Raw genomic sequence first — 1,120,978 nt, 5'->3', positions numbered from 1 at the left:
ATTAGTGGTTAAGGCGGCAGAGTCGAACACCTGTTTCTGGGTCCAAGTAAGCCGAAGTTATCGCCATGCGCTGACGCAACCAAAACAGGATCCACCTCCCAACAAAAAAGTTCCACGGCCACTATTTCGAAACTCGTGCGCACCTAAATAGAGAAAGGCATCTATGCGCTTGTACATCATTTGTAGAGCCGCTAGTCGCAACCCACGGGGTACGGGGTGAATGCCCTTAATGTCCTCCGTCCTCCTCGACGGCTCTTCCCTCCCGTTCTCGCACGCGAGAGTCCCTCTTCTTTCTACTTTGAAAAGAGGGCACGTATTTCGCAGTTGTTTTGTAATATGAGCCTTAACGCCGTACGATAAAATCTAAATCAGAATGTATCTTTGATTCGGTGTACAGTTAAGGGTGTGTGCGCACGCGCATTACGTTTGTATTCAAATGAGGACAGTGCGTTCCGCGCCGGAGAGCACTATGATTGTACTTTTTTAGTCCGTGAGCCGTAATCAGCTATAAGGAAATGGGCATCCTTAGGGGTGGCGCTCGGAGCACCATGCTACTTCTCTATTGAGGACACGATCTCGTTAATGTGAGACAATTACTCGCTCTGGAACAAAGGCAATTTATATAATAAACGAGTCTGGACGCGACAAAATAGTGAAAAGAAAATAAGAACATCAAGGAAAAACGCAGCAACGTTTATGTCAATTCGTTTCTACCACAGTTTAAATCTACGTGGGTTTAAGAATCCACTCTTTATAAATGTTTGTTCATTAAGCACATTGCGATTATCGACTGATATCCGTGGTGCAGTAACGCCTCCGACTACTCAACCGAGGGTCATAGCTTGAAATCCCCCACATTGAGAAAACCTTCGTGTGACGAAAAATTTTTGTGCTCTTGGTGTTTAATATCTAAACATGTTTTTATTTATTTATTTTATTTATTTATTACACTTCATGTAAAATTTACATTGGCGGACTTAATGCCTATGGCATTCCCTACCAGTCAACCAAAGGTAGTGCAGAGTGAATAGTGGTAGGTGCAATAGATAATATGTTCATAAGTCTCTGGTTCCCATAGCACAAGGAATCGTAATTTGGGGCCAGACGTTAACAAATTTTTGGCTAACATGTCAGTGCAAGGTTAAATTATGAAATAGACTTTGTAGCGTCCATGGTGAGTATAACGTACTTCAATCTTGCCATAAGTGCTATTTTTCCTTAAAAAAATATTTAAATATACATAAATACGTATGTTTTTAAATTTATTTGAAAAGCCTAAATCAGGTCTCTATACTTTCAAAAATGGCGTATTTTGTTATATAGCTTGGTGTTTCAATTAATCATTTAAAGAAATCCTAAAACGGTCGTCCTAATTATTTGTAATACGTACATACATTAGAATCAATTTATTCATTTTCATATCTAACTTGTAAAAATACACATCTTTAATGCTGAGAAATAAGAAATCATATTGAATAATTCTCAAGATCGTTGCAAACGCGCTATGTCATCCGTACGTACACTAGGTAATCATTTGTCTAGTTGTGGGCGGCGCGACCTTCACTCGTCCTGCCAACCGGATGATTTTCCTACTCACATTGTGTTTTATTTGTATGATACTACTAATGAAGTTAATTATAAATTTGTTTCCTCAATGATCAGTCAGAAAACAAGTATTCTATTTGCAAAGTTACTGGTGTTAGGTTGAGCCGGAGGATTAGGAGTCTGCACGGGCACATACTATGAAGAGAAGAGCAGCCGTATACAAGAATTGAGACCTTGATATCATATACCAAGGTGGATAACGACATCCAAGTTGTAATGTCTATGGGCTCAGAAATAATATAAGTCACAGAAAAATGTTTTCTGTTGTAGCAAAAAAATCAGATGAAGTTGTGCGATCTAATAAAAATGGTTAACGATTTTAGGGACATTGGCACCACGAGTATAGTCACTATGTTACAGAATGCAACAAATAAAATATTATCTCGTTGAAAGACATTTTATAGTATTTCGAAAATACCCAAGGGGAAAGTTCATTGCAGGATTTAAAAGGTTGAAGGAAATTGGTCAATACACTTAGGTACTTCAACGGCGAGTTATACAATGTAAAAAACAGATAGCATCTGCGTAAGCTCCTGGAACCATCCCAAATAGTGTTCGCGTTCCTTACGAGTATAAACCATAACTAGGCCAAAAAGATCGAACAATTATAAAAAGTTTTTGTAGCAAAAATCAAGGTAATTCAGAACGTCTAAAATTTGTCTTAACGCTATTTAATTTATTTTATTAACCCTAATTCGATAGCAGAGTACTAAACATTGACAATGACAATCTAAGCGTATTTAGCAAGTCTTAGATCTACAGCAAACATTTATCGAATTAAAATTTAATACAGAATAAGAGACATAGATTTCACATGTAAGTGATATATATTTTTTAGTACCAGTTCAAATAACCCTAGGTCTAAACACAAAATATAACTTCATCAAGGTCAGATGGTAGGTAAAATACGACCTGACGCCATCTTTCTGATTGAAAAATGTGCCAGGTAAATTAGAAGCCCCTGACAAATAATCTAATAAACGTCAGCACTATTTATGTTATTCATCCAAGTGGACCACACTTGATATTCTCAGAATTGTTAAGCATAAGTACCTACCTACTCAAATAACAGTTGATTTATTTATAAAGATTTGAGAAACAATACACAGAAGTAAAGTAGTGAGAGACAAGTGTTTGTACCACTATCGTGTGTTTCTACCGTGGTGGTGCTTTCTGGCTTGAGAACAGGGTGTTAAATAGTCATAATCTAAAGAAATAGAGCTCCAATCTCATGTTTCCAATAATTCCACTAACCTCCTATTTTTTTATTGCTTAGATAGCTCGTGCCCACCTAGTGTTAAGTGGTTTACGGAGCCTATAGACATTAACAATGTAAATGCCGTCACCCACCTTAACACATGAGTTCCAAGTGGTCGTTTTATAGTATAGGTAACTGCTGCCCGACTCTTCAAACCGAAACGGATTACTGCTTTGTGGCAAACATATCGAACTACCTTTCAATTATGGGTTAACAATATACTAGAAACCGCCAGCTAGCGAGCGCAGTACGCTGGTATTATCCTCAGACATGCGGCTGCCTATTCCCATGTGAACCTCTTAATCGTCTTTTACGAAATCCACAGGAAGGAATGGAGTGGTGGTATTCTGGGCCCGATCGATACCTCAGAGGAGCCGAATATTTGAGACAATAATTATTTAATTGTTCATCAAACTTACGTAGCAGATTATGTCATTGCTTTTACATTTTATAGAATCCATAAACACATTTAAACATGTGCTTAAATTCAATCTGCGCTAACGCTTTGCACTATAGAGAACATGAGTGAATTTTTGTGTTAAGCAAAAACATAAACTTATATAGTGAGGGGCTTTAACAACGCCTCAGAGTTATTTGGCTTTGATGACCAGATTTAAATACTAATAGGCTTTCCAAAAGAATATACGACTGAACATCAAACGGCTTATGAAAAAATGAATGACCTGAATGAGATCCACTGGTATGGGGTGTAAATAGCTACACCATGTGTGCGGTTGGAAAATGGTTCAAATTATATGTGTATAGAACGCGATCCGAAACCGGTAGGGACATTTTAGCGGCTCGGTGAAGATGGCTAAACACATCCTGAATCACAATACAACACTCATGACTCACCTTATGTTTTCCAAGTCCTTGTCCTCTCCAGCGGTCCTTAATAGTTTCTCACTGGCGAACGGGAGGCGAGCACTTCACAATATTGAAGAAAGTTCTGATACCATGCGATAGTGGTGGTAAGTATGGTGAGTTTAAGTATACGAACGGGCCGTCCCTGGATTTCAAATTCAAAATTAAGTTCTTTAGCGATCCATTTTTGATATTCGTACGCCTTCAAGCACAAGTCATTGGATCTCAATGAGGCGGTGTCACAATCATGTAAAAACTAAATTCAAAACTGTCTTGTAGATAAGAAGGCGTTCATCCACACTATTTGCTACGCATTCCTTCCAGAAGTCACCTCATAAGATCTAGATGATTGAGCCGCGATAGCTTAACGATAAAATCAAATTAAAACGATTTTTATTTGACATCTGATAAATTTGGTTAATACCGATCATCAACTAGTGCGAGAACGTCCGTCAACAAAGTGGACGGATGATTTGACAAGGTTGCAGGCACACGGATAAAAATCTATGTGTGAAACCTATGTTCAGTAGTAAACGTCTTCCGGTTAATTTGATACAGATAATGGTAATGACCGTTGATTCCATTAGTAAACTGTTATTAATTAACACTTTGAAACACGGTGGATTCCACTTCCGATATCGCATATAATGTGACAGCAGCACATCATTCTTAAAAATGCGAGAAACATCATCCTTGGAACGAACTTCCACATCGCATTTCGCAGGCTGGTTCCGACCAGCAGGGTATCCCGGAACACCAGCGGCAGAGGCCGGGCGGCCCAACCGGCATCATTGGACATAGACGATCGCCTCGCCGTCCTCGGGGTGCCGGGGTGCCGTATGGTGGTAGTGCTTACCGTGACCGGGGTCTGTTAAGTAATTAGCGGTGGCCACGATAAGACAATTAAAAGTTGAATTATTAAAGACGCGCCGTCTTATTCATTTGAATGCCTCGTCGCAGAAGAGTGATTGGTACCTGTATTTAAATATACTCAATTATTATATTATATACGTAATAGTAGCGAGCCTTTTATTATGAATCAGAAGGTTTATTAACCGTTAGAAACAGACAACTCTTTATTTATTTGTAGAACTAGTTTATCTAGTTTTAGATTCATTCCAAAACAGCTCCTGTATGATATCTGTCTGACTCCGAAATTTATAAAAAAACAAGATTTTTTTTCTTTTCATTAATACATCGGGCATATTTTTATCAAATTTTACATACGGTATCAGAAATTTAACGTGTAATATGTCGGTAACTGTGACTCAAATAAAATCGTATTCAAAAATACTTGCTAAAATAATTTTGCATAGAGAAACAAAATGTGTAGTTGTCATCATAAATTTGTTATAACATATAACTACTTTACTTAATTACTACTAAATTTTATGTATAGCATAGCACCATCCACGTATCCACGTTTAATATGAATACAAATTATAACGTATAATACGATTACAAAAAAAAAGGATATCAAAAACGAAATGAACCTAACGAAACGAAGCACAAAAGTTTTCGGTAATGTTATCTAATGTATCATTATTACTAGAAGATGTTGTGAACGTTACGAATCACACATCCCATCAAACGGACATTCCACTATTCAGCAGTCAAATGTCAAGAGAATGTTTGTCGAGGAATGGAAAGTGGACGCGTAAGATCTTACCAAACAAAAAGGCGTACACTGCTAATCATAAAATTTTAAAATTAAAAATGTATTTTTATTGCAAATATCGCAGAACGAGCTCCTAGCCTATTTATTGATTCCGCTGTAGAATAGTAAAAAAACCTCTAAACAAAATTAAATTATCGCCGCACAAAACTAGATTATTAAATGAGCACTTCAAGTAATTTATGTACAAACTTCGTCCCACGTAGATCGCTATGAAAGCTTCGCAAAAACTCATATTAATATACGTAACATAAATATTTACAGCAACTTAACATCTTAAAGAAATCAATAATTAGAGGTTTTTCAACAAAAATCATAAAGCTTTAAGAATAGGTATACCGTTGCTCCACAACATTTTCAATAGTTATAGTCTTTCAAACAATCACTACACTTCCATGAATCAAACATAGAAGAAACACGCGTGTTTTGCTACAAGCTTGTATTTGGAAAGTTATTTGGAAATAGCGAAAACAAGATTTCAATTTTAAAACGATATTTCATAATTCAAGCTAATTTTACTGATGAATTTCACGTTTATTCTTTTCATTTTATTATTTCCGAAAAATCAAGGAAGACTAAGGTGCTTCTTAGCCGATATTTGGAAATAGTTAGAAAACTACTCTCTTCTTTTTTTTAGATTAAATCGTAACTCATCAATCACCCGTGATACACCGTATTCATTTTTATTTAAAATTAACACAACAATAACTCATTTACTGCCAATCCAAATACGTCCTTGCGAGAAACGGTTAGAATACGGAAAATCATCTCACAGAAAACATAATCTTTAATCAAGCACTTTTATTAATAATTTTAAAATCTTCACGTTTATCGTCACTTCATTCACAAATCGAGCTGCAAATTCCATTATCCGCAGCTTAGACAGGCTTTCGAAGACATCTAACTTGTGCTAACTTTGCCAACGTGACCTTACTTAAATTAATTTTCTTTGAACACCATTGCTATAAAATAGATACATTATAGTTAACAATCTATATATTAATACGTGAAGCAAAAACTTTGTATCCCTTTTTACGAAAATTGCGCAGACGGAGGAGTATGAAATTTTCCACACTTATAGAGAATATGCACAATGTTAATTTTTTTTTAAAATAATGCATAAAAGATACATTAAATCAATAAAGAAAACATTACACACACTACATACCATGTATTTGACGCACACACGCATGCATACTATTTATTGTCAAACTTTTGTTCTTGACGTCTGTGGTCAAATTGAGATTAAATATTGTTTATAGTGTAGTCTTGGCGAAATTTGTGATTATAGAAGTATAAAATACAATCATAATAGTGTACAAACTTACAATTTCAATTAATTATAGTCGAATTTCGACTACTGCGGGACCTCTAGTCAGATTAAATTACAAAATGTCTTGAAAGAAATAACGTTTAGGTTTAAGTAACCCTTCATAATAGGTAGCTCAATTTGATTCTCTTCAACTGGTTAAATCTTAGTTTTCTTGACTACGCCAAGTCGATAAGCTCCATCCACTGATGTTGGACTGTTGACAGAGAGCAAGCCGCACCGTGAGTGCAACCCAGTTAGAATCTCCAGATTTAAAGCCTTCCACTGCAGGTAGGATGTCGCGTGAGCCCGCACAGCTTCGTAGTACCACTCTGCCTCTTTCTGCCGCAGAGCAGTAATGCATTTTGAATTGAAATGTTTGCAATATAAAACTCAGAATTACAACTCTTGTCCCAAAGTGGGTGGCGGTATTTACGTTGCTGATATCTATGGGCTCTCCACTCAACACTAGGTGTACTGTCGACTTTATTAATTTTTTTATGTTATTCTTTAATTGTAAAAATCGTTCGTTAGCATTTTTTTTTTTTTTTTTATCCATAGATGGTTGGACGAGCTCACACCCCACCTGCTGTTAAGTGGTTACCGCAGTCCATAGACATCTACAACGTAAATGCACCACCCACCTTGAGATATAAGTTCAAAGGTCTCAGTATAGTTACAACGGCTGCCCCACCCTTCAAGCCGAATCGCATTACTTTTTCACGGCAGAAATAGGCAGAGTGGTGGTACCTACCCGTGTGGACTCACAAGAAGTACTAATACCAGTAATAATAATAAGTACCATACAGGTACAATAAGTACCACCAGTAATAATAATAAGTTCTGCCGTGAACCAGTAATGCGTTCCAGTTTGAAGGGTGGGGCGGCCGTTGTGCTGTAAAAATTGAGACCTAAGAACTTATTACCTCAAGGTAGGTGGCGGCATTTATGTTGTAGATGTATATGGGATCCGGTAATCACTAACTACTTACGAGATTTGAATACCGGCATAGTCGCATCACTCAACATCATTATGTACCTATACCGGGCTTCTTATCCTTCGGCCTCGATGACATCTGACCCGCGACACACTGTAGTTCGAAAATGAATACTAATCAGTGTTCTACTTAAATACACATGATTGATGATGGTGATTGATGTGATTTAAAATTTGATTATTACTACTGAATGCATATTTTTTATTCTAAGTAAATATTAAACCTCAATGAAGTATGTACATAATTATTTAGTATAGTATAATAATTTACATAATTATTAATCACAGATTCAATCAATACTCATCATAATAATAAGCCTTAAGTTTCTAATAATAATCATTGTATAACTGTTTAATTGGCAGGAAATCTCTGTGAAACGAACAAAAAAGCGAACTTGTTCTTGATTTCAAAGTTCTGTAACGTTTTAAACTGAATTTATTTACTAAGATTAGATTTGTCTACTAATGACTTTGCATCCCAGCTCGCTGTGTCGGACACGACAGCGCAGTCGCAATAAAATATTACTTTTTATGCTCCTTCGAACAACACGTTTGGAAGAGACCATTGCGTAAGACACACACTCGTATGTGATGTACCTCTGGGATTTGTTCACTCTAATGAAATCTAATGATATTGAAATTCTTTTGAATATGAAACTAGCTAATATTATTACAATAATTTTGCGTGAAAAATATTGTAACATATAAATACTAATATAAATTACTTTAACTTAATAATTTACTAGTGGAATCTGGCCATGATCTACTGTTTTTTTTATTGCCCGTGTAGGCAGACGAGCGTACGGCCCACCTGATAATACTTCAATATCCTTAAATATATGAAAAAGAAATATCTGTTGACATACGCGCGCGCCACCTGTCTGATGTCAATGTGTCAATTAAACTAAGTCGGAAACATTAAATGAAGTGCCAACAATAAATTTACCAAGTATCACAACACTAGGGTAAAATGTAATAGGCAGTCAAAGTGAACAAACATGCAGATTCATTCATTATAATGTATTTAAAAATGCGTCGTAGCGATATTTATTTCTGATGAGCTTACGGCTCACATGGGTAGTAAGTGGTTACCGGAACTCACAGACATAACAACCTTGAAACGTACGTTCGCAACTGTATTGTAAAACGGCCCCTTATGGACCTTTGGCTTAATAAGCTTAATAATAATCAAAGGTCCCTCCTGGCTGAATTCCTTGCTTGCTTTGCTTGCCTTGACAAAAAATACGTTCGTTTTCACTCAAGATATTGTGAGGATTCTAAGGATACCCCGACCCAAATAAGTTTAGGCATTAAAAAAATATGGTAGAATTAATGCATAAGCCCTGAAAACGTTACACTCTTTTTTGGGCGATCATTTAGAAAATTACAGTTACTTATTACAATTTTAAGCCCGTTCAACCACAAGTAAACTTTATTGACAGAGTCAATGGACGGTGTCTAGCATCAACAGTCATTATTTGCCTTGATTACTTTCAGACGACTCAAAACTGCTTTCGTTGAACGTGGAACAAAATATTCAGGACAAGAGCACAATGTTTTTTTTTCCCTCATAGCTCGAGACTAACGCAATTTATTTTCACGGGCCGTAATTTGTTATTAAACTAACCAGACTCGCCCAGATGTAAAAGCAGTGATTAAATATTAATCGCCTACGGTAGCACAAGTGAATCGATTCGGTTTTTTTTCATTTGCTACCTTACGTTACTATAGACGATGGTCTTATTGACCCCGATTCTCTCTACTGTCTACGTAGTTTCCATTCGCAATACTAAAAAGTTGTGAACAGAGCAGCCATGGGCGGGACGGAGACATCGGCTGCCAATATCCAGCCTAGACAGACATGTCACCTGCGTTGGAAAAGCGTCTTTATCTACTGTAAACAAACAAATCGCGCGGGGATCGGTAGCTCCACTAAAACGGTGAAATTTTAATGATACATTGTTGATCGCAGACAGGAGAACGGTTTGCGTTATTAAAGAAGTTCTTGCGCTAGAACGCGTTGCGCAGTCAAGCACCGTTATCCTATTTCCTCCATCCTTTATAATCGACGAATCGTATTCAAACGCAACAGAGGCAAACTTTATAGTGTAGTGTAAAAGTAGCACGGTTCAGCTATGTGATGTACCGTCCAGTTCGCTTACGCAATCCATCTAGTAGGTTAACTGGCTTTTTTTACGACACTACCCACAGGAATCAGACATATCACTTATCTTCAGTCCATTGTATCACGTAGGCCGCTTAATTCATTAAACAATTAAGCATAAATAAAAATGAAAATTTCAGCGCGTCGATGATTGTTGAGTTTTGTTAATTAAATATAATATTTTAGTCCTCTCACGATACTTTTTAATTGTATATAAGTATACAAAAACTTTTATCAAATGCCAACAGCCGATTCTTTTACAGTGTACAAAAATCATGATTTTAATATCACAACAATACAATTTAATGTAACTTGTGGCTGTGAAACAGCTTCTTCAATGGTAATTAATACATAGATATTAAAAAATACATTCAAGTTTTGTATAAATCATGTGAATAAAAATTAGGTTACATTACATTATGATATCTTAGTTTAAAAAAAACTACTAAAGAAATAAAATAGAGAAAATTCTAATTTACTGCAGTTTTTCAAAAGTGTGTTAATTGAGTTAAATTGTTTTAATCTGAAATTTTTACCTATTCATTGTAATATTTTAATTTGTCATCCATTTTATTCTATTTTTTCTACTATTGTACTGCCTTTTACCTATACTTGAGGTGACAATTATCGTGTGCCTTATTGTTAATTCACCGATGCTCTCAATTAGTAATGTCAAGTTTTTTTGGTACAACTTATTAAAATATATAATAATAATATGTTGCTGCTTAAGCTGAAATTTTCACACATAGAAATTAAAATCCATTGCATCTTTCATAGCTTCTTGAAGAAAACCTGATAAAAAACCTTAAATAGGAAATGTATATTTTTAAATAATTGTACATTAGTAATTAAGTAGTTGTCTTTTTATCGCATGATCATTGTATTTTTATTTTATTTTTTCGAAGTCAACTTATCATATCAAACAGCACGGTTCAACTGATTACTTGAGATTAATACGATCAAGTATAAGTAGTAGCCTAGATTCAGGTGTGGTCACAAAATTAATGTTTTTCAAACGGTTTCGCATATTTGTAATAAATAATAATAAATAATAATAAAAATATCCACAAGATGGTCGTAACGGTGACCACGAAAGCCGAAGTTTAGAGCCCTTCAGAAAGTGTGTCGACAGAGCTTTCCTCTCCGCCCCGCGCTTCTGAGATGACAAACCGGAAAACATTATGCATACACCTTATAGAATTCATACTTAGAATAAAGCTCTTCATTGAATACAAAATACAAGACTAGAGAAGTTAAAATTCTTCAACAAAATTATGAACCTACATACTACTACTACTACTACTATCCGTCCCTGTTCCCGTTATCTGGGGTCGGGTCTCCTCACTCTTTGGCGCCAGGCTGATCTGTCCTGGGTTTTCGGTTTTGGCAATTGGGCTTTCCTAAGGTCTCTTTCGATGTTTGACCATCAAGTCGATGGCGGGCGGCCTCTACCTTTCTTTTGTTCTGGCAAACTTGATACGATTTTCACTAGAACCTACATATTCCCAAAAAAATAATATTAAGTAGAACTAATGTTCCAAGCAATTTAATCTCTGATCGTTGTATTTGCAACCTCATTTTCATGGTCTTAGTCAATCGAACACACAATATTTTTATTATCTAATATTTAAGTATACTCCAACCTAAATGTGTATTCATTGAATACCAAAATAATAAGTGAGACTCCATTATTTATTGACGTCACAGTTTAAAAGTAAAGACAATTCGTTTCCATAAGCAAATCTGTAATGAAACAGTAATCAATCAACGAAAGACAGTAATCAGAATTAATGTTTATTCTTAATGTTCAGTTACCAAAAGAATAGTAATAGTCACCGACACTGTCAATATCACTCAATTTACCAATGTCGTCTTTAAATGTTAAGGAACGAAGAAAATGCACTGGAAAGTATGAATTAGAAATGATTCCCACAGTGCGACGTATCTGTATATGGATAATGTACCTACCACACGAGTAGAACTCATGCAATCACTTTTATAAAAAGTCTCTTGTGATCATTTGCAAGAAAAAAGTAATTATCTATGTCTATGCTTTTGCTAGTATAATCCTTTGAATTGCTTTCAGATAAATGAAAATTCGACCTTTTTGGTATGTAGGTATACGAATAGATTAAACACTTCACCTAAGAAAGAAGTAAACAAAAAGCCGTTAGGCAAAAAAAAAAAAACACAAAATATCTACAATATTTCTTTATGACATCGACTATCTAATGTTCTATAGTAATTTTATTACTTTGAACAACTGATCGAGTCCGACCGGTCTTATACATTGACTCCTAACGCGTCATATCAATGTGATAATAGACGCTTTCCTTGTCCTCAGTGTAGGTTATTGGTTAACAAATATGGGAAAAGTATTATCATTAAACATCATAATAGTAATAATATTTGTTTTAACATAGATTCAGACATAAACAAAATCTTATAGTTTACTACTAATCTGACAGATGTGGAAATTTGAAAAAAATAATAAATAAAAACAATCAATTACTAACTAACCTTACTACTTGATACAGGTAAGAAAATTGGTCAAACGCCGTGATGAAAACGGACACGTGAATGTGATCCTATATGTTAATATTTAATTCGATGACCTTCACGCTTTTGGAGTTTAGTGACTTTTCTGGAGGGCAGTGTTCTTTGTGGAGGGGGGAGGTTGCGCAACGCATTACAATAACGCGACGCGACATTACGCGCTGCGCCCGCGCGTGGTCATGCGCCGGACATTTCTGGGAATGCTGATATATGTATTATGTCGGTAACTTACCGGGGTTGCTAATTGAAATATCGCGCACGATCTCAAGTTTTGTTATTTTTACGAATGAACTATTATTATTTATGCTATTTACAGCATGAGGTGCTCGTAGACAGAAATAATATATATCTTGCTTGGAAGCCACGTGTGATATGTGCAAATGCATGTGTCTTGAAAATTTATCAAAATTTTCTTTTGAACACTTTATAGGATATATAGCATAATTCAAGATATAACTAAATGTCGGTTGTACATAGACAAACACTATTTAAATGGAACATGCTTGTTACACTATAAAAACAAACTTGATTTTTCAATTCAAATAAAAAATAGCCAAGGAATAATTTCGCCCTGTCTTTCCGCATTGCTATTATTGTTCATATTCAAACCACTTCGAAAAGAGTCACCGGTGGGAGGTAGCGACTTTGTTAAAATGCTTGAGCGATGGCGACAATTTACGATCGATGCGATAGGCTGATAAGAGCTTAATGGTTAAATTATAACATACATTTTAAATCATTCAAACTTGAATTGTTCACTCTCAGCGTCATCAAAGTTTTGCTGGTTTATTATGGAAACCGGAAACATACATACGGGATAAAGATAAGGACATCCAAATGCCGAATGCTAAATATCTCTAGCAACGATAATGATTGACTCCGAACGGATATCGAAGCTAGAACCCACGGCTCATTACTCCGAATGTGCTTGCACTAGAGTCACTAGACCAACGAATCATAGTTATTCAGTATGTAAGCACAATAAATAGATGCCAACCGACGGAAAGGATATAATCGAAAGAAGGAATAGGAAGAAGAAATCTTGGTTAATGTATGTATAAACAAAGACATCGGACAGGTACGTAGAGATCCGGGAGTGACGGGACGGATAGATTCACTGACCCCACACGCACACATTTTATCAATGCGTGGTCTTTGACCGCCATCTACATGTGAGGGTGTTAGACAAAGCGTTAGATTCGGGTATGTACTATGTATATTCAACTAAAATCATTTTGCTGGCGGAAAGAGACAGGCGTATTCCGTAGCATCGTTCGGCTCTGTGACTCGACTAAGTACTCATTTTAAATGTCCACGCGGCTTTTTTGTTGCAAAGTAAAGTTAGCTCAGCGTGACATACTGTTTTTAGACTCCTTTCCATATGGAGTCTCTCGAAACTACTATAAATAGGAATTCCCACGCGTAAAGATGCATTTATTATAGCATCGTTCGCTTGTTTTATTTATCTTAACGACGACCCGTTTTACGTAATAGGACCGTTAATTTTAAATTAATGAACTTACAAAGAAATACATATTTTAGAAAAAGCTTGTACTCATACATAATTGAAATGAATTATGTGCTCGTTCACGTACTTGAGCTTTTAATCGTATTTATACCTCTATACTGCTTACCTAACAGCGGTAACGTACATATATTATTTATGAGCTGTTTTAAAAGTAATTCGAACGCGATAAAACAAAAAAAATGCTAAATAATATAGTCGAGAACTAGTTTGACGTGTTGTAGACAGCCTGTCCTAAAACTCTAGTGGTATCTATATTTATCCGGTCGCTAGGTACAAAAAAGTTTATTATAATATCTTCGTAGAGAAGCAGTCCAGTCGTCCACGCAAGGATGCGCGGGCGACGCGCGTTTCTTTTTAGAAAGTGGCACGTGTCGGGGTTGTTCACCCTGTGCGATCCGGGTCAGACACGGCGCCCTCGTCCCGCACCGCTCCCCCGCTAGGTACCTCGCTCATACCGCTCCACACTAGTCCTTGATAAGGGACACATCATTGACACCATAATCTACGCCAACGGCAACTGGGTCAACGGATAAGGCACTCCTTGACGCGCCTACGGCTTGCAGGATCCGATGCTGATACGCTGCGCTATCGGACTGCGAAATTTTTAAGTAGAACATTGCGGCGTCGGCGATAATTTACGACTCTAAGCGGAACGATGACGTTTCACACATCACAAATAAATTATTGTAATTTATTACATACGTAGCTGAGAATAATTGCTAAGCGATGAAAAGTCAGTGCAATCTAACGCACCTTATGAATTTCACCCACCAGAGTTAGATGAAATAACTAATAAAAAAAAACAGCAAATTTCTCTGAAAATAATTACTCGGTTTTAATTAGAAGAAAACATTAAGGAAATAATGATATGCACATTAAATTATAACTGACATAATTAATGCAAAACAATAAAATATACAACGATTAAATAATGTGATGTAGGTGGGCGTAATTACTAATGTCTCTCTTATTTTACGACATATTCCGTTGCCATCGAACAACTGCTACAAATTAAAAACAACTTATACAAAAATGAAGAATAAATAGTTTTTTTTTTTTAATCACCGATCTTTTTATGATTGTATTAGCATTTGTGATGTTCTCCGTTAGTGCAGCAGAATTCTTTGCCGGCAGAAAAGCTAGTGGGAATCCAGTCGCCGCCACAGTTTTTCACAAACAAGAAGGCCTTTTCCCTATTGACATCGCGTTCTACAGCTCCGCAGATAACTGGACCCGCTTTGGGAAGATACTTCAAAATCTGTTGATGTTAACGACATCTGTGAGTCAATTTACGAAGCTACTTCTGAATTACACAATAAATAGGTAATGCTTCCATTCATGCAACACAGATTCACATTAAAATACAATGTAGCTGGCTGTCCGTGTGCTAATCCGGTACAATATAGTACAACAACGCCCGGCTTATTTCCAACTGGAAAGTATTCATAATATTGATGAATTATATAGAATATTTTATATTATTGAAGCGTTCTATGTACCGGCCTAATCAAAAATCAATTGGTATTCGAACAACTTTAACACAAAATTAAGACTACCTAGTTTTTTTTATAACGCAGACGGGACAACCAGCTCATAACCGGAGCATACAAACATTAGTACGTGAAAGCCGCTACCCACCTTATGCTGTGATGTTTAAATCTAAAGCTTAAATCTCAATTAGGTATACAGAATTGCCGCTCCATTCCAACTGGAATGTATTACTGCTTTGTTTACAGAAATAGGCATGGTGGAGGTGGCTCACAAGACGCCGTACCAACAATAATTAAATTTGTCCATGCTATTTCTTCATCTTTGAAGCATTCGCGGTCAATATGTTGTAAGTACATATTTCTTTAGAAAAATTGGTACCTGCCTACGAGATTTAAGCACCGGCATTTAGGAATCTCTCAATAAGAGTGCACCTGGCGTCTTAATCTATAAGACGCAACAACTTCATATTTTTAAATTATCGATTTAATACTTTAAATGTATGAATTCTCTAAATATTTTAAGAACGTGTATAGGTACTTCTATACTATTGAAAACTTCATAATATGTCGTAGAAGAAAAAGCGATCATTTATACCGATATTTGTAGGTGTTTCAAGTTAATTAGAAATCAGTGACACTTAGTTGAAGGAATCGAGAAATACGTTTTGCGAGTTCAAGGGTTCGAATTTTAGAATACTTTTAGAACTTACTACATCAAGGCACGTACTGATACAATGCTTGAAGCCACCCGAGCCACAGGGTAGACTGGGTGAATCAGTATCATAAGTGACGACAGGCTCTCCTTGAGGTGGGCCCCGAGGTCTACCGCGTCGACCTTCTTTGACGCCCACTTGCTGGGACATGAACACCCCACACTGACACGGCTCGACCTGTGAAAATCAAATAAGTATCTCAGAAAGTAATAAACAAAATAATTTTTTTACGAAACGGCCGTAATACCTAAAATACTTGGGTAAACTATCACTTCAATCTGATTTTCTACAGTTGCGTTTTGAAGGCTTTGCGTAAGTGTATAGTTACATGACGGTGCCTATTTCGCATCAAGGCCACATGCTCATAAATCGTGATGATTAAAAAAGGAAAACATAAAAATTTCATGTAACGAATAGAACATACATCATCGTACTCTTCGTCGAATTCTTCGGTGGATTTCTCTTCTTCTATGTCATGTCTCTTGAGTTTCCTTCTAGCTTCAGTCATCACCAAACACAAACACGCAGCCAGAATTACCAGACCCTTGCCACTTTGCATTTTTTCGAGACACTTAAATGTTTTTTTTTTACGTAAAATTTAAAGTCTGTAAATAAATGTAATAATGAGTAAAAATTCAAAGTTCTTCTTTTACAACTAGGATATATTTGTTTTCAATTTTTTTTTATTAAATAGGAAATAGGAAATATAAGAGAAAACATTATTATGGGAAAACATTGTGGTGCAAAAAGTATATAAATCCATAGCACACTGTGTGATATATCTTGTGAATACTCTTGTGCTTCATAATACAATAGTGTAAGATTGCTGTAATTATTAAGCAATTTACATAATTATTGCACTCATTGATCCCCAACTACGTAGTAGCTGATGTGATTAATTTGCGTACAAAAAATAATGAGGATTGAAAATGCTATCTAATAATTTCTAGACTATGAATAGAGAAACACGGTTACACACTTTATTTATATACATAAATTTACAAAATTAAGTCTATAATTTCATTACTATTACTCGTAATACTAGTAAAATGTTAAAATTTGAAATCACTAACATATGTGGCTAATTTTTGTGTAGGTATTTAGTTTTGTGTTTTTGGGATGGACGGTTTCACCTTCACCTGACATGATTGAATTTAATATTGTTATTCGCTTTGTCCAATCCTCAATCGTTCGTCATGTATAGTTTTTATATGCTATTAAGCTATCTTAATATAGGAAAAAAAAATCAGAATCCCCACAGAGCAGGATGAGAGCAACAACAAAAAACTACTCACAAATTTCTCAAGAATAAATCAACCTTGGTTACGGGCTTCTCACATCACAATATAACCTTTTCGGTTTTCTATAAAATGTGACCGTACAAAATGGTTTTCTTTTTATATGAAATAGAATCGTGATACATTCGATTAAAGTTGTTCATAAATAGACACTGTCAGCGATTTTCTGTAAGAACATCCAAACGTGCCCCGATTGTGCGAAATTAATTTATTATTGAATAATGAAGAATGCGATCTACGTGACGATAATATTAAGAGTATCATTTAATTAATATTAATCGTTACAATTTAATTTAAGCCTAATAGTTGTGTTTTCGTCAAAATAATTTGAACTAGCAATTAGGTACCCTCAAAAGTTGTTGACTTTAACATATTTAAAAATCAAACATACTCGTAAATTTTCTGGTGAATTTAAAATATGAATACTTATCAAATAATGTACCTTCAATTAATAGTTTTTGTATAGCTAAAATCGCCGTATTTTTGCATCATAGCGATTACACATTTCGTATTGGGCGCTAAGGGTTTCGTAATGACTTAATTTCGATATAATGGAGAAAGATTACTGGTGGTAGGACGTCTTGTGAGTCCTGACGGGTAGATGCCACCACCCTGCTTATTTCTGTCGTGAAGCAATAATGCGTTTCGATTCGAAGGGAGGAGCCGCCGTTATTTTTTTCCCTTACCTATGCTAATAGGCTTGAGAGGCTATTTCAACTTCACCTTTACGTGTAGGTGAGCTCACGGGGCCAAAACCGGAAGTGTTGCTAACACTGGCCCTGGCAAGAGCAGTGCTTCGCAGAATCTACCACCGGATCAGACACGCGACCCGCTGAGAAGATCTGGCGAGAAACTCAGTGGGCTGTGTCTATGGGCTAATTTACTCGACGAGCCCTTCGTCGCAAGCGACGGGTTCGGCGAGGACGGTGACCGATGCTTGAGGTACCTAAAAGCACCGTTAATGGATCCGGAGGATCCATAATGACGTGCTTAGGGCGACGTCGACTGTTTACCGTTCGGTCCACAGGATCGGGTATGGTAACCGTTGTAATGTAAAAACTGAGACATATCTCAAGGTGGGTGGCGGAATTTACGTACTAAATGTCCGTTTACGTTCTAAATGTCATGTCTACGGGCTCCAGTAATAACTTAACACCAGGTCAACCGTGAGCTCATCAACCAATCTAAGCAATAAAAAAATGAATGTGGCCAAAAGGTTTAATTCCACAGACGCAGTAAGTGATGACTGAAAATTCTCTCGGGCTTTAGATGCCCTCATATAGATTTCGAAGCAGGCAGCGGGCACTGAAATCATCAAGTTTCGGTAATGTATTCGAAATACGGCGAGAATTTCAAGGTATATGCATGGGATCCTCAAGGCATTTCGGTACTAGCTAGCACTTACATAAGAGGAACATGGCAGATGACGCAACCTCTCGATTTTGCATAGAAAAGATAGAAACTAAACATTACATACCTACTTTATGATAATGACTGCCTAACAAAGACAAGAATTAACATCTTAGGCTATGATTACTCGGACTATTCTCTATACCCTTTATTATTTTTGCAGGATTCTTGACATCTTGGTAACAGTCTTAATTATGTCTCGGGCTCGCAAAAAACGAAGAAAACACTGCGCAAAATTCCCAAGGGATCCCAATTGATTTCGCGGACACTAATAACTAAGATAAAAATAGATTTCTGCGCCATTTCCAAAAAATAAACCTTAGTTTATGGTCGAATTTCAAAAACATGCTACAGGAAAATCAACGGATCTTATAAGAAGTCTACTCGGCTCTTGATAAGACGATACGATTCTCACAACCTATCTATATTAATATAATTCTAACCTATGAACTTATATTTCACTTAATCTTATCTCTTAACCTCTTTGCTAACCCGCAAAATTATAATTTGCGTAATTACTGGTGGTAGGACCTCTTGTGAGTCCACGCGGGTAGGTACCACCGCCCTGCCTATTTCTGCCGTGAAGCAGTAACGCGTTTCGGTTTGAAGGGTGGGGCAGCCGTTGTAACTATACTGAGATGAGCTCGTCCACCCATCTAAGCAATAAAAACAAAAAAAAATCTTAGAACTTATATCTCAAGGTGGGTGGCGCATTTACGTTATAGATGTCCATGGGCTCCAGTAACCACTTAACACCAGGTGGGCTGTGAGCTCATCCCCCCATCAAAGCAATAAAAAAAAAACCTCCGATACGAGTGAACATCAAGAAGTCGGTCGTATATTTGTGAACTAAATAAAATAGCACGAGCACATGTCGTACAAAATCATAGCAAACGAAGAATCCTTTGTGGGGTAATGACAATAAAACACATACAAAGAGACAGTAAAGTTTAATAATAAAAACCTACGCTTATTATTGGGACTGTTATTGTACATCGAAAAGATACATCAAAACAAAACAATCACAATCTCAAATACTTTCTCGTAAGAGAACATAACAATGAAATATAACAAAACAATTTAACAAGCAACAAACTAGCAAATGTGACAACCATTTCTTTAGAAAATAATTTAGTTTCACTAAATTTTATCTTATTTTAGGTTCTACTGAGAGTCCACGCGGTTAGCAACCACCGCCCAGCATATATCTGCCGCCACGCAGTCACGTGTTCTAATTTGAAGGGATGAGACAAACGTTATATAATTGAGACAGTTGATCTTGTGTCATGGAGAGTGGCTGCATTCAGATTAGAATGACTATGGCTTCTATGGTAACCACAAAAATTAGAGGACATTCCAAGTACAGTCAAAATCTGTTATAACGACATCGAAGGGACTGCTCATATTCAGTCGTAAAAACCGATAGTCGTAACAACCGGTGATGTTTAATGTGTATCGCGCAAGTACAAACAAATCGATAGGGAATTATTGGAAAAATATATTTACATAATACGCGATTTTTCTTCAATATTAATTTGTTTTCTTTTTCTTTGCGACATTTTGAAAGTTTCACGAATAACTCCACAAAGTTTTGGTGCGTCTTGTGTATAGATAAGTAACAAACTAACTGAAGAGATATGAAGAAGCGGGCTTTGACTACCGCATGCACGTGTTTTGTTTCTAAGAATTAGAAAAGACCCTACACTAAACTAAATCCTATTGTTTTCTTTCCTGATTTTAAAAGCCATCGAAGACAAATGTGGATGCCTATTCAAATTGTTTACAATACAGCTTAGCCGGTCGTTCTAACAGATCTAATTCTCCGAAATATTAGTTAAATGTGGTCGTTTTATGAGGTATGTCGTTATTACCAATGTCGTAGAAAGCAATATTTTTAATAAGGCGGTCATATGGCATTCAGCCGGGACCTTTGTTCTTGGTTATTATAACCGGCATGTTGTATTAAACGATGTCGCAGTAAACGGTTTTGACTGTATTACTTTTTTTTGTATACCGTCTAACAGATCACCCCACGGCACCTGAAGTTGTAGTCTTAATCATATATGAATAGATACCGGTTTTTTTTTTCCGGGCCAGCTACCGAACCTTCTACAAGGTCCCCGCGCCTAGGGGGCACGCAGGGTGTTTGGGACTTGTTGACGATTTGCAAATGTTGGGAGCAGACCGCGGGCCCAAGGATTTTTTAGGGCCCTTCCACACTAATTGACTCCCCTGCACTCTTACACCCGACGTCCGATCTCAGTCTGGGGTCAGAACTCGGTCAGAGTAGACGGGTTCCAGCGGTCAACATTACAACCAGACTCGCGACGCCACCCCTAGGGCGCCTGACCGACGGGTCGTCGAGGCGATAGTCGACGACCAACGACGCCGGTCTCCGCAGTACTGCAAATATGAATACCAGCTACCTCAGCCCTTTAAGCGGAATTTTACACAACTGTACAGAGCTAGGCCTACACCTAATCAGCAATGACAAATACATTTTGAGAATTTCTATCCCAGAAACCGTAAACACTTTAGATACTAAATACATAGAAAATATCCAGGATCGACCACTGCATAACCGCATAACTGTCCTAGAAATGTTTCAACTATTAAGCTACGAACTATTTGCCTTTTCCATATACTACCTATATCTTATCTATCAAATAATATTTTTAAGCTAAGACATTTACCACCAGTTTATATGAAACCATTGGCTAGTGACAATTTAACATTTCTAATAGGCAAGCCGTGAGCGCTATGTCTCAGACACAATAATGGGACCAATTGAGATTCAGACATAATTCCTCTGGGTAATAAGTAGAACAGATTCATCTAAAACTTATTAACTCATTTGTACTTAAAACTAGAAAATTATTTAACGAAAAAATTTATTTTATATTATTTTATCAAGGCGTATCATTCACAATAAAACAGTGGAATTTTAAGAGAATGAAAACCCACAATTAAAAATTTGAATCAAAATAGACAATTAATCAGTCTTCAAAATTTTTTTAAACAAATATTGTTCAATATTTTATCACTGGACAGTAAATTGGACAGAATTTAATATTACACACAATTAGTTAATAAGAAAAACATTAAAAGTACCATAGATCTATTTATAAACTAATTGTACTTTGTAATACTTTATGGACTTTAATAATTGGCACATGTGATGGATCTATCACGCAATCCCTTAGAAGGTACATAATGTGACACTGCAGTAATAACATTACCATTTTATACACAATAAATACTTCAATATTCTAAATCTTATCAATATAATGTATTTTACGAATAAAAAATTTAAGAGTCTTTAGCTAAAATTAATTTAGCTTCGCCTTCAAATACAACTTTCTTTTCTTCTTCCACAATACAAAAAAATTTCACTTTGAGTATTTTTCTGACATCAACAAGTTCGACGCTTATCGTAAGTTTTTCTCCAACAAAACATTTGTTTGGGAATTTCATTGTTTGCGATACAAGTACTGTGCCGGGTCCTGGTAAATGTGTACCAATGAGTCCGGCCACTAAGCCATTCAGTAATGCTCCATGTACAATTGGCCTTACGTTTCCGCTGTTCTGATGGAGATAATTATGATCCCCAGTCAAATTTGAAAATGCATCCAAATCTTTCTGTGTTAATGTTTTTTGAATTCTAATTTTATCACCAGCTTTAAAAGCTGTGTTGCTGAAGGATGTGGTATGAATCTTGCATATTTTTTGATAATTTTTATTGTTCACAATAATATAGGGGAATCTATTCGAGAGCATCTTGTTCATTATGAAGTTCGTTTATGTAACTATTCAGGTGGTCTTACACACATTTTGTAGAAAAACTGTAGCTAAATTGACGATCCTCAAATCCTGCGTAGTTTTCAAATTTGACATCATATTTATAACGTCTTGATCAGTTATTTCAGTTTTTGTTTTCTCATTGTACATATATATCAATGTCGTTATTGTATCAGCTACAGTGTCTGTATCACTTGACTTCAATAATCGAAACAAAGGTTTTAATCCCAAGTGAGTTAAAATATAGTCTGCATTCAGTGGATCTGAAAAGTGATAATTCTTACATAAACATGTGAAATGTGAAATAGCAATATGATTTTATATAGTGTCAAATTTTTAAAGATGATTCTAGCGTTTTTCTAAATTTGGGATTTTACATTGCTTAGATGGGTGGACGAGCTCACAGCCCACCTGAAGTTAAGTGGTTGCCGGAGCTCATAGACATCTACAACGTAAATGCCACCACCCACCTTGTAATGAGTTCTAAGGTCTCAGTATAGTTACAATGGCTGCCTCACCCTTCAAACCGAAACGCATTACTGCTTCACGGCTGAAATAGGCAAGGTGGTAGTACCTACCCGTGCGGACTCACAATAGGTACCAGTAATTACGCAAATTATAATTTTGTGGGTTTCATTTTTATTAAGCGATGTTATTTCTTCACTGTGGAAGTCAATCGTCAACATTTGTTAAGTACGTATTTCATTAGAAAATTTGGTACCCGCCAGATACCCGCCAGATACCCGCCGGATTCGAACACCAATGCATCGCAAGATACGCATGCACCAAACGGAGTATCCTTTAGACCACAACGACTTCAAAATGTTTGATTCAAAATGACTGATAAATCTTTAGTATTACTAATTTCTTTTTTAGCAATAATTTATTTCGGGTCTATTGCTATTCTATTGCTAGTCTATTCCTGCGGGATCTTCCCGGGGATTGGATCCCGTCCTATTGTCAGGACGGGTACCGGCGACGGCGAGCCTGCGGCGCGCATTGTGCGGTACCGTAGGTTTCGTGGAGTCGGAGTAGTGGAGCTCGATGGGGTTTAGTCGGTAGTCGGGTCTATTGCTATTTTATTAATGCATTTGCTATTTTATTCTTTCTTAATGAAAATATTATTGAGAATCAGAATCAAATTTTTTTTACTTTTTAATTACTACTTTCCTTACTCTTCTAATTATTATCTTGAATACTGTCAGTAGTGTGGTGGCAGCATGTGTTGGTACTACTGTCAGATATAACATTAATAAACCATTTCAGTCTAATGGGCTTAAGACTTTCCAATATAATAAAGAGAGTTCCAATTTAATGGTATGTAGGGACAGTTACACAATATTGAGGGGAAAATGGCTATTTGGTATAAGCAGCATTGCACTTAAAACATTTACAAGAAAACGGTGCAAGCTCACTACATATTATTGGGCACTTTCAATTTTAATTTACTTTAAAATGCACTAAATCACATCTTATCAACACTCACAAATATTCAAATAGTTCAAGTATTTAATTAAATTTAAATAGAGCTACTTTGATAATCTTAAATAAATTATTGTACATAATAATATAAAGAATACTTTTATTGAACAGGTTCTTTCTTATAAGAGTTTTCATAAAAAAATTGACAGTTTAATTGAACTTATAATAATTTGAGAAAACTATTCATCTATTGTTATCAACAGCTTACCTAAACACAAATTGCAGACACCCGCAATGGCATACCTTATTAATCTACCAATAGTTTCATTCTTCAGCACATACAAGAATATATCTAGTACTCCAACGTCTCTAATGTATGAGTAGTTCACAGGATCATATGCAAAATTTGCCAAATTGGCTAAAACTTGCAACTTTGCTTCTGTAAGGAAAAATAACATTAACAAATTGCAGTGCCATGGAGAGAGCCGTGGAGAGACAGAGATAGAGAGAGATAGATTACTTTACTACACACCAAAACACAATCATCATTGTGTCACACAATCATCTCTTCTAAACAACCTTTTTTATCTAGAGAAATTGTGAAAAAGATCCAACAGGTATGTTATTAATTATTCAGAAACAGAGCAAACCTTCATGCACATTACTTAATAATGAAGAAAAAAAACTAATGTATGATACAATAAATATAAATATAAAATATAAATATTAAAATCACTATAATCATATCCCATAAGTCACATACACAATTTAATTTTATTAAAACGAAAAATACCATTATCCAAACGCAATAGGGCTAGCTGTACTGTGAGTACTCTTTAGCATTAAGGTCGCCCTTGTTTATGCAATAGTTTTCTAACTATCTAAGATTTTTAAAAGTAAAAACTTTAATGGCAATTGTGAAAGTTCATACGTAAATCGCATTAAAATTAATTAAATAGATATTGCATGTATATTTTATTACCATAGGAACTTGAGTGTAAATATTCGTCGACTAATAATGACAAATATGCCTCGCGATCAGTACCATCTTTTGGGGTACGTTTTTGTAAGTGTGCTCTTGAACTGAACATTAAATTATAGTAACTTAAAAGGCTATAGAAAAAATCCTACTTTGACTGGACCACTTTCATTAAAGTAAATACACATTCCTTATTTTTCCTTTGATTCAATAATTCAATTGACACGCCATGACAGTTTTCTCTGTTGTTTTTGACATTTGACAGGTGGCACAATGACATGCGGAAGGGAACATTTTATCTACCATGACATGGGGTAAATTGGGATCCTGGGGTAAATTGGGACAAACCTGCGGAAGATTCTCAAAGTACCTGTAGCACGGAATCTACCTAATTTTGTTTATGTTAATATTTGTCAATGTATAGAAGAAAAACCAAGTTAACTATAGAAGTACTAAATATGAGTTAAGTTGGTCCCAAAAATTCGTCAAATTAAATTGAAAATAGTGGTTGAAAAGTGCGTTTTAAAACAGCTTAAAGAACTTTTAAAAAAAGTAATATTATCGTTGTTTTTTCAATAAGATCACAGTTTATATAAGTTTTTAATACACCTGGAAATACCACAACAAACGGTAAGTTGCAATATTCTTATTTTAAATACAATATTTCGACAAAATAAAAAATGTATATTTTTTCTTTCCTTTTTGGGGAAAATTGGGACGTTTGTAGGGTAATTTGGAACGAGACTGGAAAAATTAGGGACGAGAAAACACAAAATTGGAACGCCAAAAGACAAAATAGGGATGGCTTGTTAGGGTTGTCACTGATATCTTATAATAGATTTTTTAGCCTATACTATCACTTAATTGCGTGATGTAAAGAAGGTTAATATGTTTATCAGTTAGTTTATGTAAGTATTATAGGTAAAAGAAAAGTATATATATAATTACTTTTTTTTCGCGACATTTACCTTGTAACATCTGCCCGGTCGTATGTTCTTTATAGCAATAAAAAAAAAAAAAAGTTAAAAGAACTCAAACGAATCAAAACTTTTGTTATTTCATAATCTATTCACGCGTCGAATCATGATTTTGTTAACATTCACAACGCACACACAAATAAAAACAGGCCTCAGATTTTAAATGTAACATTAATTAAAAATCCGAGATATCCAATTATGAGTGAGTGAATTAATTGAGTTTAGTTATTTCGCTTAGAAAGAATTTCTTTTATTTTTGTTATTATTGGCAGTAATCAGATAAAGCCGGTTTTTTATCTTATTCACCTGATATCTTACTCTTGCTCAAAGATTATTTTGAAAATGTTGATTAAATAAAATTGTATTATTGCATTTCCAGTCCTTTTGTTTTCTATTTTTTATTCTATTTTATGATTTTGTTTCAGAGTTGTGATTTTTAAGGAAATTAAATAATAATTTTCTAAAATATAACATGCACATACTTTTTTTGATCATTGTATTGTTGATTATCATTCACGTCACATCGCTTCAGAATAGAAACCAGCTTAATTTACACTATGTTGTGTATTGTGCTTAAATTATGGATTGTATTCATCATTTCGGTCCATATAAATAATTATATGGCACCTACCTATATATCGCAGTACTGCGAGTTGACAACCCTTACAAATATCCCAATTTAACCCTTAACCGTGTCAATTTACCCCGGACGCTGGGTAAATTGGGACGGCCATTATTTGACCGATTATTTCTTTAAAATGAATAATTAAAATAATGTAACGGTTTTTATCACCTAGGTACGTTCAAGACTCAACTTATTTCTTTGGTTGAGCAGTGACTATTTAATTAGAACTATTTTAAAATTCAATCTGAAGGTCGATTTTGTCCCTATTTACCCCATTGTTCGGATGACATGGGGTAAATTGGGATCCTGGGGTAAATTGGGACAAACCTGCGGAAGATTCTCAAAGTACTTGTAGCACGGAATCTACCTAATTTTCTTTAAGGTAATATTTATCAATGTATAGAAGAAAAACCAAGTTAACTATGGAAGTACTAAACATGAGTTAAGTTGGTCCCAAAAATTCGTCAAATTAAAGTTAAAATAGTGGTTGAAAAGTGCGTTTTAAAACAGCTTAAAGAACTTTTATAAAAAGTGATATTATCGTTGTTTTTTCAATAAGATCACAGTTTATATAAGTTTTTAATACACCTGGAAATACCACAACAAACGGTAAGTTGCAATATTCTTATTTTAAATACAATATTTCGACAAAATAAAAAATGTATATTTTTTCCTTTCTTTTTGGGGAAAATTGGGACGTTTGTAGGGTAATTTGGAACGAGACTGGAAAAATTAGGGACGAGAAAACACAAAATTGGAACGCCAAAAGACAAAATAGGGATGGCTTGTTAGGGTTGTCACTGATATCTTATAATAGATTTTTTAGCCTATACTATCACTTAATTGCGTGATGTAAAGAAGGTTAATGTGTTTATCAGTTAGTTTATGTAAGTATTATAGGTAAAAGAAAAGTATATATATAATTACTTTTTTTCGCGACATTTACCTTGTAATATCTGCCCGGTCGTATGTTCTTTATAGCAATAAAAAAAATTCAAAGTTAAAAGAACTCAAACGAATCAAAACTTTTGTTATTTCAGAATCTATTCACGCGTCGAATCATGATTTTGTTAACATTCACAACGAACACACACAAATAAAAACAGGCCTCAGATTTTAAATGTAACATTAATTAAAAATCCGAGATATCCAATTATGAGTGAGTGAATTAATTGAGTTTAGTTATTTAGCTTAGAAAGAATTTCTTTTATTTTTGTTATTATTGGCAGTAATCAGATAAAGCTGTTTTTTTATCTTATTCACCTGATATCTTACTCTTGCTCAAAGATCATTTTGAAAATGTTGATTAAATAAAATTGTATTAATGCATTTCCAGTCCTTTTATTTTCTATTTTTTATTCTATTTTATGATTTTGTTTCAGAGTTGTGATTTTTAAGGAAATTAAATAATAATTTTCTAAAATATAACATGCACATACTTTTTTTTATCATTGTATTGTTGATTATCATTCACGTCACATCGCTTCGGAATAGAAACCAGCTTAATTTACACTATGTTGTGTATTGTGCTTAAATTATGGATTGTATTCATCATTTCGGTCCATATAAATAATTATATGGCACCTACCTATATATCGCAGTACTGCGAGTTGACAACCCTTACAAATATCCCAATTTAACCCTTAACCGTGTCAATTTACCCCGGACGCTGGGTAAATTGGGACGGCCATTATTTTACCGATTATTTCTTTAAAATGAATAATTAAAATAATGTAACGGTTTTTATCACCTAGGTACGTTCAAGACTCAACTTATTTCTTTGGTTGAGCAGTGACTATTTAATTGGAACTATTTTAAAATTCAATCTGAAGGTCGATTTTGTCCCTATTTACCCCATTGTACGGTATCTATCTCTTAGGTTTATGGCGTTTAAGGGAACATTTTACTGTCATTTACTTTAAAATATGCACCGTATTCAATCTAGTGGTCTACTACGTAGGTAGTTGCCGTTTTCAAATTACAGCACAAGAGCGCATTATGCGACATAATGCTCAACTAAGCTTCAGCATAATTCGGCATTTAGTCGCATTATGCTCTGTAATTGGAAAACTACCTGTTGGCCAGTGTGGTTCAACAAAAAAACCTTCGCTCCTCACGTTTTTACAAAAAGGCAAATTATGTTTAAAAAAAAATTATAGCCTACACCTACTGTTGTTAACCTCGAGGGGTTATGCTGGCTTCACCTGTTCTGTGGCTTCACCGGACATGGAGGCGAGCTCACGAGACTCATTCTTAGATACCTGCTATCAAATGCTTTAGCAAGAGCAGTTCTTCTCTGAATCTACTACCGGATTGCAGTCAAAACCCATAAGTAATTTAAATCGCGACTCACTAAGATTTGGCAAGAAACTCGGCGGGCTGTATCTGGTAGTTTTTCAATTACAGCACATTATGCGGCATAATGCTCAACGTTGAATGTTCCAACTACAGCAACGCTTCGCACAATCGAGCACTCTCAAAAGTACTGCCTGTCATCAGATATTTTATTAATGGCTCAAATAACTCATCTGTTTCATTATCATATATATTTTCAGTAAATATATCACTTGATAATGAAATAATTGATTGATTTAAACTCAGAGCACTCGATAACTCATCGTCATCACTATCATCTGGATAAGATGATTCAATTATATAATTTTTTTAGAACTCATTTAAAAAAAATACTCAAAACGTAAATCAAATGTTAATGAAATAATCAAAATCCAAATTACTTAAAATAACCGTAAATTGTTTTCAACCAATTATTATTGCCTACCACATTATTTATACATCAATGAGGTTGCTAACTCCATGAATATTTTTTTTTCAACACTGAACTTAGCGCACTCTCCTGATGCATTTGATCACGCGTAATTCACGTTCCAATTAAGCTTCAGCATAATTCGGCATTATGTGCCACTGAGTCGCAATAAGCTCTGTAATTGGAAAACTACCTCTGTGGATTAATTTTCATGATGAACCCTGCGACGTGTTCGCCGGGAGCGGTGGCTATTGCTTGGGACCCCTAAAAACACCGATAACAGATAGAGAGGATCCGAAATAACGTGTTTTTATATATATTTTATTGCATAGATGGGTGGACGAGCTCACAGCCCATCTGTTAAGTGGTTACTGGAGCCCATAGACATCTACAGCGTAAATGCGCCACCCACCTTGAGATAGGAGTTCTAAGGTCTCAGTATATTTACCAATAGCTAGGACAGCTGCCCCATCCTTCAAATCAAACGGAAACGCATTACCGCTTCACGGCAGAAATAGGCAGGGCGGTGATACCTACACGTGTAGACTCATAAGATGTCTTACCACCATTAGCTACGCAAATTACGGGTTTGCTTTTTATTACACGATGTTATTCCTTCATCTTGGAGGTCAATCGTGATATATTCGGAGGTCATCGCTAGATACGAATGCACCAGACGTCTTTCCTATAAGCCACGATAACTCAACTCCACGTGCTAACCAGTTAAATGTCATTTATGATTTGACATTGACAAGTTAAAATCAAAGACAGCAAAAAAATCCCAAACATGTCAAAAATTTAAACCCAATCAGAGCATTGCCGATAAATCTGTATTATTTTATAAGTTAATTTAGAATAGGAAACTAGTAAAAATGACTAACCCGCATGTCGCAGGTAATAATTATCGTTTAGTATTATTTTCAATAGTTATGCTCGAAATAAAAAATAATAACCTTTTTTAGGTCTAACCAATAAAAGTATATTCTTGCTTGAGTTTAAAGAGCCATATTGTGAGAAAACCTTAAGAGATGAATCAACAACAAATGTACGAGGCATTATATGTAGCCCTAAAGGGTCTTACTTGGCCTATAGAACGGATAGAAAGTAAGTAAATTTAATTTCTAAAGGGAGCTCAATTTATTGACAAGTATTAACAAAAAATATTTAAATTTTGTGAATTTACTATTCATTATACACTAGATTGGAAGCTTGTTTTTTTTTTCTTGAATATAGTTTAAATATGATCTTAGTGTTTACTCAAATCTACTTCAAAATACTGTGGAAGATAACTCTGAGACTTACAAATTAATATTCGCCAATATCAGTAACAAATATTATATTATACACAGATACCAAACAGTACAGTTAACAAATGTCTATGAAAAATTGGATCATAAAGCTTGTTCCCCAGTTAACTAGTTACTTCTTGTGTTAGAAGCATACATGATACCTGGGCCTAGCTATAAGAAGGCTCTAAGTTCCATATCAGACAGTAACATAAATATATAATAAATGCTTTATTAGCACATTACATTTATGGTTGAACTATTTAATAGTATCATACAATATTCTTATTATAGATCTGAGATAGTCAGATGCTCAGACTGGTCTACGACAGCATCAATTGATGGAAACGTTAAGGAGATGTTTTTCTCTCCATTGGACAACTTTTTTATGGTTTGGGAAATGTATGCCATCACTAAAGATAATCCTGAGGTAAATAATGACTTTTTTCCTTAAAATTTAATAATTTTGGTATATTTTATTCTTAAAACAGTCATATATTATTTTTAGTTAAGAATTGATTGAATAGCTCTTCATTGTCAACTATAATTTAACTGGAAATATATTTATTAGTAGATTAAGAATTTAACAGTGGTAAAAAATATTACAAAATAAGAACTTTTAATCTGAGATCAGATAAATTAATTAACCATCATTTAAATGTTTTTTTTATTTGTAACGAAATGCTGAGATACCATTTATTCAATAAATATATAAAATAGTGATATATTTTATTGTTTTAAGTAGTTAAAAGGAATATAAAAAATAATTGTATAAACAGCGCATGTAACTTGATTAAAAAACTATTTAAAGTGCTAGAAATAAAATGCTCAAGATTAGATTAAGAAAGTAACAAAAATTAGGGAAACACCCTTAACTAATTTAAAATAATTCAAAAGTTGTGATGTAACTCTTAATATGTTAATTTGACAGGGTAAACCAAACCTCAGAGTATTCAAAACAGATAATGGTAAATTAGTTGGATCATTTGTACAGAAAAATCAAATAGGATGGTGAGTCAACTTTTTTATTTCTACATACTTCATCCAAAAAAATTTACTTTAAAATTTAAAGAATAGCTGTAAGGAAAAACATGTAATAAAAGCAATAAATTTGGTTCAAGCTATCAGCTCTTCTTCTATAAAATTAATAAAATGCACTATGATTCGTTACCAATCAAAATGGAACCAAACCATGGCTAAAGCCCAGCAGCAATTTTAAATATATTTTTTACTATTATTTCTTACACATTTACGGCTCATCTGCCATTAAGTAGTTTCTGGAGCCAGTTAGACATCAAAACAAGATTGTCCCCTGCCGCCATGGTCTCAATTGTATATCCCTAAAAACTGAAGTGCATAAATGATTCACGGTAGAAATTTAGTGACGGTGTGTATCTACGTGGGCGGTGTATCTATGTAGGTATCGTAAGTAATTCTGCTATTTGAAGCACGCTACTAATTTCTATGAGTATTAATTCTGTGAGGATTAATTTATTTAATGAGGTGCGAATTTTGTGAGGATAAATTCCGTCAGTGATATTGACATGAAACTCTTATTAGCATAATAATGGAAAATTTTAAAGTACAATTTTTAATTAAAATTTTGCTTTTGTACTAGTAAAATGTCTATAAAATCAATCAGTTTCGAAATAACGCAATCCAAAATTGTATATAATTTTTTTTTTTCATATAAATTCAGTATAGGACAATTAGATTTACATTGATAAACAAAATATACTTATGAACTTATGTTTGAATATGATTATTGCTTTAAATATTGAGATAACTCGTTGTTTTTAATTAATTCTGTGATGTATAAGATGCTTATGTTCTTAATAGGGAGCCAAAATGGTCTACGGATGAGAAGTTATTTGCCATTCAATTAAATAATAAAATCCAGATATATGAAGATGGGAACTTAGAACGCTATGTCCATCAATACAGTGCAGAAAAATTAAAGGCGTTCAGTCTCTCGCCGAGTCCTTCTCCGAATTATTACATTGCTGTATTTACATTAGGTAAATCAATTACCAAATTAGTTTAATTCAAGCTCCAAATAATTTGATTTCATATAACAATTGACAAAGAAAAAAAAATTGTAACAGAACAATTCATATAAAACTTATTTTGTCGAAGTATATCTGATAATATCAGTGTGCTCAGTGCGAGTTTTTTAACGTTCTCGATAGCGTAAAAGTTAGCTCATATTTGTATGGAGTGGGATCGTTTACGTATGTTTGCCGCTAGGGGCGCTGTTCCAACTGCATACAAAATTGGCTTAACTTTTACGCTATCGAGAACGTTAAGAAACACGCACTAAACACTCTGAAGCACATAAGTAACTTTTCAAACTCGATTCCAGGTAAACAAGGGCAGCCATCATTTTGGCGTGTATTTAAATACCCTCAATTTGATGTTAGTCAAGCTGTTGTCACCCGGTCATCCTTCCAAGCTGATAAGGCTGTGTTCCACTGGAACAGACGCGGTACAAATGTGTTTGCTATGACACAGACAGATGTGAGTTGAAAATAAAAATTAATTCGCGGGAAGGCTAACCACGGTGAGCTTGAATGAATTTTCGGCCCCAGCAGCCATCTGTTCTACAAGCACTGAATTGCCCACTTCAATCTTGCAATCCTTCAGGCTATGTCAGTTACCTATGGACCGCTGACCTGCTAAAGGTCGCGGGAATCCGCTGAGTGCAGGAAATCCGCAGTCTACACAGGATCGGTTATTGTATTCAATGTTGGGCCTATGGTATGCCAGCAATGGACGTCTGTGGGATGAAAAAAAAAAAGCATTCACACTATTTTCATTCATATTTACCCCTTCATTTCCACTTTTAAAAATACTCAATTCGTATGTAATTCAATTGATTATTTTATAGATTAAATTTGATTTGATTGATTTGAAAACATCCTTCGGCAGGTTGACAAAACGGGCGGTTCGTACTACGGAAAACAAACGCTATCGCATGGCGACGTCAAAGGGAACTCTGGAATCGTATCGTTCAGTAAGTGTCTCGCTGTATTCAACTAAATGCTAGGTCTTGTTAAGCTAGATAAGTACGATACGATAAACAGGCCTTATGCGACCGCGACGGGGCAACACAAAGCCAATGTCGCCCGAAACATGTCTTGTCGGATCCCCCGGATTTACTCTCAGTGCTATTAGGCCTCTCGACTACGACGAAGAGTCCGACGAGAAAATTAACTCATAGACACATCCCACTGAGTATCACGCCGGATCTTCTCAATCGTTCGCGATTCCGATGCGATGGTAGTTTCTGCGAAGCACTGCTCTTGCTAGGGTTAGTGATAGTGATTCTTTCAAATTGAGCCCGTGAGCTCACCTACACGTCCGGGCGTAGCTGGAATAGCCTCTAAAAAAGTGTGGCACTCGGGGACTGCCGCGGTAAAGTTATTGCATAGCATTTTTATAATAATAATTTAATATTAAAACAATAATAAAATAAGACCACGCCATATTTATAAACATAAACAAAAGCAAAACATTAAGTGTTCCCTTCACACTCATAAGCTAGACCGCGTGAGGGAGAGATGGGCAGACTTTTCATGATGTGCATGCAGTGCGATGTCACGCCGCGCGCTTATTCACAAACACTACACAAGCGCAACGTGTGAATGTGTTGAATGGGAGTTACATGGTAGGCGGAGTGGGGGGTGTTAGGTTTTATTTTCGTTACGGAGTTTCTTGATTCGGTCGCCGCGCTCAAAGCCCGCGATAAAAGCTATGCAATAGCATAAAAACGATATACAGGCTATTTTCTTTATCAGAGCCGAACTCATCCAACTTTTAACTTAGTAGATGGCGCTGTGTGTAAAAAACCTCCTGCCTGCCTCCTTCCGAACTTGTACATCAAGACGGGTGGCGGAATACCCGTTTTGATAGCCATGGATTTCCCGTAACGTATTTTTTTGTAACATTCTGTTTGGAATTAGGTAAGGAAGGTCCCATCCACGCGATTAGTTGGAACCCGGGCAACTGGAACGAGTGGATAGCGGTGTACGGTCACGCCCCGGCCAAAGCGACGGTCTTCAATGCGAAATGCGAACCTCTTTTCGAGTTTGGCACCGGAGCTTGGAACTCGATTTACTTCTCCCCCGAAGGAACTCATATCCTTTTTAATATTTCAAAATTAGTGATTCATAGTCAAATGTAGCAAGGAAAAATCATCTGCACCATATATCACAGGCATTTTGGTTAAACAGTACTTGTACTATGTAATTCTAATTATGAAAAACGTTTTGATTCAAATAATTACAATAAAAAGTTTCAATGAAAATTGACTTGAAGAAAATTTTGCTTTGAAAAAAAATGTGATTTTTGCTGCTACGCTATACAGAAAATAAAGTTTTGCTTTGAAATGTCCATGAAAATGAAGTGCACACGTACTTACGTACGTAACTATGTTACTCAATACAATAAATTGTATTGCAATTAAGTAAATTCTGGCCATATATGCCGTAGAATTGACGATCGCTGGAGTAGACGGGTTCTAGAGTGGAGACCGCTGAGCGGAAAATGTAACGTGGGACGCCCCTGGCTATATGCCATGACCCCTGAACAGTGGCCGGCAGGAGGTGGATGATAAGAGCCGAAGACCGGGCTCAGTGGTGTGGATTAGGAGAAACCTATGTCCAGCAGTGAATGAGTGGACTGATGATGATGATGATGATGAAATAAATTCCGTAATTCTTTCGAACATGTCCTTTTGGGAGGCTTTGGGAACATAGCGACCGGCCACATCGAGGTGTGGGACATGCGCGGGTACAAAAAGGCGGGCACTTGTTCCGCTCCAGATACAACTTTCCTGCAATGGGACCCGAGGGGTGAAACCTTCCTGACTGCTACTACTTACCCTAGGCTCACTGTTAGCAATGGGTGAGTTTAGCTTACTAGAATTTCCAATTTTATATTTTTGAAGTGAAACTTCTTTGCGCGCATGAGGGTATTTTTTTTACGGATAAAACGCAATAATCATAATATTAGTGACTCGAAAATGTGGGACGTTTTTGTCCAAGAAGAGGGAGAGAGCGATCGAGACAGAATGAGAGAGAGTGAGAGAAGGCGAACGTAGTATGAACCACAGCCATGGAGCGAGAGAGAAAGGGAGATCGTGAAAAAATACACGCTATTGTTTGATGTATTCGTTTATTAGTTAAATACATATCAGAACTTTAAATGGCAATTCTATTGCGTAATTTCTTGTACTACAAACTTGTAAACGCATATATTTTTTAATTATTTACATTATCATTAATATATGTACAGCGTGTAAACAGCGAGTTAAATTTATAAATAAACATTTTGTGATAAATTTGTAAATCGTCCTATACTAAGCATTTGTTCAGAGTAAGTAATATATAATATTTGTTATCTTTTTGTTAATTTACAATTTTTTATGTTAATTAGTTTGAAGGTTAGGAAATTTCAATATTTACAAATAACATATGGCATTTTAATTTCTCACTCGTCATTTGAGAATTTAATGTACTATTTTTCATTAAAAAATAAAATAAAAACCTTTCATAAATTCTCTTTACATAAATATAAAATGGATTTAAAAATTAGTTTGCCGAAGAAGTTGCAGTTCTAACATGTGTACTTTGTATGCGCACACATTTTTTATTCCTTAGATGGCTAGACGAGCTCACAGCCTATCTGGTTTTAAGTGGTTACCGGAGCCCACAGACAACAATATATAGAGAGACATAAGTCCTAAATTCTCAATTTTTACATTATAACAGCTGTAAACCTGTAAACCGAAACGCATTACCTACTTACTGCTTTACGGCGGTAGTAAGCAGTGTGTTGGTACCTACCCGTGTGGACCCGTGCAGATTTTTTTATTATAATACATACTAATACGTACTACATACTAAGTACTGTTTCTTACCTACTAACAACACTAACTGACTACTAGTACTAATTGCCCTTCTGATACTATTATTTCTACTACTATTACTAACCTACTAACAACAACCTATTTTTGTGTAATTCTATATAGAGTTTTTGAGTTCACAACGAATATATAGATATATACAATATACAACGAATATATAATTTAGTATTGGTTGTGTTTTATGTAATTTAAAATCTATAATGGTCCGATATGGACTGTTTAGGAGGCAATTGTTCGAAGCTTAGAACATGAATGGGTGATCGGCAATATTTTTTAAATCCGTTTATTGTTTTCAGATATAAAATATGGCATTACACGGGCGTATTGATGCACAAGCGTTCGTGTAGCGAGAAGGAGAATCTTCTGGCAATATGCTGGCAGCCTGGATCATATCCCAAAACGGATCTATCGAAGAGCGCTCCTAAGGCTATCGAGGACTCAACGCCGAAGCCAATGGGCGCCTATCGCCCCCCAGGAGCTCGGAGCAGACCTTCAAACTTTACGCTACACGAACACGAGAAACCTCATAAACCTGGAGAGAGTCCTGCTGGTAAATATATTATGCTCTTGGTGCTAGCACGTGTAACAAAAGCCTGACTGCATATCGTATATCCATGTTACGGCAATTTCTTCTATCCCTCTCTAACACGAACATTAGAAGAGCATGGACAATCCTTCAAATCCCGTTTTTGCAATATCTATATACATATAAATACGTGAAGCAAAGATTTTGTACCCCTTTTTACGAAAATTGCGCGGACGGAGGAGTATGAAATTTCTCACACTTATAAAGAATATAGAGAAGAGTGTGCAGAATGTTCATATTTTTTTAAATTATGCATAAAAATACATTAAATCAATAAATAAAGACATTAGACACTACCATGTAGTTGACACACGCGCATGCATACTATTTGTTTATTGTCAAACTTTTCTTGTTGCTTATAGTCTGTGGTCAAATTGAGAATAGATTAAATATTTTTTGTCTTTATTTATATTAAAATTTGTCCAAAGTGTAGTCTTGGCGAAATCTGTGGTTATAGAAGTATAATAGTCTTTGACAATAGAATCATAATAGTGTAAAGACTTCTACTTTCAATTAATTATAGCCGAATTTCGACTACTGCGGGACCACTAGTGTATGTAATTACTAAAATCGGTTAAGACTCGAGGTGTGCTAAGATAGTTAGATTTGTATCTACTATCATACGTCATTTCCGCACTCACACCCTTCTCTTGCGTGTCCTTTATTCGCATAGCTGTTTATTTATTTATTGCTTCGATTGGGGGACTAGCTCACGGCCCACCTGATGTTAAGTGGTTACCGGAGTCTATAGACATATACAACGTAAGCGACCCACCTTGAGACATGAGTTCTAAGTTTCAGTTTTTACAGTATAACGGCTGCTCCGCCTTTCATACCCAAAACGTATTACTGCTTCACGGCAGAAATAGACAGAATGGTGATACCTACCCGTGCAGACTCAAAAGACGTCCTGCCACCAGTAATAACGCAAATTATAATTTTGTGGGTTTCATTACACGATATTATTCCTTCGCCGTGGAAGTCAATCGTGAACATTTGTTAAGTACGTATTTCATTGGAAAAATTGGTACCTGCCGGTGGGATTCGGACACCGGTACATTGCTAGATACGAATACACCAGACGTCTTATCCTTTAGGCCACGACGACACCCAAGGCCAGGTGGATGTAAACTATTTCATCTATAGATGTAAATAAAAAAAAGAAAAAAAGAAGATAAAATAGCCATACTCCTAAGAAAAACCGTCGAAACAAACTCAACTGTCATTTTTTTTCCTTATTACTTTTTTTTTAAATATACAATAATAAACTTTATTTCACTTTAAACCACGCAATATGGAGCGAACACTTCATCCATATAACATGATGTCTGTGAATTAATAATCGACGCTTGAGAGGCAAACGTGACTATAGTAGAATTATTTTGTCCGTGCAGTTTGGGTCATAAAACATAGCTCAGCCCGGCTAGGGCGGTGATCATGTTGCGCGGGCGCAACGCCATTATCGATAAAAACAAATGAGTCATCGAAGGCAGGTTCACGGCGGCGGCGTGGTATACGAAGGGTGGTGAGACATTGTTATGTTATGAGTCATTTGTACTTACCTGCAAATTATAGTACATTACTATGTCGAAGAGAAATGTGTTTTTATGCATTCGTTCTCTGAATTTCTTTAGTGACACAATGGTTACTCCTTTGTTTTGTATCAAAACGGCAGAATTTATTCAAAATAATATTTGCACGTGTTGTTATCAACAATGTGTTAAAAATTTTCACTGAAATAAGAATAGATCCCGAAAAGTTACAAAGTGTTAATTTCTGCCGTTCTCGTTAACCTGCTGCGGCGATATGTGGTGTAAGTGTTCGATTAATGATTTTTTCTTTGATTTTTATCACTAACCCACAAAATGACAAATTAAATACACTATCGATAACGCTTATCGACAACAATAATGCGCATCACTATGCCCGTCCATAAGGCTCGTGAGTGGAAGAGAGAGCGAAATACTCGCTTCACTGCTCCGATTTTTTATGACCCAAACTGCACGGACAAAATAATTCTACTATAAGCGACTATAACTGCTTAGTACATAAATGATAGGCAATAACCGTATTCGATGCGTAAAAAATATATATATATATTTCTACGTCTATTAAAATAATTTCAATCCTACAGCGAGATTCGTTAAAATAGAATTCATTTTTCAGGTATTTCAACTTTAAATTAGTCTACTGTAAAGTTCACGCATTGTCGCTTAGTCACGTTTGCCTTTCAAGCGTCGATTATTTTTAATTTGTTCATTAATTAATAATGTAATAAAAACAGTTGGACCGTCAAAGCAAGCGATCAAGCAGAAAGAGAAACGTGAAGCTCGAAAAGCTCGTAAAGCTGAAGAAAAGGGGAAAGGCGACGTGTCCCCGGAAGATGGGTCCTCGCCGGTCCCCCCCACCACTACACGGCAACCCTTCGTCTCGACGGGCGATCCCGAAAAGGATAAGAAAATCAAGAACATCAACAAGGTATGAACTAACATCACTACATAGTATAAAACAAAGTCGCTTTCTCTGTCCCTATATCTCTATGTATGCTTAAATCTTTAAAACTACGCAACGGATTTTGATGCGGTTTTTTTTAATAGATAGAGTGATCGAAGAGGAAGGTTTATATGTATAATAACATCCATTAAATAGTGGAGAAATACTGTAATTTTTGACGTTTCTAACATGATGTCGTAAATAATCAATAATAAAATTTGTATTTCTCTGTCTCATGTTGTATTTGTTATTTTAGTTATGTGTTATTTGTTCTACACACACTCATCACTTTTTATTATTATTCTCATTATCCTCTCGCAGGTCTGCTGGAAGAGATTTCTTAATAGAAATAAGCAGTGCCTTTGTACATAATTTTCCTATTACTCTGTACTATGTCTTGTTTTCTGTGTGTACATAAATAAATAAATAAATAAAAAAAAATCATGTTTCCGAAGCGAAGCGAAGGCGGATCGCTAGTGTTATGTAGTTTAATATCTGGTCGTATAGACGGACTTATAAAACATGGATAACTCATTGTGAATGTAGACAATAGAAGTTTTTAATGTATATCAAAATACATACCGTGAGCATTTTGGTATACCTACACTTCACGTTAAGTTAAAATAATATGTCTATCGTTTAGAAAACAAGATGGAAACCTACCTTGTGTTAAGTGGTAATCAATGACCAAGAGTACTTCAACTTCAACATTAAGATCGTTACCAACGCTGACTATGTCACGATGATCCCAGAGGTGGCTTAAATTAATAAACAATATCAGTAAATTTTATTTTATGACGAAGTAAAAAAGCGTTTCGAGTTTTTTTTTTCTTTCTTTTTGGCTTTTGTTACTTAGATTTAAATACAACTTTGCCAACGTCGGGTAGTGGGGGTATCAATAAAATTATGCTAAGACATTATCTTTACAGGCATGAACTGATAATAAAGTTACCTATTTAGTTTTACAATTTTTGCATTGAACAGCTAGTAGGAACTACAATTTTATATTATTAGCGTCTATGAAAGTTCTAAGCGAGTAGACTACCTTTTTAGCGGAGAAAGTTAATAGGAAGTTCATGTTGATGGTGAGGGGGACTATGTTTAATGGTCCAAATACTTTTGGCCAGTTCACTACCACAACCATGACTTGATTCGAGTACGCCAGACGTCTTATCTTTTAGACCAGAAGGACCTAATCTCATAAATATACGGCTAAAACCACACTTCCGAAACATTACCATAGACTGAAAATGTGTATTTTTTTTTCCAGAAATTAAACGACATAGACAAATTGAAACAGCAAAAAGCCGCCGGGAAGCCGCTAGAGTTGAACCAACTCGCCAAGATCGACAACGAACAAGCATTACTGCAAGAATTGTCTCAGCTGAAGTTATGATAAAAATGAATACCTTTGTTTAACATTTTTGTTACATTGCTTTCATTAAGATAGGTGAAGTTAAAAAATTAAATATTAATATAAGCTGTAAAGTCCAAATTTGTTTGAAAAGTTACCTTTTAAAAAAATACCCTTTTTTATTTTAATTGACGGGTTCGATTTGCGGTTCCGACAGATTTAAAAAATCTCTCGATGCCGTTTGCTATTTTTATTGGTGTTTTTAGCGAAAATTTCATTGACTACAAAAAATATAGATGTACCAATGGGACACCCTGTATAATACTTAACTTACTACGCATATCTCTCAATAATAATAGTACCGGACCGAACGGCGGTCTCCAAGCAAATATACTGCCTAAGTGAATGGTCTTAAGCAAATAAAGTCATGTTCCATCCAGTCAGCGCACAGGGTGAAACGCCTCGGCGGTTCAGAGACCGGTTAAGGCATCGACCGACAAGAAAACGGACCGTCAAGAATAAAAAAAGGACCAAAAAACATGGTTTCGGGCCGCTGCTCAATATAGATAATAAAATAAAGCGCGTACATACGCATATTGTACGACTGTGACGATCCGGCAAAATTCTCCATCTGTCATAAACGCGAATGCGTCTTAAAAGAGGATGAACCGTCTGAATTCCGGCAATTTAAACACAGTACCAATGACCGCACCGGTAAAGACATGCTTAAAAGCAAATAATAGAAATAAAAAACAATAGTATTGTAACCCTATAATAGGGTTGACACATTAAAACATTTTTATAAGTTCTTTCATAAAAATCTATATACTAAAATGAATGTTAATTAAAGATGAAATGTTACGATGTTATGAATAATAAAGATGTATATCGCCTATACAAATGCAACTTTGGTTTTTTTTCTTGTTATTTTTTTCCTCAATAAAAGACAAGCCTGCCGGTACAGCCGGTTTTATGCACTTAAGGATCTCGTTGCATTTTTCGAGGTCGCCCTTAAGTAAAACCAGTTCGTAGTTGTTTTAAATGCAAACCTCACTTGAAATATAAACTGAAACAATTAAATTTAACAGTTTTTGTGATATTTCACTGAATACAGCACGAATATTTACAAATATCCAATAGCGTGTGTTGGGGTCAAAAATTCATGTAGTTGACCTTTTGAAATATTAATGTAAAATAACAAATTTCTGGCGCTTAGGAAGAAAAAAAAACAAATGGCGTTTCTTTATATGCAAAAACAAATCGAGTATCTTTAATTTTTATTGTTTAACATTTTAGTTATTGTATTGAGATATTCAAGCCGCAGATTATTCGAAAAGAAATATAAAATAAATTTTAGCAGTAATACAATCAGACTAATGAAATAAATAAATAAATCATGCATTTAATAATTACACAATTTCCCGACACCAATATTCGGACTGCCAGTCTGCCGTATAGAAACGCCATTCCGATAAAATACTTTTCTTTTGCATTAGGAAAAGTTAAAAATCGCGCTTCATATAACTTCTTAATTTGATGTTTTGAATACGTTAAAGTTTTCGAACGAATCCTTTTATTATTTAGAATTACGAATACCGAACCATTGTACCGAACACAAGACGTCTTACACCATCCGTGTACATAAATTCTGTATTTTGATCCGCGAAATTTGAACGCTTATACTATAAGTTTTCAGTTTAAAAAAAAAATCGTTCTGAATCTTAAATATTAAGTATTAAATATCTATGATACTAAATAACAAGCGTCAGTGCGATACTGTATTAACGACCATGATTATTAAATTGTTTTCTAGAACGATAACAAAATCAAATATTACACGAATAAACAATATTTTACTGTCAGCCAATGGTTTATCCTCTGTCATATTTTTTGTGTGTTTAACTTTGTCACACGGCTGTCGGAGCATGCAGCTAAGTATTCTAAGTATTATTCTAAAATATTTATATTTCAGTCAAATCTAGTTTCGCGTCTTTGTTTGCTAAACACACGTTCAATAACGAATTTACCTCATTATGTACACGATAAAGACAAAAAAATTTTCAAAATTTTTAAAAAGGGCTTTTATTACTTATTTTAAGTTATAACAGTTTTAAAATTTATTAAATTTCAATCTGCCAATATTAATCGTATCACAACAGCTTTGCTAGGCGAGGTCTCAACTTACAAGGAAAGCGGAGCCGTACGTGCAATTACTGATTACCTCATAGTTGCATTATAACTAAACCGCAACATACATTTTGAAAATTGTCAAGATCTGTCAGATAAGGAAAAAAGGGAATGAATTAACTGAATTAACGGCCGTCTGGTGTAGTGGTAAGTGACATGGTCACTACACAAGGAGGTCGCGGGTTCGAATCCCGCCAAGGGAAGATATTTGTATGATAAATATAAAATGTCTTTTCCAGGGTTATGGATGTATATTAAATATACGTTGGTGTACAATACAAATCTTACATTTATTTCCGTTATCTGGTACCTCTAATACAAGTTCTATACGAACTTAACACGGGACCAGTTAACGTGGCGTGATTGTTAGTAAATTATATTTATTTATATTTATTTATTTATTATTTATCATTGTAAACGAAATTAACTAATCATAGAATATACTATAAATGGATTCAAATGATTTTCTTATCGTTAAAAGACAAATTACTCGAGCTTCCCCCTCCCTCAAAATACACTCATCGCCTCTGAAAATATACAAGTGACTCCTGTGCCCGGAAACTTTTATTTACACTCGATAAGATATCGATAATTGATATGCGACGGTGGGTTTAAACTTACTGTATAGTTATTAAAACAGTCTGGTGCAGTGCACTCGCGCCAACACGACGCCGCAGATAGCTCTTATTTCTTTGCGATCGAAACGAATTACGATTCAAGAAAAATGGATTTAGGGAGTGATGATTCCGATGAGATGAAGCTTCTGGGCGAAGATCAGAGGACTAAAAGTGAAAGTTCAGATAGTGACAGTAGGCAAGGATCACTAGACACACTAGTTTTTGATAGTAGAATTAATAAAACATCAACGCATGCTGGAGATTTGGCGGAGACATGGGGCGGAGGAAGGTCCCCACCAAACTCGGGGCGATTGCGACGAACACAATCATGGTCGGGAGACCCGAACGATGATGTCAGCTCGGAAATCCGAATATTGAGAGAAAGGTAGGTACTCACATACACCAAACTGAAATAAGTACATAGGTATTATGAATTAGATATCGCGTATTGTACGTAGTAATCCATGTTGTAATCAACAACATGTGTAATTGATAACAAACACATAACAGTATTCATTTAGCGTCAGCTACGCCTACCATATTTTACAGATGGACACATGCGAATCGATTAAGCAAACGTTAATGTTCTGGAAGTAATAGTATAATATAGTATAATAATAATAATGAATGCAACTAGAAAAACGCACTCGTTTTTTAAATACAACATAAAAATATATAGTAATTTATTTCCGACAAAGAGAATGAACATTAAAAGCCCATGGGTTGTGCTCATTTACACACACTAGTACGAAGAAAAGGGCCAGAAATGAAATTCTGAACCAAATTACAATTGCAATAAAAGAAATGAAAAGTTTTCTTATTTTGAATTTGCCATGAATATGAAATCACATAATGCGTTGAATAATTGAGAATTATAGATAATTCTGGTAGTACGGTATCCGTACGGGTAGATTAGCCGTGCGGGTTAACAAGTAGTAAGTAGTAGCAGTATTATCTTCCAACGTAAAGGGTAGCCGGCGGTAGCCGTTGTACTATAGAACTAGGAACTCAAGTCTCCTAGCGGAGCTTACGTTGTTGCTGCCTATGGGCTCCAGTTGCCACTTAACATAAGGTGAGCAATAAGCTCGTTCATCTGACTAAGCAAAAAAAGACCTAGCTAAGACGTTTTACCCTGTAGATTATACCTACCTATTTGACATAAGAAGTCATAGTGAATAAATAATAATATTATTTATTCGAACAAAAAGGATCATTACCTATACTGTAATAATGAAAATCAATATGATAACAAATTTAATTCTTAGCTACAGTCACATGCTTGGCGACCATGACTACTGCCCCATTACCTTTTCCCTCTATCTAATCGTTGATAGCCTAAGAGGCTATTCCAACTTCGTTCAGACCTGTATGTGAGCTCACGGGCTCAACCTGAAAGAAATGCTAACACTGACCCTAGCAAGAATTGCGCTTCGCCGAATCTACTACCTGATCGGAATCGCGACCCACTGAGAAGATCTAGCGAGAAACTCAGTAGGTTGTATCTATCAGCTAGGTCGCGCTACTCGTGACTGTTTTAAAGCAGTGTATTTAGAACGTTTTCGAAAAGTAATACGGGCTCTTGATAATACTAAACAAAATCATTCTCAAAGCCATATCATGAATATTGGCACGCAACGTAACAAAAACCAAAAAGAGGCTTAAGATTTGTAGTCCAAAGGGAAGATATCTGTCGGTGGCCTCGCTTATTTCTGCTTAATTTAATTAATAGTGTTGAGTTTGATATGGTGCCCGTGAACATGACGCGATATTAATGTATGTAGCACATGAAGTCGAAGTCGCAATATTGTAACAGCTGCCCCGCCCTTCAAACCTGAACACGTGACGGCTTCCCGACAGAACTACACAACGTGGTAGCACCCACCAGTGCGACATTACAAGACGCTCTATGTTTACACCATGTATTTTTGTTGTGTTATGTATATATAATGTTTACAACACCTATAGTCTTAAGGTTGGGCCGTTGAAAGTGGAGGGCTTAGTTCGATTTTTTAGATAGACTGATAAATGAGTTCATCTGGTGTTCAGTTAACATCAGAGCCCATAGACGTGACAATTTTAATGCCGCTCACGTTGAGAACTGAGGTCTATTAAGCTAATCACAGTTTTTACGTTTGCGAGTTTTGTTTTTAGTACACGTTAGTATTCCTTGCCGCGGAAAGCATTTGTGAACATTAATTGTATACGTACTTCAATACGAAAACCGGTATCTGCCTACCGGACTTGAACACTACCTCATAGTCTCATCGCTCGATACTAATACACCAGGCGTCTTATCTTTAAGAAAATATGAAAAATATGCTTTATAATATATATTTTTTATTGCTTTGACGGGTGGACGAGCTCACAGCCCACCTGGCGTTAAGTGGTTACTGGAGCCCATAGACATCTACAACGTAAACGGGCCACCCACCTTGAGATATAAGTTCTAAGGTCTCAGTATAGTTACAACGGCTACCCTAACCTTCAAACCGAAACGCATTATTGCTTCACGGCAGAAATAGGCAGGGCGGTGGTACCTATCCGCGCAGACTCACAAGAGGTCCTACCACCATGGAATTATTTTGGTTGGCGACTATAGGCAGAGCTTGTTTCAACAGATTGGTGCGCACACAAAGAAAGCTACATCCAGGCGCATTCCGGCTGCTGAGCGGCCGACAGCGTTTAACCTTGGCTTCACTCGCGATTGTAGATTTCATGAGCTTTTGTTCCATGAGCGTTATGGCTCCATTCTTCCCGAGAGAAGCGTCATCTAAAGGACTGTCAGATACTACATGCGGAATGGTGTTCAGTTTCTATGCTGTCATCATGTTTTTAACGTCGCCTTTATTCGGGAAATTCGTAAGTATTTAAATTTGATCACTCACGATCAGATAGGTAATTGTATTAAACGTATTACTATATATTATTCTACTTCTAATTTTACCCATCAAACCAAGCCGCTTTTCGCTATTATATATATATATAGTATCGCATGATATGAAGAGAAAAAAAACTAATCTTTGTGATTACTGAAACGCCGCAAGTTGGTGGTACTATACAAGCAACATTTTAAATCAATCTATGTTCTTTATACCTATCTATTCGCTGCTAAACTAAAGAGCTAATTCAGCTACGCTATGGTTGATAAACTCAATCTGATAAACTACGCTCATACAACTAACTACAAAGAAAACTCAAAACATTCATCTATAAGAACCTCAAGCCGTTAACTGACGAACACAATTTCACAATTATTTGAAAACTTGGAACCGTAGACATCCGATGATTTACCTCTGACATTCAGGGCTATTTCGGATTGGCCATGATCGGCAATCAATGGTCATTAAAATTGATCCTTGTTATTCTACGTAAACATGTATCCTATTGAATAAAAAATTGTAGTATTTCACAAATCATTTATACGTTATTTTCGTATTCATTAAACAAAAAGATAACTACAAATTGATAGGTACTGAAAATTTTATAATCACACATGCTTAAAAATTTTCAAGGCTTTAACATACTTAGTGTACGTAAACTGAACAAAGAAAGTGAACCAAACAAGTAAATCGAGTCCTTGAATTTGCAAGTCACCCTTTCAATTATTTCGGAGTTTCATATTATGAATATTGTGACCTCTGGATACAACTTTCAAGAAGCCATATAAAATAAAGTCAGCAAAACTTGTTGTAGGAAAATATTGATCGTTAAAACAATTATTGCAAATGCGTAAATATAGAAAATAAACGATGATGTCATTTTCAATGCTAATGCAACATGTACTTCCGCTGATCTATACTTTATACACACGGAATAGATAACGACATTAATAAATTCTAACAAAACATTTACGTGATGTATGTATGTACATCAGTGTCTACTTCGATTCAAATTTTTTTATTTTTTTTTTATTGCTTATATGTGTGGACGAGCTCACAGCCCACCTGATGTTAAGTGGTTACTGGAGCCCATAGTCATCTACAACGTAAATGCGCCACACACCTTGAGATATAGTTCTAAGGTCTCAGTATAGTCACAACGGCTGCCCCACCCTTCAAACCGAAACGCATTACTGCTTCACGGCAGAAATAGGCGGGGCGGTGTTACCTACCCGTGCGGACTCACAAGAGGTTCCTACCACCAGTAATTACGCAAATTATAATTTTGCGGGTTTCATTTTTATTACACGATGTTATTCCTTCACCGTGGAAGTCAATCGTGAACATTTGTTGAGTACGTATTTCATTAGAAAAATTGGTACCCGCCTGCGGGATTCGAACACCGGTGCATCGCTTCAACACGAATGCACCGGACGTCTTATCCGTTAGGCCACGACGTCTTCAATGTTGTTCTATGTTGTGCTGTCAAGAAACCGTCCATACATGATCATATTACAAAAGTAACGAGACAAAACTGTGAAAAAATACCTTAGTTTTTACGTAAAACTATTTTCATTATCTAAGCTTGGCACAAATACTTATTATTGTTGTATTTGTGATGAGTTAATCCTATGTGAAACAGGTCGCCCTTATGTCTCTGCTTTGTCGTCTATATATACATATCTTACATATTCTACATCATCACATCTATATATACACAAACAGTTATGACACTGAAAAATATCAACTTACACACGAATTAAACATAATTTGGCTATTAATTAAAAAAAATGTTACACAAGATTTTAATTTATTAAGCGTAAAGTTCAAACTGTCAAGAATTTGTTAAGTCACAAACTCACAATGCAATTTCCAAGCGATGATAACAGATAAACAAGATACAATAATTATCGTAAACCAATGAAACTTCATCGAAAAAAGGAAATATTTTTTGCAATAATTATGAACAATCCCTACATATTATAAGCTATACATGCCCTCCGTTATATTTGTAATCAGAAAACAGGTTATAACATTTTATCTCAATATGATTCACAGCTACCGGCCGTGGGCGCGAAATTTATGTTTACCGCTGGGATGTTAGTGGCTGGAGTGTGTAATGTATTATTTGGGTAAGTTAAAATATAAACGTTTTATTATAATACATAGCCGTCAAGAAAATTGTAATTTTATATCTATAATATAAGAATGAATTAAACAATACCGAAAAATAGTATTACGCTAACTGCGATGGCCGTAATTTGTTGTGTTTATTCCGAGCTTAAAGTTAGTTACAACAATAATGTTGAATTGAATCTCGCAAAAATAATAATTCTAATAATAAAAATTGTCCCGCATTGGATTTTAAATCCAAGCAAACCAATTGTACATAAATGTAATTGAGTTTTTTTTAAATGTAATGAAAATTAGCGCTCTGATTTGCTCAATAAGGAAAGCTGTAAAGGTCGAGCTTCCTTTGCATAGTGGATGGAGTTAATGCTCGTTAAATAAAATTACGACTTTAAAATCATAGAACTATTTAGTTATGATCCATTTCAAACATTGTTAATCTGAAGGGTAAATAGGCAATATCGAAGGCATTCAGATGTACAGGGTGAAAATATTAAGCCTAAACATTTTTCAGCACATTCTTGACAATGAAAAAATATCCGAAGGAAAAATTTTTTTTATTTCAGAACGTTGGAACTAATAGAAGATAAGACAACATTCACAGCCCTCTGTTTCTTAATAAGAGGGTTGGAGGCGCTGGGAGCTAGTGCGTATTCTACGGCCAGCTACGTGTTCGTCGTTAACGCTTTTCCCGACAACATCGGTTCAGTGCTTGGCATTTTAGAGACCTTTGTAGGACTCGGAATGTCAGTGGGACCGGCGATAGGCGGTTTATTGTACTCGGTATGAATTTAACCATTTTTTCTTGTAATAGCTCATAAAATGTATTTGGTTGCCAATAGACAGAAAGGCATTTTCTGGAACAAAAAAAAGCATGTTTGTCGTTTTCAATATATCAGAGTTTATCAGTCTCTGGTTTCATAGCACATGGAATTCTAATTTGGGGCAGAAAACCATGTGTCATTTATCGCCGATTATTCAATTATTTACAAATAGTAAGGGTAACGGTTTCATTTAAGATTGTATGCCCCAATCATGTGATAGTGAAAAAAAAAATAGAATCAGCATGTAAATGTACAAAAACTTCAATGTTTCAGGTAGATCGGGGGCTTTGGACTACCATTTTATACTCTTGGGATTGCGATGGTGCTGACAGTACCTATAAACTTCTTCTTGCTTACTGAATGTGAAGGTACTCATTTATTCTTATATATATAATATTAATTATCTTTTAGCATAGTTTTTCAACTGACACCTAGTACAACAACACATCAACTTAATCCAAGTTAATGTATATCATCATTCACATAATTAACTAATTGTTATTGACTCTTCGGGCAAGATATTTGTCATTGTTCAACTAACGAAATGCGGCGCCGCTACAGTAGCTATAACAAATATATACTTTATATACATATAACGATAGTCTGATTTAACGTAAATAATGTAAGTATATTTCAAAAGGGGGGTCAAATATGTCATCTTTCCAGCTTCCGTTATCGCGGCGATAAAAAAAGCTTATCTACCAATTTTGAAGATAATGATAAACTTTCAAAAAGTTCTAAATAAAGTAAAATCTGTTGTCTGGAAATACGTACTTAACAAATATTCACGATTGACTTTCACGGTGAAGGAATATAACATCGTGTAATAAAAATGAAATCCGCAAAATTATGATTTGCGTAATTACTGTAGTAGGACTTCTTGTGAGTCCGCGCGGGTGGGTACCGTTTCGGTTTGAAGGGTGGGGCAGCCGTTGTAACTATACTTAGTGTTGAGACCTTAGAACTTATATTTCAAGGTGGGTGGCGAATTTACGTTGTGGATGTCTATGGGCTCCAGTAACCACTTAACACAAGGTGGGTTGTGAGCTCGTCCACCCATCTAAGCAATAAAAATAAAAACATCGAGGAAGTGACAACAGGGGCACGGTAAATAATCGGCCAAAAATGGTGCAACTACTCACCGCATACAAAGTCAGTCAATCATCTCTGACGACATCTGTTACTTTAAATTTGTGATTTAAAAGGTACGCATTTTTTTTCAGAGTATGTATCCGGTTCAAAAACAGCTTCAATGATTAAATTATTGAAGATTCCGTCAATCATTGTTACTGGGCTTGTAATCGTAATAATGTCCAATACATGGGCGTTCTTGGATCCAACGTTGGAACCTCATATGCGACAGTTCGGGCTATCCACACAACAAATCGGATTGATTTTCTTACTATTCTCAAGCTTGTATGGCATCTTCAGTCCCATATGGGGATGGGTAGCAGATCGGTAAGCTGTTTATTTTATTAACATTGATTATTCTTGCCTTTATAATGATGACAGTAAAAAAGTTTTTTTTTTTCTTTGTCCAGAGTACATAATCACTGGTGCATGATGGTTTGGGGCCTGTTCCTGTCCACAGTTGGCTTGTTGTTATTGGGCCCATGTCCTTTCATCCCCGCATTACCACGGTAAGTCCCACAATCGTTTATTTATTTAACGGGTTTCCAAAAATGGACCAATAAAGACTTAATGTTCGTAACTATCCTGTTTTATAAATGACGTTCCATTGTCTTTAGTGATTATCTAAAGTCAAGCCCTTGATTGATCTTAGATTGGACTTTGGTCTGATCGATACCGAACGGATCTCAAGATCACTCCCTTAGTCAATCTGAAAAAAATCTTGAAAATTTTACCGAAATCGGTCCAACCGTTTAAGGAGCCTATAAGGAATATACGGATGTACATACATACAAGGCTTACAGCTTCATCTCGTAATTTAAGCCGCCATCGTCCAAAATATCTTTTTTTTTATTGCCTATGTAGGCAGAGGAGCATACAGCCCACCTGATGGTGAGTGGTTAGCGTCGCTCATGGACTTCAGTAATGCCAAGAGCAGAGCCAATCCGCTTCCTATAGTTTAATACTCTCACAAGCCTCGTTTGAAGAAGAACTTGTAAACATGTCTTATCGGGTCCGCTCTCGGTGCTCCTAAGTTGAGTCCATGAGCTCATCTACCCGTCCGCGATTAGTTGGAATAGCCCCGTAGACAACCAAAAAGAGAAAAATACAAGCACTTATTTGAAGCTTTCAAGATACTGTGCTTATTAAATTCATTTTAGTAATTTTTTAAGAGAAAATGATGTCGAACTTAATCACTTAACCAATCGTAAAGTTTTTAGACTTGTAAGTATTTGAAATAATTTGAAAAAGGGGTCTCTTGCCCAAAAGAGTTTGGGAATCTTTAGTATAGTATGAATACCTATCCGTACTATGATTGACTTGATATGATTTACTTTACTTTACTAATCGAAAATTTCATTTATTACAAAAGTTTTATTCTAATGCTTTTTTTTCAGTGTCCTTTGGTTAGACCTGGTTGCGCTTTCGATACTAGGAATATCTGTGGCCCTTACATTGTTGCCCACATTTCAAGGAGTGTTGACAAGTTCCATGTAAGTACATAATTGTGCATAATTGTGGATTATTCATTTAGCGATACTGCATTAAACGTGTTGACATCCGAGCTTACGGTTAACTTGTTTGCATGTGTTCATTATCGCTGATGTGAGCTGCGTAGTAATAATCAAGACTCGTTTGAAGAATGATCTCTTATACCGTCTAGCATTGCATATTAACAGTTTTTCAATATTTCAAGTTTTTATTTTATTTTATTTTTTATTGCCTTTGTAGGCAGACGAGCACACGGCCCACCTGATGGTGAGTGGTTACCGTCGCCCATGGACTTCAGCAATGCCAAGGGCAGAGCCAAGCCGCTGCCTACCGCTTAATACTCTCCACAAGCCTCGTTTGAAGAAGGACATATCATAGCGCTCGGGAAACACCGTGGAGGGGAGCTCATTCCATAGCCGGATGGTACGTGGCAAAAAAGATCTCTGGAAACGCACTGTGGATGACCGCAGTGGCTCCAGGTAGTATGGATGAACTCTACTCCGGTGGCGGGCGGTGCGATGGTACAAACGAGACGTTTGTATCATCTCGAACAATTCCTCAATTCAAGTGACGATAATAACTTCTTTTTTTGTACCCATTCTCTGGTAGCATAAGGGGCTATTCTAGCTACGCGCGAATGGGAAAACCTCTTAAATTATGATATCGTAGTATTGAATTATTATAAATTAACAAGATTGATAGTTTTTCTGTGACACAAACTTATCCTTTTCATTGCCTAGATGGCTGAACTAGTTCTAGCCCATCTATTATTTAGAGGCTGATGGAGCCCAAAAGCATCACTACGCGAACCTTGAAACATGAAATCTAAGTCTGAATTGTATTGTATAACAGTGGGCCCACCCTTAAAATCGGAACGCATTACTGCTTCCGGGCAGAAATAGACTGGATGGCGGTATCTACCCGAGAGGGCTCACAAAACAGCTTACTGCAAATTTACTACAATTTACTACAAATTTCTGAATTCAGATAGTTTCGTTTACTATACCTGGTTCGCTGGTCTTTGTATTTATATTCATGGAGCACTGGAGTCTTAACCGCTACCGGAGGACTTCAGTAATCAAGAAATACTGTAATATAATCAAAACGATAGTATTGTGTGGAGGTGATACCAAGGTCCTGCTTTTCTGCATTTTTGGAGGTGGCTTACAGCATTCATTTTTCGTGATCTATAATATACCTAAGATCTAACTTCGGCAGGCATCATGAAATCGACTGACCCTCTATCGTGTCATGTATATCATTAAATTAACCAATTATTATAATATAGTTATGAAGGAGGATGCCCCGAAGCACTCACCACGTACAGTGCAGTGGCGGGGGTCTGGTCTTGTTGTTATTCTCTGGGCGAAGTCTTTGGTCCGGCTCTTGGTGGAGCTCTCACGCAACGGTACGGGTTCCCGCTGTGCGCTACGCTCTGCGCCTCTGCGTGTTTCACTATGGTATTTTTATTTTTTACACCTTATACCAATGAAATGGTCCGTAAATAAAATAAAAAAATTGGTTTCAGTTACCTGTATCCAGTGTCCTTACAGTTACAGGATACCTACATGACACGAACTTGTCCGATATTGACATATTTTATTTATCACTTGCAAAATATTGAAATTTATATTCACAAAATATTGAAATGTAAAGTACTCCGAGGTCCGACTCGTAGTAGTAATATTTTTCTTGTTTTATTTTATTATTTTCTTTGTAAAATTTAGGTAAAAATTTTCATTTAATTTTGTTCACAATCTACTCATGTCCTATGTATTATTGGATCTTTGATATGCTATGCGGATGTATTGTACGATTAGTTTCCCAAATAAAAAAATTGTGGCTTGATTCCATGTCTTAAAATGGAATTCACGTTGTGAATCCTTTGGGTTCCAGGAGCCACTTTACACCAGATAGGCATTGAGCCGCTTATTCATACACACACTGAAAACAGGAATTGAAATAAATTTTCCGGTTCCAAAAAATACGAATTTTTTGTTACGGCCATATAATATGTAATTTCTAAACGTCTTAAGAGCAATTTGTTTTCTACTCAGTTGTATATGCTCTGTATTTATTATCGTGGACTCGTTAGTTTACCTGTAATGCATGAAGTATTGCTATTTAAAAAAATACAAATCCAACAGGGCGTTATAACGTTAACATTTTTCTCACTGCGCGAATCGTCTAAATGGGTGCAGCCAGGAAGTGTATCTGATTCGATTCCGTACACCGACACCACGTGGGGCAGCAGTAACTTCTGCAGAACACGCAGCGCGCCTGAGAACGGCCTCACCGAAAACTCTCCGTTAATACACTGCGCCTGTCCGCACAAAAAGGGCGAGTACAAATAAATACAAAAAAACAATAAAGTTTAAGTCAATACATTATCATTATAATTAACAAACATTTCCTCAAATTTTCCTGAATGGTTTATGCTACCAAATCCACAGAAAGTGGTTCGACAAAAAAGTGTTTTTTTATTATTGCTTAGATGGGTGGACGATCTCACAGCCCACCTGGTGTTAAGTGGTTACTGGAGCCCATGGACATCTACAACGTAAATGCGCCACCCACCTTGAGATATAAGTTCTAAGATCTCAGTATAGTGACAACGGCTGCCCCACCCTTCAAACCGAAACGCATTACTGCTTCACGGCAGAAATAGGCAGGGCGGTGGTACCCACCCGCGCGGACTCACAAGAGGTCCTACCACCAGTAGTAAGTACATCCAAGTACCTACATAATCAAACTAATGATTTTACAAAATTTCAAAAGGTTTATCGAAAGACGTATTTGGTATGTTGGATTATCAAAATTTTGAATTAACAATTTTTTGACCATTAAGAAAAAATCCTCGAACGCGAAAAACTTTCTTAACATTCGCACGTAACTTTTTTCCTTTACTTTCAAGCGCTGACTATTTGGTAATAGGGTCCACCCCATAAACGTTGCAACAAAAATACGGCTACACACCTTGAGACACGAAGTTAAACTGGCAATTGTAATAACTGTTGTCCTACTCCTCAGGACGGGAGCGTGTGATTGCGGTAATACTTAGAGTAGTATCAAGATATGTCTTACCATCAGTTCTTAGTTAAGGACAGAATGAATGAAAAACAATTAAAATATTTCCGTTATGAATAATTAACACAATAGCAGTAACAGCATCACGAAGAAACTAGGGCTATCTTCTGATCATTTATTAACCTTATAGGCCGTTAATATAGTAAAAAAATCTAGCCTTGTTAGAACGACTTTATTTTATTCTTTTAGGACCCTCCTACGGAACGACATCTTTAAAACACGTTTGCCTAGTTCACAACAAGAGTAAGAAGAGCGGGTACGCGACCGTTACTGGAGCCGTTGGATACTTCCTCAAATTTCAATACTTGACAAATGTGTGTGCCAAAATAAAACAATCCACAAATAAGCGAAAACATTCGGAAATAAACGAAAATCAACTATACCAGAACTATCTCGGTAACACCGAAACCAACACGGACAATGAAAAAAGCCTAAATATTAATAATAATCTAATGCAAAAACAAGAGAACGGTAGCTACTGTACGTATCTTGATGAGGCAATATTTGGCAGTCCAGTGGTTATGTACAACGTCAATATAGATCACTTGAAAGTCAAGAAAAATAACAAAGGTCTAATCTCAAATTTGATGACATGTGCTGATGAAAAAAAATCATCGAACGAAATATTAAAGCATAATATCGAGAAAGTACATTTTTACGAACAAAACCCAGAGTGCTCTTCGTTAGAAAAAGAATTTGTAAGTAAATATATATTAATGCTCTTTGCTATTATAATTAATATATAAGGTATATTTGATTTTAATTCAATTATTTCAGGATGTCTGTGATTGTAAAGGCGACGTCTCGTACTTCAGAGGAACGGTAACAGTTTCGTCAACCGGCGCGTGTGAAGTTTAAATCGTATTAAAATAGAATGTAATGTAATCGCACAAACAATAATTTAATTAAACTGATCTTACGATTTTTAATTGACAAAATTTTAAAATAGATCCACTGAAATAAAAAAAAAATAACACAAAATATTTTATTCGTAATCGAACGAAACTTTGGGGTGGCAAACATGACGTTTCACCCCTCTACCCTTCCCATTTCTGAAACATCGCAACTGAGATAAATCGTCCTCTCCCTGTTTATGAGTCCCTGGTAGCAACGACCTCCACTGACGGTTTCGTGACATTTCCAATGAACTATTAATTTATTGTAAAATGAACGTTATTTTTACACGTGCAAAATATACATTCAAGTTTTTGTAAGTACAGATACTGCAGTCGATGAATAAAAATGTTACTCAGAATTCGCCTGCATGTGGAGTTTATAAGAAAGTTGACTAAGTACGTTATAGATTATAAAAATATCAATCATCCTAAGTGAACACTATAAACCAAACTTAAAATGTTGGTATGCGAATAGTTTTGAAATTGTCACAAAAGCATACATGTCTAAAAAAAACATCTACGTGCTTTTATCACACTACATATAAAAACCGATCAGTCAACAATTTTAGTAATCTGTAAATGTTGTGAAGGGGACCAGTAGCCCCCTTCATATAGACTAGGGGGTGGAACGAAGGGTACCCTCCGATAAAAAGAGATATAACCTCCTCTTGTATCTCTTTCTCTCTTTGTACTAACTTCCTACAATTTATCAGCTCCTAGTATTTTATCCGCTGTTATGAAGTAACAGTTTCAGACACAATTTTACGCACAAACGCTTTTTTTTACAAAATATTCATTTAAATTACTGGGTTTTATAAATCACTGTCAGAGAACATTATGGCAATATCACAATCATTTCATTAAATAAAAAAAAATACTCCAAAAATCATTTTTTATTTCATAAGTTCAGCATTAGAACATAGATTATTGTCATTTACAATCTTCGGGCAACAATCTAATAATTTCATGCGGATTTGAATATATCATGTTATTATCATCATCGAAAGTCAAACCAAAAACGTTCCTAATATGAGCAACTACCTCTAACTTGTATTTTTCTTTGTCAGCAATATAAATCGCATTCTGTCCACAAAAAAATGCAACGCCGTCGTGATTGACCTCCAATGCCCTGAAAATTTTGGGTCCCTCGTACAAAATACGTTCTGACGTGCCGTTTTTTATTTCATACAATCCGTCCCTCGTAGTTATAAAAATATCATCATCGCCATCGACGGCGAATTGAAATATTTTTTCTTGAATGTGCTCTATGATTTCTATAATGTCACCAACCTTCTTGTGAAGGCGGAGCGACGGATACACAATAAAATAAAGATGTTTATAAAAAAACATATCCCAAATATCGTGATATTTGATAATATGCTTGATTTCGCCAGGTTCCTTGAAATTATGAACATACACTCCATCGCTACCTCCAAAGTATATTAATTCATGTTTCCTATCCACCGTTGTTGCGAATCCGTTTGTAGTTTTGTTTATCGCTTCCGGCATCATTTGACCATGTCTCACGTAGGCGATTTCGAACGTATCTTTCTTGTCGTCTCCGATGTTTTGGCTGAAGAAAACTGTGTTATTGTAATACGACAGCTGGTAGGGACGGTTTACACCATTCGATAAAACTTCTTTCCTGTGAAATTTTCCGTGTAAATAAACACCATCACAAGACACATCTTCTTTTTTTTTATGCGCTTCTTTGCCGTAAACAGTGATGAGCACACTGAACAATACTATAACAATTTTCATTGTTATTCGTTAAAGGTTCGAAAGGCATAGAGCTGTATTTTAAAATGACTGCTAGAAAATAATTATGTTAATGGTTTTGTTGAATAGTATCAAATTACCTGATAATGTAATAAATACATAATGCTATGAAAGATTGGGTGTCATTTCTGTGGGCGTAGCTTTTAATTTTATTGTAATATTCAATGTAGATATTTGAAATAGAACGGCAAATTTAGTTTAAATTAATTTGCCGACGCGGTAAGTAGTTACCTAATGTAATATTTTTAACAAAGAAAAATGAATTTATGTATCTCCCTCTGTAAAGTATAATAATAAACGCGATATTAAACCGTAAAAATTGATTTATGACGCATACTAAACTAAACTAACATACTATAACTTTAATTCAGTTTCGATACACATAATAAAAACATCAGTAAAGTACAAGAGAACACGTTTATTGAGTTAAGTATATCAGACACAAAAATCTCGAAAACTATTTCGTACTACGTATGTCCTTCTCATGCTCTCCCGACCCCGGGGTGAGACTGATCCACCCACTGAGGTAAGATATGACGTCAACGTTTACGAGGCCACCGAACTGAGACGCGATAACGACCTAATTTCAACCTTCTGCTGTCGGAATTAAGGTAAAAAATTATATTTTTATTTTCAATTCCAATAGACATCACAAGCTTAAATTGGATCGTTTTGAAACCAGTAACAATCAGCTACATTTTTACGAGCCTTGGACTTGTACGGCTTCTAGTTTAAAGCTCAGCCGAAATCGCTAAGTAATCGCACACGAGTAACTTTAACGTTTCGCCTAATTTCAGATATTCATAATTTTAGATTCGACTAGCCGTACTCGCCCGCTTCGCTGGGCATTTAAAATGAACATTATTATTTATTATCATTATCATTAGAGAGTCCAACACTCGTATAAATATTAGCCTATCCATTAAGTACATGTATTTTCTACATGGATACCAAGTTTCAAGTCAATCGGATGCATGGTTCAGTAGTTATAACGGAACATCCGTAAGAACCACTGTAGATTTATATATTAGTATAGATTAAGTGGCTTTTACGACGCAATATTAAGAATTTAAATGGATTTAACGTTTAGCTCCTTAAGCAGATGCTTTTTCGGGACCATTCTCATTAATTGTACAGCCTTTTTAGTGCCAGTCCACTGAATGATATTTTAACTCCATGCAGTTATTCTTTTCCCACCTCAGGTTTATATGCTAATTTATATAAGTCTCCAAACATTTGTTCAATACCTAAGACGACCCGCCGAATGTGTTATAGTTACTGAAGTTCATTTACATCATAACGTAAATACATACAACCTTGAGATATAATTAGATAGAATTATCGGTTGTATTAGAATACAGCTATCCCATTCTTCAAACCGGAACATGATTGTTCTAGAGCAGATTTAAGAAGAAAGGTATTACCAAGACTTACCGTCTGGCGGCACCCTTAAGCTATACTATGTGATGTAAACCTAACATTTACTGGTGGTAGGACCTCTTGTGAGTCCGCGCGGGTAGGTACCACCACCCTGCCAATTTCTGCCGTGAAGTAGTAATGCGTTTCGGTTTGAAGGGTGGGGTAGCCGTTGTAACTTATACTTGAGACCTTAGAACTTATATCTTAAGGTGGGTGGCGCATTTACGTTGTAGATGCCTATGGGCTCCAGTAACCCCTTAACACCAAGTGGGCTGTGAGCTCGTCCACCCACCTCAGCATTAAATAAATAAATAAATAAAAAATTGTTTTACATCGACTTATAAAACATACATTACATCATATTTTAATGATACATTGCGTGGCAAATATAACCTTGTTTCTAATATGAAAATTGTGAAGTCGTGCACTTCTATATTGACTTAATAATAAAGTGGTTTTACCTCGATGACACAAAAGTGACATTCTATAACACGAAAATATAAAATCTAAATAGACCTTCTAATCCTAGCATACATATAAAAATACACAATGTTATTAAAAAAGTATTGGCTGCACACCACTATTTTAACACCTAAATAGGTCACCTGCATAGTTTATTTTCAAATTATAGATTGAACTGAGGGGTGTCTACACTCAAGCATAAATATTATTTCACCGTTGTCAAACCAATATCAGTTATTAGCACTTTTTAGAGACTTCGTCATTTTGTTTATTAATTATTGTTAGTTTATTAAGTAAATAACTCTATGAGACTCTTTTTACACTGTGCGATCCATATACTACTCATCCTGTAGCAACAGTTACGATGACTATATACATACTTACTGGTACTATATACTTACTGGTGGTAGGACCTCTTGTGAGTCCGCAGGGGTGGGCACTGGGCATGCGAGAGACACTTAAAGAAGACTTCCAAACCAGGTAGTTTACAGGAGAACTAATTTATGGACAACCTCTTGGACTCTCGGACCGCCCTGCCTATTTCTGCCGTGAAGCAGTGATGCGTTTCGGTTTGAAGGGTGGGGCAGCCGTTGTAACTATACTTGAGACCTTAGAACTTATATCTCAAGGTGGGTGGCGCATTTACGTTGTGGATGTCTACGGGCTCCAGTAACCACTTAACACCAGGTGGGCTGTGAGCTCGTCCACCGATCTAAGCTGTAAAAAAAACATATATGACTATAACAACATTTTCTATGCGTATGCGACTATAGTAGAAAAATCAATTCTGAATAAGATTTGGATTTTTTTTATTCTTCTTGCAGGCATCGAACATACGGTCCTCCTGATCGCTCATGGACGTCAGCACTGCCAGAGGCACAGTCAAGACGTTGCCAAGTCCATCCTTAATGCAATAAACGCAAAAGATCTACAATTTATATGCAAAATTTAAGTATCTCGGACGTATGATTAGATCTCGTGACGAGTGAATGATATTCCGCTTTAGTAGAAATATACTAAGAAGATCTGATAACGTCGATTTCCAGAAAATAACGATCAGTGTAATGATGAACACTACTTTCGCGTGTGCCATAAAATTGTGTATAATCTATGATATAGCCTAATAAATCGAAAGTCTTCATAATTGTCGCCTGATTGAATCAAGGCCGTATCACAGTTTGAGCAATTGAAGTTGCTCCAGTTTAACATAATCTCTTGGTAATAAATTAGCCATAAGTGACGTTTGTACCTCAAATTTCTGGAGACTATACTTGTAGCGGACGGTTTCTTATTTAGATAATTATACTTTCTTTGTATTTGTGAGGAGGAAGAAATAAAATAAAATTATGATGCAACTTTCATGGCTGACAGTTTATTCTTAATGACTTTTGAAACAAAATTAAAAATTATAAAAATATAAATGACAGCTGTTGCTTTGCAATTACACGTTTTAGTACGGTTCCGAACAATGTTCATCGCTTATTTATTAAATGGTCTTAAAGATTAATTTGCTGCGCGGTAGATAAATAACGGCAAATACACCGTTTTTAATACTAGGTACGTCAGCGCAAATACAATATAAATTCATGCAAACTAGCTAGTTTCATATCTTTTCTAAATTATTGACTTTGAATTCAACGAGCACATAGCCTATCTAATGATAGCTACCATCCCTCATGGAAATAAGCAATGCCACTGACAAAGCGAAACCTCTACAGACCGTTGATGCCTCTGCTCTAAAAATTTTCTAATCCACTTTTTTTCATTTTTGGTTAGTTATAATTTTATTCTAAGTAAACTCCTAAAACTGACAGAAATAAAAATACCCACAATATATCAAAATAAAATTTTATTCATAATTACTTATATAATACTTAATCTTGATTATATTCTTAGAAGTGTGCTTTTAACTTCTAAACTTTCATATCTTTGGTATTATATGCATCTATCTTTGCAAAGATTGAAATATTAATTACAGTTTGTAAGTTTTGTTATTGCTATAATAACAATACTGAGGTGTAATGTTCATATTTTTCAGTCAATATCTTTGTATTTAACGCTTAATCACTAAAACAGATCCGCTAATATGTGTACTTATTATATAGTAATTTCAATTTATTAAATGCATTTTCGTGATATGATAAAATCATAAAATGTGATTTAAAAAAATTAAACACAAATTGACTCACTCAAGCTTTTCTAAATGTTTGTTATAAACCACAAAATAAAACTAAACCACTAGTTCTTCAACAAACACCTTTAATTCCGCAATAATAATTATGAAATGTGACTTTTACATTTCGGAATAAATGTTATATGCGGGAAATTAATTTTTTATAGAGAAAAACCTTTCAGTTTTAAGGACGGACCATATTTCAAAATTAAGACATAATTTAATATTAACGATTATATATACGAACGGTATTATAATAATAACGATATTAGTTAATAAATACCACATGATACTTATAACCTTTAGACGCCTACAGAATATATTAGATAATTTTAAATAGCTTTGTTATTTTTCATCCCGATCTTACCAGGCGTGAAAAAAATACCATAACAGTGGTAAGGGCTAGACTAAAAAAAGGTTTCTCTGCACCGCCGCACACCATTCTCCTCGATGCAACCGAGAGCTTCTTGTTCTGAAGCAAACTGTGTACCGATTCTATTTCCCATCTCGGCATTCGTCCAGGCTCACGGGAGAATAAAGCTGAAAATAGTTGAGCCGTTCGTCCGTTTGCTGGCTCTTGACAGAAGTTTAACACCAAGTGATCGTTAACTGCTTTTAGAACTTGCACTGTTCCGCTAAACTGTTGATAGTTCGGACGGATTGCCAACGTACCTAAAACATACATGTGTAATTAATTTGTGGAATTAATGATATTTTTGTAAGTTAAGTTAAAAGTTAGATAATTTTTTTATTGCTTCGACGGGTAAACAATCTCACAGACCACCTAGTCTGAAGTGATTACCGGATCTTACAAACATCAAACATGTAAATGCCGCCACCCACTTTTAGACTAGAGCTCTAAGTCACAATTCTATAGTAAAATGACTGCTCTTCAAACTGAAACTTATCATTGCTTTGTGGCAGAAATAGGCAGTGTCGTGGCACTTACTCGTGCGGGCTCAAAAGACACCCTACCACTACTTCATAGAGAGAAAACACAGGTATACCTAATTATCAAAATAAGGATAGGGGCCAAGTATATATTTCCATGTAATGCCAAAAACAACACAAGAACTTTAAATTTTAATTATTCAGACAATAAATTATAAATCCTAACCTTGTTTTATTGTACTATATGGACAAGTGGGTCTAATGTTAAGTGATTACCAGAGCCATTAGGCATTACTAGATGAATCCCAGCTGTCAACTTGAGGCTGGATGAGTCTCCATTATAGTATATTAAGAGCTATACAAATGACATTAAGATTATTTTGTCAACAACTTCGTGGCTGAAATAGGCTATATAGTGATCTCTAGTTCGTAAGACTTGACCAGAGTATTTCAACTCTGAGGTAAACGCATTGCTTAATTCGAAAGTATCGGAGATCCTACCCAGTTGAAAAAATATTCGTAATTAGTTATGGATTTTTAATGAGCGCGACATTAGTCATTCTGCCACCGGTCTGAAATAATCTTTATAATTGCTTACCATTTTGTTCGTTAAGGACTTGCCAATATCCAGCGGAGTCATTTCGGAAGTACAATGAATATTCCACGGTCTGACCTGCTTCGTCCCACAATAGTCTAAGACTTCTGTATTGCTGTCTAAATTTAGCGTTAATTTGCTGCACGTGGAACAACTGGTTCTCTGTTGATGGCTAAAATAAATTAAAATTTTCAATATTACCCTTATTGATATAGATTTCGAATACCCGAACAAGTCAACTAGAGTCGTTTCATCAGTTTTTTTTTTAATTATTATTAGTAATTTTTTTTATTGCTTAGATCGGTGGACGAGCTCACGGCCCACCTGGTGTTGAGTGGTTACCGGAGCCCATAGACATCTACAACGTAAATGCCGCCACCCACCTTAATTTTATCTTCTATTTCAAAAGGCTTGTTTTGCGATCAATTCAGTGAAATGAATGAATAATTTAATTTACTGGTTAGTATTAAAGATCCACAAGTTCATTATTACGTTCCGGGGCCACTTAGCCTGACCTCATGAGTCACTCACGTGGGAGGAGGAGCCGGTGAAGGAGGATTGTGACACAGGTCGTATGGTCAAAAGGTGCTTTAGATACAAAAAAAACGACCCTAATTACTTCTGTACATTGGGTCATCCATTCTGAAGTGGGTGAAGCAAATTCCGACTCCGTTAATTGGCATTATTGTAGTTATGACTAATACAGAGTAATCCTAATTTATTGACCCAGTTTGAATGATGTAAGGTTACATGCAGGACTAGTGTCCTTATGCTAGACTTAATTTGGTTGGTTGAATTAATTTAACAACACTTATAAATTCATAAGTTTTTATCTTTTCCAATATTTCATTTTGATTTCACTCTTAACTGTCAGCAACATATATTCAAAACTTCCGACTCAAAGAATAAAATTACAATTGATGTGTTTTCTTATTACTGTTGATAGTAAGCGAATCTTAATCAAATCCTACGTGATATTAAACAGTCATTTGAACGAATAGACGTAATAAAATACATGCTCAACCCAAACTGAGACATAAAGTGGTCAAGTCTCAAATATATTATACAACTAATAATCTAAAATTCAAACTGGTACGCTCTTCTGCTTCGCGACAAAAATACCTCTATATATGTACCTATCAATACGGACTCAACATTCCTTCTAGGATTCCTTCTACAAGTACGCAAATTTACAATTTTTTCCGGTTTAGATTCACAAATGGCATCCCGTGACAAAAAAATACGAGATTACGAATCGAACATTTCAAAAAAAACAAAATGCTTTTACCAGTATTTATTATATAATATTTTTGTTCTTCTAGAAACTAAGAAATACGATTACTTAGTACGCGATTTCGTCTAGACCTTGTTTTGGCTGGTTAAAAAATATCATTTCCAGCATAACAAGAACTTCGAATTTTATTTTGACATTCAAATTGTTGGCCAGGATGTACCGCGCTCATTGCGGCCGGAGTCCGGAACCCTCTCGATTCACAGGCCCTATATACAAGGGATATCCCCACGAGAATCAGATGACTAATGTCGAGTCTTTTATCGGTGTGCAGTTCATTACGAAATAATTATTAATGGTCACACGATAAGATAGCAATTCATTTGCAATTTTTGTGTTTAGTTAATTGCAATTGTGGTTATTATTTAAATTGAAGATTATTTTTTCCAAACGACTTTAATAATGAAAATTAGTAATTAGTAATAATATCTTAAATAAATATGTAGTAAGTTGAATCAACAAAATTGAACAAAATATCAGAAAACAAGGTCAATTAAATATTATCATTTCATAATATTCATTCATTATTTCATTAAATTTCTTAAAGGATTTAAGATTTTCAAAATCATGTTGGCCAATACAAAGTTATTATAGTGTTGCGTCTATTTCCTATTTATAAGAATGCAATGCAAGGACACAATAGTTCAGCCGTCGTGAATAGAATCCACGTGAAGAGATGAATGAATAATATTTGCTCAATTGAGAACTTGCACATCTGTCTCACACAATTTTTATGAATGACTTAAATATGATTTAATGAATTTCTTATCAAGAAAAAATATGGATAAAACACGAAGTAGCTTGTTAAAGTAATGAATAAAAGTATATTGAGTTTTAATCAAAATATTGAAAACTTACGCTAAATAAATAGGTACTTAATTTAAAAATATGACATCGTTAACCAATATTCTATTGAAAAAATGCCTACCCCAAACGTAGATCTTGGGAACTCTTCAGCCTCCCATATTGTTATAACGGGACAACTATTGTACTTATTAACACCCTCTTTGATCAAATGCTTGTAAAGTTCGACCGCTTTCCATACTCCTGTCACTCGTCTTATATCCAATTTGTCGTATTCGTGTACACGTTCACATAAAACTGTACTGTTAGATTGTGTTTGATTTCGCTCATCGATTCCCGACACTGCAGAAACCGTGAAAAACAACCACAGAAACCTCCAAATGTATCCTTGAAATGCCATTTGATCGTGTGATTTTTCCACGATTTTTACACAAAATTAATTCATTTTAAATAATGTAATATTCGAATTATTATCATCTGAGTTTGGCGAGATGCGCGGGCGCGTAAATATTGCGCTTTTTCAAGAGATCGACTCCGACTGACAAGTGAACAAGCGTGCGGGCGGCTGATTCACGCGACTTGACCCCGCACTAATAAACAAACGTTTGATACAATAACTCCGATACCTACTATGCCAATTTTTGTTTTCTAAACTACATTCTTAAGCCGACCTTTACAATACATTTATTACGAATAATGATAGCAAAATTCTGATGTTGAAATATCTTATATTATAAATATGTATTGAACTTTTTAATTAGCTAAAAAGCTCGAATCTCACTTGACGTCAAGCAGTACATGACTAGTTATAACCGGCGCTCACCTAAGATTTATGTTTCTATATAAAGGCTACAGTAATGCATATTTGCTTCATGGCAACATGGTGGTAAAACATATCACGAGTGCTATTACTATTTCCCAATCTTCTATCCGTAGTAATATCCGAGCGTATTGTCAGTCCGGATGAGTTGGAGAGTCGTCAGTCAATAAAACGAGTATTCTTCAGAAGCAAACTTAGTTTTGTGGTGAAAGTACAATGTACATGGCAATATGAAAGTACCTATGTATGTATGTAAGTGTAGTATTAATTATTAGCTTTGCTTCGCTCTCTAAATAAACAAAATTGTGGTACCTAACCTATCACGCTTACCACCAGTAAGTACGTAAGTTAAAACCATAAACTCAATTCAGAAAAAATTAGGATTTAATAGCACCATTCAATCAAAAATACACTAAAATAAAATAAAATTGACTTACGCGATCCAACGGCTCTGAAATGTGAATTACCACACATGTTCTGTAGCGATCTACTCTCGCATCTCCAGCCAAGTGCTGTATGATTTCTACTCCGTACCACATGCCCATCAATCTGTCCACCCATATACCAGTCTGTGGTGATCTATTTACACAATAATCTCTCATGTTGTTCATGAACGGGACCTCGTATGAACTAAAGCTCTGACCGTAGCCAGCGTACCGGTCAGTGCTATAACCTGGTGGGTAGAAAAGGTTGGACTTCATCGTATTGTAACTGCCATATCCTGGCGTAGAGTATCCGGGACTGTAGTTTGGGTATCTTGTAGCTTCAGGAAAATTGGCAACATCACTGCCATATGTGTTTGACTTGTACGGTATTTGAAATGGATTTGATATCGTTGAATACGATGAATATCCTGGATAGGGAGTGCTTGAGTACTGATCTCCGTAGCGTTGGTAGCTTGCACTATTTACTATTCCCCAAAATAAACTCAAAGTCACAAGTAAATCGAACATGTTCACTTTATTTCAGTTACTCAGTCAGCGGGCGCAGTCGCGTGTTTGTTAGTTTGCGGTCTACAAAATATGACTGCTCTCGTCTTACTATAAGAGTGGGAAGTAAACTTATTAAGTCCAATTAAATGATCCCAGTATCCGACAGACACAAGCAGGCACATCAAAATGTTAACTGATCTAATTAAAATACGTGTGACATTTGCCCTTTCAATTACATCACATTGATAATAAACTAAAACAATACTTAAAATAATTTAACAATTACGATTCGACAATCAATTTAATGTTTTATTATGTCAACAAAGCAATAATAATAAAGAAGTATCCGTATTCTGTTTTAACTAAAACCGTGAAGCGAGCTCGGTTAGAATTTCAGCAAAATGCTGTGCTATTTCGTGGACTATATAGACATATCCACCCACGTCTTGCTCTTTTAGATTTACCAGCTGTACAATGTAAATTAAAAAGCCATGGCCACAAGTTAAATATTTACATTTTTTTGTGCCATAACGATATGAGCTCTGGAAATCTGAATTGTAGACATTTTATGAAGGTTTTTTGTATCGGTTTCTGACTTTATCCAATAGGTGGGTTAAGTTTGTCAAGTACGGGTGACGTGGACTCCTAGCTGCAGCTCTTATAATCGGTTTGTTGAGGAATATGCGGTTAGCGTTATCATGATGTAATAATAACGAATATCGGTTAGTTTTCAACATCAGTGTTCAAGCTTATCGTTTCGTCAATGTTACCTATTTTCGAAAATTACTCTAATGTTGCAAGCTCCCTATTTAACTCGAACACTGAATTGAATAACTACTGAAATTCGAAAAATTTGAAGTACAATAAGACAAAAGATGCTTGCTTCTACGTCGTGAATTTGAAACGGATTCAAGAGTCGAAATGTGAGAAAATTGAAAGAAAAATTTAAAAGTCAATATACCATTTACATTCTCCGGGAATATGTGTTGGCTGATCTTCTGTCACCGGTAGCAAATATTGTGTCAACACCAATTACTAACAATATAGTATAGGAAGTACTAAATATAAGTATTAATAATAATATTAGACAAAAACAAGTTTAAATATTTAAAAGTTAATCATCCCTAATGGTCAGTTACTGCGAACGAATACAAATATCAATAAAGTTTCATAATAATATGATGTTGGTCTATGCTTCGTTTTAATTCAAATTCGTGTATATTTTAATACAGTGGGTATTAAAATATACACGAAATCGATATCGGTAATATGTTAAGCGTCGGTTGGGAGTAAGAATTTTGCTCTTAAATTTAAACTGTTACAGAATAATACCCTACTATACATACTTATTCTACTTCTATATACATCTGTACTTACCTATAATTTCTTGTAGGTATAAATTACGATGATGATTGAGAGATTTATTATCGAAGTGCAGTTTTTGTACTTCTGCACAACAATCTACACTTATTTTTTTGAATTAGCATTAGTTAGATAAGACCATAATTATCGATTTGAATATAATGTGTGATTTTCCAAATTAATTAGATGCTGTAAATTGTATCTTTAAGAAGCTCTCGATTAAACGTAACAATATTGTTTGTGACGGATGCGAGACGTGAACTGTGATCTTTGGCTGCAGAGATGAGTCGGGTCACCGTTCTAAGCAGGAACTACCCTCATTAACAATTATGGTAATTATGTTCCATTACGGACATAAAATTGTCTATAAAGTATTCTTAAGTAATGATTCACACAGGCACATATGAATACAAACAAAACAATTTTGTGACGATACATCTGTGGCGGCCATGAACCCAAGTCACATAGTCATAAAAATAAATTTAAAAAACTTAAATGATGTAGTAAAAGCGGTTTTGCTAAAAAAAAGTCATCGCTGACAGACATCTACTGGGAGCGAGATGGTGAAGTCCTAACATAGTATACTGTTCTGCCTTTGGCGCCACTGAGCATGCGAGCGACACTTAAAGAAGACTTCCAAACCAGGTAGTTTACAGAAGAACTAATTTATGGACAAACTCTTGGACTCTCGGACCGCCCTGCCGTGAAGCAGTAATGCGCTTCGGTTTGAAGGGTAGGGCAGCCGTTGTAACTATACTGAGACCTTAGAACTTATATCTCAAGGTGGGTGGCGCATTTACGTTGTAGATGTCTATGGGCTTCAGTAACCACTTAACACCAAGTGGGATGTGAGCTCATCCACCCATCTAAGCAATAAAAAATAAATAAAAAATCTCTCGAGAAAATTCATAATCCTATCATGAGTAACATCTACAGTAGAGTTTTCAGATTTTGAGCCAGAATTGAAGAAGCATGTGGCTAGTTTAAAACCGTACCAGCTTCTCATCTGGGCATAAATAAGAGTAATCAGACAAACGCAATCAATCAAAATGAGATTGAGATGTAAATGAAGTCTCGACCGTGCGAAGCGACATAGATTATTCTATGAAATTCTAAAAATTCGTTCACCATGCCAAATAACCAATCCAACTTAAATCGATGATCTGGTGGTAAATTTAGCACTGCCTCTGTTAGTACTAGTGCTAACTAGTACTCTCAGGTTGAGCTCCGTGTGTTCACCTACCAAACCATGGATAGTTGAAATAGCCCCAACGATTACTAAGGGAAAAGTTATATTGTTTGTGCATCTTAGTAAGCGGATGGTGTTTTTCTTAATGAACGCCATCGGCACTATCATCGGCGCCAACATTATACCTATAAATAAATAGAAAAAATATACAAAATGCATTTTAAATAAACACATCAACCATTAAGGAAACTAAAACTAAAATAAATACACAATTTTAAACATTTAACATTATAATTTGGTTATATATGAATTTGAATTGTATAATTTATTGTCTTTGCTTGAATTCTTATTAAATATTTCATTCTAAATTTGTCAACAAGAACGAATTAAAATAATTAATTTAATTAAAATGCTTTAAACACAATGCCTTATCAATAAAATTATGTAACACAAGAAAACAAAATATAATGAACTGCCTAGAACACGGCCAGCACAAATAGTTGAATAACGGTACATATTTGGTAGATCAAAGCTAAAGAACTGTCTCTGATAGTCATACCACTCCCACCTATTCATTTTTGATGGTGATCTCCTCAAGATAAGCGTGAAAATACCACCGTCACCTATTTCCGAACAATGATTGATGATCAATAAATGCTGAGATGCTTTTAGGATTCTTATTACTTGCGGATGTCTCGGAAGCACGTTTGGATCCCAAATATCTGTGGAATAAATAAATTTGAATAATGTTTTTTTTTTATTAAGTTCAGCTTAGCTTAGCCTAGCATTTCTTGATAAGAGTTTTTCCTGTAATTAATTAAATTAAAAGCGCAACTCAACACAATTATTTTTAATAGATTTTTGGCAAATGAGATCATTGCCCACATGATTTTTAGCTGTTACCGGAGTCCATCAGCATCATAATGTGAATTGCGCTACCGATCTTGAAACATAGGCCAGGCATATATAATACATTTTATAACGTCAGTTCAATACCACAAATCCATCAATGCTTGGCGGTAGTTAGAGAACAGAATGGTTTGTCTTACCATCACTAAAAAGTCAACTTGCTTGTAACTCGTTCGTTATATTGTCAAAATGATTCAACTTTAAGGTTACAATTGGCAAAAAATGATAACCATGTATTCACACTATTATCATTAAGTATAAAACATTTAAAATATTGAACTTGATTTCTGTCTCTTAGAAATCTCTGATAAGAAATATATCATTAAAAAGAACAAAAACAAATAAGATGAGTAAGAAAATAATAAACAGTAAATTACATGATGTACATACACTGCGATGTAAAATAAATAGTATTGTATGAATATGTGAACTTGCCCATTCCTCTAGCTCGCATTTCTCTTTCAAGCTGTCTTCTATCCTCAGCAACCCATAAACCAGGTTCGTCAGTCGAATATTCATACGTCTGCTCCATACTTTGACCATCTTCATCCCAAATAATTCGCAGACGTCTCTCACTGTACATGTCTCTCCGAACGCTTCTCTTGATTTTAACATCAACCCAAGATCCGGACATTGAATTATCTGACCACGGATTACTCTTGTACGACCGCCAATTGTAATCGGAATAGTTAGGCCGGATAATCTGAAAGTAACGTATCATTTTAATTTCAATGAAATCCTGTGTCGAACAAATAAATAACATAATATTATATAAGACTAGCTGTACCCGTCCGCTTCGCTGGGCATTTAAAATTAACATTATTATTTCTCACCCCCCCCCCAAAGATTCTCATCATTAACGCCCCCGCAACTGATGGAGGGAGTCCAACTCTCATATAAATACTTAGTCTGGCCATAAATACTGTTACAAATGAAAACAATTTTTTTTTATGGCAAATAACATTTATTAATTTTACAGTGTGTTAGTTTAATACATTAATATAAAACAATTTAAAGTATAAAAAGCTTATTCGAAGTGATCCCCATTGGCTGCAATACAGTCCTTTAAACGTTGAGGCCATTTATCAATAGAAGCACGCACTCTTTCCATGGGAAATTTTTATGACATCCCTTTGCGTACCGCTTCAGGAGTTGTTTCGATTTAAAAAATGACAGATTCCAAATTCAAATGTAATATTTTGTTTACTTTTAATTGTAACAGTATTTATGGCCAGACTAAGTATCGGCCTGTCCATTAAGTACATGTATTTTCTACATGAATACCAAGTTTCAAGTCAATCGGATGCATGGTTCAGTATTTATAACGGAACATCCGTAAAAACCACTGTAGATTTATATATTAGTATAGAGATAGATGATTTCATAAACATTGATATGATTTATTGTGAGGCTCCACCAATTAGTGCCAAAGTTATGTGACAAAGCGAGCAGGGATGCTGTCTGATTTGACGCATTAAGTATAATGCCGATATTGGAAAGCAACTATCATTGAGCTCATACCACAAGGCGAGCGGTATTCACATTGTGATAGCTATGGGCTCTGATAACTGCATAAAGTCAAATGGGCTAGATGGAACACCAGCGGCATCACCTGGGCGGTCTTACCGCGGAGACCGGCGTCGTTAGTGTCGACTATCGCCTCGACGACCCGTCGGTCGGGCGTCCTAGGGGTGGCACCGCAAGTCTGGTTGTAGTGTTGACCGCGGGAACCCCTTTACTCTGACCAGGTTCTGACCCCGGGCGGAGATTGGACGTCGGTTGTTAGGGTGCAGGGGAGTCGTTTAGTGCAGTAGGGCCCTAAAAATATCCTTGGGCCCGTGGTTCGCAGTCATGGACCAGTCCATGGACGTACTCCGCGCGCCCTCCAGGGGCGGTCATCTCAAAGAAGGTTCGGCCACCGGCCCGAAAAAAATTAATAAAAAAAAGAAGACCTTAACCCACCCACACCAACAATAATAAAAACTACTATCAATAGTGTAAGTCTTGTATTCCTAAAAACCCCATATTTTCATGCTCCGTTTGTTACAAACTGGGAAAAATAAAAATTAGCACATTGCTCTTGAACATCTGTGATAATTAGCGTATTTAAGTACTCACGGACCAATCCAACCAGTCTTCGCGGGGCTCCGTGGTCACGTCAGTAATGTACAAAGTGACGCAACCAATTTCGTTAGGTTTATTAGTCATGTCAGGTGTGTGCTGCGCGTACCCCGCTCCGTACCACATACCGAAGACATCGTCCATCTTGAAATGGTGCGACCAGCGAATACTATCGCCGCAGAACCCTTGAACTCTCAGCGTTGAGACAAGTATTACAATGGTCGTCAGAAACATGATTCCACACAGAGCAGTGTAAAGATTATGGGGCAAAGTGCTGGTCGCGCCCTATTCTCGTTAATTAGCAAATTGGTACAGGTGATCTCGCCAAGTGTCACAGTCGCTACTGCGCATAGTATGATTCATGTAAATTAAAACATTAGTCATCTTATTCTCGATAGAAAAACATATAGGTAGATCTTTATTAAAACTCGACAAGTTATTATCATTAGTATAAGAAATACCTGAGATTACATATTTGAATTAATAAAACCATTGGCGGCTTTATCGCTTTGAGATCGTAGTCTATACAAGTTTTATTTCAATGTACGGTACTGCATACTGTATTTATTTGATACTTGACATTATAGATTCAGTTGTATTATTATATATAATGACTATCCTACGTCTTAACGGTAGGGAGTGACTTAGCTCTGCCCCTGGCATTACTCGCACCATGGGCGACGGTAACTACCCACCATCAGGTGGCTCGTCTGCCTACAAGAAGAATAAAAATTAAAAAATGACGCGCATGACTGTTTCGAGACGCTCCATCTATGAGTGTGTCTCTCCGTGCGACCTTATAATATGTCGTACCAGCTTTCGGCCTATTTCTGCCGCGAAGTAATAATCCAGTTTGATTTGAAGAGTTAGAGCACTGCTGTGCTGCGATTGACTTCGATTGCACATTGGCAAACAGCTTCTGGTGTCTATTGGCTATGACCGTTTAACATAAAATAGGTCAAGAGCTACTATAACATAGTATATAAAAAAAATATCCCAAACTTCACTACAATCTATATCAATGTCCTTGATGGATGAGCAATTTCGCAAGCCACTTGGTGTTAAGTACTTACTGGAGCCCATAGAAGTCACAATGTAAATTCCACCGACCATGAGAGATGCAGTCGAGGTCACAATATTATTTTATAACAGCTATCCCTGACTGTCTGAGACGGATTACTTCTTCGCGGCAGAAATAGACAAGATTGTTGCACCTACTGATTGATGTGCGCTCAGAATACGCCCTAACAGTAATTAGACAAATTTTTTTATTTTGTGAGGTTCATCTTCTTTGTTACACGATCCACAATAACTTCAAACTAGTTTGTGAACGTGTCTTAGGTACTTTTCAGTGCAGTCCAGGATTCTCCGATATTTTGGACACATATCGCGACGGCCAGCAGAGTCTATCGAGAAACTTGTTGTTCAGGGTAGGGTATAAGGCGATAAAAGACCTCGTGGATGAAGCCCCATCCGCTGGACTGATCTAGTGAAAAATCTTACCAAAACTCCACTCAAGGAGTGCGTGCGCCAAGCCTAAGTTCGCGAATTATATAGAACAGCTGTCAAGACTATAATAAACAAGGATTGACCACGACTGCTCTGTCAAGAGTGACCCACTATAATGATGATGATGTTAGGTACGTAGGATACTGCAAAAATTAATCCAAATGCCTGCGGAAATTCGAACATCGGCATACCGGCAAGGTCCCATCAGGCGATGTATATGTCCTCGCAGTATCGTCGGGCGTTTTATCATTTAGCCCACAACGACTTTGAGTTTTTCTCAAAAAATTTATCAATAAATAACTTACACGCCACATGCCACTGTACATTGATGGTACTATGCCATAAACCTTCGAATAGCAATATCGACTCCAAGTTTCAAACAATAATATAAATTATAAAACGCAAATCACTTATATTTTATAACGATTGAAATCAAATGTAAAATATAAAGTTTTATTGTTAATATTTTCGAGTTAACTATTACAGTTCATCACCCACATTTACTGAAATTTATTTTAGTAACTTATTATAAAAAATAATTGAGTTAATGGGCGTTTCAAAACCTTTCATAATTCGATCAAGAAAACTATACAATAAATAAGCGAAAACATCATACACGTTTTAAGTGAAATTAACTCTTCTCAAGAAAAGCACCAAAAAAAAAATCTTATAAAAGGCGTATTTTCAAAATATTAATGAAAGCTAATGCAAAAACTAAACTAGATAATATTATCGTAGAAGATGAATTCTCGCAGACTCTCTTCAACGCCGAAGTTGACAAATGCTTCATTGTGAAAACGTTGTGTATGCTTGCAAGATCTTCACGAGTCAGCTGGTTTTCATTTCGGGAAAGCACCACACTGAAGAGCTGGGAGCTAGGCAGGCGCATGCAGAAGTTCAACACCAAATGATTATTGGCCACTTTCAGTACTTGAATAACGCCCCCGAAGAATCGATACATATCTTCAACGGCTATAATTGAAAAACATAATAAAATTTTTATTGATTAACGCGATGCGTTTTAATATTTGTATTTTAAAAGCTCTGCTTCCTTAGAATAAAAATGATATTTGAAAAAATATTTGACAATATTTAATTGAAATTCTAATTCTATGTACTTTTTCTCTGTGTGCCTACTTTATCACGACAATTTATTAATAAATATTTAACGTAATTACTTAGAAATTTTAAACCTGTCCCACAGTCTTGACTACGATTACAAAGGGTATCTTAATTGTTTGTAACAACCTTTATGTAACAAAATTGTGTAAAATGGCATTTTCTTCGGTTTTCTCGAGTCGGAGACACAATTAAAACTACTTTTACGGATTAATCTCGCATTTTTTTTATTTTCATTATATTAATTTTGAGGTTTCAAAACTGTACACTTTTCGTAGTCACGGACGATTGTCAATTATTGAGCCATGGATGGATACGGATCATGAAAAATGACGATTGATAAAAAGTGAGATTATGCCGTAAAAGGTTTAATTATATAACAAAAATAGACTCATCGTAGTACATTATTAGTGTATATAAATCAAATATTAGTGTTTTTTTTAAAAAGACAATAAACAAAATTTAAGAAAGCGCTGTTTAGCCACTGAATTGTCAATATAACTATCTTTAAAACTACTTACTGCCTTGGGGTACATCCGTTTGCCAGAAACCTTTGTGTGAAGTATTGACTTTGATGTGATAGTCATCACGCCACAGACCTTCGTGCCATTCCAAAACGAACTGTCGAATCCGATATTGCTCAGGCATACCTAAGTTGTACTGCCGGTTCATGTACGGAGTATTTATCAGATTGGGATACGGCGTCGGTGGAGTAGGCTGGAATTAGACGAAGAGGAATTTAATTGACAAAATAAAAACAAAGAGAATCGATTGCTATAATTAGTTTTTGTTTCATTAGAAACGCATGTTTTAGTATTTAATTATTATTTATTTATTTAGTATTTAGTAGTATTAGTCATTTCAAAAGTAAGCAAATTAAATCATTTTAAATCTCCAATACGACTCACTAAATTCCGATTAATCAATCCACTCATAACATAGTCCTCAAATTTTCTTATATGTAAAATTGGACAATTAGGATTGTATTCGGTTTTCGTTTCATTATCCGTGTGATAAATATACTCGTGTATGTACCACATCCCTAACAGAGATTCTTCGTCAAAATCATGAGTCGGACTTAAATTTTGACAGAAATCTGAATTCCCAGCGAATGTCAATGGCAATAGCAGAATATTTAAAAAAACTACAACGTTCGTCATTTGTATGTTAGCTTCTTGGTAATTAATACGAAACTGCATAAATTCAAGCTAGTTATTATCACAATACAACGGAAGATCTTGTGGAGTGACCGTTTTCTCCGGTGTAAAACGATTAACCTGTTAATTGACATCATGAACCCCGGTTTCCTGTTTTGAAATTGCTGATAAGGATGAGTCATGACTCACGTATCAACAAGGACTCTTTAATATTTCGTTCAAAGATGTTCGAAAATATAAATGAAATTGCCATTATTATTTTTTGTAACTGGCATAAATAGGCAAACAAGTTCATACTTCAAAAATTTTTATTTCTCAATTGCTTTTAGTAAGGGCTTATTAAATTTTCAACCTGAAGCCAACGGCTGTTTCAGGATATAAATTAAAAAGCCTACTAACTAGTTAGTATATAGATGTAAAATCACATAAAACACTTTGAAAAGTGGGAAAACTGTTATCCAATACATTAGAAGCTTCGACCTCATATCGCTAGGCAAATGACGAAATTCACATTGTATTGACGAAATTCATGTTTACTTTGAGGTCAGATTATCTACTGAACATCAGATAGTCTACCCATCTAATGTAATGAAAAATAATGAATTTAAATTTATTAAATACATTTTCGGTCGTATATTCCCGGTCATCCTTGTGTTCATTCGTGTATATCATGCATTTAATTTTATCGTAAGAAAACTAACAAAAAAAAGCTATAAGCATTATGAAAAATAAACAAACCTCTATGTATAACTCCTTGATGTCGATGTAAAAACATTGCTGAGTATGCTCTATTTTATATTCTCCTTTTGTATGTGGTATCTTTTCGACACCATACCAAACACCAGTAATTTGCTCAAAATTTATATCACCATAATACGGAGACAAATCATCACAATATTTATGGTTTTCGAAATAATATCCATTGTCACCGTAACCATAACTATAGCTTTCAGCAAGACCGAAACCGTACAAAAATAGGAAAAAAGCAAATGTCATTTTCGGCTCAAAGATAACCCGGATAAACGTGGATAAACGATTCGGAAAACTAGAACCGGAGGTACCAGGGCACTATGCGCTAAAGGAGATGTTGAACAGGTTACAACTGCGACTAGAGTGAATGCGATACGACCATCAATAAGCGAGTTCCAAATGAACCACGCTCTGGTAATTTAGTACTTATGCTAGAATCTTCCTTAATAAACTTCCTTAAATACTTCCTTAATAAACTTCATAAAAAACATTGACAGTCTCGTCCTAGTTTTAAAATTTACTTACAAAGTATGAAATTAGTTTTAAAACTACTTTAATTTTAAAACTAATTTTAAAATCGGTAGCGGTAAAATTAGTTTTAAAACGAATTTTACACTTTGTTTATTTAAATTAAATTATATTTTTAAAAAGTGTACATCAGCATTACGTGATTTTCTTTTTATTTTCAATTTGATTGCGTGTCAAGTTAATCTTCACATTCTTCTTGAAATGTCCAGTTTTCCATGAACAGCTTTTCTTGGCATGCTTAGATATCCGGAGCACAGAATTGCGAGGAAGTAAAACTACAAAATCAATACGATTGAATGACGTCATACAGCGTGGGCTATTGATTACGACGCGAGTCGGGGTAACGCGTCAGTATTTTATTGATCCACGGCTCAGTTACTAGTGTTGTTCACAAGTAAACACTTTTGATGTGAGCTTAATAATCCGAAAATAAACTTATTTCAGTAGCAACATTTAGTATTAGTCTAACTCTATGTTATTTTCTCATGAAAATAAAACTTACAAGACATATATTTTTTTATCAACTTATTGATTATTTTTATCAACTGTTCTTATACAGTGTCTGTATATTTCGGCTGTGAAAAAAGAAATTTATGTATTGATAACGAAACGATTAGCTAATAAACATTGTAACTTAAAAATCTTACAATTCGGATACAAATATATAAAATTAAAATCAAACAAGGCAAATTTTTTTAAATAAACTTGCAAAACGTTCTCTGAAAAATATCAGAGGTACATTACTACCAAAGTGGGTTTTCCGCTGTAGGTGGGAAGTTCGCATCACTCCTGCTATTAAGCTATTAGTGAAACCTATAATCATGACAATTTAAATGGTATCGCCCCCGAGATGCGGCTGATGAGCTTGTATTCGATTATATTTATCACGGTTTGCGACCGACCGAACGTCAGCGTAAAGGAAGGTGTCCCAAAGCCAAAATGGTTATGAAATAACTGAACTGAATAATATGAATTTATACTGCAACTAGTTTGTGTAGGCATTTAATATTAGTCTCTCTGATTTCATCTTTTATAAAAAAGTAATGTGTCTACCACAATAAATACATTCTAGACAACCCTTGGTCGATTGATAGAGAATGTCTTAAGCATTAGGTTCGCCACTGTATACTTTATGTATAAAAAATATTATTTCAACAAAGAATATACATTTACAAAGTTAAGCATTGATAAAAAACACTTTCCAAGTTAAACCACGTCAGGATTGTAATTGTAATACGTTTTCACAAACGACTTACTCGATGAAGAAATAAAGTTTTAAATCGAAAAGAAGGAAAGGTCAACTTTCATAATAAACCGTAAGCTTGTGCACACGTCAATGCAATAGAAACATAAAAGTAACAAATAATTAAAATGTTATGGAAGAGCTAAAAAGTTTTTATTTTTCTGTAGATATATGCATAAGTCTAAGAAGGTCCGGAGATGACAAGAATAAATTATACATAGCCCTTAGAGAATATGTTCGTATATAATGTACTCCCGTAACCTCCGGAATTTCTTGGCCGAGACCAAATAACGATAACACTATGTTTCCAATATACTCGTATTTCATGAAGATATTTTTCTGTTCGAAATCCTTTGGGAAATGAATATTAAGATCTCATTGACGGCGCGGTAGTCGGACTTAACGTAAAGTTTTATAAAAAGCTTCAATAGTTCTTCTAATCTGGATTATAGCTTGCTTATGTTCTGATTTCCCCATTAAAAAACAATATTTATAAAATACTAACAGTTTCCAATACAATAAGTACAGTTCAAATTACGATCGAATTTAACACGATAAAAAAATATACTTCAGTAATTGTAAAAAGTACGTCAATAAATCGATTACGTTAAATGTAAAGCGATAATGTTAATTTTATTTTATTGTAATAAACATTACCCAATATTTGAGATGTTAAAAATCAGTAGTAGTGACGTAGAGGGAAAACTCGTAGAGCACATTACGTAGCGTCGTACGCTTTTTATACGACCGTCCGTAGCTTTCATACGTAACATCACCGCCTACGAAACCTTCCAGCGGTTTTCCTCTGTGACGTAACATTGTACTACGAATGTACCAGGCTGTCATAAACTATAGGAGTTGTCAAGAAAAATCAGGAAGCGCTCACCCCGTGTATGCTAGTTTAACTTAATAGGACAACAGGATAGCGAATAGGTATAAATAGTTGGTCCATAACTATTTTGGGGAGTGACGAAGAAAGTGAACTAGTCTTGTGAACGAATGCAACGCCATATACATATTATATTATATTGATTTTTTATTACACAGAATATAGTTGTTAAATAATAAAATCAATAGGATTTGAACGTAAGAAGACTGATTTTTGATCGTTCGAAACAGGAAATAACGAAATCATTTTAACAAAACCACCAAGTTATTCTAGATTTTTTCAAGAAATTTTGTTTGTTTCATTATTTTTTCCCCAGCTTTTCACCGGTAGTCTCATAGCAAATTGTTAATGAAAATGAATTGGCAATACCAGATCTAGAATCTAAACGCCGCATTGGTAACTAAGGCTGTTGTTGCCTTAATTGATACTGGCCAAATCTAGAAACATGTGCCTTAAGCATTACGAGTGTAAAAATATTTGGTAACCAGTCAAGAGATGTCGGTATATGGAACAGAATTCGAGACTCCTAAGACGGGGACGTAACGGTGACCGTAATGATCGGTTTATCGTCATGAACGTGCTTAGAAAATAGATTTTAAGATTTCTCACATAAGAACGAATTTATAAGGAGTTTTAGAGGTAGAGTCAATAAATAAACTGTGAGAAGAATAGTAAAACTGGGCGCAATAAATTCACACATGTCTGCCCGCCTTTTTGGCATACGTCATCGAGTAGCTTAATTTAATTGCTTGCAGTCACGAAAACTGATTTAACGAAGCTTGGAGACAAGTTTTAGACCCTTGTTTTTTTTTTTTTTTGCTGAAGCAGTAATGCGTTTCGGTTCGAAGGGTGTTCGGTTAGAACATATCTCGAGGTGGGTGGCGCATTTACGTTGTAGATGTCTATGGGCTCCAGTAACCACTTAACATCAGGTGGCCTGTGAGCTCGTCCATCCAGTTAAGCAATAAAAAAAAAACCCTTGATACACAGCGTAATACTTTCTTATTGACTAGCAAATTCCTTTGTTCATCTATATGCAAAACAAAATTTTAGCGCAGAAAATTAATATGTGAACCTTAGCAATACTGCCTTTAGTTGAAATACTCCTCAACGCTACTGAAAGTATTATTTTTTTACAGACAAACTCGGGCTAGGCGCCTGCCTATCTTAGCAGTTTGCTAAGACGCCAAAAATTATTATTTATTGGAACTGTAATTTTCTTGATCAAAATATGTAAACTTTGTCCATCCATATGCAAAACAAAATTGTAGCGCAGAAAATATGTCAACCTTAGCAATACTGACTTTAATTGAAATACTCCTCAACGCTACTGAAAGTATTCTTTTTTTACAGACACACTCGGGTTAAGCGCCTATCTTTGCTGTTTGCTAAGACACCAAATATTATTATTTTTTGGAACTGTAATTTTCTTGATCAAAATATGTAAACATTAATAGTTATAGTGTCTCAAGCAATCACTGTAACTAATTTCAAGCGTAATACGACTCTGCTTAAAAAAAAAATTACAACACAAACAAAATTACAAAAATGACACATTCAAAATACCGAAATAGGTACATCAAAATTTTGCGCTCAATAACATCCACTGCTTTATTAAGTCCTGGTACCAAGGGTCACGAAACGACGGTGCAGTTTTAGAATACGGGGTCGTGATTTAACTCTGCCCAAAATTTTACCTAAAATATACGCTATATGGAATATTTGTTTAGTAAATACACAATTTAATAATAAAGATCTGTGGGATGACGTTAATGACTCGACAGTCAACCTCATCTCTTAGTAGTCTGAGGTCAGTTATCTTATGATTGTTGAAATAGCAAAATTTAATAAAAAATAAAAACATGTGTTACCATTGGAAAACGCTTTTTAAAGTGTAGTTTTAATTTTGTTATATATTTCAATATACTAAAGAAACCAAATATACATTTTTAAATCATCATTCAATTATATGATTCGTTATTGTGCCAACACTGCAGGGTCCTTGATCAGACAAACATATCGATGAAAATACGCAGATTCACGTGACCTTCACCCGTAAGAGTCGGCTATCGCAAGCAAGTACTGTGTCCGCGCCAGAGGTCGATTCCACCAGGTTAACATACCTTGTAAGAAGTCTGTTTTATCTCACAATAAACGGAGCTCTCGCGAAACCCCACATGCTATCAATTTTATTGGAAAGATTCTTGTTATTTTAATTCTTGTATTTAAGTTAATCATGAAGATAGGAAATGAACTTTCAAATTACGTTTTATTTGTTGCTGAGATCGGTGAACGTGCACACGTACCAGATGGTGTTAAGTGTTTCCCGGAGCTCAATGTGAATGCACCATAAGCACCTTTATTGATGAAATCGAAGTCTCCATTTTATAAGAAAACATTCCAGCCTATAAACCGACATATCTTACAGATTCACGGCGGAAATGTGTGAGATGGGGGTGCTCGTGCGGACCTACAATACCACCGGTAATTATATACGCGTAATATAGTTTTTGACAGTTCGATTTGATTTATTACACGTTGCTATTTCTTCATCTTAGAAGTCAAAGCTGAACATATATAAATAACTTAATAAAACTGTACTTGTCTTCAGGATTTCAACCCCGACTATGCGGTCGATACAGTTCGTCTTGTCCTTTGGGAATAAAGTCTTACGAGTACATAGACACTTCTAAATAACAATTCCGTTTATTTAGTTTAGATACGCAACTTTTTGAGTATTTTTATCATTTTTGGTCGTTTTTGGTCACGTAGTTTATAATTTGCAAGTTTTTTTTCTTCTTTAGTAGTTTTTTTTAAAAACTTTCTTATTTGGTCATGAAGTAGGCGGTGATTTTGGGGGTTTTACTATTAGGTAGTTCCGTACAATCTATCTAGCTACTATTGTATTAATATTTAGTAGAGATATCTATCTATATTTTAACTAAAGAGTTACATATATAGTTTAGTGTTACTAAGGGTCTGCGGAGGGACTTCGGTTCCCTCTGTATTTTGTACCGTATGTTCCATGGGGAGTGCTCTGAGGAATTGTTCGAGATGATACCGGCATCTCGTTTTTACCATCGCACCGCCCGCCACCGGAGTAGAGTTCATCCATACTACCTGGAGCCACTGCGGTCATCCACAGTGCGTTTCCAGAGGTCTTTTTTGCCACGTACCATCCGGCTATGGAATGAGCTCCCCTCCACGGTGTTTCCCGAGCGCTATGACATGTCCTTCTTCAAACGAGGCTTGTGGAGAGTATTAAGCGGTAGGCAGCGGCTTGGCTCTGCCCCTGGCATTGCTGAAGTCCATGGGCGACGGTAACCACTCACCATCAGGTGGGCCGTATGCTCGTCTGCCTACAAGGGCAATAAAAAAAAAAAAAAAAAAAAAAAACATACTTTAGTATTTGATCGGAATTTCGTACGGTTTTTTTAGTAGAATTGTTCAGAGATGTGAAAAAAATCGAAAACCCATTTCGGTATGGATTAAAAGGACAGTGCAAACATTTATGTGTACCTATTTGACATTCTTTATGTAATTGTACTATAATTTTGGTAGTTACTTATTTCATTTTGTATTAAGTTTCTAGAATTATTATATAAAGATCACATGTTTACACAAGACACTGTTAGTCTGGATAATATTTTCAAAATTACTTTTGATTCTTTGTAGTCGCATTCAGCTTAATTCAGCACGTTTTTAAGGCCGCTTTTGTCGCGATTTGTTTTCAGTCCAAATTAAGAATTCAAGAGGTAAATTTTGTAAAGAATTATTAATAGCGTCTTTGTTTGTACGAAAATAGACCTTACGCGCATCACGTGGGCTATTTACTAGGGCTTCATAAAGGCTAGCGCCTTATAGAGCAAGAATTTAATAAAATATTTGATATTTTATGTCTAGAAGCGACTACTACTTTTATTTTTGGATTTGGGATTAACTGAAACACTATTCAAATACTTTTCGACAAAAAGAAAAGCGGTCCGCCCTAGACTTCCCATAGCTGCTTGTTAGGGCGGCAACAATTTTCCACGACCGCCCTGCCTACTAGATAAACATGACTCACGAAGAGGTATTTTGAAACTAAGTTCTGAAACCTACATACGTCACAGACTAGAAAGAGAAAGCTATCAAAGAGCATCCCACGCATGCGCACTATCAGGAGAAATTCATAACAAGCCACTAGCCAGTACCTACAGGACGGCACACACGTTGCGTTAGTTACTTGATAGTTCTAATTCATATACTTTTTACATGAAATGAACTGAAACATAAAAATAAAGCAACATAAAAAATTGGTCTCGTAATGGCATGATTTGACAGTATTCTTTAATTTTTTGTGATTCAATTTATGGAGTTCCACAACAACAACAGTTGCGTGACAATATACTTCTTCGGTAGGCAACGGCTTGGCTCTGCCCCTGGCATTGCTGAAGTCCATCGGCGACAATAACCACTCACCATCAGGTGGGCCGTATGCTCGTCTGCCTGCAAAGGCATTAAGAAAAAAAGGTTGTAGGTATATTTGGTTCATATAAATTATTTTTATTTTCCCATTTTCGTAACGAAGCTTGTAGTGTCCTAATTTTCGATTAACTCCACTTTCTATTGATCCACTTATCATCAGTGGATTGTCAGTGGCCAGCCTTTCAGTGGAAAATCGACCATAATCATAGATTTATCAAGATTCATGTTACTTTATCGATTATATTTTCTCTAGGGAACAATCTGATTAAACTTTTATTTAATATCATTGAAACTCCTCAGTAATTAAACGAACAAAAAATTAAAGTCGGTTGTCACGGGGAAAAAATATTGTTGTTAAATTTTGTTTTTTTGTATCTCTAATATAAATTTTTATTCTGACCTTGTAAACAGCAGAAGGTGTTCTATGTATTTCATATATTTTTAAGCTTTCGTTTTATTGAATACTGTTTCTAATTAACGGTTAACAGATAACGGGTAACTTTAATGCCAAATATCGATAATATTTTTTGATCTGCCCTAGTAATTATTTAGTAATAATTCGCTTATCAATAGGCGGGTATTCGATTTTATGGTTTTTTTATTGCTATCGAAGGTAGACGAACCAACGGCCCACCACCAGGTAATTAGTTACCGTCGCTCATTATCAACTAACCCTCCGGCTACAAGCCGAGACACTGTTGGTTTCTTTTAAGCCTCGTACGAAGAAAAGCGTCATAATACTCGTACAACACCGTGGCGATATCAATCTAGATTCGTATGGTGGACTGCAATAATGCCTTAAAACCTACTGTTGATAAACGCAGTGTTTCGAAATGATTGGTGCTGTTTCCTGATAGTTATGAAATTTTGTAATCGCCATTCTTCTACATAAGGAGTTCTTCTCGGTAGGCAACGACTTACCTAAAGCATCCATGGGCGGTGGTAACCAGTGCCGATTATTACTAATCGATGATGATAAAAAAAACCTAGGTCTATAGATCTGAAATACGATTCGGTTGCCTTCGCATGCCGATCTAGGCCGTTATTTACCATTATTGTGATCTGAACTGTGATCTTCAATGCTAGTAAGACCTTAACCGCACGAAAATGTTTTATATCTCTGACGCAAGTTCGTGCTTTCATATTTCACTTTACGTAACGTTTCGGGAGTCGACTCGGGCGACATTTAACAAAGGCCGTTTTTAGGGAGCGGAGTGCGGGGAATGGGTAGCGAGCGTACGGCGTCGCGGGTCATGACGCGTCGAGTGACGTCACCGCGAGGGTGGAAGGTGCGACAGCCGCCAGCACAAGGGTACTCACCCCCCAGTGAAAGTCGGCTCGACGGCGTCAGTACAACCTTACCAGTCGACGCGAGTCGACGCGTTAGCTCTCCCTATTAAGTTATCGCCGATCACATTATACCTACAGGACGTCTAAATAACTTAGAAAAAGGTTTTTTTGTAAATAAATTAAGTTTAATTGCATATATATAAAGTCTTGATTGAGTGTAACGAGATTTCCAAAGTTTTGTGCATTAATATCCACTTTCGTACTACATTGTTTTGAATATCAAGACAACTCACTTGAAGGTACCTACTTCAATTCTTATAATTTGTTCTGTATGTACGTTCTGTTCAAATCATGCCGAGATTTTATTACTCAGCTTTTAAATTCGTAAAATATTTCATTTTACCTGGTCAGTCAGAAACTATGTAGCAAAATATGTACGGGTTTTTTATAAAGCTAATCAAATCAGGTCCACGATCCTATAAATAAGCCGACGTAACCTAGGTCGAACGACCGTGAAACGCGTCCTATGACTATGTCTATATCCGGATTTGGTTCCCGGCACAATCAAATTCTAATCGGTTTAAAACGTGATTGAATCCTTACAACCTTTAAGGAACAAATTTTGAGGCCTACGCAACGTGTTGGACTAAACTTTTTATTTACATTCTAATTTCAGCGACGATGCACGAAGGCCGCTAAAAATAACTGGGGTTTGCGTGCTCGAGTCTTGTTCGCTGCGGCCGGCCCGCTTTCTTACTCCCTACACTATTTCTGTCTTATAGGAAAGCAATAAGATATTTTACATGAAAAGGAACATCACTAGAATCCGAATGAGTAGACAATGAAAAAAGTGCGTAAGAAAAAGTCTGTAGTCGCGACGCGACAGTGACTTATGGTGTTTAGTGCTTGTAAATTTTGTGCCTGAAACCAGGAAGCATCATATCTACATAAGGTAACGTATAATTAAATAATGCGCGTTCATAACTATAATTTTGATGAAAGTCTAAGACGACACTAAAATGTTCGAGAAGTTATTGTATTATTTCAAGAAGTTTTCGTTGATCTGGCTGCCGAGAATCTGTCAATGGAGAACATTCAGGGAAATCTACTGGGACAGAAAAGTATATTTTTATCATATAATTGCTATTTCTATAACGTAAAGCGGTAATATAAATCTCGTTTTAATAAACAAGGAACATATAGAGAATTCAATTTAATTCTCAAATCTCTACAAAGCATTATTCTAGATAATAGTATTTACATAATTTTAGCGATAACCGAACGTAAACAAACAATATCATTGGCAATTCAGAGGTACTTATCTATAATGATGTGACGATGAGCGCAGCGAGGCATTAATTGGTAATGAGTTGATAACTCTTGTTATGGTTACCAAAAATACCAGGATTCTTAGAGTAACTACTAGATATCTCTAATAAAAAAAGGAATAGGTACCTAACTCATTTCGTTCACCGTTGAGTAAGGCTTTTTTACACATAACAACTTAACAATTTGTTATAATCTAGATTTGATATTTCTGTACAATGCGCAAAAAAATAAAACAAAGTATATGTACCTACTTTTTGCATACTCAAGCATATTTTCAAGCAAATACCTACATGTTCTTTTTTTATTTTTTCACTGCGAATAACAGGCTTCAAATATAATCTAGTTGAATACAGCTATAATAGCACTGTTCACGTTGGTATCAGTCTGAGGTATTTCATCAAAACACTGACTACTAAGTACCTAGTTAAGGATTCTAAGTAACTGACTACTTAGTACCTAGTTAAGGCCTTTCCGCCCGAACCGTCTCTTCCAATAAACGTTTCTAAATACATAAGCTTGCATCGAGACAAGTGCGCAATCCTTTGAAACGTAAAAAAAATAATGTGATCATAAAGAGTCATATGTTCTAGTGAACGTGATGCGTGCGATGTGATTTGAGTTTTTCTGAAATACATAATGTAAGATACCATGAGCAGAAAAAAATGACGGTTTTGAACATATAATAATTGACATTTTCAGCAATTGCTCCTGTTGCATAATGACCAAATTCAACTCAGTTGCTGGATTGTCAAAGTTCGAAACATAAATTGCACGTGCAATACCACGTGCCAGTTAGCCCTACCTGTCACTAAAACGCCTTGGACGCTTATTCATACGACCAACTATTCAATCCAGTAACTTCCGAATTCTACTTTGTAAAATCTTACTTTAGTTGAACAATTGGAGGGATAAAAAATATTACTGCATTTTAAGTTTTAAAATAATTTCAATACTTTCCAATCGTTGTTTATTGAATTATCAACAGTTGATGGAAGTAGTCCTCGCCACCCAGGTTAACCTGTTCAGGGACATTGGCACATAAGTGTACGTTTTTTTTAAATTATTTATTTAATTAAGTCTACGCTAAATTGCCACAACGTGAACATATTTTTTTGAATGTATGTATATTCACTATGTTTTTTTTTAACCTATGCATTGTTTTCAATTCAAAATAAACAAATCGCAATAAAGAATAAACTAATTTCATGTTTTTTGTACTTTAAACGATTCGTCCCTGAAGAAGTGAAACGTACATTTTGATAAGATCGTTTCTATAAGCACCGGTCACCGTCTTCGTCGAACTCTTCGATTACAACGAAGAGTTCCACAAACTAACCCATAGACACAACTGACCGAGTTTCTCGCCGGATTTTCTCAGTATGTCGCGATACCGATCCGGTGGTAGATTCAACGAAGCACTACTTTTGCTAGAGCTAGTCTTAGCAAACTCTCTACAGTTAAGCCTGTGAGCTCACCTACACCTTCTTTCCCATTATTGTATCTTTACCTAGACGACAGGTACCCGCTAGAATCACGTACAATTCGGTATATACAATGTCATACTAGCAATAGCGGACCCAAGCAGCCGGTGGACAAAATTAACTAAGCCATTAAGAGATTTGTTAAGATATTTACAATAACGTAAAATCCAAATGACTAACATGTTATAAAGAATAAAATCATTCAAAGGGTATCTTAGTTGAAGTCGAAGATGCTTTATTTTGCCCCTACCTAGGTATATCTTGCGTAGTCATCAAATTGACCTATAAATCTAAACGTTTTTAATATTTATTTAAATAACGATTGGAGCCGGGAGCGGAGACCCATATCCAGAAATGTTATGAAACATTTACCCCAGAGTTCAAACTATTTAGAAACCGATTATCATCAAAATCGGTTATTGGTTTGAGCGTGAAACGTAAAACAGTTACTTTTGTACATAATATTATTTATTTTACGTAATTTTTAATACTTTACAATATAAAAGTAAATTTTAGTGAAACAAACCCCATTTTATATTCTGAATCAAATTAGTACCAGTCTATTGATGAAAATTACATGAAAATCCACTCCGTAATTTCGAAGAAGTGCGCTAACAAACAGCAGAGAACATAATTCTGAATTTGGTATAAATTCTACCTATAATGTATTTTTATTAATTTTCTCACGGTACTGACAAACCTGTATGTACTATTTTATTTTATGTATTGGTAATAAGGGTTTATTGAAAAAATGAATATAAGTAAACCATGATTATAAAGGAAAAATAATTTTAATTTAAAAAACAATCCTCTTTACCAACCAGAAAACAATGAACTTATATTTAATCAAAATAATTATTTATTTAAGTAACATTGGTAACTAAGTAAGTACATTGTTTGTTCATTTTCAATAATCAGACTAATGCAGAGCTTTTGGTGGGAATGAAGGGTGAGGTTGTGTTTTTCGACTGAATGGTGTATAAGAAAACAAATTGTGCATTATCAGATTCTTCCCAAAAATCTACATAAAACTCAGAGTAAATCCCTGCATTTTACATTACAAGTAGGCAGTAGACAAGATGTTCAATAAAAATTAATTAGCCTATTTAAGAAATTTCATGACAATATTTCATATCAATACAAAACACAAATGTAAAAATCATTGGACCTCATTAAGCACTGTATAACTTCTGTTTTGTTTTTTCGTAATTTACAATTTCAGACAGACGTGGCTTGAAAAGAATTTTTAAAAACATCAAAAATTGTAAAATGGAATAAAGAATGTAAGAAAGAACTATGACTTTAGATGAATATGAGATATGCATGCCCATGATAATCAAACTCCATAAACTACCTTAAGCATCATGAATTATTCACTATCTTTTAACATAGTCCCTCTATCTTTCTCTAATGCAATTAGAGAGAGAGATAGAGGGACTCTAATTGCATTAGAGAAAGATAGAGGGACTTGCCAGACCAGCAGTCTTAATATAAGATTACTACGAAGTTATTTTCAAGCATTACTGCTTTGACTAAAACCGTGACTAAATCCTAATTTCTACTATAAGTACATCAGTTATAAATTCTACAACAGAAGACTGTCTACTTGAAGCTATACTTTTATATTACTTAGATTTAAATCAACAATATAAATCAATATATTTGGTTCCATCTTATTCTTCTTTGGCTTGGTATAAACTCGTGTTTGTTTTCAATATCATCTTTAACGAAGAAAGAAAAATTCTGTTGAATTTGGGTTTTTTGTGCGCTAGATTTCATTGAAATAAATATCACATAATTTCAGAAATTGTTACATTATGAATAAAAGTATAATGGAAAAAGACATCCACAGTATGTATTTAAATATTTAAAATTGTATAATATGTGCATATTGAACTAGTATAATTGTAAAACATTTATAAAAATTTAGCACCACTTTAATAACTTATAAGCTAATAAGACTATTTATTTAAAAATTGGATCTAAATATTTTGTGACTTTTGGCCATATTTCATCTGATGTGCGCCCTTCAAATTCTTTTAGGATACCCTTTTGCTTGTAAAACTCAATAACAGGTCTGGTTATATTTTCGTATATTTCTAGCCTCTTCTTTACGGCTTCGGGTTTATCATCAGGTCGCTGTACTAGAGGTTCTCCTGTCACATCATCCTTACCTTCTTGTTTAGGTGTGTTGAACCCAATGTTGTACACCCGTCCTGAAGGTAAATGCACCCATCTACTTTTCACCCGATCTATAATCACATCAAATGGCACTACAAGATTAAGTACCACATCCACAGGCTGAACTTTCCATAGAGCATTAGCTTGTTCTACTGTTCTCGGAAATCCATCTAAGAGCCATGGTTTGTTGTTGACTTCCTTCAATTCCTTTATCATGAATTTAATCATTAAATCATCAGGTACAAGTTTTCCTTCGTCAAGGTATGCTTTAACCTCTTTGCCCAGTTCTGTTTGTTTTGCTATGTGGTCCCTGAGCTTATCTCCACTAGACACATGCTCAATATTGTATTTTTTCACTATACGAGACGATATAGTTCCTTTTCCGGATGCTGGAGCGCCTAAAATCAATGCTTTCAGTAGCTTAGATTTCACAGACATTTTAAATGTGTACTTTGCACTCTGAACAGAGTATCGCTCGACTCACTGCGCGAAGACTTTTTGTCATGCAATAGCGCGCCGATTAAAATACGACCTTGTTTATTGATGTCACCGTTCGTATTGATTTATACAATATTTAAACATCATGTTCGAGTTATCTGTATGAAACACTTGAAAATATTCATTATAAGATAAGAAATAGAATGACATTATCATATGAAATTCGGAGTTATCTCAAGATAGTTGATATCTTAATAAATTTATGCCAAATTTAGTAAGACTGAATAACATTAATATCCAGTGGTATGAATTTCCGATATTTTACGAACGATCGAAACCTAAAGTACTTTTAGGTAAATAAAAAGAAAATTGTTTTTTTTTTGGTACAATTTTTCCTTATTAGGAAAGGCAAGGGGATCTAAGCTCATACAGCCTTGTCTGTTCTATATAATTTCTGAAATAAATTTTCAAAAAGTCGAAACCAGGTCTTATATGATTTATATTATATCCTGAAATAAAAATTTCATTAAGACCGAAGCCAAGTCCTTTATAATTTCTTCCTGAAATAAGAAACAGTATAAACGCTCAAAGCAATCGAGAATGATTTTTGCGTCCATTACACAGGCAAATGTAATATGCCCATACAGCCATAGATAATCCACGAGACTTGTAAAAGAAGCTTTTTCAATATTGAGTGAACTTAATGAAAATAAAATAAATAAACTGAACTAATCGATCAAATAATCAATGTTTGAAACTTCAACGAATTTTTTAAATCCCCATTTGCTCATCCAGCGTTTTTGAGTCGTTTACACACGATCTACCAAACTGGTCTTTGCGTAATTTTATTCTGTACTATTCACCCAAGGGTACAACCTTCATGCGGGACATTACTCCTAAAAGGAAAGGTGGCGGCGGCGGTTAAGGACTGACAGTGGTCAAAATTAAAACCAGATTCGTAGACAAACAGAGAAGTGTTTCTTCTTATTAAACCTTTTCTGTCTCCAACTTGTTTTGTTCTCCTTAATGTTGTAATTCCTCCATAAATACCTTTCTGTTGACGATAGTCTACAAATAAGCTCGATCCTCAGCAGCACAGAAGTTATATTAGACTTTTTTCTTGGTTTTTACAAGTTCTTTTTTTTAAGTTTTTGTAGTAGTCATAAGCTTTCAAATTTTGAGCTCGAACTTTAAAACCATTTCGATTACCTAGGAGGCTCCGTGGACGATTACAATGACGGATTTGTGAATGCTGTCCATACCATCCGTTCCAAGTTTTTTAGAACCTGTCGTACAAACAGAACCAAAAAACTCTCAGACCCTGCTCTCAATCTCATGGAAGAACGTCGCGGGAATATTATGCAGTCTTCAGAAGATTCGTGAAGATATCGTCAACCGCCAATCTCAACAGACAGATCTCAAAGTCTCTTAAATCCGATCTACGCCGTTTTAATTAGAGGCTATAGAGCTCTTAGGGGAAGCCTATGTCCAGTAGTGGATGTCGGTGGGGTGATAGAATAGAATAGAATAGCAAACTTTATGTTCATTTTATTCGATAACAAGATCAAGTTGTTATTCTATTGAATTATTACCTAAGACAAAGAAGCACGAACTTAACTTAAATGACAATTTATATCTTGTTAACTTGTACACGCGAACTTTTAGCATGGGATTTTTAAATCATGAAACTAATCAAATTGTCTAGAATGGCGCTTGTAATGCTGCCTTGCGACCTACCCTGGTGGACGTCTGTTCAACGACATCTCAAACATCTTCTGGTAGCTTCTTCGCCAACTAAGCTAACAGCAAGCATGTTGAAAATACACGACATGTGCAAGTAAGTTGCTATATTTCTTAATTTTTTTAACATTCCTGAATTTATTAAACGATAGGAATTACTAACAATTATGACAACTGACATTTCCCATCACTTGAAAGATTCTATACATACATCTACGTATTGATTAGTTCCAGCTATGGAGGGTAGAGGTAAGGAAAACCGTCTCTGTGTGTAGTGTCCGTTAAAATCTGCTAAATAAGGGTGGCATTACAGTAGCAACCGGGTAAATTTAAAAAAGGCGCTGAAAGTTATAATAATAAGATTGAGAAATAAAAAAGGACGAAAGAACTCCATAGTTCCATCATAATTTCATGCATAATGAATAACACCATGCTGAGACCAGCCATTGCATTTTTCGCTTACGGTTATCGTAAGGAATCCACTTTTCATCACATATCACAATTCGATCCAATATTCCTTCATTTCTGTATCGATTCAACAAGTCAACACGCGTTTCTTTCTGCAGATCGGTCAAATCATGAGGCACCCATTTTTCATATTTTTTTATTTTATTGATTTGACGCAAATGAGTCAATATTGTTGGTAAGGTAACGTTAAACCATGCCGCTAATTCCTGGGTAGTTTAGCTCGGATCGGCTTCCACCATTTCTTTCAATTCATTGTTATTCACATGTGTGGGCGGGCGGTCTTCCACGTGGTTCGTTCTTCAAATCAAAATTTCCATCACGAAAGCGTTTAAACCAAAATGGCACTGTGCGTTCATTAGCAGTGCTTTTTCCAAACGCAACATTGATATTTTCTGCAACGTTAGTTCCCCGTCGGAACTCGTATTCAAAAGTCACTCGAATTTTCGAAGAATCCATTTTTCTTATTTAAGCTGAATAAAAAAAAACAGCTGAAAGTCGATAATCGAATGTTGCACATTTTTTAAAAGAAGAAACTCATAGGGAACTTTTGAAAAAAAAATTCACTAAAAAATCTCAAACCATGAAGATTCTATGTCAATTCGAAGTACCTATTACAATAAAACGGCAATTTCATACCCCTATTATTTTTGATTGCATGCTTAATCAATCAATACATAATTTAAAAAAATCAATATTCTGTAAACAATATACTTTATGACTGTTGAGCATGGGCGCGTGGAGCGTTTCATAAACGTTTAGAATGCTTGAAATATTTTTATGTATGAGTATTGTAAGTTTGTTTAATTCAAATCTGGCAAGCTAAATGAGGACTACGTTTTTTTAACCTAGTGTGTAATTTTTTAATGCTGGTTCAGTTTGGCAGTACATTTGTATGACAGGCATGAATTAAACCGACATCCAGTATTAGATTCTTATAGAGGAACAGCTGTTCAATAGCACAGACACGAAATTTCGTGCAAATATTTTATTATGCTAGTATTGTATGCGATTTGTCACGACGTGAGTTAGAAACTAGTGAACTCCTCAATTATCGATTCAATGGTTCAATTATAATGATAACCCGTTTAATTCTGAAATGTCGCCGTGACATGCTTACTGCCCTCAGAATTGGAACCCGACTTATGAAGAAGTAATTCAAGGTCAATGATCAATTTCGGTGAACAGAAAAGCCATTTTAGATTTTACCTTTTTTTAATCAACCCGCTGCTTATTTCTGCCGAAGTAGTCCTATATTTCGGTTCGAAAGATGGGACATCTGTTACATTACATACAATTAAGACGTACCTAATATTATATAGATGGATGTCGTCAGCCAACATATTGTGGTGCATGAGCTCTAGGAGCATCAAATGTGCCGATCTGCCTAATGGCAAAAAATAGCAATTCGATCTATAAAAAGTTAATTTCAAACATCGATTTATTACAGTATCGGGATAGATCCGGACGATGATATCAAGGATCCAGATCTAATGAAAGGCTTAGAGCAATTCCTCGAAGAGGAGATGAACGAAGAAGAACGGTCGCATTTCTTAGACAATACTGTTAGGATTATGGTGAATAGGGCACTGCACCTTAAAAGATGGCGCCCGCCAAAGGGACTGATGTTTAGCTTACAACAACAAAGTAAGTATAGAACTATAAACTAATAATATGACCTTAGTTTAGGTACAAATCATTCAAGCGTTTTAGTTAGAGTTTTATGTTTCTAAGTTTACCTGATAATTGACTATTTTAGCGTCATTACGATGGATGTAACTGCTAAATATACTATGTTATACAAAAAAATTAAATTCCTTTGAAGGATTACCCTTTTCTAGCAGAAAATAAGGATCACTGCCTCCGGTACTGTACATGCAAATATCAGCTTAAAATATTGAAGAAATCTATTCCTGAAATACTAGTGCTAATGATTGTACACATGATTACATAAAAACGTGACCATAAATGATGATCAAAAAAATGTACTTTTTTTAAATTAAATTAATGAAACATTTATGTGGCTTCGCTGTGCGCCTGGCCTTGCGCGATGTCCTTGAGCCATGGTAATCAGACGATCAATTGGAGTTTAATTATTAATTAAGATTGTTTGTTCGATTAAATTGAAACTTTGTTTTTACATAGTATCTTAAGAGTATGTTTTCGTATTATAATAACTTATAAACTAGTATAAGTCTTAAATAAATTTAAACTAGAGGTGTTGATTTTTCTCCAGGTGACGTTACAGAACTAGATTATAACTTTGTATCGTCGCTAATCGCTCATGCCTTATTCTCCACGTTTCCGAAGAGAACGCTCAAGACTCATCCCACATTACAAGACTTTAATTTTACACATTTTTTTAAGAATTTACACAGGTAAGACTTTTTAATACCTATGTGTTAATATTGTCCAAAATCCTTTGCGCATCTATAACCACTACAAAAATTGTAAAGTTTTATTAGAAGAACAGTGTACTGATTTCGGATATTTCAAAATTTAAACCTCCAAAAAAAAATTTGTTTCTTATGGAAATTTCAAATTAATAATCTAATTATTGAATCGCATTTCATAGTTTATATATATATTTGTTTTATATGTAATAACATTTTATGAATAGTTGACAATATCTGTTTTTAGAAAATCGCAACGGAACAAGTTAAAAAGTTTATTACATTACTTCGAGTGGTTGGACAAACACAATAATGAAGGGTCCATAAAAATTAGTCGGCAGGTATGTAGAGATTATAATGTATTTACTATTGTTAGGCATTAAAAATAATAATGACCCGACATTTAACGTGGCTACCTAGTACATATCCAATTAAATACATATTTATAATGCAACATCTGCAATTTGGTGCACTTATTTGTGTTCTGAAATTAAATTAGAGAAAATAATGGACAGGAAGAGCGTCACGTATTTAATTTACTATCTCGAAACGAAAAGATCAGTCCTTAAACATTACACTTCAGGAACAGTACATAGCCGATCAGTAGTAGCATATTGATGAATGACGGTGAGCAGCGGCTTGGCTCTGCCCCTGGCATTGCTGAAGTCCATGGGCGACGGTAACCACTCACCATCAGGTGGGCCGTATGCTCGTCTGCCTACAAGAGCAATAAAAAAATTAATAATAGATTTTTGGACTACACGCAATGTAACACTATTGAAAATCAACTGACGCCCGAGGTCAAAGTTGTTTTCATTCCATTGCAGTTTCACGAAACATTAACTTATTAAAACGACTACTGTCTAAATCTAGATTTCTTTTTCCGTTCATCGATATTACACCCTACATTTGTGAGTGAAGTTGTTCTGAAATAAATTTATATTAGGGAGCCAACAGACCGTTTCGGCTTCCGGAACAATCAACTACCCTAACCCAATGAAAAATATTTTTGGTTTGTTAATTCAGCATAACTAATATTATAATAAATATGTTGCAATGTGATGCTAAATAGCTTACAGACAGGGAAGCGAGACTAATATGTACGTATGACGTAATAAAGGTAAACAAAATTTGAACTAGCCAAAATCACAACTTTTTTATATTAAACATAAAAAAAAAGTTTTTTCTTCGTACAAAAGTGAAGGTAGAATTTTCTTCCTGTTTTGGCTACCAAAGTGAAGACATGCACCCTATGTTGTCACCCGTTAGAGCTCACATTTCCTTGCACCATAAATATATTTATGAACTGATCGTTCACAGGTAATGACATCGAAACAATGGTTGACCATAGAAGACTGGTTAGAATGCACGTTGCCGCTGTGCAAGCTGCTGGTTAGGCACGAGGGACGACCAGAAAGATGTGAGAACGAAGACGCCATTAGAGTGTGCTTCGCTACAAGCAGGATCGGGGGCAACATACTAATCGACGGAGAATCTCAGGTGATTGAAACTATACTTATTACTTATCACTACATAGTATAAAACAAAGTCGCTTTCTCTGTCCCTATATCTTTATGTATGCTTAAATCTTTAAAACTACGCAACGGATTTTGATTCGGTTTTTAATAGATAGAGTGATTGAAGAGGAAGGTTTATATTATTATATATAATAACATCCATTAAATATAGGATAAATCAATAATAAATTACAGTTTCCGAAGCGACGCGAGGGCGGGTCGCTAATAATATTATAAAGCTGAAGAGTTTGTTTTTGACCGCGCTAATCTCAGGAACTACTGGTCCGATTTAAAAACTCTTTCAGTGTTAGATAGCTCATTTATCGAGGAAGGCTTTAAGCTATATAACATCACGCTAAGACCAATAAAAGCGGAGCACCAACAAATAATGTTTCAAAACCGGGGTATTTTTACCTTTTGAGAGCTTCCGCTGCGTGTGCTGCAGAAACGGTTAAAGTTTCGCTAAAATAATGTATGACAGAATTGTTAACCTTTAAAAGATCTAAAAAAAGTCCGCGACAGCATATGCCTATATGTAAAGGTTGGCTCACTATAACGTTTTTTATGCTAACCAAATTTGTTCTAAAATAATGCATTATTTGTGAACTATTCCACGCGCACGAAGTCGCGGGCAAAAGCTAGTCATCGATAAAGGTCTCTTTACATTCACGTTTGCCCAATGCTTTTTAGATCACATTCTTACTTCTTCTTCTGAATCGTTTCACTCTTGACAGAGTGGTGACAGATCGTCATGTAGCATAGGAGGTAGCAGACTTCACGCGTCTCAGGATGCCTCGACATCTCTCAGTGCTCGAGGCCATCCTACTAACTGTAGTACTGTAGTTTTAATTTGGTCGGTACACCGCATTGGCTTACTCCCACAGGGTCACATACCGTCCCCGTTTCCCTATACGACAAAGCGTTTCATGCATCTTTTCATAATAAATCACATCCTATACCTTTAAATTTAATACTTGTCTATTAATAATCCTTAATCAACGTAAAAATTAAATTGCACAATAAAAACTTATATGCACTTAAGCTTATCTCACACATAAGTTTTCTTTCATCGTTATAGTTAGCCGGAAAAGAATATTACTATGCCTATTTCTGCTATGAAGCAATCGTGCGTTCAAGTTTGAGAATCAGAACTTTAAGGCGAGTAGCGGTATGCGCGTTGTGATTACTAACAAAGACTCCAGGCACCATTTAATACCAGAAAAGCCAAGAATTTTTCTGGCTATCTTCACAAAAAATAACCAGAGGATTTTATTTAACGAAATAATTTAATTAAGTTCTCGTTATTTCTTATAATCAATCTCCAAAAAATTTTTACAGGAATCACTGTCGATGTTCATGATGCCAGAGCTATTGTCCACTATGCTATCAGTAGAATCTCTCGAAGATAATGAAGTTATTAAAGTGGAGGGAGCGAGAATGTTCAGCAGGATATACGATAGAAAACAAAAGGCTACGCTAGAACTACTCGAAGAACCTAAAAAAGTAAATTTGCAACATTTATCTAAAGACTACAACTCTATTACAGTGCCGTGACTTGAGTTATTTACAGGCTATCTCCAATATTGTTAAAAAACAAACAAAAAAATGCTCACCAATAGATAATTAGTTATGACCAATACTACGATAACCGATCTAGATATAATGATCTTAGATAATTGGTTATAACTAATTGAGTGCCAATACATCATTGGTTTTTTATTTATCGCTGGCCTGGCCCACCTGGTATTAAGTGGTTACCGGAGCCCATAGACATCTATAACGTAAATACCGCCTCCCCCATTGAAACAAGAGTTCTGACGTCTCCGTTTTTACAGTACCACGGTTGTCCCATCCTTCAAACCGAAGCGCATTACTTTTTCGCGGTAAACATAGCCAGGGTGGTGGTACCTACCTGTGCAAACTCACAAGACGTCCTACCACCAGTAATTACACAATGGTTGTTGATAAAGCAAATGATCTATTTGTGATAGACGAACAAAGAACGATTATCATGGTTATTATTGGCGAGATGCAGCCATGCCTTTTAGTTTGAGGACCGACATACCCAACAACTGGGATTTCTAATCGAGCAATAATATAAAAACTGTACTGTTTGTCACCTCTGAAACAAAAACGCAACGTGTTCTGACAGGTAACGGTGTGTCTGATGGATGCAGAAGACTACAGCAGTCTCCCGTTAGGTCAGTGGGAAGAGGACAATGTACTACGTGAACTAAACAAGAGTCTGCTTGCGTTCCAGCAAACACCGATGAAAAGTAAAGATACCATTCGTCACGAGAGACGCTTGTCGCCTATAGGTCTGTCGTTTTCGCGCATACAACTTATATAAATACATTTCAATTTTAATTATTAATTTCGATCAAAATCTAAATCACTTATAATCCCATCAGACAATACACATCAAAATATTGCAGATAGTGCCAAATATAATAAAAAAATTCTAAAATAATAATAAGAATCTAATCGTGGATTTAAATAATTAAAAAATTATAGTTGCAAAAGACTAAAAATACGCTTTTATAAAAAATCCAACTAAAAAATAGAAAATAAATTTTAAGAAATTTGAATTAAAAATAGTGTAAAAAAAATGATTTTATTGTAAAAAAAGCGTTTTTTAGTTAGATTTTCCATAAAAGCGTATTTTTTTATTTTTTTTTAAACTATTACATATTTATTTTTCATTTTATAATTAAATTTCAATTTTTACAATTTTTTTTTTATTTTGAATTCTCATCGGTCTTTAATAAGTATGCTAAATTTCGAGTTAATCCGACGTTTTGAAGGGAGGCAAAATCATGTTCAAGGATTCCATTACATACTAACATACCTACATACGTCTGAAGCTAATAAAAGCGTATTAAAAAGGACTAATTGAACATTTACAGGCGAATCCTTTAGCCACACGCCGCCAGAAGTGGAAGCCACGGTGGTCATCAAACAGGCTTCGTCCTGCAGCACCATCAACACCAACAGCAGGAGCCCGTCGCCGCAGAACTACTGCGCAGCGACCCTCAACCTCAACGACCCCAGTACGTATACAAACTTTTACCATAAACAAACATCCCTGTGACCTTCAGACCATCGAACATTATTCATATATTTACACAATTACTAGCTGACCCGGCAAACGTTGTTTTGCCATATATAAGATTTCTAAGGGATTTCCGGTGTAGAAAAAAAAATCACTTATTGTAAGTGTGTAAGGATTAACAAATAAAAAATAAGGGTTGATCGTAGAGGGGTAAAAATTTAGGGTTGTATGTATTTTTGTATGCTGTATCATAAAAAAAAAAACATTTTTTTTTAAATGAAAAATTTTTTTTACGGTGGACCACCCTTAATATTTATGGGGGATGAAAAATAGATGTTGTCCGATTCTCTACCCTGGCCGATATGCACACTAAGGTTCACGAAAATCGGTTGCGCTGTTTCGGAGGAGTTCAATCGCGCACACCGTGACACGAGAATTTTATATATAAGATGTGTACCAACAAAGTAATTGAGGGAATCCATACAGAGTCCCTTCTTTATTTCGTCGTAAAATCGTGTTTTATGTAATTAACACCACAGTTGAAACAATAGGAGTTTTATTGTTGTAGTGGCATAAGCAATTAGCAAGGGTCGCTGTTACAACTGCATACAAATTTGAGTTAACTTTTACGCTATCGAAAACGTTAAGAAACTCGCACTAAGTACAGTGATCGTCGATAGGTGTGGAACTGTCTAAGCGTAAGTGCTGGCTCTCCCCGGACGGTGGGATGTTGAACAATCGCCGTGGACGATTCATAGTGCTCGGCTCGTCTGGGGAATGTTTGCCAGTGACCAGAAGCACGGGCAACGACCAAGACACGCAGGAGGACAGCTTGTATTCGAGCTGCAACTCCAGCGAAGACGAGTATCACAGTGCCAATGATAGTTTTGATTACGGTAAGAGTTGTGCTGTTTTATAACCATTAAAACACCGCCCTCCGCCGACGCGAGAATTAGCTTCCACAACCAAAGCTCGTTTGCTTGGGTGTATGATGCGGTAATAGTAAATTGCACCCGGTACTTAATAAGTCCCTACTATTTTTTTTATTGCCCTTGTAGGCAGACTAGCATACGACCCACCTGATGGTGAATAGTTACCGTCGCTCATGGACGTCAGCAACGCCAGGGGCAGAGCCAAGCGGCTGCATACCGTTAAGTACTCTATTGTCTTATGAAACTGATTATTTGACACCGCATTCCTATGATGGCTTCAATAATTACTAATAAATGATGTTTATAAATCACACTAGGTATTTCATATAAAGCATCCGCTTTAGCAAGGTTGGATATCTTGTTTTAAACTGACTCCAAAATAATCAGTGTGAAAAGTGATTTTATTTCGTCCAATGCACCCTTAGGAATGTGGAATGTACCGTTAATACCTTTAGTAAAATGTTTAAAATAAAATAAAAATAATAAAAAATGCCTGACATGTGATGTATGGGATCCACAATAGAGTCCGGAATATTAAAATCGATAATACAAACGTAGGGCTCCATAGCGCCAGTCATTGATAAATAAAATAGCGAACGGTTAGTGTGGTATGGACATGTGATGCGTAGAGAGGAGATGCATGTGACTAGGAGATGTATGGAAATGGTAGTACAAGGTAGAGGGGGAAGAGGTCGACCAAAGAAGACATGGATGGAGTGTGTGAATGACGATATGAGAAAGAGAGAAAGAGAGGAGTGAATGTTTAGATGACGGCTGATAGAAGACAATGAAATAGAAAAAATCGCTGTGCCGACCCTACCTAGTGGTATACAAAGAAGAAGAGAAGTACCTAGAACTCCATAGTATCCAGTATTTTTATATTTTTTTATAAACAGGTAGTGAAGACGAAGGCAGAGGAGAGAGCGCCCACCCAAATTCATTCCAGTATAACAAAGAATTATCAACCGAAGAGAAGAGGATTTCGTTTGCGGATAAACTCAAGGAGGCTTTGCGGAGAGAAGCTGAGGACTCTTGTACTAGTAGCAACACCGGGGACTGGTCCACGGACAGCTCTAGCTATGCTGTCGGCATTAGCATCTCGGGAGCTGGAATTAATGATAACGAAATAAGGTTAGATAATGATAAGTAATAATAAGGTGGGCCGACGACCTATTGAGGTTCGCGGGGATCCGCTGGATGCAGGCAGCGCAGGACCGGTCTTTGTGGCGAGGCTTGGGGGAGGCCTATGTGCAGCAATGGACGTCCATGGGCTGATAGAATAAAATAGAAAATGATAAGTAGAATTTATGACATAATATGACATAACCTAATACGATATTATGAATGTCATTTAATTTTCTTGTTGAATTTAAAAGCAACTTTCTAGTGATTCCAAAAAAGACCCTCAGAATAACTAGCGAACAATACTTAACCATCAATATGCCTTTTCAAAAAATACTCTTTGACTGTTTTCTAAAATTCTCAAGATGTTACAAGAATGGAGGAATTGTGTATTCCACGTTATTCAAATGAACATAATAAAAATATCTCCTGTCTTTGAGAGTATTTATTATAATCAGAATTACTAATTTAGAATAAAGCGCGGCGGCTCAGGGGGCTTCGTGCTGACGGACAAGGAAACGACAGTCAACGGCGACTTGTCTCCGAGACGAAGACCTCTCGGGAGGAAGGACACGGGAAACAGTTCTAAGTACAGTTTCAGCACCGAATACACGTGAGTTACCTCCGATACTACGACCGATATTAGGACAAGCCCACTGAGTTTCTCGCCGGATCTTCTCAGTGAGTCGCGTTTCCGATCCGGTGGTAGATTCTGCGAAGCGCTGGTCTTGCTAGGGCCAGTTTTTATTTTATTTATTGCTTAGATGGGTGGACGAGCTCACAGACTACCTGGTGTTAACTGTTTACTGGAGACCATAGACATCTACAACGAAAATGCGCCACCCACCTTGAGATATAAGTTCTAAGGTCTCAGTATAGGTACAATGGCTACCACACCCTTCAAACCGAAACGTATTACGGCAGAAATAGGCAGGGTGGTGGTCCTAGCCGTGCGGACTCACAGAGGTCTTACCACCAGTAATTACGCCAATTATAATTTTACGAGTTTGATTTTTATTACGCGATGTTACTCCTTCACCGTGGAAGTCAATCGTAAACATTTGTTAAGTACGTATTTCATTAGAAAAATTGGTACCCGCCTGTGGGATTCGAACTCCGGCGCATCGCTAGATACGAATGCACCGGACGTCTTATCCTTTAGGCCACGACGACTTCTAATCTTCTTCGATCTTAAATCCGTTTTAGGTAAACGAAGTTTGTGTAAATTATACAATTCCTTACCATTATAGATCAGAATTGGAGGAGGTTTACGAGCAGTTCAACCAATGGCTGAACGATCCCATAATGGACGCGGGCTCTGGAGAACACAAAGCACGAGAATTGGACTCTCGCGACTTGGCTGTCATAAGGTACTTAATAAGTATTTTGGTAGCGCACCCCGACCTACCATAAAAATTCCAAAACAGGAATTACTTCACTAATTAGTAATTTAACTCTCCCCGCATACCGTATTCTGAATTTTCAATTAAGAGAGTCCCAATAAGTCAAATCGGAGATCATACAACGGAGAAGTTTTTGTTTTTTTATGATTGAGGGTTTACTGGTGGCCCGGAGGCCCGGAAGCCTTCCCAGTTTCACAAGGACAGGTGGGCGAGCAAGGGCTCAGCCAGAAGGGGCGGGATTTGTTAACAGCTACCCTAGTCCCTACAAGAGAGACATAACAAATCAAGAGTAGCTACTTCGCGAATGACTCTACTACCGAATCGGATTCCGGAGATTTTATGCATTGGAATGCAAGCCTTTGTCTGTTCCTAGTCTTCACATAGTGTAAAAACGAAATTCTGGGATCGTCTGTCATCTATAATAATATATAAATCTGCAGTGGTTTTTACGGATGTTCCGTTATAACTACTGAACCATGAATTCGATTGACTTGAAACTTGGTATCCATGTAGAAAATATATGTACTTAATGGATGGGCTAATATTTATATGAGTGTTGGACTCCCTAATAATAATGAAAATAAATAATAATGTTAATTTTAAATGCCCAGCGAAGCGGCCGAGTACGGCTAGTTTTATATAAATTTACATTTTCCAGATTCGCTGGCTCTCTCTTGAAGCGTACTCTAAGTGAGTCGATGGCGAGCGGTGCAGGCGGCGTCGGGACGGAAGGTGCAGCGGAGGCTGCGGAGCTTTACGGACGTGACGTCAGAGACAAGACTCCCCGGCGGCTTGCCCTAGCCGCCAGGTCACTCTCACTCGAACTGGCTCGACACAGACACAGACTCGCTGCTCAGCTGGTTAGTATCGACTAAAACTATCTGATTGGACTATAAACTTAGAAAAAATCTATCTACTCTGGATAAAACATCAACGGATTTCGTAAAAAAACAATTGAGAATTAATCTGACCAATGCTCAAAATTTTTCTACATGACAGCCGGATGAGTATATGTATTTTTAACGAAAGAAATTTATCACGACGGTTGAAGCAAGTCAAAAACGGTTTGTGAACAAAAAGTTGTTTTTGTAGAATCTAGATAGAGATTTGACCTTTTGGCTCTGATGTCGAGATTTGTGCCTGCCGCTTTCCGTTGCTGTTTCAGGTTTATAGAACTTTTTAACCCACCATTCATCGTACCATATGTTTTGACAGAAACGTAAAGTAAAAGAATCTATACCCGAGGAGATAATTGAGAGCACGAGACGTTTATCCGAAGAGAATTGTAAGGACTCTGACGGATCTGGGTCCGCTAGCACAGAGACTAGCTCCACGCAGATATCCAATCCCAACGTTAGAAGGAAAAAGTTAAACTGGGTCATAAATATGATCGTAGACACTATAGAAGAGACTGTAGAATGTGAACCGGTCACAGTAAAGCTTAAGAAACCAAAGGTCAGACGTCTGTCTGTAGCTAATCTCAACATAATCACGCTCGACTAGTATGCACTAACAATATATGCGAGTAAAGTCTTCGCTTTCTGTCGAAACATACAATTTGCATGACCTACTGTAGTTTTACTGCAACTTTTCCCTGCTCACAAACTATTAAAGGCCGAAATTATATTCACACTAAAGATTAGAACCTATGTGAACCATACTTATTGAATTGGGAATTTTCCCAAAAAAAGTATTTTAATCTTTAGTTCTCTTTTTTCTTGGCAAAATTCCTTATCTAACAAGGGAAGAGATCTATCCAATAATTTATAGAATTTAACAACAACTAGTACCTTAATCGCATTTTACATATAATAAGGATTTGATTTTTTTTTACCATTTAATAAGTGTAGTTAAATGCACAAACGAGATTAAACAGCTAAAGTTAAGCGGGTACTGGATCCCGTAGACAACGCAACGTGGTGCGCTCTGAGACAAGCTGGAAGTTTTAAGTACATCACTACATCGAATGTCCTACCCTTAAACCTAAATACATGAATGCTTCTGTAAAATGTATGTTCTGCTTGCGAGTACGCAATATACCCCACGAAAAGTACTTAGCTATCAAACTAATTAAAAATATAGATAAAGATGTTGCTGCTGTGAATTAATGATAGATTTAGCTGCAATAGCTCGAGGGAGCCAAGGTCAAATTCCCATAACTTCCAATTAATATCAGACTATTGTGATCTTTGATTATTGATTTAAAACTATTAACACAATCTTTCTTTCGGTCACCCGCTATAACACCTACTTCTTCAAACAAAGTTTGAAAAGAATCGTCGACGGTAAGTAGCGGCCATTGCTGATGTTCATCAAATACAGTAGCCATTTAAGAACTGGAGAGCGTTGGTAACGTCTATGTTCTTTCATAATATCTACAACTCTGTGATTGCTGGTAAAAACTAAAAATGTTATATCAACATATTTCACGTGGATTATTGCAGTACGTAAAGTGAAATTAATTTTAGACAAACGTGATTAATATCAAAAAATCACCGGTTCTCCTTTAAATTTCGGGAAGAGATTTTACTTTAAGCATTTTCTGGGAAAGACCACATAAATAGACGATCAACTTTTCAAAATTCTAAAGCATGTTTTTACCCTACGAAACATGCAGTCTCCAATGGAATGATTGAGTTCGGGCGGGTTTGTACAGTTAAGCCAATTGGCCCACAAGATCGTGTCGGGAAGTTCGTCTCGGCCCGTGGCGACCGGCAACTGGGGCTGCGGTCACCGGCAGCGCGGACACCCACAGCTCAAGCTGTTGCTGCAGTGGCTCGCCGCCAGCGTCGCCGGTCTCCCCGCTCTCATATACTACACCTTCGGAAACGAGAAACTCTATAAGGTAACGTGCTTTAGATAGACACATGCTCTTTCATTTTTCCACCCCTCCTGACTGAGCCTTTGCTCGCCCACCTGTCCTGGTGAAACTGGAAAGGCCTCCGGGCCACCAGTTATCCTTCAATCATAAAAAAAACACATGGTCTGTTAGAGATACATTTTATTCAATGTATTCTTGCCTCTATTCCACTTTGACGTCCAAAATAATTCATGTTGTACTTTAAATTTTCTTAATGATAATACGATCTGCCATCTGTCTGATGTAAGCCGTCCTAGGAAATCATATGCATTTCTTCTTAGCATATCAGAGTCAGAATCCTACTTCTAATAGGAACAGATGATTCGGAACAGAAGGCAAAATAGAAGTAACTTGAGATAGCCGTTTCCCAGAGAAATAGTTTAGTTATGTCTGTATAAAATGAGGAGCTACATTTTACACAAACATACATAGGTAACTATGCAATTAATTAAAGATGTCGTAGAGGGGCAGTCGTTATCGGAACTCATTGGCGTCGCATGTATCCTAATATTCCGAGAAGTTGAAGTTTCAATTGTATTTTAAAACGATTGTTTCACCATTCAAACCAAAATACAACAGTTTCGTAGCATACATATAAAGAACGATGATGGACCCCTGCGAACTCAGAATAGACTAACAACCATAATTACACAAATTTACAGGATTGAATGTATTATATTTAGATTACTGGTACATTGTGAGTTTGCACGGGTAGCTACCGTCACCGTGCTCATTTCGACCGCGAAGCATTGATATCTTCCGATTTGATGGGCAACCTTCATACTATATCACAGGGACCTAGACCACATGTCTCCAGTTTCACATTCCATCACATCCAATACTAAATATACCGTGACTTCACTCACCCATCTATACAATAATATAATATTATATAATTGAGTCGTCTATTATCAAAGGCGGCAATCTGTACATTTGGACAAATTTTTTTTATTGATATGTCAATACAGATTTATTTGAATATAATCGTCTCCTTCAAAGAATACGGTTCAAAACCTGCATTAAATAAAGGTTAATAGTTAACCTGTTATTTATCTAAGATGTCGTTCCGAAGAGTTTTGTGACTGCCAATGGAATACAAAGTCAATAATTCGTTTTTCTGATTTACCAATCATTGTCCAAAAGTCAGATTGCCGCCTTTGATAATAGTCGACTCATATATCCAGCGCTAATAAACGCTTTGGAGCGTATCTATAGGTAGGTTTTCAAAAATAGCATAAGAGTTTCACTAAGACATTTTTATTGTTGTTTAGTGAGAAATCAGTTGCTATTATATAACGAGACTGATTACAGATAAATGCATTTCTCTATATTAATTTAATGATTTTCTAACACTTAGCTGGATACCGTAGTTAGAGTTCTGGTGGACAGAAAGTGGACAGTCGGCCAGTTGACTCGAGCCGTGCTCAAGTTCGCGCGTCTGATCATACACGAGCCTCACGTCATTCCCGACAAGCACTCACTCTTCGACGAACTCATCGGAATCGAGAAGATACCGGACGACACGTAGTCGACCCTATCACAGTGACAATAAGGTTCATAATTATCTACCACGGTTCGAATTAACGATTCGAATCATTTTCTATTTTATTACAAAGACAAAAAATATGTTGTAGGCACGAAAATAATACGTTTAGCTTTCATTTAGTTACACCACGATGCATTTATTTGTATTTTAATATCTAATAACAAAATAATGTGGTTGAACTGTGTCTTATTTTACATGTCTGTTGACTTTTAGATACTTTTTACGACATAGTCACGAAAGCAATACTAGTTCGACTCTATATAAATACAAACTTTGAAATGTATTTTTATACAAAAACTATCAAATTATAACCATGTATGAAGGTTTCTAATATAAGTTTTACTACAGAGCTGTTAGTAGCTTGATATCACTATTTGATTATGTTAGCATCTATTAGTTTACATCCCAGATTTATAAATGTTAATTTTAAAACGACACATTCACAAATATGCAGCTGTAGCAAATACTTACAACGCGGTTTTGTTACTTATCATAATAATTATTATCCCTCTTATAATCATTTTCATCGTAGTTGTAAGAGAATATTATACATATTATAATGCGTTTGGTTTGTAACATCACACATCAATAAATATTAATATCAATAAAGTCTACATTCGACAAAGTCTTCCATCGCATGAATCTCGATGTGTCCAAAGTTTAATTTTACCAAACATGTGGGTGGGAAATAAATCAATTGCGTCGAATTTTATTTGTTTTAATTGTTAACCTACAAACTATTCTAAAATGTGATTAATTATAATTCGAAAAAGCTAGACACGTGAGGCTCATAATGAATACGACCACTGAAAAACCTTATCTCACTTGAAATCTCTAAGCTTTAAAACATACCTTGATAAGTACATGTCCGAAAGCTACTTATTTTGTAAAAAAATGATGACAACAACCTTAATACGTTAAAGGCCAGTCCAGAAACAGATACGGCAGTCATCACAACTTTGACTTCCGGCCTTCGGATACGGCTCGAAGGACCATTGCTAGAGATCTCATGTTTCAAGATGTGTGGAAGTTATTCACGTTGAGTATGCAAAGGTAACCTATACGCATCTCAACAACTCTTTGAATCAATGTAGAACAAACATAATTGACACTAACAACGTTTTGGCTTTTTATATTTTTAGGACAACCCGTAAACAATACATAACACAAATACTAGAATTTGGTGTATTTGTAAACTATCGTTTCATTTAGCTGTACTGACATTATGGAGCGAAAATAATGCTAATGAAACGTTTTAAAAATGTGATATTTTTTTAATGAGGATCGATTTTTTTTCAGTCTCATCATCAAAGGTCTCGTTAGTACTATCGTCTGTCTTCGTTTTCGGAAGCGGCTTCCTAACACCCAGTATATAGATAACAGACAGGCAGACAAAGAGCAAACAAAACTGTTCACCACGTGAATGTTTGCCCGATGTGGAGATCGAACCCATGACCCTCGACGCTACCTACAGCCACAGGCTCTAAGTACTGCACCACCGAGTCGGTCAAATAAGCTACCTTTCATCACATAGTTGACCATTTGTATGAAGTGTAGTCCCCGCAAGGGAAGCTGTGGGTTAACAGCTCACAAATAAATAAAATTAAAACGAATTTATTACTTATACATTTAATTATTTAAAAAAAGGTAATTATATGACAATTTACGTTTATTCTTTCTTAAGGTCAAGGCTTACAAGCATACACTGAATATTGTTTTTCATGTTTTTAGAATTAAATTTTAAAGTATATAATTTAAGGACTCAAATTGCTCGGCTAGTGAATGGAATTTCGGATAAGGACGTCTAAGGGCTGTAAGGGACAATAAGGAAAAAAAATAACATACAAATACTTTCCTTGGCTCCTTTTACATGTGGAAGTTATATCAAAGTACTTTTAAATCAGAAGAAAAATAAATTATTTATTACTTGGTATAGAATTAGTGGAAAAAAATATTTCAAACTAGAATTATGATTTTATAACAAACATATTTCTTTCATACAGGTAAATTTAGAAACAAAGTTAAAAAAGTCTATTCTTGAAGGAGTTTATGCTGCCATTTTAACTCTTCAGAAAGTTTACTAGACTGTGATATTTCATTTTGAAAAATATAAGTTAATTTGTTTGGTAACCAGTCAGTCTTCCACATAATTCTATACCCATATTTCTAGATGTTTTCACTTTTGTGAGTTTTTTGAAACACAAATTCGTATGTGCAGTTCATAATTATTACGGTCCTCAAGCAAAATATTCACAATATTTGCAGTTACAAAACCAATTGTACAATATATTTTGCAGACGGTACCCGTTATTAACGTCATTCGTTACATTTCTTTTATATTATTAACGTCCACCCTAAAAGAAGAGTCCTCGCATGCGCCTTCCCATGCCCTGTCTGTCGTAGAGCACGTTGAATCTATTCACAAGCTGATTGATAGCGTTGCAGCCCTTCGTGATCGTCCCTAAGTATGTCATTAGGGCTACATCGTTGCATTGCTGTAAAAAAAACAGATATACACTTTTAAATTTTTACAAAAGCCTAATTTATTTAATCCAAACTACTGTTACGGTTTAATCTCGTTTTTTTTTATTGTCATTATACTTATTTCGGACGTTCACAATACTTTACACTTTTCGTGGTCACGAATGACTGATACGACTTAATACTTTAATCCTACTAACACGATGGACACGTATTCCAAAGAAACAGCTATTACTAATATTCACCACTCTTAAAATCGATGGAAAACTTAAAATGGCCTCGCCAATTAACTAACTCTGTGCTTAGTGCTTGTTTTTTATTTCTCGATCGCGTAAAAATGATCTTAAATTTGTATGGAGTAAGAACAGCGCCCCTAGTGGCAAACAAAGGGAACGTGTTCTGAGTTAAAAAACTCTCACTAAGCACACTGATGTCCGAACGAATCCTTACTTACCAACGCGACTATACCGGTGTTAAAATACCACAGGAAGGTACAAATTTTTCTAAGGAAACTGCGGTATGAGTAAGAGCTATGCTGTAAGAGTCGTTCGTGCACACATACACTGCACACAAATACTGTATACTACTCTCATTATCTATTAAGTGACAAATCGTCGGTAATATATAATCTTACTCACATTATAGAAATGTGTCCGGAACTGCTGTGAAGTCAACAGAGGTAATCTGTTGGCGAGAGCACGCGCCTCCCTTAGTAAAGCCGGTCGAGGCTGAAGTTTACCATCCCTTATAGCGCGTACTGTCGCAAGTACGGCCCGTACACGAGAAACTAACATTTTTATAGCTGATCTTTGTGCAGTCAGATGTTCGGCAACTAAAGGTAGAAAATGCATTAATTTATTACAATATCTACAGAAAATGTAATTGTTTTCATAATTCGTATTAATTTGCCAAGTGCTGGATTCAACTTATTCTATCAGAGTCTTAACAGTTTCAGAAAGTAGCATGTTTGATTGACTGCTTTTGATTTACAATTGAAAACTTACCTAAACTATTGAGAGCAGCTTCTCCAGATGAAACTCTGGCAACATGATCTACTCCAATTCTCTCAGCCTCTTCAGCGGCTAATGTATATGTTAAAGGTGCTAGTAGCATTGTGGCGCGACCATTAACCACATCAATTACTGATTCATACAAAACTACCGGTAATTGCTGTATAGAAAATATGTTTAAAGTTATTAAGTTTGTAGCTAAATGTTTGCTTAAGATTTATTATATTGTTATAGACTAATATGTTACAGAATTAAGAGCTCCTAAAGTCAAGAAGATTTAATGGAAGGGGATATGTACAATGAGCAAATTATTTAAGAATCACAGTGCCCATGATGACCAATTGACAATAATTTATCAAGCTTTTTAGCTTATTTGATAGCAGTAACATCATCAAACTATTTTTGTAAAAAAATATATCGATCATTGGCACCAAATTTTAATTGTTAAGTAAGACTAGCAGTATAAATAAGATTACACTTTGTTTTGTCTCTTCCATTCGCGTTCTGAACAGACTGTCAATATAAGAAGAGCCATAATGCTTTTCTCTTAAACACACATCTTATAACAAGGTTGTACATATATTTCACACCAAGTCTTTAAAAACTTACATCACCATTTCTGCCTGCCGGATTCAACATCAACATCACAGGACACTCATTAATGTCACAGATCTGTCTGTGAACTGCGATGTCACGTTCTGAGGGAGCATCTCCAGTTGTATACCATCCGAGGAAATCCATGTCAGAAAACACTTGTTTGACTGGAATCATTGAATTAATTTACTGAAGGAAGAAAATAAATTAAATATTGAGAGGTGTGTTTAGTTTATCAAGTGCCCATAATGGGTAAGATAGTTGTTTCCTTGTACCAAGAGATGAAACTCAGCTGTGATTACAATCTTGAGCCACCATGAAACAATTATTTATAGCATAGGTGGGTAATTTCCTGATATACCTCTCTAGGCCTAAGTAATCAAACAGCACCCGGTGGTACCTAAGCTTAGCTACCTATCTATGTTAATAGCAATAATACCTTTTGATAAATAATAAATAGGAGTTCCCTACAACTCAACCCACAAGGTGATCTATCTATTGAAATATCTCAGAAATCATTTCACTTCCATAAAAAATAAAACAATGTTTATAACATAGTTGTTCTACTTTATTTTGAGTAGATTTGTAAAATACTATATTTAATTATTTTATACTTTTTGTTAAATTAATTTCTATACTTACATTGTTCCTCTTTCATATTATAATAATCTCTATCTATAATAATGTCTCCATCAATCATACTGAACACTAATTCAAATGAATTCATTACTTCAATGTTGCGACCTTTTTGCTTCCCAATTAAAGCTCCAACAACTAAAAACCAAATTATTTTATTTAACTTATTATTTTCCTAAGTTATTAAGAATATTACATAAAAATGTTAATTAATAATAAATTTATCAATCAATAATAAGATTATGACTTTTTTCTTTTATCAATCAATAATAAGATTATGACTTTTTTCTAATTTTATTGTTGATTTGCAACAATTATTTCAATCTTCTTCTTCTTAGTCTGACATTCTTGTGAGTGGTCATGGTTAGGCTGACAATGTATATACAAAAGTATTTGTTAGGTTGCCCATGTTCCTGAGGATTGCCTTCCTGGCTATGCGCAGCAGGTAAGTAAATATTATAAAATGTTACAATTTTGTATTACTGCAGTTATAATATATATTGTATTCTTAAAAAAAGAGTGCAAGAGTGCATTTTAGTGACTAACGTGCGAAGAGAAATGATCAAGCATTTTTTCATATTTATAATACTTAGTCCTATAAATTACCTGTTTGAGGAAAGCCTTCCTGTGCCTTAAGTCGTGTCCAATGTTCTGAAACATTCATAATAACTAAAGGATGGAGAGAGACGGTCACCGAACCGGCTGTAGCAGTCGTAACTACTACACTCTTATTGCTGCCTGGTGTTGTAGGCGCCGGGGATGTTGGGTTAGGCACTTCAATCGGCGGACCTGAAGATGCACTCTCTACTTCCACTTCCATTTCGAAATCAATTCGATCAGCACTTGACATTTTAACTCTGGGATAAGAGAACTCAATGAACTGAAACTAGAGGACTATATAATGAGAAATAAATATCTGTATTGTCTCGATTATCGCAATCAATTTGTCGGTATTTGCAATTTAATATTTATGATTTGACAATAATATTTTCCTCTCTACACTTTGGTGATAATTATTTGTCGCGGTACGGTAATTTTTAATGCATTTCATGGCAGCATTGAACTGTCGTGCTATAAACAAAAGATGAGTTTTTCAAAGATTTTTTTTTTATTTTTGGTCATGCACAGTATACTCGTTCTATTCTATGATAAAATATCTATTCTCTGATGTTTGTCACAGTCCAAATTACTACATTTTAATGGAAGGTGTATCTCTGAGAGTCACTTTTTAACGGGAAAACGAGCGAGTTCGTGTTTCTTCTTTCTAAAATGAAATAGATCGCCGGACTGTCTTTTATCCAAAAAACATCTCCAAAACTAACGGTATTGACTTATCTTACTAACATTCCCTATCCTAGGGAATAGTAGCAGCTATTCTCATGCATATTCAGAGTTATTTTATGAACTTTCAACATTCTACTATTAAACTAAAAAAAATGGAAGATTTTGCAACGAACATAAAACTAATATTGAGCGACTAAAGATTTTCCTGGTTTTTCCCCAATCACCTCTCAATCCCTAATCACCCCACTTTACGGTTTTACATCAAGTAGGTAGGTATCATAAGTACTGATCTGTGTACCATAAAGTGTAACCCATAGATTAAGCACTTATGTGTAACCTAATGGACATTGGATAATAATGTGCATGTTTGGGTTCGGGGGCACATATTGGAGGCACTTTATTATCGTAGCAGATGATAGCTAGCACATTGATGGGAAGATATTATTCGAATATACAAAACGAAGACAAAGTTACTTCGAAAGTTTAATTCAACGTCAAAGATAACTATTTAATTGTAAATGTAACACAACAAAATCTAAATTCCCAACTAATTAACCATATTACATCAGTGCAACATCACAATCAAGTTTGAAGAATAGATTTGTGCTCTAAAGGTCAGCTGCTATTTCTTCTAATTTTATAATGGTATCTACCGCCGCTAAAACATTTGGCAGCATAATCAGAGATGTGTCACCGATTTACTATAGAATCCTCTCCAAATTTCCTCAAAACTTCACATTTTGCTTCGCATATGGCTCTGCTGTGAAACCACAAGTCGGAAATCAGAATAAACATAACATGATCGACCTCATATACTGCGTCGATAACTCTTATAGATGGCACGGATCTAACATTGAACAAAATCCATCGCATTATTCAGCACTTCGATTTCTAGGCAAAGGATTTGTTGCAAGATTCCAGGAGAATTGGGGGGCGAAAGTATATTTCAACACCCTTGTTGAATTAAAAGAAGAAAATGTGACAATCAAGTATGGTGTTGTTTCTCAAAAGGACTTAGTTGGTGATCTACTCGACTGGACTGACTTATACCTTGCGGGCCGTCTACACAAACCAGTAGAGATCATTAAACAAACCAACAGTTCTCAATTGCAAAGTGCTTTACAATCCAATCTACGCTCTGCAGTTCACACAGCGCTACTTATTCTACCAGAAACATTTTCTGAATATGACTTCTATTTTGCCATTTCTAATTTGAGTTATGCTGGAGATTTTAGAATGACATTTGGGGAGAACAAAAACAAAGTGAGAAACATTGTCCAGCCCCAGTTAGTAAATTTTCGTGAACTGTACAGACCTATCTTGCAACAATTCCATACATATGTAGACTTTCCCTCGGGTGATGCTCAGTGCCATCAAGATTTACATCCAGAAACAAAATTACATCACCTCATGCAGCTACCAATGGTGCCACAACAAAGAATAGTCAAGTTCTGGAACCATGGTGGTCCTCAACAAGATATGGAGGATGTGTTACGTGCTGTAGCATATGATATTGATTGTCCTGTGATATTAAGGCAGATTTTAAAGGACTTAGTTTGGCAATCAAGCGTACGACAATCATTAAAAGGCATTTTAACAGCTGGTTTCTTAAAGTCTTTACGCTACAGTGTAAAAAAAATTGCCAAAATGTTTTAAGGCTACTGTGTTCTATTACATAGATAGTTTATATGTATATATAAATATATATATTAATAATAAAATCAGTTGTTAAGTAATTTATTTCTTTCAATCTCCTTTTAAATTCCTTTGTTTGCTTTTAGGTGTGAAAATGATTTCTGATGAGTCCAGCAGTGATTCAGAAACAGGTAGATTTAAATGTCAAAAACCAAAGGATGAACAATCTCATCAAAGGGAAGATCGATACCGACCTACTGAAAGAAATAGGAATATAGAAAACAGATTTAACAGAGAATATGTTAAAAGAAGAGAGGAAGTTAGTCGATTTGATAGGAAAATACGAGACAAAGATAGACATCGAAGTACACGAATTTCACCTAAGAGAAGACATTCTAAAGAGAGAAGCCCTCCACGAAGGCGGTTAGATGACCCCCATCCTAAGGAAGAGAGGAGCCCCTACAGATCTCGTGAAAGATATAGACATGACAGAATCTCCAGACCTGATTCTAAGCCCAGAGATCATAGAAGTAGTAGTAAAGACAGGAAGAGAAGCTCTAGATCAAGATCACATAAATTAAATGAACGAAAGAGAGATTTGAAAGATGAAATTAGGCAAGCCATCACCCCTAAACCCAATAAACTGGAAAAGCAATCGAGAGAAAGCCTATCCTTGTCTCCTAATATTAAAGGAAAACGTTCTGAAGTCTATAAAGCTCCACCTACATCTCTGAAAAGAAAAAGTGATAGTCCAATTATAGTTGAAGACAATGATAGTGACAAATCAACTGAAGTTCAACCTGGATCCTACTATAGTATGATACCAGCTATAATTAAAGACAAAACAGAAGAGTCCAGTGAAATAGACTCCTCTGATGACGAGAAACTGAGAGCCAAACTCTTAAATTTAGAAAAGAAGCTGCATAAAACAAAAAAAAGAAAACACAAAAAGAGACATTCAAAAAAAAATTCAAAATCGCCAGAGCGAGAATTAGATAATCCAACATTGGCAGAAGTTACAAGCACCACAGATATCCAAAATAAAATACAGACTGAAGAACACACACACCTTGAGGAAGTTGCCATTGAGGTGACTTCTACTCAGAAAAGTACTAAAAAAGAGAGCAGTGAAGAAGGAGAAATATTTAGTGAAGATTCTCAAGAAATAGTGGACATTGATCCAATGGATTTAAGACACAAATTGCTTTCACTCAAAAGTACAACACAGAAAATGGATGTGTGCGGACCAGCTCTCCCACCACATTTGCAAGATCGGTACAGTAGTAAAAAATCTTCAGAAAAAGAAAAAACAGGAATCCAGACGTCTACTAACATGGGTAATGCCCTTACATCTAAATATATTGCATAACTTCAAACATCTGATTTACACTCTGTTTAAAACAATTTACAATTTTTATTTGGAAAGTTCCAATCTGTCTAGTTACTATAAGGTTGAAAATCTTGTAACATATTATATTGTTTACAGGTCCTTCCATTCCTGACGACATGCGTAAAGTATTAGCTACAAGAGAAGTCATCAAATATGAAAGTTCCGATGAGGATTCCTGTGTTGGTCCTTTGCCAGTTGGTTCAGAACAGAAATATTCTGACGCCCACAAACGTCTGGAGGAGCGTGCTTTAGATATGAAACTTAAACAGATAGAAGGCCATTCGGTAACTAAAAAAGTTAAACACCGTGAACAATGGATGTTGGAACTTCCTGAAGCCAAGGCTAAATATTTAGGATTAGAAGCACGAAGCTTTAGAGCGAAACAAGGACCAGACATGACTGATAGGTGAGTGTAGTTAACAATTAAGATAAACAAAAGTCAAATAAAATGATTTAGAAACTCAACCAAATATTTTTTTAAATTATTGACATCATGATTTGTTGAATTAAGCAGAAAAATTCGCACATTAATCACAAGGATTATCATTAGGATACTGAAATTTATAGATATATATTATGTAAATAGGTATTCTTTTTTTTATAGCTTAGATGAGTGGACGGGCTCACAGCCCACCTGGTGTGAAGTGGTTACTGGAGCCCATAGACTTCTACAACGTAAATGCGCCACCCACCTTGAGATATAAGTTCTAAGGTCTCAAGTATAGTTACGACAGCTGCACTACCCTTCAATCCGAAACGCATTACTGCTTCACGGCAGATATAGGCGGGGTGGTGGTACCTACCCGCGCGGACTCACAAGAGGTCCTACCACCAGTAATTCTACCGCCAACAATTTCGCCCCCGATAACTTAGCCTTATATCGCGCTGGTATTATCTTTTCTCAACAATGAGGTGGCAACAATGTACATATGGTGAGTGTAACTTCAATGTCGTAACTATTGCTATGTGTACCAAAAAATTTAACCTGAACTGTCAACATAATTTCAACTCCAATCAGATAAAAACAGATTTTTTTTTTGTCATACTTCAAAGTCGTACGATTTTTATGAGTTGGATTTTATCATTCTTCTAGGTCAAGTTGGACAGATAACCCCGAGGATAAAGCTAGAAAAGCAGCGGGTCAAGTTAAAGAAGAAGATGCAGCGTCTGCGTTGCAACGCGAGGCTAAGTCCCGACAAATAGAAACCAGGGACAAAGAACAGGAAGATGCTGTGAAGTAAGCAAAAATCTAAATAAACTACAGACAGTTTAGCGGTAGGCAGCGGCTTGGCTCTGCTCCTGGCATCGTTGAAGTCCATGGGCGACGGTAACCACTCACCATCAGGTGGGCCGTGTGCTCGTCTGCTTACAAGGGCAATAAAAAAAAGAAAAAAAGACAAAAAAAAAAAATTGTCTTATGGATATCAGAAAACAACAAACGCACATATGCGAAGAACCTAAACTTTTAACATACGCAATTTTTTTGTTTTAATTAAAATTTCACTTACAATTTATGAAATTTAAGGAAAAAGTTCATACTCGGGTGTATGGCTCTGACCAATTTGTTTGATGATGCTATTTATTTTAATATAAATAATTGATTGACATGCCTCGTATGTTGCTCGTAGGGAAGACCGCTTTAAATTTGTAACCAAGGAATATAATATAATGAGTAATCAGAGTAAAAATACATAAAGAATCATGTAAAACCCTTCATTATTTCGTCCATTATAATATTCCAATTGAAGTCTCGTAGTAATTGTAGTTGGTAAGTGAAAAGTACTACAACAAAAAAAAACCCCATATGCAAAAACCGTAATTATCTATCTGCCAATGAAAGTGCCGTTAGATTTGGTTGCGCTATTTAGGACATTATCACTGACAAAAGCTAAAAAAAATAGCGTTGAATTTGAATTAAGTAACCGTATTTACGGAAGTCACGGAAACCTTTATTCTGAAGTCACAGATTCCTAATTTAATGGTGATAGAGCGTCTTTGTGGGTATACCTGTACTGTAAACCTCAGACTTAAACTTCGCGTATTAAGTTAGTTAAGTGGCGGTATTTATGTTGTTGATGTCTATGGGCTTCGATATCCACTCAACACTAGTTGGGCCGTGTGCTCGAAGCAATAAACTTGAAAAAAAACCCAGCTATTACTACAGAATAATTGATTTTTTTGTAAGGAAACTCATTTCACAAAAAAAGAAACAATTAAATGTAATACATCGTATATCGTATGCAGAAAAACCTAGTTTTTGGCACGCACTGTAACATAATTAAAAAACGTTTGACGTGCGGGTCATCGTTCTCTTGGGAAAGTGGCGGCTTCTAATTGTCTAGTTTAGTCTAGTCTAGTTGTCTTTGGTTTGCAAATCACGTTTGGTTTCACGAAATTGAAACTTAGAAAACTAAGAGTATTTTTATGCTTAGTTTTTCGTAAATTAGTTTTGCTTTGAACTAATATTATGTTTCCCTTTTTGGTTTTAGGAACGTAATAATATTTGCGAAATCATATGTAGTTTTCGCAATATTCAAATGTCACACGAGAACCCTCTCATCGTGGCCGCCGGTAACTACATTCCCGGTCCTGCGGACAGAATGGAAAGCAGTCGACGTCGCCCAAAACACGTCATCTCGGATCCTCCCGATCCACTAACGGTGCTTCTAGGTACTTCAAACACCGGTCACCGTTCTCGTCGAACCCGTCGCTTGCGACGAAGGGCTCGACGAGTAAATTAACTCTCAGACACAGCCAGTGGGCTGTGTCTGAGAGTTAATTTACGATCCGGCGAGAAACTCAGTGGAGTTTCTCGCCGGATCTTCTCAGTGGGTCGCGTTTCCGATCCGGTGGTAGATTCTGCGAAGCACGGCTCTTGCTAGGGTTCGTGTTAGCAACGTCATCAGGTTTGAGCCCCGTGAGCTCACCTACAAAAGTTAGGGTTACGCTGACATAGCCTCTCAAGGCTCTCAGCTTAGGTAGGAAAAAAAAAAAAAAAACAAATGTCGACGAATAACTACTTCCCTAGTTATCCGTGACCACGAAACGGTAAAGCATTAGATACGTAAGAAATAAAAGTAATTCATCTCGAAATTAAAACTTAAAATTAGTTTAAGTTATGTCTATGGCTTGCGACAACCCTTATCTTCACTTCACATTATGTATAATATCCGTAAAAACAAAAGTATTGCATTATAGCGTATTTCACTATTGATTTATGTTACCGTAGTGTTAAATTCTATGTTTTATTTTTGTTCACAGAAAACATAAAAAGAAACACAAAAGGGAGGAAAGCTTACTAGAGCTACACCAGAAGAAGCTGAAGAAAAAGAAAAAGGTAAGTAGCAGAGAGCTGTATATGTAGACAGTTATATATGTTCGCCCGTTTATTTGGAATTGAGATCGATTTCGAAGCCATTAATAAGAATGAAATGTTAAATGATAAGAATAATGAAGAAGGCTTAGATATAATGGATCATAATGAAGGCTTATTAAGGCTAGATTTCATAGGTAGGTTTAAAAGGCCTTATATTAGTTTTATCGTTCTATATTGGAATATGGTATCGTCGCTTGAAGTCTCAAGTATAAAATATGTCGTCGCTTCAACTTACCACATCCGTCAACTTTATCTCTCTGACAGATCGTATGTTATTAATAAATCATTTTTTATACAATACTAGCTAACGCGGCAGACTTCGTAGTGCCTCAATCGATAAATAAAAGACCAAACTTTTTGCTTAAAATAAACTTAAAACAAACAAAATGAATCCGTCCGACGGGGGACACATCAAAGGAAAAACAGAATTGTTATTTTTATTTAATTCCGAGCATATTCATATTTATCTACCTTTTAAACCTTCTCTGGACTTCCACAAATAATTCAAGACCAAAATTAGCCAAATCGGTCCAGCCGTTCTCGAGTTCTAGCGAGACTAACGAACAGCAATTCATTTTTATATATATAGATATTAATTAATAAACAGATTGATACCAGAGCAAACATTCATTTTCATTACGGTCGTATTTCCGCGCTCTCTAAACTGTCCACCACTCGAACGAATCGTGGTTTCAATACATTTGTCCGATACTGACGTCATTTCCGTATACCTTGTAAAATATAGTACGAAACCAATGTAACTATTGTAAGATATATATAAGTTTCTTTTTTTTAATCGATTTGAAGGAAATAAGTAATAAGTTTTTTAATTGTCGGTACCAATTATTCGTAAAGTTAAATTATGAATGCTAGTTATATAAACTATCGGACGCACAAACTGCATCAAAGTTCATGAACTTGAATGGTTATTTCCAGTAAACAAATTCAAACTTAAGGAAATTATACTGCGCTGTTTGAAAGTTAACGAATCAGTGTATTATATTTGTACCTAGTCAGGTCATAAATTCTGTCACATTTTTAATGTAAAATAATTGAAACAAGTTTATTCATTATGTAACCATTCATATACCAAAATGAACTTAACAAAACATAAATTCTTATGACACTAAAGTTTATTCAAAATGACCTCCGTGATTTTGAATACAGGCCTTCAATCTGCGCGGCCAGTCGTCTATCGCAGCACGAACGAGGTCCATGTCAATATCGGCGGCTGCCCTAATCAAGGATGTCTTGAGTGACTCCAAATTGGGATGAGGCTTTGAGCACGCCTTTTCCTCCAAGTGTTGCCATATCTTGTAATCTAACGGATTCAAATCTGGACTGGAGGAGGGCCAGTCTTCGTGCCGGATGAAGTCGATTTCACGCGCCGCCAGCCAGTCTTGTGTGCTCTTCGCTCTATGAGCTGGCGCCGAATCTTGTTGGAATACGCAGTGCCTGTTATTGAACATGGTATGAGAAACAGGTTCCACAAGGTTCGTCAGGACTGTATTTTGATACACAACTGCATTCGTTTTTACACCTTTCTCACAAAAATGAACCTCTGTTAAGTCCCAATAAGAAACTCCCAACCATACCATGAGCGAGGATGGAAAATGACCTCGTTGGACACGCGGAATACGGTTGCTCGCTTCTTCACTACTGTGTGCGTACACCTTATCATTTTGTTTGTTGTAGCTCTCTTCTACGGTAAAAATTTTTTCATCCGAAAAAAGAATTTCCCGATATTTTTTTCCCGCGTACCGCTTCAACAAAGCGCGGCATCTCTTCAGTCTCAGGTCCATTAGACGAGCATTCAAACGATGTCCTGTTTTTCTTCGATGTGCCCGAAGCCCTAAGTCTTCATTTAACACCCTTTTCACCGTGGTTCTGCTTAACCCCATCTGAAGGGCCAACAGTTTCTGCTTACGTTTGGGATTTCTTTGAATTCGCGCTTTCAGAGCTTTTATCACTGCTGGAGTCCTAACAGACCGAGGGCGACCACTTCTTGACCTGTCATCTACACTAGAGTCTTCATTGTATCGTTTGATGGTACGATAAACGAATCTTTTGGTTATATTCAAATTTTTCAGTATGTTAAAAATTTGAATTGGTGCGTAACCGCAACGATGCAACGCAATAACTGCAACACGGTCTTCTTTAAGCGTCCACACCATATTTAAAAATGAGTAAAATTCTAAAAGTATACATTTTTATTTTCATGAACAATTCGAAATTCGAATTCAATAAACTTTTTTGTGGCCAACATTCTAAAAGAAAAGTTTTTACTGTGTGACAATACTTATGACCTGACTAGGTATATACCTAGGTATATAGGTATATACCTAGTCAGGTTACATAATGAATAATCTTGTTTCAATTATTTTACATTAAACATGTGACAGAATTTATGACCTGACTAGGTATGTATTATATTAAATTTGTTTTAAAAAGTTTTCATATTTATTTCAAAGTCGTCCTGTACTTTAATGCAGCAGTTTAAGTTTCCTAAAGTGTAGTTAGGTTTTTTTATTGCTTAGATGGGTGGACGAGCTCACAGCCCACCTAGTGTTAAGTGGTTACTGGAGCCCATAGACATCTACAAGGTAAATGCGCAACACATCTTGAGACATAAGTTCTAAGGTATCAAGTATAGTTACAACGGCTGCCCCACCCTTCAAACCGAAACGCATTACTGCTTCACGGTAGAAATAGGCAGTAATCTGCGTAAACTTGTCCGGTATTCGTTGTTTGTTGTAATTTAACATAATAATATGTGGATCGACTACTGTTTGTTTTCGAAATAAATACATTATTGAGAAATATTGGAGTGTTACTACTGTCGTAATATCATATCTTATCTTATACCTTTAAACGAGCAATGCTTGTATATATATAATCTGAATCTCGGAAACGGCTCCAACGATTTTCATAAAATTTAGTATACAGGGGATTTCGGGGGCGATAAATCGATCTAGCTACGATTTATTTTCAGAAAATGTTGTTTTATTCGTGTTTTCAATAATCAACTCTTCCCGACATCTATTGGCGAATAATAATACTATTTTTCTTAATTGAGGGCCAACTAACCGCTTTAAAGACACAGCAAGATGGCGTTATCAAAAAAAATACGAGCAAAACTCGGTCATCATCTAGTTTTTTTTTATTTCTAGAAAGAGGAAAAAGAGGATGACAAGAAAGAGCGCCGGCCGTTCAGTCGCGACGTCGACTTGCAGGTGAACCGATTCGATGAAGCACAAAAGCGTTCGATCATCAAGAAAGCTCAAGACTTGAACAATAGATTTTCGAAGGGCGAAGCTAAATACTTATAACGATCGAATGTTTTCAGCCGGCCAGAGTTGCGAGTTATGTGTTTAATAACTTGAATTTTTAGCTCCGACGCGGGTGACAATTACGTTATGCAGTTTCATCCAATTATGTACGTAATATTTTAAGCGAGTTCCTAGGAACACATTGAATTGTTTTTTTTTAAAGATAAAACTAAATAATAAAAACTTTTTTTTTGTCTATTTAGTGTTTTAAGCGTTTTACCACTAGATATTGTGTGGTAGAATAAATATTTGTGAACGTTTGGTCACCGTCTCGAAATATCTACGCGCGCAAAATAATATGCAATAGTATATACAACGAAGTCTTTACACAATCAAATATTTCGTGTAATGAAATGTAATTCGGATAACGTCTATGTGAATAAAAAAGTAATCATTTGATATACATTTTATTGAAGTAATGTTCGAAATTAGTAACAGTGTAATAAATGCAAATACAGTTCGTTTTATTTATAATTTTTATAGACTTTCATTTATTCGTAAAAATAACTCTGTTAATAAATTATATGGTAGTCTTTGCTTCCGGTTGCACTGTTGATTTTAGTGTTACCACCGACGAACAAACTTTCACTTGGGAATTTTCGCAGCAAAGTGGGGCTTCGGCAGTCATGTTTGCGTAACTCCATGGTTTGTCGCACGTTTTGTAAAAAGCTGAAAGCTGTAACAATGAAATGGAAAATAACTTATGACTAGGTATATAGTGAGCCCGCATTGTACGTGCGAATATTGACCTCGCGTCCCCAGCTGGATCCGCATGATAATGATCATATCTATAGGCTCCCATAACCACTTAATGCCAAAAGATTGTGGCTCCTGCGCAAAGCATGTGTTTAGAACAATAAAAATATTTAATCTTTTCTCAGACCTTTAGAATAATAATCCCCGATAGCGTCTAACAATTTTTTATTTTTTTTATTGCTTAGATGGGTGCACGAGCTCACAGCCCACCTGGTGTTAAGTGGTTACCGGAGCCCATAGACATCTACAACGTAAATGCGCCACCCACCTTGAGATACAAGTTCTAAGGTCTCGGTATAGTTACAATGGCTGCCCAACCCTTCATTTTTAGTCTTATCACACAGAAGACGGCTTCCTAACCCCAAAACGTGAACGTGAAGGACGTAACATGCTCATTTTCATAGGCCTAAGTACGTAAGTACGTTTTAGGTTTGTTAATATTTTGTGAATTTAGCAATGCAAAAGGAAGACAATGGCGGGTGAAACGCCAGACAAGAGCGTTGAACCCACGCGCCATCTGATTATCATGTTACATTGCGTGTAGTTCAAGAAGCATTATTTTTAAACATTAAAATACGATTTTATTTATTAAGTTATTCACAGCGAAAATTATCAAATCCGACTGATTTATGCAAGAAATTAATCCAAAGGTCATGTAACCGAAATTTTACGTAATGCTCTAGATTGAAAATCGAAACGTTCAAAATATATAATATAAAGATAGGAACGCGACTATCATGCTATGGACTACATCTATTGCACGACGGGTTGGCCGTATTCTCATTTGCCCATTTATGTCAATACAAAAATGGTACAAAATTTAAAGGCATCGATGACGTCTGTATATTTAAATTTATTCATGTAATTTTATCACTTAAAATTATTGGGTAGGAACTATAGATTTCTAACCTTAAGTTCGTTGACATCTTTAAGCCTGCTGCAGAGAATTTCAGGGCCTTTTGCTTTCGTAGCTGTTGCTAATGCATTGCAGAGTATCTTGCATGTATTGTCTCCTTCTTGATCACATTTGACGACCAGACTTGGTGTTTGAGAAAGTAGGGGCAGACTTCCAGGATCTGGCGTCACAGTCGGAAATCCTCCGCAAGAGCAGTTGCCTTTCCGGTCTTCGAATGGGGCGATACTAAAAAAGTCAGTTATTTAGTATTGTATGTTTGCTCGTTGTCTATGTTAGTGTACTTATAAGTTTCTTGGGCAGTGACGAAATCAATAAATCGCAACCACAGCCATTCCGTTGCCAATGTAGGATCACAGTGCGGGAGTTGGAATAAGAATTAGTAACTTAATTATTCAAATAGCACTACCTAACTGGTACAACTTCAGCTAGTAGAAAATAATTAATCCCGACCAACATGAGAATGCAAATGTCGCAAAAATATACCCTCAAGGAGCCCATCTTATGTTCGTTTTCAATGTTGAATGAATAGGTACTGACTCTGCATGCAGCTGTCCCTGTGTCTCGTTATATAGCTTACGGATATTATTTTATTTAAGTTACCTAAATGATCACATTGTTCAATATCAATGTAGTAGGGCAACAAAGTTAGCTTTTACTTTTGGGATATTTCGTTTATTATATTCAATGCCTAAATATTTAGCCAATCAGAGATGGCATTCCCATAAAATGAAATGGATTGATTTTTTTTTTATTGCTTAGACGTGTGGACGAGCTCACAGCCCACCTGGTGTTAATTGGTTACTGAAGCCCATAGACATCTACAACGTAAATGCGCCACACACCTTGAGATATGAGTTCTAAGGTCTCAGTATAGTCACAACGGCTGCCCCACCCTTCAAACCGAAACGCATTACTGCTTCACGGCAGAAATAGGCAGGGCGGTGGTACCTACCCGCGCGGACTCACAAGAGGTCCTACCACCAGTAAAAAGAATGAATGGTCGTATTTAAGCTCGTGTGTTAAGCAATCGCAGTAAAATGATTAATCTAACTTAAATATGACTAACTTATGTCCGAAGGCACGACAACGGTTAAGTTGACGACATTGTAACGTCGGTTATAATGTTTACAATGTCCCGTTAAAAACCACGAAACAACCATTTATCTTCAGGCCATGACATTATATGTATGTCGAATTAAATATTGACGCAAGACTTTGTATTTCTCTATAAAGATAGCACCAGCCACTACCATCTGCTCTACACGCCTTACCTAGAAATAACATGAGACATTTTAACTCTGGAGTAATTTCACCTCGCACCACATCGGGTGCTATTGAGTATATCTGATTCTGTCAGCCCATACAGATGCGCGGTAGAAAATACAGTATAAGTTTATACTTATACCTATATTTTATATGCTCAATAAATATAATATTAATAATTAAAATAAATCTACGTTTGATAAATTGATTAATTTTAATTACTTAGTGCTTAAATTTTATGAAATCACAAATATGATTCGAGTTTACAGCTCTGCTATTCTCATATAGTGGAAGTCGTACATGCATGTGTGCATCACTTGTACGCTAGGAGTGGGTAATATCGGTTTTGCCGCGTATCGAATCGTATCTATATATCGAGGATCAATATCGGATATTGAATCTATATATTTTCTGAATCTATATATTGATGGATGCTAGTAGATTTTCTCGATTCATGATATTTGAGATTTGAAACGTTACGCTGATATAATATCGTAGTAGATATAGATTTAAGTCAACGTTATACGGTTGGTTTTCTGATATCAATTTATAATATGATCTTAAAGTAATAAAAAGAACATGAAAATAAAAATATCAAAAAAAAATTCCTTCATGCTTTTACCAGGCTTAGGACTGGCTACATTATTTTCAGTTTTTAGTATTTTGTGTCTTAATTTAAAATTACAAAATATACCAAAAGAGTGTAGATTTCAAAAGTTTAATACAAACACAAGAAATAAACTCAATTATTTGGATTCAACTAAAAATAGAAAAATGTGTACTTTAAAAATCAAACACAAAAAACTTTTAAGTATTTATAAACACTTGTCCAAAAATTCTAGTTCAAGGTCAAAGCGCGTGAAATTAAATTCAACGATGCAAATAGGCTATACTGCATTCAAGTTAGGGTCGAAAGTTGAAACTTCTTTCCTAAATTGTATCCTGCTGATACGCTAAGAATAATCTACAGACTTATGGACTTAAATATAAGGTTTACAATTGTATGGATAATGCCTGTTTCTGTTTCATTCATCACATGATATCCCTATCGTGCGCTCACTCACTCTGGCCGATTCGATACGAACCAAACGAATATTGCTGATATTAACGAATCGGTACGATATGCCGATGCGCATATCGAGCAATATCGTGTATCGGCTGATATCGAAATATAGATTTCGATTCACGAATCGGTACGATATGCCACGATGCCGATGCGCATCACATCGAGCAATATCGTGTATCGGCTGATATCGATATATAGATTTCGTGCGGGGCGATATCGGATTCAACGATATTGCTGCGATATATAGATATTGAATCTATATACGATTTATATCACCCACTCCTGTTGTACGCTAGGTACAAAATCAAGGACTTAGATTAACAAGAATCGACCTACGACGGCATAGTTTCTTCGCACCAAGCACGCATAATAAGACTTACTTAAGTTTCATACTGGTAAACGGAATCGTAAAAAAAATTGCGAAGTCGAGATAATAGATGGACACACTACTGTATTTAATGTTTTGCTATAAAACACGGTCATGTTATGACTGATCGCTTACACAAAGCGTTGTTACTCGATAGTCGATTGAATTTGCGGGAAGTTGCAATATTTTGAAACCTGCAGCAAGCGGAAATTGAAATGGCTTAGGACTAAAGACATAATATTAAGTGTATCTTATGTTTGAAATATTTAAAGGTATACTTAATGTGACGATACGTCCCGCTTTGGGCAGGATTGTCCCGCTTTCAGGCTGTCCGTCCCGCTGTCCCCAACGAGAACAAAAATGTCCCGCTTTCATTTATCTGTTGTGCATATGTTTATTAGAAAATTACCGAATACTTACTGATCCCAACTCCTTATTGTATTGCAAAATACATACGAAAGTAACTCTAATTTTGCTGTAGAAAAGTAGTTTTTTGTTGCGAAATTATTTATAAATATTATTTTAAGGGCAACTTGGTGTAAGAATTAAGATGTCAGTAATGGTAAGATACCATAATAAATTATTTCAATTAATTTTTTAAACCATAAATTTTATTTTGCTCTTAAATATTACATCTTACCCCGACGTACCCTATAATATATGTTATTAGATTTATTTATATACGAAATTCCGTAGGCGTCCCGCTTTGACACGAAAAAAAGTGGTCCCGTTAGGTACCTATAGGTACTACAAGATATCGAAGGACTAGCTGCGGTTATATTTATCTTCTTTTTATTGTGTATTTTAACCATGGAGCTTGTTTTTGACAGCCCAGATTAATAATAAATATAAACAACTATATTCGATTTCAGATAAAATAAATAAGCAGATTTTAGCGAATTGCCATTATTATTGAAGATTTGTTTATATAGTGGAATTAATGAATAAACAGAATTCGCAGTTACTGTGACGCAAGGCTTGAATTAAATCCTCTGGTGTTATTGCTTAGAAAGGTGGACGAGATTAAACCCCTTGAACCGAAATGCTTATTTCTGCTTCACGGCAAAAATAAGCGAGGTGGTGGTACCTACTCGTGCTTATTGTCTCAAAGTATGTGGTGATATTTATATTTTTTGTTATCATCAATTAACATTATCAATCAACAACAGATGAAACTGTCTGCGGCATGCTGAGGTTTCTAAAAATGGTTCAGGAAAGAGAGCTGTCATGTATTCCGGGAACTGTGTACTTAGTGCGAGTTTTTTAACGTTCTCGATAACGTAAAAGTTAACCCAATTTTGTATGCAGTTTGAACAGCGCCCCTAGCGTCAAACATAGGCATTTTTTTTTCTTCCTACCTATGCTGATAGCCTTGAGAGGCTATTTCAGCTTCACCCTAACGTTTGTATGTGAGCTCGCGGGGCTCAAACCGGAGAGTTGCTAACACTGACCCTAGCAAGAGCAGTGCTTCGCAGAATCTACCACCGGATCGGAAACGCGACCCACTGAGAAGATCCGCCATATCCGGCGAGAAACTCAGTGGGCTGTGTCTATGGGTTAATTTACTCGTCGAGCCCTTCGTCGCAAGCGCCAGATTCGGCAAGGACGGTGACCGAAAAGTTAATCGTTGAAGTGGGCATCAGAAATGTAGATCCTATCTATATTATATGCAGTCAGCGTCTAAACGCTACTTCGCGACGCAAAACCATCAGCCCATTATTGTGGCATTTGTGGCCACGGTTAGCTGCAACCCTGAGAGTGTTCCGGCAATAGCTAGCCACTGTCAACGGCTTAGTCACGTCTTGTTAGATCCACCTAATCTTCTTAGTACTGCTTTACGGTATTAGTGCTAACGATAAGCAAAACACCCATCGAATTCGTCTTGACACTAGCCCATAGTTCGCTGAGTTTCTCTGAGCACTCTTCTCATCGAGTCGCCATTCCGGTCCGGAGGTAGATGGGAACACGAAATAGTTGCTTTGGAAATTGTAGGTACTAGCTCTCTGAGCAGCGAAAGCGTTTTACTTATTATTTGTAGATAAATACTTCGAAATTAACCTACCTATTCGCTGGTAACTTAAGGCATAGATAATAAACAGGCCTAAGGGGCTATCCCAGCTTCTCGCGTATGGGTAGGTGACCAATCCATATATATATTTGAAGTCGTCGTGGCCTAAAGGATAAGACGTCCGGTGCATTCGTATGTTGCGATGCACCGGTGTTCGAATCCCGCAGGCGGGTACCAATTTTTCTAATGAAATACGTACTCAACAAATGTTCACGATTGACTTCCACGGTGAAGGAATAACATCGTGTAATAAAAATCAAACCCGCAAAAATTATAATTTGCGTAATCACTGGTGGTAGGACCTCTTGGGAGTCCGCACGGGTAGGTACCACCACTCCGCCTATTTCCGCAGTGAAGCAGTAATCCGTTTCGGTTCGAAGGGTGGGGGTAGCCGTTGTAACTATACTGAGACCTTAGAACTTATATCTCGAGGTGGGTGGCGCATTTACGTTGTAGATGTCTATGGGCTCCAGTAACCACTTAACACCAGGTGAACTGTGAGCTCGTCCATCCATCAATGCAATAAAATATATATATATATATATATATATATATATATATATATATATATATTATTTTTTATTGCTTAGATGGATGGGCACCTGGTGTTAAGTGGTTATTGGAGCCCATAGACATTTACAACGCAAATGCGCCACCCACCTTGAGATATAAGTTCTAACGTCTCAGTATAGTTACAACGGCTGCCCCACCATTCAAGCCGAAAAGTATTACTGCTTCACGGCAGAAATAGGCATATAATTGACTAATCAAGGTTGATATATTATTTTGTGATTATAAGTCCTCCAGCATTTGAAACTAATGGCGACCTTCACAAGCTATGCATATTTGTAGATAGGATTGTAAGGTTTATGATTATTTATATTAATATGATTATATAGAGTGTAAGGTTTCTGATTATTTATATGATTATATAGAGTCCTGTACATATTAAGAATTATTATTAAATATGAGGTTTATATTGCAAACCATTAAAATATTGTTAAGTTATAAATTCAACAGTTGACAAATGTCGTCAATAGATGTCACAGGCTAACAAAATTACATCGCGGTAGCGTTGTGTGTAAAAATTTGTATAAGAAGTCCAAAGTAATTATGAATAAATCAAGAACCAAACGCATCAATGTAAAATTGGCAGATTAAAGCAAAGTGTGAACAAAGTTAGCCTGTTTAATTTATATGTCTGACACCCAAAAGGTCAGAAGCGGGATAAATAAGGCTCTAGAAAACTAACCTTACTACGCCCACGGATCGGTAAAACGTAAGTTATTATTAATTATTTACATCTGATTCAGTGATATTGAAAATTCTGATGGTTGTGATTTTTTTTTTTTTATATGAATTTTCTTTGTCTTGTTCCTCTTCATAATACAAACCCGCACTGAGTCATTTTTTATTATTGCCTTGTAACCGATCAGTGCAAGCGCACTGAACAATCGACCACGTAATGATCACATGTGCGTTGGGTTGAATAAACCAATGACGAAGAACCAATGAAGAAATCAATGACGATTATAACTTTGACTTAATATAAGTAATTAAACTTAAAACAACAAATTCATTCTACCCACCTGCCGTTTTATTTACATGGTGACGAAAAAGTTAAGGGTTTTATAGGCTCTATTAGAATCTAACGACACTCGTTATTGCATTGGTTTAAATGTTTACATAAATATATTAGAGTGCGTCAGGTCTTTGGAAATACATGATTTTCGATGAATGCACATGCATAATAAAGTTTATTTTCTTTTCTGTTCCCCGTTCCACGAGGAGTCCTCTTCTAGCTTTTCGGAATGTACCCGATATTATGCCATTTAAATTACCCTATTCTACTTTTTGCAATTATTAAACCCGGTTAAAGCAGTTTATAATTATCATCATTCTAAGCTCCACAATGTGAGTTTCAGTTACGCTCATCATCTGTGACGTGGAGGACGACACTAGCCGAGGAGAAGGGTCTGGTGCTCGGCTAGTAAGAGGAAGTGGCTTAATGATAAAAGGAGCCCATGTGCTTAGTCGAGGGGAAGGACTAACACATAGGGAATGACCAAGGAGCATCCGAGGCTGAGGATGTAGGTCACATGTGCTTAGTCGAGGGGAAGGGCTAACACATGGGAGTGACCAAGGAGCATCCAAGGCTGAGGGTGTAGGTCAACAGGGAAGGATTGGGAGGATGAGCTCGCGGATAGAGCAAGGAGCATCCGAGGTTAGGATGTAGGGTCCATGTGCTTAGTCGAGGGGAAGGACTAACACATGGGAGTGACCAAGGAGCATCCGAGGTTAAGGATGTAGGTCAACAGGAAAGGATTAGGAGGATGTGCTCGAGGATAGAGCATGGAGCATCCGAGGTTGAGGATGTAGGGCGACAGGAAAGAATTAGAAGGAGGAGCTCGAGCATAGAGCAATATGTAACATTTGATAAAATGGACAAGGACACGATGATTCGAAGAGAACGGTTGCGTGGAAAGCGATCGAGTGAACGACGATCGCGTAAGCAGCGGTCGAGCAGGCAACAATCAAGCGGCTCTGATGACAGGGACGAATACGAAAGAAGGAGATGGAAAACAAGGACAAGGACAGGACAGAGGAGACGGCATGTGTCTTCCTCTTCAGGATCTGATATGGGGTCACCGCAGCTTCCGCGCAAGGTTGAGCGTGGTAAGGAGGACGACGGTTCAGATACAAAGGTATTAGTAGATAAATTCTTGAATATTCTTGACAAAATAAAAGGTTCAGATAAGCCCAAACTTACGTTCAACACAAATGTTATCCCCGAATTTGACCCAATGGCAAAGGAACAAACTATCCTTACTTGGCTGACGAAAGTGGAAGAATGAGCTCACATATATGGGTGGGAAGACAGGGAAATTATCCACTATTCCTTGCCCAAGCTTTCTGGTGTCGCTAAAACTTGGTATCAGGGCTTATCTAGCCTATTATTTTACATGGACTGAGTGGAAACAAAAACTTATAGAATCTTTTCCCCAAAGCGAGAACTATGCTGAGTTATTGCATAAAATGTTAGCAAAAACAGTTAGATACGGTGAGTCGTTTGAACATTACTATCATGCGAAAATGAACTTGTTAAATAGTTGCAAAATTTATGGCAAGGAAGTGGTAGACTGTTTGCTGTACGGGGTTGAAGATCGTGCCGTTAAAGTGGGTGCTCAAGCCGCTCAATTTAAGCAACCTGAGCAAGTGCTCAAATACTTTAGAACCGTGAAGGTAGGCAAAGTTCGTGACTCCATTAACGATGCCAACCTGAAAAAAACAAATCAATCTGGCACGAGCAGGGCGGGCCCTAGTAATAACGGAATCCGTTGCTTCAATTGCAACGAAATAGGTCACCCTAGCTTTAAATGTACAAAACTTATCGCGAAGTGTACGACCTGCGGGAGGATTGGTCATTAGGCGATTAACTGTTTAAAAAAATAAAACTCCGATTAATAAAGACGATAGTCAGGCCTTAGATAAAAATAATGAACAAAAACAAGTATCTAATGTAACTGGCGATGATAGTGCTATTGATAAATATATACTGGATATAAAGATTAACAACTCAGGGGTCAAGTGTCATGTAGATTTAGGGAGTCAATGCTCGTTAATTAGACAGAGTACCGCTAAGGAGTTGAACCTGAATATCGATGTGAGGGAAGGTATGCCGGTATTAAGAGGAATAGGAGGAAACCTGACTTGCCCTTTAGGTGTAGCTACCGTGAGTGTAGAAGTTCAAGGGTTAAAAAAAACTATTGAAATATATGTAGTAGAAGATTATGTACTAAGTTACTCTGCATTACTTGGACATTCCTTTACAGAGAAGCCTGATATTATAATGACTAAAACGCCGACTAAGATCGTATTTGAAAGACTCGCGTGTACTAAAATAAGACTCATAGTGGAAGATGACACGGAAATAGATGGTAACGTTGTACGTCCCATAATTGTTAATGCTGATGGGCAGGGAAACGGTAGCATCTACGTCCATGGCTCGTTAAGGGGTGCTGAAGGAAAAGAGTACTATCTTTTTCCCGGTACGTACGAGATAAAAGACAGCCGCACAGCGCTTTTAATTTATAATGCCTCGTCAAACAAGGTTTGTATAAAGAAGGACACTCTCTTAACACGAGCACTGCGTAATACGCATCCAACACCTTTTTTCCAATCTTGTAGCGTTCTTACCGATAGGGGACTGGATGAAGAGATCAGTTGCAATCCTGAGCTAACAAAACAGCAGCCCGAAGAACTACAAAAGTTATTATTTCAGCATAGCGATTGCTTCTCAAGTGGGCTCAAGGACCTTGGGTTTACCAACATCACTGAGATGGTTATCGACCTTAACGACACGGAACCAGTCGTGTATCGCCCATGCCGTATGTCACATACTGAGCGACAATTAGTAAGAGACATGGTTAAGGAGATGGTAGATAATGGTAGAGCTAGGGAGTCATCTTCATCATATGCCAGTCCTATAGTCCTGGTACAAAAAAAAGAATAGTGAGAAACGATTGTATGTGGACTATCGAGCTCTAAACAGAAAGCCCAAAAAGGAACACTACCCCCTACCAAGAGTCGAGGATCAGTTGGACCTATTATCCGGTAACACCCTATTTACGTCATTGGACCTTGCTTCCGGGTACTATCAAACACCAGTCGCCGAGGCCTCCCGTAGTAAAACTGCCTTTGTAACACTTGATGGGCAGTATGAATACAACCGCATGCCTTTCGGACTAGTTAATGCACCATCTGTGTTCCAAAGGACAATCCATAAAATATTAAAGGAGGCCCAAATTAAATATGCTGTTCTCTACATGGATGACATACTGATACCATCCAAGGATTTTAGGGAAGGCATCCAAAGACTAGGCGAAGTTCTCACACTGAAATTAAGTAAGTGCTATTTCTTTTTGAATGTCATAGACTTTCTAGGGTTTGAAGTGAGTGCTAATGGTATCCGCCCAGGTAGTAAAGAAAAAACTGAAGCCGTCTCAAAATTCCCAACACCTACCAATCAGCACGAATTGCGTCAATTTCTGGGTATGTCTGGGTTCTTCAGACGGTTTATACAGGGATATGTTACGATAACTGCACCGTTAACGGATTTACTGAAGAAAGACGCTAACTGGGGTTGGCCGAACAGGATCAGGCGTTCACAGGCACTAAAAGCGCTCTGGTGGAGTGACCGGTGCTAGCTCTATACGATCCTAAGTCCGAAACCGAGCTACATACGGACGCTTGCAAAGAAGGCCTAGCGGGTATTTTACTGCAGCGTAACTGTAATGGTGCATTGCAACCAGTTTCCTACTTCAGCAGGAAAACTACCGCTGACGAACGCAAGTTTCATTCGTACGAGCTCGAAACTTTGGCGGTCATTGCATCTCTCAATCAGTTTAGGGTTTATTTAGTGGGAATACCATTTAAAATCTTGACCGATTGCAATGCACTCAGGTCCACTCTAACTAAGCGTGACTTGATACCTCGCATAGCTAGGTGGTGGGTCCAACTTCAGAAGTACGACTGTACAATCGAGTACCGGCCTGGTGTTAGCATGGCACACGCGAATGCCCTAAGCAGAAACCCAGTCAATTCTTCTTCAGGTAACACATGTACTAGATGTTTTACAAATACAGCAAATCGAACAGGACTGGATTACGACGGTACAAACTGCAGATGACGAGATAAATAAAATCAAAAGGATTCTTTCTGACCCTTCATCGGCGGAGGTAGCGGACATACACAAAAACTACAGACTGAAGAATGTCCATGTTTACCGCGTGGTAGGTGACGAAATAAAATGGCTGGTACCCAAAAGTGTACGCTGGCAAATTTTAAAAATGAACCACGATGACGTTGGCCATTGTGGTTTTGAAAGAACCCTACAGCGCATCCGAGGCCATTATTGGTTCGCGAAAATGCGGCGTCTCGTCCGGAAGTATGTTACCTCCTGCCTTGAGTGCGCGTACCACAAAGCTCCAGGTGATAAACGAGAAGGAGAACTCCACCCAATCGAAAAGATAAAGGTACGAGTTTCACCAGTAAGGCGTTTCAAGATTTTACGACCTCTTACGGGATCAAACATATTGTAAATGCCGTTGCAACGCCTCGAGCAAACGGGCAAGTAGAAAGGTTTAATAGAACGATTTTAGATGCTCTATCGACAGCCAATCACGGCGGCGACGACAAGTCGTGGGACAACCACATCACTGATATACAGGTTGGTATGAACACAGCTCGACATAAAACTACCCAAAAGAGCCCCTCTGAGCTACTATTTGGATTTAACATAATTAATAGAACGGAAAGCATACTTAGTACGGTAATCAATGACACCCTAAATAGGACTCCCATTGAGGAATTGGCGGAAGTCAGACAACAGGCTAGTAAAAAAAAAAAAAAACAGCAACAAGTTAAAGATGCAGTCAATTTTAATAAGCATAGGAAACCAGCGAGGCAGTACCAAGAAGGGGATTTAGTACGCTTAGCAAGGCAGGCTCCGCACGATGGAAAATCTCAAAAGCTCTCTGTTAAGTACCAAGGCCCTTATCGTATACTAAAGGTTCTTCCCAATGATAGGTTCGTGGTAGAAGATATACCAATGACTCGCAAAAAAGGTAGAAGGTATGAAGCAGTTGTATCTATTGATAAGATTCAGCCTTGGATGTCGTTCTGTAGAGAATTAGAATCTGATGAATCTAGTTATAGTGTTGATGACAGTGATTACATACTTGATTACTCAGTTTATGTTTGACATTTAGTTACTTAAGAAAGAAATTGTTATTTTAATTATTATTTTGATAGAACTTAAAACCATGGAAACGATTTAGCGATAGATATGTGTATGTACTTAGTATTTATAGCAAAAAAAATGTTTAAAAAAAATGTTACACGTCATATATAAACCTAGTGTATAATTAATTGCATTTATTATTATTATTTTTTTTGTAACATATATATTTTGTTTTTTTTTCTTGATCTCAAAGCGAAGGGTCTCGCTTTAGGTAGGATGGCCGAGCTGTAAGGTTTATGATTATTTATATTAATATGATTATATAGAGTGTAAGGTTTCTGATTATTTATATGATTATATAGAGTCCTGTACATATTAAGAATTATTATTAAATATGAGGTTTATATTGCAAACCATTAAAATATTGTTAAGTTATAAATTCAACAGTTGACAAATGTCGTCAATAGATGTCACAGGCTAACAAAATTACATCGCGGTAGCGTTGTGTGTAAAAATTTGTATAAGAAGTCCAAAGTAATTATGAATAAATCAAGAACCAAACGCATCAATGTAAAATTGGCAGATTAAAGCAAAGTGTGAACAAAGTTAGCCTGTTTAATTTATATGTCTGACACCCAAAAGGATGCAGAAAGAGAAAAATGAAACTATATAACGTAATTCTTCATTCCAGAATTAATCAGACGAATATTATTTATAATAAAAAGTGAGTTAAAGATTTATTCTGAGGTAAATAACAACAATTACAGTATTGAAAAATAAGAATTTATTACATTAATATCTCCTAAAAAGACAGTACCAACAGTCTTAATTTTTAAAGATGCATTCCTATTATTTATTTTACATAATTAATCATGCTTACAAGAATAGCACAATTTTTAGTATAATAAACAATAATAGTTAAAATTGGTAAAAATATTTTTTATTTTATCATAATATTTCATTAATTGTTAATGGAACTTTATGGTTATTGTTAGAATTCCACAGGTGTCTATTATTATAGTACCACCAACGTACCATCAGTAACAAGAAATCAATGTTTTTCAAACCATTAACTACTCCCCAGTGTTATGTCAAATGTCATATATCTGCAGGTAATAGTGGAGCATGACCCCTAGTTTATATATAAATATTAATATTTATTTGTTTGTTCGTATTTTATGTGCCCGCGTCTATTGAATTCAGCCACTGCATAAAGTGCTCAATGTACAATTTCACCAATCATACTTTGACTATACATGACATAATTATTCCCTGAATTGCTAATAAGTTTTAACCTGAAATGTGTAACCAATAGTAATTTATACATATATATCTATTTAAAGGATCCACCTCATTTTCAATGTTCAAAATTGTTAATGTTGACAAATGTTGTAAAATGTGAACAAATGCAACACAGTTAATGAATGAAGTATCAATGCTCAAAAACATGCAGACAGATAAGACTAAATTCATTAGAATTGCCTTTTTTCTTTAGCTTTTGTCATCTTACTTATCTTTGTCAGTTTACTTATATGAACAATGTTATTGGGCAGCATAGCAATACAATGACATTATTTAAACATTAAACTTGAAATAAAGGAATAATTTACTTTTGTGTCTAAAGGCTACAATAGGATACAATAGTCTTAAATCACATAACAACCAATAAAGAGAGTATCTTTGGCTTGTGATGGAAAATTAAATAACTTAGTTCTTGTTCTTTTAATTTATGCTCTAAAGTGTGCTCTACACTGTATTTGTTTATGGTTGAAAAAATTCATAAAAATCACTTGAAATATAAGTGACCTCATCAAAAATAGTAATTTCTTTTCCTAGGGAATTAAAAACAAATTTTTCATGTCTACAATTAAAAATTATATATCCATTATACAAATCCATACTACAAAATATGTCTTGCTATCTCTGGGGAGCTGGCTTTGGTTTGGGCATCTTGGACAATAGCCCTTGTATTTCTTTTTTTTCATCATAACTTTTCCACATCTCATAAAGGTTAATGATAGCTCTCACAATTTCTTGGATCTGTAAATTTGAATTTTTAAATGAGTAGTTTCAGAAGTTTTGTAATACAACCACACAATAACCATATTTTTTTTAATTTTAATATATATTCAAGTATATTTCTCACTTTATCCATGTCAACATTTAGCTCAGCAAACCAAGGTTTGAGATTGTCTTTACCAAGCATCACACATGCTATTTGTAAGGCACCAATTGCAATCTGTAATTCAAAATATAATGGCAATGAAAAGTTTTATGAATAAAAAATGAAATGTGACTATTTGCATTACATAAATCATACCTGATAGGGTGGGTACAACAAACTAACATCTGTTCTCAAGGAATCGTTTACTATTCTCCAAGCGTATGTCAGAAGTTGATCATCTTGTCCTATGTCTTGGACAAAAAGTAGTAATGGTCTATATGGTTGGTATACAATTAAACAACAATCTAAATTTTCTAGTAAATAAAATTCACACTCCAGAATGTGATTTGTCCTGTACGGGAACTCTTGTTGTCCATAAGCATAACTAAACTTATTTTTTATAACTGTCTGGCAGGTTGTTATTAATCTGGAATTGGATATAACACCAAATTCTTCAACTTTAGATGCAAGAAATACGCATGTTGGTGCCAAAAGAAGTGGATCAATACACTTCAAAGAGTTCCTTGCATAAAATCTTTTAAAGTAAACTGTTGCAGTTGCGATTACTTGCTGACGAAGTTTAAGTTGTTCGCCTAAAACTTGAATTATACTAGCAAAAAAATTAAATACTTTTTGGTATTCTTCTTCTGATAAAATATTCAAATCAAACTGGCGATCGCGCCTTAGCTCTTGCTTATCGAGTATCCATTGTTGATGATGTGAGCTTTGCCAAAAATTTCCAGCCATTTCTTCAAAGGCAAAACACAATAATTATTAAAATTTGGTAAATTTTGATTTATCAAAAAAACATACTTTTTTTACAAATTTAACATTTTTCCATCCATTCCTATTCTATGAAACTTTTGAAACTGTGTATTTTAGTAATATGTATGCATAACCAGGGGGGTGCAACTCCCATACAAAGGAAAAGAACATTCAACTAGCGTCATCTTTAGGAACCGGCGAGGTCATTTTTGAAACGTTTTGGCCTTAATGATCTAATAAACTCACTAGATGGCAGGTACGAGTTCTGACTCAATAAAAAAGGTTAGCGTACTTTGAAGCAGTGCTTCCACTTTTAGGGAATTCTCCCTTTTTTAGGGAAAAATAGCTGATATTTTGGATGATAAAGACAATTTAAAAAATACCAGGATTTAGGATAGTTCGGGGTAAAAAGCAAAGCCTATACTAGTAACTGTTGTGAATTTTAAAATAAACGATAATTAAAGTAAAACAATGAACATTTTATTTTATGGAGAGAGAATGACATTAAGTCGAGTTGACAAGTAAAAGAATAAAACAGAGTTGTGTATAAAAACTATAAAGAAGGTTTGATTCAACAGTAACCCTCTAGTAAAGTAAATTATAGATTAAGCCACTGCTTTTTTCTTAGGGATTCCCCAGAATCCCAATAAGTATAATCCGCCAAACTTTTATTTACCTATTTTCGTTGATGTCACCAGAACTTACTTGTATTGTAATATACAGGTACTTCATGTACCATGAAAGATTATCATGGTAATTTCATTTACGAAAACCTTGTAATTGTCATTTCACTTTTGCTAGCAGTTCCTTCTTCAAAGACTGAGGTGGAAAGATAATTCAGTGTTCTCAAATGTAAAAACTGACAAAAGAAACAGGCTTTCTAATGAAACCCTGAACGGCTTGCTTCATAGAAAGTTCCCAACTTTGCCAGCAAACAATTGCTCAATTTTAGAACCGAACAGTGTTAGGTTGCGTGCAGCAAAAGAATATAAAAGCAATGCGTCGACTTCCTTGAAAATTCTAATCCTATATATCTATGATCTTCTGGGGGCGTTTATATTATATATACCTACATTAAATAATATGCTGTGGTTTATTTTCTGTATTTTATTTATACTTTCTATATAAAGGATTTATGAAAGTTGTCTAGGAAATTTTAGGGATAAATTCAAAAGAAACTAGGGTAAAATGTGTTTAAAAAAACGTAAGTGGAAACACTGCTTTGAAGTTTTCAAAATTCCAGGGCCGTAAAACAATCTCAAAAAAAAAAAAAAACGTTTTCAAAATGTCGTAACGATTTAATTTTTTAAATCGTTTTTTTTTTGTCTTGGTGTGAGTTATTTTACGTTGTAGTATTAATTTAGAGCATCTTTTAGCTTTATGAGAATATTAGACGATTAGACATTGAGAAACTCTGTTTTGAATTCTCTTTAGACATAACTTGGTTCCAATACTTTTTTCTTCGTTAGCGTTTCGTAAGCCTGTGTAACTATTTTCGTTTCTTACAGAAAGTTTATTATTAAAAATCAGCATGCCTCGAAGATCGAAAATGAAATGCTATTTCGGATGCCTTGATAACGGTGAGTTTACACTATTTTCCCGGTATATTATTTGCTAACAGAATTATTATTCATAATATAATTAAATGAATTAGCACCAACTAATGGTCCTTCCTATTTCTGCTGCCTAGCTATCATATATGTTAAGTTTGATCAAAACAGTCGGTGTTAAGTCTCGTACTATCACACACACACCTCAGATAATAAAATTGTCTCGAGTGGGTGGAAGTATTTATGTTTTGCAACTCAGCGTATTATATGCTTATTGTCAAGTGGGCCCGAACTAGTTTTTTGGAATGGAATAAACAGGAAAGCATGACTGATTGATAGTCATGCTTTCCTGTTTAAATAAAATACAGCACAATTGATCTCACATCCAAAGTTAAATGATGGCATTCACATTTTGTTTCCTGGTGTTTGATAACCAAGTTACACCAAGTGGCCTGTGACCACGTTCATCCTTCTACCCAATATAAAATAATGTTTTTATTTTTGTAGACAAAGGTTTGATAATGACAAAATTTTATGGAAAAATTATAAGGAGCACTAAAATGTCTGAAACATGAAAAGATTGATGCACTATATTTGAACCAGAACGTGTTATGTAATATATTAATTTGTAAGTATGATTACATTAACACTAAATTTTTCATGGTCGTATTTTTTCAATATTTGTTACATACTTAAGATACTTTGTTTCTCCGTTTCAGAAGAGAAACTGATTCAGCAAGGAATGTGAACTCACAAGGGATCTTAATTTTTTTTAAATATGTTTATAATTTATAAATTAATAATTGAAATAGTTCATAAGAACTAAATTGATGCCAATTTTGTTTTAAAATAGGTTGTTTAGTTCTTATAGTTATACTATTACGTTTTGAATAGTTGTAATTAGTAAGTTAGTAATATATGAAAATACTGATATAAATTTTTGTAAATGAGCTTTTGTAAATTCTACGAGAAGATGATTTTAATTAATGATCAAAAGTCAACGATCTTCAAAAGCATTATTTGCAATTATTTAGATTAACTGTGGAATATATTTGCTAAGTTGTGTTTTCTGTATGAGCAGATATAAATGAAAATGCCCAAACATGATTATGTTTCTTACATTTTCATTATGTGAAATCAATATGCTTGTGACTGAGTATATTAATAATTTATTAAAACTTAAGTGATAGACAGCAACCCCTATGGCACTGCTGAAGTTTATAAGCACTGGTGACCACTTATCATGAGCCGGGTTGTGTGCTCGTCTGCTGTTGAGTGCAATAAAAATTTTCGAGACCCTTTCTATTATTTAGATGTAATATTAATGTACATTTAATTTGGATTAAAAGATAAATTTACATTTTATGTTTGCATGTGTATGTTTATAATTCATTTGCATGTAACGAACATCAGTTTCTTTTGTAACAAAATGCAAACTAATGGTTTGTAATGAATGTAATTAACTTTAAGATGATTTTCTTTCAATCTGCTGTTTGTTTCATCTAGTATTACCAAAGCTAAAGCATCAGAAACGTCAGAATAGAAATAATTTAGATAAAGAATAAAAGTATAACTATTGTAATCATGTCTAAGATTACTATAAGTGTCATTAAGTACAAACTATCAATATTTAAGAGTACTTTAAATCATCATTACATTTTTTAAACATTTTTTGTTTTTTTTTTGTTTTTCAAATCATGTAACAAAACGTTTGTGCAGAACAAAATGTCACATGTTATGAACATGATTGTGGGTTAATCGTTTCTTAAATTTCTAAATGTTTATAAGAATGCTAAGAATAATTTAGTATTCACTTTAGTGTGTGTATTATCTCTACAATGCTAGTTTAAATGACAATTATTGTATGACGAAGCATAGGTAGTATTTATAGATGTAATATTTTCATACAAGGTCATGATCTGTCACGATCAACTTTAAGCAAGAACTGCTATCATTAAGAAACAAATTTATTAAATTTAATTCAAATTGTCTACTATGTTTATAATGGAAAGCTGACATGTTTATATTTCGCACAAATGACTTAATTGACATTGAATGATTTGATTATCTAGACTTAATTAACTTTTAGATAACTTTCGATTTAATGTTAATAAGTACGCTAGTAGGATTAATCTAGAGGAGTTATTGTTATTCGAAGTTTTGTACGTTCATACAATCTTTTAACCGAAAATTGTTTGTAATATAGGGAAATTAAATAGCTTACAGAGAATTACAGCTTTTTATTTTAAAAAACTGTTTTCTCTCTGTATGAAAAGATCTTATCGATTAGAATGCTGAACACAATCGAACATTCCTTAATATCTCATAAGTACTACCGGGAATTCTAGCGATTCTAAACGATAAGATTTTTTCATAAAGAGAGTTGGTAAAAATATTAAAATTACTAAAAAAGCCACCTGGTGGGGGGTAGGGAGACTAATAATCGACCGTAGCGACGCCTGCTGGACCGGGCTTTAACTAAAGCAAAAATAAAAATGAGAGTTGCGCATCTATCTCTAATATATTAAGTGTATAATCTATGTGCATAACTGATAAATTCAAGTAATTATTAAAAACACTGTACATGTTTTGACAATTTTGACACTGTTCATGCTTTTTTTACGATTTTATTTCCCGGTTTTCATACAGAAGTGACAAGAGGCTCACTGAATTTGGCCCCCTTTTTTTTGATTTTCGGATTTTTTTTATTTTTAATTATTTGTTCGTCGTTTGTTCGTTAATATTCGAATGTAAAAATTGTGTGTTCGTCTTTTATTTATTTATAATTAATTAAACCAATGATCACCCTTAAGTTGCAATTTTATACGCGGGAGGAAATGTCCTACTTTTCTCCCTTGGTGCACAATGTACTTTAATGTCAAATTTGATTCGACTGAGTACTTCGAATATTTTGTATGGGTTAACCATAGGTAATTTTTTCTTCAAAAAATTCAAGGCATGTAATAACATGGCTGTGTCTATGGTATATTAATTGATATATAAAATTTTATATCAATTATTTATCAGTACTTTTAATCTAGACTAATGTTACTACTATGCTCAATTAATAAAATATTTAATATTGATTAATTATAAAACTGTTGTTTATTTTTAAACTTTTTAATAATAAAAGAAATACATTAAAATGTTATTATTATTTAAATAATATTTATTTTTGTTGATCGTTTGAATAATGATAATAATAATTCTATTTCAAAATTAAAATAAATATATTTAAATCCTAAATTGTTATTAAAAATTGACAAATAAAATTATTATTAATATTATTTAAATTTTAAATAAAAGAAATAAAAATTTATGTACACGTATATTTCATTTAAATATTGGCGCTTACTTGACGTACTATAGCGCCACATTACGATCATAAGGAACACAGCTTACACAGCGCCGTAACTTGGCTACTTCAGTAAAAAAAAATCTGGCTACCCTGTTCATGGTCCGGGCATATACAGTGTGCTTCTTTAAAATACGCACATATCAAAATGAGGGAATCTATGCTTAATTTTATCGAGCAAAAAATATTTAAAAATGCTAAAAAAAAAATTTTTATTTTTTGTTTTTTCTTAAATTTTTGTTCACTACTGTGACTCCGGTGTAAACAAAACGCTGTAACTTTTGAACTAAATGATCTATCGCGGTCAAACAAATTCCATAATGATTCGAAGTATTTAAGCGTCCTCATGAAATGAAAAAGTAGGAGAAAATCTCCCCTCCATTGAAAATAAACACGTTTTTTTAGCATAAATCTGTTATTTTTTCATAAATTTTTACAACAATCCCAAAATTTCTCAAACAGACGGGCCCTTTACCTACTTTTTTATTACTTAAAGTTATTTTACATCGTATCAGCTACCCATTAGTAAAAATTTCATGTTTATACTCAAATATAACATTTTCTATTAAGTGTTAAAAGATGGCAATCCGAATGTGCTATTTATTGTTTTCCTAAGGATGGTTTATTTGGTATGATAGTTAGTACAAAAGAGTTCAATTAAAACCATTTATTATTTTACACAAAATTTAATGCATGTGATTCTCAAAATGTCCATCAAAGAGGTGGTTGTAGGCACAAAGCCGCGCGAATTAAAATTTGTTGTGTCGCTCTCCTCATTATTTCAAGATTATTGCGAATATCATTCCCACAATTATTATAAGTCATGCAAATCTGCCTTATTGTTGATAGGGGTACTGTAGATATGTTGCTTCATGGTCCCCCAAGGAAGTAATCATGGGGCGTCAAATCGGGTGAACGCGCAGGCGCAGGCAGATAGAATCAGCGACTGTATCTTTGAAGTGTTAGGGGATCTATGAAACCGTAAGTTCATGAATCAATAAACTTAGAAATCTTTCACCGATCAAAGTTCTCGGCAATATAACTGGTCCAATCAACTTGTCATCGAGAAGACCAGCCCAAACATTTACTTGAAAAGTCAATGAACGTTTTAATTTCGGGTTTTCACCTGCATGGCACTATTTGTGTAAATTTCGACAGTTAGTAATACCGTCTCTGGTGAATGTAGCTTCATCCATCCATAGTATAGTTTTTAAAAAATTTGGGTTTTAGTTGGATCCAAGTGGACATCACAGACCTTGGCCAGCAGTCTACGTCTTCATGTAGATGTTATAGTGATGGGAGGTGATTTCATCAATCAATTCAGCAATCCTTCTTTCTTTGAAATGAGCCACGCTGATTTTTGGGATATTCCGTAACGAAAGCCAATCTTCTAGTACTTGTGGATGAATCAGCAAACAAATCACTAATTACTGCTTTTTCAAAAGTCACATCAATAACTACTTGAGGCGGCTCGCGACGTTCTCTACTTGATCCAAGTTCAGTGATCGACAACCTTCTGTGAACTTCCTGGAGGTTGCGGGCAGATGGCACACTTAATAGAAAATGTTATGTTTGAGTTATAAGCATGATTTTTTTACTAATGGGTAGCTAATACGATATAGAATAACTTTAAGTGATAAAAAAGTAGGTAAAGGGGGCGTCTTTTTGGGAAATTTTAGGATTGTTGTAAAAATTTATGAAAAATAACAGATTTATGCTAAAAAAAACGTGTTTATTTTCAATTGAGGGGAGGTTTTCTCTCACTTTTTGATTTCATGAGGACGCCTAAATACTTCCAATCATTATGAAATTTTTTACCCGCGATAGATCATTTAGTTCAAAAGTTAGACCGTTTTGTTTACACCGGAGTCACAGTAGTGAACAAATATTTTAAAAAATCCATAAAAAAATAAAAAACAAGAATTTTGCATATTTTAAATATTTTTCCGTCGGTAAAATTAAGCATAGATTCCCTCATTTCGATATGTGCACATTATAAAGAATCACACTGTATTAAGTGTATAATCTATGGTCCGGGGCCCGGGCCACAGATTAATTTAATTGTTTGGTCCGGCCGGGCGCCGACCTCATCTTAAAATAGAAAAAATAAAATTTCAGAACAGGGCTTTAATATTATAACACTATTTTTCTTAATTACAAATAGAAGAGTGATAACGGCTCAGCATGGGAAATAGTAAGACAAAATTGAAAGAAATGTTTAAAAAAATCTTCACTTGGTGCTACTTCAAGAATTTGCTACTAAATCCATCGCAACTTTTATTGGTGTCGTTACTGATAATAGTGACCGAACTAGTGCTTAATATATTGATCGTGGAAAAGGTGCCGTACACTGAAATAGATTGGAAAGCTTATATGCAAGAATGTGAAGGATTTTTAAATGGTACTCTAGATTATAGCAAGCTTCGTGGTGACACTGGCCCGCTCGTGTACCCAGCAGGCTTTGTGTATATTTACTCTTTTCTTTATTTAATCACAAATCAAGGAGAAAATATAAAACTTGCTCAATATATATTTATAGGTATTTACTTATTACAATTAACTTTAGTTTTCAGAATTTATTTAAAAGCCAAAAAAGTGCCTCCATATGTTCTAATTTTAGTTATATTAACATCTTATAGAATACATTCTATTTATGTGCTGAGACTTTTTAATGATCCAATTGCAGTACTGTTGTTATATGTATCATTGAATTTCTTTTTAGAATCCAAATGGTTTTTAGGAAGCTTATTCTACAGCCTGGGTGTTTCTGTTAAAATGAATATACTTTTGTATGCTCCTGCATTGTTTTTCTTTTATTTAGTTAATTTAGGCTTAAAGCTAACTTTAGTTCAACTTTTGATCTGTGGTTCTGTGCAAGTTTTATTAGGTTTACCTTTTTTAATCAGCAATCCTGTTTCATATATAAAAGGTAGTTTTGACATTGGACGTGTCTTTAATCATACTTGGACAGTGAACTACAGATTTCTAGATAGTGAAATATTTGAAAATAAATTTTTTCATTTGTCTTTGTTATTAATACATGTTTTATTATTGGTTGTGTTTATACCTATGTGTGTAAAATATTTTCAAAGCTATTGTCGTCTTCGTTATGTTCAAAAACAAGTACAACCTCAGATAGATGCGAAAAATCATGAAAAGAAAAAGAAATTGAAAATGGAAACAAAACTAAAAACAGGAAAGAAAATAAATGAAAAGGAGGTAATCACAAAAGAACAAGAAGAATTCTTAACGTCATTTGAAGCAATGTTAAAAAAATCTTCAAGAAAATCTGTAAAGCAACCAGTTAGCAAACCAACAGAAACAAGTGATTACAGTATAGACTTTGATATTTTAACTCAGTTGTTTATCCTTCCAATGTTTATTGTAAATTTTATTGGTGTTGTGTGTGCAAGAAGCCTACATTATCAGTTCTATTCATGGTATTTTCACAGTTTGCCATATATTCTTTGGTCCAATAATTTTTCAACTATTTTCAGATTCCTACTACTGGCTTTAGTTGAAATGTGTTGGAATACATATCCAAGTACAATATTCTCAAGTGTTACACTACACATTTGCCATGTGGCTATATTGTATGGTGTTTATAAAAAAATGTCAAATGAACTGAAAACTGTAGCAAAACTAGATTAAATTTGGTTTATTTCATCTAGATACACATACATAATGTATTCTACACTGTTATTAAATAAATTTCATTAAAGCTTTTTAATTTTTACTTCTTAGAGGTTGTAATAAAAGAGTATCGTAAGCCGTTTTGAGATTGTTTATTATGAATACAACTAATCAAAGGAAAAAATCTAATCTTAATATTTATTTTTAGAGAGTGAGGCGCATAAATTTCCTCTGATATCACAAAACCATAATCACTCGGATCTTATGCCTCTGAACCAAGCACACCCAATCAGTTGTAGCAGTATACCCACTATTATATTCTTACTACCTTAGTATATATTCAATACTAATAATGAAGCTAGTTACAATTTTATTGTTAGTTGCACTGCCTTGCTAAACAATAATTATTGTAACAAGGAAAGCAACTAAATGCAAAAATATGTTAGGCCTTACGACAAAACATGGGAACAAAATTTACAATAGTTTTTGAACAAAGATCTAGCTGTAATTTTTTTTATAAGTTAAATACCTACAGTCTACAATGTTAAATTTTTAAACATGTGCTTGTCCGGGTATTATCTTCGGACCTTTCAGTTGTTAAATTTTGAATATTACTATTCAGTCAGAAACCCAGTCATGTTAAAGTCGGTAAGAAGAATAATAAGAATATTGATATACAAATCTATGCATATATTAAAATGATTTTCAGTGACCTCTATAGACAGGCTAATTGAAAGTATAAAATTAAAATTATACAGATTGTCAGATAGATGATTATTTTATTTGAGAAAAAAAGATGTTACTAATACATTGTAAAACGTAGGACCTATTTTATTATGTCATACATAAATAGCACATCGGCAGTCTTCCATGACTGGGATTATAACACTAATAAATTAAATAATTTGGCAACTAAACTACACAAAGCCAAAGTTTTTAGTTTTGATAGCTAAAAGTAGTTTATGTTTGAGAACATGTCTCGAAGAATACAATGGTATGTACAACCGCGAAATGCATGTGTTAGCAGTGGGGAGATGCGCATCGTCAGCTGGTCGTATAGTAACTGATGGCATTGGTTGGAAACCTTCTTCAGAAGCAGGCAAGGCTGGCGATCCAGTCCAAAAATATACCTAAAATAGAATAAATCCAAATTAGATACGAAAAACTTTCGAACAATCAAAAATTAAAATACTTGTCTAAATTACTATTTTACTAGCATTCCATGGTACAACAACCCTAGGTATTAATGATACCGCTTCGCAGCGCGCTTAATTTTTTTTATTTTTATTGCTTAGATGTGTGGACGAGCTCACAGCCCACCTGGTGTTACGTGGTTACTGGAGCCCATAGACATCTACAGCGTAAATGCGCCACACACCTTGAGATATAAGTTCTAAGGTCTCAGTATAGTTACAACGGCTGCCCCACCCTTCAAACCGAAACGCATTACTGCTTCACGGCAGAAATAGGCGGGGCGGTGGTACCTACCCGTGCGGACTCACAAGAAGTCTTACCACCAGTAATTACGCAAATTATAATTTTGCGGGTTTGATTTTATTACACGATGTTATTCCTTCACCGTGGAAGTCAATCCTGAACATTTGTTAAGTAAGTATTTCATTAGAAAAATTGGTACCCGCTTGCGGGATTCGAACACCGGTGCATCGCTAGATACGAATGCACCGGACGCCTTATCCTTTAGGCCACGACGACTTCAAAGTATTGCGTATTGTTGCCGACACCAACTTTGGAATATAGGTCTTTGACATAACCAGACAATAAACCCATTGTTTAGTTCATGAACATTTTCTCTAAAGCTAAACGCGTGTCGGCGCTCCATCCGAATCTCCCGAGACGTCATTATGCGTATTAAAAACATATTTACATAATACAATATAATTACTTGAACGCGATTTTTAGAGCTCCCTTACACAAATCAATTAAATGTGCATTTGTGTTCTATTATTACACGAAAAATAACTTTCGTAATTAATAACAAACAACGCATTAAAATCAGTTTGAAACTATTTTGAATTAATTTATTATTTAAAACACGTAGGTGGTGTTAAAAAAATATGAAAATATTACTTACTAAATCTTGTCTTTCTAAATGTGTCATTTTATCAACTATAGCCCATAGCCAACGTTTAAAACGAGCCAGCCGCTCTGGCTGTTCGCCACTCTCATCATTGAAACTAGTGTAAGAAACTAGAGCTGCTACATTTATATCTCCAACTCCATTCAGCAGTAGACGTAAATCCTCCGCCGTCAAACCTTCTAGCGCAGATTCTGGTAACACGTCAAGAACCCCAACTCGCATTGCCTATATAAAACAGAAATATGTTGAGTATTGAATAACATGACAATGTGAAACCACACAAGTTAATTGTATATTACTTACTTCAAGAGCCTTTTCTTGAGAAATCAACATTCTATGTTGGGAATATTTGCGTACATAATCATAAACATTGTGCGCAGTTACTTCAAGTTCTCGTCCGCCCGGTATGAGTTCTACACAGCCACCACCTTCCTCTTCGCACATTTCCAAACTATAAAGCAAGTTGTAATAAATTAAACCAATAATTATTATTTTTTAATTTCTCTTACAGAATCGTTCATAAAAGCTACTTACCTAAAGTTGAGATCTAGAGCTGCGAAAAGTGACTGAGAATCCCCAGTTTCAGCATCGACTACAAGTTGTCGCAGGCTCTCATATACGATTGGATCGAAGAATGCCAAATCGTGGAATCGAATTGGCCGCCCGAGGATGTATTTTAAAACATGCCGATTTAAGAACATGGGGCACAGCTCATTTTGCAAGAGACAAAGTCCAATGATTCTAAAATGAAAAAAAAAAACATTAAGCATTTATGTAAAGAAACAACTGTCTCGTATTACTTTCTTAATGTTATTATTTATTACCTTCCAACATTTCTAAAAGCATTTATTCTTTCTGGTGCGGCGCGTCCTTGTCTAGGTGAGTAGTACCCCCGTTTCCCGGGAGAGTAGAACAGAGGGGCGGCGTCGTCAGTGATTGGAGCAGCTCCGTTTGCGCTGGACCCGCTACCAGATCCGCCGCCTCGTTCGGATAGTGAGAATACATCTAGATCTGTTTATATACATTTGAAAAGGAAGATGACCAACCGTAAATACAAGCTACAGTACAAATTTTTGTATAAAGAGGCACATTTTGACCTACTGTTGAGCAGCTGCCCTCACAGATCTGCTTAAAGCTGATGGGAGTATACATAACAAAAAAGAGGCAGATAACATGCAATTGGGATATGATTCATTCTGCTCAAGTCCATACAATGTGTGGATACGGCATAATCTGTTATTAGATTACCACTACATTTCACCTGTAATTTGATTTACTTTGCGGCTAGACGACAAACATTCATTAAAATTTATTTTCGTACCTAATATTGCCTCTGAAGGGTGCATTACGATGAGATCCATGGCTTCGCGTACTTTCTGTCGCAAAGCATCTTCGCTGGCCAGCAGTACCAGAAGTTGCGCAGGTGTCAATTCTAACAGCATACCTGTTATTTTTCCAGCAAATGTTGGGTGTAGAGAGTGTACCTGAAAGAAAGAAATACTATAAATAAACGAAAAATATGTTTGTCAACCCCCTTAATTATTTTATTTTTAGTAGCTATAAATGTGCTATGGAAACAGTTTATTTCTCACCTTTCTATAAACCATGAAATGAATCTAAGCTTTGACTGGTGGTAGGACCTCTTTTGAGTCCGCACGGGCAAATACCACGGCCCCGCCTATTTCTGCCGTGAAGCAGTACCTAATGCGTTTCGGTTTGAAGGGTGGGGCAGCCGTTGTAACTATACTTGAGACCTTAGAACTCATATCTCAAGGCGGGTGGCGCATTTACATTGTAGATGTCTATGGGCTCCAGTAACCAAGGTGAGCTCTGAGCTCGTCCACCCATATAAGCAATAAAAAAAAATGAACTAAAAAATTCGAAATTAAACCAGCAGACGAGTCCTGGTTTTTATGTTAAGCTGTGGTGATCACTTAATACATGGTGGGTCGTGAAATTATCTATGCTAAAAAAATTGTTTACCCTTGGATATAGGCGTTCTCCCAATTGAGCCTGGTGATGTGTAAGATGTTCATTGTGTCCTCCAGATCTTTCTCCACTGTATCCAGCTCCTTCGGTTCCGGGAGCAGCCTAAAAAGGAATTATAGCTTAAAAAGAGAACATTAACCCTAGATTACTGTTGTGTTTTCTGCACTGCAGTGCTTGAATTAGTTATTGATTATCATAATCAACAAAATTCAAGAGACAGTTTGTCAACCTGCCAATTGTGAAAAAGCCTGTAATTTTATGTTACTGGTCGAATTTATCATTTATAAGGATTAGCCACTACATTATACTTGATATTTATTGGCACGTAATTAATAATGTGTATCTTCTAGGTGGAGGTTACATCAATGATAGCTTGATTTTTTTTATCTCACCTAGTTTTATGTACATAATATGACATAAACAAAGTTTTTCTATGAAACTACTAATTAAGACTTAGATTTTTTTAACATTTTTAATGTGATCAACATGGTTGTACTATAGTCATGTCACGCTTGACATACCCGTTGTGGGACACCTGTATATGGTATTCTTTAAATGGTTTTTTTTTCATATCTCAAATGTTATTATCCTTATGATGATAGAGAAGTTTTAAAATGATCTACATGGTTGGTACTATATTCACGTCACGCTCGACATAGCGGTTGTGGGACACCCTTTATAGGGTATTCTTTAAAAATGTTTTTTTTTTTCATATTTCAAATCCTATCCTTATGATGATAGAGAAGTTGTATAATGTTGTAACATACCTGGGGAGAGTATGGTCGTGCATCAACACTGAGCACACGTCGCGGCTCCCGGGAGGCCGCAGGGCGCGGCGCGGGACGGCCGGCCGCACGACGCGTTGCTTCCTTTGAACGCGCACGTCCTGCACCGCTCCTGTATACATACACAAAATAGCGAATTTTCACAATTATAATAGTACTAAGTAATTAATCTAATAAGTAATCCATTTCGTCGGAAGCTCATCTATGAAAATATACGTGTCATATTGGGAAGACGAAACGACGGTTCATCTAGTACCTCGTGGATACTGAAACCCACAAACTTCTTATTCCAAGGTATGGGCTAGTATCATCACTTCTACCACGAAACAATGAATTACAGTTGGAAGAGCGAAACTGCCGTTATAGAATTGAGACTTCGACCTCATGTCTCAATGTTGATGGCATTCACGCTGTGATATCATTGGTCTCAAAATTTGTCGAAATTCCTCTTTGCTTTTACGAAGAATACTTCCCATGAAATAATAATATACATACATTCAGTCAAAAAAGTATCGGGAGTAAGATAGGAACTATTTGGCACTGTTTTCCATTTTGGAATTGGGAATTCTTGTCGGAAGGTCAAACGGTAAATATTCCTTGCAGAATACTATTTGGGCATTATGCGGCGTTTAAGAATACTACGAAAACGGTCAGGTTGGTTGAAAGAAAATTCTTGGATTTTGCACCACTTTTATGCGCCTTCGCACAAGGCCATCATTGTGAACGAATTTTTGACCAAAAGCTCATAAATATCATTAGGAACCATCTTAAAAAACTCACTTTCTCTCCCAACTTTCTACACTCAAATTACAACTTCATGGCAACAGTTTTTATTCAGTGGAATACATAAAGGTGAATTCTCGGCGAAAACTAAAGTCAATTCCGGAACAAGCGTTTAAAAATGTTTTCATGGTTGGTTTATTCGTTGGTGTAAGTTTATAGTTTCTGAACATTTTGTGTACTATGTATTTATCTTTTCCCGGAAACTTTCTTGAAAGAGTAATATGTACATATATGACTGACTCCTTGTCACAGTAGTTAGCGCCCCCGGCTGCAGGCTTAGAGGGAAGGTTCGATTCCCGCATTGGGCAATTATACGTGTACGAGTATGTATATATTAGACAGGCAATCCTAATGTGGGTTCAGACGAGCGTGCATGATTTATCCCCAATTGTTTATCTATAAATACATACATACATACTATTATATCTATGACATATTGTAAAATTAATGTATAATCCATTGTGACAACATTTCAGGAGTGTGTAGATATTAAAGTGTTGTTTATATGTAATGCTTTTTCACAATACCCAAGAAGAAGCAATTTATAGGAATTAGTCCTAGCAAGTTTAAAAAATATATTATAATTTATGATAATGATAGGTTGGAAATCAGCTTTTAATCACAACTCACCGTGCGCCGCTGCTGCTCCCAGTGCCACCAGCGGCGTTGCCAGAAGGCCCAGATGTTCCATTAGTACTGCTATTTGTGCTATTGTTGCCAGTTGCGGATTCAAGGGGAGGCAGTTTTTCATTTGCAAGTAAAGCCTAAAAAACAATAATTGATTTAATTTTAGTGTACTTTATATGATTATAATGAGATCATTTGGGTGTTGTTCTTTTATGACTAATCCAATAGTGACTGAAACTATAGTCTTGTGAATTTTAGCTTATAAATAGACAAGAGTGAATAACTTATAAACAAGATGTCGTCAGTGTGGGTAGTAAAAATTCTATACTACTTTGCTTTGTGGGAAACTTCAATGTTTTTGTTTGAACCTACTTACTAGCTGACTCAAATTATTCCTTCAAAACACATTTTTCACATTGTTTGTTAATTTTAATAAATAAACCACCAATCAACAACCCTATTAAGAATAATCATATTATGTATAGTTAAAGTTTCATTTTGTATCGATATAATGGGTACCTCTGCTACACTAGTGTAGAAGGATCTTGCGACGCCGCTTCCTTCACCGGGTTCATCTCGGAACGTAACCTTGACGCGATTTACAGCCAGTGGAGGTTGTGCGCTATGTGCTCGTCTATTCTGTCCGGCAAACGCACCATTCAGCTCCGCGAACGTTTGTTGTAAGAGTTTTGAACGGTCACGTTCCATCTGTGAAAAAAAAAAAAGCGGTATTTTAGGAAATAATTTAACTGGTTCTTTTTTGACGAGGGTAGATCTAAAACTCGAACTCACACCCGGTCATCGAACCTATTTCTAACTAACTCCTACGGACGATAATCGTCGTCGTTGTGCAAGTGTTATACCGGCTTAGTGAACACAAGTAATTTAGAAGATTTCTGTTACTTATTATAGCAACTTATTATTGTTAAAGAGTGAATAGACAATAAAACATATCTTTTAAGCTATTTTTATAAAATATTACATACCTTGTGCAGAGTCAAGTCTTTCTGCTGTGAATTTCTAAGCTTTTCCATATCATGTCTAAACTTCACCTCCTTTACTCTGAACCCGCCTAGTTCAGCTACAACGGATCCAGGTTCCAAACCAACGTCTTCGGTAAAAACTCGACCAAATAAATCGAGAGACAGCCTCCAACGGCCAAGCAAAAGATCGTGGGAAACTGATGCACCCAGAGAGGGACACGCTCGTCTAAAAATTAATAAACAATTTTGTATTTCATCTGTTCTTGGTTGTGGAAAAATAACGGTTTTTATTGATTTCTTGCCTTTTAACATCTGACACACATTTGATAAACTTTTACAGCATGATTAAGGTCCATGAATAGTGACAAAGTATATCAATATTTACTTTTATAAGTTTTATGATTAATCACGAATATGGGACTTTTTACTCACGGTTGATTTTGAGCATTGAGTGTTGGTAATACAGGTTGCAGAGGCAATCCCGTAGTTTCTACCGTGACATGCGCCGATATCTCTTGAGATTCCAGTGGATCTGCAGCACTCAGTAATTCCCCCTATAAAAAAATTAGTATTGAAAACTTGATTGTTACCCAAATTTGACCCATTTTTTTATTTTAATTTAATAAAAGATAATTTGGGGATGAGAACAATTTCAAGGACAGTGAATGAAAAGGTTACTAATGGCTTATAATTTTTGTAAGAAAAAGTCCCCCAAATAAGTGGAGTGACTTACAGCACGTACAATAACGGTCTTGCCAGGGCTTCGCGAAGTTGAGGCTCGCGGTTCGGTGGTTGTGCCTGTGGAGGTACTTGGCCCTAAATTTACAAAAGAAAATATTACTGATTTTATAGTGTTTATATTTAATTTCAAGTATATATTATACTGTTAACGTATATATTATACTAAAACACAGGAATTCTATAAAAAATTACCAGGAGTGGGTGAAGTGGCAACAGTTCGTTGATGTGGAGCTTCCATCATCGAGCAGGCAGTATCGACTAGGGCATGAAACTCTGAAGGCTGCACGACAGGCTCTTGCATAGAATTGCTCCCAGGAATAGTAGTAGAGTGTGGATGTCTGTGGATATATTATTTTACTATAAATAATTGTTTCTCCAGAACACCTTTGTTATTATTTTTATTTATTCAGGAAAATATACATTCTAAAGCTGAAGAAATTATCAGATTTAATTATATTGATGTGATATGGTACGATGCAACAACATTGTGATTTGCATCAATATGATGAAAATAGATCGACAGTGTCGCCATGCTCAAAATTCATTTCGTCGAAATTGAAACTAATAATGCATAACTTTAAAAAAATCATAAAGATTTTACCTGTGGTGTTTCTTCCTCGGTATCTGTCTTCCTTCGTTAGAGTCGGAATCCGACATATATTCACCATCGGTATCTACATCCATTTTCGTTGCTGGGTCCTTATTGGCGCAAGATAAATCCTAAAAAAAATTACTAGTTTTTCATTGTACATAGAAAAAATAATTATACACTGACATAATATTTATGAATAATGTTAACAGCATATTTACTTCCCCATTGTAAAACTCAGGAAGTTTAATATTTTCATTCAAATTGTTAGATTAATCGATAGTGATATTTGATGTAATAACACGTAGAAAACAAATCGAGGGGTGAAAGGCTATTTAGCGATAAAAGTTTTAGCGATATTTTTGCAACTTTATAGTGGAGCTACTTGAAAGCTTAAAAGGACAATGCCCAAAAGTGGGCCAACTTCATGTCTAAACTATTTGTACTTGAAAAATTATGCCTTATTTTTTCACGTTGTCTAGTTTATGTATCAACATTTCTTTTACCCTGACATTGTTTTACAAAAAAATTAATTACTTATTTGATAACATCCCAAAACTGAGTGCCATAGTTTTTAAATTCGCCAATAGGCAAAGGGCTTAGCCCATACAGCCTTATAGTTAACCTATATGCTGCCAAACGAAAGAGTTGTCTGTGACTTGAACAACAAATAAAAAAAAAATAGCTAATGGTTATAATTCACAGACTTTTTATTTTATTTTTGTTCAATTCAATATTTATATATTGTAATAATAATTATTACTTAAAACCATGAATTATATATATAATATTTTTAGATATTAATGATTCCATTAGTAAAAATCTCAATGGCCTACCATTACTCTATTCTTATTATATATGATCAGAGTTTTGGCTGCAACCCGAGTGAAGCGTCACTTGAAGTTTTATTTTAATGTTTTTTTAATAGTTTATTGCGATGTATAATATACAAATTGGGTATTGTTTTGTGTAAAAAACGTTAATAATCGTTGTTCACGATTATTGAGGCATTGAAATAAAACTGTGGCTAACATAGCAAGGTAACATAGCATAAAAGGTCTGCGGAAATTCACGCTCACTCAATGTGCTGTTCATCGAGTTGACGTCAAAACTCCCAAAAAGCAATAAAAAGAGATCTACGACAGACTAGGCTGTATAGGCTACGCTCTTTGCCTAATTATTGGCGAATTTAAAAACAACAACAACAATATCGTTGCCGGCTTCCGGATTTTCATTTCATTTTATTATTATTATGAGGATATAATAATAATAAAATGTACGTAAGGGCTTATTTCTAGCAACATTAACCACAATTAACTTATTTAATACTGTAAATAATGATGAGAGTGATTATTGATTTCGAAGAAAACAATGAACAACTTAATTTTAGCTGCAGAAAAAAACAGATTTCTCTTAAACCTGGGTGAGAATATTAAAATCGTTTTCTGATTATGAAAAGATATTTCTTTGTCTATCAAATTAAGTTAAAACCATCATCACACGACAAATCTTCATTCATTCATATTTCAATACGCCGAAGACAAGTCATTATAGTGAAGATACCTATGTAAAACGGATAAATAGTTATATAGATAAGTGTTTTTCTGTATCGTGCTGTAAGATGGTTCTAACCTGTGGTTCATCCCTAGTGATTGTGTGCGTGTGCGCAGGAGGGGCAGAGGCGGGGCGCGCGGGCGGCGACCAGCCGCGGTCACTACCTCGAGTTGACAATCCCAAACGGCGTGGAACTACTGTTAGAAAATTTTCATTATATCAGATTTATTTAATGATCATTAGTATAATAATGAGGAATTAAGTATACAAAAAACTGTAAACCCAAACGAGAAATGTGATTAGGGTATTTAAGCATTCTTAATTAAATTCATAAGTTAGGGCTGAGAATTTTCTTGCATTATTACGAAATTATTGCAACTTGTTCCAGAACTGCAGTATTTAAAGTACCCCAAATAGTTCATTGCATTACATTCTTAAAATAGTATCTCGTTTAAGTCGTCGTGGCCTAAAGGATAAGTCGTCCGGTGCATTTGTGTGTAGCGATGCGCCGGTTTTCGAATCCCGCAGGCGGGTACCAATTTTTCTAATGAAATACGTACTTATCAAATGTTCACGAATGACTTCCACGGTGAAGAAATAGCATCGTGTAACAAAATTCAAACCCGCTAAATTATAATTAAATAAATTATAATAAGCCATCCTGCGTATTTCTGCCGTGAAGCAGTACTTAATCCGTTTCGGTTTGAAGGGTGGGGCAGCCGTTGTAGTATACTGAGACCTTAGAACTCATATCTCAAGGTGGGTGGCGGCATTTATGTTGTAAATGTCTATGGGCTCCGGTAACCACTTAACACCAGGTGGGTTGTGAGTTCGTCTACCCATCTATGCAATAAAAAAATTTAAATCGGATACTATTTAACATAGACATTCGTCATTCAGTACTATAACATTAGTGAATCTGTATTGGTCAACATTATCGTTTTCGTGAAAATTAGTGAAACGATCTTGTTTAGTTTATATTACAGTTCATTCGTACCGACGTGGCTCTCACCTTCGAGTGGATTGTTGATCCCCGGTGGCGCGTCACCGGCGGGCGGCACGGTTACCGGCTGCCGCGGCTTACCAAACAGTTCTTCACGACGAGCGTTAGGTTGAAGCAACTGAGGCTGATCGGCCAGAGGCAAAGCTTCTTGCATGCTCACTGAAATATAAAATCGTTGTTATATTTACCTTAATTTAAAAATATACATACTTCAGTTGCAAATCATCAGAATAACTTCAAAGATTATTTGACAAAGATGTAAGATGTCCACTAGTTTTTAGTACAAAAAACATAGTTTCAACTGAATAAATAATGCTACAAGTCTGAAAATACATTTTTGGTCAACGACCACTGTGCCTCTGATACTCTTTTTTTTTCTACCTAAGCTGATGATCTCGAGAGACCATTTCAGCGTAGCCTTAACTAGTAGGTGAGCTCACGGGGCTCAAACCTGACGTCATTGCTAATACTAACCCTAGCAAGAGTATTGCTTCGCAGAATCTACCACTGGATCGGAAATGCGACCCACTGAGAAAATCCGGCGAGAAACTCAGTGGGCTGTGTCTGTGGGTTAATTTACTTGCTGAGCCCTTCGTTGCAAGCGATGGGTTCGATGAGCACGATGACCGGTGCTTGGGTACTTAAAAGTACCTGATACTAATGTTCTCCACTGACAGGCAGTGATTAATTATTATGTAGAAGACTGTCTATGTCTTTGTCAACAATAAAATGTATACAATACTTTGAATCAACTGCTAATGAAAGTATTTTCAGAGTTATTGCACATTCGTTCTATAGAAATGAACTGTTTACTGTTAAAAGGATCAGGTGGGGGACATCCAAGGCAAAGTGTTGAGTCTGATCTCTGGAAGAAGGCATGTCCGCGGCCACGCGCCCCATCGCCCTCGCCATCAGATTCGGCAGTAGCTCCATTACCGACCACCATCTCCTCATCGCCTTCTTCATTTTCATTTTCATCCTAAAAATAATTATGTAAGTAAAAGCAAACAAGATTAATGTTATGTTCGCCGAGGGTCATAATAAAGTCACTCGCCCAACCTACGCATATACTCATTTATTACATTTACAAAAAATGCGGACACTGGTGGCGCCGGACCACCATGAACAAGGTTTTAATAAGCTAGTGTATAGCTAGTGTATTCTGTCCAGCGCGATTATCAGTAAAATTAGTTGAACCTAAATTAACATTGGCATTGTAAATACAATTCATCAAATTTTAAAGTCTTCAGGGTCAAATAAAAAATGTATGTGCATTACTTTCCAGTGTCTATTATTGCCGTACCTATTGACATTCAATATGCTACTCCACCATGTTTACTTTTTTCATTATTATAAAACTATTGAAAGGAAAAAATATCTGTTCAAAATAATGCAGTGAGGAAAGAGTATTTCAAACGCGCACTAAAGATGCGCTACAGCGTGTATTGCCGTCAATATTAAAGTGCACTTTACAAATCGTATGCACAGACTAGCTTTGTGTGAAAAACACTCGAGTATCCACTCTCAATCCCAACAAAAAGTGTATGTGTAGGCACACGAGTTAACGTCATATAATAAAAATAAATAAATAAATTACCGGCGTCCACAAATGATAATGGTGATGGGGCTGAGGTTGGGCAGCACGCATGTAGTAGACCAATGCATCAAGGACATAGGCGACGTGTTTAAGAGCTGCTACATCTAATACAGGCAGTTGTTCGGCATGTTCCGCGCTGTGTGCTCTCAGCAGAGATAGGCAATAGGCAAGGAACTCTCGACGAGCGCTGCCTGCTTCAACACCTAGGATAAAAAAATATACATAAATAATTTGTATAACTTCTTTTAAAAAGTTTACGAGCACTCAAATAATCCAGTACATCCTCCATCCAACGAGTATGAGATACATAATTAAGATATTTTAATCACACATCAATGATATTAATGATGCATCAATACAATATTAAATGCAACAACTACCAAGTAAAGAAGCTAAAATCACTCCACTTTTCATTATTGCAAATATTTAATTACCTTGTTCACGATCTCTGGTCCTCGGTCCTTCAGAGAAACCAATAATACGAGTAGCAAGGGATGCTAGGGATGTAGTCGTCCGTCGCGTTGTGGTTGTATTCGAACGTCCAGTGTCGCCGCTTGAACTGCCCGCATTGTTAGAAGTTAAGGATGCGCCGAATCTACAGACATTCATTTATTTGAACATACTGTGTAGTAGTACCAACTTTAAATTATATAAAACGACATTAGTAGAAATATGAAGAAAAGCCGGCGTTATATGGTTACCGAAACCCTCGTAGACACGCCATCGTGAATGAAATAGAACACGTGGTGGAAAATAAAAATAGAATTGTGGAACAAACCATGCACTTAGAACAAATATTACCAAGATAACACAAGATAGAGCAGCTCACACCTACAAACTCGAGAAAGCAGTTGATGAAATTGGCGTGCTTCAGGGAAGTTGTAATAAAATTCTTAAATAGGCTACATATAGAAGGACATGCTTTTATTAAGTCATAGCAATACTCAGATTGAGTAGAGCTTAGATAGAGCCAGCAGATAGTCAAGGAAGCCTTCTCAGGTGACAACCAAAGTCCTAGTAAATCTGCAAAGTGTTCAACTACATGCAGTTGTAAAGGCCCTTACTGGCAAAGCCGTTTTAATAAACATTATGAATTATAAATAATACTGATAATCTTCTTTTTAGATGATATATTACCGGAGTTGTGCTTCAGTGGCATCCATAACAGTAACAAGCCAATCCCAGGTGGGCTTCAATTGTCTCTCAAGATAACATTGTAGGCGCAGTCCTTCTCTGTACGCCAGTGGAACCACGCGGGGTAATGGTAAAGTAACGCGCTCGTATTCCCAAAGCAAGGCGGCGATTTGACGGATCACTATACCTAGTGAACATAAAAATTTATTTATTACTAGCTGTTTAAAATTATTATTATTATTTCTCACCCCCACAAGATTCTCATCATTAACGCCACCACAACTGCTGTAGGGAGTCCAACACTCATATAAATATTAGCCTTTCCATTAAGTACATGTATTTTCTATGTGGATACCAAGTTTCAAGTCAATCGGATGCATGGTTCAGTAATTATAACGGAACATCCGTAAAAACCACTGTAGATTTATATATTAGTATAGATATAGATAACATCATAGTACACACTATTTAACAAATGTTTAGTTTGTGTGGTATGAGTTCCTACTCAGACAGATAAACATACCGAAAGCTCTGGCGAGGCATGAAGCAGTAGTGGATGTTGAGTGAGGGTCATGTGCACCCGCGGCAGCGGCGGTGGAACGACGCAGAGACACCGGATCAATAAACACTAGCGACGAGTTGCCCGTCAGACGTACGCTTCCCGTGCTGCCGCTCGTTCCTCGGGTAGGTTCTCGTGAACTGTAAAACATTTTTTTGCAAGTTGAAGATCATTTTTGCCACGATAATAATAGCTTATTTACAATTCATTTATTACATTTAAAGGACAATGACCATATATGTATGGAATTCCGTCTTAAGTTGTTGCACAATAAATCTTTATTTGTTATAGACTACGCTTACTAACTATATATTATCGAATAAAAGTGTTCGCTTCCCCATAATTAACCGGGTTTTCAAGTAATTAGGCCAAAATGGACATAGCCTATAAATAATGTTAAGCGCACAAACAAAACATATTAATCATAGTTTTCACACACCGAGTTCTCCTCATTATCAGAGGCTCAAGCATCAACATGATTACAAAATTAATAAACAAAACATATAAACGTCCTGGCGTAATAAAACACTTTTTACACACAAAAACGTATGGGCGCTTGCTGTGGGTCGCGGCCGCCGGTTCGTCTATCGACAATATCATTTAAAAATGAGAAAACTATTTCGATGTTATTTTGATTTTGCAACATGCAACTTTGCTAGACGACTTTTGGTCATTCTCCTTTGTACTTCCGCAGCCTACACTTTTAACTAAAACACGGAACACAAAACAGTTTTAAAAAAATACAAGAGGAGAATGATGTACCGAAATTACGCAATTTATAATATAGATATGTTTTATTGTTGCAGTTAAATCATATTCAAGAAAATTTTATATTACCACACTTATTTTCAAGTGGGTTTAATTCAAAGTATTTACTGTTGTGTAAATAAAATACATGACAGTTCTTGATGAATCAGATCAGATTCGTTCAGATCGTGTAATAAAAACCAAACCCGCAAAATTATAATTTGCGTAATTACTGGTGGTAGGACCTGAAGCAGTAATGCGTTTCGGTTTGAAGTGTGGGGCAGCCGTTGTAACTATACTGAGACCTACCCATTTACGTTGTAGATGTCCAGGGCTCCAGTAACCACTTAACACCAGGTAGGGTGTGAGCTCGTCCACACATCTAAGCAATAAAAAAAACAAAAAATGAATGACTGACCGTATGGCCCATTGCATGGAGTGCGAGGTGAGGTTAGGTCTGGCGGGCGGGGCGGCGTGTCTCTCGAGCGGCTCGCCGTTATGTAGCGGCGGGTCGGGTTCGCCATCCTGCTCGTCGGTCTCACCGGCCTCAGAGTCTTCATCTTCGGGCTGGGTCGAGTCACCGCTCTCTTCCTCTGGATACAGTAACAGCGATGCTATTCCTGTTACCGTCGACCCCATCATTATCTTAATAATATCGTTAGCCTCCTATTTTTAAAACTATCTTTTAAACTTAAGGAACCGAAATAATCGGCTATTATGTTAGCAATAATATCTAGGCACTTAAATATTTTATAGTAACATGAATCATGTACATTATACTCAAAACTCTTCAACAAAAAACCTTTTGTAGGTCATAGATACCAAATATTTCGATTTGTAAAAAGCTTTGAAGAAAATAAAAAACAGCTAATGGCATAATTATAAATACCCGCATCAGAGCCCTGTGTAGCTCCCGTCTGAACACTGCGCTGAGCTGACTCAGCATTGTCTTGATCATCAGAATCGCTTTCTGTTTCGACTTCAGCAAGAAGGTCTAGTTCACTCTCACTTTCGCCACCTTCAGCACGTTCAGTCCCATTTTCAACTACAACTTGTTGCTCTTGACCCCTGTTAAACCACCAAATTGATGATCTATATAAAATAATTGTTTCTATTATTTGAATGTTTTTAGAAATACAATCTTGAGTTGATGAATTCAATTCTAAAATAGCAATTTTCCTTTTAATTAAGCAAGTTACTTAATGAAACAATAATTCATTTTTAATTAATCCAGCAAATTCATCAATAACGTAATGTATCAACCTGAACCCAGTAATTATCCATTTACTAGTATTAATTATCAATAATTATCCATTTGCTCGATTTGTATTTCTCTTTCTTTTAGTAACTCAAAATTAGAATAAGATGGTCTCTAGAATTGGCAAAAATTCAATTAATTTATTTACCTCTCGCCCATTGCATCATCATGATGCTGCACATCATTTTGCTGGGCAGGCGCAGGAGCATTGGGTTCGTCAGTTTCAGACGCATCGTCATCTCCGCCAAGTGCCTCTCCCGCAACGTCATCCGCGTATTCGGTAGCTACCGGTGTCGAAGAACGATCTGGTGCTAATGAGGAATTTCCCATGGAAGCACCACCGGATGCTGCATTACGACCACCAGCAGCATTTGATTCCCTTTACCCCAAAAGTTTATTAATATTCGACCATTTCGTGGCCGGAAAGTCAAGACGCCTGGTGTAATTATATCTAGCGATGCAAATATGCCGCTGTTCAAATCTGGCAGGCAGGTACCAAATTCTAAGTACATATTAAACAAATGTTCACGAAGTACTTCCAGGATGAAGCATAACATTGTGATTGTGAACCAATATGGATAAGTATCATCAGTCTGCCAAATTTTACTGTGAAGCACTGCTGTATTATTTCATCGCGGAACGAGACTTTTGAGACTTGGATCCTAGCATCTTAAGCCTTTGAGCGCGAACCGTTGATAGATCGACTCTCTATTAATGATTATCTTTATATCATTAATAGAGTCGATATATTATATTATATATTCCGTCAGAATATCGACTATTGCGCAGTTTCATTGTTGGTGTTAAGTCGATACCTACCTACGACGATACTAACCTATTACGTTTTTATTAAGTTAATAACATTATTAATAAATAGCCATTTAATATTATTTTACCATGAATTTAGCATTGTTTTTTTTTAAGTTAGAGATTTTTATAAGATACTAGCTGACCCGGCAAACTTCGTAGTGCCTCAATCGGTAAATAAAATACCTAAACTTTTGTATAATATAAACTTAAAACACACAAAAGGAATCCGCCCGACAGGGAACATCAAACGAAAAACAAAATTGTTATTTTTATTTAATTCCGAGCATTTTCATACTTTTTCAACTTTTAAACCTTCTCTGGATTTTCACGAATAATTCAAGACCAAAATTAGCGAAATCGGTCCAGCCGTTCTCGAGTTTTAGCGAGACTAACGAACAGCAATTCATTTTTATTTAAATAGATTTCTCAAAAATCCTTAATAATGTCTTCAAAATATGTGAATATAAGCTCAGCACTAAAAGGGTGAATATGCGCAGCGGTATTCAGATTGTGGTCTTTATGTATTCTGGTATTCACTTTTCAGACGGTCTGTGAATTCGTTTACCTAAATCAAAGTCTATGCAATAAAAAAATGAGCACATTGTACATATTAATTGTATTCTAAAGTTGACACTATTATCATAAAATACCTTCGGGTGTGTGGAAGACGCGAGTGTCCGGTCGACAGTGGTTCCACTCCGAACAAGTCTTCGCTCCCATTCACAAGATCAACATATGTAGTTGCCAGAGGGAAGGGTGCTGTAGGACGAACAACACCAAGTCGAACTGGGGCAAGTAAAGCATCAGCGGCTTCTACTAGTTCTTCAACAGAGAGAGCAACTAATGCAGCAAAGACGCGACGGCAACGGACTAGTGAAGATGTTATCGAAAGTGGTCTGAAATTTTTGAATTTTATTTAAAATATCTATACACAGCAATCTAAATATCTCACTAATGTGTAATATGATTAGACAGTTCGCTTACCCTTTCTTTTTGGCAGCACCGGGTGCCATTTCAACACTAAATATAACAAAAATTCTGGCAACTGAGCGTACAAATCGTCGTGCAACTTCGCGAGCACGTTCAGCTCGTCCTGGGATCGAATCATTTTGTTGCTCACGAATCAATGTATGCAATAGCGTATCCAACATCTAAAATATAATAATATTTGTTCGTGAATTTTAATTAATGAGACGTCTTTAAAACAACAATATCTGCTTTTAATTTTATTTCTAAAAACACTTTAATATTACTAAATGTTAAATGTATTCTTTAAATATCGCTTTTACAATATAATAATATTAATTGTCTGATAAAGAGCATGAAGAAAAGCTCGTAGGTTAACATATGATAAAATCATCATCATCAGCCTGTATCTCTCCACTGCTGGATGTAGGCCTCTCCGCCTCTTGTGGCGGACTATGGGAGAGGCCTATAATAAAATATTTTAATTTATTCTATTGTTCAATACAGTAAGATTAAGGAGTATATTACATATTATTAAAGTTTTTATTGCAATTAACCGTAAATAAAGTAAACTGACCTCGTTACTTGTACATTTAACTATGAGAGCATGGGTAAACTTGTCGAGCAGTGTGGTGCCGGACTGGTGCGGCGTGGGGGTGCCGGGCCGACTCTCCTCGCCCGGGGCACCGCTTGCGCCGCACATCACGGCCGCCTCTACAGCTGGCCAATCCGCTGGACATACACGAACGCATTCAATTCAGTGTGAATTCAAAGTAATGAGTTATTAAAATGTGATATTCGTGACAGATTTGATGTTACAACAAATAAGAGTATATTGTGTTATGCAATGCTTTTGTAGGCTAGTCTTAGTTTCAAAAAAATTTGTCACGGTAGTTGTGATTCATGAATTATATTCATCTCTTACCGAGCAAATGCAATAAAGCTCTTCGTGAAAACCGTGGGGGTTCAAGATCATGATCCGGTGCATCTACTTCAGCATCAGAGCCAGGCTGTTTGCGGGGACCCCGACCTCGTCCTCCACCAGCGCGGAACTGGCGTTGTTCAACAGCCTGACGACCTACTGTCTGAACTAGAAACAGCAGGATCGATTCACCCCTGTATGAATAAGAAATAATTTTATATATAAAAAAAAATGAGATTAAAGAATAAATTTCAACAGAAAAGTTATTTATTCATAGTAATATTCATATGACTACTATATCGACCACAATATTTACCTTGAGTTAAAATGAGTCGCAAGTTGTGTATCACGGGCGAGGCGAGTCAACAGTTCGCATCTAGCCGCCCAGTTGCCACCAACGAGTGCTTTGCACCGGCATTTCTCCCAGCAGTCACAATAAGCGGTAGGTGACGTACGTTTTAGCTTACAATCATGTCCTTTGTGGCAAACCTACAATGAAATAATATCAAGTATTGTTAAATTAGATCCAAATCTACATAGACCGACTAGACAAAGACCTAAATTGAGTTCAATGCTTGTGCTAAGAAACGCAAATACCTAAAATAAGAGGTATTAAAAAAAAAGGTATCCTACTTTAAAACATATACAATACGAAAAGGAGAAACAAATGCAGATGGCCTTATTTTCAAAATTGGTCAAAAGTCGAAACCGACGTTTTGTACATGAAAATATGTTGGCCATCCCAAAACAGCAAAATATGTTTATTCAATTTTGCAATTTTAGACAAAAAAAATGCAACAGACTCAAGCTAGGATTATATCTGAGGTTTTCCCTGCAAACACCTACGAGACAAGATAAAATACACCTAGTCCATTAATAAAGTTTAAAGTGAGACATTAGACCTGTCTCAAGTTGGGTGGCAACGTTTATGTTGTAGATGTCTATGAGCTCCGAGGTAACCATTTAATATCAGGTGTGCCGTGAGTTCGTTCACCCATCTAAGTAGTAAAAAATAAAAATAAATATTGTAACAAAATGCAACTGCGATCGGAATATATATATCACATAACAAAGGGACACTTACCAATAGTAAAAATATAATATTTAAATTCAATGAAAATATGTAAATGGTAGCAGTAAAATTTATCTGGTGTCAATAGAAATAATTAGTCTAGCTAGGATATCCGGTGACTATTATCAAGGAAGAAACTAGGAAGTGTTTAACACTGTCTAAATATTTGTATTCTATGCCATTGTATTTTCTCTTAATTTCTATAAGTACATGTATAGGCAACTTACCTTGGCACATTCAGTACAGCAGCATAGAGATCCGGTGAGTCCACAAGTCTTGCATTCAAATATGTCCTAAAAACATTAGATTTATGAAATTTTAGGACTGTTAATTTTCAATTACATTATTTTACTGTTAGACCAGTGTCGATAATTTTTAAAACCAAAAAAAATAATAGTAGGATGAAACCCATTACAAAAGGAGGGGAATATTATAAAAATGAAAGGAAAAATAATTTACGGGCGATCTGAGGTCGGGAAGGGGTTTGGGGGGGGGGAGGGTAGGTTTAGGGTAAAAAACGGTTTTTCTCGATTTCCGGCAAAACTAAAAGTCCAATGGAAAAAAGCCAAACGGCAAAGTTGTAGGTAATAAAAAGATCTAACACTTTTGTATTTACACTTTTTTCACATAACCTCAAAATTTAAGTGAAAAATTAAAAAAACCAAGTTTTTGGTTTTTTATTTTTATCTTTTTCAAAAAAAAATCTTTTTGCACGAAATTTGCTGAAAACTTACCTTTTTATGTCCCAAATACGCTGTAATTTATTTGATTAGAAATATTTATTTTTTCACCTTATTTTGAATTAATATCGAAAAAGGACCCTAATTTTCAATCGAAAATTCACCCGTCAAAATATCAGCTTTTTTCAAAAAATTGGTATGTTTTCTGTTCGTTGAAATCTCTTTTTTCCGATGGTGAAAAAAAAAAAAATGTTACTATAGTAAATCTTCTCAGAAAATGCAAAAAATCGAAAAAAAAACTCGAATTCGATTTTTTTTTTATTATTATATACAAATTTTTATTTCAAAATTTACACTTTAATTACTCGAAAAACATAAGATTACATGTTATATTGATAGAAAAAAATTGCAAATCAAAATATAATACTATAATTAACAAACAAATAAGTTAATAAAATTCATATTTAATAAGACATCTACAATATTTGGAGAAAGTTGTCGAATCTTCTTTAAATTATATGCGTAGATGCCTATTTATAACTATTTTTAGATAACTTATATACCTGAGTGACCTACGAAAAATTTTAGCACATCAAAAGGTATTTGAAATATATGAAATATACATGAAAGTCAGCCAAAAGTTAGTTATTAAAAAATAATAATCTCCTTAATTTTGCACAAACAAATTTAGTAACTCCCAGGAAAAAAAAAAATTTAAATACATAAACAATATATTAAAAATCTATAAAAAATATATAAATACAGTCAAAACCGTTTACTGCGACATCGTTTATTACAACATGCCGGTTATAATAACCAAGAACAAAGGTCCCGGCTGAATGCCATATGACCGCCTTATTAAAAATATTGCTTTCTACGACATTGGTAATAACGACATACCTGATAAAACGACCACATTTAACTAATATTTCGGAGAATTAGATCTGTTAGAACGACCGGCTACGCTGTATTGTAAACAATTTGAATAGGTATCCACATTTGTCTTCAATGGCTTTTAAAATCAGGAAAGAAAACAATAGGATTTAGTTTAGTGTAGGGTCTTTTCTAATTCTTAGAAACAAAACACGTGCATGCGGTAGTCAAAGCCCACTTCTTCATATCTCTTCAGTTAGTTTGTTACCTGTCTATACACAAGACGCACCAAAACTTTGTGGAGTTATTCGTGAAACTTTCAAAATCTCGCAAAGAAAAGAAAACAAATTAATATTGAAGAAAAATCGCGTATTATGTAAATATATTTTTCCAATAATTCCCTATCGATTTGTTTGTACTTGACGATACACATTAAACATCACCGGTTGTTACGACTATCGGTTTTTACGACTGAATATGAGCAGTCCCTTCGATGTCGTTATAACAGATTTTGACTGTATATATAAATATATATCGTAAATATATTTTAAATAACTAACTTTTGGCTGATTTTCATGTATATTTCATATATTTCAAATACCTTTTGATGTGCTAAAATTTTTCGTAAGTCACTCAGGTATATAAGTTATCTAAAAATAGTTATAAATAGGCATCTACGCATATAATTTAAAGAAGATTCGACAACTTTCTCCAAATATTGTAGATGTCTTATTAAATATGAATTTTATTATCTTATTTGTTTGTTAATTATAGTATTATATTTTGATTTGCAATTTTTTTCTATCAATATAACATGTAATCTTATGTTTTTCGAGTAATTAAAGTGTAAATTTTAAAATAATTAAAAAAATATATTCGAATTCGAGTTTTTTTTCGATTTTTTGCATTTTCTGAGAAGATTTACTATAGTAACATTTTTTTTTTTTTCACCATCGGAAAAAAGAGATTTCAACGAACAGAAAACACCAATTTTTTGAAAAAAGCTGATATTTTGACGGGTGAATTTTCGATTGAAAATGAGGGTCCTTTTTCGATATTAATTCAAAATAAGGTGAAAAAATAAATATTTCTAATCAAATAAATTACAGCGTATTTGGGACATAAAAAGGTAAGTTTTCAGCAAATTTCGTGCAAAAAGATTTTTTTTGAAAAAGATAAAAATAAAAAACCAAAAACTTGGTTTTTTTAATTTTTCACTTAAATTTTGAGGTTATGTGAAAAAAGTGTAAATACAAAAGTGTTAGATCTTGTTATTACCTACAACTTTGCCGTTTGACTTTTTTCCATTGGACTTTTAGTTTTGCCGGAAATCGAGAAAAACCGTTTTTTACCCTAAACCTACCCCCCCCCCAACCCCTTCCCGACCTCAGATCGCCCGTAAATTATTTTTCCTTTCATTTTTATAATATTCCCCTCCTTTTGTAATGGGTTTCATCCTACTATTATTTTCTTTCACTATTCATTATTTTTAAAGGCTTCTACCCTGGTCTATGTCAATATTATTATATTTACCTGATTAATATGTTCTTGGCCTGTCCAAGTAAAACTACAGGTGTCATTACAGCAAAGAACAAGTAAGGGTGAGTGATCCGGATGTGCATTTGGTGGAAATATGGCTTCTGAGCGCTGTGCCTCGTCTGCGTCGGAGCACGCGCGTACCGCATCGAGCAACACAAGAGCGGCGCGGTAAGCGCGCTCGGCCACAGCTGCCATTAACGGAGTTTGTCCCATTCCATCTCTGTTTAAAGTAACACACAGTTTAATTTTCAAGTTTATTTTATTAATATCACTTTAATGTTACTGTTAAGGAACTAAAACAGTTCTCAATGAAAATGGTTGCTGTACTTACCTTGCGATAAGCAACTGCAAGAGATAGGGCTTGAGCGCAGCACTCTCACAGAGTGCACGTAAGGCAGTAAGAGCATTGCCACGACGTTCGGCGGGATCCGAGCTTACTGCACCACCGGAACTATTACCACTGCCCGATATTTTTCTAAAACATAGTTAAAAAATCTCTAATTTAAAAGAACACAACGCCATTGTACTGTATTTTAAGTATGTAAATTTTTTACCCATTATTAGTTAGTCCCATCAAACTGTCTTCATCACCGGACGCCTCAAAAGTCTCAGGTGGCCATGATATAGCAGGTACTGCTTCTTCCGCATTTGCTGCAGCTCCAGTAGTGCCACTTGCGAGATTTGGCATTGAATTTTCGACTGATTTTCCCAAAAAAGAGTAACAATTTAAGAACATTGTATGTTTACGTGAGTTTTATATTATCTATATGTGAAAAGGCGAAAAAACAGAACCGATTTTTTTTTTAAACTAGCTGACCCGGCAGACTTCGTAGTGCCTCAATCGATAAATAAAAGACCTAAACTTTTGTATAAAATAAACTTAAAAAAAAAAAACCAAAGGAATCCGTCCGACAGGGACATATCAAAGGAAAAACAAAATTGTTTGTTTTTATATAATTCCAGCATTTTCATATTTTTTCACCTTTTAAACCTTCTCTGGACTCCCACGAATAATTCAAGACCAAAATTTGCCAAATCGGTCCAGCCGTTCTCGAGTTTTAGTGAGACTAACGAACAGCAATTCATTTTTATATATATAGACTAGCTGATCCGGCAGACTTCGTAGTGCCTCAATCGATAAATAACAGACCTAAATTTTTGTATAAAATAAACTTAAAACAAACAAAAAGAAATCCGTCCGACGGGGGGGACATCAAAGGGAAAACAAAATTGTTATTTATATTTAATTCCGAGCATTTTCATATTTATATACCTTTTAAACCTTCTCTGGAATTCCGCAAATAATTGAAGACCAAAATTAGCCAAATCGGTCCAGCCGCTCTTAGCGAGACTAACGAACAGCAATTCATTTTTATATATACATACATATTATACATATAGACATGTTGCTTAAAATATTATTATACTTTTAACTTAAGTACTGTAATTTTTTCGTAAAGTAAGTTTTTCCAGATGTTAAAATTAATTATAACAAACATAAAGGAGAAAAAATTACTACATAAAATAAATTAAAATTTTGAAGTGTCAGTGAAGTTTACATTTCAATCTATCTTCCGTAGAGCTTCTTGCGCCCGTACACCTAGTTATGACCATCCTACCTATTTCTGACACAAAGCAATTAACGTATTCTGGTTTGAAAACCGTTGAGGTCTAAAAGTGGCTGGCGGCAGTCACGTTATTTTATATATATGATCCTTTATTTTAATGTTTTATAACATGTTTGAACTAAGACAAGTTACATTTAGCTACTAACCAATATCAGGCTCCTTATTTGAGGTAGGAGCACACATATGTATGCAGGCATGAAGAATGTTTCTATTGCCATCACACCGTTCTTGGAGAATTGATACGATTTGTTGTTCTGTTAACAGTTAAAAAAGACAGCATATAATTTTTGTAATTTATAACTTAACAATATTGGTTAAATTACGAATGTTTCAACATACTATTATTTTCATTTTCAAGTTGATGTAGCAACTGTCGGACGCCATCCAAGTCGCAACGGAGAACGCGTGGCATCATCAGCTGGGGCTCGGGTACTATTATTATCAGGGCAACCTGTCAAAATAAAAGTTTTTATAAAACAATTTTATTCACATAAATAACATATTTATTAGCTACATTTCATTATGATGTCAAAATAATGTGTACTTTCTTTTCATTGTTATTTTACCAAAGTCAACTAGGCAATAGAATTAAAACTAGATGTATTTTTTTATTGCCCTTGTAGGCAGACGAGCGTATGGCCCACCTGATGGTGAGTGGTTACCGTCGCCCATGGACTTCAGCAATACCAGGGGCAGAGCCAAGCCGTTGCCTACCGAGCCAAGCCGCTACCTACCTATGGTTCCTAGATGGTATATAAATCTTATACGTATGTCTCACCTGTGACTTGAGTGCTGCTTGATGGTGGTGTGGAGCGTGTGGATGGAGTGGGAGCGCGTGTGCAGCCAGAGCACGGGCCGGCGCCAGGTTCAGCGGGGGCGGCTCGCGCACCATGCCCACGCAGTCACGTGCCAGTGGGTACATCGCACTGTTCCCGTCCACCAACATCACCACAGGCTCGCTTCCCTGTATAGTAAAGCTGTTGTAGCACATAGATCTGTACTTAAATTTTTAGCGTTTTATACCGTAGTCTCGACCTCCGTTATGCACTTCAATGAAGATAATTATTTATAGCATCCTTACCTCAGCAGCAGTGGTGAGCTGGATGGCTTGACCACCTGAATGGCCGAGTAGAGCATTGTTGTCCGTGGGGAAGACACTATCAGTGAGTGCACGTGTGGTTCCCACGGCGTACACGGCATAAGCAAGCGTGCCGCCAGGTCGTCGCACTACTGCGTGCACACCGCGGTTATCAACCTGTTTTGAACCAACGTAATTAATATTAGTTCTCAGTCTAAATTAATAAAATTATTTTTATATAATAAACCCAGAAAAGTTAAAACTCACAGCAATTGTCAAAACTTGCACTTCGGGAGGCAATGCAATCTTTCTGGGAGAACGCTGTACACAGTCAGGTCCCCGTGGACCAGTAGCTCCTCCTGTCCCACTTTTGACCGCGACGAGATCATCTTTCTTCACAAGACGACAGTCTTGTAGCAGCGTGGTCCAGTCATCTCCAGAAGATGGTACCACTTCTTTCCCATCTTTTCCGATTGTTGGGAATCGTACGGCAGCATAAGCGCCGTCGACTTTTAGTACACGGCCTAGTGGTACACTTTTAACATCTTCTAGAAAAACTACTTCCTTGAGAGGCCATTCTTCTTCATCGCGTTTAGATCCATCATTAGAAGATCCCTCCTCACCACGCACTGTTACTCTTTTAGCACGTTCTGTTAAAGAAATTATATAAATTAACCAAACGAAAGAAACGCTTTACCTTCGAATAATAACACATCACTCTCAGGCCAAACACCTCGCCAACAAAAATTGAAGAAATACCTACCATGTGATAAGCAGACAACTCTACTGTCACATACAAGAGCTCACCAGTTACCATGAAAAATACCATACCACCAATATATCTATAGGCCCTCGACGTTTACATGCCATATTACAGGCAGTTTCTTAGACAGTATACTAATTGATATTACTCAGGAGCAGCACTATGATATCTTGTACTTACTATGTGAAGTGCTAGTGTCACTGCATGTGGATGATGCGGGACTAGGTGGTGGTGGCATATCAAGTCTATCAGCCATGTCTTTGTTGCTATCTTTGTTGCCATCCTTGTTGTTACCACTGGACGACGAAGCTTTTACCGATGAAACAGTGAGCGGAGACTGATTCTAAAAAAGTTTTAACATCAAATATTAAATTGTTAGGTTTGTTTAACATTTGATATGCATATTATTATACAGTGTACAAAAAAAATAGATGTCAAGATCTCAACTGTTTATATTTTATAAAATGGGTGAACTTAAACTCATACACGAATTTCCTTCCAATAACTAGTGGTTGACTTATAAGAATAATCCTGTTAATGAGTCGTAATAATGTTTAAGATTAAAATATGAAAAGGATTACCGATCACTTTATTTTGTTTTGTTTTTGTTCTATGTAGGCTACTTTTTTTCTATTGAGTGCAAGTTATGATCAATTATTGTACTATTTTATTTATATTATATTTACCTGTAAATCCCTTTTGTCCTTGTCCGATATAGAGCGATCTGGTTGAGGTGCTGGCAACAATTTGAAGCGACACATATCTGATAGGTTCCATGCTGCATTTTGTAGAATACCGACTTTAGGCACTCCCGTAGACATGTTAAAACCTATTATTGTAATTTGCATTAATTTTCGTAGGGCATAAATTATTTTTGCAACTATTATTTTAATTACTTTTTTCGTTGAGTAAAATGGACAGCTCCGGCTTATCTGATGTTAAATGATTTTCGGTGTCTAATTAGCCGCCACGACATGAATGACGGTTCCAATCTTGAAACACAACATTGAAATATCAATTGAATTTACCATACCTTAGATTAGCATTAGATGGTACCAACCCATGTGTGTTCATTGCATGCCCCACCACCAAAACTTGTGGATAAAGGGGTGAAGAAGAGCTGGATAATAAGTAACGAACTTTACTTCAAAATATGGTATTTCTGGTGTTAGTACCAACATCACATAAAACATCTTCTGGTTAATAGCTGCATATAAAAAATGAAATATACTTATAATATAAGGTAAGTTCCTCTAGTGTCAGTTCTTTCTTCTATTTCGAACTCAATCGTAAACTATAATATTATTTTGTACATATGAAAAACCCTAAGTTATATTATGGTTCTATAATGATCTTACCAATAGCACCAGGTTGGTACATAGGCGCATTTTTCATAGTGACACTCTGTCCTGCTTGTAGGTCCTGTGGTGTAGTGGAAAAATGGCCTCGCTGTTGTTTGCGAGATCTTGCGCGATGCTTCTCCCATAGACGCGCTCTTTGTCCCAATGGCAAAACTCCCCTATAAAAACAGATCATGATTACAAACATTGAAATTTTACAGATCCATGTAAACTTTTCTGAGATTTAATTTATAAAAATATAAGATAATCTCACCACCAATAAAGAGCTCCCGAATCTAGCTTCGCAACTGTGTACAAAGAGCATACGTGCAAGGATACAGGTTTGTCAGATCCAAATTCCATAAATGGTTGTAAGGGGTGTTCCAACCGAGACGCACCAGGAGCGTGAGCTATAAATATAAGACGTTTTTAATAAGTTTTCTATATTAATACAAGTATAATGTATATATTTTTTTAACATTATGCAATAATTACCTATAGATTCATCAAGGAATGTAGCGATGCGTCCAGTATCAGTAAGCACAGATACGCGTATGCCAGCCGCGCTAACGTTGACAATACGTTCACTCGATGTCAATCCCAGCCAGTTGGATCGCGGATGAAAGGCACAATTGGTACCCTATTAAGTGAATAATTTATTTTAGTTTTAATTAAGTTTTTCTTTAATACAAATTACACTGAAATGTGATTTACAATTTAAAAATACCTCATTGCGTTGGTATGGGTGCGCATCGGCCCAGCGCCACTGGTAAAGCTGCCCATTGGTTGAAATTGCAACCAGTTCACTATACGTTGCAGCAATTCGCGTAAATCTCACATTACTATCCCAGTATTCTAGTTCTTCAGAAACCCAAAGAGGCGAAGCTGCCAAACCGGACTCTTTTTTTTTACTTTCAGCTAAAAGAAAAATTGCAATTAATCTTATTAATGATAGGCAAATAGTTGTATTTTCCTATAAATACCGCCTCAGGCCTCAAGATTAATCCCTCTTTTTATTTTATTGGTAGTATGCCGGTACCTACTCAATATAGGCTTCCATTACGCAGAATTATCATTTTATAACGCGATGTTATTTTTTGTGTACAAGTACAAGGTTCATTTAAATTTACAACACTTGTCTGTAGGATTTGAGCCACAGCAAAGGCACATTACTCGATACCGAGGTGTTATATCCATTACGCAATGCATTCTAATGATAAAGCATTACGGTAAATGGGCTTTTTTATAATAATTTTCAGAGATATATAACAGAATTTGTAATGGGAAGTAACAACAAATAAAACAACATACTTCCGTCTTTATCCCAAGATGACGTATCTCTAAGGGCTGATTCCAGCCATCGACGTGGTCCAAAGTACTGACGCTCACGCCAACGAAACTCTGAAGTTCGCTCTTGGGCTGAGCTGCTGCTCTCACGGCTGGCGCCACTGCGGCCACCGCTGCCACCACCACCGCCGCCTCCACTGCGACTATACAACATTGTATAATTAAGTTTCCGTTTAAAAAATTTACTAAGAACAATCTCTATACAAAGCAGCTACTGATAAAAACAACCTATTTTATTAAATAGATGTTTTATATATAAATGCATGCTTTTAAATTAGCCTTTGACATATACATAAGTCCTATCACGAAACACAAGAGGAAGGCAGCGTAAGCTTTCGAGCGTGCTAGATTGGAATCAGGACTATTCAACTACGGGTAGGGATGTGTTTGGCAAAGGAGCATAGCTTGACAGGTTATACCTTCTGATAGCCGCGTACCCGAAGATGTCCTCGGAGAACATTGCGTCAGCATCAATGATGACGGAGTGGTCCTGTTGCGCTGCATGGAATCCTCCGTCGAGCAGTGAAATGAGATCCTCAGGAACGTAACCGTCGCCACCTTCACCTCCCTCTGGCTCCTCGCCCTCTTCATCGTCGCGCGACAGTAGGTTGTTCACCGCAAGATTCACGTCCAGGTTTGTGCGCTATTTTTGTTCAATCATTTTGGACACATACATAACGGACAAACGTTCAAAACAATAAGTTATAACCCATAAATATAAAGACTATCATAGAATCAGTCTGTACGTCATATTTTTACTGATTATCCATGGACGTCACGACGGAAGTCGCAACATTTTAAAACATGAGGTCGTAGGCTCAATTGCACTGGAATAATTGCTATCTTGTTCTAAAATAACGAGAGCATATTTTTCATTGTACAAATAGCCCTTATTTATTTTTATTCCAATTCTTTATTCCAAGTTTCTCTTCTCTCTACCTAGTTATCAATTTTAGAGCTTGGGTTTCAGTCCCCTAGTTTTCCTATATCTGCTCCTCAACATGATTATAGCTATATTAAATTTCAATGTTCTCTCTAGTATTGCAATTTATCTTTTGGATCAGAAAAAATTGGCATTCGTAGGAGGGAGATATATATATATATACCAACAAAACCCTCTATCGCTTTAAAACTCGTATCCGAACACGTGAATGAAGTAGAACTCAACCTATAGGGTGAGGATTCTTATTTTTTATATTTTTCATTGAATTTGATTGATACAATACTGTGATGTCGTCCTGACAACATTATCACTAAATTTGCTTATTAGGAGTGTTATGGAATATCATCTAAGTTCACTCCTAAACCAGCACTCACTAATGAATCAAAATTGTCTACGTTTTCATTATTTAACTACTCGATTCAGTCTTCTTTCCTTCTCGTCTATCGTTGTGGAGAAATGATTTACCTCAAATATTGCTCATGCTATCGAACACATTGAACACTTAATGACTTGTTTAGCTTTCCTTAATGGTTTGTAACAGGTTTCTGGGACTAATTAAGGAGTACCCCTTTTTTGTACAGGAGACAATCACCGGATCCTCACCCGTCCGGCGGGTGGGGTATGTGGGAGCTGAAAATCATCGAAAACTCCTGCCGCTCAAAGCCGGCGCCCGATCCCGAACCGGGCCGGAGAAGTCCAGTCGGGGGCATTGAGCCGGCAGGACAGAATCGACGCAGAACATATTATATCCCACCCGCCGTCCCCGCGCTACACCTTCTCCCGGAGCGGTCGAGAGAACGCGCCCTACCATTACCCGGTTTCCTATTACGGGCCAGCGTGCCGAGCACACCTCACGCCTGGGTCCCTCCCCGAACAAAGTGGGTGGAGCTTGAAGGTCTTAGGGAGCCGGATCACGATGGGACCCCGGTCCCGATCCCCTGCTCGGCGGCGGCGGGTTTCTGCGTAGTGAGGAGGGCTTTGCCTCACTCGCCCCGCCACCTCCTTCCGCGAGATGGTGCACTCACAGAAGTCGAGCATAGTCTTCCAGGATTCGTCGCCGTCAAGCATCGACGCCACTACGACAGGCAGCAAAATCCTATCTTTGGACCTGGACACGGCCCTCCACCTCCCAAGCGTAGCAGACAGCGAGCGTATGCTCCGCCGTGTCCAGTTCATACCCACAATGGTGGAACCTCGTCGTCGGCTCAGCTCCTAACCGGTGCAGGTAATAGGGCTTAAAGTATGAAATTATCCTTCTATTGTAATAGGTACTTCGAATTACCCTAGAACTTTCATGGTTTGAGATTTTTGAGTGAAACTATTGTGAAACCTATTAAGTTCTTCTTTTAAAAAAAGGTGAACATTCGATTGTCGACTTTGTTGTTTTTTTTAATCAGCTTGGACCAGAAAGATGGATACTTCGAAAATTCGAGTGATTTCTGAATACGAGTTCCGATGCGGAAATAACGTCGCAGAAACAGCTCGCAATATCAATGTTGCGTTTGGAGAGGGGACTGCTAATGAACGCACCGTGCGATGTTGGTTTAAACGCTTTCGTGATGGAAATTTTGATTTGAAGAACGAACCACGTGGAAGACCGCCCACACATGTGAATAACAATGAATTGAAAGAGATGGCGGAAGTCGATCCGAGCTAAACTACCCAAGAATTAGCGGCACGGTTTAACGTTACCTTACCAACAATATTGGCTCATTTGCGTCAAATCAATAAAATAAAAAAATATGAAAAATGGGTGCCCCATGATTTGAATGATCTGCAGAAAGAAACGCGTGTTGAAACTTGTGTTGCCTTGTTGAATCGATACAGAAATGAAGGATTATTGAATCGAACTGTGACATGTGATGAAAAGTGGATTCTTTACGATAACCGTAAGCGAAAAATGCAATGGCTGACCCCAGGCCAAACGCCGCAACAGTGTCCAAAGCTTACCAATAAAAAAGTAATGTAACTGTTTGGTGATCTCAGCATGGTGTTATTCACTACAGTTTTCTCCGATCTCGTCAAATAATGTCTAAAACGGCAGATGTCTACTGTGCAACTATGTCGAACAATGATAGCAAAACTTGCAGTGACAGCCCCAACTCATAAATCGATCTTCACCATTATTGCTCCATGATATCGCGAGACCTAATACAGCACGAGAAACCGTTTTAACTCTAGAGAAACTGCAATTAGAAACCATTCGTCACTCTACGTATTCGCTAGACCTTGCTCCAACGGACACCATTTTTTTCGTAATTTGGACAATTTTCTACATGATAAAAAGTTTTCTTCCCAAGGGGCAGTACAAAATGCTTTCACACAGTTTGTAGAATCTAGATATCCAGAGTTCTATCGCAACAGCATAAATGACCTTCCTATTAGATTGCAGCAATGTATAGATAATAATGGTAGATAATTTAATTAAATAAATATGTTAAATGAAAAAAAAATAGAATTTCAATTTCTCAGTACAAATCGGCAATTTTATATTTTAATCCCCAATATTCGTGAGGAAAGAAGTCCCCTAGCTTCCTTGATGCAAGTTTTCTAAATTCGAAAGTTTGCACGACTTTCCCAGGCTGGTTACACAGTACAGATCTAATGCATTTGAGACCACCGGTTGGTGAAATATTATTTATGACTCTAGTGATTGATTGTGTCCATAGAGTACATACTAAGGACGCCTATCATATCATAATAGTCGTCGTTGTGGGCATCCTACGGACCTACGCGATGCAATAGACAGTAGTAGTTAGAGAGGTTACCAAACAAGTTCAGTCTTGCTGATCGACTCATGCAGGTCTTCAAACTTTGTTTTGTGTTTCATTAAGGTAAATAGTTATAAATTCATTAGTATGATTCAATTTAAGCCTGGATTTTTTTTACTAATACTGTAAACACTGTCGCTTGACATTTCAAATTTATGTAGAGATTATTAGGTTGAAGATTCACTCTCCTACAAATTCTTAATCTAATACATAATTGAGTTTTCAGTTTAGACCCTCAATTTCACCTCTTGGTTACTACCAAAAGCTCCAACAAATTTAATAAAAAAATACTTTAAGATACCCTGCAATTTGTTTGGTGTTCAAACATCATATGATAATTTACTATTTCAAAAGCACGTACTTGTAGCTCCCTGATGATGAGGCTTCTACTTTTGCCTTGGAGTACAACTTGAGCCTGTGTGACAAGATCTTCAGGTACAAAAGGAGCAGGCATAGAAACAACTCGCCCTGAACCTGAAGCTCCAATTATAACACCAGTGGCACGACTTGTAGACCCTGCCCAAATATTAAATAGATTACTCAAATTATATACATATTTTCAGTACCTGTTTAAAAAAAAGCTAAAACTTGATGAACAGAAAGAGCCTGCACAATAATGGTTTAAGCATAGGTTCGGCATTCTTTATTATTTTATAACTAAGGAAAACAATAGACAAATTACCTTGAGAACTAGGAGCAGCACGAATAGAATTTCTCATAATTCGAGCTCGAGTGCGTGGCTGTTGGCGAGATCCACAACTACCACTGCTGCCTCCTTGCTTTCCACCACTCGTTCCACCTCCACCACTTCCGCCACCGCCATTTCCTCCATTCTTGCTAGCATCTGATTTACTCAGGTCCAATCTATCAGGGATGATTGAGAAAGCAGCTCTACATATGGTTCCATCTTCCAACAAACATGCAATATGGGCAGGCCCAGCAGCAACAGCCCGTACACCTCTCAGTGAACTGAGAGCTGAAGAACCTGCACCTGTTCCGTATCGGTTCCAACGTTCTGCTACTTCTCTAATTCTGTAAGACAAAAATACAAATTTTGTATATTTTTTTAAATCTTCTGAAAGGAATTTGGTAAAAATACTTAGATAGATAAAAATACGAAAACATTTCATATATTGAGTAACATTTATTGTCCATTTCATCATTTAAATAAAAGTCAATCAGTAAATACATTTATAAATTAGTAAAAGAGTAGTGAAAAGCAGAGACAAGGTAATTTTGATTTAATTTTTCATCCTACAGTACTTTTTTTTAGATGGTTGGACAATCTCAAAGCCCTCCTCGTGTTAAGTGGTAACCGGAGCCCATTGACATGTACAACGAATGCCGCTACCCGGATTGTTATAAGAGTTCTAAGGCCTCAGTATAGTTAGGGTGGTGGTACATACCTGTGTGGACTGACAATACCTACCACTAGTGAGACTACTTATAAATACTTTTCAGTTATTATATGAAATAAGTTATTATGAATATAAGTTATTATATGAATACTGGTGGTAGGACTTCTTGTGAGGACGGGTAGGTACCACCACCCTGCCTATTTCTGTAATACATTTACAAATTGTGGTTACCATTTTGTCAAATTTAAATAAATTTGAATTTAATATGAAATCAATAATGTTCTCTCTGCAACCAAAGAATAGATTTCAATTATATGAGATTGCACATTGAACTATATCAAGTTATGATTTTTTTCTTTGTTATTATTGAGGGAAACATATATAATAGACTAGAATATTACCTTACATTACCTTGATCCCTAATGGTATAAAATATCTTTAATACTGGAACTCACCAGCAATAGAACCCAGACTCCAAGATATAGTACTCACTAAGTAGAGAACCAGTGAATCAAATAGGTAAAAATATTTTGAAATCTGACAATATAGCTATTTGATTATGTGTACTCTCTAAGCACATTTTCTGAATATTTAATCAAGTATTTGTAAAAATGAAGTTTCTATGGTAATTATAGGTGTATTATTCTAGAATTATGTTCTTTGTGTAATAATTTTAGTACTAAATTTAACAAACTAGTGGAACATTATATAGACATCCCTTATTTAATTTATAGTTAGCAATAGGTTTTCTTTGTATTCTTGTTGTATTCAGTTGTTGGACTGATTTTTTTTTTTGGATTAACAAGCTACAAACTTCACAGTCACATAATTTTACTACAACCCATATAATTCACATTTTTATCCACTTTGAAACATGAGGTCATAGTCTCCATTTACTGTATAGTCTGTCCCACCCCTCACACTGCAAGATATTATTGCTTTACGGCAGAAATAAGCAGGATGTTGTTAACTAAACAGTGCAGGTCACAATACATCCTACCACCCGTAAAATCTAGTTGACTATTTTAGTGTGCTGCCCATTATCTAATGAATTCATTAGTAACACAAACACCATGAGAAGAATGTGATGGTGCCATTCTAGGTGTACACACTTGACCATATAAATTTGAATTAAAATTAAACAACCATCAGATTGTTGAACAGATAAACCAAGATTGTTGAATCAACATGCCATAAAGTTAGTTGCGCGGGTCAGGTCTAAATTCTATAAAATGTAACTATATTTTATTAAGCTATCCTTTTCTGCCTTCATGATGTTCTCGTCATGAGGAATGGTGACATTAACCAACACTGCTCAACACAGAAGACCCTGTCTATTATCACAGTATTGAGCTTATTGGTGACAATAGACCTGTATGTGATAATAGATTGATCCCAGTTGGGTGCAATTATTTATTATTAGATATTGTTGTAGTCATCCGTTTAATAACTTAACACAAAAGATGCATTTTCTCAGAACTGATTTTTTTCATATAGAATCTATTTAAGAGGGTAAAGAAAGCAAAAAGAAATGTACTAATTGGGTGTGTAAGTATCAAGTAAACTACATGTATATTTCGAAACTTCTTAGTTATATTTGAGATATACTTTATGATTTAAAGAATAATAGTCCTGTAAATCGAATTCAGTGCATTTTATATCTAAACATTTATCTCTTGTAGTTTAAAAATCTCATCATGAGCATGACCTACCTACTTTTGTATAAATAGGTAGCATCAATTTATTGATTGTGTCTTCATAACTGAAATATCTATAGAAACTTATAATTGGGATCATGAACTAATAATTATGATACTGTAAAACTGGACACGAGAAAACGGATTTTATTGCAATCGTACATCTGAAAATTATATTTGCCATGCCCATGAAAAAACTGCAATACATAATGTCACCGACACACAAAAGTATTTATTACATATATACCTAGTATGTACATCTATATTATATTTTATAGTGAAATTGAAAAATTTAAGGTGAGTACACCGTGCTCATTAACGTGAGACATTAAAATGTTCTTTGTGAATTGAAGTCATGGAATGTCGGATTTCACAACGTGAACGAAATGGAGTCTAGCAAAACGATAAAATATGTTTACCTGTCTATCAACTGATCCTCCGTCCCAGGCAAAGGATGAACTACAAAATGCATTGCAGACATTTTCACGATTCTATCCCGTGGAAACTAGATTTCAAAGCACACTTTAACATTTGTTAAAATTCACCACAGTTATGCACGAACAAAAGAACACCATCTACAATTTTCCATCAACCACCATATTTCTCGTGGTTTCTCTTGTAATCGCTTCTCGTACTCAAATACATGTGAGTCGGTACATGACGAAAAAAGAAGGAAAATATCAACATGGCTACCAAATTTTTCCTTAATGTTGGTAAGAGTTCGCTAACTACAAAAAAAATAATCGACTAAAATCTTGGGGGACCGGTTACATCGTAAAAAAAAGAAAATGATAAATGAAACTATTGTATTAAGTTAAATAACCATTTAACACATAGTATAGCTACTTCTTTTAAGTATATCAAGCAAAACGGTTAAAAAATCTCTAAAGGAGGTTCTAATTCAAACAAAATCTTCATACAGAAATTATCCATGAACTAGATAAGTTAAATATTGATGTCACAAAGAAAATAGTTGCGTTGTAGTCCTAAAAGGCAACTAAAAGCATTACCTACTTGTTTTTATTTAAAAAGGCATTATTCTCTTTAAAGTACACTTTAAAAACTGAGTTTAAAAAGTAGTACATACAAGTAAGTTATGCACTATTTAAGTAAGTTTTTAATTCTTCAATTTTGTTTTATTATATTGATTTTATAGATGTCTCATCAAGAGTGCATTTTTTAATCTTGTGAATTTTTATTTCGTGCAAGTAGCAATGATTAGCATTGCATAGCATAGATTTGATAGCTGAGAATGTTTCGATTATATAACATTTGAAGCATGTATGAAGCACCTTGTTAAAAACATTTTCTCGGATGATTTACAAGGGAATTAAATTGTCCCTTCGTAATAAGGTGACTGTCTACAAAACTTGCATACATCCAGTCATGACCTATGCAAGTGTGTGTTCGCTCCCGCAGCCCGCACTAATTTAAAACCCCTGCAAGTCATTCAAACCCGTTTTTGCAAAATAGCCCTCTGAGCACCGTGGTTCGTGAAGAACGTGGATCTTCACGATAATGTGGAGTTGGACTCCATCAGTAATTATTTACAGTCGGCATCAGTGCGCCATTTTGAGAAAGCGGCGTGACACGAAAACTCTCTTGTCGTGGCCGCCGGTAACATGTAGTTATAGTACCCGATCCTGAAAACCATTGTTAACCAAACCTGCTACATGTTTTTAGTATAACTACAAATGATAAACAGTCCACGTCGCCCAAAACACGTCATTCCGGATCCTCCCGATCCACTATCGGTACTTTTAGGTACCACAACGACGAAGAGTAAATTAACCCACAGACACAGCCCACTGAATTTCTCGCTTGATCTTCTCAGTGAGTCGCGTTTCCGATCCGGTTGTAGATTCTGCGAAGCACTGCTCTTGCTGGGGCTAGTTTTGGCAACGTCCTCAGGTCAGAGCTCCGTGAGCTCACCTACTCGCCCGGTTACGCTGGCATAAGCCCCTAGGCTATCAGTTTAAGTCGAAAAAAATAACGAAAAATCTTTAAAAAAAAATTGGAAAAGTTACAATGAGATCGCTCGCATACTTCGCGGAATTCGTTACATGAAAATAATAAGTTTTTGTTGTTAAATAGACGCCATAGATTTCGATGACATTTAGTTTTAGTAGGACGGCGCCATATACCACGCCCATAGATGATACATTTTAATTATATGCCACGGATGAAACAATCGATTTATTACCGCAACGATTTCTAGGTCAATTCATATCACGAAATTATCACGTCAACTGGCCACAAAATCACACGATTTTCCGTCATGATATTTTTTATTTAGAGTTATGTGAAGTCTCAGTTTTATTTAAGTATATCAATTTGTGGGTCCCATGGTATAAATATCTTAGTTTGGGTCCAGAGAATCGTGTGCGTGCCGCGGATTATGCTAGTAAACAAAAAAATCAACAATCAAGATCCAACACGTCATGTATAAAATATAATATTTGTGAAAAATCACCGAAAATTTTGTGAAAAACTCGCCACCGATTCCTTCCGAACTCTGGAAAGTGTGTTAACTGTAACCATTACTGAAACTAACGAAATTATCCAACAAACTTGTTTGTGGGACCAACTGGACAACACAAAAAGTACCAGTCTCATCTGTAAAATCTTAAGTAAATTATACAAACAATGTTACAGCTGCACGCTTTACCTCCAAATGTAAAATCATTTACACCGATAAGATAGTGGAAAAAGTCAGAAAGTACCCCATGGTCGAAATACAAATACGTAGAATTATAAAGATTCCAGAAAAATACACATACATATGTATTTATAACATATCATCATTATCAGTTCACAGACTGTTGGTTTTAGGCTTTTCCCAAGGTTCACCGCAATCATCGTTCCTACGTAGTCTGCATCCAACAGATTCCCACGATCTTTAGCAGATCGTCAGCCCACCTAATGGGAAACCTACCTGCACTGTGTTTTCCGTTGTTTAACCCAAGAAATCATTAAAGTCCCCGAATATTCAAAAAAACAGAAACTGAGTAAGGAGACAAATGATAGTTCCTCAAAAAAATTCTCTGACTTACTCTAAAACCGCATCTAAAGAAGCTTGGTCCAAAAAATTCAATGATAAAGAATAGCCTTTCGAAGCACCTTATCGAATTTCCGGTGAAAATAAGCATTTCAACCCAGTGGTTCAAGTCAGTTACATAAGTGTATTTATCTATGGTTCAAGTGATTAAAATGACGTTTTTCAGCGGGTTTTTTTTTGTTTCCTACCTATACTATACTACCTAGTCAGGTCAAAAATTCTGTCACATGTTGAATGTAAAATAATTGAAACAAGTTTATTCATTATGTAACCATTCATATACCAAAATGAACTTAACAAAACATAGATTCTTATGACACTAAAGTTTATTCAAAATGACCTCCGTGATTTTGAATACAGGCCTTCAATCTGCGCGGCTAGTCGTCTATCGCAGCACGAACGAGGTCCATGTCAATATCGGCGGCTGCCTTAATCAAGGATGTCTTGAGTGACTCCAAATTGGGATGAGGCTTTGAGCACGCCTTTTCCTCCAAGTGTTGCCATATCTTGTAATCTAACGGATTCAAATCTGGACTGGAGGAGGGCCAGTCTTCGTGCCGGATGAAGTCGATTTCACGCGCCGCCAGCCAGTCTTGTGTGCTCTTCGCTCTATGAGCTGGCGCCGAATCTTGTTGGAATACCCAGTGCCTGTTATTGAACATGGTATGAGAAACAGGTTCCACAAGGTTCGTCAGGACTGTATTTTGATACACAACTGCATTCGTTTTTACACCTTTCTCACAAAAATGTACCTCTGTTAAGCCCCAATAAGAAACTCCCAACCATACCATGAGCGAGGATGGAAAATGACCTCGTTGGACACGCGGAATACGGTTGCTGGCTTCTTCACTACTGTGTGCGTACACCTTATCATTTTGTTTGTTGTAGCTCTCTTCTACGGTAAAAATTTTTTCATCCGAAAAAAGAATTTCCCGATATTTTTTTCCCGCGTACCGCTTCAACAAAGCGCGGCATCTCTTCAGTCTCAGGTCAATTAGACGAACATTCAAACGATGTCCTGTTTTTCTTCGATATGCCCGAAGCCCTAAGTCTTCATTTAACACCCTTTTCACCGTGGTTCTGCTTAACCCCATCTGAAGGGCCAACAGTTTCTGCTTACGTTTGGGATTTCTTTGAATTCGCGCCTTCACAGCTTTTATCACTGCTGGAGTCCTAACAGACCGAGGGCGACCACTTCTTGAACTATCATCTACACTAGAGTCTTCATTGTATCGTTTGACGGTACGATAAACGAATCTTTTGGTTATATTCAAATTTTTCAGTATGTTAAAAATTTGAATTGGCGCGTAACCGCAACGATGCGATACAACGCAATAACTGCAACACGGTCTTCTTTAAGCGTCCACTCTGATGTAAACTTCTTAGTTGAAATTATTAGCCATAAGTTGACGTCATTGTCAATCTATTTTATTCGTTATTTGTCAATGTACCTAATGTAATCAAAGCAAATTTTACTGTTAATTTTAGCTTATTAAAACCTTATATTCAGTAAAGGTTTTCTCTTATTTCAATTTAATAAGCTAAATAAATAAAAAATGGATAGGTATCTCCGCCCTGAAAGGTTTGATATCGACCCGTCAGATAGCTCTAGTACGAGAGCTTGGATACATTGGCGTAAAACCTTCGAAAACTTCATTTTCGTGCAGAAGCCGGCCGTTTCAGAAACAGATGCACAGTAGGTTCGTCCGCCAGAAAAATGGGACAACATAAAGTTTCAACTTTTGGTAAACCATATATCACCAAATATCTACACATATATAAGCGAAGCTACGAACTACGAAGAAGCGATCACTATACTGCAAAAACTGTATGTAAAACCAAAAAATCTGATTTTTGCTAGACACATGTTAGCAACAAGGAAACAACGTCCAGAAGAAAGTATTGACACATATTTACAAGCTTTGAAACTACTTTCTAAAGATTGTGATTTTGTGGCTGTTGATGCAGAAACAAACAAAAACGATAGCGTACGTGATGCTTTCATATCCGGTATATCATCGCATAAAATCAGACAAAGGCTTTTAGAAAACTTAACTTTAACACTTGATCAAGCTTACAACCAAGCACTCTCTCTAGAAACTGCAGAGATCAACTCTCAAAACTTCAATACTGTCTCTTTAAATGCTGTTCCTCCAAAAGAACCAACATTAGTCTCTTCGAAATCGAAAACTCTGCACAACGAGACCTGCTCTTCTGTTAATACTCCTCGACGACAAAAATGTTTCTTTTGTGGGGGTCAAATACATCCTCGTAAGAACTGCCCTGCATTTGAAAAGACTTGTCAGCTCTGCAACAAGAAGGGGCACTTTGCCACTGTTTGTAGAAGCTCTTCTAAATCTACAAATTCTGTGGTAGTAGGTACTGAAGATCTTTCCGCTTGTATCACAGCAGCGTCACCTTCTTCATTACGTAAAGCTACTGTACCCGCTTATATTCGGGGAATAAGAGCAGAAGCACTTCTCGACACCGGCAGCTCCATCAGTTTTATAAATGACAACTTTGCAAGACTATGCGGGTTAAAAAGAAAATCCTGTAATCAGACTATTTCTATGGCCTCTCTTAATTATACTTCACAAGTAGAAGGTTAAACTTGGCAAACCTTGAAAATCGGAAATCATAGATATGATAATGTGAATCTTCTTATCGTGAAAAATCTTTGTGCTGATATAATTATCGGCCATGACGTCCTCGAAGAACATTCATCGCTAGAGTTCTCTTTCGGTGGGCCAAAACATCCACTTCAAGTATGTAACGTAGCTGAAGCATCAGTACCAGCTGTACCGCTTTTTGCGAATGTATCTCCCAACTGCAAACCTATTGCTATAAAGTCTCGAAGGCACAACAAAGAGGATAGTAAATTTATTAAAGAAGAAATCAGAAATCTTATAGCAGAGGGCGTGATTGAAGAAAGTAAATCACCGTGGAGGGCCCAAGTACTAATAACAAAAAGCGAAACTCATAAAAAACGCCTTGTAATTGATTACTCTCAGACAATTAATCGTTACACAGAACTCGACGCGTATCCTTTACCAAACATTGAGGACTTAGTTTCGAAAGTGGCAAAGAATATATTTTTCAGCCTAATAGACCTAAAAAACGCGTACCATCAAGTACCTATACTACCCGAAGAAAGGAAATTTACCGCTTTTGAAGCACTGGGAAATTTGTACCAGTTCAGGCGTATTCCTTTTGGAGTAACAAATGGTGTTTCGAGCTTCCAACGAACAATCGATTGGATTATAAGAAAAGAGAAGCTTCAAAACACATATGCGTATCTTGATGATATAACTATTTCTGGCCGTACTCTTGAAGAACACGATCATAACTTAGAAAGTTTTATGAATGCCGCAAAGAAATACGGTTTAACACTGAGTATACAAAAATGCAAATTTTCTCAAAAGTCAATTAATATTCTAGGCTATAATATTCAAAACCACATAATTAAACCTGACAATGAGCGACTCAAGCCACTGATTAATTTACCTCCACCAAGCGATTTACCGACCTTAAGAAGGACACTCGGCATGTTCGCACATTATTCTAAGTGGATTCCAAAATTTTCTGAACGGATCCACTCACTTGCTAATACGACGATTTTTCCACTCACAAGCGAGCAAATTAAATGTTTCGAAGGCTTGAAAAATGATATCGCAAAGTCTTCTATACATGCAATTGATGAAAATATACCTTTTACAGTGGAAACTGACGCTTCCGATCATTCCATTGCAGCAGTACTTACGCAAAATTCTAGACCAGTGGCGTTTTTCTCAAGAACTTTGAATTCAAGCGAACAAAACCATTCCGCCATTGAAAAAGAAGCGTACGCCATTGTGGAATCATTGAAGAAATGGAGACATTTCCTTATTGGTAGACACTTTAAGTTGGTAACTGACCAACGCTCGGTTTCTTTTATGTTTAATATGAAACATTCAAGTAAGATAAAGAATGAAAAGATTCAAAGATGGCGACTGGAACTTGCTGCTTTCAAATACGATATTATATACAGACCAGGGAAAGAGAACTATGCTGCTGATGCACTATCCCGAGTTTGTGCCACTGTAGAAACACGTACTGCAAAACTTTTCTCGCTGCATGAGGCTCTTTGTCATCCAGGGGTAACAAGAATGTTTCACTGGGTTCGCTCTAAAAACCTTCCCTATTCTATTGAAGAAGTCAGAACAATGACAAAATCTTGTCGAACCTGCTCTGAAATAAAACCTAGATTCTTCCGAAATACCTTTGATGACCAGAGGAAACTTGTTAAAGCGACGGCTGCTTTTGAACGCCTTAGCATAGATTTTAAAGGACCAGTTCCAACAAATAATAATAACAAATTCATACTTACCGTGATTGACGAATTTTCACGTTTTCCGTTTGCATTCCCATGCTCAGATGTAAGCTCGAAAACAGTGATTAAACATCTTAACAACTTGTTTATGATATTTGGCATGCCTTCTTATGTTCATTCAGATCGCGGAACAGCATTTCTTTCTGCTGAAGTACAGGAATTTTTACATGTTCGAGGTATTGCCACTAGTAGAACTACAGCTTATAACCCTCAAGGTAACGGTCAAGTAGAAAAATTTAATTCTACTCTTTGGAGAACGATTCTTTTGGCGCTGAAGACGAAGAATCTTTCGGTAGAAAATTGGGAACAAGTATTACCACAAGCCTTACATTCAATCCGATCATTACTTTGTACAACCATAAATTGCACTCCACATGAAAGAATGTTTAGACACCCTCGAAGATCTACAAACGGCACTTCTGTTCCATCGTGGCTTACAAATTCTGGACAAGTCTTGATGAAGAAATTTAATCGTACAAATAAATATCAGCCATTAGTAGAAGAGGTCGAATTGATACACAGCAATCCTGACTTTTCATACATTCGGCTTCCAGATGGCCGAGAAACAACAGTGTCGAATCGTCATCTAGCACCATTGGGTTCAGAAAGGGTAGATCTGCGAATAGATAATGAACACACTATTGATTATCATAACGTCGCAGAACCACTTCCGGAAACAGAAGACCAAAACTTGGAGATTCCTTCATCTAATGAAACGGGACCTGTGGTACTTGATAATAACAGAGAGCTAGAGACAGAATTACCATCATCACCACCGCCGGAGCCAACACTTCGTAGATCTGGTCGCGTCCATAAAACGCCAGGATTTTTAAAAGATTATGTTTTAAAATAGTGCGGGAGAATGATGTAAACTTCTTAGTTGAAATTATTAGCCATAAGTTGACGTCATTGTCAATCTATTTTATTCGTTATTTGTCAATGTACCTAATGTAATCAAAGCAAATTTTACTGTTAATTTTAGCTTATTAAAACCTTATATTCAGTAAAAGTTTTCTCTTATTTCACACTCCATATTTAAAAATGAGTAAAATTCTAAAAGTATACATTTTTATTTTCATGAACAATTCGAAATTCGAATTCAATAAACTTTTTTGTGACCAGCATTCTAAAAGAAAAGTTTTTACTGTGTGACAATACTTATGACCTGACTAGGTATATAGCTATACCTATACTATACTATATAGCCTGGAGAGGCTATTCCAGCGTAACCTTAACTAGTAGGTGAGCTCACGGGGCTCAAACCTGACACCTGACGACGTTGCTAACACGAACCCTAGCAAGAGCCGTGCTTCGCAGAATCTACCACCGGATCGGAAACGTGACCCACTGAGAAGATCCGGCGAGAAACTCAGTGGGCTGTGTCTGAGGGTTAATTTACTCGTCGAGCCCTTCGTCGCAAGCGACGGGTTCCACGAGAACGGTGACCGGTGCTTGAAGTACCTAAGAGCACCGTTAGTGGATCGGGAGGATCCGAGATGACGTGTTTTGGGCGACGTCGACTGCTTTCCATTCTTTCCGCAGGATCGGGAATGTAGTTACCGGCGGCCACGATGAGAGGGTTCTCGTGTCGTGCCACTTTATCGAAGTGGCGCATCGACGCCGACTGTAGGTACTTACTGATGGACTCTAAGTCCAGGTCGTCATGGAGGTCGCCGTTCCTGACGAACCACGGGGCTCCGACGGCTATCCTGCAAAAACGGGATTGAATAATTTGGAATGATTTTATGTGAGTGTGGGCCGCGTGAGCGAACACTACACTTGCATAGGTCATGACGGGGCGTAAGCAAGTTTTGTAGAATGTCACCTTATTTCTAAGGGACATTTTACTTCGCCTACATATCATCGGGTAGAGTCGTCCTAGTATGAAGGCGGCACGGTCGCGTACCGCCTTTATATGGGGGCGGAATGTCATCCTTCTGTCGAGGGTGACGCCTAAATATTTGACCTTCGGGGCCCATGGTATGGGCTGGTCACACATCGTGATTGGGCGAATGGCGGAGGTGGAGGTGTCGACGCGCCTAGACGGGAGAGGATGCTCAACGTGGTGTTCGGAGGGCGACCCCTTTTGAAGAGCACCGCTGTGCTTTTCGTGGGGTTAATGTCGATGCGCCACTTCCGGAACCACTGTCCCATGGTGGTAGCTGCGGTCTGAAGTCGCCGATGAAGCAACGCCTTCTTCCTACACGAGTAGACGTGACGGGGGCGGGAGCGCGTTCCCTCGACTTAATATCGGAACGAACGGTTCGACAAGTAGTCTCGTATGATGAGCACGAGTCTGTCTGGCACTCCCATGTTATACAGTTTGTATATCAAATGTTTTCAGCGGAATTTTATATAAAGACAATGAACTTCTATTCTCCCTTGTCTCTATTTAAAAGCTATATTAAAACAGAGACAGATAATCGAATCAATGCTTATATTCTGAACGTATTCTGAACACAAAATGGATTTCTAATGTCAAAAACTTCAAAACATTTGTCGTATAAAAAATGGCGGCCAAGTCAAAGAAGCGGCTGTCTAAAATTGATAATAAATTGTTAAAATTAGATAAATTAGAATTAAAAGATCTGATTTGCTCCATTTGTCAATCAATATTAGTAGAACCAGTGACATTACCTTGTTTTCATGATTTTTGTCATCGTTGTTTCAATGGAAGTGTTGAAAATAATGCCTTGTGCTGTCCTCTCTGTCGATTAAGAATTGGATCCTGGCTCAGGACGGCCACAAAGCGAAAAACTTTAGTAAATCTTGAGTTGTGGAGCTTCATTCAAAATAAATTTCCTCAAGAAATAGATATTAAATCAAGAGGCGATGACATCGTTCTTCCAGAAGGTGAGTACGTCTTGAAATACTGTTTACTTTTCCAGAAAGATAAAGTTGAACTCAAATTACTCTTTCAGGAATTGAACAAATGCAAAGTAATATTTATATTTCTATATTTTTTATTATTATTATGTACTGGTGAATAATTTATGGTTTGAAACACAGACCATTTATTTCATTTCTACCATATCATGTTATTTTTTCATAGAAAAACCTGTAACCAGGCTAAGTTTGCCTGGTGAAATCAGATTAGAATATGAAGAGGAACTTCAGCGCCTTAAAGCAGAGAGAGAACGGCTTGAAGAAAAACACATTGAGGAAACTGAGTTACTGATTAAGTATGTTTTTTATTTATTTAACACTAGCTAAATATGGCAATGTTTCATTGTGACTATTGCGAAATATGATTGTTAAAATTACTCAATGTACTAGTATAAAATTGTATTATGTTAGAAGTCTAGTTGCCACCAACAACAAAGTACCTACTAAATTGGATTAACTAAATGCAAACACCTAGAATATGAACAAAAAACAGAGTAATTATGTTTTATATTATATGCATTTTAAAAAAAATTAAAAGCTTATATGCTTAATATATGCTTAACAAAAATTTATCAAAAATAAATTAACCTTTCAGAAAAATTCAACAAGAAGAAGAAGAAGCACATAAGAAATATATTGAAAATCTAAAACAAGATGAAGTTTTGGCCTTGAAAATCCAGAAAGAGCACATGGATAATGCAGCTTCATCTACAAATGCACACACAAGGCAAAATCAAAGAGAGGCAATGAAATTCAAACTGAAAACAGCAAAAATTGATGGTTACCTATCTAAAATGAAAACTACCATCATTAAAGAGTAAATATCCTCAAGTCTTATGTGATTTGAACCAATTTTAAAGACATATTGCAAGTAACATTTACTGTAAATGAAAATGAAATTTATTGTCCTTAGTGAAAATTAATTTTGCCAAAACAGTACATTTGAAGCTTAGCTTGGATATATTTTTTTTTTTTATATTATATTCAGTGATATGTTTCAAAATTGATTAAAGTTTTCTGAATTTCTATTTCCATTTTAGACCTGCAACAACAGCCAGTAGTTCATGCAATAATTTAACACCAGCAACGACCAGTGAAAAAAAAGTAACATCCAGGTCACCGGAATTAATTTCTTCTTATGGTAAATTAATCAAAGATTTCATAGACAAGAAAGTGTGGAACAAAGAAAATGGAGAGAAACATAAGGATAAAGTCAGTGAGAAAGCATTAGGTGATACAGTAAAACCAAAGTTTAAAAATTCTTTGCTTGTATCTTTACCTCTGCCTTGCACTGGAATTCGTCAAAAGGTCAATGCTTCTGAAAATCACAGGAGTAAAGAGACTGGAAGTGTGGATTCAATGCAACAAGAATTATGTTATTTCAAACCGATTGAAGGAACTAAACCAACTAGGTAAAAATAAAAAATATTACAAATTTGATTAAGGTTAAACTGTCTCAAAAAATCTATTTTGTAGCTGTAACAAATCCAAATCAATTATATTAAGCTATATAAAATTTATTATTTACCTGTTAATAGTAATAAACCCAAAAACCCTTAAGAATATCTATGGTTCTGCAGTAAATGATGGCAACATTAAAAACTCTAAAATAATTTGAGACAAAAGCCAAAAAATTAAGAGCTGATTATTACAATGGCTCATGTGGGTGAATGAACTAAAAAGCTTACCTACTGTTCAGTGGTTACCATAGATCATAAATATTACAATGCAATGCCACTTATGCAAACCGCCATCTACCTTGAGACATGGACTCGAAATTGTTATTTTATTGACTCAAATAATCATATCTTGCATTCAGAATCAGGCAGGTCATTAGTATTGAGTTCTTTAGCAATAAATGTTTTATCTCAATATCAAACCCCAACCCCTTTTTTCTAGCCTATGTTTGATTTGATCCTATTGCTACCAAACCTTGCAAGATCGTCCACTGGCCAACCTGAAGTTTTCCTGTAAATTTCAACAAAGTTGATCAAATTATTTCGGAGTCTATAGGGACATACAAATAAATATATGTATCGACTTTTATATATATATATATATATATATTTGTAATGTCTAGCGGCTCGCTCCGGCTCCGCTAGGATCTTTAACAAAAAATTTCAACGATATTTGTTTTTGTTTCATTATTTTTTACAAAAGAACACTTATTGCGGCATAACTATAATAGTTACACATATGCTGTCGCGACACTTTTTGTAAATAATAATGTGTTCTACAAAGTCGTAGTACATTATTCTATCATGAATAGTTTTCGTAGGGAACGCAATGTAAAGAATATTTTAGGTAATTTTTTACACCTTCCTATTGCATCGAAAATATTATTATTGTTCAGTTACTTAGAATTAATTCGTTTCTATCATACTGATATATTAATAACAAGCGGCCTGCTCCGGCTCCGCTCAGGTCTTTGACAAAAATTTCAACGATATTTGACGCTGTTTTATTTTTTTAAATAAAAGAACACTTATTGCGGCATAACTATAGTAGTTAGAGATATGCTGTTGCGATACTTTTTGTAAATAATAATATGTTCTACAAAGTCGTAGTACATTATTTAATTCTATCATCAATAGTTTTAGCAGGGCCCGCGATGTAAAGAATATTTTAGGTAATTTTATTACACATTGGGTTACATTATTGGAGTTTTAGTAAAGATCCCTAATTTTTTTCAAAAAAGATTATAGCCTATGTCACTCGGGAATAGTGTAGCTTCCAAACAGTGAAAGAATTTTTCAAATCGGTTCAGTAGTTTCGGAGCCTATTCAATACAAACAAACAAACAAATCTTTCCTCTTTATAATATTAGTATAGATATGGAGTACTTCAGAATGAATAAACAATAAAAGACTAAATTCTGTTTTTTGTGATTTTTTTTTTATTGCCCTTGTAGGCAAACGAGCATACGGCCCACCTGATGGTGAGTGGTTACCGTCGTCCATGGGCTTCAGCAGTGCCAGGGGCAGAAACAAGCCACTGCCTACCGCTTAATACTCGATATAATAAGATATAATACGATATAACAAGAAAACAATATTTAAAGCCCTTAATCTTTAAAATTAATATTAAAAATTAAACAGTAAACAGTATTGATAAACTACAAAACTGAGCACTCTTTACTCCATGACACTGAATGGATACTGAAGAAAATCATGTTTAAAAACTAAACAGTTTTAAATAATAAAGGTTTTTCTTTACATATATATTAAATTTCAGTGGGAGAAAAGGATTTCCACTGCGGATACCGTGCCGACGAATCGACAAAGAAATCGCGCCATTGAAGGAAAATGCCCCTACTCGTGCACAATACCTGGAAGGACTGTGCCGACTCCGAAACGTTTCACTATCAAAAAATTTACCATCTGCTTTTGTTATTACCCTAAACTTATTAGCTGTAAAAAAGGTAAAAAAATAATTATAGTTCATGAAAATGCCTATTCTGGGCTTAAGCTAGAATAGTTTACAACCTTAAGAACATCATCTTAAGTTTAATTTTATTAAAACCCTAAGCTAGTCCAATTGAAGTAAATAATAGAAATGTTTGTTTATATAAAAAAATAAAAATAAAATTCACTTTACTTAAAAATGGAAATATAAAGAAACAGTTCATTATATTCTGACATAAAATTTATAAGTATTCAAAATATTGCTCATATCTGGTTATTAATTACTGAGTACCCAATTAAGATTTTGTGAGACTTGCAGTGATCTAATTATGAGCTTGACGATGCTTTTTGACTATAAATCTTACACGATAATTTAGTCGTGATGAATGAAGTAACAACAATCCACCCTTGTTACAAAAAACATATTAATAATAGAATATATCCAGTACCATGACAATGTATTTATTTTGAAATTTGTTTAGGGCAATATTGTGAAACGTGAAACTGCAAGACAAGAAACAACAACAAGATTGAAAGAGAAGAGGACAACATGCCGAAATACAACTGAACCGGTACTAAGAAGATATCCTAGTCGTAATAAAAATAATATACATATTGACGGTATTTCTAAATTTAATAACGAGACAAATCTGCGACGAACTAGATCAATGGGAAGTATAAATGACGAAGAAACCGTGTCAACGCCCAAGAAAGCAAAAATTAACCAGAGGAAGGTGTGCTCAGAACGAAAACCACATTTGAGAAGTGATTCGAAAAAGATTAATTGTGGTAACTTGTCCAGCACTTCTCCTTGTGACTCAAAGCCTATTAATAATAATAAAATCAATTTAGTTGTTAAAAATTTGTCTAGTCCTCTACAAAACTGTGATGTTAAGCATATTTTGCAAGAACAATTGAGGATCGAGGAAATAATTGAACAAGAGAAGAGTGATTTTGAACTTGCCTGTAAGATAGAAGCAGAATGGAACGGAAGGAGACAGCCGCGGCGAGCTGCCATCAAGCGACAAGTTTCGATTAACTATGCGCTGAGGCCAGCAAAAAAATTAAAAGTGTAAATAAACATACATTTCTTTATGTGTATAGAAAATTTCAGTGTTCTGTTTATCTTTTATACTTTTGTATGTAATCAGCCCACCTCGTTAATTTTAAGTAAATTTACTCAGTTATAACGATTTTTTTATATGAATGTTGAAATTATTTAATTTAAGAATAATAAACATTTCGTAAAACGAACCTTCTCAAGCCAACCAACCGTGCACAGTATACAGCTTGGATCAGCCATTCCCAGTGCATAAATACTAAAACCCTGTTATCAAAATAATCATCTATATTTTTATATTTGGGTATTTATAAGTAGTAGTAATGTAGCGACTTTGTGTACTACTTTGGTTAATAAGAATGTACTACTCGTCACTATCTTATTAACATAGTGTAAATGGCTGAAAGCTCACTCACAGCTTAACCTAGGCTTAGCCGATTATATATTTAGATCCATTTGAATATGATATAGAAAACAGCCGAAATTCTTGAGTATTATCTATATATTATTATTTCTATTCTATTAGGTCTATTATTTTTTAACTAGACACTAGTGGCATCATAATGATAAATACAAATGCAGTTCATTTATACGTAACTTTGACATGCTTATATAGGTCAAAACTCAAAGAATATCACACAAGTGAACACTGAACAGTTAAATTTAAATTTGTTAATGAAATGATACCTTATAATGACAAAGAGGCGGGTAAAAGGAACCGTTTTAGAAATCAAAATTATTTGTAGGGGTCGTTTCTGACATGTCATTACTGGTTTCATTTTAAACACACTGTAATCCTGTTAAAAATCAGCAGAGGTCAGATGTGCGAACTTTGTAACCGGGCGGTTTAGAGATTAGTCTGCTTCTCCGCATTACATTGTTGGTACATGAAAACTTAGCAGTACTATAAGAATGCTTAGTTTCGCAGATGAACATTGTTTCACCGTTTATGCTGAGGTAGTATATTAGTACCGTTTATATTTTGGAAACCGTACCGTTCCAACCTACTTATAAAATAAATGTAAAAAAACATTACCAATATTTGTTACTTGCAATTCTCAATATATTTTTTCCTGTTATATCGATACTTCAAAGAATAAGTGGGGTTTATTCCAAGGATTAATTCTCATCAAAAACTGCGCTCACTTTGCTTGGAATTAAATATTCCAGTTATTGAAGGCTGAATAATTCGGAATTTATTGTTAAAGCTAGTGATGGCTGATACGAAGGATTCAAATTTTGTGTATACTTTTGTTAATTTCAAAGTACACTTACTTGATTTCAATAAATGTGTGTACACGATATACAAGTAAAAATATTAAATTTGTAATTGTGACTGAAATTTTGTTGTTAGGATGTTATTCTTTTTCTTAGAGACCTCATTAAAAAGGGAATTCATAACTTTGTGTATTACATTTAAGTACCTATGTGTATGTGCTCACCTAAAGGACATGCAACGATTTGTAAATTTTTTAGAACAAAAATTTTAAGGTACTGGCCAACGAAAAAAATCATATTACGTCTGAACTCTTCAATCCTGCACATTTTACAAACTTGTATACAATAATAATAATTAAATTATATTCTTTAAGTGAGCTATAATCTATCTTTCTAATAACTGAATTGACCTAATAATTTTATTATCTGTTATTACATCTTATGTGGGTAAGATAATTAAAACGGTTCTTAATGGTCCTGTTACGTGAATTATTGATGTATACTGGATGTTTTGATAGCTTGTCAAACTTTCTCAAAATACAATTGAAAAGGCAATTTAATGATCCCAAACCAGATAATCTTGGTTCAGACTTACGTCGTGTGTAATATTGAATATGATGTCGTCAGTGTGTTTAGTACGAGTTTTTTAACGTTCTCGATAGCGTAAAAGTTAGCTCATATTTGTATGGAATGGGATTGTTGCGTATGTTATCAGCTAGAGGCGCTGTTCCAACTGCATAAAAAATTGGGTTAACTTTTACGCTATCGAGAACGTTAAGAAACTCGCACGAAGCAGACAGAATATATAAACTATGCCTGTCTTTAGTACTTCGAATATTGATTATTTATTTTCGTTGGCTGGGCGTCTAATTTTTGGACTACCTACGTTTGGTAAAAGTTTAGTTATGGAACTTTAAAAAAATGTTACATTGAGTATGTACGAAATTCATGGAAGCGTAAGGCTCTAAACTAATAATTTTTTTTGGTGGGTGTAAATTTCTGGCCGCAAACCAAATATCTTGATGGTTTGTCATGTGGTGAGTTTCTTCGACTTGCCATGGATCTCATGATTTGTGATTGTATTGTGATTATAAGATTTTGAAGTGTATAGTTGTACGTATGTATTTAATGATGTGGTGCTGTTCGTTTCAATTACCATAACAGAAAGCTTCCACATTTAAAAATAAAACAAATAATTTAATTGTCATTTTATTGAAATCTCAAAATTCCTGGAAATTCTATTAGCTTTAATCTCATGAGGGCTCGTAGGTATATTTGGAACGTCGATAGCAAACCTCTTTCAATGGTAAGACATCCCAGTGATTAGTCTTATCAGATTTGAGAGTATAGTAGAATTTCCAACACATCCATTTGAAGTCACCTGTAAAAAATGACATTTATATTACTGTTTCATTACAATTACATATTACAATTTCAAAACGGCAGAGGCGGTCAAATGGATTTAAAATTCGTCAAAAATCGATACCTGTCTTACCTGAGCGCTCAGCGCGTCTACCACTTTGAGCTTAGTGAGTCCCCACCTCATGCATGGTAGGTATAGAGGTCTCAATGTACAAAAAATTCAGGTCTGGTCAAATAATGAGCAGATAATGAGAAACTTTAAGATGAATCCTAACCCACATTTCGTCAGTTTTAGTTATTTTATATTTCAATTCAATTGCAAGCTGGAGTATAGAAGTACGAGTGCTTGGCGATAGAAATAGACAGGATTGTGGTTCCAAGATATATTTGACTAGAGTTACGAAAATATATCTTACCTTACATCACATAGATCAATCACCAGTACGTTTTAACCATGTTTACCGTTGTAGGGTTTGAGAGAGAAATCCACTTATTAGCTGTGGCAATCGCTTAACGCCTGGCTGTAAGCATATTTGCTCTTTAACCATGATAAAGGTGTAATTGTTTGGTACAGGTTCACAAAACAGCATGTAATAAAAATGAATGTTGTGTAGGAATATAAATGTTGAGGTTAATAGTAAATCTGGAAAGATTATAAATGAAAAAAGTTCTGAACTGACAAACACATTTACAATAAACGAAATGTCTTATTAAATTATATTCCACATTAAGCCTTTAGGCTTGAATACAGAATCTTGAAGTGGTTTATACCAGTTTATAAGCATTTTTACTTTAGAAATAAATACTTTACACTATAGAAAAGGTAAAACTTGCAAAATTTACTGATCTATCTTCTATTGATTGGTCTATCTTCTGATAGAACTGATATACTGATATATCTTTGTCTATATATCTTCAGTGTAAATAAAATATAGTTGCACCAATTTTTTTTCCCTGTCTATGCTGGTAGCCTTCAGAAGCTATTTCAGCTTCGCCCTAACATGTAGGTGAGTTCACGGGACTTAAACCGGAGTGGTGCCAACACTAGCCCTAGCAAGAGCAGTGCTATGCAGAATCTACCACTGGATCGGAAACGCGACCCACTGAGAAAAGCCGGCGAGAAACTTCGTGGGCTGTATCTGTGGGTTAATTCGCTCGTCGAGCCCTTCGTCCCAAGCGACGGGTTCGACGAGGACGGTGACTGGTGCTTGTGGTACCTAAAAGCACCGTTAATGGATTAAGAGGATCTGTAATGACGTGTTTTGGGCGACGTCGACTGTTTACCATTCGGTCTACAGGATCGGGTATATAATTTCCAGCGGCTACGACATGAGAGTTCTCATGTCGTGCCGCCTTCTCAAAGTGAGCACCAAAGTCAATGTTGACATGAGGAATTATTTAAGAAGATCACATATTTTTTTAAGACCAATACAAACAGAACGACACAGACTTCATTGTACTCATTGCACCTCACTTTCACCATCACTAGCATTATTTTTCTAAACTCCACAGCAACAATATGTTTTTTAATTTTTTTTATTGCCCTTGTAGGCAGACGAGCACACGGCCCACCTGATGGTGAGTGGTTACCGTCGCCCATGGACTTCAGCAATGCCAGGGGCAGAGCCAAGTCGCTGCCTACCGCTTAATACTCTGTATTTATGACATGGCCAATGTCAGTGATGGCAACCACCAAGGCATTAAAGGTCATCTGCGACTGATCATGTAATTATCTTTTGCATGTAAACAGGGGAAAATAGAAAAATCTTTATTTTTGTTACATGCAACAGGCAACAAAATGGGAAAGTCACAAAGAGAGCAAACCCAATAAATTACATCTGAAAATTTGTGTTATTTCATTAATATACATACATACAAATAATACTATCTTGCACCCAAACTTCTATGTCAAATAGTACATACAAGTGAAATTAACATAGCAATGATGAATATGACACTATAAATCATTGACAAAAGAAGTAAGAAGGTACATTATGAAGTCATTTGATTTGATTTGATGCTCACTTTTTCTTCTAAACCAGTTTTAAACTAGAAAATTGACAAATTAGAATACATATATTTCAATTAATTACTAGAATTTATGGAATATATTCTTAAATCTGAGGTTGAAGTCTACGAGGTCAGTTATATTATATAACAATGATTAATGAAATCTAAATTTAGAATTCAAGATCACTTTTGTCAATCAGTTCCTGTGCAAAATACATACATGCTTCTTCTTGATTGTAAAGTGAACATATGGCAGATGTTTATTTTATTATCAATATTACCTAATATAAATATAAATATTACGACAATACTTCACCAAACTTTACTTCAAGCAAAACTTCCCTTGTTGCTCTCTTAACTGTACAGAAAAACAAAATTATAAAATTGTACTCATTTAAACTTTAAGCCTTATTACTTCACTTACCACAGTCGCTTTCATGATTATGTTCAGTGCTAGATTTACTAAAAGTACACCATAATAGCCATTCAGTTTAACAAACAGCCTTGTCATTATTCAATGCTCCTGTAATTCTGCATACTTGGACTAGCTTATTAAAACAAACATTGTATGTTCACCTCATATCCATAATAAATTAAACCACAAAACACTTACTTTTCAGACAGCCCATACTATCAAATAAAGTGCATAATTTACAGATGTCACTTTCGTCACCAATATTCGGACACAATAGCAGTAAATCTTCTGTCATACACTTATACATAAAACATTCGACATGTTCTTCAATATAAGCATGAGTAAAACATCCATCTCTTATTTTCACACTTGCTTTATTTACTAAATGCTTTCAACACATACTCATCACAGACTACACACCTTAATCAAGTCAACTTATAGCTAATACATAATGTATTTTTTGTTATTAATATTTTAAGATTTTTTTAATCCATTCTATTGATGACATTTTTAGTACTTTAGAACCTAAATTTATAACAAACCAACACATACATCTCTGTCTACAATTGTACTCAAGCTCACCTCATGTTTGTGGCTTATTGTTGTTCCATCCATTCCCTGACCCAGAACTCCCATTACCATTATTATTCCAGTTTCCTGGGCCTGACCAGCCAGTACTTTGATTCCAATTGCCATTTTTTCCACCTCCTCCACCTCCGTTCCAACCTTGTTGACTTCCTCCTTGGTTCCCTTGATTCCATGAAGGAGGAGGGCCATTTGATCCCCAATTTTGGTTACTATTCCAATTTTTGCCTGAATTGCCATGAGAGGGCCCTTGCCAGTTAGGTCCAGTATTTCCAGGACCTCCTAAAAATCCACTCCACCCTGCTTGGTTTAATGCTGCAGCAACTAAACTTATTGGTAAATTGAAGTTTGGTGGTGGCCCACCATTTGGATTTATGCCTAAATTTTGCATATTTAATGTATCAATGTTACTATTCCCACCATTGTTGCTTGGAGGTCCTGAAGATCCAGATTGTGACCGATTTACTTCCCAATTGTTATGACTGTATGAGTCTTCCTTCCAGTTGCTGTTAGATTTTGTTTTGACTTTTGGAGCAGCACTAGACACAGAAACAGAGGCACCTTTTATTACATGATCCTCTCCACAAAGACTCTGAGCTACCTCTGGGTCCAAAAACGTGACAAAACCAAATGCACGAAATGGACGAGGCACAAAAACATCAGTAACTTCACCAAACTTTGAAAAATAGTCACGAAGATCTTCAGCTGTTATATCTTCTGTACATCTACCAACAAATACTTTACATGGCATTTGGGGCACTACTCCTTCCTTGGAATTAGGAATTCGGACATCTACCCAACGGCCGTCTATGTTATGTCTTTGAGCAAGTGCTCTCATTTGTGAGGCATAAGTAGCAAAACGGATGAAACCAAATCCTTTAAAACAGCCACTTTTATCTTTTTTTAGTTGAACCATTACGACTTCTCCAAATTGTTCAAAATATTGTTTAATAGATTCTTCTGTTGACTTCCACGGTAATCCCAAGCAAATTAAGTCTGAACAAGTTAACTTTTTTTCCAAACGTTTAGTTTTGGCAGCCGAATTATCTGTCGAGACGTCCTCCATTTTACGTTTATTTTCTTTCGGAAAAACGCAAACGTATAAGTTTTTACCCCAGCCTACTTCACTTGGGGGATGTAATTTCCCGTCGCTTAGACGAATACCTCGAACTGATTTAGAATCTGGATGTCGATATTTTAATCCGCAAGTACCGGGAAATTGAGCTACAAGCGTAGATAGTAAAAGAGTTCCGTCTACTTCACAAGGTATCTCCACAGCATTATTTTCGTCTTCATCTTCACTGACTTTTACGTATTCGAATAAATCTTCATTATATCCACTTTTGCTGCCCATTATTTCCACTTTAAAATCACCACGCTTAGAATTAGTACCGATTTAAGATACAATATTACAAAAATATTAATGTGGTAGCAACTATGAGCCTCACTAAAGCGTATTATACAGTGCTGCCAACTTTAGTTTAACGAATCCACAAATTGTTGTAACGAAGCCCACCAGACTCCACTAAACCCGATTCTGGGCCTAATCGTTACACGAATGGGATATGTACCAAAAAATTCGTCTATTTTGCTTGATTAACCTATTGAAATCTTAGCTTCATTGGCAATGGCCAATTGTAGAAAATAAGTAGAATTCTATTTTTTGTTTTAAACAATCTTTGTAAGCCTCTGCAACACTTATTTCAATATACGTAACTAGCTCCACAAACGTGGGAATTAGAATTAGAGCATCCCTAAAATAGGATCGATTTAAAGGAAATCGATTGTGTTAAAAATAAATAATACTCCTTTGTTTTAGGATAAATGACTGTTTTTATAGGTATTTTAATCAATTTAAATAGAGTATGGCCATCGAATTGTGACACAACTACTTACAAGGGCGGCAATTCAAAATATCTACAACTGACAACATTAAGTATAGCATGAAAGGGTAGTTTTGCATTTTTATATGAATGTGACTATGCCATAGGAAAACATAAATGTATAAAATCGTGCTATGTTATCTTTAATGTTGCCAATTGAAGACATTTTGAATTGCCGCTATTTAGTTGTACCACGATTCGCTGACCAGACTATGAACTTAAATCTCATTGAATAACGTAACGTAAAGCACCAAAATCTACCAACGAAAGTAATTAAAAGAAATAAATAACTGTGCCATTTAGTTGTGACACGAAATCATGTCGGCAACTGCGGCAATTCAAAATATTTTCAACTGGCAATCTTAAATATAACATAAAAAAACCGATGTGGTATTTTTGAGTTTTTCTATGGTGTAGTTACATTAATATAAAAATACAAAACTATCCTTTCATGTTATATTTAATGCTGCCAGTTAACGATATTATTATTTTGAATTACCGCCATTGTAGTTGTGCCACAATTCTCTAAGTATATAAATAATCGATTTGGTGTAATCGACTATACCACGGATTCCTTTATTTAAAGGGGAATGTCAATGTCAACGTCACAATTATCTTGGCACAGGCCCATAGACTTATATAGTAGGGACACGACATATTGTTCTATACGTACAATTGCTTATATAAATAGCACCCATTTTGAAGGCACACACATAAACATATATCTATCTCGTTCTTACTTAGCACTTTAACTCGCAGGAAAACAATATAACAGTATTTCAGTGCGTACATAAAATGAAACATGAATATACGTAAATATCTCCGTCTCCGTCTAATGAGGCTGAAAATCCGCCATGTTGAGCGCAGCAAATGTCATTGTCACGTCAGTTCGGCCGTCTGTTTTGGGTTGTACATTATTTATTGACTTTGATATCGATTTAATATGATTGCTTATATAAAATTTCATATTTTATCATGCTTAAAACATACAAAAATAATAATTAAAACGTATTTTATAGGATCTCAAGAAAGTCGATGCCCCAAAACTGTTATCTATATATATATATTTAAATTCATTATGGAGCCCTCATCCGAAAAATCGGACACCATTTTTCGGTCGGAATCTATTGATCATGACACTAATTATAAATACCTCTTTAAAATATGTCAGCAAAACATATTTAGACATTCTTTTTAGATATTTCGGGAAAAAGGCTACCGACAAAATCTCTTCGGAACTATTTAAATAAAATAGTTTTATTCCGCAGTGAGTAAAACACTATTGTAAATTCGTTAAATATTTAAGTGATTTTAGAGAGGAAGTCACAAGGAATCGCGTTTGTAATTATTGAATAAATGTTCTGTAGGTGTTTTTTTTTCACGCGGTCCCTTGATAAGTTTACAATTTGAATCACTCTCAAGTGAAAGTGATTCAAATGGTGCGGCGCACCTTCCTTGAGGTGCGCTGCGGTAGTGTGTTACGGACTTTAGAGTCAGCAAAACAATTAAAATAGATTGTATTAGTCTTAAGAAAAACACGTACTCAAAATACGATAACATTTAGCATGCTAGAAATGGGCAGATGGCACTGTACTACGCCATATCTTTATGTTTTGCGACAAACGACAACTTTATAAAATCAGTGTAACAACTTTCAAAAATCATCATATCGTTTACTTGGCAAATTCGAAGGACGAACTTGTCTTAGATTTCACACATCTAAATCATATCATATTTGTACATAACAATATACCTACTTACTTCCCATTAAAGTATAAATTCTACAAATAAATAATACTCAACAATATTTAAAATAAAATGAGCCAAGAACGTTTATCGATAAAACCTGATAACATTGAAATCTTTTGTACAGCACTAAAACCACCATGTTTTGTGGTCAGATGACGTCACAGTGGCACGAATTTTTTGTTGTCGTTACATTTCCATAGGTTTCCTACTTCAGTGCACAGGCCATGCACAGGCAGGTTTTTAATTCGTATTGTCATTCGCATAGATTAAACGCCTTTCGTGTTTCTGCGCAAGTGAATGTGTTTTTCCATATTTCTCGAGATTTATTATTATAGCATAATATAATGAGCATAACATGGTATCCTGGTTGGGTACGGCATCAGGGTAGTCAGTTGCCTCCTGCACAATTTTTAGATACCATACTGTTATATTATGATAATCGTAACGAAGATGATGATAAAAACCATTTATTACAGTTATGTATTTTTATTTTAACATATTACATCAAATTCCCTAATAGATACAATATTATCAAAAGCCGGTAGTGATTTAAGTGGGCCTTAGTTCAGTTGAAGTTTTCAGTAAGATCAACCAAATAAATCTGATGTTTCGACCTACGCTTGTTATATGCCTACCTAAAGCCTTATCGTGATAAGCTTCAAGTGCACTGCACATATGAGCTCGTAGGAAACAGCCTTTATAATATCGTTTTTTATTAAAATAACTCGAACAATAAACATAACTTAAACTGTAAACATTGTCTGATTTTACCAATTTGGCCATTGCTGGGAGACCCTAAAATTGGGCTCATGAAACCTTCTTAGGTATTGTAATTTATGCCCAAATTCTAGCACTGTAACGCCAGGTCCAAGTTTGTATGGATTTTGGGTTTCTCCTTTGTGTTTAGTGTAAAAGTGAAATAAACAAAAGGCAACAAAATTTCATAGTGAAGTATTAAACAAACATGAGTCATTCATCAGTTCATCAGACAGTTCTTATTCAATTAGTAGTAGTTTATTTAAAAATTAAAACACAGCTAAATTGCTTTTTTTATGAGTATCTTTATTTTAATTTGGCGACATTGAAGTGTGTTTTCAGCTCCAACCATTTTGTGTAAATGCGGGCAACTGCCGACTCTATATATAACCATCTAGTATGACAAAATTGTACAATTTGTAATAGATCATGATCGTCATTGATAAGTGCTGCCTCGACGAAGAATGGCTGAATCAGTCATATCTTTCTTTAACATTGAATCCGAGATTTCTGAATTAATATGTAAATCGGATCATCTAATGGTTCAATTTCGTAACTCATCACTGAGTGACAACGAAAGCCGCTAGAAAAAACTAATAGCCTCTAAAGTTAAAATTTGTCCACTAAAAGATGTCTAAGCCACCAGATCTAGTGGAAATTCTACTGAGCTGGCAGCACTGTCATAACACATCTCTATGCCTCATAGTAGTGATGCAACCGGTATTAGAAATTCACTAAAACGGTTTTTTCGAAAACCGATACGTTCTGGTTTTTTAATAGAAAACTGATTAAGTTCGAGCAGCATAAAAACGTCATTTGACCTGTGACACAGCCGTAGATAATCATTAATAGGTACACTTAATATTTAAAACACACAGTTCTTTTTTTTTCCTACCCAAGCTTAGAGCCTTGAGAGGCTATGTCAGCGTAACCGGCGAGTAGGTGAGCTCACGGGGCTCAAACCTGACGTTGTTGCTAGCACGAACCCTAGCAAGAGCCGTGCCGGATCGGAAACGCAACCCACTGAGAAGATCCGGCGAGAAACTCAGTGGGCTGTGTCTGTGGGTTAATTTACTCGCCAAGCCCTTCATCGCGACGGATTCGACGAGAACGATGACCGATAGACATAGCGGAAAGGTTATGCGGGATGATACTACACGCTATTACTTTATTTTTTAGTATCCATTTCTAGTTTTAAGCCGTTTAAGAAAATCAATATTCAATGAAATCCCGTGAAATTTTGTTTGGCAAGCATAGAAAAAAAAGAGACCGGTTATTTATTTTAACAACGTTGAACGGAGAGTTTAGATGCTATCATAGCTTCTTTAATAACCATACTACGCTTAAACATGGCAATTGTTTCTGGAATTGGAAAAAATAAAACGTACATAAGTTACACGCAATTTCTGGAAAATGAATGCACATTGATACCGTTTGACAAAACAGCTAAAAAGTACAATTAAGTCAGTGTCAGCAACTGCTACATCATCCGAGCGTATGTATGTACTCCATACGTATTGTCGTTACTCAGAAGCAGGTTACAGAGTTACAGGCACATAGAAGCAGGTTACAGGTATTGCAGTAGGGTATCAATTCGTATTTTGTAAAGCAAAATTATGAATTGACCCAATCCCAATGGGTACTTAGGCATTCATTGATTTTAAATATTTGTGATTTTTTCTCCAATTAATTCTGGTTTTTATAATTTTGTTGCGAATTGTGTGAATTGGCATTTTAGAATTTTTCATGGTATTTTTTTAAAATTTATATTATTGATTAAATGGGTGGACGAGCTCACAGCCCACCTGGTGTTAAGTGGTTACTGGGGCCCATAGAAATACACAACGCAAATACGCCTTGCGTTGTGGATGTCTATGGGCCATTGCCATCTTAAGATATAAGTTCTAGGGTCTCGAGTATAGTTACAACGGCTGCCCCACCCTTCAAACCGAAACACATTAACTGCTTCATGGCAGAAATAGGCAGGGCGGTGGTACCCACCCACGCGGACTCACAAGAGGTCCTACCACCAGTAATTACGCAAATTATAATTTTGCGGGTTTCATTTTTATTACAAGACTAGCTGACCCGGCAGACTTCGTAGTGCCTCAATCGATAAATAAAAGACCTAAACTTTTGTATAAAATAAACTTAAAACAAACAAAAGGAATCCGTCCGACGGGGGACACATCAAAGGAAAAACAAATTTTTTATTTTTATTTAATTCCGAGTATTTTCATATTTATTTACTTTTTAAGCCTTCTCTGGACTTCCACAAAAAATTCGAGACCAAAATTAGCCAAATCGGTCCAACCAATTCTCGAGTTTTAGCGAGACTAACGAACAGCAATTCAGTTTTATATAATTATATGGATGTTATTCCTTCACCGTGGAAGTCAATCATGAACAATTCTTAAGTACCTACGTATTTCATTAGAAAAATTGGTACCCGCCTGAATTTCGAACACCGGTGCATCACTCAACACGAATGCACCGGACGTCTTATCCGTTAGGCCACGACGAATTCGATATATATTTATTCCATATCTTAATTGTTTTTACTATACGATCAATTAAGTTATTTGTTGGATTGCCTTTATATTTTTATTTGATTTTCTCCAGATTTTATTTTTAGATTTTTAATAGTCATTGGGTTTAATTGTCTTTTGTGAATCCGTAAGGGTGGATAACACCACTCTGACTATTTCTGCTGTGAAATAGTGCTGTGAAGCGGCATTTACGTTGTGGATGTTTATGGACTCCGGTAACAACATAACATCAGGTAGACCATGAGCTCGTCCGTAATTCTTTCAAATTTAAAATATAATATTAAAGCGATATCACAAAACACCGATTCCAGAATAGAATCGGACAGATAGCCTGGATTTCTTTGAACCTTTAAAATGGGACAGATCTCTGCCATCTACGATTAGACTTGGTTCAATTAAACCCATTGAAGACACAAGTTTGCGCGTTCATTGCGAAGAAGGACCAATTTGTCATGGTGCGGCAATTCCAAGGAGTATTATTGCAACCTTCCAAGAGTATTGGGATACTTGGAGTCTAGATTTCGAGGGATGTCCAATTTCGGAGTCGTTTGGAGGGCAAAACCAAGTTGGCGCCCAAAATGCTGGGAGTCCTCAACAGAGCGAAGCGGTACTTCACGCCGGGACAAATGCTTTTGCTTTACAAAGTACAAGTGCGGCCTCGCGTGGAGTACTGCTCCCGCCTCTGGGCCGGGGCTCCCAAATACCAGCTACTTCCGTTGGCATTGTCGATAATCCCATTTTCACCGATCGCTTAGAACCTCTGAGCCTACTACGGAGGAACGGTTCTCTCTGTATTTTGTACCGTATGTTCCAAGGGGAATGCTCTGAGGAATTGTTTGAGATGTTTTTACCATCGCACCACTTTCGCGCTCTTCCAAAGATATTTTTTGCCACGTACCATCTATCCGGCTTTGGAATGAGCCCCCCTCTACGGTGTTTTTCGTGTGCTATGACATGTCTTTCTTCAAACGAGGCTTGTGGAGAGCAACACCGCGAGAAGAAATTCTAAAAAATGTTAATTTGACGCTATGAGAATTGAAAAAGTGTCATTTTCAGTTGAAACAAAAATAAATATGGTAATATTTTTTTTATTGCCCTTGTAGGCAGACGAGCATACGGCCCACCTGATGGTGAGTGGTTACCGTCACCCATGAACTTCAGCAATGCCAGGGGCAGAGCCAAGCCGCTGCCTACCGCTTAATATTCTCCACAAGCCTCGTTTGAAAAAGGACATGTCATAGCGCTCGGGAAACACCGTGGAGTCACCGTCAACAGTCACCGTCTACAACGACCGTGATGCTCCGCCCATCCAAAAAGCTAGAAACAACATATAATAACAAACTTTTACATTTATTAAATTAGTAGGAAGGAAGCAGCTTTTTTATTCATTATACATAGGAAATACACAAATTAACAATATAATAACGAAGACGGGCTATGTAACTCAAACAATTAAATCACTTTGTTTCAGCAATCAAAACATTTCTTTTGAATGTTGCGACATCGTCACAAATAATTTCGCGAGGGAACTTTTGGTAATTAGTATCCTAAACAGGAAAAAATGATAGCATGGACATAAAATCAGGTATCGCAAGTATTCGAGTCAACTAGATTTCGTCCTCTCACCACCTGTTTACCTTGAAACTTGACATTTACCGATTGCTAAATTTAAATGTTGAATGCATTAAAATTTTGTTCGTTTAGGCGTTCGTTTATATTTATTTTACGTATATCCGCATTTAAATTTTGCTCAGCTCCTCTAATTTATTTAAGGACTTTGTAAATCTTGATGCCATCCGCGTTGTCGAGGATAGGCAGGGCTGGCGCAGGATAGTCCAGGAGAAAATTATTAAGGGAGTTCACGACCCTCAGTATTGAGGATTATCTATGTCAGGAGAAGTATAAATCTCAATAGAGATGATTCTCTGTAATCGTCCTGTAAATTTTCTAAACGCATCAATTAGTACCTACTTGACTTTGTGTATTTAGACTAAGCGCTTTTAACCTAAAAATGTAGGCAAGTTTTGCACTTTAAATTATCGGTTTGAATATTGCTATTTCTATCCTACTGATACAAAGATAAATATCATGTAATAATCAAACAACATATTAGATAAAATTTTGTTACCTAAATAATACTGAATTTTTAATACAAAAAAGAGGCATCTGCGCTTAGGACCTTCCACTGATGTGATGCGCACTTGAGATAAGGGGTTCCGTAGACAAGTTTAATGTTACTGTTTTTGTACTTTACTTCGAAATAGTACGACGGGAAATATGCTGTACTACCATAAAGGTCATAAAACATATCAGGTTCATTTTGCTCATAGAATTTACTTTTCTTTTAGGTACCTATTTACTTTCTAAATTTTATTCTAAACTAGCGACCTGCCCTCGCTTCGCGGGAACTGTAATTTATTATTGGTTTTATTGAATATTCTTTTATACAAATCTGGTCCTGGCGGTAACAAACACAATAAAAAAAGGAACGTAACAAACAAACAAATCTAATCTTTCCTCTTCTTACATTAATGACTAACTATTTTGGTGATGATGGCTTACAGATAAAATGTCACGGGCTTTTTTATACTATTTGAGGTAAACATTTCCTACATTCTATAAGTGTAACTGCAACGGTTTTTGCCGCGCACGCCAAAATGTAATATATAGCTCGCAGATGGCAGATTAGTTTTCCTTCTTACTTGACACTGATATATATATTTTGAATAATTCTTACTTTAATTTTATATTATAAATTATAGTCTATGTGTTATTCTGATGTGTAAGCTTAGTGTCATATTTATTTATATCGAATCCACAGCCTAAAAATAAGTTTGTAGCTTTTAGTTCAAAAAATTACGATACTTCCATACAACTTTTCATCCCGCCCCTTCAACCCTTTACAACCCTTTTTTCGGATTAAAAAGTAGCTTGAGTTCTTTCTCAGGCTCTAGACTATCTATGTACCAAATTTCATTTAAATTGGTTCTGTAGTTTTGACCTGAACGCGCGACAGTTAGGTACTTTCAATTTTATAATATTAGTATTAATTTAACCCACGTCGCTAGTAGGTATCTGACTATTGTAGCTATGTTATATGGTTATGACTAAAAGAAACCATCTAATTTTAGCTTTATGCAGTATTTAATTATCAAAAATAAATTTTTTGCAGCCGTGTTCACAAAAAATTACAAAAAATAATCCTTATATGACCTTTTTATCTTTTCTAACTAAGAAGAAGATATTATTGGACATAATAGGTCATGTCAGGTTTCTATTAGTATTTTCATAGAATTTAGTGATATAAATTATCAGGAGGCGACTACAGAGCGCTTTGGTTACAATCGCGTCGCGTCTAAAGGTCGTTAATTCACTAAAATGTCAAAATATGAACTTTAAATCTTCGCACCAAGAGGTCGATCATCAAGCAACTTGGAAATTTACATCACTACATTACATAATCGTTGCCTACATACGGTGTTATGTCAAACACAAAAATCAATTTAAAAATGAAGACAAATTTTTATACACACGTGCATAACATTAAACTAATAAAGTACACTCTCAAATAAGTATTCGAATCCAAAAAAGGGTTCTTTTAAACTTTTTATTTTTTTATTCATGTACTTCTAATTTTTATATTTCTACAATAATTACGTATACATTTTACAAATCAACGGATTTTACGTAATAGCCCAGCGTTTTAACCTGGGATTATGTGACCCTCTATTAGTTCAATACGTCATCAAGTAAGAGGAATAAATGAAACTTCAAGGCTGGAAAAAATCCGTAATACGTGATCGAAACTTCTTTCCCCCAGAACAAAGAAACCGGATATCTAACCGCATAATTTAACAAAAATATTTCGATACCTACATAATGCCCTTTTTTTTTTGGTCAGGAGGAATTCGCCGGACTTCCGCCCTCCACCGGGGATGGTGGGCGGAGCATGTCGGAGTCGAACCGACTAAAACCTCCTTTTGCTCAACACCCAACGTTCAAACCTCGCATGAGACACAACTCATGAAAAGGCAAAGGGGGGAAAGTGAAGCGTTTAGTGCGGAGCACATCTCTCCCATCACCCTCCCCCTCGGGACGCCGGACCGGCGGTCGTCGGCGCCACAACCACCAGCCCTCTCGGTTAGTTAACCCTAACTTGTTGTTACAAGCTAGCTGCTGCTGTTACGGTTGCTGTTTAGAACCTTAAAAATAGCTTGAATTTTAAATCATGATTATTGATCTAGTGAGCTGTGCTATGTCACTACACTAGGTTTTCTAGATTCCATTACCGGTCATAGTCAGCTATTTTTATTAAAGATGTTTGATATTTGGTATTTGATTGTAATTTTGTTCATCTCGTATATTTCTCTAATATCCGCCAAACTGCATAAAGCTTTAACCTGGGGTCAGAGACAATAGAAAAAAAAACAAATATTGTCCTGTCCAACTGTCTGTTTATTCCCCTGAAGCCTCTTAATAATTATTTGGAATGTATGCAGTTACCTTATATAATTTTTTTTTTATTGCCTTTGTAGGCAGACGATCATACGGCCCACCTGATGGTAAGTGGTCACCGTCGCTCATGGACGTCAGCAATGCCAGGGGCAGAGCCAAGCCGCTGCCTAAAAATTTGCCTATATTGGGTACTGCAGAATAAATCTTATCTTATCTTATATATATATATATATATATATAAAAATGAAATGCTGTTCGTAAGACTCGCTAAAACTCGAGAACCGCCGGACCGATTTTGCTAATTTTGGTCTTGAATTATTTGTGGAAGTCCAGAGAAGGTTTAAAATGTAGATAAATATGAAATTGCTCGGAATTAAATAAAAATAACAATTTTGTTTTTCCTTTTTTTTGTTTTAAGTTATTTTATACAAAAGTTTAGGTTTTTTATTTATCAATTGAGGCACTACGAAGTCTGCCGGGTCAGCTAGTAAGCAATAAAAGTCTTAATTGCGTTTTCTTTTATATGTATAATAAGAACATTTCGTCGTTGTAAAGCTTCGATCAATAATACTACAAGATTCCCGATTAGCGCTTCAAAAACGGCCCGAAAAATAAAAAGTTGTAAAGTTGAAATCTCATATTATGTGTATAAATCTTTTTCACATAGGATACTTTGATCTACAATAAAATGCAAACCGACGCTTAGGATTTTTTAAGATTGACGCGTAATAAAGTGAAATTTTGAATTAAGCTCATGGGAGTTTTTGCGGAGTAGATAGGTATTCAAAATAACTTTAATAATTTTGCATACATCATTTTGGCCCAAAATGTGACATAGAAGATTTTAAATTTGCAACGACGATTTAAAGCCCTTAATCTCTTTTAAAAATAACATTAAAAATAAAACAATTACTTCACTCCATGACACTGAAGAGAAATCCTTTTTATAAACTAAAGAGTTTTAAATAAGGTTTTTCTTTACATAAATATTGAGACTTGGTTCTTCATTTTCCATGATAGGTGGTGTCGATCACGTTTATGTCTATGGACTCTGAGCGCATTCATTTCTCTAATGGAGTAGAAAATCAATGAATTCTATTGAATAAAGATATATTTTTATTGCTTAGATGGGTGGACGAGCATCACCCTTCAGACCGAAACACATTACTGCTTTTGCAGAAATAGGCAGGGTGGTGGTACCCACCCGTACGGACTCATAAGACGTCCTACCATCAGTAAACAAAATTACAGTACCTACAGATTTACAGTACATGTCTGTCTCAAATTGAATTACAATAATAAACAATAATTGAATATTATGAAAGGTATTAGTTATTAGTATTTCTGACATAAAAAATGAAAACAGAATGCAATTTGAAGGGATCAAATCAGTGGACGCGAGTCATCAGAGATGGTGTCTCACAAGTCAGTCTCATGTGACGCGAGGGTGGACGCGTTTTAGATCGCGTGCACCCCCGCGTCTGAATATAATAATATAAACTTTATAAATTAAAACGATTTTGATTGCAGAACTTGGAAGAACATAGCTAATCGAGAGTTTTTTTGTTGAGTAGTCGTCTTCACGCTTTCTAGAAGACAATCCAAAAGTTTATAGGTAATCAAAATTATAAATTATAATTCGAAACTTAAACAAGGATAAGCACGGGTGGGTGGGTCTCTTGACATTGCATAGTCGAATACGTAGTCGCCTAGTTTTTTAATAGTAGCCCTTTGGAATGCGTTTATTTCAATTTGTTGTTCGTTAATCAGATATTGCGGTAGTGCAATTGTCTGCAGACTGCAAGGCGCGTTTGCCTTGAAAAAGCTTCCTGTCGGTGGCGCCCTCGTCGGTGAAGGGGACACGCTAGTCTTTGTTTGTAACCAACACAAAGTTGCAAAACAAGTTTTTTGTGATTGCGGTAGTTTGAAGAATTTCTCAATTATAAAAACCGGTCATGCCTAATGCATAATAAGTGTAAGCATCAATAAATATTATTTTAAAATATGTTATCTGTGCCTAAAGTACATAGATGGTATAAGAGGACATTCTCGAACCCTGATCGGCACCGAATTACCAGCTCACGTCCCCAAAAAACAATTTAGTAAGTTAGGCGCAAATATTAATTAATATCATGAATCATCAAATTAATACTATATGATTATTTCTTTTCATTATTATTTCTTAATTTAAAAGAATGCACCTGACGAACATACTGGGCTTTTTCGTGACCTTTGACCAAACCTATCGATCGATATCTAGTCCTATTCGTCAGTTTTTTTTTGTTATCTGATTACTAGGTGCATAGAACGCTAAATATTATGTATTTTATGATGTGATAATTAATATTCGTAGCGTCTAATCCTAAAGGATTAACTCGGATCAAGCGGTGCCTATGAGCTTCGATAATACTTACCGCTAATTGGGCCGTAGGTTCGTTCACCACCAATTTATATGCCATTAAAAAATAGGTACCAAATACCTTTTTTTTATTTAATGTAGCATGACCATAACACATACATAACACAGCCATCTATGAAGGAAGAAAAAATAAGATCGCAATGTTTTCTATTTTACTTGTTTAATTCTCGAAAGACATAAACAGTATTAGACTTTCTATATCAAAAGTATAAAAGCATTTATTATTCTAGGTGCGTCATTCGGACTGTGGACGGTGGAATTTCGCCGTGACTGCGGTCAGGTGGAGGCCACTGACACTTGCGTACTTTTTTTTACAGTAAACCTGTGTGCATTGCACCGCTCTCCTTGTTAAAACAAATCCAAACAATTTGGAATTTAACTTTAAAAAAATTCCATATAAAGTCCTTTATCGCCTTGCACATTTTTATTATTTTCAAAGGCAGTATTATAAATCAGCGCAGTATTAAATATATTGAGCCTACGATACTGCTCAGCTGTTTTGATAATTAAAAAGATTCATTATTATTTTTTAATTTGTACATCACTCCCATAGACCCATAGAGCCCATTGACACCTACGACGTAAATGCCGCCACTCGCCTCGAGTTATGAGTTCTTAGATCTCAGTTTTTACAGTACAACGGCTGGCCCGCCCTTCAAACCGAAATGTTTTACGGCAGAAATAGGCAAGGTAGTGGTACCTACTCGTGCGGATTCACAAAATGTACTACCACCAGTAATTGCGCAAATTATATTATTGCGGGTTTAATTTTTTATTATACGATGCTATTCCTTCACCGTGGAAGTCAATCGTGAACAATTGTCAAGTACGTATTTCATTAGAAAAATTGGTACTTGCCTGCGGGATTCGAACACCGATGCATCGCTTGATACGATTGCACCGGACGTCTAGGCCACGATTACTTAAAAAAAACTATTTAAATTTTGTAACATTTTTTCCTACCTATTCTAGTGACTTCGAGGGGTCATACTAGACTCACTGAGCGAGTAAGTTAGCTCACCGGGCTCTTACCTGTGGACGTTGATAACACTAGCTCTAGCAAAAGCAGTGCTTCGCAGAATCTACCAGTAATACCACTGTCCCGTCTATTTATACTTTTTCTTCTCAAAGTCATTTAAGCGTTCCTGTTTGGACGATAGGACGGCTGTTGAGACAATGGATTCGAAACTTTATCTTTTGCTTGAGAACCTACACGACGCAATCACGGCGTGATCGTTGTCTGAAACCGCTTTTCTCTTCTTTGATGTTTGAATTTTCATTTAATCTTCCGTGATTCGAAAAGTGGAAATGCTTATAGATAACTATCAACAGGTTAGTTTAAAACAAAACAATTTGGCAATGCAGTGATTTTAAGATAGCGTATCAGGATTTAAAATTTAGATAATGAAGACTATTATTGATATAACTAAATACTTGATCCGCCGATATGTGAAAAGATAAGTTGATATTTTGATAGAAAATTACATCTAAGTAGGTACTTCATCCACCTTGATACGTAAAAAAATAAACTGATATTTTGATAGTTACCAATTTTTTGTTTGGTTTCATTATGAAATAAACCAATGTCACACGTGAATTCGAGAAATTCGAGAAACATTTTGTATTTGTTGTTTATTCTTTTATTTTATTGACGGTCATATTAAATAAATATATATCATATATATCATACCATGGTCAATGTAAAATAAAATGTACTTTTTTTCGTATTACTAACACTTCTTATGGAATTTAATTCTGAAATAACAATTTATTATTATTATTATTATTATTAACCATCAATTGGGCTTGAAAAGCCACATTAAAAATATGATTGCAAAAACGCGTTAATATGTAATACAACTAATTGTGTCTAAAATTTAAATTGTCTTATTTACATAATAGGGAAACTGGTAACTTATTAGGTAGGTACATCTATGGTTTGTTAGTTTTTTTATTTTTATTGCTTAGGTGGGTGACGAGCTCACAGCCCACCTGGTGTTAAGTGGTTACTGGAGCCCATAGACATCTACAACGTAAATGCGCCACACACCTTGAGATATAAGTTCTAAGGTCTCAGTATAGTTAAAACGGTTGCCCCAACCTTCAAATCGAAACGAATGACTGCTTCACGGCAGAAATAGGCAGGGTGGTGGTACCTACCCGTGCGGACTCACAAGAGGTCCCACCACCAAAAGTTAGTCTTTAGTCAGTTAAGTAAAGTCTTGAGTAATAATACTTGATGGGTATTGAAACCTCTGACTTTTTTGGGTTTCGCATGGTAAAAAACGTATTTTTGAACCCGTTTATGGTCTGCCCGTGTCGTATGTCACAATAATTTTTCATACATATCATTTTCATGATACTACTGGCTTTGTTTAATATTTTTCATAAGTATAGTATTGTATATTTTTCAAAGTAATTTATCAATTATGAGAGAATGTATTGAAATATGTTGTTGTAAGTATATTTTTTATGGCATAGACTAGTGATGACATCACAATGTGAAACGGCCACCCGCCTTGTGATGGTTCAAATCTCAATTATATACATACACTGATAACTCAATTATATATAGTACAACGACTGTCCCAATCTTTCAAACTGGAACGAACTACTGTTTCGCGGTAAATACACTGTGATTATTTATAATGTGCACATATCGAAATGAGGGAATCTATGGTTAATTTTATCGAGGGAAAAATATTTGAAAAATGCTAAATATATTTTTTTTATTTCTTACAGAATTTTTAAAATTTTTGTTTATTACCTACTGTGACTCCGGTGTAAACAAAATGGTGTAACTTTTGAACTAAATCATGTATCGCGTTTAAACAAATTGCATAACGATTGGAAGTAATTAGGCGTCCTCATAAAATGTAAAAGTGGGAAAAACCTCCCCTCAATTGAAAATAAACATGTTTTTTTTAGCATAAATCTGTTATTTTTGCATAAATTTTTAGAACGATCCTAAAATTTCTCAAAAAGACGCCCCCTTTTTTATGACTTAAAGTTATTCTACATCGACCCATTAGAAAAATGTTATGTTTATAACTCAAACATAACATTTTCTATCAAGTGTTAAAAGATGGCACTCCGAATGTGCGATTTATTGTTTTCTTAAGGACAGTTCAATTAAAACCATTTATTATGTTATAAAAAATTGAATGCATGAGGTTCTCAAAATGTCCACCTCTTTGTTGTAGGCACAAAGCCGCGCGGATTAAAATTTGTTGTGTCGCTCTCCTTATCATTTCAGGATTATTGCGAATATCATTCGCACAGTTCATTATGGGGTCATGCAACAAACTGTACGGGCTTACAATACGTCCTTTTTTCTTCCCACACGGGCGCCCCTTATAGGGCCATTGACCGTACCACACCTGTATAGAGACGGCGCGTCACTTGGTCAGGCCCCCCGACGTTGGGCAGAAGCCGGCTTAACGCGCCGGCCATCCGCAACTAACGAGGGACCAGGATCTGAAAGTGAGCACGGAAGGTCCAACGACTATCCAGAATGAGGCCGAGGTACTTCAATTGCATCCCGACCCCAATACGAACGCCTCCAACCACGATATGGGCATCGACAGGTGGCACTCTCAGAGGCCTGTGGAACCACATGGCCTGGGATTTACTGAGTGCCACGTCGAGACCCAATCTCCTGATTTTGCCGACGATATGCGCCACCCCAGCGGTAGCAAGACGGGCAGACTCAGCAAAACTGCCTCCCCGGGCCACGACCAACGTGTCGTCTGCGTAACAGATTACGCTCAGGCCCGGGAGAAGGGCAACTCTCAGCACCCAGTCACACCCGATATTCCACAAAAGAGGGCCGAGCACCGACCCCTGTGGAACGCCGCGCACGACTGGGAATCGGTGCACGATCCCACCATGTCCGGTACACGTGACCGATCTGTCCTCTAAGTAGGAACCCACCAGCCGGCGAAGGTAGGAGGGCACTCCGTGTCTTTCCAACGCCTCCCCTATCACGGACCAGGGCAGGGTGTTAAATGCATTGGCGATATCGAGCGACACCGCTAAGCCCACCCTGCCCCTGGAGACGGCCTTCTCCGAGAGGGCCCGCACGCGAAGATCGCGTCTACGGTTGAGCGGCCCTCTCGGAAGCCATACTGCTCCGCCGTACAATACGTCCTACCACAAGTACACGATATTTATCCTTCATGGTAGAAATAATTCGTGAATATATGTAAAGTACATATTATATATCAGGTACCGGCCCGCAAATTCAAAAAACAACTGCTTGATTACAAAAAAAAATTATAAAATGTACTCTTGCTTTAATATTTATTTCTAATAAGTCATGAAGCTCTCCTTGAATCTAATAAATTGAAAGGTTTGGTTATAGAGCAAGGTTCTCTATTGGAGAATGCTACTTTCAACGAAAAGCTTTACTGTTTTAAAACAAAAAAACTTATATACTTCGTCAAAGAAGACATTTCTTTTGGGTTAAGATACAGTACGTAGCACTGGTTGAACAAACTGTACGAATTAATTTCTAAAATGCCATTAAAACTAAACATTCCCAGACTCACGCTATTTTCTACACTTTAATAATCCTTAAAAACCTCAGTTACTTTTATAACAAAATGTTTACAAATGACGTGCTTAGATTTATGCAGCTTTACTTTTCGGTATGAGCCCACTGAGCTACTCGCCGGATCTTCTCAGTTGGTCGCGTTTCCGATCCGGTGGTAGATTCTGCGAAGCACGGTTCTTGCTAGGGTTCGTGTTAGCAACATCGTCAGGTTTGAGCCCCGTGAGCTCACCAACTATGCCGGTGACGCTGACATGGTATCTCTAGACCAACAGCTTAGGAAAAAAAAATTGGTATGTAGAATGGCACTTAAGATAAGTTGTGGTCCTGAGTGTTAGGAGTCCGCTCAAATTCATTTGGTCGAAAAACATTATGTTTGTATTTTGAACTACATATAAAACATCGAAGCGCAAATATTTGGCGGCCTTTACCCTTGAGACTGTGGTACAGTCGTCTCTAAATCATTATTGTTTAACAATGCGTTTCATTCATTCGAATACAGTAGTAAAACATAAGTTTACGATCGCTATATTTTTGTGTTATCGTATTCCGTGTACACTACACCCTAAATGCCTTGTATAGGAAACATGGTTGTTGTAGTTTCTTTACATAACAATAAATTATTTCACAAAGCCTTTGTTAGTGAGGTCGACTGTCCATATTATGTTATTGTCCGAAATGTTATGTGAGTTCTTAAAGTTGCCGTTGTATTTCTACGATGTATGTAGGTTTTGCTCGTATTTACATATTTGTATTCGGTGATACCTCTTCTAGCATGCATAAAACCCAGCTAGCGTACAATTTACCATTATCAAGAGCTATATTTTTATGAAATTTGTGAAGGTCATTCTATTTTTATAGAGCAAATAATCTATCGTGTTGGTTTTGATTGATAAGACGGCTGTAAGTATTTTTATTTGTTTTATGTGATTTAACACAAACCGATTTGTGGGCGCATTTAACAAAAGCGCAGTCTTGGCTGAACCTACCTTTATAAGTTAACTATTTTTCTCTGCGTTTACCTATTTAAAATTCAATTTCATATTTATGTACCTATTATTTATTAAAATTATTTCAAGCCGACTTTAGTGTTACCTACTGCGTATAATTTTTATTAAAGTAGGTGCGTTATTTAACGTAATTATTTAATCAAGTGTTTCAGTGATAAATGTTCTTTCAACTATTCCGTATGATACCATTATTAGTATTATATTACAATCAACTGGACTATACTGATATGAAAACACACAGACAGCTGACAGTAAAATAAACATTTGATATGTTATTTGATATGTCAAACCTATTAAAATCCCCAATCACTCAGTTTGGACGAAACCGTCCAAATCTTAGATTTGACATAACTCAAACAAGACAGGCAGAGATAGGAGCCAGAGATCTTCTTGGTGAGATGCGATGACATTCGTTTGGTGTAGAGCGCATCTCTCTTCCTTACCGCAGGACGCCGGACCGGCGGTTATCGGGCTATCCGGAGCCCGCCTAAATGGCATTACATAAGAAAAACTACCTGCAAAACCTTTATTCTGTTACAGTGATAATATTATGGCCACTAAAATTTCAAACAATATAGGTACGTATATATTGAGTAAAAAATAGGTATTACATAATAAACATATTAATATAAAATTTAATTTAGTAAATTGCCAATAACGAACCTAAATGTGTATGGGAATTGTCCTCCATATGTTATTCTTAATAAAATTAACGATTATACTTAAGTACTTCTTGAAGCAAGTACAAGTAATGTACCTATAATACAAAATGAAAAAATCAGGAGCACTAACTACCGCATTCATTTCTTTTGAATAACTCTCAACTTCGAGAACGACTATAATAATTATACCCATACACGCGCATCACAAGATAGACATACATACACATGAAATTTTCACTCCACTACTATTCGCAAATTCTCTTTCAATTTCTCTACAGGGAACAAGTAGAGATAAAGAATTAATTTATAATTAATGAAGTTAGAGGATTTAGTTCTTTTCATTATATTTTATATCTAATCTTAAGAATAACTTATAGGCAATATTTTAATAGGCACAATTTCACAACACTATCTCGCTGTTAATTTTTGAAAGTTACGATTTCGCAAGGACAATGTCAACTTGTGGGATTGTGGTAGGCATTGCTTAACTCTGTTTTCAATAGCTCAATATAGTGTATCTATGAAAGAACAGTCAGTGTGATCGTGTATAGTTAAAAAGCGAGGCGAGGGTTCAGCGTTGATGTGTGGCGTCGGCCGTCAAGTGGGTCGCGTTGTGAAACAGTGAGAGGCGTGCGAGTTGAACAATCTGCGCAACAATTGCAGGCTCCTACAACTTATGTCTACATTACCTAAGCAAAATACCTATTTCAACTTTCATAAATAATGTCCAATAAAAAATACCTTGACAAGACCTCCAAACAAGAAGTACACCAGTTACGTGCATTTGTACTTTTTTTCCTAATTTTTATAGTACCTATACCTACATACTTAAGATCATAATTTATTTCATGGAGCCTCATCTTCATCTCTTAGTGATACATTTGGCGATTTGTCTGGAGTCGTGCTATATTATCACAAAACAAGAGACCAAAACAAAAAAGTCAAGCCTTCACAGTTTATGATGTCCTTTGCCAAGAGGCACCCTTTTTAAACGCTTTTAATACTGTAATTTGGTTGTTGGTGAGAATTAACAAATTGAAATATTTATTACGTTTACGTTTTAATTAATTAGACGCTTAACTTAACAGGTTGAAGTCTGAGCTGAAGGAGGGCTATTGGTCATGCTTGATGAAGTTGATTGATGCTGGCCGATGACTTGATGCTGAATATTATCGTAAACCAACACTGGATATTCCGCAGTATCAATTTACGACCATAGTTAGGGAAAGAGGTTACATGAGTCGTCTATTATCAAAGGTGGCAATCTGTGCATTTGGACAAAAAAAATTACTGATATTTCAATACAGATTGATTTGAATATAATCGTCTCCTTCAAAGAATACGGTTCAAAACCTGCATTAAATAAAGGTTAATACTTAACCTGTTATTTATCTAAGATGTCGTTCAGAAGAGTTTTGTAACTGCCAATGGAATACAAAGTCAATAATTCGTTTTTCTGATTTACCAATAATTGTCCAAAAGTCACATTGCCGGCTTTGATAATAGTCGACTCACATGTCGTTTTAAAGCACAGTATTTTAATATTCAAGATGAATTTAGACATATTTTACACAGAACAATATCTCTGTACCTACCTCTCGTATAGGATTCGATATGATACTCCAAGCCAAATTATAAAGTCGTCGAAAGAACTAAAACTAGTAATTCATAAATAAAATATTGCCTCGTTAAACAAGCGAGAATATATTTAATGGAAAGGGGTAGGTATCTACCGCTTTTAGACCTCACCAAGGATAAGGGAGCTCCCGCCGCTATATTCTGAACATATGCTTACTGTCAAACAAGCATGCGCGTTCGAAAAATGATTCATGTTGTATTAATGATTTTAACACTGTCTATTCCATATTTTGTCTTTTGACTGCCGCACTTTATTGTACTTAGGTAATGTTGAAGATTTATTTGTGTATGGGGTTACAGTAGATGCTTGTGCAATCGAACATACGTACTGAAGCGAATTTATGTCTATTAACACTAGTGAGAGTTGTCTATTCGGGAGTTGTGGATTGCAAAACAATCATCGTCAGGTTTGAGCCCCGCAAGCTCACCTACTTGTTAGGGTTACGCTAAAATGCCCTTTTTTTTTTATTGCCTAGATGTGTGGACGAGCTCACAGCCCACCTGGTGTTAAGTGGTTACTGGAACCCATAGAGATCTACAATGTTGAGAGTAGACACCACAAGTCGTCGTGGCCTAAAGGATAAGACGTCCGGTGCATTCGTATCTAGCGATGCGATGGTGTCCGAATCCCGCTGGCAAGTACCAAATGCTTCTAATGAAATACGTACTTAACAAATGTTCACGATTGACTTCCACGGTGAAGGAATAGCATCGTGTAATAAAAATCAAATCCACAGAATTATAATTTGCGTAATTACTGGTGGTAGGATGTCTTGTGAGTCCGTACGGGTAGAAACCACCACCCCGGCTATTTCTGCTGTGAAGCAGTAATACGTTTCGGTTTGAAGGGTGTGGCAGCCGTTGTACCTAACTATACTGAAACCTTAGAACTTATATCTCAAGGTAGGTGGCGGCGTTTACGTTGTACATGTCTGTGGGCTCCGGTTACCACTTCACATCAGGTGGGCCGTGAGCTCGTCCACCTACCAAAGCAATAAAAATAAAAACTTGAACTTAAGCTGATACTAACCCCTCCTAGAAATCAAAAAAATAAAATTACATCCTCGGAAAACGCAAATCTAAATGTAACTTTTCGAAGGACTACCAATGTCCATCAGATTTTGGGGATTTTAAAGCTGTGGTATTATGTAAGTAGGTACTGTTTGGAATACAAAATATTTGCATAAGATTCAAATAAGTCCTTTGTGGTAACCGAACCAGTTTTATCTGGCCAAAGGTCACACGGTCAACCAGATTTTTTTTATTAACGCGCGATTATTACATTTATATTATTTATATTTACCTATCAGGATATACCGATAATGTGCACGAGTTTGACAATCATATCTCTGCATTAACCGCCTGGTTGGTCATCGTGGATGTGAGCTTACACTTAGGATTCGTTTGTAGTTCCTATCGTTATGAACCCTTCTAACTCTACATGCACTGAGATTGGACAAAGGCAAAGCATAGACAATCGTGTGAAGAGTGAACCAAATTATTAAATTACTTTAGTTAAGTGGATATTTAACTAAAATGCTGGGTACATCAGAGGAAATTTAAAGTAGTGCCGATGCCGGAAAATCAATAGTAATAGGCTACCATGGTGTGAGGCAGGATGATTTTACTGGTGGTAGGACCTCTTTTGAGTCCGCACGGGCAGGTACCACCACCCCGCCTATTTCTGCCGTGAAGCAGTAATGAATTTCGGTTCGAAGGGTGGGGTAGCCGTTGTAACTATACTAAGCGTTGTAGATGTCTATGAGCTCCAGTAACCACTCAACACCAGGTGGGCTGTGAGCTCGTCCACCCATCTAAGCAATAAAAAATAAATAAATAAAAGACATAAATAAGTAGCGTTAAAGTGGACGTGGAATAGATACAGGGTTTAAATATGCGACTAGAAGCACCGTTAGTGGATCGGGAGGATCCGAGATGACGTGTTTTGGGCGACGTCGGCTGCTTTCCATTCTGTCCGCAGGATCGGGAATGTAGTTACCGGCGGCCACGATGAGAGGGTTCTCGTGTCGTGCCGCTTTATCGAAATGAAGTTAATGCAGTCAACTTAACCCGACTTTGACCTCTTAAGTCAAGATGGGAGTTGGCATACCGGGAGCGCAATCTTCATAGATTAAAGCGGTATTCAATTTACCTAGACTATGCCTACAGCACCGGAAATCACCACGCATAAATGCCATCATCCTTGAGAAGTGGCGTCGACTTAGTCGAGTCGTCGTCGAGTAGGGTATGGTAGATTAGGAAAACGCGATTTTAATAGAAGCTTTGTATTATATTTTAAAATGTATAGAATATGAAAAAATAACATATAATATTAAGGTCTAATGCAACACTTCTGTTTTACAGATCCTTTTAAATTGCGTCATCTAATATATTGTAACATATTCATTAACATATGCATATAACATCTTTAACATATTTTAATGTACTGCGTAGAGTATTCCAACAAATGATTTAGTGTCTGAATTATCACAATCTTTTCCAATTTTTTTTTATTTCGACAGGTTCTTTTTTTTTCACCAACTTGTGATATATTGCACCATTTTAGTCTGCTTGCAAATTTAGTCATAATAATATGTGTTCACCGTGTATCTTGTAAACATGTTTCCGTAAGGAATACGTACGTTATAAAATAAACTTATTTGAACGCAAATTCTGGAATAGTGGATATTGATATTAACGCAAATTCTGGAATAGTGGATATTGTTGAAGCATTTTTTAGTTTTGGTACTCAAATTTGCAGACAGATTTATAGGTCCCAACCTAATCTTCACAAACAAAAATTTTGACTAGTGATTAGCTCAAGCTAGCTTAGATTTAGAATATTGGCTCATTATATTAACAATCCAATCGTCTTGGATTTTTAAGTAGGTATATCAATGTTTAAATCTCTTAAATCATATATGTAGTTCTTAAAATTAAAGTACAAATTATTAAAAAAGCACAGCATTGAAATGTAAAAACTTATATTTATACGACTTGTGCAAATTAAAGTACAAATTATTAAAAAAGCACAGCATTGAAATGTAAAAACTTATATTTGTGCAAAGCACGAAATAAAATTCGCAAAAACAGTATGTATAATAACAATAGGGTTGAGGAAAGATCCAACAATTTAATCAATATTTTGACATAGGATTTAATTAGCTGTTCACAAACTTTAATAGGTTATTTAAAAAAAAAAAAAACTTATAAAAAATATGGTCTTGGTTTTTTAAGTTTAGATGGGTGGATGCTTTTACGACCCACCTGGTGTTATGTGATCCCCGAGCCCATAGACATCAGCGACGTAAATACCGCCACCCACCTTGAGACATGAGTTCGAATTTTTTACAGTACAAAGGCTGCCCCACCCTTCAAATCGATACGCATTACTCTGCTTCAGGGCAGAAATAGGCAGGGTGATACCTGCCCACGCCGGTTCACAAGATTCCTTAAAACCAATAATAAAACTTTGATTAAACCCAAACTTAAGATAGGTACGTTACATTTACGTTAAAAGAAAATTGCGAGATTTCGAAATTTAAAAATAAAATTTGTAATTTTTTTCTCAACAGCCTGTAACAACGATAATCGGTAACACTAAGATCCAACGCTAAAATCTAAATCGTTTTGCTAATTAAATTTAGCCCTTATCTTTAACCTAACAATAAGCTGCACTGGACACTTCAATGGCTGATCGCTCGGTAAAAGTTTAAATTTTATTTACTCCATGATGAAATTTTACAGCTAAGATTATTCAATATTCTATATATGAGTCGACTATTATCAAAGCCGGCAATGTGACTTTTGGACAATTATTGGTAAATCAGAAAAACGAATTATTGACTTTGTATTCCATTGGCAGTCACAAAACTCTTCTGAACGACATCTTAGATAAATAACAGGTTAAGTATTAACCTTTATTTAATGCAGGTTTTGAACCGTATTCTTTGAAGGAGACGATTATATTCAAATCAATCTGTATTGACATATCAATAACATTTTTTTGTCCAAATGCACAGATTGCCACCTTTGATAATAGACGACTCATATGTGACATTTTATTGTTTTGTGAATCATGAATTCATGACTCTTTGGTTTTTCTATTACACATTTACACAAAAATTACTACCTTAACGCATGAACTTGATTATTCAAAATAATTGGCGGCGCTATGTACAAAATTATTCAGATTTTAAACAGACATCACGATATTAGACTTGAATAAAAATTTCTTTAATGACCCAGCCTGTCGTTGCCCAATGTGATAACGCAATATGCAGTTATACTACTTTGAAATTAAGTTATATTTAATGTTCTGCCGCTTGAATTTACATACTGAGCATACGAATTAATATTCATATTAAAGAGCATTAATTTTAAGTATTAAGTAATAAAATTCCACAATAATTATTTACACAACAAACACTTCAATTTTTTATAAAAATCTAAAAATATATAATCTTTCAAATTTCAATCAGTTATATTTATCGAATCTCTTTACATACTGTGATGTCAGGTAATTTTTTTTTCATGTAACTAATCTGCTTTTAGATTACATTAATAAAAGTGATTTCTGCGAAGATTTCATTTTTAAGTTATTGCCATAAACAAGCTGATATAGATAAACGTTTTCCGCAAATTACTTATCAGATCGGTCGGTGATTTTAAACAAGGTTATTTTTTTAATTTGTGTTCAATTACGATATCGACGTAGGTATCAACGATAACAGAAAGTACTAATGAACTAGGCCCTATTAATTCTGATTTCTTAAGGTTGTTACTAATATATTTATTCGATTACTTAAATAATTAATAGGTATTTGAAGAACATTTTATTGTTAATATATGATTTAACTTAGTACTTTGTCATTATAAGGTTAACAGTAAAATTTAAGAAAAATATAGACTGCACCAAATAAAATTGCTAAATTAATTCCCGTTTTTGAAATTACTCTAATATTTGTTTCATTCTTTATTTATGTTTGAACACTAAGTGAATGGGCGGGGCCGCATAACATCACAAAAATAAAGGGAATATGGCCTTGATAGCAACAAATTTGCGTTGAATTCACAATTCACGGAATGTTAAAGAAGAAGTATAAAAATTATCATTAGGAATGTTTCTTTAAAGGTTAAGAAATAAATGTAGTTTGGGACTCATTCCTGAAAATACACTAAATGGTTCCCTAAAGTTAAAAGTAATAGGAAAGGTACTAAAACGTTTAATCAAAAGTTAACAGTTCTGCTTATTGCATTTCTGAATGAAAATTAATAAACTAAGACTGAATTGTTTGAATTTTGAATATTTAACTCAATATTGAAAACATGTGTGTACAAACCATGTACCTTTTCATACAAATTATCATTGAAAGTTTGGTATTTTCAAATTTTAAGTTTATACTAATGAGTATAACTTTGATTATCATCAGTCCACAGTTATCCACTGCTGGACATAGGCCTTTCTCAATGTACACCACTGAGTATAAGTTTATCTACAAAGATATAATAACCTTATTCCACTGTAACGGATTTTGCGAGATTGCGCGGGCAGTCAACATTGCAATCACGCAAAACAGCAATGTGGTAGGCCAGAAGCTGCATAGGAATAACTGTTAGGACACCTTGTAAACAATCAACTGTTTTAGGCACTTGGAGACTTTGTGATGCGAGTGCCATTGTTTCTGTGTCACCCTCCTCACAGACTACTATTGGACGACCTTGACGTGCTGTTACTTGTTGTAGAGCATTCATGCATTTTATGTAAACTGGGTCACGCATCACTATCATCATAACAGGCATTGAATCATCTATGAGTGCTAGAGGCCCATGTTTCAATTCACCTGCCATAATTCCTTCGCTGTGCATGTAGGTTAGTTCTTTAACTTTGAGTGCACCTTCTAGGCATGTAGCAAAGTTGTAACCTCGGCCCATTATTAAGAGTGATCTTTGTCGGTAAAGATCTTGTGCCAAAGCTTTGACTTCTTCATCTAAGGCAAGAACCTGGCGAATTTTTGAATCCAACTCATGTAAACCTTCTATAATGTCAGCACGTCTTTTTTGTAGTGAAATTCTATCTTCACTGATCACTAAAGCAAACATGACCAATGAAACAAACTGAGAAGTGTATGCCTTAGTAGAAGCAACACCAATCTCAGGACCAGCATTGATATGAACACCACAATGTGATTCACGGCATATTGAACTTCCAACAGTATTTGTTATTCCAACAATAAGGGCACCATGGCGTTTACAGTATCGGAGAGCCATAAGTGTGTCTGCAGTTTCACCAGACTGAGAGATAAAGAAACATACATCATCTCTGAAAACAGGGGTGTTTCTATCTAGAAAATCAGAAGCTAACTCCACCATAACTGGTAGCTCCGTTAATTCTTCCAAAAGCTGTCGGGTAGCTACAGCACTGTGGTAACTTGTACCACATCCTATTAACATAAGTCTTCGACAGCGCTTAATTTCAGGAATATAATCTTTAATACCTCCTAAAGTAACAGTACCATTTGCAAAGTTTAATCTGCCCCTCATTGTATTTACAATGGACTCTGGCTGTTCAAATATTTCTTTTTGCATGAAATATTCATAATTTCCCTTCATAATCTGTTGAAGTTCCAACTTCAAAGTAAAAATTTCTCTTTCATGGGGATCATTGCTGCTACCGGACATTCGGTGAATACTAAGGACACCATCCTTGATATGAGCGACATCATCATCTTCAAAGTAAAGTACTCTATTTGTATGTTCAATAACAGCAGATGCATCAGAAGCAAAGAAATATTCAACATCTCTTTCTTCCTCTGGCTCAAAGTGAGCATGACTATTGACTCTAGGAACAGGAGGCACTACACCTCTAGTAGCTTTATTGTTGGTGTACATAATTGGAACATGGTTACTGGACAACCTACGAGGTGTCTTAATTCCAACAAGCAAGGGACTTCCACGGCGGGTCGCAACACACTCATTAGGAAAGTAGCGTGACTTAAAACATAAAGCAAAAGCTCCTTCAAGTTGTTGAATTACCTGTTCAACTAATTCTTGGAAGCTGCTTTCTTTGTGCTGATTATAAATATGATGAATCAGCTTAGCAATTGCTTCAGTATCTGTTTGTGATTCAAATATGTAGCCTTTGTTCTCAAGAAAAGTCTTGACTTCCTTGTAGTTTGTAATGATACCGTTATGAATAACAACAAAAGCATTGTCCTCGCCAGACCGTTGTGGATGAGAATTAACAGCACTTGGTTCCCCATGAGTTGCCCAACGAGTGTGAGCTATTCCACAATGAGAGTCCACACATTCTTCAACTGATAGTTCAATACTACGTTCCTGCAGCAATTCTTCTAATGCGGCTACCTTACCGCTTCGCTTAACAACAGCTATGTCTTTCTGATCCGCGGAATCCACAGCTACACCGGCTGAATCATAACCGCGGTATTCTAAACGTTTAAGTCCATTGACAAGTAGTTCTAAAATTTCACGCCGGGTCTTAGGTGTTAAATGGTTAATGTACGCAAATATTCCACACATCGTAAATAAAACTGAGGGATCCGAGTGAACGTGACCACTGAGCGCGACAGACTGCAACTACACAAATACAGAACTAATATTGAAGGCCTACGCGTATTGCTCCTACCACTAAAATTTACTTTCACTTACGGCCATTCACACGTCATCGCGTTTCGTTATCAAGCCTGTTTAACGTAAAATTAAATATCAGCGGTAAAACCGAACCACTTCCAAAATCCAGAGATGAATTGATAAACGTCAAATGTGTTTCACTGTCAAATCAACTCAAATCAACTGACAACAGCCAGTTGTCAACTATCATTTTTTTAAGGGATTTTATGACCTGGTAACTAAGACCTTTAGGTCAAGTCTTAATTTAATTTAAATGAGAACTTTTTTATATGAAAAATGATATTATGAAATGAAATGAAGTTGATTATTATGAAATATGGCATAAAATGAAATGAAAACGAATTAAATGAAATGAGATGAGATGATATGGGATGAAGTATAGTAGTATTTACTGAGACTTTTTGGAAGATCCCGAGAAGTTACGTTCAGCGGCTTTGTTTCATTTTCCTACATTTGTGCACTTTCACAGATACTAAATAGTTAATAAACCACCGTTATTACACATTTAAACCTGAAGAAACACTAATTAGACAAAATAAAAGAAATCACACAACACCACTCCTGGCGTTCCCGCAAAAAAGTCCCCAACCATCATTCTACCTAACTAGACACAGATAATTAACTATGTAGGTACATAAAGAATCTATTTTTCAGTTATTTCGCGTAGAAGTAAATCACAAACTATGTTGCGGCCCATAAATAATACACCTAATATACAAGGGCGGATCCAGCTTTGGCGCCAGGAGGGTGTCACATAATCGTGGGCAAGTTAAGAACTTATAATTTAATTTTGATAACAATAGATAATAAATAAATCATGATGTTCTTCAATTAGTCCAAGTTAGTTCAAGTCCTGGAACTAGCTCTGGGGGGGGGTCATGACCCCCATGACCCCCCCTGGATCCGCCGTTGCTATCACCTGCACCACGAATGCAATATATGAAGTCATAAATTGAAGTAAATATAAAATATTTTGTCAGAAGTTAATAAAGTTAAGAAATAAAAATTTCTATTTATATGTATTAACAATAATATGCTTTTATCTTATTATGGTACCTACTTAGTAAAATTTAAACAATAATAATATATTACCTGAAACAGATTAGATCTATTGTGGCACTTCCACTGCTGTCAACCCAGACTACTGTGAAGATTTTTTTCACTAATGTCGAGATGAGCATTTAATTTCATGTTAAACGTGTAAAATATATACTCTTATAGTAATATGATGATCTGTTATCATGTTTATTAATAGAGCCCATATACTTCAGTGGGTAAACCATAACACGAAGTAGCAGGTAGTGCTACTTTTATAGCCTGGTTTGACGTGGTCATGTGTACAGTACATTAAGTAGGTAATTTTTATGGCATTTTTTTTACTATTGGTTTTATTTACTTAATTGTTCACACAAATGCGCTAATCGATTCACACTTTGTCGGGCGCACGCAATATACGCGCCAACCATTTAGTTAGTGCAGAACTGTTTAGTATAGCTTTCATTCTTCTAATACATTTTTCATAAATTCGTTTAATTAGAAAATATTTAATGACGAATGTCTCTACGTAGCTATCAAATTAGTTTACTCTGTGGCTTAGATATTGATGCGGTGCAGCTTCTACCAGCCGATAACACGAACAATTGTGGAAGAGAAACAAGAGGCACTACAACTATAGTAGGTAGCTTAATTGTTAGTGTACATTGTAATTATATAATAATAAATACACAAATAATTGTCCACCAGCGCTAAGACAACTACAATACACTATAATAATAATTATTTTCTTTCAATACCGAACAAAGCTTAATGACTCACATTTAGATAATTGTTCAAGGACCGGGAACTCTAAATATATCCCCAATTATAGGAAATTAGCTGAAAATATGGACACCCAAGTTTCACACTGAATTATATGTATCGTTATGTATTACACCAAAATAAAGTTATAAAAAAATCTGTTTTTTTTAATGCCTGTTGATTATCTGTAAAATATGCGCCCTCGGTGATTTTCAAAGTTAGTATGCACCCTTAAGGACAAACAGGTTGCCGACCCCTGGTCTAGAGAGACCATATCAGCGTAGCCTTAACTAGTAGGTGTCGGTAGCACGAACCCTAGCAAGAGCCGTGCTTCTCAGAATCTACCGCCGGATCGGAAACGCGACCCACTGAGAAGATCCGGTGAGAAACTCAGTGGGCTGTGTCTGTGGGTTAATTTATTCGCCGAGTCCTTCGTTGCAAGCGACGGGTTCGACGAGAACAATGACCAGTGCTTGGGGTACCTGGGGAATCCATTTACGGATAACCGATCGAGGGGGGTAACGGACCGGGTTATGTCGGACTCCGGCGCCTCCTGAGAGGAATAAAGGGAGAAGAGAAGGGCCGAGGTCCTTCACCTACCCCAATTTCTCACAGGAGACTATGCCTTGAAAAAGGCGCGCGAAGCACTTGCCCCGCAGAACGACTGCCGACTAAACCCCATCGAGCTCCACCACACTGACTACACGAAGCTTACGGTACCGCGGTGCGCGCCGAAAGTCTCGCCTTAGCCGGTAGTGCTTGGGGTACCTACCTAAAAGCACCGTTAATGGATCGGCAGGATCCGAAATAACGTGTTTTTTTGGCGACGTCGACTGCTTACCATTTGATCCGCAGGATCGGCTATGTAGTTTCCGGCGGCCATGATGTGAGGATTCTCGTGTCGTGCTTTTTTTATCGAAGTGGTAGTAGTGTACCTACGTCACGATAGAGGTCTTTTATTTTTTAATATACAGAGTAATTTTTATTAACAGCCTGGTAATCGAAGAAATAATAAACGAAGAACTGCATTATTATTGAAGTACCACATCTACACAAGGCAGACATTTTGTGTATTATTTGCCAGAAGATCTTTGAATCCAGAAGAGATGAGATCAGAAGCCGGAAGATAATTGAAAATTCACAACCTTAACAATTAATATTATTTTCTAATGTGGTCAACTAAGAGTCTACCCCCTCCGCTTTGAAAACTGTCTTCATTAAATTTATTATAGGCAGCAGGTACATACCAATAGGGCTTACTTTTGATCGGGATTTAAACCTAGGCATTAAGCAAACTACACCTTAACAAACTCACGAAATATAGAGGGTTCGTGGAATAAACATCAGGACACAGTACCAGTAGCTTCTTTATTGGTTTATCAGGATTAAAGTGTAAATTATTGGAATAATTACAAAGTTACATGTACAACGAGATATCTCAAATATAATTACGTAGGTATTAAAATTCACAACAAAAAAATGGACTGATTCACATTGAATATTTAAACCTTTAAACAAAAATTTTACAGAGAAAATCCTATTATTAGGAACCAAAATTGTTTACCATCTTACAAACATTTTTCAAAACTCTAATTCAAAACGTTTTTAACGCTTTACTCTTTCTGCTAACTACAAATAGTTGATTTACAACCAACTCCTTTATAATACAAGATGTCAACGCACTTTAACCTCATTCTAGCGTAATTAACTTACCGAAAATGTATCGTTCAATCTTGAAACGGATGTTAGTTCAATTACCATGTTAAAATGTTTGAAAAATATGAAGATGCTTTGTTAAACTGCTTTCCAAAATAATTGTCATTGTAGTAAATGAACTGTAAATTTAATCACGAACAAAATTTGTTATCAACTTCAAATCTATCTATGTGTAGAAACGGTTTAAAAATTCAACAACCACTCCATTGCCTTTCCTCCTAAACTCTTTACGATGAAAAAATAAAACGTGACGAGCTTCAAGATACGGGAACTCAAACTTGGCGAATATCTTAAGACTAAAGTAATCACAAACACATAAACTTAAAGCGTAAGAGTAACTTAATTGAACTAAATTAAAAAGTATCATACTACGATAAATGCATAAGTATATGACGAGCGTGTCACCAGTGAAGAAGCTCCGATGTAGAGGAGATACTACTACGGGGAATTGCGCACGATTAGGGGGCAGCGATGTCGAGGGGCTCGGCGGGGTCACCTGTTGCGCCATATAACCAGCCTCAGGGGGCTGTTCGTGGTACGGCGCCCTGTGCCCAATAACGTTCTCTAGTGTGCGCAGAAAACGTTCCCGACATAGTCGCAGGGGAAACACGATGACAAAAGGGAAATTGAAGAAGGAAAACGTTGCAGCTCCGCAGACGATGGTTACTGGCTGCAAGATATTTTTTAATGTGCCCCATAGTTATTTTTTCTTCTGGGCCTTCTCGGCGGCTTTGGTAATTTTACCAGTAGTCACTTCTTTGAATGTCACACTCTAGAAAAAAAAGTTTTAAAGTGAACACTGGTAATTTAAGGCCTGTGCACACCACGTTTTTTAAACGCGCTGTCGACGCGCGTTTGTAGCGATACAGATGCGATACGTCCGCAAGTCAAACGCAGCCTGTAGACCTTTTCACACCTGTATACATTCAAATACGCTCTTGTATCGTTACAAACGACAACAAATCACTCTGTACGATAAAAGCGCGCAGTCGACGCGCGTCGACGGCTCGTTTAAAAAGCGTGGTGTGCACAGGCCCTTAGAGGTTAAGTGTTAAGTGAAATGTGAATAGGTATACCTTGATGACACCCACGGCGACAGTCTGACGCATGTCGCGCACAGCAAACCGACCGAGCGGAGGGAACTCCTGGAAGGATTCGACACACAGGGGCTTTGTTGGCACCAGAGTCACGATGGCTGCGTCTCCAGACTTGATCGACTTTGGATCCACTTCGGTTGTTTTTCCTGATTAAAGTAAATTAAACTAGCATTGATTCTGCGTAAACAGCTGCAAATTCGTATTGATATCTCGTATTTAAATAGGTTCTGGTTTATTCGCCAAAACTCTGATATCAATTTGTATATAGGTTGATAGTAAAAGCTGTGAATTGTTTAATTTAGTACCGGTACGGCGGTCGCACTTCTCCTTGATCTCGGCGAACTTGCAGGCGATATGAGCGGTGTGACAATCAAGCACCGGAGTATACCCGTTGCTGATTTGTCCCGGGTGGTTGAGCACAATCACCTAATAGAAATTAATTTTGCCTTTTAAAACAAAAATCTATGTTAAAAAACGCTAATCTAGTTACTGCTCGTTGGGCTTAATTTTTTTGGCTTTTGTTACTTATATTAAAGTACAATGTTGCCAACGTCAGGTAGTGAAGGTTTTATATATCCCTGAAAGGTCGTAATTATGAAAGAAATGTTGCCAAGCTCAATTCAAAGAATGGCTGAATAACGTAGGCTTCCTTTAATTATAAAAATGCAATTTTCAAAGCTACCTTTTATTTTATATACACAATTATAATAATAATATAATTTCTCTTTTCAATTTAAATCTGTCTCGCTGTCCCTCCTACCTGAGCAGTGAAGTCGGAAGCGCCTTTGGGTGGTGCGTTCTTAGAATCGCCAGCAACGTAGCCGCGACGCAGTTCTTTCACCGATACGTTCTGTTAAAAAGTGTTAGTATAGTTCTTTAGTGAAAATTCTCAAATAAAATTATTCGTATCTTTAATAGTGTACCTTGACGTTGAAGCCGACGTTATCGCCGGGCATCGCCTCTTGCAGTGCCTCGTGGTGCATCTCAACAGACTTAACTTCGGTGGTAATAGCTGCCGGAGCAAATACCACAACCATACCTGTTTAAGAGATACAAAATGCAATTATCCGTGTCTTGTTTGTATCCAATTCAGAGATGGGGACCAACATACCAGGCTTGAGAATTCCTGTCTCCACTCGTCCAACTGGCACCGTTCCGATTCCTCCTATCTTGTACACGTCCTGAAGAGGCAAGCGAAGGGGCTTCTCAGTCGGCCGTGACGGAGGCTGTATCGCATCGAGCGCCTACGAAAAAGTATAAATATACTCAAATAAAGAAAGAAATGTATACATTATTTGGTGATTTGAAATGAAAACGAACCTCGATGAGACATTTTCCCTCGACTTTGCCGTCCTTGCGATCGATGGTCCACCCCTTGAACCAAGGCATCTTATCAGAAGGCTCCAGCATATTGTCACCGTGCCAGCCAGATATCGGTACGAACGCCACAGTAGCGGGATTGTAACCTTAAAGAGGATACTCAATCAAGTAAAAATTGGTGTAACAACAAATTTCATACAAGTATATTTTTTACCAATTTTCTTAATGTAAGAAGACACTTCTTTCTTAATCTCTTCATAGCGAGCCTCATGGTAAGGCGGTTCGGTAGAGTCCATTTTATTCACGCCGACAATAAGTTGTTTTACGCCAAGAGTGAAAGCAAGCAGGGCGTGTTCGCGAGTCTGTCCATTCTTACTGATACCGGCTTCGAACTCGCCAGTTCCGGCTGCCACGATCAGTACTGCGCAATCAGCCTGAATATAGTAATAATAATAAATTCAACATCCTTGTTAACGACCTTTCATTTAGCTAGAAGATATGCAGAGAAAATCAACAAACCTGGGAAGTACCCGTGATCATGTTCTTAATGAAATCTCTATGACCGGGAGCATCAATAATGGTGACGTAGTATTTGCTGGTTTCAAACTTCCAGAGAGCTATGTCAATGGTGATACCGCGTTCGCGTTCCGCCTTTAGCTTGTCCAATACCTATAGAGAAATAAAATTAAGATAAAAACAGAATCTGATACTTTAATGTACTTGTCTAAAATAGACTACCCCGGTAACCGTACTCGTAGAACTCGACAAAGAGTTCGACGTGCGACCTAACCCATCCATCAGCCCGCTGAGTTTCTCGCCGGATCTTCTAGTAGTAGTAGATTCATTCGCGAAGCAACTGCTTTTGAGCTGTTAGGTCTCCTTCGGAGGCGCTTGGGCAGCTGTTAGCAAATCCCACCCCTCCTGGCCGAGCCTTTGCTCGCCCACCTGTCCTGGTGAAATTGGAAAGGCCTCCGGGCCATCAGTTAATCTTCAATTATAAAAAAAAGACTGCGAAAAAAATTGCTTACCCAAGCATACTTGAAGGAGCCCTTGCCCATCTCTTGAGCTTCTTTCTCAAACTTCTCGATTGTACGTTTATCAATGCCGCCGCACTTGTAGATGAGATGGCCGGTAGTAGTGGACTTTCCAGAGTCCACATGGCCGATGACGACGATGTTGATATGAGTCTTCTCTTTACCCATCTTTGTGGATCAAGGTTGCGCAATATGTGTGAACCGTTTAAACCTACGACCGTATTGAACGAGTTTTAATAATTATTTTAGACAATGTCTATAAAAATGCACAGAGGCTGTTAAAACAAACAAAAAAAATAATTGTAGGTACTTATCAGGTAAGGTGGTTTTACTCAAATAATGAAACACCCGTTTTCAAATTATTTATTACAAAATTTTAATATTACATTTTGATGAAATCATTTTACCTATTATTTCAAATGACCAGAAATACAAAGACCAGACCAGAAAGTGTTTCTAGATATTTGTATAAGAGCGCCATTACGTAAAAGCAAATTTTTCAAGTGGCGCAAATAATCTCTGTATTCTCTCAATATTTGCTAAAAACTTTCTTAAAATAAAGAGTGATTAATTGATGGTTCTTGCTGATGGCAGCAGATACTGTGACGTATTTTGTGATCTTTTAATATTTAAATAGTAGTTATGTACCTTGTTAGGCACTAGGCCTTACCCTATGTCCTTAATTCAAAATGGAGGCGTTTTATTAGCACAATATTGCACTGGTGATGCACCGAATAAATCAAGTTCACGACTGAATTTCACAGACGCAGCTCTCTAGCCTGTAGGGAGGAGGAGTTCTGTACCGAGCCTGCGCGTAAACCGTCCGGGACATCGATACAGCGGACCTATCTTTCCAAATATAGACGATTCCTTACATTTGACCTGTCGCGCAATTACGCCAAACCTACTTGACTCAATACATTTTCGACCTTTGTTCGCTGGTTAAATCACCTCCATGTCATTGCGATAAGAACATATTTATATGTAGATACACATCTAAACACCGAACGAGGTTTCTTCTCTTGAAAACATGGAACCCACGAAAAATGTTACACAATTTTATTCATATCTATTCATAAAATTCTATTTGGTAATCAGAATATAACTCAAGAATATTAGGTATATTCGAGTCGACAATACTTACTCTAGATTTCATCTCATTTGATGTAAAGATAATGCACTAGTCCTAAAATAAGTATAGAACATAACTCAGAGTTGTTTGTGAGCAGCGATTTAAATATAGGAATCAACAGTAAATTCATAGACAAACTATAAGTCGTGCAATGTGTGATGTATGGGTCGTGTATCCACGTGCTTGTAATGAGAATTGAGCAAGAGTCCAATATTACTGTAAAATGCCGAAAGGAGATTTAATTACGTATGAGTACGCAATTTTGTATGATAAAACCCAGTTACAATTATCATTGGTCCGTACGAAAGTCAAGATTTTTCCGCTTAAAGTTTAATTTAACTGTTACAAAGAGCAGTACTTAGTTGCAATCTACAAATAGAAATTACTATCTTAAAAAATTCGCGTAAAACTGATTTAATATTCAAAATATTCCTTCTCAACTAAAAAAATAGGTATTTCGTTTATTAAATATTATGTACTCAAATACAAAATCAAACTTGGTGTAAATAAAACACCGGTGTGCCAACCATTTTTTTCAAACATTTTCTAATAAACGGTTACTTACTTTAAAAAAAATATTAATTACAAACTACAATTAGCGGGCTTATAGCAAAAAAAACTACTAAAAACATAATAAATAAATAAAGCTCACCTGTGTAGCCTCAGTCAGCAGCCAGATTTTCTCAGGTCCCCGGGCATGCGCGTTATTCAGTTAGTGGTAAAATAGAATCAATAAAATCAAGAAAGCTACTTATTGAACGTTTTAGCATAATTTTTCAGATAAATTAAATGTTTTGCAGTTAGCTATAAATAGCTCTGTCTTTTTTATGTAAAGCGAAATATAATGTAAACGGTTGATTTAAAAAAAATGTATAATAAGGAATGAAATTGTTTACGACAACGGAAATAATAGATTTACTTTTAAACTGTCCATAGTTTTTAAGCAAAATAGCCAGTGTTTAAGTTTAAGATTGCCAAAGGATTAACGTATAGGCTTAAAGTTTAATTTGGGAGGTTTATAGTCCGTTTTTTTAAAGAATTTTAAAGAAAAAAAGAAAGAAAGAAAGAAAGAAAGAAAATTTTTAAAGAACTTTCGTCTTATCTGAGGACGGACGAAAGGGGCTCAATTTTCTTCGATTCAGAAACACTCAGTGGGTTCCTCAAGTATAGATTTATAGATCAATCAATGCGTATTTTAACTATAACTAATACAATCTTTAAAAAATTTTTTTTTTTTACTGCTTAGGTTGTGGACGAGCTCACAGCCCACCTGGTGTTAAGTGGTTACTGGAGCCCATAGACATCTACAACGTAAATGCGCCACCCACCTTGAGATATAAGTTCTAAGGTCTCAGTATAGTTACAACGGTTGCCCCACCCTTCAAACCGAAACGCATTACTGCTTCACGGCAGAAATAGGCAGGGCGGTGGTACCTACCCGTGCGGACTCACAAAAGGTCCTACCACCAGTATTCTAAATAGGCAAAGTCTTGTAAACATTTCTTTGATTTTATTAAACTAGTTAAAAATAAATCTTTAATGTAAAATACTAATTTATCTGTAATTATTTTTATTAATTTTAATTTAATTAATAGGCTTTTTATGAATAGTAATAAAAAGAGGGTCCACCATACATCATAAACTAAAGTTCAAAATAAAAAATTAATTCTTCTTAGTCGACCACTCTTGTCAGAGTGATCGTGGTTACGTTGACGATGTATATGCACAAGCACCCCTTAGGTCGCCCGTGCTCCCGAGGACCAATGCGTTTTCAGGTGTACGGTTTCGGTACGGAGGCCGAACGTATTAAGCGGGCCGGGTCGGGACGCGATACACCGCCAGCCGGTTGCTCTTTTATCACATTTATACTCCTTGGCAGCGTGGTAGTACTGGTAGCGCGCCGCGCGGCCTCGAACCCCTCAGGTCGCCCCGTGACCTTCACCGGGGGAAGCCGCCACCTACAGGGGCCGGGATATGCGAGCGTAATCTCTTCCCTGGCCCCCGGTTGCTTGGAAGGCCTAAAAGTACCTTTTTTTCTACATTTTCTGGTTACCTCGAGGGGTAATGTCAGCGTAACCGGACGAGTCACAGAGCTCGAACCTGGTGAATTTGCTAACAGTAGCCCTTGCAAGAGTAGTGCTTCGGATCGAAAACGCAACCCATTGAGAAGATCCGGTGAGAAACTCAGTGGGCCGTGTCTAAGGTTTAATTTGCTTGCCGAACCCTTCATCGCAAGCGACGGGTTCGACGAGAAAGGTGACCAGTAAAAGCACCGAAAGTGGGTCGAGACGATCCGAAATGACATGTTTAGGACAAAGGCGCTGTGCGTTGCCTCATCGTCGGGGTGAAGTATGTAATTTGATAGAGGTGCAACGTAACAGTTTCTTAGGTGAATATAATAGTGTATACCGTGTATTTTGTAATTACCCATCGTGTAATAAAAATGAAACCCACAAAATTATAATTTGCGTAATTACTGGTGGTAGGGCCTCTTGTGAGGCCGCGCGGGTGGGTACCACCACTCTGCCTATTTCTGCCGTGAACCAGTAATGCGTTTCGGTTTGAAGGGTGGGGCAGCCGTTGTAACTATACTGACCTTAGAACTCATATCTCAAGGTGGGTGGCGCATTTACGTTATAGATGTCTATGGGCTCCAGTAACCACTTAACACCAGGTGAGCTGTGAGCTCGTCCACCCATTAAAGCAATAAAAGAAAAAAAATACTCCGGAAGGTCCGTACGGGTGGGTACCATGCTCAACTCCCATTTTAAGGCGAAGTATTCGCACGTTCTGATGCGATGGATAGCCGTTTTACACACAATCAAGACTTCCATCGCATGTATAAGGTGCGGTCGCGGCTGCATTCAGGCTGGGATGTCTATAAGCTTCAATAACCCCCAATACCAAGTAGGATGTACGTTTATCCATTCGTGTAGTAAAATTACAAAAAAAAAATGTGTACAAAGAAAAAAGAGCTGCCAGTGTCTATAGCAACTAAGAAAGTACAAAATTTTCAGGAGCAGTCAGACGTCTTCCCAAGCAGGGCAATAAAATCAAATCATTTCAAAATTTATTTGAATATAATTCTTTGTATTTAAACAATATAAAAATATACAGGAATAACAATAAACTGCAAAGCTACAAAAGTTTTATATAGACTTGACAAAGAAAAGTTATATTAACACAGAAATTGAAACTAAGTAACTAACGGTATTATTATCTGAATATGATTTTTAATAAAACATTAGCATAAAAATTTACAATCTGCTAATTTTATTTACATAATCTAAATATTTCACTACATACTGCAGTAAGCTGAATGCGTTACATACATTCGCATTAATTTCAATCAATCAACTGTAACATGTCATGGTATATAAATTATTTTATTAGTGATAATCATAAATTTAAACTAATTTTACGATTTAATCTCGCGTTTAGTTTTTGTGGTCATCGGACAAGTAATCGTCAGACATTAAACCGTAAAGTAGTTTTGAATGAAAATACAATAATAAAGAAATATAATTCGTGTTATAATATTTTTATCATACGTTTGGGTGTATCTTAATTCCATCATAATCTCTATTGAAAATGCAATAAATAAATTTACATTTAGAAAATAATAATAGTACATATCTGACTTCTTTGTTATGTTTCTTTCAAATTCCAACCCGGTGATGGCACAGTTACCCTTGTGATTAGGCGAATAATTGTGGAATGTATGGTAATTGAAAATGAAATTAACATATTTTTTTAAACTTAAAAAAAAGAAAATGTAAGCTTCTATTTAAAACACTTCCCTTATATTCCGAATTGAAGTTTATACAACATAACATATTTTTTCAAAGCAGCCACACTGATTGACCGCTGTTATTTTAAAACTAGAATAATACAAAATTATATTAGTAGATATATTTTATTAAATATTTACTCCTATGTTATTATTAAAACGCTGAATTAAGCCGCTTGACAAGGCGAAACATACGTTTCGATCACAGATGTCACTAGTGCACGAAGTTACCGGTGTATTTACCGATTCATTTCCCTCCAGGCCACGGCAAGTAGCTTCCCCATCCTTTACTCGAGTTTGGATCTAAACCTAGAGAAGAAGATAAACAAAAATATGTATATGTTTACACAATAAAAACCACATTGGCATTTCATTCATTTTTACTATAGATTTTTTTATTGCCTTTGCAGGCAGACTAGCATACTGCCCATCCGATGATGAGTGGTTACCGTCACCCATGGACTCCAGCAATGCCAGGGGCAGAGCCAAGCCGCTGCCTACCATAACTTAACTTCCATAATAACGTGATTTTTTCTATTCTTTTAATTATATATAGTACATTCTCCTCTTCCAGCGTGTTTGCCACCCTCGCCTTTTACACGCGGGAGGAAATGTCCAACTTTTCTCCCTTGGTGCACATACTATTTTTTCTCCTACCAGGCCGAAAGTTCGTGGAGTGCCGATTTTCTTCCCTGTACAGCGGGAACTTTCGGCGTAGGTAGGAAAAAAAATGTAACTTTAGTTTGAACGAAGCATGTTTGATTTGTTACCGTAAATGCATTGTCATTTCCCTAATTTTTATATAGTTTCATTACTGTAATTGGTTACTGAGTATAACCTTGAGACATAAGGTCCTAGTCTAAATTCTATATATTGTGTGTTTTAGGCAGGTGTTTTGCAACAGGGCAATATGGTATCAATCGAGCGATGCGACACTTTTAATTCGCTTTAATACTAATAATAATATTATTACTGATGTAGTGCATAGTCAAATTGAATTGTAAATTACGGTAGAATCAAACAAACGCTCAACACTTTGTTTTCTCAAATATTCACAGTCAATGAATGGCATGCAAAGCAGTCAATGAACATCCACTAATATTTTAATATATACATACCTTTTGCAATCGCTTGAATTTTTTGAGTTTCGTCTGGCGTCAAGGTCAAAATCTTCTGAAGAACTGGGACAAGTCGAATACGCTCGTCACCGGATGGAAGGGTTAGGAACTGAAAGGAAAAATATTATATAATTGACCGCTGCAATGTACTACAGACTTTTTATATTAAAAGATAAGTCATTTTGTACGATTGTATATAATATTTAGTTTGACTTGCAGTAGAAAGGCAAATAACAGAATTTTCTAATGAATAGTGCAGGTGACGTGAAACAAACTGAAAACAAGTCACCAATTTTGCCGAACTCTATTCTGATACACTGTTGTCTTGTCTAAAATATTATTATTTTAATAAAATATACTACAATTTAAACGGATTCTTTACGCGGGCAACAACTGTAATGGATGCGTACTTCCTCCAAGGTAAGTGAAAAACACTAATATTAGAAAGAGACCTACTTAGGAGTAAAATGTACCACAGATGACTGAAAACATCAGCATTGTATTTTTTTATTGGTTACACGAGTGGAGCTCACTGCCCACCTTATTTAAGTGGTTACTGGAGCCCATAGACATGTACAACGTAAATGCGCCACCCACCTTGAGATATAAGTTCTAAGGTCTCAGTATAGTTACAACGGCTGGCCTTTCCTTCAAACCGAAACGCATTACTGCTTCACGACAGAAATAGGCAGGGCGGTGGTACCTAGAACAGGTCCTACCACCAGTTTTATTGTGTTACTTCAAAAGGCCACCATAGCTGCCTTTGCAAATATGCAATCCTCTCACTAGCTGTTGGAGTAACTCTGCGTGACTGCAGACTGATTAAAATACAAAAAATATTCAAGAATCGAATTCACACTGGAGCGATTTGATATTGATACACAGAAATCGACCATTCATTTTACGCTTTATATTAATTCTGCGTAATTTTTCAGGCGTATTTTTTTTTTATATAATCACTGTTATCATTACAATTTAGAAGCATTAATTTGTAAATAGCAATAATATTAACTTACAACGATAACAACAACAATGTTCACAGAGGTGAAAGCCTTGTTTACTGTTGGCGTTTGGTTAGAATTATTTTTAGTTTTCTAACCATATTTGTACTATAGTTAACACAATATTTAAACGACGACGCATAGCACCAAAGTTGTGATCATGTAAAGTGAAAACATCGGAATTATCATAAGAGAAAGAATATGATAAAAGCGAGATTAAGTCGCCGTTTTAATTATGTCAAAGAAATTACTGTATTTTAGATTAGTTAAGTAACCGTTACCTTGAGAGTGACGTTCTTCATGTACTCGGTGTTATGTGCATTTTGCGTGGTCCCTCTCACCCGACGCAACTCTGCCTTAAGGAGTTCGCTGAGCTGAGCCATACGCGCGCATTCTCGCTCAGACTCCGATAGCAGCACCGTGACGTGCTTCACTCTGCACAAAAATAAACCTCGACTATAAAATTCCAATCTTAAGGGATAGCGTAAGCTATCATCGACGCAGACTTATCAAAAACTAGTCAAACTTGATCCTCTATTCTATTGCTTAGATGGGCGGACGATCTCACAGCCCACCTGGTGTTAAGTGGTTACTGGAGCCCATAGACATCTACAACGTTAATGCGCCACCCACCTTGAGATATAAGTTCTAAGGTCTCAGTATAGTTACAACGGCTGCCCCACCCTTCAAACCGAAACGCATTACTGCTTCACGGTAGAAATAGGCGGGGCGGTAGTACCTACCCGCGCGGACTCACAAGAGGTCCTACCACCAGTAAAATCTTAAGGGTAGCGTGATCTATAATCGACGCAAACTTATCAAAAACTAGTCAAGCTTGGCCTTCTATTCTGGCCGATCTTTGATCCGATAGCTACCAAACTCGACAGAAACAGCCGTTGGGCCAAACTGAACATTACATTGAAATCGATCCAGCCGTTTCGGAGTCTATATTATAGGACATACATTACACACGTCGACTTTTATATAAATCGATATAATCTACAATGTAGCTTCTTTGGGCGCGCTCAAACTAAAATTTAAAGGTTTCAGAGAGTTCTGTCATAAAAAAATATTGTTCATCACTATGAATAAAATCTATAACTTTCATCTATATATATAAAAATGAATTGCTGTTCGTTAGTCTCGCTAAAACTCGAGAACGGCTGAACCGATTTGGCTAATTTTGGTATTGAATTATTTGTGGAAGTCCAGAGAAGGTTTAAAAGGTAGATAAATATGAAAATGCTCGGAATTAAATAAAAATAACAATTTTGTTTTTCCTATGATGTGTCCCCCGTCGGACGGATTCCTTTTGTTTGTTTTAAGTTTATTTTATACAAAAGTTTAGGTATTTTATTTATCGATTGAGGCACTACGAAATCTGCCGGGTCAGCTAGTTTAATAATATATTATAACACGCAGAAGACATGCAAGTATTTTTTTAAATTTCGCACTCAAGTTTAGTGCATACTGTGACATAGTTTGGCTGTTACCTTTGTTGTTGAGCTTGTAAACGCCTTTTTAGATCGGCCACCTCCTGTTCTGGGGTGAAGCCTAATGAAGACGTGTCGAGCGCTTCATCATCGGGCACTCCTTCCTCGAGCAGTCGCTCCAGAGGGACCGGGGAGCGACCACTGCCCCCGCCCGTGAACGGTTTAGATGGTGGAGGAGACGGCGCTGACTCTGAACCCTAACATAGGAAATTAAATTAAATTAACAAAAGGAAATTACATATCGACGCTTGAAAGACAAAATTAAATGTGACTAAGCGACAATGCGTGAATATGCTGTGAAGCAATCCTCTTTCTACGAAGCCGAATTAGAAGAAGAAATAGTCTTATCGTATTCCTCAAACAGCAATAATAATTATGGAATACGATAGGAAAATACTAAAGGCAGGTACCGCACTTGCACTAGTCACAATATGCTCTACGACCAATACTCAAGAATAAGAATTAGGAGAAAATTAAAAGATTAGATTGAAGATTGTATAGTTCTAAAAACGTACGAAGTTTTATCCTGCATTAATCGAGCATAATTTAATTTAAAAAAAAGTAATACAGTCCAGCGCTACGCGCTAATATAAACAAATATAATGTACTTATTATTTATTAATATTTTCAATGCTCATAATTATTACGGTTTTCAATCGGAAAATTTTATTGTTCATACACTTCAAACACCACGCTTGAACATTTCGTCGCATTGGGCCTGTATCGGTCCCTAGAATAAATACAACACTGACCATAGCAAAGCATTAATTGCCCTTACCATTATATAAATTAAATCCACAAAGTAATGCATGAATTTAATTTCAACTCTCAATTTCGCTATGTTGACGTTACCTTGTCACAGTTAAAAAATACAACTAGACTTAATGCGTTTTTAAAACAATCGATGTAAATTATCTAATCTAAATCTTTATTACATTTTTCAATTACTCGGACAATGGAGAAAAACTTTGCTTTTAAGACCTTGTTTACGAACATTAAAAGTGTTTTAAATACTTTTGACGCAGACAGACAATTGAGGTACCTGATTATTATACAAGCCGTCGTATCGTAACCGTATCGATGGGACTGGGTCGGTGTTCAAATCTACTAATAAACTACTAGGATTCGTCAATACAATTTCTACTATAATGAATAGTGAGGATAATGTTTTTCGGGCGTATGTTGTAATTCTATGACACGTTCTACAATCTAAAACCTTTGATGGTATTCAACATAAGAGGTGTCATGGAAATGATATAGAGTATTACGTATTTCAATATATGTACGAAAAATAATAGATAATATTTTTGTATTCTATAATTTAGAAGATTGAACTATTTCCTTTTATTTTCAATCAAATTAGTAAATTTTAATCAAATAAAAAATTCGACTGTTTGACTAAGAAACGACTCACAAACTGTCCGTAACAGGTTTTGCAAGCGGTACAAGCAATAAAAGGTTTTTATGTGTAATTGAAACTTTTCTTTTTAAATACCACCTTATCCAGGCCTGCAGTACCCTTACTTTTTAGTTAGTATTTTTAAAGTAGTCACATCTATATAAAAATGAATTGCTGTTAGTTAGTCTCGCTAAAACTCGAGAACGGCTAGACCGATTTGGCTAATTTTGGTCTTGAATTATTTTTCGAAGTCCAGAGAAGGTTTAAAAGGTAGATAAATATGAAAATTCTCGGAATTAAATAAAAATAACAATTTTGTTTTTCCTTTGATGTGTTCCCAGTCGGACGGATTAATTTTGTTTGTTTTCAGTTTATTTTATACAAAAGTTTAGGTCTTTTATTTATCGATTGAGGCACTACGAAGTCTGCCAGGTTAGCTAGTATACATATAAAATAACGACTGGATTATAGGAGTGGGTAATATCGGTTTTGCCGCGTATCGAATCGTATCTATATATCGAGGATCAATATCGGATATTGAATCTATATATTGATGGATGCTAGTAGATTTTCTCGATTCATGATATTTGAGATTTGAAACGATACGCTGATATAATATCGTAGTAGATATAGATTTAAGTCAACGTTATACGGTTGGTTTTCTGATATCAATTTATAATATGATCTTAAAGTAATAAAAAGAACATGAAAATAAAAATATCAAAAAAACTTTCCTTCATGCTTTTACCAGGCTTAGGACTGGCTACATTATTTTCAGTTTTTAGTATTTTGTGTCTTAATTTAAAATTACAAAATATACCAAAAGAGTGTAGATTTCAAAAGTTTAATACAAACACAAGAAATAAACTCAATTATTTGGATTCAACTAAAAATAGAAAAATGTGTACTTTAAAAATCAAACACAAAAAACTTTTAAGTATTAATAAACACTTGTCCAAAAATGGGATGTAATGGGGCAAATTAACACCACACTGTCTCAAATGCCAACCCTACCTGCACGTGGTGCATCCTGCTGATTGACGAACAGGGCTCTGGTGACCGATAGATGGCGGAATAACCATCAACGAAAACCACTCGGTGCGGAAATCTCCTGGCCGGTAACGGGCAGCAGCATTACCGGTGCAAGGCACCGAGCACTGCGATCGCCAACCCGCCTGCCAAGCGTGGCGATTACGGCATAACCCCCCCTTATGGCAGCTACAAATAAAAAACGGCCCCCAGTTCCCGGCAGCTTTACTATCCCTGGCTACGGTAGCAGTCATGGTAACGGTAAGGCAGGGGGTGCGAAGAATCCCCGGGCTACGGACAGCTACCACCAAATGACCCTGGCGACTCTCAATACCCGGACCCTGCGGCTTGACGAACATATTGAGGAACTGGAAGCGGAATTAGGAAGGATACGATGGCACGTACTAGGGTTGTGCGAAGTCCGAAGACAGGGGGAGGACGTCATAACTCTGGACTCAGGCCACCTATTCTACTTCCGGGAAGGAGACCAACCTGGACAAGGTGGAGTTGGCTTTCTCGTCAATAAAATCCTCACGGACAACATTGTAGAGGTATCCAGTGTGTCGACACGGGTAGCGAACCTCATAATTAAGCTCACCGAAAGGTACTCTCTTAAGGTGGTGCAAGTATACGCACCGACTTCGTCATACTCGGATGACGATGTGGAGATTGTGTACGACGATATCACCAGGGCTCTGCACGATACCACAAAAGCCCACTTCAATGTTGTCATGGGAGATTTTAACGCTAAAGTGGGAGTACAGACTTGCGACGAATCGGTGCTAGGATCCTTCGGTTATGGATGTAGGAACCACAGGGGGCAAATGCTAGTCAACTTCCTTCAGCGTGAGAGGCTCTTTCTAATGAACTCGTTCTTTAAAAAGAAGCCACAAAGGAAGTGGACTTGGCTAAGCCCCGACGCTGTGACGAAAAACGAGATAGACTTTATTATGACGGACAAGAAGCATATATTTAGGGATGTCTCTGTGATCAGCAGGTTCAATACCGGTAGTGATCACCGACTTGTCAGAGGCACACTGAATATGGACTTCAAGTTAGAACGCACTCGTCTAATAAAGTCTACGCTTCGACCCAGCCTACATCACATGGCTGTAGATCCGGAGCAATTCCAGCTAGATCTCCATAACCGATTCGCTGCCTTGGAAACCACCACAGACGTAGACGAGGCCTTAGATGGCGTGGTGAGGACACTGAGACAGGAGGGACAGAGACTGTGTCTAAAGGGTCGTACAGGCAGAACATCAAAGTTATCATCCGAGACTCTCCGGCTAATGGAAGAAAGGCGAGAAAACACACAGGCCACACAATCAGAGAAGGTGGCTCTTAATAAGAAAATCAGGACGCTGGTACGACGCGATCTCCGACGGTACAATACTCAGCGGATCAATGACGCAATCGAGCAAAACCGAGGAGCCAAGGTGTTCGTGCAGCCTCTTGGTAAAAGCCACCTTACAAAACTGACCAAAAAGGATGGCCAAATTCTCGCCTCCAAACCGGAGATTCTCAAGGAACTTGAGGACTTCTACGGAGGCCTCTATACTTCCAAAGCAACTAAGCCTGTCTCCGACCCAGCAGATGTCCGAGCCACACTGTCCCGCCACTACACCGACGAGCTGCCACAGATTAGTGTAGACGAGATCGGGATGGCTCTTGAAAATCTTAAAAACGGAAAGGCCCCGGGGGAGGATGGTGTTACTTCTGAGCTCTTGAAAGCAGGAGGTCTTCCTGTTATTAGGGAGCTCCAGAAGCTCTTCAACACTGTCCTCTTTACCGGTAAAACTCCAAGGGCGTGGAGCAGGAGCATAGTTGTCCTTTTCTTTAAGAAAGGAGATAAAACACTTTTAAAGAATTATCGCCCCATCTCGCTCCTGAGCCACGTCTACAAATTGTTTTCAAGAGTCATAACGAATCGTCTCGCTCAGAGACTTGACGACTTCCAGCCTCCGGAACAGGCAGGATTCCGAAGAGGATTTGGTACCGTGGACCACATTCACACAGTTCGGCAGATTATACAGAAGACTGAAGAGTATAATCTGCCACTATGTCTGGCGTTTGTGGACTACGAGAAAGCCTTTGACTCGATCGAGACCTGGGCTGTTCTGGAATCTTTGCAGCGGTGTCAAGCTGACTGGCGATACATCGATGCACTAAGATGCCTGTACGATGCCGCTACAATGACCGTCCAAGTACAGAAAGACCAGACGAGACCAATCCAGTTGCGCAGAGGTGTAAGACAGGGGGATATTATATCCCCGAAACTGTTTACAAACGCACTGGAGGACGTTTTCAAGACTCTGGACTGGAACGGACGCGGCATTAACATAAACGGCGAGTACATCTCACATCTTCGCTTTGCCGATGATATCGTCATCATGGCGGAATCGCTGCAGGACTTACAAGAGATGGTGCACAGCCTTAATGCTGCATCCCAACGGGTTGGCCTCGGAATGAACTTGGATAAAACCAAGGTAATGTTTAACGGAAACGTCATTCCGAGACCAATCGATGTTGGCGGTACACCTCTCGAAGTTGTTCAAGAGTATGTCTACCTGGGACAGACCCTACAACTAGGTAGAAACAACTTTGAGAAGGAAGTGACCAGAAGGATTCAGTTGGGCTGGGCAGCGTTCGGGAAGCTTCGTCAGGTCTTTTCGTCGCCCATACCACAATGTCTGAAGACAAAGGTCTATAATCAGTGCGTCCTACCCGTGCTTACCTACGGAGCCGAAACGTGGACACTGACTGTGCGACTAGTCCACCAATTAAAAGTTACTCAGCGAGCTATGGAGCGAGCTATGCTCGGTTTGTCATTGCGAGACCGAATACGCAATGAGGTCATTCGGGCAAAAACCAAAGTGATCGATATAGCTCGCAGAGTTAGTAAGCTGAAGTGGCAGTGGGCTGGTCACATATGTCGCAGAACCGATAACCGTTGGGGTAGACGTGTTCTGGAGTGGAGACCGCGAACCGGCAAACGTAGTGTGGGACGCCCTCCTGCTAGATGGAGCGACGACCTGCGCAAGGCAGCTGGCAGTAACTGGATGCGTAGAACCGAAGATCGGGTTCAGTGGCGAGCTTTGGGGGAGGCCTATGTCCAGCAGTGGACTGCCGCAGGCTGATGATGATGTCCAAAAATTCTAGTTCAAGGTCAAAGCGCGTGAAATTAAATTCAACGATGCAAATAGGCTATACTGCATTCAAGTTAGGGTCGAAAGTTGAAACTTCTTTCCTTAATTGTATCCTGCTGATACGCTAAGAATAATCTACAGACATATGGACTTAAATATAAGGTTTACAATTGTATGGATAATGCCTGTTTCTCTTTCATTCATCACATGATATCCCTATCGTGCGCTCACTCACTCTGGCCGATTCGATACGAACCAAACGAATATTGCTGATATTAATGAATCGGTACGATATGCCGATGCGCATCACATCGAGCAATATCGTGTATCGGCTGATATCGAAATATAGATTTCGATTCACGAATCGGTACGATATGGCGATGCGCATCACATCGAGCAATATCGTGTATCGGCTGATATCGATATATAGATTTCGTGCGGGGCGATATCGGATTCAACGATATTGCTGTGATATATAGATATTGAATCTATATACGATTTATATCACCCACTCCTACTGGATTATAACATATCAAAACTCAACTCAACCCACTTTGTTGATGAAAAGTCGTATCATAATATCAAATTAAAAGTATTTCCATTTTTGTTTTTCAACTGTATCATACCTCTCCTTCTTCTCTAGGTATCATGGACACATTAATCTCCAGGTCTGTTTCGCTGCCATCATCTTTATGAATAACTGGCAGCATATATTGACTGGATGATTCAATAGGAGCACTGGGCCTGTTAATTTTCGTGTTCTCCTGGGCCAAAGCCAACTGTTTCTTGAGATTTTCCGTCTCGTTTCTAAGCTTTGTCTCCAATTCAATTATTTGTGTCTTATAACATTGGGTTAGAGTTGAAACCTGAAAATGAAATAACAGCAATTTGCAGATTTTGCACTTTTTTAAATGGTGTTTTGACAATTCATGCTTGGAACACCATTGTTTGGTTCAATTATATTATCAAAGTGTTCTATTTATAAATATGTAAAATGAATTTGCTTGATAAAACCGTATGTTTTTTTTAAATATAAAAGTACTCTGTTCTCCGCTGTATCTCGGATGCTTTGGCCACATGATGACCACATATCGGCAAACGTCTTCGGGTTTAATCTATTTGAGATGTCCGATGTGTGTTGAATAATCGGAAATAGCACAAAATTCTATTTCAACATTATTGTTTTTATATAAACCTGTGGGTGTGTGTTAATAATGAAATTATTGGTAAACCTGTTGAACAAGCACATCAAAATAAAAATCATTACTTATATAATACTAGCGGTGGTCCGGTGGCCGAAATTCGACCATAATTAATTTAAATCTATGTTTGATTAATTACGTTTCTATTGTCAAAATCTATGCTTCCATAATCACAGATTTCGCGATGGTTACAATAAATAATTATTAAAGACAAACAATATTAATCTATTCTCAATTAGACCACAGACTTTAACAATAAACAAAAAAGTATAATAATTTAAATAATGTTTGTCAATTATATGGTGGTGCCTTTAATGTTTTTTTTATTGATTTAGTGTGTATTTTTTATTATTTAGTGTATTTTTCATGCGTAATTTAAAAAAATATTAGCATTCTGCTCTCCTTCTTTAGATAAACTGTAAGTGAGTCGTCTATTATCAAAGCCGGCAATCTGACTTTTGGACAATGATTGGTAAATCAGAAAAACTAATTATTGACTTTGTATTCCATTGGCAGTCACAAAACTCTTCGGAACGACATCTTAGATAAATAACACGTTAACTATTAACCTTTATTTAATGCAGGTTTTGAACCGTATTCTTTGAAGGAGACGATTATATTCAAATCAATCTGTATTGACATATCAATAATTTTTTTTTGTCCAAATGCACAGATTGCCACCTTTGATAATAGACGACTCAAGTATGGGCAATTTCATACTCCTCCGTCCGCACGATTTTCGTAAAAAGGGGTACAAAATTTTTGCTTCACTTACTATTAATATATAGATGACAGACTCGATTGCTATCTCCTTCTATTTGATGTACCGACCTGTAGTTTATGTTGCGTTCTTTCAGAATCTAGTTGGTGGCCTAGCCGCGTGAGGTCGCCCTGCAGTCTCGCGGTGCGTTGCTGCGCTCGGCTCGCTTCGTTAGATGCTTCAGCGGCACGTCTCCGCGCGCTCTCCGCCTCGCTTGTTTGTAATTCACACTCCTCCCTGTGTTTTTTTTTATTGCTTAGATGGGTGGACGAGCTCACAGCCCACCTGGTTTTAAGTGGTGACTGGAGCCCCATAGATATCAACAACGTAAATGCCGCCACCCACCTTGAGATATGAGTTCTAAGGTCTCAGTATAGTTACAACGGCTGCCCCACCCTTCAAACCGAAACGCATTACTGCTTCAAGGCAGAAATACGAGGGGTGGTAATACCTACCTATGCGGACTCACAAGAGGTCTTACAACCAGTAATAAAATTTTAAGTATATAAGATTATTCAGGTTTCCTACTGACTCTTGTCAAATTATGTAAATCAGTAATAGACGAAAAACAAAAAGTTGATTGATGACTATAGGTAAATATAATCTATAATTATTATTGTAAGATCCAGTAAAATGAGTACACTCACTGTGCAGTTTTTAGTTTAGCTGTAAGAGTCTCGATCTGCGCTCTTAGCGCTGCTGTTTCTTCCTTCAGTTGTTCTTCTTGACTGTGGTCCACGGTCTGATTCTGTCGTAATACCGCCTGAGCCCGCACCTAGATAAATCAAAGTTTGTTACGCTTTGGTTTCCGATGTTGTTATTGTATAATACAATATATATTTTATTACCTTATAGCTTGTATATTCAGTTTTCAAATCAGCCAATTCAATATTTAAAATTCTTAAATTTTCGTTTAGCTCGGCACATTTGAATTCCAACTTTTTCACCTTATTACTTAGTTCCACTTTTTCATCTCCTAGAGCAATTATAATCTTTTCTTTTTCACTTAGAATTAAAGTCGTTTCAAGATCACATTCTTCATTTTTATGCTTCTCATCTTCAAGATTTTGTTCTAGCTTTATTATGATGTTGTTCTTTATCTGAATCACATCATCTTTCTGTTTGAGACCTTCAATGGCTTGCTGAAGTTCCTCTTTCAGGAGCCTGTTTTGGGTTTCTTCTGTATTTATTTGATCCTCTAGTAGTTTGATTTGTGTTTTCATCGCGGTAATAGTTCCCTCGTGGGTATCTATTGTCGATTCCATCTATATAAATAAATTTGTTAAAATATTTTCGTATTTTCCAGAACTTATCCAAACTATATGTGTTATTAAAAATTACCCAAAATATCTTCTCAATATTTATTAACTAAGCTGGTGAATTATGTGATATGTTATTATGCTGACGTCTTATCGACCGTATTGACATGTACTTACATGGCCAATACAACCATCACAACGATAACTTACCTGAATCATCTTTTTCCTATTTTCCTCCATCTTCGACGTAAGTTCTTTCATTGACCTTTCGTAGTCTTCCATTTCAAGACTTAGGACATTTTTCTTCTTAACATCTCGTTTAGCCTTTTCTAAATTCTCCTTGGTCACCTTATGAGCTTCAATTTCCGAAGCCAACTGTTGACTTATAGCGTGTAGTTCAGCTGTCAATAATTACCATGAAATTGACTTTAAATTAAACATATTTCTATGGTTTTATTTGTTTAGATTGATCCAACTAATATTGTTTGGTGGCAAAATACAAGGAAAAACAAAAAAAAATCAGTATTTATTTTTATATTACTCTTTTATACAACATATAACATTTTACTATCAGATACGCAGTATGCTTGTCTGCCTATAGTGGCAACAAAAAAGCCTAATTAAATTTTAGCCGCACGGGTGAGTATGACCTGCTGCCTATTTCTATCAGATCAGACGTATAAAAATACTATTAAGGCATTCACATAATATTTCAAAATGGGCTTCACCCATTCGGCTGGCGATGTCTATCGATTCTATCCTAAAGCTAGTTTCCCATCTCATACAATAAATAACGAACTTCGGTTGAAAGTTGATATTAAGTTCTTTAGTCTAAATCATTTTCAAATAACTGTTTTTAGGAAGGGAATATGTCACTAGCTATTGATTTAAGTAACAATAATAATAATATTACGAGTATGACATTACCACACTCGTTTTTGAGTTTGCATGTGCCAATCTTAAATATCTTTCGGTTATTTCGATACACAACATCAATTGGATGGCTGTTTGAAGAATACGCCTAAGCTACCTACCATCTATGTTTATTTTATACCTTTTTTTTCTCAAAAGAGAGGCGGACAGACGACGTAACCAAAATTATAAGTGTATTTTTTTGGAATTTCACTAATACGTTTAAATTAATAGCATTGGTACAAAACCTGGCAAAAAATATGAAACTTTCAAGTTATTTCTAATTGTGTATCCAAATTAAATATTAAACTAACAAATTAGTTCCTATGTAATGATTCGCGAAATTTCTTACGATTTTTTACCTTTTATCTTCTCGATTTCAGCATTGTTCTTCTCAGCTACATTAATAGCAGAAGTTAATGACTCTACTTTTTCCTGTAACATAGGTACTTCTAATTTTCCATTTTTATGTACTTCCGCGGAATTTTCGTTTATTAATTTTTCAAGTCTGACTTTATCTTCTTCTGTTTTTTGTAGTTGAGTTACAGTTTCAGTCAGTTTTTTCTTAAGTTTTAATGCAAATAGCCTCAGTTTCGTATACCTGTAAATGACATCAATGTTATAATATTCGTCCTGTACTCACTCGTCACTACATATAAAGTGAATATTAAAATATTCTCACTTTTCCTCAAAAGTTTCATCTAAATCTCTCATTCTCGCAGTTTCATCTGCTTTTGACATGGTAGAAGTGGACATGTTATCTTCGTTTGGAACCTCTGATGAATTTAGTGACTGATGTTTGAGTTTCTCAATTTCATCTTTTAAAGATATTATTATAATATCTTTTTCTTCCAACATTTTAATAGCACTATCTCTTTCAGCAGTTAATGTATCGGTAAATTCATTTGTTTTCGTAGAAGATTTTTCAGCTGTTTTTATTTGGTTTTCTAATTTTTCAATTTTTTTAGTTAGTTCAGTGTTGTTGTTAGTTGAAATTTCTCTTTCTTTTTCCAAACTCTCGATCAACCTTTCCATTTCAATAATGGCTTTTTGCAATTTTGATATAGATTCACCGCGTTCTTTTAAAACTTGATTTATTTCTTTCATTTCATTCAATAATTCAGTATTTTCAGTTTTATAGCTTTGCAACTTTGATTTAGCTTCTTCATATTCAGCAAACAGAGAATCATATTCTTTGATTTTAATTCGAGATTCTTTTAGTTCCACTAAAAGCGCTGAATTCTCTTGTTTATATAAAGACAATTTTGTTTCTAATTTTACAATGTCGGCCTGTAATGATACATTCAAATCAGAAAAATTTTCAGTATCGTCGCTTGGTTGCTCTAATGACAGTTTTAAAGTATCTACTTCTTCTTTCAGTAGGCTGTTTAAATCTTGCAAGTCATCAAACTCTTTTTTCAATCTACTATATTGTTCCTGCACTGTCATCAAATCGCACTTTAATAAATTTACTTGACTTTCTTTTTCAGCTGCAAAGTTTTTCTCGAGTTGCAGTTTTTGCTGTGATAAAGTATCTAACTTCGAATTGATAGTCTTATTTTCAAAAGACATTTTGGTTACTTGGTCACTTAAAACTTTATTTTTGTGTTCCAATTCTATAATACTATCTTTAGCATTTAGTTTTTCTTTAACTAAAATATCCTTTTCGCTTTCTAAAGCCTTGAGTTGGAGTAATAAGTTTTCATGGTCTTGATTGGTTTGCATTGTGCTTTGAATTGACTGAGACAAATCGTATTTTGCATTTTCAAAACTTTCTTCAAGTTCGATATTTCTGCATTTTATTTCACTTAACTGTTGTTTAATTTCGTCTAATTCTTTTGTTAATAATTTTTCGGCATTTATATGTGCCGGAAGTTCCGTATTAATAAGGTGCTCATAATTACCCTGCACTTCTGATAAATCTTTCACTAATTTACGATTTTGATGTGATATTTTCTCAAACTCTTGTTTTAGTGTCATATTTTCAATTTTTAAAGTCTCATTTAGTGAGTTAGTTTTACTCAATTGTGATTCATCAATTTCACCTTTGCTTAATACATCAAGTTGCGACTCCACTTGCTGTAATTTATCTCTTAAAATAGTATTTTCTGACTTAAGGTGATTAATTTGAATGTCCAATTCTTTTGATGCTTTTATTATATCTTCTTGCCACTTAGGGATATTTTCAGAATATTCTTTCACTGTTTTGGCCAAAATAAATCTTGTATTTTTAAGTTGATTTATACAAACTGCACATTTAAGAATCTTTTCTTTGTAACTCTTTAATTTAATATTCAATTTTTCTTTTTTAGCTTTCTCATTTTCATATAGTTCAGTGAATTCTTGTACCTTATTTTCATAATCGACAATCTTTGTTTGTTTTTCTGATTCAAGTTTTTTTTCTAAACTTATAATTTTCAATTGAAGCTCTTCTATTTGTTTGCAATTTTCTGAATCTAAAAGTTATTTTTATCATCACAAAATTATAATACGCCCTGAGTTAATGTTTATTACCCTGAATTACTGTTATTATTGTAAGTGTTAAAATTATAATACCCCTAAAATAGGTAGTGTGCACGTCCGACAGTAACTACTTAACATCAGATGGACCAAAGCAATTGTAATTTTGTTTAACATGTTAACCTCAGTCTTGTATCTTTTTTATTAATGACATTGGGTGCCAAAAAAGCACCTTTGATGGACAGTGATAGTAATCACTAGCCATATACTTTTGCCCTATATACTACTGTCAATATACTTTTATTGCCCTTGTAGGCATACGGCCCACTTGAAGGTGAGATTACAGTCGCCCATGAACGTCAGCAATGCCAGGGGTAGAGCCAAGCCGCAAACATTAGTATGCCCTTTGGATAACTTTTTTTGCCATGATGAACAAAAATTTTCTTTACCTTTCTGTACATTTTCTTCTAAAATCTTTAATTGTTCCTGCTGCTGAAGACCTATATTGTTCACCTCCACAGTTTTAGCTTCAATTTCAGAGAGTTGATTAATCAGCTGTTCATTTTCTTCTAAAAGTCTAGTATTCTGTCTTCGCAATGAAATTATTTCACAATCCAGATCTGATAATTTTTGAGATATCATGCATATTTTATTGTCCTTCACAATCAAATCAGCTTTGTACTGCTTTATTTCTTCATTATATTGATTGACTTTTTTATTTAGTTCTTTTACTTTTGTATGAGCTGAATCCACTTCAGTTATGAAGTTTAGTTTTTGTTCTGTCAAAGAATCAACAAGCTCTTGAAGAGTTTTTAAATTTTCTTTGTTATTTTTTTCACTATTTTCCAATTTCTCAACTTTATTTTTGTTAGTTTCTAATTCAGCTTGTAATTCTATAAAATTTTCAATATTACATTTTAATAATCACAATAATTTATAATACAATAACAATTATGTTGCTGATAAGGAAGTGGCTGATGAATGGACATCACCCAAGGCTTGCTTAAAAAAATATGGTCACCACAACACCACTAGGCCACCAGTGCATTATATTTTTTTAAACATTTATCTATTTTAGAATGCTACCGACAGGTTGTGACTGCCACATTCCACCAACATTCCCTACAGTCTGTAATGTAACTTATGGAGTCATCTTACCTGGTAGACTCTCTTGTAAAAAAACTAAGATGAGATTAGCATCCGATTTAAAAACCTACATTAGCTTCTATGTAGAAACTTAATATTATAGATATTACCCATTAGTTCCCGATATACAAAGTCATTCCAAGGCCAAGCTTAAAACATTACCGAGTAGGCATTGGTTCATCATAAATGATAAAAGATTTTATATAAAATGACAGAACCATCTCAAAGTCAATATCTAAGTAAAGTAATATGTGTAAACGTGTATGGTAAAATTATGTATTTAGTTGTGTATTAGGTATAATTATTAAATTTATATATTTAACATTAATTTCTTACAATTTTCAATGAATTTATTTAAATTTATGTATTTCTGTATTTATAAGTCAGTAGTAGTAGTAGTGTTATTGGTAGAACTCGTAGAAGTAGTAGTGGCAGTAATCATTACTTGTATTTATACATTAGTTAATGTATAATATGTTATATATATGCTTATTTAACCCATTAACACTGTGCGTGTTAGTATGATCACTGTTAAAATATACATATGTTTATTAATGACAAGTAAAAATTAATTTATTCAACATTACTCATTATTTTCATTTTAGTTCACTATCAAAAAGACTTTATGATTTAATGATTTTAGTTCTATTTTATGTAGTTGTTGTTGTGATTTTTATACATACTGTTTGTTCAATGTGTTCATATGAACACCCTAAGCGCTCAGAGTAAATATATACATTTCTCATTGAACAAACATTGAGTTCATTTATTTTTAGGGACAATTAAAAGATGTGATAGACCTCTTGATAATGCCAAAAGAGCTTGCTAAAGCAATTTGTATAGAAGCGCTAGAATGTGCTCAATTTTTAATGAAGATTTCAGAAAAGATCACTGTGATCAGACAACATTAGTGAATGTCAACTTTTATTGGGTTTTAAGATATATCAGGAGAAAAATCTGAATAGCATAATTTTCCAGAAGATTAACAAGAAGCATTAACATACAAACTGTATTTTGATAATCTATTTACTAGTATCTCAATGCTTATTATACATTTATGTGAGCCTGCTTATAATGGCACTGGTATGTTCAGAGAAAGCAGAGTACTATTAAAAGATCACTTGTCTCAGGCAAAAAAAAGAAGAAAGAGGTATTTCAAACAGCAAACTTGTTCAAAGGAAAGTATTGTTATTATAGCATAATGGCTGGATAATGCTATAGTAATGAGAAAGCGCATCTTGCTACAATAGATAACATAAAATTATAAGCATACCTCAACTTTCTCATTTTTACTTTAATTACATTCAGAGGAACATCTATTTCAAAGTTTAATAATTAAAAAAAGCAGCATTAATGGGTTAATAAACATGGTATGTTGTACAAACAAACAAACATGTTGTATAGAATTACAGAGAACAGCTGTCAAGGCTTTAATAAACAAAGATTCCACGTGACCGTGACTACTCTGCCAAGAGTAAGTCTATGACGATGATTGTATAGAATCTAATTTTTCTTTAATTTATCAACTTTAATTAACTGGAGAGAATACCTTAAGTCCACCAATGCACATTAATATATATGAAGTGTAATAAATAAATAATGCACACAAAAAACACCTGAACATCTATATTTGATAGTAGTCGAAGAACACCCTTCTGCATAAAGAAATTGTATCAGTAACCATTTAAACAAACTTAATTCCAATCAGAGCCTCAATGTACACAATTATGGAAAAAACTTTAAAAGTGCATTAATTGGATTTAGTTACTATTGCATTTAACATACTTTTTATTATTTAACATATTTATCTAGCAGTACTCACCTGATTTAGCTTGCTTAGCTTTCTGAGCTATTACAAGTAAACCCTTGCATTTATGGATCAAATCTTCTCTGCTTAATTCATCAAAAGGACTCTTTTTTGGTGGTCCATCTTGACTCTTGAATTAAAATAATAAAGGCTTTTAGGTAAATAGTCTAGGTATTTAACATTCATGTTGATTACAAAATATATTCCTGAAAAGCACTAAGTAAAGGAAATTCACTGCTCTGAAAACACATCTGTCTCAAGGAGGCTAAGAATATTCAATGACAGGTACCCAAAGAAAGTAATCGTTTCTAAAGGATTTGGGTTATAAAGGCCCACCACTCTTTTATTATTAAAAACATATCAACTATAAGGATGTTGTAATGCGATTAAAACATTATACATTTAAATCACATGATTACAATTAAATTATTTAATTGAAACTTATATTACGAAATACAATTAAGGAACAAGGATAACATTTTATTCTGTATCATAAATTAATCAATTGTTACGCTCTTTTTTTCTTCTAAATTGCAAAATTCTGCATTAAGCTGTTTTAAAAATGTTTTTTCTAACCGGATGGTTCTGAATCGCTTCCATCATGAAATTGATTTTCTAGTTAGGAGCAAAACCTATTTGTTCATCTCAATCGGGAGTTTATATTTGAAAATATTAAATAGGTAGGTACTCCATTCAACAATATTATTTGACTACACGTATTATTATTTACTCCATAAGGCCCTCATAAGGGTATAATCTATGTTTACTCCGAAGAATTAATTGACAACCAGCAGTCTTTTAGCATAAGTTATCTATGACATGACCACTAGTGTTGCTTTTAATTCAAGGTATTCTCCGTATAATGAAACAATGTTTTCAAGACATAGCATAAAATATAATAATGATAGATGGTAAAAATGACAATGTGTTCGAAGTATATTTCAAATAATGGAATATGGAAAAGAAGGTTACAACATTCCTCCCCATCTACATCTCGTTGATCAGACGGCGGGGTGCCTGTATACTAGAGGTGGCTAATATAACCATTAACCAATAAATTTACCGGTAAAAAAAATTAACACTTCTATTCGATAAATAAAATTACCCAAAACGGTTAAAAATACCGTTTAACAAACACACTGCGTGTAGTGGCATAGGCAATTATTGGAAATTATATTTATGCAAGTTTCAACTTTATTTCAACACGTAAGATTCATTTTCGCCTTGCAGATGTTTTCAACTTATCATGTAAAAAATATTGAATTTTATGATTTCATTGTATGCTCTATACCCCTCAAAATAAAGCACAATATTTAAGTTGGTGTATTTTACAGTTAATGATAATTTTTTTCGTTAAAAAATTGAAATGAAACGATATTTTTACCGAACGCGAAGATGACGCGATTGGTTGATTTTTTAAACGTAATATTTTGTTTGATACTTGACATTTTGGCGGCTCAGTGCATCTTTTCTATTATTTTGGTAAAGTTGTGTTTTTGTATTTTAAGAGATTTGTACTTTGTGTTTGTGTGTTTTGACTTTGTTTTTGTGTGTTTGAGACTTTGCTTACTTTGTTGTTGTGGATTTTTAAAGTGTATATCTAATTTAAAATGCCGAAACGCAATGCAGAAATATGGGATCATTTCGAAAAGTGCTTGGGAGCGGAAAAAATTGCAATGTGTAATTATTGTAAGAAAAATCAATTCAAAAATATTGAACCAGCGCACCGCCGTGGTGGAAAATTTGTAAAGAGTTTTTCCCACTAATCATTTCGTACTAATTAGTTAAGCTAGTTAGCCCTAAGCCTGTAGCTTCTAAAGTTCACTGAATCGAAAATAAATGTAAGAAACTCTACCATTCAAGTTTAACATTAGCAAAATTAGTATTTCAACGAAAAGATTTACCGGTATTTTCAACCAATAAAAATATCGGTAATTTTTTTTATCAATTACCAGTTAACAGATAAATAAATTCAACCATTAACGCCATCTCTACTGTATACGTCGATTACTTCGACGCGGAGCAAATGGCACAGGAGTGGAGACCGGAGCAGGTGAGGAGTATAACTTCGAATGCTGTGAAGGTGAATTTGGAGAAATTTGTACATTTGTAGGTGACTGCGGTGTAGGTAATGGTACTGCTGCTGAATTCTTGTTTTTAGTTAGCCTTTCGTTAATTGTTGTTTCCATTCCAATGTCTGGAGAAGCAGTCGCCGGCAGCATAGAAGAATGCGCCCTTTCATTCCTCGGGGTTTCTGAGGTGGAGGACTCGCGTGGCCTGATATGATCAGCGTGTCTTCGTTTTTCTAGTCCTCCTGGTGTTGAAACAATATATGAATATTTATGTTTTCGGGATGTAATTACCGCTGGTTCCCATATTTTATCATTGCGTGTTTTTATATATACTTGGTCACTTGGTCGGTAACTCGGTGATGTGGTACGAATGTTTTCTTTTACTTGTAAATACTGCATTAATCTTCTTTTGTCTGGCCGAATGTTGGAAAGTATGCAATTCAATTGTCGTCCAAACATCATCTCAGCTGGAGATTTACCAGTGGACGAGTGCGGAGTGTTTCTGTATGTAAACAAAAATTCTAATAGTCGGCGCTCGAGATTTGTGTTGTCTACCGATGCCATTCTATTTTTGAATGTTCTGACTAAACGTTCTGCCAGTCCATTTGTCCGAGGATGATATGGAGATGATGTGACATGTAAAATAGATTGTTTTGTGCAATATTCTTTAAATTCATAAGATGTAAATTGAGGTCCATTATCGGATATAATCATTTTTGGTAAGCCAAATGTACAAAATATGTTATCTAATGTAAGACAAAGTGATCTGGTGTTGATGTGTTTCATCGGTCGTATTTCCACCCATTTGGAGAGAGCGTCGCACAATACCAACCAATACGATCCTTCGAACGGTCCAGCAAAGTCGATATGGATTCTCTCCCATACTTCTTCTGGTATGGACCAGGAAAATACAGGAAGTTCAGGATTACAAGGGCGGTTCTGTTGGCATCTGGTACATTTCTTGACAAATAATTCTATGTCTTCGTCAAGGTTAGGCCACCAAACATAGTAACGTGAAAGTGCTTTCATAGCAGAAATGCCAGGATGTCCTCGATGAAGGTATGTAAGAATGGCTTTTCGTAGTGCTGTAGGTATAACGATGCGTCCTTGCCTCATGAGTATCTTATTCTCAACAGATAATTCAGTCCGGTTTCTGTAGAATGGTTTCATTTCTGGATTGTATTCTGATTCTCTCCAGCCGGTTTTTAAATTTTGACAAACTTTTGTGAGTATATGATCCTTTGAAGTTGTTTTCATAAGTAACTGTTCTGATAGGTTAAGGTCAGTCATTCGAGTGCTCAAAAGACGTAGATCTATTTTATGTACAAGCCCTTCTGTCTCGGAAGGTTCAGTTTCAGGGTTTGGTAATCTGGAAAGGCAATCAGCTAATGTGTTATTTTCACCTTTCCTGTAGTAAATGTCATATTGATAACTTCCCACTACTAGGGCCCATCTTACCAATCGGTTATTGGCTAGTTTAGGAAGGTTGCGGTGTGCACCCATAATATGTATAAGAGGCTTATGGTCCGTAACTAGATTAAATTTCGTTCCTCTCAAGTACTGATCAAATTTTTTTATACCAAATACTATTGCTAAAGCTTCACGATCAATAACGGAATATTTCATTTCCGCTGGTCGTAATTTCCTTGAAGCAAAAGCAATTGGTTGTTCTATGTTCGAGTCCTTGTGGAATAATACTGCACCCAATCCCTTTTCGGAAGCGTCACATGCTAAATAAAGGGGACGTTTCTCGTCAAATGCAATTAATGGTTGTGAAGAAGCTATGCATTTCTTTGTATCTTCAAATATTCGGTTTTCATGATCAGTCCAACGCCATCTATTTTTTTCACTAGTTAGATCGTGAAGATCCGAACAAATCCCGTGAAGATGTGGTACAAACCGTTCGTAAAAGTTAACTAGTCCTAAAAATGATCGTAGTTCTTTTGCATTACACGGTGCTGGGGCCTTAGTTATGGCATCAATTTTAGATTTGGTTGGGTGGATGCCATGTTTATCTATTATGTGACCTAGGTATTCAATCTGATTCTGTAAGAAATTACATTTCTTTAAGTTAACTTTTAGGCCAGCGTTTTGTAAGCGATCGAATACAATAGATAAAGTTTGTAAATGTTCTGAAAGATCTTTCCCTGCTATAGCTATGTCGTCAAAATATACAGCTACATTGGTGATATCGCCAAGCAATTGATCCAGAAAATGTTGAAAAATTGAAGGAGCAGTCGATATTCCAAAAGGCATTCTATTGTATTGGAAATACCCTTTATGGGTTGACAACGTCAAGTACTTTTTCGAATCTGGTGCTATTTCAAATTGTAAGTATGCGTCTTTAAGGTCTATTTTTGAAAATAATTTACCGTTTGCGAGATTTTGGCGTAGTTGATCGAAAATTGGAACTGGGTGTAGATGTTTAATAAGTACTGGATTAAGTGTAGTTCTGTAGTCTCCACATATCCTAACTTCCCCTGTAGATTTCAAAATGTTAACTGTGGGTGTAGCCCATTCAATAGGTGTAACATTAGGATCTACTTTTTCCACAATCCCTTCTGAGATCAGACGATCTAACTCCCTTTCTATATTCTTTTTCATGCTGAATTTTATAGGCCGTGCAGGAAGGTGGATCGGTTCAGCTTCTGGTTTGACATGTATGTTTACGTAATAATTGTTAACTTTTCCTAGTTTTCCATCAAAGAGTTGTACATGTTTATCCAATATTTGTTTAAGAGTCATAGGTGTTGATGTTTTGATGGAGTATACTGGTTTTGGAAATTCCATTTCAAAAACTTCACTCCAATGTAAACCAAATAACATTGGTTTGGCATTTTTCATTACGACCACAGGTAGAAGTTTTTGCAGTCCGTCGACTTCGACTGTCACTTTCGTAATTCCCTTTGTTTTTAAGTTTGTGTTGCCGTAGGCCTTGAGTTTCGGGGCGGGTTGTAAAGATGGTGATCCTAATTTTTTCCACAATGTCGTGTTTATTATTGAATACGCAGAGCCGGGGTCCCAATCCATAGTGCAAGGTATGTCATTGATCCGTACATCGATTTGTTTGCATTCTCTCTTACGTGTACCCAAGACGCTGCAGATAACTTCATCATCGCTTTCTTCTTTGTTATTACTGATAGATGATGATGATGATGTTGAGGACTTATGAGGTCTTGTTATTTTTTTAATTGATTTTCGGCTCCCTTCTGAATAGCTGATGTATGCCCGTCCAGACTTAATGCAACAACTCTCAAAGTGTGCTTTCGTGTTACATTCTTTACAAATATGGTCCTTGGCTGAACACTGTGTTAGGCTGTGCCGTTCTTTCTTTCCACAGCGTAAACAATGCATTGGATTTAATTTTCGTGTTGTATTTTGATGTAATGGTACGGTTTTGGTTTTGCTCCTATTTATTTTTTTAATACTTGTTCGTGGTGTGTCTTGTTCTGCCTGTTCTCTTGATTGAGAGATTGTAAAAATTTGTTGGAAGGTTACTTCTCGTGGTATTCCGTCTACCGTTTGAACTAAATCAGGCCATTTTTGTTTCAAGTCGGTTTCTAAATCTGGATGATTCAATCCAGTGGCAAAGCGGTCACGTAATTGTCGTTCCAGGAAGTCATTAGTGTAGCCACAATCCCGACTAAGACCTTTTAATCTGTTTGCATAGTGTTCCATCGTTTCATTTTGTTCTCTAGTGCAATTCCAAAATTCTGTTAAGGCTCTATACCTCGTCGTTTTTATGCGATAGAGGTCTAATAATTTGTTACAAATTTCGCTGTATGTAGCTATATCGAAATCAGGCGTTAAAGCTACTTTTAATTCGTGGAATATCTCTGGTGTTAGTAAATTCAGAAGCAAATCTTTCTGTAAGTCGCTGTTATCGATATCAAGAATTTTGCATTTGTTTTCGAAAAAATCAATGTAATCGTCAATTCTGAATGTATCTGGGTTGTATTTATCCATATTGAAATTTTTGATTATACTTATCTTGTTATCCGTATCATGTTTTGTAAAAGAGTCGTTCGTCACGCTCTTGGCTGTTGTATTGCAAGCTGCTGGTACCAACAATTTCAAGATTTGTAAAATCTGCTCTTGCTGATTTTGTTGTGCATGTAAAAATAATGCGAATTGTTCATCGTTCATCTTAATTTCTTTTAACTCGTCGCCAATATAATGAAACAATGTTTTCAAGACATAGCATAAAATATAATAATGATAGATGGTAAAAATGACAATGTGTTCGAAGTATATTTCAAATAATGGAATATGGAAAAGAAGGTTACAACACTCCGCAATCCCTTATTCCACAAATTCCGATTTTGTTGTTTTCATTGGCTACCTATCGAATTCACAACTTTCTATTTTGTTGCACTACGTTAATAAACCTTTTAGCACAAAGTCCAAAAAAGTTTTGTGAAGTTTTAATAATTTAAATGTTGTGTTTCTTCTTATTTAGACGTCTTAAACTGGTGACTTATTAACCATTTTGCATCAGTGAAAAAGAGCAAGTGTCACGAAATGAAACAAAGACGATGGATGAAGCTTCTTAGCCTTAAAAGTCTAGGCTCAATAAATTATTACCATTTCACTGAAATATTTTTTCATTTAATCTAATCATTGAACACTACTTACACATTTTACTTAGTCAGCTACTGGGTTGCTAAAGTTTTTAAATAATTATAATCTGGGTTAATTCCTGAATTGTATTGAATTATTACCATCTATGCCAATGGCACAGTAACTCATTTCGTTATGTAGTAAAAAAGTAAAAATAAGTATAAAAAAATAGAAATTTCAAGAAACTGACATAGACGAGGCGCGACTGGTAGTAGGATGTCTTGTGAGTCTGCACGGGTAGGTATCACTGCCCTGCCTGTTTTTGCCGTGAAGCAGTAATGCGTTTCTGTTGGAAGAGTGGGGCAGCTGTTGTACTGTACAACACTGAAACTTAGAACTCATGTCTCATTGTGGATGGCAGCCTTTACGGTATTGAAGTCTATAGACATCGATAACCACTTAACACCAGATAGGCCGTGAGTTCGTCGACCCCTCTAAACAATAAAAAATATCGTATTATATACTGTAACATTTTGCGTTGTTACAATTGCGATTCGTGAACGTCTCAGGCTCAGCTGTTGTGCATCGCAAGCCATTGAGATATTTTGATAAATAAAAATATGAGAATAATAATTGAAGCAGCTCTCTTGAGCTTCTTACTGAAGCTTGATATTTGGTTTGTGGTATTATTGCAAATGAGTGTGATCTGTGGCGGTAATGGCGGCTCTAGTCATCGTCAGTGATATCTTTGGATGTGTCTGAATTTAAAAAATAGTTCTCTCATAGGTGATAAGTCATACAAAGTGTTGTAAGATTTAGAAATGTTATATATTCATTCTACGAAACTCCATAAAACATTTAATATTTAAAAAAACGGGTAAGTACGCATTTCATTCAAGCAAATTGTACAGCGTTTTGTCGCAGTCTCAAACCCTACGACCAGGGCGCGTCCATGAGTAATATGCCGATTTCCTTTTTGTTTTTGGTTAAAATTTCATCCATTCTTTGCACTTATCTTTTGCGTTCGTTTATTAAGCGAACATAATCTTGTGAGTCATTCTAAAACTGTCATTGTAAGCAAATAATTCGCACGTAGTACCCAAACGAAACACCCTTAAATATTTTTAACTAGTTTGTTTGTTGGCAGCCAGGCCTAGATTCGATATGTCGAGTGACGAAGATAAACCGCCTGCACCACCGGTGCGTCTAACAAGTAATCGTGCCACTGATAGAGTAGACTCTGTAGCTTCAGTCGACATGAGACCTCTTCCGAAAGGTAACACTGAACCCTTTTTCAACTAATAATCCAAATTTAAAACCAAACTAATCATTGTTTTATAAGTTACGATAAATGATAATCTAATAATATTGTCGACGACCGTCTGGTGTAGTGGTAAGTGACATGGTCACTACACAAGGGGGTCGCGGGTTCGAATCCCGCCAAGGGAAGATATTTGTATGATAAATATAAATGTATTTTCCAGGGTTATGGATGTATATTAAATATATGTATGTGTATAATAAAAATCTTACATTTATTTCCGTTATCTGGTACCTATAACACAAGTTCTTTACGAGCTTATCACGGAACCAGTTAACGTGGCGTGATTGTTAGTAAATATTTATTATTTATTTATTATATATTATTGTAATGTATGTGCAGTGTAGTGCAGACATTAAAAGATATTCAAATCACCAATTGTTTTAATTTCAATATAATTGATTTCAATTACAGAGCCTGATGATGGTAGTGATAGGAAAAAGAAAACACTAAAAGCAAAAATAAAAGGATCAAAGAGTACAGCACACAATGATAATAAACCAAATATTAGTTATCCAACAAACTTTGAACACACCGTTCATGTTGGTTTTGATGCTGTTACGGGGGAATTCACTGTAAGTATATCAACTTATAAAAGTCATCACATAAAAATCATCCAATCATTTTTAAAATTTATTTTACTGCAAATTCAAAGTAAAATTTATATTTTAATGAATCCAGAAGTTAGTAGATTTTGTTATCATATGTTGAGTAACTTTTGTATTACAACTGGAAAACTAATGCACTTTAGCACAACTAATCATTGGCTCACAAACTTGTCAAAGTGAAAAAGCTGCAACATAGACTAAGTTATAAAATATTGCCTACACAATTTGCCTAATAGCTTCAATGCTTTGCTTTAAGAGTGGCTTACAGAGCAAAATCAAAAGTAGATAAGAGCCATGCAGATTTGCAATATTAAATTGTATCCATAATTTGCAAAAAAATCCTAAGCATGTTAAAATATAAAACTATATTGAGTAGACATGGTAATACTAATTTAGATAAATGAATTGTGATTATGAAATTAGTTATTGAAAATGTTGATTGAACAACAGTGCCATAAAAATATGAATATATCTATGAACACAATGTAAATGAAGCTCCATAAGTTACCGCTTTTGTTTCAAGCTGCCTATAACAGTAAGTAATAGCTTATATATGTTTTGTATTAGTACTTCTTTATAACATTAACATGTATTGTCATTGGACTATTTAAATAAACTTTGACTTTGTTATTTCCAGTTAAGTAAAATGTTTTTCAATCAAATTATTTGCTAACACTGCTAATTTCTGCTTCACGCTTAATATACTTTGAAAATCCAAAATTTGATACACTGTTCTTCAAAACTTTAATTGCTTGTTCACATTATATTTATAATATAGTACATTTTTTTGTGATTTTTAGTGTTTGAAATCCATGAAAGGGTTTAGGCCGTAGGCATACACACATACATATAGAGAAGTAAAAGGCTATTTGGTTTAAGCAAAATTTTTCTGAATATGCAATTTTGTCTTTGTAATTAAAGGTGCGTCTTATTTAGTATTACCATCAACACTTTGAATGGTTTTGAATAAACTTCAATTAAGTTTACTCCATTGAAATAGCTGAGGTAGTTCTTTTGTAAAGATAATTGATAATTGTTTTAAACTTTTAATGGCTTTCCTGTAAAGTTGCAAAATGACACTTAAACCAAATAATCAGCTTTCACCCCTAGATATACTTGAAAAATGTAACCCTCCATAAACAATCACTCACTTTGGACACCTTAACTTTGGTTTTTGTAGTTGTATATACATAATACTAAATTAAATTAGTTACATATGATTACAAAAAATGCAATTGTTACAATCCAAAATGCCAACTACAATATACTATTACTACGCAAATTGTACCATTTATGTACTTTCAAAGCATGCATTAATTCTCATTTTAAATGTTGACCTTCTAAACTTTCAAGATGAACCTTTTTAATCATGAAAATAATTAATTTTATCAAAATAGTTTCTTGAATTATCATATGGTTTATTAAAGGGTATGCCAGAGGCATGGGCGCGACTTCTGATGGCTGCAAACATTAGTAAACAAGAACAGAAGAACAATCCACAGGCCGTATTAGATGTACTGAAATGGTATGATGCGTCTGCAACTCAACCTCCTCCTTCGAAGTATATGACTTCAGCTCAGATGCACACTACGCATTCAGGTAAATAATTTCATCAAATAATAAATTTATTTATTATTGGAGGGCATTCTTTAATATTTACTGCCAGTTTTCATTTCGAGTTTTCTCTAATAGACTGTTTGTTCAAAGCATTCCAAAATTTTAATTGTATTACTCTTCTTATTCTTATTACTCATAAAAATTTCTAAGATAATTTTTTAAAACAAAAAAAATGTATATGTTGTTTACAGTTGTGGCTATATAATTAAGAATGTTTTGAAGTTCCAGATTTTTTTATCTAAATCATAAAATATTATGTATAGTTACTTGTTCTTTCCTTGAAGTACCTAGTTATGTTATTAAATCGCCACATGAATAGAGCAAACAGGATTAGGGATATAGAAAAAAAATGTATATTTTGTTTTTGTAAATTCAATTTATTCTCTATAGTAACAAATTCCAATATTAATGAAGCTGGACAAACAGTCAAGAAAGGTTTATTGAATTTCTCTAAAGTTGTTTTTAGTATGCTTTTATTAAATCATATTAATATGAAATGCATCAAGAAAACTTTACAGCATTAAATAGAGTCAAAATCATACAAATATGTAGCGATCACAAAGCATTGTCTAGTTAAATTTGAATAAAAAAATTAACTATTCAACCTTCTTAATTATCTGATCAGTCAGTAAGTAGTAATACTAAGTTTAGATCTAACAGATAAAGTTAATCTATTTATTTTTTAACCACCATGTGTTATAACAAATGTATTGTGGAAACATTTGTGATATATAGCGAAATACAAACTAATACGTGCAATTAGTTTACTTGATAGTTTAAAAATCTTCCCTTCAAATAAGCGTTCTTAGTTCTATGAGCACCACTGTATATGTATATCCAGTTGAATAATTCAATCGCTTACAAGCATTGACTTGTAAGTGCGTAATTTAGAATGCAAAATCGTATGAACTGCAGGTTTTTTTTATTATTTGATCGGTTCAGTGACATAAGCTTTAGATAAATTTTACATTCACTTAAATGGCCAAGAAAAAACGCCACATACTGTTGGCAAACCTATTTTTTAATAATTATTATAGATAAAAACAACAAATCTTTATCATTTAAACCAATATATTATGAAATTAAATATTTTATAATTAAATATAATATTTTAAAATTAAAGTAAAATAAAAGACCTGAAACACTGCCTCAACGTTTATCAGTCGAGAGCCAACTTTATCTTACATTATAATAGTTTCTCTGGCCATTTATCAGAAGATACGGGAATGCGACCCCGGCCTTCTCGAGCTACTGCTACTACTTCCTCAACATCAGTCTGTAGTAGTAGTAAGTATTCTTATCTTATTTACCGGTCTAAGTAACCTCTTTATACTTATCTTGCGTAATGCGATAAGGGCGTTGACATAAACTCCTAATTGTTGTCAACCTGACTATTTCTGCTGTAAAGGAAGCACCATTCCTTAAGTCTTAAGGCATAGGTTATACTCATATCTCTAGAGATGGGTTGCATTATACAGATTTTCTGCTGTTACTTTACACCAGGCGAATTCATTTGATCAACAGTGCTAATAAAAAACAAATATTAAATGACTGTAAAATCCTGTTTCTCATTACTTTCACCAGAAGCCGTTTAATGGCTGTTTGGAATTATGTATGTGAACAAACGTAATTTGACGGAAATCCAAGCTTATTCGTTTAAAACATACTTATTAATATATTTAACATTTATGTACCCTAGAAATCATTTGCTTTAGATTGATTTTGTGGCGATTATAGGCAGTTGGCATTAGGCACACTAAAATATGTGACCAAGCTTTTATGATGAATAATAATTTGTGAAACTACATATAAAGCAATTTGCGAAAAATGTATACAATCATAAAAGATTCAGTGAAAATGCTTGCTGGATTTTCACTAAATTTTTGTAATATAAATTTATCTCATCTAGGACGAAAATATGGGAATTTCAATTGAGTATAATTGACTCTAAAATTATTTTAAGGTTCCTCAGTATCAAGAGTGTCATCGAGTAGTCCATCTTCATCTACACCTACCGACACAGAGCATCCAGAACCTCCCCCACCACCACCGTCACGACCAGACCGCACTAAAAGTATTGTAAGTATAATAATGTACATCCATATTTATTTAAATCATGAACAATGATTTATTCTTGGGGAAAATGTACATGGAAAGTTAGAAATTAATTGATACTGGATAGTCCCTAGTCTATGGTTATTTTGGCCAATCCTACAAACATGAATCCACATAGTAACAACAGTCAAATGGCAATAGGTATTTTTTTTACTACAGTTTTCAAAATTAAGTTACATAGTGGCATAATAAATTATATTTTGATATTATAGATATTATATTATAAATATTATATTTTGATTGTATGATTTTGATATATGATTTTGATATATGTTAAAGTATCAATTATAATGCGAACGAAAAAAATCTAATTTATAGTACACAAAGCCAATAGAGGAAGAAGAAGTTCCACCACCGCGACCGGCTCCGGCGCCAGCGGCTGTGACTACTCCCTCGTCACCACCGCCACATATACCGCATTCTGCCGTGACCACGCACTCTGTTAGTGTCTTGAAATATTTGCACTGTATACAAAAAGTGTCGGAAGTATTAGAAATATTTAGTATATTTTGAATACACACTATAATTAGTTTTTAAATAAGAATTAATTGATATGTTTCATATAAATGTCATTCTTTGACCTGCAGTGTCAAATTACTTAAACCTCTTATTATTTATGATTAAGGTATGTCGCGCGGAAGGCGGCGTCGTGTCATTAGATCGAAATAAAAATCTACCGGCCGGCGTACCCGTGGCGCCACCACCCGCGCAGACCAACACCGAGACTGGGTATGTTAGAAATTTGGTAATTCTGGTAATAATTTATTTCTTTCACAAACAAAACGTAACGGAACCGTTTCGGAAAACAAGAGAACAGTGATAATATTTAAAAAAATCACCATTAAACACTAATTTATAATGTATAGTATGTATATGTATAATATATATATATGTATGTATATTTGTGTATATGTATTGATTTCAAGTTTGAATTTATTGCCTATATATTATTTGTATGTGATTGTCTGTTTAATTTATTTTTTAATGCACCATTATTTTGCTGCTACTTTTGGTTAAGTGGCAGAGAATACCTTAGGCATTGAGTTCGCCAATAAATACATAAACTGTAATAAATAAATAAATAATTTTCTGATCATATTTGATAAATATTAAATGGATATGTTACAATACTACTAAAGAGTTATGCCAAAAAGCATGATCGGAATATAGAAGCAAGAACCAAAAGCTTTCATTTCTGAACGGAACTTTTAAAGGCATGTATGAAAATATATTGGGTTTCCCAACGTTAAGAATAAAACATGGCTACACAACGTTTCGTGTCTTTAGATGAAGCATGATCGATAAAATTGGTGCAACTATTCCTTTGTCACACCGTATTTAAAAATACTATAAATTTTGTGGTTGACTATAAAACTACTACCACCTTTTACATCAAAATTTGAAACAAAATATATAACAGAACATCTAGTATACTGACTAGTATTGCCTGCAATGGAAATTTGTTGAATTTGTTTCAAAAATTCATGTGCGTATGCTTACTGGACGGTTGCTTTTTAGTATTCTAATGATTCGAGACCCCTGTTAATTGGACCACGAGGTCCAGATTATATGACCGATCAGAATCGTTTTATTTACTGAAGAAATTGGTATTTGGAGAGGAAATCACAATTTTGGCCTGCTAATAATAATAATTGTGAATCATTAAAGTATAGTTTACTTTACCTAATTTATAATAACAGTATCATACACACATGATTTTATTTGTGCACACCTGTGGCACAGTACCTTTTGAATTACTTATTAATTATAAAGATTTGTAATACTCCATTTCAAAACGATGTTTCTTTACTGCTACAGGACAATGATCCTGAGGTATGTTATTTGATCAAATATGAGTTGAAAGTTTTTCATTACCATACAAAACTGAAGAAATTCACTGTAAAAGTCGTTAGAATGTGCGATGGTTGTGCGTTAATATTATTTAATAGAAATACATAAAGAATTTTTTACCTTAGACGAGCGACAGGACAGCAGCAAAGGAAAAAGAAAATGACTGATGAAGAAATCTTAGAAAAATTAAGAACAATTGTTAGCGTCGGCGATCCTAACAGAAAATACACCAAAATGGAAAAAATTGGTCAAGGGTAAGGCGTAAATTTAATTATTATAATTGGGGCTATTTTTATGTTTGATATGTAAATAAAAACTCAAATGTATTAACAAATGTAAATTTATATTTAGTTAATTAAATAGATTGCATATTTATTTGACTAATTTGAACATTATTGTACAGAGCATCAGGCACGGTTTATACAGCGATAGAAACATCTACGGGAATGGAAGTGGCCATAAAACAGATGAATCTGAGTCAACAACCAAAGAAGGAACTCATCATAAACGAGATCCTTGTGATGCGGGAGAATAAACACAACAATGTTGTCAATTATCTCGACAGCTACCTTGTCAATGAGGTAAGGGCTTTAATGGTTTCTGTTAATAATATATGTACCTTCTGTTAAACACGTCATCCCTCCAATCCACTCTCAGTACTTTTGGACAGTATTGGTAGCAGTATCCAAACCACAGGGCACCGTAGTCGTCGAAGATTTCGATGTGACACCTAGCCTATAGCATCAACCTACTAAGTTTCTCCTTGTATTTTCTCAGAGGGTTCTGATTCCGATCCGTTAGTCGAATCATTGGCGCAAAAGAAAAAATTCAAAGTGAATCTAAAATATGAACTAAATTAATTCAGGAAAAGAAAAAATACGGGCTTACTCATTTTTCCTTATCTTCTTTTAATATGTTAAAAAATATTGTAAATTCGAAATAAGAGAAGAACGTAAATTCTAATGATTATTGGACATATTACAACATTGGCTAATACATTGCAGGAGTTATGGGTTGTAATGGAGTATTTAGCAGGTGGTTCACTGACCGACGTGGTGACCGAGACGTGCATGGACGAAGGTCAGATAGCCGCCGTCTGTCGAGAAGTACTACAGGCGTTACACTTTCTTCACACCAACCACGTCATACACAGAGATATTAAGTCTGATAACATATTGTTGGGTCTCGATGGACAAGTCAAGCTCAGTAAGTAGCATTTTGATGTTGAAATTTTTACAAAACCTGAATAAATGCAAACTGTTTTTTTTTTTTTTTAAATCTGGTCCTTTTTTTAAAAAGTCTTCCTGGTGTTAATTAATTATTGGAATCTATTGACATCACACGACGTGACTGCCGCCTTTGCTTATTTAGTCAATTTCAGTAATATTTCATTATTGTCTAACCCTTGAAACTGGAACGCAAGACTTTACGGCGAAACGGGTAGCATGTGGGCATGTATCTGAGTAGGCTCATTACGCCCTGCCATCTGCAATAAATTTTATATAATATAGAAAATAAGTGATGATATTCTTAATTCAGATTGTGTTTTACAGCTGATTTTGGTTTCTGTGCTCAAATATCGCCCGAACAAAATAAACGAACGACAATGGTTGGTACGCCGTACTGGATGGCGCCTGAAGTCGTGACGAGAAAGCAATATGGACCTAAGGTAGCTTTATTTTGTATCTATTTAATTATAACTCATATTGATCATGGCGAAACTCGACAGAAAAGCTTTATTTTGTACGACTTTTCATCTAGCGCTAGCACTAGTCAAGCTGTAAGTCATTGGTCAACTAATATTTCATATTATATCAAATATCAATATGAATTCGGTATCAATTGAACTCTGTTGTTATTGGTACATATTTATTTGATATATTGAGTGCCTGTTTTTTTATTTTTAAGTCTGAATTGGCCAAATTTCAATTGAAAGAATTTATTGGTGAAGTTTTAATATAAATGTTAAAACTATTTATATTTAAGCAATAAAATTAAATCTCTAAGTAATCCAAAAATGGCAACGGAATTATTATGTATTTAGTTTTGTAATCGTTCATAATTCATGCCATTTATGGCAAGATAAGTTTTTCTAGTATTCTTTTCAAATGAAATTGTATGAATCGATAAAAAATGTGAAATGAAAAAAAATACAAAACTATTCGAAAATAATTTATCAAAACTTAATTGTGATGTTCAGTAAGCTTTATAATTACATGAAAACATTCATAAGGGTAAATCAATAAATATACGAAATATATCAATAAAGATATTTTTTATTGCCTGCCTAAGCTCACAGCCCACCTGTTGTAAAGTTGTTACAGGAGCCTTTACTTCACAACGTGAATGACGTTTTCCACTTTGAGAGATGAGATTAATTGTTTTTAACCATGCTTTAAACCGGAACAAATGACTGCTTCGGACCAGGGTTGTGATAGCCTTTCTAGGCATATAATACGACTTAACACCAGTCAAATTATGCTCTTTTACTATATAGTTACTATATTTTTTAAACTGAACAATTAACAAGATATATTCATAGTGCACTCAGGTACTATACTTGAAACATTAGAACTTATATCTCAAGGTGGGTGGCGCATTTACATTGTAGATGTCTATGGGCTCAAGTGACCACTTAACACCAGGTGGGCTGTGAGCTCCTCCACCCATCAAAGCAATAAAAAAAAGTTCAAGATTTTAATTTGATTTATTGAAATATGTTAACGTTTGCAGGTAGATGTATGGTCATTGGGCATAATGGCAATCGAAATGATTGAAGGTGAACCACCTTACTTGAATGAGAATCCACTACGAGCATTGTATCTTATAGCCACAAATGGTAAACCCGATATTAAAGACAAAGATAAACTTAGTACAGTATTTCAAGACTTTTTGGATCAGTGCCTGGAGGTAGACGTCGAAAGGCGAGCTACTGCCTTAGATTTACTGAAGGTATTACGAAAATAATTTCCATAAATAAATTTCAAAATGCTTTTTACTAATAAAATATTTTGCTATCGTTATTAATTTGTTGAATAATAAAAATAACGAATATTTGCAGCATCCATTTTTGAAAATGGCTCGCCCTCTAGCTTCTTTAACACCTCTGATAATGGCAGCAAAAGAAGCAGCTAAGGGACATTAACACAGGCTGGCGGCACCTGCCCGCCTACCTCGCTCCTAGCGGACCCCAGGCCACCCGGAGCCACCGCGGTGCCCCCCCGCTACAGTGGCTCCCCCAGCGACGGACGCTTCATTCTAGACTATGCTATATAGTGATCATATTTTTACAAGAAATTAAATAAAAAGAGTCCACTAACAATAAATTGTGTAGTGTTTCCTAGTTTTAGGCTGGTCTAGCAGTCAACGTCCCCTTTTTTTAACATGTTTCGCTGCCTGTCTTGCTGTTGAAGTGTGATGTAGATTATAGACTAATAGAAATTTAAAAATGACATGTATTCTACTGCAAACAAAGACTGGCAGTCGTAAGTAATTTGTAAAATAATTATAAAGCGTAGAGTACGGTAGTTTTATTAATAATAATGAAGACTCAGCTTCACTGTGATGATAGTGGATAAAGTAAGACAGACATCAAGAAACATGTTAATTTTGTAAGGTTGAATCGGCACTCTACATACGGATCTCAAGCTTGTATGTAGTAAATACTAAGTGATTTTTATTTTTTTACATGTGAGGACCATAATATTCAAATTCAACAAATGAAAATTAATCGAAAATTATCTTAAGCATGTTCTTTAGGAAAGATCCTGGAACACGCGCTGAGTATACGATGTGTGATTATGTCGGACACATCGTAAAATTCGCCAATATCTACTTACACGGTAATTTTTAAAACAGTTTAACATTAATGGGATAAGTTTTAAGGAGCGAAACTCCTTTCTAGTGACAAAACCAGTAACATTTACTGCATTAAAGTTATTTCTTTTATCTCAGTCCTTATGTGTATTGTATCAGTTATTAATTCACGAAAGGTTTTAACAGTAAAATATGCTATTAAATTTAATAGGTAGGTATACCATAGGTATACATTTACCAGGTAACGTTTTTATTCTGAACAAGTATTACTTATTGTACTTTTATAACAGAACTGTTATATTGAAATGTATATTCAAATATGAAATGTTTTGTACTACTACGAGTTTTGCTTTTATTTGTGACTATTAATTCTAAATAAGTTAAAATATCATATATTTATTTATTCAAACGCTTTTAGCTCTAAATGTTAGATCTATATTATTTGAGATTAATATTTGTCATTCTCAAAATGACAAGTTCAAGCTATACTGAAAATATAAATAAGACATTAAAATATTTTGACAATAACTTACGGTAAAATAGGAGAATGGGTCAACAACATAATGAGTTCAACAACAACAAATTCCAAAATGCAATTATTACTAATTCTTAGTGTTCTTGTAACTTGACTGACAGATGATATTAAAAATAAAATTGGGATCTAATTAATATTTTTTATTCAACTAAATGTTCAATCTTTTTAATATTGATTTGATAATTTCAGTTTTTACTATAAATTATCTGAATGTGAAAATGGTTCCAAGCGATGTTAAAACTTCTGTTTGTTTAAAGTTTTTGGGTCTATTTACTTGTATATTATTTTACTATTAATCATGAATATAAAGCATTTACTTAGTATTAAGTTTATAAAGATTTTTAGTCTAACAAAAAAAGAAAACTGAAATCTTTTAATAAGTATTTTATTATGAGATATAAAGATATGAAATCAAGTTTCTTGGCCCACACAGCATACTGAACAGAACGGGCAAAAGGTACCTCACCATGTTGTTTCAGTTATAACATCAATATCAAAACCAAAGAGGAACCTTTAGATAGGTAGCAATTTGAAACAGTCTGAAATGTGAGCAATGGATTATTATTATTTTAAAATTCTGTTTACTGTTCGAATATTTATACCATTTATGACAATGGTGTTGAGGCTAGCTATTGTTTATGGTACATTATTATTACATTCATTAAAGTATTTTTACATTTAGTATTGTGAATCGCCTCTCTGCTTTTTGTTAGGTTGTGCCAATAGACGCTGTTATACTTTTTTTTGTCATAACAGTATGGGAAATAGTTTGATGGTTGTTATGTGTTATGGATTGTGAATAAATTTAACGAATAACTGTTATGATAATTTGGTTGGTTAAGTGAGTTTTGGCGCTCGCGTCTTGTAAAGTGTACAGTCACAACGTAGATTCGACTAGATTATTCATTGACAATATAATGTGACCAATTTATGCTAAATAGAACGATTGCAGTCCAGGTTGGTGCTTCTAAATTCTTTATTTTAATTTCGTATATTTTATTTACATTTAATATATTGTATATATTTGAGCCAAAATGTAAACAACGGCCTAATTATTTGTGTATGCTGCTGCACCAACCATAAATTTGTGCAATAATGTAGAAATGTAAAAAATATATAGCCAAATCTTCAAGAGAGCTTGATCAAAGTTATTCAGTGTGTATATCTATCTACTCTTAAGAAATGTATTAACTGAATTGTGATGATAAAAATGAATTTGAGTATGCATTAGAAAGTTGTAAAGAACTAGTACTTGTAATTATTAAGTTAAGATGAAATGTATTAATAATGTAATAGTAAGCAGAACTGGACATTTAATGCGATTAATTTAGATCATTTTTCATGAATACGACAGTTGTATAACACCAGTGCCATGTATGAGCGACTCGTGATTATATCACTAATATACTGTAATAAAACTCACCATAATTAATTATTGGTTTGATTTCAAACGTGTTGTGCATCACTAGGATTTTTAAATCGATTTATAGTATTTTTTTTTTTATTTTAAGTAAATATAAATATTTACTAACAATCACGCCACGTTAACTGGTCCCATGCTAAGTTCGTAAAGAACTTGTGTTATAGTAACCGGCAAACTTCTTGAGCAAATGACCTTGACTGCGCAGAACCGAATTTTAGATCACTTTGGTGGTGAGGGTGAGGCGCGACGGCAGGGGAAATCGTATCGAGCGCGTTATTGGTAGATCAGTCGAACCTTGCGTCCCGCACCGCGCCCTCGTTCCGCTTGCTCCCAAAAGTACGCTTGCGTACAGTGAAAAGTCTATCGTTATTAATCGTTAAGTTATTTGTTATAATTGTTTGTTGACTTTGTTGCCATTGCTATTTGTTGAGTGTTTGTTGATTTTTTATAAAAAATACACTATGCCGCGACAAACTGGTGTAGTATTCAAAAGAAAGGGTAGAAAAATTGTGTACGACGTATATTGCTTCATTATAAAACAGGGGAAGAATGATATGGAAAAAGTAAAACAGACTTCGGAAGCAACAAAAACATCCGTGAGTACTGTTAGGTGCATTATTAACGAAGCTAAAGGCTCTGGCTTGCTCGCCGTGTTTCGGACTCCGGGTAAGAAAAGATCAGGGAAGAAGAAAGTTACCGGAATGGATAGTTTCGTTCAATCTGTAATAAAAAGATGTAATCATAATAACTACATAACAAGCAGCGAAACTCCGTACCGTAGAAAGGCTTCGAAGAATTTAAAGAAGATATAAATTTTAATGGCTCGGAATGAAGCTTACGACGAATTATGAAAGAGCTAGGCTTCAGATGGAAAAAAAGAACAGAAAATAATCGGAAGCTGGTAAATGAAAAAAGTAACATTCGATTACTACGAATCGAATATCTTCAAAAAATAATTAATTATAGACAAAAAAGAAGACCGAATCGACCGAGTTGTAAACTACACCGATGAGCCCTATGTCGACTCATCACGATGATAGCGACTCGGGTGATGAAAACAGTGATGATGATGATGGTCAAGATTATGATAACGAAAAAAAAATTACAAATACCAGCTTCGCTTTAACTGAACCAAGACCTGGCAACAGCTCTAGTTTTGACTTAATAGAAGGAATATCTATTTTACCCCAAGATTAAATTATTACAATTATTAACCTATATGTTTTGTTGATGTTCTAATAAATATATAAATAAATACATATGTTGATTTTAATAATTTAATAGCATTATGACGCAGAGTAAGTAATGTTTTTGCACGTGAGTGTACCATGCGCAAACTTACCCCCACTACGTCAACAAATGCTCAAGAAGTTTGCCGGCTATTATACAGATGTGTAAGATTTTTATTATACACATACATAAATATTTTAATATACATCCATAACCTTGGAAAAGACATTTTATATTTATCATACAAATATCTTCCCTTGGCGGGATTCGAACCCGCGACCCCCTTGTGTAGTGACCATGTCACGTACCACTACACCAGACGGCCGTTAATTACATTACAAGTATTATACAGTATTGTATATTCGTTAGTCACTGAATTCTGCCATTACCTACCAATGCGTAATTAGTTATCTTCCCTAGTCCCTTATGCCCTGTAAAAATAAATCGTGCCTTGCCTCCAAACAAGGTACCTAAACGACTGTATTTAGAGTAGAGGCTTTTATTTTTGTTGAGCATTGTATATGAGGAAAGTTGGATGCAGAACATCAATCTGAACAAATCTGAAAGGACACTTGTGTTAGATTAATGAAACAGCCCTAAACAATGATGTTATAGTAAAAACTTTTAGTAAAAACTCTTTTTACTATAACATCATTGGCCCTAAATATGTTTTTACTTGATCAGGGTCGCAAATGATTAATAAAATGTGCTCCAGCACAGCAGATTTATTTCTAAAATCATAAATGTATGTGCCCATAGCATACTTATAGGACAGACGACTGCAAATTAAAAAAAATAATAACTTCGTTGTAAATTCAGTTAAATGTATATAATTAATATTTATTCTTGTGACTAATAAAGGTTAGTTATATACCACTAGTATACCACCTCCATAGTGTTGAGTCCGCTTGACCCACGTTTAAGCACCTTATTGTGATGTCAAATCTCATAAATAGACATAAACCCAATTTTTTATTTTATAATTAGGGTTTGCTGTACAGTCATTACTTGTTGTATATATTTTTTTTTATTGCTTAGATAGATGTACGAGCTCACAGCCCACCTGGTATGAAGTGGTTACTGGAGCCCATAGACAACTACAACGTAAATGCGCCACCCACCACCTGTAACTATACTGAGATCTTAGAACTTATATCTCAAGGTGGGTTATAAAAAGTTACAACGGCTGCCCCACCCTTCAAACCGAAAAGCATTACTGCTTCACGGAAGAAACAGGCAAGGTGGTGGTACCTACCTGTGCGGCCTCACAAGAGGTCCTATCCACCAGTAATAATACTTATAGTGTCGTGGTGATATTTGACATTATTTTAATGGTCATCAAGGCAATTAAGAAAATATATAGGTCTCGCTAGGTTCTGTTACGGTCAAATGTATTATTATACACGTAGGTACAAGACATGGAACACTGCACAATTATCCTATCTAATTTGGAGAAAACCACACAGAAACCTTTTGATCTAATAACATTATAATAGTACCTGTTGAGAGGGAAAAAAACAATGAAACTATGTATAGTAAAATATTTATTTTATAAAAGTATTTTTATTCGGATGATGAATCATAATCTGATACCGACGGCGTAATGGTCGATTCTCCGATTGTAGGAACTACTTCGCTCGACGTGTTTCCACTTCAGGACATTTTTGATTGTTAAAAAAATTTGTATAACCTCTTTTTTGTTCTATTGTTTTTTGTTGTGGATTCATCTGGTTGCGGCTAATCAGGAAACTATTGATATCTTACATGAAATGCTCATTGTCGATTATGATTTAGCGATTAAATGTATCCATTTAGCAAGTTTTTCTTTTCATTATCCGACCGAGTGCCTGTAGTTCACATTACTAACGCATTTTTTTTGTTTAGACAAGAAAAAGCTTTTTTTAATAATCAGGATATTTACGAACAATCCATAACCTTTATAATCAGCGGTACAAATATATTAAAAATAACGTAGCACAATATCTAATTACAACTTATGGAGATTTGACCTATGCTAAGTTATAAAAAGTAAGCAACAAAAAATAAAAATTTGTTACATGAAGATAAATAAAAATAACGTTATACATACATATTCACTTATAATAGTTTTAAAGGTAAATAGCCAAAAGCTATTTAAAAGTTAATATAATATGTACTTATGTACATTTATTTAACAACAAAAAACACAACGTTTTATAATGTTCACTCATTTTAGTTGCGTAATCAATTTTATAAATATTAATTCAAAACTAAAGTTGATACATTCTATTTTCGTAGTAAATATAAATAAAAAATATATCGTTGAAAGGTTACACAATGTATATCGTATTGATTGTTTTCATATTTTTTTCGAGTAGGCAGTTTGGTAGAGCATCAAATTGATTGCAAGAAACATAAAATTAAGGATTATGAATCGCCAAACAACATGAAATTTAATTAAATTGTAAATAAAATATTATATTTCAAAAAAAGGAACATAATAAACATAACTTGTACATCAGTTAAATAGGTTATTAAAATACCTTAATAGACTATCTAGTATTGCAATCAATCCGCGTTTCCCAGCCAGAAATTGTAACAAAGGTTTACATTGTTGATGTAGAGCAGAGGGTGTAAGCGTTAAAATCGTATAACCAGATTAATTTTAGCTCACAAACATGTTAAGTTTTATTGGCGTTTGATATTCAAATTTCAGCTGACAACTACAGCGTGACAAGGTATGTAAACAACTTTTTAAGAAATGACTGTAATGACCCGATGGTTATGTATGTTGAAAACAGTCTGCAAGTGTGCGATTTAATGGGCTGTATAACATTCCGCGCCAAATTTTCGATTTTGTAGTATACAAAAATTAATAATATTGCTAACTATTCTTTTCAATGGTGAAGGATAATGATGCTTTCATTATCCTTCAGATTGTGGCGAAGGCCACAAAAACAATCTCGAAGTATCCTTACCATTGAAGATGCTCCTATGCAACAGAAAGTGGTCGTTTTCTTCGAATTGTCCGAGTCGAGAGTAAGATACAAATTGCAACAACAGCAATGTGCAACTAGGTTCGCTACTTAGGATGATATATTATAAAACAATATATAAAAATCTGCTTAGTTTGAGTTTGAAGTATTTAAATATGATTTGTGAAAATGATCACGGAAATCTTGATTAACTCTTGAAGTGCTGCTTATTTACGAAGTAAAGTGTGATTGATTAAGTTATATTATTTTTCTTTTAACATGTATTAAAAGGTATTTCTGTTTAAGTGCATTTCTAATGTTAATAAAATAACCTGTGATATAGCATATGAATTAATTAATGACCAATTTTACACCACTCTGCCCTACTATTCTCGCGATGCTCTGGCTAAATACTAGTACAAATGTGTATAACAAAAAGAAAATAAATGTATGTAATGTACAAACAATGCTGTAAAGAACCATTTGTATTCCCTTGAAATCTTCGCAATCAGACATTGATCGCAACAGTCCGAATATTCGTTCGTATATCTGTTAATGTAACCACAGCATATTATTATTACTTATTAGCCTACCTACCTACTATGTAATTGGTTAAGTTTTCACAACAAACATGACACTTGTTCATAAAATAATTAATATTATAAGGTATATGTAACATTTTAGTCATTATCATTCTTAGATTCAAATATATTAATCTTTCCTTTCTTCAGCGGGTATGAAGTCCAAAGATGCTGAATTTATACAAAAACGTTTTCGGGTGGGTGCTGGCCCGTCATCAAACACGTGGCCCAGATGAGCGGCGCACTTGGAACAACGCACCTCGGTTCGCACCAAACCTGGTCGTGTTAAAACCAGTAATATATTTCCGCCAACTTTTATTTAACAAATCATGTCCATTACCCAGATACCATTTATATATATATTGATAAATATAGGTATGATACATTATGTATAAGCACGTCCATATAGTATTTTCACGGATTTCGTGTGGTAGGCATGTGTTTTGTAGGCGAGCGATGTTGTAGAGTTCGCAGGATCGTTGTCCAGCCGGCAGCCATCCAGAAGGGGCAGGCAGGACGGGACAAAACAGGGCGATACAGGTATGAAGGATAAATGCATATTATTTGTCATGCACAATCCACGACAGTTACATTTTGGTTAAAGCATAAATAAAAAATTGAATGACCCCAATGAATGATGTTACAGTTAACCAATGATCATACATCAAAATGTAAGGTACATTAAGAACCGTCAAGAAAAAGCATGACGAGTTAGTTTCATTGACCCAGAGACATATTATGTGTAAAAATGTTTTGGGTGTTGGTGAACAAAAAATTGTGTTAATGTAAGTTAAAAACATTTAGATTATTCAACATGGAAACCGACTTACGTTTAAGTTGGATACGGGATATTTCGAAAAGTTGTCAAGGATACGAAAAATACGGAAAACAGATAAAAATATATTAGCACCATTAAATATTTTTAAAACCACCAGTTTAACATACACAGTCTATAGATAAAGATAGATAAAGTAAAACCAAAATGAATAACTTTATTTGAAATCGTATTCAAAAATGTATCTCTCTAAATACAGGACTGACTAAATTATTAAATTTAACATGATACCATTTTTTAATTTACTACACTGGCGCTTATGGTACATCTGGTATTAAGTAGCTACCAGGCCCAGCAGACTTCACAATGTGAAAACCACCCATATTGTAGTCTCAATTGAATATGGCAACATCATATCCTTTAAACTGGATGATTTATGTACTGTTCACAGTAAAAACAGGCAGTAGAACGATATATGGGGGCTCATACAAGGGAACACAAGTTTAATGATTTTGGGGGTATAAATAAATATTCTTAAATACCATTAGTTCTTTTTTTGTGAAGTCTTTATAAATATATTCTAAATATCTATTTCCTTAAAAAAATTGAGGCCTGCTGAAGTTGGATTCTGACATAGTCAAATTGTTCGACATGAGGACATAAAGCACTAACCTCTTAAATATTAATATGAGTTTAACAGATTTTGCACACAAACTAGGTATTACCATTAGTACCACAGTAAAATAAATAGATATGTTATTAAATATGAATTTTTTAGCAAAACAAAATCAATACGTTTTGTTACTTGCATATAGTACGCACCAACAATGATGAATGAAAGAATATTTGTTTTGTTATTGTAGTTTGCATGATTCTTACTTTGAAAAAACTTTAATTATGTATGATATTCCAATTTTAATTCTTTAACATTATATCTTAAAATATTGTTAAAATTCAGGGCAAGGATTATAATGAATGCATTTTAGATAAAACAGTTCATTAGGTTATGAGTATGTGTAGTATAGTAATGGTGATTTTTAAGGAAGGCATAATAGTTGATTACAGTGAAAATGTGATATGCTTAGTTATTGTGAACATTGTAGGGAGATGGTGATCATTAACCTTACCACAAATGCATACAACAACAAATTTTGATCATTTAATACTATTTGGGTGTCTATGGGTGTAGGGTTTCATTGTTCATAAATTTTCAATAGTTCAATTGTTGATATACTGTAGATATGTATGTATTGTAGACAAAATATGAATTGTGAATATGAAAATATGAAAGTACATGTGCTCAGGTATTTAATTGTCATTTTGTTTTCATGAATAGTTACATACTGTACTTAAGTACATATTTTTTACAAATATGTTTTTTATTTATTACCATATTAATTGTAAAGTGCTTAGTGATTAATAATTGATAAAAAAAGATGATTGACCAATTACACATGAAATTTCTTTCTTTTGTATGAATGTCTTTTTAGAAGCTATGAGAATTACAGCATGAAAGCTCAAGGTTAATGGACCATCAATTTAAACATGCTTTTTAATGTGAAAATACTATATATGACATACCTGCACTAGTATCACGGTGAAGTGTCACTTTTTCTTTAGCAAGAACATCATTGAATGCAGGCCAGCCACATCCAGAATCAAATTTTGTTTTCGAGCTGAAGAGGTCTTGTCTACATACTATACATACATACATTCCTTCATCATAACATTTATTATAGCAACCTGAAAATTACAGTATTTATTTAGGAAGTGTTTTAAATCATATTTTATCAATTAATTTTGATGAAACTACAGATATCTATTATGAATTTTGTATATGTAACTTTGTACCTTTCTGCATTAATAAAACTGAATTCATATAAGCAAATTCTACCTGTAAACGGCCTCTCGGTCCCCGCTTCCTGCGTAACATGATACTGCAGTGGTGTTAAACGTTTTTTCAAAGACTCTTTATCTTCCATGGCTCTCCACACTAATGCTACAAATATAACACGAATTCAATGAAGCTGGCATATGATAAAAATAGATAATGGACAAGGTTCTCTCTCCTTAAGCCAGTCATACCTGTTGTAAACGGATGTTTCAACTGCGCCGATTTATTAGCACTGGCGTTGACTACTTTTCTGAGTACAGTAATTGATCTCAGTAAAATACGCATAACTCACATAATATGTAGATTGCGCACCTAAATATTTTTTCTAGTAGATTAGATAAAACATTAACCGATAGAATTTAAGGTCATAGAGTAATACTATTTATCTTTATTTTAAAGTAAATTGCAAGAAGTAGGTAGGTAGGTACATACAGTATGATGTTATTTATCGTGTTGTGCTGAGGTGACACTTGACAATCTTGACAGACAGCTATCTACAAATACCAGACCCTATATGTCACACTGAGCAGTTTGAGAATTAATTCTCGACCTATCTGGTGTTAGGTCTTTGACTCTATAGTAACTACGTAGATTACGGTTTTGGCGAGTTTGCTTTTTATTACACTACTTGCTGACCCGGCAGACTTCGTAGTGCCTCAATCGATAAATATAAGACCTAAACTTTTGTATAAAATAAACATAAAACAAACAAAAGGAATCCCGGTCTGTTGGACGGATTAATTTGAGGGGATTGGGTTCTGTAGGTTGATGAGGGGCTATTTAATAACAAACTGCTTCATTATAATTATATTGCAGATACTTTGAACACTATAACTTTATTACAATATTTTATTTTTATGAAACTCTTAGATGCTGCTCTGACCGTATCTAGATGAGAAGTCCTTTGTCTTTTCTAACGAGAAGACAATTATTTGTTTTTTTTTTTTTCCTTTATGGCAATAGTTTTAACTTTATGCCAGTTTCAAGTGAAAGGTAGGGAAACTACACGCGACAAAGTCGTCAAAAGGAAACAAAAGGATAAGCTAGTTAAAAACAAGATATGGAAATAAATTAATAAAAATAAATTAAATATATTAAATCTTAATATTATTATTGATTATGAAAGAGGATAATACATTATAATACAATAAAGGATAAAGCAAAAGGCAGGAGATTTTAGTCGGAAACGGAACCTGTAGTAATTGTAAGGAATTCATAAAGGAGGTGCGGTCATATTGGGAACAAGAAAAGAAAATATGGTCGAGATCACCAATATCTTCTCCACACTCACAAATATTGCTATCAACAATACGAAGCCTTGCTAAATGATGAGGTGTACATACATGTCCTAAACGCATTCTGGAAATGATAGAAGTGACAATTTTAGAACTTTTAGCTTTAAAGAACCATGGTTTACTGGAGATCGAGGGTTGAATTTCAGCATAAAGTTTGCCTTTGAATTTGCTGCTTCTCAACCAAACATCATTCCATGACTCCCAAAGATAGGTTTTGGGAAGAGCAGTCAAATCATGACAATAATTAATGTATGGGACTAAGTCTCCATCCTTTATAGCTTCTTTGGCAAGCTGATCGGCTTTCTCGTTCCCTTTAATCCCACAGTGACTTGGAATCCATGCAAAGATAATGTTGTGATTTCTTTGAGAACATATCAAAAGCTTATCACGTATTTCGCAAATAATAGGATAACAAGGTTTCATTTGGAATGGAAATTTTTCAATAGTTCGTAGTGCACTTTTTGAGTCTGAAAATATGATTGTTCTTTTAGATTTTAATAAAATAACCAGTTCTACAGCTTTTAAAAGAGCAAAACACTCTCCAGTAAAAACAGAGGATTCAGGAGGAAGTTTAATCTTTTGTATTATTTTATGTTGCCAATGAACTAGACCGACTCCAACACAATCATCATTAGAGATTTTAGAGGCATCTGTAAAAATATAATCCCATCCACTCCAATTTTGTTCCTCAACGCTACTCATGAAACGAATATTTGTCTCCAGAATATCTTGTTTACCGACACCTATATCATATCTTATATCCGGAGCTAGAATTAAAGAATTGAATTGTGTCATAAATATGGATAATGATGGAGATCGATGAATGTGGCTGTGTATTGTTAAAAATTTACGAAAGCTTTTTATTAGACATGGTAATGATTTGTGACGCCAATAACGGGATGTCTGAATAATATTGTTCAATTCATGCAGTTTTCCATGAAGAGTATGGTCAGAAAACTGCATAGATTTGAACAAGTATCGATCGCTTAGAAATTGCCTTCTTAATTTTAAAGGAGGATCGCAGCATTCTACTTGTAATGCATTGGTTGGGCAAGATTTCATCACTCCTGTCACAATTCTCAAAGCTTTTGACTGAATGACATCAAGTTTTTTACTCCCCAAGACACTTCCACCATCTAATAGAAATGTGCCATAATCTAGAACAGATCTTACAAGAGCGTTATACACAAGTTTCATAGAAAACGGATGAGCACCCCACCATACACCTGAGAGGCATTTCATGATATTAAGTAACTGTGCACATTTCATATTAATATGTTCATAATGGGCAAGTCCAGACAATTTTGAATCTAATATAACTCCTAAAAATTTAATTTTTGTTTGATATGGCAGAGATTGACCATTGAAGGTCACATTTATGACAGGAGTTGTACGTTTTTTAGAAAATACGACTATTGAACTTTTGGATACGGATACATTTAAGTCATTTTTAACTAACCACACATTTAAACTATTAAGTGAATTAGACATGAAATTGCAAGCGATATCTATAGATTTATTTACGGAATAAAAAAGCAAATCATCTGCATATTGTAGCACATTTATGTGGGAATATAAAGATGATTCTAAATCATATGTATAAATGTTATATAAAAGTGGGCTAAGTACTGAACCTTGGGGAAGGCCTTTAAAAACTGTACGCTTTAACTCAGTAGTATTACCGTCTTTCTGAACGATTAATGATATGTATCTGCAGGATAGTAAATTGATGATAAAATGTATTAATAATGTAGGAACCTGTAGCTCTAATAATTTGCGTTGTAAAATAGAAATGTTCACATTATCATAAGCGGCAGCGATGTCTAAAAAGGCAGCTACAATATCTTCATCGCGCGAAAAAGCTAAGCGAATATCTGTGGTTAATATAGCTAAATTGTCTATTGTAGATTTTGACTTCCGGAAACCGTATTGACTATTGGATATGAAATTATTGTTTTCAATAAACCATTCCAAACGATTCTTCACAAGATGTTCAGCAACCTTAGTTAAAACAGAGGACAGCGCAATAGGCCTATATGAGGCAACATCATTGGTAGGTTTGTTAGGTTTTTTAATCGCTATAACTTCTTGAGACTTCCATGTTTCAGGAATATTACCTGTGACCATGACTGAATTTATTAAATTTAAAAAATACATTAAAGCACTATTACCAAGATGAGATAAAAATGAGTACATAATACCATCCTGACCTGGAGATGAATCTTTAACATGTGAAAGCACACCTTTTAATTCATGTAGTGAAAAAGGAGAGATTAAAGAGGAAGAGTCATCTGTCAAAGATGATTCTAAAGGAAAGTAGATCGATTCAGCAACTGATGGAGGAGCTAATCTGTCTAAAAAGGCATTTGTTAAAGAAGGGGGAAGTGAAGATGATGATAAAGATTCTTTGAAAGCAGACCGAAATCGTTTAATACTGCGCCAAACTTCTGTAGGGCAGGTAGAAGGAGATAAAGAAGTACAAAATGTTTTCCAGCCTTCCTGCTTTTTATCTCTGAGGAATTTACGTGTAATACAAATAACTTCATTGAGAATATCTAGGTTTTCATTGGACATGTCCTCAGCATAGACTCTCTCAGCTACCTTTCTTTTACTTACAGCATCCATACATTCTCTATCCCACCATGGAGGATATGGAATCTTATTGGATGGATTTCGTTTAACAGAAAAAATCTGATCAGCAGATTCTATTAAACATGTAGCCAGAGCTCTAGAAGAATTGGTCTCACCACCGCTAACTAATTCAGGCAAATCTTTTATTTTAGATTCGACAAGGTTCTTAAATGCAGACCAATCAGCATTATTTAATTTATATTTCACACGAGGTTCTCGTTTTTGATAAGGAGGGCGTCTAATAGGAGAGGATATGATAATCGGGAAATGATCACTGCCAAAAGTAGATGATGAGGTGTACCAAGAATGAGAAGAAGCAAGATCTGGGGTACAAATTGATAAGTCAACTGCACTAGGCTTCTCATTAGGCTTTGTGCGTCTGGTTGGTGAGCCAGTATTAAGTAAACACAAGTTTTGTAAATCTAATATTTCTACTAAATGTACACCATTGGTGTCAGTGGTGCCACAACCAAACATTTGGTGATGACAGTTAAAGTCACCTAATAGTAGGAATGGATCACTAAGTGAAGAGAGTAAATTATTAATGCTATTGAGAATAATAAAAGAGGAACGAGCGAGATAAATGGAAACTATAGAAATATTATCAATTTTGATGCGGACAATATTAATCGCATCATTAGAAATTAATGAAGAAAATGATATTCTAGAAAAATCAATTGAGTTCCTGACGAGTAATGCTACACCACCATAGCCATCGTTTCTATCATCACGTAAGCAGGTATATCCAGGGACCTTAAATAGGTATCCTGGCTTTAACCACGTCTCGGATAATGCGACAACAACAGGAGAATGTTTATTTAACAAATATATTAAATCATGTTTCTTTGGAACAATACTCCTACAATTCCATTGAATTATTTTGCAATCCATTATTTTTATTAACATTAATTGATTTTATTTTTTCAATAATAGAGGCAACGTGGGACGGTTTTAGTAAGTTTGAGTTTATTAAAGTACTTAATAAAGCTAGTATCATTTCTAAGACATCAGACTTTTCTTCCTCTTTACTTTTATCTACCAGAGCACAGCCATTTTTAGGCTCTGAAACCTGGAAATCTTTTAATAAATTTTTATGAGCAACACGATCATAACCATATTGATGCTTAGGAGGAGACCGAGGTTTTAAAAATACTATCTTTTTATATGATGAATTAGTAAAATTGTTATGAGATGCAGACATCGGTGTGGGAACATATGCAGGTTTCGGTACTTCTGGAATTGTTGAACTTAGTGCATTTGCGTATGAAGGCTTAACAGAAGGAAAACATTTACTAGCTTCTGCGTAAGACATGCAGCTCTGAGCCATTTTAAGTTTGATTTCTGTCTGTCTCACAAACTCTGGACATGACTTGTCTATCGCTGAATGAGACCCTTCAACTTTACACATTACGCAGAATAGAGGATCTTCATCTGACCTGTCACATGAGACACCTGCATGTTGACCTCCACAGTTATAACATATTGGAGTCTTAGAACGACATTGTACTTTGGTATGACCATAACGACAGCATTTATAGCATTGTATTGTAGGAAAAATATATATCTCTACTGGAAGAGCATTATAGCACATAAAAATCCGTTTTGGTAAAACTTGCCCATCAAACGTTATTACAACGGATTCAGAGGGTTTCCAAGAAACCGAGTCATTAATTTTCACCTTGCGATTCAAACGTCTTATTTTAAGTATTTTGCCGCAGCCTAAAGGAACGGATACATTTCGTTGAACTTCCTCTACACTCCAATCTACAGGGACCCCACGAACTAGCCCCATCCTTGTTACGTTGAAAGTCGGAATGAAGGCTTTTAACTTTTTCGTTTCCAAAAGATTGCAGTTAAGAAAGTTATTGGCGTCTTTGTAATCGGAAAAGCCAACTACGCACCTATTTCTTCCTATACGTTTTACACTACCGGGAATAATATTTTCAAATTTGTTCTGCTTTAAAAAATTGCCAAAAGTTATAGGATGGAGAACGGTCCCGTCATCAGGTGAACTTTGTATACGTTGAACGTGTATCAAATAAGGGGAAACATCAGTAAGAACATATTCAGTCCGGCCGATCCAACGGGAGTCTGTATTGGTTACTGTAGTTTTCGTGTTATTTGAATTTCCCGCGTTAGAGTCTTGAGAGATATTTGAATTTCCCGCGTTAGAGTCTTGAGAGATATTTGAATTTTCCGTATAAGATGTTGATGGTTGAGAGGACGTTTTATGTGAATTATTATTATTTTGCGAGTGTGAAGATGACGTCGATTGAGATATAGGTTTAGAACTTTTAGAAGTAATCTTTTTTATTAAAATTGACTCATCTTCCATATTGCATAAACTTTCGCACTGACAGTAATCACCGCTAGAACCACCTTTCTTATTTCTCCTTTTCGTACACTGCCGACAAAGGCGTAGATAACGTGTTCGTTTACGACTTCCTTCACCTGTCTGAGATGATAACGAACAATCCGTATCCATTTTATCAAATTCATCTTGTGAAACAACAGTTACATATGATCCCACGGGGAGATTCAGGCCAACATAGCCATCATCCCCCCGATCGAGATCGGGGGGCTCGTTCATACAATATTTACAAAAATTATAAAAACTTACCAACTATACGATGACACTATACACAAATATGATACAAAGATTAAATATATTACTAAAACTTACACTACCAGCTTATCCTCCGCGTTTTAACTATAAAATTAAATTAAATTTTCACCACCGTGAAAAATACGTCTACCATAAACGAAGTTTCCCGCGCTTTTTCCAATTATTTGTTTTAAACATTTAAAATAATTCCAATATTCGAAATCTGTAATGTTAATGTGTCAAGTGTTGCCGGCCATTATTTTCATATTCAAACTCCAATACAGTCCAACGGGGGACATATCAAGGGAACAACAAAATTGTTATTTTTATTTAATTCCGAGCGTTTTCATATTTATCTACCTTTTAAACATTCTCTGGACTTCAACAAATAATTCAGGACCAAAATTAGCCAAAACGGTCCAGCCGTTCTCGAGTTTTAGCGAGACTAACGAACAGCAATTCATTTTTATATATACTTAGTCTGGCCATAAATACTGTTACAATTAAAAATAAAAAAAAATCTATTGCAAATAACATTTATTACTTTTACAGTGTGTTAGTTTAATACATAAATATAAAACAATTTAAAGTATAAAAAGCTTATTCGAAGTGGTCTCCATTGGCTGCAATACAGTCCTTTAAACGTTGAGGCCAGTTATCAATAGAAGCACGCGCTCTTTCCATGGGAATTTTTTTCTAAAATTCTCTAAAATTGACCATAAATCATAATCCAGCGGATTAAGATCGGGACTAGACGACGGCCATTCTTCAGCTCTGATGAAGTCCGAAACGTTCATTTCCAACCAAGACTGCGTAGACCGAGCTTTATGACCTGGCGCCAAGTCTTCCTGGAAGGACCATTCTTGATTATTGAACATGGTGTTGTTAAGGGGCTTCACTACCTTCTCAAGAATGGTATCTTGATACACTTGTGCCGATGTTTTGATACCTTTTTTACAAAAGTATGGCTCAGCCACTCCTTCATAGCTAATACCCCACCAAACCCTCACTGAAATCGGATAGTGCCCACGTTGCACTCTGTCGACTAATTGGGAAGCTTCCTTAGAGCTTTGAGCATAAATACGGTCAGTTTGTTTGTTAAAATGTTGCACAATTGTAAAAATTTTCTCATCCGTAAACAACAATTTTCTATGACCTCCCTTTGCGTACCGCTTCAGTAGTTGTTTCGATTTTACCACCCTATTCTCTTTTAAATTATCAGTTAAGAAATGACCAGTACGTCTCTTATAGGCTGAAAATCCTAAGTCATCTTTTAAAATACGCGACATGGTTCTAGGTGCTATCTTCATCTCCCGAGATAAAATCTTTTGCTTTCGGACAGGATTTCTTCGAATTCTTTCCCTTACTGCTTTGACCACCTTTTTCGTACGAACACTACGTGGACGGCCAGATCTTTTTCTGTCACAAACAGAGGAGGTCTCATTGCACCTATTATTAGCCCGGTACACAAACATTTTACTAATACCAAGCGTATGGAGAGTTTTAAAAATTGCATTTGTCTCCATACCTACTTTGTGTAATGCAATCACAGCGATTCGGTTCTCTTTATCACCCCACTCCATTTTAATATCGCAAAATATTGTACAATGTATTGGCGCCAAAATGAGAAAACTCAATGAGCAATCATATAAAAATGACAGATTCCTAATTCAAATGTAATATTTTGTTTATTTTTAATTGTAACAGTATTTATGGCCAGACTAAGTATGTATTGATGTAATTATCGTGGAACAACTTCCGAAATAGCTTCCCTCATCGCGGAAGTAATTCGTGAACATCTATCAAGTACGTATTTCATTAGATTTGAAGGCCGATATAGTCCTATCCAATATATATACGGAGCTTATAATGAGAATCGCCCTCGAAAACTGGTCGGATGGAATGACTATCGGAAGTCGGAAGATTTCAAATCTTCGTTATGCAGACGACATCACTTTAGTCGCGTCAGGTGTTAGCCAGATGGAAGAGCTACTCGGTAGAGTGGAACGCGTTAGTCTTGATTTCGGACTTAAAATTAACCGCAACAAAACAAGTGTCATGATTGTCGACCGTGCTAATAATAACTCGCCAGAGGTCACAAAAATTGCGAACTGCGATGTCGTACAGTCATACATTTACTTAGGTGCACTGATATCGAACACTGGCGGGTGCGTTGATGAAGTCAAGCGGCGTATGGCTGTTTCAAGGTCAGCCATGGACAGGCTGAAGAAAATATGGGGGAATCGAAATATCACTAAAGCCACTAAAATCAGACTTGTAAGAGCGCTGGTCTTCCCCATTTTTCTTTATGCTGCTGAGACCTGGACATTGAGAGAAAGTGAGAAAAAGAGGATAGATGCTCTCGAAATGTAGTGCTGGAGAAGAATGTTGCAAATATCGTGGACAGAGTTCAGAACGAATCAATCAATTGTACAGGAACTCGGCATCAAGCAGCGACTATCCTCCAACGTTCAGGGTCGCATTCTCACTTTCTTCGGGCATGTGTCGCGGCGAGGTGACGACTCAGTTGAGCGCCTTGTGGTGCAGGGCATGATAGAGGGTACAAGACCGCGCGGCAGATCACCGTTACGATGGACCGACCAAATAAAGGCAGCTCTAAACGGTCCCGTTAACGAGTGCACAAGAAGGGCCGCGGTACGCGAGGAATGGCGACGTCTGGTGAAGCGCACCACCAACCGAAGTGATGACCACGACCACTCTGCCAAGAGTGCATATGACTGAGAAGAATAGTCCTATCGCTTAAAGAAAGTACACCCAGCGTAGCCATGACGACTTAATAACTTAAATAACATGCGAATACATACAAAGCTGTAATAGAGGTAGGTACATTAAAAATAAAAAAAGGATAAAAGCCGAATAAATACTTCTTAATTTGAAGACCGAAACCTTTATGTCGACAACTGATGTCGTGTCTAGGACCGAAGACCTCTCATTTTGGAGGCTAAGACCCCCTTCTGGTCGCTGCACTAAATATCCGATAGCCGTCAAAGCACCGTGATTCTTAAGTAATGTGGATCTCCATGATGACCTGGAGCTTGACCCAATCAGTAAGTATATAAAGTCGGCATCAATGCCCCACTCAGAAGAGGCGGCACGACTCGAAAACCCTCTTGTCGTGGCCGCCGGAAATTACGTACCCCATCCTGTGGACCGAACGGTAAACCGTCGACGTCGCCCTAAACACGTCATTGCCGATCCTCCCGAGCCATTAACGCTGCTTTTAGGTACCTCAAGCACATGGTCGCCGTCCTCGCCGAACCCGATGCTTGCGACGAAGGGCTCGGCGAGTAAATTAACCCATAGACACAGCCCACTGAGTTTCTCGCCGGTCTTCTCAGTGGATCGCGTTTCTGATCCGGTGGTAGATTCTTCGAAGCACCACTCTTGCTAGGGCTAGTGTTAGCAACACCTCCGAGCTCTACACGCTAGGGTAACGCTGATATAGCCTCTCAAGGCTACCAGCATAGGTAGGAAAAAGAATGCTAAGATTATGCTATTATTGTTAGTTTATTTTCAATAGAATAATCTTTGGTTTCTGTCTTATTCATGCTTCGAATTTCAAGGCTTCCAAATATTACACGGAGAAATCATTCACTACAGTATAAACGTTCAAAAGTATTGTTTTCATAGAATTTTTAGTGACCTCATAAAAACTTTTTAATTTATCACATTTTTTTATTTCGTTTTACAGCCTTTAAAATGTTTGATTAAGGATAACAACTCCAAGCAAGAAAAAATACATAGAAAAGTTGCACTTTCGACACTGAAATTGGCACTTAGAAGTGCAACTTTAAATTGCACTTCAAAAGTGATAATTCAGCAGTAGTTTGTAGTGTGTAATGCAATTAAATTCCTTCATTGACACTGTGATTGAAACCAATGGTTTTGGATGTCGCTTGATATTTCTGTCAACAAAAATATTTAAGTTAACTTTTAAAATAACTAGAATACAGGACGGACCTACTTTTAAGCTTAATTGTTTAAACACTCACATGTAATGACGATTTACTCTTTTGCAATTGCATGAGTATAAAAACAGTGTCGTCTTGTTCAGAATCTCCAGACTCTTCTGGATGCATGTCGTTTAGGGTACATTCGTTACAGTTTTTACAATCATCAAGAAAATTTCTTGCCTGTTTTAGGTAATATATTTGAAAATTTACAACCTGTACACAACTGAAATACTTTTATTTTATTGCACTAGATGAGTGGATTAGCTAATGAACACTTTTTTAAATGGTAAGTTGCATAGAAATCGCACATGTAATCGCATGAGTTATCTTCATACTAAGTTGTTTGTAAAACAGCTATCTTTGCCCTTCAACTCATTATGCTTAGTGCGAGTTTTTTAACGTTCTCCATAGCGTACAAGTTACCTGAAATTTGTATGCAGCTGGAGGGGCCCTGTTCCAGCTGCATACAAAATTGACAAGCACACTGAACAAAACTATTGCTTCACGGCAGAATTGGGTATTAGGGGTATACCAACATGGAACAAGCCGTACCACTAATGCCTATACTTAGGTACCTTTTTGTTTTTTTTAAGTGAGATAAACCTTCTTTAAGTTTACAATAATACCTTATGTTAAACTAGAGTGTTATAGTTTAGTAGCTATTACTTTAATACAATTTAAGCTTCAACGTAATAATGTTTCGAGTTGACAACAACATTTGGACTCATACTTATCTCATTCGCGTTTCGTTAACAAAAATGGTATTCTAAGAAATTGAAAATTGAGCATAACCTGCGTGTAATGATTTATATTTTTATTATTATTATTGTCATTCTGGTTAGTGTGTTCGGCATCGTCCTCTGTCTGTGGGATACACTTTTGTATGATCTGTCTTAAAATGTCACACACCACGATGCAAGGAATTGTTATGAAAAATATCAGATTCAATGTAAACTCCATAGATCTGTAATAAACAAATATTTCGTTTGGTTACACATAATTAGATAAATTAAGCCTCATTGTGATAATTTTCTTCTACTTTTTTTATTTAATTTAGGGACGTCCATGGCCAAGGGAAACCTTTGGATTTATGATATTAAGCATAAACCATGCTTGAAATATAAGGTGACGTTTGTGACTTTTAAATTAATATAATTAATGCAATATTTTGGTACATAAGCTGGTAGCTGAAGTCGTCGTGGCCTAAAGGATAAGACGTCCGGTGCATTCGTGTTGAGCGATGAATTGGTGTTCGAATCTCAGGCGGGTACCAATTTTTCTAATGAAATACGTATTCAACAAATGTTCATGATTGACTTCCACGGTGAAGGAATAATATCGTGTAATAAAAATCAAACCTGCATAATAATAATTTGCGTAATTACTGGTGGTAGGACCTCTTGTGAGTCCGTGCGGTTAGGTACCAACACCCTGCCTATTTCTACCGTGAAGCAGTAATGCGTTTCGGTTTAAAGGGTAGGGCAGCCGTCGTAACTACATAATATACTGAGACCTTAGAACTTATATCTCAAGGTGGGTGGCGCATTTTTATTGCTAAGGTTGGCTGTGAGTCGTCCACCCAACTAAACAATAAAAAAAAAATGGTAGTGTCAAACACACCCATGCGGCCTTACGATACATCGTACCATCTGTAGTTAGGTAGGTACCTACTCTTTTGTTCGGAACCTATTTTTTTTAAATGTAATTCTAATGTTAGCACTGGCCCCTAATATATTTAATTTGCATTGATATATAAAAACAAAATATGGTTTTTTAATATATCAATGTTAATTTGAGAAATTCGTACCCACGCGGCCACGCCACGATCGAGGGTTGCGATGCCACCGCGCCGGTTCGACGTCTTACTCACTTATGTAGGTACTTATACATTCAAACTATTTAAATTTCCATCGCAGTGACTACACGCGCAATCTAATGCGAACAATCTCAATCTAAATAAACTTGGCGAATAACGAATATTTACTATTTAAAACTTGAATATGCTATGGTTAATTTTTACGTTTCAAGTCTACTAAGGAAGAGTTTTTGGGAATTTCAGCCCTGAGTGTATAAGGGATTTTTTTTGTATATTTGCTCTATGCTTTGTATATGCGTTCCTGAGTCTTTCATCCGAATTAGTTGAATTTCGGCATATTTTTTCATGCAATTAGCGATAGTCACAGCGGAGCATATATTTTTGTTCAGGTATTTACTGAATTATTATTTAATAATTACCGACTTTCAGCATAAACTGTTCTCTTTTTTGTGTCCGGATGAATTGGCCAGCCGTCAGCGTCATACTGGACATAACGAGAACGAAGAGAAGTCTCATAGTAATGTTTTAAGCGGCGTGGACTTTTCAAAATTCTGTCTAAGCCCCAACTTCTAATACATGGAAAAAATAAACCCAGAAAACCTTTGGCCAGTCCTGTGAATTAACATTAGATTGAAAACAATTTACTGTATTAAAACCAGATAAAAAATATTCTATATATATATAAAAATGAATTGCTGTTCGTTAGTCTCGCTAAAACTCGAGAACGGCTAGACCGATTTGGCTAATTTTGGTTTTGAATTATTTGTGGAAGTCCAGAGAAAGTTTAAAAGGTAGATAAATATGAAAATGCTAAGAATTAAATAAAAATAACAATTTTGTTTTTCCTTTGATGTGTCCCCCGTAGGACGGATTCCTTTTGTTTGTTTTAAGTTTATCCTATACAAGTTTAGGTCTTTTATTTATCGATTGAGGCACTACGAAGTCTGCCGGGTCAGCTAGTACGGAATAAAAAATTCTATGAACATGAAATGCTCAAGACACGAACCCAGCAAGAGAAGTGTTATTAAAACACCAAGAAATGTAACTATGAAATTAACAGCTTCATTGTCGTTATAGCAGAAAGAACGAGGTCTTCGAGATAACGCTATATCTTTTCTTGACAAGCCTGCAGCCGCTTGTCGTGGTTCTCGCATCTTTTTACAGTTTAATTTTGCATCATCAGCTGCATTACATGGAAATAAAGTTATTTCTTTATTATTATTCGCAAACATATTAGATTCATGAAGACAAACATCTCATTTTTTATTATATTTAAATACGATAACACAGTGCTCGTGGCTTTGCACTTAGTGCCCATCATGTAAGGTTGTAAGAGATCGGAATTTAAATTGTACTAGGTACTTAAGACATAATGTTTTTAATTTTTCTGATTATTTTAAATTCAATAATTCATATTATGAAATATATATTTTTTGGCAAGCATAATACCGGAGTTTTGCTCAGAATTAACTAAACAATAAATCAATCCCTTTCATTAACTAAATAAATTAGCTCTATGAAGAGTCCGAGTTCTCCGCGAATCTCGCCAATCTGTGAAACTTAACTTGGCAAACTTATAGACACATATTGTATATACCTACAAGCTGCTAAACGACCGTTCCCAAAGCCAGCTCAAACTAAAAGCGGAAGGTGAAGAAAAACAATGTCCATTTACTAAAATGTTCATAAATCCTTGTCATTTCAGTAAATATAGGTAGGTACTTGAATCCTATATTAAACTCAAAGGATCCAGACAACCGTCAGCGTTCGTTCGAGATAACCAACTTTTAATCGTGTTAAAATAATTACAATACAGAAAATTTTGATTGTAATTTTAAAGCGATTAAAGGTCTGGAATAATTTTTAAAACTTGCGTTCGATTCGGTTCCTCTATACTCTGAATAGGAACATTAATAGCATAGTTAAGCTTAATAATAAAGCACTAATTAGCCTACTTAATTTTAAAAAAAACTTGACGTAAATCTCGAAAAAAATAATTTATGAGGAAACCTTACCCAAGCAAACACACTCACAAAACCAAATGCAGAAGCAACGATCCCCTCTCTTGATTACGACACGTCTAGCAGCGATTGGGATATCTTCATGATTAACCAAATCCACTAAAATGGTAAAACCATCTGACGTTTTTGTTGATTTCAACAAGAAATTTATCAAAATATTAAATTTCTTACCTGAACAAGTGGACCTATCGACGTCTTGCAAATCAGGAAGTTCTAGTTTCATAAGCCTTGTTAATCTGGGTGGTATTAAAATTGAATCGGGTTGTGTCAGGTTTTTTATATCAAACAGTTGTGTGTCGCACTCGCGAAGTACCACTCTAAAATTTATCAATTTATATGAAAATAGTAATGTAATTTGACAGTTTATATGTTAAATATGAAGATGGGAATGTGGAGCTTCATTTAGATAATAGATTCATGTCAGGAAGGCTGTATACTAACTCGTACGAGCTATATGCTCTAACACCAATAGATAGAAATTACGAGAATAATTAGTTAGGACAATAATGTGTTGGATAATAAACAAGAATAATGGAATTATGATATATAGGTCTTACAAGTCAATATACAACCTTCCTGACATGAGTCTATTAGCGTTGAGGTTTGAATAATAGCAAATTCGTTATTTTAAAATTCATAATTTTACCAGCCGCTGATCTTACTCAGACGAGATTTGAAAAGAGTCTAAAGCGTTAGGCAACGGTTCAACTATGCCCCTTGCACTACTGTTGACCATGAGCATCAGTGACCACCTACAATCAGGTGAGCCGTGTGCACTTGAAATATTAAATTAATTAAAAAAATTGTAATACTTTGATCTAATGTCAAAGTAAAGGTGGCATTCTCGTTGTAATATCTATTGTCTCAGTTAATAATAATAACTAGGGAAAACACACACACGGTAATCTAGCCCCAAACTAGGACTCCCTGTACTATGGGAACCAGAGACTAATATACATACATACATACATTTAAATGTATAAATTTATACTAAATATTTAGGAAAAGAGCAACGTAACCGATGAAGTGATCCAGTTAGGGGCGTTAAACCACTGTACGACGGATCGGTCATTTAACAGCTTAACAACAAATGGACCGTGAGGTAACAGCCCTCCTAAATTATTATGTAAAAACAGAAACACCAACCTAAATTTCGATGAAGTAAGACCTGTGTTTGTAATCTGAAAAAATAATGTCGGTCGAACGATTCCGGAAGCGTCCGAGATTGCTGCGGTGATTCGTCCAAATTGCCTTTAAATAAAGTAAACTACTTTAATATTGAATATTCCTACGGTATATGTAAGTGTCCACAAACACAGAGTAAAGGGTGTATGCATCACTCCCATTTCTTATTTTATTTCTAGTCATGTAGTCTACTTTAACGCGTGTGACGGCCGTCTTACTAAAATAACTTGGATTTTGGCTTACAAAGTGAATAGCTGCATTCAAGTCGTAGTTTATAGAATTTTCAGCTCCCGCTTAACATCAGATTTTATAATAATAGTAAAAAAGTCATAGTCACATGTTCAGCAGTAGACGACAGACGTCTTGAAGCAGCAGAGGTATGTGTCACCACACTGCCCATAGTCATAGTTTTCGGTTCGCATAGTGGGGCACCCGTTGTATAATGCTATTAAGACTTAGATTTACTAGTACGGTATTTACGGTAGCTGAAGTCGTCGTGGCCTAAAGGATAAGACGTCCGGTGCATTCGTGTTGAGCGATGAATTGGTGTTCGAATCTCAGGCGGCTACCAATTTTTCTAATGAAATACGTATTCAACAAATGTTCATGATTGACTTCCACGGTGAAGGAATAATATCGTGTAATAAAAATCAAACCTGCATAATTATAATTTGCGTAATTACTGGTGGTAGAACCTCTTGTGAGTCCGCACAGTTAGGTACCACCGCCCTGCCTATTTCTGCAGTGAAGCAGTAATGCGTTTCGGTTTGAAGGGTAGGGCAGCCGTTGTAACTATACTGAGATCTTAGAACTTATATCTCAAGGTGGGTGGCGCATTTACGTTGTAAATGTCTATGGGCTCCAGTAACCACTTAACACCAGGTGGGCTGTGAGCTCGTCCAGCCATCAAAGCAATAAAAAAAGGTACGATATTTAGATCTTGAGCACCCTGATAGAGAGCAAGCAAGCCTGTTCGTCACTCGAATGTTTGCACGTTGTGGGAGTCGAACCCACCACTATCGGCCCAGTGCCGTTGAGTTAGTCGATCTATGATTTCAGGTTACTAATACCGGGTGGCCCGGGCTATCATCTGCCCATATAGATCACCAAAAAATGTTCGGTAAGACAACATACCCAACGAGTACTACTTGGTTTTCATCTGCTTTTGCCTCAATGTCAATTTCAGTTTCATATGACTTTCGAAACGGCAAAGTCAGGTACTCATTAGGTCCTTGTGTAACAATGTTAAGTTGATTTTTATCAATAGCGATTAAAGCTTTTTTAGGTCGAATTAAAACTTTACGAATTGGCTTCATGGGTTGTACCTAATAGTAATAAAAATGAGAAATTATGTTACGACTAGTGGAAAGTGTTCGGAAAGCGTCTTGGGAAATAGAGAGTACTATGCTTAGTGCGAGTTTTTTAACGTTCTCGCTGACGTAAAACTACTCAAATTTGTATGGAGTTGGAAAGTTTGCCTCCGTTTGCCGTATACAAATTGGGTTAACTTTTACGTTATCGAGAACGTTAAAAAACTCGCACTAAGCACAGGAGTGAGAGAAAACCACACTCCCTGATATCCACGATGGTTTTGACCCACTCAACCCCAGTTGACCCATCAATCATGGGGTTACGGATATTACGTAGACTGCTTGTTGTATACCCCCGTGAATAGATCGTCAACCCGACCCCTCCAAAAATATAATTCAGAGCAACTGATGAACGCGGCACGCCCATTGCGCATATAATAAAGTAATGTGTTTATCATGTTACTTTGCATTATTTATAAAAAAAATATCTTGAATTTTAAACTCCTTGACATTAGACTGCCCCCGATATTCTTTTTTTTTTTCGTTTTTAACCTTACTGAACTTGCACTTTTTTTTTACCTATTCTACTAATCTTAAAGGGGTCATACTAGGCTCACCGAGCGAGTAGGTGAGCTCACGGGGCTCTAACCTGACGAATTTACTAACACTAGTACTGCAAAAGCAGTGCTTCGCAGAACCGATCACCGGATCGGAAACGAGACCCAATGAGAAGATTCTGCGAGAAACTCTGTGGACTGTGATTTAAGGCACTTACCTACCTGCACAGAGTGAGCCTACAAACTTATTGCAAATACAATTTACTTTGTGTCATCGATTATTAACCGTGAAAATTCATCGTGTTGTTGACTACCCACCTGCAGTTTTGTGGAAGATAAAGTAGAAGCATTTCGAAAGGGAAACGAATTATTATCACGTTTCATAAATCGAGCACTGTTTTCCCAATAAAATATGTCATCCATCGATACTATTATATAAGTTCTATGAGTACCTACAATAAATCATTAGTCTTATACTAAATAAATCATTAGTTTAATCACGATTCTATAAATTGTATTTTTATTTTAACAATTATCATGAAACATAAAAGAGGTCGGATACACATGACACGGTAAAAGTAGGGACAAAGTGTAACGGGAATCTGTGGGCACTAGTAATTAACCTCAATTCTAGTTCTGAAATCTAGTCTGCTGGTGTGGCAAATTGCTATTAACTATTTATTATTTAACTGCTATTTAACTGTATTTTACTACGAAGCTGGATTCTGGTTTGCATTGTGGAACAGATGTCATCACTCAATACTTTTGATCACTCATTACTTACTCCACTGAGACCGTTTGATAGATCAAAACCCTTCGAAAATCGTTTCTTTCCGATCGAGACTTTTTTGTGTTATCAAAATCAATAGAGTCACTAATAGCAATCGGCATATTTAATTTTTACTTATGTTTACTATTACAGCACGCCGGACCAACCTATCCATTCTGAAGGAGCTCGGTATTACCACAAGGTTGTGCGCTATCTGCCGTATCTGCTTCCAACATATTCTCACATAATTCGGTCATATCGCTCGTAGAGCATAGCGCATCGAGTAGTCAACATTTCAAACTAGAAATGACCTACAGCAATGAAGAGACCGACTCAGAAGAATATGTTTACTATTCACTATAAATTAATCAACTACATACCTTTCATAATTTCCATACGCATGGGAATCAATATACATAAATTCTCCATTGAAAATGTAAACTCAGTTCGGTTTATGAAGTCTATTGGTTTAAATTTAGCCGCGGCATCTTGTCCAATCCATTCTGGAGTCACAGAGCTAAGACTATGATTAAATTATTTAATTTAATGAGTATTTTCGAAGCTACAGTTAGTAGAAATTAATGTGATTAATGTTCATGATACCGCTGTACGGTTATGTCGAAAGGTTGGAATTAATTCACAATGTAATTGTGTCATTCAATATTTGTAATTGGAGTACAAAATAGATCACAAGCTGTATTTATAGAAAACCTCACAGTTGAATCAATAGGAACATTAAGGAACATTCCTACATTAAGGAATTTAAAATTTAAAAAAACAAGCTTTAACGGTAAACCAAAATAATCATTTAATATATTGAATATGTAAAATAAGATTAAATCTTGAAGTAATAAATTATTCTATTACTGTCATCAGTGCTGGGTACGTGTGCAATTTTCAAGATATCCAGACGTCTTACAACCGTGAAAATAACGTTAATAGATTCCGTAGCATACACAGCTAGATTATGTGTCAAAACATAATGCTTTTGACAGCCTCATTTGTCGAGTACCGTCGACTCCTGTTTACTGAACCAAGGGCTACACTAACCTGACATGATGGCCTTTGGTAATGTCATTCCATACAGGTTTTCCTTCGGGCGTATTCCTTTTCTCGAATAGCTGCAAATTTACTTTTTTCCATATTTCAGGATTTCCGATTGCGTATAGTGTAAAATCATGAACATTAATATTATTTAGATAATCTTTAAGATGAAAATGATCGTCATCCAATAAGTATTCGTGATTAAAAAATCTTTCACCGGATGATTTATTCTGAAAATTCAGTTTTATATATGTGGCTTTACTTTATGTTGGCTAAATATTGAACTGTTGTAATGTTATTTGTAATGAAATTTACATTAATTAAATATAAATAAATATAATCTAAGAAGACATCCGTACTATTTTACTTTGTCCTAGATTAAAAGGTATATTGTAAGAACTTGTTTTTTCCCGAATTTTCTTTGTTGCTTCATTGCTACTATATTTATTCCGTGGTGAAATTTTATCAAAAACATCGTCCTTTCTAATTATTTGTTCTTTAAGTTTAGCTGAAGGTACATATTTAGTTTGATTATCGTAAGTTTCGAATTCAACAACTATGTTACTCTCACCACTTCGCTTGTGTACTGTTTTTATATTATTATCATTTATAGCGTTATTGCGTATGTTGTTATCGATTTTTCTCTTTACTGTAAAAAAAACAGAACATTGTTTTAACAGTAAGTACATTCTATTTGCCTAAGACTGAATTTTTATGTTCAACAGTCTTACAGTATTCCAAGATATTTAAATCTTCCGCTATCACTGGAGAAAAAACCTCAGAGTATCTTCGCAAACGATGCTATTAAAAAATTATAGTTTATTCCGGTTACTTCAAAAGTAGTTCGAATAAAATATATATACAAGAAATAACTTACTACTTCTCTAATGTTGACATTTTGTGACATCACTACTGTTACATTCTGTAAGTGAACATCGAGAATTACGAGTATAATGATTTTTATAATATTTTTATTTCTATTAACTTGTACATATTTAAATGAGCAACCACCTCCAATTTTCGTAACTTGTAAGCTTGTAATGGAACTTCACGTTGAACACGTAAAACGTACGGGTTGAGTAATCGTAGATAAGTTCCGCTTGAAGAATCCGAAATTTGTACTACCGGAACATATTCATCGACAGAATAATTAGGCTATAAATTTAAAATTTAAAAAATAATTTTACGAAACTCGAATAATTCTCGGGGGTAAATACTATCCAGAAATGTAATGTCTACAATGTTTATAATGGCATGAAGGATAAGACACCCGGCTTAATAGATACTTGTTTGGCCGGTGTTCAATCCTGCAAGCAAGTAGGTACCTACCAATTTTACTGAGGAAATACGAACTTAGTAACAAACGACATGATAAAAAAGCCCAAATTTATAAATTCACCTAATTACTCACCAGTAATTAATTGGTACCTACTTATCTTTTAAATTATCACCGTAGATCGTATTGTAAGCCCGCACGGCGAGTCTTTTAATCGCGGATGCAGTCCGGTTTGAAGAGTGAGACAGCTTCAGTTTCATGGACATGGTGTAGGGCATTCACGTTATGATGTCTGTGCGCTCCCGTAACCATGAGCTAGTGCACTCATCCATAAAAAAACATTTGAATTCAACGAATAGGTTCAAAACATTCAAAATTATTATTACTTGAGTAATCATAGCGCCGCGGCGGCCGGGCGGCCGTCGCAGTTACGAATGTAACTGTAACAACATTTCTTACGGATTTCGAAGGTATGATATTTTCTCATACTTTACACCTTTGATCTGTATAGTTTAGTGTCCATGAGCAGTTTGAATAAAGCGAGATCCCAAAATAACCGAGAATCTCAAAAAAATATTCCTATTTGTCATGGCACAACACCGGCTTAGAACTTACTTCGCAATCATGTAATTTAACAGAGACTCCTATTTTCTTTTCGCATTCTTGTAATACATTGTATTTAAAAAGTTCATCATATTGAAATTTTGTTCTTTCTGAATGTACATTTTCTATCTGTAAAATATATTTCATTAAAGAAGTTTTCTTCCCTAATGTCATGTCAATCCCACTTGACTTCCATGAAGTAAGTAGCTAAACATAATGTACACCACTCACATTTGGCTTACAGTTTATTAATACAGCCTTTATTTCCACGTCTGCATTAGTGCATTCGTCCTTGCAATCAACGTAAAAATTCTGCACACTATTTAACAGTAAAAATAGAACCATTTCTGAAATAGATTATAGTTAAGTAATAAGATATGTATACTACAATCATGGTTGGAGAACTGTTATTATTTTGGATAGATATAGGAAGTGTGAGAATTGTTTTAATTAATGTTCTCAAAGTAATCGATCAAGAACGTTTCGTAAGAAATATTAATATTCTTTGCGAAAGACAATTCAACAGATCCAAGAAAAAATATAGGGTTACTAACAAAGCTGAACGAAGACAGTTCGACATTTATTCACACTTCATTAAAATTGCGGTGATTAAAATAATACATTAGAAATAACTATGATTTTCATTATCATTTGTATTTATTATCACTTCATAAGCCTTATAAGCCTTCATAAGCCACAGAGCCCGCACTAACATAAGTTTGTCTTAAGCGGAAATGGCTTCCTAACACTGTTTTGTGTTTTGCTGTAGTGTTTTCGAGTAAAATTTGTGTGGTATTATTATTTCAAGCAATAAATACCTTGAATCATAATAGACTACTTGTAATTAGCAGTGTAGCGGTGGTTGAAATTTTACCATTCAATGACTCCATCAAGTAGTGTATTATCTATACAATGACAACTGACCAGACATATCAAAGTGAACCCGAAAAGAGTTATCAATTTTATAGCTTTTTTGGTGGCTTTATGGGTAATTTGTGTAATTTTTTCAAATTATTATAAAGCGAAAATATCGACAAAATATAAAAATAAAAAGATCTTTTACGTAATAGAGCGTAACGGATGTTGCTAACTTAACCCTCTTTTCGTGGCCGCCGGTAACTACATACAGTTTACATAGGTACTTTACATAAGTACCCGATCTTGCGGACCAAACGGTAAACAGTCGCCGTTGCCCAAAACACTTTACTTTGGATTCTCCTGATCCACTATCGGTTCTTTTAGGCATTCCAAGCAGCGTTCACTGTTCTCGTCGAATACGACGAAGGGTTCGCCATTAAAATTAATCCACAGAGACAGCCCACTGAGTTTCTCAACGGATCGCAATTCCGACCCGGTAGGTTCAACAAACCATTTCCCTTGCTAGAGTCAGCAAATTTACCAGGCTGAGCCCCGTAAACTCGCCTACACGTTCGGTGAAGCTAGTATAACCCCTCGAGGTTATTAACATAGGTAGGTAGGCAAGAAAAAGTTACCGATGAAGTCATAATATTCTTAGGTAGGTTTCAGTAGGATTTTTAAAATGTTTTATATTAAAAAATTACTGAATTGATCACATATTAGAAGTTATTTCGTTTTACAGGGTGTTACATAATGTAATTTTATTCGGTTTTGTCCGGAATCTATCTTCAGTGTATATATAACGTGTTACAAAATACCCCGTAAAAATATAATTAATTATCAAAGCCAAAAATCGTGCCAACCCTAGTAATCTGTCATATCAGGGAACCAGATTATTCATCAAAACGGCCTACGTACCTATTTTCCCTAATAATTGTCTACTTTAATAGTTTTTATATTTTTAATTTGTTGTTTCTTAATTTGTGTGTTGCATAGGTACCTCAATACAAGGATGTGATTATACTCAAGTACTGGCTTAAAGAAATGTAAAGTTGGAAAAAAAATATTGTCAACTTCAAATCTTCTAATCGATATCCTACAGCTGTTTCTGTTATTTTTTGCAAAATAACAATGCTTTCTAACTCGGAGTTTACGATATGATGCGTAGGCCATGAATATCGCAATTTAAATAGTGCTCGCGAAATGTATTGGCAACGATTTAACGTTTTTACAAACAGAATTCGAAGAGGCGATTGATGACTTTCCTGTGGCTGGCTGGGATTACTTTGAGGACCAAAAGAAACATGGTGTTTCAGCATGATGGAGCTCCGGCACATTTTGCTCGCAACGTACGAGAACATCTTAACGTTTGCTTTCCGCGAGAATGGATCGGCCGCGGGGGACCGGTGCTATGGCCTGCTCGTTCTCCGGGCCTCACACCCTTGGACTTCTTTTTGTGGGATTATGTGAAGGATAGAGCGTCTTTCTTCGGTTGCCCAACGGTTGCCGAGATGAAACAGCGTGTTAGATCGGTTTTCGCATCAATAACACCGACGATGGTGCGAAATGCCACACAAGCCCTATCCCGACGAGCGACGTTGTGTATTGCGGAAGGCGGAGCACACTTTAAGCCGTTTCTGTAAATTATTATGAAAAAGTAAGTGTTCGTTTGGATTGTTTCGTTAGGTTAGGTCTTTTCAAATTTTTATCATTCCGAGAATTAAGTAGAAATGAAAGTACATACATTCTGCGTTGTTTCCTCTTTAATGTTACTGAAATAGTGTTTGCACATCAGTGAAAATCATATTTTTTTACTTTTTTAGGGTGTTATACAGCATTACTACGATTCTTAAATATTGTGAATGGACTCGTTATAAGAACCCATTTAACCTTCTTTCGGCTTTACGGGTAGTTTTGTAACACCCAGTATATAGGAGAATAAGTGTATACATGGCGAACAAATAATTACCTCTATCATATTGAAACTAGTGTGTATTATACTGAGTAGGCTTATCTTGGAAAATAAATAATTCTTAGAAACAAATCATGCACGGTCACCTATTGTAGGTGTAGTACGGTACACTGAAATGTTACGTTTATTAGGCCTTTTGCCCTATGCCATTTTATTGTAAAGTGACCAGAGAAAAAGAAGTAACGCCCAAAAGAAAAGAAAAAAAAACCAGTTATTTGTGTTTTCAACTTTTTTATTTTCCAATTTACGCTTCGATCATCAATAGTAACGAATAATGTCTTTTTTTTTGCAAGAATGCTAGTTTACGACATAGCGGACCGTTACTATGCCTCCCCTCGTACGCCCTTCAGACCAACCGCCTGCTTACGATGACGATGACAAGGCAGAGCTGCTGACCGATGCACTGCAAGAGCAGTGCACCACCAGCATTCAATACGCGGACCCCGAACACACCGAGTTAGTCGACAGGGAGGTCGAGCGCAGAGCTTCCCTGCCGTCCTCGGACGCGTTACCCCCCATTACCAGTATCGAAATTAAAGAAGCGATCCACAACCTTCACCCTAAGAAGGCACCCGGCTCCGAAGGCATCCGCAACCGCGCCCTAAAAATCTTACCAGTCCAACTGATAGCAAAGTTGGCTACCATTTTAAATGCCGCTATGACGCACTGCATCTTTACCGTGGTGTAGAAAGAAGCGGACGTTATCGGTATACATAGGCCGGGCAAACCAAAAAACGAAACCGCTAGTTGCCGTCCTTTAGTCTCCTCACAGCGATAGGCAACATTTACGAACGACTCCTTCGGAAACGCCTCTGGGATTTCGTTACCGCGAATAACATATTAATATACGAGCAGTTTGGATTCGCGCTAAACACTCGTGCATACAACAAGTGCACCGCCTCACGGAGCCCTCTTCTTCGATATCTAGAAGGCGTTCGACAAAGACTGGCCCAACGGTTTGATTTCAAACTACAAAATGGTAGTGCCAGACAGACTCGTGCTCATCATACAAGACTTCTTGTCGAACCCTTCGTTTCGATATCGAGTAGAGGGAACTCGCTCTCGCACCATCATCTGACGGCCAGAGTCTCGCAAGGCTCCGCGCTCTCCCCGTTATTATTTAGTTTATATGTCAATGGTAATATGATGTATATCAATGATAGTATGACCCGCTCTCCGGAGACCCATCTAGCGCTCTTCGCCGATGACACGGCTATCTACTACTCGTGTAGGAAGAAGTGGCGCATTGGCATCAACCCCACGAAAAGCACAGCGGTGCTCTTCAAAAGGGGTCGCCTTCCGAACACCACTTCGAGCATCCCACTCCCTAATAGGCGCGTTAACACCTCTGCCGTTAGCCCCATCACTCTCTTTGGCCAGCCCATACCGTGGGCCTCGAAGGTCAAATACCTAGGCGTCACCCTCGACAGAGGGATGACATTCCGTCCCCATATCAAAACGGTACGCGACCGTGCCGCCTTCATATTAGGACGTCTCTACCCTATGCTTTGCAAGGGAAGCAAACTGTCCCTCCGAAAAGAGAACTCTCTACAAAACTTGCATACGCCCCGTCATAACGTATGCAAGCGTAGTGTTCGCTCACGCGGCCCGCACTATCTTGAAACCCCTTCAGGTTATTCAATCCCGATTTTGCAGGATAGCCGTCGAAGCACCATGGTTCCTGAAGAACGTGGATCTCCATGATGGCCTGGAACTTGACTCGGTCAGTAAGTATATACAGTTAGCATCATTGCGCCACTTTGAAAAGGAGGCACAACATGAGAACCCTCTCGTCGTGGCCACTGGAAACTACATACCCAATCCTGTAGACCGAATGGTAAACAGTCTACGTCGCCCAAAACACGTCATTACGGATCTTCCCAAACCATTAACGGTGCTTTTGGGTACCACAAGCACCGGTCACCGTTCTCGTCGAACCCGTCGCTTGCGACGAAGGGCTCGACGAGCGAATTAACCCATAGACACAGCCTACTGAGTTTCTCGCCAGATCTTCTCAGTGGGTCGCGTTTCCGATCCTGTGGTAGATTCTGCGAAGCACCACTCTTACTAGGATCAGTGTTAGCATCACTCCGGTTCGAGCCCCGGGAGCTTACCTACTTGTTAAGGTTACGCTGAAATAGCCTCTCAAGACTATCAGCTTAGGTAGGAAAAAAAAAGATACAGCAGGAAAACCCTTTGCACCACTTTTTCCAAAATAAGTCATTGTTTAGTAGCTACTCATCATTATAGTGCGTTCAGATCTGTCTACTACAGAATAAAATAACAGACAATTTCCTATTTCAACATCTTTATTACGTTATAAGTAAGTTCTTCACATTCCACAATACATTCCACATCAGATTCCAAAATGAGAACAAGATTATTTTTTTCGTCCTATATGCATTTATTTACTGTTTAATGTCATAATTTGAAATTCAATCCTTTTCTCATTTCTATAATATCAATTATTTTATAATCCACGTAATACAGGGAAACACGACGATATTTGATTTATTTAACAACATACATTTTTATACTTCAATAATGTCAATTTTACTCGGAGTTATGTCCTCTTCTGTAGTCTTTTTATTTGACTGAATCATTGAACTGTGAAGTTACTATGAAACTTATAGGTTTACAGCTCTACATATTAACTTAATACAAGAAAGGAATACAAGAAGACCTAACCAACTAGGAACGACATAAAATACAAAAATAATTTACTACTTTTTTATCTTTTTAATAAATAAGTAACAAGTGTTGGTTAGATCTCCTTGTGATAAGTTATAACACATATTTATTACAAGATAATTATAAATGTATTGAAAACAAAATGATTTAGTAAATAGTAAGACAAAATATTTTAAGTACTATACTTACTATGAAATATCTCACAGACAGCGTGCTATTGATTTTTGTAAAATCACACTAAACATTATAATTATATGCATTAGTGATAGTTTCATAAGTGGTAGTGGTGGTGGTGGTGGTGGTGGTAATGTACCATATATTAAAAAAACTCGCATTTTACTTGTTGTTTTTAAATTAAAAATTACATTAATAAAATATGTGAAAATATTGATGATAACTTTGTTCAAATACCAAGGTGGCACAAAACCTACTTCTTAAACACAAATTATAAAACTATATTAAAATACTTTGAAATATTCCTACGATTCTGGATCTGATCTGTACAGCGATGCACCTTTACATAAAGTCTGAAATAAATAAAAAACCATTACACATGTGAAACTTATATATTTTATAGAGAGACATGAAATGTACAACTGTTGTATGCGAACTTTTTTTTACGTTTTCTTACCTCACAACTTTCATGGAACTGTGCTGCGACTTCACTATCGGGGAAGTTAACTGTTACAGACTTTTCAACGGGATCATTGCTCGTAAAGTCCGTTCCTGACCATTTGCACGTAGTATCACTAGAAATCTAAATGGAATATGGAGAATTAATTTAAAATGTTTTAAAGGTAATGAGTTTTAAATACATCACTTATCGTGATTTAATTATAACAAAGTGAACATATTATTTAAAAGTATTTTAAGTAACGCAAATAATAACATAATTTTAGTGGAAATTATGTTATTATTATATATTAAATTTAGTTTTCCGATTTCGAACAATTTAAACTATTATTATTAGCAAGCAAACTACTGAAACAGCCATCTCACGACACCACTATGGTGTCGCCGAAAGCAGTGTTAATAGCGATATTATAACCTGTAGCGCAAAACATGTTGGTAAAATATATTTTTTAAAGCACTGCCAGCAACACCGCTTGCTACGAAATAACGAAAAATTATATATAATTATTAAAAATACGTACCTCAAATTCAGTATCTGTGCTTATAAGCATATCGGCAAGGATTTCTCCAGTTCCACTGTCAGTGATCAGAATTTTAGGTGAGCAAACATCCTGATCAAATATCACGATGATGCGAGCGTTCTCACATGTCGTTTCTGAACTGCCTTGCTTGATAACTGCTTCTCCATCACACGAATAATATTCACCAGATTCTTCCTCTTCCTACATATTGAATTAAAATTGAAATCATCGATAAATGGACATTTAATGTTTATTGTGTGTATGTAAATAAATAAAACGGTAGTTTTAAATTCTTGTATTTTTAATTTCTGGTCTCCGCTTGGGAATAAATCTTTTGTTAGAGTGTATTTATTATACACGGTCGGAATAAAAACCTTGTTTTTGCTGTGCATCTTGGGTTTTATTTGGAACAGTAGGTGTGGTCGCCATTATTTCAAATTTTTTTGTTTTGCGCCCGACCCCAGATGTTAAGTGTTTCCAAAATGCAGGCAAGGTGGAAGGGTGCTCATAGCCACTTTGAGATAAAAGGTCTAATCTGAGCTGTATTATGATGATACAGGTATTAAAATAATGTGATGACGGTTACATTGGATGTTTGACATTCAAATTTCAGGCAAGCATCGAGGTCTTTCACCCTTGATAAACAAACTTCTACTTCAATTAATTTTCTTTCTACAAATTTATATGCAGTTTTGTACTTTGCTTTGGTTTTCTATAATATATTACAATTTCCAGATCAATAATTAAAGAAAAATTATTTTAAAATAGGTCTCATCTGCCTTATAGCATAAAAATAGTAATTTAAAAGTTCAAATTATAAAATTGTGAACCTCGACTTCAAAAAATTCCGACAATGCAACATGAAATCATCAAATATATTCGCATTAATTAAAATGAATAACCAACTCATTTAAGCCCTTCAATTTTTACCCATCGCTGAATATAAGACATCATAGGTGGCATTTTTTTCATGGTTATATTAAATATAATATAAAAAAAATCAAAATATTCAAAAGTCGCATCCATTTTGAATGTTAGGATACGCTAATTTTAACACTTACATCTTCATTGTATTCATGGTCGTATTCATTGTGCTCATAGTCGGGATCATACTCATCATAATTATCTTCGCCATTATCGTCGTCATATTCTTCATCAACGTCATATTCCTTTGATTGGCGCATTTCTTGGAACTGTACTTGTTGAAAATTTTCTTTGGACGGTGATGGTCTGACTTGGAACACAGCTTCTGGTTTCGGGTCCACGACTTCGTCTCTCTGAGTTTGCTGTTCCACTTTTGCCGTCATCGCGTAGTCTGCTCGTGCACTGTCTTGCAAATGTTTCGGCAACCGCATGGGATTGGTGAAACTGGCCTCATTTGTTTCTTGAGATTTTTTCACTTCAATAGGCTTAGCAGCTGTTTCATCTTGCAGCTTCTGTAATAAGAAAATTACCATTTAGACATAGTTTATGCAAACTAGAACCTGTAAAACATAGTGTCACTGTCTGAGTAATTATATTTTTGTTTCAAAAGTGTTTTAGGAATAAAAGTATTGAAAATATTTGATAATATAACTTTGCAGTATTAAGCATAGCATTGAATACAATATACGAAACAAAAATATTTGAAATTGTGTTTTGTTAGATCGCTCAGAAAATCCTGTCAGTAGGAACTTCCCAAGGGGTTCATAATAATAAAAATAATTTACAATATCTTATATTATGCTATAAAAATAGCCTCGTTTATATTACTTGTGAATTTCATTTTTATAGTTAAAAAATAGTATTTTTTTTCAGTTTGAAACATAGCATTCTGCCAACCTTTAGATCATTTATTTTAAATGAATATAAATATCTTACACTGACCTGTATACATTGGGCGACCTTATTGCCGAACTCATTGAACAGTTCGATCGATTTAAAACGGACAGCTAGGGTCTCCTGCTGACCAGATGGGTCTTCTGCATAATTTATCCCAGCCCAAATCCATGCTCGATCAGAATTTTTCATTGGGTGTAATTCCAAATCCGCAAATAACAGCATATTCAATACAGCTTTATGAACCTGGCAATTTTTTTTAAATCGTAGCAAGCGTGAAGGTATTGAAACCTTACTTAAACGAGATTAAGAATTTATTGGTATCTTCTTCTTCTTCTTATCAGCCCACAGACGTCCACTGCCGGACATAGGCCTCCCCCAAGCCTCGCCACAAAGACCGTATCTGCGCTGCCTGCATCCAGCGGATCCCCGCGAACCTCGAATGGGTCGTCGGTTCATCTTGTGGGAGGCCTACCCACGCTAACTCTTCAAGTACACACACGGTCGCCACCCAAGAACTTTCTGGCCCCAACGTCCCTCCGTTCTACGAGCAATGTGCCCTGCCCACTGATACTTCAATGTCTGTTATGGTATGGCCATTAATAAAATTTACTAAATATCTAGATTATCGTCCAGGTGTAAAACAATAATAAATATATAATTAATTATACATTTGGCTCTTATTTTGGAGACTCCTCTTATGTGTATGTGCTTTGGAAATGAAACTATACTCACTTGCATATTAAATAAATCTGGTAAGTAATTAATCCGTTTTTTTCCTTGTTGAACAATGTGTTTGGATGATTAAAATTAATTACCTGTTCTCTTCTTAATAAAAATCTGTACGTTTTTCTTTCTGGATGATACAGAATTTTTATTTCGCCTACACCACGTTCCTTCCATTCTTGAGATTCATTATAACGGAATAATTTGCATCTTTCGCCAAACAATTTTTCCTAAAATTTCACAACTCATTTAGGATTAAGTTTATAGTGTTATTTTATTGAGCACTTCTGACATTTACCTGGTTATACCCAGGGGGTAAAGTTACAGTTTCTTCTCCTTACAGTGGGAGGAAAAGTTAGACAATCTTCCCTGTACAGCGGGAGGAAAACCGAACTTTTGGCGTAGGTAGGAGAAAAAAGTAGTTATTTAAATACTATCCCCCAACTCAGTGCCAGTATTTCAAAGGGTTACAAACTCAAATCAAATTAATCATTGAATACAGGTTGTGTAGACAAAACATATTGAAAGTTCATTAATGAAATGATTTGTGAAAAATTTAGTAACTTGTAAAATCATAAGCAGAACAGTACTTACCTCATCCTCTTCACCAGTAGTGATCACAATTTTTTCAGGTAAAGGTACAATAGGTTCATAATATGGGTCATATTCTTCATCACCTGCAGCTCCACTTTTTTCGGTTACTGCATTGCTTTCAGTTTTAGAATTATCTCCCTCTATTCTCTGTCCACCAGCAAACAGTTGCTGACCTGCACCCTCCCATTGAAAATCGGCCTTTTCTGCAATGGAATTTGATGTTTTTTACCTTTGTAATTACACATGATGTGATTTTAATATATTGCTTGGGGCTTAATATATTGTTTTACAAATATCAGCATTTGCTCTAATTTAATATTTAAAAACTTTTCAAACTTTCCATTTATTTAAATTGTATAATACGAATACAGTATGAATATCTTATCCGAATGTAGTCGACCACATTTTATTCCCCAACTATTTGCTGGTAGCCTAAGAGGCTGTTTCAGCTACGCCCGGACAGAGCCATCAACTGATTGTTATTCCGCCTGTCGTACCTAACCTTCAACTCCTAACGCGTGCTTTGCTGCCGAAAAAGACATCTTGCATTGTGGACTCACCATACGCTCTTCACAATTTAAAACACATAATTATTGTACAAGATTTTGATTCATAGAGCTAACTTAAACATGAACTTTTAGTACCTACTTATTGCCATTACATACGTCATACTGGGTCCTTTTTTTTGCTAAGTTTGCTTTTACTAAACTTAAACACTGAGATTGACTGTTTACAGCTGTTAATTGATTTAATATTATTATTTTTTATTAATATGGCGATCCTTAATAAATCAGTAATAAGCACTTACTCTGAAAATTATCACCACTACCCGTAGACAAAGCAGCAAATGATAGTTTATTATCAATTCTGAAGGGTCCTTCACTATTTATCTCTTCTTTTTTGGCTACATTGGATTTTTCTGAGATGTCTTCATTTGTTTTTTTCTGATTAGAATTAATAGTTGCATTATTCCCACACTGCAAGTCATTATTTACGAACACATTCTTTTTTTCTTCAGTCTGTGGTTGTGTACTAAAAAGACTGGGTTTCGATTGATTACTAGCTATTGATCCTGGGCCAAAAATTTTACTTTGTGCTACATTACTAAATAAAAAGTCTTTCTGGGCTCCACCAAATATTGATTTCACATCATCTTTTGGATTTTTAGGTGAGTTATCACTTGAATATGAAAAAATTGATTTATTACTAGAAGTACCAGCAGCAGCACTACCAAATAGAAATTTGGATTGATCAAACATAGGTTTGTTTTGACCACTAGTAAAAATGGAGCTTTTTTCTGGAGCTTTTTGTTCATTTGAGGGAACATTAGTAAGTTTTGGGGGAGCAAGTATAACACCTTTAGACTTTGAATTTATCTCTGTTGCTTCAACCTCCTCAACAGTTGATGTTGAATAAACTGAGGGTTTCTGTATTGAATCATTTTCTTTGCTAATTAAAAGATCAGATTTTTTTATTGTTGATGTAGGTGTATCGGATTTTAATGAGCCAATTGATCCTAGAGGAGTACGGAAAATTGAGGTATCGTAAGTCTTTTCAAAATTAGATGGAGTGCCATACAATGAATTAGTAGGACTTTGAAATGAAGATGGAGTCGTTTTACTAGGAGTCGATAGAAGAGCTGCCATAGTCATATGTTCTAGTGGATTTGTTGAGTTGCTAATATTCACTGGAGAATCAGTTTTTTTTACAAACTCATTTTCTTTGCAACCCCGGCATCCTTGACATGGATCTTTACATTTGTAATTGTAAAAGTTTTCCGGAAGTAATAGATCCTTTGCTTTCTGCTTTTCTTCCACAGTGGCAACTGTTTCACTCACAAAAATAACATCATCCTCATCAATATTTTGTTCACTCTTTCCAGAAATACTTTCTGAATTACATTTATCATCTTTTTTCATTATTTCAATAGATTTACCATCCCTGGCTTTATCAACTGCGTCTTTGAACTCAGTAGCAGTTTCTTTATTTGCAAATCGAAGGCAAAATTGTTGTAAGCTTAACTCTCCCTCACTATAATCATTAGCAGCAAACAACCACGTTTTTTCATCTTTGGGAGTAAATGTAATTTCAGGCGCTAATGCATAATTTAAACATATTTTTAGAACTTGCTCCCGTCGCATTACAACTCTAAAATAAAAGAATAAATTAAATGATGATTATGATTATGGTCTATTTGAATATGTCTCTAATAAAACACCAGTTAAGTTATTACTTACCTTAACTTGCCTGTATCTTTGTGTTTCAAAATTTTTACAACTCCGATTCCTCTCTCTTTCCATTCGCCAGCCATAAATCTATATAGTTTGGCTCTGTGGCCATAAAGTTCAGTTTCATTTTCCTCCCCAGTTACAACTTGAACCTGTCAAAGCAATTTTTTTCAAATACAACATGTATATATTTACAACATTTTCTATTCAATCTTTATTTTTAACTCTCAATACGAATAAGACACTTGGACTATACTATATATTATATGACTACTACTTATTTATCTTATTTTGATGGAACTAGTCAAGGAAAATGTAAGATTAGAATTTTGTACAGTAATTTGTGATTAAAAATAAAAGCTAAAAATAACTACTGTTTCTATCCCTAATTTATATCATATGCTTACGTTGATGCACTTCAACTAGAAATTTCATGTTGAATTGTATTACAATGTTCTTGTGGTACTGAAATCTACTATCATTTGGTGTATGGGTTACAGTTATCAGATGCTGGTTTACAGTTATCCTTTGTCTGCTAATCCACATCAAGTTTTTTTATTTTTTTATTTCTTAATTGGGTGGACGAGCTCACAGCCCACATGGTGTTAAGTGGTTACTGGAGCCCATAGACATCTACAACGTAAATGCCCTACCCACCTTGAGATATCAGTTCTAAGGTCTTCGCCGCCCTTCAAACCGAAACGTATCACCGCTTCACGGCAGAAATAGGCAGGGTGGTGGTACCTACCCACGCGAACTCACAAGAGGTCCTACCACCAGTAATTACGCAAATTATAATTTTGCGGGTTTGATTTTTATTACACGATGTTATTCCTTCACCGTGGAAGTCAATCGTGAACATTTGTTGAGTACGTATTTCATTAGAAAAACTAGCACCCGCCTGGGATTCGAACACCCGTGCATCGCTCAATACGAATGCACCGGTCGTCCTTATCCTTTAAGCTACGACGACTTCAAATTTTATGAATTTTTTTTGTAAAATTAAAATATGACTTACCTCATCAGGCAAGGGAATAACAGGTGTAAATTGTATCTGGGACGACTCCTCTTCTGACACACACTCATCATTTCCATCACTGTCCTCACCAGGACTTTTTGGATTTTTCAATGGACTCTTGGATTTTACTGGAGTTTTTGGTTTAAAAACGAAATTGAATGTTCCACTTTCATTAGAACCAAACGTAAGATCTTTTGATTTAGATAATACAGCTGTGTTACTCTCATTTTCATGTTCTATTTTTAAATTTATGTTCAAAGGTTTTTCAGCAGCTACTGAAGTCTTAGGTGAATCAAACATTGTACTCATTGGTTTTTTAATTTCAAGTGAATTTTGGGGCTTTACAGTCAAATTTGATGGAATACCAAATTTAAATGTGTGTGTACCAGTACCATCAAATATAGATGTGGAAGTGGGTGCATCAACTTCTGAATTAGTTTCCTCGTTTGATTCATGTGATGCTGGTGCAATACCAAATTTAAATTTCGGAATAGAAGCTTTTGAATCAGTTGATATTTGAATATTTGTATTTTGAAACTGTATTGTTTTATTTTCTAAGGTTTTAGCATTTTGACCAGGTATTCCATAAGAATATTGCAATGGTTGTACTTCTGGTTCTGGTTTATTATTTGTTTCTGAAGGATCTTTAAGTGTTTTACAGGCAATGCAATTTTTTACTCCAATTTCATTGCGAATTAAACACATCGGGCACTCCCATGTTCCTGGATGCTTTTTGAATTTGTCTCCAAAACCTAATTCTTTATTATTCACAACAAGTTGTGGTTTCTGTTGTTCACAACAAGCACATTTGTCAAAACTTTCCAAGTTATTGGTATAACATGTTTCACAATACCAAGACCCTGGTTTTGACTTAAATTTATCTCCAAATCCAGTTTGATTGTTCTGTGTGGCTGCATTGTTTCCTTCCTTGGAAGTTTTTGATTCATCTTCCATATTTTTCTGTGCCATGTTTACAGTATCAATAAATTTTCCGCATTGCTCTGGAGTTTTAAAACGCAAACAAAATGTTTGTGTTACCAGTTCTCCTTCTGAAAAGTCCTTAGCGCACCAAGTAACAGCTTTCTCCATATTCTGCATTTTTTGGAATATCATAAATTTTGTTACTGAATGATTGCAACATACTTTCAAAGTTTGTTCTCGTCTCATTAATAATCGTACTTTTTGGGTATTTTCTTTGTGTATAAGTAACTTCATGTTACCTAGTCCTCGCTCTTTCCATTCTTTGTCTGAAGCATCGAAACGTAGGAGTTTAGCACGGTTCTCAAACAACACATTTTCGTCTTCTTCTCCAGTTTTTTGATCAATCAATGTAGGTAAAGGTACAACTGGTTTAAATTCTGCAGTGGGTTCAAAGTCCTCTACTGTGTCAGATATGTTTAATTTTTTAGCAGCGTCTTGTGGAGGTGTAGTATTTTTACTAAATATATTCGTATTCACAGTTGACAAATTGGAAAATGGTGAACTTGACATAGATTTCAAAGAAAAGTCAGTAAATGGGTTGGATTTACCTACAGTTGTTTCAGTTGGTTTAGAACAGACTTCTTTTTCATCCTTAATTGGTTTTATGTTTGGTGTACTACTAAAAGTGAATCCTCCAAGCACAGATTTACCAGGAGTAGATTTAGGATGGTCTTCAGATTTGGAAGAAACGTCACTAGGGGTAGATGCCTTGGTAGTATTTTTTAAATCATGTTTGTCAGTGTGGATTTCAACAGTCTTTGAATTAGCTGCTTCTAAGCGTGCTTTTTCAAAATTTCTATAAAATTCCTGTGCTATATCAGAAGTCTTGAAACGTATGCAAAACATTTCAAGTACCACTGCTTCATCTGCAAAATCGTTGGCGACCCAAAAATAGGCCTTTGTTTCATTTTTCATTGGTGAAATTTCCATTTCAGAAGTAATTACATGATTAGCACAAATCTTGTGAACTTGTTCACGTCTCATCAAAACTCTTACTTTTCCAGTAATTTTATGTTTTAATAATTTAATTTCGCCGAGGCCCCTTTCTTTCCATTGCATGTCTACAAACCTAAACAATTTAGCCCTTGAAGAAAAAATTGTAAATTCATCTTCTTCTCCGGTTTTCACTTTTATTTCGGCAGGTAATGGTACTATCGGCTTGAAGTCTGGACATGGATCATAGCTTTCAATAGATGTATTGCTACGTTCTGATATTGTTCTCGATTTATTAAGACTAGCATTTGGTGAAGGATCAATACTGGCATTATTAATTTCAGTTTTAGCAGCATCCTTTATCAATGATATATCACCCATCTTGTTGAGTACAGGAATTGACTGCGTTGTTTTAAAAATGGATGATTGACTCCAATTTGTCGATGAACTCACAGTTATTCCTGAATTTGGAATACTAAAAACGGATGGTGACACTGTTTTTGTTTCATCCACAGATGGCATAGGAATTTGATAATTATGAGGGGAGCTTTTTATATGTTTAGGAGGAATAGTGACACTCAGTATAGGAGGTGGTGCTGTAGTACATGTAGGTAATGGATCAGAAGATGTTATCACAACATTGACAGGTAACGATTTAGCTGTCTCTTTGGATGTTTTATTTACCAATTTAGATGTGATGGATATTGAAGATTGTGTTGAAATAATCGGAACTGTTGATTTAGCTGTTGTTGTAACAGTAGTTATTGGTGTAGCTGGTACAACTGGGATAGTCGGAGCTGAAGGCACTGGGACAGTCGGAACTGGGGGTACTGGTACAGCTGGTGGAACAAGTTGTGCAATATCTAAAAACATTTGTTCTGGTGTTGGATATACACCTGGATATTGCGCCATTTGGGACCTGGCATGTTCAAATATAGGAGCAGTTCCAGGTGTTGACGTTTGAGCTATTTGGGCGTAGTGATTGTATAAGTTATAAAAATTTTGTCCATATAAATGGTATGGATTAGGTGGTGCTGGAAAAGGTGGAACAAGTCTCTGATTATATGAAGCCATAGCTTGAGCAGGACTATAAGGTAGTTGTGTAGCATAGCCTGGTGTGTTCTCATTATTTCTGCATTCTTTATCTGTATTGTATAAATCACTCTCATCACTTGCTTCTGCTGGTTTTTTTAACTTGTTTACTTCTATTTTTAATTCAGCAATTTGCTTTTTTAGTTCACCGACATCTTTGCATTCATTTCTACACTGGTCTATTTGATCCTTTACATGATCTACTGAAATTTTTAGAAGTTTTATTTGATCCGTAGTTATTTGGACATTAGAGTGAATAGTGTTAGTTATTTGATTTCCTAAGTTGCGATTCTCATCAAACCATATTCTTGTTTGTTGCATAAAATCATTAATTGTAGCATCTCTCTTGTTTAAGTTTCTGATTTCTGTCTCTATTCTTTCTAAAAATTGATGATCAATTCTTGAAGTGTCCATGAATTGAGAATCAACCGCTGTTCGATAATTTGTCATATTTGAGTTGTTTAGGTTAGGTTTAGGTTTAGGCGTAGAACTCAGATTACGAGTATGTTGTGCGGTAGCTCGGACTGGCAAAAGGTCAACAGATGAATCAGAGTCATCCTTAAAATTGTCATTTATTGATACATCAGGATCTGCTCTGTTTAAGTAAGTTTTAATGTTTTCTATCAAATCCTGGATGTTGACATACAAAGGGTGGTTTCTGTCAGGTTCAATTTGTCTAAGCCTGTCCAAGGCTTTGTAACAATAATGCTTAGCTTTTTTCATCATTACAAAAAAGCTTGAATTAGTATTAACTGAAAAATCTTTAGAATTATCATTTTCTAAAACAGCAATTTTAGTATATGTTTGACCAAGAAGGTAGTAAGCTTCTGGAGATTTTAAAGATGAAGCAATGTCAATAACTTTGTCATATTCATTTTCATCAAAATGATGAGATGCAACATATAATTTGCTCTCTTCTATTAAAGAATTCAATTCTTTAGAGTTATGTTCCTTGTTGATATAGGCAAACATTCTCTTTTCTGGTATTTTTACAAAAATTTTGTTAATCAACTTTTCAAGCAGAGGAATTGAAGAAGAGTAGTATAATGCTGCACGGAATTTCCAATGATTCTTCTCTTCGAAATTTGAAATAGATTTAGCTTTGTTATTAAATAATTGTCCCAGTAAACAAAGAAGATGTGGATCAAGACCATGGTTATCAACACATCTAACAACCTCTATACCTTGACTCAATGTGGCTCTAATATCTGTAAGCTCAGTACCTAATTCACTTTGACAAAATTTATAAGCACAATCCCACCATTTCATTTGCGAAAGTGTACAGAGGCAATCTGTAATATGAGCAGGTAAAACATTTGGTTTGTCAGTGGAAACATAAGACATCCTGGTAAGTTTTTGTTGATGGGCAGTTAACGTAGCACAGTATAGAAATGCATAAATATCTAGATTATTTAAAGTTTCGGGCCCACAGCTACTCATTGTTACAGTTGATAAATTAAAAAGAGTGCATCGAAATTGAGTGTAATCTTTATAGTTCAGAAGTGTCCACACATAATGGTGTAGTGAATTTCCAAATACTTTTTGAGCATCATCATCATATGCTTCAACTTCAATTTTGCGAGGTAGTCTTAAAACTGGAGGTTTATAAGCGTCTGATGCAAAATATGAAGATTTAATTAGTTCCAATTGACTTCTTTTATTAAAAATTTTTTCATAGATTGTTTCCCTCCAAGTTGTTCCAACAAGTGTATGTGATATTTGATCTAATTTTTGATTCTTATCTTGAATATTTGACAAAAGATAATGACCTGCTTGAGAGCACCTGTATGTTCCTTCAGAAAACCACCGTCTAACTGCATTTGACTGTTTTTCTGGGGCATGTTTAACCCAGTTTACTTTTGGATCAAGTGGTAATGTTTGCCATGCTATTAACATCAATGGTGCAGCATATTTTACAGCATCTCTCCAATTCAACTGGTCTTTCTTTGCCCTCTTCAGTAACAGTGTAGCAGCATGTAAGCTAAATTGTCCTTTATGATGTTGAAGCAAACTTGCATGAAAATCTCCATGGCCAGGACTAGGACCTGTTTTTGCAACTATTTCAATTGACTGATCATAGGCTTGTAGAAACTCTTGTGACTCTACTAAGCTTTTTGATGTACCACTTGGTGTTTCAGTTAAACTTAAGACACACAAACGTTCTCTAACAGTTAAAAGCAATAACTGGTACAGCCATTCATTATGGTTAATTCCACTATTTACCACAAGATTGGCTAAAATTTCATACCAAGCATAATTACTCATGAAAAAATTTTCACCAAACTCAATATTGCAACTGTGTTCAAAAGCTTCTTTTAATTTATTTGTGCTAATATAATGTTTTATTAAACGTGCATGAAGTTGTGCATCTTTTGGTCTTATTGCCAATTCTGTGGTTATTAATTTGACTAGTGCTTCAGGATTTGGATTTTGCAAGGATAGAAGTCTTTCACGGAGTCGAAAAGTAACAGGGTGTCTAGGGAATATTGCTTCTGCTTTTTCACACCAGTATTTTGCACGTCCAGGTTCTATTTCCACATCATAATCAGCTAGAAGTTCACAAACTGAAACAAGTATTTTTATATTTCATTTAAATGGTGTTAAAACATCAATTATGATCTTCCTGACCATTATTTATAATTTAGACAAGTCAATCAATTATAACAGAGGGAATACAGATGATTATACAGATGGAAAAGCTATGCTGACTGCCACTATTTTTTTGGTGGATTAATTAATTTATCTTAGTTTTTTTTTTATTGCATTAAAGTGGCTGGTTATACTAGACCTTCAGCCACTTGTAGTTTATTGTTTTGTATAATATTCAAAACAGATCTGACGTGAAGCAGTGCACGTAAGGTAAACAATGGCAAGGTTTTATTACTTGTAATGGTCAGGTCAATTCACACTGAATGAAAATAATCACAACACACATATTTTATACATCAGGTGATATGAAATAGGCATCATACAATCTGAAACCTATATGTGGACCTATGTATTACTTATGACGACGCTTGTAACTGAAAGTAAGTATTGTACTTTTTGACGAAGCATGTTGCTGATAACTCTATTTCTGTAATCTGACGAAGCGTGTTGCGGATAATAAAATGTACTTTTAGGTTAGGAATATTATTCTTTTTTTTATAATAAATTAGAAAAGTTGATCTGAAACTGTATTTAGTCATGTGTGAGTACTTGCCTAATCATGATCAATCAATCAAGCCTAATAAAGAATGAACAAGCTCATGACCCACTTGGTGTTAAGTGGTTACTAGAGCTTCTAGACATGAGAGGCCAGATCTTAAGACTTGTGGTCTATATCTCATTTGTATAGCAAAACCTAATTTTAGTTGATTTTATAAGTTAGTGTGTTCCTGCATTGTGGAAGTCATTCAAGAATTTTATCTTTTCGGGTATAACAACTTCAAACTATACAATAGCTACAAATGAATACATACCTATTAACAACATACAAAATATTATATTATGTAGTTTATTATATACATGATAATAATAGAGTATTCTTTATTGCAAAACAATATAAAATCAAAAGAAAAACAAAAAATCAAACAATGTATTGTACTTATGCTTATGCAGTCTTATTACTAAATATGACCTCTTCCAAGCTGACAAGAATCATCTAAGGAAATAAATTAATCATAGTACTACCACCAACACACTTACTGATAGAAAAAAAGAATATAACTAAGAATATAATTTTCACATAAATATAAATAAATATATATAAGAATACTGCACATAAAAATGGCTTAATAGAAGATTTTGGTTTTAATATTAACAAACCTAGTAAAGTAGCTATATGATAAATTGTAAATTAAATATTATTTTAGTAAGACTTACTGTCTAGAATAGTGCTTGTCTGGGCTGGGTCAATGTCCAGGGAAGTTTTGTATTGTTCTAAAGCCTTTTCTTTTTGTCCTATCTTCTGCAAAGCTTGTCCGAGAAGTTTATAAGCCGCTGCATTGTTATCTTTTTGAGTAAGATATTGCTCAACATATTTTTGGCAATTCGCAAAATCGCCAACTTCAAAATACAACCGAGCGATGGAATAAGCACGACTTTTAAACTGAAAATAACCAAATATCGATGGTAAAAACTTTGTCAATAAGCGTAATACTTGATTTGAACACCAACTACCAACCTCTCTCGAAGATATTTTGTTCAGCAAATTTTCGACGTGCTTATCAACGTCTTTTTTATTTCTATACATTTTAACGATTTTTCCGTCTAACCGATAGTAGTCACTTATTTACAAAACTAGACCTTTTGAAAATAATATTACAACTTGAAGCGCATGAGGCTGCAAATGCCCGTAATCGAACGCGAAGCTATGGTTGGTTATATTGATTACCTTTATTCTCTTTGAAATGGTTGGCAAAATGAATAATAACGAATAGAAATTGGAATGCCGTCAAAAGTCAATATGTCGTCAGTTATAGAGCAAAAAATTGCTAGATCTAAAAATGAGCTCAAAATGTACCACAAATTTAAAAATGTTTGTTTCATAACTGTTCATTTTCTGGAATACTTTTCTGTGGCATGCATTACTGAACAATTTTATAAAGCAATGCTTAAAAATGTAAAAAAATATGGTTTCTATTTGTTGTCATAAAATTTACTTGGCTTAATAAAAAAATCATAAATTACGCAATCCTTAGCTCATGCACTCAACTTGATCCCATAGACATTATAATCTACACCCATCTTATGGCATGAGACCGTAGTTTTAATTTTGGGTGTGACATGTCCATAGTATTGGCATAAAATAGCTTCATCCAGTTTTTTCACACTCAAGACAAATAATAGAGCATGGGCAGCATAAGCAGCATTTCATGCCAATTGATTAAGTTTCCTTCGTTTTTTATTATTCGTAAACTGTAAATACCTACTTAAAACGGCGATTCCTAAAAATCTTATTACTTGACGCTGGCTAATGCACAAACGTGCCGGATCCAAAAACTAAGAAGAAGAATATGTTGTACCAAAAAAATCTATGGTAGAATGTCTACTTGTATCCAAATAGTAAATAAATTAGGGTACACAGGTACATACCTACCTACTTATCTACATTAATTAACTTTACCTTATCACAACAGGAAAATATCAGAAAAAAGCAGGAATAAAAAATTAAAGATTAACCCAAAGAATACAGTGATACAAGGGGTCTATCGTAATCGTAACCAATTTGGTGATAAATCATTGTTTAATGCTGTAGTCAACGTATCTTAAAGGTATTCATATGCTCCCTTTGATTGAATTGAGAACTTTAACAACTTTCATAAACCACAACCTTATTTTTTTATAGATTTAATTTCTATCATGGGCGACTCAGAATTGGCTTATGGATCTTCGTTAACGTTGGATTCCATGAAAGTGATAGCAGAGAGTGTTGGTATCGCCACTCTTGGCGATGACGCTGCTAAGGAACTCGCTGATGATGTTACATATCGCTTGAAAGTGATTGTTCAAGATGCCATGAAGTTCATGCATCACTCAAAGAGACAAAAACTTTCCATTACAGATATAGATCATGCCCTGAAGATAAAAAACAATGAGGTATTTTAATATCTGCAGTTAAAGCAATATTTAAATATGGCTTTAAGTGTTCCATGGTCTCCTATGATAAATTAACAATATTTTTTTTTAATTCATTATATTATTTCATTCATTTTAGTGTCAATATGGATTTATTCAGCCTGATTCGCTGCCATTTAGGTTCGCATCTGGAGGAGGTAGAGAACTCCATTTCATTGAAGAAAAAGAGATAGATCTTTCGGAGATCCTATCAGCACCACCCCCAAAGGTTCCATTGGATGTATCTGTTCGTGCACATTGGCTAAGTGTGGATGGGGTTCAACCAACAGTACCTGAAAATCCACCACCGCTTTCAAAAGAAGCTCAGAAACTTGAATCTGTTGATCCAATAAGTAAACTGAGTAAACCAAGCAATAAAGATTCTGCAGGTTAGATAACTATAACAGTTGTTTTGATAGGAATATCACAGGGTTTAATTAATTTTACTTATGGTAGAAAAGATACAAAACTGGAAGAATATAATTGGTAGGGCTTAATATGGATTCTGATTGAATTATCTGAATTAAAGTACACAAGTAACAAGTTATTTAGTATTTTCAAGAGATTATTGCAAATGATATTTTGACACAAATATATGTATAGGAATAAACATTGGAATCATAACCTCATTTTTTTACCACTGCTACAATTTAAAAAAAAAGCGATTCTATGCGGGTGTGAAAGATAATATTTTTTTATAAATATAAATATTACAGGTAAACCTATATGTGGCAAAGCAGCAAGATTGAAAGCATCAGAATCTGTGCATGTTAAACAGCTTGCTACCCATGAATTGAGTGTTGAACAGCAGCTCTATTATAAAGAAATCACAGAAGCCTGTGTTGGCAGTGATGAAACAAGACGTGCTGTAAGTAACTACCCTGATAGAAAGAAAAAAAAAAAAACAATGAACACCATATAATTTTTTCTTCCATTTAATATTGAATCTTAAAAAGTTGCATATCTTCTCATTAAATACATTACATAATTATATTTATAGTAGATATATTGAAAGAAACTATTTCACAATATTATTATGGAAAACCATATCCATATTGCTTAGATGGGTAGACGAGCTCACAGCCCACCTGGTGTTAAGTGGTTACTGGAGCCCATAGACATCCACAACGTAAATGCGCCACACACCTTGAGATATAGTTCTAAGGTCTCAGTATAGTCACAACGGCTGCCCCACCCTTCAAACCGAAACGCATTACTGCTTCACGGCAGAAATTTTTTACTATATGAAAACAATTTCTGGTAAATGTCTATGGGCTCCAGTAACCACTTAACACCAGGTGGGCGTGAGCTCGTCCACACATCTAAGCAAAAGATGTCTATATTTAAATTTCCATTGCTGTTCAAGTGTAGTCTAAACAAGACCTAACTCACTAAATATATAACTGGTGGCAAAGATCACCAACCATACTTTTTACAAAGTATAGAATTTTCTAATAGGTTTAGATATCCTATATGTATGTTATTCTATTTGTGAAAGATCTGAAATAATTGAAAAAAAATAATTTTGTATTCTGCTTTACAAATTTCTTCATCTTGCAGGAAGCGCTCCAGTCCTTAGCTTGTGACCCAGGACTACACGAGATGTTGCCCAGAATGTGTACTTTTATATCTGAAGGTGTGAAGGTTAATGTCGTACAAAACAATCTGGCTCTTCTCATTTACCTGATGCGAATGGTTAAGGCACTACTTGATAACCAGTCACTATATTTGGAAAAATATGTGAGTAGTTATTCCTATTAATAACAAAATTATGGAGAACCTTCGTCACATTATCAAATGTTGAAACTGTGAATTGAGTCTCAAGATAAAAATCATTAAATTTCAAATTCAATAAATGTGTACTTACATTATTTATTCACTTTGATCATGCAAGTTTGTATATTCCACAATGTGAATGACATCCATGTTGGGATTTTCCACTTTTTATTGCAGTGTCTTTACTTCAATTAATGAATATAAAAGTAGAATGTATATCTTCATTATGTTTAGTCAACGAGAAGAATGTATATCAAAGGGTGAAAGGCAATTTGGTTTAAGCAGCATTTTTGCAACATTACAGAGGAGAACCATTTAAAGCTTAAAATTTGGAAAAAATATCATAAAAAAAACTTCTTGAGCTATTTGAATGGAGTAAAGCTAATTAATTGAAGTTCATTAAAACCGAACATAATACAAGATTACAACAATACACCGAATTACAAAGATAAATGTCACGAATACACCGAATTACAAAGATAAAATTAAATGTGTCGCGTATTAAACGAAATGTCGCTTAAACGACGAATAAAACGATACTGCTTAATAAAAATAAGGCGGTGCATGCCCACTAATACGTCTTGACACTCGTTTCGCAGTTGCACATCATAAAATTGGAGGTTTAGATTTTATGATCATAGAGGAGACCAATATTATTCCTGCACTGTAGGATTCATTCGTAAACACGTCTTAGATGCGTATTTTCTAGACAAAATGTTATCTGTCCAATCTAGACCATGGCATAAGAGTCCATAGGCCATTCTCTCTACGGCCACGCTTCAATATTTGATACTCATACATGTCTATAGGTAATTGCAGATTTAATAAGTAAATTGTATTGTTTGGGCAGTTACACGAGTTGATTCCGTCCGTGTCGACATGCATAGTATCACGACAGCTGTGCCTTCGTCCCGAGATGGATAACCACTGGGCCCTGCGAGATTTCGCCGCGCGACTCATGGCTCAGATATGCAAAACATTCAATACTTCAACCAATAATCTACAAACGAGAGTCACCAGGTATTTTAATTTGAATAAATTTTAAAGTCACACAATGTATCTGGTAGTTACTATACGAAAATTCTTTGCGCTCAGGTTGTTCGCGAAAGCCCTCCAGTGCCCTTCACAAACAAACAACGAAACGGGTCCTTCTATGGCGAGCATGAAGGAATCGGAGAAGACTCCTCTCGCGTCGCTGTATGGAGCCGTGCAAGGATTGGCAGAGCTGGGCCCCGAAGTCGTTAAAGTGAGTAATCTGTGTGCTTAGTGCGAGTTTTTTAACGTTTTCGATAGCGTGAAAGTTAGCCCAATTTTGTATGCAGTTGGAACAGCGCCCCTAGTGGCAAACGTATGCAAAAGATCCCATTCTGTACGAATATAAGCTAACTTTTACGCCATCGAGAACGTTAAAAAACTCGCACTAAGCACACTGACGCCGTCACGCAGCGCCCTCTACATAGGCGCGTTAAACATTGTCGTGCGTGAATTAACTTATGCACGCCGGGTTTTTAGTTGAATTTGATGGCTGTGTACCGGCGGCCCAGACACGTAGGCGCAGTGTTGGATTTACACTAGGGGCAGTCGGGGCAAGTGCCCAGGCCGGCATATTTTTTAGGGCGGCAAAATTTTTAGTTTTTTTTTTTTAGTTTTATCAAGATTGCTCAATATAATTAATTAATTCTAATAATTAATAATTTCCTTTTTAATTGATAATTCAAGAAATTCAATTCATCCATTATTTGTCAATTATAATTTTGGCACTTTTGGTAAAAATTAATAATCAAAATGGTTTAATCAATTTATTTCCTTGGAGATTTAAAATAATAATCGATTTTTCTATTTTCTATAATTAAAGAAATATAATTAGTTATTTTTTTTGATGAAATATAATTATGAGTCACCCTTAGTCAAAATTTGTAATTGTTAGAAAAAAATATATATATTTATTTATGTTTTTGAAATATATGACATATGATAAAGTTTCCGCAATAAATTAGTCATCCTAATTTTGAAAAATAAAATATATAAATTATAAATTTAGGTAAAATTACAGTATTGGCACGGTTTTTTTTTATTGTTTAGATGGGTGGACGAGTTCACAGCCCACCTGGTGTTAAGTGGTTACTGGAGCCCATAAACATCTACAACGTACATGCGCCCCCCACCTTGAGATATAAGTTCTAAGATCTCAGTATAGTTACAACGGCTGCCCCACCCTTCAAACCGAAACGCATGACTGCTTCACGGCAGAATAGACAGGGCGGTGGTACCTACCCGCGCGGACTCACAAGAGGTCCTACCAGCAGATTTTTTTCCGGTACCGAGGAGCAGTATTATGTTTCAATCCGACCCTGCGTAGGCGTGATAATCTGGCGATTCATGTTAGATCTGGTAAGATGACGCCTTTTTTACAGGTGTTCATTCTGCCGCGCGTGCGTTGGTTGGGAGAGCGCGTGGAGGGCGCGCTGAGCGGTATCGGTGGCGCGGACCGACTGGCGGCCGGCAACCTCAAGCACCAGCTGCTGAAAGTCCTGGCCCCTGTCGTCCGACAACTGCGGCAACCGCCCGACCAACCCGAAGACTACAAGTCAGTCACGTCTTATACACGAATCGTCCTGTTGATTTCCTATTGAACTTTTTATTACTCATGTCCGGTCAGTGATTGTCGATATTCGCGCATATTTATTGACACCTAAAAATTTAGATTAATTTTATATACCTAGGTACAGTACCAGGCAATAAATATTGCACATCGATATTTAGAAAGAGACTGTCGTCTAATTTTGTTATTATTGTAGAGCGTTATCTGTGTGCGATGAAACACCAACGATCCCGTATCTATGGAGATTAAATGTCAATTAGGTAATGTGCGACACATATAACGCTCTACAAAGCAAAAATTAACCATCTCTTTCCCACGGTCGATGTGCAATATTTATCGCCGGGTACTGTATAACATTTTCTTTATTTCTTATTGACGTTTAGAAAATAAACAATGTCAAAAAAAATGTCTAAAGATCTTCAATAGCTAATGAACAAAAAGAATATCAATGATCAAACACAGAAGAAATTTTTTTTCTTCTATAAATTGGCAATATTTTTATATAGATTACCGTAGCATTATTTTTTCGCTACATGGGCCGTTTTCCAATTACAGCACAAGAGCGCATTATGCGGCATAATGCTCAACTAAGCTTCAGCATAATTCGGCATTGTGCGTCACTGAGTCGCATTATGCTCTGTAATTGGAAAACTACCATTAAGTAATGGTTAATTGCCGAATTATGCTGAAGCATAGTTGAGCATTATGCCGCATAATGCGCTCTTTTGCTGTAATTAGAAAACGGCCATGGTTTCTGCTATCCGTCTGAGCATAGGTACCAGTTGATACAGGTATGTTATCAGACCATCAGCTAACCACTTTCCACTACATTTACCTTTAGTCAGTATGCTGAATGGTGTTTATTTTGTAACTCAATCACATTGTGGACCTCGAAAAATGAACTAGAAATGTATCATACACTGTTCTTGATGAAGAATTACTATCGCAACCTTTCGGTTTTGATTTTACTTGTGATGATTCCATATAATGTCATTATAAGAATTGAATATATATTATCATGGGTGGGCCCGGCAATTGTCTTGTCCTGATAATAATAATAAAGCCTTAACGGGTCCAATTGTAATTGGAAATTGTCCAGGGACCCCCTTTTGCGATGCAAAAATAATCATAAGAATCGGGCCAGCAGAATCCCGGCATACATACCCTCTTATTCCAAAAATAACATAGATTGCGATTGGAATGCTACCCTATGTAATGTTTTTTTTTCATGAAAGCCACATTTAAAATTACGTTAATTTTTAGTCCAAAAATAGCCAAGTGAAATGATTAAATATCTATGAACATTTTTTTATATCAGATTTACATAGATAAATTACATACAAAGACATACATTATATTATAGATATATCAGATCTAAATCAGATTCAAGTATACTGTTTTATTCAAGTTCGCAAATAAACAAGTTTTTATTTAAAAGCTTTAAAAATACTTCTATAATATTTTAGTGATTTTTACTTCTGTCCATGTCATACTTAAAACTCCTATTAAAGTCGTTAATCGTATATTTATTTTAACTAGAGGTCCCGCAGTAGTCGAAATTCGACTATAATTAATTGGAATTGTAATTTGTAAGTTTGTACACTATTATGATTGTATTTTATACTTCTATAATCACAAATTTCGCCAAGATTACACTATAAAAAATGTTAACAAACACAAACAATATTTAATCTATTCTCAATTTGACAACAGACGTCAAGAACAAAAGTTTGACAATAAATAGTATGCATGCGTGTGTGCGTCAAATACATGGTATGTAGTGTGTGTAATGTTTTCTTTATTGATTTAATGTATCTTTTATGCATTATTTTAAAAACATATTAGCATTGTGCACTTCTTCTCTATATTCTCTATAAGTGTGGAAAATTTCATACTCCTCCGTCCGCGCAATTTTCGTAAAAAGGGATACAAAGTTTTTGCTTCACGTATTTAAAGATAAAACGTTAGAAAAGTTACAATCTGACATTTTCATACAAAATAAAGTAGGCAATAATAAGAATGACATATCACGCTAACAAAACGTTTTTTACATCGCATGTCCTCTTTCAATTACAGAGAAAAGGTTAGATTATAAACTATTCGATTTTTATTGAATAATAAAGTAGAAGAAGAGGTATTGCCGTACACTAGCAATTGTCGTGTTCATTTGCAATGTCTTTTTATAAATAACTAGCCGTACTCTCCCGCTTCGCTGGCCATTTAAAATTAACATTATTATTTATTGTCATTATTATTAGGTAGTCCAACGCTCATATAAATATTAACCTATACCTATATTATGTTATAACGGAACATCCGTAAAAACTATTGTAGATTTATATATTAGTATAGATTAAAATACCGTCGTAGCCTAAAGGATATGAAATCCGGTGCATTCGTGTTGAAGCAATGCAACGGTGTTCGAATCCCGCAGGCGGGTACCAATTTTTCTAATAAAATACGTACTCAACAAATGTTCACGATTTACTTCCACGGTGAAGGAATAACATCGTGTAATAAAAATCAAACCCGCAAAATTATAATTTGCGTAATTACTGGTGGTAGAGGACCTCTTGTGAGTCCGCGCGGGTAGGTACCACCGCCCCGCCTATTTCTGCCGTGAAGCAGTAATGCGTTTCGGTTTGAAGGGTGGGGCAGCCGTTGTAACTATACTGTGACCTTAGAACTTGTATCTCAAGGTGGGTGGCGCGTCTACGTTGCAGATGTCTATGGGCTCCAGTAGCCACTTAACACAAGGTGGGCTGTGAGCTCGTCCACCCTTTTAAGCAATAAAAAAAAAAAAATCGGAGGAAAATGTCTGGCAAGATTTAAAACTTTTTTTTTTTGCCTAGACATAAAATGATTTGTAATTTTATTGACTTAACACAAAACGCTACCGTGGCTCAGTTTATGATAGACGACCCATATAATTGGTCTACTTTGTAAGCCATTACTTGCGTTGTCATGAACGAGTCGAAAGCATAAGGTTTTATTGCACTATTTTCTAAAGAAGTGTGTTCGTAGTTTGCTCTGGCGACACAATAATTAATATGAGAATGTGTGTAATGATCTAATCGATAGTGAAAGCCAAGCATATTTATTCATATCCAATATTTTAATAAAAACAACTAATTCCTCTACAAGTTAAGAAAAGAGTGATAAAAAAATACATTTCATAAAACTTTACTTAGTTTTGAAACTATTAAAAATGATTGCGACAGGCGCGACTTCGGGTACCTGGGTCCTAGTCTCCAACAAGCCGTCAGCAAGATACGCTCGTCTCCCTCGTGCAGTACCGCAGGAGGCGCCGTGGCGGTAGTCACCTGCACGCCGCCCCTATTGCCTACCGCGCCCTCGCCTTCGCCTTCCAATATATCGCATACTACAAAGACTGGTAAGTTTTTTTCCTACCTATGCTGCTAGCTTGCTAGTGGAGCAGGAGCTAGGTGTCTTGGACATGACGTGGGAGGAGTTAGCACAGACTGCCCAAGACCGATGTAAATGGAAAGATTTGATTCGACCCCAGCAGAGGGTAATAGGAAAGAATGATGATGATGCTGCTAACCTTGAGAGGCTATTTCAGCTTCGCCTTGACGTGTAGGTGAGCTAACCGGGCTCAAGCCAGGAGTGTTGCTAACACTAGACTGGTAATTACAAACAATATCACGCACGAAAATTGATTTTCCGAAAAAATAATTGTTAACCCAGGATTAAATTTAAACTTCACTTTCAATAAAACAATAAAGTTGTTTGAGTTAAAAATGTAATTTTAGGTTTTTTTTGTATCAGTTGAATGAAAGATTTGCTTGTGTGAGTGTTCCTATAAGCAATATATCGTCGTTGCAGATTTGAAATCTATGGGTATTAACGTGGTTTTCGAGAAAATTTAATAAAACTACCTTTGAAAAGAAAAAAAAATGCAAACATTCCTTTAGCACATAGGATACTTTGTTCTACAATAAAATGCAAACCGGCACTTAGGATTTTTTAAGATTGACGCGTAATATAGTGAAATTTGTGTTGAGATACGCACATCGGAGTATTTGCCGAGTAGATGTATTAAAAATGACTTTCTTAATATATGAAAACATCGTTTTGGCTTAAAATGTCACACAGAAGATTTTAAATTTGGAACGAAGGTATGAAGAGAAAACTTAAAGTAACATTGGTTTTTACAGAAACAGTGACCACTCGTAACCTGGTGATAGCGTCATCGACGCCACAATCACCGGCCCCGTCTACACCGCCGCCACAGAAATTTGTCATTGTCGCATCTCAGCAAAAACCTACACAGGTATATTAAAAAAAACAATTACAATACAATACTAAGGTGACCATACTACACTTATGAAAATACATAAATATTACAAAAAATTAATTAACAATCATTAACTTTTTTATTTCGTTTCGTCAACAATTACTAATTAGAGTGTTTAGAATACAAGTATAAACTCAAAGATTCTTCTCAATTATTATTGGGCTTGTTATGTAATTCGTGCACCTTTGTTTTGTTTTAAAAGTTATCTCGAATATTAGAAGATTAATAAAATAAAATTTTGAGTAAAAACAGTCGTGTCAACAACACCCTGTATATATAGTAAATGTTTTTCCAAGAGTGATTGGATAATCCGAATCGATCGTAATTAAATATCGAAAGATTGGTTTTGTTCAAATCAGATTCAATCTTCGAGCGGTACGGGGCACATCGTAGTACACAGTTCGCAGCCAACCATAGTGAGGAGTCAAAACGTTCAGGTATGCATTAACTGAACTAGCAATTTAACACGAATGAGTGAGAAATTTAGAATAGACCGGAGCATCTTGGACCTCAGCTTGATGTTGTCTTTTGGACGTTTTTAGGTATATTGCTGACATATCGTCTAAGTTTACCATAGTTCACCACACCTTTGTATTGTTAACAAGTCTTGGATATCCTTTGAACGTTCACGATAAGTAAGACTCGTTTTTTGAGAGGTGTGATGTCCTAAGCTAATCTTGGACGGTATGGTCCGCAATCTGGATTTATCCACAAGGTTGGTTTACTTAAATCAAGAAATGGTAAACTGCACAAAAAGGTAGACGTAGCATGAGTCCTCACAAAAAGCATGAGAATATCAAATATTTGTAATTTGAAATTTTGCACGGAATTACATGACGTATGTTGGTTTAAAAACAAAAAAAAACTATAAGCAACTACTTTTAATAGGAACGTCGGATTGTTTTTGAAGTTATTAAGAATAGTACAAAGCTACACTTATTTACTAGATACGCGTTGCAATGTTTTTGTCAATCAAAAGAAATATGATATAGGTACTTTTGTTGTTAGAACAACAAAATTGTTTTGATAAATATTACAAATTCTGAGTCATTTCAAATAAAAAAAAATGTTTTAAATATTCGATCGCTTAAATTGATTTGAACTGATAACTAAGGTACTATTACTAAAAAAAACTAAAATATTAGTACCTACTAAGATAATTCTTCATTAATTAAAACTAAAAATAAATATATATAATAATATATTTACGTACGGCTTATGAGATCCTAGTCCCCAGACTTCGCACGGGTAAATGAGGAGGACATTGTGCTGATATTATTTCCTAAATATTACATAAGAAGCTTTAATGTTGCGTTTCATGTTTCGAAACTAACGAGCTTCCCATGTGTATTTTTCTACCCCTTTTTGGGGTGAAAATTTGAAAAACACCAATATACAAGTGCGTTTATTTCTGAGCCATATTTTATGCATGGGTGAAATAAATAAATCTTGCTTACAGCATATAACTCATTATTTGCCAAAATTTCGTGTTAGTAGTCCTCGCAGCTTAGGCTCTGTATTAATCAATGAATCACACAGGACGATTTTGTACAGTAAAAGCTCATTACTCGGGCTTCCATCATTCGCGTTTTCACTATTTGCGGATTAAAAAAATGCGACATGTTCCAATTCATATATGCGCGGCTAAAGATTTCATAATTCGCGGCATATTTACGGAATCAAGAGATTTTACCGTGTAAGTTCAGGGAAATAAAAACTGAACTATTACGTTCGATTACATTTTCGACATTTCAAATAGTAATTGTTGTTAATATAAATAAATAATAATAAACCAGTTTTACAATAAAAAATAAATCATTTTTAACTTAAAAACACAACTTAAAAAAAAAAAAACGACGGAATACGCCGAACATACAACGTATGTCATGGTTGTCATACGCAAATTTTATGTTATCATAAAGATATGCATCATCATCATCAGCCTGCTGGAGAGATGCATATTTAACGTAAAACGAAACGTTTTTGCTATGGACTCTAATAAGCGTAATACGTACGCAACGTAGCGTCACACGAAGGCGTAGTAGTTAAGCGTGTGGGTTGTGCACGTGTAGTCGGTGGTGGTGACGAGCGGACCGGCGCCGGGCGGCGCAGCGCAGAAGTTGATGGTCGTCGGAGTGCAGCCGCAGCACAACCAAGGACAGGTCAGCCAGGTTTGTGACACGCACCCACACTACACGCACAAACACATTACCACGCACACGTACACGTACCCAAAAAATCACACACACATATGCTTAAAACACACACACACACACACACACACAACACAAGCAACACAACACACACACCATAACACACACACAACACAACACACACACACACACACACACCACACAACACACACACACACACAACACACAACACACACACACACATAACACACACACAACACGCACACACACACGACACACGAACACGCACACACACACGACACACGAACACACACACATACACACGCAGATAGAGAAAGACACGCAAACGCACACGCATACACATACCTCATACACTCTTTAGGATCATAGAACCACTTTGATGCTTTCTTTATTGCTTTTCTGGGTGGATTTGAATAATATACTAGGCGAGTTGTATTGTATGCATCACAGTCTTTTATCTCTATAATTATATTAACGAAGCGAAAAGTACTTACTACATACAGTTCTCCCTTTTTTAGGTATAAAAAATATCTCACGAAATTAATAATTTAACAAGAACACAATAGTATCCTGTTCGTAAGAATATACATAATAATATACTAGCACATAATTTACACATTACAGGTATAGATTAATTTAACGGGAGCTTCATTCTGTATTTGCGATTGAAAGATGAAATAGTATTTTAAGTGTGTAAGTACCTTCCCGGAGATAAGTGTTCATTTAAATTTTTAATTGTTTGTTTGAAATGTTTTAATTTTCATTTACCATCAATAAAACAATAATTAATTCTAATTGTACAAAAATCCTTAATCATAAGATCCTATACGATTTTATAGATCTATTAGGAGTTTTGTTAGGGGCGAAAATAACTTCTGGATCACAAAAAATTTCGTATTTAATAAAACCACACAATATATTAATTATTTACTGTAGGCGCCAGTGTCGGTGGTGGCGAAGCCCGTGTTCGCTCGTGGGGGCGGCGGACCACAACCTCCGCCTGAACTAGACGACCTCTCTCATCTCGCCTGACAGCCACAGAAGCTCAACTTCACCTATATCAAACAATCTAAGAAGAATTAATTATGAGAAAATACTTATTGCCAATCGTTTGTTAAAAAATGACAATATGTTGATTATGGTGGTACGTTAAACAAATAAATTTGATGATTTATCTTTTTTTTTTTATATGTAGCTGTTAAGTTAACAATACATGTTTTAGGCAGGCAGTGGCAAGTTGTAAGCAGCAATTAGTCTAGCCCAGCGGTCGGGGAACTTTTTAAATTATCACACCAAAATATTATAGCCCCCATGATAATTTTGAATTTGAAAAAAATAATATTATTTTTTTGTTTCGTTTCATTTCATTTCGTTTCATCGAGTTTGAAGTCACAACGATTCTAAAGAAGTTTCACTTCAATATATACTTTTTACTCACAAAAGTTTCATTTTTACCCCCCAAAATTTAATTTTACCCCATTTGGGGTAATTTACCCCGGATCTCCGACCGCTGGTCTAGCCTCACTGTTGCTCTTAATTGCTGGTCTACCAATATCGGTTTTTATGTATAAATTAACGGGGTTCGCCTGCACTTGACAAGACTGGACAAGTTACTTTGTTTTCATACGTGTTTTTATAGCATTAATCTTATAAACGAGTAAGTCTTAGCACTTAGCATTTACTTTATATCAATTTGCCTGCTTCTTACTATAGCAGAGTCTTGGCCAACCTGTATTGTTGGCAAAAAAACAGCACGTGACATTTCACTCAAATTTACTACTCTACAAAATATAACTTTTGTAAATAAGAAACCTTTTCCTTTTTACTGAATTACTTGATACTCATTCAACTAACCCGTTGTCTGAATAATGTATCTCCTTGCAATTTCATAAGATTTTTTTAGTAATAAATGTGATATTATGTAATATTTGGCTGTAAATAAAGCTTATGGTACGAACTCTATGACCTGCGATTTAAATAATAACTGAGTTTTATTTTGTGGAAAAAAAAATACACAGGGTGTCCCAGAACTCAACGTCAAGCCGAAACGGGATTGATTGTAACCTTCATGAGAAAAATCAGAAAAAAAATCTATCTCGTGCAGTTTGCAAATTATGGGCGTTTAAGAAAAATCTAGAAATTTGGTCAAACTGTAACCATTTTTCGGTTATTTTAGTTAATTTTTATTATTATGGTTCTTAAATGAACAAACTTTGGAACCGTAAATACATTTCTAGAATCACAGTCGAAAATAATGATACAACTGCCCCAAGTTTTCTAGAATGAAGACTATTTGTTAATTTATGAATCTAAAATTTTCAAAATTTGTCGACTTTGAAAGGCCCTCCTTTAAAAAAAAGTACTAAAGTGCCGTGGCAAATGACATTCAAAGTTCTCGCATTTAATCAGGATTGTAAAATGGTACAATACTTGTTAGTTTCATACCAAAAAAAAACTAGTAAAAAAATAAAAACCTCGAGTAACCCGATTTTTGCTAACCCATTTTACTTACTCAGTTCAAATGTTTTTTATTCGCATTTTATCTGTAATAGGGCGACCAGAGCGACGTGCATCTTTGACACCAAAATTTCCGGATTAAAAACGCTTATACCAAAGTGCTACTCTCACAGACACTGACTGCACTAGGTCCATAAACATCGCAAATTTTTTTCGCGGCTTGCGTTGTATTTTTACCTTTTTTGTAGTTAAATTTTAAAATGTATCGAATTTCTTCATTAGATTCACTCATCTTGACAGTACGAAAAATAAATAAAAATTACACATTTTCCTAATTTGAATTTGGAATTATCTTCTTTAAAATTTAAACTTTTAATGATACCAAAACCAGCCAGATACAAATAGTATAGCCAAAAAGAGTTTTGTTACAAGTTCACACATATTTTTTTTTATGTACATAGAAAAAAGAAGAAATAGTAGAGAGTAATAGGAAAATTATGTACAAAGTCACTGCTTATTTCTTTAAGAAATCTCTTCCAGCAGACCTGCGAGAGGATTATGAGAATAATAATTAAAAGTGATGAGTGTGTGGAGAACAGATAAAATAACAAATACAACACGAGAATCATAGTAATGCACATACACATAGCAAATATTGTTAAACTTGAATACAAAATATTGTAAGTAACACAGTATATATACGAAGAGTATAGAACAATGATCATTCTATAATCATACTATAATACGAAAATACTTTTTCCTTAACCTATTATTTCAGCACCTGTAGCCATCATCATCGTGCCGAAGTCGTCGTGGCCTAAAGGATAAGACGTCCGGTTCATTCGTATCTAGCGATGCACCTGTGTTCGAATCCCGCCGGTAGGTACCAATTTTTCTAATGAAATACGTACTTAACAAATGTTCACGATTATCTTACACAGTGAAGGAATAGCATCGTGTGATAAAAATCAAACCCGCATAATTTGCATAATTACTGGTCCGCACGATTAGGAACCACCACCCTGCCAATTTCTGCATTGAAGCAGTGAGGCTTTTCTGTTCGAAAGGTGGTGCAGTTGTGAGACATTAGAACTCATTTCTCAATGTGAGTAGAGGCATTTACGTTGTGGATGTCTATGGGCTCTGCACTTAACACTAGGTAGGCCATGAGCTCGTCCACCCATCTAAGCAATAAAAAAAAGAGAAATACTCGTGCTCAGCACTAGGATGAAAACTGGCGTAAATTATTTCCCCAGGGTGCTAAAAGTTTTCATACTTTAGATGATTATAGCTTTTTACAACATTCGATTAGGTATAATTTGCTCCAAATTCAAAAACCTCTATAAAGTTAAAAAAGTCTATGCAACAGTTCTGTAGATGTGCGCCAACAAATTACTATTTATTTAATAAATTGCTGATTTGTTTCTTTTACTTTATAGGTCACCGTTTATATTTTTTAATAATTATCTTATATATACCGACATACCAGAGTTTACTATTTTAAATGATTTGTTAAATTTAAATAAGAATGTATCAAAGGATTATTATAGTAAGCATATTATTATATTATTGAATCTAGAATGTTTTTTTATGGAAAAATTCAAGATTACTTCAATTATTTCACTTCAAAATAGAGATAAAATAAACGACAGACGTAATTAAGCACATCGTATCATTTAAATTCCCACAGAATATTTTAAGTGGAGAATCGTAAGTACAATGAGGTTGTTTGTTCTAAAAAGAAACATGTTCGAGAAGTCGATAACGTGCTCCGTTAAAAAGGCACCGAATCTGCACATAATAGGTACAATGCTTCACAATGAATGAATGCCCACTCGACTGAATTGATAAGTGGGTTGTACCGTTTGCGTGGGGAGCGTGGCCGCCCGCCCGCCCGACTCAACGATTCAACGGACAAAGGAATTTAATAAATGCCTAAACGTTATGTCTCTCAGAAGAATTTTTTCTAGATTCAAATTCATAAAACGTTATACCTACATACTTGAAATATCTTTATTGTTTTGCGTGTGCACAATAAATTTAAATTTCTTTATAAAGTAGCTCTTGCGATTGCTAATAAAAGATAGGACTTCTAACATTTAAAAACATTCTATACCAGTAACGAAAAGTACACAAGCATCCTTCAAATTATTCATAAGTTACTAAGAAGAATAATGATAGTAGGTATGTGCCGCGTGTACTATCATTAATGTAAATATAAGATAATAATTTTTGTTTTGTATGAAATATTGTAGTAACGTATAGATTATACAAATCGCCGAAGTAGGATGGCTATAGGTATCTAATCTACGGAATAGTCTTTGAGCAGTAGTGGATACGGCGGGTCTGTCTGCCTGACCAGTGGCCGCGAGTAGCAGAGGTGGTCGACAGTCGTCACTCCGCGTTATATCGCAGACGCATCTCGGCGGTGTTCAGTCGTGCTGCGTCCGCTCTCCAGTTTGTTCCAGTACTGAATCCGAATGCCGACGTTTTCGCGCCTAAAATATTCGCGTAAATAGTGTTAGAATTGATAAATCACGAATTCTACTTTGTGATGCGTTACTTTGTGTTTTATGTTTGTATTATTTTCTTTGTGTTTTTACCAACTTCATCGAAGGCGATACGATGGTTGTAAGTATAATATTTTAATATAAAATTTTTGGTTACACTAGACAAATCTTCTGTTAGGCCTATTTCTATTCGAAGGGTAAGATCTGGCAAGCCTTGTCTAAAAAAAAATCAAATTTATTTTCGTAGATATTTATTTAAGATAATCATTACTTACATAAAGCGTTTTTGATATATTAAATTGTTTAATTATAGAATAACACTACTATGCTACGTTCAATTAGTAATTCATCTAAATTTCGAGAATACATATTTGTTATTTTTTTGAACGATGGTAATTCACCTAAACATTGAAGAAGAGAGTAGAACATTACTTATCTAAACCTTTTAATACAATCTATGTTATTGTTTAAATCATCTTATTTGTTAGGTACTTAATTTATTTCATCATTATAAATTCTGCATGGAAATCTTGCAAATCTATCGTGGAATAATTACGTGTGCGTGTAATTTTTCCAAAGTAAGATTTGATAATTTAACCATTTCAGGGCCATTGGCACATATGAGCACGTTTTTTTTTTAAATTATTTATTTAATTAACTTTACCTTAAAGAACCACGCGGACATAATTTTTTTAAATGAATTTTCCACAATTTTTGTTCTTTTTTCATTTATTTAAGATAGAATATAAGATAGAAAATTAAAAACTATGCATTTTTTTTTTCGAAATAAATTTATATTTTTGTCCAGTAGATAATTTAAAAGTGTATTAGTTTAAAAAGTTTGTGATAAAATATACACATTTTTATGTAATTAATTTTCGTAGGTATAGATAGCATTGGCAATCACAGAAAGAAAAGTTACCTTTGCATAAGACTCTTTTAGCTCTAATACTACGAGTAGGTTTAAGGACTCCGGTAACCGTACTCGTCGAACTCGGCTAAGAGTTCGACGTGTAACCCAACTTAAACATCAGCCCGATGAGTTTTTCGCCGGATCTTCTCAGCGGGTCGCGATTCCGATTCGGTAGTAGATTCATTCGCGAAGCAGCTGCTTTTTAGTAGTTAGGTCTCCTTTGGAGGTGCATCCCAACCCTCTTGGCTGAGCCTTTGCGCGCCTATATGCTCTGGTGAAACTAAAAAGGCTTCTGGAAAGGCACCAGTAACCCCTCCATCACAAAAAAAGAAAGATAAGGTATTTGGAAAAACCTGAATCACTCGACATTTTCAAGATCAGTTTGCACAGGTAAGTTCCTAAGAGCTACATTCGATTTTGAATTCGTTTGGATTTTACACTAATGTATTTGTATTGAGTCTGTCTGTCTTCCGACCAGTGGCGATCTCTCGGTGGAAGACATTCCCTTTATCCTCAAAGACCTGAAATTTCATTTCCATTTCATATTATTATTATCTGGGTCTGCGGAGGGACTTCGGGTCCCTCTGTATTTTGTACCGCATGTTCCATGGGGAGTGCTCTGAGGAATTGTTCGAGATGATACCAACGTCTCGTTTTTACCATCGCACCGCCCGCCACCGGAGTAGAGTTCATCCATACTACCTGGAGCCACTGCGGTCATCCACAGTGCGTTTCCAGAGGTCTTTTTTGCCACGTACCATCCGGCTATGGAATGAGCTCCCCTCCGCGGTGTTTCCCGAACGCTATGACATGTCCTTCTTCAAACGAGGCTTGTGGAGAGTATTAAGCAGTAGGCAGCGGCTTGGCTCTGCTCCTGGCATTGCTGAAGTCCATGGGCGACGGTAACCACTTACCATCAGGTGGGCCGTACGCTCGTCTGCCTACAAAGGCAATAAAAAAAAATATATATATATATTTTTATATCTGTTGTGTAACTGGTGGTAGAGCATTTTGTGAGTCCGCACGGTTGGGTACCACTACCTTGCCTATTGCTGCTCTGAAGCAGTAATGTATTGACGCGCATTTTGAGACATGAGTTTTGTTGATTAGTCGATTGTATTTAGGTTGACCGTTCCTGAGACCGTAGCTGTTTGCTGATCTCGGACTTTCTTTAACGAGACCATCTGTTAATAATTATACATTATTTCTATTCTATCAGCCCACAGACGACCACTGCTGGTCGTCATTATTTCAATTTTTACTTAAACAAATTATGCATTAACCATATCTTAATTAAAAAGTAATTTTCCATACCTATTCGCTGATAATCTAAAGGCAATTCCAGCTACGCCGGGACGGGTTGGTGTGCTCACAGGCTCAACTTAAGAGAATATGCTACTAGGCTGCACTAAAAGTATCGGGAATGGAATATTTCCACTGTTCCTGTCATGTTAAAATCTTTTTAATTGAAAACTCCTTGGTTTTAAAAATCGAATACCATTTATTTATTTAAAAAAAGATTCTCGGTCTTGTCACGAGGTTTTGTCAAACTTGTTTAGTCGTTGAGAAAATGGAATTGATTGGTGCTTCAATGATTGGTTCCATCGTATGGAAAAATGTGTCAAATTTCGCGGAGAATACTTAGAAAAGCAATAAATACATTTTTAAATAGTAATGTTGTGTCACTTCGTTAATTCCCGAAATTTTCAGTGCCGCCCTCGTAACACTAGCCCTAGCAAGAGCAGTGATTCGCACAATCTACCACCGGATCGGAATCAGCTGTGCCTATAGAAAACGATAATCCGTAAATTAGATCAGTAAATTGACTGCTGTGATCCATTGTGTTATATATTAATGTATACAGTATGTTTTTCTTATTTTTTACTCTATACACCAGCCTTTCCCAAAGTGGGCGATAACGCCCCCTTGTGGGCGCTGCAAGCCTAAAGGGGGGCGGTGAGAGACCCTGAAAAAAAAATGGGGGCGTTGTGTAGAAGCTTGGGAGGCGATTTGTAATTTCATCTAGGAGGACTTTTAAACACCAACTGAGCTCTCGTTATAATGGTTTTTAAGTAGGTGAAAAAATGGGGGCGCTAAAAAATAATTTATTCCCAAAGTGGGCAGTAAACCAAATAAGTTTGGGAACCCCTGCTGTACACGGATGATAATATCCCGCCAATCACTTTCCTAAATAATTGAACGATGATAATTGTAAATGGCTAATTTTTGTTTTATGTTTTTCTTTCGTGAATCGTCCTGGACGAGTCAAGTCGAATTCAAGTTCCTGTATGATTTATAGTTGAATTACAGATTAATAAATGACGTAGGAATAGTAAGTGTATGTTAGAACATTTTCGATGTCTCAACTCTATTCTATAACGGCTATCTATATAATTAAATACGCTATAAGGCTTATATTACGCTCTACCACTAGTAAATTGAATAACATTAAGCCAGAAAAAAGTGGGAGTCAATTTTCTTGGATTTCATCTTGATCACAATACAGTAAATCCTCTTATCGTTGCAAGAAAATATGAAAATTTACTTGTTGATTTCAATCTTTTCAAGATTCCTGTATCAAAATACTCTACCTTAAATCCTAATTAACTCATTAGGTATACAAAACAAATCTCACAAATACTTCATTCAACATTACAATTAATATGCATAGTTAGTTTACCAATGAAATTAGAGAACAATCGAGAATTTCTACTTAAATCTTTTGGAACAAAGCCTCTTAATTAGTACAAAGTACTTGAAATCGGGAGTATTCAAAATCAATTTTAATGAGGCTAACTAACTATACGTCTGTTCGTACCGGATGCAAAGTAGTTGTAATACGGCTCGGTTGTTCGGTACTCTGAACTCACGTCCATCGACGCTCCCTAATTGAACATTGCACTAATGAGCAGCGTTGTTCTGTGCAACCGGCAATTATTCGCCCCGAGATTACACCCGGTAATATCCCGTGAAATGCGAGCTTTACCAGTGAAACGGGATTTTCGTCGATCGGGCCAACGTAATACCCTAATTATTTCGTTCTTACTCGTTTTTATCAATGAAGGAATATCGGCAATGTTGTTTTGACTAAAACGTTAATTCTTTCCGTGGATTATATTATTACTTTTAAAGGCAAAGGCGTTTTTATTTAAAACTAGCGGACCCGACAGACTTCGTCATGCATAATATATTCAAAGGAAAAACAAAATTGTTATTTTTATTTAATTCCGAGCATTTTCTTATTTATCTACCTTTTAAACCTTCTCTGGACTTCCACAAATAATTCAAGACCAAAATTAGCCAAATCGGTCCAGCCGTTCTCGAGTTTTAGCGAGACTAACAAACAGCAAATCATTATATTATATATAATATATTATAATATATTAATATATATTATATATAGGGAGATTGAATGCTAATCTATATATACTTATATATAGATTAGCATTCAATCTCCCTATCTAGGTATCTAAGTCATTGCTGGTTACTATTGGAAACGTCAAGATCCAAACAATCAATAGGGTGATTCAGATTCCTTCCAATATTCACAGGTAAATAAAAAATGCACTCACCACAAAAATGCTGAATGTTGATAATAAACTCAGTTTAGTAGCTTTGCAGTAAATTGGTATAAAGTTAGGTGTTCACCACTAACCACTACGAGACGTGAATTTTTCTACGGAATATATCCTAGAACTACTACAAAACAGAGGAGATTTATAAATAAACTCATTCGAAAAAAAACTATGGAAGCATATTTTCTGAACGTTTCGTTCGTAATAATATATTCTAGGTAAAAATATACCGTCCGCTAATATGCTCCCACAAGCTTTAAGAGTAAAATGCTTGTGTAAGAGATTCCTGTGAGGGAAACGGTCTCCAGTTTTCGTCGAGCCAGCAAGGGACGTGTGTGGTAGACCGAAAAAAATAATTTCCTTCGCTCGAGTTACCGATGTGACTTTTCCAGTCGGCCGTCCCGTGCATCTGGCGGGACTTATTATTAGGGGACGGTTCTTAATGCTTTCTTAGGTATTTTTATATGGCCGCGCCGTCTTAGTTTTACGATTCTGATTTTATTGGAATCCCCCTACAGTGCTGCGTAAACTCTCGTGATGTGCTTACGGACGAAGGTGAAATACGAGCCACTTTATACATAAGATTTATATTATTGCTTCGTGTTGGACACAATTCGAAGCGTCGATTTTTATTTCTACTCGATATTACGTATGATGTCATTCCGGTGTGTACGCTAACGAACATTAGGGAGTTTGAGAATTTTAATTGTGTTATAAAAAAGAACTATTTAGTTGTTTTTAGAAATTCATCCAATAAGCTTTATATTTGACTATATTCTAATAATTTTCAGAAGCTATTGGAATTGATATTAGTAGACTAATTAGCCATTCAAAGAAGTTTCCTCTTTTTAATCTCTTACCAACGGCTGTCTAAATTGCTTTTGAAAGGCGGTTGTTCCGTGCTTAGACTAAAGCTTTACCTATGGGCCTCCAACATACTGAACTACCAATACTTAAGGAATGAATTAAGGAGCAGTGAAAATTGAGGTATGATAACTACCTCCTACGAACGAAGAGGAAGTCGGTAGTTATAGTGTCTGGAGAAGTAGACCGGAGTTACACAAAACGCAAATGTATGATCCGATTAACCGCTCGATAAACTATTATAACTAATAAGTCTACTAGACTAATAAGTCTTCGAACCGTCTGGTAAATATAGAGGTTATTTAAACAAATAATTCAGCAATATATACACATTGAATCGTAAAGCTATTGTTACAGTAGAATAACTTATAGATTCTTAACTATAATTTTTTGTAGGATGTAAACCGAAGTAAATAGTTGGAAAACAATATTATATACCAAAGGAAAACCAATAATTGTTTATCGCTTAGTAATTTAATTTCGTGCAGCGGCCAGCAATCTAATGTGCACACTGGTGGTAGGACCTCATGTGAGTCCGCACGGGTAGGTACCACCACCCCGCCTATTTCTGCCCTGAAGCAGTAATGCGTTGCGGCTTGAAGGGTGGTTCAGCCGTTGTAACTATACTGAGACCTTAGAACTTATATCTCAAGGTGGGTGGCGCATTTACGTTGTAAATGTCTATGGGCTCCAGTAACCCCTTAACACCAGGTGGGCTGTGAGCTCGTCCACACATCTAAGAAATAAAAAATAAAAAAACCCGTGGTTGAACAATCTGACTCACTTTACCTAATATGGCGTGTTACGGTAGCTGGCGGATGCGTCTCACGCTCGAGTGAGATAGTGTTAACCCGCGTGTCAGTTGCTCTCATAATTATGCATCATTAATCTGTAACCAGCATTAGTTTTGCCTCCAGTATTGCTGATGTCTATAAACCACAACGACCACAGACCACCAGATAATCCGTATACTATTCCACCTGAAAAGACTATAAAAGAACAATAAAAATATTTTTTTGCACGAAATAGACAAAAACACTATAAGTAAATGCGCTATTATTATTATTATTATTTTATTACTTAGATGGATGAACGAGCTCAGAGCCCACATGGTGTTAAGTGGTTACTGGAGCCCATAGACATCTACAACGTAAATGCGCCATTCACCTTGAGATATAAGTTCGAAGGTATCAAGTATACTTACAACGGCTGCCCCACCCTTCAAACCGAAACGCATTACTGCTTCACGGCAGAAATAGGCGGGGTGGTGGTACCTACTCGTGCGGACTCACAAGAGGTCCTACCACCAGTATTTCGATCGTAGTTAATTTATTGAAAATGCTATTTTGATTATGAAAAAAGTCTAATCTCAATGTTACAAAAGTTGAATACTTGTACAAGTAAAAGGCTTCTGTGTGGTTCAAATGAGCTTTGTTCTGAACTTAGAAGACTACGAGTACAAATTTTTAGATTTTGTTATTCTTTTTTTCTTGTCTTTGAAATCGTATAGTCGAGCATATGACCTCCTTAATGGCGAGTGACCACCTTCCCTCATGGACGGCAGCAATTTCAAAGGCAGTAAAGGTGTAACTTACTACTAACTAAATATGGCTTGAAGCTGGAACCGCCCCTTAGGCTATCAGCGAATATGTAGCGAAAAACAATCAAAATGAAATAGCTGATGTACATACTTAAAATATAATTAACATAAATTTACCATATCGCACATACCTACAGTGCGATAACGTCACTTATGCAAATTATGTAATTTTTCAATTCAACATCTTATTATATAATTCTTATATAGTTCTGCTAGGTTAAAGAAATAAAATAATATTTAAACTACAACTTTAAACTTCATCAGTAAAAGCAAATATCTTTCTCGTCTCAGGAACAACTATTAAAAATAGTATTTTCTCATACTCAGTTCAGTGTTGACAAAAATGGCATAAGTCACTTTATAGCAAGCACCGTATGTGCGCTTTGTTAATGAAATTTGAACATGATGATGATATGATGAATCTTAAAAAAAATACATTATCGTTAAATAACGGTTTCAATTTGTAACATTATCTACATGTAGTTGTATTCTCCTACGCGAGGCAAAGGGATGGCTCCATTTGTAATTAAAATAATAATACCCGTTACCGGTTTCATACAAATGCAAATTGTTCCGGGCACGTGGCTCGAAACTGTGTTAATATTTGAGAATGTATATCTAACCACAATTTGAAATCTCTTTGTTTGAATGCTTCATTAATATACAGACCAAAATTTTACTTTATAGTTAAAACTAAGTTGCTCTCACATTACATACTATATATATACATTTTTACGTATTTCAAAATGCATTTGTTTCTAAGCGGTCAATTAGAATCCGTAGATTAAGGGTTGCTCGGATATATCTATTTATATTATGTAAAAGGTGTAATAGATGTATATTATATAATACGAATTCCGACCATCATACCTTAATTTGCGCTTTAACTCCAATCGATTCACTTACTTTTAACTCCTAAGCTACTAATAAGATTTATTATTTATTCGTAGCTCCTAAGGCATTTAATATACCAGAAATAATGTATTTTAATCGCATTTAGAACGAATAAATTTTATTTTCGTCGTGAAATTATATTGGAAGCGTTTTCAAATTAAATTTTACGCTGTGACGAGCAAAACTGCGATAAATCTTCCGAAGCGACGCACAACTTCATCGCTGAACATTGTCGGGGATTGTTTTATTCGTCGCACGAGGCAAGAGGGCGGAACGTGCGCAATAAGTACAACAAATCGTTCTTAGCTCGATCCATTTGATCTGACACAAATTTATCCACGCCGCTCGTTCTTTATTTACACCGTAGCCGTTGTTCAGTTTGTCCTGACAAATTCATAAATTACCAACATCCTCGCGCGGAGGCGCTTTGCTTTTATTTCTGTCACATGTCCTGTTCGACTGTATCGATGGTATTCTTTGATGTTCTACTTCATAAATTAATTTCGATCGTGTTATTATCTCGTTGAATAGTTTTGTACATGATTGGTATGTTTGTTGAACTTGTAAGCGGCGACCTGGTATTGTCTGTTATTAGTACTTAAGTGGTCCTATTTGATCTATCTTGGAAAGTTATTAAAAACCTACGAATGGCATTAGTCATAATCATAAATGAAATTACTTAAAAATAATATTCCCTAAAAGCTATGAGCTATATATTTCTTCCAAGAAAAATGTCTAGACAGATAATAAGCTTACAATGTACAGTTTTTAATTGATTTTACAGTAAGCATAAGCTACGTGTTAAAATGTTGTAATGATAAATTGTACACTATACGTAAGGTACGTCACAGGTTTTAGCGTCGGCACGCTGTCTAGCACACGGTGCGTTGACTCACATACGGATTTCCCGAACATTGTAGTACTTTAATGGATCGAATAAAAACATTAGTAACAATTGTAGCTACATATTATACATATTTAGGTAAAATTTCTTATTAAAGAAAAAAAAAAACTAGAATTCTGAGATGTCATTAAGTGCGTACAAGCCAAATGTCAATGAAAAATATATTAACCTTTTTTCTTTTGTATGAAATATTGCTCAAGACTACTTAATTCATACATATAAGAAAATCCCTTGTTATTTAGGCTCTTTACGAGGTAAACTTGTGTGGAAAGAATTTTATTAGTAATTAAAAAATACTGTTTTTGAAAGATACAATCTCAATAAAAGTAAATTAAATAAAATGACTAAATTGAAGCTTTGTGTAAACTTATTGTATGAACATAAATAAAAATATATGTACGTAAAATACGGTATTCATGACAATTTGTACAAACATTTTAATCGCCTTAATAACAAACGGGTATGGAGACGAGACAACTTAAATATATAGATTTTCTGAGTTGTGTTCAAAATTTTAAGCTTATCAGGAAACACCTACATTTAATCTCAAATAAACAAACAACAAAGTGACAATGTGAGAATTGAAATTATTCCGTGTCTAAAGAAGTACTCAATACTCTAGTTCAAATTTGTCGATTTCTGTACTGAATTTTTTTACAAAAATCCTACATTTCTAACCTTTTTCATGTCCGCAAGCATTATTGATATCTCATGATTAAGTAGTCCGGACGATCGTGTGCTTATGAGGAGAAATTATTAATAAAATGAGGTATGTTTTTCTTATAAAACGGATTAAATAGAACATAATTATTATAATAGTAACAATGTAACATTATGAAATCGTTAACTTACTTTCCAAAAGAAAGATCCAATGAATTTGCTTAATTTTAGTAAATTATGAATCAACGTCAGTTTCAAGTTCTACGCCATATTGAGATAAGGCACGTCATCCCACTTCAATACTGCCCCCGCTTATCTTAGTTTAAAACCACTTACTTTCTCATGCAAGTATTAGGCAAAATCAAGTCAATAATTCACAGTTTATACTCCTATTCACTGGATGTAAAATGAAACTCTACCACCTAGTCACAGTTCTGTTGAAACTGAGCAGTCTGCCTGAATTAATAAATATTTTTCAATTGTATACTTTATTTTGAATCGTCGTCATCATCATCATCATCATGGTCTGGTCACAGGACGCCCACAAGGATCGCCGTGACGAATAAAAATTAAAATTACACGATAAAAGTAATAAACGAAAATGTCGAGAAAAAGTGTTTCCTGAACAATTGACAATTTATAAAATAGGTTTTCCTTAAACTAAGCTTAGAAACAATATTAAATCTTTAAGGTATATTGCGATATCATTGTACATACTCTTGTCATTTTAGCAATATTCAACGGTAAGACTTCCCGATCCTGCGGACAGAATGGAAAGCAGTCGACGTCGCCCAAAACACGTCATCTCGGATCCTCCCGATCCACTAACGGTGCTTCTAGGTACTTCAAGCACCGGTCACCGTTCTCGTCGAACCCGTCGCTTGCGACGAAGGGCTCGACGAGTAAATTAACCCTCAGACACAGCCCACTGAGTTTCTCGCCGGATCTTCTCAGTGGGTCGCGTTTCCGATCCGGTGGTAGATTCTGCGAAGCACGACTCTTGCTATGGTTCGTGTTAACATCGTCGTCAGGTTTGAGCCCCGTGAGCTCACCTACTAGTTAAGGTTCCGCTAGAATAGCCTCACTAGGCTACCAGCTTAGGTAAGAAAAAAAAAAGTGTGTGTGTCCGCTCCGACGCACGACTGGAGTTTACTGGATATAAATATAAATTTGTGTCAGTTGAATACAGTAAAATATGGAAGTTACGTATTCTAGTGAGAATGATCCGGGAGTTGCGGAACACGTGGATGCGGTAATTAAGTAAGTCTATATAATTCACTTTTACAATTAATATATAAGTTGTCCATTCACTGATAGAAGGAATTGTTTATATTTAATAAGCTTTATTAATAAATGATTTGTAGCGGGTTATATTCGGGTATCAACCCACTAACAGTTGATACGTTCAGGAATCGAACCCGAACGGCGTCCGGCCACAAGCAAAACGATGTCGGTAAATTAAACGAAACAATACGAGAAATAGTTCTATATTACGACAACACGATACACTACAGATTATTAACAAATTAACGAGACACAAAACAAACGACTAACAAATATATGAAAATACAATAATGAGAGAAACGCGCGATCAGTACGAGGCTTTGTGGCGGACTGCCGGCGCAGCAGCCCGGCGTCACCTGCGATAACGCGGCCGCGCGTTGGCTCCTGATTGGCGCGCGCACGCATCACGCAATCAGGAGCCAATCAGGCGCATAACGCATTTCGTGTGACATGCTATACTCTCTAGTACGATTTTGGTCCCCATAATTTTCATACCCCGGGCCTATATATGTAAATCGATTCTTAAGGAGTAAACTCCAAAAACCTAAACCTTTAAATCTTATAGTTTTCAGTTATGCAAAATGTAAAATTCAATAACTCATATACTACCCATAAAACTATTCTGGAGCTTAAGAACTCACATACAACTTTATTACCGACGTTCTCTTCTGAGAATTACATCAATAAAAATATACAATTGTTCCTTTCACTGTTCCGACTTAGACAAATCGCTTTAGCATTAAGCAATTTGTCGTGTAATCCTTACATTTGTTTCAATTATACCAGCATCCCTACTAAAGTACACTTTACCTAAATTTAAATCTTAATGGGTTCCCTCTTAGCGCGTGCTCGGCATACATAATAAACATTATCTTTACTTTTAATTATTACGATCACGTACGGGCCTTTATACTATCAGCCCCGATCACAAATTTAACAATACCGATATTATTAATATTAATTTATTGATGACTGTTTCGTGCAAATGTTCCTGTGGGCTGGTTCCTAGTTTATGGATCGATTTCGTTAATGGAATCCATTGATCTTTGTTATTGAAAGTCATTAGGCACAGTGTACTGTGAGCGTGTGTCAAATGGTTCATAATTAGAGTATCATTGTCCCGTGTCTAATGAACCAATGTGGTTTGTTCTGAGTTGACAGCGGGTCCCTTGCCTGTGATTGTGACAAATCGACATTTCTTTTGGTAACGACTGTGTAGCTATGTGGAGTGAACTTCTTACACAGTGGTGATTGTTGAGATAAATATTTTGTTACTTCCATTAACTTAGTTCGTTAAATTTTCGATTTTAATATGAAATCTAGATTTATAAGTAAAATTGGTGAACTAATCACAAACATTGCAAATTGAATACGTATAAAACGTTAGTTTAGTATCTAAGTCTCATTTGTACGCCGTAGCACATAATTTTATTTGCAAATTTTTTCATGTAATTAATTATGCCATGAAATTCAACTCCTTTTCCATGATATTACTAATTATTTAATTTAAGTATAATACTTAAGAAACTATTCCCGAAAAAGAAGGCAGATAGTGCTAGTTATTCTTAACACAATAGCCGAATCGATTTTAAGAATACATTATAACGTTGTTTTTTGAACTTCACGCAATTTATTACAATCAAAACTGAGGTACACACCTTCGAACGGTTTACGGTGAGGATAAGGAACATCAACTGGCTAGGTTTACTGTAGAGTACGGGTACAAATATATACATATATATGCTGAGCTTAAGAAATAGTTTTATTTCAGTACTTTTTTCGGCTTCGGGAACAATGACGATGTGGTAACGATTTCCCGCGAAATATGTTTTTCGATAATAGAAGCAAATTATCTACGTCAGCCGATCCACTGTGAAATATGTAAAGTAATGTCTTTGTGACAAAACTTTTCTACGTTTTTCCCCGTTTTTGTCGGTGTAGACATGCCAAGCGCACAGCCACGACAGGGCTACGCACGCACGCTACGGCAATCATACTGTATTTAATCATTATTAAATCGGAATCAGTGACAGGAAATTGCAACGCCAGCTTGAAACCCACGCGTTTTTGCCACTTTACACTTTCAGAATGAGTTTTTAGTCGTATTCATCAGCGACCTTAAATTCTGATTAGCTTACAATTTTTTTAATTCAATTTATTCTCACTGTTAAAAGCGGTTTGTGGAATTTTTATTAATATTTAATAATTAATAAACTGAGAAACTTCGTTCTTACATGTATCAAACTACAACTTTGCGAAGCTACAAAAACACATTAAATTTTGATTCACAACATAGATTTATTATAAATACAAAGTTACGATTTGGTATACAAATCTGTTACAATTATATTCCATTGAAACCTTTAGCCCATTTATTTTCAAAGAATTAAAAAAAATATTGGGTTGATCTATTGTATACGCGACCAGTTATTACAAAGCGAATCTCTGTAGCCCCTGCGGGATCCTTTGTCTACGGGATCTAGATAGGCGCGTAAAATTTGATACGGGAATTATTTTATTAGATCAAACGTACACGTGCGCAGCGTGACGAACGCGATAATGTCCCCGGCACAAGGCCCGACAACGGAACAATTACTTTCCACATGAATTATCCATAATAGACCACGACTGTGATGCTTAATGCCCGCACCACCGTGACTCGCTGTCCAGACTCAATTGCGACGATGTTATTCTATGGAACTGTGTTAAGACGTCTTTGTGTGATTTCCTATTTAGCTCTGAACAAATTTTAATGTGTACAACTTCGATATAACATTATGACACGATTCATGCGAACCTAATTATGCGTAATGTTTAACTTTTTCACGTTAATAAATGAGTTAATTAATAATAAAAGTTTTGACTTTTAAAACAAAAAAATATATACATAGTTACCATACGTAATAAAATCACTTTTACGTTTATCCGACGTTTCGAATACGTTACAGTTTTCGTTGTCACGTGGCGACTGTAATCTTTTCTAAACGCCAAAGTTAAATAAATAATAGTTTAAAAAAACTAACAAAATACGCTTTTATAGAAAAACTAACTAAAAAATAGAAAATAAATTTTAATAAAACTGAATTTAAAAAAGTATAAGAAAAAAATGATTTTATTGATAAAAAGCGTGGGGTGCTTTTCAGGATATTATCAAAATAACCCTTCTACTCATATCTGTTCATAAAATATTTATGACTACTGATACCATGCAACCCCGCTTTTTTTTACAATAAAACATTTTTTTCTTACACTATTTTTAATTCAAATTTATTAAAATTTATTTTCCATTTTTTAGTTACATTTTCTATAAAAGCGTATTTTGTTAGTTTTTTTAATCTATTATTTATTTTTCAATTTTTAGTTGTATTTCAATTTTTTCAATATTTTTTTTTCAATATTTTTGAATTGAATATTGAATTGGCATCGGTCCGTAATATAAGTATACCAAATTTCGAGTTAATCCAACGTTTTAAAGGGGGTCAAAATCATGTTCAAAGATTCCATTACAAAAACACATACTTACTAACATACATGACATACGTCTGAAACTAATAGAGCATATTAAAAATCTTAGAACAGCATTTTTTTAAATAAATATGTACAGTTTAAAAATAACCAAACTCAGTACAGTAAATACTTGTCAAGGTACGAAGCTTGTGCATCGTTCGCCCGTCACGCATCACGCTAGAGTTGACGTCGCGTGCTGGCTTCCCTTGTGATTTTTACCGGATATCAGTTTTGGAAGCGAAACAAAACGTTAATAAAATGAGCAGCACCAGCGGACTATTTATTTTTATGAGTCGCTGAACTTATTTAGGTTCGTAAATCCGAATATTGTTTCAGCAAAAACGGGCGTGTACAGTTTTCGGACTAATACAATTGTTTAAGTGGTCATATTTAGCATTCTGAGTTGTTAATTGTCATTTATTTGTTTTATTTTGCGCATTAACAAACTTAGAACACATTAGAAGCATTACGTAGGAAAGGAATATAGTTTTCGATTATTTAGACTATTGATAAATTTGGATATAACTATTTACCGTGTATATTGTAGTTCTATATACATAAATTGACGTCCATCATAATACTAGCTTTGCAATGTAGGTAATTAGTTAAAGGGTGCAAATTGTTCTTTTCTAAAACTCAACGGATTTAAAAATCATGTAATCAGATAAGAGTACAATGTCAGCGCGACTATGTGCGTCGCTTCTCTGGAATAAGTTCCCGTATCATAAAAGCGAAATAATTATACAGATCTTCGATCAATAATAGTATTATTGATCGAAGATACAGATATTAATTTCGTTACGGCTCAATAATTTTGTTGCTTTTTGTCCCGAAAACATCGAATTTCTCATAAATACACTATACTTTATAGTGTTTATGACCGACTGAATTTATACTACGCGACCCGGGCTGCTGATACTACTTTTCTATAATCTGTTGGTAGTAAGACCTCGCCTATTTCCCCACATAACGCTCTTATTATTAAGCCCTTCATATCTTGAGCACTAATGAAGGAGCATATTATATGATCGCTCTGGTACTGCTCCGCCAACCTGACTATTTTTAAGTTTGTAGGGTAGGATCGCAGAGCAGCCGTTGCGGTAATGTAACTGTGACTTCAAGTTGGGTAGTGTCATTCACATTGTGGTGTCTGTGAGCTCAGGTATGCTTCGCATTAGATGAGTAGCACCGTCGTATGTCTATTGTAGCTATATAGCTAGCTAGGTAATTAGTTGATGAGTAGTTAATGTGATAAAAAAAAATAAAAATCGAAGTTTACCGAACCATTAAATTGTCAATTTCAATAAATAAACATAAATGAATATGCACGCTCTGGAATCAACTTTCAACAAACTTTAAACCAAGAAAAAATAGGAAGTCACATAAACCTATCTAGAATCCACGCGATTCGTGAAATATCGAAGCTGTATCGTACAATATTGTGCACGATACCTTTTGCGACACGTGGCCTTGGCAGGCAACACAAAACGTCAATGAAATTTAATATTCCAAATCCGATAACCCAGTTATCGTAAGGTTTGCATAAAAAGCTGTGCTGTGAGCACTCGCTATCCCTCCAAGGCGAATAGTACCGTTTCCCCGTCCGCCGCCGCCGCACGTAAGTTTACTCGTTTAGAATTACGCTGCCAACGCACTGATTTCGATCGCACTGGGACATATCATTTTATTCATGCGCCTTGCTACTTAACAAGCTTAACAAGCTTGGCATTGTTTAAATTAACAACATTGTTCATGTTTGTAAGTAAACACCAGAATCACGTTTCACGGAAATATTTTTTTAAATTTGAATCAAACTGAAAATAAGCACACAAAATGTCCGACCGATTTTGTTGTGTCACAGCGTGATTTATAGGTTCATTTTTATGATAATGATAAAGACAAGTAGATTGCCTATAATTTTAAATAAAATCCTAATATCACAAAATAAAGTCAGCACTCAAAACCATTTATTTACGAAAAAGTAGATCAAAATTAGAATTGGATATAAAAGTTGTAGATAACTCTAATTTTAATTGATCATGATACTTTCTTGTTACAGCGCTTCAGCTCTGAAAATGGCAATTGAAAAGTACTGATAGTTTAGCGCACGGGATAGTTATAACATGAGTTTATTTGTTGATTTGCGACAAATCAACTCTTCCGTAACAAATCTTTCAGAGATGGTTGACAAGATAGCGTCAAGTAAAGAAAAGCTAGCGAACGATATTCCAAGAAAAGAAGATTCAACATTCTTCAGCAGTTCAATTTACAAACCGACAACTCTTGGTTTTGGAGTTCGTTTCTCTAGCCAAGAAGACATCTACCGTAAGTTGCCATCATCTCGACTGCACAGTCATATGTCTTTACCTAATTTGGGTAAAGCTGATACCAGCTTTGAAAAAAATTCATCACGACTTGACGATAGACCCAAAATAATTGAATTAGACGAAGAAAAAAGTTATAAAAGCAGTAAATCCACTATACAAATTTCAACAGAGAACCTCAACGATTGGATAGTAGCGTCTATTAACAAGCGACCGCATTTTGATGATAACGGTGATACGCATCCTATGGATTTCATAGAAAACATCAAATACTATATATCAGAATTGAAAATGTTGGAGGAGAAACAACTTCCGTTTATAATTTCCTGCTTGGAAGGAGTACCACTAATGTGGACGCGATGCTTCCGAAACGAATTCAAAGACGTCGAAAGTTTTTACGCGGCATTCGAACAAGAATTTTGGGGACCAGATCGTCAGAAAGCTGTGTTGTACGACTTGAAACTGGGGAAATATGATGAAAGCGATTCTCGGATGAGCATGTCAGAATATTTTCTGCACAAAGTATCCAACTATCGTCACTTGACACCCCCGCCTTCCGATTTGGAAATAGTATATTCGCTCGCAGCACATTTCCCAACAGCCGTAGAGCTGGAGCTACGGCTGACTCCGAAGCCTACGCTTCGAGACGCATACCGCGTGCTACGCCGTAGAGAAGGCGAGTCAGCGGACTTCCTTCCAAATTACCTATACGATATGTGCGAGGCGTTCCACCGCGGACAACGACCAGAAACTTCAAGACGATCTGAAAAATTAAACGTTCAAAATGTAGATTCGAAAGACAAAAAAATGTATTAAAGACTTTTAATTTTTTTAAGCGTTAGCGAACATTTGACACTGCCATTTCAATAAATTTAACAAATAAATTATGTGATTTTTTTAAATAAAACTTTTAATCAAGAATACTCAATTGTACTTACGAATAATGAAATAAATATTAAACGTAGAATACGTATTTTCTTTTATATATTTTTATTTATTTATAGCTTCGTTGATGGGTTAATGAACTCACGGCCCATTTATGTAAAGTGGTTTACGCCACACTCCTTGACAATACAACTAATAGCATACAAACATACGAGTATATTGAATCTTTCTAATTTAAAATTAACAGGTAGGTATGTCACAAAACATGCTTATTGAATGTCAAAATTCTAACGATAGTAGCTTCTACATAAAACTTTACATCAATTCTAAATTAATTAATTATACAATAATATTAGAGTTTATTTGATTTTCAAAAAATAATTTCTTCGATCAATCTCAAAGGCAGAAACGATGAAGCTTGCCACGTTTATATCTTAAAACAAAAAAGTATTTGAGGAGACAACGTAAATTCTTATATATTTTTAATTCAGAGCTCTGCACGAGAGTCAAGGTAATTGGACGGAAAATGACTGCTTGGAGTCGCGGCGCAGCGGAGTACTATGGAGCGAACAAAGCCGCGCATGCCGCCGCCATCACTCTGCCATGCCCCACGTGGCTGCAGCCGCACGACTTGCCAGGTCTGCCTGCCTCGCGGCTCACGCTGGGGAAAGATGGAACTGCTCATCCATTGAACTCGCACCTAAGTTTACCCCTGACTTACTAACAGGTTTGGAGATTTATTAAATTTTTTCTATACACTACCCATCCATCTATTATACTTTCTTTGTAAATGTCTTATTTATTAGCGGAGATTGTCGAGCCCACGGGATATCTTGTGATAATCCTGACTTTGAAAATCATACAACACCACAGCGTAAATATCGTCGTTACTCTTATAAAAACAAAGACAAAGTTTCAGTTACATTGGAATAAGACCTATCCTGTTCGGTGAACCGGAAGGCATGATAACTTCGGAGCGTAATTAGGACATGAGTATTATTAACATAGCATGAGATATACTACAGATACTCAAAATAGAAAAAAAATGGGCGTAGAAAGCTCGACAGGATAATAAGAGTAAGTTATCAATACTATGGGCGAAAGACGAGGAAGTAGATTACGCGATTTGATTAGTACACGGCTTATATTATTGGTTTCAATAAACGTATGAAGACCGTCTTTTGTAATACTCGTACTAGACGATTTCGAGGCTATTATTGATTTTCCTTCCGTCTTTAGGTATACATAGAAGTGACAATGTAAATCATCACTACCTGTATCTAATATGTCTTAGATACCAAAAGCGGCACATAAACAATCGTATCTATTGTTGTCCGTAATTAAATTTAATTACATAAAATTAAGATCTTTAAACTATAAGAGTTTATATTAAATGCTATACATTGTGCAGAAGCTTCCGGCGGAACGACAGCACCCTTTTTAACTAGACAATAGCGTATCGTTCCGCTTCCAGCACTTGCTTTATTTACATGACACATAAACAATATTTATCACTCTTTGCTCAATTAATTTTGAAATTATTACTCTATTATTATTAATCCCGGTCATAGATAAATCTAAGCCGTCTTTTAAACGACAAGGCATTATAATTAAGCTTCGAAGGAGTACTGTTTTTTGTGTGGAGTGTTTCCGAAAGGTTATTTATTTACAGAAGATATCACGCAGTCTGAATTGCTATGCTATACAGAAAGGTGAGGATGACGGAACTCTTTCGTGCTGGCTCACAATGCGCCCTACCGCAAGTAGTTAGTTACATCTAGTGAATTTTTTATAGCAAAAAACAACAGTCCGAACCTTCCAGACAGCGAAGTTCTTCGTTTAAACAGGGAAAAACAAAAATAAAAAAAATGAAGAATATAAAAGCAAAGAAACAATGGCCAAGTTTTTAAAGTTTTGGCGTAGACGGCGATGTCGTGTTGTTGGCAGCGAGTGCCGGATGCAAGCCACCGGCTGCAAAATACAAAGCATTGTTTTTAGTCACCGTTCACCGCTTCAACGTCCGTCTAACCACTTTAGGAAATTAATTGACACGGAACGTAGTCGGCTACAACCAATAAGACCGACAAGAACCTTTGGAACGGTCCCGACTTGATACATTTTAATTAAAAGTTTTACGAAGGAAATAACTACAGCGGCCTTCGTAATTTCGAACAGAATATAGCTTTTCATTTAATACAGTGGAAGCGATGAATTACAGAGACTTTTATACTTTTTATTGAATATTAACGGTAGTAGACATTACCTAGAAACTTATCGATTCTTCACAATAATTTAATCAATCCGGATCGCTATAATTAATATTATTTTGTTTATAATGCAGGCTTTTTTGTTTTTGTTTTTGTTTAAGACAAGCAAATATCTTACCAAGTACGTGATATTATATGGTTATTTAGGGAGCTCACAACGTCAATGCCATAAGCTTTATTGCTTGAAAACTGAAATAGATAAAAAAATAAATAGGAAATTGTCACATTCTTCCTTTTTAGCCAAGTTCAGTAGCAGAAATTTCAGCCTATTCAGTAGATTTGCGCCTAGAACGACAGATTTTAGGGTAAGAAAATGTGGAGACCAATTTTTTTTAAGTAATTTTTCTTCTTTGTTCTATTCGTCTGATAGAAATTAAAAACGATTCTGTAAGGCGGTATTCTATGGAGAGAAGTCGACAAGACATTTTGCAGTAACTTTGCCCTCTTCCCTTTCATTGTACATTCCGTCGGTTTTTTTTTTTGATAAAACTAGATTCCGAATCATTAAAAAGCACATCTTAGGTTTTACGAAAACAGAATTTGCCAAATCTTTATCCTAGCTTTCTCATAGCTGTTCATATAGCGTTTGTGTGAGAGAAGCTCTTCTTTTCTAAAAAGGATTTTTTTTCTGAGATGTGATCTGAGAACCGATGTCCTGAGTTAAAGAAAACTAAATTGTTTCTCTAGGTCTTTTGTGCACAGAGTCGGAACTAATGACAAGATTACACACGACGCTAATATCATCACGATATTGTAAATTGAAAATGGCGCAAAAAAATATGTAATTGATTGAATTTATTACATTTAACTGTCCGTAAGCGCAATAAAGATAATTTCAGGCTTACCGATTGTCATAGCTGTGTACCAAAAATTTACCATTAATTCCACCAACCAGAACACCATTAATTTTGAAATACACCAAAAACCATACCTAATTTTATTACATCTAAATTTGAATCCGAGTATAAAATAATCTAGGAACTGACAATCGTTAAAGTATAAACGATAATAATTGAACCGCCTCAATTACTTTGAAAATGTATAAATTTACTACTGCTGCTACAGTCATATTTCCAAACTCGCCGTTAGTTTAATGCGGTACTTACTTATAAAATATTAATTACTCGGAAACTTCGTCTGGTTATAGATACATCTTTTAGACAAGTTAAAAACTTTTCTGATTGCTTTTACATTTAGAAATCGATCGTTATCTTTATTGATGAGAAGAAATCGCGTTCACGGACAGTGAATGTTATCTCTGTTCTGTTCAATCAAAAAGGCTATCGGGATCGCCTTACTTTGCAATCAGCGAGGCTCTGAGGCCCAGGGTACAGCGATACGAACAAAAGATTTAATTATACGCATGAATCAAACGTGTAGGGCCGGTGATATGGGGGTGGTTTAGGTAGGGAGACGTCATTCAGTGGTAGCCGTGTGCACTCACTCGCGTCCCGTGCTAGCCGATGCTCTTAGCGATAGCTAGCGATAAGCTCATCGAGCGCTATTGTTTGCCTCCGCTCAGCGACTAGCCTGCGGGAAATATCAAGATCGAGTTGTTTCTGAATGTAATTACTCTTTTCAAAGAACATCTTAGATAGTATCAAAAACCTTTTTATTTGTGAAGCTTATGCTCGAAATTTCATGACTTTCATGTCACGGCAATTTTATTCGAGACACTCTTAGCATTGTATTTAGGTACGTTGCAACTGTTTGCGATCAAAAAAATGAATTATTGAGCACAAATAATAGAACACAAATTTTAATAATTCGTAAGCCTGCAACGAATCTGGAACTAAAAGATTAAAGTCAATAAGCGCGAGCTTAACGGACATAGGGGATCAGTGAAACATAGTCGGAAACCGTGATGTACATACGTATATTCTACACAGCCATGATTATAAACCATAATCCACCATATATATTTTTTTTCTCCTTTGTTTTAATGTCTCGTAGCGATCTGTTTTTCAGTTAACAATGAGCTATTCCTCTGGCTGAATTTATTCTTAATAGATATATAAACAGAATCAGATGTCCAGTGAAACCTTCATCTTTTATTGTTAGATTTAATTTCTGTTCTGTAAGGTAGGTATACTGTGCCTCCTTAATCTAGTAAACTACACTGCTCCTGTGCCTCCTAGGTCCGACGCCAATTTATTGACGTGTATCGATAACCTGGCTTGGTATTTTTTGCTGTAAGCTACTATTTCCTCTTTCACTGTGGGAATATTTAGGTCCATTTGTATGATCTTGTTGCTTATGTAATGCGGTATTCTTACCCCTTGGCCACAGCCGAGAGCGGTGCGAATTGCGGTGCGTCGTGAGGCGCGGCAAGCGGGAGCGGCGAAAACAAATGGTAGACAACCTATGAAGTATGCCACAGCTACTGGCGGTGCGTTTTGCGGTGCGTTGCGAGGCGCGGTGAGAGGCGCGTGACATCTGGCGGCGACGAGCTGCGCCATGTGCGAGTGAAACAAATGTACTAGACAATATGGAGGCGGCCACAGTTCAGAGCGGCGCGCGCGGCGGTGTCGGTGGACGCATTGAGGCATCGCGCGACCGAAACAAATCATTTTGTTTTTACCGCGCGTTGAGCTAATAAAATATAATGGATGTGGAACAATTCATTAGTGAAATACTGAGTAGACCAGAAATATGGATGTCAAAACATCCACATCATAAATATAGGCATGTTATAAAAAAAATGTGGGACGAAATAAAACAACAATTTTCTGGTACTAATGGTTTCGTAGTTACTCTTGGATAGGATTATTGAAATAAAATTTGTAATTTGAATTGATTTCGTATTCTAGATGCTTGAACCGTTGCTCGACTATTCCGTCTTGATCTGGGTACGCTATTGTGAATATTGGAGTCTCCAAACTGGGAAACAAACTGCTGAAAATCTGCATTTCTGTCTCCATCTCTTTCTTTTGAAGCACGAAACCTTTATAAACAATGTCGCGTGCTTTTTATTTGCCTTTACACTTTTCGTAAAAATACGAAATTTATTAGTTAGAATACCAAACGCGTACTGAATTGTGACACTTGCCCGGGATAATGTCTTGTCGAAAATTATTTGTTCCGCATTTAAACCACCCGGTGGATATGGGCGCATCAAATAATTTTTAAGAGGATAGGCTTTATCAGCAATTAACACGTATGGTAAATTGAGATTTGAACCTGGTAATCTCTGTGAAGGTTGAATCTATTAATAATCTATTTATCGGGATAGTTCTTATATTCCTAATATTCCTAATATAATAATAAATAGGGTGAAATTCGCCAAGTTCTCTCTTTTTCTAACTGGGTGCGCTCCTATTCTTGATTGAATAATATCTTCAGCTAAGAACGCACTTATTTCAAGGTAATATCGTGCCATTTTTGAAAGGGAAATTTGATAGGACTTTCTAAATACGTGCACCTCTGACGCCGCCGCCGCCGCAACTAGTCTAGCTGTGGCATACCCCCGCAAGTCACACCGCCCGCCGCGCCTCGCAACGCACCGCAAAACGCACCGCCAGTAGCTGTGGCCAGGCCCTTAGCATTGTTCTGAAAGTTTTATTTTGAAACCTTTCAAGGATCTCGACATTGCTATTGCTGGCAGTTCCCCAAAGCTGTATGCCATATGTCCATATTAGCTTTAAGATGGTATTTTAAATTAAAATTTTACTTGTTGGCGAAAGTTGGGATTTCCGTCCAGTCAACCAGTACATATTTCTTAGCCTTATGTCGAATTGTTTTCGCTTAGACCAGATGTGCTTTTGCCATGTCAATCTTCGATCCAGATGTATGCCAAGATATTTTGCATCTTCCGCTTGCGGTATATTTTCGTTATATAAGCTTACAGGTGGACAGGTTTATTTCCTGAGGCTGAATGTAACGTGGGATGATTTGCTTTGGTTTACCATAAAAATTAACGCATAAAGTCCCGCACGGTCGACTGCTTACCGTTAACCTCGGGTTCATTGTCTCCACGTTCGGTAACTCCCTATTTTTATTTGAGAAAGGTTTTCGGTTCCAAAAATCTTCTAAATACCCTTATTGAAAACACTTATTTATTTAAGTTAATTAGTAATAATAAAATATAAAGAAGTTGAAATATGAGGTGGTAAGGTGTGTTGTAAAATCTCGCGGATTAGTACAATCAATCTGTCTGTATTTGTCGCAAAGCAATAATGTATTCCGGTTTAAAGAGTGGGACAGCTGTTATATAACACGACTGTGACTTCGACCCTGTTTCTCAAGCTGGGTCGCTGGTGGTACGACCTCTTGTGAGTCCACGCAGGTAGGTACCACCACCCTGCCTATTTCTGCCGTGAAGCAGTGATGCGTTTCGGTTTGAAAGGTAGAGTAGCCGTTGTGACTGTAACTATACTTGAGACCTTAGAACTTACATCTCAAGGTGAGTGGCGCATTTACGTTGTGGATGTCTATGGGCTCCAGTAACCACTTAGCACCAGGGGGTCTGTGGTAGGTAATAAAAAAATTAAAAAAACAACACTAAGATGACTGTGGGCTCGTTCTCTAATAGTGATAACAAAAATAGCAATTACAAAAAAGTAGGTAAAATAAAAAACGGTGCACGTGCAACTTGGTGCACGTGAATGAAGTGAAACTTCTTTTTCGATGTGTAGTATTGTGGTTTTCTTCATTTTTCATCCTTAAATCAGATTGCTTTTGTAATAGGGAATGCTGTGTATAAGAGATGATATTTTAAATTATAGATAGAAAAATAAATACATATATTTTTTTTAAATACATACATCATTTAAAATATTGGACGCTTCTCTTTGTTAACGCTCGCGCTGGCCTGTAACAGGTATACTATGCGTATGCATTCGAGTGCCACGCATTCACTCTCGCTCTGTCTCTTTCTAGTATGTTAGCGTTAAACGTTTAACGCAACCTTGTTGGAAGTCGCATTAGAAGTTTCACTTCAAACAGACTCTCAAATTATGTATGTCCTTTGATAATTTCATTGCAGGTACTCGCGAGCAGGCCTACGTGTATGCGATGTCAGCAGCTGCCTTGGCTTGGTCCTTGGCCAGGGCCTGCGCTGCGGGCTCTTTACCTGCCTGTTCCTGTGCATCTCCGCCACGGGCTCCACCCCGCCCACCGAGACAAGCACAACTGTCTCCCGCTGAACCGTACGCTAGATTTAAATGGGGCGGTTGCGGTGATAACTTCCAATGGGCTGAGAGGTATGCGTCTTTTTAAATAACGTCAATATTCAGATGAGCTCAGTGAATTTTTAAGTAATTTAGTGACGATGTCAATGGGATGTAGTCTCCGTAACATTCTTTGCAATGGTGGATGTGTTTCGTAATTTCGTGCAGGTAGTAGGTATGTATAAGCTTGTTTCTATCGTGAGGTGATGAGTTTTTCTGATTTAAGAACAGCTATTATGTAATACATGCGAGACTTTGTATAAGTATTTGCTTAAACATTGAACAAACACTAGGCCGACCTGGTGTTAAATGGTAACAGGAGCCCATACGGACCCAACAACGTGTTGTAACGTTGTTGGGTCGAAAATAAAAAGCATACTGGAACATAGGTAACACTTCCTTCCACCGATGAATTCAATCGAATTTATTACATACCAATTAATCAATTTATTGAATTTTCTCTTTTATTTAGTATAGTAGTTTTAAATAATATTTTATTTTTAGATTTTCTAAGCAATTTCTTGATATGCACGAGATAGACGTGCGAGATGGAAAAATCGAAGACTTTTTTGAAACGGAAACTACAACAGAATTGCCAACTACAACTACATTTGAGACGACAACAATACCGCCGATAGTGATATTGGTGGATGATCAGCCAGCTGCTGAAAACACTACTGAATCTGCGAAAGTTAGAAGAAAGGGTCGACGAGGACGGAAGCGCCTCCCACGCTCTCCCCGACGTGGCAGACCCACACGGAAACGGTTCAGACCAAGACCAAGGTTTGCCTATGTCGTATTTTATTGCATTTTTATTTATTGCTTAGATGGGTCGACGAGCTCACAGCCCACATGGTGTTAAGTGGTTACTGGAGCCCATACACATCTACAACGTAAATGCGCCACCCACCTTGAGATGTAAGTTCTAAGATGTCAAGTATTCAAACCGAAACGCATTACTGCTTTACGGCAGAAATAGGCAGGATGATGGTACCTACCCGCGCGGACTCACAAGTCGTCCTACCACCAGTAAAGTTTTAATTTTAAGTAATTATTTTAATTATCAATAGGATTATAATATACAAGAAACCGATTCAAACTTCGTAACAATGTATTAGGTATAATTAATTATTCAACTTAAAAGTTTATCTCTGCGTAAATAGCTTTGTATTATACCATCACATAGCGATTATTAATCAACATTATTGTTGATAGGAAACATCACGAGCTCGTAGGAGTAGAGAAATCATTAGCTCCGGTTTGAAGGGTGGGACAGCCGTTATACAATACAATTGGGGTCTCTACCAACATGTCTCAAGGTGGACGGCGGCTTTCACGTCGTAATATCTATGAATTCTGGTAGTTCTAATCTTAATCGTAATCTTAATACTTTGCCGCCCGCACATCTCGTAAAAATTTATTCGCTTGACGTCGGCAACGCTAATTCGGATTACTTGACTTTTTGCCGGCCTTTCTTGACATTATCGGGAAATTGTTGAGTTTTACTAATCTCATCGTTAGGTCTCGTAAGTTCTCAGTCCTATTCCCCTAATTTCATGAAATTTCGAAGATGTGCTTACGACACTACTGTGGTGTGATTGGCTGTTGGCCGATTCATTGTATACGACATCACTGTGGTATCGACGGACCGCAAATTATTAATAAACGAATTTTGACGTTATTCTCAGTTTATGGCTAATGAATGTATATCGCTTCAATTATTATTTCTACTGGTGGTAGGACCTGACCCGTGACACGTCAGCCGTGGAAAAGCTCACAAAAATATGGAAAGATCGCCGTATAACTAAAAACACCAAAGTTCTTAAATGAGGTGCTTAATATTTCCTATTTTCCTATATGGAGCAGAAACATGGACGATCCATCAAAAATGTCGTAAAAAGATTGACGCCCTTGAGATGGGGTGCTGGAGACGCTTGCTGAGGGTAAAATGGACTGCTTACCGCACTAATGTATCCATCCTCAAAGAGCTCCAAATCAAACAAAGGCTTTCGTCGATTGTGCAATTGCGAATCCTTAATATGTTTGGACATATCATTCGTAATGAAAGGTCATTGGAACGTTTAGTGGTTCAAGGAAGAGTAGACGGTCAACGCTCTCGCGGCCGATCACCCACAAGGTGGACAGACTTGGTTAAGTTTTCTACGAAGTGTTCCCTTACTGAGTGTACACGTACCGCCACAAATAGAGAAAGATGGAGAAGTCTCTCAAAAGCCGCAACCAAATATTAAGACTTATGTAACCACGACCACTCCGCCAGGAGTGAACGACTGAGAAGAAGAAGGTAGGATCTTGTGAGTCCGCGCGGGTAGGTACCACCACTCTGCCCATTTCTGCCGTGAAGCAGTATTGCATTTGGGTCTGAAGGGTAGGGCAGCCGTTGTAACTATACTGAGATCTTAGAACTTATATCTCAAGGTGGGTGGCGCATTTACATTGTAGATGTCTATGGGCTTCAGTAATCACTTAACACCAGGTGGGCTATGAGTTCGTCCATCCATCTAAGCAATAAAAAATAAGAAAAATATTAGTTTTGATGTTTAAGTATTTATCAACGTGATTTAATAAAATTTCTATGACAGATACGAATTTGAAGACAGAGGTTCCAGATATCGAAACATCGAATATCGGATGGCAGCTGACGACCCCCGCTTTGACCCGCAAGTAGATTTAAGGACTCGACTTGAAAGGCTACGTCCCCTAATCGCCGCAGCGAATTTGATAAATGGAAGATTCGGACGGAAAGTAAGTACATCATTAACCTCGTATTTATACGTGACAACGAGAATATTTGTCTTGAATCTACTTGTACTAAATAATTCTGTTTATTACATTAGATATTATATTCTCGGCAATTTCAATTAAGATATACGCAACTCATATCAAATTGTTATTGGTAATGTTGCTAGTGCAAAAGATGTTAAAAGAAATACAATCGAAAATATAATTGTATGGTATATGTAAAATTAAGGTTCCTTTGGTCTTTTGAAAAAAATTACTAAATAATATTCCATAACCTTATATAAACAGGTTAAGCGTATTAAATATTTTTTAGTATTTTTTTAATGAAATTTATTAAAGAGGTAGATACAATATGAGTATATCTCAACAATGCTTACTGTTTTATACGGGTACTTAAGAGAATCCGTGTGATATTCGACAGGCCGTATCTAGCGGCATGCGTACCAAGTGTACATGTCACGGCGTGTCGGGGTCGTGTTCGGTGCGCACGTGCTGGCGCGCCCTGCCGCCGCTGTCGCGTGTGGCGGCCGCGCTGGCGGGCGAAGCGGCACGTGCTGGCCCGCTGCGCCCGCGCCGTCACGCCGCGCGTCACGCCAAGCCGCGCCTGCGCTACGTCACGCCCAGCCCCGACTACTGCGAGCCCGACTCAGCCGCTGGCTCGTTGGGCACGCATGGCAGGTGTGTCAACTAACTATGTACTAATTCGTGTTAAGTTTGAGATAAGTTTCCTTCTTCAAACGAGGCTTGTGGAGAGTATTAAGCGGTAGGCAGCGGTTTGGCTCTGCCCCTGGCATTACTGAAGTCCATGGGCGACGGTAACCACTCATCATCATGTGGGCCGTGTGCTCGTCTGCCTACAAGGGCAATAAAAAAAAAGTTTCCAAATCACTAGTCAATGGCGTTTTTTCTGTTTGAAATGTTACTGATGTCAGATAAATTTTCTCTTTATGCAAATAATAATGTCGGTTTGGTTATGTGACAGAAGAACACACTAATATATGCATTTTAGCATTTAAAATAACACCAATAGATTTAATGAATTAACAGGGTACATGTTTAACTAACCAAGAGACAGTATAGGGATATGTGAATCCACCGAAGATACATAAAGCTTTGGGAGTAACGACAAAGAAAAGATCTTCCACCGAGCGGACGAAATTGCTGGATAAACCGTCGCAACGGTTTGAATGTTATTGTTCGTAACTTTTATGTAAGCAAATTTATCTTAAAAATCCGTTCATGCAGGTCTTGTAACGCTTCGCTGGGCAGTGCGGCGGGGGGGTGCGGGCGTCTGTGTTGCGGGCGGGGGAGGCGGGCGGTGCGGGGGACGCGCCTGGAGCGCTGCCACTGTCGGTACCACTGGTGCTGCCGAGTCGACTGTCAGCTATGTCGCATCACTAGCGAAGAACACTATTGCAACTGAACTGTTGTCGCAACTATGCATCTAGAGTTTTCTCATTTAGCTCAGCGCCTGTTCAATAAGTTTCTTGGACGTTTGCGTCAAAATAAAGAGATTTACATCAATTTGAATGACTTCATTTTGTTCTTTGTAACATTGACGTGCACAGTGCAAAATCAAAGCGCGCCGGAAACATACCGAACAGGCACGTAAAGTTTGCGTCCTTTCTTAACAGCTATCATCTAAATTTGTTAAATATTTAATTGTTGTGTAATTGATTTCATAAAAACTTAACTGCCAAAGATTATTTAAAAATACGATATAGTTACTTCAGTGCGTCACATAGGGAATCGGTGACCTACGTGGCAATCAACATTTAGATACCACTACGAGCTGACGGTATCTCGTTCCATAAAGTACGTTACTAGTCAACATGCGCACAGATGTAAATATTTACTTATATTTGTAGAGGAATTTAGGTTTCATTAAAATAAAAAACTTGATTTATATCTACCTCATAATTTGCCATTCTTAGTAAGTCTAGAAATTAATTTTAATTAGTTATTTAAATTAAATCTAGATCTTTCTACATATCGATATAATTTCCTTAAAAATAAACTTAATTTTAAAAGTTCCCTGCGAGGGAGTATTTACTTGCCTGCTTGTAGTAAAAGGTTAGTAGAACATCTATAAATTCAGTTATCGTCGAATTAATTTTCTAGGATTCATCTGATAATCTGCTTCTTGGATGAATAACGAAGAATACTCGTAAACTTACTTTTATTGGGTTTAGCAATTCAAAATAAAATAAAAATTAACAGGGATTTCTGGCGGGAACGCGAGGAGCGAAGTTGTGTGAATTGCATTATTTTGTTAACTTAGTTCTCCAGTTTTAAATGTGTAATTCAATGGTTTGCATTGTGCAAAATTGCACAAATGTGAGAGAATATAACAACGCCGCTGGGCGTGGCTTCTCGGGTTCTTCCAAAAAGTCCACTGAAAAAGTCGTAGTAAATATGAATCATTTACAGAGTCTTTGTTTCATTCACTGGTGGTAGGACCTCTTGGGAGTCCGCACGGGTAGGTACCACCACCCCACCTATTTCCGCCGTGAAGCAGTAATGCGTTTCGGTCCGAAGGGTGGGGTAGCCGTTGTAACTATACTGAGACCTTAGAACTTATATCTCCCATCATCCCAATTATTCAAAGACTTAAATTAATAATCTTCAGGTCGTTTCGCTTCGTAAATTTTTCATGTAATTGAATATTGTTATTTTTTACGTACTCTTTACGTAGAAATTATATTTAAGCTAGGCTGTAAGGTCTTGTAGCTGTTGGGCATAAATAAATTATAAAAAAAAATTAATTATTACTTTTAGAAAACTTTTAAAAAATACTTTAGAAATTAGACTTTTGATCAATTGGGTTCAAGCTTACCTTCAGTTTGGAACCTTTTAGAATTTGTGTATTCTTTTCCCGAAAGATGTATTGTTTTAAATTTTTCTTAAATCTTGACAATAAGATAATGCTTAAAATGTATGTATAGCAACCCAAGCCTAGGCAACACAAAATATGTTACAAATACTGAAAAAATAGTATATAAATTTATAGCTATAATGTGAACAAGCTTTTCGTAAAATTCCTGTAACGAGATTACACTATTAATTATTATGAAAAAACATCTTAATCTCTTAGAACGTGGACGAATGTACACAGACTTACCTCTATAAATAATTACTTAAATGAAATAGCATAAATTAACTAAATTCTCAGAAAGTGATAGTAGTCTTTTTATCGCCCCGTAGAAACACCGACTTGTCATCTCCTTTAAATGTAAGACTATACCAAATTTGTTGGAGACGTAAATTCTACAACCCTACCCTATAACCTAATTTATATTGACTTTATGTTTAAGGAATCCATATTATCGTACCGTAGATTGGGGGGAACCGGGACTCTTTCCAAATCCGACACAAATGTTCAATGGTTTTTCTTAGAGAAATACCAATAAAATTCAGATTTATATGGTTCCGGAGGCTAAAATGTTTCTATACGATGCGTTTATTACACATAGTTCATTACAAAATATACACAAAAACTGAAAAAAGCTAGCTTGACCCGATTCACCTTGGCTTTGGGGTGAATCAGGTTACGAATAGGGACAATCATTTTTCGATAGGGCTGGCACTATTTAGTTGTAGGTACTTAACTTTAGGTAATTAACTTTTTAATATCTTTAGTGAGTTACAAAACTTTGATGACTAAATTAAATTATTTAATATTCTTAAACATTAAATAAAAGTCATTTTCAGTTCATCAAAGTTAAATCTAACAACTCAACAAACGTATTGTGACATCCAAGATTTGTCCCTATTCTAACTTTAGTCTCTATTCCCCCCAATCTACTGTATTCTGATTAACTACCGCTACCACTGATATCAAATAGACCACCTGAAATTTACTCAAAGAAATAATATTTTAATTATACGATCGTGATCAGTACGAGATTAAAGATAAAACTTGGATCCTATCAAAAATCTTAATTAACCGTGTACATATTTTTGAATGTGTCGTAGTATTGTATGAAAATAATATGTAATAGCGAGTGAAAGTGTTTTAAATTAAATAAGTCTGTTTGTTAAAAATAACTTTGTCGTGATAACACGTGTAGTTCTTTCTTTCATGTAGCTATTAGGTGTTCATCTAAAGTAGTTTTTAGACTATATGTACTGTAAATAAATTCTTAATTGGAAACGTGTTTTAGTTCAATAAAAAATCTGCTTTAAATTTACTATAGTTTATTGATCGGAGTAATTACAAAATTGAAAAACAAAGCATATTTATGTGTTGTTTCGAAACATAAATTCTGCTCTAAACATATAAGAAAATCTTAAAAATATTGAGCTGTGAATGCTTTCATGTAAAATTATCATAAAAAAGTGAACAAGTTATGATCTTAATCTAATGTTTGATTGCTATTATCTTTTAAAGAGGAAACTAGCGGCTACGACTATTGTGTAGGCCAATCACTTGGCCGAGACGGTTTCCGAGATTTATAAAGGAGAGAGGACGACTCACATGACATCAATAACACAAGATCTCGTTCTGACGATGAATAGTCGTCGAAACCAAATATTGGATAATCATAAAATAATAGGGTCATAGTGTTGTTGGCCTGTGTAATGTTTATACTTTTATCCGATTATTAAATACAAAATCGGCTACAGTACTAAAAATGATCAGGAGGTAAAGATCGAAAATCTGCCCCTAATCATTTATAGGAGACATTAATATAGACAGAAATATGAGAGAAGTGAAATCGAATAGACACACAAATCATTCAAGCAAAGCAATTTAGTACTCGATTCTTTGTTTGTCGTCCGATACCGTCTGAGTTAAGCGATAAGTTTATAAAATGCATTAAATTTCCTTATTTAATATTATCAACTTTTACTTACACCACGTAAATAGCCACGCCACCGTGTAATCATTACTTTGGGTACATCCATTAGTCGTCGACGTCATAGCCTTACACTAGTTACAAAACTCAAATTTATCAAAACATTTAAACTGATCAAGATAAGATTAGTTTGCGTCTTATTTAATGAATGTTTTGTTTTTGTTTTGAATGCTGCATTTGTTTACCAAGTTCATATTACGAAATGACATGAACTACAAAATAATAAAATCTTACACACTGGTAAATAAAGTACATATTTTGCTTGACAAGAGAACAAAAGTATCAGGAACACCATGGGAACACCAATGAACATTTCAAGCTACGTAGCTTATAATTATCTTAAACTAGTATTTTGTTTTAAATTAATATCTAGTTTCGAGTTGAAATTGTTAGAAATTCGGGTATTGAGTTGTGATTTCGGTTTTACGAGTCATTGGCTTCACTTACAAGCGACGTCAAAGAATTATCAAATAAAACAATGTTTCTAAGGAAATAGAAAAAGTGTACATTAACAAACTGTTGTTTTTTGTAGAAGATGTTTCACAAACCGCGTCGAGGAACATATGTACCATTACTGAGAATGATTATAATAACAAAAATTCCAACGGCCAAAGGCTTTTGACCCATCTACAAATTGTATAATTCGAATACTTAAAACTAGAACATCATCACTTTTCTTATCCGAATATTATCTAACAAAAGAAGAAAGCAAGATTTTTATTATGACGAATCAATTTACCTGTATGTAGTTTGTCAATCAAACATTCTGTCACAAATATTGACATTATATAAGTGACAATTGGATCAAAAAAACACTTAAAATTTTTATGCTATTTTATTTGCCTTAAATAATATCATCTTGTTCATGCCAAATTTATAATTGATGTAAAATAATAGACGTTCAGATATTATACAAAACTTAACGCCATCACTTTTCTTCCTTCCAAATATATTTATAATGAAATGGAAACAAATCTTATTTTCTGAATTACAAATGGCAGAGAGCAAATTACTCAGCTAGTTTCATGTCAATAACAGTTTGTTTTACCCTATACAGTTTGGTAATGCATTAAACATAGCCTTTGAAAGACAGAACATGGCACCGAATTAAAATTTTAGTTACCATAAGTACCAATTGAACAACATTATGTATGTATAAATCATACAATTATTTTTAAAGATTTACAACTTATACAAACATTATGTAACAAAATGTAATTGCACACATACACATCTACTGACGTCACGTGTTTACCACAACCAACACACAAACATATGGGAAAATGGAATATTCGCGCTACTTATTGTAATATCACTGCTTTAGTTCATCATAACTCCGTGTGTGCATCGTGCTCAGTATCTGAAACAATTCATATACAAAAAAATCATAATATTTTATCTCCTCAAAATATTCTATAAATGAGTCGTCTATTATCAAAGGTGACAATCTGTGCATTTGGACAAAAAAATATTATTGATATGTCAATACAGATTGATTTGAATATAATCGTCTCCTTCAAAGAATACGGTTCAAAATCTGCATTAAATAAAGGTTAATACTTAACCTGTTATTTATCTAAGATGTCGTTCAGAAGAGTTTTGTGACTGCCAATGGAATACAAAGTCAATAATTCGTTTTTCTGATTTACCAATAATTGTCCAAAGTCACATTGCCGGCTTTGATAATAGTCGACTCAAATAATTTATAATTGATGACGATCAACAGTCTTGAATTACACATGTATATAAACAAACAAAATTGTAAATTAAAATCAAGAATATTGGCCCACATAAACTGGTAATAACTAATAAAACTGGAAGGAGAAAGCCACGAATAGAGGAGTCTGTGGAGACACACTGGACCAGGCTAAGGTTCACCCTAAGATAATGATGATTTTAAACGGGTTATACTCTGTGCATAAATCATGGCATAAACCATCATTATTAATGTTAAAATGTAACAATAACAACAAAGTGTGCATCATTGGCGTAGTAGTTACAGTTGAGTCGAAGATCTCGGTTCCATTCCCTAATCGGGAAAATATTTGCGTATCAAATAGGTTTTTTTCTCTATCTAAATGGAACTAATAACAAATATAATTTATCCAAGAAGCATTAATAGCCGTATTAGGTTTAAAATTTAAAGGAAAAAATATAGGTATCTAATACTCTAAATCTAAAATCTAAATCAAGGTATATTACTCTGATTCCCACAACACATGGAATCCTAGATAGTGACCAAATTATCATATTATTATGTCCATGATTATTTTAAATTTTATTAAGTTGTACTTACTTGTAGACTGACTGGACGTCGTAACATCGATATTTACTTCAACCTCCTAAAACAAGCACAAAAAAATGGATATTTCAATATTTTATAAACACACATAAATAACAAAACTGGTGGCAGGATGTCTTGTGACCCCATACAATGTGGTACCGCTCTGGTAATTTCTACTGAGAAGCTATCTGGGCCACGGTTCGAAGTATGGGACAGCTATTAAATTAGTTTCCAAATGATTCTTGTCCACCTGATGGTTGTCTGAAAGAGATCGCTCTTAGCGATAAGACTGCCAATTGTACTTTTTTGTATTTAATGTATAGCACTGTTTATTTGTTTATTGATGGACTAGCGACCCGCCCTCGCTTCGCTTCGGAAACATTAAAACACACATGAAACCAAAAAAATAAAATAAAAAAAATTAAAAAAAAAGTAGCCTATGTTCATCAGGGACAATGTCGTCTTCTAATGGAAAAAGAATTTTTCAAATCGGTCCAATAGTTTCGGAGCCTATTCGAAACAAACAAACAAACAAATCTTTCCTCTTTATAATATTAGTATAGACAATAAAGAATACTCTCTTTCTCCCTCTGTCTGTCTGTCTGTCTCTCTCTCTCTCTCTATAGGGACAACTACTATACAAAACAATTGCCGCTTGTATCTCACGTTGATGACGTCATCTCTATGGGCTCCGTTAACCGCCTAACACCAGGTGGGCGGTTGTTCATCCGTCTACGCAACAATAAAATGATTAAATATTTATACCTGTTCATGGTCAGCAGATTGGTAGAGACCTCGTCTAACACGCGCCTGTAAAGCCTTCACTTCACCGTCGTATTCTTTCCATTCTGGTACTATGCGCATCGCAGCGGAGAGCTTGGCTTCTTTAGTCATAGGGTTGTTGCACTAAAATCAAATAAATCAACTCAAAAATTGTAGACCAACGCAAAATATTATTATTACGCATTTACAACTATTATGGAACGTTTTCTTTATCTTCGCTTCTAGGCCAGATGATATTACATATTCAATGTGCTTGTTTGTAAACTAGATCAACGGTAGGCAACGGCTTGGCTTTGCCCCTGGCATTGCTGAAGTCCATGGGGGACGGTAACCATCAGATGAGCCGTATGCTCGTATGACTACAAGGACAATAAAAAATAAATAAAATGATACGGATGCGTATACAACCTCGGACACAAAAATATCTTCATCGTGCCCTACTTCCGATTCTTATTCTTGTCTAGAGTACAAGAGATAGGCGTGTGCGATATATATGGGCTAAGACCAGCATTCCATTTCTTTCGCGGAGCAATACCGTGTTTCAGTTTAAAGATTAGCTGTTATTTCAAAACAAAACTTATATTTATTTATGCCTCAATGTGGATGTCAGTGTTGATGTCGTGATCCGCACTAAGTAATGACACGAATACTGACCAACAAGCACGTTCCAAGAATGAAGATAATGAAACGATGACAAATAAAGGCCGGATAGTACTTCAGAACTTCAAGAAATATTATAAGAACATGCACTTTCAAAACTATCGTAATTATTGGGTTATGTCAAATTGACATAACATTGACGTTGTCAATTTATTACAATGAACTTCGTAGTAACGTACCAAGTCAATTGTTTTGGCGTATTTCTTCGAGTCGTCGTCACACCAGGTCTCACACCACAGCCACTCTTGCGGTAACGATTTGATGGCCACTTGATGGATCATGTTGTTGGGTAAATCTTGATCTAAAAAAAATATTTTCTTTATTAAACGAAACCTTTTTTTTTATTGCTTAGATAGGTGGATGAGCTCACAGCCCACCTGGTGTTAAGTGGTTACTGAAGCACATAGACATCTACGACGTAAATGCGCCACCTACCTTCAGATATAAGTTCTAAGGTCTCAAGTATAGTTACAACGGCACATTCACATTTCGACTGAAAACTGTTTTTAGATTTACAATGAGCTCACAGTTCCCCTATCGTTCAGTACCACAGTCGCTTTGGCATCACAACTATCCGATCGTTTTTTTTTTTTGTGTTTGATGTTAAACTCTTTGCGAGGTTCTGGCGCCTAGTAAGGACATGTGGCACAAGATGTTCGATCTACAAAACGAATTCAAATAACAGATTCCAAGATATTTGATTATTTGCAGAAAAAGTAGATAGTTTGCTGGGTCCTAGCTGCACGCGCTTTCACAAACCCTTCTAACAATCATCAGTTTAATTATGCAGGTAAATTTGAATTTATATCCAGAACAAAAGACTTTTCCAGATAAGTTTTTAATATCGTCGTTGTCAAACCAAAATCTGCTATGTGCACTTTTTGAGACTACTTTTTCACCTTTTCGTATAGTTCACAGCCCTATCTACTGTATAAAAAAAACTGTTATGTGTCTATAACTTTAATATTTATCTATAGCTTTCATTTGATATAGTTCTTAAAAATTCACTTTCATACAAAATTTTATACGAAAATATTATTACTCGTGAATTCAAAATAGTTTTTGCACATAGCAGATTTTGGTTTGACAGCAACGATATCTATACTAATATATAAAATCTACAGTGGGTTTTACGGATGTTCCGTTATAACTACTGAACCATGCATCCGATTAACTTGAAACTTGGTATCCATGTAGAAAATACATGTACTTAATGGGTAGGCTAATACTTATATGAGTGTTGGACTCCCTAATAATAATAATGTCAATAAATAATAATGTTAATCTTAAATGCCCAGCGAAACGGGCGAGTGCGGCTAGTGTTATATAATTTCGAACAATAATATTCGAACCGTCCATCTTCCGAACAATTTTACTGGTCGAGTTAAAGATCTTCCCGTTGTCGATTCCCCTAAAAACAGAACTTGACTAGACTAAATTTTGTAAAGATACAAAATTTATCAGTACTAACCTAAATTAGACAAGCTGTTAGGGTCTTGACTGAGCGCCTGGTACTGTCCTCGGAGGCGGTCCCCCGCGGCGATGCGGCGGAACCGTTTCAAGTCCACGACGTACAGCGCGCTGATGTGGTAGCTACGACCTTGAAGGTGATTGCGCCAGTAGCCTTGCTTCCAGAACCTAAATCATTACCAGTTGTAAATGACTGCTCTGAATTAGCAAATAAGCTATAACAATTCGTGCTTTGCGACAGATATAGGCAAGTTAGTACCTACATAGTATCCCACTGTGCGGCTTGGGGTGAGTCTATTTTTTATTGCTTAGGTGGCGGGACGAGCTCACGGCCCACCTGGCGTTAAGCGGTTACCGGAGCCCATGGACATCTACAACGTAAATGCCGCCACTTAGCTTTGAGATATAAGTCCTAAGGTCTCAGTATAATTACAACGGCTGCGCCACCCTTCAAACCGAAACGCATTACTGCTTCACGGCAGAAATAGGCAGGGCGGTGGTACCTACCCGTGTGGACTCACAAGAGGTCCTACCACCAGGAATTACGCAAATTATAAATTGCGGGTTTGATGCTAAGCAAGATGGTGTGGCATTCCCGCCTGCAGCCAACTCATATAATAAATTATATTAATACGTGAAGTAAAAACTTTGTATCCCATACTACGAAAATTGCGCGGACGGAGGAGTATGAAATTTTTCCACACTTATAGAGAATATAGAGAAGAAGTGCAGAATGCTAATATTTTTTTTAAACAATGCATAAAAGATACATTAAATCGATAAAGAAAACATTACACACACTACATACCATGTATTTGACGCACACATGCATGCTTAATATTTACTGTCAAACTTTTGTTATTGACGTCTGTTGTCAAATTGAGAATAGATTAAATATTGTTTGTGTTTGTTAATATTTTTTATAGTGTAGTCTTGGCGAAATTTGTGATTATAGAAGTATAAAATACAATCATAATAGTGTACAAACTTACAATTCCAATTAATTATAGTCGAATTTCGACTACTGCGGGACCTCAAGTATAATAAATTAACCAATAAGATTTAAACAACGCTTTGATAAATATAAATTAAAACGAACCTGAAACCATCCATTTCTGTCCTACTATCACAGAACGGTGTATAACCGTATGGTGCGCCTCCTAAATCTAATTCCACCAATTCTTTGAGATCAGCACGAACAATCTGCAAACAATAGAAAAGAGATAACCTATATAGTTAACACTAAATCTAGCGAAGTTTTGAAAAAATGAATATTCCTTTGGCTGTATTATCGATTCGATTCTAAGCTATATGATACGTAAAAGACCCATCGACAGCAATAATCGATCTTGTGCTTAATGTGAGTTTCTTAACGTTCTCGATAGCGTAAAAGTTAACCCAGTTTTGTATGCAGTTGGAACAGCGCCCCTAGCGGCAAACGTACGTAAACGATCCCATTCCATACAAATATGAGCTAACTTTTACGCTATCGAGAACGTTAAAAACCTCGCACTAAGCACACTAATCAGAAAAATCGTTTACGTCTGCCACCTGATTCTTGATATTGGTAAATCTTCAAACAGTCCATAAAAACAATAGAATTGAACAAATATAAAATTTTAAAATACTACAGACGTGCCAGCATTCGTTAAAATTTTATCGTCAAATTTATTATTTCGCTATTTATTATTAACTAGCGGCCCGCTCCGGCTCCGCTCGGGTCTATAACAAAAATTTCAACGATATATATTTGACGTTCTTTTATTTTTGTAAATAAAAGAACACTTATTGCAGCATAACTATAATAGTTAGACATATGCTGTCGCGACATTTTTGTAACTAATAATGTGTTCTACAAAGTCGTAGTACATTATTTTATTCTATCATCAATAGTTTTCGCAGGGCACGCAATGTAAATAATATTTTAGGTAATTTTTTTACACCTTGGGTTACATTATTTGAGTTTTAGAAAGGATCCCTAATTTTTTTCAAAAAAGATTGCAGCCTATGTCACTTGAGAATACTGTAGCTTCCAAACAGTGAAAGAATTTTTCAAATCGGATTGGAAGTTTCGGAACCTATTCAATACAAACAAACAAACCTTTCCTCTTTATAATATTAGTAGAGAAGTATAGATTAGTGGGGTATTCAATAATCCAGTAATATATAATATTAAACAAAAAATGATACTGCAAAGTCCTACCTGGTCGGCATCGACGAAGATAATCTTCTTGACGTGCAGCGGGAACAACACGTCCAGGAACAGGATCTTGTATCCCCAGATGGTGCGTTGCCGGTCGCGTTGTCGCTGCAGCCAGCGCGGCCACTGGTACTGGACCAGCTCGTACTCGAACCCATATTCTTGGGCCATGTATGGTAGAATATCCTGATCACACATTACAATTTTTACTGGTGGTAGGACCTCTTGTGAATCCGCGCGGGTAGGTACCACCGCCTCGCCTATTTTTGCCGTGAAGCAGTAATGCGTTTCGGTTTGAAGGGCGGGGCAGCCGTTGTAACTATACTGAGACTTTAGAACTGATATCTCAAAGTGGGTGGCGCATTTACGTTGTAGATCTCTATGGGCTCCAGTAACCACTTAACACAAGGTGGGCTGTGAGCTGGTCCACCGATCTAAGCAATAAAAAAATTAAAAACAATTATTTTGTAGTGTAATAAATTACCTATTACACCTGACTGTATCTATTTTATATTATTTTTTACCTTATTTTCATTACTAATTCAACAATTGCTATAGAAAATATATAAAACATACATTTGTATTTAGAATGAATTCATATAAGTCAAACTGACTAACTAGATATGTTTAGTGAGTTCATATGGCAAAAGAGATACTCGAATGAGACTCAAAATGTACTTTTTAAAAACTTACGAGGATATCTCTCATATACATAAATCTTACCTTAAGCGATGGACTGAGGTAATTCTTGAGAAACCAGAACTTGACGGGTGATTTTGTGTTTTTAAGAACAGACAACATCATAATCCGAAGGAATCTTTCATACAAATGTCCTGAAGCCACTGAGAACACGTTGATCGTGTCGTCTTGAGCTTCAGATTCGTCTCCACCACCGAACGAGCTATATTCAAATATTCATGTTTTAGAACGAAACAATAAACATTAAAGAAATCATTCTTAATTTATCCAATTTGTCATTGTAAATTTCAATATGATAATGGTTCTCTGTTTATCATTTTAATATAAGATTTTTGTACTTATTACACATTTCAATTAAAATGATGATGCACTCCTAAGCTCTTCGATCTACTGTATGCGCGCGAGTTCATGTCCATCGGGGCAAGAGGCGACGCGCGGGGGACAGCTCGCCCCGCCTTCGCCCGCCTGCCCGCATTTGTCTGACGTCGAGTGTTGTCCGTGACGGTTGTGACGCGCGCTTATCGATATCGAAAATTTACGCCAACGCTATTGTGTTATTTAACCATGACTACTCCGCTTCCAACAAGTTCAGGTAGAAAAAAACCTACCGAAGAAAGAAACTTACTGATTCCGACTCTGATCTGTCGGTTGTCTTTTCATTTGATAGTGATTGAATTGGATTTAAAAAATATGTTTCTCTATCAGAAATAAACAAGTAATTACTTATCACATTTATTTTATTTCATGAATTACAAAGTTACCTTAAGTTACATTAAACCAAATTGACAGCTGTTGACTAAATATGTAGTTATTATCGACATTACCATAATTAACTAGGTCACAGCACTACCGCATTCCTCAGGATGGACATGAACTCGCGCGCCTACTGTAGTAATAAGGCCTACCTCGCAATGGAATTCCAGAGTCCTCCTGAGTTTTTGTCGTCATTTTCGACGAGCAAATCCAGGTGTTGCTTGTCTGGCTTCTTGCTCACCCTCAACTTGATGACGTGGCTGCGGAACGAGCTCATCAGCACCTGTATGTCATGGCTGCCCGCCGGCGTGTCCGTGTTTTCGTGCCTGTGCAGAAACAAGAACATGATGCCGATATAGTAATAGCGAATATTTTTAATAAATTTTAAGTCAAAAAAAATTATGTGTAATTTGACATGATATTTATAATAATTTTACCACAGTAATACTGAGATACTTATTTCATATCTCGGATTTGAATTCTTCTAAAGCAAAAAAATATAAAATAAAGAATGAAGGATATTGAATAGAGGTCAGGACACAGCAATACTTGACTGTAAATAGTTACTTTTATTTCATTAATAATTATTGTAACAAGACAAAGATTGTGTCAATGTTGGTATAGTTCCATCAGACTTTTTGGAATTTACACTATTTGTTTGACATATGTTCATCTTCTATTACAACTTACCCAACAATCTCATAAATTTCTTCAGAGCGCCCGGGTCGCAGGCGCAACGTCCACGCCCCTGGGTTGGCTTTCAGCTGGAAGTAGCCCAGGTTCGCCATCACAATGGTGTCCATGAGTTCGGGTTTCTCCCTGGTCCCAAGTATCAGCTGTAGACCTCGAGGTGGCGTACCGAGAGTTGTGTCCCAAGCGTGACCTTCTAACAGCAGGTATTCTAGTTCGAATTCGCTGTTGACAAAGCACTATATACTTCCTCAATCTTAACATGATTGTCAGAATTATTTGTATTTATTTTATATCTCTATAATCTACCTACTATAAAATGTTTACTATAAAATCGTAATAGACATAAACGATCTTTCTGATCTGTTAACGATGGGCCTTGTTCGTATCATATTCACTATGAACTTGTTTATTTATTGTACGCCATCAAGTAAGATCGAATGTATGACGGGGACTTTTTGGCGGGAACGCGAAGAACGGAGTTGTGTGATTTGTTTTATTGTCTATTTAGTGTTTCTTCAGGTTTAAATGAGTAATAACGGTGGTTTATTAACTATTTAGTATCTGTGAAAGTGCACAAATGTGGGAAAATAAAACAAAGCCGCTATACGTAACTTCTCGGGATTTTACAAAAAGTCCACTGAAAAACTCTCAGTAAATGACCACCATTTTACTGAAATTATAGTTCATCCTATACAATCACATATTCATTTAATTTCACTCCATATTATCATTTTTCATAAAAATAAAAATATAAATTAAAATAAGACTTGACCTAAAAGTCTTAGTTACCAGCTCACAAAATCACTAAAAAAAAAAAAGAATGTTTGACGGCAGCCGACCTGTGCACGACGGTTTCGACATCGGCGAGCCTGATGTTGTCGAGGTCGTAGACGGACTTGACGCACTCCACGAGCCAGTTGGTCGGCGTGCGCAGCTCCATGGACAGCAGCGGCGCGTGCGGCAGCCGCGAGAACCGTGCCAGCGCGCCGCCCGACAGCGCGCCCGCCGCCGTGAACTGCAGCTCCGGCTCCAACACGTACCGGTAGAAGCTGTGCAACACATATCACAAGAATCAGTGCTATATTAAATTTATAATATATCGACGCTTGAAAAGCAAACGTGACTAAGCGACAATGCGTGAACTTTACAGGAGACTACTTTAAAGTTGAAATACCTGAAAAAAATTATATTTTAACGACTCTAGCTGTTGTATTGAAATGATTTTAATACACCTAGAAATTTTTTTTTTTTTGCGTATCGTATATCACGTTTGCCTTTCAAGCGTCTATATATATATATTTAATGCTTCGGTGGGTGGCTGAGCTCACAGCCACATCTATAATGTAAATGCCGCCACCTACCTTGAGATATGAGTTCTAAGGTATCAGTATAGTTACAAAGGCTGCCTCGCCCTTCAAACCGAAATGCATTAATCCTTACCGGCAGAAATAGGCAGGGTGGTGGTACCTACCCGTGGTACCTGAGAATTGATTGTTATCAAGGAGCCTGTATCGGTAACTATATTACATTCCTTAGCGTAATTGAATTATTTACCAACTCAAATTGTTCACACGCTAAAAATACAACGTGATGATCTATTTTCGCCAACATACCAAAAGAAGAATAGCTTCAAAAAGTTATAATATTGTATTAAATTAAATATTACATTAATTTTATTAAAAAATTTAAAAAAAAATCAAAAATCATTTTTTTTATTGTTTAAGGTTAAAAAAAGCTTACCTTTTCAGTGGCATATCAGAGTTCTTGTCTTGGGGGTTGAGGAACAATTTAATATTACAATTGACGACTCGACGTAGCACGAGCAGCAGCGGCGCGAGGCGTTGCGCCGCGCCCGACGCCGGGTCCAGCACTGCGACAACCTAAAACCAAATCAGCCAAATTCCAAAACCAAATTCAAGCTTGACAATTCAGATTTTATAACATTCTACGGGTTCGATTATATTAATTGCATATATAGATGAACGAACCCACGGCCTGGTGGTGGCATTGGTGTTACGGAGTACCTACCCATCCGAGCTCACAAGATGCTTTATTACCGGTAATTACGCAAATTGTAATTTTTAACAGGTTTTTTTTTATATTATGCATTATTCTTGATCATGGTAGTTATTGAACAAGTGTTATTTTCTTGTTTTCAAACTACTTTCGATTAAAGGTCAGTCCAAACTATTTAAATTAGATTTAGTAGTTGAACGAATAGATAGCCTCATGTAAGACACAGTACGAACATATTTTTTTACCTATTTTGTCTCACAAACAAACCTCAGAAAAGGACGAGTCTCTTTAGCAAGAACTACATTTTTCGCTGGTTTCTTTGATAAAGCCGTAAATAAATTGATTCAATTTGTTTAAATAAGTTGATGACTGTTGTGTTTAATCTAACTTATAAAAGTGTTAAAGGTCGACAATGATCACCTCGACGGCGGCTTCATTGTCGTACACAGGAGGCAGTTCGATGAGCGAATGTTCGGTGTGTAGTCCGCTCGGCAGCGCGGTGCGGGCGCGGGACTCGCGACCTCCCAGCACCGACACCAGCTTCAGACGCATGTCACTCGTCACTTCTACCGACTCCTCATCTAAAACCAACACCAAACTATGTAATCTCTAGAGAGTAAAAACAAAAAACAGGTGGTGATAGGACCTCTTATGAGTCCGCACGGGTAGGTAGTACTATATTATGTATAAAATATGTATAATTAATAAGTGTAAAGTCGAACCGTCATCATCGGTAACTTCGTTAGTAATGGTCGCTTTTTTCTTGTCTAAAACTCCTGCTATTTTATCGCCATACATTTGACTGCTAAATCTGTAACAAAATATCAATTATTGATAAATATTAAATGAGACTTAAGTAGTTCATTAGAAAATGTTGGCCTAGCATTGAAGCGAGATGAGAGAGTATGGATTATTAACACAATGCGGTCGTATTAATCTATCTTTGCCGTCGGTTTGGGGGCCGAGTGTAGACATATGGCTTCGAAGAATTAAAACAGTCATACAGGCTTGTTATGCTTATCAGAAGATGCAATTTCAATTTGACAGTAACATACCAAGGCTTAAAGAACGAATAAACTTATTAATAGATACCAATCTTTAAGCATTGAAACAGTTGCTTGCATATGCGAAAGCTGCAAGTTTTTTTGGAAATTATTAATAATAATAATTAATTATCTATTATTAATTAATTTTAATATAGTTAATTTTGGCTACGACTCTATGCTATGTATGTTAAGTTAAGACTGCAGTCGTACCTTTAGTTGTATGAAATGGAAATGCTGACTTTTTGGCGGGAACGCGAGGAGTGAGGTTGTGTGATTTGTTTTATTTTGTTTATTTAGTGTTTCTTCAGGTTTAAATGTGTAATAACGGTGGTTTATTAACTGTTTAATATCTGTGAAAGTGCACAAATGTGGGAAACTGAAACAAAGCCGCTGGACGTAACTTCTCGGGATCCTCCAAAAGTCCACTGAAAAAATCTCAGTAAATGACTACCATTTTACTGAGATTAGATTTCATCCCATATCATCTCATCTCATTTCATTTAATTTCATTCCAGTTGATCTCCAATTAATAATCTTCATTTCATTTCACTCCATATTATCATTTTTCAAAAATAAGATATGACTTAAAGGTCTCAGTTACCAGGTCATAAAATCCCTTGAAAAAAATTTATGGAAATGCTTACCTTTCCAGCAATACAAAGTCGTCCAATGTAAACTGCTCGTTGTCGAGAAACGGTCCGATGAGCCGCGAGTTGTGCGCCAGCGCCCGAGCTCCCGGCCGCAGCTTGAAGCTTCGAGCGCACAACACACGAGCCGCCTTCAGGACCCACTCATACTTGTTCAACGCTGGTATTATCTCAGGCTGCAAACGATACGGTGTGTGCTCAATGAATTCGAATTTTTTAACGCTCTCGATACCGTAAAAGTTAACTTAAATTTGTATGGAGTTGGAACGTTTGCCTACGTTTGCCGCTAGGGGCGCTGTTCCTACATGTTTTTTTTATTGCTTAGATGGGTGGACGAGCTCCCAGCCCACCTGGTGTTAAGTGGTTACTGGAGCCCATAGACATCTACAACGTAAATGCGCCACCCACCTTGAGATATAAGTTCTTAGATCTCAGTATAGTTACAACGACTGCCCCACCTTTCAGACCGAAACACATTACTGCTTCACGGCAGAAATAGGCAGGGTGGTGGTACCTACCCGCGCGGACTCACAAGAGGTCCTACCACCAGTAAAATGTTGCTATCGTTGTAAAATTTTAATAGTATAACTAAAGTGACGTTATCGTTCAAAGTAGCATCCTACCATGCCTAGCACGAAATTAGGAATTCCTTATATCGTTCTGTGATTATGATTAACTTACATATGAAACAAGATAGCATGAAATATTTAACGAGTGGTCAACAATTAATAGTACGCTTTTTGTGTTTTTATTTATAAAAAAACCATGTGAAGGACTCTTTAAAGTAAAGTGTTTTTGTTGTGTGACTCACCAAAATATCACAGTCTTTCCTCTCATGACAACCTTCGTCTTCTAATAATTTTACAACATATTTAGTGGCTTCCGTAGACTCGAGCGTCGTAAGAGCCGCGACCACTACTTTATTCAGAGACTGATCGTTTGAGCTGTCCACGTTTGGTATGAACGCTACTCTCACGCCACTGGATTCTCTCTGCAAAAAATACATTAATTATATATTATAAGTACTGATAGCATTATAAATTTGTATGTTCGACCCTTTTTAACGAATCTATATGAATTTACTAGACTAGTGACTCGTTATTTCACAGGGCTTGGATATGTAATTAAGAAATAATGAAATACTTTGCATTTTACCTGAACAAAGGGTTGCTGATCAGATACTCGGTCAATTGGCGGGATAAAATTGTGCTGTATGTTAATCTATGTACTATCTTTATCACATCGATTTTTTTAGCAAGTTAATTAAAAGAATCCAAACATTCAAACTTGCACATTTAAAATAATAGTAGAAATTGCGATAAATGGTTCATGTCTTTTAAGGATAAAATAAATGACGAGCTAACTATACATTTTATACACGCGTCGTTTTGTGCTATAAACCAAATTATAATTCAAACACATGAAATGATAGAATTTCTTGATTTTACTTAGTAAACTAAAATTTAAATCTAAATATTACACAAAAAATAGTGATTGAATGATCGTTTCGAATTTAATTTATACCCTTTAATAATAATTTCTGTTTGTCTGTTTTACTGAATTTAATAATTTAAAATCAACTCGTGCTATTAAAATTTCGACTCGCAACTCAATGAACAAATGAGTCGTCTATTATCAAAGGTGGCAATCTGTGCATTTGGACAAAAAAAAATTATTGATATTTCAATACAGATTGATTTGAATATAATCGTCTCCTTCAAAGAATACGGTTCAAAACCTACATTAAATAAAGGTTAATACTTAACCTGTTATTTATCTAAGATGTCGTTCAGAAGAGTTTTGTGACTGCCAATGGAATACAAAGTCAATAATTCGTTTTTCTGATTTACCAATAATTATCCAAAAGTCACATTGCCGGCTTTGATAATAGTCGACTCAAATATACAAATTTACCAATGAAAATTTGTATTCATTTTTTTTTACTAATTCACCCAAGAAAATTTGTATTGCACGTAAAATTAGACAATTTATTTACCATAAACGTAAGAGCGTTTCTCAATAGTCCCCGGGATTCGTGGTTGTTCAAATCTCCGATCACCCAAATAGTTTGCGTTATCTTCTTTTCAACTTTACCGGGTTTATAAAAGTACTTCAAAATTGGTAGAGCAGTCGCTAACGCGTCACGTCCTAATACAAAAAATATTTACATAATAGCATAATATCGTTAAACATTTGTATATTTTTCGTTCATTCCAATCTCCTACCTGTTAAATGTAATAGTTTGTGAATTTTATCTTCTGTAAACAAATCGGCAGGTGAAGAGGCACCGGTCAAATCCAAATATTGCGAAGTTTCTGAACTGAGGATTCGACGGTTGAGCCTGTACAAATATTTATTTAATAAAAAAGATGAAATAAAAGCAAGCAAACATATAACAGAGAGTAAGAGAGAGAAAGACAGAAAGAGAACGCTTTACTGTACACAGAATAAATAAAAATGTAAATCATTAGATACAAACGAAAAACTACAATGGGCGGTCTTATCGTTAAGAGCGATCTCCTCCAGACAAACATCCGGTGGAAAAGAATCACTAAGAATCAAATTACACGCGGTGTACTTATCGAGTGAAATATATATTATTATAATAAATATGTACATATATACACATATACATACATACATATATGACATATGATACTAAAATGTGTGGTTAAATGTTCCTGAGCTTTTTTATCCTGTTAAAAATAATTAATTGAGTGCTTGAAAAACAATTATTTAAGGAAATAATTTGAATATACTCTTATAACTAAGTAGGATCTTCTAGAAATTTCCAATTTCTATTCATGCAATGCAATGGCAACAGTAACTGTAGTGCCATACAACTATAATATATTATATTATGTGAATAGTTTTATCTTACCGTGGCATAATATGGGACTGTTTCATCAAGTAATCAACAGCGTCATCCATATCGGACAATTCACCACGGAACACAGCACGCTGCAAGCGAGCTGTGTGGCGAGACAGTGACGTCACCAGCGACTCCTCGAGTAACTCGACCGACGACGTCACCGGCGTTGGGCCTTCGTCCATTAGTGGTACTCCATTTATCAAAACCTGAGTGAAAAATAGTCAAAGTTAAAAAAAAAATTGTTTCATGTTGTGTTAGGCAGTGGCTTCACTGTAAACGAAAGCATTCCAGTTTTTTTTTTAATTGAATTGTTTGAACTGACCTGTACTATACTGACTGTAACTATACTTGAGACCTTGGAACTTAAATCTCAAGGTGGGTGGCGCATTTACGTTGTAGATGTCTATGGGCTCCAGTAACCAATTAACACCAAGTGGGCTGTGAGCTCGTCCACCCATCTAAGCAATAAAAAATAAAAAAGAACTGAATTGATTCAGTAACAAACCAAAATTATTATTTATGTGGAAATGTACCTGCGGATACTTGTCACTGCCAAGTTTAGATACAAATTCTTCTGAGATTTGACGTCCAAAGTTATATTCGGAATCTTCTGAAATAATGTCTTCAACACTGGCACCAGAAGTCGCGTGTCGCTTCAATTGTTTCTTCACATAATTAATATCTAATACGTCATCACCAGAAGGATTCAGTAACTGAGGAAATGAAATAAAATTGGTAAAAAACAAGTTTTCCAAATTTTGAAAGCTAGATATAAATTTGAATTCAATTTGCAATGTACCTGAGTAAGGAAATAATATGCCTCTTTATTGGAATTCTTTTCCTGTGCTATGTAGTTAAATGCGGACCTGACTGCTGCTTCTAAAGACGCGTCTCCTTTTGTTGACGCTAGGACTAACCCAACGCGCACTGGAGTCGCATGCTTCAACAACGTTTCACCCAACTTTAACGGTGGACCAGATTGTACCGATGTGGGGTCTATTATGATGACCTGAAAATTTCAAATTCAACATCATATTGGTTTCACTTATGAAAAGTCGCATGCAAGAAAAACTTTGCAAAAATAATTTACATAATATCATTAGAACTCTTAAATATTACAGACATCAATGATCTTTAATATAGTAAAGGAGCAATTCAGTCTTATCTTTCCTTACATAGTTATATATGTTTCGTCTGAGATTTCTCAACATGCCAGGATATGTGGGCCGAAGCAATTCCATAAACGAAGAAGGCCATCTGCGGTACCTATCGTCAGACTCCAGATCGTTGAGCCAAGTTATTGATGTATCACGGATATCAAGACCATATTCTTCCCAGGTGTAACTTTCGCCCAAATCCAATGACATGAGAGTATGTATTAACTTTTTAGGAAGACCTGAAAATGGTAAGAATTTCATTCCATAATAATTTATAATTTAATAATAACTTTGTAATTGCTGATGTTTTCAATTGTTCCAATTTATGTTAAATAAAATTTAATCAAAATGTTTGGGGGGGGGGGAAAAAACCTGGGAATAATTTAAGTAGTGACTCTTTTTTTATTGCTTAATTGGTGAAAGAGCTTGTTGGCTGGCTACTTGGTGTTAGACAGTTAATGGAGCACATAGATGTCTTAATTAAATACCGCCATTTGCTTGAGGTCTACGTCTCATTTGTGTAGTAATCACTCATATTATAGTTTTTGCAGCTTTAACTTTTATTACAAAATGTTATTTCTTTGTTGTGGAAGTTGCTTATGAATATGAGTTCAATATTTATTTCATTACAAAAAGTGTTACCTGTCTCTGGAATTTGAAGACAGATATAGTTGCATGATATAGTTAGCGCTACACTACACCAGGCAACTGACCGGAACCGATGGAGGCTAACAGTCGACAAGCTAAAACGGAGTCACGATCCTCAGCAATGAGGGAGCGATGGAGAAGAAGATAGTTGCATCGCGCTATTGAAGTACACCAGGCTTATTACCCTTAGAGCCACAATAACTTCTAAGCTTTTATTGTGTTCTTATTTTATTTTACTTTTCTAGAATTTTTATGAACAATTATATAATGCATACCTAGAGCATGTAATGTATTCATTGGCCCAATGTCTTCTCTCAATGCAGCAAGCAAAGCCATCACATCAACATCTTCAGCGTCATACTGAGCTCCTGACACTAACAACAACGGTTCAGCTGGCCGCAGCCCCAATGCTGATGCCCATATGTCTTGGTTGTACAGTACCTCATCGCGGAAAGCGCGCGGGACACTGACGTGTATAAGAGACTTTGTCTACAAAACATAGGAGTAATCATTGTGACATTTTAGATAAATAATTTTTATTTATTTATTATTATAAAAAATAATGATGTACCTGCATTGGAAAATTCTGAGCTATAGATGTGAGAACTCTCAAAGCTTCATCTCCACCAGCATCATTCGCATCCACAACTGCAGCGGCAGCTTGCATACTCAATGCCTGCATCTGCCATACTTTCAGAGGGGCCAGTTCTTCACTAGATTCAGATAAGTGCCGTCGAAACCGTTCCAATGGTGTTCGTAAAGCAGGAAATAGGTTCCTGCACAATATAATTTTATTGTATTCCATATTTTAAATTAACATTTAAATAATTTTTATTAATTTTTAAAATTAATTTAATTTGTAACAAATTTACGTTTTAAACGTTAAAGTTTTCGGTATGAGTTTTTACTTGAACTAATCTCATTTCAAACATAAATCGTTAACTCTTAGAGCATTTGTGCCTTGGTTTAATTGATGAGATATGATTGTTGTTAGTTATCAGGTAGAGCAGTACTTTGATGGTTTTAAGTACGCAAATACAATTTCGAGATTCTATTCATTCATATTATTTATTATTTTCGGCTTTTCTCGTAATATTGTTTTCCCTTTGTGTAATTAAATTAATTGCAATTTAGACATATGATTAACTATAAAACATATAAATTTTATTATGGCTGGTTATGGTCATGATGTTTAAAAGTGCTACTTAAAACGTTCCAGCAAGGAAATCATTATAGCTTTAGATAATTATAGTGAAACAATTGACTTATTATTTTAGGCTGCACTTGACTTCATTCAGACACTTCAAAAATCATACAGGCATGCAAACAAATTTAACCTGTAGTGTTTCTTTCATATAAATCATTTAACAGTTAAAAAAATAATTTATTTATGTATCTTAATGTTTTTGTCATAGCTTTGAGTACTATATTTATGAGGTATTTACGTGTTACACTTCCTTTTCAAATTAATTGAAAAATAAGCTAGAATGTGTATTTTATGAAACTGAAATTACAAGTATAATTGCAATTTAACACAACTTGTATAATTTATCAAGTAATTTTGGCAAATTAATGGTAGTAAAGCATACAAAGCCCATGCTGGTAGATTCTCATTAATTCTACCACAAAGAAAATTATTCATTAGGATAATGGCCAAGACAGCTTAGAATTGTATTGTAAAAGCATTGTTTTTGGTAATTCATTAATAGGATTTACGAACATTAGCTATAATAATCTACTTATGAGTTTACTTGTAGTGTTTCATCAAATCTAATAATCTGCATTTATATTTTTGGGAAGATAGCTCCTAATTCAAATTTTAAGGACTGTGTATAATTTTTACAAGATATAATATTATTTGAAAACATTCTAAAGTAACATACTTTAATCTACCAAAATTAAATCCATCAATCTGATTCTGGGGATCATTTTCATCCTCTTCCTCTGATTGTGCTGCTGTTTCTTTGTCTTCTGTTTCCTTTGGAGTAGAATCGTCTTGGCTTTTATACTCTGTACTCTTTAACTGAAGTTCAACTCCATAGCCTGATAGACGTAGTTTAGGTTTTCCACGAGTCTGGAAAATAATACATACTTGGATGTTTGTTACTATAATAATGATAAGAGATTTTAAGTGTATCTTGGTTGAATTCGAATTTAACAAACCTTGATGTTCCATCTGACAACATAGTTAATGGCACTTTTGTCAGCATATTCAGCCAAAATTTTGTGTTTCATTGCAAAATCCTTAGTTCCAAGCTCCCCATAAAGAATGGCAGTTATACTTTTGTTGTCACTACTTGGATGAGTATGGTCCAGAAGATATATTTCTTTGTTCTGATCACCCTAAGCAATAGAGTCAATAAAAATTTAATTATTATAAATCACACTATGACAAAGTAATATGAAGAACCTACTAGAGGTCCAGTGGGAATATCAATTAAGGTGTCGGTCCATCAGTAGTTTGCAAACGAGAGTCCGTAAATTGGCGTCTGGACATGTATGGTACATATTTTTCTACAAATATTTTAAAATCTCTGAGCATGTAATATCACTTGATCATCTAGCCATTAGAACTAATAAAAAAATTTACCTTACTGCATTGAAGTGTCAGTAGGGTGCTCCAAAAGTTAACAGTAGATTGTATACTTACAATTAACTTTATGATATAGTAGTTTCTCACAACTTTCAAGTTAAGGTTACATTTAACTTAATTAACTGCTAACACACCTATTTTATTACAAAGATTTCAGTATATACTTACAACATTTTTAAGATTATGTGTTTGAAGTATATCTCTCAACGCATCATTGTCACAAATATTGTTTGTTGCTATGTTAACAAATGTGTCGCACTGAATTTCTTTAGCTCCGTTCTGGATAGCTATTTGATCAAACATACGCACTGTTGGTGAAGTAGTGTGCATAGAAAGTGCAAGTTTAGCCATTCTAAGTTGTGCCGGAGCCAATAGTGTACTAGCAACTCCAATACAGGCATCATAAATTTGTTTGTCATTTTCTAAAATGGAAAAGAAAATAGCACTTGAATAACACCGAATTGTTTTTGATCATGTTATAGATACACATTACTACACATTAAACACATTAATATTCGAAAATTTTGAATTGATAAAGAACGTAAATTGAATACAGAATATTTGGCGTGACGTTAAAGAAATACTCGCGAAACAAAATAGAATTTTTCTTCACTCACCTAATGAGTCAAGACTAGATTTTAGAGAATTAATACCGTCAACGAAAGACCAAAACAAATCTGAACTTTCGCCAGCTAAATACTCGGCCAGTTCTAATACAATAGGTGTAGCTTCCCATTTAGCACTAACAAAAGTCGTAACAGATTTTGATTTCTTTTCATCTCGTTTAATGGGATCTATATTTGACGCCACTGACACAACAGCAATTGCTAAAACCACTAAAGACAGTCTTATGCCGGGGATTTTCATCATTCTTTTTACTTCAAAGAAATTTATACTTTTTAGCGCTTACTACAGTTATAGTTTACTAGTTTGAAATATACATAATTTCTAGGAAGAAATTTAAAATAATTTTTAAGTTCTTTGTCGAACATTCAATAAAGTTTTTGCTAGAGAATTTAAATTTAATGTTAAATTTTTTCGTGTCCTGTTTAATCGAGCCCTGTTGGAAACAATATGACCAATGACAAAGGTACAACAATGTTATAGTCACATGGCAACCATAAGTATACACCAATCAAATAATAGTGCAATTTGATGTCACAATTTAATTGGAATTAGTTGTTATCATGTTGTCATTTTATCCAATACGAACACAGTCATGTCACAGACTAAATAGATTTTTTTAAGGGATTTTATGACCTGGTAACTAAGACCTTTAGGTCAAGTCTTATTTTAATTTTAATGATAACTTTTTTAAATGAAATATGATATTATGAAATGAAATGAATTTGATTATTATGAAACATGGCATGAAATGAAATGAAATGAAAATGAAACGAAATGAAATGAGATGATATGGGATGAAGTATAATCTCAGTAAAATGGTAGTCATTTATTTCATTCGAGGCAGGGGGCCCTCAAATATACTATTTGTCCGGTAGTATATTACTGAGTGCACGGGCACGCGATCCCGCCTTCCCTGAGCTACTATAGACCACAACCTACTTTCCCGTGGCTACAGTATCCTGTCCTTCCTACTCCTAACTCCCTCTTCTCCTCATCTCTTTAATACCCATCCCTACACGCGGCTCCCTCCCGCTTAAAACACAAAGTCTGACTTGGCGAGGAAGGCAACACAACGCAGATATGCATCGTGACTTGGCGGACTCGGCAGGTCAGCAAGGCAAGGTGGATGGCCTAGGGCGATGGTGGAGGGCATATAGTCACCGTCGGCCAGACACAACATCCAACCCCTTCTTCAGTCGTAGCGGTTTCCCGTTCCACTGATCCAAGAAGGGATAGGACGAGGGTGTGCGCCTGCGTGAGCGCAAACGTTTGCGCACCTAAATATATCCTGCGTATCTGACCGCTTCCGTTAATGGACTCCGAATAAGCAAAAGTCCTGTGGCGATGGGTAGAAGTAGAGAGGTCTAGCCTGATGTAAGCTAGGCTTTGTCCGATACCTGCACACAGGCGGTCTCGGGGGTGTGAGTACACACCGTGGTCGTTCTTGCGCTGCGAGTTTGGGGCGACGGCGTGGGTTCGGCAGCACCCGAGATGACAAAGCAGCCCTGTTTAGGGAGGCACTGCTTTCCCCGCTCAGCCGGGGAGGGGGCTAGAAAAGGTGCCCTAAAAATTGCTCGTCCCATTTGATAAGTGGTAGTAACCGCGGCTGCCACTGCATCAGTCAAATCGTGGTCGACGTTGCAAAAGAAATATTATAAAAACATCTATCATGACAGTATAAACGCCAGAGAGCAGGTACTATTGCTGGGCGACTTCAATGCCAGGGTTGGTCGGGACTATGAGGCTTGGCCTGGAGTTCTGGGTAGACACGGAGTCGGCAACATGAACAGCAATGGTCAGTTGCTGCTCAGTCTTTGTGCTCAATACGGTCTAGCAATTACGAACACTATGTTTAGACTTGCCGCTAAGTACAAGACAACATGGATGCACCCAAGATCCAAGCACTGGCATTTGATCGACTATGCTATCGTAAGGCAAAGAGATTTCAGCCAAGTGCAGATCACCCGTGTTATGCGTGGTGCGCACTGCTGGTCTGACCACCGACTTATTGTCACTAAGCTACGACTCCGCCTCCGCCGCCCGCGTAGATCTCCTATGAAAAAGCTTGCGTCTTTGGACATAGAGAAGCTAAGAGATCCTGAGGTGAGGAAGAACTATGCTGAAGTTTTGTCTAAGAAGCTGTTGCCAGTTAATGAGACAGGTGATGTTGATGCTGACTGGGGAGCTTTATCATCTCATATCATGGATACCGCTTCAATTGCACTGGGTAGGAAATGCCGTCGTAATGAAGACTGGTTTGATGGAAATGATGAAGTTTTGCGGGAGGCACTCGACAAACACCGTGATCTCTTGCGACAGCACAGAAGGCGTAAAGGAAGCGTTGCGGCGGTCAAAGCTAGTGATCTTGAACTGCGCAAGCTGTCTCGACAAATAAAAGACAAGTGGTGGCAGGACAAAGCTATTCATATGCAATGGCTCACTGACACAAACCAGCTCGGTGAGTTCTATAGCGAGGTGCGCAAGCTGATGGGTACATCCAACCATGCAAAGGTTCCTTTAAGGGCTCTAGATAGTAGGCACCCCTTAACAAGCAAGGAGGATGTACTAAGGCGCTGGGCAGAGCACTTCAATGCCCTGCTGAATGTGGATCGATCAGCAGATCTGCAAAGCATCGCTTTAATGCCTCAACTCCCTCTTGCCCTTGAGCTGGACGAGCCCCTATTGCGTGACGAGGTTGTTACTGCCATCAGACAGCAAAAAAAATAAAAGGGCGGCTGGCGCTGACCTTATACCAGGAGAGCTGATCAAGTACGGTGGAGAGGATTTGCACACGTTGGTTTGGGAACTGTTTGTTCGTATGTGGGAGGAAGAGCGCGTTCCGGATAGCTTTAAAGTATCGCGCATAACTGCTCTCTATAAGAACAGGGGCGACCGATCTGACTGCGACTCCTACCGCGGTATTTCGCTCCTATCGGCCCCCGGAAAGGTCTTTGCTAGGGTACTCTTAAACCGCCTAAAGGACTTATCTGAAAAGATCCTGCCCGAAACTCAGTTTGGCTTTCGACCGGATCGAGGCACATGCGAAGCGATCTTCTCTGTGCGTCAACTACAAGAAAAGAGCAGAGAACAGGGTCGTCAGCTGTACCTCTGTTTTGTTGACCTGGAGAAGGCTTTTGACAGCGTGCCTCGCGAAGCCTTATGGTTGGTGTTACGGAAGCTCGGATGCACAGAAAAGTTTGTGGCGCTTCTTAGACTCCTGCATGACGACATGCAATGCTGCGTCACTGTAGATGGTGAACAGACGGGCTTCTTCCCCGTTACCTGTGGGGTGAAGCAAGGATGCGTCTTAGCGCCTACTCTGTTCGCCTTGTACTTTGCGGTCGTAGTTAGAGAGGTTCTACAAACTGTTTCCCAAGGAGTCCGCATCCGCTTCCGTACGGACGGCAGCCTTTTCAATTTGGCTAGACTTAAGGCTCGCACCAAAGTGTCGTATGCATTGATCACTGAGATCATTTATGCTGATGACTTGTGCTTCTTAGCAGAATCCCCAGACGGCCTGCAACAGCTGATGTCCGTTTTTCACCAAGCCTGCCGTAAATTCGGCCTGAAGATTAGTGTCAATAAGACGGAGGTGATGTCCCTGGACAGTCACGGTCACGAGACACTAACCATAAAGCTTGGTGAGGATGTGTTGAAGCAGGTGGATAAATTTCGCTATCTGGGGAACACTTTAACATCCAAGTGTGACCTTGATGATGAGATCAATAGCAGGGTCGGTGCCGCTGCGGCAGCATTTGGAAAGCTATATTCCAAGGTCTTCTGCTCACACGACCTTAAGTTGGCCACTAAAATCTCAGTTTACATGGCAATTGTGCTGCCAAGCCTCCTATACTCCTCCGAGTCGTGGTGTGTGTACCGCCGCCACATTCGCACTCTGGATCGCTTCCACCTTAAATGCCTTCGTGCCATCATGAAAATCAGATGGTCTGATAGAGTGCGAAATACCGAAGTCTTGCGACGTGCCAATGTTGGTGGCATTGAGACCTATTTAATGCGCCGGCAGCTTCGATGGTGCGGTCATGTATCACGCATGACGGAGGAAAGAGTGGCGAAGCGCATCTTCTTCTCTGAATTGCAGGATGGCAAGCGAAAGCATGGCGGACAACTCCTGCGGTACAAGGATGTCGTGAAACGACACATGAAGAGATGTGATATAGAGCCCTCTCAATGGGAGCGCTTGGCAGCGCAGCGGCCAGAATGGCGCAGGATGGTGAACAGCAAAGTACGCGAGTTCGAGGATCAGCGTAAAGCTGACCTTGATTACAAACGCGACCAGTTGAAGGCCCGCCCACCTGCTGCCATAACCTATAATTATGAGAACGGCGTGCTTACGTGCCCTCAATGCGCAAGGAGTTTTGCCGCAAAGATAGGCTATATAAGCCATCTTCGAGCGCACGAGCGCCAAATCGACGGATAGGAGTCAAAGTGGTCGCCATGGCCGAAATCGGTCGGATGAATCAGTCATTTACTGAGACTTTTTCAATGGACTTTTTGGAAGATCCCGAGAAGTTACGTTCAGCAACTTTGTTTCATTTTCCCAGATTTGTGCACTTTCACAGATATTAAACGGTTAATAAACCACCGTTATTACACATTTAAACCTGAAGAAACACTAAATAAACAAAATAAAACAAAATCACACAACTTCACTCCTCGCGTTCCTGCCAAAAAGTCAGACTAAATAGATTAGTGTTGGTGGCCAAAGATTATTTATGTTGAGCGTAGAGAAAGTACCCGGCCAAGTTCTAGATCTCTAAAGACACACTTAAAGGTAGCATTCCGATGTTGGCGACAGGTGACCGCGACTAGCAACCGCGACCCTGATCGCCTGAGTACCAGAGACATTCCGATGTCAGCGACTGCTACCGACGGCCAGTCTGCCCGCAGTTTTTATTGTATACAGTTGTATTCTAGTGCTCAGTCAATTTATCCGCAACTAGATAAAGAGCTATACAGATTTTATTAGAAGAAGAAGAATTTTGTTTGCCTTGCTTTCAGAAACAAGAATTTTGCCAACTTTTTTCCCAAATATTGTCTCGAATAACATTATCTCGATATGACTGGAGTGTCGAATCGTATTTAGGTGGGTTTTTAGACACAACATCTATTAATAATTTGTCAGCATGGGTGGAAAATGACACCATTTAGACGTGCAACGTGGCCGGGTCGCGCTGCGGCGCGGCACTGCTCCAGTAGCACTAGCGTCGCGCGACCACGTCACCCCCGTCAGTAAGTATCTACAGTCGGCATCGCTGCGCCACTTTGAGAAGGCGGCACGACATGAGAACCCTCTTGTCGTGGCCGCCGGAAACTACATACCCGATCCTGTAGACCGTTTGGTAAACCGTCGCCCAAAGCACGTCATCACGGATCCTCCTGATCCATTAACGGTGCTTTTAGGCAATACAAGCACCGGTCACCGTCCTCGCCGAACCCGTCGCTTGCGACGAAGGGCTCGACGAGCGAATTAACCCACAGACACAGCCCACTGAGTTTCTTGCTGGATCTTCTCAGCGGGTCGCGCTTCCGATCCGGTGGTAGATTCTGCGAAGCACTGCTCTTGCTAGGGCGGTGTTAGCAATTCTCCGGTTTGAGCCCCGCGAGCTCACCTACACAAGCTAGGGTACGCTGAAATAGCCTCTCAAGGCTATCAGCATAGGTAGGAAAAAAAAAAAAACCACGTCGCTTGCTAGCCGCGTCCACGGGTCGCGTGATAGGGACGCTTGCGTTGTTTAGGGTTTCATATAAATTCATACTAAGCAGTAAGTCGCGATCACCCACCTGTCCTGGGTCGCCCACCTGTCCTGGTGAAACTGGAAAGGCCTACGGGCCACCAGTAATCCTTCAATCATAAAAAAAAAGTAAGTCGCGCGACCCGGTCGCGGTTCCCTGTCGCAGTCCGCGTCGGTCACGGTCGCCAACATCGGAATGCTACATTTAGGAGTTATTTCCCTTACACGTAGTAGTTGCCATCCATTATAATAGCTAATGTATGTAAATAACTTCAGAACGCTATTTTATAGCAGCAATATATACTACTGTGGCTCCTCGTAACGACAGCCTTATGCCTCAGATATGTACATAGGAGTCAGCCAATCTATTCCTTAAACTCATCTTGATGGAACTAAAATTTGTTTTTTTTGGGGGTGGACTAGCTCACTTGGTGTTATGTGGTTACCGCAACCCATAGATATCTTCAACGAAAATGCCGCCACCCACCTTGTGATAAGAGTTCTAAGGTCTCGGTATAGTTACAACGGCTGCCCCACCCTTCAAACCGAAACGCATTACTGCTTCACGGCAGAAATAGGCAGGGTACCTACCCGTGCCGACTCACAAGAGGTCCTACCACCAATAATTACGCAATTTATAATTTTGCGAGTTTTTTATTTTTATTACACTATGTTATTCCTTCACCGTGGAAGTCAATCGTGAACATTTGTTAAATACGTATTTCATTAGAAAAATTGGTACCCGCCGACGGGATTAAACACCGGTGCATCGCTAGATACGAATGCACCGGACCAATACCATCTTTACTGTAAGGGCACACGGGGCCCGTGCCCAGGCCCCCATTCTCAGGGGACCCCGAAGGACCGACAATTTCTCTCACATATTTATTCTCAAAACATTTTTGTTGGGCACCTTTTTCACAAATCAGTAATCTCATCAGAAGGTATTTACAAGGCATACACTACGCCATTATATCGATGACTATTTCAACTGTACTAATTAATAATATTTCCGAACGCATCCTACCTAATTTACTAAGTACACCATCTAGCGATCACGATAACAGTTTCCGTTATCGTAATCGTAACCAAAAAACCAGCAGCATTCTAATATTATCATTAATGATACATTATATCATACTGTATTTGATTAACAATAATAAATGGTCATACTCAATTAAAAAAACGCGCTTTTTTTACTTTCCAAAATTTCAACCTCAGTAGCAGCCGAAGCACAGATCACTAAACTCAACCATCTTGATGTACTGGAGTTCTTTCGGAAACGTTTGGGCAGTTATTAGCAAAAATACATACAGTTGTGATTTTTAATAACGTAAAGCTACGTGATATTATTTCTTCATCGTAAAAGTCAGTCGTGATTACGTGTCAAGAACGTATTTTATTAGAATACAAGTACCTGACTCCAATCTTTGGATACCAGCATTATTGGTATGTGAGTTACATTTCCTTTGCCCTTACTATTTTACAAAAAAAGCTGTCAACTGTCAACCACGGTTCCAAAGTTGCAAACTGCAAAGGGACAGGAAAAAAAGCGCGGGAAACTTCGAATGTGCTGGTCGTTTATCTATAATTAAAATTAATTTTTGATGTTAATTGGATCAGTTGGGTAATATAGTATTAATATTTTAGTATATTTGTATCTATTTAATCCACGTTTTATTATTTTCTTCGTTTGATTTGGTAAGTTATTCTTATAATTTCTTAGATTGTATTAATGTTTGATCCGGACGACCCTGGGGGCTACGGCCCCCAGGTGTCGAATGAAATTACTATTGATTTTAATTCTGGAATAGATACTGAGGGATCTGTACTAGATTCCGATTGCTCTAACCAAACTAGAACTAACTCCAAAAGAAAAAGATCACATGCTAGTAAGATCTGCAAGCATTGCAACAAGAAAAAAAGAAAACATCTTAAATCTGCTATTGATAGTTGTGAATCAGACTGTAGATGTGATTTAGCCCCTCCTGCAACCATTGATACCCCAATGCAGTCAAATTCTCAATCGATAATTAATGCAAATTCAGCGTCTCAATCTTCTACTGACAACAAAAAGCGGACACAGCAGTCTATAGGTAGAATTCTTTACCAGTCGTCAGATGCCTCGCCTTTTATAGTCCATGTTCAAAAAATACAACAAAATCCAAATGATAACTCCTCTATCCACCCAATTTCATTTGGGCAGTTTTTAAAAAAAAATTCATTTAAAAATATTGTAAATGGTAGCCTGAAGCGCATTGGTCGAAACAGAATTTTACTTGCGTTTAGCCATTTTGAAGATGCTAATGCCTTCCTACATCATCCTGCAGTAATTAAGAATAATTTTAAAACTTTCATTCCGACTAATAATGTAACACGTATGGGTGTAGTAAGAGGAATTCCAACGGACTGGACAGAAGAAGAGATTTTAAAAAATATAAATGTTCCATTTGGATGTGGACCTATTCTTAAAGTAAGAAGATTAAATAAAAAACAAATTAATAATGGTAACACTAATTTTATTCCAATTGAAACAGTAGTGCTCACCTTCGATGGCCAAGTCTTACCAAAACGTGTATATTTATGTTATAATTCTTTACCTGTTGATCTGTACATATACCCAACTATTCAGTGTTTTCAATGCTGTCGATATGGTCACATTAAAACACAATGTAGGTCTTCTCCCCGTTGTTTTAAATGTGGTAATGGCCACTCAGGGGACAGTTGTAATATTGAAGAGGAAAATGTCATATGTTGCCTTTGTTCTGGATCACATTTCGCCACTAGCCGCAAATGCCCTGAATTTTTTAGACAAAAATCCATCAAAGAATCTATGGCCAAAAGTTGTCTATCATATGCAGAAGCCCTGAAATTACATCCTCCTGTTAGTAGATCATATTCAGATGTTCTGTCCACTCCAATATCTCCTCCTATATCACATATTAAAGTTTCAAATCCAAAGTCTGAAAATGTCAATAAATCTTACAAAAAAACAGTTTTTCTCAAACCTAAAACACCAGTGCAGCTTAGTAAAGGTTTTGACAAAATAGCTCATGCAAAATTAACCAATGAATATGATATTCCACTACCAACAGTTGGAACAGGATATGATCACCACTCACTTCAAAACTTGTCAACTCGTGATTTAATTCTCACTCTTATGAATTTTCTTCTTCAATCTTCACAAGTAATTTCTGAACATTCTTTACCGTCCAACACTGCCACTCTTCTTACAGATAAATCTGTAACTAACAACAATAATGGATCAGTCACAAATAATTCAGTGGAACTGTCGCAGCATTAGCTCTAAGAAATGTGACATTATCTATTTAGCAAATAAATATCAACCTTTTTTAATTTCTTTACAAGAAACTTGGCTACGTCCAGGTTTTAATTTTAGAATTCCCAAATACTCTTGTATTCGTGAAGATAGGTCAGATGGATATGGAGGTGTAGCACTTCTCATTAAAAATAATATTAGTTTTTCTCAGTTTACTATTCCAAATCATAGTTCTGATTTTTCTATTATTGCCATTACCATTAACAACATATGTTACGTTTCCCTATATATTCCACACCCCACTTCTAGTGTGTATAATGAAATAGAATCAATTTTTTCTATATTTCCCAATCCGATCTTAATCATGGGAGATTTCAATGCTCAACATGTAGCATGGGGCAGCTCCATTAGTAATCATTATGGCTCTCGACTGTTGGATATGGTCGATAAGTATAAATGGTGTATTTTAAATACTGGTAAGGCAACTCGTCGCACACAACCCCATGAAGAAATCAGTGCCCCTGATCTTTCAATCTGTACTCCTAATCTAGCTTCTATCGTTTCCTGGAATATTTTATCTTCTAGTTATGGTAGCGATCATTTTCCAATAGTGATAAATTTTCCTATAGCAACATCGTCCCGTACTAAATGTCGCTCCCCGAGAATGAAATTTAAACTTGAAAATGCTAATTGGTTTTCGTTTAAAGAAGAAGTTGAAAAGGTTATTCCTAACCTCCCGATAATCACGAAAAACAACCATGAAGTTTGCGCAGAAGCATTTGCTTTGTCTTTGATACAAGCCGCAGAAAAGGTGTTCCCAGTAAAAAAACACAATCATAATAAAATGATACCATCTCCGCCTTGGTGGGATAATGAGTGTTCATTAGCTATTAAAAAAAGAAAGCTAACAGAAAAAAAATATAAAGAAAATTCTACTTCTGAAAACTTTGATTTATTATCTCGTGTAATGACTGAAACAAAAAAGCTTCTTAAAGTAAAGAAATGGGAAGGGTGGAAGACCTTTTGTGCGTCTCTATCTCCTGACGTATCACCCTCTGTAGTTTGGCAAAATATTCGCCGGTTTCGATCAGCTTTTAAGGAACCTGGTGCAACTTTTCTTCCTAATGATATAGCAGACAACTTCTTAGATAATATTGCCCCTCCGCTAGTACCGAATTTCTTTATCTCTCATACTCTTTCCCCAGTAATTAATACCAACAGCTTAACTAGTCTTGATTCTCCTTTTAGCCTTTCAGAGCTGAAAGGAGTTTTAGCATACGTTAAAGATTCTGCCCCTGGCACTGATGGTATACCCTATTCGTTTTTCTCTCACTTAAGTGATTCTAGCCTTCTTTACTTTTTAAGTTTGATAAATTCCATTATGATTTCTGGCAATATCCCCACTTCGTGGAAATTACAAGAAGTAATCTCTATTTTAAAACCGAATAAGCCTCCTTCTGATGCGAACTCGTATAGACCAATAGCCCTCGCATCTGTTCTCGCAAAATTAACAGAACATCTAATAAAAAATCGGTTAGAATGGTTTCTTGAATCTAATGATATTCTTGCTCCGAACCAATACGGCTTTAGGAAAGGTCGGAGCACTATGGATAGTCTTGGAATATTTACAACTGATATTAGATTATCCTTTAGTAATAATGAATCAACACTTGCAGCATTTTTAGATATACATGCTGCTTACGATAACGTCGATCTTCACATATTAAAGCTAAAACTCCTTAAGCTCAATGTTCCCTTTTTGATTACTAATTTTATTATTAATTACTTGTCTGGTAGAGTAATAACTATGGATACGGGCGATTCAAACCATAAATCTAGAACTTTATGGAAGGGCTTACCCCAGGGATGTGTTATTAGCCCTACTTTGTATAACATTTACACACATGACCTAGATAAAGCAATTCAAATACCTAATGGTGATTCTAATAACGTGTCTATATTACAATATGCAGATGATCTAGTTTTATACGTTTCAGGGCGATCTGTTTTAGAATTAAGTGACTTTTTAAGTCGAGCACTGTCCAAACTTAAATTTTGGCTTGTCTCCAACGCTCTTAATCTTTCTGTTTCAAAAAGTTGCATTGTGTTATTTTCTAGAATGCGGCTTCCTCCTCCTGTTTCCGTATATTTTGATAATGAACTTATTCCATCTGAAAATGAAATAAAATTTTTAGGAGTTATTCTAGACGCCAAATTATCAGGTTTATCACATTGTTATTACGTTATAGCTAGATGCGAACGAGTTTTGAATATTATGAGATGTTTAACTGGAGTCTGGTGGGGTGGACATCCATATAATCTAAAGCTCCTATACAACGCTCTCATACGAAGTATTTTAGATTATGGTACTTACTTTCTTGAACCATGTAATGCAGTCGGACTAAATAAGCTTGATGGCATACAATCAAAAGCTCTCCGTTTAATAACCGGTGCAATGAAATCTAGTCCTATCAATGCTTTACAAGTTGAGTGTGTTGACCCTCCTCTGCGACTCCGTCGTCAATATCTTTGTGACAAGTTTCTGTTCCGTGCTCTACAATTTACCAAGCATCCCCTTCATACCAAATTATCTACTTTATCACATTTAGTTTCATCTTCCCCCTACTGGAGGCACAAGTCTCTACCTTGTTTAGTCGTGAGTTTTCGTAAATTTTCCTCTTTGCTTGCCCCCACTCACATGTCTCATCGTCTCTCTATTTTTTCTGCTGAATATGAAGCATTAACTCTTGTTCCTAAAATTCATTTTACCTTAGATATATCTCGATCTATTTTTTCTGCCAATATCGATTTTAATATCATCTTAGATAGAGAGTGGTCAGATCGACATTACATTTATAGCGATGCATCTAAAAATTCTTCCTCTGGTCTCGTTGGTGTTGGAGTTTATCATCAACAATCAAAAATTGTCCAAAAAATTAAACTTCCACCAGAAAGCTCTGTTTTTACTGGGGAATGCTACGGATTATTTAAAGCTATAGAATATGTTAATTTGATGAAATTACATAAATCTGTTATTTTTTCTGATTCCAAAAGTGCGCTTCAGGCACTTCAGAAATTTCCTTTCAAATCTTGCGCCAATTACCCTGTTATTGTAGATTGTAGAAAATTACTGTGGGAATGTAATTTAAAAGGTTTCGATGTAATTTTTGCCTGGATTCCTAGTCACGTGGGTATTTCTGGCAATGAATTTGCTGATAAACTTGCCAATGATGCTGTGGATTGTGGAGATATTTATCCATACAAAATCTTCATAAATGATCTTTTGTGTCTTCCGAATTCAGACCTGCGCGAATCTTGGGGACAAACATGGGCTATTTCTAGTCAATATAAAGGAAAGAATTATGCCCAAATACAATCTGTCATTCCTACCAAGCCTTGGTTTTACAATTTTAGATTTAATAAGATCACGACTACTATCATAATCCGGATGAGACTGGGTCATGCTTGCACTCCATCTCATTTGACTAGATTGGGTATAGTCAATAACAATATGTGTGATTGCGGCGCTGATGTTGGCAATTTAAATCATATTTTTTTCGCGTGCTCCTTAAATGACTGTTCCTCATTTATTGATTTATTAACATCCCTTGGTATTCCACTCCCGACTTCTATTAATACTTTGCTGTGTACTATGAACTATGATATTTATTTATGTATTTCAAATTTTATCCTGAAACATAATATCAAATTGTAATTATGTATATAAATACCTACCTGATCCATTCTTTTTAATTATCCGTTTTTTCCTTTTTCTCCTGTTTCCCTACCTTTACCCTTGTATGTGGCTAAATGCACAAACAGTGCAAGCTAAAAAAGAAAAAAAAAAAAAAAAAAAAAAAAAAAAAAAAAAAAAAAAAAAAAAAAAAAAAACTGCAAAGGAAAATGGACTTACATCTAAGTTAAAAGTATTACGATTTGAGAAAAATAAACTAGGATTTGCCTCCTAACGGTATTCTGGTAAATCCAACCAAATGAAATAAATTAAAGAAACTAATTTCACATCTGTATGTATATGAGCGGTAATCTAGCATTCCAAAAATATTTCATTAATTTCTTTGTAAATTAGATTTTCTTTCAATTAATCGAATTAATTACTTCAGTGGTGGACTTTTAATTGTAATGCAACATTTATTTTCAGATAAATATTAACAGTATGCAGTATCCACCCGAAGAGGCATATACTCGCCTTATCAGTCACAATATGACTGTGCCTCAAAGAATAAAGGTAAAAAACCCTTAACACCAAACATTGTTTTTTTATGCAAAAACACTCTGTATACAGAAACTATAATGAAATGCCAATTTATATTGAATCAGTACTATTCTTACTACCCTCAATAATGTCATGATAAGATTTATTTTAATTTTCAGGCAACAGGTGATATAATTGATGATGAAACAGCTCCCAATGGAATGGTTTCAGGTTGGGATTATGCTAATGAGAAATTTGACATGAAGGTACCAGAAAGGATCTTAGTTATTGGACAAGACCAACATGTTGGTAAGTGTACAATTTACTGTATTATATAGCTTAAAAATAAAATATGCGGCTTACAACCTAGACTAAAAAAAAAACATTATGTCGAGGGGTAAAAAGCTATTTCGTTTATTGACATTTTTACAACTTTACAGAAGAGCCATTTGGAGTTTAAAATTTGGAAAAAATATCATAAGAAAAAAAGTTCAATTAAAAACATCGAACTGTTGATGTTAATATGGACCTTTAATTACAAAAATTAAAGATGCATATTAAGTGAAATGCTGAAACCAAATAGCCTATCACAACTGGATATGTATATTTCAGAGGATAATAATTGGTGTAGCAGAAGTTAATTAAGTGTTTACTTAATAAGTTTTAAGTAAACTAGTAATTTCATTAAATACAAACTGATATTTTTGATGGGTAATTTTAAATTGATTGAGGCTCTGCTTCAGAGAAAGTGTCTCTTAATTGAGTTTAAAAGGTTTTTTGCTAGTTTACCTTTTTTTATGAAAGTTAAATAAATACAAAATATATTGGGAAATTGGTACTGAGGCTGCAAAGGGGGTATTTTTTCCCCCACCTAATTGCTCGAAGCCTAAAGGGCTATTCCAGCTACTTTTGGACTGGTAGGTTATTCACGGACCGGTAGATAGAGAGCACTATTTATATTATTACCTTTAAAAACAACTTTCATATGGTAATCTATAAAGTTTTTTGAGCAACGTTCATCTATTCTAGTTATTTGTAGTTTTATAAGTTATAATTTGGAGACACTAATTATTATTGGAGCAGTAGCTGTCAGTTATTGTGGTGCTTCATTCATACAAAAAGCTAGTGATCCATTTTCCTTAATAATTTTATGAACTTTATTGGAAATGTCTTATACGAGATCCAGTTAATAGTAGAAAGTTCGATCTCCACAGTAAATTGTGGGGGTGAACTAAGTGGCTGGCATATCTTTTGGCTGGGCTGTGACAGTCTAGGAGTTTTGTAAGGTCCTTGGGAACTTCTTCAATCTGCATTAGATAGAAGCTGAACCCATAGGAGAATGCAGAATTGTGAAAGCGAACTTTGGGGTGTGAAGGAGTGTATATATCTATCTGTATGAATCATTAGACTGTGCACTAAAGGGTACAAGTTAGATATGCTGAAGATTGACAGCTGTGTGACCATGACACAATCTTATTGACGGTCACTGACAAGCTTCGGCAGCTTATCCTCAAGGTATACTTATTCTTGAGTATCATCAGCTGTAATTTACAAACCTGTTGACCATATACAAAAAGCGATACAGACCCTGAAGTGTGGTTTGTTAGTCTACTTCAAAATACAATCAGACGTTATTGAGGAGGCTTTTAATTTGAGATGTTTGGAGTCCGACGTCTCCTGGTATCATACCATGCCGCATTTGGGGAATGGTATGATACCAGGATTCAAGCATTCTGTAAGGGTGAAGCACGTAGAAGCAAGCTAGTGGCTTTGTTATAAAAGGATGGGCTGCAACCCACAACAGGAACCAAACAGGAAAGAGCTAATACTTTCACCCCCCTGAAATTATTCACTCTTTCCTGTTCGGTTCCCTTTGACAACAGGATAACTGCAATAAAAGCAGAACGCCTGAATGTGTCGCCAACTTAATCTAAGTTTAGAAATCATGTTGGTTAATTCTATCAAAATGTAATACACTATGTTCATTGCATATTTTCAAAAACATACCAATGTAAACTTTTGATTTAGGTACTAAAGCACCACCCAGAGAAATTCAACTGGATAACGCTGTGCTGCCAACAGATCCGGGTATGGTCCGTGTGAGCACGCCGCCACGTATCATTACCCTCGATCAACATTACTTCCCTTCAGCTGATGATTTTCCACATGGCATGCCTAATAATTCACCACCACGGAATATTAAAACTTATCGCTCCCAAGGTGATGGGGCAAGAACAACGACACCCCGTCCAGATCACTTCAATGAGTCTATAATGACTGAATCACGCCTTGTACTCCGGTAAGTTACAATACATATTATTAGGTCTACCTGCAAAAGTAAACCTTGTATAAAAAATACTGTGAGAATACAAAAATCAAGTTCATTTGGGTGTGTTACTTTCAAAGCAATGTTATTTTCATATTCCCTAAATTAATCTAAAATTCTGTCAAAACTTCTGTCAAACCGGAAAATATGATTTAGCCAGACATAGGCATGATAATGGTGCACATCCTTGCAGGCTTACAAGACGCACATCCCACCGGCTATTACGTAAATTTACAAATTTTTTAGGTTAATTTTTATTTCATGATGTTACACCGGCATTGTAAAAGTTGTTCATGAACTTTATGTACATATTTCCTTAGAAAAACTGGCATCTACCTGTGGGATTTGAACACAGACAAAATTACATTGCTTGATATGTGCTATGTATGATATGTGATATGTACTATCGTGATTTGTGATATATTTAGTAGGCACCGGCTTGGCTCTGCCCCTGGTATTGTTGAAGTCTGGGCGACGGTAACCACTCACCATCAGGTGAGCCGTATGCTCGTCAGCCTACAAGGGCAATAAAAAAAAAAGAAAGAGCATTGTCCTTTAGGCTACGATTAGGTACTATAAAATGGTTAAGAGCCCTGTCGGCTACAGTAACACTTGGGCTTTTAACTCATTTGTTCGTTGTATAGAAAAAAACAGTAATAAAGTTTTCGAAAAGTCGAAAATAATGAACGCAAGAGTAATCGTAAAAGTATTTTTAATTAGTTTTTTTTTTCTATTAAAATCAGAATTAACGGTTTCAGAGATCCTACACCACCTATAGGTAATGGTGAAGGACTTTCGACCGCTGAAGAGTTAGTGCATTTACGACGCCAAATTGTGAAGTTAAATCGACGTGTTATGTCTATAGAAGCTGAACAACTTCAAAGGCAACAGAAGGAAAAAATTGCTTATGCTATAGGCATAGCGTATATGTTGTTCAAGGTTATTGCTTGGTTAAACAGATCTTAAATCAAGAAATACCCTGATAATATTGTAACATAAAATTACTTATACAGAATATGTTAAGCGTGTGACGTGACTTCTGTAAATCTTCTAGAGATCATTTACCCTTGTAAGTGTCACATCCCTAGTAGTGCAGGTGGAAGTGTAGAGTTCTTGATTACTTTTACTGAAAGTTTTGTTACTTTTTTATGAAGTTACATATGTTATCAATGTACTTTACAGTGAATTTATGTGTATAAGCTATAATTAGAGTTTCTTGTTGGACTGTATAGACAATGAATGAATTAAGAACTTACAGTGCCACCCTTTAACTATGAGGTTTTTGTATTCTGTTAATTCATTTCCTTAGTTTGAATAAAGTCTAGGAAACAATGAAAGATGGTTTTATTTGTAATAAAAAATTAAACACTTAATTCAATAAAACGCTCCATATATTCAGAAATCATTAATATATGAACAGTGCCACAAACATTCAAGATATGAATGCAGAAACATTGTAGAAAGTTCATGAATTAATTACACTGAATACTGGCATAATCATGATTTTCACAATATTTTAATATTTACAGTTTTATTATGTTCTAATAGGGGTGTCTTCATAAATAAATATTACAGAAAACAGTGGTCCTCCAAGTCTCTGTGCTAACCACGCATTCTTCACTACTGCTAACTTCAATGAATCTACAGCTAGACAAGCATTGAAATTTGTATGAAGGGCTCTTCCCATTCCTTCAAGTATAATTAAGTCAACTCCACGCACTTTCATTTCAGTACAAAGACCTGTAGATAATGTGCTTATTAGATAAAATATTTCATGAATAATAAACACATGATAAGATATAACACTTACCTATACTTATAGTTCTAAAATCGAGACATGGTCCCCTTTGACCACTAGACTTTACTACTAAATCTCCAGTAGACAATGCAGCTGCTAATACTGGACATATAAGTGAAGCATGCTGTAGTATTTCTTCTAGTTCAATATTGGTGACGTCATTGAGTGCAGGCCATTCATTGGCACAAAGTATAACAGATGTCCCTCTTAGTAACAAGCCACGTACAAATGGCAAAATACCAAGAACTATATCAACCCCACTATTATCAACAAATATGGCTGCACAGTGATGAACAGTTTTCTGTAAAGATCAATTTTATTAAATTATAAGTATTCAACATTTTTTGTAACTAAATAATTAAAATATGATGTAAAATATGGTATAAATCAATATACCTCCAATTTATCCAACCATTTTTCTAAACCATCAAACAGCCAAGGTCTTTTCTGGATTTTTTCAAGGGCTTCATAAAGGCCACAGTCTAAGATACTTGTAACAGCCTGGGCTCCCCAATCAAACATATTGCCTGTTAAATTAATGAATATAATAGTAAATAATATTTGGATTATTATTTTTGCTTTAAATGAGCAAATATGCTCACAGCTTTTATTGAATTAAGTAGTTACTGGATTTCATAATTATCGCAAACCTGATTGCTTAACTAATATCTGAGATGAGTTATGAGATCCCAATTTCAATTTAATTGTAATCTGACAAAACACATGTCTATGCAAAAAATATACTGAAACCACATGCCCTGCCTTGCAAGTTATCTTGCACCAGAACTGAAGATATAAACTTCATCATTGAGATTTAGCCATTAATGTAGAAATAGATGATGACACAGCTGCTAGGGACAGATGGATGGATGTAATACTGTTACTAATACTGTAAGTAATACTGTAAACTCATATCTTGAAGCATTTGATGTCAAGTAAACTGTGATCTTGTGTTCCAATATAAAACTATAAAAACAGTGGTACTACTGGTGCAATAAGGTTGTATAGGAATACAACTGTTTGTACATCAGTAGAAACTGATCAATAGCCATGGTGTTTCTGAAGAATTATAGCAATTTTCCTTCAAACCAGGTTATACAAATAATAATCATTATTATTATTGTGAATCTGGCCCTGATTTACGATTCCCTGTGATATTGGTACCACCCAGAGAAAGAGCAAGCAAACCTGTTCATCACACAATGTTTACCTGATGCGGGAATTGAACCCACAAAATGTGGCGCAACAGTCAGAGGCACTAACTACTGCACCATCAGGTCAGTCATGAATTTTTCATGGTGCTCAATGGCACAACTATGCCACTGGCATTGCCAATTTCCATAGACAGCCTGGTAAGATAATACTATTAGGATCCTTTTGAAGAATATTTATTCTTCAATTTAGAATAAACTTTAATGTTAAAATTATTCTATTCGCAACTAATGTATTATCTGCCTTATTTTCTTTTAATTATAACAACTGTTTCTTTTAAATTATTAATGCCACTTTATTACTTTGGTTTAATCTCTTAGTTTTTGTAATCATAGACCATTGACTGATTATTATTATTATTATGATAGTCAGTAAAAGCAGTTTTAATTATTTATACGACTTGTGGAAGCTGCAGAAAATACATTTCCCAAAAATTAATATATTTCAATTACCAGCTAAAACACCTCTACATAATTCAGTCCAACGTTGTCTATCATTAGTTATGGCATCAATTTCTGCTAATCTGGAACTGAGACTTGCCAATGCTCCTTCATTTTCAAATTTCTTTTGTTGTTTCCACAGATCAAAGAATCCCTGAGAACGAAGGCATGTTTCGTTGATGTCAAGGAGTAGACGTATGGTCAATTGGCCATGAGCTCTAAAATTACAAATTATTCAAAAAATTAGTGGTACATTAGAAAAATTATATAGGCCTGCAGTGTTAAATTAAAATTAGAACTTGGCAGAGCTGTGCAAAACAAAATCACTTAATATCTGTAACAGTATTATGTGAGTGTTTGCCAATTAATTAATGTACTCAGTAAAGGCAAAGTACTTACAGAGGGTTTATTCTAAGTTCTTTTAATGCTTCAACGTAACATGTTTTAAATTTCAAAGCTCTTATTTCTACTGTAGGATCATTATTATTGACAAGTGCAAATTTAACATATTTTTCAACTAATTTTTCACAAGTACACAACCAATACTCTCTTGCTTCTTCATCAGCAAGTAGATCTAAAGTATCGGGATTGTATTTGTCTGGCTCGTATAGTATATGAGAGAGACCAAAATGTTCCATTCTGCTATTTTCTTTCAAAACTAACTATAATCACAGTTTTTTTAACAGTTTATTCACTACCTATTGTTATTGTCTTAGCCCATAGCGAAGATTTGTTTTATCAACAAGCAAATATGCCGTCTGGAGATAATAATTTTATCAACTATCATAGATAAATATAGATTAACCAGTAAATTCAGTTTAATTTACATTTGCATTCCTCTTGACATAAAATCAAAAATGCATTAAACGTTTTTTTTAGGGATTTTATGATCTGGTAACTAAGACCTTTAAGTCATGTCTTATTTTTATGGAAATTGATAATATGGAGTGAAATGAAATGAAATAAGAATGATTACTTTGAGACATTAATAAACTGTGAAGAAATTAAGTGAACCGAGATGAGATGACATAGGATGAAATATAATCTCAGTAAAATGGTGGTCAATTACAGATATTTTTTCAGTGGACTTTTTGGAGAATCCCGAGAAGCTACGTCCAGCGGCTTTGTTTCATTTTCCCACATTTGTGCACTTTCACAGATATTAAAAAGTTAATAAACCACCATCATTAAGCATTTAAGCCTGAAGAAACACTAAATAGACAAAATAAAACAACTCACACAACTTCACTCCTCGCATTCCCGCCAAAAAGTCATTAAAACGATTTAATTTTGCTGGTACAGATTAGTTGTAATAAAGGCGTCTTGATGGCAAAAGAAATACAACCCGACCAAGCTAAGTTTGCACCTCGCTGCGATGCGGCGCCCCGCCCGCTATCTGTTGAATTTTAAATTTTTAAACTGTTTTTTGTTGAAGTTTAGTTATATTATTGAACTATTTTTTTTAAGTTTTTGTTGAACTGTTGTTACTGAACGCTTAACGTTCATTTTTTTTTACTTCGAGACGATTGTTGTGGGCAACAAAAATGAAAGGAAAGGTGATACACAGTGAAGGGAGAAATATAATCCTGAAAAATGAAGGAAAATTATTAGTGAGCAATTGGGATACAAAAAAGTGCAAGAACGCCCGGGTCTCAATCAATCACCAATAGTCAGCGAACAAACGATAATTGATCAAAGTGAATTAATCTGAGCGATAAAAATAAGGATATTTAGTAAGAGTGGTCACCGTTAAGTGGGGCCCACTTAACGGTGACCATTTGTTTAATTAATTATAAATAAATAAAAGACGCACAAACAATTTTTACATTCGAACATTAACGAACAAACGACGAACAAATAATAGAAAATAAAAAAAATTCGAAATTCAAAAAAAAAGGGAGCCTAATTTACAGAGCCGGAGTTAACATATACTATCTCCATGCTTGCAACATTTGTGTAATCTCTGGTATAGTGTGCTATAATCTATGACTGTCAGGATATCATATAAATCATATAAGACCTGGCTTTGGCTTTTTGACAAGCTTTTTTACAAGACTGTATGGGTTTAGATCCCCTTGTCTTTCCTAATAAAATTTGTACCAAAAAAAATCTATGACTGTTCTTGACAGTTATTATAAGTGTATAATCTATGGTTATTATGTTTGCTTGCAATGCTGTTATTTCATAAAATATGTGATCGTTAAAAAATAAACTAATAATAAATTTACGAAAAAAATGTTCTACGTAAAGTGCGTTGTGCTAGATTGTGATTGTGTTTGAAATTTTGTTATGGTGTTGTGTGTATGTGATTGATGTAACAAACCAGTGTATAGCAAGATGGACGAATTGTCTAAGGGCATGACACAAACAGGAAGCGCCGCTACAACTGACAAAATTCAAGAAAATGATGGTAAACATTTTCTAGCCTTTTTAACATATTTCTTTCACGGTTTACAGTAGGCATGTAATGGATTATATTTCTATTACTATGCATAAGTAATCAAACCATTTCAAAAAAATAATAAATTAAATATTGTACGCTGTACTTGCAATGTTTGTCAAAATACAAAAATAGCATTATTGAAATAGTAAATAAGACAAAAAAAATACTGTACGTTTTTAATGATTTTTACAAAAAATATCCCACATGGTAACTTATGATTATAGGTAATACTCGCTCCATTTTCTAATTGTTTCAATATCAGCGAAAATGAAACCAATACCTACCCAGTTAAAATACTTCTGTAATTTTTTACCATCAAATAATTCACATAATTTGATTTACTATCTTTATATTAAGCAGTGAATGTGTATCTACAAATAATAATCTTATTATTATTAATATTATATAACATTAAAAATTTCTTAGATTATTCAAATTCCTCTCAATATTCAGACTATCTTACTAGAGCAAAGTTATTTTAGCGTCAAGAGGCCTGGTACCATCAGAGCTTGCTAGGTATTTTCTGAGGACTATGCCACATGTTTATGGGGCTGTCTTATAGGCTGGGTCTTATATAAGGTATATAAGGTCTTATATAAAAAAAGGTTTTATGAGGAAGTGTGTATTGTTTCAAATGGACCTAGAATTTTTTTTGTAATTGTTTTTTAAATTAATGTGATATGAAATTTAGAGATTTTATAAAAGATTACAAATTTAGTATTAAATTTAGAGATTTTATAAGTATACAATTTTCTAAATTTCTTGAAAACATTTCTCATAATTAGGTTCTTTAATTTTTTCTTATAAATTATTCTTTGGGATTTTCTGTATTATAAAAATTTGTAAGTACTGCATCTTTGATTTTGTTTGTGGTGCAAATGTTAATGTACTTAGGTACTAAATTTTTATATCAATGACCCTAAAGAGAGAATTTAAAAAAAAATGTTTATTTTAATCATATACTTGTAAATAACATAGATTTTCATTAAAGTTTGTAAAATATATCATTACTATAAATGGATTGATGTCTGTAAATTTAAAGTTTCAGGTCTACTTTTAGTTATCAAACTTACAGAAAGTGATTAAAATATTTTCAGTCACTGTTAAATACTAATTGATTGATGATCATCATTTTTCACACTTAATGCTATATTTTTCTCACTTGTTAAATGTAAAGGATAACCCAACTGACCTTACTATGAAGTAAATTTGATAAGGAAGTATTTAACTTGCTTGCAAAATGCAAAAATGAAGGTTATTATTTGAAAAAATTATATCCTATAATATCCTATAATACGGATCCAATCTACTGTGTTATAGGGGGGGGGGGGGGATTACTGTATATGTAAAATATACGTCTGTAGCACCTGAATTTCATAAACGCTAAAATAGCTTGAGGCGCACTTACCGCTCAGCAAAGCTCACCTGTTACCGCCGCCCCACTTTGCCTGTACTCTGAGCCTCTAGGCCAGTAGTTCCGCAGGTGGCGCAACGATGTTACAAAGGGGAGGAAACTCGCATCGAGTCCCCCTTGAATTAGAAATTTCAGGGATCTGAGAATCATTTCCTTCACAATGATCTTCCCTCCTAATATAACTTCTATCTGTGGTCGTTTATCTTTGATAGGCCTTCGATGTTCTGCATGTGGAGTTAACAGTCCCTGCATAATAAGATGACATTTTATGTTCTTCACTTATGTTTGGTCATATAATCCGTATCCATATAGACTATTCATATAGAAGATAACGTCGAAATGCTTCTTTATGATAGTAATGAACTCCTTTATCGGGGCCGTCGCTAACTACAACCCTGACCCGGCTCACAGTTAACCAACCACCGTCAACATCACATACATGCTCTGATAGATAGATAGTATTTTTTTGTCTACCTATCAGCCAGTAGTCTCGTTAGACAATAGTCCTTATTCTGACAAAGTGTATGTTTCGTGAATGTTAGAAGACAACCAATAATAACTGAGAATTTTTGTAATTTTGGGTTTTCAAGTTTTATAATAATAATTTTATGATTTAAAATACCATATAGTTATGTAGGAAAATACATGGTAGCGCTAAATATAGACCATATTATAGAAATGTTCACCCAGGAATGAAATAAGGAAATAAGTTTGTCAGACGAAATCCTGTCCTCATTTCCTCTAAAATCAAACCGATATGTGTCTCTTAGTTTTTAAGACAGATATGGTAGACTGCTCTCTGAATTCAGTTTAGTTTGTAGACACCAAGAACCTACAGGGATATATTGTATATAACAGATCATTAGCACAGGCTTACTTGTCTGTGTGGTCTAGATAAATTGCTATTTTTTCTCGAACTCTCCCAACATTGGGCACTAACACTGATGCATGTACTACTCTTATTTTGATTTAAGACGACGCTGGCGAAGGACGGGTTGCTTTTTGTTTAGGCGTGCTTCACATCACGAAGCTACAAATACTTTGTGCGCTCTTAAAACAAATGCAAACCTGTTGCATATAAATAACATACTATCACGGGATTCGTTTGCGATTCACCATTTAAGTATATGTTGGTATGGCCTGGTTTCAGATATAGTAAATATTAATGTCCTATCAGCCAAGTCAAGTCAAGTTAAAAAAATCTAATGTCAAGTGCTTTAAAAACCATCTACATTTTGAATGTACATGCCGACTGTATACAAGCGAGAATCTCATTCGAGCACAAATGTGACTGTTTCAAAGTGACAATCGATCCCGATCTTTTAATTGTGTAAAGAAGAATTTACGTTTTAGCTTCAATATCGAGCTGACCTTGTTTTTTTTTCTTTGGGCTAACACTAGCCCTAGCAAGAGTAGTGCTCCGGAGAATCTACCACCGGATCGGAAATGCGCCCCCTGGGAAGATCCGGCGAGAAACTCAGTGGGTTGTGTTTATGGGTTTTACTCGTCCAGAACGGAGACCGATGTTTGAGGTACCTAAAAGCACCGTTTGTGGATCGGGAGGATCCAAAATGACGTGCTTAGGGCGACGTCGACTGTTTACTATTCGATCCGCAGTTGTATGTATGTCCCCATGTAGTTCCGGCGGTAGTACCGGCGGCCACGGCAAGATTGTTTTCGTGTCGTGCCGCCTTCTCAAAGTGGCCCACTGATGCCGACTAAAAATATTTACTTATGGAGTCCATCTCCAGATCGTCGTTGAGATCTATGCTCCTCACGAACCACGGTGCTCCGACGGCTATCCTGCAAAAACGATATTGAATGACTTGAAGGGGTTTCAGTTCAGTGCGGGCTGCATGAGCGAAACTACACTTGCATATGTCATGACCAGGCGTATGCAAGTTTTTTAGAGTATCATCTTATTACGAAGGATATGCTAGATAGCTGTTACTGATGTTCTTTATGAGTGAACGAGCCATCCTTCTCGTTTTACGTGGTTGGAGCCCATAGTCACCACAACGTGAATGGCGCTACTCACAGTAAAACATAACGTGGAAGCCACAATTGAAAATTATAAATATCGGCTATCCCACCACCCAAATCGGAGCGAATGATTACTTTATGGCGCAAATAGACCGCACGGAGGATGGGATTGTTTTATTGTTTGTGATCTAGGATTGAATTGAAACTTTATTATAAAGTAAGAAACAGTCCTCTCCTGCAACTTGTTCGGCGTTTAGATAAACTTACATGTAATACGATTAACAAGACAGTCATAATGTTAAACAAAACGCAAATTTACACATTAATTCAAAAGTTTTCATTCACATTTTTCGCGTGGAAGAACGGATCAGTACGCAATAATTAATGAAAAAACATTCGAAAACTTTCTTTTTAAAAACAGTATTTTCTAATTTTTATGATCAGTACCGATCATAAATTAAAGAGAAGAAATTAAACTTTATTTACGTTGCTCTAAATTTGTAACACTTAAAGGTAGGTTTTTATCATAGTGCCATCAACGTACGAGAAAGAAGCACGAGTAGACTTAACAAATTATGAGTGTTTTTTTATACACTCACCGACGGTGTCAGAACAGTGTATCCGGGTTTCGCTAAATTAGAAAAGAATAAAAAATTTCAAACGTCAAGATTAAACAATAATATTTCAAACTGATGTCAATGTAGTCAAGTAATAGGATATTAGAACAATTAGAACAATTATAAAATATAATGATATAATAATGATTCTATAAGCAATGTGTAAGTGTACAAGTAAAACACAAACCCATCTGGTGGTCTATCGTATATAAAATATATTCTACTGTAAACCTGTTAACAAAAGGTGTATGTGCGTCGAAATACTCCGCATACATATTCTTGACTTAAAATCACCAATTTTAGATTTAATGTTCCTCCTTTTTATTTCGATACTCGTTTGAACGTCACGAAAAACTTTCAGACCTATATTATGAGTTTTTTTGTTATGTGGGAACTGAAGATCTAAAATATTTTTGTTACAAGTAAGTCCAACCAGTCTATTGAAGTAATTTTAGGTTTAGATAACTATAGATACAAATTCTATTTATGGAGAAGAACGTTTTATAGAATAAGAATGTATGTAGTAACAAAAATATGAATGTAAAGTCTGAGAAGTTATTGTTATCGTCATGAGTAGCATTAATGGGATTCGTGACCGACATTTTACTTAATGAAAACACTAGAAAACACCAATTAGCACTTTCACTAATATATAATTACTCATTATACCACAACACCGTACAAAATATTGTTAATATAATTTTCTTAAATTTGAACTGTCTGAATGTGTAGTAATATATATTTTTTTTATTGCTTTGGTGGGTGGACGACCTCGCAGCCCACCTGGTCTTAAGTGGTTACTGGAGCCCATGGACATCTACAACGTAAAATGCGCCACCCACCTTGAGATTTAAGTTCTAAGATCTCAGTATAGTTACAACGGCTGCCCCACCCTTCAAACCGGAACGCATTCACTGCTTCACGGCAGAAATAGACAGGGCGGTGGTACCTACCCGCGCGAACTCACAAGAGGTCCTACCACCAGTAACTACGCAAATTATAATTTTGCGGTAATGTATATAATATTACATATATTATTACATATATAGGCAAATACAAAAAGCACCATTTGCTTCGGTTTTCTCTAGTCTTAATAGACATAGTTCAAACTACTTTTACGGTTTAGTATAGCGTCTTTACTGTCATTGTAATATTATTTCCAACTTTACAAAAACTAACTGATTTTCCGTTTTTCATTTAGTAATATCAGTTATTTTTCCCTCAAAATAGCAATAGAAAAATCTTGAAGTGTAACCATTTTTGTCGAAATTCGATCATTTGGCAAACACTAGTAATTATAATTAGGTCTTGTAATTGCTTGTAATGAGTTCGCCGTACACTCATCTTCATAAGATCAGTCCTACGACCTCAAGTGAATATGATCCAACATCAACCACCATATTAATAAACCTTCGTCGATTTTTTAGTCGTCTATAATGGTCACACTCCACTCGAGGCGGTTATCACAAGCTTTTATTTGATTTGTTACTTTGAGATCTTGTTCATTTATTATTTAATGACGCAGGTCTGATTGGTTATTTATTAAGCCCGATCAATTTGAATCCATTCATAATTTTAACTAATGTTTTTGTTCTTAAAACTTTGTTATAGACTTCCAGAACATCCTTAAAGTCTGCAGTATATGATGTTTTAATTTGCATGCCAATCTTTTGTAGGTATTTACAGATGATGAGATTTAGATTCATTCTAACAAATCTCCTTTTATAGATGGCGTAAAGCGTGATTTGGGGCATTCGTGCCAGTCATGCTAGCGTTGGTAGAACAACTACGGTCCTACCTCGGTGGAGGGAGTGAGTCCGCATGGTGTGGTCTCAAATGTTTCAATGCGTTCTTCACCCATCTGTCTCTCTAATTCACATTGGTTTTATTTGTAAATAATATCTGTGACTAAGATACAGAGCGGCTTTTTTTATTGGAATACGAAACTTATGTTAACTAACAGAGAGATATTCTAAGTATAGCTAAAACTTTGGTGTACTACTAAAATAAATAGAAAAAAAAACAGTGGTGTTTTGTGGAATTTCAGTGCTTATTTTCCAATTTACTGTACGAAGAGATTCACGGAGGGCAGGTTGCATTTCTTAGTTTTTTTTTGTTTGATATTATTCCTTAATCGAGGAAGTTATACCTGAACATAAGCTAGTACTTATTAGGAAGATTGGTGCGACCTTTATGCGGTATATTAACACCGGTGCAGTCGTATCTCTCGATTCGAGTACACCAGGTGTGTTATCCTTTAGGCCATAGCGACTTGTTTCGTAATAATATATTTTTTCTAATAACAATATGACCTCATTGTTTCATTCACCAAGATCGTAAATTCCCAGAGCCCCTAAAAACCTACGACAATTCAGTAAAACTAAAATTCTGTTTTCATGTCACGTATGTGTTTTTTCCCCTACCCATTGCTAGTAAGTTGCCTATGGCGTTATTCCACTTACGCTCAACGTGAGAGAATTTGCTAACACTAGCCTAGCAAGAGTAATGCTTCGCAGAATTCACCACCGGATCGCAATCGTGACCCATTGGGAAGATCCGACGAGAAGCATAATGCTGGTACTGCCAATATCCTCGATAAACTGCAACATATAATAAATACATTATGTATTACCGATATTATGATAGTATTAAGTAAAGTACGCTGTGAAGTATTATTTTTATGATTACACGATAAACAATATATTGTAATACGCACGAACACCGCTTAGTTTTTATGCGCCGACAAAGGCCAGTGCACTGATTCAACACTAATTGCGCCTTGCGGCACTACATGTATCGTCAAATTAGCATACAGCAGCTTTCAATATAACGATCTTACTGTCGCGCCATCCTGTGATTTTGTTAAAAAATTATGACGAAACACTGTTTAAATGCTAAAATGGTTTTAGTGCGGTTTTTAAACATACAACTGAGATAACTAGTTTCATAAGCAGAGTCAAATATATAAGTAAAAAAAATTAAATTCAGGTTATTGTTTTTAAACTAACTTTGTTTTTTACCAGCCCGAAGGCAAGCATGCGTGCGTACATACATGTCTGTATGGCTGTAGCTTCTGTTAGTTGTTATATTTATAAATTAAATAAGTTTTTATAAATATATTATCTTAAAAATCATCGAATGTCAATCCATCAACTATGTGACTTTAGGCATGTTTTTTGTTTTTTTTTTTTATAAAATGCAAGGGATTTTATAAAAAAAAAAACAAAAAACAAGTTCATAACGTCATCATACTAACTTTCCCCACTAGAAACGTAGTTAATTAGCTTTGGTTTTTGAGTGGTGATTAATGGTATAAAATTATAAAATGACTAATTAATTAGTTGAATGCAAATACTAAGTAAATTTTAATTCGGTTCATCCTTTTCAGTAAATTTGTTTATACAATTACGTTGATCGATACCTTTACTGCAAGTCGTTGCCTAAGATGACGGCTGATCACAGTACTGCTGACCAGCTCCTGGGTGTTAATACAAACATTGCACACTCTGACTGCATATCCAGTATTGAAATTGATCCGGCTGAGATTTTGAAACTGCTAAAGGCTTTAGATCTGTCAAAAGCAGCAGGTCCTGATTGGATTCCACCCCTATTCATAGTTAGGTGTTCTGAGAACTTGCTTGCACCTTTGGTCATACTTTACCGTAGGTTAATTCATGAAGGAATCGTACCTGTGATCTGGAAATCTGCGTTCATAACACCGGTTCACAAAAAAGGCAATAAAGAAAATATAAAAAATTATAGGCCTATATCAAAATTGTGCTTATTTGCTAAACTGTTTGAACGAGTTGTGTATTCACAGTTGTACGCTTTTTTAAAACCTACCTTCATAGCGCAACAACATGGTTTCTTGAAGAATAGATCGACTACCACTAACTTAGTTACCTTCACGGAATATCTCACACGTAATATGGATTCTGGTGGTCAAGTTGATGCTGTCTTTACTGATTTCAGTAAGGCATTCGACCGCATCGATCACACGATTCTGCTACAAAAGCTCTTTAATGCTGGAATTCATGGCAGTCTCTTCAGGTGGTTTTCTTCTTATGTTGAAAATAGATCACAAAAGGTTGTGGTCAACGGACATGCTTCTTCCTGGGGAGGGATCCCTTCTGGTGTTCCTCAAGGGTCTCTGCTCGGCCCGTTGATGTTTAATATCTTTATAAATGATATAGGTACATGTTTTCGGTCTTCGGACTTCCTCTTGTATGCGGATGACATGAAAGTTTATAGAAAAGTTAACTCTTCCAATGATTGTCAGATGATACAGGAGGATCTTTTAAGGCTCGAGGAATATTGTCATCTTAATAAATTAGACCTCAACGTTTCGAAGTGTTTTGCCATGACCTTCACACATAAGACTACACCTGTTAAGTTCACATATCAGCTTATAGGAACCAATCTGGCAAATGTAGATGAATTTTGCGATTTGGGGGTAACACATGATAGGAAACTGTCTTATGAGAAGCATATAGACAATATAGTGAAAACAGCCTATATATCATTAGGTTTTATCAAGCGGCTTGGTGCGCAATTTACTAGTGCTAAAATTTTTAAGGTGCTGTACTGTGCATATGTGCGCAGTATCCTAGAGTATTGTTCGCAGGTATGGAATCCGCGATATAAAATTTATATAAATAGATTGGAGACCATACAGACCAAATTCATGAGGTTTCTTCAATTTAAAACTAAAGTGTATGATCCCGACTACGAGACGAGATGTAGAAGGCATCACATACTTCCACTGGAGGAAAGACGTAGGATAGCTGATATTGTTCTTTATAGCAAAATAGCTCAGTCTGAGGTGGACTCGTCTTATCTTCTATCGTTGTTATGTTTAAGGGTGCCCCCGAGATCCATAATGCGCGAGAGCCGTCAATCATCTCGTCTCGGAGTACCTCGTGGTGGTACAAATTACAGACGTAATGCATTCTTTATAAGATTTTTTTTTTTTTTTTTTTTATTGCTTACATGAGTGGACGAGCTCACAGCCCACCTGGTGTTAAGTGGTTACTGGAGCCCATAGACATCTACAACGTAAATGCGCCACCCACCTTGAGATATTAGTTCTAAGGTCTCAATTATAGTTACAACGGCTGCCCCACCCTTCAAACCGAAACGCATTACTGCTTCACGGCAGAAATAGGCAGGGCGGTGGTACCTACCCGTGCGGACTCACAAGAGGTCCTACCACCAGTAATTACGCAAATTATAATTTTGCGGGTTTCATTTTTATTACACGATGTTATTCCTTCACCGTGGAAATCAATCGTGAACATTTGTTGAGTACGTATTTCATTAGAAAAATTGGTACCCGCCTGCGGGATTCGAACACCGATGCATCGCTCAACACGAATGCACCGGACGTCTTATCCGTTAGGCCACGACGACTTCAAGAGCTAAGAGCTGCTAACAGTTTCAATGCTCTAGCTGACTTCCCTGAACTGGACATTTTCAACTATTAGGAGTATTAGGAGTAGTATTAGGAGAACATTAGTCAGTCGATGGTTGAATGCAAATATTTAATTAATTATTTTCTATTTACTACGTTTTTCTGTTTTTTTATTTTCTCAAACTGTTTTATTTTTGTTTTTGTTTTACGTTTTACTTTAATTATTTAATTCTAGGCGATGCGACGCCCCAATCGTTTGTAGTTATTTAAATGCGGAGACATTTAAATGGTGTTTAGTTGTAAGGTTAGAGTTTATATAGTTTAAGTTCACTGTTTGTCTTCCTAATAAAATAAAATAAAATAAAAAATAAAATAATTTCATTTAAAAAAAATACGCTTACTCATTTATTCACACATTTTTTTTATATCACGTAGCTCCGAGTGTTTGGCATATCTCAGAACATAATGTAAGATTATTTCATATCTTTCAATCGGCAATAAAAATTCGAATAGTGTCACGCCACAATGAGTCGAAGGTGATTTAATATTTTTTATTACTTTCAAATAACAATAACACGACAAACTTTACATTATGGCTATCATTAAATATTTTCTTTTATCTCCCTTTTTAGGAGTTGGTTTAGAATGGATGCACGATGAGTAAAACGAAATGTGTTTAGTAATACGCCTTTTTGTAAGATTATGAGTGTAGATTTTGGCATTTCAAGGATATTCAGTTTGGATTTGATATTATTGTTGTTGTTTAATTTTTAAAACTAATGACACATGCTTAGTTCTATGTTCATTTAGAGTTAGTAGTAGATTATTCAAAATATGGTGTAGCGATCCAAAGAATATGGTAAAAAGACTAACTTATACTAGATACAGAAATAAATGTCAAAAGGTAATTTTTAAATGTAACGTAGAACATGATAAAAAAACAATTTTAGATTGTAATAATAATATTTAAAAAGTTTGGGATAAAATTAATGAGTTATTGGGTAAAAATAAGCAGTCTTTGGATAATTTAATCTTAAGTAACATAACTAAACAGGACGGCACGCAGGCAGTCTGTAATGAATTTGCTGATACATTCTCAAAGGAAATTGATCAAATAAAGCACTCCTGTGATGAAAAATGGCTGGAAAGGAAGACTTATGTTAAATTGTCTAATGTGTGTATGAGATGGCAACCGGTTAATGGCAAGGACATAAAACTAATAATTGATAAAATGAATAAAAATAAATCACCGGGAAGTGATCTTATACGCATGTCTGATTTGAAAATAATTGTTGATAAGATTAGCCCTGTTTTATCTAAGCTGATAAATCTATCTGTAAAATGCCACAAATTTCCACAAAAATTAAAGGAAGCAATCATTCGTCCGGTCCATAAGAGAGGTGATCGTAAAGTATTTTCGAATTATAGACCAATAGCTATACTATCAAGTATTGATAAAATTATGGAAAAATGTGTTATCAATCAAATAGGAACTTTTTTACAAAAAAATAATATCTTAACGGAATGTCAACATGGCTTCCAGAAAAATAAAAGTACCAACACCTTATTATCAAATTTTACGGACGAAATTAATGCACATTTGGAAAAAAAAAAAATTATTGTAGCTATTTTTTATGATTTTAGGAAGGCTTTTGATACCCTACAGACTGAAACCCTCTTAAATGCAATGGAGGAGTGTGGCCTGGGGCAGCTGCTGAACCCTTGGTTCAGCGACTATCTCAGGGCGCGCTCTTACCGTGTGAAAGTCGGCGATGCGTTCAGCGAGGAGAAACAAGTAAACTGCGGAGTTCCCCAGGGCTCAGGATGTGGGCCCGTGTGTTACCTGATGCACGTAAATAGCCTCTGTGGAGTATTACGTCACTGCTCCGCCCACATGTTTGCCGATGACCTTTGTACTCTGAGCGCTAGTACCGACCTCGCGGAAATGTGTCGCCGAGTTCAAGAGGATGTGGATGCGGTAGTTAAATGGTCACATGATAACGGCATTATATTAAACGCTGACAAAACAAAGATGATAATTATTCACTCCCCGTATTTACGTTCTATTGATAATCCGTCTCCTCTGATTGCCCACAGCTTTGATTGCTTCCACAATAAGAAAATTAACTGCACGTGTAATCCTATCGAAAAAGTTAATTGTGTAACATACCTAGGAGTAAAAATAACTAGTCAGGTCATAAGTATTGTCACACAGTAAAAACTTTTCTTTTAGAATGCTGGCCACAAAAAAGTTTAATGAATTCGAATTTCGAATTGTTCATGAAAATAAAAATGTATACTTTTAGAATTTTTACTCATTTTTAAATATGGAGTGGACGCTTAAAGAAGACCGTGTTGCAGTTATTGCGTTGCATCATTGCGGTTACGCGCCAATTCAAATTTTTAACATACTGAAAAATTTTAATATAACCAATAGATTCGTTTATCGTACCATCAAACGATACAATGAAGACTCTAGTGTAGATGACAGGTCAAGAAGTGGTCGCTGTCGGTCTGTTAGGACTCCAGGATGATAAAAGCTGTGAAGGCGCGAATTCAAAGAAATCCCAAACGTAAACAGAAACTGTTGGCCCTTCAGATGGGGTTAAGCAGAACCACGGTGAAAAGGGTGTTAAATATAGGCTTCGGGCATATCGAAGAAAAACAGGACATCGTTTGAATGCTCGTCTAATGGACCTGAGACTGAAGAGATGCCGCGCTTTGTTGAAGCGGTACGCGGGAAAAAAATATCGGGAAATTCTATTTTCGAATGAAAAAATTTTTACCGTAGAAGAGAGCTACAACAAACAAAATGATAAGATGTACGCACACAGTAGTGAAGAAGCGAGCAACCGTATTCCGCGTGTCCAACGAGGTCATTTTCCATCCTCGCTCATGGTATGGTTGGGAGTTTCTTATTGGGGCTTAACAGAGGTACATTTTTGTGAGAAAGGTGTAAAAACGAATGCAGTTGTGTATCAAAATACAGTCCTGACGAACCTTGTGGAACTTGTTTCTCATACCATGTTCAATAACAGGCACTGGGTATTCCAACAAGATTCGGCGCCAGCTCATAGAGCGAAGAGCACACAAGACTGGCTGGCGGCGCGTGAAATCGACTTCATCCGGTACGAAGACTGGCCCTCCTCCAGTCCAGATTTGAATCCGTTAGATTACAAGATATGGCAACACTTGGAGGAAAAGGCGTGCTCAAAGCCTTATCCCAATTTGGAGTCACTCAAGACATCCTTGATTAAGGCAGCCGCCGATATTGACATGGACCTCGTTCGTGCTGCGATAGACGACTGGTCGCGCAGATTGAAGGCCTGTATTCAAAATCACGGAGGTCATTTTGAATAAACTTTAGTGTCATAAGAATCTATGTTTGTTAAGTTCATTTTGGTATATGAATGGTTACATAATGAATAAACTTGTTTCAATTATTTTACATTAAACATGTGACAGAATTTATGACCTGACTAGGTAGATACCTCTTTTTCCTGGGATTCCCACATATAATACGTATGTGGAAAATTAAGAATATTACTAGAAAAGTTTTATTATTTAAGTATTAAAGTTCCAATACCAAAATGTTTATATTTTGCACTAGTGGATTCCATAATAAGTTACGCTCTTGATTGCTATGGATTAACATTTAAAACATACATAGATAAAATAGAATCATTGCAAACAAGATTTTTAAAATTACTCGTAAATAAAAAGACAATGAATCAATGTAAAGGAGATTACTCTAAACTATATAAAATATGTAAAATTTTACCGGCTAGCCTGAAACATAAATATCCTCTACTTGTAAACAATCATAGTAAACAGGATCGTTTAACTAACTTGGTGCAACATAAAACTGGCACAAGGTCAATGTCCAAAGGAAAATTTGAAATACCCATGGTACAAAATTACTATGGAGATAGAACGTTAAAAAAACGTGTTCCATACTTACTCAATAGTTTACCCGAGGACATAAGACGTGAGCCTATACTTGCTAAATTTAAAAGCTTATTAAAAAAACATTTGTTAAATACGTTGTAACCATTTACGTAAATTAATTGTGTTATTATAGTATAAGCTAGTTGAATGGTTTATACGCTATGTTTGTATAAAGCGAGTTACCTGCAGTCAAACTGCGTAAGCAGTTTTGCGGGGCATGTTTTGAATCTAAGTGTAACTTTTTATGAATAAATATATTACATACATACATATATGATGTCATCTGCCGGTTCATGATTCTGGCCTACTTCGACCGACATCTATTCATCTACTGTTAACTGTGATATGTTTACTTATATCGATTACTATTTTTTCTCACCTAAGACTCACGTGTTTCGGTCCCATGGACAATGTTAGGCCTACGCCAAAGTTTTTGAAGGTTGGAAGGAAGAGTTAAATAGTTTTAGATAAACATATTAAATATAAAAAGGCATAACTAATTTGTGACTATTGTTCATTGTATAAAAAAGCGTTTGGATTTTCCAAAAAAAAAACAGACAAAATTTGTCTTGAAAATTACGAACACAATGAAAAATAAATCAGCCTAATCGGTCGAGTTGTTTTCAAATGAGGCACCGTTATGAACATGACAATTGACTTTTATTTAAATGAAAATATTACAGCTTTTACGACGAAATGTATGTAAATAATATAAATCTAAGTAATTGAAAAACGTGCAGCAGCCCATTGTGTGATGCCTTATTTTTCAGATCAAACTTTTTGGCATATTATTTTGAATCGTTTTTAAAAGATCGAAACTTGAGAAATTGTTTTTTTTTAAGAAAACTAACATTTTCATTACGATTCGCTGCTTAGATCTACCTGATTACGACCATAGACTTTTAGGGTAAACTATTTTCACTGTTTAAGCTCAGGCTTTTTATATCAGTTCCGACGTATCGAATACTTTACAGTATTCCTAGTACGGACTTCTAAGGTGTTATTCGTCGACATTTGAATATTGTGCTAACTATCCTCTATTTTTCACTACTTACAAATATTTCTAGATTTTATATTTGAGTTCACACAGAACGAATTAATAGTACCTTAATGTAACAAATAGTTCTATTATATCTACAAATCGCGAAAACCGAAGTAAATACTAAAGTAGTTAAGTTAACCTTATGCTAATATTGCTAAACAAACCAATATATGATATAAGAAATTTTACACTTATACTATTTAAACTCGATCGAAGTCGTCATGGCCTAAACGATAAGACGCCCGGTGTACTCGTACCAAAAGACGCGCTTTTATTATTTTGACTACCTACCTATCTATTTTATTCTTAAGCGGCACGGCTAGGTCTGCGTAGTTTTACTCGGAGGCATTCAGAGTTTAGAAGGTGTTACATCCGTCATACAATCAAGACTTTCCACTTTACGAGTATACGCAACTAGTAGAATCACATACCTTAGTTATAAAAAAAACAATAATAAATACGATTTCATGTAAACATTTATTATTTGTGTTCAAAGTTTTTATGATAATTTTCAACCGAAACTCACGTTAAGACTGTTTTGTGTCGCTTTCATGTAAGAGCGGGGCTTTTTCATTTTGTGAGAAATGTAAACGCATGGATTTGGTTGCTTTGTACATATAAATTGATTTTATTTTTAAAGTGTGAGGCTAAGTAGTGCAATAACAAGATATTTAAATGATGTTTTCAAATTTTCTTTCGAACTGTGAATAGTGGCTATGAAAAATCTAATTACATGTTTACTATATACGTAACGCATGAAAATCTGGTACCAATTGTAGTACAGCAGGTAAATACAAATTCGTATGCTTTACTTTTCATAAAACACGTCTCAAATATGTTTGTTTACTGGAAAAGTACAGAAAGTCGAATAAAATTAGGATGCGAATTTATACACATTCACAATAAAATAAATTCGCGGCAATGAGACAATCGATAAAACATTTGCGTGCCACAAAGAAAGCCTCAAATTGTGTTGTACGTTTTTTTTTTGTAATTTTTTTGTTAAATGTAGTAATTTATTTAGTATTACCAAATTTAAATGGATTCTGCACCTGTGTAGTAGCCATAGCAAATTGTACTACAATACAGCATTTAAGCGCGGGATTTTAGAATTTGGTACATTGCTTCTACATAATTCGCCTTCTAATTTTTTATCGTGAGCTGTTGTTGCATTTTGAATACGCACAGGCTGGTGCTACTGTGGTACTGTTCTGTACTACATTCTTGCTACAATGCGTTTCCGGTTAAAGAGTGTTAAAGTCCTAATACTAATTAATAGTTTGATCTCATGTCAAGTAGATCGGTGGTATTAATATTTTGTTTTTTTATTGCCACAAAAGCCGAATGAGCTAACAGCCCACCTAATAGTGAATGGTAACCGTGGCTCATCAACCTCATATTAGCACCGGATAGGCCCTGAGCTTTGGAATTAACTTCATTGCCCGGTGTTTTCAGAGTGCTATGAGCTGTCATTCAAACGCGGTTTAAAATGATGTCCCTTTGCCATTACTGATGTCCATGCGCGACGGATACTACTAACTATCAGATGACCCATATACTAGTCTGCTCTTCTTCAAGGGCAACGAAAAGGTCTTGTCGTTCCAATTAAAGAAATACAAATAATTAGGTTCAATAAATCTAAACATAAGTCAATGACCCAGGCTTACACATATTGTAACTCGATTTGCAAATCTGGCGAATATTCGAAGGATCAAAGGAAGCGCTGGCTGTCAACATCTGTTTCTTTTCAAGGGGATTTAATCAGATAAATCGTGTTTATAGCTCATGAATTTCCTGATGCAAAATCAATTATGAATTAACTTGTTCCAAAAAACATGCACTTTGTAAAAATACTCACTTGGCTTTTGCTTCTTGGTCAAATAAATCGAAAATGTTTGAAAATCCATACAAGACTATAAAAAAATATCAGATTGTAATTCGAAGTATAATGCAAAAAAAAACTTCCTTAACATACCTAATTGTTACTGCTATTATCCTATTTTTCATTTCCATAAAAGAAATCTATGATCCATAACGGGCAGTGGTATCCGCTAACTTCTGAATTGGTCGGCAGGCTCGTCGAATCCGGTAGTGTATGTGAATGGTTCATGCTTGGAATGCGAAAGGGTACGTGCCGCCTGTGAACGGCTCGGCATCGTGGAGGTGGCACCGGAGCCCGATGCATTGCCGACACTGCTGCAACCGACTGCACCGCCATGTTACCTCGTCACATCTCCCTTCGAAGGCGAACTCTTCGACACAGCACACAGAGCCAAATACAGGTAAGTTTTATTTTAAAGAGCGTGGATTTCGACTGTTCTATGCATAGTAAGAAATTTTAATTGAATTATTGGCAATGGCAAAAGTACCCATTCAAAATGTTAATGGTCTAAATAGAGCACGCAATAGCGTAGCTGGAATAGCCCCCTAAGCTTCCAGAGAATAGGTAGGGAGAAAAAAAAGCACCCAATAATTTCCAGTGGTTTTCATAGTGATGGTACCCTAGGTGCGTGCTAATATGCCGCTTTTTGATAACAATGTTTTTAAGAAAAGACAGCAAAGCTAAAATATGTTTATGTAAAAAATAGAAAACATGCCATTAATAATTCATCATTATCATCATTATCAACAGCCCACAGTCGTCGTCATCCACTGTTGGACATAGGCCTCTCCCAACTGTTAAAAATATGACTGAGCCTCAGTGGTGTGGACTATTAATACAATTATATCAAATTAATTCATGAGCTTATCGAATCCCTCTATATCATTATATAGATATTTTTAACAGTTTCTTGCAGTGAGAGAAATAAAAGTAATCATCAGTCTGACGATTGACGAAAAACTTAATTTATTTCGAAATATTTTGGTTTAAGTACCTTTTAAAATTAGGAACATTTTCAATTTCGGCGCCCTCATAACGTTGCCACTAGGCTTCGTAAGCCTAAGTCTACAGCAACTATTGATAATTTATGCTTTTCTTGTAACACCTAGGATTGCGTTCTTACCGTTTCACATTTTCAGCATTCTAAAAACATTCGGCTTTCAAATCAGAAGTACAAGTCAGTGTACTTCAAATAAACACGTAAAATTTTCTAATACTTTTTTGATTCAAGCACAATTTTTTGTCATGTTTTCTTGAAATTATAGTAGGTATACGGTCAGAACGCCATACCTGAAAGTTACATTAGTTTACATAGCGCTATCATAATAATAATATCCTTGGCGTAAACATAATACACTAGTAGTTAGTGCTTATCAAGATATAATTCAATTTAGAAAGTATTTTTTGCATAATACTTTACCTTACTTAATACCTTACATATTATCCTTGTGTTGACTGAAAAATCGAAACATTGGCTCCTAAAAATCTAAGCTTTAAAAAAGTCAACCAGTGAAAACAAAAAACTTAGACGAAGCTTTACAGCTATAAACATAGTATTTTTTTCACGCGATCGTGGGAGTTTTTGTACAATGACGCCAACATTCAAGAGCGCGATACAAATGTTATCTACGTACACCAATATTCGCTTTGCGTGGACAACTCAGAATTCTGTTAGTTGATTTAATTATTTTTTTATACATTTTACATTTAAAGACGAGTATAATGAAATGCCTTAATAAAATGATTTATTATATATTGATACATAAATTTAAGGAAAACGACGGCCATTCCTTTTTTTTATTAATAAAAAAAAGGAACGGTCGTCGTTTTCTATTAAACGGCTATTCGTCGGCTATTTAAATAGCTAACAAACGACAATATGGTGCTGTGTAAATGAGCATTTGTGTTTAACTGTTAATAAAAAGTAACTTAAATTACTATAATAATAGAAGACTACGTAGAAAACGTTGTTTCCCGAGCGCTATGACATGTCCTTCTTCAAACGAGGCTTGTGGAGAGTATTAAGCGGTAGGTAGCGGCTTGGCTCTGCCCCTGGCATTGCTGAAGTTCATGGGCGACGGTAACCACTCACCATCAGGTATGCTCGTCTGCTTACAAGGGCAATAAAAAAAAAAAGAATAGATTAATGTCTGCAACGTAGAGATAATTTACTACAATTCCACTAGTGCGTTTATTAAGCTTAAATTATTATTATTTTTCAGAATATTACTTAAATCTAATTTTTGCTGCGTATTGACCACATACACTTGGTTTTAATGAGTTTTTTCGTTTCGAGACGGAACTAAAGCAAAATTGTTCTGGTTAATGACTGCTATTTTAGAATAGATCAACGTCACCGGTAGCTGTCATATAAGTGTGAACATCGGTTTTTCAACACAAAAACGTGTATTAAACGTAAACTTGTACAAAACATCCGACGCGCGCTCATTAAGTCTAGCAAAGTAACTAAGAACGTTGCCAAAATAAATTTTAATGTCAATAACGTCTCATTAACATGTCTCTGTACATTGTATATTCCCTATATGTTCGGTATGTATATGTATTTCGAAGGAGGAAATCGATGCTCACGCATAACATAGTTCTATCCGTATAAAATAGGCAGGTCAGGTAGGCAGCGGCTTGGCTCTGCCCCTGGCATTGCTAAAGTTTTTTTTTTATGATTGAAAGATTACTGGTGGCCCGGAGGCCTTTCCAGCTTCACCAGGACAGGTGGGCGAGCAAAGGCTCAGCCAGGAGGATTACTAAAGTCCATGGGCGACGGTAACCACTCACCACCAGGTGGGCCGTATGCTCGTCTGCCTACAAGGGCAATTAAAAAAAAAAATTGTTGAAGATTTTCATTGAAACTTTTTATTTCTCTATTTAAATAGGAGACGAGCATCCTTTAATCTGTGTGCGACGGTATCTTTATTTGAACGATGGAATGTTGTAGTTGAAACTGCGATATTCCGCGAGTTTGATATCTGATTGATGGTTTGGCTACCTCTTATCGTTGACGTTGTACATTTGCCTTCATTAAATTCCAACGAGAACGTTTATTACAGCTACTATGTTAGGCATATTGATTTGTATAAATATTTCATATAATTCACGATGACCAAATTAAATGTTACATTTCAAATTATTGTTTTTTTTTCAAATTCAATATAATATTAGCCGTGAATATTTCTAATAGTGTTATGAATAAACATTAAAGCTTTTCTTATAAAGTATACCGTCACTATTGTGCGTTCGTGAGAATTCCCTACTCTACATCGACGCTTTTTGTTACAAACACTACTACAAACCCGTTAATGAACAGTGAGTGACCTTCTAGATAGTATCCTTCCACGTGTCAGTTAGGGCCGTTATTATGTTTCATTCATTTAAGCTGTTTACTATTCATATGAAATAAAGCAAGCAAATTAATGTTCATTTTCGGTCACTCAAAAATTTGAAGCCAAATATTAAAAATAAAAATTTTAAAGTATGTGTATAGTTACTTTTTTGCATTTACAGAAAGAGATTAACTTTAATAAAAGCTCAGTGGTAGGATGAGAAATAGGGTCACAAACAATTACAGTAATCATTTGCCATACTTTTTATAAATGTATAGTTAAAAAGCTCAAAGTATCTTACTAAAAGTAAGATACTGGTAAAGAATGCCTCAAGCATTAAGTCCGCCATTGTACCTTTGTACATGAAGTTGAATAAATAAAATAAATAAAAGTTGGTAACCCTATTGTTGGTTCATGTTCATTAAAACGTAGCACGAAAATTTCGTTGAACGAATTTAAGGTCCATGACTGAGATACATATTATTTTTGTGCCGAAACTAATTATCTTTATAAATTATAAACATATTATTTTTGTGCCGAAACTAATTATCTATATAAATTATAATCGTTCGGTGAGGCTATAATCGGCCGTTGAGAAAACTCCATCAATATTTCAGTTAATTTGCATTGCAATGAAAATGTTGGTGGCCAAGGTATAGATTGGTTCATGTATCGATTATTATCTACCGCTTGGGTTCAACATTTTATGATATAAGAAAAAAAAATACACGTTTTAGTTCCTTTAATAAATACATGACCATTTATTTAACTTGTTTAAGTTTCACGAGCGCGTGATCCGTGTGTGATTTTTTTCATAAAAGCTGCAAGGCCGTTGATCTGACGAAATCGAAATGGTGCAACGTTCATTTGTGTAAAACGTCAAATATGTACGTGCAGTTGTATACCGCACCAAATTGTTTACCCGTGTGTAGTTTGATAAACAACAAACGAGATTCCGCCCTGAACATAAATTTGCCTTTGTTTATTTACGCGAAACCTTTTATGCAATAAACTGTATGATGCCCGAATGTATTTCATGTAATGATGAATGTAAATAAAGGTGCGTGTACAGAGAACACGACGTACCGCGAGGGTCGCCCTTGTGGCCGCGCGACGCTCCTTGCTATTTTCGGCCTCACATTCCTCAAGACTGCTTTTCAATCTAACGTGAAACGCATAACGTGCTTGCCGCCTGTCTTTGTTTTCGCGACTATCGCTAGCTAACATTACTGTTTTAATGTTTTCGAAATATCACGAACTGCTGCTAGTGAACGACTATTAATCTCGAAATTCTGTGAAACCAATTAGCTATTTGCGCGGCAATGTCAAATAGTGCTGGTGAATGGTATCAGTGTGTCGTGAGATTGTGGAATTCATATTGGATTAGTGCGTGATTGCTAGTGAAAATAAAATGGGCCCCACGCGGATACCAGTTACCACAGAGGATGAGGAACCTTTCCAAGACGCACCTTTTCAAGTTGAATTAAAAACTCCAGATTCTATACCGCCACAATGTGATCTGTAAGAATTTTTTTTTAGTTGTATTACTATTTGTTTAAAAGCAAAAACTAAAAACACTTCACCTGTTACATAAGTAAATCTTAATGGATATTGTATTTATTATTATTAAAATATTATATATATATTTTATATATTATATATATTATAAAAATGTATTTTTATATATTATAAAAATGTATTTATTGCTTTTCGAAGTATTCTCCGCGAAATTTGACACATTTTTCCATACGATGGAACCAATCATTGAAGCAACCATTCCATTCGGAAGTTGGGGTCTCCAAAATGGCCGTTTTGTAGGCGTCCACAGCTTCTTCAGGTGATGAAAATCTCTGTCCACGCAATTTATTCTTTATTTTAGGGAAAGTATAGAAATCATTAGGGCTTAGGTCGGGGCTGTACGGCGGATGGTCTAATAATTCTATGTTTTCTTGCTCTAAAAACTCTTTTGTTCTGTGCGCGGTGTGAGAACTCGCATTGTCGTGATGGAGGATGATGCGGCGGTTGCAGTTCTCTTTACGGAGTTCAGAAATGACCTGTGGCAAACGAATGCTAGCATACCATTCTGCATTAACCGTTCTTTGTCCCTCAAGAGGAATAGTCGTAACATGGCCGGTTTTGGAGACATACGTGGCCACAATTTTTTTGCAACACTCCGTAAACGAACAATTTTTGTTGGCTTTAACTCATTTTCGAACACCCAAACTCGTGACTGGTTTTTTGTTTCGGGTTCGTACGCGTATATCCAGGATTCGCCACCTGATACAATGTTGTATACAGCATTTGAGGATCCTGCGTGGAATCTTTCGAGAGTTCTGACGCACCAAGTAACGCGAGCCGCTTTTTGCTCTTCACAGAGCGAATGCGGTATCCATCGGGAAAACAACTTTTTTACACCTAATTGTTCATGCAAGATTATTTGTATTTGACTCATGCCAATGTCTAAAGTTGCCTGAATTTCGCGGTATGTCACATGTCGATCTTCCTCAATCAGCTTACGCACAGCATCAACGTTTTCTTGGGTGACTGCAGTTTTTGGACGACCTTGACGGGGATCATCACTGAGCTTGACACGTCCACGTTGAAACTCAGCAAACCAGCGATAAATTGTGGTTTTGGATGGGGCTTCATCACCAAATGCAGAAATCATCCGGTCAACACACTGTTTTTGTGTTAAACCACTTCGAAAGTCATAATAAATCATCGCTCTTGAATTTTCTCGAGTCAATTCCATTTTCTCAACGACTAAACAAGTTTGACAAAACCTCGTGACAAGACCGAGAATCTTTTTTAAAATAAATAAATGGTATTCGATTTTTAAAACCAAGGAGTTTTCAATTAAAAAGATTTTAATATGACAGGAACAGTGGAAATATTCCATTCCCGATACTTTTAGTGCAGCCCTCGTAGCACTAATAATGAGTATACCGTTAGCCGTGTCATTCTCTTCTAACCCATTAGGGATCTTAATCAACTAAGTTTTTTTTTTTTCTACTTTAACACCTGCGATCAGTCGCCAATCAGGTGAGTTGCGAGAGTTTATGGTTTGGAGGGATAGAGCCAATGCTTCGTCTCGCCTTAGGGTAGCACGTGGACTCTCTTGAGTCTTCAATCAACTAAGTTGATGTCGTTTTTTGAACGTATGAAAAGTGCTTCATGAGAGCCTGGTGACAAACATGCGAGAAACTAAAAAAATTCACGGTACACATCGATGTGTTTGAAACTGATCTTTTATATGAACGTTCGAAGATTTTGCTTGCTTTAGCGTGTTAAAATGAAATTCTTGTTGTTGTTTCTAAGACCATTATGATCTTTGTTTAGAAAGCAATGCTTTATAAGCTGTCAGAGGTTGGTATCCTTAGATATTTGCCATTCCAATCTCGGAACCTTTAGGGTTGTGGAGGCCCTGTATGGTCCTACTGACTACCGTATATTTCGCAAGTTATATATGTATAAAACTATTCAAGACTGACGGCGTTTTTGCCATCACGTATACTATGTACCTAGAATATCTTGCATCTCGCGTGTTGTATGAGTTCAGATGTTATTTAATGTCGAATTTTTTAAATATTATTTAATAACAATAATATCATTATTTCTACGTGATTATGAGAAGCCCATCTTACTGAGACAGAATTGTTTCGAAGGTTTGCCAACAGAATACGCTTCTGTTAAAGGAACATACGATTTAAATCCGAGCATCTTTGGAATTAAATCGAGCGTAAATACTTCAAACGAATCGAATTGAACAAAGAGACTGTTTGAGAAGTAAATCGTTGGTAAAAAGAATTGCATTCCTGGCTTCGTTTTGGTAATCGCGCCTTGAACATAAGACAAAAGAAAAAATATAACATTATAATCTGGAGATACTTGTTGGTTCATGGTATTACTCGTAGATCAGAAATAAAGAAAATAGAGGACATGTCAGTAATCCATAATACTCGTACCAGTAAATATTAGAAAACAATATTTTTATATGCTGAATGTTGGAGAGCTGACTAATAAAATTTCCAAGAAGCTTTCAGCTATGGTTTGTTTTTCAACTCAATGTTTTTGAGTTAGGACATCTTATGGTTACACGGCGCCGCAGTGCCTAGAATTAAACAACAAAAAATGTATTCATAATTTTATTGTTTACTTTCAATTTTAACCATAAATACTTATCTCAATTACGGAAAACATCAGATTAGTTTACTAGATAAGCTTACTAGATTACTAACTTAGATTGCCATGGTAGATGGGTAGTGAATGCCCAATGAAAAGTGCAGTTATTCTGATACAGTGATATTTCCTAAAGCATTACAGCGCGTGTTAAATATGCTTCTTTTGTACAGGAAAAACATAAAACTGTATATCATAAAAACATAAGTAAAACAAGATATAAATATGTGACTTCTAAGGAATTCAAAGGATTTGGAACTCAATTTAGGGATATTTAATGATTAAATTAAGAACAAACACTGTATTACACAATAAAAACGTATCAAAGGCATTGGTGGTCTTGTAATTATGAGAGCTTATTTAAATTAATTTTTTTCTCAGGCTATCGAATATATTTGTATGCATTTTTTTGTATTTCTCTCAGTAACGCAAAACTTTTCCTTACTGCATAATAATATATACATAGCAATAGAGCATCTTTAGTGCGAAGTCTAACAAAAGGGTTTCAAATCGACATGGCTATTTAACAGAGCTGTATGACTACGTAGAAGAATGGGACTGTTTTTCTCGTGCGACATGTCAAAAATTGATGGAGTCAAGAGTTCACCGGCGTAAAGCAGCAATTAAAAGCGGTCGACCCGTAGACTACTTATTAATTTTAGTTTGAAATGTATTAAATTGCGCTTTTTCTTACGCACTTCACATTCACGTGATGTATTTCACTAAGTGAAAACCGCAATTTCATTCTTTTATAATACTGAAAAACCGGAGAATTGATGATGAATCTAATCTGAAGACCCATATAAGCCTGTGGAAATCGATCAACTTGGTACCGTGATTGTTTATAAATTCTTTGAATTCAAATGTAAGTCACAAACTATTTCTAAAAAGACACGTACGTACGTTAGCCCTGTAGTGTGACAGTACGTATTGATATGTAAGTGACGTCACGAGCTGGCTGCCCCAACCGACACGACGCGTCGAGTGGCGCACCCAGCGTTCATGTTTGATCCGAAGAACCATTCGAACAACGTCACGCACTAACTAACGCCCACTGTATCCACGAACGTTTTAATTCATGTCTCCGGGAACAAATCGTGTTCCCTATTAATAAAATTATTCTACAAATATACATATTTTTTTTTCGCTTTCGAAACGGATTCAACAGAAATGCGTGTACACAAACTAAAATATCTAGGAAGTGCTTTATTTATTCCAGCGTAAACATTAAATATTATGATTTTCTTTCACTTAATCCAAAGTAGTTTTGTCTTCTATAATTGAATTAATAAGAATGAATGCTGTTTTCTGAGAATGTTCATTTGCGATAAATTCTAGAGTAATTCATAGTGTAACAAGTAGTAAACAAATAGAGACATTCACGTTATTTTATAATAGAAGTAGATATAATATTAAGTATATGTATTTTGAATTTTAATATATATATTTTTATTGCTTAGATGGGTGGACGAGCTCACAGCCCACCTGTTGTGAAGTGGTTACCGGGGCCCATAGACATCTACGACGTAAATGCGCCACCCATCTTGAGATATAAGTTCTTAGGTCTCAAGTATAGTTACAACGGCTGCTCCACCCTTCAAACCGAAAAGCATTACTGCTTCACAGCAGAAATAGGGAAGGAGGTGGTACCTACTCGCGCGGACTTACTAGAGGTTCTACCACCAGTAATTACGCAAATTAAAATTTGCGGGTTTGATTTTTATTACACGATGTTATTCCTTCACCGTGGAAGTCAACAGTGAACATTTGTTGAGTACGTATTTCATTAGAAAAATTGGTACCCGCCTGGGATTCGAACACCCAGTGCATCGCTCAACACGAATGGACCGGACGTCCTATCCTTTAGGCCACGATGACTTCATTAAGACTTTTTTTTAGATTTAATAAATAAAAATCGCAATTGAACTTGAAAATGTTTTGTAAACAGAGTGTTGGGACCGACTGCAGTTCTGCAACTGGCGGAACGCGACGAGCCTCCTCCAGCAAATGCACGGCCGCTCTACTCGTTGGCCATGCGGGGCGCCGTCATATGTTTCTCCGGATTTAGGAAAAAGGATGAACTTGTAAGTATTTTGAAAAACTAGTGATAGGATCTCTTGGGAGTCCGCAGGGGTAGGTACCACCACCCTGCCTATTTCTGCCGGGAAGCAGTAATGCGTTTCGGTTTGAAGGGTGGGGCAGCCGTGAGACCTTAGAACTTATATCTCAAGGTGGGTGGCGCATTTACGTTGTAGATGTCTATGGCTCCAGTAACCACTTAACACTAGGTGGGCTGTGAGCTCGTCCACCCATCTAAGCAATAAAAATAAAAACTGTACCAACAAAATAATCTATACTGATGTAACAAATGCCAATGTTCGTTTTTACCAATTTGAAGATGTACACGCGTACCAAGGACCGATGATATCACAATATTTTTACTACTTTGCCCTAAACTGTTGACCAGGATCAATAGGGTAAAAAAAATATAATTTTTTTACTTCGGCTTGCCATAACAGCGTGTTTTTAGTTTATTACTTACTAGTTAAACGCGATCAGGTTTGCGGAACGATCTTTTATTTAACTTTGATCCGAGCGCTACCAAATCATACAAGATCACTCGTAAGGTCAATCTGAAGGTTTCCTGAGAATCTCATCTAAATCTGAATTCTGTCCTGCCGTTTTCGGAGTCTTTAAGGAAGGTAGATACCGATGCGAACATGTGTCGCATACGCATAGACTTTTATTTTTATAAATTAAGTTTTTACTCCTATATAAAATTAGCTGAAGTTACATGTGCTAGAAACAAAATTTACGTATATACGCGACGGTATAGGGTACTACCTTATGGTATGGCATGGGTATAGAGAAACGGCAAATAAGCTAACTAGCTTTTGCCCGCGACTCCGTTCGCGTGGAACAGTTACTTTGGCATAACGCTAAATTTTACCCCCACTTCATTTACGTAGAAAGTGAAAATATTTTTGAATTATAGAATGTTAAGGAGCTATTTAAACCTCTATTTTGAAACATTCTTTATTGGTGCTCCACTTGTATGGCCTTACCGTGATGTTATATAGCCTATTTATTGCCTTCCTCAGTAAATTAGTTATCTAACCCTGAAATATTTTTTCAAATCGCACCAAGAGTTCCTGAGATTAGCGCGTTCAAACAAACAAACTTTTCAGCTTTATAATATTAATTATCAAATTAGTGTGTTGTCATCGGTCGTCGATAAATCTACAAAGTTTGAATGAAATCTGGCCGATTAAAATGGGTCGAAATCGCGTCTAAAGGAGTCAGTTACAAACATACATACAAGTGAAGCTAATATAAAGCGTGTAAAAAAATTTGGTAATGTCAAACATTAATAGAGTTGTTGAATGTTGACAGACGTACCTGATAACGTTAATACACTACATGGGCGGCTCGATCCGTAAGGACATGTCGAGCAAGGTGACGCACCTGATCGCGGCCGCAGCTACGGGCGAGAAGTACAGGTACGCGTCCGGGTTCGGCCTGCCCGTGCTCGCGCGCTCCTGGGTCGACGCGTGCTGGGAACGGCGAGACGACCCCGCCTGTCTCGCGACCGACGATGTCATAATTGTAAGTATACTCACTCTTGAGACATACCGGTGGTTTTTTTTTAAAGGAATTTTATGACCTGGAAACTAAGACCTTCAAGTCATGTCTTATTTTTACTTAATTTAACTTTTATGATGTGTTTAGGGCGACGTCGACTGTTTACCATTCGGTCCACCGGATCGGCTATAAATAATTACTAGTGGCCGACTGGTAGTCGAAATTCGACTAAAATTAATTTAATTATAAGTTTGAACATTATAAAGGATCTATTGTGAAAGAAAATCATACGACGTCTATAATAACAAATTTCGCCAAGGCTACACTATAGATAAATAATATTGAAGACAAACAATATTAACCTATTCTGAATTTGACCACAGACTTTAACAATAAACAAAAGAGTATATAGTATGGGTGTGTGTGTGTGTGTGTGTCAAATACATGGTTACTTTATACATAACTCTATATTCTCTATAAGTGTGGGAAATTTCATAGTCCTCTGTCCACACAATTTTCGTAAAAAGGGGTACACAGTTTTTTCTTCACGTATGAATATTTAGATATCTTGTGAATTTTTTTTACTATAGTCCGCAGCTTACGACGAACTCAACTGTAGGTACAGATTGTAGCATAGGTAGGTAAAGTAGATTGGTAGGTGGACTCATAGAACGCTGCTGCCCATTATCCAGTGAATCCCTTACTTGCCTTTCACGACATCCAAGAGAAGAGATGCGGTGGTGCTATTCTAGAGGGAGACACATACAACAAAAAATTAGTGTCTTTGAAATCACAGAACAGTTGTCGTTAAAGGAAACCTTATATACAAATATTCGAAATTATAATGTCTGCTTCCTTGTTGACATCATCATTCATGGTCGTTTTAAATCTTGTTTAATGATCATATTATTTGAATATGACCTAATAAAGTCTATTTAAAATCTATTCTGTACGAGAAGGGTATTTTCTAGAAAATATTGTAGTTCTATAGTCATATGTATGTTTATTTATTTATTTTTTATTGCCTTTGTAGGCAGACGAGCATACGGCCCACCTGATGGTAAGTGGTCATCGTCGCTCATGGACATCAGCAACGCCAGGGGCGGAGCCAAGCCGCTGCCTACCATAATATATATGTTAATAATTTTGAGATTAACGTTGTGTTACAGAAAGAACATAAATTGAAAGTTTTCGCCGGAGCGAGGGTGTGCTTCGTCGGCTTCCCGGAGGATGAGACCCAACACATGGGCGAGGTGCTCGCCAGCAACGGAGGCGCCGTCTGTCCACTCGACGATCCGGACTGTACGCACGTCGTAAGTAACATTTATTCATAATTATTTAATAATGTGATCAAATCCTCAAAGAATAGTTCCAATTGGTTAAGGGCATTGAATTTATTCAAGAATAAAATACAAGAACATACAAAACACAAATAAATTTGTTTTGTTTTTAATAAATTAATATATTGTCTCAACTGTTTTATATTCTGTCAGAGAGGCAGGCAATATTTGATAGAGAATGCTTGTCTGATTATTGAATAAAAAGCACTAAATTTCGTAACGGCAGCTCTCATTGTTAAATCTCAGATATTAGAAGCATAAAGTCGGATTTTCATAGTACCAATCTGTAATAGAACATTTCATTTTGTAATTGGCATAAATGTTTTTTTTTAGTTTATAACTATGAGAAAAAAATTTATGATTTGTTTTCTTAATTATGATCCAAAGATTGTCATACAAAACTAAGAAATAAAAAAATTAGACCCAAATCTGTATAGAAATAATTTTTACTAAAAAGTAGTTCCGATTTTATGGTTCTAATTTTGAGAAATATTGCTCTATAATAGTTACATAGATAATATATATTATTAATATTCACACATATAATATTATTCTAAATGACATTTAAGCACTTCAGTGTTATATGACACTGATCTTAAATCTCTGATGTATAAATCTATATGACCCACAAATGTAATTTTTATTTATTAAATTTTATTCAACTCTGTAGCATATGCATATGTATATAAACTTTTGGATGCATTGCGTATCTGTTTATTTATAAAATTCTCACAGTTTATTTTTAGTTTATTTTGCACATTAGTCATCAAGCTTAGCGTTGTGAAATCAGCATGTAGTATGCACGTATTACCCTCGGGAACACCAGCTATTATATTATTTACACTGCATTAGTTGTCATCTAGATATTCAGTAATGTACTCAGATATATTTTTAAATTCATTAACTATTTTGATAGTGGAGCTCTATTTAGCAACATTGTCAATGTCAGCCGTTGTTTGTGTAACACATTGAACGGCTAAGTAGTATTGCAAACACACATTATCAGCTGCTTTACGACTCAATGTCGGTAGTTGTAGTTTCATAATCAAACGACAGATAGTTATGCTAATGTTTAACTCAGATAGATACCACTGTCCCACATTCTGGTATTTGAGTGTAAGGCCATTCATACTTTCATGTGTTATTTACCTATTGTGGATACTTTTAGTTCTGTAACAGCTTAAGAGTCGCTTAGCGAGCACTAGAATTGCATCCCTCTCTTTCCTCACCGCACGACGTAAAGTCGACCCATTGTTTTTTTAAACATTATCTATAGAATGTATACTTAAAAAAAAATATAACAGGTTTTAATGACCGTACTCTGTAATTTGCGCACTTACATACACAGAACACATTTCATTTGCTGATGTGAATACTGCGCTATAATCACTGTTTGGTCGACTCAGTATTGTGCTTTCACTGTTTGCTGTCAATATTTTATTATTAGCGAACCTACAGTAGTGCAGTAGAATTATTTAATATATATAATTTTTTTATGTAAAATTAATTAATATTGACAACTCAATTCATTATTTTGGTCGAGATAAAATAATTCTTGACCAATTACATTAACATAGAACAGACACCAGCTTCTTTATGTTCTAACTATTTAATCACGTTGATAATCGTGATGCATGTTTGTATCGGAATGGCTTCATTACATCATTGCGTGGTGTGTTCACACATGTTTCAGGTTATGGCCAATGGGGAGACTTTCGGTCGTTCGCTTATCCTATCGCCTCACCAGACCACTCCGAGCTCCTCTTCTAAACCATCCCGATCGACTCCCAATCGTTCTCAGTCCACTCCAAAGACTTCGTTATACCGTAGACTATCGGCACGGCTGTCAGGATGCCGCGCTAGTCCTGTCAAACATGCAGCCGATACTAGCCATGAAGTTCTCCACGATGAAAAGGACAAACGCATACAGCGAGCTTTAAGTGAAATTCGAGAAAAACAATACACATCCAAAGATAAATTAGCTGATAGTTTAGTAGGGAAATCGTATACAGACGATTTTTATTCTTATAAAGAAGAAAAAAATAGTTCACACGGTGAACGTATAGAGTACCGAAAACATAGTAACGGCGGCAAAGAAAATAAAGATTCCCAAACGAGCCACGGATCTTTGAAATGTAACGTAAAAGATAAACGAGAAGTATTTCGTAACAAATCTATGAATGTATTTAATCTAGTCGATTGTTTCAACGAAGTTGGCTCTCTCCATTCTTCTCTCACTAAGAGCTTATGTGATCTTGATCCTAAAGGTGAATTCTTGTTGCCGACCCCCACTCGAAATAAAGAATTGCAACAATCTACGACCACTATTTCATCTGGTAAAAAAAGAAGTCGCAATTCGACTGATACAAATTTTCAAGAAAGCACCGTCGATGTGAATTTATCTCCTGATAAATGTGATGAGAATAATTGTAAATCCATAAAAAGGTTGAAAATTAAAGATTCCTTCAAATTTAAAACTAAACCAACGATTTTCAAAAAATCTAAAAGAGAATCTCTCACCAAACCCACAGGCGACATAATAGTGGAGCCAGTAAGTCCAGAAAACGTTAAACCAACAGATCCAGCTGGGGAATTCATCGCTTCTACCTCTTCTCCCATCAGATCGGAAGACGATAACGCATCTATATGCTCTATGAATACGATTAAACAATCGGGCTTTTTTGATATATCGTTCGCATCGTTAAGAAGTTCTAAAACAGCAAAGTCTGCTTCTAAATTAAGACGAAGCGTCAAATCATTTACCGCGTCGTTTAGAAGTGAACGTAAAAAGAAATACGAGAAGAGAGCCGAACGCAATACAGTCGAAGTGGATCCGTCTCACTTGCCTTCAAATTTGAAAAATGTTTCAACACCGAAAAGAGAACTGGACGAAATGAAGTTTGATATTTCTCCCGTGCAAGTCGATACAGTAGACAGTACTGAAATGACACCACCAGTCAAACGTGCAGATCTTGATGAACTGGATGATTCTGCTGTATTCAAAACTCCTCAGAGTGTGTGGTTGCGCGCTCAGCGTCATTCTATTTGCGGCAGCATAGAGTTGCGGAAAGCCGCAGGTCCCCCCTCCCCCAGCGTCCGTCCCTCTCCCACCCCCGCTTCCGTCCCCGCGCACCCGTTCGTTCTCGAGCAGCCGCCGCCCGCCTCGACGCCTCCCATCCAAGACGCCCGCGCCATTTCGCAATGCCATGGAATATCGCTACCGGTACTAACACCATTTTATTCACTTCTACTAAATATTAAAATCTAAAAAAGCTTACATTACAAAATATTTGGACTCGTCGCTGCCATTCTTCGAATCGAGGTCCCCTTGTTTTATACGTTTCGGTCTGGTTGCATGCCTACGAATATTCATATTACGTGAGAGATAATTAGTGCTTTATAAATTATAATATTAAGCCCTGCACTTAACTGTATGCCCTTAACGTTACAGTGGAACAGTTATCGGGAAGAATTATTTTTAGGTCGGTGGTAGGTCATTTAGCACTTATTCGAAATACATCTCATTTTATTTTCACTATTAGGTGGTCGACGAACACAACACCGTGGTGGCTCCCGAGTGCTCATCGCGTGTTCACGTCGTCAAGGCCGAATGGTTTTGGGCATCCGTGCAAAATGAAGAGGCACAAGATGAGGGAGATTTTCTTTTCAAAGATGTAAGTAATTTAGACTCCGTGTTAAGTAGGAGTGGGTGATATAAATCGTATATAGATTCAATATCTATATATCGCAGCAATATCGTTGAATCCGATATCGCCCCGCACGAAATCTATATATCGATATCAGCCGATACACGATATTGCTCGATGTGATGCGCATCGCCATATCGTACCGATTCGTGAATCGAAACCTATATTTCGATATCAGCCGATACACGATATTGCTCGATGTGATGCGCATCGGCATATCGTACCGATTCGTTAATATCAGCAATATTCGTTTGGTTCGTATCGAATCGGCCAGAGTGAGTGAGCGCACGATAGGGATATCATGTGATGAATGAAACAGAAACAGGCATTATCCATACAATTGTAAACCTTATATTTAAGTCTATATGTCTGTAGATTATTCTTAGCGTATCAGCAGGATACAATTAAGGAAAGAAGTTTCAACTTTCGACCCTAACTTGAATGCAGTATAGCCTATTTGCATCGTTGAATTTAATTTCACGCGCTTTGACCTTGAACTAGAATTTTTGGACAAGTGTTTATAAATACTTAAAAGTTTTTGAAGTGAAACTTCCTTATCGGCGTTGGAAAAAAATTTACCGTCACATTTTTCGGTTACGCGTCACTTTTTTCCGTTACGCGCCATCTGTTTTGTATTCATGTCTATGATAATAAAATCCTTTTGTTTAAACTTTATCTAATTTAACTTTTTTGTGTTCATGTCTATGATAATAAAATCCTTTTGTTTAAACTTTATCTAATTTAACTTTATTTAACCAATTTCTAGAAAGTTGCATGTAGATCATTTTTCGAAAAATAAGGCCATAAACAAGTTTCACTTCTTACGTGTGTACACTAGTACACGCACACATTTTTTTTGTGTTTGATTTTTAAAGTACACATTTTTCTATTTTTAGTTGAATCCAAATAATTGAGTTTATTTCTTGTGTTTGTATTAAACTTTGAAATCTACACTCTTTTGGTATATTTTGTAATTTTAAATTAAGACACAAAATACTAAAAACTGAAAATAATGTAGCCAGTCCTAAGCCTGGTAAAAGCATGAAGGAAAGTTTTTTTGATATTTTTATTTTCATGTTCTTTTTATTACTTTAAGATCATATTATAAATTGATATCAGAAAACCAACCGTATAACGTTGACTTAAATCTATATCTACTATGATATTATATCAGCGTATCGTTTCAAATCTCAAATATCATGAATCGAGAAAATCTACTAGCACCCATCAATATATAGATTCAGAAAATATATAGATTCAATATCCGATATTGATCCTCGATATATAGATACGATTCGATACGCGGCAAAACCGATATTACCCACTCCTAGTCTTAAGTGTCACAAGTATACGGTCACCAAATTTCCATACATAAGCTCGACAAGCTTAATTCCGCAGTACACCTTGATGTGATTGAATTGATTCAATGATTCGCATAATAACTACTCTACCTTTTACACCGATAAGCATGTTTGCTTTAAGGTACAAAGAAGACGGTAGCACCAACCCGTTTACTTCAATGGTACACTTTTACTGGTTACCATTTGGATTCTGAAATCTTCGGAACATAGTTTTTTGTTGCGGTTGTTGTTATGAGAACAAAATAATGATATTAATGAGAAATTATAAATAATGATATATTATTATGTAAAATTAAAATGAATTTTGTATACGGCAGTACCTGGAGGAGATGTCGCGGCGGTCGTCTGTAGGTGGTGCGGGCGCCGGTGTGGCGACGCCGGGCGCGGCGGGAGCGGCGGGCGGCGGGGAGGAGGCGGGCGGCGCGTGCACGCCCGCGCACCTACAGCGGCTGCGAAAACGGAAACTACGCGGTGGCGACTCCGCACTGCACAAACGTCGCTCCTCGGTGGGCGATGCTGTGCTGCTCAACCTTTCTAGGACTCTGCTCGACTGTACAACTTCCCCTGATGGGAAACCGATCCTTGAAGGTAACTTACGCTGTCTCAATTTATTTTCCAAGTGAGGAACTTGAAAAACAAATTAAGAAGTACTGATTTGTAATACTTTATCTAGAATCCGAAGTTTCCGACAATGTGGTCCGAAAATTGATGTCTCCGCGACAACAAGTCTTTATGGAGTTGCTCCAGACAGAGTCGAATTATGTTGGAATATTACATACAATAGTTACGGTGAGATCTATAGATTTTTTTTTTGTTTTTATGAAAAAATAACTCTGTTTTAACAAAACATCTTTCTTTTAGATGTTCAAGCAACCCTTAGAAGAAATGGCTGAAGAAGACAATAGTAACGGGAAAAATCAAGCACTGCTCAATAATACAGAATTAAAAATAATATTTGGAAATTTACCACCGATCTATGAACTTCATCAGTGAGTATTTAATTTAGAAGGAAACGGTTAGGTTATGCCCCTACCTCTGCTGAAGTCCAGGACTGATGATGTCTGGTCATCCATCAAGTTGGCCGAGTGCCGTCTACAAAGGCAGTGAAAAAAATATTAATAAAAATATAGTTAGTAATATTTGATAGTGTTATTAAAGTAAAGGTGCTTTTAAGGCGCATGTTAGAAGAACTTCGGTACACGCAAGCACATTGGAGCGAAGAGAAGAGCATAGGTCAGCTCGTGCTGCAGTACACACCCGACATGGTGAAGGCGTACCCACCGTTTGTCAACTTCTTCGAGAACACAAAAGAAATGCTGCAACAATGCGACCGTGAGAACCCAAGGTACTACACATCCTAAAATAGATAGTATAAAATAGGTAGCATAGTGCAAGATGCCTACCAACGACTTTGACGGGAAAGAAATTACATACTGCAATACAAATACCCAACTATACAACAGTTAAATAGCATGACGTTTTATGACGTATACTTTGTCTTTTACGGAAATAGATTTTTCAAAATGTCAACAACTACAAGAAAATTATAGTACACTGAAAATTATCTAAATCTTGAGGTGTCAGTAATTATGGTAGAATTTCGATGATATTGTAAAAACTCAGTAAGTAATTCCAGTTTGAAAGCTTTGGAAAGACCTTTGTAATACAGTTGACACTTGAGCCCACATGTCAAAGAGGAAATCAACACTCACTTTCGGTGTATACAGACAAAATACTGTGAAGCAACGATACTAAGCTACCTAGTTGTGTTAGTAAACAAGAATTCTAATGTACATACTAAAATATGTCATAATTTATCAAATAAATTATATCAATACTTTTTATTGCAGATTTCATGCATTCCTGAAAATATGTCAAACAAAACCAGAGTGTGGTAGACAAAGTTTACAGGAGCTACTTATAAGACCAGTGCAGCGATTACCTAGCATAAGCTTACTACTTGATGGTGGGTATAACATTTCATTCGTATCGTATTCATTTTGTACTGATATTATATTTTCTTATAAATGTTCTTCTACCAATTCTAGGCCTTTTATTAATTAAAAAAAAATTTAATGTATGAATTCATATGGAAATTTTCGAAAACTTTCTTAGTTTTTTCTTTTGTCTTTTTCAGTAATGAAATAATAATTAAAAGTGCTCTTACTTTTTAATATCGCATTTTTTGTTGTCATTATAAAATATTATTTCCTATGGTTCCTTCCTGTAATAATTTACAGTTTTTCAATCGTCCGTGGTTACGAAATTGTAAAAGCTGTTTTTTTTAATTGCATAGTTTGCTGGACGACCTTACGACCCACCTAATAATAAATGTTTACCGGGGCCCATAGACATAGACGTCAAAAACGTATATGCCGCCACCAACCGGTAAAATACCTTTATATAATAGCGTTCGTTTTGTAACAAATGCAGATATACTGAAGCACACCCACAAGTCGAACCCGGACCACGCGGCGCTGACCAAGGCGCTGGCCGGGCTGCGCGAGGTCATGTCGCACATCAACGAGGACAAGCGCAAGACCGAGGGGCAGCTGCAGATGTTCGACATATACAACGAAATCGACCAGTGCCCGGTAACATACTTACTATACATACTCTATTATCCCACTAGGTGGGACTCACACAGACGATTTCAAACTTTCGATAATTTTTTTATTTATTGCTGTGAGTGGGAAGAGCTCACGGCTCACCTGGTGTTGAGTCAATCGCCTTGAGATATGAGTTCTAAGGTCTCAGTATAGTTACAACGGCTGCCCCACCCTTCAAACCGAAACGCATTACTACTTCACGGATGAAAAGTATGCCCGGTGACAAGAGGCCCTGACACCAGTAACTATTTAACCATCGATATAAAAGTTTGAGAGAATAGTTAATTTCGTTATGATTATATCTAGATACCTTTCTGTTTGATTATAAATATTACCTTGCTAACTGTCTTTTATATAAAGAATAACTGGAATTTTCTGTAATACTTTCAATTCAACCACCTTTCAATTCAATCTTGTTGGATTTTTTTTTCGAATTCAAATTATAAGAGGTGCAAAAGAACAACAACACTAACTTAGTTAATTAATATAAAGTAAATAAAAGGCAATCATAATAAAATGTTAATAAATTAAATTAGATATCAAACCATTGATTAATTATTTTTGTAAAATATTTATAATCGAAATTTTACATTACCAAATAAAATTTCGTAACACTTTGTAACATCAATCACAACGCATGATGTCACATGTGGCTAAGTGTTGTATTTTAATTTATATTGTGTGATTAGTTCGTCGCCTGCTATAACCACTAATGACGTCACATTTAGTAAAATTTAAACCGCGTTATATAAAGTTTATACAGTAAAGTTGAAAATCAAGGACTGTTAAGAGGGATTTATTTAAATTAGGAATATGTAATATTCTTTTATTCTCTCAAATACATACTATACTAATTTTACTACTTTTAATGCGTTTCACAGTCACGATAATTATATATCTGATAATTTCTGTTAGTAATAAAATTATCTTAAACATGAAGATTAACCTTTCTGATTTCAGTATTCAGTATAAAAAGAGAGATCTATAAAATATTCTTATTATCATATTTCTACAGGCTCATCTTGTTTCGTCGCATCGGTCTTTCGTTTCGCGGTGCGAAGTCGTAGAACTATCTAAAGAACTCTCAGGAAGAGGGGATCACCTAGTATTGTTTTTGTTTACTGATACTATGGAAGTTTGCAAGAAGAGGTCTAAAGTAAGTAAAACTATTCAAAATACCACACTAAAGAAACTTTTTTTTTCTTACAATTAAATTTAATAGGTCTCAGGTAGATCCTAAGACAGTTATCATTTCTTTTACTAATTAACAAAAATGATAACTTTTATTTTGCTTACGGCATCTCATATATAAAAAAATAAAAAAATCTCATAAATTGCATTTAGGTGTGTACTGTCGTTCTTATTGGTGGCACGAAGCAGTCTCGCGCTCCGTTTTGAGGAAACTGCTCAGTAGGATCCTTGATATTCAATCAAAAAGTCTTTAGGAAATGCTGCGACTCTTCTCTACTCTCATAGATAACGCAACATGAATACCGCCACCTACCTTGAGACATGGGGTCGAATTCTCAATTGTATTCTCATAATTGTGTAAAACGATGGCCGCTTCTAATGATAATAATATTTTTAGGCTTTCAATAGCAAAAGTCCAACGAATGGCACGGGCACCATGAGGATAGGGTCAAGCAAACCCTACAGACATATATCCTTAATGCCACTCAGTACTGTGAAGCGAGTTGTCGACATTAGAGAAGCTGAAGGTAATAAACAATCATCTTCGTACATTTTCATTCTTTTGTTAAATTGAAATAATTTCGTGTGGTGGTAAGATTTAACAAGCCTCGTGTCTTGCATCCGCAAAGACTTATGCGACCCATCTAAGGAAATAAAAAAAATGGAATTGAAAGATTTTTATTGCGTTTCACTTGTTCCCCTTTATTGGTGAACTTATATTTTTAGAGGTTTATGTGCCACTGGAAAGGATGTAAGTGGTTACGGGATACCAAACATAATGAATCATCATCTATCATCAGCAATGCTTACCTATAATAATTTTTTTGTAATCTCAATTAAAGAATATTAATTATCATAGTATTCAGGGATCTAAAGGGTATCCGATAAACATTACCTCCTGAAGCAATGAATAACATCACACAAAGAGGATGAATTATTTTTCGATCGCGGTTGTTGGTCGCAAGGAAATGATTGATGGAAGAGTTGTTTTTCTAATAATTCCTCAGAAACCCTCTCTGTACAAAAATGAATTTATTTTCAACATTTTAGAAAACCATCAGTTCAAATTATAATTTTGCTAATATTGTATTAAATTTATGAAATTTCAGATTGTCACAATGTGTTCGCATTAATGTGCCGGAATAACCAAGAACTCAAGGAAAAGCTGTATTCGTTTATGATTACTGATGAAACGGTAGACAAGTCACATTTCCTGAGGCAACTCTGCAGACAAATGGCGAACACCGTTTGTAAGGCGGATGCTGTAAGTATCCAGTTTGATTTGTGTTTTCGTCTCATTACTAGTGCTATTGTACTAGGTCAGCTACTATGTAACTAGATATCTTTAAATAGTTTAAAAATTAACTTTTGATATGCACGTGTAGTCATATTTCTACACTCTTTCTACTTCCCTATTATAGTTTGTGTTTAAATTTAAATTGAATCTTATTTTTGTTTCCTTCAAGTAACATCTCTCTCTTCCATCTCAGTCTTATTTTTTATGAAATATTTTAACCAAACGAAAAAAGCGAAACGGGTACTTGTAGGAAATTGTGTACTCTTAATTGATATTTTGTGTAGTTTTAGCAGCAACACCAACACCGTTTACTCGACACTCATCCATTGCATATTTCTTGCAGGACAAATTCCTGGCATGCCTAGAGTCGCATCAAATGGACATCGACACTAGTGACCTCGCCCTTAGCACGCTATCCAAAGTCTCGAAATTCGCAGCTAGAACCAGAATAAAGGTAGGGGTTGTGTACGAATTAATTTCCTGTACTGTACATAGTAAATTTGTTTTTTGATAATAAATTGCAAAAGCCGCAGTAACACAATTTCACGAACACCATATTCAATGTTACTTGAATGTTGTAATGTATTATACACTCGTGGACACAAAAATATGGACGAATACAAAATCTCTTTAGGTTCTCTACAATAGTTTGTTAGTAGAAATATTCTAATTAGTTCTAAATTAGTTTTGAAATGTTTATAATTACAGCATGATTAAGTTTTCGTATTATTTGTAGCTTAGCTTGTTTCGTACGAACAAGAGACAATAACAACAAACGCGTAACATAGAAATATCGAAAAAGCTGCACAATGTTAAAACCAAATTTTTCGTCACGCGTCGCTACTAAGGCATGTAATGTTAAAACATTCAAAACGAATACTTGAAGTTTTAACGAACGATTATCGTACATAGTTTGCACATCTGATATAATCATTAGACGTTTCATATTGTCATAAAAGTTAAAACGCATATGATATATTTGTTTCCGTGTTAAAACCGTGGTCGAATGAGGGAGAAGGACGGCGTAGGTTGGTAGGGTGTGAGATAGTAACGGTAGTAGCGCAGCGGTGTTGTGTTGTAGCTGGAGGCGCTGGCGGGGCTGGGCGGGTGGCTGCGCTCGGAGCCGGCGGCCGGCCTGCTAGACACTTGGGTATTGCGCGCTCACTTACTCGCACAGGTCTGACGTCTGACGCCGCCCTCACTCCGCACTAACCGACCGCGCTCATCGCTAACGACTCCCGTACAGCATCACGCGGGCCGGCTTGCGGCGGGGCTGCGGTCGTCGGGGGCGGGCGGCTAAAACTAACGCTTCGCTTCTTGACGCTGGCGGTAACAGTGCTCCTTCAGCGTGCCGTGCTCGATTGCGTCGATCATAACCACATCATTCATTCGTACTGTCGTCTTACATCTGTCCCACTACCACACTTCTAACGGTGCTCGGGTACATTCCGCTGAGATAGCTTTCCGATCGTAACAAAACGTCACTAACCGCTATTGGTGCTGATAGTTCATGGTTGTCAGTAAAATGTCATCTGCGGTTTCATAATATTTTAAGTTTGTAATTTTACATTAATGCAAATAATAATAATGAGTTGATATCGACAGGTCGGGCGTGCTCTATCGTTCAACAAGACCCCTTCGAAACTGAAGCGAGCCATGTCGTCGATGATATCGCCGTTCGGCTCGACGTCCAACCTGACGCCCGCGTCGCAGCTCGCGCAGATGAGACTGGCCAGCTGCAACAACATTAACGTGAGTTTGGTCCCCGGCGGCCGCTCAGGGAGCCGCACAGCCGAGCCCGAGAGTACACTGGCGTTGTTCTGATGGCAGGAGATGGGCGGGTGCTCGGGCGGCGCGGCGGGCGCGTCGGGCGGCGTGCTGGTGGCGCCGCTGTCGGTGCAGCCCACGCGCAAGGCCGCGCCCGGCGCCGCGCACGCGCTGCGTCGGTTCTGACGCCTCGCCGCACGCCCGCCCGCCGCGACGCGAGCTGACTCAGTACGTTTGTGATTCGGTGCCGATCGGTCTAGAATGTTCGTTAGTGGGACGGTGAAGCGTCGACGGGTCGGGTCGTCGAGCGCGCTGCCGGGAGTGCCTTCAGAGTCCTTTTGAGGAGCAAGTGAATTTGATTCGCGGGTTTGAATAATGTTATTTAAAGTATTATTGTATGTCGCCGCCGCCGACTAGTTTGATTCGAATATTCGTGTAATTATATTTCTGAACTTATTAAATGTTGTAATTTAAAAAAAAAATAGTGTCGTAACTTATGAAACCGCAAGACTCTGATATTAACAAATGCTTCAAGAAGTCACACGTAAATTATTTTATGCAAATATCCAAATGTAATATATTAGTATGGCTCGACTCACATTCGAGCAGTCCATAGTTTAGGTGCTGAATCAGAACCTTGCGGTTTTGTGAACATTTTATCATGTTCGTTATTGTAATAAATTTTTTTGGATTATTAATGAAATGGGTGACTTTCCCGGTAACCGGTTTGAATATCTTAAGTATTTCGTGAGCCGTTAGATGTTTGTATGTGTTAACTTGTCACACGAGCCTGATATAATATCATTGATATTACGGAGATTTAATCTTGGATAATAATATGTACATAATGTGATATTTAAAATAATGTAGTCGTCGGAAATGTCTTCGTCTGCTGTTGTTGTGAAACGTTCCTAATCAAACGAATTCAGTTACTCGAATATATAACATTACATTAATTAGGAACAGTGGACATTGTTTTATTGTAAATAGCTTTCATCGCCCACGTCTTAAGAAGCTCATGATCGTTTTGAAACGTAAGTCTCAAGACTACAGTATCAGAATCATGTGTGTACGCATGTTAATGCATTGTACAAAGATTATATTTATGAACATTTTAAGTGATTGATGAAATAAACATTTATTTTCAATCTGTTGGCTTTTTTAAATGCTCCTCTCGTATCTAATTAGTTCAGCACCTGAATATATTAGAATTTTTTTTTTCTTAGATAGTTGGACGGGCTCACAGCTCACCTGGTGTTGTGGTAACTGGAGCCCATAGACGTCTACAACGTAAATGCGCCACCCACCTTGAGATACAAGTTCTAAGGTCTCAGTATAGTTAAAACAGCTGTCCCACCCTTCAAACTGAAATGCATTACTGCTTCACGATAGAAATAGGCAGGGTGGTGATACCTACCCGTGCGGACTCACAAGAGGTCCTACCACAAGTAAAAAAGGAAAATGTAATTTATTAACAAAAGAAAAATGTAAATTTTCGTGAGTGATCCAAAATAAATTTAATATTGCCTTTGTAAATAAAGATTAACGTCTCGATCTAGAGCGCAGGAATACGTATGCGTTGTGGCAAGCTCGCAGCGGCACCGCTAGCACCACACTGCTCAGGGGAACTATCGCCATAATAATGAAGTACTTTGGAATCTCGGTCTCCGATAACATACAAGCTTTTCCTATGAGCGTAACCTGAAAGTTAGCAAAGTGGTGCTAAATTAGAGCTTTGTTAAATCTTCAATGAAATATCAATCTAAAGTGGTATCAGTATAACGTGATGTAATAATCGTTTTCAAATATGACATCTGATTCTATACTAATATTATAAAGAGGAAAGGTTTGTTTGTTTGTTTCTATTGAATAGGTTCCGAAACTTCTGATCCGATTTGAAAAATTCTTTCACTGTTTGGAAGCTACACTATTCTCGCGTGACAGGCTATTATCTTTTTTGAAAAAAATTAGGGATCCTTTCTAAAACTCCAATAATGTAACCCAAGGTGTAAAAAAATTACTTAAAATATTCTTTACCCTGCACTGGTTCTTAATACCGTTCAACTTATTAAAATCAACAAAATTATTTAAATTATTAATTTACGATTTTTTTATTGCCACAATTGAAGACGTCTGATAAACTGACCAGAACTATTAAAGGTATAAATTGCCATTGCGCGCTGATACGTGTCGAACAGGCGTCCTCTTCCATGGCTAAGTTGAGATCGGATATGAAGTCGTGACTGCGATACACGTACAACATTCCAACGAGTTCCATTAAACACACAAAGGGCATGGTGACGCCAGTATTTATCGATTCAACCGCTTCCAACAATGCTATGCCTCCCTGCGTGAACGCATCAAATTAGATTTCAGTAAATAACAATATTAAAGTAGGTATTTACTTTTTTTTATTTTACTTTACTTAGCATTAGCTGAGCCACCTCCTTTTGCCTTTTTTTTTCTTTTCTTTTAATTATCGAAATGTACTAATCTAAATCTGTGTGAAAGGCAATAAATGATTTTATTATTGTCTGGAAAGTAATTGTCCAATAAGTAGGATGATACCACGATACACAGAAATATTGAAAATACAACAGTGATGTCGAGAAGTGATTGAAGAAAAAAAACCAATTTTTAATCAAGCATCATTCCTTACCCATTAAAATCAAATATTTTTTGTAGTGGGCGTGTTTACAAACTATTACCACTTCGTACTTCAATAATTATTATTTTTTTGTTTATGAAACTAAACAACAGCGGGGATATTATAAAAAAAAAATACTAACATTTGTAGAAAAAAGTAAACTTAATGCCATGCAGCTTAGAATAAGACCAGCAACCACAAATTGTTCCACAAACCTGAAGGAAAAAACAATTAAAGGCTTAATTAACAATAAAATTAAAGGCTTAATTAACAATAAAATTAAAGGCTTCTCATTCATTAAATGTAAATCAAAACGAAAAATGTTTATACCAAAATTGATTATTATGTCAGCTTTTGAAGCACCAATCTTAGACGAGTTAATCACTGAACGGTATCATTGGAAATATGAAAATCAATGAAATCGTCCAACTTCACCTTTGCCCCATTCGTCACGATTAGGTGAATTTCCTAAGTATTAGGCTATGATTTTGTTAGTTTCAAATCAAATCATTAATAAATAAAAATGTCTTTCAAAGTTCATCATCGGTTTAAAGGCCGAAATATTTCTTTATTTTTAAATAAAGTGTTCATAACAAATTAATTTCCGGCTCCAGTGGTTCATTCGTCTACAAGTGAATCGTGAACAGTAATAAAATTTTCAATACGGGATTAAATGCTGAATAACTTACACTAATTTCACTCTATACTCAAAAATTGTGTGCAGAGCCGTTTTGAGTAGAACAAATGCAACTGTCGCATACGAGAACATTAAACCGCCAAAGATCAACGAAGACCTAAAACAAAAGATAAGCGCACAGCCTGAAGCCACAAAATATAAAATACCCTCCCGCCTATGAAGCGTACAATAGTGCCATAATTGGGCATCAGTGACGTTGCGAATGAAATTCTCCAAACAATGGTGTCATGTGTATGACTTGTGACCTCTTGTTTTGTCCATTTCCCTTTCTCGCCCATCAAGATGACACATTTGATAAATGTGTTCCCAAGTAATCTGTTTACGTCTCAGATTAACTACGTGGGCTGTGTCTTATAAAATTTATTCTCGACTAAATTCTAGACTTTTAGCGCAATATTTGTGTGATTGACTCGAAATGGCATAACTTATGAGCAATCTTGGTAGTACATCTTTAAATTTTTTGAGATATCAACGGTTTTTTCATGTTCATGTAATTTCAAAGGCTTACATCAGATGCGTATAATTGCCACCAGACGTACATTTAGAGAACATTGGAATAATCCACAAATTACCTGAAAAATAAACAATTTACAAATCACGAGGCAATGTGTGTAGATACTTAAATCATTTTAATATAAACTTACTTTCACGTTCGTTCACAATGCCTTCAGAATTTGGCTGTAAATAATCTACAACTGCACATAAAGTACCTCCAGCAGAATGCAACGCCGCTAATAGTAGGGTTAGTACAGAATGCCAAACATTTTCATTGTTTAAATCTGGATCAATATGTCCCGAGGCTAAAATAAACCATCTCCCTATATTTTGTATTTTTGAAAAGAAATTAAGAATGCACAGTCTGTACATTAAAACTACCAAAATGATTCAAGCCCTTCCCGTGAATTAATTCAGTACCAACGCTCGCTGAGTGAATATATAATCCAACTTCCATAGCGTCTGCTATACCCTGTAAGCACAATGTAAATTGTTTACAATAGTAGTTAGGTATTTTATATGGGACTTTGATTTCCTCATTAAACTCACTGCTATAACTTCTTTTGCGCCAATTTGAAATATTTTTCGGTACGCTTTTTTCATTGTGATTAGATTCGAAATTCCAGTCATAATCAATAAAAACACCCATATCCAGGGCACTATCAAAAACCATGATTGAATATTGTTCCAAATTAACTAAAATTTATTATAACACAATATTAGGTCTTGTAAATGGTACCTACTTCCTATTTAAGTATTGAAAACTAGTACCGTTTATTTATGTACCCACCCTACCGTGTAATAATCGTTCGATAATCATGCATATCCAAATAATTATCCATATAAAAACAATACTGATGAACAGTGGTACGTTTAATTGCGTCAAGCTGAAGTCAGGCCGCAGGCGAACGACTTCAATACTGTAACGAGGCAAATAAGTTGGTTATTTTGAAAACATAAAAAAAAATATTTATATATATTTCAGACATTCATATTCGTAAGTGCGTAACTAAACCTTGATTTGGTAGCTAAATAAATAAGTAGATATCATCATTATCCTGCCCTTCTCCCAGTTACCTGGGGTCGGCGCAACATGTTTTCTCCTTCCATACTCTTTTATCATATACCATTTCTTCGCTCACTTCCCTCTTACCCATATCGTCTTTCACGCAATCCATCCATATCTTCTTAGGTCTACCTCTTCCTCTATATCCTTTCACATTCATAGTTAACATTTTCTTACTAATCTCATTTTCATTTCGTCTCATCACATGTCCATACCATTCCAAACGCGCACTTCTCAGCTTCTCTGTCACAAGTGCCACTTTCAGACTTACTCTAACATATTAATTCCGTATTCTATCCATTCTCGTTACTCCACACATCCATCGCAACATTCGCATCTGCTGCATGCAATCGCCTTTCATCCGCCACTTTAGCGGTCCAACAAGCCGATCCATACAAGACGGCAGGCCTTATTATGGTCTTATATATCTTCCCTTTTAGGGGAAGAGGAATGTGTGAGTCACATGTGGTGCCCGTGACCTGCCGCCATTTTATCCATCCTGGGTCAATTCTGTGCCTCACATCGCATCCAGTTCACGATCGCTTTGGATAACAGACACTAAATGAATAAGTAGATATATAAATAAATATGTTTATGATATCGACTAATGCGACGCGTCTCCTGACCGTTGCTGTCTGCACAACTCGGCTATTACAAAACTAGAAAACAATATATTAGCCACTTACAAAAAGAAATTGTAGGCCGGAGTGGTGTAAATAGGTGGATATCTGCCGGTAAATGATTCTTTACAGATCGCTAATTTCAATGACTTCATATTAGGCTTTTTCTGAATACTGAAATAGAAATAAAATTAGCAGCGACACAACTGTAACAAGTTGGACAATCAAATACCTAGTTCAAAAAAAAGAACAAATAGAGACGTAAATTTTAATCTTCTATCTATCTATCTTCTTCTTCTATATATGTATATAAAAATGAATTGCTGTTCGTTAGTCTCGCTAAAACTCGAGAACGTCTGGACCGATTTGGCTAATTTTGATCTTAAATTATTTGTGGAAGTCCAGAGAAGGTTTAAAAGGTAGATATGAAATATGAAAATGCTCGGAATTAAATAAAAATAACAATTTTGTTTTCCCCTTTGATGTGTCCCCCGTCGGACGGATTCCTTTTGTTTGTTTTAGGTTTATTTTATACAAAAGTTTAGGTCTTTTATTTATCGATTGAGGCACTACGATGTATGCCGGGTCAGCTAGTAATAAATAAAAAACCTTGATTCCGTAGAATTTCTCCAAGCGCTATCACTTAGATTGTGAATTGTTTCAGCCAACACATTGCTTGTGGTTTCATATTCTTTTATAGGGGCAGGTTTCAGCGCATATGTAGACTAAAAATATTTTGGAAATAATTAAATACAATAACCGAAGAAAAATACATATTTTAGGTGCAAAAGAAACGTTGAATAAATTAAATTGAAACTTTTAAGCCGTTCTAAAAAAAGTGTAAATCAATTACGAAAATACAATAATTTCTTCGATAAATATTCATCGGTTGTCTTCGTAGGCGTATAGTGAATTGATCGGCTGCTACCAATTGGTACTATTTACTATTTGGCTCCGTCATGAAGTTAATAAGTAGGTACCTACAACACTAACTTTATGGGCTCCGTTGAGCGAGAAACTGTTTGAATTGTTGAAGATCCCAATCTAGAACCATCGAGCATGCGGAGACTTTGGATCTCTGCATGCTCTACCATTATTTTACGGTAAATGCTTTGTGAATGTTATGTAGTTAATACTGGTCCCTTTGCGATATCTGCCACTACCACCGGAGTGTATCAAACTAGCTTGAGCTTGGGTAAACCACCTCTCTTTCTGTAGAGAAGATTTACCGACGTAGCTGACATTACTAGTGTCCGGATGGCGATGATGCCTTTTTATTTAATGAGCCAAGTACTAGTCTATCTATATCAAAAAAATTCATACAATTTCCCTACGTTCCCTACGTTTTTCAAGTTTCATTTATCGTAGACATAACTAAAATCGAATAATAAAAACTGTTAGAGTAGCTTTAATTCAGCCAAATTAATGTTTAATTTAATAATACATACCTTATGTAACGTTAAAGACGTAAATTCAATTATTTTGGGTTCATACGAGTTTAATTCGAAGTCCCTTAAACAATAAAAAAGAAAATTTATCTAGAAACACTAAAATGTACATAAACTGACAAAGTCTGAAATAAAATAAAATCTAAAAACTACACTGTTTAATCAATGTCTTCGAAAGAGTGTAGCTTTTTCGTTTCATGGTCAGGTTATATTTTATTACAAACAAACATCTAAATAACATTTGCAGTTCACATCAAGACTACTGATATTGTGTTAATAATTATTAATGGTCTGCCAGTGACATAACATATGCATATGGAAAGAAAACTTCGTGCAATTGTTTGGTATGGAAAAAAAATTGCACGCTCAATACCTAAAGAATTGAAGGTTATTTGTGTACAGTCACTTCGGAGGGACTTCGGTTCCCTCTGTATTTTGTACCGTATGTTCCATGGGGAGTGCTCTGAGGAATTGTTCGAGATGATACCAGCATCTCGTTTTTACCATCGCACCGCCCTCCACCGGAGTAGAGTTCATCCATACTACCTGGAGCCACTGCGGTCATCCACAGTGCGTTTCCAGAGATCTTTTTTGCCACGTACCATCCGGCTATGGAATGAGCTCCCCTCCACGGTGTTTCCCGAGCGCTATGACATGTCCTTCTTCAAACGAGGCTTATGGAGAGTATTAAGCGGTAGGCAGCGGCTTGGCTCTGCCCCTGGCATTGCTGAAGTCCATGGGCGACGGTAACCACTCACCATCAGGTGGGCCGTATGCCCGTCTGCCTACAAAGGCAATAAAAAAAAATAAAAAAATAAAAGTCACAAAAACTTATCTATTCTTTCTAGTAGCTAATGTATAATCATTAATTAGACCTGCAGTATGTGAAAGGCAGTTTTGCATCCGCTACAGAATATAAGACATACACCGCAGCTATAGCGGCAATTGTGCCACAGTTTATGGCACGTATTATAGCGTTGATACATATAGCTATACCAATACCTAAAAAAAGGAATGCGTTGTTAATATTATTTGAGTGTACTGTGCGTTTTTTCTAATTAAAAAACTATTTTTTACCGTCAAACATAGGTATAATACGAAAGGCTCGGCCGGGTCCACTTATGCTCCATTGACCGAGGTAAACTTCGAAATGACGCAACGGGTTTGCTAGCAATATACATGCCAGTGCTAAGTACATTACGAAAGTTACTGCAACAAATTCACACGAAGAACATCATAAAATTAAATGAAATTTATGGATAATCATATTATTGTGAAGTTCTCACTCAAGCCTCCAGTGACCGCTGAAGCAGTGACGCGGCAATGCATGGCGAGGAGACATCCTATTGCTAAAGAACCGAGTCTCAACCGTCGACGACCTTTCAAGCGTCTGTGGGTTGTAACTCCACCGATCGCATTGTCCATTCCGGGTATATGGGCCGTTGACCAAACCGTAGACCATTCACTGTTACGCTGCAATACAAGTGAATTCTCTCGGTCACCGTCCTCGTCGAACCCGTCGCTTGCGACGAAGGGCTCGATGAGTGAATTAACCCATAGACATAGCCCATTGAGTTTCTCACCGGATCTTCTCAGTGGGTCGCGTTTCCAATCCGGTGGTAGATTTTGCGAAGCACTGCTCTCGCTAGAGCCAGTGTTAGCAACACTCCCGGTTTGAGCCCCGTGAGCCTACCTACATGTTAGGGTGAAGCTGAAACAGCCTCTCAAGGCTATCAGTTTAGGTAGGAAAAAATAAGAATTCTGTGACTCATATGTCTTATGTGAACAGATTTGCCAGAAAGACTGGTGATACGATACAATTATATAAGATAATTACGCACAAAAGTATGTACTTACATCATTGTTCTCAAATGTAAGTATGGTTTCCAAGGAATGTGGACTACGGGCGCTCGTCATCGTATTGTGTTATGAGAATTTTGACCTTCGCAATATAATTTTATTTTCCGAAAACACACGTGAAGAAAAACTATACAAATTTTACTCGGCTTTTTTGTAATTTCATCAATTTGTAAACCTAATAAATGACACTCAATCTTTCATTCATTGGAAATGACAGTTTTCTTGATAGTCTAATAATTTTGTATTAGAATGTTATAAGTCATTCAAATAGATAATCACTAGCATAACACTTTACTCGCGGCTTTATTCGCGTTAATAAAGGAATAAGCTACCGGTGTATAGTACTTTTTTCTGGAAACTAGGTACCGCTATGCCCCTTCTATGTCACTGATAACGTTTAAGGTCATGTCCTGTTAAATGTGAAAGTGTAACAAGCAAATTCGCTATTTCGCTTATAATATTAATACAGATGAATTACACGAGGTACGTACCTACTGCGTATTATTTATGAATTTTATAGTGAAACTAGTTGTTTAAAACTGCAGTACTATAAAGACTGCATCGACATTTCTTTAAATTTAAATTTTGAAGGAACCGTCTATAAGTTACGAGTTTATGGGACTAAAGAGTTTCCATAGTGAAGATTAAGGGACGATCTTCCACCGAGCGGGTGATATTGCTCGGTAGACCGGCGATCCCTTATCGTCTTATCTTGGAAATGGCATTAATGAGGTTCAGGTATCTGTCAAATATCTTATGCTCTATGATGGCTACTGTCAGAAGAGGATTTTATCACTTGATTAATTTCAACCAGGTGGGGATGAACGATGAAATATTTTGTCCTGAGGTTTTTTTTTATTGCACTTGTAGGCAGACGAGCATATGGCCTACCTGATGGTGAATGGTTACGTCGCCCATGGACTTCAGCAATGCCAGGGGCAAAGCCAAGCCGCTGCCTATCAAAGGTTGGAGGAACCCTGCTCGTACAGGCTTCCACAGATAGTTACATGAATAAAGAGGTCTATCGGTTTCATTTTAAACTTTTTATTATGATAGACTTTTTGTTTTTATTGGTGAACACGTCTTGGCTACATATTTTATTGGAAAAATATATAACTACCTTCAAGATTGGACACATCGCCCTGGCACGTGTATGCACAGCATCTTTCCTTGAGCAACGGTTTTTTAATTAAGGTAGTCATTTGGAGGTAACCAAAAAAAAGAAATACCTACTTATATGCAAATGAAAAACACTGTAGGTATGAACCGGAAATGGTTTATTTTAAGTACATGAAATACTTTATATATTTTAAATCATTTTATTATATTATTTACATTTATAGCTTCCGAAATTCAGACATCTTTGTTTTATTTATAACTCTGCATTCATATCGCCGTGTTATAACAGAGTCATCCTAACAATAATAAAATTTACAACTATAAATAACTGTATTCCTGAAGACTACAAAAATAACAAATTGATTAAAGATAAGGTCATACAAATTCGCGGTTAATAATCACGTTATGTGTATTATTTTCTATTCCAGATTATTGTAACATGATATAAATATATTTCGTAATTTCTCCAGGAGAATGCATTACTCACAAGCTTACAAACAAGTGGCTTAAACACAATTGCCGCCCAGGCTACTATCACAACACTTAGATAGGTTTTTAACAATCCATTATTAACAAACACTATTGAATATTTCTAAGATTACTATGTAATATCTGAAAACACTACGCTTGCACGCTAGCTACCCTCCGCACTTAGTATCATATTAAGTGTATTATCTATGCTTAATATACCACTGTGGTACATTCGTCGCGGCAACACGTTAGGTACGAATTTTGCTTAAATTACGGTTCTTTGATTTGTCATTCAAAATGCTCTTAAAATGATTCATTTCAGTTAATGTTAGAAAGGGAATACATTTAGTACAAAACAAAAGCCAAATAATTTTGTTTGCAGAGTACGCGATTGCGACGTGATAGTGGTCAGCAAGAAATCTTACAAATAGTTTCATGGGAAGAATGATGTTTGGCATTTGAATTTTCTAGAAATATGATAGTAAAATGAAAGAAAAAATAGTTAATTCCAGAATAACAACGGTTAAAAATAAAATGCAGAACAAAATCTATTTTAGTTAAATTTTGATTTTATTCTTTAATAATTTACATAATTACAAGATTTTCAATAACAATCAACAAAACATATTAGCTACACGACCAAAGAAAAAAAACCGCAAGAACGCGCTACGTGCTTCGACCAGACGAAATAATTTATGCATAGTATATTATAACTTAATAAACTTGAAAAAATAATACAAGTCCACATTATTATCTTAAGGGTAGCTTACTTTTGTAACTTAAATAACAATATTTACAAATATAAGGCATCCCAGGGTCACATTGTTATTCTGTCGCTTCGCTCAACACAGTTCACTAGACACTGAAATGTCACGCGGCACCGACACGCGCTCGCGAGTGCCCGCTGTCCCGCGCGTCCGTCTCTCAAGACCTCACAACACAAATCACTCCGGAAGGGTTTCCAGCAACGATCGGCAGTTCGTTTACAAGAAGAGTGAGTGCCAGAGGTCGGCGGGCGGTTCGGATCTCGTGGCGCGGCGCGAGGAGGGCGCGGGCGGGGGCGGGGGCGCCGGCTAGGGGGGCGGGGGCGCGGCGCCGGCCTCCGCCGGGAGCGTGAAGTTGGTGACGAGGTCGCGCACCGCCGGCCACAGGGTGCACTCCGAATGGGATTGATTGAATTCGTTGAACCTGTGCATAAGAACTTTTGATTTCATTCGCTCGAATTGTCTAAAATGGTTTTTGTTCAAAACTTTGACTAAATTAATCGGATCCTACAAAGGTTTGACATTCCTCTTCTACCTGACATTACTGATGTCCGCGAGCGGTGGTATTCAATCGTGGCGCTGTGTGATTTATTGGACAGTTATGAAAGATGGGTACATACATACAAAAAATCATGACTGATACTAATAGGTTTACGGAGCTCACAGCGTCGAGTGAAGACAGTCCAGATTTACCTCTTTAAGTATCCAGGTTGTTGTGTTGTCTGATGTGTGACATGGTCACTACACAAGTTGGTCGCGGGTTCGGATCCCGCCAAGGAAAAATATTTGTGTGATAAATATAAAATGTCTTTCCAGGGTTATGGATGTATATTAAATAAATGTATGTGTATAATAAAAATCTTTTTACGAACTTATCACGGGACCACTTAACGTGGCGTGATTGTTAGTAAATATTTATTTATTTATTGTATCATAATCTAATATTAATGTTAGTATCTATATATAATATGTATTGAAATAGAAAGGCAATAGTAACCGCTTCAGATGCAGGCTGACCGCTATCAGGTGCGGCTGCGCGTTCTGTTTGTCGGCCAGTTGCGTGACGTTGAGCTGCATGTCGTACACGAGCGGAAGCACCAGCTGGGTGTCCATTCGAGTCAAACATATCTGTGTACAGTTATTAATGATTAATAATGTAGAGTCGGATACACATTCTGATATATATATATTTTTTTTTATTGCCATTGTAGGCAGCCGAGCCCATGGCCCACCTGATGGTGAGTGGTACCGTCGCCCATGGACTTCAGCAATGCCAGGGGCACAGCCAAACCGCTGCCTACCGATATACAAGCTGCTGATATATATGCTGATATACAAGCATACGATTACTTCGCAAATCGAGTTTATCTGCCATCCCTACTGAATACGACGGTATATGGTACAGCATATTGAAAAAGTCTGAGAATAAAAAAAATGTTGGAAGAAAATTTAGTTATATTTGAATATTTTGTTTCATATCTTTTAGAAACTCAGTGTAAGTATTTCCAATAAACGGTTTTAATAAAATATAATAAACGGTTTTATGTACAATAATAATAATTATTTCGCATGACTGTTACGGCCGAGAGCTTCGTCTTTATGTATGAGTGTAAGGGAATCTTTGAACATGATTTTTCATCTACTTCAAAATATCAGGTTATTAAATTGGAATTTAGGACTTTTCAAGCGTCGATGATAATACAATAATCATTTTATTGATATTTTTTCGAAGCATTTTTTACAGCATCATTGATAATTTAATTCTAATTACTAGAGCTAACAACGAAACGGCGAGCTTCTTAAATGTCCCTTTTATTATTATAAAATTTTTTTTTTAAAAACCTTTCATTGTGAAATAATCTTATTTGTCGTATATTGTACAATTTGATATAACAGAATATATATTAATGAGTTTGGTTCTTACGAAGAATAATATTTTGTTTTTTGCTAGTAAGACTGCCGGTTGTCCGGCGGGCACGATGGGCGGCGCGGCGGGCGGGATGCGCAGCGCCCACTGCAGCGCCCACAGCGCCGGGACCTGCGGCGCCAGCTCCGCGCGCATCACCGCCACCAGCGACGTCAGCGCCGCGGCCGGCGCGCCCCACCACCGCACCCACCCCTGCAGGGCGGTGGGACGGTACGGAGCTATCGCCACGCGAACCTCGAAGAATTTTTCTATGACCTGTATCGATATCGTCAGATCATTAACATCAGATCTCATGATGAAATACAATTAAATTTAAATAGGAAACATTTTCTCCTATTACCTACATAATAAAATATTGAATTTTGCAAATGTTTGAGACACCTCATTCGTTGTGTGTTAAAATAAATCGATAGGTGGTGTTATTTTTTTTTATTTTTTTATTGCTAAATGGTTGGACGAGCTCACAGCCCACCTGGTGTTAAGTGGTTACTGGAGCCCATAGACATCTACAAGATCTACATCAAGAATAGTTACAACGGCTACCCTACCCCACGCGCGGACTCACAGGTCCTACCACAAGTAATTACGCCAATTATAATTTTGCGGGTTTTATTTTTATTACACGATGTTTTTCCTTCACCGTGGAAGTCAATCGTGAACATTTGTTATGTACCTTTCATTAGAAAAATTGGTACCCGCCTGATATTCGAACACCAGTGCAACAGGAATGCACCGGAAAGTCTTATACATTAGGCCACGACGACTATTAGTCTTTTATTTTTAAATGACGTAGACTTGCAACGGATACTCACTGCCTTTACTGCTTTGTAGCAGAAAGGAGGTCGTACCTCGCGGTCTTGTGTTTCCAAAAGTTGAGAACGTAGAACTAAATAAGTTTAGGGTATCTGCACACCTGCAGGTCATCGGGCGACCATATCTCCTTGCTCTCTGGCAGCGGCGTGAGGTGCAAGTGCAAGGACTGCATGTGTTGCGGGTGCAGAGCGACGCGCGCACACAGTCCCGCGGCGTCGCTGCGGAACGTCAGGCTAGTCGCGTCCACAGAGACCAATGTCAACTATACACAATAAGCAATAATCATTATATGCAATCACTGTTTTAAATAATCGTCAAATGCTACACCTTTCTGAATGATATGGTACTGTGCATGCATGTGAATCAAAGAAAAACCACAATACAAGAGTGTGAAATGGAATGGCACTGGCAGAGTTTTGTCATCTCGTCCCATGGCTTTAGGATTATACATGGACGACGTTAACCACTCACCATCAGGTAGCCCGTATGCTCGTGTGCCTACAAGGGCAATAAATAAACAAGAAACTTATATCGAAACGGTCTTGTAAACAAATGACCTGTTTAAATTGTCAATAGCGTGTCTATTACGGTCGCCTATTATATTGTACATAGTAAAAGTTATTTTCGATTAAAATAAATAGGACCGTTTTCATACATTGACAAATTCCTCAACGTTTACGAATCGTTGCAAGGTCCGTTTCATGTAGACGCAGGCAAGGAAGCGCTGCAGCGGGGCGAGCGCGGGGCCGGGCGGGGCGCCGGGGGGAGGCTCGCACGGCGTGCACAGCGCCTCCAGCTTGCTCACCGCCAGCGGGGTGGCCGCGCCGCCGCCCCAAGCACGACCTCCGCTGCGACTGCTCGTCGACGAACTGGCCTGGGGACCTGTCATACGCCAATCTTATGCTAGGTATACTGTTCTGCATATTTTTAATGGAGTTATTTATTTTAATCCTTCTTAATTTGTAGTATTTTACAATTATAGTTAAAATTGGAGAATATAATTTTCCAATAAAATAATTATATCGCACATACGGTGCTATAAAGTGACTTATGCAATTTTTGTTAAAACTGAACTGAGTAAGAGAAAATACATTTTTAATAGATATCAGTGAGACGTTTGCTTTTACTGATGAAATTTAGGTTGCAGTAAACTAAAAAATTTAAATTTAAAAATATGTATTATCGTTTTTATTTCTCTAGTGTAGCAGAACTATATGTAATAAGATGTCTAATTTTCCAACGTTTCTCCTGAAAAATTACATAATTTGCATAAGAGATATTATCGCACCGTATGTGCGATATATTCTTTCGGTTTTCAAACATTTTGCTCAAGTCAATGAAATTTGCAATAAGAAAAGCTCGTTAAAATATAAATATATTTCCAAAGATTTATGTTATTGGCTTAATCGAAACCTTTGTGATCGATGTGGTGCCTGGGCGAAGGATGGTGCCCGGGTGAAGGCCGCGGCAGCGAGGGCGAAGCAGGCCATGCGGTGAAAGGCGACGTGGGCGGCGGGTGCGGGGAGGCGGCGGGGGCGGCGTGCGGTGACGGCGCCATGGGGGATGCAGGAGACGCGCCCACACCGCCGCCGCCGCCGCCCGGGGGAGATGTCAGGTTGAAGGACCCTCCACCCATCTACAATATATGAAACAAATAAGAAAGCTTATTAACAATAATACCGTTGTTGTATTAGAACTTTAATCGAAGAATTTTCTTGGTTAGTTATGTACAAAATAATTTGCTGCAACGCTGAATCCATAATATAAGAAAAACAATCAATGAAGTTTAAAAATGCTAATCACTGAATGAAAACGCTTAATTTAAAACCAGATTGCTGGAAACGAGTGTTTAACATTGCGAGCGAGTGAAAATCAAGGTACTATCTTCGCAGCTGTGTGTTACCTGATGAGCGGGCGAGGCAGGGTGCGGCGTTACCGGCGCAGAGTGTGGTGTGTGTGGCTGTGGTGGAGTCAGAGGCGCAGGGAAACGTAGACCACCTGCACACAAAGTATTCGTTTACAAACTTAGTCTACTATCTTTTCACTATTTATTACTACTAAAATATATCTCTAACAAGTACTTACTACTACTAACTACTACTACTAACTTAGTAAAAGGTTAATCGTCGTATGTTAGTGTAGAATGATGGTGTCGTCGTTTATTTTAGGCATACATGACGTCACATGTATTAAAGTTGGTATGAGTATTAAAATTTTATTTCTTAAGGGCCGGTTCTCTGTTATTCCATTAACAGGCATTCGAATTCTCAGCATCACTTTAAATCACTGTACTATAAGAGGATTGTAAATCTCACCAGGTGGCATTGGCGACATAGGTGAAGGTGGATTATCATCTTCTGCCACTAAGCGCGCGCTTAAGCTGTCGTCGACGTATCTCGATAAGAATGTCTGTAAAACAGGAAAAACGTTCTTAATTTTATTTATTTATTTCATTTACTTCAGATTTTGCATCCATATTACATTCATTAATATTTCATATAGTATACCAGAATTAAATAAAAATAAGAACTACAATCTCGGAATAAAACAAAAGCAACAATAATAATAAAAAACAAAAAATCTAATAATAATAAAACAAATTCTTTAATTAATTAAATTCTAATCAATATTATCTCGTGCAAGCTCAACAGTTGACATGCTGCGTGTTTACCTTCAGTCCTTGTGCGGGAGCAAACTCGTCCACGATGGGCGCACGATCGAACTTCGAGTATGATCCGTCTCGAATAGTGACAATTCCTCCCCCTCTAATACCCACTTCAATTGAATACGCTCCGGCATATATCACGCGAATCTAATAAAAGGAAAGTTCATTTTTATCATCATGCATATAAAATATTAAAAATATAAATTGTTTAATTTTAAAATAGAGCATAATAATTAAAACTACTATTACGAATTAATTTCTATTTTCCTAGACAATGTAATATTTCGAATGTTTTGAATACTTTCTAGTTTTCATCGTTACCGACGAAATAATACGAAATAAATAAAATAAAATAATATCAAAATAGAATTTAAAAAATTTAAGATTTAACATAGACATATTTAGAAGCGTTTATGACTTAACGGGTATATGTCCGGTGTCGTATCGTGTGACTATACCGAGGTTCAAACTTGCATATCAGCTATGCTATGGTCTTGTAATATGCCCTACCAGTGGTACTTGAATTGGTAATAATTAGATTGAAAATTAGCAAGTGACACTAGACATGAAAACTACTAATACTGTAGGTTTCATTTTTTTCACGATCTAATTCGTTTGTGAATACGTGTTAGATTTATTTATTAGATTATAAATTTGCTGTTCTGTTCTAAGGTTTGAGCACTAGGAATTGTCGCACCAGTCGATACCAATATACCGTGCGAATGTCGCACCCATAGTATGTCACTAACGTTTCATCTAAATTCTAATATGAATATAATAGTTAGCATACATTTGAATACTTAACACTTATATTAATATATTTTCAAAAAGTCCAATTCTAAATACAGGCGTTGTTTGAACTCGGAACGTCAAAAGTGTCAACTAGCGACGTCCGCTTTGACACTATTCCCCTTTCAATTCCAGCCGCCAAGGGCGATGCATCGATTTCATATATTCATATATCTTTAATTTGTCACATAAGGACTAATAAAGATATAAAAACCAATAAATACAGTCCACTCTCATTTACCACAACGCAACAAGCGTGCTTTTTTTTCTTTTTTTTTCCTACCTATTCTAGTAACCTCTAGGGGCTATACTTGATTTACAGAACGAGTAGGTAAGTTCATGGGGCTCTAACCTGCCGACGATGCTGACACTAGCCCTAGCTAGAGCAGGCATCCATGAAAGACGTTGTGGAATACAGTACCTTTCTCCAGGAATGAGCGAGCAAAGTGAAGGTAGGTGTCGGCATCTGTGTGCGGACGTGGTGCAGTCCGAGCTGTGGCAGCGTGGGGAGGCGGCTCAGCGCCAGCAGCGGCGCGTACGTCTCGCGCAGCACCACGCCGAGGGACATCAGGTCCTTGTGACTGCACAAATTACAATTTATTGAAAAACAAATATTATAATTAAAATGTGAACGGTTCCGTAACCTCTCATATGTATGATATTGATAATGACAAAAGTCATTATATGAACCTATTCTGTTTATAAATGGGAGTAGGAATGCCCTCGTATCATATTATGCAAAATTAAGGTTGAAAAAGAATAATTAGCTTCAGGTTTAAAAAAATCACTCATTTGAGTGCCATACAAAACTCAAAACAAATAGCTAACGAGCAATATATATTTTTTAAAATATTACATTTTAAAATAAAGTACTTAGTACTTTGGACAACATTTTATGGAATTGTATTCAATCTAGAAATGTTTGGAATCATTGGCAGTACCGTATCATTAGTCGATACTGACGTGTTTATGTACTGGTCGAGGTGATGGTGCAGCAGATGGTGCGCGTTGGCGGCGGGCTGGTGCGCGGGCGTGGCGACGGTGTAGCGCTGGGCGGCGGCGCTCCACTGCAGCACGGCGGTGGCGCGCGTGCCCGCACCGAACCCCACCACGAGCGAGCGGTACGTGTACGAGCGAATGAACACGCCCTGCCACAGGCTCTCGCGCTCTGCAAAAACCATATATCTGTTATCTTGTCTCTATGAGTTTAAGATCGCGTTAAAAGGGTTACAATCGTATCTATACTAATATATAAATCTGCTGTGGTTTTTACGGTTGTTCCGTTATAACTACTGAACCATGCATCCGATTGACTTGAAACTTGGTATCCATGTAGAAAATACATGTACTTAATGGATAGGCTAATATTAATATGAGTGTTGGAATCCCTAATAATAATGACATTAAATAATAATGCTAATTTTAAATGTCCAGCGAAGCGGGCGAGTACTGCTAGTTTCCTATAAATTTATTTTATTATGAATAGTGATAGTTGAAATTAGAGGGAATTATTCATGTTTACAAAGTGAAGTTTTTTAATACGTTTATTGCTATTACACACAGCATAATAATATGCTGCTGCACATGACATAACATTATACTGCATCAAATTTTTTAATACGATAACTGATACTAAGTATGTACTAATCCACTAGTTTAACATTAAAATTTAAAAAGACAATAAAAGTAGAATTTGTAGACTATTTGAAAACAGAACATACGTGCATATCTACAGGAATAGTGAAGGAATGTCTGTGACCAATGATCCTAGTGCAGTACTTTGAAGTCGTCGTGGCCTAAAGGATTAGACGTCCGGTGCGTTCGTATGTAGCGATGCACCGGTGTTCGAATGAAATACGTACTCAACAAATGTTCACGATTGACTTCCACGGTGAAGATGAAGTGTGTATACTTATATATTATAGCATAGCATAGCATAGTATTAGCATAGCATTTAGTGTATAACATAATTAATAGGTGTTATCTCGTATGTCCCCCTAATAAGGCGGACCACCCAGAAACATAGGCTTCTTCATAATTGTAAACTAGGATTAAGATGATAATTAAACATGGAATACACGCAAGAAGACGTTTTCCTTTAACAGCTCCCAAAGTACAACATTACATGGCGACCCTGCCAGGATACAACATTACAAAGAGATAGAATCGTGTAATAAAATCAAAAGTTAAAAACAACATTAAAAGTACCTTGAGCCGGCCGCAACATGAAGTCGTGCAGCAGCGTGTGCAGGTGCACGATGGCGGCCCAGTCGGCGAGGAAGGCCTCCGCGGTGCGGCCCGCGTCCGTGCCCAGCTCGTACTGCAGGTACACACACCGTCTTTCTCCTGTACCATTTATAAATTCATTTTACCGGTTTTGTTAATTCAAATGTGTTTTTTAAAATTCATCATTATACCGTCTACAATTTAATTAACACAGTGATGTGTGTGACATAAACGCGCTCTAAACTAAAAAACTGAAAACTCCATTTTGGACTAATAGTATTCTTCTCTTTGAATACAAGGATTTCTGACTCTACTCGGTTATATTTTATACTATTAATTTTTTAGTATAATAACTTGATATATGCATATGATTATTGTATTAGAATCAAATATATAACATTTTTTTTTTGTTGCATAGATGGGTGGACGAGCTCACAGCCCACCTGGTGTTAAGTGGTTACCAAAGCCTATAGACACCTACAACGTAAATGCCGCCGCCCACCTTGAGATATGAGTTCTAAGGTCTCAGTATAGTTACAACGGCTGCCCCAACCTTCAAACCGAAACGCATTACTGCTTCACGGTAGAAATAGGCAGAGTGGTGGAATCTACCAGTGCGGATTCACAAGAGGTCCTACCACCAGTATAAGACATTATTAGTATGATTTCTAATGTAGAGACACAGTTTGTTATCTAAACCAAATTATTCGTAGTTTTATGTTATTTTTTGTAATATTACCTAAGTTGATATGATAACTTCTTATATTTTGTTTTTTGTAAGCTTTTTTTTTAGGAGAGGGTTACTGTAGGGGTACAGTTTGTTATGTAAACAAAATTATTCGCAGTCATAACATGCGGCTGCGCCCGCAAGCTCCGTTGCTTTTTACTTTTTAAGTTTAGTCGCGAATAAACGCTCCGATTAACCAGTTGTGTTATTTAATTATCTCACTCCCGATAACGCTCTGAACCATTATTGAACACTACCAAAATAACTCCTAAACTAATATAAGTGGCACATATTGTAATTAGGAAACTGACCTTGTTCTTTAGGGTTGGGCGTGCGAAGAGGCGAGCCGTGGAATACGATCTCGGCCGTCCAAACCCGCGCCTGGTTCTTGGTGGTGAGGCGCACGGTGGTGGCCAGCAGGCGCGCGCGCAGGGCCGAGCCGGCTGCCACGGACGCGCCCTCCGGCAGCGGCAGCGACACCAGCCGCATGCCCAGCGCCGAGCCGCTCCACTCGCCCTGCACCCCGCCGTGACTCACGCCGCGGCTCGACAACTGTTGTCACACACTCATCAATGTGTACTTGGCGTGGACCGGATTTATATTCGAATATCTTACATAATCGTGTCTATTAACCAACGGCTATTAACCAAAACATTAGGTTTAATAAATGACGGTTTCGGTGTCATAAGAATCTATACCTATATCAATACGTGAAGCAAAATCTTTGTACCGCCTTTTAACGAAAATTGCGCGGGTGGAGGTGTAGTTTGTGAAGTTTCCCACACTTATACAGAGTATATAGAAGGAGTGCAGAATGTAAATATTTTATTAAATTATGCATAAAAAATATATGCATACATACAAACACACATTAAATCCATCAAAAAAGCATTACGCACGCTACCATGTATTTGATACATACGCACTTAAACGTTTTTGTTTATTGTCAAAGTTTTCTTATTGCTTATAGTCTATGGTCAAATTGGGAATAGATTAAATATTGCTTGTCTTTATTAACATTTCTCTAAAGTGTAGTCTTAGCGAAATCTGTGATTATAGAAGTATAATAAATAGTATTTGAGAATAGAATCATAATAGTGTACGAACTTATAATTTTAATTAATTAAATAAAAGACCTAAACTTTTGAACAAAATGAACTTAAAACAAACAAAAGGAATCCGTCCGACGGGGGACACATCACAGGGAAAACAAAATTGTTACTTTTATTTAATTCCGAGAATTTTCATATTTATCTACCTTTTAAACCTTCTCTGGACTTCCATAAATAATTCAAGATCAAAATTAGCCAAATCGGTCCAGCCGTTCTCGAGTTTTAGCGAGACTAACGAACAGCAATTCATTTTTATATATATAGATAGATGGATAGATAGATAGATAGACAGATAGATAGTCGAATTTCGAGTACCGGAAGATCACTAGTATTGATTAATATGAAAACGTACTTCTTGGGCGAGGTTCACGAACGGAACGCGTTCGTCGGCGGCCGCCACCACGTGTGCGAGCTCCGGCAAGAAGTACGCCGGCTGACGGACGCGCACCGACCGGGCGTTCGGAGACGATAACTTCCTCTTACCCGGCTGCATACCTTGATCAAAACAGAATTTTGAATTAATCATGGCTATAATGTCAACAATTTTCTATACTAATATTATAATCTATACTAATATTATAAAGAGGAAAGATTTGTTTGTTTGTTTGTATTGAATAAGCTCCGAAACTACTGAACCGATTTAAAAAATTCTTTCACTGTTGGAAAGCTACGCTATCCCTGGGTGACATAGGCTATATTTATTATATTTTCAAAAAAGTTAGGGATCCTTACTGAAACTCCAATAATGTAACCCAATATGTAAAAAAATACCTAAAATCCTTTACATCGCGTGCGCTACTTCTCAAGCGAAGTCGGGGCGGGCCGCTAGACTCTCGATAAATTGAATTTGAGTAAAATTTATTCTTAAAGAAAGACTTTTTTTTTTCATGTAATTAAAAAAGGTAAAGACGTCATCTCTTTGAAAAAAAAACACATTCCGTGCGCATGATAGATGAACAATTAGATAATATATGTCTTCTATTCGATCACTGCTATTATGTTATAATTGGACATAAAATTTCACGACAAAAGGTTAAAAAGACCATAAAAATACCTGGAGTATCCAAAGGCGTAAAGGGTCCGTGAGTAAGTGTGAAAGTATCGAGTTCAACCAGCGAGTGCAGCTTCAGGAAGGCCCGCGCTGCAGTTGGCGGGGGCTGGTTGTTATTAGCCGGCGATGGCGTCTGGTATTGAATACAATCATCAGAAAAATACATGATGATAACTAACAAGTTTTATGTTGACTTTGTCTTGGAAATTCTATGTTTAGGACCGGTCCTTAGTTTCATAAATTTACTTTCTGTGGATGTATGTTGTAAGTCATCATTATCCTGCCTTTCTCCCAGTCACCTGGTTTCGGCGCAACATGTTTTCTCCTTCCATACCCTTCTATCATATTCCATTTCTTCGCTCACTCTCCTCTTGCCCATATCGTCTTTCACGCAATCTATCCATTTCTTCTTAGGTCTACCCCTTCCTCTATATCCTTCCACATTCAAAGTTAACATTTTCTTACCAACCTCGTTTTCATTTCGTCTCATTACATGTCCATACCATTCCAAACGCGCACTTCTCCACTTCTCTGTCACAGGTGCCACTTTCAGACTTCCTCTAACATATTCATTCCGTATTCTACTATCCATTCTTGTTACTCCACACATCCATCGCAACATTCGCATCTCTGCTGCACGCAATCGCCTTTCATTTATGTTATAAGTATTGAATATACAAGACCGATTCTTAGTACCTCCTCCTCGCATTCTTCAGGCGTACATCTCCTGGCTCCGGCGAGATGGAAGGACAGCGCGACGGAGCAGGCGCTGCCGCTGTTGGAGCTGTTGCTCGTGGTGGCCGTGCTGCCCGCTGCTACTTCTTTCATTTCCACTATCTATTTCAATGTCGACAAATTTTTTTTTATTGCTTAGCGACGAGCTCGCAGCCCACCTGTTGTGAAGTGGTTACTGGAACCCATAGACATTAACAATGCAAATACGCCACCCACCTTGAGATATAAGTTCTAAGGTCTCAGTATAGTTACAACAACGTCATTAGATGTGTCTCTAAGTATATTGGGGGTATTAGTGAATTAAATACTCGCGATTTCAATACATAGTTTACAATTCAGATCAGAACTCAATCAAGTCTAATACGTATTTTTAAATTTAAATTATTTATATTTTCTAAATCAACACCAATCGTGAAGTAATGTCATAGATAAATCTGTCAGCGTTAATCTAAGAATGATCAGTGTTTTTTTTTATTCACTGTCGAAAGCTTGTTCAAAGAAAAGATATTAAAAAATATTACAAAAAACGACCTGGGTTAAAAATTTGACACTTACTATATGAATCTGATGAGTATTCAATTGGTTTTTCTTAGACAATATTTTTACATTAAATAAAACACGTAAATATTATAACTTACATAATTACGGACAGTTGGGGTCTTGTAAGTCTAAGTCTGCACGGGTAAGTACCACAATCAACAAGCCATTTCTCTGCCGTTATGCTATATAATAGGAACGTAGACCTCATACCTCAAAGTTGCAACGCTGTGATGGGCCGTGGACTCGCTCACTCGCAATAAAGTGTACCTATTTTTCGAGTACCCAATAATTTAATACAATAATGTAAAATGAATGAAATAGAACGAATACAAACCAGAATGTGATCTGTGTGACGATGAAGCGTCACATAAAGTCGGTCTGACGACAATTGATTCAGTGGGTGATCCGGTCCGTGGAGGAACGGTAGATGCTCACAGACACTGGCGGGTAGATGCTGAAGGGTTTTCTCACAGCGTCGCGCAACAAGCCAAAATCTATGAAACAATAAGACTTCGTTCTAATACATAATCATCAAACGTATCTTAAAGGGGAAAAAGTAAATCCATTCAAATTAGTTTTGAATCACTTGTATCCTATTGTAAGTCGTATTGTACGAGTTCAGTATGGTGACTCAACAAGGAGATGTATGGAAATGGTAGTGCAAGGTAGGGGGGAAGAGGTCGACCGAAGACATGGATGGAGTGTGTGAATGACGACAGGACAGAGAGGAGTGAGTGTTGAGATGATGGCTGATAGAAGAGAATGGAAGAGAAAAATTAGCTGTGCCGACCCCACCTAGTGGGATAAGGTGGAGAAAAAGAGAGTATGGTGACTCAACAAAGGTTGAGAATTCATTGAACATACATATTTGTGTTCTGTTTATTGCGGAGCAGCAATCAGAAACTGTAAGGCTTACCGAAGATGCGTGAGGTGCAGTTTGATCTGGTTGAGATCGGATCTAGCGAGTGCGGCAGCGAGGTCGGGCATGCGCGGCGTGGCGGGGTAGGCGGGCACGCGAGCCCGCAGCCGGCCGCCGTGCGCGCCCACCGACACCAGCAGCTGCTCCGCGCGCAGACACGGCGACACCACCGAGCACGCCAGCACGCACGGCCAGCCGCCCACGCTGCACTCCACCTAAATCCGATGGAAATCAATCTTCTTACTGTATTTCTATATTCCTACTTCTAACTGGTGGTAGGACCTCTTGTGAGTCCGCGCGGGTAGGTACCACCACCCTGCCTATATCTGCCGTGAAGCACTAATGCGTTTCGGTTTGAAGGGTGGGGCAGGCTTTGTAACTATACTGAGATCTTAGAACTTATATCTCAAGGTGGGTGGCGCATTTATGTTGTAGATGTCTATGGGCTCCAGTAACCACTTAACACCAGGTGGGCTGTGAGCTCGTCCACACATCTAAGCCATAAAAAACACTTCTTACATAGTATCGTTTCTAATTTATGATATCACAGTGTGTTTATCCAATGATGAATAAAAATGAGGTTTGAAAATTAAACAGTTCCTTCACAAAAAGATGTCAGAGTTTTCTTATTACAATCATATGATTTTCTTTGTTAATTAAATACATAATCTTAAATTACATAGTATATTTTAATTAAATATATAATAATATTATTTATGGCACAATATTATGTGAGGTTAATCTGTGCCATGTACAGTCGAGCCAGGACGTATGTACGAACCGCCGCGGGGAATTCCGACGAGTTCAGTGTGGCAGTGGGCTTACACCAAGGGTCTGCACTAAGTCCCTATCTCTTCCTGCTTGTGATGGATGCCTTGACATCGGAGATACAGGAAGAGCCCCCTTGGTGTATGCTGTTTGCCGATGACATAGTGCTCGTCGGAGAAAACGGGCTCGAGGTCCAAAACATACTGGAGAAATGGCGATGCAAGTTGGAGAGTGTTGGCCTAAAAATCAGCAGATCGAAAACGGAACATCTGTTCTGTGATTTTGGCGGTCTCTCCAATTTTACACCCATTTCCCTCGACGGAACACCTTTGCCAGTATGTCAAGACTTCCGATACCTAGGGTCTGTTATCCAAAGCGACGGTGAACTGGATCGTACTGTGAGGCACAGAATTGACGCAGGATGGATGAAATGGCGGCAGGTCACGGGCACTATATGTGACTCGCACATCCCTCTTCCCCTAAAAGGGAAGATATATAAGACCTTAATAAGGCCTGCCGTCTTGTATGGATCAGCTTGTTGGACAACGAAAGTGGCGGATGAAAGGCGATTGCATGCAGCAGAGATGCGAATGTTGCGATGGATGTGTGGAGTAACGAGAATGGATAGAATACGGAATGAATATGTTAGAGGAAGTCTGAAAGTGGCACCTGTGACAGAGAAGCTGAGGAGTGCACGTTTGGGATGGTATGGACATGTGATGAGACGAAATGAAAATGAGGTTGTTAAGAGAGTGTTAACTATGAATGTGGAAGGATTTAGAGGAAGAGGTAGACCTAAGAAGAAATGGATGGATTGTGTGAAAGACGATATGGGTAGGAGGGGAGTGAGCGAAGAAATGGTATATGATAGAAGAGTATGGAAGGAGAAAACATGTTGCGCCGACCCCAGGTGACTGGGAAAAGGGCAGGATAATGATGAATGATGATTTATGGCACAATATTATCTAGATCACAATATTCACTACATTGTTATCTAGTGAAAGCAAAGTTTTGATAATTTAAATGGAATCATCACTAACCCCCATATCATTAAGCAGAACTTTTAGATCATTGAGTCGTTGCCTAGAGCGCTGATGGACTGTGTGAGCAAGTAGACGCTCCATTGAAGGCGCGTGCGGAGTGAGCGCTGTCGCTACGCGTTCACCGCCTGCTAGTGCCGGAACATGCCATACACACAGCTGATCAGCCTCAGCTCCGATGACCAGTCGATACCCCAATTCACAGCCTAGTTCTCTGTATTATATAAATGATCTTCTTAGTTTATTTAATGTAAACACATTAAAAAGAAATTTATATTTATTAAATTACTTACTTCCAATATGACACCTGCAACTTTTGTCCCGGAATATATTTGTCAACTTGAAGATGTCGGGATAATCTATCTCTACATAGCCTTAATGTCTGCGTATATAGTAATTCTAGTGACAATGATCGACAAAAGAAACGTAACGAGGTGAGCGCGCCACTTAGCCCAGCAGCTGCTAATCTTGCTTGAGCTACTCCACGAAGCCATGCAAGTTGAGAACTGTGCACTAACGGCTTACCCTCTGTTAAAAATATAATTCAGTTATACATATGCTTTATGATACATAGTTATGTCACAAATGTTATAATCTGTTGATTTTATTAATTACCTCCTGTTTCGTTATCCTGGATGAGAATAGCAATATCCAATAAACGCCATGGTAGGTTAGGTGCATCTCCCATTACTGTGAGAGATACACTAAAATCCTGGCCTACCGTAAATGTGGCTCTGCCATTCTCAACCTAAAATAAAAAACAATAGTCTAAGAAAGGGCAGACAAATAATGTGTTGATTTTAAAATATTATTACCTTTAAATTTCTCACATCACTGGGTAGCGATGCAGTAGTGAGCCTCTGTCGGACAATGTGAGCTAGAGCACGAAGTGTAGATCTGCGTTCTCCGGCAGTCAATGAGGGAGGCGGTACTAAACGCTCACGAATTACAGCTGGTAGTCGGCTGTATGTACCCAGAGTGAGCACTTCAACAGCTGCCGCCATATGGAATGTTGGTAGCCTGAATATTTATAAATTATTTGGGAGACTATAGATGGTTAAAAAAGAAAGTAATCACAACAAGAAAGCCTATTTGTTTGTTTTTCAGCTGTTGGTTATACACTTAAGGAAATCATAATAGGATATTACAATTTTGAATTTTAATCATATATGCAAGAAGAAAAGGTTTCTCAGGATTTCTCAGAATTCATCCATGGAAAAAGAGTTAGAAATCATAAACCTTCAATTACTTTGTGTACTAATATTATTATATCAATTTTTGTATTTAGTTTAAGCTTAATAAATAATAAATAAATTATTAGGACCTTGAATAAGTTATCCCTGTTTCTTTAAAGATGGCAGTTGAAATCTGAAGCACATAGAATTCTTGTTGAGACTTATGGTGACAATGCTTTGTCAGATACGACATGCAGAGTTTTGATGCTTCAAACTTGAGGATAAAGAGCAATCTGACGCAGCAAAAAAATTCAAAAACGAAAAGTTTGAGGAATTACTTGATCAAGACCGTTGTTAAACATTAGCAGAACTTGAAAAAACATTACAAGTAGATAAGTCAACTGTCTCAAAATATTTAAAAGATTTTAGAATGATTTAGAAGTTCAACAAGTTCAATGGGAACTTCTACCCCACCCGCCGTATTCACCTGACATAGAACCTTCTGATTTTCACCTATTCTGTTCTATGGCTTATCTGACCAGCGCTTACATTCGTATGAAGAATCTAAGAAATGGATCGATTCTTAGATAGCCTCAAAAGGCATATTGTTTTCCCACATGAACTTCATATACTGCTAGAAAGATGGGAAAGTTGGCCTTGCGATTGGATTGGCTAGAGATAGGCAATACTTTAAATAAAATGTTTTTGTTCCTCATAATTTAAATAAAACTATAATTTTGAAAAAGAAACAGCTTATTCAAGGTCCTAATAATAATATATTAATTCAAATTCAGTAATTGACTTGTTATTGTTAATTTAAAACTAGTTAATACAAGGTTCATTATATAATTCATAAGTAACAGACTTAAAAATATTTTGCACTTTCACAAAAAATCTTGTGAGCTCAAATGTGTGACAGTTACTGAATATTGTCTAGGCTCACAGGCCAATCACAGAAAATATAAGAATATTGTAATACTGATAGCTACTGACTAATTTGATTATCCCACCCTTTAAATTATAATACATTAGGGAGATTGCTTCTAGGCAGACAAAGAGTACAGCAATGCTGCCTATGTGGGTTCACAAAAATCCATTCCACCAGTGCTTAAGATAGGGTTTAAGGACAAGTTAGGTGTATAGGAAATACATACACTAACATAAGCAAAACCCATGCCTTAGGGTCACATACATCTCATATTACATATAAGACCCTATTTTATTACAGTAGTTTAATACATACCTAGCGTGAACTAGAGTTTCTCTAGCCACTCTTGCCAAAACATCAGCCGTTTCAATAAACAACATTGCTTGTTTGTCCAAGAAGGCCATAATATGAGCCGACCTGTCCACTTTTGTTGCACTGCTTGCCCATTTTACTAAAGCAAGTAAACGTACAAATAATTGACGCGTTCTTGCACTAAATTTATAAATTTCAATTTTACGTTCCATATCCGTTTTTCGAGGCAACCTAAAACATTATTTATATTATGGTATTGTTTATTTACATTCAGGATTTTTTAGTGCATGAATAGTAACTTACAGTTCTGCCAGCACAGTAAGTTCATCGTAAGTTCTTTGAACGATGAAATCTATTAACATAGCAAGAGAAATGGAGCCAACTCGAGCTCCGCCACCCTCGGCACCTTGAGTACAACCTTCTATAGCTACAGGTACCATGGTTGAAAATCCAACTATTTTCTATTACCAAAACATAACCACATAGCACTGATCAGCAGATATCTTCTTACAGTCTCACAGAATGAAATTTAAATCTAAATACCTACACACAATCATTTACTTTGAGCCACAGCTTTAATTTATTTACTCAATAAAATAAGTGTATAATAATCTATGGCTACGAGCCTTTATTTTTTTAAGGGATTTTATGACCTGGTAACTAAGACCTTTAGGTCAAATCTTATTTTAATTTTAATAAAAACTTTTCTATATGAAAAAAGATATTAAGTAAATATATAGATTCAATATCCGATATTGATACTCGATATATAGATACGATTCGATACGCAGCAAAACCGATATTACCCACTCCTAATTCTTACACGAGCCGTCGCGTCACAACTAACATTTGCGCGTAGGTATATATTGTTTTTTGACTAGTAGAACCTCAATTAAATAAATGAATGAATGATTTATTTTATTTCAGACAAGTCCATATATATATATATTCTGCCACGAAAATACTACACCACGATTCTTTATTTTTTAAGCCTCATTTGTGTGAGTGATGAATCACAAAACAAATAATAATTCACAGTCAAAAATGTTACAAAAAAGTTTTAGTATTCAAGGTAATTAAATCATGAATGATGATGAAAAAATCCAAGAAACTCCTAAAAAAAAAGTAGCTTTGCATATAAATGAATAATGTGTGGTGTCGTGGGATACGGGATAGGAATGAAGTTCCATATAAAAAATAAAAAAAAAGAATTACGAGAAAAAAATCGCGCGCTGAAATATCGCTTTACGGAAAACAAGGCCTTCTTCCACGGACTTTTTCTTACGGTTTTTACTATCACATTTTTTTCAGTTCGGTCGCACAGCAAAATTCCTATTTCCTCCAAGCCTGCCGTAAGGAACTTCGTTCCAAAAACAATGTAGTCAAGGAAGAAATCTCTATAAATTATATTTTAGAGCTCAAATTTAGAATAAAGGCACCTTCGGAAATTCTCTATTCTGCACTCTTAACCATAATATGTTTTTAACTTTTTCAGTAAAAACAAAACTCCCTTCAAGGCAGTGTTAACCGCTTTTTTTTCCTTGTTTTTTCTACCTAAGCTGAGAGCTTTGAGAGGCTATTTCAGCGTAACCTTAAGTAGGTGAGCTCACCGCGGCTCAAACGTTGCTAACACGGACCCTAGCAAGGGCCGTGTTTCGCAGAATCTACCACCGGATTGGAAACGCGACCCACTGAGAAGATCCGACCAGAAACTCAGTGGGCTCTGTCTGAGGGTTAATTTACTCGTCGAACCCTTGGTGGCAAGCGACAGGTTCGACGAGAACGATGACCGGTGCTTGAGGTACCTAAAAGCACCGTTAGTGGATCGGGAGGATCCGAAATGAGGTGTTTGGGGTGATGTCGACTGCTTTCCATTCTGTCCGCAGGATCGGGAATGTAGTTACCGGCGGCCACAATGAGAGGGTTGTCGTGTCGTGCCGCTTTATCGAAGTGGCGCATCGATGCCGACTGTAGATACTTACTGATGTACTCTAAGTCCAGGTCGTCATGGAGGTCGACGTTCCTGACGAACCACGGAGCTTCGACAACTATCCTGCAAAAATGGGATTGAATTACTTGGAGTGATTTTAAGTTAGTGCGGGCCGCGTGAGCGAACACTACCCTTGCATAGGTCATGACGGGGTGTATGCAAGTTTTGTAGAGTGTCACCGTATTTCTAAGGGACAATTTACTTCGCCTGCAAATCATCAGGTAGAGACGTGCTAGTATGAAGGCGGCACGGTCGCGTACCGTGTTTAAGTGGGGGCGGAATGTCATCCCTCTGTCGAGGGTGACGCCTAAGCATTTGACCTTCGGGGCCCACGGTATGGGTTGGTCGTACATCGTGATGGGGCGAATGGCGGAGGCGGAGGTGTTGACGCGCAAATTCGGTAGTATGTTAACCGCGATAGCCTTTACTTCTCTGGGGTTCTGTTACGGGAAATGATTTGACGTTCGGGTGAGAATGCAGGGGAATCGTGTGTCTACGGTAGTCCTGTTCCACATAGCCCGCTTGCCCTTCGATAGAGGGAACTGGTGCAGAGATTTAGCTATGGCCCAAAAGGCTACTGGGTGCTGAGAAGCGCTCTCCTCCCGGGCCTCCGCGTTATTTGTTACGCGAACGATACGTTGATCGGGGCCCCGGGGGCCTTATACGGACGGATACGGACGGATTATACGGAGTCTGCCCGTTTCGTCACAGTGGGAGGGAAGGTGATCATGTGGTGGACACGTTGACTGAAGGATTTATTATTCATGTTAGTGATTATGACTCCGATAGTGATGAAGATCGCACATCGGATACCGAATATACAAATGATTTCGATTATGACACCTATGATGTTGATGAAGATGAAGTTCCTACCGTTAGTACTAGCCATTTTGGAGAAAGTGATTTGATGGACGGTGTGTCATTTATGATACAATGAAATGTTTAACACATTTTTTATTTATTTCATATATAATATGTTCTAGTATGATTAAAACAACATAAGCGCATACTTACCTAAAATCTCTATTTAATTATTGCATTCTAATTTAATCTATCTATTTATATATATACAAGTATATATACAATACATATAGATAGCCCATTTATCGAGGAAGGCTATATAACATCACACTAAGACCAATAAAGACTGTTTCAAAATCGGGGTTTTGTCCCTTTTGAGAGCTTCCGCTGCCTGCGCTGCGGAAACGATTAAAGTTTCGCTAAAATAATATATGACAAAATTGTTCCCCTTTCAAAGCTTAAAAAAAAATCCGGGACAGCTTTTATTCTAGTTAGCCTATATTTACGTTGAGTTAAAATTTTAAGTTAGTAATTAAGCATTTACTCTATATTTAAAGGTTGGCTCACTATAACGTTTTTTATGCTAACCAAATTTGATCTAAAATAAATCATTATATTTGTGAAGGTGTTTTTATAAAGATTATATTAATCCCTATCCAAATAAATACGTCATTCATTACAACAATGAAACACCCAAATCACTTCAAGATAGGCTTTGACAATTATAGATATTTCTGGATTTCTCAAGGACTCCATCATCAGATCTTGATGATTATAGCACCATTCCAGAAGTCTACCCTTTCCAACAAAAAAAAGAAAAGAATATTATCAGAATCAGTTCAAGCATTTTCAAGAAATCGGTGAACATACATAGATAAAAAATTATGGTCGAGAGGATAACTTCCTCTTTTGAAGTCGGTTAAAAAGCGTGATTTTGGTACCTTAAATAGCTCCTTAGCATTATATTATTTAAAATTAATTTCATTTTCTACGTAAATAAAAAGGCGGGTAAAATTTAATGTTATGCCAAAGTAACGCGGACGAAGACGCGGGCAAAAGCTAGTTTAATTATAAAAATATATATTAAGTACATGAGTGAACCGTTTATTTTGACCCTAATGCGCAGACAGACGGCCTCCACTCTTTTGTCGAGAGCTCACAACTCGTGCCGATTACTATACCATCCAACTGTCCACTAATATGTATGTATTTATGTCCTTTTTTAATTAAGATTGATTGACAGTTGATACTAATATGTAAACATGTAAAGCACATTTGACAGTGACAATTTGAGTTGATAAATCCGAGTTTACCTACGTTTACGGTACCGTACTTTTCCTACCTACTAAATTGGAAGGGAACATGTACCTCTAACATGCAATCAGTTGAAATTGTAATGAAATGACAAGGTCATAGTTCCATGAAATCCGTACAAAAACGCGTGTCGTACCATTTTGTTTAATAACATTTTGTTTAAATTAACAACACGCAAACTCGTGAAATTTAAATAAATATTGCCGATTCACCAAATATCGTATATTAGATGTACTCTACTATACAATAACAAACTCGGTTTTAGAGTTTAGAGTATTATATTAATTCGTGGAATATTACCAATTGCGAAATGTGTAAATTGTGAAAAAGACTGTTTTCAAACGAGACTACGACAAACGTATTTTGTTCCCCTTCGTTGATACTTGTTTATAAACTTACATGAACTTTTTTTTTCGACTTAGTGCTGTGTCTATATTTAATCGTGTTCGCAAAAAATTGCACAGTCTTCATATAACTTTAAATCTGTTTCGGGTTCAGTCGGTTAATATGGGTTTGCTAACTGAAGGTAGCCCACTGTCTTGGGAGGAAACTAAAGCTTTGGCAGAGCACGTACGACAACATGGTGTAGAACAATTCATTAATTTGTACAGAAAACTTCAAGATCGCACTGGTGATGTTCTTAAGTGGGGTGATGAGGTTTGTTTTTGTCACAATAATATCACAATCGCAAGACCACTTCCATAAAATCACATTGTAAGGCAAATAAAAAATGTTCAAAAATAATATAAATATTTGTACACAAACATATTTATCGAGTTTATAATTAATTCAACTCATTAATGAAAATTACAAGAAGTTCAATTTGTAAAATTTTAGGTGGAGTATGTGATAGTGAAGTTCGATGATAAGAATGAAAGAGCCACAGTAAGTCTTAGGGCAAATGAGCTATTGCCCAAGTTACAAGAAAAAGAACTTGCAGACCCACAGAGTAAGTTGTTTTTTTATTACACACAAACATTTATGATGCCTTTATTAAACAAAAAAATTTATGAACAACTTTAAATGTTGCAATAAATTTGAGACAAAACTCTGGTCAGTTATTCATTTAATACAAATTGCACAACTTACCAAGGTTGAGCTCTTAATGCAATAAATTTCACTTAAATGTGAACATAATTTAACCAACTTTTACCCTTGTTGTATGCTAATGGTACTATATCAGAGACTTAGGCAATTACCAATTAGGATAAAGTTTGAATTCAATTCGATTATCAGCTTAAGTATTTAGTATTAACTTATTCATTTTATATAAAACCTACATTATTCATATTAGGTCATTTATTTAATTTAATTTCCATTGATGATACAGATACATTTAAATTCGATTTGAAGATCAATTTACAAAGTAGCAGAATTCTAGATACACTGATGTAGGAAATTCATTTTATAATTTTAGAAATCATATTGAAGTAGTAAATAAGATATTTGACAGAAGCCTTAATTGCCTTAACAACCTTATAGAAATAGCTTTGCATTTTTACAGGTTTTGAACAACAACACTCAGACCTTAGGTCTGTTGAGCTATATATATCACCATCTTGGTGAAAAATTTTGTGCCCTTGAGATTGGCTCTTTGTTGGCTTAACCAAACATTTTTCCCTCTACACAGCAATATGTATTGAATTAAATATTCCATGACTGTGTTTTATTGTAATTTAATAGTGGTCACTATGACTTTGCCATTTTCCTTATATAAATAATTGCTGAACTTTGATAGTTTTTGTTATGACTAACCCACTTTTGCCTTATGTTGTAAAATATACATAAGAACAAAATTGTAATATTTTAAATTTATGTGGGCTAGTGAATATTCCATGCTAAATCTGTGATTTGTTGATAAAAAAAAATCTGCATATTTCTAATAGATGGCATAACTGCTGAACAAGTCTATAGTCGTAAAATCTGATCAGGATCATTTGAGCTTTTTCGGAACATATAGGTTTTACTGTATAATTATTGGAAGTAGTTGGCCTCAGGGTATTTAGTTGTTTGTTGTAATGTCACTGGCACAGATTTTTTAGTGCTTAAAGCCAGAACTTTTGTGTCTTCCACAAATTTTGCTTTTATGAAATACATTTGATGTGATGTAAAGTATGTATTTTTTAAAAGTTATATAGTTATATATATTTTGAAACGCCATTATCATTAATCAGGGTATCGGAGTACCTGCCGGGAATCCTGAAAATACCCTACGAACTGGAAATTTAAAAGCACGGAAGTTGTTGCGTTAGGCCTTGAACTAGAGGAGTCTGTCAGGTTACCCTTTGGAGGGTAAAATCACATCTGGTTCTGATTCTATAAAAGAAAATACAAGATATTTTAACGCAGGTGTTAATTGAGATATGCTTGTTTTCAAAGCCATTGCGAGAATTTAGTTCACTCGACCTATGGATGTCTTTGTAATGGAATTATGCATTTTTTTATAAAATAATAATGCCCTTCTTGAGAACAAATAGATAGGAGACTAGCGATATATTTTAGCTAAATGGTAAAAATGAATGGTTAATAATTATTACAGATGTAAAATCCCTATGGCGGCCGGAGTATGGAGGCTACATGGTAGAGGGTACCCCAGGAAAGCCATATGGAGGACTTTTAGCACATTTCAACATTGTGGAAGCCAATATGCAGTATCGCCGAGCCGAAGCCAGCGCTCTGTTGCAGGATGGTGAAGTTATAATGAGTATAACTAACTTTCCTAGGTGAATAATTTGTGTAAAATAATCTAATAGGTCTATTTAGGTAGATAGGTCATCGTTTTTGTCATTTCTGTAATTTCAGGTACTTAGAATTAGGTTTAGTCTTATTTTACTGATTTATAAAATCCTTTTTAGATTGGGTTGTACAAACTTCACAAGTCCACCTTATAAACCAACTCCTAATGAAGGCGTTACCAGATCTCATTATTTCCCAGACGAGGGAATATATCAAGGACATCCAAGATTTAAGACTCTGACTTCAAATATAAGACTGAGAAGAGGCGAAAAGGTTGCTATAAATATACCAGGTGCTATTTTGTACTATTTAATCCCTATACACTACATTAAAATAGATATATGAGAAATTAGTAATGTTTTAATATTTCAGTGTTTCGTGATGTAAATACAAAGATACCAGTGGATAACTCTCATACACTTGAGCCGGATGCAGCAAAGCCAGATTGCGTGTATATGGACGCAATGGGTTTCGGTATGGGCTGTTGCTGTTTGCAACTCACCTTTCAAGCATGTTGCATTACCGAGGCACGCACTCTGTACGATCAGCTAGCCCCTTTATGTCCAATAATGGTATGCCTTTATCAATTTTTATAGTATTTTTCTTAGATATCTACACTAATAATAAAAACTCTTTTAGAAAATACCTTGTTAAAAAAACACAAGAAAGATTATAATGTTCAATTGTAAATACGTGTTACGACAAATGTCAACAACTGCGGTGCCTCCGGTTTTTTTATTGCCCTTATATAGACAGACGAGCATACGGCTTTTTTTATAATCAAAAAAGATTTATTACATATAGCTGTGTATAGTTTATTTGTCTTTATTATTATTTTATGACTATTAGTAAATATCAGTAAAGAGAGTGTGGTTTTACTGTCATTGATGTTACCGCACATGTTCTGGTGTTAAGTGGTTTTTTGGAACCCATAGATATCACAACGTGCATGCCGCCATTCACAATCGCAATAACATTATTTAACGCCTATTCCACTAACTTGTATACGACAGCGAAATGTTACGTGCATTTTGCGTTTGAAACATTTTGAACTTTCACTAAGTCATGGTAGTAAAATAAAATGTCACATTAGTGAACGTTTAACTTAATATCTTCAACATAAAATATATTAAATGTCTTTTTAAATTTTTCATTTAGTTGGCGTTATCGGCAGCGTCGCCCATATACCGTGGCTACCTCACCGACGTGGATTGTCGTTGGAACGTAATTTCTGCATCTGTGGACTGCCGCACGCGCGAGGAGAGAGGCCTCGAGCCGCTCAAGAACAATAAGTTTCGAATCCAAAAGTCGCGCTATGATTCAATCGATTCCTATCTCTCACCACAAAATGAAAAGTGAGTTTTTTTTTAAATAATTTTAAATTTAGATTTTGTTTTACATTTTATTATTGTTCTTCCTTCACAGTGGAAGTCGTCAAAATGTGGGAGCTTTTTATTTACACAAAGTTTCACAGAAACCCAACATCTTTTTAGTTGGACCACTAAAAAAAAAAAGAACGGTGATCACACTTACACGAACGAACCCCGAACCACCACGAACGCTTCGAATTTTTAAATATTCGTGAAATTAGTTAATCTAGCGAAAATTTGAAATTGCTATTGGTCGACGTTGATCAACGTCACTCATCCGCGAGTCATCGTACTCATTGACGGGTAGAATAGACTCTTAAAATACAAATGAGACTTCAATCTCATGCCTCAACGCGACATGTCTGGGCTCGATTGGTTCGTACATTGTTCGTACAATTTAATAATAATAAAATATAAATAATAATAAAAAAATGACGGAGGATTAAGCAGTTTAGAGATATTTAGTTGATTATAATTGAAGTGAAACTTCCTTATCGGCGTTGGAAAAAAATTTACCGTCACATTTTTCGGTTACGCGTCACTTTTTTCCGTTACGCGCCATCTGTTTTGTATTCATGTCTATGATAATAAAATCCTTTTGTTTAAACTTTATCTAATTTAACTTTTTTGTATTCATGTCTATGATAATAAAATCCTTTTGTTTAAACTTTATCTAATTTAACTTTATTTAACCAATTTCTAGAAAGTTGCATGTAGATCATTTTTCGAAAAATAAGGCCATAAACAAGTTTCACTTCTTATAGTCGGATTTTTTATTAGACGAAGTAAACTGACGTTTACTGTGTTGTCAGGTTTTGATGAAATAAAAATAGTGTTGTGACAAAGTGAACGATTGAAAAAACTCCTGAATTAATGAAATTGCCTCGATTGTCTAGTGAATAGTTGGTGTGCTGAATTGCCGATATCGGGTACGGGGTTCGTATTTTAGGCGTGCTTTGTACATACCAACGAGTTTTCGACGAAATATTATGTTTCTATAGTATCTACCTGTACTGAATACCGAGTGTTTTAAACATTAAGAAAAACATTGCGAGGAAGCTTGTAAGACTGTCCTATTTCCAATACATCATATAGTTGAAATTATAGATGTATAAAATATAACAATTATAGGTATGTAATGAAAATAAAAAAACTGATTGTAGTTACATACTACTAGTAACATATATTGGAGCACTTTAATACAATTTTATTGTAAAATATAAATAATATTCTTTTATAGTTTGAAATTAATGATTAATTCTTCACACTCATTGTTCATTTGTGATTGAACGAGAACTGAACGCATCACTATTACTTTAAATATAGCAACATTATTTCACAAAGTGACATTAGCTACTGTCAGCTAGCTTCGTCTAATTAAAAATCCGACTATACGTGTGTACACTAGTACACGCACACATTTTTTTTTTTTAGTGCCGCATTGCGGACGGTTGGCAATCGCTCTTAAAACCTTAATGTTTAATAACCAGATACAACGACATTCCAATCGTGCACGACCAGAACATCTACAAACGACTCCGCGAGGGCGGAATCGACCACCCCCTCGCCCTGCACGTGGCACATCTCTTCATACGAGACACCGTCTCTCTCTTCTCTGAAAAAGTTCACCAGGATGACGAAAACGATACTGATCATTTTGAGGTTAGTTTTTTTTATGGTCGAATTGTAGATAAGCGCTGCGTTGTCAGAGACAGTTACGTCAAATCGGAAGGCCATGGAGCTATCCATGATGACTCCCAAAACCTGGTTAGCAGTTCAGTGTATCATCTGTCCAAAGAGTATGAACGGTGCGTTTTCTGCGTCTCAAACGATAGGAGATACTTATGGAGCTTTGAAAAAGCATTACATAAGTTAATTATTTTATAAACGTTATTTTTAAATACTTGTCAAATGGTTTCCATATTTTGTCTTGCCATAGATAGATACTCGAACTGCTGTAGGAAGTTGAGAGCGGTGAACTGGTTTTTAGGACGGATTTGTTAATAAAACCTCGGAGCACTTTTATACGCATTTTATATGTATATACGATCATTCAGGGGGAAGAGAAGGAGGGGTACAATTGTTTTACCGACTTAAAAATAATTAAGTTTTAATACATAACATATTGGATAGAAAAGCCAACAATGGCCCACCTAGTATAGAATGCTTACCACAACAAGTATATGTAGCAACACCGGTTAGAAATTCAACTTTCATTTTATTGTCCTGACAAGAAAAAAATTATCGATCGGACCGTCGAAGTAAATGTTTTCTTAAATATTAAGTAATTATTTAATCAATTTTAATGCGCATCAGAAATACATAGAAAGGAGGCACTGGACTGTGCAGACACATAATGCACTCAGCAACACTTTTTTTTTAGATGGCTTAATTTTACTGAATTGTCGCATTTTTTGTATCAATGAAAATCGACCTTGCTGCGAAGGTCGTATTGTATAGTGATAATGTTTCAATAAAGAAATCCAATTTTTATACTGCAAGGTCAAACCGCTTATTTATCTTAGTGCAGTACTGAAATACATTTAAATTTGTGTTTTTTTTGTTGTTCTTTGCAAGTCGTAGACATGATTATATACATTACTTTATATTTTTTACTTTGAAAAAGAAAAGTAAAAATCAAGAAATATTTTTATCGAAAAATAGAACGTGGTTAGCACTATATTCAAACATCAACAAATAATAACTATATAATAAGTATACAATAACAACTATTTATACTAACTAATGAATAATAACAACACCTTAGAAGTCTATCACCAAGAAAATTATAAAGTAAGATATTAAACGCGAGTCTAAACCCTAAGAGGGGTTTTAATTATTATGAAATGCTAAAAAATACTAAAAACCCTATCTAAAACCGATTACCTATGTACATTATATTAAAGAATTTCAAAACATGATTAATTTATTACCAACCATAATTTCATGAAAAGCCATTGTTGAGTAACTACGAGTATTGTTTGTGCGAGGCGTTGAGAATGAATTTCTTGATATAAGCGTTAATAATGTTACGAATTTCATTTATCAGTTATTAATTTTTTTTTCTAATGAAATACGTACTCAAGAAATGTTCACGATTGACTTCCACGGTGAAGGAATAACATCGTGTAATAAAAATCAAACCCGCAAAATTATAATTTGCGTAATCACTGGTGGTAGGACCTCTTGGGAGTCCGCACGGGTAGGTACCACCACCCCGCCTATTTCCGCCGTGAAGCAGTAATGCGTTTCGGTTCGAAGGGTGGGGTAGCCGTTGTAACTATACTGAGACCTTAGAACTTATATCTCATGGTGGGTGGCGCATTTACGTTGTAGATGTCTATGGGCTCCAGTAACCACTTAACACCAGGTGGGCTGTGAGCTCGTCCACCCATCTAAGCAATAAAAAAAAAAAATAAAAAAAAAAATAATTTTTTAAAGACTGGTTTATGCACATACAAATAGAAAAATGACGGTGTGATTTTCTATTGTGTCTATAAGGCATCAAAATGAATACTTCCATACGATGTATTCATTATTAATTAAAATAATAAGAAATAAATAACGGGGAGCAAATCACGCATGGTCATCTGGCCCCAAATTAGAAATCCCCGTGTTATGAGTACCAGAGACTGACATACATACTTAGTTACGTTTAAATATATATGTTTTTAAATAATAAACACTCAGACAAAGAGCAAACAAACATTTTCATGAAACGAATGTATGCCCGATGCGGGAATCGAACCCACGACCCACGGCGCAATAGTCAGGGCCGCTAACTATTGCACCACCGACCGAGTCAGTTAAAATATCTAAATTTATATAAGTGTAAACTTCGATTTTAGAATATACAGTCGACGAATTGGCAGACCATGAGGTTCAAGCCGCCGCCTCCGAACTCTTCGATCGGTTGGCGCGTAGAGTTCCGCCCCTGTGAAGCTCAACTCACGGACTTCGAGAACGCGGCCTACGTCTGCTTTGTTGTCCTGCTCACACGGGTCATACTCTCCTATCAACTCAATTTCGTCATGCCCATCAGCAAGGTAATGTTGCCGCAACAAGTACCATGAATTCAGCGTAATAGGAGGGAATACAATTTAATAATAATCGACTACCAACGCAGCTCTTCCATAGTGTTACGTGCTGGGACTTCGGATAAATAAAACTATTAAACACTTAGAACACTTTACAAATCATAATTCACTTCTTCCGCTTCGCTTCAGGTGATCGGCTTCGATATGTTTCCTTTATTTAATAATAGATGGCGTTACGTTTGTCGATCGTTCTCGATATTACTAGTTCTTTTGATATTCGTTTCTGCTATTTGACGATAGATGGTATTACTCTTCTATACTAATATATAAATCTACAGTGGTTTTTACGAATGTTCCGTTATAACTACTGAACCATGCATCCGATTGACTTGAAACTTTGTATCCATGTAGAAAATACATTTCCTTAATGGATAGGCTAATATTTATATGAGTGTTGGACTCCCTACACCAGTTGCGGGGGCGTTAATGATGAGTATCTTTGTGGGGGTGAGAAATAATAATGTGCATTTTAAACGCCCAGCGAAGCGGACGGGTACAGCTAGTAATAAAAGTAATTGGATTTGTAGTATTAGATTTTTTATATGTTGTCTCTAAAAAGGTGGACGAGAACATGCAGCGTGCCCAGCGTCGAGGCGCGTGTCTGAATGAGAAGTTCTGGTGGAGGCGTGACGTGGGCGCGCCACGCGACGTCGCGCCGCCGCACAGCGACGCCACCGACGAGTACCACGAGATGTCCATCAACGACATCGTCAACGGAAAGGTAAACATTTGTTTAATGCGGGAGCTACACGCTCTTAGTTCATTCGTATGGGTTTGAAGGCGGTTATACGGTACTGTGTCCGTAGTCTCACAAACTAACGTCCTGAATGTCACGCGTAGTATCTTTTTTTCGTTGATTTTCTTTATTAAATGTATATATTATACTGGTTAACACGAATCTCGTAAGTATTGCGCCTTGGTTCCGGAACAACGGAATCAACCTGTATTGCAAATAAATAGAATTCCAAATGCACATTTAAATCCAACTAAAGCCGATGACTACGCCGATGCCAGCTATACTGATTTAACTGAAACACAACTTGATAAACTTGAGCGGCTACAAAATTTCTGCATAAGATTCATATTTGGTTTACGGAAATATGATCATGTATCTGAATTTCGCACTAAACTCAAGTGGTTACCAATTCGCCTTCGCCGCAATACTCATGTCCTTTCAGTACTATACTGTACTCTCTTTAACTCCCATGCCCCCATATATCTCAAAGAACGTTTCGAGTTCCTACGTGATACGCATAATTTTTCCCTGAGATCATCAGATAGCCTGAGACTGAAAATGCCGGCGCATTCATCATCATTCTTTGATCATTCATTCACCGTCCAGGCGGTTCGATTGTGGAATGCTCTGCCGGATGCAGTGAGAAGTGCTCAAACTTTAAACTGTTTTAAAAGAATGGTGAAGGAACACTACTTATCTTCTTAGTGCTGTTTGTTTGCATCATCATTTATTATTTCCATACTGTTGATATATTATGTGTATGTAAGTATATTAGTATGTATTGTATGTAAGTATGTATATTGGTATATAATAATAAGTATATATTTCATATTTCATATTATATGTAAACGGTATATATTTTGTTTATTGTATGTATATATTTTCTATAATGTATTATCTATAGTACACCGCAACATACCTGCTATATTTTTTTATATTTTCCAGATTTTCTATAAATTATACGGTTGTCTGGAAGAGATCGCTTTTAGCGATAAGACCGCCTATTGTACAAATTTATCTGTTTTTTGATTGTTTTTTTGAATGTATATTGTGTTTTGGTGTGCAATAAAGTGTATTCTCTCTCTCTCTCTCTAAAGCCATAGCCAAGACTTCTTATCCTAAACAAAGTCAGAGCGAACGGAAATTAAATTAAACTATTAGGTCGATCGACCTCTTTTTTTTGTAGCGGGAACTTATTTCTTCGAATCATCACCTCACAAATTAAAGACTTTTTGGAAGACACTACCGTCCCATATCCGCTAAAACAACTTTGAAACAAAAAACCTTTTCAAATATCTCCAGACTTGTGTAAATTTCATTATCGCACAAGTTCATCGGGTTTTACTTTACTGTACATACTTTAAAGGAGGGCGTGTTCCCCGGACTGATCCCGCTGATCGAGTCGTACCTGTCCGGGATGGACGTGGACGCGGACACGCACTGCTCCGTGCAGCAGTACCTCAAGCTCATCCAGCGCCGCGCCGCCGGGGACATCGTCACCACGGCCTCCTGGCTGCGAGCCTTTGTCACTAACCACCCGCATTACAAGTAATTCAATTCTCTTTTTTTTATTCCTACCTATGCTGATAGCCTCATTTCAGCTTCACCCTAACGTGTAGGTGAGCTCACGGGGCTCAAAACGGAGTGTTGCTAACACTGGCCCTAGCAAGAGCAGTGCTTCGCAGAATCTACCACCGGATCGGAAATGCGACCCGCTGAGAAGATCCGGCGAAAAACTCTGTGGGCTGTGTCTATGGGTTAATTCGGTCGGGGACGGTGACCGGGTAAATTCTCATTACATATTATTATTTTTTCTTACAAAATTTCAATATTGCAAACTATTCATTCATATCGCACATACATTGCGTTAAAGTGACTTATTCAAATTATGTAATTTTTCAGGAGAAATGTTGGAAAATTCAACATCTTCTTATATAGTTCTGCTAGGCTATAGAAATAAAATGATACCTAATATTTAAACTGCCACTTTAAACTCCATCAGTAAAAGCAAACATCTCTCTCGTCTCACTAATTACTATTAAAATATGTATTTTCTCATACTCAGTTCAGTGTTAACAAAAATTGCATAAGTGACTTTATAGCACCGTACATGCGATATACTCATTCAATATTTCAATTTACTGGTGGTAGGACCACTTGTGAGTCCGCACGGGTAGGTACTAAGCAATAAAACAAAAGTTGCGGATATTCACGAACGAACGTTTCTAAATCATGGTTGGTACTAATGTATTGTATTATAGATAGATATCCATCCGACCATTTTCAAGTTTTAAATAAACTACAAAATCATAGTCTAAGGGACGCCGAGGCAACAAAGATTTCACACGAATCCAATAAAAGCGAAAGCAAAGTAGGCATTCATCAAGATAATTGTTTCATTAAGCCATATTATGTTGATTCGATTCATATTCTTCTAGAATTTCCTTCTTTTCTTTCTATCCTAGCAAACACTCAATTATAGTGTTTTACTTTCATAAACTTGCATAAACATGCAACAGGCAATCAAGCAAAAATATTTTCATTTTGAAATGGTCATCCAAATTGAATTCGTAAATGTGCCTTTGTTAGATCTTATCGACAACTTTCAGGAAAGACTCCGTTGTGACCGAGAAGATTAACTATGATTTGCTCAAGACGGCGCACGGAATACAGGACGGCAGTATCCCCGCGCCGACGCTGCTGGGCGGCGGCAACGTTTCGAAAACAAACGAAGACATTCCTAAAGCATTCACAAAGATGATGAGCAGGGATTGCTCTTAACCCACTGGATAGCGTTACACCGCGTGTAGTGCCTTGTGTGCTGCAATTGCACTCGACTTAGACCTACTTAGATACTTTTAGTGGTACTTACGGTTGCCTTATACATGTTTACTTCTACGAATATCTAAAATTCCGTACACGATAATTATTGTTGGACACGCGTAATATTTGTAGTTCAATTACATACTATAGTAGAATTATTTTGTCCGTGCAGTTTGGGTCATAAAAAATCGGAGCGGTGAAGCGAGTATTTCGATCTCTCTTCCACTCACGAGCCTTATGGACGGGCATAGTGATGCGCATTATTGTTGTCGATAAGCGTTATCGATACTGTATTTAGTTTTGTCATTTTGTGGGTTAGTGATAAAAATGAAAGAAAAAATCACTAATCGAACACTTACACCACAGCAAGTTAGCAAGAACGATTTCACTTTGTAACTTTTCGGTATCTATTCTTATTTCAGTGAAAAAGTTTAACACAATATTATTTTGAATAAATTCTGCCGTTTTGATACAAAACAAAGGAGTAGATATTGTGTCACTAAAGAAATTCAGAGAACGAATGCCTAAAAACACATTTCTCTTCGACATAATATACTATAATTTGCAGGTAGGTACAACAAATGACTCATAACATAACAGTGTCTCACCACCCCTCGTATACTGCCCCGCCGCCGTGTACCTGCCTTCGATGACTCATTTGTTTTTATCGATAATGGTGATGCGCCCGCGCAACATGCTCACCGCCCTAGCCGGGCTATGTTTTATGACCCAAACTGCACGGACAAAATATTTATACTATAATGCGGCTTAATGTCGCGTTTATTATTTTCATTTTATAATTTCAAAGTTTATGTTTGTTTTTAATTCGTTATCGGCATCAGCTATAAGCCGATGTGGCAGTTAAAATATTTATAATTATGAAATCAAATGAATAAACTCGATATTAAATCTTAAATATAGTATTAATTATGTGTACGATTCGCGTAATGTTATTATTATGTATACTTGTAGTAAATACAATAGAAAGATTCTATTAAAAATTCAACATTCCCTGTAGTGAAGGCTGTTGGTAATGTAATGTTTCGAATGTTCTAAATCTTGTTGATTTGAAAAGGAAATATGAGAAGAAACAGATGTAGTTTAGTTTATGATTTATGGTTACCATAGTTTTACCGTCATCGTGCATTATAATGTTTAATTCAATAGTAATTTTATATATATTTCAGTTTTGTTACATGAACATAAAGGTCTGTTTCATACAAGCAGAGTATCTTGATTACGAAAAGCATCCGAGGTGTTTGTTAAAACACCCTTGTGCCATCAGTTCTATCCCGAAAAATTGATAATTTTGTTTCTTACAGTTCTAGAACTTTCTTTAAATATCTCGTGCCGTATCGCTTTATAATAGTGCTTATCTAAATAGAAAAGACACGCCTTTCTCAATAACTTTAATATTTGTTTTGGTGAGCAGATGAGCTAGTCTCAATTGTAGTTCTTCCAATCATTATACTCGACTGCTTTGCCTCAGATGTAGGCCGACCACCAGTGAGTGCTCCTCGAAAATTGTTGTCCAGGCCTCTTGTATCCGTCTATAACAGTGTTTCCCAACCTTGTTTGTGCTATGCCCCACTGTAATATTTCTATAATGTTTATGCCCCCTATACATAATGTTTAACATTACAAAATTGATTTGTTCACTTAAGAAACATAAAGGTTAACATAAAAAGGAAACCATAGGTTTTAGAAATAAATCACTATGATATTGTTATCAGAATACAGTAGTAATATTTCAAAACATATAATAAAAAACTGAAATTCAAATTTAAAATGATTTTAATACAGATTTTCTATATTAATTTAGTGCGATTGGCCCCCTTAATTATCAAATTGCCCCCTTGTGGAGCGTGGGCCCCACGTTGGGAAACATTGGTCTTATAACGTATATACACAAATTTACTGCGGCGCAGTATTTGTATTAATACATTTGAATATAGCCTGGCATAGAAACCCCTTTTGCGATAAAGGCGCTCATTAAGAAAGAAATTTGCATAAATTGTATCTGGAATGGACTTTTCATCTACGACAGTATAATACTTAACGGCAACGCATTAGTTCAGTTGACAAAAGTTGACAAAAGTTGCCGCGATAACCGTTTCTATAGGACTCTTTATTTATGAATTAGAGCGTGGCACAAGGACCCCTTTACCGCAATTTTTTAACAAATTCAACATTTTTAAAAGGTTAGATACTGTGAGAAGTCAAGAGTAAACTACAAATAAAATTCAAAAAAGTTAATAAATTTGCAATGTGATTGATGGTTGTGTCTGTTATCAACGTTGTTCGATTTTCTTAAAATAAATTTTAAATGAGCATACATTTATAAACTGGAATAAACTGGTGCTCTGATACCGAAATTGAATGTGTTTAACACATTTAAACCAGTCTAAAAAATATGGGTGCGTGTAACACCTGCACCCATTCACGCACGCACGCTACACACGTACTCAATCTCGCACACAACCACACACACCCACCACCCACCCACACGCAAATCGTAAATACACTTGACATTTTTCAGTATTTCCGAAGTAGTACTATTAAACGAATATTTTTTTCTGAAAGCTGCATCGACATTATTTGTTGCAAAATTACTCTATTAAATATTTTAAGAATCTGATAAGAGTGAGAATATCGTGCTATCTCCTTTACACAAGGGCAGCGTAATGGCATTGAAGTCATGAATTGCGATATGCATCTGGAACTATTCTAACCTACTGACGCCAGTTGGAAAGGTTTTTAAGTTATTCATTCATATCTGAAATTGAGCATAGTTAATAATGACAAATATCAAGACAACATTGTGTCCTTTTCGCACACAAGTTTCATTATTTGGAATTATCTGTGTATTCTACTTAAGTACTACTAGAAAGTTGGCTTTAAAAATGAAACTATTAACTAATTTATGTACTTAAGTTAAATGGCATTTACACATAAAATTTAATCGAAATTAATTTAAAAAAGGCGGCTGGGTAAAAACGAATGGTCTCTGTTAAACAGTGGTTGTTAAAGTGTACTAAATGCTTCTAAAACAATATTTAAAAACGGCTGGTCCGTTACATTATTAATTTTAATTATATACTACAGTATGTAATTTAATATAAAACAATATGTAACTTTGAAAACAGTGTGCTTAAAAATATTGTTTTAGTGTTTTATAAAATGTTAGTGTCATCCAAAATTATTCATTGACTAGCATCGCATTCCATCACAATATCTGCGATATATCTCGCTCTATTAACGTAATGTTTACCGGGATATTAAACAGATTTCTAGTTGTCTTGATAGTTTTACCTGTTCCACTAGAATGAGTGGTTAGCTTGTCTCAACTTGTCTGACTATGTTATTTCTTTGCAGACTGTAATGTCACAATCCTGGTATTAAATATATCTTAAATAAAATTACTTATTTTATGATTTAATCGCCTTTAAAATTCTCGAAAAGTTATTATTTCGTTTCGTCACTATTTATAAATTATAATAATAATATAATTATTATCATCACTTGAGCACAAATTTTCATTATTTTGAAATGTTTCATTAAATTTTGGATGTTGGTATGCAATAATTTACATGAATTAGACTACTTATTATGTTATGGTTGTTGCGTATTTTATATTATTTTCTTCACTGTTAGTGATTATTTCTTAAATAAAAATATGAATCCTATTTTGTTTATCATTGTACCAAAGTAATCGTTTTAAAAATATTTTCTAATGTTCAGAACTACAAACACTCGACAGAATTCATTATGGCGCTCATCGTTTGATGTTTGAGAGGCGCACGGGGTAACAATTAATGTATTCCGTGCACGAAATCGTCAAACTAAAATTTTTTTTTATGATTTTATCTAAAGAATAAGAATTTATTTACTGCGTCAATTGCTAAAATGTGAGAGATAGAACAAAATAGTTTCATTGTTATGAGGAAGAATTAACGCTATTTTATGCATGGATGGATGGATATATGTAATTTGAATTCTTGTCATTAGCATATTAGTCATTCATAATCAGTCATCATTAGCATAAGTATGATTGGCATTTATCATTGCTAATAATTATTTAATTTCATATTTAATTTCAATTTAATTCAGGTAAGCGCAATTTTCCCGTTTCTGTATTTGAAGAAAAGGGACTGACGAATTATCACTTAATCATCCGGTTCTTTTAACATCAGATCCATTTTTGTTTTGTATGCTTTTTATCGGACACTATGCATGTTTCTTTCTGTCTACAAACATTTTTACTATGTTTAACAGTATTTTTTATTATTATTAAGATATTTAAAAAACGGTCTTAAGTGTGTTTGAACAGAACCGAATCAGTAATCAGTTATTACGGCCAAACTTCAGAAACCGATATGAATTATACATTTCCGTAGGATAAATTTTCATAATAATTATAATAAAAATTCATTATTTTTATGAAAGATTTATTATTAAAACTTATCAACGAGTTGCAATATATGCTGTTGTTCTTGTTGCCGCCACTCCTCGCTTCCAGCGTCGCCGAGGTTGCCCGCATATTCTGTTCATTAAAAAAATGTATTATAAAGGCAGTAATCTTTTTATTAAAATGTACAAACGTTTTTTTTTTTTTTATTTTTTTTTTTTTTATTGCTTAGTTGGGTGAACGAGCTCACAGCCCACCTGGGGTTAAGTGGTTACTAGAGCCCATAGACATCTACAACGTAAATGCGCCACCCACCTTGAGATATGCTCTAAGGTCTCAAGTATAGTTACAACGGCTGCCCCACCCTTCAAACCGAAACGCATTACTGCTTCACGGCAGAAATAGGCAGGGCGGTAGTACCTACCCTCGCGGACTCACAAGAGGTCTTACCACCAGTAAAAAGTGTACTAATAGTAACAACCAACATTTTCAAAAAGCTGCTAAGTGTCAAGTTTGTAAAGGCGATACTATATACCTCGACATTTATGTAGGTATGTATATACTATAGGTATACCTACATACATTTCGAGTTCCATCTATTACATATGTTTAGGTGCATAAGTAAAATCAAATCCTTCTTACCCCTCATTACATGTCTGATAATCTTGAGGGAGCCGCCTCGTAATGACAACACACGCTGGACGCGTTGCTTTATCGTCGACGGACCGGCCGTACACACCTACAATCATAAGTAGTGCTTAATTTGAATCGAAGATAACTTCGGAATTTTTTGACAACATTTCATCATTACCTCCAAAATTATTCTGTCTATAAGTTGCAATGTGAATAAACCGCCCGAGAGCCTTTTCAAATACTGAGCGTCATCATCTAATTCTTCAGTTTCACGCTGAAATATACACATTTTTTTTAGAAATATTGAATTAATTGTAGATTACGTATCATTATGTTTATCACACTTTACCTCCATATCTTTTTCGGTTCTGTCGACTTTGTCCATGTATTTGAAATGTAGCTCCAACAACCGATCTACTTTCTCTAGATCGTTTTCAGTGAACTTCGCCAACAGTCTCTGCCTTTGACTTCCCTGACAGTTTCGTAACATGGATGCTATTATTGATACTACGTGCTCTGAAAACGATTTTGTTCGGTAAAGTCTGACACAAACGTCCTGTGTGCTTAGTGCGAGTTTTTTAACGTTCTCGATAGCGTAAAAGTTAGCTCATATTTGTATGGAATGGGATCGTTTGCCTACGTTTGCCTCATCATACGAGACTACTTGTCGAACCGTTCGTTCCGATATCGAGTCGAGGGAACGCGTTCCCGGCCCCGTCACGTCACAGCCGGAGTCCCGCAAGGCTCCGCCCTCTCCCCGTTACTATTCAGTTTGTATATCAACGATATACCCCGGTCTCCGGAGACCCATCTGGCGCTCTTCGCCGATGACACCGCCATCTACTACTCGTGTAGGAAGAAGGCGTTGCTTCATCGACGACTTCAGACCGCAGCTACCACCATGGGACAGTGGTTCCGGAAGTGGCGCATCGACATTAACCCCACGAAAAGCACAGCGGTGCTCTTCAAAAGGGGTCGCCCTCCGAACACCACGCTGAGCATCCCTCTCCCGACTAGGCGCGTCAACACCCCCGCCCCCGCCGTTCGCCCAATCACGATGTACGACCAGCCCATACCGTGGGCCCCGAAGGTCAAATATTTAGGCGTCACCCTCGACAGTAGGATGACATTCCGCCCCCACATCAAGACGGTACGCGATCGTGCCGCCTTCATCCTAGGACGTCTCTACCCGATGATATGTAGGCGAAGTAAAATGTCCCTTAGAAATAAGGTGACACTCTACAAAACTTGCATACGCCCCGTCATGACCTATGCAAGTGTAGTGTTCGCTCACGCGGCCCGCATACACTTAAAATCCTTTCAAATTATTCAATCCCGTTTTTGCAGGATAGCCGTCGGAGCCCCGTGGTTCGTCAGGAACGTCGACCTCCATGACGACCTGGACTTAGAGTCCATCAGTAAGTATCTTCAGTCGGCGTCCATGCGCCACTTCGATAAAGCGGCACGACACGAGAACCCTCTCATCGTGGCCGCCGGTAACTACATTCCCGATCCTGCGGACAGAATGGAAAGCAGTCGACGTCGCCCTAAACACGTCATCTCGGATCCTCCCGATCCACTAACGGTGCTTTTAGGTACTTCAAGCACCGGTCACCGTTCTCGTCGAACCCGTCGCTTGCGACGAAGGGCTCGACGAGTAAATTAACTCTCAGACACAGCCCACTGAGTTTCTCGCCGGATCTTCTCAGTGGGTCGCGTTTCCGATCCGGTGGTAGATTCTGCGAAGCACGACTCTTGCTAGGGTTCGTGTTAGCAACATCGTCAGGTTTGAGCCCCGTGAGCTCACCTACTAAAGTTAGGGTTACGCTGAAATAGCCGCTAGGGCTATCAGCTTAGGTAGGAAAAAAAAAAAAAAAAAAAAAAAAAATTGCCTACGTTTGCCGCTAGGGGCGCTGTTCCAACATCATACAAAATTGGGTTAACTTTTACGCTATCGAGAACGTTAAAAATCTCGCACTAATAACACTTTATTTCTGGTGTAATGCATTCATGCATTTGGACCGATTTAAATGGCAGGTCACCGTAATTGAAACTTCGATCTCATGTCTCAAGGTGAGTGAAAGCATTCAGGTTAGGTTTATCAAGTGTTTTACCCATGCCATGGATACCTTTTTTCATTTTAATGTTTCATAACATAACTAGTGAATCTTGCACGTTTCGCTCTTACATCTCTATGTGATAATCCAAAATTATAGTAAATTCATTTGTTGAAACAACTTGATTGCTACAAAGAAACAAAAAACTGCTGCTAATATTTCAATGTTTCATTTATTACTTATTAAACTAATAAAATAAATTATTTATATAATATAGGAAACATTTAAATATGAATGGTTCGTTACCTTCGTGTTGATCAACAGTTAATAATCGTTTTCTTTTGGGTGTTTTCATAAAAAGTGGAAACACAGTTCGGAGCCCCAGTATATCTACAAATTTATTGCAATTATCGCGACCGTCGGGTCCCACGAGAGCGTGATCCAGTACTTTCAAAGAACCATTTCGTGACATTTTTTTCTCTCTGAAAAACATTATTACCTTTTATAAAGTTCAGCAAAAAAAAAAAACTCAGATGACGAATTTTGGACAACAGAACTTGAGCTAAATAAGGGTGCTCCTATGAAAAATGTTATACGTTAAAAGTAATTTGATAAATACAGTAGACGCTACTTTTTTTTAAAAATAAACACACATGAAAATTTTGTATCCTCTTAATCTATATTAATATATAAATGTACAGTGGTTTTTACGGATGTTCCGTTATAACTACTGGACCATGCAGCTGATTGACTTGAAATTCGGTATCCATGTAGAAAACACATGTACATAATCGATAGGCTAATATTTATATGAGTGTTGGACTTCCCACACCAGTTGCGGGGGCGTTAATGATGAGAATCTTTGTGGGGATGAGAAATAATAATGTTAATTTTAAATGCCCAGCGAAGCGGACGGGTACAGCTTGTTTTTTTTTATAAAAATGCATTTTAAAATGAATCATGGTTTATTTACGCACAAAAATAATTATAGTAGATATGACAGTCAATTTCCTTGACCACTTCGAGAGGTTATTTCAGCTTCTTGACGTGTAGGTGAGCTCACAGGGCTCAAACCGGGAGTGTTGCTAACACTAACCCTAGCAAGAGTAGTGCTTCGCAGAATCTACCACCGAATCGGAAACGCGACCCACTGAGAAGATCCGGCGAGAAAATCAGTGGGCGAGATTTGTAGTATAGTTTTTTGTTTTTCAGTGGACTGTGTCTATGGGTTAATTCACTCGTCGAGCCCTTCGTCGCAAGCGACGGGTTCGACGAGGACGGTAACCGGCGCTTGTGGTACCCAAAAACACAGTTAATGGATCGGGAGGATCCGTAATGACGTGTTTAGGGCGACGGCGACTGTTTACCATTCGGTCTACAGGATCGGGTATGGTAGTGTAGTGGTAGAGTAGTACCTCAACATGAGGTTCATGAGTTGCAGTCCCTCGCCGCGCAGGAAGCGGTCCCGGTTGGAGGGCTCCATGAGCGCGCAGCACAGTGAGTCGAACATGTTCTCCATCGCCTCTTGTTCTTCGGCGCCGCTGGGGTCGTGTCTTTTGTAAAACTGATGGACATAATGGATTGTAATTTAAAAATTATTTCCATATCAACACACTAATAACGGCCGTATGAAGGCTCACCAATCGGAAATGGAAATTTAACAAATCTCTCTCTTAATCAAATGTTTCTGTGTTAATTTCTACTATTTTAAAATATCAGTCTTGCTTTAGCGTTTGTATATTTAAAAATAAATATGACGAGACAGTTAAAGTATTGAAGTACCTAAATGAAAACTCTAAAATATTACTGATTTCATTTAAATAATATGTTTTCTATTAATATATGAATTAATAATAAATAAATACCGCTAGCTGTTGTAGTAAAACATCAATGCCATCAAGTTCTCCCAGTAGTTTTCTGTTTTCGGGAGTGTTCTGAAGTAATATAGATAAAATTTCTGTTGCATACAGTTTGTTCCCATCAAAAGGCAGTTTAACCTGTAAGAATGATTTACTGTCACTATAATTTTACATTTTAAAATTAAAGCAAGCGTATGTCTGTGAAATAAATGTATTTAAATATGATTTTGGAGCGGTGTTTAGGTGTATCCATATGAAGTAACTGTTAAATCAAAAGTTTTATATCAAGAGTCAGGCAGTTCTTCAGTGGTTATTGTGAGCACATAAAACTGTGTAAAGGTCAATATGCGAGCGTTGTCTACAAATTCGATAGTTCAAACATATTTTTTTACGAACAAACTTTCCTCTAAATGCTGTTAGCATTATTTACAAAAAATATTATTTAATTTATATGCATTATGTACGGCATGCTAATTATTGCACGGAACATTTGACTGTGGCTCCGACTAGGAGCTTTGGATGAAGAGAAGGTTCTCATTTGGAGTACATTCCTTTCTTGGTTATATATTTAGGAATATTTTTGTGAAGTTCTTCACACTAGGATAAAAGACTGCACTGAAGGCAGACATGCTTGATAAAGCATCTTAGATTTGGTTCAATTTTAGCTATAATTAAATAAAATTAGTATGGTTACCTTCAGTCTTTTTAGAATCCACTGTAAAAATCCTTGTTTTGCTACTTCAATACAAAGCTCTGGTCTGAATTCTGTGATATTTTCAATAATACCTTAAACGATAAGACAAATTTCATTATCTCAGTTATTGCCATTATATATTTATCATTCTATCATAACATATCATATTTATTAGTTTGTAGTTAAATGGTTAAAATGAAATTCTTATATGATATATTGACATACCCAGTGTATTATGGACAGCGTCTCGTTCATCTGGTACCTGCTCATCCAATCGAGTCAGGTTGTGTAGTAATAATGCAGGTGCTTCAGCTTCAGCCATTGCATTTATTAAATCTTCCGCACCTTCCTCACTCTCATGGAGTATGTCAACATCTGTCATTTCCTGAGGTACATCAATTGTAAATATTATCAGAATTACAATTTTATTACTAGTTTATTACTATGGCAAAATATTTTTTTTAAATATTGACAATAACTGCATGAAATGTCATCATTATTTATTTTGGTACAGTAGGCAGTGGTTTGGCTCTGCCCCTGGCATTATAACATAGATGTTTGTTTGAGATAAAAGATATAGAAGTAATAATTGGGTCAGTTTTTATTTTTGACCATTTTTTAAAAGGTTAAACCCTTTCTTGTAACCTACATTTTACGGACAGAAACTGTCATATACTCTATATCAGTATTGCCACATATAAATATGTAATTTCATTGAAAATGACGCACAACATCTGGAAACACAAATAAATGATTTGCATGAGTTTATTTAACCCATAGACTGCCCAAGACTGATACAAAAGAAAGAAGCCCGAGCCCTACAATCCAGCAGAGGGTAATAGGCAAGAAAGAAGACATGAGTTTTTTATCTTAGTCATGCTTACACTGGATACTGAGCCCAGCAATATTGTTTTGCAAAATTTATAAGCATATACATACCTGTAGCAGTTGAACAACTTTGGTGGAGACATCAGTATTATCATGTGATAGTAATTCTAATAATGAGTTCACACACTTTAATTCCACAAGCAGAGGATACTGGTCTGGTACTGTTGCGACAGCACTTAAATCCTGTAATAATTACAATTCTTATGATTTTTTTTATTTTTTAATGGCATACATGAGTGAATAGCCCACCTGATGCAGCCAAAATAGTATTATGTAAGAGCCTAATGCAGCCAAAATTCCAATAATATTATGAAATAGTTGTTTAATACTTCAGAACAGAACACATAACTAAATTGCAACAGAAATAGGATGGTTGCGCAAAGCCTTGAGGGCTGATAATGAAGTTAGTATCAGATTCTTCTGAATATCATAACACAATATTATACCTGTAATGCATCATGTAAATCAATTTCACTGTCCATAAACTTGTCTGGCTGATCAGGAAATTTAATCCTCATCTCTCTATTTCTAAGTGCTTTCTTTTCAAAATTGAGAACTAGTTTCTTCACTGTGGTTTCATCTAGTACTTCTCCCTGTAGATTCAATACATTTATGAGTTTATAATCACTATCTTAATTGAATAAACATTAAGAAGTATTTCAGATTATGAATTAAAATTGTTCAGAGCTTCTGACTCAATAAACTAATTTTCTTTTCATCTTGCCCTTTCTATGTATGTCTGTCATGAGTATGATCTTATTTATTCCGTTGCATCTTTCAGGGCCCGAGGAGTATTCACTCCTACTTATTGCATTAATACATAAAATGAACTCTTTTCATTTGGGATTTCTATAATTCATCTGTTACATGTCCCTCTTTAAATTATGTGTGAACAATGACAACTTCGGAGGTTAGCTTGGTTTTTCTATTAGCATTAATGTCCATAAGTGACAAAGACCATTTGAAAACAGGATTGCCTAATCTACCTTTGATGACAGCAAAATATACAGGATGGTTTAAAAACTATTAATTTTTGTTTCATTCTTCCTTAATTTTACAAATAATACAATAATTACCTCTGTTACTTCAGTGGCAACAAATTTAAGAATATCTTCTCGTTCTTTATCAGTAATCGAGGGTTCCTTCAACATATTCTTGCTCAAATGTACAGGTTCCTGTTTAAGTTTGGTGGTACGACGAATTTTAGCACTTTTGGCTTGATCCTCCTCATCGCTCTCATCTTCATTTGGCCGTTTTGGTGTTGGCGTAGGCTGCGAAGTTAATATTTATGTTTATTCGTTTTTTTGTTGAATTAAATAAACTGTTGCACCGTTATGATATAGAATATTACTTTGAATGTCAATAGCTCGGCAACATCCATTTTTTGTTTTAAGCGAAAAGGTAATTTTTGGGCTTATTACGTATTGGTGATATTTTTAACTGTCCTGAGTTTTCATATTTTAATTCAAACTTCTCAATGTCCATAAAAGTCCCTATTTTTAAGGTTAGTTTCAAAGGTTTTTTTTTTGTTGTTTTTAATCATATTAAGTGTATAATCTATGGTTTTAATATTATGCCATAGATATTTTTTTTTTAATTTTGTGACCTGGTGACAAGAGACCTTTAGGTCATATCTTCTTATTTGGAAGATAATTTTTAAATTTATGAGCTATGCATAGTTTTTTTTTTTATTGCTTACATGTGTGGACGTGCTCACAGCCCACCTGGTATTAAGTGGTTACTGGAGCCCATAGACATCTACAACGTAAATGCGCCACACACCTTGAGATATAGTTCTAAGGTCTCAGTATTGTCACAACGGCTGCCCCACCCTTCAAACCGAAACGCATTACTGCTTCACGGCAGACATAGGCGGGGCGGTGGTACCTACCTGTGCGGACTCACAAGAGTGTCCTACCACCAGTAAAAAAGATACCACTAAAATAGATACTAGATAGTACCTACACAACTATTTCACCATTTCTTTTTTTATCCAATTATACAGGTGAAGGGATACGATGAATTTCTTGCAAAGTACTAAACTCTTTCTGCAAAAATGTATGTGCCTTTTGAGGAAAAAATGAAACTCGAAAGAATATGGCAAGAAAGGCTACAATAAACTTCTGAGTAAAATGGTGGAAAATGTAATTGAGATAAAGATAAAGTGTAAATAAAGGTTTTCTCGGTTAGTGAGCCCTTTAAAATACCAGTAATGCCATAATAAATAGCTTAAAAAACTTGCAATCACGGACAGCTCCTAGATCCGAAAGCTTGCACAACATTAAAATTTTTACCTATTCAACTAATAATTGTGTTCTCCATTTTAAATGCCGCTATGGCGAGCTGAATCTGTCTCACGGTATGGATCAGAGGTTATCGGCATACCCGAAAACTAGAAAAACTTTAAACGAACCCACGAGTTACTATCCAATTAGCATCTTTCCAGCAATAGACAAATTGTATAAACGTTTGATTCGCTTGAAACGCTTCTGGAACTTCGTCACATCGAAAGGCAAAGGTACAGTCATTAGATTCCGTGCTTAACAGCCGTGCATCCAATGACTGTACCGCCTCACGGAGCACATCTTAGTAAAGCTAAATAGACCCAGACCCATTCCTCATACTCTCGACCTGATGGAATTTCTAACACCAAGTCTAAAAAGAGTGGTGCTTTGCTAAATCACAAGATCACAGGATCGAAATCGCGGCCTGCAGAACTGAAGATCTTCCAAGAAACTTAGGTAGTGTCTGTGGGTTGTACGTTCGAACTCTTCCACAAGAACGTCGACCGGTGCTCGAAATGCTATAAAGCACGGAGAGGGTATCGGGAGGAAATAGCGTGTTTCTAAAACACGGTTTTATAACTAATCGAATATGTTTCTGTTTTTTTAATGATGAGTTATTTGCATATTAGGGTAGTTTTCCAATTACAGCACAAGAGCGCATTATGCGGCATAATGCTCAACGTTGAATGTTCCAACTACAGCAACGCTTCGCACAATCGAGCACTCTCAAAAGTACTGCTCTCGCGTGATGCATGCAATCGATACCGACTCAGTGACAGAAAATGGACAAGTGTTTTTCTTTAAGTTGGCATTGATCGAAATTTTGTTTATATTATCGTTAGTAATATTATTTAATGTTGAAAAAATTTTTAAGGCTTTCGTTTCGTCGTAGTTTCTTAGAAATAATCAATGTTGATTAAAACTGTGCTAACTTAGCGCACTCTGCTGATGTATTTGAAAACTAATTCACGTTCCAATTAAGCTTCAGCATAATTCGGCATTGTTCGTCACTGAGTCGCAATATGCTCTGTAATTAGAAAACTACAAACTACCTAGTTAAGTACCTTCCAGTTAATTTTTTACATTCATTTTTGATACAGATAAACTGGTCCACAGAGTATCTAAGTAGTCATTTTTATTTGTGTTGAATAAGTTTGGCGGTAAATTGAAAAATTTTAAGTTAATAACCTAATAACTTTCAAATGAAAATATGTTTGAAAATCAGAATGTTAAAAACTATTTACAGAGTTTTAAATATAATTGCAGTAATAGCTATAAAAGTTTTCAAAATCAGGTACTTTAATTTAAGATAAATTACAAATTTAGTATTGTTAGTTCCGACTTAAAAAATACAATTTTAGTATTTCCGACCTAATATAAATTTCAATACTCCCTTATCTACCTCAAGATTTCTAATTTTATAATGTCTGCTATTTCTAATAGTTTTATGTAGTTTTTAGTGTATTTTTACACTGCATTTGTTAAGTTACATGTTTTACGATCCACAATGGGTAAGATCCGCTTATCACTAATTTATTTATAATTTTCAGTTCAGTCTTTAACTAATCGCCATTCTTTGTCGTTAATCTTGTTTACTTTGTCCACAGAATATTAGTTCAACATCACAGTTTATTTCGAAGACCGATTTGCATGAGCTATTGGAAATTTTTAACACAAGTTCTAACTTAGAAACACAAATAAAGCTTATCTCTATACTCAATAGATATTTGCTGACAAACGTAAGAATATTCTATACTAGCTTTTGCCCGCGACTCCGTCCGCGTGGAATAGTTACTTTGGCATAACGCTAAATTTTACCCCCCTCTTCATTTACGTAGAAAGTGAAAATATTTTGAAACATTCTTTATTGGTGCTCCACTTGTATCGGTCTTATTATGTTATAGCCTACCTCAATAAATGGGCAATCTAACACTGATAGAATTTTTCAAATCGGACCAGTACTTCCTGAGATTAGCGCGTTCAAACAAACAAACTCTTTGGCTTTATAATATTAGTATACCTGTCCGGCTGTCCGTAAATTTCTCGAATGAATATTCGAGACATTTAATTTTCAAATTAACGTTGCCATTTAACGTAAATGGTGTGCGATAATTCAGTTGCAATTTTTCGCCTATTGTTTTTTGGTCAGTGCGAAAATCCGAGAAGTAAAATATTTGTAAACGACTTTATCTAATTCCAAAAGCTTTACTTTTATTTCTTTTCACAGATATTAACTACTTCTTATATGATATAGCTATTACATGACTTGATTTTTTAATTTTTAATTTTCTACTTTATTTTTAGAATGCACAGCACGTAGATGTTATTATACGATGCAAACCTATATACTATACAATAGACCGCATATTAGGCATGAATCTACCAAAAAAGACTGCGACGATTCTTAATTTCCTAACATTAATACTTTTCTGTGACAACGAGGAATGCACGTCTAGACAACACACTTTGACTTTATTCGCGAAGAATATGATACGAACGAGCGGATGTCTCGCTACCCTCATAGACGTATTCTTGGCGCACATGGTGGTGAGTTCACAAATAGTTATTCTCCCACATATGGGACAGTCGTAGCATTATTAAGGCATGACTCCTTCAGCTCTAAGAATAGGAGCAGGCACAGGGCTAGATTTAGAGGTTTGGAGGCCTCGGGGCAATAGGGCAGAGGGCCCCCTGACCCCAATTATTTTCCAAATGAACAATTTTTTTCAGTCATATTTTCCAATAAATGATTGATCGAATAAATGATTAAGCGAATCTACGTGGTTTCATACCACGTAGATTCGCTTAGTATACATGTACAGTACAGTAACAGTAAACATAGGTACACAAATATAATCGGAGACAAGAATTGTCTGAAATTAGATTTCGAAGGAAGAAAAGGTGTACTAGTGTTTACTTGTTGGAATTTAAAAGATTTTATTCCAAAATATCTATTGTGGGGGTCCTCCGTTTGTGGAGGCCCTGGAGCTTTCGCCCCGGTTGCCCTCCCGTAAATCCGGCCCTAAGCAGACTTAGGGACCTCGGTAACCGTACTCTTTGAATTCGACGAGCAACCTAATCCATAAATTCGCTGAGTTTCTCGCCGGATCTTCTCAACGGGCCGCGATTCCGATGCGGTAGTAGATTCATTCGCGAAACAGCTGCTCTTGAGTTGTTAGTCCTTTGGAGGCGCTCGGGTAGCTGTTAGTAAATCTCGCCCCTCCTGGCTGAGCTCGTGCTCGCCCGCGTGTCCTAGTGAAGCGGAAAAGGCCTTCGGGCCAACAGTAATCCTTCAATCATAGAAAAAACGAATACTAAGGCAACTGAGAGTGAATTATTGTCTCATAGGCGGGCGGCATTCACATAGTCGTGCTTATGGTCTCCATCGAGGAGAGTGCTGTCTACTCTGTCTGCCTGATGTTTTTGCACAGAGACTACCTACACAACTTTTCTAATTTTGGAATCCTTTTCCAATCCACAAAACAAAAACAAAAAAAACATCGATGTTATTAGTGTTTCCAGTGCGCTCTCTATAGAACGAAATTGTTTTTTTTTTACCATCTATATTAATTTCGAAACAAATTTCGATTTTGAATATTGCTTACCGACTGTAATTACGGTTTCTCTGATATTGCCGGTGCTCTTGGGCGGCAATTATTTTACACTTTATATTGTGTAGGCTGCATACCTGTTAGATTATTGAGAGCCAACAGCTATGTAAATCCTAATTTGTACTCTAAATACTAAACTCTGTTCATATTCAGTAAAAATAATAATCAAATATTGCTACTAGCTACATATCTTCACTTCATTTTTATTTTCAAGCGGCAAGACACTTGGATTTCTCTATGTCATTGTTTAACTGAAATATGTTGTGGTTCAGAAGTTAATCAGAGCTATTGTTCCCACCTCATATGTCAGGTTAGTTATGTTATGAAATAAGCGTTTAAAAACTTCTCTCGAAAACCCTATTTTGAGGTGACGTGGCCTAAAGGATAAGACGTCCGGTGCATTCGTATTATTTCGTATCTAGCGACTGTGCCGGCGTTCGAATCTCGCTGCGAGTACCAATTTTTCTAATGAAATACGTACTTAACAAATGTTCACGATTGACTTCCAAGGTGAAGAATAACATCGTGTAATCAAAATCAACCCGCAAAGTAATTATGTGCGTGATTACTTGTGGTAGGACGTCTTGTGAGTCCGGACGGGTAGGTATCACCGCCCTGCCTATTTCTGCCTGAAGCAGTAATCTTTTCGGTTCGAGGGGTGGGGTGGCAGCCGTTTTACTGTAAAAACTGAGACCTTAGAACTCAAATCTCAAGGTGGGTGGCGGTATTTACGTTGTAGATGTCTATGGGCTCCGGTAACCACTTAACATCAGATAGGCCGTGAGCTCCTCCACCCATCTAAGCAATAAGAAAAAAAATATCATTGTTTGACCCAAACGACTAACAAATATAGTGGAGTTATTAAATGCTAATTAGAGGCATGGTTGTTTTCGTTTCTCAAAAACTAAGTATTTATAATTAATTAGACATACATAAATCATGTTTGTATTTGATAGATTCATATTGACAGCATTCTGGGGTTCACGGGCTCTTAGACTTATAACTTGTTTAATGATACATAAGCTTAATTTACCTAATGATACAAATTTTCAGTCTGTACAGAAATGCAGACAGGGCGCTTTTGAATTATTCCCATTAATTCAGAGTTTAACGTCGGGACACAAACGAAACGTTAAAATATTCATTGAATGCGAAGGAATTTCGTTATTTTCAAGGTTACTATTGAAATATTTTTATGAGACGTACCTCTTACTTTATTATCCGGCTTCAAAAAAAAAAGGAGGAGATTCAATTCGATTCGACCTCAAAACTTTTGTCTAAATGAATCGATTTTAATGTTTTTTTCTTTATTATTTCAAAGCTTGTGCTTCTCATGCGCTACTATTGAAATTATCAAGATCGGATCAGTAGTTTTTTGAGCCATTCATCCTTAGACTTCGACTTGAACTACATTGATGTTAATCTCATTTTATTTTGTTGAAGCCGGTTTTTCTATTTTTGTTAACATTTTGTATTCTTAATATAGAATTGCTATAGTAATATTCTATAGAATATAGACACAGAGTATACCTACGAGAATATACCTGCTAAGTAATCAAGTAAAGCATAGACATCACACTGGTAGGCAGCGGCTTGGCTCTGCCCCTGGCATTGCTGAAGTCCATGGGCGACGGTAACCACTCACCATCAGGTGGGCCGTATGCCCGTCTGCCTACAAAGGCAATAAAAAAAAAAAAAAACAGCTAAATCTGGAACATAAGACTTGGCTTTGCGATCAAAGCAGATAGGGTAGTGGTACCTATACGTATAGACTAATAATTAAAATGCCCTACCGTCAGCGTGTAGGATTTCTAATATCTCAGAGACAGCTAATGTAATGTATGTAGCAAATAATAACATTTTCAAATAATTTATGGATTATAAATATACCGTGGAGCCTTTATTATTCGTTATTTAGATACACTCAAAACTTCGATTACGTGGTGTGTTTTTTTTTATTGCCCTTGCAGGCAGACTAGCATACGGCCCACCTGATGATGAATGGTTACCGTCACCCATGGACAGCAGCAACGCCAGAAACAGAGTCAACTCGCTACCTAAGGTCGATATTTCTAAAGGTGTTCGGAATAGAGCCGTTCGCTCGCCTACGCTTTTAAAAAGAAAACTTTTTTGTATCTAACCGGAACTGTTTTCATCGTCACATACAGACGGTCATTGCAAATGAACTCGTGCATGCACCTACTCGCTTCTGTTGTCGAAACGTGCACGGAAGCAGCCGTTTTTGTTAAATCAGCCGGAATACTTGAACACGTCCGTGATTTATTAAGATTGCAAGGGCCGTACTCACAGGTATAATTTGAATTTAATCCATACTTGAGTCGACTATTATCAAAGCCGGCAATGTGACTTTTGGACAATTATTGGTGAATCAGAAAAACGAATTATTGACTTTGTATTCCACTGGCAGTCACAAAACTCTTCTGAACGACATCTTAGCTAAATAACAGGTTAAGTATTAACCTTTATTTAATGCAGGTTTTGAACCGTATTCTTTGAAGGAGACGATTATATTCAAATCAATCTGTATTGACATATCAATAACATTTTTTTGTCCAAATGCACAGATTGCCACCTTTGATAATAGACGACTCACTTATAGTAGAAGGCACAAGACCGCTTGGAAAGTAACCCATGCGATGGACCGACAAAGTCAAGTTGGCAGTTGGCGTCTGTTTGCATGAGTGTACCAGGCTTATCACGAATTGGGAGAAGTGGCAATTGGTCATGAGGCACATAACATCTGCCCACAGCAATGATACTGAACCCGGTCATCGTAAATTAACCTACAGACACAGCCCACTGAGTTTCTCGCCGGATCTTCTCAGTGGGTCGCGTTTCCGATCCGGTGGTAGACTCTGCGAAGCACGGCTCTTGCTAGGGTTCGTGTTAGCAACGTCGTCAGGTTGGAGCCCCGTGAGCTCACCTACTAGCTCGGTGAATCTAGAATAGCCCCTCGAGGTGACTAGAATAGGGAGGGAAAAAAAAGATAGTAAATCTCGACCACGACCTCCTGACAAGAGTGATACGACAAAGGAAAGGAATATTATTAGAGGTTGAGAGAGTCCGCTAGATGAAGGCCAGTGAGTTCACCAGTAGACCTGATTGTCTGATAGTGCTAGGCTGTATAGTAGTATTGTAGTATAAATACAAAAGTAGCTCTGTATGTATGTTAAATTTTCACGCCCAAACTACTGAACAAATTTTGACGAAATTTGGCATGAAAAACCTTGAACCCTGGAAAATATTATGTAGCACAATATAACCTTTATTTTCACTTCTGAACACAAAACTCACACCACGCAACATAAAGTGCAGTCCACGCAATCAAAGGTGGCGGCGATAAGCTTGTAATAATTAAATATTCGATTTATAAATTTGTAAATATAATTTTGATTTGGATGCCGAAAACATATATCAAACATTAACACCGAACTCATCCGAAACCCGAATATTATTTTATAAGTTTATAAATTAATTTTTGTATATACTGGAGCCTACTGGTTATTAAATCCGGTCTCCATGTTTTGTGTTCGGAAGCACCACTAGATCGTCGGGACGGTGGAAATTAGAAATTGGAGACTCGGAACTTGTCACAACGTTCTCAGTTTTTCTAAAAGTAATAAAGAAGTTACCGATGTTCGATGTAAAACACGAAAAATATAAATATTTAATTAAATCCTCTTGCAGATGGGTCAGTGGGCGACCATAGTGCTGTATTATGCTGATTTGCGATTAAAAGGTGAATGATTCAACTGTAATAGCTGATATTGAGTAAATATTCATTCTGTCCTAATTATTTTTCTTCTTTATTAGAGCATTTAACAGATAAAAACATGAATGAAAAAATAAAAAAACAAGAACGTTCCGAATCAAACGATTCATTAAAAAATGTGAAAAAACAGATTAGTTACGATGATACGAACTTGTTATTTCGAAGTATTATCAAAGAAATAGCAAAATGGCAACCTAATGATGAAGTCGCCCGTAATAAATCCGCGATGTGGGATGTCAAAATAAAGGCTTTAGAAAAAAATCAAAGTTGTATTGTGCCCAAAACAGTGAACCTGCCAAAATATTCTACCACGCAGAGCAGAACGTTCAATAAAAATTTAAAAATAAACAAAAATAACAAACATAATGAATACATTCGTCATGAATCGCAACAATTGTCGTTTAGTTTTTTGCAAAAGCGATTTCCGCGGTATAAATTCGATGATACACATCTTTATGAGTCCAAGAATTCTGACCATAAAATTGTAGACAACGTTCAAACTACATCAAGAAATGTTAATGAGCAGTCTCGCGTTAATTACACGAACATTGGAAACATTCAGACCGATTGGATGGAATCTTTTAAATCGAAACTGAAAGGCTCTGAATTAAATCAAAAATGTGATTTGAGCGTTATCGATTTTAAACCGATATTTGTTTCAACTCCAAAGCACAGCTTTAGTTTTAACGAAACCGATTTACGGTCAGCGAATCATTCGAACTACACTCACAGTAAGAGTACTACAATTAATAAACGTTCGTTTAAAACTAAAAAAACAGCGTCGAAACACCAACAAAAAATATCGAATAAAAAAATCGATAGAATGTTAAAAAATCGATCTTTAGGCTCCAGATTATTCAATGTCATCAATAATTCTTGCACAACGCTCATGAAAACCGTCAAAAATATTTTCGGAAGTAGGAATTATGAACGGAATGGTGACGAATCTGAAACGAGCGACAGGCGAGTTCCGTCTTGCTCGTTCAGCTTCACAAACTACATGCGTAAAAGAGATGCAGTATTGATGGACGTTACGTCGACGGAACCGCGAGACCCGTACGCCGCGGGCGGGCTCAACAGCTCGTGCCAAACTTGTAATGACACTGATGCTTTACAACATAAAATTCTGGACGACAAACACCTTCAGCAAACCGTTAAGAAACTTAAAATGGGAATCAATGTGTATGGCTGCGATTTCAAGGTCTACATTTTTGTATCTTATAAATTATGTCGCCTTTATTTCTTATCCCTCATTCCTTTCTTGATCAAAGATAGTATATGAGATGGTGTGACCCTGGACTGGTTGGTACAATCGTACTTACTACTTATTTCTGCCGCGAAGAAATTATGCGCTTCGGAAAGTAAATATTGTTGTAATGCTGAGACTTTGACTAAAAGTCGGCTAGCATTACTGATGATAGGGTTTCTAGAGAGCTCACATGGGTAGGTAACATTATCCCACCTATTTTTGCTGCGAAGTAGTAATGCTTTCCGGTTCGAAGGCTGTGACAGCCGTTATACTATACAATTAAAACTTAGACCTCAGGTCTCAGTAACATTAAATACCCGACCCTGACGACCGGGCAACAAAAAACCGCCCTATCAAATCCTCCCGATGGACTTTCAGTGCTTTTAAGCACTCCAAGCACCAGCCACCGTTCTGGTCGACGTCGTAGAATAGCACCAAGACGTGCACCCTAGAGCCCATAGACGTAACCAACTAAATTTCTCACCGTATCTTCGTGGTGGGACGTGATTCCGATCCGGTGATAGGACTAGTGTTAGCAAGTCCTCCCAGGTTGACCCCTGTGAGGTCGCCTACCAAACCATATGTAGTTAGAATAATCCCTTAGGCTAATGACTAGTTAGGGGAAAATATGTCTCAAGTTGGGTGACGGAAGCCTCGTCGACCCATCGATTGAGTGTCCTAGCTGTGGCGTCGCAATTCCGGTTTTAATGTTGACCGCAGGGTCCCCTCTGCTCTGCCCGGATTCTGACTGGAAAACTGACGTCAGATGAGAGAATGCAAGGGTTGGAGATCAGTGAGGGTATTCACGTAGTGACATCTATAAGCCTTGGTCTAAATAATAAAAAGAGCCGCAGTTAACCTAAAACTTCGTCAGTCAAACATGTAAAACCTTTATTAAATATTTACTTGTATTTCAGAAAATTTCTAAATCAATGTGGCCTTTAGAGAGCTACATGACACCGACAGTACTTTACAATCTTTATAGGAAATTAATTATGAAATAAATGAATTACACTCACTCTCATTAATAGTTTTATTGTTACGTTCGATAGAAAATCAAAGTTTACAATACGAATTTTCATGCCTCACCATTTCTTTCGTGACGTCCGCGACAGTTGGGGTTCCTGTAGACATAGTACGTTTCATGGATATGACGTCATAATATATGTGTGCCTACGCTTCATAAATAAATACTGTACCTGCAATCTGAAGCGTATATTCAAGCTCCGTACGGAGTATCTGTAACATCCTCTGCACTCCGGCTTGCCCTCCTACAGTCAAACCCCACAGTGCCGGACGACCCACTAAAACCTTTCAAAATAGTACATGTCATCAATTAAAAAAATCTCTTTTCGCTTAATCCAATTTTTCATTTATTTATTGCTCAGATTGGTGGACGAGCTCACAGCCCACCTGATATTAAGTGGTTACCGGAGCCCATGAACATCTACAACGTAAATCTACCTTGAGATATGAGTTCTAAGGTCTCATTTTTACAGTCCAAAGGCTGCCTCACCTGCGAAACCGAAACGCATTACTGTTTCACGGCAGAAATAGGCAGGGTGGTGGTATCTTTTCGGCGCGCACCGCGGTACCGTAAATTTCGTGTAGTCGATGTGGTGAAGCTCGATGGGGTTTAGTCGGTAGTCGTTCTGCGGGGCAAGTACTTTGCGCGCCTTTTTCAAGGCGTAGTCTCCTGTGAGAAATTGAGGGAGGTGAAGGACCTCGGCCCTTCTCCTGACCCCTTCTTCCTCTCAGGAGGCGCCGGGGTCCGACGTAACCTGGTCCGTTACCCCCTTCGACCGGGTATCTGTAAATTGATTCCCCAGCGTTAAAAAAAAAAGGGTGGTGGTACCTACCCGTGCGGACTCACAAGAGGTCCTATCACCAGTAAAAGTGAATTAACCAGTTCATCAAAATCTATCTAATAACAATTATAAGATCGAATTTAAAACACTTTATGCAGGAATTTTCAGACCGGATGAAAATTACCATTTTTGCACCAAGCGCCAAAGCCTTGTAGACATCAGTGCCAGTGGAAACGCCGCCGTCCAGAAATATTTCGACGTCGTAACCTTTTAGGGCTTCAACAATTTCCGGCAAAGCTTCAATCTATGATTTGAGGAATAAAACATATTATATTGACCCAATTAATTTAGATACGCGGCATACACAAACGAGATGATGAGAGATGTTTTCTCCGTTGAACTTCAGAAATATGAAAGACTCGGTGGTGTAGTGGTCAGCACCCCTGACTTGCGCCGAGGGTTGTGGGTTCGATTCCCACATTGGGCAAACATTCGTGTGATGAATAGGTTTGTTAGTTCTTTGTCTGGGTGTTTATTATCTATATACGAGTATAAAAGTATATGAAGGTATATAAGTATGTACATCAGTCTTTCATAGCACAGGGAATCCTAATTTGCGGCCGGATAACCGTACGTGATTTGTTTTCAGTTATTTGGTAATATTCTTATTATTTATTATAATCTCCCTAAGCTGCGTGGTTCTGCCGTTGGTATTACCAAAATCAAGGGTGTCAATATGATCGGGATGACAATTAAACAAAACATACAGTTGCTGGAACTCCATCAAGTTGTCTTGCTCCGTGATTAGATACCAAAATAGCAGAACAGCCAGCTTCTACCGCTTTTACAGCATCATCACCACGAAGTACACCTTTCGCTATTATTGGGAGACTTGTGATACTATAAATTAATTGAGAAATTATGTAAAAAAATTTATAAATAAATAGAATAAAAGACATAGTGAATCCTACTAATATTTTAAATGCGAAAGTTTGTGAGGATGGATGTTTGTTATTCTTTTACGTAAAAACTACTGCACTGATTTTGACGACAATATACAATGTAATGGCACTAGAATAGTACATTGGCTTTAAGGTATGACCAATGTACAAGTAGTTCCAAGAAATTGACGTTTTTTATAACATGTAATTAACAATTGCTTATTAATTACAACTTTAAAATTATAAAAATCTACTACGATTAGTTTTGTGAAATTAGCTCTATTTACAGAGAAATATTTTCATAATATTATTTTCCTGATACACGGGACTCGGGACTGTTTATTTCGTAAAGCATTCATGATTTAAGATTTGAAGAACAGGGCAGCCGTACAACACTATGGAGACTTGCTTCTCACGTCTCAAGGTGATATTATTAGGTGGTCCATAATTACAGTCCATACATAGCATACATAGTCCGATGAAGTCTTTTTTTATTGCTTATATGGGTGGACGAGCTCACGGCCTACCTGGTGTCAGATGGTTACCGGAGCCCATAGACATTTACAACGTAAATGCCGCCACCCACCTTGAGATAACAGTTCTAAAGTCTGTTTTTAACAGTACAATGGCTGCCCCACCCTTCAAACCGAATCGCATTACTACTATACACACATATAGGCAGGGTGGTGGTACCTATCCGTGAGGACTCACAAGACGCCCTACCACCAGTCGTATGCGAATCAAAAGCAATTAAAAAACAAACGAAAACTTACCTCTTCAACCACTTTATGTCATTCCAAGTTACTGATTTGTCAAGTAGATCTTGTACGTATTCATTTAAACCACTTCCACTATTCGCATTGTGTATTTTTGTAGATAAAATACCATCGAAATTTGCTAATCTGAAAATGAAAACCCCATTTTTTATCTACTAAAATTATAACACATAACGTAATAGCTATGTATGACTGATAAATATTTGACGGCGGAGTGTCTAGTTCTAGAATAGCACCACGCCATCTCTTCTCGTGGATGTCGGAGAAGATGACTACGAGATTCATGAAACAATGGGACGCAGCGTTATCTCAGGATTTGTACCAGCGTACTGCAATTGCCAAAATCAATTTACGTAGGCGGTAGGACATATTGTGTAATAATATTTGAGACTTAAACCTCATGTCCCTAGGTGGTTGGGGCATTCATGTTGTGCTGTCTATGGGCTCCGGGAATCATATTTCACCAAAGGGGCCATGAGATCATTTGCTCAGCTATAAAATAAATACTTTAGGAACGATATCAAAACTACCGTAATTTACCTTAAGTGTCGGGGCAATGTAAATTTATTCCGGATGTCTGCGCGTCGCAAGCCGAATAATGGCGTGTCTACAGTTAACGCTATTGCTGTAAATCCGTGTTTTTCTGCACGCAGCACTAAATTTTTTGTTACTTCTCTAAAACGAATTACGAAATAGAATTAATGTACATCGTATTTTTGTCTATCTTAATAAAATGAAACAGTTTAAAAAACCAACCTATCATTATAAATGTAAAGTTGAAACCATTTAGTAGCATCTGGCGCTGCGTTTGCTACTTCTTCTATAGAAGTTGTGGCGATGGTGCTCAACATAAAGATAGTCTGTTCCTTAGCAGCAGCTAGTTTTGCAGTAAAACATATTTACAATCTTGTTTTCTTTAGTATATACTTAGTCTGGCCATAAATACTGTTACAATTAAAAATAAAAAAAATTCTATTGCAATTAACATTTATCACTTTTACAGTGTGTTAGTTTAATACATAAATATAAAACAATTTAAAGTATAAAAAGCTTATTCGAAGTGGTCTCCATTGGCTGCAATACAGTCCTTTAAACGTTGAGGCCAGTTATCAATAGAAGCACGCAATCTTTCCATGGGAAAATTTTTCACTGCCAATCGTACGGATTGTTTTAGGGACTCCAAATTATCATAGCGTTTAGAGCAAGCCGTACTCTCTAAAACTGACCATAAATCATAATTCAGCGGATTAAGATCGGGACTAGACGACGGCCAGTCTTCAGCTCTGATGAAGTCCGAAACGTTCGTTTCCAACCAAGACTGCGTAGACCGAGCTCTATGACCTGGCGCCGAGTCTTGCTGGAAGAACCATTCTTGATTATTGAACATGGTGTTGTTAAGAGGCTTCACTACCTTCTCAAGAATGGTATCTTGATACACTTGTGCCGATGTTTTGATACCTTTTTCACAAAAGTATGGCTCAGTCACTCCTTCATAGCTAATACCCCACCAAACCATTACTGTAGTCGGATAGTGCCCACGTTGCACTCTGTCGACTAATTAGGAAGCTTCCTTAGAGCTTTGAGCATAAATACGGTCATTCAGTTTGTTAAAATGTTGCTCAATTGTAAAAAATTTCTCATCCGTAAACAAAAATTTTCTATGACCTCCCTTTGCGTACCGCTTCAGTAGTTGTTTCGATTTTACCACCCTATTCTCTTTTAAATTATCAGTTAAGAAATGACTAGTACGTCTCTTATAGGCTGCAAGTCCTAAGTCATCTTTTAAAATACGCGACATGGTTCTAGGTGCTATCTTCATCTCCCGAGATAAAATCTTTTGCTTTCGGACAGGATTTCTTCGAATTCATTTCCTTACTGCTTTGACCACCTTTTTCGTACGAACACTACGTGGACGGCTAGATTGAAGTCGTCGTGGCCTAAAGGATAAGACGTCCGGTGCATTCGTTGTTGCGATGCACCGGTGTTCGAATCCCGCGGGCGGGTACAAATTTTTCGAATGAAATACGTACTTAACAAATGTTCACGATTGACTTCCACGGTGAGGGAATAACATCGTGTAATAAAAATCAAACCCGCAAAATTATAATTTGCGTAACCACTGGTGGTAGGACCTATTGTGAGTCCGCACGGGTAGGTACCACCGCCCTGCCTATTTCTGCCGTCAAGCAATAATGCGTTTCGGTTTGAAGGGTGGGGTAGCCGTTGTAACTATACTGAGACCTTAGAACTTATATCTCAAGGTGGGTGGCGCATTTACGTTGTAGATGTCTATGGGCTCCAGTAACCACTTAACACCAGGTGGGCTGTGTGCTCGTCCACACATCTAAGCAATAAAAAAAAAAAAAAAAAGATATTTATCTGTCACAAGCAGAGGAGGTCTCATTGCACCTATTAATAGCCCGGTACACAAACATTTTACTAATACCAAGCGTATGGACAGTTTTAAAAATTGCATTTGGCTCCATACCTACTTTGTGTAATGCAATCACAGCGATTCGGTTCTCTTTATCACCCCACTCCATTTTAATATCGCAAAATATTGTACCGGTAAAATGGGGCGATTAGGGATTGAAAGGCGAATCGGGAAAAAACCGGGAAAATCTTTCGACGCTCAATATAAGTTTTATATTCGTTGCAAAATCTTCCATTTTTTTATAGTTTAATAGTAGAATGTTGAAAGTTCACAAAACAACTCTGAATATGCATGTTATTAGCTGCTAACTTATAAAAAATCGCGTTTGAAATTAACTTCCTGTCGTGGTAATTATTTTAGTGCTAGAAACTTTGCTCTCTTTTATTTATTTGATAATAATAGAAGACGACTATGATTTATAAACGTTATTTAGTGTTTGAACCAACATATATATTAAAGGTAAGTCTCAGTTGTTATTGGTTTTAATGTATTTGATTAAATAAAAATACATGTAAAAATCTGTTGTTTTTGGGGATATTGGGGACGTGTTATGTACAAATAACAACGAAAAAGGGGTCAATTGGGATGAGAATACGTGAAATGGAAACGACCTAAGTATAAATAGGTACAGGTTTGTAGGGTTGTCTATGTAGTTATAACAATATTTTTTAAATTTGTTAGTAAAAATCTGGTTTATCGAAGCGAAATTGAGAATAAGTCTTTATTTGAAATAGATAAGCAATTTAATATAAGTAAGTCGATTTTGCAGAGATATGTAACAAGATCAATGAAATCTCAAGGTGGACAAAAATGTCTAAGTAATACATAATAAAATATTTAATATTTGTTCAGAGTGGGGGTATTCATCTGATTAATCCATGGAATAACCGACACACCTAATCTCTTAACCCAGATAGAAATATCAGCCCCTAAGTACTTACCAAGAACGGAGAAGTATAAACCGTTTCTAAGAAAGCCCACTATATATATGTATAAAAAAAAAATATATATATCGATTGCACCTATAATTGAGGTGATGTCTGCCATGTACTTTTGTCAGTTTTTAAATTTTTTTTATTGATGATCACTTTGTTGGTGCAACTAAATAAATAAATAAATTAAAACTATATATAAAATTAAAAGTAGTGCCAACCCTAGCAAATTTCTCATTACGTCCCAATTAACCGCAATTTTCGGGTAAATAGGGATTACACCTATTTTTGCATTTTTTGCTTAAACTGGAATGCTAGTTGCATAATTTTAAATTAGACAACAAAGATGCCCCCAAGACTCAATCATTTTGATCCTGATATAGCATTATATACATCAACAACTACCTTAAAATTGCTCATAAAGTTGTAATTTGTCCCAAATCACCCCCTTTTACGTACAATGTATTGGCGCCAAAATGAGAAAACTCAATGAGCAATAATTTAAAAATGACAGATTCCAAATTCAAATGTAATATTTTGTTTATTTTTAATTGTAACATTATTTATGGCCAGACTAAGTAGTTATAAAAAAAAAATACATTAAGCTGTACAAAGTAAAGCAAATATGTAATAGAAGCAGTAAATATTTTTTTCCTACCTATTCGCTGTTGGCTTATGGGGCTATTCCAGCTACGCCCTGACGGGTAGGTGAGCTCACGGGTTCAACCTGAGATAATTTGCTAGCACTTGCCCTAGGAAGAGTAGTGCTTCGCAGAATCGGCCACCGGATCGGAATCGTGACCCATTAAGAAGATCCGGCGAGAAACTCAGTGGACCGTTTTTGGGTTAGTTCACTGTCGAGTTCGACGAGGACGGTGACCTGTGCTTGAGGGGCCTAAAAGCACCGAGAGAGTATCCGGGGGATCCGACAAGACATGTTTCGGGTGACGGCGGTTTTACATTACCCGGTCACCTGGGTCGGATGCGTAAATCGTGACGAGGTACTAGCTGTGGTGTTGGGAGGGCTACCCCTTTTAAAGAGCACGGCTGTGCTTGTAAATATTATTAACCTAATCATAACCGTTTGCAATTTTGAATAGCACTGTATCAAAAATAAATTGAACATTTGTGAAATATAATTATTATTGTGAGCTCCTGTTAGATATCATGTCTTACAGTTAGTCTAGTTACTTCCATTTGTAAACAAAAGGACTTTCAGATTGTCGATAATCCAGATCTGATGGATAGCATCCAATTACAGATAGAAAGTTTTGAGAGTTGTCAACTAAGTTGCTCAAATCTAGATCTAGACACTCACCCTGAAATTGTATTACATATTGAAGATCACTAACCTTTAACATTAGCAAGTTCTCCGTCAGGGTGTGCCATGCGCTGCATCGCAGTAGCAGATATACCAATAGGCATTGAGATTTCATTTCCAAGCACTGTTGTTCGAAGGTCACAATTATTTACACCCACTAAGCACTTGGGGCTTATTCGCAGCCTATAAATTTTTATAATATTATTCTTTTAATCTAGATTCTATACTAGATGAAGCTATTATGTAATAACAATACACAAACCTTTGAAAGGCGTTTTTGTTTTCTCCTAGTGTCTGTTCTTCTGTAGCACCACTGCTATAATAATCTCTCACCGATTTTGGAAGACGTTTCAGGGCCGCTTCTTCTAAATCTTTAACACTTATATACTTTTCCATTATTCCCGAAAACGCTGCGAGCTCTATTACATAATAAGTATCTTAATAGATGCTTTGACGTCCTAAATAATTATAATTAATGGAGATAAGCTCTTTTGTCTTCATTTTATCAACAAAATTAATGGGGTCATGGGTCGCACAATTTGTAACAACGTAAATATGTACAAAGTCCTAACGGTAAAATTAAACATTGAAGTTAGTCATAATAATTAGGTTTTAGTCACAGACTGAAATTAGAATTTGCAATGTGTTTTAAAATAAAAATTACTGTACTATTGACATTGTTATCAGTGGTCGTGGTTGCACTGACAATGCACACACATATTTCCTTCCATGGTCCACAATAGCTTCAAGGATTGCCCTGCAAGGCAACTTCTTTGTTTATATTACTTAAGAAGGCGTGGAAGAGCTTACGGCCCACCTGATAAAAGTAGTTACCAGAGCCCATCGGTATACATCTACAATACAAATGTGTTAATACTTAGTAAAAATAAAACAATACATATTTGTTTTTTAATTTATTCCTTGATTTTTAATATCATATCTGATTGAATGCTTTTTAGCATCCACCGTTTATGTCAAATGCCATTTTATTAATATATTATTTTGACATAGAAATGTTACAAAACTCAACTGATCTTAATTCTATCAATACATTATTAAAGTTTTTATGATCTTCACACTTAATGAAAAATGCAGAATTTCGGATTGCTCGCATGCCAGTTGTTAGTAATGCTTGGTCTGATTGTTTTTCTGTACTTTTATATTCGTTTTTTACATACTTATACGCATTCGGCATGCAGATGATTTTGCTTGTATTCGTTACATGAATGATAGCCTATTATGTATACCAACTAGTTTAAGCGGTGGATTTTATTTGAAAATACCATTCGTCATTATACTTCTACTAAATCTAAATTCAATCACATTACATCTCCACTCAACATAACATTATAAACTTGCTTTTATAAAAGATACTCCATTTAATTCATTAAGCTATTTAAAAAAAAGGGTCACCTAACACCCTTGTCTAGAGCGCCATCTTTGGTAATAACATCAACAACAGTAAGCATTTACCGCCCAGTTTTTCACTCATAGTTACTACTATGTTAAGTATCCTATAAAAAATACAAATAGCGATTACGCCTGTTAATGGTTAAAGCATAGAATAAATACGTACCCCTAAAACACTGTTGTATTGCCATAATTTTGACTTCGGCTGTAATACAGACCGATACAAATGTTTTATCTAAGTTTGCCAAATCTTCAAACTGTACGACAAACTACACACAGCCAAGTTGCATTGCAAGTTTCAGAGTACATTATTGGACAATCCGCAATTTGAAATTTGATCGTGATTTAAAATTTAATTAAATATCGTTGAACTTGATAGTAATCCTACATTAGATAGTTTAGTTGTAATTTCACTTTAAACTTTGAGATGTCTATATATCACTCTAACGGTCTGCACTTCGAACTTAATAATCATATAGTAAATAAAGCGTGTATATATATTTATATATATACGCGAATTAAAATGATGCGATCTAAACAAATTTAGACGAAACCAATTAGTATCGATCTATCATTTATTTATCCACAGTGATCGTTGGAGTGCAGTCCCCGTTAGCTTGCCACCACGTGTTACAAATGTGAACGTAATTTCTTCTCAATTGGAATTTAATTCATAGTGTCTGTTTACAAACTTTGCTATTTTTCACAAATAATATCTATAATAGTTTTTTAATACACAGCAGTCGCATCACACACGTTTTGTGTTTATTATACACGTATGACCTCGGACATCAAGGTACAGTGATTTTTATATTAACTACTAGACCTTTCTACGACACCTTTAATGCACAATAACTATAACGCGCCTTCTTTATGTTATCATTCACCAAGTTACAACGTAAATTGGTTTAAGAAAAGTAAAAAAAAAACTTTATAAAACGTAGCGAGTCTTTTGTTTACAAAAGATGTTGCAATCGAATTTTTGTTACCACTCCACTAGCGCTGTCGACAATAAACACTAAGAATTTCCTACGATTTTTCCGTATAAAGTGGGGACAATGTTATTCAAAACATTGTCAACCCACGAATGGTAAAGATAATCCTGTATTTTATGACACTGTTCGTAAAATTCAATCATAAGAATGTATTCCATCTAGTTAGTTACCCACAGCATCTAAGTTCAAATGAAAATGGTGACAGTCTTCACTAATATTATTCTAATAGATTTCATTAATATTCTATACGAATGGATACCGGCTCCAACGTGATGTATGGGGCTGTCCGACTCATTTGTATAATTTTAATCGAATATAATGATAAGCATTTAGTGGATTAACCGTACGTAGTTAGACAAGTATTGATAATTTATTGAAACTACACTTAGTCAAAATTAATTAGTACCAATCTATCAGTTTCGTCAAAATAAAAGCATTGTTAGACTTTAAAGTGCAAGCATTGAGCAAATAAAAATAAATTAAGGCACTCGATTCACGCAGCCACTACAACGAGAATAATAATGGTCCAATCGATTTTTAGTGCTTTGAAAATGATAAAAGATACTCTTATATACAACGGTGGTACAAATAAAAAAATACGTTAAACAATAATTTGTATGAAATGAAAAGATTACAATTTAACATTTATATTACAATGGTGATTGGTTGTGTGATAAATATTAACACAGTTTACAGCCTGGTAGCTCGAACATTAAATCTAAATTAAATTAAAAGAGAACATTTATACAACGTGAAATATAAAAATAAATAACACATTATCATACAAAGCAGAACATTGATATAGTGGCAACAATTTCCTGTTAGACTAGCAGTTTCATCACCCTATATCTATTTTCACATTTTTTTATTCAAATTACAGACTAAAATTTCGTTACATATTAAACAAAAACGTTTTTCCTTTTTTTATTAGGCCAGAATAAAATGCACATGACCTCGGTTTTTCTCATATTTACAGACGGTGTTCTATATTATTAATAAAAAAATTATCTGTTACGGAGCTATTGTGTAGAGTTTGGTGATGTTTTATTTCCAGTTTAATAAAATAGTAGGTAAATATATTCAGTGAAATAGTAAAAAAAAAGGTATAGTATTACGCAAAAGCAAAGTTTTAAAGACTGTATACAATTGACGATCAACTTATTTAAACTAATATTCGTTTCTAATTTAAATGTACAACGAAATAGCTTAATATTATGACCATTAAAACTGACTAACCTTTTCATATAATGAATTCTGTAAGCCTTTGACAAATATCAATAATGTGGTCATGTACAAATTTAGTAACAAAATTTTCAAAAAAATGCAAAATCACCTGTTGTACTCTAATGTAATAAATAATACTTTTAAAATTATAACGTTCCATGTCCAATGATTTCCCATTAATGTTTTAGAATTAATCTTTTAACGATACAAACTTTTGAAGGAACCAAATTTAAATTATTCTATTTCGAAAAAGCTCTCATGGAACGTTCCCATAGAAATTAATAAAATATTTACTTTTAAAGCGAAATTAAGTTCTATGAGGGACTAAAACGCATTCCCGTCGGGATGGAGGCGTGCGGGCTTACATCACAGAATACAAAGTGCAATAAAGCCGAGACTGTCGAGTCCTCACGCAACAACATCAAGCCCTCGGGGCCGACACCGTATCTCTAACAAAAACTCGGCGAATTTCATTCTCACACAGCAGCTCCGGGTCAGTCCGCAGGACATGCAGGCAAACAGTCACACACGGTGGACACGTGATAAGTGCATTTAGAGCGAGCACATTCAGACTCCGGAGAGCGCGTGGGGCTGCAGACGTCGGGGCTCGTCGTCTGGTGGTTCGTCCTCGTCGCCGCTGTCCTCGCCAGGCTCGCCCGACCCGGAGCCTTCGGCAACCTCCCGACCTTCTTCTTCTTCTTCCTCATCTTCGTCCGGACACAGCTGATATGCTCTGTCACACGGGACATATCGTAATATCAATCGAAACGAACAGACCATAACATTTGGGGCTAACGTATAACATATTGGATGTAGACCAAATTCTGCCAAAGCCAAAACTGTATTTTAAGTTGGTATCCATTCTGTTGGCAGTTTCCTTTTCGGAAAACTGGATAGATACCACAAAAAAAATCCGCTAACATTTTGTGAAACAACTGAGTGCACTTCGCTATAAGCTTTATTTAAATATACTTTTATGACGTATCTGAATGATCTAGGTTACGAATCACCTAGTGTAAAGTGGTCACCGGAGCTATCACAAGGTGAATGCCGTCACTTACCTTGAGACATTCATAAGTTTTAGGGCTTCCCTTGAAAACGAAACGCATGACTTAACGCCAGAACTAGGCTGGATGGTGGTATCTAAATGTTAGTCGACGATCGCAGTATGCTGGTATAATACTAAAAAAACGCTATTGTTCATACTCTATTAAACTTCGTTAACCGCATTTCCGATGACCGGGGCGGTGTTAATCTAGACAGTGATGACCATTTATAGTGATGTGATGAGCTAGGTGTGATCTATCAAGTAATGTCATTTTCGCTCATTTTAAGACTTCAAATTGCTGGCAATTTGTGTATGAGCAAAAAATTAGCTGTTCTAACCTAGGTATATAAAAAAAAATATTAAAAAAATTGTTAGATATACTACATGCAAATCTAAATTATGAAAATGACTGTGTGTCGGAATGTATTTGCCACATAGTTTAACAAGGTTCTAGAAACAACACCCTGAAGTTGCCCATATCGATTTTACAGTTAGAAATAATAATAAAAAAACTTACTTTTCTAGAGTTTTCCTCGCAGAGTTACTGCGTTCGAGGAAGTATCCGCTGGACGTTTCATTTGAGGTTCCTGGCGGAGACCACGTGCCGTATGACCCGTATCCTGGACCGTACTTCTGAAAGCAATCGCGATAATGGAGACCAGGTTTCCGGCTGTCGTAAAGTGACAGAGGCGACGAGTAGACTGAGTCGTCGTGGCCTAAAGGATAAGACGTCCGGTGCATTCGTATCTAGCAATGCAACGGTGTTCGAATCCCGCAGGCGGATACCAATTTTTCTAATGAAATACGTACTTAACAAATGTTTACGATTGACTTCCACGGTGAAGGAATAACATCGTGTAATAAAAATCAAACCCGCAAAAATTATAATTTGCGTAATTACTGGTGGTAGGACCTTGTGAGTTCGCACGGGTAGGTACAACCACCTTGCCTATTTCTGCCGTGAAGCAGTAATGCGTTTCGGTTTGAAGGGTGGGGCAGCCGTTGTAACTATACTGAGACCTTAGAACTTATATCTTAAGGTGGGTGGCGCATTTACGTTGTAGATGTCTATGGGCTCCAGTAACCACTTAACATCAGGTGGGCTGTGAGCTCGTCCACCCATCTAAGTAACAAAAAAAAGAGTACTCACGCGATCGAGTTCGTCCTGCAGCCAGGCGAGCAGCTGCCTCCAGCGGCGCCGCGCGTCGGCCTGCGTGTGCACGGCGCGCACTGCGAGCGGCGTGCGGCACATGACGCCTACCACGAGCTTCACGCACGCGTACGCACGCTTCTGGTAGTGTCCGCGCGAGCGGGCCGCCGTCTCCAGCAGTCCCGGCCTCTCCTCAGACACACCCTGTATCCAAGACACGTCGTAATTGCTAATAGCTAAAATTGATCATCGCATCATTTGACAATATTGCTCATTGTGTGAATTCTCTAGCATAACATTTTATTATATGCGCCGAATTGGTAGAGTCTCTTTGCGACGAGTCTTGACATGTGTGCACTATAAAATTGAGACTTAAAACTCGATGTCCCAAGGTGGGGTGCCGCCATTTTTTTCGTTTATGTCTATGAACTTCGGTGGCGACTCAACATCAGGTGGGCCCATATTAGCAATCAAAAAATGTGTAAATACACAAAAAAGCAGCAAAGCAATTTGTTAGTTTCCTAATTTTGATCTTAGAGAAAAGTTAGATAACTTATTAAAGTATATAGCTAAAAATTAAACTGTTTTTTTGTGCGTTTTATACTATCAACAACACTAATCACGTAACAAGTTACGACATGCATACGTGGTGCTGTAACGTCGAGAGACAGAAGATCAAGCGGGCAGTTTGTAAGGACCAACTCGGCATTAATAACAGAGTTGGTCCTTAATTGTAATTTCGCAATACCAGAAGTAAGATAACGGTTCTATTATACTTATAATGTCGAGATTTATTCGAATAGGTCAAATTTAGTACAGCCTTTAGAAACGCATGTTTATGTGTCGATTTAAATAAAATCATTTTACATACAATGATTTTATGGTTAAGCTCGATAAAGTAATGGCTGACCTTGATAACGTTATGTATGCGTCGCTGTTGCCAGCTGTCCTCCATGAGCAGCAGCGCGGTGAGCGCGTCGGCGTGGCGCCGCAGCTCGTGGCAGTACGCGTACGCCATCTGCCACAACAGCTCGGACAGAGCCAGCCGAGACCAGCCCGCGTTTTCCCAGCACAGAAACTGTAGTATACGGATGCCTTCCTCGCAGCCGCAACACTCCTCTGTCAGTTTCTTCATGTACGTCCTGAATGTAAGTTTAATGTTTAGTTATAGTTGCATCTAGTTCAATTCATTGAAACGCATACTATGAACTACTAGATGTTATTAAGTTTCATTTTGTGAAGAAAATGCTTAAAAAATTACTCTAATGATTTTTTTAAAGGTAAACTTTTTAATAGACAAACACAATCGAGATGACTAGGTATATCAAGATTATTGATAACAGCGACTGAGTCACGAGGACGAGCCAGGCGGGCTAACACGTGTTCAAGGGTTTATTCTTTAATTTAATTGCTTAAATACCGATGGACAGAATAAACTTTCCTTTAAAAGGAGCGATGGGATTATACGTTTTTTCAAATGGTTGTGAAATATACAAGTACCCGGATCTGTTGTAGAGTATGTCGGCAACGAGGGGTGACATGACATGTCGGTCGGCGGGCGCCACGTGCGGCGGCTCGGCGTACGGGTTGGGCAACGGCGCCGCGCCCTCCGCCGCCGACTGACACCGCCCGCTAACGTCGCAGCACCGCAGCAGAGCGCACACCACCTGCCACAACAAATTATTGGTTTAAGAGTGGAATATGCAGAATGGTGGTGGTAGTGGCACCCAATCTGGCGTGCAATATTGACTAAATTAAATTCGAAAATGAGCACCTGGTGTACTTTAGCAGATTCTGGATACTGGTATTTTCCTCCGGACGATGTATCATCTATACAGGCCGAGAGAATGATGTCCAAGATTTTTAACTAAAAAAAAACAACAATACATTTTCAAATGATTAGACAGAAAGATATCAGTGACATAACATGACCACATAAATTAATAGAAAACAAAGCTACCCGGAGTAGTTGTAGTTTCTCCGTGAGTCCCAGGTTGGCGTAGGTGAGGAAGAGGTTATAAAGCAGCGGCAAGTGTCGCGAGCCGTGTGCATCGGGGTGCGGGGCGGTGAGCGCCCGCACGCTGCACACGAGCTGGTCCGACAGAGAGAGCGCCTCCTCGCGCGTGCACCACGAGCCGTAGCCGTTACTCACTGTGGAATACCGACGACATGTATATAATGGTTTGATGGTAGTAATTAAAAAGAAAAGAGACAGTGCGCGATGCATGCGATTTTTAACAGTTAAAATGGTTTTCAAAAAGTTATAATAAGCTTTAAAGTGTTATGTCAACTCGGTTAAAAATGAAAAACATATAATGCTTGCTACCTCAACGTTATTTTGTACCAAGATACATAAATATCATAAAATTTTCTAAGCTAACAAAGAGATAGAAAAGTGATCTTGTGATGCAGTCACAGCCCTGCCGTAGTGAAATAACAACAGGAGAAATCAGGAGAAGGATATAAATCCGCAGAATATATCGATTAATGAAAATTGCGTGTAATATCGCTTTATGAACGCTACTGCTTTATGAACTTTAACATGAACAAAAACTTTAGCAAAGGCACATCTCTGCCACGAAGGTTACATAAAATTTGTGAACATTTAACAAAATCCCATTATTACTATCTCATTGATCAATGAGGAAATTAAGTCATTCTACAATACACACTACAATTACTGAAAATAAAAATTAAATATCATTAGGTGAACTTTGGTTTTTTCACACAAAAATAAGGACTCACCTGGTGGATCTTCAATTGAAAAATGTGCTAGGAAAACTATAATCTTCATAAAAACTATTCTGATTTCCGCTGTAGGGCATGATAACAAATAATCACATATTCTATGTGGATATCTAAATATTTCAGTCCCGAACCACGCTCTAATCGCCGATGAACACCTCAGATGTTGACATAGAATTTCGTGCCTGAAAAACATCAACATAAATTATTATACAGCTAACTGACGTTTTACACACACAAACACATACAACCTCAAAAGTAATTTACCAGTCAGCCGCAGGTCCTCGCAATGTTTTCTTTGTTCGAAATCCCACTTGGAATAAAAACCGAGTTGCCAATTGTACCGCTAGCATTGACATTTCCTCTTGTTCAGGCCCCTAAAACATTACGAAATGAATTACACGCACTAAGATTAAGGCAACAAGATCCAAAAACCTTAAAGATAGATATCTTGAGTGAATAAAGAAACAAAACTTTCACACCTATGTACATAGGTATTGAAGTATTAAAAGTACTTTGTACAAGTACTAAAACACGGGAAATCTTAAAAAGGGCTTTTAACACATATTTAGGATTCAACATTGCAATTCCTTTGCACATCTTATCATTTTGTCGTCCGGCAACACCACAGTGGTGTCGTGTGCAAAATAGAGGCCAACGGCAGGCCACACCACAGAACTTATGAGAACTAACAATGAGATTAGTAAAACTTAACAATTTATAATTACACGATAATGTCAAGAAAGGCCGGCGAAAAGTCAAGTAATCCGAATTAGCGCTGTCGACGCCCAGCGAGTAAATTTTTACAAGAAGTGCTGACGGCAAAGTGTTAAAATCTAAAAGCAGTGTTATCTACTTACCCAAACAGTACTTTGTTGTACACAACCATGTGTCAGTTGTAATCTCATACAACACAATTTTTTCATAAAATTGAAATGTTCGAGACTAAATTGATCTTGATTATGGGAGAATGCAATATTGCTTCGACGTACTGACATCCAAATCGGCTGAGGTATGGCACTTTCCCTATAATTAATATCACAACTTTAAAAAAAGCTAAAGATATGAAATTAGTTTCTTAATAATGATCAAATAACTTACTTGAGTGTTAGATTACGCATTGATTGCTCGAGACCGACTGTTTCTATAGTATCCTTCCTGGTATAAAATAGCATGTAGGCATTCCACCATCGTTTTTGTCGTTTATATGAAATCCTTTTCAACATTGGATCGTAAACCTAGAACATTGTCAAGTTACGTACAGTTCATACGTTAAATAAGAAAGGCGTGTTATTTAATTATTTCGTGGGTAGTATTGTTTATATCATAGAGATCCTTACCTCTCCCATATATTCACCACCAAAGCATTGCGCCTTCATTTCTTCATCATCGTGCATTGCACACTCCGATACATCGCCATCGTCTAATTTTACCCAACGGCCAGTTTCGCTTCCGTTATCCCTGTTTCAATAGCCGTTCATTATTTTATCAATTTTTCAATAAATAAAGCTGCCTATTCCTATTTTTATTTTGTAATTTAAAAATACCTTAAGAGCACGTATGAATAATAGTGCCCACCGGAAGCCTGGCCGGAGTGTACAACGATCCCGCTGAGTTGATAATTTGTTTCAGGCGTCCGCTCCTCGCCCCCCTCCCATAGAGTCGAGTCACCTTCCGCTCGTGCTAGGCCCCACGCTAAAATTATTCCAATATTGTAATAATAATAGTAATTTCATTACATGAAGTCGTCGTGGCCTAAAGGATAAGACGTCCGGTGCATTCGTATATCGCGATGCAACGGTGTTTCAATCTCGCAGGCGGGTACCAATTTTTCTAAGAAAATACGTACTTAACAATTGTTCACGATTGACTTCCACGGTGAAGGAATAGCATCGTGTAATAAAAATCAAACCCGCAAAATTATAATTTGCGTAATTACTGGTGGTAGGACCTCTTGTGAGTCCGTACGGGTAGGTATCACCGCCCCGCCTATTTCTGCCGTGAAGCAGTAATGCGTTTCGGTTTGAAGGGCGGGGCAGCCGTTGTAACTATATTGAGACCTTAGAACTTATATCTCAAGGTGTGTGGTGCATTTACGTTGTATATGTCTATGGGTTCCAGTAACCACTTAACACCAGGTAGGCTGTGAGCTCGTCCACACATCTAGGCAATAAAAAAAAAATGTTTCTTGAGTTCAGAAGTGGGATGCTTTTTTAAATAATATTGAATTACTTCACGTCTAACCTACGTAGATTGACCAAAAAGGGGAACAGGAGTAATATTATTTCGCGTTAATTCAAGAAAATCAATATATTTTAATATAGCACTTTACAAAATCTGACCTGTATAAGGTTCGACGTCCAAGTCTCTCGGGAATTCAAAATAGTCATTGAATTTTATTGCACACACTTTTTCGAAATCATATTCAAATCTTTTCAATTGTATAACTAATACTGGGGGCAGTTTGTTCAGACATAACCTTTTCACTGTCACCACCTTTACATGAAAACAAATATTATTGGTAAATCAGTAAAGTTTAATACTATGTATTGGTATTACTATGAAAAATCAGGTCGTACCTTTTTATTGCATTTATCACAGTGATAAGCATCAGCACCTTCTAACAGTTCACCACGGACATAAGCTTCTAATGATTCTTGGAGACGTGACATATTTCTAATATCTAAAGACACAACACTGAACGGCTCTTCCTTACAGTATCTGTAACATTAATATTTCAATAAGTATTGTGTATTCGACATTATCATGAGGTGCAATTACAGATTTAGTAAAGTATAAAAAACTAATCTAAATGGGTTACACAATTGCTAATAAGATATTACCTATGCGGACAGCCTTTGCAGATCTTTTGATCAGAGTAAGTTCCTCCCATCGTTTTTGCCATCAATTGATCCTGTCCCAAAGACTTCAGAGCTTCATCTAACGACTCGACCAACGACATGAAAAATTCAACTGCATCCTGCTGTTCACGCAAGTTTACCGGTTCGCCCTGTAACCTAAAGTACATTGATACTGAAGTACAGGGCTACGACATTAAAGTTTACAACTGAAAGTCTCATAACATGAGCACATCATTACCTAAAATGGGCCCATAATCCTCTTGGAACATAGTATTGCAGTTTGCTGCAATGTAAATGTGCAAATATCGCCTGTACTTGTTTCAATATTGTGATGTTATAGTCAGTATTATTCTGAAAATATTCATGAATATTAAATTTGAATTTTGTATTGTATATTAACACAATACAACCTTTGATTACAAAGGTTTGGTGCAAAACTAACCTCTATATTATTTTCTAAAATACTGTGATGGTGACTTTCTCCAGAAAAATCTTCGTTGGGATCTGTTGCTGCTCCTGTGTTGTTTTTTTGATAAATTATAATTACATTAATTTAATAAAAACCTCCCAATTAAAAATTTTACAGTATGTGATTTTCAATAAAGGGTATTTTCTTCGCGAGCCATCATTAAGACAAAGGGACATATTTAAAACTACTTTTACGGTTTAATTTCGCGCTCACACATAGCATAACATTGAAAGGTCGACGAATAACACCTCAATGCAACAAATAACACCTGAGACGTCCGTGACCACAAAAGGTAAAATAGAGTATTTGAATCATCGTAAATAATATAATGACAATAAATATGTAATGATAGCATAACTGTAAAACTAGTTTTAATTTTAATAAATTTTAAATTTTCGAAGTCGTCGTGGCCTAAAGGATAAGACGTCCGGTGCATTCGTATGTAGCGATGCACCGGTGTTCGAATCCCGCAGGCGGGTACCAATTTCTGTAATGAAATACGTACTTAACAATTGTTCACGATTGACTTCCATGGTGAAGGAATAACATCGTGTAATAAAAATCAAACCCGCAAAATTAAAATTTGCGTAATTACTGGTGGTAGGACCTCTTGTGAGTCCGCACGGGTAGGTACCACCGCCCCGCCTATTTCTGCCGTGAAGCAGTAATGCGTTTCGGTTTGAAGGGTGGGGCAGCCGTTGTAACTATACTGAGACCTTAGAACTTATATCTCAAGGTGTGTGGCGCATTTACGTTGTAGATGTCTATGGGTTCCAGTAACCACTTAGCACCAGATGGGCTGTGAGCTCGTCCACATACCTAGGCAATAAAAAAAAATAAAAAAATGGATTTTTAATTTACACGAAAATGTCAGTGAAATATTTTTGGTCATAATAGAATTAATTGCGGGAGTGCAGTTATTCATCAATGGCCATCAAGCACCTGTCGTACCTTGCACAGTGAGTATGGTATCTCTGACAGCTCGGACACAGTATAGCTGCTGCAGCACAGAATTCATGTAACACGTCGCTCCAGCATTTTTTAACCCCACAAGTCCAGCAGGCGGCCGTGGGCCCACGCAAGGCATGTATTCCCATTCAGCTAATGGCATTGTCTTGTCTAAAAGTAATGATAAAAATTAAATACATTCAGTATTTTGAATAAACAATATATTTTTAATTAGTACTTGTAAAAAAGTAATTCCAGGGTCTGTTGCTGACACGAATTCGTGATATTCGCAAACTTCAAAAGTGATTTGGGATGACAACTATTTTCTGCATTAAATGAACAAAGTACAGAACCAGAGTCTTGAGTATTCTAATAAAGATCAATAGTTTGAACATACCACTATAGAACATTTGTTCTAACAGTCGTGCAAGCGCGGCCATGTTGAGAACGCAGCCGTGTACGAGCGCAAGCAGCAGGTCGGCGGCGGCGGCGGCGGCCCCCGGCGTGCGACACAGCGGCGCCGGCGGCTCGCGCCTGCAGTCCGACGCGCTCCCGCCTACACCGCCACCACCATTCCCGCTGCCATTCACGTGCCAAGCCCATGAGTACGGCCACAAAAATTCCGTCGTTATTTCCTATTGAAAAATAATCACAATTTTTTAGTTGATGATGTATGTTGTTGACTGATGTATTTTTTCGCTTTGAAACAGCTTATTGGTTTTCAAAGGTTTTTTTTTATGAAAATTAAAACAGGCATCCGAATTTAAATGACAAAATTTGGGTGATAAGGGATCCCATAAAGAGCTTTTCCCAAATATTATTCATATTTTACATAACTTAATGAATCTAACATTTTTCACGTCACGCTGTATGGCTAATCGTTCATATACTTTAGTTTGTTTGTATAATTTAGCCATTTTTAGCAAGTCGTACGCTTGGGCCACAAATACGTCATACGCTATGAAACAGTTGTTAATTGTTGTAGTTAACATTAAAACTTTCAAAAATAAGAGCTGTCTGTTTGCCTTTTACTGAAAAGGGATAAAAATAACATCTTCTATTACGCATTCATTCATAATTTATTCAATTCGAGATGGGACTTTGTATGGAATGTACGCTGTGCTTTTGACTGAAGCCAATGATAAAAGTCAGGATCCAAGTAGTTATAAATTCTTACTTTAATAAGTCCAGAGTCTTTATGGTCCGGATGAGCTCCATATTGGTATTTGACCTGTGCCGGGACATGAGCAAATAATTCTTTCGTCAAATTAAGGTGTCCTTCGAGAAGAGTGTCGTCCAAGGTGTCGGGGTTAGTTTTCGCGGTTCGAAGCCAATCCACCTGAACAAATAAAAGGCATATAATCATCAATAATTCTATTACGATTTTTTTTTGTTGCCCAGGTTGGTGGACGAGCTCACGGCCCACCTGGTGCTAAGGCGGTTATCGAAGCCCATAGACATCTACAACGCAAATGCCGTCACCCACTTTGAGATATAAGTTCTAAGGTTTCAGTACAGCTGTATGATGATGATGATGATGACAAAGGTGGCCCCACCCTTCAAACCAAAACGCATCACTGCTTCACAGCAGAAATGGGCAGGGTGGCGGCACCTACCCGCGCGGACTCATAAGAGGTCCTCCAGTAATAAATTTCGAATTCAAAGATGTTGCTCTTCTGAGGATATGTTTATCCTCTTCCCAGTTGGATATTAAATTTCATTATTATTGTTATACCTCGAGCGCGAGGTCTTCGAGTGTACGATCGGTGGGTCCAGCGAGCGCGACGAGACGGCAGAGAAGTTGCAGAAACTGCATAGCGTGCGCGGCGTGCCGGTGCAGGCGCAGCGCGGTGCCGGCCAGCGCCGCCAGCACGCTGCGCGCCCCGCCCCCGCCGCCCCACGCACACATCGCCAGCAGCTGCTCCGCGCACGACACGCGCACCTGCAACCGACCACACGACTGACCCTACGCTCCGATGCTCCCGTCGTAACCTTATCATCTTATCTTTTAATGGTAGGCAGCAGCTTGGCTCTGCCCATGGCATTGCTGACGTCCATGAACGACGGTAACCACTCACCATCAGGTGGGCCGTATGCTTGTATGCCTATTAGGTAATAAAATATATATCAGAAATCGTAAGTCGCAACAGTGTATCCAAAAACAACTTGATCTTTTTCACGCATTTTTCGTTGCGTTCATGTATTGAACCAAAAATATTTCTGACACATAGTTTAATGTGAATTGTCATGCCCAATTGATACTTCTAAACGAGAATTCAATATCCAATGTATATATATATAAACGAAAGAGGAAAATCTCAATATCACTTCAAACTGAAGATAATCAAGCCTCAATCCTATCATCGTAATCGGCGTAAGTTGTGTGATCCGAATTTCGTCTATGTAATATTCAAATGAATAACTTACATAAATGTATTGATTTAAAGTTCATAATTTAATTTGTTCACTTACTTGTGGATTTGGGCAATCGATGATTTAAAGTTCATAATTTAATTTGTTCACTTACTTGTGGATTTGGGCAATCGATCATTAAGTAAAGAGCGGTATCCTGCCACCAAGGTTCGTTAAGCAACATATCCAGTCTTCCGCCGCCAAGCGCCATGCATATAGTCACCACTTCCATACATTCTCGGACCACTAAAGCCGTAAAGTGCAGCCTTAATAATCATCATCAAACAAGTATGAAAACTCAAATTACATCCAAAACAAATAATACAAGAGAAACACGAGCTTGATGAATGGTATAACCATTAACTACGTAAAAAAAATTACAATTCTTTAATATTACAACTCTTCGTTCAGATGAAAACAGGAAATATCTTTTTACTATCTTTTTTTGAAATGACAGATAAATAAAAACTAAATAAAAACATACATTGATCAGGGCATCGTAATACATTTTGTGTGTGTAGTGTGAAAGTCACTTTGATATTTGATGTTTCTATCGTTCGCAGGCAATAGTAAAAGGGGGCAATAATGAATCCCTAGATAGGTACTGATTAAATAGAGTTGTCGAAGTACCTACACATTTCCGACAATTATTATTCTTGTATTCTTCAAATATTTCTCATTGTTTGGAAATAGTGTACAATGACCTAACCAATGATGTAGTAACTAATTATATCCGTTTATTACAACATGTATCTAAAGCAACTTTAGAGCTTTTGAATTTTAGAAGTTGGCTTACAGGTAACGTCGTCGGGGTGTACAATGCTAGTCATCTCGACAGGCTGCGCCACAGAGTATCCGAGTGCAAACAATGCCCGGACCGTCGCCATCGTAGGGACGCGCCACCACACTAGTGACGATACGGAGTCACTCTCTTCTCCGGCGATCACAACCTTCATTGAAAAAATTAAATTGGTTAAACTTTGCAAGGCACTGACTTTGTTTATAATCTTGCTATGGCGATGCGCATGTCGTACGGGCTCCATCGAGTCGATTGATTTCTATTCGCTATTACCGCAACGGCCTAGAGTCACCCCTCGCTTAAAATATAATTATTAAATTCATAAAAAAAAAGTTTTACTTTTTATGTGAAGAGTCCCACTACGATAATTTTTTCGTTTCTCTAAATAAGTAGATGAGCTCACGGTCCATCTGGAATGAAGTGGTTAACCACTTTATACTAGTTGGGATGTGAGCATGTTCACCACTTTATGCTACTACTACTTCTCGGTCTCTAACCCTTACATCCCTTCACCTCCCTGTTTAAATCGAGAAATATACAGCTGCAGCTCGAGCTAACAATATGTATAGGTATATAAAGGTAGAAATTAATATTTCTTTTTCTTTTGTTTTAGTCCGCCAAGTCAACATACTAAAATAGGATTGTGTGGATTAAACGCCATCCGCGTTTCATGTTAAACAGTGACTTGGGTGTGTTTGTTTGAAAATTTAAATTGAACGAATTATTATTATTAAGTTCTATAAATATGAATATATTCTATATCTATAAATTATGTCCAGTTTTTAAGTAATATTTTTACGTTAATTTAATACCTTGGCACTGAAATACCATAACGTTTAACGGGTGAATAGAATAAATTATTATTAAGAATACTTAAGATAGAGTTGTTAAAATGAGGTAAAAACCTGTTCTCCTAATGAATTCGCTAACTTTTCCGCTACTGCTTTCACGATCATTTCACAACTGTGATTTGGTATAGTGGTGAGAGCCTCCCTTAAAATAGTAAGATCCATTCTGAAAAAATAAGAATATAGTGTTAAAAAAACTATTTACTGCGAATATTTTACAAAAAAAATCTTAAAACTGTACCTAAAATCTTTGTCCACCGAAACATCAGATCCATCTGGCGCCAATATTTCAAATAAATATCCCAAGGTGTACAAAATTAACTTCGCCAGTCTCACTAAGGCTAAATAACCTACCCTGGAATTACAAATGGAACAGTTAATTTTTAAAGTTTTTTTTTTTTCAATAATAAAATGATAACCTCGATAAATAAGTTTCGATTTTTATCTGATCTATGAGGGATTTGATTACATTGTTACATGTATCGTATTTTAGTTACCAAAATTAGCTGTTATGATAATCTCTAGTCATTGTATAAATACTTCGAAATTGAAAATCGTTCAAAGACAATTGAATACCTTACCTTCTGGTGTGGGGAGCAGCATCTTTTAAAAAATCCTTGTCAGAAAGGCATTTTACCAGTAGCGGAGCCTTCTTTACACAGGCCAGCTGGTAATTCCGGCTGCGTTCTAGTCTCGTGTCTGACGACGGCATCACCATGCTGTACAATACCTAAACATTCAATACGCGTTGCAATATGCCACAAACACATTGAGAATACCTAGTTACCCGACAGGTACACACCTCTATATTGTAAGCTACAGTCGGTGGTGATGGTCCATAAAGCATATCTCTGAGTTTCGTGTCGTCCCTACATAACAATGCTTCTGTTAATTTCTCCATCTGTAACAAAAGTTTATTATTGGCAATATTTATAGTGGTGAATTGAATTAATATGAAATCATAGGAGATACGTACTGTTAGTTTATGTGCAGGACAAATTTGTGATAGCAGATGTGCCGCTTCAGTCAATGGTCCATGCAACTTCGTAATGCCAACATGTTCCAATTCTAATATAAATGGTAAGTACCACGAGCCTTGCGCAAACAGCTGTAAGAAAAAAAAAAATGTGTGCGTGTACTAGTGTACACACGTAAGAAGTGAAACTTGTTTATGGCCTTATTTTTCGAAAAATGATCTACATGCAACTTTCTAGAAATTGGTTAAATAAAGTTAAATTAGATAAAGTTTAAACAAAAGGATTTTATTATCATAGACATGAATACAAATAATACAATTATTTCACTTTACCTTTTTGCTACTAAGATTATTACAGCATTTTAATAATACATCTCTTTGATATCATAATACCCTGGTACTTTTCTTCCTATAAATTAATAATAATAGCACGATCCACGTGGTGTTAAATGGGGTTCCTGAGGTTCGTGAAGTTTGACCCACCTTGAGACATGAGGTCGATTTCTCAAATCCGAAACCATGCTTCAGAACATACCGCCGTTAATTATTAATAAATCTCTTTGCTATCATAATACCCTGGTACTTTTCTTCCTATTATTTTACGTAATAACAGTAATAAATAGCACGGTCCACGTGATATTATTAAGTGGGCTCCCTGAGATTATTGGAATTACAAAATGATTTCCGTAATCCACCTGGAGACATGAGGTCAATTTCTCAAATCGGAATCCATACTTCAGAACATACAGCCGTTAATTAATAAAGAAGGCTGTACGTCAGAGTAAAGTTATAATAATACATCTCTTTGATATCATAATACCCTGGTACTTTTCTTCCTATTATTTTACGTAATAACAATAATAGCACGGTCCACGTGATATTAAGTGGGTTACCTGGGATTATTGCAATTACAAAATGTATTCCGTGACCCACCTTGAGACATGAGGTCGGTTTCTCAAATGCGCATCCATACTTCAGAACATACAGCCGTTAATTAAAAGATGGCGCGTAACGGAAAAATGTGACGCGTAACCGAAAAATGTGACGGTAATTTTTTTTCCAACGCCGATAAGGAAGTTTCACTTCAAAAAAAGAGAACTAAATAATAATGTGCTTACATTCACAAACAAGCCTAGATTACTAGACATCAAGTCTCGATGACTTCAAACAGCATCTTAGATAGTGGAACAGTTCGAGAAAGAAAAGCATACTCCGCGATACATTCAGCATGTTAAGATTTGCATAGTTGGGGTCGGCGAAGGAGGGAGGAGCGGTTTCTTTTCTATTATATTTTAACAAATAATCATTTAGATTGAATTTTGTAGTTCTAGTAACCCTTGATTTTTCTCTGTACTGTTAGTTTTCAATTGCATGAATAAATCAATGATCAGCATAACTAGGATAGGTTGTTGAAAACAAATTTTAATTTTGCACTTTCATTAATTGTATACGCGCTAACGAAACAGTTCACGGATTACGAGCGATGGCCATGACCCATCCGCGTCCTTTCATTATAATTGAAATTCGCCATCCGTTCCGTACTAAAATTGAGTCATCGCTAACTCAGTCTGGCTATTATTGGGTTGAAATTATACATACAACTCCAGGTAAAGCGTTTTCAGGAGTAGGTGAAAGTGGCGGCGAAGATGTGCTAGAATCACTACTGGATTCATTCGAGGAACCGCATCCGCCGCTACCACACACTTGTCCATCATAAACCTGAAATTTGAAGAATTTCATTTCTCTAATCTTGTGACCATCACTAAGCCTTGATCAGACTGTACCCTATTTACCTTAGCGACGATCAAAGTTTTATCACGGAGAGGTATCTGTGAAAGTATTTTCTTATCGTGACTAGAATCCAACAGTTCACCATTTACAAACAATTCTAATTTGTTAACATATAGTTCTAATTTAATGGTACTATCCGAGGCACATTTTAATCTGCAAATAATAAAAAGTAGTTATGTATGTTTTTTATTATCTGTGTTTAAAACATAATATTATGACAAATATACCTTCTTTGGATCGATGCTCGTAAAGAATGCAATGTTTCGTTAGAATGCGAAAATAATTCTATATCTTCAATTTGTCTTTGGCCAGTTTGAAAGTTAAATCTTACTATTATTGTACATTGTCTTCCGCGACCGGCTCTGTAGATAGGCAGTATTTGTCGCTCCGACGAAAACCTTCTGTCACATTCATTAATGTATTCTTGTATGGCACGAATTATTCTACACATTTTTGTACAAACTTCGGGATTATCTAAAAGAAGTGTACAACTATTATATATTGTCAACAAAAAATTGGATTTGCAATATTCAAAATGCATTAGTTTTCATAAGGAAAACAGTAGTTACTTGCTGGTGCTAGGAACCCTTGTGAGTCCGCACAGGTAGGTACCACCACCGCGCTTATTTCTCCCGTGAAGCAGTAATGCGTTTCGGCTTGAAGGGTGGGGCAGCCGTTGTAACTATACTGAGACCTCAGAACTTATATCTCAAGGTTTACGTTGTAGATTTCTATGAGCTCCAGTAACCACTTAACACCAGGTGGGCTGTGATCTCGTCCACACATCTAAGCTATAAAAAAAAAGTTCACGTAGTATATTAAAAGTATCTGCAGAAACCTTCTTGCTGTTCCATTTCCCGTTGGAGCCGTTGCGTTCGTGCGCAGCACTGCGTTAGGAATGACTCGTGGTGCATCGCCGGCGACAGCTGCGGCCCCACGCACGTGCACACTTCCCGCAACAGCTCTATGCCGCGCGCCGATATGTCGTCGTCGCATTCCGTTATCACCTACAACATTAAATCGACATTAAACAAATTCTCTATGTCGTCATTGTCCAGACCAAAATCTGCTATGTGTACTTTTTGAGATTTTTACTTTTTGACCTTTTCGTATAGTTCACAGCCCTCCGTATAAAAAAAACTGTTATGTGTCTATAGCATTAATACTTATCTATAGCTTTCATTTGATATAGTTCTTAAAAATTCACTTTCATATAACATTTTATACGAAAATGTTTTAACTCGTTAATTAAAAATAGAGTTTTTGCACATAGCAGATTTTGGTTTGACAGTGACAATGTTCATAATTATTTACAATTATTCAGATTACTTACTCTCCATAAATAATCTATTCCTATGAGATCAGCGTCGTTGAGTTGAAAACTTCTACGTTTAATCCTAAGTTTACCTTCTTTGGCATTCACAGCTTTAAAAAACCTAGAAATAAATTGAAATATCTCACATCTGTATTATTCGTAACTATGTAATTTGATTTAATTGTATGAAAGAACCAACTTGCCTCTCAAAACATTTAATACCGGCATGGGTTAATAAATTAGGCGGTAAAGTCATAATGTTACGTCGAAAAAAATGCAAGTTGATATTTGGATCCAAATCAGGTTCCTCTCCCATGAGTTTACTGAACCATCGAAAACAGGCTTCACGGTCTCCAAGGTGCGCTGGCCTTTCCGCTAAACATACCCAAATCTGTTTTGCCTGAAAAAAACGTAAGGCATTGGAAACTGCAGGTTAATTTGATTTCTATGAATATAGATGATTTAAAACATACCTGTTCAGCACAAAGCCACAATTGACCATCTTTCAATAAGAACCGCAAAAAACTAAGTCGTTCATGAACCTGAGCTGCGTGTGGATATCTTCCATCGGGTAACCAATTCTCCCAATCGATAACACCATCAACTAAAAAAATTTAAAATTGATTTCATTTTCTTTTTTCCGATTTTTTTTTATTGGTTAGGTGGGTGGACGAGCTCACAGCCCACCTGGTGTTAAGTGGTTACTGGAGCCGGACATCTATAACGTAAATGCGCCACCCACCTTGATATATAAGTTCTAAGATCTCAAGTATAGTTACAACGGCTGCCCTACCCTTCAGACCGAAACGCATTACTGCTTCACGGCGGAAATAGGCAGGGCGGTGGTACCTACCCGTGCGGACTCACAAGAGGTCTTACCACCAGTAATAAATTAAATTAAAGTCGTCGTGGCTAAAGGATAAGACGTCCGGTGCATTCGTATCTAGCGATGCACTGGTGTTTGAATCCCGCAGGCGGGGTGGGTGGCGCATTTACGTTGTAAATGTCTATGGGCTCCAGTAACCACTTAACACCAGGTGGGCTGTGAGCTCGTCCACACATCTAAGCAATAAAAAATAAAAAAACTCTATACTATACTGACCTGCAAGTTTATTACGAACTCCATCCATATAACTTGTAAGAGAGTTTGTAACCAATATGACAAGGGAGTGCTGTGTTTGTAGCCGGTCGATCAGTTCCTGTCTCGTAAGATTAGGTCGCACGCCCGTACCTCCGCCCGCTTCGTATAAACAACAGATTTCTTTCATCATCTTAAGCGCAGGAAGCACCCATTTTTCGTTTGTTTTTAACTCTTCTACGCACCTTCAAAAGTACGAAATTTACTAATTTTAAGGACAGATTATAACGATATGCGAGAAAATTATTTGAAACAGTTATGGCTCTTACTTATTTAGCCACAGAGTTTTCTGTGCATCGCGATCTTGACTACAACTGTAGTCGAGTATTTTGATTAGATTAGCAAGGGCCACGTCAATTATTTCTGTGCATACCTCATCGGAGTGTGCCAAGTTCCAAAAAAGTACTAAAACCTGCAATGAAAAAAAAAACAAAAAAATCATGATAGATGGGTGAAAGGGTTCATGGCCGGATCTTCTCAGTGGTTCGTGATTTCGATCCGGTAGTAGATTCAGCGATGTATTGCTCTTGCTGGAGCAAATGTTCGCAATATTTCTCAGGTCGTGGCCGTGAGCTCACCTACTGGTCCGCGCGAAGTTCGAATAGGGCCTTACGCTACCAACGATTAGGTAGAGAAAAAAAGAGCAGCTGGCCTATTTGGTGTTATGTGGTTAAGAAGCTCATAAACAGCACAACGTTATGACACCTGAGACTTAAGATCTATGTCTCAGTTCTATGATAATTATCATCATCATCATCATCATGCTTTCCTATTACCCTCTGCTGGGGTGTAGGGCTCGAATCAAATTTTTCCATTTGTATCGGTCTTGGGCAGTCTGTTCTAGCTCCTCCCACGTCATGCCCAAGACCCCTAGCTCCTGCTCCACCGAGCGACGCCAAGTTGTTCTGGGGCGGCCTCTCTTCCTTTTACCAGACACTTTCCAGGTCAGTGCTCTCTTTGATAGGTGTGTATAATTATGCAAATTAAAATTTTTGGTGATTTCATATGTGTCACATGACGATATTCCATCATTGGGGAAGTCATTTGTGAACATAAGTTAAATTCACATTACAATCGAAAACATTGTAACTCCAGGATCTGAACTGTGACATAGTGGCATCGCATAATAAGAGTACATCGGGCGTCTTATCCCTTAGGTCGTTGACTTCTTCATGACTTGTATACATTTGCATATTTGGTTTTTATACAAACCTTGTTCGCCATTACTCCATCTTTATCATCTTCAGCAAGCCTTCTTATTACCTCTAACAATTTGTCACTTTGTTTTTTACTTGATGAAGCCCAACTAGCCTGTGAATTTGTTTAAAGTTAATCAGTAAATCAGAAACTGTCTATAGTTGGTTTTGGAAACAGAAACACAATAATTAAATACCATTTCACACAGTTTCACAAGCCGAAACATAATTTATCGTTCAGCATATTTCGTCAAACAGTAATAAAGTAAAAACATCGTAATCGTTGGTTCCACGCCTTAATTTAACGGATTCACGATATACATAAAAGTGAGAATATAACAGGCGGTGCAAAGAGTGGATTTTATTTAAGTTGTAGCTTTATTGTTGTTGTTGAAGATGGATAGACAATCTCAATACATGATACTTTAACTTATGAAGTTTTTGGAGCCCAAAAATACCACAAAGTTAATGCCGTTGTTCAGAGACAACAGAAGGAACATAAGAACAAACATGACAGATTTTTCCTAAGACAGTATAATTAAAATTCGATGGCGTTGCTGTTCGAATAATTAGACTAGATAATTTTATCAAATATTGAAAAAATTAACAAAATCTATATAAAAAATAACAAACCTTAAAACAGTCGAAAAGATGGTCTAATTGGTCAGGGGTAAAATCCCACGCTAACTTCGACAGTAAATCGTGCAGGTTTTTCACGATAGCTTCATGTTTCCCGTGCTGCGCCTTCCAAATAGCGTCCAAGTCTTCTGTGGTTAACGAATTTTCTTTGATCATAAACCTTAGCATTTTCTCTAATCTGTCCACATATTGAGGTTGATGAAGTGAATCACGAAGCACAATGTCCACTACTTTGTTCTCACGAATCCAATTCTGAAACATTCAATCAACAGTTACAATGGATTCATGATATGGTAAAATTTATTTGCCGAATTCAATTTTGGAAAATAAGATTGTAAATTATGTGCATGTTTTTGATTAATCATACCATTAAAATGGACTTTAAGGGATTATTAAAAAGAACAATGTTGAACAACTGCATTTTGAGTTTATGAGTAGATTTAAATTATTTCTTAATTATATGATATTCTTGACTAAGCCTATTTATTTTCGTAAACATTATCATCATCAGAACAAGTGCTTTACGAGAACTCATTATGGAAGGTAATCAAAATAAACACATTATTATTTTAAGATCATATTTGCAATGCACATTTGCATTATGTATTCAATAACAAAAACTGTTAACAATCTTACCGTTATGACAGCAGGTGTGAGCCACTCTGGTTTTGGTTGTTGTGAAAAAGTACTTATAAGTTGATTAATTTCATTCAGTGCTGACATTTTGCCATTAAATGAGGACATTTGTAATAACCTCAATATCATTTTCAATCGAAACATTTCAAGAGCTGAAAATAAAAAAAATTGTATGTATCTGATATAGAAACCATTGAAAGTACAACAGTAAAAGAAATAAAGAGTACATCCTCGTAATTTTAGTACGAATTATCATAATTATCGTAAAGTATTCTTTAGTTTCAACTATGTTTTGAATTCTTTTCTAATTTCAAACAGTGTCGAAATATCACTAATTTTTAAAATCGGTTTGGTATATCAATGAATAAAGTATACAACGAGCGGGATTGAAAATTTCTGATACAATCATTGGCAGTGAGGCACTGTAACTGGTTAAATACAAGTTATCATAATCCAAAAGATTACTTATAATTTGCCAATACTAGTAAGGTTTATCTTTAACTCAGGTATGAACATGATTAGCTGAGTTTACGAAATTATGTTATGCCTATTCACTTCGAATTTATTATGACTAACACATTAGTATATTCTATCCTTGTAATTAGTAGTTTTCTTATCCAAAACTACAATACAACACCAAATGTGTATTTATTTTAGTTTAAATAGAAATTCATCAAAACAGACAAAAATTAGCACTATTATTATCTAAACAAATTATACATCAGCAGACATATTTTAATCTAAAAGTGGTGAATGACTTAAGATTACCATCATGCAAAGAAGCTGATGTACAGGTACCACATTAATATATGGTGCATCGAAGAGACGAAAGGAATTCAGTAGCATACAATGTAGCAGCCGAGGGGCGGAATTAAGCTGCGCCCCTTGGCAGCTACAGGGTGTGCAACTGATTCATACACGTGGATGAACAATACTCCTTGCAGAACTATAACTGCTGGCTGACGATTCACATCGGCAATACTATAATGAGTGGTAATCAAATTGAATGTGTAGCTACTGTGGATATGCGTTGATCAGACGGTGTTGGACGCGTACAGATTATGTATGTATTAATAAATGTGTATTTAGCATGCTTTGGATGTTAAAACATGAAAGAAGCGTTATTTACAGAAAGCGTTAAATATTCGATATTGTTTCAACTATGTCCTATTTACAGTTTTATTAAATGTCCCAAATTAATCTAGAACGGGGATATTGTTTATAGCTTTCAGTAGTCATACAAATTTTAAACAATCATTCAAAGTACAAAAACATAAAATACTTATTCTTTAATGGTAAAATTTAATAATTCTAATATTCACAATACTTAAAAAGTGTATGTCGGCGATAGTTACACAGCATATTATGCTATTAATGTACTAAAATTCTTATTCATTAATTCATTTCTAATTTCAAAATGATAAAACATAATAAATTACTAAACACATTAAATACTTACACTTAAGAAGACTATGATGTTGTGGTGTTTTTGCAGAAACATATTTACAAGCCCTAATCAAACAGGAAACGGTATCAGTCTTATTTTCACTACCTCGCGCTTCCTTCTTCAATTCTTCGTCGGATAAACTTTCTAACAACGTTGGTATGCATTCCTAAAATAAATAAATATTGCTTCACAAAAATCTACAAATAGTGTAATTCTAAGGCGGTATTGATATAGGAAAGTTTTTACATTATTGTCTTGGGAATGATTCTCAAAGACTGAGGATTTTTTTTAATGCTGAAAAATCTGCCACTACTATTGATAAGACTTCTAGGCAATGAGGCAAACATATCTACGCTTGAAAGGCAAACGTGACTAAGCGACAATGCGTGAACTTTACAGTAGACCTTTTATTTAAAGTTAAAATACCTGAAAAAAATTATATTTTAACGAATCTAGCTGTAGGATTGAAATGATTTTAATAGATCTAGAAATTTTTTTTTTTTGCACATCGAATATGGTTATTGCCTATCATTTATGTACAAAGCAGTTATTGTCGCTTAGTCACGTTTGGCTTTCAAGCGTCGATATGGAAAGTAACAGAACAAATCAGAAAAAGATTGGAGATAAGACCCTTAACATATCTAGAGCCAGCCTAAGTCATGTCACAAGCATCCCCAGATTCTACCATCCAAAAGTCTAATCTCCTTATTGCCAAATAAGTAAGAAGCTTGGTATACCCATAACCAATTGACTATGCTGTGGTTTGGTTTTTAATGTTGGCAAGGTTGTTAACCTTGAGCCCATACAAATCAGACACTAAGCTCAATGAGCTCATTTGTAATACTTACAAGCACAGGTAATAAGTATGTTGTAACAGTATGTGCAGTGAGAAGATCATGACAGACACCAAGAGGGCGTAATAAATGCCAGACCTCTGTGACTCTTGTTTCAGTTGTAGACTGTTCTAATGATGAAGGTTGGTCGTTACGAGACTGTGTCATTGACTGAAAATTAAGAGGAAATAAAAAAGATAACAACATAAAAAAATGTTCACATTTCAACAGTTTTATATATTGTAGGTACAACCACCCTGCCCATTTCTGTCGTGAATAAGTAATGCGCTTCGGTTTAAAGGGTGGGACAGCTGTTTTACTGTAAAAAAAACTGAGGCTTAGAACTCATGTCTTAAGGTGGGTGGCGGCATTTATTTCGTTGATGTCTATGGGCTCCGGTAACTCACGGCAGGTAGGCCATGAGCTCGTTCATGCATTTTAGCAATATAATAAAAAATATATAGACTATAACAGGAATATGCTGTGGAACAAAATGTGATGCAGCTTCCTTTTTAAATTTTTGTATGTTATTTCCATACATACATCAGGTACAGGTCACATTATCGTTTTTTAATTTAAATAATAATTTTAATTTTACAATCACGATTTTTTTGGCGTAAATCACAGTGACGAGTTATAAGCATACAGTGTAAAGCTATAATATGTTTTTTAAGGATATTTGGTTATTTTTGTGGGCAGTTTTTTGGAGTTTACTCCTTTAGAATCGATTTACATATATAGGCCCGGGGTATGAAAATTATGGGGACCAAAATCGTACTAGCATGTCACACGAAATGCGTTATGCGCCTGATTGGCTCCTGATTGCGTGATGCGTGCGCGCGCCAATCAGGAGCCAACGCGCGGCCGCGTTATTGCAGGTGACGCCGGGCTGCTGCGCCGGCAGTCCGCCACAAAGCCTCGTACTGATCGCGCGTTTCTCTCATTATTGTATTTTCATATATTTGTTAGTCGTTTGTTTTGTGTCTCGTTAATTTGTTAATAATCTGTAGTGTATCGTGTTGTCGTAATATAGAACTATTTCTCGTATTGTTTCGTTTAATTTTTTATATCCAGTAAACTCCAGTCGTGCGTCGGAGCGGACACACACACATTTTTTATTTTATTTCCTTTATAGTACAAAGAACATACAGCCCTTATCTGTTTGTAAGTAATCACCATGGCTTATAGACGTCAACAATACCAGGGATTCTGCCAGGCCGCTGCCTACTGCTAAGGACTTAGCAACAGTTACAGCTAGCTATGTACGACCGAATATTACTAGTGATTTTAAAATAATTTTAAATTAGTACTTACATCACTGTTTTCCCCAATAACAAGAACTGGTTCAATACAATTGGTGTTAGATGTCTTGCTCTCATCACTTTCTTTTTCCATCATCTCAGACAATACCTTTTCTTCTGTATTCATAGATGAATTGAGATCAGACTTTTGAAAACCCATTATCTCTTCAAACCTCTCCCTTAATTTCACAAAGCCGCCTGCTTGACCAAACCTATAAAAATTTAAACAAAACCTCTAAAACTTTTCTATTCTTTTAATAATTGATTTGTTCCATTTTTTATTAAAGCTGCTTGCGCTTACTACTTACACATTAATTAGATGGACCAGCCACCCCCTAGGAGTACGATGATCATGAGACCTAGCAAAAATTTCTATGTCTTGAGAAGGCCCTTGACCTGTACCAGTGGTATTTGATGTCACCGAAAGGCCCTCGCTCGTTCGCGATGCATTGAACATATGAAACCTGAGAATATTTTTAGTAATATAATTTTCTTAAATAAAGTAATAAATTAATATGGTTTTGGGTAGAATTAACCAACAACTGCCATCCTTTTATTTTCTGTTGGCATGTATTATTAAAAGCATTATTGTTCACAATAGAAGCAGTTTGTGACCACATGTTATGTGTATTAAGATTTTACAAAACTCAAACCAACCACAGCAGGATCGGATGACTAGTTAACCAGGCATAGTAAGTACTAAACATGCTTTACAATATGATTATGGGGTCTGAATACCGCCTATTTTGCATAGAAAACTCTCTACCTTTAAGTCTAATTGAAGACGAAAACTCTTAAAAAGAAAGATCTTAAAAAAACATACATATTTGTACTAAGCTGAAATCTTTTAATCTAGTGAATATTCTCATGTTGTTAAATGAGCACTTAAGCCATATTATTACTTATATTAAACTTATTATTAGGAACTTATATTTTAAAGAAAATATCTTTTATGTATGAAATATTTTTGAGATTAATGTTTAGAGTAATTGCAACAAGTAAATCATATTATATATGTGATAGGTTTGTACAAGACGCTGGACAACATTAATACACTACTATTACTTGATGTTCAAGCACTACTAGGATAATTACGCTCTGCAAACAGTGCTTTCGGCTTAGTTAATGTTAGTACATCAATCCCTTTTCGGCTTTGGCATCTCTATTTACATATTGCAACCTTGAAGAATTCAAATTTTCCAGTTTGACGGGTAGGTGAATCGTTTATCTTTTTGGGTTCGGTTAACCTCTTAACACCGATTCTATACCTATGAATCAGTATGACAGTATGGCAATTAAAAAACACTTATTTCAGGAATGAGTTTTTTTCATAATTTATGAAATAAAAATCTTACTTGTTACTGGGGTTTAATGTCATAGTCAATAGATGCAAAAATCTGGGATCATCAAGTTTAAGAGCACACAACTTGACTAGCTTCTCACAGTTGGATCTTACACACTGTTGTATATTATTTTTCCACGATGATACTGCATCATCTGTTAATATCTTTGTAAAAGATATTGTGAGAGCATCAGTGTAAAATTTCTGACACGCCGCATTGTGTACATCTTCTCCTGTTAAGCAAATAATTTGTATTACACTCTCTATCTGATAATAATTATCAAACCTACAAATTAAGAGACAGGTTTGAATTCAAATGAATTAATCTTTCATTTCAATAACATGTACTTTTTAAAAAATTAAAAAAAAAAAAAATGTCTGTCAAATTGAGAATAGATAAATATTGTTTTCTCTTTATTAATATTTGTCTAAAGTGTAGTTTTGACGAAATTTGTGATTAAAGAAGTATAATAAATAGTCCTTTCAAATCTTTCCTACACAAACATCTCTATGGAGTTGATTGACTAATTATGGAATTCTTGAAGTATATTTTTCCAACCAGTGAAATTTTCGCGTTTTAGAGAAGGTATATATGTAGTTTGCTTTTGCAATTAACACATTTAAGGTGTTTTCATAAAGTTTCCGTCGAACTCGTTAACTACGACGAAGAATTCGTCTAGCGAACTAGTCCATGACAAATCACTGCGTGCGTTTCTCGTCCGATCTTCTCAGTGGGTCGTAATTTCGATCCGGTGGTAGATTCTGCGAAGCACTGGTCTTGCTAGGGCTATTGTTAGCAAATTCTCTTAGGTTAAGCCCGTTAGCTCAACTACTCGTCCGCCTGTAGTTAGAATAGCCCTTTGGGCTACCAACGTTTAGGTAGAGATAAAAAAGGATGCTCCGTCCATCCAAAAAGCGCGGGATCCAATTCACTATTCAATGCAATTCTCACCACATGCTCTGTTTTCTTCTATTGCTTACGTGTGTGAATGAGCTCATGGCCCACTTGGTGTTCAGTGGTCATCAGAGCCCATTGCCATGAGTCCTCTCTAACGCAAATTTAATAATTTTTCCTCGAAATTATTTAATAATTTGTTCTCTAAGTTTAATGTTCCTGCTTTCTACTTTATTGGTTGCTTGATATATTTGGCTCGATGTTCTTTAACTTGAAATCTTGGAAAATTTGGGTTTGGTGGATGAGGAGACTTTGACTATGAACAAATGATGACATCTCTTTATAGTAAAGGTCTCCTTCCTCGTGGAAACAGTAACAATAGTTCAACGGAACGAACTTATGAGTTTCCACTTGATAGCTAGATATGTTAATAGCATCAAGGATTCTCAGTTTAATAGTGAAAAGAAAAAAAATTAAACCTTTTGCAGCTAGTTCTGTTGCAGCGACTAGAAGAGCTTCCAATTCTTGTTCTGGCAGCACTGGTACAACCCAACGGGGATGTGAAAGTTTGTCTTCCAGTGCCTTTAATTTCGCCTCAGGGAATGCCATCTAAATAATATAAAATTTGATTAGTTTATATAAATTATCACGTAACATCTGTAACCGTATGAGATTATAACTTAAGACATCCCTCCTCCGTGCGTCGTATTCCTCAGTGCTGAGGGTCGTGACCTTTACAGAGGACTTTTGTTAGGACTATGTTCTTCCATTCACTCCTGTCCTCTGCGCGTGGATAGCGACATTGATGCTAGATTCCAGTCGTCTTAATCTGACGTCTTAACTTAAGACATACAATTGGATATTTAATATATTTATATTCATACAGCTATGAGGAGGGGCATCCTAAAAAGACTCAGATGAATTGTGTGAGTGCAAACATGACGTACGATATGCCAGAATGATCCCACATAGTAGGATAAGAGCAAGAAAAAAATTCATACAACTATGCACTTGCACGTCTTTTGTCCAATTTTGTTCAAAATCTATACTGGACCTAGACTTTTTACCAACAGGAGAATGATAGGTTTTTTTTATAGATTTATTAAACAATCACCCGCCGTCGCTGAATTTCACTAGTTATTAACAGAAAATTACAAAAAAATATTAAAAGTCAGCCATAAGAGTCTAAAATTAATATTTATATAACTAGAGACTAGAGGTCATACTATCTGTATTGCCTTATATTGCCTACCTCTGACAGATTTAATATAAATTATGGTGCGTCTAATCTAATTTTACAACAAATTATTCAAAAATTGTTAATTAATAAAATGTATAACTTTACATTTAAATGAAATAATATTTTTACCTCCCCAGGCATCTGGTCTTGTTCTTTCATGGTTATAGTCATTATTTGAAACGCTGTCTCATTGCATTACCTGTAATTTTGTTTAAATTTACTTTTTCTTTACTTAGTTATTTAAAGAAACAACACAACATTGGACAAAATTATTTCCCATTATAAACTTTGTTATATTATGGATATGCAAAATATCATATATTTTGATGAATCCAAGACAAGTTTTTCTTTTCCTCTGATAATTTTATTTATTAAATATTTCTTCTTTTTACTTTTATTGTAAGTAGTTATTATTTGTAAATACCAGTTAAGAAATATTATTCATTTAGCTACAATTTTGTTCTAAAAGAGATGTATTCTTTCCAAAAATAAATGAAACAGTTGATGGATATAATGGTTTAAAGAAACACCAAAATGTTTCATTTCAAAACTTGCATTTTGATTAAAAGACACCACATCAGTAAATTTATTGCATTGCATTCCGTCACCAAATTAAGAATCAACTAAAATACGGTGCCTCAAGAGAGTGAGAGGAAGTGCTCCCTAATAGTCTTGCCTTAAATTACGAGTTCACAAAATATTCCCATCTTAATCAATAAGTATTTATGCTTAATTTAGTAAATGAATAATGATCCCATTTTATCATAAGCCAGTATATTCTCATTACGAACTCTAGAATGGTGCTCATTACAGTTGCTTTTACTGATTGAAAATAATTGCAATTATTCCCAAAACATAATTTTCTGCTTCTTTCTTTGTGTATGCCCATATGTTTTATATTTACTAGTCCTAAACAAATTTTATAATACTATTTATGTTTAACATTGCTTTTACAAACAAATTGTACAGTATTGAAGTAATGCAAAAGACTGCAATGTTAAATTGACATTAAGTTATCTTAATTTCTACATTAAGGCTTGCTTCACGTAAGAGAAGAATGTGTTATAAAAACAATTTAATACCATATTGATTTGTTTTTACTCAATACCACAAATATACCTTCAAAAATATAATAATATTGTAACATGAATATTTTTCATATTTTCCCTGATAAGACATAAAGTACTATGGTAATAATACTACATGGATTTTAAGTAATTCCTATTTTACCTATAAATCTCTTGGATTTTATCTTACTAAAATTGGGCCACCCTGCATATATCACACATCAACATTCTAATTATTTATAGTATGTAGACAAACTCTTCAATGACTTACAATTTCAATAGAACTATATTTTTTATCTATTGAATTTGCGAATTAATGAACTTTATAATAAATGCGTTTTTGGAGCTTGCTTCGCAGCGCAGGTTTTTTTTCTGGTTAACTGTAAACTACAAATACTCAATCTTACAAAGGCTAAAAATCGCAAATTTATAATTCTAGAAATCAGCCGGCGCTACAAAATGGCGTCAAAATCATATACAGAACAAAGCAAAATCTCTGTTTTTGCAATAAGTATGAAAGAGAAATGTGAATGAATCGCATTAATTTCAAAGATTTTACCTTCGTTCTCAGCAAATGTATTAATTCTAGAAAATCCAAAATAATTCACAATGATTTCACTAACACTTTTGACGTAACTGTCGAACATAGATTATAACAGATTATGCATTGAAAGTTGAAACATAGACACACTTAATATTTGAGACAAAAAAATACAATCGTAGTAGGTAAACCTTTACAATATTGAAAGACCTATGATTTATGAGGCTCAGTGAATTTAGCACCCTTTTTTTACTTTCGGATTTTTTTAATTTTAAATTATTTGTTCGTCGTTTGTTCGTTAATATTCGAATTCAAAAATTGTTTGTTCATCTTTTATTTATTTATAATTAATTAAACAAATGATCACCGTTAAGTTGGCCTCCTTCACTAGGTATCTTTATTTTTATAACTCAGATTAATTAATTTTGATCAATTATCGTTTGTTCGACAACTATTGGTGATCGACATCATAAGCTGCTACTCCAGACAATCTGAAAATTTAGATGGAATAATAATTTTTAGTTCTAAATACATACACGTAAAAATAATATAAAATAAGGTTAACTAACCGGTAACATGAGTCAATATCAATTGCATTCATAATGTGAGCTTTCAAAGTAATTTTAGCTGGAAGTTCGCTTGATGTACGTCCAGATGATTCCTTGCTATCTCCACGAATATCTAATTCTATATATCTGTATTCTATATATATGTATCTAATAAAAAGGTGGCGTGAGACGATGCGATGGTTTGCTTATTAGATATAAAATAATTAATAATTGGGAATTTAATTGTTCTTATGATCGAGCAATCACTAATACTTGTCGAACAAACGATAGTTGATCAAAATTAATTAATCTAAGCGATAAAAATAAAGATATCTAGTAAGAGAGGCCAACTTAAGGGTGATCATTTGTTCAATTAATTATAAATTAATAAAAGACAAACAAACAATTTTTACATTCGAACATTAACGGACAAACCACGAACAAAAAAATGTGTGCGTGTACTAGTGTACACACGTAAGAAGTGAAACTTATTTATGGCCTTATTTTTCGAAAAATGATCTACATGCAACTTCCTAGAAATTGGTTAAATAAAGTTAAATTAGATAAAGTTTAAACAAAAGGATTTTATTATCATAGACATGAATACAAAAAAGTTAAATTAGATAAAGTTTAAACAAAAGGATTTTATTATCATAGACATGAATACAAAACAGATGGCGCGTAACGGAAAAATGTGACGCGTAACCGAAAAATGTGACGGTAAATTTTTTTCCAACGCCGATAAGGAAGTTTCACTTCAATAATTAAAAACAAAAAAATCCGAAAAAAAAGGGGCCAAATTCAGTAAGCTATATTTAATAGACTTAGCATTCATAAAATTCAGTTTAATAATCTGTGATTCAGAGTACCTACCATAGATTATACACTTATATTTGATGTAAACCTATCGAGTTTATTTTTCAAATCGAATAATATTTCTGTAAATTACAAATACATACTACCTAAACTGACCTAAAGTAGTTACTACAGGCTACTACTGATAATATGTTATTGTTGTGATTACCATTTGATATGCAAAATGAGTTTTACTAGTGACGAAGTAAACTTTCTTGTGTACCGCTACTTACAAGAGTCAGGTAAAGTAATAGATACATTGTTGAAATAGCTTGGTTTTTCGTGAAACCAAGCTCATGGTGGCTGAAGAATTTCAAAATACAGAAACCGCAAAAAATACATAGGCTATAGAAACTTAAAATATAGGCAGTTTATGAAATAAACAACCTGTCACATTGTTGATCAATCGGTTTTATAGAAACACTGGAATTTTGAATTGTACACATTTAATGCAATAATTCTTGTTTATAATTTACCCTTTAAATACTGTATAAGATGTTCTGATAAATGTGTATTGCAAAATCACATGAATGAATATTAAAATATATCCTATTATTTATGTATGGAGTACATGCAAAAATCGTTCCTCGTCATTGACACGGGCTGCTATCACCGCCCTTAATTATTACTGTAAAGCTGTTTTGTTATATTGTTTCAATAGTGTAAAGCCTTTAAACAAGACTGCAACCATCTCTCAAAGTGGTTGGAGGCTTAAATTTGTGAAGTTGGTAGGTTTCTAAAATTACTCTTACAATTAAATTCAAAACAATGTGATCTGGTAAAAATTAATTTAATATGTATTTACAATATACTGCAATACACACTTGTTATTTGATAACATAAAACACACAAAGTTATAAACTTGGTGTTAAGTGATTATTTGAACCCACAGCCATCACAGCTTGAATGCCAAAATCTAGCTTAAGACATGAGGAGTCTCCACTGTGTAGTAAAACAGCTATCCCGCTTTTGAAACAGGAATATATTTATAGTGGTGGTACGTACCTATGTGGTCTCAGAAGACACTCCACCACCAGTGGGTAACCCCAGCCATGCTCATTATTTTTTCAATAATATTACAGGCACATTTACTGTCCAAATTCTATTGAAATTATAAAATGTAATCATATATTAAATAATAACCCTACAAACCATTATGCATACTTAATATATGTGTGACTGCATGGCAGGAATATACAAGATAGGTAGTAGGGGCATAATACAATATGTACTATGTAAATTAGGCCTGTACTTGTTGTTATTAAATAGGAATATTAATTCTACCTATGAATTAAATATTTTTTTCTAGGTTTCCACCATTCAGCATATTCTTTTGGAATTGAATCACACATATCACAAAGTAACATTAACGGAGCTCTTGTTCCTCCAGCAGCATTATTGAATATTATACAAAAAGGATTACAATACACTGCAGCGGAAATAACATTAGGCGATAATGGTAAGTAACAAAACATGATTATGATTCATGAGTTAATCATTCCACACTTATTTGCCAAATAACAATGTTACTTGCATCACATGAAATTATCTTACCTATTGGACTGGAACATGGAGGTTGTTGGTGCCTACCTGTCAGTTTATAATACTAAATAAGAGCCTAAATTCTATAACATTTTCTTCTAGGAACTGAAAATCGTCTCACAGAAAGCCTCAGCTTGATTGATGCTGTTACTCCAGATGTAGTAGCAGCTAAACAAAATGCTCACAATGCTCAGAAACAAGCTGCCAAAACAGAACAGGGATCTGGAAGCGAACAAAATGGTGTTGATGTATGTTTTTTTTATTTGTTGTTTGTAATGCTATTTGTGATTTAAATACATTATTACTAATTAGTGGTACTATCATGTAGTGGTAAGGATACATTATCACAATTTACAATTAAATAGATAGATGTAATAAATAAAAACACCAATAGATTTATTCCGAGTCATTACTTACTACACATGTCCTGAAGAAAACCCATCAAGGCCATTTGGATAATTTTTTTATTAACATACGTTCCAGTGTTGACATAAATGTAGAACTTAAAGTATCTCGGGTATCTCTGATTGAAAATTGCAAACAATTAAAATAAAATATAACTAGTAAAAACAGTACAGTAGTACAAAGGTACTAAAAGTAGTCTTCACTCTATAAAACAGTAGATTGAATTCTTGCTTGCTCCTTTAATCCCTGTGTTGGGTCTGTTGCCTAATTTTCCTTTTAAATTCCCTATATTTACAAATCAAGAGATGAAAGGCTATTTGGTTTAAGTGACATTTTGCTTAATATACAAAATTTATTTTTGGAATCTAATGTGAGTTTTATTTGGTAGTATCATCAATTAAAAACATCAAAGACACAAGTACTAAGTAACTAAGACACTAGATTAGAATTATCAAGATCTTAGAATTAATCTGTTTAAACATGGGCATGTATGTATGTGTCAATTGTCATAATTTTCTAAAATTTATTTATTTATTGCTTAGATGGGTGGACGAGCTCACAGCCCACCTGGTGTTAAGTGGTTACTGGAGCCCATAGACATCTACGACGTAAATGCGCCACCCACCTTGAGATATAAGTTCTAAGATCTCCAGTATAGTTACAACGGCTGCCCCACCCTTCAAAACGAAACGCATTACTGCTTCACGGCAGAAATAGGCAGGGTGGTGGTACCTACCCGCGCGGACTCTGAAGAGGTCCTACCACCAGTGTAACAACTGGTCCCTAAAAAAATAACAAAAGATATAATACAAAATTTTATTATTTCAAATTTGTAATGCCTGTAATATAACAAAACAAATGAGCTGACAGCCGATTTAGTTGATTGAATCCTGTGTTTCTGGGAAAACTGGGATTACTTGTCAACTTCCTTTGCTTTACTATGAGTGAAAAAATAAAACCCATTTATTCTCTGCTTTGTGAAACCAATCTAGAATAGCAACACCCCATCTCTACCCATGAGTTTAGTAAACACCAACAATCATAGAATGGGACACAGTGCTCTCCAAATATTATATCAGGGGACTGTGAGCTTGTTCAAAGATATGCATATTTTTTAAATTAGCTATAAATTAAATTTTACATTTACATTAAGGTTCACCTACAACTCTTGTTATGATGTACACAAAGATATAGGGATCCTGTGTATTATTTTCTAAATATTTTTAAAGGGTACAACATGCAGTGCACAAGCTGCAGCAAGTGCTGAGACACCAGCATCAAACATACCCGTGCCTATGGACATGGACACATCAATTGAAATTCCAGCAAACAAAGCTACTGTACTAAGAGGTCATGAATCTGAAGTATTTATTTGTGCATGGAACCCAAGCACGGATTTACTGGCCAGTGGATCAGGTGATAGTACAGCTAGGTAAGTTGATTAAAATAATTTTTTTATTATACTAATTAGTGTAGAATAGTAATTTAACATTAAAATAATTCAATAATTGAACAATTTAAGCTGTAAAATTGAAAGCTTTTACATTGTTTTCAAACAAAAATAACCAGTACACCTATGTACTGCAAATTAAAATAATAATGTTACTTAAATTTATACAGAATTTGGGATATGTCTGACAACCCAACAACTACTCCAAACCAACTAGTACTCAGACACTGTATTCAAAAAGGAGGTACTGAAGTACCAAGTAACAAAGATGTCACTTCACTGGACTGGAATGTAAGTTTACAAGCTTTTTAATTAATACTTATTCATTCATTTATTTGTAAAAAAAGCATGCGTTGTGAGCCCACAGAAAGCGTCACCATCCTGCCTATTTCTGCCGCAAAGTAGTCATGTATTCCGATTTCCGGGGTGGAATAGCCATTACACAATGCCATCGAGATTTGTACCTCAACACAGGTGGCTACAGTCACCGGGTGATGTCTATGGGCTCCAGTAATAATTTTACACAAAGTGGGCATGAGATTGTTCACTCTGATGTGCATAAAAAGAAATTTTTTTTATTTTCTAATTTATTTAATATGATTAATTTAGGGACATTGCAAGTTGAATTAAAGAAATAATATGATAATAATATTTAACTTTTTATTATAGTGCGATGGAAATCTTTTGGCAACTGGATCATATGATGGTTATGCTCGAATTTGGACTACAGATGGTACATTAGCATCGACTTTAGGTCAACACAAGGGACCTATATTTGCACTCAAATGGAACAAAAGAGGAAATTTCATCCTTAGTGCAGGGGTACTACAGATTTATAAGTTTATATATTAAAAAAATGTTTTTTAGTTATCATAAAACATTAGAGTAAGTTATGTAAAAATAAGCTTAGAATTGACATAATAATTATTTTAGGTTGATAAAACAACGATTATATGGGATGCTTCAACAGGTCAATGTACCCAACAATTCTCATTCCATTTAGCACCAGCACTAGATGTAGACTGGCAGACAAATACATCCTTTGCTTCATGTTCTACTGACCAGTGTATACACGTTTGTAAATTAAATGCTGACAAACCAATTAAAAGTTTCCAAGGACACACCGTAAGTACAATCTTCAAAATTCATTTTATTGTTTATTTTATTATTGCCTTTGGTTAAAAAACCACATACATTAATTAGTGTGAGTTAAGTACGTACTTTTTTTATTGCTTAGATGGGTGAATGAGCTCACTGCCTACCTGGCGTAATGTGGTAACCAGAGCCCATAGACATGGCCTCAACCTTCCAACCCAAACTCATTACTGCTTCATGGCAGAAATACACAGGTGGTAAACACCATTGCGGACTCACAAGATACCCTACCATCAATAATTACGAAAATTATAATTTTTGCTAATTTGATTTTTATCACACAATGTTGAATTGTGAACTGTGAATCATGTCAATCATGAACATTAAAATTTGTTAAGGACGTATTTCATTAGAAATATTGGTACCTTGACGCGGAATTTGAACACTGGCACACTCTATCGCTCAATTCGAATGCATCTTTATTATCCTTAAGTCCACGACGACTTGGAGTCTGAGAGCGGACGCAAATATTCACGTCTTAATCTCTCATACCACTTAGTATGTTGTGGACCCTGCACTCGTTTGCTTTTGACAGAAATAAAAGAAACTATAATTAAAAATGTATTTTTTACAGAATGAGGTTAATGCAATAAAATGGGACCCACAAGGACAGCTACTTGCATCTTGTTCTGATGATATGACTCTTAAAATTTGGTCAATGAAGCAAGATACCTGGGTTCATGATTTGCAAGCACATTCAAAAGAGATTTATACTATCAAATGGTCACCAACTGGACCAGGCACACAGAATCCTAACATGAATTTAATTCTTGCTAGTGCATCATTTGATTCAACCGTCCGCTTATGGGATGTTGAAAAAGGTGTCTGTATTCACACACTAACAAAACACACTGAACCAGTTTACAGTGTTGCATTCTCTCCTGATGGTAAGTTTTTGGCAAGCGGTTCTTTTGACAAGTGTGTTCACATTTGGTCAACACAAACTGGAAGCCTTGTACATTCTTACAAAGGTACTGGTGGTATTTTTGAAGTATGCTGGAATTCTCGTGGTACCAAAGTGGGAGCCAGTGCTAGTGACGGCAGTGTATTTGTGTTAGATCTTCGTAAACTTTGAGACTTACAAATATAAACCTCATAGCTTTATATGAGGTGGTGCTGTGGCATTGGAACATGAATTTGACATTGATGATATTACAATAATTGGTAAAGTGTGTTGTGCTATTGGAACTAAATAATATAATGCACTAGATTTCAATCACCAAAAGTAATTTTGCAGGTATAATCAACATTTATGATTATTTCAGTATATTTTTAGAAATCTCATCTTTGAGATTGGGTGAAGCAGTGAAATTATGCATAGAAAAATATATAAATGTGTTATAATGGTTGTAATTTTTGTCACATAATTTTCGAACCGGCGGTGCATATCGCCATCATTTTATTTTTGGTAATTTAAAAATAGTTTTGAATTAAGAACGCAAATGTAATTTTTTATAATATCTGGTAAAATTAACTAATGACATGTTCTCCGTTACGTCATAGAATATGTAGTGTTTCAAGTGAATGATTTATATTTTTGTTGGTATAAAATAACTTGCAAGCTCTGTTCATAGTTTTAAGGTGTATTTTGTGTCTATCAATTGGCATTAACAGAATTCCATACTACATATTAGATATTCACGATAGGTCACCGTGATTATTTTCTAGTGATTTAACAGTAGTTTTGTTTATAAAAAAACATAGCCTAAAGTTTATTTATTAACTTTACTTTTTCAATACTTTTTTAACTTGTTATCTAAAGCAGACAAAAGCTGTAGGTAATTTAAATAAACAGCTGAAAAATAGACTTTAAGGCTGCAATTCTCAAACTGGAGTATTTTGTTATTTTATTTAACTAATTATTTGTTTAAATATCATAAGAGTTTATATTTAGTTGCACAAAAACATTATCTCACCTGCAATAAGAAATCGGGTCATAATAACTAATTATCAAAATTAGTTTGGCAACATAAATAATCAATTGAAATGTAAAATAACATTTAAAATGTACAGTAAAAATTTACATTTAAGTACAAAATATATGACAAAGCCTTACTAAAATTTTAATTGAGTATTACAATGTCTGTAATAAATATCTAGTAGTTAGTATAAACTTTATTTAATAAAAATGTTTTTTTTTTTGTAAAAATTTATTTCTTAGTCAAATAAATTTATTTTAATCAACAAATATTTCAAGTCCTGTTTATTTTTCGGATATCAAGACATTGGTCTTTTATAGGCTAACAAATCTTCATGTTTATAAAGTTCATGTAACTTTGAATACATAAAAACAAAAAAGAATAATAAGTTGTCATATTGTCCAACATAAGGATCACATTGAGGATGATTTTGATCTGGATTATGCACAGGATAGTAATCTGTAAGGTGGAATTTGTAATTTTCACTCCGACCCCATGCACACAAATGTAATTCTAACACAAGTTGATGTAATGATTCAATTGTGGAAAGATACCACCTAGGACTGCCTTTTTGGTGTCTCCAAAATTGAGATGGTCTGTTTTGCAAAACTATGGTTGGCAGTTTTTGAATTCTTTTATCGGCATATATACCACGGCATTGATTCCAGGTGCTGTCAATAATAACTACATGATTTATAGGTAATTCTTGGACATGATAGATTTCATGGTTATCTTTTCTTGTAACTATCTTTTTCATTAATGTTCCAACATTGTAACCAACTGGCAGTTGTGATAACATAATTTCTGAGTATGAAGGCTGATTTTGTTGTTGATTGAATAAGTCTCGCACAGATTTTGCCTCAGCTCCAGGAAACAACAAAACAACCTTTCCATCAGTAGGATAATCTGGAATATCTGGATATGTGTACACTGTGACATCCCGTGGAGCAAGAACAGCAGCATGGGCTGCAGTGCTTTTACCATTAATCTCTCCTTTGTGTTTGATAATATCCACTTTTATTGGTAGCTGCAAAAATATTACTTATTTATTAAGCTGAATTTATTGTTTCCAAGAAATTAGTTTTATGAGTTACTAACTTTACAGTAAGGTATTTTTCCTTCAAGTGCTGGTACTGGAATAAAGCAAACATAACAAAAGTACATTCTTGACTTGCCGCAACGTGGGCAAGCACTTCTACTAGATAGAGAACTAAGCGGTTCAGTGTTTGTTATTATCAACCCTTCAAAAGGCCTGTCATCACAAGCCTTAGCGATACGATTTTTAGGGTTCATCTTTCCTTTAATATAAAGCTAAACTATAAATTTCACGTATTCTATGGTAATTCAATGTTAAATTGTTTATTTTGTAACACCATTTAAACATGACAATACAATACAATATCTAAACATAAAAATATGTGATATTTATATAAAATGATGTATTTTTAAACACTACACTCTAAAAATGTAGTGCATTTTATCTATTTTACAATTAATTTAGCAACAATAAATTTATTTTTAGTTTAGAACTAAAACAGTTTTAGTTAACATTTGTTTTTTTAAGGAATTGTATGACCTGGTAACTAAGACTTTTAGGTCATGTCTTATTTTAATTTATATTCATAATGTTATGAAAAATGATAATATGGAGTGAAATAAAATAAAGATGATTAATTTGAGACATTTCATAGATTGGGATGATATTAAATAAAATGATATGGGATCAAATACAATCTCAGTAAAATGGTGGTCATTAATAGATTTTTTTAGTGGACTTTTTGGAGGATCCCGAAAAGTTACGTTCAGCGGCTTTGTTTCATTTTCCCACATTTGTGCACTTTCACAGATATTAAACAGTTAATAAACCACCATTATTACACATTTAAACCCGAAGAAACACTAAATAGACAAAAAAAAACAAATCACAAAACTTCACTTCTCGTGTTCCCGCCAAAAAGCCACTTTTGACACTTTTGACAGCTATCGAAATTCCAGAATGAGTAACAAACAGGGCTGCCAACTCCAGCATAGAGCAAAACTGTAGATATGCTTAAAAAAATAGAAAACTGCAAATATCAATTAAAAAAATTAAAATCTACAGCTTTATCTTTATATTATATTTTGTATAATTTAATGATAATAATGAATAGAATACATTGTAGGGAGGGCATTAAAAACAAGAAAAATTACAAAGTTTTAATATAATTAAATGTCAAAATCAAAAGTCATATATGAAAGTGAATAAGTATTTAAAATCGAAGAAAATAGCTTTAAGTGGCTTTTCTCAGGTTCTCCGAAAATCCTGAGAAATCCACGATTTTACTTAGAGATTATTTTATTTTATCCAATAGGGTTCAAGGATCAAGTTTGAGGATAAACGCAACGCTTTACTTGTTTTTCATAACATTCTATTTAGTTCTAAATAGTTTATGGACTGAATAAGAATCTTGAATTTTTGTGATAAAACATTTGTCTGTATGGTCTAGGTTTTCTTGTCGAATGGACGAGTCCTGGAAAACACAAGGGTAGCTGCTGTCATCTGTCAATATAGACAGATTTTATCTGTGAAGTTATGACGGTTGTGAATTAGAGCCGGCTGATTGATTACCCATACAAATTTTAAATTGTAAAATATTTTGTTCTGTTGAAATGTGATGGACTTTCGCTAAAATAAATTTGTTAAGCTTAGTTTTCAATCCGATACCTATGTCAAACTTCATCAAGAACAGGGTCAATTTGTAATTTGCTTCATATCATTGAAATGGGCGCAGTATAAGCTAAGAAACCATAATAGGAACTTAAATTTTAAAATGGAACCGACTTCGACCAATGTCGCAGAACTTCTTCATAAATTATGTTCCCATCTGTCAACAGATCTAGGTTTGATTCCAATTTTGAATAAATTGTCATAAATGCAAGCTATATGCACTAATATTACGATCACATAATTATGCTCTTGAATTTAATATGAATTTTATACATAATAATTTGAAGTCACTGTTTTCGTTATTTAATATTAAAGGTTAACATGTAATATAGTCAGACAAAACAAATATTTAAGGAATAACTACAAAAACAATTTTTAAAATTGAACCCACATAACAGATGGTGCATATGAACTGGCTATGTCATATTTGTCATCAACAAGCGAAAAGACGCGTTCATCTGCAGACGAGAAACTACTTTGTCAAAAGATTTACTCAAAGTTGTGTAGCAGATCCTCTCGAGATGCAGAAAAGTTCAATGAATATCATTCAAAATTAAGGAATTGTGTGAGTGTTTAATCAAGCCTTAGAATGCTAATTTAACACAGAGGATTAAAACATATTAGTAGTTTAAAGTATATCTTGAGTCTCCTCGTAATCTTTTGAACACTAGTGATAGGTAATGCGGTCCAGCCCTGTCTGTTAACAGCCATAATGGGGCAAATGTACTCACTTGTGCACTGCCCATATATATAAAATGAAATATAACAATTTAAAATAAAAGTAAAACAGATGTCTGTTGGGGCCACAAAGCTCTTGGCTGAAGTCTGCGTACGGGATGATGTAGTTCAGGGAAGGTCTCCCACAAGGTGGATCGACAACATATTAAGACTGACAGGAACCTGCTGGATGCACGTAGCATAGAAATGGTAATTGTGACAAGGTTTGAGGGAGGCCTATGTCCACCAGTGGATGTCTGTGGGCTGAAAGCTACATAGATATTTACAGAATAAAAGTATTATAAAATATCTTAACCTGTGTAAGCCCTTGGAGTTTTAAGCTAACCTGTGACTGCATAATCTTACTAAATATAATAAATTTTCAGTTCATTCTAAAACAGCGTTTATCTGTTTTGAGCCTGTTGTTAGCCCTGTCAGAACTGCCGCAGCACTCTGATTCAACACTTCAGCTGTTTCCTATACCACAGTTAGCTAACGCTGTAAGTTGAACGTTTTTAATATAATTTCCACTAGAATATTCAACTAATTTCAAAATAATATAAATTTGACCAATAAATTCAATAACACATACATTTACTGGTGTTAGGATCTCTTGCAAGTCCGCATGGGCGGGTACCACCACTCTGCCTATTTCTGTCGTGAAGTAGTAATGCATTTTGATTTGAAGGGTGGGGCAACCATTGTAACTATACTGAGACCTAAGAACTAATATCTCCAGGTGGGTAGCGGCATTTACATTGTAGATGTCTATGGGCTCCAGTAACCACTTAACCTCAGGTGGGCTGTGGGCTCGTCCACCCATCTATGCAATTTGCTTTATTATAGAAATCTGCAACTGGTATCCCGGCTGTTATACCTAGTATAAGCAAGAGTACTATTGGTTCAGTGAGCTGGACCAACTCACTAAAGCAACAAATTTCTGAGCAGAGCATACCTTCTAATAATAATATGGCACTGTCAATCCACCAAGCAGGTACAGTAAAATTTTGGTAACATAACATGTGTCTAACCATTCTCATCATCGATCTGTGGTAATAGATCGATGACTCTAATAGAAATACTGGCGGTTTCTATATTCTCATAGAAAAGTCCGAAACATCTGCCAGTTGCATTGTTATCATGAAATATGAATTTTAAAAAACCATTTAAGTTTATCTAATTCTTTTTATATATAGTTTGGCTGTATATAGTTTTTGCTGTTTTGACTTCAGGGTCTTAAAATCTGAATAAAATGGAGGAGCAGTCATGCATTCGCAATTTAAAATAATAATTGAGATTGTGATTTCATGTGGTGGCATTCAGTTTATAATATCTAAGGACTTGAGTAGCCACTTAATAACGATGAGTCAAGATTTTGTTCATCCATATAGTGCAGTAAAAAAGTATAAATAGGTTTCAATTAACATGATCAGAACGAATATTATAGTTGTGTTCACTTTGTGTTGTGTTGTGTTGTGTTACTTACGTTTTATCATTATGTGTTTTATTGATTTTGTATAGATCGTCCGAATGAGCGTAGTTGTGTGCGTGAAGCTGTGTTGGCGGCTACTGGAGTGAAATGTCGTAATTCAGGAGCTGGATCTCGACCGATGCAAGCCCTGTACTCTCGTATTGCTCACCTGGGTTTTCTGCATGATAGACTAAAAGAATTCATTGATCCATTGTCTGGCCTCATGCCGCAAGGTAAAATGTTGTTGGGGCTTTTTTTAGCTAATACCGCATGACGCGTTCAGGGCTCTCTTGGTGTAAGCAACTCCGAAGAAAGTAGTGTAAGCCCATAGACATCACAACATTGTTGACACAAAGACTGCAGTTTTGAATGTTTTGGCGATGGAAGGCTCCATTCTTTTTTGTACCCAATAATCTAACTTAAATTTCAAAACCCACCGGAATTAACTTCTTAGAGATTTTTTTTTACACAATCAATCTACCATGATAATTACATATCCATTACTGTCCAAAATACTTGTATTTTTGTCTCATTTTAGTGTCTACAGATTCTCTAATTGCTATTCTCATCTCTCTTTGTTTAATACTGATAGGGTGTGATTAGACTGCAAGCATTGTGCTCACTCGAATGAAGTTGACTCCAATCTCGCATCAATAGAAATAATTCAGTGGCAAATATTTGATACTTACCAATTTTACACTGTATTTGTTATCTTAAAATACCTATAAATCAAAGTTTTTAAAAATGAAATAAAAGAAAATCTAAGTTTATGTCGAAATCGAAACCTCCACCCATTGTTTGCTTGAGTTCTTCTCAATAACTACTTAGAAATTTAGTCAGGTCTCCATTAGGCTTGGAGTGTGTTTGCCTATTTTTCCAAGAATGCATACGTACTATGAGATTGTAAATGATGCATATTTCGCAGGTTTGATGGGTGAGGGGCTAGTAACCGCCATCAGAGATGAACTCACAGAGTACTACCGCAGTGTTGCACTTCTTCAATCACAGGTATAGAACTTAAATTATGACTTTGACAATTTCTTGGCTAGCTATTACTGTTGCTCTTAAAAAGACACAAGGCCGAAGTCCCGATATAGAGACTGTCCCACTCTTAAAAAGGTGCTTCAAAGTAGAAATGGTTAGAACAGTGATGTGTGGACCTGTTACATATGACCCTCAATAATAACGCTATATATTTTTTTTTGTTACCTATACAATGAGTAGTAGCTACCCACCGTATTTGTACCCGATATTCTGTTTTTTTTATTGCTTAGATGGGTGGACGATCTCACAGCTCACCTGGTGTTAAGTGGTTACTGGAGCCCATAGACATCTACAACGTAAATGCGCCACCCACCTTGAGATAATAAGTTCTAATATCTCACTAAAGTTACTACGGCTGCCCCACCTTTCAAACCGAAACGCATTACTGCTTCACTACAGAAATAGGCAGGGTGATGTTACCTACCCGCACGGACTCACAAGAGTTCCTACCACCAGTATAAATAATAATGCAGAATAGAATTGGCTTGAGTAGCTGAAACATATCGTTTGTACTATTTCTTTTATAAAATAAACTAGGTGTCAATCACAGTTTCCTATTTTTTTAAAAGAGCTCCTGGATCCACCCCGTAACTGACCCTCCCACCAATAAAACTGTTGTTTTGTGAATAGGCTTGTGAAGGTGACGGAGGAGGCGCCACCTTACGTCGCGTGTGTGTCTGGGCACAAGAACCTCTGCACCGTCTCACGTGGCTTGCTAATATGGCACATGCTGCACAACATAAAAAAGGTATTTTAATTCAAAATTATTGTAATTAACATTTACAAAACTTAACAGAGATAAGGTCGGACCGGATTTTAACTTAGATTACTCTACATTTGTATATTTCAATGCAATTATTAGAGTAAGATAAGAAATAATTGATCTAAAACTTAAGACTACTTGATCTTAAGACGGATAAAAATCGTAAACTAATCCGTATTCATTTTTAAGTATCTTATTTACTTTATTATCATTTATTGTTCATATCAAAAAAGGTATAATATAATTTAAACATTGTGCACAAAAGTTTAATTCATACATGAGTTTTCTGCCAGTTAATGTGTTTTAAAGTAAACAAGATTATAAACAACTAGCGACCCGCCCTCGCTTCGCTTCGGAAACATTAAAACACACATGAAACAAAAAAAAAAATAATTAAAAGAAGTAGCCTATGTTCATCAGGGACAATGTCGGCTTCTAATGGAAAAATAATTTTTCAAATCGGTCCAGTAGTTTCGGAGCAAACGTAACAAAACGTCGTATTCGAAACAAACAAACAAACAAACAAATCTTTCCTCTTTATAATATTAGTATAGATGGAAAAGTGCACGATATTGTGCTTCTAATTTGAATTTTGAGCATTGCATAATTGATTGGGGCTGTATTTATTAAAACCAACAGATGCAATTAATCAAAATATTACCAGCACTTCTCGTGTTGGGGAAGTGCGTATTTCGTCGAACCTGCGTTTATATGAAATCACAAACTATGGGTGTAACACAAGAAAATAGTCATTTTTTTATAATGATCTGTTGTTTATTAATACGCTTTTATTAGCTTCAGACGTATGTATGTTTGTAACGGAATCTTTGAACATGATTTTGACCCCCTTCAAAACGTCGGATTAACTCAAAATTTGGTATACTTATTAAGGACCGATGACAATTAAATATTTAAAAAAAAATTGAAAAGAAATGAAAAAAAAATTATAGTTTAAAAAAACTAACAAAATACGCCTTTATAGAAAATCCAACTAAAAAATAGAAAATAAATTTTAATAAATTTGAATTTTAAGTAGTGCAAGAAAAAATTCTTTCATTGTAAAAAAAGCGTGGGGTGCATGGTATCAGTAGTAATAAATATTTTATGAACAGATATGAGTAGAAGGGTTATTTTGATAATATCCTGAAAAGCACCCCACGCTTTTTACAATAAAATAATTTTTGTTACACTATTTTTAATTCAAATTTATTAAAATTTATTTTCTTTTTTTTAGTTGGATTTTTTATAAAACCTTTTTTTGTTAGTTTTTTTTAAACTTTTATTTATTATTCCCAATAATCAACAAAAGGTTTGCGACGTTTGTTGCGTAGGTGGCGAGCTAGCGTCGTGCGTGCACCGCTTCGTCCGTCACGGCGACGAGCGCGTGTCGTCACTAGCGCGCCGCCTGCTCACTGCGCTCACCTACCCGCTGCTGCTCATGCTGACCCGCTGGCTCTTACACGGTACGTGGAGCTGATTATCATTAAACAGCTACTATATAGCACCCTCTTGGCGTAAACCAGAGAAGAAATCGAGGTGCTTCTTCGCCGGTTGGAGACCACAGCGTTGGATTTTGGACTTGCGATCAATCGTGATAAGACCAAAATGATGATCGTAGATCGTGCTAACATCAACCAACCGGAAATCCAACATATAGCGGGATGCGAGGTAGTAAATAGCTATGTATATCTAGGCTCCACTATCACCAACGCTGGAGGCTGCGAAGATGAGATCCGAAGACGTTGCGCCGTGACAAAGTCCTCAGTTGAGAGGCTAACAAAGATTTGGAGAGACCGCAGAATAACCAAAAACACAAAAGTTCGGTTAATGAGATGCCTGGTCTTTCCAATCTTTCTGTATGGGGCTGAGACGTGGACGCTGAGAATGCAAGACCGTCGTAAGATTGACGCACTGGAAATGTGGTGTTGGAGACGTCTCCTCAGAATTCCATGGACCGCGCACCATACCAACATTTTGATCCTGAAAGTGCTCAACATCAAGGAGAGACTATCGTCAACAGTCCAAATACGAATCCTCAAGTTCTTCGGGCACATCACTCGAAATGAGGACTCCATTGAGCGGTTGGTGGTGCAAGGGAAAGTCGAGGGCAAAAGATCTCGCGGACGATCTCCAACACGATGGACCGACCTCATAAAATCTGTTACTCATTCCAACATAAATGTTTGCTCTCACTCTGCGAAACATCGTGCCACATGGCGTCGCATCGCGAGAGCATCGGTATCGCAGGATCCGACTGATGCATGACCACGACCACTCTGTCAAGAGTGTACGAATAGGAAGAATACATAGACCTATATAGTAGGGACACGACATATTGTTCTACACGTACAATTGCTTATATAAATAGCACCCATTTTTAAGGCACATACATAAACATATATCTTTCTCGTTCTTACTCAGCACTTTAACTCGCAGGAAAACAATATAACAGTATTTCAGTGCGTACATAAAATGAAACATGAATATACGTAAATATCTCTGTCTCCGTCTAATGAGGCCGAAAATCCGCCATGTTGTGCGCACCAAATGTCATTGTCATGTCAGTTCGGCCGTCTGTTTTGGGTTGTACAATAATTATTGACTTTGATATCGATTTAATATGATTGCTTATATAAAATTTCATAATTTATCATGCTTATAACATACAAAAATAATAATTAAAACGTATTTTATAGGATCTCAAGAAAGTCGATGCCCCAAAACTATTATCTATATATATTTAAATTCATTATGGAGCCCTCATCCGAAAAATCGGACACCATTTTTCGGCCGGAATCTATTGATCATGACACTAATCATAAATACCTCTTTAAAATATGTCATCAAAACATATTTAGACATTCTGTTTAGATATTTCGGGAAAAAGGCTACCGACAAAATCTCTTCGGAACTATTTAAATAAAATAGTTTTATTCCGCAGTGAGTAAAACACTATTGTAAATTCGTTAAATATTTAATAATTAAGTGATTTTAGAGAGGAAGTCACAAGGAATGACGTTTTTAATAATGAATAAATGTTCTGTAGGTGTTTTTTTTTGTCACGCGGTCCCTTGGTAAGTTTAAAATTTGAATCACTCTCAAGTGAAAGTGATTCAAATGGTGCGGCGCACCTTCCCTGGGGTACGCTGCGGTAGTGTGTTACGGACTTTAGAGTCAGCAAAACAATTAAAATAGATTGTAATAGTCTAAGAAAAACACGTACTCAAAATACGATAACATTTAGCATGCTAGAAATGGGCAGATGGCACTGTACTACGCCATATCTTTATGTTTTGCGACAAACGACAACTTTATAAAATCAGTGTAGCAACTTTTAAAAATCATCATATCGTTTACTTGGCAAATTCGAAGGACGAACTTGTCTTAGATTTCACCCATCTAAATCATATCATATTTGCACATAACAATATACCTACTTACTTCCCATTAAAGTATAAATTCTACAAATAAATAATACTCAACAATATTTAAAATAAAATGAGCCAAGAACGTTTATCGATAAAACCTGATAACATTGAAATCTTTTGTACAGCACTAAAACCGCCATGTTTTGTGGTCAGATGACGTCACAGTGGCACGAATTTTTGGTTGACGTTTCATTTCCATAGGTTTCCTACTTCAGTGGAAGAATATAGCTCTTAAGTACAACAAAATTAGTGTCAAATTTGATCGTTCCAACTGAGCTGTAGGCTGAAAGATAGATAATTATATTACCTACTCCTTTCATTGATATTGTATGACGATAGATTGCTAGAATTTTCTGCCGCAAAGAAACCATTATTTCAGTTTGAATTCCAGGAAAGCCTTTATCCAAGTATAGTTATAGTATATAAATAGTAAACATTCATATTCTTGTTTGATATCTTAAAGATGACAGTGACATTGACATTGTGGTGTCCATGAGCTCCGGTAACTGCCTCACAATAAGTGGACCATTAATAAATAAAAAGGAAAAGTAAAAAAAATAGCACCTAGTATTCTACTGTATGATAGTGAAATTTAAATTCTTATATCTTGCAGGAGAAATCGATGACCCGTTCAATGAGTTCTTCATTGAAAGTCGAAGCGGTGTGCCTATTGATCGAATGTGGCATGACAAATACCGAGTCAGGTAAACATGACTGATTATTTTGAATTTTTAGATATAAAACAAATATCTGGCCATCTTTCTTAAGACATCAAGTACACATCTTAACCACACTGTGACAATAGATATCCTATATTTAGAATACTTGACTGATTTCCAAAAAAGGACAGATCGTTATCAAAAGTTTGAAACTCATGCAAAGAGCACTATAAATGGCTATGCTTGGAGTATTTATTGGAGCAGATATTAGGATTATACGCAGAAGAACCATGGTTAATGGGCATAGCTCAAAAGATTGCGAGATTGGAGTAGTACGACATCATACTGGTAACGATAGTGACATTTACATCATACGATTATTATCTATACTAATATATAAATCTATAGCGGTTTTTACGGATGTTCCGTTATAAGTACTGAACCGTGCATCCGATTAACTTGAAACTTGGTATCCATGTGGAAAATACACGTACTTAATGGATAGGCTAATATTTATATGAGTGTTGGACTCCCTACACCAGTTGCGGGGGCGTTAATGATGATAATCTTTGTGGGGGTGAGAAATAATAATGTTGATTTTAAATGCCCAGCGAAGCGGACGGGTACAGTTAGTTTTCTAACAATCATGTCCACGCTTGAAAGGCAAACTTGACTAAGCGACAATGCGTGAACTTTACAGTAGACTAATTTAAAGTTGAAATACCTGAAAAAATATATATTTTAACGAATCTTGAAATGATTTTAATAGATCTAGAAATATATATTTTTTGGGCATCGATAATGCTTATTGCCTATCATTTATGTATAAAGCAGTTATTGTCGCTTAGTCACGTTTGCCTTTCAAGCGTCGGTGTAATGTAAATTATTATTTTGTAATAATCGTGTAATGTAAATGCTGGAACGTGAAAGGGAATGGATGGTGCCGTCGTTCATGTGCCGCGAGCAGGCCGCGCAGATCCTGGCCACCGGGAAGAGCGTCGTGTTTATGCGCGAGGCGTGCGCCGACGAGCCAGACCACGCCCCCCACGCGCACCATCTACACTCCCTGCTCAAACCCGATACAGGTAATGTACGCGTGACACTTTCCTTCTGGCGACAGGACGTAGCTAGGATAACGCCATCTATTTTTTATTGCCTAGACGAGTGGATGAGCTCACATCCCACTTGGTGTTAAGTGGTTACTGGAGCCCATAGACATCTACAACGTTAATTCGCTACCCACCTTGAGATATAAGTTCTAAGGTCTAAAGTATAGTAACAACGGCTGCCCCACTCTTCAAACCGAAACGCATTACTGCTTCACGGCCGAAATAGGCAGGGTGGTGGTACCTACCCACGCGGACTCATAGAGGTCCTACCACCAGTAATTACGCAAATTAAAATTTTGCAGGCTTGATTTTTGTTACACGATGTTATTCCTTCACCGTGGAAGTCAATCGTGAACATTTGTTGAGAACGTATTTCATTAGAAAAATTGGTACCCGCCTGGGATTCGAACACCGTTGCATATCTACATAGGAATGCATCGAACGTCTTACCCTTGAGGCCAAGACGACTTCAGACCTGCTTGCGTCGTTTCTGTCACGAACCTGTCACGCGTGACAGGTTACGGGAAGGTGACGGGATAGTCGTTACCCAATAACATCAAGCCCTCGATCTCATTAGATAAATTTTATTTCATTACATTTAATTTCACATAATAATATGAGTTGTTTTTCAAGTGAAACGTAAGTAGGTATTTGTTCAGGATGATGGTAAAATTTTAATTCGGGTTAAAGATATTCTTTATTCTCAAAAGAATTACATAAATTCACTTAAATGAGAACATTAAAATAGTTATAATTAATTCAGATCGTGCAGTACATGACAATAATTTATAGTAACAACATGCAACATTAATTGGAAATATCTACCGTCAAAATTTTACTCGTATCTAACAATGTAATAAATAGAGATTAGTATAGTATAAATTGCAAAATAATAATAGATTTTAGTGATATACCAAAATCAAGCTCTATTTCTATGTTGTTCGATGGAGTGATAAAAAATGCAACTACATAATAATATTATAACGGCATTGTTATTTGCATTACTTGTAGATTATTGCTTATAAACCTATAAAACTGTGTACGCTACAGATGTTTGTTTCTTAATTACTATATATAGCAATATACCAATCATATTTGTTTCAACCAATCGTAATCACAAAGCCTAAGCTCAAATATCGTATAGATATAAATTATTTAATGCCAAATTGAATGCCATTGGAAGTGCAGAACATAATAAAAGCAGTAGTACTGAGCGGGTCCACGTGCGTGCAGAGGGTGCGGGCGCGTGGTGGGAGGCGGCCGGGCTGGGCGGCGCCGTGCGGGGCGCGCACGACGCGGCGGCACGGCGCCTGGTGGCGGCGCTGTGCTCGCGACACCACCTACTCGATCATCTCGCGGCACATCGACGCTACCTGCTGCTCGCGCAAGGGGACTTCGTGCATCATCTCATGACGCTGTTGCAGTAAGACACACTCTTACCCCTTGGCCACAGCCGAGAGCGGTGCGAATTGCGGTGCGTCGTGAGGCGCGGCAAGCGGGAGCGGCGAAAACAAATAGTAGACAACCTATGAAGTATGCCACAGCTACTGGCGGTGCGTTTTGCGGTGCGTTGCGAGGCGCGGTGAGAGGCGCGTGACATCTGGCGGCGACGAGCTGCACGATGTGCGAGTGAAACAAATGTACTAGACAATATCGAGGCGGCCACAGTTCAGAGCGGCGCGCGCGGCGGTGTCGGTGGACGCATTGAGGCATCGCGCGACCGAAACAAATCATTTTGTTTTTACCGCGCGTTGAGCTAATAAAATGTAATGGATGTGGAACAATTCATTAGTGAAATACTGAGTAGACCAGAAATATGGATGACAAAACATTCACATCATAAATATAGGCATGTTATAAAAAAAATGTGGCACGAAATAAAATAATTTTCTGGTACTAATGGTTTTATAGATACTCTTGGATAGGATTATTGAAATAAAATTTGAAATTTGAATTGATTTCGTATTCTAGATGCTTGAACCGTTGCTCGATTATTCCGTCTTGATCTGCGTACGCTATTGTGAATATTGGAGTCTCCAAACTGGGAAACAAACTGCTGAAAATCTGCATCTCTGTGTCCATCTCTTTCTCTTAAGGCACGAAACCTTTATAATCAATGTCGCGTGCTTTTTGTTTGCCTTTACACTTTTCGTAAAAATACGAAACTTATTAGTTAGAATACCAAACGCGTACTGAATTGTGACACTTGCCCGGAATAATGTTTTGTCGAAAATTATTTATTCCGCATTTAAACCACCCGGTGGATATGGGCGCATCAAATAATTTTTAAGAGGATAGGCTTCATCACCAATTAACACGTATGGTAATTTGAGATTTGAACCTGGTAATCTCTGTGAAGGTTGAATCTATTAATAATCTATTTATCGGGATAGTTCTTATATTCCTAATATTCCTAATATAATACCTAGTAAATAGGGTGAAATTCGCCAAGTTCTCTCTTTTTCTAACTGGGTGCGCTCCTATTCTTGATTGAATAATATCTTCAGCTAAGAACGCACTTATTTCAACTTTTGAAAGGTAAATTTGATAGGGATTTCTAAATACGTGCACGTCTGACGCCGCCGCCGTCGCAACTAGTCTAGCTGTGGCATACCCCCGAAATAGCGCCGCTCGCCGCGCCTCGCAACGCACCGCAAAACGCACCGCCAGTAGCTGTGGCCAGGCCCTTACAATTCAGAGCTGTTATTCAGTTATAGTCAGACAATTTAACTGTTTTTTAATTTTTAAATAAACTTACTACTAATTGAATAAGAACTGTCTGATGAACTCATCTTTGTTTAATACTTCAGTATTAACTTTTATTGCTTTTTGTTTATTTCACTTTTACACTAAACACAATATTGCAAATTACCCGAGCACAACAATGGCGGAAAATTTTAGGTGCGTGAGAGCAGACGGAGACACTAACGCGCATGCGCACTTGTCAGTAGTACCCAGGGAGGAAAACCGAACTTTCGGCGTAGGTAGGTGAAAAAATATGTTGTTCCTAACCCAAGTTTATTTTCGTAGGGAAGAACTGAACAAGCCCGCCACGTCCCTATACGTACACAACCTGACGTGTACGTTGGAGGCGGCCGTGCGTGCTACCAACGCGCAGTACGAGCCGTCTCACGTGCTCGCTAGATTGCACGTTAATTTGTATCCCAACTGTAAGTACATATTAAGTCCACATGCAATTTCAAAGTTTAAGAAAGTTTTCACAAAAGTCGTTAATGATTCTTTAAAGGTCATTTATATTATGTTTAATTTATTCGATGCTAATTTTAGTGGGGGCCAGAGAGCTCATAGTTTGAAATAGGAGAATGTGTTTTGCGGCCCCATGGGTCATAGCTTATCATGCGTTCCGGTTTGAAACCGAATTTAGTCGACAATACCTTATCTTTATTTCCTTGCCTATTCCCTGGTAGCCTAAGAGGGAATAGCCTGTACGCTATGCCCGGATGGGTAAGTGAGCTCACGGGCTCAACCTGAGAGAATTTGCTAAACTAGCCCTAGCAAGAGCAGTGGTTCCCTTCGAATCTACCACCGACCCATTGAGAAGCTCCGACGAGAAACTCTATAGGCTGATCTCTACTAATATATAAATCTACAGCGGTTTTATGGATGTTCCGTTATAACTACTGAACCATGCATCCGATTGACTTGAAACTTGGTATCCATGTAGAAAATACATGTACTTAATGGATAGGGGAATATTTATATGAGTGTTGGACTCTGCAACGGTTGCGGGGACGTTAATGACGAGAATCTTTGTGGGAGTGAGAAATGATAATATTAATTTTAAATGCCCAACGAAGCGGACGGATATAGCTAGTACCTTTACTAGTGATAGGACCTCTTATGAGTCCGCGCGGGTAGGTACCACCGCCCTGCCTATTTCTGCCGTGAAGCAGTAATGCGTTTCGGTATGAAGGGTAGGGCAGCCGCTGTAACTATACTGAGATCTTAGAACTTATATCTCAAGGTGGGTGGCGCATTTACGTTGTAGATGTCTATGGGCTCGAGTAACCACTTAACACCAGGTGGGCTGTGAGTTCGTCCGCCCAACTAAGCAATAAAAAAAAATTTGCTGGTTGAGTCGTTACGTACATGGGCAGGCGACGGGCGCGAGGACAGCGGCTGGGACGTGTTCGCGCTGCAGTACCGCGTGGACGGGCCGCTGGGCACGCTGTTCCCGGCCACGTGCGCCGCGCGCTACCGGGCCCTGTTCACGCAGCTCTGGCGCGTCAAGCGCATCGAGTACAGTCTGCACGACGCCTGGCGCGAACACACCATACTGCACAAGCGACTCAAACACATGCCCGGTCAGTTTCACGTTCTGTGTATACAGCGAATGTACTCTTTTTTTTTTTCAGTTTGGCAATTAGCTTCTAGCGATGGCATTGTTGCCAGTGTCGATTTTATAAATAAAAAATATTTTTTCACCTACCATGACATGGGGTAAATTGGGATCCTGGGGTAAATTGGGACAAACCTGCGGAAGATTCTTAAAGTACTTGTAGCACGGAATCTACCTAATTTTCTTTAAGGTAATATTTATCAATGTATAGAAGAAAAACCAAGTTAACTATGGAAGTACTAAACATGAGTTAAGTTGGTCCCAAAAATTCGTCAAATTAAATTTAAAATAGTGGTTAAAAAGTGCGTTTTAAAACAGCTTAAAGAACTTTTAAAAAAAGTGATATTAACGTTGTTTTTTCAATAAGATCACAGTTTAGATAAGTTTTTAATACACCTGGAAATACCACAACAAACGGTAAGTTGCAATATTCTTATTTTAAATACAATATTTCGACAAAATAAAAAATGTATATTTTTTCCTTTCTTTTTGGGGAAAATTGGGACGTATGTAGGGTAATTTGGAACGAGACTGGAAAAATTAGGGACGAGAAAACACAAAATTGGAACGCCAAAAGACAAAATAGGGATGGCTTGTTAGGGTTGTCACTGATATCTTATAATAGATTTTTTAGCCTATACTATCCCTTAATTGCGTGATGTAAAGAAGGTTAATGTGTTTATCAGTTAGTTTATGTAAGTATTATAGGTAAAAGAAAAGTATATATATAATTACTTTTTTTTCGCGACATTTACCTTGTAATATCTGCCCGGTCGTATGTTCTTTATAGCAATAAAAAAAATTAAAAGTTAAAAGAACTCAAACGAATCAAAACTTTTGTTATTTTAGAATCTATTCACGCATCGAATCATGATTTTGTTAACATTCACAACGAACACACACAAATAAAAACAGGCCTCAGATTTTAAATGTAACATTAATTAAAAATCCGAGATATCCAATTATGAGTGAGTGAATTAATTGAGTTTAGTTATTTCGCTTAGAAAGAATTTCTTTTATTTTTGTTATTATGGGCAGTAATCAGATAAAGCTGTTTTTTTATCTTATTCACCTGATATCTTACTCTTGCTCAAAGATTATTTTGAAAATGTTGATTAAATAAAATTGTATTATTGCATTTCCAGTCCTTTTGTTTTCTATTTTTTATTCTATTTTATGATTTTGTTTCAGAGTTGTGATTTTTAAGGAAATTTAATAATAATTTTCTAAAATATAACATGCAAATACTTTTTTTGATCATTGTATTGTTGATTATCATTCACGTCACATCGCTTCGGAATAGAAACCAGCTTAATTTACACTATGTTGTGTATTGTGCTTAAATTATGGATTGTATTCATCATTTCGGTCCATATAAATAATTATATGGCACCTACCTATATATCGCAGTACTGCGAGTTGACAACCCTTACAAATATCCCAATTTAACCCTTAACCGTGTCAATTTACCCCGGACGCTGGGTAAATTGGGACGGCCATTATTTTACCGATTATTTCTTTAAAATGAATAATTAAAATAATGTAACGGTTTTTATCACCTAGGTACGTTCAAGACTCAACTTATTTCTTTGGTTGAGCAGTGACTATTTAATTGGAACTATTTTAAAATTCAATCTGAAGGTCGATTTTGTCCCTATTTACCCCATTGTACGGTACCTACGCCGAAAGTTCGGTTTTCCTCCCGCTGTACAGGGAAGAAAGTGTAACGTTTTCTCCCTGGGTACAAGTGCGCATGCGCGTTAGTGTCTACGTCTGCTCTCACGCACCTAAAATTCTCCGCCATTTTTGTGCTCGGGTAATTTGCAATATTGTGTTTAGTGTAAAAGTGAAATAAACAAGAGGCAATAAAATTTAATAGTGAAGTATTAAACAAAGATGAGTTCATCAGACAGTTCTTATTCAATTAGTAGTAGTTTATTTACAAATTAAAAAACAGTTAAATTGGTTTTTTTATGAGCGTGTTTGCCACACAACTTGTGCTTGCTTGCACAATGCTGTACTTGCACAATGTACTAATTACATAATATATAGGTACTTTAAATGAAAAATGGAACGGAATGAAATGAAAATTATTTATGAAATGGAATGAATCTAGATGAAAAGAAATAACGTCCCAGTAAAATGATGATAGTTTACTAAGACTTCGTTGAGATTTTTGAAGGTATCTAGATAGATCTAGATAGTCTAGATACTTTGTTTGATTTTCCGAAACTTATACATTTTCATAGATGCTAAAAGATTAGTAAGGCCATTATTACATGCTTAAACTCAAAAAAATTTAAATTAACAAAATAAGACTGTTTAGATAATTTCGCTCCTCGTGTTTTCACCAAAACGCCCAAATATATTCGTAGTTGTAGGTATTTTTATATATCAAAACCCATTGCGAATAACTTTTGTAATAAAGAATAAGTTTGTATAAGTATTTGTTTAACAAGTTGCAATAACATCAGACAGAAGAAACTTGACTATTGTTGGTATGAGCTCACTGATACCGCCGTTCTTTTTTTCCAAACAATAAGCAATGTTAGCGGTCACCGTCCTCAGCGAACCTGTCGCTTACGACGAAGGGCTCGGAGAGTAAATTAACTCATAGACACAGCCCACTAAGTTTTCGTCGGATCTTCTCAGTGGGTTGCGTTTCCGATCCCGCGGTAGATTCTGCAAAGCACTGTTCTTGCTAGGGCCAGTGTTAGCATTACTCCGGTTTGAGCCCCGTAAGCTCGTCACGACTTACACGTCAAGGAGAATCTGAAATAGCCTCTCGAGGCTAGATATATCGACGCTTGAAAGGCAAACGTGACTAAGCGACTATAACTGCTTTGTACATAAATGATTCGATGCGCAAAAAAAAATTTCTTTCTAGGTCTATTAAAATCATTTCAATCCTACAGCTAGATTCGTTAAAATATATTTATTTTTCAGGTATTTCAACTTTAAATTAGTCTACTGTAAAGCTCACGCATTTTCGCTTAGTCACGTTTGCCTTTCAAGCGTCGATATACATAGGCATAGGAAGGAAAAAAGTGATGTAATGTTGGTTTAATCGTGATTGTGACAGAGGTGTGGGCGGTGATGCGGCGCGTGTGCTGCGTGCGGGCGGAGGCGCTGCGGGTGTGCGGCGCGCTGCAGGAGGCGAGCTGCGCGGGCGCCGAGGACGACTGGGCCGAGCTGCTCGCCGCGGCCGCCTCGCGCACCGACCTCGACCGTCTGCTGCATCTGCACCTGCGCGCGCTCGACCAGCACTCCGTGCACGCCATGATACACCACTCCACGCAGGTACCAGACCACGCAACACTGCTCCGTCGTGGGGTCGTCGCGTCCCATTGCGCGGGGGCGCGGAACGGGCCCTCGGGGAAACCCCTCTGCCCGGGCTGAATCTCCCCGCCTATTGAGGCAGGGGTGATGCACTGCGGGTTTGTGATTGGCAGGCTTGATTTTTTGTTTTTGATGGGATAGCTTCATTCTTCTACGCTTCATTCTTCTCTGAAGGTATATATACCGTGAAGTGCACTCACGAGTGCTCTTTTTTTTTTTTTTTTTTTCCTACCTAAGCTGAGAGCCTTGAGAGGCTATGTCAGCGTAACCCTAACTTTTGTAGGTGAGCTCACGGGGCTCAAACCTGATGACGTTGCTAACACGAACCCTAGCAAGAGCCGTGCTTCGCAGAATCTACCACCGGATCGGAAACGCGACCCACTGAGAAGATTCGGCGAGAAACTCAGTGGGCTGTGTCTGGGAGTTAATTTACTCGTCGAGCCCTTCGTCGCAAGCGACGGGTTCGACGAGAACGGTGACCGGGGTCGAGTGCTCACAGTGGATAACCTAATTTACGTGATTGATGGCGTTGACGATACCTACATTAGCTCTTCACTAACCTAATAAACTAACCAAAATTTTTTTTGTTTTTATTGTAAGTGATGGTGAGTGGCCTATGGTATACCCAGACGTGCCAATTTAATGAAATGTAATGAAATCTGATATGTATTTGAATTCTGAATAACTGTAGTGAGTATTCTTAACAAAGGCTTATCGCCAGGTGGATGGTCTTCACTTTATATTTACGAAACACTGACAAACAAGTTTCATATAAAACTTTTAACGATTTCCACTGTTATTATAAAACAATTTCAATATTTGCGCAGGAGCTTCAGTCGTATTTGGGGAACGTTCTGAACGAGACGTTGGCGCTTCGCAGCTTTGAGTCGATGCTGCACGCTGGGATCGTCGCCGAACTCGAGAGACGAGATCGACTCGAACGACTGAAGGCAGAGAGAGTAGCGAGGGGTGATTAACTTGTTTTTCTTCACCTTATCCCACTAGATGGGGTTGGCACAGCTAATTTTTCTCTTCCATTCTCTTCTATCAGTCGTCATCTCAACACTTAATCCTCTCTCTCTCATATCATCATTCACGCACTCCATCATGCATCTTCTCTCTACACATTACATGTCGATACCACGCTGAGTGGTGGATTTACACTAGGGGCAGTTGGGGTAAGTGCCCAGGGCGGCAAAATTTTTAATGTAAAATTTTTTAGTGCTATCAAGATTGCTATCATTTCTATTAATTAATAACTTTCTGTTTAATTGATAATTCAAAAAAATTCAATTCATCCATTATTTGTGAATTATAATTTTGGTAAAAATTATAATCATAATTATTTAATCAATTTATTTCCTTGTACATTTCAAATAATAATCATTTTTTCCATTTTCTGGAATTAAAGAAATTTAATCCCTTAGTGCAAAATTTATAATTGTTAGAAGAAGAAAAAAATTATGTTCTTGGAATATATCACATATGATAAAGTTTCTGCAATAAACAAGTTATTTTAATTTTGAAAAATAAAATATATTAACTATAAGTTTAGGTAAAATTCCAGTATTTGGGCGGATTTTTTTCCGGTGCCTAGGAGCGGCATTAAGTCTAAATTCGGCCCTGACCACGCTAACCGTCCACTCTTTAATTTGTTGATTACCAGGGCTACTTTCACACTTCCTCTGATATACTAATTCTTTATCTTGTCCATTCTTCTCACTCCACACATCCATCTCAACATTCGCATCTCTGTCGCATGCACTCCTCTTTCATGCTTTACTTTCGTCGCCCAACATTCAAATCCATACAGCACGACAGGTCTAATGTTCGTTTTGTAAATTTTCCCCTTATTATATATTTCCCCTAAATAAAAAATATATTAGAAGCGATTTATATAGCGTCATATAATATTTTGTGAAACATATTTTAGGCGAATACGCTTTTACTGCTGCTGACGAAGCTGAGGATAAAGAAAAGCGAAAGAATTTCAATCAATTTATAGCCAAAAGGAAAGCCGATCTAAACGTGTGGACGCGCACGTATAGGTGCGTGTTAATTTTTTTATTTAATTTTTGTGAAGTTGAAGGATTTTTAAAACTTTTTTATTTTTTTTAATACAGGGGTCACGTGACAGCTCTCATCCTCAAGCTGGCGCTCCATTCAGAAATCTCACTACAAACGTTAGCCTTCCGCTTGGACTATAGCGACTTCTACAAGCGGGGCGACGCCAAACTGCACGAGCCACTAACATACCAGCATAAGCGACTCAGTGAAATCGGACTCAATTTAGCTAAGGTATATTAACACTAAACATACCATAACGGGTCAAATGACTCATTTTGAACTTTTTCATTGAAAATGCACGTATCATCTTATTGCTTTTGCAAATTTGACTTTATTAATTTTTCTTACTAATTAGTCTACAACTATTATACAATTTTTTTTGTTTCGTTTATTTTGAGTAATACTTGTCATATACCGTTAACTACCCGCTATGGTAGAAATAGGTACCAGTAAGTGTTGGTATGGTTAGTGTTAAAGGCTATATTAAAAAGTAAACAAGTATACGAATTATTTAAACATTTTAAAACGATTATTTATGTTGAACATGTTGTTTTTTTTTTTGTTTCAGAGTAAATATATAGAACGATCGAAAAAGAAATGACGAATACTCATTTCCCACCAAAACGTCGATGCGCTGGGGCCTTGTTAATGGTGCGGAACCGGCACCAGCGAATGATGGATCATGCAAACTATGAAATTGGATGGTGGAGAAAAATGTTCAAAACAAAGAAATACAATTATTCATAAATAATTTAATAAAAGTTTTATGTAATTGCTACTATTAAATTGTTTCATTTTTTTTAGTTAAAAAATGGTGTGGCAATAGCCATCATAGAACAAAAATATTATTATATATGACAGATGTCTGAATTTCACTAACTACATTTTCAAGATATGCTTACATACATACAACTTCTGAACAATAGCATTTGGACCGTTTGGTCGTTAATTAATATTTTCCCCTACATATTTGCTAGTAGCCTGAGGTGCTATTCCAGCAAATCGTTAATCCCAAAAAGGTAACGACGGCGGAAATATTAACATTAGAATTAACAGGAAAAACGTCCAAACGTGATGACTGATGTTATTAATCCTTTAAAAAAACTGCTAATAATGATTAAAGGTTCGCCCCATGATCGAAATTCGAAATTATGATGAACATTTCTTTTATTTGTTCTTGGTTTGAAACTTTGGGAAAAAAGAATTTTTATTAAAAAAACCAAAGTCGGTCAACAATCAGAATAAAATGGTTTGAATAAATACGTCTTCTTTTCAAACTGTACCTGATCCAGATGAAGTACATATTTTTACGTAATATTCCAGTTTCTAACAAAAGTATTTTTTATCGTGTCTGCCAAAGCTGCGTTAAATTTTTTGATGCGAAACGAAAACATTTTACAAGGAACAATTCCGATGTCGGTTACTGTCATTTACAAATCATGTTCCGATTACAAGAGAACGACAATGTTTTTTTTCCTTTATTGATAACGCAAAACCCTGATTATAACTGACAAAATGGCTTGATAACGATTTTCTTTTAAAACTTCCTTTTTTCTTTTATTATTTCACCTTTAAATGCTTCCGTATTTTACGGCAATGGTAATTGCTCTATATAGGGTGTTACAGAACGCATGAAAATTTGCTAATATTATTGCATAAAGGATGTTGCGAATTAAAAGTTATAGTTTAAAGAGGTTTTGTTGACCACCCTGTACTGCAATTTAAAATCCTCTGAAACGTGGAGTCAACGAGCTGGCGTGATATGGAGAGGAGGGTGGTCTGGTTTCGCTTTAAATTGACGGTTCACAAAATGATGAATATTCAGGCAGATCAGAGTATTAATGTTATTGTCCGTTTATGTTGTTACTTAGCTAGTTTATTATTTCCGCCTATGAAACGGATCTCTGTTCAGAATTATAAAAAATATTGGCACAGGCATATCCTTTAACAAAAATGATGCCAGATGTAGGTTTAGCCTCACTTACTTTAAAAGATTTTAAAATACTTTAAGGTTATTACAGTTAGCTAACAACAAAAACATGATGTTCTTGAGCTCATCACATAATATGATAATGATGTAGGCTTTTAAAAAAACAAACACAATAAACGACATATTTTTAATAACTGACATTATTTTGGTGACGTATTATAGGTTTATTCAAATAAAGTACCCTCATTCATGAGAATAGTCTACAACTAATTAAGACCTTAAATCATTATTTTAAGGGAGAATGAAACAAAAATATTGCTTGCATAAGATATGATTCTCTCTAAACATAAACTACTAGCTCACTAATTGATTTCACAATTATTACAGGCGCACATTTTTATTATTATTATTCAGTATTGATTTGTATGTTTTTTTTTTTTTTTATGGCTTAGTTGGTTGGACGAGCTCACAGCCCACCTGGTGTTAAGTGGTTACCGGAGCCCATGGACATCTACAACGTAAATGCGCCACCCACCTTGAGATATAAGTTCTAAGATCTCAGTATAGTTACAACGGCTGCCCCGCCCTTCCAACCGAAACGCATCACTGCTTCACGGCAGAAATAGGCAGGGAGGTGGTACCTACCCGCGCGGACTCACAAGAGGTCCTACCACCAGTGACAAATGTAATACTGGCAGCGTGTAATAGAAGTTAGTAATATTTACTTAATCAATAAAATGTACTGAGTTGTGGATTGAAATAAGCGTTTATTCTGTTTATTTTGTTATGTTCTTCGTGTTTACATCGAATATTAACAGCTGTATAGAAAAGAGTGCAATACTCAACTACTTGTTAGATTCATTTGTGAAGTTTCAATACATTTATTTCATCTTATATTAATTTACGAATAAAACTTTGGTGATTACCTATTATATAATAATATGTTCATTTTATCATTTAAAAACTTAACCAAACAATCAAATATGCCTAGAATTTAAACAATTTATTATATACTATACAAATGTAAGGTATATTATAGTAAAATCAATCTTGATTATATTCGTTTGACGTTTTTATAAAACATTGTAAACATTTAGTTTTTCCATAAAATCTCGCAACAATACTAACAAATAAGTCAATACCTATAATAAATTAATACTCGTCGAGCGAAAACCATCGTTCTGTTGAAAATGCCGCAGCTGTTGTCTGCCCTGTTTGCTCTAAAGCAATCCCTATTCTTAGAGTAAAATTTTTTCATTTTTATGTAACAAACAATAAAATATTTAATCGTGTCGCGTTTTTCTTCATCAAAGATATTGGCAGGTGCGTTTGTGGACTGGTTTCTTGCGGAGGGCCGCGCGCACCGCTTCCTCGAATACTTCGTCCATGTTTATCCGCTCTAGTGCTGAACATTCAACCAAATGGGCTGCTCTGTAAATCCATACAACTTATTATCAAAAAAAGCAAAACTATAATTTGCGTAATTACTGGTGGTAGGACCTCTTAAGAGTCCGCGCGGGTAGGTACCCTGCCTATATCTGCCGTGAAGCAGTAATGCGTTTCGGTTTGAAGGGTGGGGCAGCCATTGTAACTGTATACTTGAGAACTTAGAATTTATATTTCAAGGTGGGTGGCGCATTTACGTTGTAGATGTCTATGAGCTCCAGTAACCACCTAACACCAGGTGGTTTGTGAGCTCGTCCATCCATCTAAGCAATAAAAAAACCGAATATCGGGTACAAATACGGTGGGTAGCTACTGCTCATTGTATAGGTACTAGTAGGTACGATAAAATTTCGTAATTGCTTTTATTACTACGTATAACATTAATTAACAACGCAAAGTTCAAACATAATCAGTTGGAAAGTCAATTAAACGTAATGTTACGTTGGGCAGTGATTATAAACTGTTTGTTTCATTTAACAGCACCATTGTCGTCATATCGCAAGTTAACGCGGTATCAGACAGTGATAATGGACGATAACGCAGCTGCCGGCGCGGCGCTCCACCGTGATAACCCTTTGTCACTTTTCTCTTCGTGTAGAATAAAAACCGTTGGATAAAAAACTTAACAAAGCAATTTAAACGAGCGGAAGTCCGTAAATTGAAATCGTCCCACTGTTCAAATAAAGTTTAATTTTAGTGGTGGTAAGTGCGACAAGGAAATGCTTCTCTTGACAAAATATTTATATCTGGAAAATGTCTCGAAGTACATACCGAGTTTTTTTTTTAGGAAACATAAATGAACGGTTAATGAATTAATTGATAACGTATAAGGTAACATTAGATGCGTCGCTATATTCGGAACTGTTTCGATTAATTATCACTGACATAAAATGTTGTAGATAAAATATAAACAAGAAATGACAAACAAGGTTTTCTATATTATTTATAATTTATTAAAATCGTATGCATCGTTACTCGCTTTCACCATAATATTCCAAATTTAAATAAATGTTATTCGAGCATCCTTAAAATTTATTATCTTAAAATATATCGGCGGTCACTGGGGAAATCGTAATAATTCGTAAATAGTAAATTTAATAAGTGTTACTACTATTTACTCAGTGGCCACAGTAATGTATTAATGTAAAATATAAATGATTTATTCGTACCGGATTTTTTTCTTTAATTTCTTTCCTTCTTGAGTTGTGACAACGGCTTTATCCGAAGACCTCAAGTCAATTTTAGTAGCTGAAATGAAAATTTGTTTCACTAAATGACTTGCACAGTTAAGCAAGTTAAGAAAGTGTGTCGGCTTGACCTACTGCATTTGTCATGGAAGCCTTCGGCGGAACTTCATTAGGTAGATAACTACTTGTGTGGCTGCTCAAAAGCAGCTGTTTCGGAAATGAATTTACAGTCGAATCGGAAGCCTCTGAGATGTTCCGTTGAGAAACTCATTGGACTAAGTATCACGAGGAATTGCGACGTTAGTATTAGGTACAGCTAGTAAGCGTCCAGTAACATCAAGTAGAGTAGGCATCAGTAAGTCTTTAGGGTGATAACGGTAGGCTCATGTCTTTGAACCACGATAACCGATTAACATTAAGCGAGCCATGAATTCGTTTGCCCATCTAGCTAGTAAAACAACGGTGGAGTCAAAATTGATTAAATCCTTCCTCATTATCTCTCACTCTAATAATCTACAGAAATTACGCTAGTTTTAGAAATACAAGCAGGATTCGCTGTAATAACATATCTGATGTGCCAACACTTAAATTGAATAGGTATTAAAGTTTGTTTTGTTGGTAACGACGTATGATGGATGATACTATGCAAAAATATTTAAACACAAATGTCGGCGATTTTTAAGGTTGGTTGTTTCACTCGAAGCCCCGAAAAGTGCTCAATTTATGAGGATTACCTATCTGTATGTCGCATACTTACCTACTAGGACGATAGGTACAGAAGCACTAAAGTGCTTTAATTCAGGATACCATTTGTGTACTACATTTTCGTAAGATGATCTGCTCCCTACAGAGTAGCATACTAAAAAGCAGTTCGTCTGAAAAAAGATTAAAACTGTAAAGAAACCAGCGTTGCCAAAAATTACGTTTATGATTTTTTTTAGTTTAAACATTTTAAATGTTATAGGTAATGGAAGACCGATGTCTGGGCGCTCCAGAGTTTGACAAAAGGTGTCGTTCAAAATGCAAAATTACTATTTTCGGCAGTATTCAAATCATTTTTTTTTTATTGCTTAGATGTGTGGACGAGCTCACAGCCCACCTGGTGTTAAGTGGTTACTGGAGCCCATAGACATCTACAACGTAAATGCGCCACACACCTTGAGATATAAGTTCTAAGGTCTCAGTATAGTTACAACGGCTGCCCCACCCTTCAAACCGAAACGCATTACTGCTTCACGGCAGAAATAGGCGGAGCGGTGGTACCTACCCGTGCGGACTCACAAGAGGTCTTACCACCAGTAAATACATTTACGAACCATCGATTTTTGACTTCCATATATCAGCGAAGACTTGATCCACTCTCGCATCAACCTAAATACCATTGATTTTCAGGCTAAGGATAGCTTTGGAAATGGCATATGTGACTATGTCGTCAGAAATAAATTTGCTCGAAAACTTACACGTGAGAATTATTTTCCCCGTTTTTAAAGATACGCTCCACAAACCAACGAAAAATGCCATAACAAGCTTTACTTATTGTGAAATTAGACTCAAGTACAATGCTAATCTGATTTGAATGGAATGGAATGTAAAAGCAAATTTTTAATTCGTTTTTTTAAATCAAATTTAGTTAATTCTAGGATTTCCCAAAAAAACCTAAACAATCTAAATTCTAAAATATGATATAATTATGCGTCTCCGCAGAGACATGGAATTTAAAGTAAAAATTAGGTAGTGTACATAAATGCACAAGTTAGAGATTTATATACTTATGTAAAATCATCATTTTATCAAATCGTGTAATTTATGAATAAGTACTACCAACACATACTTTTTACCTACTCCATCGTTAAAACAATGCGATTTTTTTACCATGAATAGTTTCAAATACGGCCGGCAGACTTAGGATATCGTGTGTGTTAGCTTGTGTTAGTTATAATATAATATATAACATAGTGCGGCCATTATTATTAAGCTTAGGTTTCAGAGAATGCGATTTTATTTCTACTAAAGATGGAATATTATCCTTACTTGCGTATATGATAGTGGTCTTAACCGTTCATAATCTTCTTGTCCAGCTGTATCCCATAACGCCATTTCTACGTCCTCTCCATCCACGGTGATGTGGCCGACATAATTGTCAAATCTATGGAATATCAGATCTTGAGTAATGATTTTTGATTTGCCATTGAATTAAAATGCAACCACATAGAGCCACGGTTGCATGTGTGCCTAACACTAGTTAGGTGTATGTGAGTCACACACATATGACAAGGTTGTTAATACTAATATATAATAATATAAGTATTACACTAATATAATAATATTATCTAACAGGTTTTACGGTATACCACGATTTGTAGTTTTAGTAAGTTCCCGATATTTCGAAACTGTTGCAAGCGCCGTGATTAAAGGTACACTGACACTAAAACTGTAAATCATTGTAAGATCGCGTTACTTAATAACAATCATAATGTTGATATCCGCGAAAGCTTCAAACAATGATGAAGTTGCTCTTTAATAAACTAAACTAAGTAATATGAATGTAATTTTATAAAGTTGTGAAATTACATTACAATGTTTTTGATTATTTAATTTTTTTTTATTGTAAAGTTTGATTTGTTACATGTATATATAAACTCTAGAAGTACTATTTAAAATGCTTCGAATTTTAACTCTGCCGCGACGAACTTAATTAATGAAATTTTTGTTCCAAATCGAAGACGGATTAATCTGCGGTCCACTTTTAGTCTTAAAACTTTTATGAATGGCTTTTGGTCACGGAAATACATAATAATATAATATAGATTTACTTTCTTTACAGTAAAATGTATATCTATTCCAAGCATCACAGATGCTTAGTATTATTATTTAAGCTGATTAAATTATCCGCATCTATCGGGTTAGGTTTTAATCACCAGTAGGTATTTGAAGTCGTCGTAGCCTAAAGGGCAAGAAGTCCGGTGCATTCGTATCTAGCGTTGTTCGAACCCCACCGGCGGTTACCAATTTTTCTAATGAAATACGTACTTAACAAATGTTCACGATTGACTTCCACGGTGAAGGAATAACATCGTGTAGTAAAAATTATAATTTGCGGAATTACTGGTGGTAGAACGTTTTGTGAGTCCGCACGGGTAGGTATGTACTACCGCCCTGTCCATTTCTGCCGTGAAGCAATAGTGCGTTTCGGTCTGAAGGGTGGGGCAGCCGTTGTAACTATATTTGAGACCTTAGAACTTATATCTCAAGGTGGGTGGCGGCATTTACGCTGTAGATGTCTATGGGCTTCAGTAACCACTTAACATTAGGTGGGCCGTGAGCGTGTCCACCCATGTAAACATTAAAAAAAGAAAAAAAAAGTGAACAAACAAAATAAGTAAGTAGGTAATCAATCTAACGTATCATGTAGATTAATCCCAAGTGTCGTTCTTAAGTGAAATAAGTACATAATTTAAACTACTTATTTTGCTACTCCTTGTTATTTACACATAATGTTTGTGATGTAATTTAGTTTACATTCAGTCCATTAATGTATTCAGAAAATGAAAATTCGACTCCAGATTGTTAATTTAAACATTAACACTTCACTATTAATTTAGTTAGTTTACTTTGGCTAGTTATTTTTCCGTTGTTTCATGTTATGTTACGGTCATTGACTGCGTATGGATGTGTTAGCGCTCGTGACCGAGATGGAAATCGGACTTGTTGTAGGCGTTTGTTTCATAAGGAGGAAGCAGCATGTAGATACAATACAACAATGCCTCGACGTATTTGACTTTACAAATAGTGCAGTTCGCAATTTTAACTAGCTAAGTAAGCACCGATGTACGAAATAATTTGCATCTCTACGCTTCAGTTGTTTTCGTACCTAACAAATTTTATCGACCGGACAATTTATGATATTATTATCACAAAAGAAAATAAAAACGGAAAAAATTATAACGAGAATTTAGAACTATAGATGATTTAGATTATTACAGCTTAAATTTTTATTAATTAATGTATACAATAATCATTCAGAGTTAAAAAATGTAACTGAATGATAAAGTTTAGAAAATCTATACAGGAACTAGCACTAGTGCTGTATGGATGTCTTTTATGTTTAGAACTAGAATGTTAATTAGTAATAGTGCTGTGCTCTTGACCTACATCCATAATTATGTACTTTAAGATGTTCCAAGCTATTTGTTCGCGTTATATATCATTTAGTGTATTTTAATAAAAACGTTTGGATTAGGCATTTGGATATTCGGTTGATGTTTACCTTCGGTCAATACAGGCAGTGCTTAGTCATTCATAGGTATAATAAGTTAATGTCGTATATTTAGTGACGTAAGACGAATTGATTCATCATAGTTTCCTTCCTAAACTAACGTCAAATTTATACGATAGGTGCTAATGTGTATCATAACAAGTTGTGAATTGTTTCCTCAATATTCAAATCACCAATTACGTTAAAGATAAATACTTAGAAGAACATTGGAGCATCTAGGTAAATCAAAGGTTTTGATTTCTATGCAGTTTATTAAATGATTTAGGTGTGAGTCAGTAGGTTTATGCTATAAATAAATTATTACCGTTTAACGTAAAGGAAAAATAAAATTGTTGGACGCTTAGTAGGTATAGTAAGCTTTTTGTTGAACCGTAACAAATCCATGATACGGCGATCATAGTCGTGTCGTTTGTTGTCACAAAAACATCCTATCGTCCCTCAAGAAGTCGCACCTGTCTCAAGACACCGAAATCATTTAAAATATGTACTTACACCGTGGGCACATATTCTTCAGGAAATTCATTTCTAGTGTATACATATAGCAAGCAGGTCTTGCCAACCATACCATCTCCAACAACAGTTATCTTCAATCTCTTCGTCGTTCCCATGGTGCGTGCCGCGACATCCGATAAACCAATATCACCACAAATTCACGTTTTAAAACTCTATTGTATAAACACTTGAAAATAATCAAACAGGTGCCACATATGGAAGGTGAACTATACGGTTTCGTCCGTAACTCAGTCCTTGATTGTTCTTATCACGGTGATATAATGATCTTATCAAACTTGGAGGAATATTCGCGATAGCGGGCCGATTTAAAACTAAAACAATGCGCGCGCGCAGCTACGGTCGAGTGCAAATTGAATGTAAAAAAACTAGGCGCGTTGTAGTCGTGCGAGTGCGCGCTGCGCGATGATGATGCTCATGCGTGCGCGGAACCTCCACAACAATTGTAATTAATTCCATGAACGTGTCTCATCCAAACTTTATACCGCAATGAACTAACGTCACATTCCCGACTGCATTGTTGACTGTTAAGGACTACGCACGAGACAATGCTATCTGGAAAAATATCATTAGGTATTATATAGTTCCATAAACCATCCTTGTATCTTTATTATTATTATTATTTTAAAATGCACCTAATCTAAATTCTATATTAATTGTATAATTGTAGAGGTAAGTAGATTTTTTTGGGTTTGGTTGTGCATTTTAGATATTTTCTAGAACTAGTGGAGTGGATTCAGAAAATGCTTCAGTAATAAATAGACAAAACGTCTCTTTTATGAAATGAAAAAGTATCGGTGGCCTCTGATGAGCTGATACGTAAAATCAGTCTTAACATTGTTGAGTTGTTTATAGCGATCTTTAAAATCCGAATATAACGGTGGGTGCTCTCGTTCTTGATAACTCTTTTTATTTCACTTTATTGTAGGGCGAGCTCGCGGCTCATCTGGTCTTAAACGGGAACCGTGGATCGTAAAAACCACAGGAACTCCGTCACATGTTGACATCATGAGACACGAGGAAATCGACGAATCTAACAACCATTTAATATTACGGTTTTACATAACAATAAAACCGATATTATGTGCCGAGAAGGAAAACATACAGCATTGTATTATGAAGAAGCAGTGTGTACTTAGCTTAAATTCCTTGTCTATGTCCAACCATAGACAGTCAATTTAGTTCCATCTTTAGCCGCTAGGTGCAGCCAGCAAGTATAAAGGAAGCGCAGCCATCTTTGATTTTCATAGTCTTCACCAGGAAGAACTTCCTGCAATGCTGTATGTTTTCCTTCTCGGCACATAATATCGGTTTTATTGTTATGTAAAACCGTAATATTGATGTGCCTTTGGAAAACATACAGCATTGTATTATGAAGACGTGTTTGTTATCTGCTGGTGAAATTATTAAGCACAACGCTATGATGAAATAGGTAAGCTATAATAAAATTATGAAGCGCAATGATAATGTTCATAATTTATATAATTATTAAATCGAAAAACACAGCTGTTAACTTTCATGTTAATTCAATAATTAAAAAATATTTATAAGTTTGTAATAAACATTTTATCTTGTATATACAAGAAAATGTATAAATTGTATAAATGATGTATATACAACATGAGTAAATGATGAGTAAATGTTTTGAAAAAAAAAAGAATCGTGAGGATCTTTAGGAAGCTCTATTATTCGGCAATAATTATTGTAAACGTTTGGATGATTTGCAATTGCCTCTAGAAAGTATTTCGTCCATTGGTTCATTATCAATCCATCTCAGAGGCTACTGCTGATCTACAACTTCTTAGAGATGGGTTGATGCCACTACCTCGTAAGGTTGAACGAAGACCAGTTTCCACTTACAGTACGGTATGCTGCTTTTGTGACAACACACATAGTTAGAAAAAAGTCCTTACGAATCTTACTGGGCATGTCTTTAGTTTCATGTTTAGAAAGCACTTATGCAGATTATTGACGAAAATGGATTTCAATTTTAGACCCAAAGACTGGTATCAGAAAGATGTTTTTCTCTGTTATCAAAGAAACTGTCTTTAGAAATGTTGAGCAAAGTAAGGTTATTAACTCTGCGTCCAGTAGCCAGCAACATGGTTGTTGGTGTCCTTCAAGCTACCTTGAGGCGTGATCTGGTGGCTGGGTTTGAAGAAAACCAATTTAGAACTATTCTCGGATCTCATGTGAATGGGACTATACTTAGTAAAGTTGTAATAAGTAGTTGAATTATGTTTAGTTATTCCGATGGCTTTTTTAGAATAGCAATTTTTATTAGAGAGCTTGAGAATGTTTGCTGTCCTACATGTATGTTGTCCACAGAAAGTCGACAGCGCTGCTTTATGCAGAAGGATTGTTTTACAGGCAAAATTTTCTTTTTGGAAAAGAAAACAGAATTTGGCAACATCTGCAGACTTAGGATCAATTTTAAAACTGTAGCACCATATGCACCATCTTCTAGTTGCTGGTAAGTATGCTGGCAAAGTGGATTGACACCAGCTAATTTTCAATAAATCTTCTCCTGTGTAGACCAGTCTATTATTTGTACAACCTCCCCTCCCCCCCCCCCGTTTCTAAGCTTTCAGGGTTAATGTTTACCCTGTGGAGGAGGCAGGTTTTGGATTTCGTGCGAGTTATCTAGCGTTCGGGATCTGAGGGCTTGGAAACCCAAATGCTTTCGCTCAGTCTGGAAACACTACCAAGTAGGTTCCCTAGACACTGTTGAAGTGAGTCAGTACTCTGGGGAAAAGGTTGAGAGGAGGAATTCTCCATGCTAGTTGCATCCTCTACGGTCTGCTGAAGGTATCCAATCTTGGTCGGCGAATGGGTTTATATCCGGATGACCCCACTTTCGAAAAACTTTTGTGGTCACTTGTGGTAAAAAGTGCCATTTCGCAGGTTGATTTCCTCGTGATAGCCTATCGGCTACGATGTTGTATCTCCCCGAGAGATTATAAGCTGACAGTTATCTTGAACTTATCGCTTAGTTTAAAAATCGAAAGGTCAACCGCTAGTGAAATACTTTCAGATTCATTTTGATTGTCACTACCATTGCAAATAGCTCTTTTGTGGTTGAGCCGTTTCAGTTGTTGAGCTGACCATAGACAGGACGTTAATATTTTGTCTAATTGTAACCCCTACCCATATCCGAAGCTTCCGTTGCCAGGAAATGGTTGGTTTTGTGTCTCGGCAATGTTTGACATGTGGCTCCGCGTCAGCGCTGCATTTGTAACCCGTACACATGTCCGAAGATTCCGTTGCCAGGAAATGGTTGGTTTTGTGTATCGGCAATGTCTGACATGTGGCTCCGCGTCAGCACTGCATTTAATTGTTAACACATGCAGGATGGCCTGTTTTTTACGAGGGTGTTTTTTCTTGAAACTTCGCAAGAAAATTTGCAAGTTAACATAGAGTGATGTAATTCCGTCAGAGTTTGAGCTAGAATGTTGTTGAGTGGCCACTTTATTTCTCGCAATTTTTCATCGAATTCCTAGCCATGTCATCTCTTGAACCAGTGTACTAATTGATTTTTTGTAAGGCTGACTTGGCAGCCCAAATAATCAAAGTGCTTCACAGCTTATGTGGCCTGAAGACTCAACTTGGACTTCTTTTGATGGACCAGGAGAGACTTGCGTAGGTGGGATAACACTCAACATCCCTTTGCACGCAATGTTTCCGTGACTGAGCATGCTATGCAAGCAAAAAAAGGTGTATTTGTCTTCATGGACCAAGAGAAAGTCGCGTAGGTAGGTTAACATTTGACTTCCCTATGTACGTAAGGTCTTCGCGACCGAGCATGCTATGGGAGCAAAAAAGTTTATTTGTCTTGGTGAAACAAGATTAAGTCGTGTAGGTAAGCTAGCACTCTACTTTGCACGCAATGTCTCCGCGACCGAGCGACCGAGCACCCTACATAATGGAAATTGACATGCCAGCCCAGATAATCCAAAATCTTCACGGCTTCTGCAGCCTGAAGTTTCAACTTGGATTTGTCTTGGTCGACCAAAAGGAAGTCGTCTAGGTAGACTAGCACTCGAGTTCCTTTTGCACGCAAGGTCTCTGCGACCCAGCATGTTATGGAAGCAAAAAAGGTTAATCCAAAAGCTTCACAGCTTCTGCAGCCTGAAGTTTCAACTTGGATTTGTCTTGGTCGACCAAAAGGAAGTCGTCTAGTAGACACTAGCACTCGAGTTCCCTTTGCACGCAAGGTCTCTGCGACCCGCATGTTATAGAAGCAAAAAGGTGTGGCTCTGAAGCCAGACCGAAGGGTAGGCATGTCATTTCATACTAACTCATAAGAAGGTACCGGTTCCTTCCTTCCTACTGATACTGGTACCTTGGTACTGATCCTCAAGAAGTATCGACGAAATTTTGCGACCGATACTAGAAAAAAAATCCTGAGAAATGTTCAATTTTATCATCCAGTCCCCTGGGTGGAGAAAGTTTGGTACCGAGGTGTCCGAAAACAGTTAGGTGTTTTATCTTTACGACCTTGTTCAACTCTCGAAAATCGAAAATTGGACGCATTGATCCGTCGCTTTTTTTTTTCTCTTTCTTTTTGGCTTTTACATATTATACGTCGCTTTTCTTCCGCAGAAAAAACAATTTTTTTTTTTTTTTTTTTACGGTATTTGGTAATCATACATGGTTTACAAATTATTACAATTTTGGTGGCACTCAGTGCCTCCCGTCGGTGTCTTCAATTGCCCCCTCTGGATTGTGCCAGATGTTACAGACTATAATTGTTTATAATGTTTGGCTTGCCTTTTGTACGAGGTTGTGACAAATAGGATTGTAGCCCTCCGAGGGACTGAATAGATTTCAATTTAGTATTATCAAACAAAAATTCCTCAATGAGTGGTGCGTTGGCAACAGGATACTTTGTTAGAGATCACGGAAATTAAACTTTGACGTCTTATTTTTATCCATACGGCCCTTTTTTCCGCATACAATTTAAGACGCTTTTACGGATAACTTGTACGACGATTTGCCAAAGTTTTCAGTAATTATGTTACAAAGATTATTATTAGTTTAAATCTGTTGTGTTTTTGTCAAAATTTCCGTATTGACGAGATCAATTTGTTTACAACAATTTTCGTTACATTCAATTGTTACACACAGTTGATGCATTATTAGATTTACAACGTCACTGACCTGGTGGGATAACGAGCCGATTCGAAGATCGACCGTTACCTTTGAATCCCGTCGTTTCTTACGCAGAGACTCCTTTTGTTCTTTTTCGCTTGACGAGCTGTTCGAACGCGAGGCGTCTCCATCGCGTCTCGCCTGGACATCTTCCCTCTCGGAAATTATGGAGCTTGACTCAACATCACCTCCAACAGATGACGCGTGATTCATGGCGTCCGATGATAGGATTGGTAAATAATACTCGTAATGATTGCAAAATAACACTCATAGAAACACAAAATAAATATTTTTTGCAATTAATAAGAAGTCGAATAAATATTTGTGGATTTGCGACTTCACAGTACGAAAGTACACAACGCTATGAAAATCAAAGATGGCTGCGCTTCCTTTATACTTGCTGGCTGCACCTAGCGGCTAAAGATGGAACTAAATTGACTGTCTATGGTTGGACATAGACAAGGAATTTAAGCTAAGTACACACTGCTTCTTCATAATACAATGCTGTATGTTTTCCAAAGGCACATCAATACGTTTGTGGGGAAATTTGTTTTGAAACACTTGTATTATTTAATATTATTTTATTATAGACTCGTGAAAACCTTAGAAAATATTAATATTATTAAAGTAATGTTTCTTTTTTAAGTACAAAGGCCGTATATTTAAGTACATGTCGTGTCCGTGTTTAATCACTATTCATTTCTTATTTATCACAGTCTTCGTTAGGCAAGTGCTTACATAATAAACAACAATTGTTAGATATTTACGGAAAGTCTTTAAATTATTGTCATACATTGTCTTAAATCTATAAACTGTCTCCTGTGTCCGTATATTACCTATTTTGCTACAATTCTACGCAGTTAAACAATAGAATATAAAGCAATAATATTCCAAAACGACAAAAATTCGGATTACAAAAGATATGTGCTCGTTTTAGGAACGCATCGAATTAATTACGAAGGGTTTTTTGTTGACAGAAAAGGGCATCTGTATCCGTCCAGCAATGGAAAACGAAACTTAATGACAGCAACGTGAGCCCGCAATGGGACTTGTGGTTGCATTCAAGTTGCGATGTCTATAACTTTTGATAGCCCCATAACACTATACGAGCCCAGTGTACTTAGTGCGAGTATTTTAACGTTCTCGATAGCGTAAAAGTTAACTCAAATTTGTATGCAGTTGGAGCAGCGCCTCTAGCGGCAAACGTTGCAGACATTCTAAATCCATACAAATTTGAGTTAACTTTTACGCTATCGAGAACGTTAAAGCACTCGCACTAAGCACACAGAGCTCGTTTAAGTAACTGAGTCAAAAAAATACACGTTTTTCACGGATATCCGACTTTGTCTGCATAGACGAAATTTATATTATTAATATTATAAACCGTTAATGGTTTTAGTACTTTCTTCGATTTTGTTTTAATTCGAGAATTAGGTCAATTGATTTTATAGTTGATTTTTAATTGTAATAATTAAACAGTGTAATGATTTTATTTATGTTCATCATTATTTATATTCATATCATTGAGTCCTTCCAAAAGGAGAGCTTCCTTTAGATTCAAAAGTTCGTGTAATAAATCTTGATTGTTCTTCTCTAATTTAGATATCATTGTGCGATGTTGTTTATCTTTTTCCTTCAAGCGTATTAAAGTACTGTCGCAGGTTTCAGTGCATGGAGGTTCTGAAACAGATAACCATATAAATACTCGAGTATTAAGCACGTGAAAGTTTTTGCGTATGTTACTTAATCACATAAAAATGATAGACCAGATGTGGATGATATATTATTAATATCTAGAGCTAAAGTGGACCGCCTTTTTTTTTCCTACCTATGCTGAAAGCCTTGAGAGACTATTTCAGCTTCGCCCTAACATGTAGGTGAGCTCACCGGGCTCAAACCGGAGTGTTTCTAACACTGACCCTAGCAAGAGTAGTGCTTCGCAGAATCTACCACCGGATCGGAAACGCGACCCACTGAGAAGATCCGGCGAGAAACTCAGTGGGCTGTGTCTATTAACGGTTAATTCGCTCGTCGAGCCCTTCGTCGCAGGGGACGGGTTAGACTAGGATGGTGACCGGTGCTTGTGGTGCCTAAAAGCACCGTTAATGGATAGGGAGGATCCGTAATGACGTGCTTTGGGCGACGTCGACTGTTTACCATTCGGTCTACAGGATCCAGTATGTAGTTTCCAGCGGCCACGACAAGAGGGTTCTCATGTCGTGCCGCCTTCTCGAAATTGCGCAATGATGCCGACTGTAGATACTGTGTGTACTGTACATTACCGAAGACAACCCGGGCGTCGCGTCGTGAGCTCCAGGCGAGGACGAGATGCGTGGTGGTATCTTCTTCAAAAAGTGTGGACACTTCTGTGCCATAACACATTTGAATAAACATACACATAGGTGTATACAAATGTATTTTTTTTTTTTTTTTTTATAACAACTAAGAGGCAAACGAGCAAGACGGGTCACCTGATGGTAAGTGATTTACCGCCGCCCAGGGTCACCAGCGTTTGCGCCAGTGCGTTGCCTACCCTTCAGATAAGAATATGCTCTTTTCTTGAATAACCCAATGTCGCAGTTGTTGGGGAAGACCGCTGATGGCAACGAATTCCAGAGATTTACTGTGCGTGGCAGAAAACTGTTTTTAAAACGCATTGTAGTGGAACGCCAACCATCCAGATGGTGCGGATGATAGTTCCGGCGAGACGATCGGTTGCGAAAATCAGCGGCTTCTATTAAATTGAACAACTCCTCGGAACACTCCCCATTGTAGATTCTGTAAAGTATGCATAGGGAAGATAGATCCCTACGCAGTGCCAAAGGATCTAGCCGATCGGCAAGTTCAGGATCGTCGACAATCCGAGATGCCCTACGTTGGATTCGGTCAAATGGAGATAGCTGATAACCCGGAGCCCCGGCCCCAAGGTGGCAACAATACTCCATGTGAGGCCTCACCTGCGCCTTATACAGCTTAAGGCGGTGAGCCGGCTTGAAGTACTGTTTGGCCCTGTTGAGTACTCCGAGTTTTTTGGAGGCCATTTTAGCCTTGCTCTCCAAATGACCGCCAAACTGGACAACACTCGAAATGTCTACGCCCAGAATGCCCATGTTCGGCTTGGCACAAAGGTGAGTGTTTCCGAAGAGTGGCGATGCGACAAAGGGGGCTTTTTTAGCGGTAAACGCGCAAACTTGAGTCTATTTAAGTTGGTCTAGTCATTACGAACCGTCTTATACGACTTCCAGTCTCCCAACTTGCCGTTTCCGAAAAGTCAACAGCAGTGCAGATTCATAAGTATATTTATACACTTTGACAGGTAATACAGAAGACCGGGAACATAACCACCTATTTACTTAGCATTTGTGGATTACGAGAAAACCTTTGATTCGATCGAAATCTGTGCTCTATTGCAGTCTCTCTAACGGTGGCTTTTTTTCCACAGGAGAAAAACGCCGGTACCACACCCGCGCGGCAGGTGGGGTATGTGATATATATATAAAATATATAAGACAATAAAAAAATACCAATGACAGTTGGTAATGAAGTCACTGCTGTCCAACATACGTGAATTTTAGATGCCTTAAGACACTACTGAGAAGGGAGCAGGTTGTACTATTCTATCCTTATAACACATGAACTGAATCCTCTGAACCTCAAACACAAACAAATTACTCCTATAAACCTATAAATGTACTTCCTTACTACATAAGGTAATGGAAAAAGAAAGTTTTTTTTTCACCTCTGTTTCTCAACCTGTCCAACATTTTTTCATTTTGAATCTTAAGTCTAGTTATTTCATTGTGATAATTTCTTTCGTTCGCTTTTTTCTGCTTGGTCACCTGAAGTAGTTTTGCTTTGGTTTCTGTTAATGTTTGTAACATTACATCTGAATGGTCTGCTATTCTTTGAGCAGACACAACACACGCTCTAGTCTCACTCTTTTCGGAGCTTACTTTTTCTTTCAGTTTATCTACAAAGGACTGAAATCATATAATTTTTTAATTATTTCACACTTATGTACACTATACCATTTTTTTATCAATCCAAAACGGAAAAAACTTTGCTACTTGTTGCTAACTATAAATATTATTCATTGCAAACAGATTTTTACTGAAGAATGCGATTCTGATTGATCAATCTACCTGTAAATGTAGCACTTGTAACAGAGATAAATTATCATGAGTTCTCTATAACTAAAAATTGTAACCCATTAAACAATATAAATAGCTCAGAAAATTTAAAACAATTCAGATATCTAATATTGAGACTGAGACTATAAATTTATTTCTTGACTATGAATATCTTCATATTTTTATCAATTGGTATCAGTATTCAATACATTGTTTTATTTATAGAACATAGTATATATGAGTCGACTATTATCAAAAGCGGCAATCTGACTTTTGGACAATGATTGGTAAATCAGAAAAACGAATTATTGACTTTGTATTCCATTGGCAGTCACAAAACTCTTCGGAACGACATTTTAGATAAATAACAGGTTAACTATTAACCTTTATTTAATGCAGGTTTTGAACCGTATTCTTTGAAGGAGACGATTATATTCAAATAAATCTGTATTGACATATCAATAAATTTTTTTTGTCCAAATGCACAGATTGCCACCTTTGATAATAGACGACTCATATTTGATATATCGAATACATTCTATAACATGGGAATGATAACACAATATACTTACTACAGACAATTTACAAACCAAACATAAAGATACAACTAACAAGAATGATTCCAACTTACGTTCAATTGCTTATTGTTCTGTTCAAGGATATGGTTTTGCTCCATTAACTTTTCTACCTTTTGTACTGCATTCTTATGATAATGTAGCAATGTCCATACAGAATTAATGAGCGTCACTAGAGATCCTGGTAGCAAAATTTCATCTTCGATATCATTGTATGGATTAAATAAATAGCTTATGTTAAAAACACCTAGTTCCTAGAAATTAAGATTTTTCGTTAGGTAATTTTTAGATAATGGCTGGTCTTTGTTAACTGAAAGAAATAAATATTGTTGAATCAAATCATTATCCGTTAATGAAGTCGAAAATCAACATGTTGCGCTGAGAAAAAAAATCTCTGCGAACACTTACCTCTCTTAATCCGATTAGACATTCCTTAATATTCCCTATTTTACAAGGTTCGTACACACTGGACCTTTTGTGTTTATAGTTTTCAAGAAGTTCTTTGATTTCATCGTCTAAAGTTTCATAATTACTAGCCATTGTTTAAAGGACGTCGTTTACTCCCCTCGTTAAATACCTACCTTTTCCTTTCTAGATTTTGAAATAAAATATATAGTTAATACTAAAATAAATCTTTAAAAATATTTATATAAAAACAAGTTTGTTAATACTTTAGTTTCACTTATTTTTTGCCATTAAATTTAATAATACCTACTGTTGATAGTAAAATCAAAGCTTTATGATGGCGCCAAAAATGTTTCGTTTTTAAAAATTGTATTCTTCTTTTTTTTCATAATGGCAATCGGCTTTTTTTTCATGTTATTGCCATAGTAATGACTTAATCGGAACGCGTGAACCTTCGCGTAAAGGGACGCGTTGTGTAGTAATAATAATTGGGAACAAATCACAAAATTATCCAGCCCCAACTTAGTATTCCCTGTGTTATGGGTACCAGAGACTGGATCTATATACATGTGTAGATAATAAACAACCAGTCAAAGAGCAAACAAATCTGATCATCGCACAATGTTTGTGCGACGTGGGAATCAAACCCACGACCTTCGGGTAACAGTTAGGTGTCCTAACTACTGCACCATCGATTCTACAAGTTTCTAATGTCTCAATATTATTAAATATTTCATATTTTTACTGATAGGTTTGGTACCTCACTTTATCTCATTTGGCCTAAAGGTTTCATTACCAGGCCACAAAATCCTCAAAACCATCATAATTTAATTTTTTTATTTTTGTCGCGTATCCAATTTTTTAAGATAATATGTTCAATCTCGCTTTAGATTTTCGAATGAAGCTGAATGAGCTGTTTCCTTTGCTAGCTCAATTTGACAAATGAGTATAATTTTATATGTCTCAAATATCAAGTGTATAATCTATGTTTATGGATATGGTTGTGGACTAAAAGCGCTGACGTTTTTGCAATATTTAATAACATTCATCTTTTAGTGCTGAATTCATCTCAAAACTTAGTGGATAGCTGTATTTTGTTGCTAATTATTGAGAAATAAGAACAAGTCTATAAGATGAAGCGCAGTTATGATTCTATGAATTCTTCAATTGAAATAAGTTCCTATCGTGACCAACATTTTAAGGTATTTAGCATGTTGCAAGTTTTGCACTATAAATTGTTTTTTAAAGTATATTATAGGTAATGTTAACTATTTAGGGATCCAGAAGCGAACAAGAAAAATTACTAAAAGCTTCGTCAACGCTTTACATTGGAAACCTTTCATTTTACACAACAGAAGAGCAAATTTATGAACTGTATTCACGATGCGGAGATATAAGAAGAGTAATAATGGGACTAGACAAATACAAGAAAACACCTTGTGGATTTTGTTTTGTAGAATACTATGCGCGGGAAGATGCCGAAAATTGTATGAGGTATGTATCAGCTTTTAATAAATTCAGAGTTGCGTTCCCAACGCTTATGCTATTAATTACCTTTTAGGTATAGCAAAATAGTCACTACTGACGGTTACTAGGGAACGCAATATTTGATCGAGACATTGAGTTAATCTTCTGAACACCACAAAATAACAGTGGAACATCATTAATCCAGTTTTAATTACATTTTCTTAAAATTACAAATCTACTATTTTGATTGTACTTAATACAAATCAAATCCCGTAGTTATTTTCTTTTTATAATTTTAGGTATTGTGGTTAAAATAGGCAATAGAAGCCCATTGCATTAAAAAGTTGTGTACATACAGTTAGTGTTGTTAAACTGATTAATATAAAAATTTAAGTACTCTAAGTAAAGTCAAGTTACTTTTTGAGGCTTAGAAGTTCTAATGTATTGAAAACTTTCTTACTATTTGAACAAATACATCATGAATATTTTGAAGTACTCTTAGAAAAATGAATAATCTAACAGTTAATGCTAATGCATATAACAATATAAATATAACCATGGTAAATTTGAAATTTACATTATAAGGCTTTTCCATAATTATATGTTCAGTTGGGTTCATTATTTTTAGGCATTATTGCATAGGCAACAGCAAATACTATTAAAAATGCCTTTTGTTCTATGAAAATAGCAATAACATAACTGTAACAATTACAATTTTATAGTTGAATACTCACAATGGCACACAATCACACATAATTTAAATTATTTTTATTTTTTTGGATAGATGTACCCACACAATCAGATTTAAAATTGTTCTAGCTTTACAATTTGTTAATAAATGTACAGTACTTTTACTATTCAGTAAAAAACCTTTTATTTAAAGATAATAAGTCAACTTCCCTATTTCTGGTACAAATCTGTGATAATAGACAATAGATAATATATAATAGACAAAAGATAGATAGATATAATAGACATCATAGAATATATAATAGATATAATAGACAATAGATAATAGACAAAATATTTGCCAGATTTGTCTCTTAAAGATATTTAATTCTGTTGCCTATAAATCATCAATGAAAATGGCAGAAAAAGAAGCAAATTACAACTTATGCTACAGAGGGCTTTTAATTGTATTCTTTTACCCAAAGGTATATAAATGGCACGAGGCTGGATGACCGAATAATTCGCTGTGACTGGGATGCTGGATTCATTGAAGGTCGACAGTACGGTCGTGGCAAAACAGGAGGCCAGGTACTTTTTTTAAATTATAGCTCGTGACCTCTATTATCTGTGCTATTATTTTTATGGTTAATTAAACTAATTTGCACTCACAATACAAACTCGAAGCCATTCATTTCAATGTACATGTTCATGTTACATACTTATTCAATAATCAACCATTCATCTATCTGTTGAGTTTCTTGCTGAACTTTTTCAGCGATTTGCGGTTCTGATCCAGTAGCAGATGCATTCGCGAAGCAGCTGCCTTTGAGCAGTTATGTCTCCATCGGAGGCGATCAGGCAGCTGTTAGCAAATCCACCCCTATACCTAAGTCTACCACCCTATATACCTAAAACTATCATTGGTTGTCAAAGGGCCCAGAAAGAACCAACGTAACAATGTTTGGGTGCCAAGATTGACTTTCAGTGTTTTTGTGGCTTTACAACTAGACTTCTACAATACATTGAATTAAAGGTTTTATGCAGAAAACCATTTTTTGAAGTTTTTTTTTTTTTTTTTTCTTTAACAGTCACGCCACGTTAACTGATCCCGTGATAAGTTCGTAAAGAACTTGTGTTACAGATAACGTTTTCAGGTTTCCAGATAACGGAAATAAATATAAGATTTTTATTATACACATACACATAATTAATATACATCCATAACCCTGGAAAAGACATTTATATTTATCATCATTTCCTTTGGCGCGATTCGAACCCGCGACCCCCTTGTGTAGTGACTATGTCACTTACCACTACACCAGACGGCCGTTTAATTATTGATTTTCTAATTTATTGCTCGAAACACAGTACAAACATTAATTGAGTCGACTATTATCAAAGGCGGCAATCTGACTTTTGGACAATGATTGGTAAATCAGAAAAACGAATTATTGACTTTGTATATTCCATTGGCAGTTACAAAACTCTTCGGAACGACATCTTAGATAAATAACAGGTTAACTATTAACCTTTATTTAATGCAGGTTTTGAACCGTATTCTTTGAAGGAGACGATTATATTCAAATAAATCTGTATTGACATATCAATAAAAATGTTTTGTCCAAATGTACAGATTGCCACCTTTGATAATAGACGACTCAATTGTAGTATTTTATTCTATCTAATTTTGTCATGCCCTTAGTCTTTGTAGCCAGAATTTTCCCAGTGATAGAAGAGATAGAAAGATAAGAATTTCTAGTTTATTCATGTCTAGTTTATTGATGCCATTCACATTATGTGGTCTATGGGCTGATCACTAAATACCCTGAGCTGTGGCCTACCTGGTTGTGATGGCAGATTAGCTAGCAACCTCCTCTCGTCTTTGTCACAGGTTGTCCCATTTTTAGAACACCTTTCCTCTTAATAGTCACACATTTTTCAATTTTATGCATGTCACCATCATCATTCTTTCCTATTACCCCCTGCTGGGGTGTAGGGCTCGAATCAAATCGGTCAATCGGTCAAATTTACATCGGTCTTGGGCAGTCTGTTCTAGCTCCTCCCACGTGATGCCCAAGACACCTAGCTTCGGCTCCACCGAGCGACGCTAAGCTTTATGCATGTACTTAAAAATAATCTAAAGAATAAGAATGACTCATTTTTTTCTTATTTTTATAATAACCTTTAAGAAAATCACTCCCTAAGAGCACTCGCCGACGATTTAAGATACCATTCAGAACTCGTGAATTTTATTGTCTCACTTGAAAAGAAATTTACAATAAAACCTGTGATGTCACAAGCTTTTGACCCTGCCACTGTTCTTTGTCACACAATGTCATGGATGACTCCGTACCCATGAGCATGTCCAAAGCCAGAAGAATAATGATGTTGCTGCTTATCTTGAGATTTCAATAAGAAAGATCTTAAAATGAGGATTAAGGAAAATTGTGCAGTGAGACAGAGCAGAACATGCAGGTCCTAAAGTAACCTTGAATTTCACTAGTTCATCAAGGCACTTTATGTATAACACGGAGAAGGTCTCAAAGTTCTAAATTATGCCTTGGAGCTCCCAAGACATCAGGATCACCAATCACTATCAATATATTACCACTAGATAACGCCTCACAAACAAAAACCAAACACAAATATGGCATCGACTAACTAATCTGACTATACCATAAAGTGGAGAAAAACGATGTAAAGGTATAATAATTGTAACCTAAACTATGCCTTTTCTCAAAGAAATAAAGTGCAGTTTAGATTGTTTTAACATTCACTTACGACCTTACGCCATGAATGACAGAAAGAGATAGTTTTTTCCAATAACTTTTGTTCCAAATTTAACCTTATTTCCTTAAAAATAAAGCAAAAATTTACACGCATAGCATTTTACTTACGCCATTTTAAACTTGCGACATTAAGGCTTTACTGCTCCGAACAGAGTATTACGGAGTCGCGCTTTGTACTTTTTTGTAAGAATATTTTGAGTAATTTATTTTTTATTGTTTTTTTTTAATTCATATTCATTCAATTTTTTCAATTTAATTCCTTATGATTAACAACAAATATTGTATAACTATAGATCATTATACCTTTTTTTTTTTTTTTTTTTTTTTTCGGGTAGAGGGCCGAACCTCCTACGAGGTCCCCGCGCAAAAGGGGCGCGCGGGGTATGTGAGACTCAACGATCTGCATGGTGTTGTGAGCAGACCGCGGGCCCAAGGATTTTAGAGCCCACCCACTAAACGACTCCCCTGCACTCTTACACCCGACGTCCGATCCCCTCCGAGGTCAGAACCCGGATGAGGTAGGGGGGCTACCGCGGTCAACACTACAACCAGACGGCGCGGCTCACCCCAAGGACGCCCAGCCGACGGAGCCTTCGAGGCGAATCGAAGGCTCTGAAACGTCGGCCGTCTCGGTACGGCAGCCCGTCGGGCCGCCCAGACGGTGCCGCTGGTGTCCCGGAATACCCCGCTGGACCAGAACCAGCCTGCCGGGTCGGGACGCGATACACCGTCGACCGGTCGCTCTATTCACTCCACGGCAGCGCGCTAGAGTGCTGGTAGCGCGCCGCGCGGCCTCACCCCCTCAGGTCGCCCCTTGACCTTCACCGGGGGGAGGCCGCCACCTACAGGGGCCGGGACGTACGGGCGTATTCCCGCCTCCGGCCCCCGGCTCGACGGCGACGGATCGGTGCGGAAAGGGAAGAGCTCTCCCTCTCTCGCTCCGCCGCCTCCTTCTGCGAGATGGTGGACTCGCAGAAGTCGAGCATCGCCTTCCAGGACTCGTCGCTGCCGAGCATCGTAGCCACGACGCGCGGCAGCGAGAGGTCCTCACCTATGACCGCGACGAGGGCGGCGCGTTGCTCGTCGAAACCAGAGCAACGCGCCAGTGTGTGTTCCGCTGTGTCTTCCTCGTCGCGGTCCGCGCAGTGGTGGCACTGCGCCGTCGGTTCCCTTCCGGCTATCTTATGCAAGTACCGGCCAAAACAACCGTGGCCGGTAAGCATTTGCGTCAGCCGGAAGGTGAGGCATCCGCGGTCGCGGCCCACCCAGTCCGCGAGGACCGGACGGACCGCCTCGACGGTACGGAGGCCGGCCGACGGGTCCGCCAAGCGGCGAGACCACGCCTCCAGCACGGACCGCCGAGATTGGAGCCTCCGCGCTCGAACTACTCCTTCGCCGGGGCGCCCTTCCCCCCTAGAGCGGAGGTCGCTACGCCACCGGTAATCGGCAGCGAGCGCCTCCGCCTCCAGGTCCCAGGGTGGCGCCCCGGCGAGCAAGCACGCCGCCTCGAAGGAGACGGTGCGGTATCCTCGGATCGCCCTGACCGCGATCGCGCGCTCCCCCCCTTCCGGCACCATACGGGCGCGCCGTATAGTGCCATCGACCGCACCACCCCCATGTAGAGGCGGCGCGCCACCTGATCGGGACAGCTATATTGTACCTTGTACATCGGTTTTTTTTTTTTTTTTTTTTCTATTGCCTTTGTAGGCATACGGCATACGGCCCACCTGATGATGAGTGGTTACCGTCGCCCATGGACTTCAGCAATGCCAGGGGCAGAGCCAAGCCGCTGCCTACCGCTTAATACTCTCCATAAGCCTCGTTTGAAGAAGGACATGTCATAATGTGGTGTGGTGGGGAAAATGGATAAGAGCTTTTTAAATCACAACAACATAATCCCCATCAAATTGTTTTATTTATTAAATACATGTCAGATTCGGTAAAATGGTCTGGACAAACCACACTGGAGCAATTAGGTTTGAAATAATCGTCGCTTCTTTTTTCTTTTATTACTGACCGCCACTTCTCTCTTTGTACATTACTTTGAGGAAATCTGTAAAAATGTAAAAACAAATTCCAGTTTACAGATTTCACTTCGCCGTCCGTTGTAGAGACGTCTGTTGCATCCGTATCTAGCGATGCACCGGTGTTCAAATCCCGCAGGCGGGTACCAATTTTTCTAATGAAATACGTACTTAACAAATGTTCACAATTGACTTCCACGGTGAAGGAATAACACCCTGTAATAAAAATCAAACCCGCAAAATAATTTGCGTAATTACTGGTTGTAGGACCTCTTGTGAGTCCGCACGAGTAGGTACCACCACCCCACCTATTTCTGCCGTGAAGCAGTAATGCGTTTCGGTTTGAAGGGCGGGGCAGCCGTTGTAACTATACTTGAAACCTTAGAAGTTATATCTCAAGGTGGGTGGCGCAAATGCGTAAATGGCAGCGTAAATACGCTGTAGATGTCTATGGGCTCCAGTGTAACCACTTAACACCAGGTGGGCTGTGAGCTCGTCCACCTATCTAAGCAATAAAAAATAAGAAAATTAAAAAATTAGGTGACTCCACTACACTTGTTCTGAAATAGCCCTATTTCATCCTTGTTTCGCATGTAAACGTTATTATATGTGCGAAAGAAATAACTGCGAAGCCAAATAATAAGATTTAATTTCTTGAAGTGTTAATTTGGCAATGAAAACTGTTCAAATGTTTATCACTATCTAATAGTAAAAATTATAAAACTTACCAAAAATACTAAATTTCATGTTGTTTTCTCTTTGTAAGCGTGTTTTTTACAACTTTTTACAGCGCATTTTAGCATCGTTCCATTCGACGGTCGGCGTGACACTGACGGCAAAACAGTGCTTAATATGAATCTAAGCACTGTTTTGATAAGTTACTTTTGACGCCTTTACGCGGGATCTAGTGGTAATATATCGATGCCAATCACCGTAATCTTTGTAAAAAACAATCAAATCAACAATTTTTAATAATCTCATCTGTATCATCATCATCATCAGCGTCCAGATAGATGTCTACTGGTTTGCCACAATGACCACTTACAATGATACGGTTTTATTTATAGTATATGTATAATGTACTGAAATATAGTATAGTTATTTCAAAAAGTAAATAATACCCAAATTAGACTGCATCCGAAACTATAGTATTATTTTACAAAAAGATGTAGTATTCCCATTACCTATTTGTAGTCATAAAAATATGTTAAGTATTCTAATTTTCAATTTCAACCTTTTTTGTTACAGGTTAGAGATGAATATCGAACTGACTATGACGGTGGGCGTGGCGGTTATGGAAAAATAATAGCACAGAAAATAAACCCAAATACCCTAGAACGTTAATAATGTGTTGCAATTAATATGGATTATAAATTTTACAAGGCTGTTTAATATGAAATCATAATGGATTCATGTTTGTCTAATTTAGATAATAAAGATCTTTATAATATTTTTATTTTCTTATTCAGGCTTGATGTCTTCTAATTTAATATATAGATTCATAGATTTAATCATAGATTCATATCATAGATCAATCATAGATTTAATATTTAGATAAATAATCTAAGATTTGCCTATCTTATGGTGATATATAAGGTGATGATACCACAGCTGATTTCAGTAGTTTAACATGTTTAAAGAAACTAGTAATGTGACTATCACACCACATTCAAACAAGAGGTGAAGGTGTCCATTGCATTGATTAAGGGATTCAGTTGGAATTCTAACTTTAAAAATGTTATGTAGGACGGATTAAATTCAAATATAGATTGGACGGTTATACCACCGCCCCGCCTATATCTGCCGTGAAGCAGTAATGCGTTTCGGTTTGAAGGGTGGGGCAGCCGTTGTGACTATACTGAGACCTTAGAACTATATCTCAAGGTGTGTGGCGCATTTACGTTGTAGATGTCTACGGGCTCCAGTAACCACTTAACATCAGGTGGGCTGTGAGCGCGTCTACACATCTAAGCAATAAAAAAAAAAAAAAAAAACTACCAATCTATTTAGATGCATGGCGACGTACTAACAACACCAGTAGTTTCCTTATTTCCATCAAGTAAATTTTTAATTCTATTGAAAGGAATAATTAATTAATATGAGTCAACTGTAAGAGAGAGATAGAGAAGTCAATATATCCTAATACATGTCTCACTCAGTCTCATGCGCGTGGATAATGCCCTCGCGCTTTTACCTACAGAGGTATTAAAATTGAATTTAGGGGATGATTAGCTCCTTGGATCGGTCTGTCTTTCCGAAGAGTTTTTAAGGTTGTCTGGTGGACATATATAAAAATAGAGCATCAGAATTTACGTGAAGTTACGTAATTATTTTGGGAGCTTTAAAGCGTCTGCAAAGCAATTCGGCCGACGGAAAGTTTCCGGGAGTATTGACAACTTATTTTTAAGAATATTGCCTAAAATGTACGTAAAAATCAGCTTTGAGAATCGTGAGGTACGTAATGTTTTTATGTACCTTGATTACCTGATACCTGAAAATTGGCTGCCTAAGCAAACTAGCAGGTAGGCATGCGTTCTTAGTCAGAAAATACGTGACGTCTGGTGGCCCTGGGATCTTGGGACTATAAAATGACATAATATGTAACATTTCAGGAACATATTTAAAGTAAAAACATTTTTTTTAACAGATACCTTTATTAAAGTAAACATTTAAAGCGTATAAAGTATATAGCAAAAAATAAATGCATAAGAAATAATGCTCATACAACTAGTATTTTCATCAGATTTCTTGCTTATTTTACTTTTATGTTGATTAAATAAAAAAGTGCACTTACCACATTTACTGAATTTTTAACAAATCTTAAACATTTTAATGCTTTAACAATGACAAAATACGTAATAGTAACACAGACAATAAAATTCTACAAATTCATAATATGAAGTTTGAATTCCGAAACACATAAAATTTATCATAATTAGTTATTTTTGTGGTTTTATTAAATTTAATTTTTTTTTCACTTTTAACAAACAGTAAATGGATTCTGGGTTGGTTGTGACAATTATCATAATATTACGTGATTGTAATCATTATGCTTCCATTACTTGAATTTTTAAAAAGCTTTATAAGCTTGCAGGCTAGTTAGATATGGCAAAGCATGTTTTATAATTATTATTTTAAACTTACGATTGGGCCATAAGCCCACAATTTTTTTTTACATGGCATAATGACCCAATTTTCGTTATTTTATTAGTGTTTGAGAGTTTTATGAGTGAATCGTTTAAAGCCATTAAACTTATAACATATTCAGATCAATATATAGAAATTGATTTGCACGTCAGATCCGAGTTGAAGTTACAATAGTACTTATTAGATTATATTCGTGTAGTGTTATTAATATTTAATAGATTCATAAGTACATCAAACTTCGAAATTGCATCTCTTAATCTCTAGGGGATGTTTCAGGCATAAGATCGAACCACAGGGTTTTAGCTTCACGGAAATCGTACTGATTTAGATGGACTACAACCTGAAACAATTGAATGCATTTAGATACTGGGAAAATAAATAAATTTATTTAAATTAATATATAAATAAAATTTAAATTAATAAATAAACAAATTTATTTTTCATTATATAACCACGTTGATGATAAAATAAGTAAGAATTCTTTACCTGTCCAATGACCGGACTGCCAGCCAGGAATCCCTTGTGGGTGGCAACAGTGACTTCGACTTGCCTGGAGTGAAGCTCAGCTAATGGAATCACCCATTCGAATTGTTCGTCATATTCCGGCATACAGCTGTCTTTTACCACCTGAATTAAGAGCACAATGGTATATATAACAGTACATGTCGTAAAATGAATAGATTTGAATTTTCTAAAGTAAATATAAACATTCATTAACCTAAAGCTAAAATTTATTGGTGTGCTTGAGACAATCTTTGAAATTACTGAATAGCATAAAGTAATGTATTCAGTTCTTGTAGCCTCCTTCGTGCATCGTATTCCTCAGTTCTGAAGGTCGTGACCTTTACTGAGCACTTTTGTTAGGACTATGTTCCTCCATTCACTTATTAGAGCTCATTCATACGTAAAGGTTTTCTTGGGAAAATTACTAGTGGTGGGTTCCCGCGTCCTTCCATAGCAGACTTAACACACTAATTTTAACACTCAAAAATAAAAATGATGATTAACAATATAAAATATTAATTTCATTAGTGTAAATAAAAATATAAAAAAAGTTATCATATTTTCCTTTAACTCACCACTGTCTTGCGTTTTGAATCTTTAGTTCTACCCGGCAGTAGATACAATTTAACGTACGGATCGGGCACATTTGTAGGATCTTTCAGCGGGATATTCCTAAAATATAAAAATGTCAATTAGTGGGCGATATAGTTTTTCTTTATTATTATATTTACGAGTGTATTTACATAATCGTCTTCACGTTCTAAACATTAAATTAAAAGAGCTGTTAAAAGTGAGACCTTACAAACTCATGTCTCAAGATGGATGGCGGCATTTACGTTGTAGATGTGTCTAAGGGCTCCGATAATGAATAATACCATATTATATGTATATAATTAAAAAATTGCGAGTCCTCGATATACTATATTCTTAACATATTTTGTCCACACAATTATTCTTTGTCTGAATAGGAGGAACCCATAACAGTATTACAATCTAAAAAAAATCTCTAAAATTCTAAAATTTTGTTCTTCAATCTAAAAAAATCATATTGTGGAAAAAATTCTAGGCACTGCCATTAGTTTTTTCAATAAAATGCTCGGTACTCGAAAACTACTGATGTACAAAGCTGACTTTCTTGCCTGGCTCGTCATAAGAGTACCTTTCCCTCGAGGCCAGGTTATCGTTACCCTCTAGAAAAAATCGATGTTAGGTTTGTTTAATATAATATATACATATTTAGGAAATACACATAGAAAACAAAATCAAGTTGCTTACATTGTATTTAGGCTTGGCTTAGCACACATGTATCCTGACACTCTGCTTCAGTTAAACAAGTGGAATCAACTTAATAACTGATAATACACTATGTTGTAAAGTATGATAGAACAGTAATCATATTTAAAAAAAGATACTCACATTATCTTGTGAACAACAATATATAATGTTTGATTCTGCATACTATAGCGCAGAGAGAGTAATATGCGGCCCAGACCGGCTTCCCCAGCGGAACTGCAAGGGAATATATTGTTGAAATTTCGATCTAGGCGTACAGTGGGATTTTGTTAAATATTAAAATTAAATTCATACTTTGCAAATTACGAAACTGATATTACTGAGAGAAAATGTGTAAAACATAATATATTGTGAATAATATTGAATACACAAAAAAAAAATCGTCCATAATATTAATCCAAAAATATTAGGTTATGAGGAATGATATGTAACGTTACTAGCTAAGTTGATAACTGGAATAGATATCGAAAATTTACAAAATACTAACGTAGTTAATGACGAAGTCCTGTGGATGAGTTTTGGAGAGTCGCGTCCAGATGGAGGTTGGTTCTCTTGAGGAGAATCTGTAAAAAAGTATAAAATAGCGCTGTCAGCTACTGTAGCATTACTGAATGTATAATTTTAGACTTTTATTAATAACTTTTCACTGGACCTTAAGTATTTCTGAAGCCTGTTGATAGGTTAACATATACTACATATTATATGAATTTTAAATAGTATTAGAATTTTAGCACTGTATAGTAAACCGTTTCCAAGGTAAAAAGAATCAGTTAAAACCTTAGCATATACGAAAAACGAAGAATATTTATTTAATAAGCGCTAATCACCTAAAGAAAAGTTTCATATTTCTTAAACCCGCAATGAAAGCAAAGGCGATATCATTTTTTTGACCGACAGATGCGACACCCTTTCTGTATCAGGTTATCATCACCGCCGGGATCACGTAAGCCAGCGGTCAGGGAACTTTTTAAATTATTACTCCAAAATATTTTTGTGTAAGTTGGTATTACCCCATTTCGAAGAACAAAAAAAAACGACATCACTTATTTTTAGCATTTTCATGTTATAGCCCTTGATAATTTTGAAAAAAAAAAAAAAAATTTTTTTTTCGTTTTGTTTCGTTTCGTTTCGTTTCATCGCGTTTGAAATCACAACGATTCTAAAGAAGTTTCACTTAAATATATACTTTTTACTCACAAAAGTTTCATTTTTAACCCCCAAAATTTCATTTTATCCCATTTGGGGCAATTTACCCCGGTTCCCCGACCGCTGACGTAAGCTCATCTATGTAAAGGAATCTATCAACGCAATTTTCACCAACTTCAAACACACGTATGAAAGACCAATGATAATGCAATAATATTAGTATGTACTCCACAGAAATAAATCAAGATATTATTTCTGTGATGTACTCAGATGAGTAGGCTCGGTTAAGAAATTAGGTCCAGGCCAGGATCATCATGACCATGAATATTTTAAGTTTTGATATTAAAGTGTATCTTTGAAGGTATATTAATATATTTTTTTTGAGCATAATGAGATTTATATCTATATATTTTAAGTAATATTATTAGATCCTAAGATATGTAGGTCCATTCATTCCATCAATAGCTAATTGATATCTTGATTCATATTATGACTCACCGACTTCTTTATCAATTATTTCCTCTGGCACGGATCTCTGCGAGGCGTCGTCTTGTACAGAATCTTCAATATTCTTTAATTCAGTATCACCTGATGAAGCTATAAAACGAAACGTCATTACATAAAACAACTAATCAGTGGAGGTAAAAGGTTGGTCTACTATACAATAAAAAATAATTTTCTCATAGATGATACAAGCTCTAAATATATACTATATGTTTTACAACGGCACCGTATTTTTTTTAATTATTTGTTTTATTACAAAATTTAATCAAAAAAAAATCGATTTTTTGTTACATTTAAAATCATTATTTATATTTTTCGCATCTATTTTCTTACATTACATAAATCACTATCGAGTACTATCGTATAATAAGTTATAAAACGTCTTATTTTAAGTCTGCATTATTAGTGTAAAATGTAAATAAGTTCATTTTATGTGAAGTGACTAGTTGTAACTATACTCAGACCATTGAACTCATATCTCAAGGTGGGTAGCGGTATTTTCGTTGTAGATGTCTATGGGCTCCTGTAACCACTTAACACCAGGTGGGCTGTGAGCACGTCCACCCAACTAAGCAAAAAAATAAAATAAAATAAAAGTGATGGTCTACCAAGGAATAAATAACAATGTTGTTTTTGGTTATAGGAAATCCTAATTATTTAGCCCACTGAGTTTCTCGCCGGATCTTCTCAGTGGGTCGCGTTTCCGATCCGGTGATAGATTCTGCGAAGCACGGCTCTTGCTAGGGTTCGTGTTAGCAACGTCGTCAGGTTTGAGCCCCGTGAACTCACGTACTAGTTAAGGCGACGCTGATATAGCCTCTCAAGGCTATCAGCTTAGGTAGAAAAAAAAAACTGATAATTTTATGGAAGTAAAGTAAATAGTACCAGGTTGTGCAGGCAGCGAGTCGGCGGGCGCGGCGGACTGCGGGCGCGGGTGCGAGGCGCCGCCGTCCGTGGTGTCGGTGGCCGCCGACGACACGGAGGGGCTCGGGGTGGGGGGGCTCGGCTCCGCGACCGCCGCTTCCAAACTCTCTTCGTCAATATCGACCTCTTTTATGGCTTCTTTGAGAATCTGAGGGAGAATTTTTTACGTAGTCAACTGCTGATATGTAATAACAATTGAATTCTAGTTTCGATGGAAATCTGATTTGTAAATATTAATTGGTACAACCAAATCATTTCGCCATCAACAAGCATAATCAAACCTGACTAATATAATGCTAGATTTTTATATGTTAAAATTTTACTTCCCTTGCAAGTCAGCTGTTTTTTATTTTAATGTGTGGAATAAAATACATACCCTCAATTGTAAGGACAGTATGATTTTGGACTCGGGCCCAGATTTCTGCAACATCAGCGGCTGAGTCAGCATCGTCAGATCTTTTTCTTTAAGCAAAGCGGAGATGCTATAGAACAATTGACCGAGTTGGCTTCCAGTTTTCTGGTCGAGAACCTGGAAAAGTAAAGTTGTTATTAAATAATCAATAAAAAATCACGAGTTTTTAGTTTTATTAGAATGTAGTGAAGTCTGGTCATGTTTTGCTGTGACCATGGACATCACATCCATTTCTTGTATTTACATGCGTACTAATGGTTGCACATGAACAACAACATGTAAAGAAGTTATTTTTTATTTGAATAAAATAGTTTTACGAAGATCGTTGGCGCGAGCAAGACTCGTGAAATTAAGCCATTAAAAGCTAGCAAGTAGTCACTTTCAGAATATAAATGTTTCAAACTTTTGCATGTATAACTTAAAACTGTCAGCGACCAGACGGTCAGTTACACATTCTACAGCGCCTATCTTAAAGGTTATGTATTTTTGGCAGGTTCACATTATGCTCCGATAGATGCCGCTACAAAATGAATTACATCCGGAACCCGTGACATAGTCAGAGACCACTAAGTACATAATTTATTTTCTTTTTCTTGTACTACACTTTCTTGTACATACTTTGACGTCAAGCGTGTCGATTTCAGGGTTCTGGACGAGGAAAGAATATCCGATCTCATACACGGGATCATCGGTTCGCAGTTGCACGGCGGTGTTTTCGGTTTTTTTGCCAACCGTCACCATCAGGTAAGGGTCCGGACGGGATTGCACACGGGCGTTCTAAAATTAAACAACACATGATTAACATTAACGGAAAATTAAATAAGTTAATCATTTATTTTATTATTCTTGTCTATCTTTTGTTATCTTTTTTTTGGGGAGAAAATAAGAAACAATTAGAACTAAACAGTGAATAAAATATTTTTGGGATAATCTAAGAACTGCCTTATAAATTTTGTGAATATTATTTTTCGATTCACAACTTACCGGTAGCTTCTTACACGAGTCTATGTAAACAGAGAGTACTGCTGAGCTCAAATCTCCCGTCTTGATAAGGAGAGTTTCCGTCAGTGCCTAAGATAAAGCATTAATATTATTATTTATATGAACTAATGATATTTATTATCAAGAATATAGATCATTATTGAAAACTTACTCGACTTAACTCAGTTACATCCGTGGATAAACGATGCCAAGATAATCTCAGTTGGACTTTACCGTGCTTCGCTTGTTGCAAGGTCTGCCACTGCGAGTACACAAAGTAAATTGAATTAGAATCGCGACTATAGATTTATTTGAGAGTCTGTTTTAGATGTTTATCTATAATTATAAATATATAAAAAAATATATATATTTCATTATTTACTTTCAAATAATGAAATATATATTTTTTTAAATATAAGTCTAGAATTAAAATATCCTATTTTTCGTTACAACAACCTCATTCTCTATACACTTACAGTGTCCAAGCGGCCAAATCGAACTACTTGAGATATGTCCAATGAACACCTGTAAATAATAAACGATATAAATTTTCTTATTTGGCTGTATATTAGGTCGGTTAGTTTGAATTGTGCTTATGAATGTGTTATTATGTTCGCCAAATACTGAATACATTTTATGACGATGTAATCTTAGCTGCGCCGTTATTTTTTTTCTAATTCAAAAGCCAAAAGCTCGATTACTGTGTAATCTATGTGTTAGTGTTAGTATTTTAGTTACCGTTTGAACTTTATTAATGTCTGAATTTTAAAAGGCAAAAAAACATTAACCTCATTACTTTTTTTCGTGTAAGTCGAGTGAAATGAACCATGCTGCCTCCGACAGAACAAGAAGGTGGACTATTGTATATGGCTCCAATGAATATATCTTTCAAGATTTAATAACAATGTAAAAATGAAAATTTGCGTTATATGTTGCCGATGTTAAGTCATCTTCTTTATAAAATAAATTGAAAAACCGATTTATGTATCAGGTAGAACGCGTCATAAAAATTCCTGTCGCCATGAAGAGGGAGTTGAAATTATAATTAAAGCAATTGTTTCAATAAAACTGCAATTAAAAATGTTCGCCAATGACATGTTTGTTTGCCCATAAATATCTCTAGGCTGGACAATCCTGTTCTAGCTGAATGGAAAACAATCACCATCATCATCAGTCTACGGTAATCCACTGCTGGACATAGGTCTCCCCCAAAGCTCACCACTGAACCCGATCTTCGGTTCTACGCATTCAATCATTGCCAGCTACCGTGCCCAGGTCGTCGCTCTATCTAGCAGGAGGGCGTCCTGCACTACGTTTGCCGGTTCACGCTCTCCACTCCAGAACACGTCTACCCCAACGGTTATCGGTTCTGCGACATATGTGACCAGCCCACTGCCACTTCAGCTTACTGACTGCGAGCTATATCATTCACCGTGGTTTTCGCCCGAATGACTTCATTACGTATTCGGTCTCCCAATGACAAACGAAACATAGCTCGTGGAAAGAAGTGCCAATGGGAAACAAGAGTACCAAGAATTGTTTAAAATGTATAACACATATGATATTATATACAAAAATTCCGTTTCTGTCTCCTTCTTAGACTTACTAGAAGAAATCTGGAAAGGACTAATGCAATATAGACTGAAAATACAGGTATTGTAATTGCCAATTTTCAAAGCCCTACAAGTTTCTTAATTCTTAAAAAATATAAAAACATGGCAGTTGTTGATATGGATTTTATGGTGTAAAATGTTCGAGGTAACAAGAAAATACACTGTATGGATAGAACTGAAATTGCATTACATCTTAACCCTCCCACTCCCGCCCGACTTGCCAATAAGGTTTATTTTTCGAGGATTGATGTCAAACAGAGGGCGCTATCGGTCGTGAAGTATGAGCCAAATTAAACTACAACACCGTAACGCATTATTCCGGTCGTATTTAGTGTGGTAAGGGCTAGATGATTTTATGAGTTTATACTAAGTGAGTTATTATTTTCAAGAGCATCAAGACAAAATAAAGGATATGAACGAATATAGAATAGAACTTTCGAGTGGCTTTGGTGTTAACACAAAGCGGAGAGTGACGATCTTAAGCTACAGTGCTGCGGTGGACATTCCATGTACGACTTGCAACGATCACAATACTATTAGTATACAGTGGTATATACAACAGCTGTTGGTAGTGCTGTATGGTCGACGACCGACCTGCCCAGATTTTCGTCTCTCCCAGCTCTGTCCCAGTCGTATATCTTGATTACAGCGACGGTAGTGCTGCGTCGAAGTACTGACTGTCACAACCCACCATATTACACACACATACACACACATTGTTATAACCATACGACACATAGACAAAAGTTAATCCGTTATTATCATATTTTAGTTCAGTGTATTTGCATAATTGTGTATTCTTTGTTAAAAATATTATTTATACCCTTTTGATATGTGTTAGTGTATTTATATACTGCGTCGTAGATATTATATTTATAACAGCACTAACAATAGTAAAAAATTTGAATAGGCGCGATACCGTAAATAAACATTTGAACAAACCAGCAATATCAATCACGGAAATATGGTACAAAACCCACTCAACATTCAAGTTAAACCAAAGAAATATAAAAAAAAAATCGTGATTCTTATCATCAAGTAAGTTTGAAAAGCAATTTAATAAATACGATAAATTTATCTAAAACAGTGATAATAAGAACCAAAACAATGAAACCACTGAAAAATAAACAAAAGTACGCTGGATGTCGCTAGTGCGAGGAAGCACATTTAGCGGCTGAGACGGACCTGCCGAGGTAATCATCGTTCTGAATGCCCATCCCAGGGTCCCAGTCCCACAGCTCGCACTGCAGCGATTGACTCTTCTTTGAACTTATTATCGCCTTAGGACAAACATCACAATTTCAAAACATTAGTTACCTTGCCACTATCCGTTTTAGGGGTGTGATCGTTTATTTGTGCAGTTTTAGAAATAATAAAACCCCACTTACGCCAATTTATATCTTTTCTTTTACAAATATCTCAACATTATTACTATATATAATATTATTGATCCATAAATAAAGAAGATTGAAAAAGAAAGAAATGTATAGTTATTATTGGTTAAGACTAGGAATTATAATAATTCAAATTAAAAACGTAACTTACCTTCATTTGTAGCTTAATTACAAACACATCTACATTATGATAAACAAAGCAAATGAGACGAAATCAGAGATGAACACGGCTAGAGATGTTGAACATGCATATATAAATAAAATCTAATTCTATACTCCAATTTCGTCCGAGTCATTACCGTTATGCTAGTGATGGGTTAAGTCATCGAATTACAACGTATTTTTTATTACTGAAGGATTACTGGTGGCCCGGAGGCCTTTCCAGTTTCACTAGGACAGGTGGGCGAGCAAAGGATCAGCCAGGAGGGGTGGGATTTGCTAACAGCCGCCCGAGCGCCTCCGAAGAAGACCTAACAACTCAAAGAGCAGCTGCTTCGCGAATGAATCTAGTACCGGATCGGAATCGCGACCCGCTGAGAAGATCCGGCGAGAAACTCAGCGGGTTGATCGACGGTAGTGTTAGAGCACGCGACGTACATTGTAATTCTCAGACGTGCGCCCTTAAACCAGAGTGCGTCTGTAGCAGCGAGGCATGCGCAAAGCGTTCGTACCGTCCGCGTCGTCGGCGCGTCCGCGGCCCCCCACCGTCCCTACACTCCGCGACCGGTCCACTTACTTGCCGAGCTTGTCGTCGTCGTTGCCTTCGTCCTTGTCGAACACCTCTATATCCAACATCTGACCGAGGGATTGCATTATACGCGCCTTTGTGTGAAACGCGCACGATCCGAGGTTCACATACGAGGTAAGGAAAACAAAATCTTATTTACATCTACGTACTTACTAAAGTCCCTTGTTAGCGTTTAACATGAAACGGACGGGACCAAAAAAAGCATGCTCATTTCAAATAAAATCAAGCCAAATCTTTGTTAAATGTAGGTATATTGTAAAACGCTGTATTAATATATATTATACACATAAGTAGCTCGTACCTATGTGATAAATTTAGAATTTAGTTTATTGGCCAGTCACATTCATAGTGATTTGCAGACTTAAAACGAACCAATCATGACAACATAGGCTTTATTATTTTGATAATTGACAATTAACGTGAAAACTGAATAACTTCCAAAAAAAAATCACATTAACTTTAAAACTTTTTAATTTAAACATATTTTGATGTGAAACTTAATTTTGTTAAAGAAAACATGCTTATTAATCAATAATATCAAATAAGCGCAAAAAACGTTTTTCGTCTTCAAATCATGGAGACACGTTATGAGGCGTCCGCGCTTATTCAAGCTCAGCGTCAAGCTTATTTTTAATAAGTTTGACTTATAATCAGCTTATTTTTAATAAGCTTGAAGTTGTACGTGGTATGAACGAATTGATTGCAACCGAAATGGCGAACATGCTATGTGGAACAACATGCTGATAATTGGAACTCATACTTGTGTCTTCAAATGCAGTTTCGTTGTTGAGTATGGTATATTTTAAAAGAGGATCTCATTCCATTCCAACTTTTCGTACGAACGACATACAACTTTACAAATCAACAAATACTTTATAATTAAAACAAATTCAACTCACCAATTATATCCCAAAACAAACTACTCGTAATCAAATTTAATGAAATAAAAAAAAATTGGTGCACTGTATCAAGCCAAGTGTAAGTAATAATTAACGAACTAAAAGCTTAATTTAAAAAAAAAAGTCTGATCGACAAATATTATTAGGCAAAGGATTCATTAACTACGATCAATAAGCCTATTTTTTAAAACTAAATACCAATTAAGTTAGTAGTTACATAAACGATACGTTTTCTTCGAGATAGTTGTAAATCAGACGGCACGGACTTACAGCGTTACAATATGAGAGTTCATTCAACTCTTCGTCATCAACTTTTGTTGAATATTAAAAGTGTCAGTGCAATGTAATCTAAGCAAAATTGTAATGTCATCCTCACCTCACACCAGAAGTCCCATCGCGGGTTCACGTTGTTATCAATGTGCTTCGTTTTCCATTGCTGGGCGCCCACAGTTATAACTGCATACGGATCTGACTTGCCTTTTCCTGTAAACAAAACAAAATTTCGGCACTTCGATAAAATGGCACGACACGAGAACGCTCTCGTCGTGGCCGCCGGTAACTACATTCCCGATCCTGCGGACAGAATGGAAAGCAGTCGACGTCGCCCCAAACACGTCATTTCGGATCCTCTCGATCCACTAACGGTGCTTCTAGGTACTTCAAGCACCGGTCACCGTTCTCGTCGAACCCGTCGTTTGCGACGAAGGGCTCGACGAGTAAATTAACCCTCAGACACAGTCCACTGAGTTTCCCGCCGGATCTTCTCAGTGGGTCGCGTTTCCGATCCGGTGGTAGATTCTGCGAAGCACGGCTCTTGCTAGGCTTCGTGTTAGCAACGTCGTCAGGTTTGAGCCCCGTGAGCTCACCTACTAGTTAAGGTTACGCTGATATAGCCTCTCAAGGCTCTCAGCTTAAGTAGGAAAAAAAATAGTACTTAATTTGATACGTTCTAAAACTAACACGTATATATGTTTTGTTTTATTGCTGAACGTAGATAGATAAATCCACTTTGGAAACCTTCTTCTTCAGAATCGGTATCATCATTTCTGAACGTTACGTCTAGTTTGAAGACTGTTCTCAGACTACTCGTTCTAAAATTATTCTCCGCGCGTCTCCAACTTCGGCAGCTTTTCTGTATATTCTAGGTCTATTTATGTATTTAGACAGTTATTATGGGATTTTAATGAGTGCATTTGACCCTTACCTAGCATAGAAACATCTTTCTTCATGAGATTCTGAGCTTGAACCAAATGTATGCGAAGTACACCCTGGAAACATTTAATGGATTTATTTTTCGAAGATAATAATGAAGCATACGGTCCCTGGGCGATGAATATTCACCGACGCTCATATGAACTTTTCAGTATTGCCAGGGACACACCCAGGACTATCGCACTGTTGTTTTTAAGCCTCGTTTGAAACAGAAACTGAAGAACGAATTTACACCGAATGTCTCAAGTGACCTAAAACTCGTTACCTACATGTTTCACATCAAGTGCTGGTTCAAAACTGGGCTTTTACTTCAGTATTTCTTATTAGTGTTCAGAATTTATAAATATCTTCAACCTTATATCGGGTTAGAGCAGCCTTTCTCAAAGTGGGCGATAACGCCCCCTTGTGGGCGCTACAGTCCTAAAGGGGGGCGGTAACAGACCCAGAAAAAAAATGGGGGCGTTGTGTAGAGGCTTGGGAGACGATTTGTAATTTCATCTAGGAAGAACCTTTAGACACCGACTAAGCTCTCGCTATAGTAGTTTTTAAGTAGGTGAAAAAATGGGGGCGCTAAAAATAATTTATTCTCAAAGTGGGCAGTAGACAAAAAAGTTTAGGAACCCCTGGGTTAGAGGCTATAAGGCTGCCAACGTAAGTTAATAGCATACAGATAAGATATACAGGATTTTTGGAAAAGGATAAAAGAAGAAATGACATGATGCTGAAGTTCGCATACTCGTACGCGAGTACGGTTAGCCCCAAACTCTATCCTTTCTGCTGCGAGGCATTCACGCATTACAGTTACTGTAAGTTGGGACAGAGATGTTATTTTATTTGGTACATTACTATGTCACGAAAAGTTATTTCAGTCAAATATTCTATTAAAACGGCAAAATAATCAATTTGGTTTCAAAAACAAAACGCTTAATATTGTCAAAAAATTTCGGAACCCTCTAACTCAAAAAAAAACACCTATGAATCTATTAAAAAAAATTTCGGAAACAAAATTCGATTTCAAGGCAGTACCATCGTTGTTTTAAAGTTTATATTTACCTCCGGCTCAGGCATGCGCAGATCAACCGTTGGAATCTCATCGCTTAGTTTGATCGAAAGCTTGTTAGGCAGCACCATCATTTTGGACACTTGCTCCACGATGCATCGACGAAGTATATCACTAAAAAAATAGTTGAAATTAACTTAATCTATTTTAAAGCAGAGAATTGTGATCTTTTATTTGAAAACATTCAGAACATAACATTTAGATTTAGTTCTTTTTGATATTATTTTACAACAGTTATAGTTACCTAAAGCCTGGCATATCTAGTATGTCAGCTGCGCCAACGAGATTGAAGTCGATTGAGGGGTTGTTCAAAAAGAAGATCTGTAGTCCTCCGACTAACGGTATTTTAGAGATCAGAGGTTTCATTACAACACGTACCATGCCGTGAATCTGAAAATATAAACAGATAATAGAAGTTGAATTTAGATAGATAATGTCAGCCAGGGTGTATTTAAATAAAATGACAATTTGCATTTGCATTTTAATTATCATTAAAATAGCTTCGTGTACCTAATATGTTGAACCTTGTTGACTATGCGCCAATTCCAAGTAAATGTGCAAGATGATGACGATTAAAACGAGATTCAGTGAATAAGGGTTATTTAAGTATAATTTCTCAAAAATAAAATGAAAATAAAATAGTCTTCAATGTTTTGCTATGTATTGGGGTTCGACGAACCCCATTTAATTTTGGCAAAAATAATATGAAAATAAAATAGTCTTCAATGATTCGTGTCTTAAACCCCAATACTATTTATATATTTTATAGCTTCATATGTTTACGTTAAAAAACTATGAACTGTCATAAAACTGTGTAAAAGTGTTTTTTCACGTTGTGGCAGTAGCCATCATAGAACACAAGGTTTTCAAGATAAGCTTGAATATATACAAGTTTCGAACAACAATATTGGGACCATCCGTCTACTGAGCAATTACATTCGCTCGGTGGAAGATATGTCGAAAAACCTTCCACACACGTTTATAGATATTTTCGGTTGGTTTAAGGAACAAAGACATTTTCAAGTTTAAAAATGCAGAAATTTCATCCTTTTTAAACACACGAAACGCCAAGAACAGATTCCAAAGAGCAGTCTACCGTGACACTTTTTGTATACGTTGTTTGAAGCTGACTGTGTCACGTGAAAAAAAAACAAGTTTAATTTAAAAATTTCAGTATCTAATTTACATCTGAAATTTTTGTACCTTCTTTAATTTGTTGCTTTAAGTCACGATGCCATATTCTATATAACTTTGAAATTGTTGTAGTAATTAAATAACTTTCTTCTATCGATATGTTACTACGGGGAAATTGTAGGTCATTATTATTGAAACAAATTCCGCGTTTTAATTTTAATTTCAATGAAATCGACCTTTTAATCTTTGAAACTAATTCATCGTTATGTTTATACTAATTACACTTGACCCCAGGGAGACGAAGACTAAAGGTAAAACAAAATATACTATTTCGTAATTAGCTTTCCCATAAACACACAAATATCTAACAAGTTGCTAGTTGATGGCACGCCAATTTTACGTTACGTACACACGACTTACAAAATCGATTTGTGTTACCTACTCGAACCGAGATTTCCGATGTTTCGGTTTTAAAAGCGCGCACTTTATCGGTAGCCAAAAGTCATAGCGAGTATCCATAAGTCATTTTTATTTATATACTGCTCTCAGGTCTTGAGTTTGTGGCGGGTAACCATCACAGAACACAATATATTTGGCAGATGCCTGAATCTCGCTTACGACATTTTCAAGATAAGCTTGTTATATTATATCAGTTCCGAACAACAACATTCGGGTCATACCCGATCCTGTAGACAGAATGGTAAATAGTCGACGTCGCCCAAAAATAAGTCATTACGGATCCTCCCGGTCCATTAACGGTGATCTTAGGTACCACAGGCACCGGTCACCGCCCTCCTCGAACCCATCGCTTGCGACGAAGGGCTCGACGAGCGAATTAGCCCACAGACACAGCCCACTGAGTTTCTCGCCAGATATTCTCAGTGGGTCGCGTTTCCGATTTTTTTTTTTTTTTTTTATGATTGATAGATTACTTGTGGCCCGGAGGCCTTTCCAGTTTCACCAGGACATGTGGGCGAGCAAAGGCTCAGCCAGGAGGGGTGGGATTTGCTAACAACTGCCCGAGCGCCTCCGAAGGAGACCTAACAACTCAAGAGCAATTGCTTCGCGAATGAATCTACTACCGGATCGGAATCGCGACCCACTGAGAAGATCCGGCGAGAAACTCAGCGGGCTGATGCATGGGTTAGGTTGCACGTCGACCTCTTTGTCGATTTCGACGAGTACGGTTACCGGGGTTCCTAAGCCTACTCCTAGTGTTAGCGCTGAATACGTCTAATGCAAAGGTTATTGGATCTGATGGATCCGTAAGGACGTGTCTAGGGCGTCGACGGTGACTGGCTCCTGCATGATCAGGATTCGGGGAGTAGTCAGCGGCGGCAACGATAAGGCGATTATCATGACGCATAGCTTATCGAAGTACCGTTCCGACGCTGACTTCATGTATTTCTGGACTGATTCGAGGCCCAGGTCGTCGTGTAGGTCAACGTTCCTCACGAACCACGGAGCTCCAACGGCTAACCTGCAAAAGCGGGATTGTAGGGATTGGAGTTTCCGATATGATGGTAGATTCTGCGAAGCACTGTTCTTGCTAGGGCCAGTGTTAGTAATACTCCAGTTTGAACCCCGTGAGCTCACCTACACGTTAGAGCGAAGAAGAAATAGCCTCTCAAGGCTATCAGCATAGGTAGGAGGAAAAAAAAACATTCGGGCCATCGGTCTACCGAGCAATATCACTCGCTCGATGGAAAATCTTTCCTTCGTCGTTATCCCAAAACTTATAAATCGGAACAAAAATAAACTTCTGAACAGCGAAGCAACGTTCGCGAGTTCGATGCACGTTTAATTACATTTACACGAACATTAGTACATTAATTTACGATAAACGTTTAGGTATAAGTGATGAAAGGCGATTGCATGCAGCAGAGATACGAATGTTCCGATGGATGTGTGAAGTAACAAGAATGGATAGAATACGGAATGAATATGTTAGAGGAAGTCTGAAAGTGGCACCTGTGACAGAGAAGTTGAGAAGTGCGCGTTTGGGATGGTATGGACATGTGATGAGACGAGATGAAAATGAGGTTGGTAAGAAAATGTTAACTATGAATGTGGAAGGATATAGAGGAAGAAGTAGACCTAAGAAGAAATAGATGGATTGCGTGAAAGACGATATGGGTAAAAGGGGAGTGAGCGAAGAAATGGTATATGATAGAAGAGTATGGAAGGAGAAAGCATGTTGCGCCGACCCCAGGTAGCTGGGAGAAGGGCAGGATAATGATGAATGATGTTTAGGTATAAGTCATTTCGGTCTTCTGAAAAAAAAAGATTACATGCGACCAAACTTACTTGGAGATCTTTGATTCCTCCGCGAATGCGTTGAAGTACGAATGAGATGTCGCAATCGCCGGCGTAGCTGTAACAAGTTAAATTATATATTGTAGTATTAAGTAGTTGGCTTTTTTTTTTGATGGAATGATCGTAGCTGGTTCAGAGACCTCGTCTCAAAAACCGGATGAATAAGCGAACTAGAAGGTTCAATTGGAAGGGGAGTTTTGCTAACAACTGTCCAAACGCCATTGGGGGTAATAGCGTAAGGGCAGCTGCTTTGGGAGTACTTCTAATACCTCATTGGAATCGCGAGCCGCCGAGACCTGGCGTGTCATTCAGCCGACTGTTAATTAGTAACGTTGCTCACAATAGACGAACTTAATTAGAATAACTGAAATGTAAGAACTACATAGTTCGAGTTTCAAGTCTTGCAACTTAAAAAATTGAATATTAGATTTGTTCGCCATAATCCTCAACAGAACAATTTCTTGGTCACCTCATCATCTTTTTTTTCTTTTTTATTTGTAATGAAGGCAGACGCTTTTTCAGTAAGCGATCTCACGAAAAATGTGTTTGTTAAATTGTTTTAATTTAACTCTACCATTCCCTTGAACAATTATTTTTATTGGGTTGATTGTTGATGTGCAATTGTCTATTGTATTCTAATCACCTCGCATCCTTAGCTTATAAACGTCAACGTGCATAACTTTCATCTAATGAGTGACTGATAGCAGCTGCCCGTATTTAAAACAATAGTAAATGCAATGATTCCAAACAGCTCCCGCATTACTGTTCATAGATTGTATATTTGTTGAATTAAATCATCCAGTTTACTTTAAATATAGTTGCACTGAGTTTATTTAGTGCTCTAGTTGGGAGATCTCATTGCCCATCTGGTGTTATGTGGGTGCTCCGAAAATAGATAACGTACCTTGAACCACTACTTAATCTCTTCGATGAGTCGAGACTTTTAACTATCTAGAATAAAAAACTAATGTAGGATACTTACTGTTGGTAGGACCTCTTGTGAATCCGCGCGGGTAGGTATTTCTGCCGTGAAGCAGTAATGCGTTTCGGTTTGAAGGGCGGGGCAGCCGTTGTAACTATATTGAGACTTTATAACTTATATCTCAAGGTGGGTGGCGCATTTACGTTGTAGGGGCTATGGCTATGGGCTCCAGCAACCACTTAACACCAGGTGGACTGTGAGCTCGTCCACCCATCCAAGCAATAAAAAAAACATTACAGAGACTTACAATAAGTCTATGTCCATGATGATTTCATTCCTCGAGAGATTCTTATCATAAACCTTGACGCCACCAACCCGCGGCGCCTGAGAACAATAATATTAACGAGATTAAACTTTATTACACCTATAAAACTGTTTTATTAATGATCACATTAAAGTAACTTTCTTCTTTAGTTGCAATTTTATTTGTAAATTGTCGTGCCATTAAAATGTTTTATTTTCGCAATCGGGATATATTGTGCGCATAAATTGTGCGTTCACATTTTATTGTCTATAGATTCTAGTAGACACTTAACAGCAGGTAAACCGAAAATTTGTTCACACGTCTATATACAGTCAAATGAAATAATGAACAAACAATATCTTGGGCCGCCGTGACGTAATAAATTGAAGTCGTCGTGGCCTGAAGGATAAGACGGTGCATTCGTGTTAAAGCGCTGTGTTCGAATCTCAGGCGGGTACCAATTTTTGTAATGAAATATGTACTCAACAAATGTTCACGATTGACTTCCACGGTGAAGGAATAACATCGTGTAATAAAAATCAAACCCGCAAAATTATAATTTGCGTAATTACTGGTGGTAGGACCTCTTGTGAGTCCGCGCGAGTAGGTACCACCACTCTGCCTATTTCTGCCGTGAAGCAGTAATGCGTTTCGGTTTGAAGGGTAGGGAAGACGTTGTAACTATATTTGAGATCTTAGAACTTGTATCTCAAGGTGGGTGGCGCATGTACGTTGTAGATGTCTATGGGCTCTAGTAACCACTTAACACCAGGTGGGCTGTGAGATCGTCCACCCATCTAAGCAAAAAAAAAAAAACCAGTTCCTTTGAAACATGAGGTTGAAGTCCAAATAGCATTGTAATATCTATTTAATAAGATAAGTCCCTCTATCAGTCGTTATTGATAGTAAACGTATTTACTAAATTCTAATAAAATAACGAGACTGTTGTCACGCCCTTGAAACGGAAAATTTATTTTCACAAATTAATTAATCCTGATCGTTTTTATGCTTATTTAAGACGGAACGTCAATCGCAATATTCAATATACTCACAATGGTACCGAGAATCATACGTTCAAATTTAAATCCGCTGAGTTTGTAATTGGCCAGGCTCTCCGCGACAGCCGGTTCGATCAAGTCTTTCAATAAAGTCTTTGCGTAGCTGTTCACATTCGGCCAGACTTGTAGGAGTATCTGCCATAGATGTATCAGTTAGGAGCGAGTTATTAGAATTCTAGATAAAGGCAGCAATTTATTTGATTGAATAATTGATTCTGAACCTTAATCTCGAGTGGTAAGCTTACATTATTGTATTTACCCTGTTCAACCATTCGGCTCGTTCGACGTCCGGGAAGAATACCTATTGAACAATACAACGTATTTTATTTGTTGCATTCAAGAGATAAATATATATTAATAATAATAATATAACTCTTTATTTAACACCACATGTAGAGTAAGCATATAAAACAATTAATAGACGGTGACATAATTTAGCGGCCTTATCGCTGAAAGCGATCTCTTCCAGGCAGTCTTGCAGGGAGAGGAATTAGCAAACTCGACGGTGTAATAAACTTACATAAAATATATACATACTTATATACACATGTGAAAAATAAATACAATATAAGATAGACTTACATACGATTAAATACAAATAAAAAAAAATTAATTGTCTCTTGTTTGAATAGAACGCACCCATGAAGGCAAGTCGTCAAGTCTCGCTAGTATCACATCTTTTTCAGAAGACAGTGCAGCGACCTTTGCGATGTTGCGTTTGTATTCGTTCTCCTTGCGCCATTGATCGCGCATCACCGACAATATAACGGGCCCAATAAGCCACGCAACGCTCCATTGCATATAACCTACTAAGTACACAGCTCCTACAATCGACACCTGCGAAATTAAATTATTCTTAAAATCGTAATCTGTAACCTTAATAGAACTACCCTAGTGACTGTTTTCAGACTTCGTTCCGGGCAAATCTCACTCAATTTGCTCATTTAATGGGGAAGGCTCCTGATCCCAAGTGTTCAGTTTGTGATGTAGTGGAAGATGCTTTTCACATTATGATGGAGTGTGCGCGGGATGATGATTTGAGACAACAATTCTTTGCAAAATATACAGATTTTCGACAAGTTGGAGGTTTAAATTACGTATTAGCCTTTCCGGAATCCAAAATGGCTAAGTCACTTTATAAAATAGTGTTGGTGGGCCTTCAGATACGATAACAGTTTCCTTTATTTTTTTTATATAATTTTTTGTTACTCTCCTTTGTTGTACAATGGAGTGACATATTCACTAGGTGAATAATCTCCTTAAATAAAGATATGAAAAAAAAATCGTAATCCCAAAAAAAAATTACGTAGGTAATAATAGAAGTAGATGAAACGCATTAATAGCTAGTTATCAGTGGTTCTATTTAAACAGTGATAATTGTTTGATAAATATGTTAATTGTTCTAAATATGTGTATCGGTACAGTGTGTATTATGCATATACTGTACCGAGGCACTGTGTGTGAAGTATGCACAGATATACCTAGTCAGGTCATAAATTCTGTCACATGTTTAATGTAAAATAATTGAAACAAGTTTATTCATTATGTAACCATTCATATACCAAAATGAACTTAACAAAACATAGATTCTTAATGACACTAAAGTTTATTCAAAATGACCTCCGTGATTTTGAATACAGGCCTTCAATCTGCGCGGCCAGTCGTCTATCGCAGCACGAACGAGGTCCATGTCAATATCGGCGGCTGCCTTAATCAAGGATGTCTTGAGTGACTCCAAATTGGGATGAGCTTTGAGCACGCCTTTTCCTCCAAGTGTTGCCATATCTTGTAATCTAACGGATTCAGATCTGGACTGGAGGAGGGCCAGTCTTCGTGCCGGATAAAGTCGATTTCACGCGCCGCCAGCCAGTCTTGTGTGCTCTTCGCTCTATGAGCTGGCGCCGAATCTTGTTGGAATACCCAGTGCCTGTTATTGAACATGGTATGAGAAACAGGTTCCACAAGGTTCGTCAGGACTGTATTTTGATACACAACTGCATTCGTTTTTACATCTTTCTCACAAAAATGTACCTCTGTTAAGCCCCAATAAGAAACTCCCAACCATACCATGAGCGAGGATGGAAAATGACCTCGTTGGACACGTGGAATACGGTTGCTCGCTTCTTCACTACTGTGTGCGTACACCTTATCATTTTGTTTGTTGTAACTCTCTTCTATGGTAAGAATTTTTTCATCCGAAAAAAGAATTTCCCGATATTTTTTTCCCGCGTACCGCTTCAACAAAGCGCGGCATCTCTTCAGTCTCAGGTCTAATAGACGAGCGTTCAAACGATGTCCTGTTTTTCTTCCATATGCCCGAAGCCCTAAGTCTTCATTTAACACCCTTTTCACCGTGGTTCTGCTTAACCCCATCTGAAGGGCCAACAGTTTCTGCTTACGTTTGGGATTTCTTTGAATTCGCGCCTTCACAGCTTTTATCACTGCTGGAGTCCTAACAGACCGAGGGCGACCACTTCTTGACCTGTCATCTACACTAGAGTCTTCATTGTATCGTTTGATGGTACGATAAACGAATCTTTTGGTTATATTCAAAATTTTCAGTATGTTAAAAATTTGAATTGGCGCGTAACCGCAACGATGCAACGCAATAACTGCAACACGGTCTTCTTTAAGCGTCCACTCCATATTTAAAAAACGAGTAAAATTCTAAAAGTATACATTTTTATTTTCATGAACAATTCGAAATTCGAATTCAATAAACTTTTTTGTGGCCAGCATTCTAAAAGAAAACTTTTTACTGTGTGACAATACTTATGACCTGACTAGTTATTTAGTGCATGATGCACAGATGAAACAGAAAGTCATATTTCATGTATTTAGAAGATGTCATGGCCTAATGAATAAGACACCCGGTGCATTCGTATCGGAGACGATGCAACTGTGCCGTTACCCACTGAGTTTCTCGCCGGATCTTCTCAGTGGGTCGCGAATCCGATCCGGTAGTAGATTCAGCGAAACACTGCTCTCACTAGGGCTAACGTTAGCAATTCTCTCAGGTTGAGCCCGTGAGCTCACCTACGAGTCCGCGCGAAGTTGGAATAGCCCCTTAGGCTACCAACGATTAGGCAGGAAAAAAAATGCCGTTGTTGGAATCCCGAAGGCAGGCACTACTTTTTATAATGAAATACGTACACGTCTAAAACATGTTTACGAATGACTTCTACAATGAAGGAATAACCTCTAGTACTAATAATGAAAACCTGCAAAAATTATAGTTTCAGTAATACTTGTGGTGCCCGCCCTACCCGTATGGTTTCACAAGATGCCCTATCTTGTGGACCCGCACGGGTAGTTACCATCACTCTGCCTATTTCTGCCGCATAGCATAGCGTAGCGTAGTAATGCATTCCAGTTTGAAGACTGGCGCAGCCGTTGTACTATAGTACAACGGCAGTTCTATAGAACTGAGACTCAACGTGGCATTTACGTTGTTGATATCTAAGGGTCCAGGTAACCACTTAAAACCAGGTTGACTGTGAGCTGGTTCACCCATTCAAGAAATGTAAATAATTGAACAGTGTGTACATGAGAAGTTTCAGCCAAGGGTAATGGTGTTAACTCACTTGACTTCTTATATCTTATATTCTGTTTAATATATTATTAACTTTAGCGAATGAAGAAATTTTACTATTAATCACGGGTTTCTGCGTGTCAATGAAGACTCCAAACTAGTATATACATACGGCTTTTGTATATTATGATATAGATTTGACTGGTGCCTCGGTTATTATTATTATTATTATTGACATCAGGGATGACAACAAAAAAAAGTTCAGGCAAACTATTATATTACGTGGCCTACCTGACATTAGTTATTTCCTGTCCTATGGGAATACATTTAGCGTGCATGATGTCACTTTTTTTAAATTAACATGCAATGAATCGTTCGTTAGTTGCCTACATCATGATGTAGTTACTGTCTGATAGGAACGCTTACGTCATTGAATACGAATGTTAGGTAGTGCGCTACACATTCCAGTTAGCCTTGTGCTCAAAAATCATTCAGTAGTTAACGACTCCGAAATAAAGTACGACGAACCTGTTTAGGTTTAATATATTCGTTGTTTTCATTTCGCTTTTTCTAAAGATTCCAATACTTTGCCCATTTAGTCACAACGACGGTACTGTACTTTATAACCACCTCATTTAATAAAAAAACTCTTGACATAACTCTTGGGCAAACTATATATTAGAAATCTATTGCGCTGAAAATTAATTTGTTACATGGTATGAAGTGGTCCCTGAAGCTTATTAATTACCCCATCAAACTTGAGTTATCGGATCTAGCTCTCAATTGGTTTTATAGTGTTGCAAAAGGGATTGAAGAAAATTACTTACAATCCAACAGAGATACATAATAGTGTGAAAGACTAGGTTCCCTTTTCAAAGGCTCCTCATAATTGTTGGTACAACTGTCATAATACGAGTACTGCGTGCGTCAGTACTTCCACAAAGACTTTTTTTTTTTTATTGCCCTTGTAGGCAGACGAGCATACGGCCCACCTGATGGTGAGTGGTTACCGTTGCCCATGGACTTCAGCAATGCCAGGGGCAGAGCCAAGCCGCTGCCTACCGCTAAGCTACCGATACCAAGAATACCGGATTTACTAATCATGCTCAGATATAATCGATTTTTATTCTATGAATACCGGTTACGCCTTTGAATCGGGGCAATATCTGCATGAAGTCTGCTTTACAACGACTATAAATAAGTCTCAGAGCTTTCAGTCAAGCAATGGAAGTGTGAAAAGGCTATACACACGAAAACGTTTTTAAGACGTCATACTTTTCGAAACACAAGAATTTTGTAAAATCAATTTTATTTAATTATTTTATTAATTATTAAAATTAAATTAGTTTGAGAGCCACTGTCAGAAGGGAGATAATTTTTAAAAATTGTTAACAAGCTGCTAATCATTTGAACTAGCTCTAAGAGAAGCTAAATGTGGGGTGCTATCTAGTGGCCACTAGCTTAAGGGGCACAACTAAATCTTAGTTAATGACTTTTCAGAATGGTAAAATTATTTTAGTAAACATAAAAGAATTGAAACAAGGGATAACTTATGTGGATAATCATAATTTATGTCAGATTAGAAGATCTCTCATTGGCTATATCTATTACAAAAGATGGCAGTGATAGATTCTGCGAAATGCTGGTCTTGTTAGGGCTAGTCTTAACAAACTTAACAAACTCTCTCAGGTTGAACCCATGAGCTCACCTACCCGCCCTGGCGTAGCTAGAAAAGTCTACCAGCAAATAGGTAGGGAAAAAATTGTAAAAGATACATAAGCCTTGGTGTTGACGACATAGAAAAAAAAACATGCAGAGTAACAAAGTATTAACATAAAATATTGGAATAAAAGACTAAAGCACAAATAAAAGAATAAGCCAATCTTATTTTTCAGATCACTTATTTGGAGGTCACACATGACTCATAAAGCTCTATTAGTACAATGCACTGCAGTTAAATATTAAATGTGAGTATGTATGTAACCTTAGTCACTAAATGTTATTTTAAGTACCTATCATAATATTTTATGTAATTAAGAGATTACTCATCTTGAGGGCCTGTTTGAAATTTTGCCTCTTAAATAGTAGTAAATGTCATAATAATATCATGTATGTATTACACATTAAATAAAAAAAAAATATTGCTGTATAGTATCTGTAAAACTAGGGAAAATTGTAGCCTGCACCAGTTGTTGCAGAACACATTACTTTTATTATTGTTTAACAAAGATAAGAATAAGTAATCAAAATGAATGATTTTTTTTAAGAGATTTTATGACCTGGTAACTAAGACCTTTAAGTCATGTCTTATTTTACTTTATATTCTTAATTTTATGAAAAATGATAATATGGAGTGAAATGAAATGAAGATGATTAATTTGAGACATTAATCAACTGGGATGAAATTTAATGAAATGAGATGATATGGGATGAAATATAATCGCAGTAAAATGGTGGTCATTTACTGAGATTTTTTCAGTGGACTTTTTGGAGGAACCCGAGAAGTTACGTCCAGCAGCTTTGTTTCATTTTCCCACATTTGTGCACTTTCACAGATATTAAACTATTAATAAACCACCGTTATTACACGTTTAAACCTGAAGAAACACTAAATAGACAAAATAAAACAAATCACACAACTTCACTCCTCGCGTTCCCGCCAAAAAGTCCTCAAAATGAATGATAAAATTAAAATCTAACTACCCTGTTTTAAGTACATATATTTCAATACGTGATTGATTAAATTCAACACAAAAATCTGCAAAATAGTTAGTGTTATTGGGGGTTTGAGGTGTTTTCATTTAATTTTATTTGAATTTATTTGCCAGTATCTCTAAATTATAAAATATATTCATAGTGTGGAAACTTTATGCAAAAATAGTACTGAGATGAATAAGTACACCTAAGAAAGTTCTAGCAAAATTTTGTCCAAAATAAATCAATGTGGGTTACAGTGACTACTAGAAGATTTATAGTCACTCTACAGTTTGCTTTTAATAATAATAGCAATGGAGCAATAAGATATAAAAAAATGTCCATCAATGCTACCTTAATCAGATATGTATGTACATCATTATCCCATTTCTAATATGAATAAGAATGTGCTAAGTGGTTTGAATGAAAATTGTATGATACATGCACATAATTAACATTTACCACACGGTTTGACAACTACATATTATTTTATAAACTATATGAAGATTTGTAAAACTTACCTTTTTGAGAAATGTGTACATCATAGAAAAAACACTGTTGCCATCATCACTGCCTGGTGGTAAGGCAGTTTTGCTTGCACCTGCCATGTTATTATCACTGGCCTAGAAAAAGTAATTTACAAACCAGAAAGTTAAATATTTGAGAATTTAGTTGTAGATTTAAAATTGAAAATTATATTATAAAAAAGAAAATTAAATATTGTAAGCAATTTTAAGACTGAATATGCACTAATGTACTGAGTACTTCAGAAGCACTAAATTAAGAGCCCCTTTTTTCAGGCAGACTTAATAAATGTCAAAATACAACTACAAAAGTGCCACCGGAGTGCTAAAGAACCAACGGAACTAAATATGTTAAGGCTAACAATTTTTTCAATGTACAATGTGCAATATTTTAACCGGCACGTAAAGCATTATTTTATTATCTACATTTATACTTTATCTAAAGCTAATTCAAACAGAGTAAGGTAAAACAAGATGAATGATATCACTTTTATTTTTAGACTACTGTTACAGTTATCCATATTCCAGGAATGGGTCGAAATAAATATTTGAAACACATACCATGCTGCACTAAACTACTGCGGCGTTGCAGGTGTTTTCGTGATTAAAACGTATTCTGAACAAATAAGAAAATTGTTTTAATATCAAACTAACCAATTTTAATCATTACATTCCGTTGATAATATTTTCTCGTAATTCGTAATACAAAGCACGGTAGACACGATTTTGATAGCTTGTAAATTCAGTAAACTGATTATAATTCGACCTTTCAATGTTTTGGTAAGTTAAAACCATAGACCTAGGTTTCCTACTTCAGTGGATAAAACTCTATCAATTTATTCAGTATTAGAATATTAGTTTAGGGGTGAGGCGTATTTATCGGAACAGTCAAACGGAACAGGTCCGTCTATGGAAAAACTTCGAACTGTTGTCTATAGACCGAAACAACTGTTCCAACTGTTTCAACTATTCCACAATATTCCATATGTTGCTTTGTTCCATTCCACAGTAAACAATCAGAAACGAAACAGTTTGGAACAAGCTCTTTTCCTTTTTCACGTACAGAAATAGAAAAAGATAGCATATACATCATGTTCCCAAACAGTTAGTAACATGCTCTTTTCTCATTTCACTTATTGTAATAGAAAAAGATAGCAATAACATTAACATGCATGCACATATTGGCAAAACTAGTTTCGCATATCATTAATATTAATAAATCAAGTTGTAAGTCCTAAGCCTGAGAAAGCCTGAAGGATTGTTTTCATTTCAAAAAATGTATTAAAACCATTTCATATGTATGATCTGTTCCTTTATGTGGAACATATTATTATTCTACTTAAAACATTATTAAACCTGTTGCAACACAACAGGCTGTTGTATTGGAACAGGCTGTTATATTGGAACAGGCTGTTATATTGGAACAGGCTGTTATATTGGAACAGGCTGTTATATTGGAACAGGCTGTTATATTGGAACAGGCTGTTATATTGGAACAGGCTGTTATATTGGAACAGGCTGTTATATTGGAACAGGCTGTTATATTGGAACAGGCTGTTATATTGGAACAGGCTGTTATATTGGAACAGGCTGTTATATTGGAACAGGCTGTTATATTGGAACAGGCTGTTATATTGGAACAGGCTGTTATATTGGAACAGGCTGTTATATTGGAACAGGCTGTTATATTGGAACAGACTGTTATATTGGAACAGGCTGTTATATTGGAACAGGCGCGCCAAGCACTCGTAGATACAACAAGTGCACCGCCTCACGGAGCACATCTTAATAGGGCTAACTAAGCGGAAACCAATCTCGACCGGAGCCCTCTTCTTCGATATCGCAAAGGCGTTCGACAAAGTCTGGCATAATGGTTTGATTTACAAACTATATAACATTGGAGTGCTAGACAGACTCGTGCTTATCATACGAGACTCCGTTCGCAAGAAAACCTTGTTTTAAGAAACATCCAGCACACTTCACATCGTTTGAAACTGCTACGTTCATGTTTATACATTATACACTTTTTTAACTTGTTTTATGATGGTTTCCCTTACCTCTATCACACATTATAAGAAAAGTGTGCAAAATGACTTTTTGGCAGGAGCACGATTTTGATATGATTCAGTCATGCATTTTACAATGAAACAAACTAACTACAAGGGAAGATACGAATTGCGAAAAAAAACTTAGGGATGCCACTTAATACAGATGCCCTTGTAGGCAGACGAGCATATGGCCCACTGATGGTGAGTGGTTACCGTCGCCCATGGTCTTCAGCAATGCCAAGGGTAGCTAGGCCGCTGCCTACCGCTTAATACTCTCCACAAGCCGCGTTTGAACAAGGACATGTCATAGCGCTCTGGAAACACCGTGAAGGCGAGCTCATTCCAAAGCCGGCACGTCATCTCGGATCGCTTGCGACGAAGGGCTCGGCGAGTAAATTAACCCACAGACACAGCCGACTGAGTTTTTCGCCGGATCTTCTCAGTGGGTCGCGTTTCCAATCTGGTAGTAAATTCTGCAATGCACGGCTTTTGCTAGGGTTCGTGTTAGCAACAACGTCAGGTTTGAGCTCCGTGAGCTCACCTACTAGCCCGGTGACGTTGATATGGTCTCTCAAGACCATCAGCTTAGGTAGAAAAAAAATATATTCCAAAGCCGGTGGTACGTGGTAAAAAAATATCCGGAAACCCACTGTGGATGACCGCAGTGGCTCCAGGTAGTATGGATGAACTCTACTCCTGTGGCGGGCGGTGCGGTGCGGTGTCATTTCAAACAATTTCTCAGAGCACTCCCCATGGAATATACGGTACAAAATACAGAGGGAGCCGAAGTCCCTCCGCAGACCCAGAGTTTCCAAACGATTCGTGAGAATGGGACAGTCGACAATCCGAACGGCTCTCTTCTGTGTGGAGTCAAATGGAAGTAGCTAGTATTTGGGAGCCCCGGTCCAGAGGTGGGAGCAGTACTCCACGCGGGGCCGGACCTGTGCCTGTAGTTTTGTGTGTTTGTAGATCAAAAGACACCTGTGTTTGTAGATCAAAAGTCTTTATCCAGGCGTAAAGTACCGCTTCGCTCTGTTGAGGACTTCTAGCATTTTTGACGCCAGCTTTTCTCTGTCCTCCATATGACTCAGTACTTGGACATCGCTCGAAATATCGACCCCAAGTATCCCAATACTCTCGGAAGGTTACAGGGATACTCCTTGGAATTGCGGCACCATGACAAATGGGTCCTTCACAGTGAACGCGCAAAAGATCGCAAACTTTTGTCTTCAACAGGACCCCCCACTCGGAGACTCGCACTAGAGTTCTCCACTTCAGACACAAGTTTTGGTCGTTTTTGAGCGTGGTGCAAGAGAGATACCTTTTGCATCAAGCTCCGAGAGAGACTCTGGTGGCCCCTCGTGGCATCACCCGTGCTGTCATCCGCACAGCAATACATGCCATCAATAGACAGCATGTGGGTATACACAGGCTTGTCATTGATATACAGTATGAAGAGTGTGGGGGAGAGCACCGAACCTTCTGAAACGCTAGCGTTAATGATCATGGTATCGGAACAGTCACCGTCTAGAACGACTGATGCTCCGCCCAGCCAAAAAGGTAGCGATCTACTTGCAGTCCCTCGGGGATTCCGTGAGATGGTAGCATGGACTGATGTGCCCTATGTCAGACCCTGTCGAAGGCCTTCGCGATATCAAGGCTCACGCGAAAGCCTCACCCTTGCTCTCCAAGGCTTCAGCCCGCCTGTGAGTAAGGTATACAAGAAGACTGCGTACCTACCAACAAACTTATTTCAGAAGTGTATATTCAAGAAAAGGTGAAGTTTATCAATAAACTTAAGTAAATTTAATTCTTAATAACATATATAATTGAATTAGCCAAATTACCTATAGCACAATTCATCTGAAGGTTTTATGGGCGACGCTCCATCACTGTTAATAAAATGCTATGTATAAGATAAGGTATAAAAAGCTTTGTTAATTGAAATGAAATATATTTATAATTAATCACTATTTTTATTACACCTTCATAGAACATTTACATATTATATTTTATAGAAAATTCATTTCTAAGTTTTAAGTTCTCAAACTACTTTCTAGCGTCATGTTCTATTTTCTTTTATAAAATACTAAATTACAAAATTTCAAGACCAAATGCGGCAACAATTCATAGCTATTTCATTTAAAAAACATATTTTTTATGGAATGTGAAGTCTAGTAAAAAAAATGTTCTGAAGTCGCGTGTAACTCCATAGAGATCATTCCTCGAGTAGAATCAGCAAGTAAACATGCATAAAGTTATCTGTATATAAATATTATTAAACCTTTTTAAAAAATTATTGCATAATAAATGATGATCTTGCTCATAATATAAGCTTATTGATTGACTATTTTTATGGTAAAATGGACTAGTTAAACAATTAATAAGGCACTTTGAAATTATTCATATATTACTAAAGATTGTAAGGATCTAAATAATTTCCAATAAAAAAAACTCTCAAGTCTGCTGTAAAACATTAAACTATAGAACACAATTTCTTGTTCACTTTAACTTTCGTAAAATACATCGCAAATTTCCTTTTGCAAAATTACTTAAAATATGTAGTGATTGCACATTAAATATATAGTAAATTATTCTATAGTATTCATCACTTAGATCGTCAATAAAAAATTAAGTAAAATCTCCAATTTAAAAAGAAAACATACATACATCTACAATAATTTGGCATGAATTATTTATATCAGTCTATAAATTTCAGAATATATTTTTGTAGTTATAACCAAAGTCTCAATAATATTCTTTTAATATAAGATAATGTCATTAACAATCTCCATTACCCTTTTCTTCTCTAATCAATTTAATATTCATTTAATATTCCCTAATACAGTTATTTATGATATAACATATCATATTTTCTGTCATTTTGTAGATAATAATATAATATATTATTATGTGGCTAAAATTTTGGGAGAGGCCGATAGGTACAGCAGTGTACGTTACTGGGCTAATGAGAATAATTACAACCAATATTAGGCGTAAGAACCGCCCATTGCTTTAACTTTTTTAGTATGTTTTATGGTTTTGATGTAGTTCGGCAAATGGCTTTGTCGTATTTAGTGCCCTTTTAAATTTAATGAGAACTGCCATTCCTAGCTTTATTCGTTACGTAGTAAATATGTATATATTATGATCTATGCACTTCTTCCCCATTACCATTAACTATTAACATAGATAGGGGGCGCCTTGTCGTTTTAACATATCGATGTATACATACAGTGAGTCACAGCGAAGAATAGCAGAATTTCAGTAATAGTAAAACTTTATCTACAATCAATATTCAATAAGTTCTGTCCACCATCAAAAGGTTTAGGCTGCTAAATGTTTAACTCGTTCAAGTAGAGAGTCACAAGTCTTTTTAGCATCGCCGAGTAACATCGCAGTGTTGGGATTGTAGAATATCGGGTTGTCCACGGCCGCATATCCAACTCCCATTGATCTTTTCATTACTACAACCTAAAATTACCAAAGTCATCATTAGAATTTAACAATTCAGCAAAAATAAAAAAGATAGTACGACGTTGTGCGTTAAATATATAGGACATACAGCCTTCGTAATCCGTTGATTAGTAAAAGTGGCTTATGTCATATTGTCACAAGTTATTGTGATGTAGCCAGTTGAAAGAAACTTTGTATGAATATTTATTGTTCACAAAGAACTACCTGATCAGAGTTTTCGAAATGGTATATGGTCAACCTTCTTACCTGATTCGCTTTCCATACTTTGAGTACCGGCATTCCCGCAATAGGTGAGTTCGGATCATCTTCGGCCGCGCTATTTACAGTGTCATTAGCACCTAAAACAAAACGATTAAGTACAATAAATAGGAAATATATTATACGTAATATACAGTTCGCAAAATTTTAGTTTCGGCTGTTGCACATTACAAATATTGGGACTTCGACCTCATGTCACAATATGATGGATGGCAATATTTACATCATGGTGTCTATGAGGCCATGAGTCTATCTAATATCTCACCGTAAGCTTTTTCAAATTATAATAATTACAGGCATCATTTACATAATTATGTCCAAAAAAATGTACATTGGTTAATAACGTTTATGATATCATTGTATGTGAAATTAAAAAGATTTCATTACTTTATTCATATTTAATGTTTACGTACCGATAACAAGTACTAAATCAGTCTCGGGGAATTCATCATTAATTTCATCCATTTCAAATACGTCATCGTATGGAACTCCAGCTTCGGCCAATAATACGTTGAGTTGTCCGGGCATACGACCTATAAATTTACCAAAATTTTATTTTAAGACTTGAAGTGACGCTGATAGAAAAGCAGATAACTAAGGTAACACGATTGATTGTTATTTACCTGCAACAGGGTGAATAGCAAAACGCACTTTCTTGCCGCTTTCCTTTAGAAGATCCACTAACTCAGCGATAGGGTATTGCGCTTTCGCAACGCAAAGTCCATAACCTGTGTCGAAATAATAATGTTAGTTAATAGTTCCTTTTAAAATACTTCAGAATTTCTATGCATCGTTTAAACTTAGGTTTTGACAAAGCAGAAATTACCTGGTGTTATAATGATATTTGACGCGCGGTGGATAAGCTCGGCTACTGAGTCTACATTGAGTTCTGTGTGTGTCGCGTCGGTGGGTCGAGCTGATCCACCTGTCGTCACTCCATAACCACCCAAGATGACGTTGGGGAGAGATCTGTTCATTGCCTGTAAAAATGATTTACAAAGTTTTGTAGGCTCTGAGTTGGATCTACAACTAATCAAATATGGACCTTATCTTAAACTCATTTGCAATGATTTAACAGTTTAATGCGATTTAACGCGAGATAACCACAGATTATATTTATACACAATGATTAGCCATAATATTATAGGACAGTTTGATGATAGAAATATTCAAGTTTTTTTCCGGATTTACTACCAGAATGACTCACATTTTACAAGAAATATTTGAAACATCATCAGAAATGTTTGATTCAATCTCTTTTTGATTTATTATAATTAGGAGTGAGGAGCTTTGTTATTAGAGTCAGATGGCCTAAAAGTACGTATGAGAACATCAGATGTGTTTTACTGGTGGTAGGACCTCTTGGGAGTCCGCACGGGTAGGTACCACCACCCCGCCTATTTCCGCCGTGAAGCAGTAATGCGTTTCGGTTCGAAGGGTGGGGTAGCCGTTGTAACTATACTGAGATCTTAGAACTTATATCTCGAGGTGGGTGGCGCATTTACGTTGTAGATGTCTATGGGCTCCAGTAACCACTTAACACCAGGTGGGCTGTGAGCTCGTCCATCCGTCTAAGCAATAAAAAAATAAAAAATAAATGTCTATATTTTTCATTTCATATGACTTAATAACACCCTACACGACTGGATTTTCGGTTACAATTATCGCTCTTTAAATTTAGATTGGTGTATTTTTTATTTTTTATTCCCTTTTATAGTTAAACACTATTCAAATTAGCGACGTATTATTGTAAGTTGTTATGTCTATATCCTGCACTATAAGTTAATTATATAAAAAAGGGTGCGTGTACTGATGTACGCGCGTAAGAAGTTATACTTTATTTTTATTAAATTTATTTCTTTTTTTTTTAATAATAAATAATTAATAATAAATATTTAACGTTAATAATTTAATAATATTTAGTATGAATTATATTAAATAATAATTTTGTCATTTATATTACTAAAAAATGAATATAACACTTTTTTTTACGAGTGTACATGCGCGAAAGTTCACCTGCGGCTATATTCAGACTCGCCAAGTTACGTCGGTCGTATTGTAATGAGCGATTTAGTGGGCAACTTAATTTCTGTTAATTTTGTGTCACGGTGCGCGCGCATCGTAAAATTTCACTCTCATCAATTTTTCATAACGCGCCTAAAGAAGTATAACTTCAAAAATCAGAACTTACTTTGCACATTATGTACGACAAGATAGCACCAGAACTACCAATGAGCGCGCCAACTATAGTCATGAGCGAGTTGTTTAACATAAAACCTTCAGCGCACAGCGCCCATCCTGAGTAGCTATTCAATACCGTGATCACTACGGGCATGTCCGCACCTGTTCCGAAAAAATATGATTTTTAGTCATTTTAATCAATAATAGTAATTATGTACATACATTAATTAAAAACAAAAATATTTTATTTGCCGCGGAATTTATGAATGACGTGGCAGTAGTGTGGCATAGATCGACGTTGAATACAACGGGGTACCGGGGTACAATATTAACGTTTTTTTTTCTACCTAAGCTGATAGCCTTCAGAGGCTATTTCAGCGTAACCTTAAATATAGTACAATTATTTTGTCCGTGCAGTTTGGGTCATAAATAATCGAAGCGGTGAAGCGAGTATTTCGCTCTCTCTTTCACTCACGAGCCTTATGGATGGGCATAGTGATGCGCATTATTGTTGTCGATAAGCGTTATCGATAGTGTATTTAGTTTTGTCATTTTGTGGTTTAGTGATAACAATGAAAGTAAAAATCACTAATCGAACACTTACACCACATATCGCCGCGGAAATGTAACAAGAACGGCAGAAATTAACACTTTGTAACTTTTAGGGATCTATTTTTATTTCAGTGAAAAATTTTAATACATTGTTGATAAGAACACGTGATAATATTATTTTGAATAAATTCTGCCGTTTTGGTACAAAATAAAAGAGTAGTCATTGTGTCACAAACGAAATTCAGAGAGCGAATGCATAAAAACACATTTCTCTTCGACATATGTAATACAATTTGCAGGTAGGTACAACAAATGACTCATAACACAACAATGTCTCACCACCCCTCGTATACTGCCCCGCCACCGTGTACTTGCCTTCGATGACTCATTTGTTTTTATCGATAATGGCGTTGCGCCCGCGCAGCATGCTCACCGCCTTAGCCGGGCTACGTTTTATGACCCAAACTCTTCGATCAACAATAGTAACTAGATTTCGGGTCGGTGCAGAAAATCCGTCTCGTCAAATAACAGCTCACTTGAAATGTGAGCTCTTATTTTGTTTAGTTCACTTCAAACAGCCAATGTCAACCCGTCTTACAATACCGCAGTGTGTATTCAAAAGTTGCGAAAATAATGCCCGAAAAAGCAATTAAACGGCCGGAGTATCTTACTTTCGGTAAGTACATGAAGTATAAACTATATTTTGAGCTTTAATCTTATAAATAATATTAAATTTTGAACAAAATTACCGATTTTTAACCACCGTTAGAAATGTTGGCCAAGGCTCGGCCAACACATGGACAAACTTTTGCTTAACAGAACAGTAAATGCATGGAGTAGATTTGTGTTGTAATAATTTTTTAAAATTTGTTAGTAGTACTTCAAAATTAGTTGGTTAAAATTGGTTAATGCTGCTTTTGTGTCTGTTTGTTGGACTCTCATTAGATACTTAGCTTTCCATTTTTATTTTAGCTTTCACTAGCAATCACGTGGGCAGAATGGATCTCGATTGTCGCCAGAGAAACAAGAGATGACTTTTATAAGCCAGCTAAGATCTCCGCTTATTGACACTGGACATCTTTGCCTTCCGTGCTCACGGCTACTGAAACGTGGCCGAAACATTGTAATAAAAATACCGCGCTTGAAACCTTTTAAACGTTGTTTTATTATGTGCACTGGTCGCGAAAACTTAAAAATATATATTACACAAAAACGTAACGCTAATAAAATAATAAGTAATGTATAGATACTAACAAACATACATTTCCAAAACATAAAAAGTAAACAACTAAACCTTTACTTTAATTCATTAATAATTTATTTTGGTGTTCAGCGCGACTCCCTTACCTCCTGTAGTAAATTGAAATCGGCATTTCAAGAAGCAAAAATAAATAAAGCAAAACGATGTTAGTTCTCAGAGCAATTAAGGGAAAAGTGACTTTATTTGTTGCCACTTAAGATTGATTTAACATTAAAAGTTGTTTAACATATGTCTTTTTATTGTTAAGTGACAGGAGTAATTTATTGCTTTGCTCATTTTATGTGATGAATGATCGTAAGTATTAGATAATGTTTTGGAGATTTGTGACTTTATTACTAGGTGCCATAGTTGTAATTAGTTTGAACGTAAAAGTGTTTCAAAACATTTTTCTCTGTTTGTTAGTAAACGAATGTAGCTATATAAGTGTATATTCACGCGGACAGTTTTTGCTTTAATTTTGTACGTATCCCTTTATCTAGTTACTATTGTTGATCGAAGCCCAAACTGCACGGATAAAATAATTCTACTATAGTGAGCTCACGGGGCTCAAACCTGACGACGTTGCTAACACGAACCCTAGCAAAAGCTATGCTTCGCAGAATCTACCACCGGATCGGAAACGCGACCCACTGAGAAGATCCGGCGAGAAATTCAGTGGGCTGTTGTGTCTGTGGGTTAATTTACTCGTCGAGCCCTCGAACGATGACCGGAATATTAACGTATTATATTTTCTATCGGTTACCCCCAATGGCGGCGGTAAGCGTGAGCCCCTGTATCCCGCTGAGCAGTGCAGCAGCGGACAGCAGCGGCAGGCCGGGCGCCTCGGGGAAGGCGAGCAGTGCCCCGCCGCAGCCCAGCGCGCCCGTCAGCAGAGCCGCGTTGATGGCGTGGCGACCCGGCAGCAGCAGCGGCGCCGACGACAACGAGCCTTGCAGCTTGCCGTACGCTACTAGCGAGCCCCTGCAAGTTTCAACACGAGCTTAAACAACAACTTACTGGTGGTAGGACCTCTTGTGAGTCCGCGCGGGTAGGTACCACTACCCTGCCGATTTCTGCCGGGAAGCAGTAATGCGTTTCGGTTTGAAGGGTGGGGCAGCCATTGTAACTATACTTGAGACCTTAGAACTTATATCTCAAGGTGAGTGGCGCATTTACGTTGTAGATGACTATGGGCTCCAGTAACCGCTTAACACCAGGTGGGCTATGAGCCCGTCCACCCATCTAAGCACGTTTTGTTACGTGCCGAGTGAAAGCAACGCATAAAATTCAGTTATAGAAAACTCAACATTTAATATTTCAATGAATGTGTCCTAATGAAAAGTCGGTCATTTTTATTTTTTATTTAGAGGTTCAGCTAAGGGCAAGGAGTAAAGGCATGCTACGAAAATTATTCGAAAATATTATACGTATGTGCATACAAATCGACGGTCCTTACGTACAAAGCGTCATGTCAAAATTTAAAGCTTTAAGTTGCCCATCACCATACATGTATAAATGTAAGTTATCTTTTAATTATCATGATTATTATTATTATTTAAATACTCTAATGATATAAGAGAACAAGGTTTAGGAATTAGTGTCGTATACTAGAATTTTTATTCCCTTTCCATTTTGACTTTCCATATTACAAATATATTAAACCATATTATTTACACGAATTTAAATATTTGTGTGAACCAGATACTGAAACTTGTTAGTGTTCTCTGGCATTGTTGAGCAGACCTGGTTACGCCCACGGATCCTATCCTTCTACTGCACTACAACTGTCGAAAGAAGGAATACTATTAAATAATTCAGATTCATACACCTACAAAACAAATTTAATTTGTCATTTCTTTGCATGAATAGAATAAGTTGTACTTACGTGAATGTTATGCCACCGATGTATGTCCCAAGGAACAACGAAGTCTTGAGCGTGGCTGCCGTAGGATCCAAGGCCATTGCGGGGAAGTCGTGCATGTATGTAGCGATGCAGGTTAGGACTGCCGCCATACCTACCAAACTAAAAAAAATATCGTGATTTTATTTAGTGCTTTAAACAATTGCTGATACATAATTAAAGTTACTTAAACAATACGTCGACATTAAATTAAATCCGACGTTTCTAATACTTGACAGTTTTCGTGATCACGGACGACGAAAAAAAACGACGTAAAAGTAATTTTATAATAGTTATGACTACGACTCGCAAAAACCGAGGGAAAGTACTAATACGATTTAAATTGATTCTCCTTTTTTGTCAGGTAATGTGAGTGTATGTTATTTTAGTATTGTTAGGTCAAAAATGTTGTTCATATTTACCTGTGGAAACCAGCCACGAGTTGGGGAAGGTCTGTAATCTCTATTTTCTTAGCAATAGTGCTTCCAATTAAACCTCCAATGCCAGCTACGCCTATCATTTGCGCCAGCACTTCAGCACTTGGAGTCAAGGCTCCAAGGGTGGCTGCGATACCACCAGTGACACCGATCTAAACAAGTTCATTTCTTAAATATAATTGCCAAAGGTTAATTTATTTTTTATTTTAATGTAGGTTGCAACCTCATATTACTAAAGTGTCATCAACATTTTTTGTGGAGAGCTGAACCCAAGTTGCCACATTGGATTGATTTTGTGCAATGAATACATGAGTTCAGACTTTAAAACCCATGTTTATGAACAATATTGTAAATATTTTGCTGAAACCAACGAATATGCTACATCTATTAATTAAAACACACCTATACTTTAATGAATTTAATCAAATATCTCAAAGAAATATGATAAAAAAAAATGTTTTTCAAATATTTTTAATAATAATAATCTAAACAGTACTCTGAAAATAAAATACAGAATAGACATTGTAAAAGTCCGGCCGAACAATTACGAGCACTATTCATAACCTATTCTCACAGTTATAGTGAGATGCAGAATATTCATTGTCTATTCATTACTGTCTCATTGGCTTTACAATGATCAAAAGATTAAAACTAATGTCATCAAGATTACAATGAGCGGGTCTTGGATCGAGTCTAAAGCTGCATCCACGAATGATGTTTTATTATGTATGCCTTTTCTAATCATTGGTTGCATTGTATTTTTTAAATATTGTCTTCATTAGTTTTATTAATACATACTATTCCCAAATAGTTTCCTTTTCGTGCCGTTGTCTGAGAACTGAGTCCCGCAAGAGCTCCAACACAACACAAAGATGAAGCAAGATAAGCCATTTGGTGTACCTCTGGATATCCCTGCAAGATTAAGATGTCATGAATAAAAATAATTTTAGAGTTAATGGTTTTTTTTATTGGTTCTATAATTTTTCACACTTTTATTTTCTTAGTCTTGGATCACTGATAGTTTCTAACTATTTCATCATATACGATTTCGAAAACGAACCAAAATAAAATTGTGGCCTAAATTTATATTATTATACAGTCAAAACCGTTTACTGCGACATCGTTTAATACGACATACCGGTTATAATAACCAAGAACAAAGGTCCCGGCTGAATGCCATATGACCGCCTTATTAAAAATATTGCTTTCTACGACATTGCTTATAACGACATACTTCATAAAACGACCACATTTAACTAATATTTCGGAGAATTAGATCTGTTAGAACGACCGACTAAGCTGTATTGTAAACAATTTGAATAGGTATCCACATTTGTCTTCAATGGCTATTAAAATCAGGAAAGAAAACAATAGGATTTAGTTTAGTGTAGGGTCTTTTCTAATTCTTAGAAACAAAACACGTGCATGCGGTAGTCAAAGCCCGCTTCTTCATATCTCTTCAGTTAGTTTGTTACTTATCTATACACAAGACGCACCAAAACTTTGTGGAGTTATTCGTGAAACTTTCAAAATGTCGCAAAGAAAAATAAAACAAATTAATATTGAAGAAAAATCGCGTATTATGTAAATATATTTTTCCAATAATTCCCTATCGATTTGTTTGTACTTGCACGATACACATTAAACATCACCGGTTGTTACGACTATCGGTTTTTACGACTTAATAATATGAGCAGTCCCTTCGATGTCGTTATAACAGATTTTGACTGTATTTGAAAGTTTTTTAAAAAGCACTATTTATAGTATTAAAGTATTATTAACCTGCATTGCGGTAGTGATGTAGCCGCCGAGCAGCGCAGCGGCAGGAATTGCATAGAGATAACCATATTCCGGTGGATCACCAGGTCTGCATGACAGAATTCAATTATGGTAAACCATATTATTATTGCCATTGGTCCAATGATCGGCAGTATGATTTCAGCATATAAGAGTTTATTTCCAAAATAACTTTATATCAGACTATCTTATTTTATATCAGACTATCCTATTTTATATATCAGACTATCTTATATTATAACATTACATTGTTGATAAAACGGTGGCGATCAAAGCAATGAAAAAAAAACTGTTTTTATAAAATTAACATTTTATTAAATTTAGTATTTCTTTAACTTATTTGTTATTGCAGAGGCGAGTGAACGAGTTCACGGCCCACCTAGTGTTAAGTGATTGCAGGGGCCCATAGACATCACAACGTGATTGTCGCAACTCACCTTTAGACACGAGGTCAATCTAAGTTATGCATAAAATATATTGCTTTGTATATTTTATTATTATTTTACATGAATTTTAATATACTATTAAAATTATCTTTCATTTTTCTTTGAATATCAACTTTAGTACAAGGTTATTATTGTAGTAGAAAAATAAAGTAAATAATATAGTTAATAATAATATAGTTTACAGCAAATCCTTTACAGTTTGTTTTACATATACTTTTATGAAAACTCGCTCTTCTGTAATGTTCGGTAATGTGTAATATGTATTTGTTAACAGTCCTTGAGGCGAAATATATTATTTGAGAAGTTTAATTTTACCTCTTGAACATATCAAGCATCCGTTGCGTAACCAAGAACCCTCCAAATACATTGACGAAAGATATTAAAGCTGCAGTACCCGCCAACCACTATGAAAAACAAAAGTATTGGTAAGCTTTTCATGTTTTCATTTATTTACACACGCACATAACGTTGGAGAAAATTTCTTTAATTTTAATATTAACTATAATAATTTTTGTTCGCGCATTTTCTTTGATTTGGTTCAAAAGTATAGTTACATTGCATGCAATATAAAAACATTGGAAAACATATATTATCCTCCTTCTTGCGTCGATAATCCTCAATGCTGAGAGTCGTGGCCTCAAAATATATAATGTAGTTTTGTTAGTTGTTTTAGTGCTAATCGAAACATCGTGAGTCACCTGAACGGGCGTCTCCGGAACATATCCTCCGCCCATTAGGAGTAGTCCACCGACGGCCGTAATACCCGACACGGCGTTTGTAACGGACATGAGCGGCGAGTGAAGAGCTGGCACGACGCCCCACACAGTGTGGTACCCGACCACGCCTGATGGACGGAAACATTCTTTAACGTAACGCGCTCACAGTACAGAGACAGGCAGAGGAACACAAGTGTGTTCACGAGTACTCCGTTTTTTTTAATGCTTAGATGGCTGGACGAGCTCACAGCCCACCTGGTGTTAAGTGGTTACTAGAGCCAATAGTCATCTACAACGTAAATGCGCCACCCACCTTGAGATATAAGTTCTAAGGTCTCAAGTATAGTTACAACGGCTTCCCCGCCCTTCAAACCGAAACGCATTACTGTTTCACGGCAGAAATAGGCAGTGGTGGTACCTACCCGCGCGAACTCACAAAAGGTCCTACCACCAGTAAACTAACACTTTGTTCTTAATTTGTTTAAATTTTTAAAAGCAATTGCGTTGCTTGTGTTAGAGTCCTCGTGAATAGTTTTATTATTGAAAAATAATTTACCTGACAACGCTAGCGTAGTGGTCATTGTTGTGAACGCCGGATTCGGCGCAGCTATACCCAAACCGATCAACGACGCCATACCTGTACAAATTAAAAGTGAAGACTCCAACTTAGAGATTCACAAACATGTTTATCGATGACGTCCTTTTTTTGTCTTGCTTTATCTCATTTGCCTAACATATAAATGTATACCATAATAAATCTTTCGATTAAATTACAAGCACTCACAACTAATTGGTGTAATGTTATTAACTAGACAGATCTAAAAAACTTTCCTTATTCCTTCGAACCAATGTCAAAATTTAGTTTATACCTGTTGAGTACAAAAAGGCGTCCTTCAGAGTGTCTTTAAATGGGTTCGGTGGTTCAGGTTGTACGGCTGTCGGTTTGGGCGCGGCGTGTGCGGGCGCCATGCTGGGCGGCGGCGGGGGCGGCCACAGCAGCTCGCCAGCTCTCAGGACAATCGCGCCGCGGGTCACTTCGTCCTCCAGGTTGATATCAAAATGATCATTGGTACCTAATCAAATTCATAATGTCATTTAAGGCGCATTAGGTTAGGTTACCTATTATAATTAAGGTAATTATAATTTGCGTAATTACTGGTGATAGGACCTCTTGTGAGTCCGCACGGGCAGGTACCACCGCCCTGCCTATTTCGGCCGTGAAGCAGTAATGCGTTTCGGTTTGAAGGGTGGGGCAGCCGTTGTAACTATACAGAGACCTCAGAACTCATATGTCAAGTTGGGTGGCGGCATTTATGTTGTAGATGTCTATGGGCTCCAGTAACCACTTAACACCAGGTGGGCTGTGAAATCGTCCACCCATCTAAGCAATAAAAAAATATAAAAAAAACCTATTATACAGAACACGACTGGCGATGAACATCGCCGACGTTACCCACGTCAGTGAGCCATCCTAAGGTCTTGACTGCGGGTGGGTCACAGCGCCGCGATACTATTATATTTTAATAGTTCTAACAGTGAGGAATAACTGAAATTTTCCCTCTGTATTAAGCTTAATTAATGTTATCTCAAGCATCTCATGATGACATATGAAATTGTAGCCTTTCGAGATTCTCAGAAGTAGCTCGGAGACGAATAGAGAACATTGCTATGACAATAATAAATAAAAATAGAAATATAATTCTGAAAGGATTGCATATTTAACTAATATAATTATTATCAGGCATAGTCTGTATTAGTCATATCCTGTCTTGTTTTTCGAAAACGATTCTCTCATATAAAATAAAGATATCAGTTTTTATTGCTCTTTCAGATATACAAAAGTGTTGCCCATGAACGAGGGCTACAGCCATGGCGGTTAGGACTCTTTCCGAATCCTTTTAGTTTCTATAATATTGATCCATCGTAACTCCAATATGATCGATTGAGAAATGATTAGGTATATTAAGAAAACTGTTAAGGAACGTTTTTATGGCTAATGTTCATTGTGTAAATATAGCTATTTATGTTCAGTATGTATAGTAATAATTACCAAATAGGCACAAAAGTAGGAGTTCGTTCTGCAACGTTTTTTTTAATTTTTATATAAAATTGTTAACTGTTTTTAAAAGATAAAGAACTCAAAATGGGTAATAATAATGAAAATAAAATTGTTTTTTTTTTAAATAAAAAGTGTACAAACTTCTTTATGCCATTCCTATTTTTTTTCCTTGTAGCTTTGATGGTCTGTCCGAAATCAAATGTTCGCACAGAAACATTTATTTGTAAGAGAGCGCGCTAATGCGATAAAGCACTCACCCAAGCTCAACAGAAATCCTGATATATTATTAGCATACAACGTAGAAGCGTGGGCGGGCATGCGGCTCGGCAGGTCGGTGAGGCCGATATGAGTGACGCCGTGAACTTTAGTGATCTCCCCTTTCTTCGTGGTCTGAATGTTGCCCCCCATTTCAGCTGCCAAGTCTACTATGACGCTACCAGGTGCCATGTCTCGAACCGCGTCCTACAATATGACATGTATTTAATTGTAATAACAATGGAACTGATCAAAATGTATTTTTCTTTTATTATTTTTCTACAGCTGTTTACACATTTATTAAAAGTATGATATAATACTTCTATATTAAAAATAAAAAACATTTGCTTTATTTATTATCCTATGCTATGCTGATAGCCTGGAGAGGCTATTTTTTTTTTTATTGCCCTTGTAGGCAGACGAGCATACGGCCCACCTGATGGTGAGCGGTTTACCGTCGCCCATGGACTTCAGCAATGCCAGGGGCAGAGCCAAGCCGCTGCCTACCGTAAAATATATCGGCTATATCAGCGTTTCCCTAGCGTGTAGGTGAGCTCTCGGGGCTCAAACCAGAGGTGTTGCTAACATTGGCCCTAGCAAGAGCAGTGCTTCGCAGAATCTACTATGGGTTAATTTACGGACGGTGACCGATGCTTGTGGTACCTACCTAAAAGCACCGTTAATGAATAGGGAGGATCCGTAATGACGTGACATTTGCAAGGTAACACGTAAAATTGAATTTGTACCATAGGATTTATTTATCAAGGTCACAATTTAATGCAACAAGTCAAATACAGAGATGTTGTACAAATATGTTCTTTGGTTATTATTTGTTTGCGTGCACGTTCAATTAGGCTACAAACTTCGTTATCTTCTGTTTTCATAACGAACTAAGTGGTTTTTTCTCAAACTGTGGTTCTCAAAATGTGTTTTTTTTTAATTAGTTGCAATAATTAATAGTGAATATATTTTTAGCGATACAAGAACGACGATACAAGGTCAACGATCGCGGTACGTAGTCGATAACCGGACGAACCCATTTTTATTGCATCCATATATTCCAATATAAACGAAAATACGTCGAGCAGCCGAAGATAACGCGTAGACCGAAAGTTGAACAATCTCGCGTGCCGTAAATCAACTCGTGGCGTTTCCATTTCATATCAAGTGGGCGGGTTTTGCAATCGAAATTTACCTATGTGGATTATTACAATTTACAATGTCTGTACTTTTAAAATTTTATTACTGTGTAAATTTATTTCTTGTTAAATCATAATATTTTTGTGTCGAAAAGATAGTTTATTTTTTCATCAAAAACAAAAGTACCGACTTAATCTTAACTAATCAACTGCCATTTTTTATTACTTAAGTACACTGTTATTCTGTTTGTTTTATAATACATTATTTGCGTTAAATAAATGATAACGCTATGGAACTGCAGATCTAGAAGGCATTTCCACTTTGGGTTATATAATAATATTACCTATAAGCTTTACACTTTTACTGGTGGTAGGACCTCTTGTGAGTCCGCACGGATAGGTACCACCACCCCGCCTATTTCTGCCGTGAAGCGGTAATACGTTTCAGTTCGAAGGGCGGGGTAGCCGTTGTAACTATACTGAGACCTTAGAACTTATATCACAAGGTGGGTGGCGCATTTATGTTGTAGATGTCTATGGGCTCCAGTAACCACTTAACACTAGGTAGGCTGTGAGTTCGTCCACCCATCTAAGCAATAAAAAAAAAATCCAAGTTCATCATGAATGTAGTTGTGACCGGTTCTGTAATATTTAGGGTTAATTACCTCTAAAATTAGTAAAGGTGCAGGTTTCCCAGGTATAAGCGCTGTACTTATCACAACGTCAGAAGATCTCGTTTCTTTTCCCAGCAAAGCTCGTTCAGCATTTAGGAAGTCTTCACTCATCTCTTTTGCGTACCCACCTTCGCCGGCTCCCTCTTCCTAAAGAAGATGCTGTGTTAATGTAAATTTAGAAAAAAATCTAACTAAAACTATGCAATGCCCGACTATTTCTTAATAAAGTTTCTACAGATCTAATGTTACTTTTAATTGTCTTAATAGAAAATCGGAAGCACATTCCGTATTTTAAAAACTAAATAATGTAAACTATTATATACATATTCAATCAGTTTCTCGAGAGTCCTAGATATAACGACAAACGACTTTTACGATTTAATCTCTCGTTTATTAATTCTGAAGTTTCGAATGCTATACAATCTCTTCGAAATAAAAGTAACTGTCAATAAATTATATTGTTATACAAAATTTGACGGTAGTTAGAGCATTATTCAAATCTCGACGAATAACCCCTTAATATTTTATTTTATTTATTTATTTAGACACACCAACAGCAATACACACAAAACATTCAAGCTTAAAATTAACATGTATAAAATTAAGTACTGGTATGTAAGGTATGATCATGAAACTTGTAAAGAATTCGAAATGTCAGAAGCGAAAATTATAAACGTGAGATTAAACCGTATAGCGTAATACCGTTAAGTTGTAATTGTATATTTTTAATTAAAGTGCACCTTTTTAAATTATGATTCCTTGCGAATTTCAAAAGCGCTGTTATAATCCAATAAACTCTCACAGTACTGTTCATTGAATATCGTCGTATACCTTGACAATACCGCCCAAGTCAAATATGAATATATTGAAAAGCGTTTGTAGCGTATCGTATACTTATGGAGGCATCGTAATAATGCACAAAACTAGTAAAAGTTGTTCTGGGTTTTTTTTGTCACTATTAAAAACGAAGCAAAATTCACGCACGCAGTATTATTAGCTAAACGAAAATAAAAACAACAGAATTTAGAATTTACATTTAGACAAGACAATATAATTTAGAATTTACATTTTATTTCACTAATAGAATCCTGTCACGTTTTCGGAGACGGTCTCCCTAAAGTTTTATGCAATACTAGAATTTGTTGACATTGAACACCAGTCGTACGCTACAAAAAATCAGTTGCTGAAGTACCAGTAACTATCAAGTTTTTGGGCCAAATGACGCGATAACGAATAAAGAAACGAGGCCACAATTGTAGCTTTGGTCTGGACTTTTGGTTATTAGACATGAAGCGGTTACTGTCATCATAATGATATATAACATGTTTAATAAACAAAACGTTTAAGTGTAATTCTTACACCATACGTTTTTCACATTGTCTCAGTTTCCTCAACTTTTTATCACGAGCTCTCAACTTTCGATGATGATAAGTTAGTATCATTAAAAGTTATAAAAAGCGTTCGTGATCTAATAGATAACATTGGCGGTGTAAACTTATTAGGTAATAATATTACGTCGGGATTCCAACCTTGTACCTTGCGAACCCATATTCAGTATCGATTATTTACGATTAGGGACTAACAACCTAGAATAAAAATTAAATCCGCAAAATTATGTATTAAATAAATTATTGTATATTGTAGTAAATAAGGGCTTCCCGACGCACCTTGTAGAATAGAATATGCCTACCTACTCAGAATACGATCTACCATTAGTAAAAAATGTTTGTTTTTTTCTATAAAAAAAAATCCTACCGTCGTTGGTAGACTAAGAGGCTATTCCAACTTCACGCGGACCAGTAGGTGAGCTCATGGGCTCAACCTGAGATTGCTAAGACTAGCCCTAGCAAAAGCAGTACTTCACTGAATCTACTACCGGAGTTGAGCCCACTGAGTTTCTGGCCGCATCTTCTCAGTGGGTTGCGTTTCCGACCCGGTGGTAGATTCTGCGAAGAACAGCTCTTGCTAGGGTTGGTGTTAGCAACAACGTCAGGTTTGAGCCCCGTGAGCTCACCTACTCGCCAGGTTACGCTGACATAGCTTCTCAAGGCTATCAGCTTAGGTAGGAAAAAATCTACTAGATGGGAATCGCGCCCCACTGAGATCGGAGAGAAACTCAGTGGGTTGTGTCTATGGGCTAGTTCGCGGACTGTGAACGGATTTCTACATCTTTAGTCCTAAATCGAAAATACGATATGAAGATAAACTATTAAGGTTACGGTCGACTTGGACCTCATGACATATGGTAGTATTACGCAAGGTGGCGCTACGCACGTTGTAATGGTTTTAATCTCTGGTAGCGACATAGCATCATGACGTGGAGTCTATACGTTTTTGCAAGGCAACTAAAGCAAATTACATACAGATTAAAAGGAAAAAAAAAACAGTGTGACATTAATAATTAACAAACATTTACAATTATTATCATGACATTGAAATGTTAAATTAAATATATTTACTACACGTTTTTTTAATGCTAAATTTACTAAAAGTTAATGCCCAAGCAAAGACAAAACATTTATGCGGTGAGATAATTAAAAGAATAAAAAGGGTAAACATGATAAAATTATAGAAAGAAAAACATTCACGATAAGTTTACAAGCAAATTTTACATAATGAGGTGAACTATTACGAGGCATTGCACACTGCGTACGATTGCATAAATCATTAACGCAGATAATACGAACGAAAAACATTAAACAACAAATTGTTATGACACAGTTTCAATGTGAAATAAGGATTGTCTTGTACTAAGACAGTTTGGCATTTAGAAAACTGTAACAAGTTTATCGAAATTGTTATGTTATTTTCAATAATATTTTTACAATTGTATGTATGTTTATTGTTCGTAAATGTTGCGAATCCTCTCAACTACTACTATCCATGACTTTTACCCTGAAGAAGTCAAACCATCTTGCGGAATTTCCGTCGGGACGGCCGTTAAATAACACAACTGAGAATTAGATTTGATGTCTCAATGTAGCGTCATTCACTTTGTGATGCCTATCGGTCCCATTAATAACACAACATACCGTGGACTGTTAATTCATCGCCAATCAAGAGAAACAAATAAAAAGATTAAAAAACGTTAAACAAATAAAATTGTAATACAGGTAACCCTCCTTTAACACGATTTCTTGCAACACGGTTCCTAACACGAAAAGAAAAAACCCTCAAAACCCTGCTTATTTTTTATGTATAATAGGTAGAAAAATATATACAGGCATGGTTGAGACGTTTCAATCAGCAAAATTACTCTCCTTTTTGTACTGTCTTCTAATATCATATGACACGGTTTCGCACAACAAGGGACTTTCTAGGTACGTATCTACCGTGACAAAGAAGAGTTACCTGTATTTCTAATTTATACTAAAGACAGTTTTCCATATACCATATAAACATGGAACAAGGGAATAACAATAACAGAACTACTTCTACAAGTTGTTATAACAAAATTACCATTGGCGATAGCAGCCAAAGGCAGGATGGTCGCTGCACCCCAACCACTAGGGATTAGGGTACACCGACCTCTGAAAAATAAATACGTTTTAAAAGCATCGGCAACAGCCAGAGTTAGATTTCATTTTGTATTCAATTATTTTAATGGTCCAATATTTTTAAGTAAGCAATAATTTTATGATCACGCAATAAAATCTAACCATAGTTGTGTGACACCGAAATGGGCGACAGAATACAATACGTGTAACCGTAACCAAATAAGAGTCATGTGTGAATAGAACATTTCATCAAATAGATCGTGTAACAAACAATCCAATGTAGTCAAACAAAACTATTACGACGCATTAGTAGGTACAGCTCATTGACTCGAAATGGGGCACACATTAATTATTGTAAACATTAATTTGTATCATATGAAGCACAATATGGGATCATGTTAACATTTAATATTTTTATTGATTTTCTGATTCTGAATGTTTTGTTTTTAATTGATTCATTTGAAAATAATAATTGAATAGTAGTTCATATAATGACTAAAAAAGAAATCGAACTTGTTTTTAGAAGTTAATATTATAATCATTGAATAACTTTGAATTTGTTCAATGTGTAAAAAGGGAACAGAGGACTTTAAGGAAGTAGCTAATTTTTTTGAAAGTTTTTTTTTTTTAATGGAACTTCGGTAAGCTGCAATAAAACGAGATTTATAAATAATACATTTGTTCTAAGTTAATGCGTTTTATGGACTGACCTTCATTTCCATGGTAATGAATTGGGCTCCGAGACTTTCGATTTGCTCACGAACGGCGGGACGCGTGTCGAAGGCCCGCACGGCGGCCCCCATGCACCGGGCCTGCGCTGCGGCCGCCAGTCCGGCCACGCCCCCGCCCACTACCAGCACACGACATGGAGGCACACGACCAGCCGCCGTCATTTGTCCTGTCATAGGAAACATCCCGGTCATCGTTCTCGTCGAACCCGTCGCTTGCGACGAAGGGCTTGCCGAGCAAACTAACACTAAACATACCATAGCGCAGCGGTCGGTGAACTTTTTTAATTATTACTCCAAAATATTTTTGTGTAAGTTGATATTACCCTATGGCGAAGAACAAAAAAAAACCAAATCGCTTCTTTTTAGCATCTTTCATATTATAGCCTCCATGATAATTTGAACTCACAACAATTTAAGAAGAAGTTTCACTTCAATTATACTCTTTACCCACAAAAGTTTCATTTTTACCCCCCAAAATTTCATTTTACCTCATTTGGGGTAATTTACCCCGGTTCCCCGACTGCTGCCATAGCGGGTCAAATGACCCATTTTGAAATTTCGCATTAAAACACAAATATCATCCTATTGCTTTTGCACATTTGACTACATGACATTTTCTTACCAATTAAATTACAGTTATTATCCTTTTTTTAGTTTGTTTTTATGTTTACTTGTCGTATACCGTTATGATAGAAATAGGTACCAGTACGTGTTGGCATTAGTGTTAATCCACACACAGACACAGCCCACTGAGTTTTTTCGCCCGATCTTCTCAGTGGGTCGCGTTTCCGATCCGGTGGGTAGATTCTGCGAAGTACTGCTCTAGCTAGGGTTAGCGTTCGCAACGTCGTCCGGTTTGAGCCCCGTGAATTCACCTACTAATTCGGCGAATCTAGTAAAACCCCTCGAGGTTACTAGAATTGGTAGGAAAAAACAAGAAACCTATTTTCATATTTAAAGTTAGGCTTAAAAAATTTCAACCTAGAATTCGTGGTCGTTCCAAAGCCGTTAGCCACACTACATTAGATTCTCCCATTAAAACATGACATTATCTATAAAAATAAACTTGAGTTTTGTAATCTTGTTGTAAAATCTTCAAGAACACTAAGACAGCTGAAACTATAAGTAAAATTTTCATCAAATAATTTGTTAGTAGCACAGGTAAAATTGCCTTACCGGAAAAGAAACGTGGGAAATGAGCGGCAGCTTCAATAACTGCACGATAACCAGCAACATTTGCCATTGAACTAAGAGCATCAAATGCCTGTGCGCGACTTATACGGGGAATGCAGTCCATAGCTAAAACACAAAATAAAATTAAGCTCTGTCAATGTAAATATTCTGTCATTTGGTAAAACTGCAGACTGCAGCTTTTTTTTTTTCATTGACAATTTGGTCTTGGTTTACTTTACTGTGAATTTTTTTATGACTTAAACGGGTGAACGAGCTCATGGCCCACCTCGTGCTAAGTGGTTACCAGAGCCCACAGACATCAGCAACGCAAATTTCATTGAGATACAAGTTCTAAGTCTCCGTTTTATAGTACAACGGCTGCACCACCCTTCAAAGGGGAACACATTATGGTTTCGCTATAGAAATAAGCAGGGTGGTGGTACCTATGGGCTTACAAGACGCCCCGGCCAACAGTGATGATGCAAATTATAATTTTTTGCAGGTCTGATTATCATTACACGATAGTTGGTTATTGATTGATTATTATATTATTAGTCAATTGTTATTACATTATATGAGTCGTCTATTATCAAAGGTGGCAATCTGTACATTTGGACAAAAAAATGTTATTGATATGTCAATACAGATTGATTTAAATACAATCGTCTCCTTCAAAGAATACGGTTCAAAACCTGCATTAAATAAAGTATTAACTTAACCTGTTATTTATCTAAGATGTCGTTCAGAAGAGTTTTGTGACTGCCAATGGAATACAAAGTCAATAATTCGTTTTTCTGATTTACCAATAATTGTCCAAAAGTCACATTGCCGGCTTTGATAATAGTCGACTCATATAAGTAATTCACATCACTTGAAATGAATACACCCAAGTGTTTTATCCTTTGAGTCATGATGACTTCAATTTGAGGCATTAATGTGTTTCCTTTTCTTTCAAATTGATTGATAAATAAAAATTTGTTTTCTTGAATAAAATTCATAACTTACCAAATGCATTCATCTTTCTTTCAGAAAGCTTTTTTATTAAATCTTGATTTTGAGCAGGATAGAGGAAAGATATCAATGTTCCTTCATTCCTTACATTTTGTATTTCATTATTTAGGAGTGGACGAACTTTCAAAACTATATCTGTAATTATTATTATTAATGAGCATAAGTGTTACTTATTCAAATCCTATTAAATTTAATTTGAAGATTATTTCTGTATAAACAATTTACAGTAAAATTAATTACCAGATTGGAATGTAGTTTTTAAGTTTGTAATTTTTGCTCCAGCCTCTTCATAAGTCTTATTAGGAAAATTAGCTACAGCACCTGCATCTTCTTCAATATTGACATTAAAGCCTTTTTTTACTAATTTACTGACTACGGCTGGTACTACTGCAACCCTAGAAATGAATTACTATCCACGTTGAATACAACTTATTTAAAGCACTAGGTATTTTTATCATTGTTAAATAGCTACTAACTGTAAGCATAAAATTTTGTTCTCTCTGTAATATGAATTATTTCATTGTTTCAGAACATTGACTTTTAATGTGTAATTATAAAAAAAGAAATGGTGTATTATGGATTAGTTTTAAGACAAACCTTCTTTCATCTTGCCAAATCTCTTTTGGCACTCCTATGCTTAGTTTGGTGTAAGAAACTCCTGAGGTTGACGGAGGCGTAGCTGAAGAGCTACTTGACAGTCTGCATTGCCATGATCTTGGTAATTGTTTATATGCACGAAGCATTCTTGAGGATCCGCACATTTTGGGAATGTTTTACTGAAGACAATTTTAAAATGATAACAATGTATAAAAGAACTGCTTACTCTATTTGGTTAGACTTGCTTATTTCAGACAAAAAATTAAAGATAACAAATAAAAATGTTTCTAATTTAATGCAATATTTAATATGCACAGGTGTACAGCATAAGTATCTTTTTTGAAGATGTTTTATAGATTAGCTACCTACCCTTTAAAAAACAATGTTTCTAAGCAGTAAATTTTTTTAAGGTTCAATTTTAAGAATAATAATGTATATAATGTATAATGCTACATGCGTTTTCTGTACATGTGAAAAATTCTTATATGATATTATTGTTCAATAAAGAGGAAAAGAAAGGATTGAAGTTGTATGATTTTAAAAACAGTAAAGATGCAGCATGAACAATAATAATTAATTTGAATTATTATTTAAAGTTTTCATTGTATACTAACAATTTTTTTCTATCAATGTGGGTTAGTAACTATTAAAACCTAACGAAATTTCCAACAAGCCTAAACAAGTTGCTAGTTGTTTAATTAGTAGTTAGACGGGTTAAAACTAGAAAAATAACGCCACGCGGACCGAAATTTCATCCGAATTTGTAGTATGACAAAAATAGTGCCCATTCTGTGTCAAGATACGCGCTGTATTGTAATTAATACAGAAATCTAAAATTTCAACTGAAGCAGGCATTGCTAGTAGAGCTTGTTTTCAGTAACTCGGTGAGAATAACTTATGGCTCAAAACACAACCAGTCTCAACTATAAAATTATTTAAAATAATTAAATATTTTTTAAAAAATTTCATTCACTTACCTAATATTTAAACAACTGTAGCCCTGTTGGGGCGTTTACTGCAAGGAGTTCTAAATATCTTTCATTTAATTATAAACACAATTCTAATTTAGCTAGGTCGTTGTCGCCGAGCTCGCCGAACGAATTTTAGTTTTTACAAAGACGAGTTACAACGCGCATTTCAACTGAATCAACAATCAACCGGCAACGGGCGAGTACAAGTCACAGAGTTCACAGACTATACCTAATATACAGTGTATGTATATTCGTATCCAATACCTATCTTGGAGTCGTTCATAATGGCTGAAATTTTTAATTTGTTAAATAGTTTTGTATTTCTCTATTAAAACACTCAATATTCTTTAGGTTTTATTACATATATAGATATTGTTTAGTTGTTGAAGGTTTCAAGATTAAATTTTCCTTAATATCTTAACATGCTTAAGACTTTCTGGCATTAGCACAATATCCTAATAATAATTAAACACGTATTCAATACCGTCGATATTATTTCTGAACTTTGTAAATTAATCTTAACACATCAAAGTCCATATGTAGCATTTTTATTGCTTGCGAACGCAGATGGGTGTTATTGCCCATATATGAAGCTATGTAATCACCATTACTAAGGTGGTCAACAATAGCAACTCAGCATCAAACTAATGTTTACCATTTCAACCTAAAAGCACTGTGTATATAGACAGCGTATTTAAAAACGAGAATTTTAGTACCTATTTTCCGACTATACTATAAACTGCAAAGTGCTATATCATGTTTGTCTTCCAATCAGCTTTTAGAAGAGTTATCAGCGATAGGTAGCATCTTAATGGCAATATGATGTCAATCAAGAACGACTGAAAATATGAAGACAGAAATACGCATCCGCACGGATGTGTATCATCACTATTCACCATCCGCCTACTTCTGCCGTTAAGCTGTAATGCGTTTCGATTTGAAGGGTGGGGCAGCCGTATTACTGTAAAAACTGAGAAATCTTGTCTTAAGACTGACGGCAATCAAATCAAATCAAATCAAATCAAAAAAAATTTTATTCAACATAAATGAAAGTACATACTTGTTGAACGTCAAAAGAACTACCGCCAATTCACAAGAACTAGCCTCCGTCCTGAGAAGAATTGGCAAGAAACTCAGCGGGCATGTCTTTTTTTTTACATATAAAATTATTATTTATTTATTTTTAATATTATTATTTTTTTAAATATGAATTTTTTACACTGAGTATTATAACGTAACAATTACTACAATATTGAAATGCCTGGAGCGAGCAACTCATTCCCACTTTGTGCAATCTTCTAGATAATCATTGACTTTATAGTAAGCTTTATTGCACAGATGTTCTTTAATAGTTTTCTTAAACCTATGTATATGTAGGTTCTGAACATCATGTGGGATTTTGTTGTACAGGCGCACAGACAAACACCCGAATGAATTTCGTATCTTATGTAACCTACTCATCGGCACAACAAGCTTGTGTTTGTTCCTAGTATTTCTATTATGTATGTCCGACTGTTTAGGAAACTCCTCAATATGTTTACGAACATACATCAAATTTTCAAAAATGTACTGGGATGGCATAGTGAGAACTTTAATTTCTTTAAATTTCTCCCTCAGGGATTCCCTTGAGTGCATGTTATAAATAGCACGTATAGCTCTTTTCTGCAGAATAAATATCATTTCTACATCGGCCGCATTGCCCCATAGCAAAATGCCATAGGACATGACACTGTGGAAGTAACTAAAGTAAACTAAACGAGCCGTGTCCGCGTTTGTTAACATTCTAATTTTTTTTACTGCGTACGCTGCAGAGCTGAGCTTACTCGCCAATTTATGAATATGAGGTCCCCACTGCAGTTTGGAGTCCACTGTTATACCAAGAAATACGGTTGACTCAACAAGCTCCAATGATTCCTCAGAAACAATTACATCACTATCCACTTGTCTCACATTTAAAGATGGTTTAATACATTTTAAAGTAAATTTAATACATTTAGTTTTCTTACTATTCAATAATAGGTTATTGATACGGAACCAATGAACCACACACGAAATCGCATCATTCACTTCGTCATAGACTTGTAGTTGTCGTTTAATTTTAAATAATAAAGATGTATCATCTGCGAATAATACGACCTCGTGTCGGGACTCAATAAAACTAGGTAAATCGTTTATATATATTAGAAATAAAAAAGGACCCAAAATGGAACCCTGAGGTACACCCATTTTCAACAAGGTGCCTGAAGATCTATTACCTTTCACATCTACTGTTTGTATCCGTCCTGATAAATAGGAAGTAATAAGTTCCAATGCACCATCCCTAATACCATAGTGATGTAGTTTCCTCACCAATGTTTCATGTTCAACACAGTCAAATGCTTTGGATAAGTCACAGAAAATTCCAAGACAATCATGCGATTCCTCCCAAGATTTAAAAATATTTTTGACTAGATAAGCACCTGCATCAGTTGTAGAGCGACCCCTGGTAAACCCGAATTGTTTATTATGAAGCAGGTTATTTGAATTAAAATGTTCTAAAAGTTGGGTCAAAATAATTTTTTCAAAAATTTTACTCAACGTAGGGAGTACTGAAATAGGTCTATAGTTAGAGGGGTCATCAGTACTACCAGATTTAAAAAGAGGAATCACTTTACTATGTTTCATTAAGTCAGGAAATACACCACACCTAATACAGTCATTAAAAATACTAACAAGATGAGGAGCAATAATGTCTATTACAGACTTCAAAATCTTTACTGATATTCCCCACAAGTCAGCTGTATTTTTTACATTAAGGCTATTAAAACTTTTTATTATACTGCTTGAATTAATTTCCTTAAATTTAAAAATTTCATTACATTTGTTGACATGTTTATGCAATAATATTTCAGCTGCTGTGGGGGATGAATTTAGAGAAGTGGTAGTTGAAACTGGAATGTCAGAGAAAAACTTTTCAAAAGCATTAGCCACATCTTCATGACTAGTTACCAATTTATCATCTATTTTTAATGAGAATTCTTGGTGGCTATTTCTGACTTTTCCACTTTCTCTACCAATGATGTTCCAAGTCATCTTTATCTTGTCAGGGGCATTTTTTATTAAATCACTTAAATGTAAAGATTTTGCCGCTAAACAAACTTTTCTAAATAGTTTTGAATAGTTCCTGACATATTGATGAAATGTTTCATCATTATTATAAGCTTTTTCAGAGTACAGATCATATAACTTTTTTCTACTCTTGTACACTCCGGTGGTGGCCCACTCGCTGAACACGGTTTTGTTTTTTAATGTTACAGTTTTAGGAATAAATATATCAGTAAAGACCAAATTAATTCTCTGAAACATATTCTGGTATGACAAATTTGGGTTTTTGTTATAAATAATTTCTGAATGTTCTTGCTTAATATTATTTCTAAACTTCTCAATTCGTTTTTTATTAATAGGAACAATCACAAGAGTATTTTTATCTTTAGGATTCATATTAGATTCAAAAGACAGAAATTGTCCACTATGGTCTGATGTTAACTGATTAATAATTTTTTTGTTAGTCGGTGTTACATTTGTAAATATGTTATCTAAACATGTTGCCGATGTGGTCGTTGTCCTAGTAGGCTCTAAAAATAAGTTTGGGAGGTTATATGACTTTAACAGTGTTCTGAATCTAATAGTGGTATTTGTGTTTTCTAAAAGATTAATATTAAAATCACCACATACCAAAATTTGTTTATTAGAGACAGAAAGCTTTAGCAATACATTTTCCAAAATATTTTCAAAAGAATCATATAACGCATCAGGAGGTCTGTAGACGCAGACAACGATGAGGTGCTCAAGCTCAACACAGGAAATTTCAATAATTCTCTCAACAGAGAGGGCCACTACATCCTTTCGTTCCTTATGCTGGAACCACACTGCGTTATGCGCTATTCGTTATGTGACTACGCCGTATTCGCCAAAATATTTGTTAAGCGCGCAAACAACAAACATGCCATCCACACTTCGAACTTGTGCGCTGAATTATGCCAAATAAGGCAAATATGTGTCTTGTTTGCGTGGAGCGATGGACGTGTTAAGAGTTGCCGCAATTTATTATTTCCTAAATGTTTCTTACCAATACTTGTACAAAGTTACTAAAAGACCGAAAAGAAACCGCTGGTGGATGATTACAAGTCATAAGACACGTCGATACACGACCGCCACAAGCGAGCGAATGACACACCGAACTGTGGGCAGTCGATGTGCATATTCGCCATATTCGTATCCTTTGAAGTGAGTCAAAAAACCGACAAGTCGACGGATACGCGTATTTGCTATTCGTCCTTATGCGTTATGCGTACGAATAAAGCGAATATTGGCGAATATACTCTCCACACTTCGCCGTATGCGCGTGAATAGCTCGCATAACGAATAGCGAATAGCGCAGTGTGGTTCCGGCATTACATTTCAAACATTTACTAACGAGAATCAGTGAGCCACCGCGAATAGCGTTCTCTCTGCAGAAGGAACTTGACAACTGGTGATCATTAAAATTAAACAATAATTCATAGTTTCTAAACCAGTGCTCAGTGACACAGAATACATTAATATTATGCATATTTAAAAACATTTCAATTTCTAGCTCTTTACCCATCATCCCTTGTAAATTTTGATGCACCAAATTGAATATGTTAATAATTGAAACGTTAACGTCTTTTGATGGGTATAATCTAGTTGGTGTATTAATTGATTTGTAATTGCAAGAGTGTGACTCCTTTGTCTTACTAATTAATTTAAATTGGAAGCAGATTCCAAAGTCTTATAACATGTCATATCTTTTTCCTGCTCAATAGAAGCAGGTATTTTTTTAGCTAAATTTATAGCTAGGAAATTGTGTATAAAATAGTGTAGCGATGTTGCTACTTGTCTAAAATTTTTATTCGTTAATTTAAATATTTCATTTTTTGATGTCCTTAAATATCTAAATTTTATTATATTATTTAAGTCTATTAATTTAAATGCATATTTTTTGGATGTCAAGATGCAGTTATTATTGTCAAAAGCATTATAAATTGCATTATTAATATTAAATCTAATTTTATTTTCTGTCGGCAAGTCCTGCAAGTAAGGAAAGGTGAACATAATAATTTTTTTAATATTTAACATATTAACTTGTTCAACATAATGCAAAATTTGTTTTTGGTTAACGTTTTCTCTCCTCCCTAACATAATTATTATGACTGTGTTTAGACAATGTGTGGTATTTAAAATCTTATCAAATATTTGTTCTGGATTAGCACCTGGCATACAGTAATTAATCACATGTTGTCCAAAACAAAGGTCATGTAATGCCACACCCATTTGTTTCCCCAGCTCATCACTAAAAATTTTTATTTTAATTTTGTCTTCTCTAGAAACTTGTGAAGATGCAGTAGTAGGTAGACAGATAGGTGCTGCCCTCATAATATCATTGCTTTGAGACTCTAGCACTGAAAGAATAGACACATTATGTTTTTGAATTTCAACATGTGGTAGCTCCTGACAACCCGATGCAGAGCATTTACATTCAGCGTACTGCATTGTCAAAGAGTCAAAACGCTGTTGATTATAATTACAAGTATCAATTAAATTGTCCATTGCCAACACATGCTCACTAATGTCCCTCTGTGCTAGTTCATAGTTTAATGTAATGTTCTCTAAACTTGACTTTAAATTGTTTATTTGTGTAGATAAACATTCTATTTCTTCCATGTGTTTGTGATGAATTTGTTGACTCTGTTCAGTCAATACAGCTACCTGGTGTGAAAGTGAAGTTCTCTGCTTGCAAATGAACTTGATGTATTCCTGAGACTTGTAATTCCTCAATTTCCGTTGAGTCTTATATATTAATTTATTAATTTTAACATATTTCCTAAGTTTATTTTTACTTAAAACTAACTGGGAGCGCTCTGAGGTCTCTGCATCACTACCAGTCAGATCAATAGTAGTTATGTCAAAATTCAAGGCAGTATCTACAGCAACCAAAGAGGGTTCGCTCTGAACCAGTTCCGAATATAAGCTCTGAGGCTGCTGTTCCTTAAGTTTACATAACTCTGACCGCAAGTCAGAAATACAATCATCAGCCTCAGCCAATTTATGTCTCAACTCAGCAGTGATTTTCAATGAATCACAAAATTCATCACTGCATTGAGAAAAGGTGTTAATCGTATCCTGCAACTTCTGATTGATCTCAAGAGCTTCACTGTGTTCAATGAAGAGCTGAGACAATTGTTTTTTAAGGTCAGTATTCTTAGAGATGACTGACAGCATCTCCTCTTCATTTTGTTCACTTTCTTGTAAAAGTATATCATATTTTTCGCGAGTATTTTTTAATTGTTCTAAAGCAATACGAAGCTGTTCATCAACCTGACGAGATTTGATGCTGCGAGTCATCATTTTAAAATAAATTACAATAAAATATGTAAGGAAAATTTACGAAGTTGCCGGTCAGATTACCCTCAAATTACAAAATATTACACACTCACCAAGCAAAATTACAATTAAATAACGTTTTAAAGCACTATTTATAATTTTACTTATTTATACACCTTTAACACTACTTTGATATGTTTTAATGATATTATGAAGTGTTAGTTTATTTTTAATTAATTTATTTACGGGAGCAGAGAAATCGAACCGAACACAACCGAACCTACCGACCAAAAAAAGTTATAATTGATGTGGTTGATGTCTATGGGCTTCGATGAACACTTAACACGAGGTGGGCCATGAGCTGGCCCATGCATCTCAGCAATAAAAAAAAACATTGTAATTATCACGATAAAAATAGTTGTTGAATACGTGTTCGTAAATACTTATTAGTGTTCTCTGACTTTGGGATTTGAGCCCTAGCGGAAATTTATCACTGAATTTGTCTAACGGTAGTTTAATAAATTAATAAATTCACAGTTACAAACACTGAAGAAACCTAGCTACAAAAGCAAAATCCTGTCAACTGTCAAAAAATGTTAATCTGTCAAAGTCAAACAAATCCTACTAAGTTCCACGACCGTTCTCGGCGTGTAATTTAAGCGTATTGTTCACTAAAAAAATCATATTATTATTAGCTTTGCAAGCGCGAGAACTCGTCGTAGATCCACGTAATCACGAGCAGTGGTGAATACACGAACAATATCGAAACATGGCTAATACTAGTACAACAAAAATTCTAAAGTGTGTAAACCAGTTTGCATCACTGACTAGAAACTGTAAGTTTTAAGTCAATTTGAACTCTGTGGTTAGATAATAACCAAATAGTATTTGAGAAGCCGGTCTTTATCGTTATAGTAAAATTGCATTATTTGCTACTTTAATAATGTAACGGTTAGCATTTCCTCGGCTCTTTTATTATGTTGATATAAAATAAAAATATAAAGGTATAACCATCATCAGTCAGGTTTGAGCCCCGTGAGCTCACCTACTAGTTAAGGTGCCATGAAGTGGTCTCTCAAGACCAACAGCTTAAGTAGGAAAAAAAAAATCATCATTAGTTCACACATGTCTACTACAGGACATAGACCTCCCACAAGTTTCGCTATAATGACTACAAATGATGTATTAAATGAGCACAAGATGTTAGTTTTGCTTAAACTAAATTTTTGAAAGTTAGTCTAAGGTAATTCTAGTTTTTTTTAACAGTAAACAAAATTCAAAAAAAGTTTTAATATATTGTTCTGTGTGTCTCTCTCTGCTTTCTTAAATGGAGATTAAAACATATACAGAAGCCTACTTCTTGATAATTGTCCTAGAAATGTTTTAATGTCACTTTCATGATGCAGATGGAACTGCTAAGAGAGTTGTGGCTGCTAAACCAGTTGTCGAGATGGATGGTGATGAGATGACACGCATCATCTGGGCTAAGATCAAAGAGAGGCTGATATTTCCATATGTTAAGGTAAGCCTAATGAGAATTATTATTATGTCACAAATTAAATAAATAAATTTTTAAATTGTTTTATCTTTAGTTATGCAAATAGCATGTTTTTTTTCTAATAATATAAAAGAGCATGTGAATTAAAAAGCTTTTTTTTTATTTTCGAACTAGAAAATGAACATGACATAATATCTTTGTTACTCATATAAAAATGTAACAACCTTTTGATAAATAATTTTTTTGAAGGGAATATATACTTAATATATCTTCGCAATCAACTTCCATCATGAATGATTGTAACAATATTTATGTATGATTTATGGTAATAGTTTGTAATATATGCTCAAGAGGGTAGGTACTAAAATACTGCCTATAACTGCTGTAACACAGTCATGTGATAGTCAAAATACAATAGAGGCTTCACCCTGATGTTTGAAGGTGGGTGGGTAGTAAAATTAATGTCATGAATCCTGCAGACTATTAACCATGTAAACATGGTAGGCCATGTAAAAAAATGTCCAAACTAACATTTTTTTAAAGTATTACTATAACTATCAATTTATAAGTTTCAACAAGTACTTAATGTATTTTGTATAGTAAGCATTTAACAAACACAAATCAACTCAATTGAAGTACTCACTCACAATTGAAGGCAATTGTGAGTTGATTGAAATAGTAAAGTGGTCTAAAATAAAATAAATTGTGATCAAACTTGTTCCTGTTAGTATGTACATGTTGCCTTTTAGTATAGTATATTAGTTTGTCATTATATTTTTCTGTATCCCCGACAATTCATGTACAAAAGCTTAGGATAATTGTTTCCGTAGTAAACACATGAAAGCATAACAAACAAACTCACTTTTGCATTGATTCACACAAAAACTATTTATTCACTACAAGGAGAACCAAGAGCCAACTAAAATAATATAATAATATAACAAATGATAAAAACAAAAAGCCAATTAAATTTATTACTTAATGTGTAGAGAAATAAAAATAAAGCGCATATTGTTTTTTTTATTACTAATTATTATATCGACTATTATTAGGTTATTCATCTAGAACTTCGACACGTTTAACGTCCATGTGACTAACGGTATTCGTAAATGAATAGAATACAGTCTAAAATTATATAATTATGATTGTATTTTATGCTTTAATACGCAGAGTTTAAAGGGCTTAATACTACAGGCCGGTACAATTTTTTTTAAGTAAACGTGCTCGCGAACGAAATCCAAAATAAAAAAAACTACTAGTAGGGCGCACGTCTTTATTTTTCTTTTCTTTATATTTATGAAGAGCGGGACTACCGTTATATATTTAATATAATATTAAAATTACAACTTCGATCCTGACGTTTACCTTGTGACGTCCATGAGCGATTATAACGTCTATGTATGTATGTATGTATGTATATAACGTCTGCTTTCGATGGCTGTAACGCCAAAATTCAATCCAAATATTAAAAGCACGACTTTACTCGGGAAATATAAAAAAAGAAGTAGAACAAAATTATCGTCGAGAGCATTTCAATAAACAAAAAAATCAGCAGTGACCGATTACGGAAGCGATAGGAGATACAACGTCAAAATCGAAATAAAATTATCAAAACGTTTTTATGAAAAATTAAGTATACGGGTATACCTTTGTTTTGGTTGGTCAAAAAATGTATGACACATGAACGATATCCTTACCAGGTGGATTGTCTTTACTTTGACTTGGGCCTCCCGCATCGTGACGCCACTGATGATCAGGTCACCATCGACTCAGCGCATGCCATTCTAAAGCATAATGTGGGCATCAAATGCGCTACTATCACACCTGATGAACAAAGAGTAGAAGGTACAATTTTGAATTAAAAACGTTTGTTTGCACCATTTATGCATTAGGCAATCAAAAGAAAAACAGCTTTAAAAAAAAACATGTTTCGTTTTGATGTAAGGGAGAGAAAGGGAGAGAGTTAAATGTGATAATAATGCGTAGTGTAGCACTATGAGCACTACAGATTTACTTAGCACTACTGAATAAAGATCTTAATTGTTCGTATCATCTAAGTACCCAATTCTCCTACTTGAATTTATTGTCATGTTGGTTTTTTAGAGTTCAAGTTGAAGAAAATGTGGCTAAGTCCGAACGGAACGATCCGTAACATTTTGGGCGGTACAGTATTCCGTGAACCGATATTGTGTCAGAGTATCCCGAGGGTTGTGCCTGGTTGGACGAAACCTATTGTGATAGGCCGTCATGCGCACGGCGACCAATACAAGGCGCAAGATTTTGTTGTACCGAAACCCGGAAAGGTGGGTAATCAAATAAAATACCAAAAGTAATTATGGTATTTCTCAGTTCGACGTATTAATAATATCAATTGACAGGTTGAACTCGTTTACACTACACAAGATGGTACGACTGAGAGGCGTGTATTATATGATTTTAAAACTCCAGGCGTTGCTATGGGCATGTACAATACCGACGAATCGATTCGGTCCTTTGCCCATTCCAGTTTTCAGGTAAATGGTTTTTTACCTTTGTCGCTATCGAATACCACAACTTTGGGACTTGAACTCTTAAATCAATCCGCTTTTGTTATATCAGGTAGCTTTACAGAAAAAATGGCCTCTATACCTGTCCACGAAGAATACCATTTTGAAACGTTACGATGGTCGTTTCAAAGACATTTTCGAAGAAGTTTTTCAGAGGTATTTGAGAATGTGTTTTTTTTTTCTACAAGTTTAATGTTTTTTGATATTTTTTTAAATTTATTATTATAACATTTTCTATTTAGTGATTACAAGACTAAGTTTGATGAAGCCAAGATATGGTACGAGCATCGTTTAATTGACGACATGGTGGCACAGGCTATTAAGGGATCAGGTGGCTTTGTTTGGGCCTGCAAAAACTACGACGGAGATGTGCAGTCCGATATTGTTGCTCAGGTACGTATTGATTTGCACTGGACAATATATAAATGGGGTATTGTATAGACCGCAGAACTAAAATTAAATTGTCGTTGCGTCATAAATTATGATCTATTTTTTGGGTTCCGTAGCCATCATTCATCAGCTATTTTCTACTGGTGGTAGGATATCTTGTGAGTCCGCACGAGTAGGTACCACCGCCGTGCCTATTTCTGTCGTGAAGCAGTAATGCGTTTCGGTTTGAAGGGTGAGGCAGCCGTTGTAACTATACTGAGACCTTAGAACTTTCCTATATCTCAAGGTGGGTGGCGCATTTACCTTGTAGATGTCTATGGGCTCCATTAACCACTTAACATCAGGTGGGCTGTGAGCTCGTCCACCCATGCAATAAATTAAAAAAATCCTATATTTGTATAATTAGTTTTCGCTTAAACTCCATTTTCAGTTTGGAGACTAGAACTATGTCTTCGCTTTTAGGTTTCACTGAAATATACTGTGAAATCAAAATATCCGTATGGTTTTTTGTAACAGTTTATATAAACTACATATACTTATATATTCGCGATTACGCCAAGCAATGTCATATTGAACACACTAGTTCAGTCACCGAGGAAAAAAGGGGCGTTCGCTACAGAAGTTCAAGGATGGTTTTAATTTTTTAAAGTTCATTGTCCTATTTAATATTCAGAGGTAGCCTCTTTGGGCGTCGGCCACCCGACACTCGGAATAAAATCGATAACCGGTTTCTCGAGATATATTCTCTGCAGAGTTGCAGTTGGATTGCGGAAATTATAAAGGAAGATGTTTCTTATAACTTCGTTTTAATCCGTTGCCGTATGAGTGATAACAGCGTTAGCTTAAAATTTACGCAAAATTCGTGCAATTTGTAATTGGCATGCGCTTATCAAGTCGCACTGGAAGCCAGTTTTACAATATCTATTATAAATTTATTTCCAAATACTAAAATAGTTCTTATCGCGAAATATAAAAAATAATACCGGATATAAAAAAAAAGACCTGATTTTTTTTTTTTGGTATACCGATGATGTGAGTAACAAAAACAAAGCTACGTATCTTATACGTATTATCATCAGCACGCCTTGTTGTGGGCGTGTCAGAACGATAAAAATTCTACCCAAGAATACGTCGGGAACAACAACATGGAGCCGAAATTTCGTTCTCGCATCGTTATTTTTTCTACGAAATTATGTGACATGTATACTGACGAGTTCAAACCCTGGATACCTGCTGGATACTTTTAATTGAGAGCTCAGAGGTTCAATGCCACCCTATCAATAAATCCACTGGTTTCAATTATCTAAAGGTATTGAAACTTACTGATGTATTCTGACTATTTGTGCCCTAAATGTATACAACATAAATGACATGCACTGTTGCTTTTAAAAATCTAGTTCGTGTGCTTCGTAAGCGAACAAAAAATTATCGACCCAGTTACGAGTCGGTAAGTCGCAATCGTCAAATAGCTCAATGGTTTGTTCTCGAATGTAATAAGATACCGCAGTTTGTATCCTACCAAAAACATTGAATTCACATAACTCGTAATGTTCTACACGATTAGGGTTACGGGTCATTGGGAATGATGACATCAGTATTGATGTGTCCCGATGGCCGTACCGTGGAATCCGAAGCGGCGCACGGGACGGTGACGCGTCACTACCGTATGCACCAGCAAGGCAAGCCGACATCGACTAACCCGGTCGCTTCTATCTACGCCTGGACCAGAGGCCTTGCACACCGGGCCAAATTAGACGGGACTCCCGAATTGGAGCGCTTCGCTCTAGCCCTCGAAGAGGTATTATAAACAATTCTTAAGTTTAATTATGGAACCATAGTTCAACATTGCAATAATCTTCATAATTTTTCTCCGATCAACTGTGTAAACATAATTTAAAAAAAAAACACGAGACATAAAAGAACGCTTCAGTTATATAATTGTTTGAACATGACTGTTGCTAAACAAATATTGACTTGCAGAATGTCATTATATCTTTCTAAAAGAACGATAATGATAAGATACGAAATTTACGTAAATATACTTTCTCACAATTTTTTTTATATCAAACAAGCAAATATCATAAAGTCAGCATTACTCGTTATCAATATAGATGAGTAATATAATCAGAATAGCTGATGTGAACTGTTGTTATGTTTTTGGGACACAGGCGTGCGTCGAGTGCATCGATAGCGGTAAAATGACAAAAGATTTGGTTATTTGTATACACGGATTGGCGAACACGAAAGAAGGTATGTTTTTACACACCGAAGATTTCCTGGAGGCCATCGCCGAGCAGCTGGAACGCAAGTTGGGCGGCAAATAAAAACACACAATCACCTATAAACAACACCCCGTAGCTGAACATTGGTACCCAGGCCGAGATTCTGTTGTTGCATCCCCCGAATTATGTATACCTTTTTTTTACGCTCATATTGCTCGGCCCTGTTTTTTTTTTTCCTACCTAAGCTGATAGTCTTGAGAGGCTATTTCAGCGTAACCTTAACTAGTAGGTGAGCTCATGGAGCTCAAACCGGAGTGATGCTAACACTGGCCCTAGCAAGAGCAGTGCTTCGCAGAATCTACCACCGGATCGAAAACGCGACCCACTGAGAAGATCCGGCGAGAAACTCAGTGGGCTGTGTCTATGGGTTAATTCGCTCGTCGAGCCGGACTCGGACAAACAAAACGTGAATCATGTGTCATTGTGTCCCTTGTCTATTCATATTAATTTTTTTTTATATAAAACTCATAGAACACACATGGCCGTTATTGATACTTAATATTAAATTAATGTTCACTATATAATTGTGTCGTTGTTAAAAAATATTTTATCATGTTTGATAGAGATTTTAAATGTAAGCGTAAAAATGAATTATTATTTGTGTTTATAAAGTATTTGCAGTGCTGTGTCAGATGTTGTGTAATCAGTTAAAATTTAACGAAATGGAATCATTTTCAAATATTATTAACTAGTTTGTAATAACGATTTTGCAGTAATTGGAAAGTGTGTCGCAAGTTTATTTTTCAAAAATAATCTTAGTCACGTATCATTGGTAATAGCAATTACAGTTTTTATGACATGTACTTTTGAACCCAATGTAGACTGATAAAGAGCACAAAGACTGAATTATCAGGGAATAAAAATAATAATACAATAAAATGTATGCAAAAATATATTTACACTGTAAGGTTAATTTAGTAACGATAACATTTTATATGAGAACATCAACTGACTTCCAATTTGCAAACAAAAATATATATGGATAAAAAATAATTTCTTATTAAATAAATAAAAGTATATTAATCATTCGAATCTGTTTTATTTCAAAATACCTGTCATTTAATTTGTTTACATTAGCCGGATCCACACCGGACGATCCAAAATGGATCGGCGATTCCGCGATCCAAGATCGTGATGCGTGGAGCGTGGATCGTTCTAGGTTGATCCAACAGCAATCTTTTGCGATCCTGACTGGCTGCTCCAACGCGCTCCTGCCGATCCATACTGAATCAGTTGAATTTTATCGGGCTATGGATTCACTCGTCCAACGACGGCGACGAATAGCCGTAGCAGCACTAAGCTACATTTTACTTGTATATTTACGGCAAAAATTACGAAAACGAAAAAGACAGTATTGGGTTAAAACAATTTTTTAAAACCGGTTGGAATATGGGACTCGACTCTACAAAGAGTTAATTGATTTCTCCCTATATAGGGAAATTAAACGGATACATTCCGAATTATACATAAAGGCGGATCACGCGATTCTAAATCGTCCAGACCGCGCGCGCCAAGCAACTGAGGCCCCTTTTTGTGCGTCTACACTTCACGCTCCGTGGAGCGCGCTCCATGCCGCGCGCGTTAGGAGCGCCTTGGATCGTCCGGTGTGGATCCGGCTATTGAGATTTTCGATAACACGTGTCTCGGTAGGCAGCGGCTTGGCTCGGCTTCTGGCATTGCTGAAGTCCATGAGCGACGGTAACCACTCACCCACTTACCTTCGTCTACCTGGGAAACCTGGGAGACCTAACAACTCAAGAGCAACTGGTTCGCGAATGAATCTACTAACGGATCGGAATCGCGACCGCTGAGAAGACCCGGCGAGAAACTCAGCGTGCTGATGCATGGTTAGGTTGCACGTCGACGTCTTTGTAGAGTTCGACGAGTACGGTTACCATAGGTCTCCCTTGGAGGCGCGCGGGATATGTTAGCAAATCCCACCGCTCCTGGCTATAAACCCTTGCTCGCCCACCTTTCTTTGTGAAACTGGAAAGGCCTCCAGGCCACCAGTAATCTCTCAATCATAAAAAAAGAAAAAAAAAATATGGCCTCTTTGTATGCTCTTTGTTGCTGTTCTCACTCCAGATTTCGGACATAGTACCATTACGGTAAGGCATACATACATGGCGCGCCAGTAGTTATAATAAATCGATGTTATGCATACAATAAATGAAAACCAATCCAAATCTTATACGAAATTATATTTCTATCAGATCTTTATCTTTTACAACTTTATATTTTATTAGTTTAGAATATTTCTTCAATAATATTTGCCAATAACATTTCACATCATCATCATCTAAGTTTTCCCAAATATGTTGAAATCCCCTATCTGCTATTTCCTTTGCAAGTGCATCCTCAGCTTTAAAGAATTCTATGACTTGTTGAATTTCATCTTTGCTTGCCTTTGGGCTAATTGGTATATAATGCACCCAAGGCTTCAGTGACGGATAGAAGAATTCTAGCCATTCATCACCGACATGAAAAACCAAGGATTTGCATAGAAATAAATGTTTAAATCTGAAACTAGCTGCTACGCCTCTGTAGTTAAACAGATATTTATATTTGCAATGATCTTCAAAGGACACTTCTGAGGCGGCAGGAGCATGTAGTGTATCCTGAAAATTTTAAGAGTTATATATATATTGACATGTGCATAATGCTATGTAGATAATGCTGCTACTAATGGTACATAGGCCAGTAATTAATAATTAGATGTAATATAGTTTTTAGTGCTCCTATTACAATTTTTATAAACTTGAATTACGATATTATTGCGAGCAGAAACATGCCTATGCATAATAGTATTCCTACTATTATAAATATTTTTACCATGAAGCAATCATAGGTTTTAAATAAGTTTTAATTGGAAAGTCGAAATAGTCATTATATGTAAACTACATTATGACGGTGTTCAAATGCCGCAGTCAGATACCAATTTTATTAATAAAATACGTCTTTGGTTCAGAAATAACATCCTTAATGAAGAAATGGCAACATTTAATATAAATCAAACTCGTCAAAATTATAATTTGTGTAATTATTATACAGTTGATATTTCGATCTTACGCTTAGGCATAAGGTGGATGCCGGCAGTGAGTATGGAGTTTATGGGCTGTGGTAATCACTTTATACCAGATGGCCGTAAAATCGTCCAGGACAATAAAACCACTATGGTTAATTTTAAACAATCAGTAACTTAGGGTAAGTATATTAAGTTGGCACATTATGAAGTAACTAAAAATAATTTAAATATAATAGAATATCCTAAACACTATGATGGCCATGAGCTGCCAAGACTGCCCAGTGTACATTATATGTAATAATATTGTTTAGAAAGTTACATACTGCATCTGACTTCCAAGCCTGATTCTTGGTATATTGTGCATCTACAAGATCAGGTTTAGAACGAGATAGTAATATTAAAGCATCTCTTTCTTCACTAGTTCTTGAACCTCGGAAGAATGCTTTTGCTTTTTTCTTATCCCAAGGGCTCCTGTGAATCAATGATTTTTGTAAGATAAATGTAATATAAAAATAAAAATGAATGTTTGTAATTAAAGTACCTCAGAGATTTGCAAGAAAAAAGGCATTTTTATGTAAAATTGTTTATTCAGAGACATTAACTATAAACTGAAAAAACCAAACCTAATCCAAAATACTAGAGCCGTTCCCGGGATGTACGATTTTTTTTTTATATGAGTTGTTTTGTTTTAATTGTTTAAATGTTACATTTAAAAATATATTTTCAGAAAATTATTCATTTTGTCTAGAAAAACAAACACTAATCAATAGATCCAAATTACTAGAGCTGTTTCCGGGATGTACGATTTTTCTTTTTTACATGAGTTGTTTTTTTTTAATTGTTTAAATGTTTTTTAAAAATATATTTTTTGAAAATTATTAATTTTGTCAAGAAAAAACAAACCCTCAATTTTCAGATGTCGAAATTTTACATACATACTGCATATTTTGTTTTTACAAAAAAATACTTTTTATTATTGCATTTGATGAAAAATTTGAAGTTCCCTTGGAGTTAGTGATTATCGTCATCATAATCATAGAACAATGTTCCTATTGTTACCAAACTGGAGACATGAGTTCAATCTCTAATGTATTGTAATAAGAACTACCTTTTTCATCAAACTGAAATGCATGTCGCAGTAGGGTTCATACTCTTGAACCATGCATAGCCACCAAAGTAAAAATATATCCATATATGTATTTAGAATTTATGTTTGTCTTTTTTATATTAATTGCGGAAGTTTATTTATTTATACTTGGCACAGAAAATAGTTATTTTTTATGTTTTCATCTTCGACCAATAATTTCACGAATGATTACTTTAATTTTACAACATGTTATTATTATGCAGCGTTTGTGGTCTTGTCAATGAGACTCTATATGGGTACATACACAATAAGAATTATTCAAATCTTGTGGTATATACATGTTACTTCTTGTGGAGATGCAGTAATGATGAAGTGGTCTACAACATAATTACCACTCTTGTCATAAAGAATGTGACATATTCATATCTAGAAGATGCTAATGGTAGGGCTCGAATCCTATAAATATAAATTTACAGTAATATTGTTGTGCATCATTGCAGAGGGGGTAATTTAAAAGGTTTTTAGCTTTGGGAATAGTTCTCCTCCAAAATGTTTAAATGTTTTTAAAGTTATATTGAATAAAATAAAACTAATTACTGGTCATACTTTTTGGCTGCAAGGGAAATTGATTTTCTATGTTCATCCCATCGTCCTATACCCGTGGGGTATAGTGCTATGGCTGGCCCTCCTTCCCAAAAGCTCCAAGCAGGATACATAATATCATAATAGTCTTGTGTCTGAAATGTAAGAAAAGAACATTTTTATTGTTTCAAACTATCACTCACATACTTTTATTCTCGAAAATCACAGGTTTAATGAGATAATAAATAATTGACCTTACTAAAAGAGAGCACTGGTGCTTTTTTTTGGCCCCAAAGTTTGTTAACTTGTGGCCAATCTCTAGTATTAATGGATACTTCCATATTTGAGAGCTTCTTTAAATTCAAAGATTTCATATAATGTTCAACACCAGCACACCTGGCTGGAAAATGGCAATTTTCCTCTCGGTACAACTTGCCATCTATGACCTGTAAATTTAATTAATAAAGGTTAATTTTTAAAAGTATACCTGTGCAGTAAGTATGTATATTGGTATGGGTACTTGTTCTCCTTTTATAAAAATAATTATCAAACATGGGTATATAAAAATTTATGCACACATCATTTCATTCACATTTTGTCTTCTTCAATCTGTGCCTGCCAAATACTTAGTGTAGGTTCAAATGCACTCCATTCTTTTCGATCTCTTGCCTTTCAGCAAGTCCCTACCAGCTATATTGACCAGGTTGTCGGTCCACTTCATTGGTTGTCTGGCCATATTATGATGACGTTCACATGTTACTCAATACTCAAAAAGTTCACATTATGCTATTTCTTCAGTTTTAGTGAGCCACAATGTATTGAAATAGTACATTGTGCACCAAGGAAGAAAAGTAGGACATTTTCCCCCGCGTGTAAAATTGCCACCCGAATTAAGGAGTTATATGGGAAGCTGTATGTGGTTACTGATACCCAAAATAAACGACTGGGAAGCAGTGCCTTACAATCAATTATTTTATTAATCAAAAACAGACTATTATTATTAAAGTCCTTGGACATATTTTTTAAATAGGAATACCTGGTACTTGGTACCCTTTGCTCGAGCTGAGATGAACATTTCATTGGTTATACCATCCTGGTATGGAGCCAGATCACTATCAATTACTGATCTATGACAGCTACAATTTTCTTTCTTGCAAGGAGCATATTGTTCTAAGGCTCGTTTTATTTCATTCTTTAAGTTAGAAGTCCACTCATTTACATCTGTTCACAATAATATACTGTAAGTATAATGCAAGAAATATAATTATTAGATTTATATTTAAATATTATTTATTAGGAGGGTGGGGTGGGCGTCTTAAAACATAATAGGGATTTCGACCTCATGTTTCTTGGTGCGTTTAGCGGCATTAAAGGTGTGATATTTACGGACTCTAGTAACCAGTGTACTTCAGTGAGCCATGAGATAATTCAGCCATCTGCCAATTAAAGGAAATCAATAAAATAATATACGTTTCGAACGAAATTGATTTTTTTAATAATACATAGTGATTTTATGGGGAAGAATTTTTTACCTCTACTATATTTATTTTTATCTTCTTTACACGTGTTTTCGGCGCCGCTGCAATAATGTTCACAAAAATAGCAGCTAATAGTACATAAAACAAAATATAAGATAATAAGCGACGGTCTATCTAACATTTTCCTTCCTTTTTTTGTACTTTTGATAATTTTCAGAAAGGTTCAGTTACTTTTAGCAAAATATTGTGGGGTGAATGAAGTTAGCCCCTCAAAAAAAATTTTTTTTCCTGTTTTCTACTTATTTTCTATTAATTCGTTTGTTCATCATTTGTTCTTGATTGTTCATTGTTAATAATTGTTTGTTCCCCATTTATTTATTTTAAAAAAAATATTAAAAATATATCTAAAAGTTAGCCCCTCGATTGCAATTTTTAATATTTTTTCGTCCTTAATTACTCGTAAATATTCATTTTCGATTGTTCTTATATAAAATACGTTTGTTCTCTTTCGAAATTACTCATTTTTTGTTTAATTAATTGTATTAGTTGAATAAATGTATACAAAATATGTGTACTGCGCATGCCATAAGTGTATAATCTATGGCGCATGCGTCAGCCGTCAACTATAATGCCTAAACTTTCTACGCGGTTTTAATCGTGAAAAAAAAACAATTATAAATCCTGAAGGATCGATTAATTGGTATACAGTTTAATTAAAAAAATAAATAAATAAAATAATGTGCATTCGCGTAAAGTTAGACCAAATACATTTTTTCCATCCTCCTATATACCTATCGCTATGAAGGTATAAAAAAGATAGGTTAAGAGTTCACATAGGTAATATAAACAAATAAGTAAATATGTTCATTATTTATCTTTCAAGAGATAATGTAGGTATACATTATAATAACATTTTGACACAGTCGAAATTATATTCCTAACATTAGTAATATAACATTTTAATATTTTTTTTATAGGTTATGTATTGAAATTGTTGGAAAATTATTTCATGTTTTAGCTGGAAAACTACATGGAGAATTATATGCAATACAAGATAATGAGCTCCATTAAATGAATTCGAATGAAACCAAACTGTTTACCATCCAAATTCGATTGTCGGGCAGATAGAAAACGAAAATTCACTCATAGTGAACCTCGGCCTGCATTTGTGAAACGGCAAAGACTCACTATTATCAAGGAAATTGAAGAGACGACTAAAAATGAGATGTGTCGTATTATTATACCTTTGCCATCTTGTAGTCAAGGTAGGTGTAACTGTCAATAATTAGTTACACTCACAGATATCCTAATCAAATAACAATCATCATTATCCTGCCCTTTTCCCAGTCACCTGGGGTCGGCGCAACATGTTTTCTCCTTCCATACTCTTCTATCATATACCATTTCTTCGCTCACTCCCCTCCTACCCATATCGTCTTTCACACAATCAATAATATCAATTATAATATCAGATAACAATAATATAATAATCAAATAACAATATCAGAAAAAATGAGAATAGTTAGTTAGTTAGTGGAAGTAGCCAAAATGGGCAAGTGGATCTCAGTTCCTATTACATGAGGTACTAGGAAGTTTGTGAAAATGAAAATTTATCACAGTGTAATATCACTTACTTACTTTAACAGTGAAGGAAAACATTGTGATGAAACCTGCACACCTAAATGTTCTTAGGATTTTCTTAGGTGTGTAATCCACCAACCAGCACTAGGCCAGCGAGGTGGACTAAGGCCTAAAAACCCTCTCAATGGTAGTGAAGGCCAGTGTCCAGCAAGGGGATATATTATATGGGCTGATGATGATGACTAGGAAGTTAAATACTACTACTACTACTACGACAGTACACATATAATCCTATATATTTACAAACTATACGTTTGTTGGAAATTGCTAACATGATTTCATATTTCCAGATGTCCAGCCACTTGAAAATAGGTGTAGTAATGACAAAGCTATCCAAGTAGCTCCAGCACAGGAACACAAAGGCAAGGCAAGTGTGTATTGCCACATCACCCCTTAATATATCTGAAGCAAGTATAAGTAAACAATCAGAACCAGCAAAAAAAAAACTGTTGTTCCTGAGGACAAATTTGACAGTGATGAGTCAAATGCACCAGCAACAGAAGGATCAACTGTTGACTATGAGTTATCTCTCTATATCTCCACTCCATCAAAGACTTGTGCACTTCAGACTATAGCTCTCAAGAAGACTAAAAAGTTGAAAAAATGAATGTGTTAACAACTTTATCTAAAGTGAAAAATAAACAACGTTTATATATTGGTCTTCCACAAGAATTATGTTTCATAATAGGCTTGATTGAGAAACATACAAATGTTTCTGAACAAAATATTATATTATGTCTGATGAGAATAACATTAAATAGAACATTCTCTCAATTGGCTGATGATTTCGATTTATCTGTAAGTCAAGCAAGCAATATATATATAATATATTTTTCAACAAACTCCCAGAAATTGCAAATGTAATATCACCCCTTGTTAGACTATAAAAAAAACAATACAATAAATATATATGCAGGAAGGATAATTGATGTCAACTTGGTGGAAAATAGAAAGTTTTTAGATAGTTTGCCACCTACAAAACTCTTTAATTAAATAACAAAGTAATCCTTACTTATAAATAGGAAGTTTTGTAAGTATTTTCACTCTTCATTCAAAAACTACTGAACAGATTTTAATAAGACTTTTATGCTGGTCTTCTATGGCTAGCAACTCATTATTATTTTGATTCTGTTTTCCACAAATGTGCTAAATATGGGCTTATATATATGAAAAGGAATAAATATTAATGTTATGTAACCTTTGTACCTGTATGTTAAGAATAATTTTTAATAAAACTTAATTTAAATTGAAATATTATTTTTATTAAATGACATTCACTTTGTACACATCAATATTTTGTACTCCCTAAAAGGAAAATAGGTATAAAGTTTTTTTTAAATATTTAACATTACATTTTTGTGTAAGATTAGAAAATTGTTATTCTTCCAAAAAGAAACTACATTATCTAACAACTGTGCAACTTACTCGGAATCAAAATCAATACCTACTAATTATAGTGACCTGATTAGTTTTTTCAAAGTTGCTGGATGCTACACAAAAGTAGCAAGTTTTACTTTTAGCACAATACATATGCATTTGAACTTGTCAGTGTGACCAGATTTAGCAGAATTCTGCGATTTTAGCAGAATTAGACCCCCAATTTAAGGTTTAGCAGATTGTGTTGCAGATTTGAAAATAAGGAATTTTTTGGCTGAATCTCATAAAAACTTCGCAGAATTGTAGCAGGATTTGACATCTAACTGTGTTTCATATTTAGTCATTCGGGTAGTTGCGCTAAAAATATTTGAGGAATTTTACCTTTGTAAAACAATGTCAAGTTTTTCTTCCAACAATGCCAGCACTCAAGCAAATTTTAGGGGATTCCCCGTTAAATGTTTAGCTTTGAAGTTGTGTGTAGTGTTCAATGAACACTGTTTACATATTTCCTAAATAGTGGTCGACCATCGTCACTCAGTTGTGTAATACTCGTAATTTGCAATTTCTTGATCCGCAAAACGGTTTATACAAAGAATTCACAAGTTTGGCCAGAACTGTTTCTAAATTTCCTAATTTGGTTAAAGAATCTAACATGCAAGCAATTGACTCCGAATATCGGGAGGTTAAATTAGACAAAACAGTATCCAAACTGTTAGAATCTGGAGGAAGTTCTAATCCCACACCTATGAGTTTGAACACAAAAATGTTTTGGGGCCACATTTCAAAAATGACGAAGGCTGATAGAACTAAGTAGTATCCGCACTTGGTTGATTTTGCAAAGGCCATGATGATTTTGCCTATGTCTAATACAGCTTGTGAGCGCCTATTTTCTCAAATAAGCAACATAAAAAACACTTGCGGAACAAATTTAAAAATGAACATATTGCAGCAATTCTACATGTCAAACAGGCAGTTAAAGAACAAGGTGGATGCGTCAATTTTACGCCATCAAAAAATATGGTAAAGGCAGCACAAAGCCCGACAGTTCCATATAAAACATGGGCGCCACAGAAATTTTGAAGTTATAATTTGTTAATAAATATTTGAAATTGCCTTTTTTTGTTCTTTTAAATCCTCGTAAAAATGATGACCTTATCTATTAGCAGAATTTTGGAATTATTTATAGAAACTAAGCAGATTTTAGCAGAATTTATACGAGCAACTGGCATAATGTTCGATTTAAATCTGGTCACACTGGAACTTGTGCATAATATCTTTCTTTAATTTTTTTTTGCCTTTTTATTTATGGAAACATAGCTTGCTTGTTTGTCACTTGCTTGTTTGTAGATCTATCAAAAAAACATAATTTATGTTTTTTTTAGCACAGTGGGCAATAACCTATTATTCATATTAATTATATACGGCGCGGCGATGCGAAAATTCATTACTGAATTATTTAAAAATGATAGGCATAATATAATATTTTAATTCGCGATCTGTTTATAATTTTTAATATATGATTTAAAAATAAGTTATCTTTAATATTTTTAATTTTGTGATTTATGGGGTGGTCACAGTCATTATTATAAAAATAGAAATTTTGAGGAAATATAAATGTTTAATACAAATTATTTTAATCGAAATAAATTCATATCAATCCAAATTCATATTTGAACTATGAAAATTGTATGGTATGTAAACAGAAATATATTTTATAATTATAATGACTATTTATTCCATGCAGTATCGGTTAGAGAAGCTTGCACAGCTTCTCTAACCGACACTGCAACTAGAATAAAGTCTAATAAAGAATAAGAATAAACTTTTCTTCGAAGCTCAATTCTACAAGGGTATTCAATCAGATAGCTATCTATCTGTCGTTCCTGTATGAAATTTTGGTATGTCGAAATCTTGGATAAATCCAGCAAAGCTAAATAAAGTATTTACCTAAAAAATATGTTTATGCTTAAAGTCACGTGTTTATGTTATTCGAAAGTATTAAGCTCCAAGCAGCATTTAGCTCCAACTAAATTCATTAAGAACCAATTTTTCAATCGATGATTAAAACAACATTAATACTGAGAATGAATATTTATTTATAAAATACACATATGTTTTGACCACGAATTTTGCACGATAATTTAAATTAATATTCATTAATATTAATTTAAATAAATATGAATTAATCTTCTTCTTCTATAACCCATAGTCAACAGTTGATCCTTCTGTTGCTGGTGCATTTGACTCATCACTGTCAAATTTGTCCTCAGGAACAACAGTTTTTTTTTTTTGCTGGTTCTGATTGTTTACTTATACTTGCTTCAGATATATTAAGGGGTGATGTGGCAATACACACTTGCCTTGCCTTTGTGTTCCTGTGCTGGAGCTACTTGGATAGCTTTGTCATTACTACACCTATTTTCAAGTGGCTGGACATCTGGAAATATGAAATCATGTTAGCAATTTCCAACAAACGTATAGTTTGTAAATATATAGGATTATATGTGTACTGTCGTAGTAGTAGTAGTAGTATTTAACTTCCTAGTCATCATCATCAGCCCATATAATATATCCCCTTGCTGGACACTGGCCTTCACTACCATTGAGAGGGTTTTTAGGCCTTAGTCCACCACGCTGGCCTAGTGCTGGTTGGTGGATTACACACCTAAGAAAATCCTAAGAACATTTAGGTGTGCAGGTTTCATCACAATGTTTTCCTTCACTGTTAAAGTAAGTAAGTGATATTACACTGTGATAAATTTTCATTTTCACAAACTTCCTAGTACCTTATGTAATAGGAACTGAGATCCACTTGCCCATTTTGGCTACTTCCACTAACTAACTAACTATTCTCATTTTTTCTGATATTGTTATTTGATTAGGAGATCTGTGAGTGTAACTAATTATTGACAGTTACACCTACCTTGACTACAAGATGGCAAAGGTATAATAATACGACACATCTCATTTTTAGTCGTCTCTTCAATTTCCTTGATAATAGTGAGTCTTTGCCGTTTCACAAATGCAGGCCGAGGTTCACTATGAGTGAATTTTCGTTTTCTATCTGCCCGACAATCGAATTTGGATGGTAAACAGTTTGGTTTCATTCGAATTCATTTAATGGAGCTCATTATCTTGTATTGCATATAATTCTCCATGTAGTTTTCCAGCTAAAACATGAAATAATTTTCCAACAATTTCAATACATAACCTATAAAAAAAAAATTAAAATGTTATATTACTAATGTTAGGAATATAATTTCGACTGTGTCAAAATGTTATTATAATGTATACCTACATTATCTCTTGAAAGATAAATAATGAACATATTTACTTATTTGTTTATATTACCTATGTGAACTCTTAACCTATCTTTTTTATACCTTCATAGCGATAGGTATATAGGAGGATGGAAAAAATGTATTTGGTCTAACTTTACGCGAATGCACATTATTTTATTTATTTATTTTTTAATTTTTTTAATTAAACTGTATACCAATTAATCGATCCTTCAGGATTTATAATTGTTTTTTTTTCACGATTAAAACCGCGTAGAAAGTTTATAGGTTTCCTACTTCAATGGTTTAGGCATTATAGTTGACGGCTGACGCATGCGCCATAGATTATACACTTATGGCATGCGCAGTACACATATTTTGTATACATTTATTCAACTAATAAAATTAATTAAACAAAAAATGAGTGATTTCGAAAGAGAACAAACGTATTTTATATAAGAACAATCGAAAATGAATATTTACGAGTAATTAAGGACGAAAAAATATTAAAAATTGCAATCGAGGGGCTAACTTTTAGATATATTTTTAATATTTTTTTTAAAATAAATAAATGGGGAACAAACAATTATTAACAATGAACAATCAAGAACAAATGATGAACAAACGAATTAATAGAAAATAAGTAGAAAACAGGAAAAAAAAAATTTTTTGAGGGGCTAACTTCATTCACCTAATATTGTGAATGCTGATTCGGTGTTTACCATTTATTTTTTGTTTATCCATCCGACAGACGAAGGGTACAAAACCATATGCAGCCAAATTTTTAGTAACAACAACCAAGCCTGTGTGTGTTTATGAAAAGTGAAACGGAGCGGAATAAAAACTAAATTCTGTATATATAATTCAAAGAGGTGAGATAAAACAATCGTTGGTGTTGAAATGAAATAATACTCTATAAAATGGTGTGAATTTGCTGATAATTCAATGGTCTTTTTAGAAGAGCCTGAAAAGCCACATACAATGATTTAATTTAATTTTTTCACACTTGTACACTTTTACAGATGTTAAACAGAGAATAAGCCAAAAAGTAATGCCACTTAACACCATATGATCCGTCAGCTCGTTCACCTGTTTTTATAATAAATAAAATAAACTGTCCAATTTGGGTTGTATGCATTTTCTCTTACTTCTATGATCTCCATATTTGTTTACCCACAAGGCTCACTCGTTGCCCGGTCATCGTTCTCGTCGAACCCGTCACTTGCGACGAAGGGCAAGTGACGGGTTCCTATTCCTTCCCTTTCCTCTTCCTTGTTCGGGGTGAATCTTGATGATACCTGGAACATGCGGAGCAGACGTGCGTGCAAGCTCGCGGGACGTGATTGTTTGACGGGGGTATAGGGAGACCCAGTGAAACGGTGTTCGCCGCCGCCCGCCGGTCAGTTGGGGACCTGAACCCGGGTGTCACTACTAAACTCCGCCCCGGGAAGCTGTCCCGCCAACCGGTGTAAAATCCTGTCGTGCGGTCGTCGTGCCGGAGTCGGAGACCGGAGTGGATCCCGGCGATCGCACGCAGGGTGGACTGGGGGCCCTTCCATGCCCTGCGTCAGTCTCTCACGCAACCCGTGGTCAAGCACGTACTGTGTTCTGCGCTTTATTCAGGTATTGTCATGATTTTGCCTCGAACTTCCTACCCCACCCAATCCCACTCTCCAAAAAATAATAATATGACAGTTAAAAAAAGGAAAAGGGTTTTGTCGGCGATGCCCCATTCCACATTTAATGTGGATTTCAGCAATGTAAGGGGCCTACATAGTAACCTCGACGCCGTACACCACCATCTTGAGACGGCGCAGCCTGCCCTCCTTTTTCTGACGGAGACACAGATATCTGCTCCGGATGACACTTCGTACCTTGAATACCCCGGCTACGTATTGGAGCACAACTTCCTGCGTAAAGCCGGGGTGTGTGTATTCGTCCGGGCTGATGTCTGTTGTCGCCGTCTACGAGGCCTCGAACAACGGGACCTGTCCATCTTGTGGCTGCGCGTAGATGACGGGGGTTGTACCCGAGTCTACGCATGCCTGTACAGGTCCCACAGCAGTGATGCAGGTTCAGCTCTGATAGAGCATGTGCAAGAGGGGACTAACCGCGTGCTTGAGCAGTACCCATCTGCGGAGGTGGTGGTTCTTGGAGACTTTAACGCTCACCATCAAGAGTGGTTGGGATCCAGAACCACTGACCTCCCAGGTCGGGCTGCCTACGATTTCGCCCTGGCCTACGGCTTCTCCCAGCTGGTGACACAGCCCACCCGTGTCCCAGATATTGAGGGGCACGAGCCCTCTCTATTGGACCTTCTGCTGACCACCGATCCGGCCGGATACAGTGTGGTGGTCGACGCTCCACTTGGATCGTCTGATCACTGCCTTATCCGTGCTGCGGTACCGATCTCTCGTCCTGGTCGTCGAATGACGACCGGGTATCGAAGAGTTTGGCGGTATATGTCAGCAGATTGGGATGGGTTGCGTGAATTTTACGCATCCTACCCATGGGGGCGGCTCTGCTTTTCCTCTGGTGATCCTGACGTCTGTGCGGACCGACTTAAAAACGTGGTGCTTCGGGGGATGGAACTGTTCATTCCTTCTTCCAAGGTGCCCGTCGGGGGTCGCAGTGGACCCTGGTATAACAATGCCAGTCGGGACGCTGCACGCCTCAAGCAGTCCGCATACGCGGCATGGAATGATGCCAGGAGACGCCAGGATCCTAATACCTCTGAGGAAAGGCGGAAATTTAACGCCGCTTCTAGGTCCTATAAGAGGGCTATTGCCAGGGCGAAGTCGGAGCACGTTGCCAGAATTGGCGAGCGACTGAAGAGCTATCCCGCCGGGAGCCGTGCTTTCTGGTCGCTCGCTAAGGCTGCAGAAGGTAACTTCTGCAGGTCTAGTCTCCCACCACTACGCAAGTCCGATGACAGTCTGGCCCATAGTGCGAAAGAGAAGGCTGACCTTCTGGTCAAACTCTTCGCCTCGAACTCGACTGTGGACGACGGGGGTGCCACACCTCCGAACATCCCTCGGTGTGATAGTTCCCTGCCGGAGATCTGCTTTACACAGTGTGCAGTCAGGCGAGAACTCCGACTCCTGGACGTCCATAAGTCGAGTGGGCCGGACGGCATTCCTGCTGTGGTTCTGAAAAGGTGCGCCCCTGAGCTGACGCCTGCGCTAACGCGTTTGTATCGCCTCTCTTATTGCACTAACAGGGTTCCGTCTTCATGGAAGAACGCCCACGTCCACCCTATTCCCAAGAAGGGTGACCGGTCGGACCCATCGAGCTATAGGCCTATCGCGATAACTTCCTTGCTTTCCAAGGTGATGGAGCGAATTATAAATATACAACTCCTGAAGTATCTTGAAGATCGCCAGCTGATCAGTGACCGACAGTACGGTTTCCGTCACGGTCGCTCAGCTGGCGATCTTCTTGTATACCTTACTCACAGGTGGGCTGAAGCCTTGGAGAGCAAGGGCGAGGCTCTTGCTGTGAGCCTTGATATCGCGAAGGCCTTCGACAGGGTCTGGCATAGGGCACTTTTGTCGAAGCTACCATCTTACGGAATCCCCGAGGGTCTCTGCAAGTGGATCGCTAGCTTTTTGGATGGGCGGAGCATCACGGTCGTTGTAGACGGTGACTGTTCTGATACCATGACCATTAACGCTGGCGTTCCACAAGGTTCGGTGCTCTCCCCCACGCTTTTCATCCTGTATATCAATGACATGCTGTCTATTGATGGCATGCATTGCTATGCGGATGACAGCACGGGGGATGCGCGATATATCGGCCATCAGAGTCTCTCTCGAAGCGTGGTGCAAGAGAGACGATCAAAACTTGTGTCTGAAGTGGAGAACTCTCTGGGGCGAGTCTCCAAATGGGGTGAATTGAACTTGGTTCAATTCAACCCGTTAAAGACACAAGTTTGCGCGTTCACTGCGAAGAAGGACCCCTTTGTCATGGCGCCGCAATTCCAAGGAGTATCCCTGCAACCTTCCGAGAGTATTGGGATACTTGGGGTCGACATTTCGAGCGATGTCCAGTTTCGGAGTCATTTGGAAGGCAAAGCCAAGTTGGCGTCCAAAATGCTGGGAGTCCTCAACAGAGCGAAGCGGTACTTCACGCCTGGACAAAGGCTTCTGCTTTATAAAGCACAAGTCCGGCCTCGCGTGGAGTACTGCTCCCATCTCTGGGCCGGGGCTCCCAAATACCAGCTTCTTCCATTTGACTCCATACAGAGGAGGGCCGTTCGGATTGTCGATAATCCCAATGTCACGGATCGTTTGGAACCTCTGGGTCTGCGGAGGGACTTCGGTTCTCTCTGTATTTTGTACCGTATGTTCCATGGGGAGTGCTCTGAGGAATTGTTCGAAATGATACCGGCATCTCGTTTTTACCATCGCACCGCCCGCCACCGGAGTAGAGTTCATCCGTACTACCTGGAGCCACTGCGGTCATCCACAGTGCGTTTCCAGAGATCTTTTTTGCCACGTACCATCCGGCTATGGAATGAGCTCCCCTCCACGGTGTTTCCCGAGCGCTATGACATGTCCTTCTTCAAACGAGGCTTGTGGAGAGTATTAAGCGGTAGGCAGCGGCTTGGCTCTGCCCCTGGCATTGCTGAAGTCCATGGGCAACGGTAACCACTCACCATCAGGTGGGCCGTATGCTCGTCTGCCTACAAGGGCAATAAAAAAAAAAAAAAAAAAAAAAAAAAAAAGGGCTCGACGAGTAAATTAACCCTCAGACACAGCCCACTGAGTTTCTCGCCGGATCTTCTCAGTGGATCGCGTTTCCGATCCGGTGGTAGATTCTGCGAAGCACGGCTCTAGCTAGGGTTCGTGTTAGCAACGTCGTCAGGTTAGAGCCCAGTGAGCTCACCTACTAGTTAAGGTTACGCCGAAATAGCCTCTCAAGTCTCTCAGCTAGGTAGGAACAAAAAAAAAAACTCGTTGGTACTACTTGGTTTGCTTTATAAAGCACAAGTCCGGCCTCGCATGGAATACTGCTCCCGTCTCTGGACCGGGGCTCCCAAATACCAGCTTCTTCCATTTGACTCCATACAGAGGAGGGCAGTTCGGATTGTCGATAATCCGTTTCTCTCGGATCGTTTGGAGCCTCTGGGTCTGCGGAGGGACTTCGGTTCCCTCTGTATTTTATACCGTATGTTCCATGGGGAGTGCTCTGAGGAATTGTTCGAGATGATACCAGCATCTCGTTTGTACCATCGCACCGCCCGCCACCGGAGTAGAGTTCATCCATACTACCTGGAGCCACTGCGGTCATCCACAGTGCGTTTCCAGAGATCTTTTTTGCCACGTACCGTCCGGCTATGGAATGAGCTCCCCTCTTCGGTGTTTCCCGAGGACATGTCATAGTCCTTCTTCAAACGAGGCCTGTGGAGAGTATTAAGCGGTAGGCAGCGGCTTGGCTCTGCCCCTAGCATTGCTGAAGTCCATGGGCGACGGTAACCACTCACCATCAGGTGGGCCGTATGACCGTCTGCCTACAAAGGCAATAAAAAAAAAACATATTTTATAATTTCGTCATATTTTTATTTTTTATTGCTTAGATGGGTGGACGAGCTCATAGCCCACCTGGTGTTAAGTGGTTACCGGAGTCCATAGACATCTGTAACGTAAATGTCGGAAACCACCTTGAGATATGAGTTCTAAGGTCTCAGTATAATTACAACGGGTGTCCCACCCTTCAAACCGAAACGCATTACTGCTTCACGGCAAAAATAGGTAGGTTGGTGGTACCTACAATAATGTGTTATTTTCAATTCATTATTTCCATTCCAACTTAAAGTTGTCTCGTAGAAATTGTTATTATCTATAAAACTGCCTATTGTAATACCGTCAACAATGATATTATAACTTTAAAGATTGTATCTGTCGTTATATCGAGATGCTGTTTCTGATGTGTTAAATAGATCCAGATCTTGATGAGCATGAGATAAATAAATATAGTATTCTGTCTGTCTTCATACTTATCCTTACAGCATTGATCTGAACTGCCAATAATTTTACGTTTCGTTTTATTGTTATTATTCTCGATAGTATAAGATAGGCAGCGGCCTGGCTCTGCCCCTGGCATTGCTGAAGTCCATGGTCGACGGTAACCACTCACCATCAGGTGGGCCGTACGCTAGTCTGCCTATAAGGGCAATAAAAAAATGGAGTTTTTTTAACTGTTTTGAAAAATAAAACCGCGAGACTTTATTCAGGCATTAGGGTATCAATTTAAGAACATAGGCATATAACAGTATTTTCTTTTTCTTTTATTCGTGAGGTCCACATAGCTATCTAGAAATAAAACAAAAATTTGGGTGACAAAAACATAATTATGGTATTTAATAAAAAGACAACGTATTTACTTAAAAAAAATAAAAACTTTTTTTTACAATATTCTCAAGAAAAGCATAGGGTCTTTTCACAATAATTACAAGTGTTGAAATAAAATAAGGTAAATTCATATTATTAATATTAAATTATTGATATTATGAAACGATAGCAGTGACAGTACAAAAGCAAAGTGTATGAAGAGATTAATTGAGATCTGTGAAGAATTCACAAAACTGTATAAATGATTAAATGATAAATTACGCACATACAAAGTTAAATGGGACAATAATTTTATATTATACTGGATGACTACCCATCAAATTCTACATTGTTACTTTTATGATTTAATTGAATTCCCTGTCCGGAAAAATGGCCGGCGCGACCAGGGTCCAAATGTAGAGACCGATGCACATCCAAGAGGAGGTTATTTTGACCCACATTGATGCGATATTCTCGTTCGCCAGCTGCGAATTCGGGCTGTAAAAGAAATTTGAAATGTACTTAAGATTTACTTGAAAGCTCCACTTAATAATACATATAAGTTTTGTGTACCGTTAGGTTCTTACCTATTGACTATAGTTCGAATTGACGTCGTCGCTTCAGAGCGTTCAAATGAATTGGATTAACGACCATATTAAGTCAGGACGAGGTCTTAAAAGCGCCACACATTATTGTTTGGCAGGACAAATAGTTAGTAAGCGATAACTAAGCAAGTAAAGAAACGGAGTCCGAACGGGTAGGTACCGCCACCACCCTCCCTATTTCTGCCGTGAAGCATTTCGGTTTGAAGGGTAGGGTAGCCGTTGTAACTATACTGAGACCTTAGAACTTATATCTCAAGGTGGGTGGCGCATTTACGTTGTACATATTGTCTATGGGCTCCAGTAATCACTTAACATCAGGTGGGCTGTGCGCTCGACCACCCATATAGGCAGTAAAGAATAAAATAAAATAAACACTATGTGTAATACTAACTTGAACCAATTGGTGAGGGTCATCATGACGTAGAGCGTTGCGAGCGCGAACATTATATGGAAGAAGCTCCACGAGTAGGCGACGGAGTCTCCTTCGTTGTCGAACACCTTAGGCTCGTTCCCGCCCTGCCCCGCCTCTCCCCCGTCGGCACCCTCTATACAATCATACCCTGTGCTCAGCGAGCATACCGACGTGCAACTATTAACATCTTTATCGTTCTTTAAAAGGTTTTGTTATTCGTTATATCCACGAATTAAAACCATTTTTATGTCCCATCCTCAGTGCGCTAGAATCGGCTTATAATTAAAAGTCAAACTTTGTACATTCCCATGTTATGGGTGCCGGAAATTTAAATAGATGTATGCGACGAGGACAACAGACAAAGAATAACTTTTTTTCCTACCTAAGCTGATGGTCTAGAGAGACCATATCAGCGTAACCTTAACTAGTAGGTGAGCTTACGGGGCTCAAACCTGACGACTAGCAAAAGCCGTGCTTCGCAGAATCTACCACCGGATCGGGAACGCGACCCATTGAGAAATTCCGGTGAGAAACTCAGTGGGCTGTGTCTGTGGGTTAATTTACTCGTCGAGCCCTTCTTTGCAAGCGACGGGTTCGACGAGAACGACGACCGGTGCTTGAGGTACCTAAAAGCACCGTTAGTGGATCGGGAGGATCCGAAATGACGTGTTTTGGGCGGCGTCGACTGTTTACCTGTGACTGTTTAAATACACCACACGCCCGTACTTTAAAGACAGTGACGTCACAAGCCATCAATATTACTTGACAAACTATACTAGTGTTTGAAAGAATTTTACCATTTTTATTTTGGAACAGATTTGTAAGCTTCTTGCATTATTTGGGTGTAGACGCGAATGCGCGAGAATGCACAAATTACTATCCATTTCTAATTAAAAAATTTCTAATGTTAATGATTCCGTAATATTTATGTGATGCTACTATTCAATAGTTGATACTAGTTGTTTCGTTAGCCGCGCGAAGTTTCCAGGGCAGTGAGGATTGGACCTTACGTTTAATCTCGTGCTCACATCATAAATTTTGTAATTTTTCAGTTTCCAATAATTTTCGTTCTAAGTTCTTCGTTTTAAATTTTTTAATTTTTTTAATTTGAAGAGCACTGCAAACTTATATACACGTTATTGAACGCAAGATTAAACGATAAGTATTTTAATAATTTCGTAATTTTAGTATTTATTTTAAGCATTTTTTTTTACTGTACTGATTTTTGGAAAATGATAAATTAGCTACTGTACTAAGAACTAATCTAAGCTCAGTAAGGGAGAGACGGTAACGGATAATCAATCGATTCATAAAAGATAACAAAACTGTTACAATTTTAATGTTTTAACTCAAATGTTTTCTGAAGTATATTAGACCATTTTAATTTTAGAATAAAATAAAATTACCTAAAAATACAATAAGAAATATAAAGTCAAAGCAAACTTATTCAGTTGAGGATCTGCTTAATCAAAGGATATATATATATATATATACTGTTATCTTTTATGGAAAATATGGCGTGGTCAATAGGCCCACCCGCACGCGATTTAACTCCTAAAACATCTTTATTAAGCGTCAAGGGTCACGAATAGATCGTTTTAATGTTTGCTTAAATAAGAAAACTCCGCGTAGGTATTTAGGATAAGCAAGCAAGCTAGCATACTTTATTGTTAAGTTTTAAGCAAACGAAAACCCGTACCCGCGAATATAAGCAAGATAAAAGCTGACAATGACAATAAAAAACTGAATATAAATAGAATAAACGAGAACCTTCACGAATCAAGTGTGAACGTTTACTGCGCCTATAAAGCTTCTACGTACTACTTATTACAGTTTTTACCTTCATTGCCAATGAGCCCTCCTTGGCCTTTCACAGCGCCGCCGCAGCGCGTCCGACCGCAAACAATGCATTTTATGTGTTAGTTATCAAAATAAAAACACATGAAAAAGAAAAAATTAAAACAAATATATTGAATAGATAAAAGTATGTGCCGTTAAGTAAACAGGATGTTCCCACAAAGGGTATAACCACGCTGAAAACTTTAGATACTCTTAAATTAAAATTCAATTTGAACTGATTTATGGCCATAAACCAAGTTTAGCGCGCAAAAAAGAAAAAAAATGTATGATTAATAGATAACTGATGGCCCGGAGGCCTTTCCAGTTTCACCACGACAGGTGAGCGAGCAAAGGCTCAGCCAGTTAGGATGGGATTTACTAACAGCTGCCCTCGCGCTTCCAAAGGAAAGCTAACAACTCAAAAGCAGCTGCTTCGCGAATAAATCTACTACCGGATCGGAAACGCGGCCCGTTGAGAAGATCCGGCGAGAAACTCAGCGAATGTATGGATTAGGTTGCATGTGGACCTCTTTGCTGAGTTCTACGAGTACGGTTACCGGGGTCCCTAAGCCTGCTCCTAGTGTTAGAGCTGAAGGCGTCTAATGCAAAGATTATTGGATCTGATGGATCTGAGTTCCGATACGATAACCACTCAACAGCAGGTGAGCCGCATTCTCGTCAACTAATGTACAGGAGTGAAATAATAATAACAGTTCTAGTTCCGCTACACAAATGTCGACAAGTCTCTAATTACGACAAGATTTTTTGGCAATTTTGACATGATTTACATTGTTGATCAATAGCAATCGGATCAATCGTTTCGTCTTGATTTACCTTTTGTTGGACATCCTGTGTACGTAATTTTAACATAAAAAGGTTAGTGGCAACACGTTTTTTAACTTAATTTAGAAAACAAACGAGTTTCCCCCGATTTTTATTATATAAAGTGCAACAGATCTTTATTGCTCTTAGAATTAAAACGGAAAATGTCATGTATAATCACCTGTAGATCCTTCTTTGGCCAGAATGTGTTCGGACATTGTTATCTTGGACGAGGCGGAGGCGGTCCTTATGCTTGAGTACAGAACGCTGCACACCCAAATGCACAGCCCGATTATTCGCTGCTTGTCGAAGGATGACTGAATACATAACAAATATTATTTATTTATTACGATTATAATTTAAGTTTTTTTTTTTACCTAAGCTGAGAGCCTTGAGAGGCTATATATATCAGCGTAGTCTTAACTAGTAGGTGAGGGCTCACGGGCCTCAAACCTGACGACGTTGCTAACACGAACCCTAGCAAGAGTCGTGCTTCGCAGAATCTACAACCGGGTCAGAAACGCGACCCACTGAGAAGATCCGGCTAGAAACTCAGTGGGCTGTGTCTGAGGGTTAATTTACTCGTCGAGCCCTTCGTCGCAAGCGACGGGTTCGACGGGAACGATGACCGATGGATAGGTACTATCATACCTATTTCAGTTGCGAAAAACTAATACGGTTTGGTAAAATTGAAACCTCGTGTCTCAAGGTAGGTGGCGGCATTCACGCACTGTTATCTATTAGGATCCTTAGCATCAGTGTGCTTAGTGCGAGTTTTTTAGCTTCTCAATCGCGTAAATGTTAACTCAAAATGCTATGGAGTTGGGACAGCGCCCCTAGCGGCAAACGTAGGAGCACTGTTAATTTTTACGCTATCGAAAAGTTAAAAAAACTCGCATTGAGCACACAGGTGGATCGTGAGTTCCTTAATCCTAGACGAGTGAACGAGTTATTAAAGAATATGGAGGTATTATTATTGATTGACATCAATTTTCATTACGCGGCTTCGGAATATAAAAGCATTTTAAAGGCGTCGTGGTCTAATGGATAAGACGTCCGGTGCATATGTAGCGATGCATCGGCGTTCGAATCCCGCAGGCGAGTACCAATTTTTCTGATGAAATACGTACTTAACAAATGTTCACGATTGACTTGCACGGTGAAGGAATAACATATCGTGTAATAAAAATCAAACCCGCAAAATTATAATTTGCGTAATTACTGGTGGTAGCACCTCTTGTGAGTCCGCATGGGTAGGTACCACTACCCTGGCTATTTCTGCCGTGAAACATTAATGCGTTTCAGTTTGAAGGGTGGGGCAGCCGTTGTAACTATACTGAGACCTTAGAGCTCATATCACAAGGTGGGTGGCGGCATTTACGTTATAGATGTCTTTGGGCTTCGGTAACAATTTAACGCCAGGTGGGCTGTGAGCTCGTCCACACATCTATGCAATAAAAATTAAAGCAACGTTTTTGCCTAAGATTGTAAATTATTGTCATCGGAGTGTCGGCCACGAACACTGTGTACCTTGTTTCATTTTTTGTTTTTAGGAATTAAAAGGGCGTGTGCAAGACGTATGATATTCAATAGGGCTCCTCGTACTTGCGAATACAGAATTTACTTTATTCGGATTCAATTATTGACGGTTATATCGGTTCATTTGTTCGGACTGTTGTATAGACATAGCGAGAAAAGAATTCCCTTCGTATTTTTTCGGAAAAGTTCGTATTTATCGTGCTCTCTGAAATAGCTTCAGAACATTCATTTTGACATTAGACACTAAACAATAAAGTTCCATATTAAAATGTCACTCATTTAATACGATCATTCATTGACAGTTCGAGTGTCATCGTATTCCGATAAAGGTCTGAGTTTTCCCGAAAGAAAATAATTTCTCACTACATCTATGTATAGCTAGAATATTTGAAGATAATGACAGTAAACGATTCCTGCGGTAGGCAGCGGATTGGCATTGCTGAAGTCCATGGGCGACGGTAACCACTCACCATCAGGTGCTCGTCTGCCTACAAGGGCAATAAAAAAAACCTCGATTTTATGACAATTTATTACCACACTGAAATAGTTCTGTGTGAAGTAATGTATTATAGTACTTTATAAACAGAGTATTTTTGTGTTATAGAGAAATATACTATAGTGCATTCTGAATACAGAAGAAAGAAATAAATTCTGATCAGTTGGATTGGGGTCAAACTACCTGATTAGGAAAGGTATAAATTAAATCTACTTTTACGGTTCAATCTCGCAGTTACCATTTTCATTTTACGGTTTCCGAATTTTCTAATACCTTGCAGTTTTTGCGGTCACGGACGACGAAAACGTAAAAAGTATTCGAATATAGTAAAATTTAAATAATAAACACGTTTTCATACGGTAAAAGTTGTTTTAATTATGTCTACGACTTGCAAAATCCAAAGAAAATAGATTTAAAAGGTGTGATTCACGTTCACATAATATTATAGTACGGTTACTAAATACCACTTTATAAACAACGAAATGCAAGAACAACCAATGTGGCAAGGAAAAAAATATTCCAACAAAATATATAAAACACACATTTTTACTAAAGCGTTGTAGTAAGGTAACATAAATGTCAATTAGTGGGTAGTTTTAAATGTCAATGTTTGTTTGCTAAAATTTCGAAGAATTACTAAATGATTTTGTTTTGATGAACATATTTGTTATATAAATATGGTGATTGAAAAAACAAACAGGATGTATAACAACCGAACACGACAAAAGTAATAATGAATTTCGGCTTGACGTAGTCTACAAACCAACATTCTTTTTTGCTTAGACTAAGTAACGAAATTATTATTTTCCTTCGGAGGCAGTTGCAATACACCCTGTATACTAGTGTGTAACAGTAACTGATTATACTTGGATATAACAGGGAAGAAAAAAATATTAATTAAATGACTACACGATTAGGAGCATTAAAAGCATTCACAGCGAACCCATTGTACATACCCAGTATGATTTTTCCTTGTTATGCGTAATTGAATTGTTGTCATAATTATTACACTTTGATGTAAGGTATTTTTTTATTAAATTATAAATTTACTGTCGGTATATTGTTTCACTGTACTTAATATTTTGATATTGTTATATTAGATTAGAATTTAACAACTTATCATTATAGTACAGGAGGCTACAAAATTGTCATATTTAAAATATTATTTTTCTATTATGATATTGAATTGAACGTTTAATTGTCTTTGGGAGTCACGAAAGTGTGTTGTAAAACTGGAATGGCATTGTGACTATCATCATCATCATAGTCGGTTGCTATTGGCAGAGCAGTCGTGGTCATGTGGAATTCTTGTTTATTAAAGCCTTGACATATGTTTTCCATAGTTTGCGAACTGAGGCTTGGCGCACGCACTCGTCGGGTTTCAGTAAGGTCTTTCACCTGATCAGTCCAGCGCATGTGGATTCGTCCATGAGATCTCTTACCATTGACCCTACCCTGAACAAAACGTTTTTGTGATTATATGAACGGGAAAACTCACATCATCCGATGTACCGGTGAGTCCGTTGCATTCCTTGGAGGCGTTGGAGAGCGCGGACCAGGTGAGGTACATGACGTAGAGGGACACGACTGACGACTGCAGGAGACCGGAGCGCGGCTGGTGCTCTTGAACCGAAGGCAAGATCGACACGCCGCTGGCGACCACCACCAGGATCAGATTGAACGAAATGAAGAACTTCGATAGGTCGCATCCGTTGGACTGTTGGGAAATTTGTTAAAATTGGATCAAAGACTGTGGCGACTCACTTACCCGCCACTACTCGGACAACCGCCTTACATTTCGACAAAATCGCTGTCGCTTATGATATTAGGCAATCATCCAATATTGTTGTTCAACACTTCGCGGCAATCTTGAAAAACTGAGGGCAGTACCTACATATTCATATTCGCTGTGTAACCCAGTTAAGCCCGTTCGTGTCAGTGCCTTTACTAAATGTTCGTCCTTTTTTTGTACAACTTGTGTTATAGTTTGTTTGTGTAGTTATATTTTTATTTTCAATAAACTATTCAAAGCAGTACATATTCAAACTCACTGTGTAAACCATCCTTCATGTCAGCGCCTACCCAATACAGTTAGTGAAGCAAGACGTTAATTATCAGTAACTGAATTCATATTAGTTTCATAATATCTATCGCTGAAAATACTATTTTTTTTCTTTTTCATAACGCCATTAAATATATACATGGTTATGAATATTGGTAATTTTTTTTTTATTGCCCTTGTAGTCCCAACCCAGATATTGCCTACCGTCAATGATTTTTCAAACCTAATTCGAAGACGAAGAGTTTATATTCGATCTAAAGGGTCTCTAGTGTGCGTATTCAGACCATAGATCGACTCTATAGATTGTTTTTATTTTATTAAATATGTACTAAGATATTTTGAATAAAATGTATATTTGGAAATATGTTACCTTAGTTTAATAGCCTTAATCTATACTAACATATAAATCTACAGTGGTTTTTACGGATGTTGCGTTATAACTACTGAACGATGGTACTTGGTATCCATGTAGAAAATACATGTCGACGCTTGAAAGGTAAACGTGACTAAGCGACAATAACTGCTTTGTACATAAATGATAGGCAATAACCATATAGGATGCGCAAAAAAAAAAAATTCTAGGTCTACAGCTAGATTCGTTAAAATATAATTTTTTTCATGTATTTCAACTTTAAATTAGTCTACTGTAAAGTTCACGCATTGTCGCTTAGTCACGTTTGCCTTTCAAGCGTCGATGTACTTAATGGATAGGCTAATATTTATATGTGTTGGACTCCCTAATAATAATGACAATAAATAATAATGTTAATTTTAAATGCCTAGCGAAGTGGGCGAGTACGGCTAGTATACCTATAATAATATTAAAATAGAATATTACCTTAGTGTAATAAACATAAAGCAGAACGATGCCAGTCAAGGTGAGAGCAAAACAGGTCAGCATTGAAATCAGTAGTGCTGCATACCATCCCTTCGATTCTGTCTCTTCGTATTTAGCTAAAAAATAATTTAAATTAACTAGTAAGTACATTTTAGATTTCGGCAAATAATGTTTCTAGGTTCGCCCATTTAATTTGTTTTATAGCAAAGTTACTGTAAGTGATTAAAAAGATAATGCATGAAACCATCCAAATCACAAATTTATTTTGCAATAAAATTTGTTATTAAAATTATATCAAATATATATATTTTTTTGTATTAGGAGACCTGTTTTTTGTGTTCAAATTAGTTTCATTAAAAGATACCGAGAGGTGAGAGGATATTTGGTTTAAGCGACATACTGGTGGTAGGACCTCTTGTGAGTCCGCGCGGGTCGGTACCACCACCCAGCCTATTTCTGCCGTGAAGCAGTAATGCGTTTCGGTTTGAAGGGTGGGGCAGCCGTTGTAACCTATACTTGAGACCTTAGAACTTATATCTCAAGGTGGGTGGCGCATTTACGTCGTAGATGTCTATGGGCTCCAGTAACCACTTAATACCAGGTGGGCTGTAAGCTCGTCCACCCATCTAAGCAATAAAAAAAAATCGCTTAACACCCTATATTTATCTTTGCGATTGAAGGTGCGTTTTATTTGGTATTAGCATCAACAGTTCGATGTTTTTAATTGTACTTTTTTTGTCATTATATTTTTTCCAAATTTAAAATTTCAAATGGGTCTCAAGTAAAGTTGCAAAAACGTCGCTTAAACCAAATAGACTTTCACCTCTCGATATATACATAAAACTTATCTTAATTTAAATTATTATTTAGGTTAGATATGTGTTAAACTTCGAAAAAACCTTAAAGGAACATAGATCTCATTTTAAAGGAACACATGATAAAGTTTGTCCTAAAAATCCAAATTTCAGAAAATTTGACTGTAGAATTAATTTGAATGGGTAAAAAAAGGTATAAAAATGTTGAAATTCTGTATACTACAGCAATAATTAAATACAAACTCTAATCTTCATCTATGTGGGACGCAGTTATTTAATATACAAAATAGTCCATGAATTTAACTACTTTTTTGTTTTTAATTTAATGATAGATATTTTACAGCAAGTATGTATGAAGTGCTTCACACTATATTCTGTAAACATGAACATAAGCTGTATTTTAAACAATGCGATAAAACTTTCTTATCTGTCAACAGAACGAAAACAATTTAAATAGACTTGATAACAGAAGACATTCAGTACATTAATAATAAATTTAGAGCGTTTTATGGCATAAGAAGATTCTATTATCTTTGAGAAAGAACATGTTCAAAATTTTCGGATTTCAAGTTTCTACAGTAAAAGATACACACAAAGTTATATTTATTTACTATTATTTCAATAATATTATTAGTATTTTTTTAATTGCTCAGACGAGCGAATGAGCTCACGACTCGCTTTGGTTACTGGAGCCCATAGATATATCACTACGCGAATACAGCCACCCTTCGGGTTTGAGTTCTAAGTCTCAGTTCTATAATAATCTGAGGCATTAATCGATGAAGATTAAGTCGTCGTGGCCTAAAGGATAAGACGTCCGGTGCATTCGTATGTAGCGATGCACCGGCGTTCGAATCCCGCAGGCGGGTACCAATTTTTCTAATGAAATACGTACTTACCAAATGTTCACGATTGGACTTCCACGGTGAAGGAATAACATCGTGTAATAAAAATCAAACCCGCAAAATTATAATTTGCGTAATTACTGGTGGTAGGACCTCTTGTGAGTCCGGGCGGGTGGGTACCACCGCCTTGCTTATTTCTGCCGTGAAGCAGTAATGCGTTTCGGTTTGAAGGGTGGGGTAGCCGTTGTAACTATACTGAGACCTTAGAACTTATATCTCAAGATGTGTGGCGCATTTACGTTGTAGATGTCTATGGGCTCCAGTAACCCCTCCAGGCTCCAGTAACTTAACACCAGGTGGGCTGTGAGTTCGTCCAACCATCTAAGCAATTAAAAAAAAAAGTTCTGTGTCAAACGTACGAAGAGCTTGGAGAAAAACAAGTTCTCTGTATTTTTTTTTGATGACATAGGTACATTATGGTACTAAGCTAACTGACTAACTTACAATTTTAGGCACAAATAAACATCCTTTTTTACTTACAAACCCATATTTCAGCCCAGGAATGTGCAAAATCAATGATAAGAATGAGTTGGATAACAATGTAGCAGAAGCCTCCAATCATTCCAAACACCATCCATGTCGAAGCAAATTGACCTCCTGGGATGAAGAATGCTCCGATAATGCCACCAATAACCAATAAATATTTGATGGCCCAAAAACTAAAATTACACCATATATTATTATAAACCATTTTGGAGAATATCACTTTTAAAAAAAAATTGAGTCAGAAAATTTATTACTATTACATACCCATTTTGAATTCCAGCTCTTGGATCTTTAGAAGATTTGACACCAATCATAATTAACGCCATTAGCAGAAAGAAGAGACATGTTGCAAATGTAATTCTGTGAAAACATTTAGATGATTAGTTTCCACTTCTTTGTCGAACTTTTTATGGTTAAAGGTATGTGATTGATATAGTAAAAATTACCTATAAACAGCCAAATATCCAACCGCTTCATCACAATCTACCTTGAAATTTCCTGGTAATAGTCCCGTGACTGTACTATCAGTTGCATTTGTACAAAACGGTAGCTAAAATTATAGTTTTTTTATAAATCCTGAATTCATGATAAATAATATGTTTTTAATTTTAACACTTTTACGAAATGATCTCAAACTACTTTTGAAATATTAAACTCAAATTGCTTTCTAAGTATAATCATTTTTCTCTATACACTTTTTGCCAATTCATTTGATGTTTTGACATGAAATAAACAAATAAATTAATTTAGCATTATAATATATAATTAGATACAACATTATTTCTGTAAACTGTAATAATTATTTACAGTTTTGTCACAAGACAGCTTCTAGCAAAAATAGGTATACACAAAATAATGGAAGAAATAGTGTTAGCTTAACTGTATAATGTATTTGAATAAATGATTTTAAATGTCCATAATAAAAAATTGAATCACACCTCTAATTTTATTGAGGATTGCCATGATAAATTGAATTAAATAAAAAAATTGAATAATAACATAGTCTTTTAAAACTGTTTTACCACATTACCTTTTGAAGTTCATTATGTAATCCGGGAGCTAAAGTGATACAGCACACAATAGTTACCAGCACCAGCATTAGTGCATACATAAGACGGGAGGAGGTGGAATTGGTGCAAGATGGACATGCTGAACAACATAGTGAACAAGCAGTGCTGCCACAGCAACACGCCAGCTGTAAAGATAAAGACATTTACAGATTGAAGACACATTTACTAATAAAAAAGAAAGGCGTGAACTTATATAGCATAGTCTAATATACTTATATCCAGACTAACTTTGATTGAATTTTCAAATGAATATAAAAGCTAGTTTGCTTGGTATTTGCAGTAACTTTAGATTTCTTTTCTTCTTTATGAAGGATAGCTAAAAATTTTATAGTCCATTTAATTTTGGTGTTAAAGTTCTGAGTCTTTAGGTACATATCACTGTTTTAAGACATCCACCCAGTTTCAGAAATGCGGTGCAGATTATAGTTGTATTGAAAGCGGTTCCATCTTTCAAACGGGAATGGATGTATCTACTTAAATGTAGAAATTTCAAGATGTACTATCTACCATGCTAGCTCAAAATATTTTCTGTCCTCCATAGTCCGTCACGTGTTTTATCATATCTCTCCTATTGATTTCCTTAAATAATTAATAGAGATGATGCTATTATCTCTATTTTATCACAGTACTAACTAAAACTTGAATTCCTTTAACCCTGACCCAATTCCGTTCTAAAGTTGTATCTAGAGATTGTCTTTGTCTTTGTCAGCTTTAAAACTATACAATGAACATCCTAGTTCAGCAACTCGCTGACTATGGCATGTCTCTTTTCAAATAAGCTTAAGAAGACTAATGAAGTTCTAGCTAGTCCTATACACAGACATGTTTGTATCCTACAAATAGATCTATGTATATATATATATATATGTATTTCAATGTAATCAATAGAACTTATTTACACTTTATTACCCACTGCACTATATACTGAGGAATCATTTTTTTTAATTAGCTGTAAATTTGTATTTATGAATCATTTATCTAATATCATAAAAATGGTTTAGCAAGGACAAAATGTGTCCGGTAGAATTATATTTAGTTTTCTTAACATTGCAGTTTCTAGTTACTTTAATTGTATAGACTTAGTAAAATATTGAATAATAATTAAATATCTAGAAAGGGAAAAATTACCTGTGCTGCAGAACAAAGGCCCAACACTGCACCCATTTCTAGTTTTTAACTCTCACTTTGTGTTGATTGTGTTGTCTGTTTTATGTACTACAATTTACATTCCAAGTAACAAGTATCTATATTTTGATATTATTAAACGCACATAAAAATATTCAGTTGCAGATTTTTTAGATTTGTCATTAAACTCAGCAAAACTCAGAATTCGTGACGGCCATGGAGTTAATAAGTACCTACAACTGGAGTGCTGTCTAATGCCGAGAAATCGGTCTCGAAAGAGAATACTTTTTGGTCGCGGTGTCCTTGTCTAATGTGGTGACCATATATAATTTAATTATAGGACAAAATTATACACATGCATAAGTTTTGAATTTACCTTAAGTAATTCTGTGTAACCCTATGTAAATACAAAACACGTGCTTGCAACCTTTTATTTATGTAAATTCAATTCTAAACATTGCTTCGTCGTCATGGTGACTTTTTTTCGACGGTTTTTTTTGGAAATTGCTGCGTTGTCGAAAATCTAGCACTGAGTTTTATTACAAACATCATTACCTCAGTTCTATTACTTAAACTTCCTCAAACTCGTGTTTGACGTCCGAATACTCAACCGCGACTTAAATAATATATTATGTTGAACTTAATTACGCAATTCCTACTTTAATGTACTGGCTAAGTGGGCCGTGCAAATTAATATTTGACACACTGAGTGAGACACTGCAACACACATGGTCTGCGCGTATCGGGTGCTCTTTTCCTACATTCACATCTTCAATTGATTTAAAATTGTTTGTATTTTTACTTCTGTGCTATTTTAATGACACGTGTATATTAAGTCTACTAGTTACATTTTAGGAAATAAAACACAATGGGTAATAAAATGAAATGAACTGAAATTCATTTATTTGTTATATGTAGACAATTAAATAACTCTTAAATGACAAGTCAATACACATAACACGATACACATAGTACTTGATCTCTATTTACAAAATATTGGTTATACATATTATTATTATTAAGTTCAGTTAATTTTCTGTAGTCTTATAATATAACATTTCCTCTATTTTAAGTAAATTCTTTTTTTTCAACGAAATACATAATTTATTTTAATCAATATCTAAGTGGACCATGAGTATCATTAAAATTTCGCAATTTAAATTTCAATTCAATTAAAAATCGCTATTTTTCTTTAATAAATCTAAAATCGACTTTATATTTACAATCACTATTTCGCGACTTTTAAGTTTTTGTTTCAATACCTTAACATCTTGTCGTAATTTTGCTTTTCTCGGGGTATTTTTTATTTCTTGCGTTTGAGTACTTGATTCTTCTTGTTTGACCTTTATATAGGACATTTTCCAGAAATTCCAACGTCATATTTACTAGAAGATCCTACTCGTTCGCTTAACGTCAGGGAAATGACATACATGCTTCCGTGCGACGCTATTCAATACAACAAAAAAAGTTCAAAAAATACCACGTGATGGCTCTTATAATATGAAAAATACATTGCAAAATTATAGTTTTCACGATTGTTTTTTCAAATTTAGTATATGACATAGATTAAGTACAATTTACAAGACAAATGGTATTAAATATTATAATGAGAAAAAATATCTCACATTTTAAAAATATATGCTCACACTAGTAAAAATTTATCAATGAATCTGACATATGGAAGGATATTCCACAAACTGGAGACGATTCTCGCTTAAAACCACTTACATTAAAAGTGTTCACCATGATTACACGGAAACTTTCACGATTTTCGAAAAAAAAACAAGCCACAAGCTGTATCAGTGCCATTTTAACTTCGCACTACAAACGTAAATAGACGCCATTTTTCTTTTAATCCATTCATAGCTCTTTTTCGGTGATGCCAACAATTAATCTGGCTTCCCACCAAATTCAACATGAAAACCATCAGAAATCTACGTACCTACCATTAAATTTTCCATTAAACAGAGTTCTTATTAACATAGAACAATAATTTTTTTGTTAATAAGCTTTATTAATATATGATGTTCTATTAAAAATCAATATATATCATATAATCAATACTTCTTATATAATTTATTTTAATAAATTGTCATCATCAGAAACTAATTTCACCATAACTTTGTACGTTTATTTTGAACCAATTTAATTTTTGACGTTGATGGAAATTCTAAATTCTCGCAACATTTTCTAGTTAAGTTTAAGTCACTTCGTTTAAATAATATGTATTTAGATATATTATTGTCATAAAATGTTTAAAATCCTGTAAAGTGGATTGATTTTAAACTTTTCGATAATTTTCAACAACACCCAAGCTACTAAAAAATCCACTAACCACTAAAAGCCATTTTTGATAACGAAGACGGGGTCCAAATTCCGAGATTTTATGGAAAATCCTCTAAGCTAGCAACACTGCTTTTTGTTTGTAAAATGTGCGAGAGGGACACCACCACTTAATAATCATTCTCTTTTCAGACCGTTTTTCCTTACATCTTTTGCTATTTAAAAATAAACTTTAAGCCATAGAGATAAAGTATATTTTTAGTTTTTATGTCAAACGAAGTAAGCACTCCAGTTAGAATAGTAACTCTATGGTGACGGCAATCGCACAAATAATCGATTTTTTATGTACCTACCTACTATACGTACAGTTAGGGACGTGTTAGGGATGTTTTGTAAAATAATATGACAATTGACAACAAACGTCGGTTTTTTTGGTCTGAACGAAGCTGAAAGTGCTTTTAGTCATTAACAAAAACCTAATATGAGTATAGGTCTAACTAATTTAAGTGTATTATCTATGTATAGGTCGTCTTCTTTTAAGTTGAACAGGCTTAAAAATGTAACAAAAATCTACTATGAGTCTGAAATATTGATATATTACAAAGAATATTAATGATATCCTTTACCAAGTCCTATCCTTTTTTTAAACATGCTAGAAACAAAAAAGAAAATGCTTAGGTCTAATGATGCATTCAAGTGCTTTTACTAAAAAAGTAATCGAGAATTAGGTTCATGTTGTTGTGTGAGCAGTACGTAATCTATTGACTTGTATATTAAAAATAAGCGTTTATTGTGACATTAATATAATAATAAAAAAGATGAAATTAATTAATACTAGTTCGGTTTGCTATTTAAGCTTTTTTAGTTTTTAGAGTACGCTATTTTACTCCTATTAAACGATTAAAAGCTCGAGTATCTAGATTCGAGTGATTGATTCGATTTGTTATTATACTACTTGTATTGCAAAATAGTTATTAACAGCGGCTACACACACGTAACGATATATCGTAGCGATTTATCCGTGCAAACCGATTTACGCAGATTTATCGATCGTGTGTATGGAAAATCGTTGTAGATTATCGTTCATCGATGGCAGTTGCAATTTCTTATAAATAAAACGTTTTCGATTGCGTTTGCACAGTTTTATGTTCGCGAGTGGATGGCGATTCTATGTACACTGTAGGGTCTGTAGGTACTCTAAAATGCTGTACAGAGATGAAACAATTATGGAAAAGCATGACTGAAGTTCACTCAGGTGGAAATTCTTCGGAATTAACTAACTTAACTTACTTAAGCAAAACGAAGCAATGAGTAGCTTATTAAATTGTTAGAAATATATTTGTTTTTCCATCATATTCACTTAATTGTGGGACGATTATTATTATTGAATGAAAGTTCTGAAAGAACATAATTTAAATAAAATAAAATATAAACACGATCCAAAGAATAAATGGGCCTTTATTATTTCTTTGATTGAAATTTTTTTCGAGAAATAGTCTACTTAGCTGATTACAGAAAAACAATTTTTACCCTTAAAAGTTTTTAGACTATAAACTAATATTTTGTTTGTACTCCGTTAGTGCTCAAATGTCGTCATCATTGGCTTTAGTGAAATAAATAAGTACTTTATCATTTTTATGTGCGTGACTCGAGTTGCAGATTTTATTCACAACGTCAAAACCCTTTTAATTTTAAAGCATGGAGGTAGTCATGACTTGAACACTGTTAAAACTTATAGGCCTGTTTATCAATCAATCTGAATGTGTTTTCAGAGATATTGTACACACGTCCATAGAGATACATCTCAACACTAGGTGCTTTCAGCTCTAACACTAGGTGCAGGATTAAGGACCTTGGAAGCCGTACTCATTGAACTCGGCAAAGAGTTTGACGGGCAACTTAACCCATACACATATCAACTCGCTAAGTTTCTCGCCGAATCTTTAAAGCGGATCGCGATTCCGATCCGGTAGTAGTGTAGTAGATTCATTCGCGAAGCTGCTCTTGAGTTGATAGGTCACCTCCGGAGACGTTCGGGGAGCTGTTAGAAAATCACTCCCCTCCTGCCTCAGCCTTTGCTCGCCTACTTGTCTTGAAACTGGAAAGGCCACTGGGCCACCAGTCATCCTTCCATTCAAAAAAAAAAAAAAAAAGAATGTACTTATGTACTGTTTGGGCTGTAGTTCGAGTTATATAAAACTTCCACCGAAGTACGAACTAAAACTCTTTTTAACACTTAGAACACTTACAAAACCCTTTACAGTTCGTAATTCACTTCTTCCTTTTCGCTTCAGGTGATCCGTTCACTGTATCGGTTCGAGTAGATCCGATTACTAACTGCTTCGTATCATCTTTGCAACGCTTTTATAGTCGATACTACATCTAATTATCGAGAACATTCCTGATAAATGTTGATAGATATCTATTGGCTCCGGTAATCACTTAGTGCAAGGTAAATAGAGAGATCATTCACACTATCGTTCATTCATCTACTCATTTTAAAGAATTTGATGCACTACTACTAGTTATTTACATTCTCATTTTGATAATAAACATAAATTTCTTCAATCTGAATCAGTGTCTAAGAATTTATGTTCATTTATATGGGTCAGAATTCCGTTCAAATTTTATACATTTCTTTTTTATCACCAAATTAATTATTTTTTAATTTTTTTAACCCGGACTCTGCTATACTCCCTAGCATTTCTTTCGATTTTGGAGAGGCTGATGTGGTGTCTACTACGTATCTATTATCGAATGCAAGAAAATTCGATATAGCTTGTATTTTTTAGTGGCTTCATTTTCTTAACAGTGGGCCACTTAGAGGCCACGAGTCAAATAAAGTCCAATAAAATCAAATACATACCTACCTTAAATTGGGAAAACGATAGGAAATTGCCCATGCGCATTTCAGTGGGATTTTGTTCCCTATAAGCTTACGGGGAGGTAGAAATTAAGACTACTGAAAACTTTTTCAAAGGAATTGTGATATTAACTTAAATTAAATAGCTAGGTGAAAAAAGAAAACAAGTTTCTAATAATTGAAATATATTTTTCAAGACACACAAAATTCATACTAAACTTATTGAGGTATAATATATCAGGCAAATAGTCTACTTGAAGTAGCTCATCATAAAATAATAACATTTTTATAAAGATTTCATTTTTAACATTATTATATTTTCGAAAGGAAATACACATTTGTTTCCATTAAACGGCCCGAAATTTGACCTCGTGCACTCACGAAATGCAATTAAATTTTATGTAACATTATTAGAGAGCACATCTGCGATAAAAATATTAAGGCTGTTTTTTTGTGATGTTCATTAATCATTATTTTATCAGAAATATCAACGTGATTTAATTTTCTGTTATGTAATTGTAATTCAGTTAATTTTCGTTCTCATGACATACATCAAAAATAATAAACAACACATTTACACAACACGCTTACTATACATACTATAAACACATTTCAAAATAACACTCTTAAACTAGTGATTTCATTAAAATATAACATATAATCACTTTTAACATCATAGAATATAAATAATAATTTAGAAAAATAAATATTTAATACAATTATTAATATCACAGTAGATTAACTGCCAGCAAATTTTCTTCTAAATTTGAAAACAGTACATTTCTCATTAATTCTACATTTTCTAAATAATATTGCTTTTAAAATGTGCACTTGAGCTTTGAGAACGACGCATTGTCGGCAATAAAACAATGCAATAGAATGTAAAAATCAGTTTTAGGTAGACAATCGCGTTCAATTCTTAGTGGGTTCTGATTTCAGCTGACAGTATTGGCAAAAACTGCTGTGATATTGACAACTTAATATGTAAATATTGAGTACACCTATGCTACGAAACAACTTTCTTTTTGCAACCTTAATGCTACTGGTAACCATTCTATTCGATATATCCGATCTTTAGACGATAACTTACCTTTTATTTATAACTAAATATTTTTAGAAGAAATAGCACGAGTTGGAAAATATTTTTAGTTTTTAATTACATATTCTTTGCAAATTAAATTTGCAATCCAAAACAAACATGATGAGCTGCCAATAAAATTAAAATCAGTGATATTGAAAGCATGTATAGAAGAAAATCACCAGCAAAAAATAGCAGTTATATGTGTACTTATTTATAGGTAAGTTACATACGATATAATTACATATTAAATGTATATAATCTGTAAACTACGTTTTATGTAATAATATACTACCTTGGTCGTCACAAAGTACATATTGGTAGGTACATGTTAATTTATAGGAGACATATTTTCTGTTAAATATGTATATATTATGTAAGTTTAAACTTATATTATTATTATTATTGCCCACACGGAATTTTATCCTAAGTTATAATTTCCTTTTAAATTTAATTCTAATTATAAAGAGAAATTTAAAATGTTATGTAAATAAAGTTTAAGGTATTCAAATTACAACAAAAGAATTATTTGTAATAATAGTTAAAACTTAATTTAAGAAGACGATGAACAAAAGTAACAGCAAAATTACGTTCGCTTACCGTGAAATTACCCACGCACCAAAAATACGCGGGAATGTTACTGATTCCTAATCGTTGGCAAAAATAACCTTTTAGACTTCGGTAAAACAAATTACCAATTGTGTATGGATGTAACTTGTATTAAGCATCTGGTCTAATAATTATCAAACACTTCTAATAGTTTTAGGTTTGTACTCCTGTAATTTAAAAATGTTAAAAACATGGAACGTATTCATGATATAATTATAAATTAAATTTCGAAATTACACAAGATCATGAATTGCATATTTACATAAATATTTATTATTAATCGTTACAATATAAAACCGTAGGTTAAAGACAGAGGCACAATTTATTAGCATTAGTTTACATTTTATAATTTCATTGTAGTATTTTAAAAATTACAGTGAAGATATATTGTAAATTCCTTTTTGTATTTGATTATCAATAACAATATCTTTTCAATTTATAAATAACACAGTCCTACGTGTACAAACATATATAAACGACAGTACCTACCTTATGAAAATATACATATTTATATATATAAATTCACATGACTATTGCATAAGCCACTGCTAATGTAAGGACAAACCTTATTTAATTAATGTAGATGAATGTAACTTTAATTTGCAAAGGGAATAAACTTAAAGATAAATAAATTATACTAAGAGATTAACTAAATTATAAATACGTAGGTAAGTAAGTACCTTCAGTTTGAAGAAATGTTAATTGCGTAAAATGATTTAGGAGGTTAGCGATTAAAACTATTAATAAATACAATATTATCAAATTATTATGAACTGTTTTTGTAGTATGAACTTATTATTTGGTTTTAACTTTATATGTATTCCAAGAGGCCATAGCACGGTTCGTGAATTAGCTACGACACAATTGAATTATACGAAATGGTTTTCAAATTATATGAAATGAAAAATGTTTTATGTTAAATGGGAATGAATTACATAGTTAATTATGTATTTTGTACTGATATGTAGATCGTTTAGTATTATGACTTTGGTGTTGAGTGCATTTTATAATATTGAGCAAAATTTTGGCTACACAAACTATGATGTAACTTAATAATATTTACAAAATTAATTATCATAGTGTCTTTATTCGAAAATAATATTTTCTATTATAAATTAATTGAAAATAAAGAAATAGATTTATGAAATTTTCATCTAAGTTGATATTAACTAATAGCTTCGAACATAGAGTTGAGATCTGCGTATATATGTTCTTGTAAATATAATCTCGACAGTCATACAGCTGTTATCTATATTAACATATTCTATAAATCATCCCTGTACGTACTAAATAAGATCTGACTCAAAATTTATATAAATTGTTTCATCGTAAATATCATATCTCAATTTTTTAAACGGGTATCTGTAATAAGGCTAATTGTCTTAAGATTACTTCAAGCATAGTTCTCTTTGTCTATAGATCTCTTCGAGTAATCAATTTTCAGTTTTCCACAGCAAGTGAGATCGTTATTAAGCGGATTCCTCAATCACTTAATGTTTTTTTAAAGCAATTTAAACAAAGACTAACTTACTATTGCTAAGCCTGATATCGTTGCTTGCTAAAATACTTTCAATTCGGTTAATATTGATCTGTACAACCGATCATTACTGTATTGTGTGCCAGTAATCGTGCTCTGATAAAAATATAAGAAACATTTCTTATTACCATAATATTATTATCCAACGTGTCTTGTTACGCGAACAAGTAACTAACAATACGTAATACATTTCAATTACATCTATGTTTTACACACTATTATGACTTGGACTTAAATGTAATCAAAGTTGCGCTATATTAAAGTGCATCCACATCGGAAAAAAATAAGTAGGTAAGGGGTGTGAGCGGCTTTAAAAAAAAAACGTTTTTAGAGATAGCAGACCATTCAGTTACTTTTAATTATTTTATGGTGTGTGAGAAACGATTACCGAAATCGTATTGGTATTATTGCTAGTGATTTCAATGAGATGGCATTAAATAATTTGTAACCAAAAAAATTTAGTCCCTTAATTTAGTTTAGCACGTAATGTAACGCTAATTGGAAACAAATGACGTGCTGGCATTACGGTCTCGTGTAACACAGAAGTGGGCGTTCACCTGCTTTCTTGCTCACCGAAATATGAACAGACGAAAGGTAAAGGCATAATTTTCAAAAAAAAAAAACCTTTTCCGCTCATATTAAGGTGTTTATTTCCTTTTTGGCTACCGGAAGCTCATCTTACTCATTACACTGCCGGCCTTGTGCAATTAATCAATCAAATTTGAAACAAACTGCGAAAGGGGAAGTCTTAATTGATTGCGATTTAACTATTGCCATGTTACGCCACACTTATTAATTTGGCCTTGTAGTTATAAGTACTATTATGAAATTAATAAGCTGGAATCGAAAATCCCGGGTACAACTTCTAACCGTGGATGCAATTAATTCTCAGTTGTTAATTATCCTTACAATATGGCAGTTCTCGATTTGCTAGCTAGGTTGCAAGTACACGTCTTATTCTGGCATTTCGTAGAACGCAAGAAATTTCGTATTTTATAACAACTGTATAAATTCATTGTCACAACCATAACTGCGATAAACTATTTTTAATCTTTTTCAATATTCGAATTTTGAAAACAAAACATAGGATGTTTAAAGTAGGTAAGTATGGTTTGGCAAGATCAAAGAAAAAGTATAATAATAATGTGTTACAGGATTTTTTCTACCATAAAACGAATAATAAAATTGAAACAATAAGACCTTGTCTGATAATTACCTAGGTACGTTTACGTCGATTGGCACAACTTTTTGAAAACTAAAACTAAATACTCTGAACTTTAATAAGAACACTACTGAAACGCCGTGAATTTTACTGACCATTGAACACTATATATAAGAACGAATAACAAACGGTAACTGTCGTATCTGTTATGTTGGGACGTGATGTATTGTTTTTTGTAATAGAAAACCGTATTTCATGTACTACTCGCTATCATTACATATATTCAACACCTTAAAAGCTAACGTATAAAACATTTCGATACAACGATCACGTTAAGTTACAATAATAAAATAAGTAATATAATAATTTTATGTTATGTACACATCCGAACATTGCTTTTCAATGTTAAACAATAAGATATAGTATTTGTTTCTTACAATTAACTACACTATAATTATATAAGTGTATAATATTTTATTTACAACTTTATCTGTTAATACTTAATTGAATAATATTGCAGCACGCAATCATTCATGCCTTTATATTGGCAATTATTTGCCTCTCATTGCCGTCAGTAACTACACTCGTCAAACCAATTTGATATGGAGGCGATTTTTACTAATATTAAATAAAAATCGATTCGTTACTCAGAATATATTACGTTACAAACGTATCGATATTAAAATTTCCTCCCTGTTGAGCTCTTAGCTTTGAACAAACATGCATCCGCCATTGTTCTTATTAAATCATTCGATTTAAACGCTAAGAGAATGTTTTAAAATAAAAACGATAGGATCGTAAAGTCTTATATTTCTGAGAACTAAGGCAAGCAATGCCAGTGATTTAGTGTTGTGATGTTACCTCCGATATCGTATGGAGCTCGAGGCCTGCGACGAGGGCGCTAGTCCTCTGAGTATTGTCTCCTTGTTCTGATACCATCGTCCTTGTATACGACACAGATATGTTTTTTTTTAATCTAAACATATTTTGTAGTCTTTTCGTCGAATCTGAGATAACTTACGAGACTAATAATTCATATATTATGTTTTTTTTTTTTAAATATTACCTAGTAATTCAGTCGATATTGTTAGTGATTTCCTATCACGGTACTGTTCTCGTTCAAGGTACTCGGATAGTACCCGCTCGAGTTCAATATTTTTACGAAACAACATATAAATTTAGGACACTGTGAAAACATGGTTTTGGCGATTTATTTTATAAGATTACATACAGCACATCCAAAAATTTGGACGGAATTACCTACTACCTACATAGCTACGGAAAATAACGATGACAATAAATTGAACTCTAGTATTATTTGAGATTGCAAAACAGTGATTTGAATCTGAAGTTAAATTAAAAATTATCAACAGCCTAAACATTTTTATAATTGTGACTGTTCCAAACTAATATATTTTATAATTTTTATTTAAAATTTCAGTTAATTTGGGGAACGGTTCATCATGTAATACGTATAATGTAGGTAAAAATGATAGTGATGCATCTAATTGGTAGTTGATAAGCAAGTCGCAAAACGATTGTTTCCACATTGTCAAATGTCAGTCTAAGCTTATATTTCTACTCTTAAATCTAATATTGACAGTCTCCAACCGAGAGCAATACACAATAACTTCTTGCAACGCGTATGAAAACTATAAAAGCGAATCTCCTGCGCTACAAAAATAAGTGGGCAATTTTCTATATATGCAGTCGTTACACCAGCAAACGTGGGATCAAAAATATGTCTCCTCAATATTTATTGTTAATACATTAAATTCATATCTGCTTCAAATAAAAAAAAACTAAAACTTTCATTTTATCATATTCACGCCAACACATAGAATTACGACCCGCACAAGTGTTTTTGCAGATTGCACATATGAAATCGAACGACTCTCCCGAGCGAGGCCTACGCGATCACGTAGTGACGTCAGTTGAGTGTTTGTATAGTGGCACGTGTGTACTGCCGTCGACGCACATGCTAGTCACCGAAACGAGTGCAAGCCTTCTTCCACTTGCATTGTGTGCACCAGAGATCGCGTTGATCCATCCCGTACACTTTCCTACACTTCTTATTGTCAGAGCGCGGTCGCCGACCGGGACTACCCGGAGACCCACCCGCTGTCAGTCGCATGTTTTTCTGTAAACGAAAAAACAGTGCTTAGATTTTAAGTAAAACATCAGATATTGTCTGAATTACAATTAGATAGCTGGAATATAATGACATTGAGCCATTGAAATTAAACAACAATTATCTTTTATTTGTATTATGCGGTTTTTTATTGTTGTGTTATTTAAGTAAATCAACGCTTACCGGTGAGTGAGAGTTGGACCAGGAATGCGTTCCGGGAATGCTAATGGGCCTCGCTAGACCGTTTTGCATTGTGGAGAGGAGTCCTTGCCTGTAAATGTCATTTATTCCGGTCAGAAGCTAACAAACAAGCAATGAATAAAAAAGTTGGAGAACAATCAATCTTTAAATGCAGAACAAATCACGATAGCGATAAAGCTTTGTGCGGTGTAATAAAAATCAAACCGATGATAGTTTAATACCTGTTTCGGTAACATCATAGCGCTGCCTTGTTTATTTCTTTCGCGAAACAGTAATGCTTTTCGTTTTGGAAGGTGGGGCAGCCGTTATAATTATATTTTTCGCGTTCAGATAGCAATGTCTATGTGCTATGGTAACAACTTAAAACCAGATGGGCCGTGAGCTCATTCACTCGACTATACAGTAAAAATAAATAGTAGTCTTACTGGTGGTAGGACCTCTTGTGAGTCCGCGCGGTTAGGTACCAGCACCTTGCCTATTTCTGCCGTGAAGCAGTAATGCGTTTCGGTTTGAAGGGCGGGGCAGCCGTTGTAACTATATTGAGACTTTAGAACTTATATCTCAAGGTGGGTGGCGCATTTGCGTTGTAGATGTCTATGGGCTCCAGTAACCACCTAACACCAGGTGGGCTGTGTGAGCTCGTCCACCCATCTAGCAATAAATAAATAAAGTTACTGTGAACCGGGTCACACACGCGGCTACATTACTATGAAATAAATGTTGAGTATGTTATGGACTGGTATAAAGTTAACTACCTAAAGGAACCAACTAGTTGCCTCTGATATTCAGGGTCCTCGTGTGGAGGGCGGCACATGTCTCGGTGGGAGAGGGTGGGTGGCGGCGCCGGAGCCACCACCTCGCGTTCTGTATAGTAGAACTCTTCTTCATGGTCACTATCGCCTTCTTTCTTTGGCCTGTAATAGCACATAACCGTTATTTATGTCGTATTTATTTTATAATTGAACAATTTTTTCAAATGTGGCTTAAATTTTGTAAGATATATTATGTCTTCAAAACTTCTGTATAAGATGCATATTTGGCTTACGTAAGTATGATCATGTATATGAATTTCGTGATAAACTCAAGCGGTTTCCCATTCGTCTTCGTCGGTATGATCATATTCCTTTCCTTACTTTATAATGTTCTCTTCAAAGTTCATCGGTGATAAGCACGCTTTTTCCTTGAGATCATCAGAAAACCAAAAAGTTAGTGATGCTTACGCATTCAACAAGGTTTTGATCATTATTCTAAGGAATTCGATAATGTTTGTAATGCATTCCAGTATCAATTAGGCATGCTCAATGGTTATCAACATGGACATCGGTATTCAAGTGTGATGTCTATGGGCCTTGCTAAGTGCTTAATATCAATTGGAAGATCGGCTTCTTAGTTGAACTACAGTATCGTCGTATAATTTTAAGGTAAATTTTATCTTAAAAAAAAAGGTAATGCAATCAAATAATCCTTTTACTTTATTACTATGAATAGCTGTTTTAGTAGAGGGTATAATTGCGGGATGTGTATCATCGATAAATTAATACAAGAGCTGCAGGGCACGGTTACGTAAGGCGCGGGTGGCGGTGACCTTGTATGGGCGGGCGCTGAGCGGGTGACGCGCGGTGAGCAACCTTGTCGTGAAGCCGCCCGCTTCCGGGTCACTGAGGGCTGTCATACCTATGGCACCCGGTTTTAATGGACTATACCAATTATAAATTTCGAAATATCTACAAGCCCATCAATAAATAGGAATACCTATTTCAAACTACAATATTAAAATGAACTTGCCGGGAGAGGAGGATTCAATCGCATCTAGTAAACTTCATACAATACGCTCCGTTACAAAGTTTATGTTTTTCTGAATTATGTGCAGATTTATTTGCTGATTTAGAAGATATTTCCATTTGATGTATGCACATAGCAATATAGATAAGGAAATGCTTATAGCTAGTTGCACCGTTCAACCTTGCCAGCTGGCATTGCGCAATAAAGACTGCACGTGGATGCAGTTACACGTGACCGGCCAAACGTGATCGCCGCACTATGTTCTAATGTGTTTATTTGTTTGTCATAATTCACGTAATTATAGTATATAACTTTAGCAACAGTATATTTCCTATGAACATAACAAGGAACTTCGGACAAGGGATTTGGGTTTTTTTTAAATCACCACATAAAGAAGTTGTCAATTTATTATCTCAATTAATTTATATATATATATATATATATATATATATATATATATATATATATATATATATATATATATATATATATATGGCTGGACTGATTTGGTTAATTTTAAGTCCAGAGAAGGTTTAAAAGGTAAATAAAAATGAAAATGCTCGGAATTAAATAAAAATACCATAATTGTTTATTCTTTGATGTGTCCTCCGTCGGACGGATTCCTTTAGTTTGTTTTAAGTTTATTTTATACAAAAGTTTAGGTCTTTTATTTATCGATTGAGGCACTGCGAAGTCTGCCGGGTCAGCTAGTTTAGTATAAAATATTTATGAATTAAATTGCATTATAATATAATTTACCCCAAATGTGAGTGTCTGATATGTGCTTCAATATCAGAGCATGTATTAGTGTTGTAGCCGCAGCCTCGCCATGTGCACACGAATACAACGCTGTTGATCTGAAACAAAAGAAAAAGGAAAATTTTTAATCACCGTATTCGTACTAATTGTGCTTTCGTTCTCTTGATTACAGTTTAATTGAAACCAAAGCAAAATAATTATCTATGTAGTGTTGGGAATGTAATATTATAACGAATTTAGAAATATAAAATATTTAACGGAATGAAAGTAAGTCGTGGTCAAAATTTAGCGGTGATATTGTGAAGGCGGAAGCAATTGTAGGTCGAGCGACGGCCTTGTTGTGGAATTGTCGCTGGCATGCTAGTAGCCCTCCTGCGCTAAACATGAGCAGAGTCCGTATCTACATATATTGTTCCGCAAACACTACAGCAGTAATTCCTAGTTTGATATGACCTTAAATAATGCTACTCGAGATTTAATAAGCTATCAACGAATTTTCATCATGGATGCCAATGATAACGTAAGACAATAAGGAGGGCAAACGAAGCGTGACGAGGCAACCGCGCGGGGTCGCGGTTAGCGTTGCTTGCCAAAGTTCTCTGCATCGACCTTCTGTTCAATGTCATATTATTTCGGAAACCAGGGTTGGGCGACATGTCTGATGTTTTACGGTCCTTGTTGCCAGGTGTCGATAATACCTTTCACATTTATCGTACATTTCGTAACGCTAATTGCAAGTTCAGTTGTAGCATTACGCTTTATAAGATTCGTTGGATAAATTTTATGTAGGTATTTTGTTATTTCTGCAGAGTATAAGATAACCAAACTGGAGTAATGGTGCCGGTGGCTGTATCAAGTGCATAATTACAAGTAGGTCAGGTCACGAGGAAACGAGGTAGCGCGAGGGAGGATTGGAGGGGAGGAGGATGACGAAAGGCCACGAACTAGGTCGCAGCACCACGGCCAAGGGTGGTCTGCGAAGGTTGCGTTCTTTTGTCTCTTAGTAAAATACAGTTTTAGACAGGTTTAAATTTTTTTTATTAATTAATCTGTACCGTTGTACACATTGCACAGAAATAAGTCTGTGTATTTTTTTTTACATTTACAATTTAATTTCTTTGTTTGAAAAGTAGAACAACAATGATGGCGTCAGACGTGTGCGGAATATTACGTCAGTGGCAAATCAATGGTCAAAATAAATGACGCATGCTCGGTATTCACGGTGTTGTTGTAATTTACTAATACATTAAGCACCTACCTACCACCATCTGAAATAATGAGGTCTTGATTATTTATTTATTTTACCGCCAACATTGAATTCAAAATGAATAATATTATGTTTTTACTTAAATGTTTAATTAGCTAATAATAATATTATAATAACCTATGCATACGACAGTGTAAGGTCACCAGTGATGTTACTGGATTCTTGCTTTAGACGGCAATACGATTGTAGGCTTGTGTTGTGTGTAGTCTTTTCTATACTGGTTCAATGCTGCGGGACTTTGCAATGGAATGCGGATCAACGCCAAATTATTATGTTTACCCTTTTGCGTATCAAATTTGGATTCATTATTAAACAGCTTTCCGCTGACAGGTTCGCCAGCGTGGACTACATTTCATATCGCGGGGCCGGAGATCTGTGCTCACAAATGAAACGAAAAGAAGTATATTCTTCCCCAGGGTTAAAAATAGTACCGAAAATCTTTTTTTTTTGCGAAAAATTATAACCGATAACCGTTTACTTTCTTAGTTATGATATTAGTATGGATGCATAAGTTTAATTATATTTATATTGAGGTCGTTGTGATAAAGAACTAGAGTATCGTATAGAGAAGTTTATTTAAAAATAATGAACGAAATATTCTTAGTTAAAACTACTCGTATTGAAGAAAGCAAGGCTAATGTCAAGGAGTATTTTGTTGGCAAGCGATGAAGGCGGTTGATTTCAACATTGGCTCGCCCTCCCGCAAGGGGCGGGCGGGGGTGTTTTCAGGAGGGTGACCCGTTCCCTACGCTGCACCACTGACCTACTTTCACAACTCAATTTTGTTGTATTAATAGTTAAATGGATGTTTAACGGTGTTTTGTTTTATGGTATTTACCTTCACTAAAGAGTTAAATTATAATAACATATTTTAATTTCAATTATGCAAATTATATTTTTTCATGAAACGCGAATTCACGTCGGAAAATTTTTTTCGTGTCATTTCAAAATAGTTCGATCCAATAAAATTGTACACAGCTATCAAAATATTATGCAAAATCACATACAATATCATACTGTTTTAATTATATATTGTTAATTAAAAGGTTTACGTATTTTACTTACTAAATTGTGTATTGTGCCATAATATGTAATGATTCTTGATAATTTAAAGCCATTTCGTAACAGAAACAATTGTTTAGATAATTTAATAGTGAACAGTGCATCGAATCGGAATATGGTTTACAATTTCCTAGTGTGTTGTATGTACGCTTACACGTGCCGCCCGTTGTCTTTGTGTGCCAATGTAGCGTGCAACGCAATGCAAGCTCAGTGCATGTATTCTATGCATCATAATATACATATGTATGCATCGTAATATTGTGTGCGATGGGTGGTAATGAATAACACAATGCAGATAAAACATGTTTCTGGGGTTCATCATTTTGCTTTCAACACTGGTATAAAAAAAATTAGTATTTTATAGTTCATACTTAATAGAACGAGTATTTTTTGTAAAGCTTATAACGTAATTTACCACAATTTATATTTATTTATGTATAAAAGTAGATTTTTTATTCACGAATTAATTAGTAAGAAAGGATAAACATTACAATAGCTTAGTGGGTTTACCAAAAATGTAGTAGACAAAAATTAAATCTAACTTTAAATGATAACTTTAAAGAACAGCCATATAGATTTTAAAGGTCATTTAAAATATTTTAATTGAAATTTCGAAGCATGCCATGTAGGGTCTATGTATTGTACATGTATAGGTAAGTACATAATATGTATATAATTATAGGATGTACATATTATGAATTTGTAATCAATTAAATTTAAGTGTTGTTCTACATTGATATGTAAATTAATGACAAATTGAACAAAGAAATGCGCAATGAAGCGTGAACTTGCGGTAAACGAACCTAACGGGTTTTAAACCTATCATTCTAATTTGTCAATGAATTCAGGCAATGCTTAGGTCGGGTGAATGTCCTATTTAGAATTTCTAAATTTTTAGTTAGCGTATTGTTGAATAGCCGGTATTTAACGAGATTAATTGACACATATTGTGTAAGTATTGTAATTTTTAGGATTTTTAGTATTATTTATATTTTGTTGTAGTCTAATCTATTTCGATAGATTATAATTTATGCTATGGCCATTCCAATTAATTCGAACTAAGCTATTTTAGAAGGCGCGGTTCGTAGTTACAAAAGCTAGTTGTAAACAAATAATTTTCCGTGAATTTATATTCTATGCGGTTGCATTAGAGTCGTCTATGCGCTTCGTATGCGGATGTAAGGCGAGCCGGCATGAGATGCCGGTTTGTTGTTGCGCTGTCTCGTTCTACCGCGTCACACGTAGAGATGATATTGATTTGTTTTCATTGTGTCTCTCTTTTGCCTATAAGCGCACATATTCTTCTGTTGCGCTTGCATGACCTTCCTTGTGGACACGCACACGGCAAACAAGATGTTTTCGTGGCGTCTCCTTCTAATGCTAGATTGAGGAAGACGCCTTTTAACGAGCCGCGCTGTCGTTGCGTGGTGCCGTGATACCGGACCGGTACATTTATGGACGGTTTGTACTTTGTGCTGATTCTTCCTATCTAAAAGTCTATTTCGTGCAAACTGGGCCAGTGATCAACGGCGCAGTGCATTATTGTGTGCACCACTTATCACGATTTTCTGTCATGTACCATCTCTGTTTTAAGGGCGTAGTTGAAATATGCGCTTTGATAGCGTTCGAGAGCGTAGTTGGCAAAGGAACAACGTGTACTGTTTTCTATGAATTATTTCTTATTTAGGTATGATTTCGAGTTAAGGTGTGGGAGGAGAGAAGGGTAGCACGGACGCCGAGTACCGATACTGTGGTGTTGTCACGTGGCCGGCATGGGCGCTCGTATTTCAAAACATACTTTGTCAACTAATGCATGTTTACAAACAAATCTTTGAGAGTTTTGTTTAAAAAACAACTATTCGAAAATTAATGGCTTCCGTAAAATGGAACAAAGTTATCAACTTAACTTATCTCACTAACCTACTTGCGTTCAAAATACGTTACATTGTATATTATATCAGCTCAGTATTGTCCAATGTAAATTACAAAATTATTTAAACACGTAATTATTATGTCATCTAGTAAGTGTGATAGATATAAATAAAAAACAAAACAATAACTTTCGAAAGAGTTGCAGTTTTCAGATTAATTTCGGACTTATGGACTGTATCGAGTTGTATTTCTACGGAATATTTTTTGGCTACATTTTTTAAATACCACATAGGTATATAAGCGTGTTTTGATACGGAATTCTAGAACAATTTAAGTGATAAACTTGTAGTTAAGAGAAATTTGAGTAAAACCATGGTAGTGAAACAAAGAACTGTCACGACACGATATAATAAGGAGCGAGACAGCGAATGCACCATGCGACGCGCACCCCATGAAGTCAAGGGACTTTACCAGGAGCTATGCAGGTCATTGAACTATCAATGGTTTAGGGGTAAGCGGTCACGGAAATACTTTGAAATCTATATTTTTGGGCGTTCGACTATGAAATTTTAAAATCATTTACGACGTTAATCTAATATTTACATTCGTTTTATTCGTAAGTGCAAAAAAATAATAATTTGCACAAATAAAAATTGATTACTGTTTACTTGTCATATCCGTTTACTGTTTTTTTTTTAAATGTTACTAGTTTTTTCGCTTACTACTGTAAATTAGTGCGCGGTTTGTTCTACATGTAGTCTATCGGATTCATTAAACCTTCAATCGTTCCCCTTGAAATGTGTCCGTCTAGAGGTCGGTACTCCCTTGTCGCTACGTGTATTTTACCTGCCTTATCCAGATACACATATAACCAAAAAGGATCGTTCACATGAAAAAGAGTCCATGGCAAGAAACTACGCAGCGTTCGTTCGCCTCATCTGTATTGTGAGAAGTGGCCGCTATTGTTTGCGGCACCGGTGCGATCGGGATTATCAGAAATATCTTTAGTATTTCGTGTTCGGTTTTCGAGTTATAAATAGGTAAACGCTGTCGTTGATGTATGTATACGTATATTATCAAAAGTTTTAAAGATACATGCTGTCGGACAATAACACATTATTGGATCGATTTGAAAAAATATGTATAATTGTTTTGATTGTTTACTAGAAAAAATATTTTGATGTCTAGTATTTTATACGAATTTCGTGAGTCGTAAATATAATTAAAAATCTCGCGTTTGTTATTTCATGCTTGTATTTCGAATTTTTTATTTAATAAAATTTGTTATAAAATTTATTACTACTATTTATTAATTTAAATTATTTATTAAAACTTTAGTTTTCGTGGTCACGGACGACTGAGGTTTTGTTCGTCGACTTATGAAAATAAGATGGTAGGTTTTCTTCCTATTTACTTGACACTTATCTTTCTGCTTTGGGTTATAGCTATAATTTAGACTATATCTTTATAAATTATAGTATATGTATTATTCTAGTGTGCCAGCTATATTATTGTAAAGTTTCATCAAAATTCATCCAGTATTTTTTGCGTGAAAGAGTAACAATCATACAATCAATACCTATACATCCATACATTCTTACAAACTTTCGCGTTTATAATATTAGTAGGATAGGACCATGTTAATACTTAGTTGTATAAAATGGCCAATCAATTGAACTGTGAAATAGGAATACATAAGGATAGCGATTAGGTCAAAGGCGTCGGACGTCATTCGCTGAGAAAATGTGCGTCATCGTATCTAACCGGAAAAACAGTCATTCAATTATTGGCACATAAACAATATCGGTTTAATAATAATGCACATTTAGACCAATATCACAAAAAGTTTCCAAAAAAAAGGTATTTTAATGAAATTTTTATTTATTTAGTTTATTTTTTCATGAGACGAGTTAATATATTTTATTTATTAATACCAATGTTTTGCTTATTTTATTTTAACTAAATTTATAAGGAAATATGTCGAAATAATAGTAAAAACTGTAATTCTAAATTACGAAGAAATCCTATATCTAATAATAATTTATTAAAAGGAAAATAAGAACGCGGTAGCGGTACAAATAGATTGTACAACATTATAATATTGGATCTAGTATGGTTATTCAAGTAGGAACAAAAGTTATTATGTATGAGAAACAGCCAGCGTTTCCTCTTAAGTACTATACTCGGTTGATCATAAAGGGAATGCTTTTTGTATGAATCACATGAATCACAGGTTCAAGTTGTTCACGGGCGGCAATGGTCTTGTAAGGTGGTTAGATGACGAATCGGCCGAGTAGGGCAGTCGCCAGTCATTGTAGAGCCCGGGGTAGAAGGCCCGTGCCGCCTCCTGGTCACCGACCTCTACTCGTTCTGACTTGTTACAATTTCACTTTTTCTTTTTGCGAACCGCTAGTGTTGTCGACACATTTAACGTATGAACAACGTAATTTATTATAGCTATTTAATTTATATTTTAATTTCATAATTACTTAGTTAAATGCCTTCATTATTTTCGATATTTAAATTAAATTAAATTTCGGTTTGAATGGGTAAGAAAGAGGTTGCGAACACACATTTCGCGCCATTAACAGAACAATAAAATTGTATTTTTAATACGAAGGAAACAGTCGATTTCGTTGACATCATTCGTATTTTGGCAACCTCTCAGCACAGCGAGGTCATTTATAAAGAGCACTGAATCTGAGGAATCCATCGTTACGATACGAGACATCGCAATAAACATTACTTTGTAAAATAGGGGGTTTATTCAACCCGCGGGACGACTCATTATCGCGTCTGATGAACTCGCTACCGGCATTGTTCCAGACAATCAACCGGTACTTTTAGGGACACCGTTTAGTCATTACGTGACCACTGTCACGGTACTTTTATCAACAGCCTCGTCGAAGCATCATTGTGTTCGAGCCTGATCGACTAATAAACGACTCACCACTTGGAAAGTATATGAGTATTTCTTCTTAACAAAAATAATTAGCTTATCTATTCTTATTATTTATTAGCATATTTTTTTTTCAAATAATTTCAATGTGCAACAATATTTTTTTCTATTATTTGGGCCGCCAACAATACCACCGGTAATCACACAACTTATAATTTTGGTTTTATTTCTATTACACGATGTTATTCCTTAACCGTATAAGTCATTCGTTAACATTTGTTAAGTACGTGTTTTATTAGAGAAATAATTAGTTTCTGCAAATTATCATACATATATTTATGAGAGCACAATAGTGACCGAAATCAAACGCTACGGTACATGCCGTTGGTTACTATTGTGATGTCATCGCATCTATAAAGCATCTATAGGTGCTAACATTGCGTTTATATGTATATCCCAGACAGATTTGGATCGCTCTGAAGTCAAGAGCAAGTGATCCCCGTACTTTATAGCACAAGTGTAAACATTTGAACTGTCAAGAACGGCCAGTGAACCGACCGCGAGTCATTGCCCTGCCAATGTCGGTTAAAAAAACGCATTGCCTCCATCTATCTATTCGCCGACACTCCCCACGATAACCATTTATATCAAGAAACCACAGATGCCAATATCATTTAATAAATAATATAATAAATAAATTATGTATCTTTTATTTTTTATTTTGAATCGTTAATTATTTCGTATGTTAAATGTGAAACATGAAATTAAATGACACTATAATAAATTGAATTTCACATAAAGTAAGTAAGTTTACTAATAAAGATTAATCACAACGATTCGCAATTTATTGTATTTTGAAAACATTAAATCGTTAACCTTTAAGGAATGGTTTTAATTCTTATTTTTGCAATAATGATTATGTATTTAATGTTCCGTTTTATTCTAGATTTTTATAGTTTGAAATTGCCGTCTTTGCGTTTAATCTTTTGTCTTAACGATGTGCAAGTAAATTGTATTCGTATTTAAATATTTGTATTTTTATATGTAGCTAGTGTAACAAGCTCACGCTCCTGTTTATCTATAGCAAAATTTATTAAATATACCCATTTGTTGAGGCTGCCTACGCGTTACTTATTGTAAGCTGATTTTAATATGTCAAAAAATCTTTGCCATTATTTTATAGTGAACAACAAAATCCGTAACAAGTTCCGAGTGAATCGGACAATAATATTATTAGTACAATGACGATGCTCCAACACAAACACTACGAACAAACAAAAATAAACAAATATAAATTTTCGTTTATCAGATTAACAAATAGCCACCCACCCACTAAAGTGACATGCCACACGCATACAAGTAATCTAATCGCTTCTGTTGTTCATATGAAATTGTGCAAGCTGGCATAAGTAATTGTTAAATGCGTTTCCATAATGAACTCGACCACAGCTGGTGTGCAGAGGTTCACGAGTGCTGGTCAATGTCTTGACGATAGGTGTTTTTGACCGCACCAAGGTCGCCAGGATAGAGGTCACTAAACTTTGTGGCGCCTTTACGAGCAATGTCAAAAAATCAGGCTTCTCGTCCAAAACGTATTTATTGTGGTCCCGTATTTAAGTTTCGCGTAAAAGAGATAATGCAATTTACTGATATGAGTAGTAGGGTTATTAGAACGAGGGAGTAGTGTGATGTGAGGGCGATGACCTGCCGAGAAAGAGACGGAACGACAACAAGACTGAAGTTGGCGCGGTCCTGCCTCAACGACGCTGTACATCCGTTACATTTTGTTTTTTTTTTATTACAGCTAAATCTATCTAATTACTCAGGACAGTTTTTGAAAAACAAACACCAATGAGTAATGATTAATGCGTATAATTATGTCTAACAGCATTGAGGACAATCATCAAAACATGTTTACGTCTATAGTTTGATGGCGTCGAGAGTGTGGGAAAAACACAGGTTTATTTGAAATGGGATTCCGATTTCGCGTAGACGCAATACGTTCGTATTAAATTTACTCGTTCATCATCAGTAAGTAAAAACCAATTCGTAGTGCCAATAATATGTCTAACCTTAGAACTCAGTAGGAGGTACATAATTTTGAAGGAAATTAAGACGATACTGCAACTATTACGAAATGGAGGATTAGCCCAGTGTTTAACTGTATCTCCCGAGTAGTAGTAGCCGGTAATAGCCAAGCACAAAAATTTCTCGTTAGATACTTAGACCAAATCAGGAAGTATCTCTCGAAATCAAAACTAAAGCGCTCGTGTTTATCGTGTCACATTTAAAACAGTATTATGTTATTCGCAATGTAATTAGCCGCTAAACACAACAGTGTACATAAAATTTGAACTGTCCTACATTCACGGCCCACATCGATACTGTAATCATCCACGGAGTAGTGTTCTATTTTTCAATTTGATTCACCGCCATGCTGTTGGCATGTGTAACTACGTTAAAATACAAAAAAAATATAAATATAAAATATTCGTATTGTTGATTTTTTCTCGTTAGAGTAGTTGTAGTAGTTTTATCACCTTGAAACGATCGCGGAAATCTTAATATCGTTATCAGATTACGTAATCTACGAGCTTGTTTGAGTTTGACGTAAACGTGAGCGATTTTTCGGTACATTGATGAAAATCAGCGATAATCGTCCGACAAAACTCCTGTTTAATGTATGCTTTGTACAGTATTGCGTAACGATATGTCAACTAGTACGCAATCGGTTAACAAAGGAGACTACGAGTGAGTTTAACGCGAGATTACAAGTCCATGTATACAGGGCTTTGATTGCTATTATGAGGCTGTTTTTTTTTTTTTTTTTTTTTTTTTTTCTTTTGCTCATGTGGTTGGACGAGCTCACAGCCCACCTGATGTGAAGTGGTTACTGAAGCTCATAGACATCTACAACGTAAATGCGCCACCCACCTAGAGATATAAGTTCTAAGGTCTCTAAGGTATAGTAACTTCTAAGGTATAGTTACATTTTTGTTTTTTACTTTACAGTTTTGACAGACCACCGGCATGCAGTGCCGGATGTCCATATTCATAAATTAACTTTTTTTTTTTTTTTATGATTGAAGGATTACTGGTGGCCCGGAGGCCTTTCCAGCTTCACCAGGACAGGTGGGCGAGCAAATGCTCAGCCAGGAGGGGTGGGATTTGCTAACAACTGCCCGAGCGCCTCCGAAGGAGACCTAACAACTCAAGAGCAGTTGCTTCGCGAATGAATCTACTACCGGATCGGAATCGCGACCCACTGAGAAGATCCGGCGAGAAACTCAGCGGGCTGATGCATGGGTTAGGCTGCACGTCGACCTCTTTGTCGAGTTCGACGCGTACGGTTACCGGGGTTCCTCAGCCTGCTCCTAGTGTTAGAGCTGAAGGTATCTAATGCAAGAGTTATTGGATCTGATGGATCCGTAAGGACGTGTCTAGGGCGACGACGGTGACTTGCTCCTGCGTGATCAGGATTCGGGGAGTAGTCAGCGGCAGCAACGATAAGGCGATTATCATGACGCATAGCCTTATCGAAGTAACGTTCCGACACTGACTTCATGTGTTTGCGGATCGATTCGAGGCCCAGGTCGTCGTGTAGGTCGACGTTCCTCACGAACCACGGAGCCCCGACGGCTAACCTGCAAAAGCGGGATTGTAGGGATTGGAGGGTGTCTATGTGTGTGCGGGCCGCGTGAGCGAACACCACACTCGCGTAAGTCATGACGGGCCTTATGCAAGTTTTGTAAAGTGTCACCTTGTTCCGAAGGGACATTTTACTCCGCTTACAGATCATGGGATAGAGTCTGCCGAGAATAAATGCGGCACGATCGCGGACTGTTTTTATATGCGGGCGGAATGTCATGGATGCATCCAGGGTGACTCCCAGGTACTTGACCTTCCTAGCCCAGGGTATAGGTTGGCCGAAGAGGGTGATCGGGGGTGTGATATTTCTCCTCCTAATGCGGGAGGAAATAAGCGGTGAGTTTCCCCTTTGAAATAACACTGCTGTGCTTTTCGCTGGGTTGATGTCTATGCGCCATTTTCGGAACCACTGTCCGAGGGTTAACGCTGCACTCTGGAGCTTACTCGCGATTAGGGACTTGTTTCTACTTGAGTAGTAAACGGTTGTGTCGTCAGCGAATAAGGCTAGCTGAGTCGGCGGCGACCGGGGAATATCGTTAATAAATAAACTAAATAGGAGCGGAGAGAGAACGGAGCCTTGCGGGACTCCAGCCGTGAGTGGTCGCGGGGAGGAGCGGGTTCCCTCTACTCGATATCGAAAAGAGCGGTTAGACAAGAAGTCTCGTATGATGAGCACGAGACTATCCGGTACGCCCATGTTGAAAAGTTTGAAAATCAAACCGTTGTGCCAGACTTTGTCGAACGCTTTTGCGACGTCGAAGAAGAGGGCTCCCGTATAGATCGGTTTTGGTCGGTTAAGTCCTACAAGAATGTGCTCCGTGAGGCGGTGCACCTGTTGTACGCATGAGTGATTTGCACGGAATCCGAATTGTTCATCGATGAGAATGCCCTTTGATGAGACGAAGTCTCTGAGGCGTTTGTAGAGCAAACGCTCATACAGTTTGCCCAGAGACATGAGGAGGCTAATCGGGCGGTAAATTAACTTACGTTAGGTACCCATAGTTCAAATGTCACCTTTCTTACTCCGGTTACACTTGTAAATAAATAATAATGTATATATTTTGTTTTGTTAGTTTAACGAAATCAATTACTATTGTTTAAAAAAGTAAAAACAAATGTTATGTTTGTAAATTATTTGTGAATCGAGTCCTTAGGGCCTTCGGTATACAGAGATGATGTATCACATGGCAAGTCCCATGATCAAATTAGATTGGAGGTCACATCCACATCACAATATGTAATGGAGCGATACGCACATGCGTTCGGTGCGTGTTTGGTTATTTTTTTCCTAGCGTTCCACGAGCACGACCAGTTTTGCCATTTACACGCCTAATGTAACTGTTTACTGAGCGTGGAGTTATCTGCGAGCTTCTAGTGCCGCATTACCTTCCGCGTTGTAAATATAGAATGTGAAGGTCGCGCTATTATTTGCGTTGAAACTACAGCTATCGTTTCATTGCGAACGAGCACCAGTAAACCTTGAAACCTCGTCGTGTGTAGGTATATTCGTTCTCGCTCCATCTAACGGAACAAGCGAATCGGTTTCTTATGTTCGCTTCTAAGCAACTACATATAGGGAAACGACTTTGTGTTGAGACGTCCAATAAAAGGTATCAACAAAAATATTGTTATGACGTTTGATTTGTGGGCGGCAACGCTTGCGGTTCGCGGAACAAAGATCGTATCTTTGAACGCGTGTAGTACGGCGGCAACTCGGCAATTATTTATCCTTTATTTTTCTTTTAAATTATATTAAATGTTTTTATTTTGATAGTGTACTACATTTCCTTCGCAAGTATGTTTTTTTGTGTATGCACTCAAATTATCTTTATTGGTCAAAGCCTAAGGCCAAACAACGTGTTGATAAAATTATTATAAAACAAAAATTATAAAAAAAAACGTATAAAAAACGTTTCAATTTCTCTGATCACTCAAATTATGATCAATAAACGAAACTAGTTATTATAATTTTTTGCATGAACGCCGAAAATTACGAATTACAATGCACGACCTCGCCAACATTAGTAACGAATTCAAGTTAAACGAACACAAAGAAAATTATACGTATGTGTTGATGGACGCTCGTCGGGCAATGATTATAATAGTAAGTAATTGTTTTGGAGGCCATTAGTCGCACGCGGAAGTCAACCCCGACGCCTCTACAGATAACGATTGGCGTATTTTATCAGTAGTGCGCGATAAAACGGCCTTCAGTCAGACACGTTTAGGCGGCACCGTGCCTAAGCAAATGCGCCATGTTGCCAGCGCTTACACCGCAATTAATTATTCATTGACATCAATTTCCATGTTAAATAACGTACTTAAGCTATTTCAAAAGTCCCATTTTAAATGTCGGTATATTTTTTTTAAATTCACCGTCCACATCTACTGTTAACACATGACGCGTCGAGATCAAATATTATGTTGAAGCCTAGATTTATTAGTGCCAAGTACGATTTGTATTCGAAATTATCTAAATTCAATGATAAGTAAAGGACATAAAAGACGACTCCGATACATACCTATATTTATCAATTGTACGTAAATAAAAATATGATAGTCATGCGCGCTATCGGACGGTTTAAACGATATTCTTGTTTGTAAATGATAATGATAATATCATTGTTCATTTAGTGTTCTATTAACTATAACTAAACATGGTTATTAGATTAAATGTCTCTGTGAATAGAGACGCATTTGCCATCACACCGCCCGCCACCGGAGTAGAGTTAATCCATACTACCTGGAACAGCTACATTCGTCCACAGTGCGTTTTCAGAGATCTTTTTTGCCACGTACCATCTGGCTTTGGAATGAGCTCCCCTACTGCAGTATTTCTCGACCACTATGACATGTCCTTCCTTCTTCTAGCTTGGCTCTGCCCCTGACATTGCTGACGTCCATGAGTGACGGTAACCATTCACCATTAGATGGGTCGTATTCTCGTCTGCCTACAAAGGCAATAAAAAATGAAACTTATAATAAATAAGCGAAAACCGTATTCGCTTTGTAGGTATTCCTTTGAGAGGTATACACACATATACGTATATGTATGTATATTGTCGTGTTGCAGTCACAGTTTATAGCGACCGTAAGGTCACACGTGTGTGCAGCGATAATACAGCTCATGGAAATTTAAATATTGCACGCGCTCCAATCTTCTACATTTCTTATCAATGCCCGTAATTTTAAAACAATCTGTGCTGTGTGACCATGTAATAATATTTCCGCGTGCGCATGGTTACAAGGTTGCAGTTTTCAGAATAATTCATTTCAATGTGAAATAAAAATTAAAACTCAAGCATTATTTGAGTGATATCACAGTTTTTTCTTTATGCAGATAAGCATTTTTATTATAATGCAGACAGTTTTGAGGGTACTTTGACTTTGTTGTTCTTATTCAATTTCGTCAGCTGTGATTACATTTCGGCTTTTTTTTACAGTCGTAGGTTGCAAATTCACATACATACTAATATTAGTATCTAGGTACTTTTATAGTTCCGTAGCGACAAAGTATTGGTAAGGTAGGTAATTCTATTAGGTGCTAGCGATTAATTAAGTCATTAGGTTTGTCCTTAAGAAATTAGTTAAAGTAGGTTCTAGTTCAGACAGTACTTTTTTTTGTTTGTTTTCTCTACCGTTTCGCTGGTAGATTAAGAGGCTATTCCAGTTACGCCCGGACGTTGAGATCATGGGCTAAACCTGAAAGAACTTGCTAACACTAGCCCGAGCAAGAGCAGTGCTTCGCAGAATCTACTACCGGATCGGAATCGCGACCCACTGAGAAGATCCGGCGAGAAACTCAGCGTCCTAAAAGCACCGAGAGTGAATACGGGGTATCCGACAAGAGATGTTTTGGGCGATTACGGCTTTACGTTGTCACGTCGCGGACGGATAAGATAGTCAGTGCATTATAATTACGATCAAAATTTATAGTTACTTTTCATTATTTTTTATCTATGCCAACTAGCGACGAAAAGTAAAAAATCTATTTAACATAAGCGTGCGTATCCCATAGTAAATCTTAAAGATGATAGGTAAGATTTCTGTGAGCGTTTGAATTTATTTATTTGACTCATACGCGTTTCTAAAGCCGTAGAAAGTGCTATTGATTGGAAAAATCAGTTAGACAATCATGAACATATTTATATTTATTTATTCTTTCAATATAACATGAGTATTTTTTATTTATTTATTTTTATTTATTTATTTATAGTTTATAAGTCCGATTTCTTTTGCAGCATTTATACTAAGATTAGCCGCAATGTTATGGCCACAGCCGAGGCGCTGCCTACCGCTAAACTTAAACAATTTTTTATCTCTACACATGTTTATGTAAAAAATATAATGGATGCAAATAATGTTTTTTGATAAATTGTTTACTTTGTTTGATTCTCACTACGGAAACGTTTCTGCGTATTGTTCGATACACAATACCCGGATTTTTGTAATTGTAATAATTATCAAATACACAAGCTAGTCTTCATGATCGTGCTAATAAATCGAAGGATGTCTCGTGCGCTATAATGATGTACCTGGTCATTACGTATGCGCTTATCTTGGTCATGCATTATGATGTAACGCAATGCGCTTTGTTACGCTAATGCTCTGTTGTTAGGTCATACTTGTTACCGAAGAGATATTCGTATTAAATCATTGTTTTAAATTGGAATAAAATTTGTTATACGATATTAGGGATTGAAATTGACAATCGAACACTTTTTCATTTTATGCACTTTGATTTTTTAATTAGTACAAAAGATCTTTCGGTGATTTGGTAATTTATATTTAGGGTTTCGTAGTTTTTGTTTTAAAACAGCCCGCTTACTCGAATATCATTTCAACTGCTTATAATACCTGCTTAGCTCGGAGCTGCAGCATTGCCAATAGTTCTTGGAAACGTATAATGAAACTAGCAACGAGTGTCGGTAGGCGGTGCCCATCACGACCCTGGCCACTTTGCACTTTTACTTGGAACAAAGGGCTCCTTGGGAAAGACATCCGCAACTGCATTCAATTATTTAGAGGTAGGTACAAATTATAAACGCTACGACGTTATTACTTGATTTTCTCACGTACCAGCCATGTATTGGTTTTAGAAACTGCAACTCGAAACTGTGATTCGCAAACAAAACATATTCCAATTTCCCAAGTTTAGCTGGATCCGAGAAAGCAATAAACATACACAACAATATTTGTATGGCATGCAGAGCGCTAGCGAGACCTTGCCTCGGTCTAATAGCTGTGTCCTCGCCCAAGGTCTGACTGCTGACGTCAGGCCCCTACGCTTGGCAACAAGAAACTCACATCTCTTCAGTTATAATCGTTTGGTTTTCTTTTATTAGGATAATTATCGGCAAAACATACACTTGACGAAAATAGATAACAACTTCGCGTGTTTTTTATTTAGAGACATTTTCTCGTTGGACAGTGGCCCAAGTGGCGTAAATGGTGCGCAAGAACAGGTTCCGCACGGATCACACGTGGGTGGGTCACCGACCGTAGGCACGATATGGGAGGAGAGGTGCTTGCTGCGTCTCTACCGGAAGTTTGTGTAGGACTATATTTAATGTAAGCTAAAAGTCAAATTAACACCAACAATTGTTTGAAACATCGATAGAAGCCATCATTTTCCCGATGTAAAGAAGTTAATCATTCGAACTAGGAAAGTATTTACATATTTTCGCAATACGATATCACGTAGTAATGGCCCTGGGTTAATTCCTTATTTACACAACTCACGACATAGTTTTCACTCTGTCTCATCTCATGTCACTAAATGTCAATACTGTGTCCGTGTAGTAAAGTTGCAATAACATTTGAGACAGAGGACGGGGTTATATTGTTTTGTAAGTTTCCTGGATAAGTTCAAAGACAAAGGATAAGTTGCCTGGTTCAGCGAAAAACGTCCTTTTTTGGTGGTATCTCGTAATTAGCACTTGCGAAATTCTCACGTCATACACATACCGTGCTATTGCTAGATGCTAGAGAGAGTTGGCAGCGCATTGAATGCGATTATTTTATATGGCGACACCGCGTCTGGGGCATGTCGTTGTGTTTAGCTGCACCAAGAATAACCTACTAGCAATTACATTTATTTAAGCGCCTATATCGCTACTTATATAGGCAATAAAATATTTCCTTCATTGATAATGAAACGTGAAATGATATGAAGAAAAAACGATTAAACTAGAATGGTTGGAAATAAATATTAGTTATCACTGTTGCCGATCGATAGCGCGACGTTTTAATGAAAATTTATTACGTCTATTGTACGTACTACGTACTAATTACTAACACCGGAAAATTATGTATCGCAAATAAAACAAGATATTGTTAAAAAAAATATATAATTTTTTTTCACGGAATTCCAAAAAAACTCTTTCCTGTTATTCTTACTATTTATCGTATTGCGTTAAGCTGGTCTTGTAATTTGGAATTAGTCATAGAATAAATAAGTGCTAAAATCTTTCATATTTCCCGTGTAATTTGCGAGGAGCTCGTAAATAGACGTTACGTAACTGAAATATGTAATAGTAACACGAGCACGACACGTCTCCGGTCCGCCCACGACCAGCATTGGCCGCTAACAATATGCCCCAAGGTTAAAAACAGCGTGGGCCTGTAGCACACGCCAAAACCACTATACTATGTTATGTGCATAGATGCTGGTAGTAAATAATGATCTACTATCATCAGAAACAACTCTTTATTTTTTTCCTACCTAAACTGATAGCCTTGAGAGGCTATTTCAGCGTAACCTTAAGTAGTAGGTGAGCTTACGGGGCTCAAACCGGAGTGATGCTAACACTGACCCTAGCAAGAGCAGTGCTTCGCAGAATCTACCACCGGATCGAAAACGCGACTCACTGAGAAGATCCGGCGAGAAACTCAGTGGGCTGTGTCTATGGGTTACAAACGACTCTGCTCTGTAAATGCTAATACAGATATGAAGTTACCTAGATCTGTTGAACCTGAAATTTGTATTCAGCTGGAACAGTGTCCCCAGCGGCAAACATAGGCAAACCTTTAAGTTCCATACAAATTTGACTTAACTTTTACGCTATCGAGTACGTTAAAAAATTCGCACTAAGCACACGGAGCGTCATGATAATCCCATTCCGAATCTGTAACGAGTCATTGTCAGTCAACAGCAATGGAAACGTATAGGGACGCTTCGGTTAGTTTAATATGTCTGTCTACCTATGGAACAGAATCATTGTAAAATTGCACACGTATGAAGGAATAATTCTAATACAACGATTTTATTACGTTGGCCTTTTATGCAGATCTAACTTGACTGAAAACATTAATTAAAATTTTCAGTGGAGTTGCTTTTAAAGTGTATTTTTTGTTTTTGTTTTTTTATTCTACGTAATACACTTTTAAGATCATCATAGGTTATTAAAAATAAATCATGATAAACTGATATTGGTGCTTCGGTACAACAAATTCAACATGGTGGTGGAGGTGGTAGGTACTGGTGGTGGGACCTCTTGTGAGTCCGCGCGGTAGGTACTACCAACCTGCCTATTTTGGCCTGAAGCAGTAATGCGTTTCGGTTTGAAGGGTGAATCAGCCGTTGTAACTATACTGAGACCTTAGAACTCATATCTCAAGGTGGGTGGCGCATTTACGTTGTAGATGTCTATGGGCTCCGGTAACCATTTAACACCAGGTGGACTGTGAGCTCGTCCACTCATCTATGCAATAAAAAAAAACGTTTTCTCGATAGATAAATCCGAAACAGTTACATACATACGTGCAACTGCATCTATCTGAGCGGTCGAAGCGCGTTCATGCAGTCGTAAACGTATTTATGTCAATTTTACAATGGTGTTGCATAATTATTGCAATGGCACGCTGCTGCGCCTTGACATTGTACGACACACTGAACCGAGCACGTGTATCGTAAATCATAACAACTTGTGCACACAAACATAATGGTACGCACGTTAAAGTACCTACGCAATAACATTTTGACGATTGTAAATCGAATAACGTCACAATTCATTGCGAGCTTGCATCAACGTGACATTGTATCTAAAGATCGTATTATTGTAATGTGCATTAGCTTTAAATAACATTTTTTTATTCGAGCCATAACCGATTTGACTATTACGGTATCAAATTAATTCGATTTTTGAGAACTTGATTGTCAATTACATTTAAATGAGTTTTGCGGTTGACAACAACTATTATTACATTTTTTTTATATTTAATAACCTGTACACAACAATATTGTTATCTATATATATAACACGGACTGCATCATTACCCTATGTAGAAGAAAAGAATAGAATGAAATAAAGCAGTTGTATGAACATTATTATGACCGCCGAATGAAGGTGGCAATAATAATAAAACATATTTTACCAAAAATATCAACAACGGATCATGTAATTATAAATATAATTTACATGTTTGTTCTCAATCAAGAAATATAAGTATGTACCATTTTGTTAATAAGATCATGTCATGCCAACTTTGTGTTTATGATAACAGATTAATAAAGAAAACAAAATGTAACGAAGCAAAAGATTTATAATTATAATTATTGACACAAGCACCAATCGATGTTCGAAACAAGATGCTTAATCAGATAGGAACATGCGGGGTGATGAAGAAACATTAATTGTCAGTAACAACTGGAGTGCAATTGTTGTACAAACAAGTTACATCTAGCTGTGACTGACTTCTTATCGAACAAATGACTTTGTGATATCAATTCTTAATGATATTTTTTAAGTGTGTAAATGAGAAATATTTATAGAAATAGGCAGATTAAGCAATACAGTATTTTCCGCTTTTGTTTCCTCTTTTGTTTGTCAATTAATTTTCTTTTTATTCCATAATAAGCTTTAGCTTAACTTGTCATAGATTCCATCTCATAGATAGATCGAATCTATTCTAAAGAATCTTTCAATTAATTATAATTTTGGCCTTAAATGTCAAGGACTTAAAAAAAACCAAAATATAAGGCTTTTGTGGTTTTTAAATTATACTTACTTACTTAACTTTTTCCAAAATCTATTATGATTTCTATAATGTCAGTAGTAAAAAAAGAGAAAACGTTAAAATAAATTGAATTAATTGGATTTGTAAAGTGAATTTTGTAATATAAAGAAACTACATTTTGCTTAAATACTGTTTAAAACTTACCAACACTGTAATATGAATTTTGTAGAGGTGAACTGAAATAATATTCACGTGAGCAGTGAAACTGTATTATCGAGTATTTGTGTGTGCAACGTTTCTATGTTGTCTTATCTTCAGAGGATGTTGTTAGACAAAGGAATTAACTTTTGCTATATCACAAAGAACAAATGTCAGAATAACCGTCATCACCTTGAAGTGCATGTCCGTGCGTTGAATCATCTTGACTCAATCAAATGCGCCATTAAATTATCACTGTTTAATTACGAATTCTCAAAATTATTCGTGAATTCTGATCTGACATACATAGCAATGATGTGCTCATTAAAACTGAGAATAATACAAGATCATCGTTGTATTGTATTTTCAATTACACCTCATGAGTGGTATTAATATTGAAATTTTCAGTGAACTAATTGAGTTCGGTAAATATTGCTTGAACTGACTCTTTGAAAGCAAACATAAAGTATGTCACGGTCTAATTGAAGCTCACACTGGCAGCGGGCGCGTTCCACATCACGAATTCGAGTAATTTTGACATAAAGCCGTTAGCTTTCCTTGGTTTCATAGCGAGTCATCGTATTTCGTAAAATTTAAATAATACGTATTGTTGGAACGTTAAGAATGGCGTATTATAATCTCACATGGGTAGGTACCAACACCCTGCTATGCAGTTATATCATTTGCTCTGCCTATTTAATATCAGGTGGGCCGTCAGTCGGTTCATCCATGCAATAACCTAAAAGAACAAAAGTAAATGGGTCTGCGAAGGGACTTCAGATTTCTAAGTAATTTCCACCATATATTACATGAGAAGTGCTCTGAAGAATTATTTAATATGGTGGCGTTATTATCCTCATCATTCACTATTGCAGTAAAGTTTACCTATACAACTTAGAATCATTGATCGCATCCACAATTCCAGGACTCTATTTTGCGATGCCGTTTTAGATTAAACTAGCGACCCGCCCTCGCTTCGCTTCGGAAACTGTAATTTATTATTGATTTCTCCACTATTTAATGGATGTTATTATACTTATAAACCTTCCTCTTCAATCACTCTATCTATTAAAAAAAACCGCATCAAAATCCGTTGCGTAGTTTTAAAGATTTAAGCATACATAGGGATATAGGGACAGAGAAAGCGACTTTGTTTTATACTATTTAGTGATGAAGTGATGTAGAGTGGCCACGATGTTTCCTAAGCGCTGTGAAATATCCTTCAAACGAGGTTTGAAATGTTCCTCAATTATAGGTAGCAGCTTGGCTTTATTCCTGACCTTATTGATATTCAAGAGCGATGAAGACGTTTCAACTTACCTTTTGAAGGCAAAATGAAAATGTAACCTGTATGGATCAATTTTAACAAGATTTTGACAAGTCGTGTATTAATACATATAAACTTACCCTTTTCTTGCGTGGATGTAAGTCCTCATAGTCCATGGCGATGCCTTCATCACTGAATGACGATGAGGCTGGTGGCGGTGAAGGCGTTCCTGAACGCCATGATGATCCAGAGCTGCTACTGGCTCCCGGTGAGACTGATGAACGACCTCCCCATGCACCTAAAATTTATTTCTGACTTGAAGTACTTGTTACATTTTTTAATGCAAAGATTTGTAAGGGATCCACCTGATTCAATGGTTAGCGGAGATATCACAACGTGAGAGCCAACGCCCACTTTGACATAGAAGGACCATGTCTCAATCGATTAAAGTTGCCAATAATCTGCGTATTTTTTTGCTTTTTTAGTGTAATCGGTTGTCTTTATTTTTATTTGTATTGTATACATTCGCTCGTGATTTTATTAATTAACTCAATAGAATAATATAAATAACAGCTTTAATAAGTCTATCAATAACTATAATTTCTCGAAGAAATTACTGAAATCTTTCCTTATGACACAAAAGCACAAGAACAATTAAATTTGAAACCATTAAAATATTTAAACATAAACGCGTTTCTGTAAATCTTACTTGATTTTTTGTGTGTCAATTGTGAGTTTAAAAGTACACGCTCCATCCATTAATTCTTTTAATGTGCAAAATTTAATTTATCTCATCATATAGCAATCGGGTATTTTCGGTAATGATAATAACAAAGATTGGCATAGAAAACGTTTAAATAAAATCTAAAATGCCAATTCATTTTTAATTGTTCTATAAATTAAACATTACATTGCAACATGGCATGGTGGCAGCATGAATGATTCGATGTAATAAATTTGCTAAACGGAACTATAGCCGTCCACTTTCACTAACAGAACGGCTATTTTCTCACTGTGAACACGCGCCCGTGCATTTTAACCGCCGCTGTTCTCAAGACGTATCGCAGAGTTTACGAGTGCTGAGAAACTACTGCTGCACATTACGATTACACAATCGACTGTGACTGGCACTCCAGATGCATTTTAATTATACGTTTTAAAGCTAAGATCTACTATCTGTTTCGTAATAAATATGAGAAGTATTTTAGGGGTACAGATGTAGAAGGACCGGGGTAAATTGCAATTTATTATCAAACGTACTACCTAAATTGATTTAGCACGATTAGTGTAAAAATTTGGTTAGTGAAAGCGGTGTGTTTGGCAAAAAATTACGTACACACAAAACTTTGTTGTAAATAAGGTTTTGTTTGGAATAAGGTACTGACTGGAGCAAGCATATTTAGTCGGGCGGAGCTTATGACGAGAGCTATGTTATACCAAATACCTGTCTAGACATTGTCTAGACTTTGGTCTAGACGCTATCCACAATTTAAATATCTTGACACAATAATGTAAAGTAAAATAGGAATGTGCACAAAAATTAATTAATCAAATCTGTCATGGGAAACGATGTACCTTTATTGTATTATATTTGATTACTCATCATTAAAACTACTTTTATTAATTCCGACTTTTCGAATACTTAACAATTTTCGTGATCACGTCGGCGAATAATCAGCAATCATTGTGCGTAAAGAAGCAGTTGTAACACACAGTAAGTATATCGACAGCAGGAGCCTCGCAGTACATACCTTAGTCTTAGTTTAAAGGCCGTTACCAAAAATTAATAGTTCCTTACTTGGCCGAGGTGAGTTTGGTGAGCAACTGAGAGACATCAGTACCAGAGCGGCATTGCATTCATTCATCTGGTCATCACGATCGCCGTACCCCAGATCGCAAGTACTACTCGGGCCACGTTTCCGAGATCTGAAACAATACCAAAGACAATTTCATGAAATTGTTAAAAATTCACGTATTTGTGTTTTCTTCTAGAATTAATTTACGCTCGAAAATAGATGAAAATGTCACGAAGCATTTGTGTCATATTAATAAAAGTTAAATTGGTCAACGCGATCGGGACCAACGTATTGTTTAGTGTTCCAAATCCCCGCTAAAATTAGGTTAAGAGTGTCCAAAGAAATCACTAATAATTTAAAGTGATGTATGTGCTATTTTTGCCTGAGCTAATGGAGAAATGTATTATATCACATTCAACAAGTCTAGACTAAATTTTGACCTTGTACCCTGTCAGTCGTCGGATAGATTTTCAGGAGGGACGGCGCGTGGAGACTGGGGTGAGGTAGGCAGCGGTTACGTAACCGGCGGCAATTTCCAAATACACACTAGACTTTTGAACTTATCGTCTGAGGACTAAGGCTTATGCTCCGACCGATAACCCTGCTCCACCTTTACAAGGAGGTTCATTCAACTCATGTATTTGTTGCGTTGTGAATCAACGCTCGCTCCGAGGAACTCGTCTAGCCGATTATTTTTTCACTTTAGTCAACATTCAAACGACCACATCCAAAATTAAATTCTACAACACGTTATGAATTAATGTATTTATATCATCTCATTTTAAGCCACGGAATGCTGAATAGGTATTTTCACAATTTGGCGTTTTTTACATTTCAATGAATGGGATTTACGATAGTTGTTGCTTAAGTTAGATTATTATTAGTATTCGCAACTTCAGTAACGTCATTATTTAAGCACATTAAATCTATTAAAAAAATACGCATTGTGTAAACGACGAAAGAGAATTGAAAACAACTGCTTTCAAAATGAGACTCGATATGCTATTATGATGAGGTTGTTGGTTGTTGATTTGTAAAATTATTATTGTATTTATTTTGCAAGCGGGAATAACTGTTATATTGCAAACATGTTTCTGTTTGTTGATAGCAATGGAAATTGAAATAAAAATATGTACAATGATTTAGTGCATACGAAGTTCTTACTGTAAAATAATTAATGAGTCAATAGGTGGTAAGATCGGGTACATATGCACGTAAAAGTTTCGTCCTTGAGGCGACGTGGGCTGGTTATTCGCCGGGCGATGGGTAGGTCGCTGGCTGTGCGTTGACTCCTGCAGGATCGCCGACCGGCTTGCGAAACCTAAGCGTGCCGGGCGTTCCCCTTTCACCCTCGTTATTCGGTTTTCAGGCACGTTCGTTTTTATGTATGCACGAGAATAAATTAATTTATTAACTAATTTTTACATTGCGCATAATTAAAAATATTGTTGGAAAAAAATTGTTTACGTTTTAACCAGAATACGATTCGAATGTAACGTGTTTTGGCGTGTTTTCAAGAAATTGAAGTATTCTTTTTTTTTTTTTGCGAGTTCTGTTCGCAACGGAATAGCTTTGTAAATATAAATATGCGTCTCGGGTGACCTACGAATGCACCCTAGATACAAAGTGTGTTCACCTCGCCTAGCCGGTACGTTCTTCAACTAGGTTCATCATTCGATTCACAACGGTTGATGAATGATAAGCTACAAACAAATTAAATAAAAAAAAATCCTTAACATCTTTAGCTCCTCATACGTAGTCGCAAACACACACGTTACCATTAAAGTTCTAGAGACGAAAATAAATTGCTAATAAAAATCTTTTTCGAATGTATATTTCGACTAGTGGATGAAATCATATCAGTACAAGGTGAGAAAAAGATATTTTTGCACAATAAAGTACCTACCGACTTGTGCCGTCGTTACGTAGTATAGAACGACTGGGTGAAGTGTCGGACGACGGGGTCGTTATCGGATCGAGAAGTTGATGACCGCAAAGGTGACTTATAGTTAGCCGTTTCATGGGGGATATTTAATGTAATTTTTCATTGTATGAAAAACTGGCATTGCCTTTTTATTTGTTTAACACACAGTGATTTTAGTTCTTCTAATGTGTGAAATTGACAGAATTAATTCGGTGGGATGGTAATCGATAAGCGTGCGTGTCGTCATCTCGATGGCGGCGTAACGTATGATGCGACACGTTGACGTAACGTTTGCAGCACGTACAATTGCCGTTGGCTCTTATCGAATTCGTTTATTTTTCAGAATAACGCTATCTGTTTTTTCGTCGATGTCATCATGTAAACGGCACGTGCGGGTGACGTCAAGCCTTCCGCACGCCATTTATCCGACAATAATATTATTCACAGCATTTGATTGTTTTGACAAACGTATGTTTTTTAATGTTAGATTTCGCATTGACCGGCCGGCGACGCGGCAGCTGTGTATACTCGTTCAATGTTCATTCGCGTACTACACACGTAACATTGAGGACGACCTTGCCGCCTGTTGCCTACTGCCGCACACACCTAGATATGATAGCGAAATATTTTTAAAGATAACATTTATTCGATTGGACAAACATATTTAATTCACTCACAGTCTTAATAGTTGTTATTTACGAATTTTATGAATTAATTAAAAAAACTGGTGATTATTTCGAAAAATTAAAATAAAAAAGGTTTTATTATATGCTAATAAAAAGGTTCGTGTAGTTAAAATTAACGTGGCTGGACAGTCGAATTTACGGGGTGCCTAATGTTAAGTTGGCCCAGCCCATATCACAAAGTAAGTGCAAAATATCCAACATAAGTGCCTATATGCTATTCTTATTACTTGTACGTTGGATGATTGGTGCAGGGACGATGGTATTAATCAATGTGGGCTTTCATCGCGTCACACCAACATTATTTAAGCCAGGAAGAATAAGGGAATTGGAGGGAGTTTGGGAAAGCTAAGGTAAGGAAACTACTACGAGGTACGATGAAGATCTTGTAGTAGCAGCTCGAATATGCCCGGAACATGTTCCCGGTCCGATTGTTGTGAATTAACTCAGTGTATTTCACACCGGATCTTCATAGTTGGTCGCGATTCCGATTCGGTGGTAGATTAAGCGGAACACTACCCTTCTTAGGGCAGATTTTAGCAAAGTAATTCAGGCGAGCCCCATGAGTGTGGCCTTCGAGATTCAATCACAAAAGCTTCTAGAGATTACGGGCAGGTAATATCTATTAAAGTTGCAAAAACAAAAAACAAAAAAAAACCAAAGACCTTCGACTTCGACTGTTGGAATGAATTAGGTTCAATAGGTATTGTTCGTTGTACAGTGACTAAGCTTGCGAACTCGACGTAGTTAATATAGATTTTTTTGCTGTGTTGATGTAGGTCGGAGTCAGCTTTATTTGGCATTTAAAAAGTTTATTCGTTAGACGAGAATGACGATCGCACTCCTTCCGAACGACGGTTTCGGAGTTCATTGTCGATTAAGTTACATCACTGGTGGTAGGACCTCTTGTGAGTACGCACGGATAGGTACCATCATCCTGCCTATTCCTACCGTGAAGCAGTGATGCGTTTATGTTTGTAAGGTGGAGCAGCCGTTGTAACTATACTGAGACCTTAGAACTCATATGTCAGTGTGGGTGGTGGCATTTACGTTGTAGATGTCTATGGGCTCCGGTAGTCACTTAATGCCAGGTAGGCTGTGAGCTCGTCCATCCGCTATGCAATTAAAAAAAAACTTCATATAGAACATTATAATTATAATGTATTTTAAATGTTGACAATTAGGGATAATGTGTTCTTAAACTTTTATTAGGATAAGTTGGAGCGTATGCTCGCATATGCTAGCCGAATGTTCATATGTGCCGTATGTGCGGGCTTAAGTCACTATCAGATGGGTCGTAAGCAAGTCAAATTACAAAGGCAATAAAAGGGGTCTTCATTTTGGTTTGCACGTAGCTTAAGATATCGAAAATTGATATAACACTATACCATACTTGCCAGTCTCCAAATATAAAAATTAATTGTCGCTCAATGAACTAGTCACTCGAGGGTTGAGGTGACCTACAGTACAACGGCTTAAAATATTAGTACGTATTTGTCACTGTGACGGATTTTAAGTAAATCATAATTGCCTTGCTATTCGCTGGTGCCACGACTCATTATTGTCCGAATTTCAGACAATCATTATTTACGTTCGTTGAACAGTTTTTGTTCCCGCCGAGTGGAATAACCGGCAGGTAGGACAAAGCAAAGTCACCGATACCGAGGTGAACAGTTCGGATTCTCGATCTTGTTCCTGGTATGTTTATTGTTGTTTGATCATTACCCGCTCACGTGGCAAATGACGTTTTCGTTATTCCCGCAAAACATGAATCATTTTTTTATTTCACAACTAGCTGACCCGGCTGACTTCGTAGTACCTCAATCGATAAATAAAAGACCTAAACTTTTGTATAAAATAAACTTAAAACGAACAAAAGGAATCCGTCCGACGGGGGACACATCAAAGGAAAAACAAAATTGTTATTTTTATTTAATTCCGAGCATTTTCATATTTATCTACCTTTTAAACCTTCTCTGGACTTTAAGATCAAAATTAGCCAAATCGGTCCAGCCATTCTCGAGTTTTAGCGAGACTAACGAACGGCAATTCATTTTTATATATATAGATAGATTCATTTCGATCTCATGTACAAAATAGTGAAAGACAATGAAGCACCGAAACTATTAATTATGTATCAAGTAGATTGCATAACGTTGAATATATTATTGTAATACTTTCTCAAGGTAGAGGCGGCGTAGCGGCACCTGCCGAATGAGATAACGGGTCTTTGGAGCGCTATAGAACGCCAACGAAAGCAAACGTGTAACCAGCGAGAAAGTGCTGTGACGGCCGCCGCCCCACCGCGGCTGGTGCGCCTTCTCTTTGCATGTTGCGCAAACGCATGCGGAATGTAACATAATGTCGAATTGTCGAATAGCTTTTGTTTTATACGTACCTACACGTAGCGACTTCGCAATGAAGCGCGCTCATGCGATCTAAGGGTAATTAATGACGAGATACACGACGTGTGTCACTAATAGAAACGAGGACCCTTCCTGCCACTCAAACGCCTGATTATCATAAAACAGCCCGTTGGTGACAATGGTGTTACCGTTTTTGGTATCGAAAGCGTATTTAATTCGTACGTCAATTCTTTAGGTCGTGCGCTGGTTTTGGCTTAGGACATGCTTTGAATATTTAAATCTAACCTGTCTAAAATATGCTGATGTTGTGATAGCGTACAGATACAAACTGCATAATTTTAAATTTGTCATAGATTTCAAGTATACCTCTGGGGTACCAGTAAAAAAAAAGTATTCCATTTAAAAGTAAATTATATCATGAAGAAGAAGAACTAAGTAACGTTTTTTTTTTATTAAAATTAGCTTTACGTTTACGTCTAGACGAAATTAGGGAATTAGAGTAAAAGTACCTTTGCAATATTTTCGAATACAAAATTAAATACGTAACTATATAAGACAAGCAAAGGGCTCAAGTGTTTAGTAGTCTGTGTTACACGTGGAGACAAAACAATATATTTATGCCTAATTTATTTTATTGATTAATTAACCTACTAGTAATAGACTAGTAACCTACATACTTATTATCTTATTTAATAAAGCGACAAACGTATTGCTCTATAATTTCAAAAATGTATAATATTTAAAATACCCATGCTAGGATTAATTTACATATTTATTTCTTACGTGAAAGAATTTATTAAATAGTCCTTATTTGAAAAAAGAAATTGTAGTAAATCACGAGTTTAGTATTATTAAAATAAATAGCGATCATTACAGTTACAATATCTGCAGATATCGCTGTTTGCGGTATTTTTCTAGTGTGCTGTGTGTGTGCCGTTCCATTTCGAAACTAGGTCACTGTGTCACATGGCCGCCGCGCCAAGTACTAACAGAATGCGTCGCCATCTTTGAATTTTGTTAATTCATGTTCTTGATACGCCTACTAAGACATTATATAAAACATATTGTCCTTTTTAAAATTGTAGTGTTTTCGACGGGATTGTATTCTCAAGCCTCTTTCGCTATCAAAACTTTAAATTCGAGAATCATTCACAAAATGTCAGCGGTCAATAAAAGAAAATGAATGTTGCAGACTTTCACTCAGCCGTAGCTCGACCCCTTTATTGTACCAAAATTTGAATTAACTACAATAATAATAGTAGTTATTCGAAATAATTTCCATTAATAGCTTCATAGGTAGGTATTACCATCGGCTTCGTTTGCATAAGTGTATCCTCGAGCTGTAATATTGCACTCAACCTATCTCATAACTTTGCAAGGCGTTGTTCAAACAGGTTTTATGCAATCACTATCTACCTCAGAATAATTCTACATTAAATATCAACCACTGGCTTTTACGTTAGATGAAGTGTCAGGTATATATGTGTATATTTTTTTCTTTTATTTTAGTTTTTTAATTATCTCATTCAGTTTTTCAATTTAGTTTTTTTTATCTATTAATTTAGTCATGAATTTAAATCACATTATTCAAATATATTTTTTGCAGCTATTATTACATCACAATTTCGAATTGACTCGAAAATAAAAGTGTGTATGTATGTACAAGCGTTGATTACAATCGGAAATCCTGCTGTAGTATAGCTAACCGAGAGTAGATAAGTACTTCGAATGTTTCGTTGCTTATTGTGAAATTTGGGGCACGAGTGGAGGCCTCGCCTCTCACTACGATCACGATGAAAAGTGAAACTTCGGTGCCGACGAGCGTCGCGTCGCCGGCGCAACTGTTTGATGCCGTTAGTTCCGGTTACGCTGCATCATATTATGTCTAACCTCTAACGTTTCCTATGTTCAGAAAATTTACTATTCGTGTCCGGAATATCGAATACTAGTTTTTGTGGATCTAACTAGGGAATGTTTAGGTCATATTATAATTTAAATTTGCACGTCTACTCATTTTGAAGTCTCTAATTTTTTTTTATTGCCTAGATGGGTGGACGAGCTCACCCACCTGCTGTTAAGTGGTTACTGGAGCCCATATACATCTACAACGTAAATGCGCCACCAACTTTGAGACATAAGTTCTAAGGTCTCAAGTATAGTTACAACGGCTGCCCAAACGAAACGCATTACTACTTCACGGCAGAAATAGGCAGGGTGGTGGTACCTACCCGCGCGGCCTCACAAGAGCTCCTACCACCAGTAATTACGCAAATTATAATTTTGATTTTTATTACACGATGTTATTCCTTCACCGTGGAAATCAATCGTGAACATTTCTTAAATCGATCAACTTCACAAAGTAACTAATATATAGTGCATCACTGGATTTTTGTCGTTTTCAGGGTTAGTTCACGTTTCGCTCAAAGTTGCATTGTCTGTCCCTGTTAGTGCCGCGGTGAGGGGGTTCGGTGCGCGGGCGGCAACTCCGTCGCAGAATGTAGGCAAGTGTGACAAGGACACGCCCGTACTCCGCGCTAACACCTCCATCTAGTTCCTAACGTGCTTGGTGCGAGTTTCGCAATGTTCGCCTGCGCCTAGCCGGCTAACCCCACTACGATGATGCATACCCGTGTGCATGCGTACAAGGCGATATTACATTGTATTTGCCACGTTAACGATTTCGTATAGTTGAGAAATGATATTCCTTCAATTGAAAATAGCAGTAAAACAGTATAATTTCTAGCTGCTTTTGAATATTCTAGATAAAACTTCCTGGTCTGGAATTAAATCGCATTATCATGATAGAGAGATTTTGCAAGCGGTCGAGTATTAGAAATGTGATGGCCTTCCTAGAAGCTCGTACCGAGGTGAACCACTACTTCAAGGCGAAGCAACGATAATGTTTGTTAATTAGAATTCTGTCTTAGGCCATGATTATGATCGATAGCATCACATCATTGTCAAGTTTTAGCCTCTTGCCTTACAAGCCTCATAATGTGATTGCTGGTGTAGAAAATGTCTTGACATTTGACACACACACAGGCTTATCAAATATAAGAATTGACATTTTATTATATTTTTGTGAACATATCTTTGCATGTGTTGGGAGTAGTTGGGACAAGCCTCTTATTATGATTGCTGGTGTACAAAATGTCTTGACATTTGACACACACACAGACTTATCAAATGTAAGAATTGACATTTTTTTATATTTTTGTGAACATACCCTTGCATGTGATGGGCTGGTACTTCGATAGTGGCGGATACGCGGCGTCGGTCACCCGCCATATCTGCGAGTCTAGCAAAGTCAGTGTCCACGTCCGCCAATCTTGCAGATTTGCGAGACTCCAACAGCCTCACTTCATCTAGTTTTTTCTTCAGTTCTATTGGCACCTGTAACAACGATATTTCATTGTTTAACTGTTTATAGGATCCTATAGGGCGTATACATACAGTGTGTTATCGTTTTAGCTAAACGTATGGAATCATATGCCATTTTACATATAATGAGGTTTTTATAAGATCATTTTTACTCACATATAGCAAGGTTAGGCCGGAAGACAAACGCCTCGCGGAACCTTGGCTGTGAGTTTGCTTATTGTCTCTCATATTTGGCGCGGTCTTGAATTTAATGCATTTTTACATAAAATTGCGTATTCGTTGTAACATTAACTGAACGTTGGGTGTATCACGAGATCGATATAAGTGACCTTGGCACGATTCGAGTCCGGAGTATGGACGTGACGTCATCACCGGATAGAAATAGAACGAGGTGCATATTATTACACAATTTTCTACAATGCATTCGGGTCAACGTTAAAACCAACAATGAAGCAGGAACACAGTTTTGTTTATTTAAAATGCTAATTTCTAATGTTGCTAACGGGCGGTCGCGGTAAGAACAGGATACATACGAGTGTACCGGTAAATGTTGCTGCGGAGGCAAACAGGTTTTTATCCAGTACATACGTATGATATTACCATGTTGCTCACATTTATTACAGTGCTGTTACTTACAGTATAATTTTCAAACAATACTGCTTTTCCGCGTATATCGCAGTTCCCATCTATCAAATATTTCTTTAGACAGTTTTAGCATTGAGCTAATTGCTAATTAGGCTAGTTCTTTTTGGTGTATATTATTAAATTTATAGTTTGAAGAGGATTTTTCATGTTCTGTCGTTTGTTAAATTAGTTTATCTGTCGTATGTAAGTTTAACAAGGAAAAGGTTTTGAAGAGGTTTGGAAAATTGTTTTTCACAAACATGATGAATTGAATCTACTCTTTCTCAATTATTCTTCTCAGATCAAAATAAGCTGACCTTCTATAAAAGTGGCCTTACAATACGGATCTTTAATAATCAATTATTGTACAATATACACTGAGATTCTTGCGGAGTTTCTCCTTCAAGTCCCATTTTGGGCGTCTTCTTGATTATAGTTAAATTAAACATGCTTCATTATTGTAGTTAATGTCATTCGCGAAACTTGTGAACTTGTAACACAAACCTTCGGAAGCAGTGAGTAGCATATGACGCATGAATTCCAGTTATCACGCACTGGCATTGCTGCTCAAATCGCGGTCGCAGTGTCGGGCTCTCGGTTGTTATGTGCGGCTCAACTACTCGACAACTCGTCTGGTTGACATTGGTTACGTTTTTGTCGTCAGCTTCCTTCTCGGCTCGCCGTGATTGACACGTTACACATGAGCGTGCCGCGCGACTTTGCTTTCTCTGTACCGATAACCTTGTATTGTTTAACACCGGCTGAGGTGAGGAATGTTTACTAATATTTACACGCAGACCACCTTCGTCTGAACAGATGAATGATTTGCCAATTTGCAGTGCCTAAATCGTGTAATATTTTGTTTTCATAACTTGACATTGAATCTACAGATTCTGTATACATTCTGTTATTTATGTTGGTTTTTAAAGTAAGGTTCTAGGTCGTGATACTGTAGATATGTCTATACAATTAAGACTACGACCTCATGTCTCAAAGTGAGTTGTCGCACTCGTGTTTTGTTACCTTTGGGTTCCGGTAATCACATAATACTAGAATCGTTAGTCCGTTGATTGATTTTAAGTAGTTTAAAAAAGCTCACAAAAAATTACAGTAGGTTCTTAAGATGTTTTGGTCTAATTCTGTCATATGGCTATGGCTGGTAAAACAATTAATTACAAATACAAAATGTACAATTACTGCGGAGTGTATTGCAGCAATCAACGTTACCCAGCCAGCCGTTGGCGATCGCATCATACTTTCACTTTTACATGATTTCGTGCGAATGTAGAGTTGCCTGCTATCAGGTAAGATACGTAGATTAACATTGCGGCCCCTCACTCACACCACCGGAACTAGGAAAGTTGTTATGAGCATCTGGCTCGCGGCTCGCATTTTTGACATACATTCACTTTTCTTAACTTTTCATTTATGAAACTTAGTGTTAATTTTTTCTTTACTGAATCTTTATTGCGGTTATCAATTTGTCCAGTATTTTTTTTATTTTTGATAATAATGCTTTTATAGTACGATAGTATACTGTGTGTTTAGTGTTTACGACCTTGTACTGCATGTTTTAGGCAACCAAAAAGTGAGTCTGTTTTCGGTATCTTTCGGCCATTGGATATGACTTCAGAATGGCATCGCGATGGTTCTGTGCTATGTGCCACGTCCTTACATGCATAGTACACGCTGAATAAACTTAAATCGAATCCGCAAAGACGCACACAAATTTGTTTTATTAATAATATTAACGAATAGATACTTTACGAGGACGGAATTCAATTTGGTCTCATCTGGTCTAAAGTTTCGTTGGTCGATTCTATCGTTTCGTGGCTCGTATTCGCAAACACGTTATGTAAAAAGTGACAACTATTGCACAATTGCTTTATTCGATGGTGAAACGGTCGCTCTGAAATGCGAGTGAAAGTCACCGAGTGACTTTGGCATAGCATGATAAGGCGTGCTGCGTAACTATACGATATGCATACTTCTAAGGTGCGATTCGTTCTTGACCAGTTGGTGACGTTGTAAAGTAATTCGTCTAATGGCTGTTTGAACTTGAAACTATGTAACGGAAAACAAGAAATAATAAGATAATGTTTTGTCATTGTCATTGCCGATGATTGCATTGTGTCCGGTGATTAGGTTTATACAGTGCCGTGAAACTGAATACAATGTCAATGTTAAACGATACTTTTGCGTTTACAGCGTGAGATCTCATTTTATCATCAACAAATTATTATCAATTACATATAATAGAATGTTTGTTTCATTCGCGTGCTTTTGGTGCCTAAATTGCACAACCATTGCGCGCTCTACTGAGCGTCGATGTTGTTACTGCGCAAAACGGATTATCCATGCTTGTAGCTCTCCGGCTTGCAGTGTTGAAACATATCTGCTAAATAAATTCAATGCCGTTTCTAACATTTTTTGACTAGCCCTTGCTAAGATGATATGCAAAACAAATAATTGAAAGAAGAATTTTGTGTGAATAAAAATTTTCGTTGTGACATTGGATATTCAATTAACTAAATGCGTATATTATAATATTGTGTGAGCGTCTTGTCAGGATTTGGTCGGGTCATTTAGATATTAGTTTCAAACACTTAGATAAATCCCCGCTTCTAGCATCTAGCTATAATAGATTAGATATACATATTTTTCGAAAATTGTTATTTTGTAGCAATTGATTAGAAGACATGCTGTTGCGTCTGAGATATTCAATAGAATAATATAGATATGCCTTATTGAATACATTTAGAATGGTTCGATTCTAATCTAAACTATCAACGAAACAATAAACTTCTTACACACAAAGGTAGTTTGGGTCGTGACAAATGAACGTCGATTATACCTTTTATTAAATATACAGTGAGGCTGCATTGGAATCACGTAGATACGCATGCATAAGCAATTCGGCTGTCGGTGAGCGGTCGTACACAAATAAATAGGTCAATAGCTCTTACTATTTGAGTTGATACTAGGGCCAACAATAACTACATATTCCTATATTGGATAGCATTGTAAATAATCATTCGTTATTAAATTCAGGTGCAATAAACATGTGGAAATTCAGTTGCAATAAACATGCCTAATAGTTATTTATAGTTTGTGGTTCGATTCATTAAATATATCGACCACAGTCCAGTCGAGAGCTTAGCTCGAAATAATGAACAAATAACATTTTTCTAATTCAATAAGCACTCGCTATGTTTCTTGAATAAAATGCAGTAAGCAAAATTAAATTGCATAAAATTTCAAGTCACGTCGAATAGATTTATATCGATAGTTATTTTTTTATTGCTTAGATGGGTGGACGAGCTCACAGCCCACCTGGTGTTAAGTGGTAGACATCTACAACGTAAATGCGCCACCCACCTTGAGATATAAGTTCTAAGGTCTCAGTATAGTTACAGCGGCTGCCCCACCCTTCAAACCGAAACGCATTACTGCCTCACGCCCGAAATAGACAGGGTGGTGGTACCTACCCGTGTGGACTCACAAGAGCTCCTACGATCAGTAACTTGTTATGTTTCTTGAATAAATTGCAATAAGCAAAATTAAATTGCATAAAATTTCAAGTCACGTCGTGTAGATTTATACCGATAGTCAGTTTAATAAAGAAACACGAATTTAATCGGATGTATACGGTTAGGTTGATCAATGAGTCGGCACGACGGCCTTGTGTGATTAGTGAATACAAACCGAGGTGGTTGCAGAGCGGATGCCGACCGAAGCGGGCCACGCGAGCGCCGCGCCCGCCCCGACCCGACCCGCTGCAACAGCCAACCTTGCTCCAAAAATCCATGACCCACTTTTCAAACGCCAAATTACTCTCAATGTTACACTCGTTTTCTTTGCTAATAAAGCTTTGTTTATTTTACTGTCACTATCTACATACTATACCAGTCAACTACACTAATATTCTTAGCTGCAATTCTAACTTATTTTTTTAGTTTTTCTTAAGCTGATAGCTTTGAAAGGCTATTTCAGCGTAACCTTAACTAGTAGGTGAGCTCACGGGGCTCAAACCTGACGACGTTGCTAACAAGAGCCGTGCGTCGCAGAATCTACCACCGGATTGAAAACGCGACCCACTGAGAAGATCCGGTGAGAAACTCAATGGGCTGTGTCTGTGGGTTAATTTACTCGTCGAGCCCTTCGTCACATGCGACGGATTCGACGAGAACGATGACCGGTGCTTGAGGTACCTAAAAGCACCGTTAGTGGATCGGGAGGATCAAAATGACGTGTAATTAATTCTAACGATAATACATGTTTCAGGGACTTAAAATGAAGGCTCGGTTTGTTTTCTAAACTCATATATCAGTTCTTAGATTTACAGTATACATAATTATTTGCAAAACATAAGATCATAAAGCAGGTTTCGGATCGATTGCACAGGACTAGGCGGCCTAGTTGGCGAGCTCGAGGGCCGATTGCGGGTCGCGATCCTAGGATCTAGGTGCCCTGCATTCGCAGCCCGGGTGACCTCACTTCGTTCTATTTCGAGAACGAGTACGGTCAACAATATTGCTCTTGCATCGGGTCTTGTTGCAATTGGGATCTAAAGGCGAGGAAATAAGATTCGTAACTCACAATCGCTGGTTTTTAAGGAAATATAGTGTTAGTTGTCAGCTGGACTTTCAACCAAATGTGGATGTAGCATGCTGTGGCGGACCTGTTCCTAATTTGACTTCATAACGAGCTCAGAATAAAAATAAATACAAAGAATCTACTTAAAATATTGATTGGTTTTATATAAACGGTTAGTTTCATTTGTATTTATAACACTAAATTTATTCACGGTACCGAGTGAAACTACAAAAATGTAGGTCAGCGTCTATCGTAAGGAAATTGAAGTTGCGTAGCTGCTATAATTATGCAAGACGAGCCATTGCAGATAATGCTTTATCTGGTGAAGGTTTACGTTTGATAGGAGTGACGTCATGTAGAGTTAGTGATTACAATTCTGCTGGGACTACGTCACAGCGCGTTGGCGAGAATGATGCCGTTTCGCGTAGGCGCGTCGCGACGGTGACGTCACGGGTAAAAAGCTACAGCTCACCGCTCTCGCGTGAATGCCGGCGAACTGTACGCGATCGAGCACGTAATATTCGCACTGAACGTAAATAAAAATGCACATCGTTACGTAATTGAACGTGAAATCTACACAAGGACGTAGCGTCAACGTTTCGACATCGTCGACGCCCGGCGTGATGCCATAATCGCATCGTTTACGTGCGACGCCTAGAAAAGTGAGCGTTTCACCTTGAGATGCCTGCAAGCGTGGTCGCCTCTCTATTCTTAGATATCGAAATAGCGCTAAATTTGTTCGAGGGGGCGAATGGTGAGCACGCAGGCGTCGTGACCCAACCCGACCGACCCAAAAACATCGTCCGTTCTACCACACCCCAAGCACCAGGTGCCCACGGACCCACCAACCCGTGCCAGCTATACGGACTTAGTATTTTGGCACTATGAATGGAATACTTTTTTCTAGAAAATAATTTGACATTATCATTATGTAGGTCAAGAAGTTTTTTTGGATTTGATTGGTTGAGAACTGCATTTGCATTTCTTACTTAAATTTCCTGGATGGTTACCAATAAAAATAAAAGGAAAACACCAGTGGAGGTCGGATTTCGTATACGTGGTGTGCGTCGTTACCGGTTCAATATCAGAGTTTCTGGGTCAGTGGGTCACCATGCCGGAGTAGGACGCTCCCCGCGCTCACCGCGCACACTACTCCACGCTTGCAATTAAGCACGTTCTTTGTGTGAGCATGTGTTGAAACATTACATCGCGTGCACCGTCCACCGAATTAGGTCTATTTGGGGCACTCTAGCGGACTCGGGTCTGTGATATTCATGCATGAAAAGCCCCTGGTATTTCAAAATTTCGTAATTAAATTCAAATAGACTCGTTTATCGTACAAACAATTCAACAACGGGACATTATTTTAAAATATTGATTAAAAACACATTAACTTCACGTTATTAGTGTTATGTCGTCCGTGACCGTGAAAACGGTAAAGCGTTGATAACGTCTGAAATTAATTGTAGAATGTATGGGCTGTCTACGATTCTGACACATACAAATACAGCGTTCTTATTTAAAATTTTAGCTTCAGAAAAATTTGCAATCGACTTTTGTGCTTGTAAAGCATGCACCAACTCGATATAAAAACAGTCCACTTAGCAACAATGACGGTGGCTCTACTGCTAAGTATAAATGCCAGCAAAGTCACTTTGCATTGTTGACTTATCTCATATATGGGCGGAATAATAGGAAATACATGTGTCCTACTGTCTAAAGGTTGGAGTATCCTCAGTTTTAAAAGGCATGCTACGTTTGAAATGTTTCGAACGTGTTCCAATTTGAACGATACGCGATTTAGATTCGCGGCTGATTGTGCAGCTGTGTAGATAAGAAGCAGCACATAAATCATGTAACTATTCCAAGGCGAATGCAATGAGGCCACTCACAAAGGGTCGACCTTGTCGCTGCGGAGTGGGAGGACGTTTTCTATGTTCCAGAAAATATTTTGATTTAAATTGTTGTAGATCGTACACTCGGAACAATAAAGTTTAGTTATTTAATATATATTTTTATATTTCGTACATGTATGTGCTTTGATTACGAAAATATTTTAGCATAATTGATTCAAATGAAGTTCAGTTGGTAAAGTCAAGGTCATTTTGGTGATGGTGTTTCCTGTAGTTTAACGAAATCTTGATCTTTTATTACATTTTTTTTTTAATTATCGAATCTTAGTTTTAGTGGCCTGTTTGTTATTGAAACGAGTTTTATAGTGTTTTTCGATAATCGTTATGCTCCCAACGTTGGCGGTGCTCATGACTCGCGGTAACCATTTACCATCGTGAACGCGTGAATTATAAAAAACTAATCAAATTTATGGTGTATAATTAAGTGATATAAAATATATTATGATGGCTTCGATGATAGATAGTAATAGTTTTACAACTGTATACTTGTCCTGCATTGTACTTACACGGTCTTTGTAGGTGTCATCGGATTCTTTTATCCTAATCAGTTTGATTGTATTTTTCGTGACTTTGATTGCGATGGTGTATTATTCTATTTTGGCAAATATGCATCATTTTTTGTGTTATCTTCACGGAAATAATTGGAGTAATTCTTTATGTTATATATTATTTTTAAAAGTAAACAGTTTCATAGTAATAATATATTATAAATAAAGGTTTTGATAAACAAGTAGGAAAGCGGCTTTTAATTCAGCGTGACTTTACTATTAATTCGGAATGTTGTATAAACACTGAAATGAATGAGATAAAAAAAGCCTTCGCGGAGGTCAATACAAGTAGGTATCCATATTATTTATAGCGAAATTTTCTCTCAGCACGTGACGTCTCCTTCACGCAACGGTAAGCGCCGTAAGAGTAAGTGTCTTATAAAAATAACTTAACTGGACTGGAAAAATCTGTTAAGCGCGTTCAGACGTCCGCTGATACTGTTTTATATCGTAATTACTTTCGCCAGTCATATTAGTTATGCGATATTAATTGCAACGTAAGCATGTTATTGCCCGCTCGGATAAGTAATTTACTGTTTACACACGCGCGATATATTTTATTTCTAAATTAAAGTAATTAAACATTATATTAAACGTTGAAAAAAAATCAAAGTACCAACGTAATCTAAGGTAGTACTTTGTTTAAAATTCATTTAGTTCAATGAGGAAGTATACAATTGTTCAGGAATCAGTTGAATAGGACAAGACTATATATAGGAAACAAACTGAGTAGATATTCAATTCGTAAAGTAGAGGTGCGAGAGGCACTTTCACAATCTGCGGTATCCGCGTCTACGGGCGGTCCGCCTTGCCTCGTCTTGTGACATTCGCCGTCCGCGTCGTATCTATATCGATCCTGCAAACAAATATAGCGAGTGCAAGCGACCTTTGCACAGAAACGCAGTCAAAATCACAAGATCGTTTACGAAACTACCATTATCTAGTTCCTTTCAGGTAACGACAGTGCTCGTGAACAACAAGCTTGACCTCACCCAACTGCAATATTATTGGGCGTCTGTACGTAGAGTCTGGTTATTTTTTGCAGGCGGACACGACTTTGTTTGGCGTTAACGATTAATTTGATGGACGTTAGTGCGAACGAATGTCCTACTTAGGAGTACGGAGGAGTCGAGGTAGAGTCGCCATCGGCACTGAATAACGGTACGGTGACCGCCCGCGCCGCGCGCACGTGAATATAATTCTTGACGCGATTTTGTAACCAACACCGTTACTCGATTCCGGGCCTGCCGGTGACCTTATTTCTGAGCGGAGCACTCTTTATTTTTATATCTTATTGCCTGACATTATTATGGCTGTCTCGCTCACCAATGATACATCAGTTCTATTTAAGTATACTTTTATAATACGCAAAGCTAAACACTATTTGGATTGTAATCAATATAACGTTTTTATGTGAACTATTCGCATCTATGAATGCAATTAAATTTTGTTTTGTTTTGTTTGCATTGCGTTGTAGTATCTTCACATTTTTATGATAGTATTTAAAAGTTTGCGTAATGCCAAAAGTTCACAGGTATACGTATACTGTATTTTTTGCATTTGAAAACGAAAAGCTGTATTAGACAGTAGCTATAGTATGAACACGTCGGTGATTCAGCTCGATTAGTTCGAGCGTATTGTAAGTTTATGTAACAAAAAACCGTAGAATTAAAATGATGACGTGAGCACCTCGTACCGCGTAGCGAATGTATCTGGGGAATACCGCACGTCACTCGCCGATAAAACTTCCGAGTATTTATTACATTACATTACATTTAATATTTCACATTCACACCCGAAAAGGGTTTTACGCTATGTCCTCGTTCCTGGGTTTTACAAAAACATTTAATGTTCCAGACCGGTTAACGTTTATTATAAACCTTGTTTTGTAATTTCATAAAATTTTTGGTATTTAAAACGGACTAATCAGTACCCCGTACAGGTAACGTTGCTTTGCCAAATTGACTTCCGCGCAAAAACTACATAAGCGATGGTTTCTTGGCAGTTGCCACTATATTATTTGACATTTAGTATTTGTATATCACGCCGTTTTATGAAATGATTTATTTGCAAAAATTAACGATCACTTAGAGCTTCTAACAAATTAACCTTTATTATTAAATCATTCGACTTTGAATACTAAGAAACATTTGTCACGAAAACCTTGACATTCATTTTATGGCCTGGTTTAAATATTTACAAATTGTTTTTAAGTCACTTGCAAGAGAATTAGTAGTTTAAATATTGCTTGTGACGTCATAAATTAAAAACACCGGCCAAGGTCTGCCGCAAAAGAAGGTTCACGGTTCAGATCATTAAGCTTATGTATATAGTTACATTCAAGAACAATTTTATGATAAAACAGGGACACTGATATTGACCGATGTATAGCGCAGTTATCCATCATATAAATTCAAAGTTATTTAATGTTATAATTAGTTGGAGATAAGAGCAGCGGCTCAGGATTGGGTAATCGTGTATTGATGACGCATACGTATATACGGTGGCATTCGAACGCCAAATGCCGGCCGGCGTTCGACACGTCCGAGGAAAACGGAGCAATCTACATCGCTCCAAGAGCCGGCCGAGCCCTGGTGGAAACGATTATTGTAATCATCGGCTACCTGTTTACTCCGGCGCAGTTACACGGCGTAACGGTGCGACCGGATTAATACAATTTAGCGCACGCGTTTTCTAAGCGACGTCAAATACACGCTACGAATTTAAATCTGCGCTGTTATCAAATACGAATGCTACAATTGTGACATTGTAAGTAATTTTGGTTAGTACGACGCTAACAATGGGATGGTTTTTTTATTGGTGTAGGTGGACAGATGTGCTTATATCGATCGACCTTGGGAGATGAGAGTGAAGTCATACTTGTATTGTCTCACACTTAGAACCGGAAAGCAGGATTGCTTCACGACAGGAATAGACAGAATCTCAGTATCTATTCGCGCGGACCCACAATACGCTCTATCGTCACTGAACGAGCCCTTACCTTCCAAATGGCGCTACAGGCTCACTTAATTATGAAGCGATCATAATGGAGTGTCATAATCTTATCTATGGTCGTAAAACGATTTTGTGCACATTTTTGTACTTTACGTGATTATGATAAAGGCATTACGAATAGCTTCCGCCCATCGCTATCTATATGATGTGCTATCATTACCCTTGACGTCTTAAACAATACATATAGTTAGTTTTATTTTGATTGTGAAAATTATTTATCGTTTGATATCCAATTGCTATGATATCGATGTTTTTGGATTATAAGTCGAATTTCACAGTTTAGGTACATAAGGAAGCTTAATACAGCAAGTAAAATGGATGACATGCCAATTATTCAGTGACGGATATTGCTAATTCGAGTTACGGTAAGCGTATAATGTTGTTTGTGGTTAAATTGAATAATCTTGGTAGCTCGGTAACAATGCATCAGATGCATTTAAGATGCGATGCGTCAGAACTACTTTGTCTACGCGTCAGAGGCTGCGTTGTGAGCTCGTTGCACGTGGAGCCGACGAGGTCAATAGCTTAGTGCATACGGCTCCTTTGCACCATTTATATGTTCACACTTGATGTCCATTCAACAGAATTAATAGGTCTTTGATATGTCCATCAAATATATTTTGAGATCATTTAATTTAGAATATGCAGTCACTTAAAACTTAAGATTTATTAATTTGATGCTTTCCCAAAGCAACTTCACGTTTTTTCGAATTTAATGTTAAGATCAGTAAGAAGGTCACTCATCACAAAAATCTCGGTAAACTGTTTAATAAGGGACTTTTTTGAATGATCAATGACTGCTCGCGTCGATGTCTTTTGTAAGGAGATTCGTGGAGAATGAAAAAAAGCATATTCTGGTTAATTCTTATTTACAAACATAGGTACAAACCTCGGCAGCGGGAGCGTGGACCTGGACGCGCAGTTCGTCGCTGTCGTGATCGTGGTGCAAGACGTCGGCCCGTACTTCACGCCCGTTGTACGTTAGAAAAACTCTTTGTCCAGGCTGCAGGCGAACGCCGGTCATACCTCGGAAGCCGGGCCCGATCAACTCGACATCTCGATATTCCCGAATCATTTTCCCCCCTTCAAAGCGCACCGTATAACGAGTGTTCGGCGTCAGGTTAATGCAGTTATTGTTTTCAGGGAAGGAGGACGGCGTCTTCACAGCCTGGATCATGCCCGAATAGTAGAGACCGTCGTCACCCAGAGCGGCGACTCTCGTCCCGATAATGGACCTCTTAGCCAATCGTTTTCCAGTGGACATGTTGCTTTACGTGCTCACTTATAACTACAGTCCTTCGCCAGCGGGTCTGGAGATGTCCGAGGACCCGCTTAATTTTTTACAGAACAAGTTCACTTAAATCTTAGATCGCCCGGCGTACGCGTTTCGCGGGATAACCGTCGAAGAACTTCGGGAAACTAGGTGAATTATGACACGATTCAGTACGATGCACACGGTCCGGCTCCTCAATAGGCCGGGGTTTGTTGCGGCTCTCGCACGGAAACATAATACGAGGGCAGGGTCCTCGAAGTTTAGGACAAAGGAAAATTCTTTCGCGGTACTAAACTTAGCGGCGAGCTCACAGCGAACGACCTCGATAAACGCGGTTCAGATGAGAACTGGCGTGCTTGCGGCGACACCGGCCGGCCGGCGAGAGGGAGCGGCGACCGCCCGTCTCCCTTCTTTGTTTTGATACTCAGCTGTTCGCGTGAAAGAGACGTTAATGTGATTGTTTGGTTGTACGAGAGAGAAGGGTTTTCGGCGGCCCTCGGGTCCTCCGAGTTCGGGCAGGCTTGCTATTTTGAGCGGGCGGGCGGGAGGGCAGAGGGCGGACGCCCACGGGCGACATTGAGGCGCGTCGGCCGGTTCGCACGTGGAGCCGTGGACCGCTAACGGGATTGCACAACGCACCTCTACGACGGACGCCGCGCCGCGCTGGTGCCCGCTACTGCTTCATACGTGACACAGTTTCTATTCGGATTCGGGGTCGATTCAAATGTCAAGCAGATGCATCCACTTATGCAACAATACGTACTTTTACAGCCACGCAATTTATTAGATAATTAGTACTGTTCGTTATTAAAGCTAATTCAATTGTAGCGAACTTGCTTTGTTTCTTTGTTTTCTGTATGTTTGATTCTATATGTTGTAAAGTGCATAAGTCGCATTGTCACAGCTACATAGTAAAATCGAGTTTTTCACAGATACTATTGTATACTACTACAGTTTTTGTTGGGTTTCTTATTATTATATCTATGTATTATGATTTCAGTAATTTTCATTTAATCATATTTAAAAAACACATTATTGTTTTAATTTAAATCTTTGTAACAATCGTACGACCGAAATTATATATTCTAACGCGTATAAAGTACGTATTTCTAACACATCTTTTAACTTTATCTTTTAAATTAGTCTATTATTGTTTATCAAGTTTACGGTCACAGACTGTTTTTGTTTATTTGATCAATGTAAATAACTTTGCGCAATTAGTTTATCTTATTTATTCGTAGACAATGATGTTCTGTTAATTGATTTGCTGAAAAACCCACAACAATTTCTGCTACGCATGATGAGGAATTTTTATAATAATGTGTAGTATAACAGTGACGTAGAATAAAACAATCCAAGATTTCAAAATACAATAATTATCGTAGTAGTCATTCTGTATTCATTATAATTTCTAACACCGTTGGGAAAATTGTAAGAATTTCTAAGAACAAAAAATATTTGTAAATAAACTATTGCAGTTTATCTAGCGAATGCCAAATAGGAATGATTTGCTTAGGCAAGGCTTTTGTTCAAATAAATGTCATACGTGCCTGTAATCGACCTGTCGACATACCTATATTCGGGGTTATTGTATTGATTGGAAGCCGTTTCTCAACTAACGTTACTATGATAGTAGCTATTGATTTGATTGCGCAAACTTCGTATGAAGCCTACATCGCATGCATGCAGTATTTATAATATTAAATTGCCTGTTTGTGCGTACATTCTTAACATAAACCAGACCGTTTTTATGAATAACTCTCCGGCATTTCTTAAAAGAAATTAGTGCAGTGTTTTGTTTACTTATCATTTAATTTTAAAATGGTCTGCAAAAACATCAGAGGCACGCGGGCCTTCAACATTCATGGACATTCCTATCTGTATACTGCTGTTCAGAACGAGCCATAAGATTAATTTTCTTTATATTACAATCTATATATGTATATGAAAATGAATTGCTGTTCGTTAGTTTCGCTAAAACTCGAAAACGGCTGGACCAATTTGGCTAATTTTGGACTTGAATTATTTGTGGAAGTCCAGAGGTTTAAAAGGTAAATACATAAATATTAAAATGCTCGGAATTAAATAAAAATAACAATTTTGTTTTTCCTTTGATGTGTCCTCCGTCGGACGGATTCCTTTTGTTTGTTTTAAGTTTATTTTATACAAAAGCTTAGGTCTTTTATTTATCGATTGAGGCACTATGAAGTCTGCCGGGTCAGCTAGTACTCAATACATTTAAATATGATAGTGATGCCTACACGAGGCAGCTTGCAATGCGTCTTACCACCAGAGAAAAAGAAACAATCAGACCAAGATGCATTAGGGGCACGTTGGAAAACGTACATAATAATAATTAGTAATTGAGGTACCTTTTTCAACATTTTAGACCCTAATACGGTTCTGTGTCAATATTTTTAATGTGTGAAACTGAAGGCGTTAATCTGTTTCGTAATTTCTTACATGTTTTAAGGAAAGCACGTGTAAGCATTTATCACGTTCACATATTAAAGAAATGCAATAAAATCACGTTCGTGCTTTGTAAATATTCATAAAGTGATATGTTAATGTCACATAGTGTACGTTTTTAACGGTGAACCATAGATAAAGACTATTGTTTACGTTTTTCTAATATTTTAGACGTATTTTTAGTCAAATTTTAAATGTCATGTACTTTAATTGTAGCGACTTATTAAAAAGTTGTTTGGCGCGAAATCATACAATGGACTAGTTACTTATAAATTTTAGATTGCTCGTTAGATTTCTCCTAATATAAGCATATAACACTTGAAATCTGACCGAAGAAGAATACTTAGTATTAAAATATTATTTTGAATATCATTGATTGAATTTTGAATATTATTTTGTGTTGGATTTACTATCTTTCGAAAAGTATGACGTTTTACGAATTTAAGGTTTATTACAAGCAGTATTCGCTACGTTAGCGCGAACAAGTTTTTAGCCGGAGAAAGCGTTGCCTGCATATTAATTTATTTCTAGCTGTACGGTCGGCTACACAGTCAACACATTTGAATCTTCACATACACAGTTTCACATAATTTTCATTATAGATAGAACACGTTGTTGTTGTAGATAAACAAAAGAGAAATGCATTGAACTTACACTGATTTTTAATTTAATTATGATATGCGGTTCCTCCAAAAGGGACCTTAACAAGGAATGTCGTATGGGTCAGCTTCTTGGCCCACTAAAGTGGTGGATGAAAGGCGATTGCACGCAGCAGGGATGCGAATATTCCAATGGATGTATACCAATACGGATTAAATATCTTAGAGGAAATCTGAAAGTGGCATCTGTGACAGAGAAGTTGAGAAGTGCGCGTTTGGGACGGTATTGGCATGTCATGAGACGAAATGACAATGAGGTTGTTGAGAGAGTTTTAATTTTGAATATGGAAGGCTTTAGAGGAAGAGGTAGACTTAAGAAAAAATGGATGGATTGCGTGAAAGACGATATGTGTAAGAGGGGAGTGAGCGAAGAAATGGTATATGATAGAGGAGCGCGGAAAGAGAAAACATGTTGGGCCGACCTCAGGTGACTGGGAGAAAGGCAGGAGAATGATGATGATGCGATTCAGACAACCAAGCACTACGCATAGATTATGAACAATTTTTCCTCTCATTGTTTCGAGTAGGTATTTCTAGCAGTGCTGGATCATATAGATGTTGTAGGAATGACAATAACATAGTTGACAACTAATTTTCGTTCGTTTATTTTCTATATCCCCCGTCATGGGAGAGTTGATGTGTATAAGTTTTGTGTCAATAATCATTAGCAATAATTATTTATCATTCTGTTCTTGTTATCTTTTAGCTGGCTAATAACATATCGGGGATGTGTGTCAGCGTATCGACGCCTGCACTTCATGTGTATAAACTTAAAGTCAATGAATCCTTGGCTCCGTTTAAAGTAATTTTCTCATCGGGTCTTCTTAGTAGATCGCGATTCAGAATTGTTGGTAGATTCATTCGCGACGTAGCAGGCCTTGAGATGTTCTCGAGGAGTTATTAGCAAATACAACCCCTGCTGCTTCTATTTATTCTAAAATTATAAAATTAAAAACATTACCACTTTATATTTCAAACTGTTAAACACCATGCTATCTCCTAAAACATATCTAGACAAATATACAACACTATATCAAATTATGGTACGGAAGGGACATTCTTTTTTTTATTTTGCAGTGTTTTCGAATGAATAATAAAATAAATAATAGTTTAAAAAAACTAACAAAATATGTTTTAACAAAATATATCTAACTAAAAAATAGAAAACAAATTTTAATAAATTTGAATTAAAAATAGTGTAAGAAAAAAATATTTTATTGTAAAAATAGCGTTTTCTATAAAAGCGTATTTTGTTAGTTTTTTTTTTAAACTATTATTTATTTTTCATTTTTTAGCTGAATTTCAATTTTTCAATATATTTTTTTCAATTTTTTTAAAAATATCGAATTGTCGTCGGTTCTTAATAAGTATACAAAATTTCTAGTTAATTCGACGTTTTGAAGGGGGTCAAAATAATGTTCAAAGATTCCGTTACATACTAACATACATACGTCTAAAGCTAATAAAAGCGTATTAAAAAGGTTTAAGGTATGTATAGCTTATTCGCTTATCTTCAGCTTCACGTTTTTCGAGACAAGGGCGTCTAGTGAAATTAACCATGACTTTTTGTTCTGATCAGCTGTGCCTGGAATGTCGACAAATCAAAAAAAAATTATAGGGCGGACGGACCTTTAGCAGGTACGAAGGGCAGCCCTTATCGACAATAATAGCGGCAGTTCAATACAATTTACTTTTATAACAAAGAGGTTTGAACAAGTGCAACGCTTACATACTTACTGTGTAGGTATTTACATCGAGTTCTATGACTTTGGATACGTTGATAGATTTGTATTGTTCACAGAATAGAATTTTTTATGGTTACTAAGTTTCTTCATGTAATTAATTTACAAACATTTCATAGTAGTCATATATATTTTATTTTTAAAATTGTGAAAATAGTGATTCTCTTTTGTGTATGTAAAAGCACTTAGAAAAAAAAAGGTAAAACATTATGGTTTCGATAACAATTTTATAATATGTATAATAAATAGTGTAAGCAAAATATCTTTAGATATCTATTAACGAGGTCGTTAGCGTGCGATACCAAGATCGGCGTCGCGTGAGAATTTGGAAATTGAAAACCAGTTTTATTAATAAATTCGCCGCACGACCTACATAAACATTTAAGATAACAAGTCAACAACTTGTCGTTTCAAGGGTTCGCGCACCGCACATAATATTGGGTTTGTACCGGTGATACCGCGATAGCAATTACAATAGGCACGACCGGCGACCTTGATTGAAAGTATCACAAAGCAAGTACGGTATCGGAATAAAAACCGCAGAAGATAAAACTTATGGGAAGACACCGCAACACAACTAAAAAAAAACGCATAAAAACATTATTATGACGTAATTCACAATCATTTAGATTTGTAGCAACTCTGTCGTTAACTGATAAGGAACAAAAAACGTTGCAAGCTATTTCGAAACATTCAATAAATAAATAATAATATTTAGAAATAAGTGTTTTCGATAATAGGACTGCTTTATACATCAAATATTTTAATACTATATAATAACAGTGCTTTACTCGTATTACTCTATGTGCATATGCTACATTTGTTAATAAAAGCAATTAATTTTCTAATGCATAACCAGGTAATTAAGACAGGATCTTTTTTTCGAAAGTAAGATCTGATCAGATTTAAAAAAATCTGGAGGCGCCGGGTATTGATCCCGGTACCTCTCACATGCTAAGCGAGCGCTCTACCATCTGAGCTACGCCCCCCTTAGAAATAGTGCTGAAATTCTGTTTCATTTTATTTAATGGGCATTGATATTTATGATATGAATGCTTTGTATTAAAATATTTCGAATAGGTACCTAATGAATTCGGACTAGCTTGTTGCGTACCAACTGTTACGCAACAAAATCATTTAACTAGTTCTATTGTCTCATACGGAGTCACGATCCTCAGCAGTGAGGAACCGATCGAAGAGAGAGAGAGAGAGAGAGAGATTGTCTCATACTATGTTATGTACGGTGTTAAAAATGTGATGAAATAAAAACAATAGTACTATTAAAGGTAAGGTTTTTTAATGAAATGATGAAGGTAATGGGGAAGTTTGCAAATGAATTTAACGTTCTAACCTAATGATTACTTTCGCAAAGAAACAAATTAATTATTTCCAAATATTTATTTACAACCACTTTATAAAATTTATATTACATTAAATATATCGTTTTTGTTTTAAATAAATAATAACGAATTCAATGAATAAAATAATTTGTACTGTCGTTACAATATAAGGTATTACTAGTAATTTACTTTTTCTAAAAGTTTCCCAATATCAATTATTTAAATACAGGCAGAACATTTGACTTTATTTATTTATAATCCATATGCTAGTACAGAAATTAGACCCAGATATTATAAACAAAAACATGTTTCAAACAAAAATGAATTTCACCTTATCACATCTAGACCGACCAAAGAGAGAGCGTGCGGTATGTGTAGTGAGAATCATACACTGTGTCACTGTAATTTTGTTTTAAGCTGAAACTTAGATTCCAGAATACGAAATATTTCTTCACACAAAAAAAAAATACAAAAGTTTTGTCGAATCTGTGACCGACTCACTGCTACATAACGATTATACAGAGGCCACGGCTATCACGAGAACCTCACAACCACAACCGTTGGCTTTAAACCATTTCAAACCGTGTAGATTCATAATATTATTTTACATAAAACTTTTTTTACGTTTCATTAAATTTATCCATAGGTATATAGGTATATGTAAACTAAAAAAAACAAAATATTTTGTGACACCGAGGCGTACTTTGTGAGTTGAGTTTAATAAAGGTTTTGATTATTGAGCCTTGGAACCAAATTAAAATTATTTATAATATGGCCGCTACGGTTGATTTTGGATATACGAATCTGCAAATAAACATGCAGAGTTTGGAACTAATAAATTAATAACAATATTTTATGTGATTTTTATTTAAAAACAAAAAAACATTTTCTCTTACAAAATATAAAAACGTTCTACTACCCTTATCTTTGTAAACTTTGGAATTCATTAACACTTAAAGTATAGCATCGGAGTTTGATTTATCATCAAATCATGTAGGAACATATAAGATAGTGTCATTATTAGATTATTAGCTTTGGTCTTCTAGCATAACAACTTGGGTTCCCTTGCCAACGGCATCACCCTGTTTGAAGGGTGCCACGGCTTCCACCACGCCATCTCGGGGCGAACGTACTACATACTCCATTTTCATTGCTATCACCACGAACAGAGGCTGGCCCTTCACCACCTAGAATATATTCATAGTATCGTAGTCCATAGACATCATGATTTATACACTAACAGGGAAAAACTTTTTTACTGGTGGTAGGACCTCTTGTGAGTCCATGCGGGTAGGTACCACCACCACTACTATTTCTGCTGTGAAGCAGTAATGCGTTTCGGTTTGAAGGGTGGGGCAGCCGTCGTAATTATACTTGAGACCTTAGAACTCATATCTCAAGGTGGGTGGCGCATTTACGTTATAGATGTTTATACGCTCCAGTATCCACTTAACATCAGGTGGGCTGTGAGCTCGTCCAGCCATCTAAGCAATAAAAGAAAAACAGACAGCTAAGTACAATTTTCTCCACTTTTTTTTTGTATGTATGAAGGTTTACTGTTGGCCCGGAGGCCTTTCCAGTTTCACCAGGACAGCTGGGCGAGCAAAGGCTCAGCCAGGAGGGGTGGGATTAGCTAACAGCTGCCCGAGCGCCTCCGAAGGAGACCTAACAACTCGAAAGCAGCTGCTTCGCGGATGAATCTAGTACCGGATCGGAATCGCGACCCGCTGAGAATATCCGGCGAGAAACTCAGCGGGCTGATGCATGGGTCGAACTCTTTGTCGACTAATTTTCTTTATTTAATTGTTTAGTATTGACAAACTTGAGTGTTATTAATTTACATTGTGTGAAATAAACACACTTTTCCTTGAAATGTCAATGAAAAAAAAAACGTAATACGCAAAGTGAATTTGAATCTTGAAATGTCAGTATTATTATCGAATGTCGATCATTGAAAGACCACCACTTAAAATTAATATGTGAATTTCGAATACTGTAATACCTCTTTTGGTTTTAATCATTAAGTGAGTTAAATACGATTATATAATAGAAAACACACAATTGATTTTCAAATATTTTAAATATCAATTGGTTAGGAAAGGGCTATTTGTAACAATATAAATAAAAAAACTATCGACAAGATTGATGACGTCAGCGTTTTTGTATTACAAACGTGTTGATATGAGATAAACGGGGCAGACTTCTTAACTTATTGATATTTCTTATTTTATATGAATAAAGCTTAGGATCGAATGGCAACCCGTGAAACACGGGAAAGAAGTTTTATACTTTATAGTTTATTTTAAAGCAGAGGTATTTAAAAAAAAACAATCATATAGTGTTTTCCATTACATTAGTCGAATTCAAGCGGTACTCTTTTGCCCACTGAGTTTCTCGCCGGATCTTCTCCAGTGGGTCGCGTTTCCGATCCGGTGGTAGATTCTACGAAGCACTGCTCTTGCTAGGGTCAGTGTTAGCATCACTTCGGTTTGAGTCCCGTGAGCTCACCTACTAGTTAAGGTTACGCTAAAATAGTCTCTCAAGGCTATCTATCACCTTAGGTAGAAAAAAAAAGCGGTACTCTATGGCTTCAAAAATTCTTACCTTATCCCCCTTATTAACTAGTATACGTTCAAGTACTCCGGGTGTGGGAGAGGACGCGCTGTTCGCAGCCGCAGCTGGGTCCGATCCGCTGACCGCTTGGAACTTCGGATGAGGTATCACGAAAACCGTTTGCCCTGTCTGTCGACAGTTTCGGCTCTTATTTGCATGTCTTTAAGAACCATTTTCCCGCGATCACCGAGCAAATAAAGATACACCAAAATAGTATATCTTGTAATGGGATTTTTAGAACTTTATCGTTAATTTTATATGGTTGTCTTAAAAATCATCATTAAATCATCAAACTCGATTCGTTTTGAGGAAAAATTGATTAAATTTGATATCGTTCGAACTGAACTATAACTATTGGAATTATCGCTATTTCCCTAGTAACTATAGATAAGTGTGACCGAGGTATTTTTTTATCTTGTCTCAAGGTTGCGGTCAAGATTATATGGGTTATGGTTATAATTTATCATCGGTAGGTCGTTATCTATCGAAGGTCTGGGTAGTTATTAAACAGCTTCCAAATTTTTATGAAATTTTTGTACTATACACACTTGTCGAAAAATTTTATGGTTGCCCACAAATTTACGTTTGATGTTAAAAAAATCTGTCACTTTTTATCTGCAATACATACTAGATACACTGATTATTTTTATTAGATTATAAAATCTGACCAGAAATACATTCATACACACACTTAAATAATATCAACGAAAACAAATTTTAAATATGTAAAGAAATATAGTAAACTATCGACCCGCCCTCGCTTTGCTTCGGGAACTGTAATTTATTATTGATTATTAAAATAAGATGGCAGATTTTTTCTTACTTACTTGATACTTATCATTATATTTTTGGTAATTCACACTATATCTTTATAAATTACAGCTTATGTTTTATTCTGATGTGTCAGCTATATTATTGTAAAGTTTCATCAAAATCCATTATTAGTTTTTACATGAGTAACAAACATACATCCATACATTCGCGTAAAAACTTTCGCGTTTATAACATTAGTAGGATGTAATTTCATGCTGGAAAGAGAGCGAGCTGTAGCAAAGAAATGACGCCATTTTTCGTGGTTACTATAACACCTATAGCGACCAATCTACAGTGCTTCCTTTAAGAGCAAAAGTATTTTATCTCTTCAATCAATCACTACATAGTTTAAAACAAAGTCCCTTTCTCTGTCCCTATATCCCTATGTATGCTTAAATCTTTAAAACTACGCAACGGATTTTGATGCGGTTTTTTTTAATAGATAGAGTGATTGAAGAGGAAGGTTTATATGTATAATAACAAATAGTGGAGAAATACTGTTATGAGGTATATAATATGATGTCGTAAATAATCAATAATAAAATTTCATGTTTCCGAAGCGAAGCGAGGGCGGGTCGCTAGTATATTATATTTTATGAAAGATTTTTCTGTTCGGGCTTCAGGTCTCGAACCCAGGGAAAAAAGGTGACTCAGTTCCTTCTTAAGTATAAATACTAGTTTTAGCACTTTAGTTATAATTTTTAACACACATTAAATATTGGGTGGTTATTTTTGGATAATTGCTATATTGGAATTAATTATAGTGAAATATCTACATGTAAACCCGTGTTTTAGTATTTCAATATTTAATAGTTTTGAAGTGAAAGTTTCTAAAGTCGGAGATATTATAATTTCGATTTGATTCTGTTTCAGGAACAATGCAAGACGATATTATAATTTTTAAGTAAGGATTTTAGAATACCTCGTCGTACACGTGAACTTGTTGTTCGTACGTCAGCAATCCAATGTTGCTGATCTTGTCATCGATCAAAGCGTTCAATCGTAGGCCCTTGTCATTACTGCTGAGGTAAGCTTCCACGCTCCTCCACTCGCCGTCGCCGACTTGTACTCGATACGTATTAGGCACGTCCGTGTACTGCACAGTGACTGTGAAATCTGGAATTAAATAGTTTTGGTAATGGGCCAAGTAATGGGCTTTGTACAGGATCCCCACTCGCCCCGCGGATGGGATATGTTTTTCCTACATATGCTGATGGTCTAGAGCAGCGGTCGGGGAACCGAGGTAAATTACCCCAAATGGGGTAAAATGAAATTTTGGGGGGTAAAAATGAAACTTTTGTGAGTAAAAAGTATATATTAAAGTGAAACTTCTCTAGAATCGTTGTGATTTCAAACTTAAAACAAAAAATTATGATTTACTTATATTTTCTGTGGGGCGATTTTTTTTCCTCAACTGTATATTACATATATTACTATTATTACCGTTTTGTATTACATTGATAAATTGAATAAATGATGTTTAAATTAAATTTTTAGTTATTGTTTTCTTTTCAAAATTATCATGGGGGCTATAATATGAAAGATGCTAAAAAGAAGCGATTTCGTATTTTTTTTTTCTTCACCATGGGGTAATATCAACTTACACAAAAACATTTTGGGGTAATAATTAAAAAAGTTCCGGTACAGAGACCATATCAGCGTAACCTTAACTAGTAGGTGAGCTCACGGGACTCAAACCTGACGATGTTGCTAACACGAACTCTAGCAAGAGCGGTGCTTCGCAGAATTTACCACCGAATCGGAAACGCTCACTGAGAAGATCCGGCGAGAAACTCAGTGGGCTAAATTGCGACGGCGAGACAAGGTTGACGCAGAGCATATTGCATTGATCCCGCCGTGCGCGTTTTGAGCCCGCACGAAACGACATTCCAATATGCATCGCGGAGCATCGGAGCTGATTTATTATTGAGGGTTCTTGAAGTGATAATATAACTTCTTAAGGGAAGGTAAGTCACTTTGTTACGTAACGCGTTACGGCGCCAATCTGTCTGACTTCCCTTTCTCTCACGATATACGTACCTCCTAATTATTTATATACCTTTTTCAATTTTCATATCATATAAATTTTAAGTAATAACCTAGGATTTTCTCAAGTTAAACAATTTCAATATTAAATGATTTAACTTAGATTTGTTTGTCTTAACTGCTGTCGGGCGTCCCGACGTTTGGAATTTTTCTTTTCTTTTATTGCTAAAACGGATGAACGAGCTCACGGCGTTGTGTGATATGACTACCGGAGCAAATAGATCTACAATGTAGAAGAAAACTAAAACCTGAGTCGCGGTAAAGATTTTTTTTACAAAATTAGTTTTAATATATTATGTATTATTTTTGAGTTTCGAACAACAACATTCGGACAGTCGCAAAAATCCCTCTATGGCACTGTCTACCCATTAACAACACCTTTCTATGGAAGACTTTTCCTTTGTTGTTCATCACAGTGGTCAAAAAAGCTCTACTACCGGTCCGCGAATAATTGAAATAGACCCCTAGGTTACTATAGATTAGGTAGGGAAATAGAAAAAGACAAAAAGATTTCAATCGGTCGTCTGAAAACCTATGCAGTTTCGCCAGGACTGGTGAGAATTAGGTATGACTGTCTCTTTGCAGTTAAAAAGGCATCCTTTTTTTCCCCTCCTATAAACTGGTGATCTAAGGGGTTATTACAGTTACGCGGGTACTTTGCTAAAAAAAAAGGCATCTTTTCCCCCCTATAAGCTGGTAATCTACGGGGCTATTCCAGCTACGCGTGGACGAAAGGCATCCGACAAACCTATAATCATGAACAAAAATATCAGCGCCATCTATCGGCGTTTTAACGACAGACAAAATCATTCCTGCTCACCTTTTTCATCAAATCTCAATGGCACGGTCTTCTGTAGCTGGTAGTTCGGTCTGAAAGCGGTAGACGGTACAGAAATGCCTTTCCAGCTATCATTGGTGGCAAGTTGAGCTTGTGACACCAGAAGCTGTGAAAATAAAAGGAGTTTTAAAAGTGTATTGTTAATGTTCGCGAATATATTATTATAAATAAAATAATCATAGTTACAAATAAAAAAATTATAAATAGAGAAAATGTTCTTATTATTATGATTTGTATAAACATATTTATTGTGTGGCATTATCACATCAGATAAGGGATGTAGATATTTGCACGTGCTCGTTATTGCAGTACCCAAATTGTAAGAAACTGAAAATTAACTTTCAATGAAAATTGTATTTAATGTGTTACTAGTTACTAGTTACTAGAGTTAATTCTAACTTTTTTATTTATTTATTGCTTATATGGGTGGACGAGCTCACAGCCCACCTGGTGTTAAGTGGTTACTGGAGCCCATAGACATCTACAACGTAAATGGGCCAGCCACCTTGAGATATAAGTTCTAAGGTCTCAGTATAGTTACAACGGCTGCCGCACCCTTCAAACCGAAACGCATTACTGCTTCACGACAGAAATAGGCGGGGTGGTGGTACCTACCCGTGCGAACTCACAAGAGGTCCTACCACCAGTAAGTAATATTAAACTTACGTGTCCCAGAGCAGCTTGAATAGCGCGGTCCTCATTCAGCACAGTATCGGATTTAGGGAATAATTCGGCCTCGTGTTGCGGTATGAACGCTGTGTGAACATCTCCCGCTACGAACGCGCTCGCGCCGCTCAGCCGCAGGAGGAAGTTGACGTTTGTTTCTAGACCAGCTACCTGTCAATAAAAATGCTAGTTTGAAATTGTCAAAAATAAATTGACAATCGATGATGAGGCAATGACGTCACACGTCACGCTTTACTAGAAGTTATCTGTGGCACAGATTACTATTGTCTGTGGTCAGTTATGTTATTGGTACACAATACAAAATTTAGTGTTGTGTAATTATAGCTAGTTTCATTTTTGATACAACCAATGTTCGTCAAATCAATTTGTGATTACGATAATGTTTTATTGAATTAATAATAAATCCGACTTTACCTTTTTTTATATTATAGTATCAACTAATCAAAAAAAAAACAACCTAGTATGCTACATTTTATTTAAGAACTAAATTTAGTTTTAATTTCACATTTTTGCGTAAAGTTTTTCTGCATCAGTCTTTAATTGGCTAGTATGTTAAACTATTTTTTTTTTATATAACATGTATAATAGCCGGCAAACTTCTTGAGCATTTGTTGACGTAGTGGGGGTAAGTTCGCGCATGGTACACTCACGTGCAAAAACATTACTTACTCTGCGTCATAATGCTATTAAATTATTAAAATCAACATATGTATTTATTTATATATTTATTAGAACATCAACAAAACATATAGGTTAATAATTGTAATAATTTAATCTTGGGGTAAAATAGATATTCCTTCTATTAAGTCAAAACTAGAGCTGTTGCCAGGTCTTGGTTCAGTTGAAGCGAAGCTGGTATTTGTAGTTTTTTTTTCGTTATCATAATCTTGACCATCATCATCATCACTGTTTTCATCACCCGAGTCGCTATCATCGTGATTAGTCGACATAGGGCTCATTGGTGTAGTTTACAACTCGGTCGATTCGGTCTTCTTTTTTGTCTATAATTAATTATTTTTTGAAGATATTCGATTCGTAGTAATCGAATGTTACTTTTTTCAATTACCAGCTTCCGATTATTTTTTGTTCTTTTTTTCCATCTGAAGCCTAGCTCTTTCATAATACGTCGTAAGCTTCATTCCGAGCCAATAAAATTTATATCTTTAAATTTTTCGAAGCCGTTCTACGGTGCGGAGTTTCGCTGCTTGTTATGTAGTTATTATGATTACATCTTTTTATTACAGATTGAACGAAACTATCCATTCCGGTAACTTTCTTCTTCCCTGATATTTTCTTACCCGGAGTCCGAAACACGGCGAGTAAGCCAGAGCCTTTAGCTTCCTTAATAATGCACCTAACAGTACTCACTGATGGTTTTGTTACTTCCGAAGTCTGTTTTAATTTTTCCATATCATTCTTTCCCTGTTTTATAAGGAAGCAATATACGTCGTACACAATTTTTCTACCCTTTCTTTTGAATACTACACCAGTTAGTCGCGGCATAGTGTATGTTTTATAAAAAATCAACAAACACTCAACAAATAGCAATGGCAACAAAGTCCACAAGTAATTATAACAAATAACTTAACGATTAATAACGATAGACTTTCCACTGTACGCAAGCGTACTTTTGGGAGCAAGCGGAATGAGGGCGCGGTGCGGGGCGCAAGGTTCGACTGATCTACCAATAAAGCGCTCGATACGATTTCCCCTGCCGTCGCGCCTCACCCTCACCACCAAAGTGATCTAAAATTCGGTTCTGCGCAGTCAAGGTCATTTGCTCAAGAAGTTTGCCGGTTACTATACATACTGTGTATTTTTATGTAACATGTACATATAAGATAATAAATTATTAATAAGAATCTTATTTTTCAATCACCTGATATTCGGTAAGTTTTGCCTTTGTTTTCGCTAGTGCCTCGGTTCGATCGCGTCCCCACACAACCAGCTTCGCTATCATCGGATCATAGTGCACTGATACTTCTTGTCCTTCGCGTACTCCGGTTTCCACCTAATTAGTTCCAGAATGTTTATGTCAATAAAGAACGTAAAATCAAAACGATAGTGTATTCAGTGTGCTTAGTGCGAGTTTCTTAACGTTCTCGTTAGCGTAAGAGTTAACCCATTTTTGTATTATTTTTTTATTTATTTTATTGCCTTTCTAGGCAGACGAGCATACGGCCCACCTGATGGTGAGTGGTTACCGTCGCCCATGGACTTCAGCAATGCCAAGGGCAGAGCCAAGCCGCTGCCTACCGTTTAATACTCTCCACAAGCCTCGTTTGAAGAAGGACATGTCATAGCGCTCGGGAAACACCGTGGAGGGGAGCTCATTCCATAGACGGATGGTACGTGGCAAAAAAGATCTCTGGAAACGCACTGTGGATGACCGCAGTGGCTCCAGGTAGTATGGATGAACTCTACTCCGTATGCAGTTGGAACAGCGCCCCTAGCGGCAAACGTACGCAAGCGATCCCATTCTATACAAATATGAGCTAACTTTTACGCTATCGAGAACGTTAAAAAACTCGCACTAAGCACACATATTACTTTAACATTAATGTTGAAATATGATAATGAAGTAATTGAAAATTAAACAAGCATACAAAAAGTACTTGAATTTTAAGACTTGTCTAAAGAGCTGCGGAGAATAAAAACCATTTTATATACAAATTTTAATCAGAAAACAGCATCTAGAATATGACAGAACTGGAAATCACAAACGATTAATTCGCGACACTATGATCAGCGCTATCGATATTGACATATTGATATAATATGCATAATAATATGACATATATTTACTGGTGGACCTCTTGTGAGTCCGCACGGGTACTTACCACCACCCTGCTTATTTTTGCCGAGAAGCAGTAATGCGTTTCGGTTTGAAGGGTGGGGCAGCCGTTGTAACTATACTGAGACCTTAAAACTTATCTCAAGGTGAATGGCGCATTTATTGCTCGTCCACCCATCTAAGCAATAAAAAAAAAGATTAATGAAAACAAGACCACAGTTCGGTTTGTGTGAATCGTTTCTGAGATCTTCCAACGTGAATACCGCCACCTGATTTGGAACATAAAACTCTTCGGAACGTATGACTGCTCGTGGTACGTTGACAAAATTGTGACGTCATAAGAGTTAATCGGCTCACCCGTACAAACTCTTCAGCGATAGGCTGCGTTAGCCTGTGCAGTGTACCGGCTCTGGGCAGGAAGCCGGCCGCGGGCTCCTCTGCGTATATCCTACACTCGACCGCGTGGCCATTCCGGACGATGTCTTCCTGTGTGACGGGCAGCGGCTCACCGGCTGCCACGCGGAGCTGCCATTCCACTAAATCAGTACCTGAAAAGGGAATTTTTAAGATCCAGTGCTGTTGTTAGCGAATAAAAAAAAAGATTCGCGTAATGACGTCACCGTAATTAATGTGCTGAAGTGCGAAAGAGATAGCAAGTACTCCCAGTACGTACCCACATTGGCTGTTTCGTACTTTTCAAATGAATTTTGATATTGTTTTCACAAAAACAAAATTGATCCCCAAATACCGTATTATAAATACGTACGAATAAGACCAAAACAGGATTTTACAATTTTTGTAATAATCCCTAGATTATTATTTGTTTGTTAACACGGTCCTAACCGTGTTAACAAATTGTATGCCTAGAAATCTTAATTATGTGTTTACATGTGTGTATCTATGTATATTATGTCCAACAGTGGTTGTCGGTGCGTTGATAATAAAAACCGATTGTTTGTACCTGTGTACATACGCTTTTTCATATGCGGTGAGTTAAATGAGTTTTTTTTTTATTGCTTAGATGGGTGGACGAGCTCACAGCCCACCTGGTGTTAAGTGGTAACTGGAGCCCATAGACATCTACAACGTAAATGCGCCACCCACCTTGAGATATAAGTTGTAAGGTCTCAGTATAGTTACAACGGCTGCCCCACCCTTCAAACCGAAACACATTACTGCTTCACGGCAGAAATAGGCAGGGCGGTGGTACCTACCCGCGCGGACTCACAACAGGTCCTACCACCAGTAAACATATTTTGAAGTTATAATAATAATATGTACAATGAAAAAAATTGTCGCAGTTGCATATTGTATTTCATGGAGTCCCTTGACTGATAAAAGATCCAAAATAGGCCTTTTTCGTATGCGTATGCGTTTGGCACAAAAAATAAGTTTCTTTGCGTGATTGGCTAATTGCATCTGCAATAATGAGTTAGTCATATTCGGTAAGACTGTGCTTATGTGCTGTGGTAAAAGTCACTCGTTTTCACTCACAATTTTCTCGGCTAAATTGTCGTTTTTTTAATTAACATTTTAGAGGCCAATTTGGCTTAACCTTCCAAATGACTCCGAAATTTGACATCGCTCGAAATATCGATCCCCAGAATCCCTATACTCGAGGAAAGCTGCAGGGGTAGGTACTACTCCTTGAAATTGCGGCGCTATGACAAAAGGGCCCTTCGCAGTGAACGCGTAAGCCCGTGTCTTCAATGCGTTGAACTGAACTGAATTCAGTTTACCCCACTTGGAGACACGCCCCAGAGAGTTCTCCACTTCAGACACAAGTTTTGATCTCCTCTAGTATTTATGTACAACTTATATGTATGCATATATAATACTCAAAGGCTTCAGCTTATTCACTTCATGACATTCAATAGAATAGACAGAGTGATTTTATTCTCAACCAAAACCTTTGCAGGTATACATTAGTATATCAATTGAATTAATTTAAAGATAAAACAATTTTAATTAAATTAATTACCAGTTATCATTTCCGTGATTGGATGTTCGACTTGAAGACGCGTGTTCATCTCCATGAAGTGGAATTCGTGTGTGACTCTATGAAGGATGAACTCTACTGTGCCGGCTCCTACGTAGCCCACGGCCTTGGCGGCGCGAACTGCGGCTTCACCTAACGCTCTACGAGTCTCTTCAGAAAGCCCAGGCTGGAAGACAGAATATATATTATGATGATAGTTTGTCTTTTTTTATTTATTGCTTAGATGGGTGGACGAGCTCACAGCCCACATGGTATTAAGTGGTTACTGATGCCCATAGACATCTATTACGTGTACGTAATGCGCCACCCACCTTGAGATATAAGTTCTAAGGTCTCCGTATAATTACAACGGCTGCCCCACCCTTCAAACCGAAACGCATTATTGCTTCACGGCAGAAATAGGCAGTGTGGTGGTACCTACCCGTGCGGACTCACAAGAGGTCCTACCATCATTAATTACGCAAATGATAGTTTTGCTGGTTTGATTTTTATTACACGATGTTATTCCTTCACTGTGGAAGTCAATCGTGAACATTTGTTAAGCACGTATTTCATTAGAAAAATCGGTACCCGCCTGAGGGATTCGAACACCAGGTGAATGCACCAGACGTCTTATCCTTTAGGCCACGATGACTTCAGTTAGGTTTGAGATTAAATGAATTTGGAAATTAAAAAAAACACTCACTGCCGGAGCTTCTTCTATGATCTTCTGGTGTCGTCTCTGTACTGAACAATCTCTTTCAAAAAGATGAACAGCATTTCCGTGCATATCTGCGAACACCTGAAATGAGTTTTTTTTTACATTAGCCTCTGATACGAAATAAAAAAATATGGTTTTACAATTTTTTTACAGTTAAAATAATTTATATAATACTTGTATAATGTGTGGTGAACTAACTAGATAATATTGACATTTAAAAAGAAAAATTATTCACCACACCTGAACTTCCACATGCCTTGGATCCGTAATGTATTGTTCGAGCAGCATATTATCATCTCCAAATGATTTAAGCGATTCTCTCTTCGCCGATTCCAATTGCGGAAGGAAATCAGATTCGGTCATTGCGATTCTCATACCCTGAAAACAAATAAAAAAGATTAAGAAAAAAAATTGGGTGGAAGAATCAAAACATTTGGTGTGAGATATTTATTACCATTTGAAATTTTGTATTGAATTTTATAAACACTTATAGACATTTCATGGTTTTTGAACCAGTCATTAATGTATTATTGAAAGGTTACATCCATTTTTTTCTTAATATTTTACATCAAGTAAGCCAACATTAATGTTTTAGATGAAAAACCCAGTGGAATGGTGAAGTCTTCAATATTTTATTTCACCACAGATGGTTCAAAATCAATTCACCATTTCTACTAAAATGATAAAATAAAGATATACGCATTAAAGGTGAATTTAAATAGATTGTACCTTTCCTCCGCCCCCCCGGACAGCCTTGATCATAAGCGGGAAACCAATTCTTTGGGCTTCAGCTTTCAGTCTCTCAATGTTCTGATCTTCACCATGGTATCCTCTAACAATGGGTACACCGGCTGCTGACATAATAGCTTTTGACGTACTAAAAAAATAAAGAATCACAAATTAGTTAAGAACAATATACAAATTTTTAAATTAAGTAAATTCTTGTTTTACTTTATAAAACAATTTTTATAATATATACATTTTTAATTACAGGGAAGCCTAAATACTAATGGTGTATTTTTGTAAAATTCTTTATTATACAGATACAGGGTAAACAGTACTGTGGTTTCAGATTTCAGTAATTTACATGTAAGTGTCAACTTGGCTCCACATTGACTGATGTAAGTTTTTCACATTACATATTTCGTTTGAGCTGCTCGTAGATATAACAACTGTCTTTTAAATTTTGTGAACAATCATTATACATAGTCAGGTCATAAATTCTGTCACATGTTTAAGGTAAAATAATTGAAACAAGTTTATTCATTATGTAACCATTCATATACCAAAATGAACTTAACAAAACAGATTCTTATGACACTAACGTTTATTCAAAATGACCTCCGTGATTTTGAATACAGGACTTCAATCTGCGCGGCCAGTCGTCTATCGCAGCACGAACGAGGTCCATGTCAATATCGGCGGCTGCCTTAATCAAGGATGTCTTCAGTGACTCCAAATTGGGATGAGGCTTTGAGCACGCCTTTTTCTCCAAGTGTTGCCATATCTTGTAATCTAACGGATTCAAATCTGGACTGGAGGAGGGCCAGTCTTCGTGCCGGATGAAGTCGATTTCACGCCCCGCCAGCCAGTCTTGTGTGCTCTTCGCTCTATGAACTGGCGCCGAATCTTGTTGGAATACCCAGTGCCTGTTATTGAACATGGTATGAGAAACAGGTACCACAAGGTTCGTCAGGACTGTATTTTGATACACAACTGCATTCGTTTTTACACCTTTCTCACAAAAATGTACCTCTATTAAGCCCCAATAAGAAACTCCCAACCATACCATGAGCGAGGATGGAAAATGACCTCGTTGGACACGCGGAATACGGTTGCTCGCTTCTTCATTACTGTGTGCGTACACCTTATCATTTTTTTTGTTGTAGCTCTCTTCTACGGTAAAAATTTTTTCATCCGAAAAAAGAATTTCCCGATATTTTTTTCCCGCGTACCGCTTCAACAAAGCGCGGCATCTCTTCAGTCTCAGGTCCATTAGACGAGCATTCAAACGATGTCCTGTTTTTCTTCGATATGCCCGAAGCCCTAAGTCTTCATTCAACACCCTGTGGCGTTTTATTATGCGTAAGCCGGAACGCACGAGATGTGGGAAAAAGGAGATAGTCTGTGCCACCATACCTTTTTACCGCCAAATATAAAAAACATAAAAATAATTTATAATGTGATAATAACTAATTTAATGTAATTACTTTATGCCGCTACAACAATAAAATTTATATTGTTCCAACTGTGGTGTTAATTACATAAAACATAACCAGGCGAAATAAAGAAGGGACTCTATATGAGCTCCCTCAACCCTTTTCACCGTGGTTCTGCTTAACCCCATCTGAAGGGCCAACAGTTTCTGCTTACGTTTGGGATTTCTTTGAATTCGCGCCTTCACAGCTTTTATCACTGCTGGAATCCTAACAGACCGAGGGCGACCACTTCTTGACCTGTCATCTACACTAGAGTCTTCATTGTATCGTTTGATGGTACGATAAACGAATCTTTTGGTTATATTCAAATTTTTCAGTATGTTAAAAATTTGAATTGGCGCGTAACCGCAACGATGCAACGCAATAACTGCAACACGGTCTTCTTTAAGCGTCCACTCCATATTTAAAAAAGAAGTAAAATTCTAAATGTATACTATTTTTATTTTCATGAACAATTCGAAATTCGAATTCAATAAACTTTTTTGTGGCCAGCATTCTAAAAGAAAAGTTTTTACTGTGTGACAATACTTATGACCTGACTAGGTATATATTGTCCTCATGTTAACAGAAGAGTTTTAGCACTAATATTTTAATGTTCTTGGGTTATGGTTAACACTAAACAGGCAGAGGCTCAATCACTATCTATATTGATGAAAATCTGTATTGATGAAGGTGAAAGGCTATTTTTTGCTTAATACGAGACATTTATCTTTGTAAGTAAAGGTCTGTTTTATTCGGTATTAGCATCAGAAATTCGATGTTTTTAGTTGAACTTTAATTAAGTTTGCTACATTCAAATAGCTGAACAAGTTTTTTTGTTGTGATATTTTTTCCTAATTTTAAACTTTTAATGGCTCTCCTGTAAAGTTGCAAAAATGTTGCTTAAAACAAATGGCATTTCACTCCTTAATATGTATATATTACACAACAAAAAGGTTCTACAATTGCATGAGGTAGATTGAAGACGTTGATTATTGAAGTTTACTATTTAAAATCCATGCTAATTAACTTTACCTTTTGATACCCATATCTCTAATAGCTGAAGGTGGTGGGCCAATGAATATAATATCTTCAGAAGCACATTTTTCACAGAATTCAACATTTTCAGATAGAAATCCGTAGCCTGGATGTATAGCTTGACTGTTAGACTTTTTAGCTACTTCAAGAATTTTAGATGCATTTAGATAGCTTTGTGTGGAAGGTGCAGGCCCAATGTGGTAAGCCTCATCTGCCTGTGAAAAATTTAAGAAAAATGTTATTCCTGCTTTGGTCAATTTTTCATGATTTTTTTTATCTAATGTAAGTCATATTGTAGTTTTGAGCAGTTTTCTAGTCTTCGACACATTAAAATGTTGGAAAAACAATATTGAAAAAATAATTAGATTATACCATTTCAACATGCATAGCATGTCTGTCGGCATCAGAATAAACAGCCACTGTCCTGACTCCCAATTTCTTTGCAGTTCTCATGACCCGACATGCTATCTCCCCTCTGTTTGCTATCAATACTTTGCTGATCTGTGTTCTTTGAACTTTCTCTTTGATTTGTGCATGGTTGTACCTTATATTGTTCTGAAGTGTTGTCAGTGGACTAAAAAGTTTAATAATGTGAACAGTAATAACTGGCAGTCAGATTAAAAAAAAATAGCCATTAATAATATAGTGAAGTGCTAACTAAGTTTTTAAAAAAAATTGTAGTTTCAATGTTTTTTCACATTTAGTTTTTATTTATAATCAAAAAGGCACTCTTATGAATCTAAGCAGTCTCTTCCAGATAATCAATGAGCAATACTTACAATACTTGTTACTCAACGAAAAAATTAAATTGTTATAATTAACAGGCTACAAAGCTCACTCTTAATAGAGACATACACATGCCTAAATGGGAATTTGTTTGTTACTACTAGCTAGAGTAATTTTGATTTACACTCTTAAACATTACAGTTAAAAAGGTTAGGAAAACATTTCATCCTTTTTCACGTGATTAAGAATAATTCAATTTTTGTTTTACTTATATACACATTAAAGTTACAAAACAACACTTTAATTAATTGGCTATCAGTAATCATAATATGCCTTTTACAACTCACCTATTTCTATAAAGATAGCGTAAATAATGCATTTTTAAAGTCAACCGCTTTTTAGCTATTATTTAGGTATAATAATATGTAATTAAAATGAACTAAATCAGTACAATATTATCTTCGTTTTACCAAGATAAATTGAGAGATTACGTTTGTCGCCAGGCCCCTCTTTATGTACGTAACTTACTGATAAAAAGTGACTTAACAAAATCACTGAATAATTAATTACTGTTAAAAACAAGTGTCTTATCAGTTAAATGTCAACAACCATAATTATTGTTAAGATTTAGTAGGGAATTTATGATTATAATGAAACTTTAGCGAAATTTAGGCTATGATGCTTTTAAAAATCAATATATTAAATTTATAGTGTCTATTTAGGAAAAATAAATACTAGGCACTAATATTATAATTTTAATCAAACCAACACACTACCTACATTTTATAAACAAAAGTTTGATTAGGTAGGTATGTCAATTGTCAATTCAATGAATATAATCAGTGAGCTGTGGTTTTTTTTTGAAGAATTTATGGCTTTGTTTCGAGACCTTTAAGTTAAGTCTTATTTTCCTTCTAATATTCTCCTAAATGAAAAATTATTTGAATACTTTAATCAATTAGGATGAAAATACTACATAAATGAGATGAGATGGAATGAAGTATAGTTTCAGTAAAAGTACCAGCATTCATAATTATTGGTAATAAACTAAATTAAAAACGATGTATAATAACCATTCGATTGACTGTCTTTGAACAGCTAGCATTTTTTATGCCTACAAGACTTATGCTGGTAGACTCGAGGGGTTATACCAGCTTTAGCATAGCGAGTAGATGAGCTCACGAGGCTCAGCCTGGCAGGCTAGCATTATTTCTATTCAAAACACCATAAATCACATCCAAATTATGTATGTACGATGCATGTAGTTAATAAATAGTAACTCTATGGTACGATGATATGACGGCAATATTGGCAATTCTTGAATATTTAGTGTATTATCTAATATTATCTATGATGGCAATATTGAAATTGTCGTTGTATGATTAGGTTTAAAAATTCAAAATAAATGGTTATTTTTCTGCGAAAGTCAAAATATCATATAAACAATATAAGAATAAAACTGAAATATTAAGTGTAACGTCTATGATTATATGTAATACGATTTACTAACTACAAAGTTCATAAATTGCGATATATATCCAGCAAAAATAGCAGTAGCTGTTACATCAATAAATAATCACACAAAATACCAGTAACCTATACATTTAAGCTCTTATCAGGGTAGTAACTCGTAAACTTTGGAATTTTATTACGGTTTTATTGTAATAGTATGTCTAAATGAAATGGGTATAAAAGGTTTGTGGTCTGTGCTGACTCCTTTCAGTGAAAAGAAATCCTTGCATGAAGTGAGTTGATATAAAATATTTGAATTAACAACACAATATAGTTTGAAACTAATTGGATGGAATTTTCAGTTACGGGGGGAAACAATTGCAGTAGACCTCTCTGGTTGGGTCTGTGATAGTCAGAATGTTACGGAACACCATGTCCAACCGAAATTATATCTTAGGTGGGTTATGGTTTATTTGCTTGTTTATAATTTACTTATTCGCCAATTTGTTAATATTCTTAATAAATAATGCTCTATAAAAAAAATAGAAACATGGGGAATACAAAGCTTGGAAAGTTGGAAAATTATTGAGTACATATTTGCTTTTGTCATAATTAATAATGAAGTCTTCTGATCATCTTCTTATGAATCATAACCATAGGATAAGGGTATTTATTGGGGTATAGGGAATCATCAAAAGCATTTAGCACATGCACTAAATAGACTGAGGTTAGAAGACCGGAGTTAAGAGACAGGAGAACACTTAAAAATATATAAATGATAAATACCTTGGTCTATTACAGTTTACATGAAGTATATTATAGTATACTACCTAAAGGGCCTCAATGGCAAAAGGGATTAGACCAGTGGTCGCCAAACTGCAACTTGCAATCCCCATGCGGCTTCTTGAACTCTCAGTTGAAGCTATGCTCAAGCTTCCGTAAAATGTTTGGTCCAGGTAGAAAATTACTGATTATCTTGCCTTGTAAGAGACATAGATATAAACATTTTTGAAATGCAAGGCTATAAAAATGGCTCTGAATAAATTTCCAACATGTATTATCTATATACATTTGGCTCTTTTGGATGATAAACTTACTGACTACTGGATTAGACAACTTTGTAAGACATCTTTCTTAATTGTTTATTTTGCAAGCAAAAAGAAAGGATTTTAATTTCTGTTTTGTGATGTTGAATTTAAAAAATATTTATACATAAATTATTTAAATATAAACACTTTATTGTACATTAAATAAAATATCAGATCTAACAGAATCCACTATTGGTGTGTTAAAACAAATGAAAGAAAATAGAAATGACAGAAAATCTTAATAAAATACAAAATAACAAATAACAAAATTTTATTTTAGAAACCTGTTCTTCAGAACGGTGTATCTGCTATTGGCTGAAATAAATCCTATATTTGTATTGGAAGGAGATGCACCAGAACTCAAAAGAGATGTAATGGCTACTCGAAATGCTGTCCAATTTCGTGGTGCCGCACCCAGATCTGAGAAGGCTTGTTCAAGTGAAAAACTGCCTAATGTTTCCAGAAAGAGATTTAAAAATGTTTTAAAGGAAGTATGTGGATCACTCTAGTAATTACTCAAAGTAATGCAAAGATAACTTGAATATGTTAGGAAAATGTGAAAATTACTTTTTTCAGTGTGAAACTCTTCTCAAGAGTATGGGAGTGATATGTCTTAAAGGTAGCGGAGAAGCTGAAGCAACATGTGCCCAATTAAATGCTGAAGGTGTATGTGCTTAAACAATGTAGAAAAAATATACATTTATTAATATATCTGTTTAAAAAAAAGAAGGGATTAAGTAGTTTAGTACATAGCAGTAAACATATTATAGTAATAGCTTAAACAATAGTGCATGGAAATTTTTGCATGTGAAACTCATCAGAACCTTCAATTTACGATTCTTTGAGTTTTAGACACTATTTCTTAAATGATTCTCTTTTGTACTCTAACAGATGTTGTGTTTGTAACCAGATACCAATTGTTTGGTTGTAGTTTCTTCTGAATTTTCATAATTCAATGATATTAAATTAATGAGTTTATTTTTATTTTACAACAAAATTTGGAAACAAACAACAAACCTATTATTTGGAAACTTACAATGAGTTTCTTTGATTTGTACATACACTGTCGTACATTTAAAACATACTTTTGGTGTAGTTCGTCGATGCAGTTGTCTCCCAAGATTCGGATTGTTTTGCTTACGGAGCGAAACGAGTGTACCGAAACTTTAGCGTGTCGAGTTCAGCCGGCGGAGGTGCGATGCAGGGCTCTGTTGACTGCTATGACGCCGAAAAACTGTACAAGTCGAATGGTAATCTCTTAAAAAAAGATGTGTGGTGTCGTGGGACACCGGATAGGACCGAAGTTCCTTATTATAAAAATATTAATTTTAAGTTCTATTCGAGGTATAAAGAAAATAATTATTCGGGTATACATTTTTTATTATGATTTTTTATTGATAAAAAAAAAACGACTACTTTACGAAGTTATCAACTTTATTTTATTCACAATGATTTATAAAAAATATATAATAAAAAAATGTTATTTTTGTACGTTATTACAAAAGTTATAATGTACACTGTGTGCATTACTAATAAAAATCTTACGTTACGGACGTCTTTTCCCGGTTAGGGACCCCTCCCCATCGTCCCATAAGGAACTTCGTTCAAAAATATCATTTGATCTCTATCCAGCTGATGTAAACGAAACCTTCAAATTCACGAAACGTAATGTAATGCAAACCGTTATTATTATTTTCAACAAATTGTTGAAACCTTTGTAGCGTTTACATCAAAAGTCGTACGTCGATAAACACGTACGTTACGTTAAGGAAAATTATGAAAACGTACGGCTTCCTAAAATTAAGTACCTACATATAAGAAACGTTGACAATGTAATATCAACAATAAGTACGCCGATAAGGTGATATTTAGATATAATGTATATATTATGTATATACAAATTTGGGTGTGTCGATTTTGTAGATTACAGAATTTTTAGTTATAGAATTTTTCAGGGTTCGGCCGCAACAAAATGGTGGCGTTGGCTTTGCTTTGCGGGTGTGACTACGTCGTGGGCGCGTGTGGTTCGTCCATAACGACGGCCGTGCAATTTTTGCACACTGTTGCTGATGATGATGTAATTCCTAGGTAAAAATACTACTACTAAGTAGGTACTAGTAGGTATTACTGTAAATACGCTGATACATTTTAATTACTTTTTAGTCAATAGAATGAAGAATGCGTGATTGTTATTAGAAAAGGATCAAGTATCAAGTGTATTAGATATAGACTATAGGTATAATAAAAAAAAAGAAAATCGAGATGGGCATACTGCGGCAGACTTATATCATTTATTTATACAGAAGAATTTCGGTGTTTTCAGGCTCCTTAAGCATCGGTCAATGCCCTTGTTGAACTCTTCGATTACGACGAAGAGTTTGACGAGCGAACTAACCCATAGAAACAGTCCACTGAGTTTCTCGCCGGTTCTTCAGTGGATCCCGATTTCGAACCAGTGGTAGATTCTGTGAAGCACTGCTCTTGCTTCGGTTAGTGTTAGTAAATTCTCTCAAGTTGAGCCCGTGAGCTTACCATCTGTCCGCGCGAAGCTGGAATGGTCTCTTAGGCTACCAACGAGTAGGTAGGGATTTTTTTTCAGAAGATGTAATAAACATTTACATTTTATTTCGATCACTACTTGCATAAAATACATATTATACATAAATGCTATATAAAATAAGCTATTATAACTACGAAGGAAGGGCTACCTCGCGAATGTATCTACTACCGGATCGCAAGCGAGACCGGCTGAGAAGATCCGACGGGAAACTCTACGGGCAATAGGCTAGGTTTCACGTTGAATTCTTAGATTTGTTCGTACAGCTATCAGTGTGCTTAGTGCGAGTATTTTAACGTTCTCGATAGCGTAAAAGGTAACTCGAATTTGTATCCAGTTGGAACAGCACCCCTAGCGGCAAACGTAGGCAAACGTTCCAACTCCATACAAATTTGAATTAACGTTTACGCTATCGAGAACGTTAAAAAACTCGCACAAAGCACACAGGGTCCTCATGCCTGATGTGTTAGAGCTGCAAGCGTCTAATAAAAGTTTCAGTGGATCGGGTGGACCCGTAAGAGCGTGCACACTGTCCATTGATAAGGCTAATAATGTATCGAATAATGTAGGTAATCATCACATTTTAACAAAATTCACGTAATATTATTAAATTCAGTTTAGTCGAACGAAACCGCACGTGTTGTCTTGTCATATTCAAACACAGCGGCCGCAAACAGGTTATTATCGTGGGTGTCGGATCCCGATTGTTACGAGAGGCGGGCTCGCTGGGCGTCCGCCCCGGGACGCTGCGACCGCTGCGGTCACGTCGGACGCACACACCTCAGGAATGGATGCCCCGTTTGCGCCACGGACCGAGGCTGCAACGATCTCGGACATAAGTAATTGCCACTTAATTTATCTCATTAAAGGTCTTGCTTCGGAATAACGAAGCTTATTCGGTAGGTAATATGGTTTGTTTGTTTTTAATGAAACGCATGTGTATTTGTTAAACGAATAAGTATACGTTCCGATATGAAACTCTTATATAATATCATCATTTTTTTTTTGCTTGGATGGGTGGACGAGCTCACAGCCCTCCTGGTGTTAAGTGGTTACTGAAGCCCACAGACAACTACAACGTAAATGCGCCACCCACCTTGAGATATAAGTTCTAAGGTCTCAGTATAGTTACAACGGCTGCCCCACCCTTCAAACCGAAACGCATTATTGCTTCACAAGACGTCCTACCACCTGTAATTACGAAAATTATAACATGACCAAGAACTCCTTGTTCATACAGACAAGTGGTTTTCTACGCATTCAAAATTTACCAATGTGAAAACACCGTTGCCCACTTAGAGGTTAAAGTTGAGGAAAATGACAATTTTTTTTTGTTTTTTTCACGCAAAAGTGACGCTTCGATAAGTAGGTACGATCCGCGAACGAACAAGGAAATTCATTTTGTGAAAAGTCGATTCTTTTACAGGTCGAAAGTAGCGGAAGCGAAGCGAGAGCTGTCACTTCGCAGCCGGGCCCTGTCGAGCGGCGTGCTCTTCCCCGAGCCGAGAGTTATGAAGGAGTTTTTGAAGCCCACAATTGAAAAAATTGAGTTGGACAGCTTGAAAACGCCGGTTCCGAGTTTGATACAGTTTGTGGTAATAAATTTTGCTGGGTGGCTCTGTTCATTTGTTAATTGTGTTCTAGATTTATTTATGTAGTTTTTTTTTTGGGTAAAAATTGGCATGATTTCTTTAAGGCGTAAAGATAGTGGCTTGGTTCATTTGTTAATTGTGTTCTGGATGTATTTATGTAGTTAGTTTTTTTTGGGCAAAAATTAGCATGATTGCTTTAAATCGTAGAGATAATGGCTTTATTCAGTTATTAATTGTGTTCTGGATCTATTTACGTAGTTTTTTTTGGAAAAAAATTGGCTTGATCGCTTTACGTCATAGATAGTGGCTTTATTCATTTGTTGTGTTCTGGATGTGTTTGTGTTGTTTTTTTTGGGCAAAAATTCGCTGATTGCTTTAAGACAGATGTGGCTTTGTTCATTTGTTAGTTATGTTCTGGATGTATTTAAGTAGTTTTTTTTGGGTAAAAATTGGCATAATTACTTTAAGCCATAGATAGTGGCTCTGTTCATTTTTTGATTGTTTTCTGGATGTAATTATGTAGTTTTTTTTTGGTAAAAATTGGCATGATTGCTTTACGGTATAGATAGGCGGCAAGGTTCAGTGGTTGCTAGTTTCCAACTAATAAATAATTTGTATTTTAAGATCTATGATTACTCACAGAAATTAATGGTGAAGAAACTTGATTGGTCGGAACGGTACTGCGTCGAGAAATTCTTGCCGTTGCTAACGAAATTTCATTTACAAGAACGCGTTCCGTCTAGAACCGTGCAACCCATTCGTATAAAGAAAAAGCGGAACCCGAGAGGTAAGCGTATCAGCGAATTAAAGAATGCATCATAAGTTTTTTTATTTTTTATTGTCTAGATGTGTGGGCGAGCTCACAGCCCACCTGGTGTTAAGTAGTTACTGGAGCCCATAGACATCTACAACGTAAATGCGCCACACACCTTGAGATATAAGTTATCTCAGTATAGTTACAACGGCTGTCCCACCCTTCAAACCGAAACGCATTACTGCTTCACGGCAGAAATAGGCGAGGTGGTGGTACCTACCCGTACGGACTCACAAGAGGTCCTACCGCCAGTAACAAAATTAATTATTATATTATACGATTTTGTTTCATGATTAATGCGGAGATACTCTAAATTTATTAATTAAACAATCTTACACAGTCACAAACAATTTGAATCAATTTGTATTTTATTCTTTTGTAGAAAATAGAAGTGGTATATAGTCACATTAATAATTGAGTGTTCAATCATTTTCGACGGAAACGACGGTGATTTCTTTTTTAAATTGCAACATTCATCTTCAGATTTTTTTTATATATTTGACTATAAAATGTAAAAGGGCCGCCACTTCGATAAAGCGGCACGACACGAGAACTCTCTGATCGTGGCGCCGGTAACTACATTTCCGATCCTGCGGAAAGAATGGAAAGCAGTCGACGTCGCCCTAAAGGCGTCATTTCGGATCCTCCCGATTCACTAACGGTGCTTTTAGGTACCTCAAGCACCGGTCACCGTTCTCGTTGAACCCGTCGCTTGCGACGAAGGGCTCGACGAGTAAATTAACCACCAGACACAGCCCACTGAGTTTCTCGCCGGATCTTCTCAGTGGGTCGCGTTTCCGATCCGGTGGTAGATTCTGCGAAGCACGGCTATTGCTAGGGTTCGTGTTAGCAACGTCGTCAGGTTTGAGCCCCGTGAGCTCACCTACTAGTTAAGGTTCAGCTGAAGTAGCCTGTCAAGGCTATCAGCTTAGGTAGGAAAAAAAAGTAAAAGGGCAAAAAAAAAGTTAATGTTTCATTATGAACTCCCGGGATTCATATGTCTAAATCTAAGAAAAAATAAATAGAAAAAATAAGATAAGAAAAAATACATAAATATAGAATACTTTTTTTTTATGCAGGTGTTCCGAGTTACGAAGTGGTGTGGGCTGACGTTAACGGAGTATACGAAGCACTAATTCCTGATGATCAATTTGAAGGTATATTTCGAAATCTTGAACGACATTGGAAAATTTTAACAAATCCTTATATCAAAAATAATTTGTTCGCAGAAGATGAAGATCCCTCTGTTGTTTGGACGTCAACAGAGAGACAAGATCTCATGCGGCAGTTTTATCCGAAGATAGTTGAGGCATTCGAAGAATCTATAAAGAAACCTCTAAAAGCAAAGAAATCAAGAACCAAGAAAAAGAAAGAAGAAAAAGAAAATATACAGGAAGATAAACCGAAAAGGCGTTATAATAGAAAACCTAAAAATAACGTTGAAATTTTAATATTAAATGAATCTAATAAACATTCGAAATTTGAATCGAATTCGAGCAAGCTGAATGTCAGTGTTTCCGTGAATAAATTAAAAAGGAAGTTGAAAAACACGAAGAAGTCCACACAAAAAACCATGGACAGTTTTATTGCGAAGAAAAAGAAGAAATCGTTGCGTAACAGTTTGGTCTTGAGTGTGAGGAGGAGCTTTAAGAATTTGTCCATAGCTGAGGATAAAAAAATAAATAAAAATAAAAACTTTTTGAGCATACTGAATAAATCAGACGAACTAGATCACAGTGACTTGTCAGGTATTATAGAGACTATAATTTCGAGATCACCCGTAGTCGAAACAGCCAAAGTGGAAAACAAAACGTTCAAACTTGTATTCGATAAATATTCAACGCCGACAAAATTCGCTTTACGTAAAACTGTACTGAGCGATATACAGAATAATTGTTCGACACCGAAAGACAGTCCGAAGAACAGTTTTAATGCTTCAATGAAATCTAAATTGAATACGAGTTATTTCTTTGATAAATTGACTGAGGAAAGGGACGCCTTCGAAATGTCGCTCGATTACAAGCACAATAGCGCTGTTATTGTTGAATATGATAAGACTTTAGATTATAGTTTGCCCGAAGTCTGGTGATTAACGTAAAGATATTAAAGAGTTTGTTGTCGACATTTGTCTTTTTAATACGCTTTTATTAGCTTCAGACGTATGTATGTTAGTGTGTAACGGAATCTTTGAACATGATTTTGACCCCCTTCAAAATGTTGGATTAACTCGAAATTTGGTATACTTATTAAGGACCGATGACAATTCAATATTAAAAAAAAAATTGTGAAATTCAACTAAAAAATGAAAAATAAATAATAGCTTAAAAAGGATATTATCAAAATAACCCTTCTACTCATATCTGTTCATAAAATATTTATAACTACTGATACAATGCACCCCACGCTTTTTTTTACAATAAAATCATAATTTCTTATACTATATTTAATTAAAATTTATTAAAATTTATTTTCTACTTTTTAGTAGGATTTTCTATAAAAGCGTATTTTGTTAGTTTTTTTTAATCTATTATTTATTTTGGTCCTGCTTTTGTAGATTTTCTTTGAGTCAGAATTTTCTGAAAAAGCTATATAGGTAAATTGTTAACTGAATGAATTTGCAAATAGATGTCAAAACCACAACTATCACGATCAGCGAGTGGGCCATCGCCACATGTAACCGAAACAGCTCGCTTAACAAAGCAATAACATAAGTTTAAATGCGTTTTTTGGCTGAAGTTCAAAAGTGATAATGGAGTACGCATTGTATCAAAATGACTGTTACGAAAATAGCTAATGGTGTTTTATCGAATAATGTCTAATTGAGTAGCAAAGCTAGCGTCTATCCTGAGTCATTGCATTCGTTCAAAACAAATCACCTAAAAATGTCATTATTTGTGTAGCTACCAGAGACCCGCAAAATTATAATTGGCGTAATTACTGGCGGTAGGACCTCTTGTGAGTCCGCACGGGTAGGCACCACGACCCTGCCTATTTCTGCCGTGAAGCAGTAATGCGTTTCAGTTTGAAGGGCAGCCGTTGTAACTATACTTGAGACCTTAGAACTGATATCTCAATGTGTGTGGCGCATTTACGTCGTAGATGTCTATAAGCTCCAGTAACCACTTAACACCAAGTGGGCTGTGAGCTCCTCCACCTATCTAAGTCATAAAAAAAAGCCGCGCGATTTCTGACATCATAAAATGTTCGGTACATACGATAAAATGTTCATTCTAATGTTGATATTAGCTCTAGGTACTCTTAAAAGTGACTTCGCGTTAAGGTAAATTAAATGAATAACAAACATTAATCTTGGCAGGAATATAAATATCAACAAGAGTTCGGTAGTGCTTTTAGTAGCGGTTTGGATTGCCGCAAATCCATTTGAAATGCTGATCGCTGAAAGCGCCGAGCCACGCCATCGCGTCTCGATGCACTCTGATTTAAATAATTCTGCTTTTATTATTATTTAAATAAAGGTTGCGATTAAATGATTTATCATAATTTTAGGGTAGTTATTTTTTATTGCTTAGACGGGTGGACGAGCTCACAGACTACTTGGTGTTAAGTGGTTACTGGAGCCCATGGACATCTACCATGTAAATGCGCCACCCACCTTGAGATATAAGTTCTAAGGTCTCAGTATAGTTACAACGACTGCCCCACCCTTCAAACCGAAACGCATAACTGCTACACGGCAGAAATAGGCAGGGTGGTGGTTACCTACCCGCACGCATTTACAAGAGGACCTACCATCAGTAATTACGCAAGTTATAATTTTGCGGGTTTGATTTTTATTACACGATGTCATTCCTTCATCGTGGAAGTCAATCGTGAACATTGGATCAGTACGTATTTCATTAGAAAAATTGGTACCCGCCTGGGATTCGAACACCGATGCATCGCTCAACACAAATGCACCGGACGTCTTATCCTTTAGGCCACGACGACTTCAAATTTTAGTGTTTAGTTTGTCTTACTGTTTAGTTAAGCAAGAAGTCCATATACACATGACAACGTGATTCTCGCAGCTATTGAAGCGAGCTTTATCTACCCGTAAAAAGCAATAAAAAAACATAAAACCTGGTCACAAAGATTAGGTTTTTTTTAGTCTGTAAATTTCGTATCTCTCATCGATGAACAATTCGGATTCCGTACAAATCACTCATGCGTTCAACAGGTGCACCGCCTCACGGAGCACATTCTTGTGGGGCTTAATCGACCAAAACCGTTATACACGGGAGCTCTCTTCTTCGACGTCGCAAAAGCGTTCGACAAAGTCTGGCACAACGGTTTGATTTTCAAACTATTCAAGATGGGCGTGCCGGATAGTCTCGTGCTCATCTTACGGGACTTCTTGTCGAACCGCTCTTTTCGATATCGAGTCGAGGGAACCCGCTCCTCCCCACGACCTCTCACAGCAGGAGTCCCGCAAGGCTCTGTCCTCTCACCCCTCCTATTTAGCTTATTCGTTAACGATATTCCCCGGTCGCCGCCGACCCATGTAGCTTTATTCGCCGACGACACGACTGTTTACTATTCCAGTAGAAACAAGTCCCTAATCGCGAAGAAGCTTCAGAGCGCAGCCCTAGCCCTAGGACAGTGGTTCCGAAAATGGCGCATAGACATCAACCCAGCGAAAAGTACTGCGGTGCTATTTCAGAGGGGAAGCTCCACATGGATTTCCTCCCGTATTAGGAGGAGGAATCTCACACCCCCGATTACTCTCTTTAGTCAATCCATACCCTGGGCCAGGAAGGTCAAGTACCTGGGCGTTACCCTGGATGCATCGATGACATTCCGCCCGCATATAAAATTAGTCCGTGACCGTGCCGCGTTTATTCTCGGTAGACTCTACCCCATGATCTGTAAGCGGAGTAAAATGTCCCTTCGGAACAAGGTGACACTTTACAAAACTTGCATAAGGCCCGTCATGACTTACACGAGTGTGGTGTTCGCTCACGCGGCCCGCACACACATAGACACCCTTCAATCTCTACAATCCCGCTTTTGCAGGTTAGCCGTTGGAGCTCCGTGGTTCGTGAGGAACGTTGACCTACACGATGACCTGGGCCTCGAATCTATTCAGAAATACATGAAGTCAGCGTCGGAACGGTACTTCGATAAGGCTATGCGTCATGATAATCGCCTTATCGTTGCCGCCGCTGACTACTCCCCGAATCCTGATCACGCAGGAGCCAGTCACCGTCGACGCCCTAGACACGTTCTTACGGATCCATCAGATCCAATAACCTTTGCATTAGACGCCTTCAGCTCTAACACTAGGAGCAGGCTTAGGGACCTCGGTAACCGTACTCGTCGAACTCGACAAAGAGTTCGCCGTGCAACCTAACCCATGAATCAGCTCGCTGAGTTTCTCGCCGGATCTTCTCAGCGGGTCGCGATTCCGATCCGGTAGTAGATTCATTCGCGAAGCAATTGCTCTTGAGTTGTTAGGTCTCCTTCGGAGGCGCTCGGGCAGTTGTTAGCTAATCCCGCCCCTCTTGGCTAAGCCTTTGCTCGCCCACCTGTCCTGGTGAAACTGGAAAGGCCTTCGGGCCACCAGTAAAGTATCAATCATAAAAAAAAAAAAAAAAAAATTTCGTATCGTAAATTGATTGCTGGAGTATCATAAAAGCCACTAGATAAAAATTAGTTAACAGTTAAATTTCTTGGTCAAAAAAGTCAAATTATAATATTTCGCTAAGATAACGAAACGGCATATGATAAGGTAGGTTGAGAAAGCCACAATTACAATTTAGACATTTATTATTAACTCTAAATTTAAAGAAAATATTAAGAGTTCGACACACCTGATCATTTTATATTAATTAATAATAAGTCTATTGGTGTAGTAAAACAATAAATGTAATGATGATTTTTCATCATTAAAAGATTGCTATGTAGTGTGGTATGAAGCTGGATCTTTACCTGAATTGAGAGTCGGGTGTTTCCCACTTTCCTGTGTGATGTGTGGAATTGTGTACTTAATGGTTAATAGCTTGTTAGTAACGTGTTGACATTGCAAATGGTGTGGCTGTAATGGTCTCGTTTAAACCGCGCTATTGCCTATAGCGAAAGTTCACAAAAAAGGTAAGTTAGAGTGGAATGTGAATTTCGTAATATGTATGTATCTTCTTTCTTCTTTTATTTAGATATTATTTTTTCATCTTTAATGATCTACAATTTTCTTCGATATATATATTTGATGAGTTCATTAGATTAAGTTGTTTTGAAAATAAGTTTTTAAGGCGATTTTCGCATGATATTTATTGGCTTCAGTAGAACACCACCCGGTCTTGAGCTCTTCTTCCGTCTACACTAAATAAAGAAGATGTTTTAATTTATAAAGTGATCAGTATATAAAAACATACACATATTACCGGGAAAAGTCTCAATCGTCTTACATATCGTCTTCCTTCCAAATATACCCTGTATATTTTTGTCTCATAAGAAATAAAAACATTTTTTCACTATCTGTCTGGTTTCATACCATCTTGCAAATGCTACAAATGCAGATGGTATGAAATGGTGCCTATGGCACTATGACTATGGTTTGTACATGGGCACTGTCCTAGCTATCCTAATATGCAACTTTTCTTCTATCAAACGCCTTCGAATATCAAAATGGTAATGGCAAAATGCTCCACAGCCTGAAAAACCGTTTTTGAGCATTGCGGATGATCAGATATATTTTTATTGAACCAATTCGTCTTGCGAAGTTTTGTTACTTCGCTTTTAAATTTATCGAAACATTTATTTTTCCTCATTTTTTTTTCATATGAAGCAATATTTGTTAGGACTTTACAGCACTAAATGACGCCAAAATTATACGAATAGTGACCTACAACCACAGAGCAACAAAGTGCTCTCTATTTCAATTTGAATAAAATAATAAACTATTCAGCGTTCGCATTTATATCACCAGCCAGTAAATAGTAATTTAAACAAAGAGATCTTAACAGAGATTTAAAACGATCGATAAAATATACATACTTTATATTTTTTACAAATACTTTGCAAGCTTTTTTTGTCGTTAAGACATCTATTAGAAGCATTGTTACGAGTTATGTACGACTAACAATTGAAGTCTCCGAATAAAGCATTCGACCCTAAGCACACAAAAGTGACATTAAAGAATAGTGAATGAAATGCGAGAATCTTGCTTGATTATTGGAGATGATGTTGGACCTATTGGAAGGAAACATGGATCAATTCCAACACAAAAATGTACTGGAAGAAACAGTGTTATCTTGTTGTAGACGTGCTTCTGTCTATTTGGACATTCCAGCACGTTAATGATCCAAAGCATACTGCGCGCATCGTTTAGGTATGTCTCACTTCGCACCAGTTTCTGTCTTAGATTGGCCAGCTTATGCTCAAATTTAAAATCCTAACCTAACCTTCTTTGGTGCGAAGTCAAACAAAAAAGTGCGTGCGTACAAAGTACATATGTCAGAAGTGAAACTTTTTTGGCGAACTAATTTATAAGGCTTGCTCATATTTATACAAATCTAAAACTTTAGATTTCCGAGACTTAGAGGAAGGGAAAAAGAAAGATATGTTCACGCCAAAAGTCTGTCAAATGTCAATCTTAAACCTCAGTGTTGACAGTCACATTATGTTTAGATTTCTAAATTGTAAATGACTAATATTTTGCCAATTGAATTGACTAATTTAATTTCATGCTATTTGATTAATGTTCCAAATTCTTTTCATTTCATTTCAATTCCTATTAACATTTTTCACAAAAAAATTATAAAATATTAGGCCGTATGGTATGATACATTTGCCAAGTACTGACATTTGGCAAGTACTTAATTTCAATAGTAGTTTGATGTCACTTCCGTTGCATACCTGTGTGACGTTCTGTAAAAATGTTACCCTCATGCGCCTAAAGAAGTTTCACTTCAAAAAGGTTCTAAAACGACATTATGGCAATTAAGATATTTGTAAGACATTTTCTTAGAAGAATGGAACTCTATCTCTCTTGCTAAACGTCAAAAATTGGCCGAGTCAATGTCTCGCCGGTGTAAACCAGTAATTAAAGGGGTGGACATGTTACTAAGTATTCGTTTTAGTTTAAAATGTAATAAATGGCTTTTACTTTACGCACTTTACATTAATGTTATTTATTTGAGGCCGTCAGCGCAAAAGTGGCCAAAGCTTACCATAGTTAGTATGAATTTTCATGAATTTGAATTTGAGTAGGCAAAAAAATAATACGCGCAAAAATAATGTTCACAAAGCCATCTGTTATCTATGGGTAAAACTATGGATGGGCCAATTTTGTAACAAAATTTATTATATTTTAAATAAATATACATATAAGCTTGAATATAAAATATTGTGGGTTAAGGCCACTTTTGCGCTGACGGCCTCATTTTACAAGTTTCATATAAAACCACGAGCAGCTTAATAAATCGCTCTTAATTATTTTTCCGGCTTCATTACTATATGAATTAGTCATCATAGAGAATGAATAGAATAAAAATAAAAATAGTGATTTTATTCTATGTTATTCCGCTTGCTCTATTTATGTGACTATTTTATAGCATAACTAGGTACTTTTAATAAGGAACACATAACTACATATGAATTCATTTAGATAAATAAAAACTAGAACGTAAAATCGTTCTTCATTATTTGACCACAACTTTACTGTATATAAAAAGTAACTTAAACTATTCATTCGACTTGGGGTTGTTAATTAAACATTAATTGATGTTCAAAAAGTAAAATTATGGGCGTGAGTAGTTTCAATACTCAAAAAGCAATATGTTCATACAGTTTGTTAAAAGTATGCACGTTCGATTTGCTTTTTTTTTTTTTTTTTTTTTTCCACAGGAGAAAATCGCCGGATCCCCACCCGCGCGGCAGGTGGGGTATGTGGGAGTTGAACCTCACTAAAAACTCCTGCCGCTCACAACCGGCGCCCTACCTCGGACCGGGCCGGAGCCCAGTCGGGGCTATTGAAACGGCGGGACAGGGTTGACGCAGAGCACATTACATCCATCCCACCGTCCCACGGACGCCGGACCGGTGGCCGCCAGCGAAACGACCACCGGTTCCCTCGTTCAGCGGGCCGAGAGCCCGCTTTGATGGCGCCGCGTTACACCTTCCCCCAGAGCGGTCGGGGGAACGCGGTCTGCCATCACCCGGCTTCCTATTGCGGGTGAGCGTGCAAGCACGCCACCCTACGTCTGGGTCTCTCCCCGCACAAAACGGGTGGGACCCCTAGCTCTTAGGGGGCCAGGTCACGGATACGACCCCGGTCCCGACCCCCTGCTCGGCGGCGGCGGGTTTCTGCGTAGTGAGGAGAGCTTTCCCTCACTCGCCCCGCCGCCTCCTTCTGCGAGATGGTGCACTCGCAGAAGTCGAGCATAGCCTTCCATGACTCATCGCTGCCAAGCATCGACGCCACGACGCCAGGCAGCGACAAGTCAGGTCCTATCTTTGCGACCAGGACACGGCGCTGCACCTCCCAAGCGGGGCAGACAGCGAGCGTATGCTCCGCCGTGTCCAGGTCGTGTCCACAATGGTGACACCTCGTCGTCGGCTCAGCCCCTATCCGGCGCAGGTACTTCCCGAAGCATCCGTGCCCGGTCAGCACCTGCACCAGACGAAAGGTGAGACGTCCTTCGCCACGATTCACCCAGTCATCAAAGACCGGGTAAACCGCCTCGACGGTCCGTAGCCCCCACGTGGGGTTGGCCAATCGCCTCGACCACGACTCGAGCACGGACCGCCGAGAATGGGCCTTCCGCGCCCTCAGCTCACTCTCGGGGACACGCGCCACGCCCCGAGCACGGAGCTCGCTGCGCCACCGATAGTCGGCAGCGAGCGACTCCGCCTCCAGCTCCCATGGCGGCGTCCCCGCCAAAACACACGCCGCCTCGAAGGAGACGGTGCGATACCCGCGGATGACCCTGATGGCAACGGTGCGCTGCGGCCGGCGCAGAAACCGAGCCATAGTGGCCCGGTTGCGCGGCTCAGCCCACACAGGTGCACCGTACAGGGCCATCGATCGCACCACCCCCGCGTAGAGGCGGCGCACAACCTGATCCGGTCCCCCAATATTCGGGAGCAGCCGGCTCAAAGAACCGGCCGTCCCCATCAATCGGGGGACCAGCTCCGCAAAGTGAGCACGAAAAGCCCACCGGCTGTCCAACACGAGGCCGAGGTACTTCAACTGCACCCCGACCCCTATCCGGACGCCTCCAACCACGATGTGGGTGTCAACTGGTGGCGCCCTCCGCGGCCCGTGAAACCACAGAGCCTCGGATTTACTGAGCGCCACGTCGAGACCCAGACTCCTTATCCTTCCGACGACGAGGGCCACTCCCGCTGTGGCGAGACGGGCAGACTCCCTAAAATCATCCCCCCGGGCCACGACCAACGTGTCGTCCGCGTAACAAATAACGCGGAGGCCCGGGAGGAGGGCGCCCCTCAGCACCCAGTCGTACCCGATATTCCACAAGAGGGGGCCGAGAACCGACCCCTGCGGAACACCACGCACGACCGGAAAACGATGAAGGGTCCCACCGTACCCGGTACATACGACCGACCTGGCCCCCAAATAGGACCCAACCAGCCGGCGGAGGTAGAGGGGCACTCCATGCCTCTCCAGTGCCCCCCCTATCACGGTCCAGGGCAGACTGTTAAATGCGTTGGCGATGTCAAGAGACACCGCCAGCGCCACCCCACCCCGAGAAACGGCCTCGTCCGAGAGGGACCGCACGCGAAGAATTGCATCCACGGTCGAACGGCCCTCCCGGAAGCCGTACTGCTCCGCCGACAGGTCAGGCCCCACCCCGACCAGGTGCCGAACGATGCGGGCAGCCAGAATACGTTCCAGCAATTTTCCCGCCTCGTCCAGCAGCACGATAGGACGATACCCGGCGGCTGTATCCACCGGGCGCCCCTCCTTCCTCAACAACACAAGTCTACCCGTCCGCCAGAGCGACGGAAACCGTCCCGACTCCAAGCAGCCATTATATAGCTCAAGGAGCCGGTCCCCCAGGGCACCGAGGGCCAAGGCCAATACCCGGCCGTGGACTCCGTCCGGGCCGGGGGCCGTGTCTTTCGCAGTCATCTTGACAACGGCCACCCGGAGCTCTGCCTCGGTAATACGGGGCACCTCAGCAGGAGCTTGGCCGTCGACGGTGTCAGACGGCCCGCCCATAGCGGGAGGGACAAAACCCTCCCGCTCCTGCGGGAACAACGCCGAAACGATGTCCCGCAGCTGCTGGGGCTGGAGACGCTCAGTCATAGAGGGGGCCCACGGGCGCAACTTGCCGCGTACCAATTTATATGGGCTCCCCCACGGATCCGCTTCGAGCGCCTCCAAGAGTCTCTCCATGTTCTGCTCCTTGGCCCGCCTGATGGCCAGCCGCAGGGCGTCCTTCGCAGCGCGATATTCGCGGTGCAGCCGAGCTTCCTCCTCCGCGAACGCGACGGGCTCGTCGCGCCGCAGGCGGCGGCGACGGCGGTGTCTAGTGCACCGGCGGCTCGCCCGAATGGAGACCGCACGCAGTCTTGCTATTTCGGGCGACCACCAGGGCGACTGTCGCCGTCCAGAGTGCCGAGAGCCGACCCGGGGCATCGAGGCATCACATATGCGGTGCATCGCGCCCCGGAACCATTCGGCCTCGGTTTCCACATCGACAGGTTGTGGGCGCTTGGGCGCCCACGCCGCCACCATAGAGGCCTCCACCAGGAGCTCCCTGTTCAGGAGCTTCAGTGCCCACCTAGGGAATGACCGGGATGCACTCTGCGGGGGGTCAACCCCGCGGGCACCTGCAGCCGGCGTCGGCGCAGGGGCAGAAAGATCGTACCGGATATACCGGTGATCGGACAACGATTCCGCCCCCACCACCACTCTCCAGCCGAGGATGCGCCGTGCGACGGGCGAGCTCGCGAACGTCAAGTCCACGATAGACTCGCCCGTCCACCGCACGTAAGTCGCGATCGAGCCCCTATTAACGATACAGAGACCGACCGCGACCGCCCACTCCTCCAGCAGCCTACCACGAGCGTCCGTGAATGGGGAACCCCAAGCGACAGACTTCGCATTGAAGTCCCCCGCCAGTATCACTGAACGGGGAGCGAGGTGACGAGCGATCACCTCTAGCCCGTCCAGGAACCGCTCGAACTCGACGGTAGGCCGATTCGGAGAAAAGTACACCCCGATCACGACGATATTTTCTAACTGTACCGCGACGATCCCGGGGCCCCTGGTCACCATCACCAGGGGGGGGACCATCGCGGTTCTTCTGATATGTATGGCCGCCAAGCCATCAACGTCCCCAAACCAACAGTCATCCGCTGGGGGAACGAAGTATGGCTCGGCGACCACAGCCACGTCAATTGACCACTCCGCCATGGTCTGGAGCAACATGTCCTGAGCCCCAGCGGAGTGGTTCAAGTTTCCCTGCAGGAAGCGATAGGTGTGATCCATTAAGGCTGAACCACATCCATCGCTCCCTCCCCTACTCCATTGCCCCTGCTATCGGGCGCGAACGCCTCAGCGGGGGACAAAGTGCCGGCCGGTGCTCCCCCGGCCAACCGCTTCTTTTGACGCCGCTTAGCTTGGCGGCGCCGATTTCGTTCTGCATTCTTGCTGACCGGAGGGCAGGCCTTGCCCCCGGCCCGGTGGTCAGCCTTGCGCCCGGCCGCCGCACATAATAAGCAATGCGGCGCAGCCGAGCACACGGCCGCCTTGTGTCCCGGCTGACCACAGCGAAAGCACAATCCGCTGCGGTCAACCGCACTCGCGCATTTAGCGAGGCAGTGCCCAGTGCTGAAGCATCTGAGGCACCGCCAGGCGCGTGGTTCGAGAAGGCGCACGCGGGCCGCTATCCAGCCCACGCGCAACCTGCCCGGTTCCCCCGACGGTCTCCCGGGCGGAGGAGCAGCCAAGGAGGTGGCCGCCTCTACCGGGCAACGCACCCAAACAGAGCCAGCCCCGGTATAACTGAGGCGCAGTTCGCCTACAGTTATATTCTCCAGGGCGCAGTTGCCCCGGGCGGCAATAGCCGCCGCCACCTCATCCTTAGTGGTGCAGTCGTCCAGGCCGGTCATTCTCAATTCAGCCATTTTGACCGGCCTGTGCACTCGAACCTCCTCCTCAGGCAGAACCGTACGGAGCTTCGCCGCCAGACGCTCCGCGATGCCGGAACTATCGGCACCGGGACACTCTAGTAGCTTGGCCCCATTGGCCGTCAGCCTACAGCGGAGGCCCTCCCCCGCCCCGATCTCGTCCAGATCAATAGCCGCGCACGCCCGGGAGACTACATCTCCGTATGACACGCCCTTGGCCTCGGCGGCCGGCAGCAGCGTTAAGACCACTGCCGCCGACCGCGGCGCGCGCGTCGACTTCTTCTTCGTCTTCTTTTTCTTGGCGGCCACAGGCGCTCGACCCTGTTGGGGAGCAGCCTGAGACGCCGCAGTGGCCGGTGCTCCACCCACTTGGGGAGCTGTCGGTACGGCCCTCTTGGCACCCCGCCGGGCCACCACATTCCACCCCTCGTCCATGTTAGACGGGGGCGGGGGCAGCGGACGGGGCTGAGGCGCTTGCGATGTGCACTTCGCGTTAGCGCCGCCCCCCCGCTTGGCTCTGTCTCGCCCCGGGCCCGCCCTAGTGGCTGGAGCCTGTACGGGGGTGGAGCGGGTCACTGCAGCACCCGACACCGCGGCATGTGTAGACGCAGGCCGTTCAGCGTCACCAGCGACAATACGTTTCGCTTCGAGAGCCGCCAGCCCGCCACCCAGCCTTTCCATTACAGCCTGGACGGTGCGATCGATAATCTCGTCCAGGCTGTAGCAATTCGGTTCCGGCAGGCCCAAGATCCGTGGCCCCGCGGATCCCTGCTGCCGCTCGACGGCCGTCGCCTCCCTAGACCGCGGCGACGGGAGACGCGAACGCCGCTGTACCGCGCGCGATGGTGGCAGCACGGGCCACGGGTCGCCAGCCGCCGCTGAGGGGCAGGGACCCCGAGGGACCCCGGAGACCAGCGGCGACACCGCCGGCACAGATGCCGGAGGAGTCCGCGACCCAGCGGCACGTGGCAACGCGGGCGACGACCTCGTCGCGGCTACCCGCTTGGTAGCAGCAACCTTGCCATCGGGCCGCTGCTGCGCCTGTAGCTGTGCTCGGAGCCTCGAATTCTCCGCCATCAGCTGCACCACCTGGTCATTGGCGGAAGCAACCGAAGGCAGAACCTTCGAGACTCGCGAGAGGACTTCCCGCAGCCTGCGGCCAGCAGCTTTGGTTTTGGCACTGGTCGCCGCATACGACTTGACGGTCTTCATGGCCCTGCCTATGACCAAGGCAGGGTCCCGAAGACCGCCCTCCTCCTCTTCTGTCGTCCGCCCGTCCAGCGAGGCGACAGACATCGACGCCGATGACGGCGCCGGTGACGGTTCGCCCTTCCCCCGAGCGGGTCTCCCTTTAGGGGGCGGCATCTCCTCCGCGGCAGAGGCCGAATCGGAGACTACCACCACTTTCTCCGGTGGGGCATCCGTGTCAGAGGACGACGTTTGCCCCCCCTCCCCTTCGCGGGAAGAAACTCCCCTTGATTTTCTCTTCCGCCTAACTTTCCCTTTCGGGCCAGCCGCCTCGCAGTCGCTGACGAGCGCAGAGCGCGTCGAGCCAGCGCTGGCACACCTCGGTTCGACGGGTTTTCCGCTGCCCGTCGCACAGCCCCCTTCATCGTGGCATGCTTTGCCCCCCCCAGAATACGTGGGGCAGCATGCTCCCACCGAAGTGGAAGCACGGAGGGATTCTCCACCTAGAGTGGTACCCTCCTGGGGTAATATTTTTTGTAAGTTTGCCATCATTCATTTCGTTCCTTTGTTATTTAACCAGGGGTCGGTCCCCTGGGACGGCCCTCACGACTGGACACCCTCCAGCCACTCATCCCATCACCGGGCACGTCACAGGCTTAGGATTAGGGCATTTTTTATAGAGGTTTGCATCCTCGCGGCCCCTACTAAGCAGCGGCCCCCGCCCCCCACCAAGTGGGGATTACGGTATGGGACAACCCTTGGGACTAGACTCCCTCCAGCCATTCATCCCATCGTCAGGTGTCAAAAACTTGGGATTGGGGCATTTTTATAGAGGTTCGCATCCTCACGGCTCCTGCTAGGCAGCAGCCCCCGTCCCCTACTCGGTAGGGATTGCGGTGTGCTTCTTCGAAGCCACGCCGGTAAACCGGTACCCCCCTTTGGGGGGCCTTCCCCTGTAGCCGCCAAGAGGCAGCCGGGGACATGGCAACCAGCGACCGGAAGGGAGTGCCCTCCGGTTCACTTCTCATCCACGTGGGGTCTACCATTACTGACAGACCCACACGTCTGACCACGGTGTGGCCACGCCGGCGTACCGGTACCCTCCTCTGGAGGGCCTTCCCCTTTAGCAGCCAAAAAGCTGCCGGGGACATGGCCTAGTATTCAAGAGGGCTCCAGAAGGGAGCCATCTCCCGCTTCACGCACCCTTTGTCCAGCAAAGGTGGGAAAACGGGAACACGGTGTGCAGTCCTCTTTGTTCACGGCACCCCTGTGCAGACAACGCTGCTCCACGGTATCGGGGTGCACGCTTAAGCCCCACCGCCGCGACAAGGCGAGACCACGTTCGGTGGGGCGTTCGATTTGCTTAGTTCAATTTCAGTTCGACAAAAACGTAACCGCGCTACGTGCTACGAAATTTCGTAGAGCTACGGTTTAAGCTACGCCTTGAGTTGAAAACTTTTAGAACATGATTTGTTTACATACAAATTTTCATTCCATAGTATATTTTATGCATTCATAAGCTAAGTAACCAGCTGAGAATACTGTCAGAATTCACTCACTACTCATTAGATTAGTTCCGTATCTTTAATATTTGAAGAAATAACGAACTATTAAAAAAGTGCGAAATGCAACTACCGAAGTCATTTATCTTGAAGAAAATAGATGTTTGTGATTGGTTGGGTTTTTCATAAAATTTGATGAAAGTTTCAGTCACCCCATCGCGCCGCCACCGCCGAGCCGGGGGGCGTTCGTTCAGCTTCGGCCTCTCTGAGGAGATGGCTTCCTCTCGGTGATGGCTTTCTTACGGGGTCACCTGCGGGGAACGAGTATGCGCCACACTCTAGGATGGGGTGGGATGGAACAACGCGGCGGCGGCCATGATACGTGTTGCGGTTGTCGCTATCGTCGTCAGCTGTATTGTGGAGGAGCAACCCGGGCGTTTGTGTATCGCGTTCCGATCCGGCAGGTTGGTTCTGACCCAGAGGGGTATTCCAGAACATCAGTGGCACCGCTTCGGTGGCCTGACGGGCCGTCGTACCGCTAAGACTGCCGTTGTGGGTCGTCGACGCTCGCGTTGACGCCGCGAGTATGATTCTAGTGCTCACCACGACAAACCTCTCTGCCCGGGTTCTGACCCCGGGTGGAGATCGGAAGTCGGGTGAAAGAGTGCGAGTAATTTGGTGGGTGCGGCCCTAAAAACATCTTTGAGTCCTCGGTTCGCCCCCCAACATCTACGGATCAACACCCACTATAACTAGTATGACTACCTGCTATGACTACTATGTGGATACTATGTATCTGGATGTAGACTGTGTGGATAATCCAGGCGTACCCTAGGCTCGGAAACCTCATAGATGAAGTTCGGCCTCTAAACGAAAAAAAAACAAGTTTTCAAAATGACGGAACTCTCCGAGTTGTTCATTAAAATTTCCAACTTCACAAAGGGGAGTTTTTTCATCAAGAAACATTTGAAATATTATTCTTAAATTATAAGGTTTTGTGTTGAGAAGCGATAGCTCGGTTGTCAGCACAATGAAATGTTTTCGTTCGATCCACCTGCCGTTTTCCCAGAGATATCAATTTGCACCGTTTTAATCGGTTTCGATCCTACCTGAACTGTTTTATACGTTAAAGATATCCCCCCGGTGTTTTACGAAAAATAATTATCTACACACCTGGATTAGGCTAACGATGTAATTAACTGAGTAATAATTAGTGTCAATAATTTATGTATACGTTTTATTCTAAAATTTTTTTTAAATCACTGTCTATAACTTTTTTGGTTTTTGTATTATCACATAATTTTTGTGTATCCTCCTCGCCATATAAATTATATAGTGAAACTGTAATTGGAAGCTTACAAATTCTTAAACATCTCTTACATGCTTTCATCTCATAATATGTTTCATTGTAATATAATACATTTTGTAAAAAAATAAGAGCTTAAGACTAAATCACTTTGTTTTCTAAAAATAATGTGGTTGTTTTTAAAACCTTTTAGGTGAAAGTTGTCTGCACACCTAGCAATGCGGGCTCGTAGTAGATAGCCCCTGGCTATTTAATAGGACCTGAAGTACAATATACTTGTTGTATGTATAGACGAAATTTAAATTGGGACTTCGATGAAGTTAGTAACGTTGATTGTAAACACAATCAGTTTGCAAACTCAACACCTCAACCTCTGTTGATTTGAATGATCAGGAAGATTAACATGTAGTTTAAGATTATTACAATTTTAAGCACATCCAGTATACAGGGCTTGATTTTTTAGAAGCTGAAGTAATTCGCACTGACATGCAGCTACTTAAGTGTTTGTCTCTGTTGTAGAACTTTCTTGATGTATCTCAGCAAAGTTTGAAATTAGTTGTATCGCTTTGTCTAGATTTACACAGGGTACAAAGAGAGTTGGTATCGAACCGTAAAATGCTACGAGAAAGTCTAAATCCTTTTAACCTCATCTCTGTGTTAGAAGGAGAAGCGTGGCGGGTTTGTTCACCCCTACGTCGTAGGATCTCGGAGATGCTCGGGGAGATTCGGGAAGCTGCGTTGTAGGGCGCGCGCGCGTACCCGGCCACTTCGTCATTGCGACGGAGGCTGTCGTGTGTCGGCGCTGGCCCGTGCGAGCGCTCGTACTACACCGCACCGCACCGTGCCGCGTCGTGCCGCGTCGTGCGTCACCTGAGCCGCGTACCGTGACCGCCGCGAACACGCCCTCGTACCGAGCCCAGGTGTACCAAACGACACAGCACCAACCCGCCGGCTGACCTTGACTCCGTGTAGTGCATGTGTCTCTTATCTTAGCTCAGTGACCAGGTTCCCGGGGACCGGCGATCGTGGCGCGATGTGAAGAAGTCGCGACCGTGAATCCATGTGTAAGTGGGTGCGTTGCGTATATTTAAACTCCGCATGTTAAACGTTATTTTGCAGATAACTATTCCTCAAGTTTTCAGATCTTTCGAGAGGTACTGCGAAGGCAATGTGTAAGAAATTATGGAATTATACTGACTAAAGACGTTGTATTTTAACCTCTACTCCATTTGGCTTAGAGTCGCGCACGTGCGCTGTTGTTCTTAACAAAATGAATACGCATGTCGTCTTTCTCATCTCTAAGAAGCATTCTTGAATTAATGTCAAATTGTTTAAATCTTCAACCTCGCGATAAGTAGGTTTGGATATTTTCTTGTCTCTAATGTAACAGGTGTCGTATCATGCATTGTGAATGGATCTTCACTTTGGTTCAAGGGAAACGTGTTCCGAACACTGCTTTCACAAATCTCTTTCTTTGTTTCATTTAGTGTCCAACAAATTCGAACCGATTATTTTCTTGATAATTTTATCTAGGGACAGAATGTGCTGAGGAGAAAGAAACGAGGAAGGAAGAAGAAAGACACAAAACAGCAGCAGTGATGTCACATTTATGTTTTCATTCGAGTTTTTGCGTTGTAGTTAAATATTAAAATCAATTTTATCTCTGACATGAGTAAAGGAGTTTTTATTTGTTTCTTCATAAGCTGAACGTCCTTACCCGCCATGAGACACGAGTCGAAATTTCAATTGTTAACAAATAAATTCTACAATACTACTAAAAAACAACATTTGTAGAGATATTTATTCTAGCTAAGTACATACGCAGAGAATTTATGGTTTCAATCGCGTTTATAAACAACTTTAAATCATACTTAGCAATTTCAACAATTTGCGTCAATAGCTAAATGTCAAATCTGATGTTAAATAAACGGTAGCGGTACGAATAATTGTTTTTATTCAAATGTAAGCTAAATTTCTTCATATTAATTTGAAGAAGAGAAGAATAAAAAAAATCACTAAAACAGGGTTTAAAATTTCCTGTACCATTCTTTATATGGCGTTACTCAATAATGCAGATAAAGTGTTAATTTAGAAGAAATAAAAATTCGAAATTTATTCTAAGGCAAATCAGGGTAACCAGACAATAAAACTATGTATGATACCTATTCATTCTACTTTGGTATTAAAACTTTCTTATGATAATTGGAGTGCATCACCGTTTGCCGTTAGAGATTTCCGACGATATTAATAATATCCAAATAATATTATTGTGGGTAATGCTATTCTTAGGTATCGTCCGAAATCTCTAGGTCTATGAAAGGAGTTGGGTTCTCTTTGTCTTTTGTACCATATGTTTCATGGAAGTACTCTGAGAGATTGTTTGAAAATCACATCTCAGTTCACTGGAGGAGAGTTTTATCTATATTACCTAGAACCGCTGTGCTAATCCGCAGTGCGTTTCCAGATATCTTTTTTGCCACATACCATTACCGTAATGAGGGCCGCAAAAAATGCTTAAAGTTTCACAATCTAATTAAGTTTACACCTGTAGTAAAGACACCACATTTGAGAAAAAAAAAAAAATCGTTAGAATCACGTACAATATTCGTATTTAGTCCTTATATATCACAAAATCACATTTGAAAAAAGAATGGAATCGTTAATGTACAGAAAACACGCGATATTTGATATTTCGGTCCCCATATAGCATTTTATTATAATAAATAATAATAACACAATATCCTATTTTTGTTCACAATAAATTTACTATTAGATTTAGTGATTTCGTTACGGTAAATCAATCTGTTTATAGGTGTGGGTAAGTTGATTCAGGAAGTTATCAAGTTATTTGCAACCGAACGTGGGCAAATTTAGTTACAGTAAAAGCACCTACATTTAGCGTGGAGTTGGAGCTTCACTGTCGTGCATTCGGTAAAAGCCATTTTGTCGGAAAGAGGAAACTTGATTCACTTGTATAAACTGCTGGTTTCCGTAATAGTAAAAGGGAAACGTGTGCTGATAATGTATATACAACAACAAAACGGCAGGTGTGATTAACTAAAAATATTTGGTTTTATTTAATTGAAGACAACTTGACACCCAAAATAGCGGCGGGATCTTTTGATTGCTTATATGTCCTAAAGGAGTAGGACTTGCATTGATGACTTATCTTTTTTATGGTTAGATGAGCTCACGGCCCACCTGGTGTTAAGTGGTAACCGATGTCCATAGACATCAGCAAAATAAGTCGCAGTTTTACAGTCGAACGGCTGTCCCACCCCTCATACCGAAACGCATTACTGCTTCATGGCAGAAATAGGCGGTCTATTTTAGCATCTTATAAATATGTTGAATTGTTTTTTTTTTTTTTTTTTTTTTTTTATTGCCCTTGTAGGCAGACGAGCATACGGCCCACCTGATGGTGAGTGGTTACCGTCGCCCATGGACTTCAGCAATGCCAGGGGCAGAGCCAAGCCGCTGCCTACTGCTTAATACTCTCCACAAGCCTCGTTTGAAGAAGGACATGTCATAGCGCTCAGGAAACACCGTGGAGGGGAGCTCATTCCATAGCCGGATGGTACGTGGCAAAAAAGATCTCTGGAAACGCACTGTGGATGACCGCAGAGGCTCCAGGTAGTATGGATGAACTCTACTCCGGTGGCGGGCGGTGCGATGGTAAAAACGAGATGCCGGTATCATCTCGAACAATTCCTCAGAGCACTCCCCATGGAACATACGGTACAAAATACAGAGGGAACCGAAGTCCCTCCGCAGACCCAGAGGCTCCAAACGATCCGTGAGAATGGGATTATCGACAATCCGAACGGCCCTCCTCTGTATGGAGTCAAATGGAAGAAGCTGGTATTTGGGAGCCCCGGCCCAGAGATGGGAGCAGTACTCCACGCGAGGCCGGACTTGTGCTTTATAAAGCAAAAGCCTTTGTCCAGGCGTGAAGTACCGCTTCGCTCTGTTGAGGACTCCCAGCATTTTGGACGCCAACTTGGCTTTGCCTTCCAAATGACTCCGAAACTGGACATCGCTCGAAATGTCGACCCCAAGTATCCCAATACTCTCGGAAGGTTGCAGGGATACTCCTTGGAATTGCGGCGCCATGACAAAGGGGTCCTTCTTCGCAGTGAACGCGCAAACTTGTGTCTTTATCGGGTTGAATTGAACCAAGTTCAATTCACCCCATTCGGAGACTCGCCCCAGAGAGTTCTCCACTTCAGACACAAGTTTTGATCGTCTCTCTTGCACCGCGCTCCGAGAGAGACTCTGATGGCCGATATATCGCGCATCACCCGTGCTGTCATCCGCATAGCAATGCATGCCATCAATAGACAGCATGTCATTGATATACAGGATGAAAAGCGTGGGGGAGAGCACCGAACCTTGTGGAACGCCAGCGTTAATGGTCATGGTATCAGAACAGTCACCGTCTACAACGACCGTGATGTTCCGCCCATCCAAAAAGCTAGCGATCCACTTGCAGAGACCCTCGGGGATTCCGTAAGATGGTAGCTTCGATAGAAGTGCCCTATGCCAGACCCTGTCGAAGGCCTTCGCGATATCAAGGCTCACAGCAAGAGCCTCGCCCTTGCTCTCCAAGGCTTCAGCCCACCTGTGAGTAAGGTATACAAGAAGATCGCCAGCTGAGCGACCGTGACGGAAACCGTACTGTCGGTCACTGATCAGCTGGCGATCCTCAAGATACTTCAGGAGTTGTGTATTTATTATTCGCAAAAAATTAAATTGTTAAATTTCTTATTTACAGTAAAACAATGACCGTCCTCCTTGTGTGTTAAAACTCCATTAACAGGTAATATAGCAAGCAGGTCTTTATATATATTATAGTAGGTTTGTCGTTTTGCAATACTCTCCATTTGAAACGTAATTTTTTTGTATGACTTGCAATAAATTCTAAATTTAACTGAATTGAGGCTTGTGGAGAGTATTAAGCGGTAGGCAGCGGCCTGGCTCTGCCCCTGGCATTGCTGAAGTCCATGGGCAACGGTAACCACTCACCATCAGGTGGGCCGTAAGCTCGTCTGCCTACAAGGGCAATAAAAAAAATTCTATTTAAAAAATGTGGAATTCTATTTTCAAATTCTGACATTCGTTTATTGATTTGTGATTTTTTTTCACTACATATTTGTTGTATCTTTATCATTAAATATGGACACGATAAAAATACGAGTAATTATGGAATACGTCGAGTTTGAATTGTATGTAGTTTTGTTGCGGTAACAATGCCGCATAAACAAACGGCTCATAACATTAACGCCGTGAGAACAATACAGACGATCACACGACACGTTATTGGTTTGAACGCTTCCGGCACGGGTCGCTCGAAAACTAAAGTCAACAACAACGAATTTTTATTCCTGACTAGCTGACCCAGCAGACTTCGTAGTGCCTCGATCGATAAATAAATGACCTAAACTTTTGTATAAAATAAACTTAAAACAAACAAAAGGAATCCGTCCGACGGGGGACACATCAAAGGAAAAGCAAAATTGTTATTTTTATTTAATTTCGAGCGTTTTCATATTTATCTACAGTTTAAACCTTCTCTAGACTTCCACGAATAATTCAAGACCAAAATTAGCCAAATCGGTTCAGCCGTTCTCGAGTTTTAGCGAGACTAACGAACAGCAATTCATTTTTATATATATAGATAGATAGATGATACTCAATCTACCGCTGAGTTAGCAACAGCTATTTTGTAGGTAAAAACCTAACATTAGTAAATTTTTCAAAGCGCTGAGTATGAAAATCTCGATAGCATTGCTTGAGAAATATGTAACGGTAATATATTCATATAAATGTCATTTTCGAGATCATTGACGAACATTAAGGGTAACAGTAGGCGCAGTGTGAGCAGTCAAAGGATATTTAGCAGAATATGAGAACGCTCGCATGTTAACGAGCGAAAAGGTTTTTTGGGTACGCATCGCCGGGGGCGGCTGAGAAGTACTCTGAATTGTGTAGTCGGTACGTTGGCAGTGGAATGTGACGTATATCACCGCGTCTCGTTGTGGCGGTGTCTCGTTCGAACAACAAAAACATTCGGAGAATGAGTGTCTGTCAGAGCCAGGCCCGGTTCGAATAAACGGTGCACGTTTCACCCGTCACAGGCGAAACGATGCTCCCTGAGTATCACTGAATTCTTCAATGTAAAATTATAAGGTGTTCTACGAAGATTCAAATGTCTATATTACTTCAGTTGAAACACAAACAAAAAACGTCTACTATCTATTACATTATATTAGTAGTCGATATTTCTTTGTATAGAGAAGGAATTGAATATTTGAACAAGTTAGTAGTGTCAATGATTTTTATCGTAATATCGATGATCCGGCGTTTAACAGGTATGTGGCATCAATAATATTTATTATGTATAATGCGCCCTTTGGCAGCATAGCTTTATAATACACTTTGAAGCTTGAGGTTGAGGTCTCAATTGTATTATATAAATGCTGTCTGCTTTTTCAAACCGAAAGAGGTTCACGGCAGAAATAATAGTCAGAAAGGTTTGATACTCTAGATTGGTATTTTAAATAGGCTTCCTACAATCATTAGTAATGTAATAAATAATGTAAAGTTAATTAGCGAGAAGATTGCATAGATATCGCGCTTATTTTTAATTATAGGGGACATAAACCCCGGTTTGATATTAGCTCAACAACGTGAGCTCACAGAATGTAAGAATAAAAGTTAGAAGTATATAAGTATACGTCACGTAGGTAGATAACATACAGACGAAGATAATTTAAACTTGCGGTGATTAATTGTTTTCGTTCTGCTCCTTTGATCGCGAAAGAATTTTTCAATAAAGTCGTTATACGGTTTTTAGAGGCCCGCCATTAGGAAAATAGGGCAAATAGCGAAGAAGTTCATTGCAAAATGTCCTTTGAAATAATGTATTGGGATTAAAATAACTTGCTATTGGAGTTGCTCGTATTGAAAATTTTGGACGCAGCGACAAAGAGTTTCATATTGATTTTTACATCTAATTAATGTGTTCGAAACAATTAATTACTATTACTTGTCTATTTATCATTTAATTCATTTTATAACAACGACTACATAATATTTGTTGTATTTTAATAATACATTAATCATTAAACCGTTTTAAAAATAAACACGTATGTTATCTTATCGCTAAAAAATTGGTTTAATCAACGTAAGCTACAAATCGATCAGTATGATTAATGTAAAAAAAAACAACTAAAAAATTGAGGTTCGTTTTATGTAGGAATTTGAATAATTTGTGTAGCCGACTAAAATATATGTATATATAAAAATATAATCACAAATGCTACGAATATCGGAAATATCTATGAGTTGTATTAAAAGTTATATAAATTGTAACTTTCGCAAAGTAATGATGCAAAATTTGAATGAACTTCGCCGCCAAAGTTTTCAGTTGCGCGATGTGCCATCTCGTCGTTGTGAACTTTGACCGTTTACGTCAGAAACAGTTTATATTTTATGATATTTATTTCATCAGATGTCAGATAAATAAACCTTTCACAGTGAAATTCGAAGTTCATTGTTTTCAAATATGCACATTTCTTATTCAAATGGAAAACAAGATTCTAGTATGTTTTTATTAATGAAATGCATAGATAGTCATAGTAAAATTTCATAATTTTTTTAATGGACCGTGATAATCATATGTATAAAAATCTCTTAATTTATCTATATCTTAATTTGTTATAGCCAAATTCAGGTTTTGTTTTTCCAAGAAAAATCGGAGAAATGTTTGTTCATTATACTAGTATCGATTACACTAAAGTTTGTCAACCTATACCAGACAAAAAAATTAAATTGGTTGATATTAACAGGAGAAAAAGTATTGATTGTGATTTGTTTCTGAGGACAATAAAAAATTCTGTGGAAAAGTGATAAAAAATTAATGAAATTCGAAGTTTTAAGGAGAAAAAAAATTATTGGTTTCATACATATAAATGTAATAAATATTTTCTCCTACTTACATAACTGTGATACACTGCGGACAGAAACAAATCTTTCTCTTAAAAGTTCGCCTAAGCTTGAAATGTAAAAAACACACACTAATTGAATTATTCCTATCATTAATGTTAGAAGCCAAAACCTTCACTAAAGTCTTCACTAAAGTAGAAACAGGAAAAATTTTCACCAAGTTTCTTACTTACTTCTTATTTCGAGCAATATATCTTTGAATAATCAATTTAAGATTTTTTGTTACGATAATCAAATGATTTACGTAAAGATTTGTTTACAAAAAACCTTTAAAAATTACGTTAACATCATAAATAGTCTATGGAGTGATATAAAACGATTTTTTTTATCTATGCCATGTATAAAATAAAAGAAATACGTCTTGGATTACGTTAATCAGCTTTCGGTTTTACTACTATATCCAGAAATAAAATACTTTTGAAAGTTCTTCATCCAGGGTACAGACAGTAAAAAAATAATTAGGAGGTTTTTGATTAGATACTTATCTGTTTCAGTTTGATATAATTTCTATTATTTTAGCTTTTTAAATATGCACGACTTAAAACTTATAGATTACTGGTAGCAGGATCTCTTGTGAGTCCGCGCGGGTAGGAATTCTATTCCTATTTCCTGCCTATCCCCTTCCTATTTCTGCCGTGAAGCAGCAGTAATAAATTTCGGTTTGTAGAGTGGGGCAGCCGTTGTAACTATACTTGAGACCTTACAACTGATATTTCAATGTTTGTGGCGCATTTACGTCGTAAATGTCTATGGGCTCCAGTAACCACTTAACACCCGGTGGGCTGTGAGCTCGTCCATCCACCTAAGCAATAAAAGAAGGTAGTGATTGTTATGAACATTTGTTATTCCCTGATAGGCCATCAACTCTTGTGCTATGATGAATGTAAATTAAGCTTTACGTATTAATTATATAGTAAGCGGTTGTGGGCTTATATGTCATATTGCTATGTTTGTAGGTACCGGGCGGTGAGTGGAAGCACGTGCGGGCGAGATGGCCGCGCCAACCAGCTGATAGCATGCAGGCGGCGGAGCGCCGGCCCGCCCCGACCTAGCCGATTGCACCACGAGCGCCTCATTCACGGGTAATTTACAACTAATTAACTGTACAAACAAGTAAATGTGCTTTTTTTTTTCTTAGACAGGTGGACGAGCTCACAGCCCACCTGGTGTGAAGCGATTACTGGAGCCCATAGACATCTACAACGTAAATGTGCCACTCACCTTGAGATATAAGTTCTAAGGTCTCAGTATAGTTACAACGGCTGTCTCACCCTTCAAACCGAAACGCATTACTGCTTCACGGCAGAAAATGGGCGGGGCCGTGGTACCCACCCGTGCGGATTCACAAGAAGTCCTACCACCAGTAATTACGCAAATTATAATTTTGCGGGTTTCATTTTTATTACACGATGTTATTCCTTCACCGTGGTAGTCAATCGTGAACATTTGTTGAGTACGTATTTCATTAGCAAAATTGGTACCCGCCTGAGATTCGAACACCGGTGCATCGGTCAACAAGAATGCACCTGACGTCTTATCCTTTAGGTTGATGACATATCCAGCATTTCGTATTATATTGCTTAGAGTTAGTTTGTTATGTTGTTAGATATATCCCCCTCGGAACAGTATTTTATGTCGGTTTAAAGGACGTCGGTCTTATAATCAGGACAATAATTATACGTCTCAAGATGACGTTATGATATTTATAATCTCCAGTAACCACTTAAGACCGGTTGGTACCTAAGCAAACATATACATTACAATGCTTAGAGTTTGCAAACAGAATATTACATACGGTGATTTGAAATATGGACTCGGAAATTTAAAATGTGATTTTTAATTTGGCCATTTAATTATCGGAGTGGTAATCTTGGTGCAGTGCAAAGAAATATACCGTCTACAATGGTCGTCATACTTTTAAATTAAAAGACTTACAAAACAAAACAAAGAAAACTAAAATCCTAATTAGTTTTCATTTCTCATGTTATTCAGTTTTATTTACCAGCGTATCGAATATAATATAATATAATGACTTTCAATGCTTTTAATGACTCTTGATTAATTAATGCAATAACCGATGTATTTGATGTACGACAGATTGTTCGAAGTCTCAAACTCAGTTACAAGGGTCGCTTATATTCAATTACATCATGAAAACTTATAGGTTCCAATACCTAACACTCAGACCTTTTGCATAATTGGTGCGTAATATTATAAAATAATAATATAATTGTTGATGTACTCTTTACATTTAGTTACAATACGACCAGATTTGTAACGTAATGTTTATTTTAAATATTTTTCTTTAAACGATATTACAAAAAATTCATTAAATGACATTTTAGGAAATATGTTGTCAACTGTCGTCGTTGCGGATGGAACTCAAACTGCAGTATAGGAAGCACTTATTTATTCCACACGCACCTTAAAATCGTATACATTAACAATCAATTGGCTTTTTATCTTTGAACCTTTTAAAAACCTAAAACACAATTTTTATATCATGACATTTTATCCCTCAATCAGACAGCCTGTCTTTTTTCTTAGGGATATCTCCCAACTGACCGTATACCGTAACTATGGAGTTTATGTTTAGTAACAGGATTGTACTAGAAGGTGCATTTTTTTTTAACTAGTTACGCAAGCACCTTAAAACCGAACAAGCTTTTTGTGTTGAAAAACGAGTTTCTTTAATATAACCAAAACTCTACATAAACATATTCTGAACGGCACAGTACGTCACAGTTAAGTTGGCCTGTTTTTATAAGCACAACAAAAGATTTCCTTGTTATACGATGTGTCTTTGTTTCGGCCACCGCGCCGGAACTTTCATGACGTCAACGATAGCCATTTTGCGAGCTAACAACTTTAGTATTTTTTTTTAGTTGTCACATAAAACGCCTTGAAAATGTAATTTAGTGTCAAACAACATATTTAGGAGGCGGCGGCCCGGCCTCACTGAAGCTCGGGGGAAATTTTGTCGATCATTTGTGTCAGCAGTTCGTTTCTTTATCGATAAACGTAGACGTGTATGTATCGGGGTCGTTACGTTGATATTAGGTGTGCTTTTTTGGTGTTTATTTCTTGGTTGATCATTTTTTCATTTAAAAACGTTATTGGCACAGTCAAATTCATTGTATTTTGAACGAACAAACGGGTGGACGAGCTCACAGCCCACCTGGTGTTAAGTGGTCACTGAAGCCCATAGACATCTACAACGTAAATGCGCCACCCACCTTGAGATATAAGGTTAAGACCTCGAGTATAGTTACAACGGCTGCCCTACCATTCAAACCGAAACGCATTACTGCTTCACGGCAGAAATAGGTAGGGCGGTGGTACCTACCCGTACGGACTCACAAGAGGTGTACCTACCACTAGTAAGCATCTAGCATCCTTGTTTCGACAAGACAAGCCACTGATCAGTTTTGTGAAAACTTTTCAGATACATTTTTCTAGCTACCTTGCTGTAGTTAATCACGACGATAATATTCAAAAACGTTACTGGTTCGTTATGTTATTCGAGCAGAGTTTGCGAAAGTATTCCTCAGCCAACAATGGTATGTGCAGAGCCCGAACCAACGGAAATCTTGTGGAATTGACCTCGTTTGTTCCGTCAATATTTGCGATTTGTCGTCCTGAAGTGAGCCTCGGAAGGGTTCAGTAAAATCAAACCCAATCTTCACCGCAAGCTTTGTTTGTTCTTAAAATGCACCGGAGTTCATTCAATGTAAAAATAATAATTTACTAGTGGCCCCGCAGTAGTCGAAATTCGACTATAATTAATTGAAATTATAAGTTTAAACATTATTATGGTTCTATTGTCAAACACTTTTATAATTCGATAATATAATCACAGTATTCGCTAAAACTGCACTATGCATCAATAATATTAAAGACAAACAATATTAATCTATTTTCAATTCAACCACAGATTTTAAACAATAACAAAAGTTTCCCAATTGACAGTAAACAAAGAGTTAATTTTTATGTATGTGTTGTGTCAAATACATGGTAGTGTGTGTAATGTTTTCTTTATTGATTTATTGTATCTTTTATGCATTATTTAAAAAAAATATTAGCATTGTGCACTCCTTCTCTATATTCTCTATAAGTGTGAGAAATTTCATACTCCTCCGTCCGCGCAATATTCGCAAAAAGGGGTACAAAGTTTTTGCTTCACGTATTAATCTAGATGGTGTCACTCGAAGATCGAAATTCGACTTTAATCATACCTCGAGATTTAGATTATTTTTTTACATTACATTTCCGCTTTTGATTTCTTTTTGACATTTAAAAAAAAATGCTGTATTTTTTTAATTCATGTTAGTTTAGCTTGTTAACGGCTATCAAACAAAACAAAATCGCTTAACAAACAAAGAGAGTACAGTAGCAAGCGTTGTGTATATTATATAACAGTCAAATGTACCTAAGGTTGTAATAAATTTAGAATGATAAGCCGAAGTTTAGTTAAAATTGAACCTTATTTCGTTCCAATTAATTCTTAAAGTTTGCGGTTAATTTTGTATATAAGGCTTTTTTGATAGTCGTAGCGGATTTCAGTTTTTTTTCTTGTAATCAGGCAGATCAATGATCACGGTCTACCTCGTGTCAATTGCTTCTTGGAACTTGGAATTTGGACACGAAATGCACTCAACTGTAAGAGTTAATCACAGTTATTAACAAATAAAAGATACATAAAATCTGTATATTATTGTTTGTTCAAACCTTTGAAAGGTAAAGTTCAGCCACAGCGTTATACTAATTTATATTAGTTTATACTAATTTATAAATAATAAATATGATAAGATTACAAGAGATATTATGTTTAAATTAATACATGTATGAGTATGTTTCATTCAAATTAATATCATAACACTTTAATAAATATAAATCTTTTTCTTCACTTAAATTTACAAATTTAATCAGCATATTCTTTTCAAAATTCGTTACAAAAGGTCGCGTTTCCGATCCGGTGGTAGATTCTGCGAAGCACTGCTCTTGCTAGGGTCAACGTTTCTTTGTAACATTGTATCTCATTTATCGCTTAGTTCGTGAAATAGTTTTTCCTTTATATTCTGCTTCTCATTAAGGTTCATCGGATGTAGACAGGGCCTTTATTATTTTTTCTAATACAGCGTTCTTCTGCCTAATTAGGCACAACGCCGCCCTGTGAAATGGCCTTTACCTAAAGTTTTACAATTCTCCCCGTACAGGCAGCGCTCGCCAGCTGCTTTAAGTACAACTTGAAGCAGACACGATGTTCACAAAAAGTTAGACTGTACTTTAAGAGACTCGGGAACGGACTTATAGGGGAGTACTGTAAGAGTCAAATTAACAAGATTTGTGTTTAAGGTAACACTTGTCATCTGTGGCTTTTTGTGTACACAAGATCGATATTTCATTAGTCTAACACCATATATGTATATCTAAGCATAAATCTACGTTTCATGGACTTTTAAAAAAAAGAATGTATGAGAACATATATTTTTGAAGTGAAACTTCCTTATCGGCGTTGGAAAAAAATTTACCGTCACATTTTTCGGTTACGCGTCACTTTTTTCCGTTACGCGCCATCTGTTTTGTATTCATGTCTATGATAATAAAATCCTTTTGTTTAAACTTTATCTAATTTAACTTTTTTGTATTCATGTCTATGATAATAAAATCCTTTTGTTTAAACTTTATCTAATTTAACTTTATTTAACCAATTTCTAGAAAGTTGCATGTAGATCATTTTTCGAAAAATAAGGCCATAAACAAGTTTCACTTCTTACGTGTGTACACTAGTACACGCACACATTTTTTATTATTTATGGATATAATATGATGCTTTTGTACGTGCTTAGGAATTATATATGTGAACTACTTTAAATTACCATGTATGGACTATAGATGTAATAAAAGACGCATAAATTCCGAGGTTAAAGAGTATTGGAGAGGGGATTGGAACTGCTATCAGTAAGCAGTTGTTTCACTTGGTAGACAATGACTGGTTTGCTTCATTAGTAGTCAATCTTCAATAACGGAGAGGTGCTTCGAATAAAATAAATTATTTACTGTTCACCCGGGAGCCCTTCTATTGGTAGGACAACTTGTGAATCCACGCGGATAGGTACCACCGCCCTGCCTATTTCTGCCGTGAAGCAGTAATGTGATTCGGTTTGAAAGGTAGGGCAGCCGTTGTAACTATACTAGAGACCTTTTAGAACTTATGTATCAAGGTGGGTGGCGCATTTACGTCTTAGATGTCTATGGGCTCCATTAACCACTTCATATCAGGTGGGCTGTGAGCTCGTCCACACATCGAAGCAATAAAAAAAAATATATAATAGTAAAACCACTTCATCTTTGTTTATCAAAAGTTTCTTACAATTGTAGAATATATAGATTTTCTGGTGGTTTAATTAAAAGTTGTATCGCATGTTTGCGAAGCCGTGTGTTTACGAAAGCCCCGGAACGTGTCCGAGAAATCCGGTTGCCCTTAACCAGCTCGGTCTAAAAAGATATGTTTCTTAATGTTTGTTCTTAAAATGATTGTTTGTCTAAGTCGCGGCTTTCTTTAACTGGTAAAAAAACAGTTGTTTGTATTACCGAAAATAAAAAAAAAACTGTTATTATATCTACAAAATTTGTGGTGATCCTTTATATAAATCACTTATAGTATCAACATTCAATGGCAGAAGTAGCTCTTTAATTCCGAACTACCTCACGGAATTTTGCGAGACTTCTTAATATATGATTTGGAGTTCTAATTTAAAACGTAGGTAATCGATATACAACCAAGACTTGAATCTTATGTCTTAGAAAACACAGTAGCATTTTCATTGTTTTGTATATGGTAAGTGTAAACCTTTTTTTGAATTCAGTTTACTCTCGTTATTTGTAAGGATTCTCAACAAAAAACTAGGCTTCGTAGTAAAAGTTAAAACGCGCAAGAATTTGCTGTAACACAGACTAATGACTGTTTACTTTACGTAATTGGTTAGTTACTGCGTAATTAAATATTCTTTTTTCGCATTTTTTAGTTTTATATACAGACGACTTAGAATTTTTTGTCCTATTTTTATTTCATACGAAGATAGATCTGTAGAGACGAGCTATAACGGTAGCCTAATTTGAGGACACGGACAAAAAAAAAAGGGTGCGTGTACTTATGTACGCGCGTAAGAAGTTATACTTTATTTTTATAAAATTTATTTCTTTTTTTTTAATTTAAATTTTAATCAATTTGAAAAAAATCGATTAAACAACATCCTCAAACACGCATATTGGACATCCCTTTTCTTGACATCATATAAATTCGGTAATTCTCGGTACGGTTCGGAAAGTTCATCTGCGGCTATATTCAGACTCGCCAAGTTACGTCGGTCGTATTGTAATTAGCGATTTAGTGGGCAACTTCATTCTGTTAAGTTTGTGTCACGGTGCGCGCGCATCGTAAAATTTCCCTCTCATCAATTTTTCATAACGCGCCTAAAGAAGTATAACTTCAAAAACTTTGTCGATTACGTTTTATTTTATTTATGTAGCATTTATTTTTAAATTTTGGGTTAAGACTATCACAATCTACTTTTCTTGTAAGCTTTTGGTACGTGAATTAGAAATGTAAGCTGAAATGAAAAAGTACTTGAAGAAAAATCAGATGTTTCCAATTTCAGGCGGTCGCCCCTAGAGACCGCAAGTAGTTCTTGCACAAAGCTCGCCAACATTTCAAAGCTAATGGATTGAGTAATTTATTTTTACACACGTGTATTTGTAGTGATATTGGGAGTGCGCTGTAGATTTTTTTGAGATGATCTCTCAAGTCGTCTTTACCATCGCACCACCCGTATTTAGGAGCAGAATTCTTCTATGTTACTTAGAACTGCTATGTTCATCCAAAGTCCAATACCAGAGATATTTTTTGGCCACGTACCGGTTTTGATAAAAAATCTAAGCGAAAAAAGTGGTACAGTTTTTCCCGAGGCATTGTTGGTTTTTAAAGTGTAAATACCATGCCATCAGATGGTATGGCCATATACTCTTCCGCATATGAAGGAGAATTAATTAAAATAAAAAACCAACCACCAACGACTCTCTGACGTGATAATATGACGTCAATGATGCACATTAATGACGTATACTCACAGAGAAAACAAAGATCTATAGAAGGAAACTAAAATGTATCGCATTTTAAATTTAATGTTTACATTATATTATTTCGACTTCGACTTGTACTCCTGTGCATCGAAAAATAAATAAACGAAGTTTCCAATATAGGGACTGCGATCGAGGAATAAATACATCTTAACTGCAATGTTCAAATTCCTAACGCGGCTTGTTGTCACTACTTGTTTAAGAAATGAAATTGAATTTTGTTTTTTCTCAATGCTGATGAATATTATAAATAAAGGCTTACGACCAATAATAAATTGAATGAAAAAAATATTGTCATCACTGTGAACATTACAGTTTTCAAAATTCTCATGTAAAAGTATCGACTCGCAAGTTTGCTGTCAGAAGCTAAGTCCGTGTAAGCGTTCGGTTGGTTGGCTATGTATGGCGTTACAACCTGAGTGGATGACACTGGTCCAGTTGTATATCTCAGGACTCTAGCTGTATTGCCCTCTTTTCCATCGAATACCCCATTGGTCTGGCGTCGTTGGCAGCGTGTTCATTGCAGTGCTGATCGTGGTCGATCTTCCTGTATCTCCCGGTTCTCTTTCAAACAGGATTTGGCAGTTCCAGAATTAGTACAGGAGAGTTTTTTTGGGTTTTGCTTCAGCAGTCCCGCGCGAATCCTTATCGAGCGCGACGATGACATAGGAGATTCTGTTTCCGACAAAAAAAAAGTAATAATTGCCAAATATTTTTTATGCCGTGGAATGCAGTTACAACGATTTTTTTTTCTTGACATTGACTGTTTTCAGTATCGTTTTCTTTCTTCTTATAATTGAGATATAAACAGAAACATACGCTAGTCACTTCAAATTTAAGTTTTACTCCCGGGTACTGAAAACATACATAAAAGTCAGCACTCAGTAAACTCAGACAAAGCCGTATAGATACTAATGTACCTATATTTGATTTCGATGACCAGTAATTAGGGGTGAGTTAGCCACCTACTGGGACGAACACCGCAGATTTACTCCAAAATCGGTCAAGCATTCGTGGGATGAACAGCTTTGTTTACTCTTTGTCTAGGTGTTTAAAGTCTACATATACATGTATATACTTAAACGTATAATAGTGTATTTATTAGTATCGCGTTCTAATAATATAAGGAAATTGGTTTGAAACTAGATTGCCTTGTGTGATTTATCTTCGACTATTTATTCATTTTCAATATAATAAATAAAATGAGTATCAAAGCCATAAAATTTTCACTAACGTAAATAGGCGAATTTCATGAATTTTAACTTATCATGGTTTGGTCTGTTGTTGATAACGCAATTAGATTAAGAAATAAATAAAAAAATTAACTAAACACCTAATTTAAGGGTAAAAAATTAAAACTATTTCAATTTAGTATTATAATTTCAGGATTATTTTTATATCACTTGACGTTCTGTTGCATGATGTAAGTACTAAAAGTTCACATGTGTAGCTAAAGTGGAGAAGCAAACACAATGTTAAGGTGAGGCTCATAATAATGATAATTTCAAGGGTGGATAATATTGAGAGCGGGCCGTGGATAGGCGCCGCTGCCCGGTTGTGCAATACGCAGTACTCGTCGTAAACTACATATGTTTACGACCACTGTCACTGAGAGTACATTCCCACTCGTAAAATGGAAATAGACCAGGGATGGTTACGCTCATTTCATATGTTCAAATTTCGTTTTTATAATTGAATATTTCGAAACGTAATTACGGCTAGTGGCTGTGTACAATTCATAATGAAAATTATAGTTTTGTACTGTAGTATTTTTTTAAATATCTTATACCTTTAAACGAGCAATTCTTGTATAATATATAAGTATATAATCTGAATCTCGGAAACGGCTCCAACGGTTTTCATAAAATTTAGTATACAAGGGATTTCGGGGGCGATAAATCGATCTAGCTACGATTTATTTTCAGAAAATGTTGTTTTATTCGTGTTTTCAATAATCAACTCTTCCCGACATCGATTGGCGAATAATAATACTATTTTTCTTAATTGAGGGCAACTAACCGCTTTAAAGACACAACAAGATAGCGTTATCAAAAAAAAACCGAGCGAGGCTCGGTCATCATCTAGTGTTTTTTTAATTACTTCGATGGCTGGACGAGCTCACAGCTCACCTGGTATTAAGTTGTTACTGGAGCTCATAGACATCTACAACGTAAATGCACCATCCAACTTGAGATATAAGTTCTAAGGTCTCAGTATAGTTACAATGGCTGCCCCGTCCTTCAAACCGAAACGCATTACTGCTTCACGGCAGAAATAGGCACGGTGGTGGTACCTACCCGCGCGGACTCTCAAGAGGTCCTACCACCAGTAAATAAATGTGTGGAAGCTATCTTGTGAGATTTCATCGATATTACTTTCTTATCGCTATTTCTTGTTAAGTATTAAAGATTTAATTTATCTGACCTTTCTACGTCCAATAAAGTCGTTCAATGTAAATCGTTTGATGTCCGTACCTACTATTTTCTGCGTCACATTTACGTCACGATCTCGTCCCTGACCTGATCCTGAAGATCTATTCTCGGCTTGTATGATATTTGTGTCGCACATTACTTTGCATGGTTCTTCGATCTTTCGAGTATCGACTCTTACTACCTTGAACTGCTAAAGCAATTTTATGTATGCAGGAAGGGGATAAAGTCGAGGCGCACCAACAAAACTTTTGCGTTCACTTGTAAAATCCAGTCGTTTATCTGTTACGTTTATGTTTGTTACCAACATTCGTGAACTGTAAAACGAAAATAGTTGAACACCTGCAATTTATTTACTGTTTTATTTCGAGAAAACTTATTTTTAGTTTGGAGAGCAAACACTATTATTCACTGTGGTCGATAAATTTCGTAGTTTATTTGAATATTTTTGGGTAACAAGTACTGAGTTTAATCTCTTCATTGTATTATATCTGACTTTTCGAACACTTCTCAGTTTTAAATGTTATTCGTCGACATTTGAATATTGTGTGTGTTAAATACTGTCTATTTTCATATAAACATTATTTGCTTTATGTTTCACTTGAAATAAAAGATATTTCTCGACTTTAACGGTTAAAATAGTTTCTAATTATATTTACGACTCGCTTACTATTTTAACTATACATATGTAGTTTTTAATTTCTACATTATTAAATTTTTCGCTCAGATTTTCAAACTACGATAAGTCTTGCTGAAAGTGCTTGTCAACACTTTTATTAATGAACCTAAAAGTTTAGATGTAAATTGAAATTGATGGGGTTGATCCATTTAGAAACTAATATCCGGCCTGATAATTGCTGGTGCGGCAATTTAATTAAGAAAAGCCCGTACGTTGAACTACAGATAGCCATTTAAGTATATTTACCAGTAACCATTGAATATTGGAGATAACTTGCGTGATTAACATTGGCATTTGCAAAGCATAGCATAAGTCAATGAGATCAAGCTTACGGGATAAAGGTTTATCTCGGAATTGTATTATATTTTATGTTTTATTTATTTAAATCCACAGTTAAATATCGTATACCTGTTTTTTTCTACCTTACAGCTTCCAACGATTAAAAAAAAATATAGTCATCTGTGAGCGTGTTGTTGTTTGTCAAAATCTAGCAATAGTACTAGTTGCCTTGTTGAGTCAAAAACAAACTTAATTTATTTACGTTTCATTGCGCGATAACTGTGGCGGCATTCATTCATCCGTTATTTGTGAATTATAGTTTTGACACTTTTGGTAAATAATAATAATTAAAATGATTTAATCAATCTATTTCCTTGGAGATTCAAAATAATAATCGATTTTTCTATTTTCTGGATATATATTTTTTAATTATAATTATGAGTCACACTTAGTGTCAAATTTATAATTGATAAAAAAAACAAATATGTATGAATGCTTTTGGAATATATAACATATAATAAAGTTTCTGCAATAAATTTGATATTTTCATTTTGCTAAATAAAATATATAAACTATAAGCTTAAGTAAAATTTCAATATTGAGGCGGAATTTTTTCCGGTGCCCAGGAGCGGCATTAAGTTTAAATCCCGTCCTGAGTGGTGGTAACTTATACTACATCTAATTAGTTTGACGCTGTGACGGTAGCCATTATAGAACACAAGATATTCCACAGATGCCTAAATCTCTCGAACGAAGTTTTCAAGATAGGTTGGCGTATTTACAAGTTTTGAAGACTAAAATTCGGACTGTCTATGGATAATTTTACCTGCTCGATAATTTTACCTGCTCGTTAATTGCCAACGCCCTTTGTATCATTTTCGTGATAAGAACAACCTAAACGATACATACCAATTTCTCTGAGCCTTAGTCACACCACACGACTGTCCTCACTTTTTGTTACATAATGTCCTAATTGTCAACCCCTTAATTTTTATCCTGACAGCTGGGAGTAAGGCAAGCAAAATAGCCAAGGATAGTGGCGGAACTTACTCGTGAAGGTTCACAAAACGCCCTAAAATCAGTAAATACGTAAATTGAATAAAAAGGGAAAGAATCGGAATTAATAATTAAATTCGTATTTATGGAGATAAAATCGAAACTGCTTAACATCAGCTGTACCATGGGCTCATTTGCTTAACTTAGCTATTTAATACAAAAAGAAGATTGGGACACAAAGTATATTTGGAAAAGCATATTTTAGTTGAATTACTAGTTCTTTATGTATATATCGTGACTTTTTGTATTAAAAATAGTGATAATGTCCGATTGGATGCTCATAATATTGAGAAAAAAAAACGTGTGGCACTCGGGAACTGCTGCGGTAAAGCTATTGCATAGCATTTTTTATCAACTTATACAATTATAATAAGATAATGATAATTTAATATTAAAACAAGACCACGCTATATTAAACATTAATAAAAGCAAAACATTAACTGTCTCCTTCACACTCATAAGCTAGACCACGCGAGAGAGAGATGGGCAGACTTTTCATGATGCGCATGCAGTGTGACGTCACGAAACGCGCTTATTCACAAAAGCAACGTGTGAATGTGTTGAACGCGAGCTACATGATAGGCGGAGTGAGGGGTGTTAGGCTTTTTTCGTTACGGAATTTCACGATTCGGTCGCCGCGCTCAAGGCCCGCGAAAAAACCTATGCAATAGCTTAAAAATAGAAAAGATGACATAAAACGTGTAACTCATATAAATTAGAAATTATATGCAGTATATATTCTAATGAAGTGAAATCCTTCGTATGCGGCGGCGTGAGTCAGTCCCTAGTTTATACTTTAATCAACATTCGCTTCGTTCCGGATATGAGCGACATCCGTTTCGAATGCACAGCTTATATAAATAGTTTATTGATAAAACCCAGCACCCGGCGCTGCGAATATGCCTATAAACTACAGTAACAAGAATTAGATCTTTATTATTATAAATAAATTACTTCATAAGAAAATGTTTATACAATTGCTACAGACACATTTTTACTGGTGCTAGGACCTGTTGTGAGTCCGCGCGGGTAGGTACCACCGCTCTGCCTATTTCTGCCGTGAAGCAGTAATGCGTTTCGGTTTGAAGGGTGGGGCAGCCGTTGTAACTATACTGAGACTTTACAACTTATATCTCAAGGTGGGTGGCGCATTTACGTTGTAGATATCTATGGGCTCCAGTAACCACTTAACACCAGGTGGGCTGTGAGCTCGTCCACCCATCTAAGCAATAAAAAAAAACCCGGACATCTGAATTTTAACTAGCATTGAAACATCACATATACGTGTGATTGCAAAATGTCATTCAATAACAACTTTGGAAAATTGTATAGATTTAGGAATCTAGTATTACTGTCATCTATTATGATAAACATAACTTTTTTTTCCTACCTAAGCTGATAGACTTGAGAGGCCATTTCAGTGTAACCCTAACAAGTAGGTGAGCTCACGGGGCCTAAACCTGACGACGCTGCTAACACTAACCTTAGAAGGGGCAGTGCTTCGCAGAACCTACCACCGGATCGGAAACGCGACCCACTGAGAAGATCCGGCGAGAAACTCAGTGGGCTGTGTATATGGGTTAATTTTCTCGCCAAGCCCGTGGTCGCAAGCGACGAGTTCGTGACCAGTGCTTGAGGTACCTCAAAGCACCGTTAGTGAATCGGGAGAATCCTAAATGACGAGTTTTGGGCGACGTCGACTGTTTACCATTCGGTCCGCAAGATCGCGATTGTGAACAAAACAAAACGTCTCTCATTTGCCACTAAAATGAACATATTTCGTCAAGTATTATAATAATTAACCAATAAACAAACAAAAAAATAACTATAAATACCAATTACTAGAGCTATATATAAATATCATAGTAAATTTTATGCATGCAGCAGGTAAATAATGTCACTGTTTAGAATGAAATGTTAATTAGTTAAAAACACAATTATAAATTGTGATAATTAATACCACCAGTGCCATCAGTGCCATCATCAGTTTATTTTAAAAACTTGGATTCAAATTTTCATAGGTTCAAAGATATATATTCATACAGTGCTGCAGCAGACTGCAGCTAACGATCCACGCGGCTAACACCACAACTTCAAGTGGTATCTCTCAGATATGAGGTGAGGAATCTCACGTTTCAGACAGATATGAATGCTTGACGGTTGAAATTCATAGAGGTAGGATGGTGGTACGTACCACTCCGGGTGGGCTTATAGTGCGTAATACTCACTATTCGTAAAATTTGAGAGGAAGTTGGGAAGAAAATGGCAACGGGAAGTAATCGCTACTAAGGTTGAGTCTTATTTCGATGAAAGTAGTGTCTTTGTATATTCAGGGCCGCGTACCCGTATGCTATAGGAAGCTAGAGGATTATTTTCAGTTATATATTATATATATATAGTATTAGTTTCGTCAAAATCTCACATCGGAAGGCTCTGATATTTATCACTTATGGTGAGTTATTTGCTGGTGCTCAAATAATTCTGTTAAAAACCTGGTCATATAACGGTGATACAAAAAAATATTTAAATGTCATACAACACGTTATGGCGTCAATCGTTATAATATTATGTATTTATGTGTTCATACGTTTTGACTCGTGTAATCAGTGAATATTCCTGTATCTCGAGACAATTGAAATTCCTTTAGCACAGCATAAGTTATTAACCGTTTTTGGCTGGTTTCCAAGCCCGATAGTAGACAAAACTTTGCACTCACTAATCAACCAACAACTATTTTTTGTTGCTTATTTAAGCGCTAATGGCTCTAGGCGTCTAAATGAATTGCTCGAGAACTTATTAGTTCTGTACTTGTTCGATTTATAGCTGTTTGTTATTTAGTACTGACTAAAATAAGATTTTGATTAGGTATATACAAAACTATATTACAATTAGAAAACTAATTAGAGATATAACATAAAAGGGAAACTAAATAACGTTCATGAGGAGAATAACTTACCAGTGAATTGCGTTAGGCCCAAAGAACGCGTATGTAATGTACGATAGAATATAATTTCCATCTGTTATTTTAAAATAGTGTGAGGCCATCAATATTGGCGCGCTTTTGAAATTGATATTGTGGATCAGTTTTATTTACTCCAAAATTATAATTTCATCTATTTAGGTTAAAATGTATTTCTTAGTGTCCAGTATCGGTTGCTTAGGACGGAATCATCCAGCACTTCGAACAAGATTGAATTTCGCATTTTTATCACATTTTTAAAGAATTTTGAAGTAATCGATCAATCCTGAATTATACGTGAACTCTCCTACTTCGGTTTCCTATAAGAAAATAAACAGCAGAAAATAGGTTGACTATTAATACTGTAAAAATTTGTGAAAGTTGACCGAGCGTATCACAGTAAGAAATTTACATGTTTTAATGATGGTAACGTTATTTAAAACAAAGGAGGAGGTTTGTTTATTTTACCTTTCGAAATTCTTGCGTAAAGCCCTCCAACCGTAACTCTTCATAAGAAATTCACAAGAGTCTCAGACCTCAATCTTTGGAAACATTTAGAAGCACTTTGAGCCTCATCTGATATTCTTGAATTAAGTAAAAATATTTAAAGTTAAATGAAATACGTATTTACGGAACGGATGCACAAATTTTGTATTACTTTCTAAAATAAAATTTAGAAAGATCTTTACAAAACATATTTTCGACTCGTACCATATATTATTACCATATTGAGGCATGAGGTTTGTCTTTATTTTATAATCTCAGCGGCTGTCTTACCTTTCAAATAAGAATGCATCCCTGCTGCATAGAAAAAAATAGACAGGATGGTATCTACTCATGTGGGCTCATAAGATATCTTACAACCATTAATTACGTAAATTAAATATTAACGGGTTTTAATTTTTTACACGATGTTATTTTTTTCATAATGGAAATAATTCGTGAACACGTACATCTAATTTTTTCGTAGAAAATTTGGTGCATGCCTGCGGGATTCGAAGCCCAGCGCATTCGGTTTGGATCGAATTTATAGACATCTTATCGATCAGGCCACGATAATATACTAATGTTTTTTTCTTTATCTTCTTTCAGAGAGTAAGTAGCCTTTTGCCTTGACTACCAACTTCTTTTGGTATTGCAGTCTATTTAAACTGTCCTGAGAGTGTAAATTGAGTTTTATTAAGAAGTAGGCGCGATTCTAACAGTACGAAAGCCTGAACTTCTCGGTAGTGCGCTTCGATAAATTTAAAAGTTAATAATCGGAGTAAAATGGCAACTCCGACGGCTCACTACCAACTGTCTCCTCGTAATGCTCAATATTTTTGCTTAATAATCTAAAACGGCTCCGAGTTCGCACATTTAAACAAATTAATATTCTTGTACAGTTCAAGTCGTAAATTATTAAATATTACTTTGATCTGCGCCGGCTAGCACTTAATCTATACGAATGATGGGTATTAAGATTTACGTGTTAATTACATTAGAATAAAAGTATAATGTTTTCAATTTGTTCGATTTTATTAAAATTTCAATAAATTGAAATAAGTCATCAACGATTCTGAGAGTTACACTAACAAAAGATAAAGGTAAAATTTACAATTTGAAAATGGCTAAATGGAATCACATAACATACGTATCATATTTTGCTTTTTCATCGAGTGTATTGTCTCGCTAACTCACATATATGTATAACTTTATTCACTTGGTTTTTGTCTTTGTTTGATATCATAAATTATATCAAATAATATGATCCTACAATCAAGTTATGTTGTAGAACTATTTTGTATTGTTCATAATTGTTCATATTGGTTGCAGGAGCCTATAGACATCTACAACGTAAATGCTACCACCTGCCCTGAGACATGAGTTCTAAGGTCTGCTGCAATAGTACCTCTTGTCGAATTTAGTAATTGTGTATAACATGACAATGTATCTGTTGTTATGTACACTGATTTAAAAAATCAAACTAATGTATATGTTGTGGAACGGTAATAAAAAAAATGTATGCTGGATTTATTTGAAGTCGTCGTGGCCTAAAGGATAAGACGTTCGATGCATGCGTATGTAGTGATGCAACGGTGTTCGAATCTCGCAGGCGGGTACCAATTTTTCTCATGAAATACGTACTTGACAAATGTTCACGATTGACTTCTGTTAAAAAAATCAAACTCGCAAAATTATAATTTACGTAATTGGTGGTAGTACCTCTTGTGAGTCCGCACGGGTAGGTACCACTACCCTGGCTATTTCTGCCGTGAAACATTATTGCGTTTCAGTTTGAAGGGTGGGGCAGCCTTTGTAACTATATTGAGACATTAGAACTTATATATCAAGATGGGTGACGCATTTACGTTGTAGATGTCTATGGGCTCTAGTAACCACTTAACAACAGGTCGGCTGTGAGCTCGTTCATCCAACTAAGCAATAAAAGTAAAAACCCAATGTTTTGTTAAGTAGACGACACATTGGTAAATAAAAATTAAATTAATAATAAATTAAATAGATATGTAATATTAAATAAAAAATATATAGGCCCCGTGAAAACTCGCGAGCGATGGTACGAGGTAAACGTGAAAGGAATTCATAAAACGAAATTATTTCAAACACATGCTACCAAATAGCCTTCATAAGTATGTATAACAATGTTCATAAAATTTTTCTCGAACACGGCCTGAAACAATACGTTTAGGAATGTGAAAAAATTATAGCAATAAATTCACTTAACACGCTTCATAAAACCAAAGGACTGGACTTTTGGACATGGCCTCGCGATGTTTTTGTTTGCGGTTAAATGTGCTGATTTTGTAACGAGATACGCAAAAAACATTTCGCGGAGTAAAAAACGTGAGTTCGTCGTTATGTGTACTCCGTTAAATTTTAGTACACACTTAATTCTCCACAAACCATGTAATGTGCTATTTTCACGAAGATAGGTGAAGGAATTTCCCTTGTTTTTATTTTTGCATAAACCCCTAAAACTGTTTACGGAGCTGACTTCGTGTATGTAGTGAGAGAGATAAACATTAAATCATACGCATTCTTTAAGACACACAAAAGCTATCTTTAGTTTATTTTCATGCGCTGGTCCGATCAGATTAAGACGACTTCGGAATCCAGCATCAATGTCGCTATCCACTGCGCGGAGGACAGAAGTGAATGGAAGAACATAGTCCTGACAAAAGTGCTCAGTAAAGGTCACGACCCTCAGAACTGAGGAATACGACGCACGGAGGAGGAGGAGTTTATTTTCATAAACTAACGATACCTTAAGTGCCAGGACGCGTGCTTCTGAAGATCTTCTATTTTTGGGATTTGGGATATTTGAATGCCAGTTGCAAAAATAAACAACGTTATGAATAAAAGTTGTTTCATTTTAAGTCATACAATTAAATACGTACTTGAATTAATGATATAGTATGATTTAGAATACATGATTTGAGTCAGAAGTCAGAGTTATTAGTTAGTAAAACTTCCTGTAAATCAAATCAAAAGATCAAAAATTGGATAATTGTAATGCTAAATAATTAGTGAGACCATTCATCACAATTCAACCGTTTTGTACCGTGAAGCTTTCCCACGTTTTAAGTACTAGAGCCGTGAGATTTACGTGATAGTTGAGACTTCGACTCAACACTGATATTCGTTATGATGCTCTGTGAATATCTATATATATAAAAGAAAGTAGTGTTAGTTACACTATTTATAACTCAAGAACGACTGAACTGATTTGGCTGAAAATTGGTGAGGAGGTAGCTTAGAACCAGGAGAAGGACATAGGATATTTTTTATCACATTCCCGTGGGACTTGACATAAAATGTGATAACTATAACAAAACGCAACTGACAGCTAAACGTAATATATTTTATGGTTAATTGTGTTAATTATAGTAGAATTTTGAAGTTGACTGGTTGATGTGTTTGAAACAAACCGTGTGGCGGAACAAAGTTCGCCGGGTCCGCTAGTTACATATAAAGTATCCGATTGTATCTGTATATGTATTGTAATTGTATACAAAATAGATATGTACTATCAAAGGAAGTTCCCATTAGGGGGTGTAAAGCAAGGTGACGACTCCCTGGCGCGTCGTTCTAACCGCATTATATCCTAAGCTCTTATCGACTACGCGTTATTGGAAGTCGAGAAGACCCATCAATTTCCTCATACTATTTTTGTCGACGTTCTTAGCTTTTATAGATAAACATTATTTCTATTATTTGCACTTGATGTTACTGCTAGTGTTAAGAGTATACCGGTTCTAACTGCACCACATAGTTGCAGTCTCATACTTTAATACATGAGGTCGATGCCTCAATTGTATTGTATGACGGTTGTCCTGTCCTGTAAAGAGCATGAATGCTTACCACCCACCTGCTAAAATAAACAGTGATTGCTGAAGTAGACAAAATGGTGATAGCTATTCAGGCGAGCTCACCTGGAACTTAATTTCAGTACGAGGTTGCCAAATTGCTAAGCCTAACCAAAACAAATCTTTATTCGCTTCGCTTAGGTACCAAAACAGAATAGAATTAATTGGACAAGAATAAGTTTAATCAATTAATTTTAACTTTAAATTGATTTTGCTTGTTAAATTTCTGAGATAATTTGCATAAGCATGGAATTGGGCGGCTGAAATTCTTTGCAGTATATGTCAGTTTCCATGTCAGATTGCATTGCTATCAGACTGCCGATGGTGAGCATTCGTGAATACACTACGTTATATATGATTATGTCGCCATTACGGGTGACTGCTCAGTCGACTTTTGTAAGCTAAATCCCGGATTAGCAATGAGTGTATGATATTGTATTGAAGCTGTATGTGTTAGTTTTAATTTCTATTTATGGCATTAGAACTAGACATCCACTTGTCTAAAGTGGTCACCGTAGGTGATGAATATCGGCAATGTTGGAGGCAGAACCATACCACTGCACGATAGTAAATAAGAAATCATCTCTTTAAAGCGTTTGAATTAAAACCAGTTATATTGCTCGGAGGATAGTGTGAAGCTAATTCTAGAACTTTATAGTTTCAAAGCAAAAAATATATCTAATCTCTATTCCAATTACGAAGTCCCATTTGACGGATGTCATAATCAAGTACTCTAGTAAAGTACCGCTGTAGTAAATACTCGACGATATCGATTATAGAGCTGCACTGTATTCGAAGTATGTAAATGATTTTAGGAGAATATTATTTTTTGTTTTTTTTTGTAGTATTTTTTCAATTGTTTTGGTACAGGCGCGCTGGAGGGCGGCGCGCTGGGCGGCGGCGGCGGCGGCGGCGCGCTGGGCGCGCTGCGAGCGGCCGGCTCGCCGCCCGCGCCCAGCCTCGGCGCCAGCCGGCACAGTCTTATAGGTAAGGTCTAACTACATACTTTTGGCCAGAGGAGCTGATATGATAATATTGTGACTAGCTGTTAATTAGAATAAAAAGTTATATTTTTTTTTATCCTACCTAAGCCTAGTAGGCTTTATCCTACCTAGCCTACTACCTTAACTAGTAGGTGAGCTAACGGGGTTCAAACCTGACGACATTGCTAACACGAACCCTAAGAAGAGCTGTGCTTCGCAGAATCTACCACCGGATCGGAAACGCGACCAACTGAGAAGATCCGGCGAGAAACTCAGTGGGCTGTGTCTGAGGGTTAAAGTTATCAACGTCAGCCTCCATAACCCACTACTGTCATATATCTATCATCGTTCTATAGTTAATAATCCTCTCAGGTTATCTTACTAGACTTATCATTGATTCCGATCCTGATATAATAGTGTAAGACTTAGTATTCCTCGAGGTTTGATTGCAAACAGGCCGTCGTTCGTAACAGCTTGCCAATCAAATTAAGAAAATGTTCCATACAGTGAGGTAGCGGTAATGATGAGGACTCACTACGGCATTTGTGACTTTTTAAATGCCGTTGAAGGCAGGCGAGCATACAGCCCGCCTAATGGTGTTTGATCGCAGTTATGGACGTTAGTCATTTCAGGGACACAGCAAAGCCGATGCCTATCGCAGAGAACTCTCCTCGGGCCTGGTATGAAAAGGATCATTTCATATAGTACAATGAAGTAAAAATCATTTTGGAGCTAGATAATACACGGTAAAAGATGATGATCACTGAAAACACATTGCGGTGGAGTGGTTCTAGGAAAAATTGATGAATTCTGCTCCAGTGATGGGCGTTGCGATGGAAAAGTTGATAGCGGGATCACCTAGAACAATTTCTTACTGTCCTCTTTGTGGGAAATACGATACAAAACACAGAAAAACCAAAGTCTCTCTCACCATTTCACTAAGGTCCTCTCTAGTATCCCATCAAGCGCGCACGGTTTGATTCGCTTATTTTTGTTGTTGAAACTTAGTTATTAACATAAATTTTCTTGAATAATTTGTTGAAAATAAAACCTGTATAATTTTAAAACCTTTACATATCTTAATTGTCTACATGCCTTAGCAGAACGTCGTATCGATCCGTTGTCTGTGGTCGCGTGCCGCGCAACTAAAAAAGAACACACTTTCTTATTTAATATTCGTCTGCAAGTGCCCTTTCTTAATGGTAATTTAATGCTCTGTATAATTAATTGACTGACGAGCCGATTTCGATAACAGCTTGCATCTACTGATTACTTCAGTTTTTGTTATTGATGCGTCCATATGACTTGATAGTAGTCCCATTTCTAAGCCCTTTACAATACTTACCATATAATTATATTATTGTTGTAACTATACTTGAGCTACTACTACATTTGAGACCTTAGAACTTATATTTCAAGGTGGGTGGCGCATTGACGTTGTAGATGTCTATGGGCTCTGGTAACCACTTAACACCAGGTGGGCTGTCAGCTCGTCCACCCATCTAAGCAATTCAAAAAAAGTTAATTTTGATTTTCTGAATATAACGATATTTTTGCATTAATTCCCCAAACGAAATTATTTTATTCAGAGCTTACTTCAGTCTTGTGAGTTTGCGAGATTAGTTCTTTTTCTTGTTTAAGTTTATGAATTGAGTGCCGCTCAAAAATTCACGTGAAACTAATTGAATCTGAAGTTTTTCTTTCGACGAAATTAACTTCTAAAGTTGAACTAAGTATTAAGAGGTGCATTTTGTTAACTAAAATTAAATCCACGAGAATTAACGAACAAAGATGTCAAGTAGAACGTTTACTTAGAGCCAGTTGGATCCGGGCTATCTGTCTTGTCGGATCAACAGATGAAAATAAAGCCTGGAGATATCAGACGTAGAAAATAATTTGCCGGGGCGAATTGTCTGCAGTTACTAACCGTTACCGGGACAAATTTGGAGCCGAGATTTAATTATTTATATGCAGACCAATAGAGTTGCGATATTAACAAAACTAATTACCATTATTATATTGATAAATTAGTTATATATATATAGATTTACCTGTAATTACTACATAAAATAAATAAATACATAAATAAATAAATAAAATTAAAAAAACTTCACAGGGGGAAAAACTTAATGCCGAATGCACGCTGTCTGCACTTAAGCATTAAACTTACAGATAAAAGTTTATTTCAGCTATATAAGAAAGATCTAGTTATTTTTTTAAGTTATCTATCGTTTATACTCCATCGTTTCGCGGATTTATATGTACATCTTCTTTATGGACCATAATATGGATCGTGTGCACGTAAATTGTACTTTCCGCTTCGGAGTTTATTGTATACTTATCGTTTTTCAATAACTTCAAACTTGTTACGAAAGCAGAGCTTAGCTTAGACGTTTCTGAAATAGTTTATTAATAAAGATATAATCGTTTCTGCTTCGAAAGTTAATGTTCCGGTCGCGGATAATGGATTCCCGAAAACAATACTTTTCATGAGGCTACGAGTTTCGTTAAATGTGTGGCACTTTCAAAGTGGATGGTAAACCGCAAATTTCTCTCAATATATAGCTAGTTTAATTTGGTGGAATAGTTTAATTAACAGGATACCGAGTCAGTGTGTGTGTCCTGAGGAAATTGATGAGTTGCGTCGTACGAAGGCTACTCGTAAATCTATTGTACCTGACTTTATCTGCTGCTACATTCATTTGTTTCCAGAGAGACTGTAATTAGTTTAAATATGTTCGTGAGCAGAAGATTTGTTAGCCCACGACCTCGTTATTATTTTGCCCTTATTACCGAAGCAAGCATTAAACATTCATTAGAAGTCACACTCATTATTTATGTAGGAGCAAGCGACTTATTGTAAATTAAACATTAAATTCAAGGGACCATTAAGGTAGCGTTCTGTGGTTTCCCTTTCCTGCAGGATTTCCCTTTTGCATTGATTCGATTTGTACAGTTGTTTGTGACGTAAATTTATGTTTCGGCTTGAATCACAAATGCCTTGATTAATTGCAATTTGTTATACGAAATCGTTTATTGATCGATGTTGGGGCAACCAATGAAATACGGGGATGATAACAAACAAATATTTGGATTTTTAATATTTTGAAAATCACTAAGGTATGATATTATTCGAAATTTTATTGCATTGGACACTGTTGAAACAATATTAATATATCAAACTAGGAACGATTACATAAAATGTAGAACAAGACCAGTTCATAAATTCGATAAATTAACCGTTATCAAGCTCGGCGATCGTAGATAAAGTGACAATTATAGCCCCCGAACGCATGACATAGGAGTTCAATATATCGCTGACAATGAATTATTCCTATGTTCGCAATTACTAGTCTGCATCGTACTATTAGTTCTTATGTACATCTTTTAAAATAATTGTTACCCAGACCGAACGAAGCGTTTTTTTTTTTATGAATACAATGATATAGTTACCCTTCTATGAAATAATTTTAAAGATAGTTGTTCACTTTAATTTTTTTTCAGGAATAGTTTCGCGGTATTTTTTGACATTGACAGCTACCTTTTGAAATACAAACGGAATAGGCAAATCACAATGTCAGCTATGACCGTAGAGCATTCGTTTGAAATTAAGTTTATCTATTTACATTGCTGTTATACTCTATGGTTGTTCCTTAAAAGTCCTATATCCAATATCGTCTCCTACCAAGCGCCATTAGATTTAATTATCGGAATGAAAATAGTTATTCCGATAATAAAATCGAATGTCGCCCTTTCACGTTTGAGGGTGAATAAAACAGGTGCGAGAATAAATCTGCTTCTGAATTTCGATTTCTTTGTTTGATTGTTGACACAACAAACAAGTTCAATGACGTGCAATGTTTGGTATCACAAGCCCTGAGCCCTGAACAAAGAGAAACAAGGCCTTGTTCAAATAAAACATTTTGAGTGACAAAACTGGAAACGGACAAACTTTATCGAGTTCTTTGAAAATATGAAATCGATTTCTACCGCAAACTTACGGTGTACGTAATTAAAACAACTTATATTTCTTTATCTTTCGTTTATTATTTTGATTTTAGTATTTTTGACATACATTTTTTTTATTGCTTAGATGGGTGGACGAGCTCACAGCCCACCTGGTGTTAAGTGGTTACTGGAGCTGTGAGCTCGTCCATCCATCTGAGCAATAAAAATAAAAAAACTATAAAATAGAAACTGATACTTCAATGTTTTTAGAGATATTTAAAAAAAATGTATTTCTTGAATGTTAATTGAATTTTCACGTGTTTCCTTTACGCAATCGTAACGACATTTTCGCATAAAGTCGATTTACGAAAATGTACAAAAATGGTATTACATTAGTAATTTCCTGACGTCACCGCGAGTTTTGACAAGCGATAAACGTTCTTACGCTCAAATAAATAAATGTTGCTTCGTATGACATTGTCCGCTACACGGCTTGGCAGCGAATATGGCGGCGATAATGACCTGTCAGGTTTTATCGTTGCTGTGATAGTTTTGCTCAAATTTTGGTAATCACGGCAGGCGGTTTTGTTTCGATACGCAGCCATTAATTTACAAAATAAAGGCTTGAATTGAATGACGTAGTAATAAAAAAACGTATTTGAAAAAGTGTATATGTTTTTTTCATTTTAGTCCTACTAGGACATTTAGAGTCGGTGCCTATAAATATCGTAACATGAATATCGTCACACACCTAGAAACACGAGGTCGCGGTTTCAATTCTGTTATATAATGAAAGATAATTACTTGATAATCTATATAAACTGTTCGTTAGTAAAACTCCAGAACGGCTGGACCGATTTGGCTAATTTTGGTCTTGAATTATTTGTGAAAGTCTAGAGAAGGTTTAAATATGAAAATGCTCGGAATCAAATAAAAATAACAATTTTGTTTTCCCTTTGATGTGTCCCCAGTCCTTTTCTTTGTTTTAAGTTTATGTTATATAATAGTTTAGGTCTTTTATTTATCGACTGAGGCACTACGAAGTCAGCCGGGTCCGCTAGTTTTTATTCAAATTCACTATATAGATATCAGTCTAAATTCCCGAAACCTGAACATCGAAGTTATTGATAATTTACTTCGGATAGCTACGAAAATGGACTTTTATAGTTGCCCAAGTTCTATGAGTAATGAAAGCTTAAATTCGCTGAGCACGCCATGGAAAAGACACAAGGAATATATTTTTATTTTATTCTTATATTCGCTGGATGAAGTTTTTTTAATTACTTATATAGGTGGACGAACTCACGGCCCACCTGATGTTATGTGGTTACCGGAGCCCATAGACATCTACAACGTAAATTCCGCGACCCACCTTGAGATATGAGTTCTAAGGTCTCAGTATAGGTACAACGGCTGCCCCATCCTTCAAACCAAAACGCATTACTGCTTCACGGCAGAAATAGGCAGGGTGGTGGCACCAAGCCGTGCGGACTCACAAGAGGTCCTACCACCAGTAAAGAATCGATAGCCAAAATACTTTCAAAATATATAAATGTAAATGACGAACTTCGCTTTAAGAACGAACAAGTTAAAAGGCTATGTGTATTATAGGGCCTAGGTCACAGATGTTTTAGAATTGGGAACAGATATCTAATTTGAGGGTGAGATCTAATTATTTTCACATTGATGTTAATATACAAAACATTCAAAACAATGTATTTACGATGTGACGTCTACGGTTTCCCGTAACCAATAAATACCAGTTGGGTTGTCACCTCGATGCAATAACAAAATAAATCTATAGTAAATTTGTATTTATTCAAGAGCGCTTCGTAAGCAAGAAAAATCTAGGTCCGAATATTGTACTAGATACTTGAAGAGCGTACCGCGTTGAGAGAGGCACGTCGTGGTAGGTACGTATTGCGCTGGAATCGGCATAATAGTGGCGCGGATAGCCGACGTGTGGTTACGTGACAAAATGTTCAATGTCTCAATATGTGCTCGTTATATGTGATTCGCTTATCCACAGATCGTTTATCGAACACTTTTGAACCAACATCCGTTGTTGTTCGTTCATACGTAGGCGACACGAATCTTTTAGTGTGTTTACTGATGTTGTGTCAGTGCGTTTACAACAAAAGCTATAGTGGAACACTAGTCGTCGTGGCCTAAAAGATAAGACGTCCGGTGCATTCGTATCTAGCGATGCAACGGTGTTCGAATCCCGCTGGCGTCTACCAATTTTTCTAATGAAATACGTACTCAACAAATGTTCACGATTGACTTCCACGGCGAAGGAATAACATCGTGTAATAAAAATCTAACCCGCAAAATTATAATTTGCTTTATTACTGGTGGTAGGACCTCTTGTGAGTCCGCACGAGTAGGTACCACCACCCTGCCTATTTCTACCGTGAAGCAGTAATGCGTTTCGGTTTGAAGGGTGGGGCAGCCGTCGTAACTCTACTGAGATCTTAGAACTTATATCTCAAGGTGGGTGGCGCATTTACATCGTAGATGTCTATGGGCTCCAGTAACCACTTAACACCAGGTGGGCTGTGAGCTCGTCCACCCATCTAAGCAATAAAAAAAAAGTTATCATATCATGAATTCGAGGTAAGCTTCCAAATCATTAAATGGATGTCAACTACAAAATGTCATAATTTATTTCCGAGATCTGTCACCGAGGGAGTTACGTAATGATTCATGTTGAATTATATTTGGTACAATGAGAGATCAAAGGTCGAAAGGCAATTTGTCCATTTTGCTTGTGTCACATATTAATTGGAGATTAAAACGGGGCCGCACGTAAGCTAAGTGGGCTAATTGTAACCCAAATGCGTCCTCAATAATTGATCATGCGAGACCATATCGACTATCGATACTGCGGTCGTGCTGTCACTACGTGTCAGCCCTACAATCTGTGTCTTTACAATATACAGCGCTTTAATCAATAAGGCCTAATGAATTTCGCAACATTTGATTACTGGTAAGGCAAACCTGTGAATCTGTTTTAATTTCAAACACAATAGTTAATATTAAGAAAGAAATCAGTTAATTGTAGGATTTTCTTCAATATTCGCGAGTTATAGATATAATCAGCTATACATATAAATAAAATTAGAGTGTCTGTTTGTAGTATAGAAATAACCACTTTTTACTACATGCATTTGAATATATATACGGTACATACACCAAAATAACATTTTTTACAATTTTTGTCTGTCTGTCTGTTTGTCTGTTTGTTCCGGCTAATCTCTGGAACGGCTGGACCGATTTTGATGAGACTTTCACTAATAGGTATAATGATATGAGGAGTAACTGATTCTACTTTTTTTAGACTAGTTTCGCCCCGCGGCGTCACCCGCAGTTATTGTCGTACTGCGCGCAACATGGCGGGCTTCGCCTATCAATAATAAAATTTAATGTTTCCGAAGCGAAGCGAGGGCGGGTCGCTAGTTAAAAATAAATTTACATTTTGTTTAGTCGTTTTATTGTCATTTAAATTTTTTTTCGAAGTTTCAAATATTTTACAGATACAGTCAACTTTTATTCGTCGATATTTGAGTCTAAGCGTCTGTTTTTCTATTCAACTTCTATTCTAGAAGCTCATGAAATAAAAAAGCCAGATTAAGCCTCGAAAGTAGTTTTAATTAAATCAATAAGTTTATTAATATCAAAATTAAATTAATATCAAAATAAATAAGAAACAATACACAAAACATAATGTCCCAAAGTGTTATGTCAATCAAAGTAATTAATAGAAAATTATTTGAGTAGGAAGAAAAGTATAGACAGATCACGAATATTTTATGACGTGATCGTAATGTCCGTTTGGAGTATAATAAAAATGATCTTGTGTGCCGTGAGCTCGGTGTTCGATGAAATATGACGCGCGTATAATAGGTGTGTGGATAAAGGACGTAAAAGTTTCATGGCGCTCAATATCCGGTCGGGGTGTGCCGCACCGTCGCCCTTGATAACTTTGTGGACGTTTGCGGTCGTCTGGACTATGTTTTTGATAATTAAATTATGATACTCGCGAAATGGTTATTCATTTTGAATGTAAACGATATAAAAGTACGAACCATTTTTTTTTTCGCTCAAGTAAATATCTAACCGAGTTCATTCGGGTTTTATTTATTTATCGGAGTATCGACATGAGTCGGAATCCCTTTATCTGTTTTTATTACGTGTGAGCGAGTTCACATCGATTGAAGCCCACAAATATGACAAAGTGAATATCATCGGCCACCTTAAGATATACTTATATAGGGTTCAAGCCTCAATTTTTCTGTTCAATATAAAATTTAAAGGCATGTTTGATTTGCGGCAGAAATAGGCAGATTAATAGTACCTACCTGTGCTTGCTTAGAATACGACCCCGTAAATTAGATTATATATTTGCTGTCCCAACCATCAAATCGGAAAGAAACACTTGTTTCGCGGCAGAAAATAGGCAGATTGGTGGGGTTAACTCGTATATATTTACGCGCCACCATGTGTGGGTAGATAGACACATTTGTCAATATTTAATTAATTATTATTAAGCCTATTTTTAAGCGAATTGGAAAACGTAGCGCAGGACGCCCTCAGGCTCGGTGAAGTGATGGTCTATGCAGAGTGACTGGCAATAGCTGGATGAGAGAAGCCGAGGATCGTGCTTAGTGGCGTGCAGTTAGAGAGTCCTATGTTCAGCATTGGATTGCTCTATGCTGATGATGCTAATGATGATGATGACGATGATGATGATGAAGCCTGTTTTCTGAATTCAAAGTTTCTTGCTGTGACAGTTTACTTTTATAAAGTACTGAATTCATTAAATAACAAAGGCTGGCAGATATGAATTAAGATCTCAAACCATTTTGCGAGTAGCTTATGAATAATTGTGTTCGTGTATTCTTTCGTGTTTTATTTGCCTGAAATATCAGTAACAAGCAAAAGTTAGTCTTAAGGCAAAGAAATTAGTTCAAGCATAAAATTGACAAGACGCGATAAGCAATAATATTTATATCTATTAATATATTTAGTAAAAGTTTTTTTAATTTTAAACTTAGTGTCGATTAAGCGATATAAGTGAACAGGAAAATAATCAATAGAGACATTGATGATGTTTAAAAAAATTATTGCCATCGAACGTAGACGAATCGTATGGCCAAACTATGATCGCAAGTAGTCACTGTTGGCACTGACTACTTGTAGTCACGAGATTGGTACAAGCCAAGCCGTTGCTCACCAGCGAGAAGCACGTTTGACGAACATTTTAAGTTATACTGAACTATTTGTTGGATAAGTTAAATTCCAATATTTTCTATAAATTAATTTCATTCTTAATTACCGATTCAAATAATACGATTAATCTATTAATTTGTTTATGATATGTTAATTATTGGTCTATTTAATTGTTTACTTAATCATTTTTTGCTATGTTTAAAACACCTTTGCTATTTTTAAAATCATTAACTTCTAAATTATTAGGTTTGTTTAATCTGTGAATGATTTGGTATCTTTTCTTCGGCTCCCTTCGGACAGGTGGTGAAAATGTATCTGTTTTAGTATAGATTTTAATAATGGGTAACCTTTTTATCAATGTTGCCATTTTTTTAATTACTTAAAACCAATTGTTGATTTATCTATGATATTTATCTTTACTTGTCAAGTGAATAATGAAATACGTATTAAATAGGTAGCCGAGCTGACAAACAAAAAAAAAACAAATTGCCGAAATTCATTTTTAACGAAATCCTCATTTTTATTATCTACTAGCTGACCCGGCAGACTTCGTAGTGTCTCAATCGATAAATAAAAGACCTAAACTTTGTTTAATTCCAATTTTCATATTTATTTACCTTTTAAACCTTCTCTGGACTTCGACAAATAATTAAAGACCAAAATTAGCCAAATCGGTGCAGCCGTTCTCGAGTTTTAGCGAGACTAACGAACAGCAATTCATTTTTATTTAAAGATTAATGTTTCAAGGTAAACGAATAACATGAAAACAATAAAAGATAAAATAAGACAATTGATGTTGAACCGAAAGAGAATACTCGGTATTTCGTTCTAGCGCTGCTGCAGTGTGGAATTGAAAACTGCTGTAACAATAGTTTTACGTGAGCAAAAAATGTTCCACAGCAATGACATCGCGAGAGGAATTAAATGTTTACGACATGTTTACAGTGTATACAGGTTACGACAAATTCTCTAAGCTATAAATTATAAGCTATAATCTAAATGCCGTGGTGTAGCCACCAGGTTCTCGTAGGCAAAAGCTATGTATTTAGATTCAACATCAAGGTAATATCAACAACATCAAATGAAATCAATGGTGTAAAATTTATTAGAGTTAAGTGTCTGTAAATTGAAGTAAAGCAATAAATGTAGAAAGAGGGTTATTAAAGTAGAGTGGCATAACCTAAACCTAATTATTAGTTTCTTATCGAGGATTATTTTCTGTTCTTTTCGTTTAAGTCACACACCTAGTCTTTACTACCAAGTTATCTGAGTTAATGAAATAAATAAATAAAAATTACAAGTATATATCGCTCAATTTTGTTTCATTAAAATCAGACGTTGCGAAAAAATGTTATCAACTTTTAGATGTTAAAATATAGCAAATAATATTATTAATAGGAAAGATTCTATTTGCTTGTTACGATTTAACACCCAAATCATTGAAACGATTTTGTCGAAATTCGGTATAGTTTTTAAACCTGAGGAAATAAGGCTATATGTCTTTGATGCTACTTTTGGACATAGGATGTGCGAGCATGTAGTATAATAAATAGACGATGATTGATAATTGCATTATTAAGCCACAATGTGTTAGGCGATATGTTCTGAGTAGACTGGTAGTAGTTCATAATAAGTAGAGTTAACGACAGACGTCACTTGTCTCTGAACGACCAGCCATCGTTGCCAGCTGGTCATCATCTTAATGCACTCATGCAAAGGGCTGTATGATTTGGCCAACGTATCCTGAAAGTGAACATTCGAGATTTAATTAGCCATCTTAAATAATAAGATTTATTTTGGCAAATATAATTCGGAAATATTGGTAAAGTCATAACGGCTTTAAATGTTTATAAAAAAGGCCTTTCTAAATAAAAAAACAATCAGGTTTTGTTTAAATCTAATTTAATTATAGCATTTTGTGGACACGGAAAATTGTCAAATTCGTTGAACCAATTGATTAAGAAAATTGCTTGGAAATAAATAGGTTCGAAGCGGGTTTTTTCCTCGGTAGTTCTTGAAGGGACTTGAAAATAATGAAAATCTTTTCACTGCGTACTTTTTTGTTTGCCCGAGTTGACACAACCAACTTTCGATTTCTCAAATTTTTTGTGTTTGAATATAATGCTATTTGCTTTAACGAGTGGGTATTCGTGATTTTTATTTGTCAACCATTGAACTTAATTATACTTTAACAGCGTTTTACACAGTCATTAAAATTCGATTAAAACATAAATGTCGTCAACAAACAAATTATGTGTTTGTTTTCGAATTGTCTAATATATTATTATAAAATTTATATTTTTCAATTTAAATTATTGCACTATATAAAAAAGTAAATTTAGTACTTAAATTAGATGTCAATAACTACAGAAAATACATTTTTTTATTGCTTAGATGGGTGGACGAGCTTTTTTTTATTGCTCTTGTAGGCAGAGCTCACGGCCCACCTGATATTAAGTCGCCCATAGACATCTACAACGTAAATGCCGCCACCCATCTTGAGATATGAGTTCTACGGTCTCAGTATAGTTACAACGGCCGTGAAGCAGTCATGCGTTTCTACTCTTCAAACCAAAACGCATTCACGCATTCACGCAACTGCTTCACGGCAGAAATAAGCGGGGTGGTGGTACCCGCCCGTGCAGACTCACAAAGGTCCTACCGCCTTACTTTCCTTATTTTGGTAGACTATAGTATGGTAGTACTAAAATATTTTAATAGATAGGCTTATTTTATTTTAATAGGAATCAATTTTTTTAGTTTTAAAATATTATAACCACTTTATTTACATTAAATACAATATGAATAGTCAGGACTATTGTCCCTTTTTATCATCAAGTGTTATCTCACCATAATGTGTCGGAATTAAAAAATTTGTGAGCTCTTAGGGTGCGAACTGCAACTAATAACCTAATTACCCGTCAAAATAATTATTAGAAGTCATCGTGAACCAGTTCAGTGTTGTGTTATTTGTGTTGTTGTGCATTCAAGTACGTCTTAAGACGAAAAAGAAAAGTGATAGTAAAAATATTCATCTTTAGAAATTATATTCAAAATAATCAAATAATTCGTTGCAAAACCCAAAATATTGTTATGCTCAGACGCCATCTACTGACGTTTATCGGGTGAATGCTGAATAGTGCTACCAATCAAAAGAGGTCGCTACTGAGCGACGTTTGACTGATTTTGTGCACTGCTTGCTATCCGGCGATACTGGTCACTTTACCGAAAAATAAAATAAAACATGTCTCCTACGCATAAATACGGTTGCTGTTCCAGTCGAGCTGCTGCCACTGAGGTACTGAAATGTTGTGAATGCAAGATTCCACACCACTACGGATGTATTGATGGACCTGGAAAAAAACAATTCAAAGACCTTTCAGCTGACGTTAAATCATCGTGGATCTGTCCGTTGTGCGTGGTCAAGAGACCTAAATCTGACGTTTACGAACATCATGTGACTCTGCGCAAGAAGGACGCTGTTATTACTCATACGAGCTTAAATGATTTCCGCTCAATGATCCGTGAAGAGGTGTCCACCTTGTTGGATGAATTTAGAGCAAACATTCTCCGCCAGTTCGACCTACAAAGCACTGAAGTATTGAATCGTCTGAGTCGTGTTGATGATGCTCTGAGTAACTTACAGGTAAAATATGAAGAGGTAAAAAAGGATCTCAGTGACAAAACGAATATAATCACCATCCTGGAATCTGAAAACCAAGATTTAAAATCCACAATTATGGACTTGAGCTCCCGGTTGTCTAGGATCGACCAGTACTCACGATCAAGCAACATAGAAATACAGTGTATACCCGAATTTAAGTCTGAAAACCTGAACTCAACATTAAAGCAACTTGCTAATACAATAAATTATAATTTGAATGAAGCTGACATCCATATCTGCAAGAGGACATCCAAGTTAAGCAAGGAGAACAAACGCCCCCGCTCCGTCTTCGTCAAGTTTAGCTGCCCTAGAGTACGCGACGAGTTCCTGGCTGCCACCATCACGTTCAACAAGAGGGTTACTTCCAAAGCTGACAAGCTCAACTCCAGTCACCTGGGAATAGCGGGCGAGCGACGTCCTATCTACGTCTGCGAGCACCTGACACCTGCTATGAAAAATGTTCATGCGGCTGCTAGAGCAAAAGCTAAGGACCTAAATTATAAGTTCGTGTGGGTCAAAGGCGGTAATGTCTATATGCGCAAAACAGAATCTTCAGAATACAAGTTAATTAAATCAGTTGAATCTTTATCACTATTAGAGTGAATAAACAACGAATTTGTTAAAAGCTTAAGTAACTTAATGTGCTCGATTTTGTTGAAGTGTTTAATTACACTTCAGCATATTGTATTTTGTAAATATTTTATTTTTATTTTTTATTCTATACTTAACTCATCGAATGTGCTAAATTCACCTAATTTTAAGTATTGTTTTGATTGATTCTTTACTTCATTTTATTTACCCGACCTTGTCTAAAATAATAATATTTTTGTTTAATTACAAATTGATTTCTTGTCAAGTTGCAGTTCGCGCTTGTCAGCTTACGAATATGATCTCATTAAATAGTTTATCTTGTTATTATCAAAATGTTAGGGGTCTTAGACTGAGTACTGTGGAGATTCAACAACAACTGTTACTAAACAATTATGATATTATAATATTTACTGAAACGTGGCTCAATGGTAGTATTTTAGATTTGGAGGTATTTGACAACAGATATGAGGTTTTTAGAAGAGACCGAGAGAGCTCAACTATGTATAATTTTAGGAGAAGGGGAGGCGGTGTTCTTATCGCAGTAAAAAAACAGTTTGTAGCGTGGCGCATGTTTGAATGGGAGAGTGACTGTGAGGACGTGTGGATCAAAATTAAAAGTCGTAATTCAAATGTTCAGTTACTTAATCTGTGTGCAGTCTACCTGCCACCCCCCGTCACGGTCACAGCTCTCGATAATTATTTAGACAAATGTAGCGTAGGTTTTGACCAAAATTGTAGCACGATTATATTAGGCGATTTTAATCTAAGCGGGATAAACTGGGAGCTTAATGATGATGAGTCCTACACTACACCGAACAATTATGGTACCTGCCCAATGAATAGCAGTTTGATAGACTTTATGGCACTTAATGATATCGTTCAGCACAATCACATTCCCAATAGTAAAAATAAAATACTTGATCTTGTTCTCAGTAATACTCACAATAATGTTACAGTCAAAGAATGTACTCACCCACTAAGAGATATTGATGAATTGCATCCCCCCTTAGACATATCTATAGCAACGACAGTATTTATTAACAAAACTAGTCAGAATACAATCAAACCGAAATATAATTTCCGAAAAGCTAATTATGAAATTATTAACAATGAGTTAAGTGATATTAATTGGAATAATGAATTTAATGATTGCAGTAATGTAAATTATATGGTTAGCAAATTGTATGAGATTCTCAGAAATATTATAAAAAGTCATGTTCCATTTACACCCACATTTAAATATAAAAATTACCCTGTCTGGTTCTCACCATCCTTAGTAAAAATGTTAAAGCTAAAACACAAATACCATACCAAATACAAAAAACATAGAAATCCGTTAGACAAAATAGAATTCAATTACTTGCGTGCTGATTGTGAAAGGGTCATGCGTAAATGTTATAACGATTATATAATCTCTTTAGAAATTTTAATATCCAAGAACCCTAAATACTTCTGGTCGCACATTAAAAAGAAACGTAATTTTAGTTCTAACTATCCACCCACTATGAGTCTTAACGACGCAAAAGGTCACAGTGTAGATGTCATCAGCGATCTATTTGCAAAATATTTCTCTTCTGTGTTTGAAGCTGATGACAATGTGTACAGCAATATTAATGCTGACTGGATAGACACAAATTGTAGTATGCGGGCTGTTCATATTGAAATTAACAGTGTCAGACGGAAGTTGGAAAATCTGGATCTAACCAAGGGAGTGGGGCCAGACAATATCCCACCACAATTTATCGTTAAATGTGCTGAACAACTCTCCACACCCTTGTTTTTAATATTCAATCATTCATTATTATCAGGGATTTTCCCTGAAAAGTGGAAGGAAGCCCTAATAGTTCCCATACATAAGAATGGGAAAAAAGATCTAATAACTAATTATCGGCCCATCTCCATCCTTTGTACATTTGCTAAAGTCTTTGAAAGTTTAGTTTATACTCATATTTACAATCATGTAAGAAACCAGCTGTCCCCATTTCAGCATGGCTTCATGACGAAGCGGTCCACAAATACGAATTTATTTCAATACGTAGATGATGTTGCGGTCATCGTTGACAACTCTGGGCAAGTTGACGCAATATATACTGATTTTTCTAAGGCCTTTGATAAAGTTAACCACAGCATTTTACTAGAAAAACTACATCAATTTGGTATCGAAGTTCCTCTGCTTAGATGGTGTTCTTCGTATCTAAACCAAAGGCCATCACAGGTTGTTATTGACGGTCACAGTTCCAATCCATTCATAGCTTCTTCGGGTGTACCTCAGGGTTCCATCTTGGGTCCACTATTTTTTAACATCTTTATCAACGAAATTACAAATCTTTTTAAATATTCTACCTGTTACCTATTTGCTGACGATCTTAAAATAATGCGTGTTATAAATGATGTGAATGATGCTGAACTATTACAGAGAGATATTGATAAATTGGTTGATTGGTGCCAAATTAATAAAATGTATTTGAATATTTCGAAATGTCTACATATAAAATTTACATTAAAACGCAATATAATACCAACACAATATCATATTTCAGGGGAATGCTTGAGTGAAGTTTCTCAGACTCGTGATTTAGGGGTGGAGCTTGATACCAAGCTGAATTTCACTAAGCACATTGACAAAATTATAGATGCCGCGAACAAATCACTGGGTTTTGTACTTAGGAATGGTAAGGAGTTTAAGAAGGTTTCCACTACGCTATTGCTTTACAACAGTTATGTTAGAAGCAAACTTGATTACTGCAGCACTGTGTGGTGTCCTACATACAAAACCCATATTAACAGGATTGAGAGAATTCAAAAAAAGTTACTTCGCCACATGTCGTACCGTTTTAGGCCGCCTAATTATGTTGAATCTTATGTTGATAGGGCTAAATATTTTAAAATGCAAACATTGAGTGATCGCCGCGATATGTTAGGCTTATGTTTTTTACATCAAGTTATGAGCGGTACTGTCGACTCCCAATTCATCCTCAATAAATTCTCTTTGAAGGTGCCATCTAGGTTACCTCGTCGCCCCGTTGCTCTTTTCAGCACCCGCTTTAGCAGAACCAATCTAGGCAAGCACTCACCTACTCCTCGTCTAACTAACCTTTATAATAATCTAGTTAGAAAAGTTGAAAACCTTGACATATTTGGTGATTCCCTTCCAATATTTAAGAACAAAATTATAAAAAGTTGTTGTTGAACCTCAGCCTCAGCCTTGGTCTGAGTACTTGGGTATTACTGCCCTTGTTGTCTTTCTTTTGTTTTTAATTTTTTATTATTATTAATAGTATTATTAAATCTCTATTAATATATTAATGTAATGCATGCTGTGATTGCCTATAATTAGAGTTGCAGTTATCAATTGCTCTATACATGTCAATGTTATTTTATGTCTTACTGTAAACCCTGTCGGTAATCCTTAAATAAATAAATAAATAAATAAATAAATAAATAATGAATTAGAACAGTCACTAGCTTAGTACGAATAAACTGACTAGTTTGTTTACAATTTCATTCAATCAATTTATTTTGATGAAAAAAGTCACAGTAAATTCCTACTATTTGCTAGGACGTCATTTTATTTCATTTCGTCTTGTCTTATTCCATTTCATCTGAATGAATTATAATTTTAATTAAACCAACTTCATTGCATTCCACTCCATTTTTATTTATAGTATTTGTAGACTATAGTTGATGATTTTTATAAAATAAACACGGGCAGTCATGGTATTGTATGAATCCGATTACTATACTTAACATGAGATGAGAATTCGGAACGGTATAGTTTTGAAAAACAAAACTGCATTTACAACGCATTATGAGTACAAAGCTTTGTTCTTTGAATTACATTTTACATGGTTATGGTAATTTCGCCTTTATTCGTTTCCCATCCCTTCGTAATAAAATCAGAATCTAAATTGTAGTTGCCCATTGGGTGTTATTCTAGTCCACTGGTCATAGTCAACCCAGCGACCCAGCGCAATTTGTACGTGTCGAATGATCAGCTTGTATCTGTTACAACGCGTTTTGTATTTGGAGAATTGGTTTCAATTAACATTGCTACATTGGAGATTAGCATTAAACTGAGGTTATTTAAAAAAAAAAACGTGTTTCCATTCTTTTGTAGCCGCTACAATCTAGATCAAGACTGTCCACACTCTGCCTTCGCCGCGCACTCGAGTACTTCGGTCATATTGCTCGGAAAACACCGGATAGCTTAGAAAGACTATTCGTGACAGGGAAGATCGAGGGAAAGAGACCGCACGGGCGCAGTCCAAAAAGGTGGTTCGACCAAATCCGCACCACACTAGAGATCCCATTCCACGACGCCCTTCATGCGGCCAATGATCGGAGGCGCTGGCGGGACATCACAAGGAGTAAAATCATGTCGAATTATAATGGTCACGACCCTCAGCAGTGAGGAAACGACGCGAGGAGGAGGGGTAGCCGCTACGCGAATACGGCCCCCGACCTCGAAGTATGAGGTTTAGGTCTTAAATGTATCTCAATCTCCAATCACACGTCAGAAAAATTTCAAAGTAATCCAAAAAAAGACTAATAAAGTGGAGACCGTGCTGGTATTTTTATACCTCGCTAGCTTCCACTGGGTGCGGAAATTATTTGCACCTAGAACACCGAAGCAGAACACCCAGCTTCTCATTAATCTCCTAAGTGCTAAAATTATGCGACCACTACGTAATATTTAAATCATTAGTTAAGTTTTCTGTTTTATAAAAAAAAAAAACCTACCTATGCTGATAGCCTTAAGAGGTTATTTCAGCTTCACCCTAACGTGTGTAGGTGAGCTCACGGGGCTCAAACCGGAGTGTTGCTAACACTGACCCTAGCAAGAGCAGTGCTTCGCAGAATCTACCACCGGATCAGAAACGCGACCCACTGAGGAGATCCGGCGAGAAACTCAGTGGGCTTACTCAATAAAAACTACTTTTACGGCTTAAAGTTTTTTACTCTCATTTCATTATAATACTCTTGATTGATATTTCGAATACTTTCATCACGGACGAATGTATTATTTTTAATAATGCCTACGACCTGCGATATACGAAGAAATAAATACATTTTGATTAATTATTAAGTACTACATCCTTGAAATTTGTTCGGTCAACGATCCAATTCCACTAATTGTATAATTAAGGATTAGTAATGAAATACGGTACTTTAGCTCTTATTTTATTTTATACTCAAAATAAAAAAGTGGCTCAAAACAAAATTGTAAAGCAGGCAGTCGAATGGTATAATATGTTGGATTTCTTCTAAAGTTGCATTAGCATGGGTTACCCTAAAGCGGAATACGGAGATCAAAGAGCTTTCTTTCTTTATATAGCCTATGGAGTTCTTCATTTCGACTTGAAAGGAACGTCGACATTATTTTAAATTTTTTTTGCGAGAAAATTGGTTTTCGCTACCGTATAATCATTATATAAGGCCACGGGAGCAGTGCAGGGTGAATGAAACACATCAGAAGTTTGAGCATGGTTGATTACGTGTGTGTCGTGTTCGTTAATGTGTCGCCAGGTGTGCGTATCCGTTCATGATAACTCTCAAAGGAATCAACTCATGTTACCTTTCATTATCATGACTGAAATAATCATTACATATATCTTTTTAATTTTTTTTTATTGCCCTTGTAGGCAGACGAGCGTACGGCCCACCTGATGAATGGTTACCGTCGCCCATGGACTTCAGCAATGCCAGGGGCAGAGCCAAGCCGCTGCCTACCGAAATAGCCGCTGCCTGCCTATCAAAAGGAAGCAGTTTAATTTTTATATCTAAAAGCTATTTTTATTACGTTGATAGGTAAACGAGTTCACGGCTCATCTAGTGTTGGGTGGTTACCGGAGTCCATAGACATTTTCTCTTCTTTTTCTTCACCACTAGGTGGGGTCGGTACAGCTAATTTTTCTCTTCCATTCTCTTCTATCAGCCGTCAGCTCAACACTCATTCCTCTCTTTCTCTCATATTGTCATTCACACACTCCGTCCATGTCTTCTTTGGTCGACTACATTACACGTGAGTTATCCTTCATCGTGAGTCATTCGTGAACATGTGTTAAATACGTATTTGATTAGAAAAAATTGGTACCTGTCTGCGGGATTTGAACATCAGCAAGGTCGTATCTGAATCTAACTACCTAAATCGGGCGTCATATTATTTTCATTTAGGCCACGATAACTTCAGTAGAAAACATAGTAACGAATACATGTTTGTATTTTAAATAAGACAATTCTCTACAACAAGACACTGCTTAAATTGTTTTTTTTTTTATAGGTGAGATTGATGTTCTTCTTCCTATTCGTACACCCTTGACAGAGTGGTCGTGGTCATGCATCAGTCGGATCCTGCGATACCGATGCTCTCGCGATGCGACGCCATGTATAAACGTAGTAATCACGCAAAATGGAGACTAGTAAATATTTTGTTGTAATGAAGATTACCGTCGCAGCCGAAGATGGGTGGTGGGCGGTAACAGTAGACAGACGAGCCTGGCGTATCTACTAATTGAATCTGAGAACTTGTCCAGAACTCTCCGAACTTGTGAGAAATTTGATTAGTTCATCATCTTTCTTTGAGCGTCGAGTTTTAAAATATTAACTTTAGTTTATCTGATTAAGCATGGTTCTGATGGTTATCGCATCAAACAATATTAATTTCATTATCTGTGAAACACGAATTTGTTTATTTACAACATTATTTCTTTTTCAATTTTTGAATTAAGTTCAAGTTTTTTTAAAGAGTTGCGTTATTTTACGATGAGCGCGAAGACATAATGATAATTTGAGTGTTTTGGGATTATTATTAGGGACCTACCAATATTCACTCACATCAAGAGAACAATATCAAATTTCTTAAACGAGTGCGATTTTCAAACGTACTTCGATGTAATAAAATTCGAAATTGAAAATTTGAAATTTTAGAATAAGAAGAGGTGAAAAAAAAATTAATTGTGAAAAAAACATTTACAAAAAAAAAATAGATTCAGAAAGTAGGTTCGTCACAGAACAACTAAGCGAAATCGTTTATGAATACTAAAATGATAGAATTAATTCTTCAACAAACGATGAACATTATAATGACAAATTGCCTTTTGTTAAATGAATACTGGAACAATAACGTTTTTCCAGGGGAGACCGGAACAAAAGAAACAGCAATTTGCTTCGAGAAAACGATAAGCAACCGAGAATATTACTGATTAGTTGATGGAGTCGGTTTCTTTTAAACGCCAATGACTTACAAATTTATTGTTAATGTTTATTAGAAGATTTTTTTAATGTAATTTCCACGGTGAAGGAATAACATCGTGTAATAAAAATGAAACCCGCAAAATTATAATTTGCGTAATTACTGGTGGTAGGACCGCTTGTGAGTCCGCGCGGGTGGGTACCACCACCCTGCCTATTTCTGCCGTGAAGCAGTAATGCGTTTCGGTTTGAAGGGTGGGGCAGCCGTTGTAACTATACTTGAGACCTTAGAACTTATATCTCAAGGTGGGTGGCGCATTTACATTGTGGATGTCTATGGGCTCTAGTAACCACTTAGCACCAGGTGGGCTGTGAGCTGATCCACGTATCTAAGCAATAAAAAAAAATGTAACATACTAAAAGAAGATTTGGCTATCTAAGAAAATCAAATCTTTAACTTATAGCTTTGTAGATTATTTAAAGCTGCAGCTTTACATATTAGGTTTCGGAATTTGCGACTTTCATTTGGTTGAATTGCGCAAGAAAACTATGAAACCATTGTTATGTCTTATTGTAATCTACTAACTAAATTATTAGACCTTCGGCCCTAAATGTGATGAACCGAAATTCCGTCTATGGTCATCTAACATGACTGAAATTTAAAAAAATGTAGCAATTTTTTTTTAACCCATAAGTACACTGCGGTTAATTTATTTCCTGAAGTGATTCTTGTCCACCTGACGGTTTTCTAGAAAAATCGCTCTTAAAGATAAGACTGCCCATTGTACTTTTTTGTATTTAAGGTTTTGCATTTATGTTTTTTTTTTGTGTACAGTGAAGCATACTCTCTCTCTCTCTCTCTCTCTCTTTCTCTAAGATTGATCATAAGAAATTAGAATATATATTTAAAAAAATTAGGATACATTTATTAGACGTATCAAAAAAAAAATCCTAAGTATTCTGAAACAAAATTTGTAATATAACTAATTAGTATTAATTTCGTAATAAGTATAAACAAAAAAAAGCTTATTGTGACGCGATATGTGTTAATTTAGTGTAGCTAGCTACATTGGGAAGAAGGCCAAGTCACTAGTGGGCACTGTCTGCAATTCCAAACGCCAGCGTTTTTTAAATTAAAAACCTATTAAAATTGTTATCCGCGCCCGTTATTCATTATTATCTCAAATTAAACGTCCATTTTATCGGGCCATCATTTTGCCAACATTAAGGTAATCCAAGCTAAGTAATTGCTTAGTAAAGTTCCAAGTTCAATTTCGGGGGTGATTTGCTTTTACTTATTTTATTACATCTTGAGATGACGTTACCAAACATTATGAAGTTTTCTTTTTATTTTAAACTTGAATACGTGGTATTAGTCGTAGTAATGCAAGCTGAATTTGATTTCAAAATATCATAAAGATTATGCAATCCAGTAATCATTTTAATATGCTTATTGATGTGCCTTTGGAAAACATACAGCATTGTATTATGAAGAAGCAGTGTGTACTTAGCTTAGATTCCTTGTCTATGTCCAACCATAGACAGTCAATTTAGTTCCATCTTTAGCCGCTAGGTGCTGCCAGCAAGTATAAAGGGAGCGCAGCCATCTTTGATCTTCATAGCGTTGTGTACTTTCGTACTGTGAAGTCGCAAGTCCACAAATATTTATTCGACTTCTTATTAATTGCAAAAAATATTTATTTTGTGTTTCTATGAGTGTTATTTTGCAATCATTACGAGTATTATTTACCAATCCTATCATCGGACGCCATGAATCACGCGTCATCTGTTGGAGGTGATGTTGAGTCAAGCTCCATAATTTCCGAGAGGGAAGATGTCCAGGCGAGACGCGATGGAGACGCCTCGCGTTCGAACAGCTCGTCAAGCGAAAAAGAACAAAAGGAGTCTCTGCGTAAGAAACGACGGGATTCAAAGGTAACGGTCGATCTTCGAATCGGCTCGTTATCCCACCAGGTCAGTGACGTTGTAAATCTAATAATGCATCAACGGTGTGTAACAATTGAATGTAACGAAAATTGTTGTAAACAAATTGATCTCGTCAATACGGAAATTTTGACAAAAACACAACAGATTTAAACTAATAATCTTTGTAACATAATTACTGAAAACTTTGACAGATCGTCTCCGTCGTACAAGTTACCTGTAAAAAGCGTTTTAAATTGTATACGGAAAAAAGGGCCGTATGTATAGAAATAAGACGTCAAAGTTTAATTTCCGTGGTCTCTAACAAAGTATCCTGTTGCCAACGCACCACTCATTGAGGAATTTTTGTTTGATAATAGTAAATTGAAATCTATTCAGTCCCTCGGAGGGCTACAATCCTATTTGTCACGATCTCGTACAAAAGGTAAGCCAAACATTATAAACAATCATAGTCCGTAACATCTGGCACAATCCAGAGGGGGGCAATTGAAGACACCGACGGGAGGCACTGAGTGCCACCAAAATTGTAATAATTTGTAAACTATGTATGGTTATTGAAAGCGACGGATCAATGCGTCCAATTTTCGATCTTCGAGAGTTGAACAAGGTCGTAAAGATAAAACACCTAACTGTTTTCGGACACCTAGGTACCAAACTTTCTCCACCCAGGGGACTGGATGATAGAATTGAACATTTCTCAGGAATATTTTTCTAGTATCAGTCGCAAAATTTCGTCGATACTTCTTGAGGATCAGTACCAAGGTACCAGTATCAGTACCTCCAGGAAGGAATCGGTACCTTCTTATGAGTTAGTATGAAATGACATGCCTACCCTTCGGTCTGGCTTCAGAGCCACACCTTTTTGCTTCTATAACATGCGGGTCGCAGAGACCTTGCGTGCAAAGGGAACTCGAGTGCTAGTGTCTACTAGACGACTTCCTTTTTGGTCGACCAAGACAAATCCAAGTTGAAACTTCAGGCTGCAGAAGCTGTGAAGCTTTTGGATTAACCTTTTTTGCTTCCATAACATGCTGGGTCGCAGAGACCTTGCGTGCAAAAGGAACTCGAGTGCTAGTCTACCTAGACGACTTCCTTTTGGTCGACCAAAACAAATCCAAGTTGAAACTTCAGGCTGCAGAAGCTGTGAAGGTTTTGGATTATCTGGGCTGGCATGTTAATTTCCATTATATAGGGTGCTCGGTCGCTCGGTCGCGGAGATATTGCGTGCAAAGTAGAGTGCTAGCTTACCTACACGACTTAATCTTGTTTCACCAAGACAAATAAACGTTTTTGTTCCCATAGCATGCTCGGTCGCGGAGACCTTGCGTACATAGGGAAGTCAAATGTTAACGTACCTACGCGACTTTCTCTTGGTCCTTGAAGACAAATACACCTTTTTGCTTCCACAGCATGCTCGGTCGCGGAGGCATTGCGTGCAAAATCGAAGTGCTAGCTTACTTACACGACATGATCTTGTTTCACCAAGACAAATAAACGTTTTTGCTCCCATAGCATGCTCGGTCGCGAAGACCTTACGTACATAGGGAAGTCAAATGTTAACCTACCTACGCGACTTTTTCTTGGTCCATGAAGACAAATACACCTTTTTTGCTTGCATAGCATGCTCGGTCGCGGAAACATTGCGTGCAAAGGGATGTTGAGTGTTATCCCACCTACGCAAATCCCACCAGGTCCATCAAAAGAAGTCCAAATTGAGTCTTCAGGCCACATAAGCTGTAAAGCTCTTGGATTATTTGAGCTGCCAAGTCAGCCTTACAAAAAATCAATTAGTACACTGGTTCAAGAGATGACATGTCTAGGGATTCGATGGAAAATTGCGAGAAATGAAGTGGCCACTCAACAACATCCTAGCTCAAACTCTGACGGAATTACATCAATCTATGCTAACTTGCAAATTTTCTTGCGAAGTTTCAAGAAAAGGGGTAAAAAACAGGCCATCCTGCATGTGTTAACAATTAAATGCAGTGCTGACGCGGAGCCACATGTTAGACATTGCCGATACACAAAACCAACCATTTCCTGGCAACGGAAGCTTCGGACATGTGTAGGGGTTACAAATGCAGTGCTGACGCGGAGCCACATGTCAAACATTGCCGAGACCCAAAACCAACCATTTCCTGGCAACGGAAGCTTCGGACATGGGTAGGGGTTACAATTAGACAAAATATTAACGTTCTGTCTATGGTCAGCTCAACAACAGAAACGGCTCACCCACAAAAGAGCTATTTGCAATGGTAGTGACAATCAAAATGAATCTGAAAGTATTTCACTAACGTTGACCTTTCGATTTTTAAACCTAAGCGATAAGTTCAAGATAACTGTCAGCTTATCTCTCGGGGAGATACAACATCATAGCCGACAGGCTATCACGAGGAAATCAACCTGCGAAATGGCACTTTTTACCACAAGTGACCACAAAAGTTTTTCGAAAGTGGGGTCATCCGGATATAAACCCATTCGCCGACCAAGATTGGATACCTTCAGCAGACCGTAGAGGATGCAACTAGCATGGAGAATTCCTCCTCTCAACCTTCTCCCCAAAGTACTGACTCACTTCAACAGTGTCTAGGGAACCTACCTGGTAGTGTTCCCAGACTGAGCGAAAGCATTTGGGTTTCCAAGCCCTCAGATCCCGAACGCTAGATAACTCGCACGAAATCCAAAACCTGCCTCCTCCACAGGTTAAACATTAACCCTGAAAGCTTAGAAAGGGGGGGGGGGGAGGTTGTACAAATAATAGACTGGTCTAAACAGAAGATTTATTGAAAATTAGCTGGTGTCAATCCACTTTGTCAGCATACTTACCAGCAACTACAAGATGGTGCATATGGTGCTACAGTTTTAAAATTGATCCTAAGTCTGCAGATGTTGCCAAATTCTTTCTTCTTTTCCAAAAAGAAAATTTTGCCTATAAAACAATCCTTCTGCATCATAAAGCAGCGCTGTCGACTTTCTGTGGGCGAAATACATGTAGGACAGCAAACATTCTCAAGCTCTCTAATAAAAATTGCTATTTTAAAAAAGCCATCGGAATAGCTAAACAAAATTCAACTACTTATTACAATTTTACTAAGTGTAGTCCCATTCACATGAGATCCGAGAATAGTTCTAAATTGGTTTTCTTCAAACCCAGCCACCAGATCACGCCTCAATGTAGCTTGAAGGACACCAACAACCATGTTGCTGGCTACTGGACGCAGAGTTAATGACCTTACTTTGCTCAACATTTCTAAAGACAGTTTCTTTGATAACAGAGAAAAACATCTTTCTGATACCAGTCTTTGGGTCTAAAATTGAAATCCATTTTCGTCAATAATCTGCATAAGTGCTTTCTAAACATGAAACTAAAGACATGCCCGGTAAGATTCGTAAGGACTTTTTTCTAACTATGTGTGTTGTCACAAAAGCGGCATCCCGTACTGTAATTGGAAACTGATCTTCGTTCAACCTTACGAGGTAATGGCATCAACGCATCTCTAAGAAGTTGTAGATCAGCAGTAGCCTCTGAGATGGATTGATAATGAACCAATGGACGAAATACTTTCTAGAGGCAATTGCAAATCATCCAAACGTTTACAATAATTATTGCCGAATAATAGAGCTTCGTAAAGATCCTCACGATTCTTTTTTTTCAACACATTTACTTCTACATGATGTATATACATCATTTATACAATTTATACATTTTCTTGTATATACAAGATAAAATGTTTATTACAAACTTATAAATATTTTTTAATTATTGAATTAACATGGAAGTTAACAACTGTTTTTTCGATTTAATAATTATATAAATTATGAACATTATCATAGCGCTTCATATTTTATTATGGCTTTACCTATTTCATCATAGCGTTGTGCTTAATAATTTCACCAGCAGATAACAAACACGTCTTCATAATACAATGCTGTATGTTTTCCAAAGGCACATCAATATTACGGTTTTACATAACAATAAAACCGATATTATGTGCCGAGAAGGAAAACATACAGCATTGCAGGAAGTTCTTCCTGGTGAAGACTATGAAGATCAAAGATGGCTGCGCTCCCTTTATACTTGCTGGCAGCACCTAGCGGCTAAAGATGGAACTAAATTGACTGTCTATGGTTGGACATAGACAAGGAATCTAAGCTAAGTACACACTGCTTCTTCATAATACAATGCTGTATGTTTTCCTTCTCGGCACATAATATCGGTTTTATTGTTATGTAAAACCGTAATAATAATATCGTAATGACAGCTAAATTTTATTTTAAAAGATCATAAAGATTATGCAATCTAGTATTCATTTTAATATGCTCAATAATATTATTATAATTATTATTAGCTTATGTTACAACGGCTAATTAATTACTGATAATTTAATATAATGGGGAGATATCAATTTATTTATTATAAAAAAAAAGAACACAATATTCCTAACCTAAAAGTACATGTTATTATCCGCAACATGCTTCGTCACATTACAGAAATAAAGTTATCAGCAACATGCTTCGTCAAAAAGTACAATACTTACTTTCAGCTGCAAGCGTCGTTAATATAATTACTTTAACTAACAGTTATTTTATGGAAACAAATTGTCACTTTAACTTTTGGTTATTGAATATCTAAATATGTGTTAGTATATTTTTTTTTAAAATAAAGTGCAAAGTATGGAACGCAAGTAGTAAAAGAAGTACCAAAAGAAGATACAGAATAGTCCCTCCCTATGACACCAAGCAATGAATATACTATTGGAGATAAAACCCGAGGAGGGTTGAAGGTGACAGGAGGCAGGTCGTAAAACTCATGCCAAATCCCAATGCAGCATGATAAGAGGACATCCTGTGCCAAGCCCCCATAATGTGAGATAAGAGCAAGAAATAGAAGAAGAACTTTAACAATCAACAACTGAGACCTTCATATTAAAAAACTTTAAGATTTCTTGATTTAGTTTTTTTTTTTCGTTTCAAAACTTTCCATCACTACGGAGGTGCTACCAGATTCTGAAGTCAGTTCAGTCCCTAGATTAACAATGCGTTGGTTTGTTCATTTGTATATATTTAATAATGTATATTTAACTAAAGTAAAACGGCAAGTTGTTCACGGTAGCCCGCAAAGTCAATTACGGTATTTATGTGTTAATTAGGACGGTATTCTATGTGACTATGTAGGACTTAATTTAATATTATTATTTTATTAAAATAAAACACAACAGGCTGTGTGGTTGTCTAGAATATTATCACCCTATTTAAACTGTGTTAGTAGTAAAAGGCATCTAAAGGAGTTACTGGAGATGGGAGCGTTCTTTCAGTATCATCTGTGATCGCTAAGTGCCTTTAATTTTTATATCCTGGGGATATCCCAGGTAGCCTCTTACCCAGCTACGCCCGGGTGAGGTCACGGGCTTAACCTGAGAGAATTTGCAAACACTAGCCTTAGCAAGAGTTGTGCTTCGCATAATCTACCAACGGATCGGAATCGCGACCCACTGAGAAGATCCGGCGAGAAACTCAATAGGCTAATGCCTTTACTGGTCGTGGGAAGTATAGTTAGTCTGCCTAAATGGATACGATCATCCTGCGCGTTTCTGCCGCGAAGCAGTCACATGGTTCTGTTTAAAGGGTGGCATCTCGATCTCATATCTCCCTACGGGTGGCGTCATACACCTCGATGCCTATGGGCTCCGGCAACAATCACACGAAGTGAGTCGAAAGTTCATTCATTCAACTTCGCAACTAAAACCAAAAACAAAAGCAAGCACAGCTTCTCCCTTGTACTGAAACTTTGATGACATCATCGTATGTTTTAAAAGTTCGATGAACGAAAAGTTCCACCTAGTGCCTCGACCGTTGAAAGTATGCACCCGATGCCACAGCAACAAGTAGCTGCTTGCTGCGCTACAGAGAGAGAATTGTTATTCGTTGAATCCTTAATATGACCGGATAAGTTTTGACTTATAAAATTTACGACATTCTTATTTCTGAATCGACGTATGTATTATTTTGTAACTACCAAAATTTGTTTGTAAATTCTAAAACATTTAGACCCGTATTGCTTTAATAAAACAGTTTACGTTTATTAATGCGTTTAAAAGTCACTAAAAACATCCGCTTACTCATAGAGATAGCTGAAAGGGTTATTTACTAAAAGTAGAAAATAAATCGACAACACAATTGAATTTAAACTGGTCAATTGAGAAGTTTCGGAAAATACATAAATTCAAAGATGTAATCGACATTAACACAAATTGAAATTCGAAACGCTAAATTTTATGAACGCAATTTAATCTGATGACTGTCAAAGTAATAATAAGATAATAAGGAATGCAACCGTCTGTGAAAACGATTGTCTCGCAGTCACTTGTTTTTATTGACGTTTTATATTGTTTCAGAAATAAAGCTTGCAACTTTTTTAGACGAAAAAAAAAACTTTTATCTCGAAGCCCGAGAATCGAGACATCAAAAAGTAGAAGAGTTTTCGATTTCGAGGGTCGGTTCGAACTTTCGCTTCGGTCTGCTAGTGGAAGTTAACGTCATAATGTTTTTTTTTTATCATTTCAATTCATTTTTATTTAGTTGTAAAATGGCTACGCTAGTTCTGGCTAATGAATGAAAATTTATTTACGAGGTTGTGATTAGCGTTCGGCGTACTTTTCATTGCAGTTTACATTGATTTCCGATTTAAAGAACAAGAAAAACACATATTTTCCCCAACTCGTTAAAAAATTTATTAGTGAGTTTTCCAATGCTAAATTTTTTATCTTCTAAGTCAACTAAATTTTCGGGCCACCAGATGGTGAGTAGTGACCGTTGCTGCCATGTCAAACCTCTCGCATACGAATCTCTTTAAACTATTTACAAAAATAGGAACAATGTTGGTATCTATCCGTGCGGGCTTATAATATGACTTTCCATCAGTAGATCTCGTAGTAGATGAACAGTTAAAATATAACGTGTAAATAACGGCGAGTATCGAATGTATCATTTAATTAAAGTCATTTTGACTGCCTCGATTGGAGTTATTACTCCATCAAATTGAGTTTATTTTAACGAAGGCGAAGCAATACACGCTCAAATGATTTTCACGTTTCAGTTTATAGAAAATCAAAATATTTAATTCTATCTATTCCTTGCTTGATTGAAATATCGCTTAGATTTCGTATTAAAGTGTGTTTTTGTAACGTGATGTGGCTCTAGATTCATTGAGATCACATCGGATAACATTAGGCAGTTCAATTAAAATTTCAGTTGTCAGAATTCTCCCAATGAAAATGAATCTTATACCTTTAAACGAGCAATTCTTGTATATTAATATATATATATATATAATCTGAATCTCGGAAACGGCTCCAAAGATTTTCATAAAATTTGGTATACAGGGGATTTCGGGAGCGATAAATCGATCTAGCTACGATTTATTTTCAGAAAATGTTGTTTTATTCGTGTTTTCAATAATCAACTCTTCCCGACATCTATTGGCGAATAATAATACTATTTTTCTTAATTGAGGGCAACTAACTGCTTTAAAGACACAACAAGATGGCGTTATAAAAAAAAAACCCAGCAAAGCTCGGTCATCATCTAGTAATATTTTAGTTGAAAATGCATAGATATGTAAAAAAATGTAACATTCAAAACAGAATAGTTACTCTTTTAGGTTCCTTTTCTTTTCATTCTAAATAAAATCCCTGTCAGCACATCCACAATCCATTTACAAAAAAGCAACATGAAATGTGTCAAAATTACTATTTTGGTACTTAATGTTTAGAGCTACTAAATAAATTGTAGCCACTTAAGTAATAATCAAGTACCCTTTCCTCGCTAAATTAATTGGAGGGCTTACTTAAAGCCGATTGCCAGGTTACCATTGCTTTCGCTTCTAAAACTTTAATCCACTTTTGGTTCGCAACAAAAATATCTGATAAAATCTAGTTTGCTCTTGTTACAAATATTATAGTATTTCATAACGTGAATAACTTGTCAAATTGCTTTTTGATTGTATCCGACACCAATTGAAATATTGTTAACAAATAAAGTTACGAATCTATTTTACAAGTAATATTTAGTATTGATTTGTTTAATATTTAGAGAAGAAATTTGGAGGATTGAATGTTTTAAGGGAAACTTATTAAATCCAAATTAGAATCGTTGTAAATTTAATCGGGTCTTAATATTAAACACATTAATTTACCGGATTTTCTCCGAAGTATGTCTCACCAATTATGCTTGCGTAGCGCTAGCATAAATCATACCTATCTTCGTGTCGGTAATTGCGAAGAATGAACTGTAACACCTATCTTCCTTTTAAGCTGACTGGCGCATATCAAAAATTGACATAGACCTGGACATGTGATCTACCACCGCTAATTATCTTTTTTTGAGGTTGAGGTATATACATATATTATATACTTAAGCCTTTACTTTATAGCTTGGAATGAGCTCCCCTCCACGGTTTTTGTCGAGCGCTATGACATGTCGTTCTTCAAACGAGGCGTGTGGAGGGTACTTAACGGTAGACAGCGGCTTGGCTCCACCCCTGGCATTGCTGAAGTCTTTGGGCGACGGTAACACACAATTAGGTGAGCCGTATGCTCATTTGCCTACAAGATCAAAAGTAGATGTGTGGTGTCGTGGGACACTGCATAAGAACGAAGTTCCTTATTATAAATTATTAATTTAAAGTTCTTTCTATTCGGGGTATAAAGAAAATAAAACTGGAGGTTTCGCAACAACCCACGGTCATTTCGTAGCGTGCGAACTTATTGTGGTATACTTCATTCACGGTTGTTTGCATAAGAGTTAGTGTATTGCGCGAACGAACGCTCTGAGATCGTGGTCAATGAGTGATAAAAATATATGTTATTTTTTGTACGTTATTACAAAGTTAAGTCGTACAGTGTGTGCATTAATAATAAAAATCTTAGGTTACGGACGTTTTTTCCCGGTTAGAGTACCCCTCCGCAACGTCCCATAAGGAACTTCGTTTAAAAAAAATGGCTGCCTACACTCTTAATTTAGCTGCTCACATATAACACATAAATCACATATAACACATGATTTTGTAGTCGAAGAAGTATCTATGTCTAAGGCACCATCTTTGTGACGCAAACGGATACTGTACATCAAATTAGGTTACAATATAAATTTTTAGTTGGGCTGCCCGAATCGTGTATATTTAAAGCAATTATAATAAGAGAACTTCCATTAAATTCGAAACCTCCGCACTGCGGCGTAGCAAGCACAGCATTAAAATTTATCAAAACCGCTGCCTGAATGAAACAAGTGTGTTTCTATTTTCGTAAATACAATGCTGTTTTTTTGTATACGTTTGTATGCGATTCGCACATGGTGTACTTATTATCATCGAATAGAAGTTTATGACTTAAGTGATAATCTTTCTAACATAGTTCACGACCACTATTGATCAAAAGCTTACAGAAGTTGAGCTTTATTTTATTTTTTATTTTTTTATCGCTTAGATGGGTGGACGAGCTCACAGCCCATCTGGTGTTAAGTGGTTACTGGAGCCCGTAGACATTTACAACGTAAATGCGCCACCCATTTTGAAACATAAGTTTTAAGGTCTCAATGTAGTTACAACGGCTGCTCCACCCTTCAGACCGAAACGCATTACTGCTTCACGGCAGAAATAGGTAGAGCAGTGGTATATTTCTGCCGAGTGCGGACTCAACAGAGGTCCTGCCACCAGTACTTACGCAAATTATAATTTTGCGTTTTTAATTATTATTACACGATGTTATTCCTTCATCGTGGAAGTCAATCGTGAACATTTGTTAAGTACGTATTTCATTAGAAAAATTGGTACCCGCTTGCGGGATTCGAACACTGTTCCATCGCTAGATACGAATGCACCGGACGTCTTATCCTTTAGGCCACGACGAACGATGTTTGCCTAATTTTACAGTTAGTTAACTGTAGTTCATTCTCTATTATAGTTGCATCGCTGGCTGCATTGAATTCTCATTTCATCTTCGGTTCGTTAGCTATATCGAAGTGCGGGAAGTTTTCTTCTCCGGCTACGTAATTTTGTGCGCGTTCTAGCGAGCGGCGTCTTCATAAAGAAAATCGCGTCGGGCTTATAAAAGAACAGCGACTCGACAATAGCCTCATTCGACTTACGTTTTATTCATTTCATTCGATTCGCTAGAGAGTTTTTGTTTATCATAGTTATTGTGTTTCTTTTGTTTAATGACTGATTTTGTGAAGCGCGAACAAAAGTAACTTGTGATAGAATTTCAATGCTATCTTGTTAATTAGCTGGATAAAGGAAAGAAATATATAAAATATATAAATAAAGGTATTCGAGGACTGGTTAAAGTGTTACTTTTACTGAGTTTTGAAAGGAATACGTATTCAACAAATGTTCGCGACTGACTTCCACGGTGAAGGAAGAACAACATCGTGTTATAAAAATCAAACCCGCAAAATTATAATTTGCGTAATTACTGGTGGTAGGATCACTATGAGTCCGCGCGGGTAGGTACCACCACCCTGCCTATTTCTGCCGTGAAGTAATAATGCGTTTCGGTTTGAAGGGTGGGGCAGCCGTTGTAACTATACTTCAGAACTTAGAACTTATATCTCAAGGTGGGTGGTGCATTTACGTCGTAACCATCGTACCATTCGCCACCCATCTAGCAATAAATAAATAAATAAAAATGCTCCTGAAGCTAGTCTGTGATTGTTGTCTGATTTTTGTGTACGGCAATACCGATAATTCTAGTCAATTTTGTGATGTTTTTATCGATAAGATAGTGCTAGCAATTTTTTTTAAATGAAATATCCGTATCAAGTTTCGTGCACAATTCTAGAAACTCTAGAACCGCCTAGGCACTTCTAATAAACTCAAAAAAAATCTAGATAACTAAAGCAATGTTTAATTTGTGTGTGTTTAGAAATGATGACGTGCCGGCTGGGCTCGCGGAGGCTGGGCGGATCTCGCGGTTCGCTGCAAGCTGGCACCACGTGCTCCGCCGCCAGCGAGCTGGATCTCTCCTCACGATCTCGACGGGCGCACAAAGCCAGGTAATAATTTATTTAGGAAAACCAGTTACCGCCCAGAGTTACCGAAGCTTGAACTACATTTTAAACCTTGTCCCACTGTCTCAATAGCTCCGACTGGGTTCCCGCCCGGTCCGGGGTAGGGCGCTGGCTGTGAGCGGCAGGAGTTTTTAGTGAGGTTCGACTCCCACACACCTTCCGTGCGGGTGGGGGGGGGGATCCGGCGATTTTCTCCTGTGGAAAAAAAAAGCCATATGCGTGAAAACCTGTGATCAGCAGTGGGATAAATGATACGTTTTATTGTATTCCAGGGTTAAAATATTTTCATAACATATTTCGTCAAAATCGATTCAGTGATTTGAGCATACAATCGTAACAGATACATATAATAGATTAAACCATTATTAATAACAATTTTCATGATGGTTGTTAACTAGTAACCTCGTGAGCACTCCTGGTCTAAAGTGTAAACTCTAAATCGGTTATTGGGACCAGCTTTATCTCTGCTTGCGACTCGCAAAACATAGAGAATGACTACCAAAGACAATATATGAAATCATTAATTGCGTAGAGGTAACGCCTATTCAACCCTTTAAACCAGGAAGCACGATTGCTTCGCGGTATAAACAAACAGAGCGGTCGTAATAAAGGGCTCATGCCCCAGCATCATTAAAAATAAGCTCTTTTGGGACTCCTGAATGTCCTTCAAAATACGTCCCAAATTGTATTTATCGACACACACCATTTATTGAAACAAACCACGGGACGCCCACTTTTTTTACTACAACAATAACAATCTATTTATAGGTATATAATTTATGCATAAGCTATTTATCTCAAAATAGGAGCAAAAGTTAGTAGCCATTTTCTATTCGGACGTATTTCCACCCGGAACATGAATAAGTGATCTAACTTGATGCATAAATAAAGAATACTGTTATTTTGTTGAGAACAAGGGGAGATGCATTATCTAAGTTAAATGAGCGTATAAAAGTATTCTCATTTTCAGGAAGCATACATATAATAATGAAAACGAAACAATTGATTAATGTGTATTGTTCAAATGTTCTAGCAACTTTTTCTATTATGATTCACGTCATGATATACATTACTTATAATATACTTATATACAATACTTATAGCATCAGGTTGTAATTTAAAAGGTTGTATTTAACATTTTTATGGACACTCACAGCTTAGACGATTAATGGCCAAATTAAATTGCATAAGCCGCGTTAAAATCACACATTGCTCAACAAAACATCTACGTACTAAATAAAAAATAAATGTGATAAATGTTAACTAACATATTTGGAAAGGATAAGAAAAATAGAATTTACTTGACAAATCGTTCGCGAAATTGTCACTTCAAATTAAAAAAAATCAATTCATTTGTATACGTGTGAATCAGTGTGCTTAGTGCGAGTTTTTTAACGTTCTCGATAGCGTAAAAGTTAGCTCATATTTGTATGGAATGGGATCATTTGCCTACGTTTGCCGCTAGGGGCATTGTTCCAACTGCATACAAAATTGGGTTAACTTTTACGCTATCGAGAACTTTAAAAAACTCGCACTAAGCACACTGATCGCGGCTCTACCTTGTGTTAAGTAGTTATCGCAGCCGATATGTATAATAACATGAATGCCCACCCATCTTGAGACATTAAGTCAAAATCTCAATTGTAGTGTATAAAGAATATAAGGCATCACCTATCCTCGAAACCGGAATACATGACTTCTTCGTAACAGAAATAGGGACAATGGTGTAATTTACGCATGTGGGCTTGCTCTCTATAACTGGTTACGTAAATTGGTTTAATAACTTGCTTAATATAATACTTTTTGATAAATTATTAACTGTTTTTCTTTTATGCTTTACGATTGACCATTCTAACCGGCACTATCTAGGCGGGCTTTGGATAGCCTTCCGACCGAGAGGGCTGGTGGTCGTGGCGGCGACGACCGCCGGTCCGGCGTCCCGAGGGGAAGAGTGGTGGAAGAGATATGCTCAGCACTAAGCGCTTCACTTCCCTTTGCCTTTTCATGAGTTCCGTCATGTGAGGTTTGGATGCTGGTTGTTGAGCGACAGTAGCTTTTAGTCGGTTCGACTCTGACGAGCCCCGCCCTCCATCCCCAGTGGAGGGCGGAAGTACGGGCGATTTCTTCCTGCCACAAAAATGCTTTACTACTTTAAATTCAAATGAATGCTATTTGTTCTTCAAACAAATTATAATTATGTAAATAGAAACGGAATCCTTTTGACGCTTAAAATTCGCAAGTCAGATCGTGGACTATGATTTTGTCGACGCGTCTACTCAACAGTACACTTACGGCCAACGAAAACTGAACGCAGCCGCTCAAACCTCAGTGTTTCCTTTTTATATTATTCTACTATAGACCGCATTGTAACAACTCAGCATCCAACTTGCTTATTACATCGGAAAGGCGCACTTAAGAGATTACGTCAATGATCCCTTATAATATCTGTGGATATGTAAGGGCTAACTAAAGTCGTTAACTTTAGGGTTTCACTAGCCCTCCGTTCAAAGTCGCGTGATACCCAGGGATCTGATTACTCTCGGTCTATTTTCCATGATGCCCAAAATACTTTAGTTTAGTCGTTAAAATAGTTTCTACTTTATTAGCATTGGAATCGTGCTAAATTGAATTTGTACGTTCGCAAAATACAGCACGCCATTTTCTTCTGAGTGAATGTTCAGATGTTAATGAACTTGTATAAATGGTTCTATGTTTTCGCAATTTCTCAATATTGGTTTTGTTTTCTTCAAATAACGTCTAAAGGGTTTCCATCTGCTTCCGTCTTTCGTGATATTTGCATGCTCTTTTGTTTGTATAGATAAAAAAGGTTGTTTTAACTTATTTCCAATTCAAGCCCAATTAATTTCCGTTCGGGATCGATCACGCGGTCTTTTGGCTTGGTCTTCTCAAAAGTTTTTAAATATTATTATTCGTTTGTCTCGTAGTTATGTGGCGAAAGCGACTCACCGCAGCCATACGGTGTCTGAGATTTTGTTTTCATTTTTGAAGTAGCAATTATTATTTATGCCGCATAATTGTAACCAAAACATACAAAGGGACAGCTCAAAATTATCACAGTTTTTCTGCCAATTGTAGACATTATTGAAACTACAAATGTAAAAAAATATTTAATATTAAAAAATAGACTATAGTTACTACAATATTTAGATGTTGACACTAATCTAATTGTAACTATACTTGAGACCTTAGAACTTATCTCAAGGTGGGTGGCGCATTTACGTTGTAGATGTCTATGGGCGCCACTAACCACTTAACACCAGGTGGGCTGTGAGCTCGTCGGCCCATTAAAGCAATAAAAAAAATCGTCAATGACCACGAAAACTGTCAAGTACCTATTCGAAAAGTCAGAAATAATACATATAAAGAACAATAAAAATCGCGAGATTCAATCGTAAAACTAGCTTTAATTATACTTTTGTATATAAAAACACAGACAGACACCAATACTTTCAATATCGAAATATCGATTCAATCTAAAAACAGTTCAATCAGTCGTAAAGTATCTAGAACAACCCGAACGTGTTGTGTAAATTGACTCGATTCGGCGACCGTTGGTGCATTGCGCAGGGACGCGGCTGTAAGCGTAATATTTATTTTAGCAAAATATTTCTTTACATTACTTGGTTAACGGTGCGGGCGCGCCTCCATTAAGGCGCCGCTGGAGAGGTTCGAGGGTCTGTCTCTTGTTTGCTGAGGAACGCGAGGGCCCTTTTCTAGAGTGTCGCTTTAATCACAAGTGTTGACTCGATGAGCCCGTCCTGCCCATGTGAAAAGCAGCAAAAAGGCCAAAGATGAATTTAAAAATAATCTGTATTGTTACAAATCCATTAACGGAGAGATGTTTTTGTTCTTAAAATACGAACTCAAATAGATTGTCGTATTTTATCTTATCTTATACCTTTAAACGAGCAATTCTTGTATATTAATATATATATAATCTGAATCTCGGAAACGGCTCCAACGATTTTCATAAAATTTAGTATACAGGGGATTTCGGGGCGATAAATCGATCTAGCTACGATTTATTTTCAGAAAATGTTGTTTTATTCATGTTTTCAATAATGAACTCTTCTCGACGTCTATTGGCCAATAATAATACTATTTTTCTTAATTGAGGGCAACTAACCGCTTTAAAGACACAACAAGATGGCGTTATCAAAAAAAAACCGAGCAAAGCACGGTCATCATCTAGTTAACTATTATTGGTATATATGAGGTGTTATTTTACCCGATGTTGCGTTATGATGTGTATGTAGTGTGTGTGTGTGTGTGTGTGTGTGTATCGATAATTGAGAGTTAAGTTTCTTACAGTAATGAAATATCTTTTATTTTACTGAATACTGTTCGATTTTTAAATATATTTATTAATATGGGCAGTACAATGGAGTTCTTTGACAACCCTTACCTGAAGCAGCCATCGTCAGACTGAGCTATGAAACCGATCGCATTTTTGAACGGTATATATCTCATTTTACGGTACGACAGCTCCGAAGCGGCTTTCCAGCCGTCGCGTCGCATTGGAAAAACCAATTTCTACCGGTAGCCGCTCGGTTGCTACTAAGTCGATTGGGCTTCAAACGATTTTGCCCTCTTCTGGGAAAAATCTTAAATCTGCATCGCTGGAGATTAACGCGGGGAAAATTCAACGCTCTATTGAAACTTGATTCGAATACTTCACTTAAACGGTTTCAAACTTTTACTGTTATTTGCGATATTCACACGAAATGGTTTTATTATTAAGGGATTTTATTTTATGTAATAGAACATAAACATTATTTAAATAGGTTATACGGTTGAAAGCTTTTTGTAGAGCATACCAATGGTTAAATTAGCATACGAAGATGATTTTTAACTAGCGGACTTCAATTCTGTGATATTATCCGTAATCTCAATTTTAAAGTGTAACTCTCAATTTTGTAGTGATTTCAGATTTATATCCGCTTGAGAAAAATATTTGCCTATACAGCTTCTGAGAGAATGCAATAACTCCCGATCCATTAACGGTGCTATTAGGTACCACAAGCACCGGTCACCGTCCTCGTCGAACCCGTCGCTTGGGACGAAGGGCTCGACGAGCGAATGAACCCACAGACACAGCCCACTGAGTTTCTCGCCGGATCTTCTCAGTGGGTCGCGTTTCCGATCTGGTGGTAGATTCTGCGAAGCACTGCTCTTGCTAGAGCTAGTGTTAGCAACACTCCGGTTTGAGCCCCGTGAGCTCACCTACTAGTTAACAGTTTCGCTGAAGTAGCCTCTCAAGGCTATCATCAGCTTAGACAGGAAACAAAAAGCAATAACAATGCGCTATCATTGGACTGGCAGAATGTGCGAATTTTTAAACCATAAGTACTACAGTTACTAAAATACAGTTGGCGACTCAACTATGAACCTCGTATAGATGAAGTCCATCGGTATGCTTGATCATGAACGAAAAAAAAAAGATCATGAATCCGGAAGACGGTAACAGAAACGTCCTCAACGTAATTAAATACTTTTATATTTGATACTCAGTTAAAACTACTTTTACGGTTTGATCTGTAATATTTTATTGTCATTAAATAATTTTCGACGTTTCGAAATATTTTACAGAAAATTCTACTAAAATTTACTGGTGGTAGGACCTCTTGTGAGTCGGCACGGGTAGGTACACCGCCCTGGCTATTTCTGTCGTGAAGCAGTAATGCGTTTCGGTTTGAAGGGTGGGGCAGCCGTTGTAACTATACTGAGACCTTAGAACTTATATCTTGAGGTGGGTAGCGCATTTACGTAGTAGATGATGTATGGGCTCCAATAAACACTTAACACCAGGTGAGCTCGTCGACCCATCTAAGCAATAAAAAAAAAAACTTTTCAGTTGAATAGTTTACGGTTAAGGGTCTGTTCGTCTTTTAAATAATCGAATAAATTACATCAGGTTAAAACTACTGAGCGCCAGCGGCGAGGCTCCGTTGTTGGGGGGCTGGCGGAGCACGCCGCACACGCCGCACGCGTCAGCGACACCGGCGCCGCACCACTCACACAATCACCTCGCACCGCAGCACTGCAACGGCACTGATAGGTCTGTAACATATTTTCACACGTGTACACTTTAAACAAGGAAATTGCATTGATTAACACTCACACACACACACACATTCACACACTGACACACTCACACACACACCCACATACACACACACAGACACACACATCGTACACACATTAATATCTATGCAGATAGTGAACAGAAGGGTTGCTTCAAAAAATCTATATATTAATACGTGAAGCAAAAACTTTGTATCCCTTTTTACGAAAATTGCGCGGACAGAGGAGTATGAAATTTTCCACACTTATAGAGAATATAGAGAAGAAGTGTACAATGCTAATTTTTTTTTTAAATAATTCATAAAAGATACGTTAAATCGATAAAGAAAAGATTACACACACTACATACCATGTATTTGACGCACACACGCATGAATACTATTTATTGTCAAACTTTTGTCCTTGGCGTCTTATTTTTAAATGTTGGTCATTTACTAAGATTTTTTCAGTGGACTTTTTGGAGGATCCCGAGAAGTTACGTCCAGCGGCTTTGTTTCATTTTCCCACATTTGTGCACTTTCAGATATTAAACAATTAATAAACCACCATTATTACACATTTAAACCCGAAGAAACACTAAATAGACAAAATAAAACAAATTACACAACTTCACTCCTCGCGTTCCCGCCAAAAAGTCCTGTTCTTGGCGTCTGTTGTCAAATTGAGAATAGATTAAATATTGTTTGTCTTTGTTATTATTTTTTATAGTGTAGGCGAAATTTGTGGTTATAGAAGTATAAAATACAATCATAACAATCATAATAGTGTACAAACTTACAATTCCAATTAATTATAGTCGAATTTCGACTACTGCGGGATCTCTAGTATTTATTAATACGCTTTTATTAGCTTCAGACGTATGTATGTATGTAACGGAATCTTTGAATATGATTTTGACCCCCTTCAAAACGTCGGATTAACTCGAAACTTGGTATACTTATTGACCGATATACTACCATATGATCGATGACAATTCAATATTACAAAAAAAAATTTAAAAAATTGAAATTCAACCTAGAAATTAAAAATAAAGAACAGTTTAAAAAAACTAACAAAATACGCTTTTATAGAAAATCCAACTAAAAATAGAAATTAAATTTTAATAAATTTGAATTGATTTGACCATGAATCCCACGCTTTTTTTTACAATAAAATCATTTTTTCTTACACTATTTTTAATTCAAATTTATTAAAATTTATTTTCTATTTTTTAGTTGGATTTTCTATAAAAGTGTATTTTGTTAGTTTTTTTAAACTATTATTTATTTTTGTTAATACGGACAAAATATAAGCTCAGAGTCCAACCGTCCTCTTTATCGTAACAAACAAAACATCACAACGTGACTAGCGCGGCCCACCATTTTATTGCTTTCTTTCAACGGCAATATAAACTTATTTTCCTCAATACAATAATACCATTGTATATTACTTTTCTTAGTCGTTAGTCCATTATTACAAAGATTTTGATTATTTTGTTCTAAATGAATGCGTAATATCACGATTCAGTGGATTTACTTGCCCACCTTGGGTAGATAATAGATATTACACAAAATATGCTTTCACGCATTTAATCAAAGGTAGACCGTTCCAGGTGGTCCGATAGTAACCAGATGACGAAATTTTCTAAAGAAATTTCACACAGTATTCTCTTCACATTAATTACGTCTATGTTGTTAATTTATTATAGTTAGAATAGAAGAAATCTGGTAAAAACCAGAATCGCACTATCGACATATTCAATAGCAACAACACTTCGGTGATCAGTCATCTAGCATTGACAAGCGCTTGATGAAAGATCTTCCCTTTTGTATAAGTCACTATATGGGCCGCTATTTCTTTCACCATTATCATCAGCCCACAGTTGTCCACTGCTGGAAATAGGCAGAGGCCTATGTAGATGGAGATATAGTAGGCCTGGTGTAGATTGGGCTCTCCCAATCTGAGCCCGGTCTTTGGTTCTCCTCATCCACCTCTTGCTGGCCAATGTTCGGAGGTCATCGCACCATCTAGCCAGCGGTTTATTTATCTTGCTAATATTAACATTAAAATAACATTGCGCATTCAATAAAGCGTTCTTTTTGTTTTTTACCATCATTTATAATTAATTAATTATTCTTCTAAACAAAGCAATTCGAATGAATGGAAAGCTTCATTGGGTGTTTTCTGACATCGGTCGATAATTCCTGTCATGTTACTGTTGTTTGAAAAACAAAACGCGTTTCCGCTTCCGCTTCGTTTTCTCGAGAGCCTCAAATTTTAATTGTCGAATTGTGAGAAAATCTCGTTGCTCGTAACTCGAGCAGAAAAATTAAGATAGCTCGCTCGTCAGAAGATATTTCTCAAGGTGAAAGATGTTTGGGATCGTTACGATTATTGGCCTAATATAACACGTGGTCTAGATTCCTGGTCGATATCAATAACTTGGTAAATATATTTAGTATTTTGGCTTTTGTTAAAGTAACAAAATTGAAAGTTCCCAGAAGATTAAGCTATTTTCCGCTTACCTAGCTAATATCCACATGTGTTCGTCTGGTGGCCCATATGATCGATATTAGTATCAAACACGTCTATCTATTTGTACGTTTTCAATACCCATAACGCATTAGAAAATCCTATTCTGGCTTCATTGTGAGGTGACGGCTTCAGTTTGCTCTCGTATCTGTTTCACATGCTCAGCTTCTCGTGCTGGGGCACTTTAATCCACATAAATCCTTCATAATCTTAATAATATAAGCAAAATATCACTGTTTCGCGTGACTATGGTCTTAAGAAACAATATTATGTTAAAAAAAACGTATGGAATTACGATAGCGAACACTATACACGTTTTATACATACCTATACCTTCTTATTGAATACATTTAAACCTTAAAGTAGTGCACCTAAGCAATAAAGAAAAGCAATGTGGTTTTTTTTTATTGTAACAGATATTACAACAAACATCAGCAGTTAAACTCGAACGCTTTGGATGAGAGATCGCTAACAAGCTCATTGTGTAAATAATTAAATAAATGCTCGTGCTCAGGCTCTCAGACGGAGATATCCAATTATAGCTACATGGTTTACGAAAAGGGGTAGGCTCAAATTATCGCTTCATCGTTACCTGCATTATTTAATTAATATTCGCAACAAAGCTTACTAGGTAATTTAATTATCGGCGAACACAAGCGCTCTTGGTATTTAGTAGTAATTTTTTTTTTATTGCTTAATTGGGTGGAAGAGCTGACGACCCACTTGATGGTAAGTGGTGACCGGAGCTCATGGACGTCTACAACGTAAATGCTGCCATCTACCTTGAGATATGAGTTCTAAGGTCTCATTTTTACAGTCCACGGCTGCCCCACCTGCGAAACCGAAACGCATTACTGCTTGACGGCAGGAATAGGCAGGGCGATTGGTACCTACCCGTGCGAACTCACAAGACGTCCTACCTCCAGTAATTAGAGTCAGAAGAGTATCCTTGAGCACCATTAGTAAGATTAGTGGTGGAAGTTTCAAAAAGTTTACTAGTGTAAGTTGATGGACGATCTCATAGGTCACTGGTTGTTTCAGGAATCCATAGACATAGTTATGTAAAAGCCATCACTCACCTTAAGATATTAGATCAAAGTTTCGCGTCTTTCAACTAGAACGCTTGACTGCTTCGCTGAAGGAACGTAACACGTAAATTTCAAATGTTTCAGCTTCGATTTGCATTGTAATAATGACTTTCGTCGCTACGTATTATGATTGCTTTAAGGTAGGATTATAAAGCTATTGGATTATTACAGTATTATTAGCAAATACTTCGTGTTCTAAAATATGTTACAAATGTTTTTGAGACGAATATGAACAAATCAAATAAATAAAAATACCTAATTTTTTAACATTAAAGTCCAGAATACCTGTACTACAATACAAGATTTATTAAGTTGGCTCTATATTCGATAATGGCTGTGTTATCCCCGATAATGGGACTTGAATCTCGAGCCGCAAACCCGAAGTTCCTCCTTCGAAATACGCCTCGAATATACGAACGTAGGGATTAATTGGATACACATCCCCTTAATACACTGCTGCCCTCAGGTGGTAAACGCGATATTCAATTACTCGCGAGGAGGTATTACTTGTACACGGATTCTGAGCAGATCCAGTCAATCGGAGCTCAAACAATCAAGAATTGCAAACATCGGGGTTTACGTCTTATGTGTGGTGCATCTGATCTTACCTTCGTATTATACATGAAGCAGACGTGATCGAAAATTGTTTATCATAGGAGCATTATGCGAAACTACAACAATACCTATTTTTTTATTCAAACTTTGGCCCTAGGTCTCCTTTTAGGTGGCAATATTCACATTTTGATATCTATAAGCTCCCCTAAACATAATTAATACCATTGATCCGGGTGTTGGTTCACGCGTGCCACGTAGTGATTATTGCTAAAAAACAAACAGCAGCAATTTGGAATTGATGAGTGAACGAGCTCACCTGGTTTTATGTGGTTACCGGAAGCCATAGATTGACCGTGTTTACAATACGGTCCGCCACGGGTTGATGATAAGCTATCGCAGTACGTTTGTATAATACTCAGGGAAAACTGCTGTACTTCTTCTTAGCCTCTTTTTAATCAAGCCTAATCAAGCCTATCATACATAATCTCACACCCTTCTCTCGCATATCCTTTTCCACACAGCCCGTCCAAGTCTTGTAGGAGGACTTACATTACAGCTTATTTTAATGTCTAGGGTCTTTTTGGCCACATGCACCGGCACAAATCCCTTAGCGTTATTTTACGACACGGCATGAAGTGAGATGAGGTGGTGGTGTTATGCTGGGCCGATATTACATAGTCTCTTATTAACAGGTTACTGGTACAAGTACTGACTTCGTCTTTTTACCGTCGCACCGCTCCCCATTGTGTCGTTCATCATCCATACTACCCTGATTCGCTGACAAATTGTAAATTGAGCACTCTACACTGTGTCAGCGAAGGTGCAGAGGTCATTTTTCCTATACCATTAAACTGTGGAATTAACTTATCCTAGGGCGAGTCCTCTGCTCTATAACATGTCCGTCTTAAAACGAATAAGGAAAGTAATTTTCGTTACGGCAGCGGGCTGTGTCTCTGATACTGCCGGTTTCAATGATAACCACTTAATATCAGGTGGACTGTTCATTTGGCTCTCGTCAAGGTAAGAATTAATAACACGAATCATGGAAATCAATTCAGTGCAACTTCAATATTATAGTCATACCCTATTTTTCAATCTTGTAGCTGTTTATTGCGAGGTGGCTGAATGTAAATATACTGAGCTAGCAAGGAATTGGTATAAGAAGCCACGAGACTCCCTTTCTTCTTTGTTAGTATGCATAGGCTATGTCAGCACGTACCTACATAATATATTCATACCTTCCATTCTTTAGTTTGTAAATAATCATCAAGTTTTTCAGATTGTTAAACACTTCACGTGCGCTACAATCACGTGTAATCGTACCGCTTTGTACACGTGTACGTTTCAAACATGTGCTATGTGATCGAGTTAGATGTTGAATTGATAATAGCTATCAGATACACCCTAACTAAATAGGTTTCACGGTTTCAGTAATGCATTGTGTAACAGCGAACAATTTCAACAAAGGCTATTGTGCTCAAACAAAACAATGCTATGTTATATTAACTGGGTTAGACTTGACGCGATGTGTTGTGTCATAATCAGGTTCTGTAGGAGTCCGATTATAAAGACATACAGTTGGTTAGTTTAATTTATTTTGAATAATAGGTTGTATCCTGAAAAATGACCATTCTATCCTTACAATTAGGTGGTGTACTAGAAAAATATTATACTTCTAGTATTGTTACCAGTAATGGCATTATTACGCCGTTAGTACGTACTCCTCCTCCTCCTTCAGTCGATCGCTCATTGCCGAGCATCGTGCGCCCGCCTGTGACCTTTTTTTTTTTTTACGTACGTACTAGCACGGATCAATGGTACAATGGAACGTAAGTAGTAGTTCAAAGGGACCGTATCATAGAATTTTTTTCGGTCTATGGGTCGTACATACCATAATCTTTTTATTTATTTATTTTATTGCTTAGGTGGGTGGACGAGTTCACGGCCTACCTGGTGTTAAGGGGTTACCGGAGCCCATAGACCTCTACAACGTAAATGTCGCCACCCACCTTGAGATATGACTTCTAAGGGCTCAGTATAGCTGCAACGGCTGCCCCACCCTTCAAACCGAAACGCGTTACTGCTTCATGGCAGAAATAGGCAGGGTGTTGGTACCTACCCGTGCGGACTCACAAGAGGTCCTTGCACCAGTAATCCCATGTCACTTGTTCATTACGAGATTTCCGAAGCTATCTGACTGACAGACTTTAAAATTGTCATATGTAATCCTATTGCGCTCACCAAGATCGCATTTTCCGCAATTCCTAACCAAAACCCAGCATTTTAGGAAACAAAAAAAAAGTACTTATTAACACGATTACCATAGTGACGGTTGTCATAGCTTGCACATACAACGTTATCCCGGGAATATCCGACGTGTATCATTCTCTTTGAATTACCTTATATACCTATATACTTCTGGAGGTCCATACGTCGAGTTGGTCAGACTGCATCTGAAAACGTGCGCCCCTGACCTTACACCTGCGCTAACGCGTTTGTATCACCTCTCATTAACAAGGTTCCGTCTTCATGGAAGACCGCCCACGTCTACCCTATCCCCAAGAAGGGTGACCGGTCGGACCCATCGAGTTATAGGCCTGTCGCGATAACTTCCATGCTTTCCAAGGTGATGAAGCGAATAATAAACAACAACTAATAAACAACTCTTGAAGTATCTGGAGGATCGCTAGCTGATCAGTGACCGATAGTGCGGCTTCCGTCACGGTCGCTCAGCTGGCGATCTTCTTGTATACCTTACTCACGGGTGGGCTGAATCCGAGCAAGGGCGAGGCTCTTACTGTGAGCCTTGATATCGCGAAGGCCTTCGACAGGGTCTGGCATAGGACACTTCTGTTGAAGCTTACGGAATCCACGAGGGACTCTGCACGTGGATCGCTAACTTTTTGGATGGCGGAGCATTACGGTCGTTCTAGACGGTGACTGCTCTGATACCATGACCATTAACGCTGGCGCTCCACAAGGTTCGGTGCTTTCCCCCACGTTTTTCATCCTGTATATCAATGACATGCATTGCTATGCGGATGACAGCACGGGGGATGCGCGATATATCGGCCATCAGAGTCTCTCTCGGAGCGTAGTGCAAGAGAGACGATCAAAACTTGTTTCTGAAGTGGAGAACTCTCTGGGGCGAGTCTCCGAATGGGGCGAATTGAACTTGGTTCAATTCAACCCGTTGCAGACACAAGCTCGCGCGTTCACTGCGAAGAAGGACACCTTTGTCTTGGCGCCGCAATTCCAAGGAGTATCCCTGCAACGTTCCGAGAGTATCAGGATACTTGGGGTCGAGGTTTCGAGCGATGACTAATTTCGGAGTCATTTGGAAGGCAAAGCCAAGTTGGTGTCCAAAATGCTGGGAGTCCTCAACAGAGCGAAGCGGTATTTCACGCCTGGACAAAGACTTTTGCTTTATCACAAGTCCGGCCTCGCGTGGAATACTGCTCCCACCTCTGGGCCGGGGCTCCCAAATACCAGCTTCTTCCATTTGACTCCATACAGAAGGGGCCGTTCGGATTGTCGATAATCCCTTTCTCACGGATCGTTTGGAACCTCTGGGTCTGCGGAGGGACTTCGGTCCCCTCTCTATTTTGTAATGTATGTTTCATGGGGAGTGCTGTGAGGAATTGTTTAAGATGATATCTTCAATTCGTTTTTACCATCGCACCGCCCGCCACCGACATATCCTTCTTCAAACGAGGCTTGTGGAGTGTACTTAACGGTAGGCAGCGGACTGACATTGCTGAAGTCCATGGGCAACGGTAACCACTCACCACCAGGTGGGCCGTATGCTCTTTTGCCTATAAGGGCAATAAAAAAAACTTTAATACCCTTCATCAATTATTCAATATCTTAATAATAGAAGTCAGTTTATGTTTAATTATTGTAATGTTAAGTGAACTATAATATTCTGGAGATATTTCATAATTTCGTTGGATTTTGTCGTCCGCACCTTTCTACAGATATAGGATACTGTAGGATTAACGCTAAGTGCATTCCTTATTGGATTTGCACACAACATTTAGCACTTAGTTCTTGATAGAGAGGACGATGGCCAAGCGAGTCGTGTCTAATTATATTTACCGATCAATACCCTATTAATAGGTTACATGCTAGCTTGTTAGGTTTTAGTATTGAGTTCCAGCAAATATATTTGTGAATGATACATTTGGTATTACATGCTTAAACACAGACATAATTTATTAGACATAAATACCAGCTCCATTGCATTTGACTCCAAACAGAAGACAGCCGTTCGTTCGGATGATCGACAGTTTTGTTCTCACGGATCTTTTGGAACTTCTGGATCGACAGATAGACTTTTGTTTTTCGGATTCCGTTATTCCGTTTTTAGAGCAGCGTTCCTCCCTACACAATATATTCTGAGCGCTAAAATATATCTTTCTTCAAACGAGGTTTGCGGAGGGTTCTTAGCGACAGGCAGCGGCTTGGCTGTACCCCTATGCTTCTAGTGGGTTGTATGCTAGTTTGCCTACAGAACCCAATAAAAAAAGAGCTAGTCATAGTAGTGCGCATTATAAGGGGGTATCGCCAAATTATCGGTTTCTGTTGTAAAGTTATAATTCGTTTCGCTTTGAAGCCACCTCTATACTGTTAGAATTGATTGATTTCAACTTTATCACAAGATGCGGCATTCACGCTGTGCATTTCATCGCTGGGTATCACGGCATTTTATGGATGCCGTTAAACCTTAAGACAGCTGAGACAGCTAATTTGATTGATAAACTTCTGAATTTCAATTCGTAATTTTATTGCAATTTCCCATTTGTTGATGGTTCAAAATGTCTTCTAAACATTTTTGGATTACCTGCTCGACAAAATTAAATAATAAAGCACAATTATTTGAATGAGAACAGCGAAAACGCTTGTAAGATTATTACACGATTGATGAATATTAATTATAATCATCCATTCCGCGAATAGTTAAAGTCGATAATCGTACAAAATGTTCTCGCATGATATAATCTCACACGACAATCTCGCCCGCATCCTTCGAGAAACTCCTTTTGTAGAAAGTTAATCTTAACAAACTTGCTGTATGTACTTAAGAGGCCGTCAGCGCAAAAGTGCCCTAAGCTTACCATAGTATGCAAAAATGAGGTTTAAGTTTTCATGAATTTTAATTTGAGTAGGCCAAAAATAATGTTTACAAAGCCATCTGTTCTCTATGGATGAAACTATGGATAAGCGGGTTTTGCATCAATTTTTTTTTATATTTTGAATAAATTCCAATATACATATAAGCTTGAATATAAAAATTGTGGGCTTGGCTTTATTATATATGATTATGTACTTTAGTATGTAATTGAATGTTATTTTGTTTGTTACCCAGTGGCAGCAGAGGAGGTCTCCGACGTCGCTCCACCTACGCAAGCGGCCGACTGCGCTCTGGGCCGCACTGGTCGTTTGTTTTTGACCCCGCCGGCCGATTGTGCTACTATTGGTCCATGGTCGTCTCGCTAGCCTTCCTTTATAACCTATGGGTTATAGTCTACAGGTTCGCTTTTCAAGAAATAAATGGTAAGTAAATAAAAAAAAATTAAGGTTCTGAAAAAAAATTTATACTTCATTATATACGATGTTATTTGAGCTGAAAATAAACGATGAGTTTACCATAATAGATAATGATTAGCTACATTTAAAAAAGAAATTAATAGCAGACTTGGTCCTCTGGATTCCATTGAAATATCATATTTTTTCATGAATGTCATTGAGATATCACACAATTTTCGTTCCTCGGCCACTAAACATTAAAAATGTTTGAGCAAACTAATAATAATAAGATATGTAACGATATGACCGCTATTTAGATAGGACGTGAGAATAAATGTCGTGCTCCAAGCTGCAACGTCTTAGCGCGGTCCCCGCATAGTTTCCGCTAACTTGCGCCGTTGAGAATTAAATTACTCACCGGAACAGCTTTTCTTAGTTAAATGTCACGTCGCGTGAACAATGTAATAAATATTTACCGCGAAAGGAAATGTTTCGATGTTTCACGGTGGAGTCTCTTGTTTTGTTGTAAAGTTTCACTGCCACACGATTGCATTTGCCACGTTCTGTTGCCAACGATGCGTAGTTTGTAATTGAATCTTCACGGCCTTTGTTACGTTCGTTTTCAACTCTCATTCGTTCATTCATTCATCTTTCCTTTTTATTATCTTTGATTATATTATATTATATTACTAGATAATGACCGAACTTAGCTCGGTCTTTTTTTTGTTGATAAATTGATTTCTTAGAAATTATATTTAAATACGAATTACATACTGATAAAATGATGAAATATGAATAATATTTTTCGATCTCACCGACAGAATAATAATAATATATCAAAATTATCGATAAAGTTGATTATTGAAAACACGAATAAAACAACATTTTCTGAAAATAAATCGTAGCTAGATCGATTTATCTACCCTCAAATCCCCTATATACTAAATTTTATGAAAATCGTTGGAGCCATTTCCGAGATTCAGATTATATATATTATTATATTTATATATACAAGAATTGCTCGTTTAAAGATATAAGATAATTGATTACGAACATGTGAAGTCCTATCCATTAGAATTATGTTTTGTTTCAGGTGAAACATTAATAGTGTGGTTTTGCCTCGACTATTTTTCGGACTTCCTATATTTGGCGGACATTTTGTTTCATTTTCGGACGGGATATCTAGAAGATGGCGTGCTACAAACGGATGCGGCGAAGCTGAGAGCGCATTACATGAACTCTACCACGTTCTATATAGACTGTCTGTGTTTGTTGCCGTTGGACTTTCTTTATCTATCCATCGGCTTTAATTCAATATTACGTTCGTTCCGATTAGTGAAAATATATCGTTTTTGGGCGTTTATGGACCGAACTGAGCGACACACAAACTACCCTAACTTGTTTAGGTCAACAAGTTTAATTCATTATTTGTTAGTGATATTCCATTGGAACGGGTGCTTGTACCATATAATATATAAAAACAATGGTTTCGGTAGTAAAAACTGGGTGTATCACGATACGGAAACGGCCGATGTAGTGAAACAGTATCTTCAAAGTTATTATTGGTGCACATTGGCGCTCACGACAATCGGTAAGTTATTTTTAATATTTTTTATTTAATCTGTTTATGCAACAGAAAATGCATGTGTATGCGTTAAGCCGGAGAAAAATTGTCATTCAAAAGAACTTATATTAGATGTTTATATTACACACTGGTCTTTATTAGTGGTAGAACATCTTGTGAGTTCGCACGAGTAGTTACCAACCCTGCCTATTTCTGCCGTGAAGCAGTAATGGGTTTCGTTTTGAAGGGTGGGGTAGCCGCGGTAACTATACTGAGACCTTAGAACTTATATCTCAAGGTGGGTGACGGTATTTACGTTGTAAATGTTTCTGGGCTCCGGTAACCATTTAACACCACGTGGGCCGTGAGCTCGTCCACTCATCTAATCTAAAAAAAACAACATTAAAAAAGTGAGTACAATAAAATTTTGATACGATGTCGCGATTTGGATCATCTAGTAAGAAATAAGGAGATACAAATTTTCTAGTAACAACTACTTGACAAATCATTTTTGCCTACGCTGACCTTATTACCTACGCGGCTCATTTAAAATTAAACCCGCGAGGGGCGGTCGGCTTGTGTTCGTTGCGATGCGATGCGGCCTCCACATGCGGGTTTCTTAATTTACCTTTGAAGTTGGGATCGCCGACGGTAATTTTACACGGCCCTGAAGTACTAGGACGGTATTATGTCACAGGAGCAGTTCACGATTATGCCTTATGTACCCGTATGCCTGCTCAATTTATATGTTTACGATCACACAGCCAGCTCGGTCAGAGCTATAGAAGTTATAGAGACCATTTTATTTAAATCGTATCGTAAATTTAAAATGGTTTCCACAGTCTTCTAGATTTTTTTTCCTTTTACATTAAGAATTATGTAATTTATTTATTTGGAAAACAAACAGTACAATACAAACATATAATATTTTAGAAAATATAGCTAAAACAATAACCAAATATGTTTCCACAATCAAAATCACATATAAGTAGAAAGTGAACAGAGAAGAGAAATTTAGAAATTTAAATTACAAAAAAACAAAAGCAACACAATACGAACATATTATTTTATACATCAACTTACACTATAAAACTATAATACTCAACGGACTAAATCACCTTATAAATATTTTAAAATAGCTTTTCTATATGCTATAAGTGACAAGCAAAAGATGTAAGCATTAGAGAGTAATAATGTAAAAGTCGTTTGTTCGTTTGTCTTCTGAGGCAGTAACATTATTGTATAGGTTTTGTAATAGAAAGTTCAATAGCCTGCTCGCTATTACAGTATGAATAGGCTAAATATTTAAAATCAAACTTAATGAGACAAGGCCAAATTCTCCTCAGTTTAATTTAAAATTCTTTTTCCTTTTCTTCTGGGTATTTTTCGAACGAATTAGAGCCCAGTTTTTACTACATCTTTAACGTTTAGACTCCTTAATTTCTCTTTGTTATTTCCCTTGGCCGCAAAACAAGTTTTTGATTTATTCAAGCTTTCCTTCCGATTAAATATTACTGAGTTGGGTGCGATGTTTACGTTTTTACGAGGTTAATGTACCAACAACTTCGAATTCGGCAATTGTAGTTTAAGAGCAAACATCTGCGGTTAAAGGTTGACGGTAAATGCAAATGCAAATTTTTTATCCAAACATGCTTGTTTTAATGCAAAACATCTTTACAAGAAAATGAGGTTATCAACAAAATATTTGATTGTAATTGAATAGTTTGAAAAAATATATATAAACGAAATGTTTTTAAACAAAGCAACTGTCGTAAGCGTTGTAGGCATTTGTGTTTGCCAGTGGGAAAAAATACGGCCATGCGAAGTCGGTCGGCTGAATAAAAGCTGCACTTCGCTCGGGAGGCTGACAGTTTCATATGGCACGCATGAAATAGGGGCCTGTCATTGCAAAGCCGGCCCGGAGCCACGCCCGTGACGAGTTCTGTGTCCAAACACACCAGAGCATTGTGGAGTCCTTCGTCAAATAAACGCGTACTTTTTTCTGTTAAACGTTTTCAGATAAATGTCTTGATGTTCCTAAGAAATGGGGTGGAAGTTTAATTTAAGAAATCGGACGGAAGCATTTCATTCAGTGAAAACATTCTCGTTTATTGTCTTTGTGCGTAGAGTGTGGCCACCGGAGAGTTCATTGACACCATACTTAGCCTCGTCAACTACTATATCGTCACGATATGTCCATATAAGTCTTACGTGCTTTCCTTATTTGCCTCACTAATTGCACATGTAAATTTTACTGAAAAAGTGCATGAGTGGTACACTAAAAATTTGAACTGAATTTATAATTAACAAAAATAATATTAACGCCATCTGCTATTGATAAAGATTTAACGATATGACAAAGATTAACTACAACTATTATTAAGGTATTACTGGCGATAGCTCATGTTAATAGTACGCACAGATAGGTATTACCGCCCCGCTTATTTCTGCCGTGAAATGTGAAAAGTGGGGCCGTTGTACAGTAAAACTAAGACTTAGAAATCATGTCTCGAAGTGGGTGGCTTTAGGTTGTATAGACATCCCTATGGGCTCCGGTAGCTAGCTCGTCCAGTCATCTAAGTAATAATAATAAAAAACTGATTAGTAGTAGTATTATTTTATGATACATATAAATAGTATACATTACTACTATTTAGGTGCTAAATATATTTTGCGGAGATATGTTTAGAATATTATTATTTAGAATGAAACGGTAGTTAGGTAAAAATAAGATAAATCAAACCTCCCACGCTATCTGGTATCTTTATACTAACTTACATTTAAGGATTAATAGAATTATAAAAATTTGGATGATAGACAGATAGAGAATGGCAAGATTTGTAGAAACCACTGAGTCATAGTGATTTTGAACCAACACGGCTTGTCGGCCGCAAAGTAATCACTCTTTTTGCTTTGGAAAGTGGAACAACCTTCATTCCAATATAACATTGAGGTAGTGGATTGAGATGGACGGCGACATTCATGTTTGGATATCTTTGAGCTTCATAGACCGCTTAAAACCAAGTACATAAGTCGTCAAATATCTAATTTAGTCGGTACAAAAAATGAATAATATAATTCGTTTAAGAGATAAGATCGTCTTAAGTGGTTAATTAAGTTTCTCGAGGATAATATATAAAAGGAAGCTAGAACAAAAGATGCTCTTAGTAAAGGGAAGTTGCAAATGAGTTCAGCATCGTTGACAGAAACTTTGTCTTAACTTACCCACTTTCTTATGTGTGTTACTTAGAAATATATTAGGTCCGGTAAATGAGTTTAATAGAAAGAAAATATAACCGTAGTCCTTCGTTATTATATGATAATTTATAACAAAATATTTAGTTGTTACCAATTTTTACTGCTCTTTTAAGCCAATTTTGTTCTGCCAATTTCTGCTATGAACCAAGTACGCTGGTCCGGAAGGTTTGATAGGTATTGTTCCAATGAAACTATACCTTTGTACGGATGTTTCAAAGCAGACGGTCCTGTGCAACCGTATGATGTATCCTATTTCATTCACTCACAGTAAGCTCTATAAATGTGCGTATTTTTCTATTTTTAGTATCCCTTTCTCGTTTCATCCAGTTTCAAGCGATGGTCCAAAAACAGTTCAATATTTAATTAGGAATTGAGTTTCAGACTAGTTTAAAATTTTGAAACTGAAAATTTGTTGTAGATCTTATTTTTGGTATTCAACACAAAATGGAATAATTCTTAAACTCCATATGGAAACTAGTTTACTATAGTTTTAGTGAAATCTAGTTGACATTTAATGTTTATTTAAGTGTAAAACTTATAATAAATCACTCTTTGAAACTGTCAGAAGTAGCTGTGTATTGTAAATCCACATTGTCAATTCTCAATAGACCGTTCGCGATATTGCCTGTTAAAGTTTTTTTTTTGTGTTGTGAAAATGCCTGTCCAAAACCAAAGTTTATTACAGATAGCTTCACTATTCATATCAAATTGATTTGGTTTCTTATTTAATAATCAACCAGCGTCTTTGTTTTTCTTAATTTATTTTTATTGTAGTGGAGAAAAATAATAGTGATATGCAACTGGGTATACATAGCGCTGTGGTATCACAACACATCCAGTGTATATCTGAATTAACCTAAGAACAAGAAAATATTGCTAATAAATTGCTAATACAAATTCCGTAGAATAAACATTGGAGCCTTGCATCGGTCGATTGTGCAGAAACGTTTATGTTCGGTGAAAGAATGTATTTTATTAGTCGACTTTACCCTTCCCTAAAAGTGGTTACAGGACGTGAATGCGTTATCACTTTGAGAAATAAGGTATATGTTCTAATAAGATTGTATAACGGCTTACGCGCCTTTAAATCTGGAATGCATGACTGCATCGCGGTAGATGTAGGCTGGTTAGTGGTACGCGGCTACCTCTATAGGCTGTTACAGCACTGTAGATACAGCGGATAGATATTTTTTCATTTTAGTAAAATAAAATTATTAAACATTTTAAAAATACATTTACGGTTTATTTTCCGTTTATTATTTCCGATTTCTTAAATATTTTATACTTTTCGTTATTTTCATAAGCTAGACGATCAGCTAGCTTGACATTTAAATGTTGCGCCTGCTATCATCTGTTTTCATAAAACAAATATTTATGACGCTTACGTTATTAATACAGATAAATTAATTATATAGTTTAATTCGTAAGCTATGCGGCTATGTTGTTGAGTGTAAGTTTTAATGTCGCTAAGTTAGTCATTTATCCGGTGGGGTGACATTTAACCTAACTCACGATCAAAGGTTAAATGTTTCGGTTTGTCAAAATTAATCTGTAGCGGTTATAAATGACATAGTTTAACTAACTTCTGCGTTATAAATTCACAGGAACTTCTAACTAGTTATTCCGTCAGAATGTGGAACCAGGTAAACAAGATAGGGACGTTTACCGTCTTGTACAACGTCGGTTATTAACCTTTATTGAAGATTAACGACAGAGGTTAACCATCTTTAACTTTAATTGGAATAATTGGAATAAATTCCTATTTCGAAACAAATTTTATTCTTACATTTGGATGTTCAGATTGTTTCTTTTATTTAAAGATACTTAAATTTCTTAAAAAAAAAACTTAAATTTTTCAATTTTCGAACCATTGGGATTCGTTATAAATTACTTTAAATTGTTTAATACAGCATAAAGAAAAATAATAAAATCAAACCTGCGAAATTTTTAGATTGGGCATGGACTGAATTATATGAGATATTTATTTATTACGCTTCATGTAAAATTTACATTGGCGGGCATTAAGCCTAAGGCATTCTCTACCAGTCAAAGAAAAGGTCGTGCAGAGTAAATAGTCGTAGGTGCAATGAAATTTATATTAAATTACAAATATATGCATAGATGCATATATTAATAAACAGAGAGAGAGATATTGTAAGCCTACATGGCATCTTTCTGCCGCGAAGTAGTTGTGCATTACAGATTGAAGGCAGCTGTTTAATAATAAAGTTGAGAATCCGACCTCACGTCTCAAGATCGGTAATTCACGTTTTGATATGTATGGATTCCGATAACTACAAGCTAGTTCAGTCGTAACTTCGTTCACCCATGAATTCAATAAATACATAGCATAGTACATTATTATTATGCATTATTCATAATTTATTAAACAAGAAAGTGAACATTACTCCTGTTGTTCGATTCCTGCCACCGTTTTTTTTACAAAAGCACTCTAAGCTGCTTGATTGAAAAATTCTAAGAAAGATAAAAATATTGTGGCTGAGATTCCCTCGAGTCGAGCGCTATCGACTTGAAGTGTCTTCGAGGTACTTCGGCAAAGACCGCGAAGCCGTTTTGACTCGACCGATCTCGGGCACGGTCGAACGCACAAGTTAATGAATTAATAGCAACCGCAAAAAAATTATTCGCTATAACGTTGTTCTGAAAATCTATCTATATATACCTAGTCAGGTCATAAATTCTGTCACATGTTTAATGTAAAATAATTGAAACAAGTTTATTTATTATGTAACCATTCATATACCAAAAGGAACTTAACAAAATATAGATTCTTATGACACTAAAGCTTATTCAAAATGAGCTCCGTGATTTTGAATACAGGCCTTCATCTGCGCGGCCAGTCGTCTATCGCAGCACTAACGAGGTCCATGTCAATATCGGCGGCTGCCTTAATCAAGGATGTCTTGAGTGATTCCAAATTGGGATGAGGTTTTGAGCACGCCTTTTCCTCCAAGTGTTGCCATATCTTGTAATCTAACGGATTCAAATCTGGACTGGAGGAGGGCCAGTCTTCGTGCCGGATGAAGTCGATTTCACGCGCCGCCAGCCAGTCTTGTGCTTTTCGTTCTATGAGCTGGCGCCGAATCTTGTTGGAATACCCAGTGCCTGTTATTGAACATGGTATGAGAAACAGGTTCCACAAGGTTCGTCAGGACTGTATTTTGATACACAACTACATTCGTTTTTACACCTTTCTCACAAAAATGTACCTCTGTTAAGCCCCAATAAGAAACTCCCAACCATACCATGAGCGAGGATGGAAAATGACCTCGTTGGACACGCGGAATACGGTTGCTCGCTTCTTCACTACTGTGTGCGTACACCTTATCATTTTGTTTGTTGTAGCTCTCTTCTACGATAAAAATTTTTTCATCCGAAAAAAGAATTTCCCGATATTTTTTTCCCGCGTACCGCTTCAACAAAGCGCGGCATCTCTTCAGTCTCAGGTCCATTAGACGAGCATTCAAACGATGTCCTGTTTTTCTTCGATATGCCCGAAGCCCTAAGTCTTCATTTAACACCCTTTTCACCGTGGTTCTGCTTAACCCCATCTGAAGGGCCAACAGTTTCTGCTTACGTTTGGGATTTCTTTTAATTCGCGCCTTCACAGCTTTTATCACTGCTGGAGTCCTAACAGGCCGAGGGCGACCACTTCTAGACCTGTCATGTACACTAGAGTCTTCATTGTATCGTTTGATGGTACGATAAACGAATCTTTTGGTTGTATTAAAAATTTTCAGTATGTTAAAAATTTGAATTGGCGCGTAACCACAACGATGCAACGCAATAACTGCAACATGGTCTTCTTTAAGCGTCCGTCCACTCCATATTTAAAAATGAGTAAAATTCTAAAAGTATACTTTTTTATTTTCATGAACAATTCGAAATTCGAATTCAATAAACTTTTTTGTGACCAGCATTCTAAAAGAAAAGTTTTTACTGTGTGACAATACTTATGACCTGACTAGTTATAAAAATGAATTGCTGTTCGTTAGTCTCGCTAAAACTCGAGAACGGCTGGACCGATTTGGCTAATTTTGGTCTTGAATTATTTGTGGGAGTACAGAGAAGGTTTAAAAGGTTTGATAAATATGAAAATGCTCGGAATTAAATAAAAATAACAATTTTGTTTTTCTTTTGATGTCCCCCCCGTTGGACGGATTACTTTTGTTTGTTTTAAGTTTATTTTATACAAAAGTTTAGGTCTTTTATTTATCGATTGAGGCACTATGAAGTCTGCCGGGTCAGCTAGTAACTTATAATAATATCGACGCTTGAAAGGCAAATGTGACTAAGCGACAATAACTGCTTTATACATAAATGATAGGCAATAACCATATTCGATGCGCAAAAAAAAATATATTTCTAGCTCTATTAAAATAATTTCAATCCTACAGCTAGATTCGTTAAAATAGAATTGTTTTCAGGTATTTCAACTTTAAAATAGCCTATTGTAAAGTTCACGCATTGTCGCTTAGTCACGTTTGCCGTTCAAGCGTCGATATGTGAAATATCTTTAATAAGAAGTTTAATTCAGTAACGAAACGTATGTATTGTTGGAAAAGATGAATAGTTCCATCACGCAGACTGTCGTGAACTTGAAGTCTTAGTTGATCCATTATATTCTTGTAATATGTACACGTATTATGTGTTTGATTCAGCAGCTATGATTGGCAGACGAGTTCTCTGGTCTCAGATCTCCCTGATACCAAAGTCCTTTTTTTGGTTTTTTTGGAGTTTACTCCTTTAGAATCGATTTAAATATATAGGCCCGGGGTATGAAAATGATGGGGACCAAAATCGTACTAGCATGTCACACGAAATGCGTTATGCGCCTGATTGGCTCCTGATTGCGTGATGCGTGCGCGCGCCAATCAGGAGCCAACGCGCGGCCGCGTTATCGCAGGTGACGCCGGGCTGCTGCGCCGGCAGTCCGCCACAAAGCCTCGTACTGATCGCGCGTTTCTCTCATTATTGTATTTTCATATATTTGTTAGTCGTTTGTTTTGTGTCTCGTTAATTTGTTAATAATCTGTAGTGTATCGTGTTGTCGTAATATAGAACTATTTCTCGTATTGTTTCGTTTAATTTTTTATATCCAGTAAACTCCAGTCGTGCGTCGGAGCGGACACACACACTTTTTTGGAGTTTACTCCTTAAGAATCGATTTACATATATAGGCCCGGGGTATGAAAATTATGGGGACCAAAATCGTACTAGCATGTCACACGAAATGCGTTATGCGCCTGATTGGCTCCTGATTGCGTGATGCGTGCGCGCGCCAATCAGGAGCCAACGCGCGGCCGCGTTATCGCAGGTGACGCCGGGCTGCTGCGCCGGCAGTCCGCCACAAAGCCTCGTACTGATCGCGCGTTTCTCTCATTATTGTATTTTCATATATTTGTTAGTCGTTTGTTTTGTGTCTCGTTAATTTGTTAATAATCTGTAGTGTATCGTGTTGTCGTAATATAGAACTATTTCTCGTATTGTTTCGTTTAATTTACCGACATCGTTTTGCTTGTGGCCGGACGCCGTTCGGGTTCGATTCCTGAACGTATCAACTGTTAGTGGGTTGATACCCGAATATAACCCGCTACAAATCATTTATTAATAAAGCTTATTAAATATAAACAATTCCTTCTATCAGTGAATGGACAACTTATATATTAATTGTAAAAGTGAATTATATAGACTTACTTAATTACCGCATCCACGTGTTCCGCAACTCCCGGATCATTCTCACTAGAATACGTAACTTCCATATTTTACTGTATTCAACTGACACAAATTTATATTTATATCCAGTAAACTCCAGTCGTGCGTCGGAGCGGACACACACACTTTTTTTTATTGCTCTGTTGGGTGGACGAGCTCACAGCCCACCTGGTGTTAAGTCGTTACTGGAGCCCATAGACATCTACAACATAAGTGCGCCACCCACCTTAAGATATAAGTTCTAAGGCCTCAAGTATAGTTACAACGGCTGCCCCACCCCTCAAACCGAAACGCATTACTGCTTCGCGGCAGAAATAGGTAGGGTGGTGGTACCTACCCGCGCGGACTCAAGAGGTCCTACCACTAGTAAAAGAAGGGTCTGGAGAAAATCGACAAACTTTACATGTAGGAGATTGTCCATTGATTGAAACATTTTGAAATGGGCTTTCCTTGTCTGGATGACACTAAGATGGAGCGATCTCCACTGGTAATTAACAACGAGTGCCTCCGTCTCGAGAATCCAAAGTGGTATTCTTGCCAACATACGTGTTGCATTGATGGAAATGATGTGGTGCCACTGCAGCCACTGTCAGGGTCAAGGACCGGCCTCAGCAGCTGCATGTAGAGACGGTGTGCTATTCAGCCCGTCCCCTCGGTATTGCGTAGCAGTCGGCCCAATGTTCCAAAATCTAACCCGAGAGACGGTTTGGTCCCAAAACGCCTACACGTAAAGGATCTTGTCCACGTTTGAGCGGTCCTCACGGAAGTCTTCTCTAGGTACTTAATCTAACTTAAATTGAGAAACTAAAATTCTTTGGCTGATTAGCTAATAAACTGTAAGAAACTTCAACTTCGCCAAAGTTGTGTTAACCGAGTTACTGACAGCCACGATTTGTATAATAATTTTTAAATTTGTTCTTTAAGCACATTAAAGATCTTGTTGAAATGAAAGGATTAGAAGTTACCGTAGAGTGTGAAAGATAATGTAAGGGCAACAATAGATTCCTAGCTGAAACTTCTGTCAGTGCTATCCTAAAAACGTAATATTGAAGGAATGTGAATTAAAATTAATTTAAATGTTTGTACTACACTGTACTTTATTCACTAAACTGTTAAGTTATTTAAGATCCAGAAGAGTACTAAACATTAAAGTTTAAATGCTATTTCGAAGGCTACTGAAACTGTTGTTCAGTACAATGTTGTAATAGGACTGCAAGAGGTGTTTTAATGTAGAGGCCATTCCGTTTAATGACAACCATTTTGAGTTCCGCACCCGCGAACATTTAAAGCATTAAGGGCAAGTACCATACATTTATGACAGGGAATTCCAAACATTATTCGAGTTCGTGATTTTCAAATGTCACTAAGAGAAGCATTTTTTTGGTTTTTTTTTATCTGGTAATTTCGTTTATGTATTCTGTACATACCAATTTTAAATATTGGTTATTATTAGTAATTAGAACCTAAACTAATAACGAATAGTTTTTCATGACTGTTTCTTTTAAATTACTCATTAATAAAGAGCGTTCAGGAATTATTTTTTAATTTTATTTTTATCTGTCAGCCATTATACTATTTTACAAGAATTTAGATTGTATCTTTTAGAAAAACATAAGATGGATCTGGTTTTTTTTCGAAGAATCGGCTTCTTGTGTTTTCATGTAATCTCGAGCTCTATTTATTTAATTGTAAATTGGCGAAAACCCTTTTTTTCTATATGTCGCACAATTTTCTATATAAAAATTTGCACACAGATTTTAGGTTTTGGTTACTAGGTTCGTTATGCGAACGGGCTCATTTTTCATTATAAATGGTTACAGGTCCACAATTTAAAGTCGAGCAATTGATATAATCTGCATACATCAATCAGTACACATTCACAATAGTGCCAAAAAGTGACCTATATTCAAAGCCAAGATTGAACATTTACGGAAATTTATACCTGTGTTATACTACTATGCAGGTAGCATGTATGTATGTATTATATTCAAAGCAAAACCGATATAAGAAATTTTGCAAAGAAAAAAGTCGAAGATGAATGACACCAACTCCATCGGTTAAGGAGTCCTGTCGTATTTTTTTCAAACATTAATCGATTCAGCAATGATATCAGGAAAAATGTTTCATTAAGATTTCTGATAATAATGAGTGTAATATTTAATGGTGTATATTTAATAATAAGAGAATATTCAAATATGTGATATTTATGTATAATAATGATAAATCAAAAAATACGAAAAAGGTTTTTAGGAAGTAAAGAGAGAGAAAAGGAACAACATTTTAAGCCGCATTGATTTTGTTGATATGACAATTATTATCAATATCCAATAAAAGAAATGGTCATTAGTCAATGGTCATTAGGAAAATAGTAATTAGATTTTAATAATTCGAGTAATTTCAATAATTGTTCAAATGAATGATAGTGCACGGATTTTTTTAAATTGGTTTTTATTAAATTACCTCTGACTTCGGAAAGTAAACAAATCATAGAGAAAATTTCATCACGAAAGTTTTCGTTTGAGGTTACTTGACGAATGTATTAGAGGTATGTATTAATGTCTAAGACAGTTGAGCCAATAATGTCATTTTCATCTAAGTGTTGTCTTCAAAGTTATATTTTCATAGTTTTTCATTTAATATCAACATAACGTCGTTGTCTAACTAATATCTGGTATGTGCAAAATGTAAAACTTTGAGATATTGAATAAATACGTTCTCCTGTATATTTTTAAATGGAGTAGATTTTATAAATGATATATTATAATAATAATACTTACAGCCACTTAGCAATCCCTTTATACAACTGTTTTATAATTTGGTTAGTATACTAGTCGTAATATTATAGACAATATGTAAAGAATTCCATTAATTGCCCTTATCAGATATTGCTCTCACAACGAGAATATCTTTAAATACTCCTAATGCTATTTTATAATCGTTTCAATCAGTATAATGTACAACTTCAACAGAATTCAAGTTGTACTGTGTGCTGTTATGAACATAGTTGAACAAACTTCAGGCCGTTTCAAGTGTTAACTTTACACAAATCGCCTGCAATGTAGTCATATCGGAGGTCATATTGAAGAAACATTTACACAAATGCGACACAAGCGCTAGCATCGAAGCATGCTATTAGTTTTAATTGCGCTAATTTAATTGAACATTGCCGTTGGGAGACTGAGAATTAGCATAAGTTTGTAGCTCAGTGGCATTATTACGTCCCATTATCATGCTTTCAAGGAAGTCCAGTAACCAAGAATATATTAGTGTTTCTTGGCAGGAATAGGCTGAGACAGCAATTATATACTAGTTTACTGGTAGTAGGACCTCTTGTGAGTCCACACGGGTAGGTACCACCGCCCTGCCTAGTTCTGCCGTGAAGCAGTAATGCGTTTCGGTTTGAAGGGTGGGGCAGCCGCTGTAATCATACTGAGACCTTAGAACTTATATCTCAAGGTGGGTGGCGCATTTACGTTGTAGATGTCCATAGGCTCCAGTAACCACTTAACACCAGATGGGCTGTGAGCTCGTGCACCCATCTAAGCAATCAAAAAAAAAGAAAAAAAGGTTAGATGATTAGTAGCAAATTTATTAAAGTCGATTGTAACTCTTCTGCGTGATTCCCCATAATTTTCCCTCCCAATCGAATTGAAGTCTGTTATGAATTATAATTGCAATATATCGAAAATAGCATTGCGAGTCGATAGATCACGAGTCCGAGATGCTCATACAATCGAATCTACGTCACGTTGGCCGGCGGGCGAGTTAGTCTATTCGGAAATATCGAAAAACGTTTCGATTGTCGAGTCAGAGAGCGCGATTATCGTGAATCGAATCTTGATTTGCACCGATTGCGATTCCTTAGATTGTTTAGTCGTTCCTCTCGGACTTGCTTATGACTAGCTAGCTGGTTGTTGGCTGGGTTTGCATAGCCGTTTTTTTAGATTAAAAAGCCGATTGACCATTCTTCTTTTCAGATTTTCTAACTATAAATCTTTTACTTCAAATATTTTTCTTATCAGCTAGAGCAATTCTTAATGTTATAATCATCATTCTCCTGCCCTTCTCCCAGTCACCTGGGGTCAGCGGAACATGTTTTCGCCTTCCATATTCCTCTATCATATACCATTTCTTCGCTCACACATCTCACGCTCCTCTTACACATCCCCTTGCCTTGCACGTAATAGCAACCTACACTGACAACAACCTATAAATCAGCAATTTATCAATTCTACACTATATATTTGTTGAATTGCATATTAAAGCATAGTTCAAAACAGTTACTTCATCAGGAACATCTATCTATTGAGTAATAATAATACCATTATGTAATAATCATTGTATATTCATTTATTTATGATGAATGGCAAATAGAAACATTTTACATACATAATAATATTTATTTAATAACGTAATAATTATACTTATCTTTTAATTCACAATGTCCACACTTATACACAGTATCAAGCCAGAGAGAGAGCTCCGCACCGCCCGACGTCTCAACCGAGAATGAATCGAGATTGGTCGGCGCAGGGGCTTTTGTAGGCGATGACAAACAACTATGAGTCACACTTGTTTGTCATCGCTCGAACGTTGGCTTTAATTTAAAATTGTATTTACTGCAATTATTTATAAATATATTGGTTTAATTTACTAACATATTTCTATACCTATACATAGGCATAAACTATCAATATATTATTACTTAGTTTACTAACATTATTTGTGTTATATATCTATACCTATACATAGGCATAAGCTATCACGGCCATACTGACAGTACTTCGTCCTCGAAGTATTGTGTTACTATTTTATTTATAATATATGAGTAGGTATATTCGATTCATTAATCAACATAATATACATGGCACAGAAAAAAAAAGAAAGTAGTCAAAACATTTCAAACAAGTCTCATCAACCATTTGCATAGACACGATGGTCCCCTTTAAATAAGTAACAGAGTATTCTTGCCAACTACATAGACATGTCGATCACATTCACCCGCTGCTTGTGAGATAATCGACACCAAATAGAAGGCCGACCAGCGGTACTCTGACTTCGAGTAATGCCAACTACATAGACATGTCAATCACATTCACCCGCTGCTTGTGAGATAATTGACACCAAATAGAAGGCCGACCAGCGGTACTCGGATTGAAAAATTATTGAGTAATGCCAACTACATAGACATGTCAATCACATTCACCCGCTGCCTGTGAGATAATTGACACCAAATAGAAGGCCGACCAGCGGTACTCGGATTGAAAAATTATTGAGTAATGCCAACTACATAGACATGTCAATCACATTCACCCGCTGCCTGTGAGATAATTGACACCAAATAGTAGGCCGACCAGCGGTACTCAGACAGATAAAATTTAAAGCCAAATATTTTTACTCATTCACAATATGACGTGAGTTTCTCAATTTCTTTTTGTACCATGTATATATTTTTAGTAACATTTTATGTAGGTAACCCATGTTCCTAAAAAAAACTAATTTAAATACAAAACATTATATAGTTGAAAAATAAATATAATCATCAAACAATTATAATCTTGAAATCTAAGCAATCACAAATTATCATCAACCCATTCTCCTGCCCAAAACCGTAATTTTTCCCGTTGCCTTTCAGAGTATAGCGATCATTTGGAAGGATAGATTGAATTTCGTAAAGGCCCTTAAATCTAGATCTTAATTTATCATTACGCCTATGATCCTGGCTAACATAGACCAGATCACCCATATTGTATTATTTATTATTCCGCCTAACATGATCAAATCGTTGCTTAAATGTTTCTGCTATTTTTTTTTTGTAGCCTCTGTTTGGCTATTTCACGATCAGCTTGGACGTCAATATTGGGTTGTAAATCCTCATCATTAATAATTCCGTTTAGATGAGATTGTAATATAGGTATATTTGCTTCTATACCGGTTAGTAAGCGTATGGGGGTGAAACCAGTCGATTTTTGTACTGTCGTGTTAATTTACTGCTGTACTTTTAGCAATACGTTCGGCCACTCTGACAGCTCCTCGCACATAGTATGTAACATATTGATGACAGCTCCTCGCACATAGTATGTAACATATTGACTACAGTAGCCACATAACGCTTAACCTGACCGTTGCCTCTAGGTGTACCAGTAGCTATCATGTAGTGTTCGATTAAGTAAACAGTTCGATACATTATTAAGATATCTAGCTGTCAAACATATTAATTTTATTTGTTGTTTGAGGGAATTGTCAAGTTTTGTCGCGTGGTTTTATCTTTTTTTCGTTTAAACGTTGCATTATACAATGCCAGACTATTAATAATAATTTAGTGCATTGCGTTGACTTGAAATTAAAACAGAATAAATATTTATGAAATGACAGAAATCAGATGGACTGACTGACGCCATTCTAGGAATAGCTCCGTTATTCCGTGCGAAACGGCGGTATAGTAACAATTTCCGAATAGGCCCACTATTCTTAGAATTGTAGTTGGTAAAACGTAAAATTGATTTACTCTCGATTAACTGACGAGTTATTCTAAGAATAAGATTTACTCTTGTTTGGTCGAATCGACCCTTACTGTTTTAAGGGGTTTTGTTTAAAGCCTTCCGTGGTTGTTGGAAAAGGCCCTGTGCAATCTAAATGTATGGTATGGAATGATACAGCAATTTTAGAGATCGGATGTAATAACCCTTGTTTAGGACCAGAGAATCCCTTCTTTTTAACCCAAGTAAGATAATGGTTATATTTTTTTGATAAAAGATGTTATCCCTGGGAACCAAAAATATTGTCGGATTTTATGTAAAACCTTATTGAACCCCACATGACAATTTTCATCACGAAATAGTTTTAAGATTTTTAATCTACATCCCTTCGGCGCAAACAACCTCGGCTCAGCATCAGGACTAGTTTTATAATGCAATAAATTATTTTTAATTATATATTGGTTAGTGTCTAAGTTACCGACTTGCAATTGCGACATTAGGGTCTGGGTTTCGGGGTAGTTTGTTTGCGCGATTTTTAACCAAGACTCGGGACTTATATTCGGCTTCAATTAAATTTACTTTAAGATAATGCTGCCGTTCTGAAGGAGCGGAAACAGGATTGCGATTTAGAAAATCAACATGACTGATGAATTTACCCTTTCTATACTGAATATCAAATTGAAAATCCTGCATAAATGTCCACCAACGTGCTACCCTAGGTGACAAATCTTTTTTCGGCATGGTTGATTTTATTGCATTGCAATAAGTAATTATTGTAAATTTAATGCCAAGAAGCATTAAAAATGGCAAGTGCTTCTAGGTCATAAGAGCAGTACATGGATTCTGCTGGACTTGTCCGTTCACTATAATAAGCGACCACCTTATTCACGTTACCTAACTTGTAATAATATTGTTCCATAACCTATAGCACTAGCATCGGTGTGTAACTGTTGGACGCTGTGGGTCAAATATTGTCAAAAGAGGTTTGGAGGTAAGATGATCAATTACATACTTTCGTGCTCTATCTTGTTCAATGCCCCATTCCCATTTTTCGGTGTTTCAATTTTAGAAGGGTCCGTATTGGGTTTATATCTACAGTAAGAATCTAAATGCCCGGGTTTTTTGCAATAAGTACAAAACTTTATTTTATCATTATTTGATCCTTGTTCTTGGGTACTTTTTTTTTTTTTTTTACCGTAACATTGTTGTTTGGTGTGACCGATTTTACCACAGTTAAAACACTTTATGTCATCGGGTTTAGAATCAGTCTTAAAGCGCTTAGGGGGTTGCGAATTGTAAGGGTTTTTACTGTCTATTGGCCTTTTTTTTTTTGTTTTTGTTTTTTTTTGTTTTTTGTTTTCGCGTAAGAAGTAAATAGGGCAATTAATTCTGAAGTAGTTTTAACATTGCTGTTAAACGAAGCCATTTTTACATTAACATCGCATATACTGCCACAGACTAATTCAGTCAATTATAATTCCGTAAATGTAATTTTTGTATTCTTTAGTAACCTATTTTTTTTTTTTTTCTTGCGTACTCGCAATAAGAATCTGCAGTTTCAGACGTGTATAGTACTGCCTTTTGAAGTTTTTCTGCCAGATTCTTTTTCTCAGGGAATAAAGTTACCAGCTCTAAACGTAAATTGTCCCACGAACGACCCTCAGCCGGGTCCCATGTTTCAAACCACAATAAGGCGGATCCCTTACGGGCCTTACCAGCTTTGGCGACTGTTGCGGCGTTACTCCATCCAAACTCTTTGGATGAGGGTTTCAATATTGTTGCACCATGATTCAGCACCAAGGTCCCTTTTAGCTGGATCAAATACTGGCAGAGCGACCTCGCTGTCGTTCTGGCGGGAACCGGAAACTGCGTCTTTGATGGCCTTCAGAAACTCTTAGGTAAATCCATCTGGAAACTTTAAAAGGAAAATATCAGTTAACAAGCATGGATTATCGAATCCCACTTCTGATAATAGCAACCTACACTGACAACAACCTATAAATCAGCAATTTATCAATTCTACACTATATATTTGTTGAATTGCATATTAAAGCATAGTTCAAAACAGTTACTTCATCAGGAACATCTATCTATTGAGTAATAATAATACCATTATGTAATAATCATTGTATATTCATTTATTTATGATGAATGGCAAATAGAAACATTTTACATACATAATAATATTTATTTAATAACGTAATAATTATACTTATCTTTTAATTCACAATGTCCACACTTATACACAGTATCAAGCCAGAGAGAGAGCTCCGCACCGCCCGACGTCTCAACCGAGAATGAATCGAGATTGGTCGGCGCAGGGGCTTTTGTAGGCGATGACAAACAACTATGAGTCACACTTGTTTGTCATCGCTCGAACGTTGGCTTTAATTTAAAATTGTATTTACTGCAATTATTTATAAATATATTGGTTTAATTTACTAACATATTTCTATACCTATACATAGGCATAAACTATCAATATATTATTACTTAGTTTACTAACATTATTTGTGTTATATATCTATACCTATACATAGGCATAAGCTATCACACGCAATCCATCCATTTTTTCTTAGTTTACCTCTTCCTCTAAACCCTTAAAAATGAAACGCAAATATTATATAATCGTCTCGTCAAATAGATAAAATTTTCCGTTCTAGTACTGGTTACTAGGTTCTAGGTTCTACTAGTTATTAGTACAGATATTTTGGATACCCATAACACAGGAATAAATCCTAGCTTTTCGGCATTGAATGAGAAACATTTGTCAAAACACAAATTTTTTACCACGCTCACTCAGCGTTTAAACACGTTACATGAATTTAATATTTCAGAGTAGCATATTTTTTTCTCTTTTCATATCGTGAATTGTTAAAACTAACATAGCTAACAGGTGGTAAAGCAAATTATATCACTAAACATATCACGCTCTAAAATTTACTTTAACTTTAAATACTAGTTTATTGCACGTATTATAACTTAATAACATAAAAAAAACGAATGCACGGGTTGTACAATTTCAAAACAACGCGGAACGTGTCTGCCAGTTATCTTTGCGTTATAAAACGGCTTCACTAAATATTATGTAGTCACTGCAATCAATTAGCCGAAGAATTAATTTTTGTTTAGGTTCAGGTACTTGATTTTTATCATTTTGGGAATTTACATCCTGCTGTATATTGAAACTAGCTGACTCATTGTACATCGTACCGCCTAACAAATTTTGACGCCTTACTGGTGGCATTTTTAACAATAAACACGACCCAACTTCTAAACTCACATCCAAACCCACAAAATACGATTTAATCTTTAAACTATTATCAAAACAACGTCCGTTAACAGCGTCCAATAGTGTTTCTGTATCTTAAAACAAATGAAACCAATCAATCAAATATTGTTTTTTTGTTACGTGTTTTTTTTATTAGGTTTGGGTGTTGATACGTCCTTGTCACCAATTTTAATAAAAAAAAACTTTCAGTTAATTGGTCGATTTTTACATATTTTTTTTGTATAGAAACCTTGCCATTGCAATAACGAAGACAAATAAAATAGTTATTCAATTTGTTGCCAGCGTTCTGAAGTTATTCGCGTACATACATTACGCAGATTCATTTTTATAAAATGAGTTAAATAGAATGAGTTTTTATTTAAGTTGTTTATGATACGGGCTGTAACCTCAAATTGATATTACAAATAACTTCAGAAGCCACGGAATCTCGCGTATTGGTACTTTCTTCGTAAGTTCAATAACTTTCACGAGGATTTTTTAATAAGCGTTAACAATGCTACGAAACATTTATTGTAAAATGTCAACTTCAGATTCTCAACTCAACTCATCTCAACTTCAGATCAGAATAGATAACAATATTATTCATCAACGTCTTCATGTATGCTTTGTTGGAGCTCTCTAACCTAAAATGTCAAGTGGCTATCAATCTTTCACTCCGTGCCTCGCAGGATAAAGTCGGGACTTCGGGTGCGGGATTGGCGCGTCTTTCAATAATTTTGGGCGTGTGTGTAAAATTACGGAATGCTTCTTAATTTATTATTACACAAATATTTATCTCGATTTAAATTTGCAACGTGAAGTTTGTTGGACGTATGAAGTTTTATAATAATATACTCGTTTTCATGAACTTTGCGGCATCGCTTTATAGTAATGGCTTGTAGCATACGCTACGGTAGGTCTACGGGATAAAGCTACGTGAGCTACGTACGAAAGTCTAACTATAATTGTTGTCTAAGACTCTTGAAGCGTCCTTGGTCTAACGTGTAAGAAGCCGTATGCACTCGTAACGAATGACGACACTACTTCTGCGATGAAGTTAATGTAAAGTAAGAGTAAATGGCATGTTCAGAAGAACGCCATAAAATATATGTATATCTATCAATATATATGTGCATATCTATTAATCGGGTGTTTGTTTATGGACTAATAAGTAGCACGAGCAACTCTTTATACTGTAAAATTGCTACGTGATTAATTATTATTGGATTACATTTGTTACGCGGGCAAAACCTCATGGTGCATTTGATGGTGTAAAAATGAAGCTCGCACAATATTTCATGTATTGTAATTACTAGTAGTTCAACATATTGTGCGCCCGAGTAAATACCGCCGACCCTAAGATCGAAGTCTCCTTCCGGCTTAGGTAGAAATGTGGAGGATGGTGGCATTCACGCAGTGTTGTCTACAGGTTCCAGTAATTACTTAACAGAAGGTGGACCTTGAGATTGACTGTAAACAACAGTGTGTTTAGTTCGAGTTTTTAACGTTCTCGATAGCGTAAAAGTTAACTTAAATTTGTATGCAGTTGGAACAGCGCCCCTAGCGGCAAACGTAGGCAAACGTCCCAATTTCAACATAGTTGAGTTAACTTTTACGCTATCGAGAACGTTAACAAACTCGAAGTAAGCGCAGAAAAAAAATTGCAAAACAAAATGATGTGCCGTTTTTATTTATTATCACTTTTTATTTTAAAGCACGTATAAATAAATAATCTGTTCTTCCGCATATCTCTGTCACAGGTGGTAGGATAAATTCTGAACGCGGCTTAACCTGACATTAAGTCGAATGGAACGAAGGGATAAAGTAAATCCAGGATCGCGTATTTTTTAATTGAAATTTTTACTGTACCCGAGTCTGATTTCGCGGTTCTTTCCTGTTTACAAAAGCGTGCACGTTTGTTTATTAGTTGAGCGTTTTTTTTGTGCCGACAGAGTTAATTAGGAGAGCATAGTCAAGTGATTTTAATGTCTGCTGCAACAAGGCCGCAATACCGCGCCGCGGATGCCGACGGCTTATTTTACCGTATCGTTATAAGCGGCAGGCAACGTCTGCAAAGTGCTGTACAAACGTTATAAATTATTTAACATCATTACTACACTTTGTAAACTTAAGCGTGAAACGTAATGATTCGTTTATCCAGCATTTTTCTTTATAAAAGCTCTAATTCTTTTAGCACCACAACTCTGGAAGCACTATGTACGAAATCGCTTTGGCAGAGACGGATGGATTTTTTCGGTGTGCATTGGAAAGCTATCCGCTTAACCTGGTGTTATAATTATTTTTTTATTGCTCAGATGTGTGGACGAGCTCACAGCCCACCTGGTGTTAAGTGGTTACTGGAGCCCATAGACATCTACAACGTAAATGCGCCACCCATCTTGAGATATAAGTTCTAAGATCTCAGTATAGTTAAAACGGCTGCCCTACCCTTCAGACCGAAACACATTACTGCTTCACGGCAGAAATAGGCAGGGCGGTGGTACCTACCCGTGCGGACTCATAACAGGTGATCACCTACCACCATAGCTGGTGGTAGGACCAGGTGATGATCGATAGCACTACGTGACTACAAGCACGTATTTTGAGACATGAGATCGAAGTTTCAATTATGATTTGGCAATATCTCTCGAAACACACTAAGCTGTGGATGTGCAACGTGTTTTCCATTTTGCATTTTATTTCCTGTGTACGAAGTTTAAAATTTGCCTAACGTGCAGGTGATTTGCCGCGACCACGCAGCAAAGGGGAATATGTGTTCGTGATAGCGCAGCTCTTGTTTGGATTGCTCCTGTTCGCCACGGTGCTTGGTCACGTAGCCAACATCGTCACCTCAGTCAGCACGGCCAGAAAAGAATTCCAGGGTAAGTTACCTACTATTGTTTTGGTCATTTTCAGATTTGTAGTTATGACCAAACAGCATACTTGTTTGCTTGCAGAAGCACGGTGGTTTTTGTAGCTTAGCGGTTGTCTATGACCCGCAGTGATCACTTCGTGTTCATCTACTAAATGGTATCTTTTAAAGAAAGAATATATGAGTAATAGATTCGTGTTCAAAACGTTACTTTGGCGATTTCGTTTCTATAAATAGTTCAACGTTCCTATGTACGAGTAAAAAATGATCGTGTATGGCTGTTAAAAGTATAAATCTTATGTAGGAAAAAGGTCGCGTGACAGCGTCGGGTGAGGGTCGCAATACGCAGGCACTGTAGCGTGTCGCGGCTCTCACATTAGCGTGCTAAGCAGGCACACCGTCTGTACGTGCCACCACGTGGCGCCGCGTCATCATTACGTGCGCACTTCAAACAGCTCACACACGACTAACCACAAACGAGATTATCCTGATCAATCAATCACGACGGTTCTTCGCGAAGAATAAACACGAAAAAAAAACTTTAGCCATAACTTTTAGCAATTTAATAATATGCTAAATAATTCGTTAAGGCGACTCAATCGGGTATTAACTATTAGCCAAGTCGAACGTGGATTTTAAATAGAACGAACGGCAAAGTGTCAACAACTTTAATTAGCGCTGCAACGCGGTTGTGGAGACAATGGCGCCGCGACGACAGAGAGCAGGCTGGATCCGTGACCTTCCTCGGCGGCGCTGCAGCGAAATAGGTCAGCGGCTTGAATGCTATAAATAGCTCGGCGAAAGTCGGGCGCCGCAACCCATCCCAACGGGAGTGCGCGTCCCGCGCGCGTCCGCCCGACATCGATCCGGTGTTGGTACCGCGCGCCCCATGCGCTCGTCGCTCGAGCCTACTATTCGACAATAATTGATCTGCCCGTCACCCGCCCGATGCTGCGAGCGTCGGCACGTCCCCGAGGCCCGCTACTCACAAAGGGACTCCGTCATTAACGTCACGATATTTCGTCGTCTCGAAATTAGCATATAGCATGACAATTTTCTTGTTCAAACGGAAAACTTAACTATCAGTTTAAAACACTTCTTTTTTAAACTTATTTTAATACAGTACACCTTTACAAACCTTATCGGTAGCTACGTAGTAAGAAATTATTTAGTAACTAAATTCAATAATTTAGTTACTAAATAATTTACGTAACAGCAATCTGTTTAGGTACTAAAATTCATTTCTTCAATGATATCTGAGAAAAAATGTAAGGAGGAGAGATTAGTAAAACATTAACGCATCAACTGATATCAAACAAATTGAAAACCAGTAACTGTTAGCAACTCTTTTAATACGATTTAAACAATGATTAATCTAATTTTTGTATTTTTTTTCTTTAAATCTTCAATATATTGGCTAGTGAAAGTTGGATAATATAGTATTATTTATAATCTGTTCTAAATTTTGAATCAGGAAAGAAAGCGTAATCTTAAGATCATGGAGAACTTCTAATATGTACTACTAAATTACATTTGTACTTACACTTCTGTTAATTTACTAGTTAGTTGTGCATTTACAGAGTACATAAGTTTTTTCAAGGGTCTCGGACCGTAGAAGCTTAATGAACGTTAATGATTATTGGTCGAGATGCCGGTACGTTCGGAACGTTTTGTAAACAAGCGGCTTCGATCTCAGACTAACTACCTAGTTTATATTCAAATTGTTTGTGGTTCTCTGTCCTCGAACTCCGTCCCACTAAATCCACGATTGCATGTATATTACAATTTTAATGATGCGTGAAATCCAAAAACGTTTAACAAATAACAGTTTAACAAAAGTTGAACTCACTGGGAGTCGAAAGATCGCAAGTATTTAATTGACAAATTTTATGACTATTATTATGTTCGCTAATTAAACTTTCAAGCTAACTGTATACCGCAAAGGGTGCTGAGCTTGGAAAGCTCATTGGTTTTCAGCAAAACGTTTTCTCTACTTCTATACTAATATTATAAAGAGGAAAGATTTGTTTGTTTGTTTGTATTGAACAGGCTCCGAAACTACTGAACCGATTTAAAAAATTCTTTCACTGTTTGGAAGCTACACTATTGCCGAGTGACATAGGCTATAATCTCTTTTGAAAAAATTTTAGGATCCTTACTAAAAATCCAACAATGTAACCCAAGGTGTAAAAAAATTACCTAAAATATTCTTTACATCGCGTGCCCTGCGAAAACTAATGATGATAGAATAAAATAATGTACCTACTACGACTTTGTAGAACACATTATTAATTACATAAAGTGTCACGACAGCATATGTCTAACTATTATAGTTATGCCGCAATAAGTGTTCTTTTATTTAAAACAAATAAAACAACGTCAAATATCGTTGAAATTTTTGTTAAAGACCCGAGCGGAGTCGGAGCGGGCCGCTAGTGTTAAATAAATACGGATAACTTTCCATGTTTTGCTGAAAAGTGTTTTGTTTTGCTTGAACTAATGTACGGTATTATGTACGTGGCTTATTTCCTCTGGACCACGTCCCTGACTAACACACTGTCGACCGCACTTCGGCTGTCCTCTCGGTCACTGTTTGAAGAAGATTAAATTACTCCAGATGTCAGCGTACTAATGACAGCGTTCACGTTTTAGTCGAAAGTAAAGGGTGAATGTTCGTTTCGATGCTTCTATATATCGGTTGACAATTTTTGTTTTAGTTTGTGTGTTCAAAACAATTTATTTTACTGGTTTTTATTTTACTGGTTTATTTATTTTATTTCTTGCAACCTATCGTATAGGAGACCACTAATTTCTGGATGATTATTGAATGTTAATGATGCTAAAGTTCCCAACGGCCCGGAAATTTTCTGTTACAAAATTACAAGCGATTATGACGCAACAATATAATTGAAACTTCCACCATATGTATCTAAGTGGATGGCGGTGTCCACGTTGGGATATCTATGGGCTTGGATAACTACTTAACATAATGCATATCCAAATGAATGAAAGAGGAGTTACTGGTGGTAGGACCTCTTGAGTCCGCACAGGTAGGTACCAACACCCTGCCTATTTCTGCCGTGAAGCAGTAATGCGTTTCGGTTTGAAGGGTGGGGTAGCCGTTGTAACTATACTGAGACCTTAGAACTTATACCTCAAGGTGGGTGGCGCATTTACGTAGTATATGTCTGTGGGTTCCAATAACAACTGAACACCAGGTGGGCTGTGAGCTCGTCCACCCATCTAAGCAATAAAAAAAAGAATCAAATGACGGAAACATCAATGAGAAATTCGCGGGAACGATTTGTACAATCTCTTAATTTACTTACTGATCGTACGTAATATTCTCATCGGTATGTTCAGGGATTTCTGCAGTCGATTATCCGATAGCTGACGATTAGTCGATATAATCCTCTATAGTTTCAGCTACTTGTTACTTTGAACTACTTTGAAGTGATTAGATGCAGCACTTTGTTCTGAGCTCGGCTTCGTTCGTTTCCTTGTCGTGAGTTCACGTGTGGCGCTAAAATTAATTTAACTATTAAAGCTTGCGTGTAGCAAATCGTTAACGGAGGTAGCTAATTGCAAATTCATATCGTAAGAGCGGCTCAAACAAATACTTTGTGGATTCGGCGGTGACGCTCGACAGCGTGAAGTTGTTTGCGTTTGATGACTGGTTTGTGAATTTTAAAAAATGTTTATTAAATGTTCAATTTTTTTTTGTGCGTCTGTAATGTGTATGGTTCACGGAGTGTGTTTTTTTTGTTCTCTGTCTATTTCTGTTTCTTATAGAAAAATAGATGGTAGTTAGTTAGCACAGTATTCAAATGTCGAGAAAAATAGCTTTTTTTTCTTTTATGATTGAAGGATTACTGGTGGCCCGGAGGCCTTTCCAGTTTCACCAGGGCAGGTGGGCGAGCAAAGACTCAGTCAGGAGGGGTGAGATTTGCTAACAGCTACCCGAGCGCCTCCGAAGGAGACCTAACAGCTCAAGAGTAGCTGCTTCGCGAATGAATTTACTACCGGATCGGAATCGAGAAAAATAGGATCTTAGTCATCCTTTACCACGAAAACTGTCGACTTCGAAACGTCAGAAATAATATTGTGAAAATAATAAAGAGATTTTGATTTGTATTTTTTTTATTGCTTAGATGGGTGAACGAGCTGCACAGCCCACCTGGTGTTAAGTGGTTACTAGAGCCCATATACATCTACAACGTAAATGCGCCACCCACCTCGAGATATAAGTTCTAAAATCTCAGTATAGTTACAACGGCTGCCCTACCCTTCAAACCGAAACGCATTAATGCTTCACGGCAGAAAATAGGCAGGGCGGTAGTACCTACCAGCGCAGACTCACAATAGTTCTTACCACCAGTAAAATATCTTCGACAAAAAGCGAAGAACATACTAGGATTTTTTTTTTAAATTACGAACATCCGTATTATGCTTTCGGCGTTCACGTATGCGATATGATTTATCATAACATTTAAATACACAGCACAGACTTGGGTGTTTAGGGTATCGGTAGAAACCTTATATCATCCCGAGTGATACTGACTCATTGTATTGAAAAATATAACAGTTTGACATTAAAAATAATAATGTTACTTTTGCTGATAGTACTATATCAACTAAAACAATTATGCATATTATTATCAGTTCAAAACTTTGTTTTTGAAATGTTGTTGAAAGTCCGTCTGTCCTACGCCATCTTAAAGACTCTACATCTAATATAAATTAACTGTTTAAAATAGTAAACATTAGACTCTTTATCTTCTCCATTTACGACTCATTTATATCGAAGTTAAATTCGAAAAAGTTATTTCCGCCGTGAAGCAGTAATGCGTTTCGGTTCGAAGGGTGGGGTAGCCGTTGTAACTATACTGAGATCTTAGAACGTATATCTCGAGGTGGGTGGCGCATTTACGTTGTAGATGTCTATGGGCCCCAGTAACCACTTAATACCAGGTGGCCTGTGAGCTCGTCCATCCAGCTAAGCAATAAAAAAAGTGTTTTTTTTTTTAAATTGTATCCACCTAAAAATAAGTGTCATCAAAAAAAATCTTTAAAGAAACTCTTCCGTTTGTGAAAAAGTCTCCTCTCTAATTACAACAGACGTGCTCGGCTTAATAAACTGTTTTTTAAAAGAATATTAAATGAAGAATTTGTGAGATGTTCAGATTTCTCGGAAAGGTTGAATGGATATCGTAATTAATTCCTTATAAAAATGTAAAACTTGAAATAATTATAGCGGAGTGATGACCGGCGGAATAGAGTGCCTTATTAATTCACTTAACGTGTATTAATGTTATGACAAGTATATGAGTGACTTTATGCTATCTTAGGGAATAAAACACCTGTGAAGAACTGGCAGAGTCTAATACATCACCATCGACTGCTCGTTTTATCATAAATTCAAACTCGTGACATTCGCCGGGTGGACGAATAAGGTTCTGAAATGTAACGAAAATTGAAAATTGGAATTTGATAGATGAGAAGAGAAGGGGTTCAAAAGATAATAGATTGGACTGTACTTGTACTGTTGAGGATATTTTTCTTATAATTTTTTGTACGAAATCCTTTTTGCGCACTCACAAGAAACTTCATACGTGCGTTATAGATTTACGGTCTACACTAACTAATCTATATATATAGGTATATAAAAATAAATTGCTGTTCGTTAGTCTCGCTAAAACTCGAGAACGGCTAGACCGATTTGGCTAATTTTGGTCTTGAATTATTCGTGGAAGTCCAGAGAAGGTATAAAAGGTAGAAAAATATTAAAATCCTTGGAATTAAATAAAAATAACAACTTTGTTTTTCCTTTGATGTGTCCCCCGTTGGACGGATTCGGATTCCTTTTGTTTGTTTTAAGTTTATTTTATACAAAAATGTAGATATTTTATTTATCGATTGAGGCACTACGAAGTTTGCCGGGTCATTTAGTATGTAATAAAAATGTTTCTGTATTAAAATCTTTCCACGCCTAGTTTATTAGATCGAGTTTAAGCTTCTTACAATTTTTATTTTATTTTTCTTTATTGCTTAGATGCGTGGACGAGCTCACAGCCCACTTGGTGTTAAGTGGTTACTGGAACCCATAGACGTCTACAACGTAAATGTGCCACCCACTTTGAGATATAAGTTTTAAGGTCTCAGTATAGTTACAATGGCTGTCCCACCCTTCAAACCGATGGTGGTGGTACCTACCCGTGCGGACTCACAAGAGGTCCTACCACCTCTAGGTGGTGGAGGTGAAATGTCAGTCTGAAATAATAATTCAAGCTGTTGAATACTTATGTACAGCAACCAATATTGTGTTTAGCTAAACTGGATGGGGTGAAGACCTACATGCGCATGAGGAGAGTACCAACGCATCTGCAAGTGAAGGTGATCAAATGGTTCGACTATCTCTGGCTCACCCAGAAGTGTTCCGACGAGGAGAAAGCGGTTTCGTGTCTGCCGGACAAACTAAAGGCGGAGATAGCTATCAACGTACATCTAGATACCCTGAAAAGGTGAATTACTTTAATTTATGATCCCCAGCGAAATGGTCTTTGTTAAAGAACTATAAAACACGGGTAGGTTCTTCTGTGGGTTAATTTATTTGCGGAATAGCCGGACCAGGATCCTTACAATGTTTATGGTTTAATCTCTTCGGTATTGTGAAAACTAGCCAAGCAAATACAGTCTATCCGTTACATACACATAGCGTTTATCAAAAGGAAACGCTCGTGTTGAATACAAGTAATGAACCATTAAAACATTTTTTAGTATGTTATTCTAGAAACTTTATTGAATTCAAATTTTAAACAAAAGTTTCTAGAATGTCAACAACATTGATAGTCGTTATAAATGATCTCAAATGCGCAAACTTTATGAAATAGATGTCAGAGATTGCAGAGGCAGTAAGTACATCTTGTTAGAAACTGTTGTTGTTGTTAACGTCTCGAACTAAAAGTTTACGTTATAGACAAGTGAAGCAACTTTCCCTGGGACGAAGACAAAGGGTTGTAGATACACCGACGATAATGAAACCGTCGCCAGATCAAATAAATTAGTCGAAGCACTCAATGGCCCAGCTTTTAATTGAATTTAGTTTAGTTTTAGTTGAAACTTGGTGTTGTTCTGTTTCCTGTTAAGATTGATTGCAAAGTGATTGTCTGTTCGGGATTGTACAAAAAAAATTTTTGAAATTTTCCACGTATAACTAATATACATGCTATGTATATTAATTTGACACGTAATTTCTTATAAAGCTTACAATAATTTCTCGTAAAAATGAGCCCAATGAAATGCTGCAAACAGCATTATTTCATTCATTCAAACAAAACTCCTTCTTCAAACGAGGCTTGTGGAGAGTATTAAGCGGTAGGCAGCGGCTTGGCTCTGCCCCTGGCATTGCTGAAGTCCATGGGCGACGGTAACTACTCACCATCAGGTGGGCCGTGTGCTCGTTTGCCTACAAGGGCAATAAAAAAAAAAAAGCAAACGTTGACATTTCATGTTGTCTTCAATATTCAGAATTCTACGTAATTCAAATTAATGCGACGCAGCAGTTTATGCTTAATATCCCGTGTTGTATAATTAAAAAAGAGAAACATCCGCTTTTTATGGCCATGAATTATGCATAAGTATTCATTTATATCATCCGTAAATTTACGTCGTCAAATGGATATTCTGAGCGGCTTTGTTTTCAAAAAGATCCAGTATAATAAGCAATAGCATCGGAGTCATATACATACATATGTATATAAATACAAACGGGCTGTGCACTTTTATTATCATCGATGAATCCAAATGTTTACATATTTTTGTTTTTTTTGACATGTTTAATTTTCGTCCAGGGTCGAAATATTTCAAAATACGGAGGCGGGGTTTTTATGCGAGCTAGTGCTGAGGCTTCGACCGGTACTATTCTCTCCCGGTGACTACATCTGTAGAAAAGGTTAGTCGCTTAGCTTTTTCATTGCCTGGTCTTTCTTCAGACATCTCAGAATTTCTGTTTCTGTTTTGTAGGTGAAGTCGGCAAGGAGATGTACATAGTGAACCGAGGGAAACTGCAGGTCGTAGGCGACAACGGCAAGACCGTGCTGGCAACACTTAAGGCGGGTTCTTATTTTGGCGAAATTTCCATTCTGAACATGGGCACGGCAGGTAAACAACTTGGTAAATATCGCCACGGCCCGAGACGCCACGCCATTATTCTCCTATTATGTTACGTGTCGAAATGTACTGAAAGCAAACGTTTCGAGGAGACGCTGCAATCAGGTCGAGGGAGCGGCCGCACCGCCAACAGGTTTTGAGACATCGGTACCGAATGCGTTCGTTATCGCTATTGCATAAACTACAATCAGAATTGCTAATTCCTCTATTACAAATATTATTAATAAACCAGTGACTACTGTACCTAATAATAGCGTTAACGGGCTCGTGTCGTTCCTTTTAAATTATTAGTGAATGCTTTGTAAAATATGTATATATATGTTAATTTAATAAAACGTAATAAGTATTTACGCTTATATAGATTATAATTTCAATTATTTTATATTCTTTTTAATTTTTTTTTTCATATTGGTACTTCAATCGAAGAAATATTGTATGGTGAGCTTTTACTGATTTAAATTGAGTTTACCGCAGTTTGTGGCTTCTAACAAGATTCGTGTAGATATCTTGTGACATGTATTGTTTTGCCTATGATTATCTCCTTTGGTTGTATTGAAGGCAGTGTCCCCGATTGCTTTGCATCCTCCCAGATACCTTATATATTTGGCGTGACCTCTTGGTGCATGTTACCCCTAATTTTTAAGTGCCATCTACCATTTGAGAATCCGAGTTTTGATCTATTGTTAACGGAGTTTATTTCATCTGACTTTAACATCTTACGCATTTTACAATCGTAGAAGCTTAGTTCTTTACGGTTAATTACTGTCTACTGATTTTATCGATAGCGACATTTCTACCTTAAGCTTTGTATTTGTCTTGGGGCACAGGTGACAACCAATTAGTCGCTTGCTGGTTGATTTACGATCAGTTTTATTTCCGATATGAACGCGATGGCTCCGGACCCACCCTGCATAAGTTTGTTAAGGTAGTTTAAATTAATTTCCTAAAGGCTTTATTAAACGAATTAGTTCCTCGTTACTTCTGTGATTCTGGAATGTTTGTACCCTGCTCGGTGCGTCGGCTTTGTTACAATACACCTATGGTCTGTTTTGGCGTTTGATTAAATCAGCGGTCGGGGAATTTTTTTAATTATTACCCCAAAATATTTTTGTGTAAGTTGATATTACCCCATGGCGAAAAACAAAAAAAAAACCAAATCGCTTCTTTTTAGCATCTTTCATATTATAGCCTTCATGATAATTTGAAATCACAACGATTCTAAAGAAGTTTCAATTCAATGTATACTTTTTACTCACAAAAGTTTCATTTTTACCCCCCAAAATTTCTTTTTCCCCATTTGGGGTAATTTACCCCGGTTTCCCGACCGCTGGATTAAATCGAGAGAGGGTAAGGGAGTACCTAAGTCAGAGTTGGCCGTAAGCGTATTAGCCGGGCACCATTCGGCACGGAGTTTGTGGATGACACGTCGACAGGCAACCGTCGGACAGCATCGGTGCGCTCCGTCGGCTACTCGGACCTGTTCGTACTTAGCAAGAAGGACATGTGGGACGTGCTCAAGGAGTATCCCGCAGCGAGAGTGCGCCTCGAGGCCATCGCCGTCAAGAGACTCGAGAAATACAAAAAAGCACCACTCGAAAAAGGTATGTGTTATACTTACGATTAAGAGCAGTCTTTAGTTTGTAAGGAGCAATGATTGCAACCACTATTTGTATACATTCCGATAGAGGCACCCGTCACGTGCGGACGTGCCCATCGACCACTCGATCGCCCGGCCTTTGTTCGCCCGGCTTTTGTTAGCCCAGCCATTGTTCGCGCGGCCTGTGTTCGTGGTACATCTGCCGACCAAGTGTTTTTTCCTGGAAGTTTTTATTTGTTTTGTTTCCTTTCGTTATTTCTGTGTTCGTGGTACATCTGCCGATAAACTGCTTTCCTGGAAGTGTTTAATTGTTTTGTTTCTTTTTGTTATTTCCGTTTTGTTGTGTTTTTTCTTTGTCCTGTAGTAATCGTGCCGCATCGCCACCTGTGTTCAATAGAACCGCTCAGGTCCGAGAAGTTGGGGCCTCGCCGCAAGGCGAGTGTCTTCAAGACCCGGGGCCGCCCCACCTGGGCACTCAGCGATCATGGACGCTGTGTTCGCGGAATTCCTCCGACTTCGTCATCCACAGCTCGCCTCAGAGTTTCTGGCTTTCAAGGCCAATCACACTGCGAGCTCTCTCGAAGACTCCGCCGTGCTCGCTGCTCCTGCGTCGCCTGTACCTGCGTGCAAAGCTTCTACATCGAGCACCGCAACCTCCGTCGTGCCTGCCGTTCCCGCGTCGCCTATACTGGCGAGTAAAACTGCTGCGTCGTCCGCCGTGGCCACCGTTCCAGCTGTGCGATCATCCGCGGCCTCCGTCGCGCCCTCCAAAACACCTGCTCGTAGGTCACCGGCGCCCGCCTCCTCGTCCTCCGACTCTGACTCGGAGATGGAGGTCGACCTCGCCCCCGCCTCATCGACGGATGGATTTACCCTGGTACAAAAGGGTAAGAAGCGTGCCGCGGAGTCTCGAGCTCCCGCGGCCGCTAAAATTAGCAAAGCCGCGAACGCGTCGCGCCCCCGCCCCCAGACTCCCGTTGCGCCTCCAGCCCGTGCCAGTCCGTCGCCGCGTCCGGTGGCACAAAATAAAACCCAGTCCCCTCCTCCGGTAATCCTTCAAGAGAAGGCAGCTTGGGATCGAGTTTCCCTGGCCCTTAAGGCCAAAAATATCAATTTCACGAATGCCCGTAACCTCGCGAACGGCATCCAAATAAAGGTGCATTCATCTGATGACCATAGGGCCCTCACCTCTTACCTCCGTAAGGAGCGTATAAGCTTCCACACTTATACGCTTCAGGAGGAGCGCGAACTCCGCGTTGTAATACGCGGTATCCCTAAAGAGTTAGATGTAGAGCTCGTAAAAGCCGACCTGTTAGAACAAGGCCTACCAGTGAATTCTGTGCACCGTATGCACACCGGTCGCGGTAGGGAGCCATATAATATGGTTCTAGTCGCTCTCCAGCCTACCCCCGAGGGTAAGAAAATCTTTAACACACAGACCGTCTGTAGGCTCTCTGGTATCGCTGTCGAAGCCCCCCATAAAAAAGGCACTCCTAGCCAGTGCCATAACTGTCAATTGTATGGGCACTCTTCCCGTAACTGTCACGCGCGCCCCCGATGCGTCAAATGTTTAGGCGATCACGCCACGGCCCTATGCACTCGCGATCAAAAAACCGCGACGGAACCGCCTAGCTGCGTCCTGTGTCGAACACAGGGTCACCCCGCAAATTACCGCGGATGCCCCCGAGCCCCGAAAATAAATCGCCGCGTCGCCCGCCAAAACCGCCTCCGAGCTTCCGGCCCAGACATCAAAGCCTCGGCACCCTCTGCGTCACAGGCTAAGCCAGCGTTCGTTCCGGCGGCGGTGCCCTGTGTCTCGGCCTGGGCGAAACCGCTGCCGTACACGAACACGGCTACAACTCCCTCCTCCGCGATTCGTCCTGCCCCCGCGACTCGTCCCTCTCCCGCGACTTGCCCTCCGACCGCGTCCGAAAATCTCGCTTTAGCGATCGACTTCTTTCAGTCGATCAACTTTGAGCGCGTTAACGCTTTGGGCGACGCCATTCGCGCTGCCTCCACTGCACAACACTTTATCGCCGTTGTGCAGGAATACGCCGACGTATACGCGTCATTAAATACGTACGTCCTCCCCTCACTCCGCCGGTAATCAATGGCGTATATAAGTAGAATAAAGCCCCTATCCGTGACGATAGGATTTTTTAACGCTTACGGTCTCGCAAATCAACGTGATCAGGTTTCTGACTTTTTGCGTGACCATCAAATTGATATCTTTTTAGTGCAGGAGACCCTACTTAAGCCCGCGCGCCGTGACCCTAAAATCGCGAACTATAACATGGTCAGGAACGACAGGCTCTCTGCCCGTGGTGGTGGTACCGTCATTTACTATAGAAGAGCCCTGCATTGCGTCCCGCTCGATCCTCCCGCGCTCGCTAATATCGAAGCATCAGTGTGCCGAATCTCACTGACGGGACACGCGCCGATCGTTATCGCGTCTGTTTATCTTCCACCGGATAAGATCGTTCTAAGCAGTGATATCGAGGCGCTGCTCGGTATGGGGAGCTCTGTCATTCTGGCGGGGGACCTAAATTGTAAACACATCAGGTGGAACTCACACACCACAACCCCGAATGGCAGGCGGCTTGACGCGTTAGTCGATGATCTCGCCTTCGATATCGTCGCTCCGTTAACCCCGACTCACTACCCGCTAAATATCGCGCATCGCCCGGATATACTCGACATAGCGTTATTAAAAAACGTAACTCTGCGCTTACACTCGATCGAAGTAGTTTCAGAGTTAGATTCAGACCACCGTCCCGTCGTTATGAAGCTCGGTCGCGCTCCCGATTCCGTTCCCGTCACGAGGACTGTGGTGGATTGGCACACGCTGGGCATCAGCCTGGCTGAATCTGATCCACCATCGCTCCCGTTTAACCCGGACTCTACCCCGTCTCCTCAGGATGCCGCTGAAGCCATAGACATCTTAACATCACACATCACCTCGACATTAGATAGGTCATCGAAACAAGTTGTAGCGGAAGACTTCCTTCACCGCTTCAAATTGTCCGACGATATTAGGGAACTCCTTAGAGCTAAGAACGCCTCGATACGCGCCTACGACAGGTATCCTACCGCGGAAAATCGTATTCGAATGCGTGCCCTACAACGCGACGTAAAGTCTCGCATCGCCGAAGTCCGAGATGCCAGATGGTCTGATTTCTTAGAAGGACTCGCGCCCTCCCAAAGGTCTTACTACCGCTTAGCTCGTACTCTCAAATCGGATACGGTAGTAACTATGCCCCCCCTCGTAGGCCCCTCAGGCCGACTCGCGGCCTTTGATGATGACGAAAAAGCAGAGCTGCTGGCCGATACATTGCAAACCCAGTGCACGCCCAGCACTCAATCCGTGGACCCTGTTCATGTAGAATTAGTAGACAGTGAGGTAGAACGCAGAGCCTCCTTGCCACCCTCGGATGCGTTACCACCCGTCACCCCGATGGAAGTTAAAGACTTGATCAAAGACCTACGTCCTCGCAAGGCTCCCGGTTCCGACGGTATATCTAACCGCGTTATTAAACTTCTACCCGTCCAACTCATCGTGATGTTGGCATCTATTTTCAATGCCGCTATGGCGAACTGTATCTTTCCCGCGGTGTGGAAAGAAGCGGACGTTATCGGCATACATAAACCCGGTAAACCAAAAAATCATCCGACGAGTTACCGCCCGATTAGCCTCCTCATGTCTCTAGGCAAGCTGTATGAGCGTCTGCTCTACAAGCGCCTCAGAGATTTCGTCTCATCCAAGGGCATTCTCATCGATGAACAATTCGGATTCCGTACAAATCACTCATGCGTTCAACAGGTGCACCGCCTCACGGAGCACATTCTTGTGGGGCTTAATCGACCAAAACCGTTATACACGGGAGCTCTCTTCTTCGACGTCGCAAAAGCGTTCGACAAAGTCTGGCACAACGGTTTGATTTTCAAACTATTCAACATGGGCGTGCCGGATAGTCTCGTGCTCATCATACGGGACTTCTTGTCGAACCGCTCTTTTCGATATCGAGTCGAGGGAACCCGCTCCTCCCCACGACCTCTCACAGCTGGAGTCCCGCAAGGCTCTGTCCTCTCACCCCTCCTATTTAGCTTATTCGTCAACGATATTCCCCGGTCGCCGCCGACCCATTTAGCTTTATTCGCCGACGACACGACTGTTTACTATTCTAGTAGAAATAAGTTCCTAATCGCGAAGAAGCTTCAGAGCGCAGCCCTAGCCCTAGGACAGTGGTTCCGAAAATGGCGCATAGACATCAACCCAGCGAAAAGTACTGCGGTGCTATTTCAGAGGGGAAGCTCCACACGGATTTCCTCCCGGATTAGGAGGAGGAATCTCACACCCCCGATTACTCTCTTTAGACAACCCATACCCTGGGCCAGGAAGGTCAAGTACCTGGGCGTTACCCTGGATGCATCGATGACATTCCGCCCGCATATAAAATCAGTCCGTGACCGTGCCGCGTTTATTCTCGGTAGACTCTACCCCATGATCTGTAAGCGGAGTAAAATGTCCCTTCGGAACAAGGTGACACTTTACAAAACTTGCATAAGGCCCGTCATGACTTACGCGAGTGTGGTGTTCGCTCACGCGGCCCGCACACACATAGACACCCTCCAATCCCTACAATCCCGCTTTTGCAGGTTAGCTGTCGGGGCTCCGTGGTTCGTGAGGAACGTTGACCTACACGACGACCTGGGCCTCGAATCAATTCGGAAATACATGAAGTCAGCGTCGGAACGATACTTCGATAAGGCTATGCGTCATGATAATCGCCTTATCGTTGCCGCCGCTGACTACTCCCCGAATCCTGATCATGCAGGAGCCAGTCACCGTCGACGCCCTAGACACGTCCTTACGGATCCATCAGATCCAATAACCTTTGCATTAGATGCCTTCAGCTCTAATACTAGGGGCAGGCTTAGGGACCCCGGTAACCGTATTCGTCGAACTCGACAAAGAGGTCGACGTGCAACCTAACCCATGCATCAGCCCGCTGAGTTTCTCGCCGGATCTTCTCAGCGGGTCGCGATTCCGATCCGGTAGTAGATTCATTCGCGAAACAATTGCTCTTGAGTTGTTAGGTCTCCTTCGGAGGCGCTCGGGCAGTTGTTAGCAAATCCCACCCCTCTTGGCTGAGCCTTTGCTCGCCCACCTGTCCTGGTGAAACTGGAAAGGCCTTCGGGCCACCAGTAAACTTTCAATCATAAAAAAAAAAAAAAAAAAAAAAAAAAAAAAAAAAAAAAAAAAAAAAAAAAAAAAAAAAAAAAAAAAAAAAAAAAAAAAATATTTGTATACAACATTGTTATCTAAAATTAGGTACTCTCATCTTGTTTGAGATCTAATAATTTATTGCAAGAAGGTTATAGATTTCTCGAAAATCTCACAATTTAATTTTGTTTGCCTTTTACATTACAATTTTTAAGAAATAAAATAGTTAGCTGTCTCCTGTAAAGATGTTTTCAAACTTTAGAAACGATCATGCTTAGCTTTAGTTATGAATGTCCTTTTGAAGATTACTGCCATTGCAATAAGCAAAGACCGTGCTCTAACTCTATATTTCCCTCGTAATATTATTTGAAAACAATGACACGACTAAGTAAAACAGTAAGCCTGTTCTTACACATCGAAGCGAAAGAGATTCGGTCACTGACGTTTCGTCATGTTGTTGTAGTGGCAATGGGTCGGTGCCAGTCGACGCCCGGACTCGTGGAGACGAGCGGGCGCATACCCATCGAGGAGATGCAGCTTCCGGCCGCACCGCTGCCGCCGCCTCTGCACTCCTCACACCCGCCTTCTTATCGGGACCAGCTTTATAGGTGATAATACGCCTTGACATTATACTCATTCGAATTATTGAAACGATTCGTTGTATTTTAATTGACATAATAACGTGTCGGTGGGCTTCAAAATAATTGAAGCTTTCGAATATCGTCCAGTGCTTCTTCTTTTGTTTTATTCGCTGTATTTGGTAATGTAATGTTTCAGTTATAGGCACTTTTTACTGGTGATAGGACCTTTAGTGAGTCTGCGCGGGTTGTACCACCACCCTGCTTATTTCTGCCGTGAAGCAGTAATGCGTTTCGGTTTGAAGGGTGGGGCAGACGTTGTAACTATACTGAGACCTTAGAACTTATATCTGTGGGCTCCAGTAACCACTTAACACCAGGTGGGCTGTGACCTCGTCCACCCATCTAAGCAATAAAAAAAAGGTACTTATTTGTTATGAAAAAAATTTATTGAATTATTTTGTTGGCAGTTCGTCAGTAAGTCCTCTTCGTGTAGCATCCCCGGTGGCGTCGTGTGCGTCAAGCGCTCGTAGTAGCGCGGCGGGGGGTGGAGGTGGGGGTGCGGGCGGGGGTGCTCCCCGCGCATTCATCGACTCTCATGAGGTGCTCGAGAGTGAGATTAAGCGACTGCGCGAGCGACTCTACACTGTCGAAACCGAAAATGCCGCAATGTCCGCGAAGCTGAGCCAGCAGCAGTGGGAAGTTGACCAAAGGTGACATGCTGTACCATCATAGTTAATTTAATTTTTTTATTGCCTCTTAAAAACTATGTTGAATACAAAAAAATGCTAAATAGAATAGGCCGGTTTCGATAAAATTGAACGCCGACATTTGATTTTTTAAAATAATCACCTTAGCACGATACTAAAAAAACTTTTAACTATCCCACCGACAGTTCTGTGTTTATAGATCATTTCTTTATATATTTAAATTTGTATACGAAATAAGTTGCGTAAGAAAAAAGTAACAGTGTAGTTACAATTGTTGAGTCTACGATCGATTTGGATTGTTATTGTAACGGCGATGTATGAAATATCCTTTCTTTTAATTTATAGTTTCAGAGTTTTTATTTTCATTATAAGGGAAAACCACTTCTTCGTGGAACAGCACAGGATGTGTCTCTTCTGAAACCAGTAATTTCTATGCATATGTTGGGGAAAAATAATACTGTGGTGTAGTTTTAGTTTTTATTGAAACCCTCATGGCTAATGATCAAAAACATTCGCTACTCCACGTGGTTTCAGACATTTGAGATAATTCCATAGTCTTTAAAATTAGTTAATAACAGATAAAAGGGTAAAAAATGCACTTTAACAACAAAACAAAACTAAAATTGCTATTTTTAGTTCTCGTGATGCTTTTTTACAAATTTTCATGTTAATTCGGCGTTTTAACACTGGTTGAGATTGCGTCGAAAGATTTCGATAGTTAAATCCATACAGGTCAAGCTAAGAATAAAAACGCGTTAAAGATCACCCAACGTAATTATTTCACTAGAAAACTGTGTGATCATGTAGAAAAAACGTAGTACATCACTTTTATATAAACCACTTCTATCAATTTCCTCTTTCATCCATTTGGATATGCTTTATGTTAAGTAGTTATCTTAGCCCATAGATATCCCAACGTGGATATCGCCACCCACTTAGAGACCTATGGTCGAAGTTTCAATTACATCGTCACAGCCATTGTACGTTTGAAACCAAATCTGTATTTTGTAATAGAAAGTTTCCGGGCCGTTGGGAACTTTAAACATTCAATAATCATTCAGAATTAGTGGTCTCCTATACGATAGGTTGCAAGAAATAGAGATGCAGATCTGCGGCGGGAGCTCGCTGAGCTCTCAGGAGGAGAACGAGAGGAACCGGGAGAGCATTATTTAACAGCGCGCCTCCGCCGAGCGAGGGTTGCCGCCCCCCGCACTCCGCCTGTCCGCCGTCTACTGACAAGCGTCTACATATTCACACATGGGAAGTTTCAATACGAATTAACTTTATCAAATTTATATATACCTAGTATATACGACTCGCTGGTATTTGACGAGCGTCGTGGAGTGAGATTTTGTCGAGACAATATTATTATTATTATTATTATCTTAAATCGTTAGGTACGTCGAAGTGTTCTAGAGTGCGCGAGTGAGTTCGGGCGGCGCCACGTCTCAGGCCGTACTGTTTACACTCAATGTTCATCGGTTACGTTGTCCTAAAGGATGCTATTGTGTTTCCTTGGCGGAATGTAATGATGCGTTGTTTATAGATTGAATAATAATACATTGGGATCGTTGTAAATGTCGATAGATACGTTTTGGAATGTTAATTATACGTTTTGTTTTCGCTGACGGTTCGTAAATACGTCGTTACTATGTTTTCATGGTGAGTTTGAACAAATTGTGTACAAACGTTTGTCGTATACCCCGTTGTATTTGATCCGGCACTGAGTGCCAAATGATAACGAGTGTTCGAATAAGATTTTCTTTAACACATAGAAAACGAATGGATATTTTCTTATCCATAAATTTGAGCTTTAATTATTATAATATCCCGGAAGACTTGTAACATAATTATATGTCACCCTCATCTCTTTATATTATGTTTACATACAAAAAAGACTAAGTTTTTTACAGTCTAGGGAATTAATTTTTTTGACGCCATTTTGTTTCCGTTTTTATTCCTGTGGATATTTATTACGACGAATATGGAACAATTTTGAACAAAGAAAAGATGTAAAATCGAAAATAATATAAATAATGTAATTTGTTACATATTTAATATTGATTATAAACATATTGTATTTTAAGGAGACGTAGCCAAAACTGGTGATTACGTCATTTTGGTAATTATAAAGATCACTACTGCCAAATAAGATTTAAGTAGGTAAAAATGGTTTGGATGTAAAATAATTGAACGATGATCAAATGTAAAACAGTTTTGTACTTGCATTAGTAATTACAAGTAATTTAATTTCATGGCTTACGAATTTCAATATATTTTTTTGTGTAAAACGTTTTTCATTTGACACGTTTTTAGGATATAAAAAAAACTGTACCAAAAAATGTGAAAATTAAAATAAATTAATAATTCAACTCTAAATAAATTGTAAATACTTATTATAGTATATATGTATGTATGATGCGTGTTTTTAAGCTGTTTTCACGAGACTACAGTTGTTGTTTTGAGAAGGAAATCTATGAAGGCTAAGCAGGACGGAAGCGAGCGTCGGTGAGTCTTCATTTGTTTTAAAAATCAAGACCAGCAGTTTATATACAAGTTGTACAATAAACACGAAATGTATAAAATAAGGAGAATATATATATATATAATAATTATTATTAAAATAGGATGATTTGTTATAGCTTTGATTTAAATTGCAGTTTTAGAATTTTAATCTCAATTTTATGAATATTGTTTTGTATTTAATCATATAATATTATAATGGAAACATGTGCCAAAATATGCATGCCAATTTAATTTTTGTATTTGTATGTATTTTTATCAATGAATTTAAACAGAGAAGCGTTTTTTATGATGCGTAGTTCGCGTCATTTGTGAGATATTCAAACTTTAGTTTGTTAAACCACCGATTTATTTACCGTTTAATTTTTACAATTGATCAATACCATATTCATGATTAAATTTATACCGAGAGCATGTTTGGTTTCCATCAACAAACTTTTTTGCCTCACAATACATTCTTGAAAGAACAGAAATAAATATGTGTCGATTCTTTATGTTTCAGAGATAAATAGATAGGCGATAAAAATTTGAACTGTAAATAAAATATTTATTTATTGTTATTTATTATATTCAATAAAATTTTCTTCTTACATATTTCACGATTATAAATGGTAAGAGAGATGCATGATGCGTTTTAAATAATGTTTAATGAAAAACGCAAGCGCTTTTATTGTAATCAGTAGATTTATAATTCTTCCGGAAACACACACCGATATGAGAATGAAAATGTACAATACTTAGACAATTCATAGTTTTATAATTGCGTAAATTAATTGTTAAGTGATCGTTGATTACATTAATTGGGTTTAACTTAACACGTATCAAATTCAAAGTGAATTGATTAAAATGAATGTTACGAAATATTGTGTTACCCGTAAATACTTTTTTGCAATCCACTGTAACTTTTCATTCTCACGGTTAACAAGAGCTCAGTACAATTGAGCGCAACGGACTGCAATTGATTTCGTAACATTATAATAAGTAACATTTCTTTGACTTACGAGAGGGAAGCAGAGGGAAGTTGTTCACGAATGATCGGAGCGAATCTGTAGTTTTGCAGTACCCGGCTTGTGCATCTTTAAATCGGGAGTTTAATTATGTACCTATCGCACATGATTAATTTTATTGTTAATAAAAAGGTCATGATAATATGAATTGATGTTTTTATTATATAACTAGCTGACCCGGCAGACTTCGTAGTGCCTCAATCGACAAATAAAAGACCTAAACTTTATTTAATTCCGAGAATTTTCATATTTGTCTAACTTTTAAACCTTCTCTGGATTTCGACAAATAATTCAAGACCAAAATTAGCCAAATCGGTCCAGCCGTTCTCGAGTTTTAGCGAGACTAACGAACAGCAATTCATTTTTATATATATAGATATAGATTTGTTTCGTGGACCCCTTTTAAGAAGCATATCTCTCCACTACTGTAGATTGGCCATCAATAAGGGAAAGTTGTCTTTGTATGTCATCAAGAAAGAAACAGCTGCTCTTCGCTAGCGATTCCTCATACTTATTCATGACTTTCTCGTCTTTTGCCTTAAGTCAACTACTAGTAGAATGAAATGGGATGTCAACATAAATCAAAGAAACGTGATAAGAGGACACAGTAACTATTTAACAAACAAAAAAATATGCATATGATACTACGAGTATATTACAAATAAATTAATATAAATACATAATATATACAATTATTTATGAAATGAACAACAGAATAATCTCTGGTAGTGATTACGCGAAGCCATTATAAATTGATTGAATTTGAATGAAAAAAGATGGAAATGAAATTTTATACTGTCGTAAATAGCATAATGCAGTAAGCTTTATAGATTTCCAACAGTAATTAATATAGCTCTTTATTAAAAAGAGAAAATGTGATTAAAGTTAAAATGCTTGGATAGTTCGTGGGTAATTAGTGGTAGGCTAAATTGTCAATTATTATCACGCTTTGTATCACGGTTATTATCACGGTAGCGAGCCTTTCGCTAATAAAATCTAAGCTTTGACCTCGTGTCTTAAGGTAGGCAGCGGCATTTAAGTTGTGATGCTTATGGATCCCGGTAACCACTTAAACTCGGGTTGCGCGAGAACTTTCATTTAAAAATGTAATGGAAATAAAAATCGGCTTTATGAATTACATTTAACTTTCGTATATCGTAATATGCGATGTTGTTCAATGACGGTATTAAGTCGCGTGCGGCTAATTTTGGCGAATACGGGTGTGCGCCCCAGGTCACCTCAATCTACCACTACTGTCTGCTACTATAACTTGTCCATAATAATAGTGTCCTAGCCTATTACATTACTGAACCCTCCGAGAAATACCCATCGTGATTAGCGAATTCCATGCATTCCATTCGAGTAGGACATAAGCCAATATCCTCCTCCTCCTCGCGTCGTTTCCTCACTGCTGACGGTTGTGACCTTTATAATTCGACATGATTTTACTCCTTGTCCCGCCAGCGCCTCCGATCATTGGCCGCATGAAGCCAATATAGTCACATTAAAACGTTGTTTTATAGAAAACGTCATTTACTTGTTCTATGAATAACGTAGCTCTTTTTTTTATAGCTTAGGTGGATGGATGCGTTCACAGCTCACCTAGCGTTAAATGGTTATTGGAGCCCATATACGTCTACAACGTAAATACCGCCACCCACCTTGAGATATGAGTTTTAAGGTCTCAGTATAGTTATATACAACGTCTGCCCCACCCTTCAAACCGAAATGCATTACTGCTTCACGGCAGAAATAGAATACCTACCGGTGCGAACTCACAAGAGGTCCTATCACCTACCACACAGGTAGACTAGTATTCGAATATAGTGTGTTACAACCGGGCGAGATACATTCATAGAAATGGAACACTCTTGAGAGAGCGCCTACTTTGTAAGGTTACCGGGACACCGTATCTTACTTAATATTTTATTTTACTCTGACGCACAAGCAGCTTCGCGGTCGGGTTTCTGCTTTGATGCTCCAATTTTATTTATGCAGTTTATTTTACTTCGTGAATCCGTTAATAACAATGTACACCGCGGTAGCACTCTGCTGAATTAGCATTTTTGGTCAATGGCTTTTCGCATTAAATTTAGTAGGTATTTGAAAAAAATATGCTCGCAAAAAAAAAAATATATTTCGGACATTTACTTTCTAGTAATTCTGTTCATAGAATGAGAAGTGAAAATAAACAGTGGATATTTTCGATTGAATAAAACGGAAAAAATTATGTTTATTTTCATTCAATTTAGTTCCATTATTTTTTTTTTGCCATTGTTAGCCGTCAATCATCATACACCCCACCTGATGATAAGTAGTCATCATTGCTTATGGATATTACTACCTAAAATGGTGTTAAAAATGTCTGATGAAACAGGAGCAGTTCTTTTGACAATAATTAATGACAGCTGTGCGCTAATTCTACAAATTGGTTTTGTACAATGCTATCAAGTAATTATCGAGAAATATGTTCTTCGATTTAAAGAAATTTAATTTGCCTGCGTACTTTTCAAATGGGAGCGCTGCGGTTGCATCTCGTACGTTTTTAGATTTTTTCAGTTAAAGTTTTTAATTCGCATTTTGTGGTTAGTAAATTTTTTTGTTTCAAATTATACTTTATCGCAGTACTTGCTCTGAGTACCATAATAACACGAGTTAGAATGAAAGCAGCTGTATAAATATAGATTCAAGAAACAATACCGTCAACATTTTTATTTTTACCCTTTGAACTGCATAAAGGTCAAAGGTTTTTACTGGTGGTAGGACCTCTTGTGAGTCCACGCGGGTGGGTACCACCACCCTGCCTATTTCTGCCGTGAAGCAGTAATGCGTTTCGGTTTGAAGGGTGGGGCAGCCATTGTAACTAAACTTGAGACCTTAGAATTATATCTCAAGGTGGGTGGCGCATTTACTATGTAGATGTCTATGGGCTCCAGTAACCAATTTACACCAGGTGGGCTGTGAGCTCGTCCACCCATCTAGGCAATAAAAAAAAAGTCAGATTTTGACCAGAAGAAATGAAGAATGAAGACGAAAAAAAAAATCTAATTCCGAACTCGTTTGCAAAGCCATCAATATTATTCGGTACACAATAAAAACCGGGTCCCGAAGCCGTCAGACGTGGGTCGAGTCTCCAAGGAGGCGCATCCACAAGTTCCGATGATCCAATTACAGGCCATTGAACGTGATTACACCCCAATCTTGTTTGTTCCTTCAACACCTTACGTGTTACGAGCCAACAAAAACCTATAGAGTCAGCGCCGAATTAATCCGTCTCGGCAAACTAAACTCACGTAACACAACGCCGCCGCGCCGGGTTGCTAGTCCACGAGCACATCATTTGTTACATACGGACTTATTTGAATTATTACTGCAGTGTAACTCGAACGTGCTATGTTCTTCGCTGTAGATAAATTCTTTTTAAAATAACTAATTTTTTTTACGGATTTATTTACTGCTTCCTAGTCACCTTACGTTAAGTGTTTACTTCTGCCCAATGATAATACAATTTGCGTGCCGCAATTCAGCTTCAAACACGAGATCTAAGTCACGATCTAATTTGATGACGTTCCGCTCATCACACTGGAATGCATGACGGAATCCGCGGCAGAAATAGGTAAGACTATTAAAAATAAATCTTACAACAAATAATATAAAAACCGAATGCTTTAATTAAATTAGCAATTTAATTGACGCTCAGAATCGGTGTACACAGAATACCGGAGCAGACGCGGTGTAATCACCGAGGTGGTTTTATTTCACTTGCCGCCATTGAAAATCCATTAAAATTTTAATTCGTTCGCTGGGGGAGCGAGCGAAAACGTCGTAATAAAGCAGTAAAAAATCTTATCCAAACAAGATTCTACGAAGTAACTCTCTACAAACTAATGCTTTTGCAAATACTGTTTATAATCTGCAGTACCTTTTCGCTTCATGAATATTTTAAGAGCACTGAGTGAAGAAGTATTTCAAAGATGTTTAAACAGGATATGAATCGAAGCTACACTCTCAAACTAGATTAATTTTATTCGTGCTATAGCCGTGACTTTCGGATTTATCGCCTAAGTACAAGTTAATCATTTAGTGCCGCAACTTTGTGATATCTTTTTAGAAATAGAATAAGTTTTTGATGTTAAATATTTCATTATTTAAACATTTTTGGAACGAAGTTCCTTACGGCAGGCTTGGAGGGGATAGGGATTTTGCTGCGCGACCGAACTGAAAAAAAAAATGTGATAGTAAAATCGTAAGAAAAAATCCGTGGAAAAAAGTGCGTGGAATAAAACCGTTAAATGAGACGTGCGACAGTCGTATACACAAGCGAGTAGTGTATAATACCTTTCTCTTTCTCCCTTTTTCTTTTCGTTCTCTCATCCCTTCTCTCTCTATTTTGTAATTATTTCTATTTCTATGTAATTTGATGTTGTCAAACAAAAATAAACAGACATATTTTGTTATTTAAATTGATAATTTGAATTACGATTTTATTTTTATTTTACGTAATTTATTATTTCCTAAAATACTGAATTTCCTAAATACTTTCCTGTACTTAAATAAAAACTAATCAGCAAAATTTAAGAGAAAAATCAAGAAAACCAACATAAAATTGAGCACGATTTTTTTTTTGCAAATTGTGTCGATTCTACATTAGGCGAAGGAACTTCGTTCCTACCTGGTGACCCACGACACCACATTTATAGTTTTTATTTATTGCTAAGATAGGTGGACGAGCTTGCTGCCCATCTGGTATTAAAATGTTTCGGAAGCACATAGACATCAACAACGTAAATGCCGCCACCCACCTCGAGATATAAGTTCTAAGAGTCTGTTTTTACAGCACAAAGGCAGCCCCGCCTTTCAAACCGAACCGTATTACTGCTTCACTACACTTCACTTCATTTCACGCTACTAGTAGTGGAATCTACCCGTGCGGGCCCTAGCACCAGTAAAATATGTTCACGTTTTACTGATAAGCGCTTATTATCTGAGTTTATAGCAACGTAAAGTGGCCACTATGGCAACAGTGGCCACCATACTATTGAGGCTTCGAACTCAATAGTATTTCACAGATTCTGTTCCTTTAGACCAGAACGCGTTACTTTTTTTATTTATTTTTATTGCTTAGATGGGTGGACGAGCTCACAGTCCAGGTGTTAAGTGGTTAGTGGAGCCCATAGACATCTACAACGTAAAAGCGCCACTCATCTTGAGATATAATTTCTAAGGTCTCAGTATAGTTACAATGGCTGCCCCACCCTTCAAACCGAAACGCATTACTGCTTCTCGGCAGAAATAGGGGAGGTGGTGGTACCTACCCGTGCGGACACACAAGAGGTCCTACTACCAGTAAAAACTTACTATTGGTAACTGGTGGGAAACTATCGAGAAATAATGTATACGATTTAAACAGCGTCCCTACGGTCCTTAAAAATAATTAATTTCAGCAGCACGAATGAATTTTCTTACTTTCGGTTCGCAATCGAGTTATCACGTTCTCGAAACTCGAAACTTATAGTCATAATCGAGAACACGAAAATTGTTCGGTAACGTAAATCTCGAAGGCTGGCTATCAAGTACTACAATCAGCTAATGTAATGATCCGTTTTCGTATCGAGGACATTTACATTACGAATTCGATAGATTTTCGTGCTTGATGTAGGTACTTACTGTACGTGCTTACAATTCACGTTATCAACTTCATCCAATTGCTTTAATTTGTGCAACAGCTATTTAGTCCATTTATGTACCGCTTCGAAATAATAAGCCTCACGTTAACCGGATAATTGTTGTTATTGGCTTATTGGACGGTACAGCGCCGACATGTTGAGTTGTTTTGCATGCTCGTAATTCGATTTAATCGCATTCACACACCGAAGTGGTTTCATTTGAACATTTTCCATTAATGTCATTTATTTATCAGTTAGTGACGTAATTTTTCCTAAAATTGGATATTGAATTGTCGAATACAATTTAACTTTTTGTTTAAAATATCAATAGGGTGTTTTCTAAGTCCACACTGATAGGTCCTGTCCTTCTTCAAACGAGGCTTGTGGCTCTCCACAAGCCTAATACTCTTATTAAACCTTATTAAACGGTAAGCAGCGGCTTGGCTCTGCCCCTGGCATTGCTGACGTCCATGAGCGACGGTAACCACTCACCATCAGGTGGGCCGCATGCTCGTCTGCCTATACGGCAATAAAAAAAAAAGGTACCATCACCCTGTTTATTTTTGTCGCTGGTACCTACCATCATCTTGTTTATTTTTGTCGCGAAGCAGATGCATTTCAATTTGAGAAATGGGTAAGACGTTATAATTGACACTTTAATCTCATGTCTCAACGCGTGCTGCGCCATTCACGTTGTGGTGTCTATGGGCTTTGATAACAACTTTCAACCTATCCTCTTTTATTACTCATCAGTTCAGTAAATAAACAATATAAAATATATTCTGTACAAATCATTTAAAAACTATAAAAAATATCTAAACAGTAAACCGAACTAACAAATAATTTCATTCATCATTTCATAATTTTTTTTTATCCTGTTGATACTGATCAGTTTATTATTTGCATGCAGCAGAGATGCGAATGTTGCGATGGATGTGTGGAGTAAAGAGAATGGATAGAATACGGAATGAATATGTTAGAGGAAGTCTGAAAGTGGCACCTGTGACAGAGAAGCTGAGAAGTGCGCGTTTGGGATGGTATGGACATGTGATGAGACGAAATGAGAATGAGGTTGGTAAGAGAATGTTAACTATGAATGGAGAAGGAAGGATATAGAGAAAGAGGTGGACCTAAGAAGAAATGGATGCATTGCGTGAAAGACGATACGGGTAAGAGGGGAGTGAGCGAAGAAATGGTATATGATAGAAGAGTATGGAAGGCGAAAGCATGTTGCGCCGACCCCAGATGACTGGGAGAAGGGCAGGATATAATGATGATAATGATGACGGCTGATCAGTTTATTTTTTTTTTTTTTTTTTTTTTTTTATGATTGAAGGATTACTGGTGGCCCGGAGGCCTTTCCAGTTTCACCAGGACAGGTGGACGAGCAAAGGCTCAGCCAGGAGGGGTGGGATTTGCTAACAGCTACCCGAGCGCCTCCGAAGGAGACCTAACAACTCAAGAGTAGCTGCTTCGCGAATGAATTTACTACCGGATCGGAATCGCGACCCGCTGAGAAGATCCGGCGAGAAACTCAGCGAGCTGATTCATGGGTTAGGTTGCACGGCGAACTCTTTGTCGAGTTCGACGAGTACGGTTACCGAGGTCCCTAAGCCTGCTCCTAGAGCTGAAGGCGTCTAGTGCGAAGGTTATTGGATCTGATGGATCCGTAAGGACGTGTCTAGGGCGTCGACGGTGACTGGCTCCTGCATGATCAGGATTCGGGGAGTAGTCAGCGGCGGCTACGATAAGGCGATTATCATGACGCATAGCCTTATCGAAGTACCGTTCCGACGCTGACTTCATGTATTTCTGTATAGATTCGAGGCCCAGGTCGTCGTGTAGGTCAACGTTCCTCACGAACCACGGAGCTCCGACGGCTAACCTGCAAAAGCGGGATTGTAGAGATTGAAGGGTGTCTATGTGTGTGCGGGCCGCGTGAGCGAACACCACACTCGCGTAAGTCATGACGGGCCTTATGCAAGTTTTGTAAAGTGTCACCTTGTTCCGAAGGGACATTTTACTCCGCTTACAAATCATGGGGTAGAGTCTACCGAGAATAAACGCGGCACGGTCACGGACTGATTTTATATGCGGGCGGAATGTCATCGATGCATCCAGGGTAACGCCCAGGTACTTGACCTTCCTGGCCCAGGGTATGGATTGACTAAAGAGAGTAATCGGGGGTGTGAGATTCCTCCTCCTAATACGGGAGGAAATCCGTGTGGAGCTTCCCCTCTGAAAGAGCACCGCAGTACTTTTCGCTGGGTTGATGTCTATGCGCCATTTTCGGAACCACTGTCCTAGGGCTAGGGCTGCGCTCTGAAGCTTCTTCGCGATTAGGGACTTGTTTCTACTGGAATAGTAAACAGTCGTGTCGTCGGCGAATAAAGCTAAATGGGTCGGCGGCGACCGGGGAATATCGTTAACGAATAAGCTAAATAGGAGGGGTGAGAGGACAGAGCCTTGCGGGACTCCAGCTGTGAGAGGTCGTGGGGAGGAGCGGGTTCCCTCGACTCGATATCGAAAAGAGCGGTTCGACAAGAAGTCCCGTATGATGAGCACGAGACTATCCGGCACACCCATGTTGAATAGTTTGAAAATCAAACCGTTGTGCCAGACTTTGTCGAACGCTTTTGCGACGTCGAAGAAGAGAGCTCCCGTGTATAACGGTTTTGGTCGATTAAGCCCCACAAGAATGTGCTCCGTGAGGCGGTGCACCTGTTGAACGCATGAGTGATTTGTACGGAATCCGAATTGTTCATCGATGAGAAGGCCCTTGGATGAGACGAAGTCTCTGAGGCGTTTGTAGAGCAGACGCTCATACAGTTTGCCTAGAGACATGAGGAGGCTGATCGGGCGGTAGCTCGTCGGATGATTTTTTGGTTTACCGGGTTTATGTATGCCGATAACGTCCGCTTCTTTCCACACCGCGGGAAAGATACAGTTCGCCATAGCGGCATTGAAAATAGATGCCAACATCACGATGAGTTGGACGGGTAGAAGTTTAATAACGCGGTTGGATATACCGTCGGAACCGGGAGCCTTGCGAGGACGTAGGTCTTTGATCAAGTCTTTAACTTCCATCGGGGTGACGGGTGGTAACGCATCAGAGGGTGGCAAGGAGGCTCTGCGTTCTACCTCACTGTCTACTAATTCTACATGAACAGGGTCCACGGATTGAGTGCTGGGCGTACACTGGGTTTGCAATGTATCGGCCAGCAGCTCTGCTTTTTCGTCATCATCGAACGCCGTGAGTCGGCCTGAGGGGCCTACGAGGGGGGGCATAGTTACTACCGTATCCGATTTGAGAGTACGAGCTAAGCGGTAGTAAGACCTTTGGGAGGGCGCGAGTCCTTCTAAGAAATCAGACCATCTGGCATCTCGGACTTCGGCGATGCGAGACTTTACGTCGCGTTGTAGGGCACGCATTCGAATACGATTTTCCGCGGTAGGATACCTGTCATAGGCGCGTATCGAGGCGTTCTTAGCTCTAAGGAGTTCCCTAATATCGTCGGACAGTTTGAAGCGGTGAAGGAAGTCCTCCGCTACAACTTGTTTCGATGACCTATCTAATGTCGAGGTGATGTGTGACGTTAAGATGTCTATGGCTTCAGCGGTATCCTGAGGAGACGGGGTAGAGTCCGGGCTAAACGGTAGCGATGGTGGATCAGATTCAGCCAGGCTGATGCCCAGCGTGTGCCAATCCACCACAGTCCTCGTGACGGGAACGGAGTCGGGAGCGCGACCGAGCTTCATAACGACGGGACGGTGGTCTGAATCTAACTCTGAAACTACTTCGATCGAGTGTAAGCTCAGAGTTACGTTTTTTAATAACGCTATGTCGAGTATATCCGGGCGATGCGCGATATTTAGCGGGTAGTGAGTCGGGGTTAGCGGAGCGACGATATCGAAGGCGAGATCATCGACTAACGCGTCAAGCCGCCTGCCATTCGGGGTTGTTGTGTGTGAGTTCCACCTGATGTGTTTACAATTTAGGTCGCCCGCCAGAATGACAGAGCTCCCCATGCCGAGCAGCGCCTCGATATCACTGCTTAGAACGATCTTATCTGGTGGAAGATAAACGGACGAGATAACGATCGGCGCGTGTCCCGTCAGTGAGATTCGGCACACTGATGCTTCGATATTAGCGAGCGCGGGAGGATCGAGCGGGACGCAATGCAGGGCTCTTCTATAGTAAATGACGGTACCACCACCACGAGCAGAGAGCCTGTCGTTCCTAACCATGTTATAGTTCGCGATTTTAGGGTCACGGCGCGCGGGCTTAAGTAGGGTCTCCTGCACTAAAAAGATATCAATTTGATGGTCACGCAAAAAGTCAGAAACCTGATCACGTTGATTTGCGAGACCGTAAGCGTTAAAAAATCCTATCGTTACGGATAGGGGCTTTATTCTACTTATATACGCCATTGATTACCGGCGGAGTGAGGGGAGGACGTACGTATTTAATGACGCGTATACGTCGGCGTATTCTTGCACAACGGCGATAAAGTGTTGTGCAGTGGAGGCAGAGCGAATGGCGTCGCCCAAAGCGTTAACGCGCTCAAAGTTGATCGACTGAAAGAAGTCGATCGCTAAAGCGAGATTGTCGGACGCGGTCGGAGGGCAAGTCGCGGGAGAGGGACGAGTCGCGGGGGCGGGACGAATCGCGGAGGAGGGAGTTGTAGCCGTGTTCATGTACGGCAGCGGTTTCGCCCAGGCCGAGACACTGGGCACCGGCGCCGGAACGAACGCTGGCTTAGCCTGCGACACAGAGGGTGCCGAGGCTTTGATGTCTGGGCCGGAAGCTCGGAGGCGGTTTTGGCGGGCGACGCGGCGATTTATTTTCGGGGCTCGGGGGCATCCGCGGTAATTTGCGGGGTGACCCTGTGTTCGACACAGGACGCAGCTAGGCGGTTCCGTCGCGGTTTTTTGATCGCGAGTGCATAGGGCCGTGGCGTGATCGCCTAAGCACTTGACGCATCGGGGGCGCGCGTGACAGTTACGGGAAGAATGCCCGTATAATTGGCAGTTATGGCACTGGCTAGGTGTGCCTTTCTTGTGTGGGGTTTCGACTGCGATTCCGGAAAGGCTACAGACCGTTCGGATGTTGAATATTTGCTTACCCTCGGGGGTAGGCTGGAGGGCGACGAGAACCATATTATATGGCTCCCTTCCGCGGCCTGTGTGCATGCGGTGTACGGAGTTAACCGGTAGGCCTTGTTCGAGAAGGTCGGCCTTGACGAGCTCGGCATCCAACTCTTTAGGGATGCCACGTATAACGGCACGGAGTTCGCGCTCCTCCTGGAGCGTATATGTGTGGAAACTTATACGCTCCTTACGGAGGTAAGAAGAGAGGGCCCTATGGTCATCGGATGTTCGAACCTTAATTTGAATGCCGTTCGCGAGGTTACGGGCATTCGTGAAATTGATATTTTTGGCCTTAAGGGCCAGGGAAACTCGTTCCCAAGCTGCCTTCTCTTGAAGGATTACCGGGGGAGGGGTCTGGGCTTTATTTTGTGCCACCGGACGCGGCGACGGAGTGGCACGGGCTGGAGGCGCAACGGGAGTCTGAGGGCGGGGGCGCGACGCGTTCGCGGCTTTGCTAATTTTAGCGGCCGCGGGAGCTCGAGCCTCCGCGGCACGCTTCTTACCCTTTTGTACCAGGGTGAATCCATCCGTCGATGAGGCGGGGGCGAGGTCGACCTCCATCTCCGAGTCAGAGTCGGAGGACGAGGAGGCGGGCGCAGGTGACCTACGAGTAGGTGTTTTGGACGGCGCGACGGAGGCCGCGGATGATCGCGCTGCTGGAACGGTGACCACGGCGGACGACGCAGCAGTTTTACTCGCCAGTATAGGCGACGCGGGAACGGCAGGCACGACGGAGGCTGCGGTGCTCGATGCAGAAGCTTTGCACGCAGGTACAGGCGACGCAGGAGCAGCGAGCTCGGTGGAGTCCACGAGAGGGCTCGCAGTGTGATCGGCCTTGAAGGCCTGAAACTCTGAAGTGAGCTTTGGGTAGCGAAGCCGGAGAAATTCCGCAAATACAGCGTCCATGATGTCTACGTGCCCAGGTGGGGCTACCCTGGGTCTTAGAAAACACTCGCCTTGCGGCGAGGCCCCAACTTCTCGGACCTGAGCGGTTCTATTGAACACAGGTGGCGATGCGGCACGATTACTGTAGGACAAAGAAAAATCACAACAAAACGGAAATAACAAAAAGAAACAAAACAATTAAACACTTCCAGGAACCCAGTTTGTCGGCAGATGTACCACGAACACAGAAATAACAAAAGGAAACCAAACAAATAAAAACTTCCAGGAAAAACACTTGGTCGGCAGATGTACCACGAACACAGGCCGCGCGAACAATGGCCGGGCTAACAAAAGCCGGGCGAACAAAGGCCGGGCGATCGAGTGGTCGATGAGCACGTCCGCGCGTGACGGGTGCCTCTATCGGAATGATCAGTTTATTAGACCGAGCTATGAAATTGTTATATTTTCATCGGTCCTTGATGCGCTTGCAAATTTTCAAAGAAATCAAACTTTCTTATTGGTGAAAATTACGTTCAAAGATTCCGTTCGATCCAAATATACATGCCAAGATAATCAAAGCGTTTTAAAAAGAGATCTCTTTTGAAACACGTTTTTGATATTCAGTATTATTTTTACATAAACTGAATAGAGCGCGTGCTTCTTAGCATTTTGCGGGTTGAGGCTGCAGTAAAAATAAATAGGGCTTGAAAGGGCGGGTGAAGTGACGTCATAGCTAGCACGTGTTATATTTAGTTCTTACTCGGGAACCCCTTTCAACATTTTGCTTTCTAGCGAAATACACTAATGAAAAACAGTATATTTATTCTTAGTCACCTTCTTTTACGTAATCCTTTTCGAATGAACGAACCTTGTAAGGACACGAGGACAAAATTTCAAGTGTATTTGAATCACGGCTGGTCTTCCCTCAAACGTAATCGCTTTTTTTATTGCCCTTGTAGGCAGACGAGCATACGGCCCACCTACTTTTGTGAGAGGTTACCGTCGGCCATGGACTTCAGCAATGCCAGAGACAGAGCCAAGCCACTCCCTACCGCATAATTGCTTCGTGCCATACAACAGAATCATGGGACAAGTCCCGCTAGTAGCATTGAAAATAAGATTTAAAGAGATCGTGGTTAAGCACCTTGGATGTACCACTATAGCATGTGTTGTTTAACCTTGGAAGGCAACCGTTCACGCAGTCTACCTGATGATTACCGATGCACGTGGAGATAAGCAATGATAAAGAGTATGGCTGAGACGCTGGCTGCTACTTAGAACCTTACCTTACCTTTCAAACCTCGGATAGTAGGGAAAAAGTGATGTTAGCTTGCAGACGTCGGCATTCCACGCCGGTGTCATCTGATTGCATCGAAATAACTGGAATATTCTGACCTGTTGTTCTATAACGTTAGTTTTTTTTTATTGATTAGATGGGTGGACGAGCTCACAGCCCCCTGGTGTTAAGTGGTTACTGGAGCCCATAGAAATCTACAAATACGTCTTGTAAATTTACATTTGTTCTGTATATACCATACATTCGACCTGACGGTCAGCACTTACCATTGTTCATTGACGACAGCAACGCCTGGGACAAAGCGAAACCGCTGCCTATAATAACCTATTGAATTATTTGTTAAGTCATTGTATGGAGAAGAATGCACAAATACACAAACGGTCAGACACAAAAGTTGTTCAGGTTTCATTTTTAAGGAAGTTTATAATACACCAGCGACCCGCTCTCGCTTCGCTTCAGAAACAATAAATTTTAATATTGATAGCTGTCCCGTGATGTTACCCGCGGTTATTGTCGTACCGCGGGTGTAGCCGCGGGGCGAAGCTAGTCTAAAAAAAGTAGCCTAAGTTACTCCTTATATCATCAGCTACTTATTAGTGAGAGTCTCATCAAAATCGGTCCAGCCGTTCCAGAGATTAGTCGGAACAGACAGACAGACAAACAGATAAAAAATATTTTCTATATATACTGCGGTATACATACTTACGCATTTAGTAAAAACTGGTTATTTTATTATTACAAACAGACACTCCAATTTTATTTATTTGTATAGATTTAGATTGAGAAGATGTAATTATAATTTATTTTTTAATTATAAAATACGACGAATAGACATTATACGAGTCACTTTTAATCGAAAAACGCATTTTGGTAAGCGCTTTTCACTACTCTATTGAAATTTTCAATGGCGATTCGACAACATGAAGCTGTAATTGGCATGATGAGTTTTATTTATTTTTATTTTTTATTTATTGCTTAGATTTGTGGACGAGCTCACAGCCCACCTGATGTTAAGTGGTTACTGGAGCCCATAGGCATCTACAACGTAAATGCGCCACACACCTTGAGATATAGTTCTAAGGTCTCAGTATAGTCACAACGGCTGCCCCACCCATCAAACCGAAACGCATTACTGATTCACGGCAGAAATAGGCAGGGTGGTGGTACCCACCCGCGTGGACTCACAAGAGGTCCTACCACCAGTATTTTGAATGACAATAATTTGTTGATTCTCGCAAACGCTTAATATCAGATCGGTCGTAAGATCTCTTGTCCGTCCATGTTATCATGTATATGGTAAAAATCTACTTCGCAAAAAAGATTTGAGTAGCTTACGTTTTTCATTATTATAAATTTTCTGTTGAGTTGACAGCTGATAGAAGAGAATGGAAGGGAAAAATTCGCTGTGCCGACCCCACGTAGTGGGATAAGGTGGGGAAAAAGAAGATAAATTTTCTGTTGAGAAATTTTCCATGAAAAAATAATTGTATGTAGTTTAACCTTATTTTCAAAATTTAAACAGAAATAAAAGTTACTATATTTACTAATGATCACAGTTGAAGCTGGAAAGGCGGGAACCTTTCAGCATCATTTAAATTACCAGCAATCTCTCAATATCAATAACTAATAATTATTAAGACAAACTTTGAAAACACACATTGCTTCCGTCTATAAGTGTGGGTTTTCATAAAAAACACAATACTTTTTATCAGTAAGAGAAATTACACTCGCTACCTCTTTAAGAGGGTCATTAGCTTAGTGGAACGTGGGCAGAGGGCGGGTGGCGGACAAATCGACAACATTTACAATGTGGTCAGCCGCCAGCTACGGGCCAAGCTAATGGACCGGATTCATATCAAATTGCTGCCTTTTGTCTCTAACACGCTTTTCACCTATGCAACTAGATCTTTATAACATGCTACTACTATCAAAAAGGATATCATGAGTTGTGTAAAATTGATTTAATTGGCTTCATTATTAAGTGCCGTGAAGGCCACTTAAATCGTAATGTAACCATGCATGGCTTTGAAGAGTGTGACAGGCGACAGTGCGTTAAGCTTTGATCCTTTGTCTCTGGATCAGTTTCGACATTACGCCTATGAGTTATGGTGCCCATTTAATTCCAGGTATGTCGTGAACTCATCTGCTCATCCACAACAAAAAAAACATTTGTACGTTAGCTTTGATCCTTTGTCTCTGGATCAGTTTCGACATTACGTCTATGAGTTATGGTGCCCATTTAATTCCAGGTATGTCGTGAACTCATCTGCTCATCCACAACAAAAAAAAACATTTGTACGTAAAAAAATGCGGTAAGCATTGAACAAAAATAACACTAGTAAAAGTTTAAATGATGATAAAACAGTAATTTTTCATCGCAGTGTGTCAACGTTAAAAGTTTTATCAAAAAAAAAAAATGTCCTTCGTACCCCAATGCGCTTGAACCCGTGGAGCGTTTATTTTTAATTGCGTTTTTGCAAAGTTTTGTCACAACTCCAGTCCCCAAGCCGCGCGATAACCAACGGAACTTTTGATGTTTTAATATTATAACGGTGAATAAATTATGAAAATTGGGATCATGAGATTTGATTCACCTCCTAAAATAATTGAAACTGTATTTATTATACTGGGTGGGTACAAAAGTGTTTTGTTTTCTGAGAAATTACTGATTAGGTGAACCTACCAAGTGACGCAATATTCGTAATCAAGTGGGTAGTAGGAATTCGAAGACAAAGAAAAATGATGAGTGTAATTTCAAGTTATGATAAAATAGCTTAGACCAATAGGTACTGAACTATTGAAATTAGTTTTAAACTGGCCATTTGGTGGAACATTGCCTATTGAATTATTGTTTTTTTCCAATTTAGAGAAGTAGTATTTTCTCTAGTTTAGAGTTCCGAGCAAATAAACAGAGTCACTGTATCACTATTGCCTTATCACTTTTTTCAATTCGTGTTATTGGTAGCCTGAAGATTGGTATCGATCAGTGTTTTTCTTTGATCCACTTTCTTTGAATAGAAGGTGCTTCTTCAGAATCTCGTCCCTGATATTTAAAATTATTTTTAAGAAATTATTTTTCCTTTTATATAGAAAATGTATTTTAATTTATACAGAAGCTTAATTATTGAATTTTCTAATACACAACGCTAATACATTGTGAAGCAGCAATATTTAGTGATATTTAGAAATTTTCCTTTCATCAAAATAAAATGTTCGAAATTGAATTTAGGTGAAATTGCTTTTTAGATTGCCATGAATCAAATAAATGATGTTATTAATTTTACAAAGCTCACCAAATTTACGATTTGTTTGGTGATGTTATTCTTTATCTCGTTAGTGTTGAATTAAATTGCAAATACAAACAATGCATCGTCTTTATTTGTTGGAAAGTTTCACGGTGTTATGCGATCTTTCGTATAATCCTATTACTTTTTGGAAATTATTTACATGTACATTACAATTGTATTTATTATTGTTAAGCGTTTTGAATTTTCTATGAAATTATCGATAATCCTCACGTCGAGAATATTACGTCGATAATCCTCAATGCTAAGGTTCGTGGCCTCTTTTGTGGACTATTTTGTTCCAGCTCAGTCTATCCTCGGCTGTCCTCGGCTGCGTGAATGGCATCTTGAACGTAAATATCCCAAATGTACCTATCGTGCATTTATACTAATCTTATCTTATTTTTGTACAATTTCAGTAAAATCTCCGAGCGTAAAAAGCTATCACAAAACCTTCAAGTCTTATTTATCATTTATCTAGCAAATTGTTGAATTTCGAGTGTAAATAACACTGTTCGGCGAGGTCGGGAGTCGCGTAGATAGATTGCTTTGTAATGTTTTGTTTTAAGTAAAACATATTGCTAAGTGAAACAGAGCACGTAACTGTAAATAATTCATTACATGGATGCAGTAAACGTACGCGGTTACCGTACTAATAGAGGGGAAATAAAATTTCGATCGTTACATTATTTGTTCATTCGGAAGAAACACCTGCCCGGCTTCACGTTCGAGTGGTTCTCGTTTAACTAACTCGAAACCCTTCTCCGTAGGTTCAAATTACAATTGTAAAAACGTTTTTATTTAAGCCGCGTTATAATAACTAAGCAATTAAACACCGCATCTGCAGCGTAAACAGTTTATTTAAAGTCTTAAATTATTATGTGATAGTTAAATGGTTATTGTACATAATCTACGAAAAGTCGAAGCAGCAATACACAGCATAAGTATATAGTCTCGGTAAGGTTTGAAAGTGATTTTTTTCTTTCGATTTTTTTAAGTCGTATTGTCCATTTTAGACTGTTAACGTTGCATATACGAATGGTTTCCGGCAAAACACATTTAATGAAACTTAGTGTTTTTTATTGATTTCTCGTTAGTCATGCAAAGTGTGACCAAGATGCACTAGTCAATACCCGATTTTGACTTCAATTTAAAATTTGAAACAGTTAATTTTTCCCCGACAAAAAGTTGTAGAAAACTGTACAGCTCTGGGGACCCATTTTTCTAATTCAAACTATATATTTCAGGAGCGTGGGGCGTCCCCCAACCAGGTGGACCGACGACTTAGTGCGCACGGCGGGAAGTCGTTGGATGCAGAAGGCGGAGGACCGCGTTCTGTGGAAGGCATTGGGGAAGGCCTATGTCGAGCAGTGGGCAGATAAAGGCTGATGATGATGATTTCTCGTTTGTTGCCAGAAAAAAAAAAAATTAGTGAAAAATTGTTAAAAAATCTCCTTTTCCTTGTATTTGAAATTGAAATAGGTTTAAAATGACATCCGATATTCTCGGTGTAACGTGTGAGAGTTCAACCGAGCGCAATGCGGTTGTGGTATTAGCACTTTCATCGCTTCAAATTGAAGGCAACTCCGAAACAACACCGAACCCTACTCAAATTAATATCCAAACATTTGTCCATTTCGCAGCTTCTAAACAGTACCGCTTTATCGTTTAGTGAAACTGCATTAGCTGTAACGGGCTATTGCGTTCGTCTTACACAAAAGTGTATAATGTTCGACGAAAAGTTATTCTGACTTTCCAGAAAAATAGTAAATAGAAAGCCGTATTGCAGTCAGATGTGTTCGTAATATAACTTACAATTTCCTTGCCGAATTTATGTGCAAACATCTTTCTTTATGTGTACGTTCATCTCGTACTGTATTTTTAAATTTCTTTAAAAGTTTTGTGTTTAAAATTTATTCATCGTATTTTATTTTAGCAAAAATCATTTCAAGTGTAATGCGAACAATTTTTTTAACGCAGAAATTTATAGAAACACTAGCCGTACTCGCCCGTTTCGCTGAGCATTTAAAATGAACATTATTATTTATTGTTATTATTATCAGGGAGTCCAACACTCATATAAATATTAGCCTATCCATTAAGTACATGTATTTTCTACATGGATACCAAGTTTCAAGTCAATCGGATGCATGGGTCAGTAGTTATAACGGAACATCCGTAAGAACCACTATAGATTTAGGTATATATTAGTATGGATTTGAAAGCTTCACCTTATTGAAACTTCGGCAGTCACATAATAATAGGTCAGCTGTGCTGATGTATTGAACACAAAGTATTAATAATATGTAATCGAATTCGTCGTATTATTTAAGAATCTCATTCCAGTTCTGGTTGATTTATAACGAACGGTTGAGTCGTCCACCGATTCTACTTCTTGATTAATTACGTGGGCTGGTCGTCCGTGAGAAAACTATCGTTCCATTTCTGTCATTTCCGATTACTTTGGTTTCTCTATTAAATACCATAATAGCTTTACGTGGCTACTACTCTCTTTTGTTTTTATTTAAAAGGGACGAATATTACATTTTCTGAAGCTACAATATGTGTTTGCGATTTTTTATCGATATCCCCGTGCCACATGTTGTAGGTTCATATTCTTGTCGCAGCCAGCATTTGGTATTTAGCCTCTGGGTGTATTTGTTTTTTCTCTCTCTTATACTAAATCGTGGTGTACGGGATAAGACGGCCGATATAGTCGTACCAAGCGATGCGATTATGCCCGTTCATATCCCGCAAGTAGACACTAATCTATATATATAAGTATATAAATTAATTGCTGTTCGTTAGTCTCGCTAAAACCGGAGAACGGCTGGACCGATTTGGCTAATTATTTGTGGAAGTCCAGAGAAGGTTTAAAAGGTAGATAAATATGAAAATGCTCGGATTTAAATAAAAATGACAATTTTGTTTTTCCTTTCATGTGTCCCCCATCGACCGGTTTTCTTTTGATTGTTTTAAGTTTGTTTTATACAAAAGTTTAGGTCTTTTATTTATCGATTGAGGCACTACGAATATACTATTACTTGTCATTAAATACTAATCTAATATCTAACACATCTAACATCTTACTCAGAAATGGCTTCCATGGTGAAGGTTTAAAAATATCATATCGTAATACTGTACTGCGATCAATCAACTGCAAAATTATGATTTGCTGTCTATATCTGCCGCGACGCAGTTATACTTTCCGGTTTGAGGAGTGAGCAGTTATACTGCCTGGACTTTAGATCTCACATCTCAAGGTGAGCATCGGAATTTACTTTGTGATGAACTCCGATATCGATAGGTAGTGAAGGTAGGCACCTTTTTTATCGCTTAGATGGGTGAACGAGCTGCACAGCCCACCTGGTGTTAAGTGGTTACTGGAGCCCATAGACATCTACGACGTAAATGCGCCACCCACCTTGAGATATAGTTTTAAGGTCTCAGTATAGTTACAACGGCTGCCCCACCTTTCAAACCGAAACGCATTACTGCTTCACGGCAGAAATAGGCGGGGTGGTGGTACCTACCCGCGCGGACTCACAAGAGGTCCTACCACCAGTAAACCTAGTCTGGCCTGGCCTGGCCGTATTAGTTAATGAACAAGATTGTTTTCATTATCGAACAAGAACCGTTGTTAAATATTGATGAAGCTTGGTTATATATTGATCAAACAAATCATAAAACAAAAGACAAATATGTCATAAATAAACAACAAATAAGAATCTTGAGGTGTTGGTGATTATTGTCGAAATACAATCATCAAACGAATACTAGTTATAATAAATTTAACACGCTGTGTTGGGAAATCTTGTTCAATTTCATAAATGTATTATAAGATGCGCGTAACCTACGTATTCCACGAGGGAGGCTGCGCGATACCAAAACAAAATTTTTGTGAACCGTAAATTTTCTTTAAGCCTTTCTTATGGCACGAGGCCAACACCGCCATGTGTTTCCGTAATTCTGCTCTATTCCATTCCTGAAAAATCATTAAAAACGCTTAAAGGTTTTAACAGTGCAAAAATTTTCTGTATTGGTTAAATTTCTCAATGCAGGCTATTTATTCTCAATGCAGGCTATTTATAAGTCGTCATGGCCTAACGGATAAGACGTCCGATGCATTCGTGTTGAGCGATACACCGATGTTCGAATCTCAGGCGGGTACCAATTTTTCTAATGAAATACGTACTCAACAAATGTTCACGATTGACTTCCACGGTGAAGGAATAACATCGTGTAATAAAAATGAAACCACCAAAATTATAATTTGCGTAATTACTGGTGGTATGACCTCTTTAGGGTCAGGTCAGCGCGGGTGGGTACCACCGTCCTGCCTATTTATACCGTGAAGCAGTAATGCGTTTCGGTTTCAAGGGTGGGGCAGCTGTTGTAACTATACTTAGAACTTGTATCTCAAGGTGGGTGGCGCATTTACGTTGTGGATGTCTATGGGCTCCAGTAACCACTTAACACCAGGTGGGCTGTGAGCTCGTCCAAACACTTAAGCAATAAAAAAAAATATTCTCTTCGAAAATTGAACCGAAATACCTAGATCGAAGTACACTTGCAACTTATCGGTTCTAGATAAAATGACTGAGCATGTTTTAGACGTTTTCAATAATGTTGGCTCAAGATCAAGGTGTCGTATAGTTTCTTTCTGTAGTTTTGAATTGTATTTTGTTAAACTAAAGAGAATGTTACATTGTTTGGTTTTAGTTTTTATACTGGTGGTGGGACCTCTTGTGAGTCCAGGCGGGTAGGTACCACCACCCCGCCTATTTCTGCCGTGAAGCAATAATGCGTTTCGGTTTGAAGGGTGGGGCAGCCGTTGTAACTATACTGAGACCTTAAAACTATATCTCAAGGTGGGTGGTGTATTTACGTCGTAGATATCTATGGGCTCCAGTAACCACTTAACACCGGGTGGACTGTGAGCTCGTCCAACCATCCAGGCAATAAAAATAAAATAAAAGTTGCCGAGGTGTGGTTTTTGAAGGATTGGCTAATAGATGCCGTCGCGTGGGGTGCAACACAGGGCGCCGACACAAAACGTGTCTGCAGTCTAGACTTCAGTGGAACGTGCCTTACACATAACACGATGTAAAAGTACTCATTTTTCATTGCTTATTTAAAGGGAGAAACAACGAATAAAATAAAATTAGAAAGATAAACAAGGAATATGATACAACTATTGTTATCGGGTTATTTTTATTTCGGAATATATTACTAATGTTTACTTGTAGTTAAATTAAGACTTTTTTACTTGTAATTGAGGACAGGAATGGAGGAACTTAGTCCTAACAAAAGTGCTCCGTAAAGGTTTTATTTTTGGTTCGCCTATAAAACATTTTTTGTTCTAATAATCATCTAAGTAATGGTTGTGCAACGAATATACATTCGATTTATTTATTAATATTCGCCCTCGCTTCCCTTCCTAAGCATTAAATTTTACTATTGGTAGGCGAAGCCCGCTATGTTGCGCGCTGTACGACAATAACAGCGGGTGTCGTCGCGGGCGAAGCTAGTTTAAAAAAGTAGCCTAAGTTACTCCTTATAACATCAGCTACCTTAAACTCACAAATGTGAAAGTCTCATCAAAATCGGTCCAACCGTTCCAGAGATTAGCCGGAACAAACAAACAGACAGACAGACAGACAAAAATTGAAAAAAATGTTATTTTAGTGTATGTACCGTAATATATTCATATGCATGTAGTAAAAAGCGGTTATTTCAATACTACAAACAGACACTCTAATTTTATTTATTTGTATACCTAGATGTATAGATGTAAAAATGGAAATATCTTAAATATAATTACATACATAATGTGCAGGTTATCTTTAAAGCTAACGTTTACGCACGTCAAATATTTAAAGGCGTTTGATTAGTAGAGAAGATCGAAACATAATCTTTATGTCTTATCAATATCTTAACAAATCGCAAGCTTACGTTTATTTATTTGTTGCAAACAAAAATCATTAAATAACTACAACGTAATTTGTACATTTCAACCTACAGTGGCTACATTGGGGAATTTCCACAATTTTCACAACGAATTCGAAAGGTCGAACCGTCATTAAAAGGGATAAAACGGGGAAGCGTCCATAAAGGGATGACCCGGAAGCGTTTTACTGATAGCCGGTGTTGTCATCGACACAGCGGTAGCTCGTCACTGTCCCGCGTTTCCTAATAATGTACTGTGCAACTCAATTAAGCCACAAACTGCGAGATTAAATCCTAAAGCTACATATGTACATCGTTATTTGGAACGTAGGGCAATTATAAAGGCAAGAAGCGTTTTTTACCGGAATATTATGAGAATTATCGTTACGTTTGACTATTCTAATGTTTAATAATTTATTTTGCGTTTAATAATTCAGATACGAAATCTAATTTAATTCCCAATCCGTATTAAGGAGGTAATTAGCCAGAATGACATTGAAGAAGCAAAATATAAGATTCTAATAAATGAGAGAAAATATATTAATTAGCATACAACTCGTATATGGCCGGAATATGTTATTTATAAATCTTTACATTCGATAATAGGGACAATAAAATCTAAATTCAATGTATTCCTCATAACTGCACCTTTTCAACATTTATATGAATAGAGAAAAAATGAGGCGGATTTTGAGTAGCCATTCAAGAGCGGCATGAATGATAAAGTGGATCTGAGTGGAGGCGGTGAATAGTGGTGCATTCCTGGGAGGGGACGTTCCTTCTCGCGGCGTAGTTCCAAGGATAAACGGTTAACCTTATTTTCAGACTTCTGGATGACGCTTTACGCTCTCTAAAATACTGTTTGCTAGAAGAGAAACGATATTGAATAAATTTGGTGTTCTTCTTGCACAGATACGTAAAAGAAAATCTGATGCGCTGGTCTTGCATTAAAACATTTGTGTATATTGAAAAAGATTATGATAAAAGGGAAAAGTTAAATAATTTAAGTTATTACCTGATGAATTAGGAAATGGTCCAAAAAAATTAACAAATATATTGATTAGTTTATCCAACGGCACTATTGTTGGTAAATACCTCATAGACATCAAAGTCGAATTCGCTGTAAATTTAAAACAATATAACTAATGGAAACGGCTTTTTTTATTTCTGCAGATGGACTGACTAGGTATGGAGCCCGTCAATGAACGGGAATATCGCCAATTTCTTGGACATACGAGGTCGATCCATAAAATGTATTGTCATAACGGCTATTCTTTCTTTAAATTGACACACATAGTTGTTGAGAAGTTGGAATAGGTGGTTTCGACTTACACGAAATCCATAATTTTATATAGGCATTACCTATATACTAGTTTTTTTTTTTTTTTTTTATTGCTTAGATGGGTGGACGAGTTCACAGCCCACCTGGTGTTAAGTGGTTACTGGAGCCCATAGACATCTACAACGTAAATGCGCCACCCACCTTGAGATATAAGTTCTAAGGTCTCAGTATAGTTACAACGGCTACCCCACCCTTCGAACCGAAACGCATTACTGCTTCACGGCGGAAATAGGCGGGGTGGTGGTACCTACCCGTGCGGACTCCCAAGAGGTCCTACCACCAGTGAAAGAATATTTCCGCGAATGCCAATGATTACGGAAGCCCTTATAGTATGTTTACTTGAAAACAGAGTCGAGAGCCGACATAGTTGCGGAATTCAATATAGCTACATATAATTTAATTTTTATCCATCAGGCCACGAACGTTTTCCAAATACTAATTTTCTTTGCTATTAAGGAAACCTTTTGAAATTTAATTAAGTATACTTAAGCCGCCTGTGTGCTGGAATTTTATCAAAGACATACAAAGATGTTATAAAATTGTCAATACATAAAGAAACATCACACGAAAAGATAAAGTTTTCCGTAAAATTTGGTATTCTGAAACAGTTTTCCAACGCCTGTTTATCTCGAATGGCAGATATCACACGCGCTGAAGTTGCTTTCATGCATTTCACACAGCTGTGTCGGTACTTCAGATAGATTTTTTTATGGTACCTAATTCTTATCTAATCCTTACAAAATTATCGAACCTAGAGTCAGATTATGCTCCATTCCTGTGTTCTGTAGTGTCGCATAGCCCCGTCATTCTAAAAACTATGATAGTTACTAACCTTCTAAAGATTCAGCCTCTGTATTATTTTACTTGTAGAAAATGTCTGTACTAAGCTCTACATGTGCTCGGCACAATTTCTTAGAACCTTAGGTTTAAGCAGGTTCTAGTAATATTGAGGCACTCTGTTCCCACTTTTATTTGACCGGTATTGCGAGTACACACACATTGGTATCATCATTCTGTCCAGTTTTACCGAGAAGTAGTGATTGGTCCTATTTAAAGGTAACTTTCTAATAGCAATAGGACCAGACCCGTCGGAAAATTTAATCACCTATATAACGAAATGGAAATAAAAATGAAAATAAATACTTTATGACATTTATTATGCAAATTACAAATTTATTCAATGGCAGTCCCCTGTCATTTAGATGGTACTTCATCCCGCCCCGGTTCAGCTGCAGCTTCAGCAGAAATTACAAAAAAGCGGAAGTATTCGGGTTTGGGGTCTTCTTACTCTTTTTTGCCTTTCGCGGTTGAGACGATGGGCCCTTGGGGCCCTGAAGCAAAGAAATTTTTAACAGAAATCTCCAAACGCTTGAAGGAGGTTACACATGATGCTAAGGCTGGCTGGTACTTTGCACAGAGAGTGAGTCTGGCTGTCCAACGAGGCAACGTATCCAGTATCTTGGGGACTGTGCCTCCTTCAAGCGCGTTGGAAGATCTGTTCTACTGTGTGGGTTGAGTTATGTTAAATTATTTTGATTTGACTTTTTATAAACTAATAATGTAATAAAAGTAAAAAAAAAATCAATGGCAGTTTATGTCACGATTTGAGCTATAATTTCAAGGACTGTATATTTTTTAATAAATTGCTATTGTTTATATTTATTTAAAACTAAAAGGCATCAGCGTTCAATTTGTAATTCAGAAAGAATGAGATATGCTATATTTTTCTGGGATAACGAGTTTCTTGTGTCACTTTCTGGTCTATAAAGTAAGTTAGCTTGTAGGTCCGTCATAACGATATACCCGTCGTTGTCTGGATCATGTCATTTACCACGCTAAAAAGTATCCTAACCTATAAACTCCTTTTATTTTTATACGAAATTTTGAGCTATACATCAAAACGTAAATTTACATTTATAAAATTTACACTTAAATCTCGTAGATTTTAGTGATGTTAGATATTCTACTATGAGACCACTAGTGCGAAATGAGATTGTTTACCAACACGTGTTTACGTTAAATGTTATTTTTATTCAAATACGATTATCATTAGTAACAGCAGGACGATTCTCCTAAAGATTAATGTAAGGCTGCAGCTAAAACATTATTTATTGCCTCAAGTACTTATATTAAATGTGCTGATTTTTTAACGGGATACTTTTCTGGACTTAATTTTATTGATTGATTTTATTACGCAGATGGGTAAACAATTTTGCAGCATACCTGATAATGTGGCTACTGGACTCGATACACATTCACACGTGAATGTCGTCACTCGCCCTGAGAAGTAAGGTGTAAATCTCAGTTGAGTTGTCCTAAATAGGTATAAAGATTAAACCTACCAACAGTAAATGACGGTTGGTGATCGCAGCCTTCAGAGGGCACTGCTTCCCATTCTGGGGTGAATAAATGATATGACGATCTAGAGTACTATTACTTTCCATTCTCTATATAAGGACCAACGTTTAAAAACCTTCAAAGTAAAACAAAACACAGCTTCATTTAATTGAAATATTCACTACAGTAAACGACCGTGCTGCGTTTGTCGGGGTGACAAAAAAAACAGCATAGTTGATATCAAAATTGGCACTAGTGTTTCAGAAGAGGTTAATTAATTCGAGTGCTGCAATGAATTCTCGCTGAGGCGAATATTATAATCTCTGCGATTTTTGCGGAAGAGCACTGTCTGCCGGCGACCAATCTGAAAGTCATTAGCAACTTGAGTGCAACGATTTAAATAAACTGCTACCGGCATTCTGTTTGGTGGTTTAAGATAGAAAATTGATGACGCATTTTAGTGACGTAAAAAGTATCTTTTGAGTGATAGTTTTTTTATGGTTTCGTAGGTAAGGATTTATAATATTCTTACTTGCGTTTTTTATCCATAGTATTTTATTTGTATACTCGTAGCTATCATAGTGGTATAGTAATTTTTTAATAGTAGTTTAATTATTTACAGATATTTTAATAATCTCATCAATACAAAATATTTTTACTTTATACTAATATTAAATATTACATACTTTAATATTACATATAGTATAGATTTAAATGTTAAAAATATTAAATATCAAAATAATTAATGTAGTAAAAAATGTTAACGTATTGGCGTTAATTATGAATTCTATCGCTTTATTTGTTTTACCTATGAGGCTATTATTACTTTTGTTAGTCAGTAATTAAGTCGTTTAATTGTTCATAGTGCTAATAAAAAAGCGAATTGAATAAGAACGAGCAACAATACAAATACGTTCAAATATGAGTATGTTTTTTTTTATTTCCTTTTTTGGTAGACGAGCATACGGCCCACCTGATGGTAAGTGGTCACCGTCGCTCATGGGCGTCAGCAATGCCAGGGGCAGAGCCAAGCCGCTGCCTAAGTATATTAATACGTGAAGCAAAAACTTTGTACCCCTTTTTACGAAAATTGCGCGGACGGAAGAGTATAAAATTTCTCACGCTTATAGAGAATATAGAGAAGGAGTGCAGAATGTTAATATCTTCTTAAATTATGCATAAAAATACATTAAATCAATGAAAAAAAACATTACACATACTACCATGTATTTGACACACATACGCATGCATAGTATTTGTTTATTGTCAAACTTTTCTTATTTGTTTTAAGTCGATGGTCAAATTGACAATATTATTTGTCTAAAGTGCAGTCGTGGCGAAATTTGCGATTACAAAAATAGAATTGACAATAGAATCATAATCATGTTCAAACTTATAATTCCAATTAATTATAGTCGAATTTCAACTACCGGGGGACCACTAGTATTCATAAATACATTAAACGAATACAGCATTGATGTCTCTGTTGATATGTTACATACATGTATTGTCATCTGGGACTATACGATTAGCAACAAGGGTAGTAATATCGATTGCGCATCAGAGCGTAAAGCTCCCCGCCTCGTGTCTAATGACCGACGACGGTTTGTGCTGTTTGTTGCCGAACCATAAAAATGTTAATTCAGCGAGGAATGAAAAACGTTGTAAACATGAATAGTGGCGTGGTGGTGTTCCGCAACCGAAATTATTGCGAAATAAATTAATTCATTTGCTATTTTATTACTGCCGTGAGAACAAACGAGTCCATTCTAAGGCAGCTAGACATCCGAAAAAGGCTCTCTTCCATCTGCCGGGAACGTGTTATGAGCTTCTTCGGACACATCATGCGGTCTCCCAGACATGAATCAGAGAAGCTCATACGGGTCGAATAGAAGGAAAGCGCGCCGTGGGCAGAATACCAGCCAGATGGTCAGATCTGGCAAGAGAAGTACTCGGTGGTAGTCTGTACCATGCAGTCCATGCCACCCATGATCGAGCACATTGGAAGTACGTCGCATGTGGTCGCGATCCCCAGTAGTGAGGGAACGATATAGAAGAAGAAGTAATTTTATTACACTAGCATTGGTTAAGCACTGTTAAAGCTTTACTTCCTTTTCGGTCAGGACTTAAGGTTTGATAACGAGTATTTACTTATCTATTTTTTTTTTATTGCCGTTTACCTACCGGCCTGTGCGGCGTGACTAGGTTCGATAAAAACCGCAACGAGTACGTGCGTGGAAGCCTAGGTGTACGGGATATCGCCGACAAGATGCAGGAGAGTAGGCTGAGATGGTATCCTGATAGGACTAAATAGGCGTAAACAAATCCCGACCGGCGCCCTCTTCTTCGACATCGCGAAGGCGTTCGACAAAGTCTGGCACAACGGTTTAATTTACAAACTGTACAACATGGGAGTGCCAGACAGACTCGTGCTCATCATACGAGACTTCTTGTCGAACCGTTCGTTTCGATATCGAGTAGAGGGAACTCGTTCTCGTCCCCGTCAACTGACCGCCGGAGTCCCGCAAGGCTCCGCGCTCTCCCCGTTATTATTTAGTTTGTATATCAATGATATACCCCGGTCTCCGGAGACCCATCTAGCGCTCTTCGCCGATGACACGGCTATCTACTACTCGTGTAGGAAGATGTCGCTGCTTCATCAGCGACTCCAGATCGCAGTAGCCACCATGGGACAGTGGTTCCGAAAGTGGCGAATTGACATCAACCCCACGAAAAGCGCAGCGGTGCTCTTCAAAAGGGGTCGCCCTCCGAACATCACTTCGAGCATCTCACTCCGTAGTAGGCGCGCAAACACCTCCGCCGTTAGTCCCATCACTCTCTTTGGCCAGCCCATACCGTGGGTCTCGAAGGTCAAATACCTAGGCGTCACCCTCGACAGAGGGATGACATTCCGTCCCCATATAAAAACGGTACGCGACCGCGCCGCGTTTATTCTAGGACGACTCTATCCAATGCTTTGTAGTCGAAGCAAACTGTCCCTTCGCAATAAGGTAACTCTCTACAAAACTTGTATACGCCCCATCATGACGTATGCAAGCGTAGTGTTCGCTCACGCAGCCCGTACCCACTTCAAATCCCTTCAGGTTATTCAATCACGATTCTGCAGGATAGCCGTCGGAGCGCCATGGTTCCTTAGGAATGTGGATCTCCACGATGACCTGGAGCTCGACTCATTTAGTAAGTATCTACAGTCGGCATCGCTGCGCCATTTTGAGAAGGCGGCACGACATGAGAACCCTCTCATCGTAGCCGCTGGAAATTACATACCCGACCCAGTAGACCGAATGGTAAACCGTCGACGGCGCCCAAAGCACGTCATTACGGATCCTCTTGATCCATTAACGGTGCTTTTAGGCACCACAAGCAATGGTCACCGTCCTCGTCGAACCCGTCACTTTCGACGAAGGGCTCGACGAGCAAACTAACCCACAGACACAGCCCACTGAGTTTCTCGCCGGATCTTCTCAGTGGGTCGCGTTTCCGATCCGGTGGTAGATTCTGCGAAGCACTGCTCTTGCTAGGGTCAGTGTTAGCAACTCTCCGGTTGAGCCCCGCGAGCTCATCTACAAACGTTAGGGTGAAGCTGAAATAGCCTCTCAAGGCTATCAGCATAGGTAGGAAAAAAAAAAAAAAAAAAAAAATGAGATGGTATGGTCACGTGAAAAGGAAGCCGCCTGACTACGTCGGAAATTTGGCGCTACTGCTCGACCTCCCCAGTCGAAGACCTAGAGGTAGACCCAAGACAAGGTGGAGGGACGGAGTGCTGAAGGACAAGAGATAATGCAATGTTGCTGACGAGGATGTCGAAGACAGAGCGAAGTGGAGGAGTAAAGTCAGGAAAGCTGACCCCACCACCATGTGGGATAAATAGCTGGGAAGAGAGAGAGCCGTTTACCTACCGGATGGTGAGTGGTTACCGTCGCTCATGGACGTCAGCAATGTCAGGGGCAGAGCCAAGCCGCTGCATACCTTTTAATACTCTCCACAAGCCTCGTTTGAAGAAGGACCTCTTGTGACCGCCTGGTGCTAGGACCTCTTGTGAGTCGGCACGGGTAGGTACCACCATCCCGCCTATTTCTGCCGTGAAGCAATAATGCGTTTTGGTTTGCAGGGTGGGGTAGCCGTTGTAACTACACTGAGACCTTAGAACTTGTATCTCAAGGTAGGTGGCGCATTTATGTTATAGATGTCTATGGGCTCCAGTAACTACTTAACACCAAGTGGGCTGTGAGCTCGTCGTCCACCCATCAAAGCAATAAAAAAAAGGATATGTCATAGCATTTTATATATTCCATGTATAATAATAGGTATGATAAACTATGCAAAATTCAGAATCAGAATCACATCAATCAAGTTCACATTCAGAATATTCGTCCTGTAATTTCGGGATACTAGCACTAAGGTATTCCTAGGAATTATCTGTCATTTGTCGAGCCTACGCTCATACACTCGTCATGGCATCAAGCTGAAATAGCAATGGGGCCACCAATTATATTTCTATCCCAAAAATAACGAATCATTCGAAGTTGTATTTATCACCATAAGATTATATAGATGTTTTTCCGCCGTGAAGCAGCAATGCGTTTCGGTTTGAAGGGTGGTGTAGCCGTTGTAACTATACTGAGACCTTAGAACTTATATCTTGAGGTGGGTGGCGCATTTACGGTGTAGATGTCTATGGGCTCCAGTAACCACTTAACACCAGGTGGGTTGTGAGCTCGTCCATCCATCTAAGCAATAAAAAAAATATTAAAAAAAACACTGCTGGGTATACATAAATCTTATCAAATAACAGAATCACATGCAATTAAGAATCGGAACAAACCAACACGAACCATGCACCATCGTCACAGTGTTATTATTAATGTTGAATCTCGAAGTTATAATGCAATTTCTATGTCTAACACAAACCCAATTCGGTTTTCGTCGAGTTGCATTGTTATAGAAAGTGATTTGTATGCGCGTCGTGCAACTGCGGACGGGCCCAACTGAATTAAAGTTGGCTTCATCTCGGCTTCCCGCATGTGGATTAATAGATTTATACATACATATTTTTTTTGCCATATTTCGTATGATTTATTAAATTTATTATTGTTTTATTAGAACTTGAAGCAAACTAATGATGTTTTTCCTTATCTTTAAACTATACGGGTCAGTATCGCACTGAAGTAAGATTCAATTCTAAATGTATTTAAGTAACATATGGTCAGTACACACATACATATGTCGGAGACGTTCATTAGTTTGGGAGTTAAAGTTAAAGTTAAGTAGAGATGTCAGCACGACTGCGGTATCGTCCGAAATCGACTACCTTCGTGCTACGACAGAGCCTAGCCGATGGAGGCGCGTAGACGCCATCAGACTTACCAACCAGCCTTCTTGTTAAACGGTGCCTTCGTCCTAAGAACTGTCATTCGTTTTCGTTTGCTAACGTCAAGAGAAGATTTTTAAATTGTTCTAAGATAACAAACGTGATTGGTGTACTCAATATTTCTCTTAGCTCTATCACCCTATTCGCCCCTACAACGTCTGACGATGATGTTAATAACTGTGGCTCCTCCAACACATTTATTATGATAGTAAGTCCAAATGATATCGGTATTTAAAGACAATATGTATAGTTTGTATAGTTTCGGCCATTACATCTTAGTATTACGAATAGTCTTTAATTTTTAATTGATTATTTATCGCACTAGGTACGTGGATGGAACACCTTGTGTTAGGAAGACACATTGAGAGATAAGCTCGAAGAAGCTTTAATAGTTTTCCATAAAATTTCTCCCTTGAAATCGGAATGGACAACTATTTTATAGCAAAAATTTTAATGAACCAAGTCAGTTAGTTTTTAATTGTGTCAATTTCCACAAGTATAAATAAAATGCGAATTTGAAAGTTTCATATTTTTCGTCTTATTTTTCGCGTAGCTTTCCAATATGCCCATAAAGCGAAACTCTCCTTAACAAACTTCCGTGACTTTTCAGTCTGAGCTCGAAAGATTAAACAACCTATTGTTGTAAGTAGCCTGCAGACCTGCTTCATAAGTATTATGGACTTCATTAAGTAAAGTTCCATCTGCTCAGCGTAGCTCGAAAATCTGAGTATCGTGAAATTTTCTCTCATCGGTTCTGTTTGTTAGAGATCTATAACGACAACAAACCTGTATAGATTTATAAAGTACACACAATAAGGTATTCTTAGTTTATCTATAAGTATACTAATATTATAAAGAGGAAATATTTGTTTGTTTGTATTGAATGGGCTCCGAAACTACTGAACCGATTTAAAAAATTCTTTCACTGTTTGAAAGTTACTTTATTCCCAAGTGACATAGGCTATAATCTTTTCGGGAAAAAAATAGGGATCCTTACTAAAACTCCAATAGTGTACCCTAAGGTGTAAAAAAAATACCTAAAATATTCATTACATCGCGTGCCCTGCGAAAACTATTGATGATAGAATAAAATAATGTACTCCGACTTTGTAGAACACGTTATTATTTACAAAAAGTGTCGTGACAGCATATTATGTCTAACCATTATGGTTATGCGGCAATAAGTGTTATTTTATTAAAAAAAATAAAACAACGTCAAATATCTTTGAAATTTTTATTATAATTAATTATAATATATTAATAATTAATTATAATATAATAGTTACAACTACTATAATTATAATATAGTTGAAATGTTAAGTAGTAGCACAAGTATTACCGCCTGCCTGGAAAGTGCTCGTTACAGCCGTGTCGGGTAACCGAACAGAGATTTATGGCTTGCTTTGCTTTCATAATTTATAACATAACAAACAACGCCTCCTTAAGAAGTTTTAAATGCACATGATTTTTAGCGTGTTATATTATTGCTATAAACAATAAGCGTGTTGTTTAAAAGCTTAAAACGATAAAGTAATTAGCGTAATTTTCTAGAATCATTAACAGTAGAAGTATGGTGTGTTTTTAAAACAAACGTTGAAGTTCTTAAGTATATTATTTCTTTGCTATTTTATCTAACTTGAACAAAATGCAAAGTTGTCTGCTACGCAAAAGGCTAATATCTACCTAAAATCAGAAATTGTGTTCAAAAATTTTCAAATACAAAACAATACATTAACGTTTTAGTACATAATGTCAGTAGCTTCTAACTGATCGTAATAATAACGTATCGTGCCTAGTGAAAATGCTAATGAATAAATAACTCGGTCGATTGCACGGTTGTCATCGTAACTTTTACGACTACTACAATCTTATCAGCAATCGCTTATAAAAATAATAAAATGCCTAATCAACGCTGAAGCCAAATCAATTCTTATGAATTATATTGTTACGCCAGTAAGAGTAACGCCATCTATCGCTGAATAGCCGAACGAGCATCGTAGGATCTAGTAACATCTAGAACGCTCGAGAAGTACAACGCCATCTATTGTCAGATAGCGGAAACACACATCGAAAATATTCGACTTGTGAGGAATGTTCTCGACAATTATTCTAGGGATGTGGTATGGGCTATAAAAGTGTCGCAGAGATGGCAAGCAGTTAGTAATCGGAACTACTCGAAGCGAAACAGAAGCGGAAGAAGCGAATTGAGAATTTTAAAATGTTTGTAAAGTGTTTTAAGTGTTCTAAGTGCTAATACATTTTTAATTTACACTTCGGTAGAATTTTTATTTATCCCGAACCCCAGCGCGTAACAATGTATTAAGTCGAATACTAGATTCTCTAATTATACTATTACAACTAATTAAAGGCTATGAGAATCGCAATAATAAAAAAATGCACTAAACTTAGGTAGCATTTACACTGGTGGTAGGACCTCTTCTGAGTCCGCACGGGGCAGCCGTTGTAACTATACTGAGAACTTAGAATTTATATCTCAAGGTGGGTGGCGAATTTGCGTTGTAAATGTCTATGGGGTCCAGTAACCACTTAATACCAGGTGGGCTGTGAGCTCGTCCACCCACCCATCTAAGCAATAAAAAAAAAGAAAAAAACACATCACAATATAATAGCCACCACTCACCTTGAGACTTTGGTCGAAGTCTCAAATTGTACAATTGCGTACTCACATTTCAAATAGGAATATATAACTGTTCCGCGGCAAATATACCTTAGCAATGCCCTCCTGAATAGGTCCTACTGTGCATTGCACCACTAAATAAACTAGTGAAGCTGTAAAATGAATATTCCTAATAGCACTTGATCATCCCTTGACAACCAAATGAACTGATGTAATTCAGTTCGGAGAAATCTGTTTGATCGCGTCCCCAAGATTATTTGTAATAAATAAAAAGATTTGGAAAGAATCGGTCTGTAATCGGAGAGGCAATGTTTGTTGGGGGTTTGCAAAAATACTTATATTAAATATGGACTGTTTTGCTTGAGCGTTTCAGTATTTAAAACCATTGTATTATTGTTATAAAAAGGTGTATGTTCGCACAATTGTTCATGTTCTTTAAAATACGTAAATATTTTATTTTGGTTGACCAATTTGACTACACGCAAGTATTGCTGAAAGATGTATTCATATTGGTTCTGCCATTGTGGAGATTAGAATACATTGACGGACACATACATACATTAGATTTTAATACATAGTATTAAGCGTTTAATAGATTTAATTCTTAAATAATTAATGGCAACGATAAAAAATTGTCTACGAAGTTTGCGAACTTTGTTTTAAGAGTCTTTTAATTTATACTAGAGGTCCCGCAGTAGTCGAAATTCGACTATAATTAATTGGAATTGTATAATAGATTGGTACACTATTATGATTGTATTTTATACTTCTATAATCACAAATTTCGCCAAGACTACACTATAATTTTTTTAATAAAGACAAACAATATTTATTCTATTTTCAATTTGACCACAGACGTCAAGAACAAAAGTTTGACAATAAATAGTATGCATGCGTGCGTGCGTCAAATACATGGTATGTAGTGTGTATAATGTTTTCTTTCTTGATGAAATGTATCTATTATGCAATATTAAAAAAAAAAAAATAGCATTGTGCACTTCTTCTCTATATTCTCTATAAGTGTGGGAAATTTCATACTCCTCCGTCCAAGCAATATTCGTAAAAAGGGATACAAAGTTTTTGCTTCACGTATTAATATATAGATAAAACTAGCTTCTGTATTTATTGCATTGAAGTTATTCTGGCTTAATAGATAAGACGTCCGGTGTACCTGTATCAAGTGATGTGACTAAACCGGCATTCGAATCTCGCAGGCAAATGCCAATTTTATTAGGCATCTCTTCATGCAATAGCTTAGTAAGTTCTATCTACAAACCTACCTACGTTTAAAGCTTCTTTGAAATTCCAGAGATACGACGTCGTCCACTCGTAGATACGTGATTCGTTTCTAAAAGTCTCTACAAATACTTCCGTACTAAAGGCACATGTCCAATAATTGAATGACTGATAAAGAGAGAACCTAACACAGCAATCAACACCGAAGGTAGTGAGTTCCATTACCGAATGTGCCAAACATTCGTGTGACGATCAGGCTTGTATGTTTTGAATGAGTATTTATTTATTATTATCGTCGTTGATAATAAAACATTTTCTATAGCACAACAACAAAAATGTCAATAATGTCATCTTAAATACATTATTACTGTCGTAATACAAAGTAAAATACGTAATAATAAATCGTGATACGTGAAAGTAATTTTAGTAACATGTTCCGAGAGAATGATTCCTCCCTAAACGCTCATCGTAACAATATTATTAGTATAAGCAAACAAATATTACTTATACTCCAAATACCGTTTTCATAACTTAAGGTAAACACATTCGGAATTCTCTTAGAAAAGTCGCCAACAGGTAACGTTCAATATGTTTACATCTGCATATTTTATCTCTTGAAATATTTATTTCCTTGAGATGTTCACCTGCGCCGGGAAAATACGAAAATTTGATGTCAGTAACTTGAGTTCATTTGAATGTATACGATATTTCGTGGGCACACCCAAAGTATTGGAGATATTGATATGTTGGAAAAGTTTTTCAATTTAATGTAATTTTAATTTAAAAATAATTCGTATTTACGTTGACCATCGGAAATATATCCTACGTTGTAGTTGCAAAAATGGTATAACCAATAAATAATTCAAATAAAATTACAACCTCCCCGAGTGGGCATTCTCGTTGTGATGTTCATACTAACTCTTAACCATCCATCCATACTTAACCAAAGAAGGCGTGACTTTAAGTTCCCGTCTACAGCAAAAAAAAAACAAATAAAGAGTTTCTTAAATTAAAATTCGGTGTCCATTGAAGGGTTGGCAATAACTCTGATTAGTATGTTGGAGATGTATGTTTGTTGTAGAGCACAAAATGATTATTTATTATTACAACAGCAATGTACAAAGTGGAGATTTTGTTTGAGTCTCAGATTTACATGATTTATAGCTCACTCGGAAAATAAATTATACGCCAAGCATGGGCTATGAGACAAAACTTAATTATACTAATTTGTGAATATGTAGTTTAGAATTAAAATTTTACGTCACCGCCCGTTAAGAAATAAATACTTTTAAAGGTTTTTTAAGTTTTTCCATATGTAAGTTTTTTCTTATAACTATGGAAATTTTTATCATTTCTTAGCGTTACTTTAGATAACTGTATTTATGTAGTTTGTATTTATGTATTTATATGCATACATATGTGATTCTATGTGATTATATTTCAATTTTCTTAATCATTTTAAGTATACCTCTTTGTATTTGATACTTTATTTTCTGTTCTATTACATCTATCATCTATTTCAAATGTCACATTTTAAGGGAAACCTTTTTAGGCGCGACATAAGAGTAGGTTATTTTTGTGACGGAAATGTCGTTCAGTGAAATCTATTACACAATTCCGGTTTTTTGTCGTAATATTCGTCTGTACTATAAATAAAGGAAGGTATAAGTTAGCTGTGTGAAAACGTCGAACGCATTCACGTTTTGACAGTCATTCGTTATTCAAGTTTTTTTTTTTAAAAGCTTTTATTAAATTTTGACGCTATTGCCTACTTCTAAATTTAACAAGATGCATAGGTATTTAAATATTTGAATATAATTATTATAATGAGAGGTAAAATAATATATGATACGGGGGTTTTGAGTAGACAGTATATAAATATAATATATAACTTTATATGTAAATGAAAGCAACTAAGATGTCATGTAAATTTGTAAATGGTTAATATAATGTTTTGTAAAAGTGTAAATAGAAATGTAAAACACAGTGCATGAGTTAGGAACTCCCTGGCCTGTTTCTCGATTGACGCTACCTAGTCGACGGTCATGCACTGACATTCAAATAAGTTAAAACAACATTGTCTTCATTTGTGATGCATGCTCTGTTCGTTCAATCAGGGTAATCGAGTTGAGGACCGCAAGTTGTAGCGAAAATTGTGAAACCTTTTTTCTGGTTTCAGTCTATTATATCATTCTACTGTATTTATTTCATGACTAGATTAGACTTCTATTCCTGTTATATTTATTAGAAAAATGGTTGTTAGTGCATTAAGGATTGTAAGAAAATAAACGATGTTCCTTAAAAAATTGTCCGTCATTATTTGATAACGCATATTAATCTGCCAATCATTAGAACATTTGTGCTACTAAAATCATGGTCTCTCATTTTATCTAATTGCAATAGTTGTACCGAAGTCCACATTATCGGATAAACAACGGAAAAACGTTTGTTAGTGCTTATAAGTTTTTTTGAAGAGTTCGAAATTGACAAAATTCTAGTTAACATAAAGGTTCTTGCTCAACAAAACCCGCATCAAATTAAACCTTCGGCGACCCTTGAATCCAATTTAACTCTTCCACAGATAGCTGCAAGCTCGCGGAGGGCTCCATATTTAATAATTTATGCCCACATAAATTACGAAAACATTTTCCTTTCCTTTACATAACAAACACTAATAAATTCCGCGAACATCCACTTACATCACATGCGTAACGTCGACGGCAAATAATTTGCTCAACGATTTGCTTTATTTTGAAAGCGTAAATACAGGCGAATCAATTTTAATTGAAAACTAATTAACTTTCCAATCAAAATCATTTGCAATATTTTAGTCTGTTACAACACTTAGATCTATGACAATGACGCCTTAGTTTACTAGTAGCAATATATACCAAAAATAACTATCATTGTACTTCACTGATCAAACACAGTTTTGAATTTTAATTTCAATTATTTATTAGGTTTGATTGAAATAAATGTTATTAGTAATTATTCATGAAAAGAAACATAGAGAATAATTTATTTATTTATTAAGTTGCACCAACAAAGTGATCGTCAATACAAAACATTGTACAATTGACAAAAGTTCATGGCAGCTGTCACCTCAATTATAGGTGCAATCGACAGTGCATTAACAACAAAAATTAAAAAAGATATAACTAAGATTTGATTACATTTGATTCATTGCTTAAGATTATTTTTTATATTTAATTGGGAAATGATCCGCGATAATTAAAAATTATGGTATATTATATTATAAAATATAATGTTAAATTTATGGTATTCATAGTAATAATTATAGTTATATTTAATTTTATGCTGTGCTTATTGAAGTTGTTCTTGTCGGACTGCCACAATATTTCACACAGATTATTCGACAGGTGATTTCTCAACAATTATACCGGATCACCGTATCAAATTACAACATAGTTTTAAGAACTGGCTACGGTAATTATTATTATAATGGTATGATGCCGATTCAAACAATACATTTAAAGTTATATATATTAATTTTCACGCTGAGTCGTAAAGTATACTGTATCGCTTATAAAACACGACACTTAATTTTGCTTAAGATTACACGTTTAACAAAATGTGAAAAAAAAAACTCCTATAGAAGAAAAAAAAAACATGTCTTTGTTTCCCATAGTTAGAGGTTATTTACTATAATTACGGAATTCCATTGAAAAACGTAATCGCACAGAGTGCAAGACACACCATATGGCCGCAGTCACCGTCGACCGTGTCCAAAGACATAAATGGGCACATAGTCGTCACAGGCGGAATGCCTTAGCGTGCAGCCTTGCATGCGGGGCGAGGGGAGGCCCTCCCGCGCAACCTGCTGCCTCCGTCACTCTTCGCAGGTCGCGGCTAGTGCCTCCGCCTCGCCTGCGCACGATCACCGTGCACACACGCTCTCACGCTACGAACACTTATCTATAAAAAAATACGAAAACAATTAACGCGTATTCAAAGTGAAGTGAGATAAACAATCAGTGATGTGCGCGAAGGAGTAGAGTAAGGTAAATTGTGGAACGACACCCTTGTGCTTTGGATGTGGTATTTGAACAAGGGCGTTCGCGAGTCAATGGATACTCGAAATCGAATCGTAAACACGAGTTATTTATTTTAGGTCGCATCTAAAAATGGGCACTCCTCGATTATTATAACAGAATTGAATTGTTAAATTGGCGACGCATTTCGCAAAAAATTGTTCGGGAATTTCGTAATTTTTTGTAATGTTTAGATTAGTGTGTCAATATAGCCCTTGCCTTTTACGTATGTAGATGCTCGTTCTCAATGTGTGGATGCCGAATACAGGGAGGTGCTGCAGAAGCAGTGACATCACCTGTGATGTGTTCGCACTCCACCCACTAATGCACGTGTCGTTAGGTTACGTTCATGATAAATGCCGAGAATATTAAGTTAACTTATGCTTCATTTAAATACATATACACATATTGTGGATTTTATCGTACGCATAAGGGTAAATCAATAAAAAATCTGTTGCAATAATCTTACACGTTAATGTTGTGGAAATAACATGGTTATTCAAATTTAAAACAATTGAAATTAATTAAAATTACATATGTTGTGAGAAATAAAAATGTAGAGTTGGATATTTTTTTGTAATTATTTTAAATGGGCAGAAAAGCTAATGGTTCATTCACTTGCATTTGCATTTGGTTGCATTTAGTGGTTTGCGGAGCCCGAAGTCATCCTAATATGAATACTACTTTGTAACAAGAGCTTGAACTCTTAATTGTATTGATAAATAAGCTGTAACTCTCTACAAAGATGATATCACGATTTATTTGCATCTGAAATTAGCAAGGTAATGGTACCTTTTCCAACTCGCAATACGCCCTTTTTTTTTTTTTTTTTTTTTTTTTTTAACGCTGGGGAATCCATTTACGGATACCCGGTCCGGGGGGTAACGAACCGGGTTATGTCGGACTCCGGCGCCTCCTGAGAGGAAGAGGGGGACGAGAAGGTCCTCCACCTCCCCGAATCCCTCGCAAGAGACTACGCCTTGAAAAAGGCGCGCGAAGCACTTGCCCCGCAGAACGACTACCGACTAAACCCCATCGAGCTCCACCACACCGGCTACACCAGACCTACGGTACCGCAGTGCGCGCCGAAAGTCCGCCTTCGCCGGTACCCGTCCTGATGATAAGACGGGATTTCATCTCCGGGAAAATCCCGAAGGACGTCATTTCGGGAGATACACCGTGAGCGGCGCACAGGAGCCACCTTGCACCGCCCCACCACCGGACCGACAGTCGAGTACCGGGCGCCCCCACACCCGCCACCTGACAGTCCCTACGGGGGCTGAGCGGGAGCTTCACGCCCGCGCCGGCCATCCCGCCTTCTGCGCTGAGGTGCTAAAGAGGGATCCCACTCCCTTTCACGCTCCTCAGCCTCACGGGACGCCATTACCAGGTCACAAAACCTGGCCATGGCCTCCCACGAGCCCTGATCCTCTAACATGCGGGCGACGACAGCCCGCAGGGAGAGGTTTCTCCCCAGCACCGCGACGAGATCTCGCCGCGAGTGCTCCCAACGCGGGCACGTTTCGAGCGCGTGCTGCGCTTCATCGTCCGGGTGCCCGCACTGGTGGCAGCCCGGATGTGGCTCTCTCCTGCAGACCTTCCACAGGTACCTCCCGAAACAGCCATGTCCCGAGAGGACCTGCGCAAGGTGAAAGGAGAGTACGCCGTGACGCCGATCCGACCATGCCTCCAGCACGGGCACCAGGGCCTCGAGGGTGCGACGGCGGGTGGCTGAAGTTTGGCCAAGTTCCTTCAGCAATCGCTCTCTCCACTTAGCGTATGCTACATGACGCGCAGCACGCTTCCACCGACCGACAGCCGACGGGCCGGGCGACCGTCCCCGACTCAAGGCCTGCGCCTTACGCCGATATACCGCAGCCAAGATTTCGGCCTCGAGGTCCCAGGGTAGGGATCCGGCGAGAGCGCAGGCCACATCTTGAGAGATGGTGCGGTACCCCCTGATGACCCTCACCGCGAGCGCCCGCTGAGCTCTGAGCAGCAGAGACGCGTTTCTCGCGGAGAGTGCGGGCGACCACACGGGAGCACCGTACAGGGCCATACTGCGCACCACCCCAAGGTACAGTCGCCGAGTACCGGCGCTGCATCCTCCGACGTTGGGAAGAAGACGGGTCAGCGCACCTGCCGCCCCCATGAGCCTCGGAACCAGCGCTTTAAAATGGTGGTCGAATCTCCATTTGCTGTCCAGCACGAGGCCCAAATACTTGAGCTTCGGCTGGACAGCAATGGTGACACCCCCGACTACGAGATTCGCGCCTTGAGGTGGCCCTTTCCGAGCTGAGTGGAAGCACACTGCTTCGGATTTTTGGAGGGCCACCTCGAGGCCGAGTCTCTTTATTCGTCTTACCACAGTTGCCACTGCAGCCACAACCAGGACGGCTGCTGACCGGTAGTCGTCTCCGCAAGCCGTCACCAGCGTGTCGTCAGCGTAGCAAACCACTTCGACGCCAGGCAGGTTAGCCCCGCGGAGGACCCAGTCAAAGCCTATATTCCAAAGGAGTGGACCCAGTACCGACCCTTGTGGAACCCCACGCGACACTGTTTTTCGTCCCCACCCACTCCGCTCGGGGAAGATCACCGCCCGCCCTGAGAGATAATCTTCAATCAGATTACGGAGACCGGTGGGGACGCGGTGAATGACTCCACAATCGTGCTCCAGGGGATCGTGTTGAAGGCGTTGGCAATATCAATCGACACAGCCAACAGTACACCTCCCCCAGAGCACGCCTGGTCGGAAAGATCGCGGACCCGTAAGACCGCGTCCACGGTCGACCGACCTCTCCGGAAGCCATATTGGTTGGACGCGAGATCCGGCCCAATGTTCTCGAGGTGCTGAACAAGACGCCCGGCAACCACACGCTCAAGGAGCTTACCGGCCTCGTCCAACACTACTATCGGGCGATAACCGGAGGGCTCGTCTCTAGGGCGACCGTCCTTCGGGATAAGCACCAGCCGGCCCGTGCGCCACGGCTCCGGGAACCTGCCCTCGCGGAGGCACCTGCTAAACAGCGTTCGAAGTGCAGGTCCCAACCCATCCTCAGTTAAAGCGAGAGCCCATGCTCGACTCGACAGGCCGTCGGGGCCTGGTGCTGTACGCTTCACGCGCATCCTCGCCACTGCCGCCCCAAATTCCGCCTGGGACACACCTTCCAGCTCTCCGCCGTCAGCGACCTGCGCCGTTGCCATTACAGGGGGGATGAAGGCCGTTCGGGATGAATCCGGAAATAGACCCCCGACCACCCGGTGCAATGTCTCGGGTGGCAGTGTGCTGGTCGTAGGGGGAGCCCATGGGCGAAGCGCATTGCGCGCTAGCCTGTAGGGCCGCCCCCACGGATCACGATCGAGCGAGGCGAGCAGATCATTCCAAGCGGCTTCCCTCGCCTCTCTGATGGCTATGCAAAGGGCCCTCACCTCCGTCCTGTACACCTCATAAAGGTGGTCCTCCTCCTCAGGGTCCCGATGCGTCCTTCGACGTCGGCTTCGTTGGTACGCACGTCGACTGACGTTGCAGGACTGGCGCAGGCTGGCGATCTCATCAGTCCACCAGTATACGCGGCGCTTAGGAGCAAGAGTTCTGACGCGAGGCATAGCGGCATCGCATACCCGCGACATTGCCTCGCGCATACGCTCCGCCCCCACGCTTACATTCATCGGCTCGCCGAGGGAATCGAGGCGCCAGGCCTGGACGACAGCCGCCTCATTCAGCCGTTCGACATCGAGGCGCTTCTGGGCCCAACGAGGACCCTCCACGCCGCCGCCGCAGAATAAAGGAGTTGATGTCACTTCTGGGGCTACAGCAATGCTGAAACGGATGTAGCGATGGTCGAAAAGCGTCTCCTCACCAACCATCACCGTCCAACCACGGATGCGACTCGCGACATCGGGAGATGCGAACGTGACGTCCACCACGGACCCGCCTAATCGTCTCACGCACGTAAGTTCCGTGCCACGGTTGAGAATAACGAGGCCGCCTCCGACCAGCCACTCCTCCACCGCCGTTCCTCTGGGGCACGTCCTCGAGGAACCCCAAGCCAATGACTTGGCATTGAGGTCCCCAAGGACGAGAATCCGACGGGAATGTGACCTCCCAATGACGCGACCGAGCTCAAGGAGGAGGCCCTCAAACTCGGCGAGCGTCCTGTTGGGGGAGAAGTATACTCCCACCACGATCATCTCGGCCCAGAGGACGGCGACGAAGCCACGACCCCTTTCAACGAGGTCGAATCCGGGCGGAGCACCCACACAGCCACGCCTGACAATGGCAACCCGGCCGTCAAGGTCACCTGCCCAATCGGGACCCAAAAGGACCCGGTACGGCTCTGCGACCACCGCAAGGTGAGTCAACCCCTCCGCCATGCTCTGAAACAAAAGATCTTGAGCTCTGGCGGAGTGATTGAGGTTCCCCTGGAGGAAACGAAGGACGTCTGTCATATCTGAGCATCCATCGGTGTCACCGAGGCCATACCGGGCCGATTACGCACGCCCTCAAGCGACGCGAGATCCTGCCGACGTTGTCTCTGTCTCGGGGGCTTGGCACAGGCCTTGCCCCCGGAAACGTGGTCCGCTGGTCTGCCGGCGGAGACACAAACAGTGCAGCGCGGCGCCAGCGAGCAGCCAGAAGCCACGTGACCGGCCTGGCCGCATCGGTAGCATTCCCGGCTGCGATCGACCGACGACGGGCAACGAGCGCTCACGTGGCCCAACTCGTGGCACCGGAAACACTGCAGCCTCCTGGCCTCCAGCAAATGAGCGCGGAGCACGCTCCAGCCAATCCTTAGCTTGGGAACTGCTGCGATTTTCGCCGCTGTTGAGATCGGACAACGAACTAAGACTTGTCCCATCCCGCCTGGATCGGTTTTTATTTCCCCGATCTTGATAATCTCGGGTGGACACCCCCCAATTTTGGCGAGCTCATCAGCGATTTCTTCACGCGATATCGAGTCGTCGAGGCCACTGATGCGCATCGCTGCAGTCACCAATGGCCTGGAGACCTCGACGCCCTCAGCGGGCAGAATCTCTTTCAGTTTGCTCGCCAGGAGGTTGGCTTTCTCTACTTGATCGTCTCCGTCCACCACCAGGACCTTGGCACCCGTCAGAGAGGATCGGATCCTCTGGAGCGGGATACCCAGCGATTCTAGGTCGAGCTTCGCCCTCGCGTCCGCGAGGATGAACCGATATGTGAGACCGCTATTTATCGCTTCAGGCTGTAGTTTTAATACCACAGCCTGAGAACGCGGAGCTCGGAGCCGCTTCTTTGTCCTCTTCTTTGAAGACGGGACTTTCTCCGACACCCTAGTGGGTGGAACGGCTGTGGCCGTTCTCACGGTCTCCCCTCTCGGCTTAGCGCGCCTACGGGTGACCGTAGACCAGCTTTCGGTCACGACAGCTGGAGCCGGAGGGAAGGCACGCGGTTCGGGTGTCGCAATACGCCCTACGATCAGTTATTATGCAAATTTTATTAACTTTGTGTTTTTGCTTTTTATTACAAGTCCTTATTTCTTGGCTTCGTTTTAGTTGTTTGTGAGTTCGTATTAGATGCGCATTGACTTTGAAAAACAGAACACAAAAAATATTTGTCGTAGAATTTAAGCCCTGAATGTTCTAATGAGTTACGTCACGACGCGCAGGGTCATTTTTACCCATTAGACAGTTACACCGATTACATTTGTTGTAACAGAACATATCGTTAGTACCAAATAACTTCAGAAACTGACCTTTTAAAATAATTGTGCCGATTATTTCTCAAAATTTTATCGAAAAACTTACTACGACTGGGATTACATATATTTTTAATTCTAGTATTCATTAATCACAACAGGCATATTTATTTGAATAAATTTAAATGAATAATACTCAATTAAATCAATGATATTTTCAAGTACACATGGTAATTCTCTAGTGTTAGCTTCCAACGTTAGATTCTTTGTTTGTCTTATCCTGCCTATGTCATAGATGTATCAATTGACATACTTAATTTAAATCAAAACTACTTTTTTACGATAACTGATCATCATCTGTGACCACAGACATTATAAAGTATTCGAACCGTCGAAAACACTATAATGACAATTAAAAACTGTAAATGAGTCGTCTATTATCAAAGGCGGCAATCTGACTTTTGGACAATGATTGGTAAATCAGAAAAACGAATTATTGACTTTGTATTCCATCGGCAGTCACAAAACTCTTCGGAACGACATCTTAGATAAATAACAGGTTAACTATTAACCTTTATTTAATGCAGGTTTTGAACCGTATTCTTTGAAGGAGACGATTATATTCAAATCAATCTGTATTGACATATCAATAAAAAAATTTTGTCCAAATGCACAGATTGCCACCTTTGATAATAGACGACTCAAATGTACTTTTCATTATGTCTCTACGTAAAAATGAAGAAAATGTAGGTACTATACTTAATTTTATTTCATATAACCATGTTTCAACATTTTCATTCAGTTGATGCAGAAAAAATATTAGATTCATTACTTTACTGCCATTGACGGTAGAGGATACACCTTTTTTCTTATTGCCAAGATGGGTGGACGAGCTTACAGCCCACCTGGTGTTAAGTGGTTACTGGAGCTCATAGACATTTACAACGTAAATGCGCCACTCACCTTGAGATATAAGTTCTAAGGTCTCAAGTATAGTTACAACGGCTGCCCCACCCTTCAAACCGAAACGCATTACTGCTTCACGGCAGAAATAGGCAGGGTGGTGGTACCTACCCGCGCGGACTCACAAGAGGTCCTACCACCAGTAATTACGCAAATTATAATTTTGCGGGTTTGATTTTTATTACACGATGTTATTCCTGATTGTTATTGAGTACATACGACGTTCATGGGCATCAGCAATACCAAGTCACTGAAAAGCTCGTATAATAGATAAGGAGCTAAGGACTCCGTTTGTGGAGCGTTTATTTGAGGACTTAAAATACAGGAGGGTGCATTATTTTTCTAGACGTTTTTGATTCCTTGAAAACTAATTACTCGGAGAATTCATAATTCAATAATAATTATATTCTACATACCTACATGGAACTTTGGGCATTATTGATGTCCTTGAACGATTAAGCACGATTAACTACCACCTATAAAATCACTTTTAAAGTTCAAGTAAAAACTACATCTGACAGGAAAAATTAATTTCTTACCCACCGTTGTTAATATTCAAATTATTGAATTGCTTTGCGTTCCCATGGCCTAAGAAGATTAATATCTTACGCAATAAAACAAGAAAATAATTCGTTTTGTTCGCTTCAGTTCTTTTGTTAAAATTTGAGTTACACCGCTAGTGGCATAACAACGAGCGAAGTAATCTATAGTTATATATTAATACGTGAAGCAAAAACTTTGTATCCCTTTTTACGAAAATTGCGCAACAGTATGAAATTTCCCACACTTATAGAGACTATAGAGAAGAAGTGCACAATGCTAATATTTTTTTAAAATAATGCATAAAACATACATTAAATCAATAAAGAAAACATTACACACACCACATACCATGTATTTGACGCACACACGCATGCATACTATTTATTGTCAAACTTTTGTTCTTGACGTCTGTTGTCAAATTGAGAATAGATTAAATATTGTTTGTTTTTATTAATATTTTTATAGTGTATCTTTCGCGAAATTGGTGATTGTAGTGTGTGTACAAACTTACAATTCCAATTAAGTATAGTCGAATTTCGACTACTGCGGGACCTCTAGAACAATATAAATGTAACTAATGCAATTGTCACGCTAGTATCATCAGATTTTATAATATCATAAACAAAAGTCGTCATTAGAACATAATAATACATATTGAGTTTCGTATGTGTATAGTAATAATTTATTGACAAAATAATTAAAAGTTCCTGAGTAACTTAGAATAGCTATACAGATGTGTATGTATTTTCTACGTGGCTGGACCCTACATTATTGGAGGCAACGAAGCACGAAGCTAAACGTTAGGTAGACGCTTGTTAAAATAAAATTTGTATTATTTTAGCACCCCTCTGTTTTATTTCTTTATACGTGTATCTCGATATCAGTAGTGTTCTGTTGTGAAATGTTACTAATTGACTTATTACGTTTTATTATAGACCTATCTTATGAATGATATTCAATCATTAGCGATGAAATAATGCAACAACTAATCTTATTTTAAAACTAATTTGAAGTGTGAAGAAAGGTTTTAAAATGTCGAAAAAAATACATAACTCGGTCCACGTCCTTCCTTTGTTTGTTGCTCAAAAAGGGAAAGCTTTTATAAAATGCATATTAAATTATATTCGTTACAATAACATCTTTATCTCAAATCAGTTAAATGTATATGTATAAATACCTACTCCATAAATAACAAAAATATCAGTCAATCACTTTATTTTATGATATTTATAATGTATCTACAGAAATAGACAAAGATAATTTGTAAAATTAATACTTCAATAACATAAATCGCGAAGCTGGATATATAGTCTATGAAAAAACGTATTCTATTCAATCCTTGATACCCGTGAATTTCTTCTGGATAAATTAACTTGAACGTCTGCAAAATTTATGTGTGTTTCATTTTAACTCGGTAAATATGATCACGTGACTAAATTCCAAAGTAAATTATATTGGTTACTCTATCAGAATCGTCGAGATAGTCAAATTATTTGTCCTATTTACATTTTATAATCATAATGCATCCGTTCGTCTCCCAGCAGTGAAAACAGACGTTTTACCCGTTTCTTCTTTTTACGCATAAAATAAAATAATATTGTTATCTAATTAGTGTAAAATCATGTCCGATGGAGTCTTTGTGTATTTTTTATACCGTGTTATATGTCCATATAATTAATTCAATACGTTTTTCGCGTACAATATAGAATAAAATTAACTGGGAGAGGAAAATCAAGTATATCCTAGCCACGATATCTCTAACGAAACGACAAAAGAGGATTTTATTTTTTGTCTGATAACATAACCTTTTTTCGACTTTATTTTTTTTAAGCAAACGTCTTGTTGTCGTTAGATTAGTTGTCGTGCACCTGTGGTATTTCACACGCCTCACTTTTGTGTTGGTCGCGACAATCTTCTTAACTAAGCTAGGATGAATAAAATGGAAAAACGCTTTATATCTAAGTAAGTGAATATTGTATTTCCTTCTTAGTTTTCGTAATTTAAATGTTATAAGAATATTGATTTTGAATACTTCAAGTACCGCTTAATTGTTTTATAAAAATAAAAATGTTTTTCATAATTTCACAAAATAGGATTTTTGGATTTTGGTTTACTGTACAGTAACTTTATTATTTATTGAAGTGAAAATACTATAATACTAAATAATACTAACGTGTGTATGAATGCTCTTGTAGTGAATTTTAATTTAGGATTATACGTGAAATTAAAATATCAATTCACAGAGGGCGCTACCTTACAATTATTTACTAATGACAACATTTTACATATACTTAAGACGTTTAGGATAATTGTATTTTAATTTTGGAAGGTTTCACTTCTACCACGTGTGAATTGCACACATGTTTTTTATATATTACTGCATGCCAACTGTAATGATAAAAGTAGCATGAAATATATCAGTTTACTTATCCGAATCCGTATTCTAGAGTGACCGGTGGTAAACTTAACGCTGTCTTTTGGATACATTACTACCCAAACTATCGATTGACATTTCTAATGATAGGATAGTTTTTATATTACTAAAAGTTAGCAACATAGCGAACAATGCAATTCATAATATAATAACATAAAATTTGTAAAAATCATCTTTAAAGTGAAACACATTGACTTATTAGATTATAACTTTTATTTCCTTTCGGCGGGCTCATATTTTTGTCTTCAAAAAACTACATTCTTTATTGATTTTAAAAGCAAACGAGCATCCAGCTCATTTAATGGGGTGGGATCATGGACGTCAGAAATGCCAGACAAGCTACTGCCAATCGAAAATTAGCTGGCTAATGCTTTTTTCATTAGGGTGATAAAATCACAACGTAACAAGATTAACATATTGGTTCTCGTTTGAAATACTAATAAAATCAAATGATTAAAATTTTGAGATGTCCAATTATTTATTTATTCACTTCATTCATTCACACAATACATGTTTTTTTTTTCTTTTCTTATTGCTTAGATGGGTGGACGAGCTCCCAGCCCACCTGGTGTTAAGTGGTTACTGGAGCCCATAGACATGTATAACGTAAATGCGCCACCCACCTTGAGATAAGTTCTAAGGTCTCAGTATAGTTACAACGGCTGCCCCACCCTTCAAACCGAAACACATTACTGCTTCACGGCAGAAATAGGTGGGGTCGTGGTACCTACCCGCGCGGACTCACAAGGGGTCCTACCACCAGTAAAATTTACCACATGTAAAATTTATATTGGCGTTCTTAATGCCCAAGGCATTCTCTGCCAGTCAACCAAAGGTACTGCATAGTAAATGATAGTAGGTGCAATAAAATTTATATCAAATTATAAATGCATACACAAAAATACATACATGTCCAATAACGTCAAAAATAATAAACATAAGAAAAATATATGTGTGCTGCGTTGCACGTTGTGTGTACATGCATGGACGATTCGCAAAATAACAAACACGGAACATAACAGTACAATATCTTCACTAGCGCATGAATTAATACGATAATTTATCGTTTTTTTTTTGCGGGGAGACATTGATGACATTTACGAAGTGGAATGACTACTTAGGAATTAATCAGTTTCATTCAAAATTAAAAGTTGATAATTTTCCAAGAGCATTGTCGTCCATCCGTATTTACTTTGGAATTAAAGTTACTAAATTGGACCGATACAGAGACCTGCATGACCCCTTTTTTTAACGCTGGGGAATCCGTTTACGGATACCCGGTCGAGAAGGGTAACAGACCGGGTTATGCCGGACTTCGGCTCCTCCAGAGAAGAAGAGGGAGAAGAGGAAGACCAAAGTCCTCCTCTTCTTCTAATTCCTATCGGGAGACTACGCCTTGAAAAAGGCGCGCGAGGCGCTGCGCGACGTCTACCACACAGGACCCGCCCCGCAAAACCGACTACCGACTAACCCCCATCGAGCACCACCACTCCGACTCCCTGAAACCTAATGACTCCTGCCCTTGGGATAACATGCAAAAACGTGAAGTGGTCCACATTTTGGAAGCTAAGGAGTGAAGAGCAGTGAGATAAAGAGAGAGAGAGCAGCTGAAGGAGGCTGCCACCGACGTCAACCGTCACATCAACCAAAATTTTTATTATATCTGTATTTTATCTTGTAACGAAACTAAATCACATATGCACGAATAGGCGACACCAGCTTAGAATCACCCAATTAAAAGTAGCGGGTGGCCCATGCCTGGGTGGTGGGGTTCGCCCCAAGGCTCGTTCCGTGCCCCTACAAGGGAGTTCGACGATCCGTTGTTCATCTTCTTAAAGCAATTGAATACATTGCGTGACATACATAATAGGATCATAGACTGCTATGTATATTAGCAATGTTTTTAATTAAATTTGCAAAATTTAAGTAAAAACGAATAAAATCGTTCCATAAATTACATTTATGATTAAAAAGTGAACAGAGTGTAGAAGCTCATTCTCAAACAAAATTGAAAGTCCGATTGAGTTGATCGAAAAGTTTTAAAACATCGGTAAAACGTTTTATGACTTTTGCTTCGGCTGAATCCTTAAGCGATCTCAGATAGTTTGTAATGCAACATCTTTATTTACATTTAAATATCCAAAAGCTTCACAAAGCAACTTATTAATTCCACTTGCGCGTTCCTCGCTCCGTCTGTCTGGCGAGGGCTTGAACTTTCTGACGATCTCACGTATGAAGCTCTATACTTTATAAGAAAGCACTGCGAAACTCACAATGTAGTAAATGCATGCATAAAGTTTCACGAGAACTTGTATTGCAACATAAAATAAAGTTCTGAAATGTTCGTTAGTGTCTACTGTTCAATTAGTGTATTTAATCACAAAAGAAAGTTATTCTTGTGTTTAGAAACGGGTTTATTTCCCCAAAAAAACATATAGGATTAAATCGTTCCCAAAAGCTAAGATAGACGAGTGGATAGAATGACTCTTAATACGCACGCAAGGTAGACTCTTTGCTTGAATAAATATTACTTCTTACTTAGGTCAGAATAGAGTTCCGGCCTATAAAAAGTGCACATGACTAATTATAGCAGTATTGCTTATCTGGTCAAGAGCGCAATTATTCTTGCATAAAGCAGCAAGAGATATATACCATTTTCATAATACAAATATATCTATAAAATATACCGTCTTCATTTTCCTCCAAGCCAAATTATCGTCCAGCCCATGTAAGATAAGAACAGTATAGATATGGATTGCTGAAATTTTATGGCAATGATGCCAATTCCATTTCTAGTTTTTTTTCCATTTCTAGTTTCATATGTGAAATTTTGAGTAAAGGACCATTAAGAAACAAAATTGGATACATTTATCAGTGAATATTAAGCGGATAAGACATGTCACGAAAAAAATGTAACAACACCTGTTTAGGAAGATCGCGGCATACCATCAATCTACGTCCGTGTTCGCATCGCGTGGGCTGCGCTCTACGAATACATCAAGTGAAGCGGCGCTTAACAACTCTGACGATGGTTTTCCACTCGTTTGCCTATCGTTTGTACTCGTAAATACAGAATATGTTGCAAAGCGTACATTAGTTATGTGATATATATATGTTCCATGGGGAGTGCTCTGAGGAATTGTTCGAGATGATACCGGCATCTCGTTTTTACCATCGCACCGCCCGCCACCGGAGTAGAGTTCATCCATACTACCTGGAGCCACTGCGGTCATCCACAGTGCGTTTCCAGAGGTCTTTTTTGCCACGTACCATCCGGCTATGGAATGAGCTTCCCCTCCACGGTGTTTCCCGAGCGCTATGACATGTCCTTCTTCAAACGAGGTTTGTGGAGAGTATTAAGCGGTAGGCAGCGGCTTGGCTCTGCCCCTGGCATTGCTGAAGTCCATGGGCGACGGTAACCACTCACCATCAGGTGGGCTGTATGCTCGTCTGCCTACAAGGGCAATGAAAAAAAAAATGAGAATTCAGTTTGGTTGAATTTCTATTCTAAGAAAAGTATATATCCTCAAAAATGTAACTCTCGACATAAGAGGCATAGAATAGGGTATCGGAAAATTTCATATTTAAATTTAGCCACACGTACATTAGCAATTATGTCAAATATAGAACGGACTTTATGTCTTTAATAATAAAGAATAGACCTTTATTTTTATACTTCAATTGGTGTTTTAAGGCGAGATCTATTGTTAAAAAGATTAACAAAATAATGAGGAGAAATCTTCTAAGCACCAGAGCGTCAAATGAATATCGGACAATGCGATTTCATTGAATATCGCAAACTCATTAAACAAAGCGATAACTGAACATGACGATTTGAATGGAAACGCAAATTAAGCAAATTAAAAGTTCTCAATTGTAATTTTCGTAAGTACATACCTACTAAGCGCGGGTGTGGCGCCAGCAGCGATTACACAGCTCTTCATTTCTGAAGCATTATTTATGAGATGTACACGATCAAAGGCAGGGGTATGTGGCACGTTTAAAACGAGCATTACACGTATCTCAAGTCAAATGAAATGAAATAAAAAAAAAAATATTCAACATAAATGAAAGTACATACTTGTTGAACGTCAAAAAGAGCTAACTACATACTTTTTTTTTATATTAATTTTTACAATGAGTATTATAACGTAACAATTATTGCAATATTGAAATGCCCGGAGCGAGCAACTCCTTCCCACTTTGTGCAATCTTCTAGATAATCATTGACTTGATAGTAAGCAATGTGTGTGCTTAGTGCGAATTTTTTACGTACTCGATAGCGTAAAAGTTAACCCAATTTTGTATGCAGTTTGAACAGCGCCCCTAGCGGCAAAGGTTTTTTTTTTTTATTGCCCTTGTAGGCAGACGAGCATACGGCTCACCTGATGGTGAGTGGTTACCGTCGCCCATGGACTTCAGCAATGCCAGGGGCAGAGCCAAGCCGCTGCCTACTGCGGTAGGCAAGCGATCCCATTCCATACCATGAGCTAACTTTTACGCTATCGAGAACGTTAAAAAACTCGCACTAAGCACACAGAGCTGTTTACTCATGATATCTGTTCTACATATGCCCTATGTATAATATACCTGGCTAGATCACAACGTTCCGTAGCTCCATAACTCGATGCAAATCCTCTCAGTAGGTGGTTTGCGCTTCATCAGCACCTAATAACAATCGGCCCACAATCCTATCCTTGCGTAGGTATTTCATTAGAACATTAATAAATGTATATCGTTAATTAAGCACATTCCTCGTTGATTAGATGAATTAATATACATATAATATAAAGTACCGTCTAGCAGTCGAGATCGGCATAAGCTCTGAGTTTTTATTTATTTATTTTTTATTGCTTAGATGGGTGGACGAGCTCACACTCCACCTGGTGTTAAGAGGTTACTGGAGCCCATAGACACCTACAACGTAAATGCGCTACCCACCTTGAGATATAAGTTCTAAGGTCTCAAGTATAGTTACAACGGCTGCCCTACCCTTCAAACCCTTCAAGTACAAAAGATCTGGCGAGATAATTTAGGATAATTAATTATCATTAAAATACAGCAATAAAATGGGATAGCTAATAGAAAGAAATAAGTTTCAGTTCAAAATTGTTCTAGATCATTCACACTAGGGAAAAATTAATCACCAATATGTTTCTCTTTTGTATATTATCAACAGTGATGTTAAACATCTAGTCTCGTTGAATTTCGAAGCTAATTTTGTTTCGTGTAATTTAAAACGCAAAAGTTTTGAACAACGCGACTCATATAAAACTCACGTAATATAACAGTTGCGGAGGTCCCAAAACATGTTTACAAAAACACAGGGCAAATATTTTATGAAGCACGGACTCGGAAACTAAATAAGGAAAATGTGGTGAGATTTTGTTTAAAATTACTAACTCAGTTAAAAAAAAAACTGATTTCCTGCAACATTTTACTGGTGGTAGGACATCTTATGAGACCGCACGGGTAGGTACCATCACCCCGCCTATTTATGCCGTGAAGCAGTAATGCGTTTCGGCTTGAAGGGAGGGGCAGCCGTTGTATACTTGAGACTTCAGAACTTATATCTCATGGTGCTTGCTAGATGGGTGGACGAGCTCACAGTCCACCTGGTGTTAAGTGGTTACTGGAGCCCATAGACATTTACGACGTAAATGCGCCATTCACCTTGAGATATAAGTTCTAAGGTCTCAAGTATAGTTACAACGGCTGCCCCACCCTTCAAACTGAAACGCATTACTGCTTCACGGCAGAAATAGGCAGGGTGGTGATACCCGCCCGCGCGGACTCACAAGAGGTCCTACCACCAGTAAATTGCGTTTAGTTTTAGGACATAGATAGTTTGGTGTTCGATTTTGTTTGTTCTGTGGAGAAAAGGACATACAATATCATTATGTAATGGTAAACGAACTGTTCAGAATTTAAACTTATTTATGCATCTTCATTTCTAAAAGTCGGGATTAGTTTAGTTTGATGACTTTAGTTTGATGTCCTCGCATCACCCGTTTTAAAACCCCTCTTATCCACTTGTCTCTGTCTTCGGCAGTCCTAAGTACTTCAGGTATATTACTATGTCATCGAATTTCGTAACCTGAAATCTTTCCAGATTAATGTTCAGTATTTTGCTTTGTACCAAAAGATCATGATTAACGTAATTGGTTTTCTTTTTATGACCTTCCCAAAGCGAGGAGCATACAACTCACCTGATCGCTTACATGTAAACAAAACAATAAAGTTAGTACCCAACTATATTCATTCGTCGGCAACGTTAATGAATCATTTGACCTGACCAAGAACCAGTTTGTTTCGATGCGATGAGCAACAATTTGAAAATTTTAGCATAAATTCATCGCGTTAATGCAGTTAATTGTGTTCACGAGTGCTCGTGCGATCACGGCTAAGGCTTTATATGTATATATACAATGACAAGATCAACTAAAATAGACATGACGCTAGATACGTTTCTGCTTACAACGCGGACGATAGCAAACAGTCATCCCACATCGCATTATAGAATATTATTACATAATGATATCGACGAACCAATTTAAACGCGGGGCGTCCCACGCGATCGCTTCCAGCCTCCAACACTCATTGTTCTTCTATGTCATACAGCGAATTTGCGATAAATATATTAATGTAAGCTTAAAGAATATCCATAACGCTAACCCGAATTTTACTAATATGGACGTTTTTTTTGTATTTTTTGTTTGTATTGCCCTTGTAGGCAGACGAGCATACCTACCTTATGGTGAGTGGTTACCGTCACCCATGGACTTCAGCAATGCCAGGGGCAGAACCAAGCCGCTACCTAGCCTTAAAATATTAGACGTTCGTCGATCCGTATGTTATTCTGAACTTGTATGTGTGCCAGCTTATCTTGGAAATGGCGTTAATGAGGTTCAGGTATCTGTCAAATACCTTATGCTCTATGATGGCTACTACCATGAAGAGGATTTTATCATTGTTTCATTTCATTCAGGTGGGGATGAACGATGAAATATTTTATCCTATTAATATATTTCATAGGTTTTTTTTATTGCACTTGTAGGCAGACGAGCATATAGCCTACCTGATGGTGAATGGTTAACGTCACCAATGGATTTCAGCAATGCCAGGGGCAGAACCAAGCCGCTACTTAGCCTGAAAACATTAGACGTTATATTCATCACAGTTAATCGTGTTCAGAACATTCTCGAACGACAGATGGACAAGTTTAAACACAGAACAGAGTCTCTGAGAGCAGTTGGAAACATTGTCCGTAGGATTTCAATTAAATATTCCAACAATAACGGCCGAGAAGAACCGAGAATTTGTATTAAATAACTAAAACTATTCGTAGTTTCATTTGATTTCGTATGAACACAATCCAGCTGTAGTGTCGCGGTCTGTCGACTAACCGGAGAAGTTTTGAAACACACTCAGAGCATTATTTAAGTTAATCTATTCATATTCACAAAAGAAATGCGATTTTAATTGATTTTTTATTCAAATAAACGAAGAAATTTTTACACATGTACATAGATAGATACGTTTTTTAATTACGATGAACAATTTGTAAATGTTTCCATAAGGCTACTTGATACTGGTTCCACTGGTGGTAGGACCTCTTGTGAGTCCGCACGGGTAGGTACCACCGCCCTGCCTATTTCTGCCGTGAAGCAGTAATGCGTTTCGGTTTGAAGGGTGGGGTAGCCGTTGTAACTATACTGAGACCTTAGAACTTATATCTCAAGATGGGTGGCGCATTTACGTTGTAGATGTCTATGGGCTCCAGTAACCACTTAACACCAGGTGGGCTGTGAGCTCGTCCACCCATCTAAGCAATAAAAAAAAACCAAAATAAAAGAAAATTCTCTTTCAAAATTCATTAATTGAGTAGTTAATAAAATATGCTTATTATAATTAATAATGCGATGTTATATTCTGTTACGCACGTACAATTATGGAACTGACTAAAATAAACATTTACAGATAGGCTATCTGCAAACAAAGAAAAAGAGAATAATTTTCAATGTATTTTTTCTACACTAATCCGAACGAATGTACTAGGTGTAAAAGCTGAAACAAAAAGAATGATCTATTTTTTAAAATAAAATTGTTCCCTATGAAGAAAACAAATAATAAACACAAAACATAAGTAAATAAATTCAAACGCCAAGTTGTTATTTAATACCGCAATAGTTAGTTGAATTAGTAGTACACCTTTATAATAATTTCATTCCTTACATGAGCGCCGGCGAATTGCATTAGGGATTTCAGGCCCCTTCCTCATTTATTCCTCTGTCTGTTGGTGGGGAACTGATTCTTATTCCACGCCATGCACATCCAAGAACAAAATTATTGGATGCTTGTTTTTCGAATATTTTTCACAACAAATGCTTTGGTAAATTTAAACAAACATTTTTAATGCTGTTTAATAAAAGTTACAAATACTTTTCAGGCTACCTTAGCGATCAGGGAGACTGATGTCTCGATGTTCACAATAAAAAAAGAGTGCGGAATAAACATTTCCTGTCACTTTTATATATATTTTTCATTTAATATTAGATTATTTTTTTAAAGCTTAGTTTAAAAATCATGCTTAAATAGCTCTTATATTGTACACTATTCCCCTCTTATACATCGTATTTCTCCCTGCTAATGGTTTGCTGGAAGAAAACTCATGAATGAGTTAAGCTCGCCTTTGTACATAGTATTTAGACATTCTTTAAATCTGTTTTTATTGTATTTTCTTTTTGTGTACAATAAGTATAAATAAATAAAATAAAAAGTGCTAAAAATTTCGTGGTTATCCCGTGATGATTTATTTATTGTTCTGATATGATTGACGGTTACCCTCTAAATCGTTTAAATGAAGCCATATCAATTCGCGATTGAAAGTCGTTCTTTTTGTATGTTTAGACATCTTGAACTCGGCCTATTGATTGGTAAATACATCGAGTAAGCATTTGTGTGATCAAAAAGTTGGCCCTTTTTCTGAATCTTAAGATCTAAATGTGTATCTATATATTTAAGCGTACATAAGTATGGTTTTATTATCACGTATTAGTTGCCACATTACAGGCAATCCTAGTTTGAGGCCAAACGACCGTGCGTGACTTTTCCCCGGTTATTATTATTATATCAGAAAATTTTCTTTAAATTTTCGCTCGCTTAAAAATTTCAAAACAAGTTACCTCACATTATTTATTAAGTAAATTCGTTATCATTTTATTTGCCAACCACTTATTGTACATTTTTTATTTTAATTTTATACATTGCGTTGGTCGTTGTATTGTATTTTGCTTGAACTAATTAGTGCGTGCCTTCATGCTGTGTATAAACAGATAATTGTATATTCACTAGAGTCGACTATTATCAAAGCCGGCAATCTGACTTTTGGACAATTATTGGTAAATCAGAAAAACGAATTATTGACTTTGTATTCCATTGGCAGCCACAAAACTCTTCGGAACGACATCTTAGATAAATAACAGGTTAACTATTAACCTTTATTTAATGCAGGTTTTGTACCGTATTCTTTGAAGGAGACGATTATATTCAAATCAATCCGTATTGACATATCAAAACATTTTTTTGTCCAAATGCACAGATTGCCACCTTTGATAATAGACGACTCACTTGTTCTAGTGGATAGCGCCTTTATTGTCCAGGAAATTATTGGTAGAGCATCTTATATGCGGATGTTTTAAAAATAAATATTTATTTATAAAATATTTTATTGATAGAAAAGCAGTTCTGTTATGAATACCTTTTACATATAGTTATAGTATGTATAACGTTATGATTTTGACAAAAAGTTATGTACACTATTGCATATCATGCATAGTGACCCCTTTAATTTAACTTTCTTTAGCCACGACATAATGATTATATTAACTAAAATTTAATAAATAAACAAAGCTATTTATGCTAGATAATTTACGTGGAACATATATATCTTAAAAATACGTTATTAGTTGCTTTTTTTTGCTTTTTACGATCCATAGAGGAGCTCCGTGCCTCATCTGATAGTTTATGAAATCACGCATGAAAAGGGGGCGATGAAAAATCGGTAATACGTGAATGTCTCTCTCTCTCTCTTTCTCTCTCTCTCTCTCTCTCTCTCTCTCTCTCTCTCGTTGCAAGCAGCAAATTTTAAGATATAAATAAAATACAATATATAGTAAGCCGTGAAATCTAGCTCCCGCTTAAAACAAAACAAAACAAAACAAAAACAAAAACGAAAAGCTGTATGCAAGCTTTTACCTAATTGACTTTATGGTCAATGAACTTTGTCTTACGAAATCTTCCATGTATTCAAAGTGGTAATTCTAATTGATACCTTAATTAATACATATAAGGAGTCGTCGCCTTAAATGTGTTTTGACCTGGTTTAATGCTTTGTAGATAGCTAATAAATAATATTATGTCGCAGTCGCATTCATACTTAACTGTCCATACCGATTACAAATTTACACAATCTCCCATCCCACACGAGTTTAATTTGCCTAAATTTAATAATTTTTTATTCTTAGTTGTCACTTAGTTCTTATTATTCTTAGTTTTTAATTCTCAGTTTTTAATTCTTACTGGTGGTAGGACCTCTTGTGAGTCCACGCGGGTAGGTACCACCGCCCTGCCTATTTCTGCCGTGAAGCAGTAATGCATTTCGGTCTGAAGGGTAGGGTAGCCGTTGTAACTATACTGACATCTCAGAACTTATATCTCAAGGTGGGTGGCGCATTTACGTTGTAGATGTCCATGGGCTCCAGTAACGACTTAACAACAGGTGGGCTGTGAGCTCGTCCACCCATATAAGCAATAAATAAAAATAAAAAACGTAACGTATTATTGTAAAAAAATCTGATATTGCCTCCTGAGCGCGAGAGTGAGTCGATATTGCCTCCTGAACGCGCGAGAGTGAGTCGATATCTATCGGCAAATATTTTAAGAATCTTGAATGCAATCATCAATCAAATTGGATGTGACGACCCATCATCAATAAGCTAAAATTCAACATCCGAACTCAATATGTCACGAGACGTCTGAAATTCCAGATATACTTTTGATAATATTAATGATACATTTACAACTAAAAGCTTATGTTTTAGTCTGTTATTTTGTTGATATTTGATTAAAAAAACGAATTTGCGACCGAATTACCTGTTTAAATTGCTATCGGAGCACATTAGACACTACCACATGAAAATAGCCACCTACCTTTAAGAAATAAGGTTAAAATCATAACTCTTTCAGTAACGGCCCTCCCATCTTCAAATCGGAATGTATAACCGCTTAACGGCCGAAATAGACGTGCTGGTGGAACCTAGATGTGGGTATACGATATGCCCTACCACTAGGAACTAGGAATTATGAAATTTTATTAATTCTTATTTACATATTTATTTTATTTCACTATGTTCCACAAAACTTCCAAGATCCGTCATTAAGCAACTGCTCCGTGAGCATTTGTTAAATTCGCACTCACTTATAGAATTGCCGGAATCCACATATCACACTACACGTGTACCCTAGTAAAGAAGTAATAAAGAAACCGTGTTATGTTGATTTACAAATTTACACCAATCGAGTGCTGATTAACAGAATACTTATGACTTGATGTCTGTTAAGTCTTCAAGAACAGAGTCATTTAAAAATTAAACAAAACTAGAGGTCCCGCAGTAGTCGAAATTCGACTATAATTAATTGGAATTGTAAGTTTGTACACTATCATAATTGTATTTTATACTTATGCATGCGTGTGTGCGTCAAATACATGGTATGTAGTGTGTGTAATGTTTTCTTTATTGATTTAATGTATCTTTTATGCATTATTTTAAAAAAATATTAGCATTGTGCACTTCTTCTCTGTATTCTCTATAAGTGTGGAAAATTTCATACTCCTCCGTCCGCGCAATTTTCGTAAAAAGGGATACAAAGTTTTTGCTTCACGTATTAATATATAGATATAAATTGTTCTCGTACGAGTATTTACATTTAATATTAGGTAAGGCTATGAATAAAATAGTGACATTAAGCAAAGACCTCTATTAATCAATATGTCCTGTACTTTAGGTATAAATCTACAATTGGAACACAACTAATCTCACTTGCCAAGGGATATATATCACGTTCGAAGTAGTTGCTCGTAACTTACGCTTTATTGTTTGGTCGTCTCTGATATCTTGATTGCATTTATGTTGTCGCCCGTGACGTATAGTTCATATTTAGTTCCTGAAGAACCAATCGAGATGTAATTATTCCTTCCATTCTAGGAGACAAACAATGTGCGGGACCAAAGATTACACTATGTTAAGTAGACTAAGGATGACTTTGATGCGGTATTGATGAAAGTATAACTATGGAGGGTACGAGAGTGACGCATCAGGGAGTGAGAGCCCACTCTGCCGAAGGCTCAGCAGGCAGGATCACGCAGGCTGGGCTGGCAGCTCGGAGTCCGGAAGGAACTGCGGCTAAGGGCATGGCCATTAAAGGCCACGAGGATTTATGGGTAGAAATACAAGCTAATACCTTCAGGAATTGGGTTAACGAGACTCTGAAGCCCAGAAATATTAAGGTACGTAAATCGAAATAATTTATATTATAAATGGTAGCGTTTGTTGTTTGTATTGATGCTAATGAAAAGTAATTGATTCCTTATCTTTATTTAGGTTATTGACCTTGTGGAGGACCTTCGGGATGGAACAGTGCTGTGTTCGCTGGTGGAGTCATTGCAGGGTCGTCGACTGAAAGGGTGGAGTGCAAACCCTACGAATCAGCATCATAAGCTAGAGAACGTTACCACCGCTTTGCAGGCCATAGAAGATGACGGCGTGAAACTTGTTAATATCGGTTAGACATTATTTTCCGATTTTTTTCACAATACACATTAGTAATAGTTAACTTGAAAAAAAAATTGAAACCCACAGGGCCTTTCAGACTTGCATTTTTCTTTTATATTAAATTATATTAACATTGTTTGTTTCCATAACTCGTGATGAAAATTGTGATTTTAATTTATTTTTCAGGCAACACTGACATCGTGAACGGAAACCTTAAATTAATCTTAGGTTTGATCTGGTCATTGATTGTTCGATATCAAATAGGCAGGAGCAAATTCCCGCCGAGGTAAATCTTTGTTTTAATTATTATTAACAAAATACATCCACTACTAAAATGAATCCAGTACAAATACGAGTACACATTGCTTTGCACTTTTATATCTCCGAATTTCGTTCATTGTGTTAAATAAATTATGTATCAGTTCTTGTAAAGAGTTGTAAATTATGTAACAAATGCTTCGATGACCGATCTAGTACATTAACAGTTCTAAAGGGATCTGTGGTCATCTCTGAATAATGCAAAACTTTTCTAGTCCCACGAGTGATTATTTTGCATAGTAATTTGAAAAATAAATCCATTCCGAATTGTTAGTAATGTAAAGACGATTTAAAGTACCTGTAAAGGCAAACGTGAATAAAAATAATAATAATAATATTGAGTATATTTTTCGTGATGTTCGATGTTCGAAAAAACAATGCAAAAACAAAAATAAATCTGTATATTTGCAATCACGTCAATGGACACTTCTATTATCGGTCTTCTCAAATCTTAACAAATAAATCGTAGAATGTTTGTATTTCATTTGTTTAAATAAATGCAGCTAACCATTTCACACAATTCGAAATGACCACGAAACGCAGTTACGTAATTCGAATGACTATTTGCAATTTCAATATTCGCGTTATTGAAAATACACGGTTGCATGTTCTCAAACATAAATCGTTTGCTTACATATTTATTTATACGCGTATTACGTGGTACTGTTGGGTTCATAGACACAAATAACTGAAAGATAATTGAAACTGTCACTTTTGTATCCCTTCTTCGAAGTGGCTTATCGCAATAAATAAAAAAAAAAACACGTGTGGCCGCGGTAAAGCTATTGCATAGCATATTTTATTAACTTATGCAATTATAGTTAGACAATCATAATTTATTATATTAAATATTAAATATTATATTAAAACAATAATAAAATAAGACCACGCTATATTTATAAACATTAACAAAAGCAAAACATTAACTGTCCCCTTCACACTCATAAGCTAGACTGCGCGAGAGAGAGATGAGCAGACTTTTCATGATGCACATGCAGTGGAGTGTCACGTCACGCGCTTATTCAGAAACACTACACAAGCGCAACGTGTGAATGTGTTGAAAGCGAGCTACATGGTAGGCGGAGTGGAGGTGTTAGGTTTTATTTTCGTTACTGAATTTCTTGATTCGGTCGCCGCGCTCAAAGCCCACGATAAAAGCTATGCAGTAGCTTAAAAATCTACGAACGAACTTAGTCATGACAAGTCTGTGTATGCGCAATCGACAAATACTACGATTACGTTCAAAGTAAACACGTTACAGATACACTTTACGAAATTGCTTCATTGCCCCGGTGTTGGGAAACCCGATCGTTCGAGTTCTTCTCAGTTTTAAATAAATTAGATTTCAATTGGATAATTCACCGCTTGCGACAAATAAGACGAGGGGAAAGTGAAGGCTTTAGATTCGTTTTGGGGATACTACGCTATTAGCGTACACAGACAAAATTGACTAGTTTTTTTTGTTTTGTTAAAACTTATTTTTCTCTTAGTATCGTGATCTATACGTGATCTATAGTATCTAAGCGTGACTGAATGAACGACCAGACTGAATGAATAAATTAAATATTATTTAAAAAAATGTGTACAAAGACGAGCTCAACTCAGAGATGAGTTTTCTTCCAGCAAAATCATAATTACATACTTGGAGTGTAATAAAATATAAATTTGAATAAAAATAACCTTGAAAATTCAGTTTCTTAAGGGAGGTAAACGAGATCAATTTTTTTAAAAAAAGTTAAAAACATAGAACTAAAATTATAGACCTGGAAATCCGCGTAAATGCGTCATTGAACCAATGTCCTTCGACTTTTTCTTTGCAATTTTCTCTAAGTAAATGACACTATGGAGTGATTTCCACGAAATGATTCCTAGCATGCGTTCTTCTAGTATAATTATGCTAACATCATTCTCCTGCCTTTCGACTAATCATCTGGGGTCGGCGCAACGTGTCTTCTGTTTTCATACTCCTCTATCATATACCATTTCTTCGCTCTTTTTAGGTTTACCTTTTCCTTTTCCTCTTTCTCTACCTCTATAATTATGCAAGCAATTATAAAATATTAGAAGGTGCAAAAGGTAAGTCTGGAGTCAAGTTTACCAACAAACAATACCAAATTTAAGACCGTCCGACCGGACACGTCCGTAATTACTTGACGCTAACCGGGCGACTTGTTTGCAAAGTTATCAAAGTGATAACATATACTGGTTGCACCTCATTTTCTCACGTGGCCCCGTAAATTGCTTAGTCTAGAGGGCGGCAAATTGCACGTTTATCGCCGTTTGATTGCAGAAAGCTGATGCTATCGTGGCTACAGGCAGTGTTGCCGGAGTGCCGCGTTAACAACTTGACTACAGATTGGAACAGCGGCGTGTTGCTCTCGGCCCTTCTCGACTACTGCAAGCCAGGCGTTTTCCCTCACTGGCGAGAGCTCAGTCAGTATTATCAATTAAAAGCCGCGCTATGAATACTTTTATTGCTGAATTGAATTTGTATGAAATAATATCAAAATACGTAATAAGAATTGTATTATGTACCCAGATCGACACGAGGCTGTAGAGAACTGCAGGCGCGCAATGAGGCTTGCACACCGCGAGCTGGAGGTTCCGATGATATTGGAACCCGAGTATTTGGCTTCACCTTGGCTTGACGAGTTGTCTGGCATGACGTATTTGTCCTACTTTATGAAACCAGATTCACCGGGCTTCAGGACAACGCTGGAGTGGGTCAACTCTAGACTAGAAAGGGCAATTACTAACTTCACGGTTAGTGCGCAGTTTTTTACTGTATTTTTTTTCTAACCCCAAAAACAGTATTGTGTAAATATCGCATTATGATTTGGTTCTCAAATAGTTACTTAGTTTATCATTAGTAGATTGAAACCGTCCTGCAGTTCTTGTTTGAAAGTTGGGACTGCCATTATACAATACACTTTAGAGTTGGATCTCATGTCTCAAGGTGGATGACATCAAGCAGTTATGCGTTCCTGTTTGAAAGGTGGGGCCGCCATTATACAATACATTTTAGACTTGGATCTCATGCCTCAAGGTGGATGACAGCATTTACGTATACGTCTAGAGCCAAAATAGTCAAAACGTTATACGCTGAATGCCATTTTGTTACGCAAAATTCGCAAACAATTTCTTAAGTAAACACAAACGCGACTCAAATACAAAATTCAACGCTGTTACTTGAGTGTGTCTTGATCAGGGTTGGAGCGATTAATGTAATCTCCAAGAAGGTATCGAATTCGCTTTATCCAAGCAGACTGATAATATCAACGATATAAAAGTTATTATTAGTCATACGTATTTTACGAATTCTTATTACGATCGTAACATTATTGGTAGAAAAATACATTATTATTTAGTCTGCGTGAAGTAAAAGAAAATATTATCTTCTGTAAAGCACTTATATCGTAAAAAATATATATATTCTAAATTACGAATTCGATTATTCTCCCATATACCTAATTATTGTTGGCAAGTTGCTTATTCAAAATCATTAATACACACATCTTTTTTCTAACTATTAATGACAAAGTTCTAAAGAATTTATAACAGCTACAGTTAATTCTAGTTTACCTGGTTATGTTCAATAGAACAATTCTATGTTTCTTGTAAACCAAATTCTGATTATTGGAAATATTCACACAGACGGATTGGAATGACGGGCGTGTAGCCAATGAGCTGGTGAGGTCTTTAGGTGGGCCCGCTCCTCCAGCAAGTAGACTTAGACGGGATCCTGCGAAATGGGAAGAAAACAATAAACAAGCCATAGAAGCTGCTAAAAAATTAGGTACGTACCGTTCCACTAGGCATGTTCGTTTGAATAATTCAATTACCTACGGTGGCTCTTAAGTGGTAACTGGAATAAAAACAGTGTTTTTTTTATTTTATTATTCTTATACTACTTATTTGACATTTTTCTTCACCTGATGTTTATTGGTTACCGGAGTCTGAAACCCAATTTGAGACACAGTGTCGAAGCTCTGATATTTCATAGTGACGAACCATCTTACAAGCCGGAACGCAGGATTACCCCCTCGCAGAAATATGCATGAGGTGGTTAGTGCCTTACGGAAATCGCTTGGTTACCTTTTATGACTACTACGGCAAGAGACGGGTTGGCGCTATTCTAGGCCATCACACAGCCAAAATTCTAACGTATAATATTTGGTAAGGGACCTTTTAATATGTCATCTATCAGCTATCAATTTCCTGTCATCCATCGGTATGGTACAAGTAGTACGCTCACCCATTTTTCTAGCTTATATCCTAATTACTAATTATCTACATCTTATCTTAAGTATTATCGCGATTTCAAACCTAAGTCAGTCGTTCAAATAATTATGAGTACTTTCTTGTCTGAAAGCGAACAGCAGCACTTACGTTATGTTAATGGGGTAGCCGCTTAAACACAAGATAGACAGTCCGCTTAACTGAATAATATAAATAGTTAAAAACTATAATTATTTTTGAAGTAATTTGATCGTTTCCTGAGTTGTGTTGCTCTTCGACTATACCTAACGGTATAGACTTAAATAGCAGTTCAATTATTTTTATGTAATTTAACCAGATTCTAGTTTTTCATAATTAATACTGTGCAGATATCAGAGCCTAGATTGAAGGTAGGTTGGCTATGATAGACCGAAATGTATGGTCTGGTATGAAACATATGTAGCGCCCGTGTATTTGTAGAGGCAAATGGGATGAAGCCAGTAGGTGTATACTGCATGTAGCATGCAGTACAGCACTTTGAAAGTGTGAATGGCAACGCCTTGTACGTTTTAAATCTAACAATCAAATTGGAAGGTTTGGAAAAAAAAAGTGCTTGGTTAAACTGTTGTCCGTAAAATATTGTTTTAATATTTCAGCTATTAAATACAACACAAATCTATCACAAGGTTTTCTACATTAATAGGAAACAGCAACAGATCAAAGTAATTTCGAAATGTCTTAGAAATCGATCTTTATTACAATTTAACAACGAAGGGCTATTTCATTTACAAAAGAAAATCTTGAGGCCTTTGAAATTTCCTTGTTTTATAATGCATAGAAAATTAGCATTTGAGGCCATTATATTAAGAATCAAAATCGCGCTTACAGAAAAACTTCTAAGCCAAACCTTTACATTGAACTACAGATGCTTGCATTGAGATTAACACCTGCTTTTACGTCTAAGCGTCTAGTTTAATCGATAACTAAACATAGTATTCGTTTCTGATTTTTTTAAAATTATTATGTGTAACTTACTAGAAAGCGAGTGATAAAAATATTGTATTATTGTGAAGCTTTTTGTTTTCGAAACTGAGAAAAGGTTACAAAAACAATGCCTTTTTGTTACCTAATGTAAATATTTTTAAAGAGGATTTCCTTAATTTCCCGTGTCATTCAGGGGTCCAACCGGTGTTGTCGGCGCGTGACATGAGCCAGAACGACGTCGAGCACTTGGGCGTGATGGCCTGGGCTTCGCAGTTCCGGAATGTAGCCCCCAGGCCACCCGTGCACGACATGCTGAGGCTCGCACTTGATTCCACCTCCGGAAGAGTCGGCGAGCCTGTTAGTGACTCCTAATTTGCATCTCGTTTATCTTTTGTGCTGTGAATAAAATTTTTACGAAATGTTTTTTTTTCTCATATTTTTCTTGAGATTGTCCTTCAGGTCATGCAGTAGATGAATGTCATTAAAAAAAAGCATACATCTTTTTAATTAGTTCAATTGAATATGCAATTTTGAAAAGGGCACATGTCGCATATTTTGTCAAATACGTTTTTTCATATATGTACATTGTAGTTTTGAGGCCTACCTACACCCATTTTATAATAATTCTAATAATTTTCAATTGCTAATTAACACTAAAATATATCTCAAAAGTTAATATTTTAAGTTTTACACTGCTTTAAAAAATAATCAGTTTTTTTTTTCATTTCCTGAACATTTTACATTTTCAGAGATGTGCCCTTTTCAAAATTGCATATTCCATAATTTTCTACCGTCAAAACAATTGAAATAATTATCATAATCTATTTCACTCAAACAGTACTGAAGTATTTAATCTAAAATTTTAATTACAGACCTATATAAAAGTGGAAAGCGTGTCCAACGATCTCTCTATATCGGAGGTGAAGGTTTCCATTGTGAACCCGCTGGAACAAGAGTCGAGGTTAAAGTTGGACGCTCGAGGCTCCGGAGAGTTTGTTCCGGAGCACGCAGGAATGCACGAGATCGTTCTCACCGTCGACGACATAAGGTGAGTTCTCGACAATTGATCAATATGAATTGTTGCTATTGAAGCTTCAAGATAAATATGGTATATTCTATTTGTGTCACAATAGAGAGAAATACACGAGCTGATGTAACGGTATCGCTTTAAATTAATTCCCGAATAAATTATTTTACGAAAAACAAATACCTTACTGGTGGTAGGACCTGTTGTACTGGTGGTAGGACCTGTTGTGAGTCCGTGCGGGTAGGTACCACCGCCCTGCCTATTTCTGCCATGAAGCAGTAATTCGTTTCGGTTTGAAGGGTGGGGCAGCCGTTGTAACTATACTGAGACCTTACAACTTATATCTCAAGGTGGGTGACGCATTTACGTTGTAGATGTCTATTGACTCCAGTAACCAGTTAACAACAGGTGGGCTGTGAGCTCGTACAACCATCTAAGCAATAAAAAAAAAAAACCTTTTTTTTTTAACTGAGAAAGTAATCTTACACTAACCAAAATTAATTAATATTACATACGTAAATAACTTGAAGTTGTCATTATGTTATTTATAAACGAATTTTATTCGACGGCAACGGCGTTTTAGTCGTATTTGTGATAGATAAGCCTTCATTAAAATACGGTATGCCTATAATAATTATCAGGATCTCGAACTACACAACAGATAATTTAGATCTATTTGATCATTTTGATCATTTTGAACATTTTGATCATTGTGATCATTTTGATAATTTTGATCATTTTGATCATTTTGATCATTTTGAACATTTTGATCATTGTGATCATTTTGATAATTTTGATCATTTTGATCATTTTGCTCTGTTGTCTAATTCGAGTATGTGTTAAGTATTTTTTCTTGTGATGCTTAGAAATAAAATGACAGATCGAACATGATATTCGATTTCAATGTGCATAACGAACAATCATTCCAATTTACAAATAATCAAACTTATCACTCTATGAAATATAAGAATAGTTTTGATTCCGACATAGAAATCCGATATTTCATGACTAAAAATATTTTCAACGGACGAACGGGTAATGCCGCCTGGAGTTTTCATTGTAACAGGATTTATAGAATAAATCGCACATTACAAGAATTCTGTCCATTGAATTTATGCTAGGAAATTTATAAGGTTGACTGGGCCAGATACTGAAGAGTGATACGGAACGCTCAAGCGTAGAAATGTGTAATAGAGCGCAAGTATAGAATACTTGGAATTTCCGAAGCTCTTTTAGATGGACGAAAGTGGATTTTAGTTAGTTTTCGATAATCGGGAGAAACTATATTGAGGTTGAACGTTTGCAGAGTGGACGGCAAATACTTCTTTAGAGTATTGCCTAGATTGGTCGCAGTTCCGCCGCCGGGGATGGCCCCGTGTGCAATTGGCAGCATCGTTGAAGTACTAGTCAGTGCCACTGGTAAGTTTCATTGTAATATCAATTAAATAACTGTCATATTGTAAGCCCGCGCAGTAGGTACTACTACATACACTACCCATTTCGTTTCTGCTGATAACCTGTAATGCCTTTTGTTTTGAACAGTGAAACCGCTATTAAATAATATAATTGAAATTTCGACTTCGTTTCTTAAAGTGGGTGGCGATATTGCTCATGTTTAGGTGCTCTCGTAAATATTTAATACAGTGTATTGTTAGCTCGTATTTACGCAATTAAAAAAATCAAAAATTCTATCCCAAAACAGTTTTTTTTTGCCATAAATGGGAGTAAAAATATTCGACATTACAAACACGGGCTGATTAGATAAACAGCGGCCATCGAAGCCTCTAGATACCAATAATGAGGTGACCGTCGACGATTCACTTTTACTTGTCAAACTGGGAATTACAATTTTACGATGACATTACTAGCTGTACTGACAACACGTCCTATAACCAAAAGATGTATTCTTTAATGGATAGTGTTCCTTCATCGCAAAACTCGTTCATATGCTACACCTATTCTTCCGTAATATATTTAAATTGGCTAAATTTCAATGACAAAAGGTACCGATAGTAAGTTTGGAATAAATGAATATTCTTTTCCAGGATAACTATAACTTATCTCTGTTATTTAATATTGTCTGCTGTTATTAAAAATCCAATGTTTTTTACACGCTTTATATTAGCTTCACTTGTATGTATGTTTGTAACTGACTCTTTTAGACGCGATTTTGACCCACTTTAAACGGTCAGATTTCATTCAAACTTTGTATATTTATCGAGGACCCCATGATAATTCAATATTAAATAAGAAATTTAAAAAAAAATTGAAAAAATTTAAATTCAACTAAAAATGAAAAAAAAAAAATTGTTTATTATTATTATTTATTACTGTTATTTATTTTTACTTAAATTTAACAAATATAAACATAATTTGCTATGATCAAATCTTATTTCGTATATATAAACTATAAATATGTTGTACTCGTGAAGGTGCGCCTCGAAGGGAAGACATTGATGTGACAGCACACGCCCCGAGCGGTCGCGCTGTCCCGTTGAACGCCCGACATCCCCCTCCCTCGGCCCCAGGAACCACCGCCTCGAGTGCCACCTTCCAGCCCGACGAAGCTGGAACATGGACTATCGCTATTACCTACAAAGGAGAACACATACAGGTAGAAAAGGAATTATTTTACGTGTTTCTTACTGCATCTGTCAAGTCGTACATTTTTTTTATTTATTGCTTAGATGGGTGGACGAGCTCACAGCCCACCTGGTGTTAAGTGGTTAGTGAAGCCCATAGACATCTACAACGTAAATGCGCCACCCACCTTGAGATATAAGTTTTAAGGTCTCAAGTACAGTAAGTACATCGACACAATTTTTGATACAATGATAGGTATTTTTATTAATGCATAAGTTAAGATTGTTCTCAAAATCGAAACGAAATTAAAGTTTTACCTAATGTAATGTTAAGCAAAAAAAAATCCAAGCTAAGCACAACCGTAAGGAAACCGTAATGGATGGCGAAGGTAGCTAGCGATCGTAGAAGTAAATCTTGGAAGTTGCTATACACTGCGTGTCATCTAGATTACTAATCTAATGGTCACTGTCCCTAACAAATGTACCTCATTCGATTTCCATTCGAAGCTTGTATCTTTTTTATGATTTAATATTTGCATTTGGGATCTCCGTGTCCTTATTCTATAGCACAAGATAAAATCCTAGCTTGGGACCGTTGTACAAATCTATTCGTTTTACTTAAAATAATTAGGGAACTTAACTAAAAGTTTGCCAAATTTTTAAAGACAAGTAGTTTCCAAAACCAGAAGCAAAAATGATTATCGACTGATAGATAATAGAGTACCTACACATAATTTTCGAAAAACGTTCCTTCGAGATCATTCTTGTGTCGAACAATCCTTAAATACTGCATGGAAAATGTTTTTAGGGAGGTCCGTTCACATGTGAGGTTTTTGATCCATCTGGAGTCCGGTTGAGTCCGGGGGCTCTTGAAGGCGCAGAGCCTTTGAAGCCGCACTCTTTCGACCTGGATACCAGTGGCTGTGGAGTGAAGGGCGACCTTCAGTTAGACATTGTTCACGATAAACGAAGCGTTATGTGTGCTCTAGAGAAGCTATCAGCGACAAAGTACCGAGCTACTTTTATGCCTAAGGCACCTGGAAAACATAGGGTAAGATCTTCTTAATACAATTTTTTTATTGCTTTTAATGTTAGTTAAAATTTCAACAAACGAGTTCATAGAATGTTGAATGTACCGTGGCTACGGAGGCTTAAATACATGACGTGGGAGAGACGTGTAATTGAAGAAGGAGTCTTAGTTGGCAGTTGGTTATATTCAAAGCAGAATGCAGGACAGTTTTTCTGCGGAAATTAATAAGATGGTTTATTTTTACTAAAAATTGGTAATCGCCATAAGAATATAAGTACAGGAGAAAAAAAAAATTGTTTAAGGATTGAATTTGAAGTCATTTAATGCCACGTTTTTTAATAAATAAATTAATACTATAAAGATGGACGCTACGTATTTCTTTTGGTGCTTAAGAATTCCATTGAATGAAACAAAACTGTATATATTAATAACGTTAACCAGCAATAATATCATCGGTATGATTTAAAACATAATTCTTGAATAGACATGTACTCCGCCAGAAAAGAAGAAAATAACATATAAATTTAATATTTTCTCCTAATTTAAACTTGAAAAAAAAAACCAAACGAGTACAACGTATTTAATGAATCTTTTACAAAGAAACTGACATTATAATTTAAATGAATGTCCACGAAAAGTAAATGCATTTCCCGGGAGCTCTCTAATTAAGGTAAAGGAAATAATCTGCTTGCAATGAAAACAGACGCGCCGACTAAAAGAAAATTACTTTTCCACCTCAAATAAATTACGAATTACGTTGTAATTTGCTACTGTCGCGAACAGAAGGATATTTCTTGTTTACTAAAGTACAGGCCGGATAACCCAACCTAACAGGATATTTTCAGTTTTTTTTTATTGCTTAGATGGGTGTACGAGCTCACAGCCCACCTGGTGTTAAGTGGTTACTGGAGCCCATAGACATCTACAACGTAAATGTGCCACCCATCTTGAGATATAAGTTCTAAGGTCTCAAGTATAGATATAACGGCTTCCCCACCCTTCAAACTGAAACACATTAGTGGTTTACGGCAGAAATAGGCGGGGTGGTGATACCTACACGCTCGGACTTACAAGAGGTTCTACCACCAGTAATGTTTTGTTTGTAATATTAAGCTTCTATTTCTGATAATTATTAATTATTTTAATAAATACGAGTATTTTTGGTAATGCGAGTTGTATATTTGTAATTTTCCCGACTTATTTGTTCTCGAATATTCCGCGATTTATATTGTAGTCGTCCTGTTTTCAAAGCGGGACTGTTGTTAATACGGTTCGCTGGTTGTTTGTAATTTAATATTCAGTTTGACGCGCGTACGTACTATATATATGGATACCTTACGTAGTGATCACAAAGTAGGAAAAAGATTATTCGCTGTATGTATATTTCCGTTTGTGACTCACATTGATAGAGCTACGAGAATGTTTGTTACCTCGAGGGAATCATTCAATCGACAAAGTGTAATGCGTAGAATTGTGTGCGTACTACTTAGAATTTTTAATTCTAGATTATATCTAGGCTAACATGGTAGTAATTTTTTAGCTTAGATTAACAGAGAGAGTTCGACTTGTACTGAGTTTCTTTTTATTTATTTATTACTTAGATGGATGGACGAACTCACAGCCCACCTGGTGTTAAGTGGTTACTGGAGCCCATAGACATCTACAACGTAAATGCGCCACCCACCTTGAGATATAAGTTCTGAGATCTCAGTATAGTTACAACGGCTGCCCCACCCTTCAAACCGAAACGCATTACTGCTTCACGGCAGAAATAGACAGTGGCGGAAATAATATTGCGTTGTTGGTCTACGACAGTCTACGTCTATCATCTGATAGTTAATGGTTACGGACATAGTCTGGCGATACAGACTGTCACTAATGGTGCTATGTATTATGATCTCAATCGGGTAGATATCACTAATAAGAAATGAGCGAGATTATGTATTGGCCCATGCGAGTTCAAGACGTGGATCTTCCATATTATCAGGAATTAAACAAGTTTGTTTTTAGTCGATGGGTTCCTTAGTTGTAGACGTAGTTTTGTAGGCAGCCAAAGCTGCTACGGGCATTGCCGAAGTCCACGGGCGACGGTAACCACTCACCATCAGGTGGGCCGTATGCGCATCTGCCTACAAGGGCAATAAAAAAAAAGACGTCTTTCGTGAATACACGTCACTGCTCACAGTTATTTATGAGCACATCTGTTAATCCAAGGTACACGAAATACCGTTCCCAATTTCTCTATATTAGTTTCAAAAAGTCATATATTCATGACGTGAACTGTTTAAATTGCCATTCCTTCTGATGTTTAATAAAACGTTCTTAGGATTATCTTTCTCTGTATGGTTTAGATGTAGATAGAAAATGATAAAAATCCTAAATCCCAAACTGCTTGAAGCTGTCTTTGCGATAAATAAACTCGATTTTGTGCTTCAGAGATTACCTTGTAATTTCTAATTATTCTGATAACTGGTAGCACTAAAAGGGACGGCAGCACTCGTTAGCATAACAAAACCAATTTATAGTATTAATGCTAATTTTTTTAAATAATTTTATTTATTATAAAAAAAGAACATAATATTCCTAACCTAAAAGTACACGTTATTATCCGCAACATGCTTCGTCACATTACAGAAATAGAGTTATCAGCAACATGCTTCGTCAAAAAGTACAATACTTACTTTCAGCTGCAAGCGTCGTCATAATGCTAATAAACTATTAATGCTAATAAACTATTAATGCTAATAAACTATTAATGCTAATAAACTATTAATGCTAATAAAAGTACATTATTCAACAGTTATACATATATTTTAATGGATATGACGTTCACGGATCGCCGCACATGTTCCGAGTTGGCTCCCGCAGTAAGAAGACCCGAGACAGTTCCAGTCCCTCACCGGCTTACGCGAGAATATCAAGTCCAGGTATGATAATAATATGTTTTGAAAATAAGAAAATATTCTTCGGGAGATGAAACTTTTACATGATCAATATTGTTTATGAATCTGCTTAATTCCAATTTATATTATAAAAAAATATCATTTTTTTTATTGCTTAGTTGGGTGGACGAGCTCACAGCCCATCTGGTGTTAAGTGGTTACTGGATCCCATAGACAGCTACGACGTAAATGCGCCACCCACCTTGAGATATAAGTTCTAAGGTCTCAAGTATAGTTACAACGGCTGTCCCACCCTTCAAACCGAAACGCATTACCGCTTCACGACAGAAATAGGCGGGGTGGTGGTACCTACCCGCGCGGACTCACAAGAGGTCCTACCACCAGTACAGTAAATCAAAATAATTTGTGTAACATCTTTGTGAATTGCTAATTCAATTAGCATCTGCGAACACTCCCTGCCAGATGTACCTGGTGAATGAGGATATTCATTATCCTTTCAGATTGTCTGATCGATAATAAAAAATCTGTATTAATCGATTATTCATTTGTCATACTTAATTTTCATCTTACAGTGACACGCCTGAGATCCGAAAGTCCAGTAAACCAATATAATTTATACGAGACAAACACAACTAAACACAATACGAGCTCGATCGATCGACGCGAGGACAGACGAGACACATCCGACTACTACAGGTCCACCTTCAGTCCAGAATTGAAAGAGAAAACCTATGACGCCGTCGATTCAGCGTACTCTTCCTCTAGAGTCAACAAGAGGGAAGGTTTTACTACAAGATACGGCTCTGAGAGTCCGAGAAACAGGACTGCGAGTCCTATAACGAGTAAGCATTTAGGCAACGGGTCTAGACTAGACGCGAATAGAGCCGGCAGCCCGTACAGATCGATGAGTCCAGCCGCCCGCACTACGAGTCCGCTCGCGAGGAAAGACAGCCCTTTGAACAGAACTGCGAGTCCAATTAACAGGTGAGTTCAAGGACCTGTTGGTCTACATCTATACTAATATTATAAAGCTGAAGAGTTTGTTTGTTTGAACGCGCTAATCTCAGGAATTACTTGTCCGATTTAAAAAAATATTTCAGTGTTAGATAGCTCATTTATTGAGGAAGGTTATATGTTATATAACATCACGCTAAGACCAATACAACCGGAGCACCAATAAAGAATGTTTAAAAATCGTTTTTTTTCTCTTACTACGTAAATGAAGTCGCAGGTAAAATTTAGGGTTATGCCAATGTAACTATTCCATGCGGACGAAATGGCCGGCAAAAGCTAGTTATGTATGAATTCGAGCTCAAATTGTGATTTTAGCAGTAGGAAGGGGTTCTGCCCCTGGCATTGCTGAAGTCCATGGGCGACGGTAACCACTCACCATCAGGTGGGCCGTATGCTCGTCTTCCTACAAGGGCAATAAAAAAAAATAAAAAAAAATGTTCTCAAAGCACGTTGGAGTTTTTTATTGACTCAAGCAAACCTTGATTCACTTTTTTTTCTTTCTTCACTTCGTGTTAAGTTATTTACATGATACAGAAGATCACATTGACAATTAAGTCTATTTTGAAAACTGCGTTACTTTTCCTTTCAAACCGGTATTTTGGATAATTTAGACATCATGTCAATTCTTAAACATAATTATGGTACCTCACAGGTAATACTCAAAATAGAAACTAGAAGACATACGCTTGAATGATTTTGATCTCAAATGTGCGAAGTAAAATGGAGATTGCATTTTCCGTTGTAAACATATATCAATGAATTTTCAATACGGAGCTCTTTTGAATATACATTTTGTTAAAATATAAAGTGATTAAAACTTTAAATGACAAATTCACGTTAATTGCATTTTGAAGTTACCAACATGATGAAACATTGAATTTGATGCTTTTGAGTATTTTTTAATTTACTGCTGTTGGGTACATAACACACATATATTAATTGTGTATTAATTACCTCGTAGAAATAATAATCAATTACTGTTTCTTCGTTTCTAAAAGCTAAAACTAGATTTAATTTTGAAGAGTTAAAAAATAACTAAACATAAAAACTTTAATAAAAACTTTCGCGAAAAGTTAATCTCCTTAAAAACCATATCTTTTGTACAATTTATTGCTCCAATGTTCAGAAATGTTAATGAAATAAGTCTCATTTCTACGTATAGGGAATAATGTATGGATTTTTTTCAAGACAGGAAGATACGGTTAAATGATGAAGAAAACTTATAATTATCGTAACGAGAATGGGAAGAAGAATACCGCCACCTGAGATTTTTTAAGACACGACGACCGCTATATCTATTTTATTTATTTCATTTACTTCAGATTTCGCATTCATATTACATTCATTAAAATTTCATATAGTTAGTTCATATTATGCTAAAATGTGAAACAACTAGATGTTTTCCAAAGTAATTGGTATTCTAATTGTGGTAACTAAGAACTTTTGCACATCTGCCCTAGTAAAAATAGTTCAAGACAATTGGTCTTGAAAGAAAATTAAACATAAATTTATAAAAAAACTTTTTAACATCTTCCCTCAGCATAATAAAAAAACTTTGTTAGCCAAATAAATCACTGAGTTTCGTTCTCAAGTATACATATGTATATACTTTTGGGGATTATAAAAATAAGATTTTCGATCGAGATTTAACTATCAAACAAAACGATAAATAGCTTACGAGTTAAGTGAATATTGGTTGATTTATTTTCTTAAGCAAGATTACAGATTAATAATTAATGGATTCCAACAAATGATATTGGTAATTGGTTATAATCAATAAATATTTTGTGTAGATTATAATTCATGTCACGTGTAATTTACTGGTGGTAGAACCTCTTGTGAGTCCGCGCGGTTAGGTACCACCACCCCGCCTATTTCTGCCGTGAAGTAGTAATGCGTTTCGGTTTGAAGGTTGGGGCAGCCGTTGTAACTATACTTGAGACCTTAGAACTTATATCTCAAGGTGGATGGCGCACTTACGTCGTAGATGTCTATGGGGTCCAGTAACCACTTAACATCAGGTGGACTGTGAGCTCGTACACCCATCTAAGCAATAATAATAAAAAACGTAATTGCTAAGGAAATGCTATAAATTTTAGATCTCAGTAGTGAGGAGAGCTTTATTCAGTTTCAGTCTGCAGAGCTTCCGTTTGTTTCTGCCTGTTTTGTTACAATGAGTACAACGTAGATCTATTGTTACACTCGAGATACGAATAGAAGTTTCAAATGTTCGTCACTAACTAAGAACCTTACACAACAATTGTCTGATGAAATAATCAATACTAGAATATTGTGTCATTTAAATTCGCCAAAATTATCCATGCAAAAATTGTGTTTTTATTTTAATTTTTTTATTTCCTACTAGCTGACCAGGCAGACTTCGTAGTGCATCGATCAATAAATTAAAGACCTAAATTAACAAAAGGAATCTGTCCGAAGGGGGACACATTAAAGGGAAAACAAAATTGTTATTTTCATTTAATTCCGAGCATTCTCATATTATCTACCTTTTAAACCTTCTCTGGACTAACACAAATAATTCAAGGCCAAAATTAGCCAAATCGGTCCAGCCCAATGAAGTAGGAAACCTATGGAAATGAAACGTCAACCAAAATTTCGTGCCAGTGTGACGTCATCTGGCCACAAAACATGGCGGCTTTAGTGCTGTACAAAAGATTTCAATGTTATCAGGTTTTATCGATAAACGTTCTTGGCTCATTTTATTTTAAATATTGTTGAGTATTATTTATTTGTAGAATTTATACTTTAATGGGAAGTAAGTAGGTATATTGTTATGTGCAAATATGATATGATTTAGATGAGTGAAATCTAAGACAAGTTCGTCCTTCGAATTTGCCAAGTAAACGAGATGATGATTTTTAAAAGTTGCTACACTGATTTTATAAAGTTGTCGTTTGTCGCAAAACATAAAGATATGGCGTAGTTCAAAGCCATCAGCCCATTTCTAGCATGCTAAATGTTATCGTATTTTGAGTACGTGTTTTTCTTAGACTATTACAATCTATTTTAATTGTTTTCCTGACTCTAAAGTCCGTAACATACTACCGTAGCGCACCCCAAGGAAGGTGCGCCGCACCATTTGAATCACTTTCGCTTGAGAGTGATTCAAATTTTAAACTTATCAAGGGACCGCGTGAAAAAAAAAACACCTACAGAACATTTATTCATTAATTACAAACGTCATTCCTTGTGACTTCCTCTCTAAAATCACTTAATTATTAAATATTTAACAAATTTACAATAGTGTTTTGCTCACTGCGGAATAAAACTATTTTATTTAAATAGTTCCGAAGAGATTTTGTCGGTAGCCTTTTTCCCGAAATATCTAAACAGAATGTCTAAATATGTTTTGATGACATATTTTAAAGTGGTATTTATGATTAGTGTCATGATCAATAGATTCCGACCGAAAAATGGATTTTTCGGATGAGGGCTCCATAATGAATTTAAATACATATAGATAATAGTTTTAGGGCATCGACTTTCTTGAGATCCTATAAAATACGTTTTAATTATTATTTTTGTATGTTTTAAGCATGATAAATTATGAAATTTTATATAATCAATCATATTAAATCGATATCAAAGTCAATAAATAATGTACAACCCAAAACAGACGGCCGAACTGACGTGACAATGACATTTGGCGCGCTAAACATGGCGGATTTTCGGCCTCATTAGACGGAGACGGAGATATTTACGTATATTCATGTTTCATTTTATGTACGCACTGAAATACTGTTATATTGTTTTCCTGCGAGTTAAAGTGCTGAGTAAGAACGAGATAGGTATATGTTTATGTATGTGCCTTCAAAATGGGTGCTATTTATATAAGCAATTGTACGTATAGAACAATATGTCGTGTCCCTACTATATAGGTCTATGGTCCAGCCGTTTTTGAGTTTTAGCGAGACTAACGAACAGCAATTATTTTTTATATAATATATATAGATAGCAGTACGATATACATTATTCTTATCAGTTAACAGCATAGTACATTTTCCATATTCATGTTTTTAAAATTGACACATAAATTTGTATTTTGTTGTTGGGATATCAATGTAATAATTGAGAGCTTCCCCTCAATTGCTACTTTTTTTACTGCTTTTTTTTTATTGCCCTTGTAGGCCATACGACCATACGGCCCACCTAATGGTGAGTGGTCACCGTCACCCGTGGACTTCAGCAATGCCAGGGGCAGAGCCAAGCCGCTGCCTATTGTTAAATATAACTTCATCGTATACTTCCAGTATACTACAAATAGAGACGCGAATAATCTTGTCTTGATCACTGGTATAGACGCACTGTTGCGAAATGTAGCCCAAGCAATTTATTTAATTTTAGAATACGAAATAGATGACTGAATGTGTTTATTGATATTTGGCTACCGCCCGATTAGCCTCCTCATGTCTCTAGGCAAACTGTACGAGCGTCTGCTCTACAAACGCCTCAGAGACTTCGTCTCATCCAAGGGCATTCTCATCGATGAACAATTCGGATTCCGTACAAATCACTCATGCGTTCAACAGGTGCACCGCCTCACGGAGCACATTCTTGTGGGGCTTAATCGACCAAAACCGTTATACACGGGAGCTCTCTTCTTCGACGTCGCAAAAGCGTTCGACAAAGTCTGGCACAACGGTTTGATTTTCAAACTATTCATCATGGGTGTGCCGGATAGTCTCGTGCTCATCATACGGGACTTCTTGTCGAACCGCTCTTTTCGATATCGAGTCGAGGGAACCCGCTCCTCCCCACGACCTCTCACAGTTGGAGTCCCGCAAGGCTCTGTCCTCTCACCCCTCCTATTTAGCTTATTCGTTAACGATATTCCCCGGTCGCCGCCAACCCATTTAGCTTTATTCGCCGACGACACGACTGTTTACTATTCCAGTAGAAACAAGTCCCTAATCGCGAAGAAGCTTCAGAGCGCAGCCCTAGCCCTAGGACAGTGGTTCCGAAAATGGCGCATAGACACCAACCCAGCGAAAAGTACTGCGGTGCTATTTCAGAGGGGAAGCTCCACACGGATTTCCTCCCGTATTAGGAGGAGGAATCTCACACCCCCGATTACTCTCTTTAGTCAATCCATACCCTGGGCCAGGAAGGTCAAGTACCTGGGCGTTACCCTGGATGCATCGATGACATTCCGCCCGCATATAAAATCAGTCCGTGACCGTGCCGCGTTTATTCTCGGTAGACTCTACCCCATGATCTGTAAGCGGAGTAAAATGTCCCTTCGGAACAAGGTGACACTTTACAAAACTTGCATAAGGCCCGTCATGACTTACGCGAGTGTGGTGTTCGCTCACGCGGCCCGCACACACATAGACACCCTTCAATCTCTACAATCCCGTTTTTGCAGGTTAGCCGTCGGAGCTCCGTGGTTCGTGAGGAACGTTGACCTACACGACGACCTGGGCCTCGAGTCTATACAGAAATACATGAAGTCAGCGTCGGAACGGTACTTCGATAAGGCTATGCGTCATGATAATCGCCTTATCGTAGCCGCCGCTGACTACTCCCCGAATTCTGATCATGCAGGAGCCAGTCACCGTCGACGCCCTAGACACGTCCTTACGGATCCATCAGATCCAATAACCTTTGCACTAGACGCCTTCAGCTCTAGGAGCAGGCTTAGGGACCTCGGTAACCGTACTCGTCGAACTCGACAAAGAGTTCGCCGTGCAACCTAACCCATGAATCAGCTCGCTGAGTTTCTCGCCGGATCTTCTCAGCGGGTTGCGATTCCGATCCGGTAGTAGATTCATTCGCGAAGCAGCTACTCTTGAGTTGTTAGGTCTCCTTCGGAGGCGCTCGGGTAGCTGTTAGCAAATCCCACCCCTCCTGGCTGAGCCTTTGCTCGCCCACCTGTCCTGGTGAAACTGGAAAGGCCTCCGGGCCACCAGTAATCCTTCAATCATAAAAAAAAAAAAAATGATATTTGGCTAACGTGCTGGTGCAAATAGCGTTCTTGTCTGCCATACTGGAATCTTGGGTTTGATTCTATCGAGCAAACATTCATTGGATGAACACGTTTTTTAAATATTTGTCTTTGGGTCTATGATATCTGTATATGTTCTTATGTTAACATTGGGGACGAATTACTATATTTAATTTTGATTTAACCTGATTTTTAATACGCTTTTAAATATTTTATGAACAGATATGAGTAGAAGGGTTATTTTGATACTATACTGAAAAGCACCCCACGCTTTTTTTACAATGAAATCATATTTTCTTATACTATTTTTAATTCAAATTCATTAAAATTTATTTTCACAATTTTTTAGTTGAATTTTCTATAAAAGCGTATTTTGTTAGTTTTTTTAAACTATTATTTATTTATATTTACGTTTAAACAGAGTGAATAGTCCATCAGAACACTACAGCCCTGTCACGACAACCAAGAAAGTAGTCGAAAAGCGGTCCAATTACAAAATGTACAGCTCGTACAGTGGCTCCCAGGACAATTTGGATGGTAGCCCGCATTCTTCCCTTGAAGCCGATCGGACGAGGCGATTAGGAAGTCCCGGTAAGTAAATTTGAAAGGTAGTTTTTTGATTTTTTTTTTATTGCTTAGTATGGTAGACGAGCTCACACTTGGTGTTAAGTGGTTACTGGAGCCCATAGACATCTACAACGTAAATGCGCCATCTACCTTGAGATATAACTTTTAAGGTCTCAGTACAATATAGTTACACCGGCTGGCTCACCCCTCAAACCGAAACGCATTACTGCATCACGGCAGAAATAGGCAGGCTGGTGGTACCTACCCGTGCGAGCTCACAAGAGGTCCTACCACCAGTAATTACGCAAATTATAATTTTGCGGGTTTGATTTTTATTACACGATGTTATTCCTTCATCGTGGAAGTCAATCGTGAACATTTGTTGAATACGCATTTCATTATAAAAATTGGTACCCGCCTGCGATTATAACACCAGTGCATCGCTTCTACACGAATGCACCGGACGTCTTATCCTTTAGGCCACGACGACTTTAATATCGTAGTAATTTCTTCTGGCTTGTCGAGGCCTATATATGCATTTTATGTTGTGCAGGCACCGGAGATCCTGGTGGAAAGCCATACCAATCCAGAAATTCCTGGGATCAAGTTGAAAAGACTAGACAGGCGTTCAGTTCTAACAGGTAATTAATTTGTAAGATCAAAACAATATATTTTGTATAAGATAAAGTTTGCCCACCCGGCTATGCAATAAAAAAATATGAAAAATGACTTCCCATGATCCAATGCTAGCAAACTTATAACTCAAACTATTGTTTCAGTTTCCAAATTACGATAAAAACAAATTCGCGGCTCTTCCGCATCCAAATTATACGCCCGCTAAAAAAATACTGTCAAAAAGTTTTATTGAATCAATCTTGATCATTTTAGTTACAAATAACACTTTAACGTGATGATCTTATAATAATCTCATGAAGGTCCGATAACTAATTGCAAACGAAACAATTAGTGTCTAATTTATATCAATTATGTTCCCAGTCTTGATTCGAACAAGGGTGATCGGTACAACAGCTTGGATCGTGAGACGAAGCGGAACACCCAACTCAACAAATACACGAGGGATTACAACAGACAGCACGATCAATCGCTGGAAGACCGAGACTCTGAGACGTATACTACCAGGGTAAGCTAATTTTATCTTCTAAGTCAACAGATCTAATAATAATGCTCCATATTACTAAATTGTTGTGATCTAAAGGATAAATAGCTAGGATGCGTACTCATATCAAACGATGCGTATTCAAATCCCGTTGACATGTACCAATGTATATTTCTAAAGGAATACGTATTAGGCACTCTACGGACGATTAACATGATTAAGGACCAGCTTCGGACAGAAAAATATATACCTATTAATTAATTTTGCGTAATTATTGTACGCCTGTTTGTACGAGTATAGGTATCACTATCCAGCCTATTTCTACCGCGAAGCAGTAACGCTTTGCGGCTTGAATATATCCTATATACCTACTAAAATAGATTCATCGACCTCATAGCTCAAACACCATTTAGCATTATATAGGCCATGAGCTCGTTCACGCGTTAAATCTAAGGATTCAAAAAAACCTCCGTAATACGCAGTTATCTTGGTTAGCGGAACCTAAAATTATTATGATAGTCCGATTTAGCATATGACACTCTGCCACTGCTAGCTACTGCTATAAAGTCATCTCTAGTTACAGTATCTTGTGTACATATTTTTTTCCGATCTCCATAGTATCTTCCTAAGTTAGGTCTTAATTAAATCCCGCACTGATGAGTACTATGTATTACTTACCTATTTTCGCTGCAAATAAATCTTACGTCACATTTGTTTTTTATGACGAGTTGAGTATTGTTCCATTTTGGTTATGCTTATGACCAGGATTCACATGAGACCAGACCGTTATCTGTAGTAAGAGAAAGCCTATTTGTAAAGCTCACAAATTGATCATCTACGGCTTGTTAAAATCACACGAACGTTCAGTTTTCTATTTTTTATTAATATACAGCCACACGGGTCTCCAATGAGTCATTATTATTATATATGTATACACATATATTGATAAACGTAGTGAGTGCAACATACATCGTGTAGACAATTAAAACAGTAATGTAGGTGTCATATTAAATACATATTCAATTAGGAGAATATTTGATATCAAACATGCATGTTTGAGTGAATTCTAATGAAAAGCAAACACGTGTATATTAAGTACGTAATTATTTTATTTTACAAACATGGTTTATTCTGCTCACCTCATTAGGAAATGAATGTACATGAAGCGAGGTGCTTGTTTTATGGCCACCTCGTTGGTCGAGTGGATAGTAAAACTGACTGCTACATCATAGGATTTGAGCCCGATTAATATTTTACTACAGCCTGCAAGCTCACTGGTGGTAGGACCTCTTGTGAGTCCGCGCGGGTAGGTACCACCACCCTGCCTATTTCTGTCGTGAAGCAGTAATGCGTTTCGGTTTGAAGGGTGGAGCAGCCGTTGTAACTATACTGAGATCTTAGAACTTATATCTCAAGATGGGTGGCGCATTTACGTTGTAGATGTCTATGGGCTCTAGTAACCACTTTACACCAGGTGGGCTGTGAGCTCGTCCAACCATATAAGCATTAAAAATAAAAAAAACATAAGCGCCATTTGATTTGTTAATTGAAAAGAAATAATAAATTTAAGTGATTTTAAAATTAAACGTTAATCAGTTAAAATCACATCTTGAATGTCAATATGCCACGATATCTTACGCTTACATTACTAGTTAAAAGTAGACAGAACATTATTATGAACCGTGCGATTTTAGTTTTTTTTTTGTATTTAAACATTATGTAGGTAAATTCCGTACGTTTGTCCTGAATTTAAACGATTACTGCCCTTTTTATAATAAAATTTCGTCTTTTCGCATTAAAAGTGTACAATTTCCAAAAATATTTGGAATTCCGTTAATATGCGGAATCATTTGGTATCACCAGCATTTTTCTCATAAATACTGCCAAAAGAGCGTAGTTTAATTTTTTTTTTTTTTTTTTTAGTTTACCTATGTTTTGACTATTATTAACAAAATTAATACATCATTTTATCTTACTTTAAAAGACAGATAATGTATCTGGTAAAAAATAAAGAATAAATGTTGCAAAGATGATTAATATTAAAAACATCACATGTTAAACCTTTAAAGCACTCTCCTGTAAAATTAGTAAGTTTTGAGATTATACAGTTTTAATGCGAGAAGACGATTTGTATAAGAGTATGCAGAGCTGTACAGATAGGAGAAATGCTTATTTAAAATAACATCAATCTTTGATGCAACAAAGGTTGGTCGGGATGTGGATCCAAAGAAATAAAACCCGAGCTTCACGTAATTCTATTCTATATGGGTGTTCTATAGGCATTTTACTACTGAATTATGTAGTTTTAAATGTACGTGTTTCTTGATTACGGTGCGTCATTCAAAGTTAAGATCCGAGGTAAGAGCGACCATTACTACGGTTTCTATTTGAGTTCGTAACCTGGAACACGAAATTCATTCTTTGACGGACATGCGCATGAAAAGGTTAACGTTAGCACACAATATTAAGAAAGGACTTTTAAGTGTTAGCCAATATCGCAATGTATTTTTCGAATGTCGGTTACTGGTATTAGCGGAATAACGTTACGTAGGGAAGTAATTTTATGCTTCACTTGGAATTAATTATTCTTTTATCGGATATTACGAAAAGTGTAGATTGTTACTATTCTTTTTTACATGAAATTTTGTAAAATTCACATATATGTATCAAATAATCAGTACATCGGGAGATGGTACAAGTTTGCTCCCTACAAACACTACATGATGATTACGGCCACGCTCTTGACGATCTGTCAAGAGTGACACGATTGAGAAGCAGAAGATAAAATAATATTTATAGCATAATCATTTTTAACCAAATTAAATGTGCGGATTTTAAAACGTTTTAGATTAGTTAAACACTAGTTATAGTATCAAACTAATTAATATAACTAATAATAATTTTAGTTTTCGCCTAGCTTCGACATTAGCCCCTTATTTTTTCGAATACTACAGTCGTCAAAATTAAACAATATTTATTTATTTTAATTTTTGTCAATTGCCTAAAAAGTTAGATTGAACTGTACAGATTGAAGCTAAATATGCGGAAGATTTTCTTTGTAGCTTCTAAAGCTTGGTTACACTCTTCTGTGATTCTCGACAAATATATGAAATACATATACCACTCCTTAAAATTACAATACAATACATCGATTTTATACTAAGACAAAAACTTTCCCGGAAATGTAAGCAGCAGTTTTCATTTTCATTAAGTTTTATGCGAACGGACTGATTGTGAACAAACAAACATACAAACGTATTTTATTCTATATCCATATTGTTTTTTTTTCTACCGTGAAGCAGTCTTGCATATGACACCATTGAGACTTCTACCTTTTATTTCAAAAGTGGGGGCACCCACTGATGTCTTTATGCTATGATTACTACTTTGCATCTGATGGCCCCCTGAATTCATTCACCATTGGAGCAAAAACAAAAATCGCGTTTATATGTCACTTGTAGCGTATTTTTTTTTTTTTTTTTTGTCAGGAGGAAATCACCGGACTTCCGTCCTCCACTGGGGATGGAGGGCGGGGCATGTCGGAGTTGAACCGACTAAAACCTCCTGTCGCTCAACAACCAGCATCCAAACCTCGCATGAGACAGAACTCATGAAAAGGCAAAGGGGGGAAAGTGAAGCGTTTAGTGCGGAGCACATCTCTCCCATCACCCTCCCCCTCGGGACGCCGGACTGGCGGTCGTCGGCGCCACGACCACCAGTCCTCTCGGTCGGCAGGCTATCCGAAGCCCGCCTAGATGGCGCCGGTTAGAATGGTCTACCCTCGGAATACCCCGCTGGGTCAGAACCAGCGTGGGTTGAGGATAGCCGGCCTTCCATCACCCGGACGCTCTTGCATAAAACGCGTGCAGAGCAGCTTGCACGTCGTCTTCTTAGGTCCCCTTCGCCGGTCCCCAGGCCGACATGTGAGAGAGACCCGAAACACTTAGAGGGCCAGGGCTTGGGCGAAATCCGCCTCCCTGGCCCCCGCTCGACGGCGGCGGGCCTGCGCGTCTCGCACGCGCCCCGCCGCCTCCTTCTGCGAGATGGTGCACTCGCAGAAGTCGAGCATCGCCTTCCACGACTCGTCGTCACCGAGCATTGATGCCACAACACTCGGCAACGACAAGTCGTTTCCTATTTTTGCGACAAGGACACGGCGCCACCCCTCCCATGCGGGGCAGGCGACGAGCGTGTGCTCCGCCGTGTCCAAGTCGCAACCACAATGGTGGCACTCTGCCGTCAGCTCGGCTCCGATCCGGTGCAGGAACTCACCGAAGCAACCATGCCCAGTGAGCACCTGCGTGAGCCGGAAAGTGAGGCGTCCTCTGTCACGATTCACCCAATTCACAAGAACCGGGCGAATCGCCTCGACGGTCCTACGACCAACCGAAGGATCGGCCAGCCGTCTGGACCATGACTCCAGCACGGACCGCCGAGATTGGGCCCTCCGTGCTCTAACCACACTGGGGCTGGGACGTGCCACGCCCCGTGCACGAAGGTCAGCCCGCCACTGATAGTCAGCGGCGAGCGCCTCCGCTTCCAGAACCCAAGGCGGCGTCCCAGCCAGTACACACGCCGCCTCGAAGGAGATGGTGCGATAGCCGCGGATGACCCTGACCGCGATGGTGCGTTGCGGCCGTTGCAGCAGCTTCGCTACCCCCACGGCCAGGGACTGGCCCCACGCGGGCGCCCCGTATAGGGCCATTGATCGCACCACCCCTGTATAGAGACGGCGCGTCAACTGGTCAGGCCCCCCAACGTTGGGAAGAAGCCGGCTTAACGCGCCGGCCACCCCCAACAGACGAGGGACCAGATTTTGAAAGTGAGCACGGAAGGTCCAACGACTGTCCAGAATGAGGCCGAGGTACTTCAACTGCACCCCGACCCCGATACGGACGCCTCCAACCACGATATGGGCATCGACAGGTGGCACTCTCCGGGGCCTGTGGAACCACATGGCCTCGGATTTACTGAGCGCCACGTCGAGGCCCAATCTCCTGATTTTGCCGACGACATGCGCCACCCCAGCGGTAGCAAGACGGGCAGACTCAGCAAAACTCCCCCCCCGGGCCACGACCAACGTGTCGTCTGCGTAACAGATTACGCTTAGGCCCGGGAGGAGGGCACCCCTCAGTACCCAGTCATACCCGATATTCCACAAAAGAGGGCCGAGCACCGACCCCTGTGGAACACCGCGCACGACCGGGAACCGGTGCACGATCCCACCGTGTCCGGTACACGTGACCGATCTGTCCTCCAAGTAGGAACCCACCAGCCGGCGAAGGTAGGGGGGCACTCCGTGTCGTTCCAGCGCTCCCCTTATCACGGACCAGGGCAGGGTGTTAAAAGCATTGGCGATATCGAGTGACACCGCCAAAGCCACCCCACCCCCGGAGACGGCCTCCTCCGAGAGGGCCCGCACGCGAAGGATCGCGTCTACCGTTGAGCGGCCCTCTCGGAAGCCATACTGCTCCGCCGACAGATCGGGTCCCACCCTGACCAGATGCTGGATGATACGGGCCGCCAGAATGCGTTCCAGCAGCTTGCCCACCTCATCCAGCAACACGATGGGACGGTACCCGGTGGCAGTATCCGCCGGGCGCCCCTCCTTTCTCAACAGCACAAGTCTGCCCGTCCTCCACGATGAAGGAAACCGTCCCGACTCGAGGCAGGAGTTATAAAGCCTCAAGAGTCGGTCCCCTAGGGCACCAAGAGCCAAGGCCCAAACCCGACCATGGACGCCGTCCGGGCCGGGTGCAGTGTCCTTCGCGCACATTTTGCGCACGGCCACACGGAGCTCCGCCCCCGTTATATGGGGCACCTCGGCAGGGGCTTCGCCGTCGTATTCCGGCGGCGCGTCCATAGCGGGAGCAACAAATCCCTCCCGCTCCTGCGGGAACAGCGCCGAAACGATGTCCCGCAGCTGCCGAGGCTGGAGACGCTCCGTGATCGGGGGGGCCCATGGGCGCATTTTATTGCGCACCATATGATAGGGCCGCCCCCACGGATCCTCATCCAGCGTCTCCAGGAGACTCTCCATGTGTTGGTTCTTGGCTCTTCTGATGGCCAGCTGCAATGCCCTCTGCGCGACGCGAAATGCGCCGTGCAGCCGGGCCTCTGCCGCCGCGAACGCAACCGGATCATTGCGCCGTGGCAGGCGGCGGCGGCGATGCCTGGCGCACTCGCGCCTCGCCCGAACGCACTCCACGCGGAGTTGCGCAATTTCGGGCGACCACCAGTACGCCTGGCGATTAGGAAGTCGAGGGCCGATCCGGGGCATCGACGCATCACAGATGCGACGCATCGTGTCCCGGAACCACCCTGCCTCTCCCTCGACCTCCACCGGGTGTGGACGCATGGGCGCCCACGCCGCCACCGTAGAGGCTTCCATCAGGAGCTCCTTATTCAGGCGCTTCAGTGCCCACTTGGGGAATGATCGGGACGCACCACGGGGGTGGTCCCCGTGGACGTCCGCGACTGCGGAGCGGGCGGAGAGATCAAACCGAATATATCGGTGATCTGACAGCGTCTCCGCCCCCTCCAAAACCCTCCAGTCGCGGATACGGCGCGCGATGGCCGGGCTTGCGAACGTAACGTCCACAATAGACTCGCCCTGCCACCGCACGCACGTCGCAACCGACCCTCTATTCATCAGACAGAGGCCGGCCGCATTCGCCCACCTCTCCAGTAGCCTACCACGAGCGTTCGAGCGGGGGGAGCCCCATGCGACAGACTTCGCTTTGAGGTCCCCCGCGACTTGTAGCGTATAGAAAAGTTATTATAAAATATTTAAAAGGTGATTTAGTCCGATGAATATTATAGTTTTATAGTGCAAGTTGATGTATTATACAAATTAATATGTACGTATTGTGTTGCTTTTGTTTTTTTGTAACTTAAATTTCTAAATTTCTCTTCTCTGTTCACTTTCTATCTATATGTGATTTTGATTGTGGAAGCATATTTTAGTTATTGTTTTAGCTATTTTTTTGAATATTATATTTTTGTATTGTACTGTTTGTTTCCCAAATAAATAAATAAATAAAAAATGTTTACAAAGAACTGTATTGTCTGCAGCAAGAATTCAGTAAGCGAGAGATCCGCGAGAGCTCCTACGTTGTTCGAGACTCCTCGTATAGCAGTGTTGAGGAGAAACAACAGCAGTCTTTTTTATCCAATAGGCCCCCCCGCGACCCGAACGGGGGGGCCCGCACTGAAACGGACGCAGTACACGGACGTTTCAGGTAATTAGTTATATATTATTCATTAGTCTTATAACGCAACTGAGCCAGTTAGGCGTACATAAGTCTGCTAATTAAAACTTATATCCACTATTATAGTACACAGGGAATACACGTTAATGAATTATGGGCGTAGAAACTGTTGTTGATTGATAATGAAAACATATTATATCTGTTAAACTTTGAGTGGTTCTTTTAAATGACTAAATAGTTTTAATTTTGCGTCCATCAATACTATGTGGTTGGCAGTTGTAAGGTAAAATTTTCCATTTATCTTATTAATTCAAAAAAGTATATGTGTACCTACATAATTCGATTAGTATCGTGTTGATTTAAAACGTTGGGAGCGTCACAGTAAACCACGAAAGTACATTTTCTATAAATATCTTTTGTTACAGACCAATTCAAAGGGATAACAATAGAGGTGCCAGAGGAATAATCGTAAAACCGAATTACAAAGGTGTCGTAGGACAACCTGTTGAATTTATTGGTGAGTTCCGAACAATAAAAAAACAACAGTAAATCCAATCGTAAAAATCCAAGCATCTGAATAAATTTACAATGTAGGTGAAATTGACGAAACGCTCAAGAAAACTCCTGTCAGCTTCTGTGTCACATATGTTTCTTGAGATATCATTCTTGCACAAAACATCGTGAATTCACGAGTCCATTTAAAACTACTGAGGTTCGTTCACAGGTCAAAATTTGACATAACCTCTGATAACTCAAGATTTATATAGGACTAGTTGTACCCGTCCGCTTCGCTGGGCATTTAACATTAACATTATTATTTCTCACCCCCACAAAGATCATCGTTATTGCCCCTGCAACAGGTTTAGGGAATCCAACACTCATCTAAATATTAGCCTGACCATTAAGTACATGTATTTTCTACATGGATACCAAATTTCAAGTCAATCGGATGCATGGTTCAGTAGTTATAACGGAACATCCGTAAAAACCACTGTAGATTTATATATTAGTATAGATTTTACCTATGATATATTATCATATGTTGCATACGTTTATGATTGTAAATACTAGTGTGTTAGTGTAAGAAACTAATTGTTTCCATATGTGTTTCTTTATAACACTAAATACCGTGAATAGCTACTAATACAAAAATCACCAGACTTCACAACTTGTATAGTTCTGTTATCTCCATAGATCTTTTAAGCTCATACAATTAAACATACGTATAAATTCACAAATATTCTACATGAAAACAGTGTGTTTAACTATTAACCAGAAAAATACGGTTACAACACCAGTAACTTATATATTATTCTACTTGAAGCATATACATGTATGCTAGTATTTATGTATCATCTCTAAGCAGTAGTCGCTTACGCCAAATATTTCTATCCAGGCCTATACTTCTCAAGGATGATTAATATTGGATGTGGCTATAAAACTATAGGATAAATTGGGTAAAGGTACATCATACAGACAAATTTTGTCGAACCCAAATAGTGAGACATAGGAAAGTAGACATAATATATTGTACGTAAAGAACTTTTCCCAAAAACAATTCTGTAGCGTTAGTGACTCCTGCTACGGTGAATAAGAAACTATCGAAGAAATATTCATGATTTTTTTTATAACTTATCCAATATAACGGGTCGAGTCAGCGGTCTCATGCATAGCTTCGTTTTAAATTTCAGGCTAATTTTTATTTTCAGTTTTTTTATTGCCCTTGTAGGCAGACGAGCACACGGCCCACCTGATGGTGAGTGGTTACCGTCGCCCATGGACTCCAGCAAAGGCAGGGGCAGAGCCAAGCCACTGCCTACCGCAAATAAATTATTTTTTCTCTTACTTACGCCGAAAGTTCGGTTTTCCTCCCGCTGTACAGGGAAGAAAGTGTAACAGTTCCTCCCTGGGTACTGACAAGCACGCATGCGCGTTAGTGTCTACGTCTGCTCTTACGCACCTAAAATTCTCCGCCATTGTTGTGCTCGGGTAATTTGCAATATTGTGTTTAGTGTAAAAGTGAAATAAACAAAAGGCAATAAAATTTAATAGTGAAGTATTAAATAAAGATGAGTTCATCAGACAGTTCTTATTCAATTAGTAGCAGTTTATTTAAAAATAGTATGTGCACCGCGGGAAAAAAGTAGGACATCTCATCCCGCGTGTTTGTTACCCTCGTTTTTTCTGCACAATATACTATAAAATAAGTTATTTAAAAATCATGAGTAATTTATTTTTATTATGCCTTCTAAAAAGTACTATCCTTTGTGCAGTGGACGGAAGTACGGCAGGTCCCGGTCATTTGGAGTTGGAAGTGTCTGGCGGGAACGGGGCTTTAATAGCGAGTTCGGTTCGGCCGCTCGGTGCCCATCGATATGCCGCCATGTTTGTGCCACGGATCCCGCGGCCGCATACTGTACGAGTGACGTTTAACAATGAACATGTACCCGGTAAGTCAATAAATACACGATTATTAACTTTCGTCGTCGTGGCCTAAAAGATAAGTCGTCTGGTGCATTCGTATTGAGCGATGCACCGATGTTCGAATCCCGCAGGCGGGTACCAATTATTCTAATCAAATACGTATAGTAACCGGCAAACTTCTTGAGCAAATGACCTTGACTGCGCAGAACCGAATTTTAGATCACTTTGGTGGTGAGGGTGAGGCGCGACGGCAGGGGAAATCGTATCGAGCGCGTTATTGGTAGATCAGTCGAACCTTTCATCCCGCACCGCACCCTCGTTCCGCTTGCTCCCAAAAGTACGCTTGCGTACAGTGAAAAGTCTATCGTTATTAATCGTTAAGTTATTTGTTATAGTTGTTTGTTGACTTTGTTGCCATTGCTATTTGTTGAGTGTTTGTTGATTTTTTATAAAAAAATACACTATGCCGGGACAAACTGGTGTAGTATTCAAAAGAAAGGGTAGAAAAATTGTGTACGATGTATATTGCTTCATTATAAAACAGGGGAAGAATGATATGGAAAAAGTAAAACAGACTTCGGAAGCAACAAATAAACATCCGTGAGTACTGTTAGGTGCATTATTAACGAAGCTAAAGGCTCTGGCTTGCTCGCCGTGTTTCGGACTCCGGGTAAGAAAAGATCAGGGAAGAAGAAATTTACCGGAATGGATAGTTTCGTTCAATCTGTAATAAAAAGATGTAATCATAATAACTACATAACAAGCAGCGAAACTCCGTACCGTAGAAAGGCTTCGAAAAATTTAAAGAAGATATAAATTTTAATGGCTCGGTATGAAGTTTACGACGAATTATGAAAGAGCTAGGCTTCAGATGGAAAAAAAACAGAAAATTGAAAAATTGATTCTGAAAAATTGGTAATTGAAAAAAGTTACATTCGATTACTACGAATCGAATATCTTCAAAAAATAATTAATTATAGACAAAAAAGTATACCGAACCGACCGAGTTGTAAACTACACCGATGATCCCTATGTCGACTCATCACGATGATAGCAACTCGGGTGATAAAAACAGTGATGATGATGGTCAAGATTATGATAACGAAAAAAAAATTTACAAATACCAGCTTCGCTTCAACTGAACCAAGACCTGGCAACAGCTCTAGTTTTGACTTAATAGAAGGAATATCTATTTTACATCAAGATTAAATTATTACAATTATTAACCTATATTTTTGTTGATGTTCTCATAAATATATAAATAAATACATATGTTGATTTTAATAATTTAATTGCATTATGACGCAGAGTAAATAATGTTTTTGCACGTGAGTGTACCATGCGCAAACTTACCCCCACTACGTCGACAAATGCTCAAGAAGTTTGCCGGCTATTATACTCAACAAATTTTCACGATTGACTTCCACGGTGAAGGAATAACATCGTACAATAAAAATCAAACCCGCAAAATTATAATTTGCGTAATTACTGGTGGTAGGACCTCTTGTGAGTCCGCACGGGTAGGTACCACCACCCCGCCTATTTTTGCTGTGAAGCAGTAATGCGTTTCGGTTTGAAGGGTGGGGTACCCGTTGTAACTATACTGAGACCTTAGAACTTATATCTCAAGGTGGGTGGCGCATTTACGTTGTAGATGTCTAAGGGCTCTAGTAACCACTTAACACCAGGTGGGATGTGATCTCGTCCACCCATCTAAGCAATAAAAAATAAATAAATAAATAAAACTCTTTGGGTAAAGTCAATTTGAACGTTGGCACGAACTTTGATGACGTATTTCAAACTGGCTGTGATTGTATTAAATATAAAACAAAACGTGATTAAAAATGAAAACTCTCCTGATGGAATCTAAAGGAAAATCAGATACTTTGCATTCGAAAAAAGGGAAGATTTCGACTCGAAATTGCTCTCAACACAGCAAAAATGAATAAATAACTTTAAATTGAGTACCTCTCTGAACGTTGTGTTTTTCTCAAGCAGCACCCGAGCGTGCTCTCAACCACAAAGTTTACTGTCACATGACAGGTACAAAAATATCAAGAAACGTGAATGAAGTGCGACATTGCACGATACTCGGCTCTTCGAATATTGGTTTCCGAACGAAAACCCATTATAAACACTTTTCATCGACATCAGAACAAAATTCCAATTCAATTCGCCGAAACCTTAAAAATTGTGTTAAACATGACGACTTGTATATAAATCTTATAAAAAAAACTACAAATTTTTACAAGCGAAATAAACAAAAAAAAAGATAAATAATTTAATTACCATTTTCTCTTCTGATTGTCAAGCGTTTTTTTTGTTGTTATTGAGGAGCTCTTTTTTATATAAAAAAAATAGAAGCAGTTTTTCTTTTCAAAATTTCAATAACAAGACAAAGAAGAACATTTAAACAACAAAACAAAATGAATTTTAAAGTATCAGCGCTTAAGGTTCATTTTCGACCATTGGCTGAACGCTAGTAATTATAAATGAAAAAACGAAGACCGATTAAAATAAAATACGTGAATTGACATCCACGCATGCTAACTAGAAGTCAATAATCATAATATGAAGTGCACACAGTAAGGATTAAGGAGCCATGCGAGATTTGATCTAAGCTTAGAATTACGCAACTAATCTACACAGGTAATAGGTATTAGCAGCCACTAGTATATTAGTGCTAATTTAAACAGATCGTTGTATCTATGTAGAATATATTATTCAATCGAGGACTCGTAAAGGTAGGAATAGGAATCGCAGGCACCTAATACTATAACCTCATTACAAGTGCCATAGAAAAACTATTCTGCCTTTACAAGCTTATATTTAAGTTGCTTTCTTTATGAGTATGTAAGCTAGACTGAGTCAGATATTGCAAGCTAAGCTAAAAGATTCTCCTAATTTTTACATGTTGGTGACCTTTTTTTTACTACGTAGATATCCCTACGGGGTGCTAACAATAAGTCGCATACTTATCTAATCCAAATAAAGAAGATAAAATGCAAAGCATTCGCAAAATGTTTGAAGCAATTTATTTTTATTATAAAATTAGCGAAGGCTTATCTCGAAGTTGTCGCCGCAAAGTAACGAATTTAAACAATCTTTTGTCACAGTTGCACGTAGGTACGGAGACGAAAGGGAACATTTATTTTTAGTTTTCACTAGACGGCTAGGGAGAATCTATTCTCGCTGTGCTTATATATAGCTGTCCACTCGTTAAAGCTTCAGAGTTTATTAAGAATAGCTAAATTTATTAGAACGCAAATAAACTGGTGGCAGGACCTCTTGTGAGTCCGCACGGGTATGTACCACCACCCTGCCTATTTCTGCCGTGAAGCAGTAATGCGTTTCGGTTTGAAGGGTGGGGCAGCCGTTGTGACTATACTGAGACCTTAGAACTTATATCTCAATGTGGGTGGCGCATTTACGTTGTAGATGTCTATGGGCTCCAGTAACCACTTAAGACCAGGTGGGCTGTGAGCTCGTACAGCCATCTAAGCAAAAAATAATAATAATAAAAATGTCGTGCGTGAATATTTTAATACGTCGCTATGTTGAATCATGAATTTATCTAAATCTAATCTAAACCAAAGTAATAAAGTTTTTGTGATATTTTTAAGCCCATAAGGTGGTATGATAGTCACCAGCATACTGCCTTACAGAACGCAAAGCACTTCTTCGCTTTGGCTTGAGAGATGTTAGAGCCATTATACTACAAGATTGAGACTTTGGCCTTATTTCCGAAGGTGGCGGCTCTCACATATCGATGTCAAAGTGCTCCGGTAACAACTTAACACGAGGTAGGTATATCGCGAGCTGCTCCACAATTTTATTGTAAAAAAATAAAAACCAGAGAAGATATGATTACAACAACAACCGCTAGTATCAATCTTAATCATTCCACTACTTTTGCGGTAGGCAGCGGCTTGGTTCTGCCCCTGGCATTGCTGAAGTCCATGGGCGACGGTAACCACTCACCATCAGGTGGGCCGTATGCTCGTCTGTCTACGTCTACAAGGGCAATAAAAAAAATTAAAAAAAAAACTATATTATGTCTGTTATAATCGTGAAATATATTCCCAATGAAGGTGGTATATTATATTTATTATAAGGCTAAGCTTTTAAATTAACTCAAATAACACAAAATTGAATTGCGAAAATGTTTGTGATATATATCCCGATTTAATTTGCTTGATAAAACGACTTGGTATTAAGGGTCTGGATTGTTTCTTGCTTGGTGTTTAAGTTTATAACATAACACCGGAGAAACTTCTAGTCTTAGAACGTGGGGGCTTTGAGCGCATTTTGTTTTCTTAAATTGTGAATTAGCTTACGCTGGTAGATTAACGAGGGGTTTGAAAGTATTCGTCCGCGTCACGTAAACAGTATAAATTACCAAATCATACACTGTCGAATATGAGAACTTATGAGTACACTTCAGTTTGACTACCTACGTAATTAAATGAATTATAGACGGACTTTTTGGCGGGAATGCGAGGAGTGAAGTTGTGTGATTTGTTTTATTTTGTCTAATTTAACGTTTCCTCAGGCTTAAATGTGTAATAATGGTGGTTTATTAACTGTTTAGTATCCGTGAAAGTGCACAAATATGGTAAAAGGAAACAAAGCCACTGAACGCGACTTCTCGGGATCTTCCAAAAAGTCTCAGTAAATGACCACCATTTTACTGAGATTGTACTTCATCCCGTATCATCTCATCATTCGTATCATTTCATTACATAATACCATTTTCATATAAAAAAGCTACGTATCAATAAAAGTAAAATAAAAGTTGACCTAAAGGTCTTAGTTACCAGGTCATAAAATCCCTTAAAAAAAAGTTATAGTGAACTCAAAATACAGAGTCATGTGCCCGGTTTCGATCATGCAGAATCCACACGAGTGCTCTTTCCTTTTCTAGAAACGAATTTTGCAAAAGATGGCCTTTAAATTAGTTTTTTTTTTTTTTTTTTTTTTTTTTTTTTATTGCTTAGATGGGTGGACGAGCTCACAGCCCACCTGATGTTAAGTGGTTACTGGAGCCCATAGACATCCACAACGTAAATGCGCCACCCACCTTGAGATACAAGTTTTAAGGTCTCAAGTATAGTAACGACGGCTGCCCCACCCTTCAAACCGAAACGCATTACTGCTTCACGGCAGAAATAGGCAGGGCGGTGGTACCTACCCGCGCGGACTCACAAGAGGTCCTACCACCAGTAATTACGCAAATTATAATTTTGCGGGTTTCATTTTTATTACACGATGTTATTCCTTCACCGTGGAAGTCAATCGTGAACATTTGTTGAGTACGTATTTCATTAGAAAAATTGGTACCCGCCTGCGGGATTCGAACACCGGTGCATCGCTCAACACGAATGCACCGGACGTCTTATCCGTTAGGCCACGACGACGACATAGTTAAATAGTTTTCCTTTGTAACCCTTTCGGAACAGTTGAAGCGCGGTTGAGCGTTCATGAAAGTGCCGCTAAATGCAGTATATCGTTGGAGGCGCTTTCCACATTTTCTAATTACCGACTTTCAATGCCTCGTAAATTACTTAAGCTTTAGGAATCCGCTCGGAACAGGGTCATGGAAGCTGAACTTTGCATACAGAAAGTGCTTGTAGATATAATTAATACAAATGTGTACACCAAAAAGTTTTATTTTCATTATTTTTTTATATATAATCTATAAATTTTATAAGATTATAGACTAAACAAAAAATTAATAAACCTGAATAGAAACGCACGTGGGTGGTTTTTTATAATACTTTGCTCTTTGAATAATTAAAAAAAAAATACTGGTATTCATAATTTTGTAATTATTTATTAGTTTTTTGTATTTAGTCCTCGCGAGTTGTAGACGTAATTTAAATTACTTTTAATTGCGTGTTTTTATTGTCATTTTCTTGTTCTGTTGTTCAGATTATGTAATCTCAAACTACTACTAGCAAAATATTTGTTTTTTAATCGATTAGAACTATTGGTTTAATGGAAAATTAGTGGTATGGCTACGTGTTGCATAACATCCTCGGATTTTCTATTTACCAGCGTTGGTTTTTAGACGAAATTAGAATAACTGGTATGTTACGAAAGGTTTGTAAAGATATATAACTAGTATATATTATAATTCTAGATTAAATTATGATATGTCGAATAATGTAATAAATTATATTTCTTTTTTGCCCCAGCTTTCACCTAACAGGTTTCTTAGTATATCACAGAATATATTTCATTCGTAACATATTTTTATAGTTAGCGAAAAGTTGTTTCGCTATGATTGATTAAAAGCTTTATCGTATCTATAACTTAATTACGTTCACATTTATTTACTTCAGACATGATTATTTTTGCTTAAATATTCAGTCAAAGTAGTACAACTCAATTAGTGATAACAGTAAAATCATGAAATTATCGAATTTATGAAAAGACGAGGATTTTATTTATTTATTTATAATTTAAGCTGTGACTTCATCACTACTCGAATTTATCCCAAATGCTTAAATGTTCGGTGTAAAATTCATTATCGCCATTTCGATTTCAACAATAATGTAGTACCTACAATCGGTGAAAGTTTATTTGTTTCAGGTTTTCGGAAAGTAAAAGCATTATTGTCAACTATTATTATCCTAATATTCTTCTTAAATTCTATACTATTAGTTTGTTGATTTTAATAGATTTTCTATTTAGTCGAAAGATTCATAAATGCAAATTCGTAGAAATTTATCAACATATTTGATTTAATAAATAAAAAATGCAATCGATAAACTGATAAAAAAATTAATTATGTTCTACATTTTTCGTCGACATCGTATCGAATCGTAAACATATTTAAAATCATTACGGTATCTTGTTATTGGTTTTGTAGGGCACATTGTGAGCACATATGGCACTTAAAATACTGATGTATTTTCTGCGAATTATATACGTGTTTCCCTTTTAAAGACAGAAAACCCTGCTTGTAATTAAATTGGTACCTCAACCTTACCTACTAAGGTGGCAGATTTTGCGTTTTCTTTTCTTTAAACTCCTTAGTTTCCACCAGTGGACTGGTTTGTTTAACGTATGTAAATAAATAAAATACATGCTTAAGAGAACGATATCGAGCGAATTGTAACATTTGTACAAATAAACAATGTAAACCAGCAAATGATAAACCGCAGGCAGGTTTTGTTGGCATTATGTGTAGGCTCTCGAATTCCACACCGCCATTTTGAATACCACGGTGACGTCAGGCAGGTGGGCGCGGGCGGGTCTGCGCTTGCGCACGTCTAGCTCACATTCGCACCGCGTCCGTGAACGAAAGAGGCTTCGCCTCCCCGCTGTCACAATGATATTTTGTTGTACATAACGTCTACCGTCTATACATTGAATATTGACACGAGTAACAAAGTGTCTCTCTGTTCTTCGTGACACAAGAACAGTTGAGCTTAAGTTTGCCGTGACGGATTTTTAGAAGCTGTGAATGTTTTCGGAGTGTTATTGTTGTGATTTCTTTTGATCCGGTCAGTAAAGTGCCCTAGATATCGCGTCTGTTACTGAGGGGACGTGGTCTTGTCTACGGAGGTCACTTCGCCCTCGATAAGTGAGTGTATTTGCATAAATTGTTCCTACATCCGTATTGTCTGATGTTGAACGAAGAGTGGGCGAGACACGTCATTGCCAACCTTTTATAGGATAGGAATAATAATCACATCTCATAACCAGATGAGTATCTATTGTATATTTTTACTGTGGAGTCAGGCATGACGCTGCGTATCATTTTTATTTGAATTTTATGTCTATGATTTATGAATACATAATGCATATAATCTTAACAAAAAATATAAAAAATGTTGATTAACATTTTAAGTACTGTATTAGAAGGCAATTGACCTACATACTCTAATGTGCCCAATTAAAAATAAATTAACTATATGTGACACGCAATATTACATACGACTTGCACGTTTTCATCAACAACGTGCATTATAAGCAATTGATTGACCAAGTTACGCCGCATATTGAGTGAACATATTATGTTCAAACAAGCATAATGGACAATAGACGTCCCGGTATCGGCCTGTAGTTTTGCACGACTGATCAGCTACAACACAATTCGTGCGTTGAACTCTTTTATAAGGGCCGCTTCTCACGCACATCCCTTTCCAGTACACTAACCAAAAATGCACTTTAACGGTATAGTAATAATGGTCATTATAGAAAAAAAATGATATTTCAATAGACAACGGAAATAAGGTTTTTTTATGGCTTGTACCAACCCGAATTTGTTTGAAGTCGAAAAACCATTGAGCAAAAATAACTATAATAATATCACCACTTTATCCTGCGGTTTCACTCGTAATTATAGTCTAGTTTTATAACTACGACACGTGCTAGCTCGTTTCTTTAAAAATAGTTCTAGTCTTATCAATATGTTTTCCCTTTTCTTTTCTTCTCAGTGAAGGTACTTAAGGGATAATTTCTTCAAAAAAAATTAGCACTAGACCGTTCTCGTATACTGCGAACTATCAAACACCCATTGAGCGTACAGTTTTGTAAGTCGACCTGATATTTAATTCGCACTAGATAAAAGGAACGTATGCCACTTCCACCAGTTTATTCATATTGTTAATTAAGATCAACCTCGAAACAACTCAGTCAATCAAATGTACAATCAAACACACACGTACGCATTTCAATAAAATTTAATTGGCAATATCAGACGACGTATTTATCGATATTCACAGACGAAACTTACAAGCGCGGATGTTTTTATTTTTAACTGGTTATCGTAGCCCATGGACATCATAGCGTGATTGCTGCCACTCACTTCGAAACCTCGAACTTATACATCATTGCAAAAATGAGCCGGAGAGTGGAATCACTTTTTTTTTATTGCTTAGATGGGTGTCCGAGCTCACAGCCCACCTGGTGTTAAGTGGTTACTGGAGCCCATAGACATCTACGACGTAAATGCGCCACCCACCTTTAGATATAAGTTCTAAGGTCTCAAGTATAGTTACAACGGCTGCCCCACTCTTCAGACCGAAACGCATTACTGCTTCACAGCATATACGGCTCATAGTACGTACTATCGATGAACCGGTTGAAGATTCGTCACTCAAACATTCGAGTAGGTACTTAAACCAGTGAATTTCTTAAAAACAACACACGAAACATAAACAGATCCATAAGTTCAAACAGGTTGATTATGTAAACATGCACCGTAATATTTGTCTGCCATTCTGATAGCTTAAAGCTTTACACGTAAAATTGTGAAAGCCAACTGTGCATATAAAATCATATGTATTTTACTTGCATAAGTTACATTCAAACATAATCCAATAACGCTTACGTCTTATGCAACGTGAAGCTATCTATATATTAATACGTGAAGCAAAAACTTTGTATCCCTTTTTACGAAATTTGCACGGACGGAGGAGTATGAAATTTTCCACACTTATAGAGAATATAGAGAAGAAGTGCACAATGCTAATATTTTTTTTAAATAATGCATAAAAGATACTTTAAATCCATAAAGAAAACATTACACACACTACATACCATGTTTTTGACGCACACACGCATGCATACCATTTATTGTCAAACTTTTGTTCTTGACGTCTGTTGTCAAATTGAGATTAAATATTGTTTGTCTTTGTTAATATTTTTTATAATGTGTAGTAGTCTTGGCGAAATTTGTGATTATCTTAATATATATAAATCTCGTGTCACAATGTTTGTCCTCAATGGACTCCTAAAACACTTAACCGATTATAATAAAATTCGCACACCATGTGCAGTTCGATCCAACTTGAGAGATAGGATGGTTTTTATTTCGATGAATGGTCGCAACATTTATTAATTAACAATAAAATGATTTCTTATGTTGATTTTTGTTATTAATTGTAAGTTTCTAAGTCTAAAACAGATGGCGCCTTAAATCAGTTTTTACAGACAATTGTTATACTGTGACTTTAATATCTCATAGATGGCGCTGTGCTAAAAATACCAACGTTTCACATAAGCTACAATTTAATGGCATAAGCACCACGTGTTTCTGAGGCTAAAGTATAAGTGAAATTTATTTCGTAGTAAACGCAATACAGTGAAATCCAATTGTTCTTACGTTGTCAATTTTTGGTATTAGCATAGGCGGCCGCGAATTATTTAGAAACAAAAACCTAAGCCACAGCCACAGCAACGTGTGGCCGGGTCCGCTAGTAGAACTATAAAATACAATCATAATAGTGTACAAACTTACAATTCCAATTAATTATAGTCGAATTTCGACTACTGCGGGACCTCTAGTTATATTAAACGTATAACCCAAGCCATAGTGTGCTAAGTGCCCAATACTTGGGAAAGGGTAATTCCCTGTTTGGTGATTAAATAACCATAATACCAATAACGAAAACGGCTATCACTAAATCTATGAATTACACCTATTTCGTCTTTTCGCATTAAAAGTGTACAATTTCCAAAAATTATCGAAATTGAGTTAATATGCGGAATCACTTGGTATCACCGGTATTTTTCTAATAAATACTGTCAAAAGAGCGTAGATTAAATTTAGAGTTTTTTTTTTAGTTTACCTATATTTTGACTACTATTAACAAAATTAATACATAATTTTATCTTACTTTAAAAGACAGATAATGTAACTGGAAAAAAATAAAAAATAAATGTTGCAAAAATGATTAATATTAAATATTAAGTGAAACCTTTAAAACACTCTCCTGTCAAATTAGTAAGTTTTAAGATTATACAGTTTATCTTACTTTAAAAGACAGATAATGTAACTGGTAAAAAATAAAAAATAAATGTTGCAAAAATGATTAATATTAAATATTAAGTGAAACCTTTAAAACACTCTCCTGTGAAATTAGTAAGTTTTGAGATTATACAGTTTTAATGCGAGAAGACGATTTGTGTATTTCATAATAATATGCTTAGTGCATGATTCCGCGATTAGGTGGGTCGAATATCTAGTTTGACAAAGAGTTAGCCTATCAGATATCGTATATATTATCAGTACTAAAAAACACATACACCTGAATTCACGATACCTATGAGAAAAAAGGGAATGAACAAACAAACCGACACACACCTTTAGAAATAAAGTGGCTTAACTAGAAATTTTAAGAAAATGAGTTACATACATTGAACGAATTACAGACATGTATTCTATTATAGAAGTTTATATAATGAAGTTTTTAAAATTCAAAATTATATTTAAATTTTAGCCGAGAAAAGGACAATGTGTACTTTCCGTCTCGTTGAAATTAAGCGCATATTCTAAACTTTAAGGCGTGCGCTTTAAGGTATTAAAATCGAAACTACAAATTAAAATTCTTGAATTACATTTTTGGCGTTTACAAAAAAATAAAGAATTTCGGATTAAGTCAATTTAATTTTAAAGGTGCGACATATTCGATTTATATATTAGAAAGAAAAGAAAAAACATGACCGCCAAATACAACGAGATTATTGACATTTAATGCGTTGTCTCGAATAGTTCGTACTTATTTAATTTCTCAGCAGAACCTTCTTACTGAAAATACTGCTTATTTAAAAAAAAACAATGAATAGCAAAGCATTTAGTGTCAGCAGATCGTAGATGTTCCAGAAACAACGAATTGTTTGTGAGGATTTATTATTCGGTTCACAGCTGAAGCTTCTTTGATCCCTTCAATGCATAAAATTAATCAAAATGAAAACAGAATTATGCACATTTTATGAATTTCAATTATTTAAATTAATGTTCGCTGACTTCTCGCTGATTGTTCGAATAATGTCCGAGTTTTGTTTAATTTTTAATAACTTAAAGTTATTACTACTTATGTGATACGGTTACGATGTAACAGAATTTTTTTACTAGGGCAAGTGGCAAGTAAATTGGTTCTAAGCATGACCCACATACGCGATCTGATGGAATAACGTATGTATTTCATTGCAGGGGAAATGATTTGTGATTGAACACGTACTAGATTTTCTATTAAAGTTTTCTGAAAATTATATAAAAAAAGAAAAACGATTTCAACCAAATAAAAGAAAAATAATATGAGAATATAACCAATGCAGTCGATTTCAATTAAAAATACAGCATTGAAAATAACCCCATAAGGACTAATCAGACCTTGATAAAATGTCACTAAATGAAAAATACCAGATTTAGAAAAAATACCACCTTGAGATATAAGTTTTAAGGTCTCAGTATAGTTACAACAGCTGCCCCACCCTTCAAACCGAAACGCATTACTGCTTTACGACAGCAATAGGCAGCGTGGTGGTACCTACCCGTGCGGACTCACAAAAGGTCCTACCACCAGCAATAACGCAAATTATAAATTTGCGGGTTACGTTTTTATTACACGACGTTATTCCTTCACAGTGGAAGTCAATCGTGAAACATTTCTTAAGAACGTATTTCATTAGAAAAATTGGTTCTTGCCTACGGGATTCGAACACCGGTGCACCGCTATTCGCTAAAGACGAATGCACCGGACGTCTTATTCTTTACGACTTAAACTATTTTAATTAGATACAAATGTACATATTACTTTAGCCTATTAGTCTTAATGAATTAAGGCCTAAAGGAAACAAGTCAAAAGAGCCAAAACAAAAATAAGTCCACGAATCCAATATACCGGATAATGGCTTTGAAGGTCACGACCCACATAATCGTGAAGAACTGATAACTGTTGTGGTGGAACTTAAAACTGACAAGTCAGTGCGATCTACGATCTATTTTGTCAAAAGTATCAAACAAATTTACAAAATGAACTACTGTCATTTGACTAATTTATGTGGCCTTAAATCATATCGGTACTATCGATTTCTCATAAACAACGAAAAGTCACAAGACCTTTATTTGATTCCGAATAAAATATGTGATGCATAACGGGTGTTATGATAGCGTGGGCGCGAAGTAGCTAATAAAACTAGTTTGCTCTCCACATTATTAAGTATAAAAAAATGAAAACACAAGAAATAAAAAAAAACCAATGCTTTAAATTTATAACAACTATAAAAGCATGTGTAACGACCTAAGTCCAATTCTGATAGACTTTAATGACGTGTTCTTTATTCATTTCATTAAATTTCGGAACTGTGTTAAATTAAAACAAATATTCAGTGAAACATCTAAACGACTGGCGGGGTAAAGCCGCTTAATAATGATTATTTAAAAAGATGAAATTAAATGGTTCGTAAAATAAAGTTTTATCGCGCTGCGGGGTTCAGATACACAAGTACTTTAGCCTTGCGAAGTGGATGAGACGATTCTCTCGAGTCTCGGATTGCGTGCTTCTATGCAGATATCGGGTTGCAACCGCATTACCGCACTCGCTCTTGTACATTCTCGCACTTTCTTACTGTTTCTCATCTCTACTATGTGCCTTTTACTATAAACTTTTTCTATTAATTGATAGTGAAGCTAATTTAGTGATGTACAAAATTTTCGACGTGACAACGTCTTACAATTCGATGGAGCCGGCTGCACGCACGAAAAAACATGACTCATGCGGCGTTACCTCGCTCTGAGGCGTATTTTCTTATGACGTTGTCACGTTCAACTATAGTCAGTAAACCGACTTTACAGACAACCGATTTTCACCTTAAAAATGTCACCTAATTAAATTTAATGAACATCAGCATTCTAATTCTAAAAGTCTTAATTGTAGGTGCATAGAGTTAAGATCGTTTTCCTTAAACACGTTCAAGAATGTTTTACGACGTTTGCAAGAAAACAAGTTAAAAATGGCTTTCGAAAGAGCCGAAGGGAAACCTGTTTTTAAACTAGCCTATTCCCACCTCTGAATCCACATCAATCTTAGTTTATTAACAGAGTATTTAACAGAGTAACTGCATTATTTTGGAGAATTTCAATGAATGAAATTAATTTGTATTTTTGTTGTTTCCTATATAATAAAACGAGGTGTTATAATTCGGTTTCATATTGTATTAACATTAGCATATACCGCATTCATTCAACATAACGACTCAAATTCCAATGTTAATGTTCGGTCAATTATTTCCTACGTGTTTGTAGTACGTCATTTTCATAATTAACTTGATTCGCTGCTTGAATTTCCATTTTATTAATCTAGACCGATGAAAAGAGCTAGGTTTTTGGTATTTTATAGTTACGTAACGGCTTGCTGTTCACGTATTATGTAATGACGGTCTGATCAGACACACGAAACGAGATCAAAAGTAGAAGTGTTTGGAAAGTCTTATTCACTATTCACAGTTGTTCTCATATGTAATCTTACGGTCGGATTTATGTTAATCAATTCTTATGCATATATGTATGTATATGAATTGTTTCGTTTAGAGTTTTCATAAATTTTCGCGAATTGCAATCATAATTAAAAGTACTTTTACGGTTTAATTTCGCGTTTATTCTTCTTCTTTTCTCCACCTTATCCCACTAGGTGGGGTCGGCACAGCTAATTTTTCTCTTCCATTCTCTTCTATCAGTCGTCATCTCAACACTCACTCCTCTCTGTCTCATATCGTCATTCTCACACTCCATCCATGTCTTCTTCAGTCGACCTCTTCCCCCTCTACCTTGCACTACCATTTCCATACATCTCCTAGTCACATGCATAATTTCGCGTTTATTAATGTCATTATTTCCTACGCTTCCAATGTTTCTTTAGTTTTCGTGGTCAAAAACGACTAAAGTGTTTTTCATCGAGACTTGAATATTGAGTTAACTATTGTCTAATTAAAAAAAATATTATTTCTAATCACTAACGTTCATTATCACTTTAAAAAAAAATTCGCTTACAATTGGGATTTTTACTACATAATAACCCTCATCTGCGTAAAAGAGTTTCGCTATGACAGTAACAATGAGTTAAATTAATATTTACGTACGGGCATAGTCTTATCTGATTATGATTTTCCAATAAAATCACCATTCTTAGATTTTCTGAAAACATACTTACTAAATTTGTACATAGATGATTAAGTAGGTATTGGCGTAGTTTCGTTGCGTATGTACGAAGGAGGTCACCAGACGGAGCGCGGGTCGAAACAATGCAATATAAGTACAATACAAAGGCTTTTTATTCGGTGAATTTATCCAATATGAAACGATTATATTCAAATGTTTCGGTTAGGCCACTTTTAAGCCTCTGAATAATGGGCTGTTGCAAATTAAATAGTTATTAAAACAGATATTAGACCATAGATTAGACTAGAGAGATTGAATGATTTTGATGTAAGTCTGAATGTGGTCAAAATAGTGTTTAAAACAAAGCATAGCATGTATAATTGATTTGATTAAGTGAAAAATGCTATACAAAATCAAATAAGTAGATTGAACCATAATATAGATTACTTATTTTTTATACATAATATGACCTGATTCCGTCATAGAATATGTCGCTTCTTTCATGTTCGTACTAAAATATTGTTAACGTACATTTAGAATGGCGGTTTTACATACTCTTTGACCTGGATCTTAAGTATTTCCAAGCGATTTTCTCATTGCTCGCTTTGCATGAAGATTTTTGCACTCACTACTCCAAGGATATGAACACAAAATCTCATAAAGACGAAAACGAAATAGTACTCTATACGTTTTGCCTTTCTTGTGAGTTTGCATTTTTAAATACAATATTAGTTTTCTAATCGAATACATGTCGAAAATGAAAGTTGTATTCATTCATCACGGTCTAAAATTTAATACGATAAATCACGAGATACGAATTAAGCACATCGTATCGTCTTTTGGCATTAAAAGTGTACAATTTCCAAAAATATTCGAAATTGAGTTAATATGCGAAATCATTTGGTATCATCACCAGTATTTTTCTCATAAATACTGTCAAAAGAGCGTAGTTTAGTTTTTTTTTTTAGTTTACCTATATTTTGACTACTATTAACAAAATTAATACATAATTTTATCTTGCTTTAAAAGACAGATAATGTAACTGGTAAAAACAAAACAAAAAATGTTGCAAAGATGATTAATATTAAAAATATATTATGTTATACCTTTAATACACTCTCCTGTAAAATTTAGTAAGTTTTGAGATTATACAGTTTTAATGGGAGACGACTATATTTTTTATTAAATGTAAGTCACCGAGAGGAATTGTCATATTTTCTGGGATACAAATACACAGTCCCGGTTAGTAACCGAACAATGGTGGACCCGTGACTTCCGTTCGTCGGCCGGGCATTAGGAAATAGGAAATGCTCGCCACTGGCGGTATTAGGGGACAGACCGGTCGAAAAATACCAAGTTTCTATCGAACAATAGGAACGTGCTTGAGTGAGACATACTAGTCATTTCGAAGAACCTCCGAACACGTTACGGTATTGTAACTTTTATTTACTTTTCAATAATTCACCGGCTGCATTTAAGTGTCGTAATGTAGAATAATTTACATTTAAATGTAAGTATGCCACTATACTTTGTAGTAATGAATTGTTTGTTTACTGTTCAACTGACTCATTATGTCGAATTGATGATAAATAATGTAGGTAACGAAAATCACTGTTAAACAATTGTTTCATTGTGAATATTTTTCTAGAACGTTCTGGACTCTATCAAAGATATAGTAATGACCACCTTGAAATCAGTACTCTTACTATTTTATCTTGGCAATGTCATTTTGATGATCACCGAGACTAAAATTTAATAACATCGGTAATAAAAATATTGAAAAAACTTAAAGTCTTCTGAATCACGCGATGGTGTACTTTGAGTATGATAGTTCTTCACCTTAACTGAAGATAGATGTTCGAAATAATAGTAAAGAAGATTATTTCGGCCAAAAATACCAACCGTTCTCTTAATATTACTTCAACAGGAAAGTGGGACCTAGTCTGACCTAAAATCTAACCTAGTGCTTGGCTATTGTAGGTTCATTAATATTTTCAAACAAAAACCTTATCTACACCGAAGTCATTATAGAGATAACGACCACCTCATGGTTACTAGGTGTTGTGAAAGTTCGTTGACAACAGACACTTTCCATCACGTTTTATTTACCGACTTCATTACAACAAATACGTGAAATGCTTCTTTGTGTTTTTCAACCAAGGCTTGCAATGGTGCATAATTTTCCTGTTATATGGCATATAACTTTTGTATGTACATACGAACTGGTTTGCGTTTTATCTGGCTTTAGTGATATTGAAAATTAAATTTAAGACTACGATACTTTATCTTCGTCAAAATTTATAAATTTTTCAGTACGATTAGTATTTTACTAAATACTTTTTATTTGTTTTAATGTTTGTTCTATGTTCATGTTTTGTCTTTTAATGAGCATTCTAACTTTGAGCCCACATGGATTATTTTTGTATCGCATGGACGGAATCTTGTGTGGAAACAGTGGGAGAAAAGATATAATACTCGTAGTAATACTGGTGAGAAGTTATCAAGGCTTACCAACCCTGACGAGGAAGGTGAGGTAGTCCCGATTGTATCAGAATAACAACCATTGTACCCTTTATAGTAGAATAATTATACTTGACCTAAGAGTTCTTTTTTTTTCGGAAATTTAACTTAGGTTTCGGAGTATGAATTAGAGATGGCGTTAACGGTTGAATTTATTTATCTGTTAACTGGTAATTGATAAAAAAAATTACCGATATTTTTATTGGTTGAAAATACCGGTAAATCTTTTCGTTGAAAAATTAATTTTGCTAATGTTAAACTTGAATGGTACTAGCACTTTTCGAAATGATCCCATATTTCTGCATTGCGTTTCGGCATTTTAAATTAGATATACAATTTAAAAATCCACAACAACAAAGTAAGCAAAGTCTCAAACACACAAAAACAAAGTCAAAACACACAAACACAAAGTACAAATCTCTTAAAATACAAAAACACAACTTTACCAAAATAATAGAAAAGATGCACTGAGCCACCAAAATGTCAAGTACCAAACAAAATATTACGTTTAAAAAATCAACCAATCACGTCATCTTCGCGTTCGGTAAAAATATCGTTTCATTTCAATTTTTTAACGAAAAAAATTATCATTAACTGTAAAATACACCAACTTAAATATTGTGCTTTATTTTGAGGGGTATAGAGCATACAATGAAATCATAAAATTCAATATTTTTTACATGATAAGTTGAAGACATCTGCAAGGCGAAAATGAATCTTACGTGTTGAAATAAAGTTGAAACTTGCATAAATATAATTTCCAATAATTGCCTATGCCACTACACGCAGTGTGTTTGGTAAACGGTATTTTTAACCGTTTTGGGTAATTTTATTTATCGAATAGAAGTGTTAATTTTTTTTACCGGTAAATTTATTGGTTATTGGTTATATTAGCCACCTCTAGTATGAATCCTATTGAACATCAAACACACAATAGACAAAAATCATTCCAACTAATTTGATGTTTTATCTTGATATTCCATCAATAATAATCGAGGCTTCGAGTGATATGAAGCACCCAATTAATCATTATTAATTAGTTGTTGTTTCCTGTTACACCTCGTGATTTCTTAGAATGAAAGGAAAGGAGAAGGTTATTTGTTGTCTGTATTTATTTACTATAGGAGTAACTAAGTGTGAAGATTGAACGTGGGCAGGATACCAGGTTAATGTACATCTATACTAATCTATATCTATACTAATATTATAAAGAGGAAAGATTTTTTTGTTTGTTTGTATTGAATAGGCTCCGAAACTACTGAACCGATTTGAAAAAATCTTTCACTGTTTGGAAGCTACACTATTTCCGAGTGACATAGGCTATAATATTTTTTGAAAAAAATTAGGGATCCTTACTAAAACTTCAATAATGTAACCCAAGGTGTAAAAAGATTACCGAAAATATTCTTTACATCGCGTGCTCTGCGAAAATAATGATGTTAGAATAAAATAATGTACTACGACTTTGTTGAACACATTATTATTTACAAAAAGTGTCGCGACAGCATATGTCTAACTATTATAGTTATGCGGCAATAAGTGTTCTTTTAATAAAAAAATAAAACAACGTCAAATATTGTTGAAATTTTTGTTAAAGACCCGAGCGGAGCCGGAGCGGTCCGCTTGTTTGTAATAATCCAAACATTTATGTGGATGAACAAAATTCAAATAATCTATTTCTTACGTAAGCAATTTCATTGTTTTATTTGCACGCGAATTTTTCTTCTCACAATTTAATATTCACCTTGAAATTACCCAACTATTATTTTAATAATTCGTGTTGCTGATTCTAGTTGAGCACTAGAATACGTAATGAGCATAATATTAATTTTATATTGACGTCAAAAACTTAATTTTTACAAATAATCATCGACCCGTGTTTTGTTAAATTGTCGTTAGTTCTCCTCACAGTAGCGAGACAACGTAAATAGACAATTTTTATATCTTATTATTATAATTGTAGTAATTTGAGGTAAAGTGCTCGAACGAAGAAGCGTACGTACAAAAACCACAAAAATTAAAATGTCTGACGTCCATAATTGTTTTTTTTTTTAAATAGCAAAAGTACACACACTTCTTTACGTAATTAGATTTTAGAATAATATTGCCGTAAAAGACTTGATTTGCCGTACCCTTAACTTATAAATAGATACTGATTTTTTAAAGGTTTTTATGGTCTGAACTAAGTAGACGATTTTACGGTACACCTAGTCTTTGGTTAGCAGAGCATTGTATAATAACTCTCCCACTTTTCCAATCTATTATAGTTTTGCGCAAATAATATATTTTCAATTAAATTCTTATAAACTGTGAAAATATGTAAATAAAAGGTGAAAATTGCCTTGAAAAGTTCTTTAAATTTAATAACGATTTAAATAATAAATCCATGGTCATTTAATTTTTTTTACATAACTCAACTTGAATGCCATTTAGCAATATTATCAACAATCTATACCAATATTAAAACGAAACACTATATTATAGTGACTTCAACAGGAACTAAATCTTGCGAATAATTAGAGAATAATAAAATATAGTTAGAATACTATATTATTATTATCATGTAATTATTACTATGAAATTAAATATCGGTAACAAAAAATAAGTAAGGATAAAACAAAATATTTTTGATCATTATCTTTAAGGCTTACGTGGATGAAAGAGTTCATATCCCACCTGGTGTGCGGTGGTTATTGGGTATCACAAACTTAAATACTACGATACCCAGTCTGAAGCCGAGGTCTCAATTATATTGTTTAACGGTTATCCTCCCCTACCGCATGCACGACTGATTCGCTGCTAAAATAGATAGTATGGTAATTTCTAATTGTGCGGGCGTATCGCCTGTAAGAAACCGTAACATTTCAAAGCTGTTTATGTTGTTTTAATGCATAACTTCTTTAAAAGAATGGTGATGGAATATTATTTATCCGCCTAGTGTTGTTTGCTTGTAGGTACATACTTAGTATAAGTATATGCTTTTCATTTCCATACTGTTGATTTATTATGTGTATGTATTATAAGTATATCAGTAAGTCAGTATATTGGCATATAAATCAAACAGTAATTTCATATTATATGTAAACGGTATATATCTATTTATTGTATATTTAATTTTTTTATAATAATATTATAATGCCAATAGTACACCGCAACATACGTGCTATATCTTTACTAGTTTCTGTAAATTAAACGGTTGTTTGGAAGAGATCGCTTTTAGCGATAAGACCGCCTATTGTACAAATGTATCTGCTTGTTGACTGTTTTTTTTTAATTTTAATTTTTTTTGTGTGTTCTTTAAAGGGTATTCTTTGTCTCTCTCTTTCTCTAACTCCATTTGATTTTTTTTATTGCTTAGACGGGTGGACGAGCTCACAGCCCACCTGGTGATAAGTGGTTACTGGAGCCCATAGACATCCACAACGTAAATGCGCCACCCATCTGGTGATATAAGTTCTAAGGTCTCAAGTATAGTTACAACGGCTGCCCCACCCTTCAAACCGAAACGCATTACTCTTTCACGGCAGAAATAGGCAAGCTGGTGGTATCTACCCGCGCGGACTCACAAGAGGTCCTACCACCAGTAAATGTATTTGTAATTTGTATTTGTAATTGATTGGAATGTAAATAAGGTTGCCGCAGATCGGAGCGGACATGCATGCCCATCGCTGCCGCACCTAATTGGAAATCCGCAACAGACACCGCCCTATGCCCGACAACCCGTTTGTCGCGGTAACGGCACTCGATGTAAATTATTCGGCTCGGAGCTTAGAACGCGCCACCTACTAATCTCAATTTATACAAAGATGCTGAATCGAATTGATTATCTGACACGACTATTTGCCCTGTATACACAATTTATAAACATGTCAATTTTTACTTGTAACATTGAACAAATTTGAAAATCATGCGTGTTCGAATAATATTTTAAAATTTACATTCATATTTAGTGACACTGGTGGTAGGACGTCTTGTGAGTCCGCACGGGTAGGTACCACCACCCCGCCTATTTCTGCCGTGAAGCACTAATGCCTTTCGGTTTGAAGGGTGGGGTAGCCGTTGTAACTATACTTGAGACCTTAGAACTTATATCTCAAGGTGGGTGGCGCACTTACGTCTTAGATGTCTATGGGCTCCACTTAACACCAGGTGAGCTGTGAGGTCGTCCACCTATCTAAGCACTAAAAAAAACACTTTCAACTAAATTCATCATTGGAATTTGTATGAATAGTTTCGGGTTTTAAAAAACATTGAATTTGTTTTTGTCACTTCAATAAACAGTAAATTACGCTGCGAGAAAACATTTGACTGCTTTATTGTAAGATAAGAATGCTAAAGAGGTGGCTGTAAGAGTTCACCTAAATCGAGACGGCATTATTGAAATATTTTTGCTACTTTTTTTTTATTGCTTAGATGGATGGACGAGCTCACAGCCTACCTGGTGTTACTGGTTACTGGAGCCCATAGACATCTACAACGTAAATGCGCCACCCACCTTGAGATATAAGTTCTAAGGTCTCAACTATAGTTACAACGGCTGCCCCCCCTTCAAACCGAAACGCATAACTGCTTCACGGCAGAAATAGGCGTCAATTTAATGTTTCGTAAAAATCTAAGATCTATATATTAATACGTGAAGTAAAAACTTTGTATCCCTTTTTACGAAAATTGCGCGGACGGAGGAGTATGAAATTTTCCACACTTATAGAAAATATAGAGAAGAAGTGCACAATGCTAATATTATTTTAAGATAATGCATAAAATATACATTAAATCAATAAAGAAAACATTACACACACTACATACCATGTATTTGACGCACACACGCATGCATACTATTTATTGTCAAACGTTTGTTCTTGACGTCTGTTGTCAAATTGAGAATAGATTAAATATTGTTTGTCTTTATTAATATTTTGTATAGTGTAGCCTTGAAGAAATTTGTGATTAGAGAAGTATAAAATACAATTATAATAGTGTACAAACTTACAATTCCAATTAATTATAGTCGAATTTCGACTACTGCGGGACCTCTAGTATCCGTAAATATCCTGTCCGTGTGTAATTAAGTATAAGTTGATTAAATACGAAGGGGCGTACCAACAATTTCCTAAAGACGAATACATAGAGCTACTACTATATTATCGGTGTAATATGATTTATAGTAACGAAACGTCCTTGTATCGAGCTCGTATTTTATCGCCCCTCAGCGCTGTACCCACTCGACCACGGCTGCTAACGGTCAGACAGCGTTAATAATGAGAACAAACGCGGTTATTGATTGAAAACTATAGTCGACTGTGACAATGAATATTTCATAAAATATATTTTCATAAACAAGTACAAATTAAATATCATCATGTAGGTACTACCGGCGAAATAAACTTATTAGTCCCTAGCTTTTGCCCGCGACTCTGACCGCGTGGAATAGTTACTATGACATAACGCAAAATTTTACCGCCTACTTCATTTACGTAGAAAGTGAAAATATCTTTGAATTATGGAATGTTAAGGAACTATTTAAACCTCTATTTTGAAACATTTTTATTGGTGCTCCACTTGTATTGGTCTTACCGTGATGAAATAAAATATAGCCTATAGCCTTTCTCAATAAATGGGTTTAACTAACACTTAAAGAATTTTTCAAATCGGACCAGTAGTTCCTGAGATTAGCGTGTTCAAACAAACTACTGGTTCTACTGGTGGTAGGACCTCTTGTGAGTCCGCGCGGGTGGGTACCACCGCCCTGCCTATTTCTGCCGTGAAGCAGTAATGCGTTTCGGGTTGAAGGGTAGGGCAGCCGTTGTAACTATACTGAGACCTTAGAACTTATATCTCAAGGTGGGTGACGCATTTACGTTGTGGATGTCTATGGGCTCCAGTAACCACTTAACACCAGGTGGGCTGTGAGCTCGTCCACCAAACTAAGCAATAAAATAAAAAAAACTCTTCAGCTTTATAATATTAGTATAGATTTCTAATTTTCATATAGTTTTCCTTAGTTTCTGCAGCGAAACAGTAATACGTTGCGGTTGGAAGAGTGTGACAGCCGTTGTACTATAGAATTTAGACTTACCACTAACTTTTTTTTAATTATTTTTGAGAGATTACTAGTGGCCTGGAGGCCTTTCCAGTTTTACCAGGGCAGGTAGGCGAGCAAGGACTCACTCAACCAGGAAGGGTGGGATTTGCTAACAGCTACACGAGCGCCCAAGGTGGATTGCGTCAATAAAGTTGTACGTGTCTGTGTTGGGCTCCGGTAACCACTCATTTGGGGCGTCATCTCATTGACGCGTGTAATTAATAAATACGTAAAATTTACGCTGGTATAATATCGTGCTATACTAGACCACGCTGCTCTAGAATAAACTCTTCTGGACGGTGCTTCCTAAGTGCTATGATATTTATTTTCTCCAGTGAGGTTTACAGATTTCGCAGCGGTAAACAGTAGTTTGGCTGAGCCCTTGGCATTGGTAATGTTCATGAAGGACACTGTTACCACAAAATGTGCAACATACTGGTCTGTCTTCAAAGGCCATAACAAAAGAATAATATGTATTACCTTAATATATTCCCCTTAATACATTTCCACTATACTTTAGTTATTTATATTTGAGAATATCCAATCACTTATGAAAAACGAAGCGGCATGCTCTTAATATGCATCTAACATATAAATAATAATATGAACATAAAATTACGCGTTAAAAAAAATTGAAAAAAATAATGAAAAAACTAAAAAAAATAGGTACGCTTTTATAGAAACTCCAATTAAAATATAGAAAATAAATTTTAATTAATTTGAATTAATAAGAGTGTAAGAAAAATGATTTTATTGTAAAAAAAGCGTGGGGTGGTTTTCAAGATATTATCAAAATATCCCCATATCTGTTCAAAATATTTAACTGATACCATGCACCCTCCGCTTTTTTTTTACAATAAAAGATTTTTTTCTTACACTATTTTTAGTTCAAATTTTTTAAAATTTATTTTCTATTTTTTAGTTGGATTTTCTATAAAAGCGTATTTTGTTAGTTTTTTAAACTATTATTATATTAATTTTAAATTTTTTTGTTGCATTTCAATTTTTTCATTAGTTTTCTTAATATTGAATTGTCATCGGTCCTTAATAAGTATACCAAATTTCGAGTTAATCTGACGTTTTAATGGGGGTCAAAATCATGTTCAAAGATACCGTTACAAACATACATACTAACATACATACGTCTGAAGCTAATAAAAGCGTATTAAAATAGGTTTGTTCACCGAAAACACAGCTGCATAGACCATATACCGTTTATACGTCATAACAATTTTCGCACGACGCGAAACACCTATTAAATTGCAAATGACGCTCTTTATTGATGATCAAATCACAAAAATTTCGATAACGTTGCCGCCGATGACATAACAGTAACCGTATTGTTCCACAAAACTAAATTATTAGTTGTGCAATATTGTTGTTTTACAACGACAAAGATCGGAGGCTAGTCTGATGTAACAGTTTATCTTGTGATTTGTTACATTCTAATATCTTTCTCTTTCTTTTGTCTCGCTGCAAAAGATGATAAATGTGTTTATTTAAAAATAAACATAAGTATCTCGAGAATTGATAAACTGGGTGTATTTTTATTATTCCCGTAATTAGAGAAGATATAACGTTTTCACCTCAGCAGCTCAAACATGCCGCTTTTTTTGCGAAACAACAGTGAACAAAACGCGATTTTGATTCGAGCGTGGGTCAAAGTAGCTTTATAATTTTTCAATCTTCAGTACCATCAATTGACATTGTTCAGCCATAAATTTGAAACATTCGAATTTTACTGTGCTCTCTCTGTCTCTTTCACATGCATATAAAAAAGCGAGTGAAATAACAAACCCCTTCGAAATTCGATTTTGGAATTCGACCTCAAAGAAAACACGTTCGGAAACGCTAATACCCTAAAATTTAAAGATATTTGTAATAAATAAATTAGGTTTTTTTTTAATAGTTACTTCAAGCTATTCCTGTTCATTTCTATATCTCATAAGTAATATGTGTTTTCACTGCTGAGGAGAAATAACGTTTTACAGTCAACGGATTCTATTTTATTCGTTTATTTATGAAAGTAAAATTTTCTGCTAGAAACCAGTCAGTGAATTTTAAAAAAACAACGTTTTCTTTGTTGGCACGGTAAAGTACCCGTTTGTGTGATTTTTATAACTGTCTTTGTAGACATCTCTAAGCGGTTTCAATTTTAAACCTGTTTTAAAAATGCGAAAATATGTTTGTGAAAACTCGTCCGTGGGCTTAACTTTAACATAATTTAACTTCATACATAATTCAACAACAGTTCCAAAAAAAAGTGATTTAGTTATGTGGTACAATGACTTCGTAAAAGTAATTTGTATTCATTTAATTGCCATGATTTCGATCAAAAACAGGTCAATAGCTAAACAAAAATACGAATTTGAAAATAAAAACAGTTGGAAAAAGTTTTTCGGCTTTACATGCATAGACTAAAGTGAAATAAATAAAACAAATTTTCAATGGATATATCCAAACCGTCACATACTTTATTTATCTAAGTTAAAAGTAATTTCTTCAACGATTATCTTTGTATCTAAAATAAATTCGAATTACATTCAATACTTAATCTGACGTTTTGAATAATGTACACCTCTCATGGTCACAAACGACTAAACATAAAATTGATTTGACAATGACATAGACGTTCAACATTCACTGGCCCCAAATTTAAATTTTCTTTTGTACTATGAGCGCTGGAAATAACTTCTACGAGAACAACATTGCACACTGAAGTATCTTTCATAAAAATCACCAATTTGAGTTGTCGAATTAAATTTAATAGCACTATTAACTATCTTAAAGATCACCAAAAAACTACTCGTCAGATCTTGATAAAATTTAATTAGTACCAAACGAGAAGCACAAGCTTTCAAATTAATGTACGAAATAAGAATTATCAAAATCGGATAACCTAGAAAATAAATCTGCGGTAACATACTTACATAAAAAATAAAGTTGAATTATGAACCTTCTCCTTTTTTGTCGAATTCCCTTTTTTTTCTCTCCTTTAAAAATACACATAGTCCACCCCAAAATGTCAAGTCTTCTAATTATTTTCGCTCTTGCTGGTAATTTAGTGGTTAGTTTTAACCATAAGTTGGTAAACTATATGAGTACCCGTAAATGTACTTCAAATTATATTATTGTCATTATAATTTTTAGGAAACTTAAAGATCTAAAATTACAGCCGCCATTTCAAACCATGTATTTGTTGTATTCTCGTGAAACACAGGTACGCTTACTATCTACATTGTCTTCTATCACTGATTGAACGAAAATTCACGCGCGTTTACCAAAAAAAGTTTTTAAAGATTTTAGTAAACCTTTTTTCTAAAATTTTCGAATACAATCAAAAATAAATCAGCCTAATCGATCGATGCATTCTCGACTGATACTCAGCCACACAAATGGCAATTTATTTTTATTAGCATAAATTATTTTTTAACCGTTCATTATAATAAAAGATTTCACTTTAGAAGGTGTTACCGATCAACGTGATTATGAAATTGGTTGTTAATAAGTAATGCGAGTCAAAAATTTTACCGGAAGAGTCAATCGAACTATTTAATTAGAAGCTTACGATTACGTGATTTGAATAATATTAAATCAGATTGAGTAATTTCTTGGAAGTTAAAAACTTTTTATTTTTATTAGCTTTGTTTCGAGGTGGATGGAGACATTCACATTGTGACAGGCTTCCGGAACTATCTAAAACCGGTTCGGTAAAAACGCATTAAATTATCTACAGGAATTAGAAATATATTTATAAGTTTGAATATGCTCATTTCTTTTGGGTAATGACCAAGATTACAATTATTACGCAAGACCCTGCGGCTTTAGTTTGACATGATGTCATTGTTTCAGGTTCCCCGTGGAAGGTCGAGGTGATGGCGGGGCCGGTGGGCGGCGGTGGCGGAGAGCCGACCAGACTAATCCCCGCACGAGTGCCCGCCGTCTTCGAGATATCCACATCTCCTGGTTCTGCAACTTTTACTAAAAATGATGTGAGTTTTAATGTTACTAAACCATACTAAAACTTTTTACGTTTTTCAGTTATTCAGAGAATAAGTTTTTTTTTTTGCCCTTGAAGGCAGGCGAGCATACGGCCCACTTGATGGTGAGTGGTTACCGTCGCCCATGGACTTTAGAAATGCCAGGGGCAGAGCCAAGCTGCTGCGTACCGCTGTTTTGAAAGTTTGCTGTTTTGATAATGTCAATTATTTTTTCAACGTTTTCAGTAGCCTGTCCTAGTCTATCATGTTTTCATGAGATATATATTTTTGGATTGTAATTAATAACGTACCAAATATAATAATTCATCAATTTCACGTTAACATTCGAATTTTTCTAATTTAATATCTCCGTATTTGTAATAGACAAATAACTTACGAAACCTAGTTTTAAAGTTTCGCTTTATTTCAATTATCTCTTCATTCACACGTTAAATTTTACGAAAACCAAATTGTCGGTGACTATGACAGTCTGATAATTAAATTATTGATAAATTGAATATTGTACTCCTAGTTTGCTAGTGAGGTTTGTCAATTATGACATACTGGAGTTTATTAGGTTTATTAGTACAAAACGCAATTAACCTATTTGGGCTGAGAGTACCAAAGACGCGAGACGTAAAGTAGAATGGGTAATTATTATTTTTTAGTTTTATTATTCTAAAATCTGTTCCGAACAAAAATTGTGTCTGAAAACTCTTCAATTAGTAGGTTAACGTACCGTTTGAACGTTGCAAAAGAAAATATATATTGTTATAAATACCGATGTCGTATCTCATCCATTACATTTTTCCTGTTATTAATCAATTGGGGCTTTGATTTGTGGTACGAAGTATATTTGTTTAATCTATTTGATATCCGCTGGTTGTATTTGTTTTTGGCTCGTCTGTGTTTCCGGTATCTATAACAGAATATTTTTGAATGTAGAACGTTTAATTGTTTTTTGGAACGAAGTTCCTTATGGGACGATGTGGAGGGCTATTCTAACCGGGAAAAAACGTCCGTAACGTAAGATTTTTATTAGTAATGCACACAATGTACGACTTAACTTTGTAATAACGTACAAAAATAACATATCTTTTTATCATTCATTGACTACGATCTCAGAGCGTTCGTTTGCGCAATACACTAACTCTTATGCAAACAACCGTGAACGAAGTGTACCACAATAAGTTCGCACGTTACCGAATGTCCGTGGGTTGTTGCGAAACCTCCAGTATTATTTTCCATTTTACCTCGAATAGAACTTAAAATTAATATGTTTATAATAAGGAACTTCGGTCCGGTTCCTATCCAGTGTCCCACGACACCACACATCTTTTTTTTTTATCAGGTCGGAGTAACAGTCACATCTCCGTCGAGACGTCCAGTGAACGTCCGAGTTCTGGACGTGGCAGAACGTCCGGGTCTGTACCGCATCGAGTTCACTCCTGAAGAGGTCGGCACGCATTTGATCGATGTAAGTAAAGTCAAAGTTTATTGCATTAGTTATTTATATTTGGAACTGTGCCTGTTTGTTATTATCTCATCTCATATTTTGTAACCAACGGTCAAATAAGTGCGGCATTTATATTATAATATCTCTGATATTCGCCTAAAACCAGGTGACCTATGAACTCGTTCGTCCGTCTATGCAATAAATAAATAAAATATTATAAAGCTGAAGAGTTTGTTTGTTTGAATGCGCTAATCTCGGGAACTACTAGTTCGATTCGAAAAATTCTTTCAGTGTCAGATAGCCCATTTATCGAGAATAATATCGAGAATAATAGTAGAGAGAAATATAACATCACGCTAAGATCAATACAAGCGGAGCACCAATAAAGAATGTTTCAAAATCGGGGTTTTTTCCCTTTTGAGAGCTTCCGCTGCGTGCGCCGCAGAAACGATTAAAGTTTCGCTAAAATAATGTATGACAGAATTGTTCGCCTTTAAAATATCTAAGAAAAAGTCCGGGACAGCATATATCTATATATTAAGGTTGGCTGACTATAACATTTTTTATGCTGACCAAATCTGTTCTAAAATAAAGCAATATTTGTGAATTATTCTACGCGGATGAAATCGCGGGCAAAAGATAATAAATAAATAAAGTAGATTACAGCGTCGAATATCTTCTTCAAACTCCAATCTAAATTTTTTTGAATCAATTACCATTATTTAAACAACGATACTTCGATACATTCGTCTGATTCTAGTGAACCATGTACAAAGCTCAGACTCAATATGCTATAATTATAAATATGAGCTCTTCACCTTACTCGTATAAATGGCGATTCAACCAAGAACTTTGACCTTAAACTGTAAAGGTCATTGATATTTTTATTGCATTCCACATTAATGTTTAAAAGTTCTTACACATACATATGAATATATTTATATACATGGTTGTAACGCTTTCTTTCGAAGATTTCCCTAGTTTTTTTATACGTAAGCAAATCTATATATATAAAAATGAATTGCTGTTCGTTAGTCTCGCTAAAACTCGCGAAGGGTTGGACCGATTTGGCTAATTTTGGTCTTGAATTAATTGTGGAAGTCCAGAGAAGGTTTAAAAGGTAGATAAGTATGAAAATGCTTGGAATTAAATAAAAATAGCAATTTTGTTTTTCCTTTGATATGTCCCCCGTCGGACGGATTCCTTTTGTTTGTTTTAAGTTTATTTTATACAAAAGCTTAGGTCTTTTATTTGTCGATTGAGGCACTACGAAGTCTGCCGGGTCAGCTAGTCATCGATAATAATCATCACTTACTTCTAACACATAAGGTTCTTGATTTAAGAATTGGCAAAGTTTTGGTTATAATTGGTGTGAATCATACACACAGCTACGAAAATAATGAAATACAACAGCTTTCCATGAATTCTATGATAATGAGGCAAGAAGCATTTCGATTCGTTCATTTTATAGCGTGTAAGAAACAAAAATGAAATTAAGTAGTGAAACCGTAGATTCGTTGAACCATAAAAAGACAAGCAACGTCAGCATTATGACCGTAAAATTATTAAAGGTTTGTTCTAAAATTGTCCGTAATATGCGCTAAGAACAGGTGTTAAAGCATATCGATCAGAGAATAATGCAAAAACAAATTAGTATTTTTAACCGATTGAAAAAATTTGGAGATTCTCAATTCGACTGAAATCTTTTGTGTGTTACCTCGGATTTTTTTCTAGGTCAACTGATTTTGATGATTATCTTTTTATTTGAAAGCTACGCGTGTGTGTGAAAATTTTCCCAATTTAAAATTTCATCAAGATATTTAATCAGCTTCGACTATGTACGTAGATTATTTTCTTAAATTTCGAACACTTTTTTTTGTAACTGCATAACTAGCATTTGATTTGAATAAATGTACCTCCTATGTCCAGGTATCGATAGCAGATGATAAGCTGGCCGGCGGACCGCTGGTGGCGAAGGTGTATGACGCGAGTCTGATTAAGGTCACAGACTTGGGCAACGCCGTCGTCGGACAACAATGTCAATTTAAAGGTCAGATTCCGAATACTTTCCTTAACAAAGCTATGGTTGGGTTCGATAACCTCAAGGTAAAGTATTGGATGCTTTACAAAGTGTTTAATAAAGTTTTTCAAGACCTGTTGATTTGAACACGGTAATCATATTTCTGAGTTGTATAATTTGAAAAAAAAAAACAATTTAAACTTTTCTTAAAATTTAATAAAAAAATCGAAAATATATAAATCACCAATGATTAGTCAGTAGTAGTGTTAGAGCTGTGAGTACCATTGCACTGTCTATTTCTGCAACAAAACACGATGATGTTATTAAGTTTTTAATGGTAGGTTATTCAGATATAAGTGTGACATTAACCTTATTTCTTACTGTGGGAATTGGCATTTGCTTTGATATACCTATGACTTTCTGGTAAGCATCCCATAGTACATCATCATCATCATCATCATCAGCCTTTATCTGCCCACTGCTGGACATAGACCTTCCCCAATGCCTTCCACATAATGCGGTCCTCCGCCTTCCGCATCCAACGACTACCCGCCGTGCGCACTAAGTCGTCAGTCCACCTGGTTGGAGGACGCCCCACCCTCCTTGTACCCATCCGTGGCCTCCATTCGAGGACTTTCCTCCCCCACCTGGCGTCGCTGGCTCGACAGATGTGACCGGCCCATTGCCATTTCATCGTGATTTATTTTATTGATGATTTATTGATGATGAAATGATTTTTATTATTATAATTCATAGTACTCTTAACCTTAATTGGTATAAATCTTTTGTACAATCGCTTCGACTCGTGCCACGATGTGAGGATTCAAATCATCTGGTTCATACCATTTTTAGAATAAATAAATAATTAAATACATATCTAATTCTTCCACTCACGAAGTCGACAATGATGGAATATCATCGAGTACTAAAATATGAAAGCATTGTACTCGTAATATGTTTTAAAAAAAAAAACGTAATTACTAACCTTAATCTATTTTTACCTTGAACCAGTCATGTGTTCTCGTTTGAAAAATGGGACAACCATCGTATCGTTAAACTTCGGGCTTTCGAAGTTATTTCCAAACGTGATTTGCGACGATATTATTAACCAAGTCAGAATGAGACAGACGGAAGTCATGTGGTGGTTCGTTCGGGAATAGCAAAAAGGAATCTTAATATGTTACCAATAAGTACGAGAGTAAAATTATATTAAGTACTAGCTGACCCGGCAGACTTCGTAGTGCCTCAATTGATAAATAAAATACCTAAACTTTTGTATAAAATAAACTTAAAACAAACAAAAGAAATCCGTCGGATGGGGGACACATCAGAGGAAAAACAAAATTGTTAAATTTATTTAATTTTGAGCATCTTCATATCTATCTACCTTTTTAACCTTCTCTGGACTTCCACAAATAATTCAAGACCAAAATTAGCCAAATCGGTCCAGCCGTTCTCGAGTTTTAGCGAGACTAACGAACAGCAATTTATTTTTATTTATATAGATAAAACAATAACTACAGCTTAAATTTCAGTGGACGCGAGCGCCGCTGGAGAGGGACAGTTGGAAATTTCTATTAACGAAGGAGAAGTCCCGAATCATGTACAGGTGAGATTCAGATCATTCCCTCACTACACGTCATCTTTTATTTCTTTCGTAACAGCAGTCAACGGAAAAATAATAATACAAATAGGATTTCGAGATATCACTATCATAATCTGTTCATATATCACGTTACAATGGATAAAAGAGGAGAGTAAAATTTATCGATGCTTTTCTGTGAACGTTATGAGGAGGATACTATGTCACGAAATGTGTTTGAAGTGCTCCCGTAAATTTTGTACGGATACAGTTTCTCTTGTGTTATATAGGACTGATAATAATGTGTTTTGTTTACAGTGTTGCCTATAACTATTCTCTATAATATTCGTCATGCCACGTTTGACGTGCGACTGTGATATCTATATATTTTAGTCTCGAGGGGCTATACTGATTTCACTCTGATTGCTTGGCTAGCTCACGGGACTCAACCTGAAAGAATTTGCCACTACACCTACCCTAGATTTTCGCCCAAAGAGAACGCAATCGAAATTGTTTCCAATATCTATATATTAATACGTGAAGCAAAAACTTTGTATCCCTTTTTACGAAAATTGCGCCGACGGAGGAGTATGAAATTTTCCACACTTATAGAGAATATAGAGAAGAAGTGCACAATGCTAATATTTTTTTAAAATAATGCATAAAAGATACATTAAATCAATAAAGAAATCATTACACACACTACATGCCATGTATTTGACGCACACACGCATGCATACTACTCGTATTTATTGTCAAACTTTTGTTCTTGGCGTCTATTGTCAAATTGAGAATAGATTAAATATTGTTTGCCTTTGGTAATATTTTTAAAGTGTAGTCTTGGCGAAATTTGTGATTATAGAAGTATAAATTATAATTATAATAGTGTACAAACTTACAATTCCAATTAATTATAGTCGAATTTCGACTACTGCGGGACCTCTATTAGGAATAAATATTTATTTAAAACTCTATCGTAATTGTATCGGTTACAAAATTCGACTGCTGAATGTGTGATATCTTGATGTTAATGTGAAGATAAACATTTTAGTCAATTTATATCACTGTAGATTTATATGAGAAATCAAAATGAACAAAATATGTTAAAGGTTTATTATTTAATTTATATGTGCTTAAATATAAATACGACAGTAATTTCTTTGTTGTTACTTTCTACGTAACGTAACATTTCGAGTAATGGATCAAAGTAACATTTTACAAAGAAACAATTAGAGGACAGAAGTGTAATAAGCTATTTTTATTTCGGAAATGTTATAGAAATGTTTCGTAAATGAAATCGTGGGTAACATTCAAAACTAGTAGGTACTAATCGGTATTAGATATTACTTCCGAGTTTCGTGATATAAAGCTTATAATCATGCTTTTATTACTTGCTTTTATTATAAGTAAGTAAATATGCCTAGTTCGAGTTTTTTTTTAAGTTGTTTATTGTCCACTGATAATCCCATTCACACGATGTTCCCGTTTTTGTTATTGTTTTTAAAGTCATAAAAATATTATTTTTATAACATATTAGAAATTCAATTTCTTACTGACGTTTTGAAATTGAAAAAATCATGCAATTACCACAAAGACTAGTGCAATGAAAAATATCTTTAAATTACACTTCGCATTTCGAACGGAGTTTTGCATTAAAAAGTCTCGAGCAATAAACCGGTAGCCGAGCACTACCGATGTGGTGAAATCCAATTTCATCAACATTGCGGCCAGGCAGCTTCGCAGAAAGCCCTTTTTCAACGTACGACATATACGTAATGCAATCCGTACGTGCACGAACGAAGTTGTCGCTGAAACTCTGTGAAAAGCTTTTGTAAAATTTACAAGACGATCCAAATGAGTTTTCCCTTATTGTTGTGAAACTAAGACTGAAATACGTACATAGATAGCTGCATATAAGCGAAACATGTTGTCTCCAGTTGATTTTTCGTTACTTTTTTTTATTGCTTAGATGGGTGGATGAACACACAGCCCACCTGGTGTTAAGTGGTTACTGGAGCCCATAGACATGTACAACGTAAATGCGCCACCCATCTTGAGATATAAGTCCTAAGGTCTCAGTATAGTTACAACTGCTGCCCCACCCTTCAAACCGAAATGCATTACTGCTTCACGGCAGAAATAGGCAGGGTGGTGGCACCTACTCGTGCGGACTCACAAGAGGTTCTACCACCAGTATTTATGCAAATTTTAATTTTGCGGCTTTGATTTTTATTACATATTTATTACATATTATAGGTTTAATCATAATCAATTAACTGGCTTGTAATCAGGGGTTCGCTTCAACACTATTTCAAGTGTGTATTATACGTAAATACATAGTAAGTATTCGACCTACACCCTATCACATGCCTTTTGGAACATTTCAATATTGCATACATATATTCAATAGCTTTTACATCAAAACGACTTCAAAGAGTAAGGAGCAAAATTTCAAAATTATTTTTTCTTTAATAATTTCTTCACATTTCCCAAAAAATATATTAATTTACTTAATATTGTTTAACTGAATTTCGATATACCTACCTCAAATCTTATTCCAACTATTTTGAGTACATTAAATTATATTGATAAGATCCATCCGCTCTCAAGTAATTTGATTCTTCACGAACAGTACTTAAAATTATAGATTTATTGTTTAATGGCAATTGTATAGTATAGTATGTACTTTTCTGTTAGCCGGAGTCAAATTAGGTTAGGTTAGTTTAGTATATTGTTTGGCGATTTTTCGCTTGCCCCTTACCAACGAAAATGCATCGTTTTCCACAATAAACCACAGGTTGTAGGAGGAGGAAAATGTTTGGTATACTGGCGACCAGAGGCGGCGTCTCCTCACCGCGTCGACATCAAGTTCAACGGTGAGCCCGTTCCGTCGTCTCCATTCGTCTTCCAAGTAGCACCGGCGCAGAGAGTGACCATCGATACTTCGCAAGTTGGTAAGTACTACAATATTAATTAAAACAGACCGTATTGTGAGAATTTCGTGCTGTCCTACCTGATAACCACATGTAAGCTAGCCACCAAGCTAGTCTTGAGCTCTGCCTGACTAGATAAACAACAAAAACAATTTTGTCTCGGATTTGAAATTGATATGTATAATTCTGCTGGTCATCAGATAACATTGTGCCTCTAGTTTCAGGCTACTACTAGTGCTCTATCGCCTGTCTATTATCTAGTAATATCCTTACCTGACTTTAAATTCAAGGCCTCTCAGAAGTCAAAGGCGGAAAAAATTGGCTTTATATATAGTGCAGATCAGCTAAGCCAGCTAGCATAAATTACAAAAATGAATCAGAGGTTTAAATGCAATCGTCACCCGTGTTGTAAAATTTGAAGCACATAGTATACCTATAACTATTCGTTTTAATAATGATGTTCACATGTAAAACATGATTAATTATTTTGTATCCCAGTCTGGTTCTTCTTTAGAGACTTGATTTCGAAGATCGGTTTAGGTTTTATGTAAAGCTGCCGGACTTCCGCTCTGACTATTATCGATGCTATTTTACTTTAGCTTGTTTAGTTTTATGATTTCGTTTTGTCGCAGAATTAATACCAGTCGGTGACGTAGCGTCATGTTCAGTAAGAGTAGAAGGTTCATCGGGTGGAGAATTGACGGTTACGGTGCGCGGTCCTCGAGGAGAGGTTCCCGTGCGACTCACGGGCGATGCCGTCACCGGGCTCGTCGCGAGTTTCACACCCAAAAACGTTGGACCTCATACATTGACCGCTCACTATAACAACCAACCTGTACCCGTATGTATAAGCGCTCTATAGTTACATAAGTTATTAATTAGTGCCGCGATGTAAAACTTCAATTGAGACTTTATTGATTATCAATTCATCATTCATGAATCATTATTGATCATTCATCATTATTCTTTGATTACAACTTTAAACTGCTTTAAAAGAATGGTTCAGGAACATTAGTTATCTGCTTAGTGTTGTTTGTTTTTATCATTATCATTTTTCATTTTCATAGTGTTGATTTATTATGTATATGTAAGTATATTAGTGTGTAAGTATGTATATTGGTATATAAATCAAATAGTTATATATTTCATGTTATATATAAACGTATATTTATTGATTGTGTGTATATATTTTCATAATAATAATATAGTGCCAATAGTACACCACAACATACTATATTTTTATATTTTCCAGAATTTCTGTAAATTAAACGGTTGTCTAAAATAGATCGCTTTTAGTGATAAGACCGCCTATTGTACAAACGTTACAAATTTTTTGACTGTTTTTGAATCTAAATTGTGTTTTGGTATGCACTCTCTCTCTCTCTCAATCCATCTCCCCCCCCTCTCTCTCTCTCCCTCCCTCCCTCTCTCCCTCTCTCTCTCTCTCTCTCTCTCTCTGTTCATTTGCATAAAAAATGTGATTATTTATGTATCAGGGAACACCATTCACGTGCAAAGCCTACGATGGGAAGCTGGTGAGCGTGACAGGAGCAACGTCAGCCCGCGTCGGAGTACCTGTCCAACTGGCTGTGGACGCCGCGCAGGCTGGAGAAGGAAACCTCGAAATCACTGTTTCCGCACGGGGACTCAACATTCCCACGCAAGTACATCCACAAGTGAGTAAACAAGATTACATATATAGGTACATAGATTTACTGGTGGTAGGACCTCTTGTGAGTCCGCAGCCGTTGTAACTATACTGAGATCTTAGAACTTATATCTCAAAGTGGGTGGCGCATTTACGTTGTAAATGTCTATGGGCTCTACTAACCACTTAACACCAGGTGGGCTGTGAGCTTGCCCACCCATCTTAGATATAAAAAAAACATATTATATAAGCAATTCACAACTTTTACATAATCAAGCTGGAGTAACGTATCTCTAATTCTGTAGAAAGCGTAATGACGCGGAAGTTATTATGATAATTTATAAATTTGACAAAATTATGGATTCGTTGTCGGAGTTATTTCGTATCGTTCTCCCTCAATATCTGTTGGATACACTTTAATGATGATGACGCCATAAATAACAATGCACATCTAATGAAATTTTAATAGTTCCTAAGTTAGTAAGTACAAACATAATTAACAGTGTTATTTAACTCTTTTTGATAGTAATATACAAATTAAATCAAGTCATATTCTCATTCTGATTCGCTGATCCAAGGATCCATCTGTTTACAAATGGACAGCAATTTTTTTGATGTATTTTTTGCACGAAGCCTATAGTGATACTCATAACTAATCTAGCCTATTATCCAATATAATATAAATACTTACTCCTTTTCAGGGAAATGCACGCTTCACCGTGTCCTTCACTCCGACTGAAGTGTGCGACCACATTGTCAATGTTTCTTTCAATAAGGTAAACCTGATACTCTGATTTTAGTTATTGATCAATTATATAATATATAATACATATTAAGTTACATATTACTGTAGCATGGCCTAAACCTATTATATTATATAAAAAACTAGCGAACCGCCCTCGCTTTGCTTCGGAAACTGTAATTTATAATTGATTTCTCCACTATTTAATGTATGTTTTTATACATATAAACCTTCCTCTTCAATCACTCTATCTATTAAAAAAAACCGCATCAAAACCCGTTGCGTAGTTTTAGAGATTTAAGTATACATAGGGACAGAGAAAGCGACTTTGTTTTATACTATGTAGTGACGTAAACTATACGTATAATGTAAAACTTCGATAGCCAAACAGATAACAGTTTTCTGTTATCTTAAAGCTTAAAGCTTTTTTAAAACTTAAAAGTTAAAGCGATAAAAGCGCAACTCCATTCTCCGAGATTGCATAAAATTTACATCTAATTTTTTAAAACAACTTTTTTAATATTGATGATTCAGTTGTGGAAAACAGAATAAACTATATAGTGCTATATTACGTCTGATTGGTGTGAGATACTCATACAATAGATACACTACATCCTATCTTTTTTAAATCGACCGTCTTCTACGAGACTATTCTGCTATCTTCTTCGTCGCTATCTTCATTATTGAAGGTTGTGTCCCTGAAACTTGACTGTGGCCTGTCTCGAGAGCTGTTTCCACCTCGTCCGGTCCTCGGCTTTTCGTAGAGCGGTTGCGACTGGCAGCCCAGTTAGGTTGCTTATTTGGTCACACCAGCCACTAGGTGATCGGCCGCGTGGTCACTTTCCTTGTCTACTATAATACTCTACTGTCATGTACTCTACTCTACTCTACTATACGTCTATACCAGTGGCTCCCAAACTTATTTTGTCTACTGCCCATTTTGAGAATAAATTATTTTTTAGCGCCCCCATTTTTTCTACCTACTTAAAAACCACTATAGCGAGAGCTCAGTCAGTGTCTAAGAGTCCTCCTAGATGAAATTACAAATCGCCTTCCAAGTCTCTACACAACGCCCCCATTTTTTCTGGGTCTATTACCGCTCCTCCATTAAACCTGCAGCGCCCCCAAGGGGACATTATCGCCCACTTTAGGAAACGTTGATCTATACTATACTCTAATGTAGTGTATCGTTATTTTCCTGTAGATGCGAGTACCGGGATGTCCGCTAGTGTTGCCGGTGTCGGAAGGGGCAGGGGGGGCGGCCCGTGTGTCTGTCCCGGGCCCCGCACGGCTGCACCACCCCGCCGCGCTCACGCTGCACCACGCCACCGCCACGCTCGACCAGATCGAAGTCAATGTGGAAGGTAACACCCACCAATGCATATTAAACTTCGACAACAATACAATTTCAGTGGTATTATCTGGATGCTAATAGAAGAATATTTCTAGCGTCGTGCGTTCGTGTTTTTGGGACATGTTAACCGTCATTCCCAATATCATAGCGACTTTAAACTCACGTTTTAAAGTAAATATTTTTATTTTTTATTGCCCTCCTAGGCAGACGAGCATACAATCCACCTGATGGTAAGTGGTTACCGTCGCCCATGGACTTCAGCTATGCCAGAGGCTGGGCAATAGCGTGTATTGGTGTTTGGATGGAACATGAGCTAATTAGAGCGACAAGAAAGTGTGCCACATCGGTCAGTAGTGTGCTACTCGTAAAAATTGAATAAGAATCACATTTACAAATTACAATAATTAATTATGAATCCAGTGCGTGTTTTAAATTTTATGCGATTACATAAATATTATAATATCACATTACATATGAATTAGCATAGGTAAAACATAAATGTGTAGCTACATGTGAATGTTTCTCATTATTTGCAGGGCGGTTTAAATGAGAAAATGGTCCATAAAAAAATTGGATACAGAATAAAGAGAATAGAAATTAACTACCGTAGAATCATGATAGTGGAATTACGATAAAAAGAAGTAGACAACGTAGAATTAGGATTATATTCATGCTTTGCAAACTAACAAACGCCACGTACATTTTATCTAATTAACCCTAATATATGTATTCTCTTTTATTTCATATAAATATAGAATTAGGTTTATATGTATTTTAGTTTAGCAGTATGGTAATAAAGTCCAATTTTGTCCATGGCCAATGAGTTTAGCAGTATGGTAATAAATTTCAATGTTGGGTCCAAGTTTTTCAGGATCTTAATAACAAGACATAACAAATCATTTAGTGTTTACGAACAAGCTCATCCGCTTCGCCCTAACTCCTAACATCATGTAATGACGTCAGAGCTATTATTAAATATTTAAAATACGAACTGGGGTAATTCTGGAAATCGCTGACGTCAGAGGTAATATAAATAGCTTAGAATATTTAGTTATTATTCGAAACTGATACATCGGATTCGATGGGAACGGGGATAATGATTTAAGGGGTGTTAGGAAATTTTTAGTTAAAGGGAAATAGTTTAGGTTGGGGTGTTAGGGCGTGGCGGTGAGCTGAGCTATGGACGTGGGGCAGGTCCTAATGGGGCGTCGGTGCCGGCGGCGGTGTCTTCGGCGGGTCCTGCCGCCTTTCGAGCAGAGTTCGTGCCGCGCGCCGTCGGGGAACACAGACTCAACGTTCTTATCGACTCTGTGCCCATTCCAGCCAGCCCCTTCCATCTAAAGGTATGTATATATACATTACCGATATTCAGAATACTTTACATGTGTTTCAATAAGACTAAGGGCAGCCGTTGTAACTATACTGAGATATTAGAACTTATATCTCAAGGTGGGAGGCGCATTTACCTTGTAGATGTCTATGGGCTCCAGTCACCACTTAACATCAGGTGGGCTGTGAGCTCGTCCACCCATTTAAGCAATAAAAGAAAAAAACACTAAGTAATACGCCGTAAATGTGGGAAAAAAAGTTATATGATTTCCCGAAGTATTTTCTGCTCCTAAGACTCCCGAAAATGGACTGATGCGCGGACGCCTCTAGTAATTAAACAACGTCTAGTAATTAAAAACAAAACACAGGCCATCATAATTGGTAGTAGATATGCTATTCGTGCATTAAATCATTCTGCAATTGGATCTCTCATATTGAATGGCCAACCAATTGTCTTTAGTGAAACTGTTAAAAACTTTAACTCTTTCTTAAGCTGGAATGAGCAGGTTAACAATGTTAGCAGCAAAGTTAACTTTGCATTCCATTCACTCAAATTTCTCCAATATTTTTTGCCTTTGGAAACTAAAATTTCTCTTGCCCAAAGTCTCATTTTACCCATTTACCATACAACACACATTAAAACTCTCCTCAATTGCCCTGTTCATAAAACACATGCTTACGCAAAATCGTTTTCTGTACAAGCAGTTATACTTTGGAATTCCCTCCCTCCAAGCATACGAGCGTACAAAACCATAGCAGCGTTCAAGAAATCTGTTAAGGAACATTATTTATCCTTACCATCTTAAATAAATTTTATATATTTATATAATGTATTATAATATAAAGTAAGTATATGTGTGTATGTTATATATATATATATATGTGTGTGTGTGTGTGTGTGTGTATTTGTATGCATATATATTGTTTTGTATCTTGTAATATGTATATATTACTATATGTAATGTTTACTGTATGCACTAGGTTTGTGTTCCTAATTCTTATTTCCTTTTGCGGGTCTACTGAAAGAGATTTCAGCATGAAATAAGTAGTGCCCTTGTACTCTGTATCCTTAAATAAATAAAATAAATAAATATAACATATTGCAACCACAAAAATACATTTGAGTATAATCGATCGATTATTTGTTTCAAAGTTTAAATTGTGTGTCTTAAAAGCTAAGTTATAACATGGAGAGGTTCTATTTCATTTAAAATTATCATCATGCCTAAGGAACAAATAGAATAAGCAACAATAACAATATGTATAATAATAATATTTCATATTCCAGGTATACGATGTATCAGCTATAAGAGTCAAAGATGTGGCGCACGGTACTGTCGGTAAACCTGTCACTTTTTTAGGTTCGTACTAAAATCTAGTTGTTTAATCATTTTTGCTAATTTTCGATGAGTATAATACAACGCTGCTTATTCATCAGTGGAGACAATGGCCGCTGGTCCTGGGAATTTAGAGGTGACGGTGAATGGCGGCCGGGTACCGACTGCGGCGGCAGCGCAAGGAGCTCACACATACGCCATCAGCTTCACGCCGCGGGATCCGAGGCCTCACACCGTTGAACTGCGTTTCAACGGCGATCATGTGCCTGGTAAGATATTTTTATATATTTCAGAGACAGTCATTAGTTTGGTACGCAGCAAACGCAGCACGATTCCCGAGAGACGGCAGCACGATTGCGGTATCATCGGAACTCGGCTAACTTCGTCCTACGAGAGAGCCTAGTCGATGGAGGCGCGTAGACGCCATCGCACTTACCAACCAGCCATCTTGAAGAGCGGTGCCTCCGTCCTAAGAACTGTCATTCGTTTTCGTTTTCCAACGTCAAGAGAAGATTTCTAAATTGTTCTAAGACAACAAACGTGATTGGTGTACTCAATATTTCTCTTAGCTCGATCACCCTATTCGCCCCTACGATGTCTGATGATAATTGTGGTTATTCTGACTTATAAGAGTATACAATGGGTCAGACGAGCAACAGGCAAGGGCTTGCTGAAATTGTTTCTATAAAAAAAGTTATTGAGAAAAGCAACCAACTTCTTAGCATATTGATTGTAATAACTTGTAACCATACTTGAGACCTTTTAGAACTTATGTCTCAAAGTGAGTCGCGCATTTACGCCGTAGATGTCTATGGGCTCCAGTAACCACTTAATATCAGGTGGACCGTGAGCTCGTCCACCCATCTAAGCAATAAAAAAAAAAAAAAAAAAAGTGAACTTTTAGTAAATACAGATATCAGCGTTCTGATGCTATGATTTTGACCTGCAACGTGTATGCTATCTATACCAGGCAGTCCATTCGTGTGTCACGTGTCGGCGCCAGCGCGCGTGATCGGTGCAGGATCGGGCGAGCCTCCGGAGAAGGTGTCGGTTGGTGACGCGTATACGTTCAGCGTCGACTCGCCTACGTCACCGCACGTCGAGGTGCTTGGCCCCGCCAGGAGACCCGTCACTGTGCAAGTGAGTTCCGAGTAATCACGCCACCGGAGTAGAGTTTATCCATACTACCTGGAGCCACTACGTTCATCCACAATGCGTTTCCAGAGATCTTTTTTGGAATAAGCTCCCCTCCACAGTGTCTCCCGAGCGCTAGGACATGTCCTTCTTCAAACGAGGCTTGCAGAGAGTATTAAACGGTAGGCTTGGCTCTGCCCCTTTCATTGCTGACGTCCATGAGCGACGGTAACCACTCACCATCATGTGGGCCGTATGCTCGTCTGCCTATACGGTATTAAAAAAAATCAAGATTCATATCTTTCTGCACAATGCCCTTCTATGTCCTATTCACCTCTCTGTCTCTCTCCAACGATAGAAGAAAACATAAGTTTACGAAGCTGCACGAAAGTCGAGCTTTTCATTACGCTCAGAGAGCTTTCCAGACAAGTGCAGAGGCAACCGTGACAGTATGCAACATTTTGTGCCGATCATGTCTAGATCATGTCTGGTTATGTCTTATGTCTCTGCGATAAGAGAACAAGAATATTAGGAATATATTCTAACTGACAGAAGAGTTTGTAATTGTGTTGCAAACTCACGTAGGTAGGTCTTGTTCGCTTCTGCTGTAATGGCTGCTACCACTGCCCTGTTTGAGACTTCAAGAAAAGTTTCTGGTAGTACACCTTTAATAGATGCGGGAGTAGTCTTGACAATGGGAGCATTTCATTTCTTTTTCGATAGGAAATCGTTGCTGGATCTCGTTAATAATCAAATATTTCTTCCAGGTATCTGCTGAAGAAACCGTAGGTGAAAACGAGGCGAGCAAACGGTACACCATCTCATTTGTGCCTGTTGATGTAGGAGATCACAGTATTGAGGTATTTTCAATTCAGTTTGATTTTTTACAAAGTATCTATTCGTTAGTGGGAATGCTACGTAGTGCTCATCAATTGTGAGTTAGGGTTTTTGTTCTACGCGCTAACATGACAATCTGTCTGGCCCTTAATAGAATCAGAAGTTGCGTATATTGTTTCCTTGTTTCCATCATCAAACCTTACTTACGTCGCGTGATGAGCAGCGGCGTTACTATTACGGTTGTAAGATGTGATGTGCTCCGTACCATCATCGTCTCCAACGAGCTTGAAATACAACCATTTTTCCTCAATATTAATATTAATAACAAACACTTTGTTTTCCGATAACCAGTTAAGACTGGTTGTGTTAGCTTTCTACCCGATTAATAAATAGACCCTGTTTTTATGACTAGGTTCGCGCCGGCGCTTCGGGCGGTCACGTGGAGGGTAGTCCGTTCTTGGTGAAGGCGTACAGCGCCGCGCGGGTCAGCGTCACTGACATCTCGCCGGGTGTCGTCGGAAGACCTGTGTCCTTCACCATCAACGCATCACATGCTGGTACGCTGATTTAATTAGGCTTGGCTGTGCACCTAGCATTGCTGACCACTTTCCATCAGGTGGGCCGTATGCTCGTCTGCCTACAAAGGCAATTAAAAAAATTTTTTACTTATAATACAATCGACAAAACTTTTTAATTCCAACTATTGGTCACCCGGTAGTCGAAAGTCGACTATAACTAATTGAAATTATAAGTTTTAACATTATTATGGTTCTATTGTCAGAGACTTTACTTCTATAATCACAGATTTTCCCAAGCCTACGCTATAGACACATAATATTAATCTATTCTCAATTTGACCATAAAGTCTATGGTCGAAAATAAACAAACGAGTATAATATACGCGTGTGTATGACAAATATATGGTAGTATGGGTAATGTTTTTATTTATTAATTTAACATATTTTTATGCATAGTTAAAAAAAAATAGTATTCGGCCTTTCTCTATATCCTCTGTAAGTTTGGGAAATTTTATACTCTTCCGTCCGCGCTATTTTCATAAAAAAGGGTACACATTTTTTGCTTCACGTATAGATAGATAAGAGACGACGCTACATTCTTATTGTAACAATGTTTTAAAAATAACAGCATTGATCACTTTTTTTTATGATTCGTTCTGTCACAGGTGCCGGCAACTTAGAAATTATCGTAGCCGTTAACGGTCGAAACGTGCCTAATTATGTGCAGAGTGAAGGAAATGCGAGATTCAAGGTAAAGTTGTCATAATTTGTAAAGTAAAAATACTGCTTTCCAATAAGAATAAATATTAATTTTGCTAAGGTTATTATAATTAAATTTTACATTAACCTTCAGTAAGACAAAGTCTTTCGGATTTACCGATTTTCCACCACAATTTATCGTATGTACATAATTATGTATTTTCTTTAATAATATACTGTTAATAGTACACCGCAACATACCTGCTGTATCTTTATCTTTTTCCGGTATTTCTGTAAATTAAACAGTTGCCTGGAAGAGATCACTTTTAGCGATAAGACCGCCTATTGTACAAATGAATCTGTTTGTTGATTGTTTTTTATGTTAATTGTGTTTTAGTGTGCAATAAAGTATATTCTCTCTGTATTAGCGTGAAATGTTGACTCTCGTCGCATATTAATTAATCTTAAGTTATTCAGCACACTGTGGGTTATCCAGGATAGTTTTCGTGGATAAATACCAAGAGATTAGCTTCATAGAATCGGTGGTAAATCGAGACCTAATACAGCAAGCAAAGAGCATCTTTTCGTCCGTTGTACACATAACGTAATACGAGAGAACAAGCAGAGCATATATGTGCTTTCGGTAGCTCAGAATTGGTTGTCTATATATATTATTATAGTACTAGCCGTACTCGCCCGCTTCACTGCGCATTTAAAATTAACATTATTATTTATTGTCATTATTATTAGGGAGTCCAACACTCATATAAATATTAGCCTATCCATTAAATACATGTATTTTCTACATGGATACCAAGTTTCAAGTCAATCGCATTCATGGTTCAGTAGTTATAGCGGAACATCCGTAAAAACCATTGTAGTTTTATATATTAGTATAGATGATGTGTTTGTTTGGTAGGTGAACTTCAAGCCGGTAGAAGCGGCGCCGCACACGCTGTCGGTCCGGTTCAACGGTCACGCGGTTCCGGGCTCGCCGTTCACGTGTGCCGTGTCCGCACCGACCGCGGCGCCGGACGCGCGCGCATCCGGTGCCGGCTTAGTGTCGGCACCGCGCGGTGACCCTGCCGACATACATCTCACCGGCTTCCAGAGTGAGTACAATGTGACAGTTTAGCACAATTTTTTTTCATCGACTTCAGATGATAATGAAGGTGGAGGTTCCCAATTAAAATTCATTGACTGGTTTTTGGTAAAGCGACCAGATAGTTTGATAAAACCAATCACAGTGTAATTTTAGCAAATTGAAAAGCGATCGCGCAGTTGTAACACGTAATTAATTGTGAAGATTGTTTATCAAGATTCAAGGCTATTGTTATATAATATTAAAATGAAATTATATACATACCTATAAATTTTGTGAAAGTTGTATTATCTTAATAATTCAATGACGACAAAAGAAGTATAACTTAATATGGCGGTATGTAACAATCACGGTTTTCTAAATGATGATTGATATACTTATATTTTTTACCAATTTAATTCATTATGCAATTATTTGAAAGGTAGTAATGCAGGCTTTTTTTAAACAATCCGATATCCTATTCGAAATACGCCCACCACTAATTAATTAGTCATTGTCCTAAGTAAGTTAAGTACAACCTGGTCTCGAAATGTATTATATCCATACAATATTTTTTTTGTTAAATTGTGATGATTTATCCGGTCTGCAAGAGAGACAGAGAGCGATTACTTAGAAGAAGAAAACCAACGAATCGGTAATTACAAAGAATACAAAGTTAATGTTTACATTGATGACATCATGAACAAATTGATTGCTTATTGAAAAACACAAACAGTTCATTGTTGACAAACAAAACACAACAGATGTGTCTTTAATTAAGCGTTAACATTAGTGATATTCACACGTCGACTTTTTATAAAATGTCTTTGTATTATAAACTTCACAAAATAGCTCAGTGGCTTGTCTTAAATAATGACTTCAAAATTACTTTCAAAAAATGTAAAATACCATTTATTCATAATTTTCATCATCTCGTTCGTCTAGCGGTTCTTTGGTGAAGTTAAGACTTGTAACACTTTTAATAAAATCAAGTCGTGTAATTAAATCAAACTGTATAATAAAATAAAATGAAACCGGGAAAAAATTTGTAATTAACAAATAAATCAATTGTGGTGACATAGACCTCAAGTCGGTATATGCTTTGTGACATCTATGGTCTCCGGTAACCATTTAACATCAGATAACTTAAGGCTGTTTCTTTTATGGAACCTTTTTTTTTAAACAGCAGCTGAGCCCACAATTTACGTGACCGGCCCGGGTGGGACCAACGTACGAACCCGTGTAACGCCATTAGGTGATGGTCGCTATACAGCAACTTACACTCCGGAGGCTGTTGGACGACACAGTGTGCAAGTGACGTGCGCGGGACGACACGTGCCGGGCTCTCCTTTCACATGCAACGTGTACGATGTACGCCGCGTCAGAGTCACCGGCCTTGGACCTGGAGGTGAGTTCCAGTTTATAACACGAACAATGGCCATAAAAAGAGCTAAGATATTTTGTATCTCTACGTGAAATTCCTATATATTCTTTATTCTAATCACATAAATCTAAGTGGTTTACGGAAAATGAATGCCTTTTCCGCTTCTCTGCCATTTCACATTCACTCCCCAGACCTATCGAACATCGATGTTACTAGGTGATGAATAAGAATTTCTGTAAATCTGTTGCATACGCAACAATTGACCTTGATTAAAGACGTGCGAACGCATAGATCCGAAACAAGAAACTTTTTTGGGTGTTATACAATAGCAATTTTTTATTAAATTCTCTCAATCGATTCACACTAAAAAAAAGCATGATGAACTAAAATAGTTCAGACAGGTACTGATAAATTTAATGATTTGATTTCAGAACTGGAGGGTACATTAGAAGGGCTGAGTTTGGATGAAGGTGTGGAAGAAGAGAGAGGTGTAGAAGTTGGTAAGCCAGTGACATTCAGTGTGGATGCAGCAGGCGCGGGTGAAGGAACACTGGAACTGGTGGTATCTACACCCACTACAACAGTGAAGGCTGAGGTGTGTATGAAAACTATTCTTTACTGCTATTTAAAGTAGAAAATATTAAAAAATTTAATATCTCGTTACCGCTAAGCTAATGGTATTATTCATGTTCCTATAAGAGCCCTATAAATTTTTTATTGTATCCCCGACAATCTTTTAGATTTTGGATATAATATGAACCACGCCATTAATATGAGAATTTTCTGCTATTATTTAGCCGAGAACATCTACTTTTCCAAACACAAAAAGATCGAAATTAATAAAATGTACAACATTTACAGGTAGTGGCTGTGGCCCGTGGTCTGTACGATGTGACTTTTGTGCCAGTTTCTCGAGAGCCTCATCGAGTGTCAGTCACGTTCAATGAACAAGCAGTTCCTGGTAGTCCATTCATTTGCCGCGTCAACGAACCACACACTTATGTACAAATTGGTAAGTTTCGAAATTTTTGATTTTACTGATTATCAATATGATTATGATGAAATGTGTGTTGAAAAACTCATCAATAATACTGAATTTCTAGGTGGAGTTGCAACAGTGGAGATCGACGAGAGTCTTTCAGACGTAGACGTAATATCTCCTACTGGAGTGCGTGTTTCTGATGCACAGCTCGAGGACACTGGTCTCCTAACGTTTCCTGCGAGTCGTGTTGGTAGATATGTTGTCAGAAGTGCAAAGGGACCGGTGGCGGAAGTCGAGGCTGTTGATGCCACTGCTGTAAAGGTGTTGTCTATTGGAAATGCAGTGGTTCACCGACCAGCTATATTGACCGGTAATCATATTTAATATATGGGTAATGTTAATAAATCGAAATAGATATAATAAGAGCGGCTTTCAGAAAATAGTTGACAATGTTCAAAGCTTAAAGGTTTATATTACATAATTAATTAGTTACGCCATTATGGGCCTGTTCAACCTAAGCTCAGGCAGTTGAATTCACGTATATCCAATCTCATGTCACAAGTGCAACATAAGTGTGAGTAAATTTCAGTGAGCACGCATGGCGCGGGTGCCGGTCGACTGTCTGGTCGTGTGTCGTGCGGCGGTGCGACGGTCCCCCACTCGGTGCGTCGGCGCGGGGGATCACGGCACGAGGTCGTGTGGCACCCAGCGCGTGCAGCCCCTCACCGCCTGACGCTGCTGTGGAGCGGCGCGCCAATCGACAGAGAACCGTTACTCGTCGATGTGCATCCACCACACCATGGACAAGAGGTTACCACAATAACAATTCACTAAACTTCTTACTGGTGGTAGGACCTCATATGAGTCCGCACGGGTAGGTACCGCCACCCCGCCTATTTCTGCCGTGAAGCAGTAATGCGTTTCGGTTTGAAGGGTGGGGCAGCCGTTGTAACTATACTGAGACCTTAGAACTTATATCTCAAGGTGGGTGGCGCATTTACGTTGTAAATGTCTATGGGCTCCAGTAACCACTTAACACCAGGTGGGCTGTGAGCTCGTCCACCCATCTAACCAATAAAAAAAACTAAGGCTCCAGATGGGTTTACCTCACGGTCCACATTTGCTATGTAGTTACCATTTCACAACTAAAATACCGCCACAAGTAATTCACAGCGAATTTTGAAACAGAAAGTCCAAGTCTCGAATTGAATTGTAATACCTCACCTACCTCAGCTTTCAATCCGGAGCATATGACCGTTTTATCTCAGAAAGTGGCAAATTGGTACATAACGGAGTAAAATTAAAGTAAAAGTATGGTAGGCAGCGGCTTGGCTCTGCCCCTGGCAATGCTGACGTCCATGAGCGACGGTGACCACTTACCATCAGGTGGGCCGTATGCTCGTCTGCTGCAAAAGGAGAATAATCATCATTTAAAAATATAAAAAGTTTAATCACACATTGATTTTTAAAATTGTCATTACAGGTGGCAGCTTCTGGTCTAGGTTTATACCAAGCTCAGGTTAATAAAGTGGCATCATTCAGTATCGACACCCTGGGTCGACCTGCTCGGGAATTCGACGTGGTCGTCTCCGGACCTGGCTCTCGAGCACTGCCCGTAAGATGTTATCAAACCAAGTCTGGCTTGTTGCAAGCAGAATTCACTATTAATGAAGTTGGACAGAGTACTATAGGTATGTCTTTCACATAAAATCGTTCTAAGGTACGAAAACTCTGTTTATTCCCAGAGTAATTAACAATGCATTTGGTCTTTAAACAAATTATCGGAGCTGATAGCTTCAAGACATAAAGAAGTCTAATTTTTAATTGCATTAAAACAACAGCTATTGTACTTATTTGTTCCACTAGATTTCCTAAGCTATTAAAATAAATAAAAACAATACTTATCTCAAATGTAAGTAATCTTTACTGTCCTAATTTCGCCATGAAACTTTCACGCTTTTGTTTAAAGGGTAAGATTGGGAGACGATGGACTATATTACATGTTGTTTCGACTTCAAATATAAGATGGACGTTGACTGTACCCACGTCACCTTTGCATAATATGTGCTTGTTTTAGATATAACTCAATAGTATCTGTTCTTTTTCAGAGGTTTTACATCTATCCAAGCCGGTATCCGGGAGTCCATACACATGCGAGTCCTTCGACCCAAACAGAGTGATAGTTTCTGGTTTACCAACTGGAAATATTGTTGCACAAACGCCAATCAATTTCAGTGGTAAGTTTTTTTCAAATATAGTATCTAGGATTTTTATTTTACGAATGTTTTCAATTTAGTCATTTTAAATTCACTTTGTGTTTACCACATTTCAGTTGTAACAAAGGACGCGGGAGTTGGTGAATTAGACGTGGTGTGTGAAGCGATGGGTGAGCGTCGCATCCGACTGCCCGTTGACATCCGAGAGGATGGACACACGCACAGAGTGCGATTGCGTCCCACTGTACCCTCACATTACAGGATTTACATCACCTATGGAGGTACTGTATTATTAACACAAAAAATAAACTAGTGTAAAATGCCTTAAATTAGTAGGCCATGCTATGACGATAAGCCATCATCATCAGTCCGGTTTTTTCTTCCTAAGTACTCATGCTCTTTCGTTTGAAAAGGGGGACTACCGTTGTATTAAATAACTAAGACTACTATGGTACATTCAACCTCAAGGCGGATAAAAACCTCCTTATAGTATTGAATCAATAATAAGTGAACCGAAAGTACTTTTAGTGACATAGAGCTAAAATAGAGCTAATAAAAGACATGAAACTGATCAATAGGTTTCATTTCAGGTGCTCCAGTATTAGGCAGTCCAATATCTTTGGGAGTTTTAAGTGGTAGAAGCAGTTCTGCCGCCAAATGTTCAGGTACCGGACTTGCGCATGCTCATGTCGGCAAGGAAGCGGCCTTCACTATACACTGTGCTGAAGATACGTCACCAACTGTCGAGGTAATTCATTGGATATGATCGTCGGTAATTTGATACGGTTTGGTTATTAGTGAGTTTGACAATTGTAAAACAGTGTACAGATTCGATTTCTAGTCGAAGTGAATAGCTCTGCGTAAAATACTTGGTGGTCAAAATTTGTAATTAATTAATCTCGTATTTATATCCGGTATTGGTAACATAAGGAAAAAATCCCCGGCTAGTGATGTTTACTTTGTAGTTGATTTAATAGTTCAGATTAAATCTTATACAAAAAAATATTCTTATACAACGCCTAACATCAATTTAATTCTGTAATGGATTTCTTTTAACTACTTTGACGAATATTTAATTAATATTTAATAAAGTAAATTGAATTACGATGCACCCTTTAAGTAATAATCGCATAATTATGGACATAATTTTCCATGCTATGACCAGGTGGAGAGATTATCAAATGACAAAGAAGACAATCCAGACTCGGGGTTGCTAGAGTGCAGAGTGCTGTCGGGTGCGCCACGCGAGTGGCTCTGCGCCTACATCCCTCTGGTCGTCGGTTTGTACGAAGTCAGGATATTCACATCCACTGGACCGCTACCAGGAAGTCCGTTCTCCGTCAAAGTTAGTTGACATATTATATTAATAGAGAAAAGACTTTCTCTGACCATAATTATATGGTCAAACATTAGTGTGTTGCTTTTAAGGGATGATAGCCATTATTTTCATGCAGCTGTAACTTCCACCTCATATTTCAGGCCAGACGCAGACATTCACTTTGTAATATACATAACCACCAAAAGCCACTTAACACTAAGAGCAAATTCGCCTATAGCAATAAAAATCAGATTAACATTTAAAAAAAAAATGTATATAATAGCATGTCTTCATCAAAAAAATTCAATACATAATAAATTAATTTTGGCCAGGTAATAGACACATCAGCCATAGTACCAGTCGGAGGATGGGGAACTGATAACTCTGGACGAGTGCGAGCTCCTTCCAAGCTAGTCCTAGACACGAGCAATGCTGGGCCCGGTACACTAGAATGTTTACTCGCTGGGAGGCATCAACGTGAGTTGTCACATAAGAAACCAAATAACATCACTAGTATTAAAAAACAATATTACATGAACATTGGAAAAAGTGCATTCATTCACATACTTTATGTATTGTTTTAAAAGCGTCACTATCATTTTTTAATTGGTGAAATCGAGGAAAAGACAAGATTTTTCAATAAGAGAGGCAGTTGCTTTCTGAGTTCCGAAAAGTCTGGTATCTTGAATGATAATTTATAACGCTGCTTAGCAAAGTCTCCACCATAAAAAAAGTAGCTACAGAGTATCAACTAGTATGCACTAAGGTTTTCAAACTTTATTAGATTCCATATTTTAAGTTGATGTACGATGCATTTTTCTTGAATCCGTGTTTTTGTTCGATGTCGCATTCCTTAGACTCGAACTTTAAGAATCACTGGCTTAGAGCTTATTGAGCATTCTTTTTTAATTTTTATTGCATACTTGGGTGGACGAGCTCACGGTCTACCTAATGTTAAGTGGTTACCGCAGCCCATAGACACCTACAACGTAAATGCCGCCACCCACCTTATGACATGAGCTCTAAGGTCTCACTTTTAACTACGGCTGCCCCGCCCTTCAAACCGAAACGCATTACTGCTTCACGGTAGAAATAGGCGGGGTGGTGGTACCTACCCGTGCGAGCTCGGAAGGCGTCCTATCACCAGTAATTACGCAAAATTATAATTTTACGGTTTTGACTTTTATTACACTGTGTTTCGTTCACCATGGAAGTCAATTGTGAACATTTGTTAAGTACGTATTTCATTGGAACAATTAGTACCTGTCGACGGGATTCGAACACTGGTGCATCGCAACATACGAATGCACCGGAAGTCTCATCCTCTAGGCCACGACGACTTAACTCAAACTTAAATTTAATATTATTATTGTTAACTTTTACAGGTGTAGAAACAGTATCCGGACGATCAGTAGTCACTCTCGTCGCAGCTGAAGGTATCAGCGGAGAACAAGAGTTTGAACTTTCTTACAACGGAGCGCTTGTTGCTGGTGCTCCTAGAAAAGCTCTAGTCGCATCTGGCAACACTGCAGACAGAGTAACTCTTGCTGGCAGAGGATTGGCGCATGCGGCACCTCACACACCCGCTGTCTTCACTATCGGTAATTACTGATCATCATTATCAGGATTATACCCGCTAGGATATACGAGTTTCATTAATCATCTTCCTCTTCTGTCTTTCCTATTACGGGAGGAGGATTCCTATTACGGATTGTCTTTCCTATTCCTATACTCTGCGGGGGTGTAGGGCTCGAATCAAATCCTTCCATTTACATCTGTCTTGAGCAGTCTGTTCTAGCTCCTCCCACGCCATGCCCTAACCATACCAAAAACTTGAGATATATCCATTATAGGTCTAAAATTCTAACTTTTTAGATGTTAAAGTTCACGGGCTACTATTGTGACAAAGTTAAGAGAGCTCGTAGACATTATAAGGTGGTACCCACCTATAGTTATGAAGACCAATCTCTCGATTGATGGTCATAGCTAAAACAGGCAGTACATATTAGTACCAGTATTTATTGACTCAAGTAGGTGAACAAAAATTAAGTGGTTTAGAAGTATCTGTGGGTTACATAAGCCTATAGACACTAAAACATGAGTTCTTTTACCTATCATAAAACATCTAAGTATGTATGTTAAAGGATATTAAAATAACAAGGAGTAATTAATTAAGAAGAACAAAGAGTACGAAGCCAGAGGTTATTTCTGAATAAGTTTCCCTCTACTAAATCTTCTAAAAGCCACGACATATCATTATGAAATTTAACGAGAATCCTCAGCGACGTATGGTTGTATCAAACAGATAACAGAGCTCTACTAAAATAAACATGAATAATCATACAAAAGCAACTATACTACTTTAAAAACCGGATTTAATATTTGTTTCTATTATAGATGGTAGTGCAGCTGGTCCGGGAGCGCCTGAAGCTTCACTTTTGACGCCGGACGGTGACGTCGTGCCGGTCGCGCTCGCGCCCGCCGGGCCTGGACTGTGGAGAGCTACTTACACACCAAGGCGACCTGGAGACCATCAACTACGAGTTTTGTGGGCTGGGAGATTAGTCAAAGGTGTGTTGCATGTCGCGTGACGGTTGGCTGCGGAGTACGGATACAGTGAAAGGCGCTCGTCAGAGCAGCCAAGGCCAATATGGCGGCGCCTATAGTTCGCAACAGCTGACCGTGTAGTGTATAGACTATTACTCATTTGTGCCAGTGCTCCACGCTATTTTGTTTCTTTTTGTCAGTGTTTAATGTAAATGTTGTTTGTCAGAGTTAAATGTCTACAATGTGAAAGAAGTTTCACTTTTACAGTGGTTTCATAAAACCACACAATCCTTTTTTTTTTTAAATTGGATCCCTGATAATTTTAAACGTTTCTAAACCGGAACTCACGATAGCTTTGTCGCAAACCGAATAACTGCATTTACACAATCACGCTACACTTCAGGATAGTGTTACCTGTTTTAATTGCTGTGATGGGTAAAAGTGCTCACAGTCTAATCGGTATTAAGTGGTTACTCTATACAGCATTAGGTAGAATAGCTATTAACATCGCTGCCGGCTTACAAACAACATAAAACCAACTATTACGGTACGCTAGTAACTGATGGCAAGTCTAAGCTGCCTATCTAGAGCTACAGAAAACATTTGAAAGAGAATTTCGCCCAAAAAGGTTTTGTCACTTGAATTTTTGGTTTCCTTAATTTCGTTTCTATTCTTAGGGTGTCCTCTAACGGTGAACGTAGCAACCGGTTCGGAAAGTGGTGATGCATCACGTGTGGTATGTTCGGGAGCCGGACTGACTGGCGGTGTTGTGGGGAGGGAGATCCGATCCTGGATCGATACCAGACGAGCAGGTCCCGGGGAACTAACGGCCCATTGTACTGGACCTAATAAGGTAATTTTTTTTAATTTTATTATCTATCTACTTTACTGGTGGTAGGACCTCTTGTGAGTCCGCGCAGGTAGGTACCACCGCCCGGCCTATTTCTGCCGTGAAGCAGTAATGCGTTTTGGTTTGAAGAGTGGGACAGCCGTTGTAACTATACTGAGACCTTAGAACTTACGTTAGATGTCCACGGGCTCCAGTAACCACTTAACACCAGGTGGGCTGTAAACACGTCCACCCATCTAAGCAATAAAAAAAAAAAAAATTGGTCTGATGACTCTTCTATAATTAATCGAATAACGTAACATCCTAAATAATAATGATGAAATACATTATTTTGTGAAAAAAGCATTGAAATTGGTTGTAATGAAGTTTAAGTTCTTAAAGATGGATTTAAGTAACAGTTTCTGCGTACAAGAATATCAAGTCACCTTTTCGCACTGACGCTTTTTAATGGCGATTGTTCATTAAATACAATAAGAATTCTATTTAATAAAAAATCTCAAATTCTCAATCTTCTACTCAATTCTGAATGGGCTTAAACCTTTCACCCGAAATTCAATTATTACTTTTGACCTATACTCCAATAGTTCATAACTGCTAAAGATAATGTCTTCCTATATCTCCTTAAAATATTCTGGTCATACTTGAAGCTTGATGATAATAGAATTAATTTTACAGGTAGCATACTGTGAGCTATACGAACACGGCGACGGTACGTTCACACTAAATGTGAAACCGGCGGAGGCTGGACGACACGTGCTGAGCATACAATTCGCTGGTGAACACGTGCCGGGCTCGCCGTTTGTACTAAAAGTGGCCGGAGCTCCAGACCCTTCAAAGGTAGAAAAAATCCTCGCTGATGAGACTCTCATACTCCTTATAGAAACTTGACTTATTTATCCCATTTTGATAACAATAAAAAAATTTTTTTTTCATTATCACCCTATTCGCAAAGGAACGATAAATCATCCAGTAAAAAATGCCCAATGACAGTTGCTTTTATGGTACTTTCCTACAAGTAGTAATGCATGACGTGACTGCGACCACCATACCTATTTCTACCGTGAGCAACGATATCTACGGGTTCCATTAATGACCTCAGAAGGGCAGTGAGCGCGCTCACTCATGAGTCATCGCATTGGCAGGTCCGCGTGTACGGCCCGGGCGTGGAGCCGGGTGTGCTGGCGTCGTTCCAATCGCGGTTCGTGTGCGACACGCGCGGAGCCGGCGCCGGGCAGCTCACCGTCCGCGTACGGGGACCCAAGGGCGCCTTCCGGGTCGAGATGCAACGCGAGAGCCAAAAGGACCGCACCATACTCTGCAAGGTACTCTAATGCTTCATTTAGTGCGAATAATTGGGTCGAGATATAACGCGAGAGCCAAAAGGACCGCACCATACTCTGTAAGTTACTCTAATGCGTCATTTAGTGCGAATAATTCGTCGCCTAATTAGCCGTTCCTGCATGAAGACAACCACGGAAATCACTCTTTAAATATTCGTTTATTTGTCATTTATCCTGCAAACAGGGATTATGCGTGATGTGATTTAAATTTGCGATTCCCGTCACCAATAATCCCAATTTTTTTAATTCAATCCCGAATTTAAAAAAAAAACTTTCAAACAAAATGGATCGTGTGCCAATTTAACGATACAATATCAAGTCAAGATTATTTTTGTTTTTCAAACAATGATTTGTTTTTTTTTTTCCAAATAACTAAGATGTAATACCGATTAATAATTATTATATTATCGCATTCGACTAACTCAGACCACCTCTTAGTAAGATCAGATAACGTTTCAAATTTACATTTATCGAAAATACTCTGATGAATATGTGATAATTATAATGGATTGTCAAAAATATTGGAAAGTAATCGGTTTTCGCAAAGATCGGCCGATCAGATCGATCGAACTTGATAAAAATAATAAAATCGATAAAAAATAGAAAAAAATTGATATCAACAGCAAATATTATCTTTGTTGGGTGTCTGTTTTAAATTACTTCCTACGTACATTCAGTTCCATCTATGCTCAAGAGTCCATACATTTATTTATTTATATGATCCATTGAACATATTTCTGTCAAAATTTCACCTGCACTAAAACAGGCCAGTCATTTCTAAGGTTGATAGGTACTATAATAAAATTCAGTATAAATTTATATAGATTGTGAAGATATTTCATTTCCGCAGACATATACTTCAAAACATGTGATTGGATTTTATAGTTTAGTGTTTCTTCTGAGAGGGGCTTGAATCCGTAGCATTCCAAGCAATCACACAATTTGTGATTAGGTATATTTCGACAACAAACTATAGCAGCGGCTTGGCTCTGCCCTTGGCATTGCTGACTTCCATAGCCGACGGTAACCACTCGCCATTAGGTGGGTCGTATGCTTCGTCGTTCTACAAGGACAATAACAAATAATAGTTTTAATTTAATGTTCAGTTCTCGCCGACGGAGCCGGGCGATTACCGCGTCGAAGTCCGTTGGGCCGGACGCCATGTTCCCGGTTCGCCTTTCCCAGTCATGATCTTCGACACCCAGGAGGAACTACGCCGATACATGCAGGCTACCACTACATAACAAAACATGCTTCGCCTACACTTCATTTGTCTTCACACTGCTGTGTAGTCGTTGACACATTTCTTTGAATTCATGAGTCTTAGAAAATGTGATAAAACTGATATTACAATTTCAACTGTAAAAAAATGTATACAAACAGCTGATAATATAAACAAATAATCCATACAATGTTTCACATATTTTACATCATATCTATTAGAAAGCGCTTTCCCAATACGCAGCTCGTCCTAATATTCATATGTAAATACTATTTTACCAATTAGAATTATTACAAAAATGTGTCAACGCCAATTTACAGTAATATAGTCTCAAAATACCATAATATTACTTAGTAAAAAAATATTTAAGTTAATACTGTAGTTCGATTTTCCTTCACTTCAACATTTCAGTTAGAGAAAGAACTTTTCAGTATACTTCCTATCTACTCAATAAGTGATAATGTTCAAATATATGTCTATGGGATTCACGTTAATATATAAATATAAAAGGATCAATGCATATTAAATACACAGATTAGTTACACCGATATTATAGGGTGACCTATTCGATATAGATTTTATTGACGAAAGAGTTTCTCATAATTCCGGAACTATTTTAAAGTTCAGAAATAATTTGTTTTTAATAAATGATAGCAAAATTACATGGCCATGATAAGTAGACATTCTAAATTGCAAAATAGGTTGCCAAAATAGAAAAAAAGCGACGAAATTTTGAAATAAGCATTTAATATTTTTCGTTGTTCTATTTTTCTAAAGATGTAGAATATTTTATAAATTTATTAAACGATGAAGATATTATTGGACAAGAATAATTTAATAAACATTTTAATGATACATGTATTGCATTCCAAAAATAAACGAAATCTATACTTTTTTTGTTAATAATTTATTAATACTTTTTTAGGTATAAAATATTTTAACTTAATATTTCAACTAATATACATTGTACTTACTCTGTTTATTGTTTTATGTGCTCAAATTCTATATAATTTTGTGAAGTGAATTTGACCACATAAAAGTATATCTAGTTACTAATTGTTAATAAATTAATTTTTATTACAAATCATATGTTTTATATTATTTACCCGTTATATTTGAGGTAGTTTAAAACAAAGATACTTTGATTTACATTACAAAATCATTACGTTTATCTTATGATAGATATCTTTGCAAATGTTGACTTATCAGTGACGTTAATACAAAAGAACAAGGTACACACGTTTGATTCAAATGAAAAACTCTCGAGTCTCGGTGTTGTTGGAAATGTTTCATATAAAAAAACTCAGTGAATCGATTTTCCAGTACTATTTTCCTCACCTTAGAATTACCTGAACATTAAATAGTACTTAGTACCTTTTGCCATAGTGCCTAATTTTTTTTTACTATTTCTGTTACCATCTTTTATACTAGAATTTAAAGCACTATAATCAAGTATTAGGCGATTACTTTTTTCTTCGATTAACGCTTAAAAATTACCAATAAGATTTGGTTATTTGTATCTGTATCCTTCGAGGTGGCCTTATTTATGGTGCAAGGTTCGCTGGTCATATGAGCGCAGTGGCATTGACGGGCGCCGGTTACGGCACTTTCAATGAACCCATTACATATCGTCTTTTCGCATTAAAAGTGTACAGTTTCTAAAAAAATTCGAAATTGAATTAACATGTGAAATCATTTGGTATCACCAGTATTTTTTTCATAAATACTGTCAAAAGAGGGTAGTTTAGTTTTAATTTTTTTTTTGTTTTTTATATTTTGACTACTACATATTAACAAAATCAATACATAATTTTACCTTATTTTAAAAGACTGTAACTGGTAAAAAAAAAAAAAAAAGTTGCAAAGATGATTAATATTAAAAATATCACATGTTAAACCATTAAAATACTCTCCTGTAAAATTAGTAAGTTTTGAGATTATACAGTTTTAATGCGAGAAGACGATATATAGACATGTAGGTACCTAATCCATTTTGAGGGCTTACTACGCTTAGTATAGGGCGCTAAAGTATTAATTACCAGCGCTACATGAGATAGAGACGACTTTGCGTTACCTCATCTACTTTCGTTCACTCCTACTTGCCCTGGTGAAACTGGAAAGATTTCTGGGCATCAACCAATCCTTTCATCCCAAAAAATTTCTCCGTTGATCCAACTAATTCTGTATTTGTAAAATATATTGACTGCACAATTTGTCTAAGACGGGATCACCGGTTGTTCCTAACCTGGTAAATAGCCGGCAATCAAAATGACTAATATTCCAAGATTTCGTATTTCATTTTAATCTAATATAAATATATGAACCTGTTGTTCATATATTTAACCAATTTTATTTACTAAATTTCACTTAGAATATTTATGATATAAATTTTCATTGCTTCAAACAAACAATACAAATAAAAATACCATAATTATTAGATACGGATGCCCGAAGTCCAGATTATGATCAGACGTATAGATATCACAATAAAATATCTTTCCAAAAATCTAAAATAAGATTAAATTTCAAACAAAAACATAATAACAGAAGGATGTAGTACATATTTTATATAAAACCTAGGATCACGTGAAAATCACAAATTCTAAACGAGGAAATATCTAAATTGTCCCGTCTTCTTTTAATTTGGTTTATGATTGTGCAGAACCATTTATCTTATTATCCATTTTGAACTGAAATTATTTAATGTCCGGTCTATATCTAAATGTCAATGTGCGCCGATCAGGAACATTGGTGCGGACGTCTCCAGCTAGTTGTAAACGCAAGGCATCTAAGCTCTGCCATAGCTGTTGCATTTGGCCAAATATAATCACTTCTAGCCGTTGAATAGACAAATGGAGTTCTCCTATAAAATAGAAATAATAAGAATAATAGTAAAATTATATAACACTTAGATAGGAAACGTAGCAAATGTTGATAAAATACTATTTTTCATTGATTTTAATCAGCACTGACGGACGTAATTATACGCGGGTGGTAATCATCTTTTTAATCATAAGACAAAGTGCGACAAACAAAATTTCGAATGACGTACTTGTAAAAGACCTTAAAAATTATATATCCTTTTGTTTAAGTAGCTGAAACAGCTGAAAATTCTCTGGGCCTGTCTGGTAACAAGTGCTTACCGACCATCATCCTTAAGACAAGAGTTTTAAGTCTCAATTCTATAGTACAACAGCTGCCCCGTCCTTTAAACTGGAACCCACTACAGCAGAAATAGGCAAGGTAACTAACTACCCGTGTGCGCTCACAAGAAGCCTTACTCTTTTTTTTTTTTAATGATTATATGGGTGGACGAGCTCTGGGCTCCAGTAACCACTTAACACTAGGTGGGCTCTGAGCTCGTCCACCCATCTAGGCAATTAAAAAAAATGTTTTTGGAAGTAGATATTTGCGAAAGAATAGTTGTGGTGCCAAGCCGAAATAGCTTTTTAGCATTGAATGATGCTCCTATATAATAAGAAATTCTTACTCGATGTAGCAACTCCGTGCAATCTCCGAGTGATGGTGGCATTCGCGGTGGCGTTGACCTCTTGTGTTCTGACAGAGCACATCGCACGGGCTTCTTCTCTGGGACCGCTGCCGTGATACGTTGAATTCTTCACCTCTATGAAAGGCTGATTCTTATTTGACACCGGTAAGTTACTGATTGTATAGCTGGGACCGCGAACTGTAAGACGGATTAATAGATACAAAGCTTCGTACTCAACAAAAAAATATGTGCATTTATTATTAATTTTTATTATTATTAAACATACATTTATTTTTGTAATTCTTATTCCGTGGACGGGCGAGAAAAGATGTACTCTTCAAATCATTTTTCTAGTTATCGTATGTGGAAACATTAGCTTTGTCATTTGTGAACGATTTCTAAACACACGCTTTACAATCCAGCAATAAAATGCAGTAAGTACGTGACTTTAATATAGGCGTCAAATTTATTTTAACAAAATATCTTCAGGGTCGCGAGAATAAGATTTACGGAGCAATAAATTGCATACACAACTATACTGGCGACAAAACTGGGTTAAATTCATACAGAGCCACTATTATATGTACCTAAATAACGTAACTATTGCAAGTTCTTCTAGGGAACATGAACATTTAATGGTTTTTTATTTTTTTTATTGCTTATATGTGTGGACGAGCTCACAGCCCACCTGGTGTTAAGTGGTTACTGGAGCCCATGGACATCTACAACGTAAATGCGCCACCCACCTTGAGATATAAGTTCTAAGATCTCAGTATAGTTACAACGGCTGCCCTACCCTTTAAACCGAAACGCATTACTGCTTCACGGCAGAAATAGGCAGGGCGGTGGTACCCACCCGCGCGGACTCACAAGAGGTCCTACCACCAGTAAATGTTAATAAAACATCTGGGATTGCGAAGTTACATTGATTGTCTTTGCTTTATTTAAATATTCGAAATAATTTTCCTACGATAGCTCTAGGAATTATAGCATTAGTTAAGATACAATGTTTGAAATTCAACAGTCTTCTTCCACGTTATTTTAAATCGAAATTGAAAACCTTATTCTAGAGACAATAATTTTAAAACAATACAAGAAACTAATGTGTTAACACGTATACGTAATCAGATGTCTTGAGATAGCCCTTCAGATTCGGCGCTCACCCGGTAGTCGAAATTTGACTATAATTATTAATTTAAATTATAAGTTTGAACATTATTACGGTTCTATTGTCAAAGGCTTTAAGTAAATCTTTAATCACAGATTTCACTAAGGCAACAATAGTGTAGCCTATAGTTTGTCTATAGAGACAAATCATATTAAAGAAACCAATATTAATCTATTCTCAACTTGACCACAGACTTTAACAATAAACAAAATATAATGGTCTATATGCGTGTGTGTGTGTGTGTCAAATACGTGTTAGTGTGTATAGTGTTTTCTTTATTTGTTTAATATATTTTTTAAGGATTATTAAAAAAAAAATTGCACTGTGCACTCCTTCTCTATATTCCCTATTAGTGTGAGAAATTTCATACTCCTCCGTCCACGCAATTTTCACGCTTCACATATAGATTATCATCTAATTATACGATCTCAAAACAACCACCAAAACTTCTCTAGTTCATAACCAATGCTGAGTTTTTTTTTATCGCCCTTGTAGGCAGACGGGCATACGGCCCACCTGATGGTAATAGTTAACGTCGCCCATGGGCGTCAGCAATGCCAGGTGCAGAGCCAACCTGCTGCTTACCGTAAAGTACCACAAGCCAGCTTGCAGAAACTTTTATCATAAACGAAGAAATAGCTAATGCTTACACCAGATATAATCTCGATTGTCAAAACATCCAAATAAGCTATCCTCGAAACTACTTAGCCCACCTCTAGATCAACGCTTAAAAAGAGCAAAGATTTTAAATCTGGATGAAAGAGTTGGATCCTGCTAAACAAAGACACTCTGCCACTGGATAAGGGCATCTGTAAGTCACAGTCTTTTCCCTCACCTGCTTATTGTATAGTTATAAGTAATGATTGCAGATATTACTACAAAGCCTTTTTGAACTGCGAGCAACTGCAGGATTTGAAACTCAATTATTAGTTAAACGAATCCTGAATGCAAAAAAGCGAATAGACGTACAAATACTATTTATTTGAGTTTTAAAGGAAATACAACTATTATATATAAAATAATTATCTACCTGGATGATAAACAGGAGCAGTTGTGACACGGGACGCGATATTGTAGAAAAAAACACCCATAACAATAAGTCTACGCCACATTGTAAAGTATATTAAATATAAATTTCTTAAATCGTAAGAAGACCTTTAAAAGCTTTTTAAATTTTCATTTATTTTATTTTAAAACTGAATTTATGGTCTTGTTCTTTCGTAATTGGCACATATGTATCTAAGGCACGGGCCAGTCTGCACTGAGCGAGGTAAGCTCACTCACTAGGGAATAAATAGCAAGTACACGTAGCTACTAACAAGAGATCAATGGATGTGAAACATGTATGGTGTTTACGCTTGAATGAAAAATCCCGTTTTATTTTAAGAGGATAATAATAATAAATAGTTAATAAGTACATTATATTATATAGTATGTAGTATATTTAAATTATAATGTACAAATACAGAAAAGAAAAGCAGTCATAATAAAAAAAAGATGAATTATGTAATCAAATACACAAGTGGGCAGCGGCTTGGCTCTGCCCCTGGCATTGCTGAAGTCCATGGGCGACGGTAACCACACACCATCAGGTGGGCCGTTTGCTCGTCTGCCTGCAAGGCAATAAAAAATAAAAAAGTACTATAGAAATTGTTATTAAATATTATTCTTTCCCTTATGCCACATTATGTTGGGTCGTCGCAGCATATCTTCTTATCACGCTTAATAGGGATCGACATGTGTTTACGACTGGCCACCTGCCTCACATAAACCCTCCTTGGGTTTCAGCATGATATTGCAAAAATGCATTGAAAAAAAAAAGAATTTAAAAATTAATAAAAAACAAAAAATATTCTAGTTGTCAAGGAAGTTAAAACTTTGTTTATCCGTTTATATTTAAATGTCCATCAGAACTCTAAACAAGATTCCGCCTTTACTCAGTAGTCGGTTAAAATTGTATTAGTGATATAGGGCAGAATCCGGACATCGACGAAAATAGTTAAACTGGGCAAATGGCGATATCAATTGAAAGCAGACACAAATTCAATGTAAGCTCTTAGCACCTACTTACAACTACTAATTTAGTCTCGAAAAAGGTACAACAATTTAGAGTTCTTTAACCTATAACATATTGAAATTTTTTAACATATTAAATTTATCACTGGTGGTAGGACCTCTTGGGAGTCCGCACGGGTAGGTACCACCACCCCGCCTATTTCTGCCGTGAAGCAGTAATGCGTTGCGGTTCGAAGGGTAGGGGTAGCCGTTGTAACTATACTGAGACCTTAGAACTTATATCTCGAGATGGGTGGCGCATTTACGTTGTAGATGTCTATGGGCTCCAGTAACCACTTAACACCAGGTGGGCTGTGAGCTCGTCCATCCATTAAGCAATAAAAAAAAATAAAAAAGTAGTTCTATACTTTACCTATTGCATAAAGTTTAGAATAAACCAAGGTAAATTGACCAATACGTAAATAGACATGTACATGTATGCTATTAAACACATGGAACTGTAAAAAATATCAAACATTATTGAGGTAAACGAATGAATTAATCAACCCAGATTACGATGACTACTATCCAAGAAAATCAGGAGAAAGAAAAGTTTTATAAAAATAAAATACCCTATAATGTGCGGTGGCCTATCATACGGTTCTGATGTCCAAACTCCTCAGCACCGCAGTTCCATTCTTATTCTCTTAATTAATCGAACCGCTTTTTAGTGATGTAGTATAATCGTGCGGGTGACAAGTATATGAATAGAAAGTCAAAATATAGACCCAGACATGGACCTAGATATAGACTTCAGTTTATTTAGAAGGGACAGCTAGTGTACAATGCAATTCAGACTTTGAACTCATGTTTCAAGGTGGGTGGCACGACCTACGTCGTAATATCTTTTATAGTGACTATCAGGTGGGAAATATATGGGTTGGAGAAATAGCTGAGGTGGAGAAATAAAAAAATAGATGTCAACCGATGAAGTTTTCAAGAAATCTTCAGAATGGCATGGCGGGCGATCACTGAAAGTTGATAACGATCGATACTAAGTCAAATCACAAATCTGCCAGAGAAGCGGGCGTGACTCATTTTTATATAAAACCCATTTTATAACAAAAACAGAATGTCGTAAACTCCAAAAAACCACAACGGAAACTCTCGAAATGGCTGACAGACGTAAAACGACTTTTTTTATGAAAAAGGAAGTATGTGGTCATGTCCACTTTTGTGTTCTACGGAACTAACTGAAATAATTAAATCTTGCTATAAATAACCTTAACCTGATGAAAAGTCGTTGATTGGGTCAGTAATGACTAGCATCGATAAAACATTGTTTGTCACAAAATTTTACATACTAATATATTCGACTTATTCAAAAACTCTTAAAAAATCACAATCGTGGATAGCCAAAGATTATTACTACTTGATATATCAATATTTTTTTTATACATAGTTGTTTAAAAATGTATTGTAAGTATCATCATCATCAGCCTGCGGCAGTCCACTGCTGGACATAGGCCTCCCCCAAAGCTCGCCACTGAACCCGATCTTCGGTTCTACGCATCCAGTTACTGCCAGCTGCCTTGCGCAGGTCGTCGCTCCATCTAGCAGGAGGGCGTCCTACACTACGTTTGCCGGTTCGCGGTCTCCACTCCAGAACACGTCTACCCCAACGGTTATCGGTTCTGCGACTTATGTGACCAGCCCACTGCCACTTCAGCTTACTAACTCTGCGAGCTATATCGATTACTTTGGTTTTTGCCCGAATGACCTCATTGCGTATTCGGTCTCGCAATGACAAACCGAGCATAGCTCGCTCCATAGCTCGCTGAGTAACTTTTAGTTGGTGGACTAGTCGCACAGTCAGTGTCCACGTTTCGGCTCCGTAGGTAAGCACGGGTAGGACGCACTGATTATAGACCTTTGTCTTCAGACATTGTGGTATGGGCGACGAAAAGACCTGACGAAGCTTCCCGAACGCTGCCCAGCCCAACTGAATCCTTCTGGTCACCTCCTTCTCAAAGTTGTTTCTACCTAGTTGTAGGGTCTGTCCTAGGTAGACATACTCTTGAACAACTTCGAGAGGTGTACCATCCACATCGATTGGTCTCGGAATGACGTTTCCGTTAAACATTACCTTGGTTTTATCCAAGTTCATTCCGAGGCCAACCCGCTGGGATGCAGTATTAAGGCTGTGCACCATTTCTTGTAGGTCCTGCAGCGATTCCGCCATGATGACGATATCATCGGCAAAGCGAAGATGTGAGATGTACTCGCCGTTTATGTTGATGCCGCGTCCGTTCCAGTCCAGAGTCTTGAAGACGTCCTCCAGTGCGTTTGTAAACAGTTTCGGGGATATAATATCTCCCTGTCTTACACCTCTGCGCAACTGGATTGGTCTCGTCTGGTCTTTCTGTACTTGGACGGTCATTGTAGCGGCATCGTACAGGCATCTTACTGCATCGATGTATCGCCAGTCAGCTTGACACCGCTGCAAGGATTCCAGAACAGCCCAGGTCTCGATCGAGTCAAAGGCTTTCTCGTAGTCCACAAACGCCAGACATAGTGGCAGATTATACTCTTCAGTCTTCTGTATAATCTGCCGAACTGTGTGAATGTGGTCCACGGTACCAAATCCTCTTCGGAATCCTGCCTGCTCCGGAGGCTGGAAGTCGTCAAGTCTCTGAGCGAGACGATTCGTTATGACTCTCGAAAACAATTTGTAGACGTGGCTGAGGAGCGAGATGGGGCGATAATTCTTTAAAAGTGTTTTATCTCCTTTTTTAAAGAAAAGGACAACTATGCTCCTGCTCCACGCCTTTGGAGTTCTACCGGTAAAGAGGACAGTGTTAAAGAGCTTCTGGAGCTCCCTAATAACAGGAAGACCTCCTGCTTTCAAGAGCTCAGAAGTAACACCATCCTCGCCCGGGGCTTTTCCGTTTTTAAGATTTTCAAGAGCCATCCCGATCTCGTCCACACTAATCTGTGGCAGCTCGTCGGTGTAGTGGCGGGATAGTGTGGCTCGGACATCTGCTGGGTCAGAGGCAGACTTGGTGGTTTTGGAAGTATAGAGACGTCCGTAGAAGTCCTCAATTTCCTTGAGAATCTCCGGTTTGGAGGCGAGAATTTGGCCATCCCTTGTGGTCAGTTTTGTAAGGTGGCTTCTACCAAGACGCTGTACGAACACCTTGGCTCCTCGGTTTTGCTCAATTGCGTCATTGATCCGCTGAGTATTGTACCGTCGGAGATCGCGTCGTATCAGCGTCCTGATTTTCTTACTAAGAGCCACCTTCTCTGATTGTGTGGCCTGTGTGTTTTCTCGCCTTTCTTCCATTAACCGGAGAGTCTCGGATGATAATTTTGATTTTCTGCCTGTACGACCCTTTGGACACAATCTCTGTCCCTCTTGTCTCAGTGTCCTCACCACGCCATCTAAGGCCTCGTCTACGTCTGTGGTGGTTTCCAAGGCAGCGAATCGGTTGTGGAGATCTAGCTGGAATTGCTCCGGATCTACAGCCATGTGATGTAGGCTGGGTCGAAGCGTAGACTTTATTAGACGGCTGCGTTCTAACTTGAAGTCCATATTCAGTGTGCCTCTGACAAGTCGGTGATCACTACCGGTATTGAACCTGCTGATCACAGAGACATCCCTGAATATATGTTTCTTGTCCGTCATAATAAAGTCTATCTCGTTTTTCGTCACAGTGTCGGGGCTTAGCCAAGTCCACTTCCTTTGTGGCTTCTTTTTAAAGAACGAGTTCATTAGAAAGAGCCTCTCGCGCTGAAGGAAATTGACTAGCATTTGCCCCCTGTGGTTCCTACATCCATAACCGAAGGATCCTAGCACCGATTCGTCGCAAGTCTGTACTCCTACTTTAGCGTTAAAATCTCCCATGACAACATTGAAGTGGGCTTTTGTGGTATTGTGCAGAGCCCTGGTAATATCGTCGTACACAAACTCCACATCGTCATCCGAGTATGACGAAGTCGGTGCGTATACTTGCACCACCTTAAGGGAGTACCTTTCGGTGAGCTTAATTATGAGGTACGCTACCCGTGTCGACACACTGGATACCTCCACAATGTTGCCCGTGAGGATTTTATTGACGAGAAAGCCAACTCCACCTTGTCCAGGTTGGTCTCCTTCCCGGAAGTAGAATAGGTGACCTGAGTCTAGAGTTATGACGTCCTCCCCCTGTCTTCGGACTTCGCACAACCCTAGGACGTGCCATCGTATCCTTCCTAATTCCACTTCCAGTTCCTCAATATGTTCGTCAAGCCGCAGAGTCCGGGTATTGAGAGTCGCCAGGGTCATTTGGTGGTAGCTGTCCGTAGCCCGGGGATTCTTCGCACCCCCTGCCTTACCGTTACCATGGCTGCTACCGTAGCCAGGGATAGTAAAGCTGCCGGGAACTGGGGGCCGTTTTTTATTTGTAGCTGCCATAAGGGGGGGGTTATGCCGTAATCGCCACGCTTGGCAGGCGGGTTGGCGATCGCAGTACTCGGTACCTTGCACCGGTAATGCTGCTGCCCGTTACCGGCCTGGAGATTTCCGCACCGAGCGGTTTTTGTTGATGGTTATTCCGCCATCTATCGGTCGCCAGAGCCCTGTCCGTCAATCAGCAGGATGCACCACGTGCAGGTAGGGTTGGCATTTGAGGCAGTGTGGTGTTAATTGCCCCATTACATCCTCCCCCCCATTACATACTTACAATGTAATTGCCCCATTACATTGTAAGTATGTAATGTATGTAATGTAATGTAATGTAAAGTATTCTCGAAGTCTTACAATTTTATCAACTTCTGCGGTACTTCGCCCCTGGCGATTGCAAGGCACCAATTCGAAGTAGGTACGTTTCCAACGCGACGTTGCGAAGTAAATAATAGCAACAAATTGTGTGAATTTATGCGCCAATTATTTCATAGTATTCTATAAATGCACACACTGTCTACTAACATAGACATTATTTTACGTACGGTAAAATTATCACTACGTACAGTAACAATGTGCGGTTGAATTGTCAAAAGTGAATTGTCAAGAAAGAGAATAAAACTGTCTTTAGTTTAATCAGCAATCGATTAAACTAAAGACACTGTATTTAAAACAAATTATGGAAACAGAATGAATGGCATCCGTTTTGTCACACAAACACACGGGCGCAAGACAGATATCAATCAAATGTTGGTCGAAATACTTGGTTATGGTTCTTGGTTTTTCTTTCGACATGCACTATTAATAATCACAATCACTGACCTATTTTGAACACTCCAGTTCCAGATTGTGGTATCAACGACAAAATTGTTTGTTGACTGAAAAAAATATATTGTCCAAGCACACAATTGATTTATCACCACGAAGCCGGCTTTCAACGCGCCATTAATTAATATTCTGTTGGTAGCTATTTAGTTATCATGGGAGTTTTGACATCTGGCTTAGCGTCGCATGACTTCAAATGTAATAAATTATATGACACAATAAATCTTACCTCTTGCGTCCGAACAGCTACTGGTCTTAAGACCAGTCTGCTTTAAAGCAGAATCTAATTAATATTTATGTCTACAAATATTTCACGGTGACTTCTATTATACTAAGCATTTTTGATTGAATTTAATTTCACACTTTTTTCTATACACGACGTAACCGTGTCAGCAAAAATAAATTTTCATTACATTGGTTGTCAGTCTATATTTTAAAACCAAAC

General features: G+C 36.7%; 56 protein-coding genes, 13 long non-coding RNA genes and 2 other non-coding genes across 145 annotated transcripts; 34 read left to right on the top strand and 37 right to left on the bottom strand.

The window, feature by feature from the left end:
- Window positions 1–14,766: 14,766 nt before the first annotated feature.
- LOC101741055 (follicle cell protein 3C-1) lies at window positions 14,767–17,773 on the bottom strand. Its single transcript, XM_004924583.5, has 4 exons — window positions 17,455–17,773; window positions 16,584–16,764; window positions 16,157–16,336; window positions 14,767–15,214 (listed from the first exon to the last, which is right to left on the bottom strand). The coding sequence occupies exons 2-4, from the start codon at window positions 16,716–16,718 to the stop codon at window positions 15,041–15,043; spliced, it is 489 nt and encodes a 162-aa protein (XP_004924640.1). The 5' UTR covers window positions 16,719–16,764; window positions 17,455–17,773; the 3' UTR covers window positions 14,767–15,040.
- A 2,029-nt stretch (window positions 17,774–19,802) lies between these two features.
- Window positions 19,803–25,331, bottom strand: LOC101741201 (armadillo repeat-containing protein 7). Its single transcript, XM_004924584.5, has 3 exons — window positions 25,070–25,331; window positions 24,356–24,526; window positions 19,803–22,928 (listed from the first exon to the last, which is right to left on the bottom strand). Exons 1-3 carry the CDS (start codon window positions 25,176–25,178, stop codon window positions 22,678–22,680), a joined length of 531 nt encoding a protein of 176 aa, XP_004924641.1. The 5' UTR covers window positions 25,179–25,331; the 3' UTR covers window positions 19,803–22,677.
- Window positions 25,332–30,168: 4,837 nt separating this feature from the next.
- On the top strand, window positions 30,169–41,983 carry LOC101743108 (eukaryotic translation initiation factor 2A). The gene is made up of 12 exons (XM_062672635.1): window positions 30,169–30,326; window positions 30,395–30,536; window positions 31,013–31,148; window positions 31,650–31,729; window positions 32,558–32,736; window positions 33,081–33,235; window positions 33,647–33,731; window positions 34,681–34,856; window positions 35,448–35,623; window positions 36,941–37,194; window positions 39,515–39,708; window positions 40,994–41,983. Exons 1-12 carry the CDS (start codon window positions 30,305–30,307, stop codon window positions 41,117–41,119), a joined length of 1,725 nt encoding a protein of 574 aa, XP_062528619.1. The 5' UTR covers window positions 30,169–30,304; the 3' UTR covers window positions 41,120–41,983.
- A 1,856-nt stretch (window positions 41,984–43,839) lies between these two features.
- LOC101742970 (MFS-type transporter SLC18B1) lies at window positions 43,840–61,337 on the top strand. Its single transcript, XM_012689101.4, has 13 exons — window positions 43,840–44,266; window positions 46,500–46,740; window positions 48,819–48,892; window positions 49,457–49,673; window positions 49,992–50,082; window positions 50,938–51,172; window positions 51,256–51,354; window positions 52,243–52,338; window positions 53,625–53,796; window positions 54,484–54,676; window positions 55,613–56,121; window positions 56,201–56,299; window positions 60,804–61,337. The coding sequence occupies exons 1-12, from the start codon at window positions 43,989–43,991 to the stop codon at window positions 56,279–56,281; spliced, it is 2,286 nt and encodes a 761-aa protein (XP_012544555.1). The 5' UTR covers window positions 43,840–43,988; the 3' UTR covers window positions 56,282–56,299; window positions 60,804–61,337.
- A 474-nt stretch (window positions 61,338–61,811) lies between these two features.
- LOC101742677 (uncharacterized) lies at window positions 61,812–69,115 on the bottom strand. Its single transcript, XM_004924594.5, has 4 exons — window positions 68,863–69,115; window positions 66,991–67,593; window positions 63,642–63,810; window positions 61,812–62,824 (listed from the first exon to the last, which is right to left on the bottom strand). The coding sequence occupies exons 2-4, from the start codon at window positions 67,504–67,506 to the stop codon at window positions 62,505–62,507; spliced, it is 1,005 nt and encodes a 334-aa protein (XP_004924651.1). The 5' UTR covers window positions 67,507–67,593; window positions 68,863–69,115; the 3' UTR covers window positions 61,812–62,504.
- Window positions 69,116–70,308: 1,193 nt separating this feature from the next.
- LOC101742533 (uncharacterized) lies at window positions 70,309–91,862 on the bottom strand. 7 transcript variants are annotated; one of them, XM_004924593.5, is made up of 5 exons: window positions 77,590–78,805; window positions 76,216–76,411; window positions 73,064–75,547; window positions 71,381–71,648; window positions 70,309–70,758 (listed from the first exon to the last, which is right to left on the bottom strand). In XM_004924593.5, exons 3-5 carry the CDS (start codon window positions 73,298–73,300, stop codon window positions 70,451–70,453), a joined length of 813 nt encoding a protein of 270 aa, XP_004924650.3. In that variant the 5' UTR covers window positions 73,301–75,547; window positions 76,216–76,411; window positions 77,590–78,805; the 3' UTR covers window positions 70,309–70,450. The 7 variants fall into 7 exon arrangements, 3 of the variants coding, with proteins under 3 accessions (XP_004924650.3, XP_004924649.1, XP_012544531.1); XR_009975022.1 differs by lacking the exons at window positions 70,309–70,758; window positions 71,381–71,648 and adding an exon at window positions 87,474–91,862 and having other exon boundaries at window positions 75,015–75,547; window positions 77,590–78,404; XR_009975024.1 differs by lacking the exons at window positions 70,309–70,758; window positions 71,381–71,648 and adding an exon at window positions 87,474–91,862 and having other exon boundaries at window positions 75,015–75,547; window positions 78,258–78,404.
- Window positions 85,900–109,184, top strand: LOC101742248 (uncharacterized). Of its 7 annotated transcripts, none has more exons than XM_062672605.1 (18): window positions 85,900–86,180; window positions 86,801–86,970; window positions 93,153–93,284; window positions 95,103–95,299; window positions 95,889–96,030; window positions 96,293–96,386; window positions 97,366–97,545; window positions 98,901–99,065; window positions 99,715–99,880; window positions 100,469–100,612; window positions 101,295–101,510; window positions 102,443–102,677; window positions 103,141–103,281; window positions 103,919–104,038; window positions 104,730–104,931; window positions 105,287–105,526; window positions 106,728–106,916; window positions 108,289–109,184. In XM_062672605.1, the coding sequence occupies exons 3-18, from the start codon at window positions 93,154–93,156 to the stop codon at window positions 108,457–108,459; spliced, it is 2,733 nt and encodes a 910-aa protein (XP_062528589.1). In that variant the 5' UTR covers window positions 85,900–86,180; window positions 86,801–86,970; window position 93,153; the 3' UTR covers window positions 108,460–109,184. The 7 variants fall into 7 exon arrangements, with proteins under 7 accessions (XP_062528589.1, XP_004924648.1, XP_037871817.1 ...); XM_038015889.2 differs by having other exon boundaries at window positions 86,071–86,317; window positions 86,695–86,970; window positions 106,749–106,916; XM_012689074.4 differs by having other exon boundaries at window positions 86,071–86,317; window positions 86,695–86,970.
- A 906-nt stretch (window positions 109,185–110,090) lies between these two features.
- LOC693095 (transcription factor-like protein) lies at window positions 110,091–114,210 on the bottom strand (the record flags this gene model as incomplete). The annotated part of the gene is given in 6 exon segments (NM_001046848.1): window positions 110,091–110,972; window positions 111,597–111,790; window positions 111,963–112,128; window positions 112,578–112,729; window positions 113,205–113,336; window positions 113,805–114,210. Coding segments are annotated over 6 exon segments (1,029 nt in total). The 3' UTR covers window positions 110,091–110,831.
- A 564-nt stretch (window positions 114,211–114,774) lies between these two features.
- LOC101741948 (serine/arginine repetitive matrix protein 5) lies at window positions 114,775–124,686 on the top strand. The gene is made up of 6 exons (XM_004924589.4): window positions 114,775–115,096; window positions 116,264–117,454; window positions 117,604–117,913; window positions 118,601–118,744; window positions 120,769–120,844; window positions 124,054–124,686. Exons 2-6 carry the CDS (start codon window positions 116,272–116,274, stop codon window positions 124,210–124,212), a joined length of 1,872 nt encoding a protein of 623 aa, XP_004924646.1. The 5' UTR covers window positions 114,775–115,096; window positions 116,264–116,271; the 3' UTR covers window positions 124,213–124,686.
- Window positions 115,095–116,218, top strand: LOC101741799 (phosphatidate cytidylyltransferase, mitochondrial). The gene has a single exon (XM_004924588.5). It carries the CDS (start codon window positions 115,125–115,127, stop codon window positions 116,136–116,138), a length of 1,014 nt encoding a protein of 337 aa, XP_004924645.2. The 5' UTR covers window positions 115,095–115,124; the 3' UTR covers window positions 116,139–116,218.
- Window positions 124,604–126,472, bottom strand: LOC101741564 (uncharacterized). The gene is made up of 3 exons (XM_004924586.3): window positions 126,291–126,472; window positions 125,878–126,109; window positions 124,604–124,888 (listed from the first exon to the last, which is right to left on the bottom strand). Exons 1-3 carry the CDS (start codon window positions 126,380–126,382, stop codon window positions 124,733–124,735), a joined length of 480 nt encoding a protein of 159 aa, XP_004924643.1. The 5' UTR covers window positions 126,383–126,472; the 3' UTR covers window positions 124,604–124,732.
- A 4,809-nt stretch (window positions 126,473–131,281) lies between these two features.
- On the top strand, window positions 131,282–133,216 carry LOC134200214 (uncharacterized). The gene is made up of 2 exons (XR_009975036.1): window positions 131,282–131,927; window positions 132,574–133,216. It is a non-coding gene; the product is annotated as an uncharacterized LOC134200214 (long non-coding RNA).
- A 4,941-nt stretch (window positions 133,217–138,157) lies between these two features.
- On the bottom strand, window positions 138,158–141,589 carry LOC101737391 (cyclin-C). Its single transcript, XM_012689100.4, has 3 exons — window positions 139,711–141,589; window positions 139,537–139,629; window positions 138,158–139,430 (listed from the first exon to the last, which is right to left on the bottom strand). Exons 1-3 carry the CDS (start codon window positions 140,299–140,301, stop codon window positions 139,308–139,310), a joined length of 807 nt encoding a protein of 268 aa, XP_012544554.1. The 5' UTR covers window positions 140,302–141,589; the 3' UTR covers window positions 138,158–139,307.
- A 54-nt stretch (window positions 141,590–141,643) lies between these two features.
- On the top strand, window positions 141,644–144,099 carry LOC134200212 (uncharacterized). Its single transcript, XR_009975034.1, has 3 exons — window positions 141,644–141,899; window positions 142,377–142,497; window positions 142,589–144,099. It is a non-coding gene; the product is annotated as an uncharacterized LOC134200212 (long non-coding RNA).
- Window positions 144,100–147,247: 3,148 nt separating this feature from the next.
- Window positions 147,248–148,949, top strand: LOC101741427 (lethal(2)neighbour of tid protein). 2 transcript variants are annotated; one of them, XM_062672646.1, is made up of 2 exons: window positions 147,248–147,387; window positions 147,427–148,949. In XM_062672646.1, the coding sequence occupies exon 2, from the start codon at window positions 147,439–147,441 to the stop codon at window positions 148,873–148,875; it is 1,437 nt and encodes a 478-aa protein (XP_062528630.1). In that variant the 5' UTR covers window positions 147,248–147,387; window positions 147,427–147,438; the 3' UTR covers window positions 148,876–148,949. The 2 variants fall into 2 exon arrangements, with proteins under 2 accessions (XP_062528630.1, XP_012544505.3); XM_012689051.4 differs by having other exon boundaries at window positions 147,249–148,949.
- Window positions 148,950–148,990: 41 nt separating this feature from the next.
- Window positions 148,991–185,792, bottom strand: LOC101737533 (E3 ubiquitin-protein ligase UBR5). 8 transcript variants are annotated; one of them, XM_038016033.2, is made up of 50 exons: window positions 185,511–185,792; window positions 182,719–183,068; window positions 182,398–182,552; window positions 178,742–178,965; window positions 178,287–178,465; window positions 177,703–177,893; window positions 177,471–177,615; window positions 177,250–177,385; window positions 176,994–177,154; window positions 176,322–176,464; window positions 175,816–175,978; window positions 175,140–175,522; window positions 174,876–175,049; window positions 174,573–174,758; window positions 174,134–174,245; window positions 173,941–174,048; window positions 172,721–172,865; window positions 172,498–172,641; window positions 172,161–172,386; window positions 169,302–169,367; window positions 168,319–168,491; window positions 168,006–168,196; window positions 167,658–167,812; window positions 167,099–167,265; window positions 166,765–167,010; window positions 165,453–165,683; window positions 164,936–165,138; window positions 164,465–164,666; window positions 163,264–163,439; window positions 162,744–162,927; window positions 162,041–162,201; window positions 161,607–161,809; window positions 160,823–160,988; window positions 160,019–160,168; window positions 159,085–159,203; window positions 157,465–157,583; window positions 157,056–157,201; window positions 156,856–156,938; window positions 156,555–156,676; window positions 156,126–156,348; window positions 155,659–155,847; window positions 155,143–155,276; window positions 153,712–153,841; window positions 152,939–153,046; window positions 152,277–152,439; window positions 151,780–151,966; window positions 151,490–151,696; window positions 151,259–151,406; window positions 150,950–151,180; window positions 148,991–149,987 (listed from the first exon to the last, which is right to left on the bottom strand). In XM_038016033.2, exons 1-50 carry the CDS (start codon window positions 185,570–185,572, stop codon window positions 149,775–149,777), a joined length of 8,583 nt encoding a protein of 2,860 aa, XP_037871961.1. In that variant the 5' UTR covers window positions 185,573–185,792; the 3' UTR covers window positions 148,991–149,774. The 8 variants fall into 8 exon arrangements, with proteins under 8 accessions (XP_037871961.1, XP_037871963.1, XP_037871962.1 ...); XM_038016035.2 differs by having other exon boundaries at window positions 156,865–156,938; XM_038016034.2 differs by having other exon boundaries at window positions 159,085–159,200.
- Window positions 185,793–195,005: 9,213 nt separating this feature from the next.
- Window positions 195,006–202,287, top strand: LOC101737677 (E3 ubiquitin-protein ligase RNF168). The gene is made up of 6 exons (XM_004924643.4): window positions 195,006–195,371; window positions 195,571–195,700; window positions 196,000–196,221; window positions 196,445–196,816; window positions 198,639–198,825; window positions 199,291–202,287. Exons 1-6 carry the CDS (start codon window positions 195,029–195,031, stop codon window positions 199,882–199,884), a joined length of 1,848 nt encoding a protein of 615 aa, XP_004924700.1. The 5' UTR covers window positions 195,006–195,028; the 3' UTR covers window positions 199,885–202,287.
- Window positions 202,283–692,805, bottom strand: LOC101743353 (TAR DNA-binding protein 43). Of its 3 annotated transcripts, none has more exons than XM_062672643.1 (3): window positions 690,506–692,805; window positions 202,865–202,969; window positions 202,283–202,467 (listed from the first exon to the last, which is right to left on the bottom strand). In XM_062672643.1, exon 1 carries the CDS (start codon window positions 692,803–692,805, stop codon window positions 691,159–691,161), a length of 1,647 nt encoding a protein of 548 aa, XP_062528627.1. In that variant the 3' UTR covers window positions 202,283–202,467; window positions 202,865–202,969; window positions 690,506–691,158. The 3 variants fall into 3 exon arrangements, with proteins under 3 accessions (XP_062528627.1, XP_037871960.1, XP_062528628.1); XM_038016032.2 differs by lacking the exon at window positions 690,506–692,805 and adding an exon at window positions 205,456–206,945 and having other exon boundaries at window positions 202,865–203,091; XM_062672644.1 differs by lacking the exon at window positions 690,506–692,805 and adding an exon at window positions 205,456–206,945.
- On the top strand, window positions 211,333–216,726 carry LOC134200221 (uncharacterized). Its single transcript, XR_009975044.1, has 2 exons — window positions 211,333–211,419; window positions 216,297–216,726. It is a non-coding gene; the product is annotated as an uncharacterized LOC134200221 (long non-coding RNA).
- On the top strand, window positions 221,598–222,203 carry LOC134200140 (uncharacterized). Its single transcript, XR_009974923.1, has 2 exons — window positions 221,598–221,726; window positions 222,012–222,203. It is a non-coding gene; the product is annotated as an uncharacterized LOC134200140 (long non-coding RNA).
- LOC101743496 (glutamine--fructose-6-phosphate aminotransferase [isomerizing] 1) lies at window positions 229,401–236,729 on the bottom strand. The gene has a single exon (XM_004924599.5). It carries the CDS (start codon window positions 234,668–234,670, stop codon window positions 232,646–232,648), a length of 2,025 nt encoding a protein of 674 aa, XP_004924656.1. The 5' UTR covers window positions 234,671–236,729; the 3' UTR covers window positions 229,401–232,645.
- Window positions 237,928–243,714, bottom strand: LOC101743635 (elongation factor 1-alpha 2). 3 transcript variants are annotated; one of them, XM_004924600.4, is made up of 11 exons: window positions 243,530–243,714; window positions 241,740–241,956; window positions 241,231–241,380; window positions 240,926–241,145; window positions 240,712–240,857; window positions 240,503–240,635; window positions 240,315–240,430; window positions 240,152–240,241; window positions 239,697–239,817; window positions 239,371–239,537; window positions 237,928–239,066 (listed from the first exon to the last, which is right to left on the bottom strand). In XM_004924600.4, the coding sequence occupies exons 2-11, from the start codon at window positions 241,911–241,913 to the stop codon at window positions 238,995–238,997; spliced, it is 1,389 nt and encodes a 462-aa protein (XP_004924657.1). In that variant the 5' UTR covers window positions 241,914–241,956; window positions 243,530–243,714; the 3' UTR covers window positions 237,928–238,994. The 3 variants fall into 3 exon arrangements, with proteins under 3 accessions (XP_004924657.1, XP_037871911.1, XP_012544532.1); XM_038015983.2 differs by lacking the exon at window positions 243,530–243,714 and adding an exon at window positions 242,890–242,978; XM_012689078.4 differs by lacking the exon at window positions 243,530–243,714 and adding an exon at window positions 242,416–242,883.
- On the bottom strand, window positions 245,939–266,240 carry LOC101737809 (GRIP and coiled-coil domain-containing protein 2). The gene is made up of 14 exons (XM_038015976.2): window positions 265,979–266,240; window positions 265,418–265,532; window positions 262,899–263,342; window positions 260,672–262,445; window positions 260,352–260,590; window positions 259,288–259,478; window positions 258,667–259,083; window positions 258,466–258,593; window positions 257,890–258,055; window positions 256,483–256,722; window positions 250,280–250,476; window positions 249,068–249,221; window positions 247,786–247,894; window positions 245,939–246,976 (listed from the first exon to the last, which is right to left on the bottom strand). The coding sequence occupies exons 1-14, from the start codon at window positions 266,003–266,005 to the stop codon at window positions 246,915–246,917; spliced, it is 4,263 nt and encodes a 1,420-aa protein (XP_037871904.1). The 5' UTR covers window positions 266,006–266,240; the 3' UTR covers window positions 245,939–246,914.
- LOC119629553 (uncharacterized protein K02A2.6-like) lies at window positions 267,394–271,440 on the bottom strand. The gene has a single exon (XM_038015682.1). The coding sequence runs from the start codon at window positions 271,438–271,440 to the stop codon at window positions 267,394–267,396; it is 4,047 nt and encodes a 1,348-aa protein (XP_037871610.1).
- Window positions 272,536–285,329, top strand: LOC101743777 (serine/threonine-protein kinase Pak). 10 transcript variants are annotated; one of them, XM_062672622.1, is made up of 14 exons: window positions 272,536–272,911; window positions 273,186–273,310; window positions 273,770–273,930; window positions 275,391–275,562; window positions 276,796–276,867; window positions 277,544–277,659; window positions 278,014–278,136; window positions 278,321–278,424; window positions 279,672–279,800; window positions 279,950–280,127; window positions 280,551–280,752; window positions 281,100–281,215; window positions 282,280–282,498; window positions 282,608–285,329. In XM_062672622.1, the coding sequence occupies exons 2-14, from the start codon at window positions 273,199–273,201 to the stop codon at window positions 282,689–282,691; spliced, it is 1,788 nt and encodes a 595-aa protein (XP_062528606.1). In that variant the 5' UTR covers window positions 272,536–272,911; window positions 273,186–273,198; the 3' UTR covers window positions 282,692–285,329. The 10 variants fall into 10 exon arrangements, with proteins under 10 accessions (XP_062528606.1, XP_004924658.1, XP_062528613.1 ...); XM_062672629.1 differs by having other exon boundaries at window positions 272,897–272,911; window positions 273,182–273,310; XM_062672621.1 differs by lacking the exon at window positions 272,536–272,911 and adding an exon at window positions 272,926–272,990 and having other exon boundaries at window positions 273,182–273,310.
- Window positions 288,078–293,230, bottom strand: LOC101744023 (methionine-R-sulfoxide reductase B1). 2 transcript variants are annotated; one of them, XM_004924604.5, is made up of 4 exons: window positions 292,946–293,230; window positions 292,755–292,859; window positions 292,442–292,603; window positions 288,078–290,361 (listed from the first exon to the last, which is right to left on the bottom strand). In XM_004924604.5, exons 1-4 carry the CDS (start codon window positions 293,037–293,039, stop codon window positions 290,216–290,218), a joined length of 507 nt encoding a protein of 168 aa, XP_004924661.1. In that variant the 5' UTR covers window positions 293,040–293,230; the 3' UTR covers window positions 288,078–290,215. The 2 variants fall into 2 exon arrangements, with proteins under 2 accessions (XP_004924661.1, XP_004924660.1); XM_004924603.5 differs by having other exon boundaries at window positions 288,078–290,397; window positions 292,946–293,221.
- Window positions 294,608–295,988, bottom strand: LOC134200209 (uncharacterized). The gene is made up of 2 exons (XR_009975031.1): window positions 295,223–295,988; window positions 294,608–294,816 (listed from the first exon to the last, which is right to left on the bottom strand). It is a non-coding gene; the product is annotated as an uncharacterized LOC134200209 (long non-coding RNA).
- Window positions 302,961–314,764, bottom strand: LOC101744258 (uncharacterized). Of its 4 annotated transcripts, none has more exons than XM_004924605.5 (19): window positions 314,659–314,764; window positions 314,072–314,187; window positions 313,853–313,969; window positions 312,973–313,116; window positions 312,839–312,883; window positions 312,693–312,762; window positions 312,321–312,610; window positions 311,968–312,191; window positions 311,298–311,440; window positions 310,467–310,600; window positions 309,416–309,606; window positions 308,243–308,347; window positions 307,268–307,413; window positions 307,091–307,195; window positions 306,082–306,258; window positions 305,495–305,687; window positions 304,052–304,223; window positions 303,299–303,439; window positions 302,961–303,211 (listed from the first exon to the last, which is right to left on the bottom strand). In XM_004924605.5, exons 1-19 carry the CDS (start codon window positions 314,666–314,668, stop codon window positions 303,152–303,154), a joined length of 2,583 nt encoding a protein of 860 aa, XP_004924662.1. In that variant the 5' UTR covers window positions 314,669–314,764; the 3' UTR covers window positions 302,961–303,151. The 4 variants fall into 4 exon arrangements, with proteins under 4 accessions (XP_004924662.1, XP_037871667.1, XP_037871668.1 ...); XM_038015739.2 differs by having other exon boundaries at window positions 307,091–307,174; XM_038015740.2 differs by lacking the exon at window positions 306,082–306,258.
- On the top strand, window positions 315,599–323,003 carry LOC134200213 (uncharacterized). The gene is made up of 2 exons (XR_009975035.1): window positions 315,599–316,355; window positions 322,678–323,003. It is a non-coding gene; the product is annotated as an uncharacterized LOC134200213 (long non-coding RNA).
- LOC101744401 (E3 SUMO-protein ligase RanBP2) lies at window positions 318,962–334,373 on the bottom strand. The gene is made up of 12 exons (XM_038015738.2): window positions 334,071–334,373; window positions 333,770–333,995; window positions 326,900–332,469; window positions 325,891–326,033; window positions 324,462–325,801; window positions 323,654–323,856; window positions 323,152–323,289; window positions 322,382–322,579; window positions 321,577–321,951; window positions 320,516–320,716; window positions 319,993–320,118; window positions 318,962–319,888 (listed from the first exon to the last, which is right to left on the bottom strand). The coding sequence occupies exons 1-12, from the start codon at window positions 334,137–334,139 to the stop codon at window positions 319,841–319,843; spliced, it is 8,637 nt and encodes a 2,878-aa protein (XP_037871666.1). The 5' UTR covers window positions 334,140–334,373; the 3' UTR covers window positions 318,962–319,840.
- Window positions 334,740–348,357, top strand: LOC101744550 (transcription initiation factor TFIID subunit 6). 4 transcript variants are annotated; one of them, XM_038015918.2, is made up of 13 exons: window positions 334,750–335,160; window positions 335,235–335,485; window positions 335,604–335,892; window positions 336,220–336,371; window positions 337,064–337,243; window positions 338,130–338,299; window positions 338,375–338,525; window positions 339,694–339,866; window positions 343,103–343,275; window positions 344,060–344,175; window positions 344,559–344,636; window positions 346,272–346,361; window positions 347,310–348,357. In XM_038015918.2, the coding sequence occupies exons 2-13, from the start codon at window positions 335,249–335,251 to the stop codon at window positions 347,403–347,405; spliced, it is 1,905 nt and encodes a 634-aa protein (XP_037871846.1). In that variant the 5' UTR covers window positions 334,750–335,160; window positions 335,235–335,248; the 3' UTR covers window positions 347,406–348,357. The 4 variants fall into 4 exon arrangements, with proteins under 4 accessions (XP_062528599.1, XP_037871846.1, XP_037871847.1 ...); XM_021346961.3 differs by having other exon boundaries at window positions 334,754–335,160; window positions 346,272–346,370; XM_062672615.1 differs by having other exon boundaries at window positions 334,740–335,160; window positions 346,272–347,548.
- LOC101744696 (protein Wnt-11b) lies at window positions 351,205–383,098 on the top strand. The gene is made up of 7 exons (XM_004924608.5): window positions 351,205–351,461; window positions 369,242–369,477; window positions 376,002–376,218; window positions 376,690–376,968; window positions 378,786–378,948; window positions 379,367–379,623; window positions 380,191–383,098. Exons 1-7 carry the CDS (start codon window positions 351,385–351,387, stop codon window positions 380,366–380,368), a joined length of 1,407 nt encoding a protein of 468 aa, XP_004924665.2. The 5' UTR covers window positions 351,205–351,384; the 3' UTR covers window positions 380,369–383,098.
- Window positions 366,711–368,829, top strand: LOC119629593 (uncharacterized). Its single transcript, XM_038015920.2, has 2 exons — window positions 366,711–367,159; window positions 367,601–368,829. Exon 2 carries the CDS (start codon window positions 367,665–367,667, stop codon window positions 368,679–368,681), a length of 1,017 nt encoding a protein of 338 aa, XP_037871848.1. The 5' UTR covers window positions 366,711–367,159; window positions 367,601–367,664; the 3' UTR covers window positions 368,682–368,829.
- On the bottom strand, window positions 383,126–405,520 carry LOC101738074 (UDP-glucose:glycoprotein glucosyltransferase). Of its 2 annotated transcripts, XM_038015875.2 has the most exons (28): window positions 404,943–405,518; window positions 404,494–404,747; window positions 403,896–404,075; window positions 403,616–403,806; window positions 402,304–402,508; window positions 402,008–402,221; window positions 401,103–401,323; window positions 400,727–400,936; window positions 400,461–400,640; window positions 399,937–400,133; window positions 399,281–399,396; window positions 399,052–399,203; window positions 397,867–398,046; window positions 397,053–397,231; window positions 396,085–396,173; window positions 395,783–395,943; window positions 395,087–395,226; window positions 394,186–394,395; window positions 393,344–393,568; window positions 392,806–392,979; window positions 391,925–392,102; window positions 391,205–391,387; window positions 390,101–390,204; window positions 389,003–389,169; window positions 387,711–387,832; window positions 386,854–386,994; window positions 386,101–386,146; window positions 383,126–385,164 (listed from the first exon to the last, which is right to left on the bottom strand). In XM_038015875.2, the coding sequence occupies exons 1-28, from the start codon at window positions 405,193–405,195 to the stop codon at window positions 385,133–385,135; spliced, it is 4,704 nt and encodes a 1,567-aa protein (XP_037871803.1). In that variant the 5' UTR covers window positions 405,196–405,518; the 3' UTR covers window positions 383,126–385,132. The 2 variants fall into 2 exon arrangements, with proteins under 2 accessions (XP_037871803.1, XP_062528585.1); XM_062672601.1 differs by lacking the exon at window positions 383,126–385,164 and having other exon boundaries at window positions 385,865–386,146; window positions 404,943–405,520.
- Window positions 406,735–407,679, top strand: LOC119629552 (uncharacterized). The gene has a single exon (XM_038015681.1). It carries the CDS (start codon window positions 406,735–406,737, stop codon window positions 407,677–407,679), a length of 945 nt encoding a protein of 314 aa, XP_037871609.1.
- On the top strand, window positions 417,877–421,861 carry LOC692994 (N-acetyl-glucosamine-6-phosphate isomerase). 3 transcript variants are annotated; one of them, NM_001046831.1, is given in 5 exon segments: window positions 417,877–418,025; window positions 418,145–418,231; window positions 418,378–418,507; window positions 420,227–420,497; window positions 421,283–421,625. In NM_001046831.1, coding segments are annotated over 4 exon segments (681 nt in total). In that variant the 5' UTR covers window positions 417,877–418,025; window positions 418,145–418,159; the 3' UTR covers window positions 421,491–421,625.
- On the bottom strand, window positions 421,898–424,833 carry LOC101743905 (4'-phosphopantetheine phosphatase). The gene is made up of 5 exons (XM_004933719.5): window positions 424,374–424,833; window positions 423,987–424,192; window positions 422,719–422,849; window positions 422,335–422,623; window positions 421,898–422,264 (listed from the first exon to the last, which is right to left on the bottom strand). The coding sequence occupies exons 1-5, from the start codon at window positions 424,610–424,612 to the stop codon at window positions 422,059–422,061; spliced, it is 1,071 nt and encodes a 356-aa protein (XP_004933776.2). The 5' UTR covers window positions 424,613–424,833; the 3' UTR covers window positions 421,898–422,058.
- Window positions 426,087–468,232, top strand: LOC101738201 (protein ECT2). Of its 6 annotated transcripts, none has more exons than XM_038016163.2 (20): window positions 426,087–426,384; window positions 442,906–443,113; window positions 452,179–452,314; window positions 453,624–453,836; window positions 454,982–455,125; window positions 456,846–458,375; window positions 458,695–458,826; window positions 460,538–460,808; window positions 460,894–461,009; window positions 461,082–461,209; window positions 461,395–461,565; window positions 462,071–462,186; window positions 462,654–462,814; window positions 463,845–463,985; window positions 464,418–464,547; window positions 465,130–465,284; window positions 465,661–465,771; window positions 466,399–466,494; window positions 466,923–467,069; window positions 467,148–468,232. In XM_038016163.2, exons 1-20 carry the CDS (start codon window positions 426,312–426,314, stop codon window positions 467,268–467,270), a joined length of 4,302 nt encoding a protein of 1,433 aa, XP_037872091.1. In that variant the 5' UTR covers window positions 426,087–426,311; the 3' UTR covers window positions 467,271–468,232. The 6 variants fall into 6 exon arrangements, with proteins under 6 accessions (XP_037872091.1, XP_037872097.1, XP_037872092.1 ...); XM_038016164.2 differs by having other exon boundaries at window positions 426,109–426,384; window positions 466,399–466,467; XM_038016168.2 differs by lacking the exon at window positions 442,906–443,113 and having other exon boundaries at window positions 426,109–426,384.
- On the bottom strand, window positions 468,577–476,141 carry LOC101744832 (sodium-dependent noradrenaline transporter). Of its 6 annotated transcripts, none has more exons than XM_062672616.1 (16): window positions 475,915–476,140; window positions 475,344–475,530; window positions 475,135–475,266; window positions 474,933–475,059; window positions 474,058–474,121; window positions 473,219–473,334; window positions 472,676–472,783; window positions 471,714–471,843; window positions 471,473–471,619; window positions 471,305–471,395; window positions 471,073–471,246; window positions 470,937–471,000; window positions 470,421–470,525; window positions 469,874–469,946; window positions 469,231–469,431; window positions 468,577–468,785 (listed from the first exon to the last, which is right to left on the bottom strand). In XM_062672616.1, the coding sequence occupies exons 1-16, from the start codon at window positions 475,972–475,974 to the stop codon at window positions 468,627–468,629; spliced, it is 1,938 nt and encodes a 645-aa protein (XP_062528600.1). In that variant the 5' UTR covers window positions 475,975–476,140; the 3' UTR covers window positions 468,577–468,626. The 6 variants fall into 6 exon arrangements, with proteins under 6 accessions (XP_062528600.1, XP_021202639.1, XP_062528603.1 ...); XM_021346964.3 differs by having other exon boundaries at window positions 471,073–471,228; window positions 475,915–476,139; XM_062672619.1 differs by lacking the exon at window positions 469,231–469,431 and having other exon boundaries at window positions 475,915–476,141.
- Mir2774a-1 (microRNA mir-2774a-1) lies at window positions 476,555–476,626 on the bottom strand. The gene has a single exon (NR_107345.1). It is a non-coding gene; the product is annotated as a microRNA mir-2774a-1 (primary transcript).
- Window positions 477,178–496,631, bottom strand: LOC101744980 (mediator of RNA polymerase II transcription subunit 14). Its single transcript, XM_038016161.2, has 24 exons — window positions 496,302–496,631; window positions 496,002–496,229; window positions 494,399–494,603; window positions 494,199–494,331; window positions 493,877–494,111; window positions 493,584–493,797; window positions 491,773–491,990; window positions 491,191–491,350; window positions 490,278–490,418; window positions 489,585–489,714; window positions 488,883–489,025; window positions 487,730–487,970; window positions 486,674–486,811; window positions 485,429–485,633; window positions 484,887–485,046; window positions 483,683–483,823; window positions 483,327–483,420; window positions 482,915–483,009; window positions 482,425–482,647; window positions 481,667–481,893; window positions 481,112–481,273; window positions 480,196–480,453; window positions 479,269–479,399; window positions 477,178–478,695 (listed from the first exon to the last, which is right to left on the bottom strand). The coding sequence occupies exons 1-24, from the start codon at window positions 496,436–496,438 to the stop codon at window positions 478,581–478,583; spliced, it is 4,134 nt and encodes a 1,377-aa protein (XP_037872089.1). The 5' UTR covers window positions 496,439–496,631; the 3' UTR covers window positions 477,178–478,580.
- Window positions 500,086–515,551, top strand: LOC101745128 (glutamate--cysteine ligase catalytic subunit). The gene is made up of 11 exons (XM_004924611.5): window positions 500,086–500,760; window positions 500,941–501,052; window positions 502,643–502,826; window positions 502,959–503,131; window positions 503,212–503,411; window positions 503,998–504,194; window positions 505,700–505,871; window positions 508,058–508,255; window positions 508,866–509,027; window positions 510,409–510,590; window positions 511,652–515,551. The coding sequence occupies exons 1-11, from the start codon at window positions 500,503–500,505 to the stop codon at window positions 511,821–511,823; spliced, it is 2,010 nt and encodes a 669-aa protein (XP_004924668.1). The 5' UTR covers window positions 500,086–500,502; the 3' UTR covers window positions 511,824–515,551.
- On the bottom strand, window positions 516,297–523,988 carry LOC101745281 (beta-catenin-like protein 1). Its single transcript, XM_004924612.4, has 13 exons — window positions 523,756–523,988; window positions 523,481–523,675; window positions 522,851–522,997; window positions 522,456–522,587; window positions 521,742–521,901; window positions 521,517–521,608; window positions 520,829–520,960; window positions 520,379–520,527; window positions 519,270–519,445; window positions 517,256–517,422; window positions 517,085–517,180; window positions 516,916–517,012; window positions 516,297–516,408 (listed from the first exon to the last, which is right to left on the bottom strand). The coding sequence occupies exons 1-13, from the start codon at window positions 523,783–523,785 to the stop codon at window positions 516,320–516,322; spliced, it is 1,662 nt and encodes a 553-aa protein (XP_004924669.2). The 5' UTR covers window positions 523,786–523,988; the 3' UTR covers window positions 516,297–516,319.
- On the top strand, window positions 525,778–534,366 carry LOC101745421 (uncharacterized). Of its 3 annotated transcripts, none has more exons than XM_004924613.5 (9): window positions 525,778–525,983; window positions 526,297–526,428; window positions 526,994–527,236; window positions 528,515–528,610; window positions 529,354–529,475; window positions 530,469–530,610; window positions 532,009–532,060; window positions 532,135–533,294; window positions 534,260–534,366. In XM_004924613.5, the coding sequence occupies exons 1-9, from the start codon at window positions 525,900–525,902 to the stop codon at window positions 534,344–534,346; spliced, it is 2,118 nt and encodes a 705-aa protein (XP_004924670.3). In that variant the 5' UTR covers window positions 525,778–525,899; the 3' UTR covers window positions 534,347–534,366. The 3 variants fall into 3 exon arrangements, with proteins under 3 accessions (XP_004924670.3, XP_021202643.2, XP_021202642.2); XM_021346967.3 differs by lacking the exon at window positions 525,778–525,983 and adding an exon at window positions 526,096–526,200; XM_021346968.3 differs by lacking the exon at window positions 528,515–528,610.
- On the bottom strand, window positions 534,362–542,408 carry LOC101745562 (2-Hydroxyacid oxidase 1). Its single transcript, XM_004924614.5, has 9 exons — window positions 541,817–542,408; window positions 541,586–541,737; window positions 537,624–537,744; window positions 537,408–537,542; window positions 536,865–536,993; window positions 535,918–536,050; window positions 535,335–535,454; window positions 534,542–534,653; window positions 534,362–534,466 (listed from the first exon to the last, which is right to left on the bottom strand). The coding sequence occupies exons 1-9, from the start codon at window positions 541,948–541,950 to the stop codon at window positions 534,399–534,401; spliced, it is 1,104 nt and encodes a 367-aa protein (XP_004924671.1). The 5' UTR covers window positions 541,951–542,408; the 3' UTR covers window positions 534,362–534,398.
- On the bottom strand, window positions 542,456–574,952 carry LOC101738334 (probable ubiquitin carboxyl-terminal hydrolase FAF-X). 4 transcript variants are annotated; one of them, XM_038015730.2, is made up of 49 exons: window positions 574,839–574,952; window positions 573,342–573,411; window positions 572,452–572,581; window positions 571,091–571,310; window positions 570,044–570,199; window positions 569,749–569,947; window positions 568,450–568,605; window positions 567,614–567,767; window positions 566,155–566,306; window positions 565,513–565,770; window positions 564,896–564,994; window positions 563,953–564,095; window positions 563,648–563,868; window positions 563,019–563,149; window positions 562,749–562,945; window positions 562,564–562,666; window positions 562,069–562,237; window positions 561,458–561,704; window positions 561,233–561,383; window positions 561,039–561,158; window positions 559,440–559,571; window positions 559,266–559,364; window positions 559,045–559,193; window positions 558,705–558,818; window positions 558,521–558,629; window positions 557,613–557,766; window positions 556,932–557,062; window positions 556,140–556,346; window positions 555,582–555,743; window positions 554,802–555,039; window positions 554,408–554,575; window positions 553,430–553,503; window positions 553,226–553,338; window positions 552,970–553,143; window positions 552,706–552,847; window positions 552,469–552,622; window positions 551,674–551,821; window positions 551,467–551,587; window positions 551,228–551,364; window positions 550,987–551,170; window positions 550,394–550,503; window positions 550,127–550,311; window positions 549,342–549,532; window positions 549,156–549,248; window positions 548,882–549,048; window positions 548,292–548,523; window positions 547,382–547,585; window positions 546,749–546,864; window positions 542,456–545,916 (listed from the first exon to the last, which is right to left on the bottom strand). In XM_038015730.2, the coding sequence occupies exons 2-49, from the start codon at window positions 573,381–573,383 to the stop codon at window positions 545,751–545,753; spliced, it is 7,422 nt and encodes a 2,473-aa protein (XP_037871658.1). In that variant the 5' UTR covers window positions 573,384–573,411; window positions 574,839–574,952; the 3' UTR covers window positions 542,456–545,750. The 4 variants fall into 4 exon arrangements, with proteins under 4 accessions (XP_037871658.1, XP_037871659.1, XP_037871660.1 ...); XM_038015731.2 differs by having other exon boundaries at window positions 546,749–546,861; XM_038015732.2 differs by having other exon boundaries at window positions 550,987–551,152.
- On the top strand, window positions 546,756–553,819 carry LOC134200210 (uncharacterized). The gene is made up of 3 exons (XR_009975032.1): window positions 546,756–546,911; window positions 547,403–551,852; window positions 552,294–553,819. It is a non-coding gene; the product is annotated as an uncharacterized LOC134200210 (long non-coding RNA).
- Mir2756 (microRNA mir-2756) lies at window positions 566,989–567,065 on the bottom strand. The gene has a single exon (NR_107324.1). It is a non-coding gene; the product is annotated as a microRNA mir-2756 (primary transcript).
- Window positions 576,211–582,965, top strand: LOC101745860 (F-box-like/WD repeat-containing protein TBL1XR1). Its single transcript, XM_004924616.5, has 8 exons — window positions 576,211–576,465; window positions 577,533–577,682; window positions 577,868–578,013; window positions 579,400–579,602; window positions 579,791–579,911; window positions 580,290–580,442; window positions 580,554–580,745; window positions 581,350–582,965. The coding sequence occupies exons 1-8, from the start codon at window positions 576,408–576,410 to the stop codon at window positions 581,848–581,850; spliced, it is 1,524 nt and encodes a 507-aa protein (XP_004924673.1). The 5' UTR covers window positions 576,211–576,407; the 3' UTR covers window positions 581,851–582,965.
- Window positions 582,907–584,264, bottom strand: LOC101745710 (tRNA-uridine aminocarboxypropyltransferase 1). Its single transcript, XM_004924615.3, has 2 exons — window positions 583,793–584,264; window positions 582,907–583,721 (listed from the first exon to the last, which is right to left on the bottom strand). Exons 1-2 carry the CDS (start codon window positions 583,985–583,987, stop codon window positions 582,993–582,995), a joined length of 924 nt encoding a protein of 307 aa, XP_004924672.1. The 5' UTR covers window positions 583,988–584,264; the 3' UTR covers window positions 582,907–582,992.
- On the top strand, window positions 585,243–605,136 carry LOC101738472 (gamma-tubulin complex component 3 homolog). The gene is made up of 18 exons (XM_004924648.3): window positions 585,243–585,574; window positions 585,800–585,966; window positions 586,505–586,618; window positions 586,965–587,112; window positions 587,640–587,822; window positions 588,515–588,597; window positions 589,264–589,381; window positions 590,728–590,859; window positions 593,438–593,528; window positions 594,414–594,568; window positions 595,826–596,015; window positions 597,623–597,762; window positions 598,711–598,917; window positions 602,035–602,252; window positions 603,119–603,260; window positions 604,225–604,339; window positions 604,415–604,589; window positions 604,927–605,136. The coding sequence occupies exons 1-18, from the start codon at window positions 585,505–585,507 to the stop codon at window positions 604,957–604,959; spliced, it is 2,481 nt and encodes an 826-aa protein (XP_004924705.1). The 5' UTR covers window positions 585,243–585,504; the 3' UTR covers window positions 604,960–605,136.
- Window positions 607,036–614,260, bottom strand: LOC101746381 (ras-like GTP-binding protein RhoL). The gene is made up of 5 exons (XM_004924620.5): window positions 613,690–614,260; window positions 610,953–611,067; window positions 609,679–609,796; window positions 608,904–608,982; window positions 607,036–607,719 (listed from the first exon to the last, which is right to left on the bottom strand). Exons 1-5 carry the CDS (start codon window positions 613,803–613,805, stop codon window positions 607,596–607,598), a joined length of 552 nt encoding a protein of 183 aa, XP_004924677.1. The 5' UTR covers window positions 613,806–614,260; the 3' UTR covers window positions 607,036–607,595.
- On the top strand, window positions 614,935–616,241 carry LOC119629573 (uncharacterized). The gene is made up of 2 exons (XR_005245535.2): window positions 614,935–615,139; window positions 616,036–616,241. It is a non-coding gene; the product is annotated as an uncharacterized LOC119629573 (long non-coding RNA).
- Window positions 619,420–624,113, bottom strand: LOC101746139 (uncharacterized). The gene is made up of 4 exons (XM_004924619.5): window positions 623,972–624,113; window positions 623,620–623,817; window positions 622,598–622,838; window positions 619,420–620,538 (listed from the first exon to the last, which is right to left on the bottom strand). Exons 1-4 carry the CDS (start codon window positions 624,101–624,103, stop codon window positions 620,348–620,350), a joined length of 762 nt encoding a protein of 253 aa, XP_004924676.1. The 5' UTR covers window positions 624,104–624,113; the 3' UTR covers window positions 619,420–620,347.
- On the top strand, window positions 625,000–632,314 carry Cbp20 (nuclear cap-binding protein subunit 2). The gene is given in 4 exon segments (NM_001044133.1): window positions 625,000–625,170; window positions 625,245–625,462; window positions 626,590–626,692; window positions 632,166–632,314. Coding segments are annotated over 4 exon segments (465 nt in total). The 5' UTR covers window positions 625,000–625,122; the 3' UTR covers window positions 632,262–632,314.
- Window positions 633,552–660,192, bottom strand: LOC101738602 (extended synaptotagmin-1). Of its 6 annotated transcripts, none has more exons than XM_038015855.2 (24): window positions 659,800–660,192; window positions 659,236–659,337; window positions 653,128–653,325; window positions 652,748–652,789; window positions 652,483–652,623; window positions 651,434–651,510; window positions 650,196–650,262; window positions 646,999–647,144; window positions 646,748–646,868; window positions 645,687–645,750; window positions 644,859–644,965; window positions 643,572–643,657; window positions 640,305–640,353; window positions 640,001–640,090; window positions 639,832–639,918; window positions 639,466–639,624; window positions 638,812–638,964; window positions 638,397–638,583; window positions 637,506–637,604; window positions 636,349–636,424; window positions 635,985–636,077; window positions 635,144–635,240; window positions 634,551–634,691; window positions 633,552–634,404 (listed from the first exon to the last, which is right to left on the bottom strand). In XM_038015855.2, the coding sequence occupies exons 1-24, from the start codon at window positions 659,800–659,802 to the stop codon at window positions 634,318–634,320; spliced, it is 2,472 nt and encodes an 823-aa protein (XP_037871783.1). In that variant the 5' UTR covers window positions 659,803–660,192; the 3' UTR covers window positions 633,552–634,317. The 6 variants fall into 6 exon arrangements, with proteins under 6 accessions (XP_037871783.1, XP_037871782.1, XP_037871784.1 ...); XM_038015854.2 differs by lacking the exon at window positions 643,572–643,657 and adding an exon at window positions 642,627–642,721; XM_038015856.2 differs by lacking the exon at window positions 643,572–643,657 and adding an exon at window positions 642,627–642,721 and having other exon boundaries at window positions 659,893–660,103.
- Window positions 663,243–686,633, bottom strand: LOC101746518 (NAD(P) transhydrogenase, mitochondrial). The gene is made up of 23 exons (XM_038016111.2): window positions 686,404–686,633; window positions 685,427–685,605; window positions 685,070–685,224; window positions 684,824–684,964; window positions 683,822–683,944; window positions 682,625–682,812; window positions 678,409–678,564; window positions 676,607–676,811; window positions 675,160–675,363; window positions 674,847–674,927; window positions 674,273–674,418; window positions 673,890–673,978; window positions 673,114–673,198; window positions 672,130–672,243; window positions 671,317–671,483; window positions 670,880–671,017; window positions 669,758–669,975; window positions 667,213–667,364; window positions 665,848–666,001; window positions 665,645–665,749; window positions 665,435–665,554; window positions 665,010–665,101; window positions 663,243–664,760 (listed from the first exon to the last, which is right to left on the bottom strand). Exons 2-23 carry the CDS (start codon window positions 685,588–685,590, stop codon window positions 664,614–664,616), a joined length of 3,144 nt encoding a protein of 1,047 aa, XP_037872039.1. The 5' UTR covers window positions 685,591–685,605; window positions 686,404–686,633; the 3' UTR covers window positions 663,243–664,613.
- LOC134200216 (uncharacterized) lies at window positions 672,578–674,372 on the top strand. Its single transcript, XR_009975038.1, has 3 exons — window positions 672,578–673,221; window positions 673,849–673,999; window positions 674,239–674,372. It is a non-coding gene; the product is annotated as an uncharacterized LOC134200216 (long non-coding RNA).
- Window positions 692,806–693,418: 613 nt separating the features above from the next.
- LOC100101164 (NADPH-specific isocitrate dehydrogenase) lies at window positions 693,419–700,157 on the top strand (the record flags this gene model as incomplete). Its single annotated transcript, NM_001099620.1, is given in 9 exon segments — window positions 693,419–693,617; window positions 694,188–694,303; window positions 695,980–696,124; window positions 696,383–696,582; window positions 696,658–696,792; window positions 696,878–696,981; window positions 697,068–697,218; window positions 698,780–699,013; window positions 699,384–700,157. Coding segments are annotated over 9 exon segments (1,308 nt in total). The 3' UTR covers window positions 699,540–700,157.
- Window positions 700,158–701,679: 1,522 nt separating this feature from the next.
- On the bottom strand, window positions 701,680–712,702 carry LOC101746748 (O-glucosyltransferase rumi homolog). Of its 3 annotated transcripts, XM_004924623.4 has the most exons (7): window positions 712,668–712,702; window positions 705,724–705,918; window positions 705,228–705,412; window positions 704,446–704,637; window positions 704,216–704,346; window positions 702,846–702,993; window positions 701,680–702,115 (listed from the first exon to the last, which is right to left on the bottom strand). In XM_004924623.4, the coding sequence occupies exons 2-7, from the start codon at window positions 705,848–705,850 to the stop codon at window positions 701,696–701,698; spliced, it is 1,203 nt and encodes a 400-aa protein (XP_004924680.1). In that variant the 5' UTR covers window positions 705,851–705,918; window positions 712,668–712,702; the 3' UTR covers window positions 701,680–701,695. The 3 variants fall into 3 exon arrangements, with proteins under 3 accessions (XP_004924680.1, XP_062528632.1, XP_021202646.1); XM_062672648.1 differs by lacking the exons at window positions 705,724–705,918; window positions 712,668–712,702 and adding an exon at window positions 708,759–708,846; XM_021346971.3 differs by lacking the exon at window positions 712,668–712,702 and having other exon boundaries at window positions 705,228–705,429; window positions 705,724–705,865.
- On the top strand, window positions 706,226–710,644 carry LOC134200208 (uncharacterized). 3 transcript variants are annotated; one of them, XR_009975029.1, is made up of 3 exons: window positions 706,387–706,559; window positions 706,647–706,934; window positions 707,601–710,644. It is a non-coding gene; the product is annotated as an uncharacterized LOC134200208 (long non-coding RNA). The 3 variants fall into 3 exon arrangements; XR_009975030.1 differs by having other exon boundaries at window positions 706,492–706,506; XR_009975028.1 differs by having other exon boundaries at window positions 706,226–706,934.
- Window positions 712,703–718,297: 5,595 nt separating the features above from the next.
- Tms1 (membrane protein TMS1) lies at window positions 718,298–731,580 on the bottom strand. 4 transcript variants are annotated; one of them, NM_001044159.1, is given in 13 exon segments: window positions 718,663–718,795; window positions 719,294–719,447; window positions 721,155–721,181; window positions 722,157–722,292; window positions 725,509–725,727; window positions 726,911–726,958; window positions 726,960–726,998; window positions 727,000–727,026; window positions 729,112–729,289; window positions 729,381–729,476; window positions 729,563–729,666; window positions 730,147–730,311; window positions 731,315–731,350. In NM_001044159.1, coding segments are annotated over 13 exon segments (1,362 nt in total).
- Window positions 731,581–736,625: 5,045 nt separating this feature from the next.
- On the bottom strand, window positions 736,626–789,350 carry LOC101738734 (zinc finger protein 704). The gene is made up of 8 exons (XM_004924650.5): window positions 788,623–789,350; window positions 776,883–777,049; window positions 768,686–768,813; window positions 767,028–767,185; window positions 745,717–745,814; window positions 743,931–744,089; window positions 743,158–743,245; window positions 736,626–742,983 (listed from the first exon to the last, which is right to left on the bottom strand). The coding sequence occupies exons 1-8, from the start codon at window positions 788,995–788,997 to the stop codon at window positions 742,825–742,827; spliced, it is 1,332 nt and encodes a 443-aa protein (XP_004924707.1). The 5' UTR covers window positions 788,998–789,350; the 3' UTR covers window positions 736,626–742,824.
- A 5,909-nt stretch (window positions 789,351–795,259) lies between these two features.
- On the bottom strand, window positions 795,260–812,509 carry LOC101746892 (methylcrotonoyl-CoA carboxylase subunit alpha, mitochondrial). Its single transcript, XM_004924624.3, has 14 exons — window positions 812,016–812,509; window positions 811,315–811,516; window positions 810,940–811,157; window positions 808,436–808,583; window positions 807,947–808,084; window positions 807,692–807,787; window positions 806,989–807,172; window positions 805,365–805,555; window positions 804,093–804,224; window positions 802,193–802,363; window positions 801,509–801,632; window positions 799,565–799,758; window positions 797,821–797,958; window positions 795,260–796,403 (listed from the first exon to the last, which is right to left on the bottom strand). The coding sequence occupies exons 1-14, from the start codon at window positions 812,045–812,047 to the stop codon at window positions 796,245–796,247; spliced, it is 2,127 nt and encodes a 708-aa protein (XP_004924681.1). The 5' UTR covers window positions 812,048–812,509; the 3' UTR covers window positions 795,260–796,244.
- A 466-nt stretch (window positions 812,510–812,975) lies between these two features.
- LOC101738877 (flap endonuclease GEN) lies at window positions 812,976–821,293 on the top strand. 3 transcript variants are annotated; one of them, XM_062672613.1, is made up of 12 exons: window positions 813,367–813,413; window positions 813,483–813,577; window positions 813,922–814,076; window positions 814,489–814,699; window positions 814,785–814,874; window positions 815,305–815,458; window positions 816,164–816,296; window positions 817,443–817,604; window positions 818,192–818,360; window positions 819,000–819,144; window positions 820,251–820,328; window positions 820,401–821,293. In XM_062672613.1, the coding sequence occupies exons 4-12, from the start codon at window positions 814,583–814,585 to the stop codon at window positions 821,258–821,260; spliced, it is 1,908 nt and encodes a 635-aa protein (XP_062528597.1). In that variant the 5' UTR covers window positions 813,367–813,413; window positions 813,483–813,577; window positions 813,922–814,076; window positions 814,489–814,582; the 3' UTR covers window positions 821,261–821,293. The 3 variants fall into 3 exon arrangements, with proteins under 3 accessions (XP_004924708.1, XP_062528597.1, XP_062528598.1); XM_004924651.4 differs by lacking the exon at window positions 813,922–814,076 and having other exon boundaries at window positions 812,976–813,413; XM_062672614.1 differs by lacking the exons at window positions 813,367–813,413; window positions 813,483–813,577; window positions 813,922–814,076 and adding an exon at window positions 814,086–814,240.
- A 43,798-nt stretch (window positions 821,294–865,091) lies between these two features.
- On the top strand, window positions 865,092–957,721 carry LOC101739015 (cyclic nucleotide-gated cation channel alpha-3). The gene is made up of 13 exons (XM_062672612.1): window positions 865,092–865,167; window positions 898,653–898,782; window positions 904,733–904,876; window positions 914,425–914,612; window positions 915,679–916,176; window positions 937,632–937,775; window positions 944,094–944,286; window positions 945,616–945,716; window positions 945,788–945,925; window positions 947,368–947,535; window positions 953,219–953,363; window positions 953,804–954,046; window positions 955,129–957,721. The coding sequence occupies exons 2-13, from the start codon at window positions 898,655–898,657 to the stop codon at window positions 955,214–955,216; spliced, it is 2,178 nt and encodes a 725-aa protein (XP_062528596.1). The 5' UTR covers window positions 865,092–865,167; window positions 898,653–898,654; the 3' UTR covers window positions 955,217–957,721.
- Window positions 877,588–878,610, top strand: LOC119629550 (uncharacterized). The gene has a single exon (XM_038015674.1). The coding sequence runs from the start codon at window positions 877,588–877,590 to the stop codon at window positions 878,608–878,610; it is 1,023 nt and encodes a 340-aa protein (XP_037871602.1).
- LOC134200215 (uncharacterized) lies at window positions 898,615–915,174 on the bottom strand. Its single transcript, XR_009975037.1, has 5 exons — window positions 915,004–915,174; window positions 914,421–914,639; window positions 904,728–904,878; window positions 902,439–902,576; window positions 898,615–898,992 (listed from the first exon to the last, which is right to left on the bottom strand). It is a non-coding gene; the product is annotated as an uncharacterized LOC134200215 (long non-coding RNA).
- A 31,236-nt stretch (window positions 957,722–988,957) lies between the features above and the next one.
- Window positions 988,958–989,403, top strand: LOC134200141 (uncharacterized). Its single transcript, XR_009974924.1, has 2 exons — window positions 988,958–989,084; window positions 989,202–989,403. It is a non-coding gene; the product is annotated as an uncharacterized LOC134200141 (long non-coding RNA).
- Window positions 989,404–995,762: 6,359 nt separating this feature from the next.
- LOC101739163 (filamin-A) lies at window positions 995,763–1,109,698 on the top strand. 3 transcript variants are annotated; one of them, XM_038016131.2, is made up of 54 exons: window positions 995,763–996,772; window positions 1,018,684–1,018,985; window positions 1,019,080–1,019,260; window positions 1,019,437–1,019,536; window positions 1,021,859–1,022,001; window positions 1,022,108–1,022,331; window positions 1,023,223–1,023,364; window positions 1,024,964–1,025,127; window positions 1,025,643–1,025,818; window positions 1,027,104–1,027,216; window positions 1,028,230–1,028,411; window positions 1,029,188–1,029,430; window positions 1,032,210–1,032,336; window positions 1,032,885–1,033,296; window positions 1,039,713–1,039,882; window positions 1,040,412–1,040,499; window positions 1,040,855–1,040,999; window positions 1,048,050–1,048,216; window positions 1,048,612–1,048,703; window positions 1,050,460–1,050,636; window positions 1,077,958–1,078,097; window positions 1,079,437–1,079,562; window positions 1,081,471–1,081,591; window positions 1,083,097–1,083,170; window positions 1,085,941–1,086,097; window positions 1,086,709–1,086,917; window positions 1,087,573–1,087,752; window positions 1,088,426–1,088,500; window positions 1,089,671–1,089,830; window positions 1,091,015–1,091,163; window positions 1,092,438–1,092,510; window positions 1,092,588–1,092,755; window positions 1,093,457–1,093,626; window positions 1,094,388–1,094,480; window positions 1,094,870–1,095,014; window positions 1,095,641–1,095,726; window positions 1,096,594–1,096,786; window positions 1,097,945–1,098,163; window positions 1,098,571–1,098,734; window positions 1,099,001–1,099,151; window positions 1,099,243–1,099,491; window positions 1,099,711–1,099,931; window positions 1,100,605–1,100,812; window positions 1,101,230–1,101,358; window positions 1,101,454–1,101,618; window positions 1,101,928–1,102,085; window positions 1,102,503–1,102,682; window positions 1,102,988–1,103,132; window positions 1,104,041–1,104,256; window positions 1,105,053–1,105,226; window positions 1,105,880–1,106,055; window positions 1,106,728–1,106,889; window positions 1,107,195–1,107,374; window positions 1,108,499–1,109,698. In XM_038016131.2, the coding sequence occupies exons 2-54, from the start codon at window positions 1,018,770–1,018,772 to the stop codon at window positions 1,108,634–1,108,636; spliced, it is 8,616 nt and encodes a 2,871-aa protein (XP_037872059.1). In that variant the 5' UTR covers window positions 995,763–996,772; window positions 1,018,684–1,018,769; the 3' UTR covers window positions 1,108,637–1,109,698. The 3 variants fall into 3 exon arrangements, with proteins under 3 accessions (XP_037872059.1, XP_037872058.1, XP_062528581.1); XM_038016130.2 differs by having other exon boundaries at window positions 1,097,942–1,098,163; XM_062672597.1 differs by lacking the exon at window positions 995,763–996,772 and adding an exon at window positions 1,005,847–1,005,945 and having other exon boundaries at window positions 1,097,942–1,098,163.
- Window positions 1,076,547–1,078,998, bottom strand: LOC105841405 (uncharacterized). The gene is made up of 2 exons (XR_001139554.4): window positions 1,078,397–1,078,998; window positions 1,076,547–1,078,086 (listed from the first exon to the last, which is right to left on the bottom strand). It is a non-coding gene; the product is annotated as an uncharacterized LOC105841405 (long non-coding RNA).
- Window positions 1,109,699–1,120,978: the final 11,280 nt, after the last annotated feature.

This window comes from Bombyx mori, chromosome 15, assembly GCF_030269925.1.
Source record: "Bombyx mori chromosome 15, ASM3026992v2".
Classification (NCBI taxonomy): domain Eukaryota; kingdom Metazoa; phylum Arthropoda; class Insecta; order Lepidoptera; family Bombycidae; genus Bombyx; species Bombyx mori.
Note: the sequence above shows the minus strand (reverse complement) of the source record. Positions and strands in the feature narration are given on the sequence as shown.

Bases quoted from the DNA above. Each gene is read 5' to 3' on its own strand.
- LOC101744023 (XM_004924603.5), bottom strand. From the start codon at position 293,039: ATGCGTATTTTACTGAGATCAATTACTGTACTCAGAAAAGTAGTCAAC. The intron at 292,860-292,945 runs GTATGACTGGCT...TTATATTTGTAG, and splicing joins GAAACATCCGTTTACAACAG to CATTAGTGTGGAGAGCCATG. The intron at 292,604-292,754 runs GTAGAATTTGCT...TGTAATTTTCAG, and splicing joins GACCGAGAGGCCGTTTACAG to GTTGCTATAATAAATGTTAT.
- LOC101745860 (XM_004924616.5), top strand. From the start codon at position 576,408: ATGAGTTTTACTAGTGACGAAGTAAACTTTCTTGTGTACCGCTACTTA. The intron at 580,443-580,553 runs GTACTACAGATT...TAATTATTTTAG, and splicing joins ATTTCATCCTTAGTGCAGGG to GTTGATAAAACAACGATTAT. The intron at 580,746-581,349 runs GTAAGTACAATC...TATTTTTTACAG, and splicing joins AAAGTTTCCAAGGACACACC to AATGAGGTTAATGCAATAAA.
- LOC119629550 (XM_038015674.1), top strand. From the start codon at position 877,588: ATGTCTCCTACGCATAAATACGGTTGCTGTTCCAGTCGAGCTGCTGCC.
- LOC101743108 (XM_062672635.1), top strand. From the start codon at position 30,305: ATGACTAACCCGCATGTCGCAG. The intron at 31,730-32,557 runs GTGAGTCAACTT...TGTTCTTAATAG, and splicing joins CAGAAAAATCAAATAGGATG to GGAGCCAAAATGGTCTACGG. The intron at 37,195-39,514 runs GTAAATATATTA...TAATAAAAACAG, and splicing joins ACCTGGAGAGAGTCCTGCTG to TTGGACCGTCAAAGCAAGCG.
- LOC101739015 (XM_062672612.1), top strand. From the start codon at position 898,655: ATGATGACGTGCCGGCTGGGCTCGCGGAGGCTGGGCGGATCTCGCGGT. The intron at 914,613-915,678 runs GTAAGTAAATAA...GTTTTGTTTCAG, and splicing joins CGCTTTTCAAGAAATAAATG to GTGAAACATTAATAGTGTGG. The intron at 945,717-945,787 runs GTTAGTCGCTTA...TCTGTTTTGTAG, and splicing joins TGACTACATCTGTAGAAAAG to GTGAAGTCGGCAAGGAGATG.
- LOC101738074 (XM_062672601.1), bottom strand. From the start codon at position 405,195: ATGATGAAAATCCCCGGCATAAGACTGTCTTTAGTGGTTTTAGCAATT. The intron at 400,134-400,460 runs GTACATTTCCAC...TTTTTCACTCAG, and splicing joins GCAGTGACAAGTATCCGCAG to GTTTTGATAAATGGAGTACC. The intron at 395,227-395,782 runs GTGATCATTGTC...ATTTGGTTTTAG, and splicing joins ACAATGAAGCCGCCGTCGAG to GTTGTCGCAGTGCTGGACCC.
- LOC101745128 (XM_004924611.5), top strand. From the start codon at position 500,503: ATGAACTTTTTTTTTCGACTTAGTGCTGTGTCTATATTTAATCGTGTT. The intron at 500,761-500,940 runs GTTTGTTTTTGT...GTAAAATTTTAG, and splicing joins TTCTTAAGTGGGGTGATGAG to GTGGAGTATGTGATAGTGAA. The intron at 505,872-508,057 runs GTTAGTTTTTTT...CTTCGATTTTAG, and splicing joins ACGATACTGATCATTTTGAG to AATATACAGTCGACGAATTG.
- LOC101746139 (XM_004924619.5), bottom strand. From the start codon at position 624,103: ATGGCTAGTAATTATGAAACTTTAGACGATGAAATCAAAGAACTTCTT. The intron at 623,818-623,971 runs GTAAGTGTTCGC...CTTAATTTCTAG, and splicing joins GTCTAATCGGATTAAGAGAG to GAACTAGGTGTTTTTAACAT. The intron at 622,839-623,619 runs GTAAGTTGGAAT...ATATGATTTCAG, and splicing joins AGAACAATAAGCAATTGAAC to TCCTTTGTAGATAAACTGAA.
- LOC101741201 (XM_004924584.5), bottom strand. From the start codon at position 25,178: ATGTTCAGTTCAAGAGCACACTTACAAAAACGTACCCCAAAAGATGGT. The intron at 24,527-25,069 runs GTAATAAAATAT...TTTTCCTTACAG, and splicing joins TTTACACTCAAGTTCCTATG to AAGCAAAGTTGCAAGTTTTA. The intron at 22,929-24,355 runs GTAAGCTGTTGA...ATCACTTTTCAG, and splicing joins TGTCTGCAATTTGTGTTTAG to ATCCACTGAATGCAGACTAT.
- LOC101738201 (XM_038016163.2), top strand. From the start codon at position 426,312: ATGGACGAATTGTCTAAGGGCATGACACAAACAGGAAGCGCCGCTACA. The intron at 443,114-452,178 runs GTAAGTTTTATT...TTTTGTAAACAG, and splicing joins GCACACAGAGCCAAATACAG to AGTGTTGGGACCGACTGCAG. The intron at 452,315-453,623 runs GTAAGTATTTTG...GAATGTTGACAG, and splicing joins TTAGGAAAAAGGATGAACTT to ACGTACCTGATAACGTTAAT.
- LOC692994 (XM_021353001.3), top strand. From the start codon at position 418,160: ATGCAGTATCCACCCGAAGAGGCATATACTCGCCTTATCAGTCACAAT. The intron at 418,508-420,226 runs GTAAGTGTACAA...CTTTTGATTTAG, and splicing joins TGGACAAGACCAACATGTTG to GTACTAAAGCACCACCCAGA. The intron at 420,498-421,282 runs GTAAGTTACAAT...TAACGGTTTCAG, and splicing joins GAATCACGCCTTGTACTCCG to AGATCCTACACCACCTATAG.
- LOC101744550 (XM_062672615.1), top strand. From the start codon at position 335,249: ATGGGCGACTCAGAATTGGCTTATGGATCTTCGTTAACGTTGGATTCC. The intron at 336,372-337,063 runs GTAAGTAACTAC...TTCATCTTGCAG, and splicing joins GTGATGAAACAAGACGTGCT to GAAGCGCTCCAGTCCTTAGC. The intron at 344,637-346,271 runs GTATGCATTAAC...GTGCACGTGTAG, and splicing joins TGAGGAGTCAAAACGTTCAG to TCGGTGGTGGTGACGAGCGG.
- LOC101744832 (XM_062672616.1), bottom strand. From the start codon at position 475,974: ATGACGAGCGCCCGTAGTCCACATTCCTTGGAAACCATACTTACATTT. The intron at 471,396-471,472 runs GTGAGTTTAATG...TTGTGCTTACAG, and splicing joins GCGCAAAAGAAGTTATAGCA to GGTATAGCAGACGCTATGGA. The intron at 468,786-469,230 runs GTCAGTTTATCA...GCTAACTTTCAG, and splicing joins TTATACCTTTAATAGTTCTG to GTTACGCTCATAGGAAAAGC.
- LOC101742677 (XM_004924594.5), bottom strand. From the start codon at position 67,506: ATGTTCGATTTACTTGTGACTTTGAGTTTATTTTGGGGAATAGTAAAT. The intron at 63,811-66,990 runs GTAAGTCAATTT...AATTTATTTTAG, and splicing joins TTTCAGAGCCGTTGGATCGC to CCATCAACAGAGAACCAGTT. The intron at 62,825-63,641 runs GTAAGCAATTAT...TGTATGTTTTAG, and splicing joins AGTCCTTAACGAACAAAATG to GTACGTTGGCAATCCGTCCG.
- LOC101744980 (XM_038016161.2), bottom strand. From the start codon at position 496,438: ATGGTACCTGTAGCTATAGAAGGTTGTACTCAAGGTGCCGAGGGTGGC. The intron at 491,351-491,772 runs GTAAGCCTTACA...ATTGTTTCATAG, and splicing joins CTGCACCTCACGCATCTTCG to ATTTTGGCTTGTTGCGCGAC. The intron at 483,824-484,886 runs GTACTGTATTCC...TCCTTTTATTAG, and splicing joins TCGCTCATTCCTGGAGAAAG to ATTCGCGTGATATATGCCGG.
- LOC101737809 (XM_038015976.2), bottom strand. From the start codon at position 266,005: ATGATGGAAGCGATTCAGAACCATCCG. The intron at 263,343-265,417 runs GTGAGTACTGCT...AAAATTTTATAG, and splicing joins AGCTAAGCAAGCTAAATCAG to AATTACAAGCTGAATTAGAA. The intron at 249,222-250,279 runs GTAACAGCCAAA...ATTTTTGTGCAG, and splicing joins TTACAAGCTCAACAACAAAG to AGTGAAGCACGTCACGGTGC.
- LOC101741799 (XM_004924588.5), top strand. From the start codon at position 115,125: ATGGTATCTACCGCCGCTAAAACATTTGGCAGCATAATCAGAGATGTG.
- LOC101746381 (XM_004924620.5), bottom strand. From the start codon at position 613,805: ATGGGAACGACGAAGAGATTGAAGATAACTGTTGTTGGAGATGGTATG. The intron at 611,068-613,689 runs GTAAGTACATAT...GATATTCCATAG, and splicing joins GAAGAATATGTGCCCACGGT to ATTTGACAATTATGTCGGCC. The intron at 608,983-609,678 runs GTAAGTATGCGA...TTTTCATTTCAG, and splicing joins TGTACCTATCGTCCTAGTAG to CTACTAAAATTGACTTGAGG.
- LOC101742248 (XM_062672605.1), top strand. From the start codon at position 93,154: ATGGCGCTTGTAATGCTGCCTTGCGACCTACCCTGGTGGACGTCTGTT. The intron at 95,300-95,888 runs GTAAGTATAGAA...ATTTTTCTCCAG, and splicing joins GTTTAGCTTACAACAACAAA to GTGACGTTACAGAACTAGAT. The intron at 104,932-105,286 runs GTTAGTATCGAC...ATGTTTTGACAG, and splicing joins ACAGACTCGCTGCTCAGCTG to AAACGTAAAGTAAAAGAATC.
- LOC101745562 (XM_004924614.5), bottom strand. From the start codon at position 541,950: ATGGAAAAGTATATAAGTGTTAAAGATTTAGAAGAAGCGGCCCTGAAA. The intron at 537,543-537,623 runs GTTGGTTTTTTA...AATTCGTTTTAG, and splicing joins CTTTACATTTATAATGATAG to AGAAGTAACAAAAAATTTAG. The intron at 535,455-535,917 runs GTATGTTTTGTT...CTCAAATCATAG, and splicing joins TTGATGGAGTTCCAGCAACT to ATTGAAGCTTTGCCGGAAAT.
- LOC101744258 (XM_004924605.5), bottom strand. The intron at 313,970-314,071 runs GTGAGTGGTGTA...TATATTTTACAG, and splicing joins TAATAAACTGTAAGCCAAAT to ATAGAAAATGTACATTCAGA. The intron at 309,607-310,466 runs GTGGGTAGTCAA...TATTACTATTAG, and splicing joins TATCTTCCACAAAACTGCAG to GTACAACCCATGAAGCCAAT.
- LOC101745421 (XM_004924613.5), top strand. From the start codon at position 525,900: ATGTTTGAAAATCAGAATGTTAAAAACTATTTACAGAGTTTTAAATAT. The intron at 528,611-529,353 runs GTTAGTTATGTT...ACAAATTTTCAG, and splicing joins GTTCCCACCTCATATGTCAG to TCTGTACAGAAATGCAGACA. The intron at 530,611-532,008 runs GTATAATTTGAA...ATCCTCTTGCAG, and splicing joins TGCAAGGGCCGTACTCACAG to ATGGGTCAGTGGGCGACCAT.
- LOC101746892 (XM_004924624.3), bottom strand. From the start codon at position 812,047: ATGCATTATTTACGCTATCTTTATAGAAATAG. The intron at 801,633-802,192 runs GTAAGTTTAATA...TTATTTTCACAG, and splicing joins TTCAAGCTGCTCTGGGACAC to CTTCTGGTGTCACAAGCTCA. The intron at 799,759-801,508 runs GTGAGCAGGAAT...ATTTAATTCCAG, and splicing joins ATTGAGATTTGATGAAAAAG to ATTTCACAGTCACTGTGCAG.
- LOC101741564 (XM_004924586.3), bottom strand. From the start codon at position 126,382: ATGGGCTCCTTGAGGGTATATTTTTGCGACATTTGCATTCTCATGTTG. The intron at 126,110-126,290 runs GTAGTGCTATTT...TGACTTTTTTAG, and splicing joins GCTGAAGTTGTACCAGTTAG to TATCGCCCCATTCGAAGACC. The intron at 124,889-125,877 runs GTTAGAAATCTA...TCATTGTTACAG, and splicing joins AAGATGTCAACGAACTTAAG to CTTTCAGCTTTTTACAAAAC.
- LOC101745710 (XM_004924615.3), bottom strand. From the start codon at position 583,987: ATGAACCCTAAAAATCGTATCGCTAAGGCTTGTGATGACAGGCCTTTT. The intron at 583,722-583,792 runs GTTAGTAACTCA...ATATTTTTGCAG, and splicing joins GAAAAATACCTTACTGTAAA to CTACCAATAAAAGTGGATAT.
- LOC101737677 (XM_004924643.4), top strand. From the start codon at position 195,029: ATGGCGGCCAAGTCAAAGAAGCGGCTGTCTAAAATTGATAATAAATTG. The intron at 195,701-195,999 runs GTATGTTTTTTA...TTAACCTTTCAG, and splicing joins GAAACTGAGTTACTGATTAA to AAAAATTCAACAAGAAGAAG. The intron at 196,817-198,638 runs GTAAAAATAAAA...ATTAAATTTCAG, and splicing joins GAAGGAACTAAACCAACTAG to TGGGAGAAAAGGATTTCCAC.
- LOC119629552 (XM_038015681.1), top strand. From the start codon at position 406,735: ATGAACAGCAATGGTCAGTTGCTGCTCAGTCTTTGTGCTCAATACGGT.
- LOC101743353 (XM_062672643.1), bottom strand. From the start codon at position 692,805: ATGATGACTCGCAGCATCAAATCTCGTCAGGTTGATGAACAGCTTCGT.
- LOC101739163 (XM_038016130.2), top strand. From the start codon at position 1,018,770: ATGGAGGGTACGAGAGTGACGCATCAGGGAGTGAGAGCCCACTCTGCC. The intron at 1,025,819-1,027,103 runs GTGAGTTCTCGA...GAACGTTTGCAG, and splicing joins CTCACCGTCGACGACATAAG to AGTGGACGGCAAATACTTCT. The intron at 1,095,015-1,095,640 runs GTACGCTGATTT...GTTCTGTCACAG, and splicing joins CATCAACGCATCACATGCTG to GTGCCGGCAACTTAGAAATT.
- LOC101741055 (XM_004924583.5), bottom strand. From the start codon at position 16,718: ATGCAAAGTGGCAAGGGTCTGGTAATTCTGGCTGCGTGTTTGTGTTTG. The intron at 16,337-16,583 runs GTATGTTCTATT...TGATTTTCACAG, and splicing joins TCGACGAAGAGTACGATGAT to GTCGAGCCGTGTCAGTGTGG. The intron at 15,215-16,156 runs GTAAGTTCTAAA...TAACATCAACAG, and splicing joins TCAGTACGTGCCTTGATGTA to ATTTTGAAGTATCTTCCCAA.
- LOC101742533 (XM_004924593.5), bottom strand. From the start codon at position 73,300: ATGTTTCTGACGACCATTGTAATACTTGTCTCAACGCTGAGAGTTCAA. The intron at 71,649-73,063 runs GTGAGTACTTAA...CGTTACTTTCAG, and splicing joins AAGACTGGTTGGATTGGTCC to ATTATCCGGCCTAACTATTC. The intron at 70,759-71,380 runs GCAAGTTCACAT...TTTATTCCACAG, and splicing joins AATGCGAGCTAGAGGAATGG to ATATTTGGGATCCAAACGTG.
- LOC101738472 (XM_004924648.3), top strand. From the start codon at position 585,505: ATGGAACCGACTTCGACCAATGTCGCAGAACTTCTTCATAAATTATGT. The intron at 585,575-585,799 runs GTTTGATTCCAA...CCCACATAACAG, and splicing joins CCATCTGTCAACAGATCTAG to ATGGTGCATATGAACTGGCT. The intron at 588,598-589,263 runs GTATAGAACTTA...TTTTGTGAATAG, and splicing joins TTGCACTTCTTCAATCACAG to GCTTGTGAAGGTGACGGAGG.
- LOC101744401 (XM_038015738.2), bottom strand. From the start codon at position 334,139: ATGTATAGAAATAAAAAAGACGTTGATAAGCACGTCGAAAATTTGCTG. The intron at 323,857-324,461 runs GTAAGTGCTTAT...ATTCCATTGCAG, and splicing joins TAGTGGTGATAATTTTCAGA to AAAAGGCCGATTTTCAATGG. The intron at 323,290-323,653 runs GTAAGTACTGTT...GTGAAATTTTAG, and splicing joins CTACTGGTGAAGAGGATGAG to GAAAAATTGTTTGGCGAAAG.
- LOC101737533 (XM_038016033.2), bottom strand. From the start codon at position 185,572: ATGTCTGCAATGCATTTTGTAGTTCATCCTTTGCCTGGGACGGAGGAT. The intron at 178,966-182,397 runs GTACGTGCTTTT...GAACAAAAATAG, and splicing joins TCATCATCAGGGAGCTACAA to CGCACAAACCTGGACGTGAA. The intron at 161,810-162,040 runs GTAATTAAATAT...TTTTTATCCTAG, and splicing joins GACCAGAGATCGTGAACAAG to GTGTTGAAGCAGGCAGCGCT.
- LOC101741427 (XM_012689051.4), top strand. From the start codon at position 147,409: ATGGGAAATAGTAAGACAAAATTGAAAGAAATGTTTAAAAAAATCTTC.
- LOC101738602 (XM_062672609.1), bottom strand. From the start codon at position 659,759: ATGGATAACTGTAACAGTAGTCTAAAAATAAAAGTGATATCATTCATC. The intron at 659,338-659,672 runs GTATAAATGTAG...TACTTTTTCTAG, and splicing joins TTGAATTAGCTTTAGATAAA to GCCAGTGATAATAACATGGC. The intron at 638,584-638,811 runs GTATGTATTTTA...ATTCTCCCTCAG, and splicing joins TACTGTCCTTACAATTGAGG to ATTCTCAAAGAAGCCATAAA.
- LOC101746518 (XM_038016111.2), bottom strand. From the start codon at position 685,590: ATGTGCGGATCCTCAAGAATGCTTCGTGCATATAAACAATTACCAAGA. The intron at 673,979-674,272 runs GTGACTCACGAT...TGTTTTTCATAG, and splicing joins TTCCGGAGACGCCCGTTCAG to TGGTTGGCGGGTACTGCAGC. The intron at 665,750-665,847 runs GTAATTTCTGCT...ATTTCGACACAG, and splicing joins AAATATCATTATAACACCAG to GTTATGGACTTTGCGTTGCG.
- LOC101738734 (XM_004924650.5), bottom strand. From the start codon at position 788,997: ATGTCCACTGGAAAACGATTGGCTAAGAGGTCCATTATCGGGACGAGA. The intron at 777,050-788,622 runs GTTTGTACCTAT...TCGTTGTTACAG, and splicing joins TCCACGCTCCCGCTGCCGAG to GTGCCAATAGAACTGAAGAA. The intron at 767,186-768,685 runs GTAAGGAACTAT...AATAAATTTTAG, and splicing joins ACCAAACTCACCTCGGCCAA to GTGCATGGGGAGGTCGTTCA.
- LOC101742970 (XM_012689101.4), top strand. From the start codon at position 43,989: ATGGATTTAGGGAGTGATGATTCCGATGAGATGAAGCTTCTGGGCGAA. The intron at 51,173-51,255 runs GTAAGCTGTTTA...TTCTTTGTCCAG, and splicing joins TGGGGATGGGTAGCAGATCG to AGTACATAATCACTGGTGCA. The intron at 51,355-52,242 runs GTAAGTCCCACA...CTTTTTTTTCAG, and splicing joins TTCATCCCCGCATTACCACG to TGTCCTTTGGTTAGACCTGG.
- LOC101743635 (XM_004924600.4), bottom strand. From the start codon at position 241,913: ATGGGTAAAGAGAAGACTCATATCAACATCGTCGTCATCGGCCATGTG. The intron at 240,858-240,925 runs GTAAAAAATATA...ATCCTCTTTAAG, and splicing joins TTCTTACATTAAGAAAATTG to GTTACAATCCCGCTACTGTG. The intron at 240,242-240,314 runs GTACACTATTAA...ACTTTTTAACAG, and splicing joins ACGTCGGCTTCAACGTCAAG to AACGTATCGGTGAAAGAACT.
- LOC101746748 (XM_004924623.4), bottom strand. From the start codon at position 705,850: ATGTTAGATAGACCGTCGCTTATTATCTTATATTTTGTTTTATGTACT. The intron at 705,413-705,723 runs GTAAAAAATTCT...TATTGTGAACAG, and splicing joins TAAAAATAAATATAGTAGAG to ATGTAAATGAGTGGACTTCT. The intron at 704,638-705,227 runs GTATTCCTATTT...TTAAATTTACAG, and splicing joins CAAAGGGTACCAAGTACCAG to GTCATAGATGGCAAGTTGTA.
- LOC101738334 (XM_038015730.2), bottom strand. From the start codon at position 573,383: ATGACTATAACCATGAAAGAACAAGACCAGATGCCTGGGGAG. The intron at 563,869-563,952 runs GTAAGAGCCATA...GTACTTTTGAAG, and splicing joins AAAACTCTGTGGCTAAATAA to GTGCGTAGAAGAGTTAAAAA. The intron at 547,586-548,291 runs GTCAGCCATTAC...TCTTGGATACAG, and splicing joins GCATACATAACGTTATCAAG to GGTGTGTCTGAGGAGAGGCC.
- LOC101741948 (XM_004924589.4), top strand. From the start codon at position 116,272: ATGATTTCTGATGAGTCCAGCAGTGATTCAGAAACAGGTAGATTTAAA. The intron at 118,745-120,768 runs GTAAGCAAAAAT...TTTTGTTCACAG, and splicing joins GAACAGGAAGATGCTGTGAA to AAAACATAAAAAGAAACACA. The intron at 120,845-124,053 runs GTAAGTAGCAGA...TTTTATTTCTAG, and splicing joins AGCTGAAGAAAAAGAAAAAG to AAAGAGGAAAAAGAGGATGA.
- LOC119629553 (XM_038015682.1), bottom strand. From the start codon at position 271,440: ATGGATAAATACAACCCAGATACATTCAGAATTGACGATTACATTGAT.
- LOC101743496 (XM_004924599.5), bottom strand. From the start codon at position 234,670: ATGTGTGGAATATTTGCGTACATTAACCATTTAACACCTAAGACCCGG.
- LOC101744696 (XM_004924608.5), top strand. From the start codon at position 351,385: ATGCGTTACTTTGTGTTTTATGTTTGTATTATTTTCTTTGTGTTTTTA. The intron at 351,462-369,241 runs GTAAGTATAATA...TTTTTAATTCAG, and splicing joins TCGAAGGCGATACGATGGTT to AGCTCTGCACGAGAGTCAAG. The intron at 376,219-376,689 runs GTATGCGTCTTT...TTTTATTTTTAG, and splicing joins AACTTCCAATGGGCTGAGAG to ATTTTCTAAGCAATTTCTTG.
- Tms1 (XM_012689036.4), bottom strand. From the start codon at position 731,350: ATGGGTGCAGTGTTGGGCCTTTGTTCTGCAGCACAG. The intron at 729,477-729,562 runs GTAATTTTTACT...ATGTTTTCACAG, and splicing joins GGATATTTGGCTGTTTATAG to AATTACATTTGCAACATGTC. The intron at 718,796-719,293 runs GTTAGTATTACA...TTTCTTTTACAG, and splicing joins ACCCTCACCAATTGGTTCAA to CCCGAATTCGCAGCTGGCGA.
- LOC101745281 (XM_004924612.4), bottom strand. From the start codon at position 523,785: ATGGATGTTGCCGAGCTATTGACATTCAAA. The intron at 519,446-520,378 runs GTACTACTCTAC...AATGTTTTTCAG, and splicing joins CTCATGAACCTCATGTTGAG to AGAGAAAAAAATGTCACGAA. The intron at 517,013-517,084 runs GTAATGATGAAA...TTATGATTGTAG, and splicing joins TAGACAGAATAATTTTGGAG to GTGTGTACGGCCGGTCCGTC.
- LOC101738877 (XM_004924651.4), top strand. From the start codon at position 813,351: ATGGGTATAAAAGGTTTGTGGTCTGTGCTGACTCCTTTCAGTGAAAAG. The intron at 814,875-815,304 runs GTATGTGCTTAA...CTTTTGGTGTAG, and splicing joins CCCAATTAAATGCTGAAGGT to TTCGTCGATGCAGTTGTCTC. The intron at 815,459-816,163 runs GTAATCTCTTAA...AGAATTTTTCAG, and splicing joins AAAACTGTACAAGTCGAATG to GGTTCGGCCGCAACAAAATG.
- LOC119629593 (XM_038015920.2), top strand. From the start codon at position 367,665: ATGAGTTTATTTGTTGATTTGCGACAAATCAACTCTTCCGTAACAAAT.
- LOC101743905 (XM_004933719.5), bottom strand. From the start codon at position 424,612: ATGGAACATTTTGGTCTCTCTCATATACTATACGAGCCAGACAAATAC. The intron at 424,193-424,373 runs GTAAGTACTTTG...TTGTAATTTTAG, and splicing joins GAACTTAGAATAAACCCTCT to AGCTCATGGCCAATTGACCA. The intron at 422,265-422,334 runs GTAAGTGTTATA...CATTATCTACAG, and splicing joins TTTTAGAACTATAAGTATAG to GTCTTTGTACTGAAATGAAA.
- LOC101743777 (XM_062672621.1), top strand. The intron at 273,311-273,769 runs GTAACACTGAAC...TTTCAATTACAG, and splicing joins CATGAGACCTCTTCCGAAAG to AGCCTGATGATGGTAGTGAT. The intron at 281,216-282,279 runs GTAGCTTTATTT...TAACGTTTGCAG, and splicing joins GAAAGCAATATGGACCTAAG to GTAGATGTATGGTCATTGGG.
- LOC101737391 (XM_012689100.4), bottom strand. From the start codon at position 140,301: ATGGCTGGAAATTTTTGGCAAAGCTCACATCATCAACAATGGATACTC. The intron at 139,630-139,710 runs GTATGATTTATG...TTTGAATTACAG, and splicing joins TGTTGTACCCACCCTATCAG to ATTGCAATTGGTGCCTTACA. The intron at 139,431-139,536 runs GTGAGAAATATA...TCAAATTTACAG, and splicing joins TAAATGTTGACATGGATAAA to ATCCAAGAAATTGTGAGAGC.